The sequence below is a fragment of the Rissa tridactyla genome, chromosome 13 (assembly GCF_028500815.1).
Source record: "Rissa tridactyla isolate bRisTri1 chromosome 13, bRisTri1.patW.cur.20221130, whole genome shotgun sequence".
Lineage (NCBI taxonomy): Eukaryota > Metazoa > Chordata > Aves > Charadriiformes > Laridae > Rissa > Rissa tridactyla.
The window spans coordinates 1007187-2131258 of NC_071478.1; the positions used below are offsets into that span (position 1 = coordinate 1007187).

General features: G+C 47.2%; 28 protein-coding genes, 3 long non-coding RNA genes and 3 gene segments (V, D, J or C); 20 read left to right on the forward strand and 14 right to left on the reverse strand.

Moving 5' to 3' along the window:
- Nucleotides 1–2338: 2338 nt before the first annotated feature.
- On the reverse strand, nt 2339–4927 carry CLDN5 (claudin 5). The gene has a single exon (XM_054220037.1). The coding sequence runs from the start codon at nt 4905–4907 to the stop codon at nt 4257–4259; it is 651 nt and encodes a 216-aa protein (XP_054076012.1). The 5' UTR covers nt 4908–4927; the 3' UTR covers nt 2339–4256.
- Nucleotides 4928–14713: 9786 nt separating this feature from the next.
- On the forward strand, nt 14714–53096 carry LOC128916857 (septin-2). 2 transcript variants are annotated; one of them, XM_054218954.1, is made up of 13 exons: nt 14714–14830; nt 20099–20150; nt 21262–21361; nt 22863–22949; nt 23581–23704; nt 27938–28072; nt 28528–28645; nt 34368–34469; nt 35281–35426; nt 36439–36522; nt 37501–37558; nt 44592–44685; nt 52303–53096. In XM_054218954.1, exons 2-12 carry the CDS (start codon nt 20124–20126, stop codon nt 44658–44660), a joined length of 1050 nt encoding a protein of 349 aa, XP_054074929.1. In that variant the 5' UTR covers nt 14714–14830; nt 20099–20123; the 3' UTR covers nt 44661–44685; nt 52303–53096. The 2 variants fall into 2 exon arrangements, with proteins under 2 accessions (XP_054074929.1, XP_054074930.1); XM_054218955.1 differs by lacking the exon at nt 14714–14830 and adding an exon at nt 15527–15612.
- On the forward strand, nt 44601–99475 carry SEPTIN5 (septin 5). 5 transcript variants are annotated; one of them, XM_054218953.1, is made up of 11 exons: nt 44601–44685; nt 88877–88973; nt 89511–89597; nt 90166–90289; nt 90461–90595; nt 91231–91348; nt 91675–91776; nt 91911–92007; nt 93336–93471; nt 95381–95483; nt 95862–99475. In XM_054218953.1, exons 1-11 carry the CDS (start codon nt 44653–44655, stop codon nt 95916–95918), a joined length of 1089 nt encoding a protein of 362 aa, XP_054074928.1. In that variant the 5' UTR covers nt 44601–44652; the 3' UTR covers nt 95919–99475. The 5 variants fall into 5 exon arrangements, with proteins under 5 accessions (XP_054074928.1, XP_054074923.1, XP_054074924.1 ...); XM_054218948.1 differs by lacking the exon at nt 44601–44685 and adding an exon at nt 78414–78464; XM_054218951.1 differs by lacking the exon at nt 44601–44685 and adding an exon at nt 83446–83895.
- Nucleotides 99476–101043: 1568 nt separating this feature from the next.
- Nucleotides 101044–103586, forward strand: GP1BB (glycoprotein Ib platelet subunit beta). Its single transcript, XM_054218956.1, has 2 exons — nt 101044–101241; nt 101946–103586. Exon 2 carries the CDS (start codon nt 102116–102118, stop codon nt 102710–102712), a length of 597 nt encoding a protein of 198 aa, XP_054074931.1. The 5' UTR covers nt 101044–101241; nt 101946–102115; the 3' UTR covers nt 102713–103586.
- A 156771-nt stretch (nt 103587–260357) lies between these two features.
- TBX1 (T-box transcription factor 1) lies at nt 260358–273440 on the forward strand. 2 transcript variants are annotated; one of them, XM_054220063.1, is made up of 9 exons: nt 260358–260409; nt 261662–261781; nt 262990–263395; nt 266663–266764; nt 268078–268249; nt 268470–268625; nt 269909–269976; nt 270186–270286; nt 270926–273440. In XM_054220063.1, the coding sequence occupies exons 2-9, from the start codon at nt 261748–261750 to the stop codon at nt 271339–271341; spliced, it is 1455 nt and encodes a 484-aa protein (XP_054076038.1). In that variant the 5' UTR covers nt 260358–260409; nt 261662–261747; the 3' UTR covers nt 271342–273440. The 2 variants fall into 2 exon arrangements, with proteins under 2 accessions (XP_054076038.1, XP_054076037.1); XM_054220062.1 differs by lacking the exon at nt 260358–260409 and having other exon boundaries at nt 261598–261781.
- Nucleotides 273441–283798: 10358 nt separating this feature from the next.
- Nucleotides 283799–326895, reverse strand: GNB1L (G protein subunit beta 1 like). 8 transcript variants are annotated; one of them, XM_054219714.1, is made up of 8 exons: nt 326756–326829; nt 325419–325569; nt 300757–300884; nt 300389–300514; nt 298269–298431; nt 294427–294525; nt 289497–289712; nt 283799–284534 (listed from the first exon to the last, which is right to left on the reverse strand). In XM_054219714.1, the coding sequence occupies exons 3-8, from the start codon at nt 300870–300872 to the stop codon at nt 284268–284270; spliced, it is 987 nt and encodes a 328-aa protein (XP_054075689.1). In that variant the 5' UTR covers nt 300873–300884; nt 325419–325569; nt 326756–326829; the 3' UTR covers nt 283799–284267. The 8 variants fall into 8 exon arrangements, with proteins under 8 accessions (XP_054075689.1, XP_054075685.1, XP_054075686.1 ...); XM_054219710.1 differs by lacking the exon at nt 325419–325569 and adding an exon at nt 301009–301199 and having other exon boundaries at nt 326756–326814; XM_054219711.1 differs by lacking the exon at nt 325419–325569 and adding an exon at nt 300992–301199 and having other exon boundaries at nt 326756–326814.
- A 22047-nt stretch (nt 326896–348942) lies between these two features.
- TXNRD2 (thioredoxin reductase 2) lies at nt 348943–385506 on the reverse strand. 3 transcript variants are annotated; one of them, XM_054219516.1, is made up of 17 exons: nt 385413–385506; nt 384230–384295; nt 383472–383528; nt 382706–382850; nt 382312–382386; nt 381374–381452; nt 380418–380480; nt 379826–379896; nt 375235–375254; nt 374763–374854; nt 372121–372295; nt 363328–363464; nt 357921–358016; nt 357593–357685; nt 356184–356255; nt 354260–354357; nt 348943–351982 (listed from the first exon to the last, which is right to left on the reverse strand). In XM_054219516.1, exons 1-17 carry the CDS (start codon nt 385486–385488, stop codon nt 351859–351861), a joined length of 1539 nt encoding a protein of 512 aa, XP_054075491.1. In that variant the 5' UTR covers nt 385489–385506; the 3' UTR covers nt 348943–351858. The 3 variants fall into 3 exon arrangements, with proteins under 3 accessions (XP_054075491.1, XP_054075489.1, XP_054075492.1); XM_054219514.1 differs by having other exon boundaries at nt 382312–382404; XM_054219517.1 differs by lacking the exon at nt 382312–382386.
- COMT (catechol-O-methyltransferase) lies at nt 385433–411227 on the forward strand. Of its 4 annotated transcripts, none has more exons than XM_054219520.1 (5): nt 385433–385572; nt 403412–403694; nt 405489–405682; nt 407658–407789; nt 410090–411227. In XM_054219520.1, exons 2-5 carry the CDS (start codon nt 403412–403414, stop codon nt 410267–410269), a joined length of 789 nt encoding a protein of 262 aa, XP_054075495.1. In that variant the 5' UTR covers nt 385433–385572; the 3' UTR covers nt 410270–411227. The 4 variants fall into 4 exon arrangements, with proteins under 4 accessions (XP_054075495.1, XP_054075496.1, XP_054075493.1 ...); XM_054219521.1 differs by lacking the exon at nt 385433–385572 and adding an exon at nt 388875–388904; XM_054219518.1 differs by lacking the exon at nt 385433–385572 and adding an exon at nt 391564–391753.
- Nucleotides 388082–403484, reverse strand: LOC128917028 (uncharacterized). Of its 3 annotated transcripts, XR_008469143.1 has the most exons (6): nt 398800–403484; nt 397456–397517; nt 395907–395982; nt 394160–394456; nt 388927–389034; nt 388082–388713 (listed from the first exon to the last, which is right to left on the reverse strand). It is a non-coding gene; the product is annotated as an uncharacterized LOC128917028 (long non-coding RNA). The 3 variants fall into 3 exon arrangements; XR_008469144.1 differs by lacking the exon at nt 395907–395982; XR_008469142.1 differs by lacking the exons at nt 394160–394456; nt 395907–395982; nt 397456–397517; nt 398800–403484 and adding an exon at nt 391746–392468.
- Nucleotides 411228–411547: 320 nt separating the features above from the next.
- Nucleotides 411548–689621, reverse strand: ARVCF (ARVCF delta catenin family member). 16 transcript variants are annotated; one of them, XM_054219498.1, is made up of 22 exons: nt 689376–689621; nt 688038–688398; nt 686219–686273; nt 666707–666789; nt 587559–587624; nt 578879–578980; nt 574367–574611; nt 508875–509033; nt 499109–499716; nt 490501–491000; nt 483316–483499; nt 469193–469310; nt 467775–467946; nt 461142–461213; nt 435209–435336; nt 434112–434262; nt 432579–432771; nt 431314–431425; nt 430640–430730; nt 429383–429436; nt 424041–424132; nt 411548–420505 (listed from the first exon to the last, which is right to left on the reverse strand). In XM_054219498.1, exons 7-22 carry the CDS (start codon nt 574580–574582, stop codon nt 420500–420502), a joined length of 2856 nt encoding a protein of 951 aa, XP_054075473.1. In that variant the 5' UTR covers nt 574583–574611; nt 578879–578980; nt 587559–587624; nt 666707–666789; nt 686219–686273; nt 688038–688398; nt 689376–689621; the 3' UTR covers nt 411548–420499. The 16 variants fall into 16 exon arrangements, with proteins under 16 accessions (XP_054075473.1, XP_054075472.1, XP_054075479.1 ...); XM_054219497.1 differs by having other exon boundaries at nt 688766–689621; XM_054219504.1 differs by lacking the exon at nt 574367–574611 and having other exon boundaries at nt 688766–689620.
- Nucleotides 689622–689803: 182 nt separating this feature from the next.
- On the forward strand, nt 689804–722015 carry TANGO2 (transport and golgi organization 2 homolog). The gene is made up of 9 exons (XM_054219369.1): nt 689804–689901; nt 697927–698048; nt 703397–703485; nt 705415–705534; nt 706493–706607; nt 715058–715128; nt 717268–717421; nt 718329–718433; nt 719730–722015. Exons 2-9 carry the CDS (start codon nt 697993–697995, stop codon nt 719848–719850), a joined length of 831 nt encoding a protein of 276 aa, XP_054075344.1. The 5' UTR covers nt 689804–689901; nt 697927–697992; the 3' UTR covers nt 719851–722015.
- LOC128916982 (uncharacterized) lies at nt 693440–719841 on the reverse strand. 3 transcript variants are annotated; one of them, XR_008469111.1, is made up of 3 exons: nt 719707–719787; nt 715368–715531; nt 693440–695021 (listed from the first exon to the last, which is right to left on the reverse strand). It is a non-coding gene; the product is annotated as an uncharacterized LOC128916982 (long non-coding RNA). The 3 variants fall into 3 exon arrangements; XR_008469110.1 differs by lacking the exon at nt 693440–695021 and adding an exon at nt 708502–711189 and having other exon boundaries at nt 715368–715527; nt 719707–719841; XR_008469109.1 differs by lacking the exon at nt 693440–695021 and adding an exon at nt 708502–711189.
- Nucleotides 721109–747937, reverse strand: SLC2A11 (solute carrier family 2 member 11). Of its 8 annotated transcripts, XM_054219364.1 has the most exons (15): nt 747552–747937; nt 739737–739804; nt 737133–737948; nt 734455–734553; nt 733733–733893; nt 732059–732183; nt 731155–731284; nt 730808–730956; nt 729531–729718; nt 729108–729218; nt 728512–728613; nt 728306–728381; nt 727210–727337; nt 723086–726558; nt 721109–722213 (listed from the first exon to the last, which is right to left on the reverse strand). In XM_054219364.1, the coding sequence occupies exons 3-14, from the start codon at nt 737151–737153 to the stop codon at nt 726358–726360; spliced, it is 1491 nt and encodes a 496-aa protein (XP_054075339.1). In that variant the 5' UTR covers nt 737154–737948; nt 739737–739804; nt 747552–747937; the 3' UTR covers nt 721109–722213; nt 723086–726357. The 8 variants fall into 8 exon arrangements, with proteins under 8 accessions (XP_054075339.1, XP_054075340.1, XP_054075335.1 ...); XM_054219365.1 differs by lacking the exon at nt 739737–739804 and having other exon boundaries at nt 729582–729718; nt 737133–738411; XM_054219360.1 differs by lacking the exon at nt 739737–739804 and having other exon boundaries at nt 737133–738411.
- Nucleotides 747938–748209: 272 nt separating this feature from the next.
- LOC128917036 (derlin-2-like) lies at nt 748210–753553 on the forward strand. 5 transcript variants are annotated; one of them, XM_054219540.1, is made up of 7 exons: nt 748210–748456; nt 748867–748932; nt 749541–749614; nt 750117–750210; nt 751771–751843; nt 752292–752382; nt 752921–753553. In XM_054219540.1, exons 1-7 carry the CDS (start codon nt 748220–748222, stop codon nt 753033–753035), a joined length of 750 nt encoding a protein of 249 aa, XP_054075515.1. In that variant the 5' UTR covers nt 748210–748219; the 3' UTR covers nt 753036–753553. The 5 variants fall into 5 exon arrangements, with proteins under 5 accessions (XP_054075515.1, XP_054075512.1, XP_054075513.1 ...); XM_054219537.1 differs by having other exon boundaries at nt 748213–748456; nt 748870–748932; nt 751648–751843; XM_054219538.1 differs by having other exon boundaries at nt 748214–748456; nt 748894–748932; nt 751648–751843.
- A 2531-nt stretch (nt 753554–756084) lies between these two features.
- SMARCB1 (SWI/SNF related, matrix associated, actin dependent regulator of chromatin, subfamily b, member 1) lies at nt 756085–768604 on the reverse strand. Its single transcript, XM_054219535.1, has 10 exons — nt 768400–768604; nt 766662–766773; nt 765950–765979; nt 764702–764831; nt 763990–764127; nt 763188–763315; nt 762468–762634; nt 761836–762026; nt 757385–757516; nt 756085–756452 (listed from the first exon to the last, which is right to left on the reverse strand). Exons 1-10 carry the CDS (start codon nt 768490–768492, stop codon nt 756413–756415), a joined length of 1161 nt encoding a protein of 386 aa, XP_054075510.1. The 5' UTR covers nt 768493–768604; the 3' UTR covers nt 756085–756412.
- A 384-nt stretch (nt 768605–768988) lies between these two features.
- Nucleotides 768989–787663, reverse strand: MMP11 (matrix metallopeptidase 11). Its single transcript, XM_054220049.1, has 8 exons — nt 787560–787663; nt 778148–778398; nt 776789–776932; nt 775642–775775; nt 773026–773273; nt 772478–772691; nt 770858–771115; nt 768989–769964 (listed from the first exon to the last, which is right to left on the reverse strand). Exons 1-8 carry the CDS (start codon nt 787656–787658, stop codon nt 769831–769833), a joined length of 1482 nt encoding a protein of 493 aa, XP_054076024.1. The 5' UTR covers nt 787659–787663; the 3' UTR covers nt 768989–769830.
- An 11349-nt stretch (nt 787664–799012) lies between these two features.
- CHCHD10 (coiled-coil-helix-coiled-coil-helix domain containing 10) lies at nt 799013–800509 on the forward strand. Its single transcript, XM_054219922.1, has 4 exons — nt 799013–799138; nt 799222–799390; nt 799683–799833; nt 800253–800509. The coding sequence occupies exons 1-4, from the start codon at nt 799080–799082 to the stop codon at nt 800270–800272; spliced, it is 399 nt and encodes a 132-aa protein (XP_054075897.1). The 5' UTR covers nt 799013–799079; the 3' UTR covers nt 800273–800509.
- A 124-nt stretch (nt 800510–800633) lies between these two features.
- Nucleotides 800634–808647, forward strand: VPREB3 (V-set pre-B cell surrogate light chain 3). The gene is made up of 2 exons (XM_054219923.1): nt 800634–807543; nt 807767–808647. Exons 1-2 carry the CDS (start codon nt 807495–807497, stop codon nt 808093–808095), a joined length of 378 nt encoding a protein of 125 aa, XP_054075898.1. The 5' UTR covers nt 800634–807494; the 3' UTR covers nt 808096–808647.
- A 568-nt stretch (nt 808648–809215) lies between these two features.
- Nucleotides 809216–811621, forward strand: LOC128917055 (vacuolar protein sorting-associated protein 29-like). The gene is made up of 4 exons (XM_054219587.1): nt 809216–809271; nt 809630–809818; nt 810318–810553; nt 811147–811621. Exons 1-4 carry the CDS (start codon nt 809269–809271, stop codon nt 811262–811264), a joined length of 546 nt encoding a protein of 181 aa, XP_054075562.1. The 5' UTR covers nt 809216–809268; the 3' UTR covers nt 811265–811621.
- A 2051-nt stretch (nt 811622–813672) lies between these two features.
- Nucleotides 813673–818189, forward strand: LOC128916953 (Ig lambda chain V-1 region-like). The segment is given in 4 exon segments: nt 813673–814189; nt 815089–815164; nt 816687–817275; nt 818157–818189. Coding segments are annotated over 3 exon segments (357 nt in total).
- A 4370-nt stretch (nt 818190–822559) lies between these two features.
- LOC128916955 (Ig lambda chain V-1 region-like) lies at nt 822560–824478 on the forward strand. The segment is given in 2 exon segments: nt 822560–822627; nt 824153–824478. Coding segments are annotated over 2 exon segments (369 nt in total).
- A 1996-nt stretch (nt 824479–826474) lies between these two features.
- Nucleotides 826475–827108, forward strand: LOC128916954 (Ig lambda chain V-1 region-like). The segment is given in 2 exon segments: nt 826475–826568; nt 826687–827108. Coding segments are annotated over 2 exon segments (411 nt in total).
- Nucleotides 827109–830343: 3235 nt separating this feature from the next.
- LOC128917137 (immunoglobulin lambda-1 light chain-like) lies at nt 830344–836349 on the forward strand. Its single transcript, XM_054219784.1, has 4 exons — nt 830344–830513; nt 834331–834678; nt 835161–835504; nt 835966–836349. The coding sequence occupies exons 1-4, from the start codon at nt 830468–830470 to the stop codon at nt 836347–836349; spliced, it is 1122 nt and encodes a 373-aa protein (XP_054075759.1). The 5' UTR covers nt 830344–830467.
- Nucleotides 836350–837934: 1585 nt separating this feature from the next.
- Nucleotides 837935–846366, forward strand: LOC128916952 (immunoglobulin lambda-1 light chain-like). Of its 7 annotated transcripts, none has more exons than XM_054219289.1 (5): nt 837935–838004; nt 838139–838235; nt 840868–841061; nt 844151–844183; nt 845863–846366. In XM_054219289.1, the coding sequence occupies exons 1-5, from the start codon at nt 837959–837961 to the stop codon at nt 846183–846185; spliced, it is 693 nt and encodes a 230-aa protein (XP_054075264.1). In that variant the 5' UTR covers nt 837935–837958; the 3' UTR covers nt 846186–846366. The 7 variants fall into 7 exon arrangements, with proteins under 7 accessions (XP_054075264.1, XP_054075266.1, XP_054075263.1 ...); XM_054219291.1 differs by having other exon boundaries at nt 840868–841058; XM_054219288.1 differs by having other exon boundaries at nt 840868–841055; nt 844142–844183.
- An 11349-nt stretch (nt 846367–857715) lies between these two features.
- Nucleotides 857716–865102, reverse strand: LOC128917114 (carbonic anhydrase 15-like). 2 transcript variants are annotated; one of them, XM_054219738.1, is made up of 8 exons: nt 864910–865102; nt 863191–863226; nt 860878–861048; nt 860131–860291; nt 859378–859470; nt 859196–859262; nt 858835–859001; nt 857716–858187 (listed from the first exon to the last, which is right to left on the reverse strand). In XM_054219738.1, the coding sequence occupies exons 1-8, from the start codon at nt 864974–864976 to the stop codon at nt 857969–857971; spliced, it is 981 nt and encodes a 326-aa protein (XP_054075713.1). In that variant the 5' UTR covers nt 864977–865102; the 3' UTR covers nt 857716–857968. The 2 variants fall into 2 exon arrangements, with proteins under 2 accessions (XP_054075713.1, XP_054075714.1); XM_054219739.1 differs by lacking the exon at nt 859378–859470.
- A 5584-nt stretch (nt 865103–870686) lies between these two features.
- On the reverse strand, nt 870687–919468 carry DGCR2 (DiGeorge syndrome critical region gene 2). 6 transcript variants are annotated; one of them, XM_054219398.1, is made up of 11 exons: nt 919230–919468; nt 902651–902683; nt 897780–897902; nt 888622–888749; nt 886438–886655; nt 885408–885484; nt 882519–882695; nt 881385–881588; nt 877474–877626; nt 876556–876792; nt 870687–875766 (listed from the first exon to the last, which is right to left on the reverse strand). In XM_054219398.1, exons 1-11 carry the CDS (start codon nt 919306–919308, stop codon nt 875525–875527), a joined length of 1671 nt encoding a protein of 556 aa, XP_054075373.1. In that variant the 5' UTR covers nt 919309–919468; the 3' UTR covers nt 870687–875524. The 6 variants fall into 6 exon arrangements, with proteins under 6 accessions (XP_054075373.1, XP_054075374.1, XP_054075375.1 ...); XM_054219399.1 differs by having other exon boundaries at nt 886438–886648; nt 888624–888749; nt 919230–919467; XM_054219400.1 differs by lacking the exon at nt 902651–902683 and having other exon boundaries at nt 919230–919467.
- A 6901-nt stretch (nt 919469–926369) lies between these two features.
- Nucleotides 926370–927263, forward strand: TSSK2 (testis specific serine kinase 2). Its single transcript, XM_054219839.1, has one exon. The coding sequence runs from the start codon at nt 926370–926372 to the stop codon at nt 927261–927263; it is 894 nt and encodes a 297-aa protein (XP_054075814.1).
- Nucleotides 927264–927897: 634 nt separating this feature from the next.
- Nucleotides 927898–937220, reverse strand: ESS2 (ess-2 splicing factor homolog). The gene is made up of 10 exons (XM_054219838.1): nt 937009–937220; nt 936523–936691; nt 935480–935575; nt 934702–934868; nt 932622–932739; nt 931756–931889; nt 931506–931608; nt 930150–930259; nt 929113–929228; nt 927898–928597 (listed from the first exon to the last, which is right to left on the reverse strand). Exons 1-10 carry the CDS (start codon nt 937168–937170, stop codon nt 928315–928317), a joined length of 1458 nt encoding a protein of 485 aa, XP_054075813.1. The 5' UTR covers nt 937171–937220; the 3' UTR covers nt 927898–928314.
- Nucleotides 937221–937393: 173 nt separating this feature from the next.
- LOC128917182 (uncharacterized) lies at nt 937394–939616 on the forward strand. Of its 2 annotated transcripts, none has more exons than XR_008469188.1 (4): nt 937394–937829; nt 938011–938176; nt 939071–939310; nt 939473–939616. It is a non-coding gene; the product is annotated as an uncharacterized LOC128917182 (long non-coding RNA). The 2 variants fall into 2 exon arrangements; XR_008469187.1 differs by having other exon boundaries at nt 939495–939616.
- Nucleotides 938321–940149, reverse strand: GSC2 (goosecoid homeobox 2). Its single transcript, XM_054219840.1, has 3 exons — nt 939843–940149; nt 939049–939296; nt 938321–938496 (listed from the first exon to the last, which is right to left on the reverse strand). Exons 1-3 carry the CDS (start codon nt 940147–940149, stop codon nt 938392–938394), a joined length of 660 nt encoding a protein of 219 aa, XP_054075815.1. The 3' UTR covers nt 938321–938391.
- A 4184-nt stretch (nt 940150–944333) lies between these two features.
- Nucleotides 944334–959295, forward strand: LOC128917266 (thyroid adenoma-associated protein homolog). 3 transcript variants are annotated; one of them, XM_054220015.1, is made up of 32 exons: nt 944334–944455; nt 945512–945689; nt 945897–945983; nt 946241–946268; nt 946593–946741; nt 946930–947052; nt 947290–947410; nt 947680–947831; nt 948317–948401; nt 948709–948845; nt 949272–949469; nt 949831–950223; nt 950401–950527; nt 950613–950765; nt 950857–950966; nt 951128–951288; nt 951544–951710; nt 951997–952182; nt 952770–952921; nt 953521–953664; nt 953974–954078; nt 954275–954475; nt 954767–954917; nt 955023–955257; nt 955402–955641; nt 955750–955975; nt 956119–956325; nt 956530–956768; nt 956968–957150; nt 957555–957821; nt 957917–958122; nt 958235–959295. In XM_054220015.1, the coding sequence occupies exons 1-32, from the start codon at nt 944352–944354 to the stop codon at nt 958504–958506; spliced, it is 5487 nt and encodes a 1828-aa protein (XP_054075990.1). In that variant the 5' UTR covers nt 944334–944351; the 3' UTR covers nt 958507–959295. The 3 variants fall into 3 exon arrangements, 2 of the variants coding, with proteins under 2 accessions (XP_054075990.1, XP_054075989.1); XM_054220014.1 differs by having other exon boundaries at nt 949831–950527; XR_008469237.1 differs by lacking the exons at nt 957555–957821; nt 957917–958122; nt 958235–959295 and having other exon boundaries at nt 949831–950527; nt 956613–956768; nt 956968–957108.
- A 3051-nt stretch (nt 959296–962346) lies between these two features.
- SUSD2 (sushi domain containing 2) lies at nt 962347–983237 on the forward strand. Its single transcript, XM_054220055.1, has 15 exons — nt 962347–962455; nt 964777–964981; nt 966332–966483; nt 966972–967139; nt 967370–967544; nt 967984–968185; nt 969339–969424; nt 970029–970297; nt 971632–971775; nt 973297–973449; nt 973775–974023; nt 975150–975422; nt 975863–976045; nt 980887–980977; nt 982368–983237. Exons 1-15 carry the CDS (start codon nt 962389–962391, stop codon nt 982447–982449), a joined length of 2499 nt encoding a protein of 832 aa, XP_054076030.1. The 5' UTR covers nt 962347–962388; the 3' UTR covers nt 982450–983237.
- A 2821-nt stretch (nt 983238–986058) lies between these two features.
- On the forward strand, nt 986059–1017303 carry KREMEN1 (kringle containing transmembrane protein 1). Of its 2 annotated transcripts, XR_008469241.1 has the most exons (10): nt 986059–986236; nt 995648–995810; nt 1000181–1000272; nt 1005826–1005950; nt 1006417–1006570; nt 1009858–1010190; nt 1010806–1010964; nt 1012560–1012644; nt 1013474–1015130; nt 1015242–1017303. XR_008469241.1 is itself a non-coding variant. In XM_054220035.1 (9 exons), the coding sequence occupies exons 1-9, from the start codon at nt 986158–986160 to the stop codon at nt 1013634–1013636; spliced, it is 1353 nt and encodes a 450-aa protein (XP_054076010.1). In that variant the 5' UTR covers nt 986059–986157; the 3' UTR covers nt 1013637–1017303. The 2 variants fall into 2 exon arrangements, 1 of the variants encoding a protein (XP_054076010.1); XM_054220035.1 differs by having other exon boundaries at nt 1013474–1017303.
- Nucleotides 1017304–1021157: 3854 nt separating this feature from the next.
- Nucleotides 1021158–1108302, reverse strand: ZNRF3 (zinc and ring finger 3). 3 transcript variants are annotated; one of them, XM_054219522.1, is made up of 9 exons: nt 1107936–1108301; nt 1057043–1057168; nt 1037210–1037284; nt 1032668–1032799; nt 1031650–1031760; nt 1030295–1030462; nt 1028182–1028284; nt 1025081–1026826; nt 1021158–1024015 (listed from the first exon to the last, which is right to left on the reverse strand). In XM_054219522.1, exons 1-9 carry the CDS (start codon nt 1108170–1108172, stop codon nt 1023972–1023974), a joined length of 2742 nt encoding a protein of 913 aa, XP_054075497.1. In that variant the 5' UTR covers nt 1108173–1108301; the 3' UTR covers nt 1021158–1023971. The 3 variants fall into 3 exon arrangements, with proteins under 3 accessions (XP_054075497.1, XP_054075499.1, XP_054075500.1); XM_054219524.1 differs by lacking the exon at nt 1037210–1037284 and having other exon boundaries at nt 1107936–1108302; XM_054219525.1 differs by lacking the exons at nt 1030295–1030462; nt 1031650–1031760; nt 1032668–1032799; nt 1037210–1037284 and having other exon boundaries at nt 1107936–1108302.
- Nucleotides 1108303–1124072: the final 15770 nt, after the last annotated feature.

Below are 1124072 nucleotides of genomic sequence, written 5' to 3' on the forward strand. Positions count from 1 at the left end.
AGTCTATGGGTAAAACAAATGCAATATTTGACCCGAAAAGGGAATTCACCTGCTATCTCCCAAGGAACCTAATCCAGCAGAAATGTTTGCTGTGTTTTACCATGCAAACTTACAACAGCAAATGCTCAAACACGTGTACTTAATTATTTTCTTCTTTAGTATACAGAACAAAAGTAGGCTGCATTGTGGGTGTCATCTGATGGTGAATATTGCATGGGTGGATTGCTGCATATATGCACGAACACGGCACTTTTATGTGGCATCTGGCTTGTGAGAGGCAGGATTCTCATTCAGCATTACGGATGTGTGGACCGGTCTGGGTTTGAAGAAAGTAGGTTTAAGAGACTGTTTACCTGCATTTGTGGTTTGAAAGATGGCTGAGGAAAAAGAACAAATTCCTTGCATGATATTTGATCAGGGAATAGATTTATAAATAAAAATCTGGAGTTACACTGGTTTCTTGCTCCAATAGTAAAATGTTTCAGTCTGTTCCAAAGAGCAGATGCCCAACAAACATCTTTGTGCAGGAAAAGGAAATATTTCCTTAAACATCCTGCAGCAAACGTGACTGATTGAGCTTCCTTTCCCCTCTGCCTGGTGCATTTCCCTTCTGTGCACAGACAGGATCTAACCAGATTTGCAGGGTATGAACTGCAGGTTACTTTCAAATTCATAACTCTGAAATGGTTCGTTTAGCAGGACAAAGGCCAAGCCGGCAGACACCCTTTTTCCAGCTCAGCATGTGCATAGCAATGGGAGGGTGGCAAGGAGCTTTTGTTAATCTCAACCCAGCTGGCAAGAATGCTGGAAAATGAAGTCTTTGAAGATGTTTTTTCTTCATTTTTAAAGCAATAGTTTGTTCAGAAAATCTTGCAAAAAAAAAAAAAAAAATCTGCAAAATATTGAAAGACCTCCCTGGCAGTCATGTACCTCAGGCGAATGTCCCCACTAGCAATTAGCCTCTGCACTTTCATTAACAGCCATTTTTTCACAGGTTCTGTTCTCATGCAACTGTGAAAATGTTTTCCCCCCAGCTTGAATGCACTTTTTACAAAACCCGAGGGGCAGAAAGGATTAGGGTATCAGGTCAGGTTGGGGCTGATCCAAGCTGTGGTGAGATTTTTCTTCCTTTTAGCTTCAACGTGTAGGAATGGGAAGCTTAAAGAGCTTCATGCTTAGAGCTGTTCTCAAAATAGTTGGGGCTCACAGTCCGCTTCCTAATGTGCTCGCATCACAAGACCGACTGCGGCTGCTTGCTCTTTTGTCTGGGCTCCAGCGCAGCGCCCAGATGCTGCTGCGGGCACGGGCCCGTCCCTCCTCCCCGGGGGGACCCGGCTGCCCTTTGGGCACCGATGTCACCCCCCGCCTGCCCGGCCCAAGCTACCCAGTGCCCTTCACAGAAAACAGCAGCCCTGTTCAGGGGTGGGTTTAGATGGTTTTATTTTTATGTGAAATCATAAATACAAAATAAAAACAGTAAACAAGTGCTATAGATTTCTCCGTTCATTGGGATGAGGTTCAAGCCTGATCCCGAGCACTTCCAAGTCTTAACGTTCAGGACTAGGTCTCTGCTCTTGGAGAACAAAACAGAGCAAAAACCAATTTAAGACTTTTACCCTGAAGCCAGTGATGTCAGTAACAGTGGTCTCTGGGTTATTTTACGAAGCACAGCAATAAGTAAGTATACTGAAGGATGAGATTAAATATAAAAATATTTTTTAAAATGGGCCCCACTTCCTTCTAGTATTGCTGGGCGCTGCCCCGCCGACCTCTGCAAAAGCTTGTTACACCGGCAGCGAGTTCTGGCTGGGGTAGGATGATGCTGTGTTTAACAGAACATACACGTTTAGCGCTGGCTTCTTCCAAGAGGTCTCCTTGTGGAATTGTTTCAGATTTCGGGTATCGAGTGGACCCAGCCCTGCCGCCACACAGAGCTACCTACCAAGGAGTGTGGCTTGTGAAAAAATATTCCCTTCTAAGGCGTGGGTTTCCCTCCCTCGCCCCAAGACACTGGTTTTGATTTGATTTTAAACGCTAGCGATGGACTGCCCAGAAAGATTTCATTTTTTGGTCAGAACCCAGATCCTGCTGCGCTCCTGAAGGCTCTGCAGCCGAGACACGCACAGGCACCTCTGCCGGGGGGGTTGTTCTCCGTTCTTTAATTTGAGACAAAAGAGAGCAAGGGCCAGGATTTGGGCTAATACCTGCTGACTCGCTTGCTAGGCACAAGAGGGCTGAGTGAGGGCGTAGCGTGTCTGTGCGCTGGGTGACAAAGACAGTTGGACGTTATCATTTAAAATAAAAATAATCATGAAACAAATAAAGGCACCGAACCACGTAACAAGCCAGCTTTGGTAGATTTCTTGCAAAATATATGCATTTAAATACATTTACAGTTTACAAGGTTACACTGTTTAAAAAAAAGTTGCAATGATGAAATACAGAATATTTCATTCTTGTACCAAAACTACATCTCACATCATGACAACAATATTATACCTTTATTTAAATGCAGATGGTGTAAGAACTGCACCTCTTTATAGAACAGAACTAGTTCTAGAGGTATTGCTCTGCTTTTGTATTGGCTGATGGGTTCAGACCCTGCATGCTTATAAAGGAAAGCAGTTATTTTTAAAAGGGTAAATCGTGTGCTCAGTGTTCAACAGCAGTGTTGGCAGGCACAAGGCTTAGTCTCTCATTCGGGTCTGTGTACTATTGATACCGCTGGGGTTGCAAATTTGCTAAGCGAAGCAGGAACGCAGTCAGTGTAAATCTGCCCCAAGCCCGTGGTTACGCGCAGTCCATGAGTCTCGGTGCCGGAGCAGCTGCTGCCTGGGTGCGCTGTGTGCAGTGCCGCTGCCCGGCTCGGCGGCACCCATGAGGTCGCGGAGCTGCACTGAGGAACACGCACAGCAAGCTCCCTCGCTAATAGTTGGCAGAAATCTCCTTATGGCGATACAGACGCTGCCACAGTCTGTAGCAGAATTCTGTCTTGATTTAAAAGTACAATTTGCATGGAAGCATAACGCACCACCCCCTAACCCTTTCTGTACAGTTTGTCTCTGCAGCGTGAAATGGAGAGGTGTATGCTGATATTCCAGGCTGTGGCAAAGTTTAGCAGGTGTTGAGCTCAGAAAATGAGAGTTATGTTGCCCAGAGCATCTTCCTTCCAGTCTGCAGAGTGTCACCAGGGCAATACGGAGGAGCTGCGAGAGCCATGACTTCACATCTCCCAATTAGCCTGCATAAAGTCTCAGCCAAGATATTTGGTGAAATTCTAGCAATTTCTTTGCCTGATTTGGTACACGAAGGAAAGCACGTGTTAAAATTTTGGTGGGGAGCCAACCAAGTGCAGGTCCGACAGAACACCCAATTCAAAACTGGCAGCAAGCGGGGAGGCCACGAGAGCCGTCCGTACCCCAGCCACCGACACCTGCGGCAGTTTGTCTGTTCCTGGTCCCCGTAGTGCAGATGAGAGGATGCAGGGGATGCCCCGCTGGAGCCAGGACACGCAAAGGTCTCCTGGGTCTCTGAATCTAGTCCTCCAGGAATTCTGGCAATGAGTTCATATTCAAGTAAAAACAGAACAGGAGCTGATGAAGGAGAAGGGATGAAGAACCTTAAGGGGCAACCTAGTACAGTCTGGCTTGTACTCCACTAAACGACAGCAACTACCCGAAATCTCTTTCGAAGGTCTCAAAGATACACAGAGCAACGCACTTCTCTGAGGGACTGAAACAACCGAAGAAAATCAAATACCCTTCTCCAAAGAGTTAACTGCCTGCGGGCAGAAGGCCCAAGGTTAGTGTCATGCTTTAGAGAGAACCCCTAGTTTAGTTGCCCAAATAGAAGAACAAAAAAAGCCCCCAACCAGTGAAAGTCCCAGCTGGAAGAGCCAGATGCAGGTTTTCAGGAGAGACAAGGACGAAGGGCAGCTCCTCCTCGGCGACAGTGCAGGCCCGGCGGCAAAGCGCCGGCAGCTCCGCCGGCGGCGGGCCGGGGGCTGCGGGGGAGCCGGCGGGGGCGGCTCGCCCGGGCTCCTCGGTGCCCCGGCCGGGGAGCCGCCGCCCGGCGGGGCTGTGCCGGGTGGGTGCCGGACGCCGGCGGCGCGGAGCGGACGGCCCCGGGGAGCCGGGCGCTGCCCTGCCTGGGGCTGCCGCTTGGCGGGGGCGGGCCGTCGAGGGCAGACTCAAGGCAGGGCAGCGCTGCAGCCGCCCGCCCGCGTCCCCGCCGGGCGGGGAGCGGGGCCGCCCCGCTCAGACGTAGTTCTTCTTGTCGTACTCGCCGTTAGAGGTGGGTCGCCGCGGCGCGGAGTACTTGACCGGGAAGGAGGTCTCGTCGCGCTGGGAGCAGGAGCAGCAGCAGATGAGGCAGCCCCCGAAGAGCAGCAGGGCCGTGGCTGCCCAGCCGATGTAGAGCGCGGCCCCCATCTCCCGCTTCTTGGAGGTTGGCACCGTGGGGTCGTAGAAGTCCCTGATGACGATGTTGGCGAACCAGCAGAGCGGGACGAGGACCAGGACCCCGCAGAGGATGTAGATGGCCCCGCCGGCGATCACGATGCGGGACTTCACCTTGCCGGGTCGGATGCAGTTGGTGCACTGGGCGCCCACCACGGTCACCATCAGGGCCACCAGCCCCAGCAACGCCACGAGGACGGTCAGCGCCCGACCCGCCTGCACCTCGGGCGGCAGTGCCAGGATGGAGTCGTACACCTTGCACTGCATCTGCCCCGTGCTCTGCACCACGCAGTTCATCCACAGCCCTTCCCAGATGGTCTGCGCCACCACGATGTTCGCTTCGATGAAAGCCGACACTTGCCACATGGGCAACCCGCAAGCCAGGATCACTCCCACCCACCCCAGGATGCCCAACCCCAGCCCCAAAATCTCCAGCGCCGCCGAAGTCATGATGATGATGTTGATGACAATGCCGCGGGCCCCAGCGAAGCAGCCGCTTCTGCACCGCTCGCCACCGGGCAGGGCTATATGAGGAGCCGCGGGGTGCCCTCCCACCGCCCGCCCTCCTCCTCCTGGCCCGGCCCTTCCCCGCGGAGGGGGGCTGGCACGGCCACCGGTGGGCGGCAGCACTGGCCACCGCCGGGGGAGCGCGGCGGGGACGGGGCGGGGGACGGGAATGGGGACGGGGCGAAGTCCCGTCCCCGTCCCCCGCCGCGCTCCCCCATCGCTCTCGCCTGCTGCCTGTATCCTATTCATCGATAAAGTCCACGGCCATACCTTCAGAGGTATGATACGTATCGATGCGCCTTAACCCGTCATTTCCCAAAACCAGACTTGACCCGCACGTCTGCCTCTTGCATGCTGCAAGGGCAAAAGTGTGAGGAAGAGGCACCAAACCCCTTAGGAACTGCCCTGAAAATGGAACGGCTTTAAATATGGGGTCTGCACGTCATTTGTATACGTGGGCAGCAGGGCAAGGAGGGGGGATTCTGCCCCTCTGCTCCGCTCTGGGGACACCCCCCTGCAGCGCTGCCTCCAGCCCTGGGGCACGAACAGCAGAAGGACACGGAGCTGTTGGAGCGGGGCCAGAGGAGGCCCTGGAGATGCTGGGAGGGCTGGAGCCCCTCTGCTGTGGGACAGGCTGAGAGAGCTGGAGGGGTTCAGCCTGGAGAAGAGAAGGCTCCGGGGAGACCTTCCAGCCCCTTCCAGTCCCTAAAGGGGCTCCAGGAAAGCTGGGGAGGGACTCTGGAGCAGGGAGGGGAGCCATAGTGTGGAGGATAATGGTTTTAAACTAAAAGAAGGAAGACTTAGACTGGGTATCAGGAAGAAATTCTTGGCTGTGAGGGTGGTGAGACACTGGCCCAGGTTGCCCAGAGAGGTGGGAGATGCCCCATCCCTGGAAACATTCCAGGCCAGGTTGGACGAGGCTCTGAGCAACCTGGTCTAGTTGAAGGTGTCTCTGCTCATGGCAGGCAGTTGGACTAGATGGCCTTTAATGGTCCCTTCCCACCCAAACAGATTCTGTGATCAGTCAGTACCAATAGACAGGTTCTTAATTCAGTCCAGGAAGAATAATCGCTATTAGCTCTCACCAGGCATGAAACTCTGTTTGTTTTGACACCGGAGCCAAAAGCATATTTAAATATGTTGCCAAAAAGATTTCAGACTTCCCTTCTCTGTTTTAATCACTCAAGTTTAAATCGCTTCAAATCTTTCTGGTCTGTCAACGAGTTAAGTGCCTCTATCAAAAAGAGCGTCTTTGCAAGAGGTTTTGTCGTCAGGCCACAAAGACGTTGTAATTTGTAGAATCTCTTCACGGATCTCTCTTGGATTGTTCTTGCAGAGAGACCTCGGTCCAAGCCCTGCAGGCAGCAGCAGCTTGCAGCCCCCAGGCTGGCTGATGGGGCGAGTGCTGGTGGTGGCAATGCTGCTGTCACAGCCGCAGTGAGAGAGGACAGATCTCGACAGCTGCCTCCCCACACTCTCAGTGGGCTGCGGTTCACAGCTTTCCACCGGCCACCCCGAGAAAGGCTGGGTTTGGTTTAAACCAGGATTGTTTGGGTTTATCTTAAATAAGTTTAAATGTTTTAGACAAAGTTGAAAGTTACGTTCACACTGATGTCTGAACTGGTTTGGCTACGTTTGGTTTCAGTTAGCCTGAAGTATCCTTACAGCATACTGGAGGTCGCAGAGTTGAAAATAACACACCTCCTGCCCCTATGGTAAGCGGTTTTCTCTGTTGTGCAGTAATTTACAGCATGTCTTACGGCATGCGGAGATTTGTGATGGAAATGTTCAGACTGATATGAATGCAGGGTGAATGGAAAAGTCCATGTGTGAGGCAGAAGCAGCAGAAGAAACGATAAGCAAAGGTCAAAGGAATCCCAGGCATCGACAGCCGAGGAGGTGACTGCTGGGTCGACGCTGAGCAATGCCCCGCTGGTGTCCTGCCAGCGGCACCGATGGCTCTTCTGCAGGGGACCCGAGCACCGGTAACAGGATGGCAACAAGGTCGCGGCACACTGGATGTGGCCTTTCACTTCTTTTGTTTTTCCAACCAGATGACAGACTTTAGCCACAGGGCACCCAAAAAAGAAACAGAGGAACCTCAGCAGGTCATGGACCGTCATGATGTGGACATACTGACACACGATGACTGCAGCCTCCCGTGACTCTCTCTGCCCGAGGACCTGTAAACACTTCTGGCATGGAAAATGTCTTCCTAACAGAGGCTGCCTGGTAAACGGAGTTAAGAGGAGTTATCTCCACTTCCAGCAGTATATGAAATACATACAGTTTACTTCCATTATTTAAAACTGTAAATTCCAGTGTGCAAGGCCAGGAGGAATGTGTGACTGGGGTGTGCGGTCTGTCAAACTGGGGCTGCTTACAATCACTTGGAGAAGTCCTGGTGTCCGGGAGAGGAGAATGTGCAAAAGAACCAGCCACAGAGACAGAGATATCTCAGAGGTGAACAGGAAGAAACCCAGAACACAGGCCGAAGCTGAATAACATCTGTATTTATGATGATAATAATGATTATATAGAAAACAGCAAAGAAGAACAATTAAAAAAGGGGGGAGAAATGCCAGTTATCTCAGCCCGTAAGCACAGGAAAGCCCCACCCTTGCCACTTGCCCAGGAGCACGGAACTCTGAGTTTCCTCCGATAACCGGGCTGTGTGTGCTGCTGTGCCGGCCGGGAGGCACTTGGGGCTGGGGAGGGAAACCAGCACTTGGCTCGTGTCACCTCTGCAGCCCTTACCCCACCTTCCCTTGCTACCTGTTACCGAGCAACTGATTCCTACAAATCACTTAATCCATGACAATTATTTCTCTGGGGAAATACATGCTTAATAATCCCAGGGTAAACCACCCTTTCTGCTTACAGACATTGCCATTCTTGGTATTTCACCTGCACTTGTTTGTTTCTTTCTTACCGCAGACATCAGCTTTTCTCCTGGCTGCCGGCAACAACCTCCATGTTTAATGACTCTGTTCCCTGATCCTGAAGGTGAGCACTTGTTGCACAGACCACCCTTAAGGAGCCCGTCGGTGGGAGGTGCTCACGTCTCTTTACTTGGCTTATTGGTGACTTGACTGGCAGCTGCTGGGGGGCCTGGGGACCCCATCAGCTTCAGCACATTTTGGCTTCTGATGGTGTTAGTGTCCAACACCGTGAGTTAATTTAAACTCCCAGAAATGAAAAGGTTCTAATTTCTTGAAAGGAAACACAAACCAGCATGATGTTTTTCTTGGGATGTTAAGTAAAGAAATCACTACTTAATAAATTTAATCCTTGCTGGTAAAGTCTGGATTCCTTTCAATTCAAAGGCTTTCAAAGGTGATGTTCTTGCTGCAAAGTAACTCATTACCAAATGACCGTTAATGTCATTACATCTTTTACTGCTCCAGCTACGTATGTATTAAATTACTCTAGGGGGGATACATGGGGGGCTTTGCAGCCTGTGAAAATGGGCGGAAGTGGTATTCAAGCTGAGAACAATTGCTCAGAAGCCATACTATAGCAAGAGGGGCTTTGGGATTAGAGGTGATTGTGTTTTCACTCTTTTCCTGACATAATCAGGACAAATACCAGGCGCAGAGTTACCGGGAGGGCTGCTAAGGGGGGTCCAGCACTGCTTGGCTGGTGCCTGAGCCCTGTCCCACGGTCCCTCCTGTCTCCTAGGGCTCTGCTCAGCCCCAGAGCATCCCACCAGCAACGTTGAGGTGGATTTGCCTGTTGGGACCTGAAATGTAGTCTCTTGGGCACGCTTTGTTTATAACGTGCTTCTGCTCCTTCTTATCCCTAAAATGTTAGGCATCTGGAAGACAGAGAAGAAAATGACATTTGGTATCAAGCTTATGCACAAACCTAGCACTGTTTGTGTGAAGAAGACAGAGTATGAGTCAAAAGGCGGATTAAAAGCCCAGTGATCTCAAGACAGTTTACCACAACTTTTGGATCAGAGGTAAGTGAAGGTGTAGAATTAGGAATCCTGTTAGAGACAGATTTTGTGCCATATTTTGTCTTCTAATTAGTGCTGAAATAAAGGCAAGGAGTTTTACAAATAGAGAGGTGTTAGGCAGGGGCTGTTTTCTATTTAGAAAGCTCGAGCTTTCTCAGTGAAAACACCTCTTTTCTGAATTATCTTTTAAAATGCAATTGTTTTTCCCAAGGGAAGAGATTTGGTTGGAGCTCGAGTGCACATACCATCTTGCGCAGTAAGACAGGCCTCCATGAAGTCCCTGCACGTCGGCAGTGCCAACACATCTTCAGACCAGCGTGACACATCAGAAGACTGGCACGTAGGAATGAGTCCTGGTCAAATGAGCAGGTTATTACAAAATGAAAGTGCACAGTTTCACCATAGGATATATCTCAAGATCATTTCTTCAGGAAACAAGCTGAAGTGGTTAACATGAAATTGTCACTTCCTCTCTTAGTTCACCTTTTGAACAAAGAGAAGCAATGAATGCTTTAAAAACCGCACCAGAATTTTGCAAGAGGGACCAGTAATGCTCTATGACTGGTGCTGATGATGTAGGACCCAACACCTTTTTTAGCACAAGTGTTGCTGCTGCCCTTCAGGGTTGAGAAATGGTTGCCCACGCTACTCTTCACTCAGTGGTGATGTGACAAGACTCGTGTAGAAGAAAGGAAGGCAACGGATGTATGTAGCTGGAAAAACAGTCACAGAAGTTACAAATTTCCTTCCAGCCTTCCTATCTTTGCTGCTGTACAGCCCTTTGCGAGCAAAGTCGCCCTGCCCTGGCTCAGTCTCTGCACGTCGCACCCCTCTGCCTGGGCTTGCTTTGGTGAACTGCCCAGGGCACCGCCAGGGCGCGGGGCGCGGGGAGCACTGGGACAGGGCTATGAGCCCCGCCCTCACATAATGAGGAAATTAATTGTGCTAAACCATCGCTAGAACCGAGTTCCACACGCTCCCTGCTCAAATTCCGCTACACACAAACCCCTGGTTCAAATACATGCTTAGGCCACGTCACTTCAAATACTTCTCATTAATGCTGTGGGCAGGTCTTGAGGATGTGTTAAAGCCTGGCCAGGCAGGGGGGAAAGCTATAGGAAATATACATTTTTTCATGCCTAAGGCTCCGTTCTATGTCATGTTTCCTATCAGAAGAACTGGAGTTTAATTTTGTCCTCTTCCAAAGTTAGCCTCCTTCCATGGATTGTGGTGTACCAGGATCCTGGTCGATCCCTTTCCCATGTAATTGTTGGGAAATCACATCAGATGTCGTTTTGTAAAGAACGGCGTCAGCAAGGACAAATGCCATTGTTTTAAATATACATTGCAGATGTTGAAAGTGATTAATAAAGACATCACCAAGAAGTTACTGAAAACTGTTCAGGGCTAGTGGTGAGAAACCTGCTACATTTCTCTAACGTCCCAGGAAAACGGCGTTCCTGAGAACACGCAAGAACTTTGGGAAACCTCCTCTGATTACGGGAGTGATTAATTCTCAGCAGTGCTGTCCCTGTTCTTCACCAGGTGTGTCTGAGGCAAGCCCCATCTTTGGGAATGGCATGCGTCTGTTTTGGCAGTCCCGATTCCCTTCTTATAAGTGAAGTTGTTTTCCAGTAAGAGGAAAGGATGGCTGTTATTGGTGAAAAGAGAAATTTTTTTCCAGAGAACATTTTTAGGTTGTTCTTACTGCTTCTTTGTTGCTATAATTGGCATCTTGAAAAAGTGAGCTTGTGTGTGCTTGTAAACGTGAAACACTTCTATTCCTCTGAGACTGCTATAATTCAAACACAATCTTCATTTCCTGCAGTGCGTCACTAAAAATGCTTCGCAGTTTTTTTTTCCCCCCAGCAAGGGAAAATACTTATCTGTTGCAGGTTTTCTTATGGGTTACTAAATAACTTGTACAGTAGCTTGTGTCAATAAATCCTGGTGCGTCCCCAGACAGGGGCTCCCTGCTGGGGCACTCGCGGAGCTCCAGCTCCCAGCTGTGCGCTTCCGAAGGGCTCAGCGCTCAGAGCAGCTTTCAGTGACCTGCCGTTTCCCGTTCCCCACGCAGCAAGCCTGCAGAAACACCGAAGATTGGAGAAGTTGGAATGGTTCACTCCATTAGTGATTCCACCGATAAAGCACTACAAAATACTACAGTATTTTGATCAAATCTCCAGTTTAGCAAACACTAACAGAGAATGGCAAGTTCACCCTTAAATTTCTATCACCACACCCAAATACTAAAAATTAGCCCAAGAAATACCTAAATTACAGTATCCGACATTAACACTAGTTATGTTCAAAGTCCTTTTTTCTCTGGTAATTATTTAAAAAAGGATGGCACCCACAGTGCACAGCTCTTAAGTATTTATTTCTAAAAGGTTTGGTCCCGGAGCCATGGATTGTAATTTAGCAAAACACACACAAATATTCTGAATCAAACACAAACTTAAATCTTATGGAAATGAAAAAGATTTACGCATACGCTTAAGAATAAGTTGTTTAATGGGGACTTGAGTAATTTCATCTCCAGGGAAGACTGGGAGAGTTCACGGTGCTCGCTGTCTCCACGATTTGCCCTTACAGCACGGCCGTTACAGCCATCACGTGTAATTTTAGGCTCAAATTCCAAACATTCAGCTCTGTGAGGAACAGACTCAATTGAAAGAAAATGAAGTGAAAAGGCATCTCACAACTGAAAAGAGACAGTTTTATTTTGTCTGAGCAGCATATCTTCTGTTTTGTTTTAATTTAATAGAAATAATGCCAAGGAACACGAGGTTGTTTGATCTATCAAAAGTCACTTTAGTTTTCAGTTATTGGTGGTATCTGTTTTATTATAATCAGTATCGTACCTGAAAATTAACATTTTCTCTGTTAAGGAGCAGAACAAACGATACATTATGTCTTTTGCCGAATGGATGAGGTATTTCTAACTTGCTAAGACGTGACTCCACACAAAGTTAAGATTTCAATTCAAGGAAGGACTCTAATTGTGCTTTTGAGAATGTAAACTAGATGTATCAGGAGCTTTTATAAAGGGCTTTTGAGCTTCCAAGGGAAGAATAAAACAAAATTCTTTCAGAAATAGTACTTATTGGAATGAGTGATTCACAGCCAGGCTGCCGTTCACTGCATTAACCTTTCTAGGCTCTTTAACCATTTAGGGGGAGCGTTGTTCTTCAGCGCAATGATTTCTTCTGTCGGCAGCTCTGCTAATACCAGTGTGAGGAATAACAAATACGCAGAACGTCTTTTGCGGCCATGCGTTCTCCGTAGGTTTCTGCAGTGCAGCATTTCTCAGTTACACGCACCAAATAGTTCCTGCTCTGCCACCCGGTGATCCCGCATCCTGCAGTTTCATAACCAGGCCCATAACAGGCTTCAAAAGCAGCAAAAGTACTTTTTCACCAAGCACGTAATGCACTGTAAAACTCAGTGTCACAGGATGCTCTTCATGCCAAAAGTTGAGATGGGTTCAAAAAGCAACGAGAAAAATTCATGGAAGAGAAAACTATCAAGATAAAACTTCTGGCTCGGGAAGCTGCCGAGCTCCGGATTGCCGGAAGCCGGGAGGATACACAGACGCGGTGCGGCGTTTATCTTTCCCCAGGCATCTGCTGCTGGGCACTGCGGAGGCAGGGCACTGCTGAGAATGACCTTTGCTCTTACCCAAAGTGCCCTTCCTTGTGCTGCTTTCTGGCAAAATGGGACCATTTCGGGAGGATTGTGACTTCCCTGAACGTTCCGTGTGACAGTTGGTCAGCCGTCTGATCCACCCGTGACTTGGGAAAGTTATTGGTATGCCTCAGTAATGAGACATTTGAAATTTCTGGAGAATGTTTCACCCATTGCACTAAATCCTGCCAAAGGAAGGGAGTGATGGTCATGGGACAGCACTTACTGCCACTAGACTCTGCGTCGATGCAAGGCTATAGTCTGGCATTGTCCATGCTACTCTCTTGTAACTTCTTCAAGTGCTAAATAGTTACTGGTAACATCAGTTTATGTGTGTCAAATACTGTGTCATCACAGTCTTCTTATGTAGTGAAAGAAAGAAAAATTGCCACTGTTGTTCCTTTAGTGACAGTACAAAATACCTATATGGGTGTCCATGGAGTCATTTAAAATAAGACAATTTCTAAAGAGGACTGAAATGCCATCTTTTAACTCCTCCGGGAAGGTAGCGTATAACAGTACTTTGTGCTAGAACGTTACACTTTGTCCTAGGAAGCGGAACTTGGTTGCACTTTCGTTGGCTTTTATCTTGTTCTTACCCAGATCACATCAATGCTCGGTTGATAACATGAGCACAATGTGAATTAGTAAATAATGCCAGTCTGCCTTCAGCAGCATTTGTTTCACTTCCACATTTTCCTGTTGGGAGCTGCAACCCTGTTTGCTTAATGGATGGAAATGCAGACAAAATAGAAAAGTGCTTCTTGGTATTCAACATTGCTGGTCAAGAGATGTGCTGCTCGATCGCCCATACAAACTGCCCTCTGCAAAGTGTTCGGAACCTTCCTGAACCCAGTCCTCCCAGCTGGAAGGCTGGAAAAAGCCTTCCCTGAACTTCTGCTGATACTCTGCCTTAGGTTGTACTGAGCGTGTGAGCTGTGTAACACTGTTTCACCATGAGAAAGTGACCTGGCTCTGTGACCTGACTACAGGTGTCATTTACACTCTAGCTTTGCGTCTGCTGGCGTCCCAGATACCTCAGGGAACTTGCCAGCGAGCTCCTGCTCAGCCTTCAGCGATGGCACTGACCAAGGCAGGACGGCTCTCACTTAACCAGAGGGCATGCCGTGATGAAAGATAGCAATAGCGTAGGTGAAACTAGTACTTCTTTGTTTTGTTTTTGCGAAGTGTTTGGGAGAGAAATTGACTTTAAATGTAGATGAGCAGCTGAGAAACAAACAGGTTTATATTACCTACTACATTACAGTCAAACAGCAGAAGGTTTAAGCTGGATTTCCCCTGCTACCGCACCCACCCTACCAGCTTTTCCACTGTGAGGACTATTGCTAACATCTGCTGTGGGTGGAGACAATCTCAAAGCTCAATAGTATTTGGGTAGGAAATAGGAATCAAAACAATTTGAGAAAGTGCTCTTTTAAGCAAAACGGGCTCTGACTGTGTTTTGTCCTCGATGGTTAACTGGTGTGTGTACCCAGGCTGTCTGTACCGGATGGCACCCAGGTGTGCTGCTGGTGGGGGTGAAGTCGGCGTAGTAAGACAGGCTCATATCGCTCCAAAGCCGTTAGCCGTAGCGCTGGGTACCATGTCGTGCAGGGGGAGCGCAGGGCCCTCGGTGAGGGGCGCCTCTGCCAGATCTGCCGTTCTCTCACGTTTATTCCTTTGGGATGCGGCAGGGTCAGGAGATGCCCCGTACTTTGGAGCAGGGCACTCGGGGCTAAAGCAGGAGGCCGGCTCGGGGTGCAGGATGCCCAGGGACAGCAGCAGGCCGCAGTGCGGCGGCGCCGCTCCCTCCGGAGGGAGGCCGGGGCTATGGAGAGGAGCCGCCAGCCCGCCGGCACCGCGCCGGCTGCGAGCGACGCAGCTGCGGGAGACGAGCACCCTCCGCCGAGCCATTCCCCGCCGACAGCCTCGGGCCGGGCGCACGGCTGTGGCCGCGGCTCCCCCGGCGGCCGCCATGGCAACAGGCCGGCTCCCCGCGCCGCCGCCCGGGCGGCGGAGACGCTCTATCATTCCTCTCGTTGGTGCCAGAGCCGCGCCCCGCTGCCGGCCGGGCAGGCGGCCCAGACCATAGAGTCGCGCGGAAGGTAGGCCGGCGCTCGGCCGCGGTGGCGTGTGGGATGCGGGAGGGCTCGGCAGGGGGTAGGCGGCGGATCGCGGCCTGGCAGCCAGGCACCGGCGGAGGCGGCCGCGGGCTCAGGTAAGCGCCGGGACCGGGCCGCCTCCTCCGGCGGGCGGGCGGGCGGTGCAGCCCCGGCCTGGACCCTGGAGCTGGCCCGCGGCGTCGTGTGCTCTGTCAGGGCTCAGCGGCCTGGACCCGGCCTCCCCCCGCCCGCTGCGGTGCTGCGTGAGGCGGGCAGAGCCCACGAGCCCCGCTCGGCCGTGGGCCCTTGTGCGCGGCGCTGTGTTTGTTTCCAAAGCAGGGCAGGCGCCGCTGGCCAGGTGCGGGCAGGGCCCGTGTGCCGCCGGGCGCTGCCGGCACGGCGGGCCCCATCGGCCGCTCCACCGCGGCCGCCGGCGGGGCCAGGCCCGGGGGTGCGGGGGAGGCGCGGGGCCCACGGGGAACGGCACGCAGCCCGTTCGGCAACGGACGACTGCCCAACGCTTCTCTTTAATTTTTTTTTTTTTTTTTTAAGTCTTAAATTGTTGTTCACGCGCAGGTAGAGAGTGCATGGTATCACGGGACTTGAGCGTGGCGTGGACGTGGTTTAAAGTACTGACATGGCCCTGTTTGCTGTGCGTTGCCAGCGTGCACGCGATCACGGTTAAGCTTCGTGGCCGTGGGGCAGAGCTGCCTATGTCCTCATGAGTGATCGTGGCTGATATGTTTAGCTTTTTAATTTAAAAAATGCCCCTGCTTTTTGTCACTTACAGGCCTCTTTTACAGTATTTTTCTCTGATACAGTAACTCTGGGAAAATACTGTCCAAAGCTGCTTGGGTAGGAAGCACGTAATCACTAAGACTTCTCATTAATGTGAAAGGTATCACTGCCTCCTTTGTGCTTTTTTAAGTGACTGTATTAATTGAAATAACAGTAAGAAAGTAAGCTGTCTAGAGTAGTATGTTAACGTTGTAACGGAACTTTAAATAAAATATTTAGAAGAATATTTAAGAACAGTGCCTATACAAGATTCTTCTCTTTCTTGCTTGATCCTTGCCTCCCTTTGCTGTGCGTATGTGTGCTGTTAGGTCACAGAAGTGTGACAGGGCTTTTAAAGATAGAAAAGCGTGACCAGCGATGCATTCCCCATAATAAACTATATTGTGTGTCAGTGGTTCAAATGCGTTATCAAAACGAAGTCTGTAAAACTTATGAACACGGCATGCTAATTGAAAGGCAAAGCAGTGGCAGGTGCTTCGCTTGGTCGACCTCCAGACGCTATAGCCAGGATTTTTTTGTTGTTATTGCATTTGCTGTTAAATTTTTTATCTGCTGGAAGTGATACAGTTATTTTCCTGAATAAGAACAGCGCAGAAACACATTCTGTTGTTAATGCTGGTAACATCTGTTTCAGCGAGGCGGATGGAATAGCCTGGGATTGTTGATGCAGAGGGAGTGATGCTTCTCCCTGGGAGGGGGTTCCCAGCCGCAGAGGCCAGGACGTGCTGCCAGCAAAGCGTGGCCCAGGGAACAGGCTCTGCTGGACCCGCTGTGGTTGGGTGCAATTGGGTGATTCAGACAACTCTGATAGCATAAGCTACCAGGAAAAAAAAGTTAACTGCTTTGTATTTGAATACGCCTATATCCAGTTCGGAATGCAGTGAGGAAACTTAATTTTCACATAACTTCCTTGTTTCTCTGTATGCAAGACGCTTGCAGAAGTTCTAAATGTTTTTATTATTATTTATTTCTGTGCCTCAGTACTTCACTCAGACATTTGTGTGTTGGTTTTTGTAGCTCTTCCGTGAGAACCTACAGATATTGGTATTTGCTGAGATACTCTTGGTGTTTCTCTGTCAGCTTTAAGTCTGAAAACGTGACTTCAGAATGCTAGTGGTGTTGAGGCCATTTCCAGCACTTGGAAACCTACTTAAGGCTTTACTGCCTTCTGTGATTCCTTAATAGGTTATTAAATACATTTTAAAAAGTGTCAGAGTTATATAATCCCGGATGGAAGGAAAGAGGCTTCAGTTGATCAATCAGGAGGGCTCTCCTGCTTGTAGAGATGGTTGTTAAGATTGCTCTGAAGCAGTTATTCTAAAATATTGTTTAATATCCTTTTATGGAAATGCTCTTTGTACATTTTTCATAGTGTTTTCTTTGTGCTAGTTCCTATTAAGAAGCTCCCAGTCTGCCTCTTCCTAACAGTTTACTTCTTGCATCCTGACAGGAACAAAGGAAATGACCCATTTTCCTTCCCCTCTCTTTCTCTCTCACTGGAATACTTTTCTTAGCAGGAGGCGGTAGGAGGGCACGTTCCCGGCCTCTGTGTTTGTGGAGGGGGCGACTGTAACTGAGCTCAGTGGTAACCTGCTTCCTTCGATTGCCCGGCAGCACGTTGGTTAGGATAGGAATTTGTGGTTATGTTATCCAGTGTTCAAAACCTGACTTGAACGTTCCTGTACTGTAGCATAGGGCTCCTTTTTTCTGCTAGACCTGCTAAATGGGGCCTGCAATTATAACAAGTAAAATTTCACTGGTTTTTGCAAATTAATGCAATTGTACCTTATCTATTCCTTTCTCTGAAATATTTCGCCTGTGCTGCTTTGGTCACCTCATAATGAGTGAAGCAGTCCTTTGAAAATCTAAAGAAAACAAAACAGCCATGGCTTGCTCTGTTTTGCCTTAGTTGTTGTTGTGTTTTTTTTTTTTAATTTTATTATGGAAAATTGATGAAAATGGAACATGTCAGTTTCCAGATGTGGGACTATCCAGAGTGTTGTCAGACACTCAACTTTACGTTATTTTGATGTTAGACTCAGTTGTATGCAGACAGACCTCAGCATTTCAGCAGTCGGTGGTGCAGGCTGGTCCGTGACACATTATCACTTGTGAGCAGTGCTGTTAGCACTGTGGTTATTTAGTGCTGTAAGAAGGTGTAACATACGGTATTTTCCTAATTCTGAGGTATGGATTTGTGATGATATGGTAAAGCCTCTGGAAAATAGCTCCCGGTCATCTGGGGAAGTTGGTTGGTTGAATAATTTTCCAGGAAACCTCATGAGGGCAGTATTATGAATTGCAAAATGTGTTGAGGCTGAATAACTGAGGCTTCACTTTAACCTCAGTGCCTTATTTAGGTGCAGTGGAGCAGCAGTTTTATCTCTTTCCTCCCCACCCGCCCCAGCTAACTTCTAAATCCAGTGGGCAATAAGTCACTGCCTGTCTGCTGCACGCAGAGCTTCAAGCCCGCGCAGCGGCCGTGCTGTGATCAGAGCAGCTCTCCCACAGCTTTACCTACAGCAGCTCTTTGGGCAGAGTAAGGCACAAGGTGAATGTGGCTTGCTTGGTAAGAAACAGGCCTTGTAAGTTATGTTTGTGGAACAATTAATTGTAAATTTAGCTTTTTCTGAGATGATGGACTAATTTTGAAGACAGATGTGTCATAATCAGTTGACAATTTTGACTCCTCTGCTTTTTAATCAAGTAGCTTGGGTAATGCTACAGTGGATGTGACTATACTGTCAGTTCAGAGCAGAAGTAATTAGAGAATTTGCCGTACGTATTTAAATCTGAATTGTTCCCCTTTCTCACCTTAAACTGTAGGCAGCTGCTCTGCTGGCTTCTGATCCGGCATTACTGTGAGAAATGGGCCAGATGCTCTATCCACCGTAGCACTCAGGCAGTCTTTATTTATGAACTCTTCTGAACTCTTGAATTATGTTTCTGATTTCATAGACAAAGGTGATAACATGTTTCCAAACATCAAAACAAGATGTGGAGAGAGCACTCAGCTACATCTGTCAGTGAGGTTGTGGCTGGCTTTAGGGATCTGGTTGGAGGCCGGGATGAGCCCTTGCTTATTGCTCAAAGAAGTCAGCTCGGTTTTTTCAAAACCATTCTTAAGGTATGTTTCCCGGGCTGTTCTGAGGAATACTCAATTAGAGGCCAGTCATAAGATGATTAGGATCAGGACCTCCCTGTTTTCTGGGTGGTGGGTGCATTAGGCTTTCATAGCAGGCAAATAAGCTGGGTATGTTCATTTTCAAACTCTTTTTCCTAGTTTGAGGAAAAAAAACCCACTTTCCTTGCTTATGGGGTGGCTGGTGTCCACCCAGCTGCCAGGATTTGAAATGCCTGCTTCAAGGGAAGTGAAATGCCATATGAGCTGAAGACATGCTTTCTTTAAAACTCCAAATCGCGCTTATGGTAACTTTGACTTTTCCTTTAGTCCAGAGGGTAGCATTTCTCTGCTGCATTTGACTGTCAGAGTGCCGGTGTTGGACGTGGCACTGTGTCCTGTAGAGCAGCTCCTGCTCCCCAGCAGGCAGGTGTTCCTGCCTGAACACACAGGTGCCCACGCAGGTCACTTCCCTGGGCCCAGAGCCACCGTGTCCGCAGCCCCAGCTGTGAAGTGCTCCTGCCTTTCCTGTCGGTGCTCTGGGGCCGTGCCAAATCAAAGGGCCTCGCTATTGCTGTGATAACTAATGTATAGCACAACCAACGTCCTTGAGCGAAAAGATAAGGGCTTGCCAAACCCAGCTCTTCTGAGTCTCTGAAACTGAAGAACAAATCTCTTTGCTAGTCCTTCAGGTCCGGGTGAGTTTTCATGGCCAGTGTGGGTGAGCCAGGTGCCGAGGTTCTGCGATGTTTGGTGTAGTGTTCCCATTCAGCCATAGTACTTTGGAGTGACTGACAATAATGTTATAACCTCTACTTGGAAATCCCATAGGTGTCCTGCTCTCGGGAGAATTTTTGTATGTGGTAGTAATTCTCAAATATCAGTTTTTGGACAACAGTTACATTACATTCACATTACATTCACCTATTTGTAAACCATCTTTTAGAAATGTATAATTCATAAGTGGAAAGGGTAAAAATGGAAGGAAGAAGGACCTCCTTGTGCTATTCTGTTCAGGGTGTTGGGAACAAAATATTTGAATTTTCGGTTTTATTAGCTAATTAAAGAATCAGAGAACTTAAAAAATCACATCGGGAGTACCATGCATACTCAGCATTAGGTTTGGGTAGGTATTTTTCTTTCTTTAAAGACAGGATGGATGCAAGATCTTTAAGGGTACTGAATTTTAATATTTTGAGTTTTAAAGGAATCGTTCCGTTTTAAAACTTTTAAGTATTTAAATGAAATATTCTGATTTTGATAATGCTATGTAATATCTTTCCTGTGAATAGCTTCACAGAAGCAGACGTTTTGACTATGGCTTGTTTATTCCGGTAGTCTTTGAGTATATGACATTTCATTCTACTGGAATAAAACATGATTATTATATGCAATTGATCAGTTCAAAATTAAAATGAATGTAGTCTTCAAGTCAGTAACATGCACTATGGATTTTATTTTCCAGTGTCTGCAACTTGGAGTGACGAAAAATGTCTCAATCAGGTGAAAAAGTAAAGGTAAAGAGCTGGCTGCATAGCCAAAATTTTGTTTAGAATCTCTTCAACTTCTGAAAAGACTCATGGTTTTGCTGACGTGGTAAACTAGTGAATGAATAATACCTTATTGCTTTGGATGCGCTTCTTAAAGGGAACTGCTCAGTAGAAACGGAGCTTGCACGTGTGTCTAGGAATAGGCGTTCGGATGTTCGCCAGACATCCCGTGCTTGCGTACACCATTAGAATGGTGCCTTCACCTAAGAAAACTTCATTTGACAAACCTGCATTTCTAATGTTTTTGCCGATCTGGGTGGGTTTTAAAAGGATTGTTAGCAAATAACTAATTGCTTTTTAAGTGATTTCCCCTGTATCCCCCCTGCCCCACTGGAAGTATGGCATTGTATAAAAACTGTTCTCATCATCAGCTCATCTGTGAAGAAAACATGTGGTTCCAGCTAGCTCAGAGGTCCCTAAATCAAGTGGCTGCAGTTCTCGTTTAGGCTCCTATTGGGTTTTCAGTCAATTGATAGCAGATGGTGAAGCAGACTGCCCTTTTTATAGCCCAGATCTCTTTGATAAGTTTTTCAGGCATGTTTCTCTTTCCTGCTTTTGTGTTAGAAGTTAAACATTGGGGAGATAGGTGAACAGTTTAACAAGCAGAAGATAAGTTTCCGTGTGATTGTATCTTGGTAATCTCTGCATTACTATACAGTGCACTTATTTTTCTACATGTGACTGTATGCATTAGGTATTTTTATAGGAGATAGTAGCAGCAGATCCCAAATTTGGACAGATATTTTTAACATCTAGCTATCTTTGGGATTTTTAGCTATGTTTACAGCTTAAGATTCATAATAGTGTGTTCTTGCAAGCTTGCAGGTTGTTAAGGAGAGACTTTTGTTTATGTGTAGCCTAAGGTACTTACCCGATTTCTATTTATATCAGACTGCTTGGTAAACGGGCCTGTTTCAAGGTCCGCCTTGCTATAGCAGCAAAAAAATTCTTTCATTCTCTGTTTTTCGATGTGCTTTATATATCTCTGCACTTTATTGTGTGGAATCTACTGAACTCTGTTTCAACTTCTTAGGGGGAAGGGGATCTCATTTATACTCAACTTTTGTTTTCTTGTCAGTTTTCCGACTCAGCGGGCTATGTGGGATTCGCTAATCTGCCCAACCAGGTTCACAGGAAATCTGTGAAGAAGGGCTTTGAATTCACACTCATGGTGGTTGGTAAGTGACTTCTTTAAGTATTACTGACCGTTAAACAGCAACAAAAAAATTTCTTTCACATAGACGTATATGTCTTCCTACTTAGCCGTTGACTGTTATACGGAAGAAAAAGCTGTGAACCTCTATACACTCTCTAATTAAATCTCTTACTATTTTGTCATGTTTGGTAGGAGGGAGTATTTGTAGTGATTAAAGATGATGACTTTGAGCCAACAGGACATTCTTGTATTCCTGACTCATCGGATGGTAGGGATAGTTGCTTAATCTCTCTTTGACGCCCGTTTCCCCAGCTGAAGGCATGAACGCACATGGTGAATATCTTGCTGTTGAAATGGTGATGCTATTGTGCTTCCTGCAGTTCCGTACTGACTCACTCCTGTATTATAAGTAAACTTTTAATTTGCCTGTTCGGTGAGTGAGCACCTGTAGGAGTCTTTGGTGGAAAGTCCTTTAGGCACAAAACTGTTTTAAGTGGCGTTTTGACTTATACTTGCATTAGATCAGTTTAATGTTATGCAGGTGCAAAGGAAGTCCACAGTACTATCACCTTTTTGTAGCAGTTACCTTGGAATTCCATGTTATTGAAAAATGAAAATGAGGAGAGATGCATAACGCGTCCTTCTTACTCTGTGCCCTGTAGTACCATTTGGGATTATTTGGTGACAGACCGTTCAGCAATGTCTGTAAAATAAATAGGTAATTTGTCGTAAGTGTAGAGTATTTCTATTTCATGTAATGTGTGATGATAAATACAGATAGTTTCTCCATCTCTTAAGATTAGGTTAGTGGCATCTAAGTAACATGGCCAATTGTTCTAAATGCTGACTCCTTTGATTCCTTGGGTTGGAAAAAAAGTGACTTTTTGAAATTCAGATTTAGTAATTGCATTTACAGGTTTAACTCCATTACTTTGATGTAGATCAAAATGTGTACCACCTGAAGTTCTAGAATTATGGAACTTAGGTGAATTTTGAATAATTTTCTTATGATTTTCTGTTTCATAGGATGTATGTAGCCTAACTATAAGGGTGCCAAGCTCAACTGTTAGTTTGGGATTGCGTTATTCCTTCTCCCTCCTAACAGTGTTCCACGTTCAATTTCTAGCTTAGGAAAACCTTAAAGCTCTCAGAAACTTTCGACAAGAGAGTTACAGCTCCTGATTTTGTAAGTTTAAATGAAAAAAAGCTTTTATTTCCCTGAAGTAACCTATCTCTAAATCTGTAGTCCAAGTGCTGTATGACCTTTCAGCTTTTATTATGAAATCTATTACAGTAAACCTAGCATTTTCGTGTAACGTTTATAAAAACACTAGAGGCTTGTTTTTCCTGTGTTTTAAAGTGCTTAGCTGAACCTTTGATGTTTTTATCTCAAAACCCAGGGTGGATCCTGATGAACAAATTATTTTTCCTCCATAATGTGGGCTTTGGGAAAGAGGCGGTGCTTTAAAAAGCCTGGAGAAAAAGGTGTATATGCTTAATAACCTGAATTATTTTGTTTGTAGGTGAGTCTGGCTTGGGAAAATCCACTTTAATTAACAGTCTGTTCCTGACTGATCTTTATCCAGAACGTTATATTCCTGGAGCTGCAGGTAAATGTGGTTTTGCAGTTCCTCCAGCTCATACCCAATGAAATTTCATATTCTTCCAGTTAACATTGCTTCATTCTGATAACTTCACCCATGAGACCCTTTTTTCACGCTGTCTAGATGTATTTTAATCCTCCAAATTATACATATTTTTTGAGCTGTCATTTTTCTCTTTGTATTTCCTTCCAAAGGCTCAGCTTTTGTTGTTTCTTCATCCGTTGTCGTTAAAAAAAACAACCCCCCAAACCTTTTAGGTATCAATATACCTAAAGGTGGTTTTGTTTTAATCCTCATTTCCTCTAATGTTATTTTCCTGTAATGCCTTAAATCCTGGTTAAGGTTAGAGGCGTAAATGTCTTTTGAAAAAGAATCTAGCGTGCTTCTGAGTATTATAATTGTATTTTTCCATATTGTCATGAGTAAATCCCCTTTTTTAGTTCATTGCTTCTTGTTTATTTACAAAAATGTGGTGTTAAATTTTGACTGTCTAGCTTTGGGTTTTTTCTTTAAAATATTTTGTCATGTAGGTTACAGTACGCTTCAGATTGCATTTCCTCCTCTGTTGCTCTCTCGTGCAGGGGTTTCTGCAGCAATTGGTAGGCATAATAACAACCAAAATGTTCCTTTATTGTAGAGAAAATAGAGAGAACTGTTCAAATTGAAGCTTCTACAGTAGAGATAGAGGAGCGAGGGGTGAAACTGCGTCTAACAGTGGTTGACACACCAGGATATGGAGATGCCATTAACAGCCAGGACTGGTATGTCTGTAAATACTGTTTTGCTTGATCGAGTTTGTGTCTTACACAAACTGCTCTAGTGTGTCTGTCTCTGAACTGAAGCGATTCAGCTGGTGGTCTTTGGATAATGTTGATGTTCTAAAAGGAAGCAACAAGTTCATTGTTCTTAACATGAATGGAGGGTTATCTTGAACTCACAGTAGAGGGTCTCTTCTCAGTCCTTGCAGTTAAGCACAATTTTCTAAGCACTTCTGCTTTCTGGGTGCTCACCTTCATGTCATCAGTGACATCATCACTTAGTTTCTGTGAGCTTTCAGATCAAGTTTCTTTTATTTTTGTGGCCTAAAATACATATCTTTAATAAAACTGTATTACTTTGTGCAACTTCCTGTTACAATTTATGTTTTTAAAAGACTTGGTTAGAGTTCTTTAGGCTGTCTATGCCTCTCCCTCAAAATTCATTCCTTTCATGGCCTTTCCTTCAGTACGGTTCTTTGTGATGCCTGCACTCAACTTTTTGTCTCTGTAGCTGCTCCGATAGGGCAGGATTCTGGCGGAGAGAAATTTTGTCTGTGTCTTTCTGTGTCTCTGGCCCATCCAGCTTCCATGGTTTTAAGACAGTACTTTTAATTACCTGTCCCTTGTATGTACTACTAGCTATTGGGGTAGAACTGCTTTTTTTATTATGATGGAGTTACTACTTAGGTCTCTCTGACCTAAATATCACTGATAATCTTTAACAGCGGAAATAACTGTCTGCAGATATGCTGGACAACATGCGTAATTGCTTTGGCATAGAGCTTATGAAGAAAGAAAATGGTAAAATAGCCGTGAAGGAACTGGGCAGTTTGGAACAAAATTAGAAATAATATGTTTGTTCGTAAATGTAACTTGCAAATCATCATGGTCATGCACTTTAACTGTGGAAAGATGCCTTTAATGCTAAGGCATCTTTCTGGACTGCAGCGTGGTCTTGCTTATTTTGTGCGCTGTTGACTAGAGCTTCCTTCCGCTGGAGTTAAGAGCCCTGCAGCCCGTGTATTGTGTTACACAGAGCTCTTCCTGTTGATTGTGTTCTAATGCCCTTTGTTTATTCTGCTAAAATGTTTCATAGAGACCTACGTGTTCAGATTTTTCCCCTTTCTTTTTGGAGGCTTGCTAAATAGAGTCATTCCATGATGATTCAGAACCAGTAGAACAGTTTACCGGTTTATACTTAGTTTTCTGTGACAAATCTTAAAGATCAAAATACATTAAGGGAACAAATAGTACTTACATACTACAAAACAAAAAGATACAGTTAATTTTAATTGTCTCTCTCTAGTCCCATTTTTGTTTGTCACATAAAAAGACTTTGAGCTGTGACGAGCGTCATTTTGACAAAGTCTGTTGGCCTTTACAGGATGTCACAGGCCTTGGATGGACAGAGTCTGAGTTTCAAGCCGCAGTCCAGCGGAGCGCGGTGCAGCTGCCTGCCTGCCTTGGTATTTCAGAGGAAGCAGCGAGTTCATGTTCTTGAACTTACGTTTGTGTTCAGGAGCCTTTACTGCAATTATGGTTAACCGGTAGATGGTGCTGATCTCTATCCAAGTTTTACAAAGCACTTTTTTTGGGGAAAGCTGCAGCTTGTGCAGACTACCTGCTTTTCAGGGTGATGAATTTTACTAAGGTTATTTTGGAGCAGAGGTAAATCAAACAGGCACGATGTCCCCAGGAGGCAGCAGTTGCTGATGCTGTTTCAAATATCTTTTTCCTGAGTAGGCTTCCTAATGGCTTTTTGGTTTCTGTCTTTGCATTGATGAAAGGACTTAATTTTAGAGTTTGACTTTCCAGGATGGGAACTGGGGTCAATTTCAATGTATTTTCCATCAGAGAAGACGTGTTGGTAAGGATTATGTGTTGTCAGGAGTTTGTCCAAGGGGTCTCCTGGGCTGGAAGAATAACGGCGTTGGATTGGCAAATGAGTTGTTACAGACTTCATACAACAAATTCTCTAAAGTAGATTTTTTTTGTTGTTGTTGTTCAAATGCTGTTGTACTTAAAACAGCCTGTAAGAAAAGGTGGATGCTAACCACAATTAGCTATAGTGATGATTCTTTTAGATTCTGTGTGAAGCTTTAGTGCTAGCTGCAGTTCTGTATTCCAGGTTCAAACTACACCTAGGGATGCTCTCGGCATCAGTTCAGGCGTGTGTTTAGAGAACAGCAAAACTCTGTATGGTGGGAGGTTTGAAGCATGGTATGGTTCTTCTGTGCGTTAAGGACATTGGGATTGTGAGAGAAGCATGTCCTTAAATAGTGTCTTTCATCAGGCAGAAAGGATCTAAGGAGGGGAGGAAAGAGAAATTGCTTCATGCACAGATTTGGGATCCAATCTGGCATCAAAAGGATGGTTGACAAAAACAGTCTACAGATTGATTTGGTAATTTGTTAATCTCGGTTGCAGTGTTGCAAGTCGTTCTTGGATAAGTGCTTTCTGGCTGCTGCTAACTTTCTTTTTTTACGGATTTACGTTAAGCTGTCTTTTGTGGGTTTTGGCAGCTTGGTAATATTGTTAATTTTCCCCCAATGGGCTTAAGTGCAAGGGTTGTGTTGTTTGGTGTTAGAATACAGGATGTGCTATCTCCTAGGTAATGACAGCGCCGTGGTGTAAACCAGGTGTTTCCCGGAAGCCAGGAGGTACAGGACACTAATGCCATATTTATAGGGAAAATTATAGCTATTAGAGCTAGAAAACTGCACGTAAACTAGTTACGTTGCCAGATAAATGTGTGATAGTTACTTTCCCATTGTTTGTACTTGGTTTCTGTCCTAATATTTGTATGTCTTCAGTCTCGTTACCTTTCACCAGCTCAGAGGAGAGTATCTAAGATCAACAGGAACATAAAACATGTCCTTTTGGAACACGTTTAGGCATTAAGATGCAAGTTCTTAATGAGTTGAGCAGCACTAAGGTCAAAACCCAGTAAATTCCATGTTTTGCTGTGTCGTCTTCAGTAGTATGGCTTAGAACGGTGCAAGTTTTGCAAAGATATAAATGTGTGTGTATATATATTCTGCTGTGGATTTATTCCTGCAAGATCCAAAAGCTTACTCAGCTTTGTAAAAATCAAATTCGCGCCAGGTTCTCTTCCACCATTCTTCCTATTTTCTTTGGTGAACTTCATTCCAGCCACGCAGCCCAGGGCTGAACTTTTCTGCCTAAGCAGTGTTTGCCTTAGTTCTGTGTGTTCATTTTCCAGATGATTACCAATTTTTTTTTTTTGCTGTTGTCTTGTCTGTTTCCTCCTTAAATTTCTCTGTCAAATTTCACTTTCTCAGCTAGAGAAATACTATTTTACAAGTTAAGCTCTCGGCTCAGTTTTTCCCCAAGTAGTGTAAGATACGTTCATGACACAATCATCTGCCTAATCTTATCTTCATCAGTGTGTTCATTTCCCTTCCCCTGCAGTACTTAATATAAAGTGTCCTTTTATATTAATGTTGTTTGCAGGTGTCTACATGCTCTGGAATATCTTAAAGCAATCTTCTTAGTAATGCATTGTGTTTTCTTTTCTCTCTCTAGTCACTGCTCTCTGATTAATTTGTACGATCAAATTTTGTGTTCCTTTACTTCTTTGCAGGGCATATTTTAAATTGCCTTGAACTAAGTAGGAATTATTTTTCTTTGCCAACAGAAAAGGATTCTGTAAGGTAACAAAAATAGCTTAATAAATCATGTGATGCTTTAGTGCATGACTTGCAATTGTATTTGTCCTTAATTCAAACAGACTAGAATACCAGAATTCCCTAGGTAACTATAGAAACCTAGCTCTAGGGTCAGGGTTGTAAATCAAGAGGATGTTCCGGGATATGTCATTTGTCAGCGGGTTTAAAAACAAATCCTCACTCCCTACCCCCAGAAAAAAAAGCAGAAAAATCCTCAATCTTCTGTTCCTGTTTGTGTTGTCTCAGCGCACTGAGTGCTTTTTTTCTGAGCTTGCACTTGAACTCTTTATCCAGTGGCCAGAGTAACACTTGAAAGTAGCTCTAGGCGTGAATGGACACTTGGTCGTTGCTATGAAAATACTTTCTTGCGTTATCAAATTACTTTTCCTCAGTAGTAGGTACAATGCTAGGAAGTTGAATTTGTAACAGAAATGTTGTTAATAAAAGTGTGATTCTCCTCCTTATGTTCTTATCTCCTCGTAATTCTTTATTATTTTAAAGCTGATCTAAGATGCCTCTCTTTCTTCCCTCCTCCCCCAAACCGCAGCTTCAAAACAATTATCCAGTACATTGACAACCAGTTTGAGAGGTACCTTCATGACGAGAGCGGTCTAAACAGGCGCCACATTATAGACAACAGAGTCCATTGCTGTTTTTACTTCATCTCTCCCTTTGGCCACGGGTAAGAAAAGCTCTTGAGCCCTTGTATTTTTAGGGTGTTATATTGTGTTCATGAGTCTGTTCATTACTTGAACTGGAACCTTAACTTTGAGTTACTTCCTACACTGTCAGTTAGCCAGTGCAATTAAAATGGTCTTTGGGGATTAATGCTCTCCTCTGATTTGTTCCCTTCTTGGCATTTAATACTGTTTTGAAGCAGTCAGTATTATGTTATCACACTGAAACATAAGAGCTTATAATATCCGATTAATCTTATAGTGGCAATTTTAATTGCAATTCAGCCTTTACACAACCAAGCTGATAAGCAAGTGCTCTGACTTAATTTATTCTGGAAATACTATTTATGTAGATACTTGAAATAAATAAATTTTAAGACATTTGGTCTGTTAAGAAACATGCAAACAAAAAAACCCACGCCTTTTTTTTTTTCCTCTATTTTTTCCCATTTGTTGGCAGGCTGAAACCATTAGATGTAGAATTCATGAAGGCTCTTCATGGAAAAGTCAACATTGTGCCTGTGATTGCCAAGGCTGACACACTGACGCTGAAGGAGAGGGAAAGGCTGAAGAGAAGAGTAGGTCTAACACTCGATCGTGAGAACAATGCAACCATACAATGTTAAAGCCAAATATCAAGCAAATTCAAACTGAAGAGGGGTGAATGATATTGGCCAAGGACCTAATCTTCAGGAAGTGTGAGGTGGGAAGTCTTCACTGAAGATTTCCAGTTGCACTTGCTGAGCGTCTGGCCAGTCTTGGCTTCAGCTCTTTTAGGAAGCAGTGCATCCCAATGGAGCAGGTTCTGAGCAAAATGGTTCGTAACGAGGGCTCAGATCATCCTGAAGTGTGTGTGGTGTAGATGTTTCGGACTAGCTCTCCTTTAGTCCGGTGGACTGAATGCCCATTAGTGGTGGGAATGCATTAGATGTGTTCTGAGAGTAAATCTTCAGGTTTAGTTTCATCCAAAAGAAACTTGGTTTGCGTACTTTGTGCTGCGTGGTTTGTAGCAAAATGTGGTTAAGTCAGGATGATTGGAAACTTGCTTAATAAGTGTATCCGTGATCCAAACTAAAACCCATGATCCAAACTGAAGCGCTAATAGAGAGGCAGGACAGTTGGGCTAATGGATTAGTAGGATGCTCTTTGTAGCTCCGTTAGTATGGGAAAATGTGTGTCCTGTTGCACATGTGTGTTGCTACTAGGTTATCTGCTCACGTGAAATACCAGGACCTCGTCAGGATTGTATTGCAGAAAGGCTTTCTAGCCAGTGGTACTAAAATAAATCTCTTTGCATTGGAAGATTTACTTGCTGTCTTGAATATTTTTTTTCCCCCAATCTTTCCAAGGCAGGCTTCTGCCAAATATGACATTGAGTGAATTCTACGGGAACAAAGTATATGTTTGTGGTTGTACAAGTCTTTCACTTTAAATCTAATTCCTATTTAATCTCGTCATAGAATAATCTGGCCAGTTAATGTAAATATTTAACATTTTCTGATTTATTGTCTTTGATTTAGAGTGACTTTGTGCACTTCTTAAGGAAAGAAATGGGCAGGTGGTGAGACTGTGTTATCCTGAGAGGTGATTCTGTGACATTCGAGACCACAAGCCTTTTTTTTAGCTTCTGTTGACTCAAACCTGGTACATTCAGTTGTAAAGTCGTAACAGATTTGAACCCTTCAAAGCCTGTGAATTTTTATGGGTTCAATAACTTATGCCTTGAGTCATATAGAGATAATTAGTGCTTCTAAAATGCAGTCTATACTTTGCACCAGAGTATGCAAACTTTTTTTCATGGTGAGATTATATCTACACTTCTATATCTTAATATCATTTTATACTACCACTTTTTGATTTTCCTGGACGGCGTGACGGATATTTTGATTGTGATCCTCTGGCTTCCAGTAGTCCTTCAGAATGGTTATTGGATCTTCATTCCAAGGGCTTTTTTGGGGGGATGGGTATTTTTCTGTTTTCCTGAAGTGGGAATACACTTTATTTAATTGGGAAAATAGTGCAGTTAAAATCCTGCTTACAAAACAGCACATTAGGTGTACTCAGCCTCAATTCAGAGGATTTGCTGGGGGTTTTTTGGGTGGGCCAGTGCCACAATCCAAAGGTGTGACCTGGTTTGTGTAGGCATAAAGCAGCTGCAGCCTGGCAGGGTGAGGTGCTGCTGGCATTGCTGTTGTGCTTCCATAAAGCTCAGAGATATAAGAAAATTTTGCGCAAGAAATGGAATAAACCCCCTGTATCTGAGGAAGCTTGAAATTGGGACGGTTGTGACTGTGAACGTTGTCTGCAACATAGACAGACATCTTCACAGAAGCAGGGGAGAGGTGTTTATACAGAAGTGACCAGCTTCAAGATGAACTAGGTGGGGAAAGTCGTTCATTTGAGTTAAAAAGGATCTCGAGATCTTGCTGGGAGAAATCCTGTCCAGGCTCTTGAGCTTTTATTTTGTTCCTCCGCAAGTGCTGTAGGGAGATGACAAGTTCTGTGGGCAAATTGGAAGAACTCGGAGGGAAATAGCGAAGCAGGGATATGGCTGCTTCTGCTGGTTTTACCGCTTCTTGTTTTCTGTGGCTGTACTGACTTGCTGAAAGATTTTTATCTGATAGTAATACCGATTGTGGAGCTGCTACTTTTTATAAAGAAACTGTATTTGATCTTTCAGCAGCGTGCTTCAGGCTCAGTTTTCATATGTACTTATTTTTTGGTTCAGCATTTGGTAGCAGAATGATGTTGAAAGATTCGAAGCAGGCATTTAAGTGGAACCTTAATTATTTGACAATATAATTCACTGGGAATCTGAATTTTCTGCTTTGACAGTTCAAATGCATAAAATAAAGTGATACAAAATAGGTTCTATGTACGGTCATCTTTTGCAAAAGCAGTTCTTAGGTGAAAAGAAGAGGAAGATACTCTTACCGGTTTCAATGTTTGCTGTAATTGTGTTGGGCCTTCCTCGTGTGCCCCTTCTCTCTGCTGCGCGGGGGCCTCTCGGGGTCGAGCGCAGTGCGGTGCACAAGCTGTTTGACAGCCGCCTCCGGGTGTTGGTTACACCGGATTTTAGCTGGAACATGGCAGTAGCACGAGCAAGCATCTTTCCCAGTGTGAATTTGGGATTGCTTATTTTTCAGTATCGTTCTCTAAGTGCTGTTAGATTGGGGGCTTATGAGTACGTTTATTGTGGAGGATGGAGATGAATCCCAGTGTACGTATCCTGTGATGAACAGATTAATTCAAAGGCAACCTCTCTTGACATATTTAGTGCTAAGTTCTTTCTATTTTGAGCAAAGTTACTTTTAACTAATTAGTCATTAAAGCAGCCTTGCCTTGCACGTGCGGACACCACATTTGTGCTCTGGCTAAACATAACGAGATGAATGGCACTTATTCTGCCGGCGGAGGGAGTGGTGAGGAAGCAGGTAAACAAGTCTCATTATTTTTGTGCTGCTGGCAAAGGTCACTCTACAAACTGAGTTTATACTAAGTCGAATGTATCATGTGGTTCCAAAGCTTTGAAAGTCTAGCTACTGTATATTGTTCTAACTCAAAGCATCTTGGCTAAAAGAATCTCTAATCAAGAGTAAGAATCAAAATCCTGCTTTGCTGACGCAGCTTGAAGTCTTATTTTTTTTTTAGATGTTTCTGCCATTTGGCCATCAATCTAAAGTAAAATGTTTTTGTTTTGCCGCTTTGGACTTAGCAGCGAGATCAGTTTGTGGTGCTTGCAAAGGAAACCCAGCTTGGAGTAATTCCTGTTTGGTCTTTCTGGAATTCAAAGTTATTTTTTAAAACTCTTGAGTGGGAAGAAATGCAAGGCAGTTTCACAAGCTGTGCCATGCAAGGCTGCTAAGGAAACCTGCTCAAAAGAATGACTTCATGAGAGGGGAACTAATATTTTGACTTTTTTTTTAATTTCCCATGGGAAGGCTAATCTTTAGGAACACAGAATCCTCTGAGGCCAATAAAATTTAGATTTGAAGAAGCAAAATGCTGTTTCATTGTTAGGACCATAAAATACAGTTTGTTTTTATTGCAATTCTTTTTCCTTTCAGGAAAGCACTAGATTTAACAGCTGTAATATATTATTCTAGCACCCCTTGTTGTCGACTTTCCCGTTATTGTTTCACTTGCATTTTATCTTTAAGATCTCAGCCAGGTTAAATGCTCTTTCTTGTTTTATGCAGCTACTTAAAGGCATGGCTGCAGCACTGCCCCACCTATCCCAGCTGGGCATCTTTTATTATCTTAAGTGACAATTTAATTATCTTCCATTTTGCAGAACAGCAAAATGCGTTGGTTTAAATGCAGTTGTGAGAATGTCACTGCTAATTGCTTATTGGCAACACTTATTCCCAAATTTCTTTTTTCCTTTAAAAATATTGCTCTCTGTGTAGGTGGGGGCTCATAATATTTTATTGAGTTGTGTGCGCGTGTGTGAGCGCGGGGGATGTTTATATACCTGGCAGGAAAACATCGTCATGGGAATAGCTGTGCTTCAAACATGCTCGTTCCTCTTCTGATGGTGTGAGGGATTGTTTTATTTTAACCAGCTGTTTAATAACCCGGCTCTGGTTGGACAAGTTTCATTTATACTGTGGCTAAGGACTGCCGTCCCCACAGAGATGGCGGAACCCAGCAGCACCGTGGGAAGGGTCGCTACGAGCTCTCGTCCAGCTGCAGCCTGCTTGTGTCTGTGTTATCCAGCTCGTGTCCAGTTAAATAGGGAGTAATGGCAGCACAGGTCCTTACAGTGGCTTTTCCAAATGGTTTTATGATAACCTCAGCCCCCCACGATTTTGCGCCGGCTTTGTCTCCTGCGAGCTCAGTAGTGCAGGGGTGGGGCGGTGGGGTTGCAGCTCGCTAGGGAATACTCATCGAGGAAGCTGGCCCAGGTAACCTGCTCTGCTGAGACAGCCATGGTCGTTTTGAGGAGAGTTATTGGGGGATCTCGGCATTCTCTGTGCTCTTCTCTTACCACCACGCTTCCCTCAGTGAAAGAACATCTTGGCAGTGCCTTTGATGGGGTTTGTGGCTGAAGTATTTCTAATAGTATGGCAGCAGGGGCATCTCCTCGGTTCTGAGGAAAGAATGGACTCGTGCCACCTGTGGAGATGGCCAAAGGCCTGGTGGTACAGCATTATGAGAGCTGCTCACCCTGCACACCCTGCAGACGTTTCACTAGGGAAAAAATGTACATGGGAGTACAGAAAGTGTAATTCTTACGTTAATCTCAGACATGAGTGACAGTAAAGAAAACTGTTTATGGATGGTTTTTCTCTTGGTGGATTTAGAGTAACTTTCTCTGGTTTAAGTGGATAATAAGCTTTTGTCTTTTTCATTCCAGAGACAATAGGCACTGTCTCTTTAAATTTTTGTACATATCAAATACAGGAAAATATACTTTGACGTGAGCTGCATGGGTTTGATGCTGTAACTAATGAATGCTTCTACAATTTGTTGCTTCCCCCCCATATTAACTCCACTGGTTGTGCCTCCTTCTGTATTATGCTCCTTGTAAATCTCCTGGGTTTTTTTAAATTATTTACTTGCGATGTTTTCTAAGAGTGCATTTATCTTTTGTGCTTCTCTTTAAATCTTTAAGCTTGTGTTATTTGGCATGTTGGACATTGAGTCAAGTGCATATTTGTTAGTCTTCAAAAAGTGCTATGCCAGAGTGCATTGTAGTACAAATGTTGTATTAGTTTTGCTGCTAACATTCCTAGCCACTCATGTGCTAATTCTGATGTTTGTTCCCCAAGTGCAACTACAGATTGTTGTCTGATGCCTTGATTGCATCTTGATATGTTTATTTTAAACCTTTATTTCTGTATTGCTGCACAAAAGTATGCTAGTTACAGTCATGTGCAAAGAAACATCCATTAGGAGTGTCACAAAATGCATTGGTTGGGGAGTCTGTTTCTCTTGGGGTGGACAGACAGGGAGCTGCTCTGCGGGTTTAGCCACTTCTGATTTTGCAGATTGCTGACAGATTACAAACAGTTTCGTTTTTCGTTTAAAAACCAAACGTGGTTTTTAAAATGCCTGCTACATAAGCTCTTTAAAAGAGAACCTCTGTAGTTAGTAAATCTCAGCAATGTTTTTAAGATACATTTTTGCAATAGTAAAATAAAATCCTTAAAATCCAACCAGGGCCTAGTGGAGGCTTCCTTTCTTCATTTTCAGTTTTCTATGTGACAGATGGGTAAATCAGTTGTGTATATTTTTAACTTGATACCTCGTCAATGAAATAAGGATTTATTATTCTTCCTTTTTTATAAACTTCAGGTTCTGGATGAGATTTCTGAACATGGCATTAGGATCTATCAGCTCCCTGATGCAGATTCTGATGAAGACGAGGAATTTAAAGAACAAACCAGAGTTTTAAAGGCAAGTTTCACTCCTAATTTATTATTTTGCTGCAGTAGTTCTTCAAGCCTGTAGGCTTAAAAGTACTTTATTCCCTTATATCATTTTGAAAATTCAAGTTTGCTTTGGATGTTGACTGTGAATTATAATCCTTCTTACTCCAGTCTCTTCATCAGAGTTCCAAATGTAGGGTGTCGTGACTTTCTTTCCTTTTCTCTTTTGAATGCAAGCAGTGCTTCACCGAGAACTGTGATTTGCAGTCTGTTTTCTGACTCAAACCTTTAAATGCACAAGCAAAGAGAGAGCCTGTGCACGTTATGCTTACTCCACTAATTACCAACTTTCCTCTCGTTAGAGCAGATAATAAAGGTTTTACTGAAGTCATTTCCTCTTTGTGCTGTGATACTTGCAAAGGTGCTTGAAGAATGTATCTGAAGTTCTCTCCCCAGCTACTTCAATCTGTGTCTGAAGCGTGTTTCTGTTGGCCGTTTTCCATGTGTGATGTTATGTCGGATGACACGTTGTGCCCAAACTGTACTTCCAACAAGAGTCAAGTGTTCCTAAAGCAAAGCGTCATTTCCTTTTGTGCCTCGGTTAAGACAAACTGATCCAACAAACCCACAGGTGTCAATAACAAGAGGCTGCGTTGCCTAGAGTAGGATTTGTTGGTTTTCTGATGTGGAAGGATTTTAGTGGAGTGTATTTGTCAGTGTTTCTTTTACCCCTCTCTTGTCTGTTACTTAACAGTCTTCGTGCTTTCCTTAAAAGAAAAACAAAAAAAGGAACCAATCAAAAATCAAAACAGTAACTTGTTTTGCTCTGTCTCAACTAGGCTAGCATTCCCTTTGCTGTTATTGGATCCAATCAACTTATTGAGGTGAAAGGGAAAAAAATCAGAGGCCGTCTGTATCCCTGGGGAGTTGTCGAAGTTGAAAATCCAGAGCACAACGATTTCCTTAAGTTGCGCACAATGCTGGTGTGAGTAATGGTAAAATTATCCCATCTCCTGTGGTGATGTAACCGTTACAATGGCCAGAGAGGTACAAGAATGTGATCTCCTTAGCTCAAATCTAGCTCTGAAGCTGGTGGAGAGTGACTTTTAGCCCCCTGCAGCTTGTTTTGCAGCTGCAACCCTCTCATCTCTGACTTCAGAAAATTTTTTCTATATTTTACGTTGTCAGATCCGTGTGAGAGTTTTTATGCCTTACGTGAACTGGTTTGATGGCTTTACATACAAATTGACGTTTTCTTACAGTGCAGTGGGTGGAGCAGAGAGGCTTTTAAAAATATTACTCAAAGTGATGGATTAAACCACGAAGAGTATTCTAAAGGCAAAGCTGTTTTCTCGGCAGTGGATGAAATCCTATTTTGAATATGATAGCTTGCCCCTTGCCGATTTTTGTCTGATATGGCTGTTCTGCCTGCGTAGATGGTTTTAAGTGATTATTTTATTTTTTTTTTAAATGAAATCTCGGTATTGTTGGAAATGGAATTCTGCTGTGTATTTCTGGTTTCAGTCTCTGCTGGGCAGGGATTGCCCTCTGCTGGTCGTTAGTAGCAAGCGCTTTTTCCTCTTTTGACAGCTGGAAGTTGTTAGGCAATGTCAGCTGTAATGGGATCTGATGAGCTCCACCTAGTTCTCAGTTACAAATTATACTTAATAGCACTTAGAAGTCAAAAAATACTTTAGGAATTGAAGCATCTTTCTGAATAACAGCCTTCACAAGGTTCTTACACAGCAAAGACTGGTATATACAACTCCTATACAGTAATTACTAAACAAGCGGAATAGCATGCTTTGCGTCTTTGAAGAATATTGGTGGGAAGGCACTTAAGTACGAATTAAAGACCAATAAACATGAAAGCTGTGTTCTGGCTAGCTTTATGGCAGATTTGGTCTGTAAATAAAATAAAAATAGAAGATAAAAGGGTGTTTTTCTTTCCTTTGACAAGAAGGACAAAGTGTTCAGTAGCTCTTTGCTCGTTCCAGAACGCACATGCAGGACCTGCAGGAGGTGACCCAAGATTTGCACTATGAGAATTTCCGTTCGGAGCGGCTAAAACGAACTGGCAAGTGAGTATGTGTGTGTCTCTGTGTTCTGCTGCTTGTGAGTCTCTTCGTTTTCCACTGTGACCTTGGACTTGCTCTTCCTCCTAACTGATCCCTCCCGTAACTAATCATTTCTCATGACATTTCAACCTGTTGAGTTACTGAAATTTGTATGAAACGCTGTTCTTGAAGAGCAGTAGTATCTAGCAAAGCGCCATGCTCACAAGCAGCTGTTCTTGTTTTCATATCCCTTCCCTTTTCTCTGGGCTTCTAATTGTAACGTGCATGAAGAAGCAGCGGGCTGCAAGCAGGAGAGGTTTTTGTTTAATGATGTCTACTTGAAAAAAGTGAACTCTAGTGAGCACATTTAAATAGCCCCAGCCTATCGGATTAGATAGGATGTTGCTTCTCCAGCTGTTGCAAGGCTGCGTTGGTGGCTGTTCTCTTGCTCCTTCATGCTATTTCAAATAGAGCTAGAGAGAGAAGTTTAGGCCAAACAATCTTTTTTTGGCAATGTGTGGGGGTTTTCTGGATTTTATTTTTTTTTTTCTTGGTAAGGTTTCTGTCCTTGGCAGACTTAAAGCAAATGGTGTACATCTACTGGTGCTGCATCTATTTTGATAGCAACATTACTCTTGTTCCCTCTTTAGTTATTCTTCAAGTATTCAGCCAAACATTTTGATCTTAAGGAAGAAACGAAATAGCCTACACAGCTTTTTAATGGCTGATTTTGTTCCATGTATAGACAGTGGAGGGAATCTGAGTATACCCATAGCAGTGAAGAAATAGAAATTTAAGAATCAGAGGGTGAATAGTAAGAATCTGAGGTAAAGATGGCCTTTTGCAAAAGGGGAGCCTGGGTTTAAGAATGTCCTCAGTTCCCCCGTGAGGAAGCACACAGGCTTTTTGATGTTCTGTTATCTGAAATATGAACCTTGACTCTCTTCTTGGGGACTTCTGCTTCTGTATCTTATAGCATCAATGCGTTCTTTTGTTCAATAGGCCTGTTGAAGAGGAAGTGGTAGACAAGGATAGAATCCTCCAGCAGAAAGAGGCTGAGGTAAGAGGGAGCTTCTAAAACTGTTATTCTTTAATATAACATGCTGTGCTCCAGTTTCAGCATCCTACGTCAACTACTGCCTCTGGAGCGTAAGGTTGGAGTTGTGAAAAATAGCAGACCTAATGTGAATATCCAGGTTGCCCATACAAAGTGCTGTGTTTATAGTTGCTTGCATTCTGTGGATGGTAGGTAGCGTGCGGACGCTTGGTTGTAGGCAGGGTATTTATCATTTCCAGTCTGTATGCTAATTTTCCATAAGGATAATTGCTATTTTTAAAGTACTGAAATCAATTCATGTTTGTCAGCGATGTATGCTGCTTTAAGCATAGCATGTCAGGGTAGCCTGGGAGTCTAATGTCATGTCAGATGTGCACGGTGTACTACAAGCACGTTACTAGTACATTTCTTCTTACAGCTTGTGGTTATGGAGTAGAAAAAGGTTATTGAGTTTTAAAAGTCCCATGATATAATTACTGTGCATCTTTTTAATCTTAATTTTGACTTGTAGCAAAATTCGTAGTATTTCTCTTGTACCAGTCAATTTAAGAATTTGATGTTTTCAATCTCTGATTTCTTACTCTGTTTCAAGTTATTACTAGGCCTTTCAACTAAATGTTTTCATGCTAAAACTCTAAAGATTCAGGGTTTTTAGCCTAGTATTTAAATTGAAGTAGTACACTGCCAATGCCTATGACTGCTTGCATTGTGAAAACTTAAGACTTGCTGCCAACTGGAAGTGTTTTTTCTGTTTATCCTTCTTTTACCCAGTTCAGCTTCAATCCAAGTCATAAATGGAGGAAGGCGTGATTTAAGAGATCAATACGTATATGCAGTGATTTGGAGTAAGAAATAAAATAAAAAACTACAAGCAGTTCTGTGTGTTTCTGAGGTGAAAGATTCAGACTCCTGTACATGGAAATTTTTGAAATATAGTTATTTTAGTCTGTGCATTTTCTCTTTCCTGTGTAGCATCCATATTTAAAAATAGCTAACCCTGGCACGTTGACATAAATAGCAAAAAAAACTTTCCTAAAAGGAAATGCAGAAGCAGCTGATTATCACCATAACTAGTAGTTAATAATATGAATTACTGGAGATTAAATGAGCTGCATCTGTATACCTTCATTTCAGCAACATAAGCACACTAAAAGGCCGTGCACTTATGAGAGTGGAATTTCTGCAAGTATTCTGTACACAAATTAACTGCCTCCCATTTACTGACGTGTGTGGAAACAACCATAGACCATCAGCTGATAGCCAGGAGTACCAAATGCTTTGAAAATGTCAAGAGCATTGTTTAGAGATGTTTTGTGGGGTTTTCCTTTTTTTTTCTTAATGCTTCCAAGATTCAGGCAGTAGACTTATGGAGTTTGTCATAAGTGTTTCTCCTGTTATGTGAACTACATAAATTGTACATGCTTAGTAGTTAAGTAGAGACTTTGGTATCTTTTGTAAACTGTTTGTCTTAAGGCTTACACCTGAAAAAATTCTCCTGTAACTGTTCCTCCTGGAAACTGTTGATATGGCAGGCACACTATTGTATACCGGTCTATTCTGACCGCTCTGTGTGAATGTAGGTCTAGTGTTTATTATAGAATCACAGAATGGTCTGGGTTGGAAGGGACCTTAAAGACCATTTCGTTCCACCCCCTGCCCTGGGCAGGGACACCTCCCACCAGCCCAGGTTGCTCCCAGCCCCGTCCAACCTGGCCTTGAACCCCTCCAGGGATGGGGCAGCCACAGCTTCTCTGGGTAAATGTATATACGTATGTAATGTATGGTTTTATATACTATGACTAAAGGGATGAGGCCTGGAATTTCTTGGAGGACAATCTCTGAAAGGTTCTTCTGGGACTAATCATCTCTGAATAACTGCTGCTGAAGTTGCAGAGGATTAGGTTAGAACTTGGAAAAACAAATAGATTTTTAACTTCTGCGTTCTATTATCCCAAAGAGATCAAGAGGCTTTGCTGAATCTTCTGTAGATAAGCCGGTATGAAATCCCTTCATCTCCATATCATCCCTAAGGTTCAGACTGGGAAAAGTCTGGGGAGGGAAGAGGCACAGAGGAAATGGGCTTGCATTCCATGGCCTTCACAGAGAAAACAAATATCCATTTCCCCTCCTGTTTTGCATTCCCATCAGTAACGGTGCTTGAAGGGCTATTTACAGTTTGGTGAGGTTTATGTAACCTTGGAAGGAATGAATGAATGCTTGGGCTACTGCCAGGATCAGCTTTATCAAGGCATCACTTTTGCTAAATGATCTTTTATTATGCCAAAGGATGTGGTCCCCGCTTCAGCAATTTGGAATTGCTAATCTATCATTTTGGATTTATTGCTCAGCCCAGTTGTACTTTTTGCCATTTGCAAGTGCTGAGCTGTTGTGCTGAGCTGGGAAGTGAAAATAAGGGTAAAGGTGTCCGTGTTTCTTACAGTAAATGTGTTCAGAGTATTTCGATGTTGTAATGTAAATGGGCACAAACTTCAGAAAGTTTGTAGTGTTGTGCCATGTTCTTCCTACTTAAAAATATGTCATAATAAAAACCTTTCAAAGTTTTGAGAGGCAATACTTCCAGAAAAATGTTAAGGCCATGACTGTATGGAAACAGCAAGGAATAAGCTTCCTCGGATTTAACTGTTGAGCTGCCCCAAGGCGTTGGGCAAATCCTTCTGCTGCGCTGTCCTCAGTGGCGCTGGTCAGCAGCAGGCTGAACACCGCAGAATTAACGGCAATGTTGAAAGTACTTTCTCTCCGGGGTTCCACTTTCTGAATGTGTTTAACCCGTTGGCAGCTGCGATGAAGAACCTGCTTCAGTCAGTGGACAGCCTGCGGTGGCGGGGCCGGGCTTGGGTAACTGCCTGGCGCTGCAGGTATTGCCCGAAGTGTTGGCGGGAAGGTAAGGTGGAAAGGCAGCATGGCTGCTGAAGGCCTGCGGGCCCGGGGGAAATGCAAATGGCTCTAAGGTTTCATTTGTTCGTAGAACTTTACTGCCCGGTGCAGGGGGACAGAATGCTTCAGCCTTCCTCCCTACAGTGCGATAGTCCCAGTCCTGGGAGCACATCAAGGGAAGAAAACCCTTAGTAAGCAGTTAGCAATGGGAATCCTTTGGGGACTGGAATGAGGAACGGTTTTTTTTCTTTTTTTCTTTTTTTTTTGGGGGGGGGGGGAGTGGGTGGGATGTAATTGCTTTTGTTGTCCTTCTGAGTTGTTCTTTGAAGGAACAGTGCTTGCTGCCCGTGCAGTGTGATGGCTGTGGCCGTAGACGCTCCGCTATGTATAATGGCAGTGTGTCCTACGAAAGACGCCGGTCTCGGTGGCAGCCCCTTGAAATGTGGTAACTCTGTCAGGAGGATTTTTCTTGTCTTCAGTTGACAGGGTTAGTTATACTCCAGTATGGGAGTGTTTTTAACCAACAGCAACTATCTAGATTTACTAGAATCCACTGTCCACAGTTTTCCGTCTTGCCCTATTCTTGCAGCCTCTTCTCTAACGAACTTTCTTATGTAAAGGCATGGGCAGAAATAATCACACTTGGTGTCAGGAGGGGAAGCGTGTCAGTGGGGTAGATACTCTTTGTTTTTAACATTTCTTTTCCTGTGATATCTGTGGGGTCATCACTGAAAAGCTGCTCGCCTTGTTCAGACAGCAGTAGTACTTGTTGGGGTTCTGGGCAAAACATAGGACCGATGAACTCTTGCAGGTAAAGCCAAGCTGCGTATCTGGTTTCTGCTCGTGGCCTGGAAGCCATTAAGAAGCTGCGTGGTTCCCTTTTAACTCTAACCTTAACTCTCATTTTAAATGCTTGTTTCCTTTCTGTGTTGCTACAGTAGTTGTGTGTAGGCACTACCCAGTAGTTACATGAAAGTAATTTTGAAGTAAATTTTTGTCCTGACATAATAGGTAAACTATGTGGAGTTTATACCAAGGTTAAGTTTACTCTTTTGATTTTTGCTATCTGGGAATTCACAGGAATTTGTAAGTTTTAGCAGATTTCCAAACTTTGCTTCCTAGCTTCCTTTTCATGGTGTGCATTGGCACTACACGGTCACACTGTAGCATCCTTCTTCAGGGGCCCATGGCAAGTTCCCTGTGGAATACACGAATGCTGCTCTGACGAGGGAGAGGGTTTGCTGCTGAGCACCATCAGAGGCCTGGTGTGCCCTTGGTGCTCGCAGCGCCCAGCAGCAAAGGGAACATGGATGTTGGTACGGCATCGGCTTGGGTCTCTTGCGTCAGCTTGTGCTCTCACCTTTGTGCAGAGGAAAGGTGGCTGCTGTCTGTGCAGCCGGCCTGGTAAGGTGAAGACGCAAGAGCTGTTTTTAGCTTGTATTGTGACGTGCAGGAATAGTTCTTATGTCCTGTCGTCTACTTGGAGGGGAATTGTGGAAGAGTCAGTTGTTTGATTTTTCTTTTTTTCATTTTAATTTTACACTCGAGCTGACAAGATTCCTACTGTGCAAATTATGTTCTCTCCAGTCTGTCTGTGCACGTTCTTCCTGAGCTCGGTTGTTACCTCTGACTTCAGCCCTGTAGTTACGCAGCCAGGTTTTAGTGTGCGGTATCTGTCTTTACTCAGAGGTTGACTACTAAAAATACTCTTATGAAGCTGGTAGTTGTGAGTTTGCTTAGAGCTCTTGAGAAGCCACAGTTTCACAGCAGGAAGCAACTGTTCTGGATTGTTTGCATATCAAATGCTAACAAAAAATAAAACAAAATGCTTATGCAGCCCAGGACCCATTGAAAAAGATAGATGCGCTTGAACGCCTTTTTATTTTTGTTTTCTTTACTTTTTTTTTTTCTGGCCACCTTTCGTTATGAAAAGGCAACCTACGTACTAATGCCATAGGAGACAGCGACGTGCCTAGGCTTTTTAACGGGCTTGTGCCTGAAAGTTCTTCTACTGAATTATGTTAAAATGGCTTCAGAAGCTTGCTGTTCTTTAGCTAATGGATGAGATTAACACTTCACCTGTAGATCTCAAAACACCACGTGAAAATGGAAAAGGAAAGAACCTTCTGGAATCCTCATGTTGGAGCAGAGCAGGTCTCGTGCCTTTGGCCTGCCTTACGTTGGAGTCACAGGCTGCATCTGATTTCTGTCATGGTGTGGGCATATCTTTATCAGTTAAGGTTAAGAAAATGCAAGAGTCGATGCTGTATTTAAGTCTTAAAATACGCCGTTGTGTGTTAGCGGAGTGCTGCGTTTGAGCAGTCCCCACAATGCGTGCGCGGCAGTATCTTCCCCAGTGGCTGCTGAATGGTTTCTATTCTGGGAGCGTTCCATGGCTCGGCTTGGAGCGCTGTGGGGAGGGCTCGAGCCGATGAGCTTCCAGCAAGCTCCTTTGCTTCTGCTGGTAAATCTGCAGAGAGGCAGTTCAGGAGACCAGGTGTCTTATGTTTTTACAAGCTGATCTTTGAAGCTTTTCTTGGGCTATGGAATCAGCGCAGCTCTCCTTTCTAGCTGGGTATATAATACTCGTTACAGACTTAGCCGTGTCTCACTGTTCCTGTGCGACTCTCCTTTTGTCGGTGTATCTCCGCCGCAGTCACGGGGACCTGAACGAGCCGGTGCTGAGCCCTGTGCCGCTGCGGCGAGGAGCAGCCCCAGGACACGGGCGGTGGTGGGTCCTGGGCTGGCTCCAGTCTCTGCACCTCAGCTTCTCTCTCCCCTTTTCCCAAATCTGCATCTGAGGCCCAGGCAAGGAAAAGTGATACAGGCATCTACAACTAATTTTTCCCTGTTCTGTGACATTTCTTTCTGTTTTTCTGTTTGTGCATAGGTTTGGTTTTTTGTTTGTTTTAAAAAAAGAACGCTAACAGCTCAACACCATGTATGTGTAGTCAGGCATTTATCACAGGTTCTTTAGTGTTGAATCTGATGGAGTAACTAATGTCACAGTAGCTAATGTGGGTGAAAATGCAGTGTAATTGTTTAAATATAGCAGTACTTTTCAAAATAAAGAGTTTCTCCCCCCCCCCGAAAATAAAAGAAAACAATTCTTTAACTACTTTTTCCTAACGGAGAAAAAAGCTATGTATATTAAAAACTACACAATTATTCTTAGAAGAATGAAAACTTCCTATACAAGCCTCAGATCATTACGTTATCTCCAGTTTGAGATGGACACACATTTTACACAATGTGTGTGGAAATTGCAGCCTGTTTCTTTTCCAGTTTGTAAGACAGGACACTTGCAATTGTGTATGTGGAACCTTCCCCACCTGCATCTGGAAGGAAATACCTAGTCATTTGTAAACCAAATTAGAGGTATTTGCATATGCATTTTGACAATCCATATTAGTGTTTCTTATTTTTTTCTTAGGAACACTTATTAATATTAAATGTTATTTTGGGCAAAAAAATGCATTATATATAACTGGCCCTTTATGAGACGGAAATTAACTTATAAGTGTCCTAAGAAAATACTTTTAAGAAAACAGTTATTGCCAGGAAAAGTCATTGTTTAGATGTAAAACTATTGGTGCTTAATATGTTTAGTCTGTCTTTCCAAATTTTGTAAACATCTTTCTGGTTTGCTTTTGAAGTAGTTCTTAAATTCTGTCTGCACTCTCAGCTGTCACTGTTGCTGAGCACTGCCCAGTTCTGTGGGTAGCCAGCAGATGAGTGTCCACCCCTGGTACTGCGCTTTGAGCACTTGTATCGGAACTAGGCTGCGTTACCACACTCGAGCAGGGTGTCCGCACACGTAAAGGGGGTGTTTTCTTTACTGGAGGTTGAATGTTAATGACACAGGTCTGCAAACGTAGCTAGCTTCAAAGGATTTGGGTTTTATTGCTTAATTTTCATTGTAAGTAGTCTTACAAATGTTTTGTGAAAGTTAGACGTAATGCACTGAAGAACCTGAGATGGGGAAAAAAGTATTCAATCAGGTGAATTAATCGAACACTTCCATTTTGTAAGGAGACAAATTGGATCTGCATTTCACTATGGTTGAAAAAGATTTAAAGTTTCCTGGATTTTGGTTCCCCCATGAAATTGTTTTAAACGTGTGGGTGTTTCTCTCTTCCAGCTGCGCCGCATGCAGGAGATGATTGCACAGATGCAAGCCCAAATGAGGATGAAGCCTGGTGATGATTGAGATGCTTAACATCTGGATGCATCAGGTATTACTTTTCTGACTTGTTTATTCTCCTCTTAGATAAGAATTTTTACAATGATTCTTGTTAATTTTGCACTTTGGAGTAATTACAGAGAAAATGAGTGATGTTCTGGGTAGACTAGAAAGAAGGGCGTATGCAGGTGTTACCTTGCCAGCTGGTTTTAAGACCTGTAATTTCTTATCTTCAGTGCCTTATTTTTGGATCATCTGCCTTTGTTTCTGTTAGCAAAAGCTCCTCAGAAAATGAATTTGACTATACATAAACAAAAGTTATGGTGTTTCGGGGTGTGTAGTCTGCTGAATTTCTAGCAGTTTTTGCGAAGCACCAAAGGGAATTTGAGGCAAACTGGTTACGTGTAGCGAATACGGGCTCCCTCGCTGTCACGTGTGATGTGATGGCTGGGACCAGAGGGAGTCAAGAAAAATAATTCTTGTAGCAGATATTCATGCTTTCTTCAGAATGCAGCTCTTCTGGCATAATTTTTCTTTTAAATGCAAGAATAAAAAAGAGAAGGATATGAGGAGTCTTGTTGCTTAATACTTCAGTTTAATACTCCAGTTGTGATTGCTGGTCTTCTGGAATGTAAAGCTTGAATAAAATGGCTTATATTATCCCTTATGACCTTGTGGCAGCTGCCAACATTCCAAGCCTAAAATAAGGAGATTTTTTTGTTGCCTTTATTTGAACCTTCAGTCTTCCTGTTTATATTAAAAAAAAAAAAAAAAAAAAAAAAGAAAAAAAAAAAGAAGAAAAAGCTTCCTAAGGGATAAACTTATTCACTGGATTCCTATTTAAGCAGAAGTTGATGGTTTTACTGGTACGTGCACTGTGATCTTTGCGCAAAGTAGTTAAGGGGCAAAAGGTAATTCAAACTCAGGTTTCTTACTGTCACAATTCCAAGTCTTGCAGGTAGAGGAGTCTTTACATCGTGTCTTCCAACTTCCACGCTGAGCTATATTTTCCCAGAGCTGGAAATCTCAGCACTGAGGATGGTTCTGGGGCTGAGCACGCAGTGCGTGCAATAGTCTGACACGAAGCTCTCGCTTCCTCGGGCAGGAGCTGGTAATTATGCAGCCTGATAAATACATTCGTCTGAACTGAAGTCACAAGTTTTTGTGGTGACTTTGTTATTGTACGGCCAAACTCTGCCCACTTGTGAAAATGGCTGTTTGATGCAGGAAACCTTATGTAGTCTAAATTATCATTACTGGTTTTTGCAAAGGAGCTCAATTCTTTGTGTGACTTACAAATCACACTTAATCGCGCGGCATCCTTTAAACTTATACTCAGCAGGAAAAAACTCACCCTAAATCTGCTCGGCTGGTCCATAGTTGTTGCTGGCAGAGCACAGGATGGCAAATGATGCAAATATATTCTGAGCTCCTTCTTCAGCTCCTGGATACTGGCTTTGCTGTGAATCGCTGTCTGAGGGCTAACGGGATGCAGTATTCCTGCTAATCATTAGCCAGTTATGGCACCAGATTCCCTGTGTTTCACAGCTTCTGGTAATACTGGATATGGTATTTGTAGAAACAGATTGGAGCATGGTTTGTGCCAGGCTGAATTTGCAGCCATGGATACGTAAGTAAACAGAGTTTTGAGCAAGCTCATGTGCGTCCCGGTGAAATGTTGTTTTGTAGACACTTTACGCTGCTAATCTGGAGTACGTCTGGGACCACTCCATGTGTTAAGCAGGGCAGCTTTGCAGATTTAACTAAGCGTCCACATGATCTTCCTGTGATTTAGTTTGAACTAAATCTCAAGGAAGTTAGTTGATCTGAAATACTGAATGTGAACAAATTTGAGAAGGATTTGAATGAGATCGTTGTGTGTGGACGTCCTGCTGTTCCTTTGGCATCCCTGAAGCTGTGGTTCTGCAGCTGCTGTGGAAATCATATTTGACAGACTGCTTTCAGGAAAGAATTTTGAACTTCTTTTTTTGTTACCCTTGAGCTATTGATTGATAGACATTTAGTGTAATTTGCTGGCTCGTGCACAGGCAGATCTGCAGCTGCAGCCCTGCTGACCCAGAGTGCCGCTGTGTGAAGGTGTCAGTGTGGGGCAGGGGATCCTCACCTGGAACTTGGCCACAGGCAGGTTTCTCCTGTGCGTGTTAACTGCCTTCGCAGTTTAGGAGGAACGATGATTTCAGCCTCCAGCATTCCCATCAGATTTATTTGCTGTATTTTATTGAACTCACTATTTCCAGAGAAACCAGGAAACTTGTAATTAACACAGTAGTTAACAGATCCAAACTGCCAACAAATTTAAATATAATTGATATCAATCTTTTTGTTCTGTTACAGCTTATCTTGAGCATCTCTCAGGTTCTAGTTTTACAAGAACTTTAAAGGATCAGCTCTGCTACTGTCTCTCCTCTAATTGCTCTCTTGCACCCTTACTTCTCTTTATGCTGAGAAAAATGTGTAACTTTGTAGATAACTTATGTAAAAATCAACATTTTCCCTCTTTTTATTTTAGATAGATTCCTATTCCTACCTATTCATTTTCTTCAAAAGTGCCTTGAAAATATATTCCCCTTCATGAAGCAAAGATGTAAAGATATTTTTGGATATTTTGAGAAAAGAGCAGTATGGTCTAAATACCTTCATAGATAAGAGCTGGAGAGTAAACAGGAGGATAATGAAAAGTCGTAATGTCCAAATATGGGGAATACCCGCTTCTGGTTTCAGATGTATTTCAGGGTGGGGAGAAGATTGCTGAAGGCTTTGAGGTTTTCTGGAAAGAGTCTGGCATTGCATAGTGAGGAAGAAGTGCTGAACTCAACTCCTTGCCAAAAGGAGTGAAGAGTCTGTATGATCATGAAGTGCTACACAGATGGGATGACTGGAAGGTCTGGTTTGCCCGATCCCTTTTGAATAGGGGCGTCTTTCAAGGGTTTGTGGAAAGAGCAAAGGGAAAACTTACTTCAAGTGTTTTTCTTCTCTCTCAAGAGTGGAGTAAGAGAAGCGTAAGGGGAGTGACAGAGGCGGAGATGATACACGGGGAGTATGTCCAAAGTTTCCAAAGAGGATGGACAGATTTCTTGGTGTGGGGAAGTAGAAGCCTGAAGGGGGATGAAGCGCAGTGCTGGTGGAGGTGGGTTAGAAGCAGGAAAGGAAGATGGTTTGGGAGCAGTAGTGACCAGTGTGCCAACTGCAGTTTGTGACAAAAGCCCCCGAGTCCAGACTTGCTTGACAAGGTGGTGGTGATCAGAGCTTTGGAGAGCAGCCCTCCCACAGGTGTGCTGACCTGTGCTTTTCTGTTTCCTCTAAACATTCCCTAGCTTCTGCGCGCAGCCGGTGCCTGTGGAGGTGTGTGCAGCAGCGGTGAGAGCACGGCTGGATGCCACAATACTCTTGGAATAAGCAGCAACAATTTTTTAGATTTTTTTTTTTTTTTTTTTTTTACCCTGACTTTTGATACACTGATCTTTTGAGTCCTTGGAAGCATGGTAAAAACTTCCAGACAAGCTTGGGTTGCTTCTTATATTTGACAATTCAAATGAAGGATTGGAGAGGAGGGAGATGGAGGGGTGGAATAAGTTACCAAAAATTAAAACAGATTTAGTTTTGTTTGGATACTCTAACACAAAATGCTTTTGCAATAAGCCTGCAGTAATTCCAAGAGCACATTTACCGGTTTCTGAACTTGTCCATCTCAAATGAGCAAGTATTACGAAATGCTGGAATTGTTTTTTCAAACGAAATGGTTATTGATGGGCGTTTCTTCCCTTTCCTTCTCTTTCTGAAAGTGTAGCTCTTTGCAATCTGTTTTCCTCTTGTTATTCTTACAAATCGGTATTATGTCTTCCACTCAGCTTCAGGATCATGCTGGGACAAACCAGTAACAGAAGCTAGGCTATGGAAAACAAATACAGCCAGCTGGAAATGTAGTTATGGTTAGGGAAATGTGTTTGGGGAAAAAACCCAAGCATCTTGCACTTAAAATATCTGTAGGATGGTGAAAATTCTTTTATTATAGCTCATGATTTCCACAAGTATTTTAAAGCCTCCTGAGCCCACTACCTCTGTTCTGATTCTCGGTAAGGGCAGTACCGAAGGCACCAAACAGCTAGTTCTTTCTACCAGTGAATTGACATCATTTAACAGAACAACACAAAGCATTGTCATAGCAACCAGCCTTCTGAAAGGATGCTGCTGAATGCTGAATTGATCTGATGAGAAATGTCATTTGGGGAAGTGAGGATCATGTTGTAGTTTTTGGCAGCTGAAATCGAGAGCCTGGAGAATGTGAAGCTTGGGCAAATTTGTAGTATTTGGAGGAAGTGCCTGGCACTGCCAGTGGCTGTTTCTCTGGCTGGAAATTACCTGACAAAGGTGCCGTCCTTCTCGTGCCCTTTCCGGCTCTTCTGACTATGGACTAGTTCAGCAAACCCCACGTCGGTGGGCTAGCACAGGTTTTTGTTTCCCTTAGAGAGTAGACTTCTGATTGAAATTGCCATTTTTCCTTTGTTGCTGTACAACTGGAGTGCTGAACTCGTGTGGCTCTGTGTGACCTTGGAGCTGACTTGCATAGAAAGGTCTTAGCAGGGCCCTCAAGAGCCACCTTGTAGCTGGAGCCCATCTGCCTTTGTGTGTGACGCGCAGAGCGCTGGGCAGTGAGGGTCGTGTTACGGCTCTTATTCCTTGAGGTGTGGAACAATAACGCTTTCATTTGCGTTTGTACATTTAAAAACATTATCAGCAAAATGGTCCCCCCACCTCCCACAAACCAAAGCACGCTCTATCTTGCAGACTTTAAGCTTTCCAAGGAATGACACAATGTTTGCAAAACATAAAATGAAAAAGATTGACATACCCAGTAGCAAACTTTTCTGATATTCTCAGTAATTGCCCAAACTGTAGCTCAATAAATTTTGTTATTCGATGGATTGATGCAAACTGGTTCAATTTTTGCCAAGTGATTCCAGACAACATAAAATAGAGAGAATATAAAATTCCTTATGGGTCATGCAGAAGTCCTGTTTTGTGAGGGAGTGTCAGGGGTGAGTGGAAATGTATTTATTTGCTTTTCAGAAATGTGTCGATGCCTTGGGAAAGATGGAAGTCCACAGCGCAGTGGCTACAGTGGCATTGTCAATTCTTGCGCATACGTGCGGGCACCTTGCGCTCTGCCTTGGTTGCCCAGGAGCGATGGGATCGGCCCATCACATATTCCACCTTCTCCCGAGTCTGCCTGACACAGGGCTGGGTGAAGGTGGGATGCAGGAGGCGAGGGGAGGTGGTTGCTGCTGGAATTTGTGGGGTGATGGTATCCTGAGGATGGAGGGCACGGGCCTGCCAGCTCCGTGCCAGCGCCTGGCGTGGGCTCACAGGGGACTTGTAAATGCTTCAGGCCACCTTTTGCTAAGCACACATTTTCAGAGGAACGTTTCTTGGAGTTCTGGAGCTCAGAGCCTGGTATGTATATGTGACTCAGTGGATATTAACCCCATTAGCATATTAAATTAACTGATCATAGAATCATAGAATTGTTAGGGTTGGAAGGGACCGTAAAGATCATCTAGTTCCAACCCCCCTGCCCTGGGCAGGGAGACCTCCCACTAGGTCAGTTCCGATAAACATCGGAAAGCAATTCAAAGGCCAGTTTTGGAACTTAGCAGATATCATCAACCAAGTATATACTATGTGGAAGTACAAAGTGTTGCTACAGACCGGCGAAAGGAAAGGGAACAAACTTGAAGCCACGAAGTCAACAGAGGATGACTGAAATATCAGAAACCCAAAATAGTAGGGTTGTGAGTGACAACATGAGTCAAATCTAGCTAACAACAGGACACTGGTGTCATCCAATACTCTTACTCTTTTTGGAAAGACACTATTTCTCAAAGGTCTTGCTAATGCCTGGGCACCAAAAGGGCTGTAGCTACAACATAAAATAGGTGTGACTTGAAGGAAAAGAATTTAGGTCAGTGAGAAGATGTAACTGCCTATAAAGCAAATGTCTCCGATTAGGAATTCAGAAGTGTCTGTGGAGAGGTGTCAGGTTGCCCTGCAGCGCAGTGGTGTTGGAAGCGGCTGGGGGAGCAAAGCGCTTCTTCCCGCGGCTGGCAGGACCGCTGCAGGTGGAGGAGGCTGAGCTGTCCCACCGAGTGCGTCGGGGTGCAGGCCTGTGTGCTGCTACTTACCAAGAAAGTTTTGTTTTAAGAGCACACGGGAGAATGTGTTGCCTTTCTTAAGGGATGGTATGAATTCCCATTGCAGATGGAAGCGTTTATTAAAGCTATATGTTGGGGAAAGGCGTGTGGGGGCTTAAAGTCAGTCTAATAGGACTGGAGATCAAACTTGTAAAGAATGGTATCAACCTAATATATCAGAAAATACTGTCCCGTAAGGAGATTAGGAAGAAAAAGCAGTGAAATGACTCCACACCGAAATGCACAAGCATACTTTGGCCAAGTGTGTTCTACGAGCATACGAAATGTGGATATCGTGTTGCTAATGCTGGTAACATCAGTGCAGGGCTGTGCCTATGACAACCTTCAGTTTTAGTGGAAATTCCAGTCTTTTTGTGAGTCCGGAACATGAGTTACAGTTCCCTCTTGGGCTGTTGTCTGTACCAGACCAGAGTTAAGCAGGCAATGGCAGAAGTTTTGCTTCTCTGTCATATTTGAAGTAGCTGTGTAGCACAACAGGTTAATTTTGAATTTGAATATTGAATTTGGTTAATGTACGGACTCTGGCTTTAAAGCCTTGATGCTGGCTGCCTTGCTCTGGTTGTTAGGGGAAGCGATGGCCTCCTTAAAATGGTAAGTAATTGTGTATTGAACAGAATCCCCTCCGTGAGAATGGCAAAGAGCAAAGGAGCGCGTTGTCGGCTCCTTATCCCAGCTGCGGTCTGGGCGAGTGCTGCACTGCACCTGACAGGTGAGGTGACACAGCAGTGTTTGCTAGGATATTTCTTTTTTCCATCCAGATGAATGTTTAGATTAAGCTATTTTTTCGTATTGGGAATGAGTGGCTCTGGGACTGGAGGATTTGAGGTGTCTCCCAGGTTCCAAATCTGGCACAACTTCTTAAGCAAGGTCCAATTTCAGGGAAAGCTGGATTTCTGCTTTCTTTGTAGCAGCCTTTTCAAATGGCAAATAACTAGAGACATCCAAAACTGGCAGTTATTTGAAATGACGGGCCGGTATCTTGTCCTTCAGCCATATGAATAGTGCTGTGTGAGTGCTTGGAGAAACCCGTTTGCCCTACTGTGTTACCTCAGGAGTGTCACGGAGTGTTTGTGCATGAGATCAGCCCTGCCGCTGGCCCTTGGCCCTGCTTGGGTCGGGGGGTTTGCTTTTCCTCCCCAGAAGCAACGCCGGCCGCGTGCTCCCGCAGACGGAGCAGGGTGGGGGTGCGTCAGGGAGCACGTGGCTAAAAATGGAGTCTCATTTATGTGCTCTTAATAGACACTCATGATAAATATTTGGGGCCAAACTGTGCCTGATGGGGCTGGTGCGGTTGCGGCGCAGGTCTGTGACGTGGGAACGCGACACCCCGTGCCCTGGGCTGCATGCGGGGCTGGGGGGGCTGGGGCTGCCCCGGGCGCTGGGAGGGGGCCGAGATCGTGTCCTTGCTAATGCTCTTTGTTTTCCACTTCTGTCCGCAGCGGCACCCAGGTCTCTAAGCAGATGGGGGCTCTTTTCTTTGGCCGAATGGTTACGTGCAAAGGCAAAAGCTGGATGCCGCAGATCAAGACCTGCGTTAAAACAAACACAAAGTCTGAAGATCGTGTTGTAAAACGGCTTCTTTTATATATTCGATGTTAATCATGTTATACTGTATCTTTTTTGATTCTTTTGGTAACACTGTCTTCACACTTATATAAACATGCTTTTATTATCCTTCCTATACCTTTTTATACAGGAACTGATAGAGCGCACTGTTTGGCGTAGTCGTCGTGGTGGTTTAAGGAGTTAATCGTGTATCTGCTAGGTTATTCTCAACAGTTTTGTGATTAATACTAAAAGACTTTGTGGCCTGTTTACGTAAACGTATGTGTGTTTGCACAGTATCACAGCTTTCACTTGCCATTTTAAGTCATTCTGTATCGTACCAGTTTTTCATAACTCTCTGTGCTTTGGTTACTTTTGGAGCTTCGTCTCTGGTGATTTCTGTTTGTGGGATGTATGAGCGAAGGTACAAAACGCTGATGGTTCACCAGTGATGCCAAGAAGCTGACTTTTCTAAATCATCGTGCCTTACCGTACCATAAACGCTGCGCCTGCCAGCGGCTTCGGGGTGCCTCTGAAGACTGGTCGTCAGGGCGCCAGTGCTGAGCGCGAGCATTTCTGTCACAGGCATTTTTATCTGTCAGCTGAGCGATGGCATGTACCGAACTTTTTATATACCATAACACTAATTTTCATTGAAATTTTGTAATAAATTGTAGCGATTGGAAAATCTTGGATTTTGGGGTTGTTTTTATTGGTTTTTGGATTTTGGCTTTTTCCAGCTAATCTGTGAAATGTTGCAGTGGCGTCATGCACGGTACATAATCGAAGGAATCTTTGTATTTACCCTGGGGAATGAAGGCATTTTCTAGAATTTACCTACATACAAACTGCTTTGATTTCATTTCAAAACAAATTTAAAAGTGTCTTAGCTGGAAGTCAGGTAGCAGGGCTCTGCACCCACTTTTTATTTTTCCCCAAAGTTCATTAGGCACCTACTGGCATCTTTTAGGTGGGTAAATTCCTTGGAAAATCTGATTGCACACCTTAGTTTGTAAATTCATGAATGTTACTGTTTCCTTTATGTCATTACTGAGTGTATAGCTCTCTTTCTGCTTGCTTTTGTAGTCTTGCATGTAACATATATTCATAAGCGTAAATTACTCTGCAAATATGGGATTGAGACACTTTGTCTTCTGTACTAGATTGGGGCGTCTTTCATATAATGATTAGCTCTAGTTTTGCTGTCCGGCAAGGAGTGTTTAATCAGGCTAGGATTAACAAATGATTGGCATCTCAGGGATGCCTATTTGGCTTGTGTTTGGAGTTGAACTGCATCAAATGGACATTCCATTGTTACCTCGGTGGCTGCTGTAATGAAGTTGAAAGAAGAAATGGAGTGACAGATGTGTGCTCGTACAAAGTCTCTCTGGGTTTCATGAAGATGTGAATTGTAAGCGTGGCTGTCAAGACGGCCAAGGGGAGCGGTTTAACGGTAAACATCTTCTCATGAATTGTGTGCCACTATGTGCACCTTTCACATTGTTTTTCTTCCAGAATTTTGCATCATGTTTTGCAACCTTCTTAAAATGATTTGCTGTCCGTTTGTGCCTGTGGGAGTGAGGACAGCCATACCCCTCCGGAGAAGCCGAGGCTGCAGTTGTGTATGGGATTAGCTGTGAGCAAAGGTAACACCGACGGTTCATCCTTCAAGGCAAAGTAGGACAGTGGGGAAGCGGGCTTTCAAAGGCATCTATCTTTAGCTTTATTAACAACGGAGCTTCCCCCCCTCCCCTCTTTTCAAAGCCAGGCACCTAAAGCCACTGTCACAATTCTTGTGTGTGCCGCCTCAGTGAACAATTTCACTAGTGGATACTGATAATCAATCGATAAACTCGGCTTCTCTCTGGCTCCTCAATTCCAGCTGGAGCATCTCTGCTCCAAACCCGAGATCTATGTGAATAATGGTCGAAGAAGGGCTCGTGGCGCTGCTGATACCATACCTGAGTGCGTTCCTTTCAACATAGGCGTGATTTTTATGCCTTCTGCCACTTTGTTGATGTTGTCTGATGTTAATTTTCAGTTACACTTGAACTTGGTTTTGTTAAAATATTTCACAGCTTTATGGGGAAACCTATTTGTTAACCTGAGTCTTTGCTACTGTGGAGATCTCTGGAGAGGGGACTCTGGCTGGAGCCTAATTTCTGACCCTGCAGTTCTGCTCCTGTCTGTGTCGGCGGGGCCGGGGCCATGGAAGATGAGTCCCTTTTTCTGAGTCCCACCCCGGCCTTCTCTGGGCTGGCACCTCCCAGCACTGGGACAAAGTGCCCGCACGTAACTGTATGGACTGCTCAGCAGGCCTGAGGAACAGGTGGCTGCGGTCCTTTCGGTCTTTGTTAGATTTAAAGTACTGTGGCAGACAATAAAACAACTCATGAAAGGTTGGTTGGTTTGTTGGTGCCTTTAATTGTGGTGTAGAGTCTGAAATGGTCTGTGGCACTCTAGCATTTAAAAACAAGTAAATATGGTGACAATTACCTGATTTATTTCTTTTTGGATGCTTTGAATCAATAGCTAAAAGTGAACTTGGGATGAGTTAATGGGTTTTCAAAGCATATGTTCCTGGGCTTGCCAACCTCTGGTCTTGGAAGTGTCTCCTTGTTTTGATACGAGGGATGTTTTGAATGAGAAGGTGGAAGAAATGGCAAGATAAACGCTGTGATGACTGCAGGCATTTGAAAAATCCGTACTGTGGCATCAGTGTTGGTTTTGTTCCAAGGCAGGGGAGTGTCCTCGCGTGTGTGCAGCCATCACCCTGCCAAGCGTGTCCTGTCCTGGATCAGAGGCGTTTCATGTCTGATTATTTACCTGTCCTTGAAATGTGGAAGCTGTGGAAAGAGCTGGGTGTCCTGAGGCTTCGCAGCCCCCTCCCCGTGCTCCTTTGCTCTTGGGTTGGGGTTCCTGTGAGCTTAAATCATATGCTACTACTGCTTTTGGAGTGTTTAAAATTCACTTGAGTTCTCTCCTGCCTTTCCTTAAGAAGTTATACTGGCAGTTTTTACCTAAAATAACTTTCCATATCACCTCTTTAAAATGGTTTAATGGAAGCAGAGCACACATGCCTGCTTTGCACAGTACAGTTGCAGCATGATTCAGGGCTTCCCACTGCATTCTGAGATGCTAAATCTGGAAACGCATTTCCTATTTATTCCATTTGTGTTTGGTTTTCTTCAGGTTTTTTACAATGGTGTATCCCTTCTGGGTGTTGTGTTTGTGTCCCAGCGTGGGGAGTGCTTCCTCTTACCGCGTCTCAGCCTTCAGCCACCCCTACCCCGCCGTGGGGCTGGGGGGCCGGCGGAGCTATTCCTGTACCGCACCTGGCCCTGCCTGGGTTTGCCAGCGGGGAGATGCTGTTGGGGTGCTCCAGCCTCTGCGTGCTGTGCCGGGGGGGGATCGGACACCACTCCAGCCCCGGGGGGGCCTGGGCCCGGCTGTCATCCCTCTGGGGCCCGGGCTGTCACCCTTCCGGGCCCGGGCTCCCCCTCCGGGCCCGACTGTGTCCCCTTTCAGCCCGGGGCTCCCTCCTCCCTGACCGTCACCCTTCCAGCCCCTCCTGGCCTGCCCCCCATCCCCTCCATCCCCGGTGTCCCCCCGCCCCTCCGGGCTGTCAGCCGGGGCGGGCGCGGGGCGGGGCGGGCTCCCGGCATGGGCGGCCCCGGGGCGGCCCCGGCCCCTCGGCGGCGGCGCTGGGGCGGCCCTCGCCGCACACACACACACACACACCCCGGCACACACCGCCGCCGCCACCACACACCCCCCGGCGCGCTGCGGGCGGGCGGCACCATGAGCACCGGCCTGCGGTACAAGAGCAAGCCGGGCAACCCAGGTGAGGCGGCGGGGACGCGCGGCCGCTCCGCCCCGCGGCCCTTCGCGGCCCCCCCGCCTCACTCTCTGCTTTTCTCTCCCCACCGCCGCTCCCGCCGCCGGCGTCCCGGCCCCGCCGACCCCCCGCAGAGGAGAAGCAGGTAGGTGGGCTCCCGCCACGGCCGAGCCGCGGGCGGCGGCTCCATCCGGGCGACGGGCGCTTTGCCCGCTCCGTCTCCCCGCGTTTTGGGTCGGGTTTGGCTTTTTTCGGTGCCTCTGGGTGTGTCGGGGGGGGGGGGGGGGGGGGGGGGATCGGCGCGGGGCCGGTACCGGCGTTTGGGTGCGGGGGGGCACGTCTGGCATCGCCCCTCGCGGCCACGGGCCCGGCCCGGCCACTCGCCAGCTCCGGTGGCAGGTCACCACCTCGCAGGCGGCCAGCACTGGGCGTTAGGGAACATCTGTTCTGCTTTGCAAAGCAAATCGCTGTTCGGAGACGTGCCTTCGGGTTCGGGAGAGAGGGAGGGGGTGATGCAATCCGATGACATCGGCAGGTTTTTTTGTTCTCGATGTGGTATTTGGAGGGGCTCAGGGTGTTTGAAAGAGGAGGAATCCTTTTCTGACGAGCTTGAATGGCTAGGGATGGGGTTATTAGCAGTCCCGTGTGTTCATTAGCACCCGTCATCATGATGTAGGCAATGTCTGCAGAGCTTTTCTGTCTCACAAAGGTGGGGACGGAGCGATGGTGAACGCGGCAGGGCAGTGCCCCGCATCCCTGCCGCGGGATGGAGCGATGGTGAACGCGGCAGGGCAGTGCCCCGCGTCCCTGCCGCGGGATGGAGCGATGGTGAACGCGGCAGGGCAGTGCCCCGTGTCCCTGCTGCGGGATGGAGCGATGGTGAACGCGGCAGGGCAGTGCCCCGCGTCCCTGCTGCGGGATGGAGCGATGGTGAACGCGGCAGGGCAGTGCCCCGCGTCCCTGCCGCAGGATGGAGCGATGGTGAACGCGGCAGGGCAGTGCCCCGCGTCCCTGCCGCGGGATGGAGCGATGGTGAACGCGGCAGGGCAGTGCCCCGTGTCCCTGCTGCGGGATGGAGCGATGGTGAACGCGGCAGGGCAGTGCCCCGCGTCCCTGCTGCGGGATGGAGCGATGGTGAACGCGGCAGGGCAGTGCCCCGCGTCCCTGCCGCAGGATGGAGCGATGGTGAACGCGGCAGGGCAGTGCCCCGCGTCCCTGCCGCGGGATGGAGCGATGGTGAACGCGGCAGGGCAGTGCCCCGCGTCCCTGCCGCGGGATGGAGCGATGGTGAACGCGGCAGGGCAGTGCCCCGCGTCCCTGCCGTGGGATGGAGCGATGGTGAACGCGGCAGGGCAGTGCCCCGTGTCCCTGCTGCGGGATGGAGCGATGGTGAACGCGGCAGGGCAGTGCCCCGTGTCCCTGCTGCGGGAACAGGTCCGCCCATCCCCAGCCTGGCTTGCACTCGCCTTTGGTCCAGCCTTTCTCTGAGGCTCTAATCCATATGCAGCAAACACCTTACCAGCAGAGACAATGGTACTGCGCGGCCTTTCTGGAGCACAGAAAAGCAAAGCAGCCTTGTAGCAGTGTGGGCATCCACCTGGCCCTGCAGGAGGTGGTGCTTCCCTGGATAACGCAGACTTGGGCACCCTGAAAAGACACCTGTGCGTTTCTGTGAGCTGATGATGGCAGTGATGAGAGGAACAAAGTGAATCCAGGGTGTAGTGTAATGGGGTTGTCAAGTGCATTTTTCCTAAGCTACTTAGAGTTTTGCTGGTATTTTGTAGTTATTTGTGAGTATTGCTGTTAATTCTTGTTTTATTTCTGGAGGAAAATCCAGAACATGTTCTGAAATCACACAAAATTTGATGTAAGCTGTGAACTGGAGAGGAGCTTTGTGACCCCCCCAAAACATGCTGCTCTTTAGTTCATTTGTTTTTAAATAAAGAGGGAAGCAGGTTATGTATAAGGCTCCTTTCTGCTCGTGACCCAGGGGAAGAAGCGAGGCGGAGATCAGAGCGCTCTGCTGTAGGTATTACCATAGCTCCTGGAGGCCCTTCTCACGCTGCAGGGGCAGAGGGGGCTGGGGCCAGTACCCAGAGCTCCCGTCGGCAGGAGAGTGGGGTCTTCTGCGGGGCAAAGGAGGTCTGTCCTCAAACGCGCGGCTGTATCCGCGTGTCCTACGCTGAGAGCACAGAGCGGGTCTCGCATGACGGAGCACTGGTGAGTTTGTGCCAGCCATGTTACTTGTGGAGGGAAACCAAGCTGTGAATACAAACCAATCTGTTACAATTAAAGTGAACGGACCAAACCACAAATGATCTCCCTTTAGCATCCTTTGGGAGCCGGGATTTTCTTCCTGTGCCATTTGTTCCAGTCTGTTCGCATCTCGCAGCAGGTGACAATTTAAAAGGTCTACTAAAGCTGTGATTCCTGCCTGAACTACTTTTCCCAAATTTATTATAAAAGCTATTTTTTATAAATACTTGAGAAACAAAGTGAGCTTCTTGAGAGGGCAGTACAATAGATTGCATGTAAGCAGGGTAGCCCTCAGTAAAATCCTAGTAATACTGATGACTTGCGGAGTCCAAAAAATGTTTGGTTGTGGTGATGGTGATGGGTGGACGGTGACAATGTGGCGTCAAAGGATGTGTCTTCATCTCCCCTCGCCGCGCAGCCAGGGCTGATGCATTGTCTGGGCCCAGGGGACTCCGATTGCAGGTTGGACTCCTAATTGCTATGAGGAGAAAATAACAGTAGATTCCCCACCTCTCTGATTTCCGAGGAATGACTTCTTAATTGGTGTGTTTGGTACTGAACTCCTGTGCCACTGAAGTCAGTGGAGGTTTGATACTGGTATCCATGGGCAGAGCATCCAGCTTCCCAAGGAGAAGGGCTGTGCTTTAAGACCCTGGATGAGGGAGAACCAGCTTCTGGTCTGAAGCTCTGCAGGAGGCTGCCTGGTGAGACCGAACTCCTCAGTCCCATTACACCTCGGTTCAGCACCTCTCCAAGAGGGCTGGTTTCTCTCCTAGCAATGTATTTCCCACTGGAGCGCTGAGAGGGATTCTTGTGGTGAGGCTGGGTAGGCAAATGAAGCCATGACTAACGTCCCGTGTGCAGGAGAATAGGCCCTGTGTAAGGGACACCTAGCAATTTGTCAAAAGAGCATTGACTTGAGAACCAAACAGGGCAAGTGCAGCGATGGTCCCTCTGCCAAAGCCTGAGGTGTTGCTGTGGGAGGAGTACGGGTGAAACCTCCCAAATACCTAGTTCAACTGGAGTCTCCTGGCACGCTCCCGCAGAACATGCCTCCTAGCTGATGGTGTTGGCGTGTGTTTGGGGTGTTACCTTGCTGTGGCTCTGAAGCTGGCTTCTGCTCACTCAGGCCCATGTCTCTCATGTTCTTTGAAGTCATTGTTTCTTTTTAAATCAGGAGGATGGGAACCTCTCCTTCCCAAGTTGATCTCTCCCCACCCCATCAACTTGCAAAGTTGTTTGGGTGTGGGAGTAGAGACTGTCTGGTGGATCCAGTTCTTTCAGTGGATTTGAAATTACAGGGCTGTGCCTTTGCATTCAGCTTGGTCCTTTTTTCTACTTCAGCGTATTTTGAAGTGGTCTGCCTGTCGGTAAATATATATATGGGGGGGTGCCGTGTATAGAGAAGATGCTGTGCAAAAGGTAGTCTGGCTGGAGAAATGGAGAAATTCAGTGCGATTCTAGGCATTGAGAACTCCTGAATTCATTGAATTTGTGTCTCAGTTTTTGAGAATCTGGGGTTTATATCTTAAAAGTGTGTATTCAAACTCCTTTACTTTCTTCTTGGGAAAAAAGAAAGAAGCAGAGATTTCCATCGTTCCTGGAACAGTAGATGTTCCAAGAGCAGAGACGTTTTCCCTCTAAAATGGCAGCCATGCCAACATAGAGCATCATTTGAAGGTCAACCTTCAACCCCAGCCTTGCCTACCAGAATTCCCTGTCCATGTGTGCTGAGCCCCCTTCTCCTTGGACTTACAAGAAAAGCGTAACCCCCGAACAGGCTGTGCTCCGCGTGGTGCAGAGGTACCCGAGGCGTTTCGCCCACTGGTGACCACCCCAGTGCAGGCAGCTGCTGATGACAAAGAGCGGATTAGGAGGAGGGAGGAGTGGAGATTCCTGTGTCTTGAGCTGGCTGAGAAGAACCTTAATGTGACCCTTGATTTCTGTGTAGGGACCCATGTGGTAAAAATGGATGAGCTGAGTGTTGTAAAGTATGTGAGGAAAAGTATCGTGTGAGTGGCAGGTTCCCTTGTACAATTGTGCAAAGACGATGAGGTCTTTACGGAATCCCCTCAAAGTCTGTGCTGGAGCAGCTTGCAGGATTCCTGCCTGCGTTACAGGGTCGCAGCATTGCCATCTTTCATCTGTTTTCCTTAAATTAACAGTTCTCCTAATCTTGTGACTAGGGAAAAGTTCTTCTTTCTTGTGGCCGTGCTTGTGCAGCACAGCGTGGAACCTAGAAGGCAAACAGAGCACCACTGACTTTCTTTTTCAATTTTCTCACAGTTAAACCATTTATTTTATAGTCGTGATGCTTCGAGTCATTGGGAGTGGCGATACGGCTCCGTGTTCTGCGCTGTCTGTCGTGCTCTGTATCGATTCCAACAGGGTGGTTGTGGGGAGGGGTTTTTTGCCAGGAGAAAGCAAAGTTATGTTTGCAGCTGGCGAGTGGGCTGTTTCCCCCCAGCTGGATAGTCTCGCCGTGTCACAGAGCGTCCTGGGTGAGGCTGTTCCTCTTTGACTCCCCTGGTAATGTCTCTTCCAACCCCTGTGTTTTCCAACCCTGGTCTTGCATCCTGGCTCCCGAGATGCGCCTGCCAGAAAGGGAGTAGCAGATTAGTCACAGATTCTGGAGGTAAATACTGGAAACACTCTTAAAGCAGCACATCTCTGCTTGTTTTTCTGATGTCCCAGTGTATCTTGGCCAGACGTAGCATAGGAGTGGAAGCTTTTACTTCTCTGTAAAAAGCCTTGTGTGGTTCGTTAATTTTTTTTGGCCTGTTTCAAAAGACAACATTGGTCCCTTGCCCTCCGAACTGGGCAAAGGCTCAGTGCTCAGAACGGCGTGCCAGGGGCTGGGTGGGACCGCAGCAGGTCGAGAGGTTGGGCCCTGCCTGTCCTTCTGCTCTGCATCTGTCTAAACACCCCTGCTGCAGGATGCCGGTGTCGCACAGACAGGCTGTTCTGGGCTGGGGAGGGAGGTCCATCCTGGGCACTTGGACTTCTTTTGGGTTTTTTTTTTCTTCCCTTCTTTCTGCTTGCCTTCTTGGAAAAGGTCTGTAAAAGGAGGTCAGCACATGGGCTGCATGGTGAAACAGAACTGCTGGAGAGCTGGGCACAAGATCTGCCTCCTGCTGCTGCTGATGTCTCTCTTCAATTATTTATGCTCCAAATGGATAAAACGGTGTTAGTGCTGGGCAGGGGAGAGGTTCGGCCCTCTCAGTGCGAGCAGCGATCTGCAGTTTATGAAAAGGAGAAGTAAGTGCTTCCTGCACAGGGGTTTTTGTCCTTTGAACTTCCACGAACTGCTCAGCTACGCGTGTGCGAGTCCAGCGTTCTGCCGCTCTCGTGTGAACTGCGCAGGGCTGTTTCGGGCACGTTAGCCAAGTGTGTAAGTGCAACAGATGTGGCCCGATCCTTGCTGATGCTAACGAAGGAGGAGCAGCCGTCACTTAGCCCCAGGAGATGCCTTGTGGCACTCACTCAGCTGCTGGGTCGCAGCCTGCTGGGGCATTACAAAAGGCAGCTGCAGAGGTGACAGACATTGTTGCTGCCATCTGAATGAAGGAGAAACCTAGTCCCGGGATGCTTCAGGTCTCCAAAGTCAGGGAGTCTCTTACAACTGCTTAACGCTCTTGGAAATGATCTTCACACTGATGTCATTCTTCATTTGATTGTTTTAGCAATAAATGTAAGGAGGTTATGACAGTTCCCTGCAAAAGTTGAGGAAAGGCGAGTCTAGAGAGGAACAGCTGGTGGAGTTCAATGTCTTCTCGAGCCTGTTTCGCCCACCCTCAGCTTCACTCTAAGTTCATTAAATGCCCAATAAAATGGACATCTTGGAAATCCAGGGGAGGTTCCACGTTCAGCCAGCTGGTTGCTCGAAGTGCCAGGCCAGGTTGGGTCCCTGCTGTGTATCTTTAGAGCTTTGCCAAATTAACTTTAAATCTTGATTCCCGGGGGTGTCCCTTGCAGTCTGGGGACACTGCGCTGCCCACAGCCGTGGCTCCTATGGCCACGCTGCAGCTGCTGCCCACCTGTGCCGAAACTGTGCCTGGAGAGCTCTGGAGAGTCTTCAATACTTCAGGCACTTCTTGCTGAGATTTCCCTTGGCTAAGCCAAGGCAGTTCCTCTCCTGCTGTTTCTCTTCCAGTTCAAGTGGCTTCTGTGTTACTTTTTTCCTGGACAGCAGAGCATGAACAGCGGGCACCTCCTCCTCTTACCTGCAGAGCTTTCTTGCCTAACCAACAGTAACACTTTGTCCCCTTCTTGCCCAAGGCAGAGATTTCCCTGAAAGAGTGAAACCACACAGAATAATCCTCTAGTAGTCATGAAAGAAACGTGTGGCATCTCTAATACATTGTGTGACTTCAGATTTTTGTGAAGCGTATGCAAGTTGATTCATACTGGAATAATTCCCGCATGGGCTGGATTTGGTCTGTGTGTGTGTGTGTCTCTACGGTGTGGTTAGCCTCGAAGCACAGGAAAAAATGTTTGTCTGCTGTTACACATTCCTTTTCTCCCAGAGAATTGTCCCTGGAGCTGTGAAGAGGTTTGGAGCCATCTTGTTCCCACAAGGGTGTTCAGGAGCTGGGTTTGTGTGTGGTGCATCAGAAAAGCTGGGATCAGGTCCCAGAACACGTGCTCCCCGTCAGCCTGTGTGCTGCTGCTCAGCCCCGACTTGGTATCCCAGGAACCTTGTTCAAAATGAGTAGTGGAAGGTGGCTCCGCGGGTGCCCAGAGGGAGGGTTTGTGTGTGCAGCGCTGCCGGAGGGGCTGGGATGCAGAAAGCGAGAGATTTTCTGTCCCTCCTGGCTCCAGTAAGGGTCCTTTCTGTTTAGAGGGCTGAGCAGGTTAATTCCTTCTCTCTTGTGTGAGTGTACTTCCAGTGCAGTAATCGGAATCTGTTGTGGCTTCCTGACATTCAGCTCCAGGCTGCAGTGCCGTCCCGTCCCTTGCCCTGTCGCCGGGGCCCCCGGCATCGCCAGGGCCGCCGTGCTGGAGCAGAGTGCGCTGCAGGGCGCAGGGACCGGCCTGCTGATGAGCAAAGCCTGGCGAAGTGTTGGCCAAGAGCCGAAGAGGAACTGAAACCCTGCACAAGCATCTGCAAGGGTGTAATGCCAACGGGCGGAGAGTTGTTTTGTTCCAGGCTTTAGTACAACTGTCCACTCCTGAAGTCAAAAAAAAGAGAAGCTGAGGCTGAAGCTGAGCTCTGGCAGAGGGGTGTAGCTGCTCCGTGCAGGGCAGCACAGCGCGGGGATGCTCGGGAGGGCAGAAACGTCTCTGGATGCAGCTGCGCAGCCTTAAGATTGCCCGGGCCTGCTGCCGTGGCGGCGAGGGCTGCGGGGGCTCGGGGCTGACGCTCAGCAGTGCGGCTGCTGGAGGATCTCGGGCTGTGGCTCATGCGAGCTCGGGACTCTGCAGGGTGTGAGCCGGTGTAGCTGTCCGTCAGCCGGAGGTGGGAAGCTCTTAATAGGAGTTAACTCATTTTTTCACTCACCTCTGCAGTTGGGTCTGGTTTTCTGCACCGTGGCAGTAGCTGGCAGCAGTGACAGACGGTGCTGGGACCCATGTGCTCACCCTGAAGTTGGCCGATGGGGAGAGAGGAGCAGTGTGGGGCTGAGCCGCCCCTGTCTGCCATGGCAGGGGCTGCACGGCGACCGCTCGAAGCCATGGGGCAGGAGAGCCGAGTTCTTCACTTGCCAGCTTTGTTCTGCTCAGCCGTTTGCGTTTCCTGGGAACTTTGGGAGCGCCCTGTTTATTTTGAAGCTTGTTATTGAGTGTGTCCAGGGTGTGCGTATGGGGCTGGGATGGCCTGTCTCCACCTCACGCCGCCTGGGGCGGCGGGTGCCGTTCTCCCGGAGTGACTCTGGCTGGGGAGCCGGGAGCCGGGAGCGCGGACTGAGCAAATAAACCACAGGATCATGAGCGCTGGCTCCTGGAGACTCGCCATGGGGAGCGAGCCTGGCCCACTGACCTCTGGACATTCTCAGCACAGAAGGAAGGGAGGGGGAAAAAAACGATCTACTCAATTAGCTTGTGGGAAAAGAGGCTCCAAGGGCTTAACGTCTTCCTTCTGCTTTCTGGGAGGCAGAGCCCATGGCGGCACAGATGCGGTCAGGGCTCCAGTGGCTGTGTGTCATTTTTCCTTGCAGACGCCTGGTGCTTGGAGCTGTGTGAACACATAGGGGAGCGCAGGGCAGGCCTTTTGCTGCTTTAGTCTGGATTGCAGTTAGTTTTAAGATCGCTTCCCAGGCAAGTCGCTTTGCTTTCAGCCTTTTGTAATGTCTCCTGGCTGTTTCCTCAGTGTGGGAATTACTCTAATCCTGCCTGCCGCACTGAGCTCATTCTTGCTGTGATACATACACACATGAAGTCTCTTCAGAACCTGCAGCCTTACATCCACTTTTATTTTCAAATAAATTACATACTACGTTAATTATATATTCAGGTGAAATGAGTCACAAAGGCATCTGCTCTCTGCCTGTCCTACCTACGTTGTCCCCTTGCCTGTGCTTTCTTTTTAGTTTAAAGCTCTCCTGAGCCTCCGCATCGGGTATTAAGGGATGTGAAGTCCTGGAAGCGTAGATAAGCAGTTTTGGAAATGCCCGTCTGGAGCAATGGTAACTTCCCTCTGCCCAAGGCCTGCCATAAAAAATGTCAGGGAGGTTTATGGCTTTTAGGATCCCACAGATTCTGAGAAGTTCCGGCTCCTCGGAGGAGCTGGTGCCGGCCGGGATCAGACAGTGATGGCAGAAGCATCACCGCCTTCAGGAGCTGGTATTTGCCGTTCTGTCGGCAGTGGGCTGGATCAAGCCAGTGGGGGTTAAACGGCGAGAGATGCGGCTGGCCTGCTGCGACTGCCCAGCGCCAGAGAGCAGAAGCGTGGCAGCAGGACAGCAAGAGAGATGCTGCCTGAGCCCGTCTCTCCTCTCCGGCGGCTGCGCCCACAGTCCCCACTCTGCGTTGATGGTTTCTGCGACGCAGCCGGAGTGGAGCTCTGGAGCCCCGCGCTGGAGCGTGCGGGAGGGAAACTGCCCGAGTCTCACTCCCAAGAGTAAAACCTTTGCTGTTCGTCCGCGTGCTTAGAAGAGCCCTCCTCCCCTCGGAAGGAGCCCTTGGCAGAACGTGCATTTCTGAGGGAAGTGGATATCAGAGAGGACAGTTATTTAACAGAACTTGGTGCTTTTTCTGGGCAGTTAATCCAGGCACATGCCTGGAAGGACTCCAGGTCCGCTGGGCAGCCGAAGGCTCTGGATCTGCTCTAGTCTGGCGGCAGCGCCAGGGCTGACACCTTGGGAGCTCAGACCAGGCCCACAGAGGCCAGAAAGTCAGAGGTCACCTTATCTGCTTGGGGTCCTGCTCACCATCACTGTGCAGTGGGAGCGGGGCCTCCTGTCACTTGGATAAGCCTCACCTGTCCTGCCCCACCACGCTCAGCGCACGGCATCTGACTTCACGGCAATTTAAATAAACCAACGGTGACTGGATGGGGCCCAGTGCTCCTCTTCCTCAGTGCCTGCTCTGTTCAGCCTGCTGGTCCTCCAACAGAAAGGCTGCATGCCATCTCATAGCTGTGTGGTGGCATTATTTTCAGCAGCTCTCATGAATGTCAGTGAAAGCCTTTCTGTTTGAGGTGGTAGGGCTGCTCCTCAGCAGCTGCTGGGAGGCTCCGGCCAGTGCCAGGCGTTTTGCTGCCTGGTTTGAATGGCCAGTGTCATCTGAACGTCTCCCTGCTCCTCCCGTGGCCGCGCTGTCATGGGCAGGTGTCAGTCAATAGCAGAATTGTTCTCCTGGTAAACAAGTGATGGTGTTACTGGAGCTGCCCTTCATGTAGCAGCAGCGCAGTGTGTGCATGGGGTTGCTAACGAGGGATGTCATGGGGCTTGTTAGTCTGAAAGCCTAATGAACCATCTTCTGTTTCTTTGCAAAGTGTGTGGATGCTTCTTCCCGTGTGCTGCTCCTGTGCTGCGTCTGGCACTCGGGCGTGTTTGGCACTGAAGTGTGTCCCTGCGAGGCAGAGCCCATGGCACAGACCTGGGCGTGTTGGAGGACTCAGGTCCCATCTGTCATGACCTCAGTGACAGTGGGCGTCCAGGAAATGTCTGGATGAGACCCCTGCTCTGGCTGCCGCAGACACCCTGCATGTGCCCGAGGGCTGAGCTGATTTGTAGCTCCAGTGAATCCATCTGTATTGGGCACCCAGAGCCTGTCCCCTAGGTGTTTAGGGCTTTCCCTTCATGACAAATTACTATTTTTTCTTTCTTATTTAAAAAAAAATAAAAAATATAGGGCATCCACCCACATCTTGTCTGGCATCCTGCAGTAATAGGCCAGCACGTGTTTTCTCCAGTGGAGCAAAGCAGGTCTTGCTTCGTATTCGTAAGGCAATGGTTTATAAATGAGCCTCAAAAGAAAAACTGATTTCCCCACTTACAGCAAAATTACATCAGGAAAGAGTCATATCAAAATTTCTTAAAGCTGAGGCATGAATTTGGTCTGATGCTGTTGATTTGATCACGTACAGTGGGAATACTCTGTTCCGGAGGTGTGGAGGTGAGGGAGCACATTCCCTTTGTGCACATAAAGCCAGACCTTCTCCGTCCGTGACATGACTAGAGGATAAATCCCAGAAAACAAACCCCGAGGGATCGCTGTGTGGCCTGGCAGGTCAGAGCCCAGGCTGGGAGCCCGAGAATGTCCCTCCCTGTTCTGCATGTGCCATTGGGCCTGGGGTCTGCTGGGGGGGGGTTAGCTTGGACTCTTAAAAACTGGAAAGGTTGTCCTTCATGCTGTGCTGCAGGTCCCGGGAGCTGTTGATGGGTCTCTGATCTGATTTTACACCCCGTTCTCGTTAAGGGGCTGTGAGTGATGAGTGACTCGTGGCCTGCAGTGGCTGTCACTCGAGCTGACATTGCGTGCGGGTGCTGGCTCTCCATTAACCTGCTGATGGAGCTGAGCGTTCCTTGTCCTGCCCCGCTTTTCCTTCTTCCCTGTGTGGCTGTTTCCATTTCCTTTGGGTTGCCTCCTAGGAAAGCACAATCTAGCAAATGCAATTTTTCCACTCTGTTGCTTCCAAGTTCTTTCTAACGTTGGGTATTACTGCGCCTCGTGTGTCCAACAACTGCAGCGTTCACAGTCAGATGACTTTCTGTCTTGTCTAATACCTTCTTTAGTCCAGTTTCATGTCTCTGCCTTCCAGAAACCCATTATAATCTTTTCAAAGGTGACATTTTCATGAACTCTGCTCTTCCAGCGCCTGCTATGTTACCATCTCCCATCTTCTGTCTCGTGCGCTTTACCATGCTTGTTATTTTCAGGTGGAGCCCAGAAAGAAAGCAGCACCGCCACTGAAAAATCCACAAGAGCGAGGAGTTTACAATTACCTGTTCCTTCAGATCAGAACTGTATTAATGAGTCGCTGTTAACAGTTTTGCTAGAGGGCAAGTAGAGATTATATTGATGACTGTGACTGGATAGACTTTATAGTGGAAATGAAGACTGAAATAGCAGCAAGACCAGCGTCGCTGCAATGTTATCTGCAAAGAACAGATGTTATCAAGGGCCCGGTTTGTTCTGTGTGGTTGGCTGTGCCCCTGACGCAGGGACATTGGTGATCCAGCTTGGGGCACTAACCTTTTGTGATTGCTTTCTCCCTCAGTTTTTGAGGGGAGAGAAACTGTTACTTTGAGATGGAAAGGATTTTAGGAGAAGTGGGGCAGATGAGGAGAGTGGAAAAATGCCCCTCTCAAATCTGGTAGAAAATACCATCCCTGAGACTTTGTCAGGACAATACCCGTATTCCAGGTCTGTCCTGGTCAAACTGGGTTGCCTGGGCTGGCCGCAGTATTTTATACTGAATCATCACTGGTGAAATTTGCCAAAATGGCAGAGTTGGGTTGTAAACCCCCTCACTTTTTTGGGAAGATGATAACGGCGGCTCCGATGGTGGTGGTGCTGAGCTCCCTGGGGCCTCGTGGCAGGACGGCGGGGTGGTTGGGTTTGCGTGGTGGTGGGGTCTGTGGAGCCCTCTCCTGGGCCACAGCCCCGCAGTTCCGCGCTGTGCCAGCCCCCAGTGGCGGGCCCTCCCTGCCCCAGATGAAGCGATCCCGCTTGCAGTGCCTCTGAGATGGTCGGCATATTCTGTATTAACCAAGGAGCTGACGCGTTCCTCTGCTCTGGGTTGGTGGTGAGAGACAATAGGATGAAACATCGGCTCTTCCACAAAGGCCATTGTACAGTATAGTTATTTTAAAGGCAAATTTTTTAGGCAGTTTGAAGTAATACGAAGCAAGGGCCAGCTTTCTTTAAATACGGATGAAAGCGCCCGAGAGAAGCTAGGCACCTCCTGTACTTCGGTAAATGTGGCTGTGGTGAGCAGCCCTGCCGCTGTTCGTCCCCGCCGTGGGGCAGCTGGGGTCCGCTCCCGAGCGGCAGGAGCTGCCGCCGTCTCCCATGAGCAGGCTGCTGCTGCTGCCGAGCAATCCGCACACCTGGTGCCAGGCTTACGTTGCCTTTCATGTGCTGTGCTCCACGGATTAGGGCCAGGAAAGGGGTTGGCGAAGGAAAATAACTGGGAAAATACTGCAGGAGGTAGGTTCCAGGCTGCTCTGAATGGCCCTTTCATCTTTGTCTCAAAAAACCCAGTAAGATCAATAAGTAAGCCATAGCTTGTGGAAATGGCTTTGAAAGGATTGCGGCGGTGCTCAGCAGCGATAGACACAGCTAACGTTTTGGTTTCTTTATTGGAACTGAAACTTCTACAATGCTGCTGCTTTTTTAGGGATGTCGTTTGGCTGAGATGCTCCATTGTGGATGAGTGTTCTTAATGTCTCATCCCACCTTGTTTCTTTTGAAAATTGTCCTCTTTATCCTCCTCCAAACTCGTTCCTCAAACCCTCCCGTGTGCACTCGGCAGCAGCTTGCTGGTGGGTCGTCACAGTTTGTCACACCAGCTGTGCTGCCTCCCCACCGATCCGTATGCTTGTGATGGCAAGGCCAGCCCTTTGGGGCTGGGATCGCCTTTGTGCTCTGGCTCACGCTCTGCAGGTGGGGATGTGCTCCCTGGGAGCGTGTAGCTGAATCCAGCCCGCTGCCTGGATGACAGACCCGGGGCTGCAGAGCCGGGCGATGCTTCTGCCTCCCCTGTGCCTGTCTCTGCCCCGCCTAGACTCCTCACAGCAGGAGAAACTCCTGCAGGCTTTGCTGTTGCACAGCTCTTCTTGCCTTTGCGGTGTTGATGACTGGGGCCATTCTTGCCTGCTTGAACTCCTGGATGTGCCGATGGCATCAAGGGTGGTGGGGCAAAGAATCCGAGAGAAGCGCAACACAGCGGCTGTTTGCTATAGCAAGAACATCTGCACTGACTGGGCTCCCTGCAGCTTGAGAGTGGGTGCTTTCACCTTTAAAATCCAACTCTAAGGCTCTTGAGTAAACAGTGAAACAGGATCTGCTCCCAGGGGAACAGTTTATATAGTTAAATCTAAGTATTACTGGAAAAGGAAAAGACAACCTTCGTCATCTCTAACTCTGCCAGGGCACTGGTGTCCTTACGTCTGTGGAATTCCTTTGCACAGAGGAAGCCTGGTTTGCCTGGGAAGAGAGGGTTTTTTCTTGAATTTGGTTGCTTTCTGTTGCTCTTTTAATGTACTAATGAGTTTGCAGCATCTCTTCCATATCCTCAGATCTTGCCGTCCAGGATATTTAACAGTCCCCAAGTGGACTTTTGCAGCCTACAGTTTTGGAAAATACAGGGTGAGGGTTTGTGCGTTTACCTGTCTCTTCTCTGTGAGCTCCTCAAATACAGAACAGTCTGTTTCTCACTGAGCTGCCCTGAGCGGAGCCTTTGCTTTCAGGCTGAGTGGCTTTTACCTGTATATTGAGCAATTAAAAAAAAAAAAAAAACAACTGAAAACCAACAACATCTTTGAAATCTCTGTGGGAGCATTAGTGCCTGCCTGCTCTCAGTGCAGGACTATTCATGTACAGCTCTTTGCAGGCGAATTGGCTGTCGCCTCCTGCAGACAGGGAGCTGGGGAGTACTGGAAAAGCGTGGAGCTTATAGCAAGCAGGAGTGCCCTGCAGACGGTGTTGGTGGGGGCTTGGGGGACAGAGAACCTGGCTCGGAGCCCTCAGGGTGTCCGGGTGCAGAGCACAGCCTGGGAGCCAGCGGGCACTGCCCTGTAGGAGCTCTGGGCTCCTCATCTCCCCGACAAGGCATCCTGTCTGATGGACGTTGGCTTCCCCACTGGGTCCTCACTGTGTTGATGGCTTCTGCTGGCATCGTACCAAGTTACAGGTGTGGGGCCAGAACTGGCAGAAAGAAGCTGGTGGGAATGCAGCCAGGTGGGAACAGCCCGCTGCTTCCTCGGCCGAAACGTGTCCGTCCTGCAGCCTATTTATTCCCGGTCTGTGCTGAAGAGGAGCCACCTGTGCAGCCCAGGTCTCTGTGCCTGGAGCCAGGATTTAAAAGCAGTTCCTTTCACTGGTGCCCACTGCTCCGAGAAGGGCTGAAGCTGACATGGAAGAAAGCTCTTGCTTTCATTGTGTTTTTGGCTGGTTGGTATCCAGGGCTGGCCTCTGGACGGAGGCGGGGGAGCAGAGTGCTTTGGGAGAAGCAGTCGTGCTGTGCTTCTCCTGCTCTTCAGCCCCAGGGGTGTCATGGGATCCAGAGAAACCAGCACAGGATGGGCAGTGCACGCGGTCCTGAGTTGCAGGTTTTCCGTCTGCTTGTTGGAAGTCCTAGAAATACGTGGCATGTGATCCATAGCTGCACACACAGGCATACTCTGCCCCTGGATTCTCTATCCGTTTGCAATAGCTCCCGTTACCCCGCTGTGCTGAGAAGGTCTCACGCCCAGCGCTGCTGTGACCGGTTGCTGCCGTGGCACGCGTGGGGCCAAGGCCACGTACATGGGCTGCAGTTGGATTGGGCCCAAACAGCGTATGGGTCACAGTAGCTGTATTTGCTGACAAAATGGCCCCATCCAACGGCTGCTGTTGCAAAGAGACTGGTAATTCTGGGAAAGACCCACGAAACCTCAGTGCCTTCCTGTGCAGAGCAAAATCTGGGGTGAGAGGAAGAAACCATGACCATGTAGGAGGGAACAGTGTGACAGTGATGTGTCTTGGCCGTTACTGCTTGAGGCACTGTTGGATACTGTGGTCAGTTTAGTGCTTCCAAGAATGAGACGCTGATTCATCTGTGGTCAGTGTGTTTTTAAAGGATGCCACTAAACAGTCAGTCTGGTTTCTCCTGGCCAAGCGTGGTCATTGCAGGGCTCTTTTCTTTAGGTCTCCCTTGTGCTGGTGACCTGAATTTCCATCCTCCTTGCTCAGCCTGGTTCCTCAAGCATTGGGTTAAGTATCGCCTGGTCCAGGTGGGAGAATCCTGCTCCACTTTGGCCAGTGTGGCCACCTGGGCGGTGGAGAATGGGGCTGTGCTGGAGAGGCCCCGGGGCTGTGGTGTTGGTGCTCGGTGCTGTGTGGGTAGGATCAGTTGCCAGTACAAACCAGTTCCAACACTGTGTCTGTGTGTCTGTGCGGTGCAGGCATTTGAAGTCCAGCAGTCGGAGCGTGGCAGAAGGTGATCGATGTGGCTGAGCTCGTCTGACAGCACCAGGCTGCAGTGTGTCCCCACTCTCTGCTTGGGCTGGAGCTGGGGAGCTGGGGGACGAGCGCAGTCCCATGTGGCTGTACCCCGCTGTTCACTCAAAGCCGTTCCTGCCAGGTTTGTTCTTGCAGGGAAAGGAGGGAGGGTAGAGGGTTCAGATGGCAGCTGACAGGGAGGCAGAGACTGATGAAGTGTTGAGTTCTTAATGGGGAACATGCTCCCTTGATTTGGGTTTCCCTCCCCACCCATGCCGCTCTGTTTTAGTCTGCGGCACAGTTTTGCGAGCAGCTTGAGAACGGAAGTGATTTCAGACTGGAGGTGACCTCATCCGTCTCCAGCTCCAAGGTGGAGCAGCATTTGGAGCCGCGGCCACAGCTTACGCTGCTCTTTGAATGACGCAGGCGAGGGGCTGGGGCTGCCGGAGAGCCCTGTGCTCCCTACTCAGCAGAGTGCTCCTGGCGTGCATGGGGCAGGACCTGGCCCCGAGACCTCCTGCTGTCTGCCAGCCCCCCGAGTGTGGGTGTTGGTAAGGCACAGCTCCAGCCCTGCGAGGTCCTGGCGTCTCGCCCCAGTTATCAGGATTTGAGGATGTTTGGTGATGTCTGAGCTGTTGTGCTGCTCTTGCTGGTGGCTGTGACCTCTGCAGGGAGGGGACAGGGGTGCGATGTGGCCCCTTTTGTGCTGGTGGGGGGAACAACCCTGCGGAGGAGCAGCAGCCGTGTTGGGAACCAGCCCGGTGCGTCTGCTCGAGGAAAGGGTGTACCTGGGCGCTGGGCTGTGGCACAGGCTGCCCTGCTGCCAGGCTGGGCGAGTGGGGATGGCGGTGCGGTTTTTTGTCTTTCTGTTCTCATCTTGCTGCGTGCTAGAGTGGGGGAGAAGTAGGAAGGAGAAGAAGACAAAGCAGGGTCCAAAAAACACAGTTGGACAAGAGGCCTTTCTGGAAATGGCACGTATTGGAGCAGTTTCCTGATGAGAAGTTCAGGCCTGTCCTGCAAGGTGCTGAGCCGTGCCTGGCTGGAGGACGTGCTGAGTGCCATCGCGTGTTGGTGCAGGGAGGCACTGAAGGATCCCTGCTGGGATCTTTGTATCCGAGGGACCTGTGGATCAGTGGCAAAGGGGATCAGAGCCCTCCCAGAGACTTTGCTTTCCAGGAGCGGAGATGTCAGTGGGAGCGCTGAGCATCTGGAGCGTGGGGTGGGAGCCAGCTGGAGTGTCATCTCCGGGTCCCAGGCAGTGGTGGGGAGCTCGGGAGACCACAGGCAGACGCTGCTTACAGAAACTAACAGAGAATTCTCCTGTTCTCCTTCCTGACATGGCAAAGGGTCCTTCTTTCCCCTCCCTCGATGTCTGCTACTCTGTCACGGATACAGTTTTCTCTTGCGCTGTTGGAGCCTGGAGTCCTTGGGCTCTGCCGGTGTCCAGGAAGCCCAGCTCTACTCTGGCTGCTGGAGCTGGTGCCGGGCGCAGCTCTCCAGTAAATGACCTCTCCACTTCAGTAAATGACCATGTGCTCCAGTAAGGACAGCTTCCAAGCGCCGTCTCGCAAGCTGTGTGGGGGAGTCCAGCCACTTCCCCTTAAGCCTAGTTGTCTCCTGGCTCGAGCTCAAGCTGAAGAGATGCTGGGCTGTGGCGGGCTACGGGTGGGAAAATAAATGCCGTCTTTTCTCATGTCCCTGTGGCTGTGGAGGAAACTCCCTGTAGCTGGATAGGCAGCACTGGAGGGGGATAAGTTCGCTGGAGGAATTTGCTTTTCTCTTGGCCTCATCCCAGGTGGTATCAAGACTCTTGCTTGGAGATAAATCTTCTCCCACCACTGCTAAATAGGGAGAGTTTAACCATTTGTGGGATCTAGGAAGAGACTTCGCCAGCCCTCCTGCCCCTCTTCCCTGTTGCACTGGGAGCAGGGACTGGAAACAGATCCCATCATGACTGTGTCACGGTGAGGACAAGAGTTTACAGTCCTGTTCTCCTCTTTTGAGTTGTCTCCATACCTGTATGTGATGGAACAATCTGAAAGTGCATGGACAAGCAGGGATTTTGCACAAAAACGTCCCTTTTGTCCCCTCCGCTCAGCATCCCGCAGCTGTGCCCATGACTCTGGAGCGCAGCGGCAGGTGACTGTGGCCGGCTGGGTGACAGAGGAGCTCTGCAATGTCTGTGAGAAGGGTTTGGGTCAGCAGAGCCCCAAGGGAGGCTTGTGCTGCCATCGGTGGTGCCAGGGCTCGCTGCTTGGCAGGGCTGGGGACCTTGGCAGTCCCCTGCCATCTGCGGCCTCCTGTGTGTAAGCCCCAGCAGCAGCCCAGAAAGGGGCCATTGAGCCCCGAGCCCGACCTGTTGCCGGAGTCAGGAGGGCACAATAAAGAAGATGTGTCCGGGTGGCAGCAGGGAATGGGCTCGTGTGTCGGGAACAAATGAGCCTTTGTAGCAGGCGCTGCCTTCAGCGGGAGGTTTGTCAGCTCTGGAGCTGGGATGCTGGTGCGGGGCTCCGTGCCCAGCCCCGCTGTGCTGCTCAGGCCCACCCCGGCCAGGGCTGACGGCAGCCTGCTGGCGGGTCGCTGCCTCTTCCAGCACTGTGGGAGGTCTTTGCGCAGGTCCCGCTTGCCCAAGCACGGCTCTGCCCGGTGGGCTGAGTAGCTGCAGGAGGCAGGAGTCTCCTAGGTGCCATGTGTCCAGGCTGCGTGTGTTCTCTGCAAGGCATGAAGTCCCCAGGAGCGGCCTCAGGCTGACTGGGACAGGGCTGTAATGGACCAGGATGGCAATGGCACTGTATCTGGGGCTTTGGGGAGAAGTGTCTCTTGGGAAGAGTTGGGCAGAGCAGGGCTGACTGGGACTGCTGGGCAATACGGGACAGCAAAGCCAGACTGGGGAAGTGAGGGAAGCTCCTGTGCTGCGGCTGTCACACTGGATACGCAGGTTTCATTAGGATGCGCTTTAGAGAAAGCTGTCTTTTCTGGCTGTTGAGCACGGACTTGAGCTCTGTCTCTTGGGGTTCCTCTCCCCTGGCCGCTCTCACGTCTCTGGTTGCAGCGGCGGTGCCGCAGTGGAGCCGAGCGTGGCCGTGCTGCAGGAGGTGCCTGCGGGGTGGCCCAGAGCTGCCCTCCTCGGGGTGCCGTGGTTGGTGGTGGGGTACATCAAACCACAGACAGGCCGAGAGGCCGGTGATGGGATTGGGGCAGTAGGACATGGTGGGGAGGATCCCCTCCATGAAGCTGTGCAGGATGCTCTAGGCTTGTGATTTTGTGGCAGTTTTGTCCAGCTGGTGGCCGCTACTGCGGTATCACAGTGTGCTACTGCTGCTGCTTTTGTTCATGGTATGTCCTGATGTTTCATCCTTTCTCACCTAAGAGCACTGTTCTCCAGGAAAACTCAGTTATGCTCTCTCAAAGCAAGACTATGAAGATTTTGTTGGGAAGGAAAGGAGAACTTAGAGCACGTTCTGCCGCTCTCTGCCATGGTTGCGTATCCAGCACAGGCACCGGCTCTTCCAAAGGGAGGAATCGCTGAGGGCAATTGCAGGGCCCCGGGGGCAGCCTGAGAGGAGCATAATGTCTCTTCTGGCTCTGCAAAACAGTGTGTGCTCAGAGAGGAAGCAGCAACCACAGGAAAAGGGTAGTTGCCGAACACAAATTGCCAAGAATTAAGCAATCTGTTTCAAAGCATGAAGCCTCCGGTTGAGCAAGAGGGCTGCCTTCCCTGCCAGGGCAGGTGTGACCGGTAAAACGAGGCAGCGGAGTCCTCCCGCGGTTCAGCTGCCAGACAGGGCCAGCGCTGCCTTAGCCCTCCCCACACAGGGTGTCCCTCGTTTTTCTCCCTTTCCTCATCCTGATACCATTTTCAGAAGCCGCCCAGACACTCCCATGCTTCACGCTGATGTTTTTCTCTCTGCTCTGTGCTTTTGCGCTGGCTGGGACTGTGCGGGCACCGCTGGCACCTCCTGCCCCTCTTTGGGGGGTGGGTATGTGGTTGCCCCAGGCAACATGTACATAAAAATGAATACATGGAAAAGGAATTTAGGTAAAGATTTCTCCACACAGCGTGATTTCTCCAGCACCCTGATATAGAAAGAAAGAGGGATTGGTAGCTGTTAATTTTGGGACCCTGGCTTATCAGTGGCAGACTCTTTTTGGCTTTGTAGAGGGCAGATGACGAGATGTGGGCAGAGCTTAGCCGAGCCCTCCCCTGCTGCGGTGCCACACGCAGCAGTACGGCAGCGTGGCTGTGCTGGCTGCTGGGAGCAAGCTCTCTGTGCCCGCAGGGAAGTAGCCTGTGGGTGGGTGTATGACGGAGCTTGATAGCAGAGACAAAGTGGGGGGCTGCATGCCCCCCAGGTGTGTGCTGTGCGCAGAAGGGAGGTGCTGGGTCACCCAGGGGAGGGGAATTTGGAGGGTGTCTGTCCCAGCCGGCTGGCCGTGCGGTCCCTGTGCTCAGGAGAGCAAAGTCTCTCTGGAGTCCTTTGCTCTGTCGCCGCTCCTGCGAGCCAGCACCTAAGTGGAAGCAGATGGCGTCATCTCAGCGGTTAGTAGGAATCTCACACTGCTGCAAAACTGCTAATGAAGTTTGGGGCCGGACCGAAGCAGACCGGGGCTGCTGCGCTGGCGGGACATGCTGGCTGGCGGCTCTGCGCTGTGGTGCCTGTTGTCACCTCTGCAGAGCACTGTGATGCTGAGCCAAGCTCCGAGGCTGACGAGCTGCGGTGTCTCCTGCAGCAGCCCCAGGCAGGGTCTTCATCTGGGTACCACAGAGCCATCAGGACCTGTCTGTGTCCATCAGTCTCGGTAAATAATCCACACGGGCATCCTTACTGTGAGTGCCAGGCCTTGCATATCCCACCTGCGTTATGGAAGGGCACGGTTAGCTTTCTGGCATCCAGCACAAACTCTTCTAAGACTCTGAGCCAGATAGTTCTCCATCCAAGAGGGTCTTTCGCTCGGTTTCACTACAAACTCAGACTACTTATTCTCATTTTTTCCCTGCTGGTCAGCATCTCTGATAAGGAGAAGCAACACTCAGCAGTTACTGATGGTTACTCTTAAGCTTGGAAGAAACTTTGTTTAACTTCCCTTTGACAGGCAGCACAATTTGATTTGATTTTCCATGACTTGAAGTTTTCTCCCGTCATCACAGCATGTAACAAAACGTGAAGCTGCAGTCGCGCTGCAGGGCGCAGAGGTGTGAGTTGTGTGGCAAAGGTGCAGCCAGGCTTGGTGTTCGCTGCAGCGAGGAGGTGGGGGAGAGGGGAGAGAAAGGTGTTGGAGAGCATCCCTTCATTCCCGTTGTGGTTATTCTGACGGCATCCTCCCCATCTGTGGCCTCGGTGTCTGCGCTGGCAGGGTACCGGGAGCCGGTGTGAACGCTGGATGGCCGCACCACCACCAGGAGCTGGGGAACAGTCCTGGTCCCCAGCCTCGCTCCGTTAGCCCGAGCTCCCGAGCCTTGGGCTGTACAGAATTTTGACAGTGTTTAAGTGTGGGACTAGCATGGCCGTTTGCTGCCTTGCAGCCCTCACCTTGTCGTCTTCTTTCATGCGGCAGCCTGCCAGGCTGGTCAGGGCTTCAGGTACCAGCACGGCTTCCCAGACAGCCACTGCCTGGTGGCAGGGGAGAAGGACAGATGTCTGTACGCTCAGTGGGGATCTCTGTGAGTACTTCATCTGGGCACGCGCTCCTGTGACACAGACAGCTCTGATTTACCCTGGTCTCATCATTGCTCCATCTCTTCCACAGGTTTCCTGCAGGAGAGTGTCACCTCTTTCCGAGAGCATCTCACACCATTGCTGATAATCAGGTGTACTTTTTTAGGCCCTACCCAAAAGGAGTGTTTTGCACCACTGCTCATAAATTGAGGTGTGCTGCAACCCCAGGGCAGCTCATTGCTTCCAGTTGCCAACAATATCACACTCGTTTTAATCGCGCGCATTTTCTGTGTCAGTCGGGAGAAGGGGCAGGGTGCAGGTGTGGGAGGGAGAGCCGCGTGTGCCAGACTGAAAAGGACAAATACTCCTGCAACGAAACGCTCGAACTGTTGCGCAGCTCGCTCTGCTGTTTATATTGACCCAAGAGCAACATCCAGGGGAGGAAGGGAGCAGAATTTGCCTCTGACTAATGCTGCTGGATCGTGCAGGGCTGCGGGGGAACTGCCAGCCAGAGAAACCATCAGGAGAAAAAAGGAAATGGAATCTAATTATCCATCTGCAAAGACAGACACTAGTCCCGACGCGGGGCCCAGCCCCGGGCAGGCTGATGTGCGCAGGGAGGTTTGCGCAGATTGCTCGTGTGGCGGGTCTGGGAAAGGGGTTCCCGAGGGTCCCCTCTGGGATGGCAGATGGCCGAGCATGCATCACGGGGAGACGGGTAAGGGTTTGCCGGGGTCGCTGGCCCGTGCGGGGCTCCAATGAGCAGCACTTTGCGGCGGGATATGGCCGTGTCACGTCCTGCTGGAGGTGGGGCTGGGGCAGAGCTGCGCAGAGGCCACGGGAGGAGGGTGAACGCCTGGCGCCCTCTCGGTGGGCTCCTCTCCCTCAGGTGGGCTGGTGGTGCAAGGCCGAGGTGAGGGAGGTCCCCGTGTGCCTCTGCCACCTCGATGAGCCTGCACAAGGACTGTGCTTCGTGTTCTGCAGAGCGACTGCGCGGGGGCAGCTGACAGAGGGAGGGGGCTGAGAGGCTGGACCTGGGGTCTGAGGGCTGGATGGAGACCTGCAGGAGACCCCCCAGGAAGGAGGAGGTGCTCTGCATCCTTGCCGTGGGAGGCAGAAGTCCGTCTGGCCTTGGAGGGAGCCTTCTGCAGAGCGTTTTGGGGTTATTCCTCACACAGGCTGGGGCTGGCTCTCTACTCCTTGGTGTCTCCCAGGACTGAAGGTTGTTTTAGAGAGCTGCCTTTTTTCCCGTTAACTAATGGAATTAAAAATGATCTAGTGAGCTAAGAGCGGGCTCATTCTCCTCTCTTGTGGGCATCAGCTATTGCTAAAGTTATGTTAATTGTAGCTGGGAGACCGGGACAGAGGTTGGGACCTGTCCCAAGACAGTTGGCTCGTGTTCTCCCAGTATTGTTCTCAGGAGCCTGCTGGGAGGATGGCAGGGTTACGAAAAACCTCCTTACACAGCTGGGACTGTCCATGAGATGGGCGTACTGGGGATGAACCAGGAGCATCCCTGCTTGGGTGGAGCATCCCTTTTCCAGCCTTATTTGTCCGCTGCCTTGCTGGCCCTGGTCCCTGCTCGGTGTGCCGTTTGCAGGTGTAGTGCCCCAGCCTGGACTGTCCTCCCCGGCGATGCCCTCGGACTTGCCCCCGCTGGACCAGGCTGAGTGTCTCGGGATGCTCGGGGCCATGATGTCCTCTCCAGTTTGGGATTCAGCCTCTTTGGTAGACAGGCCTGATCCTGCATCCCTTACTCACGTGAGCAGTCGTCTCTATTCCAATGGGACTACTCGGTGAGTAAGGATCGCAGGATTGGGACCACTACCTGTAACTTTAAAATGGACCTTCTGTAGGATCCTGTCCCCACCCTCTTTCTGTTCGTGTATGTTAATGTGCATCAAGAGCTTCCAAAACTGCTGATGCTCTTGTCATTTGGATGGAGAAGCTGAGAGCTGGAGAAGCAGTGCCCTTCCATTTCTGAGGATAAATCACCATTATTTTCCACCCTCTCCCTCCACAGGGCTCCTAGCCCAGCCAGTTTCCATGCCGTGGAGCAATGTGTACCTGTTTGTCTCCCAAGCGTTCCTGTTCCCAGCTTCCCGGGGCTGTCAGGGCTCTGCTCTGCCTCTCTCTGCTTTTCCCAGCTGTGGCTCCGAGATGAGAGGCAGGGAATCTGTTTAAGCCTGATTGGTGCTGCAGAGCTGGGCGATGAAGCAGAGGGAAGGATGAGCAGTGGTGGTGCGGAGAGGCTGCTGCAGACCTTCCTGCGCCGCCTGGTTTCTCCTCCCTGAACAGCCTAAATTTGGAAAGCTCTGTCCTTTGCTACAGTTTCGAACGCGCTCGCAATTAGAGGTGCCGGTGCCTGCGACCCTTGGTGAGGCGGAAGCAGCGAGGGTCGGGAGTTTGATCTGCACGTCGGTTTCTGGCTGGCCCTGGCCAGGGGGAGCCACCGTGGGAGACCCCGGTCCCACGGGAGCCGCTCTTCTGTGGGTGGCTTCTCCCTTGCGTGGAACGTGTGGGTACGGCACCGGGAAGGGCTGGCTGGAAGCGGCTCCTCCTGGGCTGCTGTGGAGGGGAGAGCAGCCCTGCGGTCCCTGGAAGAGTCCCAGCCAGCTCCACCTCTGCCCAATTTGTTACGTTTTGCAGATTATTCTAAATGAGGAGCGGAGGAGCTGGGTGAGACAAGAGCTGTGAACTTGCTCCAGAGGGAGTCACGAGTTTAAGTACGTGGGAGGCAATTTATGGTCATTGGTCCTTTTTCAGAGCTGGAAGTGCAGGCATCGCGTGAGTCACGCAGTGCCTCTTGGGACTCATGAGGTACTTCAAGTGGAAGCAGGGAGCACAAATACCTTTTAAATGGAATTTGATAGATTTCTGGAGGGATTATGTGACAAAGCAGCAGCGATCCTTGAGCGGAAATTAAAGCTTGACCTGCTGGGTAGGGAAAAGAAAAGACAGGAGATCTGGTTGCTGTGTTGCTCCTGCTTGTGGCACTGTACGTACAGGAGATTAATCCAGTGCTTTGGGCTTTCTGCAGTGCTGGTCTGGCTTCTTGCTTCTGAGAATCAAAGGATGAAGCCTGGCTAAAGTCCCAGGGCTCTGGTGCTCCCAGTAACCCCTTAGAGCCTTGTTTGCAAGTTCAGGGTTAAATTAACGATCAGAGTTTAGATCAGCAAGGCACTTTCTCTTGGGTCAGGGCAGCAGGAACATCAGGGTGCGTGCGCAGCTCTGCTGGTGATAGAGCAGGGGAGCCCCAGCCTCGTGGGTTGGACGTCATGTTTCTAGTTGGAGGAGCAGGCGGGGGTTTATGCCGGGCATTTCCAGGGGCTGTGTGGAAAGGGAGGGGGCAATCAGGAAGGTCAGGGGCAAAATAAGGCTGGCTTGGCTCTCCTTGGGAAGTCTGCACATGGACCAGCCTGAGCCAACGGCTCTGGGTGTGTCAGGCATCCCATCTGTGGGACACAAACGCATCCTCTCCTTGGCCCATCATTTCTGGTTTGGTGACTGGGTAGGAGAGGAGCCAAGATGAGCATCTGTAGGAGACTCAGAGAAGGCTGAGTATGGGACCAGTTGACCCTCCTTCAGCATTTTGAAAGCCACAGTGTTGGCCGTGCAGTCTTTAGATGCTCTCCGTAGCCAAGACCTACCCTTCTGGGTTTCTTTTCCTAATCTGCACTCTGCGTTCCTGGGCATGGCCTCCTGGCTGGACTTCCTCCTGGCTGCCCGTCCTGAGAGCGAGTGTGAAGTGTGAGAGCTCAAGGCGCTCAGGACACAGTAGCTCCTTGTTCCTCTCTGCACTGTCAGCACGGCTCCTGGGGCCATGAACAACACTGTGGTTTTGTTGCAACCAAATCACTGTTGACTTCGTCTGTGAGCCCAGCTCAGAAGAATGCTCTGATTTGGTGCAGTGGGCTGGTGGGGACACAGCACGTCTCCATGTACCCGTGGAAGATGCTTGTGGTTGGTGGCCATGTGGCCTGTGGTCCCCAGACAAGGGTTTACCAAGCCATGAGAATTCATGGGGGATGGAGAGGGTTTGCGTGCAGCTATTGGGGTTTATGGTGCGGAGGGACTGGTGAAACCTCTGCGTTATCTCAAGTACGTTTGGATGCATCTTTGGTCTGCCCGGTGCAGATCAGTGGGATACTTTCATTGCTCCTCAGCCATGTACAACCTGCAGACCCCAGTGGTGGAATCCTTCAGTCAGGAAAGCAGGGGTTAGCTATTGTGAATCTAGGAGAAAAAAAAGTGTCATGAGTGTGGCCTGACCTAACCCTGGGCTGGGAGGATGTTGTAGGATTATCCTCTCCCTGAGGAATGAGCAATTCTGCAAAGCGGGGGCAGAGCCACACAACGGGGACGTGTTCCGAGAGGTGGCAGTTCTTGTCACACCTGGATCTCACTCCAGGGCTTCTGTTTGACTGTTACATGTGGAAATGGTTGGGAACAAAACCCGATGGCTGTAGTTTAAGGATGCTGCTGGCAGAACAAGGTGGTTTGGAAAAGGGCTTCATGCATGCAATATGACAGCTGACGTATGGCTGGAGTTTTCCTGGTCTGGGAGTGTTTCGCTGTTCTCCGTTTATTTTTCTCAGCCTTTAGGACCACATGCCTGCAACTTCTGAGGTGGCCTTCCCTCAGCTTGCAGGATGGCAGCATAGGTAAAACACTGCTCTTTTTCCTTCTTCTTTCCTTTTTTTCTGGCACGTGGTGTGTTTCTAAGACCTTTCCACTCTCGCAGCTGCCCCCAGACCTGAGGCTACTGGAGACCTTGCAGTGACGTGGTACTGTATAGCAGAACCTGGTGTGGGCCACGCTGGGGGTGCGCAGTGGAGGCCCTGGGTTATGGCCTGAGGTGACCAGGACAGACCCCGCTGACCAGGTGCTCTCTGGAGCAGCCGCCAGGGACCCACGGTTCCCAGAGGAGCAGCGGGAGCTGTGGCTGGGAGCAAGGCAGGAGCGCGGCAGCGGTCGGCGTCCTCCCCCGTTTACGAGCAGAAAGCTGCTCAGGAACCCGTGCGGCAAGTGGCAGGTTCCTCCAGCACCACCGGTGTTGCCATCTTTTGTGACTTCATTATATGCGCTGTGATATTACCCCCCAGTTTCTGGTCTCATGTGATTACAGGAGACGATCAGCTTTTGTCTGTTTCAGATAAATTCCCCTTCACTTTCTCTGGCTGCGTAGGCAAGCTGGGAAGCGGGGCTGGTTCAGCATCCAAACTTGAGCTTTGAATGACTTTTCTGTGCATGCCAGGCTATTGCTGGGCTGGGTACTTGTGCTTAACAAACACACAGATACTTCTTCACTTTGAAATGTCTTCAAAGCTGGAATGGTTGTGGTAAGGTCCGGAATACATCAGCTGCTGTTCCAGTTGGATTCAGCGGTGAGGCTGCACTACAGCCTGGGCTACACAGCGCCTGGACCAGCACCACGTGGAGGCAGATCCACATTAACCAGGACTAGGGGCTGGGGGTTAAGTTTGGACCCAGCTTTTTGGGAGCTTTCTGGACCCTGGAGACCTTTGCACTCACAACCAGAAACACCACGTTTTCACCAAGAACAGGTTTCCTTGCAGCAAACCTTTGCCTCGGCTGCATCAGCTGGGATATTTAAGAAATCCTCCAGCTGAATAAGCCCGTCTGACAAAAGGAGTCAGCCTCATGGCTGGGACAGCATCCGGTGCGTGCACAGCCTCCCCGCGGGACACTGGCGGAGCGAGAGACATTGCGGCCGCGGTGGCTTTTGTCCTGTCCTTGCTGGCAGGCTCCTCCCGCAGCACAGGCAGGAAATCCCCGGCAGCTGCCGTGGGAGCTTGCTCGCCTCTCCTCGCCTCTCCTCGCCTCTCCTCGCCTCTCCTCGCCTCTCCTCGCCTCTCCTCTCTCCTCCTCGCCTCGCCCGGCTGCTGCGCTGAGGCCAGCCGAGCCAGCCCTGCGTGTGTGTGCATGCGTGGGCGGGGGGGCTGCCGCATGGATTTAGTGAAGGCTGGGAGGGAACACATGGGTTGGGTTTTTTTTTTCTTGGCCCGCGGTGGCTGTCCGTCCTGCCGGCCGCGGTTATGGATTCGATCATTATCCAGGAGCGGTTAGTGGAGCGGCTGCTTTCTCCCCGGACTCAGGCACAGCGAAGCCACCCGGCCAAGCTGAAGGTACGGGGATGTATTTATAGCGCCGTGCGAGCCGGGGAGCAGCAGGGACAGGAGGGGGAGGATGGTGCCCGAGCAGACGTGTGCGGCAGGAGATGGGGGCTCTGAGGAGCAGAGGAGCAGAAAGACGCTGGTAAGGGGGAGATGGTGGGGACAGAGAGGAGGGAGCAGCCCCCGGCAGCAGGGCCGAGGGGCGCGTTGGACAGCTGGGAGATGCACGACATGTTTTCATGTGGTTATTTGATGCAGTGATTCCCTCTCTGAATGGCGTATGTGTGCTTGGGGGGGCTCAGGGCAGGAGGTAGTGCTGCGTGTATGCCCAAACACAGCCTGGTCTGTGCTATCATGTTAACGCTGTGCTTCGCTCGCTCGTTTTCCTTCTGCGGCAGCAGATGCTGGTGGGCGAGTGGTTTTGCTGATACTGCCATGCTCAGCCCCAGGCCTGAGGCAACTGATGTACTCGGGAGATGCCCCGGGGGCCGTTCGCGTTATGAATTTGTGCAGCTTTCTGGCAATTAAAGGAAGTGAAGGGTCTGCTTCTTCTCTGGGACTGGGCTGTGCTGGTTCGTGCAGACATGGATGTGGCGGCCGTGCCTTGCCAGGGGGAACGGCTGGAGGAAGGGCTGCCCAGGAGGGGGCTGGAGGCTCTAACACCCAGAGGGACCCCCCCAAAGAGGTGGAGGTAGGGGCAGAAGCTCCATTGTTTCTGGGCTTTGCTCCAGACCTGGGGTAAGGCTATTCTTCAAATTTTCTGTGGTCCCATGGTGTTTCATTTTAGCCCTTTTGAATATACCCAGCCAGGCCCCATTTATCCCTGGGCTGAATGGTGAAGTCACACGAGATCTGGGTTGGTTTAAACAGCACGTCCACCAGGGAGGTGAGGAGGGAATCGGGAACGGCAGGAGCGATGGAGGCCGGGCTGTGTGCCCTGCCTTGGAGGTACAGGCAGCCCTGCGGGCACCTCGGTGCAATAGATCTCTCCTCTGTCCAATAGATCCTGAATGTTTCTACCCCTGACAGGAACAGGACTTGAACCCACCAGTGCTTTGTTCCTTGGCTTGAACTCCCAGGGAGTGCCTTGGCCACCTCGGCCAGGTGGTGGTGGATGTGAGGACACGGCATGTTGCTGTGATGTCCGGTGAACCAGCGAGCATGTGCCGAGAGAGAACAGATGTGTTGTGCTCGCCCTGGGGTGCTTTGGTTTGTCGCGGTGCCCCAAAGACCGTCCATATTACTTGGTGGCCTCCGCTGCGGTTTGTGGGGCACGTTCCCAGGCGCGTGGGAGTGGGATGCCAGTGGGAACAAAGGCAGCAGGTGGAGGAGGCGGTGGGAGAGGGGCTCCTCCTGCCGAGCGCCGTGGGCTGGGCTGGCCGGGGCCTCTCTGACAGCTGGGGCTGCGAGGGAAGCGCCGTCCAGCGACCGGCTGTGCCAGCCCGGGCCAGCTCGATGGGAGCTGCTCGCCAGGGTCAGGAGCATGCGAAGCGGGCTGTGATGCCTCCAGGAACTCCCTCAGTCCAAGTCTCTCATCTAATTAATGGATTTTAGCTTTTCATAACCCAGAAAACCCCCTGCCTCCTTCAGTAGCCCTTGCAGCCCTCTCCCCCCTTCAGCGCTCTCCATCCCGTGCATTGCTGCTCTGCAGATAAGTGTCCATGTTGGGTCCTAACGAAGATGGTGGGTGGTGTAGAGCTTTGAGCAAGGCATCCTTAAGCGCAGTGTTGATGTTGTCACACTAGCGGAGATGGTGGCACATGCCTGTCACAGTGCCCAAACATGTCTGGGAGGGGAACACACATTGGGTGTCTCAAAGCCAAGATGAGGAACCGTGGGTCTAGGCTGGCCGTGGTGCAGGGACCACGTTGTTGTTCCTGAGAGAAGGCTGTTAGAAGAAGGGCATCCCTTTCCACAGTTTCCCCTGCATCTCTTGCCTTCGCCCTTGGCAGACACACTGCCCACTGGCTCCCGGCAGGGCTCTGCCGTCTGTCCATGGCCGGTCGAAGGGAGGCACGGCTGGGGACAGAGGGTCTGCCCTGGTGACTCTGGCTGCCTCCCACCGCGAGGGAAGCTCTTCTCTCGCTATTGCGCTCAGCTCCGTGGCATGAGCCGTGGGTAAAGGGCAGTGTCCTGTGCCAGCCGGGATTTGCTCATTTCAAATGTTGTGATTCCAGCGAGCTACGGGAGGTAACCAGAGGTACAGTAAATCCATGCTTTCTTGGTTGGGCTGAACAGAAACGAGAGAGCAAGTTCAGCCAGTTACACTTGGCTGAAGTAAGCGGAGTTGCAGCAGAGCTCAGCTCCCCGGTGTCTCCATTGTCAGCCCTTAGTCATCGAGGTTAAAAAACAAAGAAAAAAAGAGAAACACACCCGAGCCTCAGCTATGGTTTTATTAGCACGTTCCTAGTACTATTTCACGTGTCACGTCACCGGAGAGAGCAGGTGCCCGTTGTTTTTCCAAATTCTGGTAAAGATCAGAGCAGGTCTCTTCCTGCTCTGACCCAAAGCTTGGCTCCATGGGAAGCACACGGGAAGATGTTGTGTGTTTTCTGCCGCTCGCTGAGCGACAGTGGTCCTTGCACTGCGAGGCGCAGGCTGTTACGTGTGCGCTTTGGTTGTGTTCGTGGATGTGTGTCACCGGGAAGCAAAGCAGCCCCCTGGCACTAAGGGACACAGGCTGGAAACAGCCCTCTTATCCTTGTTTTCTTGATCTTGCTATTAGCACTTTTCTCGCCCTGCTTTGCACACCCTGTGTTACCCTTTACTGAGCCTTTTGGGTGGCGGTTGGCAGCGTCCCCCAGGCAGGCATTGCTTTGCCACGTGCAGCTGGTCAGAGCTGCCGGCACTTCTCCCCCCGGGCTCTGGCTGCTGCTCGCTGCACCACTGCTCTGGGCTACCCCCGCCTTTAGCTCAGCCATTAGAGCTGCCAGCGGAGCACTTTGGGTGCTCTAATTCTCCCCGCTTCTCTCTAATTTCATGTGCTCTGTCCCTTGCTGCCTTTCCGGACTGTGGCGTGGTGAAACAGCATCGCTTCAGCCACGTTAGCAAGGGGGTGAGGTGAGGGAGACCAGAGCGCACGGCCACTCTGTCTGTCAGGGCTAAAGTGACCAAGTCTGAGACACAAACCAAAGCTACGTTCCTAGAAGGCAGTGACCGTGCTAAAGAGCAGAGTCCATGGGCCACGATGGCCATCAGCCATGTCAGTCCCTCCTGAACAGGCAGCTCCAAAGCAGCCGTAAATTGGGAGGAGGCTCTCTGGCCTCCCTGCTGTACGTCCCCGTGGGAACTTTGCAGTCTGCCTGGCCGAGGATGGCCGAGGATGCCCACGCGTGTGGACGAGCAGCCAGGCGCTGCAGAGGGCTGCTCGGGAGCAGCATGGAAATGGGTGCAAGTCAGCATTGCCCTAAGCTCGACACCCTGCATTGTAATTTGTGTTTCTTTGAGCGTGTACCCCAGGAGCGGAGACAGTTGAACGTAGGAACAGGGATCTTCCTTGCTGTGCCTGGAGAACCCCTGCAAGAGAGCTGCAGGGGGAGGACAGCCTTATGCTTGAAGGCATCCATGGCCGGGTGGGAGCTGGGGCCAGTTTTGAGGAACTCCTGGCTCTGTGGATTTGCCTGTGGTGTGAATCCCAAGGGTATGTTTATTTTAAGTGATGTTGAAAAGCAGAGTCTATGATGTCTTTAGCTCAAGCATTTGTGAACGGCTGCTTCCCCTTGGGTCCAGCTTGGAAAATATGTGAGAAGGGAGGTGTTTGCCAGGGTCTGTGCCCACCCTCCCTCTGCGATGGGGCCTGGGGAGGGGAATGCGGTGCCATGGGGGTGCGGGCTGTGCAGGCCCCCGGGTGCTCTGCTGGAGGCTGGATGGAGCGAGGGGACGGGCTGTGACCCGCGGCCGCCCAAGCTGCCAGCACCGGCCCGTGTGCTGAGCCCGGCACGAGGGCAGGAGCTGGAGCCTAGGTCTGTAAGTCCCGCAGATGGGCCGAGTTCGCCTTTGGGGATGTACCCGCGTGAGCAGGGTGTGCACCCCGGACACAGCACAGGCTGCGTGTTTGCTTCTGGCTGCGAGATGTATGCCACGCGCTTGTGAAACACACCGTCGGCCATGTCACTCCTTGCGTGGACTTAGTGCGCTTGTAGAGAGCGTGTGGCACGCTTGGGGGGGCTGCGGCTTTTACGTGGTAAGAGAGCGCGGACTGTGTCTGGGGGGTGCTTAGGCAGTAAGTAACACTCCCGTAATACCATATGTATTACCCTCACCAAAAGCGTCCCACCTGTTCTCAATACTTGTGCATCTTCCCACTACCCGTGCTCCTTGAACTTCCGTCTCTTCAGAAATAACAGTAGAGATTACGCAGGATTTCCTCTTACTCAGCCAGGAGTGGCTGTGACACAGCAAGAAATAATCCTGTCTCGGGTCAAACAGAAGCCAAGGCACTGTGCCATCCCCTAGACATGGCTCAGGACACCACAAGCCGGGGGGTGCTAATTACAGAGAGCAATCCATCGTGTACTGCACGCTTCTCTGGAGAGAGAGATGCAGAAGTGGCTCTGAAAGACCTGGGGAGAGGTGGCTTCGGTGACCCTTCTGTGAGGGGAGCCTGTGACTGTGCAGGAGAAGCAAAGAGTTAGGAAGGTTGTGTGTCAGTCCCAGCCCCAGATGTGCTCTCTGGTGGGAGCGGTGGTGTGCCTTTTCCCTTGTGCTCTCCGTGCCGGGAGGCTGCCGTGAGCTGCCGTGTTGGCTGGCGAGAGCCACCAAGCAGGGCTGTGGCTGGGAGGAGGTGGCCCTCCGTGCCCACCTGCGGGAAGGGCAGAAGTCCCTGAGCCTAGAGGAGGCGCGTGCCCTGCCCTACACCACTGCCAGGGCAGGGACCCACCTCTCCTCCACCCCTCGGCTCTGCCCGGGGGCTTTTTGAGCCCTGTCGCTGTGTGAGGCTGGAGCAGGAGGGGTGGCACACCCTGACCTGCTCCTGTCTGCCTCTGCCCCGCAGGACCATGAGAAGCAGTACGTGGGCTTTGCCACTCTGCCGAACCAGGTCCACCGGAAATCCGTGAAGAAGGGCTTTGACTTCACCCTGATGGTCGCAGGTGAGACTGCCCGTGGGTGGAGGTGGCCGGGCCACACGGTGGCTGCGTGGAGGGGACCAGCTCTCCTCACTTCCCGCAGGTGCTCCCTTGGCGCCTGAATCCTCCCCTCGCTCTGTTCTGGTCCTTGTCTCAGACCTCTCTCTGCTCCCGGCCTGTGGTGCAGTCCCACCGTTTCCCCGGGAGGAACGGCCATCCCTGACCACTCTCAGCCCGCTCGAGCAAGCACCGACAGCAGCTTCTCCAGCAGAGCGGCTGCTCTGGGTGGCGAAGGCAGGGCCGGCCAGGGACCGAGGGAAGGCAAGGGGAGGGAGGATGGAGGAGCTGGGAAATCACATTTGAACAAGGATTGAGACATCTTGCAGCAAAAGTCCTCCCACTGCTGGAAAAATGTAATGCCCATAAACAGCTTCTGACAGCTCATCTCTCTCACTTCCTCTGGCTCAGGATTCAAAGCCTAGTTCAGAGTTTCATTTGTAAGTCAATTAGCGGGTCATGTTGCTTGCTTTTCCCTCCTCCCCTTTGCGCTCTGTCAATTAGGAGAGTCGGGTCTGGGCAAATCCACGCTGGTGAATAGCCTGTTCCTGACAGACCTCTACAAAGACAGAAAGCTCCTCAACGCAGAGGGTAAGTTGGGGACAAAGGGGTGAACGGTTCTTGTGCCTGCGGATCTGGGCTGTCCTAAGGACCAGTGCTTCGGTTCCTTGCTTCAGCGGCAGCTGCAGGCGTGGTGTACGGCTCCCAGCCCTCTCGTTGCTCTGCTCTCCTTTGCTGGCACCAGAGGCACCACTACTCCAGCAAGAAGGGTTTGGCTGTGGGGCTCTTCTGTCTTCTGAAGGGGAGGCGAGGCTGCAGAGCAGCACTAGCCCTTTGGGTTGAGATGTTGAGATTTGGTTTTTGTTCTTGGGTGCTGGAGTGTGGTAGCGTTTCCCCTTACCAAATGAGTGGACAAAACGTTCAGAACAGCTGGGCTATGAGCCCTTCAGAGGTTTGTGTGTCTTCTCAGAGTCTGCCTCCCTGCTGCTGGCCCCTCACAGTACCACTCCCTCGAGGCTCCTTAGAGGATGATCAGGGTTTTTTGCAACCCGTGTTACTCCCTGTGTTCAGTGATAAGGAGGGAGCCGGCTTGTCGTGGGTGTGAGTGGGGATCCCCAGTGTTACGGCCTGGCTTTAACTCATGTATTCCTGTTCAAAGAGAGAATCAACCAGACAGTGGAGATCGTCAAGCACACAGTGGACATTGAGGAGAAGGGTGTCAAGCTGAAGCTGACCATAGTGGACACACCAGGCTTTGGAGATGCTGTTAACAACACTGAGTGGTGAGCAGGCCACCGCTGCCTTCCTCCTAGTCCTTGGCCATGTCTGTTTTCTGTGGGTGCTTCACCGGAAGGGTGTCTGGCAGCAGGAAGGGGACAATGCTGCCTCATAGTCCCTAGGAGACACTGTCCTGTTAAACACACGTTTTGTTTCGATTGACTTGCCCTTCCCAGCTGGAAGCCCATCACCGACTACATTGACCAGCAGTTTGAACAGTATTTCCGTGATGAGAGTGGCCTGAACAGGAAGAACATCCAGGACAACCGAGTGCATTGCTGCCTCTACTTCATCTCGCCCTTCGGGCACGGGTGAGAGCCCCCACTCTGGGCCCGGGGTATGGCTCAGCCTGGAGGGGAGACCCTTGTGCCCCAGGATTGCCCTGTAGTGGCTCGTACATTGGCAGAGCTGTTGGCACAGGAGAGGAGCCGTCCAGCTGCTCTCCCTCAGCTGAGCATCACACCACCTCCCTCCCCCTCGCTGGCACGACAGACTGCCCATGATCCGGCAGAGCGGATCTCCCTCAGGCCTCGCAGCCTTTTTTGGAAATCAGGAGAAATAATGCCACACAGACTTGTATCTTCCTATCTAGCTAAGCCTGGCTGATGGGTAGGAAAGGGAGTTTTAAGCTGTCTCCTGTCCCTGCCCCTTGCTGGCTGGTGCCTGGAGCAGCCGGCGGGGCCGCGTTGGCTGCCTGCGGCACAGGGCAGCCGGAGGGAGGTATTCGGCCTGCAAGGGGGCAAATACCCAGCCTGTGCCTGTGTGAGACGTTCACCAGCTAAAATCTGAGACAGCTTTCCTGAAGATACAGCCCTAGCCGTGGGCTGTCCCAGGCTCTTGTGACAGTGCTGTCCTTTTCCCTTCGTGCCGGGTGGGTGGAAGAGGCTGGAGGGGGAGCAGCCCAGTGTGTCCTTGCAAACCATGTCCTTCCTCATCCCTGCTGCAGACTGAGGCCTGTGGATGTCGAGTTCATGAAGGCTCTGCATGAGAAGGTCAACATTGTGCCCCTGATTGCCAAAGCCGACTGCCTGATCCCCTCCGAGATCCGGAAGCTAAAAGAGAGGGTGAGATGCTCTTTCTCTACAGGGGAGTACCTGATGAGGCGGCAGGCATGGGCTCAGTACGGAGGGGAGATAGATAGATCTATCTATATAGATACATATAGCGCGCGTGTGTATGTATACACACAGTACCTGCAAATCTAATTGCAGCAGTGCTCTGCTGTGAGAAGGGAGTGGTGTCTGCAGAGAGGCCAGCTCTCTGGCCACATCAAATCCTTTCGCCATCTGTAGGCTATAGCAAACACGTGGTAGCACAAACAGGGAGTAAACCCAGCATCTCTGTATTGTTCAGTGTTGCGTCCTTTTGGTTTTGTCTTGCATGGACACAGATCCGGGAAGAAATTGATAAATTTGGCATTAAGGTGTACCAGTTTCCTGAGTGTGACTCTGACGAAGATGAGGAGTTCAAGCAGCAAGACAGAGAGCTGAAGGTAAGGGACCTGCTCAGTGGGGGACTGGCACGTCTGGCTCATGGGTATGTCGGTTGCTTCAAAAGGAGCCAGAGCTGCCCTCTGTGTGCCAAAGGCTTGGGCTGAGCTGGGCTCAGCGATGCCTCTTGTTCCAGGAGAGCGCTCCCTTTGCCGTCATCGGCAGTAACACTGTGGTGGAGGCGAAAGGCCAGCGAGTCCGTGGACGGCTGTACCCCTGGGGCATTGTGGAAGGTAAGCGTGGTGGTGGCTGGGGGCTGGCACCGTGAGCGAGGGGCAGGCAGGGATGGCGGAAGGATAGGCGGGCACTTACACACTTACAACAGGGATGGCAGGGGGGACCTGCCCTCTGCACAGCCGCGACTGACTGAGCTGCTGTTGGCACATGGCAGGGGACAAGGTCGGGTAGAGACAGAGGCGCTGGGACTGCTAACGGGTCTGTTATGGGGGTCTAGCAGTCACCCTACCTCTGAAGCCATGGCAGACCAAAGAAGAGAGGCGCCGGTGTGAATGTCAGACTGCCTGGGCTTTAATGCACTGGGACGTGGCTTCTTATTAAGGGCAGAGGCTGGGCACTGCCAGTGTAGTTTCTGGGGAGAAGCCATTGCCCTCAGCCAAAATGAATTGCAAACCATCCTGCACGCTGCCGCTCCTGTGTGTGCTGGAGTTGCCAAACTGGAGGTTGTGCTAATGCACAATGCGTTTGTCTCCATCTTCCTTTCTAAAGGGAGAAATTTCATAAAGCCCATGGGCAGAACAACCCTGGAACGGCTTTTGCTGCCGTTGCTGCCTCTCCCATGCTGGCACGTTGCTTTAGGGTCTTGCAGCTTTAGATCTCAAAAGCCTGTGTGTGCACTCACGGGCTGGTGCGGCTGCTTGGGCTGCCCCACTGCTGGCTCTGCTCTCTCGCTGGCTCTGGAGGGGTTGTGCCTGTCGGGGCATGGGCATTTGGCAGTGGCATCAATTTTGTGAGACCCTGGGCCTGACACAGATGGGTTCCCCCATCCCTGCAGAGAGGTTAATGGAGATCACCGTGGCAAGCACACTGCTGCTGAGCACAAACTTCCCTGCAGAGTCCCACAGTGCTGCCTGGCGCCTGGCTGCCCCTGGTAACAGCAGCTCTTCCAGCTCTCCAGACCATTGCTTGCTTATGGCTTTGCCCCTCTGGGGCTGATTTCGCCTATGGGGGCCTTTCGATAGTCCTAAATTCTGAGGAGATGCGCAGTTTGCCTCCAGCACTGGCTCCGCTCACTGTGGTTGTAACAACGAGCATCCCGTGTACCTGGGAGCAACATCCTCTTTCAGGGCTCTGCTGTAGGTGCTTAATTAATCCTCTTACTCAGAAAAAGTCCTGGGAAGCCAGTGACCTCATCAGCCTGGCCTCAGGTCAAGAATCGCACAGCATCATCGAGGTCTGCGCTAGGACCAGGGGAGAGTGAGGGGAGGATGAGGAAGGAGGCCTGGGGGAAGTTCTAGTCCAACCTGGAGCTGGGAGGTGAGAAGGGGCTCCCTGGAGAGCGCTGGTGTGACATCCAAGCACTCTCCTGTTGTCGCTTCCACAGTGGAAAACCAGGCACACTGCGACTTTGTGAAGCTACGGAACATGCTGATCCGGACACACATGCACGACCTGAAGGACGTCACTTGCGATGTCCACTATGAGAACTACCGAGCTCAGTGCATCCAGCAAATGACCAGGTGGGTGCCCACTGCTTCAGCCGGAGGTGGCAGGGGTGTCTCACTCTCTGCGCGGTGGGGGTTGCTTTCAGAACGGCTCGTCAGTCAGGAGGCTGTGGGTCTGCTGGGGACATGCTGGGCTGCAGCTTTGGGAATGGCACTGGGAAGTACAATAGCAAATCCAAGCGTGTCTGCCACAGCCTGAACCCATGGTGGGGATGCTTGTGAGAATCCGTGTTTCTGTCTGAGGATTCCCCATGCAGATCTTGGGAAATAAGCCTGGAGAGTGTTTTGAAGAGCCGCTCCTAGCACTGGCTGGAATACATCCAGCCTGATGCAACAGGGGATAAACCGTCCCTCTGGTGGGTGATCGCTGTGTGTGTTGCCAAAGAGCGAGGCGTTCTGCAGTCTGCAGCTCTGTCCAAATGACAGCATGACCCTTGGGATGCTGCTGTTTCTCAGACAACAGAGCCCAGGCAATGACCAAGGCTCTTAATGCATCTCCAAAGATTTCTCTGCATTGTTTTCCCGTTGCGTTTGATTCTCTGTGGTTTTAGTCACAATGCTAGAAAATAGAAGGGAGAACACTCACGAGCTTCTCATTTGAAACCTCTTTTTTACCTTCTTCCTTCCATGACTGAAATACTGGTGACAAATTTTAGGTTTAAGTAGGTCTTGGCTCATCCGTTGTAAACCACCCCCTTCTCTTCCTGCCTGAACTGGCCAGGTCGCTGCATGCTGCCGCGTTGCAGGGCAGAAACGGCTGCACTTCGCCAGGGAACAGTCCTGCGTGCGTGCAAACGTGCAGGTTGGCGCATTCTGTTCACACGCAGTGTATCTCAGTACTTCTGCATCGCAGATGAGCCTGTCTTTTTGAACACTGAGAATACAGAGTCCAAAAATAACTGTGTTAAATGCTGGAGATCTGTGAGAAGTGTCACAGCTGCTATTTAGGCAGGCTGTGTATGTATTAAAAGAAGAGCACAATGAAAAAGCAATTGCTCAGCTTAAGAAAAACGTAAGTTTGGTACTGTTTCTCATGCCACGGCTAGTTCCTTGCCAGTGAACAAGTCTCATAAAACCACAGCGTGGCCATTTTTAGCAGTGGGATAAGGGTCCTTCTCTAGAGAGACGTTTTGGGAGCAGATCCCAAGCTCCAGGGCTGGAATTGACTCAATAATGAGCCAACGGTGACTCCAAGTGGTGAACGCCTGCAAGTGACATCTTGAATTCCCAGTTTCATCCCAGGTGTCTTTGGGCACTACCACCCCCTCCCCACCTACAGAGAGCTCCTCTGACTTTTGGAAGAAAGTCACCCCCTTCCTCTGTCCCCTGCCTGCCCTCGTGTGCGCCCCCAGCCCTCATCGCAATGCCGCTGCCTCTTGTCCCTCATGTCTCCCACCTCCCGAGTGTCAGGGCTTTGTTATCAGACTCCCAGCAATTAAACTGCTCCTCTGGTTTTGTCTTCCTGGACAAAAAAGGACCATGGTGAACGTGTGGTGCCTTAGGGATGCTCATGGTTTGTGTTGATGCTGTGTGTATGTGTAGGCACGTGCACAGATGAGCCAAAGGAGACCAGAGAAATGGTCTGTAAGTGTCCCTGCTAAGATCGCCAACGCAGTTACAGAAGGTGGTCAGAAACATCAGCTCTTTCTGTGTTTGCTGTCAGTGTAAGCCTGGGTCAGGTTCTCTCTGTTAGCTACCCACAAGCGTCTGGTTTGAAAACTTTTATTGGCCTTGGTCTCATTCTGCATCCAAGTGCATCCCACACCTCTGGGCTAGATTGCCCCACAGCCCCTGCACCTGGCTGGGTGCATGCTGCCGCGTGGCTGGGAGATCTGCCATCGTGAGTGACAGCCACCGCATGGTGACACCGAAGCCAGCCTGAACCATGACTGACTGCGTTTCTTCCCTCTCTCCATCCCTCTAGCAAGCTGACTCAGGACAACAGGATAGAAAGCCCGATTCCTATCCTGCCTCTTCCAACACCAGACACTGAGACAGAGAAGCTGATCAAAATGAAGGATGAGGAGGTGAGACCCATTTCTGCCTGGGCCTTCTTGGTGTTGGAGCTGGAATCTGAGGAATTTCTCCAGGATTGCCCCATAGAGGCTGTCCTGTGGCTTTCACTCCTGCCTCTCTCCGTCATGGGCTCCTGGTGTGGAGGACAGGGTGTGAAAGCTGTGGCTTCCTCTGTCAGGGAAACGTGGTTCCATTCCATGGGGGTTAGACTCGATGATCTCCAGAGGTCCCTTCCAATCCTGTGGTGCTATGATTCCACCCCAGACACAGCTGCCCCTGTGCTCAGAGTTCATACTCTCTGAGGGTCCCTTTGTCTGCCCCCCATGCAGATCGCCAGCTCCTGGCCACAACAGGTCCTGTTTTGACTGTCTCTTCTCTGTCTCATGCAGTTACGGCGGATGCAGGAGATGCTGCAGAAGATGCAGCAGCAGATGCAGGATCAGTGAGAGGCAGGTACTCGGAGGGCAGAGGGAATCCCCCAGTGACCATCTGAGGCCTGGCACAAGCTGTGGACGTTTAGAAAAGGTTTCCCATTGTATAGAGACTTGTGGGCAAGAGCTGCCCCCGCACCCTCTAATTTATTAGCAGCAATGCTGGCTTTGTGGTCAGCTGGATTGTGGAGGAGGCTGTTCACTTAACAGTTTACTGATGTGTATTTCTTTTTTAATAATTATTCTTTCTCTTCTTTTTTCTTTTTTTTTTTTTAAAGAAAATAGCCTGGGAAGTCTCTAAGGCATCCTAAAAAAGAAAAAAAAGAAAAAGATCTCCCTTTCCCATGTACTAATCTCTTGTTTGGGAATGCTCTGGTACTTAAAGTCCTGGTTTCTCTGGTGTACAAACTTGAAGACTGTCTGTGTCAATGCACGTAAATGTTTACTCCCACCTGAGGTGCTGTGCCCCCTTCCCGTTCCCCTTGTCTGGGGCCAGCACAAGCGTTGTAAAGGCAGCTGTGCCCTCCTGTGAGTTTGACCTGTGCTGCTCGGGCTCCTTTCCTTGGGGCCAGCTCTGGCCCAGAGAGCTGGGGCTGGGGGTTTCTCTGTGCGCTGACATGCTCGGGGTGCTGACGGTTGCCTGGTTTCCTGCTCGGGTTTTTCTGAGTTTTTTTGTTTAGTTGGTTGGTTTTGGTTTTCCTACCAAGAAACTCCAGGGTCTTTGCGCTGAGCAGCAAGGGACTGAGTCTCTCGAGGTCAGTTAGAAGAAAATGGCTTTGACTGCTCTTAGTTAAGTCTTTCTGGCAGAGAGGATGAGTTGTTGACTGTTGCTTGCAAGGAGATGATGGGAGCAAGCACTTTCCCAGCCATGGTCTCATCCCACAGCAGGTGGGAGGTTTTCTAGAGGAACCCTGGGGCCAACTGGTGTCTCATGGTTTAGCTCTGGTTCTCCAGCTGCAGTGTGTCTCCAGTGTCTGCTCTGACGAGCCCTGTGGCAGCCAGAGTGCTTGGCTGGGACTGTTTTGGAGGGGGTAGAAATGCTGAAATCCACCCCCAAATGAGAGCTGTGCCCTACCCCCAGGCTTTGCGGTCCCACAAGCTCATTGCTGGCTCTGAGCTTCTCCTGGGGAAAGGGGACAGTTTTTGTAGGCTTGTACCAGAGACCTGCAAACCTCCTCCCCAGGCAGGTCTTGGGTCACCGTGGCAGGTGCAGGAGTGTCCCTGTGTGGAGCTGAGTGCCGCCCAGCAGACCCAGCCCTTGCTCCCCTGCCCTTCCCCTAGGACTCAGCCCTTCCCTCCCCAGTGCGAGCCTTTTCCTGTCTCAGTGCTGGGAAGGCTGGTGGATCTGCTGGGCAGAGATAAGAGCACTCTTTGGGCAGCAGCTTCTGTCCTGTTCTTGCTTCCTGCAGTATTTTTAACTTCAGTCCAGGCGGAGCAGAGCCCTGGAGCGTGATGTGCCTGACAGGGCAGGTCTCGCCAGCAGCACTGCCGTGCTCACAGGGAGTCGGGCTTGTTGGAGGGAGAGACGCTTGGCTCTTCCCTCCGACTCCAGGGAGTGCTGCCATGGGCTAGGCCCTTTTGCTCCTCTGACTCCTGGCACGATTCCTCTGTCCCCTTTCCCTTTTGTATCTTCTCCTCCATCACTGGCTCTCCCTAGTAGGTCTCCCTGAGTAGGAAGCAGAGTGTTGGCCAGGGATAGCCAGGCCCTAAATTCTGTTATTAGGCACTGCGTTTGTCTGATTCCCTCCTTGGGGCTTTAGAGTCCTCATCAGGGCTTGTCCAAGTGGTGAGTAGGTTGGCTGGTTCCAGTTATTCACTGTACAGAGCCTCTGCTTAGCCAGGACGTGGGCTGCAGGGGCAGGGGAGAGACCAGACCCTGGCAGTGTGGAAGGACAGAGCCGGGGGGAATCCCCTTGGCAGAAATGTGCAAGCTGGGCAAGAGCAGTGTCCAACAAGGTTTTGGTTTTGTTTTTTTTTTTCTTTCATTCTCCCCTGCATTGGGCTCATAAGTGACAGTGGCTGTGCCAGACTAGGAGAGGGGAAGGGTTCAGCTTGTCTTCAGTAACATGCAGGACCAAGGGCTTAAGGAGGAAATACAACCTTTCTTTGTGCAATGTGCTTACTCGAGCAGTGGAGCAGCCTGAAACGGGAGTTCCTCCAGGTTTTCTGGGGCTGGTTTCCTGCTGCCCGAAGCAGGAGGCCTGCCGAGTTCTCAGCTTGATCTGTGCTAGCGTAACGGGAAACACCTTGCAGTACCTGCCCCCTCTCTTTTCTTACACAAGTCTTGTCTGTGAGGAGGATGTTCTGTTGCAAACGAGCCCTGTCCAGCTAGAGATGTTCCTCTTTCCAACACTTTTCATTCCTAGAAGATAAAGGACCTTTACCCTTAGCATGGACATAGAGCTTTTATCGCGGGCTGCGTGGGAAGTGCTGTGTGCTGGCGGGAGCACAGGGCGCTCTGGTGACAGGCAGGATTGCTGAGGGCGAACCTGCCCCTGTCCCTCTGGGTGAGGAAGGCTCCACCAGCTCAGAGCACGTGGCTCCTCCATCAAGTCGATAGTCACAAGTCTGTCCTTCACAGAGAGCTGAAGCCTTTGGCTGCCAGCTGGCAAAGGTGGTTCAGGTTGCACTTAGAAAAACATGCCCCGGCGTGAGGCACCAGAGAGAGCTTTACGGAGGGGCAGTGGTGCTGCTGAAATCACCTCCCGTGTGAGAGGGTCCCTGCCCAGAGCACCAGAGTTTGGGGGCTGCCTGGAAGGGGATTAGAGAGTGACTTTGGGGGCACCAGGGATTCAGACTCTGTCCTGGAAGGTGGCATCTGTTTATTAAAGGAGGAATGTTTTGAACTGCTGCATTGAGCTGCACAGTAAGCAGAGAAGAGACTCCTGAACAAATGTAGCTTGGCCATTTGGCTCTGGCAGCGAGAAGTGTGATAGGAAAGCAATTTAACACCTCCCCTCACGCAACCCTCCACAGCCTCATATGCGACCCCTGCACGCCAGGCACATTCCCCTGCCTCTGCCAAGCTTTGCCCTGCGGCGTGAGTCGCTGCAGGGGTGGTGTCGCGCTCCGCAGAGCTGTCCCGGGCTGCAGCTGCGGCTGTCGGTATAACAGCTCGGACTATGAGATCTCAGACCCGGTGCCCGACTGGGGAGGGAGCGTGGCATGAACTCCTCGTGTGCCGCTGCCGTGCTGGTCCTGCCTGTGCAGCCCTTGCCGCCTCCCCGCATGCCTCCCCCCAGAGAAGGAGGGGTCCCACTCTTTGTGCTCTGCGATGGCGTTCCCTGCTCCTCCTCACAAACCCCGCTGCGCTTTAATGCTGGTTTGCCACTGCCATGCGACTTCCTCACCCCCTGCTCCGTTCCTAGGCTCTTTGTTTCCTGTCCATCTGTTGGGTTATTATAATATATATTTTTTTGTAAATTTCTGTTTGAACATTTTGTCATTGTGAACAAAGAAAAATGAAACCTTTTAAAACATATCCATTTTATTAAATGATTATTGTTGTTATTATTATTAATAATGTTTACTACCTGAATTGATCAGTGAAATAAATACATTCAAAAGAACAACCTCTTTCTGTTTAATTTTCAGTCCCCTTGAGCAGCACTGGTGATACATTATGGGCAGGAGGGAGCAAAACTGACGCTGTTTCTCCTTTTATCTAGTTCTGTCAGAGCAGGCTCCAGGCAGGGCTTCCTGCATGGGATTTCTGGCCTGTTTGTGTCAGAAGCTAGACAAGATGACCTTGAGTTCTTCTATCTTTAAGCTTCCCCTGGGAGCGGTGTCTAAACAGCAATGGGCAGCTGGGCAGGATCCAGTCCCAGGAAATCCATTTTGTAAGTAGCTGAAGGAGCGTTGCTGAGTCCGTGCTGAACACGGGGACAGGGTGCTCTGCTCTCGGTCAGCTCCACGCACACCTGAACTCCTGCCTGTGAATAACGTAGCACCAAATGCATGAGACGAGGGGGGTTTGCTGAGCAAACTCACCCTGCGGTAGTCAAGCTGCTCCCAAGTGGGAAGCAGGCCCCGGGGGAAAAACTGCGTTTGTTTGTTAGCCAAAGATCTCTTTCCCACTCTGCCAGCCTGCCACAGTGAAACAACTGGAATGAGCTGCTCCAACTTACTAGAAATGTCAAGCTTACTTGCTTTGTTTAGAGCATCAGAGATTTTGCCTTGGTTAGGGTCAAATTCTGCTGCTGTTTACACCCTAAATTCTGTTAATATCAGCACATTTGGGGCGTTCATCATTTCTGCTCTGTATGATGTGCACAATACAAGGTAGTGGAGAGTTGGGCCCAATGGGGCAACAGTTTCCCAATGTAATTCTGGTGGCCTTATCCTAAGGAGCATAGCCGATGCCTAGAGTCAGGCTGGTGGGAGAAAATTGTCTGTGAAGGTGCGATGGCCTTGCGGAGACAAGATTCTGCCTAAATGTAGTTCTGACCCTTGGATATCTGTTCAAATATTTGTGTAGTGCAACTTCTGAATAAAGAATGTGGTCAGTCTTTCTCAGTAACTGCAAGCCGCACTCGTCAAGAGCTGCCGACTCACTTGGCTATCCAGAGAGCAGACCCTCGGAGCACTGTCTTTACCAATCTGTCATCCTTCCTGTGAATCTCACTAGCATATTTTGGTGTAGATGGCGAAACACCAAGAGTTATAATTTACCCCTGTAACAATCATGAGAGGATGCAAGTGCCTGGAGGGTCCTTCTCCTTGGCTCAACTATTGACACCTGTGTGGTCACTGGAAGTCCATTTCTTTCAGCAGATCTTCCACTGCTAATTAGGAGTAGATTTGTGTCACTGCTTCAAGGGAAACCTGAGGGTCAGCTCACTGCAAAGTGCTAGGTCTCACCACTCTGCCAAATATTGTCTTCCTGATGAGATGGGAAACCAAAGGCCACGGTGCTCAGGTAGTGCGGTACAGACCAGTAATGTCACCTTCCAGGTTGAAATGCATTTTGAGTTACTACTTTGCAATTGAGAGTTTGTGATCCTGTTGGACTGCGTGTGTGGGCCCAGAATCACAGTTATCAGTACTGCTGGCGTCTCTCCCTGCAAACATGTTCTTGTGAGCAGCGTCAGCTCCCACTTCTTGGAAGACTTGCTCAATGAAGCCTCAGCTTCCGGTGACATGCAGCAAACTTGCCGGAAGGCCTCGTGTGGGAGGTGTCCCTGGGATGAGCCTGACCCTTATCGTGCGAGCCAGCTGCAAGGGGATTATCCGGGAGCTCGGCTATGCAGCTGCAAACACTCTAGCGCTGGCTGGACAGCCGTAAGACCTTCTTCTTGTGTTGTAAAGCCATCCAGAAAACAAGGATTGAACTACTCAGGTAAGTCAACAAAGCTACCTTCTGTTATTTTTTAATTTCTTTTTATTTGGTTGACAGATTGCACAGAAAAGCACTGCCTTGTTGCAGGTATGTGGGTTGTTCTCCTAAAGAAGTTCTAGCAGCTGATGTGTTCAGCAGTGGCATGAGACTGCAATACAAAGACAGCTCATTGACACATGTCTCCCAGCATGGTCACAGCTCCAGAAGCAGATAATTCACCTGCTGGAGCAATGTCTAACATGGAAAACCCCACTGACCTCCACCCTCGGTGGTCAGCACCCTCTCTGCTGGCCAAGGACTGTTTATCACTGCTTTTCAAAACTGGAAAGGCTTTTTTTACTTGTGGTAGCAGTAAATTTACTTCTGAATCTCCTTTTGCACTTTGCATGAACGAAGCTTTGCTTACAGATATAATTCAGAGCTATATGCTGAGGCACAAGCAGTTTCATATTCTGATTTTTGATTCCTTCACATAGATTTTCTTAGCTACCCTAGTAACAGCCTCCAGTAATGGTGAAAATACAAGCAGCTCTTGTACGCTTCTGAGGACTAGTGAAAATGAATTTGATGGCTGCAGCTAAGCCTCCCAGTAGCCATCTGTTCACATCCTTCCTCAAATCCAGGGTCGGAAGACCAGGAACATTTCCTCTCCTCTAATGAGAGACCAAGAATTTGTACACTTCTTTTAACTCTGTTCTTTTCAGACCTCTCGCATCTCCTGTAAAGGACACCAAATTCACCCAACTTTAGAAACTCATCCTCAGAACAAACCAACAAAAGACCTGGACTGTGGCGTCAGTCCTAGTGTGTGTGGTGCCTACTTGCCTGGTCTCCACCTCATCCAGTCTCATCAAAGGAGTGTTTGCAGGTGAAGATGAACAGTGGAATTCTCTTCTTGTCCCTCCTGGGCTTCCTCCCACTCGTGATGCCCATATGCCCTGTGCCATGCAAGTGTGCCACCAACATTATTGACTGCACATCAAAAGGCCTAACTGTAGCAAAACTACCAGTTACTTTCCGCCCTTCGGCTGAAATTATCCACCTTGGTTACAACAGGCTCACCTCTATTCCCAATGGGCTCTTTGACAACCTAAAGAGCCTCCAGGTAGTCTACCTGCAGGGCAACCCTTGGGAATGCAACTGTGACATCCTCTACTTGCGCTCCTGGCTCCAGTGGCAGCAGAACCGGACCATGTACAGGGATGTGAGATGTGCCTCCCCAGCTCACCTGCAGGACCGCATCATTGCCTATCTGACAGAAGACGAGGTCATCTCCACGTGCCAGTACTGGTACTGCAGCCTGGCTCTCCTCTCACAGATCTGTCTCTTCATCCTCCTTTTCCTCCAGGGTATCTTGGTTATCTTCATCATTGTCTACCTGCAGAAATTTCGGAGAATGACCGCTGAAGCCTGGAGCGCCACCCGAGAACTGCACCAGAATGTGGACACCTGGGTATCTTCTCAACAGTGATTAACATCACAAGACTGAGGACCCTCCTCCCCTCGGGCGATGTTGTGCCAAGGGCACGTGGCTTGTGATATCCAGAGGGGACAATTCATTGCAGCATCTGATCCTGACTGCAGTCCAAAGCAGGACTTGACCTGATCAGACACTTGCTGTATTTCCAAAGACCTGATCTTGTGTTTTTTAACGCTTCAAACTCTTTAGCATGATCTTGATTGCTTTGCTGAGCTGGGAGTGGTTCTGCTTTGGTAGACTAAGGAAATCGTCAACTACAGCAACCAGAACTGACTCAAACTGCTCATAAGCTCGTAGGGCCTGCGGTCCCGCCTAAGCTAGAGTATTTGAGCTGTACTTTCCACAGTGCTTCTGGATGCATTGGGTCAGGTGAGGACAGAGGCGGACAGTGAGCAGTTAAGGGACTGGACTAGGAGAATGGAGAAATCCAGTTTCATTGGTGCTGCCGCAGATCGCCTTAGTAACTTTGGACAAGTGACACAGTCTCCTCCTGCCTCAGTTTCCCATCAGTAAAAGGGAAAGGATGCTGCTTCTTGCCTGATGCATCTTTTCCAGTGTTCTTCTGGGGGAGGGAGGGAATGCTTAGAAGCCTACCCATTTACCCTATCTTCATTCTTTTAATCTACTTATAGTTTTAATACTGACTTCAACGTGCGCTGAGTCAGGCTGGGGCCCTGTTTATGAGGAATTCACCAAAGCCAAGAGCCGTTGGGAGCAGAGGCCCTTCCCGGCCGTGTGTGTTCGGCACCTGGCACAAGGGATCCGGTCTGAGAGGCTCCAGCTGCAAACCCCACTGCTGGTTACGATGGCCCTTCGGTATTTTTGGAAGGAAGCAGAACTGAAATAAAGTAATGCTGCGTGATGATGTAAATGGTTTATTTTCCCATTCTGCCCGAGGTGCCTCGCGCTCTCCCGCTCTGTGGGAGCAGAGCGAGCACGGGCGGCCGTGCGGGCCTGACCAACAGCGCCCCGCCGGGCGGCTGCCGGCTTCCCGAGCGGCCGCTCTCGGCGCGGGGCCTTTCCCCGGTCACCCCGCTGCTGCTTATTTGTGGTGACGGCGATGGCGACGGTGGCGATGGGGCTGGGGACGGCGGGCGTTTCCGTGCGCGCTGCGCCCTCCGCCCCCGGCCGCGCCGCGGGGTCCCGCTCTCCCCCGGGAGCTCCCTCAGCGCGGGACGAGCGCGCGCGCCGCCGGCGGGGCCACGGGGCGGGCGGCAGGGGGCGCTGCCTCGCGCCGGCGCTAACGGCCGCCGAGCGCCCCCTATCGGCCCCATTGGCGCTGATGGCCCTCAGCTGCCCGCACCCTCGGGCACGAGGCTGGTGAGGGAAACCTGTGAGGAGGAGGAGAAGGAAGAAGGAGCTGGCCTGGGCGCTCGTGGGCGCTGCCTGAGGAGAAAGGGAGGGTTCTGAGGCTTCTCTGCCTCAGGTTGCCTCACCTCGGCTCGGCTCACCTCACCTCAGGGGTCCGTGCTAGCCCGCAAAGCGTGAATTGTTGTAGTGGAACAAGCCCTTGGTGCGTGGGTGGAGGCCATGGTGGGAGAGTGGGATCCCGTGTGCAATATGAATCCCCCTTGCTGTGCCGAGGGAGGCCCGACGTGCAGTGTGGCGGATGGCGTCAAAGGCTGAGGAGGACACCCACCATGCTGCCTGTGCCTGGGCCAGCCTGATGTGAGGTAAGTGGTGGCTCTGCCTCGCAGGGCCTCTTCCCTCCCTTTCCTCTCTCTGCCCCATGTCCCTCCGAAACCAGCCCTCTCTGGTGTTTGCCTGACTGGACGTTGCGGTGTAGCGCCCAAGGAGTTGGAGTTCCGCTTCATGTTTGTTTTTTTCTTCTGGGGATTGGACCTTGCTGGATTTTGTAGCCAATGCACCTCTCGCCAGGGGCTGGGATATCCCCTGCGATATCACTGGTGACTGTAGCATCCAAGGGGGACACAGCTACGGCCTGGAGCCTACTCCGTGGAGATACCCAAGTTGATGCTCCGTGAGGCCTCCTGACGCTTTCAAATATTTTTAGGAATAGAAAGGCTGTTTTCTGGCTTGTTTTTCCCCAGTGTCCTTGTCCCAGAATCAAGATGCAGATGTGTAAGGAGGTAGCACCATGCCTTGTCTTCCCTTCACCTCTTTCTTCTTGTTTCTTTAAGTCAATTATACTGTTATTTTAGCTAGTTTATGCCTGTTGTTGAGGTCCATTTCCTTTACTGATACATACAAGGAATGTAAAAGGCCCTCTGCTTTCCCAATACTATTGCAGTATGCTAGTGTGGCCAAATGAATCCCTTTTTTTACCTGCAGATTTTTAGCTGAATTTTTCTGGGTTAGAAGATGTTGCTAGTGCACACAGGCAGGTACTGGCAGTGCTGTGGACATGGGCTCAGCTGCTGGGAGAGGCTGGACTGGGAGCAGGCAGGATCCCAGCCCTGTGACTGCGTAGCTGCCTGCTGTCAGCACTGCCGTGGGGTACTGGAAAACCGTCAGGACTCTGTGTAGACAGAACAACTGCTGACTTTGGTTTCACTTCCCCAGGGAGGCAGGAGCAGTCCTGACTCTGCATCATTAAGTCTTGGCACATGAAAGGTAAAAAGCCTTTTTGGCATCATTTGCACCTGTGAAGAATGTGACCAGCCATAGCAGTGTGATAATGAATTGCACTGCGCGCAGAGTGATTTGTATGCCATGGCAGCATGTCTAATCCATAAATCTAGAGCCCGCATGTCTTGGCTTCTCCTGGCTCAGAGCGCTGCACGTCACAGATGCTTTCCTGCTCTGCTGGCCTGCGGAGGATCTGCTGCTGAGGGGAGAACTGCTTTCCTTCTGAAAGGAGGCACTGTCCGAGGCTGCACAGTGGCTTCAAAGGGGAAGCAGTGGTGAAATATGGCAAAGATAAATGCACGCTATTAAGCTGCTTTGCAAATCACTTCCTAGTATCAAGGCCAATCCAACATCTGGGCATGCAGGATTGGGCTGCCAGGCTTGCTGGACGGGCTGCTGTATTGCCAAAGGTTCAGGGTGCTTCCAAGGAGCTCTTTTGTGTGAGAGATACTGGGCTGAAAAAACATGGGAAACCAAACCAAAGTGTGTTTGCAGCCTCCGTTATGCAGAGTTCCGAACCTGAGGTGTCTATCAAGCAGGTCAGCACTTCCTAAACGAAGGACTAAATGGTAGATGACATTGGGGAAGGCACACTGGCTCTTCCTTCTTTCAAATGCCCTGTTTTTCAGATATCTGCATGGTGACTCTTGCATGCTTGGCAGAGTAAAAGAAGTCTTGAAAGCAAAGCAAGCTGATTTTGGAGCCTAGAGAATTTTATCCCAAAATCCCACAGAGAACCAGTTTTTCAGTCCCTGTACCTTACGGTGATAGTGGTTGTGCTTTGCTTCAAGATTGCTGCAGGTGCTTGTTTACACATTGTCTGGGTTCATGTGACACCTGGGAACTTATCCCTGTCACTTTAAATAGACTTTCATAGTTTCTGCACCTTCATATGTGGGATGAAAATATCACATTTGTACGTATAAAGAACAACTTGTTATCGTTAACTGCACTGCACCAACTTGGTCACTGAGACAGGCCAATTCTGTGCAACAGTTGGAGATTAAGCAGTGCTTGGAGACTGTATGGAGGAAAGTCCTGCAGAAGTATGGCATATCCGGGTCTCGCGTAATCATAGCTGTATGCTGTGCATGTGCCCAACTGAGAACATTCAACGGATGCCTTGGTCGCAGTCTGATCTGGGATTTGTTGCATTGCTTACAAATTGAAAAAGACATTTTTCATGGCCATTAATATGAGGCTACCTGGTCTTCTTCAGACCACTCATTTCCCTTCAGGATTGAAGCATGCAGGGCATCCCAGAGAGAGTTCCAAGAAAAACAGTGTTGATTCCACATCATGGGACATCTTGTCTGTCCTAGGGTACACGGGAGAAGAACTATTTTAGAAATGTTTAGAAATGGCTTTTACTTTTTTTTTTGTATATTTGCATATGAAAACTGAGGCTCCCTCAGGCTTATAAGCCTGATTTTAGAGGGCTTTAATGGAGAGCACATGGTCCAATTTAACAGGTTTCTGTGAATGATTAGCTATCTTGGATAAATGCCTTCAAAGCAGCAGGTTGCAGTGTTAAAGTCTGTTTTGAAGACAGTATGTGCACACATACTGTATGTCTAGATAAAGGTATGTGTTCCCTGGAAAGACAGGATAGAGCATTGCTGAAGGACATAAAAGATTTAAATAGTTTTAGTCCAAAATCCCCAAATCACTGTCTTAAATCTACAAGTAATTCTTTTTCCTATTTCTTTACATGTCTTGTGGTCTGCTTCAGTCCTGAAGTGTTTGTGACTACTGAGAACAGAATGTGCTGGGAAGTGTCTCTTTATGTTTCCACACAGGAGGATTAACCTGAGAGTTACAAAACCAAAATGCCAGGAAGGAATGCCCTGTATGGACACCTAATGGTTTAGGCTGGATAGCACTGGTCTGTCCTCCGTGTGTGTAACAGCTGATGATCGCTTCTAACCTGCCCTGTCACAGCTGTTTGACGCCATACCACTGTCATTCATTTCGCATGGAAACAGAGCTCCGCTCATTCAATGGAAGGCCGTCTCCAGAGCCGTTATCCATATTGAGGTGTAATTTGCATTTGCTCAGAAGAGGGCAGCAAATAGCTTTTAATCTCCTGTTTGCTTTTACTAATAAAATCAATGTGAGATGTGGGCCTGGGAAAGGATGAAGGCAAATGTGATGTGTGTCTGCCCAGAGACACTGATAATGATGCCCCAAACGTGGTTGCCCAAACAGCAGACACTGCTTTTTGAACCCGTAACTACTAGTTTAAACAGTCTCTTTTTCTTGTTGGCATTCCAAAACACCAAACTGAAACGTGGGGGGTGGGGTGGGCATCATGCTGCTATGGCCGTCATGGAAATAGTGTTATTTCTCTGTGGTGTTCAGTCTGATGGGCTCTGGGGGGCTGAAATCCACCCCTTGGCAGGTGGTGGTGGGGGACTTGCCCATCATCACTGAGTGGTGAGAGCAGTGGGTTTCTACTGGTGTGCTTGTTGAAGATGGAAAGGTGCCTAGAGGATGGGTGGCAGGTAGGTGCTCTGAAAATACCCCAGGGCTAGGTAGGACAGAGGTGCAGAACAGCTCAAAGTTATTTGGGTTGGTTCTGTGCATCCATGGTATGGAAAACACGGAGGCTGAAGAGGCAAACATATAAGTACCCAGGGAATTTAAATGCCCCTGCACTGGGCAGGAGCTGTGGGGAGCTGGTCTGGATTGAAGTGCTGTGAAACACCGACAAGTCCTGTTACAAATAATAGCCCTTACCTTGGTTGTCTCTCATGGGATAAGACAAGGGCTGCGCCTCTGTTTGGGGGGCTTTTTCCACCAGGGCCTTCTACCTCTGGCATTCTCACGCTTACCAAGAGATGGTGCAGGTGCCCACGCTTGCTCTGCATCTCCATTACCTGATCTTTCAACACAGTGGTAGCAAGCTAATTTTTTTCCCAGGATAAGACTTTAATTCCCTCCCATTGATCATGGCCAAAGAAGAGAGCTCAAATGGAGATTTTATTCCAGAAACAATGGCCCCCTTATGTGCTGTGTTGTGCTGTCTGTGAATGAACCTGCTGGTGAAATGAAGGCTTTTCCTCAGGCTGTTTTTTACCTTTCTCAGGTGAATCTTCGTATTAGCTCAGTTGGCTGGATTCCTGCAGGGAGAGAGAAGGGAGGTAAAGCATGAAATCTTTGTTCCATGGGGACATGACACAAAATGACAGTCAGTGGGACTTGGGCTTCATATTTAGTTTCCATAAATCCCCATGTGCTGCAGTGAGATTGTCTGTGTTAAAACCGATGAAGCAGGTTTCCCTGCGCAGCTGTACATGTTTTTCTGCCTTGTAATGCTTCTCTCCAGGTCCGGTCCAAAGCCTCCACCCTGGGCTGGCTGTTCACTTCACACCAAAGCTGGCGTCATCCTTCTTGCCTCATCCTCTGAGCTGCTGCCTACTCTGTTGATACCTGCTCTTCCCCACCCTTCCAAGTGCTGTTAGCATTTCTCAAGTTATGCAAAAAATATAGCTTGCTCCTTTTGCATGCTCGGTCCTTTGCTGGCCAAGCTGCACCAAACCCATCAAACTGATTAATTTGATGATCCAGTGCAGAAGGCTTTGGAAGCAAGACATTGTTGTTCTCAATCACTTCCTCTACTCTCATCCCCTCTGCCACTATCCATCAAGAATGGCATTTTAATGATCCCTTTGCTGCTTTTCCTCTTTGCCTGAGACTTGTAAAAGTGCAAGAAGCGACATTATAACTTCTGTGCTGCCTACCCCTAAATGAAGAAAATTCCCTCCAAGTGCTGCGCCTGAATTGCAGTGTGCAAATTCCTCTGTAGTTTCCTACAGTGCTTCACATAGAGTGATTTTTGTCTGTCTGTTGCTGGTTCTTGGTCTGAGCAACAAAAGGACTGTAATGTTTTCTGTTCCTGTGTTGAGTAAGCGAGGCACACAGTGAGGAGGAAAAGATATATGCTTACATAAGGTAAGGGTGGAGAGAGAGGGAATTCCATCGTCTGTAACTTAAAAATATATCATGAGATATATTTTCACATGTGGATCTGAGAGAAGGCTCCGCATAAGTGCAGTGTGGTTTGAACTATGTGGTGGTGTTCACGCTCCGGGAGAAGTCATGCTTTGGGTAAGTTGCTGTGTCGTGCAATAAACCAGTGCCCTAGTTTCTCTTCTAGACATGTGGGGAAATAAATGACGTGGAGATGCAACTGCTGAAAACGTGTGTAACTTGAAGGCAGTGGAAATAGGGAGTGAAATCCTGGCTCTGCTCTGTTCTGCCATTGACTTCGATAAAGCCAGGGTTCACTGAAGGAGCCTTTGTAGTGTGCTAGGCTGTGCGCACAAACTGCTGAGATGAATCTCTTATTGAATGAGATACAAAGCAGGAAGGCACAGCTGTGGGGCAAGGGCACTTGATTATGCACATCTTGGTAGTGTAACATTAGTTACGTACAGTAAGGCAAGTATTTCTAAAATCACCAAAAGCATCTGAGTCCTGTCAAAATGAGAGGAAATTGGGATAAAAGTTGGGCACTGTATCCCCTAAACTCGTTCCAGTGGTTAATTACCTGTGGAAAAATTAGCATGTAACTTCAGTCCCTGTTTGTCTGTGAGTTTCCAGCATTCCTACCTTGCCTTGCCTTTATCTGTAGATGTCTGTGGGGCCCCACGTGCTAGGCACTCTATGTTCCCAGGGATGGGAAATTGTGAAATCCATGTGGGATGGGAAATTATCTCAGATGTTTCCCATCTTAGATAGGGGAAAAATAGTCTATCTTGGAAACGATTCAGCTGAAAGCCAGGGCATACAACTAGTGCATTCATCTTCATGCTCATCTTCCTGCCTACTAGGAACCCACTTGACTTTCTAAATGAAAAATTACTCTAATCGAAAAATTAGAGCTTCAATATTTGTGAACAGGAAGAAAGACATCTAAACAAGACCACTGATTTATATATATTTTTTTAATCCATGTTTTAAAAGCAGATACTTGTACCAACTGTTCCTTGGTCTTGCCAAGTTGGAGGTTTCATATTAAGATAATAATTCACTGAATGGTTTCCACCAGCTTTGTATCTTGCATAGTGAAGACGGTCTGTCTGCTGAAGTGTCTTTCATTGTGCGTGGTGAGACAGCAGAGGAAAAGAAATAGGAGGATGGGGTAAATGATCTTTGTTAGTAGGACTACCAGTGACTTCATGGCTAGTGAGCTGCTGCTGAGAAGAGGCTTATGGTCCCATCTGGAGCCAAGCCCTTCCTGCAAGAGGCTGGATCCTGCTTAAGTTACGTTTTTATTTTTGCTTTGTTGTGCAAGTGGATCCACTGGATGGAAGCAGTTCAGGACTGAGAGCATTTGGGGTTTCTCCTCTGGAACGCAGAAGACTTCTGTTGCTCAGAGGGTGAGAATTTATTAATCACAGCGATCCAGCAGGTCCTGGAAGAACTCCCAGGACCCCTGGAGGTGCTGAGCTACACATGTTGACACACTGTGAGTCCAGCGCCTGCTGCATTGCTCTTATTTCAAAGGAAATGTCAGTCAGAGAGGGAACATATCTCCTACCGGGAAGCAGCTAGAGTGCATATCAAATAGGAGCTTTTGCTGGGGTAGTAGGGCAGGGCACGAGGCAGCTTCTTGTGTGGAAGGGAAGGGAGCAGGGGGGGATACCGATGGCTAATACCGCACAGGTTTGTCCTGGCATTAGTGCAGTCAATGCACTCCGGCTCCCTGCCCACTGCGAGCAGGCTGCTGCCCCGGAGATGCTGGGTGAGGTCTCCTGGGGCTGTGCTGTGGCGGCGGGTGGGATGTGATGCTGAGCTCGGGTGCTGTACAGTTAACAGCTGCACCCTGCCCCGTCCCTGCAGCCCTCTGCATTGGCACCATCAGGGCATAGGGGTGCAGTGCTGAAGTAGGCTGGTACCGGGGTGGACATCTGTGCCCAGGACAAGAAGCATGTAAAGCTGAGAGGTTGTGTGGAACTGCTCTCCTGTCTGCTGTTAGAGCCAGCAGGAGCCTTGTGTAAATTGTGCCGTGTTTTTAATGACTACCCACTAGAACAGATAACTTACTACAGTATGGGGCACTATCCTGTACTCTCCTCTGGAGCCCTTCCCCTGAATTCTTGGGTCATAAGTGGATTTGCCAGTGTTCCCCATATTGAATGAGATGTGCTGTTCTCCACCTGGCAGTTGCAGGGTTGGACTGATGCCCCAAGGAGTTCACCAGGGTTGCTGGAGGGCAGTTGGGGCTTCCTCACTAGCTGCCCAGGGTGGACAATGCTAACCCATCCTCAGAGGTCTTTCCCCTCAGCTTCCCTGAGCAAGGGAGGTCCGAGTTGAGCACTGCAAAGATGAAGAGGTCCCTGGCAGGCGTGTGGGAGCATTCATGGTGGCTGTTCATCTGCTGTTGTGAGCTGCCTGGCAAAGGTTTCCTCACTTAGCTAGGGAGGAAGAACCTCACCGCGGAGTTCAGTGTCAGTGTTGCTGATGCTCAAAGCAAGCTGACGTCAAACAGCCCTCAGATGAAGTCTGTGCACACCACCAGGAAAACGACCAGGAGTGAGCAGAAAAAAGGCCTAGAGTTGATGGGCAGTTTCCTGGCAACAAGGAGCTTGATCTGGGTGGATTACTGAGTATTTGCAAATGCTGAAGCAGTTGTTGCCTACTGAGCTGGCCTAGTTGTATCCTCAGCAATTCCTACAGATGGAGAATGAGTGGCAAGAATAACAGAGGAGGGAGGATCTGGTTACAGGCTCAGAGAGGAATGCCAGGATTTCCTTGCCTGTCTTGACACTGGCTTTCTGCTCCTCCTGCCCTGCCCTCCTACCTTTCCGGCTAATCCAGCCCTGGTTCAGAGTCCAGCACAGCAGGAAAAAGAGGCTTTTCTGTTGGAGTTGCTGTACCCAATTTGGTGTGTGCCAAGCTGTACCTGAAATATATTGAGAGCTGCTGCACCTAAGCTTGCAATGGGGAGAAAAGCAGCAGAACTTGTGGGCTGCCATGAGGCACCCTGTAGCTTCCTGTAAATGCTGCTTTACTGTGGACTTTGTGAGCAGAAGGAAAAAGCTGAAGTCTGTTCTATTGAATAGAGTTATCAAGAAACTCAATCTAGAAGGTTAATCTCGGAAGTATGCTAAATTTGAACATCTGTAAGTGCTTTGAGATTGGTGAATGAAAAGTGCTGGGCAGAAGGAGAGGGTGTATCTGTGGTTCAAAGCAGGGGCAAGGATATACCTCCTGCCTACAGCTTGGCTATCCTATAACTTCTGAAAAACTATTTCTTTGCTTTTGAAATACATTTGACTGCACTAAGTGGCATGGCGCTCTCAAAATGTTTTCCTTGGCTTGTCCGATGCCTCCTGGCCTCTATTCCTTCTCTTTTCCTTCCCTATTCTTTGCAGACAATTCAGTTTGAGCCTTACTTTACTATGTTTAGGTTTAGTATTTCCCTCACATATTTAAGGCTGCGATACTTATCTTGAGCACCAAGCCAAGGAATCACAGAAATTCTGTGTTGATGTCTCACCCTCCTTTTGCTACACAGAGGCTTCCCTGAGAAGATTTGCAAGCTCCCCAGCTGCTGCTTATTCCATCCTAACACAACATGGAGGATTTGGTCTTCTATTACCTTTTGGATGGTGGGACACTTCAGAACAGCTCCAGGCACTGTTTATACTTTTACCTACCTTGCGATGAACCTGCTGTTTTAGGAAGTGCAGGGAACGTATCTATGAGACGCATATTTTCACTAAATACTTCTCATCAATAGATCTCAGGAGGCTTTGCCAAGTTGGACACCAGTTGTTATACTTATTGCAAAGATGGAGAAATGGAAGCAGGGAAAGTTCTGGAACGTGCCTGTTCCCATGGAGCACATCAGCAGTAAAGCTGGGATTGAACACCCCTGCATCTCCCGCCAGCTTCCCGGGAGGGAAGGACGCGCAGCCCAAGGTGGCTGTCTTGCATGTAGCTCTTCCTTGCTTTCTTAAGAATTTGCACGCTGTAGAAGAAGGACCCTGTTCCCCTGTTCTTCACTGTTAAGTTAATTGTCAAGTTTCCTCTCGGTTTCCATAAGCCTGAGGCTGGAAGAGTTGGTGTTACAGGCTGACACCAGGGTTTTGGGGCAGTGTCTGTCTCCAGACCCTGTGCTTAGACGGGGAGATGCAGCTGTAAAATGCTGCCATGAGTATTCTCAAAATATTCAAATCCTGGGTGTTGCAGGAATGACAGGTAATGAGGGTATTTTTTGATGTGTGGTGCAGTTGGGAGCTGCTGCACTGGGAAGAGACTTCGGTCTTGTTGAGAATGAAATGTATCCTGCAGTCTGGCAAGGTGCAGAGCTAGCAGCGGGAACAGAGGTCTCCAGTCCAAAAAACACTTCAAGTGTGCACAGAGATATGGGACAGTGTCCTCTTTCAGTATTCAAGGGAAGCCAAATCCTGCTTTCATCAGGTCTGCGTGGTCTTGGAGTAACTTCATTTCTCTCTGCTATGCCACACTGATGCACTTGGCTCCCCTGCTTGTGAGCCACAACATCCACTGAGGGATGTGTCTTCAAGCTCCTTCAAGCCTTCAGCCATTTTTCCTGGAGGCTGAGATACAAAGGCACTTGTGATGCTCAAAGAAGGGAGGGCAGAGTACATGCCTGTCCCATAAGATAACGTGTCTCCACCTACGCCTGGCATGACTGTGTTTTTCTAGCTCTTTTGTGGTTTTGTTTTTCTCCCCTCGCACCCACAAGACCCTGCTCTGGCTATAGCAGTTGGCTAAATCTGTATTGTGTTCCTCCCGCAGGACCCAGGCATGAGCCCAGCCAAGCTTTTCATACATGTCTGCAGATGGACCTTTGACCCTATGGTTTGCGTGGCCTCCTCTTCACCCGTGGACAGGCACTCCAGTGCATGAAGTGGACATTTTCCAGCCCTGAGCTGCCAGAGTTAATTAACCCTTTGCTAAGGCCAGGCCAGTCTTTCTGGGAAACTAGATCCATTGGGCTGTGCATTCCACAAGCCTCTCTTTGCCTGGCGTCTTGTGTATCTGTACACATTTCTTCCTCCGTATACTTACATTTTGGGATTGGAAGGGGCAGAAGCCTGGGGAAGAGGGAAGGGATCGAGTTCCCCAAGTCTCCCTGCTGTCAGCAGCTTCCAGGAACTCTCCATGGGAGAAAACCACCCCAAAGCTGCTGGAGATGCCTTGTCTCTTCCTGAGTGGAGGATGCACACATGCAGTTTTCCCCATCTCCTCTGAGAAAGAGCCAAGTGTCTCCTTGCTTGCAGCAGAGCTGTCTTTGTATAAGGCAGCTGCCATAATTTCCTAGGAACTGCTTGGCATGACTAGTCCAGCTTAGCCCTTGTCCTCTCTCTGCCAGCAGGCTTGCCCCACTTTCAGAGAAAAGCACAAGGTTTTCCTCTGGGCTGTCTTTAATTTGTGTAGTACCACTGGTCAAACCCCTGCAGAATAACGTTCTTAATGCCATTACACTTCTGGGCCATAGGACCCAATTCCCTTCTGTGCCTTGAGGTTTCAGTGGTCCTTGAGATATGGTTCTCCAAACCGCCTGGGTAGACAGAGGGCAAGGACTGAGTGGACTCTCACTGAAACATGCTGGTCTCCAGTGGCTGAGTTCTTGGGGCAAACTGTAGAGATGAGCGTTGAATTCTTCCCTGGCTGGTATTTATCTTAAAACAAAATACCCCTTTTGCATTGTGCCCAGTGCATCTGTGTGTTTTCAGGCTCATACCACCTGCGTAACTGTGCTTCGTCTCGTGATGGGTTAGTGCTGGTGCCAGAGAGAACAAATGCTGGGTTGTTCCATCTCCCGACACATACGTGCCTGACTCCCGTCAGTATCATGCTGTATAAGGCCATTTATCTTTTCCTCTGTGGGGCAAAATGCTCCCTTCCAAAAGGCCCTAATCAAGCAGAATGCTGGCCAGACCTGTTCCTGTTAACTGAGCCTGTCTTTCCTTGTAAGAAAAAGAAGTCCAATCATGCTGTCTTCCAAAAATAATAATTAAAAAGTATAAGCTTGCATGAAAGCGCGTTATGCTCTGGAGAAAGAAAGATAGGGACCTTTTTGACTAGTGTTGGGGGCAGGATACAGAGAGTTGTTTGCTTAATGTGAAAAAAAACAGAATTTACCTGTATGGTCCGCTCCTGTTTGGATAGAGGCTGCAAATCCCCCCTCTCCCATCTAGTACTGTGAGTGAGTTGCAGTAAATCAGGACAAGCTGAGAGGGGTTGGGTTTGGTTTTGGTTTTTTTTTTAAAGGGCCTTGATTGTCCAGCCATTTTTTTCCCTTGGTGCCGCTTCACGCCACTTTTGACTTTGATTAATAGGTCTCTGAATAAAATGTTAATCTAACTAGGGGTCCTTGGCCCAGCCCCGCCGCCCTCCATGCCGTGCTCCAGAAATATCAGAGAAAACACACAGAGGTTTTGTCTCCCTGCAGAGCACTTGTAGCTTTTGATTAATGGGTGGAAGGGCCCAGCTCGAGGTTTGTGGCATCTCTCCCGACTGCAGAAAAATAAGCAAAAAGTCACCAAACATGACACAGAGAAGGAAAGTCCCAGGAGTGGCATTGAGAAGAAAGAAAGGAGAGACCAAGCAGCTTATAATTCAAGATGTACCCCACTGTAAGCTTTGGTATTTGTGAGTCTGAGTTCAGACCCTCATCTCCAGTTTAACCTTTCTTTATAATGAGCTCAGACCATGTTGCTGGATTCAGCAGTTTCCAAGCTCTGTGATGTCTTAACTTCTAATATCTGCATCATGAACTACTCTGCACATTGCCCTGGGCTGACACTTCACGTGCATGTGTTAAGAGTGGCTAAGATGGCTTAATAAAAAAATGAGACCTTACACTTCAAACAGGACACGTGTTTCTCCTCTTCCCCTTCGAATTCTTGCCCATTCTCTGAATCAAACTTCTCTTGGAGCTTCCGAAATGATCAGAAACATGTGTTTCATTCGTGTTTTCTGGCCAGTACTGAACTCAGAAAGGCTGTTCTTGTATTACTTTCATGTGGAAGCCAGACCTGCTGGAAATTTGCTTGTTCCCTCAAGGTAGATGGTTTGGTGGAACTACATATATAAGAAGCTACTCATGCGAGGGCTTGTCCACACGGGGAAATTAGGCTCGAGTGGGTCAGGAAGTAAAAATGAGATACTATGTTAGTCTGAAATAAGAGTATCCACTGAAGGGGCTCATCAAAAAAGTTATTCCTGAGGCAAGCCTTAAGTAATGGTGTGGGATGTGCATGAAGTGTGAAGGAGAGTAAAGACTGATGTGTGTACCACCTCACAGCTCCCTTCCTTTGCAACCTTTCTGTCAGTCAGTCAGTGTCCTGCAACGTTCTTTTATTTTGTAATGGAGTAACTGATGCAAAGCCTGTGTCACTTAGCTGCTGGTCACAGAGCTGGAAGAGACAGCCTGGGCTGTAAGGATGGTGGGGCTTCTTGTGTGTCTGCTCAGTGTTACAATACTGTAACTAGGGGAAGGCTCACACTATTGAGAAAAGGGGGGGAAAAAAACTCCCTGAATATTTTGAGCCTGGATTTTTGGTCAGAATATGTGAAGGGCTTTAATACATGCAGTTGCAGTACTCCCTTACGCCAAGGAAAAGTCCTGCATCCTCAGCTACTGGCGAAACCTTTCCATTAAGAACAATCAACCCTAATATCAAGAGATTTACGCTTTCTTCACCTGGAAGGAATCTGCAAAGCAGTATGGCCTTTCCTGGCACCAGTGCAGAGTTGCGACAGTCACTGTATGGCCTTTCTTCTCTTGGCATCTCCCTGGAGCCTATCAGTCCTTGACGGGCCTGTCATCCAAGTCACTCGACAACTGACATGCCTGGAGGATGCGGCTGTCCCTGCTGACAACAGCTTTGTTTCCCATGTGATGGATGGCTTTGTGGCCCAAGCCTCGCCATTGTCCCCTTGCCTGTGGTCTTGCTTCGGTGATTCTTATCTCTGCCCTGGGCATCCACTCCCTGCCACGAAGGTGAGCAGTTGCCAGTGCTGCGCCTTCTCCCCAGGTGCCTTTCCAGGACTGGGGTGGGGGGAAGGCCAACAGGAATACCCTGGAGATTGAGTGAAGCCAAGCTGGGCTGTTTACCCAGGGCTGTGTGGCATTGGGCTCTTATCAGTGAGGGGAAGGCAGATACGAGGGATTCTTTTCCTTAGTCAAACAGTCAGTTGTATAGGCAGTGTGGAAGTGCTCGTGTAATTACCATTCTCTGGCTCTCACACCCCTATCTTGTAAATCATCAATCCATCACAGCCCTCCTCCTCATATTGTTCTATAATTAACTGGACAAACTACAGGAGTATTGTCGTAGCTCCCTGTTTACAGAGGAGCGACAAAGACTTGAAGGAAGATTTCAGTCCCCTTCAGCTTTTTTTCCTCCTCTCTTAAGCTCTTTTTTCTATATCTTCTGATCCATCTCATGACTCTAAAGATGTCTCACCTGCTTTTCTGAATGAGCACTTATTTGCAAACCTACAATCAACACAGAAGGAATGGCCACAAGGATTTTAACCCTTCTTGTTTCACTACAGGTGTGTGCACGTGTGCTTACTCAGTTCCTAGTGCAAGGAGCAGCTCAGTTCTTCTGAACAGCCTTTGGATCCTCCGCTAGTGAAAATGAGCTGCAGTTGCCTCATCCGTTCCTTCATGATAATATGCTGAGGATTTAGCTCCTAGTAAACAGTCTGTTTATGAGTTAGACACTCCCTGGGGCTGGATTATGAGCTACAGGGGAGATGGAAGATTTTGAAAGGGTGTGGTAATGCAAAGATTGGGGGAATTACTGATACTTTGGTGTTATTGACCCAGGAAGGTAGATAATATATTTCAAGGTTCCATGTGGCTCTGAAGGCTATAAAAAAGTTTGATGTGGGCTCTGAGCGTGGAGGGAACTGGCAGTGATGTGGGGTAGTAAAGCTTGTTTCTTTTCTGTAGACCAGATGAGTGAAGCTGCTGGGCAGCATGGAGAGTTGGTTGAACTCTGCAGGAGGTGGAGGCAGAACTTTCCCTAAGTTGGGTCGTCTTACTGTTCTGAATAGCCTTTGGAGGGAGCATCCTACTCCATTGCCCAGTGAGAGAATTCAGGGTTGTGGGTGGATGAGGAGAGCTGGGCTAAAGCTCTGCTCTTCTTGTTCTATCTTCTTTCCCCCTCTTGCCAACAGGGATTTCACTACTTCAGAGCAGGGTGTTTCTCTCACTGGTTTACAGCACCCACCATGCTGCAGCCCTGTTTTCAGCTGGAAGCTGAGTAGTGTTAGAGCACTACAAATAGCAATGGTTTATAGACCCTCTGTTCTCTTCCTCTGCAAATTTTTAGAAATACTCACAGGTCTCAAGGCTGCTGCTCTACAGCAGAATTTAGTCTTTTGTGTTGATAGTGTCATGCAGCCGACTTTGCTGACCCCATGGGCATCCCTTGGAGTAGATTTTGGCTCAGAGGCTGAAGATCTACTTTTCTTCCTTATTTGAGGTGTCAGGTAGGTCTGTTGGATGAAATGTATGCCTTTATGTTCTGGTAGGCCAAGCCTTATAATAAAAACCAATAACATTACTTATTTAACCTCCATCTCTAAAATCTTCATTTCCAGCTCTTGTGAGCTGTAAATTAGACCTGTCCACCCCATGGAAACTCTGGACAAGTGACCTGAGGCTGACCTCCAAGCCACAGGGCACTTCTTAGTGCTACCTGCATCCCAGTGACCAGGTCACCTGTATTAATATCTGAGCACATTGGATTCCCTCTTGTGAGGCCAGTGAAGCACAGGGTGTCTAAGCTCTACTTGGAAAAAGGCTTTGCCACTTCAGTACATTTGAATGGAAAGGGGAAGACCAGTTCATGTTTATTTTACAGCCCCTTTTATTGACTTGATTTGTAGCCTGAGGCTGTGAGTTAATTGAGGTCTAGTCCAGGAGAGGGCACCTGGGAAGGGGAGGTGCTGCAGTGCCACCAAAGGGAGAACAGGCGGGAAAGTGCTTTCATAGAACATAATGTGTTGCAAGCTCTGGCCCTTGCCCTGTGACAGCAAGCCAAGCTCTTGCCACCTGAGCTGGTTGTTCTGGCTCAGGGAACATCCTTAGCTCAGTGTGGGTGGCAAGGACCAGGGGGGCAGAGGTTAACCAAGAGAAGTTGCTTTTTCTTGGTGTGCCCTTCATTAAAGCATCCTCCTGCCTGTCTCTTATGGGTGAAAACTAGTCACCTGTATAAGTGCAACTGTCATCACCTTCTCTAATGGAGACCTGACAGAGTTGTTCCCATAGCCTGAAAGCAGTTGCCAAGGCCAGCTCTCCCCTTCAGCACCTCAAGTGTGGGATGCAGGGAATGATGCTTCTTCAGCCCACGCTTGCATGGAGCAGGTACCCTATCTTCATTCCTAGTGCCTAGTCACTCCTTGGATGGCTCGTTCAGTAAATTCCAACCGAATGGTATGGAGCAGCCGTGTGCTGCAAGTATGGAAATCAAAAGGTGAGCTTGTTGAATGATGAATGTCCCCATGTCCTTGCATCTCGGTATTACTAAAAGGAATGAGCTAGCCCGTCTCTCTCCTTCCACATAATGCTATCCTAAAGCTTGGCAAGGAAGGCTGGGTTTCTAGGGAGAGGCAATATCCTTTTTCAGATAAACTGATACAGCCAGGAAAAGCAGAAAAGCTTTTGATGCGTGAACCCTTCTTAAAATCTGAGTACAATTTCAGTAAGCTTTTCCGTCTGTAGGATGTGTGATCTCATTTCTGTGCCTCAGAGGAATAGTTTGGGGATTACTTTCTTTGTCTTGCACAGGCTTGGTACTCAGCACTGTAGATCAAATCCCCTTTGCTTCAGGAAGCCACGTCTGGAGGAAGGCACATCTTGCAAATGCTCCATGTCCTTTGCACTCTGGTTGTATTTGTACTGCAACCCTGTGATAAAGTTGTGCCTTGTTTTTTTTGTTGTTGTTTGGTTGGATTTTTTGTTTGTTTTAAACTACTTTAGGTTGTTTTTCTGAGGAACCTTTTTAGAAAGAAGCCTTGCTGGAAATGAGAACCAATTTCATAACTTAGATTTTGTCTGAATGGTGAAAAGAAATGTTGAGCTTAGCCAGGCCAGAGTGAGCAAAGCATATTGATCTTGGCATATTGCTTCACTGGCCCTTTCCCTACCCCAGAGGAAAGGCCCAGGGTTCAAAGCCTGGCACACCTTTGGCAAAGAGCCCCTCTTTCCACTCCCCTCATCCCCTTCATCGGCCTTGTGGGGGAAGCTGCCCTGCCAGTTGTAGCAGCAGTCCCCAGGCAGCTCCTGCCTCTTCACCCAACCTGCAGTGAAAACTCGAGCCCACAGGCCACTGCAGCAGGGTGCTGTTGGACAAGGCAGCCCAATGGGTCCCTGCGGAGCTGAACCTCCCAAATTCTCAGCCTGCTGGTCGGCTCACTGGAGCTCTTCAGTGGGGATCCGCGTTCCTGATGCATCGCCAGCTGACACAAGCAGGAAATAAAAAGAGCAATTTACCCTTCACTTCTGTGCAATGAGCCCTTTTTTTTCAAGCCATCAGCCCCTTTATCTTATGCCATCAGAGTGGCCGTAGTGTAGCTTGTTTTCTTATGTCTCTGGACATCGCTCGAACTTTCAGGGCACTTGTTTATCCCCAGTCAGATAATCCCCTCTTTCACTCTGACCAAACAGAGTGCTCCTGGGCTGCACTGCTCTTCTCCTGCTCCGTTGTAGTGGGGCTGATGCACCTCAGTACGCACTGAGGGAGCTGTTCATTGGAAACAAACGCGCAGACGCTGGTGATTTCTGAAATGCCTTTGGCTCAGCCCTGCCCTTGCTACCTGGAGAGTGGCTGGGAGTGACGGAGATGCTGAGGTTCAGAATGGCACAGTCATCTCGTGTGCATGATTTTACAGCGACCACGTCGTCCCTTTGCAGACATGAGGCTGCATGGGGTACCCGGCCAGACTGGGGAGAGGGAAGGAGTTTTCCTACACCAAGGGGCGAACCGTACATTCTGTTTGAGGCCTTCCGACACAGGCTGGCAGAGGCCGGGGGGCTCTCTCCCCCTTGCTGCTCCCATCGGGCTAATCCTCCTGGTGCTGGTCGGCAGAGGGCACCAGTAGCCCGGAGAGAGTCCTTGGGATGCACTTGCTCTGCTGCGTCCACTAGCCAGCAGGCGAGGGAGAAGGGACGGCCAGCTCTGGGGCAGATTTCCCTGCCGTTTGGATAGAAACCTCTCCCAGCTGGATCCTCCCTCCGCTTGCTCACTCCAGCCGGCCAGTCTGGGGAAACGGCTCCAGGGGCTGCTCCCACAAAAGGATTCTTCAAATCCCATCTCCTGCCCACGGGGTTCGTACACGCAGACACGACTGTCCCGTGCACATCTCTGCTGACAGCGGCCAAAGCAAATGCTGTTGACAGGAGCAGTGGCTGGAGGAGATCCCTCTGCCTTTCCTTTGCTTCATGCCACAGGTGGTCTGGAGATGTTTTACAGGGAACACATCCCTGGATCAGAATGCAGGTCTTCTGCATTTCCCTGTGTGAATTTACATTAGATCAAGAGACAGGCAATTTAAGAGTTAGTACTGGCTGTACAAGCACTTCTTACTTAACCTTCACTTGGCTTTTTCAAACTCCTTCCCAAATCTACCACCACAGCTCTGCTAGAAGTGTTTACTGCTCTTTTCTACAGACACAGGTGAAAAAACACGTGCAGTGCTGCAAGAGCAGCTTTGAAGCCAGACGTGCTGCACTGATTGGCACTAATGGTATTCTTATAACCTTCTTGCCCTGGGTTTAAAAGCATGTGGTATCTAAAAAGACATTCCTTTTTCCTTGTTTTTGTTACATCTAAAACTCTTACTTCCCTCATGGCCTGTTGAACTCGTTGTATGTCCTTTTTAATGTAGGATCTGGCTCCAAACTACACATAATTAAGCTGCTTCTGCAAAGACAACCCTGTTTCCCTTTTCCATGGTCCTCCTTTGCACTAGATCTAACATGTGTAATTGCAAGGGAAGTTGATAGAAAGCTAAAAAGAAATAAATTTTCTTTTTTCTTCTGCAAATTATTTTCCCAACAGAAGAACAGTGGAAAGTGAATCCAGATTTCCTTTTAATTTCAAGCTGCTTGGCAGGCAGTGTGTAGACAACATTGCCCTCTCTCAGTGTGGGATCCAAATGAAGCAGTCCAGCCTTTGGTGTCCAAACCAGCTCTGACTGTCAGGCTTCAGTTGTTTATAGCATCACCCTGTCAGAGGCATGTGTTTCAGTACGCCAGCTGCAGTGAAACTAGTGATGATATTGCATGCCTTCTGATTTACTGTCAGAACTACCTTCTAATCTCCATTTCATGTATGTAAGTCTGGAAGAATGGCACTGATTTTTAGAAGGCTTATTCCAGGTTCACTGACGTTGGGGTCAGGCTGACTGATGTCTCAGCTTTTGATCCTTCGTGGTTTTCTGTCCCATTTTAATTCCATCTGTTGCTTTCCTAATTGTAGTTGATCAAGGATGAGCAATGAGTCATACAGAACAGTCTCATGCATCTGCTCATACATGTCACCTAAATCCCAAACCAAAGCTTTCAGGTGCTTGGTTTCTTTTTCATTAATTTCTATGTACGGTGGCATTTTCTAGCTTGATCTAGAAAAGCAACAGAGGCTGGAAGGCCACAGTAGAGCCATTCCTTGGAGGTTTCTTTTTGTACATGGAAATGTGGGAAAAGATCTCCATTAGAGGCTATTTCTTTCCAGTCTTCTGGAGTGTTCTTCCTCAAACAGTACAAGCATCATGTAACTGACATTGAGTTATGTCGGATAACTAAAACAAGGAAGATTTGGCTCAGTGTTGGAAATGGCAGATGAATTCATAACTGTATTTAATCGCTATTAATACTGGCACGCTGTTTAACTTGTGTAAGTAAGGAATCTTTGTACCAGGCAGTACAGAAGTGTTTATCTCAAATTTGTTAATTATATATAAATGCTGGGCATCTCAAGATGTACTTTTCCAGAATTGAATTAAAGATGCTTCTGTAAACTCCAGTAGACAACAGTGCTTCTGGAAATATATAGAGCTGGTGGGTTGGGAGTAATGAGCTTTGTAATGTGGTCTGTATAGAGCTACTGGCTGTGGATCAACCAGGAGAGTGTTTGTGGGTGGGGGGGTGGGGCACAGAAAACCAGTCACAGGTGGTTTACATTAAGGTAAGTTTCTCTGGTCATGACTTAATTTCATATAAGTTCCTCAAAACAGCTTTGTTTGATCAGGATAGCAGGTCTTACATATTCATATCTTCAATACGTCCCCAGCAAAGTCTGTCTATATGTCTCTTCAACTCTTGGCTTGCTGGTTTTGTTTCTGGAGTCAGTTGTCCCAGAATAGTATAGTTCTTCATTACTGCCCTGATTTCTTTCATCTCCACACGGTTGTCACTGACTAGATCGCCTATACTGTGGAAAGTTAAATAATAGCCTAGCTTCATGCTTTGGATTTGGCCGGTGAAGAGCATGTGAGCTCAGAGCTGATATTTTCTGTTGGCACCTGCTGTTCAGCCACATCTGGCTATTGCTAAAACTCTGACACAGGAAAGTGGTTTCAGTCTTCTGGGCTGGAGTCAATGTTTGCACTGTACTGTTTCTTCTTCATGGAAAATCTTGGTGCAGGAAAATATTTCCAGGAAACTGTATTACTTCTAGTGCAACCTGGAAAGAAATACTAGTATATTACCTTTTTGAAAATTGTGTTTCACTCCTAAATGAGAGTCGGATTCTGCTATAGAAAGTGGCTTTTACAAGGTAAATACTTTCCAGGACACAATGCTGCCAAAGCAGGTTCTCCTTTGGATACTTGCTGTGGGAGAGACTTCATGGATTCACTAATGCGTGGTTTAGTGTATGTGTTCTACATCAGGATCCTGTGAGTGAATTTTTTGAATTGCAGTTTAACGCAAGACCATATAGGATGCTTTTGTTTAACCATCATCATTTTAAATGCTGAAAGCTGTCTTGATTTTTTTACAGTTGCAAACGCGTTTTGGTTCAGGTGTTTTAATTTTTCGGGCTCAAATGCATGTGAAGGGGAGGTAGTGAAAATGCTCTTTTGGTGTTCTCATGCCATCCTGTTTGCGCAAGTGGTTGTGCTAGGGATTGGATTTGTTACACAGGAATGAGTGCAAGAGCTAGGATATTACATGTTCTGCAGAAACAACAAACCAAAAAGGATGAATTCTCATCTCCTTCGCACTTGGTAGTGTTTCTTAAGAGTAATCCCAGTTTGTGTGCGTAGTCCAGTCTTAGATTGGTTATTGCAAAACAGAAGTCAGAAGCACGTGAGGATGGTTCTTTCTTTTCTCCCAGTTCTGTGACTCCCTGGGGCTGTGATCTGTCAGGTACCACCGACCCTGGGTTTCAGAGCGGTTTGGAATCAAATGCTGTGAACCCTGTGTCTTTCTTGGGAGAAATGTCTTTTCCGGTGGCCTGGGGTTGATGGCTTTGGGGGTTGTTTTATGTGCAAGGCAGAGTGTTCCATTTTCAGCTTTGCCCAGTTTAAAATAAGCCACATTTGTTTAAAATGGTGCTGCTGATGTAAGACAGGGTAGGGAATACAGAACACTGGTACAAAGAGAAACCCTGCAACGAGGGCACTGCCCCAGAGGGACGGTGGGGAGCGAGGGCAGAGAGGGGGAAACAGCCCACACAGCTAATTGAAAGCGCATCTTCCCGTCAGTCATGGGGCTTGCCCATCAATCATTCTGGCACCAACAGGATCTGACATCAGTAGGGAATTAAATAAACTCCTCTCTCTTTAGGGACCTGCTGATGGAAACCCGTAGGGGGGAAGTGAGCAGAGAAGAGCAGGAAGTATGTGCGTGGGGGAGGAACAGTCTCAGTGGTCCCCTGGGATGGCGCAAGTCTGTGTCCTTCCTCTTTCTCACACCAGCATGTACAGCTGAAGGGATTTTTCAATGAGTCCCCAAAAAGGTGAATTCAAAGCTGGTAACAGGCCAAGCTCAGCTCACCTCAGTTTAAATAAACAAACTGTAATAACAGTATCCTACGGTGAGTGCCCTGAAAGCTGAGTGATGCTCTGTGCAGCTGAAAAGTAGCTTTCACCCTTGGGTGAAATTAGTGTTGTTGGACTACAGTAACTGAGAGGTGAATCTGGACCAAAGCGTCGGAGCAAAGCACTGGGAAGGGAAAGTGGAGTAGAGCAGAGGGTCAGAAGCCGAGACTCTGTTTTCTATCCTGCTGTGAATCTGTCTCTATGGTGAATTAAGATGTGATGTGAATTAGGATATTACAGATTGGACATGGCTGAAATCAAGGGCTCAGTGCAGATAAAGTGACTTGCACCTCCATTGGCAGGGCTACCAGCAGTCAGTTGGTAAGTGTCGGTGTGCGTGCACGTGTGCTTGTGTGGAGTGCCACGGAGCAGCTGGAAACCATTCGGGCACTGACAAGTCCCCTGATGGACCTCTACTGACATGGAGCGGCTTTGGTTTCAGGAAAGCCAAAGGGAACCTGTCACTAATTAGACACACAGCTAATTAACGAGAAGCAAACAAAGAGCAGCAGCTTGTGTTTTGGGAAAGCTCAGCTTTGGTAGCCAAGGACGTCTGCTCCTCCCTTTCAAACCATTCAAAAAACAAACAAAGTGGGGGAGACTTGCATTTCAAAGCAGTGCAAACACTGCCAACCTCAGAAAGCCTTCCAGAAGGGACTACCAAGAGTGGGATTTAGCAGTGAAAGGAAAAAGGGCTCTCCAGGTGTAATGAGACCTTCCCTCTCCCTAGACCAGGGCCCTCTGAATCCCCAGTGTGCATCTCTTATCCATTAGCTTTTTAATTTTTCTTTCTCCAAACAAACACTGCTGTTAAAATTTTGGGTGGATAGATGGAGAAGAAAGGCAGGTGTTGAAACATGAGCTGCCATTTTGTGCTTTGCTACTTCCCATGTCTTAGAGGTGTGTGGGATTTCAATTTAAAATCCTTTTTTTGTGCATTGTTTTTATTAATGTTGTACGCTGCTTTATTATTGCACGGTTGGACAGAAGGGTAGGTCAGTAACATAAATGAATAAAAATTACCTGGACTGTGTAAACAGATGCTCTAGAGTGGATGAGGCTCTGTTTGAGTCCTAATATCTTTAATAAGAGAAGTGTGCTTTCAGGACAGGAGGAAACCAAAGCTGTAATCCCAGTTATGAGTCCTCCAGTGACCCTGAGACAGCTTGCTTACGGCCTGATCTCCAGTGAGCCTTGTCAGGGTCCCAAGTCCTGCTCAGAGCAATAATTTTTGACTGTCTCCAAATACACCGGCGCTTGCAGGATTCATTAATTGAGGTTTGCAAAGTGCTTTGAACATGAAACACGGTAAGAATGCCAAGTTATGTGATATTTGGTGTATTTCCTAGAGCCATGCATGCAATTAAGGGAGAATCTCAGCTTTCAAAAACCAGTGTAGTTTCTAGCCCTCCTTGTCAAAGGAAAATGTAATAATCTGGAAAACAGGACTCAAGGCTCAGAAATCAGGGGGCAAATTTAAAAGAAAATCACAACCCACCAAGTTATGCTATGCTATTTTAATATTAATCTCATGGGTCTGGGGACTAAATCATAAAATTGAATGCTTGGGTTTTACGCTATGTGACTATGCTTTAAATATTTATTAAAAGAAAATGCATTATTAGTCTTCTTGTGCATTCAATATAGAAGTGATTAAGTCTTTATCATCACTGTCTAATGTGGAAATTTAGCACAGCGTTTGTCCTCAGATCAGCCTATCAGCATATCTTTGTCTATTTTCTTCCTTCACCTTGGAGGAAGGACGGTATTTCTGGTTAGGGAAAGGCTGGGAGTTGCAGGCTCCATCCCAGTGCTGTCAATGGCTTCCTGGATAAGCATCCTGTGGTCCTGCTGGGATCAGAGTCCCCAGCCCCACAGGGGTGGGAGCAGGCTTTGGCTCTCTACCAGGCTGCAGAGTGGAGTGAAGGATACCTCCCTGCTTCCATGGGATGCTGCAGTCTTTAGCTCATGAGAGTTTTTAAAGCACGCTAGCCTCCATGACCAGCAGGAGTTATCGGAACATCTGGTGTTACACTGCAGTAGTAGGTCACCACAGGCACTTACATTAGGTAGTTTTTTTCAACACTCATCTGGTTTTGCTGCTTTATGGCCTGATTTGAAATTGCCTTGTACTCTGCTATCAGCATGGGTGTTTATTGCTGTCAAAGGACCTGTTCAAGGAATCAGCATAGCCACAGCAGGATTCCTTCTAATATAATTTTGGCTTAGGTCTCAAATATGTACCAGTAATTAAAAAAAAAAAAAAAAAAAAAAAAGAAAAGGGTGGGGGGGAGAAGGGAATGGCTTCAGGTTACAACAAGTAAGGAGCATATCAGCTTTTCCAGACACAGATTGATTTCACCGTGCCTCTCCCCAGGAATATCCTTAGCTTCTATGAAAAAGCTACTGGAGGCACATACATGAAGCATTTCATAAAGAAAACATTGTGTGTCACTTAGCATCCCACTTTCTGGAATGCTACTTAGCTTTTTTACTATTGAGACACTGCAAAAACCCAGTAAGGCACAAAGTAGGATAAGAAGATATTGAGAATTTTCTCTCCAGCCAGCACGCCCTGACTGAGGGCTGTTTCAGATGGCATCGGGTTTCTTTAGCCTACTCAGAGCTTGAAAATGTGCCCTTGATTTCAGCCCACAGGAACGTGGGCTTGTGCTGTTTTATTGTCTAATGGATCTTTCACTTGATCTCCTCATGCAGACATGTTGAGCATGTGCTAGGGTCACTTAGAGAAAACTGAACCCCACTCATGTTCTTAGAGTGTAATCCCTTAATATTGATTACTGTGTTGCACAGGGGCAACAGGTAACAAAATCCATGCGGGTTCAGACTGGCAGCTGATCGTCCCACACACACACGGTTCAGCTGGTGAGCCCTTTGCCGGATTGGGACTGCTTTGCCTAATCGCTTACCACTGATGTATGAAACGCATAAATGTGAAATACTGGATTGCAGCCGTTGTTCGTATGAAGTGAACAGATGCAGTGGAAGATTCTACTATGGAGTGTGTTTCTCTCTAGATTTATTTTGCAGGCAGCTCATGTTTATCTTTTGCCAGCTCACGTTAGACCAGAGTAGGGCAACCTTTAAGCCAGTGTGTGAGAAAAGTATTTTGTGAAATAAAGGCAAGCAACTAATTATAAAATGTATAGGGGGCAACCTAATTATTTATAAAAATAGCTTTCCACTGATCAGAAAAACTCTTTGATTGGATTTTACATGCGGTTAGGGCCATGTCTTCCATTTTTTGACTTTTTTTTTTTCCCCCTCCCTGGAAACCCCATTCTGCTCTGTGGCTTTTGGAAATAATGGAATATTAATTTGTAATTGAAGCGATTTGTGGGAGATACACTGTCTACTTGCGTCTGAAGGGAGCTAGAATCTCAATAACTGTCGTAGCCTGAGGCTGATTTCTAATTATAAAGTATCCTGAGATGATCTGCACTGTTTGAGTGTCTCCTTGGTTCAGTTTAATGGGAGCTCAAATGCTGGCGGTGTGAAACACAGGAAAATGGACTAATGGGAACCCTCACAAACACTTGAGTCAAGATGAGTGACTGGTTAAAGGTATGGTCTAATACTTGGTGACTGCTGGGCTATAAAGGGGCATCTTGTGGGGGGAAGGAGGGGAGATGCCACTGGCTTTCTACTCTGCCTCCATATATAGCCGGTGCAGGTTTTGCACCCGGATGGGTAGAGCTGCACGTACAATCCTGCTCATGCAATAACCATGCACTAGAATATGAAGGTGCAATCTAGGATACTTACGGGAAATGTGTCCCTTAAGACCACTATATCATGTTACTCCCAACAAAAAAAAAACATAATTGGAGATATGCTCTCAGGTTCATCTTACATGAAGCGTTTGCCAGGTCTCTGCTGTTTGATAATTAAGAGTGTTTCTGTTGAGAGTCCCACATGCACCCCTTAGATGGGCCTGCGATTTCTAAAAGCTGTGTTCCCAGCAAAATGACTCAAATGATTTTGGCACTCTCCTTTCCCAACTAGACACCCTGAGAGTAGATTTTTTTTCACAGCATTTTTATTTGGGGTTGTTTTGGCATGAATTTCAAACCTGAATGCATCGGTATTTGCAGGCTATCTTGAGGATCTGATCTAAGAGGCATCTTCACGCTTACCCTAGAAGGTTGGAGACGGTATGTGCTGTTAGCTCATTTAAGACCTACAGGTTTCTAATGGACTTGCACTTGCAGGTCACTAAGGATCCCTTACTAGCTGGTGAAAAAATGACCTTGGCTGTAATGCCAAGTGCTGCTGAGAATCATGAGTATCCTGATGGATATAATGACTTGCACTTTAAAATTGTGATTTCCTATGGGACAAGATAGTCTCTGGGACAACTGTGTCAGAACATGATGGTAAATGAAGAAATCAAAATCTAACATGCTGAAGAGGTTTGTATATATGACGTTTAAAACTGACATTACTGGCAGATGATATATTGTTGCTTAGGGTATGACAGATCTGTTATTAATTATTAGTTCACTATTATCTTTATCTAGTTCTTCACTCAGTTCTGTTGTGCTACACTCAGTATGTAATACTTGGATCTTCATCCAGACTTAAACTTTCCCCCTCTTGTCACTCCGCTCCGATTTGGAGAGATTATGAATTGAGATAAAATTTGTTAATTTATTAACCTAGAGCTGTTTAAAAGCCTGTTTGTGGAGATGCTTAGGGAGGGGAGAGGTAAGTCACCAGTCATCTGGCCATGTTGGCCACCCCCAACATAAAAAAGGGCACCAGATTTCATCAAATAATTCATCATCAGCCCCCCATCTTCTAGCTGCCCAATTACTATTAGAAACCAGCATTTACAGAGCAGGGAATCCTCCATTTTCTTGGGGCAAAAGCCTTGTTAGTGTGGATTTATAGAGAGAAATTGTGCCACTTTTTACCATTTCCTGAGCATTCCATTAGATTTTTTTCTCGCTTAAGACATATTCAAGATAAATGTACACTGCAGTATTGCAAACTGAGACTTTGCTTAGCTCTGCATGTTCCCCTTCTCCCCACCACTTTCAAGCTTCAACAGACGTGATCAAAGCAGGAGATTCGGTGTGCAAGTGACCTGGTTTACATGAGAGCAGCCCGATCTCTGGATGTCTGCACACTCTCATTTCTGAAGCTGCAGTCATATTTAAAGGCTGCTTTTTCAAAGTTTGGCTCCCTTGTCCCCAGATATTGTTTTTCATGCTGTATTCTAATAGCCAGAGTTGGGGCCATGGATTACAGGAATTTAAGCTGCCACCTTATAAACTGTTAGAAGAATCCAGTGGGACATTCAGAACATGAGTGAATTGGAGCCAGCTGGAAACAGAATACAGGAGGTAGATTTTCTCCTGGAGGGGTGCTAATAATTCCTGATAAAGATCAAAATGAAGGACGGTTGGGTTGGTTTAGGATGGCACATGGCTTTGCATGAAGAGAATCTCTCTTCAGTCACAGCTTAACATCAGGAGGTTCTGTTTGCCACCTGGGGCAGCGTGTTTGCAGATGCATGCTCTCCCTAGGGCATGTCACCCAGACACAGAGAGAATTGCATGTGATGCCCAGAAGACATCTGGTCAAATCCCAGACTTGATTAGTCCCCCAGGGCAAGCAGAGCTCTAGGGGGGATCCCAGAGCAGCACAGCACATGAGTGACCCTCTCCTGTGCTGGGGCAACCGCTCTCCCCCAGGAGTCCAACACTGCCTCCGAATTGCACCCCACTGCACCTTTGTGCCACATCAGCTTGCCTACGTGGCAGTAGGACAACCTGGACATGAGGGACAGAAGAGCCCTGGACTGGTTGTTCCCTGCTTCACTTCCAGTCTTGCTTCTGAGCTCAGGGATCACTTTCCTCCTCCTCCCACCGCGTGTTGGCTCGAGCTGCCAAAGAGATGCATTGTAAGTCCTTTTATCCTATGCTACTCCATAATCCCCCTATATATTGCCAAACAGCCATTATGGTCTTCTCCACAGCGAAACAGTAATTTAAAAAAGAACTTGCTAGAACTCACGTTTTTCCTTCTAGAGTCTGATGAATGTCAGGCTACCACCTAGTGTTCCCATCCAGAATATCAGGGCGCATGGGATGCTAGGGATGTGTTTATTCTCCCTCAGTATCTTCTGTGTGGCAGATACTGATCTAACGAGGTTCACTGAAGTAAGCCTCTTTTCTTACACTTCAGCCACTTTCCTTCAAAGAATTTAAAGCTGCAGCCAGACATGATTCAAAGTAGCTCTTTGTTTTGTAAAGCCTCCCCATTTTGATCAGCTTTATGTACATTCCGGTATATTTAGATGACCTGTTAGGTTGGTTAATGCAAGGTAAATGCCAAACACTTGTGTGTTTATTCTGATGTCCTGGTTATTTCTAAATCTTCAAAATACCTGATGATCCTTCGGGTTGTATTAGCACCTAGAAGCCCCAAAATCTCATTGTCCTGCAGCTAAACAAACGTATCACAACCTACCGGACAAGTACAGCACATGCTTCATCAGTGTATAGTGTCTGAGTACTTACAGAAATCATGTTTACTCTTTACTCTGAGAAGATACTCTGAGAAGTTTTGCCTGGTGTTGTCCCTTTCTAAAGCTAAAGGGACAGTGGTCACTTGTCTTTACCAGAAGAGGATCTCATTTTAAACATGTAAGTTTTTCTAAGTTACCAATATGTGTATGAACCTTTTGAGGCAGTGTGATGATTATGCGACAAGGAGGATTTCCATTTTTGTTGCAGAAGGCTTTTTGCCAATTTTTTAAAGCCTTAAGAGAAAATTTTTTGCAGGGGCTTGGTGAGAAAATGTTCTTTATTGTTTCAACATGTCTTGGGACAAATAGAAGCTGGTCCTGAGGCAAGACAGTATTCAGAATTAAATTAATTCTCTTAAGTATGTTATTCCAAGATACTTTTGATATTGATGTGTTTCCCAAAGCGTGCATGGTACTGTTGTCTCTCTGTCCCCTCCTTTAATTGATATTGCCTTATTCAGTTGATTGGAAATGAGAGTAGATTAATTTACCCTTAGTTTTATTCCCTTCAGACAGTAACCTGGAGATAGTCTATCCTACATACTTGATACTTGTTCTGCTGAATATGTTTTGCATCCTTGGATACACCCTGGCCCATACACTGATATGTTACTATTTATTGAGAACAGTGCAGTACTGCAAAGTGACCTGGCATGGTGGGTGCTTGGTTTTACCAGCACGTGGGAAGAGACAGACCTTCCCCTCTGTAGCTTGTACATTGGCAATGGGCATCTTTGAAAAAATTTTGGGGCTGTCTCCTCCTGCTCCCACTGCAGTATCACAACACCGCATGCTTTTCCATGCAGGAGGTGGAATTGCGACGTCCAGGTTGGGGGACAGGTTCACAAAGACTGTGACTTGGCCATAATCTCAAAGGAAATCTGAAAAGCAGAGCGGAAACATAAGCTTGGAGCTTGCGCTTTAACTGCGCCGTTTCAGGTGGTTCAATAGCTAAGGTGCAGGACAGGATCCTGAGAGATGAGTGACTTGCCAAAAGCCAAGAGGTCAGGGGCAGGAGGAGATTCCAAGGTTCTTCCCCCATTGGTTCAGAGTGCCCTGTTCTCCATGCTACACATGCTCCTGGGAAGCAGTGCTTGTGGTACAGAAAAGCACCTGGGGCTTAGCACCACTTGCTGGTTAATCTCTGCCCTGTGTGTGCGCAGCTGGGATTCCTCAAAAGCACAAAGCACTGAGGAGCCCAGGGCTCTGCCAGTGCATGGGAGAGAAAAATACACAGATTCCTGGGAAGGGAGAAGAGGTATTTGTCTGGAGAAGCAAGAAGAGAGGCTGGGAAGTTTCCAGGAGGCAGTTCCAGGCTTGCTAACGTGTATTCTCCAGTGTGCCAAATAGCTCTGTAGAAGTCTATGGTTGCAGCAAGGGCTGCTAACAGATATGGCTTATGGCTCTATTCATCTGCGATGCACAAATGTGGTACGAGGTGCTGCTTTGTAAATTGGATTACAGGATTGGGAAGATTTGTTTGTTGCGTATTGCCAAGTCCCAGCTGTTCCCTCTCATTGCCTACAGCAGGGGAACTGCTCTGTGGGGACAGTGCAAGTCAACTATGGGGGTGCTTGCCACCACGAAGTGCCAAATCCCGACCCAGCTGCGAGTGACAGTGTGGAAGGATGATGTGATGGGGAGAAGAGGGTTAGCTGTGTGAGCTTGGTAGGCTGTCCAGAGGGACGCGGCTCTTTGGATGGGCATTTGCAGATCTACAGAGCTAGATAAGCATCAGTGAAGATGAGTAACGATGCCACACAAGGTGAAGGAAAACCGCTTCCAGGAATATGAGTTGCAAGAAGAACACTGAAAATAATGTCAGAAATAGTGTCTCTTCCAGCCCTGTAGGTATCTGGCAATAAAAATGTATTGATTAGCTGACGTTCTTGCTAACAGATGCTAACAAAGAGAGTCTGTACTAGGCTGATTTTTATACTGAATCATGGCTTGTACATTAGGAATTTCTTTCCAGTAGTTTCCAAAGTCTTATATTCATGTGGGTCCTGCTCCCATTTCTGCAGCTGAGCCCCTCTTACCTGAGAGGGCAAATGGGGGTGTTACTTCCCTCTTCTGCCACTCAGAAATAGTGATCTACTTTCTTCTTGGCAAATCTCTGGCTCTGCACTTCCCATTCTTGGTCTTCTATCTTTTGTAGCCTTTGTGGTTTAGAAAAGCCTTCACTCCTAAAGCTTTTATGTTAAAGGAGCACCTTTTCCTGGCACTTCCTCAGTTTGACCTGTTAATGCTCACTTACGCTCAGGGATAATAAAGCAGAGTGACCGAATGCATGGTCACATCATGCAGCAGAACGGAGAGCAAACAGCTTAGGCAGTGAAGGCTGGAGTGAGACATAACTTCAGGGGCTGATGGAGCAACTGTAAGACCTGTGCCATCATGTTGGGTGAGATGTACGTCTGCGTGCTGTGACTCACTCTTATCTGTACCTAGTAGCTTAAGCATGACTGAGGTTTTCGTTCATGACTTCTTATCGAAGTATATGTGTAGCCCAGAACACCCAAGTTATCAGCCCAGACAGCACAGCAATTGCAGGTTGCTGCAGCCTGCCAAAGCCCTGCGTGTTGTGTTTGGTCACTGCAGACAAGAACCATGTAGCTTCTCCTTGCTGCGTGCCCCACCCATCTCCATCCACCGGGAGCAGCAGGCCTGCTTCTCTGGGCACAGCTGGGGCTTTAGGGAGAGATCAGAGAAGAACAGCAAAGAGGATCGTAGCTTCCCTCCTTCCCCGTGGCTCACTGCAGCACATTAGCTCTGTGTCATGCAGAAGTGATCGTGCAGCTCCTTTTATTCAGATTTTGGCTGTATCCATTTCTGGGTGAGTACAGATAAAATGCTCCAGTACAGATGTTCTGTCTTTAGAGGTTTTGGGCCTCCTTTCATAGAAAATGAGGAACTTGCTATTGAAAGACAGTTCTCTGTCCAAATTCTGAATTTTGCAGCCAAATTCTGCAGTGGTTCTTCAAATTATCCCCACTGAACTAAATTTTTATTCAATCAAGGGGTGAAGCGCTTCACTCTGATTCATAGGATTCATAGCAGTAGAACTCTACTCCCGGCTGCTCGGCTGATGTTAATGCCAGTCTTTCAGTTGCATTCAATAACATTTTGACTTTAATTCCTCTGAGGGATCTGTCTCTTAGATGCCTGAAGTAAAAGCCCAATCCCTGTGTCAGGTGAGCTTCTGCTGTTTTGTGGGCTTGATGAGAAAAGCAGTTCTTTATGGGGAGACAAATCAAAGCTGCTTTCTTGCCTGGTGTAGATGAATTGGATGGGTAGAGAAAAGTGGCTTTTTAATGCAGAGGTGTGTGTTAGCTTAAACAAACAAACAAGAAAAAACCCAACTAAATCTGGGCATGAATTATAGCCTGCTTCAGATTTCAGAGTGTCACGTTTTGAATTGAGCTGGAGTACCTATGGCTTTTTTTAAATTGCATTTGAACAAAAGTAAATACAAAGAGAAAGAAACCAGGACAGCAAAAGCCTGCAGGAAATTCCTCTACTGTAAACAAAGTCACCTTATGATTGATGTGAATGTACAGCCCCTTGTAAACATGTCTGTTTACTTGCAGGAAAGCAGAAAGAACCCACATTGGGCGCTGCTGATTTTATCTAGCTTTGCTTAAATGCTTTTTGGCTTCCAGTAGTCACTCCAGAGGGAGCACAGGAGCGATGGCTGTTCCCTGGAAAACTCAAATCTACTGTGCTTTAAAATCTGTGCCAAATACTGCAGATGGGCAGAGCTGCATGGGAAAGATTGATAATAGCATTTAGTGGCTGTCTTGAACCTAAGCAGTGGAAGCTTGTTAACAGTGGGTGTGAAGCATTAATCCTTTGCGAAGGAGCTCTAGTTTTCAATGCGCCTAATGATGGAATTTTGTACCTATAAAAAAGTAGTAATAACCCTGATCCTACACTGTGAGGTTCCTGTAGGCTCCCACTGAAAATTCATTGTTCTAACAAAGATTGTCAGTGCTGCTGAGGTTGATGAGTTTTGTGTTGATGGAAAACGCTATAATTGTTTGTGGGACGCTTTGTTTTTATTTAAAGATTTGGTCGTATCTGAGAGTGAAATCCTGCCCGTGCTGAAGTCCACGGGAAATCAGTCATAGCCTTCAGGGGGGCTGCAAGTCACGGCAAGCAAATCTGGATTTTTTTGTAATGGATTTATTAGAGAAATTACAGGCAGCTATGAATAATCTCTTGCTGAAGATGTGGCTACTACAGAGAAGCCTTGCATTATAGAGACAAAGCTAATTACTTGGGTGATGATTTGGTTTTGACCTTGAAATCGCCATTGCCAGTTGGTTGTAATCTGTCTCCCTGGACTGAATGCTTTTCAGGGTTCCTCCCAAAGATCTTGTTCTGTCTTCACATGGACAGAGGTCTCACTGTTTTGCAAAGGGTTTTTTTCCTCAAATAAGAATTGCGGTTTTGAGATGCTTGAGAGCCTTGCCTGAGCCACATACTTAAGCAGATGTTTAATTTAAATTTAAGAATGGTCCCCCAGCTTTGCCTTGTCAACTGGTAAATCACATTTGCGAATTCATTACAGATCTCTGCTACATCTCCCCTTAGTTGTCTCCTTTTGGATGAAAAGTCCTGTCTCTTTAGTCTCACCTTACATGGAAGCTCTTTTCTCTTCAACCCTTACTGCCATTTGCTGTATGTTTCCTGGGTCTCTTCTATCCTTTTAGAGGGAATTAACAGCACAGTGGGCAACAGTCAAGGCTCGCGTCCAACCAAAAGGAAGTTTTCTATTCTGTTCTCTGTTCATTTTCTAACAATTTCTAGCATTATAGGATATTATTTTGGCCAAGGACAAGTACTGAGTTGATGTCTTCAGTGCACTATCCCCAGGGATTTCTAAATCTCTGTTTGTCAGTGGTAATACCTAACCCAGACATGTCAAAGGGTTTATGGAGTTTGGGTTTCTCCACACGTGCATTACTTTGTCGTTATTGACATGTAATTCAATCTGGTGCTTCCATATCCTATCAGTCAGTTTGTTGAGATCTCGCTACACCTCTTCACCCTCAGTTTTACATTTGACAATCTTGAATCGTTTGGGAGTCAACTGCAAATATCATTGTCTAATCGCCCCTTTCCTGCATTGTTATGGATGAGTTGCACCGGAGAGATGCCAAGACAGGCCTTTGGAACAGTGTCTTAGCAACACTGTTCTGCTGTAAGAAATTAGTTTCCTTTCTTTTAACCAGTTACTAATCTACAAGAGGTTGCTCCTTCTCACACTGTGACATTAGGAATCTTTTGTAAGGGACTGACCTTCTTGAAAGTTTTTCTTTTAAAAAGCCCCTAGCATTTAAACAATATCAGCTATATCATCCTTACAGTCAGTGAATCCTTCATAGAGCTCTAAGGGATCAGTGGTACCATTATCCCATATCTACCCATGCAGTTAAGTCTGTTCCTTAGCGTAGTTTCCACTGATTTCCTCAGTACAAAGACCAAGTCTAAGTACTCAGATTCTGGGATCACACATAACTATGTGTTTTAGTGAGCAGGCATTTATGATGCCCAAAAATTTAGTTCTACATCTTGATTAAATACGGCATTTACCCCCTCTTTGTGAAGACAAGATCAGTGTCCCCCTACAATTGTCCTTTTTATTTTTGTGCTTTTTGAAAGTCTCTGAACATGTTATAATCGGAGTCATCCTTTTGACGGGACAGTTGAGAGAACAGTCCTAATGGTTCCTATTTAGAAGTAGTAATGTTTGTAGTCTGAGTTTAGAGAAGAACAAAATTGGCTTCAAAGTTGCAGCTTTATAAGGAAAGCCCAAAGCCTGAATATTGGCTCTGAGACATCTGCCAGTCACAGGAGCCACAACAGCCACCTCTGGTTCCCTTCAGGGGAATGCCAGGTGGGAAATCCTGGCACTGCAGAAGTCAGTGATGTCAGTAAGAGCAACGAGCTGAAAGTAAAAGGGGAGTCTGGGCTAAACACAGGAGAAATTGTGCATGTCACAATTAATATAGAGAGACAGACATAGTAACTGATTCAATAGTTGTCTAGAGGCTGATAGAGATTTCCCTACTTAGAAGGGAACTGAAGTCAAGGTTCGTAGGTCCAGGCTAAGTTTGCTTTCTGCGCTGAGGCAGAACCAGGTCCTCTGCGCAATAGTATGTTGGTTCTGCCTCAATGCTGTTTCAGAGACAGCATCCTCGCTTACTCAGAAGTATGCCGTTTTTCTGATTGCCAGCATTGCTGACCAACCTTTTACATCTTTAATCATGGTTTGGTTTGGTAAAATGGAGAGGACTGGACAAGAGGAGAATTTATGCCAGACTGAGAACAAACATTGGCTCATGTGGGTGGTTTTATACCTTGGAGGCCAATCCCTCAACTTTCTGAATTGTTTGCCCCCTTCTTTATTTCTGATGGGAAAACAACCCAGAAGGATGTAAATCATGATACAATTCTCCTCACCCCGTGTAAAAGTGTGAAACTGGAGCAAAAGGGGCTGCCACATGCATGCAAAAAGAGAGAAGGGGAGAGACAACAGAATGAATTTCTTCTTAATAAATTTGACACAGAGACTGAGAGCGTGTTTATAAAACCCTAACTGAGAGTAGAGGAGGGTTTGTATCTTTGTGTTTTTAAAGCACAAAATCAGGGCTGCTTTATTGGACCCATGGGACTGGGCAGTGTGTAGTAGGCCACCCATCTGGAAACCAGCTGATCGCTGCTGAAACTTTCTTCCCAGGCTCCGTCCCTTCTCTGACAGGGTGCTGGGGTTTTATGAGAGGCCGACAGCAAGCCTTTTACACACCGTAACTCCTTGTCTCAACAAAAATTGCTATAAATTAGCTGGAGAAAGGACCTGAGGGGATTGTCCCAATCTGGTTTGGGGTCCCAAGTCCAAAGTCAGCAATTTTAACAGAATAATCTGAGTTTTCAAATCAGTTGTGTCTGGAAACAACCTTGATGGGAAATGGGTGAGTGGGAGGTAGAAGGAGGCAGCAAAAAGGAGGCAGGGTTATTTCTAGATGGTGAAAGTGTAGATGATGTAAATCTTTTTTCCCCAAAGACTTTTCAGGGTTTATAAAGGAAATTAGCTAGTCTTTGGTTCCCCAGGAGTCCTTATTTCCTTCAAGATGAAAGCAGCTTCTATATAGAACTTGGACTTATGGTCTGAGCCTGAGTATCCAAAATTTTATGAGCATTCAGAAACTAAGCTTGCATATGACCTTCACAGGGGATCCCGTTTTCACAATAACCTAAACCTAATACATCTTGGGACAGTCCATTCCCATCTGAAAGACGTGGCAAAAAAACCCTTTCCTATCCAAATAACCAACCCAATACTAGGCTTGTATCCCAGAGTGGTTCCACAGTAAACATATAGTTTCAGGATGGAAAGGGATTATCTTCAATTATACATTGAACACAGCTGAGATTTGTGTCTGGCCCTGTCAGCTCTGCATGGAGTGTGGAACCAGTGGGGTGATGCTACAGGAGGGAAAGCAACTGACGCTCTGCTTTTCAGAATAAGGAAGTTAAGTACAAGCTAAAACTTTAAGAAGTACTCAAAAACTTTGCTCAGGAAATTAAGTATTTTGATACGCTGTAGACAAGTAGTTACCTTATTAAATAAGCAAGCAGTGTTTCCAGGTAAGTAGACTGGATACTTTCTAATGAAAGCTAGCTATGCCTAGTTTGTTTTTGAACCTTTGAAATTGTCAATGAAATAGAGGAAAGAAACTTGCCATTAAAAAGGATCAGAGAGCAGTTTGCTTGGGTTGAACATAAAAATTGCCATAGCAAACTTTTGCAGTGTACTTTCACATTTTGTGGTAAACTGGTTGTGTTCTGTTGTACAGAAGTTTCATGATCTTGATTTTTGCTTTTCAGAGTGGCTGAGTCAAGTGGTTGAGGAAGAGGATGGGATGGAAGCCCTTGGACTTCTCATCTTGGAGGGAGGAGGACATCGCTGAGCAAATTGGGAAAATACTACTTGTAACCAGGGATAACTGCAAGAAACACTTCTAAGCTGGAGGACAGGAGGAGAGGAACACCTAGCATCTTGCCTGGATGTTAACAGCAGTTAATGGCCATGGCCGGTCTGGAAGAGAGAGCAGATCAGCAAAATGCAATGCGCAAGAAAGCCTTTTCGGATCCTTCTCTACCTGAAGACGACACCAGGTAGGCTGGAGAGGGCTTTGGGTGGGGACACCGTCAGCATGTGACTTCAAAGCTGCGCTGTGAACTGTGGAGTTTTCTCCGTTATTTCACGTTGTCTTTGTCTGAACTTAGTCTGGTCTGTTGCAAGCTGTGGCATTTGGATGTGCAGGTGCTGGGGTTTGGCGTAGTATAATCAGTAGTAACTAGGACATGTTGTGGCTTTAAGATGCTTCTTTCCCCAGTCATAGCAGTAATGTCCATTCTGCTTTTGTCTGGAACGTGTTTCACTTGTGGATCCAAAGGCTGCTTGAACTGCAATAATTAATTATTACCAGACAAGTTTAAAATCAAGTCTGGCTTACGTAGGAGTGTTGACAGACCCATGCCCCAGCTAGAGCATAAACCAGGAGGGCAATGTCTCCAGCTGGTACTGTCCTTGTATGACCTTTTGGGTGTTAGTAGGTGTATGTGCCTTTTGTGTGTGTTAGTGCACACGAGTGTGTGACTGGGCTCTCTTTTCCACAAGACACAGCTGGGGAAGAAGCACGGATAGCAACTCAGTGCAGAATTTTGGATATGCAGAAATTGTGGCGATTTGAATTTGGAATAAATTTCTCAAGCTATTTGCAGGAAAACTTGGAGGCTCTCAAAATGTCAGAGGAAATACACGATTCCAGTGTGTGAACTGTCCTGGCAGAAAGCTTAGCACAAAATTCCAGAAAACGAAACAAAACTTTCACCAACTTCCACCAGCTGGAGCTGTTACCATAGCTGCCAGCCTGCCTTGGTTCAGAAATTGCCTACTGCTGGTTGATCTGTAGCGCTGCTGTGGTTGAAAGATACAGTGAAAGGGAGCTCTTTAAGTTCTCAAAATGTATTATGTGTGAAAACATTCAAACATACACTTAAATTAAAACAAACCTGGTGAGAATCAGGTTTTTTGCTGTTTGCAGGCATGCCAAGAACTCTGCTTTCTCCTGCAATAGTTAATTCTATAACTTAGTCTGACTGGGGCTGGTCCAACTCCTATTAAAAGTAGCAGAAAACCTGCTGGTGGAAGCTGGATTGGGCTCATCTGGTGCCCTGCTGAAATTTGTGGTGATATTCCAAAGCAGAACGAAGATAACAGCCTCAGACTGTACATTCGTTGGGGCAGGGACTCTGTTTGTATACGTTGCATAGTGTTGAAGACATTTGTCGACACTTCAGAAATAATGAATAATGCCAGTGTGAGGAGGAAATCTCTCCACTCAACCCTAGGTGTTTCTGCTGCTAAGTGTTGAAAGAGAAACACAGAGCCCTGAACTTTGAAGACTTGGCAGGTGAGGAGGAGGAAAAATCTTTTCACTTCCCATTTAAATTTAAGCTTAATCTGCATTTGTTGGGTCTGGTTGAAATATTTGAGCTTTTAATTTAATGTTGTTGGTTTTGGGATGCATGGCATAAAAACACCTTAGATATGTGGCAAAGTTTTGATTTAACTTCTACTTTCATCTGTTTTCCATTACAAACCAGACTAATTGCAGTAAGATTCTCTGTGGCAAAAAAAACTAGGGGAAGTGTGAATTTGGAAGTTTTCTCACTTTACAGTAACTGCAAAAACCATCAGCAAACTGGTTCTAAAATGATTTAGTATGGGAGGGAGCAAAGCCTGCTTGTCTTCATAATATCAGGATTTCACTGGCACTATCAAGTTTTCAAAGCTCTCAAATTCAACCTATCCATATTTATAGAAAACCTACTTTGCACACTTGAATTGCATTTACTCCTATTTTAGAGACTTCTAAAACTGTAGCACGAGCTGCCATGCCCCTGGTGTCTGAAGTCCCCACCTTAACAGTCCACATTTTGCTGTGACACAGCTGATGGATGGGTGTGGTCATGAAGGAAAATTGCTTGTTTAAAAAAAAGATAAAAAAGGAAGGGGGGGAGGCTTGAAGCAGTGCTTATGGAGGAGGGCTGTAGAGTCCCTTGGCGTAGTTTTTCCACGCGCTGTGTCCGACAGGGTTTCCCCGGGGTGGTGTTGGCTGGTCCCTTGCCTGGGCACTGGCATAGTGGCTCGGTGTTAGGCAGTGCACGTATGCCCTCCTGCTCCCCTCTCCCAGACTGCGTGTGCTATAAACCTGGTCACCGAATGATCCTGATTTTAAAACAACGCTCCTATAATAGCACTCCGGGAACAGGATGGAGCAGTGAAAGGCAAGGATATCCCTACTGCCAAAGATAGTTCCCATGAGTTTATTGCCTCGGTGATACTTTTCTTTTGGTGCAGACTTGTCACAATTTTTATTTTGTGTCAGATAGTGTCTTCATGGGCAGTCCCAGGATTTTGAGCTGCCATAATATGAAACAGCATTAAATGTCTCCACTACAAAAAATAACATTGGGTTTGTATTTGTGCTTTATTTTGCTATTCAGTTTTTTTGCTAGAGAAATGTTTAAATCCACTATTTCACTGAGGAAGACACAGACACTAAAAAACAAGAAACCTCTTAAGAACATATGATTCTATGATTCTGTGACTCTATAACATGACATTTTGCTGTGATTTGTAGGGAAACTCTTATAGGACCGAGATAAGCTATCATTACACACAGATTTGGTAGTGTTTGCGCATATGAAATTCTGGCTTGGAGTGTAAGTGTACGTAACGTGTATGTGTATTTGTGTGGTGAGCTGGGCTGTGGTCCTGCTCCTTCCATCAGGCGCAGCAGAAGCAAAACCCCTGGTGACTGTGACGACTGAGACACAGCTGTGGGACAGCTCGGTTTTCTCCTTTAGAAAGCTCGGGTGTATCTAGCGTAGCTTTTTGTTTGCATGGTCCGTCTACACCATTTTTAACCATTGATGCCAGCAACATCCAGGACCTACAATGCGAAAGAATGAATTCTGGCTCCCTTGTTTCTATGAGAATTATTGATTCTATATGTTTTTTAATGCATGCAAGTCTCTTTTTGGGAATTGCCCTGTGGACAAAGGCTCCTCTGCACTTTGTGCTTATCAGCTCACGATCCACCATTGTTCTGTATGTGTTGACATCATTTGTGTAGCTGTTGAGAGAAGCAGGAAGGAAACTGAAATGCCAAGTGAATTTCAAAGTCGTTATCACCATGTTGGAAGAGGGACAGCTGTCAAGTGAAAAATGACAGAATTGGCAGGACTTCATCTTGTGGCTTTGTACTTCTGAAACACCAAGTAAGCAGCAAATAAGCAATCAGAGATGCGGAGAATTGAGGTGTCACATTTGCTGTGTTTGGGCTGACTTGGGAATCCAGGCTCCCGGGTTCACAATGGATGCTGCTGATTCTTTTAAAAAAATCTTTTCTGCGTTACAGATATAGAAACATGCTGCTCTTTCTGCACTCTCTGTGTTTGTGTGGTTGGTTGAACTTAATATTTGCATGTTAAAAAAACAATTACTGATCCTTATGTAGTGGAAAGTTGGGTCTGAACTGTGAAGTGTGAATACATCTGTGGACATTTCCAAGATTTGGGAGTCTGTAATTATGAGGTTTTGGTCTGGGCCTGTCTCTAACTGTAGCTGAACAAAAACCTCCTCACTGTAAACTTCCTTTCGCAATAGAATACAAAACCCCCAAAGCACATGAGCCACAAAACCCCTCTCCGGGCGACCTAGTGAGTTGTCATCAGGAGGTGATTCTGCACCCTTGGCCCTGGTTCTTGTATGGCTTGGACTTAAGCTCTGCCAGAAAAAAAAGTATTCTTTCTGGTAGTATTTCCTATATCCTGAAGGACAGGGCCTCTCCTTTTGATGGATGTTACACCCCGTCTTTCCCCAAAGAGTTAGTCCTCCTGCAATAGAGAATAACGCTAGTCTGGCAGTGAACAACATCAGCTGATCGAGTAAATCCTTTCTGTAGCGAATCTGTGATGCTGCTCTAGTGGAATGTGTAGAAGGAGCCAAGAAACAGTTATGGGAGAGTAAAATTGCACTGTTTGTTCTGGAGACGGGTAGAAGTAAAAAAACACATATAAAGTGATCTATGTATATGCTAAAGCAGAATACCTTTTAGGCACATGACGCATGTGATTACATTAAAAAAACCCTTGTGTTCCCTTTTCTTCTTTTACTTTTTATGTTGGGTGGCATTCTTGCTGCTGGGATGGAGGACGTAGATGCGGTGTTGGATCATCAAGCCTTCTCCAGAGCTAAGCAGGCTGATCAGCTGCATTTTCATTGCTTCCAGGACAGCAGAATTATTTACTTTTAATTTTTTTTCTTCTCTGTATGAGATGTAGGGTTATCTTTGGGATAGGGAGCTCCTGTGACCTGACTGAGCCAGGTTCTCTGAGAAAGAGGTGAAGACTAGAACTGTATAGGAGATAAATGGGGAAGGAAATTATATTCCACCTTTGCTTTTTTGTTCTTTGGGGTCCCCTTGCCCGGATTGTAAGGGGTGAGTTGTGCATATCACGTTCTCATTGGCAGATCTTCATCCTCTCCCCTTCTTTGCCTGTCCAGAGCAGGGAAGTACCTGGTCCGATCCCAATGCTCTTTGGGCCTCCCCAAGAGCTGCTTGTTACTAGCGTTGAAATCCCCTGCTGATTGCAGGACCTGCGGAGACGGGAGCTCTGCTCGGTAACACGCTCTCCCCACTCTGTGCCCTTTCTGGGGCTCTGCTTGTTGACACTGAGGATGTGGCAAATTTTCTTGTTTCCACCCTCATGGGGAGAACTGCTTGTGGTTAACATGATTTGCAAGTGTGGTGTTCTGTGGTTATGTTATTGCTTCCTCCTATAATCCCACATGCTTTGGTGCACAGGGTGTTTAATAGCATCCTCAGGTTGCCTCCACAATGACTAATTTGCTCAGACCGCACAGGCTGTTCATATCCTCTGGTAAGAAGCTGAGTGGTAAGGATTGATTATAGACCTTAGTGCAGGCTCCTGAAATACAGCCTTCACTTTACAATAGAGCTGGTGTGTGAGACCAGATATCCTTCAGATGAAAGCAGTAAAAGAGTCTGTGCTGAGCAGTGGCCTGTATAGACATCTCCAGAGTGGGCTAGCGGCTGACCCAGCCTGGCTTACAAGACATGCAGATTGTCAGTTCTCCACCCCTTCATTCTCCAAAGGGACCTCCTCTCTAGGATAGTCTAGGATAGTCATCACATTGGCCATTCTCACCACCACAAAGACTGCTCCTCAGGTGGCATCTTGAAAACTCCTTGTCACAGCAGCCTGAACAAGCCCTCAGACCTCGTCATCCGTGCTGCGAGTCCAGCAGCTTCTCCCACTTTCTTCAGGCTGGTGCAGTGGGGCTGGCACTAGTGCAATTTAAATCAAAAGCAGAGGAACATGTGCTGGTACCAGTTGAGCTGTATTTGAGGTAGCCCATGTTTACACTGATTGACTGCAGAAGTCAACCTGTGCACGCAGGACCTGCCTTGTGAAGCGAGTGGTGTGATTTTCCCTGCTGGCCGAGGCTGAAAGAGGAACGCAGCCAGGCTCTCGCAGCCCGTGGTGGCAAAGTGCAGATACAAAGGCCACTTGTGTCTGCAGTGTTTTCCGAGCAGCCGAGAGCACATTACCCTTCAGCAGCCCAGCCAGAGTCCTTCCCCTCCCGCTGGCAGATCGATAAGGAGGGACTTTCTTCCTCCACAACTAAGTGCTGCTCTGATTTACTGCAGCTCTTCCTTAAGCGCTTCCGGAGGTCAGAGGGCTGCAGACATTAGCCCATAATGGAAGACCTGAGGTCATCTGTAACCAATACCAACGAACCTGGGTGCCACGCAGCGCAGCCGGGAGTAAATAAACCTGTCCCCTGACTCGCTTTGCAAAACCTCTCACTGTTGTGACACAGAGAGGAGGATGGAGGAATAATGGATGGTTCTCATCAGAAGAAATATAGTGCCTGGCGGCTTGTGAAGCGTGCGTGTTTTTCTGTTATTCTTGCGGGACACTACCCTGCCATGCAGCGGTGCTCCCTGAGGAGGCTCTGGTGGCCACAGTGCAGACTGAGGGCTGCCCTGCTGGTGCCCAGACAGCCTTTCCTCAGCCTGCCTTGCTTCAGCCTTGTCATTTTCCATTTATAATGGAAACTTAGAACCATTGTAATGAAAAGATTACTTTTAAGTTCAAAGAGCGCTAAAACTATCCTGTACTGCAGTAACACTAGTCTGTATTGGAAGACCTGGGATCATTCATAATCAGTACAAATCAACCCAAGTTAGGTTGGCTGTGATAAAATTGCTGATGGTCTTTGCTGCAGTAGCGTCCAGTTGCCCAGCTGCAGTGACTGCTTATAGAAGGAATTAAAATTGTGGGTGTCCTGCAGGCAGAAGGTGGAGGTAACTGAAAGACTGAGCGCCACGTGCAGGGAAGCAGACCCAGACAGCATGCACTGCTGTACGTGCAAATGAAGGGACTAATCCTAAAGGCAATTAAAATTTCTGCATTTCAGTGCAGTAAATCCCACTAAAGTCCATGGCAGGGCTCTCAGCGGCTGGCTCCAAGGCTCGGCAGTGGCACACTGCTATCCCCGAGTGGCATGGCTGAGCAGCTGGCGTCTCGGCTGGGCGCAGGGTTGTGCGTCTGAACAGGAGAGCTGAGAGCCAGCCGCTCTTGTGCTGCGTCCAAGAGCAGAAAGAGGAAAGTCCCTAAGGCAGAGGGGAGAAGAGCTCGAATGGTGATGGAGGTACCGTTAAAGGATGTCAGTTAGGGCTGGAGCACTGGAAGCCTGTACTTGGTGGTCCAGCTGTCTCTCTTTGTTGACTATGAGATGATGTCTCCTAGTATGACCCACCCTGTCCATGCAGTGGTCTCTTGACTGAGCTGCTGCAGCGCTCACAGAGCCAGGAGCAGTCTGAGTCACTCATAGTGCGAAAACCACTTGTGCAGTGTCACCATGAGATGGGCAACTGTTATTCCTTGGTACACCTGGGAGGCAATTCCCAGCAGAGCTTGGGAAGTGTTAACACCATCTAGGAGACCTGGGAAATCCCATCTTTGATACTGTGTTCAGTATTGGTTGACCTACACCCAGAAGAGGTAGATTCAGACTGGAGGAGGTACAGAGAAGGCCTTCTAAAATTATCAGGAAAATGTACTGTTTGTCTTATACGCAAAATTTGTCTTATTTTGTCTAGCAGAATAAGTAAGAAGGGGCTGTGGCTGCGCTCTGCCAGTACACTGGGAGTAAGTACCAGTGAGGCAGACAATGCATTCACACTAAAAGATGATGCTTTGTATTTTAGTTAAACCTTTCTTAAGGACACGTAAGCCAGTGGTAGATAGTCCCTTGTATGTTTTGTTTTCACCTTCCTGGGCACTTCTGTAAAAATCTGGTACATCCACAGGTTCTGCTCAATTATGCCCCCGATTCTGCAGAAAATTTACAAAATGGAGTTAGGCAGGATGCCTTCCCCTGTACATCGAGCCTCTGTATTGTGTATGTAATGGGACAGTGGTCGAAAAATCCCATGAAAATGTATTTGGCTCCATTGGGCAGGATTTTACAGCAGAAATTGGGAGCTCAGAAGATGGGAAACAGTCCTTTTGAAATTTACCCTTGAAAACAATGGCCGTGATTAGCACCTCCATTCATCCAATAATCCCACAACAGGACCTGTCCTCAAGCCGCACTCAGTGCTGCTCCCGTCTACCCCACCTTCATTACCGGAAATCAGGCCTATTTATACCGCTTTGAATGTTCCTCGCAATTCAAGTCCCAAGGAGACAGACAAGCTCAATAGCCTGAGCGGTGTTTGTTTGCCTGGTTTTATCACGATCAGCAAAGGAAGCAATTTTCATAACCAGCGGGGAGCAGGGAGCCCCTCCCCAGCCTGGCTGCTGATGGCTGCGGTGGCTGTACCTCGAGTGCCCCGCGGAGCGCTCCACACCTGAAGCCTGCCCTGGCGGCACAGAGGTGATGACAATAGGCCTCCAAGATAAACAAAATAACTGAATTAAAAGTGCTGAAAGCCAGCAGCAGGTGAACTGCGAAGAACAAACCCCTCACACCCATCACCCTGCCTGCGAGGCAGGCTGAGCTGTGACTGGGCAAAGCTTATCATTTAGATTAACACACGGTCCTTTTCCCCCCTCCTGCCCCCACACCTCCCTTCCCAACTTTCAACAATTGTTTGATTACTTGTGTGATACAGCTAGAGAGCAAAAATGATTAGCTGCCACCCTTCCTCATTCACAACAAAACAGAGAGGAAGCAGCTCGACCGGGGCTTTGTAGAGCAGCCAGGTGCTGTTGGGTGGCTGGTCACTGCTCTCTTCAGGAAGGTAAATATTGGGCTAGAGGCGATTACAGCTGTGTGCAGAGGAGCACCACGCGGGCGGCAGCCTTCACGGCCTCACGGAAACCCCCTGCTCCAGCACGCATTTGCATGTCTCCCGCTGAACCAGCTCTTGTTGGTGTGTCTTCAGTAGTAATTGGCTCAAGCCTCAAGTAAACATTTGGCTCTGTTAGTTGGAGAGATGGTGCGCATATGGAGGTACTCTTAGCAGGGGCTGAAGTGGTGTTTATCTTTTGCTCCAGCCTGGTTAAAGGCAGCTGTGTTAGGAAGTGAGTAGACAATCCAGCTGAGATGGCCTGTGCTCTGAAGACCACTGGTGTCACCAGGACTCTGCACTCCAGCAGTTTCTGGAGTGTATTCCTCTCCTGCCACATGCTGCCAATTGCTTGCTTTACTTCACTTGCCATTTCTAGAAAGAGAAATAGAATGAGAGAAACTCTGGAAGTTTTCCCTGTGGCAATACACTTCCTAAAGCACCTCTCATCTAAGAGACCAACAGCACCTTGCTGCAGAGGCACTGGGCTCCAGGAGAAGGCTTTCCCTGAGGTGGAAGCAGTGATTCTAAACATAAGATGACAACAATTGGGAGGATTCGTGTGTCATGCAGTCTGTGTTCATGGGGTGATGGCAGAATCTGTACTTGCTCTTACCAGGTTTCACTGTCCACTGTGGAAAGACAATCTGTCTGTCGCTCCATTGTGAAGAGTTGTGCAAAAACTGGCTAGCAAATGTTAATATTATGACGAGAGGTATCAACCCCTGCCTGTGTCATCTGTGCTAGGCTCTAGCAGCCATACCCGGCACAAAGAGCTGACAGGGTAAACAGGGAGGCCAGATGAAGTAGTGTGAAGGGAGCAAAGGCACAAAGAGGTGAAGTAACGTGATCAAGGTCACGCAGCAGGTCAGAGTTGGGCCAGCCTCTGGGTCTCGCGGGTCCCAGGCCGATGTGCTGCCCAGTGCAGCAGCCAGCCTTGCACACTCTGTTCTACATCAAATACGGGCACTGGGAAACAGTTTGCTATTTTAACAGCTGCAAACTTTGCACAGGATAGATTCAGGTTATGTGATTCTTTCTTCCAGCTCCTTAATAGGAAAATCAAGGTAGCACAATGGAAACCCAGGGGTTTATTGGAACAGCTTAGCATGGTGTTAAATCAGCTTTCTATTTGAGCAGTGCTGTTCACGCAATCTAGAATTTCACGAAAGCCCAGCAGGGCCACTTCATTGCAACGCCCGTAGCTGCAGGCAGAGGAGACCAAATCGCGGATACACAGAGATTTTTAAGGCTTCTGTCGATCCAAATGGAGCTTGGGGCTGGCAAGGCAGGAAAACCTTTTTGTATTTTGTTCCTGCCAGATACCTGGGTGGTATTGCCCTGTGATGAAGGATATAGAAGGGGACCCATTTATCATCTTTTGTATTTTCTCTTTTTATTTATTTTTCTTTTAAAAATACGTTAAAAAATTAATTCAGTGCTGGTGAAAGGTGACAGATTAAAAACCCCAGGGATTTCAGCCCTCTGTTTATCCTCTGAACAGAGATCTGTAAGCACGTTCCCGGTGCTGCTCCAGCACTGTGCCCCAGCTCCCAAGACAGCAGCTACCCCATCCTGCCAGCCCTTCCGACCCGCTGGAGCTGCATCCCCTCAGATGGAGTGAGGAAACGGCCTCAAGTTGTGCCAGGGGAGGTTTAGATTGGATATTAGGAAAAATTTCTTGTCTGAAAGGGTTATCAAGCATTGTAACAGGCTGCCCAGGGAAGTGGTTGAGTCACCATCCCTGAAGGTATTTAAAAGACATATAGATGTGGTGCTGAGGGACATGGTTTAGTTAACGGTTAGGCTTGATGATCTTAAAGGTCTCTTCCAACTGAAACAATTCTATGATTCTATAAGGAGTGCTGCTCGGGGTGCGAGTCTGTGCCAGGGACTCCTGCAAGTGAGGAACTGGATGACGATCCACCTTGTAACCCTGCATTGTGTTGCATGGTCTCACAGCCATGGCGAGACGGCCCAGCAAGAAGCTGTGTCTGTGCAGGGCAGCTGCGCCGCTGCACGGGATGTTGTTCCAAGTCCTCTGGGCCAGGCAACACACTTTGAGGTCTTGCTCCACTTTTCTTTCTAATCTTTAGTCCTTTCCCTCCAAGGAGAGGGGAAAAAAAATAATCCTGCGAGAGCACAATAGAAAAGGCCTTTGGGATTCCCAAGTGCCTGTGGATGGTGCTTTTCACCTCAATGAAGTGCAGAGTAGACGATGTTTTCATACCAGCATGCAGATAGAGTAAGACAACTATGTAGCTATGGTGTGATTTTGACAGAGTCTGCGCATTTGCAGCTCCTGCCAGCTTCTGGAGAATTTTTAGATGCTCTATAATTGTATGGTTTTATTTAGGGAATAAACATGCCACATGGATCCTATCATTAGGTCACCAAGTTTGAAAAGGCAGAATTCATCCCCCATCCCTCCAGCTTTTCTCGCTGACATACTTGCTTGGATTTTGTTTGATAATTCTCACTATGGGTCATTTCAGATTCCCACCATAAAGGCTTTCTGTAGTTATCTTTTCATCAGCTCTGGTGTTTGGAATAACCCTTTGCAAACTAGGTATTTCCCTCTACTATAAAGCTGGAGTGTTTGGGAGAAGAGAGGAGAGCATCCTTCACAAACTATTCAGTGTGGGTCAGGATGGGGGTGGCATTGTGGGGGGTAAGGCTTCCCAACACCCATGAGCGATACCTCCTTGCAATTAGTAATGCTGACACTGCCCTCTCCCCGCACTCAAGAAGTGACATTCCAAGACGTGTATTTGGCGTTTGAACTACCCTGTCTCCTGGACCCAAGGGACAGGGGCTGGGACAGCTCTGTGGGAGGCCCTGGTGTTGCATCCATTTGACTGGTGTGCCCAAGGGGCCTTCCATCATCACCTGCCTCCGTCCGAGTGAAGGCGTCCGCTGCACCAGGTGGTACTCAGGAATTTTATCCAGTGTGAGTTACTCAGGGCAGAAACCATTCCTTTGCTGTTTCTGCCTGTGGTATCTGACTATTGACCCCATCCCCTCATTTTGCTGAAGAGGCAGAAATTTGATAATGGCCATAATTATGTCTGAACATTAAATGAATGCTCTGGATCATCACTGCTGTATCCACTTGTCCATAATTACCAGCAATGGACATAGTGGCTTCAAAGGCCACCCAGTTATCGTTTATGTTTACTATAAACACAGCAGCTGTTTTGGGTTACGAGGGTGGTCATTTTGCTGGAATTTGATGAGCCAGACCCTGAAATCCTCACCTGACACCACCTCCCTCCCTCCTTCGGGAAGAAAATTCAGTATAAGAGTGCTCTATGCCACCTAAAGAGGGAGGATGGATGGGCTGTGCCTCGTACACCCCTGGGATCTGCAGTTTCCCAACCTCCCTCTGATCCCAGGGAATTGGTCTGTGTTTATGGGGCTGGTCCATGTTTGCTAATGCTGTCTCCCCCCCAACACCACTGCCGTCAGCTTGAGGACTCTGGGAGTGCAAAATGGCAATGCGAGGGACAGCAAGAAAGCTTAGCGTGTTAACCAGGGCCTCTGCCTGTCGGAGCTGCAAGCAGGGATAGCTCTGATTGGGAGGATGTAACAAGCTACGCAGGGTTTTAACTTTATATACTGCACTGCAGAATGGAGAGGTATCGGGGGGTCAAGGGACTGCTGGTTTTGGTCACAGCTGTCTGCTCCTATGTGGCAGTGCCATACCTCCCTGCGGGGAGGAACAGCAGGCGCAGGATGGAGGTGGGGGGTTCTGGACCCTCAGCAGTGGTAACCAAAGGATAAGCCCAGCAGCTGTTGCGCTGTCTGGGGGAGAGGATTCATTTCTCCTTCCGTGGGCTCCCCAGACCCTCTCAGTGCACAGCCTATTTATCATGCACTGGGCCAGGATTCGGGACTCTGCGGAAGTCATCAAAAAGAAAATCCCTCCCTTGCAGACCCATATGGACACACAGGAGTGTGACAACACAGGGCAGAGAAGGCTTTAGCCTCCAACATGGAGAAGACTTGTGAAACTTCGGTCTACCGGATTCAGGGGGAGTGTCGACACTTGCTTCTGTGGAAGCAGGGATCTCCGCCTTCCACACACAAGACCAGGGTGTGTGTAGAAAAGCCAGAAAGGGAAAATGCAGAGGCAAATCATACGGGGGGAGGCAACAGGGAAGCACTGGAAGATGATCTTTTAATTGCATTAAAGTCGAATCATTGCATCAGTTGATGAACATTTGCATAAACTGTATTTGCCTATGAAAGCAGGTTGGAGCAGAACAGTTGCCTAAATTCCTACATCAAGGACTAGGTCTTTAATCAAGTGGCTAGTCACCAAATACTCAAAAAAAGAAGGTTTTGGATTTGGTCCAACTTTACTAAAGTATTATAAACTTCTGCTAGCTTTTTTGATTCACTTTCCAAAACAGGTGAAAATCCATCTTGCAGTCATACGAACTGAGGTGTCTTATGATGCTCACAAACCTCGCTTCTGTGTGCAAAGTGGAGCTCTGGATTTCGGGCTGTGGCTGGTGTTGCTCTGGGCTACGCTCCCTTAAAAGGGGTCATGCATTATAGCTTACCTGCGCCACTAGGAATGTCACTGTCCTGTCATAATGCAATGCACAGGGCATTCAAAAAAACGGTCTGTGTTGTTAGCATGATCTGAAGCAAAAGACAAAGCCTGCTGCAAGGTGAGGAAGAGAGAAGAAAGCTCAGACAAATATAACGCATTGGAGATGTTGAGAGATCAGGACAGGCTGATGTTCCCCATGGCTTTGGTGTAATCTCTACAAAATCACAAGTTGGTAACTCTTGCCTGACGGCAGCAGCACGGTGTAATTCATGAACTGCCTCTTACTGCCTTTTGTGGCCGTGGGATTTCCATCCCACCAACTTACAGTTGCTCACAGTCATTTGGCCAAAAGAGGTGGGAGTTTTCCAAGTTTTTCTCTTAGTTGAAAGCCTTCCATCTGGCACAGTGTTTAAGAAATACCATCAGAGTGGGTTTTTAAACTAGTTTTTTGCCGGTGTGTAATCCTTCCTGATTTTTGTTCTTACGGCTTTTTTATGGGAGGAAACTAAAGTCCAGGGATTACAGGATGGACTGTAAATACTGGTGGACTGAAAGGGAATGAAATGAAGGCAACATATTTTGTCGCTATGATAGCACCGCTTTATGAGAACCGAGTTATAATATGGGGAAATACCACACCGCTGCTGGGGAACAAAACTTTGCTCATCAGCTCTGAGGCCAAACAGAGACTCCCCCTTCGGGAAAAGGGGCACAAAGGAGCCACTGCTGAGCAAGGCTTATGCTTTCAATGAGTGGAAATACTGCGTTCAGCCTCAACCGCAGCTTTCTCTGAAGCACCTGGGAGCAGCACAGCAGAAAGGCTGACCACAGCAGCAGGGGCAGTGGGGCTAGAGGTGTGCTGCCGGTAGGCACCTGCAGCCTGACTCTGGGTGATGTGGTCTGACTCGGTTATTCATCTTCACTGAAAAAAGATGCTTCATCTTATCTCTAAAGGAAAGAGCAAATTGGCTGGTGTTTGCAGCAGATAACGCATAGTGGAATGATGTATTTATAAGGGGAGGAAAGAACAGCACAGTCAGTTCCTGTTTGTTTATTGTTTCACGAATTACAAAGGCTAAACAGACTAAACGCTCCTTCACTCCAGAAATAAAAGCAGTGCCAGTATGTGTGATTGAGAAATTAGCCCTCCAGTGAGGTTCAGACCATTAGAACGTTCTCTTCCCAGTCAGTAACTGAGATACATCATAGCCTCAAACACTAACATTCATGGAAAAGCCCTGGAGACAGAGAGCTACAAAGGCAGCCTTGTGATGGAAACCCCTTCTGTAAGACTTACTAATAGATACGTTAGCTGATGTCGTCACGCTCTGGCACGTGTATATGTTCTGTAACGTGTGGCATGTAGGTTATCAGCAGTTTGTGGGTTGTCAATATTTGCAAGTGAATGTATCATGTAAATTGAGAAGGATGTGTTACACATCCGGAACGCTGCATCAGGTCTCCTGCACCCTCCAAGGCTTTTTGGCTGTGCGCTAGAGCCAGTGTAAGTTAATATTTTCATGTTCTCGGGGTGAAGATCTCAGCAAAGTCCCCAGAGGACCAGAGAGGGATAAACAATGCAGGGCTCTCCTCTGCAGATACAAATTCAAGGTGAATAAGGAATAGGGAGCTGAAAGGATTGATTTGTAAAATAAAAATGTTAAAAAAAAAAAAAGTGTCTAGCAATACTGTCCTAAGAAATGAACTTACAATAGGAGGGAAACACCAGAGGAGAACAGGTTGCATAGCACAACACAGGAAGATACATGGGGGGAATTCTCAAGGAGGAAATTTTAGCGTGCACAGCAGGATGTGTTCAGTAAAGCAAGGTTCATGAGACTGGAAATGGGGAAGGCAAAAACTAGCTAGAGTGATATGCTAGAAAATGTATCGGAGGCATGTTCTGCCTTGGCAGCATGAGAGAATGGTTGCCCAAATATTTGGGTTTTTTCATTTTCAGCCTTTGCAACAGCAAAGAGCCAGATCAGACATGTGAAATGCTACGCTTGTTCTCAGGACATGGCCCACCTCCTCTTCAGCCATCAGCCCTCCAGCCCTGTCAAACTGCAAAGGACCAGCTGGAGCAGGTGTCAGCAGAGATGTATCAGCCCAGGGTTTTGCTGGGCTTTCTCAGAGCAAGTGGCAGGATCTCTTTTATCACACTGAGCCTTCTCCTGTCAGCAAAGCAGCCAGATGAAATTTCCTTCTCTGGAGACCCCCTCTCTGTTGCTGTGTAGCCAAAGGATTTTGTAGACTCCTTTATTGTCTTAATTCTCATCAGATTTGCATCATTATTCAGGTCTGGAAAAAAAACCCCAGCACATAAAACTGACTTTAAAACAAAAATCTCTTCACAAAGATCTCACCAAGGACTTCTGACTTTGATGTGTTTGAAAATATTTTGGAATGTTTTCTTCTGAGCATTTGGAAAGTCTGGACTGAGCTGTTTTGTACTAACTCTTACAAATGCTAAACATCTGGGTCTGTGACATTACTTCAGGTATTAATTCTGAGTCATTTAGTCTAGAGTGTGTTTGAACTCAGAGAGAGCAAAGGTGTTTTCTATATTTCAGCAGACAACGCTTAAAATGCAGAACGGTGCCGTGGGTCCAGATTTGGGATGCTCCAGGGAAAACCTAGAACTAGAATTTAATTTCATCCCTCTATACAAAGGAGGCTACTCAGCAGTTTTGAACCATGTTTGAGTTTAATTTTTGGAATGCTTTAATTTTGGGGCATTTTAGTCTGGATTGTCTTCATTTCCTACCCTTTGAGACTAGGTTAAAGATTGCCCAAGTGTCAAAATGCATTGAACGCAAGATTTAAATTCTCATCAATAACCTTCATTCTTTCCCTCAGGTGATTTGTTGTTTCAGAATTTACATGGTAACAAAAGTCCACATATGGGAGGAATGATGAATTACAAAAAGGATTTGGCAATCAGCTTTAGAGAGGGAATGAAGAAGACAGAAAAGGTGCAGTGATGGTACTTCTCAGGTGCTGCTGTTTCCTAGGGGTGGTCTTCTGTGGTTCTCATCCTCATAAAACAAAGTAGATGGTTTTGGTTTATACTTTTTTATAGACATAGTTAAGTGCTAATGAAAGGCAAGAAAAGATGAAGTAAATCAGAAAGTAAAGCACCCTTGACGCCCTGCGGTGGTTAGCTAGCAGGACCACTCTGTTTCAAAGCTATAAAAATAATTATGAGAGCAGCAGGACTGAGCCAGTGTTTCATGGATTCAGCCTTGTCATACTCTGGGTTGCACAGTCTTCCTCTAGTGCCGCCACCACCCAATGTTTGTCTTCCTTGGAGAGCCACTGAGGGCAGGACCCGCAGAGCTGTTGTGTCTGTAACGCGTCTGGGCAGCGGTCCTTCAACAGCCTTTGGGTCATGGAGGCCCAATGGATCCTGCGAGGAGAGGAGAACTAGGAGGAAGGCTGGGAGCTTCCGTTGACAGCTCCTACCAGGAGGCAGGAATTGGCTTGTATTCATTTGATTTATTGTCTTCTCATCCATAGATGTATGTTAGGGAATTCTCGCATTGATTTAAAACAAATAAACTTTCCCTACTGAGTGGGGAATTCAGACTAGCTGAATCTCTGTCCAGAGCAGTTATTCCAGGCAAAGGAATTGGTATTTGATATATGGAGATGTTTATTAAACAATTCTGGTGGTAGGAAGGAAATTATCAACAATCTCTACCTGTACAAAAGAGATGTTGCACCATAGAAGTCGTGAAACATCACATAAAGGAACAGCCCAACAGCCCAGCACAAGCACCTTTGCAACCAAATGCCAGTGCAGTCCCTTGAAATGCCAGGGTTAATAATACATGGATTTCATTTAACTTTTTTATTATAACTTTAAAAAAAAATCTTAGTTTACGGTAGAGACAATAAGGGTAGAGGAAAGAAAGCAGTTAAAAAGACAAAAAAAAAAAAGGTTTAACTGAAGCCTGGGACTGAGGTATGTTTATTGGGCTGTATGAGACCTGTCCAGCTGGAATCGGCATCAGCAGTCACACTGACGGGTGCTATTCAAGTGATGTCTCTATTCATATGGGATTAGACGGCTGTCTGGCTGCTGGCTGAAAAATCATTATTTTTAGTACCGTGTCCCGATAGTCGGTTTTCATTCTCCTCCTGACAATGTGCAGTTGGGATACATTTTATCTTCCCCCTCCCCATGTACCAACTTTTGAACAAATAGAATTCTCTCTGGTTGTTAAGCAGTTTTCTCTGGCCCTTTTTTCTCGTTTCCTACCAAAGGATGATGGATTTGGTCATTTCTAAGGATCTTCCCAGCTGTTTTGGACATGAAGACAAAAACAAGCTTGGAGAGATCCATCGATATTATGGAAGATTAGCCTGGGGGTTTAAGGATTTCTTTCAAAAAGAAAACTTTTTTTCCAGTTTGACTCTTCCCTGGTGTGCATGACTAAAACACCCGTGATATGGAATCAGTGCAAAGACTGAGGGATCTAATCCTCAGCTGCTGCAAACCAGCATTGCCCAGTAAACTTCAGTACAAGCTACCCAGGTTTACACCCGCTGGCAAACCACCCGAGACCGAGCTGGTTGTCTGGGCAAGCTGACACACACAACATGGCATTCCCTCTGGTTTTTCACCGAGAGCCAATAAGCAAGAAGGCAGCAATGTCTTTTCTTTGAGTCAGCGGTCCGGGGGTGGCAGCTAATTGGTGGCATTTGTTTTTCCTCTGTCCTCCCCCTCCCCTGCCCCTCACAGAGGCTGCAGGCTCTCCCAGCAGCACTCGGTCCATGGTTGGAGGGCATAGCTGTCATTCCATTAGGCTTGGCTAGGCCTGCGTTAAAGCGTGTCATACAAATTGAGGGGATCCAGCATATTGACAGACAGATATTTAGCATGTAATTGCACTGAAAGTGCAGCACAAAAGCTCTGGGAGGTAGGAGAGTGGAGGATTTGGATTGCATGAGATCTCGTTGGTGTGGGGCTTGGACTTTTTTTCCAAAGTGCATTTGAGCTCCACAACAACAGGTGTGATGGTAAGGCACAAATACATCATCCCTGGGACGCTGGGGTAGTCCTTCTCCAGCCTGCCTTGTCCCCCTGAAGAGGTCCTGTTTGAGGCAGTGTCTGTTACAGAGAAGCAAAGCCATCCCATGGGCTGGTGCACCGCTCCCGCACACGCATACACAGATTAGTTTCTCAAAGGAAGCTGAGCTACCTGTCTCTGGCTCTATCAAAACATGGCCTCCTGCTCCTTTACTTAGCCTTACCCACGCAGTGACAAATCCCAATGCCTCATGCACCACAGATTTCATATCATGACAGATGGAACATAAATTTAATATATATTTGGCATTATAGAAAAAGGATCATTGTAATTGCTGGGCTTTAACATTGGTCGTTAAGGACCAATTCTCCAGCTCCCCTCCAAATGCAATCGAGTTGTTTGTGGCTTCATGCTCCTGGGGCTGGTCTGCACCCACCTTGTCCTCATATGGCTCTTAGGAGCCAAGGCTTCATGGGAAGTCATTGGGTCTTAGAGTCCAAGATCCATCAGTGACTTTTACAAAGACAGCTCATCCTCCCAAGTCATGTTATTTTTAAACATTTTGCACTGAGTGGCTGTCAGCCAGTGACAGAGCTGGGACATGGGTCCCGGGTCTTCTGCTGGCCCAGGTGCTGCTCTCACCTCCCCTCCTACAGGTGTTCCGAAGGACTGCGCATCGGTGCTTTGGGGTTGCTTCTTTTGCTGTACCTCTGCTTAGATGCTTAGGTGAACTTTATCCAACCATCCCTAGATGGAGTTTGTTAAAGGTAAACTTACAAGATGAAGCTTTTAAAATAGGCTACTGAGATCTGATTCTGAGTTTATTGTGAGCATTCCTGATGTTTAGAAGTTTAAGATCTGTGGTTTCGAACCTGGTCACAAAGCAGTAGGAGAGAGGTACAAAAGTGGTGGAAGGACTTTATTTAATGTTTAAATTAAGGCTTAGTAAATTAACACTGTAAACGGACATTTAACATAGCCCTCAGCTGACACTCAGAAAATCCAGGTTCTGCCATTTCCAAGTTCTGCTACAGACATTGTGGGGTGCTCGGCTACTCTTCTTTCCTTTGTCTTTTACTGAAGACAAAATATCCCTAACTTTAGGGACATGGTGTTCACTAAGGCTTTGGAGACTTCAGAGACAATGACTAGGCCATGAGAATCCTAATTTAATATATTAATTTGCATGAAGAGGTTCCTTTGCTTTAACTCCTACAAGCAGCGGAGCAGGGGCAGTGTTCCCCAGTGGCCCAGAGCCCAGGACTGGGTCTGGAGGTGTGCGTGAGGTGTTGTACACACATGTAAGAGGGGAATGTTCCTGTCACTGCGCAGCCTACGTGGATGATATAATATTGTAAGGAGCTGAGTGGAATGTAGCAACAAGCAGTGTGATTGATCATTGATGATAAGCTCTTGTCATGTTCACTTGATTTAGATTGTTTTAAGTGTATCATTTACCGATGTACCATTTACTGTCTCTGAGAGAGAGAGAGAGACAGTAGATTCCACAACCAAGGTTTTTTGTAAAAAACAATGTTGTTTAGTGCCTACATTTTTGAATGCCCAAGCTAAGAAAGTTTAAAGGGAACTAATTCTACAGGTACCAAGTTGTCTAAAATAGGAAGACATATTTGAGGATCTGAGTCCACAGATCTCTTCCTTGTTAAAGGATAGCTTTTCTAAAAATTGTGGAAGAACTGCAAGTGAATAAGAAGTGCAGGTAGCATGTGTCGCTATGTGCACGTCCCGGGGAACAGGGAAGGTGTAAGCAATGATGGCACACACCTCTGTCCCAGCTTATGCCAGGTGAGTTTGCAGCAACTCCATTGACTGGGATGGCAGGACTAAGTTGATTGTGGTTTAACTGAGGTCAGAGGGGACTGGAGCATTTCTGTGGTGCTTTGAGATCATCCAGAAGGAGAAGTGCCAAACAAGTGTAATGTGCACATTACTAATTGGGGCTGTTGCTCTGCTGTTGGCAGCCACACCTTTTGTACGCTTCCTCTTTGTACAGCCCAGGTCCAGGTCACTGTCAGGGAATAAAGCTGCAAGTGGGATCACGTTTCCCTTCACTCCTTGTGTGTATGTGTGTGTGTCTTTGTTTTTTCTGTGCTGTAGCTCAGGGGGGCTCGTAAATCTTGGAGACGACTGCATTTTTTTTCTCTGCCCCTGTATGACTGATGGTGCGAATTTATGTGTGGTATTTCTCTCCCCCAACCTCGTTCTGTTAAAACGAGACAGGAGGCCAGTAAATTTGCAGTGGGAGCTGTGGCAGGGTTGTGGGTTCCTCACGCCCTCCTCTTTGCAGCCTGAGGGCTAGCTGTTCCTAAAAGATAATGATTTTGGGTTTTCAGCAGCGGGTGGGATGCTGTTTGCATCATTTCACTTTGCTGGATGAGCGTGCTTTGACCCTCTGCTTCGGCACCAGGTGGTGTTGAAGAGAAAGGTGCCATTAGGGGACAGATGCTCTCACAGGTTGGTATCCAGTGTGGGGATGGGACAAATCCTGAGGTGTGAGTTAGAACAAGGTATCCCAGAGCAGAGACCCTGCCGGAGCTCTCTTCCTGCTGCATTTCGCCTTCACTAATGATGTGCCGGGACGTGCCTAAGGGACACAGTCCATCACCTCTTGCCTCTTCCAACCTAGACAATTCTATAATTCTATGATTCTTCTCACTGCAGCGACCGACCTAAGAAGAAGGTTCCGTGTTTCAAAAGTCTGTTGTGTTACAAGAGGGCGTTTAAAAACTCTTCTAAAATGATGTCATGAAAATATTTATGTCTGCTTCTAATTCCGGAATGATTCCTGAAAGGGGTCCTGCCTGTGCCCCTTTCCCCAAGGCGGAGGGATGCCCTGCACCCAGGCAGTGTTTCCTGCCTTTCCTCCAGCTGACTTCATCTCAATTAATCCCACGTAGGTCAAGCTGCGACTGGGAAATCCAGCCTGAAATCTAAATGCCACCTTGAATTTGAACTCCGACAGGAGTATTTCTCTTGAAAAATAAATTTTTCATTTCAAAGCATATTCCAGGTTTATTCCAGTGATAATTGCTTTAGCAGCAGGAGCAAGACCCAGAAGTTTTTGTTCCTGGATAGATTTGGTCAGGAATTTTAAACAAAGATGAGATTTTTATTTTTTTTTAGAAAAGTATCTATTTTTTTTTTCCTGAAACAGAAGAATGCCCATGTTCAGAGTGGAGTTTCCAGTCAAGACAAGCAGGTCTGAGCTTCACTTCAGCAGCTCACCAGTTACAGGCCATGTAATGGGAGAATGGGTCAGGCCAGAAATGGGAGGAATGGGTTCAAACCTCTGCTCTCTCCTCCACCCCTGGGTAGTGCGTAAAGCGTTTTCACATTGTGCTTTCTAGGTTCCCAGGGGAGTTTGGTCATCTCAGCTTGGTAATTTGGCCTTTCCCTCCCTGGGGGCTCTTAGTTGAAAGGCAAAATAATCACCTAAGTTCTCATCCCACCTGAAGGCATAACCATGTCACATGGCCCAGTTTAATGAGTTTAAAATGTCTTAAAACCAGACTGGTCTTAGCTAAGCTTATTAAACGCACTCAGTGAACTTCATCTGCAGCACAGCAGAGTCGTTCTGAGTTTGGCCGAGTTGAGGTGTGCATGCACGGTGTCCCCCTGGGTGATAGCACAGCTCAGGCACGCAGACTTCAGAGCTGTCTGTATAATCTGAGCGGGTTCCAGCCTGCGCAGGAGCACAACCAACCTCCTGTGCTGCTGCCCAAAGCTCCGGGTAGACTGGCAGGGCTGGGCTCCGCCTGGGACAGTGAGGAGCTGGGTATGCTGGGGGGGACAGGGGAGACCAGTGAGTGCCTGTGAAGGTTGGGCTGGGGCACTGGTAGCTGTCAGGATTTATAAGGAGGTCAAAGAATACTGCACTGGTTTGTTTGTTTCATTTTTGTCTTTCTGATTTGGACATAATAGGGATTCACAGCCAAAATCTAGGACTTCTATCCTGCGGGTTGGTGCCTTGTTCCTTCCATTAGGACACACATCAAAAGTGATTAAACAAACATTATGTTTTATATTAAAACACCAATGTGAATCAGAAATGTGGGCCATAGCTTCTCACAGCTGTGCCTCTGTGAGCCCAGTGTGTTGTGTCTATAAAGTCCACAGGTCAGATTCTTGTCTTGGCTCTGCCCTGGCTCTGTTATCAGACTGTGGTCTGTCCCTTAACCCTCTGGCTGACATTTTAAAAGGCACTTAATGGCCAACTGCAGCTAAACAGCCAGGGAGAAGTGACTCCCCCGGGCAGCTTTCAGCTCCAGGGCCTTAGCTGCTGCCTTGGAAGTGTGCGGATAACAGTGCTCTCCAGCCAGGCCAGACTGAGCAAACACGGCTGAGCTCTGTTATCCTTCCAGAGCGTGAGGCTCACCTACCCTGAGCAGTATTTGGTGCTGGAAGGACCATCCAGACACTCATAAATCTTTGGTGTAACTCTGAGGCGGCTTTGCTGACAAATTGGCACCCACATCCCCCCCTCGCAATGTGACTCTCACACTCAGGGCTGCTAAGAGCTATTTCAGGCCCCGGAACAAATGAAATATTCGTCTCCCCTTTGCCCTGGCAGTTGCCTCCACACCACCCATTCCCCTTCCCCCGAGCAGAGTGCCTTAGCTCAGAAACCCTAAGCCGGCCGTGGCAGCTGCAAAGGACGGGAGCAGGCCCAGGGGGGGCCACTCTCCAGCCCCTTCATGTCACTGAGCTCTGGCCAGGCACCCTCCCTCTCATGTCCCCCCGCTGCTTCGCAGACACCTACTGCTGCTTCAGCCCTGGCTAAGATGTTGGCCCCAGATTTCCTCTCTCCTTGCCATCATTACCCATTAACAAACCATTCCTTTTGTATGCCATGTGATCCAGAGATGTCTTGGCTGCTCTTTGGGTCTCTTCCCACCCACATTCACCAAGAGCTGGGGCACCCAGGGACTATCCTGTGACAGAAGAGGGTGTACATTAGTAAAGGGGACCTAAAAGCTACTGGGTCTAAGGTGTGAGGGGGGTGTGCATAATAGATGTACAGAGAAAGAAGTGATTATACGTGGTCATTGTGCTCCGTGCCATTGCGAAACACCAACTGCTGTGTAGCATGCAGAATACAGACAGCAGAGACTGACTTTCTTTGAAGCCTTTGCTTTGGCTATATTTTTTTTTCCTTTTACTGTGCCAAAATGCTCTTAGACACACATCTGCCTTAAAACCAACAATCTCCCCTTCCATTAGCTCAGTTAAAGCTTTTCTGCAAGCTTATCATTTTGAAAAGGCAAGGAAAACCAGAGAAAGAGAATGAGCCCAGGACAATCAGACATGTGGTTCTTGTGACAAAAAAAGTAAATTGAATTTTAGTCAAGAAATGTGAGAGATTTAGAACAATACAGTTAGTACTTAGTGGAATAGCTGCCTGACAAGCAGGTAAGACCTCGGTAATCCTCCATCAGTATGTAAAGCAGACACAGAAGGAGAGCAAAGAAAATAGAGAGCAGGCTCTTTGCTTGACAATTTAAATCCTAAGGGTACAATAGCTATATAGAGCAGAATCAAACACACAGCAGTAACCTCAAGTGAGCGTATAATAACTTTTGCCGTGGGATGTGGATATAACCTATCTAATGCCGGTCCGTGCCAGTGTGGATGTGGCCATAAAATAGACTTCTCTCGCCAGTGCACCTGTGCATCTCTTGTTACTGCGTGGCATCAGCTAAAGCTTGGCCAGACCTGCGGCAAACGAAGCTTTGCAGAGAAGAGCAGGGGCAGGCAGCCTTGCAAGAAGCTAGGAGAGTTAGTTATGGTTTTCATCATTTCTTCCCTTCTTCTGGAAGCAAGTGATGATTTGGAAAAACTGAGGAGGCTGCAGTCTTCCATACTGCTCCATGTGCTGGAAACCTCAGCTGCAAAACTCCTCTGACCTTTCATTTTCAGAAGTCATCTGGGAAGAACATATTTGTTCTCACAAGAAGCTGTGTGTCAGGTGAGACAGCAGTATGACTACAGCCCTGTGCAAAAAAATTAGCTCCCATAAAGCCAGAGAGTATTAAAGAATTTCAAGCTCAAAGAATTCACGATACAGCCAGGTCAGCGCTGGTTTATTTAGCAAAATGTGTTTGTTTTTGCAAAAGAAGTCTGCAATGCTTCTGAAGGCCAGGTTCTCAAAAGGGGAACCCCAAGCTAACGCACAGACTAGCACATAATTGTCTCAGATTCGATGATTTTCTGTGTTTGCCAGTCATTTTAAGCCTCATGGACAGCTGACTGCCTTTGTCTTCCAAGTGCCTGCTTGTACAATGAGAATTACCTGTTATGTTATGACAGACAAGTGATTAACATGAGAAAGACAAGTTGGATCTGGTGTGGAGCTTCCTGCATATCTCTGATGCTGTGCCCTCACAGACATTTCCTTGGAAGCAAAAGGAACTGTCTGTGCTCCTGGTTGCTCGGAGAAAAATATTTGTGGTGGAGTTTGACTCTTCCTGTGTTGCCAGGATTCTCTTGCCGAAGGACTGAGATGTCCATGAGGGCCACTGTAATACAAACAGTGACAGTGCATTGATCAGCTGCTGCCTCCGCTCTGTGGCGTGTTTGCAACTAGAAAAAAGAGCTTGGATTTGTGCGTCACGCAAATGATGTGCTTTGGTTCTGTACCTTCTTCCACTGAGCTTTTCCTGAAGACCTTGCACTATCCCATCCAGCAACAGCTCTCAGTTCAGGCCCAAATGAGTATCAGGAAGGCTACAATCCCATGAGCGAGGGTGCTCGTCTGTCTCCAGCACTGTAGTGAAATGGAACTGATAATGCTTTTTTCCTATAAATGAAATGTAATTTGTGAGTCAGAAGATCCTTTAAGTGCACGTGTAGCTTATTTGTACAAGCATTTAGGCTTCTTTATTGGGTAAAGATGCTTCCCTGAACTGGGCACTAAATTGAACTTTTTCAATTATTTTCCTGTTCAGATTTTTTCTACAAAGATGCGTACTTTGATGAGTCCTCCAATTTTCAAATTCTTCATGTAGATCCATTAGTACATTCTGTCTTTTATGACTTACTGGATTTTTTTTCTTTTTGTAATGATGGTGCTTTATACCATTTATCCAAGAATCTCCAGTGACTTCCACTTAATTATTTAATAAACCAAAAATCAACCCTGATGTATACAACGCCACGTGTCATCTCTTTTCTACGAGGCTAGGAAGCAAAGGAAGAGAAATTAAAAGACCGGGTACCAAGCAAACAGCCTTGGGGTAAGACCTGAGGGCTGACGTCCTGTCCCACCCCTCGCAGGCGCCCACTGCAGCGCTGGCTGATCCTCCGCAGCGTCGCAGCTGGGGTGGCACCTGCGCAGCCCGTGCCGCTGCTCCCTGGGACCTGTGGGATGCAGTGATGGAGTTGCTGTTTACCATTAAAAACAAACAACAGGCTGTGGGAATAGGAGCAGCTTCCTTTTCCCTCCAGCCTTGCCAGGCCATGTTGGTGCCGGCTGCGCTGAGCGGCGGCGCTGCGAGGAAGCCCGGCGTGGCCCAGGGCTCCCAGGCCCGGCGCTGGCAGCCGGGAGGATCAGGAAGTCGGGCAGGGGCAAGGTCACCTCTTGACCTCCCTTCGGCAAAGAATGCAACTTGCTGTCAGGCACTAGGAAAGACTTTTTTTCTTTCTGCAGTGTAAGATCCCTGTGGTTTCTGATGAGAAGACACTTACAGCACAATTTTTATTTTATTTGCTCAAGTGTTTTTTAAAAGGGTAGATGCCAATGAAATGGTGTAATCACCAGAGAGCTTTGGAGAGCGGCTGTTCATTCAATGGGTATGCAAGGGCAAAATACTGTGATTAGTATTTCATTATGCTATATGAAACACTGAAGTTTATTACTGATCTTGGCAAAATGTGACCATAATCTTTCAAAATAAAATGTTGTAACAAAGAGGGAAATCTCTAAAATACTTCTAATTATCACTAATCTCTCAAAAAATAAAAATTGTGCTCTACTTCTTCCTTAAAATGATGTGATTCCATTGCCACATGGGTTTGGTACCCATATAAGTGAGAGCAAAATCAGGTTCCAGTGGGTGGCTCTTGGTTCAGCTCCTGCAGTTGGTTTGTGCCATCTTGTCTCTTGCCCGTTGGGTTGTCAAACCTGGCTGGTGTAAGCAGAAAGGAGGGAGCATCTCAGCTCTCTCTGATCATACTTTTAATATTGCCAGTCTGTCCATTGTAAATCTTAACAGACATGGCAAACTATCACCACACCTTTTCCAGAGATGCGTAAACTGAGGCTGAGATGTTTGTCATGACCTGTCTGGGATAACACCACTGCTCAGTCAGGGACACAGTCCAGGTCCTCATCGTCCTCCTCCCGTCTTCCCAGCTGGAGACAGTTTTGCTGCCATTGTAGGACGAAAACAGGGTTGTGTGCTTTGGAAACTGCTGTTTGCTTTTCCTTGGTGAACCCACTGTCAGTCTTGGCTGCAGGAAAGCTCTGCGGTGAAGCCATTCTTCCTCAGTGTCCCTCTATATCCCACTTCTTCATCTTTTACTGTCAAGAAGCTGTGACATAAGTAAAAGGATCTATTTCTAACTCCTTTTTCAGTAGAAAAACCTTCCCTCTGGGTGAGTATCTTATACTGTGTCACGGCTACAGAACAGCATGGGCAGACTTGTCCCTCCAAGCACTTTGGAAACGTTAGCCCGTCTGAAAGTTGTTCTTTGCAGAAATATCTATGGCTGAGAGGCAAACAACCTGATTTGAATGGAAACCTGCTGAAGAGCAAAGAGAAAGACAGCGAGAGTCCCAGTTTGTGAGCTGGATGCATAGCAGAGATAACCTGGAAAGAATCTCACTAATAGTCATCAGCTCCCTGAAAAGAAAGTTGTCTGACTGTTTTGGTATTGTCTGTTTTCCTATGAGAAAGTCAAAATCTAAATATGAGGGCTTAAAAGTACATTCTTCTTTGTGCTGGTGTAAATCTAGAGCGTATTGAACAGGTTCATGGATTTGGACCTGGTCGAATTTAATTGGATTTTAGGGGCAGAAGAGACCTGCTTTGTAACTGCAGACCGAAGGTCTTCAGCTCTGGCAAGAAATCCAGCCATATCTATGGTCATGTAGCAGCTCCCCTGCTCTAGTGCAGAAAGATCTCCACTTCTGCATTTTAACAGTGTGAGTGATGGAGCAGCCACCCCTGTTCCAGTTGTGAATAACAATTAGAAATGAATGTCTTATTTCTCATATTAATTGATCTACTTGGGGCTTAAATATCCTGAATTTCAGGATGCCTTCTCCTGCAAGAGTGAAAAGCTAATCCAACTTGCTGCCAGCGTTTTCTGGAATTCTTTCCAATGCTGGTGTTACATTTTCTTCCAGGCTATTGGAAAAGAATAGTGAAAAGCTTGTTGAACCAAAAGCACAAGAATACATCTGTCCAGGATACTTCCAAAAACTCCCCAAATCTCTCCCTCTTAAAAAATCTTTTTGTACTCTGTGCCTTCGAAGTGATTTCAGGCTATTTAATACATCCTGCACAGATTTTTGTTAGCATTATTTTTGCTCACAGTATCATGAAAACCTCACTGTAATGCTTCAGCGAAATAGAGGTGGCGATACAGGGTACGTTGCTAGCACAGGCTGTTGTCCTGCTGTTGTCTGCTCGGTGCCAGAAAGTGGTGCGTGACAGCTGCTAAGGGGCGTGAGTCTCCCTTTACCTGGCGCGGCCTGATACTCGTGCTCCCGCTGTTCCTAGCTCAGCTGCAGAAGCTTAAAGGGGCATGTCAGCAATTCTGATTTATTTAGGTTTGCTACCTCCAGGAACCGGGAGTGGTTCCACATTAAATATTGAGCTAACCTAAAATTAGAATATATTTAATTTGCATTAAAAAAAAATCAGCTGCTTGATCACAAAGTTGGAAATGTAGTTACAAAAGAAAAGCTTAACTGAGAAAATTAATTCTTAAAACGTACCTGAATCCTAGCAGTGGCACAGCGAGACTTAGTGCAGTTATTGCAGGTGAAGAGCCAACATCAGTGGAGCTCCGCCTCTGGGTACTGCACCCTCCAGCAGACCAAGGTTTCGGACTCTCCCATGCTCTTCTCATACCAAAGGATTACCAGTAGTGGTGTGTCTAAATGACCCTTCATCGCAGCCATCCCCACCCACAACCATTCCTTTTTACTGGTCAGTTTAATGACAAATTGCTAACCTAGCAGCTTTGGTGAGTGCTGCTTATTTGCGAGGATGTACAGGAAACTTTGCTCATGTTTATTTGGCATTCAGAAATAACTTTGCTTACCCTAAGCTTGTCCTTATTTTGGTATCTAGGAGATTAATTCTGTGTTCTCAACAGACAGCGTGACGGAAAATGAACCATCTCACAATATTTTTCACTGTAGTTTTATTAAAGCTTTAAAGTAGGTCGGAGCAGCTGCGGACATCTCTTTGGTGATGTTTTGGGTGAAGGGCGAGAGGTGGTTTTCCAAGGTGATGAGGGTTGGCGGGAGACCTGCTGGCTGTAAGGACGCCTGTAATGCTGTGGGGGTTACGTTGTGCAAGTTAATTTAGGACACTTAGGCCCAAACTCCAAACACATGTAGGAATGTACATCTCCACTCAACTGGTACATGAACATCTACATCTACATCTGCTCTGAAACAATATATCGTATGACATCTCCAAGTCTGGCGAGAGTCACGGGTCTTTTAAGAGGTGGGATGCGGGGAAAGAGGTCTCGCACTCACACTAGACATTTACCGTCTGCACTGTAACTGCTGGGGAGAGCTCAGGGCCCCAGGCAGGAGGAGGGTCCTGCATCTTTCTCTTTGATGACTAAGTCCTGTCTGTCACCTCTTCATTTGACCGCTGCTCACCCGGGCTGTAAGTGCACTGAGGCTTTACGGCCAGTGGAAGTGGTTGGGGACCAGTTCAACATCCCAGTGTTGCTGTAGCATGTCCCCTCTGGCTTCCCACATGTCCAGGCTGTTCTCTCTTCTGCCTGCAGCAGCCATGACTATATTTTTGTCCTATTTTGTGATACTCTAAACATCAAATTGCTTTTAATCAAGACAGCTCTGAAACCAAACAGCCTCCCAGTGCCCTTCACCTTGCTCTGGGCAGTCACTGAGAAACAGACAGTCCTTGCCCCCAGGGAGGGAAACCCAGAAGATCTGACCCATCTTTAAACATACAGCAGAGATGGCTGAGTCGGGAACTCTGTGCCTCGTGGAAAGAGAGAGCTCCTTTAGATGCAACCTCTTGATATCCTCAGTTGCCCTTTGAATGTCTCAATTTCCCTCTCTGGACTAGTGAGGATGATGGGAACAGTTGGGCTGGGTGGATCCGCAGCTTTGATCCTCCGCTGGAGATGAGGAAGCGTTGTCCCTCCGCTGGGCTGGGTGAGACGCGCGGGTAGGCACAGCCCTGAACTTTGGGAAGGTTCATAGCTGAAGTTTGCATCCCTAGCCAACCTCTCCTGTCCAGACGTGCTGCGGGAGAGAGTTTGGTCAGCGCCTGTAGGGCTTGGGTGGGGGTGGGGGTGAGCAGCTCTTGAATTAAATGATGATGATTAATTATTATTTCATAATGAGGGATTACCACAGGCTTTGCAGCTAAATAACACAGTACTTAGCATTTCTGTGCTGTGGCACTGTGCACGTTCAAAGCACTGTACAAACAGCAACTAAATTACTAAAATGAAGAGATTATTTAATAGCCTGTGTCTTTGCATTTCTCAGGGAAGGGTGGGGAGTGTTTAGAAACTTGCCCTCGACATTACCATGCAGTCACATTCCAAGATTGTGGCTCATGTTGCCAGGCCTGTGATATGCTTGTTTGGCTTTTATATTTGGGAAACTGTAGTTATGAAAATAAAACTAATAGGCTCACCATCTACAAGTGCTTCGCCGTTTTCCCCTAATGCCCTGCCGGGCTGACTGGGTGGAGAACTCACAGGATGAGCTCTTTGGCCCAAGTGACATGTCAGCCTGGCCTTAAAGTCCGTGACCCTCCACACGTATTGTGACCCAGCACGCCCCGCTCGCTCCGTCCTGCAGCAACACCCTGCACTGCCAAGCGGTGTCAGATTAACCCAATGATAACGTTTGGGTCCCAACTCAGTGTCCCACTGCCTCTTCTGCAGCAGAGTTCTCCACAACTCACATTTTTACAGACCACGCTATTTATTATTCCTGGGTTTGTCGTATATTGCATTGTATTCCTGCTCTTCTTAAAGGGAAGAGTATTATGGCTTCTTTTTTTTTTTTTTAACCACAACGCTGCTTGTTATAGCAGCAGCATCTTCCCTTTTTAAATATGAAAACGTTAATGGGGAAGAAGAGGTTTAAGATAGTCCATGAAATAACTATATGGACCACCAGTGGGCCCCACGTTAGCAATGTGCATTTGTGCAGACACCCTTTTTTCTCAGCCATGCTGGCCTACAAAGCTATTAATGGAAAAGTAATAGCATTTGTTTCTAAGCCTATGAGAGAGCCAAGAAAGTTTATTCCCTCTCAGTGTTTGCTTTTCCTATCTTTGAAGTGTTTGGGTCAATTCATACAATCAGTATTTAGCCCTAACTTACGCAGAAAACTTACAGAGTCAGAGCAAATTGAAATGTCATTTGTGGAGTTTCTTCCACATCAGCTGATTGGGGATGAGTTTCTGCCAGAAGAGAGAGCAGGAAGGCAGAGAACTAATGCTCCAGAGGCATTTGCAAAGCCAGGTACGTGGTCAGGAGGGGACAAGGCACGAGTGTCCCGGGCTTACTCAGAACAGGTTAGCCATCCTCCCTGGATGCTTTCAGAGGGCTTGGTTTTCTCCTCGGTACTTCTCTTCAATAGACACTGAGCATAAATAAGATTTTAGGTCCCTCTGTCAGAGGGACCAAGCTGTGATAGCCGCTGACCAGCTGAGTAGGAGAGCGTTCTGCAGCAATACCTAAAGCCGCTGGATGTAAACCAGCCTGCTTTTGGGTGCAATCTGGTTGCATTAGCCTGATAAGTCTCGGGGTCTACTGTTTGCATGCAGTGCTCGTGCATGCTCGTGCGCAGCGCATCGTGGCGTTGGAGGTGCTGCTCTGTGCTGAACAGAACCGGCAGTGTAGGTCTCTGTACCATGCTCCATTTCGCAGGGCGGACACGCTGGAGCATCCCTGCCACAGCTTGGGTGCGTGATGTTTCTCTCTGTAAATCTTACATGTCTTGAATTATCTTTTGTTAACTGTATTGCTACACATTAATTACTGCAGCTTGTGTGGGGAGCGAGGCTCATCTGTACGCAGAGCCTGCAGTGGCTGCTCACGCCATGGTGCACCTTTTTCATGTTACATCAGTTTGTAATCAGGATTTTGTTTGACACTAGCATAGCTAACGCATTAACACAAAAGTTGAGGTATTAGCATAAAAAGCATTGCCATCATTTCCTACTTAATCCTGACAGTAAGAGCTCATAAAAAACCTATTATTTTAGTGCCCGTTTTCAGAGAATTTGATTGCAATTGCAAGTGTTGTTTTTTTTTCACACAGCAGTTAAGTTCCAGAAATGCTGCAATCCAGCAAAAGCGTAGGATCATGGTATTTTTTCCTATGGCGGAATGTATTTTGAAACTGATTTTAAAAAACCTTCTGAAACTTGCTGATAAGTAAAAGTATTAATTGCTCTCTAATGAACCTAATTGCTGTTGTAAGAGCACGCTGAGGCCCAACTCCTCCTGCCTGTCGGAGCGGGACTAAGCTGATAGGTGCTGAGGCAAAGGCTGGTGGTTGTCTGAGCTCCTCTGAGGTGTTAGGAAAAGGCCCATACACCTTTATTTTGGTGGGGTTTCATACATTAATTCCATCTGCTCTTGGTCTTTTCAGAGGATTTGACTCTGTTCAAGTTCCAAGGCTGCTGGGGAAAGAAAGCTGAGGTTACACCTTAGGTCTGACAGCGCAGCTCCAAATTGCTTCAGCTACTCTGAGCCATTAGTGCTTTGCAAAGCTGGGAAAAGCGCATTGCTTTTCCTTTTCTTTTCTTCTCTTTTCTAACCTGAACCATACTGAATCCTTCAACATTTCTTTCCTGAACGTTTCCTTCTAAGCCTCTCTGCTCGGTCCAGTTGGTCCATGTTGCTCTGAAGCTCAGCATCCAAAAACTGGGCAGCGCCTGGCCAGCTGGGAGGAGAGGTGGGCTTGCCGGCCCTTCCCTCTTCATCCAGCCGAATGCTGCAGGAGCGGGAAGCTCCTGTCTTGGACCCACTCGTGTTCCTCACCCCCGGCATGGCTGGAGGAGACCTCTGTGCCGGGCACTGTCCCTGCGGGGCTGGGTGCTCCCTGTGCTCGGTGGTCCCAGGGGAAAACATCCCTGAGCCTGATCCCGGTTTGCTGTGCCAGCACTGCTCCCTGGGGGCCGTACACCTGCTGGGTGAGGCCAGGTGTACCCAGCCATGCTGCAGATTTGGGCAAGTCCCTTGTGCCTCAGTTTACCCATCTACAAAGTATGTGTGTATGTGCCAATGCCTTTGAGAGTCTAAGAAGAAAAATCACTTTATAAGTACGTATTATTTATTAAATGCACGTCAGAAGGTAGAACAGGGACTGTACAAGATTTATGTAGTCATAGGAAAAAACAAGGCATCTTGTTTCTGAGACAGAAATGTACCGTTTCTAATTCTAAGAGAAAATTTCAACCCTCTCTGTAGTAGCGTAGAGAAGTCTTGCAGACAAGGAGGGCTTCGGTTTCAGAGTTGGAGATTACTGGTGTATCAATATCCTTAGGAAAATCTGTTTCTCACTCTTGTGTAGACTTGATAATCTATGAAAAGTAAGAGGAAAATATGAGAAACATAAATGTGGTCCTGTGGCTGGTGATAATTATTATTTTGTTTTGATTTATCGTTCACAGGAATTTTTTTATGAGAGCCTCACAGGCATAATTCTTTCTCGTGCATAGTTTATTTTTTGCCAAAACGACAAGAGGACAGGATATTTAGCAGAATATGTCTGATGGGTGGGTGGAGAACAGAGAGGATTTGGACTTGTGCCAAACATCGGGAAGGCGAAAGAATGAAAAGAACCCAGCTTATTGCAATAGTGTATTGCGCTTTATCTTGGAAAGGGGTATTTGCCTGAAGTGGCACTCCTAAGTCATCACGGGATTTTATTACAGATATCGGGCTGTGCTCAAGCTCCGCCACAGCTTCAGAGGGCTCGTCAGCCATTTGCATAATTGCAAAACCCCCAGTGATCAAAATGTGTGCAGCAGGCCAAAAAATCAAGAGTTTAAAAACATAATCTTCCTTTTGGCATCTGAGCCTTTAGGATATGTTTGGTTTGCATTTTTAGGTGTTTCCCAGTAACCACGAAGAGCAGCAAGGTGCTCTGCTGTTCAGGGTTTCGATCCGGCAGCTGAGCCTTGGGGTAGAAACAAGCAAATACTGTCCTAGCTGCAAAAAAGTCACAAGAGCTATTGCCCAGCAGTTGGGCAGGACAGAAAGTTGCCAGACATTACAAAAAAAGCATGGAACCAGCTATGGGGATTTTCAAAGGGGCACTGCTAGGTGCCGAGTGTTTTGGAAGGGCTGTTTCTTATTTTGGATATTAAAATAGAAGTTTTACATTTGGGAGTGCTTTTGAAAATACTCCACTTGCATCGTAGCAGAGCGTAGAGCCAGCTGTCAGGAGCAGGAACTCAAGAGTAAATTGTCCCAATGCCAGGTGAAGACTCAGCTTTCCAACCACAGCATTGTGGCTACAACTTCTCACCTTGAAAAGGTTTTAATCCCGTGTATGAGGTGCACAGGCAGTTATGGGATTTATGTATGCACGAGAATTGTGAGGCCTGCCCTTACTTGCAAAATGAGAAGAAAACCCATACATTCAGCTCACCTGCTCCCTGATACCACCGTGACCTCAATTCACTGGAAAACGAACATGTCCATTAGAACTACTGATCCATCCTTTCTCCTAAAGTGAAATCAGTTTGTGAGTGGGTTTAGGGAAAAATCAAGCAGATTAGAACAAAATAAGGAAACAAAGCATTGACTAAATGTTTTTATTCCATTTCTGGTTATGTTAGTAACCTTATAGTTTTAGTGTAAAGAATTTTTGCACTTGATTTTTATATGTAGTCCTGAAAATGAAGCTGAAAGAGTGTAAAGAAAGCATAGCTCATATTTTGTGAAGTTTTATCAGCAATTGCCGTAGTAAGCTCCTGTCATCGGTATGCCAGCAAATCCTTCCCAGGGTTTCCATCTCAGAGCCTGAAGTTGGTGCATGGAGGGAGACCGCAAGGCATGTTTCCCTCCCAGAGAGCCAAGAGGCGCTTCACCGAGCAAGTGCATTGCCCAGACCCATCGCAAGCGCGATCAGCTTGCTGGCAGGAGCAGGCGTGCGGATCACATCACCTCTGCACGCAAACGCCGCCTGCGGGCATGGCCCGTCGCATGTTTAGCTTCAGGAGGGATTTTCGCTCTGACTGACAGCTGAGGGCCACAGCCTCGGAGGTGCTGAGCACCTCGGCGCCCGCTGCCGCAACCAGCCGTGAAGTTGTTCAGCACCCTCCAGACTGCGCCCTGCAGCCAGGTTTTGAGAGGTTTGCAGTGCTGAGCACCTGAGGCTACTGCACGTTTCTGAGAATGTGGCTGTTCATGGGATATTAATAAAATACTCTGCAGGAAATGAACTACATTTCGAGGCTGTTAGTAGCTTCTGTAGAATTTCCTCTATTGCTCCCATTGGAGACCGAGGCCAGAGTCTCCAGAGCTCTTGCAGACCTGACCCCAAAGCGAGTTTTTGCCTTCACAAGAATAGTGTTGGAGTGGGAACTGTGTCCTGGGATGGCCTTAGGGTTCCCCTTGGGCCCTGGAAAAGGATCAGCATGGAACAGCAAGGAGGGGATTCTGGCACTGTGCCATGCTGGTGGGACTGATGCTAGGCCCTGCCTGTTGGCCCATGTTTGGGGTCAACTCCACACTTTTAAAAATGGAGGTGGGGGGAAGGAAGATTACATTTTTTCCAAGCTGAACAGCGTGAAATATTTAAACAGCTCAGTCCATCTGGCTTACGAAAACAAAGTCTGAGAGGTGACTTGGTTACAGCAGATGAGCACCTTTTCAGAAGGAAAATAGCAGGTGCTAAAGGCTGTTTAATCTCGAGTGGAAAGGCAGAACAAGAATTAATAGCTGAAGGCTAAAGACAAATAAATATAAAATCAGGCACTTTTTTTTTTCTTTTCACCAGTGAGAATAATTAATCATCAGAACAAGGTCATGTGTACATTTTTGCGTTTGTGGCTTCTTCAAATCAAGAGGGGGTGCTTTTCTGGAAAGCAAGCAGTGAATGGCCAAACACATGGTATTGAACTCTATGTAGAAATACCTGGGGGAGACGCTGGGGTAGGGAAGGGTTGAGCTTGGAGCCTCTGACTCTCTCAACTGATTCTCTCCGACTCTATAAAATTGCCGTCTTCTGAAACATCTCAGTGCTCCACAGCTGTATTTCAAACACAGTGCATGGATTTAAGGTGGAAAGAAATGCTGCCCAGCACCAGGTGAGAGCTCGGAGCACTGCAAGGAAAGCGGGCACAGCTCTGCCGTGCAGAGGTGGGAAGGCACTTGCACAGCTGTACAGCTTCAGAAATTCCTGGTGGTTCTGCAGAGGTCAGTCCTTCACTCAGAAATGTGTTTCTGATTACATTCTGCCCCCTTGCAGATAACGACGCAGTCAGTGACAAATCTAGGGGAAGAGGGGCTTTCGGAGCAGCTACCATGCATTTGCCTTCCACTGGGCTGACACAGCTCATCTGGTTTAACTTCTGCATGGCAGCCAGGCTCCAATCCGGCCTGTCGCGGCTTTCCTTGGAGAGGGCAGCTCTCCTCAAAAACAGTATGGCTGCTCCGACAGTGAAAGGATCCGCTCTTCTCTCAGTAATACAACAATTACTTACAATGACTGATGTCTAGGTTAGACAGATAGGAGAACTCTTTTGCAAATACGCACTGCTTTTCCTCTGCAGCCAAATCACGTACTCTACTGAGCAGTACAAAATGAAATGGCTTTATCTCAGACATCTCCATCTGATATTTTATAAAGCGTGCCTGGGCCCTCATAAATGGGGCAGAAAAGCTTGGCAGAGACACTTATGAAATGCAGCTGGGGCCAGTGAGTCTTTTACCATCTTTTCTGGAAGAAAACTCCTGTCCTGGACAGCTGTGGATGGAGGAGTGGATGATCCAGCAATTTAGGCCCTGGTTGAGGAACTGCGTGACCTGGATTCAATAGGTCAGATCTTCTGTCTGGCCCTGGGCAGGCTGCTGTGATTTGCTATGCCCATGTTTTTCCGTTGAAAAATAGGGACGGCAGGATTAATTTGCCTGGCAGAGATACAGGGGGATAGGTGATCCAGGGTGCTGGGTTAGAAAACAGAAAAACTGAAGAGTTGTCAGAAAAGCAAAGCTGCAGCTCTGCTCCAAAAGGCTTTTGAGGGTCCAGAATGCAGCTGGCACGGGGAAGCAGCCCCATGAGGAGAGAGGCTGGAAGGTCCCAGGCGGGGATCTCTGCAGAGCCCTGCCAGTGAGCCCGTTTGCTCCTTGCCAGCATGCTTGGGTGACAATACCAAGCAAGGCAAGGCTGAGACGCTGGGTTTGTACTTAGCCGCTGGCCTCGCAGAGTCAGTAGGTCTAGGACAGGCACAGTGCCCCAGGGTGTCTCCATGGCTTGTGGCTGCAGGACACTTTGGCAAGCAGACTGGCTGCCAAGATCCAGAGCCGCACTCCCTTCCTGCCTATGTTTCAAAATGTTTTGGTTTTGCACTCAGTCCAAAACATAATATCCAAATCCTCCACGGAGGAGCATTAGCATTCCCGCGCCGCTCTTCTAGATCCTGATCAGCTCTCAGATATATCATTTCCACTTTATAGCACTTGTTCTCTTTTGTTTTTTCATTCACAACCAATTTTATCTGGAGTTTAGCCTCAGAAAGTTGCCAGTTCTGTTCTAATTGCAGGTGACTCTGAGCCAAAACCTCAGATATTATCATGTGTAAGCGGGTGGGAATGTCAGCAGGGAGAGCAGCACGCAGGCTTCCTGGCCGCAGCGTCTCACCCCGGGCAGGCAGGGGGCTGGGGGTCAGGGGCTGGGCTCTGACCCTCGCTCCCCTCTGTGATGCTGCAGAGCCAAGCTCCCTGCTTGGTTTGGGGCTATGGTATGATCGCTGTATTTCCATGCCTGTAGCTTGCACCCCAGGAAGAAAGTTCTTGGAAAGTGAGCCCTAAGATAACTCAGTATCAGGTGCAGAGAGAAACTAAAGGTAGGGAAATACTGGAGAGGCTGCTGAGGAAGAGAGAGAAAGAGGGTGTCTCTCACAGAAAGAGTAAACTGGGACCTGCAGGCCACGTGGGATCAGGTCACACAAGCTTTCCGTATCGATCAGCCTGAATTCCCTATGGGTATTCCCAGCTGTCTCATTTCCTGGTGGATTTTAGTTGTAGTTTTTTAATCTTTTTTTATTTGCTGTACTTCTCTGCTTGAAGACCCTTCCCCACCTTTGGTCAGGGATGCCGACAAAGCCCTTTGAGCCATCAGTTCTCCAGTCTTTTCCCTGCAAGATGACAAAATGTGGCTGAAAGCACCAGGGTGGCTGGTGCTGTTTAATTTTCAGCCTTCATCAGGGAAAAAAAGCGCATGGAGAAGTGCATGGAGCGTGTCTGCAGTGGTGACTAATGACTCTTAGACCCTTATTGCTGTCAGGTGAACTAGTAGCCGAGCCTCAGACATGTGGTCATTGTCAAGAAGAATTTTTGACTCCCCTCTTAGGAGCACCTCCTCCTCCCCTCCCCAGCCATTAATTACTTCCACCATCCTTCCAAACTGCCAAGGAGTGAGGAGCAGCAGAGCTGGAGATGAAAGGAAGCAGCGGCTGCCCTGGTTTCCAGGTCTTTCAAATAACCAGTCTGTAATAACTTCCACAGCCGAGGGAAATGGGCGAGCTGTGGGAGGAAGGTCAGCGCTGAGGGGAGGAAGGCTCTCGCGTAGCAATGATGTAGTGGCTCCTAATGGAAGAAACCTGTGGAATTAATCAAGCGCTGTGCCTCATTTGTTAATGACAGCACGCCTGAAACGTGCACCAGCCTCTCATGTCAGTGGGTAGCTGGGACCCTGGAAGCCCAGCCGGGCTGTCAGCATGGGGACTGGGGTCTCCATGTGACAGGAAAGCCCAGTGGCAGTGGATGCTGAGAGTGACGGGGCGCTGGGATGGGACACGGCTGTCCGTGTGCCTCATCTCTCTGAGCCGGCTGCGAGGGAGCTGTGAGCGAGGCTGGCGCTGACCTCCCATGCTTGGCTTCCAGGCTGTCATGCGTGAAGTCGGTCACGCTCAGTTTCCCCCAGATTAGCGCAGGGTATTGAGATGACATTGTTCTGGCTTGCTCTCTGCGGAAAGCAGCAGCTCTGTGGAACCAGTTAAGGCGGTTTGGGCCCAGCTTCCACCTCCTCACCCCACACACACACTCCAGAGTTTGGCCTTGACTTCATGGGCCAGAGATGAGCAAGAATCAAAGTGGAATAATTACTGCTAGTGCACGGGGCAAGTCCCCAGCCCCTCGCCCCCAGGCTGCCTCCGTGGGCTGAGCACGCAGCCTTAGCAAGAGAGGTGTGCCAGGACAGCAGCTCTCCTCGCATCCTGGCGAGGGGGGCAGACAGGCAGAACCCACCACAGCCTCTCGATTTATAGGAGAAATTGCTAACGTGGTTTTGGGGAGCATTTGATGTTTGCACCCACCAGACAGTGTCTCTACTTTGCACATGGGTACGCACATCCTGGGGGCAGCAAAGTCACCCAGAACTCCTGAAGGTGCCGCGGCATTGTTGTCCCTGTAGCAATGCAGCGCAGGGGATGTGTGTGGGCTACCTGTCACCTTGTGCCCTGCCTCACTGCTCCCAGCTGCGCTCTCACCTCTGGCAGTGAGTAACTGCCGCAGGCAACGCTGGGGTTGCTGGGGGACCGCTCTGCTCCTGAGCAAGGCGGGCAGAGAAACAGGGACTGGCCTCGGCATCCTGACCCGCCGTTCCTGCTGCGCCGCACTGCACTCCCTGCTCCTCCGACAGAGATGAAGCTTTGGCCCTCCGTGTGTCTGATGTAGTTAACATATTAGGCCTATGTGACTCCATAGAGAATTGCAGATATGAATGGATAGCGAGTAATGAGTCTTCTCAGATATTATAGTCTTCCTATGTATATAAAAAATAATGTAGAGTCTCATTATAGGAAACATATGTGTCCTTTCTCCGTAGGCTGGGCAGATTTCTGTTTGAAGAAACGACAGTCTGACCAAAATGCCAAGCCCCGTATAGTATCACGTTACACCCAGGAGAGGGGCTGCGTTTTCTGAACCTAAGGCACTTTTTAAGCTCCAGTCCCCTTCAAAGGAGTGCAGCTGCACTCTGCCTGGTGGGGAAGGGTCTTCAAAATATCTGTGAGGTCACTGTCTGATCTTGGATTAGTCATTTACTGCCCCGTCCGTACCTTGACTTCTCCACTGGTAAAATTGCTATAATACCTACTGACCTTTCAGAAGATTTTCAAGACTGGTTGCTGAAAATACTACAGGGCAAAACCACAATGTAAGGAAATGAAGAGAGTAGATTTTCTTGTGCTTGTCAATAGTCCTGATTGCTTTTTAGATAACTATTGGTGCAGTGAATTGGAAGCTTTGGAAAGTCAAATGATCGGAGATGATTCCTCTGAAAGATCAGTGCGTGTGGGGACTCTTTCAGGAGCTGTGGTCAGGAGCACCCTAAAGCTCCCTAATTTGTGGCACAAACATGACTGTGTCGTGCTAGTACACTTCAGAAGCTGAAAGTGAGATTCAGTGGCTCGGGCTCGTATTTCCCAGCCACATGAAATACTAAGAAGCAAATAAACATCCCATCTAAGGAAAATGGGAGGTGCCGACCTCTGAGCCCCGTGAAAACCTGGCCTTTAAAAGCCAGCCAAATTCCTTGCAGCGTTCCTGTCGCTGGAGTAACACTGGGCAGGGCTGGGCAGTGCCGGGAGCAATGGGCCATGGGCCAGGGATGGGGCATCTTCAGCCACACACCACCCCGAAACAGCAGTTGGCGGGCTCAGAGCCCGGGCGTTTGCAGGTGCGCTGGGCACCGCCAGGCTCATCCCGGGCTAAGGCTGCAACGGGAGTTGGACAGCCCAGAAGCAGGGCTTCAGCAGCTCCGAAAAACTTCTTTGGGAAGAGGGGAAGGTACCATGTACCATTTAATGCGGTGATCTCAAGCTATGCTTATGCTTTAGGCGGGTAACACAGAAATGTGAACAACCGCAGATTCCCTCTCGTGCACAGGGTGCTCTGACTGACGAGCCCCCCCCCCCCCCCAATTCTTTCATAATTGGCTGCTCTGCGTATGTGCATCTCAAAGTGAGCCCTCCTGCTTTTTTTCTTTTTCAGCCCAGTGATAAATTAAAGTCTTTAGTCCCATTAAAGTATTAAATTTTAGCTAAGTCCTTAATTAAGCCCTCTTTGCTTTAATTAAGGCATTAAGATTTAATTTAAAGTTAACACATTGGCAAAATCTCCTTTCTCTTCTGCCTTAGCTCCACCGGAGCAGGTTGTGGCCCCAGATGTCAGCTGGTGCTGTAAAATCAGAACCTTCCTGACTGTTTTCCCCCGTGCACGTGGGCCGGCTGGAGTGCCCGCCAGCACTCGCCAGCAGAGCCCGGGGACCGGCTGGGGCGTCGGGACGGGGACAGTGCTCTCGGCTCCTCTCCTCTGGTCCGTGAGGCAGACCCCATCCCAGCCCAACTCTGGGCAGCGTTCCCCAGGGAAAATCTCCGTGCGCAGCCTTGCCCACAGCTTGTCCAGGGCAGTCCCTAAGTGCACAGTCACATTGCTGGCTCTTGTCTTTAGGTGCAGATTTTGGTCCTCAGACTGGCAAGGCAGATAAGTTTCCAAGAAAAAGGTTTTCAAACCAGAAAACTTGTCCCCTTCAAAAACAGATTGATGCTGTTTACCTAGGCACATCCAGGCTCTTGGCTTTGCTTCAAGGCCTAGAATTATTTGGCACATTTTTTAATTTTAAATGGCATATTGTAAACCAGGCTTTTGGCTGTGACAAAGACCTACACTTGGAGCAGGGAAGGATGCTCTTTCAGCTGGCCCTGGATGGCTTTGTGCAGCTCCCATGTGTATGGTATGTGCGGGGGAATCAAACTTGGAGGAAAATCCCACCCTCGGTGTAAAATTAAAATAAAAGCAGCAGAATTTTTAGCAGCAAAAAAAATAATTCTGGAAAGTGGCAAGTAGGTGTGAGAATCTGCCTTGTAATACGTCGACTACCTGAAACCTACAGCGAGTTAGAAGAGCTGAGGCCAGGACGTGGTTGGCTCAGTTCTGGGCTGGTCCAGCAAGAATCCCAATGGGAGAATATGATGGATTATTTATCTGAGTGAACATATTCCACATACTCTCCTGGACTTGCTGGTGCCTTGCTGAAGTCCAGCATGGGTTTCCTGACACTTCAGTGCCCGCTGCCTTGGTTGTTTCAAAGGGAGGTGAAGCACCTGGGCATGGAAGGCAAAAGCACTGTTCTCCATCTTAGCCTTTTAGTCATGTTTCACTTAAATCTTCCATCAAAATCTGCATACTCTGACTTGTCAAAACCAGCTCATCCCAGCTGTCATTGCAAAAGCACCTTTCCTTGAAGCAGAATATAATTGGCAAGGAGAAAACTGCATTCTTAATAGGTTGCATTTCTCCAGCACTTCTCTTCCAGGGACCTCAAAGATCTCTGCAACGCTAATGCCACCCTTCCAGATCTGATAGTACTACCTTGTTTTCAAGTCAAGGACACCAGAGCACCCGGGTAGGGCAAGCTCCCAACAGCTCCTCAGCATCAGGAGTCTGGGCTCCCAGCATCTCGGAGTCCCGGGGGCCCTGGCTGCTCCGCTGCAGAGGTGCACCCGTGGCCAGTGCCGGCAGCAAGCACATGCTCTGCCCTCACATGGGGGTGCTCACCGTGCCCCCTTTGGGAAAGGAATTGCGTGTCCCGGGGGTCTGGCCATATGCACACTGCCCTGTGTGGCCTCTTCTCCACAGGAGAACCCCTCGGCTCTGATGCAGTGTCCTGCAGCATCCCTTTCTCAAGCATTAAGAACCACTTTTACACCCTTTCTGTGTAGAACAGAAGGCTGTCCCAGGGTCATCCGTGTTCTGGGCTCCTACAGCAGTGACAGCTTCTCGAATCCCGACTCTGCAGCATTTGCTTTGGCCAGCAGACTTGTCCTCTGCCTGCCCTGGCCTCCTGACGGCTTGTGCTACTGCTGCCGGGCTTTGGGTGTCCTGCAGGCGATGCATGCGCTCGCTCGCCTGCTGCATTGCCCAAATTAACACCTTTGGCCTTTCGATCTTGAAGATGCTGTGTTGGACACTGCTGGCGTTTGTGCTGGGACGGTGGCTCCTGGGGCCAGCGGGGTGGGCAGAGCCAGGGAATCTGGCACCCCGTGTAGTCACAGCCCCCAGGTTCTTGCTCAGCAGAGATGCTGGGGAAACCATAATGCTTTTTACATTATCTTCCTAGGTAATTGCTTTAAAATTCTGACAGAAGTAATTAAAGGTTGTGTTTGAACCAGTAAAGATGGCGAGGGACCTGAAACCAGATCTGCAATGGCGATTTTTCAGTGCAAACGGGGAAAAAACCCATTATTGGCAGCAGCTCTGCAAAAGCAGCCCTGCCGGCCTCCCGGCGCTCAGCAGGGCGGAGGCAGAGCTCGGCCCGCGTGGCCGGTGGCCGGACCCCGCGCTCTCGCCGGGCTGTGCGTGGGGAGCAGGGCCCCGCGGCGGCGCTGCGGGCTGGCCCCGCCAGGGGGCGCCCTCCGCGGACGCGCCCGGTGACGGCGGGGGCCGCGGCGGGGCGGGGCCGGCGGGTGGAGGCCGGCGGGGAGCGGCCGTGCCCTCCGAGGGCGTTCTGTGGAGTCGGGCTGGTAGAGCAGGAGCTAAGCTGAGCCCGCCTTCCCTCTGCACAGCGGGCCCCTCAGCAATGGGAAGTGAGTTTATTTCTTTCCTAAGTAAACTGGAATTCATTCAGAAACATATTTAAGTGCTGGCAGCACCCCTGGGAGGTCAGCGATGGAAAGCAAATGAGAAAACAAGTAGCATTTGGAGACAGAAATTAAACTACGCAGCCCATTGGCTGATGACCGGTAACACTCAGCAGTTCATGTTTAGCTTGAATCCCACCTCTCTGCGTTGTGCGGTGGTAAAAATGCCTGAAAAATCTCCTGTTCTTTGCAGGCTGTCCCTGGCTCATAAAGAAAGTGGCGACTAGAGCCACCGAGGGAGCGAATTTGACAGGTCTCAGCTCTCTGGGGAGAGGAGGGGGCTGCGGGAGTGAAGAGGCCAGCAGTGGGATCCCGGGCAGCTGGGGAGAGCCACTCGGTCTGCGTTGGAGACCCCGCACTGGCCCCCCCTGTGGGATCCCAGCAGGGCCAGGGGAGATGGTGGGATGCAAGTGCTGCTGTTCTGGACCGTGCAGATACACACCAAGGTAGATAAACACCACACGCAGGGTGGTGAATTCAGCCCAGATACATCTTGGCTCCTGTTTCTGGAGAAAAGCCTAGTGTTCAGATGCTCTCACCTGAGCTTGATCTAGGAGGGTGCTTAGAAACGGTGATATCCTCGTGTAGCGGCAGAGCTCACGTGTGAGACTGTCTTAGACTGCACCAGCTTTCTCAGTGCTGACAGCTGCTGGGAATCTGGTCTGCCATAAACCTGGGAGCACCTCTCAGGAGTCCACTGAGTTTAATGTGCCACTTCTGAAAGGCTCTGCCCAGTATTTTGTCATGCCTCAGGCCCCTAGCCACCCTCCAGCAGCATCCCAGGTCGCAGCGAGGGACCACACGCTCTGCAAGCACCTGCTTGGCATCCTGAGGTGTCCGGGCACTCGCAACAACCCAGAAGAAAGCAGCACTTCTCTGCTCCCTCTTTGCACGGGATACGTTGATGATAGGAAGTGGGAAACTTGCCAGGGTATGAAAGCATCTCATCCTTAAGGAAATAAGTCCCTGTGGGGAGCCATTCCTGAGGAGTGGGCAAGACAGCTTGGGAAGTGAGTCCAGGAATGTGGGACGCCTGCTTGCCAAGGAAGCGCTGCGTCTGCCGGCTCGAAAGGGAGGAATTACTGGAATGTTTGGGGGATCCAAGCTATGTCATTGTGAGATAGGAACCGACAGGATTAGGAATAAACCCTTAATGGAGAAAGGTTGCAAACTACCCCCCATTTGGTGACCATGGGAACTTGGCAGGCTCTGGAGGAGAAGAGCCAAGATTTACAAGTGATCGGGGCGGTTCAGTAAGTCGGGCGCTCAGCAGCAAGACTGAAAGGCCTGAATTGTGTGATGGCACTCAGGAAATCACACATTTTTATAGCGTCTGATGTCAGACACTCTGCCCGGGCTCAGCGGAGCAGCTCTCCTGGGTCGAGGGGCTTCGATGCCTGGGCTGAGGTGCTGGATGGTGTCAGCACAGAGGCCAAAGAGCCTTTTTCTCATGGTTTAGCTACATTTAAACTCAGTCGTTTGCCAGCATGTCTATGTGACCTGAATGTTTTTTTCACATACAAGCCCAGTTCCTTGTTGCTAGTGCGATGTCCCAGGGCAGGCACAGACTGGGACACCGCATCACAGCAGCTTTTGGGAAACATTTCCAGCTCCGTAGCCAAAAGACAGACCACAGTGCCTTTGTTAACATCCCCACTGCCTGACACTGTTTCAGCACTGGCTGTTCAGCAGTTCCTGGCCTTGAGACAATACTGGCGTCAAAGGATTCAGAAAAGGATCAGAGATACGTATGACTCCCCAAAATACCCAAAACCCTAGTATTAACTTTAAAAAATAAATTAAAACCCTCCTGCTCAGATCATACATGCAGCATTTTATCCCCCAGCTGTCTGCTGCAGAGCGTGTGGGTAGGTTGTTGGGCTGTACCAGCTGAGTTTCCACATGCCATCTTTGATTCCAGTTATCCAGAACTTTAAACCCTGTGAGGTGTGCTGTAGCTGGAGACTGAACAGAGCGACCTGAGACCCACGCAGCTTTGCAGCCATGTCCTAACAGCCCCTAAGACCACCAGGAAGATATGATGCAAAAGCACATTTGCAGCATTGTGCCACTTCTGGGGAGATCTGACTCCTAAAGATTCCCATGAGCTCTGTAAGTGTCTCTGGCTGGCTGGGAAAGGCACAAACATGGCCGTGCTGCTGCAGGCACAGGACTGGGCCACCCAGTCCCACCGAGTCACTAGATAGGAGTGTGTTTAGCAAAGGTGGTTTTGTGCCTTTTTTCCTGTAGAATTAGGTGGGTTTTCTCTGATTTCCCACCAGGGTAAGATTTGTTTCAGGCAATACTTTTGAGTATATCTCAAGAGAGAGGTGGGGGCGCGTGGTAGTGGAGATGGCTAAGGAAGAAGCTCTGTTGCGTGTATTAGGAATTTGAGGATACCTTCATAAATGGTAGCTCAGCCACAGAACACTAGGGATTTCCTTTGTTATGAATTAATATATCTGCCCTGGCTTCTCCCACCCAGACACACCTTGGATGTAGTCATTGACTCGCAGAACAAATTCCAAAGGTCTATGGAGACTAGCACAATGCTAACAACCTAAAACCAATACTGAGGCGAAGGGTTGGTTTCAAAGAACCAAAACCCCAAATGTTTTGGAGTGTTTAATATATGACCAAATACTAGGACAGCTGGATGACAAATTTCATGGATTTGGGGTTCAGTTCCTAGAGCCTTATTTTCATGGAGTTGTGGAGTCTGCCTAATGAGTAACCTGTTGCACAGGTGGAATTCGAGCCCGAAGGCTTCCTAAGACTTTGGATTACAGGGCACCAGATGTTAAGGAACCACAGCTACCAGCTTATAACACACTTGCATATCCATGGAAATTCCTGCTGTTTGGCTTTTGAACGTATTTGTACTCAGTTCAAAGACTGCCTATGGAAATTGAGAGGGACAGTACCCTGGGAGCAGAGAGGGAGAGAGGGGTTAAGGATGGGCTCTGGGAACAGAGAAGAGAGAGAGAGACTTTTCTCCCCTGAGAGCTATGAGCAGGAGAGAGTCTGGGAGACATTTGGAGCACGAGGCGTCAGTCGTGTTCCTGGAGTGCAGGATGGTGCTGGGCAGAGGCAAAGGGAAAGCTGGGCATGGAAGGGTTGGAGGGGAAAACAGACGGCTTTCAGCGGGCTGTGAGTGCCAGGCTGCAAAAATCTATAGGGGAAAACAATCCTAGGAAATTAACTTTCAGTGGCCAGCTTTATACTGTAAATTCTTTGCTACAAGGTCTGTAATTGCCCGAGTTTCCATAACACACCTAACTTCACTACTTGACGTCATTCTAGAGCACTTTACCAAGGAGATAGCAAAATTCCCAGACCCAAAGCAAACAGAGAAATAAAGTGACTCATTTATGTTTCATCAGTGATTCTCCAGCAGGTGATGCGTGATTTGAATTCAGATTCACAAATACAGAAATTTTATTATATATATTAATTCTGTGTGTTAGCATAATTCTACATAGTGATTCTCTGCGCTAGTGACTATAAAGATATACCCAAAATTATTTATTTTCTTGAGGTTTTCAAAGAAGACTGTCTAACAAAACTAAAGTCTAGGCAGAAGGATGTGACCTCTACTTAGAAAAGGTTCACTCAAAGACTAAAATTCTTCAAGTCATGGCCATCTTGAGGCTTGGAGGGAAGGGATAAGAGAATGGAGTTTGAAAGAAAAAAAAAGCCCCTGTTTGTTAGTTTTATTAGGAAGGCATTTTAATGATAATTTTCCCCTCTGTTCTTTCACAGAGTGATAAGAATCTCTTTTCTTCTTGTTTCTTGGAGGGCACTGGAAGGCATCATGGGTCAGCTAGACTGCCCTTTATCCTCTCCCATCCATCACGGTTCTGGCTGGTGATGGGTTCAAGGTGTTGCAGGTTTGAGATCCTAAGCAGTTCCTAATGCCTCCTCCACACTCTGAAGCCTGCCTTGTTTTTTCAGTAATCCAACCTTTCCCCTTCACCCACGAGAGAGTTTAAAGCATCTGCTACCACAGCTTTCTGAAGAGAATGGAGAAACTGATAAAGAGTTTTCGTTGTGCTTTGATTTCCAGGGGAAATTTTCATCCTAGTAATAGTGGCATACTGATACATTTTTCTTACAGGGTAAAAAGGAAGCATGAAAAATCCCAAGAAAATAACTTATAGCTGGCTTCAGTGCTACTATACTGTTACAAAGGACAAATAGGGCACAATCATAAATGTGCCCAAAGATTTTATTTTTCAGGGTCATAGATGAGACACGGAAGCTAAATTCTACCTTGTGCAGCCCAACAACTTTAATGTTCTGAATTGTCATGTCTTGATATAAACCAGGACTGCGTATATATTTAACTGAAGGTGTTTAGCTCAGTCCAAAGGGACTGAGAAGCAGCTGAGAATGACATGGTCAGCATGTTAGCACCGAGGCCCTAAGGCTTCTAAATGCTACGTCAAGACAATTTTTTACTTCCCGACCATGCATTGCGGTAACAGCACGGGCAGTCTGATGTAGTAATAGTACAAGGTGAGGGAGAGCTACCACAGGGGCACCTGGGAACCTTAGGGAGAGAATATCATCCCTAATTTGTTCAATGCTCAGCATCACACCCTCGCCATTATTTAACTTTACCTGATCTTTAGCGGGATAATTGGTGTTTAACATCTGTATTATACATCCTTCTTGAGAGTGGTGTTGACAGTGCAGCCTCTGACACAGCCTGAATGGTAAATACGCTGGGGGGTGCCCTGCCCAAGATAGAAATCTCTGATCTTTCCTCCAGCCAGACTTGTCTGTTTCCTCTGCGACTGAGGTGTAACTTCTGAGTGAGCTGCGAAACTATGGGGTTGCTGCCGTAAATGTGAACAGACAGAAACATGTGTAGATGTTAAGCGGGGAGAGCTTGCCAAATAGATCCTTCTGCCACTGCCTTGAACTTAATGACGGTGAGATTATAAACCTGAGTACCCCAGACTGCAGGGTAATTCTTTTGGGACCAAGCACGGTACGTCTGCATCAACCTCGTCCCAGTCTCAGTGGATTTTTGTGCAACTATGGTTGAAGATTTTAAACGCAAACCATCGCAGGGACAATGATGTCAAAACTCCTCCCTGTTCCTTGAAACAATCCCTAGCCACCAGGCTGCCGACGGCAGGATCTGGCAGGGTCTGAGCCATGTGCTTGGAAAGGACGTAAATCTCCCTCGCACCTTCGGAGCGCTCCTCCTGGTCTCAGCTGTGAAGGAAGCTTTCTGCAGGATCCCTTTGTACAGAGCGTGCAGACAATGACATTTTTGTCTTGGTTTTCATTTCATATTATTGCACCAGTTGTCCTGGATAAGATCATAAACTTGTCCTCACTGGTAATGTGCTTTCACAATGTCTGGAGGAGGCGGGAGGAGTTTAAAATTAATGCACCTCCTAGCATGAAATTATTCATGGCTCAACACTTGTAATTACCAGGGCCAGTTTTAGGAAGCCCATAGTTACGAGGAATTTGATATTTTAAGACTTAAAACAAATGTTTTACAAGCTTTATCCTTTGCCCACTGCAGAATGCATTATGGTCTGGTAACGTTGCAGTGTGTGCGCCGCATCCCCAGCCATTCCCATCAGCTGATCACACCTGTCAGTCGTTCATCACCCGGCCATTGCCCCTGAGATAATAAAATTCAGCTGGGGGGGGTCAGCCCAGCCATTGTGCTAATTCCCCGCCAGAGCAGCGGCTCCTGCAGGCCCAAGGCATCCTGTGCAAAGTTCAAAGCTTTTGGAAAAAGTAATCAGATGAGACCAATTAGGGCTTGTCTGCCTACACTGACAACTGTGTCAGGGGAGCCGTTCGCCCCATTCCCTCCTGGGCATGCCCTGACCGCGCTGCCCCGGCTCAGGCTCCTCGCGCCATCCCAGGCTGCTTCTGACATAACTCCATCGCAATGTCTCCTCTTTCCCATTAATGCAGGGGCAGAATTTGGCCCCCAGTGCCATTTTATAGCAAAGAAGGGACTGGCTGTAGGCTGAATGGGGAGTAGGGCTTAATTCAGTATTTAATCCATGTTCTTAAGTTGTGTCTCGTATTACCACCTTTTAATTCCCTTTGTTACTCCATGATTTGTTGTGTGTTCTGAGGGACTCCCACACAACTCCTAAGTGCTTCTGCAGCTGAGTCAAAGCGATTCTGCTTTCACTGGAGACCAAAATACCAGGGACACGCAGGGTTTGTGTGGGTGCGTTGTCTCACCACAACTTGCAGCTTTTTGCCCCGTAGAGCCGGCAGCTGGCTGGGCCGGTGCCCGAGCACCCGGTACTGCGGGGTTCTTCTTCCACCGAGTAGTGCTGCTCTGCTTCCCTCTCCCACCGTTTTGTTCAGGGAAAAGGGATTTGGAATTCAGTTTGTATTAAGAAATTGTGGTGTTGCATCACTATCAGGTAAATAAATACTTTTGACCCTATTTGACAGCCAAAGGACATGCATTTCACTTCAGATGTCCCCTTCACATTCTTCTTATGCTTCCAAACCAGGAAGTGTATGAATGTCTGAAACCTGTCTGTAAATGTTACTTAGTCGATTTTGAACTAGGTGTTCCAGGTTACCTGCTGTTTTGGCAGTGGCTGGAAAAGGTCCCCAGACTGCTTGGCGTGTTGGAGTTCATTTGCTTCGTGGTTGTGATTTGGGCTGTGAAAGGAAAACGGTCAGAGCTACCGTTCCTACTTGTGTGTCTTGGGGTCTTTAAGGGGATCCAGCAAGTTAGAACAGGGGATTCCTCAGACTGCAATATTGTCACCAAAAAGAAAAACTGGTTGTATTTTGTATTTTCCACTTACGCATACAATGTAAGTTGTTACTAACTGACAAATAGGAAAGGTGGATCGTTAGTGATTGCTATAGCGTCCAAGAGGTCCTCCAAAACATTGTGTGCCATCTTCCTCTCATCTGGTCACAACCATTCATAATACGCCCAATTTATATGTATGAAACACGTGGTTTTAAGCACTTACACTCTCTTTAGAAGTCATTTATAAGTGGGAACTTCATATGAAACACAGCCAAAATGATCCAGTATTACAGCATCACAAAGCAAGCCAGTATTTATGGAGAAACCACATCCGCTGACAAAGTCAAGCTTTTGCGTGCTGCATGTTTTTTCTGGAATGAAGAAGGAAGCAGCTGGATCGCGGAGTGTGGAGCTCGGGCACTGCCAGCCTTTGAACAGAATAGCCCAGCTCTGCTCGCGGGGAAGGCCTGCCCCTTTCCAGTTTTATAAATTAGAAACTCAGGTAATCAGGAGACAAATCTCTTGCTGTGTTTTTCAATTAATGCTCAGTTTGCCACAAGTATAGGACTCACACATGCTATATTACGTATCCGGTTATCACAGAAAAAAAATCGTTAAAGCATAAACTGATGAAAATTCAGGAAAATACAACAATGTACCAAGCTGTTAGTTCCCTAACGAGCACAATAACGCAGCCTCTCACCAGGCTGTAAGTCCAGAGGCCGGTCTGCCAGAGAAGTGTACACAAGGCATTAATATACACCACAGAAGGGAAGGAATTAAAAATGATTTAAGACAAAGTGTCCTGCTCGGGCTGAGGGACTCTGAGGGCAGCCAAACAGCATCACTCAGATTTATGTTATTCTAGGAAGGACAACTCCTGGAAACGGTGCATATGAGAACCACACGGGCAGACAAACACAGTCCCATCCAGACATTTTGAATTCATGCCATGGCCAAGTGTTTGGATTTTAAAATGCCTGCCCCAGTTTCAGGCTACCAGATGCCAACTCCCATCTTTCCAGGAGCAGGACTTGACCCTTCGTAGGAGGACCTGTCAAGATCTCTGCTTTAATCATCCCGAATGGCCAAAAGAAAAATCAATCTATCATACTGGGAAAAAACTTTTGAGATCACCCCTCAAGGAGGATTGCAAGTAATCCCTGTGCAAAGGCCCTGTAAAGTGATCTCTTTCAAAATCATATGTATGAAATTAGTTATAATCTGCATGGTAACGACCCAAATTTTCAGCTTGACGTGCATGGCACGATAAGGAGAGTACAGATGGTTCTAAAGGGGGGGTTCTACATACCGTTTAATTTGGCCATATTGAGATCATTGCTGCATCTCAAAGGCTGTCTCATGAAAACGTGCACAATAAATCGAGGGTGACTGTGTTTTTCTGGTAGAGCCTGACCCTATGCCCTTTGGAACTAGTAACTAATCTCTCACTAATTTTAGTGGTACAGGATCAGCACTTCATAATTTAGGGCCTAATTTTTGTTTGCATGAAGGTGCTTTTATGTTCTCAGAGTCATGAACGTTAGTCAAAAAAAAAAGAGCTGACAGCAGGGACTGTTCAAGGAACTTGTCTTTGCAAGCAGGTCACCAGAGAGCTCTTTGATGCTCACTGATTCTTTTAATTTTATGTAATTTAATGAAAGCAAACTTTTCATTAACATTCAGAGTACTGCAGAGGGACAAGGTGCAGTGTGACGGGGGGGTCTGGCTTCAATAGGGCACTTTGTGTGGAGGAATCAAATTCTGGTGCCACAGGCAGCAAAAACACAGCTCTGAGCTGGGGCTGGGGGCACTCAGGGAAGAAAACAGGAGGGCCTTCAAGAACAGGGATACTGATGAGAAAGAAGACATTTGGGGGACTATTCCACATGCACAAGGCAAGTGGATCTCTGGACACAGATGAGGTCGTGGTCAGGCTGCCCAGCGGCTGGGTTTGCCCAGTCCTGAGCTCCAGACCCAGTTCTCTGCCAGCTCCTGTCTCATTGCAGACAGAAATGAGCAGGAAAGGAGAGCTCTGGCTGACCGGGCACCTGTGGAGCCGCAGCACGCCCTCCTCTCCTGGCGATCATCTGGGCGAAATGCACAGAAGCTAAATCATGAAGTTGCTCTTTCCTAAGTACACAAAAGGACGATCCATGTTAAATAAATGCTTATCAGATAAAGAATGGGGTTTGGGGTGAAGTGCAAACTGTCCCATTTGCTGCTGCCACTGTCAAAAACCTATCCCCTAGACCAGCATCTCTGTTGAAAGAGAGACAACAGAAGCCAAAGGACTTTAAAAAAAAATGCAATCAAAATAACCTGAAACTGGGATGAAATGGATCTGAAAGAGAGAAAAATGGAGCAGCCGGACTGAGGACTTCAGAGGGAAAATCCACTTTCTGGAAGAGGAATAAAGACAAGCTGTTAAGAATAGGGCAAGTGAAAAGAACCTGTCCAGGAAAAATAAAATGCTATCAATTCTGTATATAATATTATCAGAAAATTATAGTAACAGTGAGGGAGCCTTCATAAAAGAGCTGATAAGATAAGTGGTCTATCTCCTCCAGTATCTGACTGGAGCACCAGCGTTATGTTTTTGCTAATAACCTTATCTCTTGTGGTCTAACGTCTCTGATAAGAGGCAAAGCAAATGCTGTGTTTTCCCTGTTATGTTTGCCGTAGGCAAGCAGCTTGTAAGCTTGTTCCCTCTTCTTCCACAGACCTCAAAAGTGGGCATCTCCCCAAGAGGAATGGGGAGAGGCAGACGGCCAGCTGAGGATGGGCACGTGAGCAGGTCTTGGGGCACCTGAGGGTCTGTCCCTGGATCTGTCCCAGACCGGCTGGGTGACTTCAGCCAACTCTGGCCATCTCCTTGCACCTGTGTTCCCCCGTTAGTCCAGAGCAGAGTCAGTTTCTGCGGTACCTGACAGAGCAGGACTGGGGTCTTGCAAATGATACATCAGAGGAACACTTGGGTATCAGAGGAGATCTTGTCCCACCGACTGGAGGGCCCTGGGATAGTCAGGCAAGACTACTACAGTCCTGTCTACCGTGACCTGTTCAGCAACTGGAAAGAGAACCCATGAGTCCTGCTCCCGAGTTCCTCACTCTTGCAACTCTGGAAATATTTTGCGTACAACCCCGTTAATTAAAACCTTGCTAGTAGACACTTGAAGTAATGAAAACCAATACACACCTGCCAGGTCTAAAGACATTTTCTTCAGAGAAACTATTAGATCAACATACACTAAAACCTGGCCTGTAAATGTTTTGGCCCCAGGGCTTTTCTCATAGTACATTAAAAAAAAATGTCAACCCAAGTTAATCCTCCTTCTAACAGTTGGTAGATATGGTTTATCTGATTGAAACGACAGGACAAAGGGATTTTACTGACTTTATTTTCATTATCATTAAAGTAAATGTTTTCGCATCTCTGTAAAAAAAAAGTTATTGGAAAGTTATCTTGTGCTGTGGAATAGAAATAGTCCCATGCAAATCTTGATTCAATATTATTATACACTACTGTAAATAGCATGGTGTTTATTCAGAGAGAGCGGGGGAAGGTCTATTTCAGTTAGTCTGTTCATTTGTTTCCAGTTCCTGCTGGGGCAGTTGAATTCCAGCTGCTGGCTCTGCTGGTTACAGTCCCCTCTCCCTCAGCCTGCAGGCTCTAAGGTCAAGCAGTACCGCTAAGGACATTCCATGTCCCATGGCTGTTTTCTCCTGCCCCGTGGTTTGTAATCCCACCTCCTCCCACAGCAGACTACCGATAATGAGACAGTGAAACTCATCTACTTTATTTGTAGTGAACTGATCACTGAGTTGGTCCTAAGCATTAATTTAAATAGGTACAATCAGGCCTCTACAGGAAGGAAAATTTTGCAGGTAGATGAAGTAAATCACTCAAATAAACGTGTTCTCAAGAGCCCTGTTAGGTAAGGAAAGTCCTGCACAGCACTGACCTTGCTAAACAGTTGACCCTCCACACTTTGCCCTCATTAGGACAAAAGTATGTTACTAATGAATGAGAGGCAAAATCCTGTTCATGCCCGAAATGGAGAGACGAGGCAATGGGCAGCTCTCTCAGGAGGAGCCTGTTCAAACTAGCCTTGTATTTGATTCCGCCTTGGGGTAGTTGCCCACTGCCTTGTCTCGGCCTGGATGTCACTGCTGGCACAGCTGCACCCAGGGATTAAGATTTTAATCCTCTCTTTCCATTAGCACGGGCCAGCGTTGAACATATCTTACAAGACCTGACACATGGCTGTGCGATACATCCCAGGGCAAGAGCCTAGCTTGCTCTCGTAGTGAACACAGCACAGCTAGGTAAAACATGAAAAATGTTCGCATAAATCTCTGCAAAGCACAGGCATGGAGGGGAGAAACGGTCCCAGACCTCCTTTACATAGCACTGCTGCTTGGCCCCATAAAAAGGGATCATTAATTAAAATCCCTTGGCCTCCTAGGCTTATCTCTCTCTATAGGGCTGTATTTAGGAATAGAAATGGGATCTGGCAATTTTTAAAGATTCAGATTCCTTAATCATTCATGGTGGGAGAATGTCACTGAATGGGGATCCACACATAAGCCCCCAAGATGGGAAAATGCAGGGAGCTTTTGGTTGCTAAGGAATAAATGAGGTTAAACAGTGCACATATCCTTTCCTCATGCAGTGCCTGTCTGGTGGGAATGAGAAGCCCTGAGTTTGGTATGCACTGGTTTGGTGTCTCTAGAAACATCTGGATGGCAAGACAACTGTGACTTGGAATATTGTTCTGCACATTTCTTGCTGCAAAGCCCTGTTTCCTCCCATTCTCTCGTTCCTCTCCCCGTGAAAATACCTCTCCCCATGACATGAAGGGGGAATCCACCTTCCAGTGGGTTAAGAGATTTATTTCACAGCAGCTGTGTCAGCGGTGTAGGTAGAACATACATGTGCCATTACGGGGCAACAGAGCCCAAAGAGCAGCTGCTCTGGACACACCTGCCGTGGGGATGTGAGGGCGGGCAGTGATTTATCTGCCATCATCAGTGGAAAAAAATAGGTACACGCAGTTTGCCTCTCTTATTTTCCAGATTTTCTGTGAAGGCTGTTCCCTTCCCCCAGTCTCCTCCTTGCTTTAGCCCATTGCAGTTGGGTTGTGCAGGATGTGAAGCCACGGGCAGGTCTCCATGACAAAGGCCAAGATGTTTAAATCCACTAGAGGTATTCGGATCCCCTGCTGTGGAAGGCAGCTTCCTTCCCATGCAGATCTGGATACCAAACACGTGCAGTGCTATAGCAGGAACTTGGCCCATTTTGAACCCAAATGTGCAGATCAGATTTCTGCTTAGAAATACTTAGACGCAGAGGAGCAAGCCAAAAATGGTGGTGTGGAAACAGGAGAAGCAATACTACAACCCAGCCATCCTTGGGGCCTTCTCTTCGGTTTCCTCTAGGAGGTTTGTCTCTCTTGTTGTTCCCTGTGTAATCTACAGCTGTCTGAGTCTAATGAGCTAAATGAGTGTAGGAGCCTGGGTTGGGTGCCCGTTGGCTTAGCAGCTCCAGCTGCACACCGGGGAGCAGCGGCGCATCCTGGGGTGGCTGGGCTGTGTACAGAGGGTGGCACCAGCTGCAGCTCTGACTGTGGGAAAGATGTGTGGGGAGGGCGAGGCGGCTCCGGGCAGTGCAGAGAGGGGCTCTTAGCGCCAGCAGCTATGTATTGTTCATCTTCTTGGAGCCTTCATACGCCCCTATGCGCAGTTAAATGAGGTTTAGACTTTCTTTGATATAGCATTAGTTGGTATCAAGCTGTTGAGTGCATTTTAGCTGTTTGCCAGGCTGGGGAAGGGGCTGGGTGAAGTGAATGTGGAATCCAAATGCAGGGTGAAATGAAAGGCAGTTTCTGGGAAATGGCTTGAGGCTACGGCAAGGCTTTCACAAATTGGGATTTACTCTGCAACAGGGAAATGTGTTTTGCAGCATTGTCTACGTCTCTCTGAATACAGAACATTCTATACGCAGACTGGTGAAGTAGCTTTAGTCAGCACAACCCAGTACGCACAGGGGGCTAACCCAGTAGAAGGAGTTTGATGGGAAAATTGAAAGTAGGTTTTATTATAGATCGAATGAAATGAGCTAGAGCTAAGCTTTCCAGGGAGAGCAGGATCTGGTCTCCCCTCTTAGAAGGCATGAGTGCGTGCAAGAACAAGATGAAAAAACAGATTGGCACATGCTTGTAGAGGGATAATGACATTAGACATAAAATACATCAGCAATGCTTAAAATCTACGAAAAAAAGTCAAATAGCAATAGTCTATTAGTGATTGTAGAAGGGCTACATCAGGAACCCTGTCATTTAAAATGCTACAAAAAAGTAATTAGAGGCGGGCAAAAAGGCTCATTAAAAAACTTGTTCTGTTTCCACTTACTTTAAAGATCTGTTCTTATTTGCAAAACTGGAATAATAGCATTTTCAAATCATAGAATTATAGAATCTTCATGGTTGGAAAGGACCTTTGAGATCATCGAGTCCAACCATACACACACACAAACAAACAAACAAACAAAAAAAAACAACCAAAAAAACCCCAAACCTACAATCTCTGTCACTAGAGCATGCCCTGAAGTGCCAAATCTAGATGTTTCTTAAACACCTCTAGGGATGGTGACTCAACCACCTCCCTGGGCAGCTGTTCCAGTGCCTGACCACTCTTTCAGTAGAGTAATTCTTCCTAATATCTAATCTAAACCTCCCCTGCCACAGCTTCAGACCATTTCCTCTGGTCCTGTTGTTATTCGCCCGGGAGAAGAGGCCAACACCCACCTCTCTGCACCCTCCTTTCAGGGAGTTGTAGAGGGCAATGAGGTCTCCCCTCAGCCTCCTCTTCTCCAAGCTAAACATTCCCAGCTCCCTCAGCCTCTCCTCATATGCCCTGGTCTCCAGACCCCTCACCAGCCTGGTCACTCTCCTCTGGACACGCTCCAGCACCTCAATGTCCCTCTTGTACAGAGGGGCCCAGAACTGAACACATCACTCGAGGTGAGGCCTCACCAGTGCCGAGTACAGAGGCTTCACTTCCCTGCTCCTGCTGGCCACGCTATTCCTGATACAAGCCAGAATGCTGTTGGCCTTCTTGGCCACCTGGGCACACCGTTGGCTCATGTTAAGCTGGCCATCTACCAATACCCCCAGGTCTTTTCCTGCTGGACAGGTTTCCAGCCACTCTTCCCCAAGCCTGTAGCGTTGCTTGGGATTGTTGTGACCGAAATGCAGGACCCAAATGTTTATGAGAATGGGATTTATATCAAGAGCAAAGGGGTTTTTCCCATGTGCCAACTGTTCACAGGATCTGTGATGGTCTTGAAAATAACCAGAACTGAAGAGGTCCTAATATTCCAGATAGGTTTTCATATCAATGATCACTTTGCCTTAGTTAGGCCACATTTATAAGAACATGTAGGATTATCTTGTAACCTAAGAATACAGTGTATGCGGAAGGGTTACGGTTGGAGGTTTTTATTCCCACCTTCCCCCTGCTGCAGTTCAGCTGACACACACTCAGGCAGCAGAGGGGAACAGTGCTGGCTGTCCACACATTGCTCAAGAGTATGAATTGCAACAAAAGGCAAAAGGCTGGTTACTGATGTATTTATTTTAGTGACTTCAGGGCTTTAGACATTATGCATAACCATTGGTACACGTGTAATGGTGCATATGGATGAGGTTCTACATTCTCTGAAAATTTTTCTCCCCGATGATGATTTTCAGCCTGGGGTCTTCCCCAGGATGCAGGAAAGGTACCAAGGAAAATGTGATGCTAAGCTGTTGGGTGTACAGTCTCCCAGAGAGAACCAGGGGGGCTGCAAAGCAAAAATGGATGAAAAGCACTGGGTGGGGTTGATAGGTGTAAATACACTGCAGCAGTAGCATCACCAAAATTAACCCTCTTGGGGTGTTCAGCCGCATCAATACAAGCAATCAAGAACAAATATAGGGAAACAAATTATCCATTGTAAACTCCAGTGGGAGGCAGAGTTCCTCTGGGTTTCAGCACATGGATGAGGCTGGAGTTTCACCCGGGGTGAAGGAACCATGGTAAATGACACAAATGGCAGTGCTAGTTTAAGGTTAGAACAAGGAGGTACATGTCTATCCTAAGATAAGTTGTAAGGAGCACAAAAGTTGGCTAATGGTCACAAAATCTTTACTATTTATCTGTAACTCAGTTTAAAATTTAGCGACCTGCCAAACGTGAACTAGAGATTCCTCAATGTGCTTAGTAAAGAGAAGTTAAGACGGGAGGGTGGCAGAAACTCTCCCCATGTGTCCTTGAAACCAGGCTGAAGCCAATTCCGAAGTTGGCCCAGCGATGGCTCTTCCACAAGCACCATTACCCAAGCTCCAGAGAGGCTGGCTCTGGAGCTCTTCCATGGGAAGTGTTTTGGGTGCTGAGTCAGCACTGCCACTTCTGGTGGCCCTGCGTTTCCCTGGATGGTTCCTGTGGGCTGAACAGAACTTGTTTATCTGCTCCAGCCCAGCCCAGCCCAGCAGGATTGCAGGCAACCTGAAAAATAAACAGGGGATTCTAGCAGCATTATGTCACTCAGGCCGGCCTGAACACTATAGGGTGGCTGCCAAGTTAGGTCGCTTAGGCAAATAATTTGAATGGGTTTAAGAGACAGCTAGACGTTTTTATGAGGAGAAAGGAGATTTGCAGATGCAAAGACAAAGCAAGGAGGTGCGTTTGAGATAAACTTAAAGGGCCAGGCTCATTGGGCCAAGTGGCCGTTTCCTGCCTCGCCGTTCTTTGCTTCCTCACATCTATTTACAACCAAGAACGTGCTGTGGTCCAGTGCAGAGCCAGTGCTCTGAGATACGCCTGTTGCAGCGCACAGAGGGATCACTCTCAAGAAAAACACTTTTCATGGAGGAGATGGCTGAAAATGGTCAGTAGGACAGTCTGGATTCAGTCAAGGTTGCTCCTCAGATTAGATTTGACTATCTCATAAGTCATTTGAAAATGCCTCACTTTCTGTGCTAGAGCAAATAAGGACAAGGTGGTGGGTAGGAACAAATCACCAAACTAGTGAGGCCCTGGAAGAATCGTTCCTCCTGGGACATACCCAGCTGGCACTAGAGAGACAGCATTTCCTGGCATGGTGGAAGAAATGATGGCACTAGCTGCCTAGGACTGTGTAGCTCCATCAGGGCCACCACGGGGTATCTGGTAATGGTATTTTCTTTATTTAATGAAGTATTCTTAACTTTATGAAACAAAATGGGTAATCAACCATCAGGTGCAGAAGCTTCCAAAGACCTTCTCTATGAAATCTGGTAGAAAACTAGGGCGCAGCAGGAAGGAAGTGACATTCTTGCTATATACATTCAATGAAAGGAAGGAAACTACTTGCAGAACTCAATTTCTTGGGACAGATTCTGGATCTCCACTGCATCTAGCCTTGCTCATCTCACTAGAAGTCTGAAATATAAGATTGTCGGGCCTCTCAGACCTGTCTTCCTTCACATTCTTCATCCTTTCAGAAGCACCTACTGACCTGAGGCAATGTGCTCTCACAAATCGTACCTTTTTTGTAAGACTCACAGCCCACTTTCTAGACCAGTGTGGTTCTCCTCCAAACCTAATTTCTTAAACAGCCCATTTCCCAGCCATAATAATAATCAGAGCACTTTGCATCAAAGAAATTCCACTCACTTACAACATCAGTTGAGCCTTACACCCCCCCGCCATGACTGCTCATGTAATTACACCAGTGTCATTTTTAAAGCTGGCAGTGGGAAGAAGGCATACCATAGGGATGTCTCAGTTTGTTTTTCAGTGCTGCTGCCCTTTATGTCTGGCAGAGAGCCATTCAGGCCTAGCCCAGAGTGAAGCCTCCCAGGCCTTCACTTTCTTCCTTTTTTTGTCTGGTAGGAGCAATTTTGTTCTTGTTCCTGACCAACGGGTCTTCCACAGTGAAAAGTGAGGAGAAAGAAATGATGCAGTATGATGCCAAGGAAAATAAGGGATACACTAACTGTTTATTTCTGTCCCATGTTCATGTCATTGTCTACTGACTTTATAACATGTGTCTCTGTGGCTTTGGAACAAGGAGCTATGACCTTGTATTTTGATAGAGAACCATATGTACATTGATGACACCCTTAAATAAAAAATTTCTTTTAGTAAAGCCAGAGCTTTTCCTCTTCACTTGAGCTACAGAGACATAACAATGTCAGTTGTGTTGCTAATACTCTCCCTTGGCAAGGACACATCCAATAGCTTCTGCAGGAACAGCTATGATGGGCCAGGTATTTGTGTCAGCCTCCCAAACCAAAGGAGAAGACACCAAACCTGCCTTTGAGTTTGAAAAAATGGTTTACTTCCCATCTTCTTACAACTCTTGTTCACTGTGGCAGGACTTGAAGAAGTCTCAAGAGGTTCTTTCATGGGCCCTCTGCCCTGAGCAGACAAACAGCATGAAAATACTGGAGTGTCCTGGCAGAATCTGTTTCCAAAGGGATTTCTGGCCCGACCTTGCAGGCATAGGCAGCTCAGGTTTTCGGAGTTTTATGTCTCCTGTTCTCCAAATCTCTTGTGGACTGTCCCATCAGTAGTTTGCTATGTGGGAATCATTCAAAGCCATTTTCCCCAGGGAGCTGACCCAGCTAGTTGGTTGGTCTGTACTGACACTGTTACAGGTTCTGTTGTCCATTTTTAAGAAAAATTGTTTCTTATGCTCTTTGAAAATAATGAAAAATTTGTCTCATGTCAGAGTGGAGGTCACATCTTGGAACAGTTCCTCCAGCTCCAACAGAAAAGGACACACGTACGCACACGGGCAAGAGACTCAGCTGAAATCAATTCATTCTACAGCTTCCATGAACTTTCTAACTTTAAGCTCCTTTATCTTCTGAGCATGTGTCTCCAAGGCAACCACTCAGCTACCACAGGGTGTCCAACATGCTGCTTTTCACATAATCTATCCCTTTTCCCAAAGTTTGAGTTTAGATCCTTGCCTAAATACCTCAGAACTATTTAAAGAAAAAAGAGTAAACAAAAAGGAAAGAACTGTGCTGTGTTTTCAGCAAACGAGCAGTACTGACTTACATGACAGGGCTGAGATATGCTAAAATTCTCTAGCTGTAATCACTTGGGTAGAGGTAAATTATTATTGATACAGAGCAAAAGGCTGGAAATAATTGAAATAAACACTAAACTTATCTGACCCATCCCCTTTCTCTGTCTCCTGGGTCTTCAAACTGGGTTAGAAGTCCCAGGGGGACTGTAGATTTCTGTTACCCCTCACTTCTGATTGAGCTACAAATACCCCAGGTTGAAGTGTGTTCCTCTGTTCATTTCTGTTCATGTTCTGTCAATAAACAGAAATGTGCTTAGAAATAAGAAGGGAAGGAGAGAGCTGCCTGGCCTTTTCTGGGTTCACAGCAGAGTTTAGTTCATGTTGATCAGAGCTCAGAGCATGGGTGGGTTTGAAGGCAATCATTAATATGTTAGAAACTTTTACAGAACTAATATTCCAGAAGTTAGAAACCATGGCAGCCCTGCTACCTTTTCCTGTTGTCAGCTATCAGGTTTATTACCCTTATCTCATCCCAGGGCTGATCTTTATCCCGTTTTACTAATTGAGGCTGTAGATAAAGCATCAGATATTTACTCTTGTGCTCAGTCGTCCCTTTAAGGCAAAGGTTCAGAGGTCTGGTGGCTTAAAGAGGGAGTTCAGTGCTGAAGGGTGCTTGGGAGATCTGTGTGCTTCCTCGGCTAACGAAGGCCCTGACAGCATATTCAGCTCTCTGTTGCGAACAAAAGAGGAAGTAAGGAAGTAGAGTTTTCTGGGATGAACGTTGTTTGCGTTACTTCTGTTCTGTTGTCCAGCTTTGTACCGATCCATAAGATGAACCTAATGCCCCTTGCATTCTGCAGCACTGCGCCTTGCAGCAGAAAATCCCGGAATACCTGACCTTGGATTTTGAGAGTGACGTATTAGTTATGCCAAATGTACAAAGACAAGATCAGTTTTGCAACGCAGTTCACTTTATAAGGGACATTCACTCCTTCCCAAGTTACATTTCTACAGGCTCATTCCATTAGGGATAAAATATGAAAAAAAATGCAGTGAGGAATTTTCAAACAGTGAATATAGGGAAGCAAATTGTGATCTAGTTCTGATATTCCATAACAACAACAAAAAAACTCACTAGCCAATTATTTCATGAGTAGCAGAACTAAGGAACCAGTCTTGCTTCAGATTTGTGGTTTTGTCCTCTAACGCTCGCACTAATACGCTGTAATTAGTGGCCCGTGACCCCCACGGGCCTGGCTGGGGCTGCGGGCAGCCTGGGGGGCACGCAGGGGGCTGCCAGGCGGGTGCCAGCAGCCGAGCACTGCCTGCCTTTGCCTCGCCGGGCAGTGGTTGAGTCTCTTACCCCAAATCTCTGCTTTCACAGATGTCCTGGAAGCTCTGTTATTTTTGTGTCGCTCACCGTGTTTTTAGAATTTTGTATCTGATGAACCAGAAAATAAAATAATGTTGTAGTGGCAGCTAATAATAATTTTAATCAAATGTCCAAAGTCCATGGTGTAATGAATATTATCTCTTGGAGAAGCTGTGTTTAAGAAAACGCTAATTTGGAAGCAGTGTGTAAGGAAAGCAGTGAGGGAAGTGGCGGTGTGTTAGGCCAAACAGATTGCCGAGACCCAGGCGCGGAGTCTCCCTTGCGTGCTGAGTGGCATCTCTCACTGCTGCAGAGGGGAGGCGCAGGTGTTTGCCTGTAAAGTAGGAAGGGTTTTGTGCATTATTACCATTAAACTAGGATTGTATTGTAAAGCTGGGATGTGACTGCAGTCATCTTTCTCTTCTTCGTAAAGAGAAAAAAAAGGCACTTAAAACAAGGGAAAAGCTTCATCTAGGCACAGTGCTTGTAAACTTTATGTACTGCAACTAGCTATTTAACCTCTGCAACCTTAGCTATCTGGAGACCAGTTCATGTAGTGTCCATGAAATGAAGGCCTCAGGCTAATGCTCTGTTGAGTGCCTGTGCAGACTCTCAGATGTACACAAGACATCGTGAGACACAAAGGCACAGAAAGCAGAAATGGATTTGTAGAGAAAGGGACAGATCTGTCAAGTCCTGGCCTGGGATGACAGGACCTCTTATAGGCATTATTTCCTTTTGTAAGAATAGAGACCCTTTTAATTACACGTACTTACAAATGTTCCATAATGACTGAGTCAGAGGAGTTTGATAGGGAGGTAAAGGCAGACTTTGAATTTTCATCATTTTTCATTCTCCCATATGTTCTTACTTGGGCTTTTCCAACCATCACAAATCCTCCTTTGTAGATCTGATGAAGCCAGGGCACCCATTAGCTAAAATCCAAAGAGGATTTTTGATCACAGAGACTGGGTTTTGTTCCTTGCAAAAGAAAAACGATGGCTGATTATCTGCGTTTCTTGTTCACATTTGAGTAATGTGAATAAGTGAAACACAATCCCCTCTTTCACCTGACTTTGCAAGCCACCCTGTGCTGCTGGTGGTGGTTTCACAGGGTAACAACCCCCAGGGAAGGAGGAAGTTACTGGCGTTACTGGGAAAATTTCAAAAGGGGAATCTACTGCAAACTGGGATCAGGGTTAGTGGTGGTGTACGACTGCTCTTGCTGCCAAGCTGGGTGCAGAGGCACCCCTACAGAAAGGGACTGCGGTGACAGAGCCCTTTGCTGCCGTTTGAAGCCACGTAGTCTCCACAGTTGGTCGCGGCTGTAAAGGAGAAGCTGTAGCCAGATGCAGCTGGGGAAGTGCATCCCACAGTGGTCACTGTTGTTTGTGCTCTCAGGGAGACTCTTTGGGGCTCAGCCTTTGGGGTTTTGTCTCAGAGCCATGAGCAGAGCTGCTGCCCTCCGGGTGGCAGAAGGGCATTTGCTCAGAGACATCTCTTCATCTCTCCCAGGCTGCACTGCCGGGGACACTGCAGTGGGTGGCAGGTGACGCGCCAACAGGCTGGTGGGATTTTTGGCACATGCTCGCAGTGTGTTCATCTCTTCTTTTTCCTTTCGTTCAGACTGATTTTTGCTACGTGTGGGGCAGGTGTTTTTGTGATCTGAAAAGATCTATATTCTACTCCGGTTTGTCCTGCAGACTGAGTTAGCTGGAACGCAGGAGGCAGATTCTTCCCAGTCGCCAGCCAGCCTCTCTCAGGGAATAACATTGAATGGGCTGCCATTATTGGTGGCCACTTCCCTGATGAGTGACTGGGAGCCACCAGCAGCAGCGTTAGCAGCAGCGTTTGCAGCAGTGAGAACGTCAGCGCTGTGTGCAGAGAAGCATGGCAGAAACCCCAGCAAGCTGAGCCTGACCAGCATTTAAACCAGATCCCTTTACAAATGGGAAGAAGTCATAAAATCTGCTGTGAAACCTTAGTCCTACCTTCAGCTGTTAGTGGCTTTAATGGCAAAAGTGCCCTGTCTTCATTCTGGGAGCCCTTTGCTCCATTGTCTAATTCCCCAGGGGACCAGGAGCAGATTGGTCCCACAGTAGCACTTTAACTAGTAGCAGAGCAATAAAAAGGGGGGAAGGAATAAGAAAAAAATCCCATGTGCTAAACAGCAGCCACTCTGCTTCTGGCTTTCAGCACAGGCAGGTGCTTATGGGGTTTTCAAATCCCCTTTATGGGAGCACTGCAGTAATGCTGTTCTCGGGATGTGCAGAGCCCTCAGCCAAAGGAGGACCTGCCTCTACCTGTAGAGAGAAAAATAATTCCTACTCCTCAGTGACAAGCCAAAATTCTTCACAAGTATGCGCTAGGAATTAAAGGCCCAGCCCTATTAAGAGCAATAAATTTGTACCAGGGATGTTCTTGGCCCAATAGTGAGAGTAAATTGACACTTTCTGGCGCTGTAACCTCCTGCCAAAGGGTGGGAAGAAGTAACCCAGGTAATAGTAAAGTGATCTCAAAGGGGTTTTTCTGCACCCTGGCTTTTGGAATGAAAGCCAAATTCTAGCCTTGCGTGAGGCTCTCCAAAGTTTCTTAGAGCTAAAATACTGTGCTTCATTTATTACAAGCTGATCAGAAGTGTTTCTTGATCTAACATCAACAGCCTTAGAAAGGAAAAGACAGAAGGAGGGAGCGCAGGGCTGGAAGAGAGAGCGAGCGGCCACAGCGCAGCACACGGCGCTCTGTGTGGGCCACGCTGGGGACTGCACGGAGCAGCCAGGCAGAAAGAGCCCTCCATCACCCACTGGGGACTGACCCCATCTGAACCTGTACAGACAGTGTCAAGCTCACAGACTGGGGGACGGGTCCAAGCCACCTGATGCATTTACGCAACATTAAGATCTCCATCGTGGCAGCTGGGAGGTATGCCCTGGGCCATAGCTGCTTGGAAAAATAAAGAGGCACCTACTAGTAGCGTGTGACTCTGCACCCCTCATCCCCTTGTGCTGGGGGAGATGTCCCACAGCGCTGCATGTGCCTCATATTAATCTCCTGCTGTTTTGAGAAAGAGCTGTTCAAATATTTTGCTGGGAGCAGTTTTGCGGGTGTGAAATCACGCAGCTTGAGGAAGGTGGCAGGGTGCTGAGGGCTGAGTGATGGACCAACCTGCTGACAAGGGACCAGAGGAGGGCTGACAGGTCCTACGGCCTGTGTGGGGCTGGCAGGCAGCACAGAGGAGTGAGTGTCGGCATCCTCCTTTGAAGCAGGGAGTTTGGAAGAGGCACTCCTCCGGCCTCTGTCTTCTCCAAATTAGCAGTGTTTAGACTCCTTCTTCCAGAATTCTGAGACTGCTGGAGCCCCAGCAGCTGAAGGGCAGACCCCAGCTCTGCCCCAAGAGTTTTGCAGCCCCAAGGTACTGCAAAGGGGCCTTTGGCTCTGCAAAGGACATGGCTGGAAGTGATGGAGAGAAGCTTTGAGTCTGGGGCAGCTCCCTCTGCGTCCAACACTGCCAGCCCCAGCCCAAGGGGACATGCAGGGGGCTCAGAGCCAGGTGCTTGGTGCACCCCAAGGAGGACACAGGCTCTTACCCTGTGACTGGTGCGGCTGGGTGTGCTCCCTCCTCAGGGGCTTGCCCAGAAATGCAGGTGGCTGGAAGGCAAGCGAGGGGCTTCCATTGTGGGAAACAAGCTCCTGCTGCTCCTCGGACCCAGTATCAGCCAGAGCTGGGAGCCACAAGTGATGCCTGCCTGGTGACCCTGACTCCCGCCTTGGAGGCTGGTGTTTCTGGCATCTCTCTTGAGGGCACTGTGGAGTTGGTGGCTTTGTTCTTACTCCCTTTTTTCTGTCTGGGGCCAGGTGTAGCATCAGCTTCTCTCAGCCATCCTCAGTGGGTTTCTTTGCTCAGAGCTGAGAGCACTACGAACTCTTTCCATGCATGGAAAATCATTTCATGGCTCATGAAAAAACAGAATTTTAATGAGATAAAAGTGCTCTGTGAAAATCCCATGGATAGGAGCCAGCATTTCCTGAGGGATAGCAATGCCTGTTCTACTTCTCTGCCTGCCCATGTGCTTGCTTTTAAAATTATTTGTAAACAAGTTCCTGAGTTGATGGAACCAGTTTTCCTGTGTACTACAAAACATTACGGATAGTTATCAAGCCCCTAATAGGATCAATCTCCTGGGCAGGTGGAGGTGGAAGGCAGGGTTCATTCCAAAGGGAGCTGTTTATGTGGACTTGAGCGGTTCACACCTCATGTACAGAGCCAGGACAAACGGAGCATGGGCAAAGGAGGACAGTGAAAGCAGAGCAGCCTTGCTGTGCTCGAGCAGGGCCTGCTCAGTGCCTGTAAGCAGTGCTATGTGTCTTGTGATGACCTTGCCTGACCCAAATGCATCAGGTTTGAGACCCGTATTTAGTTTCGCCCCACTCACAGTGACATCGGCACTGCTGCACAAGCTTCAAAGTGGTGTACGTGAGAAAAGTCTCCTGCCCAGCTTTCACACACGCCTGTGAAACAAGGCGGTTTGGTAGGCAAGGGTCTGGCTCGTCACCTACAGATCTCAGAGCAAACCTACCTGGGAAACATGCTGATATTCCAAGTTACAGGTCTGGTTTCCGCAGCCTTCCCACACCTTCACCCTCATCGCTTTGTGTAGAAGGCAGAGCCACGGTATCAGTTACACCCTGGGATAAGATAGTCAGGAAACAGCTGCTGTGAGGGTATCTCACTGGGGTTTGGCATTCAGTGGGTGTGCGAAGCTCTCCCACACCCGTGGAGATGCCATGTGCTATGGGAAGAGCACTAAACAAGAGTATGTAAAGTGTGGCATCACCTCACAGCCCTCCACCTCCACCTGCAGCCATCTCCGTGCCCTCCTAGGGCTCCCGCAGAATCCCGGCTGGGGTCGGTTACACACTGCATGTCTGCCCCATGCCAAATCATAGCGCTTGGCCACTTACACCTGTTTTCTGACCAACACACAGCCAATGTGTAACCCACACTGGGGTTTATGTCACCTCCGCATTTTCTCTATGGTGTCAAATGTATTCAATTTATCATCTACTGTCTGTGGAGCAGACAGGAGCAAAGGGGGAATCCACAACTCACTTCCCAGTGGCAGAAGAGTCTCCGTCACAGGAGCGGCAGGAATGAAAAGCATTCCTGATCCTGCCGTAGTGCTCTGCAGAGCCTTGCCAAGCTTTGCTCAGCTCCCCCTTGCAGGTGCAGAACCTGCCGCTTTTCCCAGGAGACCAGCACCATCCATCTCCCTCAAGGCTGGGCAGGGCGCTGGAGGGACTCCCGGCTCTGGTGTGCTGTGCATGGATTTGCACTCCTCTGCCAGGGTGGACAAGACACATTCTGTCCCCCTGGCTCCACAAGAGGTACCTGTATGACCAAGAGATCCCATCTCGTGCCGTGGGCTGAGCCCAGGCTTCTCTGTGAGGTTCTGTTTGTTAAAATGGTCGCTTTCCTCAGCCACAAATAACTTGATGCATGGGAGAGAGGGAGGGAGGTGGCGTGACCGTATCTGACAGCCTCCATTCTCCTGTGCGGCCTGGGACCTTCATCTTCCCTGCTTTATGTGACTTCCTTCTCCTTTCTTGTTTGCTTCACTGGTGTGACTTTACCTTCTGTCTGAGCAAATATCACAGAGAAATCTCTTGTAAACAGGAGGACATGACATTTTCACAAGCTGAGCATTTTCACAAGCTTAGTTATTTGCTTTGGAGTCCATAGACAGACTAGACAAACGGTGTATTACCCCAGGCTTTGCCCCTGGAGGGAGCCATGCTCTGTACAGCCTGGCCCGGGCTGTGCAGGTTCAGGTACTGGTGTTCCCTTGGCCCACAGCCTTCAGCTTTCCAGTAAAGGCAGTGCAGAGGAAACCACTTCATCTGTCTGCCCTGTATAGGGGTGGACCAGTTCCTATTAGGAGACCGTACAATCCTAGTGTAGTGACATACAGGCTTTCCGTGGGGCCTCAAAGTGTTACCAAAGTAATGAATTCTTCAGTGTTATTGATGCTATTTATTAGGCATGTATGTAAACCATCCGCAGTGGCACCGGTTGTTTCTGGAGTGCATACAGGACAAATAAACACCCTTTGCTCTGCTGCAGGGCCTGCCAGTCCAGTGCCTACAGTGCCTTCAAAGACCAAATACCTTCAGCAAGGCTTGCAGGAGGAGAAACCATTCCTTTGTCACCAATGTCATAACTCAGCGCAGTTGATTTATTGCTTCCTGAGTCCCTCTCTCCAGTTCCACAGTGTTATCATCGGCTGGTCGTAGTGTGCGCGCTCCGGCAGGGTGACTTAAACCAGGGCCAGTTCCTGTCGCCTGTGTCAAAAGGAACAAGATCAGGTTTTATTAGAAACAGCATGTGGACAGTCTGAGCAAAACCAGCGCTATGAGCATGGCTCTGCGGCTGCCGGCAGAGAGGACGAGGTGCGCAGCGATGCCTGGCATGCTCCCACAGGCTCTGGCCTGGGCAGGACACGGCTTGGGAGCTAGGTCAGTTCAGGGCACGGACTGGGATTACGTGATGCTTAGCATCATGAGTGAGCGGAGAGAGAGAGACAACCAAACATGGAATGGGTCAAAATTTTACATTCGTGTTCCTTTAGTGGAAAATAGAGGTTTTTCCCTCTACCTGGAAATCCCCAGAGGCAACATAATTTTATTTGGTTTTTACCATCAAAATTTCCTTTAAAACGTATCTGCCCCTCTCCCATCACTAGAAAGAAATTAATCAGGATTTTAAAGAAAACAGTAAAGTATTTTTTCTTAGGCAGCAAATCAACTTCCTAATAACTTCTAAACCAGATACTTTATAAAGCCACATTTTTCCTCCCAGTACAGAATACATAACACATACCTGTGCAACAGCACCAGTGGCTTTTGGGGGGGAGGGGGACGATATTCAGTGCAAATGCAGGTAGAAAGCTCATCTCTAGCAGAAGAGCTGACAGCTTACTCATACGTATTGATCTCACTCTTACTAGGGTTAGTTCTTATATTTCTTTTCTCGGAGCAGACGGGTTTTCCTGATTGGGTGTGGAATGTGTATTTATTGGTCCCACTGCCCTAGGGACTCTCATTTTGGCAGGGAAAGCAAAGAAGACGCCAGCAGACAAGAGAGGGTCTAAAACCACTCCTGGTAGGTTTGAAGGGATGAGCAGCAGAGTTAGCAAAGTTAAATGGATTTATATGACACGGTTGTCTGCGATTGCAGAGGACTAGACTCAACATGCAGACGATCTTTCCAGGCCTGGTTGCCAACTTGGGCATGTCATTCGGGTTCGGCTGTAAATGCAGCCTGGAGAGCCCCTATCCATGCTAGTGTCTGCCACCAACCTGCTCGGGCAAGTCACTTCCCTGCTCAGAGATGCTCAAAGAGGAAGTTATATTGGCTTCAGTTGAACTTTCTTTTTATAAACTAGTGTGAGCTGCTGCGTTGACAGCTCTGTTTCAGCGTATTTCAGTGTGACCTGTCTCCCAGGGACATCCACACAAGGGGCTGAGCCACTTTCACCTCAAGTGTAAAGTGGCACCTTAGGTTAGATGGTGATGGTGGAGACAAACTCCTCAAAGCCAAATCTTCCTCACCTGGATGCCATCTGCTGAGCAGAGCTGTTGTGTATGGGGCAACTCCCAGTGAGGCTTTGCCAGGCTGAGGCTTTCTCTAAACAGCTATTTTTAGGGTTGATACTATAAATCCCAGTCTCTCCCTCTCATTGCCGCTTCTTATCTCCTTAAATCATGCATGGTAGCAGCTGCTTGGCTCTACCTCTGACTTCTCCCTCCAAAGGGAAGGGAAACTATTTTGAAATGTAATCCTTTTCCTCTTTTTTTGGCTGGGAAAGACCTGACCTGCAAAATGTGGGCCACTGAGTAACACCACCTTTCTGGTACCTCAAAACTCCAGCCCTGCCATGGGGTTGGGGGAGGATGATGAGTTGTGCCGCTCCTGGTAGGTCTCTGCAGAGCGCAGCGGAGGCAGCGCTTGCTTGGGCACTCGGCCATGGGGGCTGCCGACCCTGCGGAGCCCTGAGCACACGCTACCAGGAGCAATGGCAGGAGGCAGCTATTCACCAGCTCTTCTTGTCTGCTGAACGCGAGCAGGCTCCTTAGCTGGGATGTGCTGTCCCAACACCTTGCAGGGTGACTGGCTGCACCACCAGCATGCACGGAGGATGCTCACTGTGCTGCCCAGCCTTGATTTCCTCACCTCTGCCCTCGTCCCTCCCAGAGGCCTGGGGGCAGTGCAGGCTCTCAGCACAGGGACTCCCAGGCCAGGCTGGGAAGGTCTGGGTTTGATTGTTGAGGTTTGGAGGGGTTCTGGAGGATTCACAACACGCGTCAGAGCTTGGCCTGCTGCGTCAAGCCCACTGCGTCACTCCGGATGTCGAGGCAGGTGCTCAGGTGTTGGGCCACTGTGGCTTGTTCCTTCTGGTGTCAAATTATTTATGATTCATGTGTTGCCATGACATCACTTCCCATTAATAAACTGGGCGAGTGACCCAGCTCGTCTTCCGCCAAAGCGCCTGGCAAAACGCCCGCCCCGCCGCTTGTCTTTCACCAGTGACCTGCATGCTGACAATGCCACTTGCCATCAGCCCCCTCCTCACAGCCTGGGGCCTTGACTCAGGGTCTAGTGGCTTGCAAGGGTGGCTCGCATGGCTTATGGTGCCTGGTAGACTGGGAGAAGAGAGCACAGTGGCTCTCACAGCATGCTTGGGCTTAAGGGGTTTGTGTGCCTCGTGAACGCATGTACAGGGTTGGCATTCGGACCCGCCAGGGTACGGCTGTGGGTGGGAGTATAGGTGCATTTTTACAGCTCCCTCTGCTACTGTTTGTTCAGCTAACACAGTTGCTTTCATTCAAGAGCTAAATCACAAGGGGATAATTTGCAAATAGCAACTGTATGTTAAATACTAATTTGTATGTACATGTTTGGGTTGCTTTCCAAAGTCCATTTATCATCTCAGTCCCACTGCATCTGCTGCTACGAGGCTTTCTGCCAACTCAGCAGAATGGGAACTCCAACTAACCCTGCTCGCACTTGCCTTGCTCCCAGCACCTCCGGATGAGAACTGAACGTGGCTGGGTCTGCCATGCGATGAGCCATACCAGTGCTCGGAGCATGTTAGGGTTTCTATCCAACAGAAAATGCTAAACATGTAAAGTTTACCTGGGCTTGCTGGAGTCTGTACCTGTCTGCTGTTGTCACTATTCTAAACTTGGAAAAACAGCCCAGAAAGTTTAGCTGGTAGAAACCATGATCTTCTCAGGACCCCTAAACTTGGTACAAATTCTGGATGTACAGAGGAGGCTGATGGGAGACCCTCAGCCTGTGCCAGTCCATTGGCTTGTGGATTTGCAGTTCTGCTTCCTTCCACTGGAGCTCCCACCAAAAAGCACGACTCCATGTCGTGCGCAGCACAAGCCCAGAGCCAGCTGCTTGCCCGGAGAGTTTAGGTGCTAAATTATATCTGGACCAACATCTAATCTGGGCAGGTCTAAAACTAGCCATGAGAAACAACAGCCCTGCTATAAAACAGATGGATGGAGGCAAATTTACTACTATTTCCTACAAACTATTTAGGATCAAATCAAAACAGTCCCTGCTGCCTGTGGGCGTGCAGGTGGGGAAATCGCCGGCACCACCAGTTGCACAAAGCAGATCAATACAGCTGAGCCCAGAGCCCGTTTTCTGGGGAGACTGGCATTGTATGTGAACTGGAATTTCCGGTAAACCAAGTGCCTCTGCAATAGAAAGAAATGTCCAGGAAACAGCTGCGCGCATGCAAAGCACTTTTACTACTTGCCTGGTGTTTTCCTCAGCATCACGTTTTCATAAACTTTTTTAAAATGCCTAAATCCTGTGCAAACAACCTTTTTCTCACCAGCTTCCTGTATGACAGTAGCCAAGAGAAACAGCTTCACTTGGGGTGATCCATTTAAGCCACACACCATATTGTCTGGGAATATGGGGACCAGGGATTATTCAGTGGAGGCTGAAAAATGTTAATATTTTATCAGCCACAGAGTAAACAGATAAAGCGGAAACCACTTTATATTTTTCTGAAATGTTAATAATGGGCTGATAATCTCCAAAGCCTGCATACTTCCTGTGATTCAAAAGGGACTGCATGTACTCAGCATTCACAGTGTGGACCTGGCACAAGTTACACACCCTCTCCAAGAAAGGATTATCGTTGGTCTGGATGAGAACATGGCACAGAAACCAAAAAGTTGCTTTCTACAGCTTCTTAATGGAAATTGGAGAGCCGCAGGGAAGAGCAGACAAGGTGACAGGCGACCCTAGATACCTGCCTGGAGCCTGACCCACACATCTCCTTAGACCTGGGGCCCAGCAGCACTAGTTTGAGTCCTAGAAAGACCCGTAAGTGGCTTGGCACCTGTGTAAAGATTATCTTTAATTATCTTTAATTGTTGAACCATGGAAGGACCTGAAGATTTGGGTCAGCCCTGAGGTGTTAGAATGAGGTTCACGATGAGGCCCATGTAAAGGGCATCCCACCACACGTCTGCTGCAGGACAGTTTTGTGTCTTCGTCCTTGGCTCTGGGCCACTCCAGGACCTGGCATCAGAGCCCTGTGCACTGCTGGGCTGGAGCCAGGAGCCCCACTCTGATGGTGACTGGGGTTTGCATCCCACCCTTAGCCCAGACAGGGGAGGCGGGTCCCGGCCCACAGGAGAAGGCAGAAAATGCACAGATACCACCATATGAATCTGGAGAGCGCTTGCATGGGGAGGATGAAACTGCAGGTCACCTTTGCCTTGTGCTTAATGATGCTTGGCCTCCAGTTCCAACATTCTAGCTCTTGACAGGTTGAATTAAGACTTTTCCCAAACATCAGTGATTGTAAGTCAACGTACTTTTAGATATATCTCCTAAAGAGGCTCCTGTTGGTGCTTATACACTACAGGCTGATCTGAGGGCAGAAATGCAAGACATGACTCTCCATACCAAGAATTATTTCCATTTTAGATTATATCAAGTCTCTGCAAATTTATTCAGCTCTTATATCCAGAGTGATTGTATTGAAATAAAAATCAAGTTCTTGTATTTGGTCTAGATATATCATTTCTCTGGCTTTGTATCTGGGAACCCTGATGCTTTTCTGGCAGAAGTTGAAAGTTTCTGCCATTTACAGACCTGTGCAGAAACCGACAGGTATAAAATTCCTTTCTTGTGCCAACTTAATGCCATTTTTCTTTTGCAATCAAGGATCTAAACACACACACATATTTTCTATAACTATTGCCAAAGCCTCGGGGGGTGTTGCAGTCTCCCCTTTCTCCAGGGTTTCACTGAGTCTCGGTATTTTTTGACAAAGGGTAATGTCATACTGAAAGGCTAGAGCCTGAGCAGAACAAACCCTGCAGCCCTAACTGGCAGCACAAGCTGACCTTGCTCTCAGGTTAGACTTTTCCTCAGGTCTCTGCATGCACATCCCTGTATCTTTATTCAGGATGTACCCATTGCCAAGTGCAACAGATAATACCTACTCTTCACTGCATTGATGGCTCTTCCTCCAAGTCACAGCTAGATATGCCTCTTCCACTTTCAACAACAGAAACAAAGGAAACTTACCCTAATTTGTTGGTATATATGAAGCGAATAACATTGCTTGGAGATCACAGTCACCACATTTTTTTTCAAATTGCATGTAACTCAGGTATAAAACTTATGGAGATTTCCCACGTCCTTTCTTTTAATTAAAATCCAGTATTTTCCCAATGTCCCAATTTTCCCAAGGTTTTGTTATGCAGCAATTTAAACGAAGTTTTAAAAATGCTGGAAATTTTTTATATTACTCACTGAAACTTCATTTGTAACCCATGTTTCATAGGTCTTATCAGCAAAAGTCTTTTGAGTATTACCATTTTGTTGTTGCTGTGTTTTCAATGCACGTTGCACGTGAGTGGGAAGGTTGGGAGCCCCAGAGTTCCATTGCCTCTTTGCTGCTGATGGATGGAGGGATCCCTCCAGCACCACTCAGTGTTATGTAGCTTTGACTGGAAACACTTCCAGGAGACGCACAGCTCACAGGCATCCTGTGCATTGAAGCAGGGCAGGGCAGACACATAAGCTGATGTTAATGGTCACAGCTCCTCTGTGTTGGCCTCCAGCATCTAATCTAGGAAGCCTTTGCGTTACACCAGTTCACCCCTGCAGATATCACCTACCTGAAAGCAGAGGTGCGGCGGGGAGGAGCTGTGTCTATGAGTGAGAGGTGCTATATTCTTCCACATCCAGCCCAGGGAGCCTCAGATTCTTGCATGTGTCTCTGGTCCTCGCTGCCCACCCTCAGCTCCAGTCCAGCCTGCCCAAGGCCCTAGCGTCAGGAAGGGAACTCCTGGAGAGGAGGTCAGGCTTCCCCATCAGACCTGGAGAGAAGGGGAGGTGGTTGAAAACACAACGGCTCTCTTGCAGCATTTGCTCCAGGCACCTCTTCCAGGGAGCTGTGTGTGCAGAGAGGCTGCCTGATGGGATTCCCAGACCTTCTGGCTCCCACTCTTGCCCACAGTTTCAAGTAAACAGTTTGGTACCACTTCCCTTTTCAATTCCTGTTTCCCGTTGCAGGCACACGGGCAAAACGAACTCACATTCCTGAGTCAAATGGGCAAACACAGCCAAATTGGTTGTGCCTTAAAATACTGTTTTCTGTTCTTTCCCTCCTCTTTTTTTTTTTCCTGTCCTTTTGCATGTGTGTTGCTGTTTCCACAGCAATGACTAAATATTGACATGCAACATTCACCAAACAAGAAAAACGAGGACGTGAATAAATAAGAGCTGAAACAGAGGACTATCCAGTGGCAGGGCTCGCTGGTCTGCTCCAAACCAGATGGTAGCAAGAAGGTGCCTCCTGGCCACCACCCGTGCTTGGGGCAGTGGCTCTGCACAGCCTGTCAATCCACAACATTCAGATCTGGCTGCTGGCGGCGCCGTATGTGCTGTCACTGAATTTGATGCTGGGGATGCTACTGGGATGAACTGATCATCAGGGAAAAGCCTCTCCCCATTTATCCCTAAGAATCCATGTGAATGGTGTGAATTTACAGTATTTGCAACAGTCTCCATCCATCCGCTTACCTGCATTCCCCAGCAGGTGTTTTCATTGAGTTACTTTTTACAAACGTAGAGCTCAGCTGAGATGCAACATCTGTTTTTCAGCAGGATGTTGATTTTTGCACAGTTCTACAGCTGGACTGGAGGCTGAGGGGGTTAAATGACTTGCTCAGGTTCAAAATGTTGGGCAGGGGCTTAGGTGGGATTAGAGCCCAGGATGCTCACAGCTTAGTCCTCGCCTTCTCTAACCACTTCTCAGCCACATGGCCTCTTTGGGTGCCAGCAGAAATTGTTCATGACATCAGGGTGTGTAATTCTGTAGCTTTACGCACCAGCAAATGATTTGTCTAGAAAGAAATGTAATCAATCTCCAGTTAAAATTCAGCTTCATGTTACCCTTGGCATAGGTTTCGTTTGAGTTCAGGATCACTGTGATGAGAACAGCTCAGAGAGCAGGAGATCCATTTCATGAAAGATGTCGGGTTTTAAAATTTGGTTTCACTCCAAGTGAAAATGAACACAGAAAACGTTGCAGCTTTCCTCAAAGGCTGTTCTCAGCTTCTCCTCAATGAAATACATAGATTCCATTCCATAAGCCTTTTATTATCTGGTGTAGTTTCCAAACCTTGTCTCATTTAGATATACATTTTTGAGTGCATCTCAGTTTTTTCCACATCCTTTTGAAGGATAGGTCCAAGAGCAGGACAGAATATTCTTGCAGTGGTCTCACTAATCCTCAGGCAAAGATAATATCGTTTTCATCTCCCCCGATAGTATCTTCTTTTTGAGTTCAAATGCTTTTAGCCATAGTTTTGCGCTGATGTTTCTGTGCTCCCCAGGTCCCTTCTAATGTTTGTAGGACTTCACATCTTAGAAATGTGTTTTCACACTGGCTGTTTGTTTTTTTTTTCCATTTGGTCAAATTCAAGTGCATATTGATCAAATGAGCCAGAGCTCCACAGCTGTCTATGGAGCTGCTCTTCATCCTTGCTACCAACTAGCACATTCACTTGTTGAGCCAGTTCCAAGTGTTATCCCTACTTAAATTTGCATTTGGTCCGATATCCTTAAGAAAGAAACTGGCTAGTATTTGGGCAAGAGCAGTGCCTGCTAGGACGCCACCAGGAACAGCCCCATTTCATCACAGTTCCTCATTTACATCTATTTTGTGTTCTATCAGTTCCCTAATTGTAATCAACTTAAGAAATGCTACACTGCTTTGTACGGGGCTTACTATTTTTATTGGAATGTAGAATGTCTTGCAGACAAACCACAAGCCTCACAGGAAACTCTCTGTATTATATCAACACAAGCATTTTTATTAATGAAGCTTCTAATTCCATCAAAAAACAATGTATCATTAGTTTGGCAAAACCTATTTTCCACAAAACTAATGCTGACTGGCATGAAATATTCTACCTTTAAATTCTTCAATGCTTGTATCCAGTATCAGCCTTTCCGCAGCCGAACCCAGAATCAATATCAGGTTAACTGACTTAATACCACCTGGGGTTTCCCGTCTACCCCTGTTCAAATGTTGGCACAATTTGCAATTCTCTTCAGTCTCGTGGAATCTCCCTCGTGTTCCAAAATTTCCTTAAAACCAACAGTAGCAGGTCATAGAGCTCCCACTTCTGCTGATCTTAAAGCACTTGGCTGCTTCCTGTTGAAAGTTCTCCCTGGTTTCTGATGGACCAGAGAGGATGTCATTATCACTGGAAGATGTAAACATGCCACTTTTCTTTCTTTTCAGACTCAGAACAGAAATAGGTGTTTATGAGAGCTTCCTGACTGAGGGACTGGTCATACTTGGCTATAATGGGGTTCCTTACTTCTGGATGTGTTTCTTAGTTTCCTGTTGCTGTTCTTACTTTGAAAGGCAGTTTTAATTTCCCTCTCTCCCAGGTATAAGAGTGGTTATTTTAATAACACCAATTAACTGCACTCTTAAAAGCGCACCATTAAACTGGAGGGGCTTAGTTTCCCCTGCAGTTTGTCCTCGCATAGCTTTGATTAAGCATATGTTTAAGTACTTAATTGAGATCCGATCAATCTCTTAACTCCAAAGGAGGACACCAGCAAGTGTTGAACTCGCGCAGAACAAGTGGGCCTTTCTGCAGAACCAAATATCCAGTGTCTGCGCACAGTGTGACGTTGTATTATCTGATCTCCACTGTGAAAACTCATCCACGGGCTTCAGGAGAGCCAGAACTCCATGCTTCAGTTGTCTTTATTGAAATTGATCTTACGTTATGTAGTAAATACTTACTTTATATATGCCACTGAACTCTTCATTTCGGGTAGAGATGCTTGTGAGCGAACATGTTGTCTCACTGCCAGATCTGTGGGTTTAGACAAGTATGGAGGGCTGTAAGTAAGATTTGGCTGACTCAGAGAAACATTTGTTTTCATCCGATAACCAACATGGAAGCCCAGTATGCAAAATTGGGTTCTGTTGAGTGCAGAGAGTAGTTTTCTGTAACAGGAAGTTTTAGGTTTGTCAAGCCAAGGAAACTATCTCAAGCTTATCTCATCTGTCTGATCATATTTTTCACTGAAAAAGGCGTGATTCTCCTTTGTCAGCTCATGCCATGGCATAGACATCCACAGAGACTGAGCAATGCTCATCAAAGGGAATGGAGAGAGTTATGGCTCGATGTGGCTCTGCATTTATGTTGAACACAGCTATAGGTGATGTCTGTTAAAAACTTATCCAGGCTTTGCAGAAGTGTAAGCCCTTTTCTTAATCTGTTCCTAAGCAAAACCTTTGCCTCTCGTGATGTTACCCAGACAAATCTCTGCCTGTGGCTTATTTGCAAATGATAGCGTGTGATTTGCCACCTTAGACCCACATAGGTGTTTTGCTCTGCTTGGCTGGTGGCATTATTTCAAAAGGGAGGATATCCAGAATTGTTTGCTAATAAAAGTCATCGATAATCACGTGTGTAAAGTTCATGAATTTCCTGACACTTGCCAGTGTTTTCACGTTAAGCCAGGGGCTGTCCAAATTCTTGTAAGTAATAAATCACATGCCTCACCCTCCACACAACAGCAGAGCCAAGTTTATTGAATTAAATATTCACACGGTGCCTATTCATCTGCTTGTGGTTAGGACCATTCAGGTGAGCACAGGCATCCAGTTAGTAGCTGGCGTGCTGTTTGCTGGCTCGGGTGAAGGCAGCCTGGGCTTCCCACTTATCATACCCTCTGATGCCCAAGTTGCAATGGTTTCCTTGATGCCTTTGAGAATGGGTTATGCACAGGGCAGAAAGAAGCCAACAACCAACCTAAAGCTGCTTTCCGTACCTGCCAGAGGCAGATTTAGGCCGTTCCTCTGCGTGGAAAGAACTTGGCCACCTGATGCTATCACCAGACCATTCGTCTCGGGCTGGAAGTCCTCTAGTCCTTTGTGCGACTCTGTATTCAAACAAAGCAAACTGCCTGCTGCATCCCGGAAAGCAGACTGTCACAATAACGATTTAACAAGAATATTAATGTCATTGGCTAGAAAGAAAGATGCTGTCTAAATGATTATTTTCCTTGAGTATTTTAACAGAAGTTTTAGTTCAGTGTGAAGAGCAGCTTTGCCTCCTTTTATAAGAATTGGCAGGAAGAGGTAATATTTTAGCTGACGCGTAATCTATCTTGACTCTATTGCTTTTTTATTGTTTGTCAGAAAGGCCCTGGGGGTAAACATTATTTCTTTGTCTGTTTGGGCCCTGGCTTTGTGCCAAGGACACATTTCTCACACCAAGCATGTTTCTGCATACCGGTGGGGGATAGTCTGGGTGAGGACAAATTACCAGCTCTGCACACAGGCCTCTCAGGTGCCATTTACACATCTGTGGAGAGGTCACGGCAGTCAGAGAGTGTGAGAGGGAACAGGCTGCATGGAGCTTCCCAAGCTCCCCTGGAAGTTGTCAGCTGGCGGTTTCAGTGCAGCATCTCACACCTTGCTCCCAACACTCGTGGCTGTGGAAGAGCTGCAAACCGCTCAGCCAGCACCTAGGGAGAGCAGCGAGCCCGCCGGATACTCGTGTGTGCATAGATGAGCCCAGGCAATGGCTTAGCAATGATTTGCTGATTCAGGTGAAACAAATTCTCTCGCTTGATCTCCTGCAGCATTCGATAAAGAAAGAGCTGACTTAGATTCTCAGGAAAGCTCTTGAGCTTTGCAGTTTGGAGAGCTCGTTTCCTTAGGCGCCAGCTCTGGAGTCAGTTTTCCGGGGATGCCAAACACACAGCAATTGCCTAGCGCGTTTGTTATCATCCGCACCTAATAAAAGCTTGCAATTTTATGCCCTCCTCCATCCAACCATCTCTCTATCACCTCCTCTGTGAGTTGTTGAGATAAGTCTGTGCTTTTCTGGCGTCTTCAGTCCTTGTGGCTTGTATGGGCAGTCCTCTCTCTTAAACTGAATGCAAACATCCCCAAGGCACAGGGTTTCCCATTCAGGAGATTACTGTGGCTCTACTGCTGAAATCCAGACCAGTTTTCATCTTTTGCTGCTCCTACCACTGAGGTAGAGACTGTTTGGCCTGATTTGACCAATGTAAATACTTCTTCTCTATGTGGCAGAACCAGTTGTTCTCACTCTTATGCTTGACTTTAAGATGGTTTCTAGACTGGATTTTGTTTATACCTATTGCCAAAACCAGGTTAGTTCCTGATGTCATCCCCTGGACTCATTGGTATTAAAGCTCTTATGCTTGGTCTCAGCATCTGCTGTGTGCGGCTCAGTATCGTGCAGATGCGGGCAGAAATACCAGACAACAAGTGCCCAAGAAGGTGTCAACCACCCAACCTTCTCTGTAGATGCTGGATCTCTGTACAGCAGAAGACCTAGAGCAGAGGTCTGATCTTACTGAAATGTGAGACATTAACTGTTGATAGGTATAGCCCTGGACTCTGCTTTTCAAGAGAACCGAGCATAAAGGAAGCAATGAACAGCCGGGGGTTGTCACTGAAAACCTGGGCTTTGAGCAGGGTCAAGGTCTTTCAACCAGATCAGAGGCCCCAGCTCTCCACAGCCTCTCTAGGCTTCTTTGCCAAGCAGTGAGAGCCTTTTTGTTTAATGAGCTCAACAGAATTCGAAGCAGAGCAAGCCAAGCTATAGGAAAATCTGGCTAGCAACACACTCTTGAAAAGGAAAGGAAAAGGGGAAAAGGAGGATTAAGAAGGAGAAAGAATGAGAAGGAAAGGAACACAGGAGAAAATGGAAACACTTCCAGGTGCTGAGGTGCTCACCCAGCAGGGAGTTGTCAGGGTCTGAACCAACTATATCCATGGGATGTTTTTTTGGATGGTTTTGTCTCCCGTCACCTAGAGCACAGCAGCCCAGCCAGCTGCCCCCTCCCTCTCTGCTGCTTTAGAAAGGCTTTATCTCTTGTCTGGCACCTTTCTGTTATTTATCTCACTGAAAGGACTGGAATTCTCGTCTGGGTGTATCCAACTTTCCTGTTTGGCTCTCAAAGTTCATCTAGGCTGACAATATGGAGAGATCCTAAAATTCTCCTTCTGCTCAGTAAAGGGATCCAACAGGCCCAGCTGAGTCCTGCTGGGTGGGTAGGCAAGAGAAGGATGCTCTCTACCCCTGCTGACCTTCCTCTGAGATGAGCAAGGTCTGTGTGTTCAAACGGCTGAAAGAATATTCCCTAAGAAAACCAGAGGATGAAAGAGCCCATTTGTCTGTGTATGACTGGTATTTCTTCACCAAACCAACCCCTGTTTCAAAACTGGCTGCTGACTGTGGATTGCTAGAAACACTGGACACCTAACCTGGGATACTCTGTCAGCAGCTACTATGGAACTTGTTGGTCCTAAGGGTGGGACAGTGTCAGTTGACTTGCTCATATGTAGAATTAAGTTTCTTTTTCATATCAAATATCTTCTCAAATCCCACTACTCAAGGGGCAAAGTGCAGAAGAGAACACCAAACTCCTTTGGAAATCACTCAATCTTTTTCTCAGCGTAAGAGTTGATGGCTCCTGTGGGTGGCATAAAAGCTGAACCTGCTCTCCAAACACGAGGACAGAAGGCTCTGGGATATATTCCATTAAACTTCATCCCCTGAACACCCTACATAAACTCACAAGAGTCTCGATCAAATAAGACATTTCCAGCATCCTTCTGAGTATCTATTTAGTACCAAGAAGTGTTAGGGAATAAAAAAAATCTTCAGTTATTATGAAGCTCACACCACAGCCATGAATATGCTTCACGATTTCTGTTCACTCAGGTTTTTTTCAAACAAAGTCATTTAGGGAAGTCCCTCTCTTTTCACAATAGAGACAGCAACAGGCATTTTATTAGAATGAAGGTGAAGAAACAGGCATGTCCACTGTGCAGAACATAAACAGTCATCCTTCAGACCTGGGTTCAGTTCCTGGCTCTGCCACGGACCTTCTGGGTGAGTCACAACCTAACCCTGCCCTGTCCTCGTGTCGGTATGTGGGGGCTATTCAGGCCAGCAGGTCATTAAGGAAGGGAGCTTACATAGCCAGTGTATTATATACGTGTAATATACATAGGTAATACCTATATGTGATATCTGCTTAGATCCATCTATAATCTGGTTAGAGGTCTCTATCTCCTGGGCACCCTGTGCTTTATTCCACTGCACCTTGTTGCAATAAGCTGGGCTCGGCGCAGTCCCAGCTTACGAGCTAGCAGTGCTCTGCGGAGGGCGAGATCATGCATTCCTCATTGAAAGCAGGCAGTGATGAGAGTTAGCAGGAAATGGGCCTTTAGATCAGGGGGTTTCCTTACATTTCTTTTACTACATCCATTAAGCTTGCTTCCCCCACATCTGGCGTGTTGGGGCCTTCTAATCCTTAAATCAGCTATCAGAGAAAGAATGGAAAAGGAATTGAAATTACAAAGGAGAATGTGCTCAGAGCTCCTCCTTTTGTAGGGGTAAAAGCAAGGAGAGTGAAGCAGGAACGGACTTTAATATATTTGCTCTTTCAGGGATGGGTGCAACTACTGGGCTGTTGTTTTTGTTGAAAGCTCTGGGGCCAAAGAGGTTTTTGTGAATGTTTTACAAGTCCCTGGATGACGGTTTGAAACTGCAGCAAGAAATGTGATTCCTGGCTTAGCAGACAGGTTCTGCAAGTCAAGCTTTCTGTTTATTTTAATATTTCAGGGATCCTTCAGTGTGTGTCACATGAACAAAAAGAAAGGGGGAAACTCCTCCTCCTGCACGAACACGGCCACAGAATTGTCTTAAAGGTGCCGAGTTCCTGCAAGCCGCATGCCAACACACACTGTCCACTCCCCAGTCAGACCATCTCAACAGGGAGTTCCTGCCGGGCCAGCTCAGATCCATGTCCACACCTGGCTGTGGACTTGTACCAACACCATGATTATGCTCCAGCTAAATAATAAACTAAAACTAAAGGACATCCAGGTGGTGGGTTCTAATCATCTTTCCAGAGAAGTGAGAGAAACCCCTTGTCCGAGACAGGTTTAAAGCTCTGCTGGGTGTAAGGAAGGGTTCTGTACTGGGGAAGCTGGGGGGACACACAGGGAGTCCTCTCCTATGTAAGAAATCTCCTGAATCAACTACGTAAAAACTCCAGAGCCAACAGTAAGAATGTAAAATACATAACTTCTAGCTCTAAGTGCGTCTCTGTTTCTGATGGCTATAACTTGCAATTGCTGTGAGGACCGCAGCGGGTTTGCACCAGTGCCCGAGGCCGCAGTACAGAAGAGCGTGTTGTCCTAGGGACGTGGTAACTCCCTGTGGACAGCCCATCTTTGCAGTTAATATTCTCCCGTGCGTGTTTTCTAGAGTTGCTCATGAAGGCTGTGATGCAGCTGGCTACATGGTGGGCTGCATAAGCTAAATTGGCCAGGCTTTGCTGTCCAGATCCTTTAACTGTTTTAACGACTGGGAAGGCTTTTGCTAGGGATTCCACCATTTTGGTTGTGATTTCTCCATATTTGCGGTTAAATGACTGATGAGCTTCTCCCCAAATTTCTCTGACTTTAAAATGGCTTTCAAAGGTACAAATGGTAACTGGGCAGTCAGTTTTGAGTCTGCATTTCTATCAGAAGTGGGAGAGTATATTTTCTGAGGAACCGGTTGATTTTTGTAAAGAAAGTTTTCCCCAGCTCTAAACTAAAGTTGCTTCTTGGATTTCTGCAGTTTCCTGCAGAGCTCCCTATCTCTTTTGCATCCCTTCTTTCCTTCCACGGCATGATATCCAGTACCCTTTATGCTTCACATCTGAATTTTGCACACATTGCTGCCGAAGTGGAGCTCTCTGCTGGGATAAGCTATGGACTCTTTTCAAACAAAAGGAAAGGATGTGATGGCAGCCCATGTGCTGTAGCTGATGCCACCTGAAATATAAAGACAAAGGAAGGATAGGAAAGTCATGCATCATTCTCAGAGAAGGAGGACAAAAAAGAGGCACAGACCTCTTGGACAGGAAAGACGAGCCAGTGAAATTGTAATCTAGGTTCCCTCACCTTGGCAAGAACTTTTGCCAGCTCTGACCATCTCGTTGCGTCCCTGTGGAGGACGTTTTACTTTTGGGCTCTGAGCAATGGAAGGTGCTACAGTGACTCTAAAGGGAAGGAAGGCAGAGCTGAGTGCATTGTCCCTGTCCCCCAGCCAAGCCCATTCCTCTATGGCAGTGACTGATTGAACGGCACTGTGATAAGGACAAAGGGGAGTTGCAGTGTTTTGAATAGCAAGCGGAAATGCCTTTAGCCTTGATTAATCTCATTGAGTTCCCAGTTTGGAAGGGAACTGGAGGGCAGACCTGGGAATTTTAGTGAAACCAGGGAAAAAGGAATCCTTGTTCCCAACAGGTAATTAATTTAATTTTACAGGAATGTTGATACTTTGCACCTTTAAGCGCGCCTTTGTAGCCCATAAAAACTTACCTGGTGCACAGATGGTTTGCTCTTAGAAAAACAAGGAAAAATGTGGTCCATTTGGTTAAAATAAGCCTCGCTACTGAGGAGAATTATAGGACAATAGAACAGAAATCTGTAAAACACATAATCCATAACCACTGAAAAGCAAGAAGCTAACAGAGCTATTTGTCCAGGACTCTCTTTTTCATTGTGTATCACATTTTAATGTGTGAACATCCTTCCTAGAGGGAGCCAATGCCTTCATTGGGTTTCCAGGTTTGGGGACAATTAACAGTTTTGTCCTGAAGTCGTCAGACATATCAGTGTTTCTTGCCTGGGTTTCGCAGGGAATTTGGGTGGATTGACGCAATACTGAATAGGTGGGATTCAGCCCTGATTTTTGGACACAGACACGTCTGGGTGAGCCCTGTGTTCCCCTCAGCTGAGGAGCGTGCAGCTCATCTCAAGTCTGGTGCGAACAGTGAAAGACTGTTCTTTGCTGACTATACCTCCTGGCTGATTTATGGAAGGACAGAGTTACCAGAAACGACTGCTGCAAGCTCCCCTTCAGTGGCAGCCAGGAAGATCACTAGGAGAGCTGGCACAAAGCAGTGTCACCCCATGCCCAGACCACCAAGACCATGACAGACTGAAATTAAGTCCTGAGAGAGGCTTGAGGTGTTTTCTAGCTTAAACCACAGTCTTGCTCTGTCATAAATGGACTGAAAACTTGAGAAAAGTCCCAGCAGACACCGCACTTTGTGACAATGAAAATATGAACCTCCCCCATGGGAGGAGTGTATTTGGGATGTGGCCAGGGTGCTCAGACAGACATAGACCTGACAGAAAAACCACTTGACAGATCCAAAAAAACATCTGGGTGGAAAAAGGACGAATGAGGTGATCCTGTCTAACATCAATTTGGCAACAATTCAAGTTCCCCAGCATGATCCCAACCCAAGCACCCGCCAGAGCAGAGTCAGGCACGAGCCTCCAGCAGCAGCCAGACTGCAGCATCCCTGCTCCTCTACGCGTGGAAACAAGCCCCATCAGCAACCCCTGCTCAGGTGATCTCTGGCTCTGGAAATATAAAGGTTCTTTTAAGGTAAGAAGAAAATCCTCAAGTAGTCAATGGCTACTCATGACTACTCGTGACTCAGTGACTACCTCAGGACATGGATATTCAGTCAACAAAAACCCAGGCACCTGCAGATAGGTCACAAATCAGGGAATGTTTTTATGAGAAAAATAGGGCCTGGGCTGGAAACAAGAGTGTGTTTTAAGCACTAGAGCAAATGCCAAGTAACTATTCAAATGGCTTTTCAGACCTTTCTACCTGCAGTATGGAGCACCCGCTCCCCCTCCTCTTTTCTGCACCAGAAGAATACCCAGCAGCGCCAAGTTAGTAGCTAGGAAATTGTAAGAATAATTCCCAAAACAATGAGAGTTACCAAAGAGCCTTGAAGGGTGTGAAAGATTAGTTATTTCCATCGGCAAAAGGAAGGAGGACATGAGAAGAAGAAGTCTTTTTCCCTTGTGGCAATTAGATCACAGAAATAATTCCTGAAAGATCCACTGGAGACCAGAGTGCCATAGGATAATAAATGGTCATTTTATATCAAGAACAGGAACATTTTCATGTATGAGAAGGATGGTTACATTTATTGAGTTAGAGCAGAGATAAGTAGACAGGGTAGATGGAGGGATGCTAGAGACACTTCTACCACAAAGCATAAAAGTTAACTGCTGATTGCCAGTGTTAGGAAAAACATCTTCCTTGCTATATGAACTATTCACTTCTTATATTTTTTAATGCCAGAAAAAGATTCTTGCATCTCCCTTGGTGTACAGGTCCTAGTCTGTATCAGAAATAAAATACTCAATTAGACAATAAATGGTCTAATTCATACTGTCTAAATAAATGCTGACTTGGTTGAAATACCCAGATTTGGGGGCTTTTTTTGTTGCTAATGCTTTGGACATTAATAACCTAAATGTAAATTATTTCAGTGTTTTTAAGCTTTCAGTTGAAAGGAAAAAGTAGAGGAAAATCCAAATGTACCAAGGAGTCTAGAGCTTAAGACCATATTCTCTTCCCCCAAAGCTAATATATCCCTTCTCTCGCTTTGCTTGTCAAAGCAAGCGCAATCAGAAGACAAATGCAAAACGAAATGAGGGAATAATTCAGAGTGAAATACAGAGTGAAAACTCCTCAAAAGAGCGAGACAATGAAGTCACTGGAGCCTTATCTGCAGCTGTTTTGGGAACATCGGGGCAACTGGGGCAAGCTGGAAAACTGCATCCATCTGGAACAAGGGAGGAGAAAGATCTGACAGCTCCTCAAAACAAGGGGCAGGTTAGTCTGGTGTCGCCCATCTCTCTCACACCGAGTCCCCACGAGTTCATGTGGAAAGTGCTGAGACCCAGCAAATTGTTTGCAGACTTCAAAGAAAAGAGTTTTGCACATCAGCTCATGGAAGAGGCTGCCAAGAACAACACTCTACCTCTGGGATTTACATACATATCAAACCATTTAGAACACACCCCTGCACAGATTAATAGTCTGTGTATGAGGGAATGGGTGACGGGAGAGCAGGTAGCACATCTGGTTCTCATGTCGAGGTTCTTCTGATGGCGCTAAGAAGAATGGGAGGTGTTTTGAGCAAAATGTGGATATCCAGAGAAGATCAAGACAGGATATTTAAGGTCGGGAGAGAGCATGTGCCCACCTGTGGTACTAGATCAAGCTCAGGGGCTTGGCAGGTGGCATAGGTTAGATCAGCCCAAAGCTGGCTCCAGTCTGTGTCAGAACCTGAGCAGTATTTCCATCTTTCATGGTCCAGGAGCACGCAAAAATGATCCAGCCACTTTGTGCTCCAGCTGCCCTGGCTTTGCTGAGCCAGGGGCTCTGAGCTGCAGGACTGAGACACAAGCTGTCTAGACTGCACGTGCAGGATCACAGGCTCTGATCTGGGAGTTGGATGACAACATTTCATAGAGGCAATATTATATTTTCTCTGTTGCCCAATAGCAAGAGCTCCATGTCGGGAGGACCCTTGTGGGGGCAGCTGGATTCCTGTGGGGAAAGCTGCCGAGCTGCTATGGGGGATTTCTCGTGGCGTGTGGGAGCTCAGCAGGCTGCCCAGAGCCTGGGATTCTGCAACCACAGCCCGTCCATCAGCACTTTGCCCCATGTGTGATTACAATGGTTTTCACCACCCTCACCCCTCTCCGTCACGTGTTTATAATCACCACCATTATTCTAGAGTTACAGAGCAGAAGCACCCTATGCAAATCAGGGATGCCGGGGGTCAGCTAATGAATTGGTTACACCCTTTCCATCCAAAAAAACCCAAAGCCCTTGGAGGAATACTCACCATGTGCCATAGGAAATGCAAATGCAGTGAAACCCACAAAGAGCTGAGTCACTTTTTTTTTCATAGCACAGCTTTGCCCTACACAGCTGAGTTTCAGATGCAGGAACATGCTGGGTTGCAGCAAAATCATTTCAAGAAGCTTTGCTTGGTCTCACAGTTACATCCCTCAAATCTCACCCAAGAGGTGCAGGCTGGGCTCCTGGATCTGCATGCACCAGCAGCACACCCACTGTATTGTCTCACTTTGCCTTAGTTTCCCCATCTAGAATCTCTAGTAATAGTAAAAAACCCTTTTCTCAGGGACAGGCGGGCCACCCTAAATGCAAATATAGCATCTAGTGCCAGTACAGTCCCAGTAATGCTGTTGCAATTAAAATGGAGGAAATTTTTGTTTCTTGAAGTTTTAGGAAAGTCAGCAGTGCTTAAGAAACACAACAGCAGGACACCATTCCCACCTGCTTCCCCTCTTCTCTTTATAGGAGGATAACTAAACATAACACATGGCCTCTGGGATGGCATCAAGACGTATTACCCATGCCAACCTCATCACATGTGTCACCACACAGTCCCCAGCTGAGAAAAAGAGGGTCTGGGCCTCAGCAGTTGCCCAGCTTCCCCTTAAAGCTGGGGTGTGTAATATTGTTCCCATTAGCAGAACTTGCTGCTAAGGTCATACGTGTTATTTCTATTGAGCTTTGTCATCGCCCTCATGTTCCTGTAGCACTGGAGAGTGAGCTCATGTCCCAGCTAGCTGCGTGGTGAGCACCAGCTCATCGACGTGGAGGCTGGTGAGAGCTAGGAGGAAGGGGAGCCCTACAGCAAACAGGGCCTGGCTAACAACAGTGACACACAAGCCACTTGCTAAAGTGGCATGCAAATACCACCCGGGCACCTGAAGCCTTTCTGTGGCATCTGCCCCTTGCCATGGACCTCAGACACATTGTTCTGGGGTCCCAGCAGTGGTGGGGCCCTGGCCCCACCAGTGCATGTCCCAGTGTGGACAGTCACGCAGCAGTGCCCTTCCCTGCGCCTTGGGCATCTCCGCGTTCAGTGTGCCTGTCTTACTGCCCAGACAAACCCCAGTGTGGCAGCATAGGCAAAAGTCACCCCAATGGCAGCACAAGAGAGTCTATGGTCCTGCTGCCGGTGCAGATAAAGCAAGTTCCTGTAAGACGCGTTGTCTTGCCAGAAAAGGTAGGAGGCACTGCTCAGCACATATTAAATACATGCTTCAGTTAATTTATGTGACCTGGCACTCCGAAAACTAATAAAACCAGTTATGCTTTCACTTGCATATGATTAATGGCAAAGCTCTCCATCATATATCACAGGCCATGCCCTAGCTGGGACAAAAATATACAGATTATGGGAGAAATTAGGAATTAACAAAACAGCCATTAACTGAGCTAGAAATACTCTACCACAGTCCCGTTGTAAATCAGAAAATCACCCTGTGACAGTTCTCCCTGGCTCTTTGTGTGTTGGGCTGTTTGAAGCAGGACAAGCAGACAAGAGCAAGAGGGTCCCTCTCTCCTAGCTCTCAGGCTGGTGCCTGCTCAGTGCAAGGTGCTGGTTGGACCCGTGGTATCCATATTGCTGTCCTCAGAGAGCTTGTGACCACAGCAGGGAAAGACAATGGGACCAAGCCGGCTTTCCTGTGTTCACTAGGCAGGCTGGTTCTCCTCTGCGTCTTCTGTGTTACCCGGCTAGCAGTTTGGTGTATAATTCTCAGAAGGCAATTAACTTGCAGTAATATTTAATATATTTCTAAAGATGCAAAGAAAGGGAGCTTCCCCTCTCAGGATAGGGAGGATGCGAGGTGCAAAAGTTAAATTAAAACTGTTGCAGTAAAGGTCACTCCAGGCAGATGCAGATTTCCAAGAGGGAAGTGGTCAGGTGCCAGGAGTCAGCGACCTGGAGTGGCTCTGGACCACGACAGCCAGGCCTATGTGAACTCACATTCTCCCAGCACTTGTCCCGGCTGACACACAGTGCCCATCTTGCTGTGGACATTCAACATAAGCAGCTTGATAGAAGCCACTTTCCAAATAGGTTTATTTCCTGACCCAGGCAACATCACTGGGGCGGCAAGAAAAAACACTGGCAAACAGGCACATCCTTTGCCTGATTCTCAGAGGGACAGAGGCAGACCTTGCCCAGCAGGATGTGAGGAGCCAGGGCACTGCGACTGGTCACCTGCCACCAGCAGAAACAAAACAAAAAAGATGCTTCACAATGGTGAAAAATAAAATAGAGAGCAACGAGGGTATTTATGTCATTTCCTGATGGGCCATCGTAGAGCATGATAACAGGATGGGGTCCCACTGTCAGTTCCTGGATAGCTCGGGCTATTTCCCATAACCCCAGTGACTAAATAGTGCCGTGAGGGGAGCCTGAAGCCGTGATGCATCCTGCTTCCCCGTGCAGATTTCCCCAGGCTCTGCAGCCGACACCTGGTTCATGCAGGAAGTGAGGAACCATCCCCGAGGGGTCGGATGCACCCTGGGAACCACAAGCCTTTCACTGGCTTTAAAAGAGAGTCAAGAGCAAGTGAAAACATCCAGCTTTGGGAGTATTTGCCCTGTGAAGTGGCCTGGAGACCCGGGTTCCCACCCACTGTCTGTGCTACTCAGGGCCTTGGCAAGGAGCATGGAGACAGCACGGGGTCCAGCCACAGCTCCACCAAAGCCCATCTCTTGCCTCCAACAGTGGCCAATGTCTGGGGAAGAGCAGAGCAAGCTTGCACCAGAAACACCCCTATTGCTCAGCAGCCTGTAGCTCAGCACTCTAAATTCCCGACCCAGTGGTTATGTTTGTGTAAACTGCAGGTTTTCCACTTGAATTATCTAAAGAGCTGCTTGGACTTTTGGGGATTGCTGTGTGTCGTGGTTTGGGCCCTGAGTAAGGCTTGCAGAAGGGAGCCCCACTTGCTGATCATGGGCAAAGGCAACGGTTTTTTGTCTGTGGACAATGAAGTTGGCCACAGAGAAAGCTGGTCCTTTACATCCACATCATTTTAGGAACTAATGACAAGATTGTTGCCACACTCCTGGCCAGAGATGGTCCAAATGGCATCATTCAGGTGACGGTGAAGGCTTCAAATACCTGCCCATATCCAGCAGGGAATTTACAAGCTCTTTTTTTCCAGTCCTATTACCCTACTTGGTTTTTTCCAGTAGTTTGATGGCAGGGAATTACAGCTTCATTCTCTTCGGCCATGCTCACTGTATCACAGCAGCAGGAGCCCCGGGCAAGGCAAGAACGTGTGGACCAGTTGAAGGGCTGCAGTGGGGCCAGCTGCCAGTGGCAGAGCCCTTGCCCTTGCAGCAGGGCTTCTTGATGGAGCATCTGGAAAGACACACCCCCTTAAAGCTTTCTAAGGATTCAGATAAACCTCTTATGGCCCATCAGGGCATCTCCACTTGACATATTCCTCTGGATCATGTATTTAAGTCATCGTTTTCTATCCCCACTTTCCAATTCTGTGACTTGCTGCTGGTGCACCATCCATCCTTAGACAAACCAGCCCATCTGCTCCACTGAGACCCCACAGTTTCCTTTCCCAAGTGCCCATGATGAGCCCTTCGCCTGCTCCTGGAGAGCCTTAGGCTGCTTAGAGACCTGATTCTAAAGTTGTCCGGGGAGCTGGTCACTGCCCAAGACTTGCTTGTTGCCAGTTCCCAGCAGAGTTATAAAAAAAAAAAATCTAATTTCAGGTGAATGTAGCAGACATTAAGAGAATTTCTGCAGGGGCTTTATGGTGTCCAAAACTGGAACTTCCTTTTGTTAAGACATGCCAGACAAGGTTTTAAAAGGTCTGAAGTTATAATCTGGCCCTTTAATCATATGGTAATGCTTTTCTTCAGTTTTGACGTAGATGTTGTTGTGTGGTATTAACTGAAGGGGAATTAGGCGCTATTTCAGTCACACAAAAATTATCTCCTTCAGAAATGAGTATGTGTCCCTTTTGCTCCCAAATCACATAGTTCAATATATTCATAAAAATTCACAACCAGCTGTACAGCCTCTTACCAGTAACAGAAGCTCTTTACTAGCAACTTTGACGTTTTAATAGCTGCAGAGATACTAGTAAAAAAAGTTAGAGAGGATTTTTTAAAGGTTGGATTTTGTTATTCTCTTAAACGCAGTTCTCCTGAGGGGCAGGTACTAGAGGACTAATGAGGTGGTACTAGTTATGCCGTTAATAGTATTCAGCACTGTAAGATTGATATCTTTATAAATTAACACGTCTGTACAGCACAAGGAATTGCTGACTGCAGACCAAACCTCCCTGCTCGTGGAGGAGTGACAGAAAGGGCCCTGGGCTGGGCTGCACTGGAGATCCCATCGCTTCAGCCTCTCCTCTGCTCCAAGGCCATTTCCTTCCAAACCTGCTTAAAAGGACTGTACCCTTGGTACAGACAGGCAGGTCCTGCCAGCAGCCCAGAGCCTTGTCATTAGAGCCCCATCCTAGAAGTGCAGCAAACAGAATGTGACCGTCCCTGATGGGAATGATGTCCCTTGATGGTCCTGGTCCTTCCTTCCTACCTTGTCCCCTACTTTTGCCACTACAGACAAACACAGCCTGATTCTTGGTTAAAAATAGCAAAGCAATTTTAAAACTGCTTTTATGAGGAGAGGAGAGGAGAGGAAAGACAGTTTATTTCTCCCCCAAACTAAAGCCAGACTGTCAGATACAGATTTTTTTCTATGCCATACGCTGCAGACCAGGCACTGTGCAGAGAAGATGCTCCATTAGCCTGAACCTCGCCAGCATCCCTGAGCTTGGAGACTCTGGCCCTGCAAAAGGATTTCCATCCCTTTGAGAGACCGACATTTTTTGCCTCGTATATGATGTAAAATCAGTTTCATACTACAAGCAAAATCTATCATAATCTCTTCATGCTCGGTGCTTATTTCAGAGCCAGCTGCAGCTGTCACAGCCTAATACTCTCTGCTTAGGGTCTGTGTGTGCACAGCTGGCTCCGGCCCGAGCACCTGCCCTCGGCCCTCAGAAGCGAGCCGGGATCCCCCCGTTGGGTCTGGGCTCTGGTACTCGACTGCTGGTTTTGTTTTGAAACCCCCCATTAAAAACACGCCGAGGGGAGGGTGCCCTATTCAGAGACAGCATGGTTGGATTATTTGGGCTTAGAGAGCAAAGTGTCAGGTTTGTGTTTAATGAATATCTCCATCAATCATCCCTGCTGCCCGTGGAATAACTACCTTGCAGAGCCCACAGTGGCAGGTAAAGCATTTGGTTCAGGACACAGAGCAGGCTTTATTAGAAGCCCTGCTGTAATCCTCGCCGTTATTATCATTTGCCTTCAGTTGCATTCATGGTTGGTGCTTTGCAATAGATGGCTATTTATTCCTTCTCAGGGACTGCTTCAGCAGGTACCTGACATTCCTGTGGTGTCGCAGTCCGGGGGTGCTCACCCCAAACTTTGAGGCATATAAACAAAACTTGCCAGAGGTGTAATTCATCTCCCCGGATCCTGCCGTATTTGGTGAATTGCAAACAAAAAAATTCAGGTCCTTTCAGTGTCTCAGCTGCACTAACTTGGAGTCTTTTTTGTTCATGTATCACATGAGCATATAACTAGCTCTGAGAGACTGTCAAGGGCTGCAAGGGAGACAAGCTAGGCTAATTTTATAAAGCTAATTGTTAAGCAAAACCAAAGTTATTCCCTTTGTAAGCTCCTGTAAGTGTCTGCAGTCATCTCAGCAATGGATTTGGCGCCTTTCACCTCTGCCCTTGCTGGCCTTTATCCCTAAGCATCAGTAGGATGAAATGCCCAAGCTAACAGCTTTAAAGGACTTTACAAGTTCAGTTTACAAGCTCCATAAAATTACATATTCTCTCTCTCCACTGCAGAAGTACCTTGTAAAACATGTACTCTATTGTTTCAGTCTGACGGGTTGGGCAGCGAAAGCAAGGCAGCATCTGAGTGGCAGCAAGCAGTGGAGGGAGTGCATCTGGAACCGAGCAGAGTCTCTGGCTGGGAGAGGAGAAAGCAGGAGGTGGACATGGTCGGCAGCAAGTAAAAATAATTCTCTGCCTCGTGATCTGTGAAAGCCCAAGGGCTACTTCCACCTTCTGTTTCTCCTCTCTTACTGAGCAATTATTTGCAATGTACGTTTTCGTCAGTTTGCTTCGGGGTGTGACATCCATAAGCATCTCTGCACATGCCTCTATCCTAACCTAGCCTCAGCACCCAAGGCTGTACCCGGGGCCATGTGGCTCGGTCCTTAGCTAAGCATCTGGCACTGTGGAGAAAACTGCAGTGACCCTCCACGGCAAATGCCTGGCGCTGAACCTGGAGACAGGGCAGCAATTCACAAAGGCCCTTGCCCCATCTCAGGTAGTTCCTGCTGCTGATTGTGTGCCAGAGGTCTGCAGAGGTCATGTACTTCATCTTTCTGTGGTTCGGTTTGGGCTGCCTTGAATAGCATCAGAAAACAAGCAGCAGCCCCAGCAGATGCACGCAAAACACTTTCACATCTTACACATGTCTACACACAGAATTATTTGGTGTCAGGCTGAGCACAATGAGTCATAACTCACCTTTTCACTGGAGCTGGAAAAAATACTCTGGACTTGTTGCCAGTGTCAGCACCGCTGCCGATATTTTTAACACTAAGGGAAAGTGTTAGTTGAAGAAGAAAGCAAGTAAGGTCCTCCCAACATTAGCTGAAAGACTGCCAGCAAAGGATGGAAAGAAAAATTCTGAGTTCTGCTGATGGCCCGTGCCAATCCATCACGTCCTGAAAAACACTGGAGGACCTGTCAGGGTGGCTGGGCTGTGCCAGCACCGCCAGTGCTGGTGAGTCGGGGCCAGGGAGGAGCGTGGGGGCATTGTGCCCTGCAGCAGCAGAAGTCAGGCAGCCACGGCACCTCTGGAGGGGAAAACCTGAGGGAGCAAACACTGCCCCTGGAAAAGGCTGCGGTTCCATTTACTCAAATGCACTCTTGGCGATGTGTGAACGGGAGCCTGTCACTGGACACAGTTTTAAAGATGTCTCTTAAAATACACTTGTTCCCAGAAATGATGGCAGGTAACACAATCTCAGGGGAACCATGAGAAGAAAAAGAGCTAGAAAAAGCTTTGCCGACACAGATGGCCTGCAGATGCCCCCCAGCCCTGTTGTGCCCAATGCGGTGGCCCCTGCAGCTCTTCCTGAAGGCTGACAAGCTCTGGCTGTCCTAGATTTGAGGTCTCATGGCAGGGCCACACAGTCTGGCAGAGCCCCCTTTTTACACCAGTTCAGGTGTCTCCAGAGATGACAATTGAACAGCTTCACACAACAGGACTGAGCTCTCACAGGGACCAGACCATTTTGGGTTGTATAGAAAAGCAAAAACCTTTCCAAAATCCAGAAATCCTTTATGCAGCATTGAGAAGATTTTATCCTTCCCCCCATTGTGGTGCAGGAAGCTTATTGGCATTTTTTCACAAGTTTTCTCTTTTTGATACAAACCTCATCTGGCTGTGAGCAGGGACCTGTGGCAGAAAGGAGGACAGGGAGGGACCCAGGGTCTGTATCCTGTTTTCAAGGCTGGATACTGCGAGGGGCTCAGGAGAGTGGGGAGGGGATCAGGGCTCGGGTTCAAGTCCAGCTTTATGCCATCTCACAGCCTACCAAGCCTTTCGCAGCGAGACACCAGGTTTTCCAAAGTGCTCGTCACTCAGCCTCCTCAGCACTTACCTGTCCAGCGGCTTCTCATCTCCAACCGCTCCTATTGGCCTCTGCCTTCTTCCTTCCCCAGAAACCCTCCTTCTGCTGGTCTCTACCTGGCCGCAGGCTCTGGGGTGAATTTCAGCAGAGGCAGCGCGTGCCTCCGGCAGCACCTTGTGGGGCTGCCTCCCCCATCCCGCTCCAGCCCAGCTGTGTGTCTGGAGGCAGAGGTGGGCATGGGCGGCTGCCCCAAGGCTACTGGCCTTTTCGGCTGACTTCTTAAATCTGCAGTGGCAGTGCCAAGGTAGCTGCAACATTTTTAAGATGTTCAAGAGGACAAAGTTGATACGTGATTCCTCTGCTCACCCCCCTGCTAACTTTGGATGCAAACTGTTTACAAACAGCTGTTGCAACATCCCTGAGGTCCAAAGGAAAATACGCTGCTACAGAGAAAAAGATCTTACCATGGACTATGTCCAGGAATTTCGTGAACAGAGCCAGGAGCTTGTTCAGATGTTTCCCTTCTAGCCTCTGGGCTAGCAGGGTTTGTGGAGATGAGAGGGTTTATCATTGGCAACAGCTGTGACTGGAGCAGGGCTGCGACATGGCCTGGCATGGAGGACAGACAGCTTGAGGGAGGGTGGCCATCAGGGAGGACAGCCACTGAGGGCCCAGCCAGGCTGCAGGGACTCCCGTGGCAGCAGCAGCCACCGCTGCCCAGGTGATTGCTGCTTGGCCGAGGCCCTGCAGGCTGCAGTGGCACCTCTGTTCCCACGGCCAAGCCCTGGGGCAGGGGCCAGCATGGCACGTGGTCCTTGGGGTGCTGCCAGGAGAACCGTGACCAGCTCTGGCTGGCCATGCCACGCCACGCCAAGGTGTGGCCCCTTGGCCACCGACTGTGCTGCGCCGCCATTGACTGCGCCTGTGCCAGCCCTGTCGAGTGAAAGGGTGCTGCCCCCATGCTCCCAACACCGGGACCCCTGGGGAAGGGAAGATGGGTTTTCTCTCCCTGTGGAGGATAGCGCAGTGCAAAGGCAATGGGATCTGCGACCATCAGCAGAGTCTCTGCCCAGCTGAGCGCTCGCTGGTGGCTGGGGTGGTGGGCGCAGGGTCTGCATGGGTGCTGGGACCCAGCCCGCTGCCACCCTCCTCCCAGAGTGCGGCACACTTGCTCCTCAGGCTGCCACACCGTAAGGGCGTCATTCCTACTGTGTTTCAAAGAGAAATCCTCGTGTCTTCCCATGCCCTTACGCCATGAATCTCCCCTCTCCTTGCCCCACTGTGTTTTCTTTCCATCAGCAGGATCAGCACAAGGAGCTGCTTTCTCGCCCTGCAGAAATCCATTGCTCAGCCACACAACAGAGGGCAAAAATAGCTTGTGAAAAAGAGGCAGTCAGATCCCTCGAGCTAAATTTAAGTTTTCTTTTAAAGTCCCCCTTTCTGGAAGCAGTTTCCTGCTTTTCTAATTGGTGTTTCTGAAGGGAGAGAAAGAGGTCCCTGTTCCAGGGGTACTAAGCCCTTTAGAGATGCTTTAACTAACAAAGCAAAGATTAGAGAACACGGATCAGATGTTTTTCCTATCAAAGCCTTTTCTTTTCTTTCTTTCCTTTTTTTTCCCCCACTGTGGATGTTTTGAGTCTCCTCTGGGCCGGGCTTCATTAAGGCTGTTAACTTCGTAGCGCTGATGTCTCTTTGCCCAGCTCACAGTTTGGGTGGCCTGAACTAAAATCTCCCAAAGGGCTCGTTACAGGTGGTAGGCAGACAGGGCTGGAGCCTGGGCCACACCACATATCCCTGAGAGAAATGTGTTTCCCTGACCAAAAAAGCACAATATTATATTCTTAAAACATTCCAGCCCCGTCTGGGTGTTCTCTGCATGCATTCCTGTACGTGGGATTATTATTGTAGAGAATTTATAAAGTCATTCATTTCTCTGGAAGTGTATGACATGGGTTTTGGTTGAATGGGCCCAGTGCAAACTTAGAGCCATGTGGTGCTATAAAAACACAACAGTAAATAAATCAGCAGGGAGAATTTACACTTCAGCCTTCTGATTGTTTTTACATTCGGAGGCTCAGACTCAGAGCCAGAGTGTAAAATAAATACCTGTAGCACCGAAAATGCAGCGTCACATCTCGCCTGCTAGCAATCAAACCGGCGAAGCCGAGATACGTGCAAAGCAAGGGTGTTTACAGCGAGCTTGCGGTGACCTTTTTTTTCTTTGGCTGCTTCCTATTTTTCTTAGTGATACCTCAGATCTTTATTATGGTATTGTCGGTCCTAGTGCTCCTGTGAGTGAAGGTTGCGTCAGGCCTTCAAGGGTTTGAGTGCTTGATTTTTTTTTCACGGGGGTTATTTTTATCACAGCTCTTTAGAGGGGAAAAAAAAAAAAAAAGAAATCACTCCAGGCTGAAACTTGCCAGCTCCTGGGTGTTACCAGGAGGAAATCACGCTTTTCATCTGCGAAAAACAGGAATGAAAGGAGCCGGGAGATGAACATCCGGGCTCTGCGCTTCCATAGTCCTGCCATTGCGCAGGGAGCTCAGGGTGGGAGAGCCCAGTCCCAGGAAGGAGCCGCATGGGTCGAGCCCCCTCTCAAACCTGCCTTCGGTGGGAGCCAAATGGGGACCTCCTCGCCACGCTCACAAGGTGACCCTGCGATTTAGCGCTCTTCTATCGGAGGAATTCCTGCTGCGTTTGTCCCTGTATAACATGAGAATGTCACTCAGCTGCAATTTCACCCGTGAAGAGGCAAAGGGTGAAATCATCTTTGATGACATCAAATTGTTTTCGGAAAACCAAAGCTATTCTGAGACGGGTGGAACTTTCCTATACTGAAGTAAACCTTTTCCGGGCACAAAAATGGATCACAAATCCTGCAAGGCACTAAAACAGCCCCTGGATTAACCTTCTCCCTGGGAGCCCCCAGGTTGCTCCGGTTGAGTTCGCCTCTGCTGACCATTGCACAAAAACAGATTTTTGCTTTACTGCCAAAAAAGCACTAGGGTTATTTACCACCTCAGAGCTGGGGCCATTGCCAGTTCCGATGGACCATTTCTCATTAGCAATTAGCATCTATCTCGCCACCGATGTCTCCTCCAGGACCGATCTGTAACAACGCCTGATTTTACCTGTCAGGCTGAAATCACCTCTTCCCACACAAAACAGATGCGGGGGACGTGTGCCAGCGTTGAGGTGACTCTAGGTGACCTGTAGCAGTGCAGTGCTTTTGCAACCCTCTGGCTGCCTCCGTCCCATGGCGAGGGACTCGGGGACAGCCCCCCTTGGGGACAGTAGCAGCGGCTCTGCCGTGCTTTCTAGCTCTAAGAGCCTGCTGTGCTTTTGGCACACTAGACAAAGTAATGCTGCTGGTGAAGGTATCTGAGAGCATAAGAAAATGTGGAATTTGGCTCAGTTAAAGGAATATATTACTGGCATTTGCATTTTCTGTATTTTCTTAGTGAAGCAAATCTCTAGTCTAATAAAAGGACAAGAATTAAGATAGCGGGGCTCCATCCGTGCCTTTAGTAAAAAGCAGTTGTTACACACACCCCCTCGACTCCCCAGCATGTGCAAGGCTGAATGGGCCACCTCTTCAGGCAGGTTAAGACTTTGACAGCTCTGACAGAGATCAGATTTAAGCCTGCGATTTGAATGCACATGTGAAAATGTGAACCTAAACTGTGTCTGCAAGAGAGCTTGTCCCCACCATCATGCCAATATTGTGGCTTTTAGTCTCTCCAAAGGTACAGAAACTCTGAACACTGGAAGGACATCAGTCTCTGTGAATGCATTATACAAGGCAGATTCCTGTTATCTTTAATAAGGGATTATTTTTGTTAGCCAAGCAGTAGAGTTATTGGATAGAAAAATGGAAGTATTTTCCTCTGGTGGGTCCCAGAACACCACCCTGCAGGAACAGCTGCCCCCTCCTCCCACCCGCAGCCCCAGCATCGTCCTCCACTCTGCGTACACTTTTCATGGGTGAGGAAGATTTTGTTGAGTTTTTGGGTAATGGATCCTCTATGCTCACTTGCTCTCTGTTTGGATTGTGAAGGAGCCTTTCTAGCAAAGCAGTATTCAGTGGTGGTCTCCAGGAAAAGGCATTTCTTGCATTAAAAACAATAAAAGGCCCAATGTTTTACAGACAGATGTCCATCAACAGCTGGCGCTGGAGTGGGAAGAGAACACCGGATCTTCTCCATCGTCACAGTGCTGGGGCTCAGCGTAGCCACTTGTTTATTTAACAAGCTACATTATTAAACTGGACCTTGGGTTGTGAGTGGAAGCTCAACCCCCTGAAAAGCCACACAGATGCTTTGATCGTTTTGTAAAGACCCACTTGAGGGAACGTGCGCTTCATTAGGGATGCAGGGAAGGAAAGGGGCAAAGTCTGTATTTCACCAGCTTTCACTAAGTTGGGCCATTGACTCAGCTTGTCTTTGACTCAGAGGTCTTTGGACTTTGTCTCATTTGCAAACTTAGCCGTACCAAAATCGTGTCGTCGGGGCAACATGCTCTGTGGGGAGCCTGGGCACCCAGGGCAGAGGCCTCTGTCCCCGTCCCAAATCCCCACTACAGGCAGCGCTTGGGGCAATGATAGCCCCTTACCCAGCCTCCCAAATCCTACTTGCACTTGGCTTTGAGCCCTTCTCTGTCCCACCACGCTGTCCCCAGCTGGTTCAGGCTATACCAAAGCCCAGAAAGGCTCCTGGGGCTCCCGGTGCGGGCGACCCTCAGGAGCGCTGCCTCCTGCTGCCAGGTACCTGGCTCTGGGCGGCCGTGTGCCACAAACACGTCATTCCCCCCCCCGTGGCAGCTGCCCCCTAACTTTGTCACAGCAGCTGTTTCCCAGGACACGGCAACTCTTCCAGCTAGGAAGGGAACATTTTATCCAGCTGAGACTGGCCGGCAGTTTAAATGGGGAAATGTAATTACCCACACTTAAATTTGGCCTTGAGATGGCATCTGATGTCTCTGTTTGCGGTGAGCCCCTGTCGTGCTCGGAGTCAGCCTGCCCTCGGCGCAACACCTCGCCTGCCCATTGGAGGCAGCCCAAGCACTTGAGAAGAAGAGTCCCATGTCCAAAGATGTCCTGATAATTCAAGGCAGAAGTTAAACCAAGACTTCCAGAAATACTCTGAAAATCTGTCATTGCCCCAGGTTGTTCCTATTCTCCCATCATCTGCAGGGAGGGACTCGGGGGAAGCACTGTGGGGGCTGCAGGGGGACCTGTCCTGGGGCGGTGCCGTCCCCCACAAAACCTGCGAGAGGATTCTCAGTTTGGGCCCCAAATTATTCCCACAAAGTCTTGTTCTCTTCAGGCACAGCCACCATTGCTTTTCCTTGGGCATTTGTCCGCTGGATTTCCCCTAGTTTAAAAGGTCTCTGGGTAAAGCTGGGATCAGGGAGCAGCTCTTTGCCATCCCCTCCCTGCCAGACCCCCACTTGCGGGGGCACAGCGCATTGCACTAGGGGTGAGGGAGTCTCTGCCCCCCAAAACTACTCAGCTTTTCCTACTGGATATGGCAGTAAAAGCAGGGCCCTTCCCTGATGCTGTCTACATGCTGGAGGTCAAATGTGCCTGGCTCAGCCCCCCTGGACACTGTGAATACCTGCCGGATGCCTGCTGAACTCGCTAAGCCAAAAACCCGCTCTCAGCGCCAGCAGCACCCAGGCCAGCCCGCCTCCCTCACCAGGGCAGGCTGTGCCCCCGGGAATGTCGCACTTCGACTTGATAGCGTCACTTTGGCCACCTGCTGAAGCCCCACTTGCTCCACCAATTGGGCAAGGCAGGCTGCCACGGGGACCCGGAGGCACTTTGTGGCAACCATGTGCCTTGGACAAGAGTTTTTGCAAGGCGGCAGATTTTCGGTAAAGGAGCCCAAAGCTGAGTCAGCTGCCAGGCCAAAGGGGAGGTTTGTACAAGCCTTTGGGCACGGAGTAACCAGTCAGAAAAGCTGTCCTGTACCAAGATCTCCCTCTCCGCGCAACGAGAGAGCGCTGCACTAAAAGTTGAGCGGGTTTTCCTGCCTCCACTCGCCTGCAGAGCTGCTTGCCCCTGCTGGCACAGCACAGCGCTTCGCCCCGGACCAGACAAAACTCCCGCAGGTTTGTCAGAGCATGAAATAAGGTGGAAATTGCTAAAGCCTGGCATTGACATGGAAGTGCTTGTCAGCACAGCAACACCAAGAAAAGCATGGTTTCTGAGGATTGTTTTGCAATGGCTGCATACTTTGATTGTTTCAAAGAGATTTTACATTTAATTTTTTTCTACTTAGCCAATTTATTCTTTGTCTGTGTTTTCAAGAAGTCTAAAATCACTACAGAACAACACAGCCACTGGGCTGCAAATGTGATATTCCCAAAGCTGTTATGTAGTCGTAGGTATTTTGGACTCTACTCCTGACACAAGTAACAAAAACAAACACTTGGAACAGATATGAAATTTTAACTAGATGTCAATCTATAGTTTTAGAATCATAAACAGCATAATCATTATTTATTCAGTGCAACCTAAAAGTTTCTGCTGTGTGTTCACTAAGGCTGCCATTTCAGGTTGGCCACAATATACTTCTGCTAAAGAAAGCAAATAGAAAATAAGAAATTCAGTCTCCGATAGTGCACCCAGGCACAATAATTCAGCATTGAATACAAAGGTTCTATTTACTTGGTGTGAGCCCAAAGTTAATCCTGTTCCATATAGCGGCTGCTGTACTGGAAAGGTTGTACTGGACAATTCACTTTATTGGATTAACTTGGTGCATGAAGAGCCACCAGCGAGCCCCGTTCTTGGGAACTGCCATTATTCAGCACTAGACCTGTGCTGCACTTTCTTACAGTCCCATATTTCTCTTTCTGTAGTTTAGTTTTTGATGAACAACCCTCAGAATATACTTGGTCTGTTGAGCAGCAGGCACTCAGCGCCATTTCACCCCCCGTGGGTTCTTTCTGCTGGCAGCAGCCACTTGGAGAGCTGCTCAGAAGCGATGGGACCGTTAAGAAGAGGTGCTGCAGCAGCAAGCGGGACGGCCTCGCGGGGAAAGGAGCTTCCCAGTAGCCAAAGGCTGATAATAGACATGGGATTTGGCACCGTCAGCACACATGTTACCTCCCATCAGCTGAGCTGCTGGAGCTGCTTTTCACACTTCTACCTGCACCTGGAGGTAATGCACTTTAGCCAGACCCTGCAGAAACGCACGCTTCTTGGCTGCCGGTTCCAGAACTGACTTAACAGCATAAATTCCACTGAGAGTCAGTGAGACTCAGGATGGTATTTTGCATGGTGCAAGCATTTTGGCAGCCTGCGTCACATCTGCAGAAGTGTGTAAGGGTTCCTGTTTAATGCAGGTAGTGCCTAGTGAAACTAATAAACCAGTCAGGAGGTCAGGACCAGTACTGCTCTGGTTTATTCATCTTTACTGCTCTTTATTTTCTCTCTCCATCACTGACCTTCAGCTGGCAAACTTGTGGGTTCTCGGCAAACACGCACTTCAGTACTTCCTCACCTTTGAAAATGCAGCTCCACCTCCTAAATCACCACAGTCCTGGTGGGAAGTAGCCCGTCATGTATCACAAGCAGAGCCCCTGCAGCTGCGTGGAGATCAAGGCAGCCTCACTGATTCTTGACAGCTTCAGCAACCTCCATCAGCTGTCCCACCTCATAAGCAAGTTAATTATCATCATTTCTGCTGTAAAGCATTTAATGTCACAGCCAGACACATGGATCTGTGTGAGTTAATCACTGCATGCTCTCTACACGCTGTTTTCTCTCCTGTTTCAAAAGACCTTGCTGTACCTCTAGGAAACTCCTCCTCAGAGAGCCCTGCGGTGTCCGTCCCCGCCGTGAGGTGGGTTTGCAGCTTTCCCCGGAGGCTGAGCTGTTAATGGGGAAATCGCTCGGGCTCGGCCCCCCGGCAGACTCGCATTTCCACGAGCAGACACAGGCTGCTGCGGACTCCCCGAAGCTTCAGGCAGATTTTCCATGCGCTGCTCAGCTCTCACATAGCAGAGTGATGCCACACAGGGGTGCTAAAACTTCTTCTATAAAACATCTTCTTGCAAACCCCATTGTTGGGCTGTGGGAACCTGCCCCTCTGTCTGGAGGGCAGATCCAGCAAAGCCGGGCGGGGAGACTGCCCCTGGCCACCCAGGGCTGGCCTTAGCCCCGCTCTGCAAAATGATCTCATACCTCTCAGACCACAAAAGTAGAAATAAGGTGATTAGTGGGGAGGAATGGGTTGAAGCTGGCTTAGAAGGGATGAAAGGGAGTTTTCGGTTTATAGAGAGGTATGATTTTTTTTTAAAAAAAACATGCACACCGTCTCCAACTTGCTATTCTCATGAAGCCGCAGTTACCTGGTGGGTTAGAGGTCTCTTTGGATAAAATAAAATTTAAGTCAGTCAAACCACTTGCTGAATAAATGCAGGTCATCTGCAGTTATTTCAGAGGACAAACTCCAGCCAGACAGAGGATTTTCCTACCCAACAGCAAGTGCTGTCTGGTCGTGAATAAGCCAATATACAATATTGCATATACAATATATAGAATTAATTTCACTATAATATGGCTCAGGGATATTTTACCTGGATCCCTTACTGTGTAGGGCTGTAAAGATCTTAAAGGGTGAATTAATCTACTCACTGCTGTCACCAACCTGGGGACCATGTCACCCACTGTGATGCTCCTGCTCCCTGCCAAGGAAGGACCAATGTGTTTTCCCAGCAGCAAGGAGCGACAGCACCGCCACCACAGCCACCCCCACCCCAGGGTCCCAGCCTCCGGCCTCGCGGGGAGATGGGCTGGCCCCGGAGGCCACTCAGCAGCTGACCACTGCCTGAGCAGTAACGCGAGCCCTGGCGATGGCTATGATTGTAGACAAATAGTAATAAATAAGCAGCAAAGCACTGCGACTTGACAAGCCTTGGGCATCCCTGGGGATTTGTAATGGGATATGGAGGTTTTCACCTCCTGGTCTCGGGTTCACATTTCAAATCCAGCCCTGCTCCGAAGTGACCAAAGGTCATTGCCAGGCTCAGTCGCCCGTGTGAAGACATAAATGGCCTCATTTCTCTAATTCCTCAAGCGAGTCTAGGGGGAGGACTGGATTTGTTTGGGTTTTATTATCCTGGTGGAACAGCCCAACAGCAAGGCTATCCGTGCGCCTCTCCCTGCAGTCCCCGTCCTGGCTGTGCCTGATGCCCAGACACCTGCCTGGTGGCTCCCAGGCACCGCGCCTGGCCCCAGCCCTGAAAGCACAGGGGGGCTGGCTTTGCTCTGGCGGAATCCTGCACCTCATTTTACTTCTTCCATCTATAAATCTAAGTAAGAGCATGCATTTTTGGTGCGTCTTCTGTACAGGGCCTGGGAGATTTGCAGAGCTTGCTGTAAGTGTGAAGCTCACTATTTAATCACAGATCCTCAGCCTGTCCCCAGAGCTTGGTCCTGGTCCCTGCAGCCCAGATGTCACAGGAGTGCAGCAAATGGGTCCTTCTAACCAAACCCTACCTGAAAGGCAACGGCGCCAGTGCGGCCTCCCTCGCCAGCTGCACCCTGGTGCCGTGGGCAGTCCTGGGCAGCCTGGGCATGGTTGCACTGCCACAGACCGTGCTGGCTTTGATTTCTTCAGTGGCATCTCTCTTTTCTCCAAGCACTGGGCTGCAGCTGGGACCAGGGGAAGAGCATTTATGACCCCTGCTCTGCCCGTGCTTTGCTCTGATGCAGGCAGGTGGTCGGGGCTGGGATGTCCCTGTCCCTGTGCCCTTGCAGGGCCACAGTGCTGTTGTTCACACCTTGCACCAGGCCTTTGCAGCAGCCCCTCCAGCCTGCGCATTTCTCATACCATTCAATGGGGTGTAGGGTTTGTTTTCCCTTTGTGGAGATCACCAGAGCAGCTCAGGGCTGACAGACAGACCTGCATAGGTTTGCAGATTGCTCTGGATTCCCAGGCATGGAGGTGTTTTATAAATATCCCCTATTATTACGGTGCTCTATTAATAACCGCCTTGGGGAACAATGGGAGCACGCAACAGCTTTGGTCATCCGATGCCAACCAGCCAAGCCTCCGTGGGGCCATGGGACATTCCCAGAAAAGCATCTATTTGGGGAAGCATAGCATTTACACACAAGCCCAGGGGATGCGCGAGGCCCTGGAGGAGGCCGGGCTGTGCTGCTTACTCCTGGCAATGCGCTGCTCAGGAGCACGGATGCTCCTCGCTATCCCGAGTCCTCCCTGCACCCAATATGGGGACGTGGCGGGGCCCGGCCTGTTTGCAGGCCTCCCCTCACCCCACTGTCAGGGATGCACCAAGGCTGCGACCCTGGGAATCAGGTCCTACCTTTCCTCTTCCCCCGGCTGTGCCAGACGGGCAGGGCAGGCAGGGAAGGAACGTCACTTCGGGTAAATTTTGTTCTGCCCAGGCACTCTTGTGGTTGTAGCTCTTGCAAAATTTGATGAACTCCCCTAGGGACACACCCTGCACATTGTCACAGCCACAATGTCTGCGTCAACACGCATGGTTCAGGATGAGACAACTTTTGGGCAGCCTTGATGTTCAGTCAAAAGGCATTTCTGGGGTGAGGTGGGAGGTAAAGAGCTGATGGAGTGACCTAGCGTGTGTTCTTCTGCCAGCCACTGCTTCCCACTCAGGCCAGAGATGGGGAGCTCACTGGGGACCCCCTGCCAGCCCTCACTGCTGCCTGTGCCCACGGCCTGCCCAGGCAGGGTAGACATCCCTCCTCGTTGTGCTGGGGACATGGCAGCAGGGCTCAGCAAAGGAAGTGGGAGAAAATGAAAGGAGGGAGCCCAGCCCTCATTTCCCCATGAGGGGCACGAGGGAGCCCCACTCCTGCCGGGTGTTACAGTCCCTGCTTGGGATCCCGCCAGGTTCACCAGGGAAAATGGTACCGTTTTTTTTTCACATTGTTCCTGATGGCTGGGCACTTCCTGAGCCTTTCCAGCATCGAGGGGAAGGGGACCGAGAGGAAAACGGAACCTTTTTTATTTTCCTTCCTTTCGTAATTTCTCTGCGATCACAAAAAGCCATATTGCAGCTAATTTTCCTGCCTCCGTTCACACGGGCATTTTGCAAGGGCACAGGAATTCCTCTATGAGGGACGTGGGCTCTTCTGATGCCCCGCGCCCAGCACTGTGCCTCCCTGCGCTCCCCGAGCCACCAACTTATCAGCTTCCTGCACTCAGGAGCTTGGGGTGCAGCATCAGGCCCCGCATCCCTCCTGCTGCCCTGGCCTGGGGTGGCAGAGGCAGGGAATGGAAGCAGAAGCAAGGGCAGAGCCCGCGGCCCTGGGACCTTTGCGGGGGCAAAGGTGGGGATGCAGAGAGGGAGAAGAGAGGCTGCACCACAGGGCCATGAATCACCAGCCCCAGAGCATCAGGAAGGGCTGCTATCCCTGTGGGGTTGGGGAACAGGATAGTGCTGAGAACTAACATAACTCACCAGGCGCCATTTACAGCTGCTGTAACTGCGGATCTGCTGATCTTACTGACTCTGCACTGATTTACCCGGCTGAGGAGAGGGGTCTAAAAACGTGAAGGGAAATAAAAGTTGTGGAGTTTTGTGCTCTCTATTCATGATCGGCTCACTCAGCAGCTGTATAAAGAAGTTGCAGAGCTCAGCAGGTACCCAAGGGAACTTTCAGTGTGATATGAAGATGAAAAATCTTTCAGTTCATCACTTCTGGAAAAACAGAGGTTTTGCCTAACCTGAATGTTTCCAGGGCCCCAACGGGAGTGCAGCCCTACCCTTGGCGCAGGCAGGATGCTGCACGGATGCTCTTGCTCACAGGAGAGTATGTGTGGCCACGTTGGTTCCCTCTCGCCGTGCTGCAGTTTGCCAGCAAGGGAAAGCCAGTGACGCCCAGGGTGTTTCAGCAGGGGCTGGGCTGGGAACAGGCCTTCTTCTTGCCCCGAGCGTGATCAGAGCCCTGAGCCAAGCAAGGGGACCCGGCTCCGAGCATCCACCACCCCCTAATTCCTCCCCGGTTCAGCTTTCACTTGCTTTCCCTTAGTAAGGACATTCTTTTTCTCTTTACCAACTGCAAAGCTGGGGAAACCTAATGCCAGTATTAAGAAAAATACTTTTCAAATTATCCTTTAGTTCCAACAGCTTAATGTCCTTACACATGCTTAGTGTGGAGTTTCAGCCTCGTCTGTCTGCAGCAGGACAGCCCGCCCCGGTTGGAAGGAGCAGGACCCCTTTCATGTCAACGTGCCAGTCCCCTGGCCAGCTGCGGGGAGGAGAGGCCACGTGGAGCATCGGGCCCTCCCAGGAGGAGACTCCCGGGAAGGGCTGTGCACAAATAGCTGGTTAGGGTTTTAAGGTTGTATCCACCCGTGCTGGAACAGATGCAATGAGTGGAGTGGTCCTGCGTTCACTGTGGGGGGTGCTGCAGCCCCTGTGCTCTCATGTTGGCTCTGAGAGCAGGCCCTGGTGCCCGAGACTTCAGTGCGGGCATGGCCGTGCTTTGTGCCCTGTGTGTGTAGAGCTCCGAGCACAGGGAAGGACTAACCCCCAGAACGAGCCTGGGGATTTCATGTTTGCCATCGCAAACAATGGAGGCTCTGCCATCGTCCCCTCAAGATGGGAATGGGAGGTATGTGCCAGATGAGCCTGTGGAGAGTGGAGCAGTCGAGACAATGACATCCAGGGGTCTGTGCCGGCACAGATGATCCTTTCAGAGAGTAACAGGACAGGCAGGAGCAAGGCTGCAAGGCGGTCTGCTGCTGAGCCCTTCCTACCTCCCCACGCCGCTGGAGCCTGGATGATGGCAGCCCAGAGCCGGTGGGGATGGCTGGCAGCTTGTCAGGTGCTTTTCCAGTTGCTGTGGTCAGAGCCTGCACCCTCAAGCCCGTGCCACCCACCCTGCGCAGCTCCTCTGCATCGCACGGCCGTCCCGCCTGCCTTCCCGGGGATTTCTGGGTGAGGGAACACGTCACCCCAAAGCGGGGCTGCCCTCCACCCCTCTCTGCTCCCCCTCCTGCCCTCTCCTGCTCCACAAATAAACAGGGAGGTGCTGACAGCTACCAGGTTTGGCCAGAAGATTTTTGACAGAAAATTGAAGCCCCTGCTGCGAGGAGGGCGAGCTGGGGGGGCTGCGTCTTGCAGGGCAGCCAGGAGTGCGGCCGGGCTGAGGAGGCTGCATTTGTAAAGCAAATGCAAATACCAGCCTGATGCTCACCTGAGCAGGGAGAGCTGTGAAAGCCCAGCCCAACATTTAATTTCCTTTTCTCTCTTTTTTTTCCCTGAAGTAACTCATACATAACATCTGGCATTCATCTTTTCTTTCCTTCACACGCACGGCAGAAACCCTGGTGTGAGTCATGTCCATTTAAATATGGAAGCACATCATAAAACCTAATGGAGAGTCCAAGAGGTGAGCTTTTATGTGGTTAAAACTCATAGAGAGGTCAAGATTGTTTGGTTTAAACATGGGGGGTCATTCTGCGCATGAAGGTGGTCCTCTAAACCTTTAGAAAGGCTTGTTTGCTCAGCGCGAGAGCTCAGCTCAGCACCCTGCAGTTTTACTGTCCAGCTCTCGACGGCACTGTGACTGCTGCAGGGAAAGGCTGCGTCACCACAGCACTCCCCGTCACCAACAGAGGGGAAACACGGGGTGTGGGCTGTATCCTGCAGCCACGGGGAGCTCACGGCCTCATGGAGGGGTCCCCAGCCAGTAGCAGAAGTGGGAATTGGGGCTGTGTTGACGATGGGGTTTCGGGGTTGTCACCTCGCTCATGGCAGAAGGCAGCGATGGTCACACTGCCTGTCCCACAAGACCAGGGGAGGTTTGCATTCGCCCGTCGCCTGTAAAACCTGCCACGTTTTATAGGACAGGGAAAAGGAGGAGTGTTAACAATTAATTTCTCCTTGTTAAACTCCGTTCTTGATTTATTGACTCTGAAATAATTTTTGATAACCATTTATTACTACTTTATTGGCTAGTTTATTGTGATTAAGCACACGATAAAGCAAACCTTCTGGTTGGTGCTGGCGTAAAGATGCTCTTTGATCTCCAAATTATTTTGCCTGATGTACATTAGCTTGAGCCAAAACTGGGCATCTGCAGCCCGTCTGGGGTAAGGCAGTCCCTGCCTGTCCCTGGGACAGAGTCTTGTTCCAGTGACTGTCCCAGCCATGGGCGTGAGTGAGTACCAGCCTGGGGAGGCAAAGGCAGGACCTGCCCCTCTGCCACTGGAATAGACCAGCTCAAAGCTTTAGGCTTCTCCTTGCCGATCCCCTGGACAGGGATGATTTTTTACTGTAAGCAAACAAGTCAGCCAGGGTTATTAACCCTGGATTATATCAATGTGGATGATCGGTGTAGCCAAGATCACATCCGACCCTCTCTTCAGCACAGTATTAGCTGTGGCAGACACCAGAGTCGATCTATCCCCTGTCCTCAGACACCTGCTCCGATCAGAGGCTGCAGATTTAGGATGCAATGAAAATAATGACAGCCAGGGGCAAAGTCCCTGACAACTTAGGGACATTAAGCACTTAGGGTCTGCTCTGTGGTCCTCTCTCCCTCCAGCCTTGTTGCCATTTCTGTAACAACATCTCTATTTACTGCTGGTGTCCCTGGACATCTAATGCCGATGTGACGAGTGTTTGGACTAACGTAAGCCCCTTCCTCAGCTGTCTTTTGAATTTTCCACTGTTTAATCCCCAGTTGACAAGTTAGCCCTGGATTGGATGATAGTAGCCTCACTCCTCTGAGAGTGAAGGAGGAGGTGATGGTCCCTGCTCGAGACTCTCCCTCTGCCCCAGTATTGTATGGCCACAGGGGCCAGCGCAGCGGGACCAGCCTTTGAACAGAATCAAGGAGCAATGGCTGGTCCCCGTGGTGATGAGGAACCTCCCAGGTAACCGATTGGCATATCCCGCTCCTGACCCCAAAGTCTGGGGCCTGATCCCCTTGCTGGGGATGCTGGGGATGCTCTTCACACCTCCTGCTCCTTTCCTGCAAACCCAAGGGACAAACGATACCCTCATCCCATGCCGACCCGCTCTGTATCTGCTGCATTCGTGTTTGTCCATCACCCGCCAGGCTGCTCTCGAGGAAAGCAAAGCGAAGCTGGGTTTCTGCACTCTGGCTAATTTGTGGTTTCTCCTCTGCTGAAGACATTTAAGTGCTTGGGAGAAGGTGCGATTTCATTTAATGTTGCTCTGTCCTGTCCCTCTCTGCTTCCTGCCAAAAAACTGTCAGTTCCAGCCCAGCTTCCCGTTTGCTTGTTCTTTGCCATACCATGAAGTCTGGGCTCAGTTTGTAGCTCCTATAACTGCAGGAAAACAAATCCATCCTGCCCTCACAGCCCAGGACTGTTCCCGAACTTCCCTGGGCCCTGAATTTGCTCTTCTACTACCCCTTCTCTCCAAGCCTTGCCTCTGCTTGCTGCAAAAAGGCAGGGAAAATGGAATCTCCTGCTAATAAACAATCCAGGTCTAGGTCTTGTTTGAAGAGTCAAAAATGGCCCCTGTCCAGGCTGACTTGCAGCCTTTTGCCTTGCCAAAGCCGAGAGAAGTGGGGAAGAGTCTGCCAAACTGGGCTGCTTTTAGACCCAGGCTTGTGCAGAAGGGAGACAGACAGCAGGACACTGACACCCAGCCCACACTGCTCTAGCTTCTCAGCAGGGCACGATGACGGGATTTACCTTGTTGCCTCAGCCCCATTCCCCTGTCACTGTCTCCCTTGCCCTTTTTCCATTTTCAGGTACAGGATCTGCTAGTCCTTCCGAGGCGTTTCCATGCAGGTCTGGCAGAGACGCTGCCATATGTTTTTCATTTTGATAACTCCCCTATGGTGTCTGTTATCACCCAAGTCTCTATTAAGATTTATTCCTGTTATTGTAGCAGTCATTTTCCCCAGTACATATGCATTGTATTTGGAGAGAGTCATAACCACTCTCCACATCCAACAGATGCTGTAGTCAGAGCGACTCCTGCTTCCATTTACCAGACCTTTCTACTAATACGGGATTTCACCAATAACCACAAGTGCTGTTCACTCCCCAAGATTTCCGCACTGTCATTTCTTGACTGTTAGCGGCAAAACACTAATCAGCACTCCAGTCCCTTGCAAAGGGAACGTTTTGCTTGGCTTTGCTTTTCAGCCACTTTCCCATTGAAAGTGGTGAGAGAGTCCCGCTCCTGACGGCTGGAGGGCTGAGCAAGGATGGGACACGCAGACCCGGGGTGCGCAATGGCCAATGTGAGAGGACTAAAAGGTTGGTTCCTCTCACTCGTAGAATTTGATGAGGGTGGGTTGGGGAAGGTGATGGGATCTGCTGGACCCGGCATGTGGATTTAAGAAGGGGCCAAGGTGCCTTGCCTGTGGCTGGGTGCAGCCGGGAGGGCTCAGGCTTCGCTGGCATTGGTTTGGTGGCTTTGACTCTCCAGCCTCACCTTCTCTGCCTGCCCAGCACCACTGAGAGCAGACGCTGAGAGCAGGCCGACAGGAGCTGCCTTGGTGGACAAGCAAACCCAGGGGCAAACATCCTGAGGACAAAACAGCACAGCCTTTTCCCTCTGAGACTCCAGCTTCACCTGGGAAATCCATCCCTGTGCCCACAGCCTTTGCTAGGATATCTCAAAGTTGCTGGGTAAAACCAGTTATAGGGCAGAATAGTGCTGTAACAGTGCGGTGGTGAAAACCAGGGGGTGAAATGGTTTCTCTCAGTCCCAGTATCAAGGCACGCGGGTGACAGCCAGAGAAAAATCACTGTTCATTTTTCACTCCCTTGCACTGGGACACGGGCATGGCCAGGAGCCTGCAAGGCAGCCAGGGATCCAGTGAGCCCCAGCAGCACCCCCAAGATGAGCGGAGCGGGGATCTTGGCAGTGGCCAGCCCCACCACGGCTCTACCTCTTGGCAGGAGGGCATGAAAGAGATGTCCCCCCTCCCCAGGGCCTGGCAGCCACCCTGGCCTGGCGGCTGCGGTGCTGTGCTCCCCGTCGCAGGCAGCAGTGCGGCTTGGGCTCCCTCAGCCAGGCAGCCTGCCCGCAGCATCCACAGACCCTTCCAATTTGCCCCTCTTTCATCCCGTAGCAGTTTGGTCGGCTCGTACGGAAGAAAGGAGCTCCAAATGCTTTCCGGGCCTAATAATATCCATCAAAGCATTTCCAGGGCTGAGGCGAGGATATACACTGCAGCACGCAGAGCAGGAAATGGGCTCGGGTTTTCCAAAGCCGCCTCTTCCAGCCAGAGCAAACCACAAGATCACGGGAGGACAAGAGCACTGCGCTCGTGGCTTTGTTTGCCCCAGAAGGAATTGATTTGATGAGAAAGGAAATTGGCTTTCTTTAATCTGTCCTTGTGCTAATTCCGCAGAGGAAGGCGTGAGCCGGCTTGCGCTGGCAAGGAAGAGATCAGCCACTGCATCGACGGTTCTCGAAACTGAACCACCCCTCTGTGCCAGTCAGTTCGTGCTATCTGTGAGGATGGCGGTGTTTCCCAGGCCATGGCCCATGGGAAGCGCCTGCCAACCGCAGCGAGCCGTGTGTGGCAGCGGAGGAGAGCCCCCACCTCCAAGGCCAGTGGCAGCCAGGGCCCCCGCAGAGCTAGCGGCCAGCACAGCTTGGCCCCGGGTGTGTTATGGGCGCCCTTACGTGTGCGTCTTCCTCAGATGACAGGGGTCCCGCTGCTGGCTTCACCGGGGCCAGGTTTTCTCCAGCAAAAGCCCGGAGGAAGGAATCAGCTGTGCTGCTTCTCATCTCTGGGCAGTCTGACTGCTCCTTCACAGCACTTTTCCAAACCCCCTCTCTGAGCCCAGTAGGACAAGAATGAGGATGTTCCTCATGCATCATCCTCGTGTGTGAGAACAGGTTAGATTCGATCACCCTTTCCCATTAAAAATATTCTTTGAGAGAATCAGAAGAAACTTAAAAAATCCATGGGAATGTGGATTCCTGACCAGTTCCAGGCTGGCATTTCAACTAAAAAGGGGGAAATGGAATTAATGAGTAGGAAGAACATGAGCTAACTGAGATGTCATCAGAGAAGAGCTAGAAATGGTGCAATGCTATTTTATACAACAAAACCTAAAAATACAATAAATAAATTATACAAAAACCTAAACCAGGATTATCCTGGATCCCTTTCAATGCCAAACAGCTTTCCCAAGGTGACTAAACATCATCACTGTTGCTTGCACAGAAGGACATTGAGATGCAACTCGCAAAGGGATTTAAATGTGCCAAGCGACACTGGGCGCCCCGTGTTGAACTTGTTTGAGGCATCACAGAGGCAGGAGTGGGAGCGCTGAGCCTTGCTCTGCTCTTCTCTGCTTCGCTATGCTTAGTTAGCTTGGTAACACACCGTTGCCTTTAGCAGGGCTTGCTCAGGGATTACAAAGCCTATTGTAGGGGCTTCCAGGCGTCTGGTGAAGTCCCTGCCCCTTCGTTTCCGTGAGATGCCAGTTAAGGGGTGCCAGGGCTCTGGTCAGGACTCTGCGGGCAGGAGCACGCAGGGTGCAGGGCACCTCACCCAGCCAGTCTCTGTGCCCCGCAGGCCCTGACCGCAGTGGCTGCTGTTCCGGCAGCCTGGCCCCAGCACCCGCAGCAAGGTGTCTGCTGGGTTGATGGGCTGGTGGAAGCAGGAGCCAGAGCAATGCCCTGAAATCCTCAAATTACTTGTGCCTAGGGAGAGTGATATGCTGTCAGTAATATTGGGGCGGGTCTGCAGGCAGGCAGAAGGAACCACTGCTCCTGTCCCACCACAACACTCAGAAAAGGGCGAGGTGTCCCCCAGGGCACGAGGAAATAGCAAATGGAGCTGAGAACAACCCACAGGTCACAAAATCCACCAAGAACGAGTGGGTAAAGTGAGATGGAGGAGAAGGAGAAGGAGAAGGAGAAGGAGAAGGAGAAGGAGAAGGAGAGAAGGGAGAAGAGAAAGGAGTGGAGCAGGCTGGCAGAAGTAACACTGCTTCTTTGCAGACAAACATGGGCTTCAGGAAGGGTCCTGGGCTCGTCTTCAGGTCTGCTCTGTGCTCCCAGAGACTGCAATCTCCTGAATGTCTTTGATACGCGCAAGCTGCCCTCGGTGACAGTGCAGAGCCCAGTGCCTCTCAGCTGGACATGTTCCAGAGGGTACAGCTCCAGCACTGACGCAAGAGGAAAAATCTCCGGGATGGAGTTAGTCAGTTTTTGTGCTGGATTGGATTTGAAGAAGCAGCTGACGTCGGCTGAAGCATCCGTTCCTTATGGTGCTTAGGTTAAGTTTGCAATGTGTCCAATGAAATACTCGTCAATACAGGGAGAGGATTTATCCCAGTGGGAGCTCTGTAGATTGTACAGCCTCCCATTAGCATGCCGAGCCCTGTGGTTTATTGTTTGTGTTCATTTGTTTGTGTTAAGATAGTGTGTTGTGTTAGTGATTAATATATAACATCATCTGCCACACCAAATCCCCATGAAAACATATGAGCTCCAGAACAACTGAAATTGAGCTGTTCTTTGCTGTGACAGGGGACAAGGTGGAACAACAAGGAATGTCAGGGGTATTTTACGGACCTAACAGAAAAGGGAAAAAGCCTTTGCAAGGAAAAAAATCCTTACAGGACGTCTACAGCAAGTGCGGGCAGAGAGCTTTGGGGGACACTTCATCTCCTGACAGTGACTGGGCTCCATAATGCCCCGCCACGCGAGGACTGTGCCCATTTAACGGCAGCCCCATGCGGGGTGGCACCATCTCGGCCCCCCTGCATGGAAGTGTCCCCCCCCCACAGCCAACTGGCACAGCTGCGGCCACTCCACCCGCACAAGGCGCCTATGTGGGTCAGGCCTCAGTGACTGCATCCAAACGAGAACCAGGCTGGCTTTAGCCAAAATAAATGTCTGCACAGGATGCTGCTGCGGGACTGAGTGAATATAAACCTTTGGTGCAACAACCCCAACCAAGTCACAGAGAAATGCTTCCCCTTCCCTCTAGCGACTCGGTTGCAAGTGGGTGGCTTGAGAACGACTCTCGCTCCACAGAGAGGATCTAGCAAGGAGCAGCGAGGCAGCAGCTTTCCCTTCGGATGCAGTGCAGTGGCTGTGGCCTCCTGCGCTCTGTGGGGCTCCTCACTGCTCTTCCCAAACTTGTGCTGCGATAAAGAAACACAGGTCAACGGAGCCGGTTTTGGCACCTCGGTACTGGGGGGTGGGGGGAGTCCTTCTTTCAAACTAAAAGCGCCTCATTCCTCTGTAGCTGCAGCTCCGTTTCCCTGCGGGCGTGGGGAGCGCAGGCAGTCGGGCAGGAGCTTCTCCCTCCTCGCCAGGGCCGGTGTGCGAGTGGGGAAAGGGCCAGGCCAGAGGGGACGGGCACAAATTCGCAATAAGCGGCAGACATATGTGTCAGCCCCAGGCAGCAGAGCAGTACCCCCGTACAGAGCTTTTTGACAGCATTAATGAACATTAATGACGACAGGAGTGACAGAGAATCGACTGGTTTTAGAGGCAGCTCCTGGTGCACTGTAAACCAGAGGAGCTGGGCTGGGCTCCTGGGGGAGCCCCAGGCAATGACCCCAACTGCCAGGCCCCTTGCCCAGGCCACCCCGGAGCTCCCAAGGGAGCTCTGCGCGCCGGGGCTGGGCGGGGGTCCCAAAAACTCCACAGCCTCAAACCGTGGGCCACACAGGGCAGCTGCACTGCAGGAGAGCATGGATATCTCACGGGAGAAGCATGAGCCGTTGTCAGCGTGCTGGGGCGGGGAGGGGGGGAGAAAGAAAAGGAAAAAAGAGGGAGAAAGGGAGAAATCCTGCCGGCTGTGTGCTTGGGGGGAGTGGCTGACAGTTTTATTTCTGAGAATTTCCCCATGCGTGATCTTTACATTGGGATCTGCAGGCAAGTGACCCCATAAAAATAACCTGAAATCCCCATGGCAAATAATGTGGAGCCAAGGCTGGCATGCGGGAGCCAGTGGGGAGTGCAGGGGGTGCAGGGGATGCAGGAGCCCAGCCCCGCTCCCCTGGCCCCCACGGAGCCCCACGTACAGCTGCAGGGTCAGGCAGCTCGTGGAGCCCCGCAAGCCCCAGCTTTCCCAGGCGTGTCACTGGCTATTGGCAAGAAAACAACTGTTGTTCTGAGGATTGTACTGGTTATAACAATTATTTGTTATTAGATGTTTTCTTCCTCAGGTGTTTATCTCCCTTCTTTTTATTTCATTCGTTCATTCTTTCTTTCTCTTTTATTCTTTGTCTCCCTCTCTCTTTAGCCCTTCCCTCCGCTCTGCTCTTCCCTCTCCTTCCATTCCCTCCTTCCCCAGCCCCGACTCCCTCCGGCGGAGCACAGCGCGGTTGGGGTGCGGAGCCGGGGACGCCGGCGGCGGCGGTCCGGGCAGGAGCGGCTCCCGGCGCGGTCTCAGGTGCCCGGTCCCGGCCGCCCCGCCGCCGCCGTGGCCGCGGCCGCAGGGGGACGAGCCGCGGGGCCGCGCACCTGCCGCGCTGCCGCGGGACGGGGCGGCTCAGCTCCCCGCTCAGCACCGGGCCGGGGCAGTGCCGCCCGCTGCCGCCGCTCGGGCGTCCGGGACCGGAGGGGAGCCGCTCGGGGCGGCCGCGGGGACTCTGGAGGCCGCGCAACGGGGGAGAGCGGCGTCGGGGCGCCCCGGGGAAAGCAGCGAGCTGTAGCGGGGCAGCGAGCCCCGACGAGCGGCCGGGGACCCCGCGGGGCGCCGCGCGGGAACGGCCGCTGCCACCGAGCCGGGGGCCCAGCTCAGCACCCCCAGCACAAGCCGCTCCGGCAGCGGGAAAGCGGGTGGGCAAAGCGGCTCCGGCTCGGGCTCGCCTTGCCTTGCCTTGCCTTGTCTTCGTCTGTCCTCATCGGCCTGGCCGTCTTTCCGATGACTCGCTCTGTCTCTCTGTTTCTTCTTTCCTTTCCTTTCCCTTTCCTTTCCTTTCCTTTCCTTTCCTTTCCTTTCCTTTCCTTTCCTTTCCTTTCCTTTCCTTTCCTTTCCTTTCCTTTCCTTTCCTTTCCTTTCCTTTCCTTTCCTTTCCCTCTTTCTTTCTCTCTTTCTCTCTTTCTCTCTTTCTTTCTCTTTTCTATTTTTCTAATGTTTCTTTGCTTTTCCTTCTTATTTTCCTTTCTTTCATTCTGTCTTTCTTTCTTTTTTCTAATGTTTCTTTGCTTTTCCTTCTTATCTTTCTTTCTTTCTATTTTTCTATTTTTCTAATGTTTCTTTGCTTTTCCTTCTTATCTTTCTTTCTTTCTATTTTTCTGTTTCTTCGCTTTTCCTTCTTATTTTCCTTTCTTTCTTTCTTTCTTTCTTTCTTTCTTTCTTTCTTTCTTTCTTTCTTTCTTTCTTTCTTTCTTTCTTTCTTTCTCTTGCCCTACTTTCTCTCTTTCTCACTGTCTTTCGTAGTGGGTAACACATTTGATTTTTGGAGTTGTTAGACAGATTGGTTAATTTTGGTTCCCATAGTTCAAATGTCAGTTGCAAAATAATACTAATAGTCGCCGTAGTCGGAGTAATAACGAGGATGACTGTAACTGTAATAACAGTACTCATCGATAACGGTCTCAAATTAAACGCCAGAAAATTCCCGTTTTTCCCGGGACCAGCGGGAGCCTCAGGCTTTTTTCACCTGCCGAGATCTCCCCGGTCTCATCTTTATTTCCCCCCTTACAACGAGTCCGCGGTTCCCGTTAGCCGAACCGCCACGAATTATCCCTGTTCCTCCAGCAGCACCGCTACCGGCAGCGCCGGCCTGTCCCGCACTGCTCTTTCCATCGCCGCGGCGGGCGGGCAAGCGCGGGGGCCGCGGGGTTCGCCCCCCCCGGGCTCGGCCGTGGGAGCCTGCCCGGGGCGCCCCGCCGCAGGGCTCTTCGTCTGGGAAGCGTGCGGAGAAATCAGCATGTGCGGAGCTGTGCGCGGAGCGCGGTGCCGGCCCTGCGCGGTCCCGCCCCGGCTTGCTGCCCCTGGCCCCCCGGCGCCGCCGTGCCAAGCCCGAGCAGGGCCGTGCGGGGCCGCCCCCGGCTCCCCCGCAGAGTCTGCGGCCCCCCCCCCCACCCCCGCAGCCCGGGCTCGCCGGGGGCCCGTCGGGGCGCAGGGGTTGGGGGGCGGGAGGGACGGCGGGGCCGGGCAAGGGCCGGGGGAGCGGGCAGAAAGGAGGGATCGCGGGAGGGACGGGAGGAGAGATGCGGACGGAGGGGTGAGTGCAAAGGGCGGACGGAGGGAAGGAAGGCGGCGGGGCTGTGTCCCCGCCGGGCCCCGGGGGCGCGGGGAGAGCCCGTCGTGGGGACCCGGGCACCTCCGCATCAAAAGAGCCGTGGCTCGGTGTGAGCACGGCCCCGGCGCTGGAGCGGAGCGGGGGTGTCCGCCTCCGGGGGCACCTGGCCTGGCCCGTGGGGAGCGGTGCCGGTGGGGAGACCCCTGCGAGGGAAGACGAAGGCGGCAGCCCGCGGTGTCCGCCCCCGCCTCGCCTGAAAGGTCTGGGGAATTGCGGGGTGCGGGGCCCAAACTGAAGGGGGCGGGGGGCGGTAGCGGATACCTGCTGCGGGGAGATTATCTTGTGGGGAGGGGTTGGGTGGGGGGCGGCAATGCTCGGGTCCGGGGCCTGGGGGCTGCCGTCAAGGGGGGACCGAGGAGTCGTTGCAACGCGTTGCTTTCCTCGGTGCCGCCACGGGCTTTTGCACCGCCGGGGCCCGAGCGTTTCGGAGAGAAGCAGATGTGTGTCGGCAGAGGATGGGGGGATCCTGCCCTTCTTCCCCGTCGGGCCCTCGGCGTTTCCGCAGTGCGGAGCCGTACCCGGCGGAGAGACGGCGGGGAAGCCCCGTCTTCCCCTCCCATCTGTGAGCCGGGGGCAGCAGAGAAACCCCCCTCGCCCTCTCCCTGGTGCCCTTCCGACATCCTCCGGGCTCCATCCATTCCCTCCCCGACGAGTGCGGAGCCGGGGGCAGAGTAGTATCGCTAACGGCGCGTTAGCAGCCCCCTCGGGCAGGCTGGATGCGCTGTGCAGCGCTCCGCCGATGCGGAGCGCACGGGGAAGGGGGCAGCGGCCCGCGGGGCTGGGCGAGCGCGGCCTCTGGGTTAGGCCCTTTTGGGGGTGCAGGAGAGGGGACGATCCCACCGCGCCGTGCCGCCCGCTCCCTCGGCTTTGCTCTGCCGCTGAGGGGTCCCCCAACGCGGGGGAGCCGGGGCTGGTTGCGGCTCAGCTCCGTCCGGCTCCGCTCACGCCTGCGGGAGCCCGGCGCGGCCTGCGCGGTGTGGGGAGCGGGGCGGCGGGGTCCCTCTTGGGGATGTGGACCTTCCAGCTGGGGCTTTACCTAGGGAACAGGGAAGGAGAAGGGCATAAACCTGGGAAACGGTGCGGGCAAGCAAGGCACGGGCAGCAACCCCGAGCGCCCCGACTCTGCTGGGGCGCTGCATTCGGGGCTTTTCTCGGTTTCCAGGAGGGAATATTTTCTTTCCTCCTGGGGCAGAGGCTTCCCAGAGCCGGGCACACCTCGGGGAAGGGGCTGGTGCCTCGCGTCCGAGCTCCCGGAGGCGGTTTGCAGCTCGCACTTGCGATTCCTCGCTTTCCTCCGATATCTCCCCGAGATGCCCTAACGAAATCCCTTCCCCTCCTCCTTGTATTGCCGCCAGGTGAGCAGCGCGGGTCAACACCGGGACACCCTTGCCCGTGGCGTGTCCCCGAGCTCGGGGTAGACACTGTCCCGGCCGGCAACCGCGCTGCCAGGAGCAGCGAAGAAACTAAACACCGATCGTGTCACGCTCTGCCCTTATGCCGTTAGCTGCAGGAACATATGCTCAAATATGTAAGAGTCGTCTAGATTTTTCTCTGCAAATATTTTTACCACATCCAAAGATAATATTTCAACAGAAGAATCAAGCCCCGCAGGCTACAGACGGGGCAGCTATATATAACCCGCTTGCTCACTCCGACTCTCCGCGCATCGCTCGGGTTATGCAACCCCCGGCTCGGCGGTAGCCACCGGCGCGCCCCACGGCTCCGCCCGCCCCGTCGGGGCATTCCCCCCGGGACCTCGCTGCGGCCACCCTCCCGGAGGCACCGGCACCGGGGCTGGGACCGGGGCCGGGCCGGGCCCCGTGGGGCGGGCGCGCCGCCTCGCCCCGCGCCGATGCGGAGAAAGGGCCCGGGGGAAACAGCGGCGCTCCGAGGGGCCGGTGCCGGGCGGTGAGTAGCGCCTGACGCTCGCCGGGGCAGGGAGGGAAACCGGGGCGGCCCTCCCCGGCGCCAGGCGGACCATGCAGGTGCTGCCGATGGAGCGGGCTCTGACGCCGGGCCGGGCAAGGGCTCGCTCGCGCCTCGCCGGTGGTTTTCCGTTTTCTCCGCTTTTTTCTGCGAAGGAAATCGTTCGAACGCCGGCGGGTGCTTTGGGGGTTTGGTGGCCGGGGGCTAGGAGGGTCCCATCCAGCTCCGGCGAGGCGGCCGGCGGTACCTGCGCCCGCAGCGCACCCCGACGTGCCGGCCCCCGCCTGCCGCCGACGCCCCGCGGCCGGGCCGGGGCAGCCCGCGGTGGACGCGGGCTGGAGGAAGGCAGCGATCCTGCCTCTCGGTGCCGGACATCCGCAGCGCGACGCCGGGCTCGGCTCGGCTGGGCTCGGCTCTTCCCTTCCCGTCGGCCGGCTCCCGGCGCCGTGATTGACACCGCCGGCCCCTCCGCCCGCCCCGCAGCACATCCCATCCCTCCCCGCCGGCCGCTCGCCGTGCCCGGGAGGCGGGGAAGGGCCTCCCCAGCCCTTTGACACCGTCTCGGCAGGAGTTTCACTTCGCTTTCGCCGCCGCCGCCGCCGCCGCTTCTGCAGGCAAACACCCCCGGCTTCCATGTGACGCCTCCCAGCCACTGAATGGGGGAAAGCGCCTATAAGGGAGCCACTTTCCCTACGTGCAGGAGAAAAGGAGGGGACGGGGGGGCAGAAGCAGGAGCTGGTGGCCGGGGGGAAGGGAAGGGAGAAAATAAATTAATAAATCGCAGGGAACGAAACTGGGGGGAGAGAAACTGAGACCCCAGGGAAGAAATTTGTGGGGTTATTTATTTATTCCCCCCCCCCCGGTCCCCTCTCGCTGACAAGGCTCGATCCGGCCGTTGCGGTGCTCGGAGCTGGCTGCAAAAGGCCCCGGGGAAGTTTCTTGCTCCCTAACGCCCTTCCCGGGGGGGAGAAGGCCAGGGTTTGGGTTGTTTTCTGTTGTTTTGGGTTTTTTTTAAGCTTCCCTCCCCCCCCCCGCCCCGTCTGGAAGGAGGGGGGTCCCGCTCGCACCTCCCTGGATGGTGCGGTAGAAAGGAGGGGAGTGAGGGGGTGGGAGGGGGGGCTCGTGGTGGGAGGCTGCCGCGGCTGCTGCTCCTGCATTGGTGTCTCCCCTATGGACGAAAACAGCCCTCTGTCTCCCAAGGCAAATGCTTTCAGTATCGCCTCTCTGATTTCAGTCGCCGCCGCCGCCGAGCAAGCAGGGAGGGGAGCGCTGGAGGAGCGCGGCCGTGCGCCCGCCCGCCCCGGCTGCCACCCGCAGAAGATGCACTTCAGCACCGTCACCAGGGACATGGAAGGTGAGCGCCGCGCTCGGCCCCGCGGGGCCGCGGGGGCCCGACCCCCGGCCACCGCCTCTCGGAGGGTTTTCACGCGTCCCGGACCGGCGGCAGGGCCGGGGGCAGCGCGGTGAGTGCGGCCCGCCCGCGGGGCCGCTCTGAAGGGGCTTTGCCGTGCCCCTCCCGGCACGCCCGGGCCCCCGCAGCCCTTCCTTGGAGAATAAGGCTCTGCCCGTGCCCCGGTGGCGGCTTCCGACGGCTCCGCCGCTTGGCCCCGCGTCCCCTCGGAGGTGCTGGAGCATCCTCCGGCGGCGCCGGCCGTTCCCGGCGCAGCGGCGGGCCGCGGGTCGGCTCCCGCCGGCTTTGCAGCCCCTGTCCGGCCTGGGGGCCGCGGCGGAAATAACTCAAGAGACCCTCAGGACCTCGAGGAGCCTGTCAGCATCGTCGGGGATCCGAAGGAGCCGTCCGTTCCCCGCAGCGGCCTGCCGTGCGCCGCAGGGCCCGCTCGGGTTCGGCTGCGCGGCCGCCGCCGTCCCGGCGCTCCCTGACGCGGTCCCGGAGCTTTGCTTTTGTCCCGTCCGTGTCCCCTCTCTCGCCCGGGGATGGAAAGAAGGGGGGAATTGCCAAACCAGATCCGCTTTCCCCTGTCAGCCGCGGCCCCAGAGCGGGGGACGTTACCTGCAGCACCGTAGCTACACGGAAATAAGAACCGGATTCTTTCTTTGAGTTTTCCCCTCCTCTTTTTTTTTTTCTTTTTTTTTCTTTTTTTTTTTCTTTTTTTTTGGAGGGGGAGTTTGCTTTGTCCTAAATCGTGTGCGGCGAGGGAGGCCTTCTGCAGAGATAGCACGGGCTCTGCACCGCCGCGGCTCTTGGCAGATCTCTCGGGTTTGCAAAGGAAAAAAAAAAAAAAAAAAAAAAAAAGAAGAAGAAGAAAAAAAGAAAAAGGAAAAAAAAAGAGCCGAGGCAGGCAGGCAGCGGGAGCAGCGAGCTCCCCGCCTGCCCCGGGGGGAGCGGGGCTGGGGCCAAGCAAAGCGGAAAGGGGGAGGCGCCCCGCGGGGCTGGGCGCGGGGCAGAGAGGCGGAGGGCACCCCGCGGAGCGGCGCGGAGCGGCGCGGAGCTGGGGGGGAAAGCGGGAGCCGGAGCGGAGTCCTGACCGCCTGTTTTTGGAATGATTTCAGCTATCTCCAGCCCCTGGCTCACCCAGCTGTCCCATTTTTGCGATGTTGCAGCTTTCACGGCCAACAGCCTGAGCAGCCTGAACGCCTCCGGGGGGTACCACCTCTCCCCCTCCCCGGGGGACCCGTACGGACAGCATGAGCCGCCGCACTACGAGCCCTGCACGGCTCAGCAGCACCCGCACCCGCCGCCCCAGCCCCAGCACGGCTACCCCTTCGGCGGGGCGGCGGCCGGGGCCAACCCGCCGCCCCCCGGCCCCGAGCCGCCCGAGGGCGCCGGGGGAGCCGCGGCGGGGCCGGCCGCCGTCTCGGGCTGCTCGGCGGGGGCGGCCGCCGCGGCCAAGGCGCCGGTGAAGAAGAACCCCAAGGTGGCCAACGTGAGCGTCCAGCTGGAGATGAAGGCGCTGTGGGACGAGTTCAACCAGCTGGGCACCGAGATGATCGTCACCAAGGCCGGCAGGTCAGTGCGGAGCCCCCGAACGGCCCCGGGCGAGCCGGGGCGGGAGGGCCCGGCCGGAGGCGGTTTGGGAGAAAATCGAGGCTGGCCAAGGGCGAGCGGCAGAGCGGCCCGGCCCGGCCGTTCCCGTCATTTGATCCTAGCGCTTCTCCGGGGGGGAAACCTGCGAGCTCTTGCGGCCCGAAGGCCTCGGGCGCTGCGGGGAAGAAAGCGGAGCTCCTGCGGGCTGGGGGCGAAGGCGTGCAGGGGGGGGGCGGGCAGGGCGGCCCGGGGGAGCCGCTCCGCCGCCGGGTTTCGCTCCCGCTGAAACGGGCGCCGAGCTCCGCCGGGCGCCTTCGGCTTTCGGTTACCCCGCACGGGACTCGGATCCGTGTTTGCGGAGGACACGGTGCCCCCGGGGCGGACAGCAACGGCACGGAGCGGGGGGCGGAAGAAAAAGCTAACAAACAACCCCGTGCAATACCTGAAACGAAATAATTTTTTAGCACGGGCAGATCTTTTCCTTCCGGCGGGGACGCAAACAGACCCTAATTCCGCACCTTGAAACGTCCTCCGGGACTGACGCGTTTCCCGACTATCGAGTAACGAGCGCGGCCGAGCCCGGCTCCCCTCGGCCCTGCTGCGGCTCGGCGGGACCCCGCGCCCGGCCGCGGAACAAAAGAGGCGGCGGATGCGGCCGCGTTAGAAACGAGCAAAACATGTAGGGAGAAGAGGAGCCCCAATTACGGTTGTTAATTACTACATTTAATTGCGATGGCCGGGAAGCGCTCGGGCAGGCTCCGGGCAAACGCTGCTTTCGGGGGGGCGAGCGCATTGCTCGGGCTCCGGCCTCTTCCCTTGATTTAAAGCGATCCGACGGGGGGGAGGAAAGAAAAACAAACAGTTTAACCAATGCCCCGGTGCTCGCTCTCAGTTAGCCCCGGGGAAGGCGCGGCGGCGGCTGGACCCCGGGCACCGCCGCAGCCCCCGCCGCCGGGGGAGAAGTGCGCAGCGCGGCCGGGCGGGCTCCGCTCCGAAAGGGCCCGGCACAATGCGCTCCCGCTCTCCCGACAGCGCTTTTGAGGGTCCCGAAGGTGCAAAAAAAAAAAAAAAAAAATTTTCATACACACAGTTGTATTTTTTTTTTTAAATTAGCAGTTTACTAAAATTTAAAAAATCACCACGGTGCCCGGTGGAAAAGCAGCCGGCGGAGGGTCCGGCGCTCGCGGCGGGACCCCGGGCGTGATTTCCCGCAGACGGTGCCCGCCCCGGTGCCGGGTCGCGCAGCCCGGTGTCTCCGGCCGCGGCCCCTGCGCCCGGCGCCGGGCTCGGCGCTGCTTCCCTTAGCGGAAAAGGTCGTTCGGGCTCCAGGCGGAGGCTCTCTGCAAACAGGAGCTCTTCGCTCTGGCTTTCTTCGCTCTCCCAGGACAGCGAAAGGATTGCAAATACCCGACTCAGAAAGGGTTCGGAAACGAACCAACTCGATTTGAATCAGGGGCTTTTCCTCCCCTCATCTTCGTTTATTTTATGACATCGATAAATCTCCAGACGGCGGGTAAAAACAGGAAAAAATGGGGTAAAACCAGCAGGAAAAGGCTCAGGGAAGGCGCTGCGAAGCCTGTTCTCTCCCAGCGCCTCTGGGCTGGCCCAGCTGTTTGTCTAGGTGGGTCTTATCATCTCGGGTTGTTTGTTTTAAAACTAAGTTTTAAAACAAGAAACACCGGAACTGGAGCTAATGGGGGCTTTTACACGTTTAAAAATAATAATAGCAGAGGGAGCGATTGGAAACGTCCTCCAGAGTTTGCTACAGCGTTACAGAGAGGGAGGCGCAGCCGCCCGATCCTGATGCTGCCCGGCAGCGCCGGGCCCGGACTGGAAGGAGCCGCGGGGCCAGAGCCCCGCTGCCCCATGGCGCTGGCCGCGGTGAAGGCAGGGCAGCCTTTCCTCGGCGGAGAGTAGCGGCACACAACCAAAAAAGCCCCGGGAAGAGGCACAGCAGGTCCAGCCGTGCGCCCTGAGAATGAGCCGGGGAGGGCTCTCGATGTCCGGGTTTGATCACGTTGTTTTTTCTGCGGGCGCTGGGAGTTTGGTTTTTCAACGGCTGCAAGCCCCTTCCCCGAAACGCCGCCCGCTGTCGCTCGCTTGGTTTCCTACTCGGCCGAAAAAAAATACATCAAACAAAAGCAAAGCCGTAACGAGCCCCGACGCGAGGGTGCATCATCGGCGTGTCCCGCCGTGGAGCCGCGGGCTGGGCCCTGTCCCCGGTGTGTGCAGAGGGAGGGAGGGACGGACGGGGCGGGCGCCCCGGCCCCTTCCCTTAGGCCACCCCCGATCGCATTTGCCCCACAGCCCCTCGAGGGAATCGTGTCCCCCCAGAGCGTGGGACCCGTGCCCCCGGCTTAGCCTGTGGTCCCTGGGGGTCTGCGCGGAGCAGAGCAGCGGGGACAGCCCCGGGAGCCCCGGGCTCCTTCCCGCGCTACTCTCGGGCCGCAAAGCTGCGGGGACCGGGAGCCCGATCGGACTCTGGCAACGAAGCAGAGGCAGGAGGGCTCTCGCTGGGAGATCCCGGTTGTCCTCTAGTCCTTGCCCGCCGCGGGGGGTGCATTTGCGCCTCCGGGCTGCGGGAGGTCTCCCGCTGGCCCCAGGGACCACACTGCTGCTGTAACCGCTGTTTTAAGGCGGACTCAAATTTAGGGAGGCAGAAGCTGCAGAAATGGAAATCGCTTGGTTCCCTGGGGACGTCCTCAGAAGGGCTCAGACGTGCCCCCCCGGACTGCCTGAGCCTCCCGGGGCTCTGCCTCTGTGTCTAGAGGGAGGGTAACGCCTTGCATCTGCCTCAAATCAAATCAGCTGGAAAGACAGGGAAACTGTGGGGAAGAAATTGTTTTCACTTGTGTCTCCCCATGGCAAAGGGGGAGGTGGCGGCGCTTGTTTCCCCCTGCCCTGGTCCCTGCGTCCTGCCGCAGTGGGGCATTTCGGGGGCGGGAGAGGTAGGGTCACTCCGCGCTGCCCCGGCTCGTCCTTCGGGATGCTGCCGGGGGACACCGCAGCTCCTGTCCGTCCCTCTCCCCCAGGCTGCCCGGCCGCACCTGCCTTTTCCTCACGTTCCGGCGGTTCCTGCGAGGGGAGCTGACATCGCGACCGGGCGTACGCCGGGGCTGCTGGAGGGGAAGCGCCGGGAAAGCTGCGGGACTCCCGCATCCGGCCCTGAGCACCCCTGGCCACCCGCGCCGGCCCCCGGGAGTCCCCGCTGCCCCTCAGCTCAGCTCTCTTCTCTCCCCTCTGTGCCAGGCGCATGTTCCCCACCTTCCAGGTGAAGATATTCGGGATGGACCCCATGGCTGACTACATGCTCCTCATGGATTTCGTCCCCGTGGACGACAAGCGATACCGGCAAGTAACACCCGCGGGCTCGGCGCTGCAGGAGATGGTGGGTCGCCGCCTCCCGGGGCTCGGGGACGCGTGCCTGGGCCCGACACGTGTCGGTGCGAGACGAGGAGGAGAGGAGGGATGCGGCTGTCCTGGGGTCCGTTTCACACCGGGAGCAGCGCGGGGCGCGGACCCGCAGGGCCCCCCATGGCTTTCGCCCAGCGCCCGGGGCCAGCGGGGCGCGCAGCAGCGCAGGCTTCCGCGGGGCGGCAGGGCAGGAGCTGCCTTGTCCTGCCCGGAAAAGCTCTCTCCGCCCCGCTGCTCCCCGTCTCCCCCCGGCAAATGCCCGTTCACCCGGTGCTCCCCGAGTGCCGTAGCCGCTCGGCGGGGGCAGCCTCCCGGCGGGTGTCCCGGGGCTGCGCCGTGCCCTCCGGGGAGCCCGCCGGGCGCTCGGGCGAAGAGAGTGGGGTTTGTGCTCTGGAAAGGCACCGGCCACAATCCCCTGCCCTTGTTCCCAGCGGCAGCGGAGGAAGGCCCTGGAAACCAGCGACTCGCAAGGCAGCGGCGCGGTCTGGTTTGCAACTCCTTTAATTTAAAGACAGTGAAAGGCGCATTATGTATTTAGCTTCAGATCAGGACGCCGAGCAGGCAGCCCGTGTAGGAATCGCAGGGTCCGATATATAAATATTTAGACAGATATCCAAATTCTCAGGGCGTCCTAGAAATGTTTGCTTGTCAAGGGAAGTGGGATATATAACATCCAATTGAGTATATCTTTAAAAAGTAATGTTTCTGCTCGAGTCCAATGGTGTCTAATTCCCCCTGTGCAAACACTGGCTTTTAAAGTAAACACGTATATATAGAAGATTGGTTTCTCTGTTTTAAATGTTACTGTTGAATATGTACTTTGAAAGAATGAAACAAGGCTGCTAAACTCTGGACCTGCTATTAATCTACACATAAATTTCCACTCTTCACTTAAAGCCAGAACATTACTGTATAGAGGGCTCCCTTTCACCTTTTTTTTTTTTTTTTTTTTAGAGGAAGAGGGAGCTTTTGTGGCTCCTCTCCCAAATCTGCGCAGGTAGCTATAAATTGCCTCTGTCCTGCAGATTTCTCTCCCGCCAGTTCCATCGGCGACCTGATAAAATATTATTTTTCCCTCGCAACGAGCCTGGCAGTGGAGAAGAGCTCGTTCCTCTCCTTTCCGTGGGAAGCGGGGGCGATGGGGCAGGCGGCGCTTCCCCCTCGCCGGGCCGGACCCTGCGGGGACACGGGGTGCGGCGGCGGCGGGAGCCCCGTGGGCTGCGGCTGAGGCTGCCTTCCCCTCCCGGCAGGTACGCCTTCCACAGCTCCTCCTGGCTGGTGGCCGGCAAAGCCGACCCCGCCACCCCCGGGAGGGTGCACTACCACCCGGACTCCCCGGCCAAAGGGGCACAGTGGATGAAGCAGATCGTTTCCTTCGATAAGCTCAAACTCACCAACAATTTGCTGGATGACAACGGGCATGTAAGTGTTCCCGGGGGAAGGTGTCAAACACGTGGCCGCACCGCGGGGGCAGCTCCCCGCGCCATGATTCCCGGGGTGCCCCCGCCGTTCCCCCCCCGGCCCCAGCCCCGCGGCTGCCCCCGACGGGGGCAGGGGAGCCGGCAGGGCCGGGGGCTGCGTTCTCCTCTGTCGATGCTCCGCCTGGATCAGTTATTGTCTCCTTGCTCGTTTTATCATTCAGATCATTTTGAACTCCATGCACAGATACCAGCCGCGGTTTCACGTGGTCTACGTGGACCCCCGGAAAGACAGCGAGAAATACGCGGAGGAGAACTTCAAAACCTTCGTCTTCGAGGAGACGCGCTTCACAGCCGTGACCGCCTACCAGAACCACCGGGTGAGGCGGCGGCGGGGCCCGGGGCAACGAAACAGGGGGGTGGGGGTCGCCTCGGAGGTACCACGGGCTGGAGGCCGGGCCGCGGGTGTCCGGCGGGGGTGTCCGGGGGTTCTGCCCCCTCCTCCTCCCCATCTGCTAAAGCCATTCGGGGCGGCGCAGGGAACCCGATCGCCGGAGCCGCGCCGGGGAAGCGCCTGAGCTCCAGCCCCACCGCCGGCTTCCCCCGCCCGAGGGGACCTCATTACCTGTGTAAACCCGAGCCCCGGGCTAGTTGGGGAAACGACAGGCTTCCCGCTGCGAAATGTCACTCACAATTTGTTTGGATAAATCTGCGATTTTACTTCTCTAAGCTCGCGGCGGTCTGTTCCTCCCCAGAATACAATTATATGCTAAAAAACGGAACAAAACGAAACAAAACAACCCGCCCTCCCTAATCTGATGCGGCTTTCTGGGCAGCGGTTAATCCAATTGCTTCTTTAAATCGCATCGGTGTAATGTAAAGAGCAGGAATCCCAGCCGCGAGCGCAAATACGATTTCATCCCGGGGCTCTCCACGGCGGCTGGGACCGCCCCGCTCCGGGCCGGGGCTCTCCCCGGGCCGCCGGCCGGGACACCCTCCGCAGCGGCTCCGAGCACATCGACCCGGGTGTTCCCCCCGCCCCCCCCCGCTCCCCGGGATGCCGCCCCGGAGAGGTGGCGGGACCGGAGCAAGGCTGTGCCTTTAAGGGGCTCCGGAGTCCCTCCCCGGCTGGCATTTGCCTGATGGCTCCGGACAGCTGCTCCTTCTCTCCTGCTTTCTATCAGTTTGACCTCTAAGGCTGGAATTGTCACTGAGGGGCTTAAAGTTTGTTTTTCAACCCATTCCGGAAACTCACAATCACATACTTTATCCGTGGATTTGCTTAAATATAGAAAATGTCCTGCCTTCTCCCCGGCGAATTAAATAAATACATAAGTATGATTTATCCAGTGATTTGTCTTAGCTGCTCCGGTGGTGACCCATATAATGTGGCATTTTCTTACAAGTGCATTTACACAGCTTTTGCAGCCGACTGGGGCTGCCTCACCCTTTGCCTTGAACTCATATTAGGTAGCATACTAGCCTGCGTTTTCTAATAGAGGGAAAGCACATGTTTGTGCTCCGTGGCTCCACCGGCCACCTGGGTCCTCTCCATTACACCAGGCACTGCCGACTCCCAAAGCCTTCTCAGGGACACACTCGCTGTCTGAGCAGGGAGCCCCGTGTATGCCACTTTGAGACATTTCCCCACTTCTCCTTACAGATCACGCAGCTGAAGATCGCCAGCAACCCTTTTGCCAAGGGATTCAGAGACTGCGACCCTGAGGACTGGTAAGGCTGTGTCTTTATTGACTACAACTACACCCCACTCTCACACCAGTTTTGCACGCACCTGCCCAGTTTACATTTGTGCAAGGCTTGCATGGAGTTCGGGGGGGCTGCCTTGGGCCCTGTTTGCCAGCTGCAGCTCATAGCAGCAATGCTCCAAGTGGTCATTCTGTTGGACCATCGGCTCCATAACACTTGTCCCCTTCTTCCAGGCCCAGGAATCACAGGCCAGGGGCCCTTCCTCTCATGAGCGCTTTCGCCAGATCCCGGAATCCAGTCTCTTCCCCAGCCCACCAGAACGGCACAGAGAAAGGTGAGAGCTGCAGCTGCTGGGGCAGCCTGGCACCCTGGAGCTGCTGGCCTGCAGGGCCAGTGCTGGGGCGCACGCTGGTGCACGGGCTGCAGCAGGCATGGCTCCATTGCTAATGAGCTTTGTGCTACCACCTCTTTTTAAACAAAAATAGCCACCTTCATAGCCTAATTAATTTTTTGGGGGTCTAAAATGCTCACTGCTGCTGTGCTTAAGCAACTCTGTTGCTTTAAAAACACTGCCCTTTAGGGTCCCGTTCGACTTTGGGCAGCAAGTTCGGGCTCCCAGGCAGGGATGCAGCGAGGCCGCAGGCTCCTCCGCCCACTGCCCTTCTAACGCGTCTGGGCAGCGCCTCGGGCCCGCCCGCTGCCCTTCGGGAGCCGCAGGCAGGCCCAGCGGCACCTCTGCCACCGGCCCCCGTGCCGTTACGCAGAGACAACCCCGGGCCTTCCAGCGCGCTCCGGGCCTGCGAAGTGAAGGGAAGTCAGTGTCTGGCGTTGCACAATGGCCGCGGCCCAGGGCGAGTGCCAGCCTGCCGGCTCGGCTCCGCTTGTCAGCCACCCCCGGGCCCCGCCGCGCACCCCGCGTTCGCCGCCGCGGCCCCGCGCCCGGCCGCCCCCCGTGACGCTTGTGCCCCCGCAGATGCCGCCGAGGGCCGCCGGGAGCCGGAGCGGGAGGCAGCGGGGGGGCCGCCGCTGCCGGCCGAGGCCGCGCACCAGCAGCTCCTCTCCCGGGTGCTCAGCCCCGCGCTGCCGGGTGGCGGCGGCGGCCTCCTGCCCCTGGGCGGCGGCCGGCCCAGCCCGCCCCACCACGAACTGCGCCTGGAGCCCGCCGCCTCGGAGCCGCTCCACCACCACCCCTACAAGTACCCGCCGGCGGCGGCCGCCGCCTACGACCACTACCTGGGGGCGAAGAGCCGGCCCACCCCGTACCCCCTCCCCGGCATCCGCGGGCACGGCTACCACCACCACCACCATCACCACCACGTGAACGCGGCGGCCGCCAACATGTACTCGCCGGCCGGGCCGCCCGCCAACTACGACTACGGGCCCCGGTAACGGCCCCGCCGAGCCGCCGCGGCGCGAGGACCGCCCTGCCCCCTTCCCGCCTTTCCCTCTCTTCCCGCCTTACGAGTGAGCTGATAGGCCAGCGTGACTGATCGACAGCCGGAGAGCCCAATCGCAGGAAGCCGGGCGCCCCCTTCACGCTCCCCACCCGCCGTGAGGGCGGTGGCGGTGGGGGCCCGGGTCGCCGGGTGCTGCCCACGGCGGTGTGACCCGCAGCTGCACTTTGATAAATGAAGCCATATGCCGTGATCTCCCTTCTCCTTGCCCCCGCGCCTCCATCCGTGCAGGCTCCCTCGAGCGTGCCGGGCACCGAGGGCTATCAGGCCGCTAGGAAGTGGTGGGAGGACGGGGGAGCAGCCGCCGTGAGGTGACTTTCCCCCTTCTCGCTCCTGCCGGGTTTCCTGATGGAGACTTGGTGATTTTTGCCGCTGGTTTTGTCGCTGGCACGGGTGTTTCCCATCCCACCAGGATGGGTAACGTTAGCACCGAGCAGGGAGGGTGGTGGGGCTGGCCGTGAGCTCCACCAGGCCCGGGGATGGAGTGTAATTATGCACATGTAAGTCTCTCTCTTACCTCGGGGACACTCGGCCTCCTTCACAGTTGGCTCAGGTGGTTCTTTGAGGAGACTGTCAAATGGAAGCAGAGTTTAGCTTAAGGGAACACTTTGAATCTTCACTGTCAGAACTAATTGTCCCCTTCTCCCCCAGACCTGATCTGCTCCTCAGTTTTAGGGTTCATTGGGGCAGCTTAACCACAACAGCATTTGAGCTGTTGAGAAGAGCCCATGGCCAAGAACACAGCCATGTACAGCGTCTTGTTTTCACAACAATGGATACTGAGGTTTAAAAACCACCCTGGGGGTGGGGAGAGTACCCGCAGAGTTTAGGCTGTGTATTCTCAGCAATAGTTTGTAAACTGGCTGCTGCCCAGGCAGCCTCACAGTGCTGCCTTCTAGCACCCTTCCCTGAGCTCTTGATGCTCTGCTGTTGAGAGGTGCCTTTTAGAGGAACTTCAGGGTTTTTTCCCAGAATGCCTCACCCCTTATATTTGGCTGACCCAAACTGCAGTAGTCCCAAAGCACCTATTCTGCACCTACCTGCTTGCTGCATCTTCCCTCTTAAAGCTGGTAAGTACTCTTTTCTTTTTTTCTTTTAACATCTTCCTTCAAGTAGGCTTTCCTTATTGTTCAAAAGATGGGCCCGTTCATCACAGTTTCTCCAGTGAAGTGTTTTGAATAGTTGGCTTGTGTTTTTTGTCAGATGCTCACCGAAAGGCAGTCCCTTTGTGTTCAGAGAAGGTATTGAACAGCTCCTCAGCTGCGCTGGTATACAGTATTATGAACACTTTCCTGATTCTTCCATGTGACTCTATGAAAAGAAAGGGGTTATTTTTATTTTTTTTTTAAGTCCTCTATTCATCCATGTTTGTGCATTTTCACTACAAAACTTTAAAAACATAATCTTTCCCTTGTGCAGGTGGCAGTGTTAATAGCAATGTTTATTGTGTCTCTGGTAGCGGGCTTTGGGCTTCCAAAATGTTTTGGAAGGGTTTAAGAAGGGATGCAGGCTAACATGAATATTTTATGTAATTTTTTTTCTGTTATAAAAAATATATCTGGATCCATGAAAAAGACTTGTGCGAGAAATATGTATTTTATTTGACATTTGCAGTGAATTGTGAGATTCTTAGTGTCTGACTGAACCATAATTAATGTCCTCAGAAAGGTTGATGTAAAATAGCCTTGTGTTTATTATTAGTCAGTGGGTAATGGCTCTCGGATGTGCTCTGTTGCTTTGCCGCTGTTATTTCAGAGTTTTCAGTATGATTTGTTATCTGTAAACTGGTTAGTGCCAAAGCTTTGGTCAAACGTTTAATGAAGTTGTTATATTTATTATTTCTTTCAAAGGTTATACAGACTTTTTTTTTTTCCTTGATAGTTGCAGTGTAGGAAAAAAGTGAAGACAACCAAAGAATCATACCTGGAAACAGTGTAGATACGTGTAGATATTTGTAGATATATGTAGATAATCTTATTTCATTTAAACTGAAAAGACATTGGACAGTGACATTTATAAATATTTTTCCTCTTCTTTCTTTCTGTCATTTCTTGTTTGATTACTTGTGTATATTTGTCAGTTTGTCTGCTCTGAAGTCTAAGCCTCCCCTACAAAACGAGGTCACTTAAATAAGGAAGGAATAGTAAACTGGAGCTGTTCAGTCTGAACAAATAGTGAATCTCTATAGGCAAATGCTCCTTCCCTTCTCGCTCCCTGGTTGCTGGAGCTGCCCATGGCCGTGGTGATCTATCCTTATGCAAGAACTTGCAGGGTTGGGGTCCTGGGTCGAAATGGATATGGTACACTTCTGTTTGTATTGGTAAGCACCTGTCTTCTTTAAACATACACAGAGTGCTGCAAGAAGCTTCACTGGCTCTCAGTGCAGACTGGCCTTTTTCAAACGTACTTTACTGCATAAGAGCTGAGAGGACTGCATGACCCAACACACCAAGACTAAACTGTGCTCTTACAGAAAGTGACTCAAAGTCCTTACCTTGACTGTAGGAAATTTAATTTATCTCCGTTAGAAGAAGAGAAAATCACAGCACTTCAACCTATGGCTGTAGGCAGGGGGCCCTCAGGATCACTAGTCTATCCTCTGTGCTAGAAGAACCACTACAGAAGTTCTGTGAATGGGAAGGAGAGACCATGCAGCTGTTTCAAGACTTCAGTTTTAACTATGAAAATGATATTCCTAACCTTGATTTTAGACCATCAACATGCAAGGTGCTTATATATGTTAGTATTAAGTATGTTACCAGCCCATTTCATGTCATGTTTTAGCTTTTAAATCAAGGTTCTTCAGGGCTTTGACTAGTGTTTCCTCCTTGTATCGCTATGTCTAACTCACCGGATGGGAGCGCTCCAGATACAGAAAGCAAGCAGGGTTATTTTTCTATCACAACAAAAAATCCACTTCAAACAAACAACACCCCCCCACACTCTGCCGTAACACTGCACACTGAGTAGTAGAAACCTTTTGAGAATCACTGAAAATCTGTAACACTTTAATTTCATGTTACCTGTCAGCCAGTTAGTCAAGATATATCATGTACAGGCCATGCCTTATCTATAGGTATTGCAGTTTCACTTGAAAAATGACTTTGTGTGATTTGATTACATGTATGTTTAAACTTCACTCAGTACATGCCGTCACCAAGGCCCATGGCACATACTCGGAAAGAAGGCTGCAGCATTTCCAGACAATACATCCACTTATGGTCGCCTCAAGTCACACATAACAGTGTATATTTAAAAGCTGCTGGTAAAACAGGCCCAAGCACAGAGGTTACAAGCACCCTTTGTCTCTTCCAAACAGGGCTACAGAATAAATTAGCCATGTGGCTCCATTTTCCAGTGGTACAGGCTGAATTTACTGATTGCTCCAAACCTCTGAAAACCGCATCACTTACCTCAGTGGATAAATACAGGGTTAGGCACCCAGAGGTGAAACAAGGGAGGTCTTTGCTTGATCACTTACCCCAAACACTGGGGATAGCTTAGGGTTTCAGGAATGGGTTTTTGTTGTTGTTGGTTTTATTTTTTTCCCTGCTCATGGATCTGACTAAATTCAATGTAGGATAGGAGCATGGGGATGAGACTTCTGTGTGCTTGCAGTGTTCATGCACGTGACTTACACACTTCATGGATGTACTTTTTAATCTTTCCTCCTGTTCAGGGAGACCCTAGAACTGCTTTGGGTGGAACTGTGAAGGTGGTCCCCAGTCGATGCCTCTCAGCATCCCGGGGTGTTGGCATCTCTTCAGTCAATCTCAAGTGTGCATATGCATGGCCATTGCCAGGGGAGCAAGTGCTCTGGCTTCATTCATGCTACGGTCTGTGCAACAGTGGGTTGCAGTGTGGGGAATGACCCAGGGCTGCAGTAGGCATAAAAAGGCATTTTGCAGCCACCAGGCCACTGGGGGAAGTGTGGGTCTCCCATGAACTGGGGGCTTCCTAGTGCATCCCTACAAGGAGCTGTGGCTAGTGGGGCTGCAGGGCTCAGGGCCACCTCAGCTGGTGTGCTGTCCTCCCTGCCAAACATGCCTTATTCTTGCCACCGCGTGGAGTTCGGCTTGTGGCACCTAGATGCCCGGCCAAGGGGCAGCCGCACCTTCATCTGGTCTGAAAAGAGTCAGAAAGGCAGGGCCGCTCCTGCCGTGCATATGTGCCTACGTAAAGGCACCCCTATAGCCGTTGGGAACAAGTCAGGGACCTACAGATTGGGTTTGGGGTGGAAGCTGAGCCCTGCTGCCCGGAGGAGAGCTGGAAGAGCTATCGCAGCAGTACATGCAAAGCGAGTTTTAGCATCTTCCTCCAAGGAGCTCAAAAAGTTGCTGTGAGCCTGTTGAAAGCGGCGGGGTGGAGGGTGGGGGAACGTGTGTGTGCACATACGTGTTCTGGTCCTGTTGCTTTTCCTTCTGCTCTTCAGTTTCCCGATGGGTTGAAAACAAACACGGTTTTGCTGGCAGAGCGTTGAGACGGTGGGTGCGATGGTCTGACCCGCCATTTTTGTGAACGGCCGGTGTGGCCAGGAGGTGCTGCCTTGTCGCGGGAGCGGGCTTCGGGGGTGCCGGGCGTGCCGCGGCCCCGCTGTCCGGCGTGCGGCCGAGGCGCTCCCGCCCGGCCGTGCCTGAAGAGCCGGCTCCCTCCAGAGGGAAGAGCCGGGCATCGCACCCCCGGGTCGCGCACACGCGGGAAAAGAGCCCTCGAAGAACTCGTGTCCAAAATTGCAAATACGCAATCTGAGAGAAAAATATAGGTTTGCTTTATAAAGCAAAGATTTGATCTTTGAAGCTCACAGGCATAAATAAGGAAGGGCAGTAATCTGTGAGTTAGAATTTGAAGGTAATCAGCCAGCAATAGTTCAGCTGTCGCTATAAGCTGGTGTTACGAAGAGTGGAGCCTGCTAGTGTAGAGGCTAGTATGTAACTTCTTTCTAAACGTATGCATTTTTTTCTTCATTTAATTATTCTAATTCAGTTGATCAGTAAGATATTTAATTTACGTGAGTGTTTGACACAACTAGATGAAAGCGACCATACCCAAAGATTTCTATTACTGGCCATTATCATGAGCACAGCGTGTGCTTATAAAATGTGCTCTCTGTTAAAGCGAGACACCCATTGTCTGTGCGAATCTAGTTGGCATATCAGAGGTTTGCTAATCTCCAAGAATGGTACTTCATACTTTTTTCTGCCCATTATGTCGTACGCACAATCGGTGCAAAAGCTGGTTTTGAAGATATATATTAATTTTGAAAAATATGGACATGTCCCATATACAGTATATATGTACATGTACAAGTCTGCTTTTCAAAGGTCTACCTTCCTTCAGGAAGTCTATGTAAAGTACTGTGTGTGTTGCATATGCCAGAAAAATGCACTCATTCCCCCCATTAATAGAAATGACCTATTATAAATTTACCAAAGATACCATAGTTTTATAAATTGGCCACATATGTCTGTGTAATATATTTATTATATCACATTTCATAGCATTTCTGTTTTATGAAATTCAGCCTTGAATATGTCACATATGTTTTGCATATATGTGCAATAGTCAGCCAAGTATATCTGAGTAAAGTATGATAAATGCGTTCTTTCCATATGGGAAATTAAATGTTTTTCCAGATTTAAAAAAAAAAAAGTTTATGAAGAGCAGCCGATACAAAATAATTACAATAAATCACTCACTTCTATTTAGGTTAAAATTGTAAATTTGAACTAGTAAGAAAGTGATTAAGAACAAAAGCCATAAAAGTCACATTTAGGACCTAATTCTATAAGGAGACAGAGCAGCATAAGGGGAAATGCATACGCACTTTCAAGGCTAGCTGCTGCATGGTGTAAAATCGTGCAAACTTGTATAGCAACTTCCATCTTGCGCTCCCAGAGTGCATAAGGATAGCCTCTCGTCACCTCCCCAAGGGGACGAACACGTCATACCGTGGGCCTCACTCAGCAAGCAAGTGCCCTTTTATGTCTGTGCTATGTTTCTAGCCCCAGTTCCAGTTGCAGAATTTTGTAGTTCTTGTATGAGCAGCTCTTAGTGGTCATTGGTAGCTGGAGAAGGAAAGGGCATGTTTTCCTGCTCTCACTGGAGCTAGTTCTGGTAACTATCCCCGGTGCCTAGAGCTCCCGCTGTCCCTCGTTCTGGGGGGCAGGCAGCTCCCCTTCTCCCTCCATGCGCCAGCCCACCAGCTCCTGCTGCCTTTGGGCTGGGCGCGGGCTCCAACAGCACGGGCGGTGGGGGGGCTGCAGGTGAAGCCTTCCCATCCCAGCCATCAGAAAAGGGTAGAGGAGGGGTGGGGAGAGGGGAGTGCAGCGGCCCTCCTCCCAGGCTGATCTTATTTGAGCGGTGCCTTACACATTTCTTTTATTTCAGCAAACATGAAGTGAGTCTTTCATTCTATTCCCTTTCCTGCTTGTTGTCAACTGCTTCAAACCAGATGGGCTCAAAAGATAAAACTATAAAGACTCAATGTCTCTATTTAGCGTTGATGCCAAGTCTGCATGCCATCAAAATATCTAAGGCAAAAAAATCTGAAAAGACAATTCTTACCGTAAGTAAAGCCTAGATGCTTTTCTGTGAACACAGACAGTGAATCACTGAGATTTCACATAAGCAATTTTTTTAATTACCACGGAGACAAATGCCATGTTTAAAGTTATTATGTGGGCCCAATGCACCAACCTTCCTCCTACCTGTGTCAGAGCATGTTTATAGCAAGCAGTGCCATGGGTGTCTGGAAAAGGTACCTTTGCATGCATGAGATCCCAGAGCTGCGGAGCAGAATAATGGCTCAGCATTTTAACATCTTGCCTAGATTCCCTGAGCTGGACATAATCAGGATCAATCAGCCCTGCAGCTGGTAGGAAAGAGAGATCGTTGCTGTCCAGAAAGTGCCAAAGGGTTTCTGTAGTATTTTACTGCCCTAATATACATATACTGTGAATAAAAACCAGGAGGAAACAGCATCCAGCTGTAATCTATATCTAATGTAACAGTGTTGGGGTTTTTTAATTATAACTTCAAATTGTAATAGGCAATTGTTAGAATTACAATTTTTTTCACTGCCATGTCACTCTTCTCTAAGGAGATAGTCAGTACTGCTCTGGGATGGTTCTTCTGCAGTGCATGTGGCTGCTCCAAGACCTCAGTCCCTCCTGCTGCTATCTCCAGTGGCACTGTAACATCTGGCGTTATGACTGTTCATAGTAGAGAAATAAATATATGCTCCTCTGGGTGAGCACAGGCTTCTTTAGAGGTGTAGGCTGTGGTTTACAGGGTTTCCTAGTGTTCCAACACCTTTAAAAAAGCATGGTGGGGAGGTAAAAGCAAATACTTCTGGAACTAAATGAGCTGATGCACAAATTTAAAAAGACAGACCTATTACTGTATGCTTGCTCTAGGTACTTTTCCTCCCTGCCATCCTTGTCCTTTTCCCATAAGGAATCTGGCACTTGCTGGAGGTGGTTTTCTTCAAGACCCTTTGTGCTTTCCAGAATCTTTATATCACTTAATGTACAAGGGCAAGTTGCTTCTTTGTTTTGATTTCCTCCTCACCCTGCTTTCCGCTCCTCTTATAATACCAAACTGTCCACCAGATTCCTCTGAGGTAAGTCAGAATAAAGCAGTACACAATAATGCTGATAGAACATACGGATACATTTCATATCGTTAATCAAATGAGCAAAACATTCACAACTGAGAGATTATGTTGCTATGGTCCCAACTATGTAGTGTCAAAGTTTTTTTGTGATGGATTGTATTGAAGGAGAATAAACTACTAATAGCTAAAACAAAATTTACCTACTCAGACATGAGCATTAAGTGTTATTTGGGGGTGTGTATCACTACTAAATGTATTTGGGGGAGCATTACTACTCGAACAAAATTCTTAATAGACTGAGTAAATGCAGATAATGATAGCGTTACAAATGCATAGGGGAGCAAATGGCTCAACCAAACGACCTGTTATTTCGTAGTGTTTAATAAGGGGTGGTGGTAAATAAAACCTTACAGGAGAACAGCTGTGTGACTAACCAGCCCAAACTCTGGCTGCTGGTCTTGTCTTGACCAAAAGGGGCTATAGAAAGCTGGGGAGGGACTCTTTATCAGGGAATGGAGCGTTAGGATGAGGGGGAATGGTTTTAAACTGAAAGAGAGGAGATTTAGGAAGAAATTCTTCGCTGTGAGGGCAGTGAGCCCCTGGCCCAGGTTGCCCAGAGAAGCTGTGGCTGCCCCATCCCTAGAGGGGTTCAAGGCCAGGCTGGATGCGGCTTGAAGCAACCTGGGCTGGTGGGAGGTGTCCCTGCCCAGGGCAGGGGGTGGAACAAAATGGTCTTTAAGGTCCCTTCAACCCAAACCATTCTGTGATAGTATGATTCTTTGAAAAGGGATGAGAGAATGTGGTAAAGTCAGGGGACAAAAAATTTGGTATCCAGAATATGGCTACTTGCTCCATGCTTACTTTGATGTTGTTGGCAAGTTTCACACCTGGCATGCGTCAATTTAAGTCTATTTTAAAAGTTACTTTTCTATCTGCTGTGTCTGATAGTGTAGACATGAGGGTTTTTTGCATTTAATTTCATACTGCGAGATCCTTAAATGAATTGCCAAAAAACTAGTAGGATCTTAATTCTGGATAGTTTTCTTCACATTATTAAAAAAAAACCAAAAAAACAACTCCAGCATGCCCCATAAGAGTAGGGCATGGATTAAACACAGCCAGGTTTACTTGGAAAAATTACCCTAGTAGGGGGATCCAGGCTGAAACTGCAAAGTACTACAAACATCAGAAAAACATGCCTTTTCCCTTAGTCATTGCTGTCACTTTCTTGGTAGCGCTCTGGTCATGCTTAAACATCAAACTTTGTGTCTCAGCACTGCTGTAACATTGCCTAGTATTAATCCAGGCAGTCATGTGCCATGTTTTATGTAATGATCCATACTTTCACACCATAGACACACAGCCAGAAAAGGAAACACATTGATTTAGCGCTCAGTAATCCTTGTTTAATCCCCAGTCCTTTGGTTTACATCACTAACATGGCTCCTGCAGTAGTCAGTGTTCTATCTTTGCTCTTGGCAGACTGAATTAAAGGAAAGATTTATTAATTTGTAAGTTGGCTTTGTAGATGCATCTTAAATGTGCTAAAACCCAAAGCAGTCCAGAAGCCAGTATTGACTGAACTATAAAAATCTGCTCTTTAAAACTGAAATCTTTGCAACAATCCAAGTCAAGCTGCAGAGAGTAATTTATTTGCTTACTAATGCAATTGCATTGTATGGGACTAAATTTAACAACTGCCTCATTGCAGGCCCTCAGCCTACTTCCTTTTCCACTTATTACTACAAATACAATTAATCTCCTCTTTCCTTGCTCATCTACACCTGCAATGCTTTATGGCTCGTGTACTGATAAGAGAAAGGGGTTGGAACTAATGGATTCATTTGCAAAAAACATTAGAGGGTCAGAGATCACCATTCATTCCAGTGGTGATAAATATTCCATGTAATTGCTGCACAAATGCTAGTGTTTGGGATCTATTTCTATCAGTTTACGAATGCTGCTTCCTTTCTTCCCTGCCAAAGTGCCAAAGCTGATGATTCTTGGGAGGAAGCCTTTTGTAATAATTCAGCTGTCATCACCTTCACTCGAATCCTTTAGGCCAGGTACAGGCTAGCCCTGTTCCTTTCTGGCAGGTGAGATTCCAGAGCCTACTCCAGCGGCTTAAGGTGGCTCCTTGCTAGCAAGTCAGCTGAAATCTGGAGTGATAACCACGCTCGTGGTACAATTGTAAAAAGCTTTACATTTTTTTTCAGAAAAAAAGATTTGTTAATTTCCTAGATGCCATCAGACAACTGTATTTCCAGTCTCTAGCAATATAGACTGTCTTTCCTGTTGGAAATCATTCTACTTTGGGAAAATCCAGGTCAGTTCCTTAAGCAAATAAACTTTTAGAAGACTGTAATTCATATTCAAACTATGTCATTTAGGCTCAACTCTAAGTCAAACTAGGGTAGCCTTGTTGCTTATTTCAAGGAAACTATAATGTGGAAAAAAATAATCCCTTTACTGAGTGTTTAAATAAAATCAGTAGTGATGTAAAGTGTTAATTAATTGTTGTAATGTGCAAAAGTATCACATGGATAGTGCTTTGGTAGTGGGAAGTAAGGAAGTACAGGATGGGTCTGTTCTTGCAAGCAGATCTGCAACGTGTCCTTCCTCTTGAAGCTGAGGAAACTCTTTACCCCCTATGTGTGGCTGCTAGTAAGATTACAGATGCAGTTCATGCTCTCATTTTCAGTTTGTGTTTGCATGACTGAGTTTATTTTTAAATCTACCTAGTCAGACAAACATAACTATTTAACCCCCAGTAAAGGGAGTTAAGTTTGATGTGGAGGCACATAGTAATCTTTAGAGTATCTTCCAAAAGACCTGTTAGTAAATCTAAACATCCCTTGAGACTCTCCATAATTACTTCAGACACCAACATTGACAGTAAATGGCATTTTTCAGAGAAAAGAATATACTCAAGAGTTCCTAACGTTCAGGCTCTGATCTAATAGCACTCTTATTAAGACATAGGGAATTAATCTATTCTTCCTAGGTGGCTGCCACTGTGCCAATATCACAGCATTTGCATCAAAAGTTATTTCCTACAGTGTCTGTAAGATGCTGAGGCCTTCATTAAAGATGCATTTTGTGTACTGCTTGGGGACCTGTGGACTCAGACACAGGAGGGACGCGCTGCGTGGGGGGAGCCGTGAGCCAGCCCATCAGCCAGCCCTGCCAGGAGCAGAACCCAGTGCCAATGCCCTGGAGCTGCCCAGTGGCCCTGGAGCATGAGGTGCTCATGACTGGCACTCGGAACATGGGGTGTGCTGAGCACCACTCCAATGGGAGACGCCTGACAGGCTTCGTGTGTGGTGCAGTACGAGACAGGACAGCCAGAAGGAAATCTCTGCAAACTCCCTATAACGGGTTCCTGGGCCACACATGACAATGTTTTCCATGTTTATTTGTTTGTTTATCTATGTAAATTCTGACCTACTTTAAGAAAGGGAAAAAAAGAAAAAAAGAAAAGGTTTCTTCCAGCAGCAGGTTTGTGGAGAAAGACCCTGTCTCATTCTGTAGGGCTGCTGTACGGTGTCAGAAGCTCCTCCTCTGCATGGGAGGTGGATGATGGGTGGAGATGGAGCACTTACCATCTACACAACTCTGTCTGGTCGACGTAACGAACACCAGCACCCCCCCTTCACTCAGGATCACTCAAAATTAGGCTTTGACTTTCAACTGCATTGTGATTCCCCCATGCAGCTACTGAATAGTAAAGAAACAATCAAAGATACGCATTATTTAAGGTGTCATCACACTCCAAAATGTGTAAGACCAAGTTTTAAGTTTTATTGAGAAAAGCCTGGTAGCAGCAGCATCCTGTTTCTGTGTTTTAATGGAAAGAATATCGGCCTTGGTGCTTCAGACTTTTAGTCCAACAGTATTCTCTGCCTGGAAAGCACAGCTGGATAGCAGATCCAGACCTTAATTTGCTTGTGTGTTTTCCCTGAAATAATTTCTAAAGTCTTTTGATGTTGCTGTTCACTACAATTCTAATGACTTTTTCTTTGATGTCCAGCTCTGTACAGAGGCAGAAACAAATATTTCCAATAAAGTATCAACAGTGCACAGCCTGGACACAGAACACTTCAGTTTGTAAAGCTGAGTCCTGGTTTCCAGGCCACCTCCTTTTTATCAAACTGTCCCTTGCTAATTGCTACAGTGGGACAGTTTTAACTGCAACTCTGTGCCTGAACACAACAGTAAGATGTCTACAAACAGACTGGTGTATGTCTAACAGGCTTTAAAAGAATGCAAATGCTGCTTCATGATTCAAACAAACAAACCCTTCATGAATGAATTCCCGCGTCCATGACTGTAGAGATGACAAGTTAATGGAGCCGTTCGCACTGTGTGGATCAGGATTTATCCATGCAATTCCCCTAAATGTTAATGGGAGTTCTGTGGCTGAATCCCAGACTTGCCATGCTGAAACTTACCCCTAACTCTCCAAGGAGAAGGGCGCTAATTGGATTGCTGAGTTTAAATCCTTCAGCTAGTCAGTCTATGGAAAGGATTTAGCACTGGCTCTGTAAAAGGCTTTACATAGCTTTGCAGTGCAACGCAGGGGAAGATTTTTTCCCCTTTCTTGTGATTAATTGTGAGGCTTGAGGTGACAGGAGACATAATGAAATTCATAAATGCCAAAGGCCGTCCCTAGTCACATTCCTGGCTGTTGGTTTAAGTTAGAAACTGACAGCGGTGTGAACAAATCAAGGTTGGTCTGATAGCCTTTCAGTTATGGGGAAGAAAAAGTAACTGACAATGAGAAACCACTGGAGGTGGTTTAATGGGTATAAATTTTCAAGGAAGAGTGATGATTTACACTGATTCAGCTTCTTGGATACAGAAATGACTTACAAACAGATGTATTGTGCCCCCACCACAGTCTGAGGGATTCCAGTCCTTTTTCGCCAAAGAAGATATTGGCACAAGTTATTTAAGTAACCTGCCAAAGAAAATCTGTTGCAAAACCTGTAGCAGAACTCAAAGTGACTTGTTCTATGTGTTCGTTTGTGACTGGCTGTGCTCTGCTTGTTACGAATTTTAAAAATCCACTTCCCTCTCTGGAAAACAAAACTTGCAGCTTGAACAAGACGCTTAAGAATTAACCTAGAACTCTCACTTCAGCCTGGAAATACATTCTACTACTTTCCCACATCCAGGTTTGAATTACAGTGTAAAGAATTGCTTCACCAATCCTGTCGCCCTAGTCCATGACAGTGCAGAACATGTCACGTCTGAGTATATATTGACCAAATACTGATGCGGTGATCTTTTGAGCCAGCTGCCAGCAGTCTCTCGCTGGGGATTTTGTGATCTGAGAAGGACACAGCATGGACACTCGCAGTGTGGTAGTCCAGCACTGCTAAGGGCTTCAGGTTTTTCCAGCCAAAGATCCTGATGCGATGATCCCACCCTCCTGTTGCTAAAATCTTCTTGTCTGGACGGATGGTGATATCACATATGCCAGCGTTGACAAGTTTGTGTGTTTTGTAAACCTGTGTGAGAAAGTTGTACATGAGCTCTAATTATTTAAAACAAACAGAAGACAAAGGAACATTTTGTGATTTTAGAAGGGACAGTGCCCACCCATGTACACTGGTAGTATGGAGCTTTCAGCACATGGTGGATGATGCTTTAAGTGAGAACAATGATAGACAAAGGTGGAAAAGACCTTCACTTGAGCCTGTCTATCTCTGGCACCATTCTCTAAAAATAAAAGCACCCCTTGCATGTTTTTATTTTATATTACATTTAAAGCTATTTGTATTCTGTCACAAGTGAAGCTCTGAGTCAAGGTTTTGAGAACCAGACTACACAGCTTTGCTCTTCCAGCTATTCTTGCATAGCTGCAACCTTCAGAGCTGTGGCCATGTATTTTCCCTGTTTCTGCAATATTCCCATGCTGAGATTCTGAGCTGATGTTTGAACTACCTGCTACTTATTTCTACTACTGTGGCCCCTCACAAAAAACCCCAATAAGCTGTGTTAGCATTTACCAGAGTCTTGAGAAAGGAATGCTTCCAGGAATTAGGTTACAGTGTCAGGAAATCTGTATTTCTAGTACTCCTTCCCAAGAGACTTTTATTTACACCAAATTCCAAGAAGGGGATTATGACCAAGTTATTGATTTCAATCTTGGAAGCTTTTTGTTACTGTTTGGAGACTACTGGGGCACAAGTTTCTGAGGGGCACAATTAAATTGGAAGGCATTTAGCTTCCTTCAGGAGGCACTGGGGGCTGCACAAGACTTAGCCCTTGGAAAGAAAAGTTTTCATTTCACTGATGTGCGTTTCCCCTGAAGCACAGGGGAAAAGCTGAATAAAATACACTTTTGCTGTTCTCACCTCAGGTAACTTGTATTAGGTGGCAATCTACCTCTGAAACACGTGCAGCATATGCACCGGAGTGTGTGTGTGTGTGTGTGTGTGTGTGTGCGCGCGCACGTATGTTGAAAGAGCCCAGCTTTTGTCACAATGCGGAAAACACCTTTTGAGTGTGTGCTGACCTTGAAGTGTTGTTATTTACAAGAACAATTGGAAATGATGCTTTAATGCCACCATCTACTTCAGCCTGAATGTGTAACCATTGTGTACCAAAGCTTAATATAATTCAGTGCATGGTTTAATACACTGCGTGTTGTTTGATGGTCTTCTGAGGCAGGAAGGGATTGATAAGCCTATTACATCCGAGTAGCTTGATGCATAGTTAGTACAGGATTATAAGGAATATTATTAATTGCAGATAATTTTAACTATACTACTGGATGTATGAAAACTAAAACTCCATAAATGCTGGTCAAAGTTGGTGTCAGATGCAGTTGAACACATCTTGGCACAAAGCTATAAGTAATTATTTTTCAACTACATAACAACTGTCCAGCTACTTACTCAAACAGCAAGAGATGTGCAACTTAATGAAAAAAAAGCTAAGTGAAACTTGACATGCTTCTTGCATGTTCCATACATTCCTCTTTTACACAGGACCTGACAAATGTGTCTACAACCAGTTCAGAACTGAGGAGAGCAAGTTTTGCTCGAGCCTGATGAACAGGAGGAGGCTGTATGTGGGCCCTTTTGTGGGGCTGCTACTGTAAAACCTGTGCTTTCTGCTAGGACGTGTGTACTTCCAAACTCCCCAGTTATGCTACTGTAGCATGGCTTCAGTGGGATTCTTGTTGGTGTGTGCCTACTGGCAAGGGAAGGATTTATTAGTTACATCACCAGCCTGGCAAATGTAAGATGGGCCTTACTCCGTAACTGAGATTATTAGCTAATGGCTATAACCAATCCCGGGCATGATTGGTGCTTCACATCATTACTGTGAATTATGTGGGCAAGATCCATACAGCAAAATTAGGGCGACTGGGAGAAATTGCATGTCATCAGCAAGCTACAACTTGAAAATGAAGCCTATAATGGTGATGCCTTTTGGCTATGGAACATGAGGGAACAGTGGGCATTTGTGCATGATCTGCAAATACAAGAGGTGAGAGAGAAAAACAAAGCAGAACAACTTGCTCAAGGTACATGTAGCCGGGTGAAATCCTAGTGCCAGGATTTGTGCTATCCAGTCACTTATGGGCAACTACTATAGTCAAATGCATACCAACACCATTTCCTAACCAGAAAAACAGCTTGTAATTAAGAACACAAAGAGGTAAAAACAGGTGAGCTGCTTTCAGCCAGTCATGACCAAGGACACTTGCATCTACTGGCAGATGCATTAAGAAATTTTGATATGCTGAGGCCAACAGATATCCACCTCTCCGTCCCTGCTTAACACATTATCTACGTTTTTTCTTTTTTTGAATTTCCCTCTCTTTCTTACACTCAAATCATGTCTTTAAGCCTTTATTATGTCTTTAAGTCTTTATTAGAAAATCAAATTCAAATCATGTCTTTAAGTCTTTATTAGAAAAATACCCAAGATAGCGGCAGCCTTAGTTTCAGCACTTGAGGGAAAAGCCTCAGGAAACCAACCAAGAGAACTTGTGCGCACACTTATACTACAGCTTATAGAATTTTTTTTTCTTGTCGTATACAAAGGAGCTTCTGTGATTATCAGATTTCTTAGTTTTGCTTTGTTTATTCACCTGCAGAAGATGTTTACCTCCTACATTCTACCACAAACATCATCACATAATTACACTATCTCGTCCAAATCAGAAGGCTCATAACCAATCCAGTCATTTGCTGACAGGGATGATTTCAGCAACTTTCTTGTAGAAGACAATACACCAAACTTTCCCCATAGCAATAAACTATGAAGTTACCTTCATCATCTATTCATTGACACACTGGAACACTGCCACTTAAAACAGAGCTGAAGTACCATCATTGCGTCATTATTTCTCCAACGGCAGATAGCTATGCACCACGTTTACTTATTAAAACCTTTTAGAATAAAAATAATGTGCCACTGAGTGGCTTTCCAACGTCTACCATTACCTCAGGTACCTGGAATGTCAGCAAAAAAAATCCCCATCTGGTTTATATTATTAATGCAATAGTGGAAAAAAACTTAATCTATGTCCTTGACAATCTCTAGTGCTCATATGAAAGATGCATTTTATTAGGGCATTCACACTACGCATGAAGCACGGAAACATTACTTACTTATAGTTTATAATACTTGGCATTTAAATTTCTTCTGAGAAAAGCTACTATCTCTCAGTGTGATGTGCTGAAGATGTAACTAATCCTACATCTTCTGGGAATGTGAATACCCTGTGGAAGACAATACCTGGAATATTTCAGGTGAACAACTGTTTATTTTTCCCACGAGTCATACCTGTACCCCTGCATTATGGTTAACTCAGAATTGAAATGTGCTGTGGAGAACAATATTTTCTTTGAATTTAGGAAAAAGCTATGCTATAATTAACATGAAGGAACAGCTTCCCCTCCAGCACCAGAGTATTTGAAGCTTTAAGAAGCCTGTCATGATGTCAGATTTCTGACACCTTGGCCTTAGAAAAACGAGACTCAATACCAAGTTTCTTACTGGGACTTATCTACTCACCTTCCTTCTGCTTCCCTGAGCCACCAGGTGCAGATGTGTGCCACTAGTGACAGAAAGGCCGGGGCGGGGGAGGGCAAACATGACCAAAAACCCCAAACTGTGACAATTGTGTACCAGACTTGTTAAAACACTTCTTTATCACGTTTGCTTAGTACACCTTTGCTACTTATTCAGAGTCTAGAGTGCCTCTTTCACTTCATGTCATCTTGCTTATTAAAGTTCAGATGTTCTCCTTGGTGAGCACTGTGTCCTCCGGACTTCATCTCAGTGGGATGCAGGTACGCTGCCTGCACTGGGGTGCTACTGCCCTGCCACTCCAGAGATGCTACTGCTGTGCTGGAGCCTAACAGATTGTACACCTTCACAGTGTCCCCTGGGTGACGAGTCACCACTGGATGTCCAAGCACTTGCTTTTTCTTCCTGTAGCACCATTCAGAAAACAGCATTAGTGTGCCAAGTTACCTAAAAAAAATCTCCGCAAAAGCTGCAAGCTGGAAGAGCGATTATTGTTCTTCCATGAATTGGTGTATCTCGCAGCTCTCGTCTCAGGGATGGTACAGGGGCACACAGGGGCTGGCTCAGGTCCTTTTTGTTCTGTGTTCAGGGCTCTACTGCCACTTTAAAAAAGGTCAAAGCACTCAGCAGTGGAGAGGCTATGCACGGGCCATTTTAATTTTCCTGAGCCTTATTTATGCACTTCATTTCCACACCTAGTTAAAACCTACTTAACCCCTTGGCACTGTTGGAACACTGCTAAAGTTGTCCAGATTAAGCAATATTTATTGCCATTCACTAGCACAGCCTGAACCGGTGATTATGAGACCTCCTTCTAAACCAGTCATTCCAGGTACGCCTATCTCAGACACAAACTGATAGAGCCAATTAACGTATTTTCTCCGTCTCCGGCTGGGGCTCTAAAGGTGCCAAAGGAAGCTGGTTGCCTAAACCTCATGTCCTCTTGGTGCTAGCTGGGCTACTCCTACTCTTTTTGTTTGTGAAGTATTTCATGGAATATTTCTGTCTTTCCCACAGTGGAAAGAAACCTTTATCCATTCAAGCAGAACCTCTGGAAAAGCAACCCTTTGTTTCTCATTTTTATAACTCATTTATAACGTTTAGGACATTCCGAGAGCTGAATACTACTAACGTGATAAATGAAGATACAGAGGCAATGGCTTGAGTAATGCTAGGCTTGTGTGCCTGTTGCAACTTTGGTAAAACCAGAAACATGTGAGAGAGGTTTTTTCCTTTTTTTTTTTTTAAATCCTCACCATATTTTGCTAAGTCTAGTCACATAGCACAGACATTCTAACCAGTCTGTGATTAATTAGCTAGAGATCTGCAACAACTCCTCTTCATGACTAAATATTTTTTTAGTCTATCAAACTGTTAGTGCAAAGTGGGATAAATGACACTAGAGGGCCAATGATCCTGACCTGGAGGTTCTGTTGCTCATTGAGGCTCCAGATGCTAAGCACCTTTTCAGATGAGCCCGAGATCCCCTTGGCCTTCTCCGAGTCAAAGTCAAGGCTCATCACTGGCTCCTGGTGGCAAACAAGTTGGCTCAACGCTTTTCCCATTGACATATTCCAAAGGACCACTGATCCATCTTCATAGCCAGCCAGAAGCAAAGGTTGTGAACCACAGCTGGGCTGATCAAGAGAAAAGTAAATAGTCTGTTAGGAAAATTATCATCCCCAGGTAGGTTTCAGTCCAAGCACCAGGAAAATAAATGAAAATGCCGACTGGTGTAGAAGTGAAAAGTTTAGAATTCTGAATGTGAAATCTTGATAGTCCGTCCTCTTACAGAAAGTGTTACTAGGTAGCTGCTGACACGCACTTAAGATTTTCACATCTACGTATAAAATTCTATGTTTTAGAGATATAATATGTATCTAACACATACTTACATATACACGTATAGAAAATTTCTCTCTGAAAATCCAAACTGTTGCCCTCTACCACACCTGAGAAAAGGCTGCCTGAAGTTTTCAGAAGTTTTACTTCATGGCCTGAACTTTGCTTGTGCTCCTTAAAAACAATGACTTAGAGCAGCTGAGTTACTATCAAGCCATACAAACCCTTACGGACGCTGCAAGAAGTGCCATCCTTAACGGTTCTCGTTTCCCATTGCCAAGCGTGGGGTTACACACAGGGATCGGTTACCCCAGTGCACCACAGTGCTTAGAGGTAACCACTGACCCTCCGTCAGGAATCTCTGGGTGAGTCACCAAGGGGTTAACGGGCGCCCACGTCCCACTGTAACCAATTGAAAGCTATTTTGATTAATGATGTCACAGGCCAAAGGGCATGGCACCCTGGGCAGACACCTAATTTATTTAAGCCTCTGAAATAACTCAAAGAAGGGAACATTACTGGATTACATGTCACACTTAAGGAAAATATTCATCATTGCTCCAGCCGAAAGAGTAATGACCCCACGAGCAGTAACTGGGCATGTGAGTGAAGATGCAAATCCCTAATGAAAAGCAACTAAAAACCAGGCATCTGTTAATGCCAGTGATTTCTTTAATAGGAGAAGAAACAGCAAAATAGACACTGGGATTACGAATACCTCATGCAGGGACATCTTACCCTAAGAAATGTATCCAATAGCTTATTCAGCTCTTTCCAAACACAGTCTGTTCCACGGCATTTGTTTGCTTAGTATTCAGTTCAAAATAAAGGTAAAAGACGTTTATAAAGAATTAATTATTGGCATCACAGTGTTGAATGAGGTTCTTCAAACTCGCTGGCTGTCAATGATGTTGTGATACAAACCTGCAGTGGCCAGAGGCTCACTGCCTCTATTAATGGTCCAGACTATTCTCCCACTGGTTATCACTTGTTCTAGGGGAGTTAAACTAACAGATGGGTGGTCTAGGTAATAAGACTGCTGAGGAAAAGCCTCGTGTTCTTCCTCAGATTCATTCAGCCTAAAGAAGTGTTTAAATGCGGACTGGATCTCACTGAGCTGGGAAGAAAATTGCCCCTTAAAAGAAGGAAACCAAAGGGAAACCCCCTCCATCATCTTTCTGAAGAGGTCTGCCCACACGTGGGATCCTTCCTGCAGGAGCCTCATTCCTTGCCTTAAGATCCCTTTTCTTTTGGAAAGGCGGGGAGCGTGCTCTGGCTAGAAAGGCCCACAAAGAAGGTGTCTCATAATGCCCACAACTGTGCACAATTTTTCGGTCAAATTTTTGATTTGCTAAAATAATATAACGTCAGAGCAATGAATGAATATATGCCAAATATATGTGAATTAATGTTAACGCATCAGGTATTTTGGATGAAGACTACCTGGTTTTTAATATCAGGGGAAAACTTAAAAAAAAAATCTGAATGAAACAAACATTCCAGATTTTATTTATATTTCATAAAGAGTAAAACCTTCAAAGCAAAACAAAGTATTTCATAGGTACTTCAATTAAACTTAAAAAATTCCCCCAGTTTGGGCATACCCCCTGCCCCCCAGTTATTGGCTCTGCTCTCGTATGAGCACAGGAGGACTCCAGCGCCCGGGGCCCTGCAGAAGGTGCAGCTTCCATCAGCCAATGAACCGAGATGGGGACGGGCAGGGCCGGCTCCTCGCCTCGCTCAAAAGGGGGTGGCCAGATTGTCATAGTGCAGAGCCCTCATGAAGGTGAGAGCCAGGGGAGTGCGCAGCATTGTCAGAAATGCCAGGCAAAACCGTGTGTCTGCGTGTCTGCGTGTGTGTGTGTGTGTTAGATTTGAAAACCAGTGATTTGCAGGTGAGATCTAAGACTGGTCTATTTTAAACCCAAAGTATTGTTTTCTATGAAATGAAGTTCTCCCACACTTCTTCTTCCTGACTTTCCCTAACCATATGAAGTGTAATATTTCAATGAGCATGTGTACTTGAACTTAAACAATAAAAGCTATTGAAAGATCAGGGGAGCTCTCAGTCTGATGCCTGGACTCACCAAGCAGTGCTTCACAACAGCCTATTTATTTCAGTCCCCAATAACGGACACTTCTGGCGAAAAGTCTTCACCATTCATGTTTGGTTTCAGTGGAGAAATTAAATTATAAATCATTGTTCTTCCTAAGCAGAACATGTTGTTGTTGCATTTGGATAACTGTCAAGGAAGGAAGAAGAGGTGATCTGCTGTCAACTGAACAGGAATAATTGCTATAGTTTATATAAAGTAATAACTCTGCGTTTCCAGTTTCTACATGTATTATTCCTGTTGAGTTATTTTGTTTGCGCCATTACGCAACATGATGCCTTCCCCAAGGAGTGCAAAAAATATAAGGGAAGACTATCCTTACTCCCGCAAATCCTACCCCACCCAATTAGTAATAGCAGGAAGGTGTGAAGCTGGAGGGACAATGTGTTTAATATGAACCTTCACAAGGAAAAAACCCATTGACTGAAGTAATACACCTAAGGACAGACCTAGTAAAAGGAGAAAAAATAAAGTTTCAAAACAACAAAAGAAAGAGACACCAGCTTTTTAACTGCTCAGAAGCCAGCAAGGCTCAACCTACAAGCCCAACCTAAGCCTCGGTTTCCTTCTGCTCTGTAGCCAAGTTTCTCATTCACGCTGCTGCTGCTGGTAGGTGCCTCGTTGCCCTGATGCGTGGATCTTTTTTACTGGCATGCAGAAAAACAAAACTCTTGTTGGACAACAACCCGGAGCACTCTTCCTTCAGACCATTATGTGGCTCTCTCCGTGTCAGCTTCTGTTTCAACTTGTTAATTTACTGTGCCATAAGCAACGTCAAACAGTCTCTTAGGCAACGCGTTGCCCATAAGCGATGGGCTGGGGAGTGCTCATCTCCTGGGTATGTCCATGTTGCCCAATGGAGCACAGTACAAAGGAATCCTGGACGGCCTCTATTCAGGAGCTCGTGTTCCTCTGCTGGTATGGTGACAGGGTTACTCGGCAAGCCACTTCCAGCAAAGCCACAGAACAGAATGCAGGCATCACTTTGGTTCACCACATATAATTATTTGCCCTTAAGAGTATCCTCCTCCCCCAAGTTTTTAAACCGAGTTGCACACATTTGTAAAAGAGCAAATACAGCTGTGAGACTGTGAGGGATTATCTGTCCTGGCCTGTTGCAGTCTAGGAAGCTGCGGTGACTTCCCACAGCCAGAATTTGCATGGAATAATTTACCTCTCCCAGTTCCCAGTCCTCTGCTTTATCCCCACTGGCAACAAAATTAAAAACTACATAAAATTAAGACTCTGCACCTGCTCTGCTTCCTAGAGGAATAGCAATATTAGTGCATGTAGAAAATATGGCAAGACAGAGGACTTTTTATACAGGCAACAAAATTTTCAGCACTGAACATTTCCTCAGTTATCTTCATCTTATTAAAATATGTCCAGGAGACAGAAAGCCCCATTCATTTCATTGAGTACTGAACACTGATTGCATTTTTAGGAGAAACTTTCTGTTTAATAAAAGCCTAATCAGTCTATTTAATTTTCCTTCTATGTTTTTTTCTAGTTTTTAATTACAGCATAGGACTTGAACTGTGGCCTCTCCTACTTTTGTCTGTACTCAGCAGCTGAATTCCTCTCGACTTCAGTCCAGGACCTTCAGTGAAGACACTAAGGCCTCCACAACTGATTGACAATTTTTTCAACTGAAACCAACACGGAAGTTCAGATGAACCTGCAGGAATCACATCCTTGAAATCAGCTCGGATGGTACTGCAGGGCCATGACCGTACGTGCTCAGGGGGCTGGGAATCAGCTTTGCCACCAGTTCTTTGGAGACTTAGTGCCAGTCACCTGAACTCCTTCCTCCCTCTACTGCCGCCTTTCTGTATGACTTGTCTTTCACTGGTGGCACCCCATAAACATTATTTGCTGAATACTCTGCAAATGTGGGTTTTTTCATTAACTGCTTTTATTTACCTTTTTGTCCAAAGTCAATACAACCATCAATATTGTGTTCCTATTCTATGTCTGGAATAGAAATGTTCGTAGAGTGCTTCCTTGTCCTGAGGGCACTGAAGTGAATGTAACCTGCCATTAAAATCACTGTTTTTAAGTAACCCAATCATTTCTCATCATTCTTAATGCAGCAAGAAACCATATCAAACAACTGGCTTTGGTAAGTCACTCATTTTCCTCTTGATTGATGCAAAAACCGTATCTATCCTAAGGATACAAAGCTTTCCCCGAGCATTTGCAAATCTTCCATTAAAGCTTGGAAAGCTCTGAAAGTTACATTAAGGATGTTCACAAATCTTTCCCCCCTTTAATAGTATAATTACTTGATTGGTTTGATAATAAATCAAAATCCAAGTGAAGAAAGATTCATGTGCTTCATATAAAATGAATCACAGGGAAAACATTTCACAATTAGCAGGCGCTCTTGCCTTACCTGCCATAACTTCAGACACATGGGCATGCCCAGCTTGGCACCCACCTCTGGCTTCAAGGTACAGACTGACGTCTTGGATGGCAGCTCTAAAACCTGAACCTGACATCGGGAAAACAAGAGTATTTGGTCAGGCTCCAGGTCGAAATTCTGCTGTTAAAAATACAAGTCCTTTAAGGTGATTAAGGCTCGTATAAGCTCTTCCAGTAAAAACTGTCTGCAGGAAACTGAGGAATGCGTGTTAAAGTTGGAGCTGTAGGGGGATCTACAGCTATCTAAATAAATGCATTGTTTTAGGAAAGACCAGACAAAACTGCTAGAGTGAACACATCCTCTCCTTCCACTCTGCCATTTAGTCTGTATTATAGTCTTCTTTCCACGCAGCAGATGATATTGTGCACACCCCAGATGTCACTGCAGACTGCTTGACCTGAAAGCACATCCCTGCTTCTCTCCCTTTCCCCTTTTTCCATCTCTGTTCCTAATTTTTTTGCTATTTTCACTGGTGGACACTTGCATTATCGCCTCTGTTCTGTCAAGGTGATACAGAGCTTGCGTGGAAGTATAGCCAACATATAGATCTAAGGTGGATTTGTTTATTTACCAGCTGACTGCACTAACAAAATGTAAGCCCCGAATGATCTGCTAACGCGGGCTGGAGCAGCGGGGCCACACAGGTAATTTTAACACACTATTGTCTGACCCTACTCAAAGGTTAAACACCTGCTCTCTGTCTGTGTATTAGCTTCCCTGGTTGCTCGCACTGATGCTAACGAATTACGGATCTGGTTTGTTTCTTTTTTTTTGAGCATGGGGCAAGTCTTTGCTCTGCCAAGGACGTTGCTCATTTCCCCCCCCCCCCCCAGGAAGATGGGAGGCGAGACCAGGGGAGTCTGCCCTTGCAGTTTGGCACGGGGAGGTTTGGAGTCTCTTGACAGACATGAACTGCCTCACTCTGGGCTGATTCTCAAGGCTGGAACTATGGAGAAATAGACATTCTTATGTATCACAAACTTGCTGCCAGGAACATCCCTGTTTCTCAAACGCACGCTTAATCACTAAGGTGATCTTTTATTTTAATTAAATAAACAATGGTCTGCATTACCTCGTAAAATTAAGGGACTGCAAACATTTGATAAATCCAGCATCAGAATTCCAATTTCAGAGTGTGCACAAGCCCAACAGTGCCGCTGGACAGCCTCAGCCAGGCGAATTTCCTTGAGCATCTGAGATGAGGTATTACACAAATATGGCTCCTCTGGGAGCCATCCGTCAGGGCCACGGCAGCTGTGACGGCTTTCCAGTCCCGTACCTTTAGTTCAAAGCTTGCCAGAACATCTTCCTATTCCTAGAGGTTGTCAGCTCGCCTGCCAAAAGCCAGCTGCACTCCGGCTGCAAGTCGACAATGTACTAAACGCACCGTACACAACACTTCCCAGAGCCACTTAGCAGTGGAGCAGGAAAGTATTCTCCAGATTTGAGGAATGGAGGCTACAGCAAAGAGCCATCCCATATGTAGACCAAACCCATGAACAGACCAAAGCTGATCCTCTGGGAATTGTGGTTCTTTGGAGCTACGCTCTTAACAAAAGATGCTTTTCTCTTGGCAACTCCCTTGCTATCAGCACAATGACCAAGTTGGCTATTGTGGGGAATGGCTCTAAGTATGAAGGTGACCTGCTCTCCTCTTGTGCCTGTCATCGCTGGCTCTCCAAAGGGCATTGCCTCCTAGACAAGACTCAAACTGCAACTTCTACATAGTAAGGATAAATCGGCTGTGAAAAATGCACTTCTGCAGGTTAAAAGAACAAAATCAAAACACCTCCTTCGCTTTACCTTGGTTAAAAACAGACAAACTGGTAGAAGGGCTTCAGTTGGTCTTGCAAGGGACAAGGAAAAAGAGAAAGATGAGAAAAGCTTTTTGCAGAGCTGCCTATGCCAGACTGACAGTTCCAGAGACCGGCTGCATTAGCGGCAATTGAGCCTTAGAAATAAATACTATTTCATATATTTTGACAACTGTAACCTAAAACTTGAAGTTCTGTGTTTATATTGGTTTTGCTTAATAGGAGAAAGATTTGCCTTTGCCTGAGGTTAATAGTGTTCCTGGGTGGCTAAAACTGGCCACAAGGAAACACACCCTTTTTCTTTTTCACATTAATAAAGCTTTTAACATGTTTCTGGCAAATTGGCAAGAAAAGTGCGTGTAACTCATAATTGGTGATTTAAATGCAATCATGAACAAATAAATGCCTGTTCAGATCTCATTATTTATGGACTGAACCTGCTTTAAGACAAAATTACTCTTTTTTTGGGCACCAGCCAAGCATAAACACTTATTAAGTCTTAATTTTAATCACAAGCTGCAAATGTACCGTGTCTCACACAGTGCTGCCTATTTGGAAGCACTATATATTATGGGAGCTTATGTGAATTTATTGAAACCTGACACAGTTCTAGTGTGAAGGTTCATACACAGAGTGGAACTCTTCTACCTCCGGAGGCTGCAAACCATTATCAGTTGCAGGGCCCAAGCAAACACATGAAAATGAAACAGAGATGAGCTGTAAGAGACGCCGGGGTAAACGTCTTCTCTTTGGACCAGATGATTATTTAATTCTTCAATACCAGAATGTGTGTGTGTACTCTTTGCCTGACACAAACGCTTCTCCGGCTGACACAAGAATGCACTTGTCAATTTTGTTTGACTTAAATATTATTGAGCACTGCTGTTTTGTTTAACTTAAATATCACTGAACACTGCTGTAAAATGGAGAGAGTTCTTTGTTTGATCAGGACAACGTATGGGACTTAGAATGGTTGTATTTACTGGTACAGTGGTTGCATCTACAGGCTTACTCAGCTCTGTAAAAGGCTCAACATTCTGGCTGTGAGCCAACAAAGTACTTAAATATGTGCTTAACTTCTAAATAATAAAAAGTTCACATTCTCTTGCAACACAAGCACCGTTCCCACTTACTACTTCATATATAAAATATGCAACTTTCAGTTTCAAGATATGCATCCTATAGTCCAGAAAAACATGTGACCTTTTACGCTCATGAACAATTTGCAATTAGCTTGTCTTATTTATGCCACTTTTTTCTTTTTTCATATTTTTTGTATTTTGATGTCAAGTATTTGAAGTGACTTATTTTTGTGTGATGTCCTCAAATAGTCCTTCAAAGAAAACAAAAATACAACTTCTACAAAGCAGAAGAGGAAATTGCCAACAAAGCTGTCAGTCAGTGACCGCTGCGATAATGGGCGTTAGATGTGGACTTACCCAGTAGGAACTGAAACGGACCCTGCAATTATCTCACACTGAGCAAACCGCTGGCCGTTAATAGCAATTCAACTATTTCCAGCCGAAGGACCAGTTAAAGAATTAGCCTGGGGTGAAAGACCACATACCGCATTACAAATCACCTCCGCCCCCCTTCTCTCACCAAACATGACTTTAGCTTCAGATGGAAGACGAGCACCTCCACCCGATGACAGACTTCCTGGCCGTTAGCTCCCCAGAAGGACTCTTGTTCCCCTTTAACAGCATTCAGCAGCACCAGAGGAGTTTTCAAAACTCCCGCACATGAAAGACCACCAGCAGCTGCAAATACTTAAATGTCAGACAAATCTTGGGGTGATATCCTTGTTATTAGAGCATGAGTTACACAATTCAGTCATCTTCCTGGCAGGTAAAACTGGCGATTAGAACCCCCAAAGGTTCCTTGTGCTGCCCTCTCTTGAGCAGAGTATTTGAGACCAAAGATGCTTCCCCTTCTGAACGATCTCATTTCAAAACCAAAAGCCACCTCCCAAGCACCAGAAAAAGAGACACTTCCTACCTCCTCCAGGGCTTTGGCTGCCATGGCCATTAGCCAGCGTCCCTGTGCCACCTTTAACAGAGAGCATCTGCAGAATCCCACATTCTCCGTGCAGACAGAATCCGTCACTGCAGTCCGTCCCTCTGCTAAATCCCACAAGCAGATCCTCTGGTCACGACCCTGGCTGTTACAGTAAAACAAGTTCTCCATGAGCAGTGTCTCTGAGGAAGCCTGGCTCAAAGTTGGGTCTTTAATGTGCAGTAAAGGAATGAGCTTTGTACAGCTTCTGTGGGTCTGTGGGTTAATTGGGTCTCTCATGGAATGTACCATGGAGACCACCACCCTTCTGCTGATGACAAAGTTGGCCAATAGGTCCCAAAGTTACTGGGAGGAGGGAGGACCCGAGAGTCGGTCAGATACAGTCAGTTGCCGTGTCTCCTTGTGAAGAGAGACTTGATCAAACACAGTTATGCTATTTATATGTGTGTATATATTCATGAAGTCTCATGAGTATTTGAACATTTTCATAATAAAAATACTTTTTACCAATTATTAGATCTAATTTAAAGGAAACAATAGTATCCAGAGAGCAACACATTTAACACTCTTTTCACCCTAGCAATGAAATAGAAATGTCAGGCATATTGACAGCTGAAAGACAAATAGCAAGACAACAAAGACTGCATCGAAGATAAATAAAAAGCTGCAGTTATTCAGTACTCAACTCCCCACAGCCACAGGGAGGGCACAGAAGACTGTTACGACTGTGTGTGTGGGGGGGGACACAACAGGAAAGGGACTGGCAGTGCAGTGAGCAGCAGGAATTAAACGATGAAACGCTGTGGTTAAAACATCCAAACCCAGGGAACCAGCAGCTGCACCACCGACATACTAGTGCGGCTCCGGCAGAGACTCCTCTGCACAGCTCTCTGCCCACAGAAAAGTCCACGCGTTGGTCCCAGGCTGTCGGACCGTGGAGGCCAGGCCAGGGGCACAGCAACAATTGCTGCACGTTTGCGTGATACCACAGCGCCTCTGGAACAAAGTACCGCTGTGGAGAGGCTTCCGATCCACAAACTACAGAAGCACAGGATATGCGTCCTCATGTTATCACCTGCGACACGGAGTCATCAAGAATCCCTTATCCATTTCTTATTTTAATTAGCAGTGTCACCCGACGGAAGTATGAAACCTGAACAGAGGTAGATATAAATCTACAGACTGTTGGGATTTCTTCAACATCAATACAGAAACTCCCGTCTGCTGTTCAGCTGAGTGACAAACTGTCAAAACATTTACAGCACTGGGCATACAAACAATGTGGTAGCGCAAGAAAGTGTCGGGATTCAGTTTTAGAACAGAGAAACAAAAAATACAGGTAACTGCTGTCTTCAAATTGCACTGCTATGTGAATGAACTGTTACATATATGCAGCAAAAATAGAGGTATGGAAAAACTCTATAATTACACAAACAATGCTCATTCAATATGCTTTTATGGGGGAGAGTGTTGATAATTGTACTTAAGCAGATAACAAATATAAATGCTAATGAGTTCCACTGTATATTATAAGAGATGTCTTCTCAAGATAAACATGTCAGAACACCTCCTAGTCAAACAGACACTTTGGCATCTACTCTAGATCACCTGTCTAATCCAAAGTACACAAATCTTCCCAACCTTCCCTTGCAGAACAAGAACAGAAGATATTTTGCAACAAAGCAAAGGTGTGCAACTCAGCCTTCTTGCTCACTTTCAGCCTTCCCTTCTCCATCTCTGATTCTTCTCTTCCTCCCACACCTTGTCCCCCCCTCCCCTCTATAAACTCCTTATATCAATTCTGATCTTCCCTGAGAACCAGTTGTGAAGCATTTGTTGACTTCAAATCCCAGTGTATTTCCTTTACCCAAAAACCTCACCTGATCTCAATGCCGTAACAAAGACACTATAGACCCCAAGTTGTTATGATGTCACCACTTATATATCATAAAGATAGTTTTTCTGTATTTTTGTACTTCTGTACATTTCTGTATATTTTCAGTGGCTCCAGAAATAAGAGATTCTTTTTTTTTCCCCCTTCTTCAATCCTATACGTCACAGAAAGAAGAAAAATTTCCCTGGTTTCTGCCTGCTCTGCTAACCTGAGGAGCTGGTCTTTACCACCCATTGTCTCCACGCAGTACACAGATTTTCTTCCATGGCCATCCAGTGCTGTGTCCACTCTGTGTGTTTTCAGGTTCCAGACATGGATAAAGCCATTCTCAGACCTGGCAGCAAGAACAGATGCTTTTAGTGTGACCATCACAGACAATCTGATAAGACAGTCTGATACTTTTCCTTTTTTTTTTCCCAAACCCGAAGCTGTATGTACAAAGATAACACACCCATCATTCACCAATCATGCATTTTGTTGTTTTCTCCAGATACAATTTATCTAAATAATACACTTTGTTTTAAAAAGAAACGTCCATATGATGCTCAACTCAGCCAGAAATCCTGGTTTACTTACCCAGAGAAAAGAACGGGGACAGCAGGTTCTTGGCTGCCACAGGAAAAATGCAGCGTGTGGATGGCAGCACCGGTACCTCTGAGAACAAACTGCGGATCCGGGGGTGGCAGAGCCATCCGAGCAATGAACTGGGGGGGCGAGAAGACGACACAGATGTCATAGAGGGTAAGGCAGCCTGAAGTGAAAGTACAACTTTAAATATATTCTGATCAGGACATTTGCTTCTCCTACTCACTTTCCTCTTTGAGTTACCATTGTTGGATGTTATTTCTATTTCCCAGACACTTCAGTGTGAAGTATTTCCCCTTAACACCGACTGATCAAGCTGCTCTCGAATCTGCTTTTTGCTGCGTTCCTTCTTAAGCAAGGCAAGTGCTGAGCTGGCCACGGGCACACACCTCTTGCACGCTTGTAAATACAGAATTGCTCAGCTGTTCTCCCCACTGCAAAAAGGAAGAGCTGCAAAATGCAAGAAACTGGATACCCACCATTTCAGTGGGCAAGCAATTTATCATTCCACTTAGCCCCTTGGCAAGTCTTTCCCCTTCCTCCCCATAAAAATACTATTTCTGTGCTTTCCACTCACAAGCATTTACAGAAAAGCACTGCAGTGAACATACCAACTGAAAAGAATTTCAGATGAGATTAGAGTTATCATCATTTTTACAGAAGAATCCCATTACTCCCAAGTGCTTGACTTTTTGGTTCCAAGCATGGTTACTTGAAAAAAGCAATGCAGTGTTTGACACTAACTTAGTGACTACTGTGTTAAACATTTTATTCCAAGGGGTTTGTATTCCCCAAGACAGATTTCAGCTTTACGTCACTGGTTCAAATGTGGTCCAAGTCGGGGAAGACCAGGACGAGTATGTGGGGGAGCACGTTGCCCTGTCCAACACGGGACAGGGAGGGAGGGAGAACTTGTTATGAACTCCCAGGGACAGTCTGTGTGACCTGACCAGCCGCACTCTCACCGATCCGGCACCTTCGCCAGGTATTGCCGCCCACAGAAACACCTTTGCGGGCAGTTGTGCACAGGCACCAAAGAAGGACAAGGACGACTTCTCTGTGTTCTGACTTGCTGCAAATGACCCTCAGACCTGTGCTGGGGCAAGGCGACCAGCAGCTTCTTTGAAAGTACAATTTGCAGTTCACTGGAAAATGCATTATAACATGCATTACAAGAAATATTTTCACCATGAGAAGTTTTTACTGCTTTATCTGTGATACTTCTAGCCATGCTTATACTTCTGCCTCTTCCTTTCAGACCTGGCCTCATACAGGAAAGGACAGCTTTTGCCACTACAGATGTCAGCTCTCATCACTCTTTCCCATTCATGTATATATTACACCAGATTAAACAAAGTTTTCTCAATTGAGAAAGGGAAGATCAGTGGGTGTTTTTCTGCCTGCTGGTTCACAGCAGAGGAATCGCAGAGAATCAGACAGTACTAGAGCCACACGTTACATGGTAAATTAAAACAGCTCAACTTTTAATTGTCATCTCACCTCCGTATCAGCTTTTGAATTGTGTTTAATGGATGCACTTGCTATCGCACCTCATTTGCAGGTCTGCCTTGAGTGTTTATAGATCAGCAATCACCACGGTATCTATAGGTCTTAATTAAACACAATTATCTTTTAGGACTAGTGACAAAACAGAATTCTACAGCATAACGTGCAGTTCTCCCTCAATAGCACTGTGTAATTAGGTATGAAAATAATGAGCTCAGTGGATAACCTCCATGTTTTAGCGCCCTGACTCATCTGTTTTATGATGTTGTCTGATGATCTAGGCTCATGACAGGCTGGAGTAAATTTTCAGATGATTACACGATGTACAGGTTCGCCCCCATGGTGAGATCCAGCTCCCAGATGCCCGTCTGTAACATGCTTCACCTGCTATAAACCTGTTAGACTAAGGGTTTTGTCACCAAAGGCCACCTCTTTGGGACACTACAGCTGTATGAGGTTGCCCTCAAAACGACACTTTGTAGAACCATGCAAATAAACTCGTGGCTTGTGAGGGAAGCAGGGTCCCTCTTCACGGCGGAACCATCCTGGGTTACTGCACCGATCAAGGAAGACAAAATAGAAGTGAATCCACCCAGAGGCTATCTGGCATTACAAGGCAGGTTTTTAATAGCATTTTTGTAATTACTGACACAGAAGTTTTTGCTGACAGACAGCAAGTGTGTGCGTGGCTGTGGGAAGGGTTTTACCTGGCATGAAACAGACGCTACTGATGCATGTCTTTACAAGGACAATATTTCAGAAAAATCCTCAGACTGGCTACAGGAAAAAACCCACAACAACTGAAAACATACTTTCAAGCTGTAAGTGACTTGAAGTGACTTTTTGCTCCTTGGAGCCTGGTTCTTTGCTTGCTTTTTTGCTAATCAGATATGTGAATCTGAGAATTTGGCTTCATATTGAACCTATGCCATCTTTTATTTGGCTTATGAGATGATTCCTTATTACTTCCCATCATGACTCAGCAGATGAATGGCAGTGTGACATTCTCCTTCCAGCAAGTGCTGAACTACAAAATTGCTTCCGTGCTGTCTTCATCCGTGAGCTTGGACAAGTCACTTAAGACCAAGATTTAATTAAAAGTTCTTAGGTACCTAAATCAACAGAAAGTCCCATGAGGTTGCAAATAGATGGAAAACTGGTGTACCAGTGCCTTAAAAACTCCAAGAAAGCATCTATCTCTACTTGGCTTACAAGAATAATGAGGTACATTGTGCTACACTGATACTTGCAGATAATGGTTATACCACGCTTTGCTAAGCAGACAGCTACAAACGTGCTAAATATGATGACTGCGCGATAGTTAAAGCCCCTGGGTAAATTTTTCAGAAGTGCCTAAGTGATTTAGAAGCCTAAGACTCATTTTCAAATGAATTTTCAATCCTAAATCTCTAGGACTTTTTCAAGTTTCACCCCAGGTGTCTGAAAATGAGTTCTCTAATTAGCACAACATTTATTTTCCTGTTAACTCCATCTAGCCTCAGGGAAACCAATCTGTTCTTGTTAACTGGGGATATCTGCAGCAAATTTAATTAAATGAATTTGCTTAGTATTTAGGCTGGTCTGAGAGCAAAACGTGGCTGAAGGGCTTGAACGAGCAAAGTGCAACCTACAGAAGCAAGTTCATTTCAAAGCATCTTAGGGCTAGACTGTTTGTCGCTGAGATATCCTCATGCTATGACTCCTATAAAAGGACGTTACAAGATATGAATCGTTTTGCTTACGGCATTATTTGTTTGCGAGAGGGTATCCGCAGTAAGGGATGCAACCTGCTCATCATGCTCTTGTTTTTTAAAAGATGTTCCACTTTCTATTTCATCCAGCCTTCCCTGTGCTGGTAACAGCATCCTCCTTCAGGGGCTGAGCTACACTCCGATACGATACAGACAACTAAAAGTATTTTTCACAAGGTGCACTGCAAACCCTTGGGCTCCTGCACAGATTATATTTGCTACATGAGCAAGGAGTGGAAAACCCAGCTGTTCAAATTAATGTTTCAATTAGCAAACAGCTATGTGCACCACACGTTAGGTACTGAAAAGGGTTTTGTCTAAAAAAAGTGCTTCTACTAGATGCCAGAACAACTGAATTTCCTTCAAAATTAAATTATTTTGAAGAACAATTCACTATTAATATCCCTCACAAAACTTACTTTGTTTAGGATGCAATTAGAATAATCTTCAAACCATTTGAATGTCTATACAGTGGTATTTCAGTATCATCACTTCAGCATTTGATATAAAAAAGTTAAGCTTTTATTTAATGAGAGTCATTTAAAATATGTAAATGTCAAAAGGATTACCTTAGAAAAATCTCTCAGAGAATTAAAAACATTAACAGATTCCCACAGGAAAAATTCCAGCAGAATTCAGCAACTCTCCTGTTCCCACTCCTGTCACTTGTATTTCTATCACACATCGAAGCAAAAACAAATTGCTATTAAAATATCATCCAAACACCCTCCTCCCCCCACAAGCCCCACAGTTCAGTCTGAGATAGCAATGGCTCGAGCAAAGACAAGAAAAAATCCTCTTCGTTTTTTCTTTAGTCTTATTTAGAGTAGTAAACTGTCAGTGGTAAAAGAGCTTTTTCAGGTATAGCAGAAATAAATCTCTCTAGGCATGTCTGGCAAACTGATTTGGGACTGAAACCAGCAGGTGTGCAGACATAATTACTACTGCAAAATATTCAATGCATCCAGGTGTGCTCACAAACAGATATATGAAATCCCTGTTATTTTTTGAAAATTCCTAGTCTACCAGGTGCCACCCTCCCAAAGGAAAAATCAGAGCAAAGAACGAGTTGAGAAAGATGTGAATAAATTGTTCTTCCCCCTTTCCAGGCTGTTTCGTTTTCATTCATACAAAAGCCCTTTTTGAGCCTACCTGCACTCGCTCGGCAGCTGTGCGCCACTGCCAGGTTGTGCAGCGTGGCTCTGTGCGCCACTGTGTTTTCCAGTGGATCGCTAGCTCTAACTGCAGGGGAAGTCGGTGGAAATAAGACTCCCCCAAATTAATAGTGCAAAACAAACAATTTCATTTATTCCGTTACACTTACAATCTCCGGCATTAAAACACAGCAGGCAGCCCTTGCAGTATGAGCTTTCCAAACACAATATTCCCACGCATCCAGCCTCTAACCCCCTGCAGACAAGAGGGTTTCACAGTGGTGAAACCATGGACTATCCCCTGCCCAAGAAACACCCCTGAAACGCGGCTGCCTGCGAACCCCACGGCCCGTCCTCCTGCTGGAGGGCCAGTGACCGGAGTAGCAGAGGGAGATCAGGAGGGTGCCAGCAGCACCCCATTCCCCTCCCCGAATCATGCCAGAACACAGCGGGGCTTGGAAACATCTTACACATCCCTGGTGGACGCAAAGTGCTGCCTGGTTCTATGGCACTTCTAGGAAGCAGAGACTAAGAGGTTAGGGCTACAAGAACCCATTTAAGGAGTAGCATTTCCATATGCAATTAAAAGAGACGCCAGACAAATCTGTACAAGTTGAATGAGTTAAAGTTCACCTCATCTGATTGCAAAAGTGAATTTTTATAGGTTATTGACTACAAAAGGTCTGAAAGCAAGTATATGGTTTGGTAAACAAATAATTCTTCAGATGTGTTGTGACAAATTTTTAAGCCCAGCTTTACCTTTTGCATGTACAAATTAAAAGAAGACAGAACACGGTGAAACGGGGAAGTCAGCAATAGAAAGGGACGTTGCAAGACAGTCATCTGAAGAAATCTCTTTGCCCCTCAGGTGAAAAGTAACAACCGTACAAAGAAATACCTTTTTGTGTCCTGTAACAAGCTAACACATACAAAACACTTAGGGAAAAATGAAACAGCCACTTAGGTTAAAATCCAAAATTAAAAGCCAAGCAGCCTGCTTTGCACATTCTTACCCAGTCCCCTGACTGTTGTCTGCAAAGACAGAAACACGCGCTAGTAAAAGTAACATCAGCAGAAGCTCGTACAGCAACTGCCTGCACAGATCGAGAGATGTGGGAGGGCTACACAAAGAGTTGCAAAGGTCAGAGCCCCAGAATATAGGAAAATTCCCTCATCAGTCAACTTACACCGCAGTTTTCAGTTTAAAGCTCCCTTTGCCATCTTTGGTGCTAAATTGAGATATAAACTGTATTATACTTCTAGGTTTTCTTTAAAGCTAATTTAAAAAAATAATTTATTTCAAGTGGAAACTAGAAATCAGTAGAAATTGTTAAATCAAGAAACTGATTTCTAGCAGAGATTAGAATTAGTAGAAATTTCTGATTTAACCAGTAAAATGTACTAATAAAGCACTCTTAATTTTCAAGAGTAAGGATAACCAAATGCTTTCTCTTAAATTGATTATTTTTCATATTACTGCCTGTGACTACCAAAGTAGAGATTAAGCACAGTGATGTTTATTTGTATTTCATGTGCGACTTCAAAACCTCAAAAAATAATTAAAAAAAAAGGAAAAAAATCCCAACAGTGGACTGGGAGCATTCATTAGTGTGCTTGTACTTGCACCAGAAAATGCAGTATCTAGACGCTGCAGATGGATTTCTAGATAGAATTCTCTTCCTTGCAACACCTGGCAGTTAGAGACACCTCAACGTCAAAGAGAATGCAATGATTTCTATGACCGAGCTCCACAATCCTTCAGTACCTGATACCATAAACCTGCTGCCACACCGCCACCATCACACCTGGCAAGAGCCCTTGCTTTTATCGGCTGGGAACACCAAATGCCCCCAGAGCTTTCATTCGAAATAGTCACCGTAACGTTTCTACTGCCTAATGACGACTTGCTCAGGAAACCACTTCCAAAGTTGTATTTTGGGAAGTGCCGAGAACCTCCATTTCCCATTGACTTCAAGGGACGTTCCGAGTTCATTGTTTCTCAGGAGCTCCCCAAAATTACTTTCTCTCCTGACATTTAGACAATGAATGATGGAAGTTTCCACATTTTAATTGCACCAGTCAATGGACAGATAGCAAACAAAATTGCTTATCAGCAATTGGTGATATGCCAAGAAATCTGATGGGAGCAGAAAAGAAAATGACTAATAACCATCGTGCAATGCAACACATTTTTAATGATTTCCATTCAGATAATGGCTCCTCGCAGTGTTAGCACCTTTTTTGTCTCTAAACAACCCCTAACTGAATGAGGCTAAACCACAATATATTACGATTTTAAGAAATGAAGTTTGCAAGAAAAATATATATAAATGTCAGTGTGTAACCTCCAGGAATAGTGAAACCCAGGCTTGTGCCTTGAGATTCACTTGCAAACACTTCCATCTGCAATTTTTTAAAAAAGTCACTGTACAATAATTATTTTCTGTACGAAAACTTGGATTCAGCATGGGAACAAAACTAAGAATGACTGTAATTATTTGAAAGACACTGAGTTAGCATATGGATCTCATTGCCACTTACACATTTTGGTCACTGAAACAAAAAGCTATTAATCAATATGTAAAAGCCATAAATTAACATAAACATTAATCATTCTAATACTCCCACTGTGTCGGACTGATAATTTTTTTTCAGTCTTTCATTCTGACATATTCGCCTTCAGCTATCAGCTGGCTGACCTTTTTTAACACAGCTAAACATTTTGGGCATTGCAAATCTTACTGAAGTAAACATTTTGGAGACAGCCAAATATCATGGATACGTTTACGCCAAAAATATGGGGTCTGAAAACAGGAGAGCCCCTGCCTCACATGCATTCGCTAGCTTTTAATAGGGGAGCCTAAAATACAGCATGAAATGCAGCTGAAACAGATGAAATCCTAGTGTTTCACGAACAGGTTCCTTTTGCAGATGAGGGAAAAGACACCCATCTGTTTTACTTTCTGAAACCATTAATTGTGTGATAAAGCGCGGTGATATAACTACAGTCAGCCTTGTTTGGAGAAAGAAAGCAGGCATAAAAGCCCATGGTAGTTCAGCTCTGCAACACACTCTCCATCAGATTAATGCAAAAAAAAAAAAAAGACAACAAATGCCTAATCACTGTGAAAACTTGAAGAATATGAAAATGCACGATGTAAGTGAAAGGAAGTATTTATACAACTGTCTCTCTATACCATACCCTCAGACTTAAGATGAACTCCAGTTTGTACACTTGATAAATCATTGTAATCTAGCAGAAGATTGATACGCCAAGGACCATTGTAAGATTGTTGGGAGCAGCCTCTAGTTCAGCCATGCACAGCGGCCTGTCAGCCCCGGGCCCTGCCTGCCCATCCTCCCTAATTAGGGGCGCTGCGTAGTGCAGCATCAGCCACAAATCTTGTGGTTCCAAGAGCTAAGAATGTCCTCAGATAGCATGGCCTTAATTAAACATCTTCCAGACATTTTAGCAGACATTTCCTGCAATAATCTTGTTTAGTAACAAACTATTAAAAAGAATTGACGGAGAAGAAATATATCAAGTTGTTACAGCAACTGAAGTTATTTGGGCCAGAATTATATGTCTGCAATTAAGGATTCTGTAACTCTGAGCAATTAAAATATCACTTTATTTGAAAACTAATTAATTCTAAACACATATTTTTCCCATGACAAACTTTTATGATTATTTAATTTATTCCATTCTAATTACACTTTAATTAATCTACTCTTGTATAATATTATACTGTTATTCTGGCATTTGACCAATGAAGACAATAAATTGATTGCAGTTCCGTTGCACAAGAGCAGGAACTGTCATGCCAGTTTCAACACCGCGTTTATTTATTTGTCTGTTCTATTACTTTTCTTTTCCTCCCACAGGGCATAGGAACATGAAACACAGTACAAATTGGATGACATTTTTGTCTTCTATACTTTTTTCTTCAAAGTGTGAAATAGAACCTAAGAGTTTTTAGTACTAAGGAAATGTATATGTAACATGATATTACATAATAAAAATATAACCTATAGGAAATTAACATATACTTCCAAAATACCCGACACGGTAACTTATCAATTGATTCCTGATGTGCAGGACCACGTCCAGAGCTGCTAGAGATGGAGTTGTTTCCATTGACATTGAGCTCTGCTCAGGATCTGGCCTGATACAGTCAACAATAAGGGAGAAAGAGACCATAACCCATTTTCATACTTATCTTAAACTTATATTCATTTCAGTACCTCAGTAAATTTTACAAGGCACTGCATTTTAATTTTGCATTAAGTTACCTTAGATTCAACCAGAACAAAAGTATATAAATTCTTTTCTTACTCTCTAAATACTATATTTGGATTAAACTGTGATAAAAGAAATACATACAATTATTTTATTACACACAGAATTACATGTGTTGTATTTTATTTTGCTTTGGCCATGCTTGAAGTAAAAATGACTGTCGTTTACAGTCAGAAGCCCTCAAGTTTCTTTGACAATGAATGTCCCTGAAATTCACAGTTCTCACACATTTGGTGGGAGGAGATACTGAGTAGTGACTCTTATGAAGACACAATGAAGGAATTTGCTTTTCATGTACTTTTAAAGGTTCTGCTCGCGTTCCTGGCTGTCTGCTTCCTTCTGCTTATGAAATAACTCCCTATTGTATGCGCCTTACCAAGGCTGAGACGCCTTGCAGAGGCAGGCAATTAAATTAAAATGCACTGCAAGTTGAGCTCTGACAGTGCTTTCCAAAATATTTCCTTTTACTTTAATCACGCAGTTTACATTTCATCAAGTAAAAAAGACAAGTACAAAATATGTTCGCAAAATATGTATTTGTTAAAAGAGGAAAAAAAGATTCTGCGCTGAATTGAACAGGCGAAGTGCTTTACCAGCATTGCCTCGTTGGGAGATACATTTATATCAGATTGTACCTGTTCCTGCCCACCACGTTTATATTCTCAACATTGGTTTCATAACAGTTAAAAATATACTTTGAAGTTGCAAATAGCAAATGGGATAGATTGGTGTAATCATAGAAGAAATATTAAATAACCAAAGGGAATTCCTATTTGTGTCCAGCTTACATTTCAAATCCCAAATTTTGGATCTGACCTACACGCATCTGAACTGGTAGATGACGCCAGTGAGACTGCTCAAATGAGGAAGGGTTTGCAGGATTCATTCATTACAGCAGTATTTCATAAAGCATTTTCTCTTCAGAAGGTTTCTGCTTCTGTGTAAACATGTCTCCGAAACCAGCATAGTTATGGGTCATTCTTTGTGGAGAAACTGAGTCAGTGACAGCAGGTGACCTCCCAAGGTGACACAGCCACTGGAACTGGGGTTAGGACTCCACTCACTGACTCCTTTCCCATGCCCAGTGGGATTCACACGCCACACAGTGTTTTAAGAAACAAAGTAATGTGGGCAGTACTTTAATCTGCATCAATTCATCAGGCTAAAACTTTAAATCCTTATTCAGGCGAACTCTCCAGGTCAGAAGCAACTGCGTTTCAGTAAAGACCGAACCTTTGGTACGTACATTTTACTTTCTCCAAGAACCCCTTCAGTATTTAAAAAAAAGGGAAGACTTAGTGTTACGTATATCACTTTTAAATATATGAGTCAAAGTTACAGATTATAAAGTATTTTTATGCTATGAAATATCCCGCAAAATTCAAGCTTAATTACTAATAGCATGTGTTATCTGTCTATTAGGATTCCCATCCAATACAGCATAAGTATTTGGATAAGCCAAGTTATTGGAGAGCAAATTAGTCCAGGAAATCTAATAAGGATCACTATAATTCCAGTGCAAACAGGAATAACATTTACAAGGCAAATATTACCTGAATATCAAATAAAAAAAATGTTTATTTTAACAGTTTAGGCTAAGCTTACCCTTTAGATACAAACCCACAATTGTTCCTTCTTGCCAGTTTGATCACATAAGTCTATATCCATTTTGCATAAGCAGGTAGGATGCATTAGTTAAATATGCTCGTCTCCAAGGCTCCGAGATAAGAGTAATCATATGTTAAACAGTTAAATTGTTAAAACGTGAGGGATATTAATAAAAAGCTGTTCCCACATTTAACAGCATTTGAATACTGATGATACTTCATTCCCAGTTTGTAGTACTGTTTCCCGTGTCTGCACATTCACATCAGTGAGTTTCTCTATGTTTTAAGGATCAACACTAACTGCTATTTAGTAAATGGAGAGAAATAAAACCAAAGTTACAAAACAGAGTTACATAGTTCACACATGTAACTTCAAGCTTCACTCCTCTCATCCACGATAAACTACTCCTAACCAAAAACATAGTGAAAAATGCAAAACTGTTTCACCGCCTTCATTTGAAACTTTGAACAATTCTGTGGTACCTGAACTTGAACCCCCAGCCTTTCAATGTGTGCTGAACAGCCCCCTATTGTACCACACTTTTATGCTGGCAGGAACTGAAGTGTCAATCTTTCATCAGATAATCAGATTATGTCATGTTCTGACCAAATTCATTAGGAAAACTTTTACCAACCCTATTATCTCAAACCTGAAAATCTAGATCAAAGTATAACCGATTTTACAGCACAATAAAACTGTTATAAATATTTAAACACTAATTAAAAGGCCTCTTTTGTTAAAAGTAAATAAATAATTGAAAGCTACCTCTTCTTATAAATGCCATTCAATGCAACCGTATTTATCTCATGCTTCTCAGAAAAACAGGACCTATATACGGTGGAGGGTGGGAAGAAATGCACTTAAAAGCAGTCATTTGAGAAGAGGGAGGGTTGCTAGACTTTTAAATCATTTGCCTGAAGTAAGTCACACTCAGTGCTTGCTCTAGTGACAGAGCATTAACCCCTGAATGCCTTTGCTAACTCCATTCATATTGGACAATCCTATCTACGTATGTGGTGCAGACGTACTGGATGGACACTACATCCGAAAGCAGAGAAGAAATGTTTTTTAAGGAAATCCTACATCAACGAGTAATTTCTCAGTAAATGCAATTATTTTGTAATTTGTTTTCTTCCTAAAATATGCATGATCTTGTCTCCTAAAATGGTAAAAACTGTAAGTTAAGTTGGGCAGATGTATTTTCTGCTTTTTGAGCAGATGTGACATCTGCATAAAACAAACACTGAACGTGACAGTACTAAATATTTTCTCTTGTCTCCATTTCAGGTGGAGAGCAAGCATGCCATGAGAGGGAATCAAAAAAATCATATTAATACAATTAACAGCAAGGAACTGAGTTTAGAGTAATCGTGAGCAGAAGCAGTGACAACAAATAACGACAGGACAGTCATCAATATTGATTTCACATATTTTTCAGTACTACAATCAGATTCTCCATCTGTAACTCAAACTTTAAAAGTATGATAATTTACGGAAAGGAGATTAATTTAGCCATTTTGAGTCAAAGATGTATTTCATAGCTTCATCCCAAATCCTGTATATTGTTAGGATCCCTTTCCCCTTTGAAGACTTAGTGAATGATTGAAGCTTCTACTTTCTGAGAAACAGATAACACAAGACTAGTAATCTGACTCTAAGCCACTGGATAAAGGCAGTTTGTTTCCTCTTAGCCCATCTGTCAACACCTCTTCAGTAATTAGTCCTAATTATTACAAAGGGCTAGCCTCCCATTCGCATTATTAAATCAGAAATAGTATCATAGCCAGGTATCTTTCAACGCCTACCAGACTGGCGACCTTCGATTTCATTGAATCTTCTATCAGTATCCGCCTTTGGAAGAGCCTCAGCAGTAATTTTAGCATCAGCTTCAAAGATGCAGATCCCAGAGTGGAATTCCAGGGATGCATTCATATACACACCCACATCATGGGACAGGAGAGCAAGCAACACAATTGACCTTCGCATTGTTCTCTAAACTCCCATGATATAAACCACACATCTCTATTTTATACAATAGAACTGGGTTTTTGCCTGCGTGCTTAGAAGTGCGGCTTTGAACTAAATGCTGATAGGAAAAATAGTGAAAATGTGTCTATAAAGATGAGGGTCAAATTTTTGTTAAGAAAACAATACATCTGAAACTTTTTTTCAGATCGAGATAAATTTGCAAGTAGGAAATAGTAACTAAAAATATACATAAATGTATTTAAGTGTGAAGATTTAAAAGGTTTCTTTTGTTTATTTTTGCCTTATAGCTGAAGTACTTCCCGAGAAAAGTGGAAAACAAAAAGGACGATGACATTGAAACTCTCACGGAACCAAAGCTCAATTAGCTGAGGCTTTAGTCAGACAGTTTTAAGCTCTTCATTTGTGTTAACATTTATTTAACTGAAACAAGAGAAAAAAAGATACTCTTAAGAACCAAACACTCCATTTCTTTTGATTAAAAGCCAAACATGTTTCCCAATAGCACATCCAAGACCAGTAGTGAGGACTTGTTTACCCTGGATTTCTCAACACCACCAGAGCACGACCAGTTTCCTCAGACACACTGAACCAACCTTCGCTGCACTGGCACCATTTGTGGCTCGTGAAGAGTCTCTACTAAAAGCTTGTGCCCAGAGCAGAGGAGCTACACAAACATTCAAAAGTCTCCATGTGAACAAAGCCCATGTCCTCTAATTAAAACAGAGAATGTTTTTGTTGATTTGCTTAATGTTTCAAAAAATAAAGCATACAAAAGACTTTTTTTTTAACAAAAAACCCCACAACATTTTAAAGAACTTTTCTGTGTCCTGTATTAAAGTGATTTAGTGATTTTTTCCCCCCCTCTCTGCAGGTCTCCTCTAAATGCTGTTGATAACAAACAATATCTAAATAAATAAAAAAATATATAAAAATAATAAAAGAGCTAGCTCCTAATAGGAAGCAGTAGCTTCTTATTTTGGGTTTGACTGAGCAATTCAGAGTTGGAAAGCTCTGAACAGGGTGCCTGGGGAGGAGGCCCCAACCTGCAGGGCTGTCGCTGCAGCTCTGGTATCGCTGAAGCCCAGTGCCTGGACAGGGACCACATCCCACGTGCTGGGCCCCTGGCTTGTGGATGTGTTCGGCCCAAAGTCCCTCCTCTCTCTCGTTCTCTCAACTTGGCCTACTTGGAACTAGCACAAAGGCATCTCAGTAGCACACAGTATTGGAGCATGAAGAAACTACTCCTATCCAGCTTCCTGCATACTTGCCCTGCATACCTTCCTGCCAGACTACTCATGGCACCATGCAGCTTCACTGCACCTGGAGAGCTTTTCACTTCAGAGATAACTAAAACTCACTGCCAAGAAAAATAAACACACAAACTTAAAATTCATTTTCCAAGTTGTACGTTTTCCAAATACATGCCACATTAGTAACATGCACAGTAACAGGCAGGCATTTGACTATCAATGGATCAGACTTTAAAATACATGAATATTTCAGGTATCAACAATGCAGTATTAACACACTTGCTATCAATTTTTTCTTGAGCATCCTATGAGAATTCAGTGTACTAACAATAAGAACCTTTCAAAGGAAAACACCGTATGGTTCTAGTGCTGCTGGGTCAGCTGACTGTCCATCTAGCCTAGTATCTGTTTCCAACACTGGCACACTCTCGAGAGATGCTATTCAGGGAGAAGACAGAAGCCTGACTGCTTCTGCAGCCTGTTCCCCCGCTACTCCTCCTTGCACAATTGCTGCATTAATGTTACAGGGCACATAACTTCACAGGCCATTTGTAGTCCTGCTGTCTATGAAATTGTCTAATCCCTTTTCAATGTGCTGATACCACTGCCTTCACTACCTCCTGTGGCAAAAAATTCACTATCTGTAGTTTCACAAAATGTAGGAGTATTTTCTTTTATTTGTTTTAAACCTGATCTCCTACTAGCTTCACCGAGTGCCCTCTAGTTCTTGCACTGCAGGATTTGGAAGGCAACAGTTTCACACTCAGCTTTTTTATCACTTTCATGATTTTGTAAATCTCAGTGATAAACATCTGTCTTTCTCTAAACCAAAGAGTAACAGCCTGTTCAATCTCTCCTCACATGACAGTTGTTCCATTTCCCCAATCATTTCAGTTGCCATTTTCTGCACCGTCTCTAACTCCACTAAATCCACCTGGAAAAGCAGAGAACTGAACACCGTACTTCAGGTAAGAGCCCAATGAGGTTTTCCTTAGTAACGAAATGACATCCTTGACAAGATAAATCTTCACTGACCTCAAAAATCACATGTCGCTTTCAAGAAAGAAGTTACTTCTTTCTGCAACAGATATAATTCCAGCTAATACACCTGGCAAAGGAAGTGATCTTTGCTCTCAATAGTGTAGGACTTCTGCTGCAGGGCAAGCCAGCATAGGAAAGGCTAAGTGGAAGTATACTGTCCAAGGATCTACATCCGGAAGAAATAGCATAATATTTTAATAGGACTTCCTGAAACACCTAGACTTCCTGGAATTACTACTTAAAATCCCAGAGGAACTGATAAAGTTCTCTGTCCATCCAAGCCTAACAGACTGCTTCCCTACACCACCGTGTATCTTTTGGGAAAGAATTTTAAAGGTCCTACCTGCTCTATATCAATGTTTGAGAGCTTTGGTCCATTTCTATAGCAGTAAGCCCTGTAGCTCCTCCTGCTGACTTGGCCCAAAATCCCTCTAATATATCATGTTAGCAGCTGTTTCTCCCCATTCCCAACTATGTGCATTTATGTGGCATATTCTACAGTAAATCAGATCCTTCCCTATTTTGAAGTTACTTTGTACTACATGGAAATGTTGGAGTTGCAACGGGTTGCCTTTTTCCCTTGATTGTCATTTCATGACATTAACTTTCATGGAAGTAAAAGTGTATGGGTCAAAAAGAGGCAACAATTGTAAAAGCATATGTGCACAATGTAATCTCAAAAGAAAAAAGAAATCAGACCCCAGCAGGAGGAACAAAAGGAAATGTATGTTTGTTCTTGCTGCAAGAGGCACCTAAGCACCGAGGAGACAGCGCGGCAATCTCCCCAAGGCTGTGCACAACATCACTGAAACATAACCCCAGCCCTGCCTTGGCCTCCCTTCTGCCACCACATGCCCATGTCTACTGGCATGAACCTACCGGGACACAGGAGCCACATCTCCCTGTGGTCACCCAGAAATGCCTCTGTCTCAGAATGGCAACAAGATGGATGGACCCCTGGCCTTTATCTGGCAGTTTTGCCCAAGGGCAGAGAGGAAGATGAGGCCCCATGTTCCCAGTGCAGTCCTTGCAGAAGGAAATGAGATCTGGATTTCACGACATTGCTAGAAAACTACCTCTGCAAAGCAGAATATTTATTTTTAGATACTACACTTTAGAATGTTTTATATGAACGTACTTCTGCAGTTTCCTCAGTTCCCACTAAGGTCTAAAATACTTACAGACATCAATAATTGCACAAAGGTAGCACCGCTAAACTAACACTGATTTTAAAGAGACTGCTCGCATAGTGAAGATGTTCACACACATCTGCAACAGCCATGGACCATTAACTTAGCAACAGGCTTTAGCTCTCTCAAACACAAAAGCCTCCATAATAATGTGTTCTGTATAGAACCAGATCACAGTTTAACCTGCAAGGTTTTTGGTATGCTCCTTTTTCAATTCTGCAAGTACTAGTTCCAGGGAAGAAGTCTGTGCCAAAGTATATTATACCTACTATGACAGTAAATTCTTCATGGATGAGGTTTTATACATAAATTACCTTCATTTGCAGTCTCTGAATGCTCTTCTAAATTTTATAGGATAATATGAATTATGAGCACCCATGTCTTTCTTGTAGGTATAACTTGAGACAGATTTTTTTTCTACTATATGGCAAAGGATTCTGCAAGTGAGTTGTAGTCTACAGCTCTCTCCCCCAACCTGTGTTGAACAAATGCGATAACACAGACCAGTCAATTGCTTATGAAAAGTGTACAGCCTGCTATAAAGATATGTATGTATGAATTAGGTTTAACTAGGACTAAATATGAATCACATGGTTAAACAAAAGCATTAAAAATATCTGAAAGTTTTTTTCTAAACCTTATAAACTTAGATTTCTTAATCTGTTATTTCTTGGTTTAGTTATTGGTACATTTATGGTTTGGCAAAATAACTACTTTAAATAAATTGTACATTTAAAGTGCACAATTCATATTTAATTGAAGCCACCATTGTAATCTTCACAAAATTTGGCTGTATTTCAGTGGCTGGGCTTTAGGTATTTTGCTGGTTCTGCTGGATTTTTAAAACCCTAGAGATCTGGGAATGGAATGAGTCTGTTCACTGTTATTATTAGTCTCTAGTAAATACTACTGGTGACCCACTGGAACCTAAATCCTAACCATTCTTCATATATCTGTTGAACACTGGGTGCTTTGGACTCAGTTCATACACAATGCTTGCCTCAGAAGCAAAGTTCCAGGTTTCCACCGGAGCTCTAGTTTCAGGAATCACTAGGAATGTCAACTGGCAAACAGTACCCGGACCCCAATTCTGCAAACTGCTCTGCCCCCACTACCTGAATCAGCTTAGTAGTTTCAAAGGCTTCACAAGATCAGGTCCTGGACCAGCCATTTTTCTGCAAGGACACACTCTTGGTGTGCTGTATTGAATGGCAACAACGCTTCAAAACGCACCTACTCACAGCCACTGAAACCAAGACGCGAAACACAGCAGGAATGGTACGGATGGTATGGGAATGCTTGCCCTGCTCCCATATCAGTGGGGGAAGGAGCAGGCATGAAGGCTCATCAACAAGATCAGACAAAAGAGAAAACACTGAATCATATTAAAGTAATTACCAGAAAATAAGACTTCTGTAAAATACTTGCAATCAGCTAGCTCAAGCCTTCAGGCTCAGTCTTGTATGGGGCTGCATGTAGCGGCACCACCCCAGGAGGCGCTCCAGGAAGAACGGGTGACTCAGACCCACAGCTCCTCCCTGGCTCCCTTCCTCTCACACGGGAGAACAAATAATTTCACCCCGTCCCGAATGCAACGTACTCCCACGTTACTCCTAACTAGCTTGAGAGCACAAAAAGCCATGGCCCCCCTCGGCCTGCCCTACTGTATGACAGTGAGGGAAGGATGAGGCACGAAGACCCCATTGCCTCTCTGCCCCGCTGTCTCTCCCTTCCCACCTCCCCATGCTCAAAGCTGCTGTCTAAAGCGGCCACATGGGACACATTTACTTCCCCCTCCTGCTCCGCGGTGCTGCTAGGGACAGGAATAATCTAGCATGGAGATAGCATCAGCGTGGAAGAGAAGAGAATACTAGTTAGAAAGAACATACATCGTCACTAGATAATGATAACCACATTTAATGGGCACAAACATGAAGACATGAATTTCAGAGATTTTCCCCTTATTTTAAAAAATAGGGGGTTGTTATAAAAATGCCCAATTAGATTGTCAGGCACTATGTAATATTTATAGTATAAAATCACTATAATTAAATGCTAAGTGCTGATTTCAATTATTTAGCAGTGAAGCAATAAAATAAGCAAGTGCCTTTAAAATGTTATTTTCACGGAGTAACCACAGAATACAAAAGGAGCTAAAAAACGACCTGTCAGGACCTTAGACATCCCATGGCAAGACATGAGATTTAAGATGCAAGGATCCTCAGACCCAGTGTCACAATTAATCTCTGCATCCCTCAGATCCACTTTTTGCTGCAAGCTTACAGTGGAGCTAGTATACGGGAAAAGAGAAGAGTGAATTCCTACCCTTGAATTCCTGTCCTGACTGAGTTAGAGTTACCACGTCACCTTAAAACTAGTCACTTGGGACAAACAAAGACTTACATATAGACTAAAAATACTAAAGATCTGAAGCAGTGAGGTAGTTCAGTCTGCACTGGCCATGCCTGCACATGCCTCTCCACTGAAGGACCAGGGCTGTGTTCATTAGTGTTGGAAAACCTTGCAAGATTAGATTTAAAAAATAATTTTAACTGGAAAATTAGTTCCAAAATATAATCTTTATTGAGAAATATCATCCAAAACATAGGAAATAAAGGATATTCCCAGTAGATATTCTCAATAAACTATCTGTCATAGAGGGGGGAAAAAGACTGCAATATTAAATATTACTAATTCTATTTTGGGGCTAAATAAGAGTCCTGGACAAACGGTGATAGAAAGATCCAGCAAACAGGAGTGAAGCTGTGGTAAACCAGATGCTGTACTGTCCTTAAGCAGGATGCAGTGTATGCATGAATGGGGACACCTCTGTCAGCCAACGAAGGGGAAGCGGCCATGCCACCTTCCTTCCTCCTGGGTGTAACTGATGTTGCTTAAAGGAAAGACCTCAAGCACAGCTCCAAATTTGCCAGGCTCAAGTGCTGTCAGTGTGCCAGGGCAAAATAACGAGTGGATGTGGAGCTCCTAGACTGCGTTCACCTCAGCTGTGATCCTTGCAGAAGTTGGGATGGATGACACTGACAATTTCTTCACAATTGGCACTACATTAAGGGTTTTTTTGTCAAGAAATAGAATGCAGCCCACTTCCATTCATGTTTCTGACAAACTTTTGTCATTCTAGGTAGATTTGCAGCTAAACAAAAACTGAGCTGGAAACGTCCAGTTCAAACCAAATGTCCTGTAATCTAAATATGGCTGATTATTCTTTGCTTCTCTTTTACCAAGAACAAAACACAACTTATTGAAGAACACATTTTGAAGCAGGAATAATAACCATTCCCAACCCCACAGCTCCATTTTTATTATAAATAAAAAACCCTGAAGGTCTTCCTTTAGCTTCAGTGGTTGGGAGGGAGTGGGAAGAATTACATGTTAAACTGCAACAGAGGAAGTACATACGCCAACTGGAAAAATGGACTATAAAAAGCTTTTGAACACAAACACAGGAGGAAGTAACCAACACCCTCAATTGTTGCAGTGAAAGGTCCGTGGCCTAAACACATAACTAGAAAAAAAAATTAAAAATTAAAAAATCCTGAATGTTTCACATGTTCTCGATTAGTCTCAAATTTGAGAGCCTTGTTCAATAAGGTCAAACTGTTACCAACAGCAGACCTGGCAAATCTCATGCAAAGCGCACGGATTCTGTACAACAGTAGCAGGCTAGAGACCCTTCTGCAGCTAAGAGTGTGTGTCACCTTTTATGCAGCACAGCATGATGGGCTCTCTCCCTCTCTGCAGCCTACTGCAAGCTGGACGGAGAGCCCTCTGCACCTGGGACAAGGGATCAGAGTGCAAAAGAAAGACCACGGTGCTGCGCTGCTGGAAAAGTGTGTGCCACAACAGCAAGCTGCTTCTGCTGCAAGGGCCTCTACTAACCAGCAGTGTCCCCGGCTACATGCCAGAAGCATCCCCGCCAGTGACATGTTCGCCCAGCTGGGAACCAACGTGGCATCGCCTCATGTGTCAGCGGACAAAAAAATCAAAGGGTCTAACACAGGTGAAAGAATTCAAAGTACAGCTTCAGAACAGGCCCATCACAGATAAGAAAATTTATTAGAGCAAATAGCCAAATACTGGCAGGCCAGAGCTGCAAATTCTAACAAGGCAGGCTGAGGAAAAGGAGGCAGATGGTGAAGTTAGCTGCACTGATTATACCTCCTCTAAAGAGACAGCTACACGGGCCTTTACACTGGGCAGCATCCAGCTGCAACCAGCCCTCACTGACACCAGCTCATACGCTTCCAGGTCCTAAGCAACCGTCCCACAGACCCAGCATTCTGGTCCCTAGCAGGTATAAAGTCTCTAAGAGAGATACAACAAAAAGAGAGCTCCCATGATGATCTACTGCCACTTCAGTAGTCTCATATTTTTCCATTAAAGTCATTTTCCTTACCCGTGAAAATATATTGCTTCATGGCATTTAGCAAAGTCATAACCTTCTAGTTACAGAGCTTGAACTTAATGATTATTCAGTGAGCGCAACGGAGCTAGGTCAGAACATAGGTACATAGATTCTACTAATCTTTACAAAATCATTCCTCCCCCAGCCAGTCACTGGATAAAAGGACATAAAACGGACCTCAAATTAGGTAGAGGTTTGGTTTTTTTCACTTTTCACTTTTTTTTTTCCACATTAAGTGTGTCCATGCATCTTCTCCACAGCTCACCCTGCATACCCTTAAAATCCTTGATATATCTCGTTTACAGCTCTACCTCTCCCACCTCCTAAACAGGACTTTTTTCCCTCAAACAGTCTCACCACTTACTTTCTCATGGCAAAATTGGCACTGTAGGCTGCCAACTGATTCCTGACCCTTTCTTTATATGTGTAGAGCATCATGCAATTCTACAATGTGAATTAAAAAAAAATAATCCTCAAATGCTTACAAAATTCTCCTGTTTCTAGGTCTCAAGAAGTTACTTTTTTTGATATTCAAACTCAAATCCTGAAGACAGAAACTTGCGTTTTAAGGAGAGGCAAGTAGAAATTTCTCATCAACTGAACAAGTTGAACTATGCTTCTGGGTATGTATTACAATACCTTTTTTGCATCACACCTACTCTACTAAATATACAAAACACGGAGCAAGTGAAAGTTTTGTCAGCCACCAGCTAATCAAATGAAAAATTATTAGGCTTAGAAAAACAATAAAAGCAGAAGCCAGCTGTGCATTTGTTGGATGAAAATCCCAGTGTCTCCCATGTTAGCTCATGTGCATTTCAATTTCTGGGAAGAAAATAATGGGACTTTCTCCACCCTTTCTCATGTGAGCCATAAAACAGATTTATTACCTAGGATATATTCTGTGTTTTCTCCCGAGGAAAAAAGAAAGTGGTAGAACAAGTTCATTTTTTTCCCTTCTACAACTAGGATTTTCTTTATAATAAACACAGAGCTTAATTTTGGTATCATATGGCTCTTCTATTTAATGCTCTGGTCACACTTTTTACCTTTCTAAATCTTGAATTGTAGCATTTTCATTTCAGTGGGGAATCTACAGCTGCTCCAGCTGTCCAAGTGTGAAAAGTCTGTCCTAAGATTCCTATCTGGTATGTTTTAAAGCAGAATCCTTCCCTCCCCTAAATCAAAGAAATTTTGCTTCTATTGAAAAATTATGGAATAACTGAAAAAAAAAAAAAAAGGCAACACATTAGTTTATGTTTCTTTCCAAATAGTTCTTGCTCAGCTTTACTTCATGCCCAACAGTCACCCAGCAGCTCTGGAAAACCTGGCCTGCAAACTCAGAGGTTTAGGACAGGGTTGCATCTCATCTGGGAAGCTTTTCCCATACAAATTACTATTTTTTGACTGTAGCGGTCACCTTCTGACCTTTAAGAATAAATCATGAAAGGGAAAATTTGCTGACTATATTATTTTTTGCTCCTAAGACTCCTTTGCTTACAGTATGATGTTACAATGCTAAAGATCTATGCTGGTAAATCCATTTATAGAAAAGGTGGTTTCCCCTATAACTTTCACTTTTGAGATGCAGAAGAGACCGATTCATATTTTAAATGCTTCTGAATCATGGCATAGCCTGGATTCTCCAGTTCAGTGGTCTGGAAATTTTCAAGGCTAATATATGCCTTTTTAAATGACATCTAGTAATACCTCTTTTTTAAAGTAAATCTGTTGACTCTAATATTTGTAGTCTAAATGTCGTCTACGATCCACTTTTGGTAACTAGCGCCTATTGTTTAAGGAGTCATACTTCTCCGCATGGCAAACCTGACATCTCTCAAAATTCCAGTTCTTTCAAATAATCCTATGACATATGAGCATTTACACCAAGTCACAAATGCCACTAAAACAGTCTTTGAAATGACAAGCTATGCCATTATTAGCTGCATATAATTAAAATGTACCATAGGAAATGCATTCATTACAGTTGTGAAATTATTTTTATTGCTTATGAACAGCAAAAAAATCCACTTTTTATTATACAACTGTGCCAGCACAGAGCTCAAAGGGAAGCTGGTTTGCCTGGGCAAAAATTGTGCATTTTTTTTTGTAGATTTCTTTCTTTCTCATTGCTTTGTGATCACTTTTACTGCTCCACAGAGACCAATAATTTGGAAAAAAAACCCCAGTAGTTAAAGTAGTTTTCAAGCTATTACTAATTTGAAACCCTTCATTTGTACTACCAAGTATATTCTAGTGCAGTCAAACTGCTTTCTTACAAAGAAAGCATAAATCTATCCACACAGATTTTTCTGGGATCAAGACACTATTACTGCTACTAAACTTAGCTTTTTTCTTTATAAAGACATACACACAAACATGTAACATTGTGCTGAGGTTTCAAGTTTGTACAAAAGAAACATATCAACATTACAACTCAGAAAAGGTGTCCAAAAAGGAAAGTTCAACAATCCCAGAAATCTCAGACATACACCTATAATCCAACATAGCTATGACAAAACAATTTATTCCAGAAGAGTAGTCATAATAGTTATTTTCCCCAATTAAGACAGTGCTTCATACAATATCATTTTGGAAAACCAGAATCTTCAGCATTAAACCTCCCATGGAAGCTAATTAGTGACAACTGACTGGTTTACAGTTCTTACTGTTCCAATGAAATAGTATGTTGTTATGGCTGAGCTTGCAGAGAAATACTACACAAATTAAAAATAAAAGATACGCAAACACAAAACATAATATAGCCCAACGTACTACGCGACAGAGAGCCAAAAAAATTGCCTCTTTGAAATGTAAGAACATATACGGGTCAGTAGTTAAGCGTTTCTTTGCAAAAAGAAACTCACGGTATCCTAAAATGGTCAACGGGGTCAGAAAAGGCGTAACGTACTCAGTCAACAGATCTGCTCCCTAATATGTTACAATTCTGATATTATAATTCTAATCCTTAAAAATAAGTCTTTACATCAATTCACCAAATACAGACTATTTATCTGATAGTAGAAACTGGCGCCTACTCCAGTGCATGCACCAACATAATTTCCATCTGCAGAATCTTTATAACTGACAATTACACATCTGAGCCAGAACAAACAGAGTTAGATTTCCCGATCATAGGATATTTTTACAGCAAGAAAAAATTAGTTTACCTGTAAATCAATAAAAATGTTAATAGGAGTCATTAAAAAAACAAGAAGTTACTCCAGTAGTTTCTTCAAAATGTAGTAATTTAGTTAAAAATAAATCAAATGTCCTCTATACTCCATATAACTTATGCAGACAGGACAAATTATTAATGAAACGCTTCCCAGTCATGCAGCCCTCTCTAAAAGCCTCACAGAAATGTTGCTAAAACTGGGGGTTGGTGGAAGGAGCTTTCGAAGAATGACAGGTTACAAAGAGACTGTGCTAAAAAGCATGGACAAGCGCTCTTCAAAATGGTTCCCAGTGAAGAGTAAAAGTTACACACAGATTTCCATCTCTCCTGCCTGTTTTTTCAGAGCACAAATGCCCGTTTTTCACCTTGGTCATTTCAAAATGAAGCTACTGACGCTGGATAGAGATTATTTTCTATTGTAAAGTGGTATATAAAGATGCTACATAAGGCATTTTCTTCTTTGCTTCCAGTACTATTGAAAAGAAAAATATACAACGAAAGAATCCAAATGTCAGATATCAGTGTGCAGATGTCACCCAGACACTGCGAGATTACATTCAGGATGCCAGCTAGGTCCATGAAATGCTACACAGCAAACAAAGTGCCCACACTGAAAATAGATGTAAACCAGCCTATGCCTCACCCACTTGGTAACCGTGCAGTACCTCCCTGCAGAATCAGAGTGCCGGTAGAGGGAGCAAAAGCAAGGAAACCCGAAAACTGGAAAACACCAGTGCTGCCGCTCTGTGAATGAGGAGCAGCATACTCCGGGTACGCGCTATGCAAAGACAAATAAGCGGGGTTGGTCTTTTTCTTTCCCCTTCAATGAAACAATCTGTGAAAAATTCATTACGGCAAGATTCTCTCAATTTTCTGATAGTAATAAAAGTAAAAACCTAGTCAATCTGTTGAAATGAGGCTAGTTTTGTAGATTTCTGTAGGCTATATCTGAATAGAAGTTTGCCTTATGAAATTATGGTGTATCAATCAATTATACAGTCACAGAATCACTCCAGATGAAAGGGACTTCAGGAGGCCTGCAGTCTGATCTCCGACTCTAAGCAGGGTCACCTATGAGACCACACCAGGTTGATCAGAGGTCAATACTATTTTTTCATGTACGCATTATTAACAATACTACGTTGTTATTTTCTAAATGCTTTCAAATGAAGGGCATTAAAGCACTGTAAGTCTTCCTGAGGACTGCCATTACAATTTTTCAGATGGTGGGGGGAAGGCACAGAGGAAGCACTGACCCACCTGAGGCTGTACTTTCCATGGACAGGACTGGTCTCCAAGTTCAGTAGACGCAGGTCCCTGCCTTGCCTTGATCTGCCCAAGCAGTGTTTACATAAGCTTGTTCACTATCCCTTACTTTTAAACACCTTAAAAGCACTCATTTCTGTTGGTCCTAAAAGAAAAGCACTGGGATTATTATAGAAGAGTTGTAAAATTCAGTACATTCGAACTGTAAGCTCCATTACAACTAGGTTTGGTATTTATGGCTCACTGATACCAAATATTTGATTGGGTGTATTCTGAACTCAAGGCCGTTGTGGTTTGGGATGGGATGGAGTTGACTAGTAGCTGGTGTAGTGCTGTGTCTTGGGTTTGGGAAGGGAATACTGGTGACAGCGCACTGGTTTTGGTTGTTGCTGGGCAGTCAAGGCCTTTTCTGCTCCTCACACTGATGTGACAGTAAGCAGGCTGGGGGACAACAAGGAGTTGGGAGGGCCACAGCTGGGACAGCTGATGCCAACTGACCAAAGGGATCACAGCATTGTAGAATGGTTCGGGTTAGAAGGGACCTTAAAGATCATCTAGTTCTAACCCCCCTGCCCTGAGCAGCGACACCTCCCACCAAACAAGGCTGCTCAAAGCCCCATCCAACCCGGCCTTGAACACCTCCCGGGATAGGGCAGCCACGTATTCCATGCCATTTGACACCATGCTCAATATATAAAGCTGGGGGAAGAAGAAGGAAGGGGGGATGTTCGGAGCGATGGCGTTTGTGTTCCCAAGTCGCTGTTATAGGTGACAGAGCCCTTCTGGCCGGGGGACGGCTGAACCCCCTGCCTGTGGGGAGCAGGGAATTAATTCCTTGTTTTGCTCCGCTTGTGCACGCGGCTTTTGCTTTACCTCGTAAACTGTCTTTTTACTCTTCTGATCCTCTCCCCGTCCCACCAGGGGCTGAGTGCGCGGCAGCGCGGTCCCGATTGCCGGCCGGGGTTACAGCACGACAAAGGCCCGAGGCGCTGGCGCTGCCGGCGGGCGCTTGCGCGGAGACCCGCGGTCTGCCCCGCGGGGGCGGGCTCTCCCCAGCACATCGCTTTCCTCCGCCCGCCGCCGCTCCCTCAGGCCCCGGCCGCGCCGCTGCCGCCTGAGGGGAGGCGCGAGGCGGGTAACGGTCGCCCCGCCGTTGCCGTGGCGACGCCCTCGCGCAGGCGCAGACTGCCCCCACCCCACGCAGCGCCCGTGACAGGCGCACCCCCTCGCTCCGCCTCCCCCGCGGCCAAGCCGCGAGCCCCCGGTGGCGGCGGGGCCGTCCCCTCCGTCCCCTCCCCCTGTACCAGTCCCCCGTCCCCGCCGTCTCTCACCGGGCGCCGCTCCGCCGGGGGGGAAGCAGGAAGCGTGGCAGCGATGATTCGGCGATCCTCCGCGGTACCTGAGGCTGCCTGCCGGGGACCAGGCAGACACAGAAGAGCGCCGAGCCCCGGCGTGATGCTGGCAGGCCGCGCATGACGTCACGCGGAGGCGCGCAGGCGCCCCACGGTCCCGCGCTGCTCCACGGCCCGGCCCGGCCCGGCCGCCGCCCGCCCTCGCCGGCCCCGAGCAGCCGCCGCGGGCCTTGGCCGCCGAGGGAGGCTCTCGCGCACCCCGGCTCTGCGGGCGGCGAGGGGCTCCGCGCTCACCCCCGTTCGAGAGGGCCTTACCCTCGGTGGGAGGCGGCGCCAGGCCGGACCTGAACCGTGTGGCAGCTGTGGAGGCAAGCAGGAGCAGCGGGAGGTGCGAGGGACGAGGTGAGGGAGCAGAGAGCTGAGGCCCCAGCAGCGCCGGAGCCAGCCGGGAAGGCCTTGGCCGGGGTGCGGGTGTCGGGCTGTACCTGCCATGGAGCGCACACCGAGCCGGCGGTGGCTGCCGTGGGCACCGCAGCTCTCACCATGAAGTCTGATCGGAGGGGTGCGCGACGCACAGTGTGGTAGGCTCGCTCCCACTCTGCTTCCACCGCAGTCCTTTGCTCTGTTCAGCACGGGGGTATCGTGTTCACAGATTTATTCGCCTCTTCTGGCAGCGCTGGCAATCTGGATTTGTTCTGGGATAAACAGACCCAAGTGTCTCAGTGCAACACAACCACACGTAGTTTTCCAGGTGCTGTCTTGCAGGAGAGCCTCTTTAGAGAAGAAGGTTGTCTCCTGAAATGGTTCCAAATGGAAGTTAATGGTTAGGTGTCATAATTGGACTAAATCGGGTAACAGTGAAATAAGACAGTATGTATTGTTGCTACTAGAACAAAAATGCTGCTGTGTGGGATTGGAACATACCCTGCTAACATGGCCATCCACCCTCCTCAGACAGGTGATGGCAAGCTCAGTGCAGGCACGTACATGTGACAGGACTGTGGAATGGCATCGTCTTCCCCCTTTAGAGTCCCCTCTTGGTCTCCAGCTACACCAAGACTTGCTCAAGGAAAGGAAATAAACCATCATTTGCTTGTGTCACCTAGCTAGGAGAGAAAAGTTTCCACATTTATATGGCTTCTCAGAAGGCTATACTGCTATATTCCAGCTAGAAAGTTTGATACCTCATAAAACATGCTTTTCAGTTTTTCTGTCATTTTTCCCTATGGAGCCAAAGATTCTTTAAAAGCTAAATTGCACCTAGAGTACCACAGTGCTGTTAAATAAGTGCTCTTCTGTTCCAGTGCTATTGATGCAAACAAAGGCATGGAGATTTTTTTGAGTTTGTGAAGGTAAATATGGGGCTTGCTTTTCTACTCAAATTATATCAAATCTCTCATCAGCAGGAATACTGGTTCCTAAATCCTTGCTCTGAAGGGCTCCTGAATGGCATTCAGTGGTTGTGAAACCACAGTACACCGAGGAGGCTATGCCTCCCTTTATTAGGTATCTCCTAAGCACAGAGAAATACCTTCAGTATTGTATAATGCACAAATACAGACCCATATTTCCATACATGTTTTGCTGAAATGATTTGAATTAAGAAATTTAGAGCAGTAGATCATTGCTATAAAATGCTACGCATAATGAAATCACACGTGCAGTATACTTTCAGGTCTTTAATTTGTTAGGAGCTAAATGTTTATTAGAATATGGTACTGTTAGTATTCCCTACAGTCACCCTGAAAATGAAATACCCCTTTCACAACACAAGATAATGAGTTATATGGCAAGATAAGGTGGTTACCAGAATTCAGGAATGACAGAATCCAATTAATTTAACATGAATTAATGCAAGATCAAATTTATTACAGTTGGATGCAATTTGTAATTGAAAGTTCCATTGTAGTGCATGTTTTTACATGTTATCTCCCATCGGTAAGATCTCAAAAGAGCAGATTCTCCATTTTGAACAGCAGCAATGTGTTTATTATGTCACCAATAACGCTTTCCTTTGGTGTTTGCTGCAAAGAACTTCAGGGACCAGCAGCCCAGTTGTGCACCACAGGCTGTGCTCGTGTTCTTTCTCACAGGGGACCACGACAGAGGCTTAAATGGAAACCTGGGCTTCATTTTCTTTGGCTGCTTTGCCGGGCGGCCCCTGCCTTGTTACTTGGTTGTCCCTTTTCCCATTTTTCAGCCTTCTAGGGGATCACCCCTCTTCTTTTTTGTGAGGGAGGGGTGAAATCAGCCCTCTAGTCAAATAAACCTTTCAACCTCCTATCTTCAAAATAAACACTTTTATTGTGGGCAGCCCAAGCTCCTTAGGTAAAGCTTTAGGTCTCAAATCCAAAAGATACACTGTGTCCTTCTCATAATTTCATAGTGGAAACCCTTTATTTGCTCATTCCTGTGGTGTTATGGAGGTTTTCAGTGATTCTGGTTTAGGTTTCGGGATTAGGTGAAACCAGAGTGCCTTAAACCTCTTTAGAGGTTTGGGATTAGGTCTGCATCAGGCCTAATATAGCCTTTCTGTGCAAGGCTAAATTAAATGGCAGGAATATTTGTTGTGCGCCGATTCACAGGTGTTTGGCAAAATACCAGAAAACATAAAGGAACCACTGGAAGAATCATGAAGGCAAAGCCATCGAAACATGAGTATTAGCTAAGTACTGCAGTATCACTTGCAACTGTGGGGTCTTTCAGACTGCTTCTAAGTGATTTTAAGCATGGGTATCATTTTTATGTGTCTCTTTCACATGAATGTGAGTAAATTGAAGATCTGTTGTGCAAATGGATCATGGATTTTTATTTGGGTATCACATTCTGGTAATTGCTGCCTGTTTTATAGCAAATGTATATTAAAGTTCGTCAAACAGCTGATATGACTGAAGCGCTATTGTTTTATTGTACACATAAATTCTACTCCTTCTCTGGGGTATGCATTGCCCTGACGGAATATGCGAAGTCACGTGGAGAAACGCACAATAGATTTATGCCTATTATTAAACCACCACCCTGTCTGGCTCAGGAGGCGGAGACGTTTGCCTCATTGATGACCACAGACTAATTGGAGAGAAAGTTTTGTTGGGTAGGCTGTCTGCTGTGAGGCTTTTCAGCACTTTTCACTAGCTTTGTCTCTAGTAGGGCTATTTTTCCTCTGTGTGCTCGGCTCCATAGTTTGTAATCCTGGCAAGGCCTGACTGACTGGCCGTAGCCCTCAGGTGCTGCCTGAGGTGAGCAGGTTGCATCGAGCAGAATGAAGAGCAGCTCAGCGCTCCAGGCTCGGGATGTCTGCACACTGCGGCAGCTGCTTTGCCTGCATTCGTGGGGAAAAGCTGAGCTCCAGGTGCCCGTCTGTGTGATGCTGGGCCATGCTATCAAAAGGAGATGGAGTTACAGGGAGGTGATGCCCAGAGCCCAATGGGTTAGTTCCTACGGCTGTCCAAAAGCAGTTACTCTCTGATGGCTATAGCCTGTCTGCTCACACCCAAGCATTCTCTTTACTCAGGATGTGCCTGTCAGCCTTCTCCAGAAAAGTGTATTTTGAATTCATTTCTCTCCCCAGATAGATTTCAATTTCATGTAGACTTGCCTGCATTCCGAAAGTCAACTACATCTCAGAATTACAGGACTTCTCTGGAGTTTTTTTTCCATGCCAACAACCAGTTCTCTTGCAGGCAAGCTCTTCTGCATCCCCACGGCAAGTCGTCTGATCAGCAACGCATACAGCCAGATCCCATCGTCCCATGTCTGCTTGCAAAAGCGAAACAGAAATAGTTAAGACAAGTTTCAAAAGAATATGTCCCCTCTAATCAGATGAGCTGTAAAAGTAAGAGGGAGGCTAACTAGAAGGATTTAATAATCTTAGAATCTGTATAAAACATTATTTATGGCTTAAGAGCTACACAGGGCTTGAGCTTTAAATGTAAGTTCTTTCCCTCCTTAATGGTGCATGGAAGGAAGAACAAGAGAAATGTTCCAGTCAAGGACAAAATCATAAAATAATGAGCAGAAGAAGAATGAAATGAAAGTATTAGGGGCCAAGGGAGGCTGAGTGGGAGTTTGTCGTTATACATGATTGACCTAAACTGTGGGAGAAAGAAAAAAAAAAGACTACCTCATCCTTAAACGAGATGGTTATTTGAGCATAAATAACAGTCTCATGTCAAATATGCTATTTCCAATGCAGTCTTTTCACTACAAAACCACAACGTTCTCAGCCCTAATCTTCCTCAGATAAAACAATACGGCTGGTGGCTGTGAAGCAGCTCTTTGAAACCAACCTTTGAAAACAGCCACACGTTCAGGGTGAAAAGAAATGGAGGAGACAAAGAGCTGTTGTTTACAGAGCTTTGCGAAGTGAGGCCCCACCTTTCTTGCTTGGAAACACGCTGTAGCCCCTGAGAATTGTTTTTCTCTCTGGGTGGGAAGTTCAGCTCCGCGCAGCTGCCCCACGGGACTGGGGCTACTGGTGTGTGTCTCTGTGTTTAGTCCCACACCAGGCCTGGCGGTCACTGCCATCGGGAGCAGTGAAACACCGAGATCGTCTCGGATGCTTGAGCCTTAGATTATTTTACCTTTTAAAATAATGAAGGACTCTGACCAGAAATCTGAAGGGTTTTTGCATTTTCAGAGCTCATGGAAGGCGGTGGGTGATCCCAAGCAGAAAGCGGGGGGAATGGGGCATGGCAATGCCGATGGGAGACTCGCTGAGCTCCAGCCTGGGGAGGAAGGGTGTGGTGGGAACAAACTGCCGGGCTCTCCCTGCCAAAACGAGCACTCCTCCTTTCCCAGCCCATTCGCAGCCCCATGGCCACGTCCCCTCCCTTGTGCTGACCCCAGCGCTCATCTGAGGGGCGTGGGGACTGATGCAAGGCAGGAGCATGGGGCAGGAAAGGAGAGGGCCTGGGAGGGAGGGCAGTCACACTGGAAGAGCCCTGCCACGAGCGGTGGCACCCAAAGGAGCAGGCCAGCCGGGACACAAAGGTTTCCATCCAGCAAATGACACCTCACCTTAAGCAGGAAGCTCATTTCCCTCTGCAGCCAGAGAGGAAAAACAGGCTCCTAACTACATGGGAACATCCCCTCCACCTTTTTTCTGATTCCACTGTTTCCTAGTGTAGCACACGTAAACGAGCAGCTTTGAAATCCAGAGGTGCCATCCCATGGGAAGTGGAAGAAGCCTTTGGTCTCAGCACAGAACCCAGTCCTGCTGTGCTCTGACTGGGAAGACCTTGCACTGAGGGAGGGGGGTATCCTACGGCAGCGAGACCCAGAGCAGGACCAAACGAGGAGACACTGTGGCATTCGCATTTTCGTGTGGGCTTTAGGGGCATTGTCTATTGCTCAGGGAAAATCCTGATGATCTTTTTGAGTCCTTCTCAAAAAAAGAGAAATGAGCTGGGCATTGTTCTCCTCAAAGGGATCATCGGAAAATGGCCTTCGGACGTGGTCTGGAGGCATCAGCTGCACAACCACCCCACCGGTGCTGCCCTTGCAGCAAAGCTCCTGAATCAGAGTCCAGATGAGAGAGAGATGCTGACAGGATGCCAAATCCAAACCCTCTGGAGCAAGGCAGAAAAGAGGACCAAGGGGCAAACCTCTATCTGGGTCCAACTGCAAGAGCCCATGCTTTTGTTAAGTCTGAATGAAAACCTTTGATCCAAACATCCCCGCTTTTTAGGTATTCCAAACTCGAGCAAACACACAGCAGTTTCACCCTAGCTTGAAACACAGCCTCACATCTTTGATTTCTGAGGACAGATCATTTTTCTTGGGGTGGGGCACGTGGACAGCAACAGATCCCTCATGTCTGGTTCAGACAGACCAACCAAAAGGCTTAAGTGGACACACACACTACCAGCAGCATGTGACGGGATTTAGTGCAAGGAAACCAAACTCTCTACCCCACCTTCTGAGCTTATCCTTTAAAGACCAGTCCTGTGCTCACAGCTGGAGTTTATGTGAGTCCTGCCTTATTAATTAAGTGTAGCCAGTGCCTTTTCGCCCTGAATTCCAACAGAGGCAATTAGAAAGCAGATACTTCTCACATAACAGCTGGTTCATTTAACGCCCTCCCCATGCTATTTGCTTCCCTCCCCCAGCCAACTCATGTCCCCCTTTTCCATCCTTTCATGTAATGGAGAAGGAAAGTAAAACCAAGGTGGCAAAACGAGGGGCGGCAGATGACCATATTCTTACTAAAAATCATCTACTGTAACGCTGAAAGTGGAGGAGCGTTGTTGAGAGCATGCTTCTGAGCAGGGAATCATAATGTCCACTTCACAGATGGGAAAAAGAGCCTTGGCTGTCTGCTGTGTCCTCCTTAGAAGGGGATCTGTATCAAAGTAGCAGCATATTTTCTTCACCGCAGGCTGTTGATGTCATTAGAGCAAGTCTCATTTTTATTTAACGCCAGAGCTGAGAGTCACATAAAATTGGCACAGGTGAAGGCACCAGGCCCATTAAGTTGTGCAACGTGACTCTCTGGGAATTTTCTGAATGTTCGTGCACCTCCAATTTATTTATGCTTGGGCAAGCCAGCCCCAGAGCCTCTCCTCCCTGTTTCCCAGTACAAACACAGCCTCAATCCTGCCATTAGACCTGTAAAAACCCCACTCAATCCACCAAATTTCCCCCTCTCCCAGGGAAGATCCAGTTACAGGAAGGGCAGTCCTGCCCCTCTCTGTGTTACGTGCATCACTGGGAGATGCTATGGACGTAAAATTAAACCCGCAGCCAAAAACACCCACTGTAACACTGAAAGTGAAATCTGCCCTTGCCAAACGACACTAAGCGCATGTTCTGCTCCCAAACAGGTACTCTAGAGGCTGGCTCTTCGTTTAAGGCAGGTACAGCTTTTCGGAAGGAAACCAAATTTAGAGGAATGGAGATTAATTTACCTCTGCAAACCAGTTCTGAAGCAGGGAAGTAATTCCAGTGCATTTGAGGCAAAGGGGTGCTCAAGAGTCACAACATTTTTTTTCCTAGCATGGCTGGCATTTTTTTAATGTAGAACTTACAGGTAAAACAGAGATCTGGTCCCACACGGGACTTCAGCAGGAATAATAACAAGAGTAGACAGCCGAAGCACCCCAATGCTGTGAGATTTTTCTGCTAGATGATTCCTCACCGATCCTGAAATCAGGCAGCATCGTGAGGACATTTTCAGTTATAATATGGGGAAGACTTTGGTCCAGCCATAAACTTCCCATTTCCTTCCTCAAAGAGCTAGCTGTCAGAGAGGCTGCTATTGCAGCCATCCATCCAGATGTTTGCCATCTTTATTACAAATTTTCAGGAATCTTACAACACTTACATACTCTACAGCTGCCTGATGAGGCAGCTATCTAATACCTACATTACAGACAGGGAGAACAAGTTAGGAGGGATTAAATGATCTGCCCAGCTTCCCACAAGCCAACGCAGGTGTGGCTAGAAATAAAAACTCCCAACTTCCAATCTTTGCTGTGTTATACTAATCTGCTCATATGCTTTGCTGTAAAAAAAAATAAAATCATAATTTCAGTAACTGTTTGTTGGTAACTAGTATGAGTACTCCTAATCAAACAGGAAGATCAGCATATTCTAGGAAGTGTTATAGCTGACTAGTCGGCTGAACCCCCTTCTTTCTTCTTTTTTTCCTGGATCTTTCTCGAAGAGAAAAATAAAAGGGAAGGGCATCCCTTCCTAACTGCAAAGGCTTCAGCTAATGAGAGCAGAAATCACATTTTATATTTTGGCAGTTAGTAGTAAACACTATTATTAATGCTATAATAAGATCAACTAATGTTGTATGAAATATTAGTGATGTCTGAGCACAAAGTAGAGCCCCCATCTCTTTAGTTAAAATTACAAAATGATTAACAGCCCAATTAAAAACATTTTGGTTTTTGACATGATAAATTATACTTTATCTACTTATCTGTAGATATAATTGATTATTTTATCCGTTTGCTGTTGGCTGTCATTAAAAAAGACAGATACCATGGCTTTCTGGCCTCTCTCCCGCTGAGAGAAAGAACAAATCCTGCTATTAACGACAGACAGGATCATTATGAAAAAATTCCATTTGCCACTAGGCAACATAGCCGAGTTCCAGTAATTATTGTATTAGTCAAGCCGTTGAGAAGTTCCATAAAACTGAGAGAGTTTTTAAGGAGCATTCAACGTTATTTGGCAACTTTTATGATGTAACAATTAAAACCATGCTCCAGGCCCCAAAATGTGCAGGAGATTGCCAAAATCAGATAAAACCCTAGAGGGCCTCTGACTCGCAAAGAAAAAAAAAAAATCAAATTGTTTACTTTTAGGATCAGACATTCATCAACATTTGGCTTTTGTTTCAGCCAGTGTCAGACAATAACAGCACCAGGTTTTCAGTCAGCTTCTAACAAAACTCTACACAGTTTGCTGTCAGGGCTCTGCGAGTTAGCTGGGGCTGACACCAGCCTCTCCTCAGGAGAGGGAAATCTTACGGGAGCTGATGCTACCAACCTTGCTTGGCAGATCAGATACCTGGGAGCACTCGGCAGTACCTTCTGGAGTGAATCACATCTGCTCTCCACCAGTGAGCATCGGGAAATCACTGGGGAGAAGTGCAAGTTGTTCCTTCCTCTCGCATCTAGGAGCTGAGCCAGGCAACACCTCAAATTGTCAGGGCTCCAGGGGATAAGGCAGAAGTCTCCTGTCCACGTACCCCATTAGCCTGTCAAGGAACTGTTAAAATATTTTAAAAAAATCACACTTTAAAACTGCTACAGGAAATTGCTACTGAACCAACGTATGGCCAAGTTTATCATCTACGTACTTCTCTACTGAGCTGTGTTAAGGGATAATGATTTACAGGAGCAGAAAGGAAGGTACAGTATCAGACTTCTACAGTGGGTGAAGTTGGTCACAAAACGCAGACCTGGTTTAGCCTAAGACAGACAACAGGGGCCACTTCAAGAGCACATCTGTTTGCAAAGGAGTTAAAACGGATTGATCTCCCTGCCCAGAATAACGTGCCCAAGTCAGGAAGCCTCCACACATCAAAGAACTGTGATGGGAGCAGCAGTTTCCAGGGCAGTCAAAGAGAGCTGGGATCTGAACACGGGAGAAGGAGCCAGGATACTGCTGTTGTCAGGAGGGAACGGCAGCAGGGCAGGGTTTAGCACCAGCATCCTGCCAGTCTCCACCTGGAACATGCTGTACCAAGTAGGACAGATAAAAAGATACACTGGAGCCTGCCATAATATGGCCTTTCATCACACAGCTCCTGGATTGGAGATGGCTGCCAACTGTTAGGGTCTGCTGACCTATTTAATAAAAAACCCAAACCCAGAACCCTTGGCAATCATGGCCTTTATCCGATTTAAAAGGGAACAGCGGCACAGCAGCCCCGGCAAAGGACCAGCCACCTGTGGCGCGCGGGCAGCTCATGAGCCAGAGGCTGCGTTGCCAAGGCAAAGGCAGGAGCTCAGACTCGCGAGAGGGTGTTGTGAGAGAAAAGCTGCTCCTCTCCCAGCTCCGAGATGTCTCCTGCTGTTCTGCACGGCCTGGCTCCCACCAAGCGCAGGAATCACCAAATGCTGGAAGCTACTGCCACATTTTCTAGCACATTTAACCTCTCGTTTGGGTCTGGCAATTGCTAGGGTGTGGTGAGATGTGTTCCTACACAATTATAAAACCTCCATAACTAAGTAGCTGCATTTTGAGAAACAGCATCGCCTTGCAGTTTTCTTCAGCAGAGCTAAAGCATATATTGTGGTAGCATTAAATTTTCTTGCATTTGGAGCTGTCATCTAAAGCGAAGCATCCTAGGTCAGCTCAAGAACTTAGGTCACTATCTGTCAATGTGGAGAATGAATGATTTCAGCTCTTATTCTTGAATTCTATGAGCAAACTGTGCCAAATCTTCAACATATTAGACTAGTGCCAGATGAAGGCTTAGGAAGTTTTTTTTAATATATGTTCTTTATTAGCATTAAAACTTTTATTATTAAAAGAATTATGTTACAACATACATGCACGAGATCCATCTAAACTTAAAAAAAAAAAAAAAGCAACAGAAAAAGCTACATTCCTAATATTTTTTTGTTAGTCCCTTTGGCTTATGTCTCATCTGAGCCGTGAGTGAGGACAATGCAAACCCCTGCACACAGCAAAGGGAACTCAGTGACAAAAGAGGGAGAGCGGAGCGGTTTGACAGTGCAGGGTTTGTCAGCATTGCTGAGAACAAGACAAACTCATTGGAAAAAATGATAAATTTGTGGTGAAATTGTGTGGACTTTGGATCAAGGGCTACAAAGAAGGCTAAACTCCCTGATTCAGCCAACTCCTGCACTTGCCCTGTGGGCTGCAGGAACAAGCCTGCACAACTCAACCTGCGTCCACCCCAGCCTGGCTCTTCAGGCTCTCGTCTGTGGGCACTTGCATCTCCCCCGACTTGAGCCAGCTGGCTGGTGTTGCTGTTCAGAAGGATGCCAGATGGCTAGTACTTTAGCCAACCTCATTTCCAGATGACTGATTTTTGTAGCTACCACTTTAATTAAAATAAAAAAATATATATGTAAAAGACATGAGTTTATCACCTGCTAACTCATGCCATGGCTGTCTCTCGGTCAATCAGTGTGCACCAGACAGAGCCGCAGACTTCTCTTCCACACCACCAGTATCCAGAGGAAAAAAGATCAGTCCATCTGCTAAAGCTATCAGGCCCTTTGTGTTTCGCTCTATCAATTCTTATTTATAGGATCCAGTGCCCTCTACTGAGCAGAACCAAAACAAGCATTAATGTGTCCCGGGCCCCGCACAGTTACTGTTGAGGTACAGCAGTACCAGAGCTGAACAGTTGGGAGTCTGCCTCGCCCCTCCATGCCCACACAGGCACCCATTGCCCCAGCTCCCACCACTGTTTCCACGTTATTTTAAAGCAACACATGGAAAGCATCGAGGACCTTGCAATGGCTACAGAGCTGTCAGAAGAGTAACATGTCACTTTCTGGAAGGGGAAATCCATGTGGACATATGGTAGTCGTGAAAGGATCTGGACTAGCAACCTTGGCAGGCTTGAGTCGAACAGAAATGTTGCTGCTTTGCCTTGATCTTTATTTACAATAAACGCCTCGGCTCCAGCTCAGTGTTTTATCTGGGAACAGCCGCCGGCATTTCTGCGACCGTGTTCCGTCTCATTGGTGCACTGACATATTTACACGCGGGCCGGGGCCCGGGCAGCTGTGAATAAGGGGCCATATATCAAGAAAGGAAAAAGGGATGCAAAGATGAATTTTATGAAATATTTTCCATTTTTCTTTGACTTGGTTGTGCATTTTGCTACGGCCCATTGGGCACTCACTCAGCACTTGGACACTTTGCTCCGTGCAGTCTCGCCTGTATTTCTAATTGTGTCTGCATGCCAAGCCTAGCCCAGTACCTGAGGCAGCCTGCAGGGAAATGCAGATTCAAAAAAGAAAAAGGCGGGTGGGAGGGAAATTTCCTGCCCTTCAGTGGCATGTACCACGGGAAAGAGAATGATGTCTTGTAAGTCACCAGCCTTTTCTGATTCCTGCACAGATTCCTGAATCAGATTCCAGGACACAGACTGTTGCATTTTACATCTGAGTGCCAAAGTGAGAGGAATTATTTCCACTATTTTGTGAGAAAAAACAATCAAGTCCCTTTTACAATTTAAGGAGACCATATAGTCTTTGATTTCTTCTCTGGGCAACACAAAGGGTTAATTCCTTACAGTGTTGACTTAATCCTTTCCTTTTTCCCTGTGGCTGACTAATAGGTTAGATGTGTTGACTCTGTTTAAAAAGACAAGCTTTGGACATAATATTAATGATATTGTATGTGCAATAACGTTAGAAAACAAACACAGAGGCACCTGGGGAGTCTGAAGGCATCTTCTGGCCTTTCTGGGCTGACAGCACAGAGTGACCCTCCAACATTTCCATGTGGAAAAACACTATCTAGCACGAGAGAGTTTACTTTGAGTGACCCTCTTGCCTTTCAAACAATGAGAAGTCAGGACCATTGTGAAGCTGAAAACCTGTTTCATAAGAACAGGCCATCGCTCAACCAGCTGAAGAGGGGAAAAAATTAAAAAAGGAACCCAGAGAAACAATTGGAAAGAAAAACTGGACGTTTGAATGGAATAACCCCTGGTGTCTTTCCTCTGGCACTGACATCCTAACAAAGGGTGTGAGAGTTTTTTCCCTTACGTTTTTGCAAGGCAAAGATGGGACGAGAGCGCTTGTTTGTTTATTCATTTGTCTTAGAGCCCCAGTAGCACAAAAAAGTCCTCCTGAATAGAGAGCATGCTTATTTCCCTCTGTTGTCTATTTAGGAGGTCTAGGGGAGAGAAGCACAATTCCAGTTGTGTCACCTTGGTCTGGTCTGAAAGCTAGGCAGGCCTAATGGACCACTTGTAGGTACTACTTACCACAGATACGTACACGGCCTTGGTACAACAAGTCTCACTTCAAAGACTTGTCAGGCTTTGTGCGGGTGTCCCATCCTAAGTGTCATAGTACACGTAAAATAAACTGGATGACCTACTACTGCCAAACCATAGATTTTTCTAGTACAGCTGTGTTTAAATGGAACTGAATCAAGGCAACCTCACCTTGGATAACAGGCCAGCAGCTCCCAGGAAGAGATCTTCTCCACTGACTATATGTCTGTCAGCACCATTGAAGAATCTTCTCAGGTGGTTCTTTGGACCTCTCTTCTCTGGACGATTTCATTATCTGCGCTGGAGCAGCTGAAGTTGCACTGGAAAGGAGCACTGGAGGTCCTCCAACATGCCCAGAGCTCAGCAGGAGACTGGCAGGGGAAAAAAGACAGTCACCACTTTAAGCTAAGACACGGGATCATTTAGTGACTCGCCCAAGATCACACAGATGGTGCTTACACCAAGAATTAGACTCGCCGAGCCATTCAACACCTCTGGATTGTTTGTGGAGGATTAGAGTGCATTTAGGAGTTCATTTTAATATATAAATGTAGGATTTGGAGCTATGATGGAACGGTAAATTAAATACCGAAGAGTTTGTCACATCTCTGTTCAAAGCAGGCTAACATTTCATGTAAGGAATTACATGCTTGCTTCAGACAGTTGCAATCATCTTCTGCACAAATAATTTAAGCTTACTTTGTCTGTTGTATTCTGATTTAATTTTTTATTGGAAATATAAATACCTATGTCGGTCACCAAACCAAATAAAACAAACATATTGAGTAGGGTCTATTATAGACTAATATGGAAACAAATAATCTGCAAGTCTGGTTTTATTTATAAGCTTATTTGAGTTTTTACTCTAGGCTCATATTAATCGGGTTTGTGGTTTCCACATCTGTACTGCTGATGCCCAGTGCAGACAGCGTGCCAAGTCGGACCTGGGCATCCTCCAAGCTCTTAACGGAAAACACATGCTTCAACTCTAGCTACCTCAAGACAAGCAGGGCAAGGAACCTACCAAGTAACCACAGCGGGTGCAGCAGGCAGAGCAAAAAACTCTGGGGAGCTTTCTGAGGTGCCTGCTTGCAAGCTTCTTGCTTTTGACTTGCTCCAGGGGCAGCCAGGCTGCCGCCTGCATTATATTTGCGCTCTCTCTCATGATCAAGAGATACCAATTCCCTTCACAGCCTGCCTTTTCCTCTAGCTGGAGCTAGGAATTCCCAGACTGGACCAGTTAGTTCACAGTGTCAGCTAGTAATACGTATTCTAAAGGAAGATGGAAGAACTCCTGCAGATGATGGCAATGCATTATGAATTCTTTCCAGAACCCTTGATTATTTTTAATATTGCTTTTTAAAATGCTTTTTGCATTTTGAATGTTCACGAGAGCCATAAATATATACAAAAAAATGCCCATGCCCCTTGTCAAGCCAAAATGGATCCAGCTGTTCTGCGGTGCTGGTCTCTGATTGCGGAGAATCCCTGTATTAATGAAAGATGTATAAAGGGAATCCCAAACTAGAAATATGATCTCTGCTAAAGACTGTTCAAATCAACTACTAGAGAATATTTCAGGGAAGTACGTGAACAGAAAGCTGATCCACAATACAGCTGAGATCCAGTCCTGGGAAGGCATCTCCATGAGGACATCTGTACTGCTTGCAGACACGTTTCAGAGCAATCTGCTTCCAGACAAACTTTGCTTTGTGCTGGTACAACATCTCCAGAGTTTTGTGCCAGTGTAACTGCATCGCTGCAAATCCATCCCCTACAGCCCAACAGAACCTCAGCACAGTGCCGGACCTGCTTCTTCCTTGAGCACAGGAGGGAGGACAGTACACAAGCTGTAGCAAAATGACATGTATGACAGTAGCGAGAGAAAAGGAAGCAGCATCGTTGGCATAAACGCTAGCAATTTGGCAGAGGCAGTGAAATTTATTCCCTGTGTACCCTCTGATGCTCATCCGTCAGCCTCTGTCACCTGTAGCAAGTGTCTCTTTCCTGACAATTTTGACAAAAGTAAGGCATAGCAGTACCATAAAATATGTTTTTTCAAGTTACTACAGCATCGTCTCGGTGTGTTGTTCATTCAGCAACGTCATGTTCATTTTAAGAATTCAGAGCAGAGAAAGGGGGAATATGAGGGGGACAAAAAAATTAACACAACCTCAGCTCCCCAGCCAGGAAGGGAATCACTCCGTCATCCATCATTTTCCTCCTCAGAGAATGGCTTTGCCCACCACGGCTGCTCCACTGGCTCCCAGGCAGAGGCAATTGTTTTGAAATTGAGATGGCAAAAGAGCAGTGGCTGATAACAGAGGGGCAGATCTGTCATCAGCACAGAAGGCAGTCATTCCTTGTGGCAGTGGCTAGAGAAAAGAAGATGCAATTAACAATTAGCTTTGGTAAGAGAAGGCAGAACCCTTAAAACATAGTTTCTACTGCAGCAAATCAAGTCACAGACTTAGGAATTAATGGTTTAAAGCCTTGGTTCTTGCCTTCCTAGATACACTGTAAGATGAAAGAGAGAGTGAATTTCTCCTGCCACTTCATTCTGGCTAGCTAAGAACTGGGGCTTAGCCATGGAAAAAGGCCAACCTCGCAACAGTTACAGGAAATGAGAATAGCTTTGCAGCATTTCCAAGCAAATCCAGCACACCTTCAGCTCTGTATTTCAGGCAAAAATTCAGGCTTCTCACCCCAGAAAACAAAATAGAAGCTTTTCAGTGGGTGCTGCACTATCTTCCCAGCCTCCCATTGCAGACCCCCAGGTTCCGAAGAGAGAACCAGATCTGCACAAAGCTCTTCGTGTGTCAAACAGGCTTTGTTTTCATAGGTTTGACCTCCAAGTTGCATCTTTCTTCTCCCAAACTTGGTTAATGGTTCTGGAAAACTGGTCATGCCAGTTTCACTGTTTATATACATAAACTGAAGGTTTATCTACATTGCTTTCCTCTAATTAACTCTCATAAATACTGCTGTGAGTGTGGCCCTGGCAACAACTGACCCCCCCAAGCAGTGAGTCTAAGCTACGCTGTGGGAAATGGCATGTTTCAGAGGACATCACTCCGAAACATACGCCATACGTGTATTGTCAAACATTGTCTCAGAAGGATGGACTGGATTTTTAGCTTAGAAATTCCAGCTATAATTTAGATCTGTTGATCTTCATTTCCAGCAGAGACTAGATCCATGTAATTCAGATTAGCGATCCAGATTATGACCTCTTCCACAAGCCAGTGCTTGAAAAACAGAAACAAAGTTGCTCCTAGTTTTTTCACTAAATGTACAGAAAGTGTTTGTATGATTACTTTTTTATAATTTTTATAGATAAAAGTATATGTGAGTACACTGTCAGTGTTGCCCCTTTGACAGGTGCACTTTAGGCACAGCCTGGTCTGCATCAGCAGCCACAGCTGCAGGTTTCCTCGAGCAGCTATTACAAGCTCCATGAACATGCTTCTGGTGGGGCCACATCTAGAGAAGTGCCAGGAATGTTAGCTGATAACATATGCATAAACGCACTATTTCTGGTGCAAAATCAGGTATCTCCCTAAGACACTTTGGGTGTGGATTAATTAGGACTCCCAAATGACATTAAAGAACTACCTTGTTCTATGACTTCACAATCTACAGGTGCAGAAGACCAAATCCAGCACAGCCTACGGACCTAGCTCGACACCCTGTACAGCACTGCCAGCCACCCTCTCCTCCCTCCCTCCAGATCACTTCAGTTCTTTGTGCCCTACAATAATTTCCCCTTCTCTTCTCCAGCTTCTTTTTTTCCTTTGTCCGTAGCACACTACAAATTATTTGTGGTTGTAATGATTAATTTCACAACTCACACCTAATTTGACCCTAATAACTTTGGCTGCAAAGTGGCAGAAGGGACAATTCCTTGTTGATCCAGACAAGTTATTACCCCGTGAACACAATAAAAAGGCAGAGCTGGTTATCAAGAGGGAGATGCCCATTAGTATTTTTACAGGCAGAATGTCGGAGGTCCCTTATCACGCGGGGAGAGTTGGCATGTAGTCCAGGCATACGGGACGGGGAGGCCGACGGCTTTCAGCCTGCAAGGCCACACAATATGGGAAGTGGTCGCTTGAAAGAGGAGTGGGAAGAATGACAGATGGTTTGTGCCTGTGCGTTTTTTTAGAGGATACCGGGTTCCTGCCATGGGAACAGGGTGGACAGTAAAGGCAGTGCCTAGACGTGAAGAGTGACAAAGCAAGTCAGCCACGGATGGCCCGTGGGAGGCCAGAGGAAATGCACCATTAGTCAAAGTTGGAGGAAAAATAAAATGCGATGACAACTGGGCCATTCATGTGCTTCCCCTTCAAGGACTGACCAGACCCTTCACAACTCAAAAGACTCAAGTATCAGCTTCTTTTTCTCTTCGGCCAGGCTAATGTGCACCGGCACAGTCTGAGAAACTCCCTTGTCACTTATATTAATTCTTATCTTGTTGTTCTTGGCTACACTTCAGTGAAGTACAGTGAGGGAGAGTGCTTCAATCAATAATGTAGATCCAAGTGAGCACCCCCCTCTGCTGTTCTTAGGCATCAACTCAATAGCTTAAAGCAAACGTTCACCCAACTTGTGAACTTGGAAATATCAGTACTTCCAGAACTAGAGCATAAGCCAATGAGGTGGCCTCACAAAGGCGTTTAAGCCCCACACATGGACAGCCTCATCACTCCAGGGTACCTTTCTGCACTTTGAGACTTTGCTACTCAATACAAAAAATGCAAGACCTTAGAGCTCAGTAACCACAGTGACAGAGAAGGTGGCCTTGCATTTCACAAGCAGATTTCATAAGATGTTCCAGTTTGCCAGTGTCATGGAAACCCTGAGGCGCTGTTGTCACAGTTTGTGAATCTGATGCTTTTTTCATTGAGGAGAAGTGATGCCCTTCAGAAGGTCCAACTACAAACACTCACAAATGGTTGGTCTCTTATTCTTCATCGGGGACTACACCACAGCTAAAGACCAGACTTATTTAGAACCGCCCCCTCTGGAGCTATGGCATTTCCAGATTTGGAAAGTACAAGGGAGTTAAAGGAAGACGCAAGCAGAAAATCCTGAAATGCTCTCTTAAAAATACATTGGACTCGTACCTCATCCAAAGGGAATTCACTTATTACCACTGAACTACGGCTAAAAGTAGCTAAGTTAAATAGAGTGAGCATCTCACAGAAAAGCAGAACAAGAAAAATTTGAGGAGCAAGGAACAATACACTTAAATCCCTAACTAAGGACAAGGACCAAAGTCCTGACCTGAAACTTCCAGGTGTCCCGGATATACACAGAATGAACAAGGTCAGAAATCAATGCGAGCAAAGTCTAAAACGTCACGAGAATTCTCCTTACTTTTCCCATGTTTTTGAAATATATCTAAGAAATAAACTCAATGAGAATTAAAGAGGCAAAAATCAAAAGCGCTCTCATGATTTAATTAGATCCCAGTCTGGTGTAAATTAAATGACGAGAAAAAGAGAGAAAGAGAAGAGAGAAAGAGAAGAGAGAAAGAGAAGAGAGAAAGAGAAGAGAGAAAGAGAAGAGAGAAAGAGAAGAGAGAAAGAGAAATCCTTTGACAGTCTGAGAGCCACTTCTTAAATCTCCAAAGCAGCCTGTATTCTTTAAATTGCTTCCTGTTATATGGTTAATAATCTCTGCTTTCTACATTACGGGAATCATTCATCTAAGCTAGCCAAACTGAGCAGTGCTATCAGAGTACAAACACCCTGCTGCCCAAAGTACTGTGCCTGACAACATCTCCCCAGTTATTCAGGAGTCTCTTGCCAGCAGAACATTAGTTGACTCCATTTCTCTAAGGAAAATGCCTGGGTTTCCTGATGTTTTCAGCTGTGTTTGTACAATTGCCTTCGTGTGAAGTTGAAAATTAATGCACTTCCTCTTGATCCTTTGAGAGAGACACAAAAAGGAAGATTATAGAGATTAAATAAAAATGGCAAAGCTCAATTCTTTGTCCCTGTTGAACAAAGGTGTTTAAATAAAGACTGCTGTGCATCACTAACCGCGTTACAAACTAAGGCATCATGTACAACAGCTCAACCTCCTCCATAAAGCTAAAAGCTGCTACATAACCTGTTGCTCTGACACGGTGTGAGCAGAATATCGGTTGGCTGCATTACAGTTCATTCACACATTAGTAAGATAAAAATAAAACAAGCTTTCAATTCTCATTTTTTATTAGGACTATGCAATGGAATGATATATTTGGGCCTTGCCTCACAGGGAGCCTGCAAAGAAGGGAACGTTTATTTATTTTTTTGGTTTTTGTTTAAATCCTGAAAGCTGTCTTTTTCACTGTCTTCTTTCCCTTGGTATTTTATTTTACTGGAGTTACATGATATTCTAATAGACAAAGACTGAACAAGTATCTAGAGTCCTTTCGGTTTAGATTTGTTTGAATTGTGTTTGAGATATGAGCTAATTCTTAACGCCTCACACAGCTTTGGGAAAAAGAAGTTTCCTTGTGAAAGGTTTAAGAAGAAGGATCTTGCTGTCGGTTCTATGCCGAAACAAGGAAGAACAAGCCTGATTCCCATGTTGCTTTAAAATAAAGGGAAGAAGGACAGAAAAACCCCAACAGTCTTTCTGGTCTTCATCTGATCTGCAGGAAGACAGGGGAGATGCAGAAAGGGTGAGTGTCTTTACAGTTCATCTTTCATGGAGTACAAAGGGCTTCCTTAAATTATTGTGTCAGTATATTGGACGTACTCTACCACAAGCTCCTGAGACTTTTACCTGGAAAAGCTTCCCCCCACCCCCTCCCCGGAGACGCTGGTTCTGACAGGCTGCAACTCCCAGTAGCTCAGCCGAGCGAACAATGCGAAGCACCCTGTTCAAACAAGACCGGTCTCCATTTCACACTACCCCCCAGGGAATATCCACTTTTCTCTTCATACTATATCTTTCTGACTGACGCAATCAGATTCTGGAAACCTGCCTTATTAGTTTATATTCCAGCTTCTTCAGGATGATGTTAATTTTCCATTGTAAGACCAGAAGATTTTAGATGTGCTAGATCTTGTCCATAAGAAATAACAATAATGGCACGCACAGTACCATGCTTAGAAATGGACTTCAGTGCGCAGCACTCCTTGCAAAGACAGTCTAGGGGTTACAAAAAGAGCCATTCTCCTAATTCCAACTGTGCCTGAAATGAGGTATTTTACAATTACATGATGAATAAAAAAATACGCATTTTCTTACTTATTTACATGAGATATTACGCTTAATTTCTGCACCGGTTCACCATCCTAATTGTTTTCTTTGTAGATCAGTGGTTTAGTACTAAGCCTTTATGCTATGATGGCCAAAGAGTTCCATTATATCCATTAAAGATTAGATCATTTTCTTTTGTTTCCCACAGCAAATAGGATCCCATTCATGTCCCAAACAGATCGTCAGTAGTTGGAATGGTGTTTTCTTAAGGCGCATATAAGATTAAAGACTGAGATCAGATGCGGTGTTGCCAAAGCCTTTGTAATACGCATGTTTTTCATGGCAAGATGATTGACAAGAATTGCAGTAAGGTGCTGAAGGGGATATTTCACCTGGCCCATCAAAACTCAATGTAGAGGATTAGAACTAAGAAGAGCTGACAATATTGACTTTGAGTGCCACAACGGAAACAAAATTAGCTCTTTGACATATAGTGGACAGAAATACTCCATTTTTAAAAAATCAGTTAGAGTAATTACAGCATATCTGTTGCATGCTGCCCTGGAAAAACCACGGTTTGCTCTGCTGTTTCCTCTTTTCCCAGTAAAATTCAAGTTTGGCACTAGAATAAATGCATGCAAACCCAGCCTTTCTGCTGGAAGAACATCAGGAAAACTTTGTGCATAAAACTAAAAAACCTCTCTTAGAGCACACAGACCTGAAAGAATGAAAAAGTCAATGAATTTTATACAAGTTTACTTATTGCAAAACAAACTGTCTGCACTATGCTTATTAAAGGCATATTTCATTGCCTAATCATAGATGTCTATTGTACCTTTTATGTTTTGAATCATAATTGCACTCTGTTCCCCAACTGTAATAATGAAAGACATTTTAGCATATGCTTATATCGATTCCCCTTTAACAAAGCACTTAAGATACATACTTGCATCCCACTGAAATTAATGGCTAACACTAGCTTTGAGCACATTGATTTCACTGAGATTTAGACAAACGGCAATTTATATGGGCACAAAATTGCCTACTTTGTTGGACAGGCATGAGCCTCTGAAGGGAAGCCTTCGAACTCAAACGTCTGTACAATGTGCAACTGTTTTGGTTAGAAATACGTTGCACTACGGCACCTATGTTTTTATCAGAATAACCGTGCTAGCAAAAAATGTGTATCTGCTGTACTGAAATATCTTTTCCAGCTCCTGGTCTGGAATAATCTAGACTATAGAAACATTTTCCAGAGGTGTAACGACATACAGCGCATGCATAAATGCGAAAAGGCAAAACTTAATTGTATACAATACCTTAGTATTGAGAACAAACTACCATTAGGTATTATATAAATAATGCAGTATATTAAATTCCTAATTTATAAACATTATTGTCTATATGCTTGTCTATTATTCTTGTTTGCTTCAGGACTAAGTGGTATATGAAAATAAGGAGGAAAAAACCAGCAAGAATTATGCTTACCTTATTCCCTTCTTTTAGCCACTGTTCCTAGCTATCTTAATGAGTTAGAACCTGCAATGAAATATCCCAGGAAATTAAAACAGATTACAAATGGAGAAGTAAAAATGCCTTTAAATACAATGAAGTCAGTATTCCTTCTCAGCATCAAATCCAGAGCATATACTGAGGCAATACCAAACCAGCCTGTTTCAGAAGCTCAGTGTCACCTGACTTCATGGAAACCTCTCATCAAAATAAGTGGATTTGAAGAAATAAAAGAAAATTGAAATACATTTGAATAATGTAGTCCCTTTCTTTTCTGACAGAGAAGTTTCTCAGAGTTTTAAAATATATTTTGCTAGTTGTTTCCTAATTCGTTTTCCAACATTTTTACCTAGCAATACCCATAGCCACTAACTGGCTTTGCTACAATGCATTTTTTCCACTACATGTTCTAGTTAAAAACCCAAAGTGAATAGCTAATGTAGAATAGTTTAGCCCTAGATAATACTTGGACTGCACTGTATTTCAAGGGAGTTTACTCTTGACGAGTCTTCAGGAAGCATGTCAACACACACGGACTGGGAAAATAGCTGTGAGACGTCATCAGCTGGAATAAACAGGAGAGTATTTGAAATTACACTTACCAAGTCTAGATGTTCTCTTAATTTAAATTTTAGAAGATCGTCCAGCCTGGAATAATCTCCCTGGCTATTCACTTTACGCATCAGAGACAGAGAGGTATCAACATTTCCTTGTTAAAAGGTCTGAGTCTGTCTACTTCTTCGTTTCCTTAACACATACCTCAACCAAGAGAAACAGCATTAAGATCAAAAAAGAAATCTTTTGTACGAGGAAGTCATATGTACAAAATTAAACAAATACAATAATTTACTAGAAAAAAATCTTTATTAATTCATTAATTCACAACACAATAAATATTGGAATCATACATATGAGGGACCCAGCAATGCTCAGACTTGTTTGCACCACGGTGTGGTTTGACAAACCAGCCCTCATCAGCTGGCATCCGGAGAAGAAGCCTGACTACTTGTTGTTTTGTTTTTTTTTTTTAATTTTCACATATAATCAGTAATTTGCAGTGTACATCAGCATTTCAATTGACATCAGTCAGGCTTTTAAAAACAATTCTTAAGGACCATCCCTGGCAAATCCTTCAGGAAAAAAAAGCACAGTCAGAATAGTTGTCATTTAATCTTGCTGTTGGTTTGGACATGAGGGTTCTGTAGGTGTGAATGTATGTTTAGTTTTACTTCAAGGGGCAACAACGTTTTCCACGAAATAAGGAACAGAACTAGGCTGCTGTTCAAGATACAGGATCGATTTTCATGCAGCGCACTCAGCAATTCTGAACCCAAGAGAGTTCTGTTACTTGTGAGGATGGCATGCTGCAGTGCCGTGCCCCGTATACACTAAGGACAGGTTTTTTTGAGATCTCTTTACTTATTATCCCAAATCATTACTTTGAACCTTATGATTAATGAAATTAACTCATCTTTCCATTCATTTCTCTGTAGGGGCAGACAACTCTGCCTGCTGGATGCACTGGACAGAGAACGGAAGCAACTTTCCCATGGCTGAACACCAGTGTTTTCATTTACGGGTGAAAAAGGGACCTGTAATAGGTGATCACTAGGAAAAAATAATCTTGCATGCATACACGTTACAGTTTAGTCAGAGTTGGGATGTTTCTCACAGCAAAATCTCTGGAGACTGAGATGCTCAGTATCTCAATGTTTTGAAATGTTAAGCAAAAAATTTAAAAAAAACCCCTAATTTACTATGAACTTTTTTGTGTGCGTGTAAAGAGCTGGGAAAATGTAGTAGGGCTTTTGGCTGTATCATACTCTTTATTAAAGGAAACAGGAACTTCTGAATGTGCCAGTATGCACTCATTTATATACAGATATAAAGTTTTCATCATTTCTTCTATAGGCAGTTGCAATATTCAGGCAGTGTTTCAGTGGAAGTGTAGTTAAAACACTGCCTGAACTTCCACCCAAAGTATTTCTTTTAAACTAGAAGCTTATGGATAACTTCACATATGAAAAATGGCATCAGCAGATGTGATAAGGAATGCCACTTGCCATCAAACTCCTTCCTCTTTTACAGACCAGAAACATGGACCAAAAAATCAGGAAACTTTGTAAAGAAAGCGTTTAAGATTTCTTTTGTTGTTGTTCAAGTCAGAACAAATCTTTGAAAATGAAGTATTCTAGTATCAATGAAAGTGTGATAAATGCCATTACAGCACAGGAAGGCCTGATCACCTTTTGTCTAATAGTTTCTCTGACAACTACAGTTCTCGTAGTAAAAAAAAGGATTTCGCACTTGAAATAAAGCAACCATTTGTCTGTGCTGCATGTTGCAGCGGTGAAATAGCAGACAAAGAAAAAATAGCAAAGATATACATGACCATCAGACTATTCTTCCAAACTGTGCAACAAGCAGGAGGACAGCTACAAAAATAGTCAATTCCACACACAAAAGCACTGATATAAATTAACTGCAAAAACAATACATTTTGTTTCACTTCAGGCTGATCGCTTTTCCTACCTGCACTATTCAACCCCAACTGCTGTTAAGGGTGCAAGAAATTTTGTGACTTTACATATCAAAATGCTGCAACTGCAACATGGACTGAAATTCAGTGCAGTTTGGTTTGCGTCTGCCTTTGCCGGGCTACCGATGTAACAGGGTTCTGCAAGAGAAGCTTCACCATCAGATTTCTGTTTCTTCATTGCCAGAAATTAGTCAGCATCTCCCCCTTCTGGATAGCAGGAAAATAAGCAGAAATTTGCAACAGATTAATGCTTTCTCACTCTGGCCAATACTCAGGGGGCGAAAAAAAAGTTTGCACATAATTATTTTCTATCTTTGTTCTGAGCAGGACCATTTCTTGTCTAGATCACTGTTCAATATAGTTCCCTTCAGCAACGTGTTTTATTAAAGCCAGACCTAAATCCATTCAGATGCAGTATCCAGCTCATCAGTGAGAAAATCTTAAAAACAACCAACAAAATATATCACTGTGTCAGGCAGATTTCCACATTCTATAAAACAGAAAATGCTGTATGAGTTGGATTATTCGTGGTTTTGATTCTACTCATCAGCGTTGCTTAATATATGGTGTTCAAGCAGTAATGTGTGAGATGCGTCAACTTAATTTGAACTGAATTAGAAATTTCAAGAGTAGGCAGAAAAGTCATCATAAAATTCAACTCTTTCTTTAGCACCTCTGAGCTCATTCATTCTCAGCCATCACCATAATGTTACGACCAGGCTGCCACTGATTAATCCCTTGGGATTCATCCAGTAGCAGCACAGCTTCAGTGATAAGTGATTTTCTATTAAATTCCTGTACATATTACATTTTAAAGAAAAAACCCAAAGATGACAGCTTATCCATTGCTTCACACTCTGGGAACTTGTTTCTACTAGTGAGTACTGACTCTCAGTGTTCAAGATTAGGATCAGCAATGAGCTACCCAAGCACTCCGGAGAAGGTAGCATCACCAGAATTCTACAGGAGGTCCTGTCCAATTCGTACCATTATGTGAATGTTACGGGAGACACTTCTGTTGGCATTCAGTCACACCAACAGAAAAACTCAAATGTCAGCTGTTTAATTTGTAGATGGCCTCAGATGTCACTGGTTTCAGTTACATTTACATATATAAAACTGGGATTATTCCTTAGCTCCCAGCAAGGCAAGAGTTACAGGCACTTCAAAAGAGAGATTTGTTACAAAGGACTGTGTTGGTTTTAGAAGCATGACGGTGCGAGGACAATTTCGTTGTCTGGCTGTGAAAAAAACCTGTCTACAGGGAGAACAAGAAAGATTCCTGGAATCTGAACCACTGAAGCTGTTTCAACTCTAAGTGCCCCTTTTCTTTACAAATATATTTTGTGCTTTTTTTTCCTTCTTTCCAGGGATGGTTATTTAACCTCAGCAGCCTGTGACTGTTGCATCCAAGCCAGAACGCTTTGTAATGTGCAGCTTGGTAATTTCTTCAGCACAGGTAGGGTGAATGCCAATTGTCTTCATCAGTTGAGGATACGTAGCACCACATCTACCGGGAGAAGAAGAAGAAAAAAAAAAAAAAAGAGAGACACACACAAAGTCAAACACTATTCAGCAGCTAGAATGTCCTAAACCATTACAGTAATTCTGCTCTTGTCCATTTTATCAGGTAGGCGAGCTGCATTTATTCTTCAAACAAAAGCTGTCTATTATTTCTCAGGCACTTACACAACAACATTTAAACACCCGGCTCCACTACACTGTTAGCTAGGGAAGAATTGTCATAAGAGTTGAGACGGAGAGAATTAAGCAATTTACCCCAAGTCACAACTGAGCCTATGGCAAAAACATATGACAAAACTGCAGCCTTCAGCTTCTCTTGTACATACACGTGTGTTTCACTAACGGTGACTCCAGATGGAAAAACACACACATACACACAGAGAAAGAAAATCTAATTAGAGCTGCTGGCAAGAATCTGCCGAAGGAAACAATACCAGAACATTCCGCCATATCTTAGAGAAAGTCTGGTGCTGACACTGAAATTATCAACGTTATAAGCACGAGGAAAAGGTCTCTCATTTGAAAAAACAAAACAAAACACACCCCCACCAAAAAACCCTTGAGCTAAAATCCCACTTCCTTAATTCCTTCACTTATCCAATAACATTCTTAGACTTGATGACTTTCCTTTAAGCTGCTATTCCTGGCAGGTTCCTGCTGTAAGAATAGCTGAAACAGCCCTAAATTTAAGAATTGTTTCAAGCTCTCTATGGAATAATGTTCTCTCCCTCTACAAAATACAGGGAAGAGAGCCACAGATGTCTTCTGGTGTTCCCACCAACATCCAAAAAAGCACTCAACAAGCCAAAAATCATTGCTGAGCACAGCTGTTACTGGAGTACTAAGTAGGGAAGGAAGGTGGAAAACCATCCTTTGGAGAGGCTGAAGTAACAGCTAATATTTGACAAAAGAGAACAGCAGCTCTTACAGCGGGTGTTCCACACCGAAAGCTCTGGATTTGTGAACTACGATAGAAACCAATACAAGAATCTGACCTGCTGAAAACCCCTCACTGTGGCTAAAGTTTTAATTTCCCTCAGGCAAGGCAGAAAAGCACTCTGGTTTCATGTGCTTCCTTTTCACTGGTTATTTTGGATAAAACTTCAAAACAATGACATCCTAAAAAATGTAGTTCCAGAATCTATACCACTGGCAATTAATGGACTACAAACACATGTTGGAAGTGTGTACTGAGGGTACACTGCAATCAGTGATTTCCAAGATATTTCTCACATGATACTTGCGGTCCTGCCTTCTTAATCCTTTCTGCTTTTCATTTATGCCAGTCACTCACAACTGTTAAGACTAAAACTGAAATAAAACGGTGATGATATTTAGGAAAATGAACTAACACCACAACTGGGGGTGATTTCTTGTGTTCCAGCCTACTTTCTTCAAAGAGGAGTTAAAAACTATAATTAGTAATGTAAATACACAAATCAACATTTCTGAAGATGTGAATCAGCAATAAGAAGGGAAATGAAAAAACAAATAAGAAGTAATTGTAGCACACAAGAGGCATAGCAGGAATTCTCCATTTAACCAGAGAGGACCCAGAATCATTCCTTACTCCTTCAAAGGGAGGACTTCTATAGTAATATTTGAGCAAAATCTTAAACAAGATCAGATCACACAGGTTCACCTACTTGGTTAAGTTTGTTACTGCAATTATCAGATAGCTCCAGACAAACGTACCTCCACTCTCCCATCATCCTCCTAGCTTTCTTACCTTATCATACTATCCTTAGCTTACACCCCAGAAATATAAAAATTCATGCAAGTCCTTGCGGAGCTTTTGAGAAGCAATGGCTGTGCACGTTTCAAGATGAGACTAGGAAAGGAAATGCTTGGCAGGTGTAAAGAAAGGTTTTTATGAAAAGCACAAGTATCCTTTTAAAGAAGTGACTTGCAAAACTACACGGTGATTTTCTATCCTGTGCATAGAATGCAAAAGAAGCTACACCCTGAGAAAACTAACATTAGTGAATTAATGCACAATTATATTTTTCACTTTAACTACATCAAGCCAACAATATATTTTCCTCAGTTGTTCCTTAACTATATCCAGTATTACAGTAACTAAATCCAGTACATCTTAATGAAGAACTGCAGTATTTTTAGTGAAAATACGTGCAATACTACATAAAAGTAACAAAAAGCATGGATTCTTTATAGTGTTGCCAAAACTAGGCAGCTATCTTTTATAATCTTACAATAACTTAAAAAGCAGGCTTTAGAAGCGGAGACATTCTTTTGTACTTACTTTATTCCAAGGGCAAATCCTTGAATAACTTCGCCTGCATTTGGTCCAATGAAATGAAGGCCAAGTATTCGTTGCTCTCTCTCTCGTAAGCACACCATCTGAAAACAATACATTACATGGAGACCTTTTCTTAGAACATTCAAGACATGAAGTTGAATTAAATGAAACCGAAGTGCCTTGAGATCCTAGTTCAGCTGTTTATTCCCCACGTGCCAAGAACTTACGCACTTGCTTAAGTCTTACTGACTTCAATGGATCTTGTGCTTGTCCTTAAGCACTTTCCTGAATTGAAGATTTATTAGCGTATTTCTTTCAGACTTCAGGGAGCCACTAACAACAATAATTTCTAGTAAACTGAGGACTTCATATGAATGACAAACAACAAAGTATTCAAAATACCTTCTGTAGTCTAGTAACCAGGCTGGTGTTACTTTGACACTGAACGGCCACTGTAGCAATTCTCCAAGCCGCAGTTATTCTCAGCAGCTCCTCGGCAGCATTGCCAAAGATGACCGCTACCAGTTACAGGGTACTTTCTGCCTTTGTGATTCAGCCCGTAGCGCTTACAGCGGCATGTTTGGTGAGACACATTTACCACATCAGCCACATAACCTAAAAAGGAGTCAAGCCTTGGAAGCAGCCAAAGATGAAGGTGAGCTAGTAAGTATCTGGGAGGGCCTGAGTCACTGCACACTGAACTTTCAGCAGACAACTTAATGAAAACCTTTTAGTTCCTTTAAGGACACCGTCCTTATAGTTATGAAAAGAAAGTCAGATTCTCCCTGTGTCCTCCCATCAAGCATTAAATCATCACGCTAATCTAATTCAGTAAAGGCTTGGATTCTTTGATTAGGAATCCCAGGAACAGCAGCAATCCTGACGGGGTACTTTAAATATTGAGGAGTTTTAAAGAAAGAACCCTTTTGCAGGAGAATTTGAAACTCTCAAGCTTAATGTTTGTTCATGTGTTTTGGGAGTTTAGTAAGGACTATATTCAATATCATCCAACAACTACTATGCTATTACTACTTCACCCTCTAACATTTACTTTGACTGACATAATTTAAAGGGAATATCTAAAACGAAATAGCGTCACCTTAGTTGCCCTGATCCTCGGGACAGTTAAGATAAGCAACTAAGACACTTAACGCAAATAAGATGGGACAAAATATAGTTAGAAAAACTGGCTGCAACTATTGACAATGGATATTCCTTATATAACACAACAATAACAATGTAATTTGTGACGGACCTACAGAAGTTACTACATTTATTCAAAAAAGATTGTTCCCTGATATTGAGGAGAAAAGAAAGAAAATAAAATAAAAATTTTATATACAGATTTTTTTTTTTCTACCAACACTACACTTCACCTTATCTAAGATTCTCTACTATGGGCAAGCGCATCAAAAACCTTTTCAACCCTGAAACAACTGGACACATTTTAAGTCCATCACTTTGGTCTAAACCAGGAGGTTTTTGTTTTCGTGAGTAAGACTGAACAGTTACTCGTGTGTTGTAAGCCTTACGTTCATTTTTTTTTTTTTGAAAGTAGTGTACTTTCCCCAGAGATGGCAACTCAAATATTACATATAATTAGTTAAGAACTTTGCTGGGGGAGGCAGAGATTAATCTCTATAGAATTTGGAATATTTCTTAGGAACCTTAAGAGCAGTTCAAAGATGGTATCAATCAGCAGAATGTCAGCTCTGAAAAATGCTAATATCTGTAAAGCAATTTCAAGATGCAATAGGATATGTAATGAATATTAAACATTTGAAGTTACACTAGAGAGAAAGGCTGTCACCAAGAAAATATCTCATCCATCTTGAGAGGTTTTTTTGCCAAACAGTCCTCCTTAAAGCTGGCTGTACCATCTCTCTTGTTTTAACATAAAAGCAAGTTAAAAGTTCACAACACTCACTTTCATATAGCATTGAGTTGCATCTCTTTCAGCCACCGTAAACTCTAAAGGTTTATAATATGCATGGTATACCTGGTAGGGAAAACAATAACATTTTGCATTAGAGAGTTCTATTATGTCAAAAATGTCCATTTAATATTATAGTGAATACTATTACTGCATACTTATAATGTTGTACACAAAAATTGATTTACTTATAACCCGTTCATTATTTTAAAGAAAAATATAGAAAGCACAGTAAGAGTTTAACACAAACCTTTCTTATAGAACTATTAGATTAAAAGCAAAAGTGAAAAAAATTACAAATAATGATGTTACTCAAACCAGTGCCGAAATGAAAAATGTTAGTTTTGTTCCTTTAAGCTTCTCCCAAAAGTTTAATACCTTGCTTACTGAAAATAATGAAATCAAAGAAGTTTTCCATATCTATAATAACATAGACCACAAGACAACCCAAACTGTAATTTTTGTATTCCGAATAATAAATGCTTATTTTTTCATTAATGATTTTGCCTGGGGCTCCAAGCTAAATCCATCAGCTGAACTTGCTCCCCAATACATACGTAACACCAGCAACTTAGGACACACACACACACACACACACATCAATTGCCTGTCTTAATCAGACAAGAACAATTGTTCTACAGCAATTTATGTCATTCTAGATGCACTACCATCCAGGAACCCAGAGAAGAGGTCTGGAACAGATTTCTGAAGTATAAACTGTATTTCAGAATCATAAAAGACAAAAATGATTGGTGATGAAGTAAAGTGCTGCGCTTTGTATTTCCATAGCTTAACAAGTCATACGCTGACAGTCTTTCTGGTGAGCAAATAAAGGTAACACAACATCTCTTTTCAAGGGTGACTTGTTTGAATTTTGTCTTAGTATATAGCGATTGTGAATTTCTTCATCACGAGTACCTTAATCTCATTCCTTATTTCAGAGGGCTGGGTGTGAATATATGCCATAACGGATTCCTTCCTCAACATGCAGTGCCCAGGTATGCTATATCAAGACTTTTTAGCCACAAAGACACTTAGCAGCTTGTGCAAATATTTCCAGGGGCATCCCAAAAATTGAGTCTAAAGAATGCGACCAGCAATTCTGACAATTAAAATGAACATAACCATTATTTAATGATGCTGCACCATACAACTTAGTAAAATGGCAGCAAGTTTAAAGGTGTCACACACTATCAATAATTTTAAGTCCACTAGGTAACAGTTCCCATTGTGACCTGCTGCAATACTTCTAAAGTCCTGAGCTTTTCTGAAAACACCAACGCCCTAACTGCAAACATCTTATTTTTTCTGGACCAGAAATTTTGCCTGATAGAACAGTGAAACTTCCATCTTATTACATTGCAACTCTGACACTGTGTATAAAATAAAAAATGTTTTCATACCTCAATATTATCTGATCCATAACATTGCACAGCCGCTTCTTCCGAGAGTCCAACACAACCATATTCCAAGGGAGTGAAAACTGTAGTAGGTACCTGCTTGTGAGGAAACAGAAAGTGGTGCTGTTGAACCATACGCAGCAGCTGCTCGGCAGATCCAGGGGAGACTTGTGCCTGACTGGGAAGTGTAACTCTGTCGCACACATCTACTTCACCTACTGTCAAAGCTGGATTCCAGATGACAAAATGCAATTCCTTTAAAAATGCTTAGGAAAAAAAAACAAACCATAAGATCTGGTTTTTATTATTGAAAAAAGAAGTAACGACTCACATTGTCATAGTCCATCAATTCTGAAGATTCACCAAAAAGACGCCGAGCCAGCAGTTTTCCTGCAGCTATTGCTGTGGGTGTTAATTCAGGACGGCCCTAAGAAGAGAGCACAAAGCTTTGTTTTAACTAAGAGAAAAGCAGCATCCAAGGATTTCTCCTGGGATAACGGTCAGAGGAAGGCCAAATCTTTGGAATTCCAGCCTAGTAGCCAGGACTCCAAATGGAGACGGCAGTAGTAATTTCTGTCCAAATATGCTTTTAAGTCTCTGAGTGTAATATCTGTCTTGATGGGGAGGGAAACAAATGCCACGAATGAAGGTCCAAACCTTGTATCTTATCACATCACCCACCCCTTGAAAAGCAGAGGATATTCACATGCTGACCATTCGCTTCACCCTTTCTTTCCATAGTAAGTCATCAAGAAATTTCTCAGATGGTCTTTTTAAAGCAAGAGAAGCCTAGTATAAAGCAACAGTGTTTTTATAACATCAGACCTTTTAAAAAAAGTTGTCTGACACATTTTTACAGAACACAGATGCAAAACGTAGCTATTTGTAGGCACTATTGCTGACTGCCTGTGTTGGTCCTGGATGGGAGAGGGGGAACACTATCTTGCCAGTACTGCAACCTATAGATTGTGTTGGTCCTAGGCTCAGGCTCTGGACTGGAGGGGCATGAAAAGGCAAGTGCTAACTTCCTGCAAGTGAGAAATGGAACGATAGCAGGATATGACCAGGACATGCTTCAGTTCAAGCCATGAGTCCTGGCTACTTTTTATATCCAAACAGGACTACGGAGTCTGCTAGAACCTGAATTTTGAGTGCTGCCACACCACCACTGGAGCATCAGAACTCCAGTGCTAGTTTTAAGGAAGCCGAAAGTTTTTGCAAATTGAAGGAAGGGATTTTCAGAGGAATTTGTTGAAGTCTGAGGAAAAACACTACATGTAAATTAATAAGATCTAACAAACTTCATAAATCTAGTAAAATACATTATTTAAGAGTTCATCCAAGACGTATCATCAAGATGCTTGTCTGAGATGAGGAAGGAGGTCACAAATCTAGAATAAATGATGTGGAGACATAAGAAAGCTGTTACTGAAAAATACCTTCATGGGACAACATGGAATGCTTTATAAAATGTGTGAAGTTTTGATTCTTAGAGGTCCCAACTAGATACAACACTTGTCATGCTCCTGCAAAGCCCCACTTGGAGGTTGTCATCCAATAAGCCCTCAAAAACAGTCTTCAGCAGAAAATAAAATAAGGATTCCCCACAACACACGTTCAAGTTTTCCAAACTTTTTGTTCATTATGCTAAAGTTCTTTAGCATTTACCGGAATCCATTCCTCTTTCCCAGCTTATCTTCTCTGTAGTTTGCTAGATAGATTCTGTACGTGGCATTAACTACCACTTACTTCAGTACACCTATCATATCAAGTATTTGCATATTAATATGCATTATTAATAACCGCTTAAAATTTCCATTGCAAAAAACCAAACTGAAACCTTATGTCTAACCTGATAACAGAAACTACAATTCTAATTGTTACTGAAGACTAACTTATTTTTCCCCATGACTCATGACAAATCACAAAACTGCAAGTCTACCCCTTTTTTCTGCCTAAGATCCATCAAATCATTGTTTTTCAAATGCAGCATTTTGACTTTCAAGTCTGTAGATGTCATTTACCAGATGAAATTTGTCATTTGTTTTTTCTTATACACATTTGCCTGAAACATGGCTGCCAATCATATCTGTAGCAGGAAATACAGATGTTGTTTTGGCATTCCAGAAATGAATAGAAGATTGGAACGAGAGATAAAATTGTGAAAGCACTGCCATGCATTCCATAAAACCCAACTAATTACTAAAACATCCAGGCAGATAAAGCCCAATTTCTCATAAACAATGACTTAAAGACCTTCCTTGGTAAATATTTGAAATGAACATTCACTTTGCAGTCATGTGTAGAACTACTCTGCTGATTATTATGGATATGAATTGTTCATAAGAATCCTCCAATGTATTATACATTTAAACGAGATGGCTCCTAAGAGAGTTTAAAAAGCTTTGAAGTAATGTGTATTTGTTTTAACACAACTCTTTTTGGTATTATTTCTATTCAAAGCAACATACTGTACATTCCAACTTCTCTACACATCTTTGTTATAACACCCTTTGAAATATGACAGATGTATGACAGCATGACCATACGATAAACCTCCTTCTGAGAAAACTCCTATATAGCATGTGCCACGCTTTTCAACAAGACTACTACTGGAGGAAGAATTTTAACACAGAGAGTTTATATTAGAACTGGGGGGCGGTGTCAAACTAAAATTCCAGCTTGGCCTTCCTCATCCTGATTACAGAAGATGAGAATGCCTAAATGCAATTTCACCTGTCAGTTGAAAATAATATTTTGCCACAGCTTGCAAAACTTTTTTTGAGGGTAGACAAACTGGCTGACATCTGGAAGGCCTTTTTTCCCCTTTTCTCCAAAGGAATAATTTGGATAACATTAGGATTCCACTTGCCATACAAGGGTGCAACAAGACACCCACGCACACATAGTTTCCCATTTGTGCCAGCTGGGTATGACTCCCAAACGAAAACAGCCATTCTGAACATAGCCGCAAACTAGCCTTTCCCCTCTCTCACTCCCCTTCTACCAGGGCACTGAATTAAAACAAAACAAAAAGTAGTCCCTGCTATTTGGTAGCAATTCAGTGCCTATTCAGCTGGCGTGGTAAGGGAGGGAGCAGAAGGGCTTGAGAACTGCTTGCAAAGGTATGAGCAACAGCACTTTCTAGTAGCAAAAAGACTCTGACAGGGAGAGAGCAGAGCAAAGAGAAATTGCGAGCAGGAACACTGGAGGAAGAAAAAAAAAAAAATCTTATAAGCAATATTAGGGATCACTGATGCTTATTCACAGGAAACAAGATTCCCCTTCCTGTGCTCTTTTGGTAGGTCTTATCCAGAAAGCGTCCCACACCAAGCTCTACAGCTCTGCGGTTCTTAGCAGGATGCACTTAATTCCTCTGTGTGTATTCTTTGAGATGTGCACCAACACAGAACTTTCTTTCACTGCTGGTTCCCATGCCAATTAAATTTATTATCGAAATTGATTCTGCTTAAAAACCCACAAAATTAATTTCAGTATTCAAATAAATTAAACTTTGTCGCTTAGCAAGTGGAATTACATGGCTCACATTGTACTAGACTCAGATAAGATAATGGCAATAATTTCTTCTATCTTTAAACTCCATAAATGCATGAGTACTATACTGTGATTTCTTTAATACCCTATATTGAGCCCACATGCACATAAAAGCTTAAGAGAATATTCCTACAGAACACTGATTTAACTCTTCAGTTTTTCCCCAATTGTACACTGGATAAAGACAGCAACGCAGTTTTATACTGTAACACTTACATTTAGAAGTGTCTATTGAACAACTCAAGTTCAAAAATCTGCACTAATAAGGACAAAAGCAGGAAAAGGAAATCCAAGTTTTAACAACAAAATGAAAATGACAAATAAACGGAGACCTGATTTTTTAGATCCAGAGTAGGGAAGAAGAGAGCATCCTGCCTCCAGCTTCATATTTCTTACTTAACTAAATCCTCAAAGGGCAGACGACAAAAAGCACACAAAAGGAAATTACTTGCCCAAAATAACACTGCAGATTGGCAGCAAAATGAGCAACAGAATCTAAGGCCCTGCCAGCATTGCCTCTAACAACTGTTTCTTGGATGAAATGAAAAAGAAAAGTTTGGAAAGCAGGAGGCCCAAGCAAGGCATGCGTCAGGGACAAGCAGGTGTAGGAGGTCACTGAGAGCAGGAAATACCCAGAGCAAGAGGTGACATGTACAGAGGGAACCTGGATGCGAAGTGAGAAGAAAGGAGAGAAACTGTACATAATCCCAAAGCTCCAAGTGACTGGATGGGACAGAGAAGCTGTGGAGAGTAAGAAAAAAAGGAGAAATAGCTGAGCAGGAAAGAGCTTTGACAGAGTTTAAAAGGAAATGGCAAGTCATTTGCATGAAGATGGAGACAGACAGGAAGAAACACATGTCTACATAGAGGGGAAGAGGTCAGGAATGGTCAGCAGATTTATGAGATTTAAGTGTCTCGGTCAGTTCCAGAGCCCAGTCAGAAATTTGCAGGACTATTCCCAAGACATTAAGTAACCTGTTACACATCTTCAAAAACCCTGAGCATCTGTAGGGTTTATCAATCTGGGAGACCTTTAAAAGATTTTAAACATGGCAGAATGAGAAATCTTTTAAAGATCTCCCAGATTATACTATATATGGTTTTTGGATATTGCTACAGTTTTTAGATTTACCAGATTTATAAAACAGCTGCCTTCACTATATCAAACCCAATCTTGATAGGAAGGCATGCGCTCGATTCCATTAAGTTCAACAACAGGTGAGAGAATTCTGCATCCTGCAGTGCTCAGCCTCTATAGTCCACACATTGCCCCCATGTTTCAGGAAGAGCAGGCAGCTGATGAAAACATCCTCCTGCAATGGTACAGTTCAGAATCCAGACAAACACTGTTTTTAATGAAGACAACATATTTGAAGATGCAGGAGATACTCTGAGTTCTTCTGTAAACTGAGAATTGAGGGACTGAAAGTATTTGAGTGCACTTTGATCAGGACAAGACATTCTGGCCATAGATAACTGAAGACGATCAATAGCACTACATTAAGGCCACAAAACTCTGGTTTTGCATCTATAATAAGGAAATAATTTTGCTGAAGTTATAATGTCTCTTCCTTTAAAAAAACAAAACAAAACCATACTTCATGTTTATTTGGCATAATCATTCAGAAATTATGAACAGAAGTCAAATGCATTTAGAATTTGCAGCAATTTTTCGTATTCTAGAGGAAGATACTTTTGTCAGAAGCATTTTGTGCGAGGGAGCAGAAGTGCTGTCTTGTGACCAGTCTCAATTAAACCCCAAAATACTAGAAATGGAATTATAGAACTTATCACGGTCATTCCCAGTAAGTGTATTTAACTCCAGAAGGTAAGAACTGCTTTCACTCAGCATTCACAGGCAATATGAAGTCATATGTCTGAAGTGATAAAAACATTATTAGAAAGATAACTGAAGTGATAAAGACATTATTATTAGCCTCTGACCAATGATGCATTCCCTGATAAACATCAGTAATAATCTCTAACACTGAGATACTCCACAAGATCCATGTGAAGGCAATCACTGACCCAGGTGGCTGGCGTAAACACTACAGCTCTGCAACATGAAAAAGAGCAAAACACTAAGATACACGCTAGAGCATGACGACATCTGGGCACTGGTTATTAGTCAGGAACAAAGTCGGCTTCCTGTTATTGTAAAATAGTTTATGTGGACTCAGTACCTCTGTTATGTCTCCAACTGCATAAATGTGAGGAACAGAAGTAGCTTCGCTGGCATCAACAATGATCTTTCCAGTTTCAGAATTAGTTTTCACTCCAACTGTCTCCAAATTGAGAGTTTCAGTGTCAGGGGCTCGGCCTTAAGGAAAAAAGAAATTAAAGTAAAAACTATTGGAAAATTTCATCAGTGTTCATTTAAAAAGCTGGCATCCTCCACTGTAGGTTCCCAAGAACTCTGTTCTATTTGATAGTCCAAGAAGAAACAGGGTAAAACTCACCGCACACTGAAAGAGCTGCAAGGGTGGGAAGTATGGGTATGGGTGTCTTTGTGAAAGGAGCTCTACTGTTATTGCCTTTGCTCAGACTATTTCAGAGAAAGTTATCCTTTAAAAATGTGCAGGACAACTCCCACTGCAAAAAGCGCAAACCTCACATGATTTAATATTTATTGCATATTCTAAATTCAGTTTCCTAACGTAGCCTGAATATACGTATAATAACTAAGCAACTTCTACACTGAAAATTTCTGATAAACATTAACTGAATGGGACTCAACAGCAGCAAACAGCCTGTTGTGCACACTTGTGGGTAAAAATAATGCTGTTCAACGTTCCTGAAGTCCTCTTTTCTTGTTATCTGATATGCTTATCTTAAAGCTTTTTTAGTTCCCTCAGCTTGGATGAAAAAGTTTACCAACTCAAGTCCTTAATGCTGAGTTATTTAGCTCAAACTCTGTATTTGAGCTACTTCTGTAGAGTTCAGAAACATTATTCCTAGACTTTAGAAACACTATTTTAAATGGATTTAAAAACAAAAGAGGCAAATTCTACTGAGCCTAGATTTTATTTCTGCTTCCTTGATTTTAAATTCTCTCGTCTTTAAAAAAATATTTTTGTAGCGTTTTCTGCATAGAGTTACCACTTACACCACCAAAGTCTTGATAACATTACACTGAGCTTTTTCTAGAGTATCTAACAAAGCAATTCCTGACCCAGAAGTTGGAATCTTAAATCCTATCTCATTTTTCAAATGTATTCGAACGTTAAGAAGCATAGTGAAATTATCAGGTACTCCGAAAATTTGTAGGGACACACAGGATCACATAGAAAAGATTACCTGAATATATCCAAATGAAGGAAATTTTATAACATTGCATCCGTTTTTCAAGGCTATAAATGAATATGGCTGTATCTACATCGACATATATAGGTCTCCTTTGCGTGAGTCATGGGTTTGTGTTTGATGTTAATACAGAGCTACAGCAAAGCAAAACAAAAAGGGAAACGTGTTTCATGACAAAAACAAGCTCTTTGATGTTAATGTAGGAAATTATTAAACAAAAGGAAAACCTGGCTTGTCAGTACAGACCTAATTATATGTAAACATATGATTCACTGCTTTATACATCTGCCATATCGCCAGGCCCCCCAAACAATGTCACATCTGAATGCCTCTGTAAAGACTTCTGTGTATTAATTTCATCTGGTGAAACCAACACTTCCTCTGGGAGCACTGACTGAAGCTGTCGGCACTCGGCTATCTGTCTGTCTTCCCTTCTCTCGTCCCCATGGGACGTAGATCTGCTGTTCCTTCTCTGCCCCCTGCTCCCCAGTCCTGATGCTATCAGGCAACAAAAATAATAAACCTCCAGGACCTTATCTTGGCTCGGATGTGAAACAACTTCCTACCGTTGTATTTCTTTGTGTATTGAGAGTAAAGCCTGGATATTCTGCAAATGGACAACTAATGGGGTTTTCTAGTTTCCCCTCTTTCCTGCCAGGCAGAGCCAAGAGAAAGCTTAGCACGCAATGGCAGGCACTGAAAGAGGAAAAAAAGAAAAACTGTCAATAGAGTCATTTAAAGACCTGTGACAACAACAGCTGAGTTTATCAAATCTGCAGGATAACACTTAACCTTTCGATTCCAGTCTATTTTAACACACGTACAGCTTGGTATTAATAGCTAGGAGTTACAAAAAATGTGTCACTACTCAAAGTGAAATTTCTCTCCCAACTTTACTGCCTAAATATTACTTCTGAAAGCAAAAACAAAACTTTAAAATACTGAACTGAAGCTTTATTGGCCTTTAGCCCCACGCTGGCTCACCTCCATAAGCCAGAATTACACTTACTGGTCTTGCTTCACCTTGCATTCAGTAGCTTAGGTTCACGATTATCCAATGTGTCTTGCTAAGTTTTAAGGTCAAATTCAGGAAATTCTGATTTTTCCCAACATTCACATACCTGTATTATAGAACCAGTTCTCACTAGTATTGGATCAGGACAGTTGTTTCATACCCATAACTCCTAAGTTTTTTACATTTACAGTTTCAAGAAAGCATGAGTTTACAGCTTATTTCTAAGATCCAGAGGGCAATAAAACACTATACCAACCCCACCAGGCACGTGGCACAGAGATGGCCCCATCCCCCTGTCCCCCTCCTCCTAGAGCCAGCACATGTGCTTTTAGTTTGAAGATGTCCACTGCCCTGAAACTGGCCCACAACAAGGAGCATATGGTTGCTTAAGACACAAGATTAGATTTAGCTTTTATTCAGAACAGTAAGATATTATGCCTGACATCTATAAGAAAGGTGCCAATTCTAATCTGACCCGTAAAAAGGTTACCTGACTCCTGCACTTTTAATATCACATCATAATCTCATTTTTAATAGGCCCATACAATAACCACACACCTGGGAAAACCACACAGATCCCTGCTTTCAGGTCCTGCCCCCATTTGCTTTTAACTTTAAAAGAAAAAATAGTTTTTTGATTTTTTTTTTTTTTTTTTGTAAAATCTAACATGACTTCCTAAGGGGGCTGCCAGCCAGCCTAGCCCCAGAGTGACAAGAGACGGGTTACAGCACCCATCTCAGACACGTGCCAGGCTGGTTATATGGTGACGGGGCACTTCCGTGAGGGGCTCTGGGAATCCCACTCGCACCCAGAATAAGGTGAAGCAATATCAGGCTGCTGTGACCTTCAGGTGCAAGACCTTCAGCAGTGGAGACTGAAGCAACTAAACTGAGAAGAAACCATAGGAATAGGCATAGTCAAGTAAGTAGGGGCAGTAAATGAGTGATAGCATACTCTTGCACACAGTGAGATTTCCCAGGGTGATAAAGGTGCAGCTGACCGCAGAATTTTATAATGGGTCTCCTGCATTTTCTTCATCACAGAAGCTACAATGTCTGTTTGCCCCCCAGCATTTGAAAAATCCAAACTAGAGCCAACCAAGCATTTTATTATCAGGCATGATACTGCAGATGGACACTGTGAGGATACTGTAGGGTGACAGGATGGTTCTTCTGGCATAAAACTTAAGCCAAATGGTCTTCTCCACTTCTTCCCTACACATTGGCATGTGCACACATCACTTCATAACTTTACCCAATCCGATCTCAGTTTGACCTTAATCAAAATCTCATCTCTGTTCCTAGTCTTGGTACACCCTCTCTCATCTTGTTCTGGGTGCCTGATGCAGTCCCCCAATTAGTTTCAAGACCACTACCCTTTCCTCCTTCAAATCCCTCCTCAAAACCCACACAGTGTTCACTAAAACACAGACAGCTGATAATGGCTAATAAAGACCAATTCAGTGTAACTAACATTCACATTACGAGAAAATATTCGCTACAGTAAGAAAAACTAAGGCAAAAAAAGTTCAGAACCACATTGATAACAGCATACACCAATTTTACAAGGATGTTTTTAAACATATAATTCATTACTGATAAACTTTCAGCATGGCTGCCATAATTTGAAAATAACGTGACCCTTAATCAGCGCTAGGGCAGGAACTGGTTCTTTGCCAAGTCTGCTAAAATGCACTACCTCTTATAGCATTGGCTAGTAATAGTACACAGAAGAATCATCTCAGCAGAAAGCTTGTGGCAGCCACGGTGCGATTAGTAAACACGCGGCCATCACCACCTTCTGTCCAGCTGAAGGTACCAGTGTCCGCAGACAAGTCACTTTGGTCCTACCCAAACAACAACAAGAATCTCCAAGTGAAATGTAACCAAATGAAAATGTTACAGCACGCGACAGACTTCTAACAACTCTATTTGTTTTGTTCTCAAGGTCCTGTACAAGGTAAAGTGGGCTGGAAACACTTTCTGAGAAGAAAGCTACAGTTCACCTTTACATTAATTCTCGCACACTGAGCTTGCTGTAACCAAAGGTTTTGTACCACCTTAAGAGACAGCTCTGCAGCCTCAAAAACCAGCACCCAACCACCACTCCCAAGTGAGGTCATTGGCTTCAATCTCCTAGACACTTACGGGATAGGTGAACAGCATGTGTGTTCTGTAGAAAATGTCACAGTAATTATACTGGTTTCATCAAATGACCTTGCAGCATCTTCGACCATTTTGTTATTTGTTTATAACACCGTTCAGGTAAAGGCCAGCCATCACCTATCAACTCAAATAGCACCTCATAGTTCTGAATCCAAAACGTTCTCTCACATGCAGATTAGAGGCATAGCCTAGCATCTAACTTCTCCTCAACATGAAGAAGCAATTTTTGCAGTTACAAGCTGGTAAAGTAGCATAAAACAAGAGTTACACTCCAAGTTTATGGGTGGGTTAAACAAAAGAAGGAAAAAGTACCATCCAGGCCTCTTTCAAAGCAAACAAATTACCAGCACATTAAAAATAGCCCTGTTGAATGAAGTCTGACTGAATGTCATTAAAACTAGATATTGGGAAAAAACCTAGAAGCACTGGCTGATGTAATGGGAATGACAATTTTCATTAGGACCGCAGAAACCACATCTTACCAAGACAGTAATAAATTAAAATTAATGGGAAAGAGACACAGGAAGTTCAGAACAAAGACCCAGAGCCTCAGCAGACCACGTCACGTTAGCACTAACAGTTGTCTGAGATCAACCAAGGTGCGTTATTTTTCACTGAACAGTTCAAAGGTTAAGAACTGGATGGGAAGACTGTTCGCAAGACGGATCTAAAGCCCATCCCCATTTCTATAGGGGCTGGCCGAGATACACTCACAGGAGATCACAGCAGTATTTTACCATATGGGACTTTTCAAAGAAAATCTCCAAACAAAATTTCTGTTTTCTTAGTTAATCCAAACTGATTTGGTTGTAAGACTTGAAGAAAACTACTATTAAAAAAAAAAGTTATGTACTTAACCCCTTCTTGATATTGAATGGCGAGGACTTACTTTACCGCACTACAAAATAAATCTGCCAAGCATCCCGTCTGACACAAAGCCAATCTGCTTGGATAGCACGTGGCGTGCAACACCTGATACCTGTTCAGCTTTACACTGAGCTAAAGTTATAATTCCATTTTATAGCAAAGATGATATTATTTCAAAGACATGGTAGCTTTCCTCTAAGCTTATGAATGTGAAGGAACTTGAGAATGGTTGTTCCAAAGCTCTCATGAGGGAGAAAACTCTTTTTGCAAAGCCAAACTTAAACTCTGCTGCTGGCCATTGCTCCTTCTGTTAACAATTTACCGGCACGCTACCTCACTGCCTCTGTCAAACCAATCCCAGGAAATTTTGTAAAGAGCTGCTCAGTTTAATCATCAATTCAGTGTTGCTTCTCCACACTGTAAGACCCCATTAGATATGTAGCAACTCAATATCTTTTTTAAGCGCTTTGTGAATAATCCAATTCCAGTTACAGCAGTGATCTTTTGCAATCTATTGCAAATTCAATTGGAAATAGTATTCACTAATTCCTTTTACATATTAACTGTGTTACAACCGCAGCATTCAATCCACAGGTTTCAGTCCTCCAACAGCCGAAACAAACCCACCCTACCAAGCCTGCTCTCCCGCAGCTTTGCCCTGCAGCTCGGCAGTTGCAGCTGCTTATAAAGGTGCCAATCTCTGCCCTTCCCTTTGGGTGAAGGCCCTACGTTCAACCTGCCCACGCTCACGCTTACCATTGCTTTGTAGCTCAGGTATATTAGGTACCTAACATACAAAATTTTTGTGTGTCCTTAAGGGCAGGGGGAATACTATATAATATTAAAAGTTTATTGGTTCCATATTGAACAAAAAAAAAATAACCTCAAAAGCTTATAATTTCAGGAGAATTCTCACAAAAGCAGAAGACTGAGCACTAGCAAAAACCAGAAGAACATTACGGGACTAGACAGGCAGAATCAAATAAAGAGCAAGAAAGAGTTATTTCACTGATCTGGAATATAACAGTATAGTCACCCAGCGAGGTAACAAAGACCCACAACAGTTACCTACAAAAGTTTTGGATTGAAACCTTTAAATTATATTAAAAGATACAAAAATGAGATTTATTTATTTTTGCCTCACATATTTTGCCTGGTTCAAAAAAGCTGCTAGGAAAGCAAAGAGAGCATTGGCTTATCCATACAAACACAAAATTACACATTGCAAAAGATAAACAAAAATCTTCATAGAAACACAATGTAAGTGTTTTTCAAAGGGCCTACATTAAGAGATGATACCGTAGCTTACCGAACTCAAATTATCCCATCGTCAGTAAATATTTTTAACGTTATTCATGAAATCCTACTAAAATTCCACAATGTGCTTAAAAAAAATTAAGGAAATGTCTACTATAATTCAGGCTACGATTAGTTAACAATAGCGGCTGCTTTTTAACTAGCTCTACAAGCTGCCTTTCTTCCATCAGTATTGTAACTGGCACATCTGCAGGCAGGAAATCCTCAGCACCACCAAGTTTCCCAGCCTATTATCTGAGACACCTGGTGTGGGTGTGTTGATACAGAGCAAAACAATGAATCATATCGACTGCACATCAATTAACCAGCTTTAACTGTTAATGTGTTTAATCCTTCAGGGTAGAGTGCCAATTTGAACACTTAAAAAAAAAAGTCAACACAAAAAACCCCAAACCCTCAAACTATTAATTTTGCAGTTTCTAAATACAGATTGTAAATCAAATCTATGACAAAAATTATAATACATGTAGTTCCTCTGTATCAAAATAGTGAGTGAAATCACATTACAACTGAGTTGCAATAGTATATCATGCAACCTCATACCATTATAATTAACAGTAAACCAAGATTTTTTTTCTTATTATTTCAATTTAATAGCTCTTTTCTTCCATCTCTGACAGAAGTAAACAAATCGACTTGACATTTCACAGGAACGACTCCACCTCAGTAATACTTTCACCAGGAAGCTTGAGAAAAATCAAATACCACATTTAGAAATCCATTTTTTGGAAACATTTTCATATCACCTCGTGAATATTATTCTACAGTTTTCAGGATTGTTACATCTCCAGATAGTATGACCTTTTTTGCTCTTGACAAGCACTAGTGTCTTTGATTGGTTCTGGTGAGCATAACTCATTATTATAGGCTGTTTCCACAATTTGTAGAAGCCCACCACACTTACAGTAGAATAGTAAACACAGTAAGCAAAAGAAAACGTTTGTCACAACACACAACATTGGGCTATTAGGAAGAGACAAAGCTGATTTAACCAGCGGAAAGGAACAAGAGGACACCGGGCAAAATACGAAATGCTGTAAATGATCGGTTCCTGTTTCTTTTAATGGATCTATTCTACGACCACAAGAATTTAACTTTAGCTATTACCAACAAATGAAAGAGTAGCGCTTCCCCACTACTCTGAAACAGTAATCTCAGATAAAAAGAATAGCATAAAAATGAAGTAGTTAAAGAAATTGCTAAAGCTGCCAGTGAAGCTGGTCATTCCTCTGCATCAAACCAGATTTCTTGGGCAGTAATCCTAAGACTATTGTTCACCAGGTATCATCTACTTGCCAAATATTACTACTACTTTTAGCCATCCATTATTTATCTAGAATTCCAGATATTCACAAAGCTTTACAAGCACAGAAGACAGGAGGTCTCCTATTCTGGTGGGCTCGTAGTCCATCTGAACAAATATAGCAACTGAGGGCCAAGTTCTAGCAGCAGCAAACGAGCAACTTGAGGAGGCAATGCAGAAAGGGTATTTTCATTCCTGTGGGCTGCAGCCTTGTACCATACATCATTTAGTGTGTTAATTCCTATAAGAAGTAATGTTTGACTCAAAGGAGGCAAAACCCAGAATTAATTCCCATTTCTGGTGATTATGCTCATAGCCGTTTTTCACAAAATTCTTTTAAACTGATTTACTCTGACTTAGGCATTGTATGTCAGCTCCAAGGGGTATGAGATACGAGAAAGATCCTAAACAGATTTTCGAAAAGCTCTGAAGTTCCAAGGTTCCCTGCAACAAGCTCGGATTTTTAGGGACAATTACTTCCCTTTTTCCAAATCAGATGATGGCTGCAGTAACAAACTTCAGCAGCATAATTTAGAAAAATTCCTAGAAGAAATGCTGCCTGTTGAATAGGATAAATAGGAACTTGCAGTGAACGGCTTCATGCATAAGTCAGGAGGGTGGACTTAGAGAAGATGACCTGCACGACAGGTGTTGCTGGAATTCATGCTCTCAGTAAACTTCAAATTCATTTTAAGTAAACTTGAAAATTCATGCTTCCTCTAGTAAACGTGAGGAAGACTAAGTGGTCTCCCATTTCTTGCAGCTCACGCAAAAGTAGTTACCACACATTTCTTCCATTCACTGCAACTTTCATGTGTTTTTAGACTGTAAGTGAGCAAGTCAGGCATGCAAGAAATGAATCAAAAAAAAAAATCTATCAGTGTTTGGGTCACTAAATATTTAATGTAAAAAAAAAAGGGTGTTTGGCCCCATACAACATGATAAGGGGACTTCATTTTCAGAATGGAAAGCACTGAAAATAAATGTTAAGATAATCAGGTTTACCTACTGCCCACATCACTGTGTTAAAGGAATCTGTTTCTTCTGTGCCCAGGTCAGTATTTTTCCAGGTGACTTGCAATCTGTTGCTCTCCAATTTTTCAACTTTGGTTGGGAAACATTTCTTTAAGAACTTCGTGCCATAAGATTCCATGTGCTCAGTTACTAAAGATGCCATTTGCTGTTGAGTAGGGGGAGAAAATATTGTTTATTCTTAGAGATCTGACCTTTTTAACGTAAAGCCCTCCTTCAGCCTTCTTCATGAAAATCCAGTAAATACACCGTGCATTTCAAACATTCTTTGTCACTTAGTTACTATGCATTCTCAACACATGATAATTTATTAAGCCACTATGACCTGCAACTCCATTCCAAGGGGCATCTACATCTGAATATTCAAATTATTTTTAAAAATGTAAAATAGTATACAAATAAAACAGTTGCTTTTAAATCATTTGCTGCTTATACAAAAATAGCATCTAGAGCTATTCCATTTAACGTTACCATAATTACCATTTTCTGGCAGCTTGATGAGAATTAAATACTTTCATAAAGCTAAGGAAAAAAAATATTTCCCTTTGCCATGACACCTGCCACTTCTCTGCAAGAACTATGAATCACTAAGGTTTCCTGGAAAGTTCTACTACAAAAAGGAAATAATACTTTTGTCTTAAGAGCCTGTTTGAAAAAATGCCACACCAGAGTCGAGTAGTAAAGTGTCACATTGACAGGTTTATCTAAAGATGTCATTGCTCTTGACTGCAGTAATTCTGGTTGCACTTTGTCAAAGAACATGTTTATTACTTCAAGGGTATTATCACAAAACCACTCACATAGAACAACTACATGCAAGCTCTCGGCTTACAAAAATTTATTTTCCAAGTTGATATTAACTAATACGAAGGCAACAGCAGGGATATATCTCTTTAGAAACATGACAGCTTGCTAGCCAGTTTCCATCAGACCCAATGTGGCTACAGGCTTAACACAGTTTTTATTTCTCTATTAATACTTTCTTAACTTTGAAGTGTCCATTGTGCTCTTCCTGCCTACAAAGGCTCATGTTCTTGGAGAAAGCCCTACTGAAGCGTTTTATGGAGTGCCACACACAGCCTCTTTACACTACTCCCTGCTTGCTCAGATCTCATGCTGTTACAGGTGTGGAGTTCTTCAGCAATGACTGCAAATCCCGAGACACATTCTTATACGATGTTTTGCAAACTCTGGTACACATACCACGAGTTTTAAGGAAGCCACTTCAAAGTGGCTGGCATGCAACCAGGAGCTGCCACTACCTGCAGCAGTACTTGTCACTGCTGCTTCTAACAGCAACGCTCCCTCCTCAAAAACTGTGCTGTTACTTGTGAAAGTACTTTTCCTACACAGTGTACGTGCAAAGAAGCTCTTAAAAACAAGCCCATAGTTCTATCACTCTTTCACCAACTTTGGCCTGTAAGTATTTTGCACTATTGCAATTAATCATTAAAAAAAAAAAATCCTAATTCATGACACCAGGAATAATTAAGTTAATGTGCATTCATTCCCATTCGGAGAACACTATTTTCAAGTGATTAACACGACACACTCTTAATTCTTAAGACTGACATTTTACAAAGTTATTTGCCTGAGAAAAAATATTGTTGGAAACTTGAAAGAAAAAGTTCACTGGACATGTGAGTGACACCCCAAAACTCTCTCGCTGTTTTAAAAACACTACAGAAATTTTTCCTTCAAAGTAGTGATAGCATCAAAATCTTGCAGGGACAGAAGATTCACAATCACCCTTAACGTGCCCTCCCTACAGCTCTAGACCAAAAGGACTACCAGGCTACCAAAGAGATCATCTCACCTGTAGAACAGAGGCGACAAACTCACATCATGTAACACCTTCACTGGATCCCGTAACTTGTCTTTAACCTATACTACCTTCTAGTGCTTCTTTAAGCAGTTATACTTCTGACATGGATCCTATATAAGACCTTTTCTTGTTGTTGTTGTCTTGTTTTGTTGTCATTTCTAATTGCTTTTAACCTCTTCATACAGGAATGGGTTTCTGGCCAAAACTGTTTTCTGTTTTGTCAGCACAGTCACGACCACTTACACTTCTAATTGAAAGTCTTTGCTTTTAATTTTCTCCACCTTAGGATTGATAGCTCCACTGAAATCACTATATAATGGGTTTTTTTACCTAGTTATAACCGTCACTGTTTTGAAAGTGGTAAGGTCAAGATTTCTGATTCCTACAAACCTTCAGCTTAGTGATGTATTTATATTCATCATAATGAACTCCACATTGAATTGTTCCATATTAAGTCAAATAGTTTATTTTAAAAAGAATTATTCCTAACTCCTAGAAATTCAGGACTATTTTAAAGGGATTGTCTAATGTTTTTAGCAGTGGCATAAATCCCTGCCCTGCTTCCTAACCTTCTCAATCTTGTTTTCAATTAAGCAGGAGTTAAAAAAAAAGATTTACTTTTCTGAGTACGGTATCAAGAGCTAGTATTTATTTAGTTTCTCTTCAGAAAGCACATACTAGCAAGTGTTTGGAGAAGCCAAAACCACTTTTTCTTTAGGAGACAAAAATAATAAAATACACTTTTAAATACATTTGATATATAAGGAGACATAAGATACACTGTACTCACCTGATCAAACCCGCGAAGCGGGATACTTCTCATCATGACTGTAGTGTCCAACCCAAGGCCTGTTAGAAAACCAGCACACTCAAGTGAAACATCTGGTGAAGCATCAGTTAAGGAAATATAAACAATAATTCCATATAAATGCAATATAAAAGGGTGGTACACAAGTGAGCTTTTTACCTAGAGTTATCAAGTTCTCCTCGCACAGACAACATCTTTATTTTGCTTTTGTTGCTTAGAATAAAACTCCAAAGCCTGAGAATATTTTCCTCATAGATAACATTGTTTTTAAGATCCTGAGAATTTATCCTCACCTGACCTTAATTCCCATGATGCTACTGCACAGAAAACTATTACTATTCTATTAGCAACTCAACTGCAGGGCACGAGCAAAGGAATTCTGAAAACAGCTTTCATAGGAAAGATAGCAATGCTGCTTATAATCGCAAATCATCACGGCTTTTTCAAAGGATACAGCTGGCTCCAATAACCAACCTGTTACATAAAAAGAAACAAAGAATAAAGCAATCAAATGAGCTTGTACTTATTTCTGCACAACCAAAAAACTATCTTCTGAAGTATGCGTAGTTACAAAATTACAGGTTTGAGGAGTTGATTTGATGTTGTTAGATGGGAAGAAAGAGTGTGGCTTGTGAGCTCCAACAAAGACAACTCTACTACATGTAGGCTTATTTTATTAACAGGATAAAAAAAAAAAAAACGAACAGGCTTATAAGACATAAGGAATTGTTTTTATAGTGTAAAGAGACATTTAAGCACATACTCTGAAAGACAAAGTGAAGAAAGCCATTAAAAACTCAAGAGGAACTATCAAGGTTAAGAGGCATCACAAATATTTCAATTGTGTTCTGTGGTGTACCTCTGTGGAACTGCCAGGTTTTTCCCTCGGTGCCTGTTCCTACTGATGCCTCATCTTTACAGGGCTTCTCAGCACCGCTGCCTCCGAGGCAGTAGGCAACATATAAACAGACATGCAGCGGTCTTGTCCGAACTCAAGTATACCTCAAAATTTCCAGAGGTATCTTAATTACTAAGATTTTATTAATTGCTGAATTTCATTTTGATTTATAACCATCTGCTTTTTAATCACCTTATTTTACCAAATGCCAAATATTTGCCCTTCCTGTCTTCAAGTTTGTGTATGCGGCGATAGAAAAGCCGTGTAATCAGTTTACCCAGACTACTATTTACAAAATAAATGCATTTTAGATCTTAAATAAAAGTCCAGCTCCTGTCTCTCCCCATATTTCACATCCTTTCAACCAAGAATATCACTAAAGTTGTCCATCAACACTTTTAATTGATGAGTTGCATCAGCTCTCTGGCACAGCGGTTCCCAGGCCTGTCCCCAGGTGCCCTACGCACTGCAGCAGCCCCTCTCTCTTCTCCCCACATCCCCAGTTCCCCACGCCTGCTGGGCACACAAGAGGCAGAGCCTCACTCACTCTTCCAGAGAGAAAAATGGGTCCAACCAGTCAGTCCCTGCCACTCGCTGCTGCACAGGCTGCACCCACGTCCCTTTGCTGCTCAGGTGTTACACAGACTTGTGAAAACCTCACAGTTTGGAGATACATTCCACATAGTATTTACACTTACAACAAAGTCTTTTGTTAAGTTTTTGAATTAGGGTAAAAAATGCATCATTAGGGATGAAAATTTCTCTTTACTATGAGGACAGTGGAGAATGTTAGGCTCTTTCTGACTGTGATTTTCATCTCTGGAAATAGATGCTGTATAAAAAAACTTTCATGCCCATGCTTTATGAAGAACTTTTCATCAAAAAAACCCAGCAACACGAAACCACAACACTAGGAACCCACCTGAATATTTGTAACTTTTATATTGAGCATTTTTTTCTAAAGCAGGTCTCTCTCATACTGACATATTAAAAAGTTAAATAACTTTGGATTTTTGGGTGTGGAAGAAGCAGTTTGCTAATTGTATTTTGGAAAGCTAGAAGTTTTAGAAATTCACTTGAATTTAGAAATTTACTTTAAAACTCAAAATACAAACTCACATAATCACAGAGTTTTAATAGGTTATTTAAAGTTAGGAGGATAAGCAAGGAAGCATACGCATTATAAGCCTAAGTCACAGAACTGTATCATATTCTTTTACCCATATCCAACCTTGTTTGACTGTTTTGAGGAAGACAAGTTTTAGCAACACAAATGGCAATGCCAGCAGACCGAACAGTTGCACGGAAAGACCTTTCCCCTCAGCCGCTGTACTTCCATTAATTCAAAAAACTCTAAGCAACGAAACAAAACTATTTTGACAAAACATGCTCCAAACAGGTGAAAATTCAAAGTAGTCAGATCACAGAAAGGAACACATCTGAAATATCAGCCTGTGGCCTACACACCCCACACTGCTCAATTCCTGGCTGAAGTGGCACACGCTGTTATGGTGCTTCACAAAGTAAACATAAACCCTCAAATCTATGGAGAAACACACTGAAGGCTAACACAAAGTGGTGCAGGCATTGCAGTCTCCATATAAAGAGGTATCATTCATCAATTTTTAATTAAAATTTACAAAGCAATAATCCTCCCTCCACCCTGTTACCAGGAAAACTACTGGCATACACACTTACAAAGACAGAAATGTGTTTAATAGAAGGACATCAAGAACCTTAGAAAATATTTTATATGTGAACACGTATGGCAACTAAACACAAAGGTTAGAGACATGATGGAGCTCCGCAGACAGCAAATTTGGCTTCTCTTTTTGGCCCTGTCACTGACTAGCCACATACACCTAGGAAAGTTATTCTTCCCCAATACTGCGAGAGAAACAAGACCAATACTTGGAAAGCTCTTCATACACAGCCTGTCCTATACGAAGAGAGCAGACCAAAAATAATAGATGAAACTCTGGCTTGTGGCCTATGCCTCACCCTGCACCATCTCCTAGTTCTAACAGAGATGCTTTAAAACTTCTGAAAAGTGTAGAATGGGGGCTGCTGCTCCATAAGCCCCAGGGACTGCAGAGCCAGTACAACACGTGTTTTCTCACAAAAGACCCTAGATAACATCTATCTATCCTATAATAAAAACATATAACTTCTGAAGGTGTACAAAGAACAGGCTGAGCTAGAGAGATTAAAATCTGCTAGTCTGGGGTTTATGTTTGGCAAACAATTTAACACAGTGGGAAATAAATTTTTCCAGCATTAGGGCATCTGATTCATCTGTGAATGGATGATCACCCCCTCTTTCAGCACATAGCTCCTGGGAAGCACTGCAAAACGCCACACACTGCCCATAAAGAAGTATCCACTGGAGATTCACAGTGAATAGAACGAGAATATCTCTAATTTAGGCATATGTTTGCTCTTCTTTTTCATTAGAGCAAAAATCAATGCCAGCTGGCACTCGTTCATAGCATCAGCAGCACATTATTCACAATTTCTTCTACAAACTAGAGGGCTCCTGGCCATTGTCAGTGTCTAATAGAAAAGTTAAGAAAGCAGGACTTAACCTCCTTCACACCTGCTCAATCTCTCACTCATTCTGAACATATTTCAAGGCACATTTTCTAATTCACTCTGCCAAAACCCTTCATCTCAGTAGCGAGAATGTCTTCACAGTGTTTGTATATTTTTTTGTTTTTTTAATATGAATAACTGTAGGACTGACAGTTCTATAACCCCCCAGGCATGTAATTTGTAGCTGAGATATGTACATTCGGAGGGGGAGAAAAGAAAGAATAAGTACAACACAGCTCAGATTAAAAACAAAAGGTGTTAAACTGAACCTTGGGAATATTTGTAATAGAAACAAATCCGACAGAAACAAACCTTTAACAACTCCCTCCTTCATTTGCTAGGACACAGCCTGATAAAGCACAGAAATGCTACTGTAGCCCCTGCAGGCTTATTTTGACTAAATCTCAGGAATGCAACATATAAACACTAGGCTCCCACATTACACTGTTACAACTTGCATTAGCAGCAACTGGACAAAAGCCACATTTTCACAGAAACATCTTAACAGGGATAAATCTTATGTTTAGTTTTTTGGGGGGGAGGGTGTGTGTGTGTGTGTGTGTGTGTCATGTTGGGGGTTTTTTTTGTTTTTCTTTTTTCAGAAAAAAAAAAACAACCAACCACTCAGTTTCCTCACATAAATCATGCTCTTAAAATTCAAGAGGTGACTGATATATTGCAAACAACAGCAAATTTACTTTCCTTTTTAAACTGTACCAAGGAGCCTTGTTTACCTATTTGATATTTAGCTTAACACACTGCATTTTTTATATTAGAAAGTCACAGCCACAAATGGCAGCTCTGTTTTCTTTCAAACACCACTATTATAGTTTCAAGTCTTTTTTTCTTATATATACACTTTGCTTCTTCTAGAATTGCTCAACAGTGAGAAGAAAAAAAATAGTATTATCTGACTTTCATGCTAGCAAATGTGCATTTCCTATCACAATTAATTGCATCAGGAAATTGCTCTGTAGTGCAATGTTGACTCAGAATGTTATTGTGCTATGTGCTGCATTTTAGTATTTCCATTTAAAACAATTTTTTAACATTTCAGTTAAACAATAGCTCCCAAAGGATAAGAAGAGGCAAAAGTAACTCAATTTTCTCATCATATTGTATTTTGTTATCAAAATTGACAATACTTAAGAAAATGTAAACTTATGTTGGAGCTTCTTTCCTAATTGAAGAGCAATTTCACATACACCCTTAGCAAATACGGACAGTAGAGCCTTCACTTAAGTTTATGCTGCCCTCTTGTGACTTCCGTGTATAATTGCTCCAGCAAACAAGTCACCTTAACCTAAGACGGTGAAAATTCATATTTAATTTGATTTTAGAAGGGAATTTCATAAGAGAGGGAGGGAGAGAAATCTATTAGTTACTAATAAAGACTGGTCGTATGATGTTGGTGCATAGCAGAACAAATTCTCAGAAGGAAAACAGAAGGACAGAAAAAACAGTGTGTTAAAGCCAATTTTGAACATTTTTCACCTTGCCATAAAGAAGAAGTACAAAAGCCAGCAGTTGTTAAAGCCATGGTAAGGTAACTTACGTTTTTCCAGGAGATTCTTTTAACCAGAACAGATCATCACTTGTGATACCATACTCCAGCGCACCTGCAATCTGTGATCACACAGGTTAAGATCTTGAATCTACAACCCAAGTCCTGGCAGCAAAAAAAAGCTAACAGCGACTTGGGCTGTATTAGCTGAAGTACAGCCAGTAGGTCAAGGGAGTTATATATCTGGGTTTGCCCAGATATGTCATCAAGTCTTCGTCTTTGGAGATTTTCAAAACCTGACTGCAAAAAGCCCTGAGCGACATGATCTGACCTCACAGCTGACTCGATAGCTGACCACAACCTAAGGAGGTTGAACTACATGACCTCTAGACATCCCTTCCAACCTGAATTATCCCACAGCTTTAAGCAACATCAACATACTAAACTGATGCAAATTATTTTCTATGGAAATGTTTTTCTGAAAGGCCTGTACTTTCTATAAAAGACAATTTTTCACATGACACAAGTATAAACATCTCTCATATGTTACTTTGTATTTACATTTTTATCCTCCAAACATTCATTATTATCTGCAACAAAACCAGTAAAACCATTGAGTTGTTAGATATCCAGCGTAACTTACATGTGTAGGGTATTTTGGTCTTCCTCCAGTAGCAATGACAATATTTTCTGCAGTAACAACAGTCTACAAACAAAAATACAAAATCAAAATCAAGCATCACATGCAGGAGTTTCTCCTACACATTCTCTATCAGGTTTTGTTTTAATATTAAGCTTACAATTGTTCCTATATTGGACAAGATTCTGATGACTACTTGGAAGCAACAGTTGTTCACAAATGGGAGCTTTTTAAAATCAATTTTTACTTAGGACAAAACATACAGAGATCACAGCAAGTGAATTCCGTCTCTAAGGCCTGGAGTTACGACTACCTCAAAAGTGGCATGTTTTTAGAAAATGCTAGGCATCTACCCCAAAAACTTTTGCTCTCTCAAGCTGACATTAACCAGTAACATCATATAATTACCCTCAAAAAGGTGTTAAAAATGCATGTTCAGTCTTTTCTTATATTTGCATACATGGCCACCATTCTGTTATGTGACCCAGTTGCTTGAGGCTGTGCATTCTGTACAATTGCCTCTTATACACAATTTTGTATTAGAAAGCTTATCACCCTTACAATTTATTTGAAGGAGGAAAACATCTCAGACTGATCTAATACTCAGAGCAATAAGGAGGTGGTGGTCCCCGCTACAGATCTGTAAGCATTTATCAAAGCAGTGTGACTCTAACACAAAAAAAAAAAAAAAAATCTTTTGTCTCAGCATTTCCATCTGCAGAGAAAAGTTAATGGCATCTAAGTGACAGCTTAGAGGCTAGGGACTCAGGAGGGAACAGTCAAGTTCATAAACATCTTCTCTAGGTGGAAAATGTAAATATCAGTCATCAAAACAATACTGAATAACTAAAGCAATTTGCAAAGGTACAATCTAGCTCCCAGTTGACCTGAAAACCAACACATGAGGACCTGGAATGTTTGACGTGAATGATATTGCAGAAATCAGCACTGCAGCTCACCTCTTTACCTGCTTTTGTTAAACCACAGATTGTATGCGGATCAGAAAAACTCCCTTTCATGTTGAAATATTTCACCTTCCTGTTTAGAAGAAAACAGCAACATAAAGGCACACTTAATGAAGAACAGAAATGAAATACAATCAGCTACTTTTTCCATATCTGAAGTGCTAAAAAGGATAGCAAACAGGCATAGAAAAGTAAAAGGAAGACAGCATCTCATTTCATATGATTGTTTGCAGCTCTGTCACATAATTTAAGTCACTTAATTCTTGTGTCACAGTTAACTCCTCTATACAGCAGAGTACCTAACCTTGTAACATGCTCTGGGATCAACCTATTGACTTCTTCAAATGATATATTTTCCACTAGCGATAGTAACGGTATAGATAATAATGGTAATGCTAATACAATGCCCATTTCAGAGCATGCAAAAGCAACTCAGCAGGAGTCACAAGACAACCTGTCAAATTATCTATTAATATAATTTCCCTGTAAAAGCAACTGCATGCAGAAAAACTTGAAACCATTTCCGCACTGTAAGCAAAAAAATCAGCTGCTCTAGTAAAGTGTTATCTGTGGGCTTGTATGGCATATAAATTTTGGTGGACGAGCTTGAAATTATCTTTAGAAACCCTAACTACTTCATATTAATGCGAAACCTCTCCAGATTAAAGAGAGCACTCCCTGATCTCTACACTGTTTGAAAACTTTCATGTATGGTCACTTTCAACCACTATTTCCCAGAAAAGAAAAGGAAGGAGAAAAAAACCCCAAATCACTTACATTAGCAAAGGCACTTACAGTCCCGAGCAGAAAAGACTTACAAACTCAAAATACTATCTCTAATGAGAAACTCCAAAGGCAATTCAGCAATTCAACAAGGAGAGGAGCAGCTCCTGGACTATGGGAAGTAAGATGAACTTCAAAGTCTTATTTACTTGTCTTGTAGTTGCACTCTGTGTCCCCAGTTCAAGGATTTCACATAATTCTGAACAGCCTGTGCCATCACAGACCTATCACAAAACAAGAAACTGAGCATGATGTCGTCACATTACAAATTCAGATTACGAAACTCAAAGATACAGGCGATTGCTAGAAATTAGGAATGTTCTACAATACTGGTTTTTTTTATAGAAGTAAATTATCAAGTTCAAATCAACGTAATATCTGCCCTGATAAACCAGTAAATACAGTTGTCTGTTTTAAACAAGGAGCAGTCTAAAAAGCTTCATGCGTAATTCCCTTCCCTAACTGTCCCCAAATAAGCACCAACGGGGAAAAGTTGTCATGCATTTGCAGCACAAAGGAGTGGATGTGGGCAATAATCCTTACCAGGTATGATGAACAGGTTGGGCTATATTCCAGCCATAGTGTTGGGCATCTTTAAGGGCACTCCCTAAAAGGGCTGCTTGATGCATAAGCTTTTTAGGAATGCAGCCAACATTCACACAAGTTCCACCAAGTCCCCATTTGGTTCCTTGTGAAAAAAAAAAGAAAAAAAAAGAAAGTAAATTCTTGGGTTAGTGTAACCATGCAATTGGGTTATTTAGAGAATTAGGTTGTTCATGCAATTAGTTAAAAACTTTTGAAACAGCACACAGTTCACTATCTCCTACAGATCAGTTTCTAACTCTAATTTTGTTCATTTGTTTTGATGAAAACCATCTCTATATACTTTTTTTCTAAAATTCAAACCATCTCAAGACATTTCTCAGAGCTCTGAAGATCGTTACTTCACATTCACATTTGCTTATTTGCAGTTGCAGATCTTATTTTACATATTGTACATGAAGCGTCACAAGATGATGCAATTCATAATTTTTAGAAATTGTGTCATCTTGACAGACAAAATATTCTCATATATTTAAGTCCAAAGTCTACAACAAATGGTAGCATCAAACTTCGCTAACAACCTTAATGCGCAGAGGAAGCAGGCAGAGCTGGGAATGAGCAGCAGAGCAAGCTGGGCTTAAGGACTTCTGCTACAAGCAAAGCAGGCAGGTGGCTTTGGCCACTTTGCTGCCTGGAGCGATCGGCTCACCTAGGCAACCGTTTTATACACATGTCCAAATATTAGCCTCGTATTTCTCTTCCATACCTTGTGGAGAAGGTTCCACATAATCCAGAACAGCTACTTTCCTTCCAAACTGAGCAGCTTTAAACAAAAAGCAAAACAAAGTATTTAGAGGAGGGAGAAACACACAAACATAAGCATTTTTAATGGCACGGTATAAAGAGTACAGGAGATGACAGCTGGTGGTTTTTACTGTCTAAGTCCAGATGCCAGACTAGACACTCAGGCTGCATAGGTCATCAGCAGATTCTCCAGAAGGCACTTAATAACCCAGACTAGAGCCTCCAGCTTCCACCAACCCTAAAACTGCAGTTTGACCCCAAATGAGAGGTTTAAGAACCCTGTGTGTTGTTGAGCACGTTCCATTGAGTTACAAAGGGGCAAGGTTCCCTGCAGCAGTTACGCAGATCTTGGAAATAGTCGGAAGGGACTGTTGTTTTAACACATAAATAAACGGTAAAATTGAAAAAATACAGTATCTATGAAAGCACTCAGAGCATTTTACATTAACAGTGAAATAAAAGCTTATTAAATTTTCCCATTATGAAAGAAGAAATATTTTTTAAAAGGTGAATAGGAAAGCCAAACAAGATCACCCCACCCGAGGGTGTGAACTAATTTGCAGATTGACTGTATGGAGCTGAGTTAATGATTTATGTGCAGGGACTAAAGTATACTATGTTTCTTAAAAAGCTTTAGCATTATCAGTAATACTTCTTTTAGTTTCCATAAACACCACTTAAGCTAAACAAAACTTTTGTTAGTTATTTATACATACCAACCTTCTTTTGCACAAGCAAGGCCCCCAGACCCTCCACCAATTACCAGAAGATCATACTCATTCTTTCCTGTGAAAAGGACGTGAAAAAAGAAGGAAAAGAAACAGGCAAAGAAGATGGGAGAGGTATGTGAGAAGGTACACTATTTTTTTTTTTACAATTGATTATTGCTGATTCGGGTTTTCTTTACTTTACTAGAGCACTGTGGGGTTTTTTTTCAGTATTCCAAAGCATTCTCCAAAAATTATTAAACTAGATTTGTGAATGAAACACAGAAAATAAAGCAATCCAAAAGAAGTGAGGAAATAGATTAGATTTTTACACAGTGTCCCAAGAAGCTCTTTCTGCCTGATCAGGCGATTGAAACTGGGATTCAGTATAGGTCTTCTGTCTCTGCATGACAGCAGCAAGTTCTACAGAGATTTTTTCAGCAGGGTCACCTTATCGGACTGGCCTCCGCTGCAATGTGGGCCGTGCAGGGGTGTGGTGGGGCGGCCAGAGGGAAGCTGGCCCCTTCTGCCACCTCAGCCTCCCAGAGCAGGTCCGAAGCGGCAGAAGCCCGCAGGTGAGCGGCAACTCATTTCTCAGCAGGCAGGAGGCCAAGCCCTGCTTCCCGGGGGCTGCCTGGCTCAGGGCGGGCAGCCGAGGCCCGCAGCACTGGACACCACGGGGTTGGGGACTTTTCTCGGCAGTGGGACCGGGAAGGCTGATGGCTCGGGTCCTTGCCGTTAAGCCCAGAGGAACGACCTGGCCTGGCTGCCCCTCGGGCCGCCCCGGTGCTTCTCCACAGCCCCACGGCCGGGGCGCGGGAGGCCTTGCCCACTTCACGGCCCCCTGCGGCCCGGGGCTCCCTCAGCAACCCGGGGGCCGAGGGACGGGCTGCTGCGAGAGAGGCAGCGGGGCGGGGGCGGCGCCGACAGCCGGTGGGGATGGATGCAGCCCGCCGCCAGCCAGCGGCACTCTCCTCCCTCAGCGGCGGAGGCGGGGAGGGCAGCGAGCTCCGCTCCCCACAGCGGCCGCTCAAGCAAAGCGCCCCTGGGCCTCTCCCCGCCGTGCGGGCGGTGGGAAGGGCTCGGGGCACCCTCCCCAGGCGCTGCGGCCGTCAGGAGGAGAGGCAGCCCGCCTCCCGCGGGGAAATGCGGAGGCGCGACCGCTGCCAGTCCCGAGTCCAGCGGGCGCCCCATACCTGAAAGGGCTCGCACCGTACGGCACAGCCCCGACGCGCCCAGGAGACGCTCCCGCCTCCGCCACAGCGCCGCCATGCTGTACGGCAGAGGGCCTCCGCGCCCAGCCAGGACCCCTGCGAGGTGGCCGAGTAGCGCCTGAGCGGAGGGCGGCGACGTCGGGTGGGTGAGGGCGGCGGGGTCCCGTGAGGGCGGGGGGCGGTGGGGACGCAGAGCTGAGGGGAGCCAGCTGCCGCCCGCCCGGAGCTCCGTCTTCTGGAGCCACTGCGGAGCCGCCAGAGGCTTTTTGAGAAGGCGGGCGCGGACTGCGGCGTTAGAGAAACGCGTTTGCGTTAAAATCCGACGTTTGGAAGGGAAAAATCCCCACACCTGGCTTGACTGGCTTATCCCTTCCCTCCCCCCCCCAGATGCTGCTGCAAAAGGGGTTCAGGGAAGGCCTTTTGGGTAAGAAGAGAAACATGACAAGTGTCCAGAACCTTCACCGATATTCAGAACTGCACTATTTCCCCTCACATCCCTTTGTAACAGACAGGTGGGAGGTCGCAGCCCCTTCTGAAGCTGCAGCACTCAGGCAGAAAGTTAAAAACCTCTGAGAAGGTGGTTTGAGTAAAGCCTCTCCCTCCCACGAGGTGTTACGCATGATGTTGTTTTGGCTTCCTGTGGCGTGTTCAGCATTGAGAGCAGGCGCTGGGGCCTCAGGTCCGAGAGAAGAGGGTTCTCAGCCACGACGGCGGGGCAGGCCTGTGCTCCACAGGTCAGTGAGCTCGAGCAGCACAACCAGCTGTGACACGGGGTTTAGCTGTGGTGGTACCCATACCTGCGCAGGAGGACCTGCCGGAGCACCTCCCATGCTTCGCCGCCTGCAGCAGCATCTCCTGTCCCTGTGCCACATGGCGGCTGTCGATTAAACAAGGGCGATGCTGCTGATCTACTTTGGGCGAGAGTTGTGAGAGTTATTAGTGCTTGTAATGTACTCTGGCAGCCTGAGGTGAAAGGCCTCAAAGTTGACATTGATCAAAACGGTACCGCAGGGAACAAGGTCTTTCTCATTCAGAAGTGCTGGCTGTTGGCCTTTACTGAAGCACAGCAGTGACCCTCCCTGCTGCTGTACGAGTGAGTCGTATGTGATAAATACCACCATAGCCAAATCAGAGTTTGGGACAAAGAATCACCCGCTTTTTCCTGGGGAAAGGGAGCTGGCGACAAAAACAGTGAGGCAGTCATGGTTCAGCTGTCTCCGGAGAAGGGCCTGGCTCACAAGGGGGCAGCATCCAACCGTTTCGTTTCAGAAACCATCGATCACCCGGTCCACAGTTAAGAGGAGAAATGGCAGGAAATTAAAATACTCAAAGTTTTGTAGAACTAACATCACCTCCAGGGTAGGTCTCATTATTTTTTTCACTTCATTAATGTTTGAAAATAAAAGAAACTGGAATTGCTATGACTTTAGTGATAAAAAAAGCAACCCCCTTCTCTGTTGCCTCCTGCAGCACTAATCAATAAATCACTAAAAACACTTTTACCCACTGCAGCAGCAGGAGAAAGGCATAACTAGAGCGCACTGAGAAGCCTCACACATATTCAGATACTAATCTTTTATGCTTTTCAGGTACATGCATGCAAAGTTGTTGTAGCTGTTCATTTTAGCCACTATCCTGAATTGAATCAGGCAGTGTTGAGCATGTGCTCTTCACACAGCATTTAGTTCAGACACGTAGGATCAAGGGTAGAATTAAATCTCCCCAAGCACAAAACAAATTTATGTGAAGAAATGTCCCTGCAGCATTATGGTATTTTGCTAATAAGGAAAGGCCTTAAATGTAGCAAAGCTGTTGATAGAAAACATTACCTTTAAACAGCACCTACAGTGGCAATTTAGGAAAGAACTGATGATAAATTTGGAGTAATGCTTCTAAACTCTTTTAAGGATAGGATCTTGGCCAAGTAGCCCTTGTAACAGCCACGTTGTACACCAGCATTACAGATTGCTTTCATTATTTTAGAGCTCAGAGTCTAAGTGAACCACAGCCTATGCAGCAGTGATGAGATTGTAGCTTCTTTTAGATGATTGTGTTCCTAAACGCATCAGCACACACCCTCCCTTGGCATCCTTCTGAAGTCACCTGTGAGCCAGGACTATCCGTAGCTGCTGCTGTGCCACTGGCAGACCGTGTGAAGCTGGGGTGTCACCATCCCTCGGGCTCTATCTCACGGCTAATGACAAAGCCCTGTGCAGTTCCGCAGGCTAAGGCTTTCCCATTGGGACCGCCATCTTCAGAAGAAAGCACAAAGCCTGTTTAACGCCACTCTGCATGTTCTTGCACGTTCTCACAAGCTTGATCATGGAGACCGACTGAGGCAGATATCAGCAGTGAGGAGCAGGTTTTGCCCATGGTCACAGTACCAGTAAAAGCAGTAGCCGCTGGTATTCGCTGTGGTCAGCACTGAGCAGGTGTGTCTGTGCCACACTTCAAAAATCCTTCTCAGGGACCAGAGACACATCCTGGTTATCAGGTGTGGTTTCTAATGTGTCTTTGCCTCATCTCCTATAACTTCCTACTGTCTTATTTTAATTCTTCTGTGGTTAGCATTAAGCTGATCAGAATAATTAGTGATACACATTTTTTTACATATATGTAATACATATCTTTATTTCTTTTAAGAAAGCAAGCATTAAGCCCCTTAGTGGCAAATACATTCTAGTATCAGGAAGCATTTACACGAAGCATTGTGTTTCTGCAATGAAAGCATATTTTTTCAAAACTTGGGATTAAAAAAAAACTTCATACAAGATAACTATCAGATTTAACATCATATTTCCACAGGATTTTGTCAGTTGTAACTAGTCATATTTAAAGTCATAAATTAACTTAATACGTTAGATGTGGTTTGGTTTATTTCCAGGGGGAGATGTTTATTCAATATACTGTAAACAGTGTGGTATTAAAAGGGCAAAGGAAACACCACTGTAATACATTTCAGAAATGTATATAAATCCATTCAACAAAGATAGGGGTTTTGTAAGGCATGAATTGGTTCTGTTAATGGGCAGACTTTCTCCTTTTGAATTTATTGTAAGGACAGCTTGGAATCCTGTGCTTTTTTTCCTTCATACGAAATACCTTTTGGTACATTTATCAATGGCTTACTTAAATTCTTCCTCATGAAAACAACGAGGACCAAACACCTTTTCTACTTAACATTTTAGAATTTTTGAATTTTCAAACACATCTTCATGTCTTTCCTGTCTTTCAGGCACGGTTTGCTTTCTGTCTTACGTTCCCATCTTAGCAACCTGGCAGGCTTGGGAAAGAAGAGAAGTGTCAGGTAGATACCATCTTTGGAAGTCATCACATTGTTTCTCTTTTAGTGGGTGGGGTAGAAAATGGATTATACCAGAGGTTCCCTTTTGTGGCACGACGTAATTAATAATTTACAGGAGTGTCAGTGAACTGTACAGGATCACTGGTTGAACTAAGAGGTCTCTGCATGAGGTAGGACTTTTTGTTTTCTTACCATCTCTCTTGTGATTGATTGTACTCTTATGTTTTTTTCTTGTTCCTCTGCTAGTGTATAGCATGGTGTCCTTAGCATTGTGGAGGAAGGAGGAGGGAAAGAAAAAGCCTGTGGAAGGAAGACATGGTAAATGGTGAATACAAAAGTGGAAACAGTGACATAGTCCCTGGCAACTGAGAGCCATATCCCAAAGCTGCCAAAAGACAGAATAAATGGTAGCAGGGGAGGGGTGGTTACCGATCCTTAGACTTTTTTCAAAGCAAGGTAAAGCCTTCTCATGATTCAAATTGCTAAATATATGGATAGTATTTTAATGTGGGGGTTATGCTGACAAGTGAGGACCCTTGTTCAAAGACACAGATCCGGGGAAACGAAGTATTTTTACCACTTTTATTTCAAGCTTCTTAACCGACTTCTGTAGCAAGAATTTTCCAATATTACTTTTTGTTGGGTATTGCTTTACATTGTCATGAAGGAATCTGTGGCTCTTTGCTGACAATCAAACTCTGCTGTATTTTTCTGCGTGTTTCATATTTGCTTTTTGAAGCTTTGATAAATCAAGCTTTAGGAGAGTTAAATGTCAAACTGATAAGGGAAGAAAATGACTAATTTTGGTTCATGAGATTAAGGTGGTGATCAGATTTCCCTGTGAAGTCTATAAAGCTTACCACATTTTGTTAAGATGGGACAAATATATCCCATTAGCTAGTATTTTTTTTGGTGTAAGGTCTGTAAATGTATCAAAACCAACTGTATTGAGAAAGCTAAGGAAAGTACACACATCGCAGAATTACTCTAAATCAGGTCATAATTTAAATTATATTTAAAAATGTAATTCTAAAAGAAAATCAACCATTCCACTATTTGCCAAGGACGTCTTGTTACAATGAATACATCCTTCAGCTAACAGTGTTTCCTCTGCTGGAAACATTTGTGCATAGGTTCATAAACAAACAAAAAATATTTAACATTTCAGATTTATTGCTATTGCTCCCTTTGTTTGCTTATTTTTGTTTTCAGAAATTTGTCTGAGAGTAGGACTTGTTCAGAATTTAATCTATGCCATTTTATTCCTTCCTTCCTTAACATAGAATCTTCTGTACGTAGTTTGTCCTAAACAACTAAGTGATTGCAAGTGAGGGAAAAAACCAGCAGAAACAGATGACACTCCAAGCACCACAAGTTCTTGACTTCATTCAAATACTTCAACATATATTACCAAAACAGTGAGGGAGAAAAGACAGGAATATGTTAGACTTAACTGAGCTTCAAAGTTTTCATGAGAAGTTATAAAATCTTCGAAAGCAGTAAGTTTTTTTCATTCTACATGATAACCTTTTAAGATGCATAGTAAACCCAAAATAGTCTAACTGCTTGTATAATTTGTTAGAGTACAACTTTGCTGGCCATCTTTCTTCTCTTTTAGCTGTTTCCTATTTTAGATATCTCCAGGCAGCTTCCTGATTCATACATGAGTGGTGCTTCCTTTCTCAAAATTCCTCTTTTGCATGTTTCTCAGCAAGAAAAACTAATTTGACTGTTGAAAACAGCAAATTCACATAAAAGAAAATCCCTCCTGCTATTCTGAAAATGCAAGCTCAAAAGAATTTTCTTCCACTCAGTGTTTCACATGATCTGTGGGGTTTATGATAATGTGCTAGCTCTCCCGTCTCCCTTTGTTTAGGCTTTTACAAACCAGTCTTTGGCCAGGATTATTAGAAGAAGGGAATGTCATTTGTTGTTATGCCAGGCATGGATTTACTGGGAAAGCTTTAGCTCCGTGCTATGCACAGCAAGTGGGGACAGCACTGCCATGTTGCATCATGCGATTGCAGCTGGGTAGCCTCCATGAGAGCCTGGGAGCTCTGAACACGAGCAAGTCTACTCAGGTTTGTGCAGACAGATCTGAGCTCGGCTCTGTCAACTGTCAGAACAGGTCAGTCTGAACTAGTCAGTTGTTCTGACCTGTTGCAGTTCATGTGGTGCTGCTCCCAAGCAAAGACATCCTGGGTTTACATCTTCCCATAGATGTGCCCTGCGAATGAAGTATCCTGGTGTTTTGCAATACCAAATCCATCTTTTAAGATCTTGTCCTGACATTAAAATTGCATTACACCAACACTTTTATAGCTCTCCACAGTTCTCTAACCTGGATGTATTAATACGAAGGTAAATTTTTACTATGTAGACAAGGATAAGTCATGTGAATAGCATATAAATTTATGCACTCTGGAGTTTGTTTCCTTGTTACTATGTTAGTAAAAGCTCACAAAAATATCCATACCTATATAGGCCCTCTCTTGGGAAACAGCTAAATGAAAGAAAATAAGCCAATGTCTAACAGCCTACCAAAGAAACTTCTCTTAGAGAAAAAATTATCCTGTAATAACGTACAAGATTTCAGATTTCTATTAACTTGGAAGCAACTTATGGACATTATCAAACAGTTTGAGTGGTGTAAATAACTGAACCTCTGGCTTTATCTAATTTGTCGTTTTGCCATTCACCATCTTTACTTACGTAAAGAGGTATCTAGACAACAGAAAGGGTTACTTTGCAGGCATAGCCTTTATCATACAAGTAAACAGTTGTGGGCAGGCAGAAGCAAGTTTGCTCCTCCCATGCTTCTAGCCTGAAGAATATGATTCAGCTCAAAGTTAGAAGTCCTTTAGAAGTGTTGTCATGGGACACCACTCAATCTGGTAAAGCTTGGCACTAATTTATGCTGCTAAGCAGAAGCTGGGCTGATACCACCCACCAGTTCACAACTAGCTATAGTTAACTGCAAGGACGTCTCCAAAGAATGGCTGTATACTTACACAACCAGGTCAGTGCATAGATAAGTTGTACTGTTTTAAGCTCTTTTCTCCACAGCCCAGCCGTAAAAGAAATTCTCAGTTACTTTTAACTGTGGGTGGCGTCAGGGATCGTGCAGACATGATCTATCATGGTTTCACAACCAGCTTTTGACCAGACAGGAAATTACTGTCAGTGAAGCTGGAGTGCAGAATCGCTTATTTCTTTCTTTGCCCTGCCTGATGTCTGGATTATAAGAAAATATTTATTGAGCTAAAGCTCTGTTATACATGGAAGGGGATACTTCACAGTTATTCTGTATTGACATTGGGTACTCTGCTATATTGCAGGGTCTTAGTTATGTTTTGTTTAGAGTTACTAAACCCACTTTGATCTTCACATACCTCTTTTTCCCACAATTCTTATTCAATTCATTCACTTAACATTTTTTATTTTTCTCTTGTCATACTCTCAGGTAGTTCCTAATTCTTCCAAGGACCTTCCCCCTCTTGTGACAAAGCCTGTTTTCAGTTCTTCAGCTCCTGTTTCTGCCACATTTGATACAAACCCTTTCTTTGAATCTTTGTTGGTTTTGGTTTTTCTTATTATTTTCTTTTATGGTGCAATTTAATTGCAGCTTGATTATATTGTTTCCACCTCAAAGGAAACCATATAGACAGTCAAGCCAAGAACAAGGTTTATTAGAATAAACCTCTTCGTTTACCTTAGAGCTGTTCACAGCAGAGTGTTTTTCCAACTAGAAGCTACAGAAATTCAAGTGTACTATTTATAATTTATTGATTGCACCTCCTGTAGTTACTGTTAAGCAATTTGTTATACATACTTCCCCTCCCTCCAGCAGCACTCTATATTTAACCCACATGCCTAGGTCTTGTTTCTACGACTTTTGCACTGGCTGTGGCATGCCACGTCTGAGCTGAAAAAAGAACTAAATCCCTTGGGCCAAATTCATTCCGGGAGTTCTTGATTGAACACAGTGCATTTACACTGAGCACAGATTTGGCTCATACCTGACTTTGTCAGCATTCACTGTGCTGTAACTAAGTAACAAGAACACTGTCATTAGGGGACAGATGAATAGCTTTCTCTGAGGTTATTAGAGCACTGAGCACCTTTAAGGAGTGCAGAAATCTGTGAAAGGAGGAGTTGGGGAAAAGGACGCTGCTCCTTTTAGAGCCTGTGTAACAGAACTGATAAGCTATTCCTGTGATGTGATCAAATGTGACTGAATACTGCAGGCTCTTGGACTCTTATTCTATAAAATCCACACCAGAGCAGCACAGGAAAAGATCGGAGGGAACAGCTTCTGCTGTACTGAGAAAGGTACATATTTATGTTTTCTTATTTCTCAGACTTGACATGATTTGTTATCTTAGATAATGTCACTATTTTAAACAGTGGTGAATATGAAAGAAGCGGGTGTTTTCCATGTTCTGACTGGTACTCATTGTCAGGAAGCCAGTCCGTGGGCAGCAACAGCTTTCACAGAGAAAGAGTAGGACATATTTGTGTGTAATGCATTTGTACTGTATTGTAAACCTTGACAGTTGAAAGAAGCGAGATGAGATAACCCTGACTAAATTGAAAATGTAATTTATGGCTATAAGTATGCTGGAATTTAGTACTCATTTGTATTCAAGAAAAAGCTGCGTGCAAGTCAAGTTTCAGTTCAGTCATATTTGACTGAATAGCTGCTTTTATAAATGTGTTGCTGCAGCTGTATTTTATGGGGGTTTTCATTCTCAAGAGCGAGTTCTGCTACAGCAAAATGTCTGTGAAGAACAGACAAAAAGCTAGTACTTTTGCTTGCTACCCCTGTTGCTGCTTATAGAGTATCTTTCTAATGCCCTTTACAGACATTCTTTATCTTCTGTCCTTTAAAAACAAACATATTTACTAATACTGTCAACCACATGTCATATCGATAATCTCCATAAACAACCTTCACTTCATCTCTGCACTTAAGCTTACTTTTTCCTGCTTACTCAGCCATGGACTTCTCTAACAAAGCCCTCAGGTTCAGAATCTCATGCATCTGCATAGTATTGCAGTATTTAAATGCAAAAGAAAAACGTCCTGATTTACAGCTTTAGTTTGCATCAGTGGGAAAAGAGTTTAACCACATTAACACTGCAAACAATTTACTTGTCACTCAAGTTTAGCCATATTTATTAGCAGCCTGCAGCTGGTATCAGGTTTATCCCTGCCAGTCCCACACTGTTGTCTTTCAGCATTCCTTCAGGATCACTGGAATTAGAACTGACTGGGAATTTTCTGAAAAAACATAACTTTGGCAGCAGGCATTGAAACCAGATCTTAATGTGTGAGGCCATTGTACCAGTTTTGCTAAAACTCTCTCAGGAGAGATTTCTCAGAAAGCAATTTCTAGCTAAAGTAAGAGTCACTCTGTGCTCACCCACTCCAGCCACTTTTCCAAGGAGGGCACTCACGCAGGATTTGAGCCCAAGGTCTTGTGCCCTGCTCTGTCTCAAGCTGCCTCTTCCCATGCGGTGCTTTGGTTACCCGCTGTGCTGTGGTGGATCCCACCTTGCTTGGCCTGTTAGAGCTGTTCATTTCCAGAGAAATAAGCTGTCATTTCAGCAGCGATTTCCTCCCTGCTCCCTCACGTCCCTCAGTGGGTGTCCTCACTACCAAGTTTCAGTCACGCACTCCCCTGGCCTGAGGAGCAGCTTGTGGAGGGCAGAAAGCTGTGCTGGGGGAGAGACAGGTTTACGCTAGATTAGCTGATCGCCTTGGAAGCAGGGCAGGAGCACACACTGGGGATTTGGGACACTGAGGATTCAGCCCTTGATCTTTGTGACATAAAGAGAGAATGTGAAATAAGGCTGTCACAGGTGATTATGCTGAGGACAGCTAGCCATTTTGGTCTTTCCTCTTCCAGCCCTTTCTCCCTGCCTCCATCTGGGTCAAAATCATTCAATAAGGAGCCTGTTTTACCCCCTGGGGAATATGAAAATCTTGGTTGAGAAAAGTTTTTACAGACCAGCTCCTAGTGTGCCAACAGGGCAGAGCACTTTCTGCTCTGCCTCGCAGGTGGGATTTGTACAATTCAGCTACGCTATGCCAACCACTGGCTCAAACACTTGTACAAATATTACAAATGCATCTAGAGTTCTGGAGTGTGTATAAGGACTATCAGAAACAAATGCTTCCTAGGGGTACCTGACAGGATCTTATTCCTGAAAAACTGTCTGCTCAAGGCCCAGTGAAGTGCATTTCTGATCCTTGAAGAATTCTCTCACCCCAAACTCTGGCTTTAATCATGCAGTGTGTTCCCTAGGTCAGTCTGGATCAGAAGACTACAGATCCATGCAGACCTGCTTGTTGGATGGAGAAGAGGCCCCTCTGCGTGGCCAGTTTATTCTGAACCCCACTCTTCTTTAGGGGGCACACAACCGTTATACAGGCTTTTTCCTTTGGGTGATAGCACTGAATACCACTTAGACCATGGCTACTGTGAAGGGAGTTTTAAGTGGGTAGCAATTATCCTAATTGAAAGCTATCTTGGGAGAATGGATTTAAACACCCTTATGCAGCTTAATTGATGGGGCTCCCTGGTAGGCAATAGGCACTTTTCTGTTCTTTTCCTTCCAGTCAATAAGAAGAAACCCATATTTGTTTCCTTTCAACCTGAGAAGAGGGAAAAAGAAAAGACAAAAGGCCTTTGCATTTATAGAAGTCTGAATTTTTGTAGTCATGGTAGTGAAGCTAAATTGTAGTAATTTGAAAAAACCTAGGAAGAAGGAAATTTAGATTTCATGCAAGAAATATTTAGTGAAAAATTATATTCAGTCTGTTCAGCTTGTTTTTGTGATGTCAGTGGAAAATCTGAATGCCAAACTACCGGACTAAGTTTCCACTGAAATACAAGCTATTCACATTTGGCAATACGCTGATCGTTCTTCACAGTGTTGCACTCATTTGAAAATACATAAACAATAACAAAAGAATAGTAAGTAAAAAGATAATTTTTTGACCTTTAAAAGTACTAAAATATGAAGCTGTTGAATTGCGTTGCCTACAGCAACAGGATACAATATGTTTGGCAGAAGTTAGTTTAGACTTTCTGACCAAAACACTCTGCCTTTCTTGTGCTCAGGGAAAAGATCAAGAAAAGCAAAATGCCACAAAACAGAGATTACCTCATTCAAGACAGCATAGGACAGAGTCAGGAGCTCCAGTCCCAGCCAGGGCACAGCAGAGATCTCCTCTGCCCTACTACAGGGCAAAAGACATTGTTAAAATATGTGTAGAAATGTGCCGAGTCTTACGTATTATTTTCACAATGCTTTGCAAACAGCTAATACATCCCTACTAATACGCAAATCCTCTGTATACTGTAATGCATGAGATGATACTTAAAGGCATAATTTCAGCAGAAGCTTTTAAAAAGTTTGAACTTAAACCTTTTTAACCCTTTTCTAAAAATAGGGTGTACACCTCCCTCCTTCACACAGGTGCATGTATGGGAGGGCTTAATCTGTTAATATGTATGGCCTTTGTAAAAAACCCCTAGAAAATTGTTTGCGTTATAACATTCTTCTCTCTGCAGACTTAGCAGAAGTGTCTCTGCAATAAGTTAGGCCCTGTTGTCCCCGGGCACTCTACGATTGTAGACCATTTCTATTATCCTCAATACCATCAGACCGATGGAGAGATTCTTTGGGGAAAAAACATTGCATGGTATAAATTTACTAAGCACTCCCCATTCACCAGGTTATGTGAGCTAATAAAGTTTAAATTAGATTCTAAACCCTTTAGCATCAGAATGCTAAAGTACTGTCTGGATGCTTGGAGATTTGCAATAAACTCTTAAACAACCAACCAGTACTTGGCAGTTAGATTAAATGCATGAAAAGTTATAGCAAGATTGGATGTAACATCATCTTTCCTCAAAGGCCTGATTTGTCAGCAGGCTGAAATCACTTAAGGAAAGTGTTTGAAGCACTGTTTGTCTTCACATTTTCCCTGTTGTTCATAAACTCAATAATGTCACATAGGTGTTTGCTGTCTTGGTATCCCAAAACCGATCTCTTTAGTTAACGCAGATAAAATCACTTTGCCTTTCCTCAGGTGTTATCCATATATCCATATATCCATAGCAGGGACTTTTCTGACAGAGTTTAATTCAGCTTTACAATACCTTGAAAGTTACAGAGATAGCAGTAACTTTTAACTTACTCTTGTGGCAACGAAGATGTAGGTAAGACAGCCCACCCAAGATCAGATCAGAAAGCTATTGCCAAAATAACACTCAAACCAAGGTCTCCTGACTCAGAATCCCAAAGCTTACTCTCATTCCAGTCCTGGGGAATAGCAGTCTAATGTACCTGCTGTCTTTGTGGAAGAGATTTTTTGTGATTATGTTTAGGACTTCAGTACAAAGCAAAGCAGAATCAGTTTACCCAAGCTAAAATTGTAATGAGAGGTTCTGTAATTAGGATCATAAGGATTCATCTTGATTAGAAAAATGTTCTATCCAACAGTTTTCAACGTCCCAAGTATTTTAATACCTGTCATCTCTTATTTTTGCATCTGTAGGAAATGAGGTCTCGTTAATTACTCATAATGTAATGAACTAAGCTTCAGAATAGTTAAATAATCAAATTTGACACTTTTAAAATCCACTAAGTGTGAAACTCACTAAGACATACGTCCTTATTAAGACTCAGAGCATTTAAATGTACTTACTTTCAATCTGTTTATTTTTCTTCTCAGTATCAGTTTTTAGCATAGGGAGGTTGTTTTGGACCCTGAGAGAGAAACAGTAGCAATCAGTAGTTTAGATCAAATCTCCAGATACCTTCCTGTAACAGTGTTATGAAAACATCGTACAGTTTTTATAAAACACTGAGAAAAATCTCAATTTGAATTCATCTGGTTACTCAGAGTTACCTTAAAAACTGATGCTACCAATTGGTCTAATCCTTATTTTTTCACTTCAGGGCATTCTAAGACCAATCATTTTTTAACAGTACTTTGAAAAATTTACCAGAAGGACTGATAAATAGCATCACTGAAAGATCCTTATTATGACCTTTGGTGAAATGGATGGAGTCACCTGTACAAGAATAAAGAGCAGGATGTATTGTTTTGTGCTCCATCACACGGGCATTTCTAAGTTTATAGAAAAACTGGAGATCATATAATAGTAAGGGGGTAGTGAATCCCCTAACTTATCAACTATTGCCATAATAATAGATCCCTAAGCGTGAGACAGTCTCTTGAGGCTTCTTTTATAGCCACTGGAATGACTTAGACATTTTATCTTCGATGGCATGTAAGTTGGGGCGGCAGATTCGCACAGCTTGTGTTTGCTTCTCTCTTTGAAAGTGTCTTTTTAAATCTCTGTAAGCTGAAACAGAGGGACTCCCATTTAAATGCTGATTGTTTGATTATCATTTGCATCAGGGGAAAACTGCTGAACTGCATTATCGAGTTATGATTTGGTCTTATGAAACCTGCCAAAATGAGTAAGATTAGATGCATAAGAAAATAACCCAGTTCTTTAGAAAGCCTCATCAGTAGTTTGACAGGTTTGGGCATGAAATTTTAATATGTTTTCTTTTAAACTCTGTCTTCTCAAAAACAGATTTAGTGATATGTGTTATTCATTCCTTTCCATGATGTTATCCCTCTGGTTTTCTGTTTATTCCCTTGCTCAGTTTTTCATTTTGCCTACTATTTTCCACTTCGAATTTTAGCTTTCAAAGAGAAGGCTCACTTTATCATGGTGTTTCTAATGCACGGAAGAGGTTGCAGTGCTAACCTGCGTATTTGGAACCTCAGTACAAGCACTAAATAATAAAAGCGACTGCCTTGTAATAAGTGGTTATGGGAAACTTGACTATGTGCGAGTTTAGTTTTATTGCATACTTAATGAATCTCATGAATCCACATTAAAGTTAAAATTACAGTTGCATTTTCTAAAGCTGTCATGACTGTCTCTTAGGTAGTGGTAGTTTTAAATTGGTTGAATTACTCACTTAATTTTCATATCAAATATTTTCCAGCTAAGATTATGCAAGCGATTACCTATTTTGGTACAGATTTTTTTCGCTGCTCTGGGTGCACGACCATCACCGATGCATCTTGCTCTTGGAAGGCTGCTTTTACAGTCTATTGCTACCACTAAATTTATTTTCACATCTAAGACGACAAAAATTAAGAGGGACAAACTTTAAAAAAGAAACTGTGTTAAAAAAAAAAAAGGAAAAGAAAACAAAGGAAACAAGATATGTCCATTTTGCTCCTTTTAAAAGTTACCTTCTCTGGAAAGTGTTTCTTCAGGATAATTGCCTCCTAAAGGAGCTCTGCAGAGAACAACCCATACTGCCAGTTTATGAAGGCACTGGGGTTTTACCCAGCAATAATAATAATAAAAAAACTCAATAATTGAAAAAAACATTCCTTGGTACAGCAGAAACAAGTGAACCTCTCTAGGAACGGAAAAAAGCAGCATGTACTATATAGGTTGTTGCTACCTGTGAACAGGCTCTAGGGATCTGTGGAGGCCGGCGGGCTCTGCTGATACGTACGGTGGTGTTCGTGTGGGACTCCAAACGCAGGGACTGAACTGAGGCACTGTAAGAAATGGATCCCTCTGAGCACTTGATCATAGGAATGGCCAAGTTGAATTGCTTCCTCGCTTAAGTTTTAGATCTAAGACCATCCACAAATCACACACATTTGAGCTTACATTTATAGCTTTTTTTGTCTTGACAAATATGTTACACAAAATGTGTAAACAAATGAGTGCCAACAGCCACTCACCAGTCTAGATCCAAAGAGACACAAAGAGAAATACAGGTCAGTATTTTGCCTTCAGAGGGGACTCTCGGGTGAACTTGAAGCAATAAGATTTCATAGCTGAAGATCCGAAATTTGTTTCCCAGGTGGCCCATCAGAACTATCAGTTGTTGCCCTTCTAGCCAAGCTAAAGGGCTGTCAGCCTGCTCAAACTTTTGCATAAGGAATGTCTAGAAGAGATAGAAGGCTGTAGCTATCTGCGTGGTTCAGAAGCATACCCCACTTGACACCTTTTTGTCAAGCCAGTTGCATCTCGGTATCAGGATGTCACATGCGGTACCTGCCGTGGGTGGCAGCAGCCTAAATACAATCTATGCCTTTGAAAAGACAGGGCATGTACATCTCAAACAAGGCATCTTTGTCTGCATGAAGTGTATTCTTTAAAAACAAAAAAAGTCTTTAGAAAGATACTGCTGTCCAAGTAAGGATGAGGTTGAAGTATTTGTTTGTTTGAGATCAACAGAGGTTATTAAAAATGAGCAGGTCTAATCCGAGTGCTTTTCTCTGCTCTGGCTAACTGAGACACATTAAGAAATAGTATTTCACAGGCTGCAGACAATAAAGAAGCTGTTGTTCTTTAATATATGGGCTTTTGAGCATGTGATGTCTTGTAATTTTCATGTATAAAGCCTGTAGTAGCATGGGAAAATAAGACAATGGAAATCTGGTTTGCTGACATACCCTTCCATGCCTGGGAAGCAATGCAAAAATGGAGGGGTGGGATTTTACCATTAAGCAGGTCCTTTTTGTTAAGGTATACAAAAGAAGTCCTCACAGTCTGTTCCCTGTCCGAAAAAAGAAGTCTCAGCATTCCTGCAGGACAGGGAGTGGGGCTGAGTTAGCCTACAGATGCTATCTTGCCCTGTTTTGAGAAATCTCACCAAATGGTCTCATATCTATACTGAGCTTTATCGCTCAGGAGGAAAGCTGCTTCCTCAGAAAATACACCACCTGGTTCATCCTGCAGCTATCATCTTGTCTTGCTGTCAACAGATCTTAGAAGGGCAGCACCAAACACGCTGGCAGATTCTCATAGTGCCAAAGCAACAGGCTGTGGCAAGTTGTACTCAGAGGATGCCAAATTATCTATTGTTACCAGAGGATTATGTCTGGCAGTAGTCTGAAATAATTCTGAATGCCAACAGTCTTCAGTTCTAGAGGGACCTGAACGTGTGCCACCAAGTCACTGGTATGCAGGGCTCACACAGTTTCCTTGTCCAGAGGCAGGAAGGTTCGATACCTGCTGGCATCACTAAATGGTTTCTGGGCTCCATCCATTCATTGCAGTTCAGAATAATTGTCTCTCAACTATGTCAGTAATCCAAATCCATCGACAACAACCGTACAATCAACTAAGCCATGCAAGCCAAGTGAAGACAAGCCAAGTGAGTACAGAGAGATATTTTTCTGTTGAACTAACAATATTTTCATAGCCCAACCCGAGTTCTTAGTGGTCAGATAACATGGAACATCTTCGTGTAGAAGAACTAGAAAGAACAGAATTCCCATTGTGCAGGACAGTTGGTCCTGATCAGTAGAACTATTAGTGCACAGAAGGGAAGAAGAAAAATTGACATCCAGGCCTTTATGATCCTGTTGAGGTAAAGAAGCAAGTTCTTATTATCTAGGAAACCAAATTCAGAAAGTGCAAGAAGCAAAATTTTCATGTGCTAATGATGCTGGCGAGCCCTGAAAGGAAATGTCTCAGGTCAGACTTTGCAAGGAAGGCATTAAAGGTAAGTATTAACATCAGTGACTACTTAAAAGCAAAAGAAACTGACTTTTAACTCCTCCAAACAAATCACACTTACTGTGCAACTAAGATAAGTGGATGGGTGAACAAGCATCGGCTGTACTGTAGGTTGAGCATATCTCCATGGAAACTCAGTCATCTTCTGAACTCAAAATGTGTTCTGCATGATGATTCAAAATTTAAAGCAGTGGGATAGATTTTTCCCATGTGTAATGTGTATTTGCCAAGTCCCACCACAGAATGGAGGTCTGACAACCCATAAAATTTAGGATTTTCCTGGAACAGTTTTCGGGGAAAAAAATAAAAAAGGGAAGCAAGAATAGGTAGGAAGAAATGTGTGGGAATATTTGGCTTATCATATAGCCTCTTTACCTCTGGTCTTGGGCAACCTAGGCAAAATTTTTGAGGATGTTGTAGCTCCTGTTGGAGCAATGGTTTTGCTGAGCTCTAGGTAGGTGTAACATTAATACAAGTGCAGGTGGAAGCTGTTGCTGTTTTCAGCAAGCTGGAAGTGAAAGAGACTTGATAGAAAGAATCAGAGGTTAGAAAGGGCTAAGTGTCATGTTCTTTAAAATAACAGTTTAAAAAACGGTGCAACCCAAGCCAGCCTGCTGAGGTTAAGAAATTGGTTCTGAATCCTTTAGATCTGTGTTCAAATGCCTAAACGGACTTAAAGAACAAATGAACTTGGCATTTGTTTGTCCATATACTAACTGGAGCACCTTCCAGCCTGTGCTCTCCTCCTGGCGTGCAGCTGTCAGCACCCGCTCGTGGGAAGCAGAGGTGGAAAAATGGAGGTGTTACAAACTACATCATCAGAGCCGAGGCGTGTTTTGGGTTGTACCAGAGGAGCTTCACAGGCAGAGAATCCTCAGGCAAATCACAACCCTTAGTTAGGCACCTTCTCAAGGGCTAAATCAATTCCTTAATTTTAAGAATCCTTTCTTTATCAGATCTTTTGTGTTGTGACTCCTGCATGGAAGTAAACGCGCTTTCCTGTATACTGGCTTGTCTGAAATCCATCTGAGTAAATGGCTTTGCTCGGATTTATTGCTTGAGCTGTACAGGGTGATATACGTCCCATCTGCTGAGCTTTACGTTCAGATGGCCTAAACTCAGAGACAAACAGGAGCACATAGCACCCATGCTGCACACACACAGGCACCTGCAGCTATGGCACTGAATTTCAAGGGGGCAGTAGGCGCAATCCTATCAGATAATTTGAGCCGGCCTATCAGAAGTACAAGGTGCCCTTTTGTTACATCTCTTCAATTTCATGAGCTGAGCTCTTCTCCAATTCAGGGATTCAGCTTTATGTTTTTATAACCACTGAGAAAACATCCCTACTTTATAAAAGAACATGTGTCTTCTGTTCTCAAAAGTATCAGATTGATGGCTCGTGTCAAGGGTTTTATAAGCAGGAAAAAGGCTTCTGAATCCTGTAAACCATTCCACCTGGGTATCTGGGCTGCGGGCACTGAAAGGAAGGCAGCAGGTTGAGTCCTGCTGAAACATCAAGCTCAGCTCCTCTGCAGGGCACGCGAGGCAGTAACTGAGGTCCTGCAGACTGATTTGAAACAGAAAGTTACCTAACAGTGCCCAGTTTCTGCCGATACTGTGCTGAAAATTAAAGGGTGAGGCGTTCCATATTTTTCCTTAGCAAGGCCAGCTTAGAAGTTTCCCATTGCTCAAAAACTAGGAGTGCAGGATCACATGCAGGCTCTAATTTAAGATTTTAAATTGTTTGAAAGATGGTTAGAACAGCTTTGATGCTGAGAGGCTCCTTGTGCAGTGGCACGCTTGGAGCCAGCACTGAGCAGCTGTGTGGGGGAAGGGACCAGAGCATTAAATAAAGCTACTTGTTGACTGCCTGTAAAATTGGCTTCTAAAGGGAGCGCCACAGAGCACCATCCATTACTAAGTGACAGAGAGTCATTTCCAGCTACTCTGGAAAATGTCATAATTAAACCCTGTGTGTTCCTGTTCAGTGTGATTGGTTGTGGGTTATTCATCTTAGTATTTATAAAAAGGATAGCACTCTCCCGTGCCACCTTAACCCTGGGCTGTTTTTCTCTTTCCTTCCAGATGCTGGAGAGCTCTTCAGTCCTTTTGTTCATTGTCTTCGCCCTGCTTTTCATTTTGCTGCTCTTTCTGGTGCTCATCAGGAAAAACGGCAGTGCTGCCCTTATCTGGAATGAAATAATCCGGGAGAAAATAACCAATTTCATCATGAATCAGAGCAAAGAACAGAGGATTTTAAATTTTGTGCTGCAGAATGCAGTCCGAGGAGACCCCTGTAGTGTGCTGGACACTATAGATAAGTACTGCTCCCAGAAAGAGTGGGCCATGAATGTGGGCGATGAGAAAGGTAACTGCAGCAGCGATCAGCACTTGAGAGAGATTTCAAGACTAGCACAGCACAGGACATCTTATTGTATTCAAATGGGAACTTCCATCTGCTGAAAACTAACCCACAACAGCCTTGTGGTCAGCAGAGGCATTCTGTAAATAGTAATGCATGTTTGTGCAGATGTCTTTGAGGAGGGATATCCAGTGAGTAATTCGGGAAGTCACAGGACCAAATCTGGGTTTGTATCTTGTGTCCACTGGAAGCGTGTAAGCAGGGGGTGACAATTTATGGGAAGAATCTAGGGCTGCGTTATACCTCAGCTCCTATATAGGGTGGCCTTAAGGCACAATTCATTATGTTAAGTACTTTCAGATCCTTAAGTGAAAGACAACAAATTGAAAAAAAGAAAGAGCGTTTTAAACTATATGAATTTTGTATATGCAAGCATAAGTTCAAAGTTACTGTTGAAGGGAGAAATCCTACCCATGTCATACACAAAAGCAGCTATCGGACACAGTTGCTCTTTAGCAAGTAAATCATCTTGTTCTTGCCTCCTAAAAGAAAATACATGGACAAAACATTTTTTCTTGGCTGCAAGAAAGTGACAATCTTTTAAAAAAACTGTAATGGCAAAATATTAACATGTTCCCTTATGAATTAGACACTAAAGTACCTCTTGCTGGGAAATTGCAGGGGTAATTTGCTTAGTCTGGGATTAACATAGATAATGAAATACAACTGTAAGCATTGTAATAAAAATGCTTCTCTGTCATGGATACATTTTGTGAAACTGGCTCCTCCGCGTACCAAGCTGGGGTGCTCAGGGCAACAGAACAGTAGGTGGTGGCTGAGTAGGAGTTCTTAAAGCTCTAAACTTTGATCATTCGGGATTATATTCTTAAAAATTTCACTCTAGTTTTGCTCTGACAAGATGACCTTTCCTCAGATATGAACCATCAAAGTTAATGCATCTTTAGTTCCTAAGATTTTGAGAGTGACCACACCATCTCAAGATGCAAGCATCCTAGCATCATCATCACTCTACTCATAAACAAGCGACATCCAGGAAAATGTCACGTAATGAAATGTATATGTACATTGAAAAATTCCACAGCAGCTCAGAGTAAAATCCCTTCAAATACTTTTTCAGATTAGTGTTCTAGTTTCTAGCCATACAAGTAAGAAGAGACAGTTTTCTCACAAATAAATCCCTTCAGAAGGACTGTCACTTCTTTTTGGGAACTTTTGTTGTTGCTAACAAATGACTAATGTTTTCCATCCCACAAATTCATCTAGTGAATCCAAATATTTTGCAACTTTATCACTAGACTTTTCTCTTTCCCTTTAAAAAAAACGTATTTAGGGTGAGAAATTTTGTATCAGACTACTGCATATAACATTTGCAACAAACATGAGCACTCAGAATTCAGGTGTTACACATTTCACAAATATGACCAGTTTCTGCAATAAGTTCTTGGAAAAAAAACACTGCATTTTTCCCTTTTAACACTATAAATATTTTAGTTAATTCAGGCACTTCTTTACTTGGAAATGTTTATATTGTGAAACTAAGTAAAATTTTTTTTTAGTTGAAACTTTGCATTTTGAAACTTAGAGTGTCCATGATCAACTTGATCACATGTAAGCACATTTGCAAAGGAAGCAGTATATAATTTGATATCAACTCTTAGTTTTTGAATGTCCTGAGCAACCAAGTACACGGACTTCGTAAGTTCCTTGTCACTAACTTGCTCTTCTGTACGTGAACCAGTTTGATTTTGTCAAAAGTTAACCTGCTTCTGTTTTATTCAGGTTTAATTCTAGACAAGACAGTGGAAGAGGTCCAGCCATCGGTTGCACTGGAGCTGGGAACATACTGCGGCTACTCAGCAGTTCGGATTGCTCGGCTACTGAAGGCAGGAGCTCGTCTTCTCACTGTGGAGTTCAACCCAGAATTTGCTGCTATAGCTAAACAGATCATTGAGTTTGCTGGAGTACAAGATAAGGTAAATATCATTTGTCTCTGGTCGGTGTGAGGAAGCAATAGATGGAGAGTGAGACTTTATCCATAGAAACAATAATAGGTTTAAATTTGTTACTTACTTGTCAAGCAAGTATGACACCCTAAGCATTTGGGAACACGCAGAGTTAACCATCAGGTTTGATAGCAGGGAAAATCTACCAGTGTCCATGCATAGGACCAAGGTCATCTGCTCTTTTGTATATACAGCCAAGTGAGCTGTATTTGTTGGCATCAGTCAGGGGTCCAAGTACAATGCAGACCCGGCTGAGAGTCAGGGTAGAGTTTGAGGCTTGTCAAGATGTTTGCGTGACCAAAACAATCAGGGCTGTTCTCCAGAGTTCTTTACTATGTGAGTCAGGATGAAGATTCAGAGAGGCAAGACCAGAAACCATCATATACACCCGTATCTCCTTAACATTTTGAAAGCATTTAGACTTCATCTTCCAGTTTGGCCTCTTCACTGTTCACTGGTTAGTACAGCAGACAGGCCATTTGGTGAGAGCTATTTTCAAAACCTATAGCGACTGTAAGAATAATGCAGGCCAGGAGGGAGGCTCTGGAGTCAGTTATTTCACTTATTACAGTCACAGGACATCAGCACACACAGTCCTTTTCATAACATTAGTAGCCACTATTGCAAAACTGGTTAGATTTACTGCCAGTATTGAACTGCAAGCCTGCACCGCAGATTCCTCCTCCTGATAATCAGAAGCCTTTCTATGATTTCTGTCTGACATTTGTTCATAGACATTTTGTATTCTTTTTTTTCTTGCACTCACACTACTTACTAATTTAACTAGCTCCATCCCTGTCCTCTCACAGCAGTACAGCTGAGGACCTTACTATGTTACCTCCCAAAAGCTGGTCCAGAATATTAATTTTCTCTATATAAACTAAAAGGTTCGAATCAGTGTCAAGATTGAGTACAACAGAAAACCGAACCATAGCCTAATCTGTTACAAAAGCTCCCAAGAAGCAGTTGTGCTATGTGCAATAGACTTCAGATGAGATGTACTTACCCAAATCTAGTTGGTCACAATATATATACATGTAAATTTTTTGTGCAATCTCAGGTGTTGTGACACTCTGTACAGTTGGTTGAGAGGCAGGTATTTCCAGTCTATTATCCACCTCAGCCCGAGGCAGACATCTACAGCAGGTCAGAGGATTCATGCCCGAGCAGTGCCAGTCTATTCGACTAGACAACTCACTTCAATGTAGATGATAAAACTAGAGGAAATAAATCCCACCATGAGATCTTCTAATGCATTTCTTAACTTTTCAAACAGAACCTGAAGTACTAGTGACATGTAAAATTGCATTTTCCTATCTGATTTAATCTCCTGATCAGCTGTGAGTCATAAGCTAGACGGATTTCCTTACTGCTTTTTTCTCCCACTCACAGTATATGGTGCTTGCTTAGCAAATCAGTGTGCAGCAGCTTCTTTCAGTTTAACAATGCTTATGCCAATAAACTTGTGAGGAAGATGTAATAGCTTCTGTCCTGCCTCCTCCCTCTACTGGCCATACCAGTTTTACATACTGCAGCCTCCCGCTTTATTCTAAACTAACCTGTTCTCTATATTTTTTGCTTCTCTTGGACTACAAGATTCAACTGAGATGCAACAAAAAGAGTAATAAAAAGTACTGTTTTCAATAGGAGATTCCCATGTTTTCAGTAAAGAATCACATTATCCAAACGAAAAAACAGGTCACTTTTCTGCTATTATTAAAAAAAACCCAAACAACCCAAACCACCCAAACCCATATTTTGGAACATAACTGAGTTTATTTGTCAAAGAAAAAAGTACACTTGATCTAACTCTATGAAATAATTCAACTGACACAATAATGAACTATAAACATGATCGCTGATGTCTGGCCACAATTTAAAATGAGCTAGAGGCGTGTGCTTTTTAATAATGGTTCACAATTCATCAGGTGGATTTGCATTTCAGGTAAAACTCCTGGAAGGCCCCTCAGAGGAAATTATTCCCCAGCTGAAGAAAAAATATGAAGTGGATACTCTGGATTTTGTCTTCCTGGACCACTGGAAAGACAGATACACACCAGACACCATCCTGATTCAGGTCAGCTTGCACAATTCCAGTCTTAAAAGAAAAGTAGCAAAGGCCTTGATGTCTGTGAGGCCTTTATTCTTCACGGAGGACCTCATCCTCTGTAAAATGAAGGATGGCAGCCAAAATAGCAGCCTTACAAGAAAAGAGGATTTGGGGGACAGGATTCCAAACTTTTGTCAGGGACAAATGCTGCCACTGCATAGCTCAGGACTCCGCAAATACTGTTGAACTATTTTGTTTCCTGAACAAATGGGTCTGCAGTAGAAATCCCAGCTGGAGGATTGCATGGTCTGGGTCTTACGCTCCCGAGAAGGAGTATCTGCATGGTCACTAACCAGAACACTTGACCCAAAAACATCCTTATCCTGGGAGCAGGTAAGACCTAGGACCTGCATATCCCTGCTCCACCTCTAATTTCATCAGTACCCTTTTTTTTTTGCCTGGGTCTGTGGTGCCAGCAGAGCCTTTTGATGAAATAGTATTTTGGTAGCACAGCTGGGTATCATCTTTCTGGATGGGAAGTTATTTTTAAGTGTTAAATAACTGAGATTCAAAACATCTGTATCTATCATTGCAATACATACAGATACTCTCCTAGCTTTGGAGCTGCAGACTGATAACATTTTCTACAACTGCCTAACTATTTGTGTGGAAGTGTCATTTTTCAATTATTTTCTTCACAAATGAATCCACTTTTTTTGAGGCTGCCCCTTACATTCAGAACCTGTCAACTAGTTCCTGACCCCTGCTTGAGGACTGCATTGTACTCTTATCCGGGCTCCTCAGTTTTTTAATTCCAGAGCTGCCCTCCAGATAGCTGTTTGAAAAGGAACTTTTTGGGGGGTTATGAACAGCCAGCATTGAATTTACACAGCGGTAGCTGAAGAAAATGTTCCCTCCCTACAGTTATTTTGTACCCAGAGAATGTTTTCTTTTGAACGAGCTGTGTAAGGATGACTGAGCTCTTTCCACTGGGAAAAGCTAACGCATCCTTATCAGAACTTAACCTCCCCAACACAGCCAAAACAAACAGGTAGCTTAGTCCCATTGTAGCGGTGAGTCTGATGCAACTGTGACACAAAATTGCTTTGCTTTAAACCCCCCCCCAAACTTATGAAATTAAGAGGAGAAAGATGAAGAAAAGATCCCTACATTTTCTCAGATGTTACAAACCTTCTAACATGCAATTTTGGCATGTAGTGCAATATGAATAGTGAATATGAAATATGAATATAAAATACTCAGATGAAATAGATCTTGAAAGTGGCCCAGAGAGCATTCCTTTTCGTGCACTTCCAGAAAAGCCTGACACAAAGAGCATCTGAAGTCCTGATGACTGGTTGAAAATACCACGTTGTCACTTGTAGGCTTCTATAAGCTGCACAAGAGACCAGAGGATGTTTGCCATGCCTCTAAAATTGTTTCTACTGCGCTGACTGGTTCAGTCACCAGGGGCAAAACCAGTAAGCTGAACAGCCTCTGCAGCACACTCATCAACAGGACTTCTCTAATAGACTATGCGCGACAAAACCCACCCCATGTTTTGGCTTCAGCTGCTGCCTGTAACCACAGGATAACAACCAGCCTGATTAACTACAGACTTTCTGTTTTAACACAGCTGGTAAATTCAGATAAGCAACTTCTACTAGACAAAAATACCAGTAAAAATTAGGTTTTTAGGTTTGCTGAGGATAAACATTGCACTTGAAGTGAATATTGCAAGTTTAGTTATGCCTTGTGGAAATGTGTCAATGATCTCCATTGTGCACAAACCCTGCTTCATGCCCAGCTCCTGAGCAAAGCGGCAGAAAGTTGTACAAGATGAAAGGAAAACAAGTGCAGAAAATGTCTTTAATTCATTTAGTGGTTTTGGAGTTTGACTGAGACTGGCCAAAGCAGACTGGTACACGCCAGTCTCTCAGGTGACCTTAAGAGCTACTACAACTTTTTAATGCCATATTAAAAAGGTTTTCAAACTTTAGGCATGAGAGCCAAAACAAAATCATCTTACTAACCACGTAGACTTCGATATAATCTGAGCAGCAAACTGCACACCTCCACTGCGCTTGATTTGCTATTTCAGAACCTGAACGACCCAACGTGTTAACAGAAAAAGTCAGCATGTTAAACATGACCACAAAGGACTGGAGAGTTATTCAGCTTCTCCCATGTCTTTTCTTCCCCCCAAACCCATAGTACAATGGGCTTTTGGATGCAGGCACTGGAGTACACGGTTAACATGAAAGCACATTACATTCAAGCCAATGTCTGCTTAACAGCCACCATGAAGCAATTTCTCTTCTTTCTAGGAATGCAACTTGCTGAGGAAGGGCTCGGTTCTTCTGGCTGACAATATCATCGTCCCAGGAGCTCCAGAATTCCTTAACTATATCCGCAAGAACCCCCGCTTCCAGTGCACTAACTACCCATCTCACCTGGAATACATGAAAGTGAAGGATGCTATGGAAAAGGCTGTGTTTTTGGGATAGAGAGTGCCATTAATACTCAACCTTTGTTTCAAATTATGTAAATGCAACTGCACAAGTTAACTTGTCCATGCTTTAAATTTTGGGTTTTTGTATTTTGCAGCCTGTAATTACAGCAAGTGCTAGTGGAGAACATTTTAGACCGGGTGGAAAGCAAGATCAGGAGCAAGTAGGGTAACTGCTCAAAGGTCTGTTCCATTGTTTCACGTAATTTGGCAAACCCAAGGTGATGCATGTTGCCTTGCCTTAACATCGAACAACACAGTCTGTTATTTTGAGACCAAACTCAAACAAACACAGTTTGGGCTTAGGGTCGGACGGAGAAGGTAACTTCTGAAGATTTGTGTCCCCAAGCTAATCTGATTAATTGTTATCAAGAGTGGCAAAAAGCACGCATGCTGCAAGAAAAGACCATTTCAGGACCCCTGATTTTGCTAAACTACTAGCATGCCACTTAGTGCAGTGAAGGTTCCTATCGTGATATCAGATACATTTTTGCACAGTTACTGCAAAAGTTAATCATCTCTATGCTAGAGAAAAGGGTATGCACTGAAAGAAGACCAACCCATGCAACGACGAGAAAATAAAACAGAACTTTGCAGAAGACAAACAAATAAAATTATAATCTGCCCACGCAGAGGTAGGGAAAACTGATGTAGTAAATAGATTAAAACAAACACAGTAACAGACAGATAACAAAAGGAGCAAGATCTTTCCAAAAGAACACCAAAACTAGATAATATCAGAGACCTTGAGAAAATGCTGTTTATCCCCTCTTATTTACTTAGCCCTTCATTACATTGTGTATACATAGTACGTGCTTTTTAGGGGCAGGGCAAACTGCTTACTCTAATATGTGCTGTGTATGTTGAAGATGCTGTATAAAAATAAAGACCAGAGAGAATGGGATTTACCAGGTGGGTCCTGCACACCCTGGTTAACCTCAGTGCTGTTAACACCACGTGAATTGTGAGGGCTGTCATTGAGAAGATACAAAGCCAAATCTGACGTCTCTAACTCACTTGAACAATGCAAAAATCCACCAGCATTTCCTGGCATGTCCTGCTGTGATTATATAACGAGGCAACGGCTACATTTATGAGTTAAAACTAAAAAACAATAGAGTAGGCATGTGACTTCCTTTGTTTACCATGAATTCTGCACTTGGGATTTCCAGCCTTGGAACAGCCGCAGAAAGGTCTGAAAATAAGAGTGAAAATCAGGGATAACCATTCTCATCTTTTCCATTATGGATTCTTTCAGACCTGTTATCAGCTTCTTCCTTTTATAGCCCACCTTACTGCAGTGGTATCTACCCTGGCCTGTGTGCTACAGAACATCCACCTGCAGGACACCCATAACGAGCGCAGCAGAGAACTGCCCCACGGCGTAAAAGAAAACTAGAGCAGGCGATGGTGACAGTCAGTTCAGAAATGGAGAAAGCGAACCATGGTGACCCCGCCAGCTTGTAATGCGCGGGTGTCACAGGGATAGAAGGCAACATTGTCAGAGTTTCTTTAACAATTTAAACTCTGTCACATTGAGAAAGACCAAAGATTACTATACTGGATCAGATTACACAGAAGCAGCCCCTTGTGACTCCATCATGCTGTTTTGCGTAGGGGCAGACCCTGAGTTCTAACACATCTCACACTGAGTAAGTCAATGATTTATTCCATAAGCTTGCTTAGCAGCATGTCCTCTTGGTATTCAGGCTCAACTCAAAGTCACTGGGACAAAGTCCTCCAGGTGATTCCGAGCAATTTTTGCAAAATTTGCAAAAGAAAATAATCTTCAAACCCATTTACTGGCATACGTGTGTTTCTAGAGCACACTGGAAAATCTGGATACATACAGCTTACCAGAAATTTTTTCTGTACACCTAAAGTCATGACTCCAAAGAATCCTCTTTTGTTTCCAGCTTTAAGCACCTCTGCACCTCAGCAGACACTCCTGCCATAGCAGGGCCCGTAACACATCCTGATAAACAGACCAAAGTCTCAGATACATGCTGAAGGATGCGTGAGAGTAATCAGGTAGACTCTTCTGCACTTTACAAGAAAGGATCAGAAAAATACATTCCTACTGCTAGTTAACAGCCAAAATTACCATTCGAGAGACTGTCAGGATAATTAGGGAAGGAAGGAACCTGTAGAGTTAGCATGGATATTTCAGAAGATGCATTAGTCAATAATGCATGTGTAATATACCTGCAAATATAACAGCCACCTGTTAGTATAAAAAAGGTATTTTAATTCATTAGACAGAATCTCCCATACAGCAAATTGTAAAAATAAATACAGAATTCCATACACAAGAAAATTTTTTCCACCTGACCGCACTTCTGAAATGCTCTTAATTATCGGTGGCAAGGGATGAAAAGGAAAAAGCCTGACTCTTTGCCTGACTGACAATTAGAAAAAAGGCTTTTGGTCAGTTAAGCAAATGCAATCTGGAGTCGCTGACACGGAAGTGTGAAATCTCCCAGGGAGAAGATTTACTTTTCAAAATAAAGTCATGCTTTGAATTCTGGGAGAAGCAAAAGGTAGACAATGGGTCTTCTAATTCAAATATAGTCTAAAAACCTACTAAGTGTTACTGCAACATCAACCTATTCCAATTAGAAGACAGAACCTATTCTTGCCCGAGGCAGCTATGGAACTGCGCATCTGGAAGCACCTGTTTAAAGCGGTAAAGCGCGTACCCCTGAGAGAAAGCTCCCAATGGAAAGAGCTCCCCTGAAATGACATGCAGCTTTCAGCCAGTTCTCACAACTCCTGTCACAAATGGTTGATCCCACCAAGTACCGCCCCGTTGAGATCTAGTCTCCAAATGACAGCTACTCTCTAGGTTGTCTTCTTGATTCAGCAACACGCCAAAGAGGGGTCTGGTTTCTGCCAGGGCCTCTCTGTTACCTCAAAGGGACATGATGTTTGTCTTTCAAAATATTGACCTGATCCTTTAAATCAGCGTACAAGAGAGGAGGAGGATTTGAGGAAGTCAAACCCAGCACTAGTCCCTTTTGCTTCCTAATTTAATACCAAATTGAGCATAACAGCACCCATGTAGCAATCCTCACAGCAGAAATGACTCATCAGAGCCAACAGCAGTCTTGCGTTTGTTCAGGAGCTACTGCTTCCTCCCATTGGTATGAGGAAAAGAAAAGCACCCCACTGAAGAATTTTGATTCCCCAGCCAAGCGTTAGGTGCAGCACAGAGAACATGCAGAAACCTCTACAAGAGCACAAAGGAGATCCCAGCTGAGCTCTCAACCCTCCCACCGACGGCGACAGCACCAGGGCAGTGATGTGTGCTTACTGGGTTGAGCGGTCAATCAGGAATCAATTATGAGCTATCTTATGAATAATAACTACCTATACTTGCTGTGCACGCACATTAAACATAGTAAAAGAGTTTAGTCTTTGCCTCTGTCTCTACAGCTCAGTTAATGGTCCCATTATGAAAAAAGCTCCCATTGTAAAAAGTCCCCTGTCAGCTTGTACCAGAATGAGATTCTGCCATTGCCGTGCTGCAGTGGCAGAGACCTTCACAGCAAGACACCGGGGAAGAGACCCACGAGGACAGAACATTCCCCCGAGACACTGCTGAAACCTGAAAGAGATGAGGGCTGCGATATTTCTGGCCCGTTGTTACCAGGTTAACCTTTCACCTGCAGGACTCACTGCTTCCATTTGCCCAACCTGTGATAAGCTGGAAATGAAATCAGTTTGACAGCTATAAAGGTCAGCTGTAGAAACAACATATTTGTTTCAGTTCAGTACCTTACCTACAGCATCTGCTATTCCTTGCCGTATTAGTGCATCCGCAAAGGAAAAATCAGATTCCCCACTGCAGTGGAACACCAATGATACCTGGGAGCAAGATGCTAAGCCCAGGAGCCCCTGTCTTACCATAGCACTTGTGAAACTAGATCCTCTAGCTGCCAGAACAGAATCTGGAGACAATTTTACAAAACTCCTGGGGCTGCATTCAGGACACCTGAAATAAGGAGGGAATGCAAGCTGAAGATGACCTTCCAAGTGCTGTTTGCAAGCATTGGCGAGTAAATGGAACCTTACAGTGCTGTGAGCGGTACGATCAGGCATTAACATATGGCAAACTCTGTTACTGGCAGTGATTCATCAGCCTTTCACTCAAAAAACGTGACCTCCGCTCTATCTGCAACGCCTCACAGAACACTTGTGCCAAGACTGACTGGGTTTTGTCACGCTCCATGAAGGCCTGGTGGCAGTAAGTGTGATGTGTTTAGGTGCATCGGTCGCCCTACTGATCTTACCAACCCAGATGAACGTGCCGGGGAGAGGCACTCCGCAAGAGAACTGAGATCTGTCGGCAACTGGCTGGTGCTTGAAATACACAGGTGACTTTTCAGTATCGGGATTTTTCTCCCCCACACAGCAACAAATGTAAATTATTTAGAGCATACCCAAAATAACAATTTCTCATGTCAACAAAGCCTCATACGTCGCTACAATAAACTGAAAGATTTTCTGTTATTCTTACACACTTAGGAGAATACTTGCACACATTTCAGAAACGTGAAATCTTTGTAAAGTCACATGGATCTTATGACTAAATTGGGAAAGGTCAATAAGTTCCCAAATGGAAAAGCCATCTGCAAGTTAAGCCTGTGGTTCCAAACGTGGAGGCCGTTGAACAGCGATGCAGATGTCTGTCCCACAGAAATAGGCTTGTATATTAAAAAGGGAAAAAAAACCCATGATCTACAGTCCAGGGTCCCCACAGGACTTTGTGCTCCAACTCCAGCATACGGCGAGGAATCAGAACCGTTCAGCTACACTCGTCTGAAGGCTATTCCAATTGCCCTTATTACCACCGACCTTCTACCAACACACAGAGCCCTGACCCAAGCTAGGGCTGAATAATCCCCGGCCACAGAAAACTGCTGTTGCAAGGCCAAAGAATATTTGAGGTACCTGACATAACGAAAAGATAACCAATGGCACATGTATTCTTTCCAGGCATGGTTTATTGAAAACACACCAAATTGTTATCCTACATACCTGGTTTCTAACAAGCATTCTACTTGTCTGCATTATGGAAAGATCCTATAATAATAATACATTCTGTCACGGTAACATTTGTTCTATGAAAAGCATAATCCACCTTTTTTTTTTTTTTTCCTCTCCATACTTGTAAAATCAAACCATTCCAAGTGTTTCAGTTTATAGTACAGTGTAAATACAATGCAAAATCCCACCAGTCTAAACTACAGAGAGAATGTTGAGCAGTATTACAGAAAACACATTGTTGATTTTTTTTTATTCTCCTACCATGAAAATTTTAAGGCACATGATAGTTACAAACACATTAGCTACTAATTACCAGTAAGCTTCTTAGTCTAGTTATTTTGTTTCTCTGAACAGTAAGAGCCAGATTGGCAGGCCTTGTAGTATCTGCGCTATCTTCCTCCTCACCTTGGACTTCAGAACATCCTACCCTAATGTAAAACTTAAGACAGGAAAAAAAAAAAGCGTTCACAATACCTTCCCCCTTAAATGCACTAGATTAGTTTTTGTACCAATAAATCAGAGAATTTATCTGTCGCAGATAAGGAAACACCAGATTTTAGGGACATCAAAACAAAGAAATTTTGCAAGAAACTATGCCTATATAAACACCTTCAAGAACTGTGAGAGCACGACTCCGCCCCAGCAGCCTGGAACCGCTGGCTGAAGGTATTGGCACACTACGGTTTCCATGAGCGGGTGGGCGGGCCGCAGAAGAGGCGATAACCACTCAAATGTGCCCATTTGGCTTCTGAAGCTTTGCTTCCCCCAAGGGTTGAAGATGTGCCTCTCACGGGCAGCTGAGCCCACGTGCTCAACGTTAAGGCAAGTAACAGAAGGTAACTCACCACCTTCGAGCTCATGGAACTGCTCTAGGAGTGAAAACTGCTTTGCCCAGGATAAGCCTCGCACGCTAGAAAGCGTCACTGAAAACTCCTCCTCAGAACTGGCAAGAACTTGAGAACTTGCTCATCTGCTGTAACAAACGTACCACCACATGTCATTTCGGCAAGCCAGTTCCTAGCCCCCAACTCAGTCCCTTTGTGATGACTTGGCAACAGAGACAAGGTTTGCAGTGAACACTGGCAGTTGTTCTGCCCAGAAGACACTGAAGACCAGGAGCTACGGCTGCCCAAGCTGTTCACTGGGGAGCATTTCAAGCTGGCGACACACCTTGAGTTGTCAAGTCAGACTTGTGGCTAAACTGCTACTTAATTCTAAGACAGAAACCAAAAGCCTTGCCCTTCCACTCTCCTCCTCGGATTCTGCAGACAGACAGACCAACCTGGGGAGCTGTAAGCACAAGAACAATTGCTCACACACTCAAGAGGCAAACTTGATGTTTCTCCAGGGGAGTTTTGACACACAGTTTTTTTACGCCTCCACAGCTTAGTGAAGATGCTCAGGAGACGTGCAAGCCACCTCCCTGGGAATGAAGTTCTGCAGTAACTGCTTGCCATCAGAAGTCTCCCTCTCCCCTGTGTTATCTCAGCCCTCACTGGGCCATCAAACTTCCTCCTCTTTAGCAGGAGCCTTGCAACACCATCGCTTCCTTCCACAGCCATCCTTCCCATTAGAACTTTGGCAGGTAGAAATCTCTTCTACCCCAGCCCATAGCAGGCAGACTCCCTCCAGTTCTCACAGCAGAGCCAACGGAAAAAGAGGAGGTCACATACCTGAGCCCTAAAAAACGCTGCCTGCCTTTGAGCAGGAGACTCCAGACCTACTGCAGCTTTAGTCACACACACTGCCGCTTTCCCTTCCTTACATACAGTCCCTGCTGCCAAAATACAACAATTACAGGTTCATCCACCCACACATCCCAGAAGAGCTCGAGCAGCCGGTCACGCTTGCGCCAACGAGGGGCGAGGTAAGGGCAGGCGTGGGCACACGTCCCACCAGCGCGCTCGTGGCCACAGGTAAAAGGACACTAAATCACCAGACCTGGTTCAAAGTATCTTGCTTTGGACTTCAGCTGGTGGGCTGATACTACAAGGCAATAGTCTCACATGCAAATCACCTCCAATCCATTTTCCTTCCTCAGCATCCAAACAACAGTTTGGTGAGAAGAAAAAGCCACAGTAATGTAAATGATGGGTTATTGCTACATACTCGGGAATTCCTCGTTACTGTAAGGCATGGGAAGGGCCGGGGTAAGACGTGCGAATCCCAGGGGAAGTCTTGGCACATGGACTTGGTATTTGACTTCTTGATATACCACCTTTTGCTTGTCTTTAGCAATAAACCACGTTGTCAGCTCACACCTACGCTGGCTGCCACAAACACTTACCCCCAGGAAAACAAAGAAGAGTTTTCTACACCGGCCCTGGGCAGCCAACGCGTCCAACCTGCCCGGGAGGCCCCTTATCACAGGATGCAGCGTAAATACAAAACGGACTTTTGGGGGAAAGAGGGACAGAGTCTGAATTTGCTCCTCAAACACTCCTCAGTGTTGCCAGCCCACTAATGACAGAGGCCAAAGCCGATTCCAGCCCAGGTTTCGAGTGTCCCTGTGGTGCCCCACGGGGAGCCACCGGGTGCCTGGGACAGCAGGTCATGGACATAATTGGCCCCTACTCACTTCACTTCCCCCTTCCTGCAGTTTTCTCTGTTAACCTCTTACTGGCTTTGAGATACCTGTACAGTAACTAAATCACAAAGTCTTAGCAGAGACTCCTTTCAACAGTCAGGTCTTTATTTTAAGTGAACTTTTGCTCAGACTCCTTTGGTAAATATGTGGTTTGAAGTAGATCAGGGACAGACTGACAGCACGGCCCTTCTCTTACACTGTTCTAATCAGCTACAAAGCAGGTTCCATTGCTAATTACTGAACGTTTTTAAAAAAATCCTTTCATATACAAAAAGAATACACCAAGTACATAACCAAAAGTGATATAAAACTCTTCTGTGTAGCTTGGTTAAAAGGGTCTCCGCGTATTGGCAGAACAAGTATGAAAAGAGCACCATTGATAGAATATACAGTCAGACTATGGATCTGGTTTCATCGCCACACTTTATGTCCACACACAGAGACACCGCCCCGACACAAATGCAGAGAATCACAGATCTATCGCTTTGCTTCCCTTGATCCACTGAGCATCTTTGGCCCAACAGGACTCTCATGCAGGCGAAACCCACAGATCTTTGCTATCTTAGTTTGCTCCAAGCAACTTCACCTTCCGCGGGATGCAGAAGCGACCGCTGCAGCGTTCGTGGAAGATGAGGGTCAGAACGGGAGGGTGCGAAGGAGCACATGGATCATCCAAATCACTGACAGCTTCTGGCATCAGTCTTTTTCCCTGAATCAACAAATGCTTCCCTCTCCTGCAAACTACTTTACATGGTTTTGTTAACCTATCCTCTGCACAACAATATATATATATAGATATATAGATTTTTTTTATTTATTTATATATATGTATTCATGTCAAATTTTCAATATACTCAAGAAGATACAAAGCTCTTGGTACTTGCTTTTTTTTTTAAAGTTTTTAAATTTTTTTTACAAAAATTGTAGATGTTTACTATTACAGTAATATTTTGGGGGAGGTGAGGTTGTTGATATTTCTCCTTTTTAATTACAAAGGAAACGGCAGGCACTGAAAACCGCAAATGATGTTTGCTAGCTTCAAAAATGTGCTTTCCAGTCACACCGTTTTTAGGAGCTTGTTTAAAACTACATGTGGCAATCAAATAAAATCAGCAAAAGTCCTCTGATGCTACTAGTGAGACATTTGCTTCCTATTCTCATCTGCTGCCCTCGTGTCACCAATGCCTGGAGAAAGTCAGTGATCTGAAGCCATTCTGTGCCCGGCGTTACCGGACACCGTACACGCAGAGCACGTTCTCGTGAGGTAAAAACTCCCCCTTACACAAAGCAGGCCTTGGCATCTTAGAGGAGAACCGATGCACGTGGGAGATCTTCACACCAAACGAAATATGTAATCTCAAAACAAAACCAAAGGAACGCAGAAATCATGATGATGATTTAGAAAATGCCAAACCAGTTCCCTTTGTGGCATTTTTCATCAGGATCTATCGCCCAAAGCAAACATGGATCCAGCAGTGGTAAATTTACCATGAAATATAAGTGACAGACCCACCTAAAATTTATAGCGTGTTTAAAATAAGACATCCTACAAAAAAGCTCCTATTTTCTTCCAATGTGTTAACAGCTATGGCAAACAAAATTGTTAATCATCACCAATGCGACACTGGTGCATCTAAAATGTAAAAGCTCCTTATTGCAATCTCTGAGAACAAGAAAATGAAGAGCCAGACAACTCCATTTCTCAGCATAGATTTCTGAGCCAGGGACACTGAAACCTTCAGTCAACTGCTTTTCAGTATGTGGAAATAAAAACAGAGCCATTACAGAATTCAAAAGGCAGAAGTATTGTACACCAGATTATAATGATAATATAGCACTGTGATTGATATAGCTCACTCTAAAAGCAGATTATACAGCTTGCATCAATCGTCATCCACTCTCCAGTTCATTTGACCAGCGTTTAATAGTTTTTGTTCTGCATTTTCTCCCTTCATTGAAATCCAATAAACCCACTCAACATTCCTGCACTTTCTGTGGAAATAATAAAGAAAACCTAAATGTGTTTCAAAAAGCCTTTAAAAAATGTTAGATTCACAGTTCAAAAGAAATCCCCCAAAACAAAACAAACAAACAAAAAAAAAACCAAACAATGAGCCCCAAACCAGAAAAGTGCTATTATCTTCACGGCTACACCTACGATATTACTTCAAATACTCGGCAGTTTCTCTTTCCCTTGTGAAGCTGTCGCCTTTGCGGCCACACCACCTTCGCTTCTCAGACCTGGCACCATCCACACCTAAGAGTCACCCAAGAACGCAGCCAGCAGCTGGAAGCGTGGGTCCCCTCCGTGCTCGCTGGCTTCCTTCTTGCAGGAGTAGGAGGGAGGGGGAGGTGGGGGCTGTTTCTGCGGGATGTAACCGGGTTACGAAGCAAAGTGTCGGCTGTAAGGCATGGTGCTCTGGGCGGGCAACGGCAGTCGGTGGTGGTGTCTCCCCACAGCCTCCGGGAATCTGCAGCCTGGTCAGTGATGCAGCGCCCTCCAAATCCGAATGGCAGTGGTGACTGATGAGATCCTCTGTGTCGATTCAATGTTTGTTTCTCCCCCTCAATTAAAAAAAATGTGGTTGGACTCTAGCCCTGCAAAATAAAGTCAAAACTGATTAATACCAGCAGGTAACACGACCTCGGTGATCTCCGTCACCCAGTGGCAGGACAGTGACTGGACTCGCCAACCTATCCCCAAGAGATGGGCTGCCGGAAGGGCATGCCTGGGAGAAATCGGGCATGCCTGGGAGAAATCGGGCACAGACTGCGTTTTTCAAAGCCTGCACCCCACCTGTAAGCCCTCACTGCCCAGAGGAAGAGTGCAGGAGTGAAGCATACGGGCACCACACATCCATTTATCCCGGCCTTGGGCTGGGACCGCGCGGTGCTGGCCCCTGGCGGGAAGCCAAGGGAGATGGGGCTGCTCCGTACGGGCACCGGCCCTGCCACGGCTGCTCCGGGCACCGGCTTCCATCCAGGGACAGAAACAATCTGTACGCACTTAGCTGTTATCCTAGACTCTTAAATGAAGGAGGAGGGGGGAAAAAAAATAATCACCCACCCCCACCCAGTAACATACAGGAGTTTTCTCTCCCACTAATGTGAGTGTTTTCCATGTGGAATTATGGGAGTGAATGATGTTTTGGAATTTGGGCCTTAAAGGCCTATTGTCCACTCTGACGGGAAAGTTGCCCAGTGCCTTCACAACAGTCACGAAGATTTTCCTTCAGTCACAGCCAGCGGCACGAAACCTGCTGTTCCCACGGCAGCGTCCCACGGGAGCACAGGCCGTCTACCAAGACAGCAGGAGACACATTGGCAGTGGCAGGAGCAAAGAAAGGCCGGTGACATTACTGAGGAACTTGGCACGTGGCGAAGGCAGAGAACTAGAAAGCGACAAAAAGGCGCCTTTCTTTAGTGACAGGAAAAAAAAACAAAAAGGAATCGAGATGTGGGAGTTGTGGGTCAATGTTTATTGTGTAATCAAGATCATCTTGCCGGGCAAAGCAACTCGCGTCCAGCCAGCAGCTTTCCTGCAGATGGGCAGGGCTGCCTAATTCCTGGGAACCTCAGGGGACACCCGTAAATAGTCAAGGATATGCTTTTCCTTAAGTCTCAGGCTAATCCTTATAATGAGCAAAGAGGGGAAAAAAAAAATGTTTGGAAGCAGGAACATACTCTTCAAATTCATTCCCATGGCCTAACAGCAGAAATCTTTCACATTGCAGCTGACAACCCATCATTCACAATATTAATTTTCTGTCTGGTTATTTGACAGGTTATTTTTTAATCAAACAGTGGTGTTTGATTACATTTCATTAAAGATACACTGAATAATACAAACACCACTTTTTTTTCAAATGCATTTTCATTTGCCTGAAAGGACCCAGTTAGCAGTTAGCCTTGAAGAGGTTCCACAGCGATACAGATCATGCACGAGACAAGTTAATCACTAGCACCAATTACCATTAAAAGGACCTACCATGCATGCAAATTAGACCCAAGAGTCAACAGGCTGGGGTTTAATGTCACGGGCATCCACCAGATTCACCGAAGCCCTGTTACTCCTGTTAATGTTTTTCCTATTTGTGTCATTCTGCAGCACAGGGTGAGGAGTTAAAGGCAAAACAGAGCGGATTAATCAAACAAAACCACCAAACAAGTCAGCTTAAAGGAGCACAAGGGAAAATTAGTGGTAGAGAAAGAAACAAGATCAGCAAAGGCACAATACTGACAAGAGCACCTGCAGCACCCAAATCCGCAACGCTTCCCTGCCACCATTATTCACAGCTCTGCCCTCCGGAGCCCCAGAGCCCCGGCCGTCGCGCCCTTCACGAGGCAGAGGCCCCCACAGACGTGGTTCTGTTCCGCAGCACGGGCAGAGGAGCTCTGCCCAAGGCAGGGCACGGCAGCGCAGGCTCCGAGGGCGACGACGGGCTGAGTTCAGGTCACCCCGTCCGTAAGGCCGAGAGGCAGCACAGACCACGGGACAGGCACTGGCGAGGTGAAACGCTGCTTCTCTTTTTCTCATGAGAGCAGAGCAGCTACTCACTGAACTCTGGGTTGTGTTTCACTTCAGACATACAGACACTGCTTGATGTGATTTTGAGGGATGTGTCAGACCACTTTAATGAATTTTGAGTGGCAAAAATAACAAGTATTTGTTAATTTTCCTGCCTTAGCCTATTTCCCTTAGAAAGACATTTTCTGTCAAGCTCCTATTGATCAACATTCTCATGTCACTTAGTGCATGCATTCCCACTGAAAAACACATTAGAACCAAGATGAGGGAACTGGGAGGTTTATTTCGTTGACCCTGGTTCAAGCAGAGCCATCTCTTGCCGCACCGGAGCAGGGGCGCACACTGTCCGACTTGAGTCATCGGCTCAGTTTCATCAGTTCCAAAAACAAATGAAGGAGCACAACAACATCTCCCAAAAAGTCCAACCGGGCAGCCTCCAGCAGGGTGCAGCCAGGCCCAGAACCGGCACACTGAAGAGTGATCCGTGCTTAAAAACTGTCCAGCTGGACCGAGGCCATTCTCCGGGCTACGACCTCGCGGACAGGCAGGACGCAGCAGGGAACCCGCGACCAGTGAGTTAACACAGGCAGATGGTGCAGCAGGACACCTTCCTAATTCATCATCTATGGAAATGTTTTTCTCCAAATCACATTTTTCTTTCCCTTGTTCAATAATCGTGAGTTTCCCTTTCAGTTGACCGAAGTTTAATTGTTTCCACTAGACATGAATTACCTGGATTTTCTGATATTATCAACAGTGTGCTGCAGGTTATTAAGGACAGCCTTCTGCAGACTAACAATAGTGTCTCCTACCACTGACTTGTTTCATTGAATCCTCCTCTTCCTCCTCGAAATTACTTCCCCCAGGGAAAACACAAGCTTGTTTTGAGGCCAGAGAGAACTGACGGCCACAGCATTACGCAACTTCTAAAAAGGTCTGCTGAAAAGGCGTAGCGATGCAACAGAAATTGCACACAGCCTACAAAGCCACATATGCACACAACTCACGATACAGAAAGCTTTGTGAAGTTGCATTTTTTTTTTTTTTTTTTTTTTTAATTCTAAAGTTGTCTAAATTTGTTTTCGGAAGGCACGCACATAACTACGCGCGGGTCTCTCTCCATCTCCATGGCCCACGCCCACCGCCAGGCCCGTGGATGAGCGCTGGGGAGCGAACGCTGCTCCCCCTGCGGCACAGACACAGGAGCTCCCACCGGCTTCCCCTGCGGAAGGCGACAGAGCAGCGTGGGTCTGGGTGACTGCCCTCGGAACAAAGCCCGAGCACACTCACACACCAGGGCCAGGGAACGCTGCCTGGACGAGGGCGACAGAACAAACGCTTTCTATTTTTACAACCTCATCTATTTACAAGAATACAGTGATCGCCTGCATTTGCTCCTGCACCGGAAAGCAGCACTTTGTTTTTATTTCTAGTTAGCCAAGCGCTAAGTCTGGTGCCTTTATCTAAAATTAAAAAAACCAAACAAACCACACCAGCCCTTTACAGCCCTCTGGTGAGTAACTGCCCTCTATTTCTTGCTGAGGACACCAGGCTTCCTTTCTTTTAACGGCACTAACGAGCGTTCAGCAGTAAGGGGAAGCTCACTTTTAAAGGTTCTTTCTCCGAGGCATCCCCTGTGTTATCACTGGTCTTGTACTTGCGCTCCTTGTCCCGGTGATCGATGGTGGAGTACCCATCTGAGGAGAAATAACACGACAGTCAGAAGCACAAATAAGAGCAGACCCCGAGCTGCTGCTAGCAGAATTCTTCAGCAAAGAAACAGGAAAATAAAATAAACCATCACAACCCAAAGATGCTGGCAGCCTACTCTTCACACGCGCCCCAGCTCTGAATTTTCATTTTTACCAGCTTAAAACAAAACAGAAAAGCCCTCTTTTTCTATCCCTGCCTGCTGCTGGCACTCATTAGCGAGTGGCACTGTTTGCCTCCCAGCCTGCTGCAGTTTTCAGCGTGCCCAAGGAAAGCAGCAAGTTGTCATCTCGCGCCCTGTGGCTAATGAGCTCCAAACTCAGCCCAAAGCCCGTGCTCCTCGCTTAGCAGCCGGATTAATTGGCCGTGTTCGTTCTCTGAATGCTCTGCAGCATGTTCCCACTCTTCCTCAGCCTGACGACTAGCGGGACATGACTAATTTGGAAGAGTCCCTTTCAGAGCACTGAGAAAAAGGGCCTGGCGGGTTGACGAGATCTTGATGCAAACCCTGCTGTCTCGGGCTGCCTGCCGTCAGGAAGTAGCACCTCTCGGTGTTTTTTCTCCCGACAACTAAGAAACAATACGAAAGCGTAATGAACGCAAGGAAGAAAAGTGTGAGAGGGTTTTATAAAGAAATGGCTCTAATTATTTCAGAACCTTTGCTTTGAATCATTGTCAGCCAATGCAAATCTCAATTTATTTTCCTGATGCACCAAATTTCCCTCATTACCAGTGACAAATAGATCCTCTCCTGCTCTGCTCTGACAGCACTGTGATCTGGAGTAAATGACACTCAAATTTATAGCTCCCCGTAGGCTTTTGTTTTCCCCTATGTAACTGAGCAATCATTAATGTTTTCATGTCCTGACAAACCGGGTTCTTAGAATACCACAAAAAGGTTTTAAATAAACTACCAAAATACTCTTCTCGGTTTATTACTCGCCTGCAACAGGTCATTAATATAAATAAGTCATGTTTTCTGTGGGGTTCCCTCCCATGGCAGGAAGGGGCACTGTCTGCCCACCCGACGCGGGTGGAGCGACTCGTACCCGGCGCAGCCGCGGAGCGGAGCCCTGAGCGACGCAGATGCTGCCCACAGCCAGGCTGCCCGGGGAAGGGCTGCCGTGGGCACCTCATGGCTCAAAGCGCACACAGACCGGCACCCAGCCGCTGGAGTGGCGTGTATTTATGACATCATGGGTAGTGGCAGATTATGTACCCACGCTGCCCAAAACTAACTGAAGAATTTTGGAGTTATACATGCGGTACACAGATCTCAAAGCATGAAAACAACTGCTATGCAGAGCTTTACTTACAATTACTTGTTGACAATGAAGATGCCTAACATTCTTGGCTATTCCTTTCGAACAAAGGGAAAAACCTAAAGCCTCCCAGCTGCACCCAGCTACGCAGCCAGCGCCTGGGCAGGAACGCGTGACCAATAATTCTCTTTCAAATGACAGGCATGAATACTGCTACTAAGTCATACCCTAATATAAAGATTCATCATTTATTTAGGAGTAAATAGTTCACGTAGATATGTCTTTAAATGATGGAAACACGCTGACTCTCCAAAAAAAAAAAATCACTCAAAACAACTGAGCAGTAGATTTTTACAAATTAGTATTAATTGCACTCACAATGGTGTAACGGATCACTTTGCATTTTTGTAGGGCCATCATCCCGGGTGATCCACAAATATTTTTTAAATGAATTGCCAAGGTACAAGGGAAACCTTTAACCTACCCCCAGAAAGCAACAGCTAAGTGAAGTATGGCAGCTGTGAGACTTCCCAGGGAGCAAGGTCAGAAGTAAGGACTGTAATCACAAAAGATTAAAAGCACAACAGGTCTTTAACACTAGTGAAAAATAACAATAAAAAGCATGCTTAGCCAGGACAGCAGCAACAGGAGGACCCAGCTTTTGCACAGTGGCAGTAATCTAACAACAAACGACGGTCGAGAACTTCATTCTTCATATCTAGGTTCCAACGCATTTTGCAACTCACGCTGTCAGCCGCGGCGGCCTGGTCTGCACGCCAGCGGTGCCGCACACATCGGCACTAACGGAGCGTGTGTTCTAAAACCACACGCTGTGCTATGACTCTGGCAAGATAAGCAGCAGCAGAGAGAGAAGAGAAGTTCATGATTTGCCCTAACAAAATGAGAAATATCTTGAAAGAGGCTGCATCAGAGAAGTAACACCTCAGTGTCCCAAGGACCACGGCTCTTCAAAGAAATTAGGAAGTACTGCTTCTCCCACGTTCCATTCTAAAAAGCCATCAGAATTAACTCTGTTTCTGTGGCACAACGGAGACCTATGCAGACCTTACCGCTCCGAGACGCAAGTGCATTGTTCTGAGTCAATACAACCCAACGTGTAGACAAAAGGGATACGGTCAATAGAGGCACGTCCCATTCTTGGCTTGTTTATTCCCCTCTCAACTTTCTGCTTGTTGTCTTTGCTATTGTGTCACAGGTTACAGGACCTGCGGAGTGTCAGTCCATCCCTGCCCTCACACAGCTCTCAACTTGTAAAGATCAACCCTCCAGACCCATCAAACGGAGGAGGAGGAGGAAGGAGAATTTATGCCTGAAGATGGGCACGTAGGACAGGGGCATCTGATCTATGTGTCTCCACGCTGAAGAATTCTCAGCTCCCAGATGCTCGTCTGACTGAGCGTAGGTTTAACTGAGGCACAGGCAGAGTTTTAGAGAAGTCCCCCGTTTGGCACACAGCCCTGAGATCCCGGTTCCGCTGCTTCTGCAGGGCCACAGCCGCCCTCAGGCAGCACCGTGACAATAAGCATTGACGATCTTCAGATTACTCGGTGCAGGGCCACTCGTCTGGAGCTGATAAGGTCTGACAGAGCTGAGCTCTCTCTGTGCTGGGCTGTCTACTGCATCCCGTAGTAACTCATAACACGTTTTCCTCCACCTCCCAGGACATGCACATTCTACCCAGGCCCCCCCATTGCTCCAGACAGGAATCTGGCTGGTCTAGTGCTGCCAGCTGATAGGGAATGTATCTTTCTACTCCCCAGCCACACTGATAGCGAATTAATTTCCTTTAATGAGAAGGATGGTCCCCCCAGCATTAGCAAACAAGCTGAGATACCAACAGCAATTTTCTTTTTGCAATCTTGGAAAAGAGTCAATACGGGTTAACAGTAAAAGGCCCACACACCGAGACAGCTGAGCCCTGATAAAGGGGCAGCAGCTGAGCGGCAGAGGGGCGGCGATGCTCCGGAACAATCACTCTCGTGCGCTGCAGGGGAGCAGGACGAACGCTCCGGGCTGGAAGCGCCTGGCTGAAGGGACGGGGACCTCAGAGGCGTGTGTGGCACAAACTCACCGAGCTCCGCACTGGCACGCGCAAACGCGTTTCAGGCAATTGCAGTTCTGTACCACAGCAGTACAGCAGAAAGATAACTACGCAATCTGGAAGCATCTGAATTAAATGAAATGGATAACACAACGCTGGAGGCAGATGGAACCGTAAATATAAAGTAGAAAGATCTTAGGGCAAGCGAAGTCAGAAAGAGAGGAAAACAAGGGAAAAAACCCCACAACTGAAACCAGGGCACGGGACTTTCCACAATAAAAAGAAATAAAAAGATAAGCTGGGATGTTGAACAACTTTCTCTGGGACTCTGTCAGGCGTTTTCTTTGCAAACACAAGTGAGGTCGGTCTCTCCTGGAGGCTCAGCGTCGGCTGGTGTGGAGAATGTGGGGACACGACCAAATCGCTCACAGCAGGTACAAACCCAGAGGATTGCACGTTGGTCCTGCTCCTTCTATCTGCCAGTTTGCTCCAGAGCGCAAAAAGAACAAAACCTCCAGAATACAACAGTCCACAATGAAATTAAAATCAGAAAATATAGTCTAGAGCAGGTCCTCATGTAAATATGCCCATACGACAAAAAACATATGGCATTTGGCAGAGCCTGAAGGAAACAGATGAATACCGAGTTGTTATTCCAGTTCCTTGGAATTAAGAACAGTAAACTGGATAAATTGATTTAGTCTCTTCCCTGTTGACCTCTGAAACAGCACAAAGGTACAGCGATATTGGAGTTAAAAAGCACTCAAGAGCTGGGGTCAGGAAAACTTGACAGATTTCATCTAATGGTGATAAAAAGACTGGAGAACAGAACGGCCCAGAGAATCTGCCTGATGTTGTACATATGCTGGTAATTTGCATTTCCTTTTGTACTCAGAGCTGTACCAGTAACTCCTGAAAGCATAAGGCAACAATTAATACCGAGACCATAACCACTCGGCACTGCCCACGCTGCAGCACCTGCTGGCACGGGGCTCTCCCGCCAGGCAATCTCCTCTGGAGTTATTTTCTTCCATTGCGAGAACAAATGTTTCGGTGCTCCCTTCGGCAAAATACAGATGGACAGTTGATTCCTGGCAGGTGGCATCTCATTTTTCTAAGAATACGAAGGGTAATATATACCTGTTATTTTAACTTCTGAACACGCTTGGCTTTCAGCCTGGTTCTAACTTGCTATTTTTTTCCAGCTACAATCACAAATAGCAGAATATTAACTGTTTGATTTGGAGGCATTAATATAGGTATTTAAACAAAAATAACGTCCACCGGAAGAAGTAAAGCCAATTCTCAAGAGACTGCACAGCGCCTTTATCCACCTCAGTAAAGTAAAAAATGCTTTACAAGTCTTAAAGTACGGAGTTTATCAATCTCAGAGCACTGCATTGACAGCAGGTGGCCATTCTCCATCTATAGCAAAAGCCAGGCTCAGGTAGATACCGGTAGATGAAAAGCCGCGCCAGGAATATCCTACGCTAACTTATTTTTGGTGTTACCTACAGAAAACAAAGGCAGCACGGATTTAAACACAAGCATTACACTGAAGTAAATCTTCAGCTCTTTGGTTTTTTCCTTCTGAAGCCCCAGACTTCCAGATCTGCACTAGGAAACGCAGCTGCCTCGAGGGCCAGAGACCAGAACGGAAGCTGTGTCGGTATCTCCAATATACGCTTAAAGTAGTGGAGAAATTGCTGTGTACACCCTACATGTACTTAAAAGAAAAAAAAGGCAGGGGAAAAAAAAAGATGACGACCAATCTTTTGTAAGGTAATGTTCTGTTTTTAAATGTCAGCTTTATCCATCTAAAATAATATCTCCTAGAGACATAGTTGAACTTTCCCATGAGTGACAGCGTGCTCCATTGAAAGAGACAGAGTTTCATCTATGACTGAATTTACCTGGGCCAAGTTCATCCATAGGTATCATATCACGACTCCCAGACTTCTCGTTATCTATAAAACAGAAACATTGAAACCACTTGACTTACATTGGCTTTTCTCAAAACCCGGTAGTTTTAAATTAGTCACAGGACCAGAGAGGTCCATGAAGTACTCCATGCAGAGGCTATTGTAAAAAACCCCAACTATTCAACTGTTATCCATTCAGAAAGGGAAGTTTGATTTAAGCTCTCCAGAGAGCACATGTAATCCTTGTAGTTTCTGCTTTGGCACTGTAATATACAACTCCCTCTCTCTAAGTGATAACAGAAGCCACAGTTCTGCTTCGGACTACCCACCGCTACTGACAGGCTTCTCTTTGGTCTCTCCGGTACAGAAGAGAAAGAAAATAAGAAAGGGTGCAGCTCCACATGGCACACAGTCCAAGCTAGCAGCCTGCTGAGCCCACAGAAGGCGAACCCACGAAGAAAACAAGAAGTTTATTGTCAGATCAGCAAACTGCCCCAAAGCACCCCCGGTCTGCACGATCTGCCAGATTTCACCCAGCCAGGGAAGGTGGCAACAGGCAGGGCAGCGTGGGGCTGTCGTTTTTGCAGTGATCTGCAGTTAAACCAGGTAAAGTGCAACACGGCGCACTCCGCCGTAGGAGAGTAAAGATTTCTGAAAAGAGATTTTGACATCTGAGTGTTAGAAGCTAGAACGAGGTTCAGAGGCAAAGCGATCACAGCGGATTAAAGCTGGGGCTAGGCCAGCGTCAGCGGGGCTGTGCCGGGCCTCAGGAAAAAGCCCAGGCAGGTTTAGCTAGAGCTGGGATAAAGCCAGCCCCGATGGAGACACCTGCGCCACAGAGGGGGCAGCGCTGCCCCAACACGCACGTTTCTTTAGAAAGGAAAAGACTCCGGAACCGAGCAGGGGTAAGGCCGAGCCCGCTGCCTGGCTGAAGGCGAGATTTATAAATATATAACATTGTTAAACAACAAGTGAGTTCCAACTCGCTTCTATCCCAAATTCTCCCAGGTAGATCGAACTGATTACGCTGCATACAGGTTGAGGAAACATCATCAGTAACGTACACTTCTCACGGGGAGGAATACTATCCATACCCAGCTAACAGGGCTGATCATTTTGTGACTGCGCGGTAAAAACCACCACACAAATAATACATTTTGACCCCCTCACACCATGACGCAGATGTGGCAAATCCAGAAACCAAGCGAGCAAAGCACAACAGCGAAAGTGATAAAGAGCAGAACCAACCTTGACTTTTATCCACCAGAGGCAAAGTGCTGTCGTCGTAGCCAGCCCTGCCCGCCGTACCTTTGGAACCCTTTGGAGCCGCAGAAACAGACTACGAGACAAAAACCACATCAATAACAAAATTGCCACTCAGGGAAACCAGACAAGAAAAAAAACCCAAACCAACCGTACGGAGTGAGATTATGGAATGCTGCTGAGCCCCCGCTTCCGCTGATAATATGGCATGGGAGTAGTTTTTATTTTCATACAGATTTGCTAGTGGATTTTTTTTCCTGTTACCTAAAATGGCAGCATTGCTAGTCTGTAAGAGAAGCACAACCTTTTCACAAGGGAAGATGAGGAGGCTGCAGGCCAAGAAGAGGTGGCTGCCCCGCGCCGCTAGATGGGATGTTTCAAATGAGACAACTGAGACCAGCCATGCCAATTCTTCCCCCAGTAAAGCACAGTGATTTGGCCTACACGAGGTGGCATACTTCCAAAACCTAAAAAGCCACATTTCACAGACCACCGAAAAGCGCACCCAGCAAGTACTTGCACGATGCTGTGACTGAACAGAACACAAATACACCCTTTTGTCACCTAGAACAGAACCAAAGCCCACAGTCTACCAGACTAAGTCAGGACACCTTCCACTCAGGCATTTCCTAACGAAGTCTAAGACCCGGCATCTTTACCTGGAAGTGCGATTTGTTCCACCCATCCTTCTGCAGGGCATTTCGTAGTTCTTTATAGCTCCAGATCATCTGAAGAACGTGAGATGCTGCTTTTGTTTCTCTGGGAGACTGGCTGATTTGCAAGATAAAAGGAGAGCTTAAGTATCAAGCAACGTAAGACTACTCCTGTGTTGACTTCTTTGCACCAAAACAATACCCAGTACTCGGTACAGCCATTCTTGGAACGTATCAGCTACAGGAGATATGTGAAATCATCCAGTGACAACTTCATATCTATAGGTATTTGCTGGCCAAAAAAATCCAAAAGTTGTAAATTGTGCAGATTTCTGGGCAAGCACTGACACCAGGTGACCCTTTTGCCTTGTAGCTGTCGTAACAAAAAACAGAACCCATCCTGCCTGGATTTATTTAGAAAAAACAACAAAAAACTAAGTTTAAGCCACTTTTCAAGCCTTCACCCCAACTGACATATATTCCTCACAATTCAATGAAGCTGCTTCATGGTTTGGAATACCCTACAAAGCAGTTTGGGTCAGCAAAAAATAAGCTATTTTTAAACAGCAAATGAAATTTTACTCATTCCTTAATAAGTCAGTACACTAAAACACTCTATAAAATAATACAGGGCGAGATTCTTGGTTGTCTCTCGTATTTCATAACGATGAAGTACGAGAGCCAACCAAGTCTCCAGCTACTCTCCCAACGCTTTGCTGAGAGCACACCCACCACATCTCACCGGCTGCACCGAACAAACGTTTCTCTACAGCACTCAGAGCACAGTTTTCAACAGAACTGCAGAGTGAACATTTGTCACTTCAAATTACCACCACCAGCCCTTCGGCCAGAACGATTACTGCACATCATTAACCACTTTACTTAAACAAAACAGATTTCATCACTGGCATTCCAGGAACAGAATGCTACCACAGGAAAATGGCCTCCCACACTAAAAATAAAGATCCCGGTTTCACTGCAAATGATGTCTGCTAAAGGCGTACGTGGTGCCAAGATGTACCTGACAAGGAGAGAGCGTGTCTTAACATGACTGAAGTGACTACTCAATTAACATGCTGGGTTTTTTAAATCAAGTAAACCTATTAAAGGTGCTGACTGTTTTTACTGCGTATGTATTAATTGCCCTGAAATTAAAGGCTCTGAAAGGTCAGGATGCTCGAATACTTTCACAAAGCAAAAGCTGCCGTTCACGGTGACATTTCCATGTTTGCAGTGAGCTCTTACGCCTTTTGCTTTCAACTGTCACTTACCTTGACTTGCTGATAGCTACCAGCTTCTGAATGCCCTGTGTCTGGATCAGAGACCTTGCATTTTCCGAGCTGTCAGTAATGATTTCATGGATGGTATTCAGCACCGCAACCACTGTATCCTCTTCCAGGTTCTTCGCAGATCTCTGCTGCCTGCTGGGCAAATTTCTTACCAGCTCACCCATGGCATAACTGCCTGGATAAGGGAAAGAGATACCATTAGTCCTAATAATCATTTCAGCTTCCCATCCTGAATGATAAAACTCAAGGGTGTCTGCCAGGTCAAAAACCTTTATAATGCACATGTTTTGAACCTCAAGACTGTACCGTAACAGTTCACTTATCATTTATTATTTCAAGGTGATTGAGAGTTGATACCCAAGACAAACACCTTCATCATGAACGCTAAAAGGTACTGAGGAAAAAAAAAAAAGCCATTTTTATTGAGAATTTTACAGCCAGCATCTATCATACTTTGCAATGCCTGAGGCAAAAAGCATCCAGTAGCTGCTGCTAATGCCACATATTCATGCTAATACACGCACACGGCTTACTCAACTGAGCCTTGTAATAGGCCTTCTGGGGCAGGGTGTGCAGCCATGCATTTATTAACCTTCCCCCAGCAAAGGTAAGAGTATTTCCTCCTGGGCGCTGTTAGCCTTCTCGGTGCATAGGACTGGAGAAAAAACAAGGGGTCCAGAGTTTATCGCTCCCAGGTGTCCGTCTGTACCATTTGCCTAGCTACACCTCTGAACTATTAAAAAAAGAACCTGATGTATTAAGGCAGAATCCCACCTTGCCGTTTGTGAGGATCAACTTGGATGATGGCTCTAAACGTGTGACCAATATTTCCTGGCCTGACAAGGTTATAGTTTAAACGAATACATTGGTTAAATATGGAGGCATCTAGAGGGAAAACTCAACTCACAGCTGAATCTTTCAGGATTCCTGCTTACGGGCAGGTGAATGGTTATCCACCCCCTTGGGTAGGAGCTGGTGAGCACTGCTGGAAACTTGAAGAACAGCAAGTTGTTTAGTGTCCAGCTTCTACAAGTGACTACCACACAAAAGGAGGAGAAGGGAAGGAGGAAGTGACACAAAGGGGTATCTTTAGAGCCCACTGCGCTTCCCCAGATTTGCTCAGCATGCCAAGGGCAAGACTCCTGCTCTGAACAGCAGGCCCAAGGAGCAATGTCTCTGTAACCACTGCGTGCGACGAGGAGCACAAGTGCCACATCAGCCAGAGCTAAGGAAGAGACGAGAAACCCACCCAGTCCTCTGCGCACCTACACACGCTCCCCCCTCCTGAAAAAATCTACGTCTGTTTTTAATCCTGAGTTGGAGATCTCTCTCAAACCATGGCTTGTTTGGATGGGCTGGAAACACCTTCTGAGGTGACAGCCCTCCACTTGGTGGCTACAGATAGCGCGGATGGCAACTGCATACAAAATGAATCCTCAGCACAAGTGACAGAAAATGTGAGGTCTCCCAAGGGCATCCAAGATCCCAGCCTGGTTAGAGAAGTTCAGAAGATACCTATAAGATCTTTATTGCGACGATCCATGGAAAGGTTTCTCAGGGCAATCGACACAGCCCTCACAACCTTGTCAGAGTCGGACTGGAGCAGCTCCACAAGCACCGGTAAGCCTCTCTCCTTCCGCACTGTTGCACGGATGTACGTGGACCACTGATCAGAACACGCAAGGGAAAAGAAACAACACAAAGTATTGTGAGTTCATATACCTGCCCTTTCCTTGCCCCTGGCATTTCTTTCAGTGCTGCAATTCTTTTTTTTTCCCCTGCAAAGACTAGTTCGGTTGTGTGTGCTAATGCATCTGGAACTTAACCCATCATTCAAGTTCAGCAAGCACCAAGGAAGAAAGGATGTCGAAGTCCATCCTACAGCTTAGCAAGCTGCTGGGGAAAGAGGACGGACATAGAAGGAAGGGGCATCATCCATCAGCATCTGTTCTGTACACACCTCAGCGTGAAAACACATCCCTCTGGATTAGGAAAAAAAGAGGTCATTTGGAAGGAACAGTAAAGCATCCGAAGCATCTCTTATCTTCCCCCACCTCCAGTTTCATGCTTTCATTCTGTTTTCATGATTGATTTTTAAAATAAACTGTGTTCAATACAGCTGTGGAACATCACCCTGCTGATCAGCCCCACTTTGCCACGTGGTTCTAGGAGTGAGCGGGTGTATCTTGGAGAGAACTGCCCGATTCGTGCTGAGGACACTTCAGAGAGGACAGCAGAGGACACTTTGGAGTGCAGTTTCTTAAGCAATCTGACAATCCAATGAATTAATTATTCAGGACCCTTAATCATCTAACAACAGGCTTTTCTGAATGGACGAAGCAATGGTTAAGTGGTTTAAGTAGTAAAACCTGCTGCTGGTTAAATTGTCATGATCTCAGTGACACTTCCACTGTGTAGACACTATCTGTCCAGAAGATGCAGAACATCTCAAGTGGGCAAATAAGAGGGAAGGAGTTTCTTTGGACTTCCCACCTCCTTCCTTTTTAAAGGAGATGTAAATGGACAAAGTAACAGCGCACTTGTAACGGGCCACAGCTTTGTTCTTTACTTACACAAAGGAAACAAGAGACCAAAAAGACGACGGCACTCACCGTCCAGTTGCCAGCACTGAGATTCTGCAAAGCCCCTGCTGCAGCTTCCAGAGTGTTGAAGTTCTGACTTTCGGTGAGGATGGAGAGGTACAGTCGGACCACATCTGGCTGGTACAGTAATTCAAAGCCTGCAGGGGGGGGAAGAGGAGAACAGAAGCAGAAGGTAATATATGAATAAACACACAACATACCTTTATTTAATCACGTATGAGAACAGCCAAGAGAAAGCTACGCCACAGAAAGAAGGGCTTCTGCCACATCCAGGACATTTTAACCACGTTGTTGGTTGTGGTTGAAAACGGTGCACATGGGAACTCAGGCATGGGACATTCACCTGAAGGCCTGAAGGTTCCTTCCCTTGTCTTCAGGCTGACAATTCTTTCTGAAATCTGTGCTATGCTCCATACTGCCTAGCAGGCCGAGTACAGTAACAAGGTGACAAGGGAATTTTCGTCTGCAACAATTCTTACATGGCATGGCTTTACTAGGTTGCAAATTCACCTTACACTCCAGTTTCCATTCAAATCTACCTCAGTACCTTCACAGACACAAACAGGGCCAAAGAGAGCAAGTGACACAACCGTATCAGCCACCCCCTTCTCACACCTCGGTGACAAAAGAGAGATGCGAGATGCCAAAGCGACCAGAATTCCCAGTTGGGAGGGGCAGGGAGAAATGCTGACTCCAGTTCAGACATTAAGTGAAGCAATACACCAGCCCCGTACCACACTGGGAGACTGCGACGGACACACACGTTAACTAAATATCCCCAGAGCCCCCGGAGCAGCTCTGCGGTTTAAGCACGACAGGAATGAGAACTATTCCCAGCTCTGACACAGATTTCCTTTTGTGACACGGAGTAACTGACAGGACCATCCGTGCCTTGACTTCCTCATCCAAAGGATTAGAATTTATCCATCTACCCGTATTAAAAACGGAGACCTTAGGCGAGAACTTCATCATTCCACGTTGTTGCATACTTTGAAGCCATTTTCACCTATCTTTCTTCCGTAAGCGTGGCACGCCACACCGCACTGGTGAGAGAAGAGCACGCAAGCGTCCAGTTAAAGCACTTGCAAGATACGCACGATGTCAAAGATCACGGTGCTGTTAAACTACGTGAACAAAAACTAAATCTCCTGAAGTGCTTTGGTGAGTGCAGGAGGCACGAGCAACCTATGGCGAACACAGGCTCATCTGCAGGCCCTGCAGCTGGAAGACATTTCTGGATTGGTGGCTCCTGGGGTGTTTGCGATTAAAATAAAGTTCAGCAGACATTACTTACGAAAGGATTTTTAGAAAAACATTACATGAAAGAAAGCATAAAGGGGTGAATGAGCTTGGGCAAAGAGGAAATGTGAAGCTTGTTTTCAGCAGAAGAATTTATTTTTTTTTTATTTGTACACATGAAAAGAATGTTTTTCACATAACAAAATGCTGTCCTAAAAGTGTAGCATAATTCAAAGTAACTTTTCCACTAGCAAGACAGGAAACTTACAAACACAAATCACTCCCTCTCTTCAGTACTTTCTCTTCAAAATCGCCCCTTCACAGCCACATCTTGCAGCACACACCAGAGTATCGTATTTCAGACATCTCAGATCAAATTTAGAAGCAAGAAAACTGAACAACGCTACCCTATCAAGCAGATATCCTATCAATTCTTTTCTTCTTCAAATTCTCTGTTGCTAAAGGCTTTCTGAAATTAAAGCCTTACATTTCAAATCTGTTTCTCCGTATTTTTCGTATTAGTTATTGCTGTGGGACTATGCGAGTCAAGATCTCAGAACTCAGCACTTTAAGCCTTGTATAACACTACCCCGTCAACACAGGCCACGTTAACCCCCTGGATACACAGGGATTATTTATCCCATTGAGAGCAAGAAAACACCCTTCATCCGCCAAGGTTCCATTGCTGCATGCCAAAAGTGTGATCTATGCATGAGGAGCCATGAGCTCCCGTGTGCGGGCTCACACCCTCCCTGCTCAGCTTCCCACAGCTTCCCAGCTCGTCTGCGTTCTTCTCTGACCACTGGACAGTCACCCGCTCCGTGCCTGTCCCAGGTTTGAATGCCACCACTTGCTACATGACACCCTGCAGATACGTGTGAGCCGCGACAGATGGCAATCCCCGAGGGCATCCTGCCAATCCATATCGCTTGCTTTCCTCTTCTCCAGTGTCCTCTGCTCGCGTTGGGATCGCTGCCCCCTATATTGAATGCTGAGAAAAACTGTCGTTACTTAATACGTGAAGCATGAACAGTTGTATCGCTCTTCTCCATTCCTCGAGTAAGTCCGTGATTATCCGACTCCAATACGACCTTGACATCGCCTTTTTCCTCTGCCACTTCACCAGGTGAACTGGCAATCTAAGACCTGCCCCGGCAAACAGCACTGCTGCCTGATAAGCGTGCAGTATTCCTTTCCTGAACACTAATACTTAAAGAATCTCTTAGGACAGCTCACTGGAATTTTGACACCGTTATCTTTTAAGGAAGCTTCGCTGAAATGTAAATCAGATCAGCAAGAGAGATGAAGGCAGGTTCATTAACAGATAATATTCATACAGAACATTTACCGCTTCTGTACGAGAGCTCAGCCTTGCCTGTGGTTGAACGGGATGCAACTGTTCAGCCAGTCTTCTCCCACGGCTTTGTTTCAAAGCAGCTCGTTGTAATTTTGGCATACTCGGGAAGAGCCCCACACGTTCACCCTCTCCTGTTATTTAAGCGCAGCCTGCAGCGTGCCCTTTCTGTCAGCCTGGACGTCCCTTTTCGGCTGGACACTCCTCCTGCTCTGTGTGCGACCATGAAGACGCAGCAACCCCTCGCCCGCCGCCTCCTGCGGACAGAGCTGCATTCCAGTCACGTGCCTCCCACCCACTCTCTGTCATTACTTCTCTTCATGCACGAAAGCCTCTCCTTTTTCCTACTCACTAACGTAAGAGCATCTCAAAAATGTCTTCACCTTCTCTCTTCAATAATTCACAGCATTTCCTCTACCAGTTACCAGAACATTTCTGCTCTGGGGCATAACCCCTTCGCCAGTTTGGTGGACGATTCCCTCCTCGTTCCACACATGCCGCCTTTCCATTAGCAGGTTTCAAACAGAGTTAGCGAGTGCCTCCTGTCTCCCCTGCCCCGCTGCCCGCTCCCAGCCCCACAGCCCTTCTACGCCAGACACGGGCAGGAGCTGCCAGAGCAAAGCGTCCGAACGCCCCTACGGATGGCTGCTCGTTAGCAGAGATGAGAACCTACAGCCAGAAAGTTCCTGCTGCACCGGAGGGTTTTTCCCTCATTGACAGCAAGCTGACACTTTTCATAAGCATTATAGTCCCTGAAAAAGAAACAAACAAGTTTTATATTTTCTCCATCTGCCTCCTGTCCTAATGAATCCAGCTCTGCTATTTATAGGATGCAATTTGTCTGAATTATTATAGATTTCCTTCCAGTGTTGTGTGGAGGCCTCGCACATTTTTCCATGAAGCACTTCAAGCGCGTTCCTGGGAAGCACAGCTGGCCTCACCTCCATTAGGCACCTGCTTCTCTTCAAAACTGATTTCCTTAATTTCAAGATCATCTTAATTATTTTTTCAGGTAATGCTACTTTTGCGCAATATACCGCTAATTGCTTATATCCATTTTTGTAAATGGAAATGAGAAAAGAGGGTCATTAGTGAAAGGTAATACATCAAAGGAGAAAAACATCCACTGTTTTTTCTTTTTCTTTAAAAAGCTGTTTTAATTATAGCCCAGATTCAGCACTGCCCTTGAAAAGATAATTTCTCCTGGAATAAACAAGACTTCTCCATCGGTTACAGATTTGCGCTGAGTTGCAAACTACACTGTTTCCTCCTGGAAAAGCATGAGGATAAGTCATTTACTGCTTTTTTTCATTGCAGAAAGCGAAGTAAACAAGTTCACTATATCAGCTTTTGCCTTTCCGAGAAACAAAACCGCCTCGGACGCCGATGTCATTGCGAGCGTCAGATGTTGCACAGCATCTGAGCACTGCCCCAGCTGATGCCATGGGCGCGTACACAAAGGAAGACCTTCCACAGCAGGCTCGTCTTCACCATCCTGCTGCACTCTCATCTCTCTGGAAAAAGGAAGATCAGCTTCTTTGCAGCAGAGTTGCTCAAAATTGGCAAATGGATTCGGTCTGTGTGAAGTTCATGTCAAGCGGATTATCCTTCATTTGCCCACAGAACAGTAACAGCACAGACAGCAATTTCAATCCTGAACGGAAAACACCTGAGGAATTAACTGGGGGTGATTACCCACCTCGATCCATTCAGCCCTCAGCCCCTGCGCAGAGAACGACGCAGCAGTTCCTGGATTATCTCCCCCACAAACCCATTTGCTTTCCCCTTGGCAATGTGATCCTCTGCCTGTACTTAGCTACGTTCTGGCGAGAACATCAACTATCGCACCAGGTGCCTATCTCTGATACGCCAGCTCAATCCCAAATTCAGATGACTCTCTTTGGAGCAAGGTTGCCAAATCTATTCCCCTTCACCACCCATCCCGTTTAGGATTTATTCTCCCCCTACAGGTATGGGAAATTAGACGCATGTGGATACTGGTCAGACGAGAGCTCTCCTGCTGCTGTAGCAGAAACGCGCTGCTTCATTTTCTATCCCTACAAAAACTCTGGGCTGCTGTTTAAAAAGAGAGGCAATTTCATACAAGGCTGGAAGGACGCTGGCAACACTGCAGGAAACATGAGAAAAACGCTAGCCCTAGGAAAAAAAAAATAATTCACTAAAGTGAACTCTGGTAGCTACTGATTCTTGCAGTGTTCCTAGGGATATTTACGTTAGAGTTTTGATTCGGACCAGTTTTGAAGTGAATTTCCCACTTACTGCACTTTGGTTCCAACACAGAGCAGTGGCAGCACCACCTGGGCTCCTTTTGGGATGAAACTAACCCAAAAAAGCAGCCCGGGGCCACACCGAGGGTGCTCAAGGCCAACTGCTGCCTGAGCCCCTGGGCTAGCAAGTGTGGCCAGTGCGAGCACAAGACGTGACGGCTACCGGCAGATGGGGCGAGAGGAGCCCGAACCGCAGCTTCTCCGCAAGGTCATCTACTCACAGACTTTGCAGAGTGAAAAAGCAGCTCCCTAAGCAACTAGGAAGCTACGAGCCAGAAGAAAGGGAGGGGGGGAAAAACATAACTAAAGAAAAAAAAAAAGTAAAGAATCATGTCAGTAAAAGAAGCGAACAATTTGATTCTGCGGGAAAGAAAAGCTCCACAGATCTTGGACTCCTGCCCTCTGCCGACACCAGGCTGGGAACTTCATTACAGCTGCTGCAGTTCATTGTTCGGAAGTTAAACAGTTGTAAACCAGAGTTCAGAATTATTTGCCACAGAAATGTCTTCCGAAGGCGTAAGCAGCACCTCGGCGCAGCAGCTCTGCCCTGCCCTCGCAGGAACGCCTGCCCTGCAGCGCTAACAGACCACACGAAAAACCCCAGAGAAGGGGGGGGAGGCAGCTGGTTACTTTTATAAAACCAGGAATCAGATCCTTAAAAAAACCAACCCGTCGGCTCGATTCCATCTGTATGCTGTGCTTCAGCACCCGGTGCACAAAGCAGCTTGAATGCCAACATAAACTCGCAAGATTCTTCTAATTGAAAGGCTTAACAGTAGCGAAAAGGCGGCCAGCTCCAGCAGAGCCAAATGCTTGGCATAATCGATGGAGAATGCAGCTCCACGCAGATACATGGGGAATACTGAGTGTCATACAACAGAGGCACAGCAAGCTTCTGCAAGGAATGAGGAAGAAATAATAGGTGGAAAGTTCTGAATAGTCCTCCCTAGAGCTTTCACTTCACGGTACAGTACAAGTCGGGACAGGTACTGCGCTTACTGCAGAGATTCCATCAACAATGCAGCATCCACGGCTGAGCAGGAGCTCTGAAAACAGACGGAACAGCCTTTGAGCAGCATCGAAAAGAACAACCCGAACAGACACACGAGACTCAAATCAGGCTTGAGGGAATGTTAAGAGGAGTTTTTCTATTTAGAAAATGAACGCCATAGTGTGTGACCTTTCCAACTAAGACACACGCAAGTTCTAAAATTACGCAAACTCTTCCCAGCTTACCACGTACTCCCACAATGACAGAAGCAATGCCACGCTAGGTAAGGAGGGAAGCAAGCCACCCCCCAGCCCAGAACCCCTAACAGGAATGCTACCGGCACTACCAAACGCAGAGGTACGCCGAAAACCAACACGGGGGCTAGGCTGCCTGCAGGGAGGGCAGAAAGGCGGCAAGCAAAGGGAACGGGAGGGCAAGGCAGTGCAGGAGAAATAAGGATGCCTGGGAAAGCAAACTGTCTTGTGCCGCTTCTATTCTTCCTTACATTTCCCAAGGTCCACAAGCTGTCATCAAAGTAACTCCTCTGACAGAGAGTGCTTTCTAAGAGGTTGGTTATATTCCACTTCATATCCAAAGAATATGCAATTCAACAAAGAGATGGCTCAATTAAACGCAACCCATTTTGACCTTGCGTGAGTCCCAGCACTTCTGTTTTCTATGAGCAGACATGTTAAAGCTAATACAGTTTTCCCTTTCCAAAGGCCCTGCAAGCAGCGTTTCTCCCAACAGCGCTTGACACACTGCCCAATAACAAAGGCTTTTTTCAAGCATATGCAGCTAAGTCTCTTGGCAACCGGAGATGTTCTGTTAACAACCTTCTCTCCTCTGCTCACTAATCAGCAGCGAAGGCTCCGGAGGACCAATACTTAATCAGGACCCGACTGTTGCTGCGGATAACTAGAGCGCTACCCGAGCCGCCGGCGGAGCAGGGACGTGCTGCCCAGGCCCAGGGCAGGGGATACCTGGTGCCAGGCTGGGGCAGGGGAGGGAGCGATGCTGAAGGGCTCCACTGGAAGGGGGAGGAGGAATGGCCCTGAACTGTGGCACACATCTAAGGATCTGCAGGTCACCCTTGGCAGTGGTTTTTGTTTGTTTTTGAGAAACACCATTGTTACAAGCAACAGTGCTCAGGACCTGAAGTTAACATTCAGCCCTTTGGCTGAATGATTAAAATGGATGGTTCGTGGAAATAGCTTCCTTTGCCCCAGTCCCAGGAGACTTGCATCTGACCTTGGAGACTTTAAGTACAGTACATGAAATGTTAACACTTGCTCTCTTGCCAGTTTCTCTGATCCAAAGTTATTCTTTACTTCACAGGGATAACTGAATGCATTTTCTCTACAAGGGAACAGGACAATCACGTCATTCCAAAAGCAAGTCTGTTCTGAAATGCAATTTGTATCTAAACCCCAAACGTTAAATAACATTCTCTCCCTCTCACACAGAACAGACATTGGAGTCTCTGCTTTGTGAGCTACAGATCAAACACGATCTGTTTGGAAGTACAGGTTCCCCTTTTCCCATCACCAGCTTACCACGGTGTTCGCAAGCCCCTGGAACACGCTCCAGGCCCCACATCGCCACTGCAAAATCTCAGAATGGGACTTGGTTCAAAATCCTGGCTCACATACGCTGTAAGCGAATAGGAAAGTAACTGTCGCCAAAGGTCTGCCAGCTCTGCAGGGCTCCGCGGCACGACACTGCCAGCCCTGCAAGGGCACCGCGCTCCGGTAGCTCAGCACACCTGAGAGTGCCAGCGAGGGGTGAACGCCGCCTCGGCTGGAGGAATTCTGCGCCTGTGGTAGTCTCACCAGCTGTCATTTACTCTTGACTCAACACTACAGTATTTTAAGACAAAAGACAGCTTAGGTTTATCAGGCTGGTGATCTCTTGGACAGTAGATCAATATGCTGGGAGAGCAGCGATGCTCCCAGACGTGGACAATCCTGCCCAACGCTCCCAGATGTGGGCAACCCTGCCTGCTGCCTCCGGGGAAGCTTCTTCCCAAAGCTCTTGGGTTGGACACACGCCTCTGACACCAGAAGGACACTGGGCACCGTGACGATGTGCACTGCACTGGGGACTTCTTAAACAGACAGCAATTTGACCCGCACATCCAAGATCAATACCAAGCGTGTCATTGATCATGTTATGTTTCCCTGGGAGGGAAAACCTGAATTTCCAGATGCTGTCTGCTACAGAACAGGAACATTAGAACATCAGTGGGCAAGGTCAAACGTCCGCGCTTATTCTTTTAGATGTCAGTGCTCCTGCTGCTATTGACCATGGGTGCTTCTGACACATCTGTTCCCGTCTCTGCGAGGGTCCACAGTTACACACGACTGACTCGTTTTCCGCCTCCTCTCTGAAAGGGCCCAGATGGTGATCACTCACGTGCCCCGAGGGGTCTCTTCTTCTGCCTGGCACCAAACAGCTCTATTTTGTCACCCCTCCTTTTCAGCCACAGATAGCACTTGCCAGTGCTGCACAGCCCAGAAGCAAGAGTGTTGCCCAGCCTGTCCGGCTCGCCCGGCTCCCGCCTCCTGGGCCAGTTACGCCAGCAGAAAGCACGGAAGCTCAGGGAGGTGCCAGCGTTCTGCCCTCAGAGCTGCAGGCACAAGCCAAGAACACGCCGCAATAATCCAGATCCACAGCTCTGCCAAAGATCACTCCCCATTCGCAACTCTGGAAAGACACAGCCATGGGGTGACGCTATGGAAAGCCTCATTTGATACAAGCAGGTGTGAAAATGGACCCCCCTTTCTTAATGGGGAAAGCTTTTAAATGGAGGAATCTGCCTTGGTAGGGCTCAAATTCATGGCTTTTTGGAGCATATTGCAAGCCTTTTCCATTTAGCCAAGCTTTCCCAAAGGAACAAAAGGAATAGAGACACGGCTGGCAAAGCTAATGAGGACTGGGAACTTGAGGAAAATTATTACTGTTCACATTTTATAAACAAATGTGGTTTTACAACTGTACATTCATGCATACAGGCCAGAACATGTGTGCTTTCAGCGACTTTTCCTTAAACTGAAAAAACCAAGGCCAGGTAAGCATTGTAAGCATTTTCCTTACAAACCCCCCATACAGCGAGTGAAGCTTTTCTGACCACAGCTGCCACATGATGGAGCTGAACAGACCTGAGAGCTGAGACGGGCTCTTTTCACTGCCGTTACTGCCGCAGACGCCTGATTGTCCAGCCCAATCGTCAGGACATTCCAGCTCACTATATAAAATGTGTTTACTAAAGAGGGAGATACTGAGTGGTTCCCTGAAGGAAAGCCCATAAGAAAATCACAGCACAGCTATGCCCAGTAATAAAATACAAGGCGTTGCTGTTAGTATCTTATCAACAAGTCCAAGAGCCTCATAACAGAAAAATGTCTCAGAACGAGAGTCACCACTGAAAATCAACGCTCTGTTAAGGGACTCCTTCCCTCGATGCGCGGCTGCCCGGACCTACCCATTTTTGTTCCTCTGGACTTTTGTGTGTGTTTAACTAAGGATCATGTGTTCCAAATCGCCCTTTTTTGGCTTCAAGCCCCTCTGAAACTCAGCTTTGCAGCTCCAGATGCCAATCAGCTGCTTTGACTCCAGGAAGCTTTTAGCTTCCTCCCAGCTCAGCCGCAGGAACCTGTCTGCAGAGAAAAGCTACTGCAAAAGGAATCACGCATTAGTCCTTGGCTCCAGATGCCACCTAAATAAATTTATTTTATTAAAAAGACTCTGACATTATTCAGGACTGTGTAGATGTTGAACAGCTTTGTAAGCTTACTGTCAGAAAACCCCAGCAAGTAGGAAAGCACAGAAGAGGGGACGAAACGCTACAGGAGACAGCTGCGAGGCAAAATAAAAAAACCTACACGGTAATACTTACCTGGTTGAAATATCCGTGCACCCTCGGACATTAAGTACTGAGATATGCCCAGAAAAAGTCCAGAAAACTCTTTCTCACCTCTGCAGACCTCTTGAGTGTCCAAGTCTGGAGTCTCCAAGGGAGACTGTGTGAGACGCGCTGGATCACGAGGCGGGGTACGGTCCCACCTGCCCTCCCCTGCCCCCGGACTCTCATGGGATGCAGCAGCCCGTGAGGGAGACGCTGGGAGCTGTGGAGCGGGAGAGGGGCCCCAGTGCCACGCAGAGCAGAGCTGGAAGAGCCATCGGGGGGGACCAGCCCCTGGGCTGGGGAGCTTTGCACTTACCCACCCGCCCGCAGCTAAGGCACGGCAGCCTGGCTGGTGTCGGGGGATGGCCATGAGTGGACACAGTCCTCCCGACCTCCATGGATGCTGTTTCTCTCCACTGGGCCCTGTGGTGAGCCAAGGTGTGGGCAGGACCCACGGCACCTCGTGGGATCAGCCCCTCGCTGCCGTTATGCACTGGGGCGCTGGCACCGAACCTTAACCAGCAAAGCAAACCCAAATCCTCCATCACGCGGGAACCGACAGAAACGGGGTTGCTTTGTCAGGTATGGGACTATGGGGCTTCCCACTAACTGCGCTTCAAAGCGCTGTCCTGCCACAGAGGGACTTTCTGCTCTGGGTTGGAAGCCCGCAGACTCCTGACGAGCGTTTGGACGTGTCAGCAGCGGGCGCTGCGCAGAGCTGCGACAGACACAGACCGACAGCCAGTATTTCCACTCGGGCTGGCACCTGTCAGCTTCTCCCCCTCGCAGCCTCTCTCAGTTTTATCTTCAGAACCAAGGGAAAAACAACGTCAAGAGAAAACCCAAAACCTTTCAGAGCTCACACACACTGAACTACGCTTGGAAGCCAATTTGAAAGCGTCTTTCCGGATTACTCACGCTTCACCAAGTCTACTTACACTTCTGCTTCTCATGATGATTTTTATATAAAGTCTCATAAATGGTCATAAGCCATTACACAAGTATTTGGTTATTCATATCAATTCAGTTGCTTGTTAGAGGCCCGTCTGCTTAAGGCAGTGAAGGGCAGCAGAACTCCACTGCTTGAATTCCTCAAATAAGAAGAATAAATCTGTCTATTCTCCAGTGGATCTACCCTCATGGAAACATCAAACACTTCGAAATACTTCCCAGTAGGAAGAAAATATTTGGTATAAACAACAAACCTTTTTGGGGGAAAGGTGATCAGAACGCAAGCTGAGAAGCAGGTACCTGGTCCAGCCTCAGCCTAGAGAAGTGAAAGGTCGGTGATTCCTCGTCACCAGGACTGACAGCGGAAGCCTGTGGGGTTCACGACAGGCACCATCCTGCAATCTCGCCTTTATAAGCATTTTATAAGCAAGTGCCATATGGAAAGACTCCCTCACGTTATTAAATAATTTATTATACGCCAACCCAAACACTTTCTCCAATCCTGTTTGTGTCCTGAAATTGCTAATTAGTTCCTGCTACAGCTTCCAAAGTCAAAAGTGTGTTTCAATTTCTCTCTCCATTTCATGAAAGCTGCAACACACCCAAAGGCAGCCCAGCGCCTCTAATCTGTCTCAATTACAGTCACTGCGCTGCCGTCAGGCAATTCAAGTATCTCCCAAGCATCCAAGAAAAAGAATTTGATGTTTTCAATGTCAAATAAATGTCAGGCCAGAGTGGACACAGCACGAACAGAAGGTTTTCTTCAACTTCTCTAACAAAAAATGGACCTCACAGCCCAGGTTTTCAAGGTACAGTATTTGGGTACTTAATTCTCATGGATTTCAGCACGACCTAGAAACCTTAATGCCTTCAAGAACAGAGATTTTCCACCCATCCTCAAAGCACCGTATCCAGGCAGGGGCTGCAGACGGTGAGAGGCAAGAGAAGACGCTGCTGCTCCTCCCTCATTTGAATGGGGACGCGCTGGGACAGGCCACGTCGAAGGCGCGGAGCGAAGGGCTGCTCTTTTCCTTTCTGCCAACCATTCTTTTTTAGAAAAACAGGAAAGTTTCTATTAAATGTAAACACGTCTGCTGTTTGATGCACTGACTGACCAGCCCATAGTCACAGGCAGAACTGACATAAAACCAGCTTTGCCCATAGAATTACGGGTTTCCTGGAAACACGGATCTTGCTGTAAAACTTAAGTTTGGGCCAAAATGTGAGGTGTAAAGACAACATGATCTGGAGAGAATCAGCTCTAGCTGTTCAAACACACACACATTTTACAACCATAAATAAAGCTATTTGCAAGTTAAAAACAAAAACAAAAAAACCCCAAACAAACAAAAAAAGAAAATTGGGGCCCCAGCGCGTAGCAGCGAACGAGATACCGAGTTGAAATGAACAGCAGCAGCACAGAGACATTTTTCAGGAGGCAACAGGGGAACGTTACACAGCATCCAACAGCAGCCTGGCCCCATCTCCAGCATCCCAGAGGCATGGCCCGCATTCACAAACCACCAGAAAATCAGATGAGAAATTTTATAACAAAGCCGTGGCAGACACTATCTCAAAGCAACTCTGACAGCTTCTTTGAAACCACTTCACTGCTGTTCAAATAGTGAAAAGATCCCTAACCCAATAGCCACTTTGTTTAGGACAGTTTTCAATTTCAATGCAGCTTTCTTATGGTAATATTTTGCAATTAAAAATTGAGCTTAGAACTGCCCATGTAAAAGATTCTAAGCAGAAGCTGACATTTACTGTGGAGGTTGTTCGTGCCTATAGAAAACCCTGAAAAGGTCAGTGTAAGTGTAAATAAGGTGAGATACTTCCTCAAGAGTACCGAAATTCCCATCGTGTTACAACCTATACCCATTTCTAATCAGTCATATACACAAGGCAGTGCTACCAATGCCCTGATGCCTTCTCAAGGGCCATCGAGTCCGCAGCCGGGTCTAGCCATCGGCCCCCAGACTGCAGCGAGTGGCCCCACATTTTCGGTGTTCCAGGGAAGCTGGAACTTCCAAACTGCTGGTACAGTTTCATTTCAACGGGTTTCATCTCAGCATTGCTTTCAGCCAGCAGATACGTAGGATGTGGGAAGGACCTGCTTGGTAAGATTTAACTCTTAAGCAAAACCTTGCAGAACTGCCCAAATCTAAGTCACGCACGGCTTTACCAAGTCGTAAGCTGTAGACGGCAGCACTGCCCTGAAGGGAAGCACTCTCCTGGAAGCAGCACTCGTGTGTCACCGAACAAATGGGACCCAACACCCCCACTGTCTCATTCCTTGAGGAATCCCAAACACACCGCAATGCAACCGGCGCCTCCCTCGTCCTTGGCGTGTCTCCCCTCTCCTCTCAGACACCTGTAACCCGCCTGTTGTGCTCTGCAGTCATCACTAGCATGTTCTACGGCTCAATGCGCAAGGTATCCCCAAGAGGGGAGTGGGACACCCGCATCTGCAGGGAATGCAGACTTCCAATTTCCTAAGTGCTTAAAGGTCATTGGGGACACTCCAGTTAAGGCAGATATTTTCTCTAGATTTTATTCTTGTCCCCTCGCATTTTAAATGAGCCTTTGAAGATGCTTTTCTTGCTTATCATTTTTAAGCTCTCAGCAGGACGAGATGCAATTATATGCTCAATCATGATTACAGATTTGCTGGTTGTAATTTTAGAAGTCTCAAAACAAAACTCATTAGATTAAACGTTCTTCCTGGCTTTGTGTGAGAGGGACAAGAAAACTGATGTTTCCAAATGGAGTGGGTTTGCTACCTGGCTTGTTAGCATGAGCCAGTAAGAAAGATATTGCTTTAGGAATGAGGAAACCTCATCTCTGTTCCCAGCTGAGCCACTGAAACGCCGTGTAACGGCACAACTCCCTCCAGCAGCCCGTGCCCCCTCTCCCCTCCCACGCGGTCTCTCTCTTGCCTGCCTCGGCCGGGCCAGCCCAAGCAGACTGTCACCCTGGGGCAGGTACTTACACTTTACTGAGGCTACTGGTGAAAGGCAACACGAAGTTGCCCCAAACGTCTCCTACAAAACCAACAACATATTCAGCAATGTAAGGAGACCGCAAGGAGTGCAAAACACGACTGAACTGGACACGAGGTGGAAGGATTGCTCTTCGCGTATCCTCCGTCCAGCCAAGCCTGAATCATGTTTATTCCTAAACAGACAAATAACATTTCACGCTACTACCGATTTCCAGTTCTCCCTATCACCAAGACACCGAACATTCACGGATGAAACTAATGGTCTGAGAGGCCGAAATAAAAACTCTCTCCTTTCTACCACGTACGATCAACATTCACTCCCATCCCCTGGAAGCGCCTGGGTCAGCAGTCAAGCTCTCGGTGGGTTCAGAGCAATGAACGGTTGGATTGACGTTGCTTCCAAACCATGCCGAGGTAAGATTCCTCCCCTCCAGCTGACAGGTAAACGTGTCTGCTTTACAATGTAAAATGCCTGCCTCTCAGTTCAAGGTCGTTTTTCTTCCATCCACAGTTAGAGGTATATGGCACATTAAGTCATATCATTCTCCTGTCACACCGGAGAAGGGGGAGCTTTTAAAGCCTGTGCAGAGCACTCAGGGTTACAGAAATAAATATGGCTTTATATAGCAGCTTTCACATTCAGGATATCTCAAAGTGGTTTACAAAGTAATGAGTCAGATAATAGGACTGCAGCAGCTGTGTAGGTAAATGCACTAACAATTGATGCTGAGAAAACAGAAGTCTTAATTTTTTTATTCTTTTTATTTGCCTTTCTGCAAAACGCAACTGCAGCTTCCGTCTGACTAATGAGCATCAGTGACTTCTGCAATTTAGAACGCACAGGTTACTTGACATTCCAGTTTATTTTAATTTTCAGATTAACTCCATGATTAAAGCTCTCGATTAACTCTAATAAATACTGCTCAAGCAAAAGTGGAAAAAATGCTGGACACCTTACCGCATGTACCCCCGCTGTCTCGGCTGCACTAGCAGGAAGGCCTCCTTGCCTGGTCTCTAGTACCTCCATTTGCCATTAGTCCAGTGTCACACAACTATTCCATTTTTATTCCCCTTTCGCTCCTCCATCATTAGCTGTTACAAGCACACCCTCAAAGACCGATTAACGTAGTGTTGGGAGGACTCCATGGTTTACACCATGCTGACATCAGAAAAAGTACTTATTATTAGTAAAAACATATTTCTCTTTTAAAAAAGCCATGCCTTGGGGGAAAAAAATAATTAAAAAAAAAATCAATCAGCCTGAGATCCAGCAATTAAGATGCATTTTGCATGTATTCTCTTTTCCCAGGTTCCATGGGCAAAGGGGCTTGTTCATTCTTCTTCCCATCTGGGTCACCCAGCTACCTGTCATGGATGAAGTTGCTTTGGAAAAAACCCGTCCCTAAAAAAAAAGGTGCTTTTTTTTTTTTTTTTTGCAGACAGACTTTTTTTTGGTTGACTTTGTGATCAGTTAACAAGAGAGTGCCACAGAACAACTAGCTTGAAAGAGCGTGGGAGGTCACCTGGGCCAGCTCCCTGCTCAAAGCAGGCTCCACGCCGCGTTTAGACCAGGTTATTTATGGATTTGTCCAGTCAGGTCTTAAAACCCTTCAATGGGAAAGAGCCCTTCAACGCCTCTGAAAAACCTGTTCCAATGCTTAATTACAGGGCATTAGCCTGCATTTTTGTGGGCAAAAGAATACCAGACAGGACAGCCAGAGTACCCCAGACAGATGCTTTAAGTAAGACTGGAGAGATGTCTGTCTAGCGTTGCGTTTTGAAAGCATCTGAGTCACGTAGGCCTCTGAGAAAGTTATCCACGTTCCTATTACTCCTAAAGACGCAGCCTTTGTAACACTCACCCAGAGCTGTAACTACTTCCTTTGCTTATGCACACACTGCTTCTGGAAATGTGGCGAGGGATTTAAATCAACACTACACCATTTTTCTGCCTAAGCTGTTCTGAAACTTTCCGCTGTTCTCTGAACTTGTCAAGTAGCTTTGTCAGCAGAACTTCGCTGCGGTACTTTTGATGGACACTAGAGACAACCGTAACTTTGCGCAACAAGGTTTCTGTAATCGATTTTGACATGAAATTTCATCTCTAAATTCTGACAGAAGCCGAGTTCCTCTGCCTTGCGCTTCACAGTAATACCGGCCAGGCAGGCAGGCCAACTGTCCAATCCCACCCCTCTTCAAAGCAGCATCTCATTTTTTTTCACACTTATGCTAAAAGGAGGGAAGAAGTCTCCGAGCTTTCACTGTTGTTTCTTAACTGAAACTGAGTAAGCGGCATGGCAGAAACTGAACACAAGGCAACAGGGAGGGAGGGAGGGAGGGAGGGAGGGATGGATGGATGGATGGATGGATGGATGGATGGATGGCGTTTTTCTCTGCGGTGACTCGGTCCCAAGACTGAGGCAGTTACAGTTATGTGGGATAAGCACCTCCCCACCAACTCCTGCTTTTATTCCTGGCACATTCGCATTTTATAAACAGTCCTTGAGCAGTATCTGTATAATGAGCTATGCTCTGTAATAACAGGCATTCTCTATTAGAGTAACAATTAGAATTGCTTGTAGAATAGAAATGCTAAATGAGACACGCAGAAGCATACACACAAACCGAAGGGTGGGGAAAGAAGAGTATTAACCATCCCTAGCTGGGGCAAACAGTACAGGGAAGGCTGTGAAAAGAAAAAGTATGACTGACAACTAGCACTTTCCAACATTAACTATTTTATCATCAGAAATATTAGCCAAGTATAAAGGACGTGAAAATCCAATCAGTGGTTGAAGGGTTAAGAGAGCACACATTGCTGTAACTAAAGTGAACGTTGGAGCTGGGCTGTAAAACTTGCCAAGGTCTTGAGTTTGTATTAGTTTCTGTAAACACCTATCTATATAGAGCATCATAAATAACACAGGTGAACTCCTCCATAAAAACAGAGAGTAAGTACAATACACATAGCAAGAATACGAAGCAATTCATAGTACTGCGTATTTCCAAGATGCTCTCTACAACATGAGCTCCTCAGTCCATGCGCGCAATATCCCATTGGAGCAAGCTACCTTACTACCATCCACCTTTAACAGAAATCATGTTTTTATTTAATTTTTCCATCACTGTGGTGCTAGCAACAGTTGTGATACACAATACTTTGGCAGAATTTTGCTGTTTTTACAAACGTATCACGTACGTTCCACCTGCACTGGTTATCACAGCAGCACTGAAAATACCAGTAATTGTTCTAGCGCGTGCAGCGGAAGGAGCAGACACTTCATGAAGGAGTTCGCTGCAGCCCCGGCATCTGAACGCAATTAACTTGCCTAAGGCCAGGCAGCGAGTCAGTAGCAACGCTGGAATGTGAAAATGCGACTGTCTGACTCCCAGCTCTGTCTTTTGCTGAAGCTCCAGATCACTCCTCCTCCTTCGTAGCTGCTGTAATTACCATGTGCTTGAGCGGAGTTCCTGCTGTTTAAGTTTTTCACAGGCTACTTTATTATGCAAGCCTATATAGGCAGTTCTAGTTTAAGATGTTACAACCACATGGCGTAAGTCTCATTTTCTGTGCATTTATAACTTGGCCACAAATTCACATCAAGCTGGAAAGGGAATTTACCACCTGGGATTCTTGTCTTTTGAAGATACTGCTAGTTATTAAAATAGATCTATATTCTTGGGTGTCAGCCTCAGGCAAGAAGGAGCTGGAAGCTGACTTCTGGAGTTATTTTATAGTCCCACCAGAGCCACAGGTGAACAGACCTAAAGGTGGAGAGGGAGAACCTTGTCTCCTATTGTCTCCTACTGCCAGTTTCCCCCCACACGCACTGAGGAAGACTGAACATTCAAGAATGCAAGAGAAGGATAAAGAGGAAGAATAGTTGTGGACGTTCACGCGCTATTTCCAGGATAACCAAAGTAACTTAGAGGTGAGTCAGATTTTTCTCATTCAGAAGGAAGAGTTTAAAACAATTCAGAAAGCGAGCTGCCTCCCTAACTCGTCTTGCATGTCACCTCTAGCTGTTAAGACAAAGGTAGAAGATAAAGGGAAAAAGAGGAGCTCTACGTGAAAACAAATTATAGCAGAGCCAGGTAATGGTGGACAAAAACAACGACCTTGTGACTTTGTGAAGAGCTTCATATTCTGAACTCTGTATAAATACAGAGCTGAATGAAATCCTCCTATCGCTGCTCTTGCCTCCCCGCCCCAGCAGCTGTTTCCCACTGCTCCCTCAGCTTAAACTTCAAAGCTACGTAACATTAAACAGAAAAAGACATTCACACTATGAAGTGTCTATATTACGAGTGGGGAGGCGTTAGTGGCATTTAACTATCACAGTTGAAACTTCTTCTCCAGTTTACATTGCTTATATATCCCCCACGTAGCAGAACTCTTCAAGTTCCCAACTCAAATTTTCCTGAGAGAAAAGTCAATCTCTCTTAACTGGGCAATTTAGAGGATAGTCCGGTCACACAAACATCATACTACAGCTGCAAGAGCATCGCTGTTCCACAGATGCCATTTCACCACTACCAGGAATCTAGCCCGTCTCACCTGTAAATACAGTTCCTGCCCAGATGTTTCCATGGACAAAGCAAGGACTGGGAAGCGCGGCTCAGAGCTGCAGCGTCGAGGCATTCTCAGAAGCGAGAGGCCAACGATTTAACAAACACGATAGCAATTACCAGAATGCAAAGCCAAAACTACGCTTCACGTTCCTGAGCAGACAGATAACACCAGAGTAAGAGCTGCTCCTCTAACGGTCTCGAATTCCTCTCACACGATTTGGTGGAACAACGAAACCCCACACAGCAGAGCTGTGCGTCCCAGCAGCACTACGCTGCGCTGCCACTGCGCAGGGTCTCAGCCCTATCATTAGTATTCCCCCCAGAGAAATATGTGTTTCCTCACAGTCTCCAAAGTAAGAATATTATAGGACAGAATTACATTATCAAGTGAAAAGAATAGCGGCAGATTTCAGAAAGGTCATACACGCTTGTGAAAAGCAAGGTTGAACTGCGAGTCCTTATCAATATTTCAATAATTCCTGCAAAAATAATGGCTACGAATATACAATATTAAATTCCTACATGAATGCAAGTGATCGCTCCCACCGCTGATGGCGGTGCGCATGTCTGTGGGTAACAAGTGTACCCAGTGGCTGACACACACCGCCAGACCCAGGTAATTACTGAACTACACACATCACTTAAGTCGCCTGTATGTCAAGAGAGAGCTAAAAGGATATAGCACCTGAAGAAAACCACATTTGGCCTACAAACGAAGAGTAACGTAACAAAACAAGCAGACCGTTAGAGAAACTCGTACACTCGGTGATGTTCAGTGATATAATTTACCTCTCTTGAAAAAGGTTTACTGACTCCTACACAACAGGGCACTTTGTTTTATTAAATCCAGATTCCAGCAATATAACGCAATACAAGAGCACAAGCGTGCCCTTTACATGTTTGCCAAAGTCCTGTCGCGGCAGCACGCGCCAAGATAAAGGCCCAAGATTTTGCCTAGCTGCTGCTGTTTAATGCATTGCGTGACAGCCTCTCACCATGGCACCTGTGGGTAAAACATGCTATCTGGGGAAAACCTGCTGCTTTACCTGCTCAGCTAATTCAACACCTGTTAAAAACAGGCAGGGGTTGTTTTTTTTAAGCCTTCTGTCACCGAGTTATGTAGAAGGAAACAGAGGTCATTCCACGGACAACCTCCTTCAAAAGCCAAGCTGTTCAAGGTTTAGTACCTGCACAAAAGCAACAAGGAAGGAACAACCCTTAAGAATTGTGCTAAAGATTTATTTTATGCAACATCTGTGCAGCAAGGTGAGCTTATCACAAGACAAGACTGTGAATCACCAACTACTAGCATTGCTTTAGCGATGACGTCCAGCAGCTCCGTATGGGTATGACACAGACCCACCACGACGAACTGACTGGCACCAGGAGCAAGAACTGGGAACAGCTAGTGCCAGAGAACATCACGATAACGAAGCAGTGTTTATTCAACAGGTTTCAAAGTCAGCTGTCCCTGACAAGCGAGGCAGACCCTTCTACTTGTTCCTTCTCCCGCTTTGTTGGCTTGCATAAAACTTCTCAAGCAAGAACTGGAGAACATTTCTAATCCAGTACAATCCCACGGGGCGTTTCATTTTAGGTGCTCTGGAGTATGTACGGGGACTAGGACCGAGACAGAAGTCAAAGAAAAACACCTTTTAATCTCTGCAGGTGAGTGACCACCACCTATCACTGCTCACCTCACCTAGAGCTTACAGAAAACTTGTGCTGTCTGTAAACTCTGTAAAAAATCTCTGTAAAAAGAACACTCCTACTGGAATGATTTTCTGTTTTAAATGAGTTTTATCAAGTTAACTACTGGCAACAGAATTTTGCACTCCATTTAAAATCCATGCTAAGTGAGTAACCGTTAAACCCTCTCCAAACCTGACTCACGCAAGAAATGCACGTATCATTAAAACACAGAAGGTGTCACAGTGTGTTAATATAGGCTATGACTCCTACAGGCTTAGGCCAGTCTACTTGAAAATAATCACTGTTCTACAACACCTTTGGGATTAGATCAAATTGCTTGAGTTGTCACGTTAAGAACAAGACACTATTTCAGACTCGTTCTTTTCACTGGATGAAGATACATTAGGGCAGAAACACGACAAAAGACGTAGGAGTACTGCTGGACCCCCAGTTCACATTCCAGCTGCATCTCCCCATCTGATTTTTCAAACCCTTCAGTTTCAGCCCTAAACTTACAATTTATGTTCTACATAATCAAATTTAACAGATCCATGAAGATCCCAAGTCAGCGTTTCCACCTGTAGAGCGCAGCTCAGCAGGCCAGGAAGCAACCCACGGCCACGCTTCAACCCAGCTTTGAACAAACACGTGGCTCAACATAAGAACTGCAGAAGATTACGACAATAAAGCAGAGTATTCCAGAACAGTCAGCAGTCAGCTATGGAAAGAGTGTGTATGCGTGAAAAGAAAAATCCACAGGTGCCCGCTCTGAATTCCTCGCAGATGTTGGGAGAAAGAATGAGAATTTACAGGTACCAGGCTGGAGAAAGTTTGGCAAGGGCAGACTCCATATGGGAATTTTCCTATTCAAGGCAATAAATCTTCTCTGACTCAAAGCACTAGAAGACAGATGAGAAATCTTTCACTGCTTTGTAAATTATGAAAAACATAGGGGACCAAAATGAACACTCTGCTTAGTAAAGCAACAGAAATAAGAGATACTTAATAATTCTGATAGGAATTCTCAACAACGTGCATGAAATACTTAAAAGATGTTAATACAAGAACACGTTACTTGCTCTCACAGAGGAGATCTTCCCAGTCCCTCCATTTCCCCTCGCAGGCACAGAGGGGGTGTGGATGGTACCATTAATCAATCAGTTCTACTCACTTATTCACAATACGACAATCAAAATTAATGATTGAAGGGAGCTGGAAAGGGCAGGTGAGTGCTTGAGTCAACTTGTAAAGATTTAAAAAGGCAAATTAAAATGGCAGTGAAATGAGAACAGCAGCTAATCTTAATTACAAACCTAAAGTCAGAGTAAAGCTTCGGTGAAGTTTCTCTGTCCCCCCGCTACATGTTGCCTTTAACTGAAGACAAATTGCCAGCATTTTTGTAATCCACTAAGTTAAAGTCATTACCCTGACAGTGCCAGGAAGTCTAATTTCCTGGAGCAGTAACACAAAGATTTATAAGTGAATTTAAACGCTCACCTTCTGGAACAGAAAAATCTATCATCAGCATCAGGCTACGTGGAAAGCGACCGAGAATTTCAGATAATGGAGAAAGAAGAAATTCACCTGCTGACAAGTTCGCCCCAAATCTCATTGCCTACCTGCACAGGCTGCTGCCCAGGGTAAGTGTGCACACAGAGCCGAGCTTCCGAACGAGCCCAGCTTTTCTGTGAGGTCCCTGCCGCAACAAAATGCATTTGTTCAACTATGCGCAGCTTTAGCACTAGTTCAGTATTTCTGCTCGACTCTCTCCTAAACTTATGTTCCCATTAAAATGGAAGTAAGCTTAAATAATCAAAATGGAAAAGATAAATCAGTTATTAAAGTGGTTATTAATTTAAAGGAGAGAATGAGTTAGCTCATCCACCAGGCTGAAATGTAGCTGCACGTCTCCTTATGGCTGAAAACTCTCAACTCCCTCATGAGAAACTGAAATCATACCTGAACTGCAACGCCCAAAGCACCTTAGAGCATCTGCTTTTAACCGTTAGGTGTATATGCACATAAACAAGAAGCCATGAGGTTTGCCTAAACCAAATAGCACAGAGGTCTGGATTTAATTAGGAATAGTCAGCTGATTCCACACAAAAAGCTGTTTTGCTCTTCTGGACTTTCTCCTCCCGTGTTCCAGCAGGGATGAACAGAGGCAGACAACCCGACACCTTCACATCCAGAGGATTAAACGTTACAACCTTTATAACATCTTCAGAGGGCTGACACATATCAATGCCGATTCTTTTCACAAAACCTTATCGCAGTGTCTGCCATCTGAGACGCTGCCTTCCCCTGCACAGAGGGGATCGATCCTGATCCTCCCCGCGCTGCCTGCGCCTCCCGTCACCATTCCTGCTCAGAAACAAGGACTCTGTGAACAAAGCGAAGGAATTGCACTATGCGATGTATTTAATGCGTACACAGGAGAAATGAGCATTTGCGCTGTGCTAGAGCGGAGGAGAACACGCTGCAGCGGAGACAGCCAAGCGCTGCCGCTGACCTACTTTATACCGGGGAAGGGATTTCAGCGAGACTTCCCTCCCCACCTCCCCCCCAGAAGCAGCAATTTTTGAAAGTGCTAAATTTAGCAAGGTTGCGAGGACAGCATTCATAATTTCTGGTCAGTGCTGTCCCCTTCTCATACGGCTCTATGCAACCTCTTATCACTCCCCCCAAATTTATCCTCTCTCTCTCTTCGACTGTCAGAAAAAAAATTAAAAAATGCTCCTTTCAACAAAGAGGAAGCAAGAAGCTTCTCTTCCACAGCCTGTCCTCATGAGGACAGCAGTACTCTGGACACTGCCAGAGCGTATACATTTATTTTTTAATATCAGATGAGACAGCTTCTGAAAGCACTGCAAGTTCTCCCGTCTGACATTATCCAGTTTACCACAGATAACAACCCTGAACTGGAAGCTTTCCCCTGCCAGAATGCCTAGCACATAAAATTATTAAAGGCTTAGAAATGGTTTCAGGGCTGCTCAAATGCTGTGCTGCAGCAAAATCCGATTTCCATTAAAAAACCCAGAGCAATCAGAAGAAAAGGAGACTCTAGTTCATCACTTTGAAATAAAGAGTTGCCTTCATTCATTCCTTCCTCTCCAGAACAAACAAATGCCAGGAAAAAAACCCCAAAATCTAGCATTTAAGCTAGGTAATAACTCACGAGACCCTTGGGACTGTTCAGGATATGAAGACGTTCCTAAGCGGTCTTGAATAAAGAGTGAGGAAGCCTCTGTCCCCCCCGACGCTAACCCACCCCCACACCAGGAACTACAGACGTTTCTGGGTTTATGGTGTTTGGCTGCAGGGTAGGCGACGATTCCTGCAACTGAACTAATTTGGAGACCCCACAAACTTTCCAGAGATGATAGAAAATATGTCTGAGCTAGTTCGCTGCTTCTAGCTGGCATTTTTTCAAGCAATTAGCAGCACACTATCAATTAAGCTTAGTGATCATACCTAAGAGTATTTTAGAGGGAAATCACGATGTCAAGTCTTGAAACCTCATCTTTAGATCCGCCAGAGAAGCACCACGGATGCTGACTGTGAGATTACTGGAAACTTAACAGCGCTCCCTCCCAGTATTTGTTAAGTACCACAATGTTCATTTGCTGCATTGCATGAACAAATCTCATTACTGCAGTTTCATTTGCCCACAAAGATTCCAGCTGAAAACTCACTTTAATATGGCTTTAATAATACATGAAAGAGATTAATCTATAATTGTTGATTTTTGAAATAGCACTTCATTGTGTCACTCAAACTGAGTGCTTTTGATCATTAAAACTTGCATGATTTTCCAATCTTCGTAACGAGCTTCTGCTTCAGCTGAGAGCTGATCTCATCAGAGCCAATTACGCTCCATGTCATAGATCTGACCGGAGCTTTTAAGGTTTTTAAAACTACAATTGTATTTTTCTTATTTTACCGAACAATTCAAAGTCCTAGCGAACTTGTTAGAACCTTTAACACATCCAGGAATCTCACGTAATCTAGATGCTTCGCAGGAAACTACTAGTGAAAAAAGCAAACAAAAATGCATCACTGGATTTACTTTTTACTTTTAGCGCACAAATGAATAGTTTCTCACGCCTTTTTCCATGTCAAAAGGCTTCTTTCAAAATGCTGTGGGATTAATCTCTTGACCTAATCTAGCACGAGATACGTAATCAGACTAAAATCCATTCTGCTCAGATTAGATGAGGGTATCGTGAAATTACCAAACAAAACCTCTTCATGAGCCTGTGGTTTCTAATAATTGAGTAGGATAACGAGCTGCGTAAGCTCAGAGAAAAACACGCCTCCCATCAGATATGCCACAACACTTGTACCATTCACAGAGCCACAGGAAAGGTTTTCACCTTCTTTTAAAGAAAGTTATGCAAGATCAATTTCTTTTCAGAAATTCTGGATTTCCATCTTTTCCCTTTAGTGGCACCTACATTCCAATCACATTTAGAGAGGAATGAACATCCTGAAGCCCTTGCTATATTTTGCATTCCTTTCTTTTTCTGCATCCTTCAGACACCTCCTTGCTCTGCGATGCACTCAACGCCCAGCCCTGACGCGAGGGCACTGAAGCCAAGGTTGGCCAGGAGTTCCCTGCAGCTCTCCGAATAGGACGGCATCGCGCCTTCCAAGAGGCGCGTTATTATCTTGTGCTATAACGCACCAAATGAAAGCTGTGTTTAGACATTAGCCTAGAAACTGTACCCATTGTAAAGGGTATCTGTAAATAGGTTAGACCCATCTATACATTAGGATTAGTTTGCATATCATCAATCAGAGCTTCACGGCCCACGATTTTCAGTGCGAGTGCGGCACCACATGTGTAACTACTGTACCATTACCGGCTATCAGTACATCTCTGAGCACCTTAGACACGGCCTCTCTTGCTGCCCGCCGTTAACAATAGGGAAAGCACAAATTAGTTGATTTGCTCAAGGTCACTAAAATAGCGTAAGTCGGGTATCCCGAGTCCAAGCATCTCTCCATTGAGTCACACTGTCTCTTTATACCCTCTGAAATTGTACAAGCGATGCAGGAAGAGTTTAAGATTTCCCTTCTGAAGAATAGCTCCGGGCATCCACAGATCACTAAGGTGCGGGTGCGGTGGGAGAGCGTTTCCCACAGGGCCGGGCTGGGGGTGGCACCGCAGCAGTTGCCATGACAATGGCTGAGTCTTTGCAGTGACACTGCAGACACTTCAGACGAAAACCTGTGCAAGTCTCAGAAGACCGTCCAATGCTGTGAGAAGCCTGACGAGATCCCAGATCGTCTCCTAATCTCCAATTAAAAAAAGAGCACCACGCATGCAGGAAGGGAATGCATTTGTTTGTGAAAGATTTCACCTCTGCTGGAGTTGAAATACAAAAGCACAACGCAAAAGTTTTTCTCTGTGAACCTCCCAATTTTGAAAACGACGAGTACGACTCGCTACAGCCTACAGGGAGGAATACTGTATTCAGGAGAAGACTGACTACCAGCAAAGACAAAAAAATTGAACTAATTCCCTGCTGTCACTCTCCAATTTGTTGGAAGACTGAGGAACCACAGATGCCAGGGAAGGGAAAGGGTTAGTGGCAAATACACTCACCGCATGCTTTTCCTAGCTCCTTACAGTCGCCTCTCGCGCAGGCGATTCGCAAATGGAGTTGTAAAGGAAGAAAGCATGCACTCGCCCCTCTGTGGAGTTACAATCTCCTAACGCCAAATCAGATGGGCTTCTACAATTCAGCAGCTTATTATAAAAGCTGGTTATATCCAGTATCGAATACTAGCTAACAACACACACTGGCACATCCATTCTTTCAATTAACTGAATACAGAGGAAAGCGCTCAGCCCGAGATGCTCACGTCTCCAGCCCCTTTAAGGGCCTCCAGCTCCCAGGCTACTTTTTATTTCCAAAAGCACAAACATTAGCATTACCTTTCGCTGCTTCAGACCGCTTAGGCAAATCAAGTGTATCAAAATTCCTGTCCAAATCTCCATTCTTCTTTCCTGTGCAAAAAAATAAGAGAACAGATGGGAAAGGCTGTCAGCATGCTGACAGGTGAGTTACTGTCATGTGCATCTACAAGATGAGAGAAGATACAGACTCGGAATACGCATCGCAGACCATCACCGTATTTGTACGTATCTGACTTGCAGTCCGGCTGCACAGCTGGGGGTTTGGCATGAGCAACTTAGGGACAAAAATCCCTGCTACTTTCAGGTTGATCCGCAAACATGCTTCGCATTAGCATTTCAGTGGGTCTTAAGAGTGCTCAACATCTTGGCAAACTGTGCTATTTCCCTTCTTGGTAAAGCCATGCCCCTCCCTCGAAGCCCAGCATTTACTTGTTATTTTCACAGAGGAATCTTGACCTGGAGCAGAGACTGAGCAGCAGGGCAAACGCCAACGGGCGGCTTCGCAGCCTTGATTCTTACTGCGACTGTCAGGCAGGAAGGCCTAGATTGAATATACGGTACAGGCAGCAGCCAACGACTTAACCTTGAATTGCCCTTCAATCAATAAAGTGCCATTTTGACTATTTATTAGAAACTAATGGAAATAATTCCATACTTTTGCTATGAGACAGTTTCAAATTGTTACCTAAGCTTTAAATGTATACAATCCTTCATAGAAAGCAGAACAAACCCTGGACTCTAGTTTTAGTTAGGCTGGGAATTCCAGGTTATGTGACTAGCTGGGGAGGGAAGGGTGAACGTTCACCCGCTCTGCTCCCCCCAAGGAGAGCAGTGCCTTGGGTGGCAGCGGGATCACCGGGCACCTCGCCATCAGAGAAGTACTGACAGCGGAGAGAGGGATCTGGAAGGAAGCGCAGGAATCTGCATGGCTTCCGAGGACAGTAGTGTACAATTTAGCTTTCCCAAATCATTGTGTGTGTGTGATCGAGTTATTTAATCCCTCTCCCTGAAGAGCAGGGGAGGCAGGTGTGGTGGGAGGAATTCCAAACACCACACCTGGAGCTGCCGCAGGTGGCTTCTGAGCAGGGGTTCTACCAGGCTGGTGATGGGGGTTGCGGAAGGGCCAAGAGCTCCACCAGTCAAGGATGCTTAGAAGCCAACAAGAAAATCGTCCTTAAAAACGCGGAGATTAGGCTGACTCTTGACTGGGAACAGGTCACGCCATGGGATAGGCCAACCCCTGCCCCATTATAGCGGGAGCCGGTACAGCTTCGGCACAGGGCATTCGGTGGCCACTCTGCCTTCCCTCCTGACAAAAGTATACACGCAGGACTACATAGAGAAGGCATAGAGCTTTTCAATACCAATAGGAATATTTAGAAATAACATCAAGAGGAAAAAAACAACCCTCAAGGTAGCATTCCATCCCCTCCCTGTCTTTGGAAATACAACACACTTTTGTTTTGAAATGTCAACACCGAACACCAGCCAACTTTAACTACTGCGCAAAACAAAGCATGCATCTAGAAGTTCTGTTCATCTGAAGTAATTTACTTCATTATATAGAGTAGGAAAAAGCCCATCCAAGCTGCCAAAAGGTCATGCAGCCAGGTACCTCGCCGCTCCTTTGAAAGGTACCATTTGTAAAGGAAGGGAGATGGATTAGCTGCACTTCGCAGCCCTCCATTGAGCTTTTGCTCTGTGAAAGCACCAGAAACACGTTGCTTGGGGAACCAAATACCAGAAAGGAAAAATGCTGTGCATCACCAAAGGACACTACATTTCATAATGGCAGCTGAACCCAGTTACCGGCTGCAAACCCTTGTTGATCCTTAGAGCACTGACAGGAAAAAGCAGGGCAGAGGGAGAAAAAAAAAGCATTGAAGGAAGGAGGTCAGCATTTAGGAAAGATTAGAGACTTAAGGCAGACCAATAAATGCGACTCCATCTTATCTACAAGTAGGGCAAACTTTTTTCACATGACTCTGAGATGTCATGTCTCTGGCATTAGCTAGTTTAAACCTCAGAACATTTACTTGGAGAGCCAGGGCTCATCTGACACAACTACTCATTTCAGAAGCTCTCTCTGTAATTTAAAGGTTGGCGTTGGGTACATCTATTGGCCCTGCAGAACTGAGATGGCACAGGAAGCGTTCCCTTCTTTCTAGAGCACTCTTTAGTAAGCAGTATGCTATTTGTGCACAACATTTTGAGGAAGAGGTTGTCCAGGAGAGCTGTCTTGGCTGCTGCGCCTTTTGAGCCGGCGGTGCAGAGGCAGCTGCCTATTCACTGACCCATCTTTCATTCGGACAGCACGCTCCATCTGTGCTCTCTAGTCGCTTGCTCTCCGTTTTTGGGCCAGACTGGAAATACCAGCCCTCTTCTCTGAAGCCTTTGCTAGTTTGACTCTCAGCCCTCTGAGAAACTCGCCCACCTTGCAGCAAACCCACGGCTCTTCAGGCCAGGAGCTGCCAGCTGTTTATGAACGGAAGCAACTTAGAACACAGAGCTCTGACCAAGGGGATTTCAACTCTACAAATTACTTGTTTAATCAAATTGAGCGAGGGCCAGGTTCAGAAATACCTGAAGCACCTACGTTTTCCAGGGCTTTCCTCTAGAGAGGAGGTGACCAAGCTGTGGGAAAACTCCAAAAGAAACCCATCTAGAAGGCAATCCATCTGCAGCCCACCTGGTATTTTTCCCATTTGATTTTCACAGGACCAACAAATACTGGTTTGGATTTTCTAAAAAGGTGACCAAATTCTGCAAGTTCAAGAGCCTACCAATTACCAATCTCTCAGCCATCCCCGGGCCCGACCAGTATCGTGACAAAACCAGGTTCCCTGCCAGCTCCTGCAGCCCCGAACACCCCTCCGGCTCTCAAGCCAGCAATGCTGGTGCAGAAGGATGCTGAAATACCCACACTAGCAGCAGAAAAGAAGTTTCCACCCTGTTTTTGTACATCTCAATTTCTGCCCTTCTATGCGTCTCCCTGCCCTGCTCTCCAAGTTTTCCAGCCCGAGGCATGCCAGGGAAAAGCCGGTGCTGTTGGATCAGAAGCACGGCTCCAAACTCTGCCAAGAGAGAGCCAGATTTGCACATGCCTCCGACAGGCCTGGCTGATGAGACCTGGCCGCAGGAACTGGCACAGCACCCTGGTTTGGGAAAGCTGCCTGACGCGAGACTCGCTCCTGCAAGAAGCGGTTTACAGTCTCTGAAACAGTGGGATTAAAATTCTTTCCCTCTCCCCCAAACTACTTTTCATTATGTAAGAAACAACTGAAACACGACCTTCGGCATTTTCAGTCAGACTCTCAGTACGGACTTTGAGGTGTGGCCCAGCGTTATTAACCACTAACGTTGCTGCTGATCTTCCTCAAATGTCATTTTGCTTTACTGGATAATCAAACCAGCTATTCAACTAGACCATTTTTGCTGGTGGATTAATTCCCAAACGCTTTCTTTCTGGTTAAAAAAAAGTTGAAGGGAAAGAGATTCGTCATCACCCCTATGTCGCCCCAAGTCAGTGCCCGGCTTGTTACTGCACCCCCTGAACAGGACCGGAGCGGGGCGGCAGAAAGGGAGGGCTGAGCTCTCTCCGTCCTCCGCAGGCTCAGGAGTCCCAGTCCAACAGCAGCGTCTCGCAGAACACTGCTGGGCACCCCCTGCTGGGTGAAGCAGTCAGGGTTCCTCCCTCAACATTCCTCCCTCGGCTCAACCCTCCAGAACCCACTGATGAGAAGCCAGCGTCACAGACTGGAATGACCCTGCCTTTGCCCCCGAACCAGGCTCAGTAACGCAGTGGAAGTCTTCAGGGCACCCGCAGCCCAACGGCTCCTCGGGGGAGAAGCCAGGACGGCAAACCTTGGCCTCACCCTCTGTGTTCCAACTGCGATTGTACGGACTGTGCCAGGATGGGAAGAGTACCCTACTGGGGGTGGCCTCACCCAGCGAGTCTGAGTGCCGGTAATGAAGCCGCAGCAGCCCGGGGACGGGTGCCCGAGCAGACGGAGCGCCCAGGATCCCTGAGAACACACACCCAAGCTGCTGAGCCTCCATGGCTGCTGCTGCCCGGACCAGCCAGCGAAGCCGTACCCCGCCACGACAGGGCTGGGGAGACAACTTGCCTTTAGGTGCTCCCTCTCTCATCGGGCTATCAGGCCAACTGCAAACCAACTCCCTTACTGCACTTACACCAGGAATGAATAAAACCTTGTCTTTTCTATTGCCAGCGTGGGAAGACCAAAGTAAGTTCTCGCTCGATTCGAGGATTTCCATGCTACTGCCACGAACAGGGGGATGCACTGGGGGAGCAGAGGGGAAGGTGAATGAACGAGACCTTGATCTCAGCTCTTAAGCCTTGCACGTAGAAGCTGAACAAAGCACATTATGGTGATGATGAAAAGAAAATATTGCAAAGACTCACCTTGATTGAACCACTCCTCTAATTACCAGAAAAGCAGCAAAAGAAAAACAAAAATTTACAGGAAGGAAGAAAATACAAAGGAAGAGTCACAAAGAGGCAGAATCTCACAGAATAGGTTCAAAACCTGAGTATTACAAGAATACTACAGAACTTTAATCAATTAAAAAAACCAAACCAAACCAAGATATTCCACTTTCTCCCTTTTGTTCCTGCTGAAAAAACCCCAATCTTTCTCTGTACAGCTTTTGTTTTTGTCCTTTTTTCATCACATGAAAAGGTGCTCACAGAATTGAGGGGACAGAAGGATGACCACCCCTTCGCAGAGGTGTTTGAAATGCTATGATCAATGACCAGGAAATAAAATAAACATGGAAACGCTGCAAGAGTAAGTGAACGAGAGGGGAAGAGAACTGATGTATTTTAAAAGTCCTAGACTGAGAAAATTAAAGTAGGTTCAGACCAGGTATTCACATATACTTAATAGTGAGAAATGCTTCTCTTTACTATTTTAAAAGCACATTTATTAATGGATTTTATCTTTTAAACACAACAGTTGCCTGTCCCCCTCTGTCCTTCTGATCTACATACTACCAGCTGCGAGCTTAGCTTTATTACCAGTTCATTTCCCTCTAGAGAACAGCACGTTTTAAAGAGGGCACTGCAAACAGGGGGAAAAAAAATATGTAAATATATTCTTTGGAAATCGTCATTTCCTGTTGAACACAGAGCCAACCCCAAGCTGTCACTGAGCGCCTGCGCTGCTCGCCGAGATCCACAGGTTCATCCTCGGCCTCAGATGAATTTGAGAGCAATCTGTCTAAAAAGGCCTGATCAGACGCTTTGGCTGATCAACAGAAGCTCCCGGGGCGTATGGACGAGAAGGGACAGACAGGCTGGCCCCGGGGGACAGGGGCAGATGCCTGACAAAGGACGGGCACCGCCTGAGCGCGCTCTCAGAGGCCGGCGACAGCTCAGTCCCGCTGCGCTCCCCAGCGCACACTCAGGGCTGCCACCTCTGAAGGGGTTCCGCTCACGGGGCTGCTCTCCAGCAGCAAAACAACCGCCACCATGGGCCCAGGGTTTCCCAAGGCCACCACACACCGGTTTTAGTCACTCGCCGGGAGAGCAGGCTGGCCAGGCAGGTAAAATTCTTTTTATTTTCCATTTTTCCCCCCAGTCATTTAAGAGAGTCCCAATTTTTTATTTTATTTTTTTTTCTTAAATGCAGTTTAAGTCTGGTTGATGGCAGACTAGTCTGCAAAAGCAAGTTCACGCGGTGATGACTTCCCTAACACGTATGGAAACACATAACATTTTAATAACATGTACAGGTCAGATCAAAGGAAGAATAACGTGCAGCACACAGGTCATCAAGTTCAAACAATTCCGTATCAGCTCTTCGGGACCAAAATCTTCCTTAGACCCGGCTATAAATATAAGCCGGGATGTGAGTACACATGAATGAAGAGAACGGAGCCTAGACAGAAAATGGAGTTAATTATCTCTGAATTCAGTCTAGAATAGTCATTTCTCTAAAACAACAAAGAAAACAGATATAATTTGAGTGTCTCTTTCTAAAGGAAAGATGGAAGGGGGGGTGACTGAGACTATTAATCCTCTCTTGTAATAAAACTCATTTGCAACACTCACACCCCAGAGGAAAGAACAGGTCTAAAAGTGACTGACAATTAAAAGCTACAAAATCACGTTTGCAATTTAAATTACTGAAAGAGTGACAGAACTGGGAGGTTGTGTGTTCGGGTTGTGAGTGGGAGAGTAGGTTTTTAGTTTGTTTTCAAACGTGAGAGACCGGCGGCATGGAAGACGTTCAGACGGGCCCGCCGTGCACGGGGACGGAGGCATGCTGGCCGTGGCTCGTGCTGGCCGGCCAAGCGAGGGGACAAAGCCCAGATTTAGCAGATGCAAGAACACAGCAGGGAGAGGTAGAGCGCAGCCACCTTTGTCCAGCAGCGGAGTGTCATCTGTCAGCATGCACCACTCCTACTTAAAGCCAAACAAAGCTACAGCGATTGTGGGAAAAATTCCCAAATACCTCTTAGAAATGGGACAAGGGAGACGAACACATGCCACGACACTACCAACACGAACCTCCACAAAGCGCATCATTCTAAACCGGCACGATGAATGTGCTTGCAAGAGCAGGTCTACACAGCAAAATTTACCCCCAAATCCGTTTCCAGTTCTGAGCCCTCTGCAGCACATACCTTTAGCTTTTTTGCCACCAAAACAACCAGCATCGTCCTTCTTCTTCTTCTGAGAGCCTCCCATGCTCGTAGTCTGACTGGCATCGAGTTCTTGGTACTTGTCCGCGCCAGGGACCTCTTTGTGCACATGATAGGAAAGGTTCCGCATGATGCACACACAGTTCTCCACAGACTGTTACAGAGAAATTTGTAATAATTATTGCCCCCTCTTATTTGCAAAGCATTATATTATACAGTGGAGGGTTGGGGGGGATTTAAAAAAAGCCCACCTGCCCCAGGAAAAGAATGTCGCTTTCAAGGAAGATTTAGTCAAGACCCCTTAAAATCAAGGTTTGTTCTTGTTCTTAAACTAATTTTATTCTTCCAAAAGCGTAGCGCTTCATAAATAGTACCCATTCAAAACGAAGACTCTCTAATCAAAAATACCACCTAATCTTACATAAAGAATACAATTCACCAAAAGATCAAACACACAGCAGAAAATGATCCTACAAGGATCTTATTTTAATACAAGCCTTTCTCTCACTCTTCCAACCTTTCCAATCCCCAAGGGGCCCATTGTATTAAATTTCCTCTGGGTCAAAACCTAGGCCTTCTGAGGATTTCAGTGAGAACACACGTTGTCCCGTAGCAACCGCTACTCCGTGGCGCGCCAGGCTGTGACAAGAGCAGTGCTCGGCAGGTTGCAATGGAAACCACCAGGTGGTTACAAAATCCACTTCTGAAACTATCTGATTAAGTGACACGGCTTTATAATTCCCTTGTGTAGTCCATCGCGTGGTGGGACTTGAATAAAATAATGATGCTTTACAAGCCGTATTTGCGGTAGCATGCTCTTTCTTTTTTAAACAGGCTGAACTTGTGATATTCCGTATGCATACAAGTACGCTTTTAAGCGCCACAGGATGAGGTGATGATAAAAACAGATTAATCAAAACCCGCACCTAAAAAAAAAGCCACCATGGAAATGCTGCAGGTCTGAAGACCTATCTTAATGGCTAAGCACTACAGTCTTTAGAGATGGTGCCAAATAAAGTCGTTAAAATGGGAACTGACTGCTTTGCTGGTACAGTGCAGAGCACAAGACAATGGGACTCAGTTCTGGTTTGCAGACTGCACTTCGACATGTCAATTAAGCAATGCAGAACAGCAGCAATAACGTCACTGACAAAACCAAAGGACTACTCTCCTCACCCACCACAAGCACCTGCCTCTGCTCGCCTCAAGGTAACAGCAGCATCGTGCCGATACCCCATCAGTAGTACCATGGAGATCGTAGCAGAGAGGAAGACAATTACTGCATTTTCTGAGGCAAGCGTGATCCCCTTCTGATACTCGCAAACGGAAGTCAGATCCCAGTGCAACACTTCAGCCTAAATTAATGGAAACATCCATTAAGTTTTAATACTCAAGTTCACCTTATTGTCTGTATCCTTCTTGCCAACTGCAGACTGTAGAGCATGAAGGAGGGCATCCACCAAGCCATCACACTCTCTTAGTCTTCTGCGTGCTTCTGCGCCATCCGAACTTACGTTCCTAGCAGGAGAGATTTAAAAAGAAAATTTAGCCCCCTATCCTACACCATGAAGTTGAAGGTGCGCCGATTTATACTACAATTATTAAGAACTCATTACCTTGGTTGAACAATTTGAAGGCAAAGTAGTCTGACAAACCTATTAAATCTCAGCAAAATACGGGCAATGCCCATCTGCACCGCCCTGAGTCTGCACAAAAAGGGGAACACAGTCACAGAGGTGCCTACAAACGCATTTTTCTGAGCTGCTGGCAAGTCCAGTGATAGACCTTAAACTGGACTGGAGTTTTCAGAGCAAACAATATGCAAACCAAAAATTTAAACTCAATGCCAGAACTTTTAAGCTGAAAAATACTTTCCCTGCTTTAAGAAAAGCACACAAACCCACGAGACTGCTCAGCAGTATTCACGGCCACAGAAATTGAAAAATGAAAAAGACTGAAAACAAGTGCACAATAAGCTATATTTTATTTAATCAATCTGTATATAGAATTGTTCTTCACTTTCTTTGGCCCCCATTTGCTCCAAAGGGAGTCACCACGTACAACTGCTGTCTCCTTGACTGCTCAAGGGTTCTCCAGATCTGCTCCCTCTCCCCAGCTTTCGGACTGGAAGTTGCTGCCACCCATTTAAATCCCACATTTTGTCACTTAAAGCCACCTTTCCCACAGCGTACAGCAGGTTCAGCACAAAGCCTGGAACAGTCACATGTAGAAAGTGAGAGACAACAGTCAGTATATTCACACGGCTTTACATTTCTCAGAACGTCGCACAAGAGAATGGCATGGGCAGCAGATGTGAGAGAGCGGCGAAAGGCTACCCGGAGTTGTTCAAGTTGCACATACCAATGACTGCAGAAATTTTTAGAGAGGAGCTACAAAGCTCTCCAGTGAGCACGGACACTACAGACTGAAGCTCCAGCCCTGCATAAGCATTAACCTGCCGTTCCCCAGTAAATAAATAAATAAAATTCAAGTCAATTTTCCAAGCGCTGCCTCCTCCGCCCTCTTCCCCCCCCCCCTTTTTCCTTTTTTGGAGGCAAATGAAGCAACAAAATGGTTCTTAATAGTGCTCGCTGGCAAAACCTGTAAGGAAAGTTTTCTCAAAACTGAAATGCACTAATTTCGACAACACCACAGCCAACCGTTCAGCTTCCAGGGGCTCCGAATTCCACAAACCCACGTAAGGGTAGCTCTCAAAAGCTCAGGACACAATCATTACCTTCTGCTATCAGGATCGTGCAGCCAGTATTTCTTTTTAAGTAACTAGAGGGACTTCCAATCTGCAAGTAATTAACAAATCAATCATGGTCCCCTCTCAAGTCCCTCCATCACCAGGCAGGCTGGGATGTTAATTGGATGACTAGAAAAAAACCACATTTTCTCAGAGACCTCTCAAAATCTGAAGACACTTAATTGTGAGCTGGATGCTGTAACAGCACATTAACTTTCAATTAAGAACACAAATGAAATGCACAGATAAAAGAATCCCTTCCCCAAATCCTAACACACAGCCTCACCTCTAGCAATGGCTGATACAAGGCAGGTAAAGTGGATATTAAAATACGATTCCACAGGATATATGGCGGAGAGAATTCTACGTGCTGTTTCTCCATCTCCAGTTGTACTAATCCTTTCGTACCAAAAGCCCAAATGCGAATTTTAATGTAAAGTCTTTATGAAACTGAAATTAGAATTCAAGCTCTCTGTGATCCCTTTCAGGAGTTACAACAATAAACAACAGCAGCTCCACCTCCAAGCGCATCTCTTAAAGTGGAACATTACTTGTTAAGCTCGAGGGTGACAGAAATGCAGTAAAAATGGTCTTATCTGGAGCTGTGCATCGCATTACTTATTCCCTCATTAAGTCTTAGAAAGTGAGAGCTAAAATAAGTAAGGAACACTTACAGAATTCAAAAAATAAACCAATTTTTGCCAAAAACAACCCTTCACACCTTTCTTGCCCCATGGCCCATTCGTAAGAGATTTTTCTATGGCCCATTTGTGCTACCCCACTTGCGGCACTTTTGTTTTACTGCTTTGGTTATCAACAGCATCACAGTATTTGTACCCTACTTTCTTATTTCTTGATCTGTTTTAGGATTAATATTAAGGTAGACATTGATAAGGTTATAACTGATATCATAAAAGTGCATCAGTAAGACTGTGGCTTGCTGATGTAACTTACTGTATCTTCAACTATAGAAATTGAAAATTGACACCTCAAGAAAAAATTCCCACATCTATCAGACACAAATAAGCATGAAAACTCTGCAGAATCAAATTAATAGCTAATTAATGCTATGAATAAGTTATCCAGACATCAAACTTTGCAGTTTTAATGGTGTAACTAACACATCAGAAAAACGTATCCTTATGAGCATCTCATGCAGAAACATCTGCTCTATAAATACCCAGCACTCCTGGGACTCTGCTAGTCCTCCCTCCTTGGGTAATGAGCTTCCTGCAGCCCGTGGGATTTATTTAACATGGAACAACAAAAGCCATTTCCTTGGCTGTAACTATAACCCAGATCTACTGGAGAGCTCGGCTCCTGTTCTTCTCCAGAGAAGTCTAGGCAATACAGACCTCGGAAAGACTCCCCAGGGAGATCCGCACCCGCTTCACCGAGCCTGCTTTTCTGCTGCTCCAGCACTGCAAGAGGCAGTGAAGATCGCCCAGTCCCCGTGGGAACATTCGCATTTCAGACACGCGCACAAGTACGCCAAACATCCCTGAGCGCTAAGCAAAGGCAAGCATGGTGAAAACAAAGACAATACGCTTTGAATACGTTCTCATCTGGCAATCCCAGGAGAAGTGCTCCCAGGGTTGGTTTCCATGATCCACAGCAACCTTCAAAAGCTCCTGCAACCCAGAAAAATGCCAGGTTGCATCTCCACCTTGGGGTGTTAAGACACTATAAACCTACCTCCTTGAAAAACATCACCTGGTATTCATCAATCAAATTCACACCTTGGGTCTTCAGGAAGGGCTGTAGCACAGAGACAAGAGAGCTAGTGCTGGTCATTAAAAAGGACAGGAACTGCAATGGAACAGCCAACCTCATACCGCACTCCACTGACCCGAGTCAGGAAAAATCTCTTCCAATTTCACATCTAAACCAGAATTGTTCCTGATGCACCTTACAGATCTATTACGTGTTATGGAATGATGTAACTAAATCATATTCCAAAGGAAACTTTCACAGCAAAGTTTCTGAACATCTTTCTTTCAAGAGTGATGGAAATCGATAAATGGGGGACAGATTCCTGCAGATGTTAAGGGAGGATGCGTCATCGTCTTACAGCGGGGGACACTCCACAGGAGGAATGCAAAGCCTCTCCCAGGGCAGAAACTTCCCGAAACTCACACAACAGAGAGGCAACAGATGGCATCTGGACTTGGATAAAGCAGAGAGTTTCGCTCTTCGCTGAACTTTTCTACACTTTATACGAGCATTGTTTTATACCAGAAGAAATTTCTTCAGTGGATGGAATGTTTGATACAAGACACTGAACAGAAAAGGAAGCCAAAGCCGTAGCTGAGATGTGTGTTCGCTCTCTTACTTAGGAACTGGGCTGCCATGCAGCAACTGGAATGGCCCAAAGATTTTAGAATTAAACCCGTTACCTCAGCGAGTTGCTTGCTGGGGCAGTTGAATATGGAGAACCTCTACAGATGACGTCAAAGATACTTTTAAAGTTTGAACAACTTGAGACAGGAACTCTGCAGGGCTTTTGAGGCACCGATTATGGGCAAAATCCTGTTATAAATGAAAATAAAGTTGACTGCCTGTCCAAATGGGTGGGAACGGGGAGGAGGAACTACCTGAGCTACTTTTACATGAGACGGTGACAAACGATAGCTGCCGTTCTTCTCTGGTGGTCTGTATGGTCTGCTGCCCTTGCCCTGTCTCTTCACCCCCAGAGGGGCCCTCTGCTGCTTTCCCTCGCTTTCCCTGCTTTCAATGCTTTTCTAAGAGTCCATTAAATTAAAAATGTATTTTAAAAACAATAGTATCTTTCTCACATCATGCTGCAAAGAGTAATAGAAAGCGAGACGTGGAATCACTGTCCATATTACTTAAAGTACATAGGAAGGAAACCAACTATATGATTGATTCTATGTAAATCAGTAACACACAAATCTCATTCCAGAGATTTTAAATCCTCGGCCTTTAGCTGGAAAAAGCAACCTGGATGCTTCCTCAAATTCTTAGAGTCCAGACTGTAGACAGGACTAGCGAGAGAGGGTTTGTTAGGACGTTCAAATATATGCTTTCCCTGGGAAAACGAAACAGAGGAGCACTAAGTAAATGTTAAATAAAAGTAAATACCTACCAGCGTAGAAACACATCAGGGTAGGAATCCAGCCTGTTGCTATTAAAGACTTCAGAAAATGGTGGGGAATGCGTTGGGAAATCTGTTCATGCTTTAGACAAGGTTATCATTATCACCAAATAGTTTTCTTAATGATATGCAAGTCTGAACATAACATTTGCATCTGCAGAACAGAGTTGGTAATCATCACGTCTAGGATAGTAGTAACAGCTCACCTAGCTGTGCCACACACCAAAATTATCCTCAAGAGAAAAGATTTTAAAGTAATTAAATGCATGGCACTTATTTCAACGCAAATCACGTAGCAACGCCCCCACTCTGCTCTCCCTAACAATCTGAAAGACAGAGCGGAGATGCAGAGAGCTTTTCTTTTTTTTTAATGATAAAGAGAAACTTGGAAATACAAGCATCAGGGAGACACATTTTTTTTCTCTGAACATTAAACCTAGTATTTCCAAGACTATTGCTGTGTCTGCCACCCGGCTGGAAAGGGCCATCAGTCGCCACCCCCCAGCGCTGCGGATGAAGCTGAAAGCCGGGGTTCGAGTGCTCCCGAACACTCACCAGCCCGCTGCAGTTCAGCCGTGTAAAGAGCACTTCACTTAGAGACCCAGCTGGGGCTAAAGACGACAGGCTGGGGACTTTCTTTTTTATATAAATAAAAAGCCAAACTGGAAATTTTTAAGATACCCTTTTAGTAGCATTTCTGCCTTTCTCTGGAAGAAACGTGACGAGAGCCGAGAGCGAGGAGCTCTTTCCAGCAGCCTCTTGGTGCACTCTGCAGGGTCTCGGGTGGCCCAAATGAATCCTGCTTTTTACTACCGCAAACAACCTTCTAACAACTATTTTTGTGTTGCCAGGCTACAAGTAACATTGGCTCCTATGTAGTCTGTCCCAGCACTGCTGAAGACGCTGAGGATACCTGATCCAAACGGCTTCCCAAGGGGGCTGAGCTGCGGCGGCGCTGCCAGGCAGTACCTGCACCTCGCCAGACCCTGAGGGACACCGTCACCGAGGGTCCCCTCTCCACACACTGAGTGTTATATACTTCAGCTGATAAAATACTACAGGGGTCTCGCAAGTATAATTTAACTATATCAGTTGTTCTATCCACCTACTCTGACAGAACCCTTGCTATAAAACCACCTTTCCACACCCACACTTTGCTTCACTATTAAGAAATTTTTATTTGGATGTCAGCCAAAGGAGACTGATAAATAATAGTTGCAGTAAATGTACTCTATTTCCGAGCCTATTTCTAGGTACTGAATGTCCCAAAGGAGGAATATACAGCATTTTTAAATCATTCCATCATTTCATGCAGAAGTAGAATGAATTCCATACTTCAGTTCACATGAAATACCAGAAAGCTTAATTGGTATTAGGTTCATTGTTCTGAAAATAAAGAGAAAAAAAGAAGGAAGCTGCCTGTGACACAAAGATAGCCTGATCCAGGCAGCACTGGTCAGAGGGCCCTGTACAACACGACGGAGTTCGGCAGCAGACAGCTGAGTCGCAAATCAAGCAGACAATATGGTAAAGAAAATAGGAAGACGTCAAAGTCCAAATTAAATGAACAGAACGACAGTGGAGCTCTGCTGATGCTGATGTTAGGGAGCAGCTGAGAAAAGGCGTACTGGGTCTGGGCAGGAGATCCCCCTGGGGGTTTCTTCTCCATGTAAACATCCACCCACCAGCCAGACCCGAGAGAGGAGCAGCAGGGCAGCCCCGGTTGCCTTGTGTGAAACACCCTCCAGCTATTTGAGTAAAGGGATCGGTTTTGTTTAGTTGGTCAAATGCTCACAAGAGGACACACCAAAAGCCACCCCTGAAACAGGACTTTGCAAGCTCAGTCTGTGCCCCAGCAACAGTGGCATAGAGCAAGAGACCGACAACGCGCTGTCACGCGTCTCACCGGTGTCAGCGCTGTCTCCAAGAGCTCCCTGCAACAAGCAGGGGCTCAGCAGCCAGCAGAACAGTTTAACAAGGTACAGATGTCACGTCCGCCTTTTGCTACTTGTGTCTTCTTATATCCAAAACATCGCGTAATGCCTTTTCAGTAAAATGCTGACTGGTCACCTCCTGCATGACCTACTCGGAGGGCCTTAGCTTGCTCTCCTGTAAGGCAAAGCGATACAGGAACACACTACACCACAATTCCGCGATGCCCAGCAGCTACTTTGCTTCCAAATTATTCCAGTCTCTGCTTGGAGGAAAGGCTCGGGGACTCTGCTCGCTTTATCACACGTGCTCGCTGCAATGTGAAAGAATCCCAAAAATACAAAACCAAGGCAGCATTTATCTAACACAGGATCCTGGCTCACACGCCTTCCAAAGCAAACTCTGTCCATTCGAGGGACTGCAGGGAGGTTTGGTTCCGTCTTGCTCTTCATCCCACCACACCACAGGCCCTTCTGTTACATCCCCTTCGCTGACAGCCAAGGGAAGAAGGACCTAGATTCATTCCTAAGTAATGACAGAAGGCAATAAGCAAGTGCACAACTTTAAATTTATACTTCAGACTTGATTGTAAAGCATTAAGGTTGCATGTAACTAGGTTATGTCTCTGCTGCTAAAATCTATGCATAATTTATTTATATTACAAGCTAAACATCAGGAACTGTCAGGAGGAACCCTAACAGCTCCTTACTAGCACGAATTAAACGCTCTGCTCATCATATAAGCCCCAGGACAGCCATATGCTGTGATCCCGCACAGTATCAGTAAGCTAATTAAGAAACTGCCTTCGCTCTCTCCTCTCTATTGTGTGGATTTTTAATTTGAGTTGGTTTTTTTCCAGTCTGGGTTGGGCAGATAAGCTTCTCCCTTTTCCGTGCCACTTGCTGCCTCTGAAGTCAAGATTCACTGGCAAATTTCTGTACAGTTTTTATCTCTTTCTAAAACTATTCCTTCGCTGAGAGTGCCATCCGAAAGCACCTGTTGCACACAGCAAAGCACCGACAGCATCGTTCGCTGCAGCGTCCGGAGGCAGCAGCCCCCATCGGCTGCGCCCCAGCCTCCAGCACGGCCGGTGGGCCGGGACGCGGCAGCGTCTGCCCTGCTCTCCTCCGGCTGGGACAAGGAGGTGCTAAGCTCTGCAGAACCTCCCGGCCAGGCTTCCTTGGTTAGCAGCTGCCCCGCAAAAGCATACAGAAGGACTACTCGAACTGTGACAAGGGAGCACACCAATGAAGAGGAAAAGTCAACAAAATGACTTCATCAGAATCCTTTCTGGAGTGAGGGAGACATGGAGCTGCCGCAAGGAGGGCTCTGTACTAATGCGAGACTCGTGAAGCTCAATAACTAATTTGCTGCTGATAAAAAAGAGAAAATAGAAGCCAGCACCTGAAAACTCACATTTACATGTCTTCTCTGTCCTGCCATGCTTCAGCAAGCAAAGTTGCCCCGACACCAAGGGCAGCTGGGCAGCAGCATCGCCTGAGCTTCGCCTCCTGCGCCCTGCTCTCCACTAGGCAGCGCTTCCAGGGCAAAGATTTGCACTTAAGTGCCTTCTTTCAGCCAGCTGGAGCTGAAGGCTGCCTTGAGTACGAGAGTGCAGGTAGGACAAATATTATGCGACTGTCACCACACACTATTATCAATGCCTGCAGGATTTAAAGATGGATAGCGCTGGAAGGTAATTCACTTCGAAAGCTCTAATTCCCATGCACTTTTCTTCAGAGAAAAGCCATACATTAATCATTAATAAGAAAGGAGGGCATAAGCACCTGCCTTCGACAGCCTTTCTTCCTTTCTTTCCTCAAACTCAGCACGCAGAGATGGGAAGAAGAAAATGGACATACCGTTATCACCGAGACACTCATCCAGTCATTTCCAAGGTGCAGAGAGAACTTGTCTGCCAAAACAAGACCACGGGTTCTGTCTGACAAACCTTCTTTACCTCCAACATGCCTCAGACGCACCCGCTCCTGCTCCGAACGGTGCGTGCTGTAGGTGTTTGCACACATACACGCGTTCACAAGTATATAAAGCCAGCAGGAGGTCGAGCGAGAACTCGAGGAAGGAGTTCATTACCATTAAGCAGTGTTCAAATTCAGTGTGACTGAAGCACTCCGAGTTACACCTGCAGGACAAGATGTACATGCACATGCCTTAATGCTCGGTGCCCTCCTCAGAAAAAGCCTTAAAGCATTTTCATACAAAAACTCTATTTGGCACATCCTAAGCATTAACGACTTACCCCCAAGTTCCCGCAGTCCTCTTTCCCCTGCAGTACATAAAACTGAGAGGCGCATGCAGACACTTCGACATCATTCCTCATCCTGTGTGGTTTTGGCTCTGACTCCACCGAGTCCTTACCTCATGTCTTCAAACACTGTTTCTCACATTTATGGTAACTCTTAGGTTTTGATTCCATGAGACTGGACTCTTAATTTATACCTACAGGAGGTGCTCACCCCCAGTTGTCTCTAGGATCAACCACTTCAAAATCCGTGAACCACTGGTATTTACCAGCTCCAGGGGAAGGTAAGGACAGAGGTGCCAATCTCACGACAAGGACAGGAAAGTGAAAATCAGCGAGCGAAGTCCAGGGCCGCTCAGGCACTTAGGAGCCTGAATCTCGCCAAAACTAGAGGGAGACAGGGCTGTTAAAAATTAGACCACAAAAAGGTTTATACCGTTAATCTTGCCTGTAATTATGTCAGAACAGTAGCAGAACAGCGATTAAATCCATCCTTCTCAAGTCTCCTGTTACAGCTCTGGCCACCAGGTTGTCCCTTCTCTTCTCAGGAGCTGATGCCGCACAAGCTGTTGGGCGCCATTTCCACCCGAGGAATGTGCGTTTTTAGTGGAAGTCAAGCGGGTGCAGTTTGTTTGTGTGCGTACACCCACTGCCAGGTCTCTGAACCCTGAGGCTATTTGCGAAGGCGAATTCCTGTGCACTTGGAGAACTGACAAGCAGTGCTGCAACTACAGATGGTACCCTGCAAAAAGGAGCACTTTGCATCTGTTTGCTATGCAAATTAATTCATTTAACATTTGTTGACAGCAGGTCAGTTTAGCACAGGAATCAGGCTAGAAAGTTGGCAATTTAGGAACTAAGTTCTGCTCCGTCCTCTTAGAAGTGAAAAAATCCAAGGGAGAATTAAAAGTAATTAGGCAGAAAACAGCAATTAAGCCCAGAACGAATTTCACTTTTAAAGCATTAAAATCCCTGCTGCTTCCAGAGAGCTAGGAATCACGGTGGCTATCGGCACAGAAAGCCAAGAAGAGGATGTGACTGCAGCAGGGCTCGCGGACCCGCAGACGCGGCACTTCCCCTCCAGAGCAGAGAAGCTCCGGGGACAGCTGTGGGGACACAGGGAGGGTCTGTCACTGCCCGGGGCGCGGGAGCCAGCTCAGAACCACGGAACTGTCTCGGCTGGAAGGGACCTTTCAGACCATGGAGTCCAACCACCAACCTAACTCTGACAAAACCCATCGCTAACCCATATCTCTAAGCACCACCTCTGCCCGGCTTTTAAATCCCTCCAGGGATGGTGCCTCAACCACTCCCCTGGGCAGCCTGGTCCAATGCTCCATAACCCTTTCAGTGTCAACATTTTTCCCCACAGCCAGCCTAAACCTCCCCTGGCGCAACTTGAGGCCGCGTCCCCTTGTACTCTTCTAAAGCACCTGAGTGGCTGGGTCAAAGTTGTAGGAAGGATCACAAAATGGCCTTCTTAAGATGCACCAAATCATTACATTATTTAAACGGGAGGAGAGTACAATTTAAAAACCAATGCTTCGGGAGTGCAAATCCCAGTAGGGATTTAGGGGTTTAAATTAAAAAAAAAACAGCCAGTAATTAAAGAGACATTCTTCACATACCTAAAAGAATAAAACAGAATGTAAAGACACGAAACTTGTACTCCAAATGAGATAAAGGAACATCTATGCATATTTAATGATTCTCCCAGCAAATGCCTTCCTTACTTCTTCTCCAGTCCTATTTTTCCAGAACCAAAAATCCACTTAATTTCAATAAATCAATCTTTGCTTTGGTTTTTACTGTTCCTTTCCAGACTTCTATCATACCGATTTCTCTCAACAGGTTCAACAGACTATAATAGCTTTATTTTATAAAATTACACCCAAGGTAGCATCTATCACAAGGCTCACGACCATTTTAAGTAGTAAAATTATTGTGGACATTGCAGATCCATTCATCATATCGGGTTTGCCCCTATAAACAAAACACAGCAATGGAAGAGGAAACATCTTTTTCCTGATCTCAGGACAAGAACAGAGACAAAATTATCACCACCTGCACTAGTTTCTGGAAACTTCATTCTTTCTTGGTAAAGGTTACAGAAAAAGCATGCAATAAATTTCATTAACAGATCATTGTTTGCAAATTAGCTGTGCTGCCAAGCCTTCATCTTGCAAAGGGGAATACAGGACTCCCAAAACATTTCTGTTTGAAGAGAGGTTTTGGCAAGTCAGGTACAGGGTGGGATGGCACACTGAACCCACTCGTCACGTTCCAGATACCAGGATTCCAAAGATCCCTACAACAGCTACGGTCGTGGGGCAAAGCCTGACTTTAGAAGGAGCCCATAAAATAAACACTGGTCTCCAAAATCAACATAAACCTTAACCAGTTGCCTTTTCTTCCCTTGATTCTTACTGGCTATGGATACACTGTCAGTTAGCTACGGTAGTTTGGCACGGACATCGCTAATTATCCCAGGTAATCCCAGAGTTATGCAATTTATGACAAAAGCCGTATGTGAATGACATTCTTGACGATAACAAACTTTGTGCAGTTTCTCTCATTTCCAGCTTGTAAATGACCGAGGCCAACGTCACTCAGTATCCTGCACGGGGCTTTCTCAAGTAGCGGCTCAGGCAGATCCATTCCTCGGCACGAGTCCCTCGGCCATCCAGACTAAAATCAACATCAAGCAACACATATGGATTTGTGTTTCCTTAGAAAGCAGTAAGAAACCAGGGCTACACAAGGCTAAGCTACTTTAGCTTTGGGTAAGAGGCAAAAGAGCGTATGGCTCATGGCTCTTACCCTGCAAATTTCATTCCCAAGTGAAGCAACTCTGGCGCAGGTACAAATATTTGCTAAGATTTCGGCCGCAATTACTGATCCCGCTGCTAAAGCATCCTTCCATGCCACGCGTACCTGCGGCACCACCCTGTCCCCGCTGCCACCCCTCGGCACGAGCAGCCCAAGCTGACGGCTGACGATACAGGTCACCCTGCCCTGCTCAGACCTGGGCGTACACCAGCACCTGAACTCCCCGAGCCAGGAGGGAGAGACACTAAGGAATTACACAGGGAAAAAAAATGTTGTAGACAGGATAGGACTGGAAAGGAAAATGGGATGGATCGCAATTTTAAGAGGTAAAGGCAAATAAATGTTTGTTCGTTTGGGTTTTTTTAATTACTTGTTTTCAGTTATTCTGAAATAAGTGTTTCCAAGTCTCCACATTATCAAGAGAGAGACGTAGATCAAGAACAAAATAAAGATCAGAAAGCAGTGTTAAAAAAAAAGCGTGCAAATAATTAACTGGTTCACGCTGTGAATCACTGAGTTTGAAACAAACTCGCCCACATCTGTTGATAAACTTCGTTAACTGAAAAAATGATACTGAAACGAACGCCGTGCATAACGCCTGTCTTCTGCGTGGCTATCTGAACTGCAGCATCATCTGAAACCTCCAAGTTCAAAGGCGCTCTCGGTTGTTTTGGAAAGACAACGCAGCACACACCTGAGGCTCACTTCCAAAGGGAGAAAGGAGGCTGGCACACCATCAAGAGGACTAACCTCCCAATTAAATATCGTATTTGGTAAACAGTCTGTAGTCTGCAATAAGCTCCATTCCCAGAAAACTGAATTTCTAGAACCAGCTTCTGTATGAACAAGAGAAGAGTGGGCAAAGGGGTTTTTAAACGCTGACGTCTGTCAGACAGATGGCTGCAACAATTTGTTCTCTGCTGGTGTTATCTATCTTATCTGCCTGGTGCTTTTAAGGATGAGCTGCAGAGGATTTCAACAAACAATGCAAAAGTATTTCCAACACTAGTAACAATAATTACTTTTGCTATGTCCAATTTTACCCCTAGATCTGGAAGTGCTCTACGAAAGGTATGTGCTATCACCGACACCGTAACAAGAAATACGACTGCCTGAAAGACAGCCCATACCTCACCTCCTCCTGCGCCTTTGCTGTCCTGGACTCGCATTATCTCACTGCAAGGAGCAAGGAGACAGCAAGACAGTTCTCTGCCTCCCTGTGCAAGAGGTTGCTCCCTCCAGGGCACAACACAGAGACACGGACAAACTACCTTTTTCCGATTACCTTGCCCCACATCCGACGGCAGTTTCAAATTTTCCACAAGGAAGCAAATAGTCCCAACATGACTGTGACAGCAGACACTACAGATGAAAGGACCGAGACACCGTTCCCCTCCTCAGCATCAGACGCAGTCTGGCCGATGGCCTGATGCACTGGAAGTATATCAGGACCACTTTTAATTACCAAGAGTTCAAACTCTCTAACTAACATATCTCAGTGCTGCTCTGCGCCACATCCCTCTTCATCACCCTTTAAGAATGTGGAATGTCCGAAGCGGCACAAGCTTTTGCATGTCCTGTAAAACCAGTACCTTTAAAATAATAAAAAATACACAAACCGCCCAACCCCAAACAAACAGTAAAAAAACCAACCCCAAAGCTCTCCTGGAATGCAGACGTTCAAGTGGATCAGCGCACTGCACATTAATAAAAATTTATGGTGTGGATTAGGTTAGTCTACTAATGATGAATTTATTGCCTACGCTTACTAGAGAATCTCACGTTCATTCAGATAATCCTTTTATCCCCCACCACGACTAATTTCCTCTTGCAGACACCATTAGAAAATGAGACACTAGTAAGTAAAAACCTATGATGTCTGGAGCCTACTTAAAGGACCTCAATTTCCAGTGGAACTGCAAATAATTTCAGTAATGGGGCCCTTCCAGAACACTTTTGATTACTTTCTTCATTTGTGAAGTTACTCAGGGGAATAGTTATTGCAATTTAGAGACCACAAGCCCAAGAAACAGAAATGAACCAACTTCTGAAGATGCATTAATCGTAGAAATCTGACCGAAGTATAGTCAGAGCAACAGAAGGTACAATGCCAAATCTTTATTAGCTTTGTTCAAACTAATTGACAACTTCATAAAGCTGAAGAATCTAATAGGACATCTCCACTATTTTATCTCAAAGAAAAGCGAAGTGAAAGACTCTGTGTTTAGGGAACATCGGTTCTTTAGGTTTTTCAGACTGCATTAAGATTCCTCCTGACCCCAGCTTCTAGCCTGTACAGTCCTACTCTCAAGGTGCTCTCAGAAATGCAAATAAAATTTCTAACCAGAAAAGGCTCCTTTGCAAGGAATATTAGAAATGGGTTCCCAAACGGTCAGTAGTTCAGGTTCTTAACTGATTTCCCACAGGTCCTTACAGACCTACATCGACAAGCCCTGCAACGGGACAGTCCGTGGCACGCAAATACCTCCATGCGTTGCTGTTGTGGCCACTGAAATGGGGCTATCTCCCCCCAAAAGAAAGATATTTGATAATTTATTCTAAATCAAAATAACGTTAACAAAATCTTAAACACAGGACGTGGTGAACAGATTAATACTCCACAGCTCTGCCTTACCGTAAGCAACCAGAGGTGTTCTTGAAGACAGTTGTCCACTCAGCATCGCGAGGCTTAGAGTCCTCATTCGGCTCACTCTCCCAACCCGAATGGGGTATGATCACCTCGTTGGTGAGCGTCTGCAGACCGTGGTTGATGATGACCATCTTCAGGGGCTCATAGGAGGACAAGTTCCACAGGGTGCCTGCAGGAGAAGCAGTGATTACTAAATAACAACAGAATAATAACTATTTAAAATATCTCGATGAAATAGAACCACCAGATTCACAGAGAATCACTAGAAGGTTAATCATAACACTAAACAAAAAGTTGAAACCACCTGATGAGATGCCAGATTAGGTATTTCCCAGATTAGGGGAAATTCCACAGTTGCTGCAACAGAAGAATTTCCAAAAGCATGGAAGCACCTCTATCAAGACGTGCATATTGTTGAAGTCATCAAATCCCAGAACAGAGCACATAAATGTGATGTGCTATTGCAGATTAATAGGATTTTTCTGCTATATACAAATTTTGTTACACTTTTAAGTCTAGGTATGCCTCAAAAAATAAAAATTCATCCAGTGCAGCAGCCAAGTATATTGAGCAAGTCTTAAAAACAGGGATAAATTTATGGAAGACCATTGATCTTACGCTTATCCTCTGCACAAGACAGTATTTCATTCAAGACTCCTCTCTATTATTTACTTTCACGTTTTCCTGTCACAGGCAGTGTCTGTATTCACATCACCTGGTGCCACAAGCATATGATCCTCCGAGAAGCTGAGAGCCGACGCTCCCGTCTTTCCATTTTTACCTCAACTGTGAGCCAAAGTAGACGGAAGTCAAACATCAAAGCAACACAACAGAACAGCTTTACAACTGGTAAAATACACAGTCTTGGACGAGCGATACAACTTCCCGTCAGACCCGTATCAGTGCCCTGGCAGTTGCTCCTCACCAGCTTAGTGAGGACTAAACCAGGACGTTCACTTCAGAGGTCATTTCTGCACAGGCCCAGCCCAGTGACGTGCAAGAACCATCTGGAACAACGTTCGGAGGGAGCCAGATGCACACTTTGGATCTCCAAGAAAAGTGTGAAGACTCGCAAAATGTTAGAGAGACGGAATGGAAGAGCCAGATTCCCCAGAACACATCGGAAATCTTTCCGAAGTGGATACAATATAAATCTGAGGCTGCCTGTGTTACGGCAACTGTGAATTTGTGTACATTCCAGTGGAAATTGTAGATACTCACCTCTTAGTAGGCATGGCTAAAGAAAAACACAAAAGAACAACAAAGGTGCAACCTTTTGTTTTGGTCCCTTTCAATCACTCTGAGTTTTAAAACCTACAATCTTCAAACTTTAAAAACGCCTGGAAAAAGGTTTTGGACCTGTTCCTTTTGTCACGGCCTGACGCAGGCAGGGACTTGCTGGGCGCTGTCAGTGGGAAGACGTGCCACGGGGAGGGAGTCGGCAGCACCCCAAGGTGCCGGGACCCCATGGCCACCGCGCAGGAGCCAAGGTGGCCATCGCCTGGGAACTGTCCCGCACGCTCCGGCCGTCACTGCTGCAAGTGCCAAATGCCAAATGTCCTATTTCACTATCCGAGCACTACCCACATAGGGACAGGGCAGGAATTCTGTCTCCCTGTGAGCTGTGAGTGGCCCTTCTAGGACAAGCTCAAAGGCCGATGATTAGCAGAGCCTCAGAAGTCAAATGCTATGGGGTTGCCTATTCCCAGTGATCTTTACAAAATCCAGGCATCTGTTCAGACTTAGGAGACCATATTAATCAATAACAAACATCTGAGGCAGACAAGAGAATGAACACCATAATGTTTCTTTCAGTCTTTTTCTAAAACCATACAAAAACATTGCTTTTTTTTTTTTTTGGCCTATTTCCCTTGCCCTTCATAGACAACACACTGTGTGAGCTTTTCATAACCTACTTTCTTTAGCTTTCAAACAAGACTGTATAGGTGAAATACGAATTAATTTTCTCTTTGTACCCATTACAGCAAATCACCCTTTGTCATTGTGAAATGCCAAACAATGGACAATAAGAAAAAAAAAAAAAAAGAAACCAAGCAGAAAATGGTAGTTAGCCCCATTTTGTTGTGGAAGAAAGCCTTAACTTCTCATAACAAACTGGCTCAAAAATATGCATTGTACAATAAAAAAAAAAGTGAATGAATTCAGATCAGACCGTAGGTTTTAGCAGTGTGAGAGAAAATCTGAGTTAAAAAATCATAATTTAAAATCCTTGTAAATTTGACATCCATCTTTAAAAACAGTCCCTGTCTCTATTAGCGTAACACACTAATGATGTAAGAATTGTTTTTAAAACTCCAGGTTTAATCAATTCACATGACTAGCACTCAAGAGAAATCCAGACACTGACGCAGCAGCGTTAAGGGAAATGAAGTTACTAAATTTTCCATGTGCTTTCACTACAAGCGTTGGTCTTTTTGACCACAGATTGCACAAATTTTACGAACTAGAGAAGGATGATGAACTACTGCTTTTCAGAATATGATTACAATCACGATCAATCTTTATTTTATTCATAAATATAATTTGTAATATACACTTCTAACTACAAGCATTACTTTTACTCTTTCAGCAAGTTTGGTAGGGACAACAGCTACAAGTTTTAATTTCAAAAGTACTGATTATTGTAAAAATATATTAAAAATTGCTATAAGCTATAAACATAGCTACATGATTTATGTAATATTAAAAGTGATTAGGGCCACAGCCATAATTTCCTAAATCTCTGCCTCCTTGGAGCTGCAGAAAAATTTCTAAAGAAATTATGGCAGAAGACATACGTGCTATTATCTTCTGAAATCCAAGGGACATCTTTTTCTGCTGCGCTCGCTTACTTGCAAAAATCCAGCGTCACCAAGAAACTGGAAGAAGCTGTTTAATTCTTTATCTGTGGTCCACACCACATCATTTACCGTTTGTAAAAATAAAGTGCTCTGCATTAAATTCATGGAGGACTTCTCGTCGCATGATGGTCCCATGTGCATTTGTTTGACAGACTTGTTTGTGTCATTCTAAGTCTTGAAGATTGGAGCTTCTTCAAGTTCAGTAGTGGTCAAGTTGAGAACCTCAAAACGAATTACTGTCACAGAAGACACCGTGAAAAGGGACCTTCTTCTGACAGGCCTTCTAATAGAAAATGGAAGGACAAAGCTCATCTGTAAGCAGAAAGTTCAAGACAGTGTGGTACTTCTAAGGGAAGTTAGTGTCGGATCAGCTGACAAGATCTCCACGTATATAAATGCCCGAAGGTGTGAATTCTAGGCAAGTTGATCAATCTGCAAGTTTCTACTACGGTATTAGATCAAAATGTTTCCTCTGCCGAGCATTTTGAAGGTCAATCATTTTTCAATTAAAACCAGTCTGGCAACATATGGCATCAGGAAAATCATGTTCTGCACCACTTAAAATCAGTGCAATGTTGTTAAACAACAAAATTACTTTCCATGTTCTCACAAAGAACAAGATTACTCATTAAAGCTACCAACTTCTGATTGCTTTTCAAAGAACGTAACAGAATTTTGGTCTTGCATATCTGATGGCAACGTTTCCTCCACAAAAAAAACCTTATCACTCAAGATAAAACTTTTGCAGTCTTCCCAATCAGAACAGATTTAATTCCTTATCAGCTTAATCCTCATTTCTCTCTGCTGCTCAAGAAAATGATCCACTAAAAGTTCAGCAGTACAGTTCCAAGACTAGAAAGGGATGGCAAGGAAGAGTTTTGTTGAATATTTCTCATGACAACTCATGATTTACTTATGGACACTCTAATAGTTAAATCAAGCTTTTCTCAGCGCAGTAGGATGGGAGACACTTTGTAACTCTACACGCCAAAAAGAAAGAAAAGTGAGATCTGTGGTATTTTCTGAATATATCTTGAGTTTTGAAGGTATTTTTTACTAAGCCTCACATATCAGTTTTACCTTGAGGGACATCACGTTTCAGTGCCATTTGCAGATATCTCAAGAACGTCTGGTAAAACAGAGATGCCATTAACTCGGAGAAGGATTTCAAATTCTGCTAAAACCAGCGTTATCTGAAAGAAAAAAGCTGCAGACTTGCTTAATTGGGCAGCAGCGCTGTACCAGTATACTCGGCCTGCTTCCAAAACTGCACGTCCATACGCCTGTCTAACCCGCCTTCTCCAAAACACATACCCAGGGAAGCGGCCGAGCAGACACACTCCTGACACACCAGGTCTCACTCGTTCAGCGCCGAGCATCACAGACCCGATCCCTCCCTCACGCTTCCTCCCCACTGCCTCCTGCGTGCTTTTAACATACTGGTGAGGCTTCTCCCCACTCCATTAACCACCGACCGGACCCAGGTGGCCGCCCTGATTCGTGCTCTTCTGGACAGCTGTGGCTGCTGCAGCACATCACCCAGTTAAGGAGAGGCCGCAGAGCTGTACCAAAGCCAAGGACTGACTCACAAATTAGATGAGAATGAAGCTCTCTTTTGCCAGAAAGCGCCTTCTCCAGCTGCAAATAACGTGTCTTAATGTGTGCTTCTGCGTACCTCCTTGTCCTGCAGGCAGGGTCCCATGCCCAGAGAAGTAAAACTTCAAGACTAAAATGCTCTTGAATTCGGGTATCTGAATTATTTAAATTTCTTTAAATTATTTAAATTTCTTTAAATTATTTAAATCTCATTGGAAAGCAGGATTATTTTATCATTCGTCCACATCTGGGATGACCAGCTGACGATTACTATTTAGCTTTCAAAAAGCAGCCAGTGTTGAATTAAAGAGATATTAAAGCACAGAAAAGTCAACGTGCCATGCCAAACTTGAATTTGCAGCCTAAGAGAAATAAACAAGCAAACCCTGTATGCTGTCGTCTTTGCTTCCTTTTTTTTTTTTCCCTGCATTGCTGCAGAAGGCCCCAGAGATTTCACTCCAGACAGAATGAAAAACTTTCACGGCAAAGGTAGACTTTGGTTTAGGGAAAAGCACTCAGATAGGAAGTCAAGATTTCTACCATGAGAATATCAGAATGGAGATCTGAATTTTTGAGGCTGCAAAACACAGTCCTTTTGCAGCAGCCTTGGCCGAAGGCACCCTTTGCACTTCACGCTGGCTCTTGTTTCTCTCTGCTGACTTCGGGAGCTCATTTTCCGAATGGGCAATTCCACGTTACCAGCCGAGGCTTTGAACGCTGACTGCAAGTCCACCAGCACCAGGCACGGAGGCATTGCTGGAATGCTCTTCTCCTCTGTATCGATGCTTGAATGTCTCACACCGGATCTGGTGGTATCATTTTAGAAGTGGAACGAAATTATTCCTGGTTAGGTGGAGATTAAATGCATATCATCTGTTGCTGGACATGTGTTTAGGTTAATGCCCTCAGTATTCCTGGTGTTTCTCAGTAAGGGGAAAGAGAGCGCTTTAAATAGCAAAACCCCAAGTGGAATAAAAATACTGCATTTAATTAGCAGGAGCTATTGTCAAATAAAACGCATTTGAACTGTAAAACTAATTATCAACTGGAAATCAAAGCAATCGCCATTTAGAGTGAAAAGGGAAAACATCCAGTTCGTTTTTGCCATCTCAAAAGTGACTGATTACCACTTCGCATTATAATGATATTCCTTCAGAGTAAATTATAGACTGGCTTCTCCTTTCTTGAATCTAAAGAAATAAATTTATTCCTTCTCAGCACTTCAGAAACGGGTTTTGAGTAAACTAGAACAGTAGATAAACAGATATTCTTTATTTAAAAAAAAAAATAAAAATTTAAGTCTGCCATCACATTAATGAGCGCAACAAACGGAATATAAACACTACCGACAGAGTTTCCACCTTAGAGACAAAGCACAGACAGCAATCAAAGCACAACACAAGCTACTCTGCGGTTCTCTGACAAAACAGACAGCTCTCCTTTACCAGCTCACCAGAAAAGGACTGGAAAAATACACCTGCTACTTTCTACACTGTATATTTAGACCTCCTTTGCTCAATATCCCATAATGGCTGGGGAAGAACAGTTGGAACACTCAAGGCCACTGCTCATCTCGGAGATTTATGATTACCAGTAAAAACTTGGAGAGCTGCTATGATTTTTTTGAGGCAATTACAGAATGATGTTTACTTCTAATGGCTTAATCCATGTTTGCAATAGGGGCTGCCTGGAGAACCCAACACCGATAAGGCAGCTAAACAGTTTCAGCCCTGGACCCATTTTCGCACTTAAAAAACTCAGAAAAAAATCTGTTCTGGCACTGAAATTCAATGCAACTGGCCTGGTCTCCATCCAGACATCCCCTGCTGCTTCTGAGAAGAGAAAGGGAAATCCATTTCACTCCTCAGGAGTTATGGGAGACTGAAGAACAATATATTTCTCCTTAGTTTAAGAGCTGACATACTTTTCCACCCTCTTCCACTTAATGGCTGAACTTTGAAACTTGGCATATACTTTATTACTCTTTTTGGACAATGTCCAAGACTAAGTTCAAATAAAAACCAGGTTGAATAATGGAGTTATAAGTGATTGAAAACTCCCTGCAAAGCGTGCATCATCTCAGTAACTTTGAAACGTGATCCTCCCTTTTCCGATTATTGCAACAAGCAAAGCCTGTGTCCAGAGCGTCTCAACAGCAGACTCTACACTCCTTAAAATCGGCGTTTTCCAGCCCAGAAGCGCTGCAACCTTATACACAGCCTCAGAGTCCCCAGCACTGGAAGCGTTCCTGAGGAGACTGACTGTTCCACCCGTATGAAGCAGTGGGGACATGGCAGCAGGATTGTTTTATAAGAGATTAACAAGGGAAGTTTTAGATTAGTATATTTTACCTTACGATTATAACACGCTGAGGGCAAGCGCGCTACAAATTACTTGTCAATGAAGTTGCTGTAACTCATCTAAGCTTCAGTAACTCAACCACATGCAGTCGCGTGCTACATCCAAGCAGCATCACCCATCTCAGCAGCCAGGGAAAGCTGAGTGTGCTACAGACACAGATGATCGCGATTTCCTCCTGAAGGGCACGTTTGCCTTAGGCCCTCTCACACCCTGAATGTGGCGCAGCCAAAGAAACAGCTGGAGCCAGCGATCTACACTCTCCTTCAGTGCTCTAATCTCCAGAAATTCTTGTTCCTGAAGCTGAAAGGACTCCTCTAAAGAATAATTCATCAAAGAAACTACAGACACTGACCTGTAATTAGCTCTCTGACTTCCATGTCATTTGTTTTTCGCAGTAGTCTGATCAAGGCAGGGATCCCATCACAGTTCTTTATAGCCACCTTGTTTTCATTATCCTTCCCATAGGAGATGTTTCTGAGCGCCCCACAGGCTTTACGATGGACCTCCGGCTTTGGATGATCAAGCAGACCCACCAAGATAGGTATCCCTTTAAGGTGCCTCACGTCCTTTTTGATTTTGTCATTCTCATAGCACAAGTGCTGCAGGTAGGCTGCGGCGTTGGACTTGACCGGGTCAATGGGGTGGCTGAGCATGGCGATTACTTCAGGGAGGTCAGGGTCCCTCCACCTGGGGTCTTTACGGATGCTGTCAATAGAGGGGGAGCGCTTCCCCAGCCGGTCAATACTAGCCATGCTTCCTCTCTCCGGCTGTGCCAGCGGTGCTGCGTAGCCACCATGAAGGTAAGGTATCCTCTCTTCGACCATCTCTGTCTCGATGGGGTCATCGTAGCCCCTGTAAGAAGCAACAGTCCCAAGAGAAAGAAAGGGAAAAAACAAAACAAAACCCACATTTAAACACACTGTACCTCTGGAGTCAGTACGGAGATTTCAGCTATGAGCAAACCTTTTACTGTCACAAACACCATTAGGGGCAGCATATTTACACTGTCAAATAATTTATTTGTAGTAAGTTGCAAATGAACCATAGCTGAGTGCTCGGCAGTGCTGGGACTACAGCGCACTATTTGTTTGGCTAGCAACGAAACGATGACATGAGCTGCAAGTCATCAAACGGATTGCTTTCACTTTGGTCACTTAGCAAAACAATTACCACAGAGCTGGATTACATCTAGCAGGGAACACTGAGCTTCATTAATGCCGCTATTTCTGCAGCAAACCAAAACTTTAATTAAAGGCATTCAAGGTCTGGGCAGAGAGCACAGACACTTCTCAGCGAGTCTGAGAAGTTCCACTACATTTCCATGTTGATGTTCACATAAGTATACTGAACTCATCGATACATATATAACAATGTCAAAGACGATGGTAAACCGAAGTCCTGAATCCAAGCACGTAACAAAAGACTATCTTGTACAGAATCACTCGGAATACGGGTAAGAGGCTGATGGTCAAGAGACCTGGGTCCAACTTTTAACACCAGCATAATCTGCTAGACATCCAAAACAAGTCCCGTACTCTGAGCTTTCCTCCCCAGACCAGCAACTAACCTGGATGTTAAGACATTCTTAGGACCATTTACAGCACTGGAATAAGTGTCACCCATCTTGTGCCCTAACTCGCTGGGTGTAACTAAAGTAAGGTCGGTCACAACCAGCTAACACACCTATTTAGGTATTTCTGGTCTCGTTCACACAAAGGGCAAAGTTACAATCGACACAGTTAAAGATATTCTAGCACAGCAGGTTCTCACACTACAAATGCCTGTATGTTTAAAAATTAAAAAAATATATTAAAAATTGGTATTTGACAAATACTTCTTCTTTAACAACCACTGCTGCAACTATAATCTCTAACCTTCAGAAAGAAATCCCCCCCCCTCCAATCACTGCCCACTACTAGCTGCTAGAGACAGAACATTTCTGCAGGAGAGCTGTAAGGAAAGGCATTTACAATTCAGAATTTGCTTCTGAGATTCAGTGATACTCTTCGCTCCTGATTCAAAGGGACACCTTCCATCCTCCAGAACAGGCGTGGCTGGTGCGGGGAGCTCCACCTGGGAGGTGACACACACCTTGGTCCTTAGGAGAGGTACAAAAGGAAACCTGAGGCTCGCTCAAGTGCAGGGCAACTTGCACCTAACTGTTCGGAACTCCCACAAACACTTCCAGCTCTGCTGCCTGTCCTCGGGCCGGCTTCGCCCAAAGGGGTGGGGGCCTGAGGGCACTCACTGAGGAGCTGGATCAAAGTTCCAGTTAATCCCATTGTTTTAAACCTCAAGTCAAGAAGATTTTTCTTCTTCAGCCTCCCTCCCCTCCAATACTACTCTTAACAGTCGTTAACATAACCTGATTTCTTATATATATATATTTATTTTTTTTTTTTAAACATCTGCAGCATTTTCCCTTACTGTTTCTTCCTGGACAGGTTAGCTACTGTCTCAGTACTGCAGTTATCTCAGTCAAGCAAGTAGTTTTAATTGCTACAAAATGATTCTTAAAAAACCTTTCATTTTAAGCACTGACTGATGTTAGTGAACGATTTCTGATGTCATGCTGAAGGAAGTATAGGCCATTAGAACTCCAAAAGAAAATGGAGCTTGCTGTTATCCTAAAGGGACTGCTAATTAAACCAGCCTCTGGGGAGAAGAGCACCGGAGGTGGAGGCTGAACTTAGTCTCGTACAATTAACGCTTTTAATGTTAAAAGCGCCTCTACTGACTTTAAGTTGCTTTAATTGCTGTTCTAAATCATAAACTAAATGAAAGGATAAAAATGGGCCAGTATCCAAAACTCAGAATGAATCCGAAGAAATCCTTTTATCGATGCGGTTATTTGTGTATGTATAATTCAGTACTTGCTCTACACAGTAATTCACAGTGTCTGGACAGCCGTCGTATTTTCTGTTATAGAACAAAGCTGTTTCCGTCATTCCAAGAAGAAAGTAACAACATTGAAGAGATTTACTTTCGTGCATATATGCAGGGTGGAAGTAATAACAAAACTCCTCAACTACTCCTCAAACAAAATTCTGGTTTTACATAAGCAAATTTGGGACAACCAGCATTAAAACTACAACAAAAACTCATTTCTCAGATTCATCCTCATGTTAAATTCTTATTGACTGCATAAAAGAAAAATAGCAGAAGATTAATTTTAATAATTGCTCTCTGCACAGCTGTTGCTCGCTTGACTTGGTAACTGGCAATTCAGCACGTCTCGGTCCTACGAGCTGCCCACAAGGTAACGGTACACCACCTCAATTACACCTGCACAATTAAGCTTCCCTCTCCTTCTCATCCATGCAAATACACAAAGATAATTACTGTCTTGGGATGCAGTTTGTTTGCATTATTTCCACAATGCCTTCCAAACGGAACCACACAGATGGGCCCGTCTTCCTCGTGCCGTACCCTCTCCCCTGTGCTACACAAAGCTCCCTGGTTCCTGCGCATTTGCCCAAAATGCAACTTCAGAGTTAGGACTTAATTGCAACACTGTCATGACAAGAGACCCCGAGTGTGTCCCGCTGCAGGAAGGGGCTGCGTTCTGAGTGCTGTGGGTACGGAGAGCTGCAGATGGCTTAGGATGAGCCACGCAGGAGGTGGTGGGGAGGGCAGCAGCGCTTGGAACCCACCAGCTACCGCTCCGGGGGGAAGCGGTGACCACAGGAGACGCTGCTGGCCCCATCCCTGCAGCAGAAGCAAAGCATCCTCAAGAAATGAGACCCTGAACCAGAAGTGACTTTAAACTGTTGGCAGTTTCATACAGCCCCACTCTTCCATGAGCTGTTTGCTTCTAACCGCGCTCCGGCCAATCTCAGCCTGATTCCGCTGGGACATCTCCTTAGACTTGCAATCCTATTTTTTCACTAACACCCCACTTTAGTACACAAAGACAGCTCCTCTGAAACACGACAGCGTCTCTCAAGACAGAGAAAGGACGAACACCAGAAACACTATGGCTGAAATAAGCTCACACGGGTCAGATCCAAGATACCTCTGCGGGATGAAACAGCGGCAACAGTCAGAGAGCCGCGGGTTAATACACCAGTAACAAAACCCAGTGGCTTTACCAGGCAGCAAAGATAACACCTGGACACTTGACCCTTCAAGACCTTGAATAACCATCTAGAAACTTTGAGATCCTAGAGTGATCCTAAGAGCTGTATAAGAAAGCTCAGCAGAGGCAGGGATCACACCAATATCATCATACTGTGATCAAGTCTGGAGAAGGTAAAAAACCAAAACAAAAAACCCCAAACAACCCACGCTATAATTAAAGGAGTCCTGAAATACTTTAGAAGGGAAGCTCTAAGCATCAGCTCTGCCACTGTTTAACAGCGTTGGAGGAGAGCAAAGAAATCAACTTTGTGAGTGGGACTGGCAGGGGCCAAACGCCATTTTTCACTTTCCCAGCAGCGGAGCAGCTAGGTTGGAAAGGCAAGGCCCTGGACGCAGGAGGAGGAACTAATGAGAGCTTCAGCAGATACAGTCATCTGTGCTGGGGAGGCCAAGAGCTCCTTACTCCGGGGACTGAAGAGAGCTGGTAGAGTGCCAGAGCTGCTGACTGCGAGCATCTTGTCTTCCATCTGTCTGTAGCAAGGCAGCTGAGTGCTCAGGATGCCGTGGGTCTCACTAATCACCTGTCTCAGGGAACTGATCAAAACACATTCTAGCATAGATAAAAACTGGGAGAGAGCTTGTGGATTTATCATCTTCCTCATGGCCTCAACACAGGCGCAGCTGAGTAAACAGGTGAAGGATTTACACATTTAATCCTCAACAATTTATACAAGTGTTACGTTCATCACAGTTTGCAGCTGGCGTCTGCTTAGGATAGCAGACCAGAAAGGCTGGGGACTTCAGTAGGAAACTTTGTGCCAAATACTGGAGAGGAAATCTAAAGACTTTGCAGAATGAGGTCCTACTTTTGCCGGCCTCTGTTCCCTGACAGGAGAACACACAAGAGGACTCAAAAATTCACTGCCGAGACAAGTCTGAGTTATCGGCCATACGGTTAAATCACAGAAACCACCTCGTCGGGAACCACCTCAAAGCTGCTAATGGATGAGCTGATGCAGGCTGCAGCCTGCCACACATCGGCCTTCTGCTGCCTGCGTCCAGACCCGCAAACTCGGATCAAATTCACTCTGAAAGGGAGCCTCAGGAAAAAACAAATCTTTGCTTTACCCCGTTCTGTCCAGGCACATCCATACACTCCTGCCCCGAAGCAGACAACATCCCAACGCTGCCTACTCCTGGGATCACACTTACGGTTGGTCATTAAACCAAAGAGGCGGATCCACGGCGAGAGGTATCTCCTCAGCACGAGCGCTGCTCTGAGACCACAGCTGAAATGGGGGAGGTTACGCCAGGAGTGCTGACTGCAAGTTTATCTACAAATAAAAGCCTTTATATTCTAGATTGAAAAAAGACACCAGAAGCAGGACATGAATAACACGCGTGCAATGTCAATGTTCTCACGCTGTCCATACATAACAGAAGCAAGAGAGAGCCAGTGTTACAGATACTTAATCTAAAATCCAGTTCGTTTCCTGGCAATAATAATTTGGACCATGAAATGATCACCAGATATAGTCTCAGTCTCTTAGATTAGGCTTCTGCCATAAAAAATTTATCAGCAGAAAACTTTTGGTTTTGATTTAGTCAACATTAAAAATTCAAGTCCTGTCTAGTCTGGAATAGTAACAGTGGCAACAGCTGCTCCAGAGTTTTTAGGGATAAAGAAGTCCCATGAATGCTACTACACGTGCAAACTGTGCGATCCACTCTGGAAAAAAATTACCACAAAGGCAAGAGACAAGAAGTTCAACAGAAAATAATTTAAAAAAATAAGATGAATTAGGACTTGCCTTTTTTTTTTCCCCTGCTCATTTGTGTTAACTTCTATTTAATGATACTAAAAAAATAAATCAAATAATAGTAGGGGTGTTTTTTGCAAATGAAAAGTATCCAGTACTTCCTGCTTCTCTTTTGGAAAGGACTGCATGTACAACACCTAGCAACATCATACGACTATATATTTTTATAGACTCCTCATTTAATAAAAGCAACCTACCCAACGAAGAAAAAAAGGGCATAGAGCCACAGATGTGTAAATACCTTCACAAGTAAATTTGAGTAGTACTAAATCAGTGTTATACACCCCGAACGCCCTTCTCTCACCCCAATTTATTATGGAATCCGACTGAAACCAAAGCAGAGCCCATGCTGAGGAAGAGACCACTAAGTGACAGGTATCCTTGCAGAAAATCATATCTCTTAAGCAGAGATCAAGTATAAAAGAAAATAAGAAACAAACCCAGCCACAGGCACTGAAGAGCCAAGAGAGGGAATATTCGCCTTTATGCCCGTATCTGGATTTGCAGGCGTTTGTGAGGAGGCACATTTTTCCCCAATTTAAATGAAATATAAGTAGCTTAAAATGAGGCTGGTGCTGGGAGGAGGAGAGCACAACAGGCATTTACCTCTGCGATCAAACAGAGCGGGCAGGGGATGGAAAGAACGACGGGTACTTGCGCTCCCTGTGAGGAGGATCCCGCCGACACAGCCGGTTGCCTCCGGATCACGAAGGGGCTGAGACTCTACCACAGACTCAGATGAGAAACCTCCACTCAGCCCTCTCAGAGAGAGCAGCTGCAAAACCAGCAACGGGCAGCGAGGAGCCTTATTATTAACAAACGAGGGCAGCACTTACTGGGAAGGGAATGAGAGAGTAACTTAAGTTCCCCAGTGAGTTAGCCAACAGAAGAGCTCTGCTCATGACACCATGAAGATGGCCAAGCCGAAAGTCGATGTGACGCAGAAAAGCTTCTAACGCTGTTTTTGTTATACCTACTTTACACATAGAAACTTTTTGAAATCAAAAGCGCTATCAATTTATCACAGCCATTTATCATTTTTACAAGGAATAACTGATTAAAAAAATAAAATAAAGGGGAGTAATCAAGTAGTAATTACCCTCATCTAGTACAAAGCACCATTTGTAGCCTTTAGTTTCTTGCAGATCGGTAGCATGTCTGACACGCAGCTTTACTGAATTGTTCAAGTATTTCTTTGAAATGTCAAAAAGTAACTACTTATGAAGAGGCTCTCATACAATCTTCTTATGTTCTCACCAGCTAAAGTTTGCTGCCACAGTCAGGCTAATTACTTGTCAAAGCCTCTTGATCATATTAAATATGGAAAAAAACTCACAACAAAAGAAACGTAAAACAAAATTTGTGAATTGGTCCTATTCAAACTGCAAAGAACAATAAATCAAAGGGATGCTTAAAAAAACCCAAGCTACTTTAAAAATGCAAATGGGCAGGTTCTAAGAATACACTTAATTATTCATCCTGCATAGAGCTTGAAAAGTGTTAATAAAAATTTAAAAGCACTGCTGCCTGACTGTTTTTAACCAGAACTCTGAAGGTGCTCAGACGCAGGGGAGCACCAGCTGAAGTCTGACAGATTGATCAGCATTTTGGCACCCACTGCCCGCAGGTATTCCCTTTAGCCCCATAAAACACTGACGGGGTTCCACTGGCTGGTAAGCCCGCAAGATCTAAGATGTCACAAGGGACTTAAGCGGAGTTCGGGGAGATATGCTTTGATAGCCATTTTAGCCTCTCTTTTTTTTTTTTTTTTTTTTTTAAATTTTATTAACATAGATGACAGTTTGCAGATGCTTGATTCCATTTAACTTTAACATGAACTTCCAGAAACGTGAAGGAAGCAAGAGATGTGAAAGTATGAAAGAAACCATGGGTGATACAAGTAGGGGCGCCCCAAGCCAGGAGAGCGAAGAGGCCTCCCCGAACCCCACCGACCATCGCTGCCGATGAAGTGAAGCCGCCGGTCGGGAGCACGAAGTCTAACACCACCCACCCACACAGGCGCAGGGGGGTTCCAGGCTCTCTTTACAGCTCTGGAAACTATGCTAGATTAAAAGGAAAATAACGAGAACTAAATCCCCACCAAAACGTGAACTGTGAGGATATGACTTTGCGCAGGCACACACCGAACTTTGTACACTGCTTGGAAAACAAATTACACAGGTTTTCCAGGTTCATACTCAGAAGACAACTATCAGCCAAGTAATAAGACTCTCTTCCCAAGCTATTTTTTTTTTTTCTCCAAATGCAAGAGCTGACAGCTGTGAGCCTAGCATAAACAACTAATATCAGAAAAATATGGCATAAGCCAGCACAGCCCTCGGAAAGGGGACTGAACCAGTAGTAATTTGTGACTGGTCATTTTAGTTACGTAAAGCGTAACACACATGCTCTTATCTCCCCTTCATGTAGGCACAGGACAAAATAACGATCTGTTCTTGCAACATGCTGAAGCGCTTCAGTGAGGTTCCGCAGCGCCTGGTCACGCAGCGGAGCGTGCGTGGTTAGCACAGGCCCAGGAGCGGGGGCTGTCAAACACCTCACAAAACAGCTTCCATCAAACCAGGCAGCCCGTCCCCGCCAGCTCTCAGCTCCTCGGCACCCCCAACCAGCCCGTCGAGGTTCGTGTTTGGCGGACGCACACAGAACCAGACCTGTCAGAAGGCACACAGATTACAAACCCCGCTCTTCACCTTGCTAGTGCGGGATGGCTCTGGGACAACACAACACGGTCAAAACTCTTTTTTATGAGGAGGAAAATAAGTAACTTATTCCTCTCTACGAGATCATCTCTTTCTTTCTAAATTCAACCTAAACTAAGCAGCCCAGAAACACAGGGAAAGGGTTCTTGAGCACTATCCTCACTCCCTTCTGTATTTCACGGGCGTTTCGCGGTTATTATGGGTTAATGAAATTATGGGTTCTACCTGTTTTTCTGTCAAGTAATTCCAGAACTTACCAGGCTATTAAGAGTTCAAATGTACACGTTCAACTAAGCAAAACAGCTACACATAACGTTGTAAAAAAACAAATGGGTTTTACCTTCCTTTGTGAGATCTTCCTCTCTCTGGCACACCTGCAGATGTCCTCCGGTTCACAGTGGAGTAATCGGGATCCAGTTCATATCCTTCATCGTCTACTCCAAGGCTGCGGTTATCATCTTCCAGTCCATACGGCTCCGGCTGGAAGCGTTCTGGCTGGGAGCGGTTCAAGTCAACGTTGCTACCCACTGGCACCTGAGGCTGGGCAACAGGACCATAGTTATCCCTTCTGCTTGGCAAAGTGAAGCTACCGTCATCTGGCCGGTAAGTGTTCCCTGGCATGTAGGCATAGCGAGGACGGTAGTTGACACCACGAGACAAGCTGCCGTAGTTATCGGATAGATCTCCATAACCATCATGACCAACATAAGGGCGATACTGGCCTTCGTGGCTTTCAGGGTAAGAGTCGTTGTAGCTGTTGTAAGATCTGGTTAACGTGGATGATGCTTGTGGTGTGATGTACCGCTCCCCATTCTTCATGTACCTTCTGTCTATTGAGTCTGTGTAGCTGCCCATGGGAGACGAGCCATCCATTGATGGCAGGCCATCAGGCCCAAGTGGCACCTGACGCACCGTTCTGGTGGTGACTGTTTTGACCATTTTGGTAACCTGTGAAGATGGTGAATAAATATGTTAATTTTCTCCTTGCTGCACAATATGATGAGACATATGGGGAGCTAGAAGAGTAAAATGGGGAGAGAGCATCACAAAGCATACTACAGTGACATAGCGTTGAATGGACGCACTGGTGTACTCATTAAGGCTTAGGATTTAATAGTAGGAAAATAGTTCCATAGAAAGCTGAAAAGACGGGTTGTAAAGCCAAAGTTAAGCACACTCTGGGGCTCTTACGACCAAATCAAAACCACTGCAGCCATATGACAGTGCGTGGAAGTAGCGCAAAGTCATCACACCCTTTCAGGTTTGCCAAAAACATTTTCAGGAGGCACCTTTCCTAGAGCAGACTGTATGATGCTGAGGAGCCACAGCCTGTCATCCCACAATTAGGATAAACACCATGTCACATTCTCTAGTTAGAGAGAAATACACTTATATGCTCTTGCCTGATCTAGATCAAGTTTGTACCACCGTGTAACTCCATGAAGCTCAAATTTGGCAGTAATATTTAAGAAACCATGATCTCAAACACAGAATTTTGGACTTCTAGCTTTTAGACAGCATGACTATTTCTCTTTTAAGATACGCCTATATCTGACCATCGTCATACATGGGCAACAGATAGTGTCATTCCTTTATTTCGGTGACTAACAAATTTGCAACGATGAATACTAACGCCACACAGCTTTTGCAACCGTAACCACCCTAAACATACTGGGCTAGACAAGCTTGTTTAAAACATTACAGAAAAATCTGCATACAAATACATCTTTATCTGTTCTTCCTATAAAATCATGTTTCATTTCAACATAGGTAGAATTAGACTATTTCACGTAACTGACAAAAACTGGAAGTGGTAAGAGTCCAGGGGGCTCTTGTATCCTTGGTTTCTTGCTGAAGGGTAAGAACAAAGAATCCTCACGAGTTCCCAAGAACGTTCTGCCTTCATAGGAAAGGTCTGACAATCTGCGTAAGACAGTGCCGGACAAAAGCCACTATTTACAGACTAGCAAAGGGACTTCTGTTTCGGTTGGTATCTGGCATCCATCAACTTCTGTACTGTCTTCCAGAGGGACCAGCAAAAGCTGTTTTGGGAAGAGTACAAAGTCCAACAGAAGTCAAACCTACCCTTGGTTACCCTAACCCTAATAAAGTTACTCTACCCTATAAAAGTTACCCTAACCTGAGTAAATGCTGACTTTCAGCCCTTTGTAGAAAAACCCAACCAAACAACAAAACACCACACCCACAACGATGAGAAGGAGAATCGACCCACCAGAGCGCTTTACACACAGGGAGGGGAGAACACAAACAAATCGTTTGGTTTTTGCGAGGAAAAAAAAAAAACTTCTTTATTTTTTGGTTTCTCGAGTATTATGGAGAACTTTTGGTTTCTCATGTATTATGGAGGTAAATAAGCATCAGTAAGCGACACTTTTCTTCATATAAGCCGCAGAATGAAATGTGTACGTCAAGAGAAACCATAACGGTAAGATGTATTCCTGGATTGTCCAGAGGCTCTGAAGTCCAAATGGATATTTTGACCTATGGCCTCTGATTTAAACATTTAGATTGGCACCAGATTAGCCAAGCTGCTACTAAAACAAAATAATTAGAGTACATCTGCTGAAGGGGCTCCAGACACGTCCTCTAGCCAGATGTTTTCACACAGAAACCCCAAACAGAAAAAAATTCACCCAAACAGCATTTCTTTTCCTAGAGACATCTGTGAGCAAATGATACTTCAGGCTAATGAAGTAATGAAATCCTGCAAGACTGCAAGTAGCACAAACAGCTCTCCACCAACAGTGGAATCAAACAGCATCACGATGCTGAATAAAGCACAGCCAGGTACCAGCACAGCCTTAGCATCTAACCTGGGCCGGAGCTGAAAGAATTCTCCTCTTCAACCCAAAGGGATTCCCCTTAGCAAGTAAACACCAGGAAGGATGCTAGCTTCCACGCCTCCAAATCTTTTTTCCCATTTTTTTTTTTTTTAGACATACACATTTTAATAACTAAAAGAAAGGGAACTAGAAACAAAACATTTATTTCATGACATAGAATCCCACAGCTGGTTTTGCTTATGACCTGTGCACAGTACTTCTCCTTTCCAGCCAGTTACCAGCATGACTGCTGTCATGGCGTTTACGAAACCGGCAGCATTTAGAGAAAAAGAGCCGGCGGAGCTGACAGTAGCTCTTTGTAAAGGCAACACAGCTCAGTATTCCCCTACTGAGTCTGAACAAGGCATTTTAGTCAAAGTAATATGTTCATAAGCGATCTTCTAAGAGTAGAAAAAGCAACATTTCTCAGGCAAAGCAATGACAAAACTGGATGCAAAGTAGTTGGTTGTTTTTTTTGTTTGTTTGTTTTGGGTTTTTTTGCATTCTTTAATTTGGGAACCAGTAATGGAAACAGCAAGAAGGAAGGTAGCATTTCAACAATCTGATGACTCAGAAATTGATATTTTTGCCCAGGAAGGAACAAAGGGGCGGCTTTCTGGATGCCAAGAGCAGCACTCGCACAACCTCACAAAGCCCTTTCTTTCAACACCGTTCAACAGGAGCCAGTATTTTAAATCTAAACTCCGAACTTCGCGTTTCAAGACATATGTTGCCATGCACGCACAGTTTGTTGTGCGATTTTTTGTAAAGTCGTCAAGATCAGACAGTGTAAGATACCTAATAAACCACAGCTGGCTGCAGCAATGGCACAGAAGGAACAAGCTTTAACCTGCGGGATCCTTGGACAAAGGCTTTGCAGCAGAGGCATCGCTGCCACCAGTCTTCCCCCGTTCCTACTGCCAGTTCTGGGCTCCTGCTCATTCCTCAACAGTTTTTTTGTTTGTTTGTTTGTTTGTTTTTGGTTTTTTGGGTTTTTTTCTTGAGAATTACTGTTATTGTCAAAGAGGCTGAGGGAACATAGCACAGAAATGTTATGGCAAGGACAACTGTGTACAAATATTCAGTACATGTACTAGACAATTTTTGACTTACCAGTTACACTTAATGAGTTCTTCACCATGCTCTGGTACACTACAGAGTATTTACAGAGTTAGTTTGGGTTGGTGTTTTTTTTTTTTTTTGTATATGACCAACAGAGAGTGCAGGAGATTAATTTGCAATTTTTTCCCCTATTTGCCTTGTTTTCTGTCTTCGAGCCTAGCATAGACAAGTTTTCAATGGCTGCAGCTAGTCAGAGACGCACTTAGCAGCGGGCAGCAGACGAAGAACAAGTTTACACTGTCAGCAGAGCTTCACCTCCCTTGTTTCCTGAACGCTGCCCCTGTTCACGAGTGGAAAGGATCAGGACAATCAAAACCCCCTCTGTCAGATGCATAAAAAGGAACATTTCACCCAAGCACAAAAGTACACGTTTCTCACAGCATAAAAGCATTCAATAATGCTAAAGGTGTTATGGTGGGGGAATCAAACCGAGCCTTTTTGTATTTTGAGAGAGAGGGAGTATTTGCGCTCATGCCTCGTTTGTCAGGGGCAGGCACCGAGATAGGAGATTTATCATGGGATAAATAGACTTTGTTGCCTACAGGACAATAAAGGGAAGCTTTTTGGAAGCAATTAGCCAGCACACAGAGGAAGGTCCATTTATTAGGTTTCCACGCAAAAAAAAAAACAAAACCCACAAACAAAAACCACCCCAACCCAACAAACCAAACATCTTTATTTCATTTCAGGAAACCCAGCTCAAGGGAATGTTTCATTTATATCTCTTAAAAGAACACCGGCAGCCTTGAGCAGCTGACAGCACAGTAATCTTCTCCCCCAACGTATTTGTGGTTTCCTTAATACTGATGCATTAGCCAGGGAGAGCGAAGCTATTCCGAAGGGCGGTCCCAGCCCACTCTCTTATCCGAGACACCTGATCCTCCCGCTGCACCCCATCTCCAGAAAGATGTCTTAGCATGAACTCCTCGCTACAGAATACGCTCTAACGAAAAACTCAGAGATACGAGTTACTTTGAGAAAGTGTATCCTGTTGACTCTCCATCTCTGAAGACGACCTGTTTAAAGAGGTTTTTTCGCCTGATTACGAATCGAGGGTGCTCCGTTGTTTCAAAGCTACCATCTCAGAGTACCAGATGAAAGCTTCAGATTACTTCCCTGGGAAGAGGTTGCCTGAGTATGCTCAAAATGTACTTGCAATTCTTTATTCCCTTTAAAATATACTAAGGTTTCAACCACAGCAAAAAAAAAAAAAAAAAAGAAAAAAGTGAAAGAAAAACTTCCAATTTACCAACTTATCCAGGCTCTCCACAACCAAAATCCTATGAGACCACAAGTTGGTGCTTTCATTGCTGTTCCCCAAAGCTGCATTTCAGGTTTACTACCTTACCGTTGTTCTCGCCCCCAGACAGCAATTATTTTGTTAAACAGTACCCCTACAGGCCTCATGGCAATGTTTTCACTAACTCTGTCCTGGAAATACATTTGTGAACGGACCGCCAAGGAAATATTCCCAACATTTGAAGCAGCTTCTGTATTCTTCTGTCCCTCACTCTTCTGTTTGTCCTGAGGGATGTGAGAACAACCATGAAAACATCCAAGGACTGGGTGTACTGGGCACGTGCAGACGGCACAAGCAGAACCCCCAAAGCGCACGGGACTCAGGGCAGGAAAGACAGTACTGAGATTTCAGTCGAAGTGGGTTATCACGGTCAAATGCAGTCATCTTGACCAGCACCTGTAATTTTGCCTTCCATTTTGTTATTGACTTTGGGTTCGTTTTGCCTTTTTTTTTTTTTTTTTTACATAAATTAAGTACATTATAACAAGCTGACAGGACTAAAAATTTTGTTGAAACTATGTCATAAGACACAAAACAGATGAGAAGGAATGCACAAGGCTAGAAGCATTCTGACATTTCTGAGAGCTTGTTTTTGAACTACGGACTGTAAGAGTTAATCAGCCCAAACAGGCTGAGGCTATTACCTTTCCATTAAACGCTGTGTAAGAACTCGCCCTGTAGGTTTTCAAAACAACAGCTCAAATTTCTCCCCCTCAGTTTTAGCCTTGGTGTTTCACATTTTCAAAGGGCCCGCAGCTTCGTCTGAAATCCACTCCTGCTCCATCACCTAACTCCCTCGAATTCTGGGCAAAGTCTGGAGGAACTGCATCGCGGGGTACCCGGCACCGCCGCAACCCGGGAGCTTCAGCCACAAGCGCGTTCCCACCGGTGGCAGGGGACGCGGAGCAGCAGTTAATCACGGCTGGGAAAGGGCTGGCCTCGCCGGGTGTCAGAAAGCACAAGGCAAATGGATGGGCTGGAAACGAACAACTTCGTACGCAGATTGATTTCACAGTTTGTTATCATAAAAGGTCATTTTCAATTAATAAGAGTGACCTAAATCTCTTCAATCTTTTAGCATTTCGAAGACAAAAATAAAAGGTGCCTGAAGAAATAAAAGAGCAAACATTAACACAAGCACGCGCACATCTAATTTGCTTTGCTGGGTTCTCCTGAGCCCCTTACAAGGGTCCCTGGAACAGCCGGCAGCGTGCCAGCCGGCAGGCGAGAAGCCGCACTCTCTCCCAAGGTGACTTTCACTGTTCCAGCACGATAGGTATTTGGCTTCCAGAGAGATTATAAAGTTGAAATGAAGCATTATCTGCTACATCTTTTGTGCACTGAATGTTATGTAGGGACTTTAGTAGAGTACTAAGAGAGTAACAGTTTGGGGAAAATTACTCAGAAATATCTCATTTTGAGAAGGCAGATGTTCTCTATTTAAAATATGTCAAATATTAAATTCCATTATGCCTTCTTCCTGCTTCACTGCTACAGGCATCTTCAAAGATGTGGGAAAAAGCACAGCAAAAACTGCCAGTGCTTCTGGATTAAGGTTGTTTACTTAATACACTATTGAAGAGAATAACCTCTACAAATTACAGTTTTGAAACAACAGGAAAAAAAAGAGGAACAGCAGCATACAGGAGCATTAGCATTCACTTTTACAGCTTTTGCTATGCTTCAGTTCAAGAGGAGGAAATTCAGGGGCATGACTCTGCCACAAGATAAAGATTCATATAATTTAGCAAAAATAAATGACAATTTTCTTTTGAAGAATCCAAAAATGCATACTAAACGGCATTAGGTTGACTAATCCCCACCTAAGCTACCCAGCAAAGAGAGCATACATTTGGGAAACATCTGTGGTCTCTTTGGCTCTTAAAAAACCCATGACCTGTGTTATTTACCCCGTCAGAGAAAGCATCTCGTGCTGCCACTTTCTTTGCAAGACAAATATGCTGAGGTTGTGTCTGGCACCGTCCAGTAGAGCCTTCTGGTTACACTGGTAACGAACACAGGTTCTCAACGCTGCCTCAAAGAAGTCCAGAGCAAGCGCAACAACATAGAGCATAACAACCTTTATTTGTACGTTGTGCTAACGACCTTGATTTAACTGATCAAAGTAAAAAAAAAAAAAAAAATTAAAGGTGAGCATAAACCTAACCCCCCTAATGGTTAATGAACAGAGTGGGACTACCTCAATTTCAAGCATTGCCCTTATTAAGTACCAGATTAGATCGTACTGAAAAACAGATGTGAGGATTCCCACCCTACGAAGCGTTGCTCCTGTCCAGGGATAGGTACGCGCACACTACCGCAAGGCCAGACTGATGTTTCTTGGGGAGGTTTGTTTTTTTGGGGTTGGGGTGTTTTTGGTTGGTTGGTTGGTTTTTTTGGGTCTGTCTCCCCCCCCTTTCCTTTTTTTCAAATCTAGGAGGGAACCAGCGGAGACACAGAACAGCAGTTTCTGGCCCCAAAGGCCCTGCAGCCGCATGCCCAGCAGGCACGTGTTGGCATCTCTCCCCCCAGAGCAACGCTTTCCTTCACTGTCCTCGTCTGCGCCGTAAGGTCAGAATTTTGCCACTGCACAGATACCAGAAAACTTAATTTTCTCTGTAAGTCTCTCACATGTAACAGTATGACCTATAAAAGCACTATGTTGATACCTATTAGAAGTGATAGTAAGTCAATGCCACTTAACTCCAGGACGCTTAACTGATGCTACTAAACCCCAGTGACAACAGTTTTCATTTTCACATTCCCTACCAAAACAAAAAGCAAGCTGAAGACCAACGTGATTAATAAAAAAATAAAACTCGACCTCAGATTCATATCTAAGAGCTACTAAATCTATGCCACGTTATCACAGCAAGGAAGAGTCAAAACAAAACCATTTCAGAGACAACAACCACCTCCACAAAGTCACAGCACCTCTTCCGACAGTTCGGGCTGAGCCAGCCCCATCTGTGTTTTGACATTTCAGAATCACTTTTCTCAACAACTGCTTTTTTTTAATTTTTTTTTTTTTCTTTGTAAGAATTGGTCTTTTTAGCAGTGAAATACTAGGGAACACCTCGGGATAGTTCGCAAGCTGAAGTCAACGGCGTTATTTGAAACAACGTAAATGCAGACCGAAAGAGCTATGCCAGTGCCCGGGAAGAGCTCCAACACAGGAGCGAGCCTTGCTCTGTGGAACGGAGCAGTAGCTCTGGCGTTCCTGTTCTTCCAATTTTATTTTCCCATATGCAGATACAATGCCTGTTTTGGAGCTGCCACTGTCCTTTTCTGTGGGAAGATGGAAAAATAGCAGGTACGCCACACAGAAGAGAAAGTCGCACCTTTTATGCTATGAGAAACACGCAGCTTTATCAGCGGTATGACTATTTCAGACAGTTTCCCTCCATGTGGTCCCGTTATCTAGGGACCGCTGCATGGCCTCTCCTCTATTTTTACAGTCCCAGCTATCATTTTATTCCCTCGCATAGCTGCACTTACAGTCTCCTAAAACTATGCGCTACTATTAGTGCGTACCAAAAGGTGTCCGTCACCACTGTAATTTTATCACTTCCTTCCTGTAAATAACAGTTGTTGTTGCTGCCACTAGGAAGAAAACAGCATTTCTTTCAAGTAAGTCACAGACTAAATACATTGGAGAGCTAATCAGAATGTGGGGGTTTTTGTTTGTCTGTTTTATTTTGAGACCTTCACCTCCTTCCCACAATTAGAAAATAGGCCAGTTATATTTATCTTCTAACTGCAACAAATACTAAACCAGGTACTCCGTTCATAGCAATGCGCGCAGGCCCACTGACCTCAGGAAATCAACGTTCATTTACTCCACCCTGAGGATCTGACGGCCTGAATGGGTATCTCAGAGGGCTGCAACTCTGCAACGCCAGTACAAAGAAACACCAATTTATACAGCCACCTCTGATCAAGTCCTTTTACACAGAAAGCGGCTGGACAGTCTCTTTTGGGTTTCCTTGACCGGTGCTGTTTAGAAGTTTTGAAAAAGGCAATCACCCTGAATCTTTCACATGACCAAAACCAAACAAAGATTTCAGCTCAACTTCCAAGACCCAAATACCAAGTGGTACCCGAAAGCATGCAAGCCCGCCATGAACGTACAGCACCTGCTCAGAGGTTACAAAATTATCTCACATGAGGGAACAAAAAGACATCAGGAGAATTAGAACATACGCAACACCTGTAATCCAGCTGAACCCGAGGTACAGGTTGTTTGAGAACACACCCAGCCTTCTCCATGCACCAGGAGTAAAATTCCATTCATAATATTGTTGCAAGATTTAAGTGCTGTGGTGTTATTTAAATAGTATGTTTCTTGTCCTAAAGCACAAATGCATAATTGCATATTGTTGTTCTAGACTGTAACTAATTTGAAGACATATTTCCAAGCCCATTTGCCTCAGCTGCAGAAGTAATTTGCTCCAAGCCCTACCAACTCATCTAATTCTCAAATCACCACGTGCGTTTGCAGGGCAATGCTGTGAACCGTTTCAGTAAAATAAACGGGATTCTAAAAAGAATAAACAGTCTGGGAAGGGGTTCCGGGGTTTTTGTTTGGCAAACCTGGATAATTTCTCCTGTTCAGTTCACAGCTCCGTGAACAGCTGTATTAGCACAGCCGACAGGGAGCAGACTAGACGTGGAGGTGAAACTGGAAAAGCCCCGAACTCAGCTTTGCTGGCAAACACAACATTCCAAATGACCGAGGATGACAACAGCGTGATTGCCATCACTCGTGCTACGCCCTGCTATTTTTATTTCATGATTAGGTGGCATTTTGCCATTTTCCTCATTGGTTAACAACCTCCCACCTTGGTTTCAGTTCTCCTTGTGGTTCCATCTTCAGAAGTGACAATAGACACGTGGGAAGTGGGAGTGCCTGGGTCTTCCTCCACAGTAACTGTCTCTTCCACCATTTCTTGAGGCTCTTGCATCATTGCTATTGATGTCTGGTTACTGGGGCTTTGCTCCTAGAGAAGCACATGGAAAAAAAAACAAAACAATTAACTTTTCACTTCTACCATCATGGTATAACTATTCTATTGATTTCAGCTTTCTCGACTGAGAAACATGTTTTACCCAACAACTTGTGAGCTGAGATTCAGAGAAAGAAGCATTTACTGTCTCAGAACAGCGTGCTGCAGCCACACTGGTGTGGCTGAGCTCAGCGCGGGGAACGGACATCACGCGAAGCATATATCAAGCACTTCGTATTCGCAGGCAACCTACTACAGACTACCAGACTACTACCTTCTATTTAAACCTGCTCTAAGCTTTCTCTCCAGTGCCCAGGGTAGGAGTGCAATTTTTGTCTGTAAAGACACCCATTCTGTCCCACCGCGAACAGGACCATTGGCTTTCAGAGCAGTTAGTCCTACACACCATTAGAAGTTCATTTCCATTTGGTAAAATACACTCAGTTGCAGACTACAGAAGGCTACAAAATCGTCAAGACCTACTGTTAGACTGACACCTTTCTCAAACTGCCCAAAACAATGATAATTTAAAAAAAATGGATCGCTAGAGATTAATAGTTGAATTATGTGAAGTGCTACCCCTTCTGACATCTTCCCCTCACCGAGTCCGTAAGATCTAACTGGCTATAAGCTTATTTAAGATTTATAACAGTTAGACAACATAAAGAAACACCAAACAGAAAGAAAGCAGATCAAAGGCCGGTTCTCGCAGGGATAGTGCCCAAAGAGATCGCTCCCGCCTCTCGCCAGCACTCGGGAATGAACTTTCCTTTTCCTCACGCAGTGGTGTCTCGGCACAGGGAGCAGGGAAGGTCCCCTCTGGGAGATGAATGTACTTGAGGAGTTGCACAGCAAGTGGCCAATAAGGAACCGGCTCACGCATTAGACACTGAGAAATAAGACTTTTCCCCAGCATTATGAATCCTCAACTACGTAAAATGACATGATGGACTTTCATTTCATTATATGCCCTGAAGGTATCGGCTACACAGGCCTCAAAAGCCAAAGCAGGGCTTCTATTTGCACATCTTCTCAGACAGGCGCACAAAGGACATCCTTTACTAACGAATATACACACACACAGACGCACTTTTTTATTTTTCATTAAAAAAAAAAAAAAGGAAAGGAATGACACAGGGCCCTAAACTACAAAGAGAACACTCTTTCCCCAAAATAAACACCGTGGGCAAATTCAGTACACCTATTCTCGTCACAGGAAAACAAAATGACTGGGATGAAAACTGTTGCCATGCAGGCGTTGAGTCAAATTACATCAAGGCTTAAATGTTCTCTACCTGTGAGAAGCTTCATCACCAGGGAACTACAGCATTTTATTGTGTAGCATTTTGTTCAGAAAAATTGCGTTTCATCCCAAGGATGAGCTCCGGATTGCCTCCTTTGCTGTGCCACGCTTGGTGCGAGAGCTGCAGGACAGTATCCTTCGGAGTGACTTCATGCTGCTGAGCAGGAGCAGGGTGCTGAGGTCTCATTAAGCTCCACAGGGAAAAGTGACGTTTAGTCCTTGTGTGATCTGTAATTTGCTTTGAAACAAGCCCAGATGCCCCTGTTCAGTCTCCTTTATTTACAGCTGTATTCTGGCACTGGAAGTTCAGTTAGGAAGCCGCTTTCATTTTCAGGGAAGCGCTAGTACTAACCAAGACCACGACAACGCGCCTCAAGGCAATCACCTCGGTCAAAACGCAACATGGACAGCCTTCAAAGGTAACGCAAGCCGGACCACCAGAGGTGACATAAGCAGACACCACTTCCATTTCTATTGAAACCACAGAATAACTCAGGCTACAGGATCAATCGATGAGAACAGGGGCTTCTGAAATCCTAAAGATCACTCCTTCCACTCTGCAGTACGTTGGCCAATGACTTACGATACACTGCATCCTTTATGGTTCAGGTGTCAGATTGTGTCTTCTGCCCACAGCTTCAGAAGGAAAACTATCTCCTGGGAAAAATACATTAATCCCTTCACATTTTTTTTTTTTGAAGATAGCACTTTCTAACTGCAACTCCCTTTTCCCCACCCCACAGTAAAGCCTCCCTCTAAACAGAAGATTTTACACAATATTGCAATACAGTAAAGACTCAGAACATCTATTCATCTTTGTGCAACCCCAGCCTTGCCAACAGCAAGGAAACTAGTTACATGCAGAGGTTTTTTTCCATTACAACTTGTCCCTGTAAACCTCCTCGTCATCTCCAAGGCACCGAATGCCAAAACTGCTTCAAGGCAGGACCTTCTCGCTCCTCTCACACACACACATCTCATCCGTCATCCTCATTTCTAGCTGCATCTTGAGGTGACCACATGAATTTATGTCCCTGTTCCCCTCCAGAATCTTCACAAGCAAACTCTGCTTTGTGATACTAAACCTGAGGAGATGGAAGGTGGAAAGAAATATTTTGCTCTTTGTGCTTTTGCACAACTTTTTCTTTATGAAAAAAATAAAGTCTCCCTTTGTATTCAGACTGCCTGTGGGCAAAGGAAACCTTTAAAGCTGGGCGCTTAAACACGAGCAAATTGCAAACTAGAGCATATTGACTTTAAATGAGCACTGTGCTAGTTTTTATCCTCTGGCTGCTTCTCAGATGAAGATTTAGGGAGATGAGGTACAGATCTGCATTCCTGCAAGAGAAATTGTTAGCAAGAGACTCTCCTAAGCATCGGAAAGAATAAAAGCTTGCAAAGTTCAGTGTAGCTAACCCAACACAGACAACTAACGAGACTGCATCTTCTTGCGTCTTCCTTCTTATTATGGGCGCTACTGAGGACAGCACGGGAGCAAAGAGGACAGCACATCATCCAGTTTACTCTTCCCTGAATTAGTTTAAGGAGGTGGTTCTTTGATCTCCAAAACCAGCACTTTCTCCACATTGCTAACTTCGGGAGTTGTCACGAGCTAACATTCACATACAAAAGATGTAAAGATTTTATCTGTTTTTACTTTCCATCATGAAGGATTTTAGGTCATCACAAATTGCAGAAACCGGGACACACTACCTCTCAACCACCTTCCTCTGTGCTCAGCTTCTGAGCCAGTTTTTAAGACGCTCTTTTGCTCTTTTTCAGCATCTCAGATTCCAAATATTTGGCAGGTAAGCCTAATTGTTCAAAGTTAAACACAAGTTGCCAGACAGGGCTGGAACACGACACCCCTAACGAATAACCCTACCAGTAGTTCCCTGCCTGCGCGCATCCTGGGGGGCATCAAGAAGAGAGTGGCCAGCAGGTGGAGGGAGGTCATCCTCCCCCTCTGCTCTGCCCTGGGGAGGCCACACCTGGAGCGCTGGGTCCAGTTCTGGGCTCCCCAGTTCCAGGAGGACAGGGAACTGCTGGAGAGGGTGCGGCAAAGGGCCACCAAGATGCTGAGGGGACTGGAACACCTCTCTTATGGAGAAAGGCTGAGGGATTTGGGTCTCTTCAGTCTGGAAAAAAAGATGACTGAGGGGGGACCTTATCAACACTTACAAATACTTAAAGGGTGGGTGTCAGGAGGATGGGGCCAGGCTCTTTTCAGCGGTGCCCGGGGACAGATCCTGTCCAGCCTGCTCTGGGTGACCCTGCTTTGGCAGCGGGTTGGACTGGATGACCTCCAGAGGTCCCTTCCAACCCTGACCATTCTGTGATACGCCCCCCCACAAATTGCTAAGCATTATCCATGAGGTCCCTTTCAAATAATAATCCTTGTCTCCTTCCAAGAACATTACAAAACACCACCAAATTATGAGAACAGACTCCAAGCGCATTATTGCACACTGTGTCAGTAATCATGGCTTTTCTCCCTGCTTTTTTTGGAACCAAATGAATCCTGTTGATCTGTGCTTGCATCTCCACCACGGTTTTAAAAAGCCAAGCTATTTAAAAAGCAAAACAACAATCAATTTATCCTCAGCCTGTAAAAGTTAAGTGCAGATGAAACAGCTAAAGACCTTGTAAAATAAGAAAGAATCATAAAATAACAGTAATTTTTGTTTTGTTAAAAACCAGAATGATTTACCATTTAGGGCACATATCTCCTAGGGCTTATTTTGCATTAGAATACTCCAGCTTCTACAATCATCACCATTTCAATTCCTAGAGTTATATTTCCATCAAAGCGGCTACATTATATCTTTTTTTAATAAAAGAATAACCTCCCCCAGGAGAATCAGACATCCTACTTTAAAACAGTAAACAAAGTTCTTTATTCTCTGTCTATGAAACAATTTAAAACAGTCTGGAAATAATATAAAATTGCAGGAGGAGACGATTACTTCCACCAAAACAGCCCCTTCTTCAAAACCACGGAAAACCACGTTCATCGACTCCCCGTTCTCCCAGAGATGCCCTTTGTTCAGCAGATTGCAGCGCAGGCTCTTCAGGCTACTGCTTACTCCAGGCTACCATCAGATACCAAAATTGAAGGTTTTCGCAAAGCACAAGGGCTGGATTCTCCACCAGTGGAAACGTCCTCAGTCGACCCCAGCACAGGCAAAGCTCAAGTGTATCAACTCCTGTGAAACACGTTACAAGTCTGGGCATAATTAATGGCATTGGACAACAACACTAACTGAATTAAGTGTGGATTCTCTCTCTTCCTAATACTCTTTGTATGAATTACTTATTGAAGTTGCAACCTCTGCGAAACATGAGATTATTTATAAGTTCAAAGCAGGAAAACATCAGTTTCGTCACAGTCAAGTCTCATGCCGTCGTTCTGCCCCACTGCTCTCCTTCCAGCTTAGGTCCACACTTCCAGCTCTGTCACGGCCTCAAGCTCGCTATTTGCTGAAAGCACGCGAAGGAGAAAGGAAGACAAAGGAGGCAAGTCTGCAGGAACACATCAAGCCAACAAGGCTATCTTGAGATCTGCATCAGATTGGCATCGCAAAGGACATCAAAGAGGAAGAAAATGACTGGTGGAATTTGTTGAACTTGATGCATTTCTGGCAGACCTTTCTCCAATAACAGACCCAGCTCCCCAGCAGCTGAAGACTCTCAAATCTGTCACTATCCCATTCTCCTGCCTTGTCAGACCTCCCTTTCTTTCATCACAGCCTGAAGATCCCTTGTGCAGACAGCTTTTTGTGCATCTCAGTAGTGCAGCAGCTGGGATCCAAGCTAACCAGCACACGTACATCACGGGCCCTGCATCATCCCAGAGGCAGCTGTAGGGAAGACTGTCTTACTCTTTTTAGATCGTGCTTCAGGAACAGAGAAGCAGGTAAGGCCTCACTTTGCAGTGCCTGCACTGCTGCAAGGCCAGGAACCTTCTGGAAGAAGACAGAGGCCTTACATTTAAGGACTGACACATGCTCCACTCCTCCTGTTCAAAACGCATGGCAAGGTCCAGGTCTGCAGCACCGAGCCCAGGTGCTCAGTCACAGAATGGTTCAGGTTGGAAGGGACCTTAAAGATCATCTAGTTCCAACCCCCCTGCCCTGAGCAGGGACGCCCCCGACTAGACCAGGCTGCTCAAAGCCTCATCCAGCCTGGCCTTGAACCCCTCCAGGGACGGCACAGCCACAACTTCAGTCATACCTATCCAAACTCTTCACCATCAGGGCAAACACCAAAAAGCACACGGACTACCCCGTGCCAAAACCTAGGCAGTGTGTAACACTGGAAAGAGAATTTGCAAGATAGACAATGATTTTAAGATGGGAATATATAAATATCTAGTTTGCCATATATAAAGTGATCTCCAATTCTCTGGTTAAACGTCATATGAAACAAAATGGGGTTTTCATATATATAAATATATATATATCTATGTACATGTACAATGGATTCAGCTCACTTCAGTGTGAACCCAAACACGTCAGCCTACGACAAGCCCCAAGCTCCGTCAGAGCTCTCCCACGAGCGCTACCCTAAGGCTGGTCAGTTCGGAGCGCAAGGCAAGCGTTAGCCCTCGGTGAAAGCAGGCTGTCCTGGCATGGGGCACCAGAATGAACTCAGCCACACACCACAATGCGCTAACTGTTTCCCGAACACTTACACGCTTCCTTTGTCCCTTAGAAACACACACGACCAGCAACTACCAAATAACGCCAAGAGCTTTTAAAGCACCAGGGTTAAAAAGGAACATTTCAGCAAGCGAAAAAAAACCCTCAACTACAGAAGTTTTGAAAAGCCACAAAGAGCAGCTTTTTTTGCAAGCAGGCATGGCAATTCACCATCTGAAGGCATCACACCTTTCAGGGAAAGCAAGAGGCGGAGGTGAAGGAGAAGGAATCAAAACCCAGACAAGGCCCGTAGCAGTAATATTCATCCCTCACGTACTGCAAGACACACTGGGGTTCTGTTCAGCCACGCGGTAACTGCCCATCAACGGGGAAATCTACAGTGCTTGCCCAACGGTCAACAAAGAGGGCTTTTATGCTATTTTAAACAATCTGAAGTGTCTCAGTTAATGGAAGACCGGGCAATTGGCCCTCAACTATTTCTAATTGACTGGAATGATGGATGAAGCTAAAGGGAAAGCTGACCCACTGAACTTTTCCGTACAAAGCTAGAAAACCGAAGGAGATTGTAAACAGTTTATAAGAACGAGAAGTGGGAGAGGCAGAATCCCAGAGGCTTTGCTCCTCTCAACCTGCTGTTGTTTCAGACGAAGGAAAACAAAGAGCTTCAACTCAGAGCAACAAACAACAAAAAATACGGGGAAGGCCTAAACAAATAGGGTATTTTCCCATGCTCTCCTCCCCTTTCTCCAGGAGCTACTTAGCTCTGCCATGCAAGCTGATCCTTTGAATCAGAAAGGGCAATTTGTCACTTTGACAAGTAAGACGTCTCTCAGGGCTCTGTATTGCCTTGCCCTGCTTTTCAGATTGACTGGCTGTTAACCAGAGATGTCAAGACATTACATCTCAGTCAACTTCAACAGATGTGATAATATATGCTTAAAACTCAGGGGTTAATCAGTCCCACTGCACTAAAGGTAACGCTCAGCAAATCGCGCATGCCCACTGATTCTCAGAAGAAAACCATCACTAGTGGCTTTTGTACTGCAGAAGGGCAACACTGCTGCAGTGTGACGGAGCGGGCTGCCGACCTAAACGGCTCCCGGGAGGGAAGGGTGAGGACACACATCTTCCAGGCAGGGAAAGGGAGGCATAATAGGTTCAAATTCACAACACCAATCTTCAGGCAGCGTAGAAAAGTATCCAAACACACAAGAACTTAGTTCTTCCTCTTTAGTCAAGACGATGACTAAGAGCTTCAGAGAACAGTTCAAACCTCCTACAGACTAAATCACCTCCTTGGACACATCCAGTTCTTGCCACCCATTCTGCAGGGAAATGACACCAAACACTTCATGGAAGCATTAAAGCCGCGGGGTGAACCCAGGACTCAGAGCCTGATGTAAGAAGTCTGTGGTAAACCCCAGAATCCGACAGGGGTCTCACAATTCATCATTCAGCCCCTTAGACACAAGTCCTTTTTCTCCCCCTGTGGTTCAGCAAGATCAAGTAGTAAAACAGAATCACAAGCCATTATTTTTAATATGAAAAAGATAAAGAAGAAAGAACACCTGGCACACACAGTGTTAGGGCTAGCCCTAGCTCTCTTAGCTGTCAACAGCACGGCTAGTGTTTGTCTGGCAGGTTTGCCCACTAGGAAACCATACTAAATGAGCAGGAAATGACTGTTTCTCACCAAGATTTGTACAGAGAGTTCACTGTGATTTGCCAAGCTACCTCCCAAAGACAAACACAATGCAAATCTGCGTGCCTAATCGTTGACCAAACCCAGCACAGATCCCACTTGCTTCCTCTCTGGAGCCTTTCAGATGAACTAACCAAGGCTAAATTAGGGAGACTTTTAGTGGGATGAGGTTACATCATGGATTACAGTTTTCCAGCAAGCTTTTTCCTTCGTCTCCACCTGCTGCCTCTACAACGCTGGCACTAAGGGTGGTGTGGGATGGCTCATTTGTACATTCCTTTCTGCAAGACAGGCATTCTGCTTTCTTTTCTTCTTACCCCCCCCAGAGTTTGGGTCATAAATTAAACCGATGCCTGTACTACTAGACGTCAAGTCCAGAAACTTACATGCACATAGGAGTCAGAAGTACAACAGCTTGTCCTCCATCTAAGACAAAGAAGAGAGCCGTCAGCTTGGCTGAGCACAGCAGCGAGTTTCCTTACGCAGTCCCTGTGTCCCAGACTCTACCCCGGCCACTCCAACACATCGCCGCTGCCTTAAACCAAACCTGCCAGATTCAGGCTAACACACGCACGCCTACGTGTACTGCTACAAAACCACCTTAGAGAATTGCCTTTAACTTCAAGGCAGATGTAGACCATCTCTGCATTCTTTGAATTACAACCAAGACGGGAACATTATTTGGGTGTCCCAGCAGCCGTATCGCACCATGTTAAATTGAACTAATCCCCTCACCCACCCACAGTCTTGCCTGTAGATCCGAACTATGGAACAAAAATGCCTTTTTGTAGCAAAACACACTGCCACAACACAAAATGAAAAAAAAAAAAGCTTTTATAATCTTGAGGGAGGCAGAACAAACAGATCACTGATGAATTTTTAAGCCTGCATTCCAAGAAAGCCATTTCTTAAATAAATTATTTCTCATTCTAGGGAATACACAGTGATTGACAATAAATCTAATCACCCGCCTCGTAAGGAACATGCTTGCCAATGTCTCCCACTATGAAGCACCAAAGCAGGTTTGCTTGGCAACAAGACAGCAGGACTGCTTCAGTCCCAACAGCTCCCCGAGGGATCACCCACGTTAAATCACATTCTGCTGCCTCCCTCTGCAGCTCGCCCCCTTCCCTCCCAGCCCCACACCAAAAGCCACCGTCCAAATAAAACATCGCAGGAAACGTGTGAACAGCCTCTGACAGAGGCCCCGCTCTCAATATTATCTGACCCCAGAGAGCAAAAATGTGACAGCAGGAAAGAAACTGTGCGGGAGGTCTCTGGATGACGACAAGTCCGTTTGAACACCAAAAGACACAAACGAGCCAACAAAGCCAGAGGCCGCTCCATCTGCTGTAAATCTTCCAAATGGAAGAGATCCCAGCAGAAAGACAATTTTCCCAAGTGCGATGCAGTTACTGTGCTATTTCAACTACCCCAGAGAGTTTACCAATGGCTTTTTTCCCCCCCCCAGTAGCCTGTTTACTTCACACGTTCTCTATTTATCTCAACAACCCTGACTTGTACGTGGACAGTCCTCCCTCACACTGGAAGGAGAGCAGCGAGACTTGCTAAGCCGGTGTTAAACTAGCAATAACCAGCAGAATGAAGGGAAAAAAAAAAGAAAAGGATGAGAGACAGCACTTGTATATTAAAGAAATACCAAGTAGGACCATTTCATCATCCCCGCTGGGCATCCGCATGGTCACTACCAGGAGAACCCGTTCCGCTCTCCCGGCCGCTGGCGGGGAGGGACGCGGGCACGCGGCAGCAGGTCCGCCAACAGACAGGCAGAGAGAAGGATCAGAGAGGTCCCTCGTCCAGCCCTAAGGCCGAAGCTATTCACCTCAAAGACAAGGGGAAGGGGCGATCTGAGCACAGCTCGAGTGCCTAAAGGTGTAATGGAAAGCCGACAGAAAACCCTTCAGCCTCACAGATAAAAGGTTTAACTAGTCCCAATGCCAGGAAGCTGCGGGCTGGCAAGACACAACCATTCTGCTTTAATTTTTAGACAGCAAGTGTGAGTGGTGCAAGTAAGAAAAACTTACATGCTAAAATTCTGCTAGCCACTTAACAGGTTGGACCTAATTATTTCTAAGTAACATGTTCCTGTTTAATCAGAAACCTGATAATGGAGAGGTGCTCATGCCCAGTGACTGACAGAAAGGGGAAAAAAGAAGAGATGAGGACCATTTATCCAGGCACTGACACCTAGAAAACTAAGGGGAAACCACTGAATCCATTCAGTGTATAATAAGAATGCTAAATATCGACAGCCAGGCCATTTAGCAGGGACAGCCATTACTGCACGACGAGCATGAATCTCAGAGAGGAGAAGTCATTTAAGCTAAGGTGGAAGTCACTTGCCCAGAGATATATATCTTCACTAGTAAAGTGAAATAGCTCTCAATTTCTTAGTTAAATGTGTTTGGCTTTTTTTTCATTTTACAGCAGCTGTGGCCAAGTGTTCCACACGCTGGCTGGAAACACGCATCTTCCTGTGTGCACTCCTGTTGCGCCGTGTACACGGCCAGCACTCCTGGGTTAAAACACCGGGTCGTAAAATCCACCACATTTGCCAACCACACAATTATTTACATAGTATCTTTCTTATTATTATTTTTGATGTACTTTTGTTCAGCACTTCACAATGGAATTCAAACACAATAAAAGTTAAGACAAGACGCTGCCCTAGAGCCAGCAATCTAAGTCGCTTTCAACCAGGTCCTCAGAGAGTCATTCCTCGGTTAGACACAGATATCAAGAAAAGATCATACAGGATGAAATTAAGGACTTGCTATTAACAAGCATCAGTCTGAAAACGGGATTCACGCTCCGAATGCTGTACTTCCCCACAGCTGGCAAGACAAGCTGCGAGATCGCGGTTCCAGCCCAGGGCCAGGACAGCTGTGTCTAACGCCCTCTCCTTGGGGGTGCTTTATGCCGGGAAAGGGAATCTTTAATTTTTCCAGAGGAGCCCTGCCAAGCTGAGGCTGCAAAGAGGATACGGTGTGTTAGTTAACTCCTAGCCAGCTTGCTCATACCCTGGCCAGAACTCTTCAGAGTGCCTTATTCCCCGCGTGTGCGCTGGCAGCAGCGCCTACCCTGCTTTCACGCAAACCAGCCTCCCGCGCTCGCCTGCCTTCGTTACTGTTATTAGGCTCGTACAAGCTATGCCGTTCTCACCTGTTCTGGCAGAACACGCGGCATCCAGGTACCCAGCCTTGCCTTCTCGCCTTTATAGAAAAGGAACTGCTTCCATAAGAGCCACCTCCACTACTACAATTTCGGCAGAAATAAGCCAGTTCTTACAGTGAAACTCCCGTAAGTGCACTAGAGGAGCCAAGTTCTCCGTAATCGGCAGCCCTTGTATCATCTATACGCACAGCTGTTTCTCAGAGTTCAAATGAAGTTGTTTTATTTTTCTTCCAAGTCTTCGCGAAGAATCAAAGAACAAACAGCCAGTCATCCCACCCACCTCTTCTTAAGCAGTTGGACAGACTCAGTCAGTACAAATTTAGCAGGATCGAGCCCCCACCAGCAGTGAACACCCCACCATGAGCGCTGCTCCTGCCTCCAGGACTCACCCTCCGCACCGCCCTGCGAACGGCCGCAGAGACGCGCACTAGCGGCGTTCATCCTCCTTTGGCTTCCAGCTTTTGGGTTTACCCTGTTTTCTAAGGCGAGTGCGGTGCCTTTTAGTTCTTTCCCAGAGTCCCCAGCAGCACAAAAATATCCCCAAAAAGGCGCCGCTGAACCTACGAGTCAGGTTTGCTTATCTGGACTAACCCATCATTCAAAGTGATATTCTTCTCAAACGAAGATGTCCTCAAGAACAGTCTGACAGAAATCCATAATACTCCACAGCTCAACTTGTTAAACTGTGGAGCACAATAGCTATCAACAGATAAAACACAAGCGTGGAAGAGAGGAAGTCTGGCAGAAAGGAGACGCAACAGCACGGCTGGGAGCCAGAAGCACACCAGGAGGAGATGGGCAGGGGAGGAAAGCATTACCGAGTGCGCCGGTCTGTCCGGGGAGGGGAAAACCAGAACAATAAGCACGGCAGGGAAAAGGGACAAGGAGAAGAGAAAAAACTGAGAAAAGACAGAATACATAAATGGGAAGAGTTAAGTGTCATGTAAAAGCCAGATCAGTGGCTTTCACACGAAAAAAAGAAGTGGTAGGAAAAGGGCAAGAGGGTAGAGGCGTGAGAGAAATGTTTCAGTCTTTGATTTTGTCATGTTAACACTGCTTCGTCTCACCGTATAAATCTTTTGATGAACAGTAGCTCTCTCCACACATGGCAGTATATTAAGATTCTTTTTTAAGGCTTTCCAAACAACGCAATGTCATTCTTTGGCTTCTTACGCGGTTTGCCTAGACTATGGTTTTGTTGCTAAGCTCTCATTAGATGTGTATCTTGTACTGGTACTTACTGACAGGGAAGAGATTATAAAATACGAGAAATCTGAGCACAAGCCCAGCATCGGATTTCACACATGCGAACGCTCACAAGCAACGGTACAACGCCTGGTTTGGGACTTGCTGACCCTTCCAGAGACGTTCAGGATGAACTGATCGCGCCTGAACTGTTCCACGCCGCCGTCTGGGCGACTCACCCAGGAAAAGACAGAAAGGGTCTTCCTGAGACCCCCCCGGGAGCACAGCTGCACCCTGACCCACCTCCCACAGCAAACGTCCAGCCTTCCAGCACCCCACGCAGGAGCTCGGGATGGGGCAGGAGGCACCAGGGAAGCACAAGAACACCACAGCACAAAGACGGAGCCAAATTAATAAGTCTTGCTTGCAAGGGCTGACAGTCGGCCAGTCAGGAAGAACAAACGGAACCATCTAGCTCTGGGTGAAGACAAAGACAGCCATCCTGAACGGCAAATTCCATCAAACACCAATGAACGCTTCACACACCACAGGTGGGAAAACCAGCCTGACTCTACACTTAATTCAATTATCCGTGTTAACAGTGAGCAAACACATCAGTATTTACAGCTTCCCACCATTTATCAGTTCACACATGCAGCAATTAAATCAACTTCTGAATATGGAATCATCATCAACTCTGATCACAAGAAAAAAAGAAAAAAAAAAAACCCAGAAAAATATTTTTGCCAAGAAGTTTAAACTGAGTACAGCTCCATTTAGAAAATTAAAGGAAACCTAAGGATAACCGTATCGTTCACTTAAAGGCACCCAACGTATTCTAACGGGCTCTTAGTACACATCCAAAACGTGGCCAGAAACCCAGAACAGGACACCGTGCTCTGAATACCCTCAGCATAGACATTACAGCTATTCTTAATCCCAGCTTTGTAAACCTTGTAGACCTAACGCATTGTGCTTTTGGATCCATAATATTTTGCAGAGCGCTGCAGTTCACCGGCTCACAAACACGGCCCGCCGGCTCACGGGGCAGAAAGATTTCTGCTGACTTCATGGATCGTTTCAGTCGCACTCATCAGGGATTAATAATTTTCCCTGCTAAGGATACAGGCAGCAAGTACTAAGTAGAAAAGATTATACATGTGTCTGAAAAGCACTGGTGACATTTTGATAGGTGATATTTAACTACACCCGTAAAGGCATTAAATATAAATTGTACTAATGAAAAACAGGGTCCTTCATTAAGAAGTGAAAAGCACATAAACCACCCAGAAGTGACTGAGTACTGCACAGCGCTGCTTAGAACATTGAATCATGTTCCGAAATAACCCAATGATTTCTTATTTATTTACTATTCATATTTATAGGCCTATTCAGAGTTTCTCCTTGAGAAACAGGGCAGGCGGCAGCTGTTCTATCACACTGATACAGACATGACCACAGATACTCAAACATTAATAAAAGATGCTTCATTCTTAGCTGATTAATTTCAAAAATCTCGAGCTTTTTGACAAGCTGCTGAAGTAAGCCCTTCTCTAACCTGCTGCTCTTTAGAAGAGGAGACATTTAAACCGGAGGTGCCTGTTTTCTCTGCCCAGCGGGAGCAGCCGGGACCGCAGGGAAGCGGCACAACTTCCCAGGGCGGCTGGGGACGACGCTGCGAGGCTACGACTGGGAAACACACCCTTCATACGGCGTTTGGGTCCAGCCCCACCGCCTCCGCTCATTCTGCCAGTTGTCTACCACACAGGAAAACAGCCGGATTCACAATTAATTGTATCTGCTAGAGAAGGTCAAGTTGTCCCGTACTAACGATGTTTTGGAAGTCCCCGAAGAAAAACCGACAGCAAAAGCCGTACAAATGCACACAGCGAACAAGCACCGAAGAGGCGCTTCACTATTTCTTTTGTGAAGTTCAAATAGGATATTTAAATTTGAAATCTTTTGGAAGTCTTACTGCTCTTTAAAAGACAACTGATAAAATTGCTTTGTCATCATAAACACATTTTACACCCAGAACTTCTCCAAGAGGAAGCAGGATCATCAGATAAGCCTCTGTATTCTTTGACAACTTCAATGAAGAGATTTCTCCTCTTTTTCCACAAGAGATGCACACACACCACAAGAAATAAGATTATTTTTTTAATGAAGAGTATTTTATGTAACAAGAAGAACCTGAGAAACCATAAAGAGAGACTAACTCGAGTATTTCTGTCTCAATGCGTTACCGGTAAGGTCACGCTGGCACGCTGCCCGTTCTGAAGCACTGCCATGTTTTGCGATGAAGGTGACCATCGCAGGACATTTGTGTTCCAATATCTTTATATAGCAGGAAGTAAGCAAGTATAGATACAAATTCACATAATTAGTTTAACAGAATTTTACACAGGTTAAAAAAAAAAAAAACAAACCACTTCAGAACAAATCACTGAGCAAATTGCTTCAGGCAAATCACCTTCACACCTGCAGCAACGCCAGAGCAGGAGGAATCACCAGTGAAAACCATTGCTTACAGCATTAAGCAGCATTGTGCAGATGCAGCAGTCGAGCAAGTTCAAATGGTCAGTAGCAAATAGCTTTTGTAAACCATTTCTGTCTTGTTACTACTAAAAAAGATTCACAGGAGAACGAACTCGTTGTCAGGACCAGGTGGAGGGATTTTAAGGTCTTCACCATCCATCACCATCCCACAACACAAGCATCAGTTTACTGTTGTCTCTCTTGGAGCTATATGATCTTGCCGACAGACCAACGGACTTTTTTCTAAAAGAAGATAAATTGAATGGAGGCTTGTAATTCAGCTGAATTGCCCTGCAGCGTCGATTAACCATTCCATCTCCAACGCTGGCGTCAGTGCAGCGTCCCACAGGGACACAGACAAAGCTGTGGGATAGTAAGGGGAAGGCGCTGACAATACACTGCCCGTTCACGCAACAGCTCTTCTTTCGCAAGTGTACGCGTATGCGTCACTACCTCAAATAGCTATTTCGGAGCTGATCGTTCCTCGTGCACACCACCGGTGAAGCGTGCTTCTCCGAACAAAGAGACCACCGACTGCCGGGAGCCAGCCAGGCTCAGCTAAGAGTCCGCAGGGCAACGGCGAACACCAGCATGTGCTGACACGGGTTCTGTGTGAGAAGGCTAGTGGCCGCAAGACAGCTTCGGCACGAGCTGCAGAGTTCTGCTCCAAAAGCCCGGCGGCAGCAGCCCCGAGGAGGCAGCCCCCAGCCGACCAAGAGAAATCACAAGTGACAATTCAGGAAAGCACGTTCACCATCCGTTCATGCACGCGTGCAAGCTTGGGCCAAACAGCGGATGTGCTAAAAGGTTCTCCCCAGAGGAAAAGTGTTTATTAATTAATATCTACAGGATTAATTGGTTCCCCATATGCTCTGCGGTGTTGCCAGGACTGCAGCCCTACTGATATTACTGAAAGGTGTGCAGTGTGGTGACTACCCAGGAAGTTCATAAGGACACTTCAGTCAATCCAAAAACCTAATTTACATTTTTCTTTTCACCAAACTCTAAGAGTGTCCATTTATGTAGAAGTCATGGAAAATGCATTTAAAATCGCTAACCCATTATCATTTAAAAAAAAAAAAAAGCACCAACACATGCTCTTACTTCAGACCCAAGTGTGGCATATAGCAGAAAGACAGAAGGAAGACGCTGATGCCAGGCCATCGGCTGACGGACTGCCCATTACCTGCACTAGCCCTGGTGCTCCTTTCCCACAGTCACCGTTGCACCCCTTACACCCATCTATTCTAGTAGCTGGTGCCGCTGCTACCAAACTCATCTTTACATCGACCGCCTCATCTCCTCCTGCTCCTGCAGGAGCAGTATTTTTGGATTCTGACTACATCTGGCACAAGTCTGTACAGTGACATCATGTTTCCAGTGTTATCAATCTCATTGAGAGACTCCATTCACGCCCGTGTCAGCTGGCGGGTCACGGGGCCGCTCATTCCTGGTGGAGCAGTCATCCCTCACCAGCCCTGCCAGGTAAGCTCGGTTTGGAGGGAGCGCAGTCCCGCAACCATCCTCTTGTGAGCATGCCCTAGCACAGGTCGTGCCTCCTCATCCAGAAGGACAGATCACTCGCCAAGACGTTCCTCCTTGACTGCGATGCCACCTCTCCCGAGCCCCTGGACGCACCTACGCAGGCCGGCAAAACCCTCCGTCAGCTGAGGGGAGGGCAAGCACCCATCACGGCAGGCTCTCTAGCAGATTCAGAGGCCTTTGACGTTTATTTAGTCCACGTCTTCAATTTCAGCATTCCCTCACGTACACAATACCCGCTTAGAAACTTGAACACCAACAGCTGTAATTACTGCACCCAGTGGTGAACCCAGACTGCAGCAACAGCATCCGTGACACAGACGAAGCTGGCTGCCCCGCATCCCTTTCAGAAATATTCTGAAGTCAACCTCTATAGTAGAAACCTCTGTCCCAGCTAAATTAAAATATTGCGTTCCAAAGTTTTACTACTGTAAAAAATTGTTTAGAAATTGTTTAGAAACCGCTCTCACAACATCAGAAAGGTCTCGGGTGCAGCCACACCACCATACTTAAGACCTCAAGAAAACGAAGATGAAAACAGCCGAGCTGTAGAACTTCAACAAGACAATTCTGCTGCAAGAAAAAGTTAAAAAGCATGCCACAAAAGAAACATTTATCAGTATACACAGCTCTGATTGTAATGTGTCCCAAACTAGCTTCCTACAGAGGAAGGTGCCACCAGGTCATGCTGGTAAAAAACAGAAGGGGCTGGAGGGAGGCTCATAATCACATTCCTAAATCAGAGGCCTTGCTAATAATCATTTCTTTACAAGTACATAATAACTAGAATGAAAATTAGAGCTGCCTTCAGAGAATAACGCTTGCTGTGAAGCAGCGTGCAAACGAGAGTCAGCAGGATCTACGCTACCTGTCTGCAAACACGTTTTCATTTTGTACTGGGCACGTGACCCGCAAGGCTTTGGAAGCCATCAGTGTAACACACGAGCGCACAACGCAGCGGTCAGGAATGCAGCAAGTGAAAAAGGTGGGAAGACTCCACCTGTCTGGGAGAGTTGTATCCGAAAGATTTGCAACATGCCACACGGACCTGGGTACGGCACTTCATCTTCCTGAGAGATGGCAGATCTCTCAGAGCCGTCAGCCACTCCTCTTTAATCAGAATATCTGCCCCATCCAATGACTAAATCCTGTGACATTTCATTTAGGAGGAGGTGTTTCTCTTCCAGATGCTAGTAAAATGCACACGACAACAAAAGTGACAAGCGTTTGGTTTCCAGCCGCTCCAACAGAGCATAACCCTACACAGAGGATTTGAAGAAGCGGTAACCACAGTACCCACAACGTCGTGCCAAGAGAACCTCTGTGGTCTTGTCTACAGCCTGAGCTGCTCCTAGAGGCACCGCTTTGCTCTTCAAGGAGCCAGGCTTGAGGGGATCTTTTCCATGCACTTCACTTCGTTTTGGTTCCCTACCCTGCGTGCAGATATGGACAACTTCAGAAGCATTTGCTGTCCACCTGGAAGACATTAACGATTCATTTCCAAGCAAATCAAATATAGACAGCTCTTGGGCTTTCCTCTGTTTCTTCACTGCTTTCTTTAAAGAAAAAAAGAACACGAACATAACGTAAAATCCATCTAGAGATATTAAAAAGCTGCAGTGTTTTTCAGCCTCAGCACAATAGCTGGGGAGTCAAAGGTTTTAATCAGAAAACATGGGTTGGGAGAAGTGATCTCAAGTACACGAAGTGCATGCCAGATCAAGTCTTGGCTTTTGTCATTCACGGTAACTGTTAGACATCAATTCACAAACACTATTTTACCCGGGTTTTATATAAATCAGACCAGGTGAAAAGGCGCAAAGATGCGATTGGCACGGCCGGCTTCACTCCTAGGAGCAGAGAGAGGCCGAAGGCGCGAGGAGCCGTACGAGGTCCACGCGTGCAGAGCCAGTTGAGCGGGCGGCGAGAGATCACCCCCACCAGGGCTCCCCGCCCAGACCTTTGAAAGGCGCCACTGTCGTTCTGTCACGTCTGCAGTGCAGCTCTGGGAAGGGCTAAACACAGCCCAGAAGGCAACTGACAGCAGAACCAACTCTTGCTCTAAAGGTGTCTCCCAGGAGCCCACTGGAGCAGGCCAGGAGAAGCCAACGCATCTCAACTGCCCCAACATGAAAGCGTCTGCCAAAAGGGAGGGAGAAATACCAATTAGGGATTAGCGAAGAGGGAAAAAAGCCACAGCTACATTTTCACTTATCTGTAAATCCAGGGCTGTGCAGCCAGTGGAACCGAGCCATCACCGATCAGTCTCTCGGCTCTTGAGAAGGAAAATATTGTTCAGGTTTTTCAAGACAGAGTTAAAAGGAACTGCCTGCAAAGATCTCCCCAGACAAAAAGTGCTAGTGACTTCTCGCAAGATATAAATATACCAAAAACTCTCAGGAAGTTTCTGACTCCAACTTTTGCTTTCACAGACAGGTTGTCAGATGAGTTCTTGATGTCTTTGTAGCTGCACATCACCTGGGGCTGACTGCAGGAAAGCTACAGCTACAGCTTCTCACAGCAACTCCTGATGCAAATACTCTGTCCTGAAGGGAAAACAACACTCCTGAAATAAAATTAAACCACTGGTAAAGCTGAGCAATTACTCTGGAGTGAAGCCACTTTTAATAATAATAAAATCCACGCGAGGACAGCTGTAACGTATAAAATTTGCACTGGAATAGACTACACAGACCAGCGTAGCTATCCTAATACATCTGTCTCTGTCCAAATTCACAGGAATTTTTTCCTTAGTATAAAGGCTTGCAATAGGAATTCAGGAGAATATACCGGAGAATCTTTGAAAATTTGTTATTTTGTGTGTTCTATATATCAAAGTATAAAGAAAAAAAAAAATACTCAAGAAGCCACTTAAGGAGTGCGCTTAAGTGCTTTGTTTCCTGCCTGAAATTTGCCTCCTGACAGTGCAATCCGTGATGACAAATGACAAAAGTGTTTTTCCCATCCAGTTACCACTCTAGATCTCTGAGATGTTCTGGGAGCAGTGGGAGGTAACAGTCGAAGCCAAAAATAGCTGGATGAGCTAGGAAATGCAAAGTACCAAACGGCCGGGCTGGCTGAATAAGGAAAGGCCCAATGAACACGCACACGCAGCATGCAAAAGAGACAGGGAAATAAAATTGCCTTGATTGATCTGATTTAACATTGCTAAAAAAAAAACAACTCACAGCTCGGGATTTACTAATGGTGTTCTCCCAAGGCAGGCTTCACGTGACAGCTGCGCTTTGTATCTCTGGTAACGCCTTTAAAGAGAAAACCAAATCAGGCATAGAGTATATCCAGCAGCATCCGCTCCCGTACTGGTCTGTGCAGAGTAGTCAGCTTCCTATGGCTTCCTTTATTCTTTAAAAAAGAAAAACATAAGAAAAAAAAAAAAGAGGGAAAGATCGCACCTGTGACATGCCTTTAAGCATCAGAAACTCGGTCAGCTTTTGCAGGAATGCGAGTCACTCCTTGCATTTGCTCACAGAATACAAGAGCCTGGCGCAGGCTGGATGCTGCGCTGCAACGGACAAAGAGGAAACCTGCAGAACTGAGCTCAGGGGCTTTCACCCCTGGTAACCGCCGTTCTCTTCACTGGGGGAGGCAGTGGGCTGCTCGTGGTGGGCGTGAAGGAACGAAAGCTAAAGCAAACAGCTTGCAAGTCTTAATAAGTTATCCGTACTGAGTAAGAATCACAAAGGCCACACAACATACAAAGAGACCGTCAGGTTCGGTTAAGCTGACATACGCTGATCAGCAAAGGACGCTGGAATACTGCCAGAAGTCCCAGCCCGAAAGATTTCCAGTTTAGGATGCAGTCACTGGGCGGGAAGCATTTGGAGTCCCGCAGCTGCCCAGGGGTACTGGAAGAACCCACGAGCGTCCCAGCGGAGCCGCTCCGCTGGCTGACGGCTGGGGCCTGAAACCGGCTGAGGGAAAAGAGCGAGCAGCTCGGAGAATGGCAAGAAGGCAGAGCAGCTCCTGTACGTACTCTAACAGTACCTGGAAAACCGCGTTACAGACGTAATCTAATTAGACGGTAAGTCATATATCAACACTCGATGAAGTGATGATCTCTGCCACCATATCAAAGAACCTGAGATTTTTTTGGCATTTAAAGAAAACCAAGAAAGTATTTTCAGAAGTTGCATGTGAGTCAGAGCCTTTGATGCTCCCCCTCTAAAGGGAGCAGGTGATCGCGCTGTCTCTCCAGCGAAAGCCACACTACATTTTCTGTTTGTGGTGTTTATTCATTAAAAATGGGAAAAAAAAAAATCCTTTTTGCTAGGGCGAAACTAATGGCAGAACGAACTACCTCATTCATCTAAATAAAATCAGCTCTAAAACCTGCAATAACCATTTAATTGCCTGCTTTGTTAATTATTTCACTGTTTATCTAATTCATTATGAGCATCTAAATAATGAGCTCATTCAGCAACAAGCGAGATCAGAGGCACTGAAGACACCTTCTGCTCATTGCGGGTCTGTCCCCTGCAGCTTCGTCAGGTTCCTGACCCGCCGGAGGCTGTTCCATCATTCCGCAGCTCATACGGCACAGCGCCACGACAGCTTCCTCTCTCCCTTCTAACATCGGGTCCTCCATAGCCTTTGTGTGGACTTTTGGGATGGTTACCTCTGATTTTCCCAATTTTGTTTCAGGAAAAAAGGTCGCCCTCCAGCACAGACAAGGAAGACGCTCCCCAAGCAGGAGAACACGTGAATTGCTGTGCTGTTAATCCATTTTCCCTTTCCTCACCTGCTGCTTTTGCATTATTTTGCATACAGCTGCAACAACAACCGTTCCTGTGAAAATCAGGACTTCTACAAATACATAATAGTGCTCACTTGGGAAACAAGCACAACACACCTTCGAGAGGGCGGGAGGAACGGCAGTTCCACCTTCCACACGCCCTCCATCGCACCCTCTCAAAAAGCCACGGCACTCGTGATTTCCCTCACAAAAAGGCAAAGTGCATGTCACCTTTCTGTGCTTCATTTCAGTCCAGCATTTACATAGCTCAGAAGAGAATTCCACCTTTTCTGGCCATTTGCACGTATGATTAAGCGTGGCTCAAACTGGGGTAGTTCCACCTTCCTGGGAGGCGGTGACGAGCTGGCACACGCGCTGGCCTGAGAGCTCGGACCAGCAGCTCAAACGCTGCTCTCTGCTCCTGAGGAGTGACCTGATCTTCAGGTGGAGCCCCGGTGAAAAATAACACCGGGGAAGTGACTGGGAGCCTTTCCCGTGGCAGACAAGCCCATGGCAACTCCACTCCAAGCGGCAAAACGCAACTGGAACAGATCAAGACAAAGCCCAGCCACGCTGGAGCTCCTGCTGAGGGAACGGTGCTCTCCTCAGGCGTTTCCACACAGCGGGCAGGGCGGCTGTGGGGAGTCAAAGCCTTCAGTACAAACCGTTTATTTATTTAAATAACTCCTTTTAGTTGTCCTTCCTCCCAGAGCAGATTTCAGCCATGGAATCACTCGTGATCTGAGAAGGGGCAAATACGTACCACTGCGACTGCAGTTACAGCGCAGTCACTAACACCAGCCTCTCCATTTCTGAAATAAAAGCTTCTTAAGCTAATAATAAATTAAAGCATTACAAAGCAGTGAAACTGATTTTCCATTTAGCAATAGCAGAGGAACTGCCAAACAGTTTACTCCTGACTGTTTACCGAGCACCTGAAACACTACCGGTCATCGCTTCCAGCGGGCACCGGGGATGCTGGCCTCAACGGTCACACAGGAGGCAAAAGCGATATTGTAATTTAGCCACAGAAACGCAACTGGACAACGTATGCAAGCTTATCTAAAGCAATACGCCCTTCTGAGAAATTACAGTGATTTGGGTGTGAGAGAGTGAAAAGACTTAAATCTGGCCAAATATTGTTAAGGCAGCCAGGGCAAATTTACGCTGCACACCAAACACCAATTAAAAACATTAAACAAAAGCCAACCATCTTGGTCTGTAAATTTTTGCCTCCCACTGCTGTGTAGACATATTATTTAGAGCAACTGTGTTATTAAAAAAAAAAGCTCTCATGCACACACAATTCTGCGCAGACCTTTGACCCTGCAGCGAAGGGCTCAGCGGATGTTTAGGCCAACAGAATCTATCCGACTGGTGTCCCAGATTCGGCACGGAGAGGAAAATCCATCTCCAGCATAACTATTACATCAATGTGGCTTCAGTGAAGTCGAGAGCCAGTTCTGGCTCGTGCAGCCAATGCGCAATTAAATACCAGGCGAGCAAAACGTTGGAAGGAAGAGATATTTCTCAACTGAATGTTATAAACTGGGATAAATAAACCACAGTGACAAGTGGCATCTTTGAATTACAGCTCCACCACAGTGAAGCCATAGATTCTCAGCCACTTCACAAAATTGAGAAAAAATGTGATCACCTCCCATTCTGCAGATGGGCAGCCGCACGCCGAATGCTCTTCCGAGCTCTTCCCTTCTGACTCACTCCTGGACACCAGCAACCACTCTCAGCTTTCCAAAAACTAATTTTTCACGAACTCATGGGATTTACTTTCAGCCTATTTCTTAACACCTCATTTAAAAGATCTTTGAGCAATCTCAAACAGCCCGACAGCACAGCAGCTACCCCAAAACAAAATGCCCAAGCCACACGGAAAGCTTGGCGATGCAGGACACCCTTCATCAGGGAGCCTCACTCAGCCGTCACCTACACCGGCACGGCCAAGGCACAACTCTGCTAAATCCCTGTCACTGCTACAGGACAAACAAGGGAACACATTGCTTTGGCTGGCGTAAAGTCATCAGAAGAAAACGGAAGTCAGAGGGGAAAACAGAAAAATCCAACTGGAAGGTTTGTAATTTTTTTCTTGAGTGTTATACTACTCTCCCCCACGTATTAAATGGTTCAGGAACTCACACAAACACATTCAAAACACATATTTGAGAAGACAGGAGCATATAACAGAGTTTGTCCTGGAGGCACAAAACAGAACTGGGTCAGAAAATTGGGTAACATTTGACTTGCTCAGGCCAACACAATCAGGCAAAAGAAGGAGTTGGGATTGGATGAGGGCCCCGCTGGCTCGCGGCAGTTGTCTCCTGCGCTGGCTGCGGCGCCAGCAGCCACAACACCGTAACATTCCACATTTTGAGGAAGATGTGCTTGGCTTCAGCCCTTCACGTCTGCACATGCACAGCGTCCCTCCTTCACCACCAGCGAAGAGGAAAAACCTTCCATAACCTTTTCCTGAGCTTAACTAGAAATGAGCCGGTACGTGCCAGGAGAAGCCCGAGCAGCGCAGACAGACAGACGCCCCCGCAGAGCCCCCGAGCCCCCTCTCCCCACACCCGAGCTTGCCCGTGCCGGGTCTCTCCATGCCGTAGGTATGAACGGAGCCCCGAGCCTCCCACCTCTCACCGTTTATATCAGACCACTTTGGGTAACACAAGCATCTCGCCACGAGATGACTTCCCGGTGTGGTTAACCTGTGCTGCCTCACCTATTCCAAAACGCACACGGCTCCTCCGCTGCTAGAGAGTCCCAGGGGTAGAAATTTCCAGGTCTGTTCCTACCTGCTATTTCTCTTTAATGAGCTTTCTAGTCGCTCCTTTTTTGGTTTTTATTTTTCTCTCCCATAAGACGAAAGGAGGAAGGATTTATTCCCCAAAAACTGCTGAATCAAGACAGCTGAATAGAGAAAAAAAACCCCAGAAAGCAGTGGGAGGGGAGCAAAAGTGGATAAACAGGGAGGTGAAGCACAAGGGTGGGACCCCGCTGGGAGCCAGCGTAAGAGCTATTAACACCACGCAGTGAAAACCCTGTTCAGACAAACCCCGAGGATACACATCTGGATGGGATTGACAGAACTGACCTTCTACAAAGTGGGGATTCATTCGTACTGTAATAATTCAACCACCTTCCAATGATATTTTACAGTTCGCAATCGCCACCTTCTCTACATCCCGAGAAGTTCACCACCAGCGTTCATTTTAAAGGCTGCTTATTTCATAGAGGAGGAAACCGAGGCACAGACTGGTAACAGGTCGTTCCCCCGCAGCGTCCCAGTGCCTCCCATTACGCTGAGCTTGTGGGACACGCTGGTTGCCAGCAACAGCGAGGGAGTCTCAAGCGCATCGGTGTCTGACAAACAGACTCCTGTCTCTCCCATCATCCAAAGAGAAGACTCCAGTTCCTCAACTTTTCAAGCCACCGAAGAGTCAGGCTGATAAACTTCATTCTTTTTGTGCAGCAGAATTTGTGAAGTGTCCCACAAAGGGAAGGTTGCCTCTGGAACTCATTTATCAGGAATTTCAGCAATGCCATACACAGATGTTGCATATCACTGCAGGCTCCTGCTAAAATGCAGTTGGGCTCAAATATGAAGGATTTCACATGGGACTTTGAACTGCAGAACTCCCCCGACCACGGGCTGCAGTTCTCTCATGGCAATGAGGATATACCAGCATTAAAGAGTGAAATGACCAAAGCAAAAATCTCTGCGGTCCTCTGAGCTTCAGAGCTGGCTGGCATGACATGCCCAGCTGGGGCCCCGAAGCCTTTCCTCATCTTGTCCTCTTTCTCTCATACTTTTTTCCTTCCATTTAGCTACAATTCAGATGTTTTTGCTAAACTTTCCCTAAGCGTTGCCCATGCCAAAAGCATTTGCTGTCCTCGGTATCTAGTCAATTTTCTTAAGTTCTCAACATCAGCTACCCTTTCTCCATGCACACAGATACCACAGTGGTTCTAATCCGCTTCCATCTTTTCAAAGAGCATTCTCGTCTGCTCCATTATTGCCCATCCGACCTTAGCATCCGATGCCCGACATCCACCTCCCTTCGGTACGTGCCTGAAGTACGTGGCCTCCCATGTTGTAACTCTGAGAAGCCAGCGCTTCGACCAATACATCAGCGTGAGCCGCTTCTTCCTCCCCTTTCACAACCACCTTTTACAACCATCAAATACAACCCGCAGGAGCTCTGCCTCAGAGGTTTTATTACCAGCCCCTTTCAATCTAAGGCACTGGGCCAAAATAAACCCATCTCATTTGTTAGTCTTGCAACCTACTGTTCCCCACAGCCATTCTTAGCATGCCTGGGTCTTCTCTGCACCGCGTTCTAGGGACTGCTCGTTTTCAGAGAGGTGCAGGGAACAGGACGTGGCAGTGGGACACCTGACTCCAGCAGCGCCACAAAGGACAGCCCGGGGAACAGGGACGTAGAGCAACTAACCCAACAGCATCCATCTAGAGAGGCCAACAGGCGTCTGTATCTTCTTTACGAGAAGCTTTATGACTGGTACATGTTCAAGCCCAGGTTATTTGCAGAACCTCAGTTCCGATTCCACAAAGTCTAACCTCAATTGTTGCCAGAAGTTGCTCTATTAATAGCAGCTTCTTTCCTCACGGGAAGCATCAACACAATCATCTCTCGGATTCTTTAATACGGGCTAACAACAAAGTAAGGCAAAAAGCAAACAACAAAGCAGACCACAATCCAGCTTAGAGAAGTTCTTACCTTTTAGTTGGCAAGCAAATGAAAACTCTTTTTCTACAAAGGTAGATCAAGTATTTCAGAAAAACCTCCCTGTCCCACATTTCATATTCCTACACACCGAAAGAAGCCTTTTGCATTGGATTAAAGCCCCACAGTTCAATCTCAACACTAATAGGAACTTTTCAAGTATTTTCTCCTCTTGCAGATCATCCATATGCTTTTTAAAACCTTTTTCTCAGAAAAATAGAAAAGTTCTCCTGTAGTTTCCCAAACGAATGCAGCTCTGTGTACCTCCACAGGTCAAATCTCAAACCCTATTTCTTTACACTGACGTGACGAAAAGCATGGCTGTCGTAACAAGTACAAAGCCTAAAGAACTCTCCCAGTCACAGGAACACGAATCCTGCTTAGACGAACAGTTGGAAAGCACAGCATCGCTCGAGGTCTTCTAGTCTTCCAGCCAGCTTCGACTGTCTGTCTTACACGCTTCTCTCATGACGGCTCTGCGGTTCTTTTCGTAGCTCACCAGCTCAGCCCTGCCTTCACTTTACAGTGATCCTTCTGGGCAAGATGATCTTGTCTCCTTTGCATCCTTGCTGCCGATTTCTGTGTTAATTAATCACTAGACGTGGTTCGCTACAAGCAATTGTTCCCCGTTGCTACAGGGCTCACCAGGGCACTGGTCCCACCATCTGCCGCGCCGGTGAGGCTGCGAGCCCGGTGGCTGCGAGGCGGGCAGCCAAAGAGCTGCTGGCCCAACATCATCATCCTCCTTCTCCATTAAAAATACCACTTCCTTCTCCCACAAACACAGAGCAACTGTTTGTTGAAAGCATCTGAGCCATCCAAACCACTCCACTACTGCCTTTCTGCGAAGATACATCCCAAACACTGAAAGAAAATGGTTTTGCGTCTGAGGAGTGTTGGGGGTGTCATACAGAAACCTGCCCAAGTATTTCCCCGTGCTGTGGGGACACCAAGCCCCGAGCGGCAGTCAGACTGACACACTAACAGGCCCGTACCACTTGCCTACAGCAAAGAGAGCAAAGAGCCATTTTGTTGGTCAAACGGGTGGCTTTACAAATCAGTTACTCATGCAGCGGTTGAATGATGCTCATAAAACCTCTCTGAGTTGGTGCAAGTGAAATAAGTCACTAGGCAGACCTAATTTTACTGATTTTTTTTTTTTTCCCCAAGCTTAAAATTTTTCTTTCTAGTTTATTGGGTAACGTTTTCAAAAGCACCCGAGTTCTGCTGACACCCAGTATTTCTCCCACCAGCATAAGGAGACGTGCATCTGGAAGGAATACAATCCTTTACAGTACAAAATTATTTTGCTTGTAATAAGGAAACAAAGAAACCTTAAAGTAAGGAGAGGCCTCATCTCCTACGCACAGGAAAGCACGAATACGTCCACCATGGTCTGAGGAGGCAATAAGAGACGGAACAATGTGTTTTAGGGCTGGCTGCCACAACAGCCCCTCCAGTGACCTGCACAGCCCCACACGTGCCCCGCACCCAGCAGCGCGGGCGGAAGGGTGGGCTGCGCTTCAGCCAGCTTCTGCGCCACCACGTCCAACGGCAAACTGCTCTCCGAACCACAGAATCATCTTCTCATGCTCTTAACCCCACCGGGGCCAGAGTCCTCAACAGCGTAAGGCAAAAATAGCACAGAGGACAATGACCGTAACAAGGTCACATCAAGATGCTGCAGTATGAAAATCATACGCGCTGGATGTTTTATCCTACAGTAACACAAAGTATTTTCCATCAGGACAAGGACAGTCTTCCGTGGTAGAGTATGATTTCAAGGGAGGAAAAAATAAATAATATTTTTTTTTTCTATTCAGAAACTGAAAAACAAGCATTTACAGATACTCTTTTTCAAAAGGACAGCTGAGACCAACTCTGTTGTCTACTTCAGAGCCTTTAAAGGACATTTTGTAATTTCAAGCCAAAGCATATCAGTCTATCACGGGTGGGAAGAGGAAGCAGAGGGGAAAATATTTCCCCTGCTCATCTGAACGCACATCAAGCGAGCCTTTCAATAACCTCATAAAAACGTGCAAGGCAGACAGAAAATAATTTAGGATGCATTTAGAATTTATTGACTTGGCCTGGTCATACGTTTGATAACACATTTTGCTGTTGGTATGGCAAGCAGGGAAAATAAAACCAAAGCTGATCTGTGGAAACTGGCAGGCTTGCTCTTAAATGGAGCTTAAAACCAAGGCAAACCAAAAAATCCCTGACCTCTCTTTGGAAAACACGCTCTTAAACACCTCCAAATTAGCCATATTTCCTCTGAAGTAGTTTCTGAAACAAGAAGTGGGCTCCAAACCATTCCCGACGGCAGACACGAGAGCGCACTTCAAGGCGAGTCACTTGCCCTTCCCTCCTCCAGTCGAACGCGGCCAGCGGAAGCTTCACTGACAGGAGCAGCACTCGAACTACCAGCTGAAAGCAGCCGCCCATTTCACACCCTTCCTGCGTCAGTTCGGCTCTGCCTTATTTATTACTGGAATACTTGTAACTCCGGTGGTTCTATGGAAGAGCTTCAAAACCGAGACCTTGAGCTGTCCCAAGGCTCAAGTGCAGACGGTATATAGAGAGACACGAGATGCTTCAATTTCCCCGTGCGTTTTTAACTCTTCAAACTTAGGTCAACTTCTCTTCTGGACCTGGGTCGTTCCTGAGCCCCAGGTTGCCACCACAGCACACCTACCAGCACCCACCAGCAGATCCCAACCCACAGGGAAGGTAAGGGTACAAGGAGATCCAGACACGTTGTTCAGTCTCTCTAGCTTAGGTCTGGAGAACCTCATCTGAAAGTGACTGTGTTCCAACAGAAACAAACTAGAACACCCAGTGGCTTTTTGTTTCCATTTAGTTTTGAATACGCTTGCGAGAAGGGACTGGGGAAGAAGCCTCATGGTGCAATGGGAAGCTTTTGGCCTTACAGCTAGAGAGAATGTGACCCAACCATTTACAAACCAACCAACGCGGCACAAAAGAACAGCCAAGAGCCCTTGAAAACGATCAAGCAGAGTGTTACCTCACACTCTACCTCTTGATTAAGGAAGAAGTTTGGGATGCTTCAAAGGGTACAGAATGTTACCGAGAAGGCCACCACCTTGGCACCGCCGGCAGAAGAGCACAGCCCGCTCTGGGCTCCGCGCTGTCGGGTGCCAGCCCCAGTGGATTAGCTTTGTAGCCTCCTATTCAGAGCTGTTCAACACACCACAGCACACATTTCAGCTGCTAATTCAACTCTCCAGCCAAAACAGGCATGAGAAGCAAATGGATCGTTTCTCCCCAGACCTTGATTCTAAGCCCACAAGCATTTATTTATACACCGCAGCGTTCACACATCCATCCCCAGCAGCCTCTGACACAACGCTCAGTAACCCAGCACGGGTAGCACGAGCCCGCAGATGCAGGCTGAAGTAGAGCCCGTATAAAAAAAGAAAAAGCAATAAACTACAAGGCAGAGGATGATGTTTCGAGGAAGGTGTGTAGCAAGTCTCTCCTACTGATCGCTACGCCAGTCTTCCAGTCGAGCCACAACGGAAAAGCCAATTTACCAAACACCTCTCATTTCAACGGGCAGGACACCACCAAGCAACATTGCACCTCAGCAGAACGGTAACACCGCGATCACTGGGTGGGTACAATAGTGGGATTATTTTACAATTACAGCAACAATGAAAAGGCAATTTATGCAGTAACACACTGATGTACTGGCAAGTGCCTGTCCAAAGGGATTAAATAAAAGTCTGACACAGACTATAGACAGGAGAACGTCTTTAGCAGAAGGTTTATGAACTTCCCTAGACAGTCATATTTCCATGCAATGTCCCTTAAAGGCAGCATTTTGCATTTAGATACGTTTTAGATAACAGGGGCACAATGCACAAATAAGAAATAAAGAACACTTAGAGAATTCTTATTTATTTAAAAGAAAAGCAAAACCATATACGAAAAGGATAGGTCACTTTTCATCGCTTCAGAAGGCGTAACTGCAGTAGCCCCCAAAATATCTTTAATTCTTGGGTTAGAAACAGCCAAGGAACCCCAGAGGGGACACCGGCAGTCCTCGGGAAGTCCCTGCTGCCACCGTGGCTCTGATAAAGCATCTCAGCAGCCCTCAGCAGGGAATCCCAAGAGGCGACCACGAGAGAGGACAGCCAGCCAGGAACACCCTGGGGATGGAGAGGATGGCTCACCACGTCCCGTGTTGCTGGAGCAACGCTCCCAGCGTTCTCTGAAAAAGATCCGCTTAACAGAACCGACTTGCAAGAATAACCCGCAGGTAGATCAGGCACCCTTGCAGAGCAGGGAAAACCCGGCTGCGAGGGGAAAAGCGTGTTCCAGAAGAGAAATTCGGGCAGTTCAAAGGGAGGGCAGATGAACATTTTTACAAACCACAAAGCTTTTAGCTCTGGTTGATTTATTAAATGGGTCGTCCTCTTTTTACTATCACTTCAGGCAACAGCTGAATTATTCAATGAGCTCCGGTTGACTATGTTGTTTCTAAAACACTTGGGCCACCTCCAGGGGAGGAAGACAGAAGGCGAGGAGGAATAGAAATGTGTTTAAAAGTTAAAGAATTTAACGGAAATGGGTCTTATCCATTTATGAGAAGTCTCAGAAGCAGGGAGTAAGTATTTCTTAAGCCTTCCGCTAAGGAAAGTTGTACCGCACAGGCACCACCGCGCCTGGAGACGTGCAGCTCAGCTGTAGAGCCGGCAAAACAAAGAGAGCCCCAAACTCTAACACCAGGACAAGGGCGATAACCCTTCTGCTGCTCCAGCGGGATGGGACACGCGGCTTCAGCCTTAGGGACACCGACCATGTGTTTCCATGGGTTTGGAAATAAACACATGCTTTTCCCCTGGAAGCGTCCCATCCCTAAGACAACTGGCAGAAGACCTTCTCCTGCAGCCCAGGGGAGTGAAAAGCTGCTTTCGGACAGTCCTTCAGAGCTTAGAAAACGCAGCGCTTTTTGCCAGCCCAAACCAGAGGACTCTAACTGGACAGGGAGAGCAAGAACAAAGCCAGTCTACAAGCGAAGCAAACACCAAACTATCAGGCTAATAAAAGTATCATTCCCCTGAATACACGATTTCTGACGGATCGCCAATTCTAGGACTCAACTTTGTAGTGGCCCACAGTGGCATTTGATTAATGAAAACCCTGTGTAACGCTCACGCGAGGAGTGGCTAGTTACCAGATTTCGGCGGCAGCAGAAGCGGTCGGTAAGGAAGCAGCAGAACAGGTCTGGCAAAACCCTGCCCGACCCAGGGAAGAGAGGCGTCTGCCCCAGAAAAGAGCAGCTTTGCAGGAAGAAGGCCTGCTGACAGCAGGGAATGCTGCTCCCGTTCGTGCCTACTCCGAGATCGGAGCTGGCTGCAGGAAAACACAGGGATCAATCCGCATGTCAGGACAAAACCAAGTTAATCCATACACAAAAAAATTAATATAATCAGAATTGCGCAGGGCCTGGCAGCAGCTCACTGAAACCAGACACACACACAGTTCTTCACCACACTAAAAAAAACACACCCCACAAAACAACCAACAAAGAAACCTGAAGACCTGTTGATAATTTATTCCCTTATGACATATTTTACTGTTGCTCCCGAAGAGCAGTTCCCTTGCAAACTAGATACATAGACTTCAAAATAAAACTCGAGCTCGTTATGATTTCTCCCCTCTACAAAGATTACAAGCAACTCATCGGCGCATCATCTGTAAAGACACAATCGGAGCATTTCGACCTGAGTAAATTACAGGATTCCACGTAGCAACTAACTCTCACATACAACGACCACAGCCAGAACGCAGCACTGACAGCTAATAAGCACTTTGGACCTTTACAAGGATTTAACGTTTTTCTTTGTAGCATCTGTGAGAAACTATTATACAAAGATCCTGTCTCCTCCCAATTCCCAACATCGCCGCCCCTGGACCGGTCGTTTGTATCTGCTCAGAGTGATCCCGAAGAGGTGCAAATGCTCCAGCCAACCACCCAAACCTCGACACCCGGCCTCCCAGGCGCAAACAGACGGAAGGCAGCAGCAGAGCCTGCTCGAAGACAGCCAAGGCTCCGATGTTTGGCACTTGCCTTCTCTGGCCTGCGCTTCTGCTCGGAGTTACTCTGCAGCGCAGCGAGGGCCGGCGCTGGCACACCGTCCCACTGAGGGACAAAGGTTCAGCCCAGAAATTCAAAGGCTACCCCCAACTACAAGTCTGGGGTTGATTTGGGGGGCTTTTTTTTTGTTTTTGTTTGGGTTTGTGGTTTGTTTTTTTTTATTTCCATATAGAAATTGTGGGCATATGGAAGTGATGTGACAAAAGAATGCTGAGTTTTCTAAATAGCTGATAGTCTTGATGAACAAGAAAGCTTCCCAGTTTCCTTTTAAAGTCTTCCTGGGAATCATGACTTTACGTTTCTAGTCTTAAACTAAATATCCAAGTTATTTAAAGTCTGCAAACAACTATAGTGCCAGAGAAAGATATCTAAAAGTCAATGAAGGAAGTAAATATTTGTCAAGGACACACCAAAGTGATAAAAGCCAGCAAAATGAAGAGGTCAGAGACAATTAACCGGGGCCCAGGCCTGGACCCCGTAACCTGCCAGCCCCACCAAGTACCAGCGACTGGTTATGGAATCACCTCTTTGCCCTCAGGTGAGATGGAGAAGTGCTAGTGTATACTCACAGGATTTGTCCCTCATGAAGAATTCTCATTTCTTTCAATTTTTATCTTGAACCAAAACACTCCATCCCGACTGCTGCATTGTCTTGGGAACCCGATTTGCTCATTCCTGCTATATCCTATGCGGTTTTTATTACAAAACAGGCAAGATCCTTTTCCAGAAATCTTTTCAATATTTGTTCCGGTGTCTTGATCTTATTAAAAGTCCTTCCTGGCTTTTCCTTTGGTAGTCATTTATCTTTTGTACAGATGACGTCTGTCCATTCCAGCAAATCCAGGCTTTCTCATTACTGCAGAAATAGCATTGATGCAGGAATTTCAAAAATGTGGTTTTAGTTTGTGTGTGCTCATTGGGATAACTATTAATGCGGTGTAAGAATTACTCACTGTGGCGATTTCAAAAGGATACTTTAATAGCCTTTCTGTAAAAGAAGTTCAAGTTTCTGAATCATCTATGTAAAACAATCAAATCCGTCTCTTTTCTTTTTTTTTTTTCATTTTTTTTATAAACTAATAACATAGTCTCTTTTTGTTGTATTCCAGTAAAGCTGCTTCACTGCAGCCACACACATTGCACAATGCCCATTTTCAGGCTGTAGTGTCACTGGGAAGTTCTCACCCGAGTAACTTCCATTCAGGCCCAGCCAAGAGCATCACAGTACGCACGGAGCTGACGTGCCGCTACCCAGAGAGCGGCGCCCCAGCCAACCCATCAGTGAAGGTTATTACACACACCCAGAACTCAATATCGGGGACACATCTTTGAAGTAATCTACAATACCATCACTGGGAGAAAGTTATTCACTAGAGCCACCTTCTTTCCAGGTTAAGTTATTTCTGCCTTTTTTTTTTTTCCTTTTAAATTAAGGAAACAAAAATTATGACAGAAACGATGAGATAGAGAGTATATAAAGTAAGTAACGCCTTCTGTTTGCAACAAGCTGAGAGCACTCGGTAAGCATTTCTCTCCCCTCCCCGCCTGTTTCAAGAGACCCTTCCAGGAAACAGATCAGACCAACTTCCACAGGAGATGTGCAGGTGAGCAACGACTCCCTTCTTGTGCGGCCTCTCTCATGGCACCACCCAGCAGCAAAAGTGACAGCACATGGCCCAAATGCGACAGTGAGCAGTTCAGACACCAAATACTGTTTAAACTCGCACACGTATTTTTTTTATCTTCCCTTTTTGGAACACCAGGTACATAGAGAAGAGCGACACAAGTTTAAGATGCGCCAGTCAGGAGGTTTAATGCAACTTCAGAAGATTTATAGGGTTTCTATTCAAACAACTCCACCTTTCTCAGGCCTTCAGAAACATCACTCCATCACACAACCCTGAGGCAGCCCCCAAAGATGCCTTGCATTAATCAAACTAAGCAGCACCAGCAGATTGCCCTCCTTCATAAGGGGCCGCTAACGGGTTTTTAGTGATGGAGACCGTAGGGGCAAGAGTCTCTTCAAGACGAGTAACCCCTCAGCAGGCAGGAGGCCTTGCTACACAGACGCATCGCACATTTATCTACAAATTTCTCTCGTGGTTTTTTTTTTTTTTTTAAACTACCCAGCAGAAGCAGATGAGACGCCCTACGTATGTGCAAAAACTCCTTTCATCTGTGCTTTGTGGGCAACATTAACCACACGTGTTTCGCTTGCCGTGTCTCTCACCAGCCGGTGACCACGCAGGGACAAGCACGTGGGCACAGCTGCCGCCAGGGCTCCGACCTCCACCCCGCGGCCACGCACGCTGCCCGGCACGGCGCCTGCGGCCGGCCGAGCCCACACAGGACAGGTATTATTCACTTTGCCCAAGCGTTCACAGACATTTATCCTGCCCAAGGACCATCCACTTGCCTCCCTACAGGGAACGGGGTGGAAATCAATCATTATAAAGAGAGAACAAGAAACTCCTATAGCTCCTTTTGCTCTCTGCTCTGCGAGGAACGTGCCCGGCGGAAGAGATTCCGGCAGAAGAAAATGCCCTGAGCTCCTGGAGAGACAATGACGGGGGAGGGAACAGGGGACACACATCTCCTGGTCTAGATCCCTGAACGGAGCAAGACATTACACGATGCCCAAATGTACCTTTTTGCTTTGCATTGCTACTTTATGTTATCTAAGAATTATCAAATGCTATCTAGGATTCAAATCAGCAGACTTAGTACTTGTATCATCTCAGATTTTGCACATCGAAGTTTTGAAAGTCACATTACTCACTGGGAAAGAGCGCCATTTTGGGTTAATTTATCCCAAACTTCACAGTAACTTTTTCCTGATATTCTCTTTTCATAGAGGTAGCCAGCAAAGACAGAGGATGCCACACTAGCTCCCCACAGCTGCGCTAACACGCTTTTCTGCGAGTAACGCACCAGAGTGGGGCTCCCCAAGAGAAGAGCCGGCACCAAACCCTTCTCCAGCCCCACGGTGGGCGCTTGGAGCTCGCACTGACTCTCGGCAGCAAGAGCAGCTCCACACCCTTACGTATTTGTGAAGTTTTTTACTAGTTTTTTCAATCTAGTAAAAACAGGCCATGCAACATGGAAGGTGGAGAGAGGGAGGGAGAACAAATCCGACAGCCCAAGATTTTTTTTTTTTCAGATTCTCTCTCTAGAAAAATAAATAAAACGAGGGAGCCTTATGGCACAGGATGTTCTAGATGTTCTTTGTAGACCTTCCAAGCGCAAGAAACAAGAACAGAGACGTTAACGCAGGCGGTAACAATGCCAGTGACCACATTCCAAAAGCCATGGTGCAGTTACGGTGCCTCACTGTTACATCAACATCACGCTAAGTCCTCTCCATAGCGGATGAGAGACAGGGAACCGGAATTATTCAAAACCTCTGGAACGGAAATCTCACATCAATTCCAGGAACAAGAGAAAAAAGTCTTAACACTTCTCCACTTGATTGGCACCTGTCACGTTTAAAGACAGACAAAAAAAAAAAAAAAACAACCCCAAAAAACCCCATTTCCACTCCTTAAAGTCTGGAAACTTCCCAGGAAGCATTCCCCCAGCAATGATCCTCCTACACTTGGCTAACTAGTTTGCTGCCGTTCCAAATGCCTCTGGAAACATCAGCAGGATCCACATACCACAATTAAAAGTTGGCGGCTACTCAACCACAGCGCTGAACTACCAAATGGTTGTCCTCCAATCACTGCACAAACAACTCCCTCTGCAAAAATGCCCCCCACCTCCGCACTCTCCCGCGGGCAACGGCCAGCTTCGGAAGTTCGCAGGAGTTGTAACTCAATGCACCACTTTCTGAACCAAAACAGTGAAGTTTTTCTAGAAATAGTACAACCAATTTAGCTCCTATACTCACCGAAGCTTTTAAAACCTGTCTTCAAGGCTCTCCTGTCATTCCAACTGTCTTTTATCGGAGAAAACTAGATCCTAGGAACTTAATTTACATCCGTCTGATACAACTGCCTCCTGTCTTCAACTCCCACACTCTGACCTGCAAGAGCAGACATCGCTGCGGCCACTGACCGAGGCCTCGTCTCCAGTGAAATTCACAGCATAAAAACGCAGAAATTGGTAACTCAGAAATGGGGGGTCGGAAAACCACACACACAGTTTGCATCCATCGCGCAGATCACATATGGCAAAATAACGGTACCCAAACACGCTCAGCAAATCACTGCTTCCGCTCGTCCTTCAGGAGGCTCACACAAAATGCCGGTTCTGGGAAGAGCACGGAGTCGGACTTTGGAAGAGGCAGGCAAAGGAAAAAAGTCAACTATTTCTAGATATTAAGCAATGCAGCTATCGCAGGCAGTGCACCCTCTAGAGAAGATGCCTTCCATTTTCCTGCCGTTCCCAAACTCTTGTATTTTGTCACCATCACAATTCCGGATTATTTAAAAAAAATCCTGCTGCTATTCCCTTCCACAGTTATCTCTAAATAAAATAAAAAAGTACTAATGAGAAGAGAGCTGCAGCCCGCCTCTGTAAGCTCAGTTCTGATCCAGCTGCAGCTTTAGTTAATTTAATCGAGGTATTTCTGAACAGAAAGGAGGACTGATCACTCACGTGGTTACGGGTTTCCAGCGGAACTGCTCCGGACCCCAGCACCCCACACTGGCCCGACGGGCCCCAGCCTTCACTGGCGACCCATTAAACCTACCGGGGGGACGGGCCATGGAACAGAGTGGTCACAGTCATCACAGATGCCCAAAACCATTAAAGACGCAATGAAAAACGTGACTCGGGAACTTTTTGGTTAAAACAACCACCACCCTTTTCTCACTCAAGAAGTCCAATGGACACCCCACCAGACGGGTGCCCTGCCAGGAGGATACGCTGCCGTTGTACATGAACAAAAACCCCAGCATTTGGCCTCAAATCATCGCTCTCGTGGATTTATATCTAACTCCTAATGTCAGTAACGCTACTTCAGAGCTGAAAACTCAAGACTAATCTCCTCTTAATTCTTACTGTCACTAAAAATAAAAGTAGGACTTAGCTTGAATTTTCTGTTTTTGCTTCCAACTAAAACAACTCTGTTTCCCAGCGTGCTTCCACAGAAGTGAATCCAGATTTAAAATTCTTTTTATCATTCTCTAAAAGAGTATGTAAAACATTCAATTTTAATTTGGGAGGAGGAAATCCTGACATGGGCACATGCTGGTTATCCATAATCAAGGAAAAATAATAAATTATTCCACGTTAGATTTTAAGGCATTGATGACATCCACCTTCACAGAAGAGAAGTCGCTCTGTGATTAAACTTGTGGATCAAGAGTGAAGCATAAGCCTTATCGAGGATGCTGTTTTATTTTATTTGCCGTCTAGATGAAAAGAAGTGAAACATAAGAAGGACAGATGCATTTCACACCTTTTTCCTGGAAGTCTGAAGTGTTCAAAGCATCCGTTTCTTATTCTGCTGGACTTGAAAGAAATTTCAATGTCCCACAAGAAATTATAATTAAAATATACCTCCTGCAGTTTTTCCCATTTAGTAATTTAGTCTTCCTACCTCGCTGCTCTTCCCACATGTCTACAAGAAGCTATTGAGGTTTCACATGCCCCTGAATTACTCCCTTTCTCTCCCCATTCGTGCCAGCAGGGGAGGAAGCCAGGACCGGCGCCAGGGCTGTTCTGCCCCGCGGGGTCGCCCGAGATGAGCGGCTCGACGCGGAGGCACGGAACGGCTCTCAGCAGGGAGAAGAACTACCCGCCGGAGGTGCTCATTGCCTTCTGCCAACCAAGCAGCGCCTCCAGGCTTCCCAGCAGACACAGAACACCCATCACTCAGAGGTTCCCAGTGCAGCGATTTGAGCCCCACCTACCCACAGTCCTTTTGATAGATACGGTTCAAAATTTTGGTCCATTTCTCTAACTGAAGGCGTTCCAGGGTGCAGAAATGATGATTTCCTCAATTCTCAAAACGGACAAGCTAAGAGCAAGGTTGTTTGCAGTTTCTCTAGAAGATCCTTGTAACTGCGTCAAGAGAATTACGGAACAAAAACCTAACCACGATTCACAATCTATTTATTTACATTAGATTTCCTTGAACAAACAAAATTCAAACGGCAACCATGAGTGGTTTACTTGAAGAGACAAGAGGCAGTAGTGAACTCTAACGTCTCCTACAAGCTCGAGCAGATACGCCTTGCAGCCCTTCTCCTTGGAGCTGCTCACTTCAACAGGGGGGTTCTGGAAACAAACAAAACACTGTCAAAATCAGTATTCTGTTTGCTCCACGCAGCACGAAATAAACACGCATCCTTCTAAATCAGTCGGTTGGGTTTAACAGCACCATCTGAGCTTAAGGCGTGCACTGCAGATGTTAAAAAAATTTTTAAAAATAGGCTAAGCCTGGAATTTTTCAGTATTTTGGTATGCTCACAGCATTGTTTTCCAATGCTTCAGATGAAAGGTTATTTAAAAACAGTATCTAAAGATATGCCAAAGCGTTTTCACTTCAAGTTTCACTTTCAGTTCACCAAGGGGAAGCGCAGAGTCCTGTCCCTGGGGGGACTCACCTGGGGCCACCCCGCTGGAAAGCAGCTGGGCAGGAAAGGAGGGGGGCTCCTGGGGGGCACCGAGTGGAACGCGAGCCAGGCCGGAGGAGAGAAGGATCAGGGGGGTCTTATCCATGTAAATAAACTCCTGAGGGGAGGGCACAGAGACGACGGAGCCAGGCTCCTTCTGTGGTGCCCAGTGCCAGGACCAGAGGCCATGGGCACAAGCTGAAGCACAGGAGGTTCTGGTGAACATCAGGAAACACTTTTTCACTGCGAGGGTGACCGAGCCCTGGCCCAGGTTGCCCAGGGAGGTTGCAGAGTCTCCATTCTTGGAGATATTGAAAAGCCGTCTGGACAGAGTCCTCTGGACACGTCCACATACGGACCTGGGCAACCAGCTGTAGGTGGCCCTGCACGAGCAGGGGGTTGGACCACACGACCTCCAGAGGTCCCTGCCAGCCTCAACCATTTGGTGATTCTCTTGTTCTGTTTTAGCCACCAAAATACATCCTACCCTTTTTGAAACTATAAATCTGCACTCCAGCTCTGTAGACACTCCCCACCTGCAGCAAGCCAACAGGAAGAAAACCAAACACTTCAAAGCCTTCCTGAATTGCCTCCCCCACATTCAAGCCTGCAGCAGCTATAAACGCACGCACAGTAATTAGCATCCTCACTTGGGGCTAAAGAAGCAGACCTCCGTCAGCGCTGCTCTCTTACTGCGACACGAGAGACCACGAGTTCCCTTCTGCCCATCAGACAGGCAAACACAGACACAACAATAAGACAGGAACGCTTCAGAACAGTTTGTGGATTCAGTAGGTATCTGGAAGACAACATGTCTGTCCAAATAATTAAGTTAATACGCCATAATCTGAAATGATACAGATTAAAACAAGAAATTCACTTGAATGCCTCTTCCACACAGTTTAAAGCATATCTCTACTCTTTCTACATACTTTCAGGAACGGCCTGAAAGTTAGATTTCTCAAACGCCAGAAGCGCTGAGGTTTTCCCTCGGATAACCCCAAAGTTACGTCCCGTATTTCCTCATTGCAGAGCAGGGCATCCGGGAGCTGTAACGCTCTTACCTTTACCTCCGTAACAAAGCGTTGACAATCCCTCCAGAATTCATTCCCTGGGTGGAACAGCAAAAGGATCTTTCAAAGTCACCCTTACCCTTGACCAGAAGAGCAGCGATGTCCCTGCAGTCTCCCATTCTCTCCTCCCCGCTCTCCCCAGCCGCCGGCCTGGGAACGCCGCCCCTGCACACCGTCACACTCCTGGGATCCCGCTAACATCATGGCTCTGAGAAGCCCAAACACGCAAACATACACTCCACCACCTCTCCTTTAAAAACCTCTTTAAAATCCAGCTCTTCAATCATCGTTACAAACCCTCCCCCCTCCCCGCCTCTGTGACCTGACTTACGCAGGGAGCAGCTTTCCGAGGCTCCCACCCCGCAAATCAGCCCCCTTAATCAGGCACCTTTAACGACGTGGTCCCGACTGCGGGTTAAGAGGCATGTTCTCGTGTGCGTTCTTCATGTCTGAAATATATTCTTAATACTATAACAAACACCCGCTCTCTGTCACACTTCTGTGCCTGTTTAACCTTTACATCACTGTTTTCTAGAATTAATTCCATATGATTTCTAACGGGCCGTCTCCATGGTATTGACACATTACCCTATATTATTATATGCTGACATTCCCAGCCACTGCATGAGAAAGAAGGTCCTCGATCAGATTCTACATCGGTGGCCAGAGCACGGGCTAACGCGCTTCTCGCGTACTGATCCCGGCTGCTGTCAGACACAGGAATGCAACCAACACACGGCACGCAGCCTTCACTCACCACAGCTCAATTAAACTTCGCCAACGAGGAGAGACTGATTCCAAGAGTGACACCATTGCCACCAGACGGCTCAAAGTTCAGCTCAGCACCAGCGAAAGTAACTTGCTCTGCCATCAACGCCCTCCTCTCAGCAGTCTCCTCTCTCATTTCGGTCACAACTCACCGGCCCCCGCAGCGAGAAACCCCGAAGACAACACAGAGCCTGGATCCAGGCTGAGCCTCCAGCCCGTGCCGTGAACTCCTTACATACTCCTGTGGATGGCTTCCAGCTCTGGGAAACTATGAAGAAAGCTGAAGTTTTCAAAAGCACATTACAACACGCCAGGCACCCAGTAGCTCCCAAACTTCCCCGTCGGCAGACAGCCAGCTTCCCGCGCTCACACGAGGCCAGGGAGCCCACGGAAGACAAGTCTGGCTGTTTGCCTTGTCCCTCCAAAACAAGGAGTACCAGGCTACAGAGGTTTATCTTCTCTACAGCTCATATTACTTCAACAGACAGCTAAATATAGTAAAATGGTGATTATTCAGCACATCTTTAAAGCAACAATTTCCCTCCCAATTAATTTCCAGTTCCTCAGATTAATTATCTACTCAAATTTTCTTGATGCACACACTCAAGAAGCCGAATGCATTTCCTGTAAATTAAACTGCCTTCAGAGATAATGATGCTCCTAGAAGGACTTTGCCTAAGCAAAGAATCAAAACCCCGGTTCCACGGAATCTGCCGGGATGGGCAAGAGGCGGAAACCAACGTCTCCGGACAGTGAAACTGCGGAGCTTGAACCCGAACAAGAAGCCGCTTCACTTGTCCTCAGGGTAACAGCCCTAACCCAGTAACAAGCAGCAGCTCTTCATCAGCACAAACAAGAACAAAACTTAATAAAAAAAAAAAATCAAACAAAAAACAACAGTCAGCGATAATCACTGTTGCTCACAACTTCAGCCACCGAGGAGCTGTACTCAGGAGCCATAAGGTCTCCTGAGCCTGCAGATGGTCCAGACCTGTTTCTGTGAGAACAGCGACAAAGCTCCTGTACGTTTCTGTCAATACCTGACTGGAAACTTGAGGAGAAGAGCCCAAAGCAGACCGTCTGCAGAGCGACCAAGTTCTTCCTTGGCGCTGTCGGACCAGAAGACCACAGGAGCAGCTGTGACCGTGCGCTGGTGCGCCCGCCACGGGGAGAAGAAAGCAGAGACCTTTCTCCACCCAGAGCCAGGAGAAGACGCATTCCGACAGCTCCTTACTTTTCCTTGGCATTTCTTTGCTCTCCTACTCTGTGGCCTGATCCCGGCAGGGGCAGTGCTCCCGACTCCTCAGAACAGAGCAGGAGGGCTGTTTGAGCACAGTACCTGCCAACCCCCTTTGCTCAGAACAGCGGCTGTACGGAAGTCCTTGGTGGAAGAGAAACCACCATCTTTTCAGGGAGGAAAGTGGCCCCCGAGCCGCTTCCCCGTCCCTGGGCAAAGGGGACGGAGCTGCGGAGGGTGGAGTCGTCACCTCCAAGCGCCATCACTCAGGACTCTGCCCCGCTCAGACGGCAACGGCGGCCAAAGCTCCGTCCCCCTCCCTGGTTTCTTACCACCTTTCTTTTGGATTCTTTTGCTGCTGTTGAGGGTTGGAGCCCAGCTCCCTGGCCACGCTCCTGACACGTTCCCACCGGACACTGGCTGTGGGATGTGCTCCTGGCCCAGCGGCAGCGGGGCTCGCGCTGGCCCAGCGTCTACACCCTGCCTTCGCGTTGTCCCCTGCCGGCACGGACACCCTGCTTCACACCACAGGTCACTTCAGCGTCGCACAGTCAGAACACGAGGTGGGGGGGAAAAAAAGTTTCTTACTCCTGAAAGCTGTCATTTGAGCACAACGAAAGGGAACTCTGAGATTAAAGCACTGTCGGAAATCAAATATCTGCTAAAAGCTGACACAATTCAAGCCTGTCTAGATTACTAACGAGGTGTAAGTGGAAATGCACAATCAGACAACAGAAAGAAGGCAGGGTTAGCGTACTATACCCTGATCTTATAAAATATTTAAGCAAAGCATATGACCATTGATAATACGCACTTTGACTGAACAATGGGCTGCATATAAACAACTTTTTTTTCCCCAGACCTTCAGCGTATGGGTTTCTGTGGGGGAAGGAGGAAAGAAAGTTAGTTAAAGGAAGAAATAAAACAACATACACACAGGGACACATTCCAAGTATTTACGGTACAGCCCCTGTAAAGTGTATTTGTAATATCGTACACGTTCTAGTTTAGAAACAGACACAGGTACACACTCATAGACTCGGAAACCTTTAAGTTCTCAGGGAAACATACACAGGAGGAACAATTCTGCTGAGAACAAAGCTCTCGCGCGTGCCCCCAGCCAGCGGCTCCGCGGGCCGTGCTCTGCACCAGCCGAACAACTCCGTGCTTTAATAATTGACAGGGCCCCCACCCCAGCTAAGGCAGGCGGGCAGCTCCCCAGGACGATAAATGCACTGAATCGCGGTATTTTTAATTCACCTGCTTAAAATTCAAACAAAGAAGCTTTTTTTGAGAGGACGTAGAATACCAAAAAAAGAAGCCTGGGTAACAGAAGTAAATTTAGTTTCTCTTCTTCTGGATCTCACACTTCACCAGGTCCCCGTTGCCGTTCACGAGCTGACCCATGGCCAACGCCTTGGCAGGGTCCCCCCGGCTCCGCACCTCAGCCCAGAAAAGCCCCTGAAGAACTAAGCCGGCAGTGATAATTTCTACTAAGAAACACCCGGTGAGAGACGGTCATTATTTGCACGCCTTGCTCCTATGCTAAACAGGCTGAAATCGGGCAAAAGCAAGTTCTGCAGGAGCTCAAACAGCACACCACAAGAACAATCCACCTGGTTACCAACCAGCCAGCAGCAGAAGGCTTGCATGGAGAAGACATTCCAGGTATAGGCATGTGACAGATGACGATTCACGGGAAGACGTGGCGGAAAAGGTGAATAGTTTTTTTTATCTGAAAAAGCCAAAGCCTTGAGAGGAGTTCAATTATTGTCTTTAAGCCCGAGAGTGGCCCTTCTTAAACTGAAACATTCTTGTACAGACGCAGTAAATCTCACCGTCATCATCACCACCACCATCCAAACACTACGAGGTTTCTGTGACGGAGCTGATGTTACTCAAAAGTCCAAGAGACAACGCGGACTCTGTTCTCCAGAGTCACAGCTACTGCACCTCGCGTGCCAGAAAAATACTGTACCAGCTAGAGCAGCTATGAAGAAAGAGATGATAAACAACAGAAAATACAAAAATATAACTAGAAACAAATTCTACTCTGGAAATTTGTATTTTTCAAGGCATTTCAACCTGTAACACTAACCCTCCCCTTTAGAAGCCGGAGTGGCAAAGTCTACGCTGCGAGGACACTTCCAGTGCTCAGGTCTGCCCGCAGCTCTCCTCACCTACAGACTGCAAACGAATTAAAACACGATTTCCAGAAGCACAAGTTTTCCACTATATTTGCAACTATTGTATGCATTTAGGCTCTTTGCCATTTGAAAAGTGTTTCTTTAAACTGATGCCCATCGTATACAAAACAGAGACAAAAGCTATAAGAAAGTTAATTAAGTCCTGGGACAATCCTCATACTGGACAATCATACCGTTTTATCCCCAAAATGCAACCAATACTGGAGACATAAAATATTAAAATGTTTTAGGCAGATATCTCTACTCCTCACAAGTACTGCAGGATGGAGCTGCAAGTTCTGCTGCGATTGCTGGGTTTATAAATAACTGGATTTGAATTAAACCCAGAAGAGGAATGAAAAATTGATGTTATACTACAAGTTTTGGCTTGAGGTTTTCCACCACCCCCCCATAAAGTTGAAATATTGATGCCATTTTTACAACCATGAATAAGAGAATGACTCTTCTGCCAGTGAAGGTGCCCAGGACACCCCGGCACGGGGGCCGCGCTCCCAGGACAGCATCGCCCCTACCTGCTCAACGGGCACCCGGCGCGGGGGGGAAGGAGCTGGGTCAGGTCAGGAGGCTGAAATCCCAGGAGGTGACCGACATCTTACTCGGGGAGAGTTTCATTCAAATTTCATAAAGCTATTGAGCGAGTAAGGCAGGCAGAAAGGACGCGGGTATCGAAAGGGGAATTACTGATGCCCTGAATTTAAAACACAGAAGTCGCCCACCGAGAGACACGCCGGCTCACAAACAGCCCGTGCTGGAAGGGGGAGGTGCATTCTGGGACATGTCAATTAAAATTAAGAATGAAATAACTCTGTGCAACGGTGCTGAATGGCATCTTCTCTCAAGAGACCGCAAGTTCAAATTGAGATTTCAGCTGTGCAATCAGATTTCCATTCTTAACCCTTTCGCTTCCGATGCAATCGATCGGCTCACGGCAGCCGCCTCTCTCCTCCAACTCTCCACCAAATCCAAAGACACTTTGCAGAGTCCTGTCCCTGCCCGGAGCCCGGCGGCCAGACGGTGACGGTGCTGCCACCAGAATTAGTGAGACGCCAGAAAGGCAAACCAGCTCTCAGTGACCATGACCCCCATCAGAACCGAATCCAGAATTTCGGCGAGCAGAAAACCATTGAGACGTGCACTGAACAGTGCGCTTCGGTCCCTTGTTACAACCACTCAGACTCCACAAGGATTTTGAGAAGTTTGTCCTCCACAGTCGCCGGGGCCAGCATTTAGTTTATTCTGCCCAAGGGAGAAGGTGGTGTATCCCTCACCCCACCCATCTTTAAAAAGCATTTATCTATAATTTACACCCAGGAGAATGCCAATTCTCCCTGTCCCTTTAAAAGAAAACCGTGGATCTTTTAGAAGAATAAAACAAAACACTTCAGGGAATTTTAAATACAGGAAGGAGGGATAAGAGCACGGGGGAAGAACCCAACAGCCTTCGTAAATATTTCTGTGACTCCAGTTGCCAAAACAGTATCCACATCGCGTCCCGCGGCCAAGTGTCTTTGAACACAAGAAAATTCAGAGAGCAACAACCCTGGGAACACCCCTCCGCCGGCAGTGCATTTGCAGCACGTCAGCCGGGACGCGGCTCGTCCTCCCCCATCCTCACCCCCACGGCAGAGGCCGGTGGCACCCCCGTCTCTTTCCGGAAAGTCTCTGGAATCCAGCCAAGCCCAGGATGGGTGTTCCACAATATTTGCTATGCCTCTTCCTACAGGCGGCAAAGGAAGAAAATCACATTTTATTCGAGTGTTGAGAAGTTTGTGTTGGCACTGTTATGCTGAAATTTTGAAGTGTCAGCTTTGGGGAAGAAAGAAATAGAAAAATAAATTGATCCCATGTAACTGAAACACAAAGATGATTCTGACTGGAGTCTCCAAAACCAAGAAGCAGAAAAAGCTACTGATTAACAGTGTGTCACACTGGATTTAAAGCGACTCGCAGGCAGATGTTTCAGTTCCTACTGACACACCAAGACCAGCAGCCAGATTGTCAAAATCCTTCAGTGGGTGACGCAGCACTCGTTAATCCATCTCTAATCACATTTGCAGTTGGTGTGTACCAGCTGGACAGGTCTGAAAGCCGGTCCCTCGTTTTGGTTGCCCAGATAGCTGCGGCTTTCTCTTTTGAAGATTTGGCCCTTGAGGAAACGGTAGGAAAGAATACACTTTTAAAACCACCATATTAAAAGGAACCAGAACATTTTTAACAATGGAACTCAACCACGTTCTCACTTCACAGTCTCACAGAGTTGATGGAAAATACCTATTTTTCTATGTTAAAACACAGAAACAGCTACAAATAAAGGCCTGTCTGTCGCCGTTACACAAATAATGAATTAGCACATCTTGGCCCCTCCTTGCGCCGCCGCAGCCAGGAGAGGAGGGTGTCGTGTCACCTTCTGTTTGCTTCAGATTTCCTCAGCGTTATCCAGGGAAGGCTTTTTTGCCGTCTCCCGCATCTAAAATGATTGATGGCTGCTGGTTTTGATGTAATTACAAATGGCTCTTCCCTCCAGAAATAACCTGCTAAAACGAATATTGTACCTTAGAAGCAAAGTATTAGCCTTAGAAATTGCCAAGGGTCCGCACTCATACATAGCCCTGGTATTGCTGTGCCACTGGCTGGTGTCACCACTGTCACTGACGGATGAAAAGCTGAATAGGAAAGAGAAAAGAAATGCGATGTGATAAGATCACATCATAAAATACAAGATAAATGTGTCGCCGTGACCAAGATGCATTCTAACCTCAGGTAATAAAACAACATGTCATGGTAGAAAGAGAAAGAACGACCCAGATGAGACAAAATTGCTAAGGACAAATGTGAAATGTTCCTCGTCTAGCATACATTTACGTACATCTACTCAACATTTACATATGCTAATGTGAGAAATACCATTTTTTAAAACTCTTGTAAACATACCACAGTCCATTCCTTCCGGGCAAAGAGGAGAATGAAGAACCACAACGTACGATAAGGTTATAGAAAAGCCGGGGGTGGGCAGAGGACAGGAGCTGCGGCATCAGGCTCCGACTCTCGCTGCGGGGACACCACCATCCCGTGGGGTGAACCAGTGCGGAACCAGCAGACTTCAGAGAGTTCCCATATATTTTATTAAATATCTACCAACTTGCCTGCCAGTGCTAGAAGGCAACGACAGGCTTTCCATGGAACTGATTCATTGAAATTTCACCCAGAAAGCAGTATCCTTCACTCCCCCAGCCAGCAGTGCTCCCCCCGGTGTCGGCTCCCACCCCCCCGGCCCCACTCGCTGCCCCTTCCCGGGCAGGACGGCAGAACTTTGCCCCCCCTCCTCCCTGCAAACCAGCCACGGGGTTCATCTGTAACAGCACCGAAATTAGGCAAAGCGCTTCTGAAGTCCTCACCAAGGCAGCGTAGGTTTCAACGCACGCGTGAACCAGGGCCGTGCACGTCTTGCGTCCTTCTGTTCTGGCAATATTTAAGTACTGCCCTTCTGATGCCCCAGCAAGGTGAGAAGGTCACAATCTCACACCAGCTTGGAACGGGGTCATCAAGTGCTGCTTCAGTAGGGGCTTCCACCTGCTCCCCGTCTTTACCCAAATGAGCAACAGGTGAGAACACCCAGAGGGAAACACCTCAGCAACCAAACCCACAAGCCCAACCACCTCTCTCACAAGCATTCAAGCATCACATAACCCTCACACAATATGAAGACCACTTCTCCTCAGGTATCAAGATACCAGTGTATTTATAAGATCAACAAGAAAAAAAAAAAAAAAAGGGGAAAAAGTAACCAGATGGTAAAGAATTTCTTTTCCAGCACAGCAGCCAATTCAAAGTATCACCAGCTCAACAGAAGACAACCATGGCATCGTCATGAACAAGCCAAGCAGCACTTAGGGGAAGTAATGAAAACATATACTTTTTGAAGTTACCAGCACAGAAATAACCACTCTCTTTTCATTAAAGTCAACTCTCAGAATCATTAGTTACCTTTTTTTTTAAAAAAGAAAAAAAAAAAAAAGGTGTCAGCAATGCAGGAGTTGAAGGGGACAAGGGGACATCTCACAGGCAGGTGCTGTGAAAGCAGCCAGAGTTAGATTTGACAATAGTAAGCAGCATCAACACATACTTTATAAATAAAATCTACAAAGTCACTCTTCACTTTCACAGCATCTGGCATTTAAGCTGAAATCTTTTACAACCCAGGGAAAGAGTATTTATAACCGTTCCCTCATTAGAGCATCATAACAAGTGATCTATGGAGAGCTGCGCTCTTAAGCTAGTGGAACCCATATCCAGGATTCACCAGAGACTCGGAACGGCAGAGAGATCACCAGGACAGCCCAGCCGGGCAGCACTGGTCTCCCAGAACATATTGCTGGTCTTACAGAGGAGCCGATAACCAACATAACTGAGGCCAGTAACATAAAGCACCTGCTGGAATAAGTTTAAATGCCAATACATTCCTCCTAATTTAATGTATATGAACAATAGGAGAATTACTCCGGCCACTACTGCCGCCATTAGGAAGAAGGTTTAAGAAGGACAAAAGAGGACCACAAGTCAGCAAGGTGACTGGGAGAGACGCCGCGCTGGGGAGAACCTCCGCCTGGGCTGATGCAGGACCAGAGCAGTTGCTCCATAGAGGCCATGCCAACGCGAGACGGCAGTGCCAGGGAACAGCTTCTAGACGCCGTTTCAATTAAAGAGTTATGGTCTGGTTTAGCAGCGATTAACATGGATTCAGGAAGATGTGGATAGAGAAACCCAGCCACCCACATAATCTGTTTTACAAATAAGTCATTTTGAATATCCAAACCAAAATAACTTGGAGTGCATTACTGTAAGGCAGTGCTGTAGGAAGTACAATAACCTTACGTACTGGCTTCCTCAGCAAACCTTCCTCCCCAGCTGCTTGGAACGTAGCACACTCAAGAGCCTGTACTAAACTCCATCTCATTGAGATCCGGAAAGCTCCGCCGTCTCTGTGCAATGTTCTGCTGTAACCGCTGGTGGATTCCAGTGCACTGGAACAGCTGTCCAGGGAGGGGGTTGAGTCGCCATCCCTAGAGGTGTTTAAGAAACATCTAGAGTTGACACTTCAGGGCATGCTCTAGTGACAGAGGTTGTAGGTTGTTTTGTTTGTGGTGGGTTTTTTTGGGTGGTTTTTTTTTGTGTGTGCGTGTGTATGGTTGGACTCGATGATCTCAAAGGTCCTTTCCAACCATGAAGATTCTATGATCCCTTTGTTAAACGCGTCACAAACCCGACCAGGCACCGCACCTGCTGCCCTGCCCGAAGCCCAGGGGGCCTTTACTGCCCTAACGCTGAATTCGCCTGAGAACCACGTTATGAAAAGGGGGGGATGCAAACAGCTTCACATGCAAAACCTGCTGCAGTAATTTGAAAGAGTTTACAAGTCAAACAGCAGAATAATCCTGATGGCAACACAGGAACCCTTTACATCTCAGGGCTCTACCGTCCATAAACAAATTGTGCTTTTATTATCCTTTAGCAGCTCCTTAATGAACTACAAGTTTGTAAGTTGAAAAGTCTTCTGAATGTTCAGGATGACTCTGATCGGTGTTACACTACACAGAGCTCCAGAGTAACGCTACTTAAATTAAACCATCATCTCATCTCCTCCATATATATACACACACACGAAAATACATTCTCCGTGGTACAAAAATACGCCCTCACATCCTGGTTTCATTTCAGGCTTTCAGGAATAGCTCTTTCTCCGAACATTACAATAGTCTGGCTGTGAAAGTTTTACTAAAAATAAAAGTTCAGAGCTGTGCCAAGCAATTTAGCTTATGGAGGCAGAAACTCCCAAGCACAAAAATTCTTCAGGTTTACTTAGAACAGTTTTCACTTTGTTTTTTGAAGGCTGAAGTGTTGTGATGCTGAGGAGAGCTGTGTGGGCTTAGCCAAAAGGGAAGACTCGGGCATTTCAGTTTCCTGCCATAAGCAGGTGTGGGCTCGATTCATCAAAGAGGCAGAGAACCACCAAAGTAATGGATTTTCCCATTACTGCAGTACACAGGGAGCACTCAGCCTGCGGAATCACCATCCCTTCGTAAGGCAGAATGGATCTGGCCTGCCCATTCGCAGGTACAAAAGACTACGATTCCTCGGAGAAAGTGAGATTCCAGCCCCTGCGGGCTCAGGAAGCTGCTCCCAGGGACAGTCAGAGCTGTTCTCAGCTTTGGCACACGGACAGTCCAACGCCCGGCTGCAACCTGGTGAGACGCGCGAGACACAAAGGACACCGAGAAACTTAAAGCTATCAAAGTTTGAGTTTCAGCTTTACTTTTATCCCAGAACTGGAAATACTCTCTCTCTAGTCTCAAGATTTATATCAGGGACTCCTTTCACTCTTAAACCTCTCCTCTTGCTATTTATTCCAAGGTTGGGACACAGGGAGGAACCATCAGGTGCCCCTCTTCCTTAAAAGGAAAAACAAACCCAGAGAAAACCTACGGGCAAATCCTACATTCCATTTCTCACCAGAAACAAAACCTTTGAACATAAACTAAATGTCACCTCCGCTATCCTAACCTTACCACTTTGTTCCTCCCTGGTTTATCTTCCATAATGAGCATTTCTACATTATAAAAGACCTTGAGTGTACATACATTTAAAAAAAAATAAGTATTTACTTTTAGTAACTGCAGTGTAACTTAAGCAAAAAAAGCAGCCAGGCCGATTCTCCCCGCGCTCCTGCTGCAGCCCCAGCGCATCCCAGCCACGGGGAAGGACCCCACGTGCAAACCCCTCCATCGAGAGGTAAAGCCACTTCCCCACAACAAAGTTCCAAAGTTACGCACCGGAGTTAGGCAGTAACTGCCTGAAGAGTTACCACGTCCCCCATCCCGCAGGGAACTGCTGCCTCTGCGGCGGAGCTGGCAGAAGGGACCGTGTGCCACCACCCAGTTCAGCATCTCAGTACCTGAGTCACGAAACGCATCCCCTGTGCCCCGCTCTGCCACAGAGGTCACAACTGCTGGCACAGGGTTTACTTTGGGGAGCAGGGGGGAGTCGACATTGTAGACTGCGGCATCTCTTCACTCCAAGGCAGCTGAGCACCCTGGAGCTGTGCCAGGCCCATACGCACACCGGGCAGCCCGTTGTATGTGAGAATCCGCGTGTGAATCCATATGGAGATCCACGTTAAAAATTAAGCTCCCTTCGTACTTGTTTTTTTTCTAGTACGGTTTGCCCAGTTGTTTGGAAAGCCACAGAATCACAGAACGGTTTGGGTTGAAGGGACCTTAAAGGCCACCCAGTGCCACCCCTGCCCTGGGCAGGGACACCTCCCTCCAGCCCAGGCTGCTCCAAGCCCCGTCCATCCCGGCCTCAAACTCGATGATGCTTTTGCCTGCTGCAGCTCCACGCACCTTGCTTCCACGAGATTTCCATTGTCGGTACAGACCCCCAACACATTAACCACCTTTTCATCCCGCCACGTCTAAGATTTCAAACTCTTCCACATCGCTCGATGATCTCAAAGGTCCTTTCCAACCACGAAGATTCTATGATCAGTATCATCCTCCAGAGAAATGCTTCTGCAACCAAGCGCTGAGGAAGGACAGCCTTACTGAGCTCAGTGCCTGAATTAGGAATGTTAGAGAAGTATTTTCTGAAGCAGGAATAACACAGAACTGAAGAGTTTTTGGCAAAAGTCATTTTAAGTGACTCCTTTCCCCTTCACAACTTCATGGCCCTGAGGCAAGCCAGCGCTCAGGGTTTCAGATCCAGATCAAAGCTGTACGTCATCCAGTGACCGCACATATTTTAACAGTTCCAGACTTGAAGATCCTTCTGAATTTCATGAACTCCACACCTGCATTCAGGCCACTGCACAACGTCAACCGCAGATACCCAGCGTAGACCCCCGCAGGCTCCATCCCCCACCGGCGGGACAGGAACGGCCAAGGGAGAACCCCAAGAAGGTGACACCTGCCCTGCACACTCTTGGCCACAAAAACAGGTTTTAGCACTTGTGCTCCCAGGCACAGCAGTACTTTTGTGGCCCAGCACTTCAGGAAGCATGACTGCTCCCAGCAGAACCCAGAAGGACAGTTAAAAGTTACTCTTGGTTCATTTTAATTACAATTTTATAACTGTCTTTACTCAGATTTTAATGTGAGGAGTCTCTAAACGCATTAGGTCTCTAGTTAATGTGGCAGAAGTCCCTTCTAGTACCTCTCCCACTTTTGTCTGCATGGATTGGGTAGACTTGCTACTCACCTCCAAGTCATTTATCCATTTGGCTTAGTTTTACTTAATTGTGATCATTAAAGCTAAAAGATTACTTACTAAAGGCCCTGTAACTGCACAATAAATTTCTCTGACAACTCACGGTTTAAAACTACTGCCTTTCATTAAGTAACGCATTCTCCAATCCACTCTTGTGGCATCAGCCTGATCGGTTCTGCAAAGAGCCCAGGGCGAATCAAGAGCCCTCGCTCCACCAGAAAAGCCGGAGCAGCACAGCTCTGCCTGATCCTCACCTGTGACAGGCAGCATGGAAATTAAAACCATGGGGGTTTTTTGTTTTGATACAGAAGAATAATGCATAAGTTAACTGAAGTACATGACCTAAAGTCATTAACTATAATCTTCCACTCTCCCTCAAAGCTTTTCTCCCTAGCAGACCAGAAAACCCAGAGGAGCAGAACTCAGCTCTACTGCACAGGCCGAGACACTAACCACCCCTCTCCTACAGCCAGCATTCTGCTCCTTACCCCCGGGGGGTTTTGAAAAAAAAAAAAAAAAAAACCAACAAAAAAAACCCCCAAAAACCCAAAAAAACCACTCCAAAATCCCACAGAGCTGCTAACGATATCCATCTATCTAAAAGTCAACAACCTGTTGGGTGGGATGGGACAGGGACTCCGGCCGGGCAGCAGGAGCAGGACCACACCGAGAACGTCCCCCCCTCCCTCCCCCAGGAGCCCTCGCGCAGCGTGACACCCCAGGCCAGAGCAGGGCTCATCCCCCACCAGGGGCTGCCCACAGACAGACAACAGCCCAAAGGGACACCGTCCCCCCCGGAGCCACCGTCCTGTTTGCATCGGGAAATCATTCAGCCTCCTGGTACCAGGATGGACAAGCTGAACACAGCACGATCACACCGAACTGCACCACCTCTGACAATTCCAGTGCCCTGAACCCACACAAACGCATCGCTGTGTTATCAGTCACGTATCACTGTTCCATTTTCTTACCCTGAAATACTCTGTTTTAAGTTAAACTGGCAGAGAATGAAAAGGAGGGCTGAAAATGCAGCACCCATCCTAGTTCGAGGAGCAGCTCTGCCCTGCCACCACCTGAACGCAGAGGGTTTCCGGAGGCTCACAAGGTGGAGGAAGGAGGTTAACACAGAGAGCACCTCCACATCGCAGGCTCTACGTGCTCTCCAGTTATTGAGATCTAGCCTGCAACAGCCTTACTCTGCAGCGCCCAATGACACTCCAAGGTAAAGAATAACATTTAAAGTCTTTTTGCACAAAGCTGTAAGTCCATTATAATTATTAAGATAACAGCCGAGAGGGCTTTTTTGTCTAAGGTAAGACTGAGAGTGAAAAACTGAAGTTACTTCCCTGGTACGTTCAGCAATGCAATCAAAGAGCAAGGCACAGAACACTGTACGGGAAAAGCAAACGTTAAACACCAGCACAATAGCAAAGCTTTCTTTTATAAAAGCACTATTGCTAGCCGCTCATGTCAAGGAGTTCCCTAGATGCCTAGAGCAGGACGAAAAGGTCAAAGAAGACAATACCTTGCTTTTTGGGGTGTTTCACCAGTTAACGCAACAGAGACAAAAGCGGAGCCGCTCTCACGCTGTCGGAAGGAGCCGCTCGGCTTTTGCTCTCCGTCCCCGGCTACAGCCCGCGGTGAGCGGCCCCGACAGCGCCCCGCACAACTTGGGCACGAACCTGCGCGAGTTCCGCGGGCATGGGCGCAGCCCCGCCGCCCGCCCCGGCAGCCCCGCTCCTCCGCCGACGCCCCGGCCGCCTCCCCGCCGGCCCCTCCGCAGCCGCCAGCGGAGCCCAGCCAGGGAGCCGGGAGCCCCGGCCGCGCCGCCGGCAGAGGGACCAGCCCCGCCGGCTCCCACCCGGCAGCGGCCCCGCGCAGGGCTCTCCCCTCCGCCGCGTCCCGGGGAGGAGGCGGCGGCTCGGTCCCGGGGGTTGGCCGGGTCCCGGCGGGCTGCGGGGGCGGCCCCGGCGGAGCGGGCTGTGCCGCGGCCACGCCCGGCGCGCCGGGGAGCGGCGGCCGCCCGGGCTGCGGGGCTGGCGAGGCCGGGGGGTGGCGAGCGGAGCGGGCCGGCGCTCAGCCTCCCCCGGCCCCTCTCTCCCGCTGCCCGGCCCCGCGGCCGGGGAGGGGGACGCACAGATACCCCCCCTCCGGGGACACCCCCCGCGGCGCCGCCGGGGTTCCCACGCTCCCCGTCCCGCCCCGCCGCGTTACAGAGACAAAGAGGGAAAATGTCACTGAGCAAAACGAGTGTCGGCGGCGGCCCCCAGCCGCCACCCCCGGCACTGTCCCCCCCGATCGGCCCCGCGCATCGCGGGGGGACAACAAGACACAAACGCTCCCCTCGCTTACTGCGCGCTCCCGGGGGGACGGATGCCATCCCTGGTGCACCAGCCCCACAGAACGAAGGGCTTCCAGCACAGTCTCCTCCCTTTTCCATCTCACACAGACGCAGCCCCAAGTACAACTGGCCTCATTTCTTAAATCCATTCACCTGCCCACAAACCCGTCTGGATAAATTACTCATTACCAAGATGAACACCAGGTGTGCAATACCTGGCATCCACCACGTTCTGCAACAAAACCTGGGGCTTCACAGCGTGATACGGCATGGCTTTCACCTCCATTTATTGCTAGTAAATGGGAAGTACCCAGCTTTCAATGTTCAGTTTTTGAACAGGCAGCCAGGCTGCCAACCTCCGTCAAAGCCCTGGGAAGGAGGAGAGCCTCCCAGACTTGTTATTCTAGGATCTGGTCCCTCTTTCTGCCTTTTCCAAGAAATTAATGTATTAATAAATATATTAAGGCATCAAGTCTTATAAGAAAGAGTCCTAGCTAGGCAGGTGTAAACCAACCTTACCTGAGCGCGAGGACTTTTCCCCCCTGGAGCCCCCAGAGGGGCAGGAGGCTGTGCCCTCCCGGCAGTGGCCGTCTCCAAGGGGCGCCAGCCCAGCCCTCCCGGCGCTGAACCACCGGCACCACCTGCACGGCCCGGCCGGGGGCTCGCAGTGGCTTCTGCTCCTCCGCACCAGGCTCCTGCAGAAGCCAAAGCGATAAATAAATCCACCGCTGGAACAGCTGGTGGCTGAACAATGGTAATTAGGGACTGAAAGCTGCTGGAATCAAATTAGAGACTATCCCTGGAAAACAGGGATCGTCGGAGGCAGCGAGACCAGCCATAGAGCAGAAAGGAAGCTACATCACCATTTAATCTCCTTTAATTATCAGAATAGGCACCTTTGCACAAAAGGGTCTTTTCATCCCAGCTTCAGGTTCCCTGAAAATTCTAAAACATGCTTCCAGTGTCAATGTAATTAACATGTTAATTAATATCAGTGCTACCAGATCAACATGCAAAGGTGGCATCTCCTGTACTGACATTTAAAACCAGAAGGACTGTTTCAGACCTATTTAATCCTAATTTCAGCCCTCCTGTTACGGCCAATGTCAGAGTTCCACCTGAATATTAGAGCTAAGGCTTTGTACTCTCAGGGCAGGGAACAGGGCAGAGCCGCATTACCCAACTCTGATCCTAATTTGTTTAAAAACAAACGCCGTGAAGGTTGACAAGGGCAATGGCAGATGTTCCACAAGGTTTAGCTGAAGCCAAGTATTTGCTTCACTGGAGGGAAAAAATATGCTCTGAGTCTATCTACAGTGGAATAATTTAGAGGCAACAGGTAGCGGCCCTTAATAACATACTTGAAGGCCAAAGCAAAGCAAAAGGAACACATTTCCTCCGAGTCTCCTGTACTTTTGTACAGCACTAACCCCCCCTTCTCCGTGTCCAACTTTTCTTCAGTTAACAAACTCAAATAACTCAACTCTTGTTGAGGCCACGCTGGCACAGAAAGTACCATTCAGTGCAGGCATGCACGTGGATACGAGCCAGGCCTTTATACGCCGCCAAAGGAAAATAAAGTCTATATCCATAGGGCACCGCAGCAGCTACTCTCGCACGCGGAACGACGGGACTGAAAACCCTCCTGGACGGACGTGCCAGTTGTGAGTCACGTACGAAGGCTCTCGTGGTAAAGCCACAGGCGTTTGTGCAAGCCACGCCAGATCAGCCTTGCTGAATTCTGATGTCCCACCTTCTGGAGTCACGCCGTTATTTAAAAAACATAATTTTCCTTTCAAAAATATAATAGATCCTTGTATGCCTTCTGGTCGCAAAGTAAATTTTGAAAGTGTTTTGACTCAAAGCCAAAGATTATTTTTTTTAAGAAAAGGCAAAATACACCTCCAGTCCCCATATTTCTTAGCCGCTTGCAATATTTTACCAGCTCATGTAATTCTGAATGCTGGGATTTGGCAACGCTGAAGTAAAAGAACTAATTACCTAAATAAGAGTTATGGATTAGATCCCAAAGGTTAGACTGAACTTCCAAATTCTGGCAACACGCACTCTATTCATTAGTATCAGACTGCTGACTACATCGCAGCCTCCCCCCCACCCTTTTTTTTTTAAATGAACCTTAATTTCTTAATCTGTCACATTTTTCCCAGCTGCAAAAGTAGGGTGAAAACCTTCATTCTTCTCTCTGAGAAATTAAAAATTCTTATAAATAGGATGGGATTTAATTCTCTGGAAGATGGAGTAGCAGAGTATCTGGGCCAAGCTCTCTTTTTTTATCTTCTCCCATTACCCTTCAAAAACTCCCCATCGCCAGTGCTGCGCTATAGACCGAGCTGCCCTGGGAGGCAGGAGGAATGACGAGGTTTTACAGCTCTGCCCGGAAACGAGACACAGGGCTTCAGCCCTCTGTAACGTCCACCAGCCCCACGGCGCAAGGAGCCACCAGAGGCTCCAGAGCGCCAGGTACGCCCGGAGGCAAAGCACCGCCACCCGTGGTGCCCCCGAGAACCAGAGAGCCTGTATCCCCAGAGGCGCTGCCCTGCCCGGGGTATTTTACTGCCCTTCTGCGCGTTTCCTGCAGCAAACGCCCACCCGAGAGAGCTGGGGAGCACACCAGGATGCGTCAGGGGCCCTGCCGCAAGGATCTTACGACAGCCAAGTGAAAACAGAACATTCCATCTCCAAGACACATTGCGGAATCTCTTCCCGTTAGCATTTCCATCATTTTAAAATAGATTTGAAAAGTTACACGAGCCCTTTCAAAGCGTCCGCACTTGCTCCAGAATGGCTGTGTGATTCCACTAGGACAAGGCCACCAGGATATTTCTAACACTTCCATCCACATGGTTTTGACAATCTTTTTGCTTTCAGGCTGCACGGTTAGAAATGGAGACGCCGCCAGATCGCCTCCACCAGGGAGCAGCCGCGGTTGTACGCGTCACCCTTACTGACGGAGCCAGGAGCAAGGAGCAGGTCTAACGGATCACCAGGCTGAAGAAAACATGGCAAGGAGACACCTGCTGTAGAGGGACACCGTCAGGCGTCTCAGTAGGTTCAGGGGATTTTCATTTGTACACAAACCCAGCTTCCATCTTGCTACATCCAGTATCAGTCAGCTCCATGTCACCCGAGTTGTCATATGACAGGACGAGAACAGGGACAGCCTGGTGACAGCCCTGCTTGCGCTGGAAATAAAGGACAGAGGAAGCCGCATGTCACTGCGTATAGGTCGCAGTGGAATGAATGACCTATGTTTCTTCCCAGCAGCTTCATTTAGAGAAGAAGCAACTACATTTTACAGGGATAAAAATAGAAAAATCTCCTCCGGTTTAAGAAAAAAAATTAAAATAGCATTGCATTTATAACAGAATGACAACAGCACGGGAAACAAATCAAATTTAAGGTTGGTACTGTGACCATAATTCCATGCTGCAGTTATTGGAAAGGAAAACAAAGACACTCAAACACAGGAAAGAAAGACGCAGCATTAACCATTTCTCATTTCTTGGGTTTTGTTTTGGTTTGGGGATTTTCCAGATGGTTTGTGCTGTATTTCAAGCTGCGCCTTACGACCACTTGCTCAGAAGGCACCAGCTCAGCACGTCGTGCTCCCATCCAGAGGCCACAGATGGGGCTTGCCGTCGTGTGCCGCATCGACGGCGTCTGCGCCATCCCCGATCCCCATCCTCATCCTGACCCCTCCGGCAACTGCTGCCGCCCCGGCCCCAGCCTGCGGCTGCCCCTGCCGGGCTCCTGCGGAGAGGATCAAGGTCTCTGCGCCTGAAATTGTGTTCCAGAGCAAGTTTCTTGTGTTGGAAATACTTACATTTGAAAATAAGGCCGCAAAAAGGAAGAGGAGCTGACCGAGATGGGTTAGAAACGCGGAGACTGTAGTTCTTTCCAGTCTTGAACTACAGTAGTCTAAAACCGCGGCTCTGCCAGCAGCTAAAGATACGTTTTAGATGAAGTCCCTAAAATGAACTCTGACGGTATTCCACAGCACTTCCCAGGCACCACAACTGTGCTTAAAAGACATTCTCTTCAGCTAGTAATTTGGTAACTCAGAAAGGGAAGCAGCTTCGTTTTTTGGTTAGGGTTTTTTTTTTAAATATATATATAAAGAGTAAATTGTGACATTTACTTAAATCAAAGGCTTTAATTATAGTTGCCCCACGGCCCCAGGCTGCCCATGGCCATCTCCGGCCGTTCTGCTGTCAGTCACAGCGATGGCTCGAGCGAATCACCCCACGCTGGTGATGGCGAGAGCACGACGTGAGCCGTCCCCGGGCGGCCTAATCCAGCACCAGGCTTCGAGTTCACCGTCATCACAACCCACCGCTCACCTGGGGCTCCCCCCGCGGCAGCTCCCAAGAGCTGGCAGACCCTGGAGACAGCTGAAATGGAACTGTAGCCAATTTTGGGGTTTCAAAGCCCGGTTGAACCCTTCAGGCCCGAAGCTCAAAGGGCTCAGGGGAGATGAAATTGCCCGTTTGCCCAGTTTTTGGTTCTAAAGTTTCTACAAAACATTGTTGCTGCTCGGAGGGGGTCTGCAAGGGCAGAGGCTCAGGACGCTCGACCGACTCCGCAGCGATGGGTAAAAGCAGGGGTAAAGCTCTGCCTCGCGCCGGCGGATCAAGGCCCCTGTTACTGACAAAATCTTCTCGTAAACTCGAGAGAGACAGAGCAAAAAGGGTTTGTGATGGTTGAAAACCCTCCTTCCCGACCATCCCAGCTGAACTGGTGCAGTAGAAGGCTTGGGAACTAAAACGTAGAACTAAAAATCTTAACAAGCCAGTACAATTAATCATGTTCTGCCGTCTGAGCTGAGAAATAAACAAGCAGCACAACATGAAAAATAAATCACAACTTTAGAATGTAAGATGTTTTCATGTTAATTATCAAGAAGCAAATGTGACTAGAAAGTTGTTTAAAAAAAAATAATCCTGTTAAACCTGATATTACTCTTTAATGTTTTAATGTTTACATTTGAGCGTTCCTGTTCCAAGACATTTTTAATAATTAGTTGCAGTTACACTTCCTGATCTCACACCACTCAGAGACGTCAGGCAAAGAACAGCCTAGATGCCTGTTTCCATAATGAGCAACACGCAGCAAGCAGAATTTATTTTTCGTGTGTTTCTCTTATATGTACTTCTAGAAGAAAACATAGTTCTATTCGTAAAGCAACGTAAAATCATGGAAAATTATTATGAACCTGTGAATTTGTCATTCAAATGAAAGAATTTTAATTTAAACCTGGCACAGTTCCAGGCCAGAAGGGTTAACGCTGGTGGAAAATTACTCTTTCACAAATCTTGGCAAACTAAATCAGAAAATCCCTGCCTTTCAGTTGCTTCCAAAACCCGACTCAATAAAAATTCACACAAAACAAAAGTAGTTGAGACTTTTCGAGGCAAAAGAAACTGCAGAAATATTTCTGAGAGGCCGAGGGTAACCTGTCTTTGCTTCGCGCTGCCCCGGTCGCTGTTGCTGTGCTGCTGACAAACGTTGGGTGGCACTTTGGAATGTCGCCGTGGCCGTGGCCGGGCGAAGCTGCGGGGCACGTTCTTTAGAGCTGAAGTGCGAGACGTACCATCCAGGTACCGCTGTGACCGAGAGGCAAGGGAGATTTCTGCAAAGGCACGCTTCTTTGAGCTAAAATATATGTATTTTCAACTTGCACTTCTAAAACCATAAAATAGTATGTAATTAAAGTTTGAAAAAGCATACCACTGCATTGGAAAGAATAAAATAATTCTTTTCCTTACCAGACAGAGGGGCAGTTTCTCAGTTGCTGCGTTCCCTTTTTTAAATTTTTGTAATTAATCCTTTGGGATCAACTTTCTAAACTAGATTCGCTGACAAAGTTTTATACAAACACTCTTCAGGTAATGCATCAGATCTGGAGCGGATTCTGCTGCACGCCAGCAGACCTCAGCCCCAGATAACGAATGAGCGGGGTTTAGGTGGTTCGCTTATCAGATAAATCCCTGCTGGAAAGCACTTCACAGCTTCTGATGCAGCGGTCACATCTTCTTAGTTGTTGCTGAAATTGATGCGAATATTCCCATTCACTTCGGTATTCATGTTTTTACCATCTAAGGCCTTAAATGAAGACCAAAGAACAATGCTGGGGAGAAGTTATAACAAGAAATAGAAGCAGCAGGAAATGTAAACTCTTGCAGGAACGCTAGCAGATTGCTCTTTCGCAGGCCCTCCTACGACACGCACCGCGACGCCTGTGCCACAAACTCTCTGTTAGCCTTGTGCTTTCACATTCCTCCCGCAATGCAGGAAGCAGGATTTCTTTTGGGATTTGGGTAATCCCAGCAGAAGGGCAAGCAGCAGGAGCTGCTGGAGCTCGCAGCGGTGAACACGCCATGCTGTCACCTTGGGAAGCCTCAACTGGCAGCCCCTGCGGTGGCTGGTTTAGCAGCACCGGCCCCAGCCGCCTGCAGAGCCACCAGCGAAAGATCCTGGCTCTCACCATAAACCAGGAGCCGGTGCTTTCACAGAGATGGGACAATGTCCATAAAAAAGGCGGCAGAAGCTCCAGCCTCCAAGCTAAACTCCACTACGACCCTCACCAGCCCAGCAGAAGCCAGGGACGGGACCATACCTCCTGCATGGGGACGCGTCTCCCTCAGAAGCAGCTGAGTCGGGTTCCTGCCTGTGCCGGGGCTCCCAGGCTCAGCTGAATTCTGAGCTAAGGACTCATTCTCCCATGGGAATCATATTCCCAAATCCCCCCCTCCATCCCCCCCGGCACCTCCGAGTGGCTGCACGGCACGAAACCTGACCCAGGCCATTCCTAGAAATGCAGGGAGACTGGCAGGGAGTCTCCCGGCCGGGCAACGCGCGGCAGGGGGCTGGTGGCCAGCGGAGAAGCCCAGGGCAGGAGCTGCTGGAGAACAGCCACGGGGCCACTGGCACTGGACCAGCGCTGCCCCTCGACCAGAACCTGTATTTCTACAGTTTCAACTGGTTTTATAAAGGAATTAGGACTGTCCCTACAAATTCTTTCAACATTTCGCAACCTGCTCAGTTCTAGCGGAAGCAGAACACAGACGGGTTAACTACCAACGAGGGGTTTTGTGGGTATTTGGCATCGTAACAGGCAACAGTACTGTCCCACCAGAGCTGCCACGAACCGACAGCACTGTTATCTGTACCTGACCTTACCTGTAAGGCAAAAAAAAATGTCATTTTCCATGCTGTCAGTCCCTTAATACGGGCACAAATACGATATACAACAAAGGAAGCCAAGAGGCACCACAAACTACAATTAACTACGTAAAACTTTACAGGCAAAGATGTAACTGCGTTCTGTATGAGATGGACGGGAGAAAGAAAGGTACGCCGATGCCTCAGTGCAGCTCAGAACCCATTTCTGCTCGTCTCTGCGTACGTTCAAGCACACGTAGCGCAGCAGTGCACCCGGGTTCTCCCGACCACAGCCCCGGGAACGGCCTCCGTGTTCTCACAGTCTGCTCTCTCTCAGCGCGGAGCCCAGAGTCTTAAATAAAAGTCATGAAATACAGACAGGAGGGTTATTGTTGCTCAAACTGTAACTCAGAAAGGTTAACTTGATGGTATTTTCTTAGAAAAGCGATTTGAGCTAATCTTGTATTTTTTTCAGTTCTCACCGTGCGTCCTGCTGTGCTTCAGCGTTCACCTTTCGCTTGAAACTGACCCTCGGTTCACAAAATGTCGTTTTTGGCAGAAGTCACGGGTACTTCAGATTAACATAAAGACTGAATTATACCGATGCTTAATTATGGCTACAAAAATGCCTGCTTAAAAAAAATTAAAAAAAAAAAAAAAGGAAAATGTGTTTGTTGGTTTTTAAATAGGTGTTATTTCTCTGGCACAGAAGTTGAAATATGAACGATCCAAATCGTAACTACGAAAATATTCTGTAGCTTTTTTCCCTAAGCTGGTTTTCCTTGAACAGCTATAATGGCATTTGCAAAGTGAAGAAAAAACCCAAATTTTATTAACTTGGTTGATTACTGACATTTCAAGATGGCCTTTTGGGGCCATTCTTTACTGCAAAAATTAGAGAAGCAAACGTTAAACCTGGTTGGGTTTTATAGTACAACCGGATTCTCCCGTTCAGAAAGAAGCCAGCCATGTGGCTCCCACCACTCCGAGCCAGGGTAGGGAACGGAGTCAAGAACATTCTTAAAAACTGGAAGGATTTTAAGGATATTTTTATGAACCAGATAAAACCTCTATGATTAAAATTTCATCAAACGTCACACATTTCAGAGTAGAGCAGAGGTTTTCATTGAGTGACTAACGACCTTTTGTCCAGAGGGTTCTTAGCGTGGACGAGGACTTCGTCTGACCACTCCAAACGCGGCACTGACGCATGCCTAACGTTGCACACCCTCCAAGAGTTCCAGAGGTGAAACACCCAACTCCGTCCCCGGCCGTGCAGCCAGCCCCACGCTGGACGGAGGGACGGGCCCGATCCCCCGCAGAGCCCGTGGGCTCAGCCTCCTGCAGCGGGCGGGGGAAAGAGGGCTTTGGCCACGGCCTCCATAACAGACCCTCGCCAGTACCGACGGGAGACGTTTCAGCAACACTCAGGACAGTGTCTCCCAGAAACCCCTCCTCTGGGAAAAATTCCCATTAAAGAATAATCTCAGCCATTTCTAATTACTATCTGACCAAACCATTAACAATTAGTTATCAACTTCTCCCATTAAAAACAACTTTAAGATACTTTTTAGAAAAATGCCCCACACTTCCTCAATGTAAAATTAAGAAGTCTACGCATGCAGTTTTTGGCAATTCTGGCACATCGGGAAGGGAAGGGAATAGGGAAAAGGGAAGGGGGAAGGGGGAAGGGGGAAGGGGGAGGCAGCGAAATGGGCTGCCTGGGACAAGGAGCTATTGTTATGGAATGAGTTTAAAGTTGGTATTTAAAAAAAAAAAAAAAAAGTGTGGGTGGCCAAAAAATCCAGAATGAATTAATTAGAATCCGTATTTGCATAAGACCTTGATTTTGTCTTTTGAGGACTTCAGAAAACTCTTACACTTCTGGCACACTGCCTATATATTATTTTTCCTTTTCTAAAATTAAAAAAAAAAAAAGACCTTAATTTTCTTTTCTGAGGAGGGAATAAGTTTGGGAGCGTATATTACACCAAGTTCCTGAGAGAGACTCTGTTACCAAAGCCCTGGCCATATGCACTTCCCAAACGAGTCCTTTGACAGATTCCACTTGACAATCAAACAACACGGAAAACTGACGCCTGGTCCTGGAGATCATTAAAGATTATTTGGCATTCTCATAAAACGGAGTTAACCCTCAGTTTTGGCCCAAACTCTACTCAGAATAACTAGATTATGTATAGTCACCTATGCAACTTCCAAATGGCAAAGCTACTACTTGAGTTGCTTCGTACTACGACTTACAGCCAAAGGCTGTGTGGGGTGATAAGCAGAGATCAGCCAGCGCTCGCCAAAACGCAGCTTCAGAGACGGCTGCAACTCACGGCAGCGCGAGAGCAACCCGGACCCACTGACCCCCTGCCTTCTGCCTCGTGTGCGCTTCACAGCCAAGTGCAATATATAATAGTAAAGATGAAATCGCTATATGTTCTGCGTAAGACTGAATGTACAGGCTTCATCCTTCATTTAAACACTATTTAATTAATTCTAGCAAGGCAGGGAGGAATTTGGCCCTCAGTACATTTAATGACAATTCACACAAATAACCTCACATTAATTCTTAACTGTGCATATTTAGCTAATCAACCATTTTATTTCATATACAAGCTACTCTAAAAACCTCAACACTAATTATTTCTGCACTAACGCTCCCCCCAGCACGCCGTGGCAATGAGCGGAGCGTACGCTGGCTCCGCCAGGGGTCACACGCGGGGGCTGCTTCTCCCTAAGTCACGTAGACCCCCCTAACTTCAGCTCTTGCATTAAGTTTTCTTGGAAGCGGTTAGACCCGAAGCCATAACGCTGCAGAAAATCATGCTTCATCAGTTTTGTGGATAAGGAATTTCATTCTGGAGCTATTAATCAGGCACTCTGCACAAAGTCATTCAGAAAAAGTGAAGGTGAACTCATCCTTTATCTATAAAAAATATATATATGTAAGCACATCTCCCCTCTCCCCAGCCCAGCTGCCGAGCAGGAGGGAAGAGCCCACAGGGCCGGCTGCTCCTCACACCACGCGTCCCGAATTCAAGCGCCGACACATAGGGAAACATGGCAGCCCTTGACAGAAAAGCCGTGCTGACATAATCTAATGTAGGGGCTGCCTGAATACAGCTCGATGCAAGCGTAATTGTAAAACAGCCTGGTGTAATTGGGAAACAACTTTTAGAGTCCCCGTAGCCTGGAGTTTCTCTCTGAATTGAACAACGTTTTCTCAGGAAACAGCTTCACAAACGCTGCTATTGCTTCTGCATGACTTACCGTGCACGTCAGGGTGATTCGCGAGCCTACGTAATTCAGCGATGGAAGTAGTTTATCATTGCACATTTAAACAGTTAAAGAACACACATCAAGCAAAACAATATTTGGAGATGTACAGCTACCACAAAGCCAGCTTGCAGCACTAAAATAAAGTCTATCAATTCAATAAACACGAGAAACAAATACGAAGTCCTCCCCACACAAAGAGTAAGGCTTTGCAGGATGGAAATCCCTGCTTTTCATGCTGTTCCCTCTATTCAACATCCAGCTATTTCTAATGGAAATGTTGTTTGCTATGGAGATTATGAGTCAATTCATTGTGATTCTTTTTCGATCGCCAGCACATCACCATACTTAGAGCAAATGCACAGGTTCAGAGGAGGGTGTGAAGATCTCTCTTTAGGGTTTAGCGCTCAGGGACGCACACACATTTAAAAGCATCCCAGGAGCTCAGAGGAAGTAAAAGCAACTTCTAAGCCAAGGCTCTGAAGTCGGAGCTAGCAAATGAATCGATGGAGCACACCAGCTCCGGGGTGCCAGAAGGCGAGCTACGGAATGAAGTGCTGACGACAAACAAGATGCGCCTGACTCTGGAATGGGAGGTTCTGGTGCGGGTGAACTCTAGCGACAGGTGGAAGGAGCAGGCCGTTACCTGCAGGACCAGCTGCTGCCAGGCGGTGGCCAGGGGCTGCCCATTGCCAATGTTGCAGATGCTGAGGCGGTCGGCGGGCGGATTGGCACGCTCCAGCTGCAAGGAGACGTTGCGCCGCTCTTCCTCCAGTGCCCGGGTGAGCCGCTCGAAACGAGCTTCTTGCTCTTTAACGGAGGCTAAAATGCTGGCAGCAGACCTGATATCATAGTCATCCATGACTGCTTTCAAGTGCTCCTGCCTGTTGACTGACCGGGGCAAATGGAAAGGGTTAGGTGGAGGGGTGGGGAGGGCACAGGTTAAAAATAAAAATGCACATTGTTAGTCACCCTACTAAAATACTGTTCACTCTCAGAAGCAAACTGCAGCGCGCTCTGAAAAGAATTCCTTTCCATCCATTGATGCGATTTTAAATTAAAAGTAATTAATCCAAGGCTTCCCTGTTCAAAAAAAGAAAAAAAAAACAACCACAGGATCACCTCACAGAGACTTTATATTTAATTCCTTTGATCTTTTTGCGAAAATGGCTCTGACAAGGGTTTTCAGCCCTCTTGCGAAGTTAATTTCACTGTGCAAATAATAATGTACTTAAAATAAATACATAAAAAATGATACGCCTTTGGAGGGAATGAGGAAGACAATCTTTCTCACTATAGACACCTGGCATTTTTGTCTTTAACAGCAAAGTGAGAAGTTTAACATTTTAAAAGACAGAAACTTCATGGTACAATGAAACAGTTGTGTCCATTTTTTCCAAGTGAATGGACACCCTCCTCCACCCCCCAAATGTAGCAGACAGCAGCTGAAAAGAGTTTCCGTGTTTAAATTACAGAAGCAGACTGTAATATGGAAAATATTTTTAAATGCAGAGAGTGCAACTGCAGCTGAAACGTGCGCGATGATGTCAGCATGGTAGCCAATGAAGCCTCATGCAGCCGTTCGCTAATAATGCAAATGAAAAAGCCAAAATCAAACATCTTCCATGGAAAACACACAAAACTGCTTGTCTCTCAATGCAGGAAAAAGAAGAATTCAGAAACGAGCGAGGCGGGATGTATCTTCTGCCTTATGTCTTCTCTGGCAGGGTTACGTGTATTCCATCGAAACCCCACCTCCACCTGCACGGTGTGTGCAGCAAAACGCCCCACTGATTCCACAGATCTACAATGTGAACTTCAGTTCAGATGTTTTCATGAGAGTACAAAATCAGCACCATCATATAAGCTTAAATGGTGGCTTCTGCAGAAACTTTTCGCTAAGCTAAACAAGTAGCTGGTTACTGCTGTTCACCACTAAACTACTCGGAGCACCTCTGAGATGAGCACAGAGGCAGAATTTTCCCCAGCTCTGTAACTCAAGAACAGTTCATGTTCTGCGCTAAGTCCCTAGAAATTGTCCCTGGATGCGCAAACCGGTAGCGATTCTTCCTGCTGCCAGGGATTCTTTGTTTTCCACCTACCAACCAGGATCTCCAGGAGCGCTGGCTCTACCACGCCCTGGGCTCCTGAAGCTTTGCGTTTCCTCCTTCAGTGCCTTCAGGTGGTGCACGGTCTCACCTGACGTGTTCTCCATGACTCTCACATTCATCACGTCTCTCTCCTGTGCTGATGCTTTGGTAGCTAACGATAAGACGCTTGTACACTGTTATGTTCCCAAAAGAGGGATATTAGTAGATGTTAAGCGGCATGTTTTCGCACAGTTTGTTGGAAACTCAGAAGTAGGCCCAGGGTCTCCCTTCTTTTGTCATACGTGGTTGACATCATCCAACGGGCCCAAAAGACAGTGGGGCAGAAGTAACAGACCCAAACCCGATGACACACACCTTGATTTCATGGGAAATAACCTGCCAGCAGCTCTGTGGGGCACTGCTAACTCCTAGGGAGCTGCCGGTGAAAGGAATCAGGGTGATACGAAATCACGCTGCAAACAGTGTAAGGACTGCCATGGACAAATCTCATCATGTTTACGCACAACCGTGATTTGAGCCTTTCGGGTTCTCAGACTCATCAGAAGTGACTCTTCTCATTTCTGCATTGATTTAACTTCTATTGAGATTCTGAAAGAAAACCAAAAACCAGCACAAGGTTTTCCAGATGTCGCAAACTAGTCAAATATAGACCAAGCTGCCAACTCCAGAGACCTTGCGCTCCGAACCTCGTTCTGCTGTGTTAGTAGAAGTCTATAAAGCCTTGGGAGAGCAGCCTGGTCTGCCAGAGGAGGATCCCGGCCGCGCCAGGGGACGGTGTGGCTGGCGGGAGGGCTGCCCGCCGCAGGACGGGGCTGCGTGACTCCAGCCCTGGCACCGCCGCGCAGACACGGCAGCGGCTCCGCACCTCCACGGGCTGTGTATTCTTAAAGACAGCTACCTGATTGCTAATTATCAGTGCCCTTACGCTGGAGAGAGGAAGAGCCCCATCGACACACTGCTCCAAATGCGCCTCAGATGGAGGGATGCTCCGGGCCCAAGGAAAAAGAAGGAAGAGTGAGAAGGGGCCGGGGATTAACGAACGGAGATGGGCCCGGAGAGGGGCTGCCGAGCAGGAACTCACGTTTCCTCAGCTGCTCCCCGCAGGGACCCACCTCCTGCAGCCCCATCAGCCCCTTCTCACACGCAACTGATGGGACAGAGCCGGGACCTCTGGGGGGCCAAAGGGCTGGGCACTCGTATGGACCACCCTCAGGAGGTGAACCACATAGGGAAGTAGGAACAGGATGTAAACGACAGTAACAAAATTTAAAAAAAAATGGGTTCCCTTTAGAATACATAATGCAAGTTTCTGTCCTAAGGAAAAGCATTACCAACAGCAGCATGAAAAATTGAGAAGCACCTCCCCTAATACAGATTCTGAAGCAGTAACAGCTTTAATAATAAAAATCACAGCTGACAACTGAGCTGGTATATAACTTTCAAGTCACATTCCAAGAATGCGACAAAGATCCCATTCAGAAAATCCATAATGAGCTATAAGCCCTTGATGCCACACACGAGAGAACCTAGAAAATTTGGGTTCTATAAATGGTACAAATCTCTAGAGAGCTACAGAGATCTCCATGCAGAAAATATAACGTCAACTGCCTTACAACCGCAAATATTGTGCTTCTTTTCTCTGCGCAAAGAAAAAACACAGGCAGAAAATAAACTGTATAAATTTTCAGATGTACAATTAGTGACCATAAAAATCCTAATTGCTATGCAGAAACACCAGCAGGACCAATAACTGCCTTTTAAGAACTGTTGGACAGACTTCTGCATTTCAAACGTTTTATTAGCAGATAAATACTTGCTTGCTGTTGATTGCACTCCCAATTATTTACCCAGGGTTTCAACAATTTACATTATCAGCAGTCTAGACTAGAGGAGAAAAATAAAAGTACTGACTCATGAGTTAGTTACTCAGGCTGCCACTTGCAATTTGCTACCGTTTGTAAATAAATTAAAGTGCACTGAAAAGGGTATAAATAAATGAAAATATTAGACCAATAGCAGCCAGGTAAAGATTATTCCTGAGGCTGCACTTCTAAACGCAGCAAACACTTGCCTGCGGAGTGTCAAAGGCTACGCTGACAGCAGCAAATCTCTCTCCTGCCTACGTGACTCTAAATATATTAGCGTTGCATTAGAGATAGAGCAAAGTGAGAGGATCCGTTTTTTTGTGACTGTTCCTATGAAGAGCTAAGGCATCAAAAGGCCTCCTACAAGTCCATACAGCTGAAGTGCTCAATAGGGATGAGGAAACTCCCCCTGGAGCAGCGAGCCAACACGGGGATCCCACGCACCACTAATACCCCACTCATGCCCAAGCTGGAAGGCTCTTGGAAACACTGACATCCCTACGGTCACTTGGTTCTCTGCAGAAAAAGGGAGTTAACTCCACACGCTAATTTCGGTAATAGAGGATGTGGCTGACAGTCAAGAGTTTTTAAAGAGCCCTTGAGATTGAGGGGGGTCAAGTTCTGCGAGAGCTGGGCACCTCAATCCTAACAGTCCCGGGGAACCCCGCATGCCCTGCCCTGCCGGCAGCATTCTGCCTGCCCAAGGCCACGGGCCGGCGAGTGAGCCGCCTTCGGAGAGCGGCGCCCACCTCTCCACCACAGGACATGGCAGAGCCTTCTCCCAGCGGGAGGGGAAGTGCCCCTCGGGGCACACAGGAGATGTCTCGGTCCAACAGTAGCTGCCCCACTAGTGCTCCCCCCCAGCCCGACTCCACTCGCTCCTGGAACAAGAGATGGTTCTACAATGAGCAACGCGAAGCTTGTACATAGAGCACACCAGCCGCTGCAGGAGCAAACATGAAGGCCTGCGAGCATGCATGGGAACAGGAGCTGTGCTTCTACAGGGAAGAAAACCACTGCAATAAAAGCAAAAACGTGGCTTAAATAATCTATGGAGCTGAAGCGTAGTGCATGCTAATTATGTTTTCACCCTGAAGAGCCACAAGAGATGAGCAGCATAAAATGACCGTTATCCCCCATGCAGTATGGGAACGCATGCAGAGAAAACCAAGCGATACACACCTAGTGGGTTACTGGGGTCAGAGCGTTAGAGCTGCTGGGACATCCCCCACTAAGACCAGGAAAGTACAGACAAAGCAGGAGAGCAGCCTCCAGCAGAACCAGCTACGAGAGAGAGGAAAGAGAAGACAGAGTTAGTTAATAAGGTGTTGCAGCCTCTTCTGTGCAGTCATCTCCCAGGTTCTCCTCGCTATGTTGTATAAATCATTTATTATACTGTTTTCCTCCTAACTTGAAGGAAGAAGAAACAATATTCAGAGAAGCCAACCCTGAGAAACCCATCCTTAAGGAAAAACACCCGAACTGGTTAATCTGATTTGTTAGCAGTGATCAATACTTGCACCTTCCTGTGACACTTACTGTTAATGTCCTAAATCAGGGAAAACCCTGGAGTGGAAGGAGGATTTTGAATGCTACAAAACTGGAAGTTGTAGCCAAACATTTCAAAACACAGAAACGTAACACGGCACTCTCAGAAGTGAGAATTATTTAGGCAGGCAACTTAAGGCCCCAGGTTTGATGTATGAGCCCCCAAACAGCTCCAGGCAATTTCATCGATACCTGTTGGAGAGGGTACATTCATCTCTGAAAGACGCACGCTGCACAACAGCTTACAGCCACCTTCTTTGTTCTACCTGTCTGTAATCTAATCCGGTACGAAACCCAAGCGAAAGCAGGTTTGGGGCTGTTAGGACCTCTGCGTAGCTCTGTAAATCTCTGATTTGTTTTGTCATAAAACACTTAGCGCCAAAACTTCTCTGGGTCAGCAACTGCAAATTTAGTACCTGTTTTTGCTGGAGAACACACAGAACAGAAACCCTTCCACAAAGGCACGGTTCTGCGAAGCAGTATATCCCCTTTTAAGCTACTACCACATCAAAAATGCTGCAACCCCGTGGCACGAGGTGCAGAGCCAGGACAAACTCACTTTGCTGCTTCAAATGGTTTAGAACATTTTCTGAGAGTAATCTTGCGCCAGCAGATTTTATGCTTGACCAGGTACTGTCTGCCTCCCTGAAGCCAGCATAAACACCATTTCTTGTGTTTCAGCCAAATTACCAGAAATACGATCCTTTCTTTGCATAGATCCAATCTCAAAGGGCATGGAATCATCACGCCAGAAAACTCATTTTTCTTAAACTAACAGAAGTAAATTCTCTGCCCAAAACATACGAGATATAACAAAACTGTGCAAAGATATGCCCAGAGATGAATGTCAGGAGGCAGCGTGAGAGAAAGACTAATTCTCAGTAAATGACCAGAGGGAATAAATTAAGCATAATCCAGCTTCTACAGACAAAAGAGCAACACTTTGGAAAATAAAATAAAATAAATATATATATTACACATACAAATTCCAACAGCTTCTCAGACCTTATGGCGAAATCTATCTTGAGCCTGGCTTCTCTCGCTGCTGCTCTGGTTGACTGAGTTCTAATCTGACCCTTACGTGACGATCTCCACCAATGAATAGCAATGAGGAATTCACAAAGAAAGCTATTTCAATATAGTTCTCTCATAGGCACAGACAGACGTACTGTGCTGGTGTCAAAAGAAACAAACAAAAAAAGCTGGTCGGGGGTTTTTTGTTCCTTTGGACAGAAGCAGTCTGTGAAACAAGGCTTCAACTGGGGAAGAAACATGGGCAGGGGAAATGCTCAGAGGAAAACTCCTGGAGAAGGAACTCTGGATCCTAAGGACGCAGCCATGAGCACTGCAGCTCTCCAGTTCTATTGCTGCAGAAATAATGACACCGAGTAATATTTGAGGTTTTACCTCAGTAGGAAATTTCATGCCATCATCCAGCAGGAATCGTTTTGTAGAAATAAATAAATTCTGCAGATAAATTTGCAGAATATCACACTGCGATCTGGGTTTGGCTACACCAACAGAAGAACGCCGACACACACACACATCTCTGTACGCCCAACACAGTTCCAACCTCACGCCCTGCAGAAGTGGCTCTGGGCAGCGGCACCACCACAGCATCGCCACTCGAGCCATGATGGTTCCCAGCACATTTACAAATTAATACTTCAACTAACCTCTTAGTTAAATGCACTGAAATCATATGGTATCAACTCGCAAAAGATAGTTCTCAGCAAAAAAGAATACAGAGCTTTCTTATATCTAATATGGTCTCTCTTGTGAAATAATCATGTGAAACGCACACACAACCAGGGCATGTTTAAATGACACCAGTCGTCTTTCCGCAGCCTCCCTCCGGTAACGATCCCTCACGTCAGCAGTTTGCTACGGGGAGTTTCTCAGGTTTTCCTTCCAAAATTTCATGCAGTGTTTTCAGGACTTGGCGACGCAGCGTGCCTACACAGCTTTAATTATACTGTAGCTCTATTTCCATAATAATATACATTTCAATTGCTATTCTGTACTCCCAAATGGAAAGGAAAATAAATTAGAGCAATACAGAACACCTTTCCGACAACTGCACGCCGATAATAGCATAAATAATTCAGTAACGCATTAAACTTCAAATTGAAATATTTTTACAAGGGTGATTTTTAAAGTAAATGTTTTAGCCGATGATTACTTTTACCCAGCATAAGAAATTTTCATTTCTCCTTGAAATTTATCCTTTTTAGACAAGAAGAGCGTAACAGCACCTTTCTGAGGCAGAGCTCTTGCTCTCCAGGACCTGAAACTCCTCTGCAGTGAGTGAGCGGAACTCTTCCCTCGCAGAGCTCTCGTTATGCCACGCTTCCCTCAAAGATCAGTCTTTATGTTAATTAAGCATAAAACAGCACGGCAAAGTGGCATCACGTTACCTCACACCTACTAAGTGTCCGCACGAAGGTTTAATGGGGTATGTGATAGCCTATAAATTCACACTGTGCACTGGAAATCCTCTGTGTAAACGCACCCCCCCACATATCTTCAAGCGAGTGTCCAGGTGGAGCCGTTGGTTGGGAATGCTGCACCTCTCAGGAGGGTGAAGGAGGCAGAAGGGCTGAGCTCGGACTTCAGGCTGCCCCTGCCCACCTGGAACGTGGCAGAATCCCTCACTTTGTTCTACCTCAGCAAGTGTTAATTCCGTCAGGTCAGCCACAACCATGGAAGTGTTAGCACCATTAATACTTCATTCCCTACATAAAGAGAGTCACTGTTTTGCACAACTTACTTTCTATTTATCTGTTTTGGTTGGGTAGCATTTGGAAGACAGCTCTCCCCTCCCGCCCCGTGTGAAGAAGCCAAGTCTGAAGTAACCAACTGAGCTGAATGATGTGCACAAATCACATGGAAAAATTCAGAATATTTCGATGATTTCAGCAGTTCCATTTGCTTAACACTGTACATTATAACAAACAGGCCTAAGTTTACACGTCCCCAGAAAGGTTTATATTTTCCTTTATATTTTTTGTTTTTCTACAGAAATAAGATGCAACTCGGAAGTTAAAACTAGAATTAATAAGGTCATACTTTGCTATTTCTTGTGGAATGTGACCAGTAAATTTGCTGCTTCTCAGACACCTTTTCTTCTTCCCCAGAACTTTCCAGGTGTGCTTGCTCCTGGGTTGATCAGCCCACCGGCCCATCAGGGCAGCACCCTACAACACCTGGCATTGCATCCTCAAGCTGCTGCATCTCATTGATTTTTCACAGGTCTCCCCCACTGAAATCAATGAGGAGTTCTACTTAAAAATGGACTGCGCTTTGTGGTCCCTTTCTGGTTCATGCACATGCCGGTTCCCAAGTACTAGCCCAGCTGCGTTCAGCAGAAGCTCCATGTACCAGGCTCCCACGCTCCCTCTCAGCCCAGCCTGCTTCTCCCCGACACCAACAGCCGCTCCGGCCGCTGCGAGCAGAGACAATCTCTGCAAACTTCTATTGAGTACAAAATTCCATTACAGCCATTTTACTAGAAAGCTGTCTTCCAAGCAGCTAGTAAAAAAAAAGCAGCTTATGCGAATGCTAGATGGTATCAGGCATTAAATTAACCATCAAGGCATTGCTGTCTGCGCAGGGTTGTGTGCCTGGACGGGGTCTGATCTCATTTGCAACAGAAACACTTCCTTACTGTAGAGGCGACCTTGCAAGCAGAGCCACCAGAAATCAATACGTCTATTCTTAGAACAGGGCTATTTCAATGAGAAAGAGAAAAGGCTAAAGATCAAAGGCAGCAGAGTTCATAACTCCACTCCCTAGTTCTTCCCCTAGTATTTTAAAGCTTGGCTTTGTTAATATACAATCCAGTTTGGCCACAAACAAGCCAATCGCATGAACAAACTCCTATAACCTGATGCAATTACCGCCACAGAATACTTAATGGATTTCACTAAACAATATCATAGAATGGGTGGGGTTGGAAGGGACCTCTCAGATCACCCAGTTCCAACCCCCTGCCAATATACAAGTACCCTCACTTTTCTTGGCTTCTGGATGTTTTGAGGTTGGTAAACGGGCTTCCATTTTAAGAGAAAAGCTACTGAGAGGAATGGGGTCTGAAACGGTGCGTGTGTGGGGAATTACAGCTGAGAATTGCCACATATTTACACGCATTAAACCTCCATTTCCCGAAACGCAGGCCCAGGAGGGGCAGTGGGTAGGCCGCAATTTCCACAGCCAGACCAGCTTCTCGTTGGCAAAACGGAGTAACCGAAGGCCGGAAAATCCTACAAATGATCATAATAATTCTTTCATGGAAGATACTATCGTGCCATCTTCTAACAGATAGAATAAATAACAAAATGGCCAACAAAAAGACCAGGCCAGCGATGCAGAGAGGCGGCCCAACCGCCTGCTTCAGCTCCTCCCAACGCTGCCGTGACGCCGCCAGTGGACGAGTGTTTAAACTAACGGCCATTAGTTGGGAAATTGTCATTTCACCGCGCAGTTTGGAGAGCAGAGGGCAAAAAATCCAACTGTGACCCCACAGAACAGCGAGTGTTTAAGCTCAGCAACAGATGTGTCAAATGACTCATCCCAACCACGAGGAGTTAATTGATGCTATAAATAGTACTCTGCAGACAAAAAAAAAAAAATCAATCCACTTAATTCTTGTATCCACAGCACACAGTCTAGCTTTGCTTATCAGTAAAACTATTTTCCTTTAAAGAAGTGGGCTCGGGTGTTTTACATGTAGATTAACACGGAGAGATAATTTGATTTCAGGCTATTGAGAGATTTCCTTCCTTTTATGTTTCAGAAGAACAGGGCTGCATGCAGCTAAATGAGATCCGTAGATTACAGCAGAAGAAAGGCTAATAAAACTGCACAGCTACATTCCTGGGTAATAACGAATGGGTTTTAATTCTAGGGCTCCAATCTCAGGGTTTATGAGGGCATTTCCAATTACTACTTTTAAGATTAATGCAAATAAATGCATCAAAAGGAAATAGATCTTTTACCCCATCTGAATCAGATATGTAATATCTCCCATAGCATTTTACGGCGATAAATAAACTGGCCTTGCTAGGGGAAAAAACCTTCACAGTTCTGAGGGGTTCAGAGCAAGCGTCTTCCCTATGGTTTTCTTACTGCTTTCAGGAGAAAAAAAACCAAACAAAAACGCTTGTCTGTTTTCCTGAACGCGTGTCTTAACTCTCACAGTCAGACGTAGTGGGTTGCGTGGCTGCTCTATTGCCCCACCAGGAACTGAAAACATTAGTATAAACAGGAAAGAAAAAATGTCAATATTCACGTTTAATTCTTGAAGCTACTAATCCAAATGAATTTTATTAGCCGCTTACCAAGCAACCCTACTGCATTATTCTCCCATATTTCAGCCTCTCTCATTAAAAACAACCAGATTTCGACCTTAGGTTGCTTTAAACCAGGAACGGTATCAATGAAGAGGAGATTAAAGCAATACAAAAAGAGGGAAGAAGCAGAATGAGGCCTACTAACTCTAATTCTCTCCAGCAACATCTGTCTCATTCTAAATCAAGTATTTTTTTCCACCAAGCTAAATTTGGAAGCCTAGGCACTAAGTAAAGCTACTTGTTAGACCAAACTGTAGATCCGCTTTCTACAACTGTATGTGCAGACTCAAAGACGGCAGCGATAGACTCTTCAATCTTCAGCATCCGTAAATTCAAAACACAATCCAAGTTCATTTTACCCTTGGAAGTTTAGGATGCAATCCAAGTTTGTGCTGATTAATGCCACAGCTTTTTAGTCTTACAAGGCAAACATGCATTTGAGAATTAATAAATAATATCCGAGCAAAAGCAAAGTATTTAGCTCATCTGATGTCTTGAATAATCACCCGGTTCATGCATAAACATAGAAAGGCAGGAAAACCAGACACATTTTAATGATAGTCTCGGAGAGACTCATCATTCCATATGATGGATCTTGGCACGTAGCATCCCTCTAATACTGCCAACGAAACCGTCGTTGTGCCACGTGGCAGGAACGTCCTGCTCCGGAGCCCGGCTGCCTTTGAGGGGCAGAAACAGCATCACAGGAGCTGCCAGCGGAACCTGGCTCCTCCCAGGGGGAGACACCGCTCACGTCTCGCAGCAGAGATCTCAATCACTCACCAGCATTTTCTACTCTATGGCCAAGCACATTGGCTTCTCGGGGGTTACACCCACAGTCAAAACAGCCTCCAGGACACGTCTCGTTCCTGTTGCTGGGTAAATCAAGACGCCATAGTAACCCCATTGATTAATCCAGACTCAAGTGTTCTTTACTCATTTAGATCTTCACTTGCATGAAGCAGAAATGCAGCGTTATGCTTAGTCTGTGAAGTGTTATATCCATACATTTATCAAAAATTATATTTATTACATCACTGCAAATAGCAATTTTCACAACTAAGATTCATATCTCTGTTGTATGAGCTTTCTATTCATTGGCTTTTAGCTCTATCAAAATTTAAAGATTTGGGCCAAAGTTTTCCCTGGCAGATCTTCTCTCAGGCTGAATTTCTCCTTTAGGAAAACTTCAGCTAGAAGAGCTTGAGCCTAAAGCTAGAGCTTCAGCTCTGGAGCCAGAGCCTCTGCGGCCGCCCCACTCCCTGCCCCTCTCTTCTGCCCGTAAAACCTCTTCTGACTTTCACCTCAGCACAAGCCTCCAGTTCAGCTGGACAAACCACCACGTGTAAACTGCGTCTTCTGTGCCGAGGTTGGCCCTGATGTGAAAATCGGCTGGAATTGGGGAAAGTATTGGATTTACGGGGCCACTATCACTTGTCTTTTGGACAGATCGTTTTCCTCCAGGTAGCCATAGTCAGTCACTGACCTCACCCCTTCCAAGGCTCACCTACTTTTATGTCTTTGACTAAATCTTAATGCTTTTTGTAGCTTATGTCGCCCATCAATAATATTTCTTCTTTCCAGGAATGCACTTATCATTAGTGCCTAATTACAGTTACTTGGAAGCAGAAATATTTCTTCCAGATCGCTGAAGATCTGCTCCAAGAACCAACTTTCTATTCAAACATCCCTTTTTAAGGACCATTCTGCTGTGCTGAGTGGGAAAAATAATAAATAATTTTGCTTTAACTGTCTAGCCACTCAAATGTTTAAAATGAGTTCCCTCCATTACATCAAAATGAAAATCCTGCACTGTATAAATAGGAATGTATTCCAATTATAATAAACACTTTTAACTCATTTCATTAAGACTCTGTAACAGAGGTAAGTAGCAAACAAGTCAGACAGTAAATGCAATGTAAACTCTGTTGAGAATCCTTCCTGCAAACAGCTTTGAAACTTTAAATGGGCTATATGCACTTTTAGCTTTGACATATATAAAAGGGACAATATTTAATCTAAAAATAAACAAATGAAAATGGAAAGAACTTTATAAAATATCAGTAAGATGACACTAGTTATTCGGAGGATTATTTTTGAAGAATGCTTGGCTAAAACTATAATCCACCTACATTGAGAAAAATAAAGCAGTACACAGAAGGGAGTCGTATTTCAGGGAAAGAAACAACAGTGGACTTAAATATTTAACCCCATCGTTGACCACCAAGCCCCCGGATTTGACACGGACGCACCGAGGTACTGAGGTGAGTTCACAGCAGCTGAAAACGCTCGTGGTCATCCTGGGAGCCAGCAGAGGACCTGCCTCTTCCTCTCAAGAAAGGCTGAGACAGCTGGCAGGGAGGGAACAGAGCGAGGAAGACTCATCTCCAGAGCAGGAGATTACTGCCGAGGTGGGATGCAGGACGTGACTGCAGCCTTTCATCTAGAAAAACCCCGGAGAGCCCGAGCAAAGCTGGGAACGGGAGAGGAAGGGAACGCTCCGAGTCCACCTGCTGTGAACGTGGCCGCAGTAAGGGACGGTCCCTGCTCCGTCAGGGGTCCCATGAAACTCAGGGAGGCTTTCCACGGTAGAAGAAGGAAGACTTGGATCAGAGGTGGTGCGAGGTCACAAAAGAGAAAACGGTCATCCCTGTTCTCCTCAGCCAGCCCTTGAATTTGAGCCTCGCCAGGGCCTCAGCTCAGCACAGAATTACAGGGGTTCCTGGCCCAGTTCCACTGGTTTAAGATTTATCATGGGTATTTCCTTCTTTCTGCCCCTCAACCATTCTAACACCATTTTAAAACAAATTTTAGTAGGCCTTCCATACCATGCAAACTAATGAATTTCTGAGAGATGTAAAGATAATTTAAAAGAATAAAAGGACAATGATTTAAGAACATACATAATGACAAAGCAGCAAAATACTCAAGAGATGTGGTGAGCAGCTGCAGAAACACAATACCTTTTATAGCGTTCCTTCCGTGTAGTGGCTTTAAGATAGAAATTCTTCCTCGGTTCAATGATAACTCTGTCAGAGAAACAAAGAAAACAAAAAAGACATTTTTATTCCATCTAGGGGAAGTAGGAAGAGGGGATTATTTTTAAATAACTGATAACATTTACATAATACAGTGGAAATCTGTAAGTTGTATCTCCAATTGGTTCCCCTTCCCTTCCCGAGTCGTGCTGGTGTACAAAACGTGTTACACCTGACATCTGTTCCCCCATCACCTGAAACCCCAAGAAAATCCCTCAAAACTGGAGCACAGAAAGTAAACTCCTCAGGAAGAGCTCGCCTGGCTAACGAGCTATTCCTGTCCCCTTGATTTCTGTCCCAGCGCCACCCGTATGTGCATATATCAAACATTACCAAACTTAGCACTTAATCCAGTATATATTTAATTCCCCATTGATTCATAGATTTAAAAGCCAAAAATGTTTCCTTCGTAAGCATACACCATAGCATTTCCAGTCATCCAGGTCTAAATACCATCTAGTGACTCTAAAAATGTCAGCTGTGGCTACATAAACACACCTCATCCCGTTTGACATTTTTTCTTCTAGCAGCAGGAAATCAGGGAAATGAGGGCAGGAAGACATTCACCTTTGGAACTCACCAGACACAACTCAACAGTTTTCAACATCTCATTTTCTGTTTGAGCTTCAGCTACTATTCCCATTAAAGCATTTTTTATCCCAGAAATTTCTCGTGCAGATGACAAGCAGGACCCCGTGTCTCGCATTCCCGGTCTCCTCCTCTCTTTCTGAGGCCAAGCCCCTTTGGCACAGGCGATTCCTGCGGATGGCCCTGGCTGGGTTCCACTGGGGCTGGAGCTGCCCCGTACGCCAGAGGTGCCACCACCCTTCCGCAGCCCCTTGGCCTGGAGGGTACGGCAAGGCCAAAGAAATCCCGTCCTCAGTAAGGAAAAACCTCCTCAACCCTTCCTACTCGCTGCAACCCAACAGCTGCTAAACCCAAATTATACAGCTCTGATGAGGGTTTCTTTGAAGCCTAATTTCTTTTAGCTTTTGTCTCCTAACAAGAAAATGACTACCTCCTCTAAGTAGGCTAATTTTATTAAAATATTCTCCATTTTTAAGCCAGAAATAATTCATGATCTATGTTTAGTGTCACCTGGAGCAGACAAAAACTACTGAAAAAATACGTTGCTTGATTTTTCCTTCCTCCTTTTCCACCTGTATTTTTTGTTTTAGTTGATAGTCAAGACGATAAGCAGCCTAAGGCGTGTGTCCTGAACTGGGACATCCTGGGCAAGACCCAGATCCACTATAGCCTTCATGGATGTCTGTGGGCTATTTAACCTTCTTCTATCATATAATCTGGGAAGAACAGCATTTTCCTATTTCACAAGATCTCATAAAAAAAAGTATATATATATATTTTATATATATATATAAAAATTAACATGAGGTACCAGGTTCTTCAGAAAAGAAACACCCTTCTAGTGTCTTCTAGTGATAGTGATATTTGTATAGTTGGAAATTTAGTGTTGATTGTCACGAAAAAACGAGTTGTCTTTCCAATACAAGTCTAATAGTTTCATTTTATTCTTGAAGCAGAATTTTTCGTTAAAACATTCAATACCTTGTGTAACCAGGAAGTTTATCAGTAAGATAAGAACAGAGGATGTCGGCGGGTCCGGGGGAGGCCACGTTGCCACCACAACCACCCACCCTGCGGAGAAGGGAAGAGGTGGGCGAGGAGGAGTGGGGACAGCAGTTCAAGCCCCCACAGGCACCCCCTGGTGCAGGACGGGCGCTGTTCCCCCTGGTCCGGAGGGTGCTGTCTGGGTTACGGCAAACCACCGGATCAGCTGGTGCCGACAGACCATGCCGTTCCCACCGTGCTCCCATGGGTGCCATCTAACTGACACTGGGCAACCAAGGGTGGGTTTCCACGGGCTGGTGCCAGCCAAGAGCTTCACCCAAACTCCTGGGAAGCCTGGAGCTCGCCGAGGCTCCGAGGCTCCAGGTGATATTGCAGAGTCCCTTTTCCAGCTCTCGACTGCTCTCCGTCCCATACCATGAACTGCAGGGGAGAGGGAGAGGGGAAAAACTCACCAGCCTGGACCATATGACATTTAATAAACCACCTGTACTGCATTACCAAAGTGCCGCTTCATTCCACTGATCCACTTTTATTGCTGATTTTAATCAAGTATCTTACAGCTCTCAGATGTGAAAGGCAGAGAAAAACCTGTAATGCCTTTTCAAATTGCTTGTTATCTCTCACTTGTAACTAATTACCCCAGTCACACTGTTAGAGGCTCTGAGTGGTTTTATGCTTGCTCACCAACAAACGACTAAAAAAAAAGAAATTAGACAATTAGTCTCTAGCTATAATAACTCATTAAAATAAATATTTTCAGAATAAGGAACTTAACAGAACATCGAGACACTGACACTGCAAAATGCATGGGAAAGTAAAGCATCCACCAGCACACAATTTCTCACCATTCACTGAGTTCCACAATTGCATCCCAACCACCACTTCGTGCTTTTCCTACTCCAGTGAACATAATTAGTTTTTAAAGCTTTTTTTCTAGCGTGATGAGAATGTGAGTAGCTTGTTGGACTACAGGAAAGCTTAGGGACAAATTCTGATGCTGCACCATCCCAAGTATCTTCTCGGGCCCTTACTCAAAGAGCTTCCAAACAGGCACAGAGTTCTTGGAAGCCCAGCTGTGTGAGAAGCAGCCTTCGGGGGGGTAAAGCACGGGTGAACCCTCCCAATTCCATGGTTCCTGCTTGGCCTTAGGTCCACGCCACGCTCACTGCTCGTTAGTGCCGTGGAGCCAGCGTAACGCACACCCACTAATGAAACACGTCCCACGGCACCGCGCGGGTTCTCGCCCACGCACAGGAACAGCCACAATTGCAACTGCCAAGTGCGAGGCGAGGAGTAAGGTCCACACTAAGTGAGAGAGACCCCGGGAGGCTGTGGGGAGGCAAGCAGACCGCTTCCCCATTCAGCTGCGACCCTACTATGAGCACGTAGTGCAAAACCGTGCCAAGGGCATGAACAGAAAGCCTGGATCTTTGGCTCCTTCTGTCACTCAAATGAGCTTCCCTCTGGAGTTTCTGGCACTAAAATAACTAATGAAGAACTTGGATGATGTAATTTATTTGGTAACAGAAAAATTACCTGCAGATTCACAGCTACAGCCCTCGCCGCATACTTACAACCCAAAATCAGCCTTAACAGACTCCTGTTTCTCTCACTTACAGCAGCGTGTCGCAGGCAGCACAACTTCACGAGAGTTACACCAATGGAAAAGAGCTCTCTTGGTCCCGAGTTAAGTTTGTCCATCCACGTCTTGTGCGTATTGACTGCAAGCAGCTCAGACCCTGTGACTGCAGGTGTTCCTCAGCAGGAGCTTTGTCGCAGATAAATCTCCAGAAGCACAGGCAGAGCTGGGCAGTATTCTTTGCATCTGCTGTGATTTATTTTTCTGAACCAAGAGACAAGGAGGTGAGGAGGAGGAATTTTTTCCCCTAAGCTCCTTCTTCCTTCACTTTATATCCTTATTTGCTAAGCCACTATCTTATTTCACAGAGAAACGTAAGGTATTCTGACAACATAGTTCTGCTTTTATATGAGATACGAGAGGGCAAACGTGAGGTATGCACATCATACAGCTCCGTGTGTGGGTACGCACCGTCACAACTTGCACCAGAACACCTGAAGCGGCCGCGGGAAGGGAGGTCTCTCCGCGTAAAGGTGTGCTACAGACGCAGCCACCCCCAGCACGCTCCACAGCAACCCTGCGCTCCCGGCGTACGGCCCTCCAGCCAAGGAGGCGGGCTGCCACCTCTGTGATAGTCGAATATTTACACTCCGTTATCTGCAGAAATTTATTTAAAACAGCAATATTTTTTGTGTTACTCATGAGCGTCGAGTTCCCTTACAAACTCCTGCTCATTCTTAATTACAATGGAAATCAGCATGTTAACATCGAGCGAGCATCACCTGGTGCGGCCGGCGGAGGCGCAGGCAAAGTGTGGGCAGAAACTGTGGCAAAACGCCCAAGAATTTGCAAACGCTGTCGAGGAGAGACAGGGCCCTTCCACACGGGCTCTGGGCAACAGCCGCTACTGCCAGTACGCTGTATGTAAATATTACAAAAGCAGTAAAGAGCCCCTGTGCCAGCACACAGCCCTGTCACAGATAAGAATCGCAGCTTTTAAAAACATCCAGACCGAAAAGGTACAACCGCCCATGAAGAACATCACTCGAGTCATTACATGCCAACAGTGACGTAAATCATTCGTTAAGGAAACGACCGTGGGACTAACTTTGGCAAAGTAGATGCACCTATTTCCTCGACTACCTTACTGTGTTTATCGATAAAGACATGGCATATTAAAAGAAAATTTATGAAATATAGAACTACAAAAGCCAACGCACAGTGATTCCCTTTGATGTGCTGTGATATAGGCAAGTAAAATTAAAGCTTATCCTTTCTACTGCAGGAAATGTCACAGACGTTTGTGCGCTTGGTAAATTAATATTTATAAGAAGCCCAGACAGTTTAGTGTTTTTAATATAGGACTAGGATTTTCTCCTAAACATCAGACAGAAAAGTTGCATTAAAACTGCAGTTTCTTGATTGCCACAAACCTCAATGACAGTATTTCCGAGATTTGTTTTCCATCATGTCACACAGATTAGCAACTGTACACAACCGGGAGATTTGCAAAATCCACCCAATAGCCATGAATTATACATTTCTAACTCTTTAAAGTTAATGCATAATAATCTTCCTATCAAGAGCCTGCAGACGGCCGCTGCCACTACACTCTCCCAACATTTCTCACTACAAGCGAGAACAGAGAGACGCAGGGACGCAGAGACCCCAGTGCCCCGCGGGTGCAGCGGTATGTTACAGGCACATGCGATGAGTGAGGCTTTGCCAACAACATCGCTTCATGAATTTATGTGGCAATAAAATTGCAGCCAAACACCTTTTATAAAAAATGTAATTTAAAATTATGCATAAGAATATCACACCCAATTAAATTAAAACACAGCCCTTGATCACCTTTTATGCAAATTTTGGGAAGGATTTTTTGTTATATTATATGCTAATATGGAGTTTCATTTAATTTAGCTGATGAATTACCTAATTTTGTTTGCCGGCATACTAAGGATATCCCAGTTGAACATGGCAGCTTTTCATGGGGGAACCAAAGTCGCCTTACATGTGTTACAGAAACAGGATAAATTTATTTATTTTAATTGGAGGCAAAGGTGATATTCCAAGAATTCATAATGAAATTTAATCTTGAAAAAAGAAGAAAAAATGAAATCTGGTTTTAGTGATAAGAGAACATTAGTGGCAGCGAAGACCAGACCGAGCGCGGGGCTCTGGCTGCCGGGGGCTGCACTCTGCAGCGAGAGACGGAGGCAGAGTCTCGCTGAAGACACACCTTTCGGTTCATGATTGTAAATAGAATTCCAGATTATTTTTTTAATCTAGGCTGAATCACCCACCCGAACCATTCACCGGGTAGGAATTTCAGTAACACCTCCCAAACCAACATTTTCACTGGGCAAGAACTGGCAGTGAAAAATCATTCCTCTTTCAATCACATTTGCTGAAGGCTCTTGGGCTTGACACAGATTTTGCCCCCCAGAGTCAATCAGTAAAACTGATTTACCATTACGTAAATCTGAGTAGAGGTTTAACTGCAATTCTTAACACCTTACACTTTTTTTCCCCAACATTACAGTATACACCAACTTGTTCAACTCCAAATGTAAGCTTGGCATTAAACCAATAAACTTGAATTTGTGTAAGAATTATTTTAGATTTTAAAAACGTGCTTTGCAGAAGAGCTGTTTTCAAAATAAAACAGCAGTTTCTAATTAGTAGTACTAGTAATTGTATTCCTGTTAATTAATAACTGTATTATACAGTGAATTTACACGATGAAATTTCATTTTAGTGTTTCCAAATGACAGAAATACCATTAAAGTGGTTTTAAAAATATGAATTTTCAGTGCAGCCATTCCCAAACATAAAAATCATGAAAAGCCAAGTGATCTTTGCGTATTGAATAGCTGTAAGTTCAGCGTTAGACAGCTTCCTAACCAAGCGAGAGGTCCAATTCGCAGGCTGGGGGGTGAGGAACGGCTTCCGCGCTCCCTTCCCGAATTCCCGGGGGGCGCGGGGCCCGGCAGGCTGCAGCCCCAGCAGGGCGGGAGACACCAAAGGAGACCAGGGGAGAAAAGGAGAACGGAGGAATCTCAGGAGTACGGGAGGGAAGAGGAAAGACACGAATTGTTTCATTCGCGTGTGGACAGCCCAGGTCCAGGCTGGCTGCAGCCTCCAGCTCTGCATTCAGCCAAGGGTTTGCACCGTAATTTCTTGAGGCGACATATTCAATTCATTGTCATATTTAATTGAAACAGTAGACGAAAAGAACCGAGAAATTAAGCTCTCCCATTTGTCCCCTATTTGAAAATGTTTTGATGAAGAGGGGAAAGGTCTTGCCTAAAAAAAAAAGGGAAGTTTAATACATGCGTGTCACGGCGACTCTACTGGGTTTTGAACTCATTTACTGTACAGTCAAGCGATAAAGTTCAGGGCGTCTTCAAATGACTCCTTCAGCACGGACTTCGCAAGGCAAGCTGGAATTTTTAGAAGTAAACTATGAAAAGGAAATCTTTGTTGACAATTTTAATTCCAAAAGAAAACTGCGATTTACCGTGAGCATCTGCCCGTACTCCCCCAGCAGCGCCCCGCGGCAGGAGTTCCGCTGCCATCACAACGCCCAGAGCCCTGCAGCCGCCCCCGCCAGGCGTCCGGGGGGATCTGGCACCGGTCCAGCACCTTAACCCCGCTGCACGGCCAGTGCCTGACACCCGCTGCCTCGGCGAGGAGGCCGGCAAGCTCACACCTCTGAACAAAAGGCAGCTACTGCATATTTTGCCAAGCTAGGACATTTCTTACCCAAAATGGGCACTTGAAAAAGGTCCCGTCCTCTCTGAGCACACTCGCTGTGCCCAAAGACAACAACCAGCCTGAAAGAAAGCTTTACAAATAACAATATTTTGTGAATAAAATTATAGGGTAGCCTAGCTTAATTTAAGAACTATATTTTCTCCATAAATCTGCATTCGTACTGAAGAGCCTTCCTGGCCCATGCTGAAGAGGAGAGCACTGGAAGCGGTCACTAACGCAGTGGTCCCTGGGCCTGGGACTGGCGTAAGACCACCTGCCATAGGCAGACAGACTGACAGACTCCCGTTACACCCCGACGGAGTTGAAGAAAGGAATGTGCAATACAGGTAAGGTTGGCGAAATCACGTACGGAAGGAGAGTCTGCTGCAGGTCGGAGCCACGAGTGAGCAGCCCATCTCCCGAACCTCGGAACCAATCCTTGACGCGGCGATGCCGCCTCTCCTCCTTCGGAAAGGCAGAGGATGGAATGAGGCCTCACTCACACCTCCAGCTCTCACCGTTATTTACATGAAGCAGGATTGTTTGGTTTTGTTTTGGTTTTTTTTAAACAAGAACACAGAAAACTCGTTTGACACAAGTGGCACCTGCGGAATGCCGAGCGCTCTCGGGGCCGGCAGGAGACGCCCGCATCTTCCAGAGCCAGCGGATGCACGTGTACGCAGCTGGACATCCCAAACTGACACACCACATGCAAACGGTTAGGAAACCAAAACATACAAGCAGTCAGATTATTTCAGATGTGCTGGCATTTTTTTAATTTCATTTTATGTTCCACAGAAGCAGTGATTTTACTAATGAGGTTTTGGCTAGTGGAAACTGCCGGCATGTGAAATGTGTCACCTGGGTGACAGTGAAAGACTGCAGCGCGTCTGTCTGACTCGCGCTACAATTATGTATATTCTATTTAATTGCCTAACAATGTTTCCATCTGTCTTTGTTGAAAAATAATTCACTAAATTCTATTTATTAATGATGACCTAAAGGGAAAAGTCCACATGAAAAGCGAAAGTGGGGTCTCTACTCAGTCGCGCACCCAAACGAGTGCGACGTTAGCACAGATTAAGATCACTAATGCAAATTGCTTCAATAAAGCAAGGTGAAAATTAAAGGCGAAGTACTGTAGCAGTCTCAAATGAAAAACACTTGCCAGGAAAAGATATAAATAGCATCCAAACCCGGTGCTCTGTGAATGCAGAAGAGATGGCTAGGAAGAACACCTAAGGGGAGAAGAAACCAATCCCTGGTAGGTGTCAGTAACCCCTCCTGGCAAACCGGGAATCCGCACGCAAAGCCGACGGCTTCCTGAAGAAGGAAACACGGAGACTATCTGTATTCCAGTCCCAGAACTCTTACAAACCACATGTGTCATTTTACCCCCCTCAGGCTACCAGGCAGTCGTGTTGCTCCGGCTATTTATAGAAATACTTGGCCAGTTCTTCCAGTCCCCAGGAGAAACAGGAGCAGCCTGTAAATGTGCAGTATCAGCTTCCAGCAGGAGGTGCTGCCGCAGGTGCCCACGGCTTATGGAAGTACCTTACGTTAATTGACGCATGGTAAATACATAGATTTATAAATGTAGCCTGTTTCCTAGAGCTTTCCGTTCGTAAGTTTAAGGACTGCAGAGTTGTAACAGTTTGTTGGGTTTAATCTGGTCTTTAGACACTAAAAATGAGTTCAGCCTCTTCTTTTAAAAGGATTACAATGTGAAAGCGGGAGGAATTTAGTCCCCCAGACACTGACGCAGAATTAGTTGCTTTGCCATAGTGTTTTCTTTTTTACGGTGACTGTTCTCATCTCTCTTTCATGTACTACTGCAGCCCTTCTGATATAGAGAAGTCCTACAATTCTACCGCAAAAAAGTTGAAACAATTCCTTAGACCCACATGGTTTTATCTTTAAGGCCAATGAAGGGAGATTAAATTCAATCGTACTCCTAAAACTCTGACGTCTTGCTAATTTCAAGCAACTTCTTGTTGCTTTTTCTAAGAAATATTGGGGCACGATGTGGCTAGAGAAAACCTAAACAAGAAAGTGTGTTAGGATTCTGGGAGTACAAGCCAGTATTAAAAATTAAAAAAATAAAAAAAAAAAACCCAAACCCATAGATTTCTTTCAAGAGTTGCCTGATTTTTAAAACCTGCAGGCTCAGACACTAGGGATTTGGCAATTACAGTAAACTGGTGAATCTCGTTCAGTGACAGCCTGAGCTCACAGGGTCCCAACCGCAGCGTTTCGTTACCAGGGGGGACACAAACAAGAGACCAACGACGCCTTTGAAAGGCCAAATTAACCAACCAAATACCAGTGGTACCGGAGCACACGCTGGGAATCCCTGCAATGAAACGTGCTGACACCACGCAGCCGCGTGACGGGAGGAACGGAGGGACAGTGGCGGGGAAGGGGCTCCGGGGACCCACATTCCCACCGCAAAGAGAGGCACAAGCGCCAAGCGCGAACCAAAGTGCGTCTGGAGCTGAGGCGAAGATTCAGCAGCGCCCCAACGCCGTATTCAGCCCCCAGCGTGCCCCGGGATAACTCGCCTGGATAAATATTAGAAGGTATGAGGTAGCAATGGACTAATTAATATTAATTACTATTTTTGACACCCGATTTAGTGACTGCAGAGAACTTTCTTTGAGGCTAGGCAGAGGAAAAACAAGCAGAAAAAAATACACGCAAGCAGGGAAGCAAGAAAATGAGGTTAATGGGGGAGAAAGCACACACTGAGTCTGTCCTGCAGAGCTACCGCTTGGTCAGGAAAGGGAATAGGGAATTAACAGAGAGAAATAAAGAGGTAAACAATTCACATATACTTACACCGTGCTATAGTTCCTGCTGGTCGTGTTAACAGTAGGATTAACACGCATTCCTGGTAAAATGAGTAATTGTGGAAGCGCGTTGCTTTTGAAATTTCTGTACTTAGCAGTATACATTTGATGTACCTGTTGAATCAGTTTTTCAGTTCCACATAACCTTTCTCCTTTTGCGACGTGGGAAACCCCAGCGCAGGAAAAAAGCCGGCAGATCTCATTTGGGCTCTGCCAGCCGGGACTGCGTCCCCTCAGCCAGCACCAGGTGTGGCAAAACGGCTGAACAGCCCTAACCAGGAAAAATGGAGAAGCAATAACTCTACCACACGAGTCTTATTTGCATCTTAAATATTTATAATCTTCGGATTTAAGAGGCAGAATGTGGCCGCACATCTGTTCGTTTAATCTGAGTGCACGCCTATGAAAGCAAGCAGATGAGGAACTGCAGACAGGCCGGAGTGACGCCCCCGCGCCGGGGCCGGGAGCCCCCGCATGGCGGGCAGGTGCCGCGTTCCTCCTCTCTCATTACACGATCCCTCCCGAACGATTCACTGACCTCTCTGGTTTCTGCGGCACTGAAAATGCAGCAGAGGATTGATGAGGCCAAAAATACTGGCCTCAAAAAACCTCAGCTCGACTAGTTGCTTACTAGGAAAAAAACCCACAAACCCGAACTTCATACAGGTACCTTGGGAACCAGCAAGGGATTCTGACTTCCAGTCACGAGTGTCGCAGGCTGTAGGTGCTTCTCAGATCTCAAAACATACAGAAATGAAGTGGATCCTATAAATATAGTACCAGATATAATGACACCATAGCAGCCTTGCCAAATTGCACAAAAATATACTTGTCTGCAACCTGCTAGAATAATTGTAATGAACCAAAAAATAATAATTTACTTGATGTCAAAAAAATGTAATCACCCTGAGCAGGCTGAAAAAAAATTTGCAAAGCTTCTATATATTAAGCTGCTCCTATCATGCTAAAAGCTGCTCCTATCATGCTAAAAGCTGCTCCTATCATGCTAATACGCCTCCACCATAAAATAAATCAAGCTGCTCTTCTCTAGGCCGCCTCCAAGTGTGAGGTTTGTGGTCCCAACAAAGGGAGACGGAGTTGTCCCTGTGTCCAGAGGCCACCCAGACGCTAACGGAAAGCACAGAAGCAAATATAGCCTCCGTGAAACCCTGCTATAAACAGACTTTGATCAATAGTACCAGAGTTTTAATAACATAAAATGAATTTTATGTTATTAAATAAAATTTAATTGTCCACAAAAATGTCCATAAATTTGTGTAAACTTTGGTAAAGCTATAGCGTATATTTTCTTAGAGTTGGTATATGCATAACCTTATTATTGAAAAACCTAATAGCCTCTCCAGCTCCTAACCACACACGGCTCTATATGAAGGCAATGGGAAATTAGATTGTCCAAGAACTACATAATTTCACTCTAGACGCTAATTAAAAAACCCCACTAAACCCAGGGAGCTTTAAATCGATACGCGAATAAAAGACACAAAGTCTAAGGCCAAGGCCACAATAAATCTTAATGTTACTCTGCTTGTGTTCACTGGTGTTGAGACCTACAACTTGTAACCCCTTTGCCGGTGGCAGTCCCGATCTCACATTCCTTTCACGAAAAGTTCTTTCAGAAGATGACCGAGCTTTCACTGGCCTCTGCGATTCACAGCTTTGAAGGGCAGATTTTCATTGTACGCGTGTCAATCATAAACCCGTCCAATTGTCATGGAAACACACGGTCACTCCAATGTGGAGTCAAATGATTAACTTGGCTGCTGGAACAAAAGTTTTATTGCTGCAATTCACTGGAACTGCCTGGTTTGCATATATGAAGCTGAATGGAATCACGGTAACGGCCGTGCTGCTGGACACAGTGCTCTGCCAAGTCTTAAATGGATTTGGTACTTACATTCTCTGTAGAAAACATGTATTATTCTGATTGTATTTAATCTGGCAGGACGTTATAGGGTATACTTCAAGTCTGTAAGACTCCCATGTTTTTGTCCGTCCTCAAACATGACTAATTAGGTTAATTGGGTCAATTGAGAATTTAAGGCATAAGCGAGGCACATCAGGTGTAACATACTGCTTTGACAAGAAGTATGGTGATTCTTATAATAGCAAGGAACGGGACATCCCTATTTCTTTGAGAAGTGATTTTCAAAGCCGTCACAATAGACGGCTCACAATGGCTTTCCCAAATCAAGGAACCTGCTGCCTCGGCTGCTGCCGAAGACGTGCCAGGGAGGGAGGTAGGGCCGTCCTGGCACCGAGCAGCGCGGTCCCGGCAGCATCCTTCTGCCGGCTGGGGGGCAACGCAGAAACACAGAGCCCAGCTCACCGCCCTCTTCAGGTACCTAAGCACCCACCGATTAGATGAGTTAGTCCTGACTCCTCAGCAATTTACAACAGAAAGGCAAGTAATGCAGAAAACTCAGAGGAAGCCTACAAGCTTCCTTATAGGTCTTCCCAGATCTTCCTGTGTTCTTTCTTTTTTTCCAGGTCTTTCAGTTCTTAAATTACTGCCCTGAACCCCAGCCATTCTTCCCCGTCTTACAAACCTAAGCACACAGGTTACGTCTCCTGGTTCGCTACCCATGTGTCGGTTGGGTTATTCGTTTTTTCATTAATATTGTGAATAAATTATAGAAGAAGCACACACTATTTAGAAACTGGTGAGCCCATGTAGTCAGCAACTGCGATTACAAAAGCCACGCTCCTTACTGACACACATTCACTGGGCCACGTGTATGAAGAAGCAGGCGGGCTCCTTGCTGCACAGAGTACGTGTCCGTCAGCCGCAACGCATGAACCTTCGAACCCGAAACAAATGGTTTAGCCCCGGAAGCAGGTCTGTAGAACAGTGGTCTGCCATCAAAAGCCCGCCCGTTTCACGGGCTGCAGGTATCGACGCTTTTCAAAACACAAATGTCAGGAGGATGCTCGGTCCTTAATATCTGTGATGACACAATCGTGCAGACTTTTAGGCTAACTCTGACTGTGAGCTCCATTTCAGGAGCCGGCTGTTCTAATGAGTATATATAATTAAACACATTCATGCATATGCCTATGTAAGCTGGATACAATGGAGACGCCACAAACGCAGAATTCTAGCATTTCTTTTTACATCTTCATTTCTCAGCTGCACCCAAGTCCACACATGTGAAAGACTGAGGAGAGGAATGTGAAGAATGTGCCGTAACGTTTATTCACGGGTGCCAGAAGGGTGGCACCCAGCCCTCTCCCAAAGGCTTACGGAAGAGAAGACAGACAAGCGTGTTACAGAGAGCAGCATGCACCGCCGCAACGGCAGCTCCGGCCCCACTGAACTGAAAGCGTGAAATATATTAACCCCTTTTAACCTCTTTCCGAAATCTATCACTCAGTTATGCCAGAAGCAAAAAAACCCCAAGTAACGTGATCTAACGTCTTCCTACATTCCAAACGGACAATTTGGGAAGATAATGAACTCGCTCAATTCCTTGTCACGGTCCTTTTCATGACGTGCACAGCCTGCTTCAACTCTCAAGTTTCAAATCCCTATGAAAACTCGAAATACTGTCCGACGTCAAAAAAACAAGTACGCTGAATACACAAAAAGCAGAATAAAGTTTTATAATTCTATTCATGACTAAGAACTTAATTAAATACCACCATTAGCACCACAATGGAAATATTTTACATTTATAGATAGTTTTCAGCTTGAGACTTGAATGTATTTTCCAAGGGAAGTAAAGTTGTCAGCAGTATTGGCTATTGCAGACACACCATAACGTATCCACAGTAAAATGCACAGCAAAACGTGGGATTAGAAATAATTTTTTACTTTCATATCCATATTCCTCCTCTCTGATCCCCATGCTGAGTTCTAAGAATGGGGCAGCTCAAAAAGGAACTGAAAAAATTCCATTAAAATTCAAACCTGTAGATAACAGTACATACTTCCACATGCATTTATCATTTCCCGCACACACAAACTGGTGTGTTCAAACACCTTTGAAGTCATTTTCAGAGCCTCTGTAGGAATTCCGTAACTCTCGTCCTCATTCTCTGCGGCTGAAGGCAGCCACCAGGCCCACCTCTGCCTCAACAACCAGCCTCAGGATTTTAACTTCAATTTTCGCCCAACTACAGCAGATAAACATACAGCCTTACGCGCATTAATGAGTCTGCTTCAAATGATAATGGCACTGCTGAAATCTTACCACATTTTAGAAGAGGAACAGATTTTTTTCACGCAGTTTCTACGTATCTTTAAACTCAGCTCTTTCACTTCAATGTATGTAATATTCTTTTTCATTTATACACTAACCCCAGTGATTCTTCATATCACAGAAATGAAAGAGATCACACCAGCTCATTCGCTGTAAAATTAGACAACCTTAATTGGCTATAAAAGAATTAGACTGCAGAAACTACCCAGGCTACATCTGGAGAGCTGGGGATAGAAGAGAAGGACGAAGATTTTGTTTATCGGAACAACGTAAGGCAGCAGCACACAACTGGATCAAACACCTCATCAGCGCAGGAACCGGCGGGCGACAGCCTTTGGGTTTTTTGGTCTGAGGTTTGATTGTTTTTTAAGAAAAGTGACATTTGTTCCTGTCTCGAAAGCATGCTGCAGCAATACTGAACTCACCACGGAGGGAACGTGTGGAGAACGACCTGGGGTGATGCTCCTCACAGTGAACTCAGCCACGCTATCTCCCCTCTGTTGATAAACCACCAGTACTTCATGTTATAAAGCTTTTTTTTTTTTTTTTTTTTTTAAGTCTCAATAAAGTCTCAGTGGTGACGAGAGGCAGACCAGGACCCCTCACTCTGCGTACGGACCGGGGGCGATGGAGTAAAATCAAAGCAACCAGAACTGTCGAGCTGTATCTGAAACTGCAGGACTTCTTGAACTCTCAGTTAAACGGAAATAGTTAAAGCGATTTTAGGGGGCAGAGGAATATTTTTTCATGATGTAGACAAAAACATCTCCAAGTGAATATCTGATCATTTTATGTTTCCAGTTCATTAAAGAGGATGCAGTTAAATCAAATGAGGTAAACTGGGTACGGCGTTCATCTTGAATCATACCTAATAATATCAGTTACCCAGTCATAGCCCTGAAATTTCATTCCCCTGCCACGGCTCTACGAAGTTTTTACATCTACTGCAAAATTGTGTAACCTTCACGTTATTCCTTCTCTATGTAAAACTGCTCTTCTGAGTCCAATTGAGAAAGAAATCGCATCATTAAAAAAATCCTATTTATCCAGAAACACATGAACAAAGCTAAAAATGTCACTCTAAGTGCTGTGTTTTCCTTTCAGTTTATTACCCCAATTTACCCAGGCTCACTCACCATCAGCAGCCCTCGGACTGCAATTTCTCCACTCTTTGTTAATGCAGATGCTGCCCAGGACAGCGGGCACTAGCGAAGCTTCTCATTACACGGGGAGCTATTCCCCTTTGTACTTGAGATTTATAAATAACTGTACAGACCGTATCAAAATTTACGTTGAAGAACAAAGCTCTGAGAGTTAACACGTTTCATTAAATAACGAGAAGAGAAGGGATGCAGAGTCGCAGCCTGTACTGGCGCCGTCAGTCCCGCGGGGGCCGGGGACCCCGGCCACGCCAGCGCTGCTGCCCCACGGCCACGGCCTGGGCGGGGTGAAACTTCACGCTACGACATCTAAAAATATGGAGAGGCTGGAACAAATTCAACATCGGTGCAAGTCTACTCAAGCACAAGCCTGCATTAAATATTTCAGCTATTGCAGTACTCCGGACTCCCGCTCTCTCACAGCCGCCAAGGAAAAGCGGAGACAAGTTTACGGCGGCACCTTCTCGGGGGAAGGTTGGGCACAGAAGGAATGGAGGCCGCTAGCCGGGATCAGGCACGTAGATCTCCTACTCCAGCAGCAGCATCTGTCCCACGGCCCAGGCACTACAGGGCTGCAGAGGAAGAGCTTTCCGAACTCCTCGCAGCACGGCGCCGTACAGTGGCTCGCTGCCAGAGTCCCGACCGTGGAGTCTTTCCATCAAAAGACTTCTGCAAGGGAAGGCAGGGAATCACACAGTCCACAATGGAGCGCCAATTACGCATTTGTGGGATGGTTCCGAGCGCTTGGGTACGGAGGGTGTTGGTTTCCTGCATATTTCCTCTACTGCATTATATTCGTTTTCTCATGGAGAAATGGGCAAAGCGGCGCCCGGTTTATCCTTCCTCCATTCCACCAGCCCAGCGCTGACCCCAGGGCTCCCCCTTTTTTCTTCCCAGTCTCCTCCTTTCCACGACAGCCGGAGAAGCACAGAGCTTCCGAAGAGAAACGTGAAGCACATTTTGGAGTATACTGTATTTTTAGTAAGCTAAACAGACCTAAGCCATATGGTCCTACGTTTTAATGTGATGTAATCTAAAACCACTTTTTATTTTTATTTTTTTTTACAAGCTAAGACAGACCTAGTCTTTACAGTATTTTGCACCTTAGATGCATCTTCTAAAGCGGTCTGTTTTGCCGGCAACCAGCTTCTGGTAATTTGTTCTGGATGTTCCCCAGGACAAGAAAGAAACCGGTGTGCTGCAACCCCAGACATCACCTGGGACTTCCGTAAGGCAATAAAAACAACGCTCTGAACACATCCCTGCACACCTCACCACGGACGAGACTCATCTAAGGCGCTCCCCCGTAACACGCCTCTATATTGAGCTGAGTCCTTCTGCCTCCGTAAACACGGAAAAAACACGTTGGTTTAAGCTGACACAGCGAGATTAAGTTTGGATTTCAAGTCCCGGCCCTCGCGGTAACTTCAAACATCAACCAGTCGGCCATAAACCCCCGTCTCTAAGACCCAAATGCAGTCCTGATCCATGCCTGGGCATCAGAGGTGCTACAAAAAAACAAACAACAAAAAAAAATCCCGTAAAATTCACCTAGCACTTTTTTGAGGCACTGTATCACAATTTCAAGCCTTTGTACCTGTTTTTAAAAACAAAATGACTGAAGGGAGATTAAAAAAAAAATAAATGACAGGCTGATTTTTGTGTGCTAAATCCCCCGTCTTTGCAATATATGTAATATACGTCTATCTCAGTCAGTGTCCAAGATAAAGCGGTCCAAACAGATAAACGTTTGAAAACTGTGAACTTTTGTTCCATTTTTGCCTGTCATTTAAAACTTTGCTCACTGTTTCTTCTGACTCTTTAAAATTGGAATAATTCAGAAAATTAACGCAACAGTCCTTGCAAAATCTTCTTTGATAGACAGTACTTTGAAGATACAAAAAACTCCCAAATACTATTTAACCCCAGTGATGAAGCCACTGCTATAGAAGCGGGCAGCAAAAGCCTCAAGCAGCATCGCACTCGTTTGGATTGTTTACGAGAGAGATTTAATTGCGACAGCAGCGGGTCCTTGTGCCGATCGCACCGCCCGGGCGCTGGTCCTGCCCGCAGACGAGTCACTGATGGTCAGACCTCGTTACCTGCCCCTGGGGCTTCAGAACATCTGACCATGCAAATGATTATTTTATCCCTTGTCGTTTGGTAGGCTAGCTGCATTATGCACTATGTTGTCATGAAGAGATATTATGTCCTCTTTTAGCAATTCAATATACCTTATAATTACAAATTATTTATTAATATCCCTGTACCTGTCAAGCCATTAACCCCACACGGCACAAGTGAAATTAGATCTGCCAGGATCTGTTAAGATAGAGTAGGGTCAAGACTAAAACTTCTTGCAGCTAATCTTAATCTTTTATGGCCGTCGCTTCACATTTTGGGGTCAGACTGCCGTGAGGAACGTCAGCCCCTAAGAGCGAGCAGCCCACCTTAGAACCCGGACAAATGTCAACCTTCCTTTGGGCGAGTGCCCCAAATGGGGGCAGCTCCGGCGTTGCCCGTGTCGGGCAGCGGCAGCTCCTCCTGCTCCGGAGCCCCCTGCCCACTGGGGGAAGGAAAACCGCTCCCTCTGTGGGGAACAGTGACGCTACCAACCCCCGGTAGCCAACGTTACCAGAGGATTTCTATTATTACTTTTCTATTAAACATTCATGTACGATGAACTGTTCTTAATGCTGTAGAAAATCCACGGAACACACCTAACTTCAAATAACCTGGCGCTTCTGAATAGGTCTGGCCTTAGAGTACATATGGGAAAATCATAGGGCAGCTAGGAGATTTTAGTCTTAGTCATCAAAATGTCCATCAGAGGACCAAGAGAGAGGAAAAGGAAACCAAAGAGAATATAAACCCATCTCTTGGTTTTAATATTTTTAGTTACTGATGGGCTTTACTCCCTAGGGTTCATATCCCCGCCCCGCTGAAGAAGCAAAGTAAGATTTTCTATTCTTTAATTCAGTATCCATTTAGCTCAACTGAAGGACCGTCTCCATAAAATTCATGTTTCTCTCTTTCTCTATAAAATTCTGCCACTCGTGAGCAGACAGAAAAGCAGAAGCAGGTTAGGACGGAAGGGATGCTCTTTAATATTAAAGAGCAGAGGTTTCATCGATTAGTGCCTTGAAGCAGATTACACCGAGCAGCCGCTAAATCCGGGTAGAGCCGCTTTGAGACGACCCTCCTTTGCGAAACAGACTCACAGAGCGTCGGCAGAACTTGTACTGTTCTTTTTAACCTTATAGTTACAGCAGGTTTAGAGCCATTGCCACAAAATATTTTACAGGACTCTGTGCGATTTAATTGTTCTCAGTAGTTTTCATGCTATTTCCACTTCCTTAAGTATTCAGGCAAACAATTTTTTCCAAGAGAACGTTTACAGAAATGCTAACAGTGAGTAAAAATTAAAAATATATTTGGAAAGGCAAGTTTTGAATCATTAACAAATTACATATGTTGCATGAATGTTACGGCTCATGCACCTCATCAAGTCCAGAGCAGCTTGAATTCTGAATATTAAACATAGGTTGTGATGATGGAACAGAAATCGACAGACGCTAAGAAAAGAGAAATTGATACAGGTAAATAAGCGCTACCTGATACAAAGAGTAAATGTCTCATCCTTTCTAAGAAACACCAAAGGCAAAGAGATCAAACTGGCTTGTGAGATACTGGATTTTGAGACAATAATATGAAGACACCTCCTAGAAGAAATAAAGGAATGAAAGTCCTCTGACAAAGGACAGATGGGTTTGTGTCTCCTCATCACACTGGATAAAATGCTCTTCAGTGCCAAAACTGGTGCAGGTCCACTCTAATCTGATCCTGGAGTCTTAACACCCAGGAGCGATGCCTTCGCTGAGGGGAGGGAGCGAGCGACGCAGAGCGCCTGGGGCCGGACCAGCCAGGAGGGAGCAGCTTTGGGGTTTCCAAGACCGCTCCGAAGGCTAAAGCACAGACTTCAGCAAAGAGATGCAGGCAAAGATTTTTAAACATTTCTACAAGTGGAACAATAAGGGAAATGGGCAAAATATGAAACACACATTGTAAGTATAACAGAAAAAATTACCTATTTATTGGCTGAACCTCTCTGCAATATTTTAAGACTATATTTTCTTCCTTCAGGTGCAGGAACTGTGAAGAGACATGACTTCTACCTGTCACAGGTCCTTACCAGATCTTGCACAAGCTCAAGCCTACCGTAGTCCCTCTTACTTCCCCTCCCCTGCATCCTTTCTGCGCTTTCCCGAGGACATTGCCATGTTTGCACATTTCCCCATATGGAATTACAGCAAGTAAACAGAAACGGGGAATGAATCCGCTCCTGCAGAGGGACACGTTGCTCTCAGATCAGGAGGACAAGGGCTGGTTTCTGGCAGATGCTGGAACACCGTTCACTGGAGGCACAGCAAGCACCACTGTTAACACCCAATAATGCTTCATTGGGAGTTTTTGAAGTGTTACAGCTTTTTCCAGCCAGCACAATTCTTGTTCTGTGTCCCTTTTTTCCTCCCTTTACTTTCCACAGAGCACCAGAACTAACTCAGTAACATTTTGGTTAGAGGAGATGTCTTGTTCCAGCCTGTTTTCAGGTTCTGTCCCACCCACCCATTTCCCGAAATCCCTGGAGGATTATCATCCTTTTCCCCAGCTTATTTTCCCCAAGAAAAATGGAAAATGACAACATGTTTCTTGCCTCATCTGTTCCCCACTGGTGCCGAGCTCTACAGCTAAAACGCTCATCAGAGCCAAAAGCTCGGGCATGACTGAACTTTAAACGAGCTAAACATCAATTGTTTTGATGTATAGCCCCAGAAGACCAAGTCAATCACAAAAGACTAAAGTAAAAATAATTTGCCATTCAGAGCTGTCTAGAAGACATGCCTAGCCTGAAAAATATATATATATATATAAAATCAGTATTAAGCAGATTGTGTATTTGCTTCTGTTGGACAAAATGGCTTAAAATCCCATCTTTGTAGTGGTCATATATACGGAACATCCCTTGCTCCATCCAGGCATTAAACCTAGGATTCCCCCCACGCCCCCGTGCCACCCCCTGGGGAGCCACTGGCTTAGAGAGGCACCGAACACGCAGCGTCTCGGGCCGTGCCAGATCCAAGCAGCTCTGTAACTGGCTGTCCCTGGCACCTGCTTGGGAGCCCCACCAGAAGCACATTCATCAGTTCAGTCCTCACGTATAAACAGATGCTGCAGATGCGTTTCAGAGCAGATCGTGCTTATTTTCCACGTGAGAACTTTGCACCTTTTAGGTAAGGCACATACGTGAACACAGACCATTAACAGAAGAGCTTAAGAGATGCGACCTGGTATGTTTTAAGCTACACAAGAACTTTTACGACAGCATCAAAACGGTTGTTAGATTCAGCTGCAGGTTGACACACGGAGCCCGGTTTTCACTCCTGCGGTACGTTGGGAGCTCGGTTCGTGTGGCGGGCAGCTCAGAAGGGACACTGCCCCGAAGGAGCAGCCCCTGCAGAGGACGCGCAGCAGAGCCCGCAGCCTCCCGCGAGCAAAGGACTGTCTCTCGCTCCTGCCCCAGGGATCCCGCTTCCAGCCGCTCAGACAGGTCTCTACATCACAAACGACAAATTCACTTCCCAAAACAAAATCGTCTCATAAATTCTAGCCATTCAATACTGTAATTGTATTTCTGTGTCTCAGATTGCGGCAACAGGGAACGAAGCCAGCAGGAAGAGAAGGCTAATTGTAAGAGGTAAAGTTCTCTTTTATACTGAAATCTTTTTGTTATGAATAACGGACCCAGAAAGGAAAACAACTATTGATGAGTCAGTGATTGAACAAAAAGGTAATCATTTGCTGAGGTCATTTAGTTTGTCAGTACTAAAAGATTTGAAAGCTTCTAATTTAGTTCTTCACAAAAGAAGTTCCCTGCTGTTGACAACTTCACAATGAATTTTCAGCATTTAACTTCAAATCAAATCACTACTGTAGCTTAATACTTCTTTCTCGGGTACTAAGTCAAACACAAAGCTCAAATCCTGGACAGAAAGCATCACCAGCTATTGACGGTTTAGGCGATTTCTTTGTACAGATAATAAATCCAAGTACATATCTCAATCCAGCACCTGAAGTCTGATTACAGAAATATCCTAAGTATTAGTCTACGCACTCAGTGGAGTTCTCCTCTAAACAACATCGACATCGATCTAAATGAAGTATCCAATGGATACACACTACTTTAGGTGTCTTTTGCTTCTGTTTTAGTAGGTGCAATGACAACAGGGGTCACAAAGGTATTTAAGAAGACAAAAAACCCACAGCTAAGTTTCTGCAATGACACAGAATGCGATCCATCTGCTAACACCTGACACCTGGTAAGTTCACGGTGTCCATGAAATGTATTATTATATGTATGTGCGAGGAACGTCCATATTCTTGGCTCCTTACTCCCCTATAAAACAGGAGAGCGGAATCGCTCTCCTGAGATTCATAAACAGATTTTGATTTCATCCAGGAAAATCTCCATCTTTCTCTTCGCAACAGAAAGTTCTCCACCTCAACTCATCCTTCAATATAGCAGTTCTTCTTCAGTGTTCATGGCTCTGTGGATGCTGCACAAAGTTTACATCACGAGACACACAAAAAACCCCAAACCCACAGCCAGCAAGAGCTTCTGAGAGCTTGTAAAACAAAAGAAATTAAGATACATTTATAATAAACAAGTGTATCCTTTCCTCCTTTCTTATGGGTTCCATAAGAGGTATTTTATTTCCCTCTGTATATTCTATGCTTATGTGTACCGCCAGTTCCATAAGCCCTGACTCAAAGAGAATAACTTCTGCTAGCTGAAGAAATCAGCCCTGCCTACGGTCTGGGAGATTTGCCAAAGAAAAACAAGCTCCATGGTAAAGGTCATTAGGAATGAGAGGCGTTCCTGACACTGTGCTGAGTCCAGAGAGTAATGGTGGGCAGGATGCAGGTAGGGGACCAGCAGGCATCAGTTCCAGACTCTTCCACTCATGCTCTTCTACGTCTGTTCAGGGAATCATCCATTTTGACCTGCTTTTCTTTTGTTTTTGATGTCACGCGCTACAAACCCCAGCATTATGCTTACTAGGGCAAATCTATTGTCCTGTGCTGGAAATCCTCTCTAATAGCGTGGGGGATGCTCGCAGCAAGGGCAGTAAGTCAGTTGGCTGCTGTTATCATCAATCAAGCATGAAGGCTCTGCTGCTCTGCAGCCTGAATTCTTTCTCTAACTGATTAGTCATACAGGCCAACGGTATTACCGTACTGCTTCCCAGCTCCCCTTACAGGACTCCTCCATTTGGAGTATTAGAACTCCCAGCTGATGAGCTCAATGTTGCACGACACACGCTCTGGAGAGCAAGGCGAGGGAGCGAGGCCGCACGGAGAGAGGAAGAGACACGAGCCCTGTGTCCCCACCGATCCCCCTGCAAAAACGAGTGAGGGAAAGCTCGCAAATCAATTCAAAAGCAAATAAAGCAACAAGAGGCCACCAAGACGAACACCCGAAAGCTATTTTAAAGTTCAGAGTGAATTAAATATGCAAAGAAATGAACCACAGCACGGAAACAATCTTACTGGCAGAAATTAGCATTTCTTTTCCTTTTTGTTAGACAACCGAGAAAGGCGTTTCAGGCGAGTATCAGTAACACAACCAGGTCGAATTTGCTTTTTGCTATGCTCAGGGAGGTTTTCTATTTCAATAGCCCTCCTAAGAAAAAGAAACAGACCCCTTAAAAAACATTCCCCTGTTATTTTCTCTATCACGTTCTGTGCTGTTCTCCGTTAGACACCTCATGTCAAAGGTGGCCTCTTTTGCCTTCGGAGAAAAGTTACTACTCAGCTGTTTCTTCCATCCAAGAAAAAGAAAAACACCTTGCTCAAGAATCCCATTTCTGGCCTGCAATCTCTTTCACTCTCTTCCCTACACACGCACGCATGCCTGCTTGCCAGTAAAGCATTAATTCAGGGACTTGACAAGAAACGATCATATTTTAGCCTAGAATCACCCTCCTTTCTGCTTCCTTGACCCACACAAACCTATTTCATATGCTCCTGCAGTTTCTACCGCATTTTTCTTTTTCCGCTGAAAGTCACACTTTGTTAAAAAAACCTTAGAACATAACAAAGTCCGAGCGCATCACAGCTCGTATCACATTACCAACTATATCTAAAAGGATGGGCATTTCCCATCACGATCTCCACGCTGTATGCCAGGCAGGCGCTACGGTAAGGTGCTTTACCCATCAATGTCCGCCTTTGGATAAACATCTCATCTCACACCCTTGCCACGCAGAATTTTTTGATTTAGAATGACATCCATCTTGTCTTAAAAGCCGAGCTGCCAATCCAGAGATGTCTTTGCGTTTGCTGTTTTCCCAGCACCTGGCACCGCTGCCCTGTTTCAGAGCTTTCGCCTACCCTGGAAGTCCTCGTCCTTCTCCATCAAGAGTTGTACCCTAAGGGACTCTCAAAGAGCTTTTCTCTCCAGCGCATCTTACAGAAGACCAGATATTATACACTACACCAAGTGTCTCTTCTGCTGTTTAAAATATTCCATTCTCACCGCACCTGCTGGTTTCAATATTCTGAAGTTAAAGCGCTGCTGAGCAGGCACCCGGTGGGGTTCCAGAGCAGAATGTAAAGAGGAATTACTGAGAAAACGCAGCCTGCGATGACCGAGTCCTGCAGTCAGAAAATGCTCCGGCTGCAAAGCCCTCTCCCACCAAATGCTGAGGAGATGAGAAACGGGAAAAGACACAGACGGACCTGCCCTTCCATCCTGCCCAGGTAAACCTACAAAATACACCTTCGCGGGACTGACTGTAGTGTGTGCCAGAGACATACAAACAAATCCAAGCACAATCACTATCAATACGCAAGAGAAATAAAACGCCATGCTCTGCATGCGGATATTCTGTAGTAGATTGCTCTGCTGTCTTCTATCGTACATCGATACAGATAAAGACAACTGCAAAACAGAAATAGGAATATTTTGTACTTTATATTCTTTATAACAGGAGCTGACTTTTTTCAGTGTAATATGTGCCCACAGAGACCTAACCACAACTGTCGTCACAGCCAGGTTTTTCTCTGGTGAGCTCCTTAAGAAAGGACTGACTGAATTTTCCTCATCTGCACTGTGCTGAGCTCACTACGGCCTTCGTCCCCACGGGGCCCGCGGGCAATGCCGCAGCGCGGGCACAACGCAGGCACCGCCACAGCACAGCCACAGCGCGGCCACCAGCCCAGCCCGTTCACGTGCCCAACACAAAACTCCTCACTTTCAGAAGGCAGCCCGAGAGGTGCGAGGATAAAGCACTGCAACCCGGGTCAATCACGGAATCACGGAATTTTTCAGAGTTGGAAGGGACCTCTAGAGATCATCTAGCCCAACTCCCAAACACGACTGGGTCGTACTTTTACAGTAAAGCTGCTTACTCCTGCTTTTTACTGCTTACTCCTCCATTTTCCCTCCTGCTTCTGTCACTACCTCTACCTGGGGATATGGTTTACATTTATTATTTGTTCCAAAAGATGCTTAGCTTACCCCAGAAATAGCATAAAATAAGAACTACGTACAGTGGGACAGAGGGTTAAAATGACCCTTTTTCTTCCCCCCTTTTTTTTTTGTACTTCTAGCATTGCTGAATAAAAAGGCTGAAATATTTATTTTTCAGCCAGTAATGCCAGGGTAAGTGTCAGACGTAGCCCAAAGAAGTTCCACTCGAGCTCTCTGCAGCTTAAATCTCTGTTAAATTTATTCATATTTGATTCCACCCTCAGAAAGCCAGTCCTCTTCTGTCTTTTATTGTTTATATTAGATATAGTGAGTCATGGAAATAAAGTGACACGAAACCACACTTAGGCTAAAGAAATCAGCCCACATCTTTTTAGACTCTCTTTCCCGCTATTTCCGTAGCGTGCCTGCTATTGAGTCTGTGAGACTGATCACCCAAGCCAGGGCTAAGCGCTTATTCTTGACTCCAGTTATTTCGCTGCTCACGTTCTCATCCCGGCACGCCAAATCACAGGCAAGAGACGCGTTATCCACCAGGTACAGGATCTGAACGAGGTATCCAGCACTATCTCTCTGTCCCGCGCTTATAAACAACAAAGTGACAGTAATGCTAAGCAAAGATAATCATCTAAAAGCGCCATTAGTTTCCTTCCCTATGTTTGCGTAAGTTATGAATACCCTAGGAGAGATGGCTCTGTCTCTGCATCTGGGAGGTCAAGGGCAAGCAAATGTCTAACTTAAGCCCCTCAGGTGCTACGAAAGCAGAGCAGAATGTCTTCCCAAAACTGAAATGGGGGTGTTTAAGGTACCAGGCTGGCCAGAGACATCCTGTAAGTAGGGACGCATCCTGCTTTGCTGTTTTGTGATCACTACTGTTCCAATCAAACACTGTTTCTCATGTAGTCTCCCTACTACGGCGAAAGAGAAAGGTGACCGGTGCTTCGGTGACTACGTGAGGTACTTTGGGGACTGGGTGGCTACACAGCTGCCAGAGGAAGTTCTTTCGCAAGTAAGATCCCTCTGCGATACTCCAGATTGGGAAATCAGTATTAAGTATTCTATTTATATTCTTTTCTTCACTACAGAACAGTTCAGCTACGTGAGATGCAGACCCCAATATTCTATACATTTAAAAGAATGCCAGATTTAGCATAGCAACTTGCATGCAACAGCTTACCTGCTTTCACTTGGCCACGCAGTCAAGAACTCTGGCATGTGAAAACACCTTAGATTCACAGAATGGTTTAGGTTAGAAAAGACCCTTAAGATCACCTAGTCCAGCCATAAACCTAACACTGCCAACGCCAGCACTAAACCATGTCTCTAAGCGCCACATCTGCATGTCTTTTAAATACCTCCAGGGACGGTGACTCAATGTTTGATAACCCTTTCGGTGAAGACATTTTTCCTGATACCCAGTCTAAACCTCCCCAGCGCAACTGAGGCCGTTCCCTCTTGTCCTATCGCCTGTTCCTTGGGAGAAGAGACCGACCCCCCCGGCTGCACCCTCGAGTGATAATGTCTCCCCTGAGCCTCCTTTTCTCCAGTCTAAACCACTCCAGTTCCACCAGCTGCTCCTGACAGGACTCGTGCTGGAGACCCCTCACCAGCTCCAGCCCGACAGCCCTGCAGTTCCCCGATCCTCCTTCTGGCCCTTCTCGCGGATGGGCACCACATCTGCCAAGCTCCAGCCAGCCGGGGCCTCCCCGGGTAGCTGGGGGGACAAACCCTGGCCAATGAGGAGAACATAAGACAGGAACCACTGGGTGGGGGTGTGCTTAACCCACCGAGAGCTCAGATCAAGAAAACGTCTTTGCCAGCTAACGCAGTATCCTCAGCCAGGATTTGACACTTACGCCGCCAGGCCCGTACAAAATGCAGGTAAGTTCCTTTCCTTTGGTCACCAGCTGCCCCAAGTGGTATCAAAAATATTTGGACCCCACCTCTGATATGTTTCAAACTATTAATAGTTTTGGTATCAAGCAAATATCGAGTTACAGCTGTCCAACATTTGCCATTCTTAATTTCATGTATCCATAAGGTCACCACGGATTTACTGTATCTTCACCAGCAAAAGACCAGAGTTGCCTCATAATGTTCTATACACTTAAACATTAAAATTTATAGCTTTCGGATAACTTATGCTCAGCTAGTAAACTTCAACTCTTTTTATCCTAAACAGCAGAAATTATTACTGTGTGTATCTTCCAGCGAACGTATTAATTCATGTGATTAGAAATAAAGAGACCGCTTTAATTTTTGCAGTAGCTACACCAGTGGCTGCAGCCAGGTGCTCTGCACACAGCGGATCTACAGCCACCCGCTCAGCTCCAGATTTCGTCTTGCTCCGCGTGCTCTGCAGGTACCGGTTTTAATAGCACCTGATCTCAGTTCTCTCTTTTAAACTTAACTAGCATCTCCCTCCATCATTATTCAAATTTATTTTTACTTTATTTTTAGAGTGATTCTTGTCACAGTTTTGCATGCCGTTTCTAATGTCCCTAACATAAAGATTTTTAAATTAGAAGTCAAAAAAATGGCCTACTCAACATTTATAATACTTTTTACCTATCACGCCATGAAAAATTCCGAATTGTTTTAGCATACCACTTTGCAATGGTTTTACTTGCTATTTATCTTTGTGTGTGTGAGCGACGTGAGCCCAGGCGGCTCCAGCTGGGGTGGCAGGAATCACAGCTCACACCCACGGTAACCACCACACCAACTACTGCCGCTCTGCTTCGCGACGAAGCGTATTGACGTTGGCACCGTACGCTCACCATGGGGAGCGGGAGCGCTCGGTATTTGGGGGTGGGTTTTTCTCACTGTTTAGCTCAAGCTAAAAGGGTTACAGTTTACAGTTTATGACTGAGTCAAACCTAACAAAGCTCCAAACGACTCACACGTGCCCAGTCTTACAAGGATGTCATAAAAGGTCTACGGACACTGCTTTGAGGAGGGGTTGGACCAGATGACCTCCAAAAGTCCCTTCCAACATAAATTATTCAGTGATTCCAAGACGAAACACACCCTGGTTTCCAAAGCCTTCAAAGAGGACCCACACCTTTAGGCTCTGTTCCTCCGAATCTTCAGGAGGTCAAACGCTGACAGAAGTCGGGCATTAGCAATTCCTTTGAAGCCAATGGAAATTCCTGCCCCTCATCCCTTCAGTGGCTTTTGGCTCAGAGATCTCAGCGTCGACTACTAACATGAAGACAGACTTTGGTGTACAAATTCGGGTGCAACTTCTTTTACTGCGTCCCTCCCACCCCAGCACCCCTTCAGGCGTACAGTCTCCGCCACCAGACCCAACAGGCTTTTTCACCCTGTTGATCCTCTTCACACACAGCGCTGCCTTTTCCTGCCGACCACCAGATCCGAGCCCAGGAACAGGACGGGCTCCCCCGAAGGCTGCCTGGCTCATCTCCACAGCACTCCCCCCCCGGCCCCAGGGGAAAGAGCCGTCCCACCCTACCCAGCACACTTCTACCAGGAGGCTGCCAGCACGCGACTCAGAACCAGCACAAATACTGATCTCTTTAAATGTAAAAGACAGAAGGAGCTCCCCCTGCTTTTCAATATACAACACCTGCTGTTGTGAAGCTTTATTTTCAAGGCAGATATGTAAAGGCAAAATGAGATAACAAGCAGTTTCAGCATCGCTAATTCCATGCCCAGGCTGCGTAAAGTCCAAGCTGATCATTCCAAATGAACTTACCTTCCTGCAGCGCAGCGCGTGACAGTTAACACAACACATCAAGCAGGAGGAGTCCTTCCTGATACCTTTTAACTGATATGCCAATATGTAATTAACTTCAATGAAATCTCTTTGCAGGCCTCAAAGCACGGTTTGTATTTCCAAAGTATTTTTGCAATTACAGTGCCCAAATACACCTTCTAGTTCAATTTCCACTGCCATCCTTTTGTCAGATCTCCGTATGGCAATTCCATCCAGAGCGAACACCACACACCACCCCGATAGATACTATTGCCCGGAGATGCCAGGGATGGAGAACAAGCCCAGCAGAGAGACAGGAGATGTCTAACTCAAAATAATCCTGGCATTAATAGAGGCAACAACAAAGGATCCTCTCCCTGGGCTCACTAGGATCCACATCACCGAGACAAAGAGCACGTTGCCAACTTCTCAGACAAATCGCTCCCGTGGAAGATGTTGCTGCTCCACGGGAGAGCGCGGCCGATCTCTGCTCGCGCTCAGGGGTTGCTGGTGTGCCCAGCACAGGACCTACCGCGGCAACCGGGGGCATGCTTGAGCTTCAGCAGGAGCTGGGAACTGTTAACAGGTTCCCGCTCTTTTCTTTGAAACGTTTTGTTCCTTAGTTGTTACAAAACACCTAAGAGAACAACTTCATTCATTACTTATAATTGTTCCATCTGTTGTGACACAACAAATAAAATTTAAAAATTAATTGGAAAGTTCCATTCTGCTGCCGTTTCTGTAGGTATTCCAGGCCAGACAGAAAAAATAGCATAGCTTCTTGCAGCTAAATTCCTCTGGATCACAGAAGGATGGACTTTGCAGCAGATGATGTGCATGTTCATCACTGGTGCTGTTACCCACTGCCTTTATGGCTTCATTTGCGTCTCTGTACCTTCGCTCTCTTATCTATAAAATGAGACCACCACCCTTAGAGGTCTAGCTCAACTGTGTAAAAGCAGTCAGAAACCAAAGTTACTCTGATTTCTATTGCAGCTAATTATATTTTAAAAATATTGTACTTTCCCCTTTCCTGAGAGAATCCCGAGTGAAGAAGCCACCGAGGTGTGAACGGGGCCGACGCTCTGTGGACGCACCAGACCCTAAACAGAATTTGCTCCCGAGTGCACCACAAAATCAAACAGGCTTCTGAGCATGCTGTGAAACGGTAACATCCTAACATCACGTTTGATTTACTTATTTAATATAACGCAATTGATGGACAAACAAAATATTACTGCTTGTGTTGTTTCCAGGAAGGGAAGCGCAGAAGGAATTGCCAATGATCTCATTAGTCCTGTTGTTACAGTCCTGCAGATATAGCCCTAAAGAAACTTCAGGGGCAGTAAATAGTAATTTTTTTGGTCTTTATGAGTGGGGAAAAACCCTATACACCTAACACGAGTTCTGCAACAAGTTTTCAAACCCCAGTTTTTGAATCAATAAAGATAATGCAAAAAAACCCTACCCCAAAGAGTAAACCAAAGTATGGATCTGGGAAAAACGTCAAGTGCTTTCTTTGTATTTTCAGTGCATAATTAATGCTATGCAGAACCTCCTCTGCAGCTGGGATACACTGTGACATCTCTGAAGGGGTAATCATGGGAATTGAGGTTTTTATTAAGTCTGTTTAAGAAGTATTGTAATGAAACAAGAAAATTTAAAGGTTGAAGGATCTGAACATGAATTAAACATTACCCTTAACTCTGATGTAAAATAAGAATGTTTGTTCTTGCTGTTGATTTCACCTACTGCTGCGTGAAAGGTGAAGGCTGAACATACACTGCTCTTGTCTTTATTTGGCTGTAGTCTTGATGCAGTAGACGCCCCTACCCACACGTACGATACTTGCTCATTAAGCTCCCGTACCAGTTCACATCACTTTCACAGGGACAGCTTACACTGCGGTGCTGGAGGAAACGGTTCTGACAGCCCCTCGCTGCAGAACGTCCCCCTGAACCCTCCACTGTTTCACAATCTTCTGTCACCCTCGTGGTGACTTCACACTTTCAAATAAGCAATTCTTTAATCCTCCCAAACACAGTCACTTCCATTTCCACTTGTCTATTGCAGACGGGCACAAACAGGGGAATTAGAGCTTGTGACCTCCTGACCAGTAGTAACACTAGTCTACAATTAGGATTTGTGTTATATCACAATATAAACACAATTACCAGTACTAACAATGTTAATTATTCCACAACATTGGTGCTCGAATGTACATTAGCTACAGAATCTTTTTGTCTGATTTATACTTTTCCAGTTACATAATTTTCTATTACAATCGGATTTTCTTTCAGACATGAATAATGTTACATTCTGGGGTAGCTGGGCTCAACTGAGAGGCACCTCAAGCTTCAGGTGCTCCAGGACAGGTGAAATAGCAGTACATCAAATGGAGCTGAAATTCCTTTTTAAAATACTCAGAGGAAAACGAAGCAGCCCAACGGAGACCCCATGGAACATGAACGGCCAGCAGACCCAGTCGCAAAGACCAGGTCTACAACCTATGCGAGAGATCAACTCATGAAGAAAACGTGTGGCATTTCTAGGCCAAGGCCTCACATTAGAGCTCTTACAACCATTTGCCTTTAAGACTGTAGAACCATGAAACTCATGAAGGAGCAAAGGCAAGGACACCTTTGGAGTCTAAATGACAACAGGAGGAAGCAGCCAGTTAGTGTATTGGTACAGTGATCCGAATTACAGCTATGCGGGCCGAGGCTGTAGAGGATGCTGTATCACAAGTCACTATGACTTACGGGCATAGGAAGACGACAGCCTGGTAAAAATCCTGAGAGGCAACAGCCAGGACGTACTGAGATGATAGGAGAAGCACCAGACAAACTGCACTCACATCTTGCCTCAATAGCCTCCTTCCCAGCAGAAGAGACTCCCTTTGCCCTTCCTTTCTCTCTCCTCGACACATCTAAATGTCCTACAGCTTTGTGGCTCCTTGGAGCCCTGTGTCACGCAGGCCCTCTACCATCCCCAAGGCAGACGGTATTCCCTTCAGACATCCACCAAAACCATGCCTGCAGGGAAATGCTGCTGAGGGACAGGCAGCACTTTCCAGCTTTTCTTGGAGCTAGCAACTGGCTCTGCAGCAGGAATATATTCTTTTGATTAAGAGAAAAATCCTGGTACTGAGCTGACCGGGTTTTGATTTGTTCCTCTGGTGCATCATTATAGCTGGAGATAGGCAACTATTTCAAAGGGGCTCAGAAACAATTATGTGCCTGGTATGTGGAGTCCCAGAAGCATCTATTGCTATAATTTTCTTTGTCACACATCAGCTTTTACTGTTAACGAGACCTTGAGTTAGAGGAAGGGGGGCGGGGGGGGCGATCAATAAGGATCACTGAAACTCTGCTGTGGCCAGATGAAGTACCAGATTCCACTGGCAGCAGTGTCATACCAATTAAACAATGAACCACTACCTGTAAACCCCATCTGTAGTCAACACGAAGGTTGCTGTTCTGCTTACACTTAATTGTATGAAATGATTCATTTTCATGTGTGAGCTGCAGAATACACATTTTACGTGAAACACAGTGAAGGTGGCTGTGCGCACTGCAGTCAGCAGCAGTGAATCACTAGGCGCTTGAAGAGAGAGAACCATGGTCAAAAGCAGAAAACAAAGACCACAGATTTGTAGGGATTGTTTTATTCTTGCTAAGCCCCCTCCATTTTTCAGTAGATCCACTGGAACTTCCTCCAAGTTCTAGATCTTTGATACAAACAAATACCACCATGGGACCCCTACAACTCTCCAGCAGACTGCCCAGTCACTAAACACAACCACCCTCTTCATGCAAGCACTGGCACGTGCGATTGCCACATGCATAAACCTCTCCCACCCATTATAAGGTAACACAGAGGCATCAGGACAACCTGAAGAATTTTAATTACATTTCTAGGGTACGTTCAGCAACAATGAAAGCACTGGCATAATATTCTAATGATCCACAAGTAGGATCTAGCATTTCTGATGGTAAAGGCTGACAACTGTTGTGTGTGTGGTATCAGGAAGACTGACGGAAGGAGTTGACTGTAAGTAGTTTCCAGCAACAAGAAAGCACGGACCTGTATTTCATTCCATTTTTAAAAAGACATTGGCAGGAAATTCTGCTCAAAAGCTCCAAATTTTATCTTCTTGCAATTATTTTCTTCTCATAAACCCCATATCTACATTTACCACTGAGAAATTAATGAAAAGGAATTCTAAAGAACACAGAGATACATACAAAGCCCCTGCATTCCCTCTGCACTCACATCGACGCTGTTTTCCAGAGGGCAGTCTCTGCCCGTGCTCGAGTCACCTGGAAGCCACAGAGCCATCGCTACGGATCCATGGGAAAGCCAGGGTTCAGCTGCGCCCAGGTAATTGCGTTAGCAAGGCTCGGTGCCAGCTAGACACGTCTGCAAAGATCCCAGAGAGGACCCGGTGCCACCTAGCTGGCTTCGCCATAAAGACAGCATCCAGACTCGCCTTACGAAGCCTGTGCAGCAAGCAGGATGCTACTAATGCTATAGATTATGACCATGCACAAAACAAGCTGCAAATAAAAGCCATGCTAACTTTGAGTCCCATGCTTGTTTCAGTAGAACATCAGTATATGACTAATTTCAAGCTCTACTGGAAACGCAGGAAAATCACAAGGCTTCTGACAAGCAGAAGCAAGCAGAGGCTTGGCCCTCCAAAGCGGTTGGGAACAGGCGTGTTTCAAGGGACCCTACAAGGAAATAAGGTGTCAACACATGGAGAATCCTTCTCAAAGATTATGTCCAAAATGGTACAGAGGAAAAGCTTGAGAGTTAAAAGGAATGGGGAGTAAGATAACTTAAGTGAATGATAATGTTCTTACAGGACATTTTCATTCCAGAGGATCGAAATATAAACAACTTGTGATCTACAAAACCCAAGAACATAGACACCGTCTTCTTGAAATGATCGCAGCAAGCTGATACTTCAGGCAGCATTACCTGATTTGGAGACGAAGTAAAGCTACGGGTTTCCATGACCGATACCCGCTTCACTCCGTGCAAAACTGTCACCGATGGTATCAGGAAGACAAACGAACAAGAGATTTCGCACCCCTGCAGAAGAATCGGGGTTAGTGGCAGAGTAGCTCTGTGAGGATTGTTTGCACAATTCATGTCTGTCTCTCATTTCAAAACTGTAGGTTTAAAACCAACCTGGGACTTTTTATGTATTTCTGCATAAAATATAGAGAGAGGAAAAGATCAGACACTGGAAAGACAATAATGCATTTTGTCGTTGAGGAACTGACTGTTTATTTCTGTTAGTACAGTAACTGAGGTGCACTATGTATCGCTGCCCATTTATCTACTTTCTAACTACAGTATTCAACCGCTTAAAAAAAGTTAATGAGCAGGTAAGCAAGGTAAGCACAATTTTTAATATTCAAATGAGTATATTAAATGAGTGAAATCATTCTTATCTCCCTGTATGAATAAGATGAACAGGAGCCAGAAAATTACCTTGTACTAAAAAGGTAATTCCTCTATCTGTGAAAAAGCTTCTTCTAAATGCAAGTGAAAGATAAGGCAATAATCAGCAATTCATCTGAAATGCTAGCTGTCTTACAGTCAGTGATCCCACAGCAGATTTGGAAACAGGAGACACACCAAGCCTAACGTCACCAACAAATCCCAACATAGAGAACTGCAGAGCAACCACGCCATACACCCAACGGCAGCCAACCCCCCGTGACTGCCAGCGGCCACCAAACCTTAGTCTTTGGCATCAAAGCACCAGCACTCATTTAACTTGAGTTAAATGAGTAATTTTTTCAGCTGGAACTGGCAGCAGTCTCTTCTTTGCTGATCAGATCAGGCACCTGAGAGATCCCGAGAGCGGCTTCACCAGTGCGGCACGCCTCTAGTGGGTCCAGCTGGGAAGAGCATCCCTGTTCGCTGCCCTGAGCTCCAGAGCCGTCCTGCTGTGAAACTGCTGCTGCATTGCACCCAAAGCTGCCTGCACTTCAATGATTGCTCTGCATCTTTTATATAGTACAGAGATTTTAAAAAAAAAAAAAAAAAAAAAAAAAAAGAATTGATTCAGTACTCTGGTCAAATTTTGCCAATAAAAAGTTGTGTTTCCCCATTTAATTCCAGCAGCGCTACCAATGTAACCTACCAGCAGCATGCCAGTAAACTCTACACCACCTGGACAGCTACAAAGCAAAAGTAAGGTTTTAAACATTTATGTATTTTATATCCTGACTAAACTCTAATTACAATTATTTTTTAGAGTAGTCATTAAAGGTTGGATTTTTATAAGCCAAGAATTCTCATGGCACAGGTCACAGTCGCTCAGTAAATTATAGGATAAGCACCTTAAGTGATTATGCATGCATGCAAATGTCCATTATTTTTAAAGCTATTGGTGCAATTAATCGGACTAATATAATTTGAATCCCTTTAAAATGTAGTGACTGAAATACTTTAGACTTTGAGACAGGAATTTGCCTGTGTAACTGAATTTAACCTGTACGCATACATTTACACAAAATATAGACACTACATATTTCTCATATTCATAAACAGTCCAGTGAGCCAATCTTAAACAATAGCATTTTGTACGAAATTCTTTGACAATCATGTATTTACATGAAATTAAGACTTTGGCTATCATGAACCTGTCCTTAAGTCAATCTTTAAAGGAGTGTGCCGTTTCAACCTCCAGTACTTTTATTCTCTTATAATCTCTTCAGTACAGTTTCCTCCTATTCTTGGAATACCTTGTATTATCCAACCGCATCATAACGTCTGTATCTAGATCATTCTCTGAAAGTTATGAGCTCGGGAATAAATTATTCTGTAACAGAATTAGCTATTGCAGCCTAAATAGGACACTAATCTTAAGTGAATAAAACCCGTGTAAAGAATAAATTCACGCTGTCCCAAATGGCTCGGCAGCTCTGCATCCCAGACACGCAGGTTCCACACGGAGCTTCTACATCCACCACTGCTACCCAAGAATTTGTCAGGCACTCACAACGTACAAGAGTAATAAAGCACCTAAAGATACAAATACCCAGGTTCTGGAATTTACCTAAAGACCCAATACAGAGCTGCCAATTAACGTTAGACTTCTAATTTACATCATTGGCTTGCAAAATCTCACTGGATACCTATCTGTATCTTTCGATCCCTAAATATCCTTGCAAATCCAGCTCATCCTTTTCTATCCTGGCTTTCCAGTGATGGTGCTGCTTTACGGGGTATTTTCCCTCCACCCCACGTTACTGCTGCCTGACAAAAAGCCATTACCATCTAACATCCACGACCTGCCCTCACTGCGATAGGTTTGTGCTAAGGCTGTTGCTTCTGCAGATGAACTTCACCACTGTCCATACTCCCTAATGCCCGACAGCGTGTAGCTTGTCAGCACCGACCCTGTCATAAGGACCATACAGGACTTTGACCTTCACTGGCCTTCGGACAGAAAAAGAAAAGACCCAACCCCACACCCCGCCATGACAAAACCAATAGCACATTTTCAGTAATGCTGAATATTAGTAAAGTATATATTCAATAATGCCGAATATTAGTAAAGGCAGTACAACAACTGGCCCCCAGCTGGAGGGAACACAGAATGCATGAAGTGCTGCAGGCAGGTTTGAGAATGGGTAGCAGCCTTTGCTAACTAGACGACAAGCTAAATCTTTTTTTAAGAGGGGTCTTTACAGATGGTAAAAACCTGTACCTAATATCTGCAATATATTGTTAATAGTTCTTTTACTAGTGCCTCTGGTTGAGCTGTAGCACACCAAGAAAAAAAGATCATTTGCAAGAATGGAGCCTCAGCATACGGTTGGCAGAGCCACCACGGCGTCCCCACCACGGCGTCCCCACCACGGCGTCCCCACCACGGCGTCCAGCAGCGCCTCCCACTGCAGCACCACGTCCAGAGACCCTGCGTCCACCCTGCGCCCGCTCCAGCCACAGGCTGGCCCAGAGGAACGCAGCAGCTTTCTGACGCCAATACTGGTTTACAAAACCCGCACATTCATTTTGTTGTTTGCCGTCTCTATGTATTTACATAAAAACAGTACACACGTTTCCATATACCCGTTAGAGTTAAATAAAGAAATGAAAGAAGACAAAACCAAAAATCTTCAATGGAATTGACAGCAGAGTGTCACAGGCCTTATACCAGCCTTACTTAACAATTACATTTAGAAATTGATGAAAAAAACCTCACCAGAGCCGTGAGCTCAGTAGCTATAGCAACGTGCTCAGCTTCTCAGAAGAATCAGAGAAGATAACCTGCCCTAAAATAGACGCAAAATAGCTGTCAGTGCACATGGGTAGTTTCAGAGACAGAACACAACCGTAAAAATGAAATTTTTTTCAAATGCACAATGCTCCCTTTTACAGAAGTCAAAAAGCTACCCTACAGGCAGTGGGTGAGAATTGAGTTTAATTCCTTTACAGTCAGTGTTTTAAAAGCTAAACCGTTTATCTCAAAGCTTAATTGTGCCTTTTAACAAATTAGACTTCACTGGAAATCATTATCTGTTTTTCCCCCTTCTTGTTACAATTCAAAGGCAGCATCTGTTAAAGAGCAAAAATGAACCATTTTCCCCTCATTACACAAAGAGTAAAAAGTCATCCCAAGTTCACATTACTTCAGAAGGTAATTTCTGTTCATCAGAACAATTTGGTATGTGTTCGTTCCCTCGCATCCAGTTTTGCAGGCTAATTTCCTCAAATATTTAGAATTAATTTGGTTTGTAACCATTAACTACGATCACGTTACAGAAACTGTGTGTTTCTTAAGTTAGTATTCCATATAAGCACTGCTAAAAATATCCTCTGGGTTGTATCTTTGTTACAGTGTGTGATCACACATTCCTCATAGAGCTTTACACCAAGAAAACCAAAGCCCAGCAGCTCCCAGAGCCCCGTGGGCCATTGATGGGACCCGCACTCTGGAGGCCAGGAGAAGCGTCTCGCTCGGGCAGCAGCTCGTCTCTGCCCGCCGCCGAAGGGGTGCGCAGAGCAGCAGGTGAAGCTCCACGGCGGCTGCACCCTAAATCGTGAGATGGGTGACAACTGGCCCACGCAGCCCCAGCGGGCCCCCGGGCTGCACACAGCCTGGCTCCATCAACCGCGCTTCTACACCCTGCAGAGCGACTGCTGCGGAGCTGCTCCGGTACAACGCGTAGGGTACCGGTACATCAGCAGGAACCACCTTCGGAGCACAGCAGCTCTTCTCTATGAGCCAGAGGAAAGCTCTCCTGCCCCCTCTCCTCCTGCCCCCCATCACGGAGGGGGGCTCTACAGAGCCCGCTCCCGAGGGCCTTGCTCCAGCAGCTCTCGGGAACAGCACTGCTCCCCTCTGCTTGCTTGGAATGGTCTTTATTTTATTTTTAAACCTCCCTGTGCTACAATTAAGGCTGCAAAAAAGAGACGGCACAGATGTTAATTTTGCACTGCAAGGGACCAAGTCAACTGAATTAACGGGAAAGCTTTAATACTGCAAGCCAGCGTTTCATTTGTGGCCTTATTCACAGAAGAAAAAGGAGTTATAAACACATCAATGAGCAACAAAAATGTCAGTGCTAACTCGGAATTTGAGCTTAACAAAAAGCCTCACATAACAGCAAAACAACAGATTTTAGGACAAATAAAATAAACAGAAGCATTCTATTTTTTAAACAGAAAGTTTTTAGAATGTAAACAGTGGCTTCTTGTGACGGGCCCTTCCCTTATTCTGCTTCTGGTCACAGATGAGCAGAATACAGATTCTGCAGACGTAGCTTTCTCCTGAATTATAAACATGATAATCCTTATCTACATCTACCTTTGCAAAAGTTTATAGGTCCTACAAGTGTAATTTAAGAAGAAAAAGAAGGAATAAAAGTGAGCACAGGTTACACAGAATGCTCCACCCATTCCAGTCAGCGCATGGATTCAGTTTCTGTTTTCAGAGTGAGTAACAAATCTCTCATTTTCTCTGACACAAAGTAGAAGTTAATCTGAAAAAGAACATTTATTTGTTTCTTTAGATCTGATTGTAGGTAAGAGCAGAGCATACAGCAATTCAAGCTCAAAAACATTCTCTAACTAGAAACGGAGGGGCAGTAATTATTTTTTTTCTGAACAGCTTTTTCCCCAGCTTTGAAGTAGTACCAAAACTACAGTTCCATTTCTGTAAAGTAACACATTTAAACTTGTCAAGCAATAATTTACACTGGCATTATGGAAGTCCAGAACAAGCATGTCACGGAGCAAATTTAGAGCACGACACCCAGAAACCTAAATCTGAAATTTCTGTGCCTTTAATAGAAGCAATGTAGCTCACCTACAAATGCAATTTATTGCTCTGAATTTCAAGATTAGCAGTATTTACTTTAAAAAAAAAAAAATTAAAGTTCTTCATTTATCTTCCACATGAACTTAGACTTGCTCAATCTTTGACATTCGGGGTACAAGCCCACAATATGGAAGTACAAAATAATGTAGTGAAGACTCTTTTATCCCTTTGGAAACAAAGAGCAGAGCACAGTCAAGTAAAGGCTGGAAGCAACCAGCATTACAATAGGCCATTCCACCCCACTGGTAGGAGCCTGGGCTTCATTCCCCAGCAGCCTGGATTCCGGCGTGCGGCTCTCCCTTGAGCAAAGCAGCATCCACCGCGGCCTCCGGCACGAGGCCCCGCACCCGGGAGGACAGTCCCTGGTGGCTGGCAAAGAAGGGACACTGCAGTCCCTGCTGCCAAATAATCCACATACACACTTTGGAATGTACGGAGAAGAGCTCCCATCCCATCTTGGATTCAATTAAATGCTCTCATTTGGTTCATCCAATTAATGAATCAGGTGAAAGTTTATTGTTCATTTGGATGGCTCACAGTAGGAGAGGGACCCAAGTCTTCTTACCACCAAGGAGGAAGCTATATCGTTTACTTGCAACTACTGCTCGCTACACCCAAATTTCTCTACCCCAACTCTTCCAGTTAGGTCAGCTGGCTGTTAAAAGAAACGTTTAACAGCGCAGATGGGCAGTATTGCCACAGCAGGATCGGTGGTTACGCTAACCATAGATTAGGCAAAGGCCCTTTTAAAATCACCATTGTTTTTTAATTACAAAATTAATTTATCTGGACTGAAGGTACCAATAAAGTTCCCACTGTTGGCATTACAGTCGTGGAACCAGCAGAAGCCGCCTGAGCGCCTGGTCTCAGCAGACAAGCAGTCCCAGCCCTTGCAGAATTCCAGTGGAAGCAACCAGGTCTGGATTCAGTGCTGAGTAACTCTGACAGCAAGGGTTCGGGAAACCCGCTGTTGATAATGGAGCGTTATCTCCCGAGGATGCATTATTGCTATAATCCGTCTGCCAGCACCAGCCATGAGCATGGTCTCTTTTTGACGGAAATCCAGCACTCTCCAAGAGGTCTTTTCCAGCTTGGCTCCGTTATGCCTTTAACAGAGGAATAGACTGAAACTCACGGGGGCTGCGTGGCCCGTGATTTGCCAAACAGCAGCAGGGGCCCACGTGGATCTAACATTTCCATCAGCACCAGTACTTGCTTATTTGCTGTGCACAGGCTGCCCCTGTCAACCCGGGGTGAGCAGCCCACGCGCTCTGACAACGCACGGGGCATTGGGAAAGAAGATGAAGCACGTACCTAGGAGCAGCAGACACATTTAGAATTTCCAAATGTCAAGAAGTCCACAAATATAGGTGGCAAAATCCTTTTGAAGAAAAAGGCTTACCACGATTTTAATTAGGTATTTGTTGAAAGTGAATAATGCTGATAACTGCAGTATTTGAGTGTTTTCATGCAACAGTCAGCAAAAAGTGTCCTATTTTCATAAAGCACAAAGAAATGAGACTCAATTTTACTATCAAAGTTTAAATATACACTTTCTGCTATATGAAACGTAACACTGACATCAAAAGATAAAAAAGGGGGGATATGATTAAACTTCTTTTTTTCCCCAGGAGTTGGAGGTGGTACACGTTAACCAAGACCCACACAAGTAGTCTCTGGTGACTCCTCGGCTGCTGCAGAAAAACCCTGCTACCAAATCTGCTTTTGGATAACGTCAAACGTTAGCACTTACTTGAAAGTTCTCGACTACAGATCAAATACAACAGATATTATTTCATCAGCACTGAGTGAATGCAGGAAGTAACTTCATTTCCCATGCAGATTCCAGACCGAATCTTTGGCAATTTTTGACACTCCCTTCTCTTTAGAAGCAGCACGAGGATTCCGTGACCTGCACTTTGGGAAAACCGTGGGTGGGTTTCCAGTTAAAGACACAAATCATTTAAAAGCATTTACAAGTTTACTTTCCACTTCAGTTTTCCCAGAGGGATGAGAAAAGGGGATTTTTAAGACAAAGCAATGCATCCATAATACTAAATGGCATCTTAAACAGTAGTGATGCTTCAGCTGAACGAAGGATGCACTGCTTAGAAAGTTTTAAAGGTCTTCAAAGACCTTTGTGTCCAGCATTCCTGTGACACATTCCTGTGGATTCCTGTAAGCAGCTTTACAGGAAACATATTATTTATACGAGTCTCAGGAGCATTGGTGAAAAAAAGTATTAATCTTGATCAAATATGTTTTTTCCATCCCTCACTTAACACCTCTCAATCAATGTCAGCAGGACTGCAATTGATCTAAATACCTGTCAGTCACTCCAACTATTATTCAAGGATTTTTCTCAGATATATTTCTTCAAGTGGGAATCTGGGCAAGGAAGTCTTTAGGATTATTATTTTTTTAAATGTCATAAAACAAAGAATGACAATGATCAATTTTAATACCCTTAATACACAGATGAGAAAAAATATATGCATACATTCTTGACCCCCCTCAAATAGCTTTTTCCCCCCCCCAGTATAATTGGTATACATACCATTTAAAAGGGAAATAGAACCAACTGTGTAAAAGATAATAGACTCAACTATCAGGATGAAAAGCAACTGTCATGTGTTCTATTAGCTCCCAGTTATTTCATAAATGGCTAAGCTCAGCTCCCAGCACTGGAGAAGTTTTTATAAAAAAGGAGGGGGGGAAGAAGTGGTGGGTAAAAACTCTCACCGCACTATTTTTCTAGGAGCACACTGAATTTGTCAGCTGGAGAAAATGGTTCTTTAATTGTAAACAAGTAAAACTAAACAAGTGTGAAGAAAAATAACCAAGACAGGCTTAATAACTCAGAACTCGCTCATCCTCTGTATTCTTCAGTACAAGTTTAAGCAAAAGACAAATCCAAACACTGTACTGACCTCCATCACTTACTCTCTCTCCAGTGCAAGAACCAATGAAGGCATCAAATGATATCTGATCTCTAGCAATAGCTAAGAAAATGAAACATAACAAGTAAAGGCAATTATATTAGTAGAGGTAGTATCTGACACCCTGCTCCAGGCGTCAAAACGCTTTTATGGCCTGCGTGGCGTCACGTTCCACAGCAGCAGGGAAACTGCTCTGGATCGGGTCCGCGTAGGCAGAACTTCCCAGGTTAGCACCACATTCACATTGTCTCTCCTCCGATTCTCCCTTGCTCCACGATCACAGTATGTCCCCAGGACACGGCTCCGGCTGGTGGCCTGCCCCGGCATCCATGGAACCCTCAGCGGGCAGTTCCATTGCATCAGAGAGGTGTAAATGCAGACCCAGCTGCTGCACCGTCACAAGGAGTGAGGAAACACATTAATTGATCTCTTGTGTAATACTTCACAAGCCCGACTGTAGTTACCAAATCATCCTATAGTTTAAGCTGGCATATCCAGAGCGCAAGCAACACACGCTTGTTATTTTACCCCAGACAAGAAGGTGTGTGGCTGGAGTAGCACTGCTGCAGCAGCAGAAGGATAAAGATGTGTATGATGGTCATTCCCTTCCACTTAACTCGGCTGATTAACCTTTGCAGATGCCTCTCAAAGTAGAGCTTCTCCACAAACCTTTTCTGTGTCAACAACAAAAGAGTTTTTGTCTTTGCCATTTTTTTCTAACCAGAGACAGGTCTGACAGTCGAGGGCAGCCCCTGTGACAGAGTCGAGGTCACAGTGGCACGCGAACAAAGGCCAGGAACCAGCTTCATCATCAAGGAACACTCGAAATACACCTGGAACACTAAAACCTGTCAAGAGAAACACTGAGATTGACTTCAGTGAAGTGTCTTAACAGTTGCCTTTATGAAAGCATGGGAATCTTCAATACTGAAGAATGGCCTTGGGTCTCTACCTCAAGCCCACTGTTGGGAAGCTCTGTATTGCCCTGCTCAGCCCTTCTCTAAGCTACTCTGGGGATACATGCCAAAACCAGGATTCCAGCTGAGCTGCCGAATGGTAGAGCACAGCTACGTTCACCAGTTCTGGTTTGCCAAATTCAGTCTAAATTCAGTCTGAGGTTGTGACACACTTTCAGCTGGGAGGAGAAACAAGACCAACCTGGAATTCCCAAAAGACTGATTAACCTTCCAGAGAGTCTGGCCCCAACCAAGTACAAATCAATAGGGGCTTAAAAAAGAAATATGAATCTGTAAAATTAAATTAATAGGTCTTTGGAAGAGTACTGTTGAAAGACAGTTTAAATTTTCTAACTAAGCGTACTGTTTCCACGGAACTGATAATTTTGAATTTACTGTTTTCTTTACAGTTAATGAGTTTATGACAAAAATCTCAATTACATGAGTAAAAATACAGCTTCTTTCGCAGATCCAGCATATATGTTCACGAAGATACAGTGACAGCCATACAAGAACAGGTTGTCTATACCTAGGTACATATGACATATTTTTACAAGTTAAGAAAAATTTAAGATGATTCTTCCTAAATATAGAGCACAGACAACCAAGTACAGGGACAGTTAGTCTTTTAATGTATTTTTATAGAGAGCGTACTAAGTCTGATTGAAATCTTCACAATTAAACGAGGAGGCTATTTTCTGCGAGAATTAATCTGTTTATCAATTAAACATGATCCCTCGTTAGAAACTTGACAGATAACCAGGCCCTGTAATTTTAAAATCTTTACTAACATATTCTACAGCCAAAGACAGATTATCTTATGCTTCATGTTAAAAATAGATTCATACGATATTAATCTTACATATTGTGCTACACGGCAGATCTCGCTGCCGACCTTGCCATTACTACAATAACATGTCGCTCCTCTGCCTTTCTCCCTGCTGAGAGTCCAACCGCGTAAACTGTTTTCTTCCCAACACGCTGCAGAGAGGACAAAGGCACACTTCTCCCTCCACAAGCCAATAAGCAAATGTGCTCCAGAGCAGTTACTCAAATGTCTAAACAGCAACAGCATTTCTTCCAGGGACACATTGTGTAGAATTAAATTTTCAGCAGGTTAACATCAGGCACTGGCTGTACCTGCAGCAATTCCTGCCTAGCTTTTATCCTCACAGCAGGCAAGGCCTTGGCAGAGTCTCCTCTTCCTCTTCACTCCGGCCCTCTCTCTTAGCCAAGCAGATGCATCTGCGTAATACATCACTTTAAGTTGTTAAACATATTTGCTTCGTTTTAATCAGACTATAATTTTTTCCACTAAAATGAATAGTGTAATCTTAAAGTTTAGATTAAAAGACCAACTGCAAATTCTCCAATCTCTTGCAGAATACTGTGTATCATCATAAAACTTTTCATTTAAAATGCTATTGAGAGCATTTTAAAACAGTTTCACAGATCATTTACCTTGGTTTCACGGACAAGGAGCAGTTTGCAAGATTCTACCCAGAAACCACTGCTCTCAAATCAGTACCCATCAAAATTTGAAAGTTTAAGAAACTAGTTATTCAAGAAAATGATTTCAGGGTCCAATAAAACTAAACAGGGCTGGGTTTGGTCTAGATTTAATGTGAAATCATCTATTGTAGATTTTAAAAGTCTGTGTATGATCCGGCTTCATGGAGTCCTCTCCTTAACAATATGAAAACACACAAAGTGTTCATACCTGGCATATAGTGATTTCTCGTCTGAGCTGCTTGGAGAAACTCATACATGTTTCTTATACCTCTACAGGTTTCTTAAGAGAGATAAGAGCTTGTCTTTTCAATTAATTTACTGATAATGCACTATTACTATGTAAAAGTAATTCTTCTCTGTAATGACTGACCAAATAAATCTTAACAGCTGAATTTGCAAGTCATTTTCTTTATGTCAACAGCTCTGTCATGTCAATAAATAGAGCACTAAGCTAGGGGCAAGGATTATTAGCCATCTTCTGCTGTCACTTACCTGAGTACAGCTACGTAACTTGCCTGAAAGCATCAGGCAAGATTTACACTCAGCAGTCAAGAACAAAAAGGACCTAATGTATCATAGCTGTCGTCAGGTAAATGAGAAGAATCTAACGTGTCTTGAAGAAAAAAAAGAAAGAAAAATTCCCTTTTGAATCACAGGAATATAATCTGTAATCTTAAAAGTTTACAGTAAAATAGCCAGAAAACCTTGGGAAAGTAACTTTGAATTCTGAATTACGGAGGTGATTTCAAAGCTTACCGTCTTTCTGCAAACTGCCATAGTTAAACGTAATTGCTGGCTCTCCACTGGGCTTAAACGGATGGGTTCCAGCAGAGCGCAGTCATCCTACCAGAGACATTAAAGCGTCTTGCCCCTGGCAATGCAGACCCTTGTGATATTCATGACAAGATGTGAACTGTTTCCTCAACATCATGTAAACAGGTTTCAGCAGGAATGTGTCAAAGTCTCAAACTGAAACTTAGCATCAGAACAAACTTTTGTATGTTAGTCCCCTGTGGCAAATTAAGAGTTAATAGTATTCTGGAAAAAAGCCACAAAACTGAAAACTACTCCATTTTAAACAGCCTTAATCTGTTAGTAGTAGGCAAAGTCAAAACTCATTTTTATCTAAAAACGTCTTTCGGATTCTGTAAGTACCATAGTATGTACATAAGCTATGGTACCTGTCATATCAAGAGCTGGTATTTTAATATTCATGTGATTCCTTACTTTTATGTTCCAATGGTAGTGCCTTGGAGGCAGATGGAGCAGAACACATAGGGATCTTGAGTCAAACCTCCCCAGGCAGAAGGTGGTTCCATTACTTAATACGTGGTGCTAAAGCAACGTGCTGCGTCCCACAGAGAAGATAAAGACGTTGAGACAATGCCATAGATCTCATAATTGATGTGTACAAAGAAAAGCTCGGCCCAGTGCTTCCCACTGTCACTAGGCCTTTGGAATTCAATGAGATCCTTCGGAAGAGTGAGCTGTGCGCTCGCTGGAAGTACAGAGCGTTCCTTTAGACACTGACACACTGAAATGGAAAGCTGAAAAGAGAGGCATACATGGCGTGCTAGGAAACAAGCTGTCTCCCCAAGTTGCATATTATAAATATTGCATAATATAAATATTATAAATGCAGAACTTGCAAGAGGAGTGTAAATCAAACAGAAGATGCACACTCAATAGAAGCACTTAAAGGCTTTGGGCACTTGTGTCTGAAACCAAAGAAAAAGAAAGGAGTATTCCAAGCTTATTCTCTTTTTAGTACTTAAAGAAGCAAACCAACAGCTGTAAGAAAGCAAATTTAACTTCAATTGTTTTAACCATTCTAAAGCTGTACTTCAGGGTGGGGAAGCTCCAAGCACAACTAGCTGGAAAGCGCCTCTGCTAAGGACGGGTGAATGCTCTGAAGAAACCACTAGAGTTTCTGGGGTCCGTCTCAGATAATCCACCTTCAGAGGAACGAGTGTGCCAGGAAAGACGGAGCTGCGGCAAGACACCAAAGGGACTCTGCCAGGATACAGTCGAATTCATGCTGGCTTATGAATACACAGAGAGTAAATTTATGGTACCTACAACCCAGACACGTTACTGAGGAATGCTAAGCATTTACACTCGCATAGCCCTCTCCAGCAAACTAGTTGTGAGTGTTAAAGAGGAAAACCCCACACTTTGAGTGCCAGCTGGGTACGACAGGCCTCCCGGGTGCTTCTGACAATGAGCCTGTGCCCTCTGCCTGCTTCCTATCTTCTCTCTGTCAAACGCAGCCAGGTATTTAAGGTCAGCTCTATTGCAAAAAGATAACGTCCACCTGCTCAAGTAGCTGAGTAACTCGCCTGTCTATTACCGGCTAGGTATATTGTTGCAGTACCAAAGAAAGAGAGGTGTCAAAAGACCTTTGTTAGTGCTGTTCAAATAATGCAGCTGAGCAATGATGTTTACTTTCAGAATAATGATTTGAGACGGGAGAATCAGCGTCCCCATTGATAGCAGAAAAACTCAAGTATAATGTTCTTTAAATAATTAAAAAAACCAAAAAGCAGCTGAATACTTAATTTCTAGTAAAGGAAGTTAATTTTATTTGCAATCTTTATTTTTAGTCAAAAGCGACTATCAATTCAGAAGACCCAAAATGTAAATTAAGTTTATTCAACATGCTAAAGCACTGCTGGAAAGAAAAGCAGCGCTGCCAGCCCTGCCCTGGGGCTGACCACCCGCACGCCCATGCGACTCGCAGCAATACCGTATCGAATTCTGCCATCAGATCGCTCTGTGTGTTTTCAGCTCGGAAGCGGCCAATTTACTTTTCTGGGAGCAGAGGACACAGAGAAGCGAGCGGGCTCTGACTCAGTGGGCGTGAGCTCCTTATCGCAGTGCCTTACACCTACTCCCTCCATAGAAACCTCCGCGCAAGGCTGGCAGAGCTCCTGCAGCGCCAGCACGGGCTCATGGTGCCACCTCAGCGCTGGCCCTCAGCCACCAAGCCAAAAGGGAAAACACACTAAACGTTTTTATTCTAGTCATACTATTGTGTACTTTTCTCTTCCTGGTGCACAAACATCTAACTAATTATGGTTATAGTACACAACAACAATGAAAGACAATTTCAGAGTTGTTTCAGAGTTGTTTTATTTACACTTAAAGTCCCCAGTTTATTTGGAAAGGAAATTGGAATTGATACTTTCAGTTACATTTTCCAAAAATAGTACATTGTATCAAGTATGTTCTGTACATTAAATAAAAACATGTTCAATTTATTTTAAATTAATTCACTGTTCAGTGGCTGAAGGTCTCTTTCCAGAAAGTAGAATTGTATACATAAAATGCATAACAAAGATTATTCTCTTTATTAAGTTAAAGCTTGGGGTAACTTTTGAACATCTATTATAAAAAGTATGTACCTTATAGCTATTTTCCACTACGCACCAGAGAAGTCAAGTGCTTTGGTAAAATCAGAACTCTTTGTTTTCCTATCACCTATCCTATATGAACATCATTTAAAATAAATTAATACTTTACAACCTGTCTTTTTTCTAGCTAAAAGGAATAGAAGCAGTGCCAATATCCTTATTTTGAATGAAAAAAAAAAGTTTGTTCCATGTAACATTAAGTATTTTCTGATGTAATCCTACGTACCTAAATAACAGCAATGTGCCGTTCTAGATTGAGAGAGGAGGTGATGCGGTGCCGTTTCAGTGGGATACCCGATTGGGTACCTAAAGCCCGCCCAGTGGCAGTAGAACTAGAGTACACGCCTGAAGTTAGACACGTACTTCACCTGAAAAAAGGAGTTCAAACACAAGTACAAGACTATCAAACCCAAAATATTTACCTGTACCCTACATACAACCTCCCGGGATACAGGGTCTCTTCCAATTCCTGTATCGGGTAAACTGGCATACAATTATGAAATGACACCTGAGGTTTTTCATACGACTTCTCCTGCCTACACCAATCTGAAAGCAGACCTTGTTTCTCCGATCTTAGCAAGACAGGCGAACTCTGCCCAGCAGCCTGGGTGCAGCATACGGCTGGGTGACTTCTCTGGTGAGACACCTTCCAGCTGGTGCTGGAGCCTCCAGCAGAGATTCCATCCCGTGCCAGGACACACGACCAAGCCACCGTCCCTCCTGCTCATCAATACAGCAATTCCTGCACACAGCTGACCAGTCCTTTCCACATGAACCGCACCCAGTAGTCCTAGAGCTGGGGTCACAGCAGCAGAATGAAGCCCAACCACAAGTCCTGAGAGCAAAGGTAGGTACCTGGGCATTGCCCAGCAGACCCCAGCCCTGGACTAACAATCCTACCAGCCAACTCCTGCTGCCCAGGTAGGACAGAGACAGGCACGTGTCAGTTCTGAATAATTTCTCTGTAATTGCTACCTCCCAACACATCATCGCTCTAAACTGGAAGAGAAGATGGGAGGAAAGACTGACCAGTCACTGTTGCTGACCGGCAAGCACCAGCACAGCCTCCCAGCAGCACCACGGCCCACGTCAGCGTTCCTTCCCTGCTCTGCTGCTCCTGGAGAGGAACCTCATCGACTTTCTGCAAGTGAGGAGCAGAAACAGCATCCCAGAAGCACCTGCACAGCACCACCTCCTGGCTACTGCCCAGCATCGGGGCAGGACGTGCTCCCTTAGAGCCTGGCTCTTCCAACCCCCTGCTCCCATGGGCAGAAGGGACGGCAGAGGAGTGCTGTCAAGGAGAAGTTATTTGCATGGCCTGGCGGGTGTTGAGAGGGGAGAGAAGGCCTAATTGCCAGTGCAAACACAGCCTGAGGCTTTGTTCCCAGCACCTTGCCCTGAGCAAGAGCAAGTCCTATCTAGCAGGTAATTAATGCCCTAAGGGAAACCGCCGTGGACTCCACCACAGTCCTGTGCTGTATTTCCCTCATTAACACCAACTTCCCCTGGCTTTCAGGGAGTGGGTAAGTAGCTCTGAGACAAAGAACCAGTAGAAAATTCTCACTTATGGCTGGCTAGACATAATTAAGAATCGCCCAGATAAACAAAGACTTGGATCACCTAGCCAGGATACGGTGCTTTTGGATTCCAGCATTATGGAACTTTCTGCCTTAAATAGTTACAGAAAAGACAAACGGAATTTCTTTTATTTCAACCAGGTTTCACAGAAAACAACTCAAACACTCATATCTGCACTGGATTACAGCTGCTTCATAAACCGAGGAAGAGTTTGACCCATATGACTGTACCCAATCACTGACAATGGATTTGGACACTCTGCAGGGCGGGAGTGTTAAAAAAGGCCAAAGCATGATCTTTACTGGTTCAAGAAATTTCTGAGAATCCTGAACCCCATTAAGATGAGAGCAACCCAAGACCTTTTTTGTAGCTTCACATCTTCAATGTAATACATAAAATAAGACTAACCCTAGACCTTCACTTGCTCCGTGAGACAACAAATATGCCAGCGTTAACCGGAGAGTCCCCGTGTACGAGTGTTCCTGAGTCAGGCCTGGCCCAGCGACAGCAAAGGATTAAATCATGAACGGGTAACAGACTTCTACTGCAGGCAAACCTCGTCCAGTGGATTTCTGAGCAACTTCTCCTTAGAACTGCTCCATCAGTTTAAGCATTGTATGGAGTCATATAATTACAGACTAAATTGTAAATTAAATTTATTTGCCATAAAATCATAAATGGCTATTTCTAACCAAAGTAAGTTGTGGTTATTATGATAAAACTGAAATACGTTAAGTGAGTCTTTATAAGAAGTTTTATACTACTTAGCTTCATTGCTAGTTCGCAATTATGTTTGGGAAAGATCAACAGACCAAAAAAGTGCCTGCAATATGTGTACAATTACGTGTTATTTAAGACCGTCACCTCCATGGCAGCCGTGAGCGCTTCCACAGCATTTATTGCGTAATGCATCCCCGCGCTCTCTTGCATAACAAATCCCTGAATCCCAATCACATTAGCTACATACTACACATCTTTTTTCCACATAACTGCACACCTGACATCTGCAAAATCTGGCTGAACATTTTTCATCTTATATCCCTATTTATTTAAAAATACATACTGCTTTTCAAAATTCACATCATTCATTTTTAAAGATACACTTCTATGTTTCCTCACTCTCTTTTTTTTGTTATGGCTAATTTAAATTACTTTCTACATCTGCTGTATAGACATCTCATTTATGGCATTCATATACACATCTCAACATATATGCCATTAATGCATCCCAGAGAAAATAAAAAAATAATCTCAGCATAAAATTACTTATGAATCTCCTGAAACACTGTGAGCCAATTACATTTATTTTTACATACTATATATTTGTATGTATGTACACACACACTTTCACCGTGGCAAAAATACCATTATAAATGAAGAGTACAAAGAAATCCATCCTTTTATGCTGTTCACCTAAACCACATTGCTGTCTGCCAAATGGAACTTTGTCATTAAACACCAATTAATTTAACGTCGCTGGATTTGACTGCAGGTTGTGCCGACTGCAAGTAAGCACACGTTTGTAAAAATATCACATTTACAGATAAAGTTCCAGAATATATATGCATATTTATTATAAACCAGATTTGCTGAGGAAAACGGTCTGGGGTTTATGTGTAAGTTACAGAGCCAGAGCTTCTGCAACAGGAAAGAACTGCCAAACTGCCCTCAGTCACGTCCCTCTAACCCTGCCCCATGTGTGTATTGTCACATACACTAAACAAGGCAAGACAAAGTCTTTTTTGGTGGCACTTTCACTGCATTACAGATCACATACCCTCACATTTATGGCGGGGAGCAATGCAATTCGCAGGTTTACAGCAAGCATGCACTCTTTAAGCTTTCACTGCTCACAAGGTTAAGTCTACGCTGAAAAAAAAGTTGCATATAATTCTTGTGCATTTTTTTCCAAAAGAAATGCGCTAGATTAATATTAAGAACAACTATAACAACAGACACATGATGAACCAGTAGATTTGTACCGTGTGGCTTCGCTAGAACTCTGCAGCAACGAGCCACACAAACTAGACAGAATTCCAGAATCACTGAGGTTGGAAAAAACCTTTAAGATCATCCAGTCCAACCATAAACCCAACGCTGCCAAGTCCACCACTAAAGCATGTCCTTAAGTGCCACATCTACATTTTGAATGCCTCCAGGGATGTATAAATCTATTTCCTAAGCAGGAAAGAGATTTGCGTATCATCCCGAGCAGGACAATATGTAGCCATTTTCCTCTGGCAACACCTGTTTTAAGAGAGTCCAGCTGTTTTGTCCCCCATTTCCCTCCCATTTAAAGTGGGCACGTACTTTAATTCATATTACACGTAGTGGCAGACAACTACAAAACAGAAGTGGGATTGGTCTTTGGTCCAAAAGGTATACAGAATAAAGACAAACAAATGCACCACAGAGCCATACAATTAACCAAATTCAAGAACAAAAATTCCTGCTGACAATCTGACGTTCTTACCACACCTCACGGCAAAGATTTCATGATTGACCTGTAGAAAGGTCTCGTATTATGAAAACTTCATTACTTTTACGGAATACGACAGCATAAAAGAAGAGTCATAAATAATTAAAATTAAATCACATTTGTGAACATAAATAGACCATAGAATATTTTGTGATGGCGTGTTCTTGGTTATTTATTTATGGTGTTAGTTCACTTTCTGGGAATCTTTCTTACTAGTATGAAACATCCGCATATCAAAACCTTGTGCAATTTGTCCAACAAGCGGTTTGTACTCAACAGGAGCTAGCAGCATCATTTTGTATCTTACGACTTCTCTTTTCAGAATCTAATGCTCTGACCCCAAAAAAGTAGACTTTAGTGTCAATGTAAGGGCACAACCAAATCCTCAATATCAGCTCAGATAAGAATATACACTGGCAATATTTTAAGAGGAAGAAAATTTGAGTTTGGAAATAATGTCATAACACAAAGTCATAATCATAGCACCAGCTTCAACAACATCCCAGGCACTACAAAATTGGATCTCATGAATCACACCGCAGCTCACTGCATAATCTTATTGTCATGCATCAAAATCATGTAATATTAGGCCATAACTTAAGTACTGCAGCAGGTCCTCTCTGCCAGCAGACAGTACGACCTTCATAACAGGGTTAGGAAACAACCAGCCAGCCACACTAAGCAATTTTTGAAGCAGACGACTGTTTAACAGGGTTCTGTTAATCTAGATAATAAGTTATGCATGAACACTTCATCTTTAAAATATCATTAGGTTGACATTTTTTATTCAGTAAGAGAAATTAATGCTTTGATTTGCTCTTCTCTCCCATGAAATATAATAAACACAGACATACATTCTTAAAGAAAATTGTAGACCAGGTAGGGGAAAAGGCAACATGTTAATTACAAGCTGATAGACTCAATTCTTTATACACAATTACAAAATCCCAGAGATTAAGCTAAGCATTGCCATATGGAAGAGTCATACCTGTTCTCAAAGCTAACTAATGGCTATAGTCTTGCCAGCAGAAGCTTACAGAGCTCAAAAAGATTTTATGTATATATATACACACACACACACACCCACACACCCCCATCCAGCTTTTCACAGCAGCTACCAGACATGGAGGGTTCAAACCAGGAAGCTACTGAGCACCTCTTTGAAGTCAGTAGAAATTCTTCTACAGCAATGTTCTATAGCTCATTGTATTACACCCGAGCATTCAGAGACTGGTTCTTTTCTTTTCCTTATCCACACCCAAAAAATACAGCATGTTCAACTTAGGCATAAAATAAAGCTGAAAATGCCTGCAATTCACTGAAGGAATAGAAATAGATATAGCACAATTTGGCTGCTGCCCAAGTCGGGAACAAAAGACGCGGTTGACTTAAAATACCCAATTCAAACACAAAGTTTCAGTCCCATCCCCATAACTTTAACACCGTGGCCTTAGGATTTAAACATGATTTGATTCTAAGATCTACTTAACTGCAGACAGCTTCACAGCAATGGAAAAATCAGTCATTTAATACTACTTTAAAAAAAAAAAAAAAAAAGACAAGTCTTCTCTGGCAAAAGACTTTTAAGCCACTGCATAATAGTATTCAAAAAAGGCAGAGAAGACCATGCTTCGGGTACATAATTATAACAATACTACAGGCAAATTTCTCTGTGATTTTAAGATGACAATAGCAAAAGACCCAAGAAGCAGCCATTCAGGAACATGACATTATTAGCGTAGTCCTTTCTCAAGACCTTCAGAGTTTATTTTTATGTAAATCTGCACAGAAAACTAAGCACTAGAGTACACAGGGGAAAAAAGGCAAAGACTAAACAAGCTGGAAAATTCAGAATGCATGTAATAGAGAATTGATTACAAGTTTCAGTTAGTAGTGAGTACAAGAAGCAAAATAATAAAGCAACTGGATGTTAATCTTAAATTTGCACAGATTATAGGAGGTGGATTTTTCTAAATACCTCAGTGGCCAAATATAAATTGTACTTATTCAAATGTCTTACATTTTAGGATGTGAGAATCCTGTTAATTGTCCTGTTGTCTCTGAAGGTAGCACTATAAACCAAGTTAAGTTACAAGATTGGCACACTAAAGGATAATTTTAACACCATTATAGCTAAATTTGTCTCTTACACATGAGTCTAAATCACAAGCTCTTTGAAGCAAATGGACAGCACAGCACTTTGAAAAGGCAGAAAACAGTGGCCTTCCAAACAAATGCTAACAGAATGCAGTTTGAACTACTCAAGGCAAAAACACGATATACATTTATATATCTTATTACCAAGAAAAAAAAAAACCACTTACAAATTTAAATTGATATAACAAGGTAGTAAATTTAAGAATATTCAGCCACTTCTGAAAAGGAGCCTTTCAGAGCTAGCGCTAAGGGGAGACAGGCGCACAATTGCTGCCAAACAATAGCAGAAAGGGCCTGTAGCTTTAGGCCAGGATACAGAGCCCACACTTTGAATTCAAGCTCAGAACCTGGAAACTACAGTTTGAACCTCGGCAATCTCAACAGGCTTAACACCACTGTTGTTGTAGCACGTTCCAACAGAGAACTATAATAAAAATACATTTATTGTATACGACTGCCACAGACGAGGATTGCCAGGATTCTACAAACATAAATGCAAAAAATCTTTTTAATATTATTAAAGGAGCCACTTAGCCATCACTGCTACCCCTCTTCATATTTCCTCCTGTTTTAAGAAAGCGTCATTAAGGGCTCATACAGCATAAATGAAATCTGCAATGCCGCAGCAAATCAACAGAAGAGGCAGGGACAGACGCAGACCTCCCCACACAACATCATTTCTCTCACTCACTAGACCACGTCTCTGATTGCAGCAAGTTCCATTTCAGACTCCTCCCTAGTCACTAAGCTTTAAATGAAAATCCCAGACATTTGTAAATTCCTTGGGCAGTCAGGTTCCTCCACGGCACGCTGCGAGCCACTGGGAACACCCTAGGAACAGAAGTTTCCCAGGGCTGACACAGGCTGCAGGAGAGAAAGGGTGGCCTGAACACAGGACAATTCAGAGACTCCAAACGCCCAGAGAGGAGCTCAATGGTGCAAGTGAATGCCCAGCAGTGTAATGCAGCCCGCCACTGCCCCCCACCTCCCTCCACTCCCGAGAGCCAGGCTAGTATCTCCAAAGATAGCAAGGCAGACTCATCCAGCCCAGTCCCCATTTCCTAAATACGCCGTCTCAAACCTTCCCACCCACCCCTCTATGTCTCCAGCAGCGCCCACAGTCCCTGGGGCACCAGCTTTAGCCAGAGCCCGCAACTGTTCTCCATCACCGGTGCATCCCAGGCCAGGCTCCACCACCAGCTACCAACCCTCCTCAGGGCCAAGCAGCCTCAAACAAGCTGGTTAAGAAGGCACGTTCACGAGACTTTAGCTTGCTCCTCAATAAAAATTTCACCTTCGCGAAGTCTTTAGTTACCACCAGTCCAAAGAAAGTGTTTGAATGCTCTTAAATCAGACTTTCAGAGGTGTTTAGTGCAATAGTTGCAGTAATTCCTCCTGAATTCCTCCTTCATTGAGAGAGATGAAGTTTATCTAGTTCTAGAAGCTCCTCTGATAACTTTGGTAACTTAGAAGTGCCAAGCTTCTCCATGTTGATTAGGTAACCACTGGACATCATCCAGAAGACTCAGTTTAAGACACCTTGACTATAGAGCATTATGTGGCCGTTAAAGGCAGCTGGACTAGCAGCCGTTCCTCTTCTCCCCAGTCGACTATGGGATGGAAGCTTCTCTTTTCATGGTAAGAACATGAGAGAAAACCCAGGGCCAAACATAAGAGTTCTGGTGAGGTTTTTTGTTTGGTTTTTGTTTGTTTCTTTCTTTTGTAAGAGTAAGTCAATTTACTTTAAGAACATGTAAAAGATTAATGGTGCATCAGTAGTAATATTCTGCTCTTCCATGTGCTTAACCCAGCTTATCTTTCTTTGGACAATAGGCTGCGTTACCCACAACAATCAGAACCCTGAACCTCAAGACAGACATTGTATTGCTGTCACTTCTCCAGAGAAATCTATACTAGCGTCAGAAAAGGGCTACTGTTTTCTGAGATGGGGGAAGACGAAAAAAGCAAGAGGAGGACTGATCAAACGGCAAGAAGCATTCAAGCACAAAAACATTCTCTGAGAAAAATTAAATGCACACAGCCTGGGTATCAGACTGGGCTTGGGGGATATTGTCGTGGTTGGAAACTAAAGAGTTTCCTCAAGTTTTAGAGCAAGAAAGAATGATTGCTCCCTGAAATTCGAGGATTATTCTCCCTAAGAAACTGTCAATTAGCATAACTTTGAACCCAGCAAAACTCTTTCTGACTACCAGATGTAACTATGGCAACAAGATCCAGGAACCGACAATAAATATGATAGAGTGTCAATAACCCAGCCTTTTTCATGTAAATAGATAAAGCACAGGGAAGACAGAAGACTATTTCCAGTGCTTTAGATTCAATTTTTAGATCTCTTCAGTGCTAGGAATGTTAGCACATTCCAATGACTAATAAAATAAAGAGTAAGAGAAAACCAAAGGAAAAGAAAACAACACATCTCTCATGGAAAAACTATTTAGAATTTAGGGAAGAATAAGACCCCATTTGTGGACTTTTTCCATTAAACCTGTGAAATTCTATAAACAGATATAATCTCTATTAAGTTCTGTAAATAAGTTTGAAATTGTTTCAGAACACCTACTCGGTTTAATGAATAATTGAGATCTTTCTAAGTGGAATTTTCAAGTCAGTCCTAAAAATAAAATAAACGCAATAGAAAGCTTTCTAACTCTCGTATTTCACTGTATCTCCCAGTTGCATCCGTAAAGGAATGGTATTTTCATATATTGGAATGTTAAGTCAGAGCTTTATACAAAAAGCATTTACAGTCATGAATCATTGCCTAAACATAAAATGAGGTTCCCTACCCCATTCAGCAGAGTACGGGAACTTCATGGAAAAGCATAACGCTCTTCCTTCCCTACAACTTCAAAAGGGCTGATACATGGCACAAGTGTGAAATTATCCAGAGAGCATTTGGATCTTGGAAAAATTAAAGAACAATGGCTTCCTTTCACCTAAAGCCTCCCTTCTCTGAAAAATAAAATAATACACTACAGCAAAAAACCCCATGCCCTCTGACTAGGAAAATAACGCATATGTAAGAGCACAAGACATGCAAAGCATTGTCAAAAAGTTATGTCCTAGACCAGAAACCACAGACTGATGTTGTGGGACTGAACACAAAGGATGAGCATAAAGCTAGAAACTAATGAGGAAGCTAGAGTCAAACGGCCAGGGAAAAGATTCTTAAACAAAAGTAGATATGGAACCCACAAAATCAGGAAGAAGAGGGACTGATGACGGAATGACAAATCCTAGACAAGATGCAGCAGTGACGGCAGGGGAATGAAGATTCATTACAGACAAGGGAGTTCTGAGCTGAGAAGCTTCGAAGCCAAAGGGATCCTAATCCAAATGCCATTTCTGCCTCCCTGGATCTCTCCCCAGTTGTGCCCAGCCAGGAATAGCCGACTCCCTCCTGTCCCAGTATAAATAGCGTGAAGCCACAGTACTGAGACACACGCTGCCCGGGGGCAACTGCACGAAGACAATAAAGATGATTCCATCTCTATATAGATGGGTCTTCAGGAGGACAGACAGCCACTCCTCACCCTCTTGCTGACTGCAAAGATTTGCTAAAGCATCCTAAAAGGGACCATTAGAGTTGTGTATTGCCTCCAATTAATTCCTGCCCTATTTTTCCCTTAGGTCAAATATTCCTTTAGGGTATGGATTGCCTGATGCAAGTCAAAGCGTGCAGAATACAGTGTCTTAATATTAACCACCCATTCAGGAAGCGTATTTTCAGAGACAGTATAAAGAGACAGGGGCTAAAAAAAAAAAAATCAAAAACTTCATGGCATTACATCAAAAGAGCCTAAGATTAGATCTGAAAAAAGCCTTATTGGTTGAAATATATATAGTTTAACGTTTTTACATTTCTTGCTATTCTCAATGACCTATTTTCTTATAGTGAAAGAGATTATCAATAACTGAAAGCACATTTGTAGTTATGTTCTGCTCATGTGTCGGCTCTGCAGCCGCTACATCCCAGACCGTGACCGCAGCAGAACTCAGCCGAAGTGGTTTCAGCTTCACACCATACTTGGACAGACATCAAATAAGGTGCCTTGAGAATTCAGGGGTTGTTCTCCCCATCCAGTCAAGAGCAGCTATCCATCCCAGGCAGTGCATTCTCCATACATTCTAGTCCATAAAGATCCCACTGCACAAAAACTGAAAAACCAAAAAACCCCACTCAAAACAGCAACACAGAACAAACAACAAAAACAAAAACCATCAACACACTTCTCCCCCGCAATATCTAAGCTCAAATATCCTGCTTAAAACAGAGAGAAAAGTTAACTGGAGATAATACACTATTTCATTTTATGTCCTAACTCAGGCTGTGTGAATAATTGATTTCTCGGTTCAGCAGATAGAACTGAATTTGAAACAGCTACTTCTCTTGCCCAAACCCTCTCAAAATTTCATTTTGACATGCTACGTTCTGTTTCAGTCTTGTAATGGAAGCTGGAAATGAAGGCCAGGTTCACCAAACGGAGAGGAAAAAGAGGAGTTCCCTTTCAGAGAAGAGCTGGCTCTGCCTCTGGCGACTCTACAGGACAGGTAGGGCCACGGGAGAGCTGCCCCGAGGGGACAGGAGCCATCCTGACCTCCTTTCTGTGCTCCCACCGCTGCACACGAGTAGCGGCGAAGGAAATGGGAGAGACCCCTCTGGCATCACAGCCTACCAGGTTAGCTTAGATCTGTCACCAAACTGATCCCTCCATCAGCAGGTGCTGCTTTCACAGTGAACCTTCTCCAACGAAACAACCGAAGGAGACTGACCATAGAAGCAAGCAGTTAAGACATCTTTCCGAACTCAAGCCTCCTGCCGCTCAAATCTGCTCTTCAGTTCATTCAAAGAGAAGATCTGAAGCAAGTTTGGACATTTTAATTATCTTGGAACAACAGCAACAGAGGAAGCAGAGTGTGTGGGCCAGGAAAGCCCGCAGTAAGCCCTTGCCGGCGGTGGATGAGGTAAGATTTACAGCCTCTGTGCTGACTCTGGTTTCCCCCATCCCAAGCAGCGCTCTGATCAGCACAGTTTGGCATGAAAGGGAAAGGATGGCTCATTTTCTCTGGTTTGTAAAGCTAAACTGAGTATTTTTTTTAGGTTAAACTATTCAACTTTTTATGCAAATAGTTTCAGAACCTACGAATTCTCATTTTTAAGAAACCTTCCTATTTGCCAAAACCACGTAGGAGTAATATCTGCATATTAAGCATCATTCCTGTCCAGCATTTCACCTGGGGATGAAATGTCCGTGTCCGTAGGAATGATGGGTACAAACTGAGATCTTGTGTTTTCAGGACATGCTGCACCTTCCAGTAAGAAATGACAAGGCAGGAAGAGTCAGTTCTCGTTCACAGAGGTTTTGATTTCCCCCACAACTTCTTAAATCTATTTTTGTCATTAAATGAATGAAAATATTAAAGGGAAGAAAGAGAAAGCACATTTCATTGAAGGATTGCTGAATACCTTATGAGTGGAATACCCACTGGACTCGGTAAAAACACCAAACTCCCCATATACCTCATACTCCTGAATTGACTTGTTAAATTAAAAAAAAAAAAAAAAAAAAAAAAAGAAACGCACTCCTGACTTTCTGAGGTAATAACTTTATTACTCAAACAATATCTCTATTCCTTATAAGACCAAGTGATTCATCCAAGGTCATAAACAGTCTACGTCTCTTGACATCAGATTACACTTTAATGGCGACAGTTAGCACACCTAAATTTAAAGGTGACCCATGCCAGCAGAAACTCCGAACTGGGAGCTGCAGCGTTACCCAAGAGGGAAGACACAGACTGCAGCTCACCCACGGTCCTGCCTCCGGGACCTTCTCCTGCCCTGAGGGTGCCCCGAGTCCCCCATTCCGTCCCAGCCCTGCCATGCCACGGCCAAACCCTGCCCGGCTGTCAGGCGCTCCGACCTCTGCAGCACATTACATCTCCATTAAAACCAATTCTGTTAGGAAGAATTTGCAATTAGTACAGATCCTTTTTTCCAATACATCATAAGGAAACAAACAGGCTATTTCTGATAAGCAATAACAACTGTAAAATTATAACGAAAAGCCATTCCACACTTGTTTCAGGTTTTTATCCCTGATGCTCAGGCTGATTATCTACGCCCTAACAGGAGTGTTCAGGACAACAAAATGCAATTTTCCTTTATAAATTGCTACTTCTGCTTAATTTTTAAAGAAACTCCTTCAACAGCCTACTATGTAGCTTATGAACAGCTAAGGCAAGTACTATCAGGTCTTGCCAAATTAGATATTGGATTTATTAATAATTTACTGTAACTTCTAGCACCATGGTTAAAAATAGCTCTCCCGTGAGCTTTTAATCCATATCAGATACTGTGGTAATTATCCTCAGAATCTAAATCATTACAATAAAAACAAGATAACTAGACTGAGCAGAAGCAAAGCCAAATTTTAAGCTTTGTGAGTAACATTTCTCACTTTCATGCAAATCTCTGCACATATATTGAAGGCCATTGAAACAAAGCTAGGCAATTAGAGATGTTAGTAACATTAAGAAAAGTCTCCATGCACGAAGTGAGGAAAAGGAGCCGTCTCTAAGCCTCTCTTTCCACATGAAGGCTTTTAAATCACCTCCCTTGCTTGCTTTATAATCCCTCCTGTTGGGTTTTTTTCTCTCTGCACTGCCCCCACCCACATACAATCCCTCTGGAAAATGCACTCGGTACAGCACAGCACGGGCAAGCCACTGCGGCAGAAATTCATCCAGTGACCCACAGCCTCATCTCAGCAGTCGCCACCTGCGTGAGGAGGAACCCAGCCTGAGAGGAGATCCCCACTTTTCTTCGTGACTTTATGCCACCAGAACAAATGTTGCTCTCCCCTGTCTTACAGGCCACCATGCCAGGATTCCTGCTACAACATATTAATCTCAATTACTATAGTTAATATTGTACTAGATTCTTTTACTTCTACATTGAAGCTAGTTACCTGAGAAGTAGGGTTGAGGACTTTGTAATCATAAAAAAGAGTCAAACTCAATGTCTAAACACCTGTCTTCTCTCCAGGAAGCGTTAGCTCAGTTACTGCCTATTTTAAGTTATTTTAGCTTTGTCTCTATAGACAAACTGACAAGCAGCCTCTTTGCATTTCTTCATATTTAATTTTGTCAAAGAATCTGGACATGACTCAGCTGAAGTCAATAGAAGGACAAAATTAATACGACTTTGTCTCAAGTTTGTCATATGAGATTTATGTTGCCATAACAGAGATTTATGCAGTAATAAAATTGTACTATCATTAAACTTCCTACAGCGTATCAGTAACAGGGATTACACAAATCATCTCATATGGGGGAAAAGCAAAGACTGCTACACAAATGTTTCTAGATGGTAAGAATTTTAATAGAATTTCCAGGGTTTTTTTAAATAAACAATGCCCATCTCATTTATTGTGTTTCCATGCAGCATTCTGTGTAAATTGAGAAAAATCCGGATCTTCACTTCTTAAGATACGATCAATACATTCAGTTTGTTACGGAACAAGTATCTGCAAAGAGGGAAAAAATATTCACCTATGAGCGACACTGAAAATGGACGTGAATAATTCCTATCTATTAAAACTACTTTTTTGCAGTGCTTAAAATGCTCTAACAGATTTACTTATATCCCAAAGAACTCCAAAGAGCCTCACAAATTATGTTTTCAGTTCATCCTTGTACATCTCCTCCCATTTAAAATATATGCTATTTCAGGCCTTCGCAAAGTCAAATGATAGAAATATAAGGAGAGGTATCAGACCATTAAAAAAAACAAAAAACACCTTTAGGGTGAGTTTACTAGGCATCTTCACTGCTCTTAAAAATCACACTGTAAATAGCCTCCTCTCACAATAAACTCACGTAATTCATGGGACTTGTGTCCAACAAAATCCAGCCCAAAGTTATTATAAAAGCTCAGATCTGACCAAAATTTGTCTGAGGTATATTCTGTTCCAACAACATGATTATACAGAAAGTCTACGTGTTTGTCTGCCTTCCTCCCTTCTGCTGCTGTTCCAGCAGAAAACCAGCAGTCCTGCCCCATAACTAACCTCAGCTTCTCAGACTGTACAAACAAGAGAGAAACACATACTTTAGTAAGAAAACAAATCATGATATCTTTCATAAATCCATTGCAGAGATATAGAAAAAAAAATTCAAATGATCCTCTGACCCCAAGTTTAGCCAGTGATTTTTGTGACGGGGTTGACCATTAGATGAGAGCACATTTTGCAATCCAGCACACTCGCTACCCAGAGTTAGCAAAAAGGAGACCGCAGTCCAGGAAGGGACAAATGTAAGTGAAAAGGGAGATCATATTTAAAATTCCTTCCATTCCACTGGAATGGTTACCCAGCCTTTAGAAATTGTTGAGCCTCTGGAAGATAGTTTAAACCAAGATTCCCTGAGGAATTAAGAGAAATGGGAGGGGAGCCAGCAAGCTGAAGACAAGTTTTACGTACCAAACATTCTCTTCAATAATTCACAAGGCATGAAATTGCCTCATATATTATTTGGCTTTCGTCCAAAGCAAGTCTAATTTGCCAATTCCAGAGAAAAGCAAATCAATGCATACAAAAGTGACACATGTAACACGTATATTCCACAAGACTTCAGGATTAAAATACGTCATGGCTTTCTTAGGAAAACACAAGAAAGACCACGTTACTGAGCCTCTTCTTTTCAGGCAGGTTTGTAATTAGCTTCCTTTCCAGAGCCCGGTGTAAGACATCACGTATCATCCTTCCCACTTCATGTTTCGAGTCACATGCACAATCCTGCATGTCCTCTAATTTCCATAAAAATTCCATATACAGAAAGTACAAAGAACTAAAGGAATAAAGTACCTTCACTGCATCATTTTGGGTGATCACAGCGCAGCAGCACTGCCACAGTACGTCAATCCAACTAAGGTGTAAACCAGCACCAGTATCGAGACTAAACTTCTTTCCTGCGCGTCCACAGCTTCTCACCACGAGTACTCTGCTTCTGGGGACTGGCTCCACCATCAACATACCAGAGAGGAAATAACATCAGGGAAAGCACTGAAGAGAAGATACGCTACTTAGTGAGCCAACTGTGATATGTGGAAACAAGCAATGCCATCTTTGTAGCATTTCCAAAAGAAATGTTATTAACTACTCTAAACACAGTGCTATTCCGTGGTTTCCCACTCTGAAAAGTGTCTAAAAATTGCATAGGATTTCATATTTACTGCTTCAAATTGCCAAAGCAGTTTGCTTAATTTGCAAACCAAAAGACTGGTTCTTACAGCTATTAACAAATTCCATCTAGAGTTATGGCAAAGCCATTCTGATTCATATACTATCACAGTAATTTTTTCATACAGATATATTACCTTTGTCCAGAAAATATCCATGTAAAATAAATATCTAGTGAAAATGCGCTTCCTTAAAAGAAACATCATTGACAGTTTAGAAGACAAGTATCAAGTTATTACTATAGGGAGAAAAACTGATATATCTTCTCTTTCAAATATATTAATTTTACAATAGAACAAACGGTTCCCAAACTTAAAAGTTAAGATCTTGAATCATTCACAAAACAACCATCGTGCTCCCCTTCTATTTTGCTTAGTGGGCAGGCTGTGCTTGCAATTATTTGCAGAACAGACATTCATGTTATTCCAAGCATAAGGTATTGTTATCAATGCAAACAAACTTTAATATCCCCCTCAAATTACATTTGCATATGTATATAATAAATATATAATATATAATAAATATATGTATATGATAAATATACATACGCATAAAAGTCAAAATACTCGCTGTACGGTGGAGCACCTTAGTTCAAGCAATGAGGACAGATGCACCAAACAAGTCTGTAACATTTTGGGTCAACACATAGGTAAAATTAGTAGACTAAGCTATATGCTATATTGCTGGATAGCTGCACGGACAGAAGTGGGGCGGAGAAAAGCCTTTTCTAGAGCACAGTTAGTTTTCCTAGAGCAGCACACACAGCAATTCCAGAGAACAGGAGCGTCCGGTGGCCTGCTAGCAGCCTGCTGAGTGACCACTGCGGGTCTAAGCTCTCCCGCTGCCCCATTCCCAACCTCAGGGCTCATCAGATGGACACTGCAAGCTTGGGGAGCAATAGGCCATTCCCAGGAAAACAGCATGCTACTAGAAAAGATGATAGTGAGCAGAATAAATCCACTTTCAACCCACAGCCTTCACGCTCTGAAGAGGCCTTCAGCAACACTGGGGGACAAAGGCAGGACGAAATCTGGCCAGCAAATACACACTGTTAGCCTGCAACAGACAACCTAGACCAAAAGCAATACTGCAGACACAGTCACAGGTATTTCATTTGTAAAGAATCACAACCGAAGATTTTCTACTTTTTCTTTTTTATTTAATACTGCTTGCCTTTTCTTTTTTCTTTAATCAAATTACAGCATTACCAGGTTACAATATCAAGGGTATGTCAAGTCACAGGTCTTGCAGAAGTGAATCTCTTGTGATTTCTGCACGGAAAAGTAGTGCTGCAGCTCCCCCAGGCACAGGTGTCCTTTGCACTACCTGTTTAAGAAAATACCCCACAAGGTACCAGAAGAAAACTAAAGGCCATTGCTATTGTAAAACTAATCAGGATCTATTTTCTCATTTGCTAACAGGTAAGGGAATTCTTCTCTTTGTAATGATTATTTTGAGTGCCTCTAATTTCCTTTTCAATGATTTTTGGCAGAGCTCCTTGCAGATTCAAGGCACAGAGAACACATAAAAGACAGAAAAACACGCATTTCAAAGTGCAACCACATATCTTTAAACAATCTGTCTGCCAAATTTAAATTAAATATGTGAAGACGTTACAACAAATTTATGAAAGGAATAAAAAACAAGTTGAAATCAGATTTCACCCATTGGTCCAAAGCAGTTCTAGTCTAGCCTTGTTTCGATTTGTTTTACTCGCTGGTATTTGAGGATATAAAATGCACCTGCACGTTGAGCCTACCCTGGGACAATCCTACAAAGAGTAATTGCAACCCAGTGACCTTAACTTGACTCATCTGTTTGGAATTAAGTTGCATTAACTGCATTCTGCTCAGGAATATCTGCATGACCAACAGAATTAAATGGCAGTCCAATGAATTATCAGTCTCTAACAGTCTTTTGAACAGTGACAACCAACCGAACGGATTCATGAACTTCCAGCTAGGCCCCTGATCAAGATTACAATTTGGGTTGCTTTATCATATTCTCTCCGCAGTACAGTCAGGGCATGGGGGGTTGGGGGGGATGGTGTGTGTCAAAACAAAAGGGGGGAAAAACCCAAAACCTCTTCTTACCTGTTGCTTAAAAACTAACAGAATAATTTACTGAGATTTAGGAGGCTTAGGGCTGTGACCCTGGAAGCAGCTGGCGACAGTGGTGCAACTGGAGCTGGGAGAAAGACTAAAAATATTCACAAAAATGTAGCAAAATAAAAATAAAAGGCTACTACCTGGAGTTGCAACTGCAAGAAAGAAGAGTGACAATGTGGCTTGGTAATTCTCATATTACTGGATTCTTTCTCTCCTGGGTTCTGCGCCTTTCTCCTTCAACTGCCAGCCCTTCCCAGCAGTTCTTCTTCTTGACCTCACAATCCATGAATAAAACAGTTTCAGTCTTGCACCCTGTCATCCATTCATCACTCTGCTAAGTCCCTTTGCTGGCTCTGTTCCCCAATTTATGCATCGTAAAATTCTGTACACGTTTAACAGAGCAGCAATTTATAAATAGCTTTTATTACACAAGGCAGGCTTGATGCTCAAACTGGAGGTCAGAGATACTGGCACTTAATTCTTAAACTTTTCCATTCTGCTGTTCCTCCCAATTTCTCACAACTAGCTATCCTCAAAGAAGAATGTTAATGTTGATTTCTAATTATCTTTTCTCTTTGATGAGCCCGCTTGTTTAATAGTGGGCAATATCTCTTTTCATCTATGAAATATTAGAAAAATGAAGAGACGAGGCAGTTACCCCCACACTGAGTCATAAATCAGCCACAGTTCTACTGCTCCTGAACTCCAAGGCACAGATTCCCACAGCAACCTATGGATTCTTTTTCATAGTATCATTTTGCTCAGCTATATATTCTGAACATGGGAGAACCAACTGTAAACAACAAAGCGAATACGCTTCAGTGTTAGACTGAACTGAAGCGGGGCCACTGAAAGAGCAGGTGAAGCAAAGGATCAGGGTATGGATTTCACATCTAGAAACCACTACTCGGTACCAGTAGATGACAGCCTTCTTGCATCCATCTATTATGGCTTCTTGCCATACCCTAAAATACCCTAAAATAGCTGAATAGTGGTGGAAACAAAGAGTCCACAGGGGGAAAGAAGTTGTACGCTAATGTCCCTCCTCGAGAAGATCTTTGTAACAGTTCTTAGGAATAACAACCTCTTCCTCTCCTGGCTTGGTTCATTCATTCTCTGGCTTACCAGTCCATTGTGCAGGTGTTGCTGTATTAGATACAAGTTCTCCCCGCAGTACAACCACTTGTCACTATGCTTTATAAAATTAATCCAAACCTGAGGTTCTATAGTGAAATTATTTTATAAGTAAATTGTAGAGAAAGCTGATGAAGAAGCGTAAGAACTCAAAACACTTGCTACTCAATTACCATGTTCAATGCTACCTAAAAATATTAAATTATTACTGCTGAGCACTCTGAGACCAGTTTGTTAAGACACCCACTAATATGAATACTTGACCCTGCACTTAGGTATTTAAATCTTTTTAAGGTTCATAGCCCACCCGTCCCGCCTTGAGGTATAATCTGACACACGGCCAAGAGGGAAGGCTGTTTAGAGCTCTAATAGCACAGAAACCCATTTGCAATTGCTCTTTTCATTTACCCTCTACAAATCAGTCAAGGACCCAAGCTCTTGAAGAAATACTGCTAAATTGGACTCTGGTATTACTACAATTGCTCAGTAGCAAGGCTGCAAATGGAAGTAATTCTCAAGGACTAAGAAACTTCAGAGCACCCCAGTAAAAAGACTGACAAAGAGAAGAGCAGGAAAAAAATGTGAAGAGAGTCTCCAAGTGCTGGTTTGTGCTCAGCACGTGCTGAGCCCATCCTCCTCCCTGGGCTGGCTCGTGGGGAGAGCTGGTGACACTCCACAGGTGTCTCAGGCACCATCCTCTCTTGCACTGCCTTCAATTTGCACATTCTTCTCTCTGGTGCACGCAGCAAGATTGTCATGCAGAGCAAAGCAGAGAGCACCAGAGATGGCTCACCAGCATCAGGGGAGTGTTCTCAACACTGCAGGTCATATGGGGAAGTAGCAAGAGAGAAGGCCATTGTGAGCAAGTTCTCCCAAAACTCCATTTCTCTTCAGAGACAAGGAAAAGAGAAGGGTGATAGGACAACAAGGTCAAGCATCATCAGGTTCCATTAAAGTTCTCACAAATGTTCTTAAATGAGAGTCCGTAATCTACTGCTTTGAAAAGAGGAGCTATTTGTGCTATTAGTTTTGCTGGAAATTAGGACAATTCTACCTAAAAAGCATCTCCAAATCAAATAGAAATATTTGACAAAGTATAAATTTTGACAAAATACAAACACTAGTTATTTTTTTAGGAGGAAGCTCGATACATTTAAATATATAGAGCATCATGGTTGTGACAGAAAAGGATTGAGCTTAGCAACTCTTTACCAATTAATTCCAAATTGAGGATATCTACTTTAGAGTGCAGATGTGCGGTTCTTTCCCATCAAGAGGTCACACATTCAAAAAAGGCACACAGAGCAATATTATTATATAGTCCTACATTTTTTCAAAGCTTTGTCCCAACTCCAGAGTGATCGGCGGTACACAGTGAGCACGCTAATGCATCTGTAGTGGACTGCACTTATCAGGCTTTTGAAAATGCTTCATAAGGTCATCTACCAGGAGCACAAGTCTCTAAACATTCCAATTTCTTCTGTGCAAGTTTTAATTCTTTTCGGGCATGTTAAATATGCATCCATGTATTACTGGTCTCTTCTACCAATCCACTCACTGATATTGCATCTAGTAGAATAAATATTTGCTTTACAGAAGGTATTGCTGGGTAGTTACAGAGCATCTCAAACACTTGGCAACTATCAGTTACGCGTTGTTGTGCAGAGATACTATTTTTCCTCATTTTGTAGATCATGTCATTTAATTTCTTAAAGAGGTGGAATAATTTAGGAGACTTTGTCTACAATAGGAATAACATGCAGCTGTTACAGTTGCTGTATCCAGAAATCTCTGTGCAGCTGATAAAGGTAAGCCTCATAAGCATGTACATGGTATTTGGTTATTATTTTGTAAACGTCTCTCTCCATTTTAGAGTAATACTCTACACATAGGAGACGGCCCCGTTAGAAACATTACACCATAACTGATAAAAACCAAAGGAGATAGGGTCCAAAATGCAGGTTCCAGTAGGCAAGAAAAGCAATAGCTGAGATTAATTCCTTAAGTCTCACGACTTGAACAGACTGCAAAGTTCAGCAACTATATTCAAATACGATGAATGCCATAATTATGACTTCAGAGATAAGTGGAAATATTTTGAGAAGCAGTAGTTCAACTAAAGGCATATTTAAAATAGGGAGTCCTAAACTTTACCTACTATAAAACAGTCTTAAGGGATTAACTGTACCTGTATTTTTAGTTGTTTATGTCTGATATATGCTGTTCTGGAATTAAAGAAATAAAACCTCCTGTCTTAACACACTACCATTAATAATTGCTACTATAAAGACATGAAACTCTTCTCTCTGAATCGAGGAGGAACTAGCGCCCAGGTGTTTGAAGGGAGACTTCATTCTCCCCCAGAGACCTGCAAAGCTGGGGACTTCAATACTTGTGGTGAGTATCAATGATTAATGCTGACTATAAAAATAACAGAGAACAAAAGTAATTAATCCTTTCCAGGTAGCATAATTTTCTCTGGGGTTATTGGAAGAAGGAACTTAAACATTATTTCTGCCAGTGTTCAGACTTTGATTTCAAATTATGCCCTATAAGGGTGAAATTTGTGACAAGGAACAAAGCTTAGGAAGATGGAGCAGAAGACAGAATGAATGTGAAGAGAGAAAGGGATAAAAAGATTTGTTGTAGAGCTCTTTGAAGGAGAGAATAAACAGAAGCTTGAGAGAAACACTGAAGAAAGGGCAGTCACCAGTTGGACAGGAAAATCATGTAAACATTATGTTGATAGACCAAGGGAAGAAATGTCAAGGACTTTACAAGAGATCAGGGAGAGAAAGGTATGAAGTATAGGCACAACAAATTATGCTTTTGCAATTGAGAGGGCAGTTTGAGTTACAGAAATAAAAACGAAGCACTATCAGAAAGCAAAGAGCGCCTGGGCGTTAGAAGAAAAGACAAAAGCACAACGTTACACAACTACCACAAAAAAACCCAAACATATAAGCCCACACAAACCCTGAGGATCCTAATTAGAGAGAACAGGGCTGACCCATAGTCCTATTTTCTTTCATATATTCAGCCAACAAACTGCAGAGAATTCCAGCAGCTAGAATAGACAGTGACATTTTAAGTCAATGAGAATCTATTTTACTCTTCCTCCCACAACACAAATGAATAGTAGTGCTAATGAAATTCCACTCCTATTATAAATTGACAAACACAATCCTGCATTTATCCCTTCCAGCAAAATTTGCCTTTTAACAAACTCAAACTATTCTGAAATACCCCGCGGTCACAATATGACAAAACAAAATACCACTCTCTCCTGCGCTGCCCTTCTTCCAATTAACTTGACTTTAGTGGATCAAGATAAAATATTTTCTACTGTATCTTACACCTACAGTTTTGGATGACTCCTACTAAAAGATACAATTTTAGTCACAGACTTTAATACAGTCTGGTTATTTATTTCACATTTGGTCAAATGTTTTTGACTGAGGATGGATTTCTGCTTTATTACACCAAAATAAATTGCTTTAAAAAAACAAAAGAAATTCCCCCCCCCCCCCCCCCAAAAAAAAAAAAATCCATACACACTGGTTTCCAGTGCTATCTTCTTCAAAATGACAAGGAATTATATTATATGTAAAAATTAGCAAAAGTTTACATAATAAAAATAACTGACTGGATTTTGGACCAAGGTGCAAAGTATAATCTGTGCATATTTTTATTGAGAAAAATGAGAGAAAATATTCTTATTCTTTTCTTTTTAAATGAGCTTCCTCAGAAGGGTTAGATAACCTTTTCGTATTTAATTGTGGTACACTAGGAAAGAAGCCCTTTGTATCTCAATCAGAAGGATACAGAGAAATAATTCTGTGTTTTCTTTCAGGCAAAGAAAGAAATAGCTATAATATTTACTGAGCAGGAGAGAAAAAAAGAAAAAAAAAAAAAAAGAAGAGAAGAGTGTTATGCTGTGAGCTGTGTGCTCTCACAAGCGAGGCAGGGTGTGAGCAGCTCCCATGCCCCGGTGACGCAGTGGTCTCCCCTGCCCTGGCTGTGTCACACAGAAGAAAGGCAGGCCAGAGCCCCCACATCCCAGCTGAGATGGGAGGCGGGCGACTGGCCATCGTCAAGTGCCAACAGCTCCACGGCACCTGTGGGCCTGCTTGACAAATTCCATGGTGAGGAAAGACTTTTTCCCCCCCAGAAGTCTCTAGTTTGTATGTAACCCTTCCCTTCCATCCCTGACTAGTTATGCACCCCACTGAGGACAGTCAATAATCTGCGCAGCCTGAACGCTGGCTAGCACGACACATCTACGAGCAAGCTCTCCCAAATTTGAGAATTCACATTGGTATCTGCTGCTATTATTAAAGATAATAAATAAATGCAGCATGTCAGCTTCAAAATCCAACCTATTTTCTGTATTTACCTTCTTTCAACATAGCTTTAATACAAACTGAATGGCATAAGTATTATAAATGTCATCATTCTTTATAAAAATAAACAGCTTTTCCAGCTGTTTTGTGACTACGTCCAGACCTGTACTACTCCATGCCTAGCTTCCACCATCACACAGACACATGCTTCTAAGAAGAGTCTTCCAAATTCCTTTCTAGCATTTGCCTTCATCCTCCACAAACAAAGTTAATTTCAATGAAATGTGGCCTATTGTCCAACAAGACATGACTAGTTCTGAACTCCAAATAGCTAAGATGCCATGAAAAACCTAGAGAAGCTTTGTGTTAACTACAAACTCCTTGGCAAAGATCACCCTTACGTGTGATGAGTACTGTAACACAGGCATATTTACTGCAATACACAGTTCCAAGGCCAAAGAAACACGCACCACAGAAAATCATTTCAGTAACTTTCCCATATATAGCCAAAGGCACTTTCCCATATAGACAGAGCTATATGGATTTCTTTCCCTTTATCATTGTTGTCTTTACTTAGTGAGAGATGCTTTGGCCTCGGCTCTTTGGAGAAGAGTTACGCATGACCACAGAACTCCCTAGGAAGAGTTTATTACTTTCAGGTTTTGGCACTAACTCCTTCAGGATCCTCTTTCCACTCTCAGCTAAGCCCTAGAAAGGTGACTGCATTGACAATAGGGGGGAAACAAGAGGGAATATTTGCAGCTGTGAGTCTCACCGTCGCAAAGTAAGCTCCTTTCCTAATCTGCCTCGATATGCAATTCAAATTTACTAACATCAGACAGATGAAAAATCATCCTCCCATGATCATCTGCTCCTCTCGTTCTAGACTGCACAATTCCCTTTTCCATTTTATTCCTTTGATTCAGTTGAGGACCATTACTGCTGGCAAGTATTTTGGACAGGAAGATATCAGCCTCTAATACTTAAAAAATAATTACCTCTTTCCTATCCACTTTTATTTCTATGGAAAGTATTGCTAATGCTTATTTGAAACAAGTTTTTCTTTTTAGGTAATACATGACCATGTAAGAAGGTTCGGTGACAATGCCACAGCAGAGAGGTGGAACAGCTGACAGCTCCAAGAGCAGTTAGGCATCCATAAAAGAGCTGAACTTGCACATTTTGACGCAGCGAGATCCATTATGTTGCAAGTCTTTAATAACATTTTCACAAGCCTACAGCTTCAGTGATTGGGGGAGAGGCATCAGGCAGCCAAAGACAGAAATAAGTCAATGGATGAGTTGCATATATATATTTCCACCTGCTGGCAGAAAGTGTTTACACAACAGTAGTATGCTTTTACAGTGCTTTAAGTCTGGAATAAATCCAATAAATCAGTGGAGTTTTCCTTGGTTAAAAAATAAACACAAAGCAGCATTTATCCCACAATGTCACTGGCACACAAAGATCATTATAGAAAGTCTGCTTTTGATAAGGTTGTATATCTCCAGATCTGGGGCCCTAATGTTAGTCTACCTGATGTATAATTTTTATTTTTTTTTTAATTAACAACCGAGTGCTACCAGTTTCCCAAAACTGCAAATAATGAGCTTAAAATTACTAAACACAGAAACACGTTATGATGCTGTTAATCAATGCTCAGCAAAATAAGTATTTTCCAGCTGATGTTTGTTTGAAATTAAAAGGCGTTCCAAGCCAGGACTCAGAGGAACAAGCCCGTATTCACCACAAACCACTGAACTGCTGTAACGTGGAAACAACTGTTCTTGTTTCTTCAGTGCTCATTGTAGCAGAGCGTGGTAAAGTTAATAGCACAGTTGGAAGAGGCCCTTTCCAAAACACTAAAAAAGCCTCCATTGTCCATAAACAGAGTAAATTAATCTCTGTTCTCCATTGCACCAACAAGTAGAGTATTTCCAAGTACTGACACCACACCCCCAACCTCACTAGGGCATTTTCCCCACATTGTGCACTCCAGGCTTCCATCTGATACCACTTTTAATACTTCAGATTCGCGATCCATCATCGGTGGGTTTTATCAAGTATACTCCCCATGAGTTCAGTGTTCAAGTCCCAGACAGCAGTGGGAGCTAAACACGTCATGGAAGAGGAGAAACTGAGTCACCTCTACTGCAGCACTGTTCAAGAGGCATGAAGAGACTAGTTTACTAGATAGCAAACTCTAACATTCTATGCTCCTTTCACAAAACCCTAGTTGAAATGTTGAAGTCTCCACTTTCTCTCCCTTCTGACCTTGATGACTTGTGTGACAGGGCTGTTTTCAAACATATTTCCAAGCTCAGCTCTGTAAAAAACCTTCCTGAAAGATATACTATTGCATTAACACATGCTGGAAAGCATCTAGCCCTTGTGCTGCCCCCTGTATCTATAAATACCCAGAGACTGACGTGCAACTACCAAACCAAATCCAAACTTCCTCCAAGAATGCTGAAAATTTCCTCTCTGTCACCAAATAAAGTATTACACCTTTGTGCCAAAATAACATCCCATACACATACATAGTAAAATGTGAAAAAAAATACCAGCAGATATTTTCACAAATGCCTAGTGCCAAGAGAAGAAATTCTCAGGAAGCGCTGTGCTCGATTACAGCATTATGAATTTAATCTTCTGCCATAGAATCATGGAACAGAATCACAGAATGGCTTGGGCTGGAAGGGACCTTTAAAGGTCATTTAGTGCAGCCCCCTGCAATGAGCAGGGACACGAGCAGCTGTCATCCAGCTCACTGACTTCTGATTCTCTACAGCTATCTTAAGGAGAAACACTTCGGGAAAGCAAAAGAATTACCATACAATAGGCTACAATTTAATCAGACGAAGGAAAATGCTGAATACAATGTCAATGTAAGAATATGCTAATGATCACTTTAATGAGATAAATATGCCCTCATATCCCCCATCAAAAATGCCCGAGATCCATCTCTGCAATGGTAGGGAGCAGCTGCAAGAAACTGTCTCCTTTCTACTGATGTGGGCGATGCTAAAGTGGCAGCGATTCCTGGAATTCCAGTGAGGCAGAAGAGGAGGAACAAGCAATGCCTTTAGCTTCTGAGATGCATCAGGGCACATTTCCCTCTGTTTCTGAAGGCGCTGTTTCAGGGAAACAATCCCTGCCAGAACTCTCACAGGACAAAGCACCTCCGCAGTTCTGCGAGTGTAACCCTCCAGATGGAGGGAAAATTCAGCTTTAAATCTAAATGGCAAAGGTCATTGTTTTATTAAGACTTTAATACTCTTGACATTACTATGTAGGGATTTTAAGAGCCTATTTCAAAATTTAACAAAGTCATCGGGTTTTTAACAGGAAGACCCTTTAAGTTGTACAAGGACAAAGCCTAGCACAATTCTTATTGACAATTTTCAATGAGTTTCTACTGCAAAGTTGGTAAGTCAGTTTTGGAAGATTTGTCCATGAACATCCCTGTTGAAGCCAACAGCACCAATTTACACACCATAAATAGGACAAAGTAAACTTTTTAACACCTACAGAAAGAAACAACAATTTAAAAAGTCACCATGGCATGGTGCAGCAGTGGAAAATGGCTGCATTTCAATTGCATCTGTATCTGTTCTGCAATTTAAAGTTAATTGATGAGGATACATTTCGGGGGGGGGGGCCACGACATATGAAGGAGCAGGTATGGTAGGATGTTTCTAAGTTAACGCTTTATATTTATTGTTTAATTCTTTTCATCGTCTAAGTTTCCTTTATCTGCTTGGAAGGAACTTTAATGGATCTAAATAAAAGGAGAAAATTTGTCTAACATTTACGCTTTGCCGATTCTATTAGATGTTGCCGTAAGAAGTGTAAATCAAGAGATTGAGTCTTAAAGTTTTATTCACTGTAGTTTTAACAGACCATGCCAATATTACTCCAGCATTGCCAGAGATGTCTCCAAGAACACTGGGTGAATACTAAGAAGGCCTACCGTGACTTGTGCTATGGAAGTACAGATTAAATCCTAAACTTTTAATCTCCCAATTGGATCCACATGGGGAAACTCAGTATGGCTTCAGGGAATTTGCCAGCAAAGACACCACAGACGAGTTATACCGTATGTTTAACCAGAATGGAAACATTCGCAGATCTTAAGGATCAGAAGTTACATGTTTGTTTTCAATACTAAGGTGTGCAAAGATGAAGGGCTCTTTTTGATAGGTGTACATTAGCATGTTTCCACATGCATATACTGTCTATAGATTATCCGTCTTTTGTGTCTTTTTTCTAGAACAGCATACAAATTTTGAATACTAATGCATTTCAGATGAAGCAAGGTTTCTCTGAGCCATGAAGTAGAAAGCAAGAAGACACCTAATGAAGTATCACACAGACTTCAGCTACGTGAAAGTCCACTTTCAAGGCCAACCTTATCCAGGCAATTCAATGAAATTCTACTTCAGACAGATAAGTACTTTTGCAAGGCTTTTTACTAATAAGCAGGTTATATGCGCCATGTCAAAAAAATCGATTAACTACACCCTACTAAAAAAAACCTGCCTGTTTTGATAATCAGAATTCCAGTAGTCCTGATACTCCCTAAAGTGACTTATAATTTATTAAGCCCTACCTGATCAAACCATAAAATACAATTTGTGGTATTACAACCTGTCTTCTGTTAGTGCATAGGTAGCTGCACAGTGAACTGGAGGAAAGAAAATAGCCTCAGCTTGCTGTGCCGCTGCTGCAGAGCGCCAGGCTTGCCCTTGCCATTGGCACCACCATCCGGAGGAGACCTGAGCTCGGAGGGCAGCGGCTCCAGCATCACAGCAACCAACAGCCCGGGCCTCGCACAGCTCCACGGGAGGAGTTCAACTCCAGCTGCCTGGACCGCACAGTCACCCATAAACCATGCCAGGTCATACGCAGCACCCAGGCAAGTTCCCCAGGCTTTTCAACAAGTAACCATTTTTAATTTGGAATTATAAAATGATTCCAAAGGAAACTATCAGAAATACATGCAATTAATAATATGTATTATATGTAAGAACCCAACATTCCTTTTTAAATCCACTCAACAACATCAAAAGCACTAGAATTCTGTGGGTAATAATGAAGGCAAAGTCAGGAATCATCAGCAATTCTGCAAGGCTTTTATGAGCATTAACTAACGATAATCACGTAGAAGTAAATTCTCAGGCATACAACACAGAGTAAATCATCAGACTTAGTTGGTAAACCATGTCATGCAGAGACAATAGTAGAAGTTCAAATTCAAGACAAATAAACTTGGTGTCAGATAAACCAGATAAAAATAATTTCCAAGAGCTACATATGAAAAACCACTAATTAATGTCTATGTATAATATACACTACATGGAAGGGAAATTCCTTTCTGAAATGACTTAGCTCAGATTTGTTTATGCTGCAAATGTTTATAAACCAAAATGCTATCTTTCAGTCATTTGAGTATTTGGGTCGTATGTTGCACTTCCCAAGCGTGACAAAGCATCCAACATGCCCAAGACAATTTTATAATAAACTTAACTACAGACAATTTTTTAAAAAATAGCTTACTTGCAAGAAATATCAGCCTATTAAGTAGGAGTTTGATTAATCTAGAGCAATCCATCAATTAAACACGACAAATTCATCATTCTTGATTGTTCCAGAAAAAATGGCAGAAACTTGAAATAAGCAAACATTAATCTACGAGCAATGAATTAGGGAAAAAAAATTAATTACAAGGAAAAAATGTTTATAACAGAAAAAATCCACATGTTCTGGACAGCTCAGGTCTGAAATCTGGCAGCCTGGAAAATGTTTCAAATCAAGTCAACTCCATTTTGCACACTGCAATTAAAACTGACCATTTAAATCACACAACCACAGGTCTGGAAATATCTGTTTAGTATTAATTTCTGAAAAGGCAGGTATTTTTAATGTTTGGCAAATCATTTCTGGGCACCCATTGGCTAGAAGCTTTTATGACAAATTCACTTGTAATAGTATCTCCTGGGGAGGAGCAGAGAAATTCGTAATGAAAGTTAGTGCCTAGCAAATACAGTATCTTGCTCTTTGAAATCTTCACCTTTGAAAAAAAAATTTACTCTTTTTCTTAAATGACATTATGAAAATGCCACTAATAATATTATATCAAGCTTTCATTAAGAGTTGAGAACTAATACACAGTTTTGAAAACTCTACATCTCTTCACAAAATCACATGCTTTCTCTCTAATCTAGATTCCCCGTTTAGATGAGCAGTAACATCTGCGACTAGAATTTAGCCACGTCTACCATTGCTCCAGTAAGTATTCATCCTGCAGTTCTCCATTTCTTGTCTCGCAAGAAGGCACTCTGTCTGTTTAGACCTACTCCTGCATACAATATAATAAAACACACTGGATGATATAAGCAGAATAGTTATAGATAACCAATTTTTATGGTGCAATGATTTTCAGAGCCGCAGGTATTTAAAAAAAAAATAAATCAATATGCCAGAGTAACAGAAATGGTTAAAACTTCTGTCTCCTACTTAGGAAATATCTTTTTTTCATAATCAAGTAGTACAACAGTTACTTAGTCTTCATGTAACCCCAGCTATAGCAGACTACTATAAGCATTTTTTGAAAGAAGAGGAAAAGTCTTCACATTCAGACAGTATAATGTTACTCCCACTGAAAGCCACAGAAATTCTGCCGCTGACCTCAGTGGGAGTAAGAGCAGTTCCAAATGGCTCCAACTTTTCATATTTTGCACCAACACTTCTATTGCAAAAAAAAATGCAATTCTATTTTATCATTAAAAGCCACAAATCAATAACCAATCAAAATAAGCCTAAAATTGTTTTATAAGTGAGCAGTCTCAGCCAAGGAGTTGCACTTGTAAAGGAACTACCCAGCATTCTGCAGGGCTGACAAGCAATAAATTGAGAGCACCATCATTCTGAAAACACATGGCACTCCTGATGAAGGGTGACATACTCCTTAAGATGAGTACACAGCACACCTCACTCCTGAAACAAGCAAATCAGTCTTAGTCATGAACTCTGTAAAAAACATCTTTGGTAATGACAGCACAATTACTGCTCTTTCTTCAGTGTAGAAGGAGCAGGAACATTTTCAAAGTTGTACATTCCTTTACTTCACAAATATGCTGCAGAATAATAACAGCTTGCACGTCTATCTACAAACAGCATCTCATTTGATTGCCTGCTACTTTTTTCCTAATTTTGAACATGTAGTGAGGCTGTTTGGTAAGAGGTTAACTCCTCTGAGTTCTTGTCACTTTATTCCCTTTCACCCCTACAATTATTTTCCTTTGCTCTAAATACTACAAATTTCACCTACGGATGACTGTTACGGTGAAAAGTCTCCTAAAAAACCTCCCACCGCTTCTATATTGTTTAGGATATTAAGAAGCAGTAACTTTCAGGTTTGCTTGTACTGTGTAAACCGTATTCCTATCTTTCACCCAAAACTCTGCTTTCCCTAAAACGAACTTAGAAACAGGCCATTAAAAGAAATTAAATTAGAAAATTAAGGCTTTCAAAAGTTTGAATTATTCTATCGATTTTATTCATTTAGCAAGTATACAACTGTCTTCTGGTTTTAGTCATTTAAAAGATGAACTTTTTAAAATTATATTCCTTTATCCCAACATAAATGGCTTTTCCTTGTGTAAGAACACTTCTGTCTGGTCAGTTCTCGCAGGAATGACTTCCCAAGGCATCAGAAGTCACACAAATCAATAAATTGCTTGGTCTTTGACTACGCTGACGATACTGTTCTGACAAGGGCCCTTCACTTAAAACCAATACGTTAGCAGAAGGGTCAGATGCTGCATAAAGCCAGCCATCCCATCCCACAAGTAGAATTTATACCCGTGTTACAGTCACCTGCCACAGGTTCCCGCACAGAGAGCTCAGAGAACCACCACAAATGAAGTGACGAACCAGAGTGGCTGAGAGCAGGCAGTGAGGACGGGGGAAGCCAGTTCACCTCTCCTCTAAAAGTAGGACAGCAGCAGAACAAAACATTTTTAAAAGGTCCATTTATAAAGTTTTGGAAGTTTATTATGAGTTACATTATATGTAGTTAATTATTCTACATTTTGATTATGCAAACGTTTGGTTTTATACAGTGGCTTGCTATTGCAAGCAGACTAATTCAAACTCTTGCATATTTTAGCCGTGCTCAGTTCAATAGTCCTACTGTTTGAGAAAAAAGCCACTAAATACTATTACTATAAAAAGAATTTAATCTTTCATCACTTTATTGTTGGGTAAAGAATGACAATTGTGAGACTGGAACAGTAAACAGCAAGAAGGATTAAATTAGAAATAATTTTGCCTTCTAGATTTCACAGACATGAACATGTGGAGTTAATAAAATACAAATATAAGTAAGGAAATTTTGACAAGTCTTACCACCCCTTTCAGGCAAGTTGTTAGGCCCCTTTCCTTGTTCAGAAAGCACAACTCGCACACATAACACAAAGTTATGGATATCCCTGAAAAACATAAGAGACAGATCAAACTCTGAACAGAAATTCTGTAACTAATGTGACTAATGCCTTGTTGACCTGAGCAATGGCACAACTCTACACACAGCGCCACAGCCCAAACGCTTGCCAAAACTGCCCTGCTATCCCTAGCTCAAACCAGCCAAGTCAAGGCTTTCATCAGCCTCTAGAGTTCCCGCTTCCTGAAATCAACGTTCGTGGTAGAAATTCCTTATCTGGTTTGAATGCTCTAGTATGCAGCCAAGTTTCTACTGAAATCTCTGGATCACTAAATCTAAAAATCATTTGAGTGTACAGTAACAAGATGCAAAATAGCCAAGATGTTTCTCCTTATTATCTCTTTGCTTAAATATATTTTTTTCTGGATCATACGCTTGATTTCAATGACTTAACACCTGTTACGTACATACAAGAATGGTTTCTATACTAGGGGGTGTAGGTGTGGGTCACAGTCCTCAATGAAGAGTGCTCACACACAAGGCCCAACCCAAACCCACTAATACCAGTAAAAAATTACTTACACTCAGATCCATAGATGTATGTGCACTCAATGCGAAAAATAGCTTTTTATATCAGAGAAACCGACTTATTTTTTTTAAGAGACCTGAAAAATATGAACAAAGCTATCTGCAGACTGCTTTTACGAAGGAAGACTTTGGGGCTTTTCCCCATTTTTGTAAACCCAGTCACATCTGGCTGCCTTACAAATCCCATATATTCTCCATGTGTGCCTTCACATTCCACAGTAATTTTTATGTTTCATTTCACAATTTACAAGTTATGAGGCAACACTATGTCTTAATACTGCAATTCTAGTGGCTTTAAGATGACACTTGATGAAAATGTATCTAATTAGTAAACAGGATGCTGTATTTATCTTCAACTCTGATAAGTAAATACTTTTAAGTACGGCAGAACAAAGGAAAAACCTCATCCCAATCATGAAACATGCTAGCAAGTAGAGCACGTAGACGGAAATTCAGTTTGTCACAAAATAAAATTTCATTACAGGGGTCATGTTGTTCCAGAAGCAGCAGCGAAGGAGATGGTAGAATCATAAGTAGTGTGTTGAATCAGTACAAATCCAACCTCAGGCAAGAATTTTCCTCAGAAGTTTCATTTTTATTAGCAATTCAGGCTTCGCCTGCTGAGCAATTCAATCCAGGGGTTGGAAGCAAAAGCTTGCCATTGCTTGCCCTGTTAAAAATTTTTCCCCAAAAAAATATAAACACATAATTTCCCCTAACCAAAAAGAAATGCAAACAGCGATAACAATCAGAAATAATATTAAACAGACATCAGTGGGGTAATATTACAGATTAAAAAATGCCTCTAATAGCTTGATTCATTTTTAAAACGTTGCAGCAAATCCTAAACTGACCCTTCTAAATTTATTTTTAAATAAGTATGGCAACTCTGTATGAGCCATTTTAAAAGCTTCTACTTCTTAAAAAAAAGTGGAAAATTATGGCCTATAAAAAAAAAAAGAAATAAAAAAAACCCACACACCATTAAGAATCTCACTGGGTAAGAAAATCAAAAGCTGAATGGCAACCCATTTGAATTCATGTTTTCAATATAAATCAAGATGTCACTTAAGTCACAAATCTGGGTACCCTGCTACCTATACATGCCTGTAGCACCTAGGAAGGTTTCATGAAGAAATTATAATTATCTATAACGTAATCTATGTATGTTATAACTTCTCCTCTTTTTTGAGCAACAAAGCTCAAAAAGTCTGTTCCACATTCTGGTAATTTTCACTTGATTAAAAACTAACCACTATTCAGCATCTGACTCATGTGAAGGGAAATTCGAGCATACGATACATGCACTGTAAAGAGATCAGCTAGAGCAATTCTTGATGAGAACTATCACCTGATATTAAAACATATCCCCAACTTTTTGCAATAATGTACTCTTAAAATTGCAAGGGGTGTGGATGTAGTGTGATTTTGGATATCCTTGTACAATACAGCTGAGCAAAACACCAGGTAAGTCAAGCAGCAAAGCAAGAGAACAAGATTTCCAGTCTTCACTTCTAACCTTGTGTAAAAAGTTCCGTCTGCCAAACTCTAGGTCCTGGAACCCTTCTCAAGAACCAAGCCAACACTGAAACTACAGAAGTAGTGCAAGTGGAGTTGTATTTTGAACTTGCCAAATAACACACAACACTAAGGAGAGAAGAAACGATGGGAAAAGAGCACTTCATCTAGTGCTGTATCATAAGCTCGAAGAAACCTCCTTCTGCCAACCAGTTACCAAGAACGAATAAGTACATACTCTGAAAATTGCAGTAAGGGCTCTTATAAGTCTCTTGTAAATATTCAAAAGACCCACCATATTAGTAGTTCCAAACATAGTAAGAGGTGAAGGTCTCTTAAAGAACAGCTCTAAGCACAATGCTGCCAATTCTGACTGGAACCTTATGTTGAGACAACACCAGCTGACAAGGGCATGACCTTCTATTGATGCTGAAAATGATGACTTCGTTCAAAACGTGTTTCGTTTTGCTGCCACAGATTTAACAGCTCAGGCTTTGTCCCCATGAGATGAGTAGAACATGCTCATTAGGTAACCTATTTCCACAGAGACATGATTTTTAAACAAAGGCTAAGCACCTTTATTTTAATATTACAAATATGTCCTCAAGGTACGTTAATGCAGACCAGTTGTAGAGGTGAAAGCCAAGCACAGAGCTCTGGTCCCAGGACTGTGCCACAATACCACTCTCTCAACAGGAGGATTGCACTGACCGAAGTTACGGGTGACGTTCAACATGTCAACAAAAAGCAGCACGCACTGAGCAGAAATACAGCTCAATGCACCAGCACAGCAATTCTGAGGCTCTTCAAAAATGTGCATAAATAAAAGGAAATAATTTTCGCTTTGTTTACCCAGTTTAACAGACAAGACAATTATGAATTATTTTAGCAACTTCTTTCAGCTTGTCAAAAATATTTACTGCCCATTGTTTTCATCTTCCTAGATACAGACACGTCAATGTCAGACAATATCTGTTACAATCAACTTGGATGTACTATTCCTACCATCTGTCTCAAGTCTAACCCATAAAGCAAAACTGAACAAGAAAAGAGGACGAGAGGAAGAAGGGAACAGAATACCACAAAGATAAGCAGGCAGTTATTTCTTTCTCTGAATGCAATAACAAGAACTCTAGAGGCCAAAATGTTCCAGCTGAGCTAACTATGGCTTCCTGCTGCTGTTACTAACATGGTATTGTAGAAAAGTAATTGCAAATATTACTCACAAAGTACAAAATACCAAATAGAAACAAACAAGATAATGGAAGAAACATGCATCTACTGGCAAAGCCAAAACTCATTAGAAGATTATATTCAATATGCTTTGAAGCCATCTGTATAAAGTGACAGCAGAAGCCTTTAAATTTAAATATAGCTTTTAAAATCCTTTATTTCACTACAGGCAGAAGTTTGACTTTAAGTGCTAATTTAAATGAATACAACCAAGCTGGTTAAAAAAACCAAACAAATTGGAGTTTCATAAACACAGCTGCTAATGGTACCCTCAGAACGGGAGCCACATCCCAGCCCGACCACAGCTCTGCCCACCCAGCTGTCCCTCCACAGCCCTTGCCTGTGCTGGGAGATTCACTGATGGCTTCTACTCACTGGTGAGAAACGTGAAGGAGATTGTCTTGCATCCCTGAAACTCCTTTATGGACTTGCCTGCCCTTTGCACCATCAGAATCCTTGCAACTTTGCATCTTCTTGTAGAAGACAATAGTTAGAAGGATATTCAACTATTAACCATCTTATTTTCACAGAATTGCAGGATGGTTGAGGTTGGAAAGGGCCACTGGAGATCATCTGGTACAATCTCCCTGCTCAAAGCAGAGTCAGTTATGAGCGAGTCACTCAGGATCTTTTCCTGAATGGTTTTGAAGATCTCCGGGAATATAATCTCCACATCCTCTCTGGGCAACTTGCTCCAGTGTTCAGTTCACCCTTACAGTAATTTTTTTTCCTCAGTTTTCAGTGGAAATAATGACTTCTCCACTTGGTGCCTATCAGCATATTAGGCTGTGCTGCCTGTCGTAGGATTCGTGATCAGTGGGAGCTGCTTAAATCAACAAGCTCTGAAAATGGCAATGAGATGTATAACCATGAAATTTACTGAACGGGCCTGCATACATTAGTAATGACACAGCATGGCCTCTGGGCCCGATAATGCAGAGATTCCTTCATCTTCCAATGACGGCTCTGAATTCCCTCCTCACACAAGGACATACAAAACAGACATACATTTTTACTCCTGGATATTGCACCTACTTTAAACCAATTGGGTTTTGTCTTGTTATTGTATATACCTGATAAGTTTCTTTCAATTTCACACTGTCAAAGATATTTTAAACAATCAGTTTCTCAGGAAGCATCTACTATTAGCATTCCTTGCCTCCAAAAATGCACGCAGGCAGCTATTCCAAGGTGGAACTGGGAGAAACCTGTATAAACTCGGTGCTCTTGAGATTTTTATCGGAAATCAGTCACTTGATTTCATGTGATATGACAAGAATGCACAAGCATATTTTTTTTGTTCTTTATTCCAAAAGTCTCAATGATATTTGCTGTAAGAAGGACAATGCCAAAGGTTTCCCGAGGAAAAGTCATGTCTGTTCATGACTGTCCTCTTAAAACATGTAAGTAGTTCAGGTGTATTCACTCAAAATACATCTGTGTGAAGAAAAGAGAAATTAATATCAGGCTGCTGATCACTAATACTAAAACTGTGTTATTGTTATATTTGTGCATAATTCCTTTCTCATTTTATATTCTCTAGAAGAAAATGCCTTGAGAGATTTCTTTTCCCCATTAGAATTCTCCAACTTGCTGTAAATATTTTATATCTGTGCAGCTACTAAAGTCACTAAGTTATCAATCTTGTACTTTAAAATAAGTCAGCCTATTTCAGCATCTTTCCCCCTCCCCTCCTTCTTCATTACAGCTGTTTTCATTCTGGACTCTCCACAGAAGAATCCAGAATGAAACTGGACTGTAATCTGTGTGCACCTGTAATCTGTATCTACATTGTATTAGTAGGATCCTCCTAATTAGATTTAATTTCTTCAAGTGAGAAAAAAGTGACATGCTAAGCCTGCCTGTTCTTTGAAGAATGTCCTAGAAGGTCAAATGGTGTGTATATAAGGGCCTTGTGATGTGTTTGACACGAGTAAGATAAGGTTGGTCAACATTTCAGATGCCTTCAGTAACGAAAAGCAAAGTAAATGGTATTGATTCCATTCACATCAATCTCAAAATGGTAAACAAAATAATTATATTCTCTGTACAGCAGTCTCATGGATACATGCAGATGTACTTAATAGATCTACTGACAATAGAAATCTCATTTAAGTCAGACACTATGTGAAATTCTAGTTTTCTTAATTGACCTACTATGCAGACAGTAAAGCTTCTGAGATCTCTACATCACTTATCCATTTGAAGTTAACCAGAGTTAAACATTCTACAAAGATCAGGACTCTTCCTATCGATTACAGCTCCAAAGCTTGTCTACTTTGAAACAATAGCTCTGTTCTTTAAGAGATATCTGTATTACTAGTTTTGAAGCTTTTACAATACCAAAATATGTTGGTTTACTCCTTAAAAAAAGACACATTAAAAATGAAATTAAAAAATAGCACTCTTTCTTTCGTGAACCAGCTGCTTTCCCCTAGACTTCAAGCTCTTTTCACAAGAAATACTTGTGTTTATTCTGTAATTTTTATTAGTCTTTCCCTTCTTTTGTGGTACCATGACCTAGATTATTTTTTTAGGCTTCTCAAGTGCTAAAAGGCTTCTCCCACAGGCCTTGCTTCCTGCCCCATGGGTGGAACCACACAGCACAATGCCATGGACACCAAACCTCTAGCCTGCAGGCTCCCTTTCCCAGCTGCATTACTGCCACAGCTGCATTTGGCACCTCTAGATTCTTTCATCACAGGGATCAGCAACCCATTTGTTTAATAAAGTAAAACATGGCACTTTCAAAATGCAGCAGCACTTATTCATTATCACACAGTTAGTAAGCCTGTAGCACAAGAGATAAAACCAATAAAAAGCCAATACATACTCTTATTTATGTTTAAAATCTTTATTGCCAATTGTTGCAGTTCTCTCAGTCCAATTAATGCCCATCTCCTGCTGGAGAAAACCACCTCAGTCTCTCTGTTCCCTGGCTAGAACACCAGTGTTCTCGAACACTCCCTGGGTCGCCTCTTAGTCCACATAAATCCCTCCTCCTTTTCTTGACATTGGGTCCTCAAACGGCTAGTGTTACTAGAATCCTCTCTCAGACTGACTACAATGAAAGAGAAACATCACAGTGCTGAGAAAAGGAGCAGAGCAGTATATACTCCCTCTTGGATAAAGCTTAGCTATTTTATTTGAGTGTTAGTTGGGATATTCCCTATTTATCTAAGCTACTGTTTAGTCTCTAGTGCTTGGTTCTTCATACAAAACCCTTCATCAAGTCTGATGGAAAAAGCAAAAAAAACCCACACTATATTAGATTATAGCTGAGAACCAAAAAGATTTCTTTTGTAAGACGCATACATTTTCAGTAAGCTTAGAAATGGTAGACCTAGCCTAGATTACTTCAGGAGAGAAGGAAAAAAAAATAGGTACCAGTCAACTACGTAAGAACTGGGAGAGCTGTATGTGAGAAAGGGCAACGTAACACTAAGATCTAACAGTAAAGTATTTTCAGTAGAAGGCAGGAATTGCTAACACCAGTGCATGTGACAACAGAAGAACTGCACCTGCAATTCAGTACGATACTCCAGAGATCCATATTAGAGAAAGATTAACTCAGCATAAACACATACTACTGAAACTACCCGGGAATGGACTAGCTATTTCATGAGCAGAGAATAAGAGTTTGGACTATTTAGCCCAGCAAAACAAAGGCTGAAAGGAGGCAGAGCTGTCCTCACCAAACAGACTAAACATGCAATTCTCAGAGACAGAAAAAAAGAGGAGCCATTGAAGCACAAGACCAAGCCAACATGAACAGGCTAAATAAAAACCAAATAAGCTAGCTGAAGTATAGAGAAATTTTTAAGCACCAGAATGACCAGTTCTCAGGAAGCTGGCATGATGCAGATGATGTTTAAAAGGCAGGAGAAGAGCAGAGCTGTCCAGACTCAAAGCAAAGCCCACACAGCTAAACTTCGGTCAGAGTTCCAGTGGGAAATCATTTGCTCGCTCTGCAGCTCAGGCTTCTGTGATGACAAAGGAATGGCATAACATGCTGGCAGCTTAGAGAATAGTCTTTTAGATGTAGTGACTATAAATCACTTTATTTTCCTAAGAGATCAAAGCCAGGCACATAGCTGTAGGAACGCAGATGAAGATTATGGAATCTATACAAAATCACACTTGAAAGAAAGGGAAATAGTATTTTCCTTCAGTATAAGAAAGGGAAGGAAATGCTAGACGCAGACTACTGTCCCAGACCGACAAGGTTCAGAGGTGCAGCTGACACAGGGAATATGACATATCCCACGGTAAGCATTGTATTACCGAAATGAGTATTATACAGTTCATCATAGCCTACTGTCCCAGGAGCAGTATCACTGCCCTTGAACACCTAAATCTTGAGAAGTAGGCTAGCCGAAGTAAAAACAGCAAAGAGGCAAGAGAAATAACTTATTCTAAAATTAGCAGAAGTGGGACTGGAATGAAATTCGTGGTCTCCTCCTTGAATTACTACACAACATTACAGTTTGAAGCAAAGATTTTGTATGCTATATGGAGAAATCTTGCAAAAGATGGATCAGATGATCTCACAGGTCTTTATGATTTAACTTGCTTTGACTTGTTTTCTGTCCCTCTAGTTCCAAAGCTTTTTCTCTCAGTGCTCTATTTCTTTGATTCATTGCAACATAAGCTTTTGCATCTTATTCTGACACATGCCAAACAATGTGGTAAATTCAACAACTAAAGATTATTATTTATAAATTAGAATTAAACAACTTGTTTCCTGATGAAAACACAGAAGGAAAAAATTAATTAAATGAAAATCTGTGTCTAGTCTTGTTCTGGCCTTAAGTGGATGGGAGTTTGGAATACTTCTCTTTCACAACTAGAAAAAAAAAAGGGGGGGGGGAGGGGGAGATATAATTCACACCAGTTACTTCACAAATCTAACAGTTACAAGGACTCCCTACTGAAACACAACACCTCCATGTAGCAAGTACCAGATTAAACAGTTATTCCTGTTTTCATAAATTGCAGTCAGTCATTTATTTAGGAAAATCATGCAGATTTTACTGTGAATTAGACTGCATCTTTCAAGCCTGCCAGCTCCAGCATCAACTTTAATACTTATTTGGATAATATGGAAGTTTAAGAAAGGAAAATGAAAATACCAGTTAAGAAAACTTGACAAACTGTGAATTCAGTGTTTTCTAAAGGTAATGTTACATAGAAAGCTTGCTGTATTTTAACAAGGGGCTTTGAAGTCCTTCAAATATTGACACATAAAACGAGGTAAAAAGTTACAGAATCTATAGTTTTGGTTTCCATAAAAAGAAATATCTCCATAAAAATGGAGATATCTTTGTACCGCCCCATTTAGTTATATCTTTCATAAATTTCAGAACATTTAATTGGTGAAATTTTCAAGTTCCTTCTAGTCCTTTGTGGCACAGAGAACTCTCTTTTACTTATTTCTGTAATCAGATGGAGATCATGAAGCTAATATCTCATTTAGGACGTAAAAAGATTTAATCCAAGAGAAAGGGAAAAAATACAAGGTCAAAATAACATGGGAAAGGAAAACATCTTGCAGGATAGGGCTTAAGACATTCACAGTTCTGTTGGCCAATATTAAGGTTACCAACATCACTACCCTCCTACAGAGAGGGAAACGAGAAGAATTTGCTAAATATAGATAGAACTGTTTGGAAGGATGCCTATCCTTATTTGTGCATTCATCTGTTTAATTGTGGGCAATATAGTCCTCTAGACAGCCTGAGGCAAGCGGGGATGTTCAATATTCTCTGAATTACATAATCCCAATTGGAGATTGGATTTAATTACACAGTTTACAATGGTATAAATGGAAATTTTGTCTTTTGAAACTCTTCACAGTTTTAAATACCTCTGGACATTTTTCACTCAGGCTTGGGAAGGTACTAAATGCCTGTGTGCAGTTTCAAACAAGCATGGTAAAAAAGGAATTCTCGTGGTTGCTGCATGACCTCAAGTCTTCCAAATCCCATGAGTCTCAGTAGCTAATGACCTATCACAAATGTACACAAATATATATTTATATTTGGACACCAAAAATCCCCTAAAGTAAGCAAAGTAAAAAAAAAAGTTTTACGCTAAAAGCTCCTCTTAGTTTGGTAGTCTGAAGAAACTGACATTTTTCAAAAAATTTGATCTGCAAATACATTTTTAAAATAATTCCAATAATTTAATTCTTTAAACATACTTGTCAATACATATTACCAAATTAATCCATCTTTATTTGAAAATAAAGCTGAAACAACCACATAAACCTAAAAGAAACAGCCCAACGGAAGTTTACACCTGTGATCCAAACCTTGAGAAGGATTCCTAAACCTAATTCCCTTGGTTTCAGTGACAATATTGTAAAGAAATAAAATGGAATTTAACAGGAACTGGGTGCATAAATCCCTTTAAGAATTTGGGCCTAAATTCCTAAGGGATCACTGAAAGTCTCAGCCAAGGTATCAACTTATTTATAAGTCACCGAGAGGTTGTCACATATGCTTTTTACGCAGGATTCAATCACCCCGATCTTCCTTCAAAGGAAATGTGAGCAAGCCAGGCTGCAAAGCTCATCAGACCTCTGCTACTTGTTAGCAGAAGGTCCAACAGCTCAAGAAATTCCTTAGTGTATTTTCCATCCTCTCAGTAAGGTTCAGAAGAAGTACAATGATAACTGTCCAGAAAAATCAAAATTTTGCATTGGAAAGAGAGCAAGCGTGTTCAAACAGTCAGGAAGGAAAAATCCATTGGAAAAGAGAATCCTGTATTATCTCCTGATCACTCAAATGCAAATACTTGCCTAGCACTGTGAAGAGATTAACCTTTACAGAATTAATAATATTTAGAGTTTATGTTAATTTTCAATTTAAAAACTACTGCTAACAATACAAAACAAGAGTTTTGTTGTTGGGCTGTATGTCACTAGACACGTTACATTAGATACTCCTGGAGAGCTAAATGAATATAACAAGCTTCAGGTCTGTTAAACATTAGTTCTTCAGTCCCTTAAAAACGAATGTTGTCATACTGCTTCTCTACTTCAAAACAGCGAAAAGTGGTTTGCAGTGTCATAAATGAAACGAGGTGATTATCTCCTTGAATAGATAGATGAGCATGGCTTGGGATTCAGAAACCCCACCATCAACACAGTAAGAAGTCTGTAAAAGCTGTTTATCACCTACAGGAACATACCATCATGAAACAGTGACAAAAAAGCTAATGGAGCAAATACTCTTCCAAGAAAATATCCTCATTGTGTATAGGGCAAAATATCAGCACGAAACATGTGGGTTAACTCATGAATAGTACTCTAAGAAAATTTTCTGGGGAATATTGTTCTGTCTGAATTCTTATCTGTCATACTTCAGGTGTTTTACCTCAGCATTAAGCAACAAACAACCATGTAATATACTGTTATATAAAAAAGAATATAATATCCTACTTGAATTTGATTAGATTTAGTTCAAGCTTGTTATGGAGAGGTTTCACTAAACGGTCTTGATGCTGAGTTTCTTAGTACTGAGTCTTGAACGTTTAAAGCATAAACCAGTCCTTTATACTGTAATTGTCCCTACAGCAGATAAGAGTTTTGGTATAATGCCCCTAAACAGAAGACAGGCCACAAATAAGATCTAGAAGTTAACCAAGAACTAGGATTTTGTTTAATAACCTGCACAACAGTAAATTTGAAGACATGCATGTTTCTTTGGACTACACTGACTTTACTCCTGTAGACAAGTTGCAGCTATGTTTGGATACAAAGACGGTAACACCAACAGAAATAGAAGGCTGTATATCTAGGAAGCTACTGCATGCAATACTTGCAGGTTTTGCGTTTTCTGTTTGACATTCAAATCAAGAATTAATAAAGTATACATGAATCTGTATGAACAACTGAATGTGAAACTTCATATAGGCTTCACACACCAAGATTATTTGTGATACATTAAGGTTTTTTATCATGCTTAAAACCCACCAACAGACTTTATTCTTTTCAGTATAAATACACAGTAATTTTACATTGGACTCGTGGCTAATCATCTGATCAACAAAACAGAGAGGTAGCAAGTAAGGGAATGAACACAAATCTCTGGAAAGCTAGGTATTACTTTCATGGAACATTGTTATTCCCAAATTCCTGCTCATAATCTGTACCTTCTGTTCATTTTTACTGACTTTAGGTTTGTAAAAGAAAATCAGAGGATAGCACCAATCTTTGAGCATGCATTCCTCTATCAGGGAGACACATAAAAATGTATCGGTATTAAGAAAAAATTACATTCCAGCTTAAGGAGAGAACTGTAATAAGGGTTACTGTTACTGATAAAGAAATTCTACCAAGGTTTCAAACTTATGGATTGTACAATTCAATAAGCTTCCATCACCACATCACATTAAAAACAGCATCTTACCCTCCACCTCTAAAATACCACCTCAGGAGAGGGAACACGGTTTTTTACTTCCATTATCTTTCAGCCTGCAGTAAGGAAGTGCCTTGGTCCTGAATCAGAACCCACAGGAATTTAGCAAGAGCTATTTCTGCTTGTAGTAAAATCTTCAATATGCAATTTACATCTTGATATGTCATCATTTCTTGGTATTTAACTTAGTAACAGCTTCTCTAAAGTAGAGATTTTATTACATAAATTATGGAAGTAGCAGACTGGGTGTAGTGGAGGCAGCATAAATTCCTGAATCAATACAAAATATGTTCCTGGTAGTAGTTGTTATTCTATGCAGGTGTGTTATTGATCACAGCCATAATGATCTCACTTTAGCTGCTGTCAATAACTCACTACTTGTATTGTCACACTGAATTAAAGAAGAACCAGTCTAAAAATATGTGGAGAAGTTACACCAGCATGGCATGACCCAGCCTGTGGCGCAGAGCAGCAGAACGCTGACAGTTTAAGTTAGGATTCATGTTTGAGACTTCACTTGACATTACATTGATAAAATAAATTCAAATGTGATGTTTATTCGTGCAGAAGTGATTATGCCTTAAACATACCAGAAAACTCTTAAATTTATAGCTACTGCATACAATAAAACTGTGCTTTCAATACCTTGGGACCATTATTGGTGTGCATTTATTGATATGCAAAACTGAATCAAAGTTTTACAGAGGGTTACTGTCATTTTACTGATCAACATGACTGAAGCTTCCTGGCATCAGATTAAGAATTGTAGAAGGAATGTCAGATTATTTAACTTTTCTAAATATATTTCATTTCTAAATCAAAACTTGACAGCAATATACAACAGCAGAATACTAACCATAAGCTAAAGATTCATGCAGCATTGAGAGGTTAAGTATTGATAATATTGTTATTATCACAATTGTATGAAACACTTCATTAACGTTAGCATATATAAAAACTTTTCTTTTAAACACTTCAGAGCAGACACATAGCAAAACAAGAACACTCATTGTCACTGGCCTATCAAAATGGACAAACAGATCCAGACATGAGAGACAAAAGACTTCCTACTTCCAGCCAGCTGATCTTTATGCCATTTTAACCCATTGTAAAGGATTAACAAAATATTAGGATTGATATCTCAAAGGTAAGAGCAGAATAGAGTTTAAAATGCCTACACCAATAATTACAGTGTTCTATACGCATTCTAGAGAAGCACTGCAACGTTTAAGAAAACCTGCATTTCATTTAAAAAAAAAAAACCCCACAACACACCATTTTAAAGGAATATTGTTTTTATGAGACACTAACTGCATTTCCCATGTATCTCTTGTTGATACTAGAGGGATTCTCCTTGACGAACCCCAACACAACACCATAAGTCATGCTCATGCCCACCTTTCTCTCCATAGGCAGTCTTGTCTAAGGCTTCCTTCTCTTTCCCAGGGACAGCAAAACAGAAACTCTTGCAGTGTCAAGCTTATGGATTCTATGCTATGAGTGATGTTCATCAATACACATCACAAGGAACTCAACCAGCTATCAACAGAATTCTTTCAAAGTTCTGACGACTGCACAAAATGACCAAAACTATTTTGTTCCCCTCAACCTTGTACAGTTAACCTCACAGGCCAGGTGTACAAATAGGTGCCTAAAGAAAATTCGACCCATCAAAGAGCGATTAAAATACCCACTACATGAAAGTTCTTCTAAGTTTTGATGTATACATAACAAGAATAACATTCATGTTCTCTCACTTTCAGGACCTGACATACATGCTTCATTTGGGAAGTTAGTCTCCATATGCTATGAGGGGGAGAGGGGGAGAGGGGGAGAGGGGGAGAGGGGGAGAGGGGGAGAGGGGGAGAGGGTCCTCCTTCAAAGTGTCAGTTAAAACACTTCATTCAAACTCATAGACTGACTCAACCTTCAGAGAAGTCCATCTGTCTCTATCCACTCTTTTTATTTGCAGCCAGAAGTGCCTGCCCTTTCTAATTCAGGCATCTAATCGACATGCCTGAAGTTATTGCAACTACCCCAACTTAAGCGTAACATCTCAGATTCTCCTTCCCCAGACAGTCCGCGCTTTATGAACCTTATTTGAAGTCACTCTGCAATTCGCTTTCCTCTGGGGAATCTCTGCAACCTTTGCTACTCTGAATACTGTCAAAAAGATTACTATTTTTTCATTTTAAACCTGCAAAAATAAGTCTACCCGATATCAGTACATACACTCAGCTCTCATCAAGCTGTGAACCCAGTAGACATGGACGCTCTTGATTAGCCATAGGAATAATCCAGGAAAAGTCTGTGCAATTGCTACTGTCACTATGCTGGATAGCAGTTACTTAAAATTTTATCACTACATAACCCAAATTAAATAGAGAATGTTTACTGTAACGAAAAGGTCCCATGGAAGAATTGTGCTGATATACTTCCAATGGGTAGAAATTACACTGCCAGAGCACATGCAGAGCAGGCAATTAAATTGCTGGACACAGTAGCTCTAGTTTCACTAACTTAACATTGCAACGAATGTGGATCAATTATGAAAAGACTTTCTTACAGCAACAAGTTAAGGTGGCATTATTCTGTACAAAAGCCCATGACCATTCCTTTTATCATAGTAGAAATAAGAGGGGAAAAAATAAAGCTTAGAAAATAAAAGAGGCACATGCGATACAAGGCCCAGATCCTGTAAAGATATTTTTTTCTGTCCAGTACTCCAAATTAAGCTACTGCTCAGCACCTCAAAGTCAGTTGATGCCACTGCACCTGTAAGAATTCTTACAGGGATTACCTCATTAGATAATTCAAAACATATCCAACTAAGAATGCAGGCCTTTATATCAATCCTCCAGAAAGTCTGCCCTCAAGGATGACTGTGTGAAGAAAGCACTGATGCCTAATTCTATACTCCCAAATTATTAAATTCTGAAAGAAATAAGGAAAAGAAGAAATATTTTGAGTTTACCGTAACTACACACCACCAGGACTGGCCCTAAACTGATTTACACACTTCTTCCCTCTCACTTGCTTGCAATGTTTAAGCTGTAACTCTTCAGTAATGTATTTCAGAAGACAGTAAATGCTTCACAACTCTTAAATAAACCATAAGCAGCTAAACAGGAACTGTTCTGGAGGACAAAGGCCTGTTGGCAAGGCACTAGACTTCAGGCTTCCAACGGCTTATGACAGCAATAATAAGGCAAACAAAATAAATAATAAAAATGAAATTGTGAAAGATACCTTGACAGTGTCCTTTTAATCTTCAGCCAACTTGAGACGTCATGTAAGCACTGAAGCAGCAAAGAGATGATACTGCTTAGACAGCAAAATATCCCAATTTTTCCCTGACCTACAAATCATAAACTAATAGACTAGTGATGCGCTGGCATATATCCGCACAGTAGCTCATAGAAACCCTGCTGAAGTTTCTGAAACAAAATGTATGTGCCCTGAGATGCAGAAAAAACATAATTATAAATGGCACCAACTGAAGCATGCACAGAAGATTTTGACACTGCAGTCAAGGACCTTATGGAACAAAGACCTCAAACTGTCCAAGAAAGCCATCAGATCTGCAGAGCATACTGCATGTTGTCCAGAAACAGAAAGATCTTCCCAGGGCAATGCAAACTGGGGAGTGAAGCAGAGAAGTACAATCCTCCCCGTGTGTTCTTAATGGCTTTTAGTATCTTGTGATAACTGCCACCAGCAGTATCACCATTGGACAAGTGCTGGATGAAAATTACTTTCTTAGGCTACTGGCCTGGAATCTGTGATCTAAACATTACAATTTTGCTCCTTCTAAATATACCCTATATTCAAAGTCACTCAACTTGTCTCATGGTAATTAATATCAGCTGAATACAGAGGACTGAGACTTGCAAAAGCAGACCAAGAGTACCTCCAGAGGTACTGGAGAGACGCCGAACTGCATACACTCTCACAGGTTCCTTCCTCAGTGTACTATTGCTAGCACACATTTTCTATCTTGTGCTAAAAGTCTACACTTGAGAAAACAAAGATTTAGATATCTATAGAAGTAGATTTTGTTTTTGTTTTTCCAGAATAGATCCTCGGAGGGCCTGATTTTGAAAAGATATAATTAAGCAGATCCCTTGACGTCATTGTGGCCGGTCTCTTAGAACCAACTTTAGATGGCTCTTACTTGGAACCAGTGACTTCTCTATGAATTTTTATCTAGATTGGACAACAAAAATGTAACTACACAGCAAAACATGAGGGTATAAACACAGCATCAAATATCACAGAATTAAATAAAGTTATCCGTTCAAAAGAAACCAATAAAGCCAGTCGTTTCAGGGGCATAATGATGCCTTAGTTAAGATCCATGATTTTCCAAAAGAGGCCATTAGTTTCAATAGTGGTATGCTCCCAGTAATGACAACTATGGTAAAAAAATATACTCGGTCATGTTCTTTGTAGGAATGAGTAGTGGCTAGATATGAGCTTCATTAACTAAATTGAAGTGTTCTCTAGAAAAGATTAAAATATTTAAAAATGCTACCCATATACACATTCCTACTTGGTCTCTTGTACATTTTTTTATCCCCAAGATTAGCTGATGTTCCAAGAAAGGCATGTATTTTGGTGGGTCAAAATGTCAAACTATGCTGAACCCAGTGACAATCAACGAGTCTCATCAGGACGCTAAACTGATGTTTTGTTTGATGTAGTGTGTATAAGTTAATGATAATAGATGCTGTCCACTTACTATTAAATGAGTAGCCATTTACACACCAAAGATGCTACTTCTTGAAAATGCGACTGCTAGAGTGGTGACCGAAGCCCTTCAAAGCATTGGATATTCCTAAATTGAGCTGCCTGTTCTTACAACATTGCTGAAAAGCAGACACATAAGAAAAATTTGATTCACTAGAATTAGTTATTTGTCTTACATACCATCAAAAAACGAATGCAACCTAAGCTAATGCAGAAGTTCTAGACCTCTAGAACCTCAGCACACAGAACCAGAAGCAGCTTTACAGCTTGTTTTGGGTTGCCTGTGAGTTGGAGTGAAAAGGGCAAACAAGGACAAAAAACCTGCACCACAGTTTTTTGGGTCTGGGTTTGTTTTACACAATTTAGCTGAGGGAAATAAAAAAAGACTTCATTAAGATGGCTGCTACTTTTTTCAGATATCAAGATAGGTGGGTAACCTTCCTGCTTCAGCACACATGTAGACCACATCCTACCTGGAATTTAAGAGAATACTTCAAGATCTCCTAGTTCTGATTTTAATGCTTAAACCCATGATACTGCTTACGCCCTTTTCCAAAGAAAATATGTTTGCCAAGTTACATGTATACCCTAAATGTTTTGCATTACGGAAAAAACACTTTTCTAAAAATATGTGGATTTTTACCTTAACAAAAATCTCAATGCCAATTTCCAGGTGACTCATATGAAGTCTGAAGAAGGTAACTGCCCACAACACATCCAATAAATTCTTTCCCTATCCCTATTGGTGTAACTCTAGAGTTGGTCTTTTTCCTCCTTCTTCTGTAGAGGCAGGCAATGAAGTAAAAAATTTGACCCGACCTTTACGCTTTAAAGATTGCTATGATGGCTATTAGGAACAGAACACACTCACACTAGACAAGATCCTGTCATACTCTGGTTAAACTGTAAATACATAAGCTAAATGTAATCTCACACTTAGCTGCTACAGCATTTGTTTACGATGTTTGTGTCAATGATTTATACTAACACAATAAAATATTAAGAGCAACAAATTATAAACCTGGTAGCACAAGAATTCTAACAGGTTTTCCTCACAGTATATAAATTCTGACACTAAGCAAGATCCACCAAAAGCACTGCAGAAATAACATGTTGCATTACATAAAATCAAATAGAGAAGCTTAGTTTTATGTAACTGTAATATGCATGCAGATGGTCTTCAGGATAAGATATCTTCTCTAAACTGCAGTTTGCACAAAATTTGAAGTACAAGTAAAAGGGAGGAATTTTGCCATTTCTAGTGCAGTGTCCTAGCTCAATATCACGGGAAACTCTCTCTATTTGTAACTCCTACCAGTTCTTCCAATATTAAAGAACTGCTGATGCCGAAATCCATTGCAGAGATTTTGAATGAATAGATTAAAATCAAAGAAGGGAATGATTTTTTGTTCATTCTAGCTAAGTAGTAGGTCAAATCTATTGTTATAACAACTGAAATTCAGTTATTTATGTTCACAGCAACTATGGCATAAAAACAAAATCAGCAAAGTCAACTTTATAAAGATCACCATTGTCAAATAAAATAGATTCTATGCAACTCTGAACAATACAGGAGGATAAACTATGCAGTGAAACTATGCAGTCACACTGTATTGTTCTTATAAACCTTGCCCTCCCAGTACATTCCTTTAGCCAAGCAATGGGAAGATAAATCCATTTGCCTAATGGAGCATATAATTTAAATATTTCAGACAAGCATTTACAGAGATGTTGCTTAAAATAAATTTAACAGCCAGCCATCCAAATATCTTGCATGATGAAGATCACAGCATAGTTCATAACTTATTTTTTTCTGTAGAAACTCCAAACGATCCAGCCCCTTTAGTTGCTTTAATCACCACGTACATGCTGTATTACTTTATTATAACAAATTTTTTTTTTCCACCGCAGACATAATACTAAGCTGCAATATTTCTCCTTTGCAATGTCTTGCAACATTTCTAAAGCCACTAAAATTTCAGATTTTACTACTGCACCATGCAGTCCTGCACAATTTTGTAAACAAAATATGTTTAAATTTACAGAACCTTAAAGGGCTAATGTACTTAATCCAGACTGCAGCACTTCATCCACAGGAAGATACAATCAGCCAATGTCAATATTCTGTCATTTAGGATCAGGATTTTTACCATAAAGCATTTCCATTAATACAAAACAGCTGTTTTATCCCCCCACAAACCTGTATCTAGCGTTTAAGATATTATTGATATAAAACCAGGTTTCCACTTGATGCAAAAAAATCTGCTTAGGTTTTGAGTTTTTTTTTTTTTTAACATGCTAAGAATTACATTTTGTACTGCGACCTACCTAAGGCACAACAGCACACTGTAAAAAGCAAAGTACACGTTGTCAGAATTCCCCCTTCCACATACACAAACAAGTGCCTACATTAAAAAAAAAAGAGGTGGGGGGAAAGACAGTCTTTACTATTTGCATGCCAGAAGTGAACATTTTAAAGAGTTGATCAAGTTTTGCAAACATTAGGTTTTAATCATGTACGGCAATACTGCAGAGAAAATTAAAAGAAAAAAAATAACTAACTTTGGCTTTTAAGTCTGGTAGATTTCACGTTTGTAAAGAAATAGCTTAGTTTTGTCTGGTCTTTGCTACAGAGACTCATCTCCTATGCATGCCACAAATAACCTGAGCAATGACTTCCCTCCATGACAAGATCTGCCCATCATATTGCAGGATTAACACAATGTTGGTTTGTTTAGGGGTCGCTTGCGTATGGAATTTCAGCCACTCGCATACATCAACTCCTCGTTGCGCATCTCGCAATAAACTGATGAACGCTGTTAAACACACCAATCTTTAGCAAACAAAGGCGGCTAGCCTGCAACCGTGATGCAAAATCGCCCCAAACGCACTACACCCTGCGAGAACCTCTCCCAGAAAATACCCCGGCAACCTCATTCATTCCCCCCGACCCCACCATCCGCTCACCATCTCCTCCGGCTTCTCTGATTTCTCTGTCCTCAGCTTATTTTCCTTCCTCCTGCTGGCTCCGAGGGGGCGGGTGTACCAAAAAAAAAAATTAAAAAAAAAATTTAAAAAAGGCAAAAGAACCCCCCCCCAACTCGTGAGGAAAGCCCCCGGCAGCGGCTGGGCAGCACCTCAGCGGGCGCCGCTCGCCCCCCGCATCCCCGGCAGCCGCCCGGCCGCCGCCCTGCCCGCCCAGCCCGGGGGGTCGGGCCGCTTCTCCCCTCCCACCGCCACATTCCGATTTACAAAGGGTATCCGCGACCATCCTCACCCCGCGGGGGGAGGAGGGGGAAGCAGCCATTAACCCTTCTCTTACATGTGCCTCTTCTACCGTGATTTTGGGCTGCGTTTTTAAAGCCCAGCAGGGGTTTCTCCTCGCAGGAGACCTCCACGCAGCGCCTGAGCGATGACTCCCCTCAGGCACCCGCGGCCACCAGCGCGCCGGGCCCGCTCGCCCCCGCCGGAGGAGCCCCAGGGCCGCTCCGAAATAGGGCCCGAGGCTGAAAAAACCCGTGTCCTGCTCACACCACGGTGACAAAAAATAAGGGCCCCCGCGCCCCTCAGGAGAGGCCCAGCGGGAGGGGACGGCGCTTCCCCCTCAGCCCGCCGCACTACCGTCTTTCCAACTATTTCTGTTTTATTTTTTTTTCATCACCCCCCAACGTCCACACCTGGGGGGGGAGCACTGGCGGAAGGGTCGAGGCGCGCCCGCCCGCCCCACCGCCTCAGCGGACGGGGAGGGCAGCGCCGCCGCTGCCGGCCCCTGCCTCGCGCTGCCCGCCCGCGGCCCGGCACACCAACCGGCCCGCTGCTGCCGCTCCGCGAATTTTCCTATTGGCTCGTTCCTCTGCCGTCGCGCCTAGCAACCAAAACCTCATTGGTGCATTTTAGCCCCCGTTCCGCCCACTCGCCGGCCGCTCGGCGCGGCACTGGCCGGCGGGACTGTCCGTCACTTTTGCCTACGGTGCCGCTTGGTGCGTAGCTGGCGGCCAGCGCCGCTCGCCGCACCGAAGGTGCTTACCCTGGGAACGGGATCACCGGCCGCTGGGATCGGACATCCGAGTTTAACGGACAACGGGAGCTATAGACAGATCCCCGGGGACAGGGTCTCCAAGGGACAACACTAACCGAGCTGGCTGGGGCAGAACAGAAAACAGACACAGGAAAGAGAGGGAAGCGTCTGAATGGCCACCAAATCTGGTGTGCACGGATCCTTGCAGAGGGATGGTTTTGTGAAGGTCCCTAAAAAAACGTTTTTAAACAACTCTGAAGTTATTCCAACTTCCCATATGTATTAAAAATAATGAAAAAAAAATCAGTAAAACCTAACACCATTAAGTTTTAAGCCTATGGACAGTTTTCCTCTTCTTCTTTCCACGGATGTGACTCCTACTGAAGGTACGCAGACCTGTCACCTGACGATTTTTAATGGCTATCAAGCATAGAACCTAAATAATCTTTGGTCGGAGTGATGAGTCTATACTCAGAGAAACAGGGACAGCAAAGAACAATAAATTGCATTTAATATGCATGCATTTTACCGATTTTAACATAATGGGGATTAAGATATTCTTAAAATTTGTCTACTTATTCATCAGATAACTGTTTTAAGTAACAGCTCTGTACCTGAAAACATAAATATATTTTAGCTTTATATGTATCAAGCTTGATATATGGGTATATGTACCCATATATATGGGTATATATATGTAGGTAATAACTACAATCTATTACTGTGTTTCAAAAGCAATAGTACAAATAGTCATGATAATATACTCACCCAGCAATTTTCATCAGTAGATCTCAAAAGACCTTGCGAAGGTCATTGCCATCATCCTGTTGTTGACGATGGAGAAGGAAACTATTGAGATGAACTTGCTCAATGTCATATGCCAGTGGCAAATGCTAACAATTGACTTCAGGTTTTCTGCATCCAGGATGAAAGGTTTTGCCTCATGAGCTACCTTACACACTCATATACCCCCGGGAGTTCTTTTCTTTAGAGTCCCATATCTTGCATGGACTGTGTTTATCAGTGTTAGACCCTAGAAGTGCAGTAAAGGCTCTCCTGGTCTTTCCTTAAAGGCTTCACCATAAAAAATTTCCAATTTATAGGCTCCACTGAAACCCTCTACTGCCACCTGTGAAAAAAAGTCAGAAATAAAGTTTGAAATCTTGTCTGAAAAACCCACGAGTAAGTTAGTTAGTGTTTCAGTATAAAAGGACAAAGAGGTGGCACAGATCCAATCCCAGCCTAAGTATGCACATCTAAGTAAAATTACTAAATGTTTAATTATCAGTTCTTATCATGCCGTGCTTAATAACTGAAAGCAAATTTGACTTTGTCACTTGTGTTTTCTCAATCCTCAGGAAAGCTGTCCTGGCCTGAATTCACAACATTGCAAACTCAGGGCTCAATGACTTTGGGACCTTTCTGGAAGCGGAGTCTCTCCTGACGGTGGTCATTAACGCATCCCATACACTGACCTCATCTACATCCAAACTCACCAAGACTGTCAACAACCCGGTCCTGGGTCTATCAGTTCTCAGGGATATGAGCCCTTTGAAGCTCAGATTGGGCTTTTGATGTTATTATTTCATACCTGGAAACAAAACATACTGGAAACAGGGTGAGGTGGTGTCATGGTTTGAGAAACCCACAACGATTTATTGTCATTTAGACAATTAGTCTATCACCCAAGGACCCTTCCCCACCCGGGAAGGGGAGTCAGGGAAAAAACAAGGACAACTGAGGGTTGAAATATAAATAGATTTAACAGAATAAGATTAAATAATTAACATTAATAAAACACTACATGTTGGACACTGCGAGTGCTGCAGCTTCAGAAGGAAGGGAAGGGCTCAGCGTTCGAGCACTGGGGCAAGGAGTTCTCAGGATCGCAGCCATGAAGGGAGAGACAGAACTCCTCGGCAAACTTTCTAATTTATATTGAATGTGATGTTCATGGTATGAAATAACCTTGTCGTCAGCTTGAGTCAAGTGCCCAGGTCTCGCACCTCCTCATCCCTGCACCTGGCAAGGCTCGAAAACACCAAGACCTTGAAACCTGCAAACCATAGCTGGCTATAAAGGAAATACTTTCACAAATTCACACACCAGAGTCTTCTAAAAGTGCGGTTTTCCCAAGCATTAGAAGATAAATTAATCCTGTGTTGCTCAAACCAGGACAGGCAGCCAAGCAGCAGCCCATGTACTATACAATACCAGAGACGACCTCTCCGAACCACCGTGGGGGACACGGATACTGGGCTGCGGTGGAGGTGCCGGGCCTCCAGTACCTCCTCCTCTCAAGACGCCGCGGGCCAGCTGCGCCTCAGGCCCGGCGGCAGGCCTCGGGGCCGGCCGGGGGCGGGAGGCCGCGGCCCCCTCATGGCGGCGCCCCCTCATGGCGGCGCACCGCGACGCCCGGGGCAGTGCGGGGAAAGGGTGAGGGCGGCGCCCACGGGGCACCGGTGTGCGAGCCAGCCAATCACAGCCTGAGGAGGAGAGGCGGGGGAGCCGTCCCCCAATAGCGCGCGGGAGGGCGGGGCGCCCGCAGCCAATAGGGGCGGGCGTTGTTTTGAACTGGCTGCGCTCCCGGAAGCGGCGCGGAGGGGATGCGGTGGTGTCGGCGGCGCGCTGGGTGAGTGGGAACGCGGCGGGTTCCTCCCCTGAGGGGCCGGCGGGGTCCCGCGGCCCCGTTCCCCGGGGGTTCCCCGTTTCGCTTGGGGTCCTGGCGGAGTCACCTCGGGCCGGCGCCCGCCCTGCTTCGGGCTTAGGTGGGAGGGGCGGGGGCCGGGCTCGGAAACGGCCTTGAGTCGCCTCAGCTGTCACGAGTGGGGAGCCCGAGCCCGCGGCGCGGCCTGGCTGGGGGCGAGCGGGCTCCTGCTCTAGGACGGCGGGGGACGGTCCCTCCAGCGCTCCAAGGCCGTAGGGCTTGCTCCCCTCCCTTTTTAGGGCTGACATCGTCGCGTGTCGCGCCCGTCCTCCCCCCTTTAAGGCTGTCGTCGTGTGTGTGTGTGTGTTTGTGTGTGTGTGTTTGTGTGTGTGTGTTTGTGTGTGTGTGTTTGTGTGTGTGTGTTTGTGTGTGTGTGTGTGTGTGTGTGTTTGTGTGTTTGTGTGTGTGTGTGTGTGTGTTTGTGTGTGTGTGTGTTTGTGTGTGTGTGTGTGTGTGTGTGTGTTTGTTTGTGTGTGTGTGTTTGTGTGTGTGTGTTTGTTTGTGTGTGTGTGTTTGTTTGTGTGTGTGTGTTTGTTTGTGTGTGTGTGTTTGTGTGTGTGTGCGCCCCCTTAGCGCTGCCCCCCCTCACAGTGAGTGGCGTGAAGGAAGACGCTGCTCTTGAGCACCTTTTGCGCAATAAAACTTTTTGTCCTAAATGTATCCAACGGCAGCTGCTGGAATATTTTAAGTGTCAACTCACCCTTGTTTCCTTTGGTGCCGTGATGGCGCTTCATTCTGGTGCTGGCGGTGGCTGGGTGGGACTTGTGTCATGTACAAGAGTTTGATAAAACAGTCGTTTTAACATATGGTGACCTTTTGATGGCAGCTTGTCAAGAAATAGTCACAGAAAGACACTGAAAACTACTGGTGTTTCAGTTTGTAGGTATTGAAAACACTGGGTTGTGGGGTTTTTTGAGAGCGATTTGTTTTGTGATGATATGAGGCCACCAGGGCAGAGGCTGCTCTGAGATGCTCTTGATTATGGGCTCAATCTCCATCGTGTATCGTGATGTTTTTAGAAGTCAAAATATGTAACAGAAGCTTGACTATTTTCTGTTAAATTAAATATCTTTTTTTTCATTGAGTTGTTTTCAAGCTTTCCATAGTTCTTAGCATCAGTTTGCCGTTTGACTGAATTGATCCTGGCTATACAGATACATCTCTGGGGAAGGAACATCTATATGGGCACATCTCTAGGGAAGAGCATAAGAACAGAGTGGAAGAATCTGATTCTTCCACTAAGTATTTCCTCCAACTACTTGTAACATAGACTTTCTATGAATAAGAAAGGGAAAATATTTTCTTGCCCCAAAAAAGGATTCCTAGCTGGTTCCTTGCTGAAGAAAACCTAAGAGTTGTGAAAAAATTGTGAAAATATCAGTCTTTGCCTAAAAGGGGGAAGATGTCTAGCAAAAGACTCTGGGCCTGCAGGTCTCTGGCAGAGGAGAAGCTGGCACTCTTGAGAAACTCGGGGAAAGGCTGTCTTACTCCGTCCCTTGCAGATGTTATTAAAACATGTGAAAGGTGACGTTTGCTGGCCTTTGTTTCTCTTGGGAGCTGTACAGTGGACTTAGTCTGGTAAAATACCAGAGAGAAAGTGAGGAGCTGAAAATGAAATCAGCTCAAACTTGGGAATGGCATGCACCTTACGTGATATTTTCTGTGTTTTCATAAGTGTTCTACTTTGCGTTGCTGTCTCTTGAAGTGAAGACTGACTCACCTGGGTAGGGTTACAAACCCCGCATTAGTTACAAATCGTCTTTATATGAAGCAACCTGAAAGGCATCAGATTATGGATCCATCTATTCCATCTCATCTTTGTCTTTAATGATTAGTATTACTACACAAAGGAAGTGCAAAAGCAAATCAGTCAAATGCTTTTAAAAATGCAGTTGTGAGACACTTTTCTGGGCAAAAAAAGAAGAGTGGATTACTTTTAAAAACTAATCAAGTATCTCTTATTTTCCATGGTTTTAAAGTTCAGTATAAAAAAAAACCAACTCATTCCACTACTGAAAGAAAATGCATTCAGTTTTGTTGTTTTATGGGCATTTGATAAGCGTAGTTCTCCATTTCCTTTGGACAAATTAAAAAGAAACAGTAAAGTAGTTTTAGATTCCACTGACCACTGAGTTGTTGCTGTGGTACATAAAACTATCAGAATCCAGTGAATAATGATCTTTAGTTGTCTCTTAGGCTGTACCTAAACAACAGTTTTGGATCAGTTGAGAAGCAACGGAGATCTCTGTGGTAACTGACAGATGTTATTTATGATGCTTCATTTGCGAAAACAAAATACGTAACAAATGGCTTCATTTTTCAAAGGCTGCTACTGGGAGTTCTTAAGGGTAAAATGGTTTTATGCCAAATTGTGAACTGATTGCTTCTAATCAACCAGATGATGGTAGAACCCTATGAAAAGAACAAACACAATCTATCATGTTTTGGTCTCTTGGTAGTCCCTCTGAACGCTACCTTATGCTGGCATGTATCCACTCAGGCTTTTAACAGATCGTTAAAATGAGCAAAACAACACACTGTACTGTCTAACAGAGTACAGTAGCACACAATAAGAAATGTTAGTTACTTTAATGTCATTTCCAAATCAGCAGTGCCATTTGGAGCAGAACGCTTAATTACAGGATGTTTGTGATTCTTGTCAAGCTGGTTTATGTGTATTGGGCACAAGTTAGTCAGCAAACTAGAAACATATTACAGAAACAGGAGATTGTTGCTGTCATTTAATCCTCGATAGCTGCCGTCTTATCGACTAGAAATAATCAAACTAGACTTTGTAAAAGCTTATTATCCAGAAAGCAGTAAGTCTTCACTGTCTCCACCTTATAGTAAGTTTTTTCAGCCATTCTGCAGACCTTGTCATGTTGCGCAGTATGCATATTCTGGCTTGTATTGTCTTCAAAAAAGAAAACCAGAGGGCATGTGTTGTGCCACAACTTAGTCTTTTTTTTTTTTTTATGTGAACTCTTTTTTTTTTTTTTTAACTGAGGCACCTCCTGTGTTTCGAAGGATAGTTCCGAAGACACATTTTCTGCTGAAATGGAGCTAGAAAGTCACCAAAGCTTTTTGATCAAGCGTTGGACTTGTTGTAGGATCGAGTTGCAAGCGTGGAAGCCAGCGCTGACCTAATCTTTTCCATCTTCTTCTCAACTTGTGGGATCGCTAGCTGAACGCTGAGAGGGCTGAGTTGAGCACCTCTACTTTGTGATGGCAGCTCTGCACAATACGCTTGTCTCGTCCCCAGAGCTGCAGCACCCTCTCTGATGTGAATATGAGCTTGAAAGAATGACACCAGTATGAAGATTTCTTAGATGTTTATGTACTTACCATGTCTATGACAGCCTCTCTTCAGTTTTTTTTCCTCTTAACATTTGTTAATTGTCTCAAATTTCAGAATATCCAAATTTGAGTCTGACTGACAATTCTTCAGCACAAACATCCTGTAAGGCCAACGTCCAGCCCTGGGTTTAAACACAACAGGTGGCGCAAACACAATGTCAGCTTTGGTCAAAGAAGGTACCAGAACACATTGGTTGCCTCCTTTGCCAATGAAGTATCACTGCTATTTTAAGGGGTAGCTCGGTTTTAGCTGCCTTAAACACTTCTGCCTGAATAACAGGAAAGGTTGGACTGTTTATATGGGGCCTATAAACACTTACGCTTGTTTCAAGGCTGGCAGGTGGAGCCCTAGATAAATATTACTGTTTTGATATTTGGTGTTACTAAAAGCACGAATGTAACTGTAATAACATCAAGCAGAGTGGATGGGGTGACAGAAAGATACTTCTGTCAAAGCAGTAGTACCAAATAATAATGAATAGGGATTCTAGAAAGGCATCAAAGCGTTGAAAATATTTGTTCATCTAGATAATTGTGGCGAGCGTTACAAACTTATTTTGCTGTTTTCTGGCTGGCAGTTCTTGTAAGCTTTGTGTTGACCAATAACTTTGCACGAACAGCTGTAGTGAATTGATTATTTGAAGGGAACTCAATAAATCAGCTAATGGGGCCTGAATTGTGTTTATTAAAATAGTCGTCTTATGAGTAAGTGTCAACAGGTTTTTATTGCATAATCCATTTAATTACCTGACAGGACACCTAATGAATACTAGGAGCCATATCTCTGCAGTCAGCAAGAGCAGTCAGTGACAGTTACCCATTAAAACTGCATTTTATATCCCTGCTTTCACCAAGAGCATTTCTTTGCACTTTGTCAAAAAAAAAGAAAAAAAGCTTTAAGGATTCTCATCTACCATATTCATGCTGATGCTGTACATGGGTACCTCTCAACTGAAGACTTGAAGGGGATCTCTTCTGAGCTATGAGTGTTGTTTCTGAAATAGTCTGGCATGGCTTAATATTTATAAATGTCAATCTTGATGCGCACACTGAGGAAAAGGTGAAAAGAATGAAGCTATTATATGTCTGCCTTTGTGAAGTAGGGGCCAGTGAACAATCCTGTACAGTATTATTGTGGTGTATTGCTTGCTCCGCGAACCACTCTGTTAATGCATTTTATTTAATGTGTTTTATGGACATCAGTTAATTTCTGATGGGCAGCCAGTAATGTAACCTGGATAGTAGAAGCTGTAGCCCTTTACCTTCTGAAGGACATGTAAAGTTGTAATTACAATGGCACTGCTTATTAAGCTGAATTGTAAGTTGCTGTCTTGTTACAACAAGTTGCTCAACAATCAGGCAAGAAATTGCTCAGTCTAGAGTTTGGGGTTTTTTTATATAGCTTTTTGGTACACTTCTTAAAGAAACTAAAGCTGTCCATTTTTTTGTGGGCTTCCAAAGATTTTGCAACATGAATTCTCAGAGTCGTGGTTAGGATCAGTCTTGTGCTGCTTTCGCGACCGTGGAACAGGGAGGAGGACGTCTCTCTCGCCCAGCCTTCAGCCTGGTGCAGCACAGTTGTTGTTCATTGACATTCCTCCTGCTCCCAATTTTACGTTCAGTCAAGCTGCTGTCAAGGTCGGAGTGCCGTTTCCATTTACTCAAGGAGCTGTCTGTGAAAAGATTGCCTGAGGAACAGAACAGCAGCAATCAGTCAGCTAAAATAAACCTTTGCTCTTAGTTTGACATTTATTGCAATGTGCTAACTGTAATGTTGGGAGCAGGGGTCGAAAGGTCTCATCTGTCCTAATTTGAGTCTCTCATCAGTAATGACTTCAGCAAAAAGATTCACTTTTTGAAGGGGAGAAAAGACAATCTCCTGTTTGTGTAGCCTGTGCGCTATGTTACATACACGGTAATCGCTGTGAGACTTGCATCGTTTGGGGAAGAGGGGTAACTGTTCTACGCCCCAGCCTTGCTGGAGGCTTATGTTATATAGGGTTGTGTGTCCTTGAGAGGATTATTTGGGAGCCTTCTAACAGGGAAAATCTACCAGACTTGACGATACCCCGGTTTGCTACAGTCAGCCAACACAGTTCATCCACTAGGCTGGCTGGATTGCCAGGGGTTTGGTAGGGACCTGTTCGGAAGGTGCTGTAGAACGAATAGAAGTGAATAATCTTCATCACTATGTTCTGTCTGCGCAATAAGCATGCTGCGGAGCCTGAGCCATGGAGAAACCCATCTTCCATGTTCTTCTGGGGACAGAAAAATTACCAAACAGAAAAATAAAATTCCAATGACAAAGCAATTATCTAGAGGCAGAGTAGGTTTGGAGGTGAGGGTAGGACATAAAGCAAGACAAGAAGATTCTGGACTGAGACAAGACAAGGTTAAAAGACAGGTAGCTGCTGCCAAATAAAGAACGGTGTAATGTTGCAGAGGAGAAATCGTGAATAGGAAGACCTGCAATTTAAATCTCTTCTGGTAGAAGAAGTGGTATCCTCAATAAAGAACCTGAGCTAGGGCGTGGCATACAGATACTGCCTGGTTATCTGGACAGCAGCAGAAATTTAAAGTAAAAAAATAAGTATAAAAGGTTTCAGAAATACCTAGAGTTGTGTTATATTATCTGGAAATGGCACTGTGCTCTAGTTCCTAAGCTGTCTGCTGCTCTAGGAAATTTGTGCTCTGTGATTTGAACTGTGACTGTAATTTTGTTTTGCTTCGGTTTCTTTTTAGGAGTTGGAGTGAAAGGCATGAACAGGTCAGTGTTATTTATGCTTAGTGACATGAAGCAGCTGGGGTACAAGATCCTGAGTTTTGTGAACAGCTAACAAGAGCTGTATGTAGAAGGTTCAAGTCTTCTAGAGCTGGTGATTTGGTTGTACAAGTCCAATATAATTGCACTCTATTTAAAATTCAGCAATAGGCATCTCGGAAGGGTGATAACACCTTAAAACTCGTTAGATTTTCTAAATAAAGCTGGCTATGGATGTTTTTAAACACCTGGCTAGTAAATCAGTTAGCCGAAGTTCAAGTCTGCATCTTCAATTTATGATTAATTTGTAAAATAGTTTTTTGGGGATTGAGGTGAAGAAAGCCTATGGTGTGTTTTAATTGTTTTCTCTAATGCCTTATTGTATAACCTGTTAAACAGAAAATAGTTGGGCCAGGTAGGCTAGTGCTGCCCTGAGCTCGTAGGCTGTGAAGTCATCTTGGGGGGGAAGTTCCTTTTGTCACAGAACAGAATTTGAAACGTTTTGTGAGATGGAGAGGTACACACATACTCCTTTGCGCTGACTTTCTCGTGCCTCGGGAAGCGTGTCAGGAGTGTTGCACCTCTTTTGGAGTTATTTCATTTCCTGCAACGGAAGAGTCTCTTTGCAGAATATTAGATTGCAAGACTGAACTGCTTGTGCCATGACAGCAACGGCAGGCTGGCTGTAGTGCTGAACTGGGACTTAACAGGAGCCAGCAGCCACTGGCAAGCTATTAATTAAAAAAATTAGTATAAATTCTGCACTTGTAGCTCTACTTCTGATAATGTGAAATATAGTGAAGATCATAAATTTCCTGATACCTCTTAAGGTAAATGATGTGGAAATTAAAGAGCAAGAGGGACACTTTTCACATATCTGGAAGCATGGTTAAAAATCCTACTTTTTGTACAGAATTTGCTCAGTCGCTGGGTTGGTCGCTCAGATGGCCCTAGACTGGGGTGTTGAATTCTGCCTGTCCCCCCTCCCCTCTTTGCCTGCCTTGAACACTCTTGCATGGAAAAAAAAGCTCTCAGTAGCAGTAAAACATGGCTGTGTGTGGTTGGTTGGTAGCACTCTCATAATTGTTTCAGCAGCCACAAAAAGTAAAGATCAGGCTGCAGTTTTGTTACCAGAAAAATTTTCACTGGGGCAACGCAAAATATTTGAAAGCTGTTACATGGTTTTGAAACAGAAAGCACATCTGCCGTGCCGTCTGAATGTGGCCAGAATTTTAAACATACCACAAGTGCTGGAAACTATTCATCGAAATGTACGCTCTGGTCCAGTATATCTTTGTTTGTACCTGATGTTTTTCCCGATGGTAAACAGTAATACTTTCTCCTGGACTTTCAATAGCTTGGCCTAAAGTATACTTTATTTATAGGTTTGAGACTGTCTTTGATCAGGCTTCTTCCAGCTTCTGCAGCAGTTTGAGTCTTATTTTCTCCTTTATTCTAACAGAAGTGTTTTGCCTTACTTAAGATGGGGGGAAAAAAAAAAGTAGTGGTACTTCATTGGTAATGAGCAGAAAATGGCATAATAGTCTTTCTTTCACATATCGGTAGCACTCTGGACTTTGTCAGTATTTTCCTCATGTTTGTTTCTTTCCTAACAGTCTGAATTAGCCAAACTTAACTTTGAAACAACTACAATAAGAATTTTGGTACTAAACCATTTGGTACTAAATCATTATTTTGGAAGTCCTGTTTTACTTATTTATTTTTACTGTGAGCTATTAGGGAGAACGCTGCAATCTTTAAGCTTCAGTTTAGAAGCAAGGTTATCATTTTATAATTTGCAGTATAATAGATAATCTCTATTTACTTTGTAGGCTATTACAGAATGACCTTGCACTGAGCCTTTGTGGAAGAAGCAAGATTTAAACATCAATTCTTCAATGTGCATCCTTCTATTCAAATTTGACCCCCGACCAGTTTCAAAAAATGCATACAGGTAAAGATGATTCTAGTTAAAACATTTGTTTCTATAATTTTTTATACAATTAATTTTTGTAGCCAATGTTTGGATTACAAGTCAATACAAGTCAGTATTACGTGTTCAGTTATGCTTTTGTAATGTCTAACGTCATGACTTTCCCCGTTGGAGGACTTACTGGTTTTAGACTATGGCAGAAGACTTGGGCTTTGTAATCACGGACCTTTTGCTGGTGATCTATCATGGGGTGTAGGATAAATCCTTTAAATATTATAATCCAGAGTTTGAAAGTCCTGCCTTCTACTTCATAGTTTAAACTAAAGGGTCATCACAGCTGTAGCCGTACCCTTCTTTCAGTAGGGTAGATATGGTCAGGGCTTTCAGTTTGAAACCAACAATTTGAATTTAGCCTGGAAAGTAATGGGCAGACGGCAGAGCAGAACTACTGTGGTCATGGACCACTCTATTAATTTCTCCTCAGTTAATATGTGCTCATCCGGTCTTGTAAGCCAAGAGAGCAGACCACTATGAATCCAAAAGGTACTCATACTGAAATTTAGCTGCTTACATAGCTTCTGGTTGACTTTGAATTGTCGCTTTGTCCTGTTTCCTCCAAAGATAGCACCTTCTTTTTCATTGACTAGTGTCCTGCTCTGCTCCGTGTCACATCGTGGCTACTCCTGCTGGCTCTGCCACTGTGGTTCTGACAGACCCTTATGAATAGGTGCGGGTGCTTTTTCAAATATGGCTGGTTGAGGTCAAGGGATCCTCACAGTTCTTTATGCCTACCGATTTGCCTTTGGGACAACGTGTACTTAAAGATCTTCAGTTGCTCTTTGTCCTAAAATTAAGTATATACAATTTCAGAAAAAACTGGAAGTCAAATCTCACTGCTCTCAAACTGATTATACTCCTGTATCCATGTAAAACAAGTAGTGCTGCGAACTAGGGAATAAGGAACTTACAGTAAATGTCCTAGCCTTCCCCCTCCCCCAAATCTGCTTGCAATTAAAATTTTGGGCAATAAACTAACAGTCATGTTACAATTTTATGTAATTAAAATTAATAAAAATTTAAAATTTAATTAAAATTTTAGGTAATAAACTAATAGTCGTGTATGAAATCCTTAGCCAAAAGCTTAAGACAAAATAAGCATCCATGCTTCTAGGTAAGTTTCACTGGATGCGTTGATGTCATACAGCGAGTTTCCCAAACATTAAACCTCTTGTAATAATTTTCTCTCCCGTTACAGCCCTTAATTTTAAAAGTTCATATCTGACATCAGTGTCTTTGAGTACATTCAGTACGTAACAGGAAGGTAACACTTCAGACCAGTAAGAAGACTGCAGAGTTCTATTGGTTTCTGTATTGATACAGACTGTATCGGTTCCACGTTACTTTGTGGGGTACAAGTGTGGGTATTCATCCAGAAACGTCAGAGTCAGTATGCTCAGTAAATCATTGTGCCGTTCATTGACTTGTTTTTCTGCCCTTTTGTATTGAAAAGCAGATGCCATTCCATAGAAAGAAAGGAAATGAGAACCAAACCCTCAATTGTCCATAGAGTGCATTCCTTTCTGCATCTGGAATCTGCCTAAAAAGGGGTTTTGTTTATGATGTGACTGGTGCTGAATTAATATCTCCATTTATTTAGGCTGACTTTCTTTGTGTTGCTAGTTAGCGAAAGAGACATTCATCAATTTGATGCCTCTTGGGAAAATCCTTTGGATATAAACTGTAGTTGCTTGCCAAGTGAACTTCCTGCCATGATCAATATTTAAAAGTAAAACTTGTAGTAGTTTGCTTGCTAGAAAAAGTTGCATCAAGATTGAAATTATTGATTTATAGCAGAAACCAACTTGCCATCAGTGTCAAAATAAGAAAACACTTTTGAGATGCTTTGGCCCAACTTCAGGAATAGTTGTATGTAGCTTTCGCAGTACCTTTTGTTAAGCGATGTCGTGCTCTGTACCTCTGAGAGAAACGACCCGGAGCCATCTGTTTCGGTGATAAGTGCCAGAGCATAGTGCTCTTGGGGTCCAATTTTAACGCCAGATACATAACTGTAGTCCCCTTTTTTTGCCTTAACACACCATAACTAAATCTTTTTGCTTTTCTTTATTTGGAAGAATGTTGAAGTTCATTCTTCTTCAATTATTCCTAAGGATTTTTCACCTTTTGCCTCAGATTTCTGAAGGACATGGGTCTGCGTGTCAGTTGGGAATGGGACCCAGCCCTCCTAATTCTCCAGGCAGTATTAGAGCCGTTAGACCAAGTTAGACCTCTCTATACGAGTCTCTTGCTAAGCGTCGTTTTTCCTGACAACTCGTGTGCGTTACACTCTGCTATAGCTCTGTGTATTTCATGGTGAGGTAGTGGAATGGTTTTCCCAAGCAAAAGGGGATTCCTGCAGACATGCTAATTTGTCTGTCCACGTTAAAACAGGCATCTACCACTACTTTTCTTACTGTCCTCTACTTTGCTTTCTGGACTTCCCTGCAAATTCATCTCTCCACTAACACAATGTTTTAAAACGTGATCATGAGGTGCCGGTTGCACATTAGAAATACTATGGATAAAGAACTGTCATCAGCTCTAGAGAAAGTGAAGAAGGCTGACGCTTCAGTGGCACCGTTCCTGTAAGGAGGATGCTCAGTACTTTGCCCACCAAAGACAGAGTCTGTTGGAAAGCACATCTCTAACTAAAAGAAATTGTCTGAAATAGGCATTAAAAGTTGAAAAGGCAAACTGTGTATCATTGGCCATTTTCTTGTAGCCAATAAACTTTCTCAAACTAAAACGTGTTCTCCATAACACTTAAAAGAACTCTCCATCCAGGCAGACTTTGGTTTCTAGAGCTGTACATTGGCCAATTTTCATGAGCGCCTAATTAAGCAAAAGGCTTACAGTCCACCTTTGTGATACGCTAACGGATCTACCTTCCTGTACCCTTGCGACTTGCTGTTCTGCCGTTTCCCTTGGTGTTCTCTCCACAGGCCTACTCGTAGTAAAGTTTAGTGCGGTGTAAGAAACGCTTTACTGTAGGCTATTATTATTGTCAAAGGTAACATGCTGCCTTGACGTATTTCTGAACTATACTGTGTGCGTCTTACAAATAAATACGTGTTTCGAGCTTCAAAGCTATAATCATAGAAACTTTTTTATGGAACTGAATTGCATTGTAGGAAATTGCTTTAATGGAATGATTTCTCATGTTTTCATCTCTCTGCTTCAACATTAAAATAAATCTCAATACGTAAATCCTAATACAGTTGAATTATTTCAGCTATAAAAATAGCTGAACAGGCTTTTTGCAATTTATTAGAAGATGAAGGTCACTTAATATTGCTCCTTTTCAGTATGATTATGTTTAATAAAAGACAAAATGAAGATGTTTTGATTATAGCAGTCCTGTACGCTAGCTTTGTGCTAAATTTAGGAGTCTGTATTAAACTTGAGATGGGGAATATTCAATCACACCAGAAAGACCTGCTTATTTTTGGTGTTTAGATACTGTAAACAAACTGTGGTTTCATGTCAAGAATTATTGAAGGTAAAATATAATTGGAGCTTCAGGAAATGAGAAATCCACTTCAGCTAAACTATTTTTTAACAGTAGAGATGTTTATTTAAATAAAAATCTGTTAAAGGAGGATGGATGCTGTAAATGGAGGGTATTCAAGCAAGATGACAGAAATTTGGTAAACCAGCTGAAAGCCTATAGATCATAGACTAGAATCAGCTAGAAGAAGAGAAATAACGTGAGTCTGAAAGAATAGTATTAGGATTATTTGGCATTAGAAAGAGAAAAATGTACATACCCTGTGCTTTCCAACAGATACTGTCTTTGCTGAGCAAAATATGAAGCATCTTCCTTACAGGAAGGGTGCCATCGAAGTGTCAGTCGTCTTTATTTTCGGTATAGCTGATTACAATTACAAAAGGGAGCACACAGAACAACTTGCTTTGTTTTAATAACTTCTGCTGGATGAAATGGACCGAGAAAGAGCTTTTGCTTTTCAAAGGCCAAGAGCCGAGACTGTTCTAAATTCCTCTGAAGCTGTCTGGCTGTACGGACTCGTTAAATCTTACCTGCTTTACATTCCCAGCCTGACTGGCTTGAACTGGTGTTCCCATTGAATTTGGCTGATCTGCATTGCTGCCAAGCCTGGGACCTTTCAGGAAGACCTGTCCTGTCTTGTATGTCCGCTGCTGCTTAAATATCACCTTGAACTTGGTCTTTCAAGTCTGCAGGTGCCATTTATGATAATTATCCAAGCACAGAGCAGAGGGAACCAGGCATAGCTAGCAGAATTTTCTGTTGCTGCCATTTCTTAATAATGTCTGGTGTTTTTTAATATCTGTATGTTTTCTAAAATAATCAGATTTTAGATGGCACGTGAAGAGCTGCAACACGCTTTTTGTCAGGACAGCGCTTGGTCTTGTGGCGTGATGTGTTTATTTCTAAATATAAATAATGGATTTCATCTGGCAGCATTTTTCAGTTGCATATTATTTTTCATAACTTCTTCCTACCTCCTGAATGTGTATCCTTCGGGGCTGCTTGTAGTTCCTCTGCTTCATGAGCTGACTCTCATTAACGATTCAACTATTTTGTCCTACTGTTCTAGCAGAACTCAGGTTATGCAAGCAACTACACATGCAAAAACCCCACAAACCAACAAAAAACAGAAGGGAAAAAGCCCCACCAAAATACCTCTTGATGACTGTCACAAAAACCCCTGCCTTCCCCCTTTCCTTCTCTGCCTCCTTGAGCGTGCCGTCATTTCTTCAAACAAATTTCAGTGGGGCTAGACCTTCGAGACTATCACAGACTCGTCTCTGTTCTGTGTACTTACAGACAAAACCATCTGACTTGTATCTTTGAACCACATAAACAGAGCTTCAGGTGTCGAAAGTTAGATTAAAAAATACTATGGCTACATGATCCTAAGGAATGATCCAGTAAAAACATACTCTCGTGCTTCACATTTTTTTGTCACCTATAAATCTGGGGGTTACCTTTAAATTTTCCTTAATTAAGCTGGAACTTCATATGCTGAGGAATGTTAAGATTGCTTATGCGATCTTAATTCAAGCTCTTGCATTGGAAGTGTTATTCTCTGAAAGCAATAGCTGCCTTGTTCCCACAAGATAGACTTGCTGAACGTCACAAGACGAGAGAGAGCTGCTGTCAGGCGTCGTTCAACCTTTGCACTGAGGGATAAAGGTGAGACAGGAGGATAAAGGATGGTTTCATACTTTAAATGAGCTAATGCTGTGCCAAGAATTGGATTCCGTTCCTGCCTGTACTGTGAAGTTCCTATTTGTAAGTAATAGTATCCTTTTCCTCCGGTGTTCTACAGGCTTATTCTAGCAGCTAATAGAGATGAATTTTACCACAGACCATCCAAATCGGCAGACTTTTGGGACAGCAGCAATGAGATCCTCAGCGGTATGTATGTCTTCTTGTTTTGAGTGGGTTTCATACGATTTATAAGGAAACTGTGGCCTGGCTTTTTGTTATTGGGGTGGTGGCGTTGCATTTCTAATAAGAAATATGCTTCTTCCCTATACATCTGGGGAAAACCTGTCATAGGTTTGAAAGATGAGTTGTAATGTTATTATCTTATTTGGGTTTTAGTATATTGTGGGGTTTTTTCCCAGTTTTAAGTTTTTTTAACTGATTTCAGTCCAAGCAGTGCAGTTAATTTGTCCATCACAAAGGATTACTTTAGCTTTGTCAGATACACTGAAATACCTCTTAAAATAGAGGTGGCATTCGTTATTCCTCAGACTCATTGTCTGTGATAGTGACTTGAAATCATTAAACCAAGCCTCAGGAAAGTGAAAACTTTCTCATTTCATATCGGTTAATAATTTATAGGCTACAGAATAATTTTAGTTATTGATCCATCAGTTTATTAGCTTTTGTGTCTACGTTCTGCTGAACTGATCGTGCAGTCGCTCAGCTCTCCTTCCCCTTGTAGGGAATCTGTCTGTAGTAATTTTTAAGTATTATCAATACTTCTGCCTTTTCTCAGGCACAGAAATAAAGCTCTGGAAGGCAAAGCATTGTTTAAATGTAAGATTTTGACTTTGCAGATAGTCTTTGCTGATGCCGTGTGTTATTGTGGTTGGCAAGGAGGCCCGGGAGGATAAATTGCTCCCGCTGCACCACAGCCCCCTTGCTTCTGAACCTCTGGCTGCCGCTTCTGTTCCGTGCCAGACATTCTGGATGCCGCTTCCCCTGCTATGTAGCAGTTTAAAACAAACAAACAAAAAGCTATCCTGAAAACTGAAGCGTCCTGAATTTTTGTCTTTTATACCCTTGTCAGCTCTGTCCATATTTGGCACAAGAAACTGGTATTTTCCCCATCCAGTGGGGTATCTGTGGAGATCCCATGAATATATGCCTTTGAGTTAATTATGCTATCTCAAATGAAAGCAGCAAGTTGAAGCAAAATAAATCAAATTTATTCTTTGTGTGACTTAAAAATGAAAAAAAATTTTGCACTTGGAGCAATTTTGGGAAACGTGACTTGCTATATGTTAGTCGTTGGGCATTGGTCCACAAAGCTGTATGGTTTTCTTTGTGACCCTTTCAGTTAAGGCAGAGGACAGCAGTAGAGCTATTGCGTAAAGACGTGATATGGCTAAACTCGAGGTTGAAATTTTGGATACCAAAGAAAGAAAGGAACTTCTGAATAAGGATCCAAAACCTGTTCTTTTGATTTTCTAATGAAAATTATCATATGACATGATGATTCGGAATTGAGAGGTTTCTAACTGTATACATCTTAGATTGAACTAGTTCTTGTTTTCCCGTGCGGTGCTTGCTGGTTAACAGGAGCTCATGGCAAATAGGTAGGGGGGGCTTTAACTTGGATTTTCTATCAAGAGGTTTGGTTGTGGGCTTCAGTTTTGTGGGTTCCCCCTCCTCAAGGTAAACTACTGTTGCCAGAGCCCAAGATCTCTATCAGTTACCTAGCCAACTCTAGATTTTTCTGGTTACTTGTGAATTTAAACTTCCAAATAACATTAATCTTCTGAGACTTGCTTTTGAGCTAACAAGCATTCTGAGCTTACTTAAAGTTTTATAGGTATTTTAGCATATAGGGGAGGCTTATGATTTTGCTTTTAAATTTAATTTTCTCACTATCTCTTATCTCTTATTGCAGTAGCTTGCAGGATATTTGATAGTGCAGAGCTGGAGGGTGGGTAATTTCAGTGGGCGTACCTCACTTGTGCAGGAAGACAGTCTTGTACCTACTCCATTTTATCCAGCCTGATCAAGACTCAGGATCTGCATTAAGAAATCATGATTTAAGCTTGAGATTTTTTAAAGTGAATGTAATAACTTAACCCTTGCTTATTCCATTAGGTCTGGATATGGAGGAAGGCAAAGAAGGTGGGACATGGCTGGGAATCAGTAAGAAAGGCAAGATGGCAGCCCTGACCAACTATATGCAGCCAAAGATTGATAAAAATGCAAAAGGAAGAGGTATGAAGGAGTAGAAATAGAAGAAAATGGATAAACAAGCCCTGGTGTCCCAGTAAAATAGTGATGATTACAGTATTATTTTTTCAACACCACTTTATGGACAGATAAAATGGTTATGTGCTGTAAACAGAATTTGTGAACTGAGGAGTTTGAGCGCCTGCGTGGGGAACTTGACTTGGAGAATGATATTCTAAACAAGCTGGTAAAAGTAAACCAAGACGCAGTGCCTGGAGCCTGACAAGAAATGCAGCCCCAACTGTCTTCTCTTGAAAGTAACTCTCATTAAGAGTCAGAACAACTAGACAAGCATTGAGCTAGACTTAGAATCCAGTTGACTTTTTAAAATGTGTATATTCTTGTACAAACACCGAAGTCAGGGAAACAAGGCAACTTGGATTATGCTGGAGGTTTACCTAAAAGATCATTGTAGTGTCTTCTCCCCTACACATTGATAAATCAGAGGAGCAGAAATAATAGGAAAAGAAAAACTCTTCTGAAAGAGCGCATCTGTGGCTTTTTTTTAAAGTAAACTGTCATATGGTACTGCCCTGGGAATAGTTTGCAATGGCAAAACATGTTATACAGAGAAAGAAATGAACCGTGTCATTTGTATTTCATTTTATGGTTGTACATGAGGGAAATGAAGCAAGACAAGAAAGAGTTTGGCAAGGTGGGAGGAGAGGAAAGGCACCTCCGGTACAGAATAATTAGTAAATATGAATTCTGGAGAAATTTTGACCAAGAGCTTTTGACTGAGTTCTTCAGAGTAAAAGTCAAGCTCTTAATGCGAACATGATACAATGCTGTAAGGCTTTTAAAAGCTTGTTGGTTGGTTGTTTTTTTCCACTGTTACACCCTGTTGGCAACAGGAATCTTGTCTTTTACATTTTGTTTCACCAAGCCTGTCAGAATAGTGACTTCTCGCATCCAAGTTGCTCTACCTACTTCTCTTTCTTAGGTGCTCTTGTAACAAACTTCTTGACTACAGATCTGGACAGCTACTCCTACTTGAAGAAAGTTTCAGTAGAAGGACATCTTTACAATGGATTTAATTTATTAGCAGCTGACTTGAAGTAAGTCTACAAAACATCACAGTTCAAATGATAAAGGGAGAAGGGTAACAGCAGTGGCGTACATAGACTTCTTAGCACAGCAGTGTAACAGTAGAGAAGCCCGTCACAAACTAAAGCTAGAGCTCTTCTTTTTTGCTAGTTGGCATGTAAGGTCCTAATGTTACTCTAGTCATAATTTCCTGTGTTATTTTTTCATCTTTCAGACACCGGAGAGCTATCTTGTATTCTAATCATTGCTTCCTGCAAAACTTCTTGTGACGCTCTCCCCAATAGGCCATAGTCGATCATTACCCTGAAGGTTACGTGGCTTGTGTTTCAGAGAAAAAGAAACCGTGGCTCCATAATTTTTCAGATTTTTTTTTTTCCTCCGAGAGGTGGCATGCTGTGGCAGGATTAGAACAGCTGAAAGCTTTCAAGCCATTATTCCTGTCAGACTGGCTGTATCATTAATCTTTGCTGCAACGTTAAAAAAAATCAGTACGTCACAAATACGTTAACTCCTTCAAGTTTCGTTGCTGAAGAACGCACCTTGGATACTTGATTATAGTCACTGTAGTTGGCACAGTGCTTTCCACTGTACGCGCACGTGTGTGCGCACAGGTTTACAGAGCTCCGTGTCCATCCACGCAGCCCTCCGGGCGTTTTTGCCTGATTTCCTCTTTGTCAGGATGCATCGCTCCTGAGCTCGGAGGAGGTGGTCCGTGAAGATTAACGCATGGTGCTGCCCGCCCAGCTTTCACAAATTGGAAGGCTCTCTGTAACTGCAAAGAAATAGCCTTACTGTGTTTTCAAGCAAACACGATATTCAAGGTGTGACCTAGCAAGCAGTGGGTGAGTTTGAGGTTTTGTTCTAATTTAGGTAAGTAGAATAGTCATAACGGCTGCTAGTATAATGATACTAAAGTAGATTCGAGTGCCATTATTTGTTAAAGCAATCACTCACGTGTTGGTTTTGTTTGCTTTATTCCTCCATGCTAGGCTGCTAGGGAATTGTTTCCTCAATTGAATAGTCTTGCCATGCTGATGCGGGTCATAATTCCTTGCTGAGTATCGCTCTGAAAGCTCTATGTGTTGATTAACTTCTCCATTTTGACATGTCCTTAGCCTTGGGTACTCTGATGAAATGAAATTCTTGGCAAGCTAATGATGCAGAGCAATTTCTAGAAGACATGCAAACTTGTCATTTTAGGAAATTAGAAGTACTCCTGAGAGAAATGTAGTATATAAATGAAAGTTACTTTTCCATGTAAATAGAAAATGTTATTGTAGTTGATACTATTTTGTTGGGCCATGTTACTGTTCAAAGTGAAGACTGAAGACTATTCTTAAGGTGTTCTTCTGTTGTGTAACAAATAGCGATCGGCTCTGTTGGAGTGGTGTGAAATGGAGAGGAAACTCAAACTGAAAGTGTAAATGAGGCCTGTTGGGGAGGGGTATATCTGAGCACATGGTACTGCTGACTGCAAGGAGCACATTTAGAGAGAGATTTACAATGTTTGAGTTTTCAGGTACGTGTTTCAGGAAAAGAAATTTTTATCGTCTCTCTGTATTATCATGGTGACAGCATGCTGGGTGATAGAGGTGAGGGGGAGAGCTGGAAACCACCATACGGGTTGTAAAATCCAGTCGTTTATTTCCGCAGCTTTGTGTGACTCTTAAACACGTACGGGTTTTGTTGCTTCCAGTGTAATCTGGTTGCTCTGTGGCATCTTGTGATGCCAATTTAAATGCTATTCATTTATTTTTTTAATAAGAATACTGTATTGTTAAAAATACTTGGTACTTTTAGTTTCCTGATGTTTTCAGTTTATCATCTTGCTGTACCTGCTGGGCATGAGAGTCACGAAGAGGTGTTCCGTTATGCTCAGTGTACTTCTATGTTGAATGTCTGACATATGGCAAACAGTGTCTGTTTGGAGTCTTGTGTGGCTGCAAAATTAGCTTCTAAGAAGGTGGTGTTGCTGCTCCTCCAATTTAGACTATCAGTAGGTCTGAGAGAAAAGAACAAGGTAATTGGAGGCAGGACTGATCTCTAGGAAAATGTCTGCTTGAGATTCAGAGCAGTTTTCCTTCTTTCTCCCTTTGCGGCAATACCAGAAGTAACAGTGAGCTGCTCTTGGTGACCGGGACAGCGTTTCTGGCTTGGGGAATCCTGTGGTTATGTCCAACAGATGTACCTGCTGCACCTGCTCGGGCTCTCGCGGGCGTCTCACACGTGTTAGGGCTGTGGTGGCAGCAGCTCCCTCGCGCTCCCTGCTGCCCAGCGTGTCACACAGGCTGCCCTGAAGGACAAACTGGATGGCAGCTTCTTGTCGCTCTCCCAGCAAGCGTAGAGCCTCTGACAGGTTGTCAGTTAGAGCCCCCTTGTTTATGTGCAATCAGATCCCTGCGTAATAGGCGTGAATCCCTTTCTCCAGAAGGAGTAGATGAAGAATTGTCCCTCACAAAACAAGTCAGCCGGAGGGAGCTGCAGAAAAAGGCCTTTCATGGAAGCTTTTCTGCTTCCCCTGGGACGGGCAGTTTTCAGTCCTGCCAGGGGAAATGTAGTCAACTATAACATCACCTGCATTGACTAATTTGGTAATGTGTTGAAAACAGAGATTACGTACTGGAATGTATTCTTCATGTCCTGATCTGGAGAGTGAGGTTTGGTTGGTAACGGGTTTTATCCTTGATGTGGTGATGGCTAGGACTGAGTTCCAGTTGAAACTGCAGATCCTCAACGCAGTGGTGTTGGAGTGTGTGTGTGTGCGAAATAGATAATCAAATATATAATATAAAATATGTGGTTTAAAGTGTTTATATAAATAAACATATATACTCTAGATACGTTTTCTTTTTTTAATACGGGAATCTCCATCTGGTTAGTTATACAGCAACATCATTGATGAGGTAAAAAAAAGCAAACTGAAGAAAAGGCGTTTGGGTGAAGAGGTAAGTGATAGTGCAGGGCCCCGTAAGATTAAAGCACCTGAGCAGTGCGACCAGGTCTCAGGAACATGGGCTGTCTCCCTCGCTGTGACTATCAAGGCACGGCTATGCGGCAGGGATTTGATTGCTCGCCAGAGATCAGACTTAGGAGCCCTTCCAGGGAAAAGTGGGGTGGGGTCCGACTGCTGGCGTGGGCAGAACGTAGATGGCAAGCTGTCAGGATTGCTCTGTGAGCTCACTTCCATTTCTTCTCACGCCTTGTCTCTCCTAATGCCACCTTCTGCTCCTTGTGACTTCCTCGTGGGAACGAGGTGTCCAGGTACTTCTCTAACGTGCTCCATGTACCACCTTTGAAATATTTCTGCATAGATCCTCGGTCGTTTACAAGTCTAATGAGATGGACAGTCCAATGTCAAAGAAGGAAAAAAGCTTCTGAAAAAGGTTTTTGTTTTCTCTCTTCCCTCTGGTGTCAGGTTCTGCCTGGCTCAGGCACAAGAAATTAGGAAGCAGAAGAAATTTCTGCCCTCAGAAATTAGGGCAACACCAAAGAAAGGTTTAGACACTGGCAACAAAATCAGAGTAGTGCTTTAAAGCAAGTTTTGTATGCTGTGAGCATCCGGCAGCATTCTTTTCACCGTGTTATTTGATGGTAGGTGGTATACGTACAAAAATGTTCAGCCTTTATAGTTGGTGATTTGGTGTTTGTTTTTAGCCTCGGAACAGAAAGAATTTTCTGATTAGCTCATGAACATGGAAGAAAAGAATCTATGAACCATACTACTCGGCTGAAACTACTGTTCAGCATTTCAAGCTGCTAATTTCATCTTTTCTCCTTGTGCAAAAAATACATGCACACGTTATTCATAAAACAACCCAATGTCCTTGTTTGTAAAATATTCACCCTGTTAGACGAGCAGAGCTCAGTGCCCAGGGAATGATCACTTGGATAACCACACCCTGTGGAGCTTTACTGCCTCATTACGTCTTGCTTTTCCTTTCTGTCCGTGTTTTTGTTGAACGTGACTTGGAGCCGCCTTGACGTTGAAGCAGAGCAGGGGTGCAGAAGGACATTGCTTGTATTTCACCAGCATTAAGAATAATTCTGGCAAACTCTGCATGACTTCCATGTTGTTGTGAAGCATCTATTACTACTGAGATTTATGCTGCCTAGAATATTTCCTAGAATATTTATTATTGCTTACATTTTTTTGACAGAATGATGTATCTAAGAGCATAATTTTTATGTAGTTTTAGTTTCTTTCTGCTTTCAGCTGTGGCTAGAATTATTTAAAAAAAAAAAAAAGTCTGTTGGGTCCTATTGTCATCGCTGTAATTACATCTTTATTATTTCTCCAATGAAATTGGTGTCTATACTTGTAAAGCTGGGTGGGAAGAGAACTGAGTCCAGGCCAGGATTTCCAGGCTCTTGCTGTGATCGAGCTCACAGTGATTTTTTCGTCTTGGCTTCTGCCTTTATGTGCAGTACTGAGTATCTGCAAACAGCAGGAAGGGCGCAGCTGGCTGGCACGCCGAACTAGAGTTTGGAAGCATCCAGTTTTCAGAAGTCTCTTGGAAGGCTTCAGCCTTTTCAGTCTTCTGACAGAAGACAGCAGCGGTTGCAGCGGAGGGAAGTGTAATAGAAAACACGCATCTGGGGGAACGTGGAATGTAGAAACAGTAAGATACAGATGTCTGAGTTAGTGACCCTGCAGTCTGTATGTAGTCCCCATCTTTTTGTTAAACTCCAGGGGATCTTGTTACTGAATTTCTCAGTCACGAGACTCTCGGAGCAGATGCTAGATGGTAATATTCCTTCGCATAAAAAGCCATTGCTGAAGGAAGCCAGCAGTGCCTACTTACTCAGCGTGGGCTCGCCTTAACGGCAGCACTTGCCTTACAGCTGTGCTCTACGCCTTCTTGGGCCGTTTGCCTACCTTTCCCCCTAAAAATCTGTCTTTTGAGACATCAGGTGACAGGAATTGTGCTGATCTTTTCTCTTCATAGACATTCTACAGCAGACACAGATAATTTGAAAAGAGAGTATTTAATGCACCAATAAAATTGTCTGTGTAATTGCTGGTGTCTCAACTGGAAAAAACCCAACCCTGTAACGACCTTACTGATTTTGCCTTATTTGCTTAAGCAAAGCATTATCTGCTTAAGCATTAATAAAATGCTTGTAGTATATTTATAATTGCTATTATAGCGTCAAACTTTTTTAATGACCCAAGTCTTAACGTTAAAATAGGCCATTAACAGCCAACTTTTTTTCCTGTTTTTTTAACTTCGGTTTACTGTTCTCCCTGTGCTTAGTCATTGTCTGTAGTGTATTACTTCTTATTTATGGATTATATTTTTTGAAGTACTGCTTCTTGCTTTTGAGATACAATATAAATCATTTGCTCCATGAATACACCAATTCAGTAGCTTGAGGTGACCTAAATTACTTTACTTGCACATTGCGCTTTCTGTGCCCCTGTTCGTGGCAAACGCGATGTGCCAGTGTTCTGTGTATGTGGCTGCTTGTCTCCTGGCATGTGACCGGGGCGAGAAATCAGACCGGTCTATTAATGACAGCTCAGCTCAACGCTCTCCTCTTTTAGCTGCCAAGGGATTCTTTGTAGTGTTAGTACTAGTCGTGTGCCAACCCTTCATGTACGGATCGGAACCAGGCGTGTGTCTGACCCCGGCTGGGACAGACGGGCATCAGGCACCTTAACGTCCCTTACGCTAACCCTCAGCTGGCCAGAAAGATAACACCAAGAATGCTGAGGAGAGGAACGACCTGACCTTGCTAAAATGGCCAGCCGGTCCTAACCTAACATTAATAGACAAGACCTTGGGAACAGTAAGTCTAACTTCCATTCCGTTTTCAGCCTGGGTCTAGACTTTGTTTATGTGAGGCTTTGCAAGGGCCATAACGCGCTTTGAGCAAGATGATTAACATCATCCTGGTTTCAAAGGTTTTGGGTTTTGAATAACCGAACTCAGACACCCAGATCTCCTCGTGGAAGGTCTGTTGATCCTTTGAACGCCGTTCGTTTTTACTCCTGTAAGGTCCCCGGCATCTCAGATACGTAGCTTAGTATTTGCAGCCACAGAAAGCACGGCTCAGCTTCTCTGGCTAGCTAAAGCTTTTCCTGGCTCCTTGAAGGCCTGGCAGAGTCCAGTTAAAGGACAGATGTACGGGAGTCTTGTACTGGAAACTTTAGAGAATTTGTACTACCGTCCGTCTAGTTTAAATGCAAAATATCTTGGTAATTTAATTGAAGGAGCTAGTTGTAGGGAAAAGAGTCAAAGACTTCTCATTGTGTATGACATGACTATAAAAATAGTTTCAGGAAATACACCTTTTGCTCATTTTTGCTCGTACAAATATTTCTGCAGATAATGGCAAAAAAGTTTGCTGAACCAGTATAATAGGTGTTTCATTAGAGATTTTTCCCACTCTTTCAGTAATTTATTTCTAATATTTAAGCTTATTCAACAAAGAAAATGTGTGTCTGGTGAAAACAGCTTTTGTCCTGATTGCTGTGTTTACCTGCTCCTGAACCAACTCTACCTTTTTTCCGTGTGACTTTTAATTCGGAACTTGTGTGTACCTGCCCTTCCGCTAGTACTTTTCAGCAGCACTTTCTCAAAGTAAACTATGCGAAACTGTAGTAAACCTTTCTCACAGGAAAATTTGAACGAGGATCTTAATGTTGAAAAGAGAAACAAAGATAAGGAAAATAGATGTCTTTTAAGCCACTAGAGGAAAGTTCAAAAAAAAAAAAAAGGCCACATTTCTTTTAAGAGTAGATAAGTTGTAAATTGAATAACTGAGAGCTTCTTGTATGATATTTAACAATAAAAGCAACAATATGCAAATACCACCTGCTGTAATTGCTGTCCTCTAACTATGCCGAAAACTTTGCACGTCTTTCTGTAAGGCACCAGGAAAGTCTCCTGGCTTTGGGAGGAGGAAGGAAGAGTGGTGCCCAGAGGAGGAAAGGCAGTTTTGGTTTTGCTTTATGTGGGGGTTTTTGTATTCCTCCTCTTGCCTCTTCTGACTTGTATAATTAATAAGTTAATATTTCCCTCTTCATTTGGCTGTCTTACAAAGGATGCTGTAGAACGTCTTTCAGAATGGCTTTTTTAAGAAGAATATAAACAGCTAAATCAAGACTGTTTTGCTTGTTATTCAGGTTTGAGTAGCGGCTGCTAACTTACGCAGAGCAATTTAACTTCCAGTACCTCATTAATGAGACTGCATTCTATATACTCTTATTTGCACCGAGGCACAGATACGCCTTTTTATCTTAGGAACAAATGAGGAGCTGGAAATGGCTTCTCCGCTGTATTATAGTTTATGCTACGCAATCCAAATTCAACCTTAACTGCAAGTTTTGTGTCTGTGTTTGTTTTTTTAATTCTAAAAGTCTATCTGCCATCTAAGGAGCTAGAGCTTGGGGGCCAAATTAAAAGCTGAATTAGTCAGAATGTATTTGTTGGTAACTGGAATAATACTCTCTTCCACGGTGAACAAGTAAATCACAAGAGTGACATACAGAATTATATGACCTTATGGCTGTGTCCTGCAAATTAAAAAAAAAAAAAAAAAAAAGGGGGGGGGCAATCTCAGGAATTGCTATTTCACATCAGCTGATGGGACTGAGGGATGCGGGGAGGGAGCCACCTCATGGCAGTCCGTTCCCCACCCTCTGTGTCCCACGAGACACTCAAGGCTTATTGATGACTCTCTTGATTATTTCTTTTTTTCTTATCAGCTGATTTGGTATTTGTGTTGTCAGTATCGGTACAACTACCTAAAAATCTATGCTATTCGGGTATGCTGATATCTTCTCTGCCAAGGGAGGGTTGGTTGCAGTGTTGGCAGCTGTCTTTGAACGCTACGCGAGATCCCCCTGCGAAACTTTGCACAGGAGAGGGAGTGCTGGAGCCAGCGCCTCCCGTTAGAGACAGCAACTGCCGTTACCTGAAAACGGCCTGGAAATGCTCATCTGTCACTTAAAGGACCCAGCTGTGCCCTGGGGCATTGCCGTCAGTGAGCCCAAAACTTCACTTCTGCCAGCTAAAGCAGCCCATGGTAGTCAGGCTCTCGGAACGCAGTAGCCAGTCGAAAGAGATGATGAGAAAACGATACTTGCTGTGAAGGACTGTCCTTTGATCTAACGTGCCCCCTTCCCCCAGGTAATGAAATCTCCAGTTACCGAAACCCATACAGACTTTTGTTATTAAGCCTGGCTACTTCCCATGCAGCGGTTCTGGGGCTTTACTGAATTTTATTCCAGTTATGTTTAAAAACGATAGTGGCGCTATTTGACAGCGGTACAGCTAATACAGTGTTTTGAGGAGGAGAGTAACAGAACTCATCAATTAATCTCTGGGCTGTGGTGTCATGGTAGTGACTGTGGGAGAAGTGTCTTGCTGTGTTTGAAGATTGCATGAAATTAGAGCATAATCAAATACAGAAGCTGCTGGTTTTTCAAGGAGACATTCGTATTTATATTTTTCAGTACCACCAAAGGAGATGTAATTTGCTACTATGGAAACAAAGGAGAACCAGAACCTGTTTTCCTAAATCCTGGTAGGTTTTACTCGGAAAGGTCTGAATATTATTCTCTGTTATTTTAAAGGAGTCAGAACGTAACTGTATTGCTCTAGTAATTTATCTGTCTAAGCATGGTCTCCATTAACTTTTTCTTTGCATTCTCTTTAAAAAAATAAATAATTAAATGTCCTTAAATTCACTTAAGTATTTACTAATAAATTTCAGTAAAGAATCAATAGTTCATTACAAGCTTCTATCCGTGTCAGCACACCCACCTGCTCCGCCGTTAGTGGGGTGCTGCTTCGGTAACTGTGGCTGAAGGACAGGAGTCTGGCGGGAGGAATGGAGTTGTCAAAGGTTCGTGGGCTTGGCCCCAGCTCCTCTTACCCAGCGGTGTCACGGGCAGAGTGCGACTGTGCTCCCCTACGGACAGGGCTGCCTTAAAAAAAATAAAGAATCTGTCTTATCAAGCGGCGTGATTTAAAATATTTAAAATGTAGTTGTTTGCTAGCCAACTCGATAGACCAGCACTCCAGACCTCATCACCAAAAGCCATCGTGAATGGGCAGGGACACACAGAAGCTCTGAGCAGTGCAGCTGCTCCATGCCAGGCGATGCCAGTGGCTTGTTTCGCCTGCTTCGGCTAACGGCCAGAGCGTTGCTGTTGGTAGGGAAATCGGTGCTGTAGCAATTACAGCATAAATTCTTGGAAACGGCTGTTAGATTTTGTACAGCTACAAGCACAAAACAATACAAATACAAACAAAAAAAAAAACCCTTAAAAATCTGGCCACTTGTAATGACAAACTGAAACACAGATTTTGGGTATCTGCAGACTGTAGCAAAGGTAACTGTCATCTCTGCGCTTCAACAACAAATTCCCTTTCCACGTACGTGCCTGTCTTTAGGGAGAGCCAAGGTTTGGTAATCGTGGTGAGACACGGAGGGTAATTCTGAAGAGAAAGCTCCTCCTTGCCATCAAATGTTGCTTTGCAGTGTTTTTCAAGAGTAAAATCAGAGGCAAAACCAAATTATGATTAATATAGCTAAACTGGAAAAGAGTAGACTGCAAAAATGATGTAATTCTGTTGTACTTTTTTTTCATAGTTTAGCAAACGAGAGGTTAAAAGTAACTGCCGCAAATATGGATTAGAGTAAAACCGTCAACCCAAGTGCTGTGCGTGAGCCCAGGGCAGCGTCCCAGCACAGGTGCCTGCCTGCTGCAGTCTGCTCTTTAGGACCGGGGCGTGTGTTTGGTAGCATCCCTGCAGATAAAGAGGAGACCTTGTGGTAAAATCTGGGAAATCTGTAATGACAACTGCAAATCACCAGGATACCATTTCCAATTAAATGGATTTATTTTTTTCTTCCCCTCCTGCACGTTATGGAGTACGTGGACACTCCGCAGCTAGAAGCGGGCCGCAGGGACTGGTCTGCAAACACCTCATTGTTATTGCTTTTAAATCTTAAACTTATCACATAACCTCTTTATTACAGATTTCATTAACTTCATGACGTGTAAATCTTGGAGGGCTGAAGTTGCTTTACAGAAATAACAATATCATGATTCTGAGTTATTTTGTGCTTAGGTTACGGAATATCCGAATGTCGCTATTAGCGTTGTCTTCTGGAGGGGAAACAAGGCTTTGATATTTCCCCCGATTTCACACCGTGGTGTTAATAGCAGTGCTGAAATCTCAAATTCAGCTAATTTTAGTGAACTTAAAGCAATGATGCTGTGAAGTGGGTGTTTTGGGGTGGTTTTTTCTGTGCTTTTGGGGTGGTTTTGTGGATTTTTTCCCCCTAATAAACCAGTCAGTAGTAGTGGTGCAGAAGCGCTGTTGAGAAATGGTTATTTTACCCTGAGTTACACACCCAGGGGATTCTTACTGCCTGAAGGCGTGTTGTATTTAGTTTATCACCTGGTATACATCTTTGATACGTAGTTTAAAGACCTCGCTTGTTTTTGAAGCAAAATGAAAGCCAGCAATAGGAAGAATAAGCAAATGATCATATGGGTTTCCTGATGAATTTGCTGATAGCATTTGTTTCTGTCCCTTAGACTGTGTGGGAGAAGATAATTATGAAGTTATTTTTTGCGTAGTACAGAAGTCAATTTTCTTTGCTCCAGAGCTCAACCAGTTGTTTGGTGTTTTGTGGTTTTTTTACGCATAGGAATATATGGATTGAGTAATTCTTTGTTGGATACACCGTGGAAGAAACTTCAATACGGGAAGCAGCTTTTCACAGAAGTGGTCAGGAGAAGTCAAGACCTCACCAAAGAAGACTTGGTGCAGGAGCTTCTTACAGTGATGAATAATCAAGAGCCGTAAGAACACCATAGCCGGCGTTTACTCAAAATGCAATATGACCAGTTTAAAAATTGCGTGTAGAAACTGCTTTGACAGAAAAGAAACCTCTGCCTTATATTAATTGACTAAGCTGGGTAATGAAGGGCAAAAGTAATGTCCTGCTCTCCACAGAGACTGACTTCCAACAATATTGATTTTTAAGCAGCCGGCCCAGCAAACGGTATTACTGCAGCCTTAGTACTCGTAGCCCGTACGCTCGTTTCTCTCTGCCCTTTCCTTTTAAAGAGGCAGGAAGGGAAGAAGAGCAGGGCGGGGGGGGAGAGCAAGGCAGGGATGTGCAGGGCGCTTGCTGCGCGCTTTGGGGAAGCTCACCGCAGGGAAAGGCTCGGGGCTTCACTGCACACACGTGAGCAGGTTTGGGCCAGTAGCTGCCAGCTGGTCTGCGTTGCTCCCCAGAGCAGACAGAGGAGGTGGAGAAGCGAGCTGGTTTCGAAGCAGAACCAGCTGCCTTCTTCAAAAGGGCAATTATTTTAGGGTAAACGGGGAAGGAGGTAAGGGAGTATTTGCCCGGTTCAGCTGTAGGCCTCTGGTCAGGGAAGCTGCAAGTTGAAACTGAAAGATACTAAAATACAAAGAATAACAAGGAAAATGAAAAACTTGTCAGGATATGAAAAAAATTCTTGAAGTGAGACAGAAGTTCAAGACCTTGAAAGAATCTCTCTGGGAAAGAGCTTACAACCTGCTTTATCTTTGGTTTTCCTCGTACGCGAGTTTTGAACACAATTCACGCTTTTGTACTTTCTGATAAGTGATAGTTACCTATCAGCCACTCAGTCAACACAGCTTGGTTCAAGAGGGATGAATGTGTTAATACTGCAGATTTTTTTATTTTATTTTATTGATGTAACACTTCTTGTTTCCCAGTCAATTACCAGACCCTGCGATTGAAGACCAAGGGAAGGATTACATACGCCCCATACTGAACGAGTACGCAGCCGTGTGTGTCCGCTGCCCAGGGTATGGAACCAGGTAAACAATTCATAGTCAGAACTAGATGTGTCCTGGATCAAAGCATCTCGCAAATCCAAATGATGCTGCTGTAAGTTTTAACTCTATAGTGCTTTGAATTTGTTCAGACATTAATGAAGTATAATTCAGTAAAGCATTTCCTTGCTCAGCATTTCCCTGCTCAGTACTCCGGAGTCTTAGATTTGCTGCTGATGAGCATTTTAAGCATGTGTTATGGTTCATCTTTGGTGGGGAGTGTGACGTAGCTTCAGTTCATCCAAGACAAGATAATACAGTTCTCCAGTTTCCCAGTGTAGCGGCACAGCTGACCACCTCTAATTTCCATCAAAACAGGAAAAGCTTTGAAATCATGTTTTTAGGAGAAAAGCACAATTATCCTCTATATCTGAGGAACTGCAGAACACATTTCTCTTCCGAGAGCAAGAATAGTTTCATCTGCATGGTGAAGTTCGAGGTTTCTTTACGCATGTCAGCATAACATGTAGCTGCCACTTTCATACATTAAAAACCTATTGCTCCTGTTTAAGAGACCATGTATTTCTGCTTTTCCTGTAACTGATGTTGCTGGCTTTACTGAGAGATCCCCACCTTCTGCTCCCTGTTCTGCCAAAGCTGCAAGAACAGAATAATGCAACGCTTCTTGCGTTTAATCCTCCAGGGGACAAAATCAGAGGTGAAGCCTGTTGCTGCTGGCAGGGAATTCCTGCTCCAAAGGGCTGCCGAGGACTCTGTCGGGCCGGTCTCTGGCACAGGCAGCCCCAGCACCTCCGCTGGGGAGGTGTGACCTGATAAGCAGAGAGCGCTCGCTCCTGAAAGTATTTGAAGTTGGTGTTCTGAGAAAGAAACCACTGCAAAACCCGAGTATCTCTATACCATGTATTCAGAGGGTATTTTAAGTATTACATTTCCTCTGTGGAAAGTTCCTAGAGAGAAAAGTTCTTCTGTGATTGTATATCAGTGTCCTATGATAATTATTAACGATTTTAAATCTTAATGGACAATTCCGTGAAGAAAAACTTGTTTTTATGCTACTTCTGCATTGAACACTTGGCACTAAAAAAAGTTAAACCTTTTATCGTACGCTGTGTAAACGAGCAGCTTCGTGCGCCGGGGAAGCGGAGCAGTGGGGGGACACAAGAAGGGACTGAACTTGCCGGGAGGATTTCTGCCTCGCTAGCGTGGCAATGACGTGGTCAAGAGAACAAACGAGCTAAAACCGTTGGGGGTGAGGGATGGGACCCTGCAAATTCCTGTAACGGACACAAGGCCTCACCTTCCACCCTCCTGCTGTTCCAGGACTAACACGGTCGTTCTCATTGACGCGGAAGGACGGGTCACGTTCACGGAGCGCAACATGGTCGATGCAGACGTCAACCAGTGGAAAACAAGCAGCTATGAATTCAAACTGCACACGTAGCAGCTTCCCCTTGGCATGGGCTGTAATAAAAGCAAGAGAGAACACGCCATTCGGCTCCAGTAAATGCTTTGTGCCAGCCTCCACAAGCTAAAAACAGCAAGGAAAGCAAAACTTAAATAAACTGGCAGCGTACCCTATCGGGCTCGCAAATCCTCTGGATAAAACCAAACAAAGAGACTGTTTTTACATTAAAGTAGCAACTTATAATCAGAAATACATTTTTTAAATATCACCCTGCCTCCAGGGCAAGGCCGTCTTTGCCCATGACAAAGTCCTTGCTTTGTTGTGGGTGTGCTTGGTTTTGAGGTGGTTGGTTGGTTTTTTTTGTCAAAGATGTTTTAAGCAGGCTCTTAAACATGTTCTCAGTTCCAACAAGGGGAAACATTTGCTGCTTTTATTGTTCTGTCCAAAGTTTTTACCAAACTTTGCTCTCCCTTCAGCGTGAGCTTTTGAGACAGCGCAGCTGGTGCGGGTGTGCGGTGAGTGACGGGCGTTTGCCTTGCAGCCGTAGGTGCTGCAGTGGCATTCAAACGCTTCGGCGGTGCCACGCTGCAGGGTGCTGCCTGGGGAGGGCAGGGCGGGGATTCCTTACGTTGCTTTTCCTACAGGTAATACAGCAATATAGCTTCTTTCTAAAACGTGATTTGAGAGTAGGCAGGAAATTTAGTTCAGCCTCTGTTCAGTTTTACTGAAAAAATCCTGGGAGTGGACTTGCTGATCTTCGACCCAAATAAAATTATTTGTATTGTGACGTCTTGTTTCCTGATAGTCTAATTAGCAATATTGGGTTTTCTTCTTTTCTTCCGCAGCAGGCAGGTAAGGAACAAGGATCCATTTGCAGACGGAAGCTGAATATGAAGTGTACATATATCAGCAGTTTTGTACGTGTGCAATTTTGGCTTCCTTCCTTTATGGGTGTAATATGGTAAAGCCTGGAGTGAGAGAGAAAGCTCATAGATTTTTAGTAAAAATAGCTATTTGTTGTGAGGTGACATTATTGCAGTCTTACGTTGCTGAAGAAGTTGGGTATTAAGATGCGCTTCATATGTTCTAACACCTGTGAATTAAAAAGCTATTTAAATGCATGCCTGTTTCAATTATTCAGTGCCGGTCTGGCTGACAGAAGACTCCAGCTAATACCAAGCTATTTTAAACCCCTCACTTACTTTGCCGTTGGTGTTCTGTTTGGACTTACTTTGGATGCTGAATATTAAGTTAGTAATGGATCGCTGTTTTGGGGTTTTTTTTTTATATATATATATATATATATATGAATGTATTCTTTTTACAAGCCTGTGATTATTAATTATTACAAAGGAGCAAGATTTCTGATGCTCATCTGCTCAGCGGGGGTGTTCAGGCACCCGCACATGCGCATGTCTCCGATGGGGACAGCAGCAAAGGAGACTTGTCTTTGAGGTGAAGTCCTGGGAAGGGCCATTCCCAGATTTCTAATTAGCAGGAGATGCTAAAGCAGCACTTGGTCAATTATTTCCTTTGTATTTGCATATTGAAGCAATTTCTAGGCACCAGGACTGCTTGCACGGCGAGTCGCGGTTGTTGATTGAGCACCGTATAAACGACTTTCTGATCGCCGTGGTCCCGCTGGGTTGTACGTGGCTTCGGAGCGGGAGCCTCCCGGGCTGTCTCTGCGCTGGGAGGAATGGTTATGCCCGTCTTGATTTTGTGGTGACTGTTTAAACCATGTGTTTGCGTGAATAAAAATGTTATCGTTACTTTTAGATGCAAAGAAATAGCCATAGCTGTCTTAAATTTGAATTTGACGAATGCGTATTTAAAAACAAAACTCTGCTTCGCCGGCGTGCTCTTACTGAGAGTTCACGCAGCAAACTTTTTTATATTTTAAGAAAAAAATCACCAGTGTCTATTTGAACCAGGTGTTCTCTTTGAAGACATTACCTAAATGGCAAGCAAAATGCTTGTGTGCCATTTCATGCTAAAAGTATTTATAAACCTTGGTTTTTACAGTAGTCCTGTAGTAATGAAAATTTATTCTTATTTTTTACATATAGGCAAAAGAAAAGCAAGTCAGAGCTTAGGTGTAAAAACAGATGATGATAATCTATTTTGCTTTGCTTGAATCAAAACTTTAATTCTAGGATTTGCCTTTTCTGACAATTAAAATAAATAGTGAAGAACCAAAACCTCTGATGTTTTGGTTTTGGGGTTTTTTTTATGTCAGCAGTTCCTAAAGTGAGCTTTTGTTACCTTCTGAAGCTTATGCCAGTTTTGTCACTGTCTCCGTGGGAAGCGGGAGCAGGACCGCGGCTTGTCCGGAGAAACGGCAGCGATTCACAACGCGCAGAACCTTCTGTGAGCAAACTGTAGTTGCGGTGAATGCACTGGAAAAAAATCAACTGTAGCTAAAGTTAACAAAGTATTTTATTTTTATAAAAGTATTTTTAAGAATAAAACTGATATTTAAAATCCCCTTTTAAAGGATATAAAGGAAAAAAAGTGTATACAGGAAACTGTTGCATGGCATTTTACTAAGTTTGCTTATATATAACATCTTTCCAAAGTCATAGATTTGCAAGAGACTTTTGTTTCCTGTCTCCCTTCCGTCAAAAGGGTAGTGGAAGGAATGTTCAAATATCTGTAAAAACTCATTTTTTTTTAAATTTTTTGCTTTAAGTTGTTTCATAATTGTCGTTTAGGTGGGCGTGCACAACTAGAACGGGAATAAAGTCCGTCTGGTGACCAACCTCCCTCAGCATCAACAGATGCTCTTTCTTTGTGTCTTTACTAAATACCAGCTTGAATGATCACATTACGTATTAAAACAGCAATATTTGCATTATTAACTATTTGTCTCAACAGGCAAAACCTTGATTTTTTTTTTTTTTTTTTCTCAGAACATGATAAAAATGCAAATAGCAATATATTGTGGAGGAATTTTTCAGTCTTCCAGCCCTGCTCCATCTATCAAACCCTGTCGGGTTTTTGAACTCCCTTGGTCTGTCTTCCTCTGTTATCTATCAGACATTAAATATAAATGTGCTCTTAAATCCAGTTTTGCTTTTTAAAAATAACGCCTTGCAAGATATTTGCTATCTCTCAGCCACGACCTCATACTGTTATTTTAACCGCATCTGATGGAGGCTTTTTTTTCCTTCTGTACTTAATTTATGCAACGGGTCTTTCATACTAGCAGAAAGGAAAAAATATGTACTGCAAGAATTCTATTTGGGGGGAAAAAAAGAGAAAAATGTACCAGCTTGCATGCAGAGGTGGTCACCTCCCCTTGCAGACTTGGTCTTTCCTGACGCTTTCTTTGGCTCCTTTGGAAAAAGTCCCTCTAGTACAGAGCCGGAGGAGCCCGAGATAATACTTGACCACGTCATTTCCTTCTTTCTCGGCGCTTGCCCTCCGCCGGGCCTGGCGCCAGGCTCTCGCTGCGTGGTGTGGCGTTACTCGCGGTTGCTGACGGAGCCGCAGGTGCTGTTGGCGCTGGGCATGGACAACGAGCTGCGGGAGATGAGTAAAGGCCAGTAAAAAAGACTCTGATGGAAGCCGAAGTCCAGGGCCTGGTGCAAACTGGAGTGGACTGGCCTGGACTGCCCGAGCCCCAGGGCGGGTCATCAGTTATCCCCTTGGAAAGAAAAGTTCCCCAGTGCTCCTCTGAGCCTCCAGACGGCAAAACCCTGGGAAGCCCGACGTGGCAAGCCGGAGCGAGCCCTTGCACTCGGTTAGAGCTACGGCAGCAGTCGCCACTTGGAGTAATGGCCATTGCCTGAAAGTTCAGGTCTCTGTCCCTATGATGGATGGTAACCGCCAGGAAAGTTGAATGTCAGCTCTAAATCCTGACTGTAAAATAAATAAATTGTATCTTTACTTTTTTTGTAAACAACACTATGAACTAGGAGTCTGAGGATTGCTTTTCAAGATGCATTTTTGCCCAATGCTTCACACGATTAGAAAATTGACCTGAACAAGTGTCATATTTCTTTCAGTTGAAGGTGTTTTAGTTCAGCAAAAATTAACCAACTTGTGAAATGCTTCAATTAAAATGTAACCATTTAGACCAATTAAAATGTAACTGCTGTTTGTCTTTCCTTAATCAGTCTGGAGACACCTGATTTCAGGCCACAGTCAGAAAAAAGGCTAGAACGGGTGTTTTCTGCCCCGGGCGGCACAGGACGGGGCTGGCGCTCACGGAGCAGAGGGGCAGCGTTTCCCAGCAGTTTCACATGGCCGGGCACAGAGGGCCTCTGTCCTGCCAGGGCTCTGCGGGAGTAGCCACAAAGGTGGCCACGGTGAGGACCTCTGGCGCCTGGAAACCTCCTCCCAGCTTTAACCAATTGTCCCCTGCCCTGCAGGTCCCAGCAGCGGGCGCCAGCCCTGTCCCCCTGCCCGGGCACTCTTCAGTCCAGCCCCTGCTTCCCAGCCTGCGTCTTTTCTGCCGCCTTGTCTTTGCTTCCCTTCTCTCTCCCGTCCTTGCTGTCATCCGCACCAAAGGAACGACCTCACTAAAGAATATTTTGACACCGTCATGACGGTACCAGCAACTTTTTGCTCTGACCGTGTGTCCTACTCTTTCCACCTGCCCCTTGTTGCTTTCTCCAAACTATAGAAATTAAAAGTATCTCTGCCGCTCCCAGCTCCATGGAGTCATGCTCTCGATTGTCTGGTCTCAAAATCCCGTGTATTTCAAAATCCTGGTGTTGTCCAAGAGTAGAGATACCTGCTCTTGCCCATGGCTGTATATGGATGACTTCTGAAGTAGCACCAACCACAAACGAACAAAAGTTTAGTTTTATTTTTCCTATTTTATAACCTTAGGTAGTGAAAGACACCAAGCTGTGGGGTGCGTCAACATGCTGGAGGGAAGGGATGTCACCCAGAGGGACCTGGACAGGCTGGAGAGGTGGGCCTGTGCCAGCCTCATGAAGTTCAACCAGGCCAAGTGCAGGGTCCTGCACCTGGGTCGGGTCAAGCCCAAGCACAAATCCAGGCTGGGCGGAGAATGGCTGGAGAGCAGCCCTGAGGAGGAGGACTTGGGGGTGTTGGCTGATGAGAAGCTCCACGTGACCTGGTAACATGCGCTGGCCCACGCTGCCCAGAGAAGCTGTGGCTGCCCCATCCCTGGAGGGGTTCAAGGCCAGGTTGGACGGGGCTTGGAGCAACCTGGGCTGGTGGGAGGTGTCCCTGCCCAGGGCAGGGGATGGCTCTGGGTGGGCTTTAAGGTCTCTTCAGCCCAGACCATTCCGTGATTCTGTGATTCTATGAAAGGTAGTTCTTGCACAGACGCCTCTTCTGAGAAATAGATCTGCTGCTCCACTTGTGCCTGGCATGACAGTAACACATTCCAGAAATGTTTAACAGTCTTGTTACTCAAAAATGCTGTATTTTTAAAAAAATGTAGTTCAAAAACACACTGAAAGAAACTTTTACTACTTATTTTGAAAATGGACGTGTTCTTCTTTGCCGCAACCATCAGCAGTGCTGTGACCCGTACAAAACCAAAAGAAAAGAGATGGCTTGATTATGATTTTTGAGAATAAACTTCACCAGTCGACCCAGCGCCTGTGAAAGGCAATATCACATGAGGAGTGTTGCCCTGTTCCGTACCAGGTTGGCTAAACAGACCCAGTACCACGTCTGCGTCTCTTCCGATATGCTCTGTGGAGACACCCAAGAACATGCTGCAGAGAATGTTCCGCCGTGGACTACATCCCCACATCCAGACTGGGCTGCTGCTGTAGGAACTCCTCACCACGCTCCCACCTCAGCAGAGCGCGGGTGCAGAACCCGACAAGACGCACCAGCAGCGTCTGTGAGAACTGAACAAACTGGACTGGAGGATTACTTGTGCTTTGCAACTGGAAGACAACAAACAAGCCCCGAAGAAAACCAGTCCAGAATAAATAGTTCACAAAACAATGCCCAAAAGTCAGTTGCATAATAAGCCACTTAGCAAGTACTAGAAGCTTTCTTCCTAATCCATCTGTCACATGTTTTTATAGCTGAAAATAATTAACTGCTCGCTATTGCTCAACAAGTAGGGGTCTATCTGAAATCACTTAATAACAGAAACAACGGGAGCACCAAGGCAAGGTACTGAGAATTTCAGCTGGTGTCTGAAAACAGAATTAATCGTATTAATTTCTGTGTCAGGGAGCCCAAATTCAGGGGCAAAGAAAGGCAGGCTTCAGAGATGGAAGTTACTGTTTGGGTGGAGGAGAAATACAGAAGAAATTCAGAAGAAATCTGCTACAGCATTGCATGGTGGTGTTTGATGATAAGAGGATAAGGCGTCGTTCGGTCACTCTCTAATATGGATTCTAAAATATGTATGCATTACTTCGCACTAAAAACTGAAAACAGATTATCAAACTTTTGTTGGGATTTATCACATGAAGTGTATCTTTTCAAGGTGAACCAAAGAGTAATATCTTGTCCCCAAGCCCACCTCTCTCTCCGTGTCCCTGCAGGAGAACATAACCACTGCTGCATTTCCCCAGCATACCATACCCCTTTCTTTTGCTACAACACGGTGGATTTGATCTCTTCAGGGCCTTTATAAAAACCCGCACGAGTCTGAGCTTTGAAGTTCCGTTTCTTGAACTCCTCGGAGATTTCCAGGAAGGACTTTCCCTTTGTCTCAGGAAGGAAAAACCCAACGTAGAGAGCGGTGCAGACGCAGACCACGAGGAATGGGACGTAGCAGAAATGCGCTAGGCTTTTCTGAGGAGGAGGAAAAAGACAAGACAGCGTTGGTGACATTCTGTACGCTGACAAATCGGCCACTCCTCCCTGTTTCTGCATGGACTAACTTCAGCCAGGGAGCACTTCTGTGAGCCCTGGTGAGGGCCTCCCGTGCCTGGATGCAGCAGCTCCCCAGCGTAGTTTGGGAGATTTGACACAGCAAGAAGAGTATCTCAAAATGTCTTTTTCTGTCTTTCTCACTCTATGTAATTGTACAGAACGGGGAGCCACAGCAGGAAATGAGACAGGATCGGATATTGTGGAGTTCTGCTCCCTTTTGCTTCAGGAATCACCTTAGGAAACAGTGCTAGGGTCTGGCCAAGGAGAATTACATCTCATCTCTAGTCCCAGCTGCTCTCAGCTGAGGACAGAGGAGGAATATCACTCATCCATGCCCCAAATTAATCTGCTTCCAGCCTCATATCGGAAATCACTACAGGGAACATGGAGGAAGTTTGGTTTAGAGGAGTTCTGGCCACCTTCCTCATAAAGATACTTTTCAGGTCAGGGCTGCGTGTCTGCAGCTTGCGCTATTCCAGCCCCTGGCTCTCTTCGTGGTCACTATCAGAACCTCTTTCTCATGTAAACCACGGCAGAGCTGCAGGTGATGGCTTTGCCTTGGGAACCCACCACAATGAAGGGAAAGGCCGTTCCGACCAGAAATAGGTTGAACCAGAGCAGAGAGCCACAGATCATGTAAGCAGCTGGCCGGGACATCTGATCAAACACCTCTGTGGGCAGAACTCCTGTTACACCGGCTGGAAAAAGAGACGGTAAGGAAGTTAATAATATTGTTGATACTATATTAAAAACAAAAGAATACATACTAACAAGCAAAGCCAACATGAAGCATATGAGAACAGTAAATTATTATTCAGTAAATTATTCTCACTAGCCAATGATGCCAGAACAAGTGGTAATAGAGATTAACTGCATCGGGGAAGTTTTAGGTTAAATATTAAGGACTGGCTAACTATTCAAACTCTCCCATCTCGGAATGAACTGCTGGGAAAGGTTTGGTAATCCACATCATTCTCACTAGGATCCGACTGTGAGAATGGCTTATTATTAATTCAACCCTATGACACTGTCGGGACTGGGACAAGAAATCACTGCCAACTCGTGTGGCATGTGACCCTGGCAGCTTGGCTCATGTCTTACCTGCCTTCCTTCAAACTCCTGTGAGCAAACAGAGCCTCACACCTACTCACACACCGAGAAACCTCCACACACACACAGCCTGCGTGCTGCCCCCGCAACCACAGAAACTAGAGGGTTCTGCCAAGAAAACGCACGTTAGCAAGCTAACGAGTAGATGCGGAAATTGTGCTTCCAGGTATCTGCAAGTAAATAGTTGGACGGCATAGCCATCAACCTCCAGCACTGAGGGGAAGCATTAGAAATGCTGGTCTACAGCCCTAACGGGTAGAGCAGAAAGTGAAAACCTTGTTGTCTATTTAAGACAGGAATCACCTCCAAGTGCCATCGCACGATGGCTGTAAGGAGAAATGACCCAGAGAAGGGCACAGACCGTCCCTGCACAACGCTGACTCACCCGGGGCATGCCAGCCCCCGCAGACAGCTGAACACTGCTGGCAGGAATTCCCTCATGGCTTTGGCTGTGCTCTGGCTAAAGAGGGTCTGGGAGTTTCTGTAAGCTGCTCGCACACATCTCCAAGCCCTGGCGGCACGCAAAAGTTTCAGTGAAAACACTCGGGGAACTGACCTGGTCCGATTCCAAAGCTCAGGATGTAGGCGAAAATGCAGGCCATGCTGAGATACGGCATCCAGCTAATCTGAGTCTACAGTCACAAAGACCAACGGAAAAGCAGTGAGGGCACTTACACTTATTTGCCACCAGTAAAGACCCCACTCATATAAAAGGCAAAGCCCAGCTCCATTCCACTCAAATAATTAAATCAGATTTGTTACCTGCTGGCTCAGAGCGACCATGAAGATGATGGCCCATCCTGCCATGAAGATATATCCCCCCAGGAGCAGCGGCCTCCGACCAGCGTAGTCTATAATCATGTTCTACACAAAGTAACACAGTGAAATAAAGCAAGATCTTTAACTTGTGTTTATACTTCCCGCCTGCTCCCTCTTCCCATTTCAATACTCTGCGCCTAGCTCACTCTACAGCTACTTTAAGGATGTTGTCCACTTCTTAGCAAAAAAAAAAAAAGAAAAGTCATTCAAAGGGAAGGGTCTGCTGGCAGGAGTCAGGCAAGAAGCGTGTTCAGGGGAGATGAGAACATCCCAGCTGCAGCCTAAACCTTGCCGCTATCCATACTGGCATGAAGCAAGCAAGTTACACTTTGTAGAGTTTTCAGACAGTGATGACAATGCAGTGTCTGACAAAATACTTCTGCATGAACCTGTCTGGACGTGGGTGCCGAGAGACGGCCTGGCTGCTGCGCAGAAAGGGCTTCCCTGGCATGAAAGGCAATGTAAATCCTAAATTTGTAATTAACAGCCTCCTCACTGCCTACAGTCTGCATGTCAGCTGAGTGCATTAAGAGTCTCACACAGGTGACAGAGGTGATCAGCTCACAGCTCCCCGTGCCGATTACAACATACGGGATTTTGTCCTGAGGAATTCCAGCCTCTTGGAACACATAAGCTGCATAGAAATACATCTGTGGAAAGAAAAGAGGAGAAAGCAGTAAGGGAATACGTCTGAAAATACATCCCATTGTTTTTCCTGAAGGACCCCGCAGAGGATGGCTAATGTGCTGTCATACAGGCTATTTTGACAGCATCTCTCTGAATCCTGCCATAATGCACAGCCGTACTTTGGGAACCGAGCACCTGCGGTCTGAAGGTCTCCACAGGCAGAGCAGACCACTATTCGTTGCTCTCCTGCAGCAGGAATGTTAAACCCGAGATCCTGCACCTGTGTCCCGCGATACAGCGCTGCCGCTGAGTGCGGTGGCTGCGGGGCTGCTCACCGAATCGTTCCCGCAGAGCTGCATGGCGCTGCTCAGCACAACGATGCTCACCACCTGCCACCGCAAAGCTGGATTTCTGAAGAGCTCCCAAGGGTTCTTCGCTCTCTGACCTTTAACGGCAGCCTGCTCAGCCAGCATCTCCTCCAGCTCCGCACTGAGGTCACTGTTGCCTCTGAGCTTCCGCAGGGCTGCAAGGACAAGGGAGCCTCTTATCCCTGAACTTTACCTGTGGTTTGCCTGCTCCGCGGGGTGAAGAATCGAGCAGCGAGTGATGGCTGCAGAAAGCCGTAGGACAGACTCTGTGATCATGGTGTTACCTTCACAGAGGTGGCCAGTTGCGGTGCAGCCACTTGAAGGATTTGGGGGGAAGGGAGTGCAAGTCCCCCACTGTTGTTTGACAAGAGAATACTTCCAACCAGTGCCATTCCAGCAGCCGTACTTCTGACTCAGATCTCAAGTGCCTGCCCTGGGAAATGCAGGCAATTAAGATGTTATGGGTACCCAGTACATATTTCCCAGAAACTAATTCCAGCCGCTCTGTATACGGGGATTTGTATGCTACAAATCTAAGCAAATCCCTTAATATGAATTGGCTTCAGATTTGGTCATGAGATCTTCGACCAGAATTTGTTTCACTTCACAGTTACCAAACATATTTGCCGTCGTGAACACGACCCACCTTTTGACCCTGCCACTGTAGTAAAAGTCTTTTGTAGGAAGATGTCTTTCAATTACCTCAATAGATGAAAAATATTTAAGATGACAGAATGTTCTTTAGTTTGGAAAGAGGAAGTGATCATATTTGGAACTTGATATGACACTTTCTACATGTCAAAGTTGTGGCACCACTCTCTAAAGGTTGGGCCCAAGCTTGTGCACAAAAGCAGGATGCAAAAAAGCGTACATTCATCTGTGTGCAGAATTATGGTGGTTGTTCAAACACATACCCAACCACCACCCGGGCACTGTTTAGTGGTGCAGCAGCTAACACAATCACAAACATATTTTGTACAGACCAAATATGGTCCTCTGGTTTAGAAAAACTTTATCCATGGGACCAGTGACATAGCCATGGTATTGGGCTTAAAGCTTTTATGTTCAGCTGAGGAGGCTGGCAGAGCCACCAAATAGGATATTTGTGTTGGAAAGAAGTCTGCTTTGGACCAAACATGCTGGACTGTACGTTAAAAATATGCAATCAATCGTCTCACTGTTTATCTTCCCAGTCAGTAGATCTCACGTGCTCAGTGAGCAGCTGACAGTCACCCTAAACTCACCAGAGATGCAGGATTCTTTATCTCCACGGTCAATCAAGAGGTATCTGGGACTTTCAGGGAACCAAGGCAGAGCCGTGAGCTGGATGAGGGCAGGCACCGCATTGCTAGCTAAAAGGAACGGCCAGCTCTCCTCCCCTCCTAGCAGCTCCCTGGAGAAAAAAAACAAGAAAATATAATTTGCTCAAAAAAAACCAAAAAACCATAATTTGCTCAGTACATTTTACAACTTGGCAAGAGCCCAGCACCCTCTGCTGCATGTGGGCACCAGAAAAGAAAGAAAAGAAAAAGAAAAAAAAAAGGAGAAGAAAGATTTAATAAGTATAAGCTGGGCTTCTTGCTCTACATACCTGAGTCCAACAACCTGCCCCAGCACCAACCCCAGGGCTGTAAACGATGCAGAGGTCAAGGCCACAGCTCCTCTGAGCTTCTTTGGGGCACTTTCCGCCAGATACATGGGCTGAATGTTCATGCCGACACCTGGGCAAGGCAGACAAACACTGACCTCAGCTTGTAGGCAGAGGAGACGAGGACAAACGCAGTCAGCCACCTCTCGGGCTGCCAGCTGGACTCTTCTGGTGCAGGCCATGAGATGACTGATCTACCAGTGCTTATTATTTACCTAAACCTTCAATTTCACTCTTACTCATTGTATAAGCTCCTAAACATATATTTCCATACTCCTAAGTAGCAGTGGATAACAAAACTGAAACCTGCCAGAGCCTCAGTCCTATGGTCTTTTCAGCACCAAATCTGAGGTTATAAGTGATGCTTCCCTCTAGTCCCCCATTTTGGGGGGAAGATCATATTTTTAGTCACTGTATCAATCATTATTTCCTTGGATGAAATTCTATAAAAGCTTTAATGTTGGTGCTTGTGCTGGTGAGTGACTGATAACGTTCTTACAAGCACGTAGGGATTGATTTTCAGCTCAGTTTCTCCCAGGTCTCCCCTCCCTGGGGGCAGAGTGCACACAGACACTCTCGTGTCTATTACACAAAAAACCCCGTCTGTGTATGCTTTAAAAAAGTCCTTAGAAGCAAAATATAAAATCTGTATATACAACTTCCTCATTCACGTACCTATGTGTGGACAGACCAGAGGATTAACTGCTTTAAGGTCTTAGATCATTCCTATTTAAATATCTTCTAATTGATACTTGTTATCATGTTATCGTGATATCTAATTGACATGACATCTAATTATCATGACATGTAATCATGTTATCACGTCCTGTTTCTGATGTTGCCTTACCTGCATTCACGCCAGTAAAAAATCTGCTGAGCATAATCATTTCAAAGGATTTTGCCATTCGGCTGAATCCCGACAAGACTGCGGCAATGATCACAAAGACGTTGTTGAGCAGCAGGGACATCTTCCTTCAGAAAGAAAAGACACGGTTGTGAGCACATGTGTGTCCAGTTTAGTTATCAGATAAAACTTTTCACACGGCAGATCCAACCTGCCATGCCTGGAAGCTCAGGTGGGCTGCTCAGCTCCACCACAGAAGCTCCTGGTCACCCCGAGCCCTACATGAGGTGTCTGCATGCAGACGGCAGAGCAGGAATTTTGGTGTCTTGTGAAAGCAGGAACCAGCAGTGACAGGGCATCTGCGTGGCTGGTACAGGCAGGGTCATCTCCAGGTGCCAGCGTGACCACAGGGTGTCCCTGCAGTGCTGCCTCTGGACACACTGACGGCACTGTGAGCTCCTCACCCAGACTCACGGCTCTTACACTCACACACAGTTTCCCATTTGAATGGAGAGGAGTATTCAATAAGTCATGTGCATTTTGGTCTGAAAATGCTAATTTTTTGAAACGGGCATTTTTCATGTAATAGTACGATCTGTATAAAACTTTTGTCCGAAAGTTTTCCTGTGTCCCAGCAGAAATTCCTGGCCAAAACCAGGAAAAAAGAGAGCTCTATGGACCCATAATAGCCAGAAATTCTCTCTAGTCCCAGCTCACTGCCCTACCCACTCTTCAGCAGTCAGTCTTTTTTTCTCTTATTCATGATGGGTATGATTTTATTCTAAAGCAGTATAAGAGGAAATCTCTAAACTTTTCATTGGATAAGGACACCATATCCTTTCCAGATCTTCGCAACCATGAAATACATGAGCGACAGGAGACAATCCTCCAGCCCCATCCCAAACCATAGTGGTGCCTGCTTCACCACAGAAGGGGAACAAACCAAAGTGACAGCACAGCCAGGAAAATTTTGGGGTCAAGAGACAGGGAGGCAAAATCTATCTTCCTATTAGTTTATGTTAGTAACGCTAACTTTTTTTCTGAAGACAACTGGGGATAGAGCTGTGTATGAAAGATATGTGAGGACAGACAGACATTTTTCAGAGACTTAAGCACAGGGAAAAAAAGCAACTGCGAAGATTTAACAAATACCTCCTGAAATATTTCTGTCAAAAAGGTGGCTACGGATACACAGCCTGTGGGACATGAGGACCTGGTATGCAAAAACTGCTCTTTGCAAGCACCCTCTGTTTTTTCAGTGTCATTCCTATCAATTCCCAGAGTTAATTTTGAATAAAAATCCTTGGTCTGTTCCATCATGATTTCCTGTTTAAAAGGATGGCAGAAAACCAGGCACAAAAATGGTGGTGATTATGTAGGTGGTTACTGTGAATACGGAGTTGAGCTGAAATCCTTGTAGCACTTCAGCTGGGTCAGAATATGATGAGAAGGCAATATGGGGAAAAGAGCTGCTCCCCACTGGGTTTTGAGACATGAAATACTGCCATATCTGGTAGTTTCTCCCTGCCAGCTCAAATGTTAATGGCAGACTGATCTGTGACAGAAAACATATTCTTGTGACTCTTAACTACAGTGGGTATTGTGCTGTAGGGCTCATAATTTCTCTCGGACTAATGGAAGCTGCAAAGCTTAAATTAAAATCCAGCAGCCTCTTACCTGCCCAACATGATGGCCATGGGACCAGCAACAAGAGCCCCGGTGAGCCCTCCCAGCGGGTACGCGGAGACGGTGAGCGACCACAGCAGCAGTATCACGTTGCTCTCAAGGGGGACGCCGGTGCGCTCCAGCCAGGTCTCGTTCATGAAGGCCTGGATGTACTGAGAGGGAAGGACAGTGCTGCGTAACCATGACATGGAGATGATGGACACTGAGAAATACGAAGGCTTTCTTATCAATCTGTCTGCTTATTCTGTGTTCATGCCTCCAAACCTTTGGTTGAAAATGGCCTCCAGTTCTTAGATGTGTTTTTAACAGAGGGTTAAGAGTGTAAAACTGCAGCTGGTGAAAAGTTCTGCTTGGTTTGTATCTCTATGTGGTTATCTTGGATAATTTAAAAATGTATTTCATGGGGCCAACTTTGAATTTAAGGGCAAAAGGATGCAGGTTGGAAAATTTTAGAGTTAGATTTGCTAAAGGAGTTGAAACAAGGCTTTTGAATAAATTCTTGTGACACTAGGTGCTGCTCAAGGGTGGCTCTTGGCAACAAAGTCCTGTACCTCAGATGTGAATTATGCAGAGGGAACAACACAGCCTTCCCTTCCAGCCCTCAGTGTTAGCAGACCGCGTATTTCCAGCATCAGACCCCTGTTTATGGCCCGGCGGGGGACACGGAGGCAGGGTCTGTCCGAGGAGCAGGCTCTCAGACCAGCAGTACTTACGGAAGTTGGAGCATTGATGATGGAAATGTTGTAGCCATATTGGAAAGTGCCTCCAATCCCAGCGGCGCATATTGTCAGGATCAGGACCTTGCTTTGAAGCTGAAAAAGACAGATAGAAAATGCAGAATAAAATAGCCCAACAGACATTTGGTCCATTCACACTTTGAGTGGTGTGAAGATTAGAATAGGCTACAAATCTTATCGTAAAATGGGAGGTGCCAAAGACAGAACACCACCCCACCCCAATTTTTAAACTGTCTCCCTCTACTGCAGAATAGTATTAATAATTCATTGCCATTCACAAAGAATTTGGGATTGCTTTGGAGCAAAGGCCCGCAAATGTCTTTGGTTTAATATTTAATGTGTGTGCTTACAAAAAGTCAGTGCAAAACCAGTAAATACTGGTAGAGACTGGTGTTATAGCTTCAATTAATGCAATTCATTACAAAAACCTGTACTCGCATGACGAATTATTCAAGGAGCATTGCCAAAGTTTAATTGCTGCCTCATTTCTAGCTGAGTTCTATCGGACGGAGCTTCCCTGTGGTGTGGGGGATCTTCTCATGGCCATTTATATCCAGTGCATTTCTGATTCATTGGCGTGCTATTTCTCCTACCTTGTCATGGTAATGACACATATTTTAATTACAAATAGTGTGCCTTTCCTACGCTGCTTCACATGTTGTACAGAGCAGACGATGTCTCTCTGATGAACTTATTACACAGTTGTTCTCACGTGTTCTTGTGTTTAGCAGTCTACAATTGCATATTCAAGCCAGAGTATTTTCTAACTCTTCAGTATTATGATACAGCTGAAATACGTGTCCGACAGTGGGTCCTATACCATGTTCTGGTCTCCTGGAGGTCACTTCTTCATCAGTATTGCCTATTGCTTATATTGGCATCTAACACGGCTGCGATGCCTTCGGAAACACGGGCAGGTGAATGGGGCTGCTCCATGGGGCAGCATCCCGGGATGAGGGTGTTGCTGTAAAAGTGAGGTCTTTTGCCTTTCTGCAGGGTGTAGAACAAGCTGCCCTGGCTGACACAGGATGGCAGCTGAGAGCTCGCTGACAGGCTTGCAAGCGAAATACATGCATCTTTTTTCCCCTTGCAGGAGGACCCCCTGAATGTTACAGTATAAATGAGTGTCCCACATCAGAACACCCCAGGGGCTGGCTGTGGAGGGCCAGGGACACTGAGCAGAAAGCGTCTAAACAGTTTTGTTAATCTTTCCTCCTCTGACACATTTGTAAGCCTCAGGCCACTATTGCCTGGACACTTTCCTGTGTGACTCTGCCTTCAAATTGACCTACAGATTCTGCAGAGAAGCAGAGCTGCGTGTGAGCCGCATCATGTCTCCGTGTTCATCCCACCAGCAGTGACCATCCCCTCCTCCTTGCAGCCACACCACCCTGTTGGTTGGGCTCCCTCTGTGTCACCCTCCATCCTTCCCAGTTCACAGCTATTTTGTGCCTATGCCTTTGGTTTCCCCATCTGGACGTGAGATCCTGTGACTGGCAAGCTGTGCCCTGATGGTGTCCTTGGACTGGAAGCACTGTCCCATGTCTCAAGACCACTCTGAGCTTGCTGGGGGGCCCTGGTCTTTAGCCGGACACCTCCTGCACAACGTTCTGGGTGGCCCGGGGCCAGGATGGCCTCTGCCAGCCCCCTGCTTGCAAAATCCTGCCAGTGGGACAGCTCAGCGGGTGACATGAAGAGCCCATGCTCAGGCTTGGCTGATCACCAGTTAGCACAGGGCATCTCGGGCTAGTTTGTGTTTTGCTACATTAGTATGACCCCACTGACTCTGAGAAGAACTTAGATAAGCCAGCACTGGGGAGCTCTTTCTGCCCTACCTGCTTATTTTCTTCTTACAAGCCACCTACCAAAGAAATGGAAAATTTTGCCCAGTCTCCCAATAGCTCTACAATCACAAATTCAAATAATCTAGTATTTTTCCTTTCCTCAAAGCCTTTTCTTGTAAATAACTTCCATACCAGCCTGAGACAGGACGTTCTCCCAGGACAGAACTGAAGCCAGACAGTTCCAACCCTGCAGCAAGAAGAGGCTGAGCTCTCCCCTGTCCCAGTCAGAAGCAGGTACATCTCGCTTGCACTTTCCTTGGCTACACCAATTCCCCGTCTTGTTACTGAGACCCGAGCTAAGGATTGCACACCCGATATCTCTGCCCTCCCCAGTTATTCCAGTTCTACAAGTGACAGAGATTTCCTCTCCCTATAATAGCATGTTTACTGTTTTTTAATCACAGTGCCTAGGGATGTCCCACCCCTCCTGCCCATTTCCCTGCTTTCGTGATAGAGCACATCCCTTGTCAGGTCCTGTATCACAGAGCTCTTTCATGGCCACGGGCAAGGGAAAACGGTTTGTGCCTCCCTTCAGGAGCCACCAAACAGTTCTGCGCTCAGAGCTGAGCTGTATTTACAGGGTGATTTTCTCAAACCTTCCTTAACGCCCGGGTTCCGCACTACTGTCCCAGCCGCTCTGGTGGCATGAAGCTGCCAGGAGAGCCACTAGTCTGTCAGCTTTATCCCAAGGACTGTGATGAGTTGGACAAATAATTCTACAAGAACCTGATAGTACTTATACAGCCTTATAAAAATCAAAATTAAAAAAAATGATCTGTCAACAAGAATAGTAAAATAGATGTTTTTTACCAGTCTCTGCAGCTTGTTCATCCTCTTTGGTAGGTTTTCCTCTGTCTGCCAAAGCCTCTGGTACTCTCAGCAGTGCTCTAAAGGATTATTTAAATCTCCAGCATAGGAATGTGTATTTAGTCACCCATTACATTAGGATAAGACACTTGACTTGGCAGGTGTTTTGCCAGCTGATTTACATTCTCAAAACGGGGCTGTACATTCATTAGCAAGACAGTTCAATTAATTTTGTTGAAAGTACAGGACAGTTTGGGGAAATGATTCTGCAAGATCCAGAGCTCTCTAAATCCTCTTGAAGACCAGCATGGTTTACGGCATAAATTCCTTCACCAAGCGTCTGGCACGAGTAGTGCTTGTCTGATTAAGTGTGATCAAAGCAGGAGTAAACTACAGCTTTTCTTCTGACTGTACTTGTCCTGGAACCCAATCGAGGATCTGAAAGACAAACCAGACTATTTCCCTTGGTCCTGTCAGTGACAGGAATGAATGAAGCCCAAACTGTTCAAATCCCTCATTACGCCAAGCCCTTTCGCCGTACTCCTGTCTGTGGCCTGGTGACACACAGGCAATCCAGCTGTTGCTGACAGGGGACTGTACTCCAATGCTGGTGACACATGGGCAATCCAGCTGTTGCTGACAGGAGACTGTTCACTGGTGCACAGGGGGCTGCAGTCCCGTTCCCTCTCCATAGGCTGGCGTAGAGCAAGCAGCAAGACTTACAGCACTCGATTTTGTCAACACGCAATCATCTCTGGCTTTCAGTTCACAGGAGGCAGAGGGCTTTACTTTTACAGATGCCGTGTGGTTTTTTTGTTTCTATAGTGCATAATACACAATACGTATTACATTTTATATTATGGTTGGAACTAGATGACCTTTAAGGCCCCTTCCAACCCAAACCATTCTATGATTCTATGCTATCAAAGTGCATATTACAGAATATATAATATATCTACATAATATGTAGCGTTGCAGGTAAACCTAGTGCTGAGGTGAGCATGGGAGAGCAGGCTGCTGGGGGAAAAATGTTCTCAGCTCATTTTGAGCTGTCACACGCTCTCACACAGCATTATCCTGCTGTTTTTTAAGCCTTGTTCTCCCCACAGCCTCAGAGGATGGAGAGAAGAGCCCTTCTGAGCGCAACGGGGGCTGATTAAACCAAGGATTGTAACTGGGTTTGTGTTCGGGAGGTACTGATCGAGGTATCAACTGAGCTTCACCACAGCTGTTCACAGAGGCATGGTGGAGGAGCCTTCGTACGATGGATTTATGTCACGCCCTGGGAGTACCAAATTGAAACTCAGTTATTTTTTAATATCTTGGTTAAAAATTAAATAACTCTATGCAGCAGAAGGCCCTCCTCTACCCCCGAGAGCTCCAGCTAAATTCTAATGAGTCAAAAAGGTTTCACCCCACTGTAATAGTGGCTTCTTCAGTGACTTTTCATCTTTGTCTTTTGGCTTATGTTTCACTAGTATGTGAGTTTTACACTCTCCCCTTGTTAACTATGCACCATTTACTCAGGACAGAGTAGCTGACAGGCCTTGTGTAATGGGTTTGGCTCAAGTGGTAGGTGCTTCTTGTTCCAGAAATGGTTCACTTTCCCATGTCCGCTGCGGCAGACAGCACGGCAGCAGTAACAGCACGACAGGCTTGCTGCTTTCTGTCAGATGGAAAGGCACTGCCCGGCAGTGAGAAATGGTTTATACTCACAAATCCTGGAGACAGGGCCTAACAGAGACGGAGGCATATCACATTGCCAGCAATAATAGCAAAGCTGCTGTTTCACAAAATATCTGGTCTTTAGGAGTTAATCATGGTATTTTAACATCCGTTCATCCCACAGAGTGCAATTTGTGAGGGGCCTGACAGATTTCAAAGTATTCAAAATAAGTGAAACTTTTTTTAAAAATTGCTTTGTCCCTATTCAGGTTTTACTACAACTGAATGGAAATATAAACCTGTTCTGCATCGCAGAAGTATTCTCTTACAAATGTGTAAGTAGGGATGTGGTGCTGCATCAGCTGCAGCCACTAAGTGGCAGAAGTAGTACAGAATTTCCTCCATTAGGCTCCAAATCAAACATGCCAGCAGTTAGCCGCCTCTGGCGTGTAGCGGGGTCAGAGGGCTACTTCTAACAGCCTCCCAAATGATAACGTGTTCACAGGGGAAACAGGCGTTAACTGTATGTATCTGTAGAAGTTAACAGCGACTGATGCATGGTTTAGGCAGAGCGTATCAAGAACAGTAATACCTTCAAAAAGGAAAGCTCTAGTTTCTTCCTGCTCTCTAGTCTGAATGAGACCAGGTTTGGCTAGATCTCTTCTAGGAAGAAAAACACATATTCTGTTCTTGGGAAGAGCCTTCCCTTTTTTCCTGCACTTTATAAGCAGGGACCACCTAGTGCAGGCCTTCGTCCCCTCAGGTGATGGTGTACAGGAGTTTCAGCCTGCAGCTACCAGGTGGAGTGTCCCTGGTTGTTCTAGTCACTGAGATGTGTCATGGGAGCCTTTGAGGGATTTTTCCATTTCCAGCTCCTTAGACAGAGGCCAACATGTCAAAGCACGTCTCTAGTTCCACAAGAGGCAAAGGAATGCAGCTCACCCAGGCAGTCTGGTCTCCATCCGCTCCCTGGGCCTGAGCACCATGAATCTGATCCATCTGTCTCATTTCTGTTGCCGTCAAACATAGAAATATATCTATCAATGACGTGGTCAAGGACTGCCTGCTTAGACCATTGCATTGTCTTATTTTTGCAAGACAAATATATGCACATTCTTCTATTTAACAGAAGATAACGGCAGTATTTGCCACAGTCCAAAGGAAATCCTGGAGGCACTGGACATCATGCACAAGGGCAGGTGCTGCCAGGGCATGTGTTTGCACCTTCTGCTGGGCCTCCCAACAGGCTTTCCTCATCCTCTCCTTATTTCACCTCTGCCTTCTGTCCTGGTTTTGGCTGTGATAAGAGTTAATTTTCTTCCTGGTAGCTGCTGTGTTTTGGAATTAGTATGAGAATAATATTGATAACACATATTACAGAATCATAGAATTGTTAGGGTTGGAAGGGACCTTAAAGGTCATATAGTTCCAACCCCCCTGCCACGGGCAGGGACACCCCCCACTAGATCAGGTTGCTCAGAGCCCCATCCAGCCTGGCCTTAAAAACTTCCAGGGATGGGACTTCCACCACCTCTCTGGGCAACCTGTTCCAGTGTCTCACCACCCTCATGGTGAAGAACTTCTTCCTAACGTCCAGTCTGAATCGACCCATCTCTAGTTTTAATCCATTCCCTCTAGTCCTACCATTACCCGACATCCTAAAAAGTCTCTCACCAGCTTTCTTGTAGGTCCCCTTAAGATACTGGTAGGCCAGTACAAGGTCTCCTCGGAGCCTTCTTTTCTCCAGACTGAACAACCCCAACTCCCTCAGTCTGTCCTCATAGGAGAGGTGCTTCAGCCCTCTGATCATCCTCGTGGCCCTTCTCTGGACACGTTCCAGCACGCCCATATCTTTCTTGTAGTAGGGGCTCCAGAATTGGACGCAGGTGGAGTCTCACCAGAGTGGAGTAGAGGGGGAGAATCACCTCCCTCGACCTGCTGGCCACGCTTCTCCTGATGCAGCCCAGGATACGATTGGCTTTCTGGGCTGCAAGTGCACACTGATGGCTCATGTTGAGCCTCTCATCCACCAGCACCCCCAAGTCCTTTTCTTCAGGGCTGCTCTCAAGCCAGTCACTGCCCAGCCTATATCGGTGCTTGGGATTGCCCCGACCCAGATGGAGGACCCTGCACTTGGTCTTGTTGAACTTCATGAGGTTGGCACGGGCCCACCTCTCCAGCCTGTCAAGGTCCCTCTGGATGGCATCCGTTCCCTCCAGCGTGTCAGCTGCCCCACAAAGCTCGGTGTCGTCGGCAAACTTGCTGAGGGTGCACTCTATGCCACTGTCCATGTCGCTGATGAAGGTGTTAAATAAGACTGGTCCCAGTACTGATCCTTGAGGGACTCCACTTGTCACTGGCCTCCACTTGGACAGGGACCCATTGACAGCCGCTCTTTGGGTGCAGCCGTCAAGCCAGTTCTTTATCCACTGAATTGTCAGTCCATCAAACCCATATTTTATCACCTGGGAGACCAGGATGTCATGTGGGACAGTGTCAAAGGCTTTGCTCAGGTCCAGGTAAATGACATCAGTTGCTCTCCCCTTGTCTATTGATGTTGTGACCTTCTCATAGAAGGCCACCAGGTTTGTCAGGCACGATTTGCCCTTGGTGAAGCCGTGTTGATTATACCCAATCACCTCTTTGTTATTCTTCTGCCTCAGCAGTGCCTCCAGGAGGATCTGCTCCATAATCTTACCAGGCACAGAGGTGAGACTGACTGGCCTATAGTTCCCTGGTTCATCCTTCTTTCCCTTTTTGAAAATGGGGATTATGTTTCCCCATTTCCAGTCAGTGGGGACCTCACCAGACTGCCATGACTTTTGGAATATAAGGTTTAGCAACCTCATCCGCCAGCTTCCTCAGTACCCGCGGGTGTATTGGTTTAGTTGTTGCTAAGTAATGCCTATATTAAGTCAAGAACTTTTTGAGCTTCCCACAGAAGCCGAGAGGGAGCACAGACACAACAAGCTGGGCAAAGGGATATTCCATACCACAGACATTGTGCTCAGTGTATAAATGGGGGCTGGCTGGGGGGCAGGGATCCAGGATCACTGCTCAGGATGGGCTGGGCAATTGATCATTGGGTGGTGAGCAACTGTATTGCATCACGTTTTTTGTATATTCTTTTACCATTATTATTATCATTATTGCTTTCTCTTCCATTACTTTTCTATTAAATTCTTTATCTCAACCCCTCAACGAGGGTTTTTTTGTTTTTCCTTTTTCTCCCTCTTCTCCCTGTCCTACTGGGGAGGGGTTTGGAGAGCGAGTGAACAGCTGCGTGCTCCTAGTTGCTGGCTGGGGTTAAACCACGACACCTTCCCTGATCTGGGCAGAGCCACCTTCTCTCTTCAAAACCCATTCCTGGTGCTTTTATGTGGGGGTTAAAGCAGAGAGCTGGCAAGCTGTGCAACCAAAAGAGGCAACTGCCTATGGCAGCCTCGGGTCAGAGAAGGGAAATAGCGGGTGAGCTTATCACAGCCCCAAGAAATGAGTGAAGTCCTGGGGGTAGGCAGTGAGATACTGCGGGTTGTGGCACAGGCTCTTCACAACCTGTTCCAGAAGGGGCATGAACTGGCTGTTGCTGTGGCTTGATCCGTGTGTGCAGCTGGCTGGCTGGAAGTGGAAGTTCCTGGAGATTGTCCTCTGTCTTTCCTAGTAACCACTGCTTTGATGAGGAGTGGATGGACAGATTTTTTTCTTCTCCATAGCATCTATATGACTCCTGCTTTGATGCTGACAGGTATTCACACTGATTGTGTTTCTAACTGGCTTCCTGCTACACCTTCAAACAAACAGCATTCCCAGTGTTCAGTCCTTCGGATAAGTTCTCACAATTTCAGTCACAGTTGGTGTAGATGAGAAATCTCCAGTCTTGGGGTCTGTCACCAGGGAATAACCACCTCACTGCAGTTACTCAAACTCCTGCCTTTGGAAGCCTTCACGTAAACCCAGCAGGTTTCCAGCACCACCGCGGGGACCTACCACCCTCTTTCCCTCAAATGCTTTTTGACTGAACTCAAACATGCCATAACCAAGGTGAAATATGATGCCATGAGCATGGGAGAGTAGTTCTTTGGAGAATGAAGGCAGTCTCTGCCTGTAATTATCTGGCTGCAGAAATAAGTAGTAATCCTGCCATTGGGAAAGACCATCAATACTTGCTCTTTGATCTGCCATGCACTGATACGTTCCTATGTTTTAGAGTGTTTTACCCTGGGATCATCTGGACCAACTGCAATTACACTGCAACAGGAGAAAAAGGGCCCCATTTCCCTGTGGAAAGCTTGGATCTACAGGATGAATTCTGCCTACAAATGCTAAACTGTAAATTGCAGAAGAGATTTGGAGCTGCCCCCTGGCTGGTTGCTGGCTCTCTCCCAAGCTCCAGCCTGGCTATTTCTGTAAATCCTTCTCTCTTTCCTGTAAGGACCATCACAGTGAACCATGAAATACCTCTGTCTGCTCGTCCTGACTCTTGCAGGACTTGCTCAGAATACAGAAGACAAACAACACCATCTACAAACAAGCAGCTTTCTCAAGAAACATCTAGCAGGACTGCTGGTTTTATGGGGAAAGCAATGTTTATGGAACTTAGCTGTTACAACGGATTTTCTTTGTAGGAAATGAGTGCCCTGCTGTGACACCATTATTCTCAGTTACAGCAGTTCACTAATGTTGCTTAGAAAAAACCCACAATTTATGTAAGTTCAAGACACTGTATAAGAACTTCAGGAAATGGGCTTCATTGCGAGGCTTCTCAGGGCAGGGACCCAATGCTGACAGAGCTTCTGCTACCACACAGAGTCACTGGGATGCTTTCCAGACCAGAGGAGATACATGGGAGCCGAGTCCTCTGAGGACACAAGGGCTGACACAGCCAAAGGAACTAGCTGCTGTTGGATCAGCAGTCTGCATTTTCATCCTCCTGATAAGCCATAGAGCTTCTCTGGGAAAACTAAGAAAGCCCAGAACACTAAAAATTGAAACACCCTTTTCTCAGTCCATTGCAAGCTGTAGGTCAGGCTGTGGCTGAATTATTTCCTTTCCTTCCTTCTTTATATCAGACACTGATGCAGGCAGTTAGTCGGAGCTGGGTGACCTGAAGGCCAGAGAGAACAAACTGCTTGGATGAGCAAAATCTCTGTTCCTGTGTGCACAAGAAGAGTGTTTAAACTTTGCCAAATGACAGTGAATGTTGCTGAATGTTCCCATCAGAGAAGAGGAAAATATGTGCAGCAGCGTCCGAGTGTCAGACTCATCCTGAGTTCTTATTTAACACTCACTTCAGATAGAGTTTTTTATTAGAGCTGTCTCTGGGTTTATTGAGAGGCACCTGGACCAGGACACAAAGTCCTGCCTCTGGTAAAAACCAAAGTACAAATACCATTTCTGACTCCTTGTAGGGGTCTGCGACAGCTGGCAGCATGCTCAGACGTATGTGCTGCTATTGTGAGCTGAACATAGACCTCTTTTTACAAGAAACAAGCATTGTTTTTCAGCCGTCTTGTTGATTTGGCCACAGTGATTATGAAATGGATGTTACAAAATAAAGGCCCTTGAAGGATATTCCCCACTGACAGCTGTGGTAGGTGACCTATGGTACAGAGGACAGATCACAAGGCAGAAGAATTTAACAAGAATTATTAAGCACTGGAAAAAAATCACTGTGCAGAGAGACAGATGTTTTCTTGCTTGATGTCTTCAACTCATGATCAGAAGCTGTTTTGGAAGAGGCGCTTTATTTGGATATGTGATCAGGCTCTGCTCAAGGAAATTTAGGTGAGATTGTCTTTCTCGTGATATGCCAGATGCAAAGCTATATTTTTGAACTTAAAAACATAAGAAATAAAAATAATATAAACTTTGATTTACAGCAAACCTTGTGCAAACCACATGTCCTTGGAGGGCTGAGCTCTAAGTGCTATCTTTAGTTTCTTTCTAACAAGCAAACAAATAAAAAACCCCATCCAATTCTGTATGATTCACTTTCTCCTGACTTTAGCCATCACACTGTAGAGTTAGCTGATTTGGGACAGAAAATCCTTCCATGAAGGAGAAAGAATTTATATATGGCCATTAAACATTGAAAAGTAAACATTTTAAGTGCCTCAGGCGGTTATGATTACACAGCTTATCTATGCACAGTGAGTAGATGGAGCCTTGTTTCCAAAATTGGAGCAGAAACTCTCAGTGACTACTCTGTGGTGGATCTTGGCACCTGCTGTCCCATGCCACTGAGGACAGCATCTGAGAGCTGAAATAACCTTCCAGTAAGGTCCCTCTGGCTGTTGTGGCTCACTCGTAGGGGAGCTCAGTGCTGCTCTTTCTGAATCTGTTCCTAGTACCAGTGCATGTCACGCAGCGACCTCCTCTACACTGGGGCTAACAGGGATCTCAGGTGTGGCGTGTCCTGGGGAGCACTGGGGTGGGTGAGACCTTGTAGAGCACTTGCAGTGTCTCATACCCTGGTGGGGGGGTCTCTGAGAGTGCGCGGTGGGGAGGTATCTTTGCTTTCGAATGAAGAAAAGAATTGGGACTCTACTGGAGGACGGAGCATTACTCCAGCCAACGCGGGTGGGGTTGGGTGGCCAGGGAATGAGCTTTCTCCGTTGTGTGCCCTATAGCCCAGCTGGAGGAGCTGCCGATGTGTCACCAGGCCAGGTATGACTTCGTCACAGTAGGGCACATTGCAAAAGGTCATCAGATGAATTTACAAACAAAATGCCAGTGGTGTTAAAGAGCAGAGGACACATGTCACCAGCTGGACACTCACCAAGTGGCTGGGGGTTGGTCTCCTGCCCCATCAGCTGCTGATGGGGGTGGGCACCCCTGGCCGGGGCGCCAAGGCTCGTTAAGGCCTGTGCTGACATGGCGCACAGCTCCTTTCATCCTGCGACCCCGGAGAGTGCTGTGCTGGGCAAACTGGGGGCTGCTGCCTTTAAACAAAGCATCTGTTTATTCTTGAAACAATTAGTGAGGGCGGTTAGATTTTGAACTCGTTACTGAGCCCAAAACAATTACGATAAAAACGAGTTCCAGATGGGCTCAAAAGGAGTTGTTTTTGTCTCTACTAAATTAGAATGGATTCCATGTCTTCAAGTTCCTCTGGCATTTATGGACAGGAAACATGAATTACACACACAATAATTTACTACAAACAAAAGAGATGAACACTGCAACAGCCCATTTATCTTTGCTCATGTGCCTTCTTGAGGTTTATGTGCTGTTTAACTCATGGGGAGAGTTAATAGTTTTTTTTCTTTGTTTTCTAACTCTTTGCTATTTTGGTTTGCAGAAACTGAGACAGGAGTTTCTGTTGCATGGTTAAGCTTACCTGCAACCCCAGGGAAATGCTTGCATGTTCCTTAAAATCACCTCAGAAATGGGAAAAACAAAACCAGAGGTAACAGGAAGGTCCAGCAGTGGTCTGTCACTGTGTACACGCAAAACTTTTCCTTTCAGAAAATATATATATTATTAAATCAAAGGCCAAATGAATCCACAGTGGTGAGTGTGCAACACACACTAGTTCTTCTTTTCCAGGAATATTTTCTTGTGAGTGGGTCTGTGGATTGTAAACGTTTACAGTACAACAGGTTACTATCACTAAGCCTGCAGATGCAGAATGGGTAAATACGCTCTGTAAAAGAGATGCCGCTGGTACCATCATGTTTCACTTTTTCCTGTGAGTGACTTGAGCAAAGGTTACAGATGGGAGTTCTTCCAGTTCGTTCCTCGGGCATCTCCAAGAGCCCCCAGACAGAGACCTTCTTCAAAGTCCATCCAAAACAGACTGAAGTCTGGGCATCAGACTATTTTTATGGAAACTCTGAGTTTCTGCTGTCTTGGGTTTTGAAACTGATGCTGCACATATTGTCATGAATTCAACTGCTTCCAAAAGGAAGGGGAACCCAGAAGATGGCAGGCAGCAATGGTACGTCATCGCTGCTCAGACCTGTGCTTACATCTGCTCTGGGTCCCTGGGCAGGGGGAGGGCAATAGGACAAAGCAGGAGGAAATCAGCAAAGAAACTCCTGAGCAGTGTTTCTTCGGGCAGGCCCTCACACCTTCTTGCAGCTAAGACAAAGAGTTTGGGTTTGTTTTTTTTTTTTTTGGCTTTTAGTTAGATTCCATGATTTGATAGAAGACTGCAAGTCAGCATCACTACAAAGGTGTATAATGCGAACTCAGCTAGGCTGATGCAAAGTTGTGGAAGGACGTAATTCCCAAAACCCATAAAATGTGACATGGATTGTAATAAAGACTAAAGCTACGCCTGGGCATACTGTAGTGCATGAAGTCAGCTTGGCTGAGCTCCGAACTCAGAGCTAACGAATGTACCCTTGAAGAACAGAAGGCTGGTAACAAGGGAGCATCCCTTTGCAGAAGGGGCAGAAACCAGCCGAAAACTGGACAGCTGCTGGATGAAGCATAAAGTCAACAAAGATTTGCAGTAACTGGGGAAAAGGTAAAGGCGGCAGTGGGAGATCGTGACCACCCACTCAATTAGAGACTGAACAGACCTTCCCCCCCCGCCAGTGGAGCATGCGCATACCAATTAAAAGGCAATGTGACTTTAAACGAAAGCAAGAGACCGTACTAGCCAACAGCAATTGTTAAGACAAGGTACTAACGAATAGTTATAATTAATGGTGTGTATTTCTGTGTTTTGAACCATACGAATATTTCGAGGAGTTTATAGGCCGGGGTGCTATTACCCATCTCTGCAGAAATGATTTAAATAAATAATACCTCTATTCTGCGTGTACACTGGTGTCTTGAACACTGGGTAAACGACCCCGCTTTGGCACAACACGCTCATCGTCCAGCTGGGCTCTGTTCTTCATCACAGGCGGTGGAAAACATAAACTCCCTTCCTCGCCGGTAGTTTTAAAGGAAACTCTCGGGGCTCACTGCGCTGTGATGCGGGAACCCAGGGCCAGGCCTGCTCCCCCCTCTGAAGCCCGGCTGGCGGTAACCAGGGCGGGCGGCTCCGGGGAGCACCGTCACCGCGGGCTGTCAGGGTTATGCAGGGCTCTGACAGAGCCCCTTCAGAGCGCGCCGTGACACATCTGGCGGGGCGGGGCACCGGGGCTGGGGCAGGCCGCCGGGGCTGGGGCAGGCCGCCCGCTCTCCCCTCAGCAGCGGCCGCCCGCTCTCCCCTCAGCAGCGGCCGCCCGCTCTCCCCTCAGCAGCAGCCGCCGCCGCCGACGCCCGCGCGCCCGAACGCCGCCGGACCCGACCCGCCTATTGGCCCCGCCCAGCGCCCCCAGCTGCCGCTCACCGGGGCTGCCCGCTGCCATTGGCTGGGGAGACTCGCCCCGCCCCAGTGGGCGGTGCCCCGGGGGGTCTCCCCCTCCCGGCCCGTCACCTGCTGCAGCGGGTCCAGTCCGGGTTGGCGGCGGGTGGAGGCCGAGGGCATGAGGCGCACGCCCATTGGCCGGCTCGCGCCGCCTGTCGCGTCGGGATTGGCCGGGCCCTGCCCGCGGGGGCGTGGTCGCGACGGCGCGCTGGGGGGGTTGTTAAAGGGCCCGCGGCGCGGCTGGGCGCTGTCGCCGTGCACCATGGCCTACCAGGGCTTCGCGCAGGAGTACCTGGGCATGCCGGCCGTGACGCGGACATACACCACCGCCTGCGTCATCACCACTGCCGCCGTGGTGAGGCGCGAGGGGCCCCTGAGGGGGCGCCGTGGAGGGAAGGCTGGGTTACCTGAGGGGGAGGCTGGGGTCTCTGAGCGGGTGCTATGTCAGGGGCGGCTGGGGTCCCTGAAGGGGTGCTGTGGTGGGAAGGCCGGGGTCCATGGGGGGTGGCATGGTAGGGGAGGCTGGGGTCCCTGAGGGGTTGCCATGGTGGGAAGGCCGGGGTCCAGGGGGTTGCCATGGCAGGGGGGCCGAGGTCCATGGTGGGAAGGCTGGGGTCCAGGGGGTTGCCGTGGCAGGGGGGGCCGAGGTCCATGGTGGGAAGGCTGGGGTCCCTGAGGGAGAGCCGTGGCGGGGAGGCTGGGGGGCTGGCTGAGGGCAGTGGGTGGCCGGCAGCGGGTGGCAGCTGCTCTGCCTGCCTCTCACAGCAGCTGGAGTTCATCACCCCCTTCCAGCTGTACTTCAACCCCGACCTCATCTTCAGGAAGTTCCAGGTGAGGCCCTGCCTGGGCTTTGGGGCCCAACTTGCCCCTTCCCAGCGAGGGGTGGGTGTGACAGGCTGGGCCCAGGGTATCCCATCTTGGGGGTGTCAGAGGGTGCTGTAGGATCCCAAGAGGCTTCTTTCCCACTACTCCAACCCTCTCTGGTTGGTGGGAGTTGGGTCACCACCATGGTCTCCCCTCTTGTCACAGATGCCCGGGTGGAGATCGCATCTTCCATCCTTTCCCTGCCATATACCATCTTGGCGTTTCCTTTTTTCTGGTACTCAAAACCTGTCTCTTCCCCCTCTGTGACACTGAGTTGGATGTTTGGCCACCTAGTCTGGGTCTGGAAGGCTTTATTGTAGAGAGGCAGAAACTGTGGCTGTTTGTCCCCTCCAGAAAAGCAGGGGAATCTTCCCCCCACCTGGAGGAGCAAGGTTCTCTGATGTGGGCAATAGAGGAAGGTCCCATGTGCAGCTGCCTGGTGTCCTGGGTAGTTCAAAGCAGATGGGTGCATGAGTGGGTGTCCCCAGTGGATAGGGTGATGGGCTGCTGTACGTGTGATGGAGAGAAACCTGTCTGTCCACCTCCTTTTCTCTCTCCTCTCTCTTCTCTTTCAGATATGGAGGCTGATCACCAACTTCCTCTTTTTTGGGCCCCTGGGATTCAGTTTCTTTTTCAACATGATATTTCTGTATCCTTTGGTTTCAGTGAAGCTCTCCCCTCCCCTTTTGGCTTAGATGCGATTCCCCTCTGTCCATCTTCCTCCTCAGGCTGACCTGTCTTGGCAGCAGTCTAGGGCTGGGGCTTCTTCCCTTGGCTCTTCTGGTCTGAATAGAAGCTGTTCCCCAGGCAGCTGTGGCCACCTCCTGCACCTCCATCTCTGCTTGCTGCAAGGCAGCCCCTGCCAAAAGGCTGAAGAAGCTGGCAGGGCTGCTGTGGCTCACGCTGCAGAGCAATGCCCCTTCCTGGGGTGAGCTCTGGCTGGAGCACAGCAGATGCCCCTCTCTTTCCCTGGGGTCAGTGGTATTAGGTGGAGTTTGCACTGTTCTGCTCTGGGGCTTGGACACCTGGCTGACAGCTTCCTGGGATGAAATAGCTTGCAGCTGGCTTATTCCTTGTAAAATTGTGCTGTGGGGACAAAGGGTGGACAGCTGTTAATTTCCTATACTGCAACCCCTCCCTTCTGCTCTCAGGTACAGGTACTGCCGCATGCTAGAAGAAGGCTCCTTCCGCGGAAGGACGGCTGACTTTGTCTTCATGTTCCTCTTCGGAGGGTTTCTCATGACAGTATCCTTTTGAGTTGGTTGAGGCTCTTTTGTTGTCTTCTGAGGTGCTGTGGATAGTTCGGGGCTTGTCTGCTAGCTCTCCGTATCCCAGTGGTATTGTGTGGTCTGTAGCAGGCACCTGCCTGCTGAGCAGCTGGATGGTTGTCTTGTGAGCCTCCCTGGTGCCATGGGGCAGAGATCCTTGTTGTGCCCCAGGCAGGCATGAGGCCTGGGAGGGCTCTGCTGAGCATGTGGGGTTCTTTGGTGATGGAGGGACAACTTCTGGCTGTACGGCACAGCTTATGCTCCCTGTCTTGCCCATCCCTGTCTGCTGGCCTGTGCTTTACCCTGGATGCTTAGAGCAGAAGCAAAATACAGGAAAAGCTGCCTGTACTTGTGCTGGTGTCTGTGGAAGTGCTGATGCACCTGGCAAGGGGATGGACTGCCTGTTCCTAGAAGAGGAGGTGTGGTGTGCGCTTGGGAAGCTCAGCCTGAAAGGAAGCCCCTTGTTCTGCTCTGAGAAACCGTCCAGCTGTGGCGGGGCAGTAGTATCTGAGCTCTGGTGGGTAGAGCACACTGCAGCACGGCTACGACTCAGAAACCTTAGCTGCAGCTGAAGGGAAAAAGGTGGAGCCACAAGCATAAGGAGAGGAGTGCCCACATACCATCTGCTGCCAGCACACCAGGCAGTGGGAGCCCGGTACTTTGTCCTTGCAACCTGTCAGTGGCTGGAGATACTGTCACACTTCTTAAGGAGTTCTCTTATGGCAGAACAAAATAGTCTGGATGGGGAGATACCTCCCTTGTCTTATGCAGATGGCTCAGAGCACTGCGTTCCCCATGGTGCTCTGCATGGAGCTGTGTGAACTCTCGTGGCTCTTGGCCATCCTTGTGTGTTTGGCTAGTGAGTGTCCAGGTGCCTGCAGCAGCCACATGCTTGGCCATAGGTAGATTTGGAGTTCAACTGCAACAAGGGCAGGGGAATTTTTTGCCTCCAGCTGCCTCCTTATGTCCTGGAGAAGAGGGCTGTGAATGGCAAGAGACAACTCAGTGCTGAAATTCTTCTGTAGAAGTCAAATACTGGATGGGACGTGTGGCACACATTAAAAACTAGCTCACAAGTGCTGTGACAATGTGAAGGCCTTCTCCAAAGGTCACTTTTGATGGTCACTTTGTAGAGGTGACTATATGGGCTCTGTGGTCTTTGAGTGTAAAAAGTCGCTTAAGGAGCGAGCAATCTGTATGTGCTACTCCAGACTGTCTTGTTGTGGGGTGGCAGGGAGGGAAATGCGGTGTGTGGGTGGGGATCGGTACATCTCAGCCAGCCCAGGAACGGTTTGGTGGCATGGGCAATGTCTTGCACTGTGTAGTTCTGGGTTTCCTAGCTACAGAGCGCCCTGTGATGCCTGGAGATGGTGCACAGGGTGGGTAGGTTCTTCCTTGACTCGGTAGTTCCTAGCTATTTGGACTCTTTGCCAGCCTGTTTTTCCTGGGCCAGGCTTTCACCATCATGCTGGTGTATGTGTGGAGCCGCAGGAACCCTTATATCCGCATGAACTTCTTTGGGCTTCTTAACTTCCAGGCCCCATTCTTGCCCTGGGTCTTGATGGGATTCTCTCTGCTCCTGGGCAACTCCATCATCATCGACTTACTGGGTAAGTGAAAGCTGGTGGATGCTGGGAACAAGGGCACCTTACAGCCACAGTGCACTCTCTTATAGACGCTAGTGGAGCACTATCACGTTCTCTTGGTTTCATTTTATTTAAGAAGGTGGGTTTCCTAAAGTGAGCTGACTGAGGTTGCTGGGTGGCCAGCCTGGTGTCTGAGCTCTTGCATGTGACCTGCATTTTGCTGTGTCTTCCCCAGGGGCAGAAGTTGGGTATGGTGAGCTCTGCCTGACACTTGTCTGTCTGGTCTCCTGGGTGTTCCCTGCCTGCTTCTGCACTAATCACAGCAAACAGCCTGGTGTTCTGGTGGGAGCTGGGGTGTGGGGACACAGCCGAGGGATTCTTAGAGCTTCATCCTGCTTAAGCTCCCAGCAGCTCTGGTTCAGCTGGCAAAGGAGTCACAGCTGGGCCTGACCTTGGTGACATCTCTCCCCAGGGATTGGAGTGGGTCACATCTATTATTTCTTGGAAGATGTTTTCCCCAACCAGCCTGGAGGAAAGAAGCTGCTGTTAACCCCTGGCTTCCTGTAAGTAAAGCTGATTCTTTCTTTGCTGCTCCCCAGCCTGGGTCACTCATAGCAAACCGTGGGCTGTGACAATGTGGGGTGACCACAGGATACAATCACGTGCTGATAGCGCCTCAGCTCAAGTTTATGCCTCTGCTGCAGAAGGCACTGGCACTTTGCACGTTATATACACACCCAGGGTCCATAAAGCAACTGCTGGTACCTTCAGCTTTGCTAGTTGAACTGGAGCATTCTTGCTGCTTGTGGAAATGATAGATGCCGGTAGGATTTTTCTGATGTATTTCTGTAGTTTAATAAAGCAGAACACGTTCTGCTTCGTGCTGAGGATCAAAGCTGACCCAAAGATGAAGGAAGCAGGTACTGTCATTGTTACACGTTGAGCTAAGCAAACAGTGCTGGTGCGATAGGCGGGTGGCTGTGGCTTACAGCCAAGCCCTGCGACGAGCTGGGGTATTCCGAGGAGGGCTGGGGGTTTTACGTGTCCTCAGCTCACTGTCCTAACCTGCCTGCTTGGTGGGATGGGCATGTCCCTTGCCAGGAAGATGGTATTTGACACACCTGAAGAGGATCCCAACTATAACCCTCTCCCTGAGGATCGTCCAGACAACCAACCTAGAGACCAAGACCAGAACCAGCAGCAGCATCCACAGTAACAGAGGACTTCTCCACGTGGCCAGATTCCTCTCTTCCGGCTGGACTTATGCTGTGGCCCAGAGATTCTACTGGAATAACACCAGTTGCCATTCTGATGTGTAATGTTTCACTGTTTGTATGGGTAACTCATCTTCCCCTTGTACCCAGCGGTTCCGCAGAGCTTTGCACGTAAGAACTGACGAATGCTTACAGAGGTGTTCTAGGGACAGAGGCTGGAAGCTGTGATGGCTCCTCAGTTACCCAGTGGGGAATAAGTATCAAATGGGGTGTTAAACCAGTTACTCCTTCTCTTGCTGTTAATGACTTGCTGTGTGTCAGATCACTCTTGCCCTCTGTACAAAGACCAACGCTCACAGCTCTCACCGTTGTGAGACCTCTTTGTGGGCTTTCAATGAAGTAGTACTCCCTACTCTACCACGGTAGAATCCATCTTGCTTTCCTCTAAGTCCTCCACCCTTTTTTCTTTTTTTTGGTTGTTGTTTCCAAAGAGTCTTTACATTAAAATCTTTATTTTTCAGTTGTGTCCATTTCTGCCAGGGGCAGAGGCAGCAGTTCACCAGTACTCATTAGGACTTTGCTTAAAACTGCCAGGCTGCTTGCTCAGGCTTTTCTTTTTTTGGTGGGCAAAGTTCAGGCTAGCTGGAAGATGTCCTTCCTCTCTCCTGTCAGCAGGAGCGCAGAGCATAAGAAGGGGTGGGGGGGTGTCTAGCTGGAGAATGGGATGCCTGGGAACAGACAGGGGACAGAGCTGGACACTTGAGCCAGGCAGGAACTGGAAGTAGCACTTGACACTAGTAATAAAGGCTGTCTGCACATGCAGTGTAATTCCACTCTTGTTGAATTTTTTAATTCTGAAACTTAAACACCTGAATTTCAGAGCAAAACTGAACAAGCTGGTCCCTACCATGAACAGCTGTACTACATGGCTGGGATCATTCTTGCTGCTGCAGTACAGGTGTGCTTGTACCAGACCTCAAACAAAGCCTTTGGAGTAAATCTGCAAACATCGTATCTTAGGATAGCTCATTTGGTGATGTTGCTGTCTGCTCTGCTAGACGAGCTTGTGAACCACCACTAAGAGAAAGGGGAGTAACCAGCATCCGCTTAAGAAACCTGATACAGAAGCCTCGTGGTGAAGCAAGACTGAACCACAGCCCCCCACCCCCATCTCCTCCTCAGTGGGCTTCCCATGAAAACACCTTTTTTATGAAAAATCAGACTTAATTTGAACAAAGCTGTTTTGCTGCATTGACTTTTCCCTGTACAGATGGTGACTTTGTTCTAGAAGACAGCTGTACTAAGGGCTAAGCATCAGACTCAGCAGGTACTTGCCCTGTGCTTTGCTTGTGACCTAATGACATGGAGCTGGTGTTTCAATCCCTGGAAAGACTTTGTTTTTAAAGTCTGCAGATGGTCTGTTTTAAATTGCTTCTTGACTTTGAAATGCAAAAGCTGGACTACACTTTTATCTAGGAGAGCAAGGATGCTACTCCCAGCTGTTCCCTAGGAGCCCCAATACATGGAGAAACTGGATGAAGTTCTCATCTTTCTGGGACTTAGCCCCCTGGCCTGTCCCGCTTCCTGCTTGGAGGGACAATTCCTGCAGCCTCTCTGGGGCTTGAGAAGCAGAGGGAGGTACTTGTAAACCCGCTATGGAAGCTGCAGTCCTTGTGTTGTCCCTGCCTTTTGTGAACTTTAGGGTTGGGTAACCACAAGTTCACAGCAATTCAAAAATTGTACCACAGATGCTAGTTTAAGGCTACAGCAGCTTCATGCTTCTTTTGGTCAAATTCCCAGAAGATGCTGCTTGCAGAAGTATGTGACCATAACAAAAAGGCTGAAGCGTTCTCAGGAAGAGCTGGAGTTTTTATGTCCATGGGGGAAAATGTGTGTTCTACATGGGAGGCCAAGATGCAACAGGAGTCTCAGGTTTTGTCTTACTTGCTGAAATAACCTTTCAGCCTCTCTAATAAGGAATACCCGTCTGGCACAGCAGCCTAGGCTAAGGCTGCACTAATAGTATGGCTAAATTGCAGGTTTTGGTTTCTGCAGACTAACATCTGGAAAAAGTTCCCTCCCACCCAGGAATCTGAACTGGCTCTGCTATTACTCAAGTCTAAACATGATAAATTAAGGCCGGAAAGTGGTTTTTTTGACTGTGCTAGCAGTGTGGGTGGATCAGCAAGGATCGTAAAACCTATTGGCTTTATCATAAAGGCCTGAACGTAACTGTCAGGCTGCCAGCAAAATCTGCCCTGCTCGCAGCACTCCTCAGTTCTGGCAGCAAATGGTAGGAACTCTATCAAAGAGCTGGTGTACCTCAACAGCAAGGTAGATTCTAATTAGTTTTTTAAGCAAGCTTGAGGTTTTTTAATCTCACTTAAATGGATTTTCTGTTTTTAAGCTCCCCAAGGAAAGACAGGTTGTTTTTAGGGTTGCAAAATCCTGCTGCTGCCGTGCTAGGTGTATTCAAGACATCCACTTTGCTTTGGGTGATCTGTGCCTTGTAACTGGCAGCTCCACGGGCTGACAACGACCACAGCAAAGCCCCTCGCTGAAGAGAAGCCGCAGCCTCAGTGACTGCAGGCTTCAGCTTCTGCACCAGTTCAGAGACTGGTGTTTTGCAGATGCAGCCTTCACAGAAACCAGAGTTCCCCACACATCAGGTTGACATCTGTAAGAAATGAATGTTAAGTTTGTGACTTCAGTTCAACTGTTGTACCCTTGTCAAGCAAGCCGGCTGAACGCCCCCCCGAGTGCGTTACAGGCTGCACCAAGGCTGGTAACAGACTCATCCTTTAGAGTTTGCTGCTTCTAGTTTTGTCTCATTCTCACTTTCCCCTGCAGCTCCTTTTGGGCTGTTTTACCTGTTGAAGTAGAGCAGTCTGTTTTCACCAGGCTTCAGGAAAGCCAAATGCATGTGAGCGTTCAGCACTACACCCAAAAGCATTGATATTAGGCTCTAGGACTGCTCAGTTAACCAGAGCAGCATGAAACATGGTGAGATTTGCTGTTCATTCAAGCTTACTGAACTCAACTCAACCTAAGTAGTATGCATTCCTTTTATTTAAAAAGTTATCCTAATAGTGCATGTTGCACCTATACAAAAGAATCTTTACACTGTCCGCACACAGGTATATAAGGGCTCCAACAGCTGCCACAGATCTCGGCCAGATCATGTGCTAACGCAGCGTTCCTGCTACGTGGCATGTAGGTGGAGGGGGTGGGGGCAGAAGTCAGCAGTACTGGGAACTCTTGGCAAGTGGAATGTGTGTCCCCTTCAGGGACAGAAAGACCCCTGCCAATCCTAGATCCATTCGGGGAGAGGAGTAGGGATAAAGTCTGTAGGAAGAGCACCAGTGTCACAACAGGAAGATTACCAGGCCGGAGCAGTATTGGCCAAACGTCTCATGCGCCTAGGAGAGAGAGAAAGAGGTACGTAAGTAAGTGCTGTGCTGCAGTCACGTGAAGTCTTACTAAAGCCAACACTTTTGGGGAGGCTGCCACAGCTTTGGGAACTCTGTAGACAGGTTTGTTGCCTAGACAGCCTTCCCACGTTATCTGGGAATGCCCCTGTTGATAAGGCTCAGACACTATTCTCAGCAACAGCTTTTAGGGCACTCTTGCTCATTAGCTTGGATTGAACCGATCACTACTGAAAGCTATTCAGCCGGCCATAGCTGAGAAGCAAAATAATTATGAAACTGTTAATCAGCAGTAAAAAAAAAAAAAAATAATCCTGGGAAATAGATGAGCCAGCATATTTACTCTTCCCACGATGTACCTTTTGGAGAGATTCTAGCCGTTCATTTATACCTGCCAGGAGCAATTTCAGCAATTAGAGCAGGTGCTCTGGAGCGTGTGTCGCACATGGCTCAGTGGGGGTCTCCGCAGCAGAGCTCCTCTGGGAATCACAACAGTGTTCCCATGCCAGCAAACGGGTCGGCATCAGTTGGGCCGGAGCTTGCCCATGCCTACAAACAGCACTTTACCCTACATAAAAGGATTTTAGGTAGCTTCGCACTGCATGAAACCCCACTACTCTTGATGAACACCTTCCTATAGAAACAAATCCCCCTGCACAAGCAGAGAGCCCAGGGAAAAGAAAAAAGGAGGGGAAAAAAAGGGAAGTTTGCTTCAAGCAAGAGATGGTTAAAGTAGAGATTTAAATGTTTGTGGAGCAAGGTGATAACAGTTTAATATCCTGAAGCAAAATGAGTTTCTGTTGTGGTGTGCAAGTTTGAAATCCTGCCAGTTGGCTCTCAGTAGAGAAAGGCAAACATCAAAGCTTTTAACTTCTGTCTTAGAGACAGGCCAGAAGGAGAACTGTCTGAACGAGTGGCAGCACCTTGTATTTCTGTCCTGGTCTCTGATCTTCTTCTCCATCTCAGCATCTGTGAGGGTTTCCAGAAGAGGGCACCACTGGTCAGCATCCCCTGTGTTGCGAATAGCAATTTCCACAGTGGGCAAAGGGTTCTCACTGCAGGGCAGAAGGCAACAAAGCAACATCCATCAGCGGGCCCAGAGCACTTCTCTGGGTTACCAGCCCAGACACAAGGACAACAGAGCATTATTTACAGTGTTTCAGGCTTAAGCATTCATTCTTAGCCCCGCTTAGTACAGTCTAGTTCCCAGAAGTACAGCAGGGACTGATGGTTACAATCTTGTGGAGCCTGAAGGTTCTGGAAGACCAACAATGACCATCTCCTTTCACCACCAGAGAGAGGTTTGTGAAAGCAGCTGTGGCTGACGCAGTTGTCTCCCACAATGGCCACGATGTAACTGGCTGACAGCCTTCAAACCCAAAAGCACAGGCAAAGTTCACTGCAGTTTACTAGTGCTGGGAACACTTCTCCCAGAGCAGCAGCTGAGCAGGGACTGTTGACAGAGCTCTTTCTCTAGCTTTGCTGTTCCACAACTCTGACTTCTAGCTGTGCTTTGCCTAGTACACCCCTGACAGCTCTCCCCTGGCAAAAGTCTGGCTTTCTGTGAGCCCGATAGTGGCATAAGCATCATTCTCCCCATTCCCATGGAAAAGGTAGTCTTTTAGGACTTGCCGTTGCAACCAGAGGCCGTGGCTACGCCCTGCGCAAGCAATAGAACACCAGGCTCTGTCCTGGATCACAAGATCTGCTCCTCAAGAGATGAGTCTGTCCTGCTGTCCTGACCAGCTGTATTATCACATGCACAAAAATATTTACTGCTTCACTAGCCACTTTTCAGTAAAAGTCAACAGGAACTGACCAGGAGTAGCTTCCAAATATTGACAGTGGAGCCGGAAGCCCAGCATAAATACAGAGGAGCCTCAGAATGTAAATGTTTGCTTTGAATTCTAGAAAGCAGCTCAGCCTGGGCTGCACAAAGTGTGTGTGTGTGAGCGGAGCCCTCCGCAGGTGTGCGCACACATCCAGCCCCCTCCCCGGGGACATGCCTCCCTCCGCAGGATTGCGGCGCTCACAGGCAGCACTCACAGGCAGCCCTCTTATTCCCCCAGGAAGGAACTCGAGTGCTAACCGCCATGGGAACAATGTCTGCATCAAAGCTATTAATCTACAATAACAACTCTTCAAAGTAATGCTACAATGAAAAATTAATCCAGAGCCTTTGGTATCTGATCCTGGGAGGAAGCTTCAGTCAAATCTACTTCCAGTTCTGCTGACATCCAGTAAGCAACACTCAAACCCAGGAATTTTATCTTAGCCCCAGATTGCTACACATTCCAGACTAAATGCTACCTCATGTACTATGCTTAACCCAGAGCACCCACTAGAATTAAATGGGGGTTGGAAAGCCAGGCTCATGTGCATAATTTAATTGCAAGCCAACTTGGATACCACACTTCTATAGCACAGAATCAATGATAAACTGAGAAATCCTCCCTCATCTCTAACCTCCAAAGTAAGACAGCTCCCACTCCCCTGCCATTTTTTGACCAAGATGACAGTGCCTGGCAGAACGATTGAAATGCACCATCAGCTGCAGGATTCCCAGTAGAGCAAGACACTCCCTCTGCTAGGGTCCAGGCCTCTGGAAGCAGTCATGGCCACGCCAACAGGGCAGGGAAGCATCTTCTTGCAGGAAGGGCAACTCCTCAGGTACGTGGGTTTGATGTGAGAGAACCTGTGCCATCATTCAGGTCTCAAAGGCAAAACCCTGGTACCAAGTCCTGTGTGCTGCCACTAGAAACACTCAGTGCCGAGATGCGAGACGTCGTAGCACACCGTCCCCCTGAAAATCCCCCTAAGCATCAGTTACCTGTCTGCTTCCAGTCCTGGGCTTTCGGGCTGCCCTTGTTTTGCACAGAGCAGCCCAGCTGAAAGAACTGCCCTGGCTTTCATCAACTAGAAGACAGTTTCACCTCTCCCTCTGATGATTAAGAGGCACATGACTTCTCAAACCCCCAGTCCCCCGAGATATTAAGGTTCTTTTGATGCATCTAAAGCAGACCCTTTCCTTACATCAGTGGAATGACTTTGGAGCAACAACCACTCCTGTGGTTTGGGAATTCAGGAACTAACCAACCACAGAACCCAAATATCATTAATCACTGTAAGGTTTCAAAAATACTCCTTTGCTGGAAGACAAAAGGGAAGCGGAGGGCATGTTTGCACTATGACACAAACCAAGATTTAAATTACATGTTTTTTCCTCCCTGAACTGTTCATGTCTACTTTGTTCTGTTGGGGTTCCCTTCCTAGTTTTTGATCCTCCTCCTTGCAATACTACCACAGTCTAAAGAAGGCCTGAAAGCTACCTGTTTGAACTACCCCTAAAAGGAAGGACTCTTTAGTAACTATGGCCAGGTAGGTGTTTTTAGAGAGAATGGTGTGAAGTTGGCATTAATCTGGTATATCTGAGAGAGCCTGGGCGGCACTGACTAAAACCTTACTTACTGCGAGTTACAAAGATAGGAAGCAAAGGCAAAAACTAACCCCCCTTGCAACAGCTAACACATACACAGATTAATTTCTTAACTCGGGTATCTGCAATAAGTGGAGAAGCATGGGAAAGAAGGAGAACATTTAATGTGCACGTTCAAAGCCTACCTCTGAGACACCAAATGACAAGAATTAGGAACAGATGCCCTGTAGGTTGGGAGGCAGTATGCTAAAAAGTTGTCAATTAACTGGGAAGGTAAATAAATTGTGAGTAGAAAAGAGGGCTTCCTGGCCAGCACAGTGTGAGCAGGGCCACCTCTCTACTTCAAGGAGGATATGAAGAAGAAAGCTCAAACTCCCAGGAAAGCTCAGGCAACAAGGAGTCCTACTAAACCTTCCAGAAATGAACTCGCTCCCTGCCACAGCTAGCGTAAGGCACAGGCTAAAGTCTACTTCACACTGGCTCCAAGGACTGCGTCTACCAGCAGGGACACTTCCATTCTCTGTTACTGCAGGCCACAATGCAGACAGCGCTAGCTCACTTCTGTCACGGTTATAATGCACCCTGCAGCAGGGAAGGAGAGCCACTACTCCAGGTACCAGATTCCCATCTACCACTGTCCAAGTTCCCATCATTTCTCAGGAACACACACTCGCTGTTCTGTTGTTACAGCTGGATGCGGGATTTGCAAATATCAGTCAGCTGTCATGGATGGAAAGGTAGAAGTCACCTCCCTACCGCTGTGAGGAGAAGGGACATCAGCGGGTTGGACACACAATCTAACAGTTTCAGCAGAAGAGTTTAATTCCCATGTGGTAGAGTCCCTTTCCATTTTCTAATATGAACCACTCTGGCCATCATTTTAGAACCAAGTGGTTGCTGTGGAATATTTTCAGGACAAAAATAACCTCCAGAGGAAGCAGAGCGAGACAAGTGGAAGAGCAACTGGTCCAGAGCAGATCAGCACATGTTTTCTACAGAAGGCTGAGCGGACAGGAAACCTTCGGACTGAGGAAGGAGCAGAGCTCACGGCAGCAGCAGCAACAGCTGCCCCACAGCCTCCAGCTCCTCCTTGCTTAACCCCACAACAACTACTCATTTCCCTCTGCCTAAGGTAGGACAGGGCTGGGCGTGTTTCCCTTTGCTGCCCAGGCAGGTCATCCTGCTTCCCTGAACTGACCTCTACAAAACTGGCGTCAACAGTACCATTCCCTCACCTCTGCAAATACATCATTTGCTGAACTCTCAAACTTCCTCGACTGTCACCGTGACCTGAGGTCAAAAAACCTCCCAGTGCACATTAAGGGATACTTACAGCCTGCAGACTCAGCAAGATGCTGAGGATAACATCAGTACAGTAACAACCACAGAACACTGCACAGCACAACTGGAAACAATTATCATTAGGAGACAAGTTACAAAGCTGACTAATCAAACCTGACATTGCTGCATTCCAGCTGTGAGAAGGACCTACGATCAAGCCAACTTTAACATCGGCCAGGGTAGAGAGCTACAGTTTCAATCAGTCTTAGTTCAAAACACCAGAGCTCGAGACAGTGTATGGCCCAAGTCAGGAAAGCCACCAAAACAGAAATGCATCCGGAGCTCATCACTAGCATATATTTGAGAAGGGAGACACAAGGTATTCAGTCACTGTTAATTACAAGAGCCTTTCATTCTGTGGCAACAGCTAACATTTCATCAATATTTGCTCCTGGAATGTATTACACCCAAAAGGGAAAGATACTGGAGTACAAGCAAAAGCAATCTTAGGAAGGATAGAATGAATGCAAGCCCTAAGAACGAATTTCAAATGAAACTTTCTGCATCAGGTCAGCTGTTTCAGCATTCATTGATGCGAACACCCAGGAAATAAAACCACGCACCCACACCCATACTAGGAAGATGACAGCTCTGTACCTGAAGGCGTATGTCTTCTGATGCCAACTCAGCTGTCCCCGGATGCTGTAGGCAATAGTAGTGACAAACTCCCCACCCAGGCCAAGCTCTGAGCACAGCTTCAAGGCAAACTTCTCTGGTGAATTCTCCTTCTCTGACATGTCCCATTCAAACTGGTCTACAAGGGAGATGTTCCCTACATGGATGTTTAGCTGCGGACAAGGGAAGAAACAGGTCATTTGTTTCCATTCTCACAACAGTTTATCAAAGGTAACATAACTGAGGAGGAAGAGGATGGAGAAGCACAGACGTTAACTCCTAGTTCAGTGCATCTGCAGAACTCCTTAACTGAATTCTTAGTTCCAGTAGCATGAAGACAACTCAGCTTTGCTCACCAAGTTTCAGTTCTTCCTAAAGGACTCAGCAATGCTTTCACTGAACTATTCCATCATCTCAGGGGCTGGCACATGAATGTTTAGCAATCTGCCACCTTCGTTCTGTTCTCAATACAAAGGAAAAAATGCAATCTGGACACAGGACTGGAATTAAGAGCTCCTTTGCTCCAAGGGAAGCCTTTGTACTCTTACTCCCCCACAACATAACCAGAGAAACCCAAATGGTTCAGCTCTCATTCTACTGCCTTCCTGTATTACCTTAATAATAACCCGTTGGTCTGACTGATCTTCTAGGATACTGTCAGTTGGGTACGACTCAATCTGTTGTCGGATGGCAGAGGCAATAGCAGGAACAAAAGTCAGAGGATTCAAATCCAGGTCATCACAAAGAATCTCAGAGAACATTTCTGGGGTCATTAACTTTTCTGATACAGAACAACAACAAAGAGACACTGTTAACTTTCTTCGAAATCAATATCTGCCACTTACTTAGAGAATACACAAAATTAATCCCACAGGGTGTCAAAGGGAATTCCAAATGCACCACCTTTTGCTTTTAAAAGGTTGTTTGTAAGGACGTGCACACTGACATAGGGACTTGCAGCCTTCTTTACTTGCTCCATGGGGACAACGTAGCTATGGTCTAATAATCCACATACATCAAGAAGCCATACACATAAACTGTTCTGTATTTGAGGTACCTCAGCTAAGGGAATAGTCTCAGACCGCTGAGCTGGGTCAGGAGAATATGCCAGTTAAACTCTTCAGATTACATGTGTCCAGCAATGACTGCAACCCATGGAAGTGGCAGAACATTTGCTAAGAGACACGAGAGCTGAATACAGTCCAAAGTGGGAGAGCTTTAAAGTTCTGTGTATATAGAGCAGGACGTGCACACTTATGCATGTTCTCTTTTCATATTTGGTGATGGATAGAACTATATCTCTCCAGCCTCAGGAAACTCTCCTTCCTACATACCATTCATGTTCCACGTAAACGCATCTCTGAGTTTCTGCCCATCAATTTCCATATCAAGCCTGATTGGAACCAGAACCTCCGGCTGGGATGCATTCTCATGGATCACGGCTGGGTCATGGTCATCAAAGCTAATACAAAGAGCAACAACACGGTATATGCAACTAGCACGTGACACATCTGGCATCCACAGAGGGAAGGCAATGTTTGTTGGAAGCAATCCCCACGCTCCAACCCCCCGATCAGTCTTTAGACTGACTCCTCAATGCAAGCTCACAGGGCTATGGCAATCAACACCAGTTTATCACCTTTTATTACATCTATCATAATACATTCCTGAAAATAAAACAAGGAAGCTTTCCAGGATTACATTTTATCTTGGTTTCCTCTGCTTTTATAATGGAAAATAAAAGTTAGTCATGAGCCACAACAGCGTCTTCCATTGAATGAATTACATCAAAGTTACTGGAATATGTCAATGAGAGGAAGCCTGTCCTCCACAGAGGGGGTTTGCAGGCTCCTCAAATGACAACTGCTCAGCAAATCAGCAGAAAGGAGAAGGAACTCATCAGGAGAAGAATGAACCACCTTCCTGACAAAAGGAGAGCCTCCTCTCTGAGCCCTGGCTGGTCGCTGTAAGGAAGAGCCTCAAGACATACAGTTTAACTAGGAACCTCCAAATAGTGACCTGTAGGTCTTTTGTCAGTTAGAGATGAATCACATCACATTAACTCATCAGCACTACCCTGGCAGCGTATCATTTTTGTCACTGTTTCCACTTTTTGGAAGCAGGAAGCTGCCTTACCACAGAGGGAATGTCCTCTTCTTATCCCTGCCCATGCGGTTTCTGTTAATCGTTGTTGAGCACGGCACTGCATCCAGGTGATGAGAGCTGTTGGGCAGGGTCGGCACCCACTGGTTGTTCCTCTTTGCCTTCTGTTCTCTGAAGGAGGAGACTGTGTGTTAAACTGCAGACCGTGAGCACCACTGCTACTGCTTAAGGGAAAGTATCATTTTAACCTTTAAGTCCTATTATGAGTTCCTGCTATTTTACTCTGGAACCCTCAACAGTATTGTTCCCACGCTAGCCTCTGGGAAGCCCAATCTCCAGCTCACCAGATATGAATCCAGGTGCACTTATAAATACTAGGTTCACATTTGGATTTTCTGTCTATACTTTATATAAGGACTACTGGGAAATGTGAGGTCTCCAGAAGGCAGTACGTGCAGAGAGCGTGTTCTGCAAAACATCTGTTATAGATGGAATGCAGTAATTGAAAAAAAGAGCTGTATCATCAAATACTTATGTTTTCCTTCCTCTTGTATGTGGGCAGTAACCCAATCCTTATGGTCTGGAGATCTTCATTTGCCCAACACTACAAACAGTTGTTAGCACAGACTGGCAAGCACCCCCCTGCACCATGGCCTGGGTTTGTACAACTTCTTGCACTTCGTTCCCAAGCTGACATCTTCCAAGCAGCTTCATTCTGATCTTGGCCCTCACCAACGCTGGTTACCTGAGGTAGGTAGGAGGTTCTGTGCTGATAGACACTGCCTTATACTTCTCATCGTTTCCATCCAAGATCTCTTCCACTTCAGAGGCCTTTAGCAGTGTCACGCTAGTGGCTAATGTTGTATAGCCATGATCTGGTACCAGGAAAGATGCCAATAATTAACACGGAAAAGTACTACATAGCAACGTAGCATTAAAGGGCTGCATAGTGAAAAGCTCTCCCTGATGCTGCAGGAGGGACTAAAATAGGTTACAAAGTGGTACGAGTGTGTTCCCCAGAAGCCTAAATAAATATATTGCACTAAATAAATATAATTGGGTTTTGACATCCATCTAAACAGCAGGAATAAACGTGACTTTCTTGAGAGAGGGGGTGGAATGTCTTAGTTAATACATGGCAATTCCCACCACAAAGCCTAGAGAAGAAATACGATTCAAAAGACAAAAGTAGTATGACATCTTGGAATGGCTGCATAGTGATAGAGCCAAGATTTGCAAAAAGCATCAGTATCTCTTTACCTTGTACAGCTATCCTGTTCATACTCGATTAGAAACAGCTTTCATTGGACTAAGAGTCAAGACACAGGGAGGGTTAGAATTACATGAGCTTCCCTCAGGTACTACCACTGGATGAACCTCTTTCTTCCAGGGTACAACTTATTTGTAGACTCTGGTCATTTCTGCTGTGAAATTTACTTAAGATTGAAAGGAATGCTACAAAACCAACATTTCAGAAAAAAAAACTCCTTAAGTCCTCATAATTAGTTGATAAATTTTAAATCTAATGTGCTTTTACTTAAGGAAAGGAAGAGAAAAACAATTCTTTCCTACCCTGAGTTGCCCTTTGCAATCACATGGTTTAGCTCTGCACACCTACATCTGCCAAAATTATGTAAAATCTCTTCCACAGCCTTCTGGGAGGAAAAGCCCAGAAAACAATAAATCCTCAGTGGACTCAAAGTTTGGAAATAGAAAGGCAACGTTCAATAGAAAAGCTGGTAAGACCTGGGAAAGGGGGAGGAAACCTTAGAATGGGTCTTGCTGAATTACAGAGACCACCTGTACTTAAGAGTCCTGCTAAGGTTCTGAGAAAAAAAACTTAAGCATGTGATCAGGATGCACAACTAGGGTGACCACAGGGAGAGATCAGAGGAAGAGGATTAGACATTAATATATATTGTAATAGCACCAAAGGTCACAGTGGAGATTCTTCCTCTAGCACAGCTAAGAATAACACACAGATAAGACTTACATCTTCTGGGACTGTGAGACCGTTGATTTTCTGTTGGGGGAAAAAAAAAAAGAAAGAAAAGAAAGCAACAGGTCAGCAGGATACTTGGAGGAAGGAGATTTAAGTCCAGAATGAACTATTTATTTTTATTATGCTTTACTCTAAAGAGTGTACAACAAGTCATGCTGCTAAGAAATTTAACTGCTTGTTATTAGTCTCGCACCAAAACCAATACCGAGGCAGCTGTATTCTCACTGTGGCAGTCGCATCAGTAGCAACACACCACAACAAATTCTGGGAGGCATAAACATTCAGTCCCTGCAAGAAACAAAGTTAAGCAAAGATACACATTTTCAATGGGGCATCCGTGCAACATTCCTGCCTATTTGACAAAAGAGACAAAAATGCGTCTCTCTGTCTATAAAAGTCTCTTCTGCAATATGGCATTGATTTTGAGATCTGGCTCTTGCTTTGTGACGAATGCAGCCAACCCCAAGAAAGCCATGATGGATGTTTCAATTTTAGAACAGTTTTGGTCAGTTGATGTTTGTTGCTCGGCTGAACCAAGAGCTACCAGTGCCACCGCTACAGAGTGCTCCGTCAGTGGGGCAATCTGAGGCGATCTGCACAGCTCTAAAGGGGCGCAAGCTTCTGAATCGCCAGAGACAGCTTCTCAAGGCAAAATTTCAGCTTTCAGATAAACATTACTGGGAATGTCTGCTCATCTTCTCACCATGTGAAGAGGCCACTATCTTCTTCCTTTCTTCCACTGTGGCAAGTCGCCTCCAGAGCGAGGGATATCTCTTGTACAGGGAACCCCGAAACATACGCAAGTAGTTCCCCACCTACAAGAAGAAAAGTGGAGACGTGGCCTGGTGTTCCAGGTAAGAAATTTCTAGTAGAAGCCGTAACAGATTCAGCTCTTTGTAATGATAAGAGGAGCCTCTTACGTTTCTTCCCCCGCCCCGTGACAGACTGACGGCACTGTGTTTGGCATCATACAGCACCGCAATTTTTGCGGCAATACAGAAAAAACAAATTTTTATCCGCACTTATTTCACTAGTTTGACATGAAAAAAATCACATCTGTTGACAATAATCCATTTAGTAGGAAAAAACCCTGTTCATTTTCATGTATTTTTGAACAACCAAATCTTTCTTTACTTCAGTTTCTACTGCCATGCACAATGCTCAGTAGGAATTCAATCACACCAGACACCCATTTTTCCTTTGAACCTTTGTGCCATCTAGACGTTGCTCGAATACAGCAAATGCCCAGAGACATATATTTTGTTTTAAATCCTTTGAACATGTAGAATGTGATCCCTGCCAATAATCCTCTTTCAAATTTACTTACCATCTGTAAAGCAGTTCTGTTCTTCCTGGCACAAGATCCTCACCTGTGCTGAAGGCTACAGCAGGGCTTGCTGAACAACAGAACTATTTCTAGACTCTGAAATCAGATTTTTAGACTGGTAGTACACTGGCAGACTGCCACACAATAAGGGTTTTATTCCTTGTTTGACAAAACTCATTTTGATCTTAACATCTATTTTCAGGTAATTTTCAGTTGTTATCTGTTGCTCTACAGCGCTCATCAATGGGCAGAAATTAACTGCAGATAAAGAAAGACAGCCCTTTCCCTGCTTCCGTGTGTCTGGTGTGGCAATCTCGCAGATTAGCTGACTGCAGTTACAGTTCTTTCAAACTTTACATTTCACATGAGAGCCCGAGGGGCCTCCTGCTCAACCTACACAGCTGGCGGTTTAACTTACCTGATATTTCCTTTTTTGCTTCAAGGCTGGGGGGGGGGAGACGGGACCAAAACATTTTTTTTTTCCCCCGTTTCCAACTACGATCATTTCCCTGGCGCCGAAGCACCAACGTTTCTCGCTTCACTAATGCTGGTGTTCAGGGGGGCAGAGCGGCCCCTCAGCGGGAGGGAACGAATCGCCTCGGCGTCCGCAGGCACAGGGGGTGCCGCAGGCTGCGGCCCAGCGACTGCGGGCAGGACTCGTTCGCACAGGGCCGAAAGAGCCGCGCTGGCCCATTCTGGGGTTGTTTCTAAGCACAAAGGCCCAGGTGTGGACTAAACTCCCCCACGGCCTGTCACATAACCCACAATTCTGAACAAGCGCGCTACAAAACCTCTTCAGCGGGATTCCCGCGGAGCAGGGCCTCAGGCTGCCGTCAGGCCGGGATGCGATCTCTGTGCACTCCCGCCTGTCTCCGAGAGCCGCCCTTACTGGGAGCACTGGTCCCAGCGCGGCCGAGCCTCTGCGGCAGACCCACCGCCCGGCCCCGCCAGCGGGGGGCCGAGAAGGCCGCAGCGGCCGGGAGGCCGATGCCCCCCGCGCCGGGGCTACCCTCAGCCCCTTCCCCGGTCCCCCCCGAGAGCTCCCCCGGCCCGGCCCGGCGCCCCGCTGCCGCCGCAGCCTCCCCCGGGCCCGGTTCCCGCCCGGGGGCCGCACCTCGGAGCCGATCATGTAGAACTCGCCGTCCTCCTCCAGCTGGAACTTGACGGGCTTCTGCCCGAAGGTCTTACTCAGCGCCATCATCATCATGGTGGCGGCGGCTGGAGGGCGGCGGGAGCGCCCGGCGTCCTGCGGGGGTCCCGGGCAGCCGGCGGCGGCGAGGGGCGCGGGGCGGCGAGAGGCGGCGGCGCGGCCTAGTCCAGCCGCCGCGGGGCGCATGCGCGGGTGCGCCCCGCCCTCCCCGGCCCCGCCTGAGGGGCGGCCTCCGACGGGGCGGCCCGGGCGGGGGGAAGGGGGCGGTGTGTTGGTAGGTGATACCGGTACATACGTACGGCGGGGGGGGGCGTAAATACGCGGGCAGCACCGACAGGCGCCTGCGGGAACGTGGCGGGGTGAAATGTACAGACATTTACAGCCGCGCTCATGAGGAGGGGCCGGCACCGAGACCCCTGGGGCTGGGGCACCGCTCACCCTCGGCCGTGTCTCCAGCCGGGGCACCGCGGGGTTGAAAGGTGAAAAGGAAAGAAACCAGCCTTTGTTTGTTTGTTTGTTTCTTTCTTTCTTTTTTTTTTCTTTTTTGGCATAAGGTTATGTAGCAACGAAGGGTGTGCAAAGAGCTGGAGGGGGGCTGGAGGGTGTGAGCCCCCAGCCCGGAGTCCAGGCAGGCTGGGAACACCGGTGCGGGACCCATCAGTGCAGTCGTGAGCGACCCGGGGTGGGGGACCGGACTCGGCAGGAGCAGGGGAGCGACGGGGCAGCGTCCAGCACTGGCCCCCAGCGCCGGGGGAGGACGGGGGCCCCTTGTCTGTACACAGATCAGTATAAAATCCTAACGCACACTAGTGATACAACGTAAAACCGGGAGCGGGGCTGCAGCAGGGCCCTGGCAGTCGCACTGCAGCCCTGGTGACGCTGACCCGGCAGCAGCCGCGCGTCTGCGCTCCTCCGCAGGCCAGGCAGCGTCCACGGCCCCGCGCGGAGGCCGAGCGAGGCGTCACCGTGGAAGCCATCCTCCTCCCAGGCCCACGGCTGCGGCGGCAACGGGCCGCTGTTGTGAGCTATGTAAACATAGGAAATGCCATCAGATCAGTTCTACGTGATGGAGTCCAGGTTAATTAAGAGTGTGTGATGCCCTTCCAGGCTGGCCTGATGGCTTCTGGGATGCTATTGCTGGAAGACCATGGCCACATTAAGGGTTTAAGTGGCCGCTCTTGCCTGCAAAGAACGTGGCAGATGCTTTTACATTGATAACAACTGAAGCTGGGGCTGCTGGAACTTGAGAGGAGCAAACTTTGTCTCTGGTGACGGACTCACGGTGTGTCGGATGCTGAGCCTAGAAGGAAGCCAGGAATGGCAGAGGGAACCCTCTGTGTGGCTGCTGGAGGTAAGGGTGATGGAAGGGGAGCACGGAGGACATAAGCCCCCCTCTCATCTGAAGGAGTTGGAGGGAGGTGTACAGCTGAAGAAGTCCTGGCTGATCTGGCGTGGGTAGCCCTCCAGCACTTTGACCTGGACTGGATCGAACTTCCAGTAATCGCGGCCTCTCAAGAAATAGGCAAAACCTGTGGGTGAGAGAGGGGGGGTTAGGAGGGACAGGGTGCGCACAGCTCAGCTCTTTCCTAGTATTTTGTCGTCTTGACGCTCTGCAGCGTGTGCAGTACCAGAAGAGGCAGGAGATGCTGCTAGATTCATTTCACTTGAACCCAGCTTTGCGGCTTACACTGCTTTAGTTTTGATGGGAGCATAAGCAGGATTCTGTTTTATATTCCTTGTGGTTTTAAATATGCTGTACCCAGGTAGTGGCCCGGATCTGAGAAGGCAGAGGACATCTGAAGAGGGCCTGTGGCAGGGAGCTTGTGAAGACCTGCTGCAGAGCGTGTGTTGCTGCGGGGAAGCTGCTCTGGGATCCGGGCTCTGGAAGCAGTGGGGAGCTGTTCCACCGCATCCTTTGGGAGGGGAGAGGCTGTCACCGTGCCTGTCACCCCAAACACCCTTCCTGGCCGTCCTCAGTGTTTCTGTGGCACTGCCACGCTGTCTTCAGCATGGGGCACATCGGGGAGGACTAGGCAATCCCGAAAGTGGTCTGTTTATTCAGGACAGCTGCTGAGGGCTGCCTTTCTGCTGTTCTCTCATCACTTTCTTTGTTGTGAGTGGCAACAGCTGGGTGGGACTCTATGACCATTTCTTGGTCTGAAGTTTGAATTCTCTCTACGAAACACTTAACTGTTGATTGTTGCAATTAATAATGACAAAACTTCTCAATTTTATGGGAGAAGCCTCAGTTCCCTACCCGCTGGAGGGAGCTGCCCCTCTCTCTCTACACTATATGGCACGTACTATGGCTGGGAAGTGTCCACTACTACCCAATGTCTAAACCTGCCCAGTTCTTCCAGCTGGGCAGTGGTGTCAGCCTGAGCGCCCACCCCAGAGCAGGCCATGTCCCTGCTGCACTGACCAAACTCATCCTGAAAAGCCGCATCGATCTCCTGAGGGACGCCACGCCAGTCGGCCATGGTCCGGGGGTAGATGTTGTCCACCTGGCGGGTGTGAGGGTGGAAGCGCCAGTAGTTGCCTCCACTGAAGATGTAGATCTTGTTCTTCTCAGCCCCCCACACCAGAGCTGCCTGCACAGGGGCTGCAGGGAGGCCCAGCTCCACAATCGGGGTGGGACCAGATACCCGTCTCTCGCCGTCGTAAATCCAGTACTGAGAATCTGGCGAGGAGACAGAAAAGGGAGACAAGGGTTCAGAAGCTCTTTGGTGTCTGATAATTCAACAGTCAGCTGTGCAACTGGAGCCGGTGCCTTGGCAGAGCTCCCAGGGAAAGCTGTGTGTGAGAGGCAAAAACCCCACCGGTGTCACGGATGCTGTCACTGTGCCCAGAGTGCCATCAGTGCAAGGAGTTGACTTCCCACCTCAGTCCAACCTGGAGGGTGTCAGTGGTGGGATGACGAGGACCATTTTAGCAGCTATCTTTTCTCTACTTGTGGAAGTTATAATAAAAGACGGCTGGAGGGACCAGCCTCTAGCCTGCAAACTCAGCGCTTAGAGGAGGACATATGTGGGCATGCACAGGCGTAAAGGGGGCATGCGGCTGGAAAGGAGCAAGCTACAGAAACCAGGAAGAAGTTGCCAAGCTGAAATAGAGACTGGAAGCATATTTGCAGATTAGATTAAAATGTGAATCTCTGTAATTAGCCTACGGCATGTAATACTTTCCCCTTATCTCATTCTAACTCATGGTAGGAGCCTGCCAATTTTAGCACTGTAAGTCCTTGTGTGCAGGTCAGGTGCTAAGTGATCTGTTTGTGCAGGAACGCTGCCTGCCGGGCCGCGTGGTGCGCTTTCTGGTACTCGGTTTCAGGGTGCGCAGGCAGGGCATGCACACCCAGGGCAGCTGGGTAGCTACGCCATTCTGCATCCCTGCTATTCAATTTGGAAAGAACATTAAGGAAAACAGTGGAGCTGAAACAGGGGTTGTTGCCAGTCCTGAACTGCAGAGATGGCCAGGAGCAGGTTTGGTCCCCCATGGATGATCGGATTTTAATCCCTGTGGTGGCAGAAGGTTGCCTGGCTCTGCACACAGGCTCCCTGAGGGCTCACTCAGTCCAGGGGTGCTACAGCAGCTCTGCATCCAGGGCTCTGGGGAGCAGAGAAGATGCCGTCCATCCCCTGAGCAGGGCCTTGGGGGCACAGGCGCAGGAGTTTCACAACCTGTGAAAGCGTCTGGGGCTCTCTTCCGGCACAGTGCTTCCAAGGACAGCTGGGGAGATGGAGCAAGTGTTTCCTTCCTCCTCCTCTGCCAGTAGCATTGCCAGGGCAGAGGCTCAAAACAAATGTTTGTGTTCCAGAGAAGGGGAATGGGATATCATGGCTGTGTCAAAAATAAAAGTGACCCTTCCTTCTCTCTTTCCCCCTCAGTGTCTGCTGAAAAGTTTAAACTAAACAGAGAAGGAAACAAATAACAAGGATCACTTGCCCAGAAGGTTTTTTCTCTCAGGAACTTGTTAGGTCCTGAATACCCCTCAGTAAAGGAGATGCATTTCCAAGCCGTCTGATCCCAGTCCAGCTCTTACCTTGGAAAAACCAGATATTGCCCAGAGGGTCCTCGAAGGTGGCATCGACAGAGCTGGGGATCCCCTGCCAGTGGCGGGAGGCCAGAGCTGGGTAGCCGTCCTGCAGCTTTCCAGCTCGGAGCCGCCACACATAGCGGGACTTGAAGAAGAAGAGCTCCCCTCTGATGGTGGAAGCGGCGTCGAAAGCTGTTTCGCAGGCATCGGGCTGCACAGGCTGCCAAAGCACGGACGGTCAGGAGCTTGGACTTGAGGGAGCCCCCCCTGCCCCGGCTGGGTTCAGTGGATGGGAAGTCCCTGTGTCCAGGCAGCTGTCCTGCTCTCCGCCAGTGCTGGGTGGGCACGTGCTGCCCAAAGGTCCCCTCCCCGCACCCCCCAGGCTGGCCGGCAGCGCCAGCAGTGGGGTCCAGGCCTGGGCTCAGCAGCATTGGGTGGAAGACACAGACACCAACCCACCTGTAAGCCTGCTGCTGGCCTCTCGGGGGGACAGTCCCCACAGCTGGGGACAGGCTGTGGTGTTAGAGAAGGACAGGGACAGGCTGTTGACTCACCTCCACGTTGGTGATCTCATTTGTTTCGAGGTCCGGCTGGGGCAGCTCTGCTGGCTGAGTTGGGGTTGGGTCGGGATCCAGTTTGGGTTTCCCGTAGAGGTACTGGATACCCTGCTTGTCATCCTCGCTCAGACTTAGCGGGTAGCGGAAGATGTAGAATGGAGACATCAGAGACTTGGAGACAGCCGTGTGCTGCAGGCCCAGGACGTGCCCAAACTCATGAGCAGCCACTTGGAGGAGGTCAGTGCCTGCAAAGGGAAAAGATGGGAGATGCTCTCAGGTCCCATTTGGACCACGTTCCCTGTGGAAGATACCTGCATCTGGGAGGATTAAAACTTGCTAATGGCCGTTGCCACACAGACAGCAGAGGGAGCTCCTTTATTGCTTGTATGTGGACTGTAGCAAGAAGGTGACATTTAGAAATAAATCCATAAAAAAATATCCAGTGTCAAGGCCTGGGCCTTCTTCAGACTCAAGGAGATTTATGGGAGATCGTGTTTTAGGAATACATGGCCTTGGAGAGTCTAGAAAAAGAGAGCGTGAAAAATGGATTTCAGTATGCAAAAGTGTGTCATTTGGCAGGTGGTGGTTAGCTTCCAAGGGATCCTTTGTGAAGTTGATATATTTCACGGAAAGCTGGAAGAGAGGCATGTTAAGCAGCGAAGCTTGTGAGCCTGGCTGTTTGTTGACAAGTCCCAGCGTATTCATTCACTCGCCTTCAGCCAGAAATCCTCCGAGCTGCAGCCCAAGCGATGAGAAATGCAGGGACGTGAGTCAGCCAACCTCGCTGTTCCAAGCAGGATTTCCCTGCTGGCTCCAGGTCACTTCTTGGGGATGGGATAGGACGGGACAGAGGGGATGCAGCTGGCAGGAACGCCTGGGAAGGGTGGAGGGGAAGGTGAGCCAGCCCCTGTCTTCCTCTGCCGGTCAGCTTTACGTCGAAGCGATGCACTTGCACAGCACTGACCCAATTAAATCTAGGTCAGCTGAGAAAGAGGGATTTCTATGTCGGTGATTTATGACAAACTTTCAGACACTTGTGTTTAGTTTGGCAGGCTCCTCACTTGATGCTTTCCAGTGCTGGCAGATCAGCTGTGCTATTGTCAGATTCGCCGGGGGAGGTGAACAACAGCGCGCCTGGAGGAGCTGTGCTGGGGGACATCTCTGTGTCCCTCGCAGAAGGTCCCCCACAGGGAGTCCTGCTTTCTGCGCGGCTCTGGGGTGACCCCGGGCACACCTTAGCCCTCCTTATACTTCTGCTCTCCCTTCTGTGAAGTGAGGCTAAGGATTCCCCTGTCTCACTGAGAGCTGAGACAAGGATTTATCCATGTTTATATCGTAAAGCTCTTTTCAGGATATTAAATGGCAATTAGCTGCAAAGAGCTTTTACAACATTTATTTCTGGAAGACGTGGCGGGGGAGGAAAGGCCATGGAATAGGGCTGGATTCTGATGGGAACTGGCATCCATTTTCAGTTCCTGGTTTGCCTCCAACACTGCCTTTGTGGGAGACTGTAGGAAACTCTTCAACAACACAGGCAGCCCCAACAGAGGGTGAAAAACGGCAGAGCCCACCCTTCCTAAGGAGCAGAAACTTCTGCAGAAAGATATGGTGCTCTGTGGTTCTTGTTTTGGGTCAACAGCACGACCAGGGTCAGAGACAGAGCAGTTCTGTGCCCCACGCAGAGACTCAGGGTGGGACACAACTGGCAATGACGTGGACTTTGGGGGAACCCATCTGAGCCCTGAACATCGACGTGGACAAAATGTTTGTAAACCCCAGGGAGGCAGGGGTTTACTTGGGCTTTGTGATTATGTCTTTGTCCCTGTCGGTAAACGGGGAAGGAGGAGGAGGGGCTGACCTGGGTTAATTTTGGTGGGTCTTGCCGAAACTGATGCTTTGGGCACTGGTCCAGATGGTCCCAGGCGATGCTGCAGTATCTCACGAGATACTGCGACACCAGACCCTGAGTGCCCGAGCAAAGAGCTACCAGCTTGGATCTATTATTAGCCAAAAAAAAAAAAAAAAGAGAAAAAAAAGAGTCTTGACTCCATGTGGCGTTGTTTATGGTCAGAGCATTCCCAGGCCACAGAGGCAGAGCTGGAGCCGGGTGGTTTCCCTTTATGGACTTGTTGAAAGAGAAAATACTTTGCAGGCAGGCGGTGAGCAGTGCGTGCAGAGGCAGGGCTGAGGCTGTCCTTTGGAAGACAACTGTGTCAGCCGGTGCTTGAGCCTCCGTTTTCCTTCCTCCCTTCCCTGCTTTATTTCTAACGGCTCCTGCCAATGCTGGGTGCAATTCCCCAGCGGCAGGACACGTGGCCGGGCAGAGGAGCCGTCTCTCAGACATGTCCCTCTTGCTCCCCAGGCACAGGGGGAGCCCACCGGGAAACCAGGGTCCTGGTGCTGGACACAGGCTTTGCTGTGGCTCAAGGGTGACAAGAAAAGACCTGAATACTAGCAGTAGGGCTGTAAGTGGTATGAGATGACAATGCACACCACAAAAATGATCGCTGCCTCTCAGTTTTACAGGGCCCTGTTCACAGGGACTGAATCATTTCCAAGCGCCCTGACAAACATCCTGGAGCATCCCCAGCTGCCCCTGAGACAGTACCGTACCCAGGTTGTTCCCAATCGTCCAGGTCTCATCATAGTCGAAATGGACGTCTCCCTCGCGGTGTGTCTTGGGGAAGAACGCATGTGCCAGGATCCCTCCAGGCCCGTCGAAAGGCAAGTTATCTCCATGCCAGTACCTGGAGGGAAGACACAGCACCTCAGACAAATGGCTGCGTACCTGCAGTGAACAGCATCGCGTGGCCAAAGGTGGGGAGCCACGGTGAGGGGACAGCTGCTCTCCCTCCCATCCCAAGCTCATCCCACCAATCCAGACTGTTTCGAGCCCTTTGGATTCCAACAAACTCGGTTCTGCATCGGGGCACTGAGGAGGCAGAGCTGGGTCACACCAAGCCCTGGGGACTTCGTGTGTTTTCTCAGGGATGTTTCTCTCCTCACCCCATTCAGCTTCCAGCCCAGAGCTGATCATGGAGCCTAAAGAATGAAAGAGGTGACTGCTTGAGCCAAGATTAAGTGGACATAGCTGAGGGGACGCAGAGGGGCAGCCGGCAGCGAACCCAGCCAAACCCTCATGTCCTCGCTCAAGCCAAGGGCGCTGCTGACTAGTGAAGGAAACCCAGGAGAGATGTGGCCACTTCAGGGAGCTGAGGGAGGCACAGGCAAACACCCAGCACGCAAATCGCATCACTGCTTGGACGGTCTCCACTGCCTTTATTAGTTTTGTGCAAACATGCAGCAGAGGGAAGTCTTTGCCCCCGTGCGTATTTTGCCAAAAGTGAATTTTAGGCCAGGAGCCAAGATTCATTTAACCAAGAAACTATATTTGTCTTTGGGCAGACAGTTACGTCGTTCAGTCAAGGGACAGGATGGAGGACCTGAAGATAGAAAGTCAAAACAAACGCTTAGGAAAACAGCCTGTGGGCAGAGAAATGTAAATGTACCAGGAAAATTAATGAGCGATCAGTAACGGTACTGCACGCAGCCAGCAGGGAACAGCTGCACTTACACCAAGCAGCCCACAACTGACAAAGAAAATAAAAATGAAACCAAAAAAAATCTAAGTGTCTGAAAGCCAAAATATGAGCCTCCACTTAAGTTTCTAAGTTGTGTGCTGGCAGCTCTCCGCTCTGGTCAGAGGCTTGGGGGCTGCTGCTCACCCTGGGAGGAGGGTGCTGCTGCCCACCGAGCTCACCTTGTGAAATCAATGACGATGTCGGCCCGGCCCTCCTGCACCTCGGTGAACGTCAGTGGGGTCACGTCGCTCCAGACTTTCAAAGCTTCCTCGATGGTCCTTCTCACTTTAGCTTTCACAAGTTGCCACGGGAACCTGATAATTCTGAAAGACAACAGACACTGGATGAGGAGAGCACGAGCCGCTGTCCCACGGACACTGCTGTCATGAAGACACTAGCTGTAGGGTCAGCGTCACTAGGGCTGCCACCCTTTCCCAGCACCAGAACTTCTCCAACCCGTAGAAGCACTGCTCTATAAACTGCAGCAGCTAAACCCCATGAGTGCTGACACCCTCCGGCTGGCGGGCGCAGAGGTGAGCTCTCTGGAGAGCTTTGCAGATCTGTGTGTTCATGCAGTGAAGTGATGCAGCCTTTCCCAGGGCTGTCCCCCATGAGTCCAGCCCCACAGAAGTGCCTGGGAGTGGTGTGATGTGAGTTCTTCTCCTCAATCTCTGCATTTTTTGCCCCTGGAAAGCTGGGCACTCTCAGAGAGGCGCTGCCTCTTCTGCCCTCCTGTAGCACAAGCAGCCTGTGAGGTCTGCCACAGAGGGACCTTCCTTTCCCTTCCACTAACAGTGTTGGTGGGTGTTCGTCTCTGCTGTGTTTCTTTCTTTAACACTGTTGACCAAAAGAAAAAAAAAAGGAAGAAGCCTTTTTGTTATCTATAGCCTTCTAACGCTATGAGGAACCGTCTCCTGCACTTAATTAAACAAAAGAAGATTCACGTGCTGTCAAAGCCCATACGAGTGCGCTCACCTCTCCACTCATGCCCCTGTGGGCAACTGGGGAGGCAGCACAACCCTCCCACACGCCTGTCGAGCAGATTTGCAACTGAGAATGTGTGGGGTGATTTGGGCAAAACTTTACACTCAAGTCATGTTTATGGGAACATCAATAACAGCTGAATAAAAAGCTCTTTTAAAAATAAACGGTGAAGTGAGCCCACAGCGGGGTGGCTGGGGGGAGCAGAGGCGCAGCGGGAGAGGAGCGATGGTGGAGGCTCGGCTCAGCACGTGTCGGCGATTTGATGTAGGGAAGGGAACATATGCACGTGGGGGTGTTGGTGTGGGACTGAAACAACGGCTGTGGGGTGGCGGGCAGCTGTGTTTACGGGCGTGTGTGTGTGAGGGGATGTGGAGGTGCTGGGTACGTTCCTGCTGGTGGTTCACCTGCCCCCTGGCTGGCTGTCCCCAGCGTCAGGGCTGCCCTCCAGCTCTTATGGTCATGTCACAGCGTGCTGCGCACCGGGGAACGTCACACTGAGAGGTTCAGGGAGGGAGAAGCACACCAGCCTGACTCCCGTTTTACGACTCTCTTACTTGTAGGTGAGATCAGTCTTGTCCCAGCGTCCACCGGAGAGGACGAACCGCTTCTGCCGGTTCCGCCCGTTCTGGCCATCCGGCGACGCCGGGAGGTCCGGCACACCGCAGCGGGGCGGGTTCCAGCGCGCTGCCGGCTCATCCGCTCCCATGGGGAAACCCTTGGCGGGCACACCGGTCCCCACAGCGTTCACCAAGGAAGACAGCCAAGGACTCTGCTCCTTCCAGGTGTGATGCTTTCGAGACACATCCTAAAAGGGAAAAGCAAAGCCATGACCTCCGTGTCTGCGATGAGAGGTCCCGAGGCAGAGCGGTGGACGACTCCCCACAGCGGCCCTGCGGCGGTGAGTTCCACCTTTGCCTGGGGCTGTTCCCCCACTGCTGGGGCACAAACTGCTCCCCACAGACATCCTCCCTTCCCTGGGCTCTGCTGCTGCCAGGCCGGGTCACACCTGGGAGGCTCCGTGCCATGCCGTGGCACCCATGAAGCATTGGGCTATTTTTGGTCCACTTTTCCTTGGCAGCTGGCCGGCAGGAAATGCTTTTGCAAGCTGTGGATGAGAACCAGACCCTTCAAGAACAAAACAAATCCCTAGGGAGTAAATTCTCCCCCTTTGCCCCGCATCCTTTATTCCCTCCTAGCCCCGGTAGACGTGATATTAATGGCAGGAAGCCTTCAGTCCCCAGCACACAGTTGTGCTCCGCGTTCTCGCTCCCGTGCTGTCTCCTTGCTCTCCTGGTTGGTGAGCAGCCTCTCGGCATGGCCGGGGGACAGCACAAGCTGGGGAGCAGGACACCCGGATCTGGAGGGTGGCTTAGCCCACCCCATGGGGCAGAGAGCAGCAGCGACCGTCCCCGCAGCCCCTCTCATTGCCTGAGGGACAGGCAGGACTGCACCCCCTCTGCCTGGGGATGCGGTGGCCTGGGCTCTCCCACCTTTAATTGGCAAAGCACGGTTCCTCTCGGCAACGTTGCTTAGTGCTCATTAGCTGACTTCCACTGGTTTCCCACCTGGCAGCAGGACTATGGGGCCACTGTGAAACACGAGCCAGGCGTAATCCCCATCCTGCTGTGAGGCGCGTGGGGACAGAGGCGCTTGGTCCCTGTGCCACCATGCTGCACAACCAGAGGTCCAAACGCAGATTTTTTTTTTTTTGCCTGATTCTGTGCAGGCAAATTTAAAGGTGTTTGAGCAGCAGAAGGAGCTGAAATGCAGCAGCGATGCATCTCTACTCGGCTGGGCAGGCTCCGTCCCACAGGGCTCCAGCGAGGACCTGGGGTGTAGAGGTCCCCTTCCTTCTCCTGCAAAGAGCCGGCTGCCTCCAGGCCAGCTCTCCTGGCTGCGAGGGACACGACGCTTAGGTGGGCACGGTGCCAGGGCTGCCATGATGCTGTGTAATCCACGTGCTGCCGCCGCTCTCTTCCCTACAACGAGCCCATTCATGCGGGCTGGAATGAAGTGTGAAGCCCTTGGCATTAATTCCGCTACTGAGCTCCCAACTCTGCAGTGGCCCCGAGCCTCTGAGCGACGCATGGCTGGACACGGGAGCCAGGGAGATCGCACAAGGTGCAGTTTAGGTGTCCGGCTCTTTGTGTGTCTGTTACCACTCCAGTTAGCTGGCTTGTCCTCCCCAGCCAGACAAGACACCCTTGGTGGCTTGTCACCTGCTAACCTCTGCCTTAGAAACCATCGACCCGATCCTGGTGTCCCAGTGCGCTTTGGCACAGCGCGGGAACCGCACCATCAAAACGTGCATTGGCATTTTACAGGCCTGAAGAGCAAAGCCTTCCTGAGCCGCCAAGCCACAGCACTGAGAATCCCGCTAGTGCTTTGGTGGAAGGCAGGTGTATGGGCTGTCCCAGGGGAGTCTGCGCCGGGCTGCTCCTGCCGAACGCTGGAGCCCCGCCAGGTCGGAGGTACCTGTCTCTCCATCCAGGAGCTGCCTGGCACCCTGCCTGGGCTGGCAACTAGCGCCTGCGAAGGACAGCTGGCAGGAGGAGCTGATAAGGTTCATGTCCTGGCCAACAACTTGCTCCCAGCCCCGATGAAACCCTCTGCCAAGCACACAATGGCAGCTGTGTCACCACAGCCCAGCCTGGAGGGACGCCTGGCTCCTTGCTCTCGAGAGCACCCACGAGCACCTGCTGCCACCAGAGGCAGGTCCTGCTGCCCCAGGACATGGGGTGATGAATGTGTCTCATTTCGCAGGACCAGGAGGTGCAGGACACCCGCTCCAAGGCACACGGGGAGAGTGGAGATGGACCCTGGGGAGAGCCCTCGCTGTGGAACTGGGAGCACTGGGAAACCCTCAGGAGTTGCCCAGGTAAGTGAGGGGGCTGAGGCTGACACAGATGGGCTTACTCCTGGTTTTTTTGTCTTGGCTGTGACAAGCACATTGTCCCTGGTCTCCCAGGAAGGCTGGTCATTTCCCTCCTGGCCAGGGGCACTGACATAAACTGAAGGTTATCACTTTCCTCCAAGCAGGAGCGGAGAGAGGAGGCACTTTTCCTTCTCGCCCTGAGGGATCCCTTGTTCAGAGGCAGACCAGAGGTAGGTTTTCTCTCTCCTGTTTGGTTAGCTCAAGGCCGCTGGCGTGAATCCCAGCTTCCAGCCACCCAAACCCCACCTTGCCTTAGGCAGGACCCTTCCTGCTCCCTGCCCTCTGCTGTGGCCGCCCCGGGAGGGGACGCAGAGTGGCCCTGCAAAGGGCTCTGGGTGGAGGCAGGAGCTGCCCCGGGTGCTCGCTGTGCCCCTAAACAAACAGCGAGTCTCTCCCTGTCGTCACCGCACCGACATTAGCACCATGGCAGGAAAGGGCTGGAAAATGCCACTGCAGGCGCAGCCGGCAAGGGGAAATGTGACGGGCAGAAACCACTTGCCAAACAATGCTCAGGAGACGCGTCAGGCTGGAGATTTTGGTCTCCTTGGCTGGACACACCTTGCTGCAGGCACTTCCCAAGGCTTAGATAACGTGTCCTCTCGCTTAAGGTTGCATCCTTCCCACCCGGCGCTGAAGCCACCTCTCCTGGGGACAGCCTGCCTTGTTCTGCTGAGCGGAGGTATAATGCCCCAAAGTGAAGGCTGAGGGGTTTGCTTAGGGCCGTGCTGCTGCTGAGGCTGCTGCAAACCCGTGAAGAGAGGATGGGGAGAGCATGGCCTCTGGGGAACTATCAAGGCATCCCCACTCCTCCCATCCCACCGCCAGCAGGGAAAGGATTACCAAAGACCCAAAGGAAAGTCCCTGTGACCCAGGGCAGGCGTTGGGACCAGCTGAGTGCGATCTGAGCCTCTGGCGAAGGCTGAGTGCCGCCGCTCGCACTGCCCTTCCCAGGACAGCCCGCGGTCGGGGCGGCTGCTCTGCACGGGAACAGGCGGCTTTTAGCCACGGGAGGAGGCCAGGGCTTTGCAATAGAGACTGAGCAGGAAAATGCCTGCACAACACGAAACCAAGGGCCGAGGGCAGTGAGGACGGCAGAGGAGCAAAGCTGTACACAGAGGGCTGTGCCGCAGGCTGGCCGCAGCTCCTCGCAGGGAAAGTGCCTCTTGCTAGCAGCCTGGGGACCGAAAGGCTGAGAGGGAACAGGCGGGAAAGGAGAGATCCCATGGGAGAGCGGAAACACAGCAGAGGTACACGCTGCCCACTCGCTTCCTCGCAGCTTTATCAGCCCCCAAGTGCTGCGATACAACAGCCATCACTCCTGGGTCTGCTGGGGCGGGATGAACACCAGCCAAGCTTCCCAGGAACACCAGCTAAGCTTCCCAGGAAGTTTCCCAGCCATCCTGAGGAGCCGAGAGCATCTTCAGCCTCATTGCGTTGGGCAGCACTCACCCTCCAGAGCCTCCTGGGAGGAGAAGCAGCCAGAGCAGCACAGCTCCAGTGGAGCACCAGCAATGCTGTGTATAAACACCCCCAGGAGCGAGGCCAGTGCCGGGTACCGCCGGACCCAGTGCTCTCCTCTGCCTGGCTCCGTCCTCTGCTGCCTGCCCTGAACTTAAACTTGTCTCCTCTGTCATCGTACCTAATTACCTGGGCTCCTGCCTGCTCCTGCAGCACGGACATGAAAAGAGACCCCCCTCCCCGTCAGACAGGAGTGACTGGACAAGTTACAACGTGAATCCCATCAGTCTTGGATATTCCCCTGTCAGTGGGGGCTGTTTCCTCTTCTGCTAGGGGATAAGCTCATGGGGTTTCTCCCCACCTCCCTGTCCCTTCTGCTGCTGCTTTTCCTTTCTGCCTGCTTTCTTTGGTTATTCAGAGTGTTCAGCGAGGCCCTGGTGTTGGCTGCCTCTTTGGCTAGTAGCATTGTCCTCCTCCCACCTATGAGCCCATCTCGGAGCACTCCTGCCCTTAGCTCAACGCGTGGGGAAGGAGAGCAGAGATGCTTCCTCCTGCAGTTCTCAGGTAAGACAGTTCTCACCCCGTTTCTGTCCCCTGTTGGGTGGCTGTGCCCCCCAGGGGCTCTGCACCCCCGTAACAGGCTGCAGCAACCCTCCTCCCTGAGATTGGCACTGCTGTCCCAGCACAGAGAGCACGAGGGACAGCTTTCCGGCCAGCCCGCCTCTCAGGCCCGCATGGATTTACAGTGGTTGGATTTGAAAGTGCAACTCCAACTGATGGTTAGTGGTAAAACCGGAGCCGGCTCCGCCGTGGTCAGGTTGTGTCCCAGAAGCTGACTGGCCTCGGATGGTGCTGATGCTGCAGTCGCAATGTCATGGCAGGAACAGACGACGTTTGTGGTCTGTCCTGAGCTACGCGTGCTCCCGGTCAAGGCACTCTTAGTGGAGACAATGGAAACTCGGTGGAAACAATGCCGAGGCAAAGCCACCAAGTTTATTGATCCTACCTCCCCCGGAACACGTCAGAGTCTCCCAACCCCTCTAACGACAAATTCTTTGCTTAAACAAAATACTTCTGCTACAGGGCTGGCTCCTTCACGCTGGGCTGCAGCCCGGTCCCGCTGCGGACGGAACCAGGGGTAACGCAGGGTCTGAGGCCAAACTTTGGCCAAGCGGGAGGAGCCGCGGTGCCGGGCTGAGCACACACGGTCGGAGGTTCCTCTCCCCTCGCTTCCCATACTCTGTGGCACCACCAAGCGCTACCTCCTGGGGCCTGACAGCTTGTTTCCGGATTGCTTGGTGGTAGTTGTCGTTGGCAACAAAAAAAGGAAAATGTTTATTTTTCCTAAGCAACGTGGAACATGAAACATTATGGACTGCAAATGTTTATGCCCACAGACAGAACGAGGAGACCCAGGCTCTGATGTAACAAGAGAAAGCAAATGAATAAACACTGCAGGACTATTTTTATTATCAGACACTTTAATTACGTGACAGTTTGTGAGTCTAGTCCATCAACAACACTGCAGCCAAGCTGCTGGTGTCACCCAAGCAACAGTTTGCCAGAAACAGGAGTACTCGCAAAGCAAACAAGCCCCAGGATGCTGGGACAGCAAAAGGTTTCAAGAGCCCTTAATCTGGTGACCTAGAAATCCCCTTGAAACCAAGAAACCGCTCTCGGATGCAGCACGCTCCAGGCAGAGGAGGAAGGGGGCTGAGATGTTTTGTTCACTGTGCGATTACATCCAAGGTAAGGTGAGCAAGGAGCTATCGGTGCCGAGCCCAAGGACAACCGCCAGGACATCTCCCGCTGGGTACGGCCACCTGGCACAGCGCAGCCCTCTTCGGAGCCACAGGGGAATTTCTGCCCTCAGGGAGCGTATGCTGGGATCTCCAACCCCTGAGACAACCACTGCCCCCCTGCCCACTCTCCTGGAGATGTCGGGGGGGTTTTCCCCCTCCGCTGATTTTCACAGAGACACGTTTGTGAGACAGAGATGCCTCTCTCCTGCCCAAACCCCACTAAGAGGAGGACGTCTCCCTCCTGTCTCTTCTTGTGGGTCTCATCTGCACCAGGATCGCAGTGAACCTCTAAAAACACATCTGTGGCCCTCAGTGAGCCCCCGAAGTGCTCCACGTTTCATTCTGCTGCACGGCTATGGCAGACTCAGCAGCGCTTCCATCCACGTTACCGGCTGGGCCGACCCCCGTGTAAGAACATCCAGGAACCCTTCATCTCCCTGTCTGCGTATTTGGGATTAGTAGCAAAGAGCCGACAGCGTCTCTGGTGGGAAAAGTCCCTGCAGGACAATTTTTCCGCGGAAGATCCCTTTTTTAAACAAAGACCTACACGGTGCACCCTGCCTCTGCGGAGCCCCCAGGTGGGTGCCGGGGCAGGCTGTGCGTGGGGGGAGCAAGCGAAGCGCGGCGTGAGCTGGAGTGGGGGGATCCTCCCCAAAGTGCTTCTCTCCTCCCTGCTCTCTTCCCCCTCCCGGCCCCGCTTTGCCGCCGCACACCCCGAGCCTTGCCAGGCTGCAGGGTGGGCATGTGCCTCGCATGCGAGAGCACAAACATGACAAACCCGCTGGAGAATAACTGCTTACATGTGTCTTGAGTCTCTCCCAGAGCAGAGGATAAACATGCCTAAGATCACCCCTGCGCTCCCTGCAGTATTTAAATAGCCAAACCAAACACTGCAAATCAAACCCTTCCTGCGGGAGCTGCCTGAGCCCGCAGCGGGGCAGGCGGCCGCCACGGCTCCGGGGCTGCGGGGAAGGCAGCACCGTGCTTCCAGGGGAAAACCTGCCGGGTTCGGGGTGAGAGCTGCGGGATACGGCTCCCCAGGGATTACGCTGGCAGCTGGGAGGGTGCCCACCGCTCCTCCACGGAGAGAGAGTTTCCCAGCAAATGGACTGAGTTTGATTTCCCAGGGGAGCCGCGAGCAATGCAGGAATTCAGCGTCTGCGTGTGCACTGCCCCGAGGACTGCAGATCTTTTGTTCTCAAGTTTTACAGTGGACACCAGACACAGCCTGCATCCTGCTCTCAGTTTTCTCTTTCTTTCTTTAGGTGCTAATATGAAAGCGAAGGCGATCTACAAGGTTTGCTACAGAGAACAGAGCTCCTTCTGCAACTTGCCCCGTGTAACCTGGCTTTAAAATTAATCTAAAGCCCTTGATTCCCTCCCCCCTCGGTTACTGCTGTTGTGACTTGTTACTGGAGCACGGAATAGTCACGGTGCAGCATCCTGCGGCGCCTGGCACAGCCCTTGCCCACCCCATCTACTGGCACAGCTCGAGGAAGTCACCATCGTCTGTCTTGCAGGAGTGTGAATCTCTTCTCCCAGCTCAGCCCCTCGGCTCCCTCCTCGCTCATCACCCGACAGCAAAAGGTGCCCAGAAGGAACTCGGCTGCTGTTAGACAGGGGGAAACACCTCTTTGTGTGCAGAGACTCGAAGGAGCCCGAGAAGTGACCATGCGACAGCATGGCAGGGCTCTCTAGCGACAGAGGGTGGAGAGGGCTGAGGCCAGAAACACAGGCGCGGGCCACGGCCAGCCCAGCAACCCCGCTTCGGCCATCGCGCACTGACGCGTGTGCCCCGGCCGGCAGAGGAATGGGCTGCACCGCTGGCAACCGGCGTTGTACGGGAGAGCAACCACCGTGGTGCTGGCTTCACCCGAGAGGCAGCAGAATAACCTTCAGAAGACTTGACACCAGATAAGGAGCCCCGAAGGGCAGCTATTCGGGATGAGAGAGGTGCCATTTGAAAGGATGGGAAATCATCGGTCCATTTCCAAGCCTAAACCAGACACCGCCTGTGCAAAGACTGAGTGAAATACATGGATCTGAAACCCCAAGCTCCACGTGGCTGGTCAAACACACAGGCACAAGGTGTTCCAGAACAAAACATACCTGTCGGAGCATCACCTGGAGTTGCTGCAGCCCAGAGGAAAGTATTAGCGCTCACCATACAGAGCATTAACCTGGGATGAGGAAGAAACTGTCTCTGGGCACAGACTGCCAACGGGGGGGACCTTCTTCAGGAGCGTGGGTGTGGATTAGCTGGACCAGGAGCCTGAGCAGACCTGGACACCTGCGTTAATTAGGGCTGTCCCATGGTATCTGTGTGCCTGGCACAGTGTTTCAGGTGTATCCTGAATCAAGGCCAGGTTGGACGGTGCTTTGAACAACCTGGTCTAATGGGAGGTGTCCCTGCCCAGCGCAGGGGGTGGCTCTGGATGGGCTTTGAGGTCCCTTCCAACTCTAACCATTCTACGATTAACTCTGCACGCGTCCAGCAGCTTGGTGAATTCCCCGTGTTTGAGGGGCACTGGCCAAGGCAGACGGTGTGAAACCCAGGCTGGCTCTCCCTGCCCCGGGCATCTCGCACAGGTCCTTGCTGGCAGCAAGACCGGGACCAGAGGCTGTGCAGGTCCCTTCAGGAGCAGCAGCTTCTCAGCTTGCACCCGGCAGAGCGTGAGGCACCTCCTGCCGAGGCAACGTCCCCGCGGGAACCAGCGGTCTCCAGCTTTAGACGGGTCCCTCCCAGCCCACCGCTCACCGCGTTCAGATGGGGATGAAATCTGCGGAGCGGTGTCACAGCTGGGGTGCAGGCTGCCACCACCGGAGTGCTTGGCCTCACCTTCCTCAGCGGCAGAGCGGAGCCAAGCGCAGTGACATTTTGTTTGGAATAATATGAGCACTTTGGGGGCCAAGGCTGCTCTGTGCCAAGTCCCAGCCCACAGCATATTTAGCGGCCAAGTTAGAAAGTACTCAGATGACAGAGCCGATAATAAAACCATCGACAGAACCTGAACTAATCCCCTTGGGCTGCTACCGGGCATTTGCTCTGTCATTATTTTACGGCACACTAGCGAAGCGCATACATAAAATAACCCAATTACGCGCGCACATTCCCAGCACAAGGAGCTCTCTGTCTTCCCCCGTCCCCTGAAACCCCTCGCCGGCTCCTCTCCGCCGTCCCTGGGGCTCCCAGCTCCATCCCAGGTGCCGGGACCTGGCAGGAATGTGCAGGAAGAGCGAACCCCGCTGCTCCGCTCCTGCCTCCGCCTTTGATTCGTCCCTCTAGGCTGGTCTCCCCGGAACGCTCCTGGGCACTGCCAGCCCAGCGGGCGGGGGGGTTATTAGCCAGGCAGAGCTCCGCTGCCTTTAAAGGAAGGGGGGGGGATCCCGTGTCCTCTCGTAAACCCTCCTTGTCCCTCTCCCTGTTTTTCCCTTCGCTCCGCAGAAGGCAGCGCGCCCGTAAAAACTCCCCTAACACGCCAAGAGGAGCCCGAGGAGCCGGGGGGCGGCCGGGCAGGGGACAGCGGGGACTCCCGATGCGCTGCCCGTGCCGGCATCCCGGGGGCGGCTCGGAGCTGGCGCCGGGGGATGGAGTAAGGGGGGGGGTGTCTGCCGGGAAGATGCTCCCCTCGGGGGCAAGGGGCGGCTGGGACTTGCCGGGGAGGTTGGGGGACGCGACAAGGGGCGTCCGGGACTTACCGGGGGAGGGGGCAAAGAGCGGCTGGGACTTTAGGGGACACACACAGACACACACACACACAGAGGTCTCACCGGTTTGTGGCGGCGGGCGGGGGCGGCGGGCGCGCAGTGCAGCAAAGCGGCGGCCAACAAGGCGGCGGCGGCGGCGGGGGGGAACGGCGGACGGGCCATGCCGGGCTGGGACACGGGGAGGAGGAGGAGGAGGAGGAGGAGGAGGACGGGGTTGGGGCCGGGGTGGGGGGGGGGGGGTGTCCCCACTGAGCCTTTTTAATCTTTCCCCCCCCCTCAATGGCCGCCTGCCCTCCTCCCCGCGCCTCCTCCCGCTCCTGCCTTTTGTTCTCCCCGAGACGCGGTTGTACGGGCCGGGGGTTGGGGGGGGGGGGGGACACGGGCCGGTGGCATCGCGGGAGGGGGGTCCCGCCCGTCCCGCCCCGCTCCGCCCCGCCGCTGGAGGCGGCGGGGCGGAGCGGGGCGGGACGGGCGGGACCCCCCTCCCGCACTTGCCCGCCCCCGGCCCCCGGTCTCTGTGCAATGGGTGTCCCCCCCGGAGTGTCCCCGGGGGTGCTTTTCTGCCTGGCCGCCGGATTTTTGCATCTTTCAGCCTTCCGGTGCCCCAAACTGGGGATGGGTTTTAGGCGGAGGAGGGTTGAAAAGGTGGTTTTCAGCCTTTTTTTTTTTTCTTTTTTTTTCCTTCCTGCCCTTCGGGTACCACTCGGAGCCGCCGAGGCATCGCCTTGGGTTTTTAAGCTTATCTTTTGGGTTTTGAGGCACAAAACGCGGCCGCGGCCAAAAGCATCGCTGTGCGCCGAGCCCTTCGCTGAAATATTTGCAAAAAAAAAAAAAAAAAAAAAAGGCTTTCCCCCCCGTGCGGGGTGCTGAGGAAGGGGGAAAGAAGGGAACACCCCCCTCATTTTGGGGATGCCAAAGCCACCATCCGCTCGGCCACCTGGAGATGGAGCAATGCACAGATCTGGCTTCTCGGTTCCTGTTTCTATGGGAGAAGCCCTGGACTGTGTCAGCATCCCCTCAGTTTAGCTGCAAATTGTTTCAAGAAATGTATGCAAATAAGAAAACTTTGATCTCCAGCTGCCGGGGCTGGTGTGCAGGGAGTGGGTAAGGCTTCCTGACATCCCGGACGCTATTACTGTTTTAGTTGTCTGTGATCAATTGTTCGTGTTTTGTTTTATGGGAACCATACCGAGGGTGCAAATACTGGGTACGGTGAGCAGATGCGAGAAGAAAGAGCCCGGTCGTGGCCGTGCCTGGAAGGTGCCGCCGTGCTCAGGCAGCGGGCTGTTAGCGAGACGTCCCTGCGCCGAGCGGTGCGTTTGGTGCATCCCCGAGGCCCTACTTGTGAGAGGGGAAAGAGAAGGAGGGGAAGAAGCAAAAGGGAAGAAGTGAGGAGCTGGTGTTCATGGGGCTCAGACTCCACGCTGCGGAATCTGCCCTTCTCCTGATGGTCTGGCTGTGTCCCGGGAACACAGAGCAGATCCCACTTTCTTGCCTTGCTGTGAGCCAGGCAGCTGGGTGCCAGCGAGAAACGCTTTACTGCCTTGGTCTCTCTTTTCTTTAGTGTCTTTTCTTTGAATGCTGGTGTCTCCGGGGGCTTGGTGCTTTCCAGACCATGGCAGTGGAGCCCGTCGGTGCCCTGGGAAGCGGGTAGGGATGTGGGAGCAGCTCATGAGGCAGCAACAGGCAGTTTGGCTCTTCTTGATAAAGGGAGACCTTAGAAGGGGGCGTTGTGGGAAACACGGTCCTCACAGAGATGGGATCGCCTGTGACAACTGCCGGCTCCTGCCAAGGCACTTCACACAAAAGAAAGTGCGTGGTGTGTTTGGGATTACAAATATTTCACAGCCGAGCAAATAGATGTTTGGCAGCAGGAAAACGGCCCGTTGGGTGTTTTGGGGTCTCGTGTGCTCACCGGCTGCAGAGGGCCCTGCTGCAGCCTGCTCCCACCCCAGCACCAGGGCGCCGACAGCCTGACAGCTCTCAGCGCAGGCGCTGCTGCTTGCTTTCCCGCAGCTCCTGCCAGGCTGGAGCCAAGTTTGGCGTTCAGGGATCTCGTGATGGCTGCAGGAGCTCAGTGGAAGCCTTCGTGATTGGGAGGTGCCGATGGTCGCCGATGTTGCTGTTACAACATCCCCACGCGTAGCTCTTCTTGCTCAGCATCTGCTCCAGTGCCTTCCAGCAAGTGGCAGAGCTGTCCTGCATTTCCCAAGTCCTTCTGGCCACAAGCATCAGCTCTTCTGCCGCTCCCCCGAGGCTTTCCAGCAAGGGGGCTTTCCACCTTGGGGATGCCTGGGCAGGAGAAGTGGCACCATAACACAAGTCTCAACAGGAACCACCAGCTGGGGACAACCTCTCTCAGCAGCCCCCTCCCCAGCAGGTATTTGGTGGGAAGAGACCACCAAATGGTGGGAGAGGTGGAGGTGGAAGAGGGAGGAAGGGAACAGCAGGTCCGATTCCGCTCTGTTGTGAGCAGCAAAGCGGTGGAATAACTCTTCCAGTCCATGGGCCACTCGGGTGTGAAACTGCTGTGAGGCACTTTGGACGGAGAGGAGGTGGGGGAAGAGGTCTCTGATGAGAGCGAAGGGGAAAGGGGAGGGAAGCGAGAGAGAAACCGACTTTAAGTGGATTAAGGCTGTCTGTCCAAAGTCCTTTGTTTCCTGCCACCTCCCTGGTGTGACTTTCACAGCTGTGTTCCGTGTGGCTGGGGACCTGGGTTTAGGTTCCCTGCAAAGTCAGCATGGAGCTTTACACCTCCTGGGCATTTCCCTGCGCACTTGAAAAGCGTCCAGGAGCCAAACCCCAGGACAGAGAAACCCCTTTGATTTCTCTTCTCTAACGTCTTTCCTCTTCTCTCTGTAGGTGATGGCCTCATGAATTGATGTCTCCAGCATCGCTGCTCAGTGGATGACAAACGGGGACGCATCCCCGTCAGGCACGTCTCTGCTCTCACCCTCTCGCTTTTGGGATTCCCCTTTTCCTTGGCCCTGGCACCTTGTTTTTTCTCCTGGGCAGCCAAAGCGGGTGTTTGTACAGGTGGTGGTGGGTGCAAACAAGGCTGGGGGTCGTGCGCAGTGAACTGCCCTTGTGAACACCCGTGAGCGGGAGTATTTCTTGAAGAGGCCTTGAATTACCCGGTTCTCCGCCCCAGCTGGCAGCCCAAGGCGTGGGCATGGGGAGGGGGCGAGGTGAGGCGAAATGTGGCCTTTGGGCCTCGACTCACAAGTGAAACAGTAAAGTAATACGTAAAGTAATACATAAAAAAATCTGTTTGTCAGCAAAATGCTTTGCTTCAAAGCTCTTTTTAGCTTTTCAAAATCTTTTAGATGAAAATGGCTGGAATTGTGCAGGCTGCCCTGCATCCAAACTGTGCACCTTGAAAATGCCAAAACGTTTGGTTTTGTCTCCAGACTTCAGCTTGACTGGGCCAACGCAACAGTCCCACCATGAATTCCCAGAAAGTTTTGCTTGATCCACTGCTACTTATTTTTGCATTTATTTGGTTTTGCCTTTAAAAAACCCCCATCCTTGAACTTAACTCTGGGTTGAACCCAGAGGTGCAGAGTCTGCCGAGGTTGGAACCTGGTCTCCTGCCCTCCTGAAACCCAGGGGCAGGAGAGGGGCAGTGGGGCTGGGCTGAGCGTGCCTGCCGCGGGGCTGTGGGGCTGCGGGGCTGTGGGGCTGCGGGGCTGGCGCTGCTGCCCCCTCCCTCTGGGAACAAGCGAGATGGCAGCGGGACTGTCCTGCCCCTCACCCTGCAGTGGTCCAGCCCAGGAGCGGGTCCCGGGGTGGGGGCAGCTGTGGCAGCCCCCGTGTAGCTCTCACTGCAGTTCACGGGGTCCTGCAGCTCTTCCTCCCGCTTCTCCCCCACAGCCAGCCCCAGGATTCGGTCCCGGGAACCAGCTCCCAGTGGTCCCGGAGGGGCAGGGGCCGTCGGCCCCCCCCCCGTGAGAGGTTCACCACAGTGTTTGTTGTCTCATCATCTCCTGCCCCCGTGCCAGGAGCCGAGCGCACACAAACACTGCCGGGCTCCGGTGAGCAGCGCTGCCTGCAAGATAAGCCAGGCAAGGAAAACACATCCATCTCCGTGTCTCTTGGCCTGAGACGGAGTTTCATCTGCCGGCATTTTCCTGGCGTGGGCTCAGGGCACACCGCAATTCACCTGAGGAGCCAGACGCCGGGGAGCCAGCTCCCATTCCTGGCAAGAAGTGCCAGCCCCGGCCGGTGCGGGGTGCGATGGCTGCGAGGAGCTGGCGGCCGAGGCCCTGCCGGCGCCCGGGGGAGGACGCTGATCCCGGGCTGAGTCCCGGTGGCACCACGGACCCAGCCGCATGTGGCCAGCAGTTGTGTCCGTCACCCGAGCGAGAGGGCGAGACTCCCTGCCCAGGCTCCCCGTGCCCAGCCACGCTCCCGGCACCCGCCGAGCCCAGGTGAAGAGCTTCCAGGCAGCAGCCTGGACAAAGCAGGAAGGACTGGGAGATGCAGAGCCCAGCAGAGACTCGGCTCCAGCCTGCGGCTGCTCCGTGTCTGATAAGGAGCCTGCTAGTGCCGTCTTGCAGCGCTCCCGACCTGCCAGCTCTCCACAAATGAAACGTCCTTGTGAAACGCCCCCCACCCTTGGCTCCCTCTGATCCCCTCCGAAGCCGAGCTGAGACTGGAATGTCTCCTGGGATGTGATTCCCTCTAGCCTAAGGGGGACTGCGTTAATAAAAGCCAGCGCGAGATGTGGAGGCGAGGGGGGAGGAGGCAGGCAGGGCTGGTGAGATGAGGCTTTTACGAACAAGTCGTGGGTCTGCTGGAAATGTCCCGTCCTGTCCTCTCTCCCTCCCCCTGTCCCCAGAGCCGAGCGGTGGAATTCAGGGTGTGGGTCGAGGCTTCTCTTCACGCAGGTTTCTTCTCAGAGCAGTCAAACCCCTCGCCTCCCTCCCTCTCCCCCCTCCCTCTCCCCCCTCCTCAGCACCTCGCTGGAACAGGTACCATCCCCAGCCTCTCTGGGCTCCGTCTCGCTGTGCCGGGACCCTCCTGCCCCTCCGCATTGCTCCGGCATCAGCCCGGGCTGGGCTTTCCCCACCATGAGTGGAAGGTGTCCATCGCCAGGGTGCGCAGGCCAGCCGGGAGAGCCAGGGCCAGCCGTGGCAAACAGAGAATGCTCCCCGTGTGCCGGCGGGGCCGGGGCACTGTGCTCATGGCGGGGAAGCAGTGGGACGGGTTGGTGCTGGGTGAGCAGGACCGGGCACCTGCGGGGCGGCTGCCCGGCATCGGGGCAGCGCTGCGGGCTCTGGCCAAGTGACGCCACGTGAAAGCAGCAAGGATACAAGCCAGGAGGGAAGAATGATGGGAGGGCAAGTAAACTCAGTCTGGAGGAGACAACCAGGGAGAGACATCACGGAGGTGGGGGGTTTGGTTGGTGTGAGCTCTCTTGGCTCCCATCGGGATGCAAAGTGGCTCTCACAGCGGTTAATTTGCGCAGCAGTGAGGCAGTGCCCTGCAGTTTGGAGCTCACGCGACGCTAGATGCTCTGGGGAAGGACGTGTCTGTGACCCACACTTGCGTTGCCATTAACAAATGCCACTGCGACAAGTTGGCTGCCAGACTGTGGCAGAGCTCAGTCCCCAAGATGTTTTTCCACTTTCTCTTGGGCAGCAATTGCTGACCTCTGAGCCTGCATTATCACAAACTCAGTGCAGAAGCCTCAGAGCCGGGGAAGCACCCAGAGACCAACTTGAAGATCCTGAAGCACAGTCTAAAAGGAGCCCCACGAGAGCTTGCACACAGCTGGGAGTGAATCCAGCACGGTGTACGCTGTGCCCAGCCTTCGCAGAGAGCTGCGGTGGCGGCTCAGGCCAGCGATTTTGCGAAGGCCAGGCAGAAAACCCGCACTGCTCCTCTGGAGGAACCCGTGGATGGTCTCTGCGTTGAGCTCAGCACTCTGTGGTAGAGCCTCCAGCTGAAAGAAGAGCATTTCAGCAGAAATCTTGACAAACCAGACTGCGTGACTGCGCTTCCATGCACATTTGCAGGGGAAGCAAAAGGAAGAGGAGACACCACTGCCTGCTTCTACAGGGGAAAGAGAAGATGGGCTCCGGTGTTTAGTTTCCAGCCGAGAAGCGATGTTGGAAGCTGATGGCCGGACAGCCTCAGCAGGGCAGGGAGAACAAGGTGGTGGTAACAACTCATGAGACATTTTGGGGAGCTAAGACAGAGGGCCCCCAGTCGCAGGTGGCTGTGAAGTGTTTGTGTAAGGGCTGCAGCGTCGCCCGGGATCTCCTGGGCTGCGTACGGCTGTGTCTTTGCCTGGGGAGGGGGGGTGGGGGGAGGTAGTTACCGTAATAATCTAGATCAAATCAGTGGCTGCTCACGGGCTGGTGCTAACAGCCTCCTCAAGGGGCACAGGTGCCTCTGCCTCACACGCAGACCCCGTTCTTGCTTCCATGTTCGCTCACGTGTTGTTTCACTACCGGCGGCCCTGAGCCACCCTGGGGAGCCACCAGGATGGCGCCCTGCAGGTGTTTGCTGTGGCTGCCATGGAGGGGGGGACCAGAGCAGGGAGCAGCCCCGCCGGAGGGGAGGGAAACAGCCTCTGGGTGGACATTTGGGTGAGGGGGAAATGCCAAGCCCCGAGCCCATCGCCCGGGACGGGCAGGGAAAGCAGGGAGCCTGTGAAGGTGCGAGACCCCTCCAGGGCCCGCTCAGGACTCTCGTCTCCTGCGAGGGGTGGGAGGTCCCTGCGTGGGGCTCCTGCAGCCCCTGCCCGCTCCCAGCCAGCGCAGAGGCAGCCAAGGGCACTGTCTCGTCGCTCAGAGCCTCCAGACGCGCACGGAGCAAACCCGCGCTGGCATTCCAGCTGCACTGCTTACGGGGCACTCCACGGCCCTGGGGAAAACAAACCCACATCTCCGGGCTCAGGTTTGCCATCTTGTCCCATATTTAGCAGGCAAATGCACGGAGCTCGCAGTGATTGTCATCCTCGTGATCTGGGGATACCCTGGAGGCGTTTTGGAAGAGGTAATTTCTTGACAGGGGCTAACTTTTGTGACACAAAACTTCTTCTTTAAGCTACAACTAATGGCATCAGCCATTAGCCAGAAGAGGAGATCTGGGGAACTTCTCTTTCTACCACCTCCTCTTTGCTCACCAGGGAATTCCACATCTGATGCCTTCCTCCACCTGCGGGTCACCAGGGTGGGTTTGAGTTTAAAGGCAGAGATGTGCCCGCAGCTCCCAGGACACGGGGCATGGCTGAGAGAAGCCCCTTCTGCTGGGGAAGAGCTCTGTGGAAACCCGGAGCAGAGCAGTCCTGCTCAGGCGTGCTCCAGCAGCCAGGCCCTGGGCTTCGAATGGGAAACACCCGTGATGTGAATGGTTTCGGGTCCGGAAGAGCCTTCAGACCAAAAGCGGCTTAGCACGAATGAGTTAAAGTCCTTTCATTTGCTTTGTGAAATTTATTGAAAACTACATTGTTCATCTGCTGAAACTTCACAGCTGTTGAGATTGCCCTCGGGGCAAACCACATCCAAGAAATGGCATGTAGATCCTGGGAGCACCAGACTTGAAAGCTGCAAGGGCGCTCTGTAGCGCTGCCTTCCCTTCCTTCCCCGTCCCTGCCCTCGCAGTCACGTCTGGCCGCCTGCAGCTCCCCCAGTGAGACGCCGGGGATTTTTCTTCCTGCCTTTTCTCATCTCTGGCTCTTGCAGGGCAGACACTTCATTTCACGACATCGCGTTTTGGCTAAAAGGAGACCAAGGAAGGACGCAGACAGCGAGAGGTTTGCTTGGGGGGTTCATGCTGAAAGCCCGTGGCATCCAGCGTGTGAGAGGGCTGTGTGCCACGCTGCGGTGCCATCGAATACCACCTCTCTGACGCTGCTGCTTCGTTATCCCTCGGGGGAACGGCGGTGAGGCAGGACTGCGGGAAACGTGCCCCTTCGCTCATGAAAAATCTATCCATGCCTTTTAGTGGTAGCAACTTGCTTGATTATTATATTTTTTTGGTGGTGTTATTATTTGGCAGTTGCAACTTCTGCTTGCAAAACACTTTATAGAATAAAAAAAGGTAGCGCTTGCATGTTTACGTCTGACCTGAAAGCTCTGTATGGTCTTGGGAGACTGGAATCAGCCACTTGGCACAAGCAAAATTAGGACTAGCCAGAGCTCAAACATGAAAATAAAAGCAGGACAGGAGAAACCCACTGACTGCAATACATTGAGCATATGATTCACAGAGTAATTTTGGGTAGCAAACACATTGGTAAGAACTGGAGGTTTTGTTTCTTTCTTTTTTTTTTTGGGGGGGGGGGGATTGTCCACAAACAAAAATATTGGCTAATTCATCAGACGCTTTCTTCTGCTTTGAATAGTTTGCCCAGATCCCCAAGCAACCATTCCATGCAATTTGCTGTTAACCTAAATAACTTGAATTCGGGTACACCCAGAGCACTGCCCAGATCTGCCCCTGCACGCAGTAATTAGGCTTCTCCAAGCGCAAACCTGCCGCTTGGGAGGCAGCGGGCTCGGCAGCAGCTCCAGATGGCTACCTGCTGGCGGTGGCCTGGGACAGGGATGCGCTGCAGCATGGCACGGCCGCGGGGAGAAGGTGCCGGTGGGAACAGGCCACTCGAGGGTGTCACCGTTCCCCTGAGCCGACGCAGATGCCGCCTGGCTGGGACAGAGCGGGGTCTGCTGCCCGATGGCGGGGCTGAGGCCGGGGATCGCATTCCTTACCCGTGAAATAACCCCTTGCAATCCAAGCGCTTGGGGAATTCCTACATCTCTTTGTAGCCACATTTCGGCGGCGACAGCGTGAGGATTTAAGTGAGGCCGACTCTGAAGGGGGAGATGATTATCTGCTCTTAGAGCAATGGGGAGAAAGCAGTTGGAAAAAGCAGACCCGCTTTTTACAAACCTCGTCGTGCCTGATCTGCTGCCACCAGGAGGGACGTACAGGCCGGCCGGTGCACTGAGGTGTTCAGAAATGACTGGTTTTGAGTAAATCTTTCCAGCACTATTTGGGAATTAGCCACTGTCTTTCAGATTTATATGTCCCTTCATCCAGAATTAACCTTCAAGCGCAGGCAGGCCCTCACACCTGAGTAAGGAGGGATCTGCTGGAGCAGGGGAAGCCGGCAGAGACGAAGCTTCTTGCTTGAATCAAAGATCAAATTTAGGCTGAAAAACAGGGGAATTAGGAAGTTTGGCTAGGGACAGAGCAAAAACCGTGGTGGGGGTATTTAGATGCAGAGGGGGCCCTGCTGCACGACGCCCCGAGGAGAGGATGGCTCATCAGCGGAGGGGGAGACCCAACGCATCCCCCCCAGCACAGTGCGAGGCCGCCCCGGCGGGGCGCGGAGGGCTGGGGGTGTGCGGGCGGGCCCGTGTACGCCCAGCCTCCTCAGACAGCCACAATTAATTATCTCATTAGTAGAGCCGGGGTAGCCGCGCTCCTCAGCGCATACCCGGCCTCCCACGGCACAGAAAAACTTTGCGTCTAATTAACCAAATCAAAGGGTCCCCCAGACACAGCTTAAAGGGTCGCGCTCAGCCTGAAACCTAGGCTCCTTCAACGAGTCCTTCTGCGCCCAGTGGAACTAACGAACCTCCAGTTCCTATGGCTGGGGGTCTGGCATTCCCTATGCCCCCCGCAAGCCCATCCTCCCCCCCCACCCCAGCTCATGCCCGGCTTCTCCCTACAGCCAGGGACAAGCGGGAGGGAAGCGGAGCCCTGGGTGCGGGACCCCCAGGCGCCGGTGGGCTGCAACTGAGCTCCCCCCCGGGGGTTTCCTCGCAGCGAGGGGCTCCTCGGGGTCACCCTTTTCTTCCTGCCCTTTTTCCGTCATCTTTAAGCCCTGTTTCCCCGCGAGTGCTGGTGGCTGAGCTCGGCGGGATGGGGCTGTCGGGGCTGGGGGGGGACAGACGAGCTGTGTGGGGAAGGGAACCCCGCTCCCCCGGGACACAAGGGAGAAACGCAGGTGCTGCTGGTGCAGGGGTTTTCCAGTTACATTCTTCTGGTTCCACAGCTGTGTGCCCCCCCCCCCCTTTATTAGCCAGCAAAAGATGGGCAAATGCCAAATGTAAAATGCTGCTGCTCCAGCTGCGAGCAGAACCGCACAGCTGCCGGGGACGGCGAGTCGCCTGGCGCTGCGGGGGGAAGGATTTGGGGGTATCACCCACCCCCCACCCCCCCACCAGAAGAGGAGCCCCCCCGTTGCGTGTGCTTGAGGCACAGCCCCTTCCCTCCGAAGCGCAGGAGCTGCTGCCCCCGGCCCACCCGGCCCCTGCGCCGAGGGGGCAGTTTGCTTTACAAACGCGTCTCTCTTCCCCGCGTGCTGGAAATTTGATTCTCCAAAAACACTTCCACGGCAGCTGATCGCCAGCCCGGCGGTGAGTTAGCTCCCTAATTCCTGCCAGGCAGTGAACCAGCCCAAAGAGCTGCTTTTCATAACTCGCCGAGCGCATGAACGCAGCCCTGAAGACATAACAGAGCTGGGATGTTGGGGTTTTTTTCCCCTGGACGACAACTGGATTTGTTTCACTCCACGGGGCATCGGGAACACCCAAAGATGGAGCGGGCCACCAGGCCCATCGCAGGGAGACATCAGGCAGAGACGGGCCCAGTGGGGGTGCCCGGGAAGAGATGGTTGTCAAGAAATTGGTTTGAAGGTGAAACTGGCGTCGCCCAGCCTGTCTGTTGGGTGATTTGAGGGCTCATCATCATCATCTCTCCATGGATTCCTACTTCCCAACAACGTCCACGCCTTGCACAGTTTTCCTTGATCTGCTGGTTTGTATCCAGAGGGCTGCTGCAGAGATTGTTGTGCTGGCCAATGGCTTAGACCACATCATTCCTCCCCGCGCTCCTCCCCGGCACCTTCTTTTCTCTGCCCCAATTGCCGACTTGTTCATCTTCCCTCTCCCGGCCCTTCGTTATCCACCTCTCCTCCACCCATCGGCTCCCCTGCACCGGGGCCGTCTCCGGCGCCCATTTCCAACAAGCCCCTTCATGCTCTCTCCTTTCTTTACGCTGAGGGTGGTGAGACACTGGCCCAGGTTGCCCAGAGAGGTGGTGGAGGCCCCATCCCTGGAGACGTTCACGCGGTTCCGTGCTCCCCACCCCGCCTCAGCCCGTGTTTCCCCCCCGCCGCGGCTTCCTCACTCCCGCCCGGGCCACTCCGGGCTTCGTCCTTGCTCGTGGGCTCTTCAGCACCCAGCAGAGCACGGTCCTCACCCGCTGGTGGGACCCCAAAAAGGAGCTGAGCCACCTTTGGGCCGCCGACTGCGGGGACGTGAGTTTGGGGGCAGCAGACGGGGCTCCGCTGAGGCGACGGGGGCGGGGGGGGGGGGGCGCCCCCTGGCGGCGGCGGCGGGCGGCGCAGGGCGGGGGGGGGTGGGCGGTGCGCGTGGCCACGCGCACCGCCCACCCCCCCCCCCGCCCTGCGCCGCCCGCCGCCGCCAGGGGGCGCCCCCGCCCTGCGCCGCCCGCCGCCGCCAGGGGGCGCCCCCTCCCTGCGCCACCCCGCGCCGCCGGGGGGCGCCCTCTCGCGCCTCTTAAGGCGGCGCGCGAGGCGGGGGCGCGCGCAGTGCTGAGGTGATGGCGCGCGGCAGTAGGAGCGTAGGGCGGGCGGCGCCGCCGCCGCCGGCCCCGGCAAGGTACCGTGAGGGGACGCACACGGGATGGGAACGGGGGGAGACGGGTCTTCGCTCGCCGCGTTCTGACTCGTTCCTCTCCGCAGCCCGGCTCCGGTGGCGCAGCCGGCGCAACCCGGGTTGATGGCGCAGATGGCCAGCACGGCGGCCGGCGTGGCCGTGGGTTCCGCCGTGGGACACGTCGTGGGTAACGCTCTCACCGGAGTCTTCAGCGGCGGCTCCTCCGAACCGGCCAAAGCGGCGGCTCCCGTTCAGGTGAGAGCGGCGTCCGGACGGCGGTGGCCTCGTCACCGGGGCCCGGGTGGGATGTGGCCGTGGGGTGGGGGGCGGCAGGCCCGGGGTCCGCCGGTGCCCCTGAGGGCCCGTGCCGGGGAGCGGGGCCCGCCGGTGCGCCTCAGGGCCGGTTGTCCTTGGCGCCCGGCAGCCCAAGGTGACAAGGCCGTTCGGCCGAGCGGCGACAAGCAGCCGCGGTGATTACTGAAGGGGGGGGGGGGGTTGCGTGGTTCTGCTCCCAGAGCCCTTTCCCCAAGCACGCCCTTGCCTGCAGGAGCCCCGGCAGCAGCCCGTGTACCAGCAGTCGCCCTATGGACCCTGCCACTATGAGATGAAGCAGTTCCTGGAATGTGCCACCAACCAGAGAGACCTGACCTTGTGCGAGGGCTTCAATGAGGCGCTGAAGCAATGCAAGTACAGCAACGGTGAGTCTGTGCCCTGTCCCCACTGGGCGCTGAGGGGAACCCCTGCCAGGAGAACACCCGAGGGGTTTCAAAGGCTGGAGAAGCTATTTGCTGAGGTTATAGTGCTCTTCAAGGCTTTAAATAGGGAACGGTTCTGCCTTATGTCCTGGAATGTTGAAGGGAACTGGAAATGGCAGGGGAAATGGTCCTGGCCATGTCCCTGAAGGTGAGGAGGTTGTAGGTACCCTCTTAGAGATTCTTCTCTTGTTGCTGTTGGAAGCCTGCTGCTTTCCCTACTTCATTCCCTAATTCCTGCTGCACCTGCTAACAGCAGATGACAGTAGTTACGTTGTGATCTGGTCACCTTAGGTAAGAGCTTTTATTATCTCCAGCTGCTGGAACACGCACATAGTGCTGAATTTGTGCTTTCTCCCCTGTAGGTGTTTCTTCTCTCCTGTGAAGAATCTGCCCTCTCATAGGGAAAAGGAGCCTGGTGTGGAGCCCCACTGCCCGCAGGGAGTGGAAGGACGGACAGGGGATGAGCTGGAGGGAACAGACTGACCAGACAGGAGTCTTCTAGTGGTAATTCACTTCTGGACTAGGAGGGAAAGAAAGGAATGGTTGGACCTGTGGGAGCTTGAAATTCAGATAGTGCTGTATTTACTACAGAGAAATAAAGGAGTTTATTTGGACCGATCACTCGCGCATATTCTTTATTTAATACTTAAGCTGAAATTAAGCTACCAAAATGTTGACAGTATCAGCCACTTAAGGGACAAGGCACAACCGCATATTTCCTGAGGACAGGAGGTGCAGCCTTGCAAGGCCTGTGCCCGCATGACTTGGCGAAAGCAGATCCAGAGTGAGCTGAGGCTGGGTTGGCTGCACTCCAGGCAGAGGAGGGGCTGGAGAGAGGTAATCGGGGGTGCGTCCCCCATGGTGTTTTGAGTAACAAATTATCTTTCCATCCATATCCTCTTCCTGACGAGCTGTTCTGACCCTGGAGCTAAGAAAATATGACCTGTGTGACTCGGATACAGTCGGCTGATCTTACTTAAAAGCCCGAGCAGGTTACGCAATGTTCTCAAGGTCACCAGCATCAGGTTCAGCTTCCCACTTGCAGTCACTATAGCAGAGCAGTCTCATGAGTGCTGCCTCCAGTGGGAGCCCCTGCTCCTGTTGCTGGTGTGAAAGAGAATTTTGAGGCTTCAGCTGATGTTTTAGTGGCACACAGTGAAACCGTGATGCTTTCAGATGCTTAACCACTGAATTTTCATGGCAGAACTAATCTGTGAACTGCCGACTTCGGGCTGTTGAATATTGGGCAAGCTCACAGAGCCTTGCCTGGGTTTGTGAGGAAGTCCAGGTCTAGATGGTGAAAGCTGGCAGCAGATACTGGAGGCTGGTGTTGAAAGTCCTACCCTTTCTAAATGTCAAGACCTAAATTCCTGGTGGCAGATAGTGTCCTGAGCTGTGCCTGGCCTTATCTGGGGTGCCTTGTGCTCTCCTGAGAAACAGCCAATGGAAAAAGTAGACGCCAGAGACTCAAAGCCCAAGTGCTCTGTGTGCTGAGCTGCCCTGGTGTGAGCAGGGAGGAACCGCTCTAATGAAGTAGTTTTAATTAACTCCCATTAAGAAATAACTATTAGAGTGATGTTGGTGTGTGCCGGTTTGGGTGGAGAAGCTGTTGAGGCCATCAGGAGCACCTGCAGCAGGTGTGTGCTGTCCTCTGGCCTGTCTTGGCTGAGTGCTGGCAGTGCTGCGCTGGAGCTGCGAGGACTCTGGCTGTCTCTGGAAGCCAGGGGCGGCTGCTCGCGCCTGGCGGTGGTGCTGCGTTTGCGTGGCTGGTCAAGGTGCGGCTTTGGATGCAGGAGTGTGAACCACCAAGAGGAGCCGGGGGGGTCCCAGGAAGAGCAGTTTGGTAGCAGAGGATTATTGCTAAGTGGGGGGTGAGTGCTCGGGCAGTACGGCGTGGTGGGTGAGTGCTGGTGGTGGCCACGCTGCGCTTGTGACCAGTAAAGGGCCTGTTCCCATCAGGTCCCTTCCTCATGCAGGGCTGCCCTTGAGCTCTGAGCTCTTATTGCTGGGTGAGGAAGGCCTGGGCCTGGCTGGGGTGCTGGTGAGGGCCTGAGCCCTCCTCTGGAAAGAGGCCCTTCTCCAGTGCTGTCTCATCTGGGTGTTTGCTGAGAGCTTCTGCAGCCGATCTGTGGAGTGATCCCCCAGCAGTTAGGTGTTTTCCTTCTGTGTTGGTCAGTTGCCCCTTGCTATGTTGGGCAGGGCTATGCCAACTACAGCCTGGGAGACAGAAGTCTGGGTTTCCTGATCCCTCCTGTTCCTCGCCTCCCTGTTTTCCCCGAGAAACTGTCCCCTCTTTGCTTTGGACCCCCCCAAGCTGGGAGGAGGCTTGTGCCTGGTGTGGGGTGGGAGGGCAGCAGGTGCCTGCTGTCACACTAACTAGGAGAGGTTCTGCAAAGCAGCTCTGGCTTCTGCTTGTCCCTTCTCTTCCGACCCCCAGCCATCACCAGCCCAAGCTCAGTGCTGTGAGGGGCACAGTGGAGCGCAGAGGACAGTCCCGCGGATGGTGTGGTGGGGAGGGGAGTCAGGGAGTCATGCCAGCCCCCCAGCTACTCTGTGGAAGCGGGGAGGGGGAGTCATGCCAGCCCCCCCGGCTCCTCTGTGGAAGCGAGGTGGGTGCCTGGTTTACCTGGTAGGTCAGGGTAGTGTTTCCCCAGGTTCTGTAGCAAGGATTCGTAGCTGGTGGCTTCAGAGCTTTCTCCTCCTGCCAGCGGAATGGAAGAAATGGATTAATTTCTCTCCTGGCTTAAAAATTGAAGTCAAGACTTGTAACTGGGGCAGGTGGCTCTGCCTGGGAAAGGTTCCTCCTCCCCCAGAGCAGCCACCACGGATGAACACAAGGTGCAGCTCTAGCTCTTCATCTGAGCTGGCGTCTGCCTCCTCAGAGCTACTGTGCCGTGTCCAAGCGACTGATGAACAGAGCCCCTCTCTAAAGCTGCGTCTTTGTTTCTAGGAGTTGACAGGGTTTTCCTGCTGTGTGGGACAGTTACTTGAAATGGTGTGTGACACCTTCCCCCCCTCCAAGGAGACCCTTCTTGGTGCAGAGGCTGAACTGTGCTGTCTCACTGAGGAACTTCGGATGACTCTAATGAGGACATAGCGCTTCCTTTCCTGTAGGTATTTACTGGCGAATTCAGATGCAGGATTTTCCACTTTGCTCAGGTTCATCGGGGTGCCTGTTTCATCCAGGAGATCGATGCAGTCTGGGGAGAGAGAGAGGTGTTGAAGAAAGTCCAGTGTGCCCCTGTGGGGTTTAGAAGTATTTGGCAGCTTACACTTAGAAGAGAATCTGTTGAGGTCTGGAGGGGAGGAGGTTCGCTGCCCCTTTCCCTGTGTTTTGGGGTGATCTGGGATTCCCATGTGACCTGTTTGTTACCCTCTGCTGCTTCCCTGTGAGTGAGTGCTGGTCCCTCCAGGGACCGCTGCTCAGGAGCACTCGTACCTTCAGGCCTGCACTGACACTTCTTCTTCAGGTGAGCCGTGAGGATCAGGACGCGGCACTCCAGGTTCACCATTTCTTGGCAGTTGGCTGCAGACAGGGAATGAGATACGAGTGTGGTCACCCTGAATCCCGAGGTCCCGTGGACATGGCAGGAGGCACAGCGCGGTGCTGAGGACCTGCCCGCTGTCACGGCCAGAAAAGGCAGGGTCCCTGTGTGGCCATCAGCAGGGGATTACAGCCATGTCTGCTGGTGTTTGGTCCTGGGAATGCCCCAGGTTAGGAGCAGGGATGAACACTTTCATTTTGGGAAAACGGTTCTGATTCATGAAGTGTCTCTGTCCTTCAACTTTGTTTCATCAAAGGTGAGTAGGAAGAAGCACTGAGCCCTGGCCCTTGCTGGTCCCCTTCCACAAACTTGTCCTGGTCACAAGGGCTGGAGATCACGGCTGAGTCACCAGGGGACACTTTGGCCATGAACTCTCACCAAGTTTGTCACAATTGAGAAATCCCCGGGGCTGACACACGTCAGTAGTCGGAGCTGGGGATCCAATTCAAATAGCAGAGGGAGCAAAGGCTCCGGGACCACGTGTGTCTGGCAGCTTCAGCAGCGAGTGTCTGGGGTCAGGCAAAGGCTCTCGGCCAACTGGGCAAGGCCAGGACTGGGTCTGCTCGTTCCCTCCCACCAGCCGCAGATATCTGCTCTCTGAAGCCAGGATTTGAGCCAGGGAGCCCTTCGCACACAGCCCGGAGCCGAGGAGCTCTGCTGGCAGCTCTCACTCCTGCGCCAGGGCTCTTCTGGTTGGGTCTAGACAAGCAGAGCCCCCTCCAGCGATTGATTCTCCAGAGCTGCAAGGCTGGGAACTCATCCTTGCCTCTTGCCTCCCTCCCTCCAATTAATTTGGCTCTGCTGGGATGGTTTTCCTCCATGATTCATGGTGCAGGGTTAAATATCTCCCTGTTTTTTTTAAAAAGATGAGGCAAAGGATGCTGATGTGTCCCGGCAGAGCTCTCCTGCCCTGTTCCCTAACTGCTGGGCATTGTCAAGGTGCCGTGCCCTTCCCTGCCCCTCATGGGACCACCACCTGGTGGTGATAAGGATGGTCCAGGTGACCAGCCAGCCCCTGGAGCTGGGACAAAGCCAGTGCTTTCCCCACGTACCTCCGTATCTCACTGTAACGAACATGGTGCTGAGCGTGCTTCTTCCCAGAGCTGCAAGGTAGGGGCTGCTCGTGCCGGGTGCTGTCCTGCGGGCAGCGGGGATGACAAAATGCCCGATGGCGTTAGCTGCTGGAGAGCCCAGGGGAGGGGCTGCGTTTCCAGCCAATGCTGCCATGGTTTCAGTAGCCAGATTTCCCGGCAACGGGGAATGGCCCCCGCAGGTTCCCAAGCCTCCTGCAGCCAGGGAGTGGGAAAGGGAGGGCAGAGCAGGGACTGGGCTAAACAACAGCCTGTTGGGATGGCTGCCTGCTCCGTGTGGTCCCAGCTCCTCTGAATTTCAGACTTTTTGTGGTATTGTGGTGTTTCCTGCCCCCCTGGTTTGTTCGACTGGCTGTGATGGTGCCAGATCTGCCCACCCTGCTCCTAGCTGAGCCCAGCGCTGCTGCGGGGAACTGGGACACTGGTGTGATTGCGGCTGGGATGGAGTTTCTTACTAGCAGCTGGTATAGTGCTGTGTTTTGGGTTTGGGATGGGAATACTGGTGATGACACACTAATGTTTCTGGTTGTTGCTAAGCAGTCAAGGCCTTTTCTGCTCCTCACGCCACCTGCCAGTGAGGGCTGGGGGGGCACAAGAAGTTGGGAGGGGACACAGCTGACCCCAAGTGACCCCAGGGATATTCCATGCCATATGGCACCATGCTCAGTATACAAAGCTGGGGGAAGAAGGAAGAGGGGGACATTCGAAGTGATGGCGTTTGTCTTCCTAACTCACCGTCACATGTGATGGAGCCCTGTTGTCCTGGGGATGACTGAACACCCAGCTGCCATGGGAAGTAGTGAAGGAATTCCTTGTTTTGCTTTGCTTGCGTGTGTGGCTCTTGCTTTACTTATTAAACTGTCTTTATCTCGACCCAGCTCTTCCGATTCTCTCCCCATCCCACTGGGGGGGAGCGAGTGAGCGGCTGCGTGGTCCTGGTTGCCGGCTGGTGTTACACCATGACAGACACACGTGCGGCGTGACTCATGCTCATCCTGCCACCGCCTTTCAGAGTCTGGGGCGTGCTGGTGGGCAGCAGCTGGGGCTGCGTCTGCAGCGAGCTCGTACCTGCATGGGCTCAGGGGCTGGGTACTGCTGAGGTGCTGCAATGGCTTCACAGGGCCAGAAGACACCGAGGCAGAGCCCCAGCCTTGAACGGGCTCTGGAGCTGGCCTCGAGCAGCCATTGCTGCCTGCTGTAAGCAGGCTCTTAATGGGTCTGATACAGCAGGTTTGCCTGGATGGGCACAGGTGGGACACGGACAGGCCTCACGCATGTGCAGGGGCTGCTGTGTGGCACTCACACCTGGCAGGTGTACACCAGCCCTTCCTGTACGGCAGCAGCCCCTGCAGCCCAGCTGTGCGAGGTGCTGTATGGCCCCATCAGGTTGAACTGGCAGCTCGCTGCTTCGTGGCGCTGCAGGTGCCATCCCTGCTCCGTGGCATCTGTGCTACCACTGCGCTGATTGCCCCGGTCACCACCTTTCACTCTCATTTTCCCCTTGCTACTCCCAAGGGAGACCGTGTCACATTAAATAGGCCAAGGTTGTGTGGGTAATTGCTTTTTTCAGACCAACCGAGAATGTGTAAAAAATAGACGAGCCGTTGGGCGCACCAGCCCTTGTGCAGAGCACTGCAGCGTGGCGCAGCAAAGCAAGCATCCAGCTTGCTGCATCACATCCTTGGATGATGGTGGATCCTCTTTGGGATCTACCTGTGCCGTAGACACGGTGCCGGGGTGTTCTGACGAGGCAGGGCTCTGTCTCACAGCGCTGTTTTCCCGCAAACCTGGAGCACACATGGACCAGCCATATCAGGAACCATTTGCAAACATCGTTGGTTTGGGGACACCGTGGGAGCAGGGCTGGGTGCTGCAGAGGGGAGGGAAGGGGCCATCGCTGGGTGGTGATGTGGTGGCATTGGGAGGTGCTGAGCCTGCCTGTGGAGGGCAGGAGGTACCCACGGGTTATGGGACACTGCAGAGTGCCTGCTGGCCACCCTGCTGCGAGGGACTGCCACGGGCTGGGGCTGCAGGACGCAGAGACGTGCTAGGAGGAGGTCAGCCCTCGGCTGTGGCTGGCTGTGTCATGTGGTGTCTCTGGGCCACCCTGATGGGTGTAACAGACAGGAGGGGCTTTACGCCCGGTGAGCCTGGCAGCCTTTTGCTATAACGGTCTGCTGTCTTTCCACACAAGGCACCAGCTGTGCTGCAGCCACGTCTCACTGCACCACCTCCCTTGGGAAATGCCTTTCGGCAGGTGACTTCAGCAGCCACCCCCGCACATTTGTCTGTGGCTGCTCTTTCTGAGGTGGCCCCGGCAAAGAGGCAGCAGTTCCCAGCGCCGTCAGCAGCTCCCAGCCCGTGCTGTGGGGCAGTCATTCTTGTCACAGCGATGGAGCTGTACGGAGAAGAGAGCAGCAACTCCCCCCATATTGCTTTGGCAATGAGACAGCTGCTGGGGGCCTCTGGCATGTCCCGTCTTTCATTCTTCCTGGGGGCAGCAGAGCCGTCTGGCCCCCAGCCTGCGGCTACCACAGGGCATCCTTGGCACGGTGTCGCCCAGGCTCCTGGCCTGGTGTCAGAAGGCTCAAGGCAAAAGGTCTGAGTGTAGGACCACAGGGAAACCTCTCTGCGCCCCTCCCAAGAGGAGAGGTGGTCGGTGATGCCTCCCCACGGTACCCCAGTGCTGAGGGTGGTGGGTGGGCTGTGCGTGCATCCCTGCAGCTGGAGGAAATGGCCCAGCCTGGGGCGAAGGTGGGTGGTGGGTCGCAGCGCTCAGCTCTCCCCCCGCTGCTTTGAGCCCCGGCCCTGAAGCCCAGCTGCAGCAAAGCGAGTGGCGCGGGGAGCTGGAGTCCCCAAGCCCCCTGTGTCATTTACATACGCCTCACCGGCGCCAGCAGCACAGCGACCTGTTCGTGTAGCACCTCAGACCCTCTCCGAAACAGCCACCCTTCCTCTGCTTCCTGCCATGGCCCTGGGCTTCATGGTCCTGCTGCTGGTGGTGACGGTGGGGACAGGTAAGGGAGGTGTGGCTGAGCTAGCTGCTGTCTGGGGGGCGCACTGCAGGCTGTACAAGGGGGATGTTCGTCTGAGGAGGGCATTTTGCTCCAGGGCTGAGTGATGAGCAGGATGGAGGTTGGGTAACGGGGTTGCCTCAAGGGAGCAGGGGGACATGCTGGGGCTGAGGGGGATGGGGGACATGGCTGGGCCCATCAGTAACTGCATCCTTGGTGTGTGCAGCTGCCAGGGCTCAACCCGTGCTGACCCAGCCGTCCTCCGTGTCGGTGCTGCCCGGGCAGACCGCCCGGCTGTCCTGCACCCTCAGCCCCCAGTACAATATCAGCGAGTTCGGCATCTCCTGGTACCAGCAGCGCCCGGGGCACTCCCTGAGGTATCTGCTCTACTACAACTCCGAGCGAGATAAGCACAAGTCCGCCAAGATTCCTGACCGCTTCTCTGCTACCAAAGACCTCGCCAGCAATGCCTGCATCCTCATGATCGCATCCGCCCGCCATGAAGACAACGGCAACTATTACTGCTCCCTGTTACGTGCCTTCAACTGGTTTTAGAAATGGGGAACAAAAGCTTTCTGCGTTTTCCCTTGCAACCCTGACGCACAGCCCTCAACAGGGAGAATGGCAGGAATGGAAAAAGACCCCCTTGCATGCTTGAGCGAGCCCAGCAGTGCTGCGTTGGGCTGCGAGGTGCAGCAACCTCCTCTTCGTCCCCAAACGTCCCCCACGGAGCATCAGAGAGCCCGGCACGGAGTGAGAGCTGCCAGGGCTCAGCCCAGGAAGGCAGAGGAGCGGGGATCGCTCGCCGCAGTGGGAGGATGGAGAGCTCTGCCCTGGCTGGGCTGTCTGGGGCTCTTTCAGTGCTTGGCACAATGCGGGCTTGATCCCGGCTTGGGCTTCGGCGCAGTTTGGCTCATCTAACAATAAAGGTTAATCTTTCGCTACACGGCGTAGACATGGTGCTAGGGGACATGGTCTAGTGGGGGTTTTGGCAGTGTTGGGTTGGTGGTTGGCCTCTATGATCTTAAAGGTCCCTTCCAACCTCAACCATTCTGGTTCTATGTCTGTGGCCTCCCCAGAAGCCCCTTGGGCGCCATGCCCAGGGCAGCGGAGTCGGGAAGCTGAGACGAAGGCACTATGGCGTCCACCCCGGCGGGGTCTCTCGGGCCCGGACGGAGCCGTGTCACCCACCCCTGGCAGAGCCCAGCCCCTCCGGAGACCGCCGCCCACAGCGCCCTGCCTGCGGAGGGCTCCGAGCCCCGCCGCAAGGACCTATCCCCTCCACAGCACCCCCAACGCCGTCCCACGGCCCCCCGCGCCTCCCCTGGCCGCCATCTCCCCTCGCAGCCCCCGCGCCCCCCATCGGCGCCTGAGGGGAGAAGGACACGTTTAACGGCACGGGCGCTTGTGGGCGCTTTGTCTGAGCGTTTCCGCACAGAAAGAGAATCCGTTTTTCCACAAAAATCCCACAGATTTCATTAAAAACCCATTAATCGCACCGAAGCGCTCCCCGGCCCGCCGCCGGCCGCGCCGCCCCGCCGCGCATGCCCAGCCCCGCGCGCACCCACAGGGGCGGGCATTAGGCCGCTTCCACCGGCGCCGGCGTCACGTGGGGAACTGCTGGCGCTGCCATTGGTTGGGTGAGGAGGAAAAGGAGACGCGTCACGTCCTGGTTACGTCGTTGCGCGTCGGGGTAACGGGGTGGGCGGAGCTGCGCGGAGGAGCAGGATGGTGAGCGGGGGTCGGGGCCCGCCTCCCTCCGCCGCCGGGCCCGCAGGTTCAGCGCGGGGAGGCCGCTTGGCCCGGTCCGCCGCCTTGGTCCGCCCCGGGCAGCGCGTTCCCTCACCTCCGGCTACATGCGGGAGTGAGGGCGCCTGGCTCTGCCCGGGTGGGAGCGGGCTGGGCTGTCTGTGCGGGGCAGCTCGGGCGTGCTGCGGGGTTCCCTCAAAGCTGAATCCGAAAGAGATCCCTGCTGGGCCTGTAATGGTTTGCCGGGCTTTGCAAACGCCCTGGAGTGGCAAAAAGGTTTTGTGCTTTTTGTGTTAAGTAACCTGTGTTAAAACTCTGTTTTCTCCTGCTATGTACAAAGTTGGTGTTAGTATTAGGGGACCTTCACATCCCACACCGGTGCAGCGGTCTACCGGTGAAGTTCAAGAAGTTGCTGGTTCCAGGAAAGATTCAGCACATCTTGTGTACAGGAAACCTCTGCACCAAGGAGAGCTATGACTACCTCAGGACTCTGGCTGGGGACATCCATGTTGTTAGGGGGGACTCAGAGGTAATGTTCTGGCTGCTCTTAATTCCTCAGCCCATTTTCCTGCATGCTGTGGTTGTCTCGATGAAACCCGGGGAGTCCTTCAGCACTAGCAATTCCTAGACAGTAATTCACCAAGATAGGAAGTAGGGATGAGTAAGGCAAAATTATTTTCTAGACCTTTCTTGTTGCAATTGCAGCAGGGGAGATAGGGCGCATGGGGGTAATGCATGTACTTGATTCATGTGAACTCTGGCACAAGTCTGTTTGTGATTCCTGTGAGGCTGCTGCAATCTTCCAGCTGACTCTGTAGTTGCAGGAACTGGGGGCTTGTGTGTGTTTCTTTACTGCTGGTTAGCCTGACTTGTGTGCAAAGTCCCCACTCTCTGCTCTGCAGCTGCTCTTGCTGGGCAGTGGTACAAGCATCCAGTGGGCCCACACATTGAAAGAGGCCTTGCGCACTTGAATAGCAAAAAGCGGATTCGTGTCTTGGAATGCAGGAACCTGCCTTTCTCTTTCTCAGAGCCTGAATTATCCTGAGGAGAAGGTTGTAACTGTTGGGCAGTTCAGAATCGGGCTGATTCATGGCCATCAAGTTATTCCCTGGGGTGATGTGGCCAGCCTGGCACTGCTGCAGAGGCAACTGGATGTGGACATTCTCATCTCAGGACACACACACAGATTTGAAGCATTTGAACATGAAAACAAATTCTACATCAACCCAGGATCAGCTACAGGAGCCTACAGTGCTTTGGAAACGTGAGTGAAGGGGGGTCCTGAGCTGCCCAGCGTGGCAGAGCCTGTAGGCGTTACCTGAAATGTGTTTGTTCACCTGCAAGTGTCTGGCCACCGTGCTGCAGAGCGCTGTGAGGTGCTGTGAGGAGCAGGAGGCCAGCTTTCTCTCTTCCCGGGGAATGCAACAGGGCTCCCCTGCTGCCAGGGTTTTGCTTCACCCAGGCATTGGGCATGACAGCCTGGCAGCGGTGTGCCTGGGGCTGCTTCCTGGGCCTGGAGAGGGGGAGTTGCAGCAGCTTCTTGAAGCCATTTTGCTTTGTGGTGTCGTCACAGAAGCTGCATGCTAATATTTTGTAGGCAATCTCACTTCTGGAGGCACTGCCAGCTAAGAGTCTGAGCCTGACCCGACTTAGGCTGTTGAGAGCCTGGAGGGCTGTTCTGGGCTAAGCGCAGCTCTGCTGGAGAAGCTCCTGTCGGTGCCTGCAAACTGCAGTGTTTCCCAGACTGCTGCAGCCCTTGGCGACCAAGCGTATTAGAATACTAAACATAAGCTATGTTAATAGCAAGAAGTGTAAGCTAATTGGGAAGATGATTGACAAAGTATGTTTTCTTTCCAGGAACATCATCCCATCATTTGTACTGATGGATATCCAGGCGTCCACAGTTGTGACTTACGTATACCAGCTAATTGAGGATGATGTGAAAGTAGAAAGAATTGAGTTCAAGAAGTACTGAATCATGTTCAAACCTGCGTGTTGACTTCTCACCGCCTTTCTTCCTGCTCTTCCCAGCTCGGTCGAAGTGGAGGCAGGCCACGGGGGGGTGCTGCTGCTGCGGCGTGTGACCGTGAAGCGACCACAACGCTTGGTTGCTTGTGAGCTTGTAAAAAAACCCGTCAGTCCTGGTTCCCAACCAGAACTTGAAGCGGATGAAACTGCTGACTTACAGAAAGAGGCCTGTGGAAAATATCCTGTGTTTAAGGAGGAGATGTTGTGTTCCTGGCCTAAGGGAGTCACAGAGGGTCACGGTAGCTCAATATTGAACCTCTTCTGTTAAGATGAACATAGAATAATAAATCCCTGTCTTCATGTGTCCAGGTCCTCTTTGATATGCTTCTTAAAGGTGAAGGGGGGCTGGAATTTGGTGTGAGTTGGCTCTGGGGGCTGAAAGGAAGCTGCTGTTTGCAGCAAGTTTGAAACTTTTCTCTGTCAGAGAGGCCGGAGGACTCAGGTTGAGCAGACTCATCCCACCTCCTACTTAGGGGCAGCACAGACAGGCAGAGGCAGGTCTGGGAAGGGTGGTGTGGTGGAAATGGGTGTTTGTCCACATGCTCCAGAGCTAGCAGAGGCCAGGGCTGCTCTTCTCATCACTGGGGCGGTGCTGAGCAGCAGGAGCCTCGGTGCTGTGGCGCAGTCCTGTCCTGTCCTGGGTGGCGCAGGGGCAGCAGCCTGCAGTGGGGTGCACCGTGTCATGGGGTGCTGGTGCGGTGCTGCCACAGAGCCCCGTGGAGAAGTGCCTGGGGCAGAGGGGAAGGGGAGCGCGGCTGGAGGAGCTGTGCTGCCGCAGAGGGATGCTCGACGGGTGGGGGGTGATGCCAGGGTAGCAGACCGGGCTGCAGAGGGTGCTTCAGCTGGGTAGGGCAGAAAAGCATCCCTGCCTTCCCTTGGCGTGTGTCTTGGCTGAGCTTGTATTTACCAAGGCCACAGCTGAGGAGCATTTGCCCAGACACCTCATTCCTGCTGGTCGCGGTCATGTAGCTCCTGAGAGAAAGCTGCCTGCGGTGCCCCGGTGTGAGGCAGGACCTGGTTTCGCAGCTGAGTGGCACAGGGAGCCGTCAGCTCAGAGTGACCGTGGTGCCTTTCGTGGGCCAGAGACCTGCCTGCTCTGGGTAGGGGAGCACTGGGCAGGAGCAGCCAGCAAACGCTGTGGGGCTGTTATTTCCACACAGGGCTGTACCTGGAGGGGAGGGAGTTTAAGAGGGAGTCGGGGTCCACGACACAGCTCCATCAGTGTGGGGATAAGTAGCTGGTGGGATCGTGCCATGGCCTAGGCCCCTCTCCTCCTCGTGGTGCTCGCCCATGTCTCAGGTGCCCTGGCCAGACTCGCTGCGCCCGACTGGGGCCTTTGGGGAAAGAGACCACATCCCGCTGCCCGGGGAGGGCTGTGCTCGTGGGGCACTGGCTGACCCGGGTCTTCTCTCCTCTCCCTCTCCAGGTTCCCTGGTCCAGGCAGCGCTGACTCAGACGCCCTCCTCGGTGTCAGCCGACGTGGGAGGAACCGTCACGATCACCTGCACCGGGGTTAGCAGCAGCTATGGTGTTGGCTGGTACCAGCAGAAGGTTCCTGGCACTGCCCCTGTCACCGTGATCTATGGTGGTAGCAGCAGACCCTCGGGCATCCATTCGTGATTCTCCGGTTCTGCGTCTGGCACCACGGGCACGTTAACCATCACTGGGGTCCAAGCCGAGGACGAGGCCGTCTATTACTGTGGTAGCAGGGACGGCAGTGCTGGTCGTCATCCAGGTGCCCCACAGGGTGGCGGTGGGTGGGTGCTCTGTCTGCTGTGCCTGGGTGTCAGCGATCCTGACGGTGGTGCTGGAGGAAGGGACACAGCTCACGTAGTGCAGACCTGTGGTGTGGCCAGTTGCTCCTGCCTTCAAAATGTCTCGTCCTGTGGCCGGTCCTTTGGCCCAAAGTTGTTGGGAGGCACGCTGTCATCACCTCTGGGTGTCCCGCTCTGGTCCCTGGGCTCGCTGCCAGTTCAGGGCCGATGGCCACCCTCCTGTGGTGCCAGGAACGGCGCCCAAGGGCCCTGTGTCTGTGTGAGCTGCTGTCCCAGGTGAGCCCGGGGTGCCTTGGGCAGGGTCCCATGCAGAAGCCGTGAGGGTTGTGGCAGGGACTGGAGGTGTGTCTGGACTTGGTGGAGGCTGTGGCGGGGGTGAGGGGCAGCACGGGCAGAGTGCCGTGCCAGGCTGTGCTCTCGGTTCCTCCGGGGCTGTCCCTGAGGTCGGTCCTTCTGGTCCCCACACGGTGTCAGTGTGGCCCCGCACCACGGTCCTGAGGTTGCCGGGGCAGCAGGAGGCAGAGGGGCTGGGGACAGCCAGGTGCAGCTGTAACCCCTGGTGCAGGGCAGTCTCTACAGACCCCTTTGGAGGCTGCTGTGACCCGTGCTGTCATCAGGTTGCAGAGGGGCTGCCCCTGCCCGGACACGTGTGGGTGGATGCTACCTGCACTTGATTGGTATCAACTCCAGCCCAAGTCTATTTGTGGTTGCTGTGAGGCTGCTGGAGACCCCCATCTCCCTTTGTAGTTGCAGGATCTGGGTGCTCCTGTAGGCTTGCTGTTAGGTGGCCTTGAAGCTCCTGGTCGCCTGGGCCGAGGACCCCTGCACTCCCCATCTGGCACCCAGGGCCCTGCTGGGTGTCCCCCTCCCCTCCTCCCAGCCTGGCCATGCCAGGAGCCCCCGGGGCATCACCCCAGGATGGTTCAGCCCTGCTGAAACTGCGTCCTCAGCGCCAAGAGGTGGGACATGCCAAGGGCTGGGAGCTGGGCCAGAGATCGGTCCATGTCACAGCTCCATCGGCGTGGGGACACGTAGCTGGTGGGATTGCGCCATGGCCTGGACCCCTCTCCTCCTCGTGGTGCTCGCCCATGTCTCAGGTGCCCTGGCCAGACTCGCTGCGCCCGACTGGGGCCTTTGGGGACAGGGGCTGTGTCCCGTGGCCAGGGGAGGGCTGTGCTCGTGGGGCACTGGCTGACCCGGGTCTTCTCCCCTCTCTCCTCTCCCTCTCCAGGTTCCCTGGTCCAGGCAGCGGTGACTCAGACGCCCTCCTCGGTGTCAGCCGACGTGGGAGGAACCGTCAAGATCACCTGCTCTGGGCTTGACAGCAGCTATGCTTATGCTGGCTGGTACCAGCAGAAGGTTCCTGGCACTGCCCCTGTCACTGTGATCTATGCTAATGACAAGAGACCCTCGGGCATCCCTTCGCGATTCTCCGGATCCACGTCCGGCTCCACGGGCACGTTAACCATCACTGGGGTCCAAGCGGAGGACGAGGCCGTCTATTACTGTGGTAGCTACGACAGCAGCGTCAGCAGCTATGGTGTCTGGTGACGATGAATAATCAGAAGTGAGACACAGGCTCCAAATCAGAGGAAGGGTTTCAGCCCTTCTCCCTCCTGGTGACTGTGGGGCTGAGGCAGGTTCCTGTCGCCTCTGCACGGCCATGGCTGTGAATGTCCCCCCTTTTGTGTCCCAGAGAACTGCAGGTTTACTTTGTCTCCCCTGTGCCTGGCAACCATTGTCCTCATCCCCACAGAATTCAGTGTGGCCTTGTCACCCTCCCCACTGCCTCTTGCTACTGACAAACACGTCCTGCCAGAGCTGCCTCTGTGCTGCGGTGCACTGCGCTGCGCTCTTCTCCCCAAGGTCACACATGGCTGTTGTTGCTTCCATTCTGCTCCGACTGTGGTGTTTCCCGTCCCGCTGCCCGGGAGGGCTGTGCTCGTGGGGCACTGGCTGACCCGGGTCTTCTCCCCTCTCTCCTCTCCCTCTCCAGGTTCCCTGGTCCAGGCAGCGGTGACTCAGACGCCCCCCTCGGTGTCAGCCAACGTGGGAGGAACTGTCAAGATCACCTGCACCGGTGGTGGCAGCTACTATGGCTGGTTCCAGCAGAAGGAACCTGGCACTGCCCCTGTCACTGTGATCTATGCTAATGACAGGAGACCCTCGGGCATCCCTTCGCGATTCTCCGGATCCTTGTCTGGCTCCACGGGCACGTTAACCATCACTGGGGTCCAAGCGGAGGACGAGGCCGTCTATTACTGTGGTGGCTACGACAGCAGCAGCTATGGTGTGCCGTGACAATGAGTACTAGCAATGAGACACAGGCTCCAAAATCAGAGAAGAGGTTTCAGCCCTTCTCCCTCCCAGCGGATTGGGGTTCTGACTGTGGGGCTGAGGCAGGTTCCTGCCCCTCTGCGTGACCATGGCAGTGAATGTCCTCACTTTTATATCCCAGTGCACTAGAGGTGACTCCATGGCTGGGGACCATTGTCCATGTCCCTACGCAGTTAACAGTGTGGCCTTGTCACCCACCCCACTGCATCTTGCTACTGGGGACCATGTCCTCGTGGTGCTGCCAGAGCTGCCTCTGTGCTGGGGCATTTTTGCTTGGGCTCAGCTCCCCAGATTTGCCTGTGGCCATGTTCAGGTCTGTTTTCCTCTGACTGTGGTGTTTCCCGTCCCGCTGCCTGGGGAGGGCTGTGCTCGTGGGGCACTGGCTGACCCGGGTCTTCTCCCCTCTCTCCTCTCCCTCTCCAGGTTCCCTGGTCCAGGCAGCGGTGACTCAGCCACCCTCAGTGTCAGCCAATGTGGGAGGAACCGTCAAGATCACCTGCTCCGGGATTAGCAGCGGATATACAGGCTGGTACCAGCAGAAGGAACCTGGCACTGGCCCTGTCACTGTGATCTACAGGAATGATAGGAGACCCTCGGGTATCCCTTCGCGATTCTCCAGATCCAAGTTCGGCTCCACGGCCACGTTAACCATCACTGGGGTCCAAGCGGAGGACGAGGCCGTCTATTACTGTGGTAGCTTCGACAGCAGTGGTTTTGGTCATGGTCGTCGTGATGCTGAGATTATTTTTCTCTCTCCTGTTTTTACCGCTCCTTTCCCTGCGTGGGGAAGAGCTGGTGGGCAGTTGGTGCCCTTTTGCTTCCCACTGACTGGGGACCCCCTGCCCTGCAGACCCTGGCTGCTGGCCTGGACCTGGCCCCATTTTGGCCATGCACAGGGCTGTCTCCAGACTGCCACAAACGCTGGGTGCCCACGGCAGGCCGTGCCCCTGGGCTGCCCGGTCTCAGTGACAGGGATGAGGGGTGCCCCGAAGGGCAGTGGGCAGGGAGAGGGTCTGGGCTCTGGCTACAGCCACCCCTCTGGGAGTACCTGGGCTTGGGGCTGCAGCCAGGGTGTCCCATCCGTGAGCCTGAGGGCAGAGGAGCCCTCTAACTGTCCCGCTGCCCGGGGAGGGCCATTCTCCTGGGGCACGTGCTGACCCCCATCTTCTGCCCTCTCTCCTCTCCCTCTCTATGTCTCCAGGAAGCGTCTGTTCAGTTGCCCCTGATGCACGTGTCCCCAAGAGTGAACACCTGGACCTCCTGCTCCAGGATCAACAACTACTATGGGTGGTACCAGCAGAAGGTTCCTGGCACTGCCCCTGTCACTGTGATCTATGATAACAACAAGAGACCCTCGGGCATCCCTTCGCGATTCTCCGGATCCACGTCTGGCACCACGGCCACGTTAACCATCACTGGGGTCCAAGCGGAGGACGAGGCCGTCTATTACTGTGGTGGCTACGACAGCAGCGGCAGTGGCTATAGTGTCTGATGATGATGAGTAATAGGAAGTGAGACATCAGCTCGAAAATCAGAGGAAGTGTCTCAGCCCTTCTCCCTCGCGGCCAAGCAGAGTTGTGGTTGTGGGGCTGAGGCAGGTTCCTGTCCCCTCTGTACAGCCATGGCTGTGAATGTTCTCCCTTTCGTGTCCCAGAGAACTCAAGCTGGCTTTGTGGCTGTGGAGCACTGGCCTTGTCCCTACAAAATTCAGAGTGTGGCCTTATCACCCACCCCGCAGGTTCTTGCTACTGATGACCACGTCATTCGGCTGCTGCCAGTGCTCCCTCCATGATGGAGTGTGTTGGGCTGGGCTCTGCTCCTCAGATTTGCCTGTGACTGTGTCCTGGTCTGTTTTTCTCTGACTGTGGCCTTCCCTGTCCTGCTGCCCGGGGAGGGCTGTGCTCGTGGGGCACTGGCTGACCCGGGTCTTCTCCCCTCTCTCCTCTCCCTCTCCAGGTTCCCTGGTCCAGGCAGCGCTGACTCAGACGCCCCCCTCGGTGTCAGCCGACGTGGGAGGAACCGTCACGATCACCTGCACCGGTAGTAGCGGCAGCTATGGCTGGTTCCAGCAGAAGGTTCCTGGCACTGCCCCTGTCACCGTGATCTACTACAATGACAAGAGACCCTCGGGCATCCCTTCGCGATTCTCTGGATCCCGGTCTGGCTCCACGGGCACGTTAACCATCACTGGGGTCCAAGCGGAGGACGAGGCCGTCTATTACTGTGGTGGCTACGACAGCAGCAGCAGTGGCTATAGTGTCTGGTGATGATGAGTAATAGGAAGTGAGACATCGGCTCGAAAGTCAGAGAAGAGGTTTCAGCCCTTCTCCCTCCCAGCGGATTGGGGTTCTGACTGTGGGGCTGAGGCAGGTTCCTGCCCCTCTGCGTGACCATGGCTGTGAATGTCCCCCCTTTTGTGTCCCAGAGAACTGCAGGTTTACTTTGTCTCCCCTGTGCCTGGCAACCATTGTCCTCATCCCCACAGAATTCAGAGTGTGGCCTTGTCACCCTCCCCACTGCCTCTTGCTACTGACAAACACGTCCTGCCAGAGCTGCCTCTGTGCTGCGGTGCACTGCGCTGCGCTCTTCTCCCCATGGTCACACATGGCTGTTGTTGCTTCCATTCTGCTCCGACTGTGGTGTTTCCTGTCCCGCTGCCCGGGAGGGCTGTGCTCGTGGGGCACTGGCTGACCCGGGTCTTCTCCCCTCTCTCCTCTCCCTCTCCAGGTTCCCTGGTCCAGGCAGCGGTGACTCAGACGCCCCCCTCGGTGTCAGCCGACGTGGGAGGAACTGTCAAGATCACCTGCACCAGTGGTGGCAGCTACTATGGCTGGTTCCAGCAGAAGGAACCTGGCACTGCCCCTGTCACTGTGATCTATGCTAATGACAGGAGACCCTCGAGCATCCCTTCGCGATTCTCCGGATCCAAGTCCGGCAACACGGGCACTTTAACCATCACTGGGGTCCAAGCGGAGGACGAGGCCGTCTATTACTGTGGTAGCTACGACAGCGGCAGCTATGTTGGTGCCATGGCGCCATGAGGGAGTGATACAAAAAACTCCTGCCATCACAGGGGCCAGTTAGGAATCTCTGCTGTCCCAGATTGATGGTTAGTCCTGTCCCCACGACGGCCCTGCCCAGTGCTGCAGGTGGCTGTGCGTGGTGTGACTGCCCCAGCCATCCCTTAGAGCCCCAGGGCTGTGCCCGTCCCCTCTCATTTGGGCTGGGTACGACCCCAGCAGCCCTGTCCCTGTCCCGTGCTGCCGGGCCTCGGTCCCCTGCGCTCGCTGGCTGGCCCCCAGGGCCCTGCCGGGTGCCCCCCTGCCCTCCTCCCAGCTTGGCTGCGCCTGGGGCATCACCCCAGGGGGGTTCAGCCCTGCTGAAACTGCTGTCCTCTTCCTTGCAGTGGTTGGTGCCCTGGCCACAATCGCTGAACGCGGCTGTGGCCTTTGGGCCCAGGGGTCTGGCCCTGTCCCACCCTCCATGCCAGGAAACCTGGGACAAAACGTCCAGATCCCCTGCTGCGGGTGCAGCAGTGTCCTGTGCCCAGGACGGCAGTGGTGATCAGCATCTGGAGGGTGGCGGTGGGTGGGTGCTCTGTCTGCTGTGCCTGGGTGTCAGCGATCCTGACGGTGGTGCTGGAGGAAGGGACATAGCTCACGTAGTGCAGACCTGTGGTGTGGCCGGTTGCTCCTGCCTTCAAAATGTCTCGTCCTGTGGCCGGTCCTTTGGCCCAAAGTTGCTGGGAGGCACGCTGTCGTCACCTCTGGGTGTCCCGCTCTGGTCCCTGGGCTCGCTGCCAGTTCAGGGCCGATGGCCACCCTCCTCTGGTGCCAGGAACGGCGCCCAAGGGCCCTGTGTCTGTGTGAGCTGCTGTCCCAGGTGAGCCCGGGGTGCCTTGGGCAGGGTCCCATGCAGAAGCCGTGAGGGTTGTGGCAGGGGCTGGAGGTGTGTCTGGACTTGGTGGAGGCTGTGGCGGGGGTGAGGGGCAGCACGGGCAGAGTGCCGTGCCAGGCTGTGCTCTCGGTTCCTCCGGGGCTGTCCCTGAGGTCGGTCCTTCTGGTCCCCACACGGTGTCAGTGTGGCCCCGCACCACGGTCCTGAGGTTGCCGGGGCAGCAGGAGGCAGAGGGGCTGGGGACAGCCAGGTGCAGCTGTAACCCCTGGTGTAGGGCAGTCCCTGCAGCCCCTTGCTGTTGGGAGCCTTGAAGCTCCTGGCCTTCGTGTGCTTCCAGTCCCTTTCAAAATCCCAGTTCTCTGCCGTTCTCTTGTGGCACTTAACAGCGGCCGAGTTGTGGCACCCTGCTTTGAAGCAGTTCCTGGTTTTCCCAGCTCCTCTGTCACTGTGCGTTCCCAGAGCAGCGAGGCCATGGTGCTCCTGGGCCGGGACTGGCACTTTTTGGGCCCTGGTTGAGGTGAGAGCTCAGCAGCCGCGTTGGGGAAGGAGCCGGCAGCCCAGATGATCTCAGCGCCTTTGGTGGGCCAGAGACTTGCCTGCAGTGGGCAGGGGAGCACTGGGACAGGAGCTGCCAGTGACCACTGTGGGGCACATTTCCATGGAGGGTGGGTGTTTAGAAAGGAGTTGGGTTCCATGACACAGCCCCATCGGTGTGGGGACACATAGCTGGTGGGATCTCTTCCTTGCAGTGCTCGCCCATGTGTCAGGTGCTGCGCATGGCTGGGGCCTCTGGGGACAGGGGCCACGTCCCGTGGCCCAGGGAGGGCTGTGCTCGTGGGACACTGGCTGACCCGGGTCTTCTCCCCTCTCTCCTCTCCCTCTCCAGGTTCCCTGGTCCAGGCAGCGCTGACTCAGACGCCCCCCTCGGTGTCAGCCGACGTGGGAGGAACCGTCAAGATCACCTGCACCGGGCTTAGCAGCAGCTATGAATATGCTGGTTGGTACCAGCAGAAGGTTCCTGGCACTGCCCCTGTCACTGTGATCTACGATGGCAGCAAGAGACCCTCGGGCATCCCTTCGCGATTCTCCGGCTCCACGTCCACGTTAACCATCACTGGGGTTCAAGCCGAGGACGAGGCCGTCTATTACTGTGGTGGCTGGGACAGCAGCAGTGATGCTGGTGTAGTGATACAGAGTGGTGGGGAATGAGCTGCAGAGGAGCTAAAAACAGGTTTTTCTGCCCTTATGACTCATGGCTGAGCTGGGCTTTGTGGCTGGGGCAGGTTTGCATCCTCTCTGCCTGTCATGGCTGTGACTGTCCTCCTGATTGTACCATGCCAATTGGGAAGTGACTCTGGAGCTGTGGACACTTCTTGCTTGTCCCAACAAAAGGCATGGCATTACCTTGTTGTCTGCCCCACTGTCTCTTGCTCCTGGTGACCACGTCATCTTGCTTCTGCCAGCTCTCCTCACCAGGTCCCAGGGGTCCAGCCTTGAGCTTTGCCTGGTGGACTGTGGTCCCTCTGTGCCATTAGGACCTTTGGGCACAGGGTCCCCATCCCTGTCACACTGCCTGGGGAGGGCTGTGCTCGTGGGGCACTGGCTGACCCGGGTCTTCTCCCCTCTCTCCTCTCCTTCTCCAGGTTCCCTGGTCCAGGCAGCGGTGACTCAGACGCCCTCAGTGTCAGCTGACGTGGGAGGAACTGTCAAGATCACCTGCTCCGGGAGCAGCTACAGCTATGGCTGGTTCCTGGCACTGCCCCTGTCACTGTGATCTACAACAGCAACAACAGACCCTCGGGCATCCCTTCGCGATTCTCCGGATCCTACTCTGGCTCCACGGGCACGTTAACCATCACTGGGGTCCAAGCGGAGGACGAGGCCGTCTATTACTGTGGTGGCAACGACGGCAGCTATAAGGTGACACAGAGCAATGGGGAAGTGATACGGAAACCTCCTGCCACCACAGAGGGCAGATGGGAGTCTCTGCTGTCCCCATTTGATGCTCTGACAGGTCCCTGCCATGGCCCTGCCCTTGCTGCCCAGTGCTGCGGGTGGCTGTGCCTGGTGTCCCGGCTTGGACATCCCTGAGAGCGCCCGGTCTGTGCCCGTCCCCTCTCATTTGGGGAGGGGATGACCCCCAGCAGCCCTCCTGCCCCTGTCCCTTGCTGCACCAGGGCGCACTTTGTCACTGGTACCTGCTCCCCCCGGCTCTCTTGCCTTCCCTTGGAGCTGCCATGAGGTGCTGTGGCTGCTGGTGGGCTCCTCCCTGGCCGGAGGCGTCCTGCTGGCGCGGCTCTATGTGAGCCCCGGCATGGAGATATCCAGCGGCTCCTGCAGCCAAGGGAACGGCTGGATCCGTGCAGCAGGGAGGGAGGTCGCACCGCTGGGCTGTTGTGGGGGCCCTGGTGCTGTGGGCGCGTGGAAGGCCTGGGCAGGGGTGGTGCGGGCGGAGGAGCCATTGGTGGTGCAGTGGGTGCGGGCTGGCTGGGCACAGTCTGGGGGAGCCCAGCTGGCCCGGGCTGCAGGAGAGGGGCACCTGGCTGTGTTTTGGCAGGACCTGACTGCGGCAAGGTCTGTGCCCTGCTGCAGGGCATCACCGTGGGAGAGTTCAGCCTGCTGAAACCTCGGCCCCATCATGGAGAGGCAGGATGGTGCTGCCAGCCAAGGGGCCCGGACAAAGCTTCACCTTCAGACCCGCAGATGAGGAGTCTGGGGGAGCAAAGCGCTGCTGGTGGGAAGCCCGGGCAGCTGACAGTCTACCAAGATCTGCAGGCCAGGGGAGCTTGCAGGTCCATGCCCAGGGACCTGCCCACTGGGGCCACTCCACAGGCACCACAATGTGCCCTGGGGGTCGCCTTTGAGAGGCCTGAGCCCATCCAGAGGGTGCTGGGCTGTGGGGTAGAGCTTGAAGGTGTGGGGCTGGGCACTGGCTCCTCTGCTCGCCAAGGCCATGACCAGGCAGGAGAAGGGCTGGGTGGTAGGTAGAAAGGCTGCAGCTGGATGCGATGGAAGGAGGATGGGAATGGGGGGACCTGTCCTGATGTTTGGGGCTGGGTGCAGAGGGGCGCTGCTGCTGCCCCATGCCCGGAGCTGCCCTGGCCGTGCTGGGTGTCCAGGCAGGATCTGGCCCTGAGCGCGGGCTCAGATTTGCATGGAGGGGCCGTGCCGCAGGCGAGCGGGGGCTTAAAAGGGAGTCGGGGTCCGCGACACAGCTCCATCGGCGTGGGGACACGTAGCTGGTGGGATTGCGCCATGGCCTGGACCCCTCTCCTCCTCGTGGTGCTCGCCCATGTCTCAGGTGCCCTGGAGACCCAAGGAGAATGGGCTCATGGGTCTCATTGCGCTGCCCGGGGAGGGCTGTGCTCGTGGGGCACTGGCTGACCCGGGTCTTCTCCCCTCTCTCCTCTCCCTCTCCAGGTTCCCTGGTCCAGGCAGCGGTGACTCAGACGCCCCCCTCGGTGTCAGCCAACGTGGGAGGAACCGTCAGGATCACCTGCACCGGGGTTAGCAGCTATGTTGGCTGGTTCCAGCAGAAGGTTCCTGGCACTGCCCCTGTCACCGTGATCTACTGGAATGATGAGAGACCCTCTGGCATCCCTTCGCGATTCTCCGGTTCTGCCTCTGGCTCCACGGCCACGTTAACCATCACTGGGGTCCAAGCGGAGGACGAGGCCGTCTATTACTGTGGTGGCCGGGACAGCAGCAGCAGTGCTGGTGTCGCGGTGACACAGAGCAATGGGGTAGTTATACAAAAAACTCCTGCCATCACAGAGGACAGTTAGGAGTCTCTGCTGTCCCCATTTGATGGTGGGGCAGGTCCCGCCGCATTGCCCTGTCATTGCTGCCCGGTGCTGCAGGTGGCTGTGCCTGGTGTCTGTGTGGCTTTGTAGTCCTCTTCCTTGCAGTGCTTGGTGCCCTGGCCTGACTCGCTGAACCCGTCTGGGGTTTCAGCACAGGGGTCTGGTCCTGTCCCACCCTCAATGTCAGGAAACCTGGGACAAACCATGAGATCCCCTGCTGCAGGGGCAGCAGTGTTTATTACACCTGGTACGAGCAGAAACCTGGCAGTGCCCCTGTCAGTGATCTATAGCAACAACCAGAGGCCCTCGGGCATCCCTTCGCGATTCTCCGGATCCTGGTCTGGCTCCACGGGCACGTTAACCATCACTGAGGTCCAAGCCGAGGACAAGGCCATCTATTTCTATGGTAGCTCCGACGGCAGCAGTGCTGATCGGAGTGGTGGAGGCACTGAGAAATGGGGAAGTGAGACACAGAGCTCAGCATTGAAGAGGAAGGTTTTCAGCCCTTTTCCCTCATGGCCGAGCGGAGTTGTGGCTGTGGAGCTGTGGCACACTCCTGTCCCCTGTCCAAGGTCATGACTTTGAATGTCCCCACCTCCATGCCCCAAGGTACAGGAGGTGACTCTGGGGCTGGGGGTTCCTTTTCCCCGTCCCCATAATTGGAATGGCATTGCCTCATCCCCAGCCCTGCTGCCTTTTGCTCCTGGCAGCCCCATCCTCCTGCTGCTGCTCCTGTCCCTGCTGGGTTGCTTTGGGCCAGGCTGGGCTCTGCTCCCCAGAAGTTTCTGTAGCCACAACCAGGTCCCTTTCCCTCAGAATGTGGTATTCCATTTCCCTACTGCTGCAGGCTCTCCTTGCAAGGTCATGGGTCTCTAGTCTTCAGCTCTGTCTGTGCAGCTGTGGGTCCTCCTGTGGCATCAGGGACTTTAGGGACAGGGATCCTGTCCCGTGGCCCGGGGAGGGCTGTGCTCGTGGGGCACTGGCTGACCCGGGTCTTCTCCCCTCTCTCCTCTCCCTCTCCAGGTTCCCTGGTCCAGGCAGCGCTGACTCAGCCGCCCTCGATGTCAACCACCGTGGGAGGAACTGTCATGATCACCTGCACCGGGGGTAGCAGCAGCAGCAGCAGCAATGTTGGTTGGTACCAGCAGAAGGTTCCTGGCACTGCCCCTGTCACTGTGATCTACGATGGCAGCAAGAGACCCTCGGGCATCCCTTCGCGATTCTCCGGCTCCACGTCCACGTTAACCATCACTGGGGTCCAAGCCGAGGACGAGGCCGTCTATTACTGTGGTGGCTGGGACAGCAGCAGTGATGCTGGTGTAGTGATACAGAGTGGTGGGGAATGAGCTGCAGAGGAGCTAAAAACAGGTTTTTCTGCCCTTATGACTCATGGCTGAGCTGGGCTTTGTGGCTGGGGCAGGTTTGCATCCTCTCTGCCTGTCATGGCTGTGACTGTCCTCCTGATTGTACCATGCCAATTGGGAAGTGACTCTGGAGCTGTGGACACTTCTTGCTTGTCCCAACAAAAGGCATGGCATTACCTTGTTGTCTGCCCCACTGTCTCTTGCTCCTGGTGACCACGTCATCTTGCTTCTGCCAGCTCTCCTCACCAGGTCCCAGGGGTCCAGCCTTGAGCTTTGCCTGGTGGGCTGTGGTCCCTCTGTGCCATTAGGACCTTTGGGCACAGGGTCCCCATCCCTGTCACACTGCCTGGGGAGGGCTGTGCTCGTGGGGCACTGGCTGACCCGGGTCTTCTCCCCTCTCTCCTCTCCCTCTCCAGGTTCCCTGGTCCAGGCAGCGGTGACTCAGACGCCCTCGGTGTCAGCTGACGTGGGAGGAACTGTCAAGATCACCTGCTCCGGGAGCAGCTACAGCTATGGCTGGTTCCTGGCACTGCCCCTGTCACTGTGATCTACAACAGCAACAACAGACCCTCGGGCATCCCTTCGCGATTCTCCGGATCCTACTCTGGCTCCACGGGCACGTTAACCATCACTGGGGTCCAAGCGGAGGACGAGGCCGTCTATTACTGTGGTAGCTACGACGGCAGCTATAAGGTGACACAGAGCAATGGGGAAGTGATACGGAAACCTCCTGCCACCACAGAGGGCAGATGGGAGTCTCTGCTGTCCCCATTTGATGCTCTGACAGGTCCCTGCCATGGCCCTGCCCTTGCTGCCCAGTGCTGCGGGTGGCTGTGCCTGATGTCCCGGCTTGGACATCCCTGAGAGCGCCCGGTCTGTGCCCGTCCCCTCTCATTTGGGGAGGGGATGACCCCCAGCAGCCCTCCTGCCCCTGTCCCTTGCTGCACCAGGGCGCACTTTGTCACTGGTACCTGCTCCCCCCGGCTCTCTTGCCTTCCCTTGGAGCTGCCATGAGGTGCTGTGGCTGCTGGTGGGCTCCTCCCTGGCCGGAGGCGTCCTGCTGGCGCGGCTCTATGTGAGCCCCGGCATGGAGATATCCAGCGGCTCCTGCAGCCAAGGGAACGGCTGGATCCGTGCAGCAGGGAGGGAGGTCGCACCGCTGGGCTGTTGTGGGGGCCCTGGTGCTGTGGGCGCGTGGAAGGCCTGGGCAGGGGTGGTGCGGGCGGAGGAGCCATTGGTGGTGCAGTGGGTGCGGGCTGGCTGGGCACAGTCTGGGGGAGCCCAGCTGGCCCGGGCTGCAGGAGAGGGGCACCTGGCTGTGTTTTGGCAGGACCTGACTGCGGCAAGGTCTGTGCCCTGCTGCAGGGCATCACCGTGGGAGAGTTCAGCCTGCTGAAACCTCGGCCCCATCATGGAGAGGCAGGATGGTGCTGCCAGCCAAGGGGCCCGGACAAAGCTTCACCTTCAGACCCGCAGATGAGGAGTCTGGGGGAGCAAAGCGCTGCTGGTGGGAAGCCCGGGCAGCTGACAGTCTACCAAGATCTGCAGGCCAGGGGAGCTTGCAGGTCCGTGCCCAGGGACCTGCCCACTGGGGCCACTCCACAGGCACCACAATGTGCCCTGGGGGTCGCCTGTGAGAGGCCTGAGCCCATCCAGAGGGTGCTGGGCTGTGGGGTAGAGCTTGAAGGTGTGGGGCTGGGCACTGGCTCCTCTGCTCGCCAAGGCCATGACCAGGCAGGAGAAGGGCTGGGTGGTAGGTAGAAAGGCTGCAGCTGGATGCGATGGAAGGAGGGTGGGAATGGTGGGATCTTGTCCTGATGTTTGGGGCTGGGTGCAGAGGGGCGCTGCTGCTGCCCCATGCCCGGAGCTGCCCTGGCCGTGCTGGGTGTCCAGGCAGGATCTGGCCCTGAGCGCGGGCTCAGATTTGCATGGAGGGGCCGTGCCGCAGGCGAGCGGGGGCTTAAAAGGGAGTCGGGGTCCGCAACACAGCTCCATCGGCGTGGGGACACGTAGCTGGTGGGATCGCGCCATGGCCTGGACCCCTCTCCTCCTCGTGGTGCTCGCCCATGTCTCAGGTGCCCTGGAGACCCAAGGAGAATGGGCTCATGGGTCTCATTGCGCTGCCCGGGGAGGGCTGTGCTCGTGGGGCACTGGCTGACCCGGTCTTCTCCCCTCTCTCCTCTCCCTCTCCAGGTTCCCTGGTCCAGGCAGCGGTGACTCAGACGCCCCCCTCGGTGTCAGCCAACGTGGGAGGAACCGTCAAGATCACCTGCACCGGGGTTAGCAGCTACTATGGCTGGTTCCAGCAGAAGGTTCCTGGCACTGCCCCTGTCACCGTGATCTACTGGAATGATGAGAGACCCTCTGGCATCCCTTCACGATTCTCCGGTTCTGCATCTGGCTCCACGGGCACGTTAACCATCACTGGGGTCCGAGCGGAGGACGAGGCCGTCTATTACTGTGGTGGCCGGGACAGCAGCAGCAGTGCTGGTGTCGCGGTGACACAGAGCAATGGGGTAGTTATACAAAAAACTCCTGCCATCACAGAGGACAGTTAGGAGTCTCTGCTGTCCCCATTTGATGGTGGGGCAGGTCCCGCCGCATTGCCCTGTCATTGCTGCCCGGTGCTGCAGGTGGCTGTGCCTGGTGTCTGTGTGGCTTTGTAGTCCTCTTCCTTGCAGTGCTTGGTGCCCTGGCCTGACTCGCTGAACCCGTCTGGGGTTTCAGCACAGGGGTCTGGTCCTGTCCCACCCTCAATGTCAGGAAACCTGGGACAAACCATGAGATCCCCTGCTGCAGGGGCAGCAGTGTTTATTATACCTGGTACGAGCAGAAACCTGGCAGTGCCCCTGTCAGTGATCTATAGCAACAACCAGAGGCCCTCGGGCATCCCTTCGCGATTCTCCGGATCCTGGTCTGGCTCCACGGGCACGTTAACCATCACTGAGGTCCAAGCCGAGGACAAGGCCATCTATTTCTATGGTAGCTCCGACGGCAGCAGTGCTGATCGGAGTGGTGGAGGCACTGAGAAATGGGGAAGTGAGACACAGAGCTCAGCATTGAAGAGGAAGGTTTTCAGCCCTTTTCCCTCATGGCCGAGCGGAGTTGTGGCTGTGGAGCTGTGGCACACTCCTGTCCCCTGTCCAAGGTCATGACTTTGAATGTCCCCACCTCCATGCCCCAAGGTACAGGAGGTGACTCTGGGGCTGGGGGTTCCTTTTCCCCGTCCCCATAATTGGAATGGCATTGCCTCATCCCCAGCCCTGCTGCCTTTTGCTCCTGGCAGCCCCATCCTCCTGCTGCTGCTCCTGTCCCTGCTGGGTTGCTTTGGGCCAGGCTGGGCTCTGCTCCCCAGAAGTTTCTGTAGCCACAACCAGGTCCCTTTCCCTCAGAATGTGGTGTTCCATTTCCCTACTGCTGCAGGCTCTCCTTGCAAGGTCATGGGTCTCTAGTCTTCAGCTCTGTCTGTGCAGCTGTGGGTCCTCCTGTGGCATCAGGGACTTTAGGGACAGGGATCCTGTCCCGTGGCCCGGGGAGGGCTGTGCTCGTGGGGCACTGGCTGACCCGGGTCTTCTCCCCTCTCTCCTCTCCCTCTCCAGGTTCCCTGGTCCAGGCAGCGCTGACTCAGACGCCCCCCTCGATGTCAACCACCGTGGGAGGAACTGTCATGATCACCTGCACCGGGGGTAGCAGCAGCAGCAGCAGCAGCAATGTTGGTTGGTTCCAGCAGAAGGTTCCTGGCACTGCCCCTGTCACTGTGATCTACGATGGCAGCAAGAGACCCTCGGGCATCCCTTCGCGATTCTCCGGCTCCACGTCCACGTTAACCATCACTGGGGTCCAAGCCGAGGACGAGGCCGTCTATTACTGTGGTGGCTGGGACAGCAGCAGTGATGCTGGTGTAGTGATACAGAGTGGTGGGGAATGAGCTGCAGAGGAGCTAAAAACAGGTTTTTCTGCCCTTATGACTCATGGCTGAGCTGGGCTTTGTGGCTGGGGCAGGTTTGCATCCTCTCTGCCTGTCATGGCTGTGACTGTCCTCCTGATTGTACCATGCCAATTGGGAAGTGACTCTGGAGCTGTGGACACTTCTTGCTTGTCCCAACAAAAGGCATGGCATTACCTTGTTGTCTGCCCCACTGTCTCTTGCTGCTGGTGACCACGTCATCTTGCTTCTGCCAGCTCTCCTCACCAGGTCCCAGGGGTCCAGCCTTGAGCTTTGCCTGGTGGGCTGTGGTCCCTCTGTGCCATTAGGACCTTTGGGCACAGGGTCCCCATCCCTGTCACACTGCCTGGGGAGGGCTGTGCTCGTGGGGCACTGGCTGACCCGGGTCTTCTCCCCTCTCTCCTCTCCCTCTCCAGGTTCCCTGGTCCAGGCAGCGCTGACTCAGACGCCCTCGGTGTCAGCCGACGTGGGAGGAACTGTCAAGATCACCTGCTCCGGGAGCAGCTACAGCTATGGCTGGTTCCTGGCACTGCCCCTGTCACTGTGATCTACAACAGCAACAACAGACCCTCGGGCATCCCTTCGCGATTCTCCGGATCCAAGTCCGGCAACACGGGCACGTTAACCATCACTGGGGTCCAAGCGGAGGACGAGGCCGTCTATTACTGTGGTGGCAACAACGGCAGCTATAAGGTGACACAGAGCAATGGGGAAGTGATACGGAAACCTCCTGCCACCACAGAGGGCAGATGGGAGTCTCTGCTGTCCCCATTTGATGCTCTGACAGGTCCCTGCCATGGCCCTGCCCTTGCTGCCCAGTGCTGCGGGTGGCTGTGCCTGGTGTCCCGGCTTGGACATCCCTGAGAGCGCCCGGTCTGTGCCCGTCCCCTCTCATTTGGGGAGGGGATGACCCCCAGCAGCCCTCCTGCCCCTGTCCCTTGCTGCACCAGGGCGCACTTTGTCACTGGTACCTGCTCCCCCCCGCTCTCTTGCCTTCCCTTGGAGCTGCCATGAGGTGCTGTGGCTGCTGGTGGGCTCCTCCCTGGCCGGAGGCGTCCTGCTGGCGCGGCTCTATGTGAGCCCCGGCATGGAGATATCCAGCGGCTCCTGCAGCCAAGGGAACGGCTGGATCCGTGCAGCAGGGAGGGAGGTCGCACCGCTGGGCTGTTGTGGGGGCCCTGGTGCTGTGGGCGCGTGGAAGGCCTGGGCAGGGGTGGTGCGGGCGGAGGAGCCATTGGTGGTGCAGTGGGTGCGGGCTGGCTGGGCACAGTCTGGGGGAGCCCAGCTGGCCCGGGCTGCAGGAGAGGGGCACCTGGCTGTGTTTTGGCAGGACCTGACTGCGGCAAGGTCTGTGCCCTGCTGCAGGGCATCACCGTGGGAGAGTTCAGCCTGCTGAAACCTCGGCCCCATCATGGAGAGGCAGGATGGTGCTGCCAGCCAAGGGGCCCGGACAAAGCTTCACCTTCAGACCCGCAGATGAGGAGTCTGGGGGAGCAAAGCGCTGCTGGTGGGAAGCCCGGGCAGCTGACAGTCTACCAAGATCTGCAGGCCAGGGGAGCTTGCAGGTCCATGCCCAGGGACCTGCCCACTGGGGCCACTCCACAGGCACCACAATGTGCCCTGGGGGTCGCCTGTGAGAGGCCTGAGCCCATCCAGAGGGTGCTGGGCTGTGGGGTAGAGCTTGAAGGTGTGGGGCTGGGCACTGGCTCCTCTGCTCGCCAAGGCCATGTCCAGGCAGGAGAAGGGCTGGGTGGTAGGTAGAAAGGCTGCAGCTGGATGCGATGGAAGGAGGGTGGGAATGGGGGGACCTGTCCTGATGTTTGGGGCTGGGTGCAGAGGGGCGCTGCTGCTGCCCCATGCCTGGAGCTGCCCTGGCCGTGCTGGGTGTCCAGGCAGGATCTGGCCCTGAGCGCGGGCTCAGATTTGCATGGAGGGGCCGTGCCGCAGGCGAGCGGGGGCTTAAAAGGGAGTCGGGGTCTGCAACACAGCTCCATCGGCGTGGGGACACGTAGCTGGTGGGATTGCGCCATGGCCTGGACCCCTCTCCTCCTCGTGGTGCTCGCCCATGTCTCAGGTGCCCTGGAGACCCAAGGAGAATGGGCTCATGGGTCTCATTGCGCTGCCCGGGGAGGGCTGTGCTCGTGGGGCACTGGCTGACCCGGGTCTTCTCCCCTCTCTCCTCTCCCTCTCCAGGTTCCCTGGTCCAGGCAGCGCTGACTCAGCCGCCCTCGATGTCAACCACCGTGGGAGGAACTGTCATGATCACCTGCACCGGGGGTAGCAGCAGCAGCAGCAGCAGCAGCAGCAATGTTGGTTGGTACCAGCAGAAGGAACCTGGCACTGCCCCTGTCACTGTGATCTATGAGAGCAGCAAGAGACCCTCGGGCATCCCTTCACGATTCTCCGGATCCAGTTCCGGCTCCACGGCCACGTTAACCATCACTGGGGTCCAAGCGGAGGACGAGGCCGTCTATTACTGTGGTAACTGGGACAGCAGCAGTGATGCTGGTGCAGTGATGCAGAGAGTTGGGGAAGTGAGCTACAGAGGAGGTAAAAATGGGGGGGTTCTGCCCGTCCCCCTCCTGGCTGAGCAGAGCTGTGGGGCTGAGACAAGCTCCTATTCCTGTCGAAGGACGTGACTGTTAAGGTTATCCCAATTGTACCGTGCCATGTGGGAGGTGACTCTGGGCCTGGGGGAGGCACTTTGTGTCTGTCCCTACAGAAGGTATGGCATTGCCTTGTGCCCAGGGTCATTACCTCTTGCTCCTGGCAGCCCCATCCCCCTCTTGCTGCTGGAGGTGCCTCTGTGCTGGGATGCTCTGATCTGGGCAGGGTTGGGCTCCCCCAGAACCTGCCCATCCCGTGACCGGGGCCTTTCTGCAACTGTGGCACTCCCGTCCCTGTCCCTGCTTCTGGCAGCTCTCCCCCCAGGGCCTCCCGGCTCTGTGTGTGTGGCTTTGGGTCCCTTTGTGGCATCAGGACCTTATGGAACAGGGGCCCTGTCCTCATCCCGCTGCCCGGGGAGGGCTGTGCTCGTGGGGCACTGGCTGACCCCCATCTTGTCCCCTCTCTCCTCTCCCTTTCCAGGTTCCCTGGTCCAGGCAGCCGCGCTGGGTGTCAGCCGATGTGGGAGGAACCGTCAAGATCAGCTGCACCAGGAGCAGCTACAGCTATGGCTGGTTCCAGCAGAAGGAACCTGGCATGATCTATGCTGACAACAAGAGACCCTCAGGCATCCCTTCGCGATTCTCCGGATCCACGTCCAGCTCCACGGGCACGTTAACCATCACTGGGGTCCAAGCGGAGGACGAGGCCGTCTATTACTGTGGTGGCTACGACAGCAGCAGCAGTGGCTATAGTGTCTGGTGATGATGAGTAATAGGAAGTGAGACATCGGCTCGAAAGTCAGAGAAGAGGTTTCAGCCCTTCTCCCTCCCAGCGGATTGGGGTTCTGACTGTGGGGCTGAGGCAGGTTCCTGCCCCTCTGCGTGACCATGGCAGTGAATGTCCTCACTTTTATATCCCAGAGCACTAGAGGTGACTCCATGGCTGGGGACCATTGTCCATGTCCCTACGCAGTTAACAGTGTGGCCTTGTCACCCACCCCACTGCATCTTGCTACTGGGGACCATGTCCTCGTGGTGCTGCCAGAGCTGCCTCTGTGCTGGGGCATTTTTGCTTGGGCTCAGCTCCCCAGATTTGCCTGTGGCCATGTTCAGGTCTGTTTTCCTCTGACTGTGGTGTTTCCCGTCCCGCTGCCTGGGGAGGGCTGTGCTCGTGGGGCACTGGCTGACCCGGGTCTTCTCCCCTCTCTCCTCTCCCTCTCCAGGTTCCCTGGTCCAGGCAGCGCTGACTCAGCCACCCTCAGTGTCAGCCAATGTGGGAGGAACCGTCAAGATCACCTGCTCTGGGCTTTACAGCAGCAATCCTTATGCTGGCTGGTACCAGCAGAAGGAACCTGGCACTGCCCCTGTCACTGTGATCTATGAGAGCAGCAGGTGACCCTCGAGCATCCCTTCGCGATTCTCCGGATCCAAGTCCGGCTCCACGGGCACGTTAACCATCACTGGGGTCCAAGCGGAGGACGAGGCCGTCTATTACTGTGGTGGCTACGACAGCAGCAGCTATGTTGGTGCCATGGCGCCATGAGGGAGTGATACAAAAAACTCCTGCCATCACAGGGGCCAGTTAGGAATCTCTGCTGTCCCAGACTGATGGTTAGTCCTGTCCCCACGACGGCCCTGCCCAGTGCTGCAGGTGGCTGTGCGTGGTGTGACTGCCCCAGCCATCCCTTAGAGCCCCAGGTCTGTGCCCGTCCCCTCTCATTTGGGCTGGGTACGACCCCAGCAGCCCTGTCCCTGTCCCGTGCTGCCGGGCCTCGGTCCCCTGCGCTCGCTGGCTGGCCCCCAGGGCCCTGCCGGGTGCCCCCCTGCCCTCCTCCCAGCTCGGCTGCGCCTGGGGCATCACCCCAGGGGGGTTCAGCCCTGCTGAAACTGCGGTCCTCTTCCTTGCAGTGGTTGGTGCCCTGGCCACAATCGCTGAACGCGGCTGTGGCCTTTGGGCCCAGGGGTCTGGCCCTGTCCCACCCTCCATGCCAGGAAACCTGGGACAAAACGTCCAGATCCCCTGCTGCGGGTGCAGCAGTGTCCTGTGCCCAGGACGGCAGTGGTGATCAGCATCTGGAGGGTGGCGGTGGGTGGGTGCTCTGTCTGCTGTGCCTGGGTGTCAGCGATCCTGACGGTGGTGCTGGAGGAAGGGACACAGCTCACGTAGTGCAGACCTGTGGTGTGGCCGGTTGCTCCTGCCTTCAAAATGTCTCGTCCTGTGGCCGGTCCTTTGGCCCAAAGTTGCTGGGAGGCACGCTGTCGTCACCTCTGGGTGTCCCGCTCTGGTCCCTGGGCTCGCTGCCAGTTCAGGGCCGATGGCCACCCTCCTGTGGTGACAGGAACGGCGCCCAAGGGCCCTGTGTCTGTGTGAGCTGCTGTCCCAGGTGAGCCCGGGGTGCCTTGGGCAGGGTCCCATGCAGAAGCCGTGAGGGTTGTGGCAGGGGCTGGAGGTGTGTCTGGACTTGGTGGAGGCTGTGGCGGGGGTGAGGGGCAGCACGGGCAGAGTGCCGTGCCAGGCTGTGCTCTCGGTTCCTCCGGGGCTGTCCCTGAGGTCGGTCCTTCTGGTCCCCACACGGTGTCAGTGTGGCCCCGCACCACGGTCCTGAGGTTGCCGGGGCAGCAGGAGGCAGAGGGGCTGGGGACAGCCAGGTGCAGCTGTAACCCCTGGTGCAGGGCAGTCCCTGCAGCCCCTTGCTGTTGGGAGCCTTGAAGCTCCTGGCCTTCGTGTGCTTCCAGTCCCTTTCAAAATCCCAGTTCTCTGCCTTTCTCTTGTGGCACTTAACAGCGGCCGAGTTGTGGCACCCTGCTTTGAAGCAGTTCCTGGTTTTCCCAGCTCCTCTGTCACTGTGCGTTCCCAGAGCAGCGAGGCCATGGTGCTCCTGGGCCGGGACTGGCACTTTTTGGGCCCTGGTTGAGGTGAGAGCCCAGCAGCCGCGTTGGGGAAGGAGCCGGCAGCCCAGATGATCTCAGCGCCTTTGGTGGGCCAGAGACTTGCCTGCAGTGGGCAGGGGAGCACTGGGACAGGAGCTGCCAGTGACCACTGTGGGGCACATTTCCATGGAGGGTGGGTGTTTAGAAAGGAGTTGGGTTCCATGACGCAGCCCCATCGGTGTGGGGACACATAGCTGGTGGGATCTCTTCCTTGCAGTGCTCGCCCATGTCTCAGGTGCTGCGTGTGTCCGGGGCCTCTGGGGACAGGGGCCACGTCCCGTGGCCCAGGGAGGGCTGTGCTCGTGGGGCACTGGCTGACCCGGGTCTTCTCCCCTCTCTCCTCTCCCTCTCCAGGTTCCCTGGTCCAGGCAGCGCTGACTCAGACGCCCCCCTCGGTGTCAGCCGACGTGGGAGGAACCGTCAAGATCACCTGCACCGGTGGTAGCAGCAGCTACTATGGCTGGTACCAGCAGAAGGAACCTGGCACTGCCCCTGTCACCGTGATCTATGGTGGTAGCAGCAGACCCTCGGGCATCCCTTCGCGATTCTCCGGATCCAAATCCGGCTCCACGGCCACATTAACCATCACTGGGGTCCAAGCGGAGGACGAGGCCGTCTATTACTGTGGTAGCCACGAGAGCAGTAGCAGTGCTGGTTTAGAGACACAGAGAGACGAGGAAGTGAGCTACAGAAGAGATAAAAGTTGAGGTTTTCTGCTGTTCTCCCTCATGGCTGAGCAAGGCTGTGGGGCTGCAGCAAGAACTTTTTCCTGTCCAAGGATGTGACTGTAAATGTTCTCCCAACTGGTCAATGCCACGCAGGATGCATGGCATTGCCTTGTCCCCAGGGTCACTGCCTCTTGCTCCTGGCAGCCCATCCTCCTCTTGCTGCTGGAGGTGCCTCTGTGCTGGGATGCTCTGATCTGGGCAGGGTTCCGCTCCCCAGAACCTGCCCATCCCGTGACCGGGGCCTTTCTGCAACTGTGGCACTCCCGTCCCTGTCCTTGCTTCTGGCAGCTCTCCTCCCAGGGCCTCCCGGCTCTGTGTGTGTGGCTTTGGGTCCCTTTGTGGCATCAGGACCTTATGGAACAGGGGCCCTGTCCTCATCCCGCTGCCCGGGGAGGGCTGTGCTCGTGGGGCACTGGCTGACCCGGGTCTTCTCCCCTCTCTCCTCTCCCTCTCCAGGTTCCCTGGTCCAGGCAGCGGTGACTCAGACGCCCTCCTCGGTGTCAGCCGATGTGGGAGGAACCGTCAAGATCACCTGCACCGGGAGCAGCAACAGCTATGGCTGGTACCAGCAGAAGGAACCTGGCACTGGCCCTGTCACTGTGATCCATCAGAATGACAAGAGACCCTCGGGCATCCCTTCGCGATTCTCCGGATCCTACTCTGGCTCCACGGGCACGTTAACCATCACTGGGGTCCAAGCGGAGGACGAGGCCGTCTATTACTGCGGTAGCGAGGACAGCAGCAGTGCTGGTCTCATTGTGACACTGAGCCGCAGGCAATCGAGACCTTGGGTGTCAGAGGTTGGTTTCATCTCTTCCTTCCTCTCAGCCAGGCAGGCCCCTCTCGCCAGCTTTGGGGTTTTCCGTGTCCCTCCTGTTGCCCTTCCCCGTGTGCCCCATGTCTCGGGGCTGTGGCTGTGACCCCAGTGATGTGGCCCTGCTGCTGGAGAGACCCTGGCTGAGCTCGTCCCAGCTGCCATGGGAGGGCCAGAGGAGCCTGGGATAGTGTTGGGAGCTGGAGCCTGCGGAGCTGCCTGGGAAAAGCTTTGTCTCATTTCTGTTCCCCGTGATGAGCGTTGCGCGGGACCCTGCGGCATTGCAGCCGCCCTGGGGGCACGGGGCTGGGTGCGTGGGTGTTTGCCAGCCCACGGGAGCATTCGCACTGCGGGTGGGCAGGGAGAGCTCCTGCCTCAGCCCCTTGCACTCCCACAGGTCTGGGTCAGCGACTCCCAGTGTGCGTGTCGCTGGGGCAAACCACCCAGATCTGCTGTGGAAGGACCAACAATGCTTATGGCTGGTACCAGCAGAAGGTTCCTGGCACTGCCCCTGTCACCGTGATCTATGGTAGCAGCAGCAGACCCTCGGGCATCCCTTCGCGATTCTCTGGATCCTGGTCCGGCTCCACGGGCACGTTAACCATCACTGGGGTCCAAGCGGAGGACGAGGCCGTCTATTACTGTGGTAGCTACGAGGGCAGCTATGTTGGTGTCACGGTGACACAGAGCAATGGGGAAGTGATACAAAAACCTCCCGCCATCGCAGGGGAAAGTCAGGAGTCTCTGCTGTCCCTGTTTGATGGTGGGACAGGGCCCGCCCATGGCCCTGCCCTTGCTGCCCAGTGCTGCAGGTGGCTGTGCCTGGTGTGACTGCCCCAGCCATCCCTTAGAGCCCCAGGTCTGTGCCCGTCCCCTCTCATTTGGGCTGGGTATGACCCCAGCAGCCCTGTCCCTGTCCTGTGGTGCTGGGCCTCGGTCCCCTGCGCTCCCTGGCTGGCCCCCAGGGCCCTGCCGGGTGACCCCCTGCCCTCCTCCCAGCCCGCCTGTGCCAGGAGCCCCCTGGGCATCACCTCAGTGGGGTTCAGCCCTGCTGGAATTGCAGCTCCAGCCCCAAGAGGTGGGGATGTGCCATGGGCTGGGAGCTGGGCCAAAGCTTTGCCTTTAAGCCCTGGGAAGGGACGTTTCCATGGGCACAGCAGCTCCAGGGCCGTGTGTGAGGCTGCCGGGGCAGAGCAGGGCTGGCCGGGTGCTGCTCCGTCGTACTGCAACAGGAGCCCGTGGGCTTCTCCAACCTTGTCTGTGTTTGCCCAGTTCTGGCCCGTTGGGCTCATGCTCAGCCTGTGCAGGACCCCCCCGAGGACCTTTGTCCTGTAGAGAAGTCCCTGGCCCTGGGCAATGTCCCACCACGGCCCCATGACAGCCATGGGCTGCCCAGCATCCTGATCCTGGCCCCAGGTGGCGTTGGGATCCCCGGACTGGGGCTACCACTGGGGAAAACGGTGCCAGCTCTTCTGTGTCATGGATTGCCCCGTCAGGGATCACAGCTTTGGCATGTCCTGCATCCCCATGAGTGTGACAGGGCAGGGGACATGAGCTGGAGGTAAGTGTGACCAATAGGGCCAGGCTGTGGGCAGGGGTCCTGGCCCCATGGGGGCTGCGTTTGTGGTGTCAGGAGTGGCTGTGGGGGCAGCAGGGTGCCGGGTGGCCTTGTCCCCCTGCTCCGTGCCAGGGACCATGGTGAGGGGGAGGGCCACGCGCCATGGGCTGAGGCCAGGAGGGCACAGGCAGGGTGGCACCAGGCAACGTTCAGTACTCAAGGGTGAGGGCTACTCTGAGCTCCCCATCCTCGCCCCCCTCACCTGCTCCCCGTTAAGGTCCCAGGTGCTCACTGGTTGCAGATAACAGGATGATGATCTCAGACAGATGGAACGGGAGCTTTGCTACTGCCTTTTCCCAGCCCTTTCCCCGTGGGAGAGACTAGTTGGGCACATCTGGAGTCCCAAAATCCACCCCAGTGGCAATAGTCAGAGCGACATTTTGTCCTTCCATCCCTGGCATGGGCAGTGTCTCATCTGCTCCGCACAACCTGTGGTGAGAATATTGGAGATGCAGGTGCTGCTTGTCCCCTCCTACCTTCCCCTGCCCAGTGCCCGGCTCTCCCGCAGCCTTTGGCTCAGCAGGCGCTCGGCCGGGCTGGGGTTGGGGGTCTGTGCTGGCATGTTTTGGGCTCTGAGCTGGGACACGTCTCTGTGTCTCCGCTCCGTGCCCGCGGACAAGCCCCGCTGCACCTGGGGTGATGGGGCTGGGCGGGGAGGGGGGAGGGAGGTGGGGAGAGCGGAGTGGGAAGGGTCCGGCCCTGAGCGCGGGCTCAGATTTGCATGGAGGGGCCGTGCCGCGGGCGAGCGGGGGCTTAAAAGGGAGTCGGGGTCCGCGACACAGCTCCATCGGCGTGGGGACACGTAGCTGGTGGGATTGCGCCATGGCCTGGACCCCTCTCCTCCTCGTGGTGCTCGCCCATGTCTCAGGTGCCCTGGCCAGACTCGCTGCGCCCGACTGGGGCCTTTGGGGACAGGGGCCGCGTCCCGTGGCGCGGGGAGGGCTGTGCTCGTGGGGCACTGGCTGACCCGGGTCTTCTCCCCTCTCTCCTCTCCCTCTCCAGGTTCCCTGGTCCAGGCAGCGGTGACTCAGACGCCCTCCTCGGTGTCAGCCGACGTGGGAGGAACCGTCACGATCACCTGCACCGGGGGTAGCAGCAGGTATGGCTGGTTCCAGCAGAAGGTTCCTGGCACTGCCCCTGTCACCGTGATCTATGGTAGCAGCAGCAGACCCTCGGGCATCCCTTCGCGATTCTCTGGATCCCGGTCCGGCTCCACGGGCACGTTAACCATCACTGGGGTCCAAGCGGAGGACGAGGCCGTCTATTACTGTGGTGGCTACGAAGGCAGCAATACTGTTGCCACAGTGACACAGAGCAATGGGGAAGTGATACAAAAACCTCCTGCCATCAGAGAGGACAGTTAGGAGTCTCTGCTGTCCCCATTAGATGGTGGGTCTGGTCCCCGCCATGGCCCTGCCCTTGCTGCCCAGTGCTGCAGGTGGCTGTGCCTGGTGTGACTGCCCCAGCCATCCCTTAGAGCCCCAGGTCTGTGCCCGTCCCCTCTCATTTGAGGAGGGAACTCCAGCACCTGGGAATGTGCCATTCTCCATGGCCATGTCAACCATCCCTGAGGTGCCAGCCGAGGCAGAGGCTGTCTCTCACTGTGCTGGCTGGGACACCAGTGCGGATCAGGGTCAGGGTGACTCCCAGCACGGGGGAAATGAGGCACAGACCAGCTGTTGCCCCAGGGCCCCGGGGTGCCGCCTGCTGCTGCTGCTTGGAGGCGGTGGTGGAGCAGCACAGGTGCCTGTGAGGCGGCTCCTGCCCTGGGGCACATGCTCTGCTCCGGCCGGTCCCCTCCGTGCTGCCCGCAGGGATCAGCCCCCCTGCAGCCCTGCCCTGGCCCTGCTCCTCAGGTCCCTGTGCCCCAGGCACCCTGGGGAGGGCAGTGTCGGGGATGGGGGGTCGTGGGGGTGTGGGCATTTCCTATGGGTGCAGCCGTTCTTGGGGTGGGCACGAGGCTGCCGAAGGGGCTGCGATCCCTGTGCCCTGGGTCACAGCAGGGCTGGCCAGGGTCTGCCCCCACGGCTGCAAGCCAGAGCCCCTGGGCTACCCCAGCTCTGGCAGAGTTTGCCCAGCATTGGCCTGTTGGGATCTCGATGGGCTCATGGGGAGGCATTGCTGGAGCCATGGGGCTCGGTGCTGGGCAGCTCTTGTGCTGGGGAGTGGAAAACTGGGACGAGTAAAGGTCTTGAGAGGTTTGGCCTGGGTTTCAAGGAAAGAGCCGGGGCAGAGAAGCAGCAAAGCAAGAGGGTGCCCGCAGGTGCTGGGGCTGGGGAAAGCCCCAGAATCGCCAGGGCTGGGGGGGCCTCTGGAGATCGCCTGGTCCCACCCCCTGCTCGAAGCTGGGTTGGCTCCTGCAGGTTGGCCACAGCCTCTCCAGGCGGGTATTGACTGTCTCCCAGCACGGAGACTTCACAGTGCCCCGGGCAACCTGTTCCAGCATTTGACCATCCTTGCAGCAGAAAAAGGCTTTTGCTGGTTTGGGCAGATTTCCCTGTGTTTCAGCCTGTGCCCCTTGCCCCTCGTGCTGCCTGTGGACACCTCTGAGAGGAGCCTGGCTCCATCTTCCTTCCTGCTGCTCGGAGATACTTATAATGTTGATAAGATGCCCCTGAGGCTCCCCGCCTTCACCTTAGCCATCCCAGCTCTGCCTTTTTGAGCCCTTCATCATCCTCAGGGCCCTTCCCTGGCTTTGCTCCTGTCTGTCCCCATCCCTGGCCGGGGAACCCAGAGCTGACACAGGGCTGCGCTCTGCCTCGGGGCGCTGAGCCGAGGGGAAGGTTCCTCTCTCCTACTGCTGGCCAGTGTCCTGCTAATGCAGCCGATGGGCGCTTGGCTGGCTCCAGTGCAACTTGGTGTCCTCCCGGCCCCCTTGGCCCTTTTCTGCCCCAGGGCTGGCAGCCGCTCGGCCCCAGCGTGCCGCAGGCAGGGGTTGCCCCCCTCCCAGGGGCAGGGCGCTGCATGGCTGCTGTGAGAGAAGGGGCAAGGGCAGCGCTGCAGGGCCCCAGGAGCATCGGGGAGGGCAGGAACGGCCAAAGTCTATGTGGGGCCTGGGAACACCATAGGAGGGGAAGATGCTGAAGGTGGGGTGGGGGGAGCTGGGGGTTGTCACTATTCAGACGCGTCACCGGGAGCTGCGGGCACTGCCTGTTCCCCTGCCCAGCGCCCAGCTCTCCCGCAGCCTTTGGCCCAGCAGCCGCTTGGCTGGGCTGGGGATGGGGGTCTGCGCTGGCACGTTTTGGGCTCTGAGCTGGGACGCATCTCCGTGTCTCCGCTCTGTGCCCGCGGACAAGCCCCGCTGCATCTGGGGTGATGGGGCTGGGCGGGGAGCGGGGAGGGTCCGGCCCTGAGCGCGGGCTCAGATTTGCATGGAGGGGCTGTGCCGCAGGCGAGCCGGGGCTTAAAAGGGAGTCGGGGTCCGCAACACAGCTCCATCGGCGTGGGGACACGTAGCTGGTGGGATCGCGCCATGGCCTGGACCCCTCTCCTCCTCGTGGTGCTCGCCCATGTCTCAGGTGCCCTGGAGACCCAAGGAGAATGGGCTCATGGGTCTCATTGCGCTGCCCGGGGAGGGCTGTGCTCGTGGGGCACTGGCTGACCCGGGTCTTCTCCCCTCTCTCCTCTCCCTCTCCAGGTTCCCTGGTCCAGGCAGCGGTGACTCAGACGCCCCCCTCGGTGTCAGCCGACGTGGGAGGAACGGTCAAGATCACCTGCACCAGTGGTGGCAGCTACTATGGCTGGTTCCAGCAGAAGGAACCTGGCACTGCCCCTGTCACTGTGATCTATGAGAGCAGCAAGAGACCCTCGGGCATCCCTTCGCGATTCTCCGGATCCAAATCCGGCTCCACGGCCACGTTAACCATCACTGGGGTCCAAGCGGAGGACGAGGCCGTCTATTACTGTGGTGATAGCAGTACTGATGCCACAGTGACACAGAGCAATGGGGAAGTGATACAAAAACCTCCCACCGTCACAGAGGACATTTAGGAGTCTCTGCTGTCCCCATTAGATGGTGGGTCTGGTCCCGCCATGGCCCTGCCCTTGCTGCCCAGTGCTGCAGGTGGCTGTGCGTGGTGTGACTGCCCCAGCCATCCCTTAGAGCCCCAGGTCTGTGCCCGTCCCCTCATCTGGGCAGGGGATGACGGCCAGCAGCTCCCTCCCAGCCCCACGCTGTGGGTCCCAGGTCCCCTGTACTCCCCAGCTGCCACCCAGGGCCCTGCTGGGTGTCCCCCTGCCCTTCTCCCAGCCCAGCTGTGCCAGGAGCCCCCAGGCACTGAGCACCTGCTCCCTCCAGCCAGTGCCAATTTTAGCTCATAATGGTTTCTGGGGGTAGATGTTCCCACAAGCTATGCCAGGGCAGTTTCAGGACGGTTTACGCTGCAAGGCTGCTCGGTACATCCTACCATGTCCCTTCTCCTTTGCTTCCAGGCACGATTGGGCAAGCCATGTGGCAGGAGCGGAGAGTGCCTGCCGTGGCCTCCCCTGCTCAGCCCTGGCAGCTGGGACACAGTGGTCATGCCCAGCATCCCCAGTGCCCCCCTGGGGACCCGCAGGCCCTCACCTGCCCCTGCTCCTGCTGGGGTCACGTGCCAGGGGGGTGTCTGCTATGTCCAGCACAGCATCAGTCCTGCTCCATCCCTCCCACCAAGGAAAAGAGCCAGACCTTCAAACTGAACATTGTCCCCCTTTATTATCCTCCCATAAAATGGGACTAAAACCCCATCAAAGTCTGACAAATGCTCAGAAACTGATCTTCCGCAATAGATAGCATCAGCTTCAACTAAATGCTTTGCATAGAAAATGTCAGTGGTTTTTTTTTTTTTGGCTAGTTTCAGGCTTTGCACCAGTGCATAAGCCTACCCAGAGGCAAACCAAACCTCTGAAAATGAAAGTGCTTCAAACCACAAAATCATCGAAGCACCATTTATTCTCTAGTGACTAGGCAGATTCACTGACTCTGCCTCTTTCTACAACCACTTGCACAAACCACAGCATTTGAATATTTTTCAAGTTCCATTTCAGTTGGTGCTATTGAAATCCAGCGCTCCAAGAGCTGATTTGCCCTGAGCCAAGCACCCTGTGCCCTGTGAGATTGGCACCACACTGCGAATAAACTTTACAGAGCAGCAGCCAAGCCTTCCCTGGGGAATTTGAGGTTAGTCGGTCTTAGGTGACACCCCTCCTGGCTCACCCCTATCTTGGTTATTGCAGCTGTGTGTAGGCATCCACATCCCTTGTGTGCTTTTCTCTCCTGGTCCCAGCTCTTCCTACAGCCTCTGATGCCTCCTCTCCAACCCCCTGTGCATGCCCCGGCCCTTGGGAGATGCTCCCGGGAGCACTCGCTCGAGGGCTGCTGCTCCGAGGGGCTGGGAAGGCAGGGGCTGACAGGAGCAGCAGCCTGGGGGCTGCAGAATGGGCAGGGGTGGCTCTGCGGGAAGCCGAGTTCCTGGGTGGGTAGGGGATACCGTTGGCAGGGTGCTTGGAGCAAACCCGCAGGTCTCTGCGGTCTCCTTGTCTCCTGTGCAGGGAAAATATGTCTGCCATGCTCTTCTGTCCGTGCTGCTCCTCCCTGCTGCTGTTTCAGCTGCTGGGGCGGCACCAGCCCTGAGTTTGGTCCATGGGCACTGGCTTGATCTCCCACAGCAAAGGCAGGAGCTAAATTAAGTTGGAGAAGGCAGCTGGCCAGGGCTCCTCTGCCGTAGGGGCCAGTGCTGGCCAATGCCCCTAGCGCTCCCCTCCGCCTGCGGTCCGGGATCCCCGACCCAGGCCGGGCATTAAGTGCCGAGACCTGCGCTGAGCTCTGTTAGGGCAGAGATAAAATCCCCTGTGAGCCTGGCCTTTGGTCATCACCCACCGCTGCAGCCATAGGTGCCTTCAGCGAGAATCCGGGGCCGTGATGCTCCGTCACGGCTGGCAGGCTTCGCTGGCTCAGGGGGGGGCTCTGAAACTCCCCCGCACCGGATCCAGCCCCGCACCAGTGCCTTTGCTGGCGCTGAGATGGCGGGTGTGACAGAGGGAAGTGCTTATTTACCCTCGGTGGGATGGTCCAGCGCCCCGCGTGCAGGGCTGAGCTCTGGGAGAGTGGCGGGCGCAGCGCAATGGCAGCCAGGGCTGCTCCGCTCCCCTGCCCTGGCCTGCGCGGGCACAGGGCACCCTGACCCAGCTGCTGTGAGGGGGCTCACCGCCCACCAGGGACTGACAATCCTGCCCAGGTAAGGATGTGGGCTGTGCTGGGGTCCGGTTTTGCCCCAGAGCGCAGAGCCAGGCTGCAGGGTGGCGCGGGTGCCGGGTGGTGAGGTCCCCTGTGAAACCACGGCACCTACGGCAGCGCTGGTGTTTCTGGGCAGTGGGAAGGATGGATGGATGGTTTGTTCACGAGGTTTATCCACACACATACTGTACAATGGCTGGACAGTGGGCAGTGCCCTGCAGGGCATCCCACAGCCACCGGCGTGGCAGCAGCGCAGGTTGAGGCAAGGTGTTGCCTGTCATGCCTAAGGGGCACCCAAAGCCTCCACCAGCCCTTCCTCACCCAGGATTCACGTCCCCACACCACAGGCATGGATATGGGCTTGTAATGAGAACAAAGCGTGTGCTCCTGGGTAGCAGTGGGTCCTTGGAGCAATCAATGACTCAGCCACAGCTCTGGAGAGACTGTCCAATGCTGTCAATGAAGGATAACAGGGATAAGGCCACCCATTTTCCCGTGGCCCCTCAAGAAAGGACACAAAGTTGTCCTCACATGGCTGTCCTGCTGCTCCTGCCTTGCCACATCCACCGGGACGCGTCCAGCACTGTGCATCCAACCTGTTGTGTCCCTCGGGGCACATTCATCCCATCACCTTCATCCCGCTGTGTCCATCGGGGCACCTTCATCCCACCACCTCCATCCTGCTGCATCCATTGGGCATCTCCATCTCATCACCTCCATCGTGCCACATCCACGGGGCCCAGGACTGCTCGTACCATGGGGCAGAAGGTTTTTGCATGGCCCTGTATCACTGTGTGGTACTTTCGGGGCCGGGACCATGTTGACCGTCCTAGGTGAGTCGCCGATTTCTTCTCGGTCTTTCCTTCCCCATCCCGAAATCGTGACATTTTGTCGATTTTCGATGATTTGGGGGGGTTTTCTCGGACTTGGGGCTGGGCTGGGGTCTGCCGCCGGTTTGGGGACGGGCACTAAGCGCAGCGTTGCGGGCTCTGTCTTGTCACTGCGGACTTGGAGGGCTCTGGGGCACGCCACAGAGGATTGGGGGGTATTTTCTCCCTTGAAAGATCTTAAAATTTGGCCAGGAAATGTGACTGAGGTCTCAGACAGTCAATTTCAAAACCTCAGTTTTAGATCTCGAAGAAAGTCAGGTTTTGTCTTTGTTAAAGAAATTAGTCATTAGTCTAAGGTCTAAGTTCTCACCTCTTAGTCCTGAGGACTAAGTCGGTTGCCCTCGGTGAGGAGCAGGGGCTTCTCCGCGGGGTCCCACGCCCGAGGCTGCGGGTGCTGCCAAAGGGCAGCCCGGCCTCGGCCGCGAGCGGGCTGAAGTCGCGGCCAACTTTGTGTTGAAATGTCACGTCCCCGGGATCTTAGCGAAAAGTTTTCAGGGGCCTCTTAAAGATCCCGTTGTCCAGGTAAGCCGTGTCAAAAATGGAGACTGTTGTGTTGAAAATGCTGCCGGGAACGTCGTTTGCCTGTCTTTGTCTGTAATTTTTAAAAGAAGTCAGTCAAAAATCCCGATCTGACCCAAATTACTAGGGGCGTAAAATCAAGAAAAATGTAGTTTGCCAATTTCTTCAGCAGAAAGTTTTTAATGGCAGAGTCCTCCTGGGTTTCAATTAGAGATAGAGAGAGAGAGAGATTTATACATTTGAGGAGGCAGCAGAACCACCTCGGAAAGACTGAACATCTTTTCTCCATCTTCCTTCGGGTGATTCTTAGTTTTACTTTTTCTGAGACAAGTCTGAAGGTGTCTGAAAGCAGAACTAGGCAGAAAACAGGATGGTTTGTCTTGGAAATTCTGATTTTTTTAAAAAATTGCCTTGCAAAAGGAAAGAAATGGTTTTATGGCAACTAACCACAGATTTTTTTTAATATATGTAATATATATATGAATATATATTATATAAAATATATATCTTACATAATATATAAGATATATAATATATATGTATATTTTATATTATATAATATATAATAATACAAAATATATATTATATAATATGTTATTTTATATAATATATATTATATTATATATTATGTATTACACATAGTTTTATATATGAAATATATGTAAAAATACATAAGTATGTCTATTATATAAATGATATATAATTATACATATATTTATATAATATATACAATATATATGTAGTATATTGTATATTTTATATATGTAATATAATATACATGTCTATCGTGCGTATTAGTTATATCTATAGATATCTATAATATATAATGTGTATATGCACATATATACACATATAGTGTATATCTATAATGTATATACAGCTATATATGGGTGTACGTGTATTACACACACACATATATACACATATATTTATATATATACACATATATCTAAAAAAAATATAGATGTATCCCAAATCTAAGTACACTGGAGTTCTAAACGATAAACCCTTGGCTGTGGGGGAAGCGCGGAGTTTCTGGGCAGGGCGGGCAGGGTCTATGGCGGGGCACAGGGTCCCCCCTGACCCCTCTTTCTCCCCCGCAGGCCAGCCCAAGGTGGCCCCCACGGTCCACCTCTTCCCGCCGTCCAGCGAGGAGCTCTCGACGCAGAACAAAGCCACCCTGGTGTGCCTGATGGGAGACTTCTACCCCGGCTTCGTGGAGGTGACCTGGACGGCCAACGGCCAAGCCCTCAGCAGCAACGTCGAGACCAGCCGGCCCCAGCGGCAGACCAACAACAAGTACATGGCCAGCAGCTACCTGACGCTGAGCGCCTCCGAATGGAAGAGCGACAAGACCTACGCCTGCAAGGTCAAGCACGAGGCCGGCAACGTGGAGAAGACTGTGAAGAGCTCCCAGTGCTCTTAACCCTGCCGGGACCCCCCCCGCGCCCGCCGGCCCCTCGCCGGCCCCCTCCCTCTTACCCGCTGCTGGTGGCAGCGGCTCCCCCCCCTCTGCAGATGTCTCTCCCTACATCCCCCCGTCCCCTGCTCCTGTCCCCCCGCCCTGAGTGTCACACGAATAAACGCCGACACTGAACTAGCGCTGGCTCAGCATCCCTGTCTCTGTGTCCTTCCAATGCGCCTGCTCCCCCTGCGCCGGCCGGCGTCGCCCCAGTGGCACCAGTATGGAGGAGGGTGGGATGGGAACACACGTGCGTGCACACACACACACGTGCACATTGCTGGGGGTGCCAGGGCTCCCTGCAGCTCTCGCTCAGCCCTGCGGGCCCCGCTGAACCCCCCCGGCACCACCAAACCCCAGGGGAGCAGCCTGGGGCACCAGCCCCATCTGAATTCCCATGCCGGTGGCAAGCATGTGGCCCTGGCGATGCCAGCCTTGTCCCTCGCCCACTGGCCTCTGGGCACCAGGTCCCATGGCCATCCACGTCCCTTTGCTGGCCAGCCCTGGCTCTGTCCCCGTTTCCTTTGTCACCCTTGCGTCCCCGGGGTGGGGGTGCCAGTGTAGCCAGCCCCGGCATGCACATGCACAAGTCTGCCCCCTGCACCCTGTGCCGCGGCAGCCTGGGCCCCTGCATGCCAGATGCCCTGTCCCCGGCACAGCCCCAGGGAAGTTTCCCTGTGGCCCTGCACATAGAGTGACTCCCAGCCACAGCTGTGCCGAGAGCATCAGTGCTCAGCTGTGGGCACCCATCAAAGTTGGCAGGAGCCACCTCGGGAATCGGGGACGGGAGCACCAGGCCATGCTGTGTGCCGTTCTGGGGGAGATATCCCCTCCCCAGGCTCCTGGTAAAAGGGGGAGAGCCCCAGCCCATTCCTCTCCCTGGGCTGTGTCGGTGCCAGTGGGGTGCCTGGCCCCATCAGGCTTTGGGTTGCCACTTGTCCCTGCAGGAGCCTTCTGGGGGCACAGAATCATAGAATCACAGAATGGTTTGGGTTGGAAGGGACCTTTAAAGGCCATCTAATCCAACCCCATTGCCCTGGGCAGGGACACCTCCCACCAGCCCAGGTTGCTCCGAGCCCCGTCCAACCTGGCCTTGAACCCCTCCAGGGATGGGGCAGCCACAGCTTCTCTGGGCAACCTGGGCCAGGGGCTCACCCCCCTCACAGCAAACAATTTAATTTCTTCCTAATATCTAACCTAAATCTACCTTCTTTCAGTTTAAAACCATTCCCCCCTCGTCCTATGGCTCCCCTCCCTGCTCCAGAGTCCCTCCCCAGCTTTCCTGGAGCCCCTTGAGGGACTGGAAGGGGCTCAAAGGTCTCCCCGGAGCCTTCTCTTCTCCAGGCTGAACCCCCCCAGCTCTCTCAGCCTGTCCCACAGCAGAGGGGCTCCAGCCCTCCCAGCATCTCCGGGGCCTCCTGCAGAATCCCCCCCCTTGCCCCGCTGGCCACGCTGCTGGGGACACAGCCTAGGGTGCGGGGGGTTTCTGGTAAAGGGTAAAAAAGCCCCACCACACGCCCCCTCCTTGGGCTGAGTCGGTGCCAGCGGGGTGCCCAGCCCCACCAGGCTCTGGGCTGCCACGTGTCCCAGCAGGCGCCTTCTGCGGACATCTCTCAGGGCACAGGGGGGGAGTGACCAGACGCCTGCAGTCCTACGCATGGCAGTGACCCTCAGTGAGGCACAGAAGCCAACCCCGGCGCCTGTCCCAGGGACCTGGACCCTCATCCCTGCCACAGCTCCTCCCTGCCTCCAGCTGGCAACTGGCTGCCGCGGGAAGGCCAGGGAGCAGCCAACACCTTCACTGGTGGATGGGCACTCCCCGCGTTGGCCTTGTCTGGGGCAAAGCCCCGAAGGAGAAAGCACCACTCTGTGCAGCGCTGCCAGCTGTGTGTCCTCCCTGCGGCGTCCATCTGTCCTGCCAACGCCAGCGCCTCTGCCCTACCCACCCCAACGCCTCCACCCACCCTCCACTCCAGTGTCTCCATCCATCCTGGAAATCTCTGAAGGAGCTGCCCACCCCGGCTCTTTAATGCCCTTTTTTACACAGCTGTTTTGCAACCACTTGAGGATTTCTCAGGAAATGAAGCCGAAAGGAAACCTAAAATCTTCTGCCAAACTCAAACTCCTCGAGACAAGATCCCGGGGGTGAGTCGCTGCTCTCTGCGTTGTTCCTTGTCCTGCAAACCGTCTGAGGGAGCGGAGCCTCCCAGGGAACGAGCACTGCGGCAGCGACCCCAAACTTGCTGGGAAAGCAAATATCAAAGAGAAACTTTGAGTGGAATTAAGTTTCTTTCATCCATCTCTTGCTCACATGGACATGCCAGGGTAGGCAGTGATGGCCTGGGCATAGCGCTGCCGGGGAAAGGAGCCCCATGTCCCCCAGTGCCGCTGGGGACCTCCCAGCGACAGCAACACAGTGTTTTAGCACTTCAGAAGACATTATTCTGATGGGAAGCTGCTGTTAATTACCCACATAAGGTGCTTTTCCCAGTGTGTATTTCTGCAGGGTGTGCAGCTCTCCGGCCAGCTCTGGCTCCACAGTCACATCCACAGCACCAGCCCACGGCTCCTGGCCGGAGCAGCATCCCTGTCCCTGAACCCCTCCTTCCCAATGCTGCTGGAGTCAGCAGCTCCCCGTGTCCAAACCGCTCTCCCCTGGCTTGCCTATGTCCCCTGCACCTGGGGTCACCCCAACAAACACTGCCACCGAGCCCGGCGTGGATGGCCACGTCTCCTGCACCCCCCACCCCATGCCCGTGCCAGCGTTATCTCCATGTCCACTAAAATCAGCTTTTGCCAGGCAGCAGGGCCGTTTGCAGCTGCCGTTTCCCTCTTGCTGCCTGGCGACCCCGCAGCCCCGGGGAATGGTGGGGCGCTGGGTGGTGCAACGAGTGCCCCAGGCCTCTGCCAGCCTGTCTCCCTGCCCGTGCAGCGCCGAAGGGGCTCATCCCGGCTGGTGCAGGCAGGGGCTCAGCCCCACGCTGACCCCCAGCAAAGCCTCAACCCTCGCTGCGCCCGGGGCTGCTCCGGGGCTGCTGGGGTTTCCCCAGCTGTACCAGGCGTTTTGTCCTCGCTGGGCACAGCTCGAGCCTTCCCCAGGCACCGAGTGGCTCCAGGGACGCCTGCCCGCCTGCGGGGGCCGCGGTTGCTGTGCAGCCCTGGCAGGGCACAGACAGGAGGGGCAGGGGGAGACGTCTGCCCCAGCCCTCCTTCCCTCCTGCTTTTTGGCAGGGCCTGGACCCCACCAGAGGTGCCAAGAGGCACCTTGTTCTCCAGAACCACTCTGCTGGCTTTATCCTGGCTTTATCCTGCTCCCCAGCTGGGCAAGGGAGACCCTGCCCTGGCACAGCCCCGTGCATGGAGCAAACCCCTTCCCATCACCCTGCTTGGGGGACTGGGCAGATGGAGGCATTCCCAGTGTCCCTGCCCACGTGTGGGGTGACAGACTCGGGGTTTTCCCAGGAAATCCCACCCCCACGGAGCAAACCTGTGCCCAGGACGGATCACAGCCCCCCGGGCTGCTGCTGTCCCCAGGGAAGGAGCCAGCAGCGGGATGGATGCTCATAGAATCATAGAATGTGTCGGGTTGGAAGGGACCTTTAAAGCCCATCCAGTCCAGCCCCCCTGCAGTCAGCAGGGACATCTTCAACTAGATCAGGTCGCTCAGGGCCTCATCCAGCCTGGCCTTGAATGTCTCCAGGGATGGGGCCTCCACCCCCTCTCTGGGCAACCTGGGCCAGTGTCTCACCACCCTCAGTGTACAGAACTTCTTCCTAATGTCCGATCTAAACCTGCCCTGCTCTAGTTTAAACCATTGCCCCTCGTCTTATCACTCATCCCGCATGGCAGCAGGGGAAGGAAGGGCAATGGAGACATCTGAACTGCTGTGTTTCAAGACGAGCTCCTTTAAGGCACAGTTTCCTGGGCAGAGAGAGCCCGCAGCAGCATAGAGCCAGCAGAGAAGGTCCTGGGGGCTGCGGCGCTTGCCATGGGGGTCCGGGAGGCGAGGGTCCCCGGCCTGGCCCGCTGCTGGGGGACACCGACTCAGAGACAGCACCAGCTCCTCCGCCCCGGCGCTGAGCTCCTTTCCATGCTCAAGCGAGGTTATTCCCCGGCAATCCCCTGCCCGCAGCATCCTCATCCCCGGCCTTGTGGTGCTTTCGCCCAGGAGAGCCACTTGCCTGGGCTTCCGCCAGCCAAAAATGCCCCAAGGACCAAGACCGGCTGCCAGGAAGGATGCTGGCTTCCTTTTCCCCTGAGAAAGCTGAAGCCTCAGTAATTATTGATCCCAGTAGTGGCAAATCACGCCTTTCAGCAGTGGCTGAGGCTGGAGTGAATGACGGGGTGATACAGGAGCCCCCGGCCATGCCGCGCGGTCGGGTTTAACCCTGACAAATGCCACGTTGTGGGGGGCGGCTGGCAGGGAGGGGGGCGGCAGGGTAACGCTTTCCATGGGGCTTGAAATCCACCTTGACGTGCCACGGGTAAAGCCTGTCCTTGGTTACAGGACACGGGACCGAGGTTTCCATGGGGGCAGGTCCCGCTGGGACAGGAGCTGGGGGTCTCGCTTCGGCTCGGGCCTGGGCGAGCAGAGGACAGGCACATCCCCAGCGCCGGGGGCAGGAAACCTCACTAATTATTGATTAAAAGATTTTGCTAAATCCCTTCCATAAGCAGCAACTGGCAAGGAAAAACCTGCTGAATTATACATCAGTGCTCCCGGCCCCCCCAGGGCCCCCATACTCCCCCGCCGCCCGCAGCACGGTGAATTTTCAGCCATGTTTTTACCCATAATGAGCCCTTCGATGGGACTAGAGAGCCGCCGCTGGGAATTGTGCTGGGATGCGGGGCCGGATCCGGCCCCCAGCGGGGAGGGAAGCGGTGCCTGGGAAGAAAAGGCCTGTCCCGCTCCCGCAGCCGCCCTCGCTGGGGTTTTTTGGGGAGCGAAACTGAAACCCGCACCCCTCCCCAGCTGCAGCTCTCGCTCTCGCTCTGCCTTCTCTGGTGCTGCAACTTTAAACAGTAGTTTAGTTTTCTGTTTTCCCGGCTCGCCATTAATTTTAAATCGAGGGGGATCTAATTTAGAAAATGAGATGCTTGAGGAAGGCTTTAATTAGCTGCAGAGAGAGGTGACGGGTCCCACGGTGGGGCCGGGACTTGGTGGGACCTGCACCCTCAGGCTGGGGCTTAGCCAAGCTCTTTGGAGGGGGGTTAATAAACCCCGGTGGTTTAGATGCTTTGGGCTTGGAGGGGCTTCCCAGCCGAGACCAGAGGGAGGGACGCGGGGATGGAGGCAGAGGGGTGTGGGGACACAGGAGCTCTTGCTACTCACACCCCAAAACACCCCCCACCCCGGCCCCGCAGGGCAAAGCTCCGCTCTGGTCCCCAAACCTTGCCCTGGGGGAGCTGCCCACCCACGGCCTCGCACTTGGGGGTGGCCATGCTGGACCCCCTCTGGGCGGACCACCTCCAGCCAGGTTTGTCCCCCCAAAACCAGCCTGGGCTTGTTTTGCTTTATTGCACATCACCCGGTGATTTCCCCAGGCCATGGCGAGCCCCAGCACCTCCTGCCAGGAGGATTTGGGGGCTCCCTTTGTGGGGACGTGGCAGGAGCTGAGCGAGTGCACCTGGGGCTGATGAAACACCCCGTCTGGAGAGACATGGGCGACGTGGCACACACAGAGGGGCTGGGGGGGGGACCCTCCCGACACAGCTGCAGCCACCCAAACAGCCGCTGTTCCTGGAGGCAGCAGGGCTGAAACTCGAAAGCAAGAGCTGGGGCCGAGAATAGCCCCCGCCCAGGCTGGGGGGAGCGGGGCAGAGCCAGGCCCCGCTGGGGCAGCCGTGGGAGGACGGCAGGAGTCCCCCCACCTCAGCTCCGCGGTGATGCCCAACAGCCTCTGCCCTGCCTGAGCTGGGAGGGGGGGTGAGGGGGCGGGGTGTGCACCCCCTGAGCACCCGAGGGGGAGGCTGGGGGTCCTGCACCCCATCCCGACATCCCTGGAGATGAGAAGGCTGAGAGGGGACATCATCAATGCTCATCAACAACTAAAGGGCAGGGGGCAAGAGGATGGGGCCAGGCTCTTCTCAGTGGTGCCCAGGGACAGGACAAGGGGTAACGGGCACAAACTGGAACATGGAAAATTCCATCTCAACACGAGGAAAACTTCACTGTGAAGGTTGTCAGAGCCTGGCACAGGCTGCCCAGAGAGGTGGTGGAGTCTCCATCTCTGGGGACATTCCAGACCCGCCTGGACGCGTTCCTGTGCCGCCTGCTCTGGGTGACCCTGCTCTGGCAGGGGGTTGGACGGGATGATCTCCAGAGGTCCCTTCCAACCCCTGCCAGTCTGGGATTCTGGGATTCTGTGATCCCCCCACTCATGCAGGCGCCTTCTCCGAAGGGTTTGGGGAAAGGCCGTGTTGAGACCAGGTTGTGCCACGCCAGCCCTGGCCCCCCCCGCCCCCCCCCCACGCAGCTGCACGCCCGCGGGGCATCCCCTGGCTAAATTTACTCCTCGCCCGCCACAGCCTCCAATCAGAAACTCAAAAGAGGCCCCGAAAAAAGGAAGCGAAACCGTCTCCAGCGGGTGCTGACGTGTGAAGGCGAGTGGGTGCCACGCCGCCGAGCCCTGCGTCGGCTCAGCCCTGAGATGGTCGCCTGCTCTTTGCCACGGTGAGCTTTGCCCCTGCCTCACCGGGCTGTCACCTTGCGGGGCCACCAGTCACCACGGCGGTGGGACAGGTTTTGGGCCAGCCTGAAGCTGCCCAGGTTTGGTCGGGGAGGGGACAAGGGACCTGCTGGGGGCTGGTGCCGAGGCTGGTGGGGCTGCATGCCATGGCAGGGTGCGTGTCCCCAGCCCAGGGTGTGTGTCCCCAGCCCAGGGCCACCCCTCCTGTCTCCTGGAGGGTCCCCCCCAGCGGGGTCTCCCCCGTCAGAGGGGTCCCCGTCCCAGCGTGGGGTGTCCCAGCTGCTGCACATGCACATACACACTTGCAAGTGCAAACGCACATCGAGACTCACAGACCTGTCTCGGTTGGAAGGGACCTTTCAGATCATCGAGTTCCAACCATCAACCCACCACTGACAAACCCACCGCTAACCCATGTCCCTCAGCACCGTGCCTTTTAAATACTTCCAGGGATGGTGATTCCACCACTTTTAGCTTGTAACTCCTTGGGCAGCCGAGCTTCCACTGGATTGGACCTATGGGTCAGCAACGATGCTAAAACCTTTCTTTATATTGTTTGATTGGGGATAAACCGAGTGCATATGCACACAGACACACGCACACGCAGGTGCGTGCACACGTACGCACACACAGACAGACACACACAGACACTGATGCACACCCGCCCCAGTGACCCCAGCGCATCCAGCCCCCCCGGGCTGGGCACCGCTGACCCCACACGCGTGGGGTTCAGGGACAGGGCTGACCCTGCCACTGCTCAACTCATGTCCCCTGTGTCACGGCCACCCCAGCCCCTCGGCGGGGCCAGCCCGGGGCCTCCTGCTGCTGCCACCGTGCTGCCAGCTCGCCCCAAAGCCTCTCTCATTAACTCAATTAACTGCACAGACGCTGCCTCCTACCAGGCAGCCCCTTGGCTTGGCTTCTCCATCAGGCCGACCCGCTGCAAGGTGCACGGGGCAGCCTCCAGCCTCCCACGGTACCGGGCAGATTTCCCCAAATCTGGGAAATAAAACATAGTCTATGAATGAATAAAATGTGGGTTATAAATTATAAAATACAGGTCATGAATTATAAAATACTGTAAAACGCCCTGCAGGCAGCCCCGGGTCAAAGCCCTAGCTGGGGACAGCCACCGAGCCCACGGCCGAGGTTTATCACCCTGCAATTGAAAGGGAATTAAACGAAATAAATAAATGCTTGAGGCTGGCATGGTCGAAAACACGACCTGAGCAATGAAGCCCGCCTGCGAAGAGGAGAGCATTTGCATAGCTCTGTCAAAACAGCAACCGCCGCAGCTCGCAGCTGGCAGCCAGCAGGAAGGCACGGGGGGGGCACGGCCGGACCCCTCGCCAGGTTTTATTTATGTGTGTATTAAACCTTAGCCACAGCCTGGGGAGAGGTAAACAGCCCCAAAGATAAATGCCCGGGCTTGTAAACAGGTTGTAAACAAGCTAAACTGACTCAAAAATAAACACCTTTCGGCTGCTTCAAAATATTTATCATCTCAAGTTTAGCGTGATAATAAAATAACCCTCCCAGCAGAGCTCAGCCCTGGTCCGGGGACCGAGCAAAACCTTGTTTTCTGCTCAAACTGGGTGTAAACAGCCGCGTCTCCCCAGGCAGGTGTGCTGGTGGAGAGGCCTGATCGCAGGGCTGCCGTTGCCCACCTACAGAAATACGGTCGTTGAGTTTCAGCCCTCATTAGGACCCCCAAGATGGAGGGGGTTTAGCTTAACGTTAAGAAATTTCTAGCTGGGGAATGTTGGTGGCAGGGTGACAGCGAAGCGGTGGCAGCGGTGGCCGATGGGTGTGATGGGGGCAGTGGCCGCGGTCCCCACCAGGTCCTCGGGAGGGAGCCGAGGGCTTTGGCTGAACCCGTTAGGGAGCACTTGAGCCAAATTTGGTTTTTTTCCCCCTCCACGTCGTGCCGGGGTGAGCGGTGCCAGTGCCCCGGCTTTGGCAGCCAGTGCAGGGGTGACTGGTGGGGACGCGGGGTGCACCCCGGCACTGGATGCTGCACCCCGGCCGGTGCCACCCCCACCAGCCTTCCCGCCTGGACCGAGTGCCACCAGCCCCAACTGCAGCAGAGCCACCGCCATTCCCCTCCCTCTGCAGCCCCGACGGGGGGACAGTGTTGGGTTTAAGCATTTCTGCCATGTTTTTGGGGACTTTTGGCGGGCACCCTGGGCCGGCCATGGGCAGGGGGTGCCGACACGCATCGCTGGCCCCCAGCTGAGCTCCCCCCGGGGCAGCTGTGCAGACCGCAGCGCTGCTGCTCGGGAACAGCCTTTGCTAAAATTACAGCCCAGCCAAAAACAAGAGCCCGCTTCGGCCAAACACCAGCTGGGAGCCAGGAATAGCCCCAGCCCCCAGTACGCGCCGCTTCCTCGGCACAAACTTTCCAGCACGTAGCACCCAGAGCATCGCTGCCCGGCCGTGCCGCGGGCAGGCCGGCAGGCAGAGAAAGACATTTTTTGGCGCCATTTCAGCAATGGCTCTTGCCGGGGTGGGGGGGGGGGGTCCAAGTCCTTTTCCTGGGCAGCCAGAGCAGACCAATGCTCCTGGTGGGGGGCACAGCACTTCCCAGATTTGGGATGCCTGCAGGCTGTGTGTCATGCACGAGCCGCGGGGTGGTTTTGCTGTGCAGCTCCACCGAGGGCTTCAGCCACCAGGCCCTGCGCAGGGCCACCACCTCCCTCTGCCGGGGCACCGCCACCAGCAGGCACGGTCCCCCCCGGCGATGGGGACCCTGAGCACAGGGGTGTCCGCTCCTGGGGCTCATGCCAGCCAGTGCCTGGGGCTGATTTGACCCCCACTGTCCTTGCAGAGCTGCAGCCCCAAGCCCTCAGGCTCCAGCCCAGCTGCCCAGGCATCCCTCAAATCCCAGCCTGGTCCTGGGGCACACCGGGCGGCAGGGCTGCAGCCATTTGGGGCCCGCTGTGACCGAACAGGGTCCTGCCATGCTCATGGGTGAACCTGCCACTGTCGCCATTCAGGCCTGTGACCACCCAGGCCAGCCCTGGGGGCAGCCGTGGGGCAGTCGTCCCACAGCCTGCGTGTACGAGGGGCTGGGCTGCACAGCGGGACGTGGGGGGGACAGGGACAGAGGGGGAACGGGGACACACAGAGCGACATGGTGGAACAGAGAGCATGGAGGACACGGAGGGGACAAGGGGCACCGGGGGACACGGGGAGACACAGGGGGACGTGATGGGACACAGAGGGAACCGGAGGGCACAGTGGGGGGGGGACGTAGAGTGGGTGCACAGGGAGCACGGGGGACACGGGCACAAGGACACGGGTGACAGCGGCACGGGAGAAAGGCGGCAGAGGAAGAGGGGACGCGGGGGACGGCGGCCCCGGGACCGGGCCGCGCGGGTGCCCACTGCCGGGAGAAGGGCGCCCCCTGGCGGCCCCCGCGGCGCCCCGGCAGCCGCGCCCCGCCGGTCCCCGGCGCCCCCGCGCGGCCCGTGTCCCCCCCGTCCCCCTCGGCGGTGGCCCCGGCCCGCGCTGGCCCCGGCCGCTCGCCCGCCCCCCCCTCCCGCCGCGGCTGCCGGTGGCGGGCGGTGGCAGGGACCCGCGAGGGCCGGGGGGGACACGGGCTGCGCCCCCCTGCAGCGGGCGGGGGTGCGGGGCCAGCCCGAGCCCCCCGAGGCGGTGGCAGCCCCGTCTGCCCGTGGGCACACAGTGGGGACCATGACCCCCGCCTGCCGGTTCCCCCAGGCCCGAGCCCTCGGCGCAGCGGGAGCAGGCGGCCGGGGCCGTTACCGGCACTAACGAGGTCCTTAATTACCGGTCAGCACACGGAGCCCCCAGCGATGATGCCGCTTCCAGCCGGCGCCAGCCGGACCCCGGCAGGAATCACTGAACTGGACGATGGCCACAGCCACGCCGGCGGCACACGGCCGCCCATCGCCCACAGCCCCCAGGACGGGGCGGCTGCTCCGACCCCCCAGGCCAGAGCACCGGGGTGGGTTTGTAGAGCGCCAGCACCCCCGGGGCCTCTCAGACACCTGGCCCAGGGATCACGGGGTCTTCATCTGGGTACCTTCACCCCTGGAGATGCCCCTTCCCTGCCCTGGGCTTCAGAGGGAGCCCGAGCCCCGTGCCAGGAGGATGCTCAGAGCACCTGTGCCCATGGGTGCCACGGCCACCCCTCTGGCCGGGGTGGGGGAACCCTGCCCTGGCAGCCATTTCCCCCCAGAAATGATGAAAACCTCAACCCACCCAGCTCCGCTCCCAGATAATGACCTGTGCTCTGATGCCCGTAATTCAGGAGGAGACAGGAACACGCCTGGAGCTCTGGCACATTAATTATGAAGCACCTCATTTGCCAGGGCCTGGGCTCTGCCCCCGCCATGCCGGGCAGCGCAGGAGCAGCGCCAGCACCTGCAGCTGTTTCTGCCAGCGCAATATTAGCTCCATAGAAAGAGCCCTCGGTTCCCTGTGTCCTGCCCCGGGGCACTGAGGGGTGCTGGGTTCCTGGGGACAGCCCTGTCCCTCCCTCAGCCAGTCCCGAGCCCGGGGAAGGCAACATGTCAGTGTCTGCCAGCACAGGGACCACCAGGACCCTGAACCACGTGCAGGGCCAGGATTTGGCCCTGGGGGCTCATTGCACGGGGAGGAGAGGGGCATCTCATGCCCGCCTGCACGGCTGTGCGCAGGGCCAGTATCCCTGAGTGCCACCCGGTCACCGTCCCCCAGCTCCCTCCCCACTAACCCCACACCCCCGTGCCAAGCACCCTGCCCTGGCGACGCCGAAGGGACACAGAGCCAGAGGCAGCAACCCGCAGCCACCGGTGAGGACCTCGGCTTTATTCCAGCCCCTCCACCATCCCCTCCTGGTGGCGACAGGGACATGGCAGGGCGGCTCCAGGCTTGCAGAGATGCACCTCTGCAGAGATCCAGCTTTGCAAAATCTTCACCTGGCCAAGGTCTCGACGTGCTTTTTTGTGATGGTTTTTTCCCATTTACCCATGGACTAGATGCATCGCCTCCCCGTCACCATTGCAGGGGGGCGATGCTCGTGTGGAGGCGGGGGAAAGGCTGGGCCAGACCCTACGGGGTCGGGGAGAAGGGGCCGAGCAGGGCCAGGAGGAGCAGGGGGGAGAGGAGCTGGTGGTGGCCCCCGTGTGGGGACCCGCCACTGGCCGTGGCCGCCCTGGAGGCAAAGACCTTGCGGCTGTGGAGGGGCTGCGGCGGGCGGAAGTTGTTGGTCATTTTTAGGAGCGTGGAGCCGGCGGCCGGGAAGTGGAGGGTGCTGACAAAGGCCCGCAGCTGCGCAGGGGAGAGGCAGGGGTGGGCACCGCTTCGCCGGGCGCCCCGAGCCCCCACCCGCTTGCAAGCCCCCTTCTCATGCTGCCCTGCTGCCGACAGTGCAGGACCCATGGCATGGCCCTGCACCGGTGCGTGTCCTCCCACCAGCCCTCACCGCCCTCCCGAAACCAGACCCGGAGGGGAAGGACACGAGGCAGGTCCTGGTGAGGATCGGCTCTTGAGTTGTGAGCAAGCTAATCGTGTTTCCCTGCCTCTGCTGAGCACTTAGAGAGCAGCTGGGCCACCACACCCTCAAGGAAATACGTCTACTAAGATGCTTGGGCAGCAGAGGAGAACTCACTCCATCCACCCATCCATCCACCCTCCCACCTCCTTGGAACCTCTTCTGAGCTCCAAAGGGTTCTCTCCCATTTCGCTTTCTGAATGCTGGGGCTGGGCAGGAGAGTGCTGGACGGGATTTCTCCCTGCTGGCAGGTGGCCACTGCTCCGTTACTTAACCCTCATAAAATTAATTAATTGCCAGGAGCGTTATTATAGAGATGACCTTCCCTGTGCTCTTGCTTAGGGGTCAGGAAGGGCAAGGAGAGGGGTCACCCGGAGGGTCCAGCCCTTGGGGCGCCGGAGCAGGGGGCTGTGCGTGCCGGTACCTGCTCCCGTCCGATCTCCACCGGCTCCTCGAAGACGGTCCAGACGACGACCTCGCTGCAGTCGGGGGTGGTGAGGGAGCCCTGGTAGCGGTAGTACCTGGCGAGGCGCCCGGCGTGCGGCAGCAGGGTGCTCAGGCGGAAGGTAGAGGCCAAATCCACGGAGTCCCCTGCGGGGTGAGATGTGGGCACTCAGCCCATCCCGTGATGGGGACACGGGGGAGGGCAGGGCCACCCCCATCGGTTTCCCCGCAGCCAGATGGCCCCGTGGACCAGCAGGTTCCCCCAGCCCAACCCCCTGGGGCACAGCCCTGCCCTCCCGCTCTTCTCTTTCTGCCCCTGCCTCGGTGCGATGGCGACTCACCGGCGTGGGAGATGTTCCTCAGCCCCGCCACGATGGTGTTGTAGTTGGTGTTTGGGGTTTCAGAGACCTGCGGAGGGGGAGAAGTAAGCAGTTGGGGCAGAGCAGAGCCCCCAGCCACACCATGAGCAGCCTGTCCCCGGAGGGTCCCCCACCATGGGCAGCAGGAGCCCCCACAGACCCACCTGGAAGAAGAATCCGAGGACGGCCAGCCCATTGGGATGTCCCTTGGCCTCCGCCAGCGTCCGGTACTTGACATTGATGTGGACGATGTGCAGCTGAAGGAAGCATGGCGGGACCAAGGGTGGGCAACCGCCCCCGGCCGACCCCACCAGCAGTGGGACGCTTGCCTATGGATCTCCCTGGCCGGCCTGGGGTGGCCAGACGCTGAGCCACCCACTCCCCCGAAAAGCCCTCCTGGTCTATGGGTGCTTCCATGGGGCAGCTGCCAGGAGGATCAAAGCACCCCGGTGATGTGAGCATCCTTTGAACAGGGAGGGGAAAAGGGGCCAGCAGTCCCGGGGCGCCCACCAGCCGCAGTGCATAAATTTTGCTCTCTCCGCTGGTAGATAATTAATATTTTAGAGGCACAGAGCCTCTTTCACCCAGAAGGATCCCGATGCGCTCGGCACAGCGTGCTCCTGCACGCTCTAGCTCACTGACTCAGTGCATGTCCCCGGCAGGGCACGGACCCTCCAGACCCCACCGAGCGCCCCCGACCAGGCAGCCTGGCCCACGCACGGTGAAGAGAAACCCGGAGTCTCCCGTCAGCTGCTCTTTAACCCCCCGGGTGTCCTGCGCAGCGGCTGTCTGCATCCCACCATCAGCGCAAGGCTGCGGTGACGGGGAGCACGGCCAAACCCACCGTGTCACCAAGCCGGGTCACCCCGCAGCACAGTGCCACCCAGAGAACACGATGGGTGCTTTTTCTCACCTACCTCCATGGGGAGCTGGCGTCCGTCGAGTGTGTGCTCGGAGCCATTCCCAGCTGGGCTGCCCCAGTGGAAGTGGAGCTGCAGCGCACGGTACCTGCCGGGGAGGCCCCCCCCGCTGATGGTGATGTGCTCGGAGGCCAACTCGCTCGCCAGGCTCAGCATCACTGTAAGGGCAGCGGGAGGGGGTGAGGATCATAGAACCATAGAAACACAGAACAGTTTGGGTTGGAAGGGACCTTAAAGGCCACCCAGTGCCACCCCCTGCCCTGGGCAGGGACACCTCCCACCAGCCCAGGTTGCTCCAAGCCCCGTCCAACCTGGCCTTGAACCCCTCCAGGGATGGGGCAGCCACAGCTTCTCTGGGCAGCCTGGGCCAGGGGCTCACCGCCCTCACAGCAAACAATTTCTCCCTGACACCTAACCTAAATCTCCCCTCTTTCAGTTTAAAACCGTTCCCCCTTGTCCTATGGCTCCACTCCCTCATAGAGAGTCCCTCCCCACCTCTCCTGTAGGTCCCCTGGGAGGACGGGGGTGAGGATGGGGGTAAGGGCGGGGGACAGCCCTGGCACACCGGGGCTCAACTTCCCCAGGCTTCATCCTGGCACAAACACAAACCCAGGGGCAGGAGCCGCCCCAGGACGTTGCAGCTCGCGGGCAGAGCGCTCCCAGGAGCAGCGCCGGAGCCGAGCCCCGGCCAGGACGGTGCCCAGGGAGCTAGGGCAAGGGAGGGGGCCCGGCTGCGGCACGCACCCGTGTGCCCGTCATTCGCCAGCCTCCACTTGCCCGGCGGAGCCTGGTCGTAGCCCTCAAAGAGGATGTCCCCGAGGCCACTGTCCCGCTGCAGCCGGCGCCTGTCGATGTTGATGGGGGACTGCTTGTCGCCGCCGCACGTGGCCTTCAGCTCCTTCCAGTGGCTGGGACCTGCAGAGGGGGAGCAGGGGCACCACGGGCAGCCATGAGCTGCTGCCACCCCCGCGGGGGGACAGGAGGCCGAGGGTGGCCGGGTGCCCAGCCAGCCTCGCTGTCCCTGCCGTGCTCGCCTGCATCCCACGGGAACTGCCCTCCTGCCCGGCCAACCTTCCTTCCGAGCGCTGAGCGGGGGCTCGTTGCAGCCTCATCCATAATTCAGCAGGATTTCCTCATGGGGCCGGGGGCTATATTTAGCCCGGCAGCACCGTCCGTCCCTCCGCGCTGGTGAAGGGCAGGCTTTTCTCCCAGCCCTGCTGCCCCTCCCTGTAGGCAACCCCCCCTCCTCATGGGGGTGCGCCGGCCACTGTCCCCCCGCCCCCGGGCTGGGGCTCACGGGGGTTGCTCCACGCAGAGGGAGCAAACGCGCCCATAGAGCACCTGGGGGGAACGACGGATGGGAGCTGCTGAGAAGGGGGGACACTGGACTCAAGGTCCACTGGCAGAGGGCACAGTTTGGTTTTTAACCACATTTTACCCTACCCATGCTGGTTTTGTCCAGTTGTGGCAGGTGACAGCGCACCCTGGCCACACAACTCGCCCTGGGGCAAATCCTATGTGGGGTCCGGGGTGACCGCACAACACCCATCGGCAGCGCCCCGGGTGGGGGGTCACCGTGGCAGGAGCTGGGTGAGGACGTGGCAGCGCTGGCCGCCGGCTGGACCTGCGGCACGCCCACCGCACCGCCCGGGCACGGTGAGCGGAGGTACCCACAGCTGCCACCACAGCCAGACCCCACACATCCCACATGTGTAGCTCAGTGTCCCCATCACCCGGCATCATCTCTTCTTGCAACACTCATTGCGGTCCGCGGCCATGGGACGTAGCCAGACACCCTGCCGGTCTCTGCTCTGGGGCAGCTGCCGTGACACCCCGCTCCTTTGCTTGGTGGCCCCCGGGACAGAGGTGGTGGCCCTGGGCTCTGCCAGCTGCTGGGCTGCGCTTCCAGCCGGGAATGGGCGCTCCCCTGAAGTCTCCAGTCCCATCCACCAGGGGACCCCCAGTCCCGGGGGAGCTCAGGGCATCCCTCCCTGGGCACAACTGGCTCTGCTCCGGCACCCGCCGTGGTGGGCAGCCTTTGGTGGACCTACACACCGTTACCCCTCATATCCCCTACAACCAGGGTCTGGGAGGGCCCTTCCCCCAGGAGCACCCCATGGCTCGGGCAGACAAAACCAGAGACACACGCTCACCCCCACCTCCTGCCCCCCCGGGCTCAGCCCCCTCTCCTTCCCTTCTCCTCTCATTACTCCGGGCAGTTTTTTCCCTAGAAACCCTGGGAGTCACAGCTTGGCCTTGCCGCTGCCTCACCAGTGCCTCAGCATGGTGCTACCGGGCAGCCCCACAAGTTATCCGGTGCCTTCATTAAGGGACCGTTCCCCGCCGCGGGCACACGGCCAGCTCCACGCTGACCCAGCCGCTTCCCGCTGGCCCCACGGCCCTGCTGAATTCTGCCCTTGCGCTGGCCCGAGGAGGTTAAATTGCCGGTGACGGCAAGCGCTGGTCCAGCAGGGATACACAGAGCCCAGCGATTCACAGCCGGTGTGCCACGGCGGCCGGGCACAGGGTGCGTGCACCCAAGAACTATAAAACAGTTGGGCCGTAACGGCTGATTAAATGCTCGTTGATCCTTAATTAACCTTTTACAAGCTATTTGCATGCTTTGTGACAAAGTGCCCCCAGCCATGCTTCCCCTCGCCCGTGCACACAGGCAGGACTTGCCCAAATGGAGCCATCCTTCCTCGAGCCAGGTCCCTGCGCCCCATGGCACCCCCCTTCTGATGCCGGCGCCTCACTGGGGTTGCTAACGGCATATTTTAAATCCGGGCTTTAATTAGTTTTGGGTGAAATGGGGGAGGCTGGTGCTGCCCCGGGAGCACCCAGACCTGGCTGGGGCGAAGGGGCTCCGGTGCCCGTCTCCAGTCTCTGCACCAGCACAGCTGAAAGTGAAGCTCCTCCAACCATTCCCACCTTGGTGCGACACGGGTGAAATCGCCCTTCTCCCCCGGGGTGCCCTCGGCCGGGCACTGCGGGAGACACGGGGGTCCGAGCCCCGCACAGCCCCGACACCCCGCTCCCGCACGCGGCACCACTCACCGCATTTGGGGTCCTGCGAGTCGTAGCACCACTGCCCTGCGGGAGAGAGGAGAGCTCAGGGCAGCTGACGGAGACAGGAACCCGCTCCCCGAACCCACCACGCCATGCCCGTCCCCCTGACAGCGAGGGCACCCCCTATTGCAGCCGGGGGTCCTGCCGGCGCTCGTGTTCATCCCAGTTATTCTCGGCACTGGCGTTTTCACGCGTTCGCACCCTCCCTGCCTCCCCCGGCTGCTCCGCAGGGAAACCTCCCTCTGCATTCTCTGCTCCACAGCGGCCAAACCTCGCTGCTTGTGGGGCCATCCGTGCCTTACCCACCCGGGGAGCCGAGGCAGCCCCTTGCCCCACAACAGGCGCCTCACCTGGGTAAGCAGGGGGCCGAGGGGGAGCTGCCGTAGTCCTCCCCCAGTGCTCCCCGCGGGTGGGCTGGCAGCAGGAGGTGGTTGCTGGGGGCTGCAGCAGGCAGGGGGTGGGCGGTGGGCAGGCCTGCGCCCACGCTGCGGGGACAATGGCTCGTCCCATCACTCGGGGCCACCTCAGCCGGAGCTGCCGAGCTCCCATCAGCGCTGCTGCCCGCGCCCGGGGCGGCTGCAGGGGCTGCATGCTCCATGCCGGGTGCCGGTGCAGCAGACACAGGGATGCCGAGGGGATGCCGAGGAAGCCAGTGCCCAGCTCCTGCTATCTGCACGTCCGCCCAGGGCCATCAGGTCTGCAGTGGGAGCCGGGGAGCGCACCCCTTCCCTCCTCAGCTCCCCATCCCGCTCCTGGCAGGAGGCACAGAGCGACCTGGTGCTACCCAGGGCCAGCCTACGCGAGTGGCCCCCAACAATGGCCATGGGGCCGTGCCAGTGGGCTGGCTGCCGGCGAGCTGAGCTGAGCCACGCTCCTGTGCCAGCCGCGGTCGCTCAGACCGGCAGGACACAGCCAGCGCTGCCTGCCTCCACCTGTGCTGCTCATGGCCCCAGCCTGCATCGCATCCAAATCCTCGCTACGACGGCGCAGGAGACACCAGCCCCCCAGGAGAGCCGGTAGCAGGATGGTGCGGGACTCAGAAGGTCTCTAGGGCAGAGACCTCGGGCATTCCTCCCTGTCCAGGGGGAAGGTGAGCTCTTGGGAGACCCCTGGATGGATCCGCACCCACCAGCCCTCGCCGGACCTCGAGCATCCCCTGGCAGGAGCCAGGGTAGCACTCGCTGCCGCCAGCCTGGCCAGAAAGCAGGTGAGGACTCCAGCGCCTCGGCCCTGGGACGGCAGCGCTGGTTTGCTCCGAGGTTTCCTCTTCGTTGGTGTTTCCCGGTGGTGCGGGTCTGTGGGGCGGACGGGCTGGGGGCCAAGACGGGAGCGCCTGAACACCCACCCACGCTGAAGGGACTCCGTCCCAGACGCCTCCTGCCAGGACAGAGAGCCCTGGGCGGGCTGAGACCTCCTGGAGCCCGCGGCACCACGGGGACATCCTCCCGTGGGGAGGAGGATGGTGGGAGGGCAGGAGATGGCTCCTGGACCAGACCGGGTTCCCCAGTCCCTGCTCCAGCCCTGCTGGCGCGGCTGCCTCCAGCACCCCAGCCCGCTGCCACCCCCTGGCACATGGGAAGGGAATAAAGGGGGCTGGCACAGGCGCACCCCGGCGCGACACCCCCCGGCCCCCCGTCCTCTCCCACCGCGGGGACCCCCCATGCCCTCCGGCCGCGGGGATGAGGGTAGGCAGGCAGAGCATCTCACCTCCCGCGGCTGCTCGCACGACGAGAGGCAAAGTCAGAAAAGTTATCCCCAGCCCCTGCGTCCCCATGCCGGTGGCAGCGACGGGTGGCAGTGGGCAGGTGGCCCCGCCGCGACGCCCCGTCCTCCTCCGCAGTGCGCCCGGGCAGGGGGAGGCAGCGCTGCCAGCGCCCAGGCAGCCCGGAGAAATCCTCCGCTCCAGCCTGTGCACTGCTGTTAAATATTCATCACAAGGGCTGAGTTTTTAACTCCTCGGCTGCTAGGAGGGAGCGGGGAAGCGGCCCGGCCCCCAGCCAGCCCCTCTGTGCCGTGCCAGGGCCCTGCCCGGGATGCCAGCCCAAGGGCAGGCGGCAGGGACGTGGCGGGGGGCAGGGGGCTGGCAAAGCCCGGGGGTGCAGCGCGCTGCCCGGCCCACCCCCCCGAGGGGCGGCCCCGGGTACCATCCTGCTCTCCATCCCCATGCGGGGGGTTTGGCAGCATCTCCCTCTGCCCCATCCTGCCACCCCCCACCCCCGGTGCCGTGGGGCCATGGAGGGGCTTCAGGGGCTGCGGGCAGGCAGAAGGGGCTGGGGGCACCAGCTCTGCCCCATCCCCACCCCACTCTTTGCAGGTACACACCGTGGGACAGCCTTTGCCCCCGCAGCTTTGGCAACCCCCCCAAGCCAGCATTGGGTCCTGCATCCCCCATGCTGGCAGCTCCCCTCATGGACCTGATGTGGGGCAGGCAGTGCCATGGAGACCCACAGGCCCAATCCAGCTCAACCCCACACATAGCGGGGGACGCAGCCCCTCCCCAGGCAAAGGCCAGACGGTGCCCACAGCGCCTTGGCAGTGGCAACTGCAGCCCCAGGCTCCGGGCACAGGTGACCTCTGCAGCTGCGCTATGGGGGACCCTCAGCCCCAGAGGTCACCAAGGAGCAGCACACTGGTGACACAGGATCTGGCCCTGTCCCCTCCAGCTGGCACGAGGTCACATCATGCCATAGCGGCTCAGGCTCTCACAGCCACGCAGCACCGGCCGGGACAGGGGGGCAGCACCGGGGACGAGCCTCAGCACCCACCCGGGCATCACAGGAGTCACCCTGCACCCGGGGACGGGGCTGTTGAGTCCCTCAACACGCACGCCGTCCCCATGGTGCCTGTCCAGGCAGGTGGCAGGGGAGCCAGCACCTCGCCAGCAGAGCTACGCCCCCGCAGCGGGCAGGTAGGAAGAGGGGTGAGAACACGGGAGCGCGGTGTTGTCACATTTCTCCTAAAATATCGCCATCCTCCTCAGGCAGCCATGGAAAGGAGGCCACGGGGCCTGGGCGGCAGCTCCTCTGGCCGGTGCTCAGCCCTGGCCGGCGGCACTGCCGGGCGCTGCCAGGATGAACAAACACGGCAGCAGCGCGGGAAGGAGCCTCCTGCCGCCGGCTTGGCCACGGACGGGCTCTGGCTCAGGGGAGCAGCTTGGCTGCCATGTGCTGCAAGGGGACAACGCATGGGCTGGGGCTCATCCTCGATGGGGGCTCTTTGGGGCACCTTTGTCCGCCCCCGGGCAGAGCCAGTCCTGGGCAGGTGCCCGGGCGGCCCCGAGGCGCGTTTTTGGGCCCCGGCGCAGGGGAGGGGGCGCAGGGTCCCCTGAGGTGCTCTGGAGCCGCGCCACGGCTGGCGCTTGGCCCCTGCCCCGGGGATGAGGTAGTTTTCAGAGGGCTGCGTTCATCCTCCTGGAGGGAACAAGCTGTGCAGGGCGGGCAGGAGAGGCGGAGGGTCGCACCAGGTCCGCAACCTGCCACCGTCGCTGCTGGCAGGGAGAGGAGCTGCTCGGGCACCCGGGGAGACCGAGATCTGCCTTGGAGGCATGAGCCCACCAAGTGGCACGAGCAGCTCTGCCACCGGCCGTGGTGGGACAGCCTGGAGCGCCAGGCGGTGGAGGGGAAGCCCAGAGCCATGGGGCTAAGGAGCCACTGGCACCCAACACCCCCAGGCTCTTTTCCCCCAGGGCCTGGACAAGGGCAGAGGTGCCCCCCAGGACACCCTTTTAGGTTTTTCAGGCTTCTCTGGTGGAGATTTTTGGCAAGGAGGGCAGGAGCAGAGGCATGACTGCAGAGACCACATGGCCGGGACCACCGTGTCCCTTGTCCCAAAAAGGGCTCTGACAGGGCAAGGACCGTCACATCCAGCCTCGTGTCCCACGGGGTCCAGGGAGCCCCCGCACGGTGGGAGGGGGATGCAGAGCCACGGCAGGGCTCGGCACGGTCCCGCCGAGGAAGCAGAGGGGGCTCCATGGCACATGGAAAGGCAGCGGCAGCACCGAGGTGAGTCCCCGTCCCCCACTCCTGCCCATCCCTGCTGCCCCGCTCCCCGGGGCGCACCGCCGGCTGCTGGCATCCGAGCCAGGCAGCAGCAACCTCCAGTTTCTATAGGAACCAGAGCAAACCTCGGAAGAGCCGCGTGGTACTTGCCGGTCTCTCGCTGCCGCGGTGGCGTGGAGCTCACAGCCCTTCCTGCAGCCCTGCGCCGTCCTCGCAGGGAGACACCGCGTCCATCATCCTGCCGCCACGGAGCCAGGAGGCGGCCGAGGTCCCCGCAACACGCGTGCTCACAGCACCAATGGCGAGAGCCATGACAGGGGAAAAATTACCACTGAAAAATAAAAATAGTTGCTTAAGCTGCAGCCATCGATCGGTCGTGGGCACGGTGCCATCCTGCTGGGAACCCCCACCACGTGCACCGTCAGCAGGCGCCGCACCAGCACGCCGCCGAGGGGCCACCAACGGCTCCTGGAGGTAAATCCTGCGCTGCCGCCGGGGACCTCGGCACGGAGACCTGGGGACAGTGACGAGGAGTTGAGCCGCCAGAGCACGGTTCACTTTGCCCGGGGACGGGGCTGTGGGCATCCAGAGAAGCAAGTGCAGTGGGGAGGTTCAAGGGGAATAAATACTCCACCGCTTCTGGCTTTCTCTTAAATCTTTGATCTCTGCAACGAGCTGCTGCTACCCCGGGAGAGAGCCGGGAGCAGGGCAGGCAGCGCAGCCGGCAGGGGCACAAAGGAAGCACTGTGGCCAGATGTGCGCTGGCCACACGCCGCTGCACAGCCCCGCCATTCATCCTGCACTCCCCCCGTCACCGGGGTCAGCGACGTCTCCCCCCTCCCGGTGAGGCCGGCCAGCCCCCCACGGCCTGGCACCCCCCGGGTCACTGCCAGCGCTGTCCCTGCACGTGTCTGACCTGTGCCCCTGGTCCCCTGGTGCCCTCCTGGGGCTGAGCGCCCCGGACACGCCATGCTGAGCACGGCTGCTAATTACCCTCCTGGAAAAACGCATTTTAAACTGGCGAGAGCTTCCAGCAGAAGGCTGTAAGAAGGGCTGCTGATGCCCCCGCTGCAGCATCGCGAGCATCAACGTTGACAGCCGCCCCCCTCGCACGGGGTGCCGGGGGACACACGGCCGTGAGCGGGAGCGGTGGTGACCCCCAAGAGCGGTGGCCGTGCTCTGGGCACTCCTGGCTGCCCCCTGCAGCCACAGCATCGCTCCTGTCCCCAGGCAACGAGAGGGCAGGAGGGAAGGGCAAATTGTACCTGCAGGGGGTCTTGCAGTGTCCCAGAAGACCCACAGGGTCCCTGCCACCCTGAGCCACCACCACGTGCTGCAACATCAGGCTTGTCCCCGCTGAGACTGGTAGCAAAGGAAGGGCTGTGTGCCATCTCCCCGAGCTGACCAAGCATCTCCCGGCCCGGAGATGAAGCTCTGGGAGCTGCGATGGTTGAGGTCCAGCAGCGACGGAGGCGGCTGCAGCGGCAGCTGCCCTCTGTGGGTGCAGGGAAGGGAGAGCGGAGCCCCCCGCGGCACCCACGGAGGATGACACTGCACACTGGACGGCGTTCAGTGATGAACGCATCCTGCGGCCACGAGCAGGCGTGCGGGGACTTGTTCCGCAGCACTCACAGCCAACGCTGCGATCCCAGCAGCTCAGGAAAAAAAAACCAAAACAAAAAAACAAACCACCACAAATTAAAAAAAAAAAAAAAAAGTGACTGTTTGTAGGAGCTGAGCTCCCAGCTCGGAGCACGGGCAGACATTGCCAGCGCCAGGTCTGGACCGTGCAAAAAAGGAGAAGCTGCTCTTTACCCGTGCCTGAACGCAGCCCCTCTCGTGGCAGGCTGGGATCAGGTCGATTCAATTTTAATTCTTAAACTACTTCCCCCCAGCTAAAGCAGATTTAGCCGTGCACGGCTCCAGAAAACCTGACTGCAGCACTCGTACCTCCGGCCATCCGCAGCGCTGTCACCAGGAGGGGGTGAGGACGCGGGGGCGAGGACGCAGGGGCTCTGCGGCCCCACGGCCCCGCACTCGCTGCCCGCGGCGCTCCAGAAGAGGCAGGGACAGGGACAGCACAGCTCCCCCCACGCCAAAAGGACCCATCCACCAGCCCAGCGGCGATGCCAAAGGCACCTCGCCGGGACAGAAGAGATCCAGCTGTTTGCCTCGGACTGGGGACTGCTCCATCCCGCATCCCAGCCAGCTCCCGCTGCAGGCCTGCGTTACTAACCCAGCACAACTCTGAAGAGGCTTATTTATCCAGCAAGGCCTTTTAGGGGAATATCCCCTGCTGTCGGCCAGCTTTATTAAATAATTCAGAGTTACAGGCTCTTTCAGGAGAGCCACCCCCCAGCCGACGGCAGGCCCAGGGGCAGGAGAGCCCCTCTCCCGCTGCGCTCCCGGCGGGTTTCGGCTCCCCAGGGAACGGCAGCCACCAGAGCCGTGCAGCACCCGGGGTGGTTCAGGCAGAAACGCCACCTGCCGTACACAGAGTCATTGACCTGTCGCGGTTGGAAAGGACCTTTCAGACCGTCGAGTCCAACCATCAACCCACCACTGACAAACCCACCACTGACAAACCCACCACTGACCCACATCCCTCAGCACCGCGTCTGCCCGGCTTTTAAATCCCTCCAGGGATGACGATTCCACCACTGCCCTGGGCAGCCTGGTCCAATGCTTGATGACCCTTTTGGTGTAAAGATTTTTCCTAATATCTAATCTAAACCTCCCCTGGTGCAACTGGAGGCCGTTCCCTCTTGTCCTGTCACCTGTTCCTTGGGAGAAGAGGCCAACCATCCACCTCCCCGCAGGACAGCCGGGTCCTGGCACCAGGAAACCCCCCGCGCACCCCAAAACACGGCTCTCGGCCAAGTCTTCTCCCACCAGCCCACCCAGGGCCCTGCCTGCAGCCCCATCCCACACAGGGGGTGTAGAACACAAGGGAGGGAAGGGTGCAGGACCCAAAACCTCCCTTTGGGAATTTAATGAAAAGTTTGGAGCTCGAGTTTTAGAATCGCTGCGGAGGTGAGAACAGCCCGGCCTCTCCTTGGGCTTTTCCACCAGCCCCCCCAGTGCCCGCTGGGCACAGAGGCAGCGTGGCTCGGTGCTCACACCATCCCCCCCGGCTCCACGTCACGGCTCCGACCCACTCAGCTCATTCTGGAGCCCCGTGCCAGGAGCTGGGGGTCCGGACACCCCCCCATCCAGCAGCCCCACCTGCGCCGCAGTGCCACTGGTAAGGATGCGCCTCACCTCCTTGGGTACACAGCCAAAATTTCCTTAAAATTACATGAATACAGGTAAATTTCCCTGGAATCGGCACACAAAGGGACTTGGGCAGCCCCCCTGCTTGAAGTTAAACGCGTCTATTGATCTTTTTGCAAGATCACAGCTCAGAAGCATGATTTAACAAGATCTTCCTTCGCAACGCCGAGGAACCACATCGATGCAGAAATCAGGAGACACTGGAACAGGCCGTTTCTCTTACAGAACACAATTTATTTGGCATTTGGATGAAATGTTTCTCACAGCATCTTGAGAAAAAAAAAAGAAGAAAGATTAGTGCCAACCCCAAAGAAAGAAGTTAAAACAAAAAACCAGTGTCACAGGGACTGAATTATTATAGTATCAAATTTAAATTCTACATGGTATTTCACAGAATATCAAAATCTTTTATACACTGCCACAGTTAAGTCCAGTCACAAACCAACTACACAGGAGAAGCCTGCAAATGCAGCGCTGGCTAAAATTGTTTTCCAGGAGAAGGTAAAAAGCAGCGTCTCACTCTCTGGCCGCCCCCCGGCAGCCCCCAGCCCCGCGCTCAGGGCGGGCGCAGCGTCTCCGCCGGCATCAGCTCCAACCCACTCAGCGTCCAAGGTGCACAACACTGGAAAATTAAAGCTATGTGGTAGCGCAGCAGGCAGGTAATGCACGCTGCTGTCAGGGGATGCAGACCTTTGCTGCCGAATGCGCCTATTCCAAAGAAACGGGTATTTCGTTTGGAACCGGGGAACGTCAGAAGCAAAAATGTGCGAACTTTGATTTGCCTCCTCTACGCTAATCTGCTCTAATTTCAGGGTCCAGCTCCCAACTTGCAAAGGAAATTTAAAAGACGTTTCTGTATATTGCATGTTCCTTAGCTAGGGAGAAAAAAAGATGTTTCAGCAACTGAAAAAAAAATAAAGACGCGTGTTACAGATTGTGTGGGGCAACACTAAAACTTCAGTGCTTTGCCACTGAAAATCCACATCTGAAAGATAAAAACATATTCAAAATCGGCTTCAAATTCATTTAACATTAGGGGGGAAAAGAACAGTAATTACCGATCACAAAATCATGTTCCTCCCAAGTCAAACTCAAGAGACGTGAAGGGGCCACCTCCCCGTGAGGCCTGGGGAGGCAGAGCACCCGCCGACCGTAAGACTGAGCCTTCAGAAAAAGTTTTCCACCTACTTCATTCTCCTTCTAGATGAGTGTCCTGCCGTGAACGGGTAAAGGAATAGTCTGAGGCTCCAAACTAGACAAGACTGAACATTACACAGACAAGCTCTTTGCACATCTGAACGCGAGTTTTGATCTTCTAGCACAGAATGAAACCCACCCTCCTTCTAACATTACTAGGTGAGTTGTAGAGTATTGTAAAAAAATGAGGGGCTGCTGTGAGGCCATGCACGGCTACCCCCGATGCCACCGGCAGAAGTGAACACCTGGGGCTGCTCCTGAAGGAACAGCAGGGACCTCAGTACGGCACCGCAGCACGCCACAAGGATGGGGAATGAGGAGCGGTTCTGTCCGAGCCCCACGCACAACCGAGTGTTGCGACTTCACAACAACCGCGGTCAAGGACATCCCAAGAGAAACGTACTCTCGGCGCACGCATGCCGCTGGGAATGATGCGGTGATGCCGTCTCCCCCGCTGGGGCTGGAGGAACATTTGGGACGCATCAGTAGTTAAGAAAAACATCCAGAGAACTGAACGGTGGTGGTGGTGGTGGGGAAAAATCAATACACAAAATAAAGATCTCATCAATCCAATGGCAATCAAAACAGAACGGTCTTCCTCGGGCAAGCATCAACCCTCCGCAATTGGTGCTCAGGACAACGCGCTTCCCAGTCACCTTGCCAAGGGCAAGGCAGGTTTGCTGAGGAGTCAACTGCTGTCAAGAAAACTTAACTCTTCCCCAGTTGGTCCAGAAGCCTGCGCAGTTGTGACATTTTCTGCTACAGAGGCTCTTAACTCCAAGAGAAAGTACTCAATATGAGAAAGCTACATTAAAAAGGGGAGAAAATGACAATTTTATTGCCAAATTAGAAGCTTACCGAGAGGTAAATGAGCTGTACTTAATGAGCTGCTCTGTTCAAGGCAAAATTTCCCTTGGTTACAGTGAAGATGAAGAAGGATAGGGGAAAAGAGAGGAAATAGCAGCCTCCGTGCCAATGTACAAGTGGGAAAGGCTCAGAAGCGATGGGGAGAACATCACACGAGGCTTTGGCAAAGAAGCCTCCGTCTGCAACAGCTACAACCAGGAGCCACCAGGAAGTTGCCAGCTGTAACAGAGCTTATTTTCAAATAAAATTCACCACAGAACCAAAAGCAAAATAAAACCCAAAAAATCGAACAGATTCCCGCAGTGTTAGGAGAAGTGTGAGGTATCTGTTCACCTCGGCCACAAAACACAGCTTCAGAGACTAAACCAAGCCCAAAGGCCTTTTGTTATTGCGCTAGGAGACTATAAAGAACAAATATTCTATCTGTCTTCAAAAGAAGTTGGAAGTTTTCTATTTTGCACTGCTAACAAAATATTTTTCAGGAACAGACTGTAGTAGCATAGACCTTGTATCCTATTTAAGTGTACAGTATCACAGCCTGTCCCACAACGGAGCGGAGCCAGCTTGAGAGAAGGATTAACCCTAAGAGCCTAGTTTATATCCCAGTGCTTAGCTTCACCTAGCTGGACGCAGCACAAAGGTTACCGTCTACAGTATGTGTATATATATATATATAGATATCTCTCGCCACCCAGAAACACACACACGCACACACGCATTCGTACCTATAAAACTAAAGAAAAAAATCAGTACATACAATGTATAAAACGTATGAATGTGCTCAAAAATGCACAAAACCCGCTTTATTTTCATACTTCAGAAATGCTGAATAATTTGTACGCACGGTTCTGACTACTGCTATCCATCCACTTCATTAGACCAGGACTTGAACTCAGAGGAGGAGACGGTAAGAGATCCCGCCAGGGGGAGGATTGCTCCTCTCCTTTCGTACCACTGCTGTTAAAACCAGCCCAACCCCAGAGCAGGACACGGGTGGTGGGACGGCTGCAGGTGGAGAGGCTTCCTAACAGTGCTTCCTCCCACTCCCCTGCCAGCAGCGCAGCCCCCGACTGTGATTCACGCCCTCCGAGGGATTCAAGATCATTCACCAGTGTCTGAACGTCAGGACACCAGATACGATCTCAATAACAAAACTCACAGTTTTCTGTGCAAAAGGAGTTGAATTGTCAAGACCAATCCCCAAGTACAGTATAAGCCTATAGGCAAGACACAGAATAGAAAGTAGCAGCATATTCACTGGGGAAAGAGTCAGCTGCGCTGGGAAACCACAACAGTGGGGTAGGATTTGTCATACAAGTGTGATTTCTCATCATTACTAGAAAAATAGATCACACGCACACCCCCATGCAGTGTTTTCTTCCTGTCCCTCTAGGCTCGTACCCTTCATACGGTAGCAGGAGAACACGCACAAGGGGCATTCTTTACAAACTCCTTATAATTCAGCTCATCGGCGGACTGCTACAGTAAGTCAAGGACAAGCAGAGGCAAGAGGAGGGTGGGGGGAAAGGGCAAATTATTTGTACACTGAAATCCAAACTTAAATTTAAAATCACCTGTAAAGATTATTTTGCACTCATTATCAAGAACAACAGTGCTCGACTTTGGATTTAATGAGGGAGCGAATTAATCTTTTTGCCATCTCTAAATTAACTTACTTTAAAGAGTTCAATCTGAGGGGAAAATTTAAGATGACATATCAGACTGAAGAAAACTGCTTTACTGATTTAAGCACACTAACTTCATTATAACCCCTCATGGGACCTGGATAAATGGTTTGGGGGGCACAGGGGAAATCCCTAGACTAGGGTTGGCAATTTATGGGACCTGGATAAGGAACAAGTGTCCAATTAGAATTAAACATCACGTACAGCGCGTGTTGAACACTGTTTTTAAATGGTATTTGTAGAACTGTAAAGAAGTGAAATGGAGGGGCAGGAGCACACTTACATGCTAAATATAGCATGCAATAAGAAAAGCAAGAACAATGGTCTTTTATCCAGGCCAGTCTTGTGCAACTCTTCACTGTAAAGGAGTTAAACGACAAAGAAAAACAGCTCAATCTTCCTTATGGGACTATAACAAACAGGGGCTTCATAAGGCGAAGTCAGACTGCCCCAAAGTTAATTGCTCCACGTCTCTTCCCTAAAGCACTACCTAACACATACGAGGATTCTATCGAAGGGACACAAGCATTACACAGAACCAGTTTTCTTTAAGGACCATAAGTTTACCCGACAACATGAGATTTTGCAGCTACAAACAACAAATAATTGTAATTGCAAATCCTAGCTTTCTAATACCCACTTGTCACGTATCGCGTAGATCATTCATCCTCCGGTCCCTACGTTGTTTTGAAACAGCAAGGCAGACCACAACACGCAAATGTTTTACACTGTGTAACTCTTACTTGGTGACATGTGTTTTAGCTCCTCTGTGGTCCCGCTCTGTAAAACAGGCCCCCAGCCCCTTCCCTTGCCGTTCCGTCTTCTCTGCCTTTTCCGTGGCACTGAAGCAAGAGAGAAAGCAACTGATTGAACGGTGACTGCCCCCACCCTCCTTTTCCATTGTCTGTTTCCTGGGTCCAGTGGTATCCAGCCAAATCCAAGTAGCTTTTTTCTGATGTAGATTTTGTTTCCTCTCAAGTTAAGAAAAAAAAAAAACAAACAACAAAAAACAAAACTACCCATACTTTTCACCTCCTTAGAAGTCAAGGAATTCTCTGCACTCTTTTCCATAGCCAATGGAAAAAAAAGAGCAGTTATACAATCCATATTTACAGGACAAAACGATTAGTGAATGAATAACGACAGCCAAAAAACGAGAGGCACAATCCTAATCTAGAACATAAAAGCAGTGTTCAAAAAACAAAGTGGGGATTCCTTCTGAAGTTCAAACCACGGATTAGTGTTTGTCTGTGCAAACAGTTGCTAAAACTATTTCTGAGCGGCAGTCAGCCTTTTGCTCCCTTATACAATGGTATTGAGAGAACAGTGGCTGTGGCGGCTGCCCGTGAGAGTTTCTGCCGGTGTGTTTTCATTTAGCGGTGTGTCAGGAGGGACAAGAAAGGTGCTGCTGTCAGCAGAGTCTTCCAGCTCCACTGGGGAAGGACCAACTGAGGGCGGGAGCGATCCCTCTGTAAGCTGGGGGGATACATCACAGTTTCCTAGCGATGGAGGACTGGTTTGCACAGTCTGAGAAAGAACTCCATCTGTAAAGGACAAAAAACAAGCAGAATCAGAACGTTTAGTATATCGTTTCACATTCCCAAATAGATTTACTATCTGTATTTCTGGAAACCTCTGAGTTTTTCCTGGTTTTGCATTAATGCACAAAGAGATGATGCTGCAAAAGAGGAAAATTATGTAGCTAAAATAAAACTTCGATATATAAATAAGATAGTGGCATTAATCAGGCTCACTTATCTTGTGAGATATGCTGCTATAAAATCCCAAATTGGAATGATTTCTACAGTATGTGAATATCGCAGCTGCAGAACTGAAGAGCACTGGGTGAATCATTAGAAAGTGATATTTTTGGTCAATTTTTTGGGGGTGTGGGTGGGGGAAGTGGGGAGGAGAGAAGATACTGGATATATTTTATTCCAAATCTCTTGCACTTGACATTTGTTCTACTTTTTAATACCAATCTCTGTAGACCTATCTCCCAAAGACCAGAAAAGGTACCAGCATAGTGGAAACTAGGTAACCAGGTAACCCATCCAAGGTAAGGCTTGAAAATAGGCAAGATCTAAGAGTTAAATTGCTTGCATCATGGATTCCACTTGTAATTTAGGCGATCCAAAGAATCCTTGAGAAAAACCAAGCTTAATGATACATTTTAACAAAAGGCTTTGCCGTCGCAGAAATAAGAGATTTTATCATGAAATACATTTTCCCATCAAAATCACAAAAACACGTGATTATAGTTTAAAAAACAAAAACCTACCCTCTAGCTGAAATGAAAAAGAGGAAGAAAAGAGAAGTTATTGCCTGCATACCTGGAGTGGAACAAAGGATGCCGTCTGGATTGACAGAAGCCTCATAAGGAGGAGGTGGGTCATCTGGATGTTGGATATCTGGATACTTGTAAGCAGTATAGGGTGGAGGCGGATCGTGGAAATGAAATGCCCCACCTTCCCCATCATCTGAAAGATGCAGTGGAGTAAGGCCAGTTCCAAAACCATCAGGGCCATAATCAAAACCAGGCATCCTGCGGCCCAAGTTAAAATGGTGCACTATTTCGAGAGAAGAAAAAGAAGTAAGTGACTTTATCCCATGCTTTCTTCTCCAATTTAAGGCAGATCTCAACACCTTTTTCCACTTTTCACGCCCAAGGAACTCATGTCTCCTGAAGACCTAAAAAAGTCTACGTAACCTATACAAGTCAACTCACTGTAGTTACACAACGATACCCAGGCCCACCTGCTCCCGGACTGTTTGTCCTGCATCACATCTAAATTTGAATCTAACCTCTTCAAACTAAGGAGATCATTCACACATAGAAGATATTTCAGATCTGGACCACATATAACAAAAAATACTTTTCCATTATCAACTAAAAAGTTCAAGTTTGAAGAACCTACCCAAGACACACACATACAGGCACAGTCAAGCAAGACCATGACACTTCTCACCTTTACATACATCAACCTGCCAATAATAAGCACAAGGCACAAGATAAATGTTGATATTAAATTTTTTTCTTTGAATGGGGAGTGGTTCAAAGAACCACAACTTGTACAAATCATGACCAGTCCAGGCAGCCAGGGCAGAGCTGGTTTGGGTACAGTGCTGACTAGAACCTACAACCAGACTGCTGCTGCTCTTTTCCACAGATTTCTGTTTCTTCTGTTCTCTTTATTCTGAAGCACATACACTACTTAGATCAAGAATTGTTACGGATACGGGCTACTTACAGTTTGCTCCAATCAAAGACTCTATGCGCTCTCTCCGCCTCTGGCGCAGACGGTGGACCATGAAAAGCAGCAGAGAGAGGATGAGGAAGGAGGAAATGCAGCTAACGATCAGACGCATCCCACCGGCCATTGAGTCAAACAAACTGTTGCCATCTGTTACATAAAACACGTAAAAGAAGCCTGTTACTTTTGTCCAAGACTCATTTTTCTTGATGATGTTCTGTCAGTAATGGAGAGGTAAATGCAGAGTGGAGATTCATTAGTCTGGTTTAACACTTCTCCATATTTCACAAGTGTAAGAAAATTATGAATCATCATGCGATTTAACTATTTATCCCAAGAAGATCTAAACGTTTCTAAAAATATCTTAATCAGCGAAAGGGTCAAAATGTTGAAGGCTTCAGGTCTCTGAAAACAGGAAAAAGGTTAGGTTAACGGCGTTTTGCACATCCACTTGTCTCCCTGGCATGGCTGATGATGTTATGCTACAGAGGGCAGCAAGCCTGCAAGCTCTGGGAAAGGCCCGAGAACTGGCATACCTACACACTACTTCTACGTGACTTCTGGACATCTTAACTTTTACGTTTCAAACAACAATACCTCTAAACGTTGTTCTTATCACCAAAATGTGGTCATCTAAATTCCGTATGTCATCGGTACATTGATTAGCACACCACTAAGCGATAGAACTAAAAATACCTTAAAAAGGTGAATCAATGTGGTAATCATCTTTCAGGAACTGAGGAGATTAAGGTAAACAGGAATTAAATCTTTTCCTAGAATCACGCCAAGTGGCAGAACATGAAATAGACCCGGGAAGTTACGGCTTTGAGAGTTCTGTACCAATTTCTTTGCAGCAGTTTCCCGTTAAAGAGCTCTACATGAGAAACGCTCCCAGGCTGGGTGTGGATAAGAAACAGATGTTGTGGCTGCACAACCCCGTCACGTACTGCTCCAGGACACAAGCACTGCCAGGTACGAACCCCTCTCTCCAGCCACCCCAGTGCCACCACAGTGTCCCTGCAGTGCCACCGCACTTCCTAGAGCAACCAGCCAGACCCTGGCCATCTCTCCTCTCCCGCACCCACTGTGCCTGCAAAAGCGCTCTCAATATTTTCACCAACAGCAGCTAAAGATGCATCAAAGATTCCTTACAAAAGAAAGCTAAAAGCCTCAGAAAAGCTGTAAATACTGACTTGCTACAAACGCTAGTAACAGAAAAATCCACCTAATTTATACATCGTTAAAGTACACGGCTAACAGGTTGGTATTTTTTATGTAACGCATTCTTGGCAACAAGAAATTCATTTAATAGTGCGCTACGCGCAGAGCTCGAACATTACACCCTCTCAAATCTGGCTGTGCGGTGCAAAAGCCTCTGTGCTGTCAAACCTTTCAGCAAGTCTTACTTAAACGGCTGCAGTCACACTCCTCCCAACAACACACCCTCCTGACCACCACAGACCTGCCGCTGTTCCTCCTCCATTTTATGGCAATGCTGACTTCACAAATATCATAAATTAGTGCTAATAACTGCCTTAAATAAAGTGACTTCAGTAAAATGTACACGCAGGCAAGAATGACACAATCTTGTAGGCAGAAAGCCCAGCTTGCAGGATTCTCTTTAGGCCAGCTACAACTGCAATTCTTGGACCTTCTGGAGCATCCTGGGCCTCTGTGACACTGCTCCCAGCCTGAGAGCGCTCCTAACGGTCAACCCGTTTGGCTGGATAAACTACTGTCAAGTGAAGTCCTAGATTTAAAAAAAAAAAACAAAAACAACAAAACAGACAAAGAGCCAGGTTGTGCAGAACAATGTAAGTCATCACAGAGATTTCCAACCCATGTAAATACAAACAGATTATTTCAGAAAGGCTGTTTTACGCTCGATACAGTAGTAATACCCTGTAACTGCACCAGTTTAGCCACCAGAAAAAGCTTCTGCACCATCAGCTCTTTCAAAGTATTTTACTTCTTTTATTACCTTTCCACAAATAAGAATTGCAGGTCTGTCTAAACAAGAGGTACACAGAAAAATTATTTCCTACCACATCCACGGAGCGGCAATAGACAGACTGCCTCGCTTTTAGCATTAGCACACGACAGATTTTCCTCTGCCATTTATCTTGAACTAAATGAGGGAAAGCATCTTTCAAGAGAGCATAGCTGTGATTGCTCAGCTTACTCCTACCACTGAAAAATTCCCCTACTACCAAGTCCTTGAGTAATATTCGTTATCCACTCGTACTCATCGCTCACCCACTCACGCTGCGAGAGCTGATTACCTGCCAACCCAACAGCAGGATTTATTTCCCCTGGTCTCTCCTTGGGTGATCAATTTACTTACTGTTGATTAGTAAACTGTCTTCTTTCCTTTGCAACACAGCTTAGAGAAGACATATGTAAGAATTGGGCAAAGATAAATACACGCTGATTAAAGAAAGTAATCCATTAATTTTGTCATCTGGAATAGCCATTTATAAACACCCAAAAGGATAACTGAAACACGTCATTTTAAAATTCCAGTGTTTATCACTAGCTGAAGTAACTTCATTACGAAGGAAGTCTGACAACTGCTTGATGATTCTTCTCTCGGAAACTGAGTTACTAAAAAAACCAGAACGCTTCAGGCAAGAGTATAATGAAACAGTCTTATTCAGCATCCCTACAGAAAGAAGAGCTTAAGGATCAGAAAGGATGTGGTAAAATACACTCTTCAAATCAGTATTCATGAAATAGTTAAGACCCACAGCAATAAGCAAGGATTAAAGAACACGGCACGAGGTTATCCCAGGTCATCTTATCCTGTCTGCTGGATGACGCTTTGCCGACACTGTTCCCGAAGATAAAAAAAGTGAAGACAAAGTCTTAACTCTGCTGATAAGAGTGGGAGGAAGAGTCCTGCTGTATCCTCTCTCTTTCACCGACCAACCTGCAACACTGGCTATGAACACCTGCTAAGCTTAACCCTCAGAACGGATGTGAATGACAGCAAGGAGGAGCCAGTGGCCTTTATTGATTAACTTCTGTAGTTAAGGCAAATAAGACAGACTGCAGATTTGGAAGCCAAGAAGCAGCCCTTTTTTGTAACAGATTGAAATGGAAGCCTCTGATGGGAAGAGCTGACCTTCTGTGTTTTCCTTAGCAGTTCTGAAAAACAGTTTCTTAGTGCACTCTAATAAAATTAAGTTCTTTTAAAATACCAGGAAGTAACAGTACCACAGAGTGGCTGAGGTTGGAAGGGACGTCCTGAGATCATCTAGTCCAACCTCTGCTCAAGCAGCGTCAGCTAGAGCAGGTCGCCCAGGACAGAGTCCAACCGGGCGGTGAATATCCCCGCAGATGGAGACTCCACAAGCAATCTGCTCCAGTATTTGACCACCTTCACAGTAAATTCCAAGTAAGATACATTTCTTTTCACAAGTCTCTTTCCAGAAAAATAACAGTTTAGAGCCAACTGAAGACTGCTGATCCTTATTATACTTATTGAAACTCTCTAATTTATAAACTTTGCTTCCCACATGATCCCTGCAAACTCCCACATACATAAATGCTCATGTCCAGAAAAAGATGCTTAATTAGTGCTCAAAAGTCTTTTTTTTTTTCCATGAGAACTAAACATGACAAAGGAACCATGCAAAACAATCTACTAAAAATCCACAGTAGTGTCAACCTCCATACAGAAAATAAGCTACTGCTTCTCCTATAAAAGGAGCATCAAGGATGGCTAATTATTTTTAGCCAGAGTCTGAAATGTTTCATTTCCCGTGATGTGAGATGTTTCCCCACAGGGGGTTTGTACCCAGCAATGTTGAGGCATTGAAAATGTGCATCATTTCAAAGTTATACCCAAAGATAACCAAGTTGAGCACTGAATTTTTCTCAACAGAACTGCAGCAATCAACTCTTACCTGGGTCTAAACACGTAAACTTGCAGCACTCCTTAGGGTCTTTGCGATACTGCTGACACCCCTGGGGCCGCTCACACAGAGCGGCCACGCACATTTCAGGTTCACCGTTGTGACACGTGCAGCTCAAACAGGGATCGTTCCCTTTGGGAGTGAAATAGTAGCCTTCATCCACAATGTTGTCTTTGATATCAACGCAAGTCTGGCCTAGAACAGAAACGCACATCAATATCCAAGCGTCTGTGAGCCTGCCAGGCAGGAGTCCCCTTTATTCTGTTACATTAAGTGATGTGTAAACATAAGCATACCATCAGTTAAAAGCCACACCTTCACATTAAAGCAACTCTGAAAAGGGATCTCGAAGGAGTAGGGAAGATAATGGATAGTCTGGAGGCAGGCAGGGGTGATTTACTGCTCAAAATTGACAAACTGAGTTTTAAGTATTTAATGGAATTGACATGCTTTCAGGTGTTCTCTCCAAGACACAGGAAAACAAGTGGTCTGAGAAGTTTAAGCTTCACTGTCATGCCTGCTGTCTGCATGCCCTGTCTCCTGGTACTTGGGAAAAGCTGGATCTTCTGACCCGACCTGAAAGACACTCAACAGGCCAGGCCTAAACAAAGATGCCAGGCAATAGTACTCCCACTGCCCTCGGCTGCAGCTCGATCTCTGCCCACTGGGGGAAGTTTGGGTGTCTTCTGCCCACCGTCCTTTCCTCCCGCTCACCTAAAGGCAGGCACCAAGCCCAGAGAGCGGTAACACAGGCAGCGCTGGGACCTGCCGGCTGAAGCGACTGCTCGGGGCACACAGCCTGTCCCCTCCGCCCCAAGCACAGCTCAGCTGGGAGGGCCCACAGGAACATTCAGACTTTTTTCAACCTTTTTTTTCCAAGTGTACTTTATTCTGGGGCCGATATAGCTGCTTAACAAACAAAATCTGACTGTGGCTGACAACCACACTTTACAATGCCCTTATTTAAGCCAAGCAGAAATTTAACTTCTGCCTCCTCCTCTTTTTTTTTTTTTTTTAATTCACTGGGCAAAAGGTAGAAAAGATAACTAACAGATTTCCCCATATTTGTTATATGCATATTTAAACAAACACAGAACAGTTCACACCGAACTAAAACCAACTTACTCCTTTTGCAGAGGAATGAAGATTTCTCATAGCAGTTTTCAGCATACCAGCTGTGTAAACCGTGGTGCCGAAGGGTAGGAAAATGGAAACACTGAAGCTGGGCACAAAGAACGTTTTCATTTTCAGACATAGCCGTACCAAAGATAGGGTCAGGGGGTAAAAATACTTCTGAAGAGCCTAGAACAAGATGCATTGATATAAGCTTTGCATACCCGCAGGCTGCTTTCGAGAGGCTCTGTAACGTCACTCATTTCAGGCACACCAACCCTGCTAGAAGGCTACTGTCCTCTAGCTTCAGCCTCCAGCAGCCACCAGCAGCACTCCTCCGGGGGAAGGCAAGAAAGCAAACAGTGGGGAGGGAAGGGGTGACTCACAGAGAGAAGAGGCTGCTGTTTTCAAAGTACTGGGTAATTTTGTCATTCTGCAACAGTAGGAGCGATGTTCTGATATCTCCACGAGTGCTGCTTTCCCGAGCCCCATGGGGTTTGCCTGCCCATTTTTATGCACCCCTTCAAACACCGCTGAGCAACACACTTGCTAACGGTGGAGCAAGAATCCATATCCATCTTGTACCTGCTGCTCCAAGCACCTACTAGCGCTTCCAAAGAAGTAGGTCTATCCCATGCTGCGCGCTCCAGAGCCGCTCATTCAGAGCGCTGAACCGAGCCATGCAAGGCCGCTCTGCTGCTGCAGCGCTGGAATGGGCTATTTGGTCCTTCCAACTCACACAATCATTCAAAAGAGCATATTGTGATGGGTTCCAAACAGCCAGGACTCAGCATCAAGTTATTTTTCCCACGACAGAGATACTTTATGAACATACCCCCCCACAAACACAATACTTTGGGCAAGTACAGCCTGATCTTACAGACTTATGATTCTCCGCAAGCACCCCAACTGACAATACTTGGCAAATTTCATGTTTTTACGTTAATAACCCTCTTAGCAAACAGGAAGAGCATTTACTCAAACTGGCCGTCCATTTCAAAATTCGTATATGCCTTATCTTATTAAATCAAGAATCACGAGCACAAAAACACATAAACCATGGGTGTAGATGACAGCCTTGTATACTTATGTATCCCACCACTTTTGGTACTAGAGGGGAAGCTATTTCATACTTCCAGTGTCTCCTTTTGTATCGGACGCTTTTAACACCTGTGCTTTCTAGCAGTATGAAAAAGCAATACCCGGTTTGATAGCTCATACTGCAAGAGGTGTTGAAGGCATTTCATAACTTTAAAATGAATTAAAATTTCCAAATTATAGGACACTAAATCAGTTTTTCAAACAGATAATAGGAATTCAGAGTCTGTCTCACTACAAATCAATGAAAGTTAAGTAAAATCTTTCAAAAGCTACCGAATGCTATTATGTACTTCATTAAATAAAGTTTATTATTAAATAAAAGGTTTATTATTATTAAATAAAAGGTTGAAAACAAAAGACTATGTCATTGAGAAAGTTTCCATTTATATAATAAATCAAATTAAATAAAATTTATCATAAAAACAGGTATCATGATTTTGTGTGGTTTATGCCTCCCTGGTTGCAAACACCTTGTCAGCAGATGGCAGTGCAGTCAGCTTCCCAAAGAGCAAAGAAAGGTCCTTTTAAGGAGAAAGCTGGTATTTTTAACTTGGGCTTCACAGGAAAAACCTACCTATATAAACAGGTTTGTCCAGATCAAAAGTCACTATTATGAGAAAAAACTGAAGTTCCTCCCTCCCTTTGTCCCGCTGTCCAAAGATATCTTTAAGTGCTTTACTTCAAGGAACTAATGAAAAATGTTCCTGCCTCCACAAGAAGGAGCAGTTTCCTCTGAAGGTTCAGTCAACCCTGTTCACTTAAGTGACAAAAGAAATCAGTATTTTGGTCCATGGCAGCACAGTGAACAGAACAAGTACTGTCGTTAGAAACCTACACAGGGCTCTACTGCTTCTCGTGTGTTGGAGAAGTATTTTTCAAGACCCAACCCTTTCACAAAATTCTGTTCGGAATTATGTGCCTGCACCTAACGGACAGTTTTCCTTCCAGATTTTCCATTACTGAAAATTGTATGTAAGAAAACTATTCATATTAGTTTTCAAATGCTACAATGGAATCCACAATTTAAGTTGATACTTAACAAACCCTCTTGGCTTTAAATTTTCCATTACCTAAACCAGTACAGCATTTAGACATTCAATTGTACACATAAGAGTTCATATAATGACTTTAAGATTAACTAATCCATCAACTGAATTAGTAAAAACTAATGGGTATAGAAACATAACTTTGGATTTTCAGCAGAGGGAGCTGCTTGGTTTGCAATTGAAGAAGTTCAGCCAGTGATGCCTATCAGATTAATGTTCAGTTTTTCATATAAACTGGGTTTTATTTCTGTGTTTAGGCCAATTTCCTCTTGGTTTAAGTAAACTATCCGAAGTACTTTAAAATGAAAAAAATCTGGGTCATTCTGCAAAATTCAAGATTTATTTTTTTTTAAGTATATAAAAATCTACCAACTTTTAAAAAGCTAAAACCCTCGAATTTCCTACGCTAGACTGTGCAAATACTAGAATTGTGAGTCAGCAGTTCATCTAGTCATTCACCACAAAGAACCAGAAACTACAGTGTAGTTTCCTTTTTTGGAGCTTAATCAAGGGGAAAGACCAAATAAACTGAAACCCAGGTTCTTTCCACAAGGCATCAAAGTGAAAAACTATGAAACTTCTTACACTTGAAAATAAGGCACGTGTATTGAGTATTAAACTCTTCCGTTTTGCTACGGTAAAGCAAAGCAGTTCCCCCACACTATTTCAACACCATCACTGAAGGAAGTGATGTTGCTCTTGCAAGTAATATTAATGCTTTAAGGCAGTTTAAGTAATAATTTGAAAAGCCTACCTTTATAAGCTACTTCCCAGTGACCTTCTAGGGAGTGATTTCGATTGGTGATCACATACTGATATCCAACCCAGAACCTACCAAAAACAAAGTTAGATTCGAAAGACACAAGCCAAAAACATACTAACAAATTAAAATAATTTACACAGAACCTTACAATGTCTTTACGCTTAAAAACTAACTCTCAAAACATTCTGATGATTTTTCCTTAACATTTCAGCCCATTCGTTGGCAACGTAGAGGGACTATGATTGAGCGATAAGGGAAAATACTTGACAGTTTTCTGTGTTTGCAAACGATAACTCACCACGTCTTTTATTTCTACTTAGAATGATCACCTTATTCTGTTGTTATTGCAGCACTTCAGTTTTTCAAACCCAAAACCCACACACAAGCATCCAGAAGTCAAATATTTGATAAACATATACAACTTATGTCAGACCGTCAGGGATCAAACCATCCAACTCTCCCGAGACACAGCTACACCGTTACTGAGCCACTGCTGGTGACCCGTCATGGCAGGCCATGAGACTGACAAAAAAATCACAGACAAAAATAAAAGAATTACATTTGTCGTGAACTAACAGAGTAAAACATCTAAAGTCATCAGAACATAGTTCTTACAACTCAAAACTTCACTCTTATCTCAAACTGGCAGTCTTTGTCAGAGCTAGTGGTACTTAGTAGAAACAAAATTTCTGTTGAAAAAATTAAAGAAATATTATTTCCGTACAAGGCAGGGCAGCAGTAAGTCACTGTAAAATCCACCGGCCCTGCTGCAGTTCAAGAATACGAGTAAGGTGCTGAGACAGCCTGAAGATAAAAAGGCTCTGTTGAATTGTAGCCTATCTGTTAACGCTAATTAACACCTAAAATCCAGATGGCCCCTGCCAAACAGTCAACCAGCAGGCTCATACTGGGTTATTAACCCAAAATCATATTTTCTAAGCAAACTGACCTAATGGTATTTGTATCACACAGAAACCATTCTCACGCAATGTGAGATCTCTGTCCTCTCCTTCCTACTCACCTACGCTGGTCCTTCCTCACAAATGTTTTTTCTTCCAAGTCCCACTCCTGTGCCAGGATAAACCGGAGCTCCTGGTCTGCAGTGAAGGTGGCGAGGGATCCGTTCACCCGTTGACATGTCTGCACAGCGTCCCAGTAGTTCTCCCCATTTAAATACACTCTGTAACAGCTGGCCGTGCCCTCATAGTGGTGCCATCCTGTTGGGCACTTTCCTAGGAAACATGAAGAATAAAAGGGAAACCATTCCCCCCACATTAGGATCTTCAAGATAATGCATCCTCACCAGTTTATGACAGTGCAATGCATAATCACTTGGATGTGTACCCACACCACACCGCACGCCTCACTTCCCCCGGAGATGCATGCATTACGGATCACAGAAGACACTACTACAGCATTTGATAAAGGAACATATTTTAAAATGTATTTAAAGAGATGCAATTCCTCATAACGTTTCATTGCACTGTGACAGCCTTTAAAGTCTTTAATTAAGACTGATGATCTACCGTGGAAGGTATTTCCCCGCACATCTTTATAAATCTGATCAGTTCGATCAATCCAAGTCAAAACAAGCAGCAAGAAGCGGGAAGAAAAAACCAGAGGTGGCCAATTTAATGACTCTGTCTTTCTGTTAGGTGGTTAGCAATACACCCAACGTGCTGTGAAGTTTTCAACCTACTTTTACAAACAGTCTCAGTAGTATTCCCATAATCCTGCTCCCACAGTCAATCACTAAAGACCATGGGGGTTCTGGGGCAATTGTTTGCTTTGGAAAAACATCACTGCAAAGCGGCTCTTTAGGAAGTCAGAAGGTGACGGTGTGAAGTGCTGTCTCTGCTTCCTCGCAATTAACTCAACTGGGGGAATATGCAACAAAAGCCTTGAGGCATTTCTAGCTGAAACAGGCCCACAGGCTTTTGCCCGGCATTCTTAGGGGTGATGGGTACCTAGCAGAGAGAATCAGAGGTGGGGGGAGGAAATTTAAAACAGACATGAAATAGGATTTTAGTACCTGCATTTGCAATATTGATTTTGCACAACACTTAAGAAAGGAACTTTAAATTCACAAACTGTTTCATGTTCATTACATGCATTCAGAGTTCCTGCTCTCAAGCTTCTTTATTCCCTTCAGAAACAGCGATCGTTACTTGTCGTTTTCAGAAGATCACTGTAGTGCAAAGCAATTGTTCCCGATTACTGCCATACTGTCTTCCCCCACGTCCTCTTCCTACCCTGTCCCATCCTTCCCTCCAGGGCTCATCAGTGCTGTCTCACGTTCCCAAATCACTGGATGATCTCTGGAGCAAAGGGGGAATGAAGATAAGAGGGAGAAGGCAGGGCGGAATTAAATGTTTGGGGCCCAGAGAGGTTCAGAGGCAGCAGACACCATGAGTCCACCAATGGGAAGGACACTGACAGGACGTTTAGAATGCTTCAGCTAAGGCTGGGATCAGGATGCCACTGGTGGCCCTGGCGGTGCTGCAGGTGAGGGGGTAGGATGACAACAAAGTGATATTTTTGAAGATTCCTGACTGACTGATGGGAGGAAAATGGTGAAAGGCATTCAAGTGCATCATACTTCCTTGACAGACTTTGTCTTCAGAGAAGCAAGTGAAGCATTCCCTTAAGTTCCCTGCTGCCCAAAGAGTATTTTCCTATTAAAAAGGATACAAAACTCAGAACATCAGAGATGTACTTAATTAACTAATAATAGTGCAATGTCTTTAAGATCATCTTCAAAATTACTTCAATCAAGAGCAATCAATTTTGGCTTCTTCCCCACTTTCCAGGGGAACAATCCTACACGCAAGCGCCCAGCAAAAGACGAGGGCCAGCCACACTGCCACCCCTGCTGCAGGCTGAAACCGTCACTGAAACCATGGGCTTAGTGTTCTGTAACTGCAGTGAGTTATAACAGAAAACAGCAACTCTGATTTCACAGAAATAGGATTGCTAGGGAAGCAGAATTCTTTGCATGTATTGGCCGGCTATATGAACTAAGCAATGTAACAGGACATATATAAAAGAAATGTACAAAAACCTTAAAAAGCACTGCACATGAATAAAATCTGGTCAAAAAGCTATCTAAGAGAAAAAGCGATTAATTTCTCCTTAAAAAAAAAAAAAGCCTAAATTGCTAAATTAATTAGGAGAAAGATGGCCCAGATTTCCCAGTCTGCAACTTACTGCTAAATCGGACAGGCTGTGCCACATTGACAGTGTGAAAGCGGGTTGTCTCTCCTCCTCTCCCTCGACTGTGCCTGGAGTCCACATTCTCCTTCCCATGGTAAGTTCGCTGGTCCGCTGTCAAGCCTGCGGACCAGAAGCAACAGTCAGTACTGGTGAAAGATGCAAGCAAAGGCAGATTTCATTTTATTAAACTTCCTCTGGGTTTTAATTCATGACATATATGATAAGTAGCACAGTCAGGTAAATAAAGATGGTAGATCCCTGCAATAGCAGCCTGGCCATTTTACAGGGCACGTAACCGAAACACCTACAACTGAAAAGAACCAACAAGCCATTACACGAGTCTTGCAGAGTAAGCTAAATATTTTGGCAGATTCTCAACAGCCTGCAGTTGTACACAGGACTTGACGTTCATCATTTCAGCTGCTGCAGCAAATGCATCATCCCCGGTGCATTTTACCAGTTCCTGTTTAGCGAACTACCCACTCTCCAGCTGCTTCGTTTCACAGTTGTGTGTTCAAGGATGTAAGACGACTTTTCCAATACTTTTCCCAATGCATTCTCTGAGATCTAGGACAAAATTAAAACCAGGAAAGGAAACCTATCTTCAGCCAGAAGAACAAGGTTTTTCATTCACTCTCAAGCTGCTAAAGGAAATGTTAGCTCATTATTTCTGAAATAAATAAAAAAAGACATACACGCCCTCATCTCAGTGTCAGGGCTTCTAACTGGCATAGATGACACCTGGATTTGATAACTTTGGAAGAACACAGCCCCCGGAAAAGGGGCTGAAGGGCTCCACATGCCTGCCAGGGGCAGCTAAGGAGCAGGCAGTTCAGGTGGAGCTGCTGCAGCATGGGCTGTAGCCAGCAGAACTAGCAAGATCCCAGGTAGGAAGGCTGGCACAGCATGGGGAGAAACCTTTGAGAAAGACGGAGATAAGCATCAAGAAAGACTGATCTGGAAACAAGGGATTAACCTTAAAAAGAGAAAAATGAAGACCCAAGAATTTAAGCATTAGAAATACCTACTACTGTGTTATTTAATATTACTAGATGTTATTAAAGCTAATAAGAGTTTAACCATCACAAAGAACTATGCAGAGTTCATTTCTACATAAAAAATCAGCTTATTTTCCTTTAAAGCTGATTAGCTCTATCTAGCCTAGCTAAACCAAATAAACCAGGCATGGTCTCATATAAAGAAGAGCTACAGTCTTCTTCAACAGGTTCAATTACATCTGTTTGAAATATATTCAAAACTATGTCAATAAAACTTTCTCCTTTCAGATTCTCTTTAGAAAGGAAGAGGCCTACAGCAATTTCATGATAATTTAAACCCAGTTGGAGACTGTTTGGCGTATTACCCAGAAGGAAAGACCTCCAGAAGACCCACCATCAACCAAAGCACTCCTTGGAACAAATGTTAGCACCAGAGAGCAAAAAAGATCACTAGCTGGAGCGCAGGAAGAGCAGAGTAGCTCTAGCATACTCAGTTTGCCCTGGGTTAATGTGATAAACAAGGGATATTTAATTACCACGTTACCCCAGGAATTACATGTCTATAGAGATCACCCATTAAGAAATGGCTGTGCATAATAGGCTCACATGGCCTTACAGGAATAAAGTAGTAATTCTACTGTTCAATATTAGAATACGCTATTTATCACAGGCAAGAAGTTAGTGCCAAGAGATTCAGTCAGCGTACATTTCAAAGGACACGAAATGGTAAAATAATTTGACAGTGAAGATCACTGATTATTTTTTATTACTTTAAAGGCCAATCTATTTTTAGTTTTAGAATTTGACGGTTCTTAATCCTGATGGTTCAGTAGCAGTATTTACACTATGATTTTCAGAGCGGTACTGAGACACTGAAAAGGCAAATCTTTAATTATAGTAAGACTTTAAAAATAACACTAACGTAGAACGCTTTATCAAAGATGAACTGAGCTCAGCATGGGAAACTATTTTCCCATGGCATTAAATGGTAACAAGTAAACCCAAAGAACCAGTAAGAACCAAATGCACGAAGAATTAGTTCCCTTTCAGAAGTGAGAGCAGATGCAACACCATATGTCTGACCCTCCACGGCTAAACAGAACGCCCACGAGGACTTAACAATTTACCTTCCCTGGGAATAAAACAGAAGTTCGCAGGTTTTAACACGCGAGGTTAAGAAAGGGTTACTTGGGCTAACATCTTAAGTTGACAGAATTTATGCCAGATGCGTTGAAAAATAGCTACAGAGATCCCCCCCAAAGGAGTTCAGTGGCTCCTCACCCAGAAGCAGGACACTCGCTCCTTCCCCGGCGTCTGCCGTGGTGCCACTGAAGAGGCAGAAGGCAGCCACCACCAGCCCCACTCCTCCTTCAAGCCCAACACTGTCAGCTGCTTAATAGACTGGTGCTCTTCAAATACTAAATTGCTCCTATTTGACCTGAATTTTTGATCTCCGAGAAAAACAATGATGACAAGTTTTTCCAGGGCACTGAAGAAAGATGCTAACAAGCCTCTAAGTCACTCGACTGCCATGAAAAGCTGCTGCAGGCTCTGGTGGCAAAGGTGTAATTGGACTGGTTTTCTTCTGTATTTTTTCAATACTCTGCAGAAGAGCTCTCTATGTACTTTGCTCTTCCTGCTTCCTTTATAAAAATATTTTTATCTTTAAAAATAAATTAAAAGTGCCATGGACTAAGCATTATGATAACAACCTAAGCCAGAAGACCACAACCTAACCATGTTTGAGTGTTTCAGAAAGGAAAAGCCATCACTTTTATTGCTTATGTGCATACTTAACATTCTGAAAGCCATCAGATTTTGGAAGATCAGCTATTTTCAAAAGCCTTTATTGTTTTAGATACTACAACAACAAACAACAGCAGCAGTATTTTTACTAGCCAAGACAGATAGTTCTGTTTCCTTTGACTTCATACAATTACAACAGAAATGTAATTTACTTCTTAGCTGCTGGGGAAAAGGGAAGAATGTGTTCAAGTTAAAATTCAGGGGAGGCAATTTTTTTTTCTCCCCTCGAATACTATAGCATGGTGGACACAAGCATCCTCCGATCTGTTTCCAAATGGATCAAGTCACAATTAGTATGATTAGTATTCACCCAGCTCCTTCCAATTTACAGTTGCTCTCTAATTGACTCTACCACAATTGCGGTCTAAGTATAGTGCGATACACCAAGAAAGCTGTCCAACACCGCAGATTCCCTGACTATTTTCAGTTGTTTAAAACTCCAAGCTACCACTTCAGAATGGACGTTTGCCATGCCGGGTGGCTCCTACTGCATTTTATACTGGTAAACTTTTCCAGGTCTGAATCAAAACATTTCAATAATTGTTCAGAACAAAAATTAAGAGATTGAGAGAGGGAGAAGTTTTGCTTATATTTCTAACTACCTTCTTCTTGAACAAGCGCTGTCACTGCAGCCTGCAAAACACAGCCCTGCGAGCTCACAGAAAAAGCTTTGTGCCACACGTGCAGGTTTTGCTATTCCTGTTGAGGACACGGAAAAAAAGGAGGGGACAAACGCAGTCAAGTTTAAGACTGAAAGAAATACGAGTTTGCCCATTATTCATAGAGGCTGGAAGAAACTCAGTTACGTTGTTCATAATCTTCCGTGTACATCCACAGAGATTGCTCTGCAGCTTTTACCCACAGGATCTCAGCAGCGCTTTCTTCGCACGTGGTGTCTCATTAGGGGAAGCTCAGCACACGGGCAGAGCAGAAAGCTCCTTTCCCCCCCCCCCCCCCCAGTGCCTCCTTCATTTGGACCAAGTAAAAGGAAGCAAAAAGCCAAGTAGTGCAAATGGAACATGAGCTGAGACCACACAAAAGTGAGAGCTGGCACCAGCCGAGACAGGAACAGGCTAGAACGTACGTGTGCCAACAGCACTGCATGGGGGAGCAAACGGGATGCCAAATGGAAAACCGTGTTCGGAGGAGCTAGAAGAGAAACTGCAATCTGCCACACACACCAAAAAAAAGGGCAGGCAGACAGAAGACAGTGAGTTTAATAGAGAGAGGTCCTTGTACGGTCAGGACAGGTGAATACTGGATTCTGGGAAGTTGAACTAGCTGCCAGAGTTACTCTGTTGCAGACGACAAGTCACCCAAGCCAAACCCTTCACAAGGATGGATGTACTATGTCAAATTATGTCAAAACTAAACAGTTTGTGAAGCAACTAGGTCTTGTCACATCTTATTTGTTCCAAGATTTGAGTTTCTCCTGTTTAAACACACAGACTCTCAAAATTTACATAAAAAGCTGCCTTGTCCCCTAAGCTTCAAATTTTCTGTCCAGCATATTACCTACTAAAAGCTTGGAAAGCTTTTAATTCCATCTGGTAATTTGAGAGGTGAGAGAACTTCAGGATTAAATCGACTTCTGTGCCTAAGGATTTGGAAATATAGTTCAGAAGTCCCCAGAGAGGAGTGATTCTTCTCAGATCAAGCAGCTCCACGCTTCGCGTTATTAATTGTATTATGCTAGGAAATAGATGCCAACCAAGAACAGCACCCTGCTGTGCTGAGCACTATTCAAAGTAATAGACTGACAGTAAGGAGCTTATAATTTAAACACCACGAAGGAGGGTAAAAAGGATGCATCATACAGGAGTTCAGCAAGGGCTCAGAAAAGGTTTGGAAGCGATCAGAGGGTTTTATCATTATTATCTAGTTTCAAAAAAGGAGATGTACTCAAAAGTGAACAAATGTCAAAAGTCACTTCAACCAAATACAGTATCCTTGGCGAAACAAAACACGAAGCTGTTTATGATCACTGCAAAACAATGTGCTGCAGCTGCTGCTTTATTGGTTCCTGGCCATACCCTCAGCTGGCTCCGTGAAGGAGACTTTGCAGACTCGAAGATGATATAGTGTGTATGTGCTGGGGCAAGTGACCTCCAAGCCTGCGCATTTCTTCCTGATACAGTATCTGGGGAAGTCCTTAAGAACAGTGTACAAGAGGACATGGCTCAAGATGAGCGTTTACAGTTAGCTCCTAGCAAGATTGCTGCTGTATGAAATTGGGCTCCCAATCTCAACATAAACCCATGTAAAATCGTACTGTTTGCCATGGAGCTTGCTCATACCACTGCTAGCCACTGCTGGCCCAGGACCACTGGCAGGACAGCCAGCTGCCCAGCGCTGATTGTGGCCTCAGGCTCAGGGCGGCAAAAAACCCCTAAGAATTCAGCTCGATGAAACTTTCCAGTGCTCTTGTTTCTGACCAAGCAGGTCTAGAAAACAGTACTGAGAAATACCTCATGAAGGAAGAACGTGGCATGAGGCAAGGGCGTGCACTACATGGCGAGCTGAAGGTTTTCAAATTCAGATGCTGGGAGAAGCCCAAGGACAGCTGATGGCACAATCCGATCACTTACTCCTGGGAAAATTTCCATTTTTTAAAATAAATAAATAAAGGAAGAAAACAGAATGACCACCAATATAACTGCAAGCTGAAAAACTGGTATGGATAGTATTTATGAAAGGCACTGGAATTTGAGACATCTGTTCTCTGTTTATACACACAAGAAACAATCATCAAGCCTGTAGCATAAGAACAAAACACAGGTAAAAAGCCAGAGCTATGCCAAACCCTGCTCCACCTGCACTGCTGAATGTGAGTTTTGACCAGAAGACCTGCAAAGAAGGTAGGGTATTCTGGAGAAGCTGACCTGATACGCTGGCAGAAGCAAAACTGGAAACCCAATGAGCAGTAAAAGGCAAACTGCAGAGTCCTTCCTTCTTATGCGTTTAAATACAGAACTTCTATGAAGGTGGAAAAGTTAAGTTCCTACTTCGATTACTTGTATAGAAACGTAAGAGGAAGTGAGTAGAAATAATACATTTACATTTGTAAAAGTGCCTGTTTAAGATATTAATACCTGTTTCTACCATTTCACAGAATACATCACTTCGGGATAAACTATTTTTAGTATCAATTACTGTTGGTATGGAACAGTACACAAATTTCATGAGCCTCCACTGCCTAAGGAGAAGAGAGCCGCAGGCACATGCTACACAAACCCTTCCAGCAATTTTTAGTATGCTCACAAGAGCAAAGAGCCAACAGTTTTAGTCTACCAGAGGAATTGAGGGTAATCACTGCAGCAGATTCCACTATCGTTTGCATGCCTAGTGGGAAGAGCAGGGGGAACAGCACTTTACACATCGCAACTTTGGAACTGAAAGGAATTCCATGTTTTAAACGTTCATTCTGAAAAGAGACATAATTTATTAATTAATGATCCTCTTATTTTAATAGGAGCTTTCTTACTAACGCGAATTAAATCAGGCCTAAAAAAGGTGAACTTAACCAACAGTGCCAAATAACTTACAATGGCTTTGTATTAAACCTTTGAAAATACCAACGTGACCAAGTAGTCATTGAAACACACCTTCACCACCACCGCAAAACCCTAATTCGCTGCCATTGACCTTTTCCGAGTTGCTCAAGTTGGAGTGTGCCATTAGTAGCTCAAAGGCGAAAAAGTAACAAGCTTCCCAACCAGATTCAGAGCCCTTTCTTGCAAGCTTTCTTTTCATGCTTCAGAGAGATTTCATACGTTTTAATTTAAAGATATTTTAATTCCCCAAGTTTCACAAGTCCAGGTGGCTTCACTAACTAGTTCTTTTAGTGTTCAGTCTGCCTTTATTGAAATAAGAACCTTAATTAAAAAGTACTTAAATTTAGCTGAATCATCTCACAATTGCTCATCTAAATCCAAAGCTATTTTCTAAATTTAAAGCTGCATCATTTCTTGTTAACTCAGTGGCCAAATAAGAAAGTTATCACTCCAGAGTATGACTATGTGCTACTATCATTAGCAGCAGTAGCTCCCAATCAATGCCCCAGGACTCAGTCTCTCCTGTGACTGCTCACATATATATTGCTTTCCCCAACGTAAGAAAACCATACTCTTCCAAACTTACTCTGGCCTCAGATTTACTTTCATTCATGTTATTCCTTTTTATACTCCATCACACCATACACACACACACCAGCACACCAACCTGTCCTTATTCTTGACAGTTCTGAATAGCACATGCCCTTCATCACCCATTTCAGGTCACAACGCTACCCCACCAATTTTTTGTCACAGGTATAATAGAGTTTTTACATCCCACACCAGTAGTTCTTGTTCCTCTGGTTTGCTGGCTACACTCCTTGCATTACCGTGCAAATATCTCAGTTCTTTCACAAACGCCACACCCAGCTCTCTGGCTGTTTTACTGAGCGCAGCCTTTTCACCAATTACTTATCCAATTACTCTTTTCATCAAGTGGAATACTTTCCTTCTCTATGCTGTCCATCATTTTTCCCCTCTAGTATTCTTTATGTATGTTACTCTCCCTGCATACAGGCATGGCGACGAATCAAGTCTCTCCCACGCATCTCCTTTCACTTCTTAACTTAAAAGTTCCTCTCATCATGTCAGGCCAGACAGTCCAGCGAGACCTATAGCCCCAACACAAAAGCAGAGCCTATCTACTGAGAAGTGATACTATCATAAAATCCCCTTCCTACCCATATACCAAATATTCTTTGTAACTCCAGTCCTTGAGGCAACACCATCCCGTTGCACCCTCCATGCAACAACGTAAATTGCTGACTAACACACTAGGCAACACGAAAAGATAAAAATACTGCTTTCTACTAATGTAGATGTTCCAATAGTCCCACAGGTGAAGCCTCCAGTACTTTCTGAGTAAATCAAAATATTAACATGACTCTGCTTTTCCCTAGCCATTGACTTCCATTAACCTCCAGAATTTTATTAGGTCCCTAGTTTTTCACATTTGGCCAAAGTTAACTAAGAAGGAGGAAGAATAACAGCACAACTATAAAAGCACCTTTCTTTAGGGCATCCACATCATAAAGACTATCCTTAACAGAATATCAATGGCACAGCTTAATTTTCAATGTCAGAAGAAACTACCAGCATTTTTTCCCCTGCAAATATATACGCTCACACAAACTAGGCAAAAGCTTTCTGAAAAGAGCACTCAACACATTCTTTTAATAATTTGTGCACAGCAGACACTGGGGGATGGCTAACCACAGCACAGTTTCAAAGTTCGATTGTTAGTTTTACTCCTCTAATTCCACTAGAAAATCTGAATATTTAGAAGAGCTTCTTGCTGTAAAATACCGATGTTACTATTTTGTAGCACCTCTCTAAAATAGCTCAAAAAGCAGAATGATGGCAGACTAAATGCTGTAATGATGATGCCACAAAGTTTCTGAGATTCTCTCACAAGCAAATTAAGTAGTTTAGTGGCAAAGCATTTCTTAAAACAGTTTTTGAATGTAATTTAGTCACACTGCAGAGATAAAAGTTTAGAATTATGCCACAGTTGAATTCATACTTTCAGATTCCTGCTTCATTGCTCTTAGAGAGGAGAAAAAAAAAAAAAAAAAAGGTTACAGGTCCCTTCACTTTTAAGACACATAGAAAAAGAGTTGCTCTGGCCTGTTTGTCAAGAACAAATGAAAGTGTTCAAAATTGTGATTATATATTCATAATCAAAAATATCTGTTTGCTTGTTGTTTTCAAGACAGATCAGTATCCATCAGCTTTAGCAGAGAACCACTGCTGGCAACAGGCTCCTGAAAGCGTACGATCACAAGAGTTTACGAGGAGTAAACACACCAGCCTGTTTGGCAGAACAAAGTTCTCCACTTAAGCACAAGAAGCATAATCAGAACAGGCAGCAATAAAACACACTCTCTACCCAAGTTCAACAATGTCACCCAGCACAGTTAGAGCGATACACTCATACAGTCAAAGCAGTAATTCCGAATTTAACCACAGGCCTATGTGTCATTTTGGTTTAATTACAATATGATTTTTTTCCTTGTCGTGAAAGTCACTTTTTACACAACAAACTCTCCTCAGCTCCAGGATACCTACTCAGACTGTAAGAATGGAAGGGTAATTCAGACAAGCAAAAAACTGTTTGTAGCGTTAGTTATACAGAACAAAGGGAAGCCAACTCAAAGTTTGTTAGTAATGGGTACAGTTCTATCAACCAATCTCCACTTTCAAACAAAAATAAGCGAGCGATCTTAGCGAGTCAAAGTGCTGCTGCAAAGCAAGGTGACGCTGGGGTGGGCAGTCTTCTCGGCTTTACTCACCTGGACAGTCAACTTCATCGCTCTCATCCTCGCAGGTGGGCCACCCATCACACTGCCAGTTGGAAGGGATGCACTGGATGGTCCCGCTCCGGCAGGCAAACTGCCCCGGCGTGCAGCGGAGCTCTGGGGGAGAAGAAAGGCGTGCTTTGTATGAAGCGTTATTTATTCTTGCAGGTCTATACATATACTGATCATCCAGCAGGTAACGTATCACTGAAGTAATGGATAACTCAGCCTGTTAAAAACCACTTTGTCTGAGATCACTTCCCATGTTTTAAACTGCATGTTTGTGGTTTTAGCAGACGCGAGGACCGGCTTCCAGTGCCTGGGACATAATTCTCTCAGTCATCTGTAGTAAAACCATCCTGATAAAGATACCATATGAGCAGCTATCATCATAGCGTTACCCATTTACTTCTTGTGAGGCTCTGAGGACTACTTGTTCACTTTTCTCAGAACCAAAGTTCAACAAAAATATGCTTCGGTAATTAAGTGCTAGATTACACAATAAACTCAGAGTCCCATTTCCACTCCAATCACTATGTATGCCAGGACCCGCTAGACTTGCACAAATGTCCAGCCTGATTTCGAGCCATTTCATAGAAGTATTTGTAAAACAATTACTATATCCATGAACCTGTTTTCAGTTTCTAGCTTAAGCTTTTTTGTAGAGTTTCTCCATACGAACACATCCTTTACAAGAACCTGTCAACATCTGCAAACATGTAGTTCCTGCCTCTGCAAGAATACTGCCTACTTGTCATTATACTGTCAGACCTAATTAGCATTATAAAAAGTACCATTTTTTTTTCAAAGTTTTTTATATCAAATCCATCTATCAAATGCCAGCTTCATTTTGTGTCCCTCAAAATATTTTGCCAGGGAAAGAAATATCTGTCTACACAAGAGAACAATTCTAAGCTTGTTTACACAAGGCAAGTCTGCAAATAGCCATCAGCATCCGTAGGCTCATTTTCACACCAGACCATCACCGTCTGTCTTTCTCCTGGATGGTGGCTGTCAATCTTCCACCCAATGTTTTTGACGAATTCAGCACCTTTCCCTCTCAGCAAGCTACAATAATTCCAGGTAAGCTGCGTCTAGAGAATGAGCTTTTTTTTTTTTTTTTTTTTTTTTTTTTTTTTTTTTAAGTATTTTAAAGTAAAACACACTCATTCCTGATTTTGAAAGAATCAATTAGGTAACCTGTTTTGCAGGGAGAAATCTCTAAAAGAAAAATTAAAATACAGGTATGTATTCTCTCGTCCACAGTTTACAACCTAAGAAAAGAGCTGTAATTGCAGTTGTCACCTTCTTGAAACACACGAAACACACCTGATTTAGTCTAAACTAAATCTAAACTAGTCTAAACTAAATCAAGACAGAGGTCACACTTCAGACGACATGACCAGGCGTAATAAAACCAGTAATCAGGCACTCTCAATAAAAGCTGTACCCATACACCTGGTAATCAGTACAGGATATTGTTAACAGGCTTCTAATTCGATGTTAGACTAAAATCCAGTTCTAGTACTGGTTTCTCTTCAAAATGCAGACCTGCTCGTCTAGAAAAATAAAAGCAGGCACATCCTCTTAGCAACCACCTACCCGGAGCACACATGCAGGTCACAAAATGACTAAGAACTCTCGCAGACCTGCCAGACTACCAAGGGCAACAACAGCAAGGCAAGAGCCTTCTCAACCATTTAGAGTCTTCCTCGGTCCAAACAGCTAACAGCAAATGAGCGCTGGGGAAATGTAAAAAAAAATAAAAATCTACCAGCTTAGGTCATAATGATTTTCCCCCTCCTCTCCCAGAACAAAAACTGAAGTAATGTATTTAGCCCAAAGAGGGAAAGGGGGAGTAAAACCTTTTATTCTCCCTGATTAGAGGAATAAAAGGTAAAGCTTCACTTGCCCAGAGTAGCAAAAAAGAAAATTTAAAAGTCTGTCTTTAAGCTGGGGGGAGAGGGACACACACGACACCCAAGCCAAACAAACGTAAAACCTCAAGCTGAAATGAGAACTATTCAAATTTCAAGTTCACAGAAAAGCATCAACTCTTCAGTAAATCATTGCAGCTCCTTTCACCACGTTTGCACAATGTCAGCAGGCAGTGGAAGCTTTCTTAGAAAGTTCTACAATTGCTGTTTTATGTACAGAATTTACAGTGGAGCCTGCGGTAGATATTTTACCACGTGAAAGACTATCCTCAGCCCAGCTCCAGGTTTCCATTACATCCACCTGCAGTTATGGCAAAATTCAATACTTTAAATAAACTCTTAATTTTTTTACCACTTGATTTTAATGGAGTCAGGCACGCACCCTGTGAAGAAGGCTATTCTGCACCCCTCTGGTTTCACAGGCAGCATCCACCAGGAAAGCACTACCAGCCAACATGCACACGGGAAAACCAGTAAAGAATACTTTGGTCTCTCTAGAATTTCATACATGCTATTAACATTTGATGTGCAATTACATATGACTGGTTCAGACAGAAGGATGACTCCATCCCAGTATTATGAGCATTAAAAAAAAATGCCAGTTACATGCCATAATGTCATTACTTCCTGTGTTACAGACGCTCCTCTGAAGAATGTGGATACATGGAAGAGTACAAAACATTTCTATTAAAACACCACTCAAACCAGCTGAACAATTGTTCCCAGTGGAAACCATACTATGTGAGACGCGCTAATTATTTCAGACCAAGGAACACGAACTGCTACGCAATTCTATTGCGGAAGGGAAAAGAGTGACACTGAAAGAAATACTGAGAGATTAAAGTCTCCATATTCTGCAACCACTGCCAATAACACCGCCTGCGCCACCCGAACCCAGGGCCCCTATCCCCATGTGTTATTGAACTACCTAAATCATCGTGCAGCTTCTGGAAGAGTTTCTTCGGAATTCTTTTGCTTCAGCGCGCTGCCTATTGTGGTTTAGCACAGAGAGAAACAAGATGCAAACCATCTGAGAAAATCTAACTGCCTCCCTCGCTTGTGCCCAGGGTGGCTTTGGACATACCCGGTGGCCTCCTCAAGAACTGATGCTGAAGATCAGCTCTTTCAGAAAGCCCTTGCCATTGTTGGGATGCAGATTTCCACTAAGGCCCCACCATTGGCACATTGGTGGGCTGTCACCCGGCTGAGACACAGCAGTGGGTGGCAGCTCAGGAACCCCCAGCTGAGAGCAAGGGCCACCTCCCGACACCGTCCCTCACCCCGTGTGCCTGGATCAAGTCTCCCGCAGCAGAGTACATCGGCTGGCCTGGGCAGCAGCCTTCAGAGGTTAAATACATACATGAAAATAGAAGGAAGCCCATAATGAACCCGCGAGATACTCAGCCAAGGAACAGAGAAATACAGGAGAGGAGAGGATGCACAGGAGAGGTGCTAGTCTCCATGGCCCTGTCAAGCATTTCATTTCAGTAGCCTATTTTCAAGTGAAAACATCAGAAAAATGAAAACATTTCAAGCCTGTCTCTTTACAGGCAAGTCGTACCGCCAGCAGCAGAACAGGATTCACGAGGACGTACGAGCACTAGCAAACAGCAGTGCAGCACAACATAACCAGCCGTCTTTCCCAAAATGCAAGTAATCACTTAACACAGTCAGACTTTGTACTTTCCAGGAGTGCGGTAAATAAAAAACCTTTTTTCACCCATTTAAGATTTCCAGTTCTTCAGCAGAATAGCATAGTTTCAAAAATACCCATCCCACTTCTGTCGCTGAAGTCTGATATCCCGTCATAGCTATTGATGGTAACTCACAGCAAGGAAGGATGAGGAAGAAAGTATCTTAAACTATCACCTCCTAGCAGCACTAAAAACACGTCTTTTCCACCAGCTGTTGAAGCAGAAACATTTTGTATGTTCAGTATGGTTAGAAAATATGTAATAGCACAAGCTCAGCTACAAGTAAGCGCTGTTGCAGCAGAGGCACCAATACAACACTAGCTAACGGCATCAACAACTGCCTAGGAGTGAAAAAATAGAAATAAAACCACCTCCAGCGTTCATGTACAATGTGAGGAGTTACATCAGCAGTATTATGATTCACATATGAAATTCTAACATAAAAGGCTTCTTTTTCCTTTAACGATCAGATGCAGTCTTTGCTATGCTACAGCACAAGATTTAGTAGAACTGAAATCTCATTTTAGAGCAATTAAATTCATCTGGCATTTGCTGGGAAGAAGGGAGGCACGTAAAACACTGCAAATAGCAGCAACTGTAGTTTTTGCACTATACATAATATAAACTTCCAAAGCACCACGAAGTTCAAGCAGCGTGAGAACGTGAAAACACTTCAAGCAGCCAGGTGTCATTATACAGTCTCTTCGCTTCACCGTCTCTAAGCGCTTCTACAAGGTTAACCCTCAACGATCTCGCCAACCACTGCATCCTCCTCCTGCTGCTTGCAACGAAGTACAGAAAAATCACACAGCTTGCCAGAGGCTGCAGATAAGATGAGCCTACGAGCAGAAGTCAGCTCTCCTGACCGCGCTCCCAGGCTTTCACAACGCCACCATGTTTCTTCCTTAAAACACGACCAGCACACTCCTACCCCAACGAACGTTTGCCTTTCAGAAATACCATCAATTAGTAACAGCCGACTCTCTGGTAACACTTCAATTGTTCTCTCTAGCAACAGTTTATTAAGAGCTACAAATTGGCCAGAGGGAGCAAGAAACTTCGTAACTTTTTATATAAAGAGAAGGAAAAACTGAAATCAGCTTCAGACCGTGTTCAGTTCTACAAGCTTAATATATAACCCAAGATAAAACTTACTGTCTGGTGAAGGCTAAAAAAAAACAATACCAATTTGTTGGGACAAACAGATAATATAACCTGCCTGTGATTCACTCACCTGAAAGAAGTCTTGCCAAAGCTAGTCGCGGACCTGTAATTTGAAATTTAAAACAAAACTTACAAAACAGTTGGACACTTAATTAATCAAACACCAGAAATAACAGGCAAGATTATAAATAAATTTAAACAGTGCCATAGAAACAAGAGGTCTTCATGTCCTTTAGCTGCCAAATACCATTTTTCTAAGTCAGTGACTGAACAGACAAGATTTTTGACTAATACAAAAATCTAAGTTTCACACAGGAAAAAACTAAGTTTTCAAGGTGGTTGCTTACACTCTTACAGAAGGCTTTTGTTCCAAAGATTTTGCCAATTACATGTTGAATGCCAGGCATTTCGCAGCACTCATCACTTATGTCAATACAGGGCTCAACTAGCTTTTTTAATTCTCCTTACAGCGTGCTAATTTCCAGCTTTTCTGCTACATACTCCAAATAGACATTCACAACAAGCATTATCCACAGGAAGGACTTCACGTCAGATGAATAAAATACACACCCACCCTGCTTTAATTTCCATCCAGCTTCACATAGTTGATAAAACACCTTTTTGCCATTATAAAATGATCCAGGAAGCCCTTTCAGGGTTAATCATCTCGTGGAACTGGGAATGTTTTCCTTCCGGAGCCTGGCAGGCATCCCTCCGCAGCAGATGTGCACCCGGACAGCGAGCTGCCCCAGGCGTTACACTACCCGCAACCTGCATTTTCTGCTTCAGTTTAAGCCTTTCAGAGGTATGTTTGGACTAGGACACCTCCTGCTTGCATTTAAACTGGAATTAATTTCTTATTCATCTTCCCCTTTTTATGCAAAAAATAAGGGATAATTAGTTACTCAAAACAACTATTTTATTTGAAAGAAAGGCAGGGAGGATCTATATCCACTATCCACTACTTTTCAATGCAGCCAATCTCATTTTAGAGCCTCCAATATCAAATCAAGACTGTAATAAACACGAGACAAAGTGTTGATTCAACCCAAGCTCACCTTGCTAGTTCTGCTTTCTGAATGAATGTGACGAGCTGGCAAGCTTCAGATCAAATGAAGCTATTGTCTGTCCACATTAATTTTGAGTCAGATCAGCTATGGTTTGTCCCCCTGCAACCAGAAAGATTGCATGCTCCAACTAATTCAGCAGAAACACAGTTGTACAGATCCAGTATCAATTAATGTGGAATTGGGGCCTCATAATAGTAGTCTGCCAATGAAGCTAGAACACCTACTAATGCATTTACTTTATTTTTTTAAATATTAGCTCTAATAGATATGCCAGGATTACACACATCTCCTCAGAAGCAGAACAGCTCATTTCAGCCTTGTGCCACCACAAGCTGCCCTGTGAACAGAGCTGGGACCTCCACCTCCATACCTTAAGAACGGACCCAATTACTGACCTGAGTGACAGCTCTGATCCCAAAAAGCTGTATCAGGTCCCACCACCACAGTGGTAAGAGAAGCAGCTGGTGTGGAAGGAGCTCTCGGGAATGGGCAAAAACCAGCAAGCTATAAAAACTTCTGCCAAGTGACAGAAGCCAACTGCCTGTGGACTTCAAAAAAAGCACCCTTCTGGTCTACAAGCGCTATCAAAACGCTCCTGCAAAGATAAGTGCAGGTGGATAAACTAGAATGCTTTGATACTGTCTTGACAGGATTATTTATCCTCCTTCAATTCAAGACACAGATATAAAAGGAATTCAGCCTGAAGAAATGCTACATCCAATAAAAATGCCAGAGGCCCTGTCTCGGGTACATATAATAAACATCTCCTGCAAAGCATTAGGTGAACACATCAAAATTTTCAAAAGCTAAATTTCAACCTTCTATTCGCAAGACACTGAGGTTCACGGTTACAGGAACCAGTGGAAAAAGGAAGCCTAGAAAGCAGAAATGCGTCCCTGACAGAAGATCCCCCTTACTTACAAGCCACACGTTCCTAACTCCAATATATAAACCACTAGCGGTACAAAAAACTTGCTGTCTTGGCAATTCACAATGTAAAAGGTAGAGATGAGAAGCCAAAGCCCTGAACTACAGCCTCCAAAATACAAGTTTCAATTCAGGAGAGTGATTTGATACAGAAATTAAACTCAGTGACTGCAAACACTGGTTATTAATGTTAGGGCTCTTCTAGTTGCAATGACTTAATTTCTCTTTATTAAAGAGATTCACCACTCAGTAAAGTCTCATACATTCAGATACTCTTGTGGTAGCTAAGACTACAGATACATGTTACATTTTAGCATTTACATAGCCAGTATAGATTTGAATCTGTTTCAGTTTTTAATACAAAGAAACGCCACTTTTCATTTGCTACACTAATTGTTTGTTCTTGTCTGCTGAGCTTCATTTGTATGGGAATTGGAATTTGATTAACGCACAAGCCCAGCATTTAATGTTATTTCAATTATAAGCTATTACTCTGAAATGCACGTATCGGAAAAGATAAGCTTGAAGTACACGGTTTGGTTTTGTACGTAAGCTTTTAACGAACAATGGCAGTTTTGTCTGTACCTCACGTGTACTTTGCTTATTTTGGTCACATTTCTCAAGGTTGGATCTGGTAGATCTTCATTTTTTATTTACAGACAGCAGGAAAACCAAACACCGAAATACTTCCTGCTTTCTCGGTCTAAATCCCTCATTGTCTCAAACCAGATGAACCAACCTGTAAGAGAATATTCTGCTCAGATTTCAAGAGGCAATTACAGCTATCAAAAGCTGATTAAGCATTAACAAAAACCCTTAACTACAAGCGCTTAGGCCAGTAACTCTTCTTATTCAGATTTTAACTTGTCCAACAGGTCTTTCTTATATTTTATAATACTAAACCTACCTACTTACATTAAGACCTGTACCTACATGTTGCACTATTGTTTCATATTTTAACACATTTAAGAATAAGTTTACGAAAACTGAAAATTGCTTTTTTCTTGAATCCCTGTTTCTGTATAACCTGACCCATGCTGAAGCGCAGGAGCATGCCCAGACCCTAGCGCCTTCAGCAAGGAGCCGGACCCCCTAAGACCTTAACTCCTGGAGATTTTGCCCAACAAGTGCCTGCAAACAAGTATCACAAACAAAACAACAACAGGAGCACCATGCCCATCATCATCACAAACATACAGCTCCCTATCTAATATTTATGCTCAAGAGGAAGCATAACACGACCAATATTTCTCTAGACTGGTATTTACTGAAGTAACAGAAACTTTAAAATATTCTTAATATCCCCAATACAACAATACCCCAGTGTTTTTTCTTAATTTCATTCTCAGCAGATATGTGAAAAAAACCTGTCCTTAAGCAAGTCCTCTGCACTCAAAAAGCAGTTTTCACACCATGGACTTCTCTGAAGTGCAGAGGTGATGTTCACCGGAGCAGGTACCGCATCTCACACAAAACTCCATGAAGAGCAGGAATGTCCTGCCCGGCCTCAGCGCCCAGGGGCCAGAAGGCTGCTGCCAAACAAAGGGTTTTCAGCGACAGAGAAGCCAACTACAAACCTGGGGATGTTCTGACCCAGTCTTTGAACAGGTTTTCTTATTTTTAGTTTGTCTCTACAGTATCACTGACCCCACGCAAAGGCTCTGCTCTCAGGCAAGCAACACCTTCCCTAAGTGGTGCTTCCCTTCGGCTCCAGATCAGGGAGAAAATTCACTGTCCATTCGTCTCCCAGCAGGTTTCTTTATGCCACTTGGTGAATCTTACTTCAATTACATGTTTTCAGATTTACCCTTACCCCACCCACTGCTGCATTCAGGGTAGCAGAGTGAGCACATACAGTACTTCATAACCAAGCCACAGTAGGAGGAAAAAAAAAATTATAACACCACCACCTTATTTTTGGAGAAGAAAACTATTTGTCAAGCTCCCAAGTCACCATCAGACAATTATCCATTCCATAAATTATTAAAGTTCCTCAATAAAATTGGTTCTGTTTACTGTTCTTCAAATTAAAAGCCTACAGAAAAACAGAGCACGCAGTTCCACATCCAATGCAGGGCTCAGCTGTTCAGCTGCGCTGCGGAAAACGCGCCTCATCGTAAGCCTTGGGTCACAGAATCACAGAGTGATGGGTGGGAAGGGACCTCTAAAGATCATCTCATCTGGGTCAGGCAGCTTCAGTCCACCATGGCCCCACGTGTGCCGGAGGGGACGAAAGCACAACGGCACAGAGCCCAGGACACCAAAACCAACCCACAACTATTCTCAAATTTAACTCCCGCTCCTGAAAATTAGAGATTCCGGAGTTACAATCTCACTTGGTAGGAACGCATCAGTTCCAAAAATAAATAAATAATACATATTGGAGGCATCAGCATTTTCTGCATGACAGTTTCATGAAGTAATTAAAACTGTGACAGCACTCCAGCTGAAAGCTGTAAATCCTTAATGAATAACTCTAATGAACATTCTGTATTACTGGGGGTGCTGTCACAGTAAGTTATGCTAGATGAGGATTTCAGAGCACGGTAAGGAATGCTGGCAGCCTCCCTCCCCTCGGCCCCTCTCATCGCTATCATACCTACGCTCTGCACGAGCCTGGAACTGACCCAGTTTCTCCTTGCTCACAAGCGTCATTCGCTGCAATTCATTGTCTGCTCTTTGTCTGGAGGGTATACTCAATGCCAGTAACGATTTAAAAAAAGACGAAAAGAATTTTAAAAAAAAAAAGCTAAGGCCATGCAAGAGACCCGGCATTCAGCCAAAGCAACAACATCAGAGCTTCTTGAATGGGAACCCTGGCTATGATTTCCTAAGACTCAGAAAATACAGACTTTGTGCTTTATGAATGTGGACACTTATTCCTAAGACTTAAACAGAAAGAATATATTTCCCTGTTCCCCAGTACTGCTAAAACTAAACAGAAAACAAAACTTGCTACTTGAACTAAGCCAAAATAATACTGTGAGTTAGACAATGCAGCATTCCAGACTGAAAAACAGTTTATTTTCATAGCAGTGAGGTACCAGCTAAGCAACAGGCTTGCATTTTTTCCCCCCTAAGAAACCGGTATATTATGATAGTAAGCAAACAGGCAGAAGGGAAAAGCAAAATACAGCACTGGCACAAACAAAACCAAAGCCATGGGTACTCGGGAACCTTTAATACAGCTCAAAATTAAAGCCTACAGTTCCTCTATACTAACAGCCTTGTTCAGGGCTTCAGGTGTTTTGTACAGCCTTAGGTGGGACTTAAGCATTTTAGTGCAACAGTGGTAAGTGACCTGGGCAGCACCACGTTTTTGACCCTTTCCCTTAAGAAAGCCCAAACAGCATGTGGATCAGTGAAAGTACCGATCACACTTCACAATTAAACTCACTAACCAATTTGAAATAAGCTTGACAAAGAAGCCAAGCCCAGAAAAATGCAGTGGGCAATGCAAGTTTTGGAAAGCCAGCACAAGGGAAGGAAACGATGACGGCCTTCAACTTCAGAGGGCAGGAAAGCCCCGTGCGGGCCGCACCGCGCAGCAGCAGCCTGCACATCTGCACGCCGCGCTGTCACCGCAGGGGGGGCCTTCCCAGCCGGCAGGGAAGTGGTGAGCTGGGCTAACCGAACCCTTGCACAACTGTTCTGGTTTGAGGTAAAACAGAACCAGTTTTTCTGTTCAGTAATTTTACTTTTTAGCTCAGCCTCTTCTAACTAACTGAACTCTCTGAAACTAACAGCATATTGTGGAGACACTGGTTGTTCTCAGAATGAGAAGACCTTATTATTTGTTAATTTATGCCAAGGAACGGTGTGCAGAGAGGCTCTTGCTTATATTTATTGCTATAACAAGCAAGGTCAGGTCACTTTGTTATCTTGGGTAACGTTGGAGGGTCAGCAGCAGAACAGCGTAGAGGGGTGGCACCTGCAGGGAGGAGCGGGCAGGACAAGGAATCCCAGACTGATCAAGGGGGTATTCCATCCCATCAGCATCATGCTCAGGATAAAAGGGATCCAAGGGCCAGCCTCTTTCTTCAATGGCCAGTGCCTGAGGAGGACTCTGTTCATCTGCCTTTGATCCTGATCCGAGCATTCCCAAACCCAGATCTGGAATCTAGTTTCCGTCTGACACTGAGTCCAGCCTGGGACTTCCCCAGTGCCTCCCGGTGGCAAGACTGTCACCCTGGGAGCTTGATACGGTTTTTTTATATATTGCATATATTTCATTATTTCCTTTTTATTATATTAATAATATGTCATTAAAGTAGTTTATTTTCTTCTAAACTCATAAGTCTCTTTCTCTCCCTCGCGACAGAGGTGCGGGAAGAGCATCTGTCCTTCTTCTCAGTGGCCAGCCCAGCGCAAGCCATGACAGACACCCAGCATCCTCATGGCAGAGGACATACTGTGGACAGACGGAGGGAACACGGGGAAGACATGGCCTTACTCCATCAGTGGTGTCAGGCAAGGGTAGGCACTAGAGCGGAGGAACTATAGGGACAAGCCCACTGGAGTCCAGAATTCATTAAAACCCACTACTTATGAAACATGCTCGTGGATGCTTGGAAAATAGCACTATTCCTCACACAGAATTTAAATACGGTCACGCACACAACATATTAATTCTCCCAACAAATGCAGCAGCAGAGAAGAAGTCCATTAAGAACAACATTAGTAGTGAAATACTCAGCAAGTCATCAATTCTGTCCAGAAAAGAGCACCACAAACAGCACTTTCTCCCTTACGATCCATATGCCCAGGTCGGGACAGACAGATTATCCCACAGACAGTATTTACGCTGACAGGACTGTCTGGGTACCGCAGCTTAGCTACTTCCAGTTTCCATCCCCAGTCTCACCTCAAACCTTCACCTTGTTCTAAACACATCTTTTACGACAAGATCCTCATATTCCATTGCATCCAAATACTCTAAAATCTTGTATTAACGTACACATACTGTTCCTGCTCATTTGCAGTTTTTCCACAAAGTTGGGGTCATTCTGAACACGGAAAAAGCATTACGTTCTCAGCTCTGTCTTCACAAGATTTCAGCGTTACCTGCACCTCTTTCCTCCCAGAAGAATCTGCGCTGGTCCTTCACCATACAGTCTCCAGTGCCTTTCAGAGTCACCCCGGGATGTTCTGATCTACACAGCGGTGACAGCAACTCTAGACAGACCAGTCCGGTAATCAGAAGTATTTGAATACCAGGAACATTTCTTTCCCCGCCCCCCCCCCCCCAATTTCTGACAGTCTCTGCACAAGCTGCTTGTTGGAAAGCCTCTAAAAATCAACCTAGAGAAACTACTGATAGAAGTAATCCAGAAAGCACTTCTGTGTCTTATTACCTGATAGCCGTCTACCTAAAACTACCGCAAAATAAAAAATCTAAGCATGTTAGATGAGTTCCTCTCCTCCTCCAACCAACTGCATTCTCAGAATTAGAAAAGTACTCATCCTACCAAGGCAGCCAAGACCAATATTTGTTCCTATGTGAAACATAGTTTTCACTTCAGAATGATCACCAGGGCGATCACCAAACTGTATTCCCTTTGACCAAATACAACTCTAGGTGTGAAAAAAAAGAAAAAAGCTAAAACCCAACAGATGCTCTACAGAGATCAGAGTTTTCCACAGAGGAAAGAAAAATTTAAATCCAAAGTTTCACATGAACTGTATTAGTATTTTCTTTAGATCAGGTTTCAACAAGAATATTCAGATGAAACGCGATAATAGCAATTTAAGAACTGTCAGCGCAATCAAGACTAATTTGTAGCCACCATTAAATCCACAGAAGGAATTGCCAGATTTCAGAGTATTGGTTAGCAAGCCCATTTACTTTCCACAAGACAACACACATTCCTTCTTTGTAGGAAAACAAAAAAAAAGCTAATATAATATTATTTTTTTTCAATACAGGATTCAGAAGTGTTTAAGCACATCCTTACACTTCCATCATGCAAGCAAATTTCATGAAAACACACAATTTAAGGCCAAGCATGCATTTAGAATACCTTGCTGAATTAACACACGAGGAACTGCAATACCCTTTAATGTCAAGCAAACAGATGACAAAATCTTATCTATGAAATGAGGTATTTTTAACCACTCCATTCTCCAAAAACAAACCAGATTTCTTAATTTCAAAACCGCATGAACATGGCAGAAGGTCTCTACAGGGCCCCAAGGAAGGTCATGGTCTTAAACAAGAATCTAACAAACCCAGGAGACAGGAAACCTGCACATGAGTGCTATTCAAATACGGGTCACACTAAAATAAGCTTTTGCTCCTGTTTCATTTTTTTTCTTCACGTTGTGTACAAGACTTGATAAGCAAGCATCTAGAACACTGGAAAGCAAAAGTCTGATATACAGAAATATTCTGACCTCAAATACGGAAGACCTGTTTTATCCCTTGCGCAGTAGCTGGTGCAGTGGCTGTCGCATACTGGAGCAAATGGCTCGTGCTTTGAATAGCGTTCCCCCGCTCAACTGAAGCTGAACACGGCAGGAACGCAGCCCATGTTAGTCACTGCTGCGTTTGTCCATGCTGTATAAGACACTGTGTTTTCTTCTTCCCTGATGAAACAAATACCTGCATGGAAATTTCATATATCAAACCCGTAAGCTTAATCTATCAGAAGTGAGCAAACAAAAGTTCAATCCACCTTTAAAAGGCCACATAACCCTTTAAGAGTAGTTTTCTCATCCCCCACACCTTCTAACAGTTCAAGTACTGCTGGTGCTCTTCAGCTCTTCCACCAGCTTCTATCATGCACATGAGTCTGGTACTACACCACGAAACACGATCTTTGCCATTCTTTAGCTGTCACATCCATAGAAAAATTACATCCAACTCCACTGTTGCTCAGAGAGACACAGACAAGCATTCATACTACAGCGTCCTTGGACCATTTCTCTCCAATCTGCTTACTACCAGAACTGAGGGGTGATGATGCTTCTGACTTAAGTCTTTGCACTCGCACCTCACTCCTGCAAGATCCCTGATTTTTCATAAAGATTCTTCCAAGATCTCATTAATAGAGTACATTTATGTTTCCATATTTTAATCAGTAAGGGGCAATTTAAGCCTAACAAGTAATTTCACAGATTCAGAGAGAAAGCACAAAAGCAGTTTTGACCATCCCTAGATTAAAAAAAGTTATAACATGCTTTAGAAGTTTAGCATACACAAGGCAAAATGCTACTTGGGCACAAACTAAAACCAAGCAGGTGTTAGAAGCGGGATTATTTGTTTTCTTTTAAAGTGTATGAAAGAAGACCTGTTATTTTTAGGTCAGAAGAAACCTTTTATTTAAATTGCTAAACAAATATTCACACAGACCAAACATACAGATACTGAAGGACAACACTGACTCGGTTTTATGTGAAATTCTTTTCACTCGTGCAAAGGCGATGCTGACACCCACCGTCGTATCCCCTCGAGATGTGAGGGCAGAGCTGGGCTGGGAGAGCCCAGGTCAGGGCTGGAGCTGACCTCCCTCCATACAGACCCCACTTCAAACCCCAGCTGCTGTGCTATCGCCCGCTTTGCAATGGAGATTGGAGTGTCAAAACACAAACCGATGGAGGCTTTGGCATTTCAAAGTGACACCTGAAACTCCCCCAAGAAAACGCAGTTGCAGCCAGCCCAAACACCCAGCATTGTTCTGCCAGAAACGGCACTTAATCCCACTTTTCTACTACCTTTGGTTCCCAAATAATTTCACTAGGAACCCCAAGTATTTGTCTCATAGTGAGAAAGGTACGAGGAAGCACAACAAAGGAGGTATATGAAAGAGAAGACAAGACAGGAAAAAAGTTACACAAATGAAAATATGACAAAGGAAAATCAGTAAGTTTAAGGACAAAAGAGCAGGGAATGTCCCAAGTGCAGCCACCAAAAGCTAGTTCTACATTTCCACCAAGCAAGCCAACAATTGTCATGCACTAATCAATAAACAGAAGCAAAATATAATGGTTAGATCAACCAATTTTAATTAATTAGGAAGTTGAACATTGTTTTGTTTAGCTATAGTTAATGAGGCAACTATCAATTTCCATTAAACTTAAAAATGTATTTCTACTAATCTAAGTGGTAGGCATCAAACACGGATAATAACTTCCTTAGGAGCTCCATACAGCAAATACCATTAAAATGCTGTTCATCAAACTCAGAATTAGCAGGCTGACCCTTTACTACACAGACAAAATTGAAAGTTTCACAGGAAACCACAAGAAGCCAGAGGATTGCACAGTTTGGGGAATGTGGATTAAAGGTTAATCCCAAACTCACATTTTTGCTAGAGTTCTGCTACAGCTCATCAATGACTTCACCAAACAACCTGTGATTTCGCCTCAACTCAATGGGTTCTCTACAAACCCAGCACTGGAAGTGAAACGTGGAGGTGTGAGCTGTCACACAAGGAAATGGAATGGTACGTTCTGGAGAGTGTGAAGCCAGGAAGGTGCAGGCATTGCCAGGCACCCACCCGCACTCACCGCTGATGAAAAACTGGTGGGTTCTGACACCTGAACAGCCTTGGGCAACCGGCAAACTGTTCTTTGTAACTGCAGCACGAGGAACTGTGCACTACGCTGTATTTAGACAGGAAGAATCGGCTGCAACTGCAGAACAAGCAACAGACTGGCAACTAGGCTTACCAAACGGATCTGATGTTTGGAGTCTCTGTCACATGGAACCATTAAAAGTATCCTTCAGGAATTGCCTGGGTTTACCAGATTTTGTTTTGGGAAAGGAAGACAGACAACCCAATCTCTTAGCACTCCTTCTAGCCATAACTTTCTCTCAGTCCACACAGAACAACCGATTAGCAAGCCTTTTCCCACGACAGGTTAGCCCTTGAGATCCCACAGGCAAAGACCAGCAAGCCTCTCAGCAAGCCTCCCATTAGCTGTGATATACTTCTTTTCTATCTCAAGGACTTCCTTGTTGGGGCTATCAGTGCAAGAACCACTGCACACACTTATTTAATTTTAAAATAGGTAACAAATTCAAGCCCCAACATTAACCCCTGAAGGGGAGGAGCGGCAATGCCACTGAGCTGTTGCCAGGTTCTGCTCTGACCACGTCGCAGGTCCCCGAAGCTCGACGCCAGGTACGCTGGCTCTGCACAACACATACAAGAGCAACAGAACTTCTGCTAATCACGAAAGAAGTCATTAACATGCACCTGATAAGATGAAACAAGACCTTATAAAAGTTGCAAGAAGTCACCACGTAAAAACACAGAGACCCAGGCATTACTCAAAGAGAGATTCTAAAGGTAGCTACTACTCTTGCATTACAATTCAACATCAAAACCAGCCCTAACAAAGCTAATTCCAGGGGACGGAATAACTCATTGAAGTCTTGGCTGGTTTTCTGATGTTCACCAGGGGATTTTACATCTTTCATACTTAGCATCTAAAATTCTTCTCTCTCCAAGATAGCTGTGCCTTTCCCGCTAACTACTGAGAAAGAAGCAGCACTTCCACAGCCGCCGCCTCCCGCTATAGAGAACGGCTGCAGCAGCACTCTCTTCTCCATCACTTCTGCTGTTCTGGCTGTTCCTCTACTCCCAAACCTACTGGGGTGGGACAGAAGTCATGCGTTTGCAAACCCTCAGGCTCCCCTTCTGTTTTATTACTTCTCAGAACCAGAGCAATGCATACAAACAGGCCCCTGCCTACTTACTCCTTTCCTCTCCTTTACTTTGTAGCCATGGGTAGTAGTAAACCCACTCGAACCTCAAAAATTTTGCCTTATAATTAACATCAGGAATTACCCAGTCTTAAAGTATCAGACCTGCTAATAAGGTCTAATACCTTCTGCCTTGTCTCTGCTACGCTGACAGCAGCCGCAAGAAAGACTTTTCAAATCCATCGGGCTCACTTTGCAGCTCATAACAGCAGCAAACAGCTGAGCACAGGAACACCAGGAAGAGAGCACACAAAAATACATCAGTAGGAAGGAAAAAAACCTAAAAATACATAAAAACAGTAGATGATTAAGAAGTAAGGGATGAAGGGGAAACATAAGACTGGAAGACAGGCCAGCCCTATTTTCAGAAAAAAATAACTGAAGAAGTGTGATAAAAACCCTCTGCCCCTCACACCTAGACGCCCTCACTTGGGAATTCAGCTAAATACAAAGACAGGGACTGTCGTTAGCAACGACATGGAACCAAATAAATACAAAAAATATTACTCATCTCAGCTCTTGCTAAGGTAGAAACAGCAAACAAAAAGCAAAATAAGGGCTTCTATTTGCTTACCAAGGAACTCCCTTCACAGCAGAGGAATGCTGGGCCCAGGTCACATTTTAAGACCAATATAATTGGATTTCTCATTGAATTAACTGATACAACTCAACTAGCCAAAACCGGGCACGTTCAGTCACAGGAGACAAGCGGATCACCTTGAAACAATGTCGACTGTGGGCTTGTTTAGACTTCTACTCCAAGGAGCTCTACCTTGCATTTAAGACCTACAACTTTTGACTAAGTGACAAAAAAGAGCCAGCAATTTAGGTACATTAGGACTGTATTGTTTGAAGATACAAACACTCCACCGGTAAGTTCTAGCACAACAGTCAGTCAGGTACAACAAGCAAGCACCAAAGCTTATGAAAAGATAAAAATTTAAGCTGAAGTTGTGGGGCTTTTTAATTAGACCACTTGCACTGGCAAGTCTTTCTAAGCACTGCCTATTAGGTAAGTTGTGCAAAATTTTTAAAAACAGAACTTGGGTAATGAAATTACTTCCTCTAGCTAGCTTTGAAGTGGAGAAAAAAAAGCTGCAAGAACAAGAACTCAATTGGCTTTTAGCTGCCTGGCAAATGCTCTAATAAGAAAGCCCGATGACCTACATTCACAAGGCTCCATACTAAACCACTATTACAAAATCCAATATAAAGCCTGACCATGTTTAAGTGTTTTCCATTAGCAAGCAGCAGTATCTTGTTAGAGAAATATGAAAACATGTTATTGTCTTTAGCGATGATGATCTTAATTAATCCTCTAAACACTATTCTGAAACATGTCGTCCTGATCATTCCAGACTGTTTAAGTTCCCAACATTACATAAAGACACCGAAACCTTTGCTTTTTGATTGTGCAATGGGATGTTAAAAGAAACAGGAACTTCTTACATATTCTCAAACAGTGCTACAAAACTGAATTCAGAACAATTTACATCTCTGATGCCCTTTAGTCAACCAACAGAAACGCACTAATGTTCAGAAACTCGCTCTAAATCCAAACTAGCACCAGTACAGTTTACTGTGACTCAGTTAACAGACCACTGAAATATTTCTTCACATAAAGACAGCTCTCAGCCAGCTACTCAGATAACCTGAAGCAGATGTTTTGAGTTGTCCCGGAAAAGATATTATTAAGCCAAACACTACTGTGGTAAATATCCCCCAAAACAAGTGTCTGAACACCAGATATAATCAATTCAGTAAGTGCTTAAAGGAAATACTAAATTAGTCCTTCACTTTCACCCATACAGTTGGAGAAGTCTGATACGTTCAGCTTCAATTCACATTAGCAGCTTCCAAACACATAATGATTACTGCAACTCAAGAAGAAATGCCCTACTTTAAAAAAAAAAAAAAAACAACACTTTCAATAATGCATTATAAAGTGGGCAACTAGTCAAAACAAGCAGCTTATGGTCAAAACAGTTAAAAAGGGAAAGAGGGAAACACTGGGACCAAAAAAAAAAAAAATCCAAGCGGAGATTCTCAAAGGCATAAAATTACCATTCAGAGTCCACAGGCTCAGAAAATCTAACTGCCCATGGTACCTTCAGGAACCCAAGTCTCCACAGCCAGGGCTGATGTCACGGTATGTTGGATGTACCTGATGCTGTTAGTGATGGCAGCCGTGTAAAACAGAGTCGTGTAACCAAGATGGAAAAATCAGGAATAAGAGTAAATTTTATTTAATTTCTCTCCTAATTTACTAAAACCTATCTCACCCTAAATGCATAAAAAATAGTTCTACGTAAAATCACTGCCTTTCAGATTGCCCTGAAAAGATACTACAGTTGAGGAGGCTGAAAAGAAGGTTTTATTTATCTGAAGAGCACAGCAAGAACACGGATACAAAGCTAGTGTCAAATTAACATGGAAGCACAAAGAGGTGCCTGATTCGCTGGGACTGAATTGTGAAGGAACTACACATTCATCTTGGAGTACATAAAACCTCCCATCACTCTGCAGCACTCATTTGATAGCTCCAAGTACAGATTTAAGCTAAGCAAGCTGCAGGCATCCTTGCTAAACCAGTAAGACGGTTGCTACAATACACAGGTTTAAAGAAGTAAAGAGAAAAAACAAACATCACTAGGAAAATAAATTCTAAGTCCAAACGCTCTTCTCTTTCTGCTGAGGAAATCCATGCACCTCCCCAAAAAAGACAAGGGAGATTTCTTCACCATTGATTAAAATGATACATTTAGTTCTGTACATCCTCTGTACTTGCACGAGCCGCATTTTCCCTATTTGCGCCTTTTGCTTCAGGATGAACCCAATACACTATTAAATCTACTAAACAGGCGATCTATCCGAGCAGTAGACTCGAGCCATTAAGTGAAGCAAGCTAAAAAGCGAACGACGTTGGCAGCAAGACGCGAGGCCACCCCGGCGCGGCGGGCCGTGAGGAGCAGGAGAGGCGTCACCATGGACAGCTCAACCCCCGCCCGCCCCCGCCCCCGCGGCACGGAGGAGCACATTCCCCAGGGAGCGCGGGAACTCCTCACCCAGCGAGGAACCCCAGCTGCAGCCCCTCACCCAGCTGCCTTACTTCACACTGGGGTTCAGGAATACGTATGGGTCCAGCAAAATTCAAGGAATTCATGCGGAGTTGCCACAGAGGAATCCTAACGCTACAGGTTTCAAAGCCAGTGGTGCACAGCCTGAGCAGATGAGAGCTGGAGTTTGTTCACGAGAAGGATGCTTCTGCCTGCGTGGCTACGGCACCACAAATCTCTAAAGCAGATACATTAGAGCACCACTGAAAAAAAAATTCATTTGCCTTCAAGAAGCAAACCTCAGTGAAAAACTTGTTTTCACCCATCAAGCACCAGCTGCTGACAGATTTGATATCAAACTGGAGCGACAAATGTTCCGACACAATACGGAAAATGCCATTTTCTAATTTCTCAGAGGCAACAATGCTCAACACCAACAGAGTTCAGGGTCAAATCTACCCACCTGTAAAAGTACAGACAGCTCTGAATCCCTGCTGAATCTTTTCAGCCAGCAATTGAGCTGTCTGTAGCACCTAGTGCCAGCTACCAAGGAAGTTGCTTGAAATCAGTTTTACATAGTATCTTCTCCCACATAAAAGCCTCCAACTGTAATAATACTAGGTTAGCAACTCCATGTATATTTTTTTTTCTTTTGGCTACTTAAGAACATATCATAAGCCTTATATATACACTGCACTGCCAAAAAAACAAGCTAAAACAAAACAAGGCGCACACAGAGCAGTTTCAACATCTAAGTTAGTTATTTCAATAAGACTGCCTACACTGACCCAATTGTGCTTCAGCTGTACTGGGAACTCGCTTAAATGCGGTTCATTAATACTGTTACGTTTTATTAGTCTGGGTCATAAAAGTTATTTTGACAAGAAAGACCAAGGAGGTTTCAAAGTACACCATCATTCTTACACTCCTGTTGGCAGAGAAGAGAGCATCGCACAGGAGCAGCCGCACAGTGCGGTGGGGGACCGTTCCCAAACCTGCGACGCCACTCCAGGCACCCCCATGCTTTGGCTATTGATGCTCTCGGGCAAGAGCAGCTCAAGGTACGCCAGGGCTCTGCCAAGCTCCAAGCGAGTTCAACACCCAAGAAGAAACCCCAACTGCGAGACGTACCGAGAAAAGCTGTCGTTGCCAAGCAGCAAATGCCAACCATTTCTCCAAAGCCAATCATCTTTACATTTTTAAAGCCTAGCAGCTACTACACAAAAACTCCATCGCTAAATTAATTCCCTAAAAGGAGTAAAAAAAGAACTAAGATGACACATGAACTGAGATGCAACAGGGTTGTTTTTTCTTTTAGGCATGATCATATAGCACTTTGAAAGTGAAGGTTTTGTCTTGTTTTGTTGGCTCCCAAGGCCCGCAACGTAAAAGCGAGTAAGTAAGAAGCACCTGAAAACTTAGTCATGCCGCCACGTTTCCACTGCTGATTACCTGTAGGGTTATGCAGTTTCCTACCCAAGCTTTCAAACTTTAAAATGAATTTTTTTACCCTAATGCACAGTCCCCCCAAGACCCAGTCAGCCGGCACAGGGGACCGACGCTTCACCCCGCGGCTCAGACGGGTCCCATCTCTTTTTAAAAGCATAAACAAGCGGCGGAGACGCCGCCGGCTGAGCCCTAACCGAGCCCGGGACCGGCTCTAGGCCACCGCAACCCCGGCGCTGGGCTCCTCTCGGCCCCGGCCCCGCCGGGAGGGGAACGGCACCGGTGTTCCCGGGGGGCTGGGATCTCCCGGGGACGCCGCTCCCCGGAGGCTGGCCCGGCCGGGCACGCCACTCACCCACCCGCCCCGGCCCCGGGACCCGCCCGTAGGCTGACGGGGGAGGACCGGCACCCCCGGCCCCGCCGCCGCCCCCCCGCCCCTACCTGGCCGCAGCGGCTCGGTGATGCTTAGCACCAGGAGGAAGAGGAGGAGGAAGGTGCCGCTGTCCGCCTTGGGCACCATTTATCCTCCGTTCATCCTCCCCCGGCGCAGCGCCACAAACCCACGGGGAGGGACGCGAGGACCGGCGGGAGGAGGGGCCGCCGCCGCCGCCGGGCCCGCGGGGGGCCCCCGTCCGCAACGAGCTCTTCCCCTCCCCCGTCCGCCGCCGCCCCCGGGCGGGAGCCAGCGGCCCTGGCTGCGGCGGCGGCTGCGGCGGGAGCAGCGCGGGGGTCGGGCGGCGCCACGCTGCGGGCCGCTCGCCTGGCTCCGGCGACGCACAAGATGGCGGCCGCACCTCCCCGCCGCCTTCCCCCCCGCGCCGCCACGCCCCCCTCCCCAGCGCGCGCCGCCCGGCCAATCGGCGGCGCGGGGGGCGGGGCCAGCGCCCGTGCCTGCACACGCCCCGCCCACCGACGGGCACGGGCGGGGCCGAGGGGCGGTGGCGGCGGGAGAGGGCGGCCTGCGGCCCCCGGGACGGCCCCCGCCGGTCCCCTCCATCCCCCCGGGCAGCCATCGCCAGCCACCTCCAGCCCCCCAGAATGGCCTCTGTCGGTCCCCTCTGTCCCCACCAAGACAGCTCCCACCGGTCCCCTCTGTACCCCAGGATGGTCATTGCCAGCCACCACCGTCCCCCTATAATGGCCTCCATCGGTCCCACTCTATCGCCTCAGGACAGCTCACACTGGTCCCCTCTGTTCCCCGGGGTGGCCTTGCCCAGTACCTTCCGTCCCCTCAGGGTGGCCATCACCAGCCACCTCTGTCTCCCCAGAATGGCCTCCACTGGTCCTCTCTATCCCTCAGGACAGCTCCCACTGGTCCCATCTGTCCCCTGGGATGGCCATCACCAGCCATTTCCATTCCCCCAGAACAGCCTCTACCAGTCCCTCTGTCCCCCCAGGATGGCCTTGTGCGTTCCCTCCATCCCCACCAGGTTGGCCTCCACTGGTCCCCTCTGTCGCCCTGGGACAGCCTTTCCCTGTCCCCAGCTGGGGTGGCCCTTCCCCATCCCCTCCATAACAGCCCCAAACAGCCTTCTCTGTCCCCCAAAATAGCCTTTCCCGGTCCCCTCCGTCCCCACTGCGATGGCCTTTCCCTGCCCTGCAGGCGCTTCCCAGGCCTGTCACCCAGCCTGTCCCCCTGGCTCAGGCACAAAGTCCTGGGGTTTCCCAGCCCCGGTGGCTCACAGTTGGACCATCGTTAGCCCACTTCATTAATCAGCTCCCGCCTGCCCACCACAGGGTGAGAGGGTCCTTGTTTTCACACATCTGCAGGGGGGACACCGATGCGCAGCACCCGGCGCTGGGGTGTCAGTGCTTCTGCACCTCCTGGAGACACCGCACGCCCCGTTCCCAGGCCCAGCCAGAGAGGAAACGCATAAAGAAAACTAATTGTGTGGCTTGGACCATTGTTAATGGCCCTGCAAGTGACAGGTGTCATTAGGAATTTGACCCTGGGTGTTGCTGCACGTCAGGCCAGGCAGGGTGGTGGCTGTCCCTGCCCGGAGCCCAGCTCCGGTGCCACCGCTCTGCTGGGGCTGGGGGTCAGCCCAGGTGGCATTTGGGATCAAAAGACAGTTTTACCTTTACGCCCTGCTTCCCAGATTGAGTTGGAATTGCCTCCGATGCTGGGAAGTGAAGCAGGGGTCCTCGGGCGGCACCGGGGCACAGGACAAGTGTGGCGGCCGAGCCATGGTGGCTGCTGGATGGCAGGGAACCGGCACCTTCCTCTGCAGAGAATTCCAGCTTTTCAGTAAAACCCTGGTCAGAGCCAAATGGAAAACCCAGGAAGCTACCTACAGCTGCCTGGGAAGTTTTTCTTTTTTTTTTTTAATCTTTACAACAAAATGTTTTCTACTTTCATGCTACAATTTGAATTTTTCAAATAAAACACTGAAATTCCAGTAAGGATCACTTTAACTCAATCTCACGCACTCCACTCCCTGTTTCCCTGCTAATACCAATTATTCGCTATATCCAGCGGCAAACCTCCCTCAGGCATATTCCCGATGGATGCACAGATACTTCTGCTCTCGAGTTGCTTCTGGTTCCCCCCAGCCTCTGCCCGGGCGCCGGATGCCGACCCGCAGGCAGCAGCACAGGGTCTCCTGCAGGTTTTCCCAGGCAACCATTGCCTACAGCTCCATGGGAGCTGTTGTCGTGCTCAGGTCGACACAGCCAGGGAGATGCTTTCTCCAAAGCTTAACGTGAAGCTTAATGTGGCAGCAGAAAGCGATGCCCACCAAGACCTTGGGGCAGATGCTCCCCGAAGCTGGGGTAGCAGCGAGCCCGGAGCCCCAAGGGGCCCCTGGGAGCTGCATGGCCGGGGACATGTGCTTGGGGACCCGCTGGAGTGCGTCACCAGCAGCGGGGGGCTGACTGAAGATTTAGGCCAAAACTCATTTTGCTAGCTCTCATGCGCTGCCAAATACCGTCATGATCCGAGTGTCTGTTGGGACCTGAAGCGTGACAGCCTCCTCCAGCACAAAGGCACAAGCGTCAGACTCCCCAGCTCTGCTCCTCCCAAGGGATGCTGCAGGGGGAGGCTGTTCTCAGCCCAGCCGCCATGTCCCAGATTGATCCAGGACATTCCTCATCCACCCCAGGCCCGCGACACCTGGGGCCTGAGCCTGACTGTACATGACAGTGTATAAATAGATGCCCTGCGATGCCTCCACCCTGAGAGCGGGGCACCGGCTGCTTGTCCCCAGCTCTTGTCCCAGGGAAAGGCACCCCTCATTCCCCCACCAGCTCTGAATGGAGGTACCTCTGCCAGGCGAGCACGGCAGCCCGCGCAGGGGCCGTGCTTTGGGGAGCTGGAGCAGCCTCATGCACCGGGGAAGGGATGGAACGTGCCAGTGAAACCCACTGACCGCCTCTGCCCAGGGCGTGCAGGAGCCGGTGGGAATCAGGCATTCCCTGTTTCTTGCTAGGAATAAGTGTTTCTGTAACCAATGCAGATCACCCGTGCCCAAAAAGCACTGGGAAGAGCTGCCGTGCCCGGGAGGAGCAGAGGGAAGGGGCTCGCGGGGAGAGCGGCCGAACCCGGCTCTCACCCTGGCCTGGGATTTGCAGGGGCTGCTGCGAGGCCAACTGCAGTGAGCTGGGATTGAGGCAAAAAACACAAAAATGAGGAAGTGGGAATTGCTCCATCTCCCCCTCCCCTGAGTGAGCGGATCCGTTTCCCTCATTTTTGCAGAGAAATAGCCCAGTCCTCCAAAACAACAAAAGTGTCTCCGACCACAGCTTCCCTTCTGAGCTGAATGGCCAGAGAAGCAGAAGGCAGTGCAGAGCCCCAGCCCTGCGAGGGGGGGGAGCAAAGCTACGGCCCCGCATGGCCCCACGCCCTGGCAGGGGTGACTGCCTTAGCCCCGGGGAACACTCTTGGCCCTGGAGATGAAGGAACCGGCTTTGGGAAGTTCCATCGCAGACCCGGCTCCCTGCCACAAGACAGAGCGCAGATGGGGATCAGCAAAACGGAGCTGGGGCGCGGGCTCCTGCCCCATGGCCACCCCAGCCTGGCTCTTTGCTCAAAGCATGGCGTGGGGTGACAGTGAGTCTCTTCTCACCTACTCGCCTCACCAAACCCCGTGTGTTGCTCTTTGTCTGCTGCTCAGCACGTTCTTACCCTTTCTTACAAAGAAAAGCGCAGAAGGCATCTCTGGTGTAATCCGGGTTTTGGTTCGGAGGCACCTGAGCCTCCCTTCTCCATCTGGGTTACCACAACTCATCCCTCGTCCTCACCGGCTCTTCACGAACAGTTCTTGCAACTTTCTACGAAATTACATCCTGCTCTTCCCCAAGTCACCCATAATCCCCCCCTCTTTCCCACCTACTTATAAGAACCAGAATCCCACATGGTCCTTCCTCTTCTTTCCTGCAGGCAGCCAGGAGCCAAGCCCCAGACCGCACACACGGCCACCCGCAGGTGACGGTGTCACAGCCCTGTGCCAGGCGGCCACAGGTCCCCTGGGGCTCCCACCATCTCTCCCAAGCAGCCGGTAACCCCTGCGGCCATCCCCGCCGCCGCTCCCCACCGGCCATCCCTGCGGCGCCGGGAGAGCTGCGGGGGCTATTTTGGCTGAGGGATGGGGGTGCTTGGGCCTGGCACGTAGGGAAACGCAGATATACAGAACAGCGAAAAGAAAAATCACCCGCTGAAAAAGGGGAGGAAAAAAAAATAATCACAAGTCTTCACCAACCAAGATGGTTTTTCACACTGAATTTGGCCCTGTAAGACACATTATCTGCTAGTGCTACAGTAGCCAAAAAATCTGGCAACAAAGAGCCCACTGATTAGCTAATTACAGATAGCAGGGGCTGAGCCGCTGCAGGAGGCGGAGGCCAGACATTACAGCAGGCGTTACAGGAATAGCCCAGCTGAAGAGCACTACATCCCCTTCAAGAGATCCGGTTTTATAGCATTTCTCTGAAAATAAATTACATTCCCAGCAAATACGTGAAGGCCCTTCAGTCTGGCAGAATCGAGACTGTGATTTTAGAAGGGCTGTCTAGGTTAATTCACTTGAGGGCGAACACAAAATCAACTCCGTCCCACGGGATATTTTATGCAATCTGCTTTTAAGCATGAACTGCACAACATGGAACCAACCATTCTAAGATATCATATTGCCCCCTCTCTTATTCCAGCTGCAGCTTGGCATGAGCGTGACCAGTTTGAAGTGCTGTGGGAGACACACACCCCATCCCGCTCCTGATCCACATGTACACCCCATCCACAGTCCCTCAAATGCTGCGGAGCCTTTACGTCCATCCCATGCCCAGAGAGAGCTCCCGCGCCCAGCGGACGCGTAGGAATCATCGAAGGAGGAGATGGAGGAGATCAGGCACCAGGCTTGACACACACATGCTGATCACAACCTGCTTCTGTACATCCAGCCCTTATCCCAGCTTCCCTCCATGCTCCCGTGCTTGCTCTTCTCTAATCCCCAGCTCCTCCCCAAATAACCCTCCTCTAATTACTTTTTCCCATTGGGCCCAGCCTTGCTAAATCTGTATCCAAATTTGGTGCTTCTGATACCTCCCACTGGGTCACCGCCGCCTCGCCGGGTTCCAGGCGGTCCCCGTGCTCCTCCTCAGCCACCCGTGAAGCTCAGCCCTTTCCCTGGGCGCTCCAGCGGGTACCTGTCACCTGCTGCATCCCGCCACCTCTCATGTCACCTCAGCTCCTTTCTCCTGGGCTGTTCAGTGACCCAAACTGGGGGCCAGGACCTGGCCATCTGCCTGCACACCCTAACAGAGAGGTCCTACGTTTCATGGAGGTAAGCAGGTCATGTGATCATTATGAAATAAAGAATTAGTTTTAAAAGTTACCCAAGAACTTAATTGTTATTTAGCCAGTTCAGTCCTTATGGACCATCTCTGAAAGCACAGGAACATTAGTAAATGGTCTCCCTTTGCATTCATTCATGAGTATCTGAGAATGATTTTTGTGCTTAAAGAAAAAAAAAAATGTTTTTTGAACTAAAAATAGCAAAAATTACTAGTTTCTTGCAGTCACAATTCCTAGCAATGCCATGTTGATCAACTGATTTTTACGAGGTGCACTATAAAAATCAAGTCCCTTGGAAGGGTTTTTCCACAGTCAGGGACAGGAGCTTTGGCAGTGGCTGTGGAAAGCGCGCCAGAGGAAGCTCTCCAGCAGGACAAACACAGCATCAACGACCCCACACCTCACAGGAGGCCGCAGGCACCGCTCAGAGAGTTGTACAAGCTTTTCCACGATGTTCCCTGGGTAGAACATCACCTGATTATAGCAAACGTCAAGCGTTACACAGGCTGTCTCGTGCTCAGGCGTGGTGCAAGCGCACGCAGCCGGCTACGCCTGCTCCTGCTGGAAGGCGCTCGGTGCTTCTCCCGGCTGGGTCACGCCGCACAGGGCTCGTCCCACACACAAAGGTCAGCTCGTACCAGAACCACCGCAGCTCTGAGTTTTATGTATGGTTAAAACTGCTTTCTGTGGGTTTTTTTGGCTAATTATAAAAATTAGCTCAAAGTTTCAAAGAATGGGAGGAAAAAACCAAACAGAAGCCCAGTCTGCCTTTCAGACGTATCACTTCTGTTCTTCAGAACGACAGTCATCTCTGCTGGTGGATGAAGCAGGATTGTCCCTAGCCCCTGTGTTGTGATCATCAACATCATCAAGTCTTTGGAGTCACACGCATGGCAGCTGTAAAAACAAAAAGCTGAAATCAAGGCAAAACAAAAAGCCCCGGAGGCCGATTACGGTGAAGCAATCAATGCACAAAGCAGTAATCCCCTGAGCCCCTTTGAGGAAGGTGTTGTGCGAGCCTTTCTCAAGAGCAGCAGAAGCTGGAAGTCAAAACATAACTCCCTCACCGAGGAAGGGCTTAAGAAGAAGCCACCTGCAGAGCACGGAAAAGCAGCCAGTCATCAAGATACAAAACGGAGGGGCCAGATGAACAAGAAGAAAATTAACTTAAGAGAAATCACCTCCTTCCCCTACCAAGTCCAAGGAACAAAAAAAAAAAAACACAATAAAAAAAACCCCAAACCCAAACCAGTTCTTGAACACAGCCCCAGTGAAGATGAGAAAAAGCAGCATCCCATCCCATCCCATCCCATCCCTTTTGAGGGAAGCTAGCCAAAGAGGAGCAAGGCCACCGCACACCAGAAGTACGCCCATGGGGGGCTTGAAAGATCACCTGAGACATGCAAAATAGACAACAGACAAAATTTTACCTGAATGACGTGAATAAATATATAAAGACTTAGGTACATTTTATGAAAGAAAAAACATTTAAGCTACTTCCGTCCTGCTAGCAAAACTAAAGGATCATTTTATGGAGAATGTCTCTCCACGACTCGATGGTAAGTTCTGCCCTGGGTGACATCACCCGGTAGCTTTACGGCAGGACCAAAAGGTCCTTCTGAGTGCCCGCGCAGGGGCGGCTGCCTGTGACATCACACAGTGGCCAGCGCCCGGGTGCCACCCACCCGCCACGCCAGCACCAGGGCAGCCACATGGTGCGTGGGCATCCCATCTGCCACCACGCATGATGCACACCAGCACCCACTCATGCAGCTCCCCCCAGCTCTCCCACCATGGATGACGCTGTGGTGCTTGGGATGAAAGGCTACAGCCTGAGCAAGACGCTTGGAGAAGGCTCTTACGGCAAAGTGAAATCTGCCTACTGCGACCGGCTGAAATGCAACGTGGCCATCAAGATAATCAACAAGAATGAAACTCCTCAGGACTGCCTGGAAAGATTTCTCCCCAGGGAAATAGAAGCTTTGAAACATTTGCGCCACCCCTCAATCATCAAAACCTATGAGATTTTTGAGTCATCAGCTGGGAAAGTGTACATCGTGATGGAGCTGGGGGAAAAGGGAGACCTCCTGGACTACATCAGGACCACGGGAGCTATGAGAGAAGACATCGCTCGCATCAAGTTCAAACAGTTGGCTTCTGCCATCAAGCATTGCCACGACTCGGACATAGCTCACAGGGACCTGAAATGTGAGAACATCCTTCTCGATGAAAACCTCAACATCAAGCTGTCAGACTTTGGCTTTTCCAAATCCTTGTCTCGGGATGAAAATGGAAAAACTATTCTCAGCAAAACCTTCTGCGGGTCTGCCGCATACGCAGCCCCCGAAGTGCTGCAGGGCATCCCTTGCGACCCCAGGATTTCTGACATATGGAGTCTGGGTGTCATCCTGTATACAATGGTCTACGCTTTAATGCCATTTGATGATTCCAATGTCAGGAACATGATCTCTATGCAGAAACAACACAGGATTCCCTTCCCCAACTCAAAACACCTGACGGTAGAGTGCAAGGACCTCATTTACCACTTGCTCCAGCCCAATGTGTCTCAGAGGTTGTGCATAGATGAAGTTTTGAAACACTCATGGTTGCAGACTCCAAAATCCACCATCCCATCCCCTCCGCCAGCTGCAGAAGAGGGTGAGCATTCCCAAAACTTGTGCGAATGAAAGCCTGAGCACAAGCTGCAAACCAAATCCTAATCTGCAGAATGGGAAGGAGAAGAGAAAGAAAAGGGAACCTCCTGAGGATGGTGAACTGGTGGATTTTCAGTTTCAACTTCTCTGGACGCTTTCAGAAATAGTCCTCATCTTTTGCTTTATGAAGTATAGCAACAGAAGACAAGGTGCATCTGCTGAGGTGAACGAACAGCTTAACACCACTATTCTCCAAAGACCTGTCTCCAATATGGTTTGCGGGGTCGAGAAGGGACTGTGAAAACACATCGCAAAGTTGCTTTCAGCGCTGCTGATATTTAACAGCTCTTACACTCACGTTTCTCAAGTTCCTGACTACACCAGCTGCAGGCTTCACGCGTGCATCAACCACATTCTAGATTCAGTAAGTGAGAGGGCATATTATTAGGAAGTGTGAACTGATGTCTGAAACTGTATGCATACTGTTTTCATGATGTACCACCTCTCTTGACAGGCCCACTGTATGTTCAAGAACATCAGTTTAAACACCACTTAAATTAAAGAGAAACCCTCTAAAATTCTGAGTCATGTCTGAATATATACATGGTCGTATCCTCTCTCCCACAAAGCACAAAACCAAAAAGCTGGAAGAAAGTCCAGTTCAACGTTTTAGGAAGGCTTACCACATTTTATAAATAGACATATCTGTACAGAAACATATTTAAATGCATTGCCATCTTAAAAAGAAATATATCTTTAAAAAATTATCACCATTTTCCAAAAGTTCAGAATCTTTTCTGCCACTGCAGGAAGGATCCTTTTGCTACAGCAGCCCTGTGCATCCCACCTATGCAGCTCAAAGGGAAGTTATACCACAGCAGGAGAGACTCTGCTTCCAAAAAGCACATCACAGGCTATTTTCACTATATAGTCTAGAGTAACGCTGGTCCCAGGTCTCATAACCACTGGCTTCCACTCTGGCAGCTGGATCTAGACACCCTTTACTGCCCGTGGCTCACAACATCCAGTTTGCAGACAGCCGAGCACAGCCAGTTCACTGTCGCCTTGCTGGTGACTGGAATATTCAGCAATCAGATGCCTTCCTTCTTTTCGGAAGCTGCAGTAAATTGTCTGTGATTGACGTAGTATCCTGAGATACCGGTGTCTGAGATACTGTCCTAGGTTGCGGGGTGCTCGTGGGTGTATGAGGCCCATTTGCTGGGGTCTTGTAAGCAGGGGTTCCTGTGTGGGCTGGGGAAGGAGTATAGCTGGCTCGCAGGGCTTTGTCGGTATATTTACTTGCAGTCCTGTTTACTAGTCTTTGCAAAGCTGGTGACATTCCCGGGCTCAGTCCTTTTGGAGTGAGGCTGGAACAGAATAAACAGTTTTAAAAGATTTTACAGTAAAAATCTGCCGTTTATCAGGAAGAGCATCAATGCTTCCACAGGTGACCTTGGTGTCCATTTCCCCCACAAAGCAGACCCACTGGCTACAGAAGTCACTCTGCCCGCAGGTAAACGCGGCCTGTTTCTCTAAAGAGAGAAGTGACAGAGAAACCTCCTACATCCCTCCCAAACCTGAGTGGCACTGCCTGCCTTTTCCTTCAAGCCTGTTCTGTCCTTCCCATGACCCAGCCAAGCAAACCTTATCATGTCTCCTCTTTGCAATGAGGCAAGACACCGATTCCAGATGCGTTGCTGGGTGGCTGCAGGGCAGAACAGTAATGTTGACAAGAGGGAGTATCAGGGACAGCCACTGGTTTCCAGAAACTTTTAGTCTGACTGCATTTCTTCCAGCATCCAGTATATATTGATCATTTGTTGATTTAAATCTCATGACAAAATACCCACCCCCAATCCTCCTGTCAGAAGAGAAGTCTCACCTGGCCAAGTTTTCTGTCACTTTTCGAAGGGCCTCCTGCTTCTTTGCTCGGTTTTTAGCTGCCACTTCATTGGCCATCTTGAGTCCTAACCTCTCACGGCGCCCAGGCTCCAGGATCTATAAACGCATCACAGAGTTCACTCGCAAAGGCACTCATACGAGTGCTGCATAAATGAGTCAAAGCACCTTCACAGTTGGATTCCAGCCTAAAGGGATCTAAACCGGGGAGACGTGGGGTCAGCCCACACCCCTCTGCTGCTGTATGAAAGCCAGAGGGGACACGGACACCTCCAACCTGCCTTAGCAAGTAATGAAAATGGTAAAACCAGTTCAGTGAAGGAAGCAGCCATTATCTCTGGCATTTCCTCCTGCTGTCTCTTCTAGACAAACAATGTCACCTGCGTCTGGCCTGGCCTGGCCGGTAGCCAGCCAGCTCTCAGGCAAACAGAGACATTGCTAAACAGCAGGAGAACCAGTCAAGGGCTTCAGAGTCTGACGAAACAGAGGCACATAGAGCAAATTACACCTTTCTTAAACTAAGTCTCAGACAGCTCACATTCAATGACACCAGCAGGGGACAGGTGGCATGCAGGGTCAGGTGCTATAAGCAAAGCCAGAGCACCTTTTCTACTCTCAAGCAATACACCTGCCTCAGGCTGTGACAGCCAGAAGAGCAAGACAGACGGAAATCCAACAATTATTCATTCATATATTCAAAATCAGAGAAATCAGGCGTCTCTTCGGCTTCCTCTGAAAGCCCCTCTGTCTGGGCCCATCACCAAATATCGAGTCTCACTCTCCTGCCAACAGCGTGTGTTCCACCTCGCGTATCTTCCACCAAGTAGCTTTCAAGTAGAGCCATGCCCACCTCCACCCTCCAAGCAGAACCTAGATTATTAGTCTCAAGGACAGGGAACACAGCCCAGACATGCATCACACTCCCACAACAATGTTAATCTATTAGTTACTCACTTGCCTTTCCCTTCTTAGTCCTCCCCCCACGAAAAGAATGACATGCTGACTCCCAACAGGAAATACCTTGTAGGCTGGTCCAGGTGTTCTGTCCACATACGGCGTTTCTGACCCTTCTAGACGCAACGGGGTGCTTTCGATTTCACCCCATGTCATAAAAGGAGACTCATTCACACCTAAAAACAAATTTTAAAAGTCATGCTCGTGTAAGACATCTGACTATTTGATCACCACAAAAAATCCACAGAAGCAAATTATGAAATGCAGCAAATTCATCAACACACAAAGGAGCTCCTCCGCTGCAGGGGAAATCACAGTCAATGTTGAAATGTGGTTCCCATTAAAAGGGCATGACCTTAAACTCACAGGATTGCCTGTGGCTGTGTCACCCTCTAGGTTACAACACTCCAGCTCTGTCCTTTCCATGTGTTTATTTTTCCATTTGGTGAGCTTTTGCTTTGTGACACTTATATTTTTCCCCTCTACAGTACTAGTCTTCCCCTTTGCTATTGTATGAAAGCTCCTTCAACATGGGGAACGGTTTAAAAGCAGGGAAACAAAGAGCCCAAGTAAGTCACTGGCCAGAAAATCCTGCTGTCCAGGGTTTGGAAGAGGCATTTACAATGGAGAAAGGAGGTGGGCTCCAAACGCCACCTACAGGCTTTCCACAGGAAAAGGCTCAGTATGTTCACCTTTTAGCATAACAACAAAAGACAGGGAAACATAATGCCTGGTAAAAAACAGCCAAAAATTCAGATACATTTCAACTGGAAGAAAAATAATCAGTTTGTTCTAACTGAAAGTATCCCGTGGCTAATACATTTGAACAAAAGGAATCTATAATACAGAAGTGTCTTCAGGCAAAGGAAGAACCTAGAGAGCAGTAGACCTGGAGGAAAACAGCAGGTTACACTGCGAAGGAAGTGAGATATGCCACATCCCCCTGAGCCAGGCTGTACCATCACTCAGCAAACTACTGGAGACACTGACAAGAATGCTCCTCATTTTGAAAAATAAGCGCCTGAACTCATTGGAATTTTAATGTTAGTGAAATGTTTGAATTCTTATCTTTAAGCTCTAGAGAAGCCCCACCCAGGGCTAAAACACGCAGCCACAGCACCCCAGTTGCCTAGGAAGGCTCACCGCCCTCTAGGTGATTCCTAAGCAATTGCACAGCAGCTTGCTCCAAGCCTCTCGGGTACAGCGTGACTTCTCTTGCCAGTGTATTGGACTAGCGTTTAAGCACCGCATCAAGCTGGCATACACGGTACACAGGAAAGTCATCAGCTCATGAAGCATATACAGGTAGAAGGTTTACTTCCTTCTCTAAACCAACGACACCCCAGTGTTGAACAGACAGAGCATCAAAATAAGTGCAGTAGCAGTTCTCTTACACCAGAAAAAATAAGAAAACCCTCTTACCAGGCGCAGGAGAGGGGGTAGCCACAAATCCATATCCATTCACTTTTGGAGACTCTTGGGGTATCAGTTCTTTCCCATCTGGCCCCACTTTGCCCTGTTTGTACTGAAATAAAAAAAGACAAATGTCACTCATATGGAGAAAGGTGTGAGTCAGCTGGATCTAGCACACACAGAGTTCTCCTGGTTGATAAACAACACCAGAGGGTAGAGTCTGACAAGGTTTTAGTCAGAAGAAGGAAAATTATCCAACCTGAGCATTGAGGGCTGCAGCTTGTTGGAGCTGTGATTTGCTCACAGCTTGGCTAAAAGGGTCCTTCACAAAACGGGTGTTTCGATGGACAACTTCCCTGGGCTTCTTGAATACATCATCCTCATCAGGTACACCTTGAAAAGCAGAAAGGTTTTAAGGAAGGGCTCAGGTAACACCGGGCAGCGTGCTCTAAAGCTCCCGACCAATACGACACTTGCCACACATTCCTGCACAGCACAGAATCCATCAGCAATGGCAATGTGTATCTCTAGCAATTTAAAACAATATTTGCACAAGACATATGCTTTGTAACACCTGAAATGTATAAATTAAGATCAGATTTTAATATTTTTTTAAAACAGTCAACACGACTTTCTTTTCTCTACTTCACTGTTTTGCAGAAATTATCAATTGTACATTTATACCCAAAAAGAAAACTGCATTTACCAAATGATACAGTTTTCTACAGCAACCAAGGGCCAAACAAGCCCAAGCAGCACTGTTTGAGTAGAAGCAAAGAATGAATAAAGATGACAAGAAAATGCTCATAAATAAGACAGACCAAACTGGAAAGAGCTTTGGCTCCTGATACAAGTGCTTCTGTAGTACAGATAACGTGCTTCTCAACGACAAGTAGAACACGATCAAACTTTGCTATCAGAGGGAAAGGAGCAAGGTTCAAATAAAGAAAAGAAAAAAAATGAAAAACTTCTTAACAACTTTATATATATATGAACTTCACTGAAGAAAAAGTGCAGTATTACCAGTAAGAGCTCCTTGGCCATCTATAGAAGTGCCGTAAGCACTGTTTGGAGTCAACCCCCGCCTAGAACCAAAGCCTCTCCTGAGAAACCCGCACACCTCACCTGTTGGATAATACATGAGGGTGTTTCGAGCCGTGTACTCCCAGGTCTCCAGTCCAGCTTTCACATTCTCCAGAGCTTGTTGCTCTGCTGAAGGAAGTGCCAGGTTCTCATTGTGTCGCTGAAAGGGTGATGGGAAAAAAAAAAAAAGACAACCCACATTAAAAAAGGGAAAAAAAAAAAATAAAAACAGGTCTGAAAGACTCCTGTGATCTTTTAATCAGGCATACACAACTTGGAGAGCTCAATCATGAGCTCAGCTACCTGCCCTGGCACACTCTGCATCTGGCATGGCAGAAGCACACTCTCTCTGGCAAGTGGCACTTGAGAAACCATCCTGTTCCCGGGGGAGCTTGCAAACAACAACTCTGTATGCAGTTCTGGTATAAAATCAAGTGAGAACTAACTTCTCAGAAAGATGATGTTTATGACTTTTTTATTACATCTTGTGACAACACTTTTGATGGTTCAAACGTTTTTCTGTTTTTTCTCTACTAATCAAAATTCAAATGAAGCATTCAGTGCTAAGTAAGGGAAGAGTAACATACGATGGTTATATCTAATATAAAGGCAGTCTACAAGGTCTTGGCACATAATCTTGAGAGAGTATTTGTACCAGCCTAGTCTCATGCAAACTGTATTAGCTGAGGCAAGCAGTAACAAAAGAACAAACACTGCTTCAATACTTAGTCAGAGTTTTCAAACATTTCCATTGGCAGTAGAGGTATGGAAGCATTTGATATATTCACACGATTACTCATGTGTTGTTATCAGCATCCTAGTGCCACTGATACCACCAAGAAACTAATACAATGCAGTCAGCCACCAATAAGTCATGCCATTTTAAAATACTCACACTAATTAAACTAGACAATTACTGCCAGACGCTATATATTAGAGACATCAACTGACATTGTCTTTAATAGGTATTGTCCACATACATTTAAATAGCAGTATTATCACTGAAAACGTTAAATGAAGCATAGTGAAGTTGTCTGCTACACAAACGGGCATGTTGTGCAAGGAAATGCAAGGTCTGAGCAGGGGGCTGGCTGACAGGAAGACACACAACATCAGCACAAGACCGGCTCTGGCAACTTCACCTTCACCTGAAACAACCCCCGTGCTTTGGGAACATTCTCCTGCTCTGTACCCTTTAATTCTGGATGAAAGCACTTGAGCAACGAAGATGCATAAGGAGTCACAGAGGGCATTTTTATTGTAATAGACTCCAAGTGTTTACATTAGCTGGGATAAAAACAAACACTCACTCACAACAACAGCAGTAAGCACTCATGCGTCAGTGCCAAATTTCATTACAAGGCACTGCAGCTCACATCCATCACTGACGCATCTGGCAACAGCGCCAGCTGCTCACTGCTGATGGACAAAGATTGACATGGCAGCCCCAGAAGAGCTCCTGAACCTCCCACGAAGCTAGCCAAGGAAGACAGCACAGCCAGACGTGCTATGGACAGTACTTTACTTTGGCAGCTGAATGGATTATTACTGATAATAAAACCAGAAAACTGAAATGAGATAAAAAAAAAATCTAACTCCAAATAATAAAAGGCTGATGGATGAACAATGGAGGAACTGCTCTCAGCTGTTCTCCCTGGTATTGCTGCTTATGGAAGAGACTGCCAAAACCAGCAATACTTGCACTTAGTGCAATGCTTCACAGTCTCAAAGCTTTAGGAAGAGACAGATGCCCAGTGACTGTGTCAACACTGGTCTTGCATTATAGATGAGGAAAAAACAGGACTGCAAAAAGAAGCAATGAGCTGTCACAGAATGCAGGAAACCCAGGATTAGCTCAGATTTAGATGTGATCACCCCATGCACCTGTTATTCAAAATCAAGACCTCTCTATTCTTATTCAATAATAAGAGTAATTCACCAGTCTAATGCAATAACCCCATGCTCAGAATCGATGAATTCTCATCTGTATTTACAGCAGGATTTGAAAACAGAAGGTAAGATAATACTCTGTTTAATAAAACAAGAAAGAAATACAGTAAAATGGTATTTCCCCATTGCATCACTTTGGAAGAGCAGAGGTAGAGCTGAGCCATTTCCCTACCTGTGTGTACTCCTCTTCTGCACTGTACAGCCAAGCGTGCTTGATTTTCTCCTTCTCTTTGGCCACTTCCATGATCTGCTCAAACGAAGCATTATCTTCACTCGTGTGTTTTGCTAAGAAGCTGTCCAGACTGGGAAGTGTGTCTTTATCATCTTTTTCTGCTTCTCCTAACAAGAGGAGGGAAGAAGGCTGAGAAAGTTCAATACCTCCCTTTCTACGAAAGCACTATATGTAACTCTTAATCCCTTCTGACAGTGAAACTTCTACCGACCCACTAATAATTAACATGAAGCTTGGTGAAAAAAAATATATACACGCAGAGCAGTCCCGTAATAAATTATTTTTTGGAAGATGTATTACCAATTTTCACATAGAACCTTTTATTGCATTTATAGCTACTTGTTTTAAAGGGAAAATGCGTAAGTGGCCAGCTCCTAGCAGACATTTCTAATATACTATATGAATAGCTCTGTCCCTACAATCTTTGTTTACTTACAGAATTAATTTCAGGGACACAGGAAAAATTTACTGCCTTCAAAGAGATCAACAGAGTTAAGAATTTACACAGCCATAAAGAGACCCATAATTGTGAATTCACACACATGATGTAAAACGCTAGGTCAAGTTCAACTTCGAAGTGATCGTTTTCACCTACTAAAAGGTTAAAGGAAACTGCTTAAATATCTGCTAAATAGCCAAATCCCTTACAGGAGAAGGGGCTCACAAAAGTATTTTTCTGCTGCTGAAGAATTCAGCAAGAGAAACATCATTCTCCTACCTTCCTCTGCAGCTTTGATGCCAGCTTTGGATTTATTCCCCAGTGGAAGGCCACCTGGATGCACTTCTGGGGTTTCAAATGTGGCTGGAGTAACATCTGTGACAGAAAAGAAAAGGTTCACATGGTTACTAGAGCACAGAACGGGACACTTGTGACATCTTCCACCATAGAAATGGTGCCAAACAAGTCACAGAAAACATATCAAGAGAAAAACAATTTAATTAAAAAATTGTGAAAAGACACCAAAATATTCTATTCTGTCTCAACCACAAAACAAGATTTTGCTCTCATCTAAGACATTATTTTTCTCCTGCTGAGAAAAATTCACAGAAGAGCCACAGCCCAATATATTTGCTACCCTATCTACAGCTTTTGCCAAAAGAAGCAAGCAGCCAGCATAACAATCCTAACCACGGCCAGGGCCAGCACCTGCAGTTGGGGAAGAAGGGAAACACTTGGTGACACATGCCCTTTGCCATGAGAAAGCTGGTTACCTAAACCCCACTGCGAGAGCTCAGCCAGGGACTGGGCTTTAGACGAAACAAGTGAACTTGAAGTGAAAGCAAACATACACCAGGGGAGCGGATGCCTGCTGGGCAAACCTTTGGTAATCACGAGCTTCCAACACAACACCTTCTGTCCTCAATATATTAAAATCTTACATGTCTGTAGACGCAACAAGAACGCCTAAAACTATAATAATGGTTAAAAATATAGCTTACAGTTTCTGATAGCATAATATTGCACATCAGAGCATGTAACATTCCCGAGGGAGCAGGAACTTGGCAAAAGATGCCCATGAGAAATGGGTATTCAATAGCTGTTTTTTCCAAAACCATCCCCCAAGAAGGAATTATTAGACAACATCAAAGACAAATTCAGTATCAGTCATCAGATACTGGCTACTGCCCCATCTGGTATACTAATTCCCACACCATGTCAATCTTGATTCTTTAGGATAAGCACTGCCCGCACAAAGTTAGATAAACCCGAGCAGTAATATCAGACATAAAACCTTTATGCCTCATTGAGCCAGTTCTTACAGGGTGCAGGTGTGCCCCTCGATGATTTGCCCAAGGAGGAGCCAAACTTGATAGCAATTTGTCTCATTTTCTCCAAGTCACCGTTTTCTTCAGCCTCCAGATATTCCTTCTGCGCTCGCAACTTCTCCACGTCAGGAAAGAAATCTCGCTGAATGATCTTCTCTAAGCCCTACAAACAGAGGGACAACTGCAAGGCCGTGTTGGGACACCTAGGAGCGCCGGCTCGGCCCGGGGCTGGCCACGGGCAGCCCCCGGGACAGACAGGCAGCACTCGGGTGCTTCCAGCCGAGGCTGGGCCGCGCTGACAGCTGGCGCCGCAGCCGGTGCGGGAGCCCACGGGGCGGCCCCAGAGCTGCCGCGGCCCTAGGCCCGGCCCGCGGCCGGCGTTCCAGCGGGCAGCGGCCGCGGGCGGACCCGAGCCGGGGCGATCCGAGGCGGAAGCCGCCCGGCCTGGCTGCCAGGAGAGGCCCAGGCCCGCCAGCCTACCTCGATGTAGGCCTCCTCATCCAGGATCTTCTTCGGGCGCCTCGCAGCCGGTGAGGTCGCCCCCTTTCCCGTCGCCCCCTTTCCCGTCGCCACGGCGGCGCCCACGGCGGCAGCCGGCACCACGGCGCCGGAGGGGGCCGCTGGAGCCGCCGCCGCCTCCATCGCACCGGAGCCCGGACGGCCGCGAGCGCCCTGACCCTCCTCAGACACCGTCGCCAGCGCGACGCGCCGTGACGTCACGCCTCCGCGCCACGGGGAGACACCCCCCCCGCCCCGCCCCGCCCCGGGGAGACGCACGGCGCAGAGGACGCGGCGGCCAGCGCGCCCCCTGCCGGCCGGGAGGACCCGCCCGGTGCCGCTCCGGTTCAACGGCGCGACCTCGGCCCGGCGGAGGGGCGGCCTCACGGGCCGGGCTCTGCCGGGCCGCGGGGGGCTGCGCCCGGGACACCGGCCCCCGGCACCCACAGGCCGCGCGTTGGGTCTGTCCCCCCCAGCGCCCCCACGACCGCCCGCAGGGCGCCTCAGAGACACCCCCGGGGAGCGGGACCGCCGCCCGGGTGCTGGAGGGCTGTGGAAGGCCGCTCCAGGGCCGCGGGATAGGCGGAGGCCTCCCGGGGCTGTGAGGCAGGCGAAGGCCCTGGGGGGAGCAGGCCCCGCCATCGGGCACAGGCAGGGCCCCCCGCCGCCGTCTCCCCACAGCACCTGCAGAGGTGACGGGACAGTTTTATTTATTTCACTGCTTTACAGGACGTGGTTCGCCTTTGGCCCTGCTGGGGACACGGACACGGCGCTGACAGGGGACTGGCGCAGGCAGGGTGGAGGTGAGCCGAACCCTCCCCACGCCAGACCCTCGCCACAACAGGTGGATCGCCTCCGCCGCGGGCAGGAGGGAGAAACCCGTGTTTCTTTGTTAAGGAGCAAACTGCCGGCTCACTAAGCCCAACCCCAAAAGCAACTCCAGATGCCATTGGGGTGCTGAAAATAGGACGCATTCATTTGCAGGATACTTTGCAAATCTACAGTAGTAAAGCAAGCACAAATACTACCTGCACAGGGCAAAGACAAGAAGGGGAGTCTCCCCTTCTCCTGAAGCACACGTATTTAACACTGGTACAGCTCCGTCCCCTGCATGGGCTTTTGAGAGCGGTTTCTGCTTAAGCATCTGAGGGTAAGCATCTGCCTGGTGGGTTATTTGCCGCGTGAACTAGGTTTGGAAGAGAAACCGGGGCATAGAAGTGTCATGTCTGCTTTTATCTATCCTCCTCCTTTGGGAATCACAGAGATTTCCTTCCGCTTCATTAGTCCCTTTCAGGTTACCCCCTACAGAACCCTTCGGCTATGGGAAATGGATGCTCTTGGCATTCATCTGCTGAGATGCGACCACTAACAGCTCTCCTCGGGGGGCTTCTTGGCGCCTTGGAGGATCAGCGCTGAGGCAGATGCCCTCTTCTGATGCCGCCACTTGGCCCGCCGATTCTTAAACCAAACCTAGAAAGTGCAAAACAAGAAAAGAACTTTTGAATTTCACATGTTACTTGCAGCGGCGCAAGCAGTTACACTCCTGGACTGTACAATGTCAGCTTTAGGATGCTGCATTGTATTTCCCGATATAAAAGCTTGATACAAAATCCAATCACTCCCTCCCCTGCAATCCTGTTCACATACATGTAAGGGGCGCGAGGGAGCTGGGACCCCGTCATGGCAAATTCAGAAGTCAGGCAGATCACATAAATAAGGAATATACCCGTGGGTGCAGGGGATGGGCAGAACTGGGCACGTCTGTGTGTTTACATAGGTGATTCCAGGAGAAGGGGAGTGCGTGGGTTTATGGGAACGGATACCAGAACAAATCAGCCCAGCAGAAGTGTTTATATCCTCCCATAGTTTACCAAACCGAAACCGTGTTTTGTCAAATACCCAAGAATGGTTTTTAAAATGAGGCCCTGGGTCTGCAGCTCCCAAAACAGACAGCGCGATGCCCCGGACTGTGTGCTTTTGGGGTGGCAGCAAACAGCACCTCACCAAGTGTCAGGCTCTCACCTCTACCCTCTCCTCCTTCAAGTGAATGCGGTTTGCCAGGTGCTCGCGGGTGATGACGTCCGGATACTGGTTCTGATGGAAAAGCGTCTCCAGGGCCTGCAGCTGGTCCTCGGTGAATATGGTGCGATGCCGGCGCGTCCGGCGCTGGATCTGGTGGAAAGTCTGCAGCTCGCTCGGGTTCCCCTGGGGGCTCTTACAGACCCTGACAGCCGAGTGGAAGAGACGCATGGGCCAGGGGAACCGGGCGTCTGCAAGGGGAGAGGTACAGCAGCAGTGTTAGGGGTGGGGGGCTGAAACACCCGTCTCGCTCGAGGCAGTTTCAGTCCCCACATGGGGGATTTCTGAACTTTCAGGATGCTCCTGAGCTGCATTTTTAAGGGTTCGTTACTTTTTTTTCTTCGCCCTCCCCACCCCCGCAATGTAGCCAAAACTTCTTTTCCTTAAAGGACAAGTGAAGTTCCCCAGGACCGATGTCATCAGGAAGCACCAGCACAGCTCTGTGCACGGGCAGCGTGACCATGGGGCCCCACACTCCACAGAGAACTTCCATCCCTAGAAGCATCATCCTCTCGAGTGTTTTACAATAAAACAGTAATGCACAGTAATAAATAGCCCCTGCTGCTTTTAAAAGACCTGTTAACATTGCAGGAAAAAGTGCCTGCTCCTGGGAGCCCTGCTGAGAGCAGAGCTCAGCGAAGCTGAGGTCTGAGCAGGCCACCGTGGTGGCAGGTCAGATGCGATATTGTCACGACCCTCCACAAGCCCTACGCTGTGAATCAAACCCAAACACTCACCCAGCCAACTCGGCGAGTCCTGCAGGGAACGGGTGCTCGTGTGAGAACAGCAGCAGCAGTTGCAACCTGCCCCTTCCAGCTCTTCTTCCTCCTCCTCCTCCTCCTCCTGCAGGGAGCTGGCTGGGATGGTCTCCAGCTCACACAGCCCCTTGGGTGCGGAGTCCAAGATGCCTCGCAGGCAGAGCGGGACCAGGACCTGCGAGCTCTTCTCTGCCGGGCTGGAGAGGATGTCCTCAATGCTGAAGGAACACGGCTTCTTGAGGCCTCTCCTGCTGGCGTCGGTGCCCGACGCTGGCTCCGAAGACATCCTCTGTCGGCAGCAGCGGCTGCGGGGACGGGCGGCTCAGGCTGAGCGGGGTTTGCTCTCTGGGCGCTCACTCTGGAGCAGGGTCTCGCAAGGAAAAATACGGCTCACATAGCTTTTAAAATGGACCGGCAAAGCCACCCGGAATCGCTGCTTTATCTTGGCATTTCAAGTGACTGTCATTCTTGCAGCCGAGTTTTTATTTTATACACACACACACACACACTTTTTCTCCTTCTAACCTAGCTGCTTTATGACTGAAACCACCCTAAATATATATATATAGAGAGAGATATAATCCCTTTGGAAAGAAAACCGTAAACCCCCTTGTGAATAAAATAAATTCTAACTAATCTTGGCAGCTTTGTGAAGGGTTAGTGTGGATCTAAGATTTAGCTAATCCCACAAAAATGACTGGAGAAGGAAATCTGATTTCTCCATCTCGGGTGTAGATTTGAGGTGGTTATGATCTCCATTGTGCTGCAGCCTCCGATCCAAGGAAGGGGGAGGATAGCTGTTCCCAGCCCGGAAATGGACCAGAGGATTAACTCCTTAAAAGAACCAAATTATCCCTTTCTCTGGCCAAATGAAAGCTTTCCCATCAAAAGAGAGCTGTCATATCATACAATATGAGAGAGGAGAGAGTTCAGCTTAATAAAAAATCATTTTTAACGATAGCACAGCCTTTGGCTGCGCCAGAACTCTCTGTGAAAGTTGATTTATTTTCTGCTGAAAGCAGAGAAATTGTATTTTCCCTCCTTCCCCTTTCCCCCACCTCCGCTGCCCTAAGCACGGTGATAATGCAGATGCTTTGCATGTCTCCAACATACTCTTTGTAAGGATTCAAAGCCCTTAATAAATTAGATTACTGGCAGCTGGCGGCAGCTCTGTGGCGTAGCTTAGTGGCACGTACCCCTGCTTGGTGTGGGGAAGGGAGGGGAGGAGGGCAGGCGGTGGGATCCCGCAGCAGCTCGGGCAGGAGCGTGGTCCCGGTGCCACAGCGAAGGGGTGTTCAGTGAGCCCAGAGCAGCCAGGACAGCTGCCGGGGGCAGCCGGGCTTCCCCAAAGCTTTGTCACGCCAATTCCCAACTTCTTCTGGCCAGCAAGAGAAACTGGGGTGAAGTTACGGCTAAGAGCGGTGACTCAGGATGGAGGAGACGCCTGGCACTGACACTCCCGAGGGCAAAGAGCAAGGCCTGGCAGATGCGATCCACGGGAGGAGAGAGGACATCTTCCATCTTGGGTTTGTAACTGAAACGAGTAGCTGGGGTTCAGACAGAGAACCTGGGGTTGAGCTCAGGCCACCTAGGAAAATTTAAACCCGAGTTCTCTTGCCCTCAGCGCGGGTTAAGCCAAGGTGAGTGGTAAGGCTTCAGGAGCTTACTGGGGAACACTCTCCCGCCTGGCGTTTCTTCGCAGGTGAGAGAAGATACCAGTCCCACTCGTGGTACACCAAGGAGACACGTAGGTGAGTGTTGTGAAACCACTGCACATCAGACATCCTCGTGGCACCTCGTGACTTCACGCCGAACAGCCCAGCGAGCCCTCCAGCATCGTGCAAAAATGAGAAACAGTCCGCAGGAGAGCCCCCTCTCCGTCCCCATTCTCTTCTCCTCGGCCCTGCTTTCTGCCTGCCCTTCCCTTTCTGCCTGCTGCCCGTCTCCCAGTGCCAGGAAGAGATGCCCCATGGCCGCTCTACCTCTGACCCTCAAATCTTTGTAAAATCTCACTTAAAACCAAACCACTGGGTTTTCTTCCATCCCTTTTTTTGCCTCTCCTTCAGCCATTCCGATGGCACGACATAAATAATAACAACGCTCCGTGAATCTTTACATATTTGCTGTAGGTTTGAGAGGAAGACGCCTTTGTAGCCGCCTGGTCTGGACACGTTCACTGCTGAACATGCCCTGCCAAGGCGTCAGCGCTCCGGAGAGGGACTGGGGATGCCCCAGCGCCAGGGATCATCGCAAACTGCTCCCAGTTTCGATGCACGTACTCAGGCGCTGAGGCGGGAGAGGGATGTGGGGCCGGGTTCCGCTCCCCACACCGTGCCAGTCCAGAGGGACTGTAGGGCAGGCGGGCTGGGATGCGCCATGGGCAGACGCAGGATCCGACCCTTTCTGCTCTTGCCTGTAATAATCATAGCCGCGAAGCGGATTAATTCTCATTCCCCGTCCTTAACAAAGGCCACCTTTCCCTGGCCTCCCCTGCCTGTCCCTGCCTCCCCGCCCCACAGGCACTTAGCCTATTAGGATCTCCGCTGATTGCTTTCTTTCATTCCTCCCATACCTTTCACTTCAGAAAATGGACTGGTAATACTTCTTTTATCAAAGAATTATGGGATTTAGGACCCAGATCTTACAAAGAGACTTTTGATAGCTGCTGGTAATCAAATCCCAATCGGCAGACACTTCTCTGCACCCTGTTACCAGAGAGGAATAAAGGAAAGGGATTATTGATGTTCTGTTTACTGAGCCTCCAGGAGATAGGATCACTGGGCTATTTCATATTAGAAAAGGAAAGGAAAATAAAACAAGAAAGAAAAAAAAAATGCAGACAAGAGAGGACAATATAGATATAGATAAAAAGAAAAGAAACAGGCTCTTATCATTTTCTTATTGGTTAAGGAGATTCCAAAGCCATTATAGAGGATTAGCAAAAAGGTTAATCTGCTTTAGCTGTTCATTTGTCAAAAGTGAATTTATAGGGTTTGAAAAATCCTTCCTATGGTGAAACCAGAAAAAGTCCCCCCCCGCCCCCGCCCCTGCCTCCTGCAGGCAGCACAAGGGGATGGGAACAGGAGCCTCCGAGACCCCAAAACATGGGAGCACCTTCCTTTACCCTGCCCCTGCCCGGGCACTTGCACCCGGGGGAGCTCTGGTTTGGCAGCGCTTCCCTGGCTCCCTCCGCCTTGTGGGGTGGCCGCGGGGCTCGGGGAGCGGAGGAGCAGCTCCGAGGGATGTGACTGTCCTCCCACGCTGCTCTGCCTTACCTGGGTAAATCCCAGGCTGTTCCACAGGTTGGGATCGGCAGCAGACAGGGCAAACCTGGATCCGTGACTGGATTTGGGCATCCACGTTGATTTCTAAAGCAGAACAGAGATGGATGCTGCTGGCAAATGTTGCGAAAAACTCGAGTCTGGGGCTTATCTGTCCCCAAGCAGAGTGCTCATCCAGGGAGCCACATCTCAGCACCCTCCTCGTCACCCGGTGCAGATGCTGGCTTGTCCCAGCCGCGCTCTCCTGGCCTGCCCGTGCCACTGTGGCACGTGCCCAAGTGGCTGATGCCCATCGCTCGCCCCAGTGCCGCTGTGAGAAACAACCCAGGGGAAAAACAACCCTTCAAGGTCAAAACCAGCCAGGAGCACTTTCTTGATAGCTGCTGGGTGAAGCTCCGTGGCATGCGTTAGTCAGGAGTTATAGCTACATTTAATAAAGACACAGAAATCACAGAATGGTTTTGGTTGGAAGGGACCTTTAAAGGTCATTTAGTCCAAGCCCCAAATCAACCCTGTGCCAAGTGACGAAAAGAACCCAACTAAAACCATTTGGATTTGATGATGATTAACATCAAGCGTTATAATAAATCTGTTTTTCTCTCCAAAGGCCATTCCAGCCCGCGGGAAGAAGTGGAGTCCCTCCACTGCCTGTTAGTGAACGTAGCGATAATAGGGATGCTGGCTAACGGGGATGCTGGCAAACGGGGATGGTACCCATGGCGTAGCAGGGGGGCTGTGGGTAACCAAACCTCCTCTGACGCATCGAGGCACGACGGAGCGAGACTATTTCACTCTGAAGCATTTCATCGTGGCGTTTCAGAGATCTTACAGCATCTCACGCTGGCCAAGGCTTCCTCTCTGCTCGGCACCAAGCACCGGCTCCCCCGGTTTTCAGCCCTTCTGGGGGCTCTCGCTTTCCACCGGCTATGGAAACAGCTTTCACATGATGTTGCTTTTTAATCCCTGAGTTGCAGCCTGCCCTGGATCCAGCGTCGTGCTGAAGGCTGCGGGGGAAGGCGAGCATCCCCGCCCGGCCATCGCCGGGCGGGGATGCTCGCCTTCCCCCGCAGCCTTCAGCACGACCAGCGCTGCCAGGAGCTTCCACCGTGCCCGGAGCCTGCCCGGCTGGCCGGGGGGCACAGCGCTAGGGGGGGCCGCTGAGCCGGCAAGAGCCGGGCCGATCTCTATGGTGGCGGCAGCACCGGCTATGGGAGCCGAGCGGCAGGCGCGGGCCTGCGCTGCCTTCTACGGGGCGCTGGGCATCGCTCAGCCGGCGCTCTCCTGCCTGCGCTGCCTGCGGCAATTCGCGGGGTAAGAGGACGGGGTCCTGGGGAGAGGGGACCCCGGCATCCCTAGGGCGCGAGTTCCCCACCCCCCCGCCTCGGGAATATCCCGGCGTGGAGCCCCCGAGCATGCCCCGGGCGCTGGTGCTCGGCGTGGGAATCCTCGAGCATCCCCCTGGCGGGGATCTCGGCATCCCCCGGGTGCGGGTACCCGGCGTGGGAACCCCCGAGCATCCCCCGGGCGCGGATCTCGGCATCCCCCGGGTGCGGGTACCCGGCGCGGGTCCCCCCGAGCATCCCCCGGGTGCGGGTACCCAGCGTGGGACTCCCGAGCACCCCCCGGTCGCGGATCTTGGTATCCCCCGGGTGCTGGTGCCCGGTGTGGGGATCCCCGAGCATCCCCCGGGCGCGGATCTCGGCATCCCCCGGGTGCTGGTGCCCGGCATGGGGACGCCTGAACATCCCCCGGATGCTGGTACCCAGCGTGGGACTCCCGAGCACCCCCCAGCGCGGATCTCAGCATCCCCCGGGCGCGGGTCCGGAGGTAGAGCTGTAGGCTCGGCTCAGACCCCGGTAAGGCAACCGAGCCCCCCCCCCCCACTTGCCCTCATCCCCTTCCAAGCCCGCTCTGCAGCAGCAGGGCAGTAAGTTTTTTGGGCCCTCCTGCCCAGCCCTGCACCTCTTCCCCCCCTGCCCCGAGCTTGCGTTTGCCAGCACACGCTGGGTTTTGGACTTTGAGCTTTGAGGAGTTGTGAGTGTTTCCGCCCCTTCCCCTCCGACCCCCCTGGCCATGCAATGCTGCTGCAGTTGGGAGAGGACCATTGCAAGCTGGAGCACTCCAACCCTAACCCCCATCAAGCTGGGGCACCCCTACCCCAATCCAAATCAAGCTGGGGTGCCCCCAACCCTAATCCCCACCAAGGCAAGACACCCCCACCCCGATCCAAATCGAGCTGGGCTACCCCCACTCCAACCTATATTGATCCGGGGTACCCCAACCTTAATCTCCACTGAGCTGGGATGCACCCCACCCCAATCCCCACCAAGCCGCGGTATCCTCACCGCCATCCCCATCCCATTTCAGGAGCACTGCCAAGAGATGCAAAGACAAGCACCTGGAGGAGGCTCTCCTGCTGTCACGGGCACTGAGCGAGGGTCTGCGGGCGCTGGGTGATGCGGAGGCACAGCCCCTACTCCGCTGCGTCCTGGCTTTCCAGATGGAGGCAACTGGCAGCTCCAGCTCCTTCCAGAAACTGGAACAGGTCTGTATCGCAACTGCAGCTTCAGAGCTCTGTCAGCCACAAGTCTAAGCCATGGTCTTGCCCAACTCTGCCTGCCACCGGCACAGCCCTGGTGCAGTGCGTCCTTACCGGCAAAGGGGCCACGGTGATGCCGCAGATCTCCTCTAAAAGCGCATTGCGGCTGGTATCTCTCGGGGGTCTGGGCTGACTCAGGGTGTCTCTTGGCAGATTGTGACCCAGCTGGTGGTGGGGAAGGAAGCCCTGCTGTCCCAGGAGGTGGGCGCGCTGCTGGCCGGCCTGGTGCCGCAGGGAGAGGTGAGAGCACCCGAGTTGTGCGGTGGCACCAGCTTCCACGGGGGCTGGAGCCCACTTGCGACAGGAGCCTCCTGGTTTGGGCTGCCCAGGGTGCTGGGTGCTTGCCCTCGCTTGCAGCTGGTGACACATGGTTGCCTGTCACACTGGCCCTTTGCTCATCGCTGGGGCAGTTTCTGGTGCAGGCAGAACCGTCCTGTCCAAGGCACCGAGACCCAGCCTGTCGTCACGCAGGTCAAACTGTCCTTCTGCCCCCACAGGTGCTGTCTCCTGGAGACCTTCAGTCAGGTCAGTCTCTGCTCCTTCCCCTCTGGAGGCTTCTCCTAGCCCACACCACCGCATGGGACACCTCCTGTCTGCCCAGACTGGGTCCTCTGCACTCGTGGGAGGGGGAGCAGGGATCAGCTGGATCCGTGGGATCTCTGCAGAGGTCCCACGGCACCCAGTGGCTGCCCACCCGCCCGGGATGGCTGGAAACCGGACAAGCCAAAGCATCCCCTGCGTCCCAGCCCCGTTCCTACCGCTTACCGGCAGCGCAGCCCCTGGTGTAACCAGGAGCAGGGCTGGCTGCGGGCACAGTGATGGGAGCTGATGCTGTCCCCTTGCCCGCAGTGTGCATGTTCCTAGAGGAGAGCAGCCTGGGCCGGCAGCACTGGCAACAGAACCTGGCCCCGCTGCTGCAGGGTCTGGCCACCACCTTGCGCTGGGTGCTGCAGAGCCAGCCCGCGCCCGGCGGCATGTGGGGCTACCTGGCCGTCAAGGTAAGAGCTGAATTTTGAAGGAGGGTGGAAGGATCAGTCCCTGCAAGGACTGTCTGGGACTGTCCAGGAGGGATGTGACACACATTGCCGCTTCGAATGGACATCCCATCCCTGGGGAATGGCTGCTTTTTCGGAGGTGAGGGATGCTGACCGCCATCGCTGCGGCCCCCGTCTCTCCTCTCCTCCAGGCCTGCCTCCAGCTCTTCCAGGCGCTGCCGAAGGACGTGGCCCCCCTGGTGTGGAGCATGGCGGGGAAGAGCGAAGCCCTGCAGAGCCTCCTGGGGCTGCTGCTGGAGGTGTCGTGGGGGAAGGTGTGTGAGGCCCCGGGGAGGGAAGGTGCTGCCTGTCCCAAGGAGCAGAGCAACGCCATCCTTCCCAGCTGCTTTCCCCGTTCCCTCTCCGAGGGGAGCCTGCAGAGGCAGCCCCAGTGTCTGGGGTGTCCAGGGACCCTGCTTAGTTGCTTGCGTGGGCAGGGAGGGAGGGTTAAATGGCATCTTGGTTTTCAGATGGTGTTTTCAGCTGTGCCTTTGCCTCCCTTGCAAGCCCAGGTCCCAAACAAGGACGCGCGGCTGCTGGCGGGCACGGCGCTGAGCATGCTGCTGAACACGGCCCCGCAGCCCGAGCGCGGGGCCAGTGCCGCGCTGGCCCTCTTCCAGCTCCAGCACCGAGGTGCGTGCTCCCTCCGGACCCAGGGTCAGCCTCTGGCGGAGGGGACGGCAGGGACAGGTGTGTTTGAGTGCCAGGGGACGGCAGATGGTGCCGCTCAGCAGTGGTGCAAGCCGGACTCTGCTGCGGTGTCCCGCTCTCGGGGTCTGGGAGCTCCAGTGGCCACCGGCCACCTCCCACAGTCACTCTGGGATGAGCCAGGGCAGTTGGCTCTCAGAGCAGCATTTGGGTTTGCCATCTTTCTGCTGCCTAACGCAGCCATTTCCCACCAGGTGGGGGGGAGCTGCAGTTTGGGGAGCTGGCATTGGAGGTCCCCCCGGTCCTGGAGCCAGATGGGCTGGAGAAGCTTGTGCTCACCAGAGGTTTGCTGACGTGCTGCAAGACCGACATCCTCAGCTGTCAGCTGGAGAGCTTCACCCGCCAGGTAGGAGAGCTCAAACCCACCGTCCAGGGATTTGGAGAGCCCCTTGCGCAGGGCTGGCAGCCGCCGGCGGGGGCTGTGGCTCCCCAGGGGACGTAGCCAGGCTGCACCGTCAGCACCAGCAGCTCCACACATCCCGCTCATCACGGTGCATTAGCTGGGAGCCTGCTTTTCCAAAGACATCTGACCAGGGATTTCCCTCTCCTGGGGAGCTGAGAAGCCAGGAGGTGCCAAAAGTAGCCCCCGCACAAGCAAAGCGGCAGCAGCGTTCGGCCCCCCAGGCAGAGCGCAGCCCCTGCACTGCCCAGCTCCAGCATCTCCTGAGTCCTCAAGAGCTGAGGACTTCCAGTCAGGGAGCAAAAGCCAGCAATACACTGCTGTAAAAGCAGAAAAGCCAGGCAGTGCTCTCCTCGCCTGCCCAATGGTGGGGTTTTCTGGCCCCAGAGAGCCCGCGCCTGCCCGCTCCCTGAGCCGCCCTGCTCCCGCAGGCCTGTCTGCTGCTGGACGTGGTCCTTCCAGCGGTGTGTGCCCTGACCAAGGAGCAGAAGGACTGCCACTACTACTGCTTCCAAGGTAGGAGATGATGACGCCACTGTGGCAGGGAGGTCTGAAAGGTTCCCTGTGTTCATGACACACGGGGCCCCTGCGGCACTTCATCTTCTCCCAGGGAAGATGCTTTCCTGGATCTCAGTAGCTAGTTTGGAAACTGCTGTTAATTTCTGCTCTGTCCCAACGGACACTAGCCCTCTCAGGCTATTGCCTACCCATCAGGGAAGCCGCTCCCCTTGCGCACGGGGTCCCTAAGCCCGGCAGCCCGCACCGGCTCTGCTGCCGGCGCGTCTGGGGGCGGGGGCTGCAGGGGGGGTCTCTGCTTTTGCAGCCTGTGCCCTGTGGCTGCAGCGCCTGCGGGACAGCCTGCCCGCCGTCTGGCACCTGACGGGGACCCGCATCCTGGCCCAGGACGCCGAGCCGCTCCAGCAGCTCACCCAGCTGGTGTGGGACAACGCCGAGACCCCGGTAAGGATGGGGTGCCGAAGGCCCATGTCACTGCAGCCAAAACCAGCCCTTCCTTCACCCAGCTCAGCTGCTGTTCCCCTGCCCATAACACACCCCGGAGCTGCCTGTTTCAGCTCCATCAAACGGCTACATCCCTGTGCCTGCGGCTGCCTGCAGCCACCCTCTGTCAGGGCAGGGGCACCCGCGCTGCTGAGGCCGGGGCACTTGTCACACCCATGTCCCAGTGCTTCACCCTCCCACCAGTGCAGTCCCAGCCTGCCCACATCTGCTGTCTCACCGCCTGCCATCCCCACGTCCCCGGCTCCTAACCCCCTGCTTACCAGGCAGCACTGAAAGTCCACAGCCACGGGAAAGTGAAGGGTCTTTCCTGATGCAAGCGGGGAAGCCCACCCTAACCTCTCCTGCTTGCCATCCCTCTCCCCCCAGGTGGAAGGGGTTTCCGAGTTCATCCACAGCTCCTTCCGACTGCTCCTGGAGATCTACCACCTCGAGTGCCAGCACTTCCAGGACCAGGAGAGACCCCTCTACCAACAGATGCTGCAGAGGGTGGTGTCGATGCCGTGGCAAATCAAAGCCAGATACATGCCCCTGTGTGCCATTGTGCCCTACGTGGGCAGCCAGCAGGTAGGGAAGGCGGGGGGACGGGGAGGCTCGGTCCTGGCTGGCACTGCTGCTGGGGTGGCACAGCCTCTGTCCCCTGCCTGTCACCTTCTCCTGCCCAGCTCAGCCATGGGGGCTGGCAGCCCTCCCAGCCAGGGGATGGTATCCCCGGTGGGGCAGTGAGCTGCAGCTACAAGGATGAATCCCTGGGGACCGCCAGTGGGGGGGGATGCTTTGACAGTTTGCCCACCAAAATCTGGCCAAAAGCAGCTTGGGGTACCAGAGATGCTCAGTGCCGTGGGTGACCACAGGGTGGTCTGTACCCAGATCAGTCCCCCCTGCTTCAGCTTGGCAGGGAGATGAGGGTCTTCTGTCTTTCCCCCAGGTGCTGGACGCCTACCCAGACCTGCCGCAGCACCTCCTGAGCTGCCTCTCCACCAACCACCTGTGTCCTGCAGCCACCGAGGTCTACAAGGCCCTGGTGCGGCAGCAGCGTGCCGAGCGGCAGGACGGGCAGCGGGGCACGGATGCAGCGCTGGCAGACCGGTGGGCGCTGCGCTGGCTGCCGCTGCTCTCCCAGGCGCTCCGCTCCCCCCTGCCCATCCTGCAGAGCAACGCCGCCAACCACCTCCTCGCCTGGACCCTGCGGCAGCTCCCGGCTGCCCAGGCGCTGCTGGACGCTCAGTTCAGCGGCTGGGACACGGCGTCGCTCCGGGCTTGGGTCTCGCTGCTGAAGGCGCAGAAGAGCGTGGCGGGGGCCCTGCCGCTGCGGGGCGAGGTGCTGGAGCGGCTCTCCTGCTGCCTGGGCGCCCGCGAGGACGGCGTTCGGCTGGCGGCACTGGGTCTCCTCTGCTGCAGCCCCAGCACCAACCAGCCCCTCTCGGGCAGCGAGGTGCGGCTGCTGCGGGAGTTCCTGCCCCTCAACCTCAACTGCGACTCCTCCTCGTTCCGGCAGCTGCTGCAGGCAGCGGTGAGGAAGGCGCTGGTCCGGCTGCGGGACAGCTCGCTGGCCCAGCTGCGAGGGAAGGTGCCCCAAGATGCCGAGCCGAGCGAGGGAGCGGGGCAGCTCGCCCAGGCAGTAGGTGAGGCGGCCGCCCCGGCATCTCCGCCGCAGCCCTGGGGGATTCGCATGTGGGTGCCCAGCCTGGCATCGCTCTCTGCCCACAGGCTTCGTGGAGTGGCTGCTGCAGCTCAGCATCGCCTCGCTCAGCCCGGGCTCCAACTACCAGAGGAAGAAGACGGCTCTGCTCCTCCTGGCCGCAGTTTTGGAGACTTGCACGGACACCTGGAGTCCCGAGAGGAAGAAGGGCCAGCCCCCGCGTGAGTACGGGCAGCCCCCGTGGAGCATTGCCTCTCGGCTGCAGGGGTGCTGCCCCCATCCCCGTCCCACCGCCCTGTGTCCCCGCCGCAGGGACCATGGCCACGCTGTTGAGCTATGCCCGGCAGAGCGGCTGCTGGGACTTCTTCTCCCAGACCAATTTGTTGGCCCTGCTGAGCTGCTTGCAGGACAGCACTAACGAGGTGAGCCTTAACGGTGAGAAAGCTGCCTGCCTTGGCCCCACGGGGCTCAGAGGGGAAGGGCAGCGGGCTCCCCCCACGGTGGGCTTTCCCCCCGTGCGCTGCCCCAGCCGCTTCCCCTCCGTCTTGTGTCCCAATTCCCCCCACCTCTCCTGTCTTGACAGATCAGAGACTTGGCCTCGGAGCTTCTTGTCCGCTACTTCCCCCCAACATTCCCCGAGCCCGTCGCCCTGGCTCTCTTCCAGCTGGCCCAGGACACCCTGGGCAGCCCGCGAGTGCAGGAGGCTGAAGCCGGAGCCGTGCTGATGAAGACCATCCTGCAGAAGTATGAGCTCCCGGCCTCCCCGTCCCCATGGCGGCATGGCAACCCCCGAGACCATGTTGGCAGCCCAGCTGTGTATCGCCAGAGGCTGCATTTACATCTCAGGGCAGCGAGGGCTTGGGTTTGCAGTAGCCTTGCAGTGGGGAGCTGGGTAGGGTTGGTATGCAGGACCCCGAGACAGTGTAGGAAGCAGCCACACAACGGGAGTCGGGCAGAAAACTCCCTCATCCTCACAGCAGCCTTTACCTCTTCCCCCAGGTCAGACAGCAGCACCATGAAGAGCCTGGCCCTGGAGGCTGAAGCAGCCCCGACGTTGCCCAACCGAGGCCTGTGTTTCGCTCAGCACCTTCTCCACGTGCTGCAAGCCCAGTACACTGCGGCGTGCCGGGACCTGCTGCGGGCAGCAGCCACCGCGCCAATGCACGGTACGTCCCCAGCCTGGCAGGGTGGCGGGCGGCTCCTGCCGTAGGTCTCCTCCCTGGGAATTCGGAGCAGGCAGGAATCGTACAGGCAGGACTGAGGCCACAACTCCGTGCTGATGCCGCATCCTTGCCTCAGTTTCCCTGAATTACTGCTCCACCTGCCCAGCATGCCCGTCGCCCAGGGGCCCTGCGCGCTCCCCTGCCTGTGAACCATTTCAGCTGCAGGCTCGGGCAGCAGAGCTGGGGTGACACCAGCCACCGCCGTGACCAGAGCTGGGTGTTTGTGCAGGAGCCATCGCAGCCCTGCGGAGGTGCCTGCTCCAGGTGCCGGAGGTGGCCGCCTCCATGCGGGCAGCAGAGTTGGCGCAGAGCTGGCAGGAGCTCCTCACCCGCCTCGTCACCACAGCGAGAGACATCACCTCCTTCCTGCTGGGCGCTCTGCAGAGCCGGCAAGGCCCCGGCGCCGATGAGCAAGGTGAGCACGTCCCCATGGCGGGGGACCAGCCCCGGGAAGCAGTGACACCTCCGTCACAGCTGTCCTCGACCCAGCAGCCCCCCAGCCTGCAGGGGAGGCACTTGCTTGGGGCTCACTGCCTCTAGCAGGGGACGGCAGCGGGGCCGGGCAGGTCAGCCGGGGAGTAAGGTCCAGAGCAGGACACCCTGGCAAGGATGCTGCGGGCCTTGGGCAGAGGATCCTGGAAACCACAGGGGCAGAGCAGATAGTGCCTGGGTTTGGGTCCTTTTCTCAACTGCACATGAGAACAGCAGCAGAAGTAGAGGCAAAAGCCTCCCAGAAGCAGCGAGGCTCTTGCCCACTTGGAGCAGCCGGAAAGCAGGGGCTGGTGGGGCCCTTACAGCGACGGCCCGGAAAGAGCAGTGGGGCAAAGCGCAGCCGTGGTCCTGAGCCGGACACGTCGCAGGACAGGAGCCACTGCCATTTGTGTGCGCTCTGAACAGGGGATCCCCCCATCTCCCCAGCAGCATCCCCCTCCCTCTGCCCCTCGCTCCCCGCAGGCACTGCCCCACATCGCCCCGCTCAGACCAGGCTTCTCCCTTTCGCAGCTGCTGCCCCATCGTTTGCAGACATGGGGAACGCCATCGGCTCCCTCATCATGCTGGGGAAAGGCCAGGGGCAGGAGGAAGAGGAGGAGGACTCAGTCCTGCTGTCGGAGGAGCACAGCCTGATCCTGACCTGCTGCTGGGTATCAGTGAAGGTAGGCACCCCCCTGCATGGCACCGGGGAGAGGGGCAGCCCGGCACGGCACCCACCACCCAGCTCCTGGGTTCCTCAGCTCCCCTGGGGGCATTCACCCTCCCCAGGGACAAACATGGGGAATCTGTGCCCTTACCTCCGAGCTGCCACAGACCGTCCTCATCCCCTGCCAGGGAGGATACAACCACCACCCTCTCCCAAAGCAGCCACCTCCCTGCCTGCCCTTATGTAGCCCAGCTGGCTCCCAGGCACTGACAGACCCCAGCTGCGGCAGAGCCAGGCTCCCCGGCTTGCAGCTCATCATAGCTCCTTTCTGATGCCACCCATCCCGGCTTCTCCTCGGAAAAAGGCCATCTCTGCCATGCACGCCCTGCAGCTGGCTGGGAAACCGCCATGCTGCGGAGCCTGGGTGTGCTTGTGGGCATCCCACTGGCCACGCTGCCTGATGGTGCCAGCAACCAAGAGCGCCTGTGCTGGGGGGCAACAGCAGCACCCGCTGCGCTTCCCTGCGGCAGCGACGGCGGGGCAGGACAGGAATGGGGCAGGACAGGAATGGGGCAGCCCCACTGCCGGTCCCCGTGACCTTCTGCTTCTTCCCAGGAGATAGGGCTGCTCCTGGGGGGCCTGGCTGAGCTGCTGCTGGCCCCAGCGCTGCCCGCCGGATCGGGGTCCCTCCTGCCGCTCCCCACCCTGCAGATGGCCGCAAAGGTCTTCCAGGAAATCCTGCTGCGGTGCCGGCACTGGGTAAGAGCGTGTCTCGCTGGGGGTGGCTCAGCCCCATGCCTGCCCCTCCAGCCCTGTCCCTGCCCCGGGCCGATAGCCGGGGACTCTCACTGGCACGCAGGGAGGGCGAGGGCAGCGGGGCAGGGTCTGCTCTGGGGCAGGACGTGGCGCACGGCTGGAAGCCCCTGGCTGGGATCCCAGTGCCAAACCTCATCACCTTCCCCACGCCATCATGTCTTCTCGCTTTCTCCTTCCCCTTTGCAAAGAGGTTTCTGGGGGCTGGTGGGTGCCCCCTTCATGGCGCGGGGGCCTGACGCTGCTCTGCCCTAGGGAGCGGTGGAGGGCTGCAGCATGGGCTTCACCAAGTTTTGTGCCGCTCTGCTGAAGCACCCGGATGCGGAGCTGCAGGCCATCCCGCAGACCATGCTGGAGCAGGTACTGTGCTCGTTCTGCCCCATGTTCCCCCCGTGCCCCGGGGAGCCCCAGGGCCGTGTCCCTGTGTCCCCCCAGCTGCCTGGCAGCTGAGATGCTGGAGGGCAGGGTTGGCGCGGCCGGTTCCCTCCCTGCAGAGCAGCTGCAGGCTCCAGCCGGCAGGTTTCCAGCCATATCTTCGGTGGGTTTTGTTCCTCAGGGCTTAGAAGCGCTGAGTGGACCCCGCAGCAGCTCGATCACGCGCCGTGCCGCCGGCTTCCCCATGCTCTTCCTCTGCATCGTCAGCGGGGAGGCCCCGGCGCAGGCACGGCCGCTGCTGACCCGCTGCATCCAGACACTGCTAGCCTTGGCCACCACAGCCCTGCCGCAGGACTGGGACCAGACCCTCGACCTCCCGCAGGTGAGCGCGGCGGGCGCCGAGCTCCTGGCTGCTGTAGCCCGTTTGGAGACAGGGTGATCTGCACGAGGTCCCCTAAAGGGAGCTGTGGCAGGTACCCCAGCAGGAGGCTGTGTACTGGCACAGAGACCTCAGGGTGAGCAAAGAAACGCAGCCCTGGCCACGCTGCCCATCCTGGGAGCCCGAGAGCTGATGGCCCCTTGGCTCCCCTGTCTTTCCCACCACCTTCCCTTTGCTCGGAAGCGTGAGCCCCCTCCCCACCAAGTGCTGCTGAGCCCCGCGCGCTCTCCCCAGGTGTGTGCCTGCCATGTGCTGCAGACACTGGTGCGTGGCGCGGGGCTGGGCGGCGCGGTGCTGCGGCACGCCACGCCGATGGTGGCCCTGGCCCTGCGGGGCCTGGGCTCGCCGTGTTGGGCCATGAGGAACGCAGCCATCCAGCTCTTCAGTGAGTACCGAGGGGGAGAGATCCCTGCAGAACCGATGCAGAAGTGTGGTGGGACGGGCAGGGGATGGGGGGGACCTGACGCTGCTTTCTGCCCTGTCCCTGCAGGTGCCCTCACGTCCCGGCTGCTGGGCCAGCAGCGGAGCCGTGGGGAGGGCTGCCTGGCGGAGGGGGTGAGCCTGCAAGCCTTCCTCGGGCAGCACCCCCAGCTGGGCGCCGTGCTGCTGGGCGAGCTGGGGGCGGCTGCCGTGCCCGTGCCGGGGGGACCCCAGCTGCACCCCGCGCTCCATGCCGTCCTCACCCTCCTGGCCCAGCTGCAGCCCAGCGCTGGTGGCCCCGGCAGGTGAGGGGGCAGTGGGGATGCTCTGCCCCGGCCAAGGGCTCCTGCAGCAGGACGTGGTCCTTGCGGTCCCTGAGCTGGCCCTGGCTCTTGGTGGGTTTCACTCTGGCCGGAGCGTCACCGCGCGGTGCCCTTTTTGCTTCACAGCCGCTCGGCTTGCTTCCTGGGGCCGCTGCTAGGGCTGGCGGGCAGCCCCATCTACGCCGTGCGCTCCATGGCTGCCAAGGCGCTGGTGCCGGTCGTCCCACCGCCCCAGCGCCGGGGGCTCCTCCTGCAGCTGGCCCGGCAGCTCCCCACCGCACCCGGACGGGTCCGCTCGCACAACGCCGTCCACGGACACCTGCTGCAGATGCGGGCGCTGCTGGCCCCCGCTCCGGGCACCGACGGGTGAGTGGTCCCACGCCATCCCCCACCCACGGCCCCTGCGGTTGCTGTGTGCCGAGATGCAGCGTTTTGGGCTGCGGCCCCGCGGTGAGGCTGCGTGTCTCCCCGCAGGCTGTCGGCCGAGGCGCTGCGCCCCGTGGCTCTGCAGCTGGAGGCGCGGGGCTGGCTGCTCACCCCTGCCCAGCACTGCCCGCTCGTCCGCGCCGCCTTCCTCCAGGTCCTGGCCCTCCTGCCTGCCTCCTTTAGCCCCAGCTTTGCCCAGAGCATCCGTGACGCCATCAGCACTGAGCTGGGCAGCCTCCCACCCGGGGGAAAGCCAGGATGTGCTGAGCTGCAGGTACTCCTGCCTGCCAGGAAAATCACCACCATGACCTTCCCCTGGTGGCGAGCCACGGGATGGGAGGTGGGGACCCCTCACCTGGGGGGCACACACCCCACTCAAGGCCAAGCGTTGGAAGGGGGATCCTGGTTCTCCTGCAGGTAGGCTTGGCCGTCCTCCACCAAACCATGGCCCGCTTCGTGTGCAGCGAGGGAGCCCGGCTGGCAGACGACGAGCGGATTGGCGCTGTCTGCTCGCTTCTCCGGCAGCCGAATCCTGACGTCCAGCTTGCCATCCTGAGCTGGGTGATCTCTGGAGAGGGAGGAACGTGTGAGGAGCTGGAGAAGGCTCTTGGGCTGACATTGCTGGTATGATGAGGCTCAAAAGTCACCAACTAAAGCAGAGGGTCCCCAGTGCACCACACAGGTGGCATCCCGGGTGCCCACCCAGAAGCACGGTGCTCCCCAGGCTGAGGGTTCACGGGAGTGGGGCACTTGCCCGGTTGTGATGAGGTTGCCACCCAGCGGTGCCGGGGACACTAACCATGTACCTTCTTTCCTGTTGTCAACTAGGAGAGCTTGCGGTCGGTGCTACGAGAGAGAAGGGACAAAGAGTTCCTGAGATTGTACCTTGAGGCTTTGCTGCATCTTTACAGAGAACCCTCATTGTGGTCCCAGGAAGCTTCCCGTAAGCTCCAAGGCTCCTCAGCAGCATGCCTGGAGATGCTGCTGCACATGGTGGAGGCTGAGTGTCCTGGCCCCGACCTCCTCCTCCAGGCGCTGTGTGCTGCCAGCCTGCTGCTCGCCCACTGGTATGTCCCTGCCGCTGCCGGGAGGCTCTGCCTGACCCTTCCAGTCCTTGCTGGAAACAGAGCCACGACTTCTCGCCTGTAAATTGCAGCCGGCTTTGCGCTTGGGTCCTGCAGTCTCAGGGCAGCTGGTGGTCTTTGGAGCACTGGACGGGGCTGGAAGGTGTACCTGAAATCCTTGTCCTTCCGGGGCCTCTGACAGGTTTGAAGGCGAGGACAGCACGCTGCTGGAGCGATGGTGCGCGGTGCTGGAGGAGTGCAGCCGGTCTGCTTCGTCCGAGGTGCTGCGGCTGGCGGCCGCCCGCTCCCTGCAGAAGGCGGGTGCCGATGTGGTGCGACGATCCCTGCGTGCTGCCTGTCCCTCGCTTGTCCCCGTGGCTCTGCGGTAGGTCCTTGCAGGACCAGCGCTGCCCACAGTCCCGGGGCGTTGCGGGTTAATAGGCTGACCCTGCACAAGGCGATGTCCCCGGCAAAAAATTCAAGGGCATTAAAGAAAACCCCACGCGTTCAAAAACCGCAAGCACCCAAGAGCTTGCAGCCTACAAAAAGTTTCTGGGTGGCATTTTAATAGAAGCAGCCAGTCCCTTACGAGCAATAAACCGCATTAATGGATCCCTGGATCCCTGTTGCAGTCCCTGCCCTCCCGAGCAGTGAGCTCTCGGGTGGTGGCTGTGCCTTTCACAGCCCGGGAGAAAAGTCCCTGGGCAAAGCATTGCCCTGGGGGTGCCTCCTCCAGGCAGGATGGGGATGCTCTGGGGATTGCGGTGGCCTTCCCTTCCCTTTCCCCAGGCTGATAAATGTCGGCATTCACCTTCTGCAAGACGAGGAGCGGGAGGTCCGGCACGAGGCCTCGGGATTCGCCAGCCTCCTGCGGCAAGACGCAGGCGAGCCACTCCGAGACGGCTGCGTCTTCGTGCAGGACAACCTGGGCTTGCTGGGTCTCCTGCAGCTCCTCCCAGCAGAGTTTGGGGAGCACCCCGAAACCTTCGACTTGCTGCTGCAGCATCTCCCCGTCCTAGATCTCAGGGGCATCATGGAGGAGCTGGAGGCCAACAAGTGAGTTGCCAGACCGCTGGGCTGGGCATGAGGAAGCATGGGGGGCCATGGGGCCACCCCTTGGCTTCACCTGTGCCTCGGCTTTCTCCGTGCAGAGCCACCAGCCTGTACAAGGAGGATGAACCCAACGTTTTTGCGGAGCCGGCCGTTCTGGCACGGCAGCTGCTCGCCATCCTGCTGCAGCTCCTGGAGAAGGCGCCCGCTGGCAGCCCGCCCCGTGCCTCAGCTCTGCGATGGCTGGCGGCCACGGGCCCCGGCATCCTGCGCGACCTGCGGTACTGCGAGCAATGCTGGAGCCAAGGTACGGCACGGCGGGAGCAGGGGGGTGTGAAGCCCCCAGGACAAGCTGGTGTCCTCGTCCCCTGGGGGGGACCCTGCTGTGCTCAGAGCTCCTTCGCCCACTCTCTCCACAGGGCCCGCTGCCCGCCGGGGGATGAAGGCGCTGGGCTGTGCCAAGCTGCACATGGCCGTGGCCGTGCTGCTGGTGCGGGCCCAGCTGGCGGCACAGGTGCTGCGGGTGCTGGGCGACAGTGCCACCACCATGCCGGGGCTGGGTGGCGGAGCCCAGGAGGTGGAGCAGGAGCTCGCGATGGTGCAGGGGCTGCTGGCACAGCACGGGCTGGCCCCTGCGCTGAGCCAGGGCAATGTGCCAGGGGAGCCGGGACCACCGTCTGGGGCTGCCTGACAGCTGCAGGCATGGAGTGGCATCACACCGAGCCCCGCAGCCACATGTCCCTCCATTTGCCGGATGCTCTCTCTGGCCACCAGCCGGGACTGTGGGTTCGGTGGTGTAACTCAGGGGAACCCCACTCGCCGTGCAGGACACGCTCCCTTCGTTTCATCACTCTCCCTCTCCCAAGGACACCAGCGCAGCATCACCTCGGCCCCTGCCTGCGCTGCTGCCTGCAGCATCCCTGCTCTCGGGTCTGGCTGGAAGGAGGGGACACACACCCCGAAGCCCTTGGCACTGCTCAACTCTCACCGCCTTATTTTTTTAACTGTTTTAACTCCTCTCATTTGCAGTGGGCTGACCCCCCAGCCCGCCCGCGGGGAGTTAGAAAGCTGCAAGGTACTTTCGCCTCTGCGCTGCTGTCCTGGTTTCAGCTGGGATAGAGTTAATTTCCTTTCCAGTAGCTGCTGTGTTTGGGATTTGATGAGAAGAATGTTGAGGAATGTCGGTAACACATATTGTTCTCGTCGTTGCTAGGTAATGTTTATATTAGCCAAGGATTTTTTTCAGCTTCCCACAGAAGTGAAGAGGGAGCACAGACAGGACGAGCTGGACAAGGGGATATTCCATACCGGAGCCATCATGCTCAGTGTATCAATGGGGGCTGCCTGGGAGGCAGGAATCGCTGCACAGGATGGGTTGGGCAACCGATCATCGGGTGGTGAGACCAACTTGTGTTGTATTATTTTATTTGTTATACTCTTTTAATGTTGTTATTTTTTTCTCCTGTTACTTTTCTATTAAAATGTCTTTATCTCAACCCATGAGTGTTTTTTTCCCTTTCCTTTTTTCCCTGCCCTACCGAGGGCAGGGAGGAGTGAGCGAGCGGCTGCTCCTAGTTGCTGGCTGGGCTTAAACCACAACAGTCCTTTTTGTCACCCAACACGGGGCTCAGTGGCTGGAGATAATGGCAGACCTGACCAGAGCACGTTAGAACAACTTTGTTATAGGCGTTCATTGCATTAAGAGTCACAGGCCGCAATGTTGATTTATTTGCTCTCAGAGTCACTGCACTTGTTCTTGGGGTTGCGTTTTGGGGTACGGTACCTGCGGTCCATGTTCCCTGTTGTGCTGTTTATCGTCCCTGGGAAGCGGCTCAAGATTGTCGTTTTGCTGTACCCTGGCGGGCTCCCGACACGCTGACACCCTGCTCCGCAGCAGAGGGCTCCATCCCCGCTCCTCGGGAGGCATCTAGCGGGATCTACCCCTCAGTACACTTCTTAACTTCCCGGAGAACTAGTCTCTGAGGGGGACACCGTCCCCCACCTCCCCTTCTCCACCAGGCTAATCACGGCGGCTCTCGAGGACTGTGAATACCCTCGGGATGCTCAAACCAACAGGCTTCTATTGCCAGGTGCTTCACTGCTTCTGAGTACGTTTCGGGTCTTGCTAAGGGTTAAACATTGGTGTGTACGTGGGCACGCTCTTCCGGACCCCGTGACTAACACCACAGCTACTCCAGCAACGAGCACTGAACCAGAAAACCAACCTGTGCTGGTATCAGTCGCCCCAGTACAGAAGAAGGAATACACAAATAAAATAGATCACAGGGGTGAAGGCGGCTGCGGGCAGCAGCTGAATTGGGATCAGATTAGGGCTGTACTGGGGAGCCCCAGACAGTGTTGAGGATCCAGCAGCTCCGCTCTGTGGTGGCGCACAGGGGAAGGCAGTGTGTTGGCATGCAACAGGGATTGGCGTCAAATGCCTCCCTGTCCTGAGGCGTGCCAGGGGCTGTAGGCTCGTGGCACCAGGCTGCTGGTTGGCCACAGCCACCTCTTCAGCTTCTTTTCTTGTGGGTCACCCACAGCACCCCCAACTGTCTCTCTCATGTTGCCCAGGATGATCCTGGCCACGTGGACCCTTGTCTTATGCAGGACACGTAGCTCCAAGCACAGACCCATCTCTTCCCAACAAACTCCTCCACCCCCTTCCCTGTACTTGGGCTGGACTCACCTCCTCCACGCAAGCCTGTAGTCCCAACAGGTAGGGCTTGGCAGAAGCTCTGCTGTGCCTCCCACCCACGGCTTTTACCCAACCCTAAGCGGAGTAATTCCCTACAGCCACAGCCCCTTAGAGAAAAGGGGGCCTTTGGTACTAATGGAGCACCTGTGCTCCTTGGCTACACCCATCATCATCAGCCTCATCACCCACAGCTGCAGCCCCTGCCTGTGGGAGCCAGGGTGGTGTGGCCACAGCCATCACAAATCACATGTATCATCTGTGGGTTGTCCCAAGGGTCTTCCTCCCCTGTCCCAGGGGACTTGTGATTCACTGGTCAGCTTTGCTATCATCTGTAGGCATCTCGCATTCCTACAATCATAGATGTGTCACCTGTTGTTCTTTTACTAGACCTAGACAGGCTGCAGGAATGAGCCAGCAGGAACCTTAAGAAATTCAACAAGGACAAATGCACCCAGGAAGGAAAAAACCCTCATGATAAGACAGGCTGGGGACTGACTGACTGGGGAGCAGCTCTGCAAAAGAGGACCTGAAGGTCCTGGCTCACAGCAGGCCAAACACGAGCCATTGCTGTGCCCTGGCAGCAAAAAGGGCCAGCAGCACCCTGGGCTGCATTATGAGGAGCACAGCCAGATGTTGAGGGAAGGGATTATCATCTTTACGCAGGTCTCAGTAGGCCATATCTAGACTACTGCATCCAGTTCTGGGCCTCTGCAAACACAAGACCTTGACCAACTAGAACGAGTTCAACAGAAAGCCACCAAGATGGTGGCTGGACAAGAACAACCTCCTGAAGTCCCTTCTGACCTGAGGTGTTCTGTGATCATATACCTTACACTCCATTTTTTCGGAAGTTGGGTCCACTGCTGCCATTGCACATCCTTTTCTTTACCTGAATGCCTTTCAAATAAACAATATGCCTCTAATTGTCTTTTGGCCTCTGGTCCCAGTTTTGCCACATCTATACCAAAATTACAGGCTATTGCAGCCTTGGATGATCTTACTGGTTCGGTTATCTAGGTCTGAATAACCTTGCTTCCCAAGATGCCCCTGTCATTATTCCGGGCTCTCCTCTGTCCTTGATTCTTCTACCCAGCTACAATCAAGTGCAAGGAGGCTCTTATCGTATACACTATCTGATATTTTACACACCAGGTCAGTGGGGTATGCCTCGCATCCCTTCAGTATCCCCTAAAGCCCCTCCATCATAAAGTTCCTGTTGTGTTCTTGGATCAGACAGTTAGGCTGTGGCTGTCACCGTGTCAGCCCTGCCCTAATTCCTCACCAGAATATCCTCGTGCTTCTGCCGGGAGGTTTCTGCAGCGCATTTCGTTGCTCTAACACCAGGCCATTTTCAACTGAACCTTCCTCAGAATCGCTTTTTACTTCTCTCATTTACAACCCTCGTGCTGGCACATACCATGCAGTGACCGTGCTCTCTCAATGTCCCATTATCTCCTGAACAGAACTGTACTGTCAGCATCTATTCTTTATCATTCTGATAACTGGTTTTAGTTCCTCCAATAAAATTAAGACATACACTTTGTGACAATTACCCCATGATCTTGAACTTTGGAGCAGAAACGCTTGTAAAAGCAACATGCCATCTCCTTCCATTTCAGAAAAAAAAAGTAACTATTAAAATAATGTGTAGGAGTTCGAGTGACTAATTCCCCCACCCCCTCCATCTTTTCCTGAATCGGAGGTGACCTCTGGAAAGGAGCATCTCCTTCGAGTTGTTCTGCTTCAGTGGTTTACAACAAACCTTTGAACAGTGAGAATCTTGTTTATTTCTGGGCACGTGTTTCTATAAAAGGCTTTTCCTGGACACGCACAAAGGCTACCACAATCAGCCATCCTGAATCATCTGGAGAAAATATGAAATTCGCTGGCACAGACGGTTCTTTCTTCGTTCTCTTCACCCTCACTGCTCTTTGGAATGCAGGTGAGTGACTTTCAAAAATTTTGCTGCCTTTAACTACAAACTTTTTTGACTTCTTAACTTTGGAATACACACCTCGGTAAGAAATTACTGATACCATTCGTAGGCGCTAAAGCAAAGGCACACAGGCTGGCTTTTCCTGGCATGGCATCATTTTCAGCCCCTTCCTCTGTCATTGCCAGTAGATGGTGGATCTTTTCTGCAAGTAAACAATCTGGAGAACGCAGGAAATATTTTTAAAGACACAGAGCAACTTTCTAGCTCCCTATATTGAATAAGCATCTTACCTCCATCACAGGCAGGTTTTCTGGTGTAGAACCAAGGCTGACTTATTTCTGACTCACTGCCGTTCCTGTTCTTTCCTCCCACAAACCCATGTATTACCCCAGGATAAAGGAGGAAGGCCAGCAGAGAGGGAAAAACAGACAGATATTTTACTGCCTTTTTCTTTTCTTGATCTCTCCATCCTACCAAAAAAAAAAATCCAAACAGCCCTCCCTGTCCCTCCCTCCCCCCCCCCCCCCCAAACAACACTCAGTGATATTTTCTCCTCCTTTGGAGGGAGGGTGACACACCTGGAACTGGAAGCAATTGCTCTTCAGCCCTATGAGGGGCAACTGTAAACTCTTTCTTCCTCTCCTGGTCTTGTTCATACATTGTTAACGACCTTGGAGGAGTAGGTGGTTCCAGCAGCTTTTGGGACACGGTAGATTTCTCCTTCCCAATCCACTAGAGTCAGATCTGCGCTACTCTCAGATCCAGGGAATTCCTCCTGTCTCAGTCCCACGGATGTGGATATTGCTGTTCCCGTTTGTAGCTACAGCCAATACGGAGGCTGAGGCTCTATTGCAAGGCAGCAGATGCACGTCCTACACCCACCACATTCGCCCAGCGGGCCGCACCGGCTAACGCAGAGCAGTGCTTCTGCTGGCACCCCACCAGACACAGCCAGTGCTCCCGTAAACCTGCACATCAGTTCTGCTCACCCTGGAAGGTCACTAGCAAAGCCACAAACACACCCTTTCCCTCTAGGCTCACAGACCCACCACGTTCACAGACACCTAACGCAGGCTTTAAATACACCCATGAGCTAAGCCCAGATGTCAAGTCCCTTCCATGGTCAATAGCTGAGAGCCGGGGTCTCTCCAAGTGCAGGAACCAGCTAGTTCATCCTGAAGTTCACTTACCATTACAACATGTGCACTCACACACGAGAGTAAGTGGATACAGAAAATAGCAACAGAATTTAATAAAATAACTATGGTGACAAGGTGCAGGGCTCAGTCAGAGAAACCTACTGACCAGCCGCTTCTTTATGTGTGACCAGCTCCTTTTATGTTCCCTTGTCTCCGTTTTCCCATGCTTGTTCTTCACCATTCACTTTGGCCCCTCCCTTTCTTTTTGCTTGTGTCCTCCCAAAAAAGCAACCCTCCCCTAATTACTTTTTCATCATTGGTCCCAATTTTGCTACATCCATGTCCAAATTTAGAATTTCTGATACTTACCCAGGTCGTCTCAGCGTTGCATGGTGTTACTGATATAGTTACCCAAGCAGTGCTGTCCTCACAAGATTCCACGCCCCAAAAGGCCCTTGGTGCTCCCGGTTGTCTGTGCAGCTCGTCCATCTCGCTTAACTCCCCCTTAACTGTTTGTTAAATCCAGCCCTTCCTTGGTGTTACTGTAACATCCATCAACTTCCCGCTGTTTTATTTATGTTGAGCAATGTTTCATGTCATGTCCAGTAGTTACTCATGGCCTGTTCAGCCAGACCCAAGCCAAAGGCCTAGTCATCTGTCTTTACCTAGTCATCTTAACAGCTACCTTCTTTAAACTCAAATAAAATGTACAAAAGACATTTCAGTACCTTTTCATAATCTCATATCAGAGCACACTTTGTCACTGATGTTAGCTTTCCATTCATCCAAGAGCATCAGCCTTCCATTCCATTGGTTCCCATGTAGGGTTGACAGTGACGGGATCCCATTCTGGTTTGCCTAAGACCTCCTCTCAGAAATAAATACGATCTGTAACACTAACCAAGGTGCTGCTCTGGAGATTTATCTTTCTATCAGATCTATAAATACCACGGAGTTGGTGAAATTATGTACTGTCTGGTGGGTAAATAAGTGTGTTTTTCTATTCAATATGGAGGAACCTTAAGACACAGGTGATGACAGCCTTCACCTAAATACATTCCTGAACTAACCTAATCAGCATACTTAATTTATCTACAGTAGTCTGTATAGATGATGTACTTCTGTTTCAGAGAACATCTAGAAGAGTTCAGTAACATTCCTGACTATGTTTTTTCTTCCTTGAACAAGGAGCTCAAGACTCTTGCGCACACCAATGTGGGGAGCGGCTTGGTACCTGCTCTTGCCAGGCAACATGCCAATCCTTGAAGACTTGCTGTCCTGATTATACAGAATTTTGTCTTCAGATTTCTCCATACTCAGGATCTCTAATGGGAGGCAAAGTCTTTTTGATTGAAAATACAACTTTTGATGCCTCTTCAGTGATAACGTGCAGGTGGGCCATGGTTTTATATTCCTCTGCCAAAGGGAGGTGAAACTTTCTCATCTCACTTTCCAACAATAGGCAATTACCACAAAACAAGACTTGTCTATACAGGAGTGAAAGTTTACTTCGTAAAGTTGTCAGAGTCCTGAAACACGCAAAGGTTCTTCTAACTCTCACCCTCAAGGACACGTGTTGTCTGTATTTCTACACAGGATCATTTCATTTAGGTCGAGTTACTGTGCAATACAATCATTACTCTGCTAGCTCTTCCTTTAATATATCAAAATCGTGACTTTTCTAAAAGAGCTTCTTTTCTGGAATCTTTCTTGTCAATATTTTTTTCAGCATTTCCATTTTGTGATGAAGTATTCATTTCTTAATCTGAATGAGAAAGCAACAGGAAAAAAATGCAGGTAGGGCACTTTTTTGCTGTAAGCTGTGGCTCCTGAGCGTGGCAGCCTGTATCACACTTAGGCACATGTCACACATGTCATACCTAGGGTACACGGAATTTTACTGACCCCAGTGCCCTGACATTCTTTCCACATAAGGTTCTGGGTGAGATTTTGGAGTCCTTCCCAACAGGATAGTGGCACCTGAGAGGGTTTTTAGTTCTCCATCTGGAAAACCTTGGACCCGGACATTCATTCCATAGAACACAAGCGTGTACTCTGAATTACCGGCACAGTCACGTTATCATAGCCAAGACAAGCCTCGGTGCAGACAAAACAGGGGCTGCGTCCTGGCAGGCTCCAACTCCCTGCGTACGGCACTCGGGGTAGCTGTGCAGCCACCATCCATCAGCCCTGAAGAGTCACGGCTGGGATCATACTTGAGTGCACCGGACAAGAGCCCTAACTGGAAGCAGATGGTTCAATAACAAGCAATAAGTTTTGAGTTAATCTTTGCAACAGAAATTCTAGAGCAGCATGAAATTACTTTTGTTGTGTTCACAGGGCTTACCAGCAAAAAAACCCCACAAACCCAGGAATTTGCAATGGTCAACGTTAGCCACCCCATAATCCTATTAATCCTATAGCATCACCCTCGTCTTCCTGCTATCCCTTTGTTATTTGTGGCTCATTTAACCATGCCCCTCTCCCCCAGAAATTAAATAGTAAATCTAAGGCTTGCAGATTGCTGTATGTTTGTGCAGTGCACAGCAGAATCCACACTGGTGTAATAAGCGCAAAGTACACGCTAATTTTTCCAGTTTATATTCACTGCTACCAGCAAAACAGCCACGGGACTTGGCACGATCTACACATGCCACAAGGTTGCTTAATGAAACACAACTGAGACATTCTGAATTTTCCTTCTCTCAACAGTGACACTGAAAAGTGTTTTTAACACCAACAGGTTCAAGCAGGAAATCGAAACCAGGGGGTATCTTGCTCAGGATGGAAGAGCCCACTGCACCTCCCCATTGCTGTATGAGACTGGTTTCATCCCTTTTGATGTTTCTACAGATGGCGGGGTGACATTCCCGTACTCTGGAACTTGGTTATCAGGTTACCTCACTCTACAGTATGCCTCTTCTTTCTCTTTCTTGCTCCATGGGCACAAGCCTTTCCCTTTTGAGCACTTTGCTGCTGCCTTAACAGGCTGTTTGACCTCAGAAAGAGTGATTCTTGCTGCCCTCATGTTAATTCATATTGGGAGAAATGAACTTTCACAGCAATTGAGTTCTGTTGCTATATGGCAGCAGCAGCATTAACACATGAAAAATCCTGCCTAAAAATGTGGTTTACCAAGACAGCTCCCTTTTTCTAGCTGCTTCTATCAGAGAATAACAGCATCATGGTGCCGTAACCTGAGGACTACGGACATTAGTTAAGGGCTGCATTCTCTCAGCTTCAGCTTATTCTTTTTGTATCATGCACCCTGTTAGAAAAGATACCCAGGAAATACTGCTAAATCTTAAATAATACACTGGCATCTTGTCAGAGCTATGCAAAGCAGAAGCGTCACTAATACTTTTTTCCATTCTGTAATGCAGTACATCACAGCAAAGTTTCAGACGGAGAAAAATGCACCTTGGTCAATCAGACAAAATGGCAATACTATGGCACCCCCAACACCGATGGAAACTTAACACTTACCTGGACACAGCAGGCGCTTACAGAAACCCACGTCGACATAGAAGTCTGGGGATACCAGGAAACAGGTAAAGCGACACTGTCCTGCCCACACCATCCCAGGGATGGCTCACACAGAGCCCTGCACAGCCCACCATCACATGCATGGCTCAACAAGGGCTCTGCAAGTATAAATACCTCATGGCAACAATGGCAGCTTTCCCTCTTCACTTACATGTGAGTGGAGACACCTGATTTCAATCTTGTGGTGATTGTTCTTTTCCAGCACCTGAAATGATTTTCTTTCTCTGTGTGACAGGTGACAGTTACTCAGAAAACTGGTCGGCCGAATGGAAATATCTTTATACTTTGGCCAAAAAAATCCCCAATAACGGGAAATTTTCTTTCATTCCTGTACCCGCTGAAGGAAATTACAGTACGTGGGACTATGGAATTTTGAGAATTACACCCAGCAGCTATCCTGACGGGCAGAGGCAAGTACATCACAACATTCATTTATCATAGGTACCTTATTATTGCTTCCTGGATTACAGCTGCTGTCTCCTTTGATGTTTAAAACTGGGACTCGGGCTCCATTTCACATGAAAAATTGGGGAGAGAACTGGAAGGGCAAAAGTGAGAAAAAGTCATGGGTCTCTCAAAAGATCCGTGTAAGCCAGAATCACAAATGCTAAAATGTAGTCTGGCTATTGCATACGTGCTGCATGCTGTCGGGTCACCTTCTAAATTAGGAAAAATTTGATTTGTTGTAACTTTTCGCAGGAAAAAGAAAGCAGTTGCCTTTGTAAAGGAATAACAACTCGCAAGTTGAAAGATCCTTCGTAATTATAGTCAGTGATTAAGACAGAGCGTTACTGTCAAAACAGTGCTTGTTCAGCTCTCAGATCTACTTCTTGGCTCTTTTTTTTCCAGCAATGTTCCAGCAGTCTGGAGCTCAGACCATGCACTGGCTTGGCACCTTGGGCAAGACTTCAGAAATGACCCAAATGCATGGGCAACTGCGAAATGTGTAGAATGGGAGAAAAAGGAGGAGAAGCTTCCAGACTTCATGGAAGAAATTATAGATTGCCCTTGCACCTTGGCACAGGCACGAGCTGACACTGGCAGGTTCCATGTGAGTTATTAATCGATCCCTCTGGCTTATTACGGTTCCATGTAGAAGCTTAGGGAATTCCAGACTCCACACCCCTCTTCCCTCTCTAAAAGCCATTACAAGGAAAAGAAATTGTGTTTAAATCTGCCCAAGTAGCATGTCAAATGGCAGGGTCAGATACAGTGTACCCAGGTAGTATGAATAAAAACGTGCCTCTAGCACAGCAGGTAGAAATCCCCTTCCAACGGGGAATTACAACAGTAGTTCCAGCGGTAGACAGGAATCATTGAGGCAGGGCAGTGAGCTCTGCGGAGCTGGGCACAGGGGTGCCTTCTTTGAGACCCTACGAGGTGGCAGCCTGGCTTTGTAGGCAATAGCCCCTGCCAGAAGCAGCAGCCCACACTTCTGCCGAGCGCGTCAGGATTTGCTGCAAACCCTCCCACCGCGTACTTCAGAGCTCCAGTCCACGGCCATAATCCATTATTTCCTGTCCCCGGCTTCCTTCCTCCTCCTCAGCTTCACTGTTAACAAGGACAAGAAAAGCTAAGAAATCAATTGCCATTTAGTCTACGCTTTCACTTACAGCGCTGATCTGAGGAGCAGACAGGGTAACTTCCTCTCCTGTTTATGATACCAAATGGTGGCAGTGTGTTCATGCATATTAAAAAGCAAAAAACAAAAAAAACCCCAAACATTAGGTAATTTTGTTATTATCCTTTCCTGGTTATGATGTTCCAAACACAACGTGCATTTTATCTGATACAGTTAAAAGCACATGCAGAAAAAAAATTCGATGTACTACACTGCCTCTGTCTAAGAACGTAGGACAAAAGTTTAGTCTGGTTTGATCTGTGCTTATTATGCACTTGTAGCTCTAATACTATATAATACTATATATCATAATACTCTACATACTGCTATACATCCCCATCTAGCTGCATCTGTTCCTCAAGGCCTCTTGTAACCGACCATAAGATGCTCAGGTCAGACTAACAGGGTGCTCCGATCACTTCAGTATTAAATTCACTTTTTCTTATCATTCCGTGCTGCTCAACACCCAGCTGCAACCAGACTTTACACAGACCTCAGAGACAAAGGGTGGGGAGAGAACATGAAAATAGGAAGGACAATGGGGGAAGAACCCCATTAAGCGTGAGCGTTGACCTTTTTTCAGACAGATTATGGCTGTGACATTGAAAAGGAGAGTGTGTGTACTTACCACCCCGGCGCAGTGCATTGTGTAAGAGCCATCCAAGCCAGGTAAAGAAAATTTTTTAAAACTGCATTTTTTTGATGACTTGTTCCACCTCAGAGACAGCAGCGTCCCAGAGTCACAAAGGTCTCTGGACTCTGAAGTCTCAGGCTCGCAGCAACCATTGGTTTCCCTCTTATTCAGGTATCGGCCCTCATTGCTGAGGTGAAGTTACGACCCTGGATTTAATAAACAGTTAATTGCACCGTGCTAAATCTCAGGATACCAAAACAAACACCAATGCCTAAAAGAGATTTGATTAGGCCTAATTAAGCCTTTCCTGTATTGGTCTACTTAAGTTCAACAAGTTATTCTTTGCGCTCTTTCTATCGGAACAATTTTGAAGAGTGCTATGTTGGTGTAGCTCTAAGGCCTGCAGAACTTCCTCACTGCCTTGGCTAAAAACCCTCCCTCCCGATCCCTCATCTGGTCTGATTTATAAGAACAGAGTCAGGGGCGGGAGGGGAGAAGTCTACCTGGGAGGTATCGTCTCCGGACATCATATAAAGCTGGGCAACCCAAATATTTAGCAATATCCACAAAAAGGCAATAGGTAACCTCTAAATACGAATGGACTTCACCGAGCTGACTGGTGACTTTCTTCCCAACCAGCCCCCGGTACGCGGCAGGACAGCAGTGCTGCTACGACCGCACAGGGGCCCAGATCCTCACGCACGACTCCACGGGAGGCAGCACACCCGATCGAGGCCACGACTGGGGCTCACCACCTTTCCTGAAGCCCCCCCGGATACCTGGCTTTTCCCACTGGCTTTACGACGTCATCAGCTTCTATTACTGCTGCCTGTGGTCTGATAACTGTCATGTCTATATGAAAAAACGGTCCTCCAGCGACTGCCGGACGTACCGCCCACCTCAAGCTGGTAAGGGCTTCAGAATTCCCTTATGGAGTGTAGCTTCTTCTGATGCAGTGTTGGCTTTTAGAATATATTTGTATATGTATGTGTCAGTTGACAAGGGTGAGGTTACAATGTCCTGTGGAAAATTTCCAATGGAAGGTTTCTATTGATCTATCAGTGGCGAAATCTGTATGTGGTTTTTAATTGTCCTGCAAGATTTTCTGCTCTTGAGCATCTCATTAACCCCTGGAACCTAAATAGCCAAAGTTTAGTAGTCAATATCCATGATTCCCATCATTAGTGGGCACTTTCTCAGAAAGAAGATGGTTAGGGATGGTTAACGACAGCTAGAAAAGCTGTTAGGCTGAAAAATGCTACTCATATCAAATATGGAAGTTCTACCATTTACAAGTGTGACTTTTGTTCCTGCCCCTGCTTTTAAGCAGTCCTGAAGTCTTGCCATATCTCTATTGTTGGCACATCTTGCCTTCTTCTACGCTGCTGGGGTGCTGAGGTGTCCAGCAGGATTGAGGCCTCCCATAAAGAGGGAAAGTGCAAAAAGGCAGTGGTTTGCTTCAGGCAAAAAGGAGAAAACTGCAGAAGGCACTGAAAGAGGTAGTTAGGACGTGATGTGACACAACACGAGACTCTCCCAGGACTAGCAACAGTGAAGAGTGAAAGTCTGTCCTGATTTCCCCCATCAAATATTCCTGTCTGGAAGCAACAAAGGAATAGGGAGCTGGGAGCCAAGTGTGACAACAAGTTGGAAGGGCAAGGTCCTTGCCAGCCCATGGCTGGGTGGGCAGGGAGATGGCAGCAGAAGTCAGCCGAGAGTCCAGATGTCCAGATGAGTTTGTGGTGCCAAGGCAGGTCTGAAGGAAAGCTGAGAAGTCTGTCTGCCAGACAGGGTCAAAGATCTGGTCCAGTGATGGTGACCAGGGTGAGACTCAGTCCAGCGATTGTTGGGCAAGCACTGTGTTCGTGATCAAATCTCCCCATACGTTGCATGCAAATCAGGCTTCTAACCTGATGGCAAGGACTCTGGTAGGGGATCTACCAAGTAAGCATTGCTGCCCGTAACAGCCTTTTCAAGTGCAGCCCTAAATGTTGGCCAACGAAACGTTGGCCAATGAAAACAAGAGTAACTGGAATGTTTCTCACTCTTCCCACAGTGCTGTTGTGATGGCTGTCCCTCATATTACGTTTATCATGGATCAGTCTTGCATTTTTTCCTTTGTTTAAATGCCATTCTTCGGATCACCACAATGAGATTATTTTTTTCTCATGAAGCTAAGAAGAGGAGTAATGGCTTGCAGGTTTTGCTTATCTTCTTTCTCTTTTTTTGCTTTTAAAAACAGCATCTGCTTTTGGGGATCCTCACTTCCTCACGTTTGATGGTCTGAACTTCACCTTCAAAGGTCATGGAGAATACACGTTGGTAGAGTCTGATCTCACATCCCTACGTGTGCAAGGGAGGACCCAGCAGGTACACTTTCCCAACGGTATGTTGGTAAGAGAAGAAGCAGTGATGACAAATAATAGCTTCTGAGGTTGCTTGGTTTGCACTTCACAGCATTCTTCCTGTCTTCTCTAGTCTTCTCCTTTTTTGGCCATTTGTGAAAGGCCAACATTTTGAAGCTAATCAGAAGGCAGACAAAATGTTCAGGAAAAAAATAACTTCCTAATCAAAGAATATTTGCCACTTTTATTGGGTTTGAGTAATGGAAGTGTAAGGTTTTCTGTTGTGTTTAAGAGCTCAAGAAAACTATTCTCATTTCTCTCCATGCCCATTCCCATCTATAAGGAAACAAAAGGTCAGTTCTAGGAATCAGTCAACAGCCTGATTGCGTTTTGATAGTATTGTAGCTGAAAATTAATAGAAAGCAGGTAAGTGTATGCCTGCTTTATTTTATTTCTGTGTTAGCTGTATACACACGCATGTGTTGACAGAGCAAAAATATCCCAGAAGGAGCTGAGAAAACATACTTTGGAGGTGAGAAAACTCTTTCTGAGCAACTCAAGCTAGCAGAAAAGTACAGAAAAGTACAGAACGTCTGGTGAGAAGATGGTTAAGGGGCTGATTTTTTTAATTCAAAGGGCCTGATTATCCTGGTCTTTTGGCTTGTTGGTACAACCAAACCTAGGGCAGAAGCAGCTTCCCGGAGTACCTGTGACCTTCATCATTTGAAAGGGGAGATTGCAAACCAGCCTGTAAGGAGGAGGCTGTCGTATACCTGCATATTAAAATGAAGGAAAAATAGAGAATGAAACAGCAGAATGGGATCATGCTTCTTATGACAACCTGAAAAGCCTCATGGCAGATACTTTTGGTACGCTTTTCCTGTATCTAGTGCTGTTTTGCAGTACGTAAAATAGCAGGCTTGCCTCAGGAAATAATATTCTGGCTGATCTCAGGGATGCACTTCAAGGATTTGGTGCTTCTGGTAGAATTATAAGGATGGACTAAAAATTGCCTGTGTGTTTCACCACCCATGTAGACACGAATGCTTATACTGAATATCGCATCGTATAGGATGGAGATTATCAAGGAAATACTTTGCCCTTGATAGATTTTACTATGTTTGTGAAGTGGCATGAGTCACTGAGCAGTTTATTCTGAAGATCAGTTTCTTAAATTTTTGTTCACTCTGTTTCCTTTTTCTGTCATGCCCTCCCTGAAATTATCTTTGGTTTTCCCAGGCCTTATTCACAGGACTGAATGTGCAAGAAGGAGATCAACTGGTCTTCTTACATAGCTCAGCCACTGCCATTGGGATGAAGAACTTAGAATTTCCAGACTTTTTTAGCATTAAACATTCTGCTTTCAATATACTGTACTGGTAGGAGGCTTATACTGTGGGTTTTTATGTGACTTATATGCTTAGCAATTCCCTCCAATATAAATAATCATATGTAATTATTTTTAGGAAATATCGGGGGGGGGTTGCCTGTATCATTATAACCTTCCACATTTACTTTATGTCATGTCCGGTATTTTGAGGGGTTGTTTTTTCATTTGGAAGGAACTGGGGCTCAGGTGACAGGCTTGTCCGCGGTGGCCATGCAGGAGAACAACTCTGATGTGATCGAAGTGCGCTACTTGAACGATTATCTGCAGGTCCTCTTGAACCAGAAGGTCGTCAACTTCTCTGAGCAAAGTTGGCTGGACCTGAAAGGTTAGTTACAAATATCGGCCTTGTAAGCTGTTGTATTCCGTTAGAGTCCATGTATAGTTAAAAATATCTCTAGAAGCATACGTTTCGACTGTCCCTTCAGCGTCCTTTTGTGAAACAGGCTGCAGGTCACCCACTACCACTCTGTAGCAGGCATCTTACTGCAGTCGTAGGTATGAAGAGGTGGCATCCCTTTACATGCTTCTCAGAATGTAGCCAGGAGTGGAAGGGAGAAAAACCATTATGAAAAATGGTTAAAACTGACGGCACAACAATCTGTTCCCTATGGCTGATTAACTATTTTGTCCTCTTCCTCTCGTTGCTCTAGGTCTCTTTCTCCATTCTACAGCTGATCAGAACATCACAGTGATGTTCTCTTCTGGGTCTGGCGTGGAAATAAGGGGAAGCGGAGGATTTCTGACCCTGACAGTTCTGCTCCCAGAGAAGTTTATGAATCACACACAGGGTCTCTTTGGGGTAATGAATGGCAATATGGAGGATGACTATACCTTCAAGAATAAGACCACCATGTCAGTTCATGCAAGTCCCCAGCAGGTGTTTGAGTTTGGAGCTAACTGTAAGTCATTTCTCTGGCTCCTTATTACATTTTCTTTAGAAATTCAAAACCAGCTTGTGATTTACAGACTAGCAAATGAAGTTTGTGTTAAGCAACCAGTACTGGGGGAAGAGCAGGGAGCAAGGGAAGTATGCCCTCCTCTACCCAAGTGGGTAATTTATCTAGCCGAATGATTGAAGACAGAACCGCAGTGGTGCCTTCTGCACTTTGTTCCATCAAGAGTCAGAGCTTGTATTTGACAGCTTCCACCTTCAGAATTCCATCTGCCATGGTCAGCTGAACACAGCATCACCAGACTAAAGTGGCACAGAAGTATAGCAATGGCCAGCGTCAGCTATCTTTTTTTCCAGAACATTAGTGATGTTTCCATCAAGTACCATGCTGACAAATTAAAAAATCATTTATTAAATCACAATTTAATACTTTTTAATACTTGTCGCTTTAAAAAAGAGGGTATGGGTGTAGGTGTGTGTATAAGAATGGCTGCTTTCATTTAATGAAAGTGATTAGGCTGCTATGCCCAGCCTGCATCATTAGACCGGTCAGCATTCCTCCTGACAGCAGGTTAGGAGATGGGCCAGAAACGTGATGCAAAATACCCTCTGGCTACCAGCTGACGTCTGTATCAAGCGCGGCGTAGCCATACTCCAGGATTCCAATCACACTGAGAAGTCACGCTGCTCCTACTTCAGGAATTTTCTGATTTAGCACAGTGAAAAAGAAAAAAAGCGGGGCCACAGCAGAGATGATAAATTTAGGGACATGCAGGATCAGGATTTGCGTTGCTTGTCATGTTTGGCTTAACTGGCTCTGTCTGAGGTACTTCTTCATCACCATTTTGCCAGCAGGCATCTAAAACCATCTTTATGTAAAATCACAACTACACAATTACTTGGATCTAATGTTAAGCAATTGATCAAACACCAGGTTAACCAAACGCTAACTTAGTGCTAAGTCAAGATGCTGCATATGAACAGGAAAATAATCTTGACTGGAAGGAAGCCGCAGGGCTTTGTAGATGTCTTCCAGCTCTCGCTGTGTTTATGCACTAATCAGTAGCAGAAGGTGGTATAGGTCTGCAGACAAGGTTATATATGAGTCTCTCTTTCTTTCTCTGTCTCCCAAGGGGCTGTTGAAAATGGAACTTCTCTCTTTACTTATGACACGGAGTCCTTACTGAACAATTTCTTTTATGGGGAAAAGCACAATGCTTCCTTTCTGCCCGTGTTCACTCCTTACGAAGACCCTGCGGATCCGCTGGTGAAAGACATGGTCTCGCTCTGTGACTCTGACCCCTTCTGCAGATTCGATGTCCTGACAACAAGAAACCTTCAAGTGGGAAATTCCACAAGACGATCTCATCAGAATCACAAGCGGCTGGTAGAAAATCTAAAGCCAGGTGATACAACATTCCACAAAGCATCCATCTCTGCAGTTCCTTCTGCGGGGCATGTAAACAGTTCACGCTGTTCGAGGAGGCTTTGCTCAACTGTAGGTTCACGCACCGGTGAACACTCTTTTGGGGGGAAATTGTCCTTGTACCAGGAAAACTCTGCACTGGTAGGATAGTTAGACAAACAGAAAATTCGTTTCTTTCAATTTCTTCCACTACTACGCCACGGTGTAGAACCCTCTATCTTCATTTTCTGTGCCCTCCCCTGTCTTCCTCGGACTTAAAAATAATGATTTTTTTAAAAAATCAGAAAGTATTCCCCTTCAGTTAGCCTAAAAATCTTTGTCTTTCCATGAGTTGCCACTAAAATGCCATTTGAATCATTGTGATGAATCAATGCTAGTCCAAATCCAAAATACTTTAACCAGCTACGTCTCTTTCACTAGTGATCTCTTGTGGCTGGCTGGGTCATCCAACCAACGGAACAAAGAATGGAACTAATTACCTGCTGGGCTCAACCATCGCTTTCACCTGCGACGAGGGCTATGAACTCACCGGGGCAAAGGAAAGAACTTGCCAAGCGACGGGGACGTGGTCTGGAGAAACACCCAGTTGCGTCGCGCGAGCAGGTCTGTTTCCTTTTAAATGGTATAAACTGACATTAAAAAATCATTATCACAAACAAGGCAATCTCAGTATATGATGACAGCCCTTGACAAAAGCAACTTCTCTTACTTGGGAAGACGTTGGACATGAGATCCCTGGGTTTCTAGAAAGACTAATATTCAAATCTAAATAACAGGTTTATGGTGGTTTGTTGTTTTTGTTTTTTAATTTCATATATCTACTTTTTCTAAGGGTTTAGGGCTACATGCTTCCCTTTCTCTAGGTTTGGCTGAAAGGAACTGGTGGGCACGCTTCTTGAGTGGAAGACATAAAATAAATTTCAAACTCAGTGTTAGAAAAACAGGAAAGCACAGTGCTTAGCTAAAAATTATTCCGTAACACAAAAATACAATCCTTATTTTCATGTAATTTTCTTATGTAAATACAGTGTTCTTTTAGCAGCTTTATAAATATATAACCTATGCATGCATGCATACACATAGACAACTAGAGATTATTCAAATCCTTTAGTACCCACATAATTTGAGCTATTTTTCAAGTATAAAGATGGCACAGCCCCCAACCGTTTGTTGTCACACTTCGTTCTGTCAGTAAAATTATTGCAAATGATGTAACAGTATTTAGTATAAATAAGATAAATTTATTACCCCTCCTGTGCCACTACTGTGAGAATACCAATTAGCCTGGGATTATTGGATTTAGTAGCAGTTTGGCTGTCTCTGCGATCCACAGGAAACTGCCCAGTATTTTCTGACAGTTTTATTCCTACACCACGTACACTCCAAACGTCCTCAAGATGGCAATGTTTCAAAGCACCAGGGTGATGCAAGGCCACAAGGCACGTTGAAGCACTTTTAACGCTAAGACAATTGTTCCCGAAAGGACTCATCAAATAACTCATATCAACACATTCTCCTTTCTGAGCACCTTCCAGAGAAACGTGGAAAGTGCACAGCACACAGCGATGAATTCCTGCCCAGCTGACACGTTTCATCCGCCTCTTGCAGACCTGCACCAATTACTTGCTCGTTTCCAACGCGGTTCTGCACATTTAGTGATATTTGTGAGATGAAACGCAGTGAGTTTGGGCAGCAAATTGTGGACTTTAGCATAAAAAAGAATTATTGAACACTTGCATATACTATACAGGGAACGCTGCTTCATTTTATATAGATGAGTGAACGTTAATGGAACGTTTCCTTGGACCAGCCATTATTAGTAATCAATATGCAACTGGTTGTGTGCCCAGGGGCCAATCTCAGTAGTGATGTTATTTTGTAAAGAGTGAAACTAGAGGCATTTCAAAACATTTCTGTTTAATATGATGGGCCAGAGCATACGGAGTACTTTAGTTAACTGTTGAAAATACGAAGAGATTCAGAAGTTTAGCAGATAATTTAGCATGCTTCATAGTTCACAGTAACAATGGATGGGCTGCCAAAAGTCTGAGAAGAATGACATCTTTACAAAGTAAGGCCAGATCTTAAAAAGTCAGCGGCAAAACATTTTGCCAAGCTGAAAGCTAAGAACATTTTTCCATTGCTGCCACCAACCGCATACATACTGGATAGGAGCCAGTCCGTCTCAATAAGCAAACTGGATGCTGACATTTGCACTAGAGAAAGGGGGGCAAAAAGCCAGTCCTGAGAGATGGGAGGGAAGGAGCTGGAAGACACACAGAGATGAACTGCACTCAGAGTGACGGAGACGTGCCGCAGCTTTATGGCTAAGCAAACAAAAACCGCAATACTTGCCAGCGTGTGGTTTCCTGAAAGATGACAAAGAACAACAAGGTGTGAAAGAATTGATCGGATTGTAACAGAGACCTTCCTTACCGTTTGATATTTGGGGTTGTAGTTCATTTGTAACGTGAGCCAAAAATGATGATTTTGATCAGCCTCGGGAAGCTGGAGTATGGCAACGCTGCCCACAGCAGCAGGATACCGACAACTGAGTGAGACAATATAAATACAAATCGCACACACAGTTCTTCATTCATTTATTTTTTTTACTGCTGTGCTCTAATAATGCCATTCATATCTAGCCTTGTTCCTCCTTTTGCATCATAAGATTTGCTGCTGGGTATCAGTCTCTGTTGGAGAAGGTTATTTTATTGATAGGTCCAGGTGTCTCCAGAGAAGATAGGCAAAACAGTCCAAAGTTCCTCTCATTTGTGTCTAAACCTCTAGTGTTTTTATAGCGTGGACAGTTAGTACTTGCTTTCAGCTAAATACATTTCCACCTCTGATCTAAAACATGGCTGAAATCCAGCGCCAGTTTTCCTTGCGTTGATTCTGAATTCAGCGTTAAGTACTGAAAAGGTCTTCATGTTGTCAAAATCTGTTGTTTCCAGAATCAGTTTTCTTCACTGTTCTCCTCTCTACACAGCAGCACGCTGCTGGCTCACCAATGGCCATGTTATCAAGTCCTGTGACAGAGGGGCTTCTCCGGGCCAGCAAAATGCTGACAAAATTAAGGGACGGCACTTCCAAATTTCTGGGCACCTGAGTGGGTGAGCACTGACCCAGCCACCGTGATTAGTGGTCACATCCCTACTTCCAGCACGAACTATTAAAACACACTTTTTCAAATGATTTCCTTCGTGCTGGTCACGGGCACGGGGACCTCTATTATTCTCGGCTTCCAGGGGCGCTGCTTTACAGTGCTGGGCCCGTTACACTTGCTGCAGTCTTGTGGCACATCACATTCAAGCTCTGTATTGCAAATCACCACGGTTTTTCAGTTGCTGTACGCCCCTGTTTTTCAAACGCTAGAACAGTGAAAATAAAGGCATGAGGTCCGCGAAAATGGGATAGGAAGAGAGGCGGAAACAAGAAAATTGAAGACCGGTTATTTTTGCAAAATCCATTTCTGTATTTGAAATTTCAAATACAAATTATGCTGTTGGGCCTGCATATTGTTGCTTTTGAGTTTTGCTTCCTTGAATTAAAGTTTCCATGGAAATCCTCTGCTAATAATTATTTTGCTATGCTTCTAATTACAATCCCACTGCAAGGCTTGCCAGTACCACAGCAACCTCCCTTCACAGAATATCGCATAGAAGAAGAAAAAGAAACCATTCAGCAAAACCAAAAAGAATTGAGTAGAAACAGAAGTAAAATGCAGCTAAAAATTATAAAACCTTAGCAACATATATACATGTAGTCTCTTTGTGACAGACAATAATTTGCTGGTGTTAAGTGCAATCTGGTTTTGTCTGTCTTTTGTTTTTTCCTCTTCCCGCCCCCCCCCTTCTTCTCACTTTTAGGTTTCATTTTCCAGGCTCAGGCCCTGTGTAAATACAGTCCTTTTTGGAAAGTTGTCAGAAATCTCATTAGCCTTCTGCACTTTTTTTCTCAGATGCGGATGCCAAAAACCATTAGGTCTGCTTATTATGGAATTGTTGTCTGCCTATTGTTTCCAGGAGACTGGCTGCAAAGCATATTACAATTAAGAAATACAACCTGAGATTATAAATTCAATACAAAGATTTCACAATAGAGGCAAATCACCACTAGACCAAACTACCGAGGCCAGTGGTGGGTTCTTATGCCTTGGCAGAACCAGGGATCCTGCCTGGAAGGAAGTTTTTGAGCCTTGTACAGAAGCTAGTGGATGAAGGAGCAGTGAGACAGTTTACGTACCCATTTCTTTACTTAAGCTTCAGTACAAACCAAATAAGAAACATCACTCTGCCATCGCTATGTGCTGGGCTGCAGTTGGGGCGGTTCTTCCTGCAGGTACCAAAAAGCTGTGGAAGGAAGGGCTGGAAAAACGCAGCCCAGGTGCGTTCCAGCTCAGCTGCACCACTGCTCACCTGCCTCTGAACAGGCTAGTTATGTAGTGCGCCCTGATCCACGCACATGGCGGTGTCACTAGGGGCAGAAAAAGGGCAGAACATCGAATCTGCTTTGACCTGAGGACACCAGAGTGTCTCAGAGCCAAGGAGCTACACGTCTGTTTGACTCTGACACTGAACCTGGGACAAAGGCTGCCCACACTGGCACCTGTAGCTTCTCAGCAGTGGTACTCCAGCAGGTATTTTCCTTAAAGGATACAAAATTCAGGAAGCATTGTTTCTCCCAGACAGTTCACTTTGGGTGCTGCAGCTCCTAAACTTTTACCAGTCCTCTTATGTGTCATGAAAAATTTACCTGCGTGTTATCTTTAGCTTCCGTTGCTCACCACAGCCACGCGGCATCCCGCTGGCACTGTCCACGTCAGGAGGTGGGTGACAGAACCGGTACCCTGCAACTCTTTAGTAGAATAAGAAAACAAGAAGAGATTTGTTATTCAAAGTTTGATTCATATCTGGGTTCTTTCCATCTTCCGTGTGTCCTTATTATGCAGTCATACAATTAAACTGACACTTTCAGCATGTTCATACTGTCTGATGCAGTTCACCGTACCGTCAGGACAGTCACTTTTGCTCTCTTTCACATAGAGCATGAAGCAGCAGAGGTGGTTTCAAAACTTTTAATGCCAAAATAGGGGCAATTTTTAAGGCAATCAAACCGTATGGAAAAAGGATTGAAAAATTGTGAGCTGTTGGGATGAACGGTTCTACAGAAATGTTGTACATTCGTGACGTTGACTACACGTGAACCACTAGCCATCTGCCCTTTGTGTTAGAACAGCTTTCGCAGCCGCCTGCCCTAACTGCCAAATGTAGGAATTTTGTGAGTTCCCACTCTTTACCAGTTGGTTCCACAAATACAAAGAACAGTAAAATTAACACTATATGTACAATTTAAAAAATGGTCATATGTGACAACATTCAAACAGATATGAAGAAATTTATCAATGTCTTCCTGTTTTGTTGTGGTTGGTCTCTGGTTTTCAGATATCAAACAAATGATTCTTCTTGGCTGTGTATTTGGAATAGTCGGTCTTGCAGTCCTGGGACGTCTGACTTTCTTGTGCAGGAAGGAGAGGTAAGACTCAACTGAACTGAAAACACAAACGAACCCGCTAAAGAAATAGCAAGCGTTGTGATCTTTTTAATCATTTTTCTCAATGACAAAGCAATCAAACACGATATCTTCCTGCTACGATCACTTATGAAAAAAATCAGGTCTGAATAGCCTTTGTGTCCCGCTGGAAGACTATGAAGCAAAGTTGGAATTGTATTATCAGGACACGCAAACATGTGATTGATTGATCGATTGGTTAGGAACAGGACTTTTTGGTCAAAATAATTTATTTGTCAAGTGATAAGGCTACCTGATTGAATGTTCTGTTTCAGAAGAGGTGTGCTCATGATACCAATAGGTAAATTTGATGTACCGTCTAAGGAGCGCATTGCATGATTCTGTAACTGTCCACATAGCTTTGAACATATTCCCACTTTTCGACATGCATGACTTTGCCTCGAGAATGCTTACGTGTCTTTTGTGCCAAAGAGGTGAATAGAATTTCCAGTTTGCTGCCCATTCTTGGAGTCTTTCTACCACACAGAAATAAACTCGCTATAAAAAATATGACATTTTTAAAAGAAGTCTCCACAAAAGGTTATGTGGCTAGTAAATTAATTCTTTGAGGTTTCAGTCCTTTGTTTTAAAAGGTTTCTATGATTTCATATATTCTGTACATAATTCGTTCTGTTAGCCAGTGCTAACAAGACACTTAATATTTTTGGCTCCGTGCCTTTCTGACAGGTTCTTCACTGCAGAAGCTATTGAAACAGAAGGCAGTATGAGAGCCGTGGCCGGCAGCGAAAATACAGCCCCCTCATTCTGAGCTCAGCCACCAGTTAACTCTGTCTGTCAGAGGGCCGGAGACACTGCTAAATTTTGCCCCTTCCCTTTAAATGACATAAGCATTGTTTCCTACACTTCACAGAGAACACTCGTACCCAAAACACTTTTTCTTTCTCCCCTGTACAAAAAAAAACCCAAACCCAAAATGGATACTCAGCACAGGGTGGGTAACTGCAGCCATTAATGTTTTTTGCATACATAAAAATGCATAGACAAGGGACACCTCCCATATTTGCCAAATTTTACACACAGCAGATCCCCACATATAAAACCAACTGGTTTAAAACGCTGCTATTACAGCTGCATAGACTTGTCACATTTGGGAGCAGCTTGCAGAACCAACACTCTAAATTCCTCATTGTACAGCAAAAAAGAATTAAAAAACCTGAATTACGCAGTTCAGTTACACAGAACTGGTACTTTAAAAATTGGTGCAAGGTTACTATTCCACCTAACCCAATATTCTTCTCACCTTGATCTAAGCAATGACATTGTGGGAACTACTTTAACAGTCATCTCTAGCCTTTTTTGGTTTTAATCTAGTTCTTTGTCTTTTCTTCCAAAGGCGCAAAGAAAACCAGAAACTTCTTTCAGAGGTGCGAGTTGGATCTGACCAAGAAACAGCGAATTTCCAGAGGAGTTTTTAATGAAATACAGAAAAAGCATGGCAGATATAGTCCACAGCAACAAAGACAGACTTTCCAAACATGAACAATGTTTTCATACAGTATACTATTATTTGATTTCTGCTTTTAATGTAATGAGCGTGGAATTGTATGGGAAATGCTCACCAGCGTCCTGGGATGACGTGGTGGCAGGCTCAGCCCACCGCCTGTCAGGAGCGAAGGATAACGCTTCCGAAAGCATCAGTCTCCAAGGTACGGGCACTAGTTTGACGTTGGCAAAATGCAAAGACTCCCAGCCGACTACGCTGGCCGTTGTCAGGGAAACATTCGCCTTCTCTGGGGCCACGTAAGGCTGACTTAGACAGATGTGAAAGCGGGTGCACCGTCAGGTGGACTACTGGCAAGTGGGGCTGAATCTGCAGATTGTTGGGGTGTTTTTTAGTATGGAGGGAGAGATATTGTAGATATTTAAACATTGCATTCAAGTCTCTGAATACAGTCTCAAAGTGGCATTTTTATTTCAGTCCTGCTCTAATTTTAAAAGGACACAATGTGGGCGCAGGGAGGGGAAATACTGAGAAAATGAAACCTTTCAACCTTTCCTTCCAGGTTAACTTCTAATGATTTTTTTTAAAATCCATCTTTATTCAACCGTGCAATTCGATTCCATCTTCAAAACAAAAAAATCTGTTACCTGCACTGGAAACGTTTTGCAAAACTTGCAATGTTTTCCTTGAATAACTGCAACATGCCTACTGTTTCTGTTTTAATACCTACCTGTATTACAGTCTGTTTCATTATCTTCATTAAAAAGTGATTTCTGAACTACTACCCTTTACAGAATCCTTTTACCAAAACCAATCACCATTTGCTTTTGTCTATACCCCAAAGGGTTTGTGAAGTCGGTTTTGTGTTGTCCAACTCTTTTGATAGCAAAAGAATTACTCACGTTTGCAGGTCGTTTGGTCTGGTTTTCTACAGTCTTTAATTCATAAACTACTCAAAAATTACGGTGGTTTCAAAAAGCAAGGACAAAACTCTGCAACAAACATACAGGAAAACTAAATGAGTGAAACAGTACAGATTTTACATTGTAATGGGAACAAGACAAATTGAAAGAAATGCCTCAGACAATTTATTATGAAGTATAAAATTATTCATTACTTATTAGCTGCCATTGCTGTTGCCATTGTTGTTCGTAAACAGAGACCACAAACCACAAGCAGAAAATTACAAAATGAGAACAAGTGATCTTGCATACAGTAAGCTGAAATACAAACAATTCTGTACAACAGGAAAGAAGGAAAAAATCTTGTAAAAAAAGAACTCTGAAAGAAAAGGGGGGAATGATCATTGGCAACAAGTTGGCGGTCCATTGCCAGTGTGCTACAGTTTAAAAAATAAAAATGTGCAACCGCTGTATACACCCATCTCAACGGTGTGCAACTGATTAGTGGAGAAAGTGGGCAGCAGAACGAAGGACGGTGATTTTGCCCAGGAGTGACGGAAGACTGAACCGGCCATTTGGGGATATATAAGGTTGACTTTGTGAACTTCGTTACCAACGCAGTGTTAAAAATTTGTAAGCCTTCTCCATACCAGTGTCCTTAAGGAACAGAATGCCAGATAAAATGGAATCGGAAATGGGTGAATGGGTAACACAGTGGGGTCCACATCCACGGAGAGGAGGATTTTGTGGGTCGTTAAATCCCAGTGTAATGTCTTATATGCTGTTAGACAGCCTGTGCCACGAGGAAGTGCTCCTTGCACACACCACGGCTTGTGACAGAACACCAGCAGCACTCCACGTCAGTGGCTCAGACTGGGGAGGGAATATACAGAATGAATTACAACTCCGGTCCTCCCGAAAAATTTGTACATTAATCTGAGAACACAGTCGATTTCTATGAATCAGAACTATTTGGCTTCTCCCATCATAAACAAAGCAGTGGTAAAAACAAACACCCACCCCCCCCCCCCACCACAAGCTGTTCCTTCTGCTCCGTCTTGGTAACTCTCCCGTCACAGTGAGCTCCGATTCCCTGGTTTATGCGCGCGCACACACACGCACACACAGACACAGACACACAGAGTCAGTGGCAACACACTCATGTCTGCTCGCAGCGCTCTTGTGCAACCAAAGTTCAGGGTGAGGAACTGTAGCAGAATTTGTCAGCCAAATAGCTGAACATGCTTATATATCATATGTGTTAGAAGGAACTAAATATTTCCATAGTTACCATTTAAAAAAAAAAAAAAGCATAACACCAAGCTAACAGAATGCTGCTATTGTTTTTCAGTATTTCATCAGCTTAAAAATTCTACATTCAGTAGGAATTCAGCTCAAAGAAATAAGAATGTGGCACATTATTATGCTGTGCTGTTAAAATAGACACGTAAAGCCACGCTAGTATGTAATAATTTTTCTGGGTTTTATATACTTTGCAAAGGCCAAAAGAAATTTAAGCATGTTTTACACCTCAAAACTAACCTTACAGCTTTATATGATGGGAGGTTTCTGCATGCTGAGATGTACTGTAGCGCGTATTGACACAACAGCTGAAGCCGCAAACTGCATTTTGTCGTCTCCTCGTTGAGAGTAGCAAAATCGCTGCCTTTCAGATGCTGGAAGGTGCCACCCCGTTACACAGTGATGGCGTGAAGGTGCTCCAAGGACGGGAACATTCGCCCTCCTGCTCCTGACAGAGCGAGCATCGCTTTCTGTACGGGCTTTTTGCTGTTGATCACAGAATCACAGAATGGTTTGGGTGGGAAAGGACCTTAAAGCCCACCCAGTGCCACCCCCTGCCCTGGGCAGGGACACCTCCCTCCAGCCCAGGCTGCTCCAAGCCCCGTCCAACCTGGCCTTGATGGTTGGGTTTGGGGTTTTTTTCCCGTGTTGGTTGTTTTTTAGCAAAGCAGCACTGCCTTGCTCAAACGTCTCGGAGGTCAGCTAACGAGCCTTTGTGTAAGTTCAGACTTTGTAATCATAGAATGATCGAATGGTCCGGGTTGGACGGGACCTTTCAGACCATGGAGTCCAACCACCAGCCCGACACCGCCAAACCCACCACGGGACCATGTCCCTCAGCACCGCAACCACCTGGGCTGTTTTTGTTCCTTTGCTGCCTGCTCGTAGATGGGGAAAAAAGAAAAAAAAAACCAAAAACCCCACAACAAAAATCTCTCTTTCTGCATGTGCATTCACCGCTCTCAGGAAGCAACACCGCTGTTTCTCGGTCAGTCTGTGTCCTCTGCGTGTCCCTGTCACCGCGGCCACGCGTGTCCCCTCGCGGGGGGGTGTCGGGATGCCCGTGGCAGTTCGCACCCTTCTTTTCCCGTCCCCCCCTCCCCCCCCAACTTCCATGGACGAGGGGACCCGGGCTGCCCCCCCGCCTCCCCCGTTCCCCCCCCGGGGAGCCCTGCGGGGCGGGACGCAGGCGGCAGCGGGGCTCGGCGCTGGGGGGGCCGGGGGGTGTCACCGTGCCGCTGCCTCCCCGCGGGGCTCGGCGGAGCCCCCGGCGGCCGCCCCGACCTGCCCGCGGCGAAGGTGGCGGCGGCGGGTGGGGATGCCGGTCTCTATCCTTTCCTGTCACATGGCCGGTAACAGGATCCCTCATCTGCCGCTCGGCACCTCGCCGGGGCGCGGCGGCGGGACACACATGCCGTAGGGCCGCCGCTCCCCGCACTTCGCGCTCCGCCGGCCCGCCCTGGCCCCCTCAGCCGCCCATGGAGCCCCCCGCCCTCGCCGCCGCCCTGGCCCTCTCCGGGCTGGCGCTGAGCTGCTGCCGGGACCCGCTTCTCTCCGGTGAGTGCGGGAGGGAGGCGTCGCGGCGGTGGTGGTGTTGGGGGGGGTGGCGGGCGCCTTTGGGGCCGCTCCCCGCTCTCTGAGGGGCGAGGGCGCCGGGCAGTTCCCCCGGCCCCGCAGCCCCCGCCGGCCACTGGCGCCTCTGAGAGGTCGCCACCGCGACCCTTCCCGCTCGCCAGGTCGGTGCGGTGCGCGGGGGGGGGATTTTCGTGCGGGAGGGTCTGCGGGAGCGCGGAGACCCGTGTGGAGGCGTGAGGGGGAGGGAGAGGGGCAGCGCGTTTGGCCGTCGAAGCGGTTCGGTGGCCGGGTCTGCGGGGACAGGGGAGCGCGGGCAGTGGGCGCACTGGGTGTCCCAGCGGTACTCACTGGGGAAACCGAGTCACGGGTGGCAGCAGCGCAGAGTTGGGTCCGCAGAGCCCGGTGTGTGGCCATCTCACCTGCCGGCAGCGTGCCATGCCGAGCATGGGCTCCTCCAACACTCCTGGTGCTTGGCCAGCCGAGGAGTCTGGGAATCCCAGAGCTTCGCTACCTGTCGGCGTGATTTTTTCACTTGCACCATTTCTCCTCACCCTTTTGTCCTGGTCTCCGTTGTTACTGATGATTTCGAGCCCCGCGGTTCTCCTCGGCAGAATGCCGGCCCTGCTTCACAAGGGCTGGGGTGGCTGGTCCAGGCGACCGCGGTGGCACAGCCATCAGGTGCAAGGTCCTCCCGGGCTCACTTTGCGTATTCTAACCCTTGTTACGCTTTGTAACATAGAGTTTGCTCTACTTCCTTTTGCCATGAACAGATATCTGCTCTTCACGTTTTTGCAGATGCGCCTAATTAGATTTGGAAAATACTCACGTAGACTTTATCATGGGGATAAAAAAGCCTTTCACCAGAAAGAGAACTCGGAGGGTAAACTTTACAACTTCTCAGAAGTTACCTGAATGAGTAAAACATGAGAGTATTTCCAGATAAGCATGTAGAAAGCTGCCTAGGTAGGGACATGTCTAGACCACATCTAGCAGTGTTCCCAGTAGCATTAGGACATGTTTGGTGCGTACAGTAGGTCCTCTTTCCTTTGCTTTAGCTGGAGAATGTCTTCTCCTAAGGTTTGTGGGCAGAACTGCAGAGAGGACACTCGGTGTGTGACCATGTCCCTCACCAGGTGCATGGCAGCGAGTGGCAGCAGAGCCCAGTGCGAGGGTTTGGTCGTAGGCTGCTGAGAGGAGTCTCTTCGTGCACCTGCACTTCCATCCTCCAGCCAACGGCTAGCGGCACACGCTGGTGGCCACCAAAGGGGATGGCAATGCCTGAGCACCAGCAGCTGGGGCAGGGGGACGGGGAGGAATATATAACCCCTGAGTGCAGGGGGGGCAAACGAGAATGGATCTGGAAAGTGCTGCCACCTGTGTGTCTTCTGCTAAAGGAGCTGGCAACAGTGCAAATCTGCACTTCAACGAGGACCTGTAATTTGTAGGGCAGGTACAAAATCCGCAGGGTTGCTAATCTGCGCAGACCATACCTCAGGGTCGTCTTCTGGACCCGTAATCCCACAGGACCAAGACGGGATCACCTGGGTCAGGGTGCACTTGAAGCCAGCAGAACTCTGAAATGACAAACGTTAATATTGCTTTTGTAAGGCAGTTTGTCATATGGTGTGTTTTTAATGCCTGTTCCATTTTTATCAAATGCATGTCTGAATACGTTTATTGTAAAATGCAGTAAAAATACAGACTGTATCACACCATCATTTGCTAAGATAGAAGAGAAACTTTAACTTCTGGAATTGCCTTATAAAAATGTTTCGAATTGTCGGTAATTAGAGTGAGTTAAGAATCGTTTTTGCACATAGTGCCATGCTACTTTTCACAGAATGTTTCTGCTTCGCTGTGTGATGTCTAGCAGTTTCTATTAATCCAAACACTGACATTTGCAGCATTCAAACTTCAGTCATACCACATTTCTCAAGTGAATCAGAAATAAGAGATGGGTGAATAGATTGCCTAACATTAAAGGACTGTCTAAATTTGGTGAGTTTTGTATTACAAGGCCAAAGAGATGGAACTGCCTTCGGCAAATGTTAGTTTCAGTGAACAAATGTTATTTTACATACTCGGTGCAATAAGATCTCACTTCAAGTTTCTGTATTTGTAGCGTTTATTTATTTTCCCCATCAGGAATGTGTATGATTATCAGTCTCTTTTTTCTTTCTCTGTTTTCTTTCCATTTAGCAGTCCTGGCCCACCAAGTCCTGGGTTTTCTTCCCAGCTGAGCCTTTCCTTTGAGCTGCTTCTCTCCCAAACCTTGTCTCTCTCATCATCTTTTTCTGCCTATGTCTCGATGATTCACAGAAGCAGTTCTACGTGATATGCCTTAAGCACTTGTCATGGAAATACTCGAAAAAGCATTTCTAACCAGACAGATGATAGAAAATGAAATAGTTAGTCCAACACTTCAGCGTGTCATGCTTGTACATGCATAGAGCGTAGCTCAAAATCCAGAGTTATGTGAATGGATTTAGGCAGGATGGAGCCAAAGAAGTGGGAGGGAGGCAGGGATTACATGCTGCCAGCTGCAAAATTTGCATTCTTTGTCATGCCACACCATCGTGGTTCTGCTATTGACCACTCCCTCTGTCCACACAGTGGCTGTGGCCCATCCTGATAAAATTTCCAAGGGGATTCAGTCTTGCCATGCTTGACAGTGGAACAACAGTTCTAAAACTTCACAGAGAAAGAAAACAAATGGGTGTATTAAGGAACAGAAATTCTTATGGGGACACATCATGCATTCTTACTTCCAGTGATAAAGAATCACAAGGACGAGCAAGTGTGTTCCCATCTCGCGGCTGAGGACCGTCCAGCAGCTGCAAAGCTGTGGCTAATCTAGTATGTTTGTATTGTACAAATAAAAAGAAAAAAGGTACAAAATACATACTTTTAAGCATTAGAAATAATGGTAACTGCCTCTCATGCTCACACCATAATTTGCCTGCTTCCAACACGTTCCAGAATGGGTCTGGGCGGTCAGATAGCATTGACTTTTTTTTTTTTTTAATTTAAAAACAAAAAAGGAAGAGCGATGAAAAAGTGATTAGCTTGAAGGTTAGTAATCAAAGCTTCACAAGAATAGCAAGATCACATATATAACAGCTCACACGCTGCCAGGGAGCACAAGTATGGAGCTGCACATGTCTGTACATTCCCAGGAATGCACATTCTCACAGGGCAGACAGATGCTCAAGTCAAGGTCTGATCAAATGTCAGGTGAGTATTCGCTGTGACGACTCTGGTTTGGACCAACGCTAAGTAAGACTCTAGTCCTGACCAGCAAAAACGATTGTGTTTCAGGACTTTAAAAAATTATATGCGTATGTCTGTCTGTGCATGTGTGTGTGAATATGCAGAAGGAGAGAGAGATGATTTTTAAACTATGTGGAGAGAGCCCCTCCACTGCAGGGGAACGATCAGCTCACCACGTGCCCTCATAGCATCACATCGGAATTTAACTGGCTGATTTACCAGATGGGGAGTTATTTTCTAGCAATTCTGAAAATTGCCATTTTAAACAGAGATCATTCTTTCCTAAGGTTTTTTTTTTTCTTTAGTTTGTTGTGTTGTGGGGTTTTTTACTATTACGGTATAGGCACCCAAGCCTCATAGTTTTGGTGTAAGGGCTTTTGTTGTATTAGTATCAATTGGAATAGGAAAGTATTGAAATGTAAAAATGCTACACTGATTTTTGCGCCTGGGTAGGTCTAAGCCACCCTGATACTTCCCCAAAACATTTATTTTGCACCATAATGTCCTATGGAACGAGCTGGATTTTCCCCTGGCCAATGATACGTCAGTTCGCAAACCAGCTTTTGGTTCAATCGATAAAACTGCATCTTCAAAGAAAACCATCGCACTGCTAAAAATATTTTTAATAATGACCACAGAAGCCATATTTGTCTCTTTGATCTCCCGAAGCTTCTTCTGGTTTTAATCAGTGTTCCCACATGAAGAACTGTGGCAACCTATGATAATAGAATCCCCATTCGCATCCGTAGGGAAACAGAAACGTTCTCATCCGAAGAAGGTAATTTGGTGTTCTGCCCCTTCCACCCGTGGGCCCCTGCCTCTGTCACTGCCGGGGTATCTTGGCATCACTTAAGTGGTTTCTGCCCTTTCCTCTGTGCATTACTCTCTCATTGAAGTGTTTCTGCTGTCTAATTATACCCTTTCAATCAAATTAGAGGCTGCAGCATCTGGTTAGTGCCTGTAACTGTTGCCATCTGCACCTAGATACAGTGCTTTCATTTAAGGAGGAGTGCTTAAATTGCAATCTCCAGCAAGAGCGAGGAGAACAGCTGAGGTGGAATGGAAATGACTTAAAACCCTCCTTAGAACACCACGCGAGCGCATGCATCAAGCAGCTGACACCTAGTCATTACCCGACCTGGCACCGCCGGTTCCATATCCTCGTATTCTGCTTCAGCGTTTTCCTGACTCTTCTGAAAGGCTGTAAGAAAAACCAGGGAGAATTGAGGAGGCAGTTGTGGCGTGTAAATTCACGGAACCTTTCTTTCTTACTCCAGCCTTGCAGCTATCACACCACTGTAATGAAACCCAGGATTTAAAGAGCGGGCACCTCCATTTACCTTTCATTAACCTGCAGATTTTTAAAAGAAAACCTTGCTTCTTGATTGGCAGTAGCTGGTAGGATAATTTCTGGCCCGGGTAGGCTAGTTTCTGGTTGAGAATTGAACCTTCTATCTCTCCGGCCACTAGCCAGCACCCCAAGTAGCTTCCAGAACTAAAAGCAAATAAATAAAGTAAGTAACTTTTATTTTTTCCAGTGAGATAGTAACAAGTTTGTCATTCTGAATTTTCAGTCTCAAAAGCTATGTACACACCCCAAACTTAGAGGAATACTCTAAGAAGTCATTTAAACCATCCTGAAACCTCCATCTCTTCAGTCTGCAATTTGTAATGTCACTAAGTACACGTCTCTGAGAAAGTACGGACTTTGAAGAACGCTCAGAAGATTTATAAGATTTCCCACTTGCCAGCCAGAAGAGGAAGAGTTGTTTGAGCAGTTGATAGCTGCTTTCTTTGCTTTTCATCTCATTTGTACAGAAAAGACTGCAGATGAAATTCCAGTGTTTGTATTGTTTCTGTCTGTGGTAACGTGGCACGAAATGAGAGTTTCTCAGGTATCTGGGCCTCTTGCCATTACGGACTTCAGAGATTAGAACCAACATTTGGAAGTCCGTCTTAGAAAATCATTGGAAGCCAATGCAGACTCCGAAATGTCAGTGTTTTATCATCAGTGCCTCATTCAGTAAAAAAGCCAGTCTGTTATTCTGCACTACCTTAATTTTTCAAATGATGCTAAAGTGGCGCCCATGTGGAGCGCAGGCAGCCATACAGTCCCGAAGTAACAAAGGCAGAAATGATCATTGTAAGGTCCCTACATCGAAGAAGAAACCGAGACAGATGGAAAAAATTTCTACTACAGCTGCTGTTTGATCTTCCAAATGTTGATCTGGCTCTAATAAAACTAATTGTGAACCTGTATCACACACTGAGCATTCACTCAGAGTGGACAGCCATCCCCAGGCTCATTTTCTGCTTTTTCTTTCTAGCAGTTCCCACTCAATACATACTTATCTAGTCTCAGTATTTATTTATTTTTTTTTAAAAAGGTTATTTTTCTGTCAACCGCAGCACCTGACGTGTTGAAAACAAATCAGCCCTGACAACACACTGCTGTCCACGTTTTCTCACTGGGGCTCGTAAGCATGATCCTGAACAGGACCTGCCGGAACCTTCCAGCTTTCCAGGACGAGGACCACTGCAATGGTTCTGTCTCCAATTAATTCCGTTTGCAGACATCCCCATGAAACAGTAGAAGCAGCAGGGTTAGTTAATAGAGTGAAGTCATCACATAAATTGATTTTAATCATGGATTTGACACAAGCCTCTACTTCAGACTATGTCTGAAACCCAGCTGACTCAGCGCTTACAAATAGGAGGAGGTTGGAGACTTCAAGATTTGAATGGTCACAGCTTTCTCCGGGAACTGTCTAAAACCCTAGTGATTTAATACAGGTTTATAGTTGACAGGATAGTTTAAACTGAGCATGAATTCGGAGCCTGGACAGAAAAGACGTGACAAATCCATCAATCCCGGTGGCACCCTGATGCCTTCTAGGAAGCTGTCAGCTTTAGCCTCCACAAAGTGCCCCTTCTTCCCTTTGCCACCCGGAGAGGACTTGGACACAGTGCAAGTTCTATCGTAGTATACCACAGTTTTACAAAACTTTAAGGAACAAGGCTTCTGAAATTCATAGAAGTGGTATTCATTCCTTGAGTCACTGTTCTGATGTTAGATTCCAAGAGAAGGGCTTCATGGCCTGCAGTACCATGGAAACATCAACCAGCATAAGGCAATTGGACCCAGTGGGTGCCAAGATATTGAATATGCTGAGATCTGTATCCATGTTACTGGGAATTTTATAGGAAACTGTACAAACTGTATCTCAGCAGATCTCAGAGCTGATCGTTCAAGGCAAAAGAATGTAGGACAAAGGGCCTGATTTTTAAATGCTAATATTTACTTGAAAAGATTGCTCTCTGATGCTATGGCAAAATTATTATTAATCATTAACAAAATGAAAGTTTCCTAGCAAATTCCCTGTAACACAAAAAGTTATGTCTTTCGTTTGATAAGAGCTGCTAATTTCCATAACGTCAAGTTCTCATTTCAGTTTTTCTGGGATAATCAATGGTTTTACGTTGTGTCTCGCTGCCTCCCCCTTCCCCATCTAGATGCTAACAAAGCCAGGGAGCTTCACTACAAGCCAGCCGGCACATTTTCCCCAAATCTCGGGGTAGTGCAAAGAACACGGGAGGCTCTGTTACAGCTACCTGTTGGCTTGGGAACAAAAACCTACCGCTAAGAGGAGCGGAGAGAGCTCCGAGTCTTCCTTTCGTGCAATGTCCTTTAAGTACTAGTGTAGTGAAGTTTGAAGAAAATCTGTTTTTAAAAAAGCTGACATGAAAATGAAAAGGCAGCTTGCAGTTGCTGCTGCAAGTTGAAAGCATGGGCCAGTCTCAGCAGATCCTAAAACGGGCCGATGTTAACTTCGGTGAGCCCGTGTGCCAGACTGCATTCAGGTATTGTAGCATTCCGTGCATTTCTGAGTAGATGTCAGTACATATTCCTTCTCGCTTAGAAGTGAGAAGCAAAAAAAGGAACAGCCCTAAGCTGAAGTAGACATCTTTTCTGGATGTGTTTATCACTTCTCACAACTGCTTCTTTATGCTGTACTTATTTTGTTTATCCAGTTTGATTATGTTTTCCTCTCTCCTCTGCCAAATTCATCAGCTTATATTTCTCACCTATGGCATAGAAAAACTTCTACGTTAACTGCAAAGCAAGAGGAGTATTGAGGAAAGTTGCAACACTGTGGTGACTTTAAAGTGGGGTTTTTTCATATGTTTATGCAAATATCTGTGGTGGCCTAAATACTGGAAACTCAGACTTGCATTTTCAAGTAAATGTATGTAGCTCACCTGCATGGCTAAGGCAGGCAGGTAAATTACAGTAAGGAGGAGTATTGACTTGAAGCTTGCTTTTGTTAAATTTGATAGCTTTCTGTCCAAGGATGATAGCAGCGTACATTCGTGGCCGTGCAGACACCTCTCCCATGTGCCTTCAGCTACAAAATTCCATTTAATAGAAACGCTAACTTGCCTAGGCATGAAAACACGCAGTGAAGGCACAAAAACATCAGCTTTCATCTGCTGTGTAATAAAACTGTGAAATAATCATTATAATTGCACCATTCTGATATTTGTGGGCCCAGACTAAGCTCATTTCAAAGGCATGGTTTTAATAATACATTTTCCCTTCTCTCACAGTATTTCTAAATACAAAAAAAGGGGTACTCTTAATGTCAGGATTAAGCTGGGGGTGTTTTTTTCCCCGTCCAACTGCGGCCTTTCTAGCCTTGTTTTGTGAAGTCCATCTCGGGAGGGACACCTGGGATGAGCATTCTCCACTTCAGAGTGCTCGCCCGCTGCCTCGGGGCAGTGGAACGTCTCTGCAGCTGGTTTCTGCAGAGAACGCCATCAGATAAACCAGAGGGTTGCGCAGCCGGCAGTTAGTAGGAATCATTAGTGACTTTCCCTGGTGTTACTCACTACAAAGAAATGTTTACATGTTTTAATTCTGCCGTGGACTGTTGTATCTCAGTGCCATTTCTAAATAAATGTATGGATGATAAATATTACCGAGTATTAATTACAAAGAGGATGGACTTATTTGTGGCACGCTAATTATAATGACTGTTTCTGGAAGGTGGTCTCAGAATCGCAGGATGGTTGAGGTTGGCAGTGACCTCTGGATGTCACCTTCTTCAGCCCCTCTGCTCGAGCATGGGCACCTACAGCAGGTTGCCCAGGACCGTGTCCGTGGCTTTTGAATATCTCCAGGGACGGAGATCCCACAGCCTCTCTGGGCAGCCTGCTCCTGTGCCCTGTCACCCTCACAGTGCATAATTTAACCAAAAATGTTTTTCATTTTTAGTAAAGGTAAAATTTTTCATGACTATCAGTATTTACTTGATCAGAAGACACCATTAATAAGACACAGCAAAGCCAGGCAGCATGAGATTTCTAGTTCAGCTGAGAAGGGGATTTAATGAGTACAGAAATCATTCTCTGCTTTGATTTCTAACTTGCTGAGTATTAGGAAGCTAGGAAAGAAACATAAATGGGAGGAAATATCAGCAAGGCAGAATACTACTGACCTGTAAGTTTTAATCTGAAAGCACAAATGCTGTAGTAGCAAATCACAGTATCATGATTATATTTTGTTGAAGGAGGTCCCTTTCTAAGGCAATTCAGGCCAGAAAAAAAACGCCTGAGAATTTTTCTGAATCAGGATGTAAATGTTTGCAAGATCTATGCCTACAAAATCTTTCACTTTGTAAAGTACAGATATTCACAACTTCAGTTAAACTGGCACAAGATTTTGGGTAGTATGCTGGTAAGTGGCAGACTGATAACATCATCTGATTTCAGTTTTGGAAATTAACAAGTTACAGATTCCTCCTAATGAGTAAAGCAATGGGAAAACAGTAACAAATGTAGTATGCTTCTTCAGAAAATGCATGTTAATTGTATTAACCACTCTTCAGACCTGTCTCATACATTGTTTAGTAAAGTAATGACATCACAATCTCTTTAATAGATGTTTAACTCTGAGAGAAAATGTAAATCCCAGACAGCATCTTTAGTTGCCTCAACAGTGCAGGAAACATGTTAGTGAAAGGAAACATGGCCTCTTGGGGATGGGGTGGAGGGCGAGAGGAGAAAACCCAACACTAAACCTACATACATTATTTCTCTCTTTCTGTTTCCATTTCTCCCCAGAATGTTATACAGCAAATGGGGCTGACTATCGTGGCACTCAGAACCAGACCTCCCAATATGCAGGGAAACCTTGTCTGTTTTGGAATGAGACCTTTGAGCATCCTTACAATACTTTGAAATATCCCAATGGGGAGGGAGGGCTTGGAGAGCATAACTACTGCAGGTAAGAAATATCTCATTGCTACTAACGTTGCCTGTATACCCACTGTTACTTGAAACAGTTGACACAAAATGAGGAAAATTCCTGTCGTGCACTGAAGAATGTCAGAACCACAGATATCTAACAGGTTTTGTTTTATCCTGTAATCAGTACCCTGGGTCTAGAAGCACCATTAGTAGAATAACTTTTTCAACCCAGCTCTCACCCAAAGTCCATATCATATATCCAGTCTATAATTTGGCATGATGGAGAAAGACTAGGCATTACTTAAAAGAAAAGGTGAAGATAATAAAAAAATTGCTCCAAGTTAGACCTACAGAAGCACTCGTGAATGTCTGCAGGAGTCTCTGGAGCATTATGGTTTTTATCCTCACCCACAAGCCTGCTTCTGTTATATACTATATTTCCGAGTTTTGGGCTAATGAAAGTTGTCTAGTCACTAAAAATTCCCAGTGAGCATTATCTGTTCAGTGACTTTGAGTTTTTATTTGAATTCAGCAGCTCAACTGTCAGTGGTTACAATACCAGCTCAAGCCACGGCAGATCCACTTTCATTTCCTTGCCTTCTAGAGAAGTCCTCCGTAACTATATGTATAGTTCTCAGAATGAAGCTGAAATAAGAACTGCAAAAATTAGGAGCCAGATAAGAACCTGTGCTCAGAGATGTTTAGGCTCTGCAGGCTCTTTTCAGCCTGCAGCATTTTACTTTCTGGTGTTGTGTATCAGGAAGTTCCCTGCACTTCTGCCTTCGCAGCACTGGCCAGCTAAGTTTTTATGCCCATCTATACTTGCTGTGCAAATAAGTGGGGAATAACCTGATAGATACATTCCTTAAACAGTGATAATCATCAGCTTATCTAGGATGCATGTAAAGCTGAGTGGTGTCTCTTACTCACTGGGTAATGGGGACGGAGATGCTTAAACCAAGAGATTAAGAACTGAGTTACTTGAGGCATAGCAAGAAAAGCTCTGTCTGCTTTGTGAGAAGGTTCAAACCAGACCTCAGTTCTCCTGGAAGATGGCTTTACTTAGCAGGTTATGGGCTTTCTAGGGTAGAACCTATACACTTGCCACCTTCCTGTTGAAATCATTTCACTGTAAGCAATATAAATCAGGATAAATGAGGCAAAATTAACGTGGAGGAGTTCAGCACAATTGCTGTGTCACAAACATAGGGTCCTGGTTCTTGATCCAAGAACTTTTCCATATTTAATCAGAAATTCACATTCAAGAAGACATGACAGGGACAGAGACAGTGCCAGCCAGTTAATGGAGAGTAAGTAAGAAAGCACAGAGAAGAGGCCTTGTGACAGGCAGCAAAGATGAGTACCTTGGTGAAAGGAGTCAGTGACATTTCCAAGTTTGATGACTCAGGAGGATATTTCTCATTAAAGAACATTGGTAAAAGACAGGGAAGAAAAAGACTTACTTGGGATCTTTTCCAGCAGCTGCAGCAGTGCTTCAAAATAACCCTGTTCAATGTGTTGCACCAGTGGACTCTGTTTTCAGCCATAGAAGGAGAATTCAGCTAAGTTCTGAATTGCTTCTCTTGAATCAGTTCAGCATCTTACAGGAGCAAAGAGAAATACACCTCCTACAAGAGAAACTTCAGATAAGTCGGTCGTTCCCTTTAGAAAATGGCCTGGGAACTCAATAAACCCATTAAGCTGTCTAGCATCCGATCGGCCTGTGAGCACTGGAAAGACTGTCTTCCCATCAGAACCATTGCACACCGACTTCACAGCCTCCCTCAGCCCAGCACCACCAAACACGTACCAATCCTCATGACGTGTGGAGAGCTGGGTCTCGCAGTGCACATACTGGTACGCAGCTGTAAGGAGGCCAGTGGCCACTGAGTTCTCTCTGATACAAATAGCAGAGTCGAGAACGTACTTTTGATTGTTGCTGTGTGGCAGTATCCCGGGTAGACTGTATCTGCAGGGTCTTACTTTTGGCAGTCATCTGTGGGTAATACTTAGAATCATGGAATGGTTTGGGTTGGAAAGGACCTTAAAGGCCACCCAGTGCCACCCCCTGCCCTGGGCAGGGACACCTCCCACCAGCCCAGGCAGCTCCAAGCCCCGTCCAACCTGGCCTTGAACCCCTCCAGGGATGGGGCAGCCACAGCTTCTCTGGGCAACCCGGGCCAGGGGCTCACCGCCCTCACAGCCAAGAATTTCTTCCTGAGATCTCATCTAAATCTCCCCTCTTCCAGTTTGAAGCCATTACTCTGCACCCTATCACTCGATTAATACAAACCTATCATTAGGTTTGTATTAACCTAATTTAATAAACCTTATTTAATGCATATTAACCATGTACAAAGCAAAGCATGTAAAACTACGCAAAAATGTGCATAACAAACTGAGTGTTTATCCCGGTATTCAAGTAATCCTTGCTAGAGTCTCACTTAGCCAATGAGAATTTGGTGTTAGAAGAAACAAGAAACCTATCAGCTGGTATGAGAAATGATTTGATTACCAAATACAGCTTTTTACCCTCAATCTGCTAGGTGTTAGATGATCCTCTTTGAGATGGAGTTTGACTGTAAGGTTAGCCGTTTCCTTCCGTATGCTGCATCACTCGGCCCAGGAATATTCCCACAGCTGTATGGAATGATGGGCCTAACTAACGGATGCTGTTTAACGTCACATTCTGTTGAAAAAAAGCTTGGAAAGTCACTGTTTCAAGAGTGTCAGAGTATATCTTTAGCATGCAAATCTTGTCGAGGCCTTGTGAGGGAAGATACTGCTGTTTTAGCTCTTTCTCTGCTATTCATTTGCTTGGTGACAATGGACAAGTTGATCTTCCCTTCTCTGAGGCAACACACATCTCACAAGGCTTTTTTTAAGGCATAATACATCGCTTTGAGGCTCAATTTTAGGGACAATATTTGAATAATCTAATTTTACACTTAAAGCATTAATCAGAAGCATGTTATCTCTCCATGGGTGGTCCTTCCTTGGAATAGTTTGTTTACGGCAAGACACCCCGTTAAGATGGAAATGCCTCATAACGTTTCACTAAACCTCATTTCAGCCATAACAAAATTATGCAGGCTGAAGTTTTTGGGGATTTTGAAAGACACTCAATTGTTTTCTAACCTTATGCACATTTGAGGTTCAAGGCAAAGATTTCTGAAGACATTCATCACATTTCTCTGTAATTTCCTGCATTTTAAGGCGTTTCTATGGCGAGTGCCATTACCATGATTCAGTTACAGACATCTGATTTCTGTCATGCAGGTGTAAACCCCAGATTTCCTGTAACTGTGAAAACAAGGAAAATGGTATTATTTTGAGTACAAGCTTTCCTTGATTTTAGTTGTCGTCTTCTTTCTTTAGCCACTGGAAGCTCTGCCATTACACCTAAACTCCTAGCACGCTAGTCTTAGGCTTTCCTCGTCCACTACTTTTCCTAGTCTGTTTGAAAGGCTAACTAGCAGCATTTTACTCAGCTAAATTGAACTAAACTCACCAATTGTCTTCAGCATTCTGTTATTTGGCCAAAAAACATCCCCAGCAGTTCTAAAACTGGATCTCCTACAAGGAGTTGTTAATATGCCCAAATGTCAACCTGCACCTGAAGTGACACTTGAGTGTAGGGGGGTCTCAGTAATAGAATTCATGCCAAAGTACATGACAAAAGGTTGCAGTTGGCCCTAGTTACAAGAAAAGGTCATATTTCAACCCGACTGTCCAAAATAGCAATTTATTCTCTTAAATTGGTCTTTTCAATAGTGAAGAGTTTTTCAAAGTGTACATAGAAAAAACTTTAAATAACCTGATGACTAATTAGGTGTGCGTTTGTAAATGATGCTACACAACAGCAAAGAATAATCACGGACACATAAGGAATTGTCTCATCCATCAACATATCAGATCACTGGAACAGATTTATTCAACCTTACTGAAGGGGAAGAAAAGACCTCAGTCTTTCCCAGAACACTTTGTTGGATAAATGTTTTTGTCATCGTAAAGAGAGAAGGTTGGAGTCTGGACTGTTTTGTACCAAGGTAAAAATCAGGTTTAGGAGTCTAATGAACCTGTACGCAGGATGCGGGGCTGAAAATCTTCCTCGGTCTCTCCGTACTGCGCAGAAATAGCTCTGCACCTTTTAGACTTCAAGAAAAAAGTTATCTTTTAGACATTAGCGGCATTTTGTGCTTGCTGTGTACTGTAATAACCAAAGTTATCTGAACTGCCTGACCAATTTTGCATTTTTCTTGGTATGTAAGTCCAATGGGTTAAACATTCCATAGGTATTAGAGCAAAAATAGTGATAACACTGAAGCTTAATAAGATTTTTTTTAATGTGGATTTTGAAGATATTTGATGATTTTTTCACTCACTCTCTCTATTTTCCTCTTTCAGGAACCCTGACGGAGATGTCAGCCCATGGTGCTACATTGCAGAGCATGAGGATGGAATATACTGGAAATACTGTGAGATTCCATCCTGCCGAAGTAAGAGCGCCACGCAATTTTTTTGGGCCTGCATTTCTGTTGAACAGAGATTGGCAGTTCTGCAGCAGCGGGTAGTGATTTTCAGACAGAAACTAGGATAAGGCCAATCAGCTTATTTTCATTTGCAGACTAAGCAGTATTGTAAACGGGTCTCTAGAGTTAATGACAAGCTTACTGAGTCGTTCCTCCATTGCTATCCTTTTCATCTCATCTCAGAATTACTGGATTATATTATTTACAAATAATACCAGACAGGGAATCACTCAAAACTTACGAAGTACTGCTAGGTTTTTGAATCCATAGAAATATGTCATTCATTTATTAAAATCTAGAGGACAAAAATGAATAGGAAATCATTAATTAATTTTTTACAAGGTACATATGTGTCCATCGTTTGCAATTAGCTTGTAAAATGGATGGCATTAGTTTAATGTGTATAACTCATCATACACAGAATTTCTTGAAAGAAATACAGGGTGAGAGGACACAGGGAAAAGGTGGCAATTCATTAGGTATTTGGGAGCTCTGGGCTAGAATCCTATTCCTTGCAGGTGCGTATGTTTAGCATTGCTGTGAAACCACAAACTGGACTTTGCTGGATTTTTTTTTTTAACAGATAATACACAAGTTATTCACGTGAAGCTTCCTTCCAGTATTTTAATATTTTTAATGTATTATATTATTTACCTTATCCAAAACGTGGAGGTTTTGTCATGATTCGTGTCAATATGTTCCAAAATTTTCATTCCCGAATGCTCCAGGATAAACTCCTAAGAATCACATTCTTTAAAATATGCCTAAATATGAAAAAGAGATTCCAGTTTTGCACGTTAACAAGCAACCATAACTACACCTTTTATTGTCTAATCATTAATGCCTTTACTTGCTTTCCTGTCTTCTACAAGTACCCTGTGTTTCTACGGGATAACTTACGTGTATATCGTTAAGCGTCAGAGCCGTTGTCCTTACGTAGGCATACTTTCGATTGGGAGAAGTACATTTCTTCCTTGAAGTTAACAAAACAAAACCAAAGAAAGAAAAATGGATCTAAAGGGTTTTTTTTTTTTACTTTGCCCACATTTTTCCTTTTTTATGAATGCGAGCGAGTGATTCATGTCTTCAGGCTAGGCAAACAAATACTTAAGTGTGACCTTAAGTCGGTTGACTTTTACCTAGATTTAAATACAGATTAAGGAGCCTAATTTAAATAACACAAAATCATCCAACACTCCAATACTCATTGTTCAGGGGACATTTTACTCTTATTTTTCTAATATACCAGGTCCTATTTAGGAAACATGACCCTCCTAATTAAGAAATTTATCTCGGTCTAAAATGAAAGAATTTGCATTTTCTTTAAAGACCACAGATGTTAACAAATTCTCTGGATATGGCACCAGTAAAAAAGCTGAGAGGCAAATTCGCTCCACTCCATTTGTTCTACACAAAGGATCCTTTTAAAACCAGCCCCACTCATTTTCTCTGTGGTGGGGAGTAGAGGATTTAAACTTGGACACTTACTTGCACAGATAATCCAGACTTACATTTACAAAATGTCCTTTTGACCAGTAGCAGCTGCTTCAAGCATTGCACTGAAACTGGATACTAGAAAAAGAAATGGCAGCAATTTAGAACAAACTGTACATTGCGAGCCCATCCAAGTCTTAATACAAACCTCATGGTTTGTGAGGCTGTGTAAGGAAAAAACCACTTTTATTCTTTACTAGATTTTCTGTTTTCAGTAAGCATGATGGTAAATCACAGGACCATCAAAACCAACTTGTGAAGTGCATAATACAAACCCGCGTTTTGTGACGATGGAGCAAGAAGGCAATTGTGTAAAGAAATCCTAGCTGAAATTTTTAGAGAAGTAAAAAAATTGTCTTTTATATAAGCTTCTTTTCCATAATTATATTTACTACTAGAAAAGGCAAGTATCTGGAGCATAATTTACCTATAAACTATACCCACATAACACCACTACAGTGCCAACAACATGAAGCGTCTTGATCGCCGAAAGAGATTTGCATGCAGTGATTCACCGTAACAGTAATTAAGAACCTACAGTTAAGAATTTTTCATTATGATGATGATTTCACATGATTATATCATGTGTCTTGTTCACTAATACTTATACGTAACACCGAGTGTTCCATTCAGAAATGCGTTCTGCCGTTCTGCGTGTGGCAGCACGCTAGGCAGGATTTAGCAATGTTAGATGAGGCTGGATGGACGCAATCACAGAAGACAGGGGTAGTTACCCCAGTAGGAGCTTCGTCTTTCCTTTTCTTTCTCTGCTCTTCTCAGTGGCTTGTCTGCTAAGCACACTGGAATGGACATAAATGAAATAAAAGGCAAGAAGGCAGCACGGAGCCCTGAGACAACACGTGCATCTCACATGGGGAATTCAGAACCGAATGCTTTAGATGGTTTGTTTGCAATGTTGCAGCTATTCCTGACTATTTTTGGTCTCTGTGTTAATGAGGCTAGGTTGGAATTCAAAGGAAATAACAACTTATGCTCCCAAAAGGTAAAAGGAAGGCTTGCTCTCCCACTTAATTGCATCATGGCCCGCATAAGCCTTGTACTGTAAACGGACTTCGTTACTGGAATCCTATTTCCTGTGTGCACGTATGCCATGTAATAGATTTATTTATTACTGAAATACTGATGAAGTGTTAAATGGCAGAGCCAGGTAAGTTATCCAGAGCTGCATTGATCACTCTGTAAGATTGACCTCCGTGCATCTCAACAAGGGAGCAGAGAGGAGCTCGCACCATTTGAGACAGCATAGCGCCGCACACCACCGTTGCAAAAAGCTAGGAGGCTCTTGAAAGACAGCCCGATGAGCATAGCTGGAACATGGCTTTGAGCTCAACAGGATGAATTCCATCTTTTAATACATGTGCCTTAACATGCAATATGCAGAAGCTCTGGTGTTTGCCAGGACCTCATTATGTCTTAAAGGTCCCTTCCAGGCTAGACAATTCTATGATTCTAGGATATATTTGATGTGTGACTACAAAAGTGCTTTTAGCTAAGCATCTGTCCTTGGGCTCATGGAGTTCGTTGATTTGATATCAGTAATTTGAAGGGCTGGGCACTGGCATGGAAATTACTGTTCACTGTTGGGCTAGACTGATGCTTCTCCTGTTTATTCCCAATCACATGACACTAATTTGGTTTGCTAGGTACAAGAAAGTTAAAATACTGCTGGGACGCCAAAGAGACTAATTAGCTTTAGGATATACCCAAATGGTACACTTGATTTAGTTACCCAACGTAGGAAGTCTTCAAATTACTCAGTCTAGTTTCTTAGCATGGAAGATACTGAAGTACTAATCCTCTGGAGGCGAGGTTGAAGGGTCCCACCAATAAAGTTACTTTAAAAACGAATAAGCAAACAGATGTATATATAAAATATGTGTTTTTAGGAAATGCCGGGTCTCCGAGGAAAACGAGCGAGGCTGGTTAACTAGGAGGCTTTTTCAGGGCAGTGAAATCATGCACTGTACAAAAAACCGGAGCTCTCTGGGAGCTCTCTGCCCAGCTGTACTCAGCTGGGGTGGGGCTGCACATGGGGATTTCCAAAGGTATGTTAAATCAGGCTGTAACTTGAAGTCTCAGTACTTATATACACGTTGCTGCAGGGCATATCAAAGCTGTAACTCCATGAAAGCGTTTATAATTGAAATTGTATCATTCTTGGAAAACAAAATTATTTTATGAACAATATTTGAAGCAACGTGATCTAATTATTCAAAAAATATACGTATTTGAATTTTCTTCCCAACTTCATTAGTTCTTCTTTCTAATACTATAATTGTCCTCCTTAAGAGTATAATCATATACGCACCAGTGTTATTTGCTGGTCTCTAATAGATATGCGAACCCTATGCCTCAAAATAAGGAAGCTGCCGTAGGCACCGTGGCCTAAGTCTGGGAGCAGGTTCTCAGGCAGACCTGTTAACTGTTCCAGATGCCAGGATGATTCAGATTTTAACGGTAAACTGACATCAGTTTACAAGCCCAGTATCTAATATTCCAAAAGACTAAGGATGAGACCATCTTTGTTAGAATTCGACAAATAGAAGTTGTGAATTCAAGGCATTATTTCAATGGCTGCTGCACATGGACATGCATAAGAAATCCCAGAAATGGGCCTTCCAGAATCCAATGAGGAGATACTTTTAGGACTACTGCACAAGACTGCTCAATACAAAAAGCCTCGTGGCATTCTAGTCGTATTTATATGAAACTACAACAATAATATAGAAGCAGGTTACCAACACACGGTTGTCTGATAGAGAAAAGGGCCACCTGTACCAAAGATGGCTAGTTCAAAAGGAGCCCCAAAACAGCTAATCCACATGCTATCAGGTAGCAGAGGCTGAAAAACCCCAAGCCCAGCATTTCCCTCCCGCAAAAACTATTGGCGAGTCAAAAACCTGAAACAGTGCTGTGCCACAAGATGTTGGCAAGAGAGAGTTCAGCATTTACTGGGTACTGAAATAACAAATGACTGAATAAGGAAAGCTCTCCTAAAGACCACATCACATGGGATACAGAGCTGTGGAGGTTAGGTGGACAAAAAATAATCCTTGTCAATCCGGAACAGGGATGAAAAATTATCTGACCACAGAGCTGGTAACAGATTTAATTCCAAGGATGTGAGCAGATACGGCAAGTAGGCAAGGGATAATTTTATGCCATTAGAACAGCACCATATTGTAGCCCACATCCTCTCTCTAGTAGCCATGGCTAAATTCCACTGCTTTGATGAAAAGTGCAAAACCAAACCAAAACAAAAACAGAGGACAAATTATGCACTGAAGGGGGAAAAACTCCTTCTGACTTCCCATAGTGACCGAGGAGCCTTGAAATATTGTATTACTACAATATAGCTGTTTCTTTAAAAAAGTGATATGGCTCACTTTGAGTCTCTTTGTATGTACCGTAAAATATGATACTTTGAATTCATGTCAGAATTTGCCTTTTAAATATTAGGAAATTCCCCTATTTAAGTATGTAGTTCCTCCCATAAAACTTGCCAAACTCCGTCCTAAAACAATTTGGGTTCCCTTCCTCGAATATCCTGTTTAGAAAACTTCCAGAACATCATTGTTTTGAAGATCAGACAGAAATCACATTGTTTAATTTGCATTGTTAGAATATGCATGATCGTAGTCAAAAAAAACCTCAAAACCTGCAAACCCACCTAATACCTTTTATTTTTTAAAATTGTCTCTATCAGGAGAAATGAACCAGGTGTTTCTCTTGCCTGTATTACTGCAGCTTACACAAACCAACTACAGAGCGTTGCCGGTATATTGCTAAGAAGATAAGATGCAATTTCGCCACCTGTCATTTATCCCTGGGCATGTTTGGAAAACATGACAAGGATCTAGGACAGGGTAACATTTCCCATGCTGCGTAATCAAGGCAAGACTGGAGAGAGAGCTGCTTAGGCACCGGGTAGTGCGTAAAGTGGTCTGTGTGCCGGGTGTTCCCAGGCACACCTTTGGGATGACGGTTGTCTCCTCTTCCTGCCAGTGCCAGGAAACCTGGGGTGTTACAAGGACCACGGAGAGCCACCGCCTCTGACTGGCACCAGCGAGACCTCCAATAAACTCACTATCCAAACGTGCATCAGTTCCTGCCGAAGTCAACAATTTAAGGTGATCTCTTTGATGTACATTTACGAAGTGGTTTATGGCAATGTGCTTAAAGCGCTCTATCGTATTTCTGCCCACCCCCCTTCTTTTTTTTTTTTAACCTTCAGGAGGTCTAAGATCTCACTCCCGCTCCAGGGGACCTAGCCCTCTCTCCGCATCCAGAGCAATCTGGGCTAACGACCAATTAATAATGCCAGGGTGCCAGGAGGAAGCATGCTGGCTTACTGCAGTTAGGAGCGATAGACCGGGTCCCTAATTGCCCTCCAGTCCATCTTTCCCGCTAGTCTAAGTAGCATCCTTCCTGACAGCTCAAACAAAAACAGTTTGTGGTGGGACCACTGACCTCTGACTAATTACACATCTCCAAAACACACAGATTCCGCTGCCAGCTTTCTTGCTCATACAACCTCCTGCTGTCACTCCTTTAAGTTATTATCCCTCCCTTCCTCATGCGTCTTTGTTGTCAAAGTTTGCAGGCATGGAATCAGGTTATGCTTGTTTCTGTGGAAATAATCCTGACTACTGGAGATACGGGGAGGCAGCCAGTACGGAATGCAACAGTGTTTGCTTTGGAGACCATACTCAGCCCTGCGGTGGGGATGGCAGAGTCATTCTTTTTGACAGTAAGTATTGAAACAGGCTCAGTTTTTCCCAAAGGAGAGGCCTCAAATGTTCAGCAAATTAGGGAAAAGGGTTTAAATGCGATGAGAACTGCTGTACACAAAGCAGCAAAACACCTAAATTCAGCATAAAAAAAGCCGCTTGCTATTTCTGCCTAAAATTCACATCCATTAAAAATGTGCAATAGCCCTTCCAGGAAACGATGCCTGCCCAGGCAACTGACTCACGCTCCCAGGATCGTCTCGTCTCTTCCTTCCCCACTAACGGCGCTAACGCAGCGATCACAAACAGCACGTCATGGACAGGCTCCTTCCGAGCCGATCGTACCAGAGAGCAGAGAGATGATTAAGCGAGGCACCTCAAATAAAATCTCAATCTGCTTGGGTTTTTTTATCAAACCAGAGGAGACTCTCCATACCCCAGTTAACGCAGCAGAAAGCCGTGCAGCAGGATCGGGACAGGGAAGGAGCGTACCCCAGAATTCCAAAAAAGTTCGGTTGCTGTTATGACCCTTGCCAATTTGATAATTTCTTATACATTGAAATCCCCCTTTCTACTCCTCAGTACGCATACCGGTGCCAGCTGGGTAGCTTCCCAGGTTGACGGTGTGAGTACCCAGTTGTCCAGCTGCAGTGCAGGCTCCCAGTATAGCCGGGAGTACTGGAAAAGTTCACACTGTGCATCACTGTGCATCAATATATAGTGGCTTCTCAGATCTCAGCTGCCTCTGGTGTAGAAGCTACCTTTCAAGTTGATTTGTAAACTTTCTGGAATTAAAACCGGCATCATTTTCCACCTTCTGATCACACAGCCAGACTTCCCGTCTCCTCACTCCGAGACTCTGGTTCCCAGCTCGGGGGACAGAAAGATGCCTCAGTTGAGACAGGAATTGGTCACTCCGCTCACTTCCACATTCTCCACAAGATAGGAAGAGAAGCACTGGAGTTGCATGTTGCTTTCGATGTTGAGATAGCGCGTGGCTTCCTACTGCCACATCCTCTGCTTCCATCCGCTCTTGGCTCCCAAACCCTTGATGGGTAAAGCCTTTCTGTGTAGCTTTCCTTTTCTTGGCTGACGGCGGGCTCGGCAAGGTGTTACCCCGAGGACCTGCGCTGTCTCTTGGGGCAAACAGCAAGGGAGAGAGCGATGGCCAGGTGAGGGAGGTCATCCTCGTAACTGCACCTGTTTTCTTTTGCTGATGAGATTATGTCGTATCCCCGGAACCGTCACCCCTGATCCCTGTAAACCCCCGCCGCCGTGCATCCTCCCACCCCTCCGTTAACCTCATGTGTTTATGTGCTGCAGTCATGGCCTAAAGCTGTAACATTCAGACCCACAACACAGCACTCTACGAGCTCTAGAAGGAAATGAGAGAGGGAAAGCATTTCCACCCCATATGGGGCAATGCTGTACTTTGTCAGGCATCTGTGGAGCACGAGGCGTTGGCATTCTCAGTTAATATCGCTGGGTTGAAGAACATCTTGTGATTCAGTAATTACAAACAGCACAGCCGAATGTAACGATACCTATAAGCACAGAGGAGATTTGCTATCTCAATGACAAATTTCAATTCTATCAATTCTATCTAGTCAAACAATTAGATCTGTTTGATTAAATCTCCAGCGCTGTTAGCACAGAGGCAGTGCCAAACACAAATTGCTCTGTGGGGCTTAGTACCTCGGTGGGGCCTTTCACGTCCTTTTCATTCTTCTTCTTTCATATTCTTTCAGTTCCTCTGTAAGGAAGCGATAGCGCGGCACTGAAGTGTGAGTTTGCCCAGGCTGCGATCAGGCCTTGCTCCAGAAAGAGAAATGTTTTCACATGATTTTTCTGGCAGACACATGCTACTTCTTGTTCTCGTTCTGCGAGCTCCCTTTTAATTTGTATTTATTAAAGCTCTTTCTCAGAGGCTTGTGGAAACTGAGACACTTCAAAACACTTCACTTCCTTTACTTTCATTCTCACAGGCCTCTATTACAGGGCTTTAATTAAGCTTTCAGAGAAAATAATTCTACTTTGCTTCGTCAGTCCTTCAGCCTAGATATGGGGGAGCGATAACTCTGATCCAAACAGTTTTGTTATGAAATACATTATTATATAATAGATATATAATATTGTGTATTTAGGGGATATGCATAAATACATATATATGCATATATACCTATGTACAGTACATTTTAAACGTTCTATATGTGTATATATATTCATCGAGTCGGTTGGCTGGCATTTAAGTTTCTCTCTGGTAAATAAGTTTGCGCTGGGAATCTGGACGGTTGTCAAGGAATATGAAGGTTTACTGGGCGTGTGCTTGTTTTGAATATAAAAGGTAGCAACAAACCCAAAAGATTTTCTTTAGACTTCATAACAGGATCTTTTCCAAGTTACTTAGGGAAGGGAATGTCAAACATTAATTGGACAAGATCAAAAGACAGGATGCTTAAGAAGCACATCTAAATGGCCACAAAGGTGATTAAGGGATTACAGCGTTGCTCATCCAAGGAGGGGCTGAGAGGCCTTGGCTTCGATAGCCGTGAGAAAAGGCGGCTCAGGGGGCATCTTTGCAATCTGTGTAAATAACTGATGGGAGGGTGTAAAGGCGAAGCCAGGCTCTCCTCAGTGTTATTGACTGAATAGACAAGAGGCAACAGGCACAAAGTGAAACGGAAAATCCATCTAAATGTAAGGAAAAGCTTTTTTTATGGCGAGGGTGACACTGGAACAGGCTGCCCAGGGAGGCTGTGGAGCCTCCATCCTTGGAGACTGAAAACACAACTAGACAGCGTCTCCTGCTTTGAGCGGGGGGATTGGACTAGGCAGTCCCCAGGGGTCCCTTCCAGCCTCAGCTGTTCTGTCACAAGTTGCGTTTTCAATTTGCGAAGGCTGTGAAGGAATTTCACTAATTCAGCAGTGAGAGTTACAGTCAGTCATCCACTTGCCTGCCTGATGGGGATGGAGCAGAAGTCCCTGACTCAGGGATGCAGCGTTCGTCCTGGTCCTGCAGGGGTGCGGAAAGGGAACATGGTTACACACAAGGACAAAGGACAGTTGTGATATTTAAGATTGATACCCGGGTCTCAGACTACCGAGACAGGCTGGGTGCATCCCCAGCAATCCCAGCAGCTGGGGGCAGCAAAGAAAACTGATCCCAGAGACGCAGCACCCTGCCGGGGTGAAACGTCTGCACCTTCAGCCACATTGGAGTATTAGAGTCTAGAGAGTGCTAAAGCTGTGCATAATGAATGTAAAACCTCTTTTTTTCATTTCTCTCCCTCTCCTCTTCTTTTCACAGCCCATATTGGTGCCTGTGGAGGGAATTACACTTCTGCTACCGCTGTGATCTATTCCCCAGATTTTCCCGACACATATGGCACGGGCAAAGTCTGTTACTGGACCATCCAAGTTCCAGGGGCATCTCAGATCCACTTCAGCTTTGCCCTCTTTGAAATCAAAGATGCTACAGATATGGTGGAGTTGCTGGACGGCTATACCTATCACGTTCTAGCTCGTTTTAATGGCAAGAACCGGCCTCCCCACACCTTTAACATCTCTTTGGATTTTGTCATTTTGTACTTTTTCTCAGATGAAATCAATCAAGCCCAGGGATTTGCTATCAGATATAGAGGTAAGAGGCTGACTTTGCTGTTTCTACCTTTCAATGAGCCGTTAAAGGATTGAATTCACACAGGAGATTTCTGAAATGGCAAAAAAAGAGCAAATATTTTAACTCTTATGTCTACAGGTGTTCCATCTATCTTGTTGCCACTGCTCAGTGGGTAAAAGCTTTGCTAAAATTTCTCTCAGTTTGGAACACTCCAGTCATCAATATCATAAATAGCAAAATTTAAATTTTCAAAAATTCAAGCCTATATATACCTGCCTTTCAGAACAGACTGGAAAATGAGAAAGCTGACACAAACAAAAAGAACAGTAGTCTGTCTGCATCTTGGTCCAACTTGGCTCTTTCCAACAGTCTGTTCCACTCAGATCGAAAGTCATCGCGAGAAAACGTTTTCCTCCTTGAGCTGTACCTGCTGTTACGATGAACAATTACCTTCCAGAAAAATTCTGAGAGCCCTGCCTTAGTGAAGTACAGGCTTTTTCTGGCATCAGACATAATTTGATTATTGCAGGTCTCTAAATAAACCAGGAAGCAGCACATGTCTGATTACAAGCACAAAACAAAGTCCAGTTTCACCTGTTAAGGAATGTTATCATAACCACACTCTTGTGTTTTCAGCTGTGAAGGACAATGTGCATCAGAAGAGCATTCCGATGAATCAGACCCTTTCAGAGAAGAGAAACGAACAAGCAAATCTCAGCATCAATGCAGCCCGGTCATCGAAGATACTTTATGTCATCACAACCAGCCCGAGTCATCCTAGCAGCTCCATGCCCGGTAATGTTACAAGAAAACGTGGAAACGGGAAAGACATTTTGCCACAGCACAATCTAGAGTCACTATTTCCTTTGCCTCCTCCTCCACGTTATCTGATCCCCTGTGATTTTTCATTTAGTCTAATTACTGCTAACCGTCCTGCTCTCATTACCGCTCAAAACTCACTTCTCAGCATAAATCAGTTAGAAATAGTGTGAAGAGGGTGAGTCCTTGAGGAGGAAAGCAGATCAGAACAAGCTGTGAGTCAGAGCAGCCTCCTCGCTTGCATCAGCTGCGGTGACCAGGGCTTACCGCGGAGGTGGCAAAAGGTGCTGAAAAAAGGGCAAGCTTTTGTAGAGTCTGGAGGAGCCCCAGTGCTGGATGCGTCCCAGTTAGCCCAGTTCGCAAAAGCTCCAGCAAGAATACGAAGAGGGCTAGAAAGGGTGAAGCAAATTAATGGGTGCAGGGCAGATGCCAGTGAGAACTGTCATGTGTCTAGAACTCACCTTCGAGACATCCCTTCATGCAGGACGTTGCCGAGTTGTAAATAACTGAGGGCTGGAAATCCGCTCGTGGTGAAATTCAGCGTTGGTCTCTCCTATCATTAAACTGTCCGGGGCATCTGCTTTTACGTACTGGTGAAGCTGGGCCTCGATCACACTATCAGTGATCGAGTGCTTTGAGGAAGGGGCATTGGGTGGGAGGGAACTTACGCTTCCTTTTTTTCTCCTTTGAGCTTCAACGCTTGTGGAGGTGGTGGCCTTTATTCAGTAGTTCTAATAATTCAAGGTCCTTGCAAGGCTGCTCAGCGCGCTAAATATGTCAGAGTTACATTCTAGTGCCATCCCTTTTCCCGGCTCGACATGCTGTAGCCTCCCCCTGCAAGATTATGGAAGTCCAAATGAAAAGGTGATCTAATAATTCAGAAATGAGCTCCCCTGGAGCCCCAGTCTCTGATCCAGTGCCAGTGCTACGATCCTTCAGGCTGTTCGTGACAAACAAAGGTTCTGCTTGAACTTGGCAGAGCTAAATTGAGATGTAAAATACAATGGCCAAGAGCCTTCAGTGTGAGCTAATAAAATAGCAGACCACAAACACCGATCACCTGTCTTGGTAGATTCCAGAAACGAAAAAAACCAACCCCATATGAGTCGCTACTTACGTAATTACTGATATAAAACTAGGCCATCTCCTTGCCAACACAGAGTTACTACTGGTAGCATATTTTCTAGTGTGTTGTGTATTCTGCATTTAAATTGTCCTCGGAGTGAGTTTTGATTCCTTTCCTAGATGCTAGTTAGATAATTTTACTGGTATATGCTTTGAATTTTCCCAGCTTTCAATTTTATAGGGAGCAGTCCTGCATGGGAAACCCAGTTCTGACAGAGAGTTACGCCGTCTCTGCCAGTCTTTGCGGAAAATACTTAAAGGTTTAAGGCATCTTCCAATTACTGTTTTGAATAAAGCATCAGAAAGCTATGTGTTTCTTTTGTGCAATTGTAATTTGCAGTTCTTTTGTGCAATTTAAACGTTGTAAGTAAATGAATGTCCTCTCCTCTCCCCCTCTCCTTCTCCTCCTCCTTCTCCCTCTCCTTCTCCCCTCTTCTCTTGCACAGAGTGGACAATCTACAGCCTCACAGCGCTGCTCATCCTCAGCGTTACAGCCATAATAGCAAAGATATTTCTCCACATAACCATGAGGTGAGTCTGGAGCAAAACTGTCCCTGGAGCACTCACAGAACAGAGTATCTCTTTTGGTCTTGTTTTGACAAGATTTGTATTTTAAGGAAGAAAAAGGTTTTCCATGCTGAGTGCTGTTATATAGCAAAGAGGAAAGTGCAATCAGACGTCTGGCATTGGTGGGAAGAGGTCAAATTATGATAATACTTTGCAGGAAAAAAAAATTAAAACCTCATCCCAGATCAGGGAACTGGGGAAAAAAGTTAGATGTGGGCTAGTTAATACTTACTTTCTTTTACTGAAATATTGAAAATGGTTCAAAGAAGAAGCACAAAAACAAAAAATCTGAATTACGGTGTGACACTTAACCAGTATCAATTTTTTTGCATATTAAAACCCACATAATTTTATTACTATATTTCTCTACACTTATACCAAGTAATTTTTGTGTCCTCTAGATGGACAGTCATTGAATGAAATGATGGGTGAGTTATCAACAAATCATGAATGTTGAATATTCTATTTACATACCACAAACAGGCTTAAATATACAAGGAAATGAATTTATATTAGTAGCAATTAGCAATAGAATACGTACAGACTTCCTAGCCTAATGTCACTGCTTTCATTAGGGTAGCAACTATTCTAGCAAGAGAACGCCCGACTTTTAATTTGGGCAAGAATTAACCAACAAACGCTCCAAAACCTACGTGACGGGGCAGCAGGTGGAAGGCGAAGGCATCACAGATGCCGGGAAGCTGCTGGCGTTACCGGCGTAGCAGTAACTCAGACATAGTGATAACAGCAGCTTCCCGAGCACCCGCACAGCGAATTCACGCTTGTTTCCTAGATCCCACCCGATACCGTCTGCAGCTGAAACAGAAGATTCCAGCGAGGTTACGACTGCGGGCGAGATCTGGAGTATATTTTACCAGCCATCCACATCCATATCCATCTTCAAGAAAAAGCTTCGAAGCCAACAAGATGATTGCAACCCGCTAGTGGGAAACTGAAGTGTCTTTTATTTTCCAAGAATCAATCTTCTTAAAATCCAGGTGACTTGGGAATAATCCTTTTTTTAGCTCCCAATCTCATACTTGTTTTCTAAAAAGCCCATTTCCAAAGGCCTCGGAGCAGCTTTGCCTATCTGCTGTTCTCTTGGGTGTACTAATGACAACAGATTTAATTGCGGCAATAGTTTTGAAATATCTGGTGCTCATCAGATCCGTAGCGCTCTTAATTACTGCCTTTAAACCAAAGCACTTAAAATACATGTAAAAACCTGTAAAATTCAAAGCGTCCTGTACCCCTGCCAAGAGTAACTGAATGAGTATCTGCAGGTTGAGGACTCCTTGTGTCCTACTTTCCTGTGTGGCTCTTTTGTGTCAGGCTGCTTCAGCCCCTTTGTTCTCGAGGCTGAGGCAGATACCGATAACGGGTTCAGCTGCCACAGCCACCAGAGCTCATTGGCCTTCAACACCTCTAAAAGGGACTAGAGAGTAAAACGGGAGTCAAAGACTTTGGGAAACTCAGCCTGGTTGCCCACTGCTCTGCTGTTTCTACAAGCAGAGAGGTACAAAACCAAAATCAAATCGAATCCAGGAGGCAAACATTCTGTGGAGTTTCAGCTGGAAATGGAGTAACGGCCACCAGGTCGCGGTCTGCACGAGCAAGGAAGACTTTTAAACGGCGGTGTCTGACCCGTCATTCGCCGATGATTATGGTGATTTTGTTCATAGTCACAGTGACCCTTTAAAAAACTACTGCGCTCCGGTCAGAGTCCCGCATTCGTTCTGGATGGGAGCTTAGGGCTTCTTAAAGGACCGTCCAAAGAAATTGTGAATTCACTGAATTTTTGAACAGGGAGGCTGACAAACACAAATTCTTACTCTGAAGTTAAAGACGTTGATCTTAGCAGCCTGAGCTCTGGACAAAGCTGCAGCCCTCTGTCAACAACTCGCCTGTGCCAGCCTGTGCATCTGAACACACACCCAATGCCTGCCTTCATGCTCGCCTGGGAGAAGTGTCTCCTTGCCTGCAAAATTAAAACAGAACTGCACTTTTAAGATACATGCCCTTAATTGTCAAAGAACTAAAACATCAGTGGGGATCTGATCCATGAAATAAGTTTCTCTTTGATTGCAACAGACAGCATCAACTATTTTTTCTCTCGGTGGTGGGAAATCTGTCCACCCACGATGCTCAGGCTTCTCGCCCCACCACCAGGAGTCACCCGGGAGTCCCTCGGCCGCAGCCAGTCCAGACCAGCAAGATATTTAGGAAAAACTGACAATACAGAAGTCAGATAAATTGCCTGGGAAAGCTTACTGAGCGAGCAGCTCCTCAAACCCAGTTAGAGGAAATTCCAAGAGATTAAAGTGCAGTAATTCAGGTTCAGACAAGAGGAATAAATACCAGTTTAACCATGTACCAGTGGTCTGTGCGTACCATAGACCTGCAGTCAGAGAGCAACTATTAAATGCATCTGCAGAAGATAACTAAGAAAAGTGAGAAAACTATCAGAGTTTAAATTCATTATAATTTTTTTTTAATATATATATATATATAAAATCATCTGTCCTTCTGTTTTTAACATATAACTCCGTCCCCTTCATCAGGTCTGTAGATTTCCTTGAAAAAACAGGGCATCTAAGAATTAAACAGTGAAATACCGTGCCTTACTTGCCACTGCAGATCTAGTCTTTCACCTGATCTGGATTCATTCCAGCTCCATTCACGTACCGCAGATGAGTGCCAGAGACAGCTGAACAATTCCACATAAACGCTTAATAGAAACGAGACTTTACCGAGTCAGCAATTATGGAATTGTTTATATCAAAAATGGAATATCATGGGAACATCTAGCACGTTCTTGCATGAGCTGCTGGAAATACAGGAAAAGCTAATTACAGCATTGCCTAAAATCAAGACAGGACGAGTTGTAAAATACGCCGGTTATCTCTTACGCGTCATCAGCTTGGACCAAAAATCATTATCTGTTTCAGACCCGGCAAAAATTTTTAAATTGCCTTTTTAGCAGTCGGGTTTTGCATCACGCTGTGAGGGAAAGGGCCCACCTCACACGTTTGTGGCAAAACACATTGGTTTGCTTCGTAAGCAGCTTCACGTGGTTCAGTAATGGAAATCCAGGAGGAGAGCGCCAGAGCGTACAGCTGGGTCCTTACGATTTACGGTCTGAGCAGAGCGCGACGGGGCCGGCTTTGCCTGCCTTATCGAACGCTCCTCAGCAGTTAAACGCATCCAGGCAGGGGGACGCGCACGGAGCAGTTTCTAGTGCTGCTGCTAAAGGGCAAACGCATCAGGAGCGGCCTGCGACCAACTCCTGCCTCCTGCAGATGGGAAAAAACGTTAACCTCTTCTTCAGTAAAGAATTTAATTTCACTATAAAATTAAAGAAAGCCCATTACAAACAACAACAAAAAAGACGGACGCAAAACCTAGAGAATTTAGAAACTGAAATTTTTGCATTGGTCCCTTAGCTCCTCAACTTTATTTAAATAATAAAATTGTATTTCCTGGGCCTTTCTTAGGGAACGGTTACCAAATTTCTGTACGAAAGACCCACGAAAGCAGCAGTTAGAGCAATGAACTGGCCACGGCAACAACGACGATGACTAAGCATGAGGTATTGGACAGTGCTCGGGTAAACACTGATAAAAGCGTCAAGGGAATTGCTGTGTTCCCCCCCAAATCTTTCAGATTGCCTGGTTCTAGATACCTCCAGTAGTAGGAAACAGAGCGACAGACAGACGAGCGTGGACAGGGTCCCTCCGACGGCGCTTTGTACTCTACAGGCCCGAGACCATGAATGGCCGTACGTCTCCGCTGGGGGTTTTTTTCAAAATGCGCGTGGTCACTCGCACTCCAGTGGTACGTGGCTAACGGCGGCGGTATCCATTGACATGGCACTTCATCATCTTCGCCACGAGGGTTTGGGGAGAGAACGAAGAAAAGTGACATGCACAACTGCTGTAACCCCAGATGGTTCCGCAGACGGAAGGGCCCCAGCGACACCAGCAGCTGAGCGCCAACAGCTGGAGGGCACCGGCGCCTCGGGACCGCGGGGTTTACAGTGCTTTCTTCGACAAATTGAAAATAACTGCAAAAGAAGAATTTGTTTGGAATTGTCTCTGAACGGCCTTCTGACCTGCGGCCCGGCAGTCCCCTCAGCAGCCCGGGCAGGCTGCCGGGGCGACACTGGCCGCAAGGTCCAACGCGACTGTGGTGACAACAGGGCCATGGCGAGGAGCTGCTCCTCACGTACTCCACACACGCATTGCAGCCCCCTCCTCGCTCTTCGTGGCGCCGTGACCGGCCCTGTGCCGGCGCAATAAAGCCATCAGGCTGAAAACGACCGGCGCTTTTTCTTCCCCGAGTTCCTTCCACCAGATCTCCTTTACCGGGCGGTCAGGAGCAGACACGGCCGAGCGGAGGATGAGTCGCAGGCACAGGACAGTGGCCAGCCCCGGCGGCGGGGCGGCAGGTCCTGACGATGGCACTGCCACCGCAGCCACCCGCCAGATGGCCACCGGCCACCACAGCCCCTCGCCTCCGGCGGCCAACAGCAGACACGGACCTCAGGTGGACGGGGGCCGGCTGGCACCCCCTCATTCAAGATCTGCCTTTAAAACCAGCTTAGTTTGTCGACTAAAGGATTTTCTATGTACTTTTGTCTTAATGTTGTTACATTGCGGGGGGGGGGGGAATAGAGACTGTTATTTAAAAATATGTGTGATATGTTATCATAGTAATATATATATTTATATATGTATAGGAAATGCGTTATTTAATACAGCATATTATGCTTGTATCTTGCTAACATTTTATAGGAAGAAAAGATGTTAGTTTACACTCTGGGAAAAATAAATTTTCTATACACTGTAACCATAGAAAAAAATCAAAGATAATTAATTGGTATCTATGATGGAAGAACACCAAGAAGAGGGTACCTCCGACGCGGTTTTGCGGCAGAACAGATGCTGACAAAACAATTTCGTTAAGGGGCACTTTCCTCCTCTGAATCTCATTTCTGGCCCGTGATTGCACTCGGCTCTTCATCGGCTCCTCGTGCCCGTACTCTCAGAACCACCTGAACATCAAACACGTCATCTGCTTTTTCAGGCAAGCATTAACATCGTCTTTTTTGGGGCTCGTTTCTGCCAGATTTTCCAGGGCGCGAGGAGGTTTATCCCATCGCGCACGCAGACAGCCCAGCGGCACGGCGGAGTCTCCGTCGCTCTACTCCGGGCTCCCCTGGGAATCGTAAGTGGGAGATGTTCACTGCTAGCGCTGGAACCGTGCTGAAGGCGCAGCCTGGGGGACTACGGGCCAAACACACCAGCAGACGCTCGGCTGCCACTGAATGAGCGTGACGAGCTGCTCCTGCTTCATCTTCGGCTCCCTAAGCCGCCTCCGGCCGCGGCCAGCGGAGCTCCTAGCGCAGGGCTTTGCCTAGAGGAAGGGTGAGCTGCGAAAACAACTCCCACAGACACTCGTCCAACAAGTTCTTAATACCTTACAGCAATGGTATTTCACAACCTTCCCATGAAACACAGTCCAGTGGTAGTTTCACCTCAATGTTATTCTAGACACTTAGGAACAACCTTATCATTCTGCTACCTTCAGATCTGGTTCAGACGGTACCATGTTTTCTGTAACAGCACAACCCCGACACACACACACACATTTCACGCAGCTCGTGCTTTCTCAGCTCTACTGAGCACCTGTGATTTGGGATGAAATTTGGCGTTTTGCATTTCAGTCTCAAGACAGCTTACGGTAAATCCAAAGGCTATCACATGAACCAAATACGGCTGAGAAGAAAACAGAATAAATCAAACTTGAAATGACTCACCCCTGAAATATGTGCTGTGTCTATACGTGGTCATCCTGCATTCAGCAAATGGCCGCAAGTAGTAATTATAAAAAAAATAAATACAGTGAATTTCTGGAGGAGGAGTTCAGTTAGTACCGGTAAAGCGTGGACAAGCGTTGAGTAAAGGAGGCTGAAACCGCTGTGGTTCAGCAGCAGAGGACAGCAGGACTGTCTGCTCTGGAGGTCAGAGAATATTTGAGCTGAAAACACTGAGAATGATCACATACGGAAAACACGTTATCGCCCTGAGAAGCAACTTCTGGGGTATCAGCGAATTGATGGGTTTGGTTTACGTGTTTTCAAACAGTTAGAAGTAACTATAACAATTCTTTCAGTGTTTTCTCTACAAACTGCAGCAACATGTAACGTTGTTTCCACTTTCTTGTAAGATTCATCTTTTCTTTCATGAATTCCTCCTTCTGACTGAAATAACGCTACGCTCTCACAGAAACCTCCAGCTACGTTGATGTCAACGTCTCAATGCCAGTGTCAGGTACCAAACCTGTCTCCAGCTTTTCATGTTGGGACTCAGACTCTCATTTTCCTTTAGAAGCGCGACTGTCGCAGGGGACTGGGCTCCCCTCGCGCAGGGGGGTCACCCCGCTCGCCTTTCTTGCCGCTCGGGTTCAGAGACGCCTCTTACGTTCCCGCTTGTTCTGGGAACTGTTGCCTTTGGGGTTTTTTTTGCTGTTTCCTAAGCAGCAGCTTCATTCCCCACGAGGGAAATGTATTCTTTATTGTGAATGAGACACTTCTCTGTGAAGCGTTGCAGTCGCAGGAGCGCGGCGCTCCCATGGCAAGGTACAGTCTCTGGTTTCAGGTGTGCTGGTTTCTCCCAGCGCAGCCGGGCCAGGCTGGCTCCATGCGCCGCCGCCACCCTTTTAAGGACACTTTTCTCTTCACCCTACACAAGCAAGAAGCAGTGTGACCGAACAGCTGCCGTAGGATTTGACAGATGCAGCCAGTATTGCTGTAGCAGAGCGAGATAGTGTTACAGAAACACCAAGTGTTCCCATCACGTACGGCCTCGTCGCCAACGCTCCGCTCCGGCTCTCCTTCTTTCACCATACGGAGGCTCCAGCAGGTTTGCGGTGCCCACAGGACTCTCATTTTGCCACAAATCTGTTCCTTAACGATTAAATCTCAACAGTGAAAAGACCCTCCCCCTGCCAACTATCAAAATATTAATTTTTGATGGAAAATGTTTACATTTAGCCATTAGAAAAAAGCCACAATAGCCCCATGCGCACACACAACTAAGCACCGCGCTCGTGTCCAGCCAACAGCCCACAACCCTCTCAAAGAGCCAGGGCAGGGGCTCGCTGATCGTTGCGTGGGACAGCAAGGACAAAGGCACGTCCTCTTCTCAAAAGCACAATCCGCTCACAGTTCTCTTCAGAACAAGAAACGAGGAAACAAACCACCAGGCAGCAGCAGCAAACTGCGGGGGCGGCGGGAGGGAAGAGGAGGAAGGAGACTCAGATGTGACCATCAGCCCAGGCCTACCCGCCAAACGCACATGGCAAGCTTTAACAACAATTGTTTCATGAACTAATTTGCAAATAAAATGCAGATCTATAATCGCTGGCAATTGCCAAGATTCTGTTCACCAAGCAAAAACAGGGCACGTACTTCGCGAAGCACTTGCTGGTGCCGCTCGGCTCCCTCCTGCTGCCGCTCTCCCACTGTCCCGCCTGGCTCCTCACACCGAGCCGCCTGTCGTCCCACCGTGACTGTCCCACCGCGCCCCGGGAGGACAAGAGCGCGGCCTCCTGCTAGGGAGAGTCCGTGCGGAATGCCGCTCCTCAGGGCAGCGCTCTGTCGTCCCAAACACGGACCTTTGACGTACAAAACCAGGGGGCTGGAGAGAACGAAGGCTCCTTTCTTGGCTGAATTCTGAGGTGACTGAATTACAGGGCACTTGACCATGGATGGGAGGGGGGAAGGTCAGGGGATTGCCAGGGGAAAATCCTTGGGAGAAGGAAGACACTGGAGGAGGAGACGACAAAGGATTTGTGTGCGCGTGTTATCACTAGATGGGAAATCAACACTGGACGGAGGCAAACTGTTCACAGTAACACACACACACCTGTGACACACACACACACACACACACCTGTCACACACACACACACACACCTGTCACACATACACACACACACCTCCGCGCCCTCGCCTGCTCCAGTGCAGATGCCGTCGGTGACTCCGTGCCCTCTGCCGACCAGGGCGCGCAGCACCGCAGCCATTCTCGCTGCAGCGGATCCTGGGATCTCCGCATCCCGGGAAGGGCTCGGGGCCAGCCTGGCCGCTCAAGCTCTGGTTTACCCACCTGCGTTGTGCCGGCTCGGGTCTCTTTTCAGAGAGTTTTATTTCAGGGGAATTAATTATTTTTACCTGAAATTAAAGCAGAATTACGTTGCCCCCAGGCAGGTTCCAAGCCGAAACGCGGATCCTTGCAGCAGCTGTGTCGCTCCTCGCCTGCCTGGAGGCTCCAGGGGCTCCTGTTTATTGCAGTTCATCTCAGCATATTTAGGACTATATTTTGAGGAGTACGGCTATCCATGTCCTTTCCCCCAAAACAAGAAGGACAACTTCCACGTGTATATGCAATAAAACTGTATTTTTGTGTGGTTTTGCCTTTTTTTTTTTTTTTTTTTTTAATACAGACATTTGTACACTTTCTTACAAAACTGCAGGTAACTACAACTTTTCTTAAATCATTTTTGGTCGGCAAGTACTGTAAAATCTTTGTGTGCAATTATCATGTATTTACAGGGCCTCATGTTAGTGATTTTCAATGATTATTACAATAATGTCAACACACTCTCAACATAAGACATGGCTTAAGATAAATATATTAGTAAATAAATATTCTGAGAACATATTTCCATAAATGAAATGTGCTGCTATACATATACAGAATATATACAAGATGTTTTCTAGCTTTTAAAACATTTTAAAAAATGGTAATGAAGGAGAAAGAGCCCTTTGACCATATTACAAATCTTTACAGCAAATTTTATACAAAACAATTTTAAGTGCTATAAGATAATTTTAATTAAAAACATTTTAAATAGTGCCTCGTGAGCCAAACACAACGACAACTGTTCGTGTAAGTAGTAGAAAGGCATTTTGTTATAAAAACCCATCTCTGGCGGCCTGTACGTCTGCAGGGACACACGGGCGGCAGGGAATGAACTGAGTGTTGGGTGTCAAAGCACAGACAGAACCCCGGCGCAGGGCACCTGTGCTAAGGCCTGCGGAGACGCTTGCGCTGGCCGAGGTTTGCACACGTGAAGGAGACCAGCACACCCAGGAACACCATGAGCCAGAATATTCGGATTTCTTTTTTATAACCACATTTCCCCACAACACGCTGCGTAGTTGGAGAGTACAACGCGCCTTCGGGGGCCTTAGCCAGTGCCTCGCACGCCACCGAGCAGAAACGCGCACGGCCGCGTCCCACAGCTTCTACAACCCAGTTCTTTTAAGCGGAGGAAGGAGAAAGGTAAGACTTAAAAAAACCAACCACACAAAAACCCCAAACCTTTAGAGTTTACTCTCCCAACACATACCACTTACTTCAGTTATTCAGAGAACGAATAAGTTTTCAATAAGCTTTATACACAGATAATGTGTTTACTGGTATTTTTCTTTCAGTCTTATACCCAGATAGTGCCTTGTATTAATTCTCTGAACAGCTGGATTTTGGTGTTTGTTCATGTAAAGATTTAATGTGAATTCCTTTAAATAGAATTATTTTTTCCTAACTTATTGAGCACAGAAAGTAAAAGTAAACAGGTGAGTGTATTTGTTATTTCTTAGATGTTTGCTCCTTTTACAATATTTAATTTGGGACTATAAAGCAAACACATTAACTTTGCTGGTTCTCACGACGAGCCCAGTGCTGTCACGGACATTACTTTGGCAGGAAACGTAACATGAAGCGTGCATCTCTCTCTCACGTCTTTTAAGTATCTCCAAAGTGTACCCAACTTCGGATGAATCTTTTCAGAAGACTGGCACTGCGGGCATTAAATAATTACTTTCCCTTTAGGAGAATTCCTGCTGTGAATACACCAGGCAGGATGACACTGTGTCCTCAGGCACATGCAGCATGACAGGCAATTTAACCCATGCTATGGTAGCCTCTTACTCAGAAGCCGCTGTTTCCACAGGAAACAATTGCTATCAGAAGTGACGACATGTATTATCTCATGATAACAAACATCCCCACTAGTACAAGAACAAGAACAAAAGTATGTGCCCAGGCTAACGGGGTACAGAAAGCACTCTGTACACAAGACAAAAATGAAGCACAACTGGCTGGGCCCAAGAAACCTTTAAAAGAGATCGATCTAAGGAAGCTACATCAACCACAGCAAAGAAAACAATGATTAAACCAAGTCCCTCTCTTTCCCACAAGCACAAAAGGTGACAAGCGCTGCTTCCCTCAGGCACGCCTGCAGTCCGTAAGGAAACAAGACACCTTCTGACCAGTTTCCAAAACCAGCCAGCCAAGCTGCAAGCACCCTGCAAGCTCTGCTTTCCTGCATACGCCAGCATTCCTCACAGCCCGAACAGGGGCTACAGGTGCCTGAAAACCTTCCTGTGGAAGGCAAGGTTTGTTACCTACAAAGGTATTACCCTTTCGAAGCACTTTCTTCTAGCATCTCCTTGAGGGAGGGGTGACCAGCGTTCTTCACCGGTCAGAAGATACAATGAGGTCCACGGTTTGGCAGGAAGTGGGGAGGAGAACATTCTGAGCTACCAGTTTTCCCATCCCCACTCTGTTAAAACTAATCACGATGGCAGGAGACCCTTCCTGGCCAAATCATCAGAGCAGCACGACAGGGGGAGGAGGGGACAGGAGAAAGGAGACAGTCCAATGCTTCACCTCCCTCAGAATCGCTCATATAGCTTGCTGGCTACTAGGATTTGCTACTAGGGCTAGTCGGTATCTGAGCACCCGTTCAGCAGCTGTATCCCTCTGGACTACTATATTTCAAGGTGCTATCTGGTTTCTAAGGCAGGTGTAGCCCTGAGCTTATTGAAGGCTGGACTCCTTTAAGTAGGAGATAACAGCATCTACACATAGCCTGGCTTATTTAACACACCGTGTTACCTCTCAGCGAGAGCTGACACGGTCACTTCTAAAAAGAAAATATAAATAACACTTTGTCATTAATATAGAAATGGCACTAGAGCTCAGAAATGCTCCACACCATGTCCCACATGGGCTTTGCACACAAATGGAGGCCTGAAGGCTTCAGGCAAGAGGGAGAAAGGAGACAATCAAGCTGATGTGGACACAGAGGAAGAGGAAGTGGGGGAGGGACTTCTCCACATTACCACTTTTGTGTGTTTGTCAAAGCTTAAAAAAAATTAAGTCCATGAGAATTTGGAGTCTCTGATAAGCTCCGCTTCTCCATCCGGGATCATCTGGACAGGTCTAGTCACCGATTTGGCTTCTCTCCAAGGGATGAGATCCAGCACCTGAAGGATAAAGAAAACTAAGGAACATTGCATCTAGAATATTGATTGCTTCCAGTTTTGAGGCCCCCAGAACAAGACATTGACTGACTGGAGTGAGTTCAGCGGAGAGCCAAGATGCTCAGAGGGCTGGAGCACTCGCCCCGTGAGAAGAGGCTGAGGGACTGGGGCTTGTTCAGCCTGCAGAAGACACGGCTTCAGGGGTTCCCCAGCAGCTTCGCAACACCTACATGGAAGTTGTCACAACAATGGAGCCAGTGTCTCCACAGTGATGCCTTGTGGACAAGACGTAAGGAGCTTAAGTTGAACCAGGAGATGTTCAGACTGGAAATAAGGAAAATCTTTTCCCCATGCTGGCAGTCAGGCAGGGAAACCAGGGCTCCCAGAGTGGGAAGGCACTCTGCGTCCCTGGACATTGCCACCGCCTGACTGCAGAAACTTGGTCTAAGCTGACAAACTGAATAGCTTGGTCTAATCTCAGAGCTGAGGCTGGACCAGATGATGGCCTGAGGTCCCTTCCACCTCGGGTACCCTATGATTCTACAAACACCCTTAAAAACAGCGCTGGCAAGGCAGGTAAGGAATACCGCCTTCATTCTGCAAGTGGTCCTTTTTCCCCCCTTGTGTATGTCCACAGCAGGGACTTTCCCACATATTCTTCTACAGTAATTCCAAGGTTTTCACTCATTCTTCTTTTGTCCTTCAGCTGGTCTGTCCCCTCCCGGCACTCTGGCCTTGCCTACTTAGGCAGCTCGCCCACCGCAGTCCCTGGCTGTGGGAGCTCTAACAGGGGCGTGGTACTAGAAGTTGCTTTTTCTCCTCCCCACAAATGATAGGAACGAAAGCTCTCACAGGGCTGGATGGTAAACTACCATTTTCTATTCCCCTATGATCAAATCAGCATAGGTAACAAGAGAATAACACTTCTGGGTGAAGGATTAGTCAATAACCTGCTCTTACGCAAAGGATGGCAGTAACCTTTACGGCTGCAGGTACTCAGGAAGCTGGCAGCATTTCATATGCTAGGACAGAAAGGTAGCGAGTAACCAAAAAAAGTCCACATATTACCTGTGGCCTTTGTGGTCGTCACCAGCTTCTGGGAGTTCAGAGTGGGACTGGGAAAGAGCATTCTGGCTTCCTCCTCCTGAGAGTAGTTCTGCCGCAGGAATGATGTTGCCTCGTAGCACACTTCCCTCTCGTCCTGTACCTCTCCCATACCTTGGCAGTGCAGGTAAGGATCCAGCTCAGGTGTTCCATCCCAGGAACTACAGCCTCCTGTGTGGGTCCCTTGGCACTCTGTAGGTAGGATCAGCTCACAGTCTCTGTCTTCAGGAATTATGGGAATGCGTTGACCCAGATCACATACACCCTTACAGCAGCTTGGCAAGGTGTCATCAGGAAGCGTGTACTGCACATTCACTGCATAGTCTTCTGTATAGCAGCCACCACCTCCACTGCCACTGTTACTACTACAGGCTACCTGCTTCTCTTCATAGAAGCAGCAGGGCAACCCCTCGTATTTTACCCCATCTGTCCTATGCAAGTGGTCTGAGTTAATACTGTACAAGCCCGGGGTGTTCCCTGACTGTGGTTCTATTCCTGGGCCACACGTCCCCCACAGCGGAGAGCTAAGGAAGAGTGCACTACAGTCAGCGGTCCCATTGCTGGGCTCCAGGGCAGAGTGCTGGAGCTCAAAGCAGCACGCGCATGCTTGCTCCATAAGCGGCCCTGCTATCTCTGGATTCTTCCAGTTCCTTTTAACATCCAAGGCAGCACCAGGAGTGGCCTCATGTCCTCCCTCTGAGGTAGTGCCATTTGGATCCCTGTGCTCTAGTGAGGAATTACTGCTATAGTTCATATCCATGCTGCAATTAGACAGTTGGTCCCCTGAGGAAGAAGCTGGCACAGGCCGGCAGTCAGCACCCACCAGACTGTGACCATGAGCTGGAAGCTCGTCTTGGTGGGGGCCCTCCAAGAGAACAATTGCACTCCTGTTTGCACCACCAACCTCACCCACTCGGCAAGGGCTCTTACTGCGGTAAACGTATGGGTCATAGTCACTGCTCAAAGAGCTGCGAAAGGTGGAGCAGCTCCCATAAACCCCTTGGTTGCTGACCTCAGTGCAGTCAACCATGGAATCGCTCGAGGAGCAGTGGCACTGACCAGAACTGCTGCTGCTGCTGTCACTCCCAGGGCAGTCAGCCAAATATCCACTGCACACTGAACGATGACCGTGATAGCAGCTAAAGCTGGAGGTACTGCCACTCTCCAAGCGGGATGAGGGCACTACGTGTACCACAGGAGGGAAAAGCATGCTGCTACCAGGCTGAAAGGCACGGGAAGGACCCTTTGAGGAAATGCCAGCTGGAGGCTGTCCATCTTGCTCAGGGTAACTAAGGCCTTGGAAGTAGTAGTGCTGATACATGGTCTCGTATTGGGAAAAGCACGCTGCTTTGGAGAAGTTGCGTCCACCGAACTTGGGTCTTCGGAAGTTGTGAGCTGGAGAGTAAGCCCTATGTTCCAGGCTACAGTGATGTGTGTTTAAAGCATGGTCCAAATGAATAGGCTGATAACTTCGGATATAGGCTGGGGACTGGGCTTGGTAGAGGCTCTGTTCACCACGTCGCTCAACTGTAAGGACTGTGATAGGGTTTCCATGAGGGTCCATGCTTGTCCGAGTGGGATATGCTGTTATCTGGTTTGCTCTGTGCACTCGGCCTGGGTAATGGACAGGCAGAATCACCCTCTGCTGCCGGCTGCGTGCTGGGTTGATGGATTCCAGACAGACTGGGCCTGCGTTCCCCTTCTTCTGTTCTGAATAAGAGAAACAAGAGTGGAGAAGTAGAAGCAGGAAGGAATGAAAAAGGAATACACTTTATGCAAGAAAGAAGGATATTTTGTTCTGAATTTAGTTACATTACACACACGTTGTGGTTTAACCCAGAGGGCAGCTACACACCACACAGCCATTCCCTCACTGACTCCCCCGGTGGGATGAGCGGAGAGAATCGGAAGAAGAAGGTAAAACTCGTGGGCTGAGATAAAGACAGTTTAATAGGACAGAAAAGGGAGGGATAATAATAGTGACAGAAGAATATATAAAACAAGTGATGCATAACGCGCTTGCTCACCACCCACTGACCAATGTCCAGTCAGTCCCCGAGCAGCAGCCACTGCCCCCTAGTCAACTCCCCCCAGGCTTTGTTTGCCGTGACATTATATGGTATGGAATGTCCCTTTGGCCAGCTGGGGACAGCTGTCCTGGCTGTGTCCCCCCAGCTTCTTGTGCACCCCCCACCCATCGCTGGCAGGGCACCACGAGAAGCTGAAAAGTCCTTGACTTAGTGTAAGCCCCACTCAGCAACAACTACAACATCAGTGTGTTATCAACATTATTCTCATCCGAAATCCAAAATGCAGCACTATACCAGCTACTAGGAAGAAAATTAACTCTCTCCCTGCCAAAACCAGGACAGCATACAACATGGTTTTAAAAAAGAAGCACCAACTTTTTACATAGAAGGAAAAAATAATGTAACAAATAAAATAAGTCAAGAGCATCTGCCTGGAAGCCTTTGAAACACTCGATTGTATTTGCTTAAAAATGAAAAGAAGATATTTCAGATACTGTTCTCATATACACAAAACCTTCTGCTTACACAGCATTCCTGGTCTTGCAGGTCAACAGCGAGGCTGGCAGTCATTGCTTGAGTTTTCACTTTATACATTATGTTACATAAATACATAGTTAATTGAAAACTTTTTCGAGACAGAGGAAAAGGAAGGGGGAGAGGGCAAGTAAGGGAAACCACATTCCAAGTTACACCACCACAGAAAACCAGAAAACAATACATTGTCTTTTCTTTATAATTGCCAAGAGAAAACATACCCATCTATTCCATCTATTTGTCCTCCTTGGATCCAGAAGCTGACCAGCGCTGCCCTCTGCTGGGCATCGCACCCGGAACGAGGGAAAACTAGAAATCTGACCTGTTACTCCAGGGCACGCAGTCATTTTCCAAGAACTTAGTCCTAACTGCTATTTCTAGGGTTGCGTTAGAATAAAGACTATGGGCTCTATGGAGATTTACGAATCGGCACTATTTCTGTTTCATCTTGTAAGCTGTTAAGTCCGAAACAGATGACACAAGAGATACTGCAGCACTTACCTATGATATTATGGCGGCAGTGAGGGCAGGTATGATGCTGCAGTAGCCAAGGATCCACACATTTCTTGTGAAATCGGTGAGTGCAGGGAATGACACGCAGTTCCTACAGGAACAGATGAAGGAACGTGAAAAAGCACTCCTTCCCAACCAGTGAATTTTTCACAGCTTATTCCTAGTTTTTTCAGCCTACTATGTAGATCAATTCTTAGTTTCGAAACAATAAGGCAAAAATGCCATCTGTTCCAACACAGCCAAAAGCACAACAGCTAGTGATCAGCTGTCACTAAAAGACCAGTCTGCAGACGTTAGAACTCCATGCAGATATACCACAAGTCTTTAGGACACCCTTTGCTTTGTGTCCCCATGACTGAACACCTTGAAGGAGCCCATCATGAAAGTTTTCCTTAATGTATTAAATGAGCATTTAAAAAAAAAAAAAAAAAATCAACAGAGTACATTTAATGATGCATCTTGCTTACAACTACTAGCCATAGAAAACACTAAGGGAAAAGCAAAACCAACACAGTATATATGGTGGTATTTTTTCTCTTGAGCAGCACTCTCATCCTCAGCTATTATCTGTTTACAGGATTTCCTGAGCCTGCTCCATATATACCAGTTCAGAAAGCTGCAACAGATCTTTCTTCCAAGTACTGCTCAAGTCTCCCCACGAGCTCAGGTTTTGAATTTATAGCATGCTTTGGCAAGAAGTCCACAAGGCTACTACCTGCTGGTGGAGAAACACCACATTTTGATTCAGATTGAGTCCTAGAAGATTCATTTAATTGCACCCAATCTTGTATTGGGAAAAAAAAAAAATAACATCTGATTCCTGTTCATGCTCTCCATTCATGATTTTGTACTCCCTCCGCCCCCAAGTAATCTAGGTCTAAACAGTCCTAGCCCACTCAGTTTTGTTTTTTTTTTTTAATGGAAACCAAATCTTTGATCACTTTGTGACTGCCCTTTTCTGAAGCACCTCCATTTCCAACATACCTTTTGTGAAATAAGATCAGAAGTGCACACAGTACTCAACATGAGAGTGTGACTGAACTTACACAGTGGTGTAATTGTTTTCTGTTCAGTTCTCTAGACTTCCCCTTCTCGCTTCTAATATCCGATTTGCCTTTTTGACTGCCACAAAGCACCGACCTGTTTTCACAACGCTATCTGAAACAGCTTCAAGACCTTGCTCCTGAACAGTAATGCTCACCTCACAACTAATACACATGAAGCTCTTCCCTATATATATATCACTTCCTGCTGAAGTTCATGCATGAATTTCCTGTCCGGTTAGTTTTGTACAGCCCATCTCAAGTTCTTGTTTGCCTTCATCCTTGCTACTCTGAACAATTTTGCATCAGCTAACTTCATTAACTTTCTGTTTGTAGCTTGTAGCACTCAAATACCGAAGCTGCTATTTTCTACTGTCTTAAAAATGATGAATCTTTTATGATTAATTTCCAAATAAAATGTCCTCAGATAATTTTTTTAATGGAACTTTAAAGCTGTGATTATTGACTGCCTCTGTTCTAAGGAGCCTATTTTCTAATTCATCCTTTTATTGCTTCCTCCAGGCAGAACTGTGTCACAGAAGACAAGCACTGACATCAATGCAGCAATGGTAACCGAGGAGTCAAAAAATGGTTCCTGAACCTTTTGGCATCTCCTCTGATTTTCCAGCAATGCTGTGTACCTGACATTTTAAAGACAAAGTGTCATCAAAGCCTGAGAATCAAAACACGAAATGTATCCCTTATGTGCCACAAAGCTTACATTCATCATCACCTCAGCACACAATTTGTTAAAAATATCCAGAGAACTAAACGCTGAGCTAACCCTGACTTCTTTTACAAGTTCTTCCTCAGAAAAGCAACCTGATGGAGGTAGGAACTCGCAGAATGAGATCCCTCACCTCTCACTTTGTAGTACGGGGAAAAGCCCTTGAGATTTCGTTGGGAGGTGCAGAATGCCGCTGAGGTTGAGTTGGCTACTCAATGCAATCAGCCTGGCATATGGCACAGCTTCCGTACACAATGCCAGCCACGTATCACAGTGCTACATAAACCAGCTACATTCTCGGCCCATGCTGAAGAAACCATTTAGCTTTTACCTCCCCATCAATGTACTTCTCCAAGCAGATGGCACAGTCAGAGGTGGAGCTGCTACTGAGTGTGTCCAGTGCTCCACAGCTACCTTCCCGGTGGCCCTTACTTTTGGACTTAAACTTCCTGGTGTCCATTTTTTCCAGAGCTTGCACTGCAAGCCTGTTCATGGAATTCTACAACAGAAGAAAGGAAAAAAAAAAGCAATGCTGCTGCAATAAGGGACTATAGTGTAGTAGCAGAGAAACACCACCATATCAAATTAACTTTTCTTACCAAATCACGTCAGGCCCAGATTAACATACAATTTCATAAATTAGGCAGAGAGAGGGCTAATAAAAATTTAGATCAGAAGCCTCATGAAAAGAACGTATGCCACGTGCAGTAGTGAGAATGACAAGCTACTTTGACTTGAGGAAGGGTGAAGGTGCTGACAGTTGGGATACACTGCAACTGCTCAATCAATAGGCAGCAACTATTCAAGGCAACATATAAGACCTGGTCAGGAACGTTTCTGAACTGTCAATATTGACTGTAATGCCCCATCATGCTGTTACCACCGTATCAGCAGAAGCAATACTTCAGAGAGGGATTAAAATGCAATGTTACTAAGTTAGCTGTATCATTTCCCCTTCCCCCCAAATTTAATAGTTGAAGTTTAAGACGACAGTGGGTTGTTTTCATTTTCCTGTAGAATTTATCCTCCTCCTTTTTAACACCATTTTTTAACACTGCTGCTGGCCCATAACATCATTGGATTCCTACTCAGTATGTCCAAAGCAAGAGTCCCAAACACCTACAGTGCTTTGCATTCCTTTTATGTGTAAACTTGACAGTTTACAACTACAAAGTTCAGAGTCCATTAGCTTCCATTTCCTTTCCCTTTCATGTCTGCTAGGACAAACTCAAAGTACGTCATCCAGAATTTCTCCTAACCAAACTTTTTACCTTGCAAACCTCTCCTATTAAGAATCAATAGACGTTATTCTATTGAAAAGAGCTGCAATTTATTTTCAATCTTGATATTCTCTCCACAATACAGCAACAACAGCTTGGACTTCTTTAGAAGTACACCAGCGTTACTGATAATCAACATGTGCCTTCCCGACAATTAAATGGACTGCTTCTGTACTCTCTTCATTTCAGGATTTAACGGAATGAACATCACGTACGTCAACATAGATCTCCTTTAAAGACATTTACAAATTTTTCCAAAGGCCTACATTCATGGATAAAACCCTTTCCAGAAAGATGGCTATTCTAAGTCAGTGTCTGGCAGTTCCAGAAGTGGCAAGCAAGTTCTAGGACAAAGTAAAAAAAGCTGACATTCAGCATTGAGTGAATATTCCATTACTGCTCTTACCTGACTACGTCGCTGTTTCAGTTTGATCTTGACAAGAAGAATGAGGCAAACAAGAGACACAACCACAAAGAAGGCCAGGAAAATTCCCATATCGAAGTACTCGGTGGGTTGCTTAAAAATTAAAACAAAAATATTATTTTTCCTTTCTTTAGATCATACTCAAATCTATTTCTCCTTTCTGTTCTCTGCTTTCTCAGTGGTCATTGTCAAATGTACACAGTCACAACAGCAAAAGTCAAAGCACACACCGTTTTGTTCATTAACTAGGATTCTTTGAGACGGAACATGGGCTTCATATGCCACTGCAAGTGGATGAAACACAACAAATGCCAGTCAGATTTACAGTGTCTCTGAACTGAGTGAATCACACTAACACAAATTTTCATGATTTATCGGTTTGCTTGTATACTTAGGTGAGTGAAAATCAACATATGAATTTTCAGTGATTTGCCCATTTCTCAAACACACTTCTTAATAGATTTACATAAAAATGCAACAAAACCAAAGTGGTAACTGGGACATGGATGACCTCTAGCTTTGTTCTTCTTCTGTAATCTACACGTAGACAGCGTTCCAAAAAAACCTCTCAAAAAACTATTTTATATTACAATTACAAATACCAGCTATCAAATAATTAACCCATGTTTAAAATACCACACAGAATTATTAGTTAACATAGGGCAGACTACCTTACAAATCCAAACTACCAGGAGTGTGCAATAATTAAGTTATTTAATTAAGACAAAGGAAAACTTCCATTACATAAATTTTTTAACCATTCATACATTCAAAAGAATCCTTAGGAAAGACAGCGGATGCCACATTGTGGATTCCATACTTACATCAAGCGTAGCTGCCTGTCCACAGTGCAGTTGCTAAATTTATTTATGTCAACAGAATTTCACATGTATTAATGCTCATGGGGAGCATCAAAACACCTTCACGCCCAGTGCAGTCAGCAAGCACTGCATGAAGTAAAAGCAGTGTAATACCTAGATAAGGTTTCTTAAAGTCTCACCCGTGGGGGGCGATGCTGAATCCTTGCTCGTGCCACTTTCTGCTTGTTAACTATGTTCATTAGCTTGACAGCATCAGCGCCTTTCACGTACACCACTGGTCTCTTCAGAGGGTCCTCTGAGCCCTGGTTCAGCTAGAACAAAAAAAATAATCTACTCAAAAGGCACGTTTCAGGAAAACTACCTCTCTGTTGGACAATGGAGAGTAGAGTAAAGGAATATGAATGTGGAATTGATTCAAGCACCGATTGTTCTCTTCTAGCCTAGACCTTCACTTAAGTATTCCCCAGAGTCAAATGTGAATTAAGCTTTTGACTTAAGTTGCTCTTTTTTTTCACTGAACAAAACTAAGATTAAGGATAAGCTAATGTTATTTCTGAACAGCAGCTTTAACTTAACCTCATGTGCCAATGCATATATTAATACTGTAATAAGTTAAACCTCATAATGAATAAGAATAAAAATCTGCACATTCTATAAAAATTGGCCTTGCTACATTTTCTGAACCTTTTGCTATCTCAACTTTATAGTTATTTTATTCACACACAAATTTCTTTGGCTTTCTGAAAAATCTCATGTCAGAGTCCTGTCTTTCAGGCTCTTTGTACCTAGTCAGTTTATTAAAGTCTGTAATTTCTGATGTTCAACTCAGCAAACTCATTCAAACGGTTATTTGGGTTCTAGCAGCCACTAGAGCTATTGATTGCAGGATGGCGGCCTCAAAGACTAAAACATATGAGTAGATAGCTTAATTCACTCTGAAACTTCCTTCCAGGTCCAGCTAAGTTTTTTTGAAAGACGAAATCATAGAATCAGAAATAATGTGGGTGGAAAAGTGCCCCACGAGTCCAACCTCCTGGTCAAGGCAGGGTCAACTATGTCATCAGACCAGGCTGCTCAGGGCTCTATCCAGACAGATGTTGAAAACCTTCAAGTGTGGAGACTATATAACTTCTCCGGCCAACAAATCCAGAAAAACAATCTGCTAACTATATACCAGAGAGGGGAATAACAAGACAAGAGAATTGTTCTGTTACAAAATGGCATCAACATGATGAATTCATATAGCTCATTCTGACCCATGAGAAAAATCCTAGTAGAGAGGCTGGTTGATGCAAAACAAGCAGGGCACAGACAAGGAGATGGAAATGGTACACGGGAAATAAGGGAGATGACAGGAGTGCGAGCAAGCTGAACAAGAATAGCGTGGTTTAGCCCCAGCCAGCAACTAAGAACCACGTGGCTGCTCGCTCACTCCTCTTCCCGAATGTGGAATGGGGAGGAGAATCAGGAGAAAGAGGTAAAATTCATGGGTTGGGATAAAGGCGGTTTAATAGAACAGCACAGGAAGAGAAAAATAACAACAATAATACTGATAAAAGAATATACAAAGCAAGTGATACACAATGCAGTCCCTCACCACCCGGAACCCGATGCCTAGCCCCACCACACCCCCAACTCCCCCAGCTATATACTGAGCATAACGTCATATGGTGTGGAATATCCCTTTGGCCAGTTTGGGTCAGCTGTCCTGGCTGTGCCCCCTCCCAGCTTCTTGTGAAAATTAACTCTGTCCCAGCCAAAACTAGGACACGGAGATATTCACACTGTTGATATCTACCTGTTGTTTCTGGCTAAAACATGTAGAAATTACCAACTGACTGATCCATCATCCTGTGTACAAAGTACTCCACTTAATCTGTCCAGATGATGGTGACAGATTTCATTGAGACTTTAAAGAAGATTCTTTCTAGTCTTCTTCCTATGTCTTCTGAAGAGCTAAAAACTAGCTGAAGTACTTGAATCAAACCTGGGGATCTTATGTGTCTAGAAGGCTTGCTGGCCTAAGGCCAAATCCAGTAATTGTCCCTATGTTCCCAGATACATATTCTCTCTGAAACTTTCTTGTCTGAGAAAGAATTCACCTGATTCCTCAGTAGCTTTTGCACACTGACAGACCTTTGCTAAACATGATGCTCTGGGTGCTGCTACTCCTCTTCAAACTATTCAAAAGTAAAACCAAGAAACAAATCAGACTTCGCAGAGCATTTCTAAAAATAAGTTTCATTCTTAGTCAACAGCAAAAGACATATCAATGGGAATAAACCCCACAAAATCTGTATGTAAAGCCCTTTCATTTGGTAGCATTTCTGCTACCAAATTATCCGAGGACAATTCTTCCCCTGCTCAGGCCTGCTTCCTATTTCTGTTCATTGACTGGCAGGAAGGATCACCTTTCATAATACTCCACTCCTCCCTTTCCAAGCACTCTCCCCTTTAGTTGTTCTATTGCTTAGTCACAAGCATACCTGGGAAAGCTCCCTAAACAGCTGCCCTCAGTGTCTTAGGATACTTCCATTTGAATGAAATATACTCCAGATTAACTCACGTCAGCTTTTCCTCCGTTGTTATCTATCTGTCATTGTTTTCCACAATTCTATTGTGAGTGCCAAAATGGTATTTATTTTAGACACAAATTAATCAGTATCCCCTGATGTCAAGTGTTCTGAAGACTTTGGCTGAGAATCAAAATGCATGAAAAACAAGCGTTCAGAGCAGCATGAGAAGGGAGCCAACTGAGTAACTTTTATGTTTGGAGTGCGAAAGCTAGGGCTAGTCATTCCTCTCCCGTTCGGGAGTGCTTGCATAGGCTGCTGCCCTGTCCTTTAACAGAGCCTACTTTGTCAGCTACTAACCTCCTTTCACTTTATTGCTACACCCAAAATATCCCATCATCCACTAGACTAGTTTCCCAGCTATTGGGGACAGTTGCACCCAGTTTATTATCAAGAATCAAGGAAGGATAGCTGTTGCTGGTAAAGAAAAGAGCAAGAGGCAGTAACTCTGCTTTGCAAGTTCAGAGCAGGATGACTGAAAGTAACTGGAAGCTGTAATACAGAGAAAAAATGGGAAAAAGATCACATTTTTGTGCAGATAGTTTTTCCGTGTATAAAAGGGAAAAAAATATCCCCGAGAATGTTTGCAAGATCAAGGCTGTAGCCTTGATGCACATGCAGAGCACAGTTCTCAAAGCATCCATTGCACAGGGTCTGCATTCCTTTGTCCAACAGATGCTCATTTCAGAATTAAAGCCAGCTTTTTTAACATCAACATTGATGGTCTCTCTTTTCCCCAAGAAATTCAGGCTGCACTTAAAACATTCAGCTTCACTTGTTTCTGCTGTAGCAGAAATACCAGTTTTGTTTCAAGACAAAACAAAACTAAACCAACTACAGACTATTTCTGTGCTTGTTATGTTTCTTCTCTCTACTCAAATAATTCAGAATTGGGTGGAAGGATCTTGTCAAAGCATTTCACAGAGCTACTACCTCACCCACTTCAAATGAAAAGATGGAAGTTGTACCGAGACCCCTAAAAAAGAAAAACCCTGCTTGTCCACAAAATATGTAGGCCAGAAATCATCAGCTGTAAACAACAAAGAAATTTTTGTAAGTTTTTGTCGTGGTTTAACTCCAGCCAGCAACTGAGCACCACACAGCCGCTTGCTCACTCCCCCCCTGCCTAGTGGGATGGGGGAGAATAAAAGTGAGAAATCTCGTGGGTTGAGATAAGAAGAGTTTAGTAATTGAAATTAGGAAAAAAAAAAAAAAAAACAACCAACAAACAAACAAAAAACACAACAGCAAATTTTAATGAAAAGGAAAATAACAAAGAGAGAAATAAAACGCAAGAAAAGGCAAGTAATGCAAATGAAAAAGAACTGCTCACCACAACTGAGCAATGCCCAGTCAGTCCCTGAGCAGCGCCCCCAGCCAGCTTCTCCCCCGGGTTTATATGCTGAGCATGACATCGTATGGTATGGAATATCCCTTTGGACAGTTGGGGACAGCTGTCCTGGCTGTGTCCCCCCAGCTTCTTGTGCACCCCCTGCCCGTCACTGGCAGGGCACTACAAGAAGCTGAGAAGTCCTTGACTTAGTGTAAGCCCCACTCAGCAACAACTAAAACACCAGTGTGTTACCAACATTATCCTCAGTCTAAATCCAAGATACGACACTACATCAGCTACTAGGAAGAAAATTAACTCTCATCCCTGCCAAAACCAGGACAGTTTTGTAAGAATCTTGTTTAGAGTCAGGTTTGAAAGCCATTTTGCAACCTCAAAAATAGCAGCCACTCAACAATACTATTGATCATAAGCTGGGTAGGGCCAAACAGCCTATGTTTTGTACACAGAGCTGGGCAAAGAAAACCTCCTTGGCTAGATAATGGGCCACAAAAAATTTGCCTCCATCCTTTCTCAAAACCTCAACCCAGCCTTCAATGTTGGATTCTAGCAAAGGCTAGAAGAAAAAAAATATAACTCCCCAGATTTTTCTCTTTCTACCACATTCTCAGCACCTCCACTGCTTCTTGCTTGCCAGAAGATAAGCAGGAAAACCACAGCACCACATTACCCAGGGTGAGTAGCTGTACGTCTGAAGAGAGGTGTGCTCTGAGACCTGTATGCTCTCAAGTCTTGCCTCAGCAACTCTAAAAGAACACAACAGAGGCTGTAATAAAACTAGACTCCCTTCTTCATACCTGATCAATGGCATCTGGGTTTTCAGAAACATCAAAGATGACCGCTGTGGCTCCTCGCTGTACTGCTCGTTTTGCCTGCAATAAGAAAGACAGCATCCTCAGTCCCACCCCAAAAGACGACTTCTTACCTCAAAAATTACTCCCTCTCCTCATCTCCAGATAGCAAACTTAACATTTTGTGTTTCTGCGTAGTTAAAACAAATGACAAAGTAATTGCAAACACAGGAGTTCCTCAACCAGCATGGAATGTAATTAAACTTCGCTATAGCCTCTACATCTCTCTGCTCCTTCCTTCTCAACCTCCTTCTTCAACAGGCTTTGAAAGGAATTCAAGTGTGATTTAGACCCTCTAAAGACTTTAAATACAAGAAAAGTTTTAATTTAAATTATGTTCTTTTTCTCCATGTTACTTGGAAGCACCGTTAAAAACAATCTTCCCTGTGATTTGGAGTGTAGAGACAAGCTCATAAGTGTAGAAAATAAACGTGGACCGGGTTCTTTACACATTTTCAGTGTCATTCTCACAATCCTTGCAATAAGTGCCTTAGAGAACATTGCTCTTTCTGACCATTAGAGGTCAGAACTGTTACATACAACACTTCTTAACGCAGGTAAGACCAGACCTATTTAAATGCACAGCTTTTCATCAAATATGCAGTCCAAACCTGGAGTTACCAACAGCACAGAGGAGATATTAGAACATATTCAAATCCTCTGGGACAGAGAAAATAGTATTTCAACCACCAAGGCTAAGACAGGGTATTTTTACCAGTTTCTGCCACTGCGCCTCTGCACATTCTGTTCAAATGTTGCTCAATGGCTCCACAAAGCAAACATTCCCAGTAACTTTTCAAAGCTGTTACTGCCTTTATTGGATGCAGAATGCAAGTAACTATTTCTCCAAGCAATGAGAGCCATCACCATCGTAGCACCAAACATGACGACACTGGGTCTTCATAGAGACTAGAGGGCCTGAACTTCGATTGAGATATAAAACAAACATATGAAAGTGATTAATTATGAAATATCACTCCATGTTTTCCAATAAGAATGCTGGCCAGTACAGAAACATTAGTTTGAACACCTACAGGTCACTTCCTTTGCTCTATTCATATATTTTGTTTTCGTTTTAAATCAACCAAGCCCATCAGACAGTGCAGGAGGGAAACCAACTCCCAAATGGGGTCTCTTTCTCAGCTCGGCAGGTATTTGTGCCCTTTGAAGTCAGCACACCTGGCTAATCACTAATAGCTCTTGGGGAAGAAAAGTTAAAAGGAATCTGCTACATGTTCTCCATTGCAGCGGCCCTCAGGTGAAAGCTCATCCAGGTTTCCCTAGAAGGCACCTTTTACAGACATGCAGTGCTGGTAGAACCGTTCAGGCCACTTAGAGTGTTCTTTCAGGACGGTCAGTCAACAAGCAAGGCACTTTGATCTCTAAAGAGATTTTTCAAAGAGATCTTGCAGGTTGGTTCAGGAAAAAAAACCCTTAATTTTGTGAACACACTGAGTGAGGAGCATATAGCACTGCAATTCATTAAGCTTCCACCTCCGAGATGTAATTTGTATTCCTTACTTTGTATTGTAAAATCAGACGTTGAGAAGATAACAGCAAGTGCGGTCACCCCCACACACACCTTTCTGCAGACCCGCCGAGCTGGCCGGACCGCGGCCTGCCGCCCCCAGCGCTCCGTGCCGGGCCCCGGGGAAGGGAAGGCTCCAAGCCCTCCTTCACCGGCGCTTCTCCTCACCCGGGGCCGTTCTCCACCCTCACCGTTCTCCTTACACCCCGCCACAAGCCTCACGGGGCGACCTCAGCCCAGCCCGGCCCCACCCCCGGCCCTGCCACCCCGCCAAGCGAGGGGTACTTGGCGGCCATTGGGAGAACCAGGAAACGCAGATTTATTTGTTTTGTTTCCTGGCGAGGGTTTTAGCCCCGATCCCAAAGCACGAGGTGATGTGTCGCCCTTGGGAAGCGCACCCCGGTCCCGGAGTCACCGGCCCCGTGCAAGACCCCGGGTGCTAAAGGAGACACAGCAGGAGCTCGGCGGCGGAGGCCGGTTCCGAGGCGACGGGACCTCCCCGGCCCGGCTCCCCGCGGCGGGCCGGCAGCGGCGGAGAGCGTGGAAGGTGGGTGCGGCGGCGGCACAGCCCGCTCCAGCGCGGCCGGGGCTCCGGCTCCGCGGCTTGGCGGCAGCCCCGCCTGACCTTCCAGGTTGGGCTGGCAGCAGATCAGAGAACAGCCGCCAACACACCACAGCCTGCCGCTCCTCGCCCCCTTCCTCCTCCTCCTCCCCCCGCTTCTCCTCCAGCTCGTTTTTAAAACCGCTGCACTTTGTTGAGGAGCAAACGAGTGCGAGCAGGCCGGGGCCTGAGCGCAGAGGCTGCTACTTTCGCCTGGTGTTCACCTCCTTCCCCTCAGCCCAAGATGGCGGCGGGGCCCGCAGCGCACCTGGGGCCGGCGGCCCCACTGCCCGCCTCTGTCGGATAATTGCAGCTAAAACGGCTTTGAAAATATCCTGCCCGCTACTCGGTAATCGGGACAGCTCAAAATAACACGGCCGTGTAAGTCCCCCTTAAAATAATGCCAGTCTGTAATAGGCATGTGACTTGTTCATTTTGGGCTACTCGTCAGTTGAAGACAGCCCTAAATCATTTTACTAAGCAAAGTGGCCAAAACCTGGATCAAAAAATAAAGACGCATGTTGGATGAGGGGCAAGAAAAAAAAAAAAAGAGATTGTACTGGCACATGCTTTACCTTTACAGCAAACAATCGGGCACTTCCTCAATTCTGTTCCCTGCAACTGACAGAAATCAGTGAAGGTGCCAGGCATAGAGCCCTTTCTGCGATTATGTGTCCTCTGTGGTTTAAGACAAATGACTATCACTTACATAGCTGTATTCTTCCTGTTTTGTAAAAAGTAATCAAACAAACAAACAAACCAACCAAACAAACAATGGTAACTCAGCTTCTTGAAATTTACATCATGGAATGGTTTGGGTTGAAGGGACCTTAAAGGCCACCCAGTGCCACCCCCTGCCCTGGGCAGGGACACCTCCCACCAGCCCAGGTTGCTCCAAGCCCCGTCCAACCTGGCCTTGAACCCCTCCAGGGATGGGGCAGCCACAGCTTCTCTGGGCAACCTGGGCCAGGGGCTCACCCCCCTCACAGCAGAGAATTTCTTCCTGATAACCCAATCTAAATCTCCCCTCTTTCAGTTTACAACTGTTAACCCCCGTCCTATCACTATGATGTAATGATCATATGATCATCATCAAATGATCATACCGCTATCAAATGATCACTCTTTGTTCATAGCGACAACCACCTCCCAGTCCTTGCATCCGGAGTCCGGAAAGCCTGCGCTGCTACAGAGCAACGGACTCAGACCTGCTCACTTTGCACAGCCACTGCAAGCACTGCCACCATCGCTTTTCCTTCTTCTGTCAAGTGCTCCCACATCCCGACTGGAGCTCCTGGGAAGTTACACATGTTCTGTGTACATCACCAGCTCACTAAAAGCCTGACATGCAGAAACATAGGGCTCAATTCTGCAAAAAGACTGATGTAGAGGGAGTACTAAGCATGCCTTTGTCCTAGAAGCAATCAGCAATTTAGAAATTCTTTTGTCCTTAAGTACAAACATAATAAAACACAAAATATAGGTTAGATACAAGTAGGTCTTTATAGGATACAAACAAGTAATCTGGCATCTTATTTGACAAGCACAACCTGAACTCACTGTCTGAAATTGGACAGTGGCAGGGAGGTATGTTTTTTTACAGGGGGCAACTTGAGTCTTATTGGCATTTCCCCCTTGCGTTATATGTAATAATGCTGTAAAAATAATGATGGTTTGCTACTTGCAACCTATGCTACTGTGTCTAAGTGCTGTGGTTGGGAACTGCCTTACTTAAAAAAAAAAAAACCACAACAAAACAAAAAACAAAACTCCTCAAACTATTTCTGGTAGAACACAGCTGGTCAGCAAGGGAGATCTAGCAAAAATCTGGGAGTATACAGCTGAAAAAAAAAAGAAGAATCTCCTCAGTTTCTTCTTTCATTTTTAGGAATGAAGTTCCAAACGTGGGAATTTGTTAGAAAACCAAGGAGTCCTCCTGTATACATCTCCTGTCATCATCATACGCGGTAATCCCTGCAATATGAAGACGGTTCATGCTGCTCACGCGACAGCCCTCTTTTCCTACATGAGCTCTAACCAGCTCCCTGACTGGTGTGCTCCCAGATGAGGAAACTGTAAGACAATCACAGCCTGCATTTCATATTGCTCATTGCATGAACTCAAAAGATAGCTCTGATTAAGTTAAGTTTCCTTTTCCATATATTAGCTCTGCCTTTAGGCCCCGTCAATACTGATTACAACGCAGTGGGAAGGCCCTCACAAGTCTGGACACTTACAGAAGGAGGAAAAAAAAATCTCCAGTTCTGGTTTTCAGATCTTCTGAGCAGTTGTAACTTTTGCAAATTCCTTTCACAGACTGATTTCAGAGTGCCCCAATAAATGCTGCTACAGTGTGTTGCCAGAAGCACAGGGGCCAAAGAGAATATAGAGCAACAACAAGCATTTTTTGGTGGATGTTGATAACTGACTGGCCATGCAGAAGGAGGCTACGCTGCACAATTAGAAGGGGAGAATAAATCTAGAGAATTGATGAAAGGGCAAAGAAACAGGAAGAGGTCCATTTACAACATGATAACATCTTGGAGTGGTGATAACAGGCAGAGCAAACCACCTGATGAGGAATAATACTTGTATTTAAGATTTATCCTAGCAATCTAGAGTAACAAAAGCAGTAAATGAAGCGCAGAGAACTTCAGTTCGTAACTGCACCGAATGATTTGCAGCAACGTATTACAACTATCACAGCAGCAAATGCCAGAAGCTTCCATTCCAACCCTTTCCTGCGTATTGATTTTACTTATATACAGATTCAGACTCCATTTAGAATAATGTTTTATGCATTGGTTTCAAGTTCTGTGATTTTTTACCCCCTGAAAGTACATGTGAAACCAGTTTAGCTCAGAACTGTGTATAAATCCCTATTCTTGTTGGTAACAGAAACTAAGAGTAGCTACCAGGTATTTTTAATATTAGTGCCATTTAAAATTAGTATTTTCAATTCTTCACAGCAATTTCTATTGGATATTTCCTTCTTTGTCTCTGATACAGTAGTTCAAAGAAGTGGTTCAAAGACATTTCAGTTAATCATAAACCAGGCATGGAATAATCAAGCAAGTTGGCAGTATCTTCCCCTTAGCAAGTCAAAAAGAAAAAACAAGCTTAAAAAAAATAATCTACTGTCTTGTGCATTAATGATACTCCAAAACTAAACATAGTAGTATGAATAGGCTGAAAATAAAAAGGACATGAAAGACACGTGTCGAGGGGTTCTATTTAAACCTATTAGACCTCATATTGCAGCATGTCCAGAGGAATAAAAATCATTGCCTTGTCAGTCTCACAGTCCTTGTTCAATCTACAGATTTGATCAAAACAAGCGGACCAGAATAAAATACAAGAAATCAACAAATGATTCTGCCCTAAATGCACCAAATCCAGGAAGTGAATCTCTTAGGATGAAACAGTACCATCAAAAGGTGGACAAAAGGTATCCTTGGTGCAGAGAGGAAGGAATATGTATCCTGAAACATACCTACTTGTTATGAACTCACTGTTCATAACCATTACTAAGAAGATGCACATTAAATATTGTCTCAGATTAAAATGCGGAAGAATTTACTAGACCCTGTAATCTAGAGGGGATGAGAGGAAACAGGTATCACAGAAGAGCGAGGAAGGTACCTCTTCACATCTCCAGGCCTGAGGAAATTTTAGTTATTACCTCCGAGAACACCAGAAAGATTTGAAGAGCTCTACACTCCTTTCCTGGGCCAGACTAATACAGTGAGGAAGCAACAACTTCCTTTATGAGACAAACTTTCAACTGGAGGGACCAGATGATTATTAAGCAGGTGCACTGCTTCCTCTCATTCGCTCACATCAGGTAGGGCTGCAACAACCAGAACAGTCAGGTCAGCCACTTGCTGACACCTACAAGGATCTTACACGCTTGCAGATACGAACACTGCGAGCATCTCCTCCTCGGCTTTCTAGTATGGCCTCATTCCAATTAATATCTCCGTTATTATGCAAGAGTGGAGGAACCAACGTAAGAAGAAGAGCTGCTTAACAAGGCCCTGTTCAAGAGAAAAACCATACCAACAACATTAGCCTTTATTTGTTACATTTACTTCTTTGCCAGAGTTAGAATTCCCTCACAATATACAGCTGTATTTACACGAGGACATGACACTCAATGAATGAGTTGCAGGGAGTGAATAAATTACAGATGAGAGAAGGACTAAGGCTTAGAACCAAAGGTGGGGAAACCAAAGTTCATTAATCTCTTTTAGCTCTGCCATTTACATCAACATAGTAATGCATTACACGTTTATTAAGACAGTAACTCAATACCTTCTGTTGAAAATGGCTACTGGTAGAGCCAGATTACTACATTACTATTTATAAATACACTTTTTTTTTTTTTTAAGTTAACATCCTAGATAAAACTGATGGATTAGAAGGAGAAAAAGATGCTTTAAAAGTATTGGCTGCCTGTGTAAACCCACAGATATATCCTGCTGTTCTAACACCATGTTCTCACAAATGCTCTTACATCAAGAGCTACGTATGTCTTCCTAGATTGTCCTTTTGGATTAGTTGGATCATTTATCCAACTCTAGGAATTCTTTTCTTGGAACTCAGTGCACTGTGAATAACAAATATTACTTATAAATATGGTATGTGGTACATGAGGGAGTTGATTTATTCTCTGAATTAAAAAAAAAAAATGATAAAGATGGGGAGGGGGAGATTGGGCAATGGTTTAGGTGGTAACCAGTACAGATGTCTGTGAACTGCTTTTAGCAAACTATCCCAACTCTATTCCATCAGGTGCCAGCACGTCCTATTAGCTGGTCCTCCAAAATGAACAACACAGGAGGCAGAAGAGTAAGGATACAGTATGCAGAAGACAGTCCTATGGATACCAAAAGCAAAATGCTGCTTTCAGAACTGAGGGAAACAGCACAGCTCCAACAGGTGTAACGGTGGCTTCTTCCTCTTCCCTTTCCTTTTTTCCTTTTTCTTTTTTCAATATATCCCATGCTTTGGGGGGAAGAAAATATGATAATTGGGTACAGAGATTATTGAAGAGAGTAGCCAAGAAAATTGGTTTATACATCCTTATTTAGCTGAGAACTGAGCCAGCCTGACTAAACTTACGTTCCCTCTGTCAGTTTGTGAGGTTTTGCCCCTCAGTTTCTCTATAAAGTAAAAATCATCAAACTTGAGGCACATTTTCTGTTTATCCTAGCCCATCAGATCCAATATTCCATGTCAGAACTCTCCATTATTGACATTTGACTCTCCATAATATATTCAGTTAGCAGCAGCTACTGTTGGGGAAAAGAAAATATATTAGCAGAATAAACCCAATTTTTGCAAAAGCATAGAACATCAGCCGCAGGCAGAGCCACTCCAGCGACTCAGTCTGCTGCACTCTGCTTCCCATCAGGAATCTTGCACAAGCCACACAGCACTGTGTCAAATACACCTTTTCATTACAATTGTCAAACCACAAAACCTCTTTTTCTTTCAGAGCTACAGAGAATACAGACAACAACATCTGAACAATACAGGCATCCCCCGCCTCTCTCCTACGCTGCTATCGGGCTCAATCACCAAAATTACCTTGCCCCTTGAACCACTGCTGGAGGGAGAAAGCCAGGCCACAGGCCAGTTCCGCAGGGCAGAGGAGGAAGGAGAAAAGGACATCATCTACTTTGCAAACAGCAGAAGTTACAGATTAACCCACTGATGCCTCAGCCTTGTTAATGTACAATTCCCCAGTAATTCCAGACACTAAATGAAGCCGAGCATAAGCAGCACGCCACTTCAAACCTTTTCTGAGACAATGAAAAAGGAACTTGCAGATTTCTGTCCGAAAGCAAAGGCAGAATATCACAAGATAGTCACATCCCTGAGTATCACACCAGCATAAAACGCCTTCCTGACTGGAATACCCAACTCAACTTCTCTAGCACTTTGGGATGTTTTATACATGTGGCCTATAGATACTGCATTATATGGTATTATGACAGCTGCTGTATCAATTAAGAAGTATAGAAAGCATAAAGCGGTATTTTTAAATTTAAAAGTTTAACCACAATTATAAACCAATGTATTTCTCTGTAAAAAAAATTTAAAACTTAAGAAAATATGTACTTCTACTTTAAAAAGAATATCACCTCGTGCAGTACAGAATCTTATGAACAATACATACCAACGTGATCCATGCCACTCAGTGCTGAGAGGCTCTCAGGTAGTCAGAATAAAGAAGACAAAAAATGAGAGTATCTCTCTTTTCTGGGGCGAGGGAGAAACACTGTGATCAGTTCTGAGACTAGACCAAGTAAAAACAACATGGAAAAAAGACATTTATTTTAATCCTGAACACATCGAAGCCTGCTGGTTGCAAATCTCTTGTGTCACATTTCAGAGTCGTGGGGCTCCGCTCCCAGAAAGGTGCCCTCTGCTATCGGAGACCATTCTGGGGGCCAGCAGCCGTGTTGCTGGGAGAAGGCAGAGTCCGAGAGAGAAGGGCGAGCACTGGAAGAGAGCGCAGGAGGGAACAGAGGCCTTGGACTCCATAACATATTCACAGAGAGCCTAGCACACTTGGCAAGAAGTGAGTGGACGCGTTTATGACAACTGATGGTGTTACACAGAAACGCTGCTGCATTTTATAACCCTTCAAGCTTTTTCCGAGCAACAGAATTCCTGTATACAGTTACCTTTAAAATATAAAGGCCACAAGATGAGTATGTTTTGGAAATTATGTACTAAAGAATCATATGCTATAAAATACCACTACAGCCAACCCAGATAATTCTTAACTTTATCTTTCCATTGAAGGTGTACTGAAAGTAGATGAACTAGAAACAGCAAACTAGACCTAAGATAATCACGTAAACACACATACAAGCATGCTGTGGAGCTGAGAGAACTCACTAAAAAACTGTGAGATGGCAAAGTGTTGGAGGAGGTGTAAATTAAAGGAACTATTAACCTAGACCACTGTAAGAAGCCATCCCTATAGTACCCAAGCTGTGTAAATGGAACGTACCAAAGTTCCTCCTATCTCAGATACACAAGGCTCGTGCTCTAATATAAAACTACCTTAAAATTATAAATTGGTATATGTATACATCAAAAGGGAAAACAAAGATTTATGTCTTGCATTTAGAACGGGAGATGGCACAATTTACAAAAATTCTAGGTCTTGCAGGAATTCCATCCAATCTCAGCAAATTCAACAGGGAAGTTCAATCCTCTTGAGAAATAAGCTTCACCTTATGGCAGAAAGTTCTTTTCAACAAAACAACAGGTTTGGGCCATGGTTTACAACCCACAGATTTAGGTAAACATTTAAATATTTCAGGAAAGAGGAAAAATTTCAAACACATCCAGCCTGTGTGAAATTATGTAGAATATAGAACAGGTCTAAGGCATTTACAGTTGTCTATCCAAGACATACTGACACATCTAAATTAACTAAAAGTTATTCAAAAAGCTGAAAAGCTTTATGCCTAGTAATATCATACTGCTATCCTCTATCTGGAAAGTAAAACAGAATACGAGTATGACCAAAAGCCACCAGAAGCGCTGAGAAGTGGTGAACGTAAGCATAACTAAGAACGAAAAATTAGGAGTGATTCGGGCCAATTTGGGGTATATGCCTATTTTCAAATGTAAGAAACTGATAGGAATGCAAATTCACTGTGTTTTCTGCTTAGTATCATCTGTCTTGCTTAGCCTCATCCTCAAGTAGCTGTCCTTCATCCATAGGTTGATATCTACTGTAAACAAGGACATTTTAGAGATAACACAATCATCATCTGAGGTGACGAAAGAGTAGACCCGAGTCTCACCAGTGACAGAAAAGGCAGTGCTCTCTGCATGGTTATTAAGTGCCTGCTTGCAGTCTGCGAGAGTGTGTTCAGACAGACATATATATACCAAGGTGAGCTGTCAAGCAGCAAATGTATTTTCACTTCTACACATATCAGTGTAAAAATGCTGTAGCACATTCCCCTGGCGGTTCTGTCCTCTCTGGCAGGGATGAGCATACGCATCCCAGACTACAGAACGTGCACATAACCCCCATTCAATCTTTCTGAATGAACAAAGGCGTGTAAAATTCCCTTGGTATCCAGTAGAATACTACTGTTTCCGTGAGATCCTCCTCCTCTACTGGAAGAATCAGCTTGGGTAATAAGTTCAGCAGTAAGAAGATGCATGGCAGGCCAGTATTCCAGTCGATCTAGCGACTTTCTATGGGCTGGCTAATATAAGATGACATGGACTTTCTTTCAAACAGTGATCCTTGGTTTTGGATTAGATTAGTTTCAAGGTCCCAAACTGTGGTGGGCCCTTGTTGTTAGTTTGTTGATTCTTTTTTTTTTTTTTTTAAAAAAGGAAAGAAAAAGGGGGAAAAAAGAATAAAAAAGGTGGAGGATTTTTGTTACAAAGGGAAACTGGAAACTTCTCTGCACACAAGCAGAGACATGGCTGTATTGCAGAGGCCTCAGGGTAAGGATTAAAGAAAAACAAAATAGAAACCCTTCCATCTCTAATTAGGGTCTTCATTTGCCAAAGAGCCATTCCACAGCGGGAGGAATTACATTCAGGCCGTTGCTTGGATAACGTCTCCCAGCAGGTTGGCTCCTCAGAGCAGGCTACTCTGAGCCAACAATTTCTGGTTACTTGGAGGCAAGCAGCCTGCATATTGTTTTAACTGGCCTGGCTTTTGCAGCCAGTTTTGCTGAAGAACAATCTTCTATTCAGAATGCAGAGATAAAAGCTTCACTTGGTTTGAATTTGTCCCCAGTTTCTTTCTCCCTTTCTTTTTTTAAACATGGGAATTATAGGTTCTGGAGTTTGCATTATTTCTCTTGTAGACATCAATGTTTTTCCCCCTCTAGCCACTTGATTCTTTGCCAGCGAAGGCTGCTGTCTGGAGTCCAGCCATTCATCAGCCCCTACCTCATCATTAACACTGTGGTGCTGGCGGTCACAGCTCATTGCTGGCGACAGGAAATCCTAACTTGCAAGAGGTTAACCACAGCCCATAAACAGCCAGGCTGGCTCATTAGTCCCTTGCAGTCAGCTGAAGGGACCCTCTGGGAGTTTCAACACTCTTCATGGACTCAAGAGTCTATGCGTTCTGTGCTCTTCCCAAATGCCTTCCCCTCCCCGCCTCTTAAAAGCTCACTACTTGGATCCTCAGGGCTAAGGTCCATCTTTTTTTCCTATCCAAAGCTGACGGAGCTCTTTGAGCATTTTGAAAAATTAAATGTCTGTGATGGATTCTCTTGGCTTACCAACTGAACAAAGCGCCCGTGGGCCAACAACTGAGACATTAATGCACTAGAGTACATACACGCTTTTGATACTTTTACTAGTTTTGGTGAGAGCTTCATATCTATATTGAGCAATTCTAAGGCAACAGCTAAGCAAATATTGATAATATATACCCAATCTGTCTAGAGAATTCATACCACAAATAAGTCCACCTCTGATCTTCAAGAAATAGCCTGCTAAAATTGCAAACGGCTTGGTCAGTGCTCCCTACATTGGCCAAAAAGCCCACTTCATGCTCACTTTGAGTTCACGGTATGATCACTTGGCTCATTTGGAGTTGATTCCTCAAACTTAGTACTAACATGAAATGATCATGTCACCTGAACAGGCACCTCTAGATAATATCCGCCTGGCCATCATGAAGACAAAAATTTTTATAGAGTAGAAAAACAGCTTCTGGCAAATTATCTCAAAAGAGTAGAATATAAAGTGTAATTTGTGTTATATTTTCTCTTTCCTCCCTTTCAACCCTGTGAAAATTCTTGCAAAACATTCCCGCTTTTTGCTTGCAATGACTTAGGATCCACTATTTTCTACCACTGCTGACTGTATCTGCCCATCTTTTACTCTGAATATCGGCGTCCCTCTGATGTAGATCTGGTTACATTCCCCAGTTCTCCAATTTCTTTCAAAGCCTTCTGTCTCTTAATGCACCAAAATTAGGCGTGTCACTCATCTGTGAAGTTCTAAATAATTCCATTCCCTGTCTCCGTATCTGCTCCTTATTTTCTTCACTTTCTGATCCATTTATCTGATTCTGCTTGCCAGCCTTCTTTTGTGCCCATTTCTGTATTCCAGCAGAGCTGCACTTACTTGCCCGCTCACTTTTCTGCTTCAAACTCCATTTCTGTAGTTCTTCCAACATGTGTGCCATTGTGCATTTCTCCTGTTAGTGAGACAGGTAGATTCTGCATGTGAAATAAAAATATCTCTCAGCGTTCGAGATGCCCACAAGGCACATAGAATCATCAATGTCCAAAAACTTAAGAGACATAAATCATTGACGTATTATTATTATTATTTGTATGTGGGGCACATCTTAAAAAAAATATTCCTTCCTCTTTACTCAGCCTGGGCTTCCGTTAATTTCCCTGCGTGTTCTGACTGAGCAGAGACTCCAGTAACACATGTTGTGCAACAGCAGCTGCTTCTTTAGCTTAAGGGAGGAGCAGCTGTGTTCCGCAGTTGGTTGGAAAGGAGTGAAGATGGTGGTGGGGACTGCTAAGGACTCAACTCTAAAAGCGGACATTTATTTAAAGTAATCAATCCAACAATAGCAAATCTAAGGAGTGCCCAGAGGGGGAAACATAAGAGACAGCCCTTTCTTCATGAATAGCTGCTGCTTTTCATAACTGCGCAGTGAGCGCAAAAAAGAAGTTAGTAAAATAATACAATAACAGATTGCTGGCACGAGTTGCCCATGGAAAGGGCCCACCACCACCCATGAGTTAAAACCTGACAGATCTACTTCTTCGGAACCGCATAACCTGAGTCCGCCCTTGTTTGTCCATTCCTCTGAGCACTCCCCTCTCTGGCTTTGATCCAGCTCTTTTCTTTCCTTTTCCATCTTTCACTGTACGATCCACAACAGCACAAACCTGTCCTGTCTCCAGAACGTAACTGGCTTGCTTGGCAGTTCTCTTACCTGTGCTCAACCTTCCCCTTCCCTCCTCAAAGGGACTGCTGAAATTAAGGCGGAAAGTGGTCACGGAGTAAGAGGAAAGACATGAGAAAGGCACATATGAACTCAGGACTTCCAACTACAGCGACGAGACGGCTGCTTCACACTGCGTCCCTGTGGTCTCCAGAGCCAAACACTCTTAAATGCAACATTTCTTCCTTTTTCTTTCCCGTTCAAATCCCCTTTTTAATCTGTTAAAATAGTCTTGTTGTTAGACTATGGTCTGTGAGGGATGGAAGAAGAGGCAAGAAGACGGGAAGCAGAAATACACTGAGCTTTTGGTAAGAGCATTTTACTTTATGTAATTTATTTTTTTGTTCCGAAGTACACACTTGTCCCTGCCGGGAAGATTATGAGGACTATTTCTGTCTGTCATTATGAAAATCCAGCCTCTTCCTGAAAAAAGATATATTAACCCCTCTTCTGACCTCATCTATGCAATTTTGTCAGAGCTCCTGAAATCCTTATGTCTCTATGCTGTAGACGTCTAATCACAATGCTAGCGCTGGGGAAGCAAGAAACAAGCATGTCAAAAGATAAATGACACCAAAACTATTCGCACAAGTAACAGTGCCCCTTCAAATACAATTTTTAAAAGATGTTTTATGGTTGTTTAAAAGGGATGTTAACATTTCAGGTGTCTTGGACATTATAAATGATAATGAAGTGGAGAATAATGAGAAACAATCAGTATGATAACACAGCACTTCTGTTCTTTGGTGCTTCAGGAAAATGGTAGTTCTCTCTCTCTGTTTCTCAATATATTCTTTGGAACAAATACAGTAAGAAAAACATGGCAGGGATTACAATTACATATGCGACTTCTTTTCACAGTTAACTCTAATTTTAGGCAATGCTAAGACAACAGACCATGGAAACGAAAAATTTAAATGCAAAGTCAATGGAGACTCTTAACGTGACTGATTCAGAAGCTCAGAGTCTTTAACACTAGCCAGGATGCTATTTTCCCCCCTCAAAACACATGCTCTTTTTTCATTACAAAACAATGGGGTTGATAAACAACATAGTTTGTGTTTTGATCAGAGTTTTGGCATGGTTGGCACACGCAGCATAGATCTCTCAACTAGTCCACGCCAAAGAAGTCTAGTCTCAAGCAAGAAACTTCTGCTTCATGACAACTTCCTTCTTCACACAAAGTCTGAGAGTTCAAAACAACCAATATTAAGTTTCTACTGCTGAAGAGCTTTTCTCAGTCTGTGGTTTGCCGTGCATTCAGGCCAGCACTGCCATCGGAAGGAGCAGCCCCTTCACCCTCCTCCTCTTACTCCTTCCTACCTCCACTGGACACTGCGCCAACACCAACCTTCATGGAGCCACACGCTGAAACAAACCAACCAACAACAAACCAACCAGCTTAAAAGTCATCCATACTATTACTTTTCAACCAGGCCACTTAAATTTTGATATAAATTTTGAGACTACTGCCTCAAAATGAATTCCAAATCCTTTTAGATGTTGTTTACAAAGAAGAAACATGGGTTGACAAACAGAAGGCAGCAAAGTATCTAAAAGAGCAAAGTTTTGGAAATACTGATCACGGGTTATAGACACATCTCATTAATTTTAGATCTTAATCTACTGCGTAGCTCAGTCCTAATTTCTGAAAAAGTTAAGCATGGAAGAGCATTTGCCTAAATTCCATATGCATTTCTACAACTGAACTGAATCCATTTCTACAGGAAATAATCCAAAAACTATTAATGCTATACAGAAACAAAAGGTATGCTTATATAGTCCCTGCAATTCTAATTTGGACATATAACTGTATCCTTAATTTAGGCTACTAATATAAACGTGTAAGTTGATTTTCTTTAATTTGCCTTTTTTTTATTATTACTTTCAGTAACTGAAAGAAAAGGATTAAAATTGAGTCCCCACAGGCCATCTTGTTCCTCAGCTTTTAGGAGAGATCACGCTATTCAGGAACTAAACTACCGACATAGCCCCATGATTTCTCCTTTGACTACCTTATAAGAATCTTTACATTTAAACTAAATTGTTAGACAAGAGGTTAGGAATCACAGTCAGCCTGTTTAACACAGCCTCAAGTCATAATGATTCTGGCCCCAACCGTAGCAGTATAATCACAATGATGATGTGGCAAAACAAGAGATTCTTCTAGTTAGTATTTGTGTAAGTGTCTTTGTAAATAAACTCTAAAAGAGAGAAGTGAATGGATACTGGAAGAACTGTTAGGAATTTCCTCATATTAGAGATTCCTTTGATGTGAGGAAAACAGGAAGCTGTAGTAGCAGGGACATCCCCTCTTTGTTAGGTTCTACTCAGATGCACATCCTCAAATACACGCATCCTCGTAATACAGCAGAAGAGTCCCTTCAGCAGTCCCTGGAAGAGAAACAAGAACAAAATCCTTCCCTCTGGACTTTCAAGCCTGCAGAAAGGCAAGAAGTGCTACTTTTAGGCAAACCTTCAACATTTTCTCACTATCTATCCTGTACCGAAATAAGCAAACAAGGGCATTGCTGGGTTGTGTTTCGCTGTCTTTGACAGACGTCAAAAAAGCGCCCGGGATGGGGGAAGAGCAGGGGGCTGCACGCTGGGACATGCAGGACACAGGCAGGTACTGCCATCGCGGTACGGCGGATGCGGGCACGCACCAGGTATTGCGGGCACCGCTGCTCTTCCCTCCCTCCAAGAGCAAAGCTGCTGCTGGCAGGGAGAGGAGAAGGCGTCTCATTGTGCTGGCTGCAGAGGAGGCAGGAATTCCAGGAGGGGAAAGGTTCCCTTTGAAGCACATGGCACCAAGAGCTTCCCAGTGACCATGGCAACAGCTCAGTGGGTTCCCAGCCTGAGAACCAAGTTACTACAGCCATGCCTCGGAAACAAAAAAAGTCTGAAAGAAGGGAAGAGAGAGGGGGAGGTGAGGTCGGGGGTGTGGGGGAGAAAAGTTGGAGCAGAATTAGCCTGGCAGAAACTGAGCGGCTCCCCGGTAGGCAAATCCAGCCAATAATGCTGGTCGGGTTCACGGGGTTTCCTTTTCATTTCCAAAGCTTTCTTCTTCCTCTGTCATTCCCCTTCTAGCCCTATTCAGGAGCTCATGAGATCAGTAAAACCCAGGCCTTTGCTTTGCCTGCGTGCAGCATTGCCTCAAACAGGGCTGCACTGTGATCAAAGGCAACGTTAAATCACAGCTGCCACACACACCCCTTTCCCAATCAGGGTCCGGTTTTCACGGGCACTCTTAACAGGAGATACATTTTCTTAAACTCTTTCATTTCCATTACACCATATAAATCTGACTAAGAAGGACGAGCAATTAAAAAAATCTACATGGAGATGGACACGTCAAATTCTGTACAGCTACCGATCCCATTTAGCACACGGATAAACAAGTGGAGTGAAGCTTCTGAAAACACCGACCAGGGTTTTACTAAAAACAACACAAAAAAACCCAAAACAAAACAAAAAAAACCAAAACCAAAAACACCCCAAATCAAAAAAAAAAAAAAAAAGGCCACAACAACTAAAACCAACGTAAGAATAAAACCATACATGTTTGTACCAGATTTGCATGTCATGGAATTTAGGTCTACAAACAGCTTTTAAGCAGTCTTGACATTCTACTTCACAATATTCCAAACTTTCCACAATACCATCTCCACTGTCTTTCTTTTCCTTTACTATTAAACTAAACAAACCCTCATAATTTATTCCTTTATATAAGCATGCATTCCGCCATACAGACACAAGCAATAACCTTGTCACTTCTACCACTATGTTAACACAAATGTTCACCAGTTTCAGTGAAACGAGTTTGAATTGGCTCACTTAAAATTCTTTTATGGTTTGAGTTAGTCTGAGCTTTTGAACACATTCATTTATGATAGGCTTAAGCTGACAAGGTTATCCATTCCTTATGTACATAAGAAAGATGGACAAAGTAACCGTCAGCTGAGCCAGGATGACTCTCCAGGTGTATCCTGTTCATTCACAGCACCGATGAGGATATCTAAACTAGCTTTCCAGTGAAAAGTGTCCAAATGAAACAGAATTGTGCCCATGTGCCAGCAGCTGGAAAGGGAAGCGCAACCACAGACAGCTGCCCTGGCAGAGTCTTTTCATTTTGCCCTAAATCGCTGAGGCAGACTTTCAGTTTTGCCCATGAGAGTTTTAGAAGAAAGCAAGTCCTTAACTGCTCTCACCTTCCCGGCACCAACTTTATCCCTACTATGGAATCAATAGCTGAAATTGATCCAACCATGTCACTTTCCCAATATTCAAGATTTGGTTTTCATTTCACAGAATGGCTTCTAATGGAATTAAGAGCTAAGAATAGATACTAGAGGATCCCAATGGCAATTCCAGCATTAGGAAATAAATGGGAACTGGAAAGGGGAGATATATCTGCTTCCAGCAGGAGGTATAACTGATTGCATAGTCAGACTTCACTAGACAAGCAGAATTCCCGTGGCCTAGAAGTTCAAATGCCCTCTATGCTCAAGTGTATGCACTCTACTACCTCTTTTAAGGAGGTGAGAACATTCGCACTCAGTGAAGCCTTACTGTTACCCACCCGAGTCGTTCACGCAGATGTGTGTAACAAGGGGTTGCTCTGCCATTTATCCCACTTGCATAATATCTGGGTATCAGCAACATCAGCAAAGCTGAAATGCTCCACTTCATACATCCAAGAGGCCTCCTGCTCCTGCTGCTATCTGGACTCAACAATATTTCAAGAATTCTGAGAAGTCCTTCTAAATCAGGACATAACTTCAGCATAGGGAGGACCGAGCAGAAGGGTTACAGAGAAAAGATGTAGAGGAGAAACTACAGCAGCAAGCATGAAATAGGGAGGCAAATATTTCAGGAAGAGGAGGATAAACAGTGACATGAAAATACAGAACGAGGAGCTGCATTACAGTTACTGAGAAGCAAGTATTGCCTACAACCTTGGCCAGTCTTTTTTCACCTGTTAAAATTACGGCATATAAACTGACACACAGAAGACACTGTGCCCAGACTCTCTGTACGCACCCTGTGCAGGACACACGAGTCCCATCACCGTCGCTGGGCATAAAAGCAGATGCTCCAGAGCCTCTGACGCAAAGCCAGGGTCTGCTGTTCAGCGGGCCTTCTGGAGATCGATGTGGCGTCGGGGACACAGGGACTACAGAGGACATGGCGGGATTTGGGTACACAGCAGTGCGTCAGGCAAGCAATGTCACTATGTCAGAAAATATTTATAACATTGTTTGTGTATCTGTTGTTTCCACTTTCTTCACCCATTTTGCACACCTACTTCCTCACGTGCTTTTCAAGAGCCAGACAGATGGGACCGAACAGTTTCCTTCCTTACACGGCTCTCCCCAAGACTCAGCTTACTCCTGGAGTTTACTTATGGGTTACTATGCATCTTTCGGTATCCAATTTTCTCTAATTCCCATCCTCATGAGACTTTATTCTCGGATTTTACCCTCCTAAGAGCAAAGAAGCATCAGCTGAAATTTCTGTGAAGCAAAAACAGTATTCCAAGTTAGAAAAAAAAAGTTGTATTACGCTGAAATTGAATAGAAAGGGCAGTCACTTCTAGAGAGATGTTTCTCGCCCCGTACCACAAGCTCAACCTGCAGCAAATTTTAGACGAGCTGATGCTTTCCCGTTTCTTTTGACATGCAGGGGTTTTGGAAGTTTTGTTTGTAAATATACAGAGACGAGTTTTACTTACAAAACATCAACCCAGGATTTTATTTTCTGCCTGATATACTACATTTTCAGTGCCCACCTGAAGTCACCAACAGCGTCCTACCAAAGCCTCAGCAACTTGAGCCAGCTGGATTTCAGGATGAACCCCAGAGACTTTATGCTTTTCAGCTCCTCAGTTACTGGTAGAACTCACGGCCTCTGCTCTTTCACACACTTCCAACTACTCTAGACTTCAAATGTCAACGTATAATAACCTCAATCCTCAAAAATTCTAAGCTGAGAACAAAAAAAGGACAGCTTTCTGCTTTCCTTTTTAACATATCTGGCAGCAGTACTGATATCTTACTGACTTCACCCCATAAAACAAAGGGAAATGTTTTGCAAGGAATTTCGATTCCAGAGGCTGTATTCCACAGGGAGATTCCAGCAAGATGAACGTTTTTATTTCTTTGACCAATACAGTAAGATTCGCTTGTTATTAGAGATATCTGTCCTGCAATTAAAGCAAAGAAACCTCTTCTAGGGTTGAAGACTCCTCTTCCCCCGCGAAAAGGAAATTAATACATGTCTTCTAAGAAAATGGTACCTAAGGAAAACCAACAAAATGCTTTAATTTTGACCACTTCCTTTGGTCGAGTTAGCATCACACTTGCACTTCACCTTATTTCTACTCCAATACTGCTTCTGCTAAACAGCCATTTTTGCAGAAATCTTTGTCAGGTTCCTACAGAGCTCCAAGAGGGAATGTGCGCACTCAGCCCCCCCGCCACCATCTCCATCAGCTGAGTCAGGACATTGCCTTTCCCTGAAGCATCCAGTGTGAAAACAGACGAAACGGGAATATTTCATGGAGTAAAGGGAGTTTTCTCTCGTTTTATTTCTTGCTGATATTTCTCAGAAAGGAACTAAAGCTTCCAAGAAAGAGTTACATGCAGGCTTTACCCCAGAGTACACCCTTACCTTTCCTAAGACAGTGAGGCATGGCTTCGGCTCCAGCTCGGGCTGTTCCAGTTTCACCACTCCCACCCAGCCGTATTCATACAGGTCTTCCTCATCGTTGCTGTTACACAGTCCGAGTGGGTGCATCTGAAACAGAATCAGAAAGAAGCCTTTAGCCAATCAGTAGAACTCAAAAAACATGTAGGTCGCTTTTGAACACCTTAGTTTATAACAAATACGCTTTTATTTATTAAGGTGCACCAGAAAAACTGAAACATATGGCTGCATGTATGAAGAAGCTTGGAACGTTATGAAAAATCATTTAAGGCTCACAAATAAATGTGATTATAAGTCCTTTTCTCAGATATAAAATAATTAAATATAAAGCAAACCGCCTTTCCTTGCAAACTGACAGAAATACTGCAAACCATTTTGAGGAGTCACTCATAAAAGCTTTACAAGTCATAAAATCCAGAACCAATGTTTGAGAGGCATTATCACTTTTTCTTTTTAAAAATATTTGCACAATATTAACTGTCATCCTTTGGAGCATGCCTATCATGTAGTTCAAAGATACAAGAAACTTCCTAACTATTGTGGAGCAGTTTCTAGTTTTTTCTGAACCCAAATGAGGGGGAGGTATCACAAGGTGAGAAACTTCAGTCTCCCTTTAGATATTTGTGTTTCTTCCACAAGACGACAATGCATATTTGCTTTAATTTCAGATATTCAATCTCTTCCTCTTCCTTCCAATGCTACGTAGTTACTCTAATATTATTATGGCAAGGAGCTTCCTTATGCTTCAATTTTTTCACTTGCTTTGTCTTTTCCAAGTTTAGTGTCCTTCCCTAGGATAATAACTTTGTGTATAAACCAGGGTGTAAAACATTTAGCTTCTTACGCTATTTACTATTTTCTCCTTATTCTTTTTCCCTCAACTAAAATATCAAATTTTTCACAGACCCTTGCCTAAGAGTTGCCCAGGCTTTAACACATACGCAGAAAAAGTTCTGTGCAAAACAAGTCTGTACTTTATCCAGCTTCCTGTCTTCCCTTAAATCTCACCCTCACCAAACTAGCTGAAGAAAACCACAAAATAGCATCAATACTCTAACAATTTTGTTTTCTGGTAGCTGATTATAGTAGGAGAAGATTACATTGCTCAGTAATTTACATATATCACTAATCCATGCAAACTAGCGCCATGTAACGCTCACTAATCCTGCCATCTCTTCTGCATCACCAGTCTGTCAATTTGTCCTTTTCTCCAACGTCTTGTACCTTGACTTTCATTTTGCAAGTGATATAATACAAGGAGAGCTATTTATATCATCTTGCAGGGCCTGACTTTCCGAGTAACTGGAGCAATTACTGCAAAATTGGGGAAACATGACGGTGATCTGCGACAATACAGAGGTTTTCCCACCACTCAGTATTTTTCAAGATTCATCAACCAATCCACCTGTATTTTGAGGAAAAAACCCAGACCACCGCAATACCAAGCAGATGAGTAGAATCCTCTGCCCAACTCTTAATTCATCCTTCCTCCTTTTTTTTCGTTATGAGTTACTATTACACACCGCTGAGCTGTCTGTAGTCTCAGACGGACGAGCAGTTCAACACGCTCTGTTTAAACGCTTGGGACAAGAGCTGCCACTGGAAGATGAACCACTCCTTAAACTCAGCATCTGATGGAGAAACTGGACATAAGCACTGGAATGGAGAGGGATGGAGGAACTGGACATAACAGAGCACAGACATAAAACCAGGGAAGGGAGTTGGGCAGAGAGTGCTCTCTCCAAAATTGCCAGGGCATATATTCCAACATAATTAACCCCAAAAGGAGTCCATGGGATCCTTTAAGTAAACACAAAGCTTTAATCCTTATTAAGTATCTAAAGAAACGGAGAACCATTCCCTTGATGTAATTCCCTTGACATACGCGGTATCAATTGAGCTTTGAAACCATAAGCCGTATCTAAGAAGTTTCTAGTTCAAAATCCTTGAAATGTGCTGGGGCACTTCCCACATGCCTGAAAGGGCAAAACTGAAACCACGACTCAGGTGCCTTTATCCAGGGTTATAAAATCTGTAGGCATTGCTGAGGGTTTAAAATACCTTCAAAAAGAGCCGCACAAGTTTTAAGTGGGTTAGTGTTACAGAGCAGACAAACAGTAAACCAACAGAGGAGGAACATTTTACCCTGTAACTCTATCACCTAAAAAAAGTCCTGATGATGAAAAGAAAACTTCTACCCTTTTGTCCCTTTTCTTCTGCCTGCCAGGATAAGGTGTTATAGTGTTACAATCCATCACAGGAACAGCTCGGGACCTCTCTATACGCTGTCTTGCTCTTTTTTTCCCCAACCATACAAAAAAAATACTGTCTCTACCCACTTTAGTCCAGAAAACATCTTGGAAGAAGGCCAAGAGGAACAGAAAATTCTTTCCGCAGCCTCTTTCCTCCAGAATTCTGTTATTCCGTAACAGCTTCCAAGTGTGAATAGCCCTTTAGATCAGTCTCCAAGCACATTCTGCCGTTATGTCCCTGGAAATCAGGGTAAGCCCAAAGTTGAAAGAGCCTCTTCTCTTCCTTTTACAAAGCCTGTGCTTCCTTACCTTTAAAAAGAAATTGGTGATTTTGTCCTTTTTCACTGACAATACTGGTGACACCCTGTCTCCATCAACAATCCCCAAACACCTGAGAAGACAGCCTTCCTATTTACAGGCAAAAAAAAGCTGCACATTACACACAATTCTAAAGACAGTTAAATATTTGCAGTGTGGAATATTAAATGCCTCTGAATAGAGTTTTCAGGACAATCCGGAACTGGCAACACTCAGCACTCGCTGGGCATGCCCTAGCTGAAGCTCCTCACCTTCACACACAGGGCACGTAGTCTGTGTGGCACAGAGCTCCCAGGCCCTTAGCAAAAATCAAAGTTGCATTTCTGAACGCTCCTTTTTTTTCTTCAAAAAGCTAGGCAGCCTAGAGAAGGACCTCGACCAAACTCATAAGCCTGCAAGCAGCAGAGCCCTCAAAACACAAATAAACACCATACTTCTATCAAGAACTGACAAATCACTGAAGCAAAAAGCTTTGCTAGACCTTTGGGGTGCCACAGCTAACAATGCCTTATGGTTTTAGACTTTACTAAATGGGGGGGGGGAGCTTTTCAACCATGATACAAGTATTAACTTGATGCATTTTGGGAGGGGAAGAGCAAGGCACAGGATTTAGCACTCCAAAACAGTTACCAGCAAACTAATGTTTACAGGGCTCAGGTGAGCTTCATGGTTAGACCCCCATGGAAAGAGCGTAACTGTCCAGAATAAAGTCTCTTTCCTGTACGAAGAGGCATGACCAGAAGAAGCAAACATGAGAACTAGTCAGAAAGGAAGATGGGGGAAACACAACATGGGGGAAACATAACCCCCATTTTTAAAAAGGAAAAAAAGGAAGACCCAGGGAACTACAGGCCAGTGAGTCTCACCTCTGTGCCCGGCAAGATCATGGAGGAGATCCTCCTGGAAACCATGCTAAGGCACGTGGAGAACAGGGAGGTGACTGGTGACAGCCACCACGGCTTCACTAAGGGCAAGCCCCCTGAAGAGGCACTCATCTCTTTCTGACAAACCACTAACCACATTCGTTGCCCCTCTGGTTCTCCACGATAGAACTGCAGGACTCTGTCTCCTGTTGTATGAAAGAACTGATCGGCAGCTTCCAAGATGATAAAGGATGGCCGCTCCTGTAGCGTAGCTTTGCAGAGCTTCTGCCTTCCACTCGGGAGGAGGTAGGAACAGACAGCACGTCCAGTGCATTCTCCCTTCCAGCAGAGGTGTATGTTGTCCAAAGAGAGAGGAAAATCTTGGAGGAAAACCCTCTCATTTCACTTTACCAGATCGGCCAAGAAATAAGACTCTGAGAAACTGCATGCATTAGGAAGGATTCGGAGAGCATCATGTGCTTCCAGCCGCCTCAGACAAAATACACATGACAGTATTAGCGGCTATCATCTGAGGCACGTGTTTCATGCAGTAGGTACCAGCCACTAAGCCTGAAATACAGAGACTGAATTTTGGAACACACACTAAACCCAAGACCAACATGTGTAACCAAATGAGCCATCTCTTTGAAAAGCTGCACAAGACTTCAAATTAAGCATGGAATATGAAGCTGGACTGGGAACAGGTAAGAATGAAGAACTGTATGAGATCTGAGAAGTATCATTTATTTTTCTGGCAAGAGGTAACTTCTGCTTAGCATTTACTGACCACTACATGGGATTCTGAAACTCCTTTTCCAAATACCAATGGCCGTTGCTTCTTGAACCTAGTCCAAAGAACTACGTTTCCTAGGAAGTTTCTGAACTCTGTCCTGACGCAAGAACCTGAAAAAGGAATCCCTGGCAAGTTTGTCAATAAAGGGGAAAAAATTCATCAGGAACTCATCTCCTCAGTACACGACTCGTCCCGTTCACACAGTTGGATTCACCCTGAGAGAAAGACATTTTCAAATTCTTGTCCAAACCCATGAATTGAACCCACTTAGAACACACACTTTTAGTCACAAGCTACGGCAGGGCTGCACAATGAACTAGTTACTAGCCAAAAGCTGTGCTCTGGCCAAAAAACCAACCCAAACAGCCATCACCAAAGATTCTCCTCCAACACAGCCATGTCGGCTGCCACCGCTGCTGTGCGAGGACAAGGTGACCACAGCAAGTGGATCCCATGCTGTAGCCCAACCACCCAGGCACGGAACATCTACCTAACATTTCCTACCAGCGCAGAGAAGACTGAAGCAGGGAGAAGACCGAAATGTATTAAACCACCACATAACGCCAAAATGATCTTGCACCTATGAAACCTCAAACCCAAATGCAAAACCCAGCGCAAGCAGTAAGCAAAGCTAACAGGGTGCCGCAGGCTCTGTGCTGGCAAATGCAGAGAACTTACTAGGTACATCTGCAGGCTACAAACTCCCAAGGATTCTGTTGCATCACACTGGAATCTCAGCAGAGTAATTAACAAAACAAATTATATTATGCCAGCAGTACTCCCTCAAAGTCTGTATGTTTCAGGAAGGGACAACTGACAAAAACACTGCACTGTTCGATTGAAAACATGTGCATTGCAAAGCCCAACTGTTCTTCGACTATTTGTTCCAGTAAATCTGAATATCTACAGGACCGACACAAATAGTCAGCTAAGGGATAAGTCAGACACATTAGTCATCAGCTCTGTGTAACCATTAACACATCGAGGGAACTCATATTCAAGTACCCAGTGTGAGCTCTTTTAATAAAACGGCCTTACGAAGTCAGTGACAGGTCGTACAATCTACAGATTTAATCTTATCATGACCAGAACTTGGGAGCACGACCTCTGTCCTCACCCTCCAGCACCTCTTCCTCCAGGCTCCGCGTGGGTTTCTGGGACAGCACTATTCTCTCTGTCTCTCCGGGTGCTCTCATCGGCTCACGTTCAGATTGCAGGTTTTTTTGATGCAGATCATTTAAACCTCAAACCAGCTGCTCCATGAACCTCATCCTGATCTCATGCCTCGCGGATAAATTACCAATGGCAATCTGACCACCTTCCTCAAAATTCTGTCCCTACCCCACCTGCCAACAGAAGACATTCAATTTCCCCACCTCAAAAAAATACTTGGGTTTTTGCATAACATTTTTACAACACTTCCAAAAATCCCTTATTGTATTGGTTTACGCAGGTTTTCTTTATACATCAGCTCCTCTATTTCCGTCTTACCTACTGCAACTTTCTTCTCCCTGAACACACCAAGCCCTGCAGTAACCTTCCTGGCCAGCACCCTTAGAATCGTGCTCGTGGTGCATCACTCCGAGCGTGCAGTTTCCACCCACAAATCTCTTCTCTGCATGGATTTCTCTCTGGCTTCACATCCCAGGCAACAGCATTTCATTCACACTTCATATTGAGACTCCAGTGGCTAGCAGGAGAGCCAGCTTCAGTGGTCCATTCATTCACAGGGTTGGGGTTTTTTCCAATTCACACTACAATTACGGATCCCAAAGGGCCTAAATGCACACCAAAAAAAAAAAAAAGACAAAGGGTACATTCACGCCATGTGAAGATCACAAGTGAGCTTCAACCTTCAAGCCATTAAATTCACATGGTATATCATGCCACCAAATAGTTATTGGCCTGGCTGTGGAAGTAGGACAGTCATGTCCACACACACCAGGGTGATCCCACTATATTGCTCTGGGGTCTGTACTAGCATGGATAAAACCAGTCTGGCATTTCTGTGTCTTACGCAGTTCCAGTAGTTTGCAGAGAGACAGAGCATGTCAACACTGTAAACAGATTCCCTAATTTCAGTTCCAGTGAGAACAAAACAATGCAACCCTAACAGATCCCAACTCTTCCCCTTTCCTGCCAAGACATCAGTTCTAACCAATTCAAGCCTGGTCTGGATAATGAGACCTGGACAGTCTTGAAAACTTCAATAACGTGCCTTTGAGACTCAGCATTACCTTCCCAAACTTTCTTCTGGTTGAATTCTTCATTATAAATTTGATTCTTTAAATCCCACAAGCCACAAAACATCATTCTTTCTCCTCCACCCTTCGGGCAGAGTGAAAATTTACCAGGCAGGAGAAGAAAGGGCAGAAGTAACAGAAGAGAGATTTAGAAATGGCTCACAGATCCATGCCGAGAACAGAGAAGAATGAAATATGCTGTTGTAGCGGCAAAGGTAGAACAAATTCTAGACCACCTAAGATCAGGAAATAACACAGACAGCACGGTGCTTTGCTCTTCAGAGCCAGAGAAAGCCGAGGGTCGGGGGCCGGGACGTGACACGGGCTCAGCCCTCTGTCCATGGAGCAGATCACAGAATGCGAAAGGCTGAATGAAAACATGTAGACAAGAATTCAGGCCCAGAGAGGATCCAGGGTGTTTCTGGATCACAGACATGTTTCACTTCAGACACGCTAGACAAAAGATACCATGGACAAACTACAAAGGCAATAATAAAACCGATTCTTTCCTATGAGGGGGAAAATTATCAGTAGTTTCAAATAGTTGCCATGAAAAGCAAATTCAAAAAAACTACACTGTACAAGCCTCCAAAACTGCACAAGCCTCCAAAACGGAGCACAACTCGAGTCTTTTTGCGAAGACTTGAATTCCTTATTGCTCTAGGGCCTGAACCAACAGATACACCATATTGCTTTCCCACCCGGAATGCACTTGGCGTGGATTCGTCTCCCTCCACACGAATTCACATTCCTTCACCAGACAGGCGTTTGAAATAAAATTTATGAGGTTTCGCAGTGTTAAAAAAAAAAAACCACCCAAAACCAAACCAACCTGAATGGGGAAGTCTATCATCAGGGAAATACAGCTTCTTCTCCAAGCTCTCCCCCAGACCAGGTGTATGTGGAAGCAGCATCTGGTATCTGCAGGGAAGTGAGCTCCTTCCTCACTCCCCAGGCGTACGGACCCAGAGCAGGTGACTCAGAGCAGACTTCAGATACTTTTGGTGACCCAGCCCCTCAGCGTCCAGCCACCACCTTCCAGCTCCAAGTCCTCGTTTCCTCCCTCCAGCTCCATCCCCCCATGGAAGCTCCTCCTCAGGGACTGACCCAATGTCTGGAGCGTATCGTGGCTCAAGTGAAATAAGGCAACGTTAAGTGTTTTACAGTGAGGAGAAAAACCATTAGCACCCTTCTGCAGTAAATATCTCCCCGTCAAACCAGTCTTATTAAACACAAAAAGCGGGCTGCATGTACGTGTTTTCTTCAAAATGCAGTAAGTCACCAAACAGATTTTGAAAAACAACTTCTTTATTCACCATTAAAGTACTAGAGGAGGCAGAGTGTCTGATTCCGAGACAATCCAGTATTTTGTTGCTAGAATCTCCAGAAGTTGGATGGAAAGGAGAGATGGAAAAAGGGGCACACCCCCAACGACGAATATAGAAATATTGCTTGGAAATGCAGAGGTTTAGTTAGGAAAGCATTAAGTTCAGCTGGAGCTCAAACTGGCAACAGGTGTCAGGACCAATACAAGCACATCAACAGCGAGAAGAATTACAAGCAATATGTAAATCTGCTACTGAATGGGGTTGACACCAAGGACTAAGAAAACAAGGAACAAACAGCTGATAGTAAAGGAGGGTTGAGTTAGGGATCATCAGTGCAACCCAGACCTACAGGTGTCCATGGGATCTGAGAGGATGCATTCAGGTGTCCTGTGAGAGTTGGCTGTCCCGATTGCAGAGCCAGTCTCCATTATCTCTCAAAGGTCACGGAGATCGGGGGAAGGCCCCTGATGACTGCAGAAGGGTAAATACTACACTTATCTGCAAACACACAAGAAGACAGATCTGGCAAACTCCACAGCAGTCAACCTCACTGCAGTGCCCGAGACAATTATGGAGCAGATCCTTATGGACGTTATTTCCAGGTATATGAAGGACAAGACGGTGACTGAAAAAGCCAGTTTGAATTTATCAAGGATAAATCAAGCTTGACCAATCTCAGTACCTTTTCTGATGAAGCAACTTGCTCCCTGGAGGAGAGGAGAGCTGTGGATGTCATCCACCTTGATTTTAGCAGAGCGTTTGACATGTGTCTCCTTTAACACTAGATGGCTGGCGCACAAGATGGTGGAAAACTGGCTAAACTGGCACAAAGTCTGCAGTTATCGCAAAGAGTGCTGGTTAAAGGCTCAAAGTTGAAGTGGCAGCTGGTCACAAGTGGAGTTTCTCCAGAGTCGATACGAGGTCTGATACTGTTCAGTATAGAATCATAGAATCTTCGTGGTTGGAAAGGACCTTTGAGATCATCATATATCATTTTAAACAACCCAGATGAGAGGAGCGAATGCACTCTCAGTGAAGTCTGCAGATGACAACAAACTGGGAGGAGCGGTAGATATGCCAGGAGGAAGGGCCACAAGACACAGTCACTGTGGCAGGTTGGGAGACTGGGCCACCATGAATTGTATTAGGTTTAATGAAGAAAAATTTGAAGTCCTATATGCAGGATAGAGAAATACTGAGCAGCATTACAGGCTGCACATGGTCTGACTGGCTGCACTGTAGCTCTGCTGGAAGAGATGTGGGGCTTCTGATGGACAGCAAACTGAACGCACGTCAACAGCTGAGGCTGCACCTGGAGCACGTGTATGGCCAGCAGATCAAGGAATGCGATTAATTCACCGTACTTGGCATTTGTTAGACCACACCTGGAATAATGTGTCCAGTTTTGGTTGGAGAAGGTCCAGCAAAAGGCCACCAAGATGATAAAAGGGTTGGAAAACTTGACATGAAAAAGACTGAAAGAATTCCATTCATTCAGCCTCGAGATGTAAAGGCTCAAGGAGGTCTAATCAGCCTTAGAGGTAGCTTTAGAGAAGACAGAAGTAGTCTTTCCATGAGGGCGCACGATGACCAGACAAGAGGCAACAGGCACAAGGATACTTCAGGGAAATTCTGCTTGGATATATGGAAATAATTCTTCACCCTAGAAACAATTAAACAGTGGAACAGGCTGCCCCGAGAAGCAATGGAACATCCCACACTGGAAATATTCAAGATTCAGCTTGACAGGGCCCTGGGGATAACAAGGATGTGCTTTCAGTGGAAAGCTGTATCAGATGATCTCCAGAAATCCCTTTAAGCCTAGACTTTTCTATCATTCTTTGATTCTAAGTTCTACCCTCCAAATCAAGGTGAAAATAATTTGCAAAAGCTACAGACTTGCCATGCTGCAAGTGCCCCCCACATATTGCAGGTGGGGGGAGAACAGTAGGGTTGGTGCACTCACAGCTGTCACAATGAACTGAAATAACAGGCACTCAGATTTGGAAAGTTATCAGCAAAGCTTATTTCCATAGCGCACATACAAAGACTCTGGAATTAAAGTGACGGATTTCAAGTTTCCTTGGAAGATTCTGCTCTAGGTATTACCTTTCGCTTGCGTGATAATCTTTTCTTAGCATCAACAGTAAATTACTGTATTGGGTATAATACTGCTAAGACAGCTTCTTTCTACACCTAACGAAACCGCTCATCTCTGCTCTAGTTTTCCACATCTGTAGAATCTGAGTCAGGTTGCCCCAAATAACTTGGTTGTACATATTTTTTGTTTAGTACTTGGCTCTGGTCTAAGTCTTTCAGTGCCCTCAGATGAGCAATCTGTGGGATACCATGCATGTGGTGATGCTTGAAGTAAGAAATGAAGAACTTGTGGCAAGTTACCAGCTTCCCACTCAGAAAACATTATCACACAAGTGAAGGATGTTAAGGAAGATGTATTTTCACTATAGTGGCACAGGTCAGGATAAAGCTATTGATTCTTCCACTCCTAAGTGACAACTAACCACAGGAAAAAAAACCAAACCAAACCAAAACACAAAGTACTAGCTTATATTCAGTGAGAAACACGGAAAACTCCTGTCAGAGCACTGATGAGAGCTCAGCTCATTGCATACACCGCTATGCACTAAGACAGCCTAGAAACTGGCCCGGTGCTGTGCAATGAAGTCTGTGCTTTGTCCCAGTGGGAACTACAGATGTGACAGCTCTAGGACACGGAGCAATTACCCATGCATTCATTAACTCCACTGAAAAACACCTAACTTGTCCGTTGTCTCTCAAGCCTACTTTCCCCCAGCATCAGAACACAGAAAGAATGTAGGAATTTGGCACGTACCCAGCGGAGAACAAATCAGGTAAGGTGAGCACCCAGAGGAAGCCAGCCTGGAGCTCACTAGCAGAACTGCTGCTGTCTTCAGTCTACTTCAGTGACAAGATGAAACCCAACTGAGCCTTTGCTACGTACTGTCCTTGCTTGGCAGTGGGTAGAGAGGAAAAAAAGTAGTAATCTAGAGAGGTTTCCACCAGGGCACAAAGTAAGCCTTTTTAGAGCAAAGGCAAGACACTGGGCTAACACACTCTAGTGAGAGCAGTGACTGGACTGATTGTATAAAGAATTACAGTAGAGCTTATATATTAAAATAATCAATACAAGACCCAGAAGGCTGCAAAACAGTCACGTTAGTGTTGGCAACACTCATTTTTTGCATTTCCTCAGGAATTTTACCTTCTTACCTATTAGAAGAGAAACGGCTTCTTAAGGACTACAAAAATTACTTTGCACTCCTTCTCCAGGATAGACTTGAGTTATCTCAGCTGACAAAGTCTTCCCACTGACTGATCATTGCCACTGCTGTGATTTTGATCTCCAACATAATGCAGCTACTAAAACAACTGCATCACCCTAAGACTGTATTTGTTCCTACTCCTTACACACACGGTGGAATGCAGAACTTAACTTTTCCATCTCTGGTTACTCTTCTGTATCGGCAGAGCAAGCTGTTGCCAAAAAAGTGATTTAGGATTCTTGACTGCAAGACTCCAACCCAGCGTTACTAAGACCCCACCAGAAAGAGAAGCTCAGGCTGTAGCTTCTCTGTATCAGTGCTTTTTGAAAAAGGCATCAGCAGAACGTGCCATTACAGATGAGCAATCCAAAACAATACAAATGGGGTGAGGGGGGGGAATCTGGGAATCTTTCAAGGACTAAAAAGTAGGGTTTTTTAAAAAAAGTTAAGGAGTTGCTATTGTCTCTGCAGCCTGATAAAACACGAGGGGTTTATGCTGGCTGCAGCTGGAACATTGCAGCCTTTTTAAAAAAGGCGAAAGCCAGAAGCATTTCCACGTCACCCTGTGCCCCTCTAGACCACGCAGCTTTGCTCTGCAGAGAGGGACGTTCGGCCTCCGGCGCAAGTACAAAATTCCATTAAAATAAAGTTTCTTTTCGCTTTCAGATTTTTTTTTCTGTTTTGAAGAAGAACATCCTGCCAAAAACCAAATCACCACAAAATGTAACATTATAGGACCCGGGCATTTCAGCAGTGCGCTTTTCTTGGCTATCAGCTGTGACCGTGCAGTTCGACCCAGCGGTCAGCACTGAACCCACAAGTGGATTCCACCAAACTTTCTCTATCGCAAGAGCATCGAGCATTCCTGAAATCCTCTCACAGTCCGCTTTACTCCAGGAAGCATGCCAAAAGGAATGATGAGAAATCCAGTAGTCTATGCTGTAATTAAATGTAAAAACAGAGATACGCAGTTGAACACATCCACCACACAGAAAAGGCCAGGATGATTCTACAATGCGCACAGGCCGGCACTATATGCAGTCCACCAGATCCTGGGAAAAGGAGCAGTGAACTTTGAAGAGCAGCCAGAGTAGGTTTTGTTAACAAGGGAAGCAGACCTTGGCACTGACCTAGCATATCAGCACACCTGAAGCAAGAAGCAGCATCATTCCCTTACCCCTCGAATGCAGGATACCAACCTGTGACTCGGGGAGCACGTGAAGCGCTTCTGAGCAACTCACCTGTGCCACGGCCCAGCTTCATATCCCTCTAGAGGGCAAAAATGCCAGCTGAAAGCCATACCTGGCAGTAGTAATGTGCCCTCAAACACAGAATCATAGAATGTGTCGGGTTGGAAGGGACCTTTAAAGCCCATCCAGTCCAGCCCCCCTGCAGTGAGCAGGGACATCTTCAACTAGATCAGGTCGCTCAGGGCCTCATCCAGCCTGGCCTTGAATGTCTCCAGGGATGGGGCCTCCACCCCCTCTCTGGGCAACCTGGGCCAGTGTCTCACCACCCTCAGTGTACAGAACTTCTTCCTAATGTCTGATCTAAACCTGCCCTGCTCTAGTTTAAACCATCGCCCCTCGTCCTATCGCTCCATGCCCTTGCCAACAGCCCCTCCCCAGCTTTCCTGTAGGCCCCCTTCGGGTACTGGAAGAGGCTAAGGTCCCCCCGGAGCCTTCTCTTCTCCAGGCTGAACCCCCCCAGCTCTCTCAGCCTGTCCCACAGCAGAGGGGCTCCAGCCCTCCCAGCATCTCCGGGGCCTTCTCCGCCCCCGCTCCAACAGCTCCGTGTCCTTCTTGTGCTGAGGGCTCCAGAGCTGGACACAAACATCCTCCTGCCAGGACTGCCCCAAGTCAGAGAGACGCTACAGATACCCACGAACACGCACAATAACAGATGTGTACAAAACATGTGAATTCAGCACATCTACGTAGGATTTACTGCATGGGCAGAGATCAAGTGTCCTGCCCACGCCACGCAGCTGAGCGATCCGCTGCGACAAAGCAGCTGGACACTAATTATTCCAAACACTTTGCAAGGGAAGCTCCCGGCCCATTCAAACAGAAAGCTGGCCTCTCCTTCCTTCAAAGGGTCTCAAATGCAGAACTCCATGAAAAGACGTGCATACCCAAGATAATTTGAGGGCAGATTTCTTCTCTCAAGAATTTAAGTGCTTTGATTACGCTGAATTCTCCTACCACAGTATTGACAGAACAAAGGGGAACAAAGTCATGTTTATAGTCGTGGTTTTTCCTCTTTAAATGGGTAGAAAGATGCTGGCAAAAGATGGAGGCATAAGGCCACTAAGGACGGGGGAAACTGGAGGAAAAATTAGGAGTAAAATGATACCTTCATAGATGACTTTGGCAGAAGGCGGCTGCCAGTAGCTATGTAGTAAAACAAAAGAATTCTGGCCCTACATAGAATAAGACAGGCTCAAAAAAATGCACTAATGCCCAGAACTTTAGACATAATCATAACTGGCTGGGAAAACCAGGATTACCTTACATGCCATGAACAACTACATTTGTCCCATAGCACTCAACTGGGGACTTAAAACTGGAAGTATCAGGTCAGTGCCATATAATCTCAGCTGAGGTTAAATGCCTCATATGGAATTCCAAATACTTTGCAGTAAGTTTTCTAGCAGAAAATGGAGTAAGTAGTACAAAGAGACCCTGACAAACGTTATACAACATAACGGGGTCTATTTGTTCAACCCCAGGGAGTGTTTGGGGCCCAGAAAGAATGAATGTAACTACTCAAAAGCCAAAAAAAAAAATACAGTTGATTGAAACTGTTCATATAAGGAATCCTAGAAGAAATTTCCATTTGCACTGGCTTGCCAAAAGCACACACGATGCACACTTACACCAGGAATTCAGCTGGGTTGAAAGGGTGAGGGCAGTGAGCCCCTGGCCCAGGTTGCCCAGAGAAGCTGTGGCTGCCCCATCCCTGGAGGGGTTCAAGGCCAGGTTGGACGGGGCTTGGAGCAACCTGGGCTGGTGGGAGGTGTCCCTGCCCAGGGCAGGGGGTGGCACTTGGATGGTCTTTAAGGTCCCTTCCAGCCCAAACCGTTCTGTGGTTCTATGCCTGGACAAAGATCATCTCACTTAAAATAGACAAGTTATAGCAGAAAATGAAGGAAGGGGGAGAGAAATGTTCTTGCATGCGCTGAAGGAAGACTACAAAATGAAATCCAGTAAATATCATACTTTTACTTTATTACCTATATATATGTATACTTTTATTTATACAGCAATTGCCAAAATGACAACACCCACGTTAGGAGCTCCCAGAATACAAAGCACAGACTTATAATCTGCATGGCCGACTTTGGCTCGGGTTGTATAAGAATAAACAAATTACATGAAGGTAGGTACTGAAAAGACACATCAATGTTGGATTTCCTTTAGAGAAGTAGCTGTGGGAACTCAAACTTATCCCTGCTCTTGTCCCACGAAGTCTCTTACTTCCAAGAGAATAACCTATGGCTTTCACTAGCTTACGTCTTTATTTACCACTTCTGTCAGGGGTGGAAGGAGAGAGGCTGGGTTTGCTGGTTGTTTTCTGAGCAGATAATCCTAGGAGATTCAAATAAAAAGCAATATTCCAGTATTCCAGATAAGGATGAATTAGCTAGATGCAGAGATCACAGATGCCTCCCACATCCTATTCTCCCAATTTTGGGTGCCATGCCGCACTGAGGCATTCCAACTGCATACACAGGCACATCCAAGATATTTTCTTCGTGTTTGCTGTAAAATACGCTGTAACATGTGTGACTCCTGACTTTATTAATCAATATTCAACAGCAACGTCAACTGCCATTCTGCTCTCCATGCCCAGACTTTAATAAAAGCCTGAAGAAACTCAGATAGATTGAGTGCTGATACAGGTAGCTTAAAGTGATTTCATCACTGAGAAAAAAAGACCATAAAATTTGTAGAAGCATGGAAACACCATTAGTGACAATGTTCTCTATGAAGACCCCTCACCTGTTCACCTTTTGCTGTAGTGAAGATGTGACATTTATTCCTATGCTTTGTTCGATCCCTGTTAAGGCCTTCTTACCCTACAGCTACTGGTTCACGGTGAGACTCTCATGAAGGATTCTGTCAGTATTTAGCCAAGTCTGGTTGTTTGGATTTCCAAAAGTAGTCAGTGTCCACCCAAAATCCAGCCCAGCCACGGGAGTCCTGGTGTCCCTCTCCGTTTCACCCCACAGCCTTCGTTAACAAGGTGATGGATTTTGTGCCGTTGCTGAGAGGGCGCCTTCAGTGGGGCCAGAGGGAGGGAAGGGGAACACAGAACATGCACACGGAGAAAGGCTGCCCTATAACTAAGAACAATATTGTCCTTAAAAAGAGGGATGGGGGAAGGGAACTGATGCGAGGAGATTGTCACAGGAAGAATGCAACGTCGTTGCCATAAAACTAATCAAACTTACTTTGTCCTATATACAAATGCCAAGCAGAAACGGTGCATTTCTGCCAGAAACCATTTTCCATATGCAAGACAACATTTTATCCGTATAGAGAGGTAGAAGCCACAGAGGGGTAAAAAAAAAAAAAAGTTGAGACTGCAGAAAGAAGTGAGGCTTAAAACGCACAACACTCCATCCCATCCCCCTCCCCTCACGCCAACCTCTCATCTATAATCCAACACAAGAGAGACAACAGGCAAACAGCAAGAGGTCATCTTCAAAGGGCTGGTTGCCAAGGGAGGCCAGTGGAAAGAGCGCAGGCATGTCCCCATCAAAGTCCAGCAGCTGTGAGAGCCACAGAGGTGCAGCCTCCCCCGGGGCTGCAGAGAAATTCAGAGATGGAGGGTCCCGCTGGAGCCGCGATACACGGCGTGCAGCACGCGAGAGAAGGGTTATGATATTTTAATCCTTCGTGCATTTTTGCACTTCAGATACATGAACTGGTGTTTTTTAAGCTCATCAAGATACATCCTCTGGAATCACGGCAGAAGGCAGCACCAAGGACCAACTTTTTGCTCTGTTCAAAATTGAAACTTTGGCTCAGTGACTTAACACAGAACAGAGACGGAAAAGGTAGAGCAGATAATGCACAGCCAGCTCTAGTTTCGTTACATCTCACAGAAAATACAAATACATCTCCACAGGTGGAGCCTGGGAGACTGTCCCACAATAAAAACTGCCTGCAAATACTACCCAAAGCACGAATCGTTTTTCTTGGAGAAAGTACAAAATGATAACAGACTCCTTGCTACCTGCAACGTTTGCATAAAAAAGAGAAGCCAACATATGGACAGCCGCAGATTCTAATTCTCAGAACTTTAGCTCTTTGTATTAAATGAACACATGATGATTGCATGTAAAAATTAAACCCCTTGTCCTCAAATACAGGAAAAGAAGCTGCAAATGCAAGCAGTGAAATCTAACAGATTAAGTAAAATCAGAAAGGAAAGAGGAATCAACATTGCTGTATTATGAAAAAAAAATAAAAATTGAAAATTATGACTTTTGTAGTTCCCAGAAGCTAGGGACTAGTTTGTTTTAGAAAAATGATTGTGGCTTAATTAGCCGACAGATCTTCAAAATACAGTTGTTGAATTATCAGATAGTGATAGAAATAATTTTGTTATATTTACCTCCCACCTCATGCCTAGAATCTTCCCCAAAACACACAAAGAAAGGAAGCAGCTGGCACTTGCTAAGGCTGAACAGACACACTTCTTTAGCACGCATTTTGGAGCATGAAGTTTCAGCCGCCGTCAGCAGACAACGGTAGCTTGAGTGAAAATTGAAATGGCAGAGTTACATGGTCTGAACAGACCCTCTGGGTTGCAATGCAAAAGTCGACAGGAAGGAAGGTTTTAATATTTAGAAAGTTCTCAATTACCACCTTGACCGAAAGCCAGTCTGGCAGCACCCCCAAGGAAGCAGACGATACACTAGTGATACAGTACTAGACCTGCATTCCTCTTAGCATGAAAAAGGGTTTTCCAGGCTGAGACAGTATTTCGTAGTCTAAAGATCTGCCCTATTTCTTCAGTCAGCACGTGAACTAATTTTTGAATATTTACATTAAGACTTTTTCAAGATTCTGTAAACCATACAATCTCTAGCTAACAGAAGTTCCTTCAGCCTGGACCTCAGAAGATGCTCTCGCAAGTTTTTCAATGTGAGGAAAATACTGATCCCCTCCACTACGGCAAGGCACATTAAACTGCCTAAAACAGAACGCTGCTTTTGTGTCTTTCAGAGTTATGTGCTAACGTTGATTAAAAAAAGAAAGTCTGTTGTCAGCAGACCTAAATTCAGTACGTAAGTGTCTGCATCACCACCAGAGGCTTTTAAGAGACTGGAACCATGGACATGTTGCAAACCCTACATACTGGACATTTATTCAGCGTTTTCCATCCCTAAGAGCAGAGCAGAGAGTAAGGAGTTGGTGTGTGCACGCACCGCAGAGCTGGCCTCCACCTATCCCACACAACGTGATGGCCAAACTTGGAGTTGTGGTGCTTACCTGGACATTTGTCACCATGTCATCAACATACCGAGTACCCCAGAGAAGGACTTCCTTGAGAACTGAAGCACTGTATACCAGCTTTGTTTCCTTCTGTGAGCACTCCTAGCATGGCTTACTCTCTAGGAAAAAAAAAAAAATCACCATCTCTGAGACTGTGCCTGGGAGATACGCTCTCAGCTCAGTGGCCAGAGTAATGATTTCTCAGTTCCCAGAGCAAGCAGCACATCCCCAAAGCACAGACCCAACAGAGGTCAGATCCTTGCACCTGCTCCTCTCACCACCCAGACTAGACTTTCCAGCAGCCGATCTTCTTCACATTCTCCCTCAGTTGCTCCACCTACGTGGCATTGTTTCTAAGGAATCGTATTTATTCTTCTGTCTTAGAATGGTTTGGGTTGGAAGGGACCTTAAAGACCATCCAAGTGCCACCCCCTGCCCTGGGCAGGGACACCTCCCACCAGCCCAGGCGGCTCCAAGCCCCGTCCAACCTGGCCTTGAACCCCTCCAGGGATGGGGCAGCCACAGCTTCTCTGGGCAACCTGGGCCAGGGGCTCACCGCCCTCACAGCAAAGAATTTCTTCCTGAGATCTCATCTAAATCTCCCCTCTTTCAGTTCAAAACTGTTGCCCCTCGTCCTGTGGCTCCCCTCCCTGCTCCAGAGTCCCTCCCCAGCTTTCCTGAAGCCCCTTTAGGGACTGGCAGGGGCTGGAAGGTCTCCCCGGAGCCTTCTCTTCTCCAGGCTGAACCCCCCCAGCTCTCTCAGCCTGTCCTCCCAGCAGAGGGGCTCCAGCCCAGTGCTCCACTCTTGACATGAAACCACCGGTGCTGCGTACTCTGTCCAGTCTTTTTCCGGACTCCTCTGCCACAAATCACCCCGTAGTCCCCTGTTCAGAGACAGTCTACTGCAAATCCCTTCACACATCTCTCTCATGACATGAGAGGAAGACAAATATTGAAATCAGCTATGGCTATTACGGATCTTAACTACACATTTTCCTTTGTTATGCTGCTACAGAGTTAGACTATTTTGGACACCTCCCCTTATTTCTTAGCTTTGCATGCATTTCTCTGAAGCTTAACCTTTAAGTTTCTCAAGTCACCGATGACAACTATCATATTCTTGTATCAAATTTTATCATCAATTACAAAGCACTCTCCCCTCACTCTACATTTCACTTCAGCTTACATTGCAACAACCAAAAAATGCTCAAGAAAATACCTGTGGCAATTTTTACAATCTGAAGATAGAGTTACATCTTAAGTCAGTTTTTGAAGTTTATCTTTTGGTCAGATTTGTGTTGACGTTTTCTAAACCATCCTGGAGCAATACACAAACAGGTACAGTTTACAGAGGTTCTGTTTCAAACCCCAGCTGCCACATGCCTTCTCATATCCCAGTTTCTCCACTTTGGGCTCCAAATTTCCCTTAACTCTCCTCTCCAGGACCTAACCCTTGACCTCTTTTGCAGTTTGACAACCCAGTATACTTCAATGGATTTGTTTGCAATTTATTACTTCTGCCCATGTGAAAACATTTTAAGGTGTCAGGGAAATTTTAGAGGAAAAGGAGCCAACTGATTCTGAAAGCACAGGTCGCCGAACAGGTACAGCCTCCAGTTTGTTTCTAGACTGTCTGCTCTTCCTTCAACATTGAGTTCTCAAGAAATTGCATCCACCATCTCCTTCGCGCTCTGCCCCTGCTCTGCACTCACATTCCCTGGGCAAAGGCCAACCATCACATCTAGTTTTACAGACACTTCTTTTGTCAGGTCCAACATCTTAACAGATACCAGCACAATCTCCCCAACCTATTTAAAATGGAAATACAGGCGAAGCCAAAGCCTCTGCTGCAGCTACAGGAGACGAGGCTCTAGAACAGGCTGTAGGCCAAGGAACATCACCTCCGTTACTGGATGGCGAGGTGATCTTCTCATCGTACTTCAGCTTGTCTCACAGCAGGAATTGGACGCATTCCCGCCTTTCCTCTGACATCCCCACAGCCCCAGGCTTCTCTCAAGGCCACTCACTCCACTTCTGAGTCCCCGGTGTAAGCAACGCAGCTCTTGGGGAGACACCGGCCATCCTCTGTTGTGTCCAGTCTCCTCCCCTGATGGCTCCTGAGCCCGGCTACACCCAGGACACGCCAGCAGACTTGTGTTACGTGTTACACCATGGTGGAGATGAGAGACCAGGCTGCTCACCATGTCTCACCCTAACGAAGGATGGAGGTGGCTGGATTCCTGCTCCAGCAAAGTCCTTTCCCTTTACGACTGTATGGGCATCATCCCTTTCTCCCTCTGCTTAACTTCCTCGTTCACAGGATAGGGAAAAGACACCCTTCCCCAAGAAAAAAAAAAATTAGTGGCCAGTATTATGGCATATAAATCAGATGCAAAGAGTTGTTCCTGAAAACAGATTACGGTTTCATGGGCTTTTTTCCATAAAAGAAAAGAGATAGTGCTCTGGGTTCTCCCTTTCAGATAAAGTAATGAGTAACTGCACTGTTTTCAAAGTCTTCTACTGCAAGAATTCGGTGAATATTGAGACCTTCTGTGTTATCTGATGGGAAGAAACACTCAAATCCACTGGGGAAAAAATGCCCTTCTTAAAAACAGCCACCTGATGGCAGCCTGTGGCTTCAGTCCTATTGTTCCAAGTGGCAACTGGCAACCATTTTGAGTGAGATTAGCTCTACACTGAGTCACCACTGAAGAATGTTCTGTAGTAGGGAGAATGACTTCAAAATAAAAAGCTATTCTTAATTCTAGTGTAGCCCACTGCTGAAATAGTGACTGCAAATATTCCCATTTCACACACTGTGAAATTCTTCTTCCCTTCTTTCAGCCACAATTTGTTTTATTTTGCCCAGCAAATAACCAACTTAGATGTAAAGAGGGTCTCCACAACTCAGTCCAGCCCACTACTCGGAACACCCTGCCAGCGTACGCGGCTGCTGATGTACAGTTTCACTCTGCTCACACTCTGTATCTTCAGCCAGAATGCTGTTCTGCACTCAAGAAGTTATCAGCCCTTCATTCTTTTTCATCTTTCAAAGCCATTTGTAGAAACTTCACACTTGGTGCCTGAAGGATTCGTTTTCTATTGTTTAAAGTCCAACCAACAATAACGATGGCTTCTGAAATTCTGGAGACCTGATGCACCACCACCCCCCTCCCCCCCCCCCGTCATTACGAAGAGGTTAATTTCCTGATCTAAGAGCAAAATTCAGCTTCACTTTGAATACAGAACTGCAAAACTGAACAGTTTTACAGAACTGTGAAACAAAACAGCTTTCCTCAGCTTCTTCTCTGACACCATATTAACGTACCTCCTTATCATACGTACATTATATGTGGGGGAGAAAAAACAAGGTATGAGAAGTTTCTAAAATTTAAAATTTACCTAAGCTTTTCTGTCCAAATAATATTCTCCGACACTGCTCTTCTACACGTTCATTTTAATCCAAATTGCATAGGAATGCTAAAGCTGGAGTAGCAAGTACTTCATACTTGAAGTGTGAGATTTAAGGTAGCCCAGTTCAGCCTCCACTTTAGACACTTGGGCTGTATTTCAGAATAGCACAACAGTTTACCCTCCTCCCTTCCCCATCTCTTTCTGCGTTGCTCCTTCCCACGGCCACTAACCTATCGCCTCACCTCTCTTCTCTTCCAGACTACCCCCTTCTCTTCCACTCTACCCTGCTACCCTGCTTTTTTCCTCTTTTTTTTTTTATTTTAACGCAACTCCTGTAGCACTGGCATACAGCCCACACTAATAAGTCCAGCAAAACTTATTGGCTTGGGTTTAGGGCTGTGTATCTACTGCTGGCACACCTCACCACTGAGGTATGCCTCCCCGATTGGGAAATTAATGGTGTAAACTGTACTCCAGGAACGCAGCAGTGTGGGGCGAATGAACACTGTCTGCAGGACATTTCTCCCACGTGTTAGAAGAATTGGACAGTGCCATGAATGAGGTAAGATACTATGAGAAAAGAAAATACAGTGTTGTGGTTAAAGCAGCTGAATGCTTCCCAAGAGACTGGATGGCTTCCTCTGCCACAGAGTTCCTATGCAATGTTGGGCAAGTCATAAAAACAGCCGTACAGGGTGTGACCAAAAACCCAACCAGTACAGAATGCCATCTCCAACAGCGGCCAACTGCACAAGTTTGGAGAATAGGAAAAGCAGAACAGATACAGAACGACTCTTCTTTTTGATACAGCCTCTTAATTAAGGCTATCAGTGATTAAGACTTGCAGAGCTGTGACTTTACCCAGAACATTGCATTTAATAGCAAGCAATGCATCTATGTGCTGTGATTTTGCCTAATCCCTTTTGGATGACGCACATACTTTTGGCATTTAGTTTGTCCTACAGCAAGTGACACAACTTACTGTTTTATGAATACACATTCTTTTGCTAACTTCAAAGCTGTTACGTGAATTTCACTGAGTATGGCTCCAATAGTCCTGTATTGCAAGGAATCACCAATAGTTAATCACTGTCTCTACATCAGACTTTACCCAAAGCCTCTTGTTAACAGCCTCTTTTCCAAGCTTTTTTCAGCTCGGGAAACTCAGGCTTTTTCAGTGAGCATCCCTCCACCACATGATGAGGCTGATCCACAGCTTTTGATCTACTTGTTCTTTTTCTACTCTCCCTTCCCAGTTTTAGGACGCGCTGACTCGAACTGCACACAACATTCAAGCCCTTGGAGCCCAGTGGTGCCCACCAGGCGACTGTTCCGCTTGGCTCTCTGGTCCTTCCCTGGGAATTGCAATGCTCATGAAATTTTCAGCGTTCCTTCTACCAGGGTAAGGCTTTCAGAATACACCTCATTCTTAAGAGGGCAAAGTAATCTTAACCACAACTTTGAGAAGCCCTTTATGATCCCTCGTTGTTCTTCCCAGTGCATGCCTCCAGCTTGTGCTACAATTAACCAAGACCCTTCCCAAGACCAGCACTGACACAAACCCCCGTACGTACAGCTGTGACTCCTTGGGGAGAATCCCTTTAACTAAGGTCCTCACATGGCACATTCGGCCAGAGGTAAACACGAAGCAGGGTCTGCAGAAAATGCGACACAGACAAAAACAAAAACAAGGTCAATGCAATCTGTGCCCACTCACAAAAATAAACAGAAAAGGCTAGGCAGTGTGAAAGGAGCAACCACACTCACTAACACACCTCTGTACTCCTCTGCTAGGGAATTTAGGCCGCAATATTTAAATAACTGTTGCTGCTCATTTTTAAAAAAATACATGTAAGAGTCCCTTCATTTCGTCAGGCATTTAGAAAAGAGATTTGGTCTGTATCTATGGAAAGTTAACGTATATTGCAAGCACCAAAGGCCACGTGAGAACGGCAGCTGCTAGAAGAGCTGTGGTTAGGATGCTTCGGTGACTGTCATACCACGTACAGCCTCCGTCGGGTAGCTAATGGTAGACAGAAGTATTTACCCTCAGTCTTCAGACAATCTGGCTCAAACATCCTCTACCACGTTTTGGCTTCTTTCTAGTACCTAATATCACAAGATTGCATTGCCTTTTTCTTTTTTTCCTTCCCCAGAGCACCTCAAACCCTCCTAGCTACAATAGCACTAAAGTAATGTATTACTGACTTCAAACCTGCCTCTTACTGCCAGGACAGGGAGTCGTTTCAGGCCCAGGAGCCTCAAGTGAGTAACGTTTTCTTGACATTGAGGAGTCAGCCCCTTACCCCTGCTGCTCTTGGAGGGACAGCAGCCCAGTACTGGCATTCAACTCCCTGTTTAATACGTTCACCCAGATGAACAAGAGTTTTCTGTGCAAGATCACATCACCTTTTAGTAACTAACTTTATGAACTATTTTGCTGTGCTGGAAATTAACACCGTGCACAGGTTTGCTGGTCCTTCAGCTGACAGACTCCTCGTTATCCTCTCCCAGCCTAGAAGAAAAAGGCCAAGACCTCCACCCCATCTAACGCTGTTCATGTTGGGCTTTAAGGACACATTTTGTCATCAGCCTACAGTAGCATGCTTCAAAACACGCGTGTGGAGGAAGAGCTGGGGGGAAGCAGCTGTCCTTCCTCCCCACCCATCACTGCCACCTGAGGCGCAGTAAGTTATCTTCCCCAGCATCTTTAGGACACATTTGAGCCTGGTCTGTCACAAGACAAAAAAGAAGAGACCATCACCTCTCATCAAACATGACAGGACTCACAATCCCAAAAATAAAGACACAGCCATTCAAGTAAACTTCACTTTGCATGAAGTGGTGACAGACAGAATTCTTGCGGTTTTATCTGCAATATTGTTGTTCAATAAAAAAGTTAGCACGCTTTCTCCTAGGTTAATATGCTTTTCTGGTTTCCTTAAACAGAAGAAAATCTGAATGACCAAATCGCACATCATAGTTGATGGTGGTACAGCTCAGTTCCTCTATAAACTCCCTCGAGCTGGAGCCTGAGTAAAACCTGTTGAAGATCAAACTAATCTGCTCACTATCATCATCAGCTTCCTGTTCATTCATCAGTATATGAATGGTTACAATGGGGCCATCGAGACAAAAGATGGCTTCAGAGGGAATGTCTGACAGAGGAAGGAGTTACATCAGCCTAACGCTCCTTTGTTCAAAGGGCTCTGAACATTAATAGCAGCTAAAGACCAGGCAGCTGCTGCACAGAATTAGAAAGAGACAGAAAGAACAATTACTTCCTGGCAACGTTTTTTCCCCTGCAGCTCAAAAAAAAAAAAAACCCAAAAACCACCAACTCTACAGAACTTATGCTGAACAGTAAGAGAATGAGAAAAATTCTGGAGATTTAGTCATCTTCCCTCTGTTCCTGTTCGGGAGCATTTTAACTTGGTACCTACCAGACGTGCCAAGGAAACTGTTGTTCTGGACCTGCTGCACCACACGCACCATCTCCAGCTCCTTTGCTATCCAAAACTAAGGATAAGTGCAACGTCACGGTATGCAGCAACCCTCACCAGGCCCTCAAAACCAAAACAGATCTTCCTTGTGCTCTCTTCATTCAGAGAAGCATGCTAGGGACGAAGCAATGGACTGTGAGAAAACATGGAACAAAAAGCCATCAAGGGCTTGTGTATTAGCGATGCTAATAGGAAGTCCTAAGCCAGAAGCTGGTGGAGCCTGGAAGTACGTACTGCAGAATTCGCACCATGTGCTTGCTCTAATCTTTACATTCCTTCACAAGTATCCGCTACTGGCTTCTGCCAGGGAGAGCCACTGGAGCAGAGGGATTTTTTGGTTACGTTGGCATGGCAGTTGTGCTAATCCACTTGGTTGCATGCATCAAAAGGCCACGGATACTGTTGATGGAAGTGGCCGCACAAACTCAGTAGAGCATACAGGAAATCAGTTAAAACCTCTTTTCTCATTCTATGGCTCACCAGAAGCAAAAGCATGGGAATGTCATCCTGGTGGCAGAACCCTCCAATTCATCTTCTTCCATGGGTAGAGAAACCCCTGCCTTGTTAACTGCTGTCTGCTGCAGCAGACTGGAACGGCCTGTCCCGCACGTATCTGGGTGGCATTCCCAAAAAGGAAGGATTTTAAAGCGGATGCATAAGTTCCCAGAAAGTCATAGTAACTGCTAGGATTCCCACCCCGGAATTTTTCTCTAGCCTCTCCGTATCATGAGGGGAAAGTGCCTGCAGCAGTTACAAAAGTACATGTCAGAGCCCATCTCAGAGCTCTGTAAGATGTGCAAATTTCCTGGTGCCTGAAGGTTTGGGTAACTAGAAACCAAAAATCAGAGTATTTCAAGTGTATTGAAGCTCTTTCTACTAGTGTCAAGTATCAAATCAGACACATCTGTGGAAGGAGCATGGCAGAAGAGAGATCCAGGGGGGTGGAGGGGAGAAGTTTTGATGCCGACCAGCAAAATGGAGAGATTTCCACATAAGACAAGACAGGAATGCCAGTAGCATCCCACATACTCCACAATAAAGAGGATGCATCCCTTTTTGAGCAGGGACCTCTTATTAAGGTAATGAAGTGATTTAGCAGACTAAGTGTAGCTTTGACACTGGAATAAAGCACAGAAGTCAACAATATACGCAGCCACCTTTCCCTCATGATAGATTTTCAGACTTCAGAGCGACCCAATTTTGGGTGCTGATCTGAACTGCCCTGCAAACAGTCCCATGGCTACGGGGGAAGGAAAGCTGGAGGTTTTGCCAGACAGAAGTAACCACTGTGGTTTCTGGCATCCTGGAATACATTTTGGGACAGAGATAATCCCATTAGATCTCTCTTCTGAAACAATCAGCAAGTGAAACAATGCAGAACGGTGAAGTCGTTTTTCAGTTTCCCAGTTACCAGCTTCCCCGGGACCAACGGGGAGGGCTCTCCCCGGTCACACAGACAAACCCCAGGCCCAGACCAAGAGCAGATGCGTGCAGACTTTGTTCGCCATCCGGGTAGAAGAGCTTCTTCTGCCTGAGCTCCAAACACGGACAGAATCGATGCAACTACATTAACTAATATACACTGCCCCTCTTGTCACACTTATTCATTCAGGCTTGGTGTCATGCCCACAAGGTGACATAGTTTTTGGCTATAGTTTTTTTTCTATCCCCCACCTTCATAATCAGAAGGGAGGTTCAGAAACACACTTTTGCAGCTGCAGCATATAAAAAGAAGTACAGTTTGTAAAGGAGAAGACTGGAAACCCCTTCCATCCCAGAAAAGTCACACCTCTCCCTCCTCCTTCCCACATACACCAAGGGGGAGAAGAACTCTTTCTCTGCCATGCACCGCTTGTGCCCGCAGGAGCCTGCGCTTCTTGACAACGGATGAGGCTCACGGCTTGTCCTCCACCTCCACCTCCCTGCACTCAACTTCTCATACAAATCCCAGAAATTTTTAACTGGAGTTCTCAAGAGAAAACAAAATAGTTTCCATTTTAATAAGGAAGGCAGCCTGAAAACAAGCATTCCTTCCTTTGCCTTTTTCCTACTGCATCCCACATGGACACCACAAGTGAGAGAACACCACATGCGGAAGTTGTGCAAAGTAAAATAAGGAAAACTGCAAGTCTGCAGTTACTTCAGAACGCCCCAGCTCCATGCTCTCCGTGAAAGCCTTCCATACACTCAGATATCCCTGCTCTATCTCTGTGGCACACGCTTCACCTCTCTAAACAAACAAGGACTGTCTTTGTGTCTTTGTTTAAATTAAGAAAAAGAAAAAAAAACCAACCTGTCTCACAGGCTGTGATTACATCAGCAAGAGCGTTCTCCTTTTCTCTATCAATCCTGCCTTACTCGGGCTTTGAAGCGCCTCTGTGTGCTGCTGCCATGTGCTTTGATCTTTCTATTTTATGCCCCAGGGCCAGCGCTGATAATATCTGCTTTGCCTGCACAGTTTTGGGAAAGGCAGCAGCACCCGTTCCTGTCCGAGAGCGGCTCTGCCATGGCAGCGAGGGCACGGGCACCCCTCCGCGTGAAATCACGCCGTCCCTCCACGTACGCCACCGTAACAAGGCTTGCACAGCCCACATTTGCTCCCCTGGTAAGAAGTAGTTGGGTGCGATAACTGACTGTCAGTCGTTCAGCAAAGTCCCTGCATGGCAGCCACACAGCCTGGACACACGGAGCTCTGCGTTCCTGCTTCTCTAGACTATTTTGTTAAGGATATTTAACAATAATAATAGGAAGGCCCATCAGCCTATGTCTCTTGTAACAGAATTGGGAAACACCCTGGGCACCAAGCTGAAGTGTGTCAGTTATCACACTGTATCAGAACCATCCAACGTGGCAAACGGACCAGAGGTTTTCTTTAACCCCCGCACACGCAAAGCCATGAAAAACCCTGCACTGCCAACGGGTCCAGAGCCAGGCAGCTCCCTTCTGCAGCCAGAGAGCTCACACAGGTAGCAGCTCCTTGAGAAAATAAAACAAAACAAACTACAATATCCTCAAAATCCCATTTGGGGGCCTTTTACTTTCACTTCTGCCATGGCACTAACCCTTACTTCCTAGAAAGTGAGTGTGCTGGGTGTAGATTTTCAGTGCAGATTTTCAGCGACAGCTCCGAGATGAAAGCACATCGTCTTTTCTGAGCTTCTTAGGCCTGTATTACTATACATTTTCCCTGGCACTTGAATTGTTAAATTGGAAAGCAAGGCACTTTGGGTACTAATAAGCAAGCATTTCAAGGACAGAACCCTCTATATAACTCATAGAGCAGCAGAAACCCTAGAGGAAAATTCTGCTTATTTTAGCAACTGAATTCTTGACACTTTTTGTGTCCAGAAAAAAGGCAGAGGTACAAAGCTGAAGAGCAAGCAGCACAACAGCAGGGAAACAAACCTGGAGATCCTACCAACAGCCAAGGGTCAGATCCTTAAATGAGTAAAGATGAAGGGACAGGATTATTAAGCGCAGTTAAGATAAATTTAACTCGAAATGTGGAGATCTGACATACAGCACTACCATCATCTATTCAACACATACAGCCAGGCTTTTTAACGTTACCCCTCAACAGCCAGTGGGTATGAGCTGCTTTTCATTGTCCCTTCAGGGGCACTGATCGCTAAAAGGAAATTTCTTTTCCTCAGTTTTCTATAACGGCAGCACCAGTATCTCTTAGATTCAGACCTTCCCCAAAAATGCATACGAATACTGTCAAGAAATTATTACCAAGAGGCAAAGCATTACTCCAGAAAACCAGCGAGCACCATCACTGCTGGCAGGACACAGCAAGTGCCCCGGAGCCCGGCTTCCATCAGTGTCATCTATGACAAGATTTGCATTTCAGAAGCCCTGTCAAGCAGTGCCATTCATCACTGTGTAGCATGCTGCGTACAGCAGAGAGGCTTCCTGCCGTACAGCACTATAAACCCAGTGGTTTTTCTTACAAACACGACATCTTCCAATTTGGTTTCAGCCAGCGCCAGCACTGCCATCCTCCCGTCAGCTGCTTTACTGCCCAACCCAGAGCTCGGCATGGCTAAGCTACCTCTGAGATTTCACAGGTTCCAGCAAATTGGGGCTAAAAGACTTCTAAAAGCTCTTTCTGGAGCATATGTTGTTCAGAAGAGTTTGACCTCCTCCCCACCGCTCGGTGGAGGTGAACCTTTCTCTCCCCTCCAGCAGCAGCGTGCCCTTCACCACCAGCCACGCAACTTCCGACAGGACCCCTACATTTGGCCTGCCTTTATGGCAAAGGTTATTTTTAATCTGTATTTCTTGCAACCTGTCCTGATCCAAGAATTTTCCAAAAACTAGAGAGCATTTGAAGAATTCCCAAGAAGAAAAGCCTTGGCGCTGGGACGGCGAGAGCAGCCCTGACCTTCCCCGCCATCCCGCGGGCAGCTGCCGGCTGCGGCCGAGCCCACGGCGGGCTCTGGGAGCTGCAGCCCCATCCCAGGTTTTACCCTGAGCCGCTCCTCCCACAACTTCAAAGGAAAAGTATTTTTGTACAGCCCAGCAAGGAGTGTAAACTGCCCAGCTGCTTCCAAAGCAAGAGGATTTAACCCTTCGGTGCCCAACACGCTCTGCCCTCCACAGGGGATGTGCATGTAAAGAAAAAAAAATAATCCACTAGAAGCCTAAAAATTAAGTTTGTTGTGTTAGTGACTTAACTGAAAGGCAACATACCAATAGTCATCTTCCCCTTTCCTTCCCTCTTTTTTTGGAGAGGAGGGAGACGGTAGAAAAAACAGAACTTCTAAAAGCAAATTTATGAGAGTCACACAGATACTTGCCATAACACATCAGAATTTTGCTTAAATGGCAGAAGACCCCATTGCTCTCAGTAGAGTCAGCTATAAATACCTTCTCATGCTGGACCCTCAAAGGATCCCACAAATTCAGCATTTTGCTGCAAACTTCAGTAAATTAACTGCCCCCCCTTGGCTCCCACTTATTCTCCCAGGAGTGACAAGCTGGAGGAGAGGCTTCCCCACAAAAGAAACCTCAAATAATGCTTTGCAGAAAATATTAAAAAGGCCTGGATGTCTTTATGCTGGGAAACAACTGGAAAGGTAGAGGAAGATGCTAAATTATGCTCTTCTCAGTGGAAAACGGGATTAATAAAATGCCTTTTATTTTGGGGCTCTTTGCGAGGTCTGGGTTGTTATTTCCCCACCACCTGGAGCACACGGGTGGACCACTGCCCGACCACTGCCCCACCACTGCCCCACCACTGCCCGCATTCCCTTGCTTCTCAATTTTGTTTCGGGCTAAGACAGCCTGTTTTGGAACACAAGCACTTATAGCTAACCTTCCACCAACACACGGAGACCCAGGGAAAGGCACCTATCTTTACAAGAGCTGCTGATCTCAAAAAAGCCACTTCGCCTTGCCTGACACCAGCAGATACACTCAGGTATTTCAATTACCGAATCTGCAAAACCCATTAGGATTTACTGGATCCAAGCCTCTTTTTGCTTGGTTATTAAAGACCAGAGATGGTCTGTTACTCGCACACAAACCTCTTGCTTACAGTGAGGCTGTCCATGCCATTTTTCCCGTTACGCTTTTATTCTATGCTTTATTTTTTGTACTGGAACTTGTTTGACTTTATTTGTACAATGCTACACTCAAACTAAAGCAGCACCTTCTTTACTAAGGCACGTCGGTACTCAAAACACTCAAAACCTGGGCAGATATGCTGCCAAAGCCTTCATCCAGATTACGCACAGTGTGGGACATCTCAGCATTTTTAGATTGGATATTTTACTTCTGAAATCGTTTTTTTTTCCTCTCACACACCTAGCTGGTAACATCAAATAACTGCATCTCTGTTAACAACACGTGGAATTGGAGCTCAGACACATTTAACTGCTCCTTGCTTTGCCAGTTGTTCCCCTGTACCTGCAGCATGGCGAAAGGCTTCGTTCGGAGGGGCTGCAGGTACGTAAAGTAGGTCATTCCCTTCCTCCAAACGCTAAAATAACCCTGTGTGCTGCAGCACCAGCCCCAGTGGTGCACGGCCGTGGTGGCACCATCACCACGTGAGGGATGGAGAACTGGTTAGAGCACAGCCTTCATTTCTTACCACCGCCCTGACTGAGTGCCGTTTATCCAGACTGTATTATGAATAGTTTTAATAATAGGAACTCAGAATTTGCCACGCTAAGTGACTGCATGCCAGTTAGCTTCCCACATTGCCTTCTGTCTGGTGACATTAAAATTTCTCCTTTCCTCCTCCTCCTCAGCAGCCTTGCTCACCCACTCGGAGTCCGCTCCCAACGCTCCAGGCGTGGGACAGAAGGATCGTGAGGGAATGCAGAGGTGCACACGTGGAAAGCACAAGCAGTAAGACACCGACGGGTGTGCGCACGCTAAACACACGTGCTTTGGGTGTGCTGAGGAATGAAGTATCACCGAGCGCTTTTGCCCCCGACCTGTGTTTACTGAATGCAGGCAGAGTCTGGAGCTGTGCTCCAAAAACTACCAGAATCTTTAACATTCCGTCCACAAGCTGCCTCTGCCGATTTCTCTGGGCACGGCATCAGTCTCCACTAGCACGTGGGTAGCTAGTTCAGGCAATTCCTGTAGGGAGATGGATGTTCGGGCACTGTTCTCTACAGGGCTCAGAGGATGCCCTTCGCCTCCCCTCCCGCTGGGTCCCGCTCTCCTTCCATCACTCCAGGGACAGGAGCAGCGGCACTTGCTGGGGAGCACCCAGCTCCCAGCAACATCCCAGCCCTCCCGCTTCCCAAGCGGGATGCTGAGCACAGACAGCCCTCAGCCCCAGCCATTTACAGCTGAACAGATGAACTAGGAGGTGCAAGAAGCTTGTTCGGGAATCACAAACAGTAATAAAAGTTTGAGGGGTTGGTTTGTTTGTTTTCTTCTAGTTGTTCGTACATTTAGCACACAGCCTACTGAGATGCAGAAGGCTTCACGACAGGATAGTTGCTAGATCCCTATCGAAACTGATTTTACTGTAAGGAAAAAAAACATAGTTTCAAAGTTAAGAACAGTCAGAACTGAAGACAACCTATAAAATTCTGACCCTCTGTGAACGTTTAATGTGATAAAGTCCATTAATTTCACTATAATATTTTTCTACAAGACCCCTCTCAGTACACAAGACGGACAGACAAAAGAAATAAGGGTGACTAATTTTCAGAGGTTCCTGCAGTATATTAACCTAAGAGAGCGGCACACTGATGATGTTTATGCATAAGACCCCTCCTTAGTGCAATACTGGAGCTAAAAAGTAAATCCTGCTGCGACTTTGAGACACGCGTGCCCAAATAACTAACTTTTGTATCTGCTGTATTCGAACTTTCATTCTCTCTGACAAATCCCCAATTTTGACTTTATGAAGGGCACAGAACTGATTTCCAAAGCACTACTAATTAGCTTTAATGAAGAAAGGTAAGGTCTCTTGATATGAGAAGTACCAATCCTAGTTTCTCTGCCTGCAACCCGTCTGGAAGTGACTTCACCATGAAACACCGAAACGCAACAGAAATAGTCCCACCTACAAAATGGTCACGAGGGATAACCACCCCTGGGGCACCAGTGATTATTCTAACAGGCCCCACAGGGCTGGGCTGAGAATGCCACGATTCTGCAACACCTCGGCATTTCCTTTCAACGTCCTTTTAGACTTGGTCCATGTCAAAGGACCACAAACAAGGCTTTCTACTAAAAATGACACTTAAGGAGCATCACACATAAGAAAGTCTCTCTCTTCTTAATTCTCTTTCACTGCACATCTGTGCCTAAATATAACAAGGGGAACAAGCTTTTATCAGGTACCTCCAACTGCACAGGACAAAAAGCATCACATTTCAAAACAAACCAAAGCTTCCTTATGTACCCTCAAGAACAAAGGGGAAGAGAAATTCAACGAAGCAAAGATTAACTCTGAATTAGGTAGAGGTTATTATAATTTTTCCCTGTCTTCAGCTCCACTGTTCAAGGGAAATACTTGCAAATATCGTTCTACAGAACCACAAATTTAAATGAAGACTATAAGGTATCTGACTCCTTGATGCTCTTCCTTGCTTCTAGAACTATTACCTGCTCTAATACATCTTTGCATCAAGAACTTAAGTGATTTAAAGCTTAGATTCTTTCAAGTAAACAGAACCTTCTATATAAAAATACCCGCAAGTATATGGAAGATTGTCAGCACTGAACATATGAGACATTTATGCTGCCTACTTACTCTCTCACACAGGTGAGGCATATAAAAGCTGTCATCTTACATCAGAAATTCATCTTATCTCAGATCTTCTACAAAAATTTGATGTACCATTTCAGCACTATGGCTCCAAGGGACGACAAGAGACAGACACCCAGGACTTATTCACCCTCTGGAAAGCTGGGCACCAGCCCATTCCCCTACATGCCACAGCACCTACTAACCTGTAAGCATTACTGCACGACAGACACAAAACCACAGCGTCCTCTCTAAATTAGGGCAAAGACCTCCACCACAGACCTGTTCGAGACAGACCGCTGACGTGGACTTTCTCCTTTCTATAGTCCACATTAAAGTGTATTTTTAGAAGCAGATTGCTCAAAAGCTTCAAGTTTTCATCTTCTCCGGGTTTCCACACTAGTGCAGATGGTAAGACAAATTGTTTGGAAGGGTTTTGTTTTGATTTATTAATATAAGCATTATTTTCATACCACGTCGCAATCACAAGGAGCCTAAGGTTAGCGTACTCCCACACTCTAAACAAACAGCGCACCACGTACATGTGTCAGAGTCAGTCTGAATCCCTTCCCAACATGCAAGAGAGAACTCTGGTTTTAATACTTTCACCTCAGATGCAGAAAATCATACCTCCTCCTTTGCTCCTCAGCCATTCTCCGTTGTTCCACAGACAGTATCACCATCCTTTCTGGACAGCAAGAAGAGATCCTCATTTGGTCTCACAACTACTGGATTTCTCAGCCCGTTTTCACTGCACAGTGGTGCCAACTTCCACTCCCTCACTCATGTGGATGAAGAACTTCTGTTATTTCTTCAGCAATGTCCAAATCAGATAGAGGATGAAAAGCTTTAGGAGTCATGCTCCAGCAGAGCTCATCCCATACACTATCGCTTATCCTCCTCCTCCCCTTTACCACATTCCTTCTAAGGGCAGTCTTTGGCTCTTAACATCTTCCCTTTGTTAGTTATTCAACTAAGGGAGACTAGCACAAAGGCAGAATAGCAATCTGTACCATAGAAGCGCAGGGTCAAAATGTTAGGATCACAAACTTTTAATTAATTTTCTACCTTACAAATCAGTTTCACCTTGGAGTTCAAAGACAGTAGCGTGTGTCCACGGTAACACGCTGAGAATTCGCACAGGAACGAGAAGGAATCAGAAAGTGAGAAATCAAAGGCAAGAAAAAAGACACCAGGAAAGAAATCAGAGGTCAAGCCTGGATTTTTTTTTTAATCCCTTGCTTGCCCACCCTCATTTAACACCCTTCATGCCTCCTCCACCAGGGCCCTGTTGCCAGCCCTGGGAACTCCGCATCCTGCCCATCATCACGGATGGAGCCCCTGCCCAGGCACCAGCCACTGCCTCCCCCGAGAGCAGGAACGCGGCGGGCTTGGAAAAGCCATCTGGATCTCCGGAGGACAGCGGGGGAGCGCTGCCGCTGTGCCAGGACCAGCTGCCAAGTTTTCAACAGCGTGAGTGAAGTTTATTCCCCCACTACCTGCCTCAGCAATAGAAATACAACCCTCGAGTCTTAACATCAGCGATGCAACTCCCCACCAGCTAACGAGAGACAGGATCAGGCCGACATCAGAAGACTTACTATAAATATTTTCCTACAACATGCATGCTTTAAAGGCTATCCTTTCTAACACTTCAGATAGGCAGTGTATGCTCACCTGTAGCAAAGCAGAGCAGATTTTTTTTCTAATTATTGGAAGGATGAACAAAACGGGTTAATCTCGTTCACTGTTAACAGTCATCCCTCAGCATCTGCAAGGACATTTCACTGACAGGTTTCTAAATGGACAGTAAAAAAAACAAACCAAAACCACAGGTACCCATGAAGCCCTAGTCAAATGGCCCATTCTTAATTGCTTTCAAAATGACTATATGCTTATAAATGTAATCTGTATTCTTAAGATGGAAAAAGCTGAAGGAGACGCAGTGAAAACGCCTGCAATTGTTCTGAAAAATAACTACATTTTTAATGCAAATGTAAATTACTTTTTTTTTTTTAAAGAAAAAAAACCCAAGTATATTCTTCTAGCAGCAGCCTCAGTGTGAAAGGTAACTAAAACCAACTCCTCCCAGAGGCAGTTTGTGGTGTTAATTCCATATAACACAAACAGCAAAAGATATGTGAGTTCACTCACAGATTCCCCTCCAGACTGAGAAATGCTATTCTGCGCTGAGAAAGGGAGGGCTACAGTTGGGCATGGAAATGCCACATTATTGTACCGATACAAAGATTAAATTCCTCTATCGTACAGTTCATGAACCGTTCCTTAAAGCAGGGTAGCCATAACTACCACGCCTCTGAAGGCAGAAAAAGTGCTCAAGGGTATTCTCCAGCTGTTCGGTTTTTACAGTTTGTTATACGCCCAGCGACGGCGTTAGGATCGCTCTCTTCTAAGGCTTGTTCCATTTCTCCCTATTCTTCTGACCATCTTTTATTATTTTCTTTCTGGCAAGAATGCCACAAAGAAGTGAAGCTCCCTGCCCCACATATCCTTGACAGATATTCAGGGCTCCCGCTACTTTTCTCAGCCCTCCCCAACGGAGCCGGTCCTATCCTAGGTCAGAATTCTGCCGCCTTAACAGCATGTTTGGCATTAATCTCCAAAACAGATGCATCGGTTCGCGTATTCTGTTTTGAAGACTTCCGTGTCCATTGTATCTGGAATATGTCTACAAAGACGAGATTTCAAAATTCAGCAGCACTCGGCTATTACAGCTCCTAAAAACTATAATTCAGCTTCCTAGGCAGTGCAGCCTGGTCTGACAGAGTTCTTCATTCGCCAGCAGTACCCTTAACAACAGCATGTTGTATTGCTTACACAGGGAGCAAATACTTTCCCAGCTTCCCCAATTCCAAGACACCAACTGCCAAGTTAAGGATGGAAAATAATTTGTATTTGATTTGCAGAAATTGTCTTTGCAATAGGACTGAATTAGATGTATGCTACTTCCTCCTAACACAAAAGCACAATGAGAGATGGACATAGCGCTTGCAAAGCCTGCTTAAAAGTGTTTGAGAAGACCACGATCTACACCACCGGTCCTGACCCACAGCATCTCAAAATATTCTAGTTTTGGGTCCCCACAGGGCCACAACAACGCACGTCGGTGCTGGCATAAGCATTTCGAAAATCCCAGCCAGACCCAGAAACAGGCATCGGTGTTGTCCCCCCTCACACGGGCGGCCCAGAGCATCCTCACGGGAAGGTGTGAGCCTGCAGCTTTAGAGAACAGCAAGGCAGCAAGTGTTTGACAGCCTTTTGACCTACGTGTGACAATGACAACAGCAGGGGAAAAGGCGGGAGGAGATAACGTTATGTGAAAATAAAATCACACTAAATACAAAGAGAATAGTCTAAGCAGAGCTGACCAAATGCATTGGGTCAGAAAACACACAATTCTATCACATAAGTCAAAAGCCCCATATAATCATATTTAAAACAGTTTAAAAAGTTTAAAGCCCTGCAGAAAAAAAAAAAAAAAACAACTCAGAAAACGTCTTTTACCTATGTAAACATTATGCTTTCCAAACTTCTCTCTCGTCATAGGAGGGGCTCCAGAGCCTTCATCAGATGGAAGTAACCCCTTCCAAAGTAGAATAATTTTCCAAAATCCATTCTTTCTCTAAACATAAGGCAGAGCAAGACCCATCCAGCACGCCATTCGGTTCACTGAAGGGTACAAGCACGCGAGTCACCCGAGAGGAAGATGACTACAAAGCTGTAGACTCGACCGCAATGGCTCCAGCCACGGCTCACATACATGGTTACCAGTGACTTCAGACCACTAAGTCTCACTGAAAAATATATTCCCTACAGAAACAGATCTGGAAACTGTAAGAACAATTAAATGTCAAGAACACAAAGTTCTCATTTGTGCCAGTAACTAAAATGTGGATGCTGATGGGACCAAGGTCTCTGCTGGTAGCTTAAAAATGATTCTTCCCCAACGTAGCTCTGGGCAATGAAGTCTGCACCTTGAGACTACACGGGCACAGTCACAACGCCCTGTTAGGGCATGAGTTCATTTAAGCCCATCCAACCCTTTAACGCTTAATACTATTCCAAACCACTTCTGAAAAGGGCAGAAAAGGAGCAAAGAAAAAGAGGTTTTCTACACACAGAAACCCATTCCTTCCCCCCTCCTCTGCATGGTGGGATGGCACCTGCCAGAAGCCCTGAAGAGCATTCGGGCCCTTTTAGCAAGACTTTCCCTTTGGTTTTGATGACTTTGGGCAGGATTGCTCAGCAGCAAGGAGGGCCCAGCACACACACCTGGACACAGATGAGGAGACATCGGTCTCCGTTATAGAGCGTTGGCCATGATGATGTTGCTGGGATGCAGGACCACACACAGAAGCAGCAACCTCCACGAGAAGGGGCTCACTCGTTTGCAAAAGAGGGGTCGGCGCAATCACAGTTACTGCCACAAAAACACATTTCGCACTCCAAAGCCCCTGCCAGAGATCTCAGCTCAAGCAACCAAGTAAATACTAGGAAAAAAGCCACGCAGTGGCTTCGAAATGACATTTTACTTTGCAGCTGGGGAAGGGGAAGAGTGAACACGTGACATGCAAAATTCCCAGTTCACGGATGGCAGCTTCATGCGCAGCAGCTCCCGCTCTTTCATTTAGGGATCGTAACGCAGCAGTTTATCCACGGGAAAGCCTGCAAAGTAGAAGCAGCTGTTAAGCGCAGGGACACGTCAACAGCAGCCACCAGGCCTGAAAAACTGATCTTAAAACAGCAAAGAAGTTACAGAAATTAAAACCTTGCTTTACAAAGCCAAAAAATCAGTAAGTTTTGTTGGGGTTTTCTTTTTTTTTTTTTTTTTTTTTTAAGTTTGACTTGCAGTTTCACCTTAGTATTCGACTGAAAATTATTAACTGATTGTTATTAACTTCGATGTTAAGCAGTGGTAAGGAGCAAAGTGACCCTCTCCTTTCTGTCTACTATGCTTTGAACTGAAATTTAAGTACCAGGTAATTTGGAATGGGAAGGGGCATACTTCAAAATTTCTTGAGGCCCTTATTTCAAAGGAAGCTCTACTCGCAGCCTTGAAGCGGTAGACCAGGCTTCAAATTGCCACCCACTTTGTGTTGACTGAGATATTCGAAAGTTAAACTTTGGATTGCGACGACATTCCGGTTTGAGCCACAACCGTGGTACCACTTACTGCTCCCTCCTCAGTGACAAGTTTAGAGATGGTGCTCCAACCTTAATAAGTGGTTGTGCAAACATCCCAAAAGGCTTCCAGAAGCTACTGAATCTAAACTCAAAAGATGTGAATTCTACATGAACGGTAAAGCCTCAAAAAAAACCCCAAACATGGGAATTTCCCCCCCTCCCCAGGAAAAGGTTGTGGAGCTGGTTAAAAATCTCACGTGTGTACCACATGCTGCTTCTACATGGTTTCTTTTGGTTTCTGTAACTCTTGCAGAGTAGCAATAGTAGCACGTGTTGGAGGCAGGAGGGAGGGAAATTTAGTAATGCACCCCCTCAGATCATTGGGGTCAGCTTTTTACTAGAGCTCTACCAAAGCCAAGCAAAAACTAAACTGCAGTTGTTGGATAAATCTTTCCCAGAGACAGGAACACTGAGCACTGCCATACCTCTTCCTGTCTCACAAAAATATTGCAGGGTATGTAGGGAGAAGGAAAACTACCTTTGTTAACAACAGTTTGGAGGAGGGAAGTAAAGAAAAATGAAGCCCCAATCGCACCCACCCACCCCTCGACGCAGGCACTGAACCTGCGCGCCAGCAGCCACAGACCGATTCACATCAACGTCAGCAGAACACATTCGAACACTGAATTCCTGAAGATACCGCACAGATCCTTCACTTTCTAAATAGGTCTTCCCTTAAAATTAACTGTGAAAAAAGTGATGTTTAGATGCCACAGGCAGATTATTTATTTTTGCTTCTTTCTGGTACCAAGATCTTTCCCTGCTTTTGTATATCGGTAAATTTCCGCTCATGGGCGTATTTTAGGAAGGTTGGAGGTCTCTATTTCCCCACTGAATTTCCACAGCAAGAAAAGCCTTGCTCTTTGAGCAAACTCTTTACATCAAATAGACAATCAAGCACTTGCCTCCTCTGGTTGCTCCCTGGCACTATTTAGCCACGTAGGCAGTGACAGAATTGATTTCACTTGCTGAACTAGAAAAGGCTGTACCAACAGAGAAGTGCATCTATAGCAGGAACATCTAAACCCACAGACCTTTCCCGCTGTAGGCCATGCATTAAAACAAATCACCACCACTGAAAGACAGATACTGAACAGAGCAGGATACAGAAATCTCCCTGAACTATCAGCACCCACACGGAAGAGTTCTAGGGGGAAAAAAAAAAACCAAACCCCTAGCTTTGCTGTTGCAGTTGGCCATGACAAGGTTTCTCTGGGATGGAACATCACGGGTAAGGTAGTCCACGCACAGGCCACAACACAGAGCTGAGAGGATAAAGCAGAAGAGAAACATGGCAGAGAAAGGAGGAAAAGAGACGTCAACCGCAAAATCTGGTCTGAGGAAACACTTTCACACCACACTTGCGCTTCCTCCTGTGGCACAATCAAGGCAAAGATTCAAACCACAACCAGGCCTTTCTTTCTAAGACACCAAAACTAGTGCATTTAAAGTGGCAAAATCCCCACATCTCTGTTTTTGAAAGGCCATACAGTGCCAGCTCTGGGACAGCCCACCCCCGGGCGCAGGCGGTGTGCCTGGCAAGCTGCGGAGGCAAAGGATGCCGGGACGAGGTTAAAGATTTAGCTGATAGCTGACCTACCAGGTACCTTTTTTTTTTTTTTTTTTTTTTTAAAAGATTCCTGCCGGAGTTTAGTCAGAGTTTCATGCAAGTCAACCCATCTGAGTGGAACGCTTTGTTTTAATAAATTGGCAAATTCCAACTAAAATTTCTTTCCCATCATTTCTGATCAGCTCCCACCGAGAGCCCAACCTCAAGTTTCCAGTTCCTCTTCAAACCACATGCCACGACTATGACCTGCTCTCTCTCCAGGGTGTCTGAGACAGTTCTGTGTCCTCCTGCGGGCACCTGAGCCCCCAGAGCCAGCAGGCGCCTTCACGATAACTGCGTTTTGCTCAAGTTCTGTTGCACTGCATCTGTCTCTCCTACGCTGTCTGTAGAGAAGCTCAAACAAGGAGCTGAGATGCAGCAACCGGGCTACCCCCGAGCTGCACAAACTCGAAAGGAAATCCAGCAGTTCCTCCCACAAGTAAGTATTTAAGCAGTATTTTTGTAACATAAAACCACTCCGATGACTGCGACTCCAAATGGGACCCGAGAGTAAACAGAGGGAAAGAAATTTCATTGTGTGAGGAGGAACTTCTGCTCCAGTTAAAAAGAATACACACTGGAGTGATCTGAAGCTGCTATAAATATTCGAGAACATCAAAGCCGGTCCTGTTAAATTAAAAATGCTGTCACACAGATAGGAACTAGCCTCTAGCACTGCCAGCTTCAACATGTGAGCCTCTGATCTGAGAGGCAGAGGCTCAGCTCTTCAAGAAATTTTATTCACCATAAGAAGGGGGGGGGGGGGGGGCGGAAAGCAAGCCAGCAGTTGAGTTTAGTAAGGATATTAAATACCTTATGAGTGAGCTAATTAGAGCTTAACTCTTTCAGGACACTTCAGCCCTTTTACTGACAAGGACGGTAGTTTCTTCCCGTGTACCTCCACAGCTGGGATGTCTCCCAGCTCAAGGACCGCTCCTATCCAAGCCCCTGAAACAAACACTTACGCCGTCTTCAAAACCAGCAAAGATTCTGTTGGTTTCGTCTTGGTGTAACTTTAATTTAATCATACTGCACACATAGACACAGGTGTACATACATTTTGGCTGACTATTCCACACCAGGGACCTATGTTTAATACTAAAGCTGTCCCAAGAGATTTCAGACCTTCATCTTCCCATAGTTGCCTAAAGAACAAGAGGGGTAGACAAAAGGAGACCGGATCACTTGCTTTGACTTCTGTTATTTGAGAAGATTCAGCTCCTGGTGGCAGCTGAACATAAACAAAATATGCACGGTTGAGAAATTTATCCCAATCTGCAACTGCAACCCTGTTATTTCACTGGAGAAAAATCTCCGTAAATTCCCAGTATCAAAGCCTACAAAGATTATCACAAAGGTGGTGGGGGAGGGGGAACTCTGGCAGCACAGCTTTCTCAAAGAAAACAGCAAAAAACCCAAACAAGATCACACCTTCGGAGTTCTTTTGCATCAGCTACTCCGCAATGTCTTTTCCTCAGACGCAGTTTTGGGATGCAAAAGATAGTATCTTTTAAACAGGCAAACCACTGCCAGCTAGCAGACTGGGGATACCTTGCCTCTGAGCAAAAAGAGGTCTCCAGCCCTTGGCTCCTATTAAATACTGAACTCGGTAGCATCTCCTGGCTCTGTTTCACGGGTTCATTTCTCGCTCCCAGCCTTGCTGCGCATCATCCAGGACATCTGCCAGCTTGGCATCCCAACCAGAAAGCGTTCGCCTCCCCTTTACCCTCACAGCACGCGAGACGGCATCTGCTGCAAAGGGCTCCTAAATAAATACAAAACTGGTACGAGAAAGCGTGCTGGACCTTGTAAAATACAACACTGCAACGGGAACCCATGCGCTTTCCCGTTACAGCACACGTCCCCTTTGGGGACTGCCTCAGGAGAAACCCCAATCTGCCCAAGAAAAGGGCAGCACTGCTACACTGCGTACCCCACCTCCGCCCTGATCTCCAAGGCCAGCAAGGACGGGCAGAACTTCAGTGCAGCAAGAATAGACAGCATTAGTGTGCACAACTGGCACGCTATATATACATATATAACATTAACGTTTTATCTGTGAGATACCGATATTATTATTATTGTTGTTGTTATTAAGGTAAAACCTATCAAGGCTCAATTGCAAGTGTCACCATTTAGCCAGGCACAAGCAAGAAGTCACATCTATAAATCTTCCAGGGGAAAAAGATTTTTAAACAAAATTTTAAAAAATCACAGCCTTTAAAAGGGGTTCTTCTCCATGAACTACAGAACTTCAGAACTGACCCACCAGTGTCTAAAAATGAACAGAATGCCTTCTACAATTCCAAGACTGTCCTCCAAATCCACTTTTCTTAATCTGTCAAAGCGGACTGTTTAAGGGCGGAAACTTTCAGTTCCAAAGGTGAACTGAATGGAAAGTTTGGTTAGGGTCTCTTCTGCTTGGCGGGGTGGGGGGAAACGGATAAAGAGAGACACAGAGGAGAAGGATTTTTCCCACCCACGCTTAATACACTTTTTATTGTGTGTGTTTTTTGGGGTTTTTTTGTGTGTGTGTGTTTTTTTTTTTTTTTTTTTTAAGCACACAAGCATCAAAAGCCTCAAAGTAGGAAAACAGATCTTGGCACAAACTAGGGTCTTTCCTGAATTAAAAGCAATTTTTCAAACACTACAATCAGAAGCATTTGAAAGTTGCTTACCAAGCACATGCAATAAATTCACAGTAGGAGGCACGTACTTGCAACATGCATGCCTGTACAGCTAATTAAACAGTTGTCCTCAAACCATGACTGCAGACTCTAAAATATGCCCCTCAGTTCTTTGTCAGGCCGGTCACCTCCTCACTGATTCTTCAGTTCGCTTTACTCTTGAAAAATGATGCAAAATAATAAAACAGCTTAAGCTCAGGAAAACCAACAGAAACCTTAAGCGGGCCAGCAGCTTTAGCAAACAACTAAAATCCTTATATTAATGCACAGAGTAACATGAGTCTGGGAAGCCTAGAGAGTCTGCATATATTAAGCTACATATTTAAGGGTGTACTTGTGTCTGGAACATAACAGGCACCTAATCAACCTTTGTAAACTGGCTTTTCATCTTAAAGCCAAGTGCAACAACAAAAGTCTTTTAAAGCAGCATGAAAAGGAAATTAAAAAAAATGAATGAAAGCAATTCGTCACTGTGAAGAGGACACCCTAAGCCACCAGAACCCTATTTTCCTGAGCACTGCTACTCAATCCTAACGCAAGTGCAGCTCCGCCAATGGGAGAAGTGCGGTAAAGTGCAATTTTTGGCAGTCTCCACCAGGCATCCGCAAGATCACACTCCCCTGGTCACCTCTGGTTCAAGCATCAAGCAGTCAAGAAAAATGCAGAAAAAGAAATATTTATTTTTTTTACATGAATCTTCTGTTGCTGTTGTAGCAATTTCAAAACATGTCTTTGTTTAAAAAACAATCTCTTTTTCTTTTGCCAATCTCCTTTAATGTGAAGGGCTCTCCCTTCAAGCCAGGAAACATGAGAAATAAGGCCAGGCATTCAACTCGTGTTCATTCTGTTTTCATACGTAGGCACCACAAGCTCTGGTCTGACCACATTTGAATACTGAAGTGCAGATGCCCAAGTGAAGAGATAGTATGTACGAGTTAATACTTCCTAAATTGAGTGCTTCTAACGTACTAAGTGTATTAATGCAAATGCACGTAGCACTCTCATCACCGAGTAGAACACACAGCAGATTACTGCCTCCAGATCTTACCTTTCCTTAACCAGTACGATGCTGGCCTCTTGAAAGCATTCACACTTTGGAAAACTATGTTTATGAAAGCTATTTTGGTCCAGAAGGGCCTCACTTTGAAATTCCAAAACAAGGACTAGAAGACTGTAATAAAAAAAAAAGGGAGCATTTTTAAATACACGCTCCACCACAAGATGGTATAAACTGGAAGAAAATTACTATGTATGCTAATCAATGGTTTTATACAACTACTCAAGACTTTCCTATAAGATCTGCTCGCAGCAAAGCTGCCTGCGTTTCTTTCTCACCAAGTTGTGCCACACCAAATCATGACCTCTACATGCTTCACCTGGAGTCATTTTGGGAGCCCTTCACTAAGCAAAGCAATTAAAAGGAAGTTACCCTGTCCCATAATCACATCCACCAGCGCAGCTCAGGGAGAGCAAGTGCCAACTCTATCCGTGGGGCACGGCCGGCCACGAGTGCCAGTAATGCTGCAAAGCAGGCTGTAATTATATTTAAACCATTATAGTCACATACGTCCAGTCTCAACACACATATATATAAATGAAAAAAAAAAAAAAAGAGTTCTCCAAATGGCTCCATGTTTAACAATTTTTGAGCGCCACTCCTCTCTGGGATTTCCTCCTAGTTCTACCTCCCGAACAAGCAATAGGAGTCCATGGAAAAGGAGGCGGTCAGCATCCTGCCAGCAAGGGCAAGGTTTTCAGTGTCTGTGCAGAGGTTTAACTAAACTTACAGACTACACAGAAAAGTTACCTGAACTCTCACAAACTATTTTTCCCCCCAACTCGATTCCCCACCTTTGTTTGGAAGCAAGCAGAAACCGCGCTTCTGGCCCGAGTACAAGACCCAGCGCTGAAAGGTTTCTGCTTCTATTCGCTTTCTTAACCTACTTTATTCTTATTCCTATAAATAGGTCACATTAGTGGTTTTTTTTTTTGCTCTTTCCATTGTACCTTCTCCTCCATACTTAGATATCTTTTACCTCGTTTTCTTACACGCTGCCTCCCACCTTCTCCTCAAGGGACGCTCCCGTTCCACGTGCTGACAAGGCTCTGGTAGAAGGATTCCAGTTGCTGCAACTCTGTGCAAATACCACGGGCACTGGAGCTTCCTCCAAAACCAGTAACCCATCACCGAATTTGGTACCTTATCCTTTGAACAGCCCTCTCCCTTGCAGTAATGCCTAGAAATATTTATTTGTTATTGCCTTAGACTCACTTAGAAACAGCTTGCACAGGTGCCCTTAACACGCCACTAATACATTATAATGTATTGTAATAGTCTAAAGCTTGAAAGTCCAAAGTTTTTAACTAAGTAAATATGATCTACTAGCCCTTAAAATTCCATGAATTTTTGGGTTCATATTAACTGTTTTCATAAGGTGTTTATTTTTATGTAAGATATGAAAGACGCCATGAAACCATCCAATGGAAGGAGAAGGATGTTCTGCAGAAGGATCAAGCAGCCAAGTAAATGCCCCTTCTCACCACAATCTCTGATCCCCCCCTTAAATTCTCTTACTGCATCGCAGTGGACCTTAACAGAGTGGCACAAGCACAGGAGTCTCAAAGCAGAGCACTACATTGCACATGGATGTGACACAACAGCCCATAGCCAGCACAGGAGGAGTTACCAAGTCCTTTCACCACCGTGACAAGAGACATCTTGGATATTGCAGCACCAAAGAATTAATAAAAAATAAGGATCCGTATTTATGGTACTGCCTTTGGAAGCCAATGAGAGCTTTGGTTCTCACGCTTCTTGCGAAGCGGAGCGGTGGTGATGTGGCTGGGCTGGAGCTCAGTGTGGAGACGGCGGCCAGTGCCAGAGGACAAACAACCTACACAAAACACTTTGATGGGCTTCTTCAGCACCCCCCGTGTACTACCCCACACCGCAGTACACGAGGGACCAAAGCATGACTGAAACTTAAGAAACCAGAGGGGAGGAATGGAAACTGGGAAACAGCTGGATTAATCTAATCTGAGATCAAGCCCAGAACAATTCCTCCTCTGCAAACAAGCTGCTTCTGCCTTACTCACTCTACAAAGGCTGTCCAGGCACAATAACTGCAATTCTTTACCTCAACAATCCCTTACTTTAAATGTAAATTACACTTCCTTTATCATCTTGGCCTTCTCCTGGAGGGGACCCAGGCCTGGAGTCACCTGTTGCACTCCCATGGAAAACACCTTCCTTCCACAACACGAGAAGCTCGCTACCGGCAGCGATGGAGATGGGGACCCCAGCCCTGAGAGAAGCCAGGCAACTCCAGGCATGAGCAGTCTCCATTCTTCCGTCAGAAACTGCCGAAGAACAAGCAGCGATCAAGCTCAGACCGGGCACAGCACACCGCAGAAGCTCCAGAAGAGGAGCCTGCTGTCCACAGGACTAAACCTGCATTTTTCAGGTCCCAACTCTCTCCCGTAACAGCGAGGGCTGACGAGCCCTGCCAGCTCACAGAACAAACCGAAACCTCCAGTTCAGGTTTCAAAACCTGCACGTACGCTTGGAAGAACTGAGATTTCGGAAAACGCACAACCAAAGCTTGTAAAATATATTGCTATTCCATGCACAGACCAAGGCTGTCATATAGAAGCATCTTGTTCCTACCAGCCAGACAGTCAAGTCTAAACCCAATGATAACCAGAAAACAGAGGAAAAACTGAAGTTTAGATTAGACAAAGTTTCTGATCCACAAAGCAAAGAAACAAGTATAGAAGTTACTCACCACTCTCACTAACAAACAACAGACACACACCTGATGCTGTTATAACCAAAAACGAGCTGTCAGTGACTTGCCATTATTAAAATAATATATAAAATAAATTTAAAATAGGGAGTAAGCACTGTGAAAGGTCAGATTTTTTATTTATTTTTTAAGACAGCAGCAATTAAGTCTCTTCCATTCATGATCCAGCCTCGTTATCTGTTTAACACAAGCTCCTTAGCTTTCGGCAGGCCTTCGGAGTGGTGATGGGACTGACAGCTCTGCCCGACAGCAGCTCGGATGCGGGCTCGAGCAGGACAGAGCTCAGATTCCAGAGCTGAAGACGCACATCTCAGAGATGACTGTTCTCACTGGCCTCACAACATTTGCCAGTTGTGAGCATCTGTTCATAACATCAAAGACCGAAGGTCAGAGAGGACAAAACCTATAACCCAGCACCACTACTCACACAAACAGGACAGACACGTCCCAGGTCTCCTGTCTTGGTACCAAAACAGAGAGACATGGCGAAGCTGGAGAGCCCTTCTCCCCGTGCCATTCTCGACATCCATGAGGCATCAGCTCTTTGTTTTCTCTCAGAATGAAAGTGCCATGTTCCAGTGACAACTCAACTCCAAGGTACTTCACTCCAAGGACACAACGACAAAGCAAAGCTGAAGCCCCCTAAACTGGTACTAGGAACTCAGTTTTACCAGAGAAATGTACGACCCCTGATGTCCTCAGGATCATTACTGTAAACCACAGGTTTACAGTTAAGGTATGGAAACTAACACAAACCCAATCACAGGTGTCTTCATATTCTAAGAGGGTAACTAGCAAAGAAAACATCCAACAAGACAGTGACTCAAAGCCACAAATAATTCCATTTCCTCAATTTGAATGGCCTTCAGGCACTCAACTCAAGCAAGAAGAAACTCAACCTGCCTGTTCATAAAGCAACCAAAAAAAAAATACACATTTTTGCTTTCCATTCTCAAAGGACACAAACATTCCCTTGACTCAGCCTCCTCTGATCAGTGCCAGACATCTATGTATCTGCACCGTTGCTTCAAGTCTCTGCTCTTTCAACACCATTAAAAACTCTGTCAGTGCTTCAGAGTGTGAAGCCTACCCCACAGAAGTTTACAGTCTTCAGCAACTTTGGCATTTTGAGAAAACAGAGGAAAAGTTCAAAGCTATTCGAGTGAATAAGGGGTGGGAGGGAGACAGAAGGAAGGAACACGGGGGCACAGTCTTGCACTCCAGTTCTAATCCCCCCCATCTTCTGCAGGAGAAAGGCGACGGGCAATATCATCAATACAAGGAACAGCCATGCAAGAGCTTGGGAAGCGTCCCTCTTCTCTTTCCTTCCTGGAACTTAAAGCACCGAGTTATGCTTGTTGTCCCCAAACTGTCACCTTTTGAGCACAGAAAAACACATGCAACTGGAGATTACTCCGTAATCCACACATCGCTCCAGTTCAATGGCCACAAAAAGTTATTATTCCCCTACCGAGGCTTCCAAGCAGAAACAAACCAACCAAAACCCAAACTTTTATTGCACAAGAAAAAGCAGGCATAGTATTTCTGAATCTCTCCTCCACGCTGCTTCTCTTCAAAATTGTACATATTGGTAACCCACCAATATTGCTGTGTTCAGCAGTGTATCTAAGGCAGGAATAGCAAAAAGAAAGACTAAGGAGAGAATTAACAATGATGAATGTGCATCGTTTAAAGTCTTTGACATGTCAGAATTTTTAATGCAGTCTAAAACAAACATTACATTCCATCCTCTTTTCCCAGCACCTCACCTGAGCAGTGCCATGACCACAACTGTCTAAGAAACACAGCATTTGATGCTCCACACCTTTGCTATCAAGCGGAATAAGCAACTGGAACAGCATCTTGCCAAGAGCAAATAGAATTAAGATACATAATCCAACTCTGAGAGGAAAAAAAAAAAAGCCACTGCTGGTCAAATCAGCAATGCTTCTTGCCCTAGCAGTGTAACTCTGGCCATGTAGCATCTAGTTTGACAGAGAACTACAGCTGAGCTTTTGGGCTGAATGCTACAAGAAGTTTCAACCATAAGGAGTTCACCAGTCATCATTTGTTTTAAAGCAAAATATCATTTTGGAGGTTTCAACAAAGTCTTGTTTTCACAATTGCTCTCTAATCAGGCGTTTTCCATTTCCAATCTCAATATACTAATGGCCGGGATATTGCCCCAAGAAACACATAATACTCTAGTGTGCCAGGCACCGGGGCGGTGGTGAGGCCTTTGGGCAGTTTGAGGACCAGCTGACACAGCAACCTAAGGATGAGTTTGCCGAATACAAGCTGTGGCCACATGAAAGAAGACATACGAACATTTCATCTCTCTGAAGAGTTATTCTGGTAGACACTTGACCCTAATAAGACTTGTTCACAATAACATGAGAAACAATATAATAGCATGCCACTGCTGGATAGGAATCTGACCAATAACCAGTTTAGGAGAGAATGTATGACCTATCAAAAGCTGAAAGTGCATTGTTTCTTCAGGTTTTTTTTTGTTGTTGTTGTTGTTCAGACTTTCAAGACCAACGAGTAATTGATGCTATTAACATAAACAAAAGTAAGTCTTTGTGTAGTCCCAAAACCACAATTCCTTTGATCCATTCTTTAATGTGTGCCTGATTTTCAAGAATTTCTAACATTTCATTTGAAAGAAAAACGCATCTTAATCTTGAAAGAGCTGTGTGCGCTGACAAGGTGGTTGGGGCCAAGCAGAGCTTGCTCCACTGACTGATGCTCCACCAGCTACTGCCGAACAGGTTCTTACTGGCATCAGCTTCACGATCCTTTTCTAAATCTCCCAGTGAGCTTTAAATGATGATCCAGAACAGCAGATTCATACAGTTCCATAAATATACCACCTAGCTGAAAAAAGGGAGGCAAGACAACGCTGTGAAAATCTTTCTAAATTTTGGCTCTGCAAAAACTCACTTTCAGGAGATGAAGGAAGCGTGACACTGACAAAAGATGCTACATGTCATCTAAAATCTCAGCAGCGAAAATACGACTGATAGCACTCAGTCTAGCTGCTCGGGAGCAGTGTCTGCCATATTCTCCTCTCTGGAAAGAAAAAAAAGGCGCACACGGCACCTCGAGAAAACAAAATAGCCTGTTCATGATGTATGTTACCTTGTGTACGTACAGATTAATAAGTAAAACACTTCTTGAGTGATAAATGGCTGTAAAAGATTTCCCCCGTAATTGGCTTTCCCTGCAGCCTTTCCTACTTGGGACCTGTCTATTCAGGTACAAAGAGGAAGCAGCCAGTTGATGTTATACACAACAAGGCCTACAAAAGTCCATTTAATACATTTGTTTCAAGTTATGCAAATCTAAGTATTAACCAAATAATATGTTTTTTTCTCCACTTTCCCTTACAATCTCACAGAAAGTACGACCTCAAGTAAACAGCCTCTATTCTGCTCTTAACACCTGACACAAAAAGAAACTTCAGAGCCTCTCGTTATCCCCAAAGACACAGCATTAGCTCTTACACCTACTGCTTGATAACACACCAAAAGGTCAGAAAACATCAGTGTCTGTCGCAGCCCCTACCAGCACCACCTTTTCTAAAAATGCCAGAAATACAAATTCTTTGCTCCATCCCTCTCTTCTTTGGAAGACTAACTAATAGCCTGTATATCAGCAGCCTGTCCTCACAGCTCTTCTGCCTGCAAGAGAACTTCCGTCAGAAACCCTCCCAGCTGAAACTGTTTTGAGATAACAAGCACTCAAAAGCAGAAAAAAAACCGGGTTATTTTGATAGTAATGTATGTGTGCTTGTAGAGCTCTACCAGTTGTTTTCAGAGCTTAGTTGCCACCGTTAGCTTTTCAGAAGTTATATATATATAGTGTACGTATGCATACATATATGGAACTCAAGCAAACAAACTCCACAGCCGTTAATGAGAAATAAGGATTGCTATTGGCAATTGCTTAACAGTCAAACTTATTAAAACACCATTCAAGTCACTTTTCTTTACTTAGCCAAAGGGGAAAAAAAAAAATAAAGTCAACAATTACAAGCGACTACAAAGGAATTAGATAAGCACTTCAAGAGTTTCAAACAGAGTAAAGAATGGCCGCCTTCAGATAAATACAAAAGAAAAAAAATAATTATTTCTCTGGCGAGGGAGCCAAGAGCGGCGTGAGAAGTTCCGAGCGGTGGAAAGAGGCGATTAAAATCCGCTCCAAGCGCAGGAGGAGGAGAAGGAGGAGGGAGGAGGAGGAGCAGCAGCTCTGCGGAGGGCGGCGTGCGGGGGGATGCGGGGACGAGGACACCGGGGACACGGCGGGGGCCGGGGGGCCCCGGGGGTCGTCCCCACGCCCGGCGTTCCCGCGGTATTCCACGCGGGGCTCCCCCGCGGTGACAGCCGTCGGGGCGGGGGGGGAGGTGGGACTCGGCGACCAAGGCGGCGGCCCCCCGCGCCCCCGCGGAGCGCAGCCTCCCCTCCCCTCCCCGCCGCGCCCGCGGAAGGCGGCCCGCGGCCCCGCGCTGCTCGGCCCCGCCGCCGGCTGTCAAAGGCAGCGAGGTCGGGCGAGGGGGGCCAAGGCCCGGCGGGGGCCACACCGGGGCCTTTGTGCGCGGCCGCGCATCTGTCACCGCGGCGGCGGCGCCCCCAGGCCGCGCGGCGCACGTGGGGCGGCGGGGCCCGGCCCGGCCCGGGCTTTGTGCCGCCAGGTGACGGGGCGGCCGGGCCGGCGGAGCCATCTTGGGGCCGGCGCGGCTTCCCCCCCCGCCCCACACACACACACACCCCCCTTCCCCCCGGGCCGGTCGCCTCACCTGCACGATCTCGCCCTCGGCGCTCAGCGTGGCCCCCGCGCGGGAGAAGCGGCCCTGCAGCCCGGTGGTGTAGGTGGTGTAGTCGCCGCTGGGGCTGGACTCGAAGAGCACCACCTCCACGAACGCCGTCTCCTTGCCCAGCGCCGCGCCCGGCGCCGCCGCCAGCAGCAGCAGCAGCAGCCCCAGCAGCGGCGGCAGCGGCACGGCCAGCCCCGCGCCGGCCCCGCAGCCCCTCATCGCTCGGCGGGGGCGGGCGGGGGGAGCGGCGCCCCGCCGCCGCCGCACATGGCTCCCGAGCGGCTCCAGCTCCGGGGACGGGGTCCCGGGTGGGTCAGCGCCCCATGGCAGCAGCCCCCGCCGCCCCGCTCCTCGCCGCCGCCTGCCCCGCGCTCCCCGTCCCTCGCCCCGGCTGCTCTCCGCCCTGCCAAGCCGCTTCCCTTTCATCTGCTCCACGTGACGGCCACCGCGGGGTTATCCCCGCCCTCCGCCGCGCTGACCCGCTCCCCCCGCCCGCCTCCCGCCCGCCTTCCCCCGACGCACACACCGCCCGCCCGGCACCGCCGACTGCCGGCCCCGGGCGCCGCCGGAGCCCCGGGAGCGGGCGGGGGAGAGCGGCGCGGCGCCCGGGGAAAGGCCCTGCCGGCGGTCGGGCCTCCCTCCCTCCCGCCCGCCCGGCCGGGCCTGCGGCGCACGCCCGGGCCCGCGTCCGTCGGGGCCCTGCCCGCCTCGGCCTGCCCGGGCGGCGGGGGGCTGCAGCGGGCCGGCTCAGGGCGCTGGGCGCGGAGCCCCGGGGGCGCTGGGCTCAGCCCCGCCGGCGGGGCACGGCCCCGGGCAGGAGCCAGGTTCCGGCGAGGCCTCACGAACCCAAGTCCCCGGTTCCCGCTGGGGGACGCCGCTCGCCCTGGGCTGTGCAGGGCGGCCCGACAGCGCTCGCCATCTCCGGCGGACTGGCAGCGCCCGAGGGGCTCCTCATCGGGGTGTAGGGCTGCAATGGCAGGTCCCGCTCCCCCCGCTCACTGCTCTGCAGTTCCCTCTGCTAGAGGAGAGTGGGGAACCCCGGCCCTTTGCCTCGTCCGTCAGTGCGAGTCTATGGAACCCCCGCGGGCGATGTGGAAGAGGAGCCGGGTGGTGCTGCTTATGTCAGTCCCACACTACGAGAACTGGACGGTGGCCTGTGGTACAGTTTTCCTCTAAAAGTACGTACAACGCAGTTGTGAAACACATGATGTTACAAAGCCTTAAATTATAAATCAGTTACAAGGGGGATTAGACAAACTGGTGTGAGATCCCCTGTTGGTTATGAAGCACAATGTTTGGAAGCAAAGTCCAGCTCTGGGGGCAGTCCCTAAACCATTGGCGGAAAGAATAATACTAGGGTCTACAAATTGCCAGCTCTTGTCCTAAATACACTTTGTTACAACTGAAGACCAGGTAGCAGCATCCTTACCGTGACACAGTGAGCAACATCAGCTTAACAAATCAGTGAAGATTTCTTCAGTGAAGAAGGGTCAAGAAGGGACCATAGGAACACACGCTCAGCACTTCTACTACCCACAAAATACACTCCCCCAAACCTAAGACGTGGGTACAAAGGATCAAAAGTTGCAAAACTACGGTGTGCATAGAGTGAGAGCTGGAAGGGGCATCACTGTGGTGCTCTAACAACAGAGAATGCACTATGCAAACTTAGACGTGGTCAACACGTGTGAATTTTAGGTTATAGGTATGTTCCAGTAGGATTTCAGAAATGCATAGCATCTAGTGGACCAAATAGAAGCATTTTAATCCCTTAGTGCAGACCACCTCTAATCGATTTTCCTTCACCTGTGAGGCAAACGGCTGATGCTTAGACAACACAGGGGCTCCTACATGGTCATCAACACAGGAACAGGTTAAACACGGAACTCCAGGAGGTTTTCTCCCTGCTGAGTCAGCGAAACCATTTCACAATCTGTAGCAAAAGCAGAGATGGATGCAGGGACTGCTGTTACCATGATGGGAGGGTCACTGTCGTCCTGGACTGTGCACATGTCATGAGGAGAAAGTCCCCTGACATTCAGCTAATTCTCTCTCTTTTTTCACTAACATCAGTGGCTTTGGCAAACGATAGCCAGACTTTTTAACCAGCTGTCTTCTCATCCCTTCCAGAAGACGCAACAGCAAGTCTTTTCCAGTCATTGGCAGGTTTTTATGCCCTGCACGTCAAATTCAGGATGTCTCCTTTAACTGAATATTTTTCTTCTTGCAAAGGTCCTTATGCGACTGTAATCAAGATTTTTTGATGTTCTGATATTAAAGGTAAAGGGCCTTTGCTGTAAGTTGTTGCCGGCCAAGGCCTCCCAACTGTCCTACACACAATGGGTACGTCAGCAGGGTATCGGCACTAAGAAGAGTTGGAATTTCAGTGTCAGGGGACAGCACGGAATGCACAGCTTGTCACACGGAAGCTAATGAACGAATGGTGCCCTTCACAGAATGTCTTCCAGCAGGACACCGTCGCGCAGCTTGGAGGAACCACCCGGCATCGCGGTACTTGTCCCCTCTGTCCCAGGCACCATCGGAGCCCGAGGACGGCCATGGCATTGGATGTGCCCATTGATGAGTTTTTTGCTGAGCATGGCTTGCCGTATTTGGCAGAAGTTTGCCTGTTTCAGGAGAAGTATTTATTTTAAACGGCTCTTCCCCTGCCACTTGTTCCATTTCTGTGATTTCTCCATAATGAAGCCAACGTAAGTTTTGTGGAGCTGTGTGGCAAACTGGATCAGGGGAGGGACCGGGGCTAAAGGCAGGCCACGGGGTAGGACGGAGTGGAACGGAATCAGCAAGCTAAAATAGTACTGGGAAGAGCAGCTTTAGGAGAGGAGATGGGAGTCAGAAATCCAGGATTTCTAAGGGACCACGAGAAGAGCTCGGGGTGTGTGGAACACACAGTTTTAGTCCTACAAAAACTGGGAAGAACCTGAGATTCCTGATTCTTTGCTGTGAAACTGAAAAGTCAAGAATGCCGTGTCCTTCCCTGCCGGTCAACAAAGTGGATGTCAACTTACTTCAGCAGTGCAGGGGCTCGGATGTCAAGCAACTGTCCAAGATTCATTGCATCAGACTGAAATGCCCCTCATGAGGCATCTGTGAACACTACATATTTATTTTTTCGTCTTTTTTTCCTATTTAATCCTTAAAAATTACATAAACATCATACTTTGAGATATTATTAAATTTCAAATTTAAATATCAAGAAAATAGGGATTATCCAGATTAGAGAATTCGACAATGATTCTGTCCCCTGTCCGTATGTACTGTGAAATTCTTCTGTTACGTGGGTACTTTTTTCCCCACAGGGTCTTGCTTCACAGGAGGATCCCACTGTAGATAAAAATCAATGAAGTGTGTTGAAAAAAATGTTATATAGATAAGACCCCTGCCTTTGTTGTTAATGAAATAAACTCATCAGTAGTTTTTTGGATGTTTCCTAGGAAATGGCCTAGACGTAGGGCCTCTCCGGGTTAGGTGGAGAGTTAGGAACTCAGAAATGGCAGGTCAAATAAATCTGGAAACTAATTAGTGAAAAATATGGGAATAGGGCTCTGTATGACAATCCTGCCCCTAAAATAAGAGTTGCTGAAGATGTGACCTCCCCACTACACTGCCCGTGTCGTTGGACGGCAGGCACAGCAAAACCGCCTTGGCGGTAGCCTCGGGTCGAACACCGAGGAGCGACATGAGGCACGAGGTCCCAGGTCACCAAGATTCCTCTGCTTGGGCAGAAATCCAAGCAGGAGGTTGCAGGAAGAGAATGGACTGTCTATCATTAAAGCAATCAAATATTTCTAATTGGCTTTCTTCCCAGCTGGCAGCATACAGTTCGCAATCCAGCTATGCCATAATACTCCAGATATGGTTTCTTTTTTCTCCCCTGCATAACAAACTGAGGGCCAGGGCCTGAAATACAGGAGTCTCGAGCATCTATAACTGCAACTGCGGACAGTAAGAGCTGACTTGATGTGAATAAAATGATGTATAATGCCAAATGGTCTGAGAAAGCATGCCCTGGGCACCTCAGAAGAGGGCAGTCGGCACCAGAGGATGCTTTTGACACAAAACATCTCATTTCCCTTGCAAAGAAATGGATATTATAGAACCTTCCTCCCCCCACGCTGCTCTTAAGAGAAAACTATGTTAGTGAAGCACCCACACACTGCTGCGACGAATATCATAGGAAAAGCCCAAAGCAAGATTAATTGTTTTGTGCCGAGAGCAGAGCTGCAATGTTGGGCGGGAAGTGTAGCTCTGCACATCAGGCAAGAAAGAAACCACCACTGAGTGGCCACTCGCAGCGTGTCCCTCGGCCATCCCCACCACTAACCGAGGCAGGAGCCCAGCTCCCCTGTCCCGCCGTCCCCCGCATTGAAAATACACTCGGCTGAAGACATCTGAGAGCTGCTTTCTGTCACATCCCTGCAGTCAACCACAAATACACCCCACCGGAGAATCCCCTCTAGAGCCGCTTTTAGCCTCATTTCATATTGAAATTAAACGTATGCTTATCTGCCTGTCAGCCTTGTCGCTCTCCTGAACCTATTCGCTAATTTTAACCAAGCTTAAGGGTAGAACAGAGGTCTTAAGATAGTACATTCTTGCAAATTTTGTGAAAATCAGAGGCCCCAGGCTCTGGGTACTGCAGCAGTATCCAAAAAGGACACGGGGAGGCTAGGGCAGCAGGAAAACAGCTGAGAAACGGAGCTTTTTCAATTCCGCTGTCCAAAGAGCCATCCATTGTTGATTTTAGATTTTTTAAATAAAAGAATCCGCCCTGATTGTATCCCATTTAATGCACGTGGAACTTTTGTAACTCTATTTGCATTTTAAGGGGTGACCACTAGGAAAGTACACCAAGTAAATGTGTGTGCATGTAAATGTTTGGTACAGAAGGGTGTCCCTCGGGGGGGGCAGAGGTGGGTGGAATTCAGCTGTTTCACATTCTGCACAGCCGTCGCCAGAAAAACCGCCTGTGCGCAGCAGCAGATTAGTCACAGCACATGTCGTCTTTTGCCTGATGAGGAAGCTTGAGGAACGCGAGGGAAGGGAAGAGCTCAGGTTATTGCAGGGAGGTGACGAGGGCAGGGGCCCAGGGATCCTTAAGAACAAATATCTCATAAACAAAGCACCTTTAGCTCCGCTGTTCTGGCAGTAACTTGTTTGTCCTCCAGTACTGAGGGACTCTCCCCAAAACCTAGTATCAGTCATTAGCATCGCAAAGAGCAGATGACATTTTCAATTAGGTGTTTTCTTGAGACACATTACCAAAACCCAGCCTTCTGACAATCAGCAATTAATCTCTGATGAGACATTAATATCATGTTGCAATAAGTACAGAAATAATAGAACTCAAAAGACTTACCAAAATTTCAGCTGCTAATAACGTGAATTTTTAAATAACCAATAACATTCTTTTCCTCATATATTGTCTTGCACTCTAGCATAACAAAGGAAAATACGACCCTTTTTCAGAGAAATAAAGAAACTAGCCAATGAGCATAGATTAAAAGTATTTCAGTTACTGGGAATTTTGAATTTCCATTTGAATGAGATTGTCTCCACTATCAGCCAGACCTTGTCTGGAGCATACTTCATCTCTCATCCACTTTGAAATGAAAAACTCTTAAAAGAGGCTGCTCAGATGTGTTAAATAGTACAGAAAGGTGTTTCTTGCCCCTATGATTTGTCGTAAGAAGCGATCCGATGACACTAGCTAGCCCAGCCTGGCTACTTTTCAATGGGACACCCATTCGGAAGGGTGAGGGCAACCTGTGGCTGCAGAGTCCAGCGACCAACTCCCCCCGCTGGTGAGCAACGGCCGTTCCGTATCTAGGCGGGGAGTGTTTGCAGGAGATCCTGTACCCACCACTGTACCTCGGAGAGAGCTGAGACTGGTTTTCCCCTTAACCACCAGGTATTCAGTGTAAGTTTCACTAGCTCCCACTTAAAAAAAAACAAACAAAAAAACAACAAAAAAACCCCCAACGACGAACAAAAAAAGAAACAGGACCCCAAAAATACAGAAACAAAACAAAAAAAAAACCCAAAACATGAAAAAACCACCCCCAACAAACCACCACTGCTGTCTCCAATTAATAAAGGTGTTCTGAACATACGGCGGCAAATGGGAACTGTGTCTGAGAATAAGCTCTATGTGAAAAAAATGGGTTATGTCTCAGTAGAACAACCTGGTCCTCGTTTCCTTCTTTTCTTGACAATGACAACTGATGAACAGAAGTTTTATTTCTGGGAAAACTGGTTTCCATCAATTCTCAGCAGTGCAGAAGTGCTGCTGGAAAGGACAGCAGTTTATCCCTCCAATTCTTCACAGATTAATTCAGATCATACACAATTGCTTCTCATCCTCCTACCTGTTTATTCTGTAAAAGCAATTAAAGAATTGGCGATGACCGCAGAACACCTCGTATCTTCCTCGCGTCTTTGATAGTCACAAAAGCATCATCAGGCTCTTACATGCAGTAGAAAGGTTGTGAGCGCAGCCATAGGGATGGTAGGTAGGTGAAGAGGCGTGATGTCCTGGGAGGACTGCCACCGACACAGGGGACCAAGGGACGTGTCACCAAGAGAATTCCAGCTAAAGCGTTGAGCTACTGGTGGTACTAAATAAGATGCTGAAAGAGCTGAGCACTCTCATAATGAACGTAAAAAGGATTATATGTAAGTGGATACGTCTTCAAGTTAAGGCAGACAATAATGAGGGGTCCAGGCTGCTGCTATAGCTATGACAAAGTAAACAACTTGCAAAGGCAGCCCAGTTATCGCATTTAAAATAATAGTTAATCTCACAGTGCTGAGGGCACTCCCTGAAAGCTGGGGCATATGGTTCGTTGCCATGGCAATGCTGTGATGCTACAGGAGAGACGCGCTCCTCTACGGAAATTCAGTGATTCCAAAATCAAAGACCTGAAGTTTCTCCAGGACAGTGGGCCGGCGTGAGGCGGTATTTTGACCCAACTCTGAACAACGGGAATCGACTACGTTTGCTGAAAAACTGGTTTCATGATTAAAGAAAATTTATTCTTGATGCAATTTTATGAAGTACCCGCATACTCTGTCGAGTCAATAAGATCAATTATTCCCTCAGTCACACCAAGGAACACAAGGTGCAATCTGAAAGAAGTCAGTGTAGTGGCAGCGTAAATAAGAAAAACAAAACTAAACCAAAATCCAGACTTTTGATTCATACCAGGAACCGAGTAAAACTGTTACTCTACGCCCCTGGAGACAGGATTGCACCGCAGAAATGACGGCTTGGGGCTGATGGAAGGCTTTACTCAAACGTATCTGAGCGCGTGAGGAGTTTCCATTCCTGAAGCAGCACCGAGGGCCCCCCCAGCGCCCCCCGGGTCCCTGCCGAGGCCGCGCTTGGGAGCCCAGGGGATGCACCGAGGCAGAGCAGCCAGCAGGTGACCTCCCAGCCTCAAAAAGCCAGGCGAGATCCTACACCAAGGATGCGTAAACACACCAAAGTATCTCCAGACACATTCCTTTGAATTAAGGATGTCTTCCATTGCCTTTCTTTTTTTCATTCGCTCCCTACAACCCCCTGAAAGGAGGGGGCAGCCAGGGGGGGTCGGTCTCTGCTCCCAGAGACAGGCGATGGGACAAGAGCAAACAGCCTCAAGTTGCGCCAGGGAAGGTTTAGGATGGATATTAGGAAAAATTTTTACACTGAAAGGGATGTCAAGCGTTGGAACAGGCTGCCCAGGGAAATGGTTGAGGCACCATCCCTGCAGGGATTTAAAAGACGGGTAGACGTGGTGCTTAGAGATACGGTTTAGGGATGGTTTTGGTCAGTGTTAGGTTGATGGTTGGACTCAATGATGTAAAAGGTCCCTTCCAGCCAAGACAATTCTATTCTATTCATGATTCTATGGTTTTCATGCAGTCGAACTTTACTATTGCAGTTTGGAACAGAAAGCCAACTGTAATGGACGAAATGTTTTTCTTTTTATGAAAACCATCTTTTCGTCGTTATCATCAATTATTCTAAAATAAAGTAACAAACTATTGCAACTTGTCAGCTCAATTAAAGACTAAAAAAGAAAAATCAGTGGAGATTTATGTTAAGAAGAAGTGCCATGGAGCTGCGGCTTTGCCTCTTGCTATTTAAAGTTCGGAAACGCAATTTATCCAAGTAAACCAGCATTGAAGCAATCCCAACTAACCAACAGACTAACCGTGACAACTTTAATCATAAAAATTATTTGCGAACAAAATTCCCTGTTATTGTTTGAAAAGTTAAAGTTTCCAATGTCTTAAACAATGTGTAGTAGTTCAAATCTGTATGAAAGGGGAACGTTCTGATTTGGGAACCCTTCACTCTCTGTATACATGTAATTGTCTACTGAAGGGAAAAGATAATAATGAATCAGGCCTGTAAAACTGAACCGTGTTAAATTGCACTAAAAATACCCTTATTTAGATAACTGCAGCCTTTTCTTTTTTGCAAACTGTTGTCCAATATCCAGGAGAAGTTTCCATGAGAGTTGCAACTCAACGCAGACCTGGGCGATGGGTTCCTTCAGGGAGCTCAGGCACAGCAGGTCACGTACCAAAGAAAGAAAAAAGAACACTACGAAGTAACCTTAGGAAATTGTTGCTACGTGCTGTTTGATCGTCCCCTCTGCAAGGACAGATGGGAACAGAACGAATTTGGAAAAAATGTGGAGCCCTGTTTTCCAAGATTCACAGTATCTATTTGCTCTGCAAGAAGTGCCCTCAAACGCATCCACACAAATGCCTTTCGCTGTGCTCTTGCCCCCCGCGATTGCTCCATGTCATCTCTACTCACTGCCAGTTACAGCCCCACTAAATCCCCAAATACCATTAATTGCGTGTGTTCATTATGTCAGAGCTTAGCAGTTTCTTCGCTCACAATATTGAAGAAGTGTCCGATGTAAAAACCATGCAAATAACATACCCTGCGTATTTCTGGAAATCATACTTACGTACAATCTAAATATTGACACTTCTATATTTAATTCAACATTGTTGTTAGTGTTTCTGGAGTAAATAAATGGTACAAGTTGCTGTTCACGCGGCCCTACTTGAAGAAATACACTATTTAAAGTGAACAATATGTAAACAACACAAAATAAATTTGAAGCACATGATTAAAGCGTATAATGTGCCAGCTCCTAATACTAATCGCAATGGATAAACCCTGCAATATGAAGTTCTCCTATGATTAAAGCCAACAAACAGATTTCACCATTTCTGATTACCAAAAGCAAAAAAACATTCTTAAACTGTGGCCGGCTAAAATGAAGGAATTACTACATTAACAACTGATTCATTTATGCGAGGGAGAGTTAACTAGTTACTCTAGTTCATCTTAGGTTACCTCTTATATTGGAGACTCACCTAAGTTACAAGATCTGGCTGTCACTTTTAATTAATCACCTTAAAACACTGCATTTTCCACATTCAAGTACCAGCATATGATCTATTTAATTAGTGTATAAAGGGCTTCAGCTGTCCCTGACCATTTACATAGGCGTTGTCATTGAAGCCAAGTGCTAACAGAGCAAATAAATGAGGCGACCAGAAAAGAAAGAGGCTCTCCCCTCGGGGAACACCAGCTGTGCCCTGCGCCCCCGCAGCATTCGGCAAACCAGAAATGATGAGGCAGGAGGCAGAGGATTCTGACAACGCCCCTCACATTTTGGGTCCTGCCGAACCCACGTTGAGCCAGAACCGACTCCTAACTTGCCATTTCCCAGTAACCTTCCTCTGCCTCTTCTCACCCCGGGTCTCCTACGGCAGCTGAGGCAGCTTCTGCGTACAAAATGCAGAACTAGGTGAAGGCATCCAAACGGAAGAATATAAGGAAATAATTTCAAAGTTAGCAAACAAGAAAGTTGCCAGGACTCTCAGGGGCTCTGAACTTCCAAAGGAATTTCAAAGCCTGGGGAATGACTAAGAAATAGGAGAAGGTATTTCCTTTCAACGGCTGGCGCTGCTCCAAAGAAGAGCAATTCTGCCAATAGGAAGCAGTTGGCAAGTTTTCCTAAGCACGGTTGTTTACGTCCCGGAGTATTTTCCAGGAAGAGGTTCCAGTTCTGAACCAGGATGTGCAAACAGAAAAACTTACCGGAACAGGAGCTTTTAGGCATCTGAGATTTCAACAGCTGGCTGCTTTCCTCAGAGAGCTTGCTCAACAGGTTAAATACTCACAGAGAAGCCGGAACGCGGGCTGTCGTTCCCTGGGACGGCACAGCAGCAAGCTCAGTCTCTCTTGTATTGCCCAAGCTCATTCTGCAACATCACCCCCAACGATGCACTGGCTGCATCTCCTCAATAAGTGTAGTGCCTTTACCCTTTTTCTTTTGCTTGTGGCTGTGGCCACCAATGCATCTCCACCCATCAACGTCCAACGGTGGGCACGAAACCTCTTGAGTAACATCACACCTAAAGACAGGACTCCCAGTGCACAACTCTAGTCTAGCCAAGACCTTAATCACATTTGGAAATTATGTTTAAAACGTGGCACCTTCCAGAACCTCCAAATCCTGTATAACCTGCACAACTCTCTGGTCCACGTTTTCCCACCAGCACCATGAAGGGAACTTCACAGGGGAACACTGGGCCAGGGACCAAGCTAGGAAGAAAACATCCAGAGAGGTAAAGTAGGACTACAGCAGGGACATGGGTGTTACAGTAAGATAACGCACAGCCAAGCGCCGGAGATGCCAACAGCCAGACCTTTTAAAGGGAGAGGGAACCCCTGCCGTGAAGTAGAGTCAAGGACAGAGGAATGGTGTGGGAAGGGGATGGGCTCACCGTTAAGCAAGCTAGTTGGGAACAGGAGCCAGAACAACAAAGCAAAGCCCCAAAGTAAGACTCTGACCAACCACAACCTCCCCTTGGCCTGTGGGATTCCTTCACAATACCGGCAAAGGCGCCTATCAAAGAGACGCCCCGACCAGAGCCCGTGTCCCTGGCCAGCTGCTCCAATGCTGCTTGATTCCCGGGTGGAGGCTCTCAGGAACGGGCAGATGACATGAACCCTCCCAAGGGCATCCAGCCGCTACGTATAAAGATCTGTTTACATGACGGATGTTTGCAAAGCTTTCCAGTAACGTTTCATTTTTACACAATCAGCAGCGCAGGGTCGCTGGGAAGCAAAGCCTTTCCATTTGCTGCCGTGCCGATATCTCGTCTTCTTTTAAATTCCCGGGAGCGGTGTGCTCCTGTCTCTGAATGTGCAAGAGACGCTTGGTTCTCAGTCTGACAGAACAAATCAAATAAAGAGATCTTTATCTCAAAATACCGGAATGTCCTTGTAAACAGGCAGGTTTTTCCTTTACAATCAGCATTCTGTGACTGCGGGAGGGGGAGATCAGCTTTCAGAGGGGAGCGGGGATTAGCAGGCTGCCTCTACACCGAGACCTCTGCTCTTTAATACGCACGTCAATTTTTTGGAAAATGTAGTAAATTGGCAAAAAATTGCAACTGCCACGAAATTATACAGGTTAGTTAATTTCTGGTCTTGCCTGAGACCAGAGAATTCTTGAGTTTCAGAGGAGTCTAACAAAATGGAGCAAATGGGAATTACAATGCAAGTGAGATTCAGGGAAAAGTAGATACTATGCAGATGGAGGGAACATTCCGAGCTCTTTACATAGCTTGCTTGATCTTAAATTTACTGCTATCACTCCAAAAAGAGACAAGATATCATTACACCTTGTTAAGAAAAGCTGCCATCCTGTATTCTGTAACATTAAAAAACGGAATTGCACACACAAAATGTTAGAAGCCATGAAGCATGAGATGATTTTGCTGCCAAAAAATCTGTGATGCAGAAAGGTTACTACGGGAGAGGGCAACAATGGAGGCTCATATTTTTTTTAAAATTAAGTTAATCAGTTGCTATACATGCGTCTACAACCGGTCTTTGGGTAGTGCGCTTCCCACCTGCCTTTTTTATGAGGAACTGTGTGAATTTATTGCTACTAAGCTTCCACCAAACCTGGAAGAGGGCACAACCTCTTTGAATGTAGGCAATGCTACTAAACTGCCCGAAGGATCTCCAAGGTGAGCTCCAGGGCCTGCGCTGCCGGGAACTCCAGCGGCAGTGAAGGGAGACCCTCTTTTCCTGAAAAAATGGCTTGTAAAAGCCCCAACCTCTCACCAACTTTCAGAATATCTTTGTTCCAGAAACACTAACGGCATTGTCTGAGTTAACTCCCTTCTCTGGTGAATCAGAGGCAAGGCTTCATTGACTCTGGTGATGGGAACGCTGATTCTGTTGGGATGGGGAGACAGAGAAGCCTACTCTGATCCTGTGAGTGCGTGTGATCTCTGTCACAAGATCCACGCTGCCCCAGTCAACTGACGCCGCCTGCAGTGGCTGGGACACCGCTGTGGGGAAAACACAGCCAGAACTCCAGCATGGAGTTCCGAAGGTATCGCGAGAAGAGCTGTAACGTGCCTGTGGCCCACTACACTGATCTGAGATGGAACGGAACCTACCCACTGCTCCCTGTCATTCTGGGGAGTAACAGGTACCAGGAATCCATGTGGCTGGAACACCAAGACAAGGAACTGGAACGCAAGGTACACGTTTGTATGATGCTTGCAGGAGTCAGGGTTTAAAGTTGGACTCTCTGGGTCTTTTCCGCACTTTCTGGTGGTACACTGGAAACAATCGTAGAGGCCAATGAGGCAGAGTTTCCATAACAAGGATTAATGGAGAAGGGACGACAGCTGAGCAAAAAATCACCTTTCTGCAGGACTTGCTGGCAGCAGTGTTACGAGACGGCAAAGCCAGCCTCACTCCCTACAGCACGCGGCTAGGTTAGCAGCTCCACGCGGTAGGCAAAGGATACAGATTCTGCGTAATTCCTCGTGCGATAGGAGTATCCCTTTTTTATTTTGCTGAAGAAAAGGTATGTCATTGTTCCCAGCAGGCTTGCCAGACTGCTGAAAAGTGAGATATCCTTTATTATCATGTTGCCTGTAAATCGTCCCCACTCGTTACAACAATTACAAGCAAGAGGAGCAGCATGAACCCCCTGAGTGTTTCCAAAAAGCCTGAACTGTTACAACTAGAAGGAAGGGTTGCCAGTACCCCAGACACAGAAGAAGGTGGCTCACATGAAACTCTTCCCCTGCTCCAGCTGACGACGAACTCAGCAACAAGGTGAGTAGAGTCTCTTACAGAAAGGTACTGGTTTCTTTCCAACTCAAGAGGGAGAGCACTAGAATTTTGAGAGATGCGCTCCTGAATCCCGATGTGTAATGATGAAATTTAAGACTAAGCAAAATGAATACGAAGTTCGTTACAAACATTACAGGTTTGGAACAACCCCATTTTAGGCTGCAAAACAGTTCCCCTTCTCATTTAATCAGCTATTGATACAGAGCTGGGAATACTCCAGCTGTTGACATGGGCCTGGGGCCCTGGGCCACTTCCCAAGTGTTTTCAGACACACATGGGGCAAACAAGCTCTTTTCTCAGACTATGCTTGTTAGTTAAACTGTCTTTTCTCTACACCCTCTTCTTTCATTTTCTTTCCCTTCTCTATTCCCCCCTTTTTTTCCTATGTAGATAACATTCAACTCATATCTCTTTCTCTGTATCTGATATTACACAAGGGCAAAGCCTCTCCACCTTTGTTAAACAGAACTATTTCCTTTGGTGGGTTGGCCACCTGGCACATGCCCCGTAGAGCTCTGTCAGCAGGAACTAATGTGGTTTCTGGCAGGACAGCCTTCGCCTTGGCACATCCCTTAGATAAATGCTGGTGCTGAACTACAAGGCAGGGTGAGAACCGTTCTTGAGTAACTAGAGCACTGTCATGCGGATCACAGGCTTGAATCCAATGACTGAAAAAAAAGTAAAACACAAACACTGGAATGTGTAAACAGTGAGGTTTTTTTTTTAAAAAAAAGGTGGAAATCCGAATTAAACTTGAAATCTTTTAATTAAAGCTTTCTGAAAGGGTATCTCAGTGCAAGGCCAGCTTTATGGAACTTTTCTTTGCCACTCTCTTACCCAGTGACTCTACCATATGTTTAATAAAAGACTTTACGTATCGTAACGGTAGTAACATAATATTTGTGAGCCTAAACGTATTGTCAGTAACTACATCACAGCTGGTCTTAGCAATGCTACTGAACTTATTCAACAGGAGTAGATTGTGGGGTGTCATGCCCTTCTTTTGCCAGTGATTACTGCCAACACTAGACGTGTTAATGGGTGCCGTTATTACGTTCGGTAAGGGTGGACACCACCAGCGCGAAGGGCAGCTTCCAGTTTTGAGCCTGGTCACACATCACTGCAAAGTGGCTCAGGTACCGCTATTGGTATAGCTGTCTCTCTGCACTTCTGAAGTTTACTCATGATCACAATTGTTTGTTGCAAAAGGAAAAAGATGCTTTTGCTCTGGTTCCATATAAAATTAAATAGGAAAATTAAATCACGTACAGACAGAAAGTTAGTATTTTTCTTCAGCCGTAATGCTAAGAAATCTGGGTGTCTGTATGATAAATGACATCATGGCTGGTCTCAGCAGCAGAGCTGCACATATCACAAAGCTGCAGAAGCAGGGGCGGCCCGCTCAGCATTTTCGTTTGTTGCAAAAAAGGGCAACTTACTTGAAATGAATGTCTGAAATCAGAAAAATATTAATACTGGACTTGCATTTTGTTAGAAAACAGGAACGTTTTAACTTGGGAATTAGAATTAGAAAAGAAACATGAGTCCAAACCCAGAAGAGACATACAAAGGAGAAGCAGGTAGTTTTCAGTGACGGATATCTGAGGGGCTTAGCAGGAACAGAACAACAAACTTTTTTGCACTCAGACTAAAAGGCTTATCGAAAAGTCACCGTATTTTTCACAAAGGTGTCAAAGTAGAAAGGTGAACTCTCAGCCTTAACTAAATGTCATGCTGCAGTGAGTAAGGAAAGAACAAACACAAACTTACAAATGCAGAGTTTGTTCTTTGTATGGCGAAAGCATGGCAGAACTCCAGCCCTGGAGAAACGCCAAACCAGCAGACCAGCGCCTTTGAACTTTTAAAGCTCGTGTTTTTCCTTCACTGTTTAACAACTAACTTAAATTCAGTGTAGGAATTCTGTTTATTTCAGAAATAAACGTAAGTAGCCCAAGTTTCAACATTCCATAACTACTCTGGTCGAGCAAAGCATGGAAAGCTTTGGGCAGTGGGCTAAGGACACATTTCCAGACGAGCCCCGTGCCCTCGGGGTCTGCGTTGCTGCTGGGACGTTGCTCAACAACCGCATTCCCGTGTGTGTCGTGCTTCGAGGCTGTCTACCTACAGAGCTTTTACCTGCTGGGGCCCAGGGCACCTCGGCTCTGACAGAACCCATCATGGTGCGGTCACGTCCTTCCCCGCACACCACGGGCCGTGGGTCACACAGTGCTGCCGCGGGGCAGAGACAGGCTGGATTTGAAGGACAACCCCTGAGGTGTTTCTGCACCCTCTTGTGCAACTTCTTCTGGTCAACCACAGAATCACAGAACGGTGGGGGTCAGAACGGACCTTCAGAGATCATCCTGTCCAACCCCCTGCCAGAGCAGGGTCACCCAGAGCAGGTGGCACAGGAACGCGTCCAGGCGGGTCTGGAATGTCTCCAGAGATGCAGACTCCACCACCTCTCTGGGCAGCCTGTGCCAGGGCTCTGCCACACTCAAAGTAAACAAGTTTTTCCTTAATTTTTTTTAATTTCCCGTGTTCCAGTTTGTGCCTGTTGCCCCTTGTCCTGCCACCGTGCACCACTGGGAAGAGTCTGGCCCCATCCTCTTGCCCCCCGCCCTTTAGATATTGCTGAGCATTGATGATGTCCCCTCTCAGTCTGCTCTTCTCCAGCTGAACAGCCCCAGGGCTCTCAGCCTTCCCTCAGCAGAGAGGTGCTCCAGTCCCTGAGCATCTTCGTAGCCTCCGCTGGACTCTCTCCAGCAGTTCCCCGTCCTTCTTGAACTGGGGAGCCCAGCACTGGACCCAGTGCTCCAGGTGCAGCCTCCCCAGGGCAGAGCAGAGCGGGGGGATGGCCTCCCTCGTCCTGCTGGCCACATTCTTTTTAATGCCCCCCAGGAGACCATTGGCTT

Coding starts and splice junctions, on each gene's coding strand:
- CLDN5 (XM_054220037.1), bottom strand. CDS start 4,907: ATGACTTCGGCGGCGCTGGAGATTTTGGGGCTGGGGTTGGGCATCCTG.
- LOC128916857 (XM_054218954.1), top strand. CDS start 20,124: ATGTCTCAATCAGGTGAAAAAGTAAAG. Junction 21,362..22,862: donor ATTCACACTCATGGTGGTTG/GTAAGTGACTTC, acceptor TTTTGTTTGTAG/GTGAGTCTGGCTTGGGAAAA. Junction 22,950..23,580: donor TTATATTCCTGGAGCTGCAG/GTAAATGTGGTT, acceptor CCTTTATTGTAG/AGAAAATAGAGAGAACTGTT.
- SEPTIN5 (XM_054218951.1), top strand. CDS start 83,806: ATGGATTCGATCATTATCCAGGAGCGGTTAGTGGAGCGGCTGCTTTCT. Junction 88,974..89,510: donor CTTCACCCTGATGGTCGCAG/GTGAGACTGCCC, acceptor TCTGTCAATTAG/GAGAGTCGGGTCTGGGCAAA. Junction 90,290..90,460: donor GCTGTTAACAACACTGAGTG/GTGAGCAGGCCA, acceptor TGCCCTTCCCAG/CTGGAAGCCCATCACCGACT.
- GP1BB (XM_054218956.1), top strand. CDS start 102,116: ATGAACAGTGGAATTCTCTTCTTGTCCCTCCTGGGCTTCCTCCCACTC.
- TBX1 (XM_054220062.1), top strand. CDS start 261,598: ATGGACGAAAACAGCCCTCTGTCTCCCAAGGCAAATGCTTTCAGTATC. Junction 261,782..262,989: donor CGTCACCAGGGACATGGAAG/GTGAGCGCCGCG, acceptor GCGATGTTGCAG/CTTTCACGGCCAACAGCCTG. Junction 269,977..270,185: donor GACTGCGACCCTGAGGACTG/GTAAGGCTGTGT, acceptor CCCTTCTTCCAG/GCCCAGGAATCACAGGCCAG.
- GNB1L (XM_054219710.1), bottom strand. Junction 289,713..294,426: donor TGTGTCTGAAGTTATGGCAG/GTAAGGCAAGAG, acceptor TCTCTTGATCAG/CCCAGCTGTGGTTCACAACC. Junction 284,535..289,496: donor ATGAGCAACAGAACCTCCAG/GTCAGGATCATT, acceptor TTTCTCACACAG/GTTTACAAAACACACAAACT.
- TXNRD2 (XM_054219514.1), bottom strand. CDS start 385,488: ATGGCGGCGCTGTGGCGGAGGCGGGAGCGTCTCCTGGGCGCGTCGGGG. Junction 354,358..356,183: donor CAACTCAATGCTATATGAAA/GTGAGTGTTGTG, acceptor TATTGTTTTCAG/ATGGTGTGCTTACGAGAGAG. Junction 351,983..354,259: donor GGATTTGCCCTTGGAATAAA/GTAAGTACAAAA, acceptor TTCTCCCGGTAG/ATGTGGTGCTACGTATCCTC.
- COMT (XM_054219518.1), top strand. CDS start 391,730: ATGGCTGTATACTTACACAACCAG. Junction 391,754..403,411: donor CTGTATACTTACACAACCAG/GTCAGTGCATAG, acceptor CTTTCCTTCCAG/ATGCTGGAGAGCTCTTCAGT. Junction 407,790..410,089: donor CAGACACCATCCTGATTCAG/GTCAGCTTGCAC, acceptor TCTTCTTTCTAG/GAATGCAACTTGCTGAGGAA.
- ARVCF (XM_054219498.1), bottom strand. CDS start 574,582: ATGGATGACTATGATATCAGGTCTGCTGCCAGCATTTTAGCCTCCGTT. Junction 483,500..490,500: donor AGTCAGAGAGCTAATTACAG/GTCAGTGTCTGT, acceptor CTTCTCCTGCAG/GCACCCTGTGGAACTTGTCC. Junction 435,337..461,141: donor GCGGTCTGAAGCAGCGAAAG/GTAATGCTAATG, acceptor CCCCCCCTGCAG/GCTTTGAATTACTGTACCAG.
- TANGO2 (XM_054219369.1), top strand. CDS start 697,993: ATGTGCATCCTTCTATTCAAATTTGACCCCCGACCAGTTTCAAAAAAT. Junction 705,535..706,492: donor TAAAAATGCAAAAGGAAGAG/GTATGAAGGAGT, acceptor TCTCTTTCTTAG/GTGCTCTTGTAACAAACTTC. Junction 715,129..717,267: donor ACCTGTTTTCCTAAATCCTG/GTAGGTTTTACT, acceptor TTTTACGCATAG/GAATATATGGATTGAGTAAT.
- SLC2A11 (XM_054219360.1), bottom strand. CDS start 737,153: ATGAACAAGCTGCAGAGACTG. Junction 732,184..733,732: donor ATGGCCATCATGTTGGGCAG/GTAAGAGGCTGC, acceptor TTCTTTCTGAAG/GAAGATGTCCCTGCTGCTCA. Junction 730,957..731,154: donor GGGCAGGTTGTTGGACTCAG/GTATGTAGAGCA, acceptor TTTTTTCTCCAG/GGAGCTGCTAGGAGGGGAGG.
- LOC128917036 (XM_054219536.1), top strand. CDS start 748,220: ATGAGGCGCACGCCCATTGGCCGGCTCGCGCCGCCTGTCGCGTCGGGA. Junction 748,457..748,866: donor TCATCACCACTGCCGCCGTG/GTGAGGCGCGAG, acceptor TGCCTCTCACAG/CAGCTGGAGTTCATCACCCC. Junction 748,933..749,540: donor TCATCTTCAGGAAGTTCCAG/GTGAGGCCCTGC, acceptor CTTCTCTTTCAG/ATATGGAGGCTGATCACCAA.
- SMARCB1 (XM_054219535.1), bottom strand. CDS start 768,492: ATGATGATGATGGCGCTGAGTAAGACCTTCGGGCAGAAGCCCGTCAAG. Junction 763,316..763,989: donor AAGAGGACATTCCCTCTGTG/GTAAGGCAGCTT, acceptor TCTTTGTATTAG/CTTTGATGACCATGACCCAG. Junction 762,027..762,467: donor ACCAACGGGTTATTATTAAG/GTAATACAGGAA, acceptor CCTTGTCCGCAG/CTAAACATCCATGTAGGGAA.
- MMP11 (XM_054220049.1), bottom strand. CDS start 787,658: ATGGCCCGTCCGCCGTTCCCCCCCGCCGCCGCCGCCGCCTTGTTGGCC. Junction 775,776..776,788: donor ATCGTCATTGATTTCACAAG/GTGAGCTCGGTG, acceptor TCTTCCCTCCAG/GTACTGGCATGGAGATAACT. Junction 773,274..775,641: donor GACGATTGGGAACAACCTGG/GTACGGTACTGT, acceptor TTCCCTTTGCAG/GCACTGACCTCCTCCAAGTG.
- CHCHD10 (XM_054219922.1), top strand. CDS start 799,080: ATGGCGCGCGGCAGTAGGAGCGTAGGGCGGGCGGCGCCGCCGCCGCCG. Junction 799,391..799,682: donor AAGCGGCGGCTCCCGTTCAG/GTGAGAGCGGCG, acceptor CCTTGCCTGCAG/GAGCCCCGGCAGCAGCCCGT. Junction 799,834..800,252: donor GCAATGCAAGTACAGCAACG/GTGAGTCTGTGC, acceptor TCTCCCCTGTAG/GTGTTTCTTCTCTCCTGTGA.
- VPREB3 (XM_054219923.1), top strand. CDS start 807,495: ATGGCCCTGGGCTTCATGGTCCTGCTGCTGGTGGTGACGGTGGGGACA. Junction 807,544..807,766: donor GGTGGTGACGGTGGGGACAG/GTAAGGGAGGTG, acceptor TGGTGTGTGCAG/CTGCCAGGGCTCAACCCGTG.
- LOC128917055 (XM_054219587.1), top strand. Junction 809,819..810,317: donor TTGTTAGGGGGGACTCAGAG/GTAATGTTCTGG, acceptor TCTCTTTCTCAG/AGCCTGAATTATCCTGAGGA. Junction 810,554..811,146: donor GCCTACAGTGCTTTGGAAAC/GTGAGTGAAGGG, acceptor TTTTCTTTCCAG/GAACATCATCCCATCATTTG.
- LOC128917137 (XM_054219784.1), top strand. CDS start 830,468: ATGGCCTGGACCCCTCTCCTCCTCGTGGTGCTCGCCCATGTCTCAG. Junction 830,514..834,330: donor GGTGCTCGCCCATGTCTCAG/GTGCCCTGGAGA, acceptor CTCCCTCTCCAG/GTTCCCTGGTCCAGGCAGCG. Junction 834,679..835,160: donor GAGCTACAGAAGAGATAAAA/GTTGAGGTTTTC, acceptor CTCCCTCTCCAG/GTTCCCTGGTCCAGGCAGCG.
- LOC128916952 (XM_054219285.1), top strand. CDS start 837,959: ATGGCCTGGACCCCTCTCCTCCTCGTGGTGCTCGCCCATGTCTCAG. Junction 838,005..838,138: donor GGTGCTCGCCCATGTCTCAG/GTGCCCTGGCCA, acceptor CTCCCTCTCCAG/GTTCCCTGGTCCAGGCAGCG. Junction 844,184..845,862: donor GACCATGTTGACCGTCCTAG/GTGAGTCGCCGA, acceptor TCTCCCCCGCAG/GCCAGCCCAAGGTGGCCCCC.
- LOC128917114 (XM_054219738.1), bottom strand. CDS start 864,976: ATGGGGACGCAGGGGCTGGGGATAACTTTTCTGACTTTGCCTCTCGTC. Junction 861,049..863,190: donor CTCGCAGGACCCCAAATGCG/GTGAGTGGTGCC, acceptor CCCCCTCTGCAG/GTCCCAGCCACTGGAAGGAG. Junction 858,188..858,834: donor TGGAGATCGGACGGGAGCAG/GTACCGGCACGC, acceptor TCCCCTGCGCAG/CTGCGGGCCTTTGTCAGCAC.
- DGCR2 (XM_054219398.1), bottom strand. CDS start 919,308: ATGGTGCCCAAGGCGGACAGCGGCACCTTCCTCCTCCTCTTCCTCCTG. Junction 885,485..886,437: donor GTGAGGAAGGACCAGCGTAG/GTGAGTAGGAAG, acceptor TGTTTTTGGTAG/GTTCTGGGTTGGATATCAGT. Junction 877,627..881,384: donor GTTTACGTGTTTAGACCCAG/GTAAGAGTTGAT, acceptor TTTATGTAACAG/ATGGCAACAGTTTGTTTGAC.
- TSSK2 (XM_054219839.1), top strand. CDS start 926,370: ATGGATGACGCTGTGGTGCTTGGGATGAAAGGCTACAGCCTGAGCAAG.
- ESS2 (XM_054219838.1), bottom strand. CDS start 937,170: ATGGAGGCGGCGGCGGCTCCAGCGGCCCCCTCCGGCGCCGTGGTGCCG. Junction 930,260..931,505: donor TACCCCCTCTCCTGCGCCTG/GTAAGAGGGTTT, acceptor ATTTGTTTTTAG/GTGTGAATGAGTCTCCTTTT. Junction 928,598..929,112: donor GTGACAGAAAACTTGGCCAG/GTGAGACTTCTC, acceptor ATTCTGTTCCAG/CCTCACTCCAAAAGGACTGA.
- GSC2 (XM_054219840.1), bottom strand. CDS start 940,149: ATGTCTTCGGAGCCAGCGTCGGGCACCGACGCCAGCAGGAGAGGCCTC. Junction 939,297..939,842: donor GGACTCGCCGAGTTGGCTGG/GTGAGTGTTTGG, acceptor CTCCCCTTGCAG/ACGCCCGGTTCCCCTGGCCC. Junction 938,497..939,048: donor TGAAGGAGGAGAGGGTAGAG/GTGAGAGCCTGA, acceptor TGCACTTTCTAG/GTTTGGTTTAAGAATCGGCG.
- LOC128917266 (XM_054220014.1), top strand. CDS start 944,352: ATGGGAGCCGAGCGGCAGGCGCGGGCCTGCGCTGCCTTCTACGGGGCG. Junction 953,665..953,973: donor TGCTGCGGTGCCGGCACTGG/GTAAGAGCGTGT, acceptor GCTCTGCCCTAG/GGAGCGGTGGAGGGCTGCAG. Junction 955,642..955,749: donor CCCGCTCCGGGCACCGACGG/GTGAGTGGTCCC, acceptor GTCTCCCCGCAG/GCTGTCGGCCGAGGCGCTGC.
- SUSD2 (XM_054220055.1), top strand. CDS start 962,389: ATGAAATTCGCTGGCACAGACGGTTCTTTCTTCGTTCTCTTCACCCTC. Junction 970,298..971,631: donor GTACCGCCCACCTCAAGCTG/GTAAGGGCTTCA, acceptor TTTTAAAAACAG/CATCTGCTTTTGGGGATCCT. Junction 980,978..982,367: donor TTCTTGTGCAGGAAGGAGAG/GTAAGACTCAAC, acceptor TTTCTTCCAAAG/GCGCAAAGAAAACCAGAAAC.
- KREMEN1 (XM_054220035.1), top strand. CDS start 986,158: ATGGAGCCCCCCGCCCTCGCCGCCGCCCTGGCCCTCTCCGGGCTGGCG. Junction 995,811..1,000,180: donor GGAGAGCATAACTACTGCAG/GTAAGAAATATC, acceptor TTCCTCTTTCAG/GAACCCTGACGGAGATGTCA. Junction 1,010,191..1,010,805: donor ATTTGCTATCAGATATAGAG/GTAAGAGGCTGA, acceptor TTGTGTTTTCAG/CTGTGAAGGACAATGTGCAT.
- ZNRF3 (XM_054219522.1), bottom strand. CDS start 1,108,172: ATGAGGGGCTGCGGGGCCGGCGCGGGGCTGGCCGTGCCGCTGCCGCCG. Junction 1,030,463..1,031,649: donor TGAAACAGCGACGTAGTCAG/GTAAGAGCAGTA, acceptor CTTCTGTTGTAG/AATTCCATGAACAGGCTTGC. Junction 1,026,827..1,028,181: donor CTGCCGCCATAATATCATAG/GTAAGTGCTGCA, acceptor TCTCTTATTCAG/AACAGAAGAAGGGGAACGCA.